We start from the raw sequence: 1153433 nt of genomic DNA, 5'->3' as shown, positions 1-1153433 counted from the left end.
TCTTTCTTTCACAGACCTTACGTCTGGGAGCTATAATGACATACTTTTGAAATAATTGTGGGACACAAGATACAAGAGATCTGAGATAATTGACTGTTTCTTCACCCAGCTGAAGTTGCATCAGTGGGTTCCTAAAATAGGATTTCAAATGGAGTTGAAATGATTCAGAATGGGAGACAGCACACTACATACACAGGAGTCTCTTATTCTTGGGTGATAACCTCCTAAGATCTTTGGTGGATGCTTTTTATAGTGATATTTTGTTTATAATCTAACAAATAAAGCTTGCCTGAAGATCAGAGGGCAAAACTAGCCATACTAGTCAGCCATACAGGCCAGGCACTGGGGACACACACCTTTAATCCCAGAAGCTACATAGTTAGCCATAGAGACCAGGCAGTGGTGGTGCATGACTTTAATCCCAGCCTTAGAGAGGAATATAAGGTGGCATGAGACAGGAACTCATTCTCTCTTAATCTCAAGATTCATAGAGGTAAGAGCTCTCTAGTGGCTGTCTGTTTTGCTTTCCTGGTCTTCAACTTGAACCCCAATATCTGTCTCTGGGTTTTTATTACTCATGCTACATATTGACACCCTACATGGGGCAGAAATTTTCAAACACACACACACACACAAATTTATTGCCTGTGGCATAGCCACTGGCACAGGCCCGAGCTGCACATGGCACTGTCATTGGAGCTGCTCTCAGGGCACTTGCCTCGGCCAGCTAGCCTCTCTTTTTCTTTCTCCCCAAGCCTCTGGGTGAGTTTGGGAATTTCCTATTGTAGCTTCTCTGAAACAGACTCCAGCTGCCACCAAAACTCCAAATGTCACAGGACTTACCCACCCTAGACCAGCTGGCTCAGCCTTTGGGTCGGCCCCCCCACATGTGCTTTTTCTGTACAATCCCCCATGCATATCTCTCTCTCTCTCTCTCTCTCTCTCTCTCTCTCTCTCTCTCTCTCTCTCTCTCCACTGTGGATTGTGGGTTTTCCCTATATCCCCTCTCCTTGGAATGCCATGCATATCACATAGCTACATGCTAGCAGCAGCAACTGTCTTCAGTCATGTGGTTCACTGCCTGTATTCTCCACTCAAACATGCTAGCCTTCACAGTTTACTGACATTGTTGGCAGATTTGTTAAGACAATTGGAATTTTTTAAGGGGAGGAATTAGTTAAAGGAGAGATGAACTAGGAGGCTGCTTGTTTGTTTCCTAGCTGCCTGGCCGCTCAGACCCGAAATAATCACAAAGAAAACTATATTATTTAAAACATTGCTTGGCCAATGACTCTAGCATTTTTCTGGCTAACTCATATCTTAAATTAGCCCATCTCCATTAATCTGTGTATCACCACAAGGCTGTGGCAGTTCCAGTGTCTATCTCTCATTGGGCTACATGGGTTCTCTCTAACTCTGCCTTCTTTCTTCCAGCATTCAGTTTAGCTTTCCCTGCCTAGCTCTACTCAGCCCTATCAGGCCAAGCCAGTTTCTTTATTAACCAATAGTATTTACAGAATACAGAGGGAAATCCCACATCTGAGAGAGTTTTTTTTCCATGTTAAAAATAGGAACACAATTATGATGGAGAAGGTTAGACTTCTACATGATTATGTAATGCATGACTTAAAAATACAACAACTAAATTAAGGGTTAATCAATTTAATGGGGATTGATGTATTGTTAATAATTATTTAGACAATCCTTGTTGTCACTTTGATAATTCCTGGTTTATCTCTTAAAAATTTTTTGGTTTGACTGTCAAGATACAAGCCTTAGAAAAACTTAATAAAACAGATCACAGAGATATTCAGATCCAGATAGAGGAATTTAATGAAGAAACAATTTCAGCATTGCAAACATAGAGAGGAACTGCCTAATGTTTTCAAACAACCAACTTTAATATATCTAGTAACCTTACAGGAATTGCCAAATGATAGAGGCTCTGTAAGCTAATTAGACTCCTGTGCCAATGTTAGATTTAAGAAGATTCAAGGAAACTGTAGCATGCATTCACATTTTGTGAATCAAATGTTAAATTGTCATCAGTTTGCAATAGAATTTTCGCTAAAAACTGGATAGACTTGGTTAAAGCTGTTTAGAGTCTAGTCTACATTACGTTGGAGTACTTGGTTCAGATAAGAGGCTAAGACTATTGAACAATGGAATAAAGGTAGAGGTATGTAAATATCCCAAGATCAACTTCTTAGAGAAGGAGATTATGTTACCATAGAAAGGCAATTGTTATATAATGACCACATCCTGGCTTTATGTCACATAGCGTCTTTGAATGTTTGGGACAAAACTGGAGAAGTAGTAAAGAAAACCGAGTCATTTACCAAAGTTATGCAAAGTTCAAAGGAAGCCTTCATGGATTTCTTACAAAAATTGACTTCAGCAATTAACAGATGATACCAAATTCAGAAGCTAGACAAAGAATTGAATCTCTGGCTTCTGAAAATGCTAATTCTAAATACAAAGGGATTATTATGTTTTTAAAGGCAAGTTCAGCACCCTTGGAGGAATGGATCCATAATACCATAAACATTGACTTTCATGACCATGATGATGCTTGAATAAGAGATGTGATTTCCAGAGGTTTGAGGAAATATCAAAATCTCAAGTATTATAATTGTGGCAAATAAGGTCACCTAAAAAGGGATAGTAAACAGGACATTCCTAGAAGCAATGTTTTTTTCTAAACATAATCCAAACAGAATGCCCCCCTTCTGAATTATGCAGAAAGTGTGACAAAGGCAAGCTTTGGACTAATGAATGTACATAAACAAGATACATTCAAGGTTATCCTTTGTTGTTGGGAAACTACTTGAGGAGCTCTTGCAGGCCCCTCTGCCAAATATGATTCAGTCATTTCCTGCCATTGTAGAGGAAGTTCTTTCCCAGAGCAATTAAAGAACCTAATGCCTATTGTAAGACACCATACTGCTCTGGATAATAGAACAGTTATAGAAGAGAGAACAAAAAATACAGGAGAATCTACAAACCAAGTTTTTTGACAAACTTCTATCAATGAACAAAGCCTAAATTAAAAATATGAATAAATGACATTGCCATTGAAGGTCTGGTAGACACAGGTGCAGATGTAACTAATAATTTCACCAGAATCTTAGCATTCAAATTGGACTCCTCAGGAGGCAAATGTTCAGTTTTTAAGGACTGAAACTTCATCTCAGTTAAAACAACACAAGATGGGTCAGATGTATAGGGCCAAAAGGACAGAGATGATAATTAAAGGCATATTTTGCTAACATAACAATGAATTCATGAGAACATGATTTGTTACAGCAATGAAATACTCAGATTAACATTCCCTAATCTTAGAAACAGACCATAAATTAACATATATTTCTTGGAAAAATATTAGAAGGTATTATAACTGACTATTCAGGTTGTACAAGAACAGGGCACAACAGTTGCTGAACTTCCAAAGGCACCAATAGCCCTACCTTTCAAATGGTTGAAAGACAAACCTGTGTGAGTTGTGCAATTGCCTTTAACAACAGAGAAACTGCAGGCTTTAGATCAGCTAGTATATGCTCAGCATATTGAAAAATATACCAGCCTTTAGAATTCTTCTGTTTCTGTTGTTAAAAAGAAACATGGAAAATGGAGAATGGTAACAGATCTAAGAGTTGTTAATAAGGTGATTCAGCCAATGGGTTCTCTACAGTCTGGAATTCCTTTGCCTTCTTTATTGCCTAAAGTATGGCCTCTTATAGTTATTGATTTTATATATATTAAACTTCTGTCATGATATTAATGGTAATATAGAGTTCTAATTCTAGAAAAAGGTTTCATCTACCTTCTTGTACATGATTTTGGGTTGGAGTTTCTATTAGTTTTCTGCTGTGAACCATGAACACGCCTAACAGCAGCCTTTGGAGTCTCCAAAAGGAAGATGGGGCCCCACAATGACAATTCCTCCAGGACTATGATAACACCACTAGCTAAAAAGCACTACCTAAAGATTGGCTGTGGACTACAAACTGCTCAGAACAATTTCAAGGTGGCTATATGAGATGATCAAGCCTAACAGACTACTCTAGGCAAGACTTGAGATAAGCCCTGCACTTTCCCATTACACAGAGACTGAACAACAAATGATACAGCTACTTCTCCCAGGACTTGACAGTTAACCCCAAATTTTCTTTTAAGGATCTCCTAAAGATGCCATCCCCCCCACACAGCAGGAAACTAAATTTAAGAATATAACATCCACATTCCCAAGAGGTGGGGATTTTTGGTCATTGAATGGGTTATAAATATTTGTCATTGTTTAAGGGGGTTGGTTACAAGTTGTTATTGGTTACTGTCAGGAAGAAAATTGAACAAAGGAATTTAGATTCAAATTTCTTGTTTTAAAAGTAAAAAAGGGGGCTACAGATGTGATAGGATAAAAGGGTAGTGTAACACCCGATTCTGTGTTACACCCTTGGTACAGTTCGCGCACCACTGTATCTTGCGAGTCGAGCAAGGGCCTGGAGATTGAACACACAAAGAGACCAGGGTCATTCGAAAGGAGATCAGCCGAATGCCCATTTATTCAGACTTGGGGAAGTCCTTAAGTATCTAACTGCTGCACAAGGACCCCCACCCAAGCAGGTGGGAAATTACCATACCAACAAAGGAGTCAATGCCCTACAGCTAATCACCAGGCGGGGCAGGGAGAACATGGGAACAAACAGGATGCTTAGTTAGCTGACCAGAAATTGTCCTGGCAAATGCACCCAGGAACAAGGGCAGACCCGGGCCCTACAGGGTAGATTACTAAATCTACTCTGAAAAGAAAAAAAGGGAGAATATAGATATAAGATAAAGTGGTAGATTATTGAATCTACTTTTAAAAAACAACTACTAGTTTTAAATATTTTACATTGGATTGGACTTCTGTATATTATATTCAAATTTTGTGTGTTGATACAAATTTAAGATTATTTTTGTTAGAACATACTAAACATATATTTCTAATCTTATTTAAGGTATGGTACCTATGCTATTCATTTAAAAATATATTGCAAATTTCTAGTTCTTGAAAGTCATTATTGCCAACTGTTTAGGATAATAAAATGCAGGTTAGTAATTAGTCATTTATAACAATTAAACTTGTAGCCATATTAAGTATGTTCTCAAGGTCAAACGGAGACCTATTTTAAATAGACAGGTCATTTTCAAACACTTCAGATATCTACAGAATATGGCGTTTATAATGTTTTAATAATATAGGGTTTTTAAAATGACAATAAAACATGACTGTTCCTTACAGCACCAGTCTACTTTAAAGAAGAAAATGGGCATTGAAGAATTTGTTTCTTTGTGATAAAAGTTAGCCACTGGGCAAGAAACAGCTCTTGCCTTGAGTGCTGACAGTATGCTGTCCTAATTGGACATGCTGGACACAAAAGAGAGTAACTGCCAAATCTTGTCAAGACAAGGCAGGTCAGTTCTTCAAAAATCCCACTTCATAGAAAAGTCTGTCAAATATTCTAGGCCTTTAGGCTGAAGATGGATGCCCCAACATTTTAGAAGAACCTTGGATGACTGTCCAGACAGCCAGCTGTTTGTTTTTATCATTACTCACATTTTTTTGGAAGTCACTTGCTCACACTTCATGCTTACTCAGTTAATATGTTTCTCAGATCTCTGGGGAGGTTAAAGACTCAATAGTTATAGATTCCTTGTTAATGAAACTAATAAAAGAAATTCACTAAAGTGTAAAGTGTATAAGGTTGAAAGATATCAAAAGATAGTTTTAAATGATAATGCAAGTTATGACAGAAAGTAAATTAGGTACAAGATTTTGGACTCACCAAGATAAGATATATAATGGAGCATTTTCTCTGGATTTGCCAAATAAAGATTGACAAGACATTATTGATGTATTTATTGCCTGTATGTATTGTACATAGTTATTATATTTATTGTATATAGTTTTTTATATTAGTTATAAACTTCTTATATTTGACAAAAAATGGGAGATAAAGGGATATTTTTTATTATCTAACAAATAAAGCTTGCCTGAAAATCAGAATGCAAAGCTAGCTGTGGTGGCACACACCTTTAGTCTCAGCAGTCACACCATAGAGGCCAGGCAGTGGTGGTGCATGCTTTTAATCCCAGCACTAGAGAGGTATATAAGGTGGGATGAGACAGGAACTTGCTCTTCTTTTAGTCTGAAGATTTCACAGAGATAAGAGCTCTGCAGTGGCTTAGCTGCTTTGCTTTTCTGATCTTCAGCTTGTACCCCAATATCTGTATCTGGGTTTTTATTATTCGTGCTACACTTATGATGGTTAGTGTCTGTTGAGAATCTGGCAGGTTCTAGACTCACCTAGGAGACAAATATTGTGGTGTATCAATAAGGGATTATTTTAGTTAGCTTAGCTTCTAAGCATGCTTAGGAGAAATTATCCTGACTAGGTTAGTTGAGGTCAGGATATCCCCTCTAATGGAGAGTGACATATTGACTTGCCCTTAGCTTCTGTACTGCATAAAAAGAAAGGTAGCTGAGCACAAATGTTTGTCATTCTTGGCTTCCTGACGGACGATCCAATGTGACATATACTTAAACTGTGTGGCGTAATAAACCCGTTCTCTCTTATGTTGTTTTTTATCCAGTTACTTTATCTCAATAACAGGAAAAATAACCAAGATAATACCTGTAACCTTAGTCAGCACCAATTCCTATACATAGTGTTTTCCCCTGTGCAATCAAACTATGATATATTATCATTTATGAATTAGGCATAGTAAGAGAGTAATATAAATTATAAAATATAATTAGGACAAGATACTATATGGATAGCTTAACTAGTCAAGACAAAAATGTGTTAATATTTTTAGACTGAGGGTTACTAACTCCATGTAAAGTGAAGTTGTAGATAAATGGGGCTTCTTTGAGATCAGGTAATTGCTGAGGTGATGTAAGGTAAGATCCAGGGGTCTGATGTGGTTGAATCTGCATTTGGCTTGGTTGCCAGTGTGTATAATTTTAGAAATGATGGTAATTGAGCTTTTCATCACCGTGACAAAAAGAAATGAACCTTGAGAAAAACAGTGTGAAGGAGAAAATGCACGTTTAGGATCATGGTGGTTTTTTGGAACTGCATTCTACAATCCACGGGCTCTACTGCTTTCAAGTATTTGGAATTGCAGGACACAGTACAAAAGTATGATGTCAGAAAGCTGGTCACCACATTGCAATCAGGAAACAGAAAGAGAGAAGAATGAAGAGGGACTGGCTGTGCTTTTCCAGGACACACCCTAGTGACCTGCTTCCTCTACCTAGGCACACTCTTCAGTCTTCAGTGGGTTAATCTAGTGATGAAACCAGAGCCTTTATGGTCCAGTTACTTCCTTGATACTCAGCAACTGAGAGTCTCAAACTTTTAACACCCTCACCTTCAAGAACATTTCAGATACAAGTTGTACACCATCGCCCCTCCAACTGAATACCTGACAGTGATCAGAAATCTATGTGAATCTCTGCTCCTGCTATAAGGTCATGGGTTCACAGTGGCTAAACACATAAATCAATATGGTGGGATGCAGCTGGGACTGAACTGGATGACAACTGATGTATTCTTGTTCTAGGCTCTGAAAACATAGAAGAAAATCACAAGTTATGCCTTGAAAGCTAAGAGAAGTTTGCAGAGGACAGTTTGAAGTGATTGTACAACAGGAAGTATGATGTGGACAGGTGGAGGAAAGGATCATCCAACTCTTATGACAAGATTGGAGGCATTTGGTGGCAATCAGTACGGGCTATAGGGGATGCTGAATTAGCAAAGAAGATCTTAACTATTAGGAAAAAGTCGGGAATTATTAAATTAGTGACAAACTTGGGGATACCTTCAAGATCAAAGGCCACCGGGCTTTCCCCCAAACCACACAAAAATGACAAGAGCTGAGACAAGACTCGAATCTAGACATTTTTCCCCAATGACCACTCTTTGGTGCTCCTTTCCCTTTACTCCCTCCTTCTTTTAGAGAAAAATGATAACAAAGTTTCAATGTGAAGAGAACCATTTGAGAACATAGTTTTAAGACTCTGGTGCTTCAGATAACACAGCAGATGTATTATGTGAAACACAGAAACATGTAAAATCATTTTCAAGTTTTCTGTCATTGCTAAAATGGCACATGATTTGCTTGGAGGTGGGATAATTTGAATTGATTTTTCTTCTCTTTGTTTCATTGTGTAGTGTATTCTCACCCAGAAAAATCTATCACATTATGAGGGGAACAGAAAGAATTATTTATTTTGGAACTCCTGCCCATTTTTTCACCACATAATTTTAATTTCAGTGCTTGGTTTGTGTCCTTGTGTAAGTAAAGGGTTTTGGATGTTCATTCCTTCAAGTTTCTCCTCTTTCTGGGATCTAATCTTTCCTTTCCCATGTGGTGTAGATGAATTGGATGGTGGATACATTGGTAGCAGCTGTGGATCTTTGCTTCCATCTGTTACTTGGCATCTGGGTTTCCATACTGATAAAAAAGATCAAAATACACTACATTAGGATACTTTCCATTGCAAGTTAGAGAAGCATAAACATATCTAAAGGCAAAAAGGAATCACCTGACTTATATGACTCATGAGTTTAGCCATTAGCCGCAGGCACAGCCAGAACTCGGTTTCATGTGGGACTTTGGTCTCATGCTGTCATTGTCTCTGTCCAGTATGATTCCCAGGCAACCTCCATACATGTAGTAGTCAGATGTCCCAGAGCACCTCTGAATCACCATCTTTCCAGATAAAGAATTTCTCATCCCCATTTACCTGTAATTGGATCCCATTGGTCAGGACCTCTCTCACTCAAGCTCTGGGAGTGAATAGGTAAATGATGGTACCCTAGAAAAAAGTAATGGTATTGCTAACTAGAAGAGGAAGGGGGCTGTGCAGGATGATATGTGAGTCAGATTCCAGATGTGGGTTTAGCCTGTTTGGGAAATTGGACTGAGTTGAACATTTCATTGACCTTAATATTTTGCCTTTAAGAGTCATGGGAATTTGACTAGATTATATGTGTTCTAATGTACCAACATTTTAAGTCATGGATCACTTCTCCATCACTGGTTAACTTTAACATTCTAGAAAGATTCTAGAAAGAGAAATCACTTGGAATCTTGTGGCTTCAGTACCCAGGGCACTTCTCTGTGTCTAAGAGCTTTCTCCTTGAAAAATACATCTTTATGTAACCTTCAAATCATAATGCAGCCATTAATGTGGTTTCTTTGCTGCTTCCAGTGAATTCATCAGCCTGGGGGAAAGAACAAGAAGGAAAAGTGGCACACAGAGTATTCACTAAGAGAGCAGGCTTCTGGTCAGATGGCCACTGATAATCTTTATGACCTTCTATAATTTTCTGGGTCTCGTTGAACCTTGGTTTCTTCTGTGCATAACATAAACCACTCTTGCAATTAGTGATGCCTGAACGAACAAAGCAGAGCAGCTCCTGGCTCCTATTAATTCTTAGAAATGCTAGTTTATACTACACTGTATTAAATACCATTATTAATATTTTTATGGGCTACAGATGCAACACATACTTTTAAAATAACTTCCTTCTGCCTCCCCTCCCATTGCAATCTCAAGTGCAGGGGAAAGATGAATGACACATTTGGCTTTTGTTTTCCTATGGCTTGCAACCAGTTGAAAAAATTCTCAAGATAAAAAGCAAGGAGACTGAAGAGATTGCCTCAAGACTGGGGAGGTTTTATTTTCATGTCATTAGCCGAGACACACGGTAATATTTTCCTGCTCTTTACTTCCTACACAGTTGTCACTAATTGCACACTTATCTTGCCACTTAGCAGTGGTTCTTATTTCCTAACCAACTCTTTTACAAAGCTATTAGCCAAAATATGACTTCCTTCAGTTTTCAAGAGAACAATTCTAGCTATCTAGTAAGCATTTTTTTTTTTTTGGCACTGAATAAAAGCAAGCCAAAGGGACCATTAGAAAATAGCATCACTGACACACATTATTAGACAATCGTTGTCGTCTTTTAATCCTACAAGTTAGTGATCATTTCTAGCTTAGAAAAATGGCCACCACATTTGAGAAGATGATAGCAATTATTAAGAAGAAGCTTACAAACACAAAATAGTAGAAATTAAAGAAAAATCACAGGACTTCTTTCATTTAAACTCTACAAAGTAGTCTGTCAGTAAGGTTTATCTTGGAATTCACCTGCCACAATTTTACTAGCTACTTTCAATTTTGCTTCTCTTTTGAAGATACAGTCACAACCATGTACCAGGTACTCATGCTATTGAATTGTCTTCCATAACTATATATACAGATGAGTCAGTTTAAACACTGAGCAAGTTATGTGTCATTCATTTTATGAATCCCTCAATACCCACTTAGTTTATACAAAGAAAATAACAGATGATCCAACCAGGAGCCATTACCAGGGGAACATTTTGTGTTTCAGACAAGTTGTTTTTGAGATTCATATCACTTATTGTCTCCGTTGAGTAAGGGGCATGGGTAGTTTTGAACTTTCATAATTCAACCCCTTAGCACCTCTATATTAAAGGAAAATTAGACTGAACCTGGGGATCTTTAGTTCAAACCTTGGTTTTTCCTATACGTCACTATGCAGATGATGCACTTCTCTTCTCATTTGCAGTCTCTTTGCAGGCGGGGAAAACTAAATGGAATGCTGGGAGAAAGGAGGTGGAGTCAGAGAGAGAAGCCATGTAGCCCTGCCCGAGCAAGACAGAACTTTACCCAGTAAGCCACAATTATGTGGCGATACACAGATAATAGAAATGGGTTAAATTAATATGTAAGAGTTAGTCAATAAGAAGCTAGAGCTAATGGGCCAAGCAGTGATTTAAATAATATGGTTTCTATGTGATTATTTCAGGAGTTTGGGCAGCCAGGAAACAAACAAGCTGCTACTACATCTATGAGCTTGTACCAATTCTCCCTGCCTTAGCCTCCTTAACTCTGGGATTTACAAGTATGAGATTCAATGCTCAGCTCTCCAAGGGCCACTGAAGTACTACATGCATCTTCCTGTAGACTCTCCTGCTCTTGAAAACCAACCATGGTCTGGTCATGAATTCCAACCACTGTGGCCCTTATCACGATTTGCCTTACATTTCTAATGCTGAACATATTTTTCTCCTGGAGGAGACCATAATTACTGTAAAGGCTATTCCTATGAGTGAAACACCATTCCAGTCTTCTCTCAGCTATAGCAATGCTGAGATCTAAGGGGAGGAGCTTTTGTAGATATTTACTGAATGGAGAAATAAAGGAAGGAAGGAATGAGGTAGCTGATGGCCTGGGTGATTGTGAGTGAATGAGTCTGGAAGGGTATGAGGCAGAGCACACATAGTAGACATGCTGAAAGTTCATGTTTCCCTGTTGGAATGTCAGACCCACAGAAAGGAGACAGGGCTGGGACCAGCAATAAGTTGCCAGTGGCCCAGGCAACTTAGAAAGTCTCCCAGCTTAATAAAGAGATCATTGATTTTCTTTAATTGAACAAGTATTCCTTTAGGACTTCTTGTGTGCTTTTAGCACTCTCTTAATGTCTAGTAGCCTGTATTTAAAAGTTTAGTTTACTATGTATAGGATGTCAGGGAGGGATGAGGCTGTGGATCTTTCTAGTTAGGACATCTCAGATGGTGCACTGAGCAATAGTAGCCCTCAGGAAGATACTTTTAAAACATGAATATAGGAAGGACGGCACTTTCTATATTTGGAGAATGCTTTGTTGTGTAGTATTGCTACATGTCCCAGGTTAATAATAACAGTGGTGTAGATGGTAGTCATGATGATGGGAGCAACCCTTTCTTCTGCTCTTAGCATTCTCAAGAACTTCATCAGGAGGCTCTGTTATCCCCCTTTCAAACAAGAAAAGAAACCGTATTAGAACTTCAAAGGCTAAGAAACACCATTTTGTATTGCTTAGCCCAGCATTTCATAAATTTAATTATCCACAGGGGTACTCTTTTCTCTTTACATGTCACTTAATGATATCCCATGGGCCCACAGTGTTCATTATTTGGAGAAATGTTGTTCTAGTTTGCTGCCTTTGTTACTCAGATGAAGAAATGGAGGCCCAGTTAGGAAAGGACCTTATTGAATTCTGTCCTTAACAGGTTGTAGAGATTGGATTAAAACTCAACCTCTTGGTTTTTATTGAATCCATCTGCTATTTTTCACCAGGAGTTTTTCTTTTCTGAGTATGTATGTTCTTTCTCTACTTATATTATTTTGGTCCCTTCTATTCCTTTCTCCTTCCTCTCCTTCCATCATCCCATCCAAGACTTTCTGGATCAGAGCAGTCATATGGCCACTGATGACTTTGTACTAGATCTTGGGTAGATTTAGTCCCCAAAGCTCAGCTATCTCTAAGTATTTGCCAATGATCATGCACCACGGATCTCTTAGTAACATTTTATATGACAAGAGGAGCAGATATATTCCTTTTAAAGACTTCACTCATGTGTGCTGTGAACTGCACAGTGGAGTGGCCTGTTTGTTGAAGAATCATAGAAACACTGCCTAATTAAGCCAACATCACCAAAACTCTCCTTTACTTTTCCCAATATTTTTCCAATCAATGACTCTGATGTGATAGTTTGAAATTATTAATCTGGTGGGTTACCTTTGGTATTTTTTAGGACATGAAATTAATGTTTTCTAGACTTGTTTCATTTGCTCATTTATCTGACAGATTGTTTCAGAGTCCCTCCTCTTTAAAAATTCCACTTTTCATGTTCAAGAAAGGAACGTACTTTTGTAACTAACACAGTACTTCTGTACCCGAGGGTGAGAAAGTCTAGAAAAAGAGGCAGATACTTGGACATTAATAGACATCATCAATCCAAATAATCCCCCAGTGGTTTGCAAAGTTCTGAATTAAATTACTTAAAATGCATTGTTGCTGATTTAGTTGTTGACACATTTGGAGGGGGAAGATATAAATATTATTTGGTGGAAACGTTCCTTGTGTAGGTTCCTCTTCATGTAAAGGAAGAGATGACCCATTGTGCAGGTTAGTTTGTCAACTTGACACAAATTAGTGCCATCTGGCAAGAGGGAGCCTCAATTGAAAAAACACTTGCATCATATTGGCCTACAGGCAATTCTGTGTGGGACTTTTTTTTATTAATAATGATTGAGGTGAAAGGGCACAGCTGACTATGGTGGTGCCAATTCTGAACAAGTGGTCATGGGAAGTATAAGAAAGATAACTGACTATAAGCCTTGAAAGAAGCCAGTAAGTAGTATCCTCCAGTGCCTCTATTACAGTTCTGATGTGGGATTCCCCTCTGTATGCTCTGAATATGTTTTATTACCATAGGTTATTAAAGAAGTTATTTTGACCCAGTGGCTTAGTAGAGTAAAACTAGGTGGGAAATCTGAACAAAGATATATAGAGAAAGTAGGTGGTGTCAGAGAGATACCATAGCTGCCGAAGGAGAAAGACACCCACCAGATGCCCACAGAATAATAGTAATGGGTTAATTTAAGATGTGAGAGTTAATTAGAAATGTGCCTAAGCTATTTGCCAAACAGCGTTGTAATTAATATAGTTTCTGTGTGATTATTTGGGTCTGGATGACTGGGAAACAAACAAGCAGTCTCAGCCTACACAGTTCCTGAATCCAGGTTCCTACCCTGCTCTCTTTTAATGAAGGAATATGATGTGGAAGTGTAAGCCTATGGATCCTTTTCTTTCTAACTTGTTTTTGGCCAATGTTTTGTCACAGTAACAGAAAAGTCATAAAGTCCCGCCAAGGACCCGACAGTCAATGCAATAAACACGTGATAGATTGTGGTTATGCTGGCTATTATTAACCATACAAAATAGCATGAGTAGCAATATAAGATTATCAGATTTAAGTGCCAGGTGGTTTAACTTACTAGCAGGATATCACTGAACAGATAGCACTATTTCTTCGAGTGCCAATTTGAGAGTGTTGGAATCAAATGAAGGTATCAGTCAATGTACTTCACAAATGCTTTATGGTTTAAAGATTACAAAATTCATTCCTTTGTCTTTAATGATGCCTCTTTTATTTCAAGAAAGTCTATAAATTTGGCCAAATTGAATGTACAAGGCTATGCATATTTAATGTATCCAGGTAAAACACAATATACTGTACTACATTTCAATTGCAGAAAAACAATCAATACTTTGCAAAGTGTATGTAAACGTATTATCAATACATTCTGTTTGCCTAAAATTCAGTTTTGGTGGGCTATGTATTTTCACCCTTCAAATCTGTAAAATAAAATTATATTTTGATGGAAATAGTTTACAAATGGAAGGACAATTTGTTTGGTAGTATTATCAATATCACTTTGAAGATGAAGAAATTGACAAGATATTACAAAACTTGGTTAGGATATATACTTCGCTGCTCCGGTATCCTCCCTTCCTATATCCCAACCATCCTAATCCCCCGAGCTCCTCCCATCCTCCCCTTCTCATGTTTTTCATCCCATTTCCCCTTTGCCCCTTGCCACCTCACCCGCAAGTTCCCAGTTATTGCCCTGCAATCTTGTCTACTTCCCCTCTCCAGGCGGATGACTATATGATTTTCTTTGGGTTCACTTTCTTATTTAGCTTCTCTAGGATCACAAATTATAAGCTCAATGTCCTTTATTTATGGCTAGAAACCGATTATGAGTGAGTACATCCCATGTTCCTCTTTTTGGGTCTGGGATACCTCACTCAGGATAGTGTTTTCTATTTCCATCCATTTGCACGCAAAATTCGAGAAGTCATTGTTTTTTACCGCTGAGTAGTACTCTAATGTGTATATATTCCACACTTTCTTCATCCATTCCTCCATTGAAGGGCATCTAGGTTGTCTCCAGGTTCTGGCTATTACAAACAATGCTGCTATGAACATAGTTGAACAGATACTTTTGTCATTTGATGAGGCATCTCTTGGGTATATTCCCAATAGTGGTATTACTGGATCTTGGGGTAAGTTGATCCCAAATTTCCTGAGAAATCGCCACACTGATTTCCAAAGTGGTTGCACAAGTTTGCATTCCCACCAGCAATGAATGAGTGTGCCCCTTTCTCCACAACCTCTCCAGCAAAGGCTATCATTGGTGTTTTTGATTTTAGCCATTCTGACAGGTGTAAGAAGGTATCTCAAAGTTGTTTTAATTTGCATTTCCCTTATCGCTAAGGAGGTTGAGCATGACCTTAAGTGTCTTTTGGCCATTTGAATTTCTTCTGTTGAGAATTCTCTGTTCAGTTCAGTGCCCCATTTTTTTATTGAGTTCATTAGCATTTTAAAGAGGGAGCCATCTTAGGGTTGGCAAGAAACTTGACTCTAGAGGGGTTCACAGGTGTCCAGGGAGATGTCCCCAGCTGGTACCTTGGGCAACTGAGGAGAGGGAACCTGAAATGACCCTATCCTATACTGATAAATATCTTACATATCACCTTAGAACCTTCATCTGGCGATGGATCGAGGTAGAGACAGAGACTCAATTTGGAGCAACGGTCTGAGCTCTTAAGGTCCAAATGAGGAGCAGAAGGAGGGAGAACATAAGCAAGGAAATCAGGACCACGAGGGATGCACCCACCCACTGTGACAGTGGAACTGATTTATTGTGAGCCCACCAAGGCCAGCTGGTCTGGGACTGAATAAGCATGGGTTGAAACTGGACTCTCTGAGCATGGCGGACAATGAAGGCTGATGAGAAGCCAAGGACAATGGCACTAGGTTTCGATCCTAATACATGAACTGGCTTTGTGGGTGCTTAGCCTGTTTAGACGCTCACCTTCCTGGACATAGATAGAAGACCTTCGTCTTCCCGCAGGGCAGAGAATTTGGACTGCTCTCCAGTATCGAGAGGGAGGGGGAATGGTGTGGGGGGAGGAGAAGAGGAGTGGGGATAGCGGGAGGGGACTGGGGGGAGGGGGCAATATTTGGGAGGAGGGGAGGGAAATGGGAAACGGGGAGCAGGTGGAAATTTTAATTAAAAAAGAATAAAAAAAAAGAAATAAAAACATGTAGTTTTGAAAAAAAAAGATATTACAAAACTTATACTTCAGGCCTGAGAATATTTTACAATGATAATAAGAAAAAGATACTGATAGAATTACCACGTGTTGGCTTCCAGCATCACTACCTTTCTACTTACATGAATCTGGCAATGTTTCTTTGTGATATTTTTATTATTAATATTATATGGAAGTGTAGTTTTCTGCATGGATTCCTTTCTTTGATTGACAGTCTCTGGGATTCTAAGAAGACTTGTGGGCTTTCTAGTCATCCTGTAAAGCTTCATGGTGGTGGTGGCTGTGTAGGTTTCAATGACTTCTTGAATGCAGTTGTCAGTTATGGAGCTGACCAGATTTGTGGCCTTCTATTTGGTGATGTCATATGGTAGAAGCCAAATGGCTCCCTTATCAGGCTAACAGAAAGAGGGAATTTGGAGTCATTGTCTCTGTCTTCCTTCCCTGCTGGGGGTGAGAGAGAGGCCTGAACTGAGGCTGACAGCAGACCATGCTCCTCATGGGTGCTCATTTCTGATCCAGTCACTGTGTGTGCAGCATCTCGCCAGGGACTAAAACCCACCATCTTCACATAGCCTTAAGAAATAGATACACATTATTAGTCATTGCAGTGACTTAGTGAATGTCTATTTGACTAGGCTAGACATAAAATCTGGTCTGCTCGATTTCTAGGTCACAGGAAATACAGCACCTGCAATGTCTGGTTAGTGAATTGGTATATGAAGTCCTTCTGTATATGTGTTGCTTTTATTGATTAATGAATAAAGAAAACTGCCTTGGCCTGTGATAGGGAAGAATAGAGCTAGGTGGGGGAAACTAAACTGAATGCTGGGAGAAAGAGTAGACTGAGTCAAGAGAAGCCGTGGAGCTGCCAGAGGAGAAAGACAACAAGCAACAAGCTGGCAGCTGGAACCTTGCCATTAGCCCACAAGCCTCATGGTAAAATATAAAATAATAGAAATGAGTTAATTTAAGAGATAGGAGTGAGCTAGACATATGCATAAGTTATTGGCCAAACAGTATTGCAAATAACACAGTTTCTTTGTGGTTATTTCAGAGCTAAGCAGCCAGGAATGAACTAACAGCCTTCTTCACTGCAGTGAATAGCATGTTAGTCCTCCCCAAATAGTCTTCTTTTGTTTCCTGAGGCTGAAGGCCAAGGTCTATGTAGTTCTGTATCAGTGTTTTTGTTCTAGGGAAATGATTCTCTGGGATTTTTGAGGATGTACTGAGCACTTTCCTGGTGGGAGCTGACTTTCTACCATTCACCAAGTAAACAGAGCTCTTCAAAGTGGTTATTTTTAGAGTTTTGGTAAACAGGTGGCTGCTATAATGGAGTAGGATGGACCAAATGTCTTAAATATCAGGCATCTATTTCCACAGTTCTGGAGGTTGGGTAGTGAAGGGAAAAGATGTTGCTACCTTGTGTGTGAGGAAGGCTCTCTTCCTGGCTTGTAGAGGGATGATTTCTTCTTGTTCCTAGCATGGCATAGAGAGAAGGGTTGGGGAAGAATTGTGAGAAGAGGAGAGAACTAGGTTACCTGAGCAAGCACCATTACATGTGTACTTGGGTGTGGGGTCTTCCACCATTAGAAAGTAGTAACCCACTCATGAGGACTCTCTACTCATGAAACAACAGCTTCCCAAAGGCCGTACCTCCTGATACCACCATACTGGGGTTTAGATCTTCAATGTGTAGACTCAGGGGAGAGGGCTTCAGAAATTTTAAAGCCAATATTTAAATCTATGTTTTAAACCTTCAGACGCTGTCATTTTTTCCAGTTTTTCAGTATGTATTTGTTCTGATGATACTTTTTACATATTAGTGTAATGTCATATAGAAGGATAGATAACAGATAGAACAGAAAATAGAGATATAGATAAACATCAACCTAAGATGCTGCAGAGTCTCAGGGATTAAACTATTTTAGAATTCATCTAGCAGTGTAAGTTTCTATCATATACACTCAAAAGAAATCACATGTTTTTGCTATAAAGGTGGGCAACATATGTTCAACAATTTTAAAGGAATATTCCATTAAAGTATAAATCATGCCTGTTGTGGATATCTATTTTTAGATTTTCATAGATGCATCATTCTGGAAGCACAGAAGTTATGACTAGTCGTCTATATTATCCTTTCAGTTGGTTGTATACATCTTCCTTGCTGCCCAGGAGAAAACACTGAATTTATAATGCTAGCTCCTAAATCTTTATGGATAAGAACCACCAGTATTTGTGGTTCTTGCCTCCTATTTGGGTGAATATTTTCTCTCATAATCTTCTGACTCAGTCCTCCTTAGAAGATCCCTTGGGTTCTTTGAAAAGCACCAATGCCTTGCTTCCATAAGAGACAGGAAGGCCTTGTATCCTGAGAAGTTCACCAAGTTATACAAAGAGTTGAGAACTATGCTTAGAAATAAAATTCCTGATGAACATGCCATATATGACTTGTCAAGTTGTTTAAGGTCCCAGAGTCATGTATGCCACAGTGTACATGTGGAGGCCAGTGGATAAAGTACAGGGTTCAGCTCTTTCCATCTACACTGTGGACCCCAGGAAATTGAAATCATGTCATCAGGCTTGGCTGCAAGTGCCTTTACCCACTAAACCATCTTGTTGGTTTATTATTATTATTATTATTACTATTATTATGTGATGACTCCAAATAGAAATATACATATATATATATATATACACAATACCTATATGTATACATTTTAAGATTTAAAAGGAAAATAGAAATTATCTCAATAATTATATATGTTAAAGCAATAATATTTGAGACATACTGCCAACTCATTTTTCTAAAGCACTAGAAAATTTAATGATCCCATATGTGGTTCTGGTCATTCCTCAAATTCTACTTCTGTTGACCATGGTGCTGAACATGGGTGGACATTGCATTCCTGGCTCAAATCTGAGGTGAGCCCCCAGATTAGGAGGTTCTCAGCAGGGAAGATGAGGTTTTTCCTTTGGTTTAATGAGCAGGTGCAAATGAAAAACTATCCAAGGCTCTTCTACTCTCATTTTGTATTTTCCCACAGAGGCCACCAGCTGCTGAAAAAGCCAGAGAGGGCTAACATAGTCTGTTTCTTGATGCTTTAGAGCCATTAACCTCTTAAGACAGGACATTGCCCCTGGATTCCGTGTGCAAATAACACGGTATTACAATTAGCATCCCTGGAGTTACACTGATGGAGTCTAACAGGGTCAGGGCAAATCATATCATGCTGGAGCTGGAAGTGCATCTGTGATGGGTAATTTATTCATTGGTGAAGTACACTGGTTTCATAAACCTCTCACAGAGAATGGCTTTCAGTACAATAGCATTAGAGGGTGTGTTAGAGGCTTCTATTGTAATAAAGCACCTGAGGTAATTAGTTTGGAAAATGGAAAGTTTTGTTATGGCTCACAGTGTAGGTCTTCAGCACATGGCCCTATTCTTGTTGCTTTGGAGCCTATAGTGAGGGAGTGTATTAAGGCACCTAGCACAATAATCTACTCCCAACCTGGGGAATCAGGAAGCAAAGAAGAGTAACTAGGTTCTACAGTCCTCCTCTACAAGTATCCTTTCAACATGATTCATATGACAGGAGCCCCCCCCCTCTCATCTGTAAGCATTTATTGAGTGCCTTCTATGAGCTGATATTTGTGGGCCTTGGAACTGATCAGCAAACAAACCCCAAGGGCCCGCCCTTATGGAGCTTACCTTTACATGGAGACAGAAAAGAAATAGCAAATGGCACTTTAGTAAATACTAATGGAACATCAGTGAATTCTACGATGTGTGAAAGGAGGTAGATATCATGGAAAAGTGGAGGCAGAGCTAGTGAATTGCCACCGGAAATGTGGGTGGGGAAGAGTTGAGAGGACATTGGGCCAGATTGCTGGCTGGGTGAAACTGATGATAGCTTTTTCTCCTCTATGAAAACATTGGGAAAACTTGCCAGGAAAGATGATGCTTTCATGTCAGTATTAACATTGTTTCTCTATGTGTATGATCCAAGTAGGTGGTGTCTTCATCAACAAGGTCTTACTCTCAAGTTCTGATGGTAACCAGGAACACTGGTAACAGCCTACGATGTTTAGAAGTCTATGAGACCTTATTGACCAACAGCTCTAAAAGAAGTAATCCATTTCTGGTACTTGACTTTTCTTTGGTAATACTTGGTGTCTTGCTGGAGTGTTGTCCTCTCATTATAGGCTAACACTTCTTAAACATTGTGTCTCCATGGTGGCACAAGCTAAGGACTAAGTTCTTAACACATGGCCCCTTCGAGGGTAATTATCCAAGCCATGGCAGAGGGCAAATTTTTACTGGAACAAAATATGTCCAGAAATGAATAACACAGAGACTGAGATACAGCATGACCTCCAAGCACTAATGCAGGCTTAAATAGCCACAACCCAAAGAACCTCATAGCAAATGATTACAGTTATTTCCCCATTTTTTTCCTTTTTCCTTCATCTTAAATGGTATTACTAAGAGTGTCTTCTACATAAATAAAAAAATGTGATGAGAAAACCACACACACCATTAAAGACGAGTCAAAATTCAAACAAATAATTTATAGTAGAAATGAGTAGCTAGCAGCAATGATGGCATGCCTCCTATGAGGTCTCTGGTTCCTGTTGGCTTCCTTGAGTGAGAAGGAAGAGTGTGGAATCAGGGGAGCACTGTGAAATTTAGCTTCTGGGAAGACATTTAGTAGCATTGCAAGAGTCACTTCCTTAATAGGGCACACAGTATCTTGACCACTTTGGGAATGTCATGAAATATTCAAAGGGAAATTGGAAACCCCATGTAGGCAATGGTGGCATGCCTTTGTGGCTGAATGTCTCAGGTCTCATGCCTAAGTTTTTCTTTTATAACAAGCATTTCCTTTATAATAATGAGAGTTAAAATTGGGTAGAAAGTGAACTACGTGTCAAGACATTTTTTGCCTTCTCTTTCTTCTCAAGTTTTCTATTCTGAAGTATTACATACTGAATAAAGCCATGTAGCTTAGCGGATCAATACAAGCTGAATATCTCTTAATTTTTTAAAATTCATTAATCACTTTTTCCCAACCTGCTTACAGTTTCCCCTCTCTCCTCTCCTTCCATTCCCTCCCCTAAGATCCTGATCCCCCCATCTATTATTCCCTCAATTTTCCCTTCAGAAAAGTATAGGCCTTTTATGTTTATCAACAGTCAGTCATGGCATATCAAGGTGCAGGAAGAATAAGTACCTTCTCTCCTATTAAGGCTAAATGAGGAATCCAGCAGGAGAAAAGGGTCCCAAGATCAGTCAACAGAGTCAGAGACAGCCCCTTCTTTCTCTGCCAGGAGTCCTACAAGAAGACCAAGCCACACAACTGAAACACATGCCTACAGGACACAGGTCAGTCCTCTAGTTGGCAGTTCAGCTTCTGTGCTTCCAAGTCAGTTGACTCTGTGCATTTTCCCAAAGTATCCTTGACCTCTCTGGCTCCCTTTATTCTTCCTCCCCCTCTTCCACAGGATTTTCTGAGATCTATTTGATGTTTGACTGTGGGTCTCTGCATCTGTTTCTATCAGTTGGTGGGTGAAGCCTCTTGGATGACAATTGGGCTAGGCAATGATCTATGAGTATAACAGAATACCATTAGGAATTTTCTAATTGACTTTTTCTTTTGTGCCCTTCATAGTTGATTCTATTCTAGATCTCTGGGCTGTCCAACCTCTGAGTTATATCTCTCTAAACATTTTCAGGGGTGGACTCCCTTTCATAGTATGAGTCTTAAGCTAGACCAGTCATTGGTTGGCTACTCCCATGAAGTTAGCTATTTCTGTGCCACCTTTGTCCCAGCATATTTTATAGGTAGAACAAGTTGTAGGTCAGAGGTTATATGGCTGGGTTGGGGTCTCAATCCCTCCACTAGAAGTCTTGCGTGGTAACAGGAGATGACTGTTTCAGGTGCTCTGTTTCCCATTGCTAGTAGTCTTAGCTAGGGTCATACTCAAAAATTCCTGGGAGTTTCAATTGCACTAGGTTTCTAGTTCACCCCAGAGATGCCCCCAGTTTCCATGTGTCTTTCTCAGTACTCTCTCCCTCAGTCCTCCCCCACTTGATACCTCCTGTTCCAATGCCCACTCCTTACCCAACCCCTGTGCCACTAACCTGTGATGTCTTTTCTGTTTCCCTTTCTCAGTGAGATTTGTGTGTCCCCCCACCCCCTGAGCCTTCCTTGTTACTTAGTTTCTTTGGGTCTACAAATGCTAAGGTGGTTATCCTTTACCTCATGGCTAATATTTACCTGTAAGTGAGTACATACCATGATTGTCTTTCTGGGTTACTTCACTCAGGATGATCTTTTCTAGTTTCATCCATTTGCTGGCAAATTTCATGATGTCATTGTTTTTAACAGCTGAGTAGTACTCCATTGTGTAAATGTACCACATTTTCTTTATCCATTCCTTAGTTGAGGGACTTCTAGGTTGTTTCCAGGTTCTGGTTATTACAAATAAAGTTTCTATGAACATAGTTCAGCAAGTATCCTTGTGGTACTATAGAGCATCTTTTGGGTATATGCCAAGGAGTGGTTAAATTGAGTATCTTTGTAGCTACATTCCAGATCAAGAAGCACCATTGCTAGTAAGTACCCTTGAACCCCAAATTAACCTAGCTTCTTTTCTTTCCTTAAAAATAACAATAATTCTGTTGTTACAGAAGTCCTTTTCTTTGTTATCTATCCCTATGTGTAGTATGCCTATCAACAGAATGATTTCCTCTTGTATGCTCTGGAATTTAAGTTTATGATATATCTCACTTATAAAATATCATGTCAATTCTAGTGCATATAGCTGAAGTGTTCCATATTTTTATTTTTATTTTTCTTCTCTTTCTTTTCTTTCTTTCTTTCTTTCTTTCTTTCTTTCTTTTTTTTTTTTTGTAGTCAGGCTGGCCTTGAACTCTCTTTGTAGCTGAGGCTGACCTTGAAATTCTGTTTCCCCTGATTCTATCTTTATGTGTGCCAAACTCTTTAACTGCTATTTTCCCCTGGGAAAATATACCAATGGTTGATTCGTCCAGTCAGTACTAGATAATTTTTGTTTCTAATTTGAGCCTATTAAAATGCCTCCATGGACAATCTCATACATTTCATTCATTATACATGAATGTGTTTCTGAAAGATGGAGTTCTAGGGGTTCAATGACTGGATCATAGGTTAGGTGTATATACAAAATTATAGTGGAAACTGCTCAATTTCCCCACATGTTTGTATGAACTGAAACTCCTATCAGCAGAGTTGAGAATTTACCTTACTCCCTTTCTTTTCTTCTTAGATAACCAGCTATAAATACCTTTAGTCATATTTTTAGGTCTGAGTAGTATTTGTGCATGTGTGTGCATGCATGTATGTGTGCATATGTGTGTATGTGTGCATGTATGCATGTGTATGTGTGTGCATGTGGTCTTAGTTTGCATTGCTAGTGACTTGTGTTTTTATTTTGATGTTTGGTAGCTATTTGTGGATCTTCTGGGATGATGTGACTACTCAACTATTTTCCCGCCTTATTTTTGTGCTACATTTCTGTCATTTTTCAATCAATTTCTTAGACTTAACTTTATGTTCTTCATGTAAAGTCTTTACTAGTTAGATGTTATAAATGCCTTTCCTGTGACCTGCATTGCCATTCTCACAATGATGCCTCCTGTTGAACAGGTATTCTTAATTTCTATGTATTCAAAATTTCCAACCATTTTATCACTGATAATTTTTGTCCCCATGTCATAAGAAGTCTTCCTACATATCACCCCCTCAAAGTTTTGCTTTCCCTTCCACACTTAGATTACCACTTATCTAAAATATCTTAATGGGACATGAAGTGGGATAAGTTTTACAGTTCCTCTAAGGGCACCATCCATAAAAACAGCCAAAGCTGTTATTACCTTCCTACCTAAGAGCTCTGCTGTGTGAGCTCCAGGGCAAAGGCTTCCATGGAAGGTATGTGTTTAGCAGCATTAATTCCAAGAAGATAAAATATGGGAGAAGTGTAATGTGATTTTCTAATTAGTCTTAGTGATAAAAACCCAGAGTCAGATATTAGGGAGTGAAAGTAGAATACCCCATTCGGTCTAAGGATTTTGCAGAGGTCAGAACTAGTGGCTGACAGCTTTGTTTCTCTGATCTTTCAGCTTTTAATCCCTAATATCTGACTCTGGGTTTTTTTCCCTCCCCCCTCCCTCCCTCCTTCCCTCCTTCCCTCCTTCCCTCCTTCCCTCCTTCCCTCCTTCCCTCCCTCCCTCCCTCCATCCCTCCCTCCCTCCCTCCCTCCCTCCCTCCCTCCCTTCCTTCCTTTCTTTTCTTCTTTCTTCAATCTTTTTTTTTATTGAAAAAAAATTTCCGCCTCCTCCCAGCCTCCCACCCCCTCCACTCCTCCCCCCCATCCCCCCACTCCTTTCCCCTTCCCTCTCCAGTCTGAAGAGCAGTCAGGGTTCCCTGCACTGTGGAAAGTCCAAGGTCCTCCCCCCTCCATCTAGGTCTAGGAAGGTGAGCATCCAAACTGGCTAGGCTCCCACAAAGCCAGAACATGAAGTAGGATCAAAACCCAGTGCCATTGTCCTTGGCTTCTCATCAGCCCTCATTGTCCGCCATGTTCAGAGAGTCCGGTTTTATCCCATGCTTTTTCAGTTCCAGTCCAGCTGGCCTTGGTGAGCTCCCAATAGATCAGTCCCTCTGTCTCAGTGGGTGGGTGCACCCCTCGCAGTCCTGATTTTCTTTAATCTTATTTTACATACCAATCCCAGTTCCCTCTCCCTCCAGTTCTCCCACTCCTCCCACCTTCTCCCTACCCCACCCCCAACCATTACTCAAAGAGGGTGAAGCCTTCCATGGGGAGTCAACAAAGTCTGTCACATCACTTGAGGCTGAACCAAGCCCCCTCCCCCCGATCTAGGTTGAGCAAAGTATCCTTCCATAGAGAATGGACTGCAAAGCACCAGTTCGTGCACTAGGGATAAATACTGGTTCCATTGCTACTGGCCTCACAGACTGCCCATGCCACACAACTCTCACCCACAATCAGAGGGCCTAGTTCCGTATTATGTTGGCTCTGTGACTTTCAGTCCTGGGTTAATGAGAACCCCCAGTAGCTCAAGTCAGCTGTTTCTGTGGGTTTCCCCCCCTTATGGTCTTGGCGCCTTTGCTCCTCTGTCTCTATGACTGGACTCCAGGGATTTGGCTCAGTGCTTAGTTGTGTATCTCTGCATCTATCTGGGTTTTTATTCTTGAGACCAATTAGAATTTGTGTTACAGAGATGCTAATGAAATGAAAAACAAACAAAACAAAACAAAAACAAAGCCAATACAGGAATGAACAACCAAGCTGGTCACTTATAAAACTCACTGGGACGCAGTCCTTACGAAGGAGCTTCACTAATAGAACTCATATTGTGTCTTGAGACAAGAGAAGGAACGTTTTCCTATTGAGTCTCCTGCTGGCCATGCTGGCTTCCAGCACTGATTGTGTGTGGGTGTATGTGTGTGAGGTTAGGGATGACTCTGAGAAGTCCGTTCTCTTGTGCCACCTTATAGGATCTAGAAATTGAACTCTGGTCGTCAGACCCACAGGCGTGCACCTCTTTCTGCTGGACCACATCACCAGCCTTGCAGGTGCCACTTTAATATACGGGTTTATAATTATGAATAAGACTTGCTTTAGCATGGATGGTGCTAATTTTCTGGATCTCTTGACACAGCCTTCTCCAGCTGTGGTTCTGGGCTTAGCTCTAGTACTGCCATTCTTCCATGGGTAGAAAAGATTTTCTGTTTTCTTCTCTCAGTTTCATTGAGACTTCATTTGTCCCAGGGACAGACAATGTGTACACTATACACACCCACCCCCTCTCCCTCCTCACATTCACACACACACACACACACACACACACACACACACACACACAAAGGATGACAAGAAGAAGGATCCAGGCAGCCTTCATGTGCCTCCTGCTGTGGCTACTCCCCGCACTTCTTCTGGTCTGAACCAGAACGGAAGTCCTCTCCTGACTCTCATGGTGTGACTTTCTCTGGGGAGATATGAGCAAACATCTATTTACCTCCAGATCAAAAGACATTGTTCCATACATATCTGGCTTGAACAAATTAGTCTATTGGGATTACTTACAGAAGGGATGATTCAAAGGCAGCTTCATTACCTCAAAGCTCATCTCAACATGGGTATCCCCTCACAAAAACCACATACCTGCTGTTCCTTGCGAAATGTGTAGAAGTTCAGCCAGAGAGTTTCCTATTCTCAGCAGCAGCAACAGTAAATGGCACTGGGAAGGTTCTGAGTTAGTCTCCAGCTCTCTGGGCTCCTAAATCTTTCTCAGATGTATGAGCTTCCTGTTCCTTATAAGTTGTGCAAATGGTTCTCTCTTCAGGAGAGAATGTTCTAGTCTGAAAGAAATGGTTCCACAGCAGCTTTCACCCACCTTCTTCAGAGTTAGGTGATGGAGTCTCTGGAGAAGAAACTATAGACAGACAACAGGGGCCCCACGTCTTTCCAGCCCACAGAGTACTTTGTGCACGCTTGACCGTGTCATGCTTAGCTTTTCCCAGTTCATGAATAATCTGAAGGGAATGACTCCTATTGTTGTCCTACTGTGTCTGCCTCAGAGAAGCAAATGCTTCTAGCCTCTTCTCCCCTTGCACCTGCCTCTCCTTCCACTTGGAATTTATCATTGTTTCATAACTTCAGCTCGCTAACTGATTCAAGAAAAGCCACAGGCTTAATTTCTCAGAATTTTGTGCTAATAATATAAGAGAGGAAGGCTTTTTCTTTAACCTTGCTAAATATTCCATGAAGCTGAAGTCCAGTGAAGCTTTAATTCAGTACATTAATATCTATCATCGATTTCAGGAAATCTGCAGTCATCATCTATTTCAATATTTCCGTTTTTTACCTAATAAAGAATAAACATTCTCATTATAACCCCCTATGGAGACAGAATCTTGCTATGTAGATGAAGCTGGCCTGGAACTCACTATATATTCTATTCTGGCGTTGAACTTGTAACAATATTATCACCTCACTTCAGACTCCAGAGTACTAAATTTTAGAGGCACAAGCTACTACACCTATTGCTAATTATTATCATTTTGTATTTTATACTTTCTGATACTTTAGTACTTATGTTGGTGCATTATCCAAAATAACATCTTTAGACCCTTTAGGGAACCTATTTTTATCTTTGGAAGAATTTATTAAATTCTTTCCATTTGCTATTAAACTGAGCACTGGTGCTATAATTTCATTGATTTTTGTTGTTTCTTATTTGGGGGAGTGAAATTGGCACTACCCACCTTTTCTTAAAAGTTTACCATTCTTGATAAAACTTTTAAGTTCGAGTGTTTTTCTTCATAGACATTTTAGTCGCAGTGGTGTAGACTCTGGGTCTGGGGATTTCATCTGGAAAACCCCTGTCAAAAAACTGGTTTCTTGCCTATTTTTCATCTGTTGGTTCTACTTGGGTTGATTTATCTTTTGGCTCTTTGGTTTGTTTCTGTTGTGTGCCTCCATTACATTTGAAAGTGTATAAATTATGGGCCAAAATGCCATCCTACTGTTCTCCAAAACTTAAACTTGTTCTGCCAGGTGTTTCTGTTATCAGCGATCTGGGATCTCCCTAACTTGTGTCTGGCAGAAGAATTTCTGGGCACAGAGCCATCTTCATTGGGAATTCTAGTCCATAGGATCAGGTTCTCCTCTTTCCGAGATGGATGAAGGTGTTAGTGTCTTCAGTTCACCCAATACATCAGTGGTTATTAGGCCTTTCCTCCTAGCCAGGTCTTGGGAGGTATTTTTTTTTTTTTTTTTTTTTTTTGTATTTCTAACTCTGAAGAAAGTATTGCTTGTCCTTTCCGCTGTCTCTTCAAGGTAGAAATATAGTCCTTGGGCTACTAAAAGGGCTATGAGTAGCTTTGGGGACTTTACTTTTTCCTGAGCTCTCTTAGCTCATTAGAGATCATTCCGTACAAGGATGTTTACTCTTTAAAAAGTTGTCTTTCAGAAGCTTTCCTTGGTGTTGCTACTGGTTTTTGTTCTGCAGAGTATTTAATTATCTGGACATCTTTGAGTTAATGTGATATCCAGAAACTAAATCAAGCCAGCCTCTATTAAATATGAGCATCCGTAATTGTTTGAATCCCCTTGCAAGGTAACTATTAATAACCCTACATGATGGCAAAAGGATGAAGCTGTTTGACTTTAAAGGTGCTCTTCCCAGTACTAGGTGATGCCTCCCTATATTCTCCATCATCTCGTGTGCCCTGTTGAGTGTGTTTGGAGACTGAATGCTATGGAAGGTTTGCCGGAGCTGGTGGATGATAGGCTTGCATCATGCCATCTTTTTACAACAAAGTTTTAAGTAATATTTTGATTTTCAGTAATCAAGAAATCTAGGTGCCTTTTATCCAGCATATATTGTATGTCCTATTTTCTACATAGACTATTGAACAGTCTGTCTGTCTTATTTTTTTGTATTTTTCTCACATGTAGTAATTATTAATTGCTTGTATCTTGGAATTTTATTGCTTTGCTTTAGGTAATGCTTTCAGAATAGTTCATAATTCTTCAGTGCTACAGCCCATAAGGAAAACAGGACAAAATACGTGTATCATCTGAGAGAAAAAAGGCTAATTTATTTTCTCAGTAATGCACAGCTACTAGTGGGCAGACTGAAAATCTGTTTCACAGACTGGAAAGACAGTGAGAGTTAAGAGCATGTTTTGTTCTTGTGGAGAACCCGAGTTTGGTTTCTAGCACCTACAATGGGTGGCTCACAGCCATGTACAGCTCCAGCTCCAGGAGATGTGATGCCCTCTCTGGACTCTGTGGGTACTGCACTCATGCACATACACACACTGAGAAACATATACACATAATATAAATAAAAATATCTTAAATGTTATAGTGTCATTTTTTCTTTTAATAAGCTTATAATTAATGTTTTGTAATAATATATAAAGAGTACCATTTTTCATTAACAACTGTTTAAAATTTCTGTGGGATAATCATTATTATAAGGGAGAACTAAAATGTCAGATGTTGAAGACTCTTACACTTTCAGATTTCTGCAGTGCCACTAGCCAATCGCTGGTATTTGGCCAAATTACACAGTTACAAGTTGCTTCAGTACATTCACCTAGAGAACTATGATAAAGTGCCTAATATAGGTTTTATTATGATAACTAAGTGCAGTAATTCATATAAATCCTTCATACAGTGCATGGGAAGTAGTGAACACTTAATGAAGCGCCTCTTATCATTACTGTTTCAGACGTGACTTAGGGAGAATGATGACCTATGTGAGACTCTTCTGTGGATCAGAGTTAATGTTCTTAGTTTTGAACAAGCAACAGTTTCTTTCTGTGATGTTATTAGTAACATGCCAAAGAGCTGAACATTCCTTTGCCTTCCTTCCGTGGACAGTACTGGGAAATACAATCTGTCTGAGTTCAGATCTCCACAGTGTTGGCCAGCGTGTTTGCTTTCAGGGGTTTTCATACAATTTTTGCTACTTAAGGACAGAACATCCTGGAAATTGTGATTTGGAAGGTCTGGAGGGAAAACAGAGCCTGGAACACTAATAGATTAAGTGGGCTAGCTCATTCTACATCCCACTAAGCATTTATTTCCATCTTTCAAGGCAGTCAGCTGAGTTTTCTGATATGCTTGTATCATCATGGAACCACTAGGTATTTCCTTGAGTGTTGCATCCACTTTAGTAGGAACAATTCTTGTGGAAGTGTGCATATTTTAGTAGTTCAGGGTATTGAATTTGGGGAAGAAGAGGAGAGGCAGATTTAACTCTGTAAACAGGAATAAAATGGAGTAAAGTGAGGATATGTCCTGACTTTTGAGTTATTCCTGTAACCTTAGGCAATGTTAAGAATTTTAAAATGCTGCACCGGTTTTTAGCCTTGTCTAGGTTGTTCATGTCTTTAGATAATTGCTTCCCTTTAAGTGTGGAATGGCCTGTGGTATGTTTACAGGCCGTAGCACGCAAGTACTAGTGCATGCCACTCTTACGATGTGTATATTACAGTCAGAGTAAAGGGATGGACTGTGGTTGTGTTTCATTTACTTGTTTTGAAATGATGCTTAGTCTTGCTCTCTTTGCTGACTTTGAAGAAGTGAATTTCCTTGAGTTCTATTGTCAGAAACACTAAAAGAAATCCAGCAAAACTAAATCTCCTAAGATGGGTGAGTTTTGTACTCCCAGAGAATTCTCCCAGTCAGGCATGGTGACAATCCCATCACATTAGAAACAGAAGCAGAAGATGGTGCCAATCCCAATACATGAGAGATGGAAGCAGGAAGATCAGTACTTCAGTCATCCTTAGCCATGCTTAGCCAATTTGAGATGAGGCTCAGGTACATAAAAGTCTGTATCAAACCAAAGACTTTCCTCCATAGTTCTTTAAGTGAAGGAGCTTTATTTCTTTACCTTTGAGAATGTATTTTAATTACAGCTCTTCTCCCTTCCCTTTACCTTCCCAATCCTCTTATACACTAATTCCTTTCCTTCAAACTCATGGTCTGCTTTATCACCAATTGCTACTGATGCATGCATATATATATATATATATATATATATATATATATATATGCATTTTAGAATGATATGAAATAATTTTATTCTTTCTAAAGTGATAACATTATTTATTAAGCAATCTTGGTTTTCTTTAAGATCTTTGATGATGTGTGTGTTTCTTACATTCTAAGTTGTTAAATGTTTTAATTTGTTACTAGACTTTCTTACATTGATTTATTTGTCTGTCTACACACTAATGTTATACTCTTCATCATTATTAGTCTATAATAATTCTGTTTGAACTTCATTATAATGGTCTTGAATTTTATAGATTAATTCAAAGAAAATCAGTCTAAGTTACTGAATCTTCTTCCCACGACCCTGATTATTTCTCTATTCATATAGATTAGTTTTTGTAATCTCCAACATTTGCAAATTTTCTCCCTGAAGTTTGAAGTTTCTTTTTAGATCCCTTTCTTGATTCTCATAATTAAAATAACCCTTTACTGTTGTTTTTGGGGTATTTTGCCTACAGGCAAGTATTTGCACCATGAATGTGCCTGGTACCTACAGAAACTAGAAGAGGGCATCAAATCTCCTGGAACTGTAGTTATAGATGGCTGTGAGTTGCCATTTCAGTTCTGGGAACTGAACTTGGATCCTTTGCAAGAATACCGAGTGCTCTTAACTACTGAGCCAGATCTCTAACCCCAATTGTCATAATTTTATTACGTTTATAAATGCTGATAATCTTTTCAGCACCCCTGTAACATTATATACCAGAATTTATTCTAGATCTAGGAGCACTGAGGATTATTTTATACCTTTGGCAGTTTGATCTTTTTAGAGACTTCTTTTATATGTAATTCACTGTCAGAGTAGTCCTTGTTCCAACCTTTTTCCTGTCTCATTTCACTGAGTTAAACAGCAATAGAAATATAGTGGAAACAGTTACCCTGTTTCTGAATTCAAAGGGGATTTGTCTAAAGTTTTGTAAGTATTGTGCTTTCTATATACTTTATTAGAAGACATTTTCTTGTTTGATAAAGCAAAAACACTTTCACTAGGAAAATTCTATCTGGAATATTGAGTGCCTGGCAAAACATTTTCCTTAGGGAATATGATACTCTGAATATTCTCTAATGATTTTTCTGTGTGAATTGGAATGACCTTATGCTTTCCATTACTCATCTATTTGTATGATGCATTTTGAAACTTCTGCTGTTGAAACGGTCTCGTATTTTGGAATAAATCCTACCTGGCACATGGTTATTTGATTTAAAATACTATTGGATTTAACAAATGAATATTTTATTTGAGATTTTTATTTCTATGTTTATAAATTAAGTTGGTTGATAATTCCCTCTTTTGATATTATCCCTTTCTCTTCAGGGTGTCATAATCTTACAGACTGAATTGGGAGTGTTGCTTCTTCCTGCTAATCTTTGTGATAATTTATACCACATGTAATTTTAATGTTCTTTGAATATTTGTTAGATCCCTTTCTAAAACTGGGTTTGAAATCATCGTAAGAGAGGGATTTTTCACAATCCATCTGATAGTGCTGGATGGGGAGCAGTGATTTGCTGTCGACTCAGTTTTCCATTCTGAAACGAAATCCAATTTTCATGCATATTGAATGTTTTTCTTTCAAAGGTAGATAAATGTATGAACTTTTATAAACTTTTAAAACCATGACTAAAACAGATTTTGACCAATAGAGGGCTTAGGGGTGGCTTGTCTTTATATGTGACTGATGTTTGACATTGGAAAATTTTGTCCTCACCCACATAAAAGTGAGTTTCTGTCATTTGACACCCATAACTCTATTACCCAAGGAACTAAGGAAGAAGGATTAAATGTGGTATATTTCATTCCTAGACTGCTAGTATTTAATGTCTTTATCTTATCCTTCTACATAATGTCCTTGTTAAAAGATATTTTAGTATTTTACTTTTACAAAAGAGAAAAAAAACATTTTTACTTAGAAAAGTGTAATATCTTGCTTAACCCACTCATTTGAGAAAGTAAAGGGGGATGGCGAAGCCGTATATAGCTGTTTTGCTTCATCATGGTTGGCATTTCCATAACAGTTTATCGTTTCCTTTAAAACACATTTTTCTCCTCTCAGCTCTTTGTCTAGGGACATTACCTTGTGCCATGTCACCCATCCATGATGGCATGTCAACTGATGTTGTCATTATGCAGCTCTTATGACAATCATATTGTTGAGATTTGATGACTACAGCTTGTTACATCTTAAAGATGATGTATAGCAGCAGATACCCTGGTACTCTAGCTCTTAGATATTTCTGCCTCCTCTTTTGTTACCCGCCCCCACCCCCCCGCCGATCCATAGGCATAGGAGTTACACTGGCAAATCGATCAATTAGGGTTAGGCACACCCTAATCACTCTCTGAACTTTGACTAGTCGGGGACCTCTGCACTAGCCTCCATCTGTTGCAAAAAGACGTTTCTTTGATGATAGAGGAGAGCTATACTTCTCTGGGCATGTAAGGATAATTTAAATTTCCAAGTGTTTTCACTCTGGGTTTCATAGACTGAGCACAGCTCGAGTTGGATGAGCCATGTTTTAAGCATGTGAGATTCAGAGATGACTAGGAACTACCGTGCTGCACAGCACAGGCTGATAGTCTGAGCAATGAGTAACACCGTCTCTCTCCCAAAGATGGGTGCTGAAAGCACCGTAGCCTGCAGTCAAGGCTGCTAAAACGTTTACTTCCCATCTGCTTAGTTGCATGGTCTTCTTTTTTCCCAAGCCCCAAGGCATCTGCCTGCCTCAACTAAGTAGGGTGAGAAATTTTGAATGATAGCTCTTTCCTCACAGTCCAAGTCCTCAACAGTCAATGCCCGTGAAGCCCACACAACAAGGGCATCATCTTTCCAGGCTGACAGCTCTGGGATGGTGACATTTGTGATAAATTAAGCAGAATACAGGTGAAAAATGAAGTGTGGTCACAATCTAGTCAACGTAGCAGTCAGTAGGCTCTACTGTGGCCCTTGATAAATGCATTCTCTTTTAGATCTTTCTATACTTCTTGAGTGTGGAGCATCCATTATTCTTCACTCTATATATGAGGAGGAAAATAAAATGAAATGGCACTCACACGCTAATCGTAAAGGCAGATTAACTAGACACCATCCAAGTTTGTCTGGAGGAGGAAGTCCCTCTTAGAAAGTCATGCTTGTTAAACACATCTTTGCAATGAACACACACTTTTATATAGTCCAGAAATACAGACCATCTTAGAAAAGCTGAAAGAGAATATATTCTCCCTTTTATTGATCAGGCAGAACAACTAAGACAATATATATTTAAAACCTAAAATGTGTACAAAGTTTAAATAATTGTTTCATTCCTATTGATAGAGAATTCAGAAATAAGCAATCAATTTATGAATATATTCAACAGTGCGATTGGTCCATAGTTTGTGATTGTTAGGATAAACCTATAAAACCCCCAAAGGCATTAATATTTACACATAAAAATTGATATTGATGAATGCAGTATGAGAATAAATACAGTGTAGAAATCCTTTCTAGACAGGAACTCGTTTTAGAAGTGCATCTGTTTTAGCCTTTTGCAAAGTGATGTGAACTTGACATTGTATTACAGATCAGTGAGGAATCCACAGTAAGTAGAAGTGAGATATATAACTTGCTTATCATCTGGGGCACATGATTCTTACCAAGCTTTTCTCTCAGAAAACCTGAACAATCAGGAATGTTGTCTCCTGGAGGACTTCCAGGCAGCACATACAAAACAACAATATCAGGTAAGCCTGGTCCCAATCCCACTTGCAGCCCAATCTCTCATCTTTACATAAAAGGATGTAGAATTAAAGAAGCAATCTATGTTCTGTTTTCTAGGAACTATGGTAAGGATGGGCTTATGGGGTAGAATGCAGTCATGGTTTCCAGCCCTAGGTCTACCCTCTTGCCACTTCCTACTACCTGAGTTTGCCTTTGTCTTAGGAAAGTGGTTGTGTAGAATTCTGTGCCTTGGATCTACTATGGCTCCAAGTCTATCCTTTGGAGACATGAACACAGATTCATAGGTCTCATCCGCATGATAGCACTTGAGTTTCATCAGAATGACTTCGTTGCCTCAGTATAGAGACCTTCACTATTCTCACATCTTTCTTGTGTTGTGGCTGCTCTTCTCCTTCCTTCACCATCATCCTCAGGTCACTGTGGAAATGCTGGAGTGTACTGGAGATGGAAATTATGTCCCCAGATCAGTTTAATCAGAACACAGATTAGAAGGTCTAGAACATTTGACACATATTCATTTGACCTTTATTATCCAATAATAAAACATTTTAAACATTTATATTTTTCTTACACAAACTTACCTTAAAATCTTTTATTAACATAAGTAAAAACTACTTGACATAAATAGTAGGCAGCTTTGAAAGTGAGCACAATGAACAAAGAATAATGCTATTCACTACAAGTTAAATCCTGTGTTCCCTTCCAGTGTCTCCTTTTTGAAAGGGGAGGATACAGGTGTCAGAAAATTGTTAAAAGCATACCAGTATCAAATTAGACTTTATAATAATTCAAAGAGCAGTAAGGAAAATGCACAAAGAATAATTCTCTCCCTGCATCATTGTGTCGTTTGAAGCTGCACCCACACAACCATAAGAGCATCACCTGTGCTGCCAAGCCCCACCTATCATACCTTCCTACCTACCATCCCATATTCCCAGAGGCATCCAGAGGTATGTGCCCCCCATGGTGGACAACATGGACCCCAGCTATTTCTACCACTATATTCTCTCTTAGCTGTCTGGAGAAGTAATGACTTCTTTTCAAAGTCTCATGTATATCTCTCTCCTGAAGCCATAGTCTCCTTTCTGTGGTTCCTGGGGCCTTCTTTCTCTCCCCAGCTTTGTTCCTTTAATCCTGTGCAATGAAAAACGATGTTTCCCACATTCGGTGTGGGTCTCCAAGGATTGTCTCTCGTGTCCTTCTGAGTGATGTATTTTTCTCCTTGATGATTTCCAGGCTCTTTTCTGCCTAAAGTGATCCCCCAAACAAAACTGGGAAAACCCCAAGCCTCAAGAAAAACAAGGGCATCAATTTTTAATAAACATAGAAGCCGTACAGATACAGTCACAGTCACATTTTGGTTGTTAGAGATGTAGAAGAGCCTCCCTGACAAGTCCCTTGGTCACCTAAAGTCCTGCTATTTGAGACATCCTTAAGGGCACTGGGCTCTGAAATCAAGCTCCTTAGGTTTGAATGATGGTGTTACTACTTCTTAGCTAGGCGGTCCATAGACAATGGTAAGTGTCTCCACTTGCTCCTCCTTATAGTAGGAATTTCACTAGTGCCATCTTCATGGAGGTAAGTGGAAAATGTGTTTTGTAAGAAAGGACTATAAGCGCAGAAATGGTCTGCCTTGTGTCCACTCCTGTCCGTGTAATGAAAAGCAGTTTTTGAACTGCTTGTTTTGGTTCCTCTTGCTAGAAAAAAAAAAGATCATGTTAATAGTCACAAGTTTAAATATTTGTGAAACAATCCTGGAAACAAACTTGTGAGAGGTACCTGGACCATTGCATCAGTTTATGGACAAGGATGTCGAGAATCAAAGAGATCAAAAGGCTTACCTAAGAACTAACACACTTGCCAGGTGTGGAATAGGTCACCCGGCTCTTCTCCTGCTTACGAAGCTCTCAGTAAACCTACAGTTTGACAGATGAGGATGGGAGTGTGTGTTGAAGAGACGAGTGGCAGCTCTGGCAGTCTTGCCCACACTCAGAGTCTCATCCGTGTCAACGTGTTAATGATGCTTGAAACGGCTTTTCTTCTGTCATTGCTTACCTCCCGAAACACGCATTTTTATTTTCAACTGCTATTTTACTTTTCCACAGTATCATCCCACATATTTAACTGCATCCCAGTGTCCTCCTGCAGGTCGTTCTCCTATTTTTGTTCTGGCCACAGTTCTATCACTTGTATTGATGCCATCTTGGAGTCCTTCTGCCGCTTTTTCATTAAACTAAAACCTTTCTTTCACATAGAGCTACAAATGGTTCCTTTGAGTCATTCCTAATTTTTTTTAAAAGAAAGATATATTTTATTTTGTTTAGTGTGTGTGTGTGTGTGTGTGTGTGTGTGTGTTAAGGCCAGAAGAGGGAGCCAAATCTCCTGTAACTGGAACAACAGTGGTTGTGAAGCACCCAACATGGATGCTGGGAACTGAACTCCAGTCTTCTAAAAGAGCAGCCAATGAGGCCGGGCGGTGGTGCCTTTAATCCCAGCACTTGGGAGGCAGAGGCAGGCGGATCTCTGTGAGTTCGAGACCAGCCTGGTCTACAAGAGCTAGTTCCGGGACAGGCTCCAAAACCACAGAGAAACCCTGTCTCGAAAAAAAAAAAAAAAAAAGAGCAGCCAATGTCCTAAATCACTGAACCATTTCTTCAGTTCAACATGTCATTCCTAATCTTGATTTAATTTTGTTCTTTACCAATCTCACGACTGGTTTCACTTACCCATCCTTCTACTCTCTCCTCTATACTGTAGCTGAAAGACTTTCCTGAAGATGTGCCAAGCTCCATGAAAGAATAAATCTAAACACCTTGTTCGGTTTGCCCCCATATCTCTGGTTCTCACACATCTTCCCCCTCACTTATAACATAGCTCCAATCCCAACCCTCAATTTTTACTGTTTAGCCATGATGAGAAACAGGTTCCCTGACAACTCTTTCTTAATTCTTTGTTTTTCTGAGGGGGGTGGGTGATGGTGGGGGTACTGTATCCAGTAGACAATATGATGTGATAGGTTGGAGCATGGATCCTGGGTCACACAATCCGGGTTTTACCTCCAGCTTGTGTGGAACACAGTGGGAAAATTCCATAGTGATCCTATGACTCAACTTCATTGTTCTTCAGCTTGACCGTGTTTGGAAGTACAAGGGATTGTGACATTTGGGTCCTGCCTTTGGGGCCTCTGACTTAGTTGGCAAAGCCAAGCTGAATACCACTACACTATGATCTGTGTGTTAAAATAAGGATAATAACAGTGCATACCTTCCAGGGCTGTTTGAAGGTTGAGTGAACTATTACTGTGCAGGTCTTAGTGCAATATCTAGCACATTGTATGTAATCAGTAAAAGTGAGTTACAACTTACTCGAAAAAGAATTGCCTTATTATTAGCCTTCTTGTTAGGAAATAGATCACATGGAGAAAAGGTTTAAGAGAAATGTGTAGCCTAAGTAAGTAATTATTATAAATCAATGCATGTGGTTTGAATGTAAATTGCCCACCCCCCAAAAGCTTATGTGTTTAATAAATGGTCCACAGTTGGTGGCACCATCTTTGGGAGAATGTAGTAACTGGATATTTGTTGGAACACATAGATGATTAATGGCAGGCCTTATGGTCATATAGCCTGACCTGCTCCCTTTCCGCTTTCTGCTTCCTAGTCTATGAAGTCTATGAAGTTGTGATTAAGACAGTGCCATGCAGCTACACATTACCATGTTTTCTCCGCCATGGTAGACCACATGCCCCCCAACCAATAGGCTAAACGCAATCCTCCTTCCTTCTGCTCCTTCTTGTCAGATATTCTGTCATAGGGATTATCTAAGTGACTGATACAGAAAAATGAGTGCTGAGAAGTTGAGTGCTTGTACATGCAGTATAACTATTGGTTTCTAGGCATTTGGAACTGCTCTGTGAAAATCATATGAAAGAATTTAGAGTTATAGACTAGAGAAGCACTGAATTATATAAGCAAAGTTTAATGGGTCATTCTCGTGGGGGTTCAGAGATTAGAGTGCTGACAGGCACACAGTAAAGATTTACCTTCATTGAGGTTTCACTGATAAACAAGGACTATACTGGGAATGGGACAAGAGGCTGTTGATTTGGATTGTATTCTGGAAGAGTCTGGCTGCATTATCCCTGGATCCTAAAAACTGGAGTGAGTCTGAATTCCAAAGTAATGACCTAAATTTTTAGGCAGAGGACATTTCAAGATAGTATAACATTTGGGTTGTGGCATGGATATTTCCCACTACATTTAAACCAGTTTATAGTGAAAAATAAGATATGAAAAATGTCCATTTTGGCAAGGAAAATAAGGAAAACCTGGTGAATGTTATCAGTAGAACTGTGCAGACAGTTGGGCGAAAAAGGAGGTAGAATCTAGTGGACTTGAGTCCTCCTGCTGAACTTATCAAACTGGTTAGGAGAAGTAATGAGAAGCCCAAGACTTTGCATTGTGACAATAGTAAAGATGCCTTGAGGTAAAGACCAAATGAAGTCATCGAGAGATCTGGGCTGTAATAAGGTAAACTCACTTAAAATTCTTTCATTTGGAAAGCACTGGAATGAAGAGAATCGTCAAGGTTCCTTGGTGGAGCAGAGAAATCTGGGAAATTTTTTTTCTAGTGTTTAAACAGTACAGACATATATCCAAGCTTATAGCAGAATTTGTCATGATGATGATCATGTGGCACACACAAGAGTAAGTGAGACATGTAAGGAGAATTTCACCAAGGTCCCATCCCAGAAAGCCACAAAAGCCAGGGACATCATGAAAGAGTTTTATTTCTTAAATGGAACCCCCTAGTTGACTATGCCTGAAACAGTAAAAGTGAAGTTTAAGTTGCCATGAAGATCTCAGAATATTGGAGGTACCAGAAATATGGATGCTCACCAAGGAAAGATGTGGTCATGGACAGTGGCTAGCGCAGGAAAGAGGCCATGTGTGCCTCAGAGCTGTAGGAGCAGGGCTACTCAAGGCTGCTGTAGCACAGGTGACACCATGAAGAGTTCCTGGTCTGGACATGGAGGGTCAAGGTATGGTGTTAGACCAGCTGGAATTGTCTTGTTTAGTGCAGATTTTCCTTCCTGTCTTCCTGATGATACCACTATTAAGGGGACTATTTACTTTGAACCATGGTATGTTAGAATTTATAACTTTTTAAATTATTTTATAGTGACTCACAGTTAAGAGATTGCTTTAAGTTTTAAGAAGTTTTGAACTTTAGTACTGTGTTAAAAACGATGGCTCTGGAGACTTTTGAAAATGAACTGAATGCATTTTGAATTATGAGATGGTCAGTACTCTCTGGGGTTAGGGACAGAAAGTTATGATTTAAATGTGAACGGTTTCTTATATGGGGATTTGGTGTCCAGCTGGTGGTACTGTTTAAAAGGTTGTAGAAGGGTTAGGAGATGAAGCCTGGAGAAGTGTGTCACCAGGAAAAGGCCTTAAGCTTTTTGGGACTCACCCTGCTTTCTGGTCTGCTGAGATGTGAGCAAGCATCCACCTCATGCCCACAGCCATGGAACCACCTACTCCTGTGCACTCCCTACCATGATGGACCTATGGCCCCTACAAACCATGAGCCAAAACTCAGGAGTTGTTGGCGCATATATCATCTCAGCATTTGGAAGGCTGGGACAGGAGGATTACCATGAGTTTGAGGTCAACCTTGGCTACTGAGTAAGTCTCAGGCCATCTAGGGATACATAGCAAAATCTACCTCAGCGAACAAGACAAAACAATAAAATGAAACAACAGTAATAAAAATCACTCAAAACAACTTTTTTCTCCATTAAGTTTCTTCCTGTCAGTTGTATCAAAGTTATGAGATAAGCAATTAATATTGCAGAGAATCATTCTTAGCAATAAATGGACATTTCTCTTCCCCAGAAAGATCCTTGGTGTTACCTTAAATTTTGTGACATAGGCAATATTTCATATTTTTGTCATACATTTGTAATCATTAATGCTGATTGAATTGAATATTCTGGAGGCTTCTTTTATTTATCCTTATGGTGAATATATTGATTAGTGATGGTCTTGTTTGGATATACCACAGAGCATCTGTCCATTTTGCCACTGGTGCCATTTAGTTTGTTTCTGCTGTTTTTTTTTTGAGTCAATTTTTTTATTGAAAATGTTATTTTTTGTTTGCATAAATCATATGTGCCCTAGGCAGTGGTGGCATATGCCTTTAATCCCAGAACACGGGAGAAAAAGACAGGCAGATCTCTGTAAGTTCGAGACTAGCATGGTCTACAGCATGAGTTACAGGACAGAATCTTAAGCTACAGAGAAACCCTTTTGGAAAAACCAAAAAATTAAAAATAAAATAAAATAAAATCATATGTGCAATACCTTTATGGCTATTTATATCATTTCATGTATATGCATGAACAGTCAATAACATTAGGAGAAGATTGTGCTAAATCACCGCATAGATGTGTATTTCACTTTTGTAAGCAAATCTTTCCAATGTGGCTGCGCCAATTTCTACTCCACCCTGGTACATATGGGTTCCCATTGCTTCATTCTAACACTTGGTACAGTTGATCTATTTTTTGTCATTCTGAAACAGCCCTGGTTTTCCACTGTGGTTTTCATTTTTGTTTCCCCGCTTACTAATAAGACTAATTATATTTTTATGTTTCCTGACCGTTTCGTTCTCTTTTGACCAGTGCCTGACAAATCATTTGTCTATTTTTTATTGTCTGTAATTATCTTAAATATTGGTAGTTTAAAAATATTTAAGATATGAGACCTTTCCTAGTTTAAATGTAGAAAATGCCTCCAGTTTAATGCTTATCCTTTTCATTTCCTTAATGGTATGATTTAACAATAAAATCCTAATTCTAATAAAGTATAATTTATTAATTTTTATGCATAACTGCTTTTAAGTTCTGTGCAAAATGCCTTTATCTACCATGAGGTATGAAATATATCTTCCTGTTTTGTGACCTAGAAGTAGCCCTGATTGCACCTTCATTTTTGGATCACGTATTTGCCTCTAGTAAAGGGATCTTCTGGCTTAAATTTCTCCCCACACAGGTATCCTGTTGGCCCAGTACCAATTACTGGAAATTCTCTGTAGTGCAAACTTGATTTTAAGAAGTTAAATATACTTTTAAGTACAAATCTGCTTCTGAGCTCTTGTTTTTGTTCATCTCCCATGCTGTTTTAATGCTGAAGTCTTTTTAAGAATTTTTTCTTTATGATTCTGGGGATTGAATATGACAGAAAGGCACGTTATAATGAGCTATATTCTCAGGCCTTTTTACTCATTTTTAGAGAGTGTCTCATTAATTGGCTATACCGACCTTGGACTCCTGTGCCCTGCAGCCTAACCCTAACCCTAACTCAGAATCTTCTTTCAGGCTCCTGAGTGCTGGGAATCCCGTGTTTACCATGAACCCAGCTCCTCCAGGCTCTCATATCGTCCTGTTTTCTTTTGCTCTTATTCTCTTCATTGCACGATAAATATCAATTTTAAATCTTCAGGAGGTAGCCTGATGGTATATTCCTCCAAAGAGAACTTTCATTTGCCTTTACTGTGTACCTAGAGACTGTAGTTTTCTGCGAGAAGGTAAGTCTGGTTTCTGAGTTGTGTTTACTGGTTGGCCAAAATGACCAGTTATCCCACAACCCATGAGAAGACTGTGTGGCACTGTCTTCCCTTCTACACAGACGTTTTTAGGAGTTTCAACATCCCGAATCAAGAGACTTGCCAGAGTGCGTACAACCTTGGCTGACATTCTGCCACAAGCCTCCCCTAGCCCTGTGTCAGAGGTGTTCCATAGCCTCTCATGCACCATTTCTACTTTGAAAATCCCCTGAGGTTAAAGGCAGCTCCAAATGTCTACTTTTAACCCAGATTTCGTTTCTTGGGTCTTGAGCCAGGGAATTTTCATGACTTTGGCACCCACTTCTCTGATACTTTGTTAAGCTAACACTTTTTTTTACTTCGCATTTTCTCACTGTCCTCAGCAGGAGAACGTAAATTATTTAAGTGCCCAAACCAGAATAACTCCCCAGATGACAAATGGAAAACAGAGTCTCCTAAGTTTTTGTCTAAATGGATGTTGGTTTCCTGCTTGGACCCTATTGTATTGAACTGTCTCAGAAGCCTGGAATGTCTCAGATATCTTTATTTTTATTTATTTAAAAATCCATTCTGAGAATCTCTGTGGACAGAAGGAAGTTAATCTTTGTGGTGAGGATGTTGGTGGCTAATACTGGTGCTGGAAATAGCTGTCACCAAATCATAGATCCCATCTCTCTCCAAAGTGTAATTCACTGGGGATGGCTTCCTGGGCAAATCCTACCATCTGAGCTGCATTTACCAGTGACGCAAAATGCAAAAAGAAAGTATTATCTTGTCAATTTCTCACTCCAAATTGTTAGTACCATGGGGTAAGAAAAGAGGCTGCCTGTAGGACCTCCTGTGACTAGCCTTTACACAGCAGTCTCTGATAAATAGTTGAGGAGTGGGGAAGGAAAATTTTGATTTTTTCTGTTTTTTGTTTTTCTCCTATCTGTGTGTGTGTGTGTGTGTGTGTGTGTGTGTGAGAGAGAGAGAGAGAGAGAGAGAGAGAGAGAGAGAGAGAGAACCACTGAGATTTGCCTCCAGGACCATCTGTCTTGAAACGTAAATGCACAGTTCAGTGGTCACATCAAGGGATTGTAATGCCACATAAATGTGTACATGGGGAGGGAAGAAGAAGGGAGGGTTTTTTTTTTTTTGAGAGCATAGAATCTAAGGTCTTATTTTATGCAGCATTTCTGCAGCTGCTCATAGTGACAGATACATGATGTGAGATTTATCATTTTGGAACCTCCGTGTCAATGACATCCCTGAATTGTCTATAGATGGAGAAGACACTTGGTCATAAAAAGCTTTTCTGTGAGAAGATGCCTCCTCCATCGTGGGAGGCAGAAAGAGCTGTAACTCACAAAGACACACGTCTCAAAATAAATTGTGGGCTGAGTTCAGGTTTCATCTGCAACATTTGGAAAACGTGTGTTTCAGATGATGCCTGCTCAGTGATTGATTCGCTCCGTTGATCTCAAGTCTTTGAATTCAGACCATGATGTGGCTGGTTAGCCTAGAAAGTGACTGGAGGGCAGAGTGATTCTGATCTGCAATGAGGGCTCAACCCGACTTATTAATGTTAATTTGGGGGATGTTTACTTTTCTAAGTACTTATGTCTGCAATCATTTCAGGACCTGGGGAGCTCCAGGCGAGGGTACGGGTTGGTTCTTATGAAAGATATCTCCATATCTTCCTTCTTAAGCATGAGAGCCTTCATTGCTCTGTTGGAAGAGGGTGTACCGGATTCCGTTCTTGGGGTTGTCATTAAAAAACTAACGAGGGAGGCAGTCTCGTCTGTTTAACTCAAGATGCACACTTGAACTTGATTCTGGGGCGAACAAAGACCACAATCTTGCTGGGGAAGCAGACATTGTTATGACATATAAAAGTGCTACAACAAAGAAAGGAAATGCTAGGAAGAAGGGATATGTACCTTAGTAGCAGCCGATTAAGAATAAATCTCCCAAGCAGCTGCTCCAAACTGACCAGGCCCCCAGCCCCTAACTGGGGGATTCTGGGCGGGGCTCCACTCTGACCACGCCCCCCAGCCCCTCACTGGGGATTCTAGGTGGGGCTCCATTCTGATCAGGCCCCCCAGCTCTTCACTGGGGGATTCTAGGCGGGACTCCACCCTGACCACACCCTCAGCCCACCTGGGGAATTCTAGGTGGGGTGCCACCCTGACCATGCCCCAGCCTCTTATTCACTTTTTCTTTTAACACAAGGTCTTGCTGAGTTGCACAGGCTGAGTGGAACTTGAAATCCTTTTACTGCAACCTCCCAAGGAACTAGAATGACAGACCTCTACCACCACCTCTCGCTCAAGTTTTCTCTCTCCGTTTCCCCTACTCTAAAGACAGAGGTGGGCTCAGGGAGTGGCTTACTGGACCATGACTCTCCTCCATGTATGGAGGTCCTAGGTGGCATCCACAGTGCCACCAGCTACCCACCCCGGAAATAAATAACCACAAAGGTCACTGGGAATTGACTTAGATCACGAAGTCACCTACATTACACGGCTCAATATCCAACTTGGGGTTCATGAGAACGGCCTGCACGTTCACGGTGCACTTCTTGAAGTCAAAGGCTGAGCCCTTTGGGTCCTGCACTGGCGTGAGAAACTCCAGCATGCCAGTGTCCGTGAAGGAGATGCCCATTATATCAGAGTACAGGTTTAGTTCTCCCATATTGCAAGATACATGAAAAAAAAAAAAAAAGGAGGAGGAGGAAGAAGAGGAAGAAGAAGAGACGAAGACGACAACATTCTGGAAGGACTTGGTTCCTGTAAAAGTGTGGTGGAGATGCTTGTCTACATCAGGTTCTCTGGGGACACAAGGTCCAGCCATGGCTCTCAGCATGAGGATAAGATTCTGTGCCTAATATGCCACATAGCCCACTTGTCCTTTGCTTCTGGAGACGGGGCTGGGAACAGTATTTCCTTATGTGCCGTCCTCTTCCCCAGGTGAAGGTTCTGGAAAGCACCATGGTAAATAAAATGTTCACAATAGACATGAAAAAAAAAAAAGAATAAATCTCCCAGATGCAAAGGGCATAGGTTGGTCCCATGCCAGCTCCCTAGCTGTCCATCCAGAGTCCGCGAGTTCATGCTGGCTTAGGTCATCTGTCTCTGTGGGTTTTGCCATCATGATCTTGACCCACTCTTGCTCATGTAATCCTTCTTCCCTCTCGTCACCTGGACTCCTGAAGCTGGGCCAAGTGCTTGTCTGTGGACCTCTGCATCTGCTTCCATCAGGTACCTGATGAAGGCTCTATGATGACAATTAGGGTAACCAATCTGAGCTGGCTGTCTGGAACTTATTCCCTGTGGTGGGATGCCTTGTTTAGCCTTGATGCCGGAGGGAGGCGCTTGGTCCTGCCTTAATTTGATATGCCATGCTTTGTTGATTTCCAAGGGAGACCTTACCCCACCTGAATGGAAAGAGAGCAGGAGTGGATATGGGGGAAGAAGGGAGGTGGGAGAGGGAACATGAGGAGAATAATTTAGCTTTTTTGTAGAACATTTATGGATAGTTCTTGAGGGCTTGACTTGAGTCTGGAAGAGTAGTTTGGGTTTTCCTAGAGTGGAATAAAGCAAGGATAGAGGGAACAGTCTGGAGCATTCCCCGTGTTTCCCGCACGTACTTCCTAGACATCCTGACCGTTGGAGTTCAAGCGTACCTTATGATGATGCTTAGGGGTTCAATAAGGGACTGTTCATCCAGCCTCACAATCAGCTTTCCATAGACAGTCTTGTCTTGTCTCCCCACTTCGTGTCTTTGGGCTATCTATTGGAAAAATGGGGCCATCTGTTCTAACAGACATTACCCAGAGAGTGCCAGTGATGCCAGTGGCATTTCCTTTCTCCTCTGACCTACTTAAGCCTTCCTCAGAGTGGTCTCTCCCCATTCCTTTCCAGACCATGTTGTGTGTGCTCATTGTCTTCTATCCTCTGTTTCTGCCCAGCTGATGCTTCTCACAGGGAATTGTGTAGCCACGGGCCTGGCTTCTGGATCCTCCTGTAGTCTGTATATAATCATCTGTTTATTAAGGTTAAATGAGTTCAACTGATACCATAAAAACCTGATTAATGTGAGCATATGGGCAACACTTTTGGTTAATTGAATTTTCAGGTTAACTGAGGGTTAAATGGGAGATTTAATAAAGCTGCCAAGCTCTTATCTTTAATTGTTATACAACACTTATTGTATTTTCCCTCACCTGGGCACATTCAAGTTCATGACTTATCTTTCTGGATAGACTAAATTCTCAGAGGGTGAAGTCTGTCCAGGTACTTATCTATAATTTGGTGTGGCCCAAGAGATCACACTTTATTTTATTCGTGTGTGTGTGTGTGTGTGTGTGTGTGTGAGAGAGAGAGAGAGAGAGAGAGAGAGAGAGAGAGAGAGAGAGAGAGAGAATGATGAGTCCACAGTGAGTATGTATGTGTACATAGTCATAGGTGTGAGTCTTCATGTGCGTGAGAGTCTGGGGGTAAGAAGACAACCTGAAGTTGTCCTTGTTTCCACATTGTGCGAAGCAGGGTCTGTCCTGTTGGTTACTGCTGTGTTTTCCAGACGGGTTAGCCTGTGAGCATTGGGGGATTCACCTCTCTCTACAACCCATCTTACTGTAGGCTCTCTGGGATAACAGATGTGTAGTGCCACATCTGGCTTATCTAGTTTCTGGGGATCTGGACCTGGGTACTCATGCTTTTGTGGCAAGTGCCTGAGATAATTTATCATACTTTAAAGATAGCAACATGGGCTGGACAGATATAGCTCAATGGTTAAGAGCACTTGGTGGTCTTCCAGAAGATCCAAGTTTGAGTTCTAGTATCCACATCAGATGGCTGATCACCCGCTGTGGCTGTGGGGTGATCTGATGCCTCTGATCTCCAAGGGCACATATAGCTACACACATACACACACACACAAATTAAAAATAATAAAAATAAGTCTAAAAAACGACAGTAGCACATTCTTTACCATTGTTAATTGAGTCAGTGTTTTCAAACTACTTGACAAGAAAGACCTCACTGAGTACTCTCCATGTGGATCCCAGTGTTACCTCAAAGACCCATGTCAATGACCTCTCCGTACCCTGAAGGACAGCAGAATGAAGAGAATTTAGGCAGCATCTTCAAGGTCATGCAGCCTGTAATTGATGGAGCCAGGTTTGGTTTAATACCTACACTCCTAGCAAATGGTCTTCTAATATCATATTTATGTGTCTCCAAGAAGATAAGTTCTTTGATCTATCGACATAAGGAGTAACTCTAGCACTCTACATCTAACTTGGTAGGCTGGGATGATATTGACTTAGTTGGGACTGGGGAAGCCAGACTGACAAGGACTATATCATGATTTCTAGTTTGTGGGAGCCTCAGTGTTAGGAAAGGATCACAGTGACTCACCTATTAATTCTCCAAGTGAAGCACATCACTTCTATTTACATTCCATTGGCTAAAGTCAGTCACATGGCCATACTTAACCTCAAATGGGACATAGAAGTACACCCATAACTTGACTCAGACTCAGAGAAAAATACTCTTAACTACCTAACTAAGGCCCTGCAAACTCTCAGGTTAAATCTGGGCACTGAGATGTGGTGCTATATGGATACATGTACAAAGTGGAAGAAATTGAATCATTTCTATCACTAGTTCCCAACCACGGCATCAATGCATCAGAATAGACTGTGGGGTGTTAGAATCTGTGTTCTAGGACAGTCAGCAGTTACCCCAATCTCTGTTTATTAAACAACTTTCCTCCTTAAGTATAGAAGTATCCAAACATTGTCAGATGTCCTCAAGGAGGCAACATCAGCCCTGCCCTTGAAAATCAATATTTTCTCATTATCTCTTTCATGCTCATAAACTGCCGCATTGGAGGGAGGCACATTCTGGATATGCTATGAGCTCAATGTACTAAGAGGAACAAGTCACTACCATCATTCCATGGGTTTCTAATGAGTGTATGAACTTGCGCCCTTGAATCTCTGCCGAGAACTCCTTTGCTTTGCGGCATTTCCAATGCCGTGTCTTTTTCAAAGGGTTTCTACAGTGGCTTTATACTCTGCGAAGTTCCACAGTGAATTTACCTCAGATTGTCAGCCCTGTGATTTTTCAGCCTATTTATATTTCCTTGGTCCTCCGTGGAAGTAGGGAACAGCTGGTCATCATGTTCTGTCTAATAACTTTTCATATATTTGAAGAGTGTTATTAAACTATCCCAAGCTTCTCTTTTCTGGGTAATTGTTATGCTTAAACATGTGCGAGGAATTGTACAAAGCCTGCAGTCTCCAGACTAATGGTTGTGTATTTAAATTGAAGGAAAACAAATTTTTGGCTGAAAATATCAACCGAGAAATGAAGCTAAAATCTGATAGGATGAGGTTTGGTTTTGAGGTTTTTTTTTTTTTCCTGATTGTTTATTGTAGGCTCAAAATTCTAGTTTATTGCCATGCAAAGCCAATGTCCTAATTAAAATTTTTATTTTACTTTTTATCTTAATTGTATTTTAATGGTAATCCAATGGTGACAGTATACTGAGTCTCTGTTTTCCACATCTCAGGATACGACCTGACATAATGCAATTAACTGTACTAGCATTTATGAAAGGCCATGGCTTGGAATGAGACCTCCCCATAATAAATACTTCTTTAAAAATCACTGAATAATAATAATAATAAAATTCTGCCACGAGAGCTTTGCTTTCTGTCTGCCAAACTAGATGCTAAGAGATTTACAAGAATTATTTCCCTTAATCTCATTAATTCCAAGAAGTAGTTGCCCTCTTTATCTTGACTTTATAAGATTAGAAAACTACAGATCAGAGAGGTTAAGTAACTTGCCTAATGTTACAGAACTGGCAAGCAGTCGACCTAATGTTGGCAATGAGGCCGTTTGACCCTGAAGCGTGAAGCCTTAACTGTAATTACACATGGGCTCTGTGAAGCTGGAGTGTCTTTTCCCCCCTCAGTGTTTAGCACATAATGTCAGTTCTCCGAAATATTTACTAACTAGATAAGCTATTAAATAGAAAGCAGCAAGATGGAAACGCGGAACCGTCCCACAGGTGGCTCATAACATCAGATGAGAACCCTTGGCTTGCTATGACTGTCCCGCCTCAAGCTGACCCTGCTTCAGTGGAGCAGACACATTACTCAGGACTCCTTACTCTCTTGCCTTGCCGTCTTATGGTGCTCTGTTAACATGTGTGCCTGTGCCTTCTGTGGGAACAGTGAGTCTCAGTCACCTTTGTCCTCGAAGGAACAATAGGTAAGTATCTGTGGATGCTTTTGTTTGTTACGTTGGATGTTGTTCCTGGCTTCCGGTGTGTAAAACCAAGGACCCTGTTATTTGCCCTTTTTGGCATATGACAACAGTTATTCAGATCCAGATTTTAAACAGAACCAGTATAGACCTGGTTCTGTTTACAGGAAGGCCCTCAAATTCAGGATCCTCTCTCTAACTTAATTCTACGCATCTGTTCAACACAGGTCTCAAGGTCTTGAATTATAGGTATCATTTGGGAAGCAGGAGAATGAGAAGATGTGGCAGTAGATGATGGAGCAACTAAAGTCCAACAGACTGTGATTCATTTTGAGAAAAACCCATCACAGCTCAGGCACTAACCAGGGCTGTCATCAATTAAGGCAAAACTAAAAGAGGCCAGGGGCATGTAAAGATGGTGAACTCAGAAGTAGTCAATAGGCAACCGGCAAGAGGAATGACATCACATGTCAATATCTCCATCAGTCTGATTTCCACCTTGCTTTCTCTTATTTTATAGTCCTTCTTTTTTTTTTTGTTGCATCTGGAATATAAAATGACTCCTGCCCCCAAGGAAGAAAATGAGGCAACTAAATCAAAGAAAATAAGATGTGTATAGCTCTGCAGTCTCCAAAGACAAGGTTCAAATATAAATTGAAAAGACTGAGAAAAATAGTCGGTTATATCTCTTTTTCCCACCCAGAGAATACATCAAATACTCTTCACCTGGAGGGAGAAAAGAGAGTTGGCTCTCCATAAACTGCAGAGAAGACGACCCAGACTCTGCTTCTGCGGAGTTTTAGACAAGGGAGAGAATATTCCTAGAGGGATGGAAGGGATTTGGGAAGAGGAATGCACTGCCTCCATCTCGGAGCAACTCCCAATAAATTAACCCCACCCCTGCCACCATGCTTACTTTCTAATTAGAATGCCAGAGAAAAGAAAGAGCAACATGGCTCTTGTACCTCTGCGGTGTAATCGTAGTCTTTGTTCAATATTCCAGTCCCTCAGTCAGATCTTCAGAAGACTTGAGAGTAGGGGCAGGAGGATGTATCAGAGAGCTCAACAGAACTGGGTTAAGGCCTCTGTTACAGCTAAAAGTGTTCCCTTGGGGAGAGGAGAGGAACCTCTTGTAGACTCTACCCTCTTATGTCCCACTTCCATACAATCCTCAGGAAAAGGGCAGAGACCTTTTCATCTGAGTGTCTGCAGCTTCTGCCATGCGTAGGAATCTCAGAATAGAAATTTTTCGGGAAAAAAAAAAAACCTCACATAGTTATATCTCCTGTCCATGTGATCTTGGGGTCTCTCATCTGTGTTTATCATCACCCATCAGACAGCAGCTGCTACTCAGATGGAAGTTTGAAGCTGCACATCCTAGTGAGGGTTACTATCACTAGGATGAAGCACCATGACCAGGAGCAGGTTGGGGAGGAAAGGGTTTATTTGGCTTGCACCTCCACATCATTGTTCATCACTAAAGGAAGCCAGGAACCCAGACAGGGCGGCAACCTGGAGGCAAGGGCTGTCGCAGAGGCCATGGAGAGATGCTGCTACCGGTTTGCTCCTCGTGGCTTGCTCAGTCTGCTTCTTTACAGAACTCAGGACACTAGCCCAGGGGTGGTACTACCCACATTTGTCGGCCCTTCTCTATCAATCACTATTAAGAAAATGCTCTAGTGGTATGAACATAGTTGAGCATATACTTTTGTTGTATGATAGGGCATTTCTTGGGTATATTCCCAAGAGTGGTATTGCTGGGTCCAGGGGTAGGTTAATCCCGAATTTCCTGAGAAACCGCCACACTGTTTTCCAAAGTGGTTGCACAAGTTTACATTCCCACCAGCAATGGATGAGGGTACCCCTTTCTCCACAACCTCTCCAGCAAAGGCTATCATTGGTGTTTTTTTATTTTAGCCATTCTGACAGGTGTAAGATGGTATCTTAAAGTTGTCTTGATTTGCATTTCCCTGATCGCTAAGGAAGTTGAGCATGACCTTAAATGTCTTTTGGCCATTCGAACTTCTTCTGTTGAGAATTCTCTGTTCAGCTCAGTGCCCTATTTTATAATTGGGTTGATTAGCCTTTTACAGTCTAGTTTCTTAAAAAGCCTTGCTTCAAAGGTCAGCACTGGCCATCCTGAGAGACTCAGGAAGGGGTCGGAGAGAGGTGACATGGCCTCGGTCCCGAAGAAGTACAAGCTTAAGACTTATTGTCTAACTGATCCATTCTTTGATAAATAAATCATTTTAAAAGTGAATTATAAGATAAAAATAGTGTTCATAGTAATCTAATTAAACGGACACAAAAGTTGATCTTTCTAATCCAATCACCTTATCACTTAATTATTGATTATTTTTTCTGCCAAAAATTTTTGCTACTTTTTATTCTGACATTTCAGAGCGCTTTTGTTTGGAAGACAGACTGCTAAAATTATTTCTGGAATCCCTGTGGTATTCCAATTAAAACACCGTTTTATTTTTTATTTTTTTTTCTATGTCTAAAGCTTTGTTTTGTTTTCATGCGTATAAGACTGCACTACAGTGAGGCTGAGCCCCTGGAGTTTTAGAGAAATCCCTTCAAGCGCCCATGAAAGTCGCACTGCCCACATTCAAGGTTCCTGTTGCTCACCGCTCTAATGAAATACCAGGAAGCAGAAGTTGATAGGTGGAAGTGAATTTGTCCAAGACTGGACAGGAGGAAAATGGAAAGGACTTTTCTTACTCAAACTTTCATTTTTGGCAGAGGGGTTAGGTGTTGAGGGCTTTTATAGGCGACACTAAGACAGTGTTTGGGAAAATCTCTGCTCTGGCTCAATCTTCCCTCTCAGGTACATTTTTGTGTGTTGTGTGTGTGTGTTCTGTGGGTGTGTATTACTCCAGATTTCCCATGAGGTAGTGTCTGTCTTCTTTTTCTACAAATATACTTCCTTTCTTTGAGCCATTGATGTCCATGTTGTCCCCACACTCATGGATTAGAAACATGTCAAAGACTGAGCCCCAGTACACTGTTCTTCTGTTTATAACGTGCCCTTTGTCTCAACAGCTTCATTTTGTTTCATGCTGTGTTGGAATTCCATTTCATGGCTCAACACAGCCAGATCCAGTGGATGATCCAGGCTCCCTCGTGTCAACTTCAGTCTCAGTCTTGAACTCATAGTACCACATGCATTTATTAGTTGAGTAAATAGACTTACCAGACTACAAATGCTTTAAGAATAATGACAGGGACTGCTATTGTTTATTTTTCTTTTTTCTTTATGTTATTGTGTTGATTTCTTGTGAGGATAAAACTATTAAGAGAAATTGCTTGTGCTTCACTGAACTGGCTACAAAATGTAGAGCTAGTGGTGACATATGTTTGGTATTTACTTCCCAGAGCGTAGACTCCAGAGGTGATGGAGCTCTGTTTATACAAAAAGAGCTGAGAACCAGGCACCCTGACTTCCAAATCTGTGAGGGACGTTAAATTAGGTCATGTTTTAAGTTTCATCTCTGAGAGCTTGTGATTTTTGTACATCTAGTGATTAGCTGTGAGGCTTGCATATATTAAGAAATTAATGAATGTTTACTGAGTTGAATTTAGTTAATCACTATTTATTATTTGTCAAGTGCCATTGACTCAACATATCATTGAGCTTCTTGGAGATGATTGGTTTCTTTAATTGTTTCTCTTAGGGGATGTAGAGTGATCATATACATTTCATGGTTCTAAGGATGACTAATGATAATAGCAATGATAATAAATACAGATTGAGTGTTTACTATGTCTTCAGTATATGTTAGGTATTGAAAAAGTTATTCCTTAAGGCAACTTTCTGAGAGATGTACAACCATCAACCTTATAATGTACTTACATTATAATCTTAATATAATTAACCTTCTATCTCTTATAGCTGAAGAGATTTATATACTAATTAACTGAATATGTTCATAATAACTAACATGAGTGACACAGCTAATAGATGGTGTATCTTGAAGTTCAGCTTTTCTTCAAATATAGCTGCCAGATGAGGGAATTAAAACGCAGGATGATGAGCTAAATTTGAATCTTATTTAGATCATAGGTAATTACTATAAGCATGTCTTATGCCCCCTGCCATTAGGCTATTTCGACTTCATGATGGGCGATATTCTGCTTTAACCACCAGATTGTAGATCCACCCAGACAAAATTGCTTTAAAGAGAGCCACATTCCAACGGGACTCTTGTTTCCTACAGTGTACTTGACATTCAATTCTGTAGGAATGAGAACAAGTTTAGTACTAATTGGCAAAAAAGATATAAAATGAGACAACTTGATATCAGGAAAGTGGCTCACGTATCACGGTGTTGCAAACTTTTCTCTTATCCTGTATCCTTTACATTTGTGTGTGTGTGTGTGCGTGTGTGTTTCTTTCATGAATCTTCTTTATGCTTCTGGGGATTTATATTTAAATTACAGTATGAAACAAATTGATTTTTTTTTCTTAAAGATCCAAGTGAAAACTGAAATTATGTACATGAATGGAGTCATGTTCCTCTTGTGGATCACTTGAGATGTGGATTTTTTTGCTCAAGCTGGAATAGCTTATCTCTGTTGCCATGACGATGGGTTCGTGCTAGTGAGTAATGAAGAAACATGATGTGTATGTGAAGTTGCGTTCCAGCTTCTCTGCTACAGTACAGATCTTATGGATTATAAGGGTATTCTACTTATGTCTGGGAAATTTGTAGCAGGAAAGATAAGATTTGGTTAATTGGCTATTGTGTATGCTCAACACTGTTCTAATTTAGTTTTTTACCCCATAAAATGGTTGAATTCTAGTCTGTATAGTACTTACCCCTTAGGATTTATTAAAATAATTCATGACTTTTGTATTAAGCTTAGTACCAAGCTAGTAACCCTTCACCGCGGCTAGTACATTTAAATAGTGCCTCCTAGGGAGTGTCCGTCAAGGTGTAGAAAGCCATAGCTTTATCATCCAGTTTTCCTATCAAAGAGAGAAGGAAGAGTTCTAACTGAGAAGCAAGAGTTGGAGCAGTGAACACTCTGGTGTATGTGCCTCTAACTTCTTCTGGACTTGGGGACTCTTTAATGTGTTGGGATATCACTGTTTTTCCAGTCTTCTCTCAATAAAATTAGCATGTCCCCCTTCCCTTTAAAGTGTTGTGAGGAATCAGCAAGATAATGCACACAAGATGCTTTCAATGTTTGAAAATGTTGAAAGTGAGACATGTTGCTTTCCTGAAAGTTGGCCATTTTCCCACATATGGCCCTGCTGGCCTGAGGTTCTCTGGGATAGCATTTCTTTCTCTTGGATCAGATGGTGGCCCTTAGATGCCAGAGATAGAGACTACTCACCAAGTCAGGGCATAGACACCCTATTTACATTGTAGGAGAGGTACATTTGTTTTGTTCATGCTTTTTTTCTAGAAAGTTCTTTTCTTATTCTGATGCAGAGCTTAGACAAGCTTCTCCATGATTTAGCTTCTTTAGCTTTAAAATTGCTTGGGATAAAAAAGTACTTCTCTCAGAGAACATTTGTAACAGTTGGTAAAGTAGCATTAAAGCAGTTAGCACAACAACAGAAAACACTAAAATGTGTTAAATATTAATTGCCATTAAAATTCTTTTTGTACTTCCATCTATTTCTTATAGCACCCTCTTGGGACCACGTGTAGCCTGAGGTCTGTTTGTTCATTTGAAGTTTTTGGAATCCGTAGCTATGGGTTGAGCAAGCAAGGGCATCAATAAATGACATTTTTCAGAAAACTCTGCCTTCCAAATCAAGGCTTCAGAAATTGGGAGCGTCTTGCCCACTGTCTAATCTGAACCAGAGGATTTACACAAAACCTAACCATATACAGTAACACTAAAAGCACGTGTGAGGAAAAGAGAACTGTGCCCTTTAGTAGTCAGAGAGACAAGGAAATGGGGGGGGGAGTTATAATTTTCTTGATTTCTTAGATTTGAGATATACCATTGATTTTTACATTTTTAGAGCTTGATATCATCTATATGATTACTGTCCGTATGGTTTTTCTCTGCCACAACTTTGAGATTAGATGTGTTTGCTGTAAGCATTTATGGGTGTTTAATTCAATGTGGCTGATAAAGACTCTTGGCTAGCAAACTGAAACCCTTCTCTTTCACACTGGCAGGTTTTGTTTTCATTTTTAACGTGCATGTGTGGTGTACATGTATGGATATAGGCATGCCTGCATGGGTGTGGGCACATGTGCGTGAACATGTATGTGAAGACCAGAGGTTGGCATCCCTTGTCTTCCTCAGTTGCTCTTTATCTTATCCACAGAGGCAGAGTATCTCACTTGAATGCATACACCACTGATTCCTCTTGTCTATTTAGCCAGCCTGCTCTGAAGCCTTTGTCTGTGCCTCACGAGGAGAATGCGAGAGGTAGAGGTGGGAGACCATATGTACCCGGATTGACAGGGGTTCTGGGGATCCAGATTCAGATCCCTGCACTTGCCTGGCAAACATGTTACCCACCAAACCATATTTCTATCTACCCCAAGAAGTTCTGTTTCCTCTTGAGCTTCTGGTTCCTGCTTTCTGAGTTGATGGAATTGTAATGTGCCTTTGGTTCTGTTATATACTCTGATGGCCTGGTTTCTAGAGTGGGAACATTGATTGGTATGGGCAGAGACTGTGTGTCCACAGTTGCCACTCTGTTCCTTCTCACTTGTGACACTCTTACTACAAAAATGAAATCCTTTGGGGCATCCAGACCCATTCTATGTCCCACCTGAAGCAGTCAACAGACTTCAGATGAAGGCTGGAGAGAGCGCATGTTAAAGTCATTGCTCATTGCCAGCACAGTTCCGTGGCCAACACTGTGTCATTAAAGTTCTGCCTCTCAGCCACAGAGTACAAATCAATTCCTTCCGCACAGGCTGGGTTTAAGTGATATTCTATTAAGAAACTTGGGTGCATTCTTTCTCAGAAATCACCTCTCAGGATGCAGGGATATCTCAGTTGTTAGGGGTGCTTGCTTCTTTCCCCCAAGGACCAGAGTTTGGTTCCTAGCACCCTTGTTGGGCTGCTCACAACCAATATTACTCCAGTTTTAGGGGATTTGACATACTGTTATGGCCATCATGGTCACCTGAATACCTGTGGCATACATTCATTACCTCCCATGCAAATTTACAAAAAAAGAGAAAAAGTAGCTAACAAAATCTGATTTTTCAACCACTGAAGCAATGTTTCTTCTTATAACATTCCAAGAACTAATTCTTGGGACCCAAATTCTATAGTATTTGAAGCCTACTGTGAAAGACTTAAATTGTCATGAACTTAAAAACAACTGACTACCGAGACATTCTGATGTGAATATGAAAATGGTACTACCACTTTAAGAACCATTTGTCAGAGTCCTTGCAAAATTACTGTAGCTGTTGAGTGAGTCATTCTACTATTAGAAATAAAAGTGTATGTCCATCTAAAACTTTATATTTATATATAGTTTTATTTATAATAGCCCCAGAATTGAAACAATACAAGTGTCCATCACAGACTAGTGGGAAATTATAGCATGTCAATAAAATATAATATCCTTTAGTAGTAAAAAGAGTTGAAGTGTCAGAACACTTAAATAGTACAGGTTAATCTGAAGGGCTTTGTGTGAAGTGAAAGGACTCTGAAATTTAAAAAAAAAAGTACCTGTGGAATTATTCCACTGCAGTAAGATTCTAGAATAGTTCAAACTAATCCATAGAGATCTGAAATGAGGGTTATCGGAAGGATTGATTGCAGTGGCTCATGGGGAGAATCTTGGAATGACAAAAATATTCTTGGTGGGCTGGAGTGATGGATCAGTCACGAAAGAGCTGGTATGCATAGAAATTCAGTGTGACCCCCAGCACGCGCGCGCGCGCACACACACACACACACACACACACACACACACGCTCGGGCATGGTGGCATGTGTTTATGATTCTAGCACAAGGGAGGCAGAGATGCATGTTGATTTGCTGGTCCAGCCAGCCTGGCAAGCTCTAAGTTAATGAGAGGCCCTTCCTCAAATTAAACAAGGTAGACAGCTTCTGAAGGACAAAGCCTGAGGTCATCCCCTGGTCTTTACATACATGTACACAGCATGCATATGAATCTGCAACACATACAACTACACAAACACAGACACACACACACATGAAATGCTTTGTTTTTATTAAAGCATTATTTTCAAAATACACATGCTTCAAAAGGCATCAAAATATGTGCTTATAATGTTTGTTTTTCATAAGCATTACCCATTTATAAAACTAACTTTAAATAGAATTCAAGTCTCAAAGACACCATAAGCACAGAGTTACAACAAACATGTTGGCTGGGTAATGTTAGTACTTATATTTATTTTATCAGATGGGTAAGAGTTTCAGTAAATGGTAGGGCTATCAAGCAGAGATTTCAGTCCAAGATCTGGGTAAACCGAAGCCATGAGCATGGAAGATAACCCATGGCTTCTCACTGCACTGTGTTCCAATAAAGCAGATACAGAGGCTGCTAAATCCTTAAAGAATAAGAAACAGCCTCACAGTGTCCCAAATCCATCAGTCTTATCCGAGATAAAGCATATCTTATTGGTTCGCAGAGTTCGCCCAAAGTTAGCCTCATGTACAGAACATTCTGTTTTTTAGTAACTCATTTTAGTTTGTATTAGGAAGACCCAATGCCTTTACCACATGATATACATTATTTAACTTAGGTTAATGTGGGGAAGGGGATCTTGAGCAATCAGTCAGTTAAACCTAAGCTAAGCAAATGATGAATGACAGTGAACTATAGTATTGAGGAACAGTACAGAGAATTAGGCTCAGCATTCAAGGATGCTGCTTCTAAGGGGCATTGCTTCATTTCCATGGAGGTCAACTTACACACTTGTTAAGTGGGAACAAGACACAAAAGACACAGTTGTGAGCCTTAATGAGGACTGAAGGAGATGACCATGGCTTAGGCACTGTACTTGTGGCACAGGATGGGAGACAGGCTTTTCTTTGTGTTAATGTCAGGAAACATTAGGGATTTATTAATAAGAAAAATAGAGAGGGGAAGGTAGACTGTGATTGTGGTATATTCTGATTAGGGAAAAACTCATTAGGTTGCCAATATGCTAGCACTATGACATTTTCATACACCTTTTCCTCTTTCAAACAAAGACCTGTCCTGACTGAGAAGGAGAGACAGATTGGGAGCAAGGAATTTGGAAGGACATTTGCTTGATAATCCGCTCCCTGACAGACATCTTTTGACAGGGAGATCAAAGGCTAAAAGGAAACTTGCCTGCCAAGGCTGCTGAGAGACAAGGGTCTAAAGGTTCTTCTGGGATTTTGCTTGTCTCTAAATAGAAGGCTTCCATCTGTCAGAGATGGAAGTTTTCTTCTCAAAGATCTGATCAAGATTAAATTAATTACTGATAGGAAATCTTCCTATGAAAAGTTAACTACAAGCTGTTCTGGCTGTATTTTTAAAATGCTGACTTGTACCAGTCATTCATGTTTAGCAATGTATTAATTGATACTCCCTGGTTAGCACTTTCAGTAAAAATGGCTCCTCTGAAATTTGAGCATTACAACAGCCTTTTCCTGTCACCTGGGGGTGGCAGGAGGAGTGACCCCTGAGGTCAGCCCTGACTCACCGCCATTAACCTAGCAGAAGTACATATTAACTCTAAGTCACAAATCCATTGGGAAAAAGAAACCACCACCCCGGAATTTGCAGTGATGTCAGAAGAAACCAGAGTGTAAATGGACAGAAATATGAATAGAAGGACAATGAAGCTAGTTATGATATAGCAAAATCAGTCATTAACAGCATGGCCAGCAGGCTTTTTCTGAAAATTGCAGACAGTATGTGTTTTGAAGTGTGCCAATTACATGGTCATTATCTTCTTCCTTCCTTCCTTCCTTCCTTCCTTCCTTCCTTCCTTCCTTCCTTCCTTCCTCCCTCCCTCCCTCCCTCCCTCCCTCCCTCCCTCCCTCCCTCTCTCCCTCCCTCTCTCTTACTCCCTCCCTCCCTCTCTATTTTTATCCCTCCCTCCATCCCTTCCTCCCTTCCTTCCTCCCTTCATTCCTCTCTTCCTCTCTCTCCCCCGACCATTATTTGTTTTTCTTCTTGGAGGCAGGGTCTTGCTAAGTATCTCAGGAAGCCCTTAGCTTATTCTGTAGTCTAGGCAGTTTTTGAACATATAATCCTGAGTCTCCTGTATATGTGAGAATACAGGCTAGTGACTGCAAGTGTGGGCTCCATGATCTCTTCTTTAGCCATTCCACATCACTTTTTTTGGGAGAAATAGCCACAGGAATCACTCAGACACCATTGGCCATGCCACTATGACGTTTTGTTTATGTACACTGGAATTTGAGTTTCCTATAATATTTATGTGCCACCAGTTCTTTTCAATCATTTAAACGTATAAAAATCATTTATAGTTTTTAGACAATGCAAAAATCAAAGATCGTGTTAAGCTTCCTTCTCAGGAACTATGCTTATATGTGGACTACTTTTGCAGTACTTTGTGATTCTCAGCCTTGATCCTCGTATTTCAAATAAGCAGCCACGATGGACGGCATTTAAATTCTGCCTTGGATTTAGTGCCTTATTTGGGTTGTTCATATAGTTTCATACTACAACCCAAGAAAGCAGTACTGTTATGTAGCCTAATTTCGGAGGCAGAAACCAAATATTCTCTGTATTAAAAAACTTGACCATGGTTACTTATCTAGGACAACATAGGGTTTTGCATTTGGTCTCTTGGTGGCTAGCATCTCACATCTTTTTGAAGGTGACAGTGCGAAAGAATAGTGTAGTGCCACCCTCACCTTCTGTAGGGTGTACCACTGAGACTCTCTAGTTAGGCTACTCATGGATCTGTCACCATTCACCAAGAACTGCTGGTCATTGGCCTTGCACAGCTGCTGAATTTTCAGGGATGCGCAGCAAGTTGCTCAGAAAACTTTCTACTTAGCTGCAACACCAAGGGGCTATTTTCCAGAGGTCTCTGAAGATGTAGATAGTGTGATTTTCCCTTCCCCAAAACACTCTCCTTATCAGGATGGGGTGGTTGGGAAAGAATTTCCCAATTCTCTCAAGGGAACCAAAATCTATAGACTTTGATACAATTTGTACACAGGCAGCTCTTGCTTGGAGAGCTTTAAATGCATAATAAGTACATATTTCTCGACTGGAATGGCAGAAAGCTTAGACACACAGTCACATCACTCTCTAGCTTCGATTTCTGCAATGGCTTTGCTCTACATTTGAAACAAAAGCCTGTCATCTGTAATAACCCCCAGGGGCCTCCATCAACATCCCTATGCATCCCTGGTCTGGTGTCGTTCATCCTCATTTTCCAATAAGTTTTTGTCTCTCTATTGACTTTGTTTCCTCTGTACCTGTGGATATGCTTTAATGACCTTCACTTTCAGTCTTTTCTTAACATTTGGCATCAACATCTACCTCTACTCCATGGAGCCATCTTTCTGAAACACTCACTTATTGCCATGTCCTGCCCCATCTCCCTCAGTTCCTGCCCTGCCCAGTGCCATTTTATTCCAGTCATCGTGCATACTGCTATTTAAGATAATCTTGGGGCTGGGAAAAAGTTCAGGAGAATGTTGACTTGCAAACATGAGGCTCTGAGCTTGGTCCCCAGTACCCTAATTTAAACAAAGAACTTGGTGTGGTGCCATGTGTTTATAATCTCTGCACTGGGGAGACAGAAACAGGCAGATCTGTGGGGTTGGCTGGCCAGCAAGCAAGTGAATTGATGAGTTCCAAGTCAGTAAGAGACCCTTTCTCAAAGAACAAAGTGGAATCACCTTTGAGGTGAGGAATCACACTTGAGGTTACCCTCTGTCCTCTACACACACACACACACACACACACACACACGCACACACACTTCTAAAAATAAACTTTCAATTTGTAACTTTATTTAGAGGGTTGTATGCTACTTTCTAGTTCCATGTCAGATCCAAGAGTGATGGCCTTATCCCAAGGGTTCATGTCTCTGTCTTGAGAGCCTATTGCAGACACCCAGTTTTTATTTAATCAAGAATGACTCTTGTGGAAAAGAGTGTACTAGGCCCTCCTTATTGGCTAGTTTTGGACTGTGCAAGTCCTTGGGTGCTGCAGGGTGATGTTGAAGAAGCAGTAGAGGTGTTCTTGAACAACAAAAGTCAACCTGGATTTGTTTTTGCTTTCTTGTCCAAGCCTCACATTCATTATTAATGGGCAACCAGTTGACTAGCTTTAGATTTCTCAAACAAGTCTATGAAACACTGGATATATTATTGTATAATAAGCTATTGATTTCTATGTGCCCAGAAAATGTACTCTTTATTCAGAATGTATATTCAGTATAACAGTGTAGCTTTCACCTGGGATATGACATAATTAGACAAAAACCAAATATGTTCAACTCATGGCTCATCTAAATCTGGGTATAAAGAAGGCAGATAAAATTAGCACCCTGTTAAAAATGAGCGAAATGAGGGACACAGCTATAAAGAGGTGCTTGCATCACCTCAAGCATGGGAATGCAGGAGGTACGCGTGGGTGCTCTGGCTTTCATAGATGATGGAGGTATTGTGTTAAAGCTCTTGAGGGCCCGAGTTTTCCCTGATGTTTTATAGAGGGCCATTAGAATGTTGTAGTTAAAAGTGTTAAGGCAGAATGATACAGGTTAACATTCTAGTTCTCACATGATATCTATGCCACTGGGAAATCGCTATGACTTACTTATACAGGAAGATATGGAGAGAAGACCTGAAGATAAAGACCGACAAACTGATCTTAAATCACTCATCGCCTACTCTTCAGTCAGCCATATAGCCCTAGTTATTGCTGCCATAGCAGTTAAGAGCACTTGGTACCCTTTCTAAGGATACAGATTTCATTCCCAGCACCCATATCAAACTTCCCCCAATCACCTGTAACTCCAGTTTCAGGGGGTCCAATGCCCTCTGGCCTCCACAGTTACCTTCATGCATAAAATCCACTGCAGAGGAAGCATGGTAGCAGCAGCAGCAGTGTTTAGGTGAGTGCCTAGTTCCCACTTAGTTGCTTTGATAAAACCCTGACCAAAAGCAACACAGGGAAGCAAAGGCTTTATTTGGCTTACACTTCACGTCACCATCCATTTTTAAGGGAAGTCAAGGCAGGAACCTAAGACAGGAACTTGAAGCAGAAACCTCATAGGAATAATGTCTCACACACATATGCACAGGTCAACCTGAGCTGAGTAAGTCCATTGTTAGAGACCTTTCCCAGGTAGGTCTAGGCTTTGTCAAGTTGGCAGTTAAAGGTAGTGAGGAGAGGGGCCGCTAATTATCACTGACTTTGTACTTGGTGAACAAAATCTATCTATTAAACCAAGGAAAGAATATTTAAGTGAATGTCAGGAGACCCGTTGTGCTCTCCTCTTTCTGTGTGTGTATGTTTCTCTGAGCAGGATGCTTGATTTTGTAGGGTTGGACACATAATGGATTGATGGAGTTGGTGAGATTGGTATATAGACAAGTATGTCCCAAGTATCTACATTCACAAAACAAACCTCTTATAAGGTTATCCCACTGTCCTCCATTTGAAGGAACATCAGCATTATGTACTGGGGATTATAAAAAAGTGTAAGTTTTTAAATACTTTCATAAAGTATAATGCAGCTGTGCTATGAGATGAACACATTTGAAATAGTGACTATGAAGAGAAAACTGTAAGATGTAAAACAATAGCAGCCTTAGTATGATATGGGGCGCTCAGCCAAAAAGGAAGGAAAGTGGTATAGGCTGGAATAATTGGGAGAACCTATTTTTATCTAGCTAGCAATGTTTAGTCCTTTCAAGGTGAACATTTTCAGTGAAATGAATAGAAAATAAAATGCATTTCTGGGGGAAAAAAGAACGCTATTAGAAAAATTTTGAAATGCATTTATTCTGGAGGGTGACCGGTGATGCAGCTTATGGCTCTAGGGTTGAACAATGCAGATAATGGTTTTACATAACATAATTCATTTAAGGATGCTCCCTAAACCTATTGCATGGAGGATCAACAACAAAACAGCACCACTTACCCAACTACGCACATTACAAAATTTTTTTCCTATGTCATTCTTTCAACAACTGGATTCCTCTGGGCTTGCTAGGTTGTAAAATGACAGACATCAAAAGATACTCAGAACTGAAGAATGCATGGATGGGCTGACTTGTGTGAAATTGCTCAGCCAATATCTTCATCACATCTCAAGTACAACTTCTCTTGCGGTGAGGAAGACTACCCTCTGCATAACTAGGCTTATTCCTACATAAAGCATCCAAGGTTGAAGGACTATTCTTCAAAAGCATCACAATGAGGAAGATTCTAAATTGACCTAACTGTGTGCTTACCCCTGAGCCAATCTCTGAAGCCAGTGATATTTGGTACACTAGTTGGCCAGACCTATATCAAAGCTATCCACATGAATGTGAGCTTTCTGGCAGGCCCATTTGTATTATCCTGCACAACTTGTTCATTGGAAGGAGAAACACCACTATTATTAGCACAAAGAACAAAAGAACAGTTTTTGGTAGGGAAAATAGATTGATGCCATGACATTGATGTTAGTAATTGTTATCAACTCTATTTTTCAGAGAAGATACTGAATCTTGAAGAGGTAAGAGATCTTGGTCAAGATCAGACAGGCAGAGAAGTAATTGAATCAGAATGTAAGTCTCAGTCTGTAGAAATTGCTGTAAGCAGTAGGCTTTCTCATGATTCTTCTCTCTAATGTTCATTTCTCTACAGTGTTTATTTCTTGGGACTGTGACATCCTATTCAATTGTGGGTTTTTTGTTTGTTTGTTTTGTGGAACCCGGGGATGTTTCAACAAGTAGTAGATGTGAGTCTTTAACTTTCCTCCCTTCCTATCTGAATACTATCCTTGTATTTGGGCAATTGGCTAACTATGGATTGCAGGTCTCCTTGGAGAAGCTCAAGATATCTGGAAGTTAATTTTGCACTCTGACTACAGTTGAGGCACAAGCGTATGAACTCAGGTCCAGTCTACATTCACACAGACTCATGAAGAAGGGTGAAGAGGCTCATAGACTCCTGCCACTCAGTACCAACTTTATATTCTTAGAGTCCAGGGACGCTGGTCATGGCCTGGCTATAGCAAGAAGTGGGTACTGTGTGTTTGGGTACTGCTCTTGATTAAGTCATAACTGACTCTGTTATCCTCACCATTTGGCAATTCCTCAACATCTTTCTAATGAATAATTTTCTGCTTGAGCTGGAGAGATGGCTCAGTGGTTAAGAGGACTGACTTTTCTTCCAGAGGTCCTGAGTTCAATTCCCAGCAACCATGTGGTGGCTCACAACCATCTACAATGAGATCTGGTGCCCTCTTCAGGGGTGCAGGTACACATGCAGGCAGAGTATTGTATTCATAATAAATAAATAAATAAATCTAAAAAAAATAATAATTTTCTGCTTAAATTGACTGGAGTTGCTTGAAGCTGAGAACCCCATCTGACATAGAGCAGAGATACTGGCTTTACTTGCCTATTCTTTCCTCTGGTGCTAAAGAGATTGAATCTTTGTGATTAAGACTGATGCTGCACGTGGTCTTCACAGTTCCTCTTGCCTCTCTTTTCCGCCTTTCTGCTCTCCCATTTTCTAGAGACCTTTTCTATCTGAGGATGGAATTTGGAGCAGTCAGAGGTGCTGCCGTGATCATCCCACTGGCTGAGTCTCTCTCATTGCTGGTGAGGTCAGGTACTTTGTTGAATTACATTCCTGCCTTGCCTTCCTTCTGGGAATCCCTGTTTTGCTCTGTACTCACAGCTCCTTTCTTCTGCCTGAAAGTGTTTTCTGAAACTTGCAATTAAGAATCACTTTGATTCTAACTTCCTCAAGTTCAAAACACAAATGCAAAGCACAGCAAGAACAGACCTGGCCTTGAACGCATTTGTGAACTCAACCCCAAGCTCATTATGAAGGATGTGACTTGCATCAGTAGCTGGCATTCCCTCTAGGGAATTAGAATGGATGCCCTTCTAGAAGGAGGTTCACTTCCAATAAAATACAGAAGCTTTAAGTTCAAGCCTCCAAGAGATGTGCATCCCAATCAACTTTGTAAGGGTTATGACCTAAAATGCTGTATTTATTTGCTGTTTGCTGGTGTAAAACTGCATAGATTTGGGGAGTTGCTCTAGACAATGTAAGCTAGGAGAAGAGGCAAGGAAGAGTTGTACTAAGGAGAGATTTGGGGGGGTACATTTATGTCTTAGCCTCCATAATGAAAACCCCCATTCCTGCTTTGTTTGGGCATTCTAAAAGTCAGACTTAACTGAGTCATGTCAACTCAATTTAATGTTTTTCTTTTTTAAAGATAAAGATTAAAAGTTATCCCTAAGGTATTTAACAAAATTATTCTTTGAGGAGATTGCTATCTCTGCTTCCTCATTAGCATTTCAATATACTTGTTTTTTTTTCTCCCACTTCACATTTCTGTTTCCTATGAACAAAAGGGGGTGAGGAGTGTGCAATAAAAAGAAAACTTAAACAGTAACCTTACAATATTGAATGGAGAAAGTATTGTGTAGTTCATGCTAATGAAGACTCCAAATTGTACCCAGACACCTGGCTTTCTCTTTCTAGTGTTAACAGTAGAATCAAGGAATCTTTAGTCTTATGGCCAATAAAAGGGTATAAGTTTTCAGGCCAGCTATCTGAAATATGAACATTAAGGAATTGTCACTAGGGCTGCAGTGATGGCTCAGTGGTGAAGAGCCCTGGATACTCTTTCAGAAGACTCACTTTCCATTCCCAGCACCAACGTAGTGTCTCATAAACATCTGTAACTCCAGTCCCAAGGAATACACAGGCACCAGGCATGTGTACAGTGCACAGACATGCATGCAGGCAAACACACACACACACATGTGCACATATAATATTTTTTTAAAAAGCAATTTTTACTGATTATTCATCATGGATTAGGCACGATACTAGGCCCTGGGATATAAAGAAGAAGAAATTTCATCTCTGACTTAAAGGATCAGTTAGATCAGAAGAGAGGGATAGATTTGGACTTGATTTGAAAGTAATTTTATTAGCTCCCATTTATTCATCATTCATGCTATGGAAAGACCACATATCTTCTCATGTAATCCTATCTAGGACCCTGGCATGAGTTCGACCATCATGTTCACCTTCTGTCTAAGGAAGCTGAGGCTTCCTAAAAGTAACTGTCTTCTCCCCTGTCAAACAGAAGTTAGGTGGATCTGGTTTCTGTTTATTAAACTACTGTTAAATATTAAAAATAAATTTAATTCCATAGACTTAAAGGGGGGATGTAGATTGGAGAAATGGCTCAGCAGTTAAGAGCACTTCTTGTTCTTGCAGTGGACCCTGGTTCAGTTCCCGGCACCAGTGCCATTCTAGGAGATCCTATCTACTCTTCTGATCTTTGTAGGCACTTTTTCTTTTTGTCTTCATTCCTAAGCCTGATCATTCTTAAATATAACACTATAGCTCTCATTTGTACTAAGTCTTTGGGTAGGGAGTCACTCTGTCATCTTGTGGGCCACAGTTTTTTTTCCCCTAGTCTTCCTCAGTGAGATCATGGATTTCTGATTCAACACAAGGATATTTCAAAGGTTACCTGATTGGTTTTGGATCTGAGAAAGACACCACAAAAATCCATCTCTTCTATTTCAAAACTCAAAGCAATTTATGTTTTTGCATAAGATCCCATTGACACCCACTGAGATTTGGGAATACCCTAGCATGACTTTTTATATACCGTTCCCAACTACTATTCCCAACAGTTGGTATTTGAGGAAAAATTAAAAGAATATTCATAGTTATATCACCACTGAAACATGTAAATATTTATCACAAGTAAAATTACTACAGCAATACATCCATCTGTGAATGCAGGAATGAGCAAGAACTTTGCAATTTGTGGTCAGTTTCTCCTTTTTCCTTCTATTTGATCAATAGTCACGATGTGGTACTGTGGTAGTTTGAGAATTTCCTGTATGGGCTAATCTACTTAAATCTTAGCCTCTAGTTGTCGGGGATATTTGGGGAGTTTTAGGAGGTGCAGTCTTGTTGGAGGAAGCATATGACCAGGAGTGAAATTTGGGGGTTTGTAGTCCTGTGCTACCTCTAGTTCACTTTCTCTACTTCATGATGGTGGCTGAGGATAAAAGTTATGAGCTTCCTGCTCCAGCCACCATGCCTGACTGCTGCCATGCCTTCTTCTCATCATTGTGGTTTCTTACCTCCCTGGGATTGTAAGTCCTAATACACTCCTTCCATATGATGCTATTGTTGATGGTGTTTAATCACAATGTAAAAGTAGTCAATACAGATGATATTATCCAAATAGTATTTGGAGACTAGAGGTTTTGGCAAGGAGGTGGTTGAATTCCTAATAGGAGTGACTATAATGGTTTCTTCATTTGAATCAGTTTTATAGTTTCTTCAGAAATGATCTGTACATTATTCTATAAAGAGTGTAAATATGTTATACCATACCTCCTTCAGTATCAGGGAAGAAGGCCTCTTTTCCTGATATGGAGGGAAAAAAAAAAACTTGACCTTGGACATGCTGTTTTGATCAATATTATGTGATTTACTAGATGAAAAAAGTTCAGATTACAAAAAAAATAGATTTATTTGAGAGAAAGATGAATTTTATGTTGAAAGTCTTTGAGACAGGGTCTCAATACATAGCCTTGGCTGGCCTGAAACTTTCTATATAGACAAGACTGACCTCAAATCACAAAAATCCACTTGTCTTTGCTTCCCTAGTGCTGGGATTAAAAGTTTTTGCCACCATTTCGGGCTCTGCAGTCATTCATTTTTGAGACATCTTCCTGATAATGTTTGGATAGACAGTCAGAGTCTTTTCACCTGACAAAAAGGCAGGGAAGATGTGCCTACACAGTTCATGGAATTCATCTGGACCATGCCACATCCATGGTACCACCACAGGGAGAAGAGAGAAGCATGTAAAACAGGCCTCAAGGACTGCCCTGGGTCTCTTTTAATTTGGCAAAGTGAACGCATTGTTAACTGCCTCTGAAACAGATTTCCCCGAGGTACATGGGCTATCTTGTTCTTGGATGAAGACATATGCTTAGGACTTGTTCAAGGAATTCCCTTAGCACCCAACAAAAAAAAAAGTCATAAATGAATGAATGCCTTTTACACTTCGTTCCTCAGTCACTCCTCATCCTTGGAAGGCTGTCCTGGAAAAGAAAAAGACCTAGACTCTACTGGATATTAATAGAATATTTCAACCAATCAACCATCAAGCAGAACAGCAGCCAGTCAATTAATTAAGGGTGAAACCAAGCACAGATTCATCAAAGCCACTATTTTGCTTCCTAATTAGTACTCATAATCACTGTGCTGGGTGTTTTTTCCTCCAAATTCATCAAGGTCTGATTTAATTGTCACAAAAAGCTTGAATAGAAAATTAACATTGTGAGGCATTTCAGACACATGGGTTCAGAGCAGACATGATGAGACATGCCTTCCTTTTTAGGTGAGGGCAATAAAAGTTTCTGTCTGATTTGGGATAACTTGTATCTCAACTCCTGTGGTCTGCTTTTCTGTGTTTTAAGCTGGAGTGTTGGGTTGGGGGAGGCCCTATGTTTCCCCCATAGTAACTGCCTGAATCAGCTCTTTCCCAATTATAGCTGTAATTTGACTGACATTTGCTAGCTTATATTGCCCCAGTTTTTTAAAGATTGCTTATTTGGTTGAGTGAAGTTGACCAATTCAAATAGATGTTTGTATGTTTGAATGATGGATGGGAAAACATGTAAATTTGTCATTACATGTGGTAGACAGCGACATATGAAAGGGTTCTTTTGCCTTTTCTTTCTTTTTTTTTCCTTCATTTCTTCTTTCTTTCCTTTCTTCCTTCCTTCCTTCCCTCCCTCCTCCCTCTCTTCCTCTTTCCTTCATTCCTTTCTGGGTCTGGATGAAAACAAAAACCTTAAGAAATCATCAATGCTGTCTTTTAAATATTCTCTTCAATCACAGTGTCTCCTTGCCCTGAGGCATGGACTGGCCAGTGGGTCCTAAGTGCCAAGATGCCCTATACTATGTAGGGAACAGAGACATGTCCCTGGTTCCTCTCCCTCCATTCCTGCTGCCTCTTGCTCCACAACCCATTCTTTATTCTGAAGCTGAGGTGATATCTCACATTCTAACTCTGTTCATGTCTCCTCCTTGGCCCATATTCTCTGGGGCTTCCTATTACAATTAAGAAAAAACCCAAAGCCTTATGGCTAAAAGATCATAAATGATATTCTCTTTCTTTATCTGTCTCTCCCTGGGTATAAGAGACTTATACTATTGTCCTGACTTTTCACCATCCTTCACCAAAAATATGTATGCATGTGTGCACTCTCTCTCTCTCTCTTTCTCTCGATGTGGGAGGTCCTTTTGTCTCTGTGTGCTTTTATTGGTTAATGAATAAAGAACTGGCTTGGCCTATAGCATGGGAGGCGAAGGGTGGAGTCAGAGAGAAGCTGTGGAGCCACCAGAGTGAGACATGCCGAAACTTTGCCAGTAAGCCACTGCCATGAGGCTATACACAGATGAATAGAAATGGGTTAAATTAATATTTAAGAGTTAGCCAATAAGAATCTAGAGCTAATGTGCCAAGTAGTGACTTAAATAATATAGTTTTCATGTGATTATTTCAGGTCTAAGCTAGACGACGGGGAAGAACAAGCGGCCTCCTTTCTACTCTCTCTCTCTCTCTCTCTCTCTCTCTCTCTCTCTCTCTCTCTCTCACACACACACACACACACACACACACATATGCAAGCCCACACACCATGTTGAACTTTAGCCATGAGATGTTGGGAGAAGATGGGAGGAATGAACACAAAGGACATGGAAAGTGCTTTGTCTCTGAAGCTCTTCCCAAACCCATAGTTCTTAAATCTTAGCTGCACAGAATTATATCAGCCTCCTTCAGCTTCTTGAGTACAAGCAGATAGGTTTCCATACCCCTGCTGAATTCTGGAAGCTGGAATAGCAGCAGTAAACCTTGTACATGTAGCACACTTTCTGCCATGCATATATATTTGTAGAAAGTTTCATGGCTAAACTGAACACAGGTAAGAGTAATGACAATGATTACTACTACTAATAAAATAGGATATTTATACCAATATGTTATAATAAAGGCTATGTGATGTTTTCTTACCCCCTCCTCCTACCACACACATCTGTCTTATGGTTCTGTCCATTTCTTCCCTCTGGTGGTGTGAGATTCTATACTGGTCATCTGGTATGAGCTGGCATACTGTTATGCTACAACTCTTTTGTGGGTAGCATTATTCCTTGGGATGGGCCCTGAACTGTGGTTGTCATACTATATCAGTTGCTCTGATAACCAAGCTGGCTCAGTATCTGACATGTACCATGTGGTGTGTGGATGTGTGGCAAAACAGGATTAAGTCATGATCCAGCTGGGGACGAGTGGACTGGCATAAACCTCTTATCACACTCTTCAGATTTGTATATGATTTAAAGCTTGTTAGTTATTTCTAAATTTTTCTGGGTAATTGTTCAAACACCTGTTGAATGACACTCTGTGTAGGATTCAGTTTAAACTGGCTTTGGGAGAAAAAAAATTTTTGAAGCCCATTTCAGAGATTCAGATTTAGGTCTGCCTGGATCAAGAAATAAAGGCTATACCTCAGTCTTTCATCTCATTGTTCTGCTTTGCTTTGCTTTGACTTAATTTCTCCTGTTGCAGACACTTTTCTCCATTCATCCAGGGACAGTGATGCTGACACAACCTAGAACTGTCTGGGAATACAGTCTCAGGTGAACAATTATCTATGTCAATTAGGTTGGGGATTTGCCAGTGAGGGAAGATTATCTTGATTATTGATTGAAATCGAAGGACACAGCCTACTGTGGGCAGCATCATTCCCTAAGCTGGACCTTGAACTATATAGAAGTGAAGAAAGCAAAAAGCATGCCTGGATCTACGTGTTTATCCTCTCAGTTCTTGAATGCATATATCATTTACGTTCCTGCTTTGACTTCTCCATAATAATGGGCTATGACCTGAATTGTGAGCCAAATAAGTCCGTCTCCTAAATTACTTGCTAGGGCATTTTACCACAACAGAAATGAGACTAGGAAAATAGCTAACAGTTTTTTTTTTTAAACACATCAACAAATTTAATTAGGCACACAGGGAAAAGTGGCATATTTAATAATAGACAAATACAAAATATAATGCCAAGTATAAAAAAGAATTAGACAATGAAACCCTCAGCAGTCTGATAGACTGTGTGAAGACTTTTTTGTGGTCCTGGCTTTAGACTCTTTTTTTGCACTAAGTTATGCAATTTTAAGAGGAATTCATTGTAATTATCTCTTCTTGGAAAAACAGAGATTTAATAATATTGTATAGGCGATATAAGTTTACTCAGCTAACAAGAAACAGAGCCAGGTATAAAATCAACCAGTAGAGGATAATTTTTCATGAATTCTTCCCTGGGCTGGGGTAAGCACTACAGAGGGGCAAGTGCTTGTCACCTGTGCACCCCATAAGGCCAGACAATAATAAACCATTTGCCTCCTCACACACCTCAGAAGATTTTAGAGAAGGTGTGCATGTGCTTTCTAAACTGAATATCTGAGCTATTACAATTAAGACATAAAACAGGCACCAAGATCTTTCTCTCTGGGCCCCAGCTGCCCTACAAAAGAGAAGACCATTTTATCTCCAAGGGGAGGTGGAGAATGCTCCCAGCCTCCAAACCCCATCACAAAAGTCTGGGTCCATCAGCAGAGTGTGCCAGTCTGAATTAACCGTGAAGGGTCTCCAACATACAATTTGAAGAGGCTATTTCCCAGGTCCTACCCTGAAGTGTCTGTAAAAAGCATTAATGATTGCCTCTTGCTTCCATGGTGACAGAGGCAGTGGGCTGGCCATCTGGTCCTCCACAGAGTGGTGAATGGATTGGGCTTTGTTTTCCTGACTAGACACCCAACCAGCAGCTGCTTTGTCACTTACTCCTTTAGATGGGCCCCTGCTTCCCAGAATCAAATCAGGTTGAATTTCCATAACAAAGAAGAAACCTTCCAGAGCTCCCCAGAAGCCCTCCTTGAAGTTAGCCACTGATAAATTCTGCTCAGTAAGTGAGAATTTCCTTTTGATGCTTTTGGGGTTTGACAAAGACAGAGATTCACTTTTTTCCCCAGCTCTCCTTTGCACTATTCCCCTCCTCTCACCTATATTTATTATACTTGAGGCTGAGGGAGCCTTTATTGATGTGGTTTAAACTCAAGCAGGAAGGTTCTAGAATCCCTTCTCTTCCTCTTTTTAAACAATTTGCTAGGTTTAGAAAACCTGGGGAGGGGGGAGCACAGACTTTTCTTCCATAGTTAAGTTCAGCTTGAGTTCCACACACTTCCTATCTCTGACTTCCCTTCTGGGCTCAGAGTATTCAGCCCTAGAAGTAAATGACTGTGTGTGTCTGTGGTGAGGTGACCAATAGGACCTTGGGTGGACAATACAGATCTGGTTTCTAATATTGTGCAGCCTTTGCTATCTTGTTCTTATTCTCTGTGCCTCTGAGATTTGTCTGTGTCTTTTTTATCCGAACCCTTTTGAGCACAAAGGCTATAAAAGGCTAGTGCCAAGGTGCTGAACATAGGAAATGGGAGTTTGTAAACTATATGTGTCAGGCTGGCCTTAGGAAATGTATGGCATGCCATACTCTTCTTGGTTTCGAGCCAAGGTAAAGTTTCCAAAGGACAAAATTTGCAAATATTGTGGTTTGTAGTCTGGGTTCCACACTGTTCTTTTGTGAATAATCTCTGTTATACTGTCATACTGCTGTTTGAACCTGTCCCTCTGAGGGTGATGATATTAAATGCTGGAGTCAGTGTGTCAGTGTGTGTGTGTGTGTGTGTGTATGTGTGCGTGTGTGTGTGTGTGTGATTAAGGTGTAGGGACTATGCTCTCACGAGCAGGATTGATAACTTCATTAAAAACGAAAATTTCAGAGCACCACCTGGTCCTTATATGCCTTCTGCTTTATGAAAATACATTTATCCCTGTCCTCTCTGAAGGGTGTATCAACAATCCTCCGTTTTGGAAAGTAAGAACATCCCTCACCAGATGACATGCATTCTGGCTCTTCTATCTCTCCTTTCATCAGAGGACGACTGGACAATGTCAACCATACAGAAAAGGTCTCAGCAGGCATGTAGGTGCCAGCATCCTGCGCGTGCACCCCCTGGTCTCCAGAACAGTGGCATTTTCTACTCTCTCTAACTTGCCTCCTCTTAGGTGTTTAGTTGTAGCAGATGCAACCTCCAAGGAGAACGGTTTAAAAATTCACTTACCTCAATAGCGATGATGGTTACATCATTTTGAAATAAGACTGTGTTAAGCTATAAAGTATGAACATTTGAGATTGACTCCCTTTCTTCATTTAGAACCAATTCCTTGTGAAAACAGCCAGTGGAAAGATTGATAGCTAGGAGTATCTCGTGGAAAGATTTATTCTAAAAGTTCAGGGCTGGGCAGATGCTGACAAAGTCACATTGCTATTTCCGATGAAGAGTTCTGCTTGTTGCAAAGGAGTTTTCAGCATGAATAAATCTATATTCCATAAGGGGTGACAGCATTGGTCTATACTGCAGCTTTATTTTATATGGCCACATTCACACCTATGCCTGCCAGCGGATGAGTTTATCAGCTGCCGTAAACAATGAACATGGCTCTTATTCATCCAGAATCAGGTTTTTTTTTTTTTTCTGTGAACTTTCTGCATGCTAAGACTTGGGCTGTACTCTGGACCTGTAACATGGACCAACATAAAGGTCCTTGCTCTTCTGCATCAGTGTTGGGTGGCAGGGAGGTGGCTGAATGGTGGATAAGTGAACAGAACTGAATCCTCAACCCTGGACTTGTGGATTGTCCCCTCAAATGGTGAAAATGAATTTGCAGGTGGGATTAAATTGAAAACATCAATGCAAAGAGGTTGCTCAGTCAAGGTTGTTGATTAGCCGTTAGTAGGATGTGGCAATAAAAGAGATAGGCTGGTACAGTTTGAGGAAGGGGTCATGAGTCATGGAATGTGGGTGCTTTTTTTTTCTTTTTTTTTGTGGGTGCCTTTTTGAAGCTGAAGAATATAAAGATTTTTTCTTGAGCTCTCCACAGAGAACCCATCCTTTTGACACCCTGAGTTTAGATGTCTGATCTCCAGAAAAGTGAAAGAATAGCATCCGGTTGCTTTAAACTCCCAAGTTTGTTGTAGTGTATTACGAAAGTAGTTGGAAGCTGATACAGAAGCCTGTCTCCCACACATAAGAAAGAAAATTAATGCTGATCCATAGGAATCCACTGGTATTGAGCAGGGCAGTCTCACTGTGCAGTCTCATCTAGTGCTCACAGGATGCTGGCCATCTTTTATCCCTGTTGACTGAATGCCAACATGGCTTTTAATCACCATGCCAATCAAAATTGTTTCTGTACCTTTCTAATACATAGCTTCAGGCAGGAGAACTGCTCTGACCAAGGACTGCCAGTTTGAGCTGTACAAAGTTGAAAGAAGACTCCGAAATAGAATAACTGGAATCCTGGCTTCCCATCAATGTGTCCTAGGGATGCCCTCTCCAAAATGGTCAGACCTGGGTTGAAGCTGAATGATTGAAATGAAGCAGGTCTGTAAAACTCCTTGGAAGTGTGTTTCAGGCATCAAAAATATATCCCGAGGCAGTGCTAAAATGTGCTGGAGGAGCAGACATTTGGAATAGCAGTTGTTTGCACTAAGGAGAGCGATGTAGAAAGGGAGCCATGAAGTCTTCATTGAAGGGCTATCAGGACATGCTAAGGTATTTGACTTTCATTCCAAGACATAACTAAGAAGATCTGCAGGAATAAAGGGAGGCGGAAAGAAGACAGGCTTTGAGAAATTTGGGGAAATGGAGTGGGTCTTTGGAAGGCTCTGAAAAGTTGGGCTGGGTGATCAAAGGGATCTTCATTGAATATTTCTCTTTTATGCACAAATTTTAATATATTACCTAATTCAAAAAGGGGAATAGATGAAAGAAAGAAAAACTGAAAAGAAACAAAGGGAAATGCTGTTCTATTAGAACTAAAACAGACACTCACAAAGCTGCTGGCGGAACCCCTTTATGTTGCCGAGAGATTATTTACAAGATATGTTTGTATCTCTCCCCTTATTTCAGTATAGTTTACCCAACCCTTGTTGTTTCCATTTTCCATAGGAGAAAGCCTGGTGGCAGGGGGAGATCAAAGTCTGTATCCATTCATTGATAGGTGTGAACATCTTAGCAATTTCCTGAGCTTAACCTTGGGGCTGTTTGTACTGTGCAGGGTAGAGACATCTGTGGAAAGATGGGGAGTTAGAAGCCTTCTCAACCAAGGTCTTTCGAATTGACTCATTTGTTGTTATATTCATGTAGAGATTTAGATTTTTTTCTATATATTTCCCCAAACTCATATTCAATATCGACTCTGGAAAACTTAGTGCCCCCTTTTATGAATGGAACAGCTAAGGCTAAGGCCTGAGGCAAGAAGATTTTGGCTATGAATTCAGGATTAGTCTCTCTGTCTCTGTCCCCTCTGACTCTCTTGTGGTATTGCTGCTGGGGAGTGAACCTAGGGTAACATATACACTATGTCTGTGCTCTACAACTGAGTCACATCCTCTGCTCTCTTTTTTACTTTTGATTTTGAGACAAGTCCCCAACAAATAGTTCTGGTTGGCCTTGTCCTCACTACATAGCCCAGGCAGAATGTGAATTGTGATCCTCTTGCCTCCGTTAACTGAATAGCTGGGGTCACAGGCCTGGGCCAGCAAGCCCAACTGACTTCAGGCTTCTTTCTGACCTGGCCTGGTGACCTACAAGGCTTCATATGCTACTGTTCTCTCCACCCACACTTGGTTTACACAAACTTATCACAGTTTAGACTCCATTAATGAAGCCTGACCTGGAACAGCTATTTGCATACTTTTTATTTTTTAATTGCTTTTATTGAACTATATATTTTTCTATGTTCCCCTCTTTTCCTCCCCCTTCCCCTTCTACCCTCTCCCATGATGCCTATGCTCCCAATTCACTCAGGATATCTTATTGTTTCTTTTTTCCACTTTCCATGTAAATTAGATCCATGTGTTTTTAAGCATATAATTTTCTGGGTAACGACTCAAAGTTGTACGCAGGGAAGCTAATATCTTATTGAATTCATCATAATCTCATTGTTTGTTCTTGGTAGATTAATATAACCCTCTGCCCTCTGCTGGGGCAGTATGATGATGCTTTAGCTCTGTTAATTTGGAGTAACTCTGCCTGCATAGCACTATTTAGTTAGTAGAAAATCAAAATGAAACAACTCCCAGGGCCTATTCTAGGCAAAGCGTTTCTCATTTGGGGTCAAATCTAAAGATAGCCCTAATAATGTGAGATAGCCCATGAATTCCCCAAAGTAGACAGCATCCAACATCTGCCTATTCTACTGTTGACCCTGATAACCACAGTGACATGATCATAAAACATTAGCACTGTCCTGTTTTCTTCTTCTCCCAATTTGAATTCTGCTAAAGTTCCTTCTCCTTCAAATCTCAGAGTACAGAAAAGGACATCCCTGCCCTGCATAGCTGTCCAGCATTGTGCTGCTTACTAAGCAATCCGACAGGAGGTAACAGGCTGAGGGCTTATTCTCATTTTCTGTATTATTGTACTGAGTCTCTGAGAAACTAAGCTGGTTCATCCAAGCTGCTGCCACCCTGGCAATGGCATGATGCTATCTAAGGGAGATCCTCTGGCTGTGGGATTCAGGCTTGATGGAATTCTCCACTGCTGGCGCTCCTCAAGGTGCCCTCCAGGGTATTGGGAACATCTGTCCTAAATACAAAGGAAGGCACTCCACATTTGATTTGGTACAGTCATCATTCTGAATCATAGCTTCCGTGAAGATAACACAGGATGATCAAGTACAAGAGAGGAGGTGGCAGAAGTCAGACAGAAACAAATTGGAGACGAAATAGGTGTAGCTAAAGCAAAGCAGGAGGTTGTAACAGGGCTGCTGGAGCTGTGACAGTAGGCTAGCACAATGCTAAGCACGTGTGTGCCTATCACCGATCTTTACACACGAGGTACGTGCCTAGTAATGTAGTTAGAGCCCAGGACATAGAAAGGACATTCCAGACTTAGCAAGATTAAGTGACTTAGGTAAAGACAGCAAGCTGTCAAGCTGGGGTTCATGCTCTGATCTAACTCAAAACCTATTGTTACTTGCTGCAGAAGCAATATGGGATGTAAATCCTGTGTCAGACTCCCCAAATATCCATCAGGGTTTTCTTAGCACATGATCCTTCTTTACAGACTTCCTGTGGTCCATAGATGGAAAAGGGTGTCTTTGTCTGTCTATTTAGAGTTGCTTATACAAAGACTGCATCAATCAAAGTCAATATTAGTCAATTCTAGTTGATAGGGTCCCTGCCTAGCATGCATGAGGCTGTATGTGAGACCCCCAACTCTGCATGCACTGTGTGTGGTGGTGCACATCTACAATACCTGGGAGCTGGAGGCAAGGAGTTCAAGGTCAATGGACTATTGAGTGAGTCTAGGACAGGCTGAAGTTTGTGAATCTGCCTTAGAAAATAAAGGTCAATAGTCTTTGGGATATATGAAGAGAGCAGCAAGGGGCTGTTGAAGTTTAGTTACCATCTCAGTTCACACAAGGTTTTAACTCAGAGCCCTTGCCTTTTATTGTTGCTCAATGTAATTGGTCATCAAGTTAATAAATATATCATCTTGCCTTGGATTCTTGAGCACAAGGGGAAATAGATTTAAATGCAGATAGATTTATTATAGTCCAATTTAATAAAAATGTCAACAAATAAATGTATATTTTGCTGGAAAATAAATATCAATGATGAAGAAAGCCGACAGTGGAGTAGGCTGTAAGAAATTAACATTAAATAGTTTTGGATGACAGTGACTATAAAGCATAATGGTACCTTGGAGACATCTTGAAACAATTTAACAAATGTGTGCTTTGTACGTGAGAGAAAGCAAATGAGTTCAGGCAGCTTTGATAGAGGATAGTACCCACAGAGCCAAGGAGAGTAATCACTGACATTCTGTCCCATACAGCTACAAGATGACATTTACTACAAACCAAGAACAATGGTCTGAGTGTCTATTTTCCAAATTAAATGTGCTTCACACACAAGATTGAGCTTCTGTATAAAGTCCCATCAAAAATGAATAAATACAAAATTTCTTCTTAACAAGGTATGTTTTACCATTGCCTGCCATGAGAAAAAGAATTGATTTCCAAGTTTGCCAAATCTAGCTTTATTGTTTAAAGTCTCACCCAAATGACGCCCAAGTGTTTGGAACTGATGTCTGCCACCCACTTCAGATCCAGGTGCTTATGTGCCCACTCGGGGTTGGGAGGAAATTAGCCAAGACCATGCCCACGGCTTAGTGTTCCCTGCCTGGGTAGATTACAGGATAGGGTCTGTTAGGAGTACACAGGCAGGAGAGCATGGCATATTTCTGCCACCATACACAGAGATATTTCCAGGTCATGCCCTGTTCTGTATGGCAGATTTAGCTTTTACTCAGATAAAAAGGGTTTATATGCTGCACAGGGCTACTTAGAGTTAAGGTGATGAGGATGCTCCCCCAACTAGTAGTCTCAGAGGCAGTGAAAATGCCTCTGCCATGTTGGCAGAGCCAACAGGTAGGGCAACAAAGTTGGTCCTAGTCATACCTGCTTAGCATTTGGGGAAAAAAGCACTTCTGGTCAGAAAATAATTATAGATACACATGCAATAAAGACAAATTGAGATGGAAAAGACCTCTAAATGGATCACAGTGTTGAATACGTAGTCTTAGGAGAGAGAAGAAAAAGATTATAGTTATAAAAGGAAGTAAATAGTTTTAAAAAGTAAAACAACGTCATTAAATAGAGTAAACACAATCATAGAGTAAAGCAATAAAGAAAATAAGCCACATAAATATGGAAAATACACAGAGAGTCTGAATTATGTATATTATTGTGTTTTCTTTGAATTTTTGGATTGTGAAGAAGCTAAGTACGAGAGACATTTCATTGTACAGACTGCTAAGCTAAACCAACATTTATATTTTAAAGGTATCTTGACTTCAAAATTTGGGTCTAGGGATATGTTGCTTTGGAAGAGAAGTTCTGCTTTTGTTTCCACAAAGGATGAGAACTTGTGGATTTCTTCCAGACTAATGTGGTCCAATAGAACAAGACCCCCTGAAAGGTTTCCATGAACACCAAAATTATTTCACCCAACAAAAAGCAGTTTGGAGAGAACTATGCCCACATTCCCAAATATTGTTTATAAATGTTTATTTACATTAAAGAGGGATATGCTATAGAGATAAATACTTTGCATTGGTTTGGATCTTGGTCTATTGATACAAATTTAAGGTCAATTTAGTTATATGTATATTTTGGCTCTTTATTGAGGTATTGTGTTTGTGTAACTCATTAAGAGAGTTAATGTATAATTAAGAAATATATGTTAATAGATAATCATTTATAATAGTCAAACTTGTAGACATGTTAGTTAGGTTTTCTAGTTACATAGAGATTTATTTCAGTTAGATAGATATTCTTCAAATCTTTCAAAGAAAAACAGAATATGGCATTTAAAATGTTTTTAGAATGTAGAACTTTTCATGGCAATGAGACACATCTGCTCCTGGCAGCACCAATATACTTCAAGAGGATAATGGGTATCGAAGAGGCGTCTTGTGGAGTAGCCATTTGGGCAAGAAACTGCTGTTTCCTGGACTTATTGATGGTATACTGTAAGAACTAGACATTCAGGACCCACAGAAAAGTGACCACTGAATTTTCCAAAAGACGAGAAAGTCCTTCAGGGTTCCTGCTTCATGAAAGAGTCTACCTGACATTCTGCAGGATACAGAAGAAAATGATTGACAAACTGCCAATAGAGGCAAAACAGTCTTTCAAATTTCTTGCTTCATGGAAATTTTGCTAGATACCATGGGCCTGTAAGCTGATGGATGCTGCAACTTTACAAAAGAACTTTGGGTGACTGTACAGGCAGTGAGATATCCCTGTCAATTCTAGAGTTTTTGAAGTTTCTTACAATGCACTTCCTATTTACTTAGGTAATATTATATCCTTCTGGAGTCTTCGATGAAATTGAAGAATAGATAGTTATAATTATAGTTTTACTTAGTTATGATAAAAATAAAGTAGACATAAATATAGCTATAATTCTTGTTAAATAACTGGTTTTTTGTATGAAATATTGCCATGTTAAAGTTAATACCTTCCTTTTTATTTAGACAGAAAAGGGGAGGTGATGTGGGATTCCCTTCTATATGCTGTGAATACCATTGGTTAATAAAGAAGTTGCTGTGAGCCTATTGAAATGCAGAATATGACAAGGTAGGAATTCTTAGCAGATAGAGGAGGAAAGAGTGGGCGGAATAAAAGAGAAACCATGTAGCTGCCACAGGAGACAGATGCTAGACACCAGAAAGAACCTTACCAATAGACCACAACAACATGGCGATACACAGATTATTAAAAGAAATGGGTTAGTTTAAGATAAAAGAGCTAGCCGATAAGAACCATGAGCTAATAGGCCAAGCAGTGTTGTTTAATACAATTTCTATGTGATTATCTCAGTTCTGGGCCTCTGGGAAATGAATGAGCAGCCTCCAACAACATCACCCTGTTACGGTATGACTTATATGTGTTACCAAATGTCTCTGATCCTCAATGTTAAAAAAGAAAAAGTGTGTGCTGCACATGGTCTTTGCTATCCTACCATATAGTACAACACAGAAAAAAATCTTAAATTCCATAAAATCCTCATTTTCAATGACTGTTTACTTAGCATTCACAATATGTCCCTGGAGTTCTTGGTTCATGTAATATGTAATACAATGAATGAATGTTCCTATCCTTTAGGAAACTGGCATTATAATCTAGAGAGACAGAGGTAACTGTGACAAACAGAGAAACTATCTAGAACATGGGTTGGAAAAACATGGAGAAGCGTGTGTATTGTTTTACAGGGTAATATCCAGGTAGGCTTCATGGATAAACATACATCTTGGTTCACTCTCCAGATTTAGCAATAAAAGTAACAAGTCTCCAGTGAACTTTAAATTTGTATAACAAATGATTTTTAGAATAAGGATATCCTAAATTAAATGTCCTGAAATGCATGACTCATGTCATTATCTGATTCAAATGTAGCTGAGTGTCCTCTATTTTCTCTATAAGCCCTACAGTTTATATATAAATCCTTGGTATAGAGGGAGCAGAGGTGTTCCAGGACCATGGCAGTGTGGACTGTGAGGCACTGCAGGCTAACTCACACAGGGGCTGGGAAGCACTCTTGCTTCCCCTCTGGGTCACATGGAGAACCATTACAGGATTTTTGAACAGTGCTGCCAAAATTTGACATATTTGGGATGCTTGCTTAGAGATGGCTATAAGAGGGATTAAACAGAGAAGCCAGTTAGAAATAATCACAGTCACCCAGGTAAGAAGTGATGATGGCTAAGACCAGGCTGGTATCTGCAGCACTTGGAGAGGTCAAGTTCTATATAGCTTAGAGTCAAGTGGTCAAGTCTTGGGAGAATGTGGGTCAGAAAGAGTTGTAATATTTGTGGCTTGAGCGATTGGAAGAACTGAGATGCCTTAATGAAGACATGTGTGGAGTCGAACTTGGGAAGCTGTGGAATAAGGGAAGATCGGTAGTTTTATGTTAGACAGTTTGGCTCAGTGTTTTTAGAAGGTATCCTAGCAGATACATCTGAAAGGCTTGGGATGTGATCCTGGAGTTGAGAAGAGATACATGAAAAGAATACATATATTTGAGAGCATTTTGACATCTATGTGCCATGAAACTGGATGGCGTCAAGGGAACGGCCTGGAGAAAAAGGGGATGGAGATCAAGCCTTGGATTACTTCAATATTATATGCTGGTGAGAGTTTCCATCACCCAGACCTGAGGGTGGACCAGTGAAATGGAAAGAAAACCAGCGAATTGTCCTGTCCTGAAGGCCCAATGGAGAAACACATTGTAAAGAAATGAATGACCAGCCATGCAAAACGCCAGCAATGGTGGATTTGTATGGACAATGTTTTGATTCAATTATGAGGGAGTCCATGACAAAGATGAAATTGCCGTCCTGCTCTGTGGCTAAATTATCGCATGCTTCTGACTGCAATCTCAGTCCCATTCTGTATTTCTTCACGAGCTACTTGACTATTTCAGCAAACTCTGACAAGTCATGTGGCAACACACACTAAGGCAGTATAACAGGGCCATTTGTCATTGTTAGCATAGTAGCACAATGGTATGATTTCCCATTTTTCTTAAGGAAGGAATTTTAGGTAAGTCTATTGAGTAGCACATGAACCTGCTGCTTCTTATTGTGTGTCTAATGGCCCAGGAAGATTCCTTGATTGGTGAAAATGGATGACCTGAGGCAACACTGCTGGTCCATCACCTAGGCATTCAATCCTTAAGACAGTGACAAAGTCAGGAGGAGATATCTCCATTTAGAAATCTCCCACTGGCCATAGGGGTTAAATTTCCTCTTCTGGGCCTCAATGTCTATCTCAAATTATATATATATATATATATATATATATATATATATATATATATATGTATATATGTATATATGTATATATGTATATATGATACAGGATACATAATCTCATATAATTTTAGATATATTTAAATTTTTTACAGTAGTTTTAGATTTCTTTTAATAGTTAGGATATAGTGGAAGGCATGTCTGTTGACGCCCCGTCTAGTTCTTCACAATGCTGACGTCTCCCATGGCCATGGTATGTTTGTCTCCATGAAGGATCTGATTCTGTGACAACCCTGCAACTAGAATTTAGGACTTTTGCCAAAAAAAATCTCACCAGATTTTTCCACTTCCCTTCTCCTCTTCTCCCAGGATGCCACATCCAGGAACCCAGCATGCCATGCACATCTGGGGTCATGTCTCTCTAACTTCTTCTCCTCTAGGACAGTTAGTAGTTCAGCCTTTTCTTGGCCTTGGTAATTTTGAGCAACACTGATCAGGTTTACATTTTGTGACTGAGACATTCCTTCTACTGTACTTTTAACGTTCTCTTCATGATTAGATTAAAGTTACTTATCATTTGTTTTTTAAGAAGGAATAATTCAGTATGCTGGCTAGGTTTTCATTTCTGTGACCAAATCAAATGTCTTGCAGAAACAACTTTAAGGGGCTGTCTGTACTTGCTCATATTTTCAGAAGATTTGAAAATTCAGAGGAGATCCTCAGTAAGGCAGCTCAGCTCTTGGCAAGCAGGAAGTAGAACCGATCAGTAATAGAGGAGACTAGAACTCACTTCCTCTAACTTATCCTACCTCCTGGAGCTCCACCACGTCCCCAGTCTTTTGGACTTTTGAATCTATCCTGAACGAGAATTAAATCTGAGCTCCCATGTTCTAATGGTCTTGGTAAAAGCTCTCAGAGATATGTCAAGATGTGTGTGCTTTATCAGTCTCCCAAGTGTTTTTTTTTTCACTCCAATCAAGCTAGAAATCAATTTTAACCATCACATACAGAGAGGAAATACAATACTAAATCATCAGATGGCATGTTATATTAACGTGACTCTCTGGTAGAGATGCGGTACTAACCGTGGTCACTTGGCTTAGATATAACCTACCAGATTTCTCCTTGGAAAAGTTTCTGTCTTTTCATTTTCTACGTACTTTCATTTGGAAACAAGTCATCGTCAAGCCCACACTCAAAAGTAACAAGGAATATACTTCTACCTCATTGATCTTAACAATAATAATGACCTACATACATTATTTGAAATTCTATAAGGAAGTTTTCTTTTTCAGCCATTCATTCATGCATTCAGTCAATCAATTATTTATTTTACTAGCATAAGATGTAGACATATGTCTATTTGTTTTAGATTTTTGGAAATAAGTGGGACCCACTACTTACTGTTTTGCTCAGGGCACTCCAACCTTGGCTACTAGGAGCTCTGCCTGGTCATATTCTATGTCCCTTTAGTGAACTTTAATTTCGGAAAGATGCTTTGGGGTCATCTTGTGTTTTCTCTCCCAAGTCCAAGAGCAAGTTAGTTTCCCCAATGGATACTTGCTCCCATTCAGGAAATATATGAGATAAAAGATAATCTGGGCATGGACTTCTGAAGACATATTGGATCAAAATGATTCTTCCTGGAGGGATTGGGAGTCACTTGCACCAATTGTGTATTACCCAAGGGAAGCCAGCAGAGGTCACCAAGTGACTGGATTGGGGGTGTAACAATACTGGCAAGTTGGGGCCCTGGACTATTTGACAGTTTCAAGGTGGAGCTAGGCTATCTCTTGGGCAGGATCATATCTCTGTAGTATGGTTTGAGAGGCACCAACATGTCTGCTTTCTTCTCTCCTCATTTCAAGTCTTCTACTTTTCATCTATAAGATTCCTCCGATATATGGATTTCAATTTCAGCCTCTCTTTCCCTTAAAACAGTTGACAATTACAGTAAAATACCTTACTTGGTCTAAAATTACCTTTCTTCTAACTTGAAACATTAAATACCTTACTTGCCATTATTGGTTTCAAGTTTGGTCTTTGTGCTCCTGTAGGTTCGACCTGATTGGTGATGCATTTAACCATTTGTCAAACTTGTCACATGCCAGACAAAGTTGGACTTTCAAAGCCTCCTGAGATGCGGAAAATTTCTGAAGATTTCTCCACTATCTGCACTATGTTTTTAAGGTGATAATGTCAAGTTCAAGATGAGGTCCCTTTCTACAGCAGAGTTACCCCAAGGGATTTCAGGCAGGAGCCCTCTGTAGCAAGGTGTTTCTAGGGTGGACAAGGCCCAAAGATGCACTTGGCAAATGATGTTCTTTGCCTGCCAAAGTCTCTAAATATAACCCCCAAGGGATCCAGGGGAGCAATTAGGAGTCACTGCTGGAGGAAGATTGACTTCTTTTAAAAGAGAAAATCTGTCATTAGTGTGGAGCACTGAGTTTAGTGACCTGTCAGATTCTGATGTTTCCGACAGTGACATGGCAGTTGAGCTGAGTCATCCTCACACGCTCATGTGGAGTGCCTGGAAATTGATAGCAGGAAGTTCTGAGGGTGAAGCTTCCCAGTAGAAAGCTCTGCTGCTGCTTCAAGTACTTACTGCCGCTGTGACACCACTCTATGGTTGTTGATATGTGCATATACATCTATCCACACGTACTCACAAATATATGCATACAGATGTATGCACATACACAAGCATACACATACAGACATATACACATCCACAAACACACACACATGCACACACCCATACACACAAAACTTCTTTTGTTATTTAAACTTATTTATTTATTTTACATCCTAGTCCCAGATACCCCCCTTCTCTTCCCAGTCCCTTCCCTCTACCCTCCCTTGGTTTCCACACCCCAATATACTCCCCCTCCATTTCTGTTTAGGAAAAGGTAAATCTCCCATGAGTAGAAACATGACAAGGCATATCAATTTGTAGTAAGAGTAAGTACCTCCCCATGCACTAAGGTGAGGCAAGGCAGTATGAGGAGTAGGGTCCCAAAAGCCAATAGTTGGACACAGCCCCTGTTCCCACTGTTAGGAGTCCCACATGAGGACCAAGCTAGACAACTGTAACATACATGCAGAGTACTTAGGTTAGCCCCAAGCAAGCTCCCTGGTTGTTGGTTCAATGTCTGCAAACCCCTGTGAGCTGAGGTTAGTTGATTCTGTGAATTTTCTTGTGCTATCCTTGACCCCTCTGGCTCCTACAATCCTTTCTCCCCCTCTTCTGCAGGATTCCCCAAACTCTGCCTAAACTTTGGCTGTGGGTCTGCGTCTATTTTCATAATTTGCTGGATGAAACCTCTCTGATGACAATTGGGCTGGGCACCAATCTAGCCATAGGAGATGACCAGTTCAGGCTACATATCCACTATTACTAGGAGTCTTGGGGCATCTTTGTAGACTCCTCAGAGAGTCCCTTATGCCAGGTTTTTACCTGACCCTGAAACGCACCTCCTTTCCAGTGCTATCTTTCTGTACTCTCCCATTCTGTCTCCCCCAACCTGATTGCCCATGATCCCATCCCCGCCCACCCTCATTCCACTCACAAATTCTATTTCCCCTTTCCAGGGAGATCCATGCATCCCTCTTAGGGTCCTCCTTGTTGCCTAGTTTCTCTGGAGCTGTGGATTGTAGCCTGGTTATCCTTTGCTTTACATCTAATATCCACGTATCAGTAAGTACACACCATGTTTGTCTTTCTGGGTCTGGGTTACCTCACTGAGGATGATTTTTTTCTAGTTTCATCTATTTTCCTCCAATTTTCATGATTTCATTGTATTTTTCCACTGAGTAATACTCCATTGTGTAGATGTACTACATTTCCTTTAAACATTCTTCAGTTGAGGGACAAATTCTTTCCAGGTTTTGGTTATTACAAATAATGCTGCTATGAACATCCTTCAGAAAGTGTCTTTGTGGTATAATTGAGCATCCTTTAGGTACATGCCCAAGAGTGGTATCGCTGGGTCTTGAGCTAGATTGCTTTTCTGGGAAAGTGTTATACTGATTTCCAAAGTGTCTGTACAAGTTTACACTCTCACCATCAGTGGAGGAGTATTCCCCTTATTCCACATCCCCTCCAACACAGACTGTCATTAGCATTTTTGAGCTTAGCCATTCTGATAGCCATTCTGTAAGATGGTATCTCAGAGTCATTTTGATTTGCATTTCCCTGTTAGCTAAGGATGTTAATTCTTAAAGTGTATCTTGGACATTCAAAATTTTCTGTTGAGAATTCTCTGTTTAAATCTGTACCCCATTTTTAAAATGGGGTCATTTGGTATTTTGATGTCTAGTTTCTTGAATTCTTTGTATATTTTGAATATCAGTCCTCTGTCAGATGTTGAGTTGAGAAGATCTTTTCCCATTCTGTAGGTTGCTGCTTTGTTTTATTGATAGTGTCCTTTGCTTTACAGAAGTTTTTCAGATTCAGAAGGCCCCATTTATTAATTGTCAATCTCAGGATCTGTGCTATTGATGTTATATTTAGGAAATTGTCTCCTGAAGGTATAGAATCTTAATGTATTTTTCCTAAGGTCAGTTATTCAGTGGGGAGAAATCCAGAAGGTCTTGTGCTAGATTTCTGTTTCTTACGCATGCTCTGTGCTGCTGACTTAACTATGTCTCTCATCTGTCTTCTTCAAGGCAGTCCTTCACAGTGGCCACCCAGCCTCACCCCCCAGATTTCATATCTCTAGAATACTGCATGTTAAGGTTCTCTCCTACTACGATTGTTTCTCCAGAGGCCATATTTATGAGCTCCCTCCACATAACCCTCTCCATGGTCTCTGCATTCCTTCCCTTCCCTAGTCTGATGTTCTGCTGGTTATCACTAACTTAGTCATAACTGCCATTAAAATGGTACATTGAGCTGAAGTACCTATGTCTTTCTCATGGGAAATGTTAAAGTAAGGTTACTAATGGAATCAAAAGAAAATGGCATAAATAAAAGAGAAGTGATAAGGTTTATAACAATGTGAGCTTAATGTGACAGCAGTGCTTAGTCCATGTAGTGCTCAGCATTTGGCAAATGCTTCTTTTGTGCCTAGTGTTGGGCTAAGTGTTTCATGTACATAATTGCATTCAGCTTTCATGGGAGACCTTGGAGGAATTTGTCCCAGAGCACATCACAACAACAGGTCTCCAAGACCCTTCACACATTAGCTTATCCTTCAACTGCAGTTCCTTCGGATGACTACATATCCCCAGACCCAACTCTACAGAGGTCATGGAACTTAGAAGTCTGAGTACAGGAGAATTTAATTCATATCTATTATGGATCAAACTGATTATGTTTCTATGCCATGAATAGATATGACAACAATGGCAACTCACTCTCCAAGTCTCTTAAATAATCAGTAGAAATGAATCAAAGCCATGTTGTGGGTTATTCTCTGGACTATTTTATCCTTTTCTATGGTGTAATTCAGTAACTATATGTCTAGACACTTTGTGCTAGACTTTTTCTCCAAACATGGTTATTAAACTCATTCACACCATAATCTACTGACTAGGTAGACCTGAAGCTTGGCAGATATGGAATTGAATGTACTCCTCCCTGCTGTCATGACCCTGTGACTTTGGGCAACTTAATTTCTTCATGCCTCGGTTTTAACACCAGTAAAATGGTCTCAGACATAGGTATCTGGGCAGAGATTGTGAATATTCAGGGACATGGCATCTGGCACGTGATACATACTCAATTATTTCTATTCCCTGTTTTTCCACCCCCAATAGGTATCAACTAAACACCAATATCAAGTTTTTACATGGCCGTGACAAGGTGCTAACTGGCTGTTTTACTTGTCAGGGACTAGAAGGGCTTTGTTGATTATTAATACATGCTACAGTCATCGGCTAAGCACTGCTGCAGTACTTTCAATTATAGGGGAAGTTTAACTTTTGCATAACTCCCTGGAGACTGGGCAATGGATGTGGACAGCCCTTGTGCTTAAAGGAAAAAAAATTGCCCTGAACAGTAGTCTGATCTGCCACAGCAATTCATTTGACCTGGGAATTCATGTTCCTCTGATCTTCTGCCTTTCTTGAGTTGACTGTTCCAGGCTCACGTGGGTAAGATGGAGCTCTGAGCAGCTTGCACAGTGAATGAAGATGGATGTCAAAATATTAATCTAGAGCCATTCTTGCTGGTGTAAGCTGAACAGAAACTCTTTTCAGCTTATAGAGTTGATTGGATTGTGAGTTTTCTTATTTCTTAGCCTAGATGTGGAAGATTGTTGCGGGGCAGGAGAGAGTGCTTGTTTGTCTTGGCTGCCCAGAACTAAAATGATGACACAGACACTGTATTAATTAAATTACTGCTTGGTCCATTATCTCTAGCTTCTTATTGGCTAACTCATATTAATTTCACCCCTTTCTATTAATCTGTGTATCGCCATGAAACTATGGCTTATCGGGTAATATTCCCAGCGTCTGTCTCCAGTGGCTCCATGGCTTTTCCATGACTCTGCCTTCCTTCTCCCAGCATTCAGTCCAGCTTTCCCTGCCTACCTAAGTTCTGCCCTATCAATAGGCCAAGGCAGTTTCTTTATTCATTAATAGTAATCAGAGCACACAGAGGGGACTCCCACAGAAGATTACGCCCTTCTACAATTGGAGGAGCTTGGAAAGGGAATGGAGAAGACTGATAGCAGTGGATTTTCCTGGTTATCCACCAGCTGATTTTACTGAGATCAATGAACCAAGAGCTTGACAGAGCCTTCCTTTTCAAACTGGAAGGAGTGAGCTGACTGAGAAGGCAGGCTTTGAAGTTAGGACACAGTGTACTTGACTCTGCCTATCATGAATATTGAAATATCAGGCAAATCACTCCATCTCTCTGCCTCTTGGTGTTCATGCCTGTAAAAGAGAAAACAAACAGACAGCAGTTTACAGATATGTGCCTGTAGCCCCATGGCTGTCTCTTTAACTGTTTTGAGTCCCTTTTAGATTCTCTTTTATCAACCCCCCCCCCCCGGTTCTCCTTCATTCAGTGTACGTGGGGTTTATAAACCTGTTGGCTTTTAGTCTCTTGCCATTTTTAGCCTTAGATGAAACTTTGCCACCTGCTTTGCTTTACTCCATGAAGAGCCAGGCCATCTTTATGCCACCCATGGTTGCATAGCCAGGTGGAACCCTCTGGGTGTGCCGCATCAATGCCGTTCATTTACCTCTTAATCACTGCAGATTTTCCCCTGGTAATGGCAACTTCAGAGGCTTTGATTTGCCTTTTCCAACTGTAATAGCCCTCACTCCACAGATTAGGAAGAATGTATTTTTCTGTCAACTTCTATCTTTCTCAATTGTACATTCTAGGACTGGGCAAATAACCATGAGATGAGTTTGGGGATCCACACTAGACTAGCTGTAAGTCAAACTTTGGTTAAAACTGCTTTGACCACCTAATGTCCATAAGTCTCTGAGTTAACTGGAGGATCGCAATACTTTTTGACTTCCCAGAACCAAGGTCAACTCAGAGCTGGTGTCTTGCAGCCTGGAAAGTCTGATTTCTTTCTTTTCCCCAGTGTACAGCTACCATAAGTTGAATGCCATAGGTCTCTTTGATGAAGGATGAAAAAAAGATTAATAGTAAATTTCTGGTATTGTGGCCAATCCCTCCTTAAGAGGGCCTGGCCTCTTCTTCATTCATGGGTCTCTGATCTGTAAACAGGCTCAAGTCTGGAAATTGGTTGAGTGGCCATACTTCCTATAGCTATTATTCACAGCAACTTTTCATTCTTTTCTTCTAGAATTTTTCTACTTGCCCAGCTCTTAACAAGAACTTAGTAGGTTTCCTATACATTACACTGATGGGAACACCATGATTGATTACCCAGTACTGAAGATCTACTAGGCCAATAAGATGCTTTGACTATGGTGTCTATCACATAAGCATGTTTACTGTGACTGTAACAGTTGGGTGTTAGCGCTTGGTCTTTGCAACTCTGGGAGCTGTTTTGAATCACTTTGTTTAGGCTATCTAGTTGAGCAGCCCTGACTTCTACTCTAGTTCTTTAAAAATTTTAACATGTTTTGATTTTATATTTACCCGTTTCACCAGTTCTCAGATCAATCCCCTTCCCTGTATACCCAACTTTTTGTCATTTAAATTGTTTTTTAACCCATGAAGAACATGTTGTGTTCCCCAAATACTCTGGGATATGTGGTCTTAAGCTGAAGTTTACTGACGAGAGGTTATACTCTTAGACTACCCCTCTTTCTTCTAGATAATTACCAATAACTCCATGGGTAGAGTGGGACTACATGCACAAATGCAGTTTCCAGGCTGGGATATGATCTGGTCTGGGATTACACAGGTTTTGTGCATAATGGTTGGCACAATCATTATGAGTTATATGAACAGCTGTCCCGCTAGGTCTAAAGGACATTGTTTCCTTGTAGGCATCTAGCACCTCTAGCTCTTATACCTTTCCTGCTTCCTCTTTCACAATGATGCCCAAGCCTCGGGAAGAGACGGTACAGTATATACTGTTCCACATAGTATTAGTGAAGGAATCACTTGACTTCAGAAATTCAAGATCAGCTTGCACCAAACAACAAGACTCCATCAGAGAATAAACAAGTAAGGCATATGGATTTTTTTTATGTGTATACATGTTTTTGGCTCTTAAAGTCTTTAGACATTAGGAAAGGTTTTTGTTTTTGTTTTTGTTTCCACACGATCTAGATGTACTCCTCCTTCCACCCTGTTTCTGTTTTTGAGCACAGATGGCCAGGGAAGGCAGAATAGATGTGTTGTAACCAAGTGGAGGGTGCCACAAGGTAGGAGAGACAGGCATGAGCAGTGATACAAGGAAGCAAGGCAAGGGCATCAGAGATCCATGCTGCAGAAGACAGTGCCAGTTGCCAGGAAAGGGCACTGTGGAGAAGCCAATGGAGTATAAGTTTAGGAAGCTGGGAGAACACAGGGCAGTTAATGCTTGCTGAGGGAGGAGCAAGCATTGTTTCTGGGTGGTACCTGCAGAAATTAGGGCATGAACTAGTGGCAGGGCAGTAGGAAGGGGAACCTGGAAAGATAGGCAGGGACAGGAGTAACCATGGTAAGTTTCTCTATCCAGGGGCAGATGTGTGGCTATTATGCTAGTCACAGCCTACATTCCCAGCCTGTGTTCCCTAGAGTTCTTTCTTTCCCAGTCTGTAGCCATTCTCTCCCCACTCTTTCTGTCCCCTCTTCTGTTGGTGTTATTCTTTCTGGTCATGGTAGTTGGATTCTTCAACCTAGCTCTCCTGCCCTGAATTTTCTTTACTGTCTGTTCATCTCTCCCAGTCCACCTAATCCTTTCCTGTGTCCTCCTTAGCATCTCTCTTTGATGGGCGATCATGGGTCCCTGGTGGATATGTGTCTTTCTCTTTCTTTCTTTCTTTCTTTCTTTCTTTCTTTCTTTCTTTCTTTCTTTCTTTCTTTCTTTCTTTCTTTCTTTCTTTCTTTCTTTCTTTCTCCCTGTCATCTTGCTTCTGACAGGCCTTCAGAGAGCTCTCTGCTTCTGTAGAGCATCTAGCTGGTGCCCGTGAAGCCAGCCCCGACTCAGCACATGGTGGTTTAAAACTTTGCAAGGTCTCTTTGTGTCTGTTCTGTTAGTTGCTTGTCGCGGATCTCATGCAATAGTGGTCCTGAAGCTATTATTCTCATTTGCTAGGTAAGAAAACTGCAGGGAAGCTCGAAGGGTTGTGCTGGGGGTGGTAGCTCTAAAGGGTAGCAAGAGTCAGACTCTGGGCTAGGGCCTGTGAGACCAACCCACTTCCACATTCTCCTAAGATTAATCATTACTCTTTGTCTTAGTTTTCATTAACATCATTGGTAAACTGACGATAAAAACTCTGCTGAGCTCTAACATAAAAAGGATATAAAAGCATCACTCTTAAGATTGCACTAAGGTCTTCTACCACTTACCTGTGCCTCCATGCCTCACAAGAAACTGCCAAAGTGCATTTTACCTCTGTAGCTTGCGTTCTATTTTCTAGAATCATGTAAAGATGGAGTTACTGCATAGCCACACCTTTTCTGGAATCTTTTGCTTTGCATGAATAATTTGAGCTCCATCTGGGCTGTTTGTTCTGTTTTCTGCCACATTCTGTCAACTGATGACCGTGGGGTTCCTAAGTTACCCACTGTTAACCATTCATAGGCTTTCAAGCTCGGGTGACTACCAATAAAGCTGCGGTGAATACTCATATAGTCTTTTCTGGGCAAACATCCAGGGCAAGAATTAATCGACAACAGCACAGTATATATATTAATAGGTTTTAACTTTTTCTTCTTCCTTGAACATTTCATATATGGATGCAATGTATCCTAATCCTCTCTATCTCTACCCCATTGTTCCTGCCTCCCAGAGCCCCCAGCACATTTTCTTCCCAACTTCGTGTCCTCTTTTTTAATTTTAAAATTATTTTTATGTTTCTATATTTTAACTGGATCTTCCCTCCCTCCACTCTTCACAGTTCTCCCCATCTCCCCACCCCTGTTACCCCATCCACCCTTCCTTCATTGTTTCTCTCCAGATACAGGCAGGCATTCCATGGATATCAGCCAGCTTTGGTCTATCAAGCTGCAGGGATACCAAGTACCCCCTCCTCCACCAAGATTGGATGGGCAATCCAACTGGAGGAATGAGTCCCAAAATCAAACAACAGAGTCAAAGACATCCCCACTCTCACTGCTAGAAGTTCCACATGAGGACCAAGTTACACAATGTTAATATATATGTAGACGGCCTAGGTTGGCTCCATTCAGACTTCTTGGTTGTCAGTTCAGTCTCTGGATCCCCTATGAGTCCAGACTGGTTGGTTCTGTGAGTTTTCTTGTGGTATCCTTTACAGCACTGGGTCTTACAGTCCTTCCTCCTACCTGTTCTGCAGGATTCCCCGAGCTCTACCTAATGCTTGACTGTGGGTCTCTGTATAGGTTTCCATCAGTTGCTGGGTGATGATGACAGTTGGGCTAGGCACCAATCTATGAGTATAGAAGAATATCATTTCATTGACTTTTTTCTCTTTCTTCCTTTCCTTTTTCTTCTTTCCTTTTCTCTTTTTCCTTTGCTTTTTGTGTTTCTTCCTATTCTAGGTCTCTGGGGTATCCCATTTCTGGGTACTGGCCCTCAGTGGGGGAACTCCATCTTAGGGTAATGGTCTCCAACTCTGCCTGTCATCAGTTGGTCACTCCCACAATTTCTGTGTCATCTTTAACCAGGCATGTCTTGTAGTCAGGACAAATTGTAGGTTGAAGGGTTTGTGACTAAGACCCACCTCTGGAAGTCTTGCCTGGTCACAGGAGATGTCTGGATCAGGAGCCGTATCTGCTATTCCTAGGGGTCTTAGTTAGGGTCATTCTCATAGATTCCTGGGAGTTTCTATTGCTCTGTGTTTCTAGCTCATCCCACAGATACCCCCAAATTTTAGTTGTCTCTGCCAGTAGTCTCTGCCTCCATCTTTCCCCCACCAGCTCCCTCCTCTTCCCTTCCCTATTGCCCATTCCAGGTCCCTCTCCCAACATGATGGGGCAAATAGAATGGACAGGTCCTCTTTTTATGACTTTTAACAGCCAAATAAGTCAAATTAGTGCTTTTCATATGTCTACGTCTGTGGGATCATCTACTAGTGTATGACAAACTACTGGTAGAGAGGAGACTCTTCCTGTTCCAGGAGCCATCAATTTCCAGTAGCTTCTCAACAAGGAATGTGACATTTTGAACCCTTCATTCAGACATGCTGGAGTGGTGACTGATGTCATCTCATGCCAATAAGTTATATTGCTTAAAGTTCATAGGTATAACAGTCCTGTCACAGTCAGAAAACACTATTAACTTTTAAAGTGGAATATTTCAAATTCTTTTTAATTTTTAGTACCATACTGCCCCACCAGCAGGAAGTGACACTTCAGATTCCTCTCAGTCTCTGCCAGTGCTTGATATGGCCAGGCTTTTCATTCCATACATTCGAAAGGGCATGTTGTGTTGTTACGCTGTGGCCTGACTACATTTTCTTGTAAGTCTCACAAATGAGTAATACTATGGGCTTGGATGTTCTTGTTTATTTGCAGAGTTTGCTCCACTGCGCTTTAGTAATAAACTTCTTTAACCACCGTAACACCCATTGTTAGAATTCTTTTTATCATCAATAAGGCGATGACTTTTTCCATGTACGTGAAGTGGATGTGATGTAACTACACTATACACACTCATCAAGGGTGACGTTTAGCACATTGTAAAGTGGTCTACTCTTTATAAATCTGCCTCTTCTCCACTAAGCAATGATCTCCTGAAAGTCTGCGTCTTATTTATCTTTATACCTCCTGTGCCTATTACAGCCATAGACCCAAAGTAGGAGTTGGTTGATGTTTTATGAATTGAATCTATCTACTTTCTAACGCAGAGGTGTTGTGTGGTAGATGTTGGTAAAAGCACTTAGAGGATTGAATGAATGAGTTTTGTATCCGATACCATGCAACCATGGGATTGATGTTTTTCTGTTTCACAGACAGGCTGAATTGGCTGGCTACAATTAGGGACTGTCTAATGCTAATATTCTGTGATCAAAGGGTTACCATTGTTCTCAGACCTCACCAATATGGGACAGCAAGCGAAAATGATAAGCCTTTGACTGCTCACATTGTACTGGTTTTGAATCACGCTCAAATGAACAGAGGGTATAATCCAGATCTTTGCTTTTCATCTGCAGAGATGCTCCCTCTAGAGCCATCCTGCCTATGTGACAAAAACTTTTTCATTAAGGGATCCAGAACCTGGCAGTCATCCCATCACCCCCTTTGCTCTGTGGGTTCGAGACAGATCGGATTTGTGTGTGTCCAGTATATTATTTCTCACAAGAAAATAACAGCCACCCAAACCTGCTCAGGGCCTGTGTTATGGGGCTGAGAGGAATGTTCCTCTGGGTTGAGGTTCATTGGGAAGCAGGGTCAAGAAGTACAACAGTGTCACCCGAAGTCACCACTCTGTCCACTGATCCTGTCTAGGAGCCAGGTTGGTTTTTTAAAGATTCTTCACAAGGGTGAACTCCCACTTGGCCTCAGCTAACCACTCCTCTAGCTAGCTTCCTATTTCAGCTTTGAAAAGGTTGTTCTACCTGTTTCCTCCAGAACGTCTTCATGGTCTCCTTTATAGACACGTGGGTGTATATGGATCTGTGGGCAAGGGTATTCACTACCCAATTTAATCTAGGACACTGCTTAAGCCTTAGGGTGGTAGCTTTCAAAATAAGCTCCAGAGGGGGGGAATGGGAGGTGGTGGTGGGGAAGAGGCAGAAATCTTTAATAATTAAATAAATAAATTAATTAATAATAATAATAAAAAATAAGCTCCAGAATCTATGTATCAGAATGCCACCCATGGGTTTTCCAGAGACAGCATCTTTGGAGGAAGCACCAGGGATGCTGCATCAAATGCATTGAGTTTCTTTATGCATAAGAAACATTAGAAATCCATTTCCTTGGGTTTGGAAAGATGGCTCAGCAGTTTAGAGTGCTTACAGTTTGTCTAGATGACTCAAGTTTGGTTCCTAGCACTGACTGAGGGAAGCTTATACCACTCTGGGTATCTGCCACCCTCTTCTGGCCTCCATGGGCACCTGTAGAGGTGTGCATGCACTTACACACACACATACACTCTCACACTCACATCACTCACATGTACACACACATCCTTAGGCTCTTCCATTCCCATTTCACATGATATCCCCTCGCCGTCCTTTCCCCCTGCAGAGATCTAGTGGTACTTACATTGTAGCATGGAGGAGTGTTCCTTTTGCCACACTTAGGGAGTATTTTATTTACTAAGGACTTATGGGAGTTGGGTTTCTATGTTGAAAAGGTTCATCTATTTCCCGGGCCTCATGAAGCTTACATTCCAGTTGAGGAGACATAGATTAAAACAAACAAATAAATAGATAGAAAAAAATAGATGGTTGCAAAATGATAGTGCAAAAAAAGGCAACTAAGGGAGATGTGGTAAGCACCTTGGGGAAGGCCGAGAGTGTGTTGGGAGGAACACTCTCTCTTAGGAGGATACCTATGAACTGCCCCCCAAGAGAGACCCTAGCACAGAGCTTTTCACACAGAGAAAATAGCAAGTGTCGATGTCCTGAGGACAGAAGAAGTTCTTTGTTCCAGAAATGGACCAAAGCTACAGTTCCTGGGGTAGGATGGACAGAAGCGAGGCAGGGGAAGCACATGGAAGCTGAGGCTTTGTGGGGAACTGGGAAGACGAACAGGGTGAAGAGGTAGAGACACAGGGAGTGGCAGAGTGGTAGGAAGGAAGGAAAGGGGAAAGGAAGAGCCGGAGTCTTAAAACGAAGGTAAGAAGGGAGGTAAGAAGGGTCATTAGGCATGATTCTCTAGAGAAATAAAACTATTGGATAAACAGAAACAACACACACATACATCTATGCATGCTTTTATGATAATGTCTGGACAGCCTCGTATCAACCATCTATACACTGGAGAGTCCGAGAGCCTGACAGTTGAGCCTGTAAAAAAGTCCCGTTCTGGTGCCGAAGGCCTAGCTGGTTCCTAGGGAGTTAGTTGTGGGTATTCAGGCCACATCACAGAGCTGAATAGACTGAAATCCGAAGCCTGTGGAGGACTGCAGCAGCCACTGCCACAGAGGCAGCAGGCACCCGCCTTCTCTGTACCCAGGCCACTTGTGGGAAGATATGCCCACTCTGAGTGAGGGTCTTCCCCTCTCAGTTCATGTCCCTGGAAATGCTTGCCCAGACAGGCCCCCAGGTGTGTCTCCTGGGTAATTCCATTTCCTTTCAAGTTGACAATTGAGATTAGCCAGACTCCAAGTGTCAGCCAGCTGATGCTTCCTCCCTTCAAAGAAGATTGCAGAGGCAGGGGGTGCTGTAGGCAGTCTTCAAGAATCAGTGAATGAGATTCAGAATCAGTGAATGAGCTCAGAGCAGAGAGAAGGCTGGGCTAAAGATTTTTCTCCACTCTGGGGAGGGAGCATTTTAAGAAGGTGAGAGGCGCACCTCCCAGGAAGACCACACACCCTATCCTGCAGATCAAGTCCCACACAGTCTCTGGAGTTGCCCTCAGAAGAACAGAGCCTGTCTGGGTGAGTGAGGACTTTTGTCTCTTCTCTCCTTCTGTCCTTCATCTTTCTGGGTTATTTGATTAGATTCCCAGTGAGAGGGGTTAATGGAAGTTTCCTCCCTCAGTTAAGGGGACTTCTGAGAAAACTTCTCTGTGTGCATGGGGGATCAGAGATGACTGAGAAATGAGCTGAGGAGGGGAGAGAGGTTAGGGTGACCTCAGTTCTGAGGCCTCTTCTGTAGCAGCGCATGTCAAGATGTCACATGTGGGGAGATCCCGTTCTGAGTCTCCGGAGGGGTTACAGAGGAGAGGAAAGAGTCTTTCTAGGGACTGTTGCATCAATATGACAAGCAGGGAGGGAAGAAAGGGAGGTGCCCATGTGGGCTACCTTTTATTCTTTTTAAAATCAGAAGTAAAACTCTTATCATAGGAGGTAGGGAAATCAAGGGAGTTGAATGTTGAACCTCGTGCCAACAACTGCTTCGCTTATTCATAGAGATGGAGAAAATTCTGCAAGAGCCTGGGAAGAGGGCTGGGAGATCAAAATAAATGTGGAAAGTTATTGACTGCATGACCTTAAACTCTTTGTAAATTTTAATCTTGTTCGAAGACTCCTATTAAATATCGAAGGTCTCTTGCAGGTTTGGAGTCGTCTGATACTCTGAACAATGTCCTTGTGGCAATCACGCCATTTAACGCCATAGCTGTGCTAAAAGCAATGCTCAATCCTTCACTTTTTTCTCGTCTCTGAAATATTGCAGTAACCACCTTTAATCTTTTGAGAAGTCAGATCCTTTCAATAAGGAACAATAAGGAAAAAATTACTTTCTCTGTTGGGGCCGTGAGGAAAATTATACCCTTTGGTAACCATTGCATAATTTCTTTATTGTGGGCAAACGGTCCTCACTCCGAGGCTGGCTTGTTAGTAGTGAGAACTCGGCCTGTGTCCTTTGCTCCAGCTCTGAGGAGATTGTTCTTATTGGTGGTGAACTGGGAGGATGTTTCCAAAGAAATAGAGCAGGGTGCTTACTCCAAACAGGGGCATTGTCTTACCTTTAAAGCTATGTATGATAGAATGATTTATGCATAGAGCATCGAAACGCCTCACTTCCATTCCCAGATGCATTGGTATCTCACAGGACCTTCTGTTGTACGGCATCATAAATGATAGGAGCCTGATAAATCAGGATGAGCTTCCTGAACTGGATGACCTTTGAATGTGGCAATGACAGACCTAGATAGTCTCAGGAACTGGGAAGTAAGCCCAAGGACACCAAGACCCATTTAGTTTCCCCTTTCCCTCTCTTCAATACCCCTATACACAAAGGTAGGAAACTTTTGATTTCCTTTTTTTTTTTTTTTTTTTTTTAATTTCCTATAATACAAAAGTAGCAGTCTGGTACATAGAAACTGAGAAACTGACATTGGTTTCAACGTGTGAGAAACAACGAAATTGTGGGGAACCTTGGAAAACTGGCAAAGGCCTATTCCATCTAAAGGAAAGTCTCTATTCAGGTCCTGATGATGGTGGGCTAAAAATGCCGTGAACCCAATATTGCCATAATTCCATTTCTTCAAAGAGAGGCTAGGAATATGAATTCCTTCCACTCCGTGAGTGTATGAGTATGTGTGTGTGCACACACATACAAGTGAATGCATATGTGTATTCATGCACATGGATGCACATGTTCATAGGTGCACATGTGTGCATGCACATTTGTGTGAGGAGGCATGTGCACATGTAGATGTTAGAGGGTAGCCTTCGGGATTGTTCCTCAGGGGCTATCCGTTTTGTTTCCATTGGTGTGGAGTTTGCCAAGTAGGCTAGGCTGTGTGGTCATCACACCCCAGAGATCCACCCATCTCTGCCTCCCCAGCGCTGGGATTAAAAGCATACATCTACAATGCCTAGCTTTGTCATGTGGTTTCTGGGGTCCAACTCAAGTTATTGTGTTTGCAAAAAAATTCACATTCCCCGTGAACCATCTTTCAAGACTGCAACTCATTTAAAAGAAATATGAAACATCTATTCTTTTTAGATTCATTAATTAAAACATTTGAAAACTCCCCTTAGGTAACACTGGGTAGGTCAAATCAGAAACACTTGTGAGTCAAGGTAGCCTGGTGGTCTCCAAGTGTCACTTCCTGTTCAAGGGGAATCATTCGTGGCCTTCTGCTTCTCCATGTCCAGCTACATTCTTAGCCCAGTTTTCTTTTTCTTTAAAAAAAAAAAAAGCTAATTATGTTTATAATCTCAAAGACAAGTCCTTGCTGAATATTAGAATTTCTAAGAAAGGTCAAACTTGGTGTCTGATAAAATGCTGTCTCTATCACTCAATCTTGAAGCAACCTGACTTTATTCACAGCCGGGACTCCAGCTTAGCTGTGAAAAATACCTCCAGCTCTGAGAAGAGATATTTTATGTGACACAGTAGCAAAACTCAGATATTTTCCTGTTTAGATTTATGGCTATTTCTTGCTCTCAGAAGGGCTGCTCCAGGCTCCATCGGCACGAGGGCCAATTGTCTCTGACAGCAATGAATTCACTGGACGTACTCTTAAACCTTCCCAATTACAGGCTTTTTCCTAAGCCTCCGAGTCCATTAATCATGTAACTGAGAAAAGACTTATTATGACCTTCCTTTGTATCAATCTTGGATATCTCTTAAGAGTGGGAAAGCTGTCTGTGGCTGGAGCAGTGTTTTTCAGAATTAAGGTAAATTAGACAAGAGGGGAAAGTAAAAAGAATGTGTAGAGAGGGGATTAGAATCTTCTGAGGACAGAACAGCCATTCTCTCCTCCAGCTTAACTGAGGTGGGCTCCACTGTGGTAGGATTGGGGTGAGAAGGAGCGCTGGAGTCTTTGCTTGTCATTTTAACCTCAGCAGGGAGAGAGTGATTGGGGACAGGAGCCTGCTTTTGTTCATCTGGTTTGTCTTCACACGTTTCCAGTGTGAGCATCTCGCTGAGAATGTACAATTTGCACACGTATTTTCCTAAAACCATGAAGTGGTTGCAAGCCAAACCCATCATCTGACGATGCTCATTTGAAGACACTTGGAAATGCTGGCTTCATTTAGAGACGGTATTTTCACACCTTGTGTGTTAATGTCAGAGAGGCTCTTTCAAGGGTGATCATTAACTTTCCTACTTTTTGTATTTGGATTCACCTGACACTGAATATCTCATTTCCTTATTAGAAGTGGCTACAATATTCTGGTGATTGTCTACCACCACCATCATTACCATAACCTCCCCCATCACCCGTAGGGGAAGGCTTGCTCAGATCTCTTGTTTCTGGACTCTGGGTTTTTGCCATTTATTCTGTAGAAACAATCACACAGCTTTCTGGGGTTGATCCACCAGAACTCTAAAGAGTAGGAAGAGGGGTTGGAGTGAGAGCTCAGTCAGTACAATGTTTCCTATAGAGGAAATAAGACCCAACATTAATCCGTGGAACCCATGTGAAAAGCGCTGGGCTTGGTGGCAAGTGCTTGTAATTCCAGAACTGGGAAAGAAAGGGAAATCAGATCCCCAGAGTGACTTGCTTGTCAGTCTTGCCTACTTGGTGAGTTCTAGGTCAGTGAGAAATCCTATCTTGAAAATAAGTCAGTAAACTAATTAACTGGTTAATTAATAAAAGGGATAGCTCCTGAGGAGCAACACCTGATGCTGTACTTTGATGCATGCACATGGACTTGTACACATGAAAACACACACATGTTCACATCCAGATAAATACATAGAAGTAATTATGTCAAGATTTTTTCTTCTAATTTCCTCTGTGAATATGGATATATTCTCCCCCTGAACATGAATACTATGCTTTATGTTGTCATCAAACATCTCTTGCCTGGTGAGCACTGGGGTCAATGCAGCTCTTTATCTGCCGAGGACTTGCCTCAGGTAGAAGTTAGCCCAAGCAGGTATTGAAGTTCTTGCTTCCAGAAGATAAACTACACCCACCATCAACTCGTCCTCTTCTTTCTCCTTGCTCTTCCCTTTGCTCCTCCTCCTTCTTCCCCTTCTTTCTTCTTTTTCCCCTCCTCCTTCTTTTCAACTTCAAGGTATTTGGTCATAAGGAAAAAAATACTGGGAAACTATGGAATGCTGAAGACTATATTATCTCCAGTTACTTAGAGGACTGTGAGACATCTTTTCTCCACACAGCTGTATGTTGGGCTCAGTGGAAGGATATGAATAAGTAGAAAAAAGTGACAATAGACTTCTGATAGAAAAGACTGACAAAAAGGGGAGGAATATCATTAAAAGTGCACAGTGGAGTAATTCATAATTCTCTACTTTCTTAGAGCAGTAAAAAGCACTTTGAAATACTTCATCTTACTTAATCACAGAGGCAGAAGCTATTATCCTACCCTAATCATGAAACTGGGGTCTGCATGAAGTAAAATACCTTTTCTGTCTATCTCTGCAGTGAATCAAGCTGGTACAAAACCAAATATTTGTCCATTTTTACACATTTCCTCATGGGTGTTCAGAGGAAGATGTAACTGATTGGCACTGAAATGGTCCCTGTGGGCTCTCATATCTTTTCCCTCACCTTACAAACAGGGTTGCAAGTGTGTTATACCTTTTCAAGGACATTTATTGAATAAAAAGCCTGAAGGTTGAGAGTTTTTTCTCTCAAAGCTAGTGTGAACTTTCTCACTGTCCAGTATACTAACGACCATCTTGGGGGCTGGAGAGATGGTTTAGCAATTAAGAGCACTTGCTGCTCTTTCAGAAACTTTTGATTTTAATTCCCAACTTTCAAGTCAAGAGGCTTATAACAACCTATAACTCTAATTCCAGGAGATCTTACACTCTTATACTTTTCTGATCTCTGTGAGTATCTACAGACATGTAGTCATGTGGCACACACACACACACACACACACACACACACACACGTGCATGCACACACACATATACACACACAAATCAAAATAAAATCATTAAATTTAATCTTTCTTCAGTGTGAAATTTCAGGCCTATTATGAAAGATTAGCATCCTTAAGAATCAGTGTATATATTTAAGGGGTATTAGAATCTCTGCATTCCAAGCCTGTAAAAAAAAAATAGCTTTCTTAAGGTAAGCATATCACAGAATTTAACCATTTAAAAAAATACAGTTGCAGGATCCTAAGATGCCTCAGTGGGAAAGGCGCGTCCCATCATGCCTGGTGAGCTGAGCTTGATCCTGGGATTCACATGGTGGAAGAAGCGCTTGGATTTCCATACCCATGCTGGAGGATGTGCTCAGGTAATTTTCTAGAACGATCAGAGAGTTATCTCCCTTTAGTTTATCTTCAGTGTATTCTTGCTTCTATGATTCCACATCATGGAACCCAGAAGTGACTTACTTTCTACTTCTGATCTTTTCTGATTGGTCTAGCTTTTATATTTAATTCATTTTGTGCTGTAGATAAGAATCACTCTCTTTTCTCGAATCTCTGAATAATAGTGTATGGACGTTGTTCTTGTTCCCCCTTTGTCTGTTGAATGGCACTGGTAACATGGCTATTGCTTCCAGCTTGCAGTCATTCGGAAGGAAATTGGTGCAACTACAAACTTTTTGGTGTATATTTTTTCACTTGCCTTGGGTATATTTGTAATAGGATTAGTGGGTCATCTAGTGCTGAATGTTAAAACATTAATCATAAAAAAGCAAGACTGTATTCTAGTTGCTGGCCACAATTAATTTTTTGGTAATATTGTTGCAGATTAGTTGACTGTATTATTGTGAGTCTATCCCTAGATGAGGTATTCTATCCTGTTGATCTCGTTTATTTTTATTTCAACACTGTGTTTCTAAATTATTATATCATGATATTAAAGTGATAGGACTTCTCTAACAGAACAGATCACATAGCAAGGTAATGGCTTCTTCTGAGCTCAGCTCTCTTTTTTTTGTGTGTGTGTTGCTTCATGGGGTCCTTTACTCTCCAGTAGCTTCCTAGCCTCTGTTCCCTGTTGGCAGAGAAGACGAACACATAGTGATGTATTTTCTAGGTGTACATTTTCCAGTTTTGCTTTTTGCTGAATTGCATTCTTTGATTAACTTAAACTAGAATTTACCTTGCTATCTTCTATATCTCCCTCAATTCCAAGAAAACTAGATAGTCTGGGAAAGAAGGTCTATCTATCTTACACACACCCCTGGGACAAGTTCCTCCAGTGAACAGAGTGGACTGACCCCAATAAGAAATGACCACTGCTCTGTGAGCTCAGAGGCCAGCAGGCCCCGGAGCAGGCTGGCCAACAGCTCTCCAGAGTCCTTTGGTTTCCCTCATTAATCAGAACTTCTTTGTGTGGGAGCAGATGGCTGGTACAATATGGAGAAAGCCGTCACACGAGCCTGCTTCTGTTTTGCCAAACTTCCTTTCTGTAGTTAGCAAACATGATGTGAGTGACCTACGACAAGTGAACCAATACAGGCCATGGGATTTCGAAACAGAAGCTCACCCTCATGCATCCCCTCCAGAGTGACTACCCTGTCTGTGCACATCCCCAGAGACCCTAGAATTCACAGCACCTGAAAAATGGTGTCCAGGGCAGCAGGAAACCAGCCATAGCAAGAGAAATCCAAATCACCCATGCTTTAATAACCTCTACTTCCACTACAGTTAAAAAAAAAAAAAACAAAAAATAACTTCTCAACATTACAGTTTTGTAGGTTTGTAATCTGAAGCTTTTAATATAGCTTTTGATGCCACCTTTTAAAAAAATCCTTCCATGCATGTGTGTACACCTCCCATACAAATACAAGCATTCTTCACCACAGTGAAAAAAATATCAACCTAATCAACAATTTCTGTAGATGTCTGTGCTTGATCTGGTGGATGGGGTAGGAACATTTGAAGCTTTATTTTACCAAGAATTTTTGAAAAATCATAATCAGCAAACCTAGAAGAGGAAGGCAAATGGGAAGTGATTTGTCACTTAGAAACACTACGTGAATCTTATAAACTCAAACAAAAATTTGATTGTATGTATAAAACACTTCATACCTATGGTTAGGAACATTTTTCCCACCAACACATTGCTCATATATCGTAAAAAAAAATAAGTGAAAGATCTCCTTGCTATACATGCCTTATAGGGTTTCATGCACTGACAATCTATAGTTACATGCTAAATATACTAAACTGCTAGTTAACTAAGGGGCACTAAGAAGGGCATTCCAACCATTCTACCTTCCCAATTAGTTGGGTTAGGAAGGGTTAAAGAGAACGTCCCTGTTTCAGAGATGGTGAGATGACTCAGTGGGTGAAAGTGGCTGTCACCAAGACTGATGACCTGATTTTGGTACCTCAGATCCAAACGGTAAGAGAGAACTGACTTCTGTATGTTGTTCCTTGAGCTCCAGAGATGTGCCCTGGTATACCCATGTGTCCTCCCCACAATCAATAAAATGAAATAAGTTTTAAAGAATCTTCTTTGGTGTTGAAAAATCTTGCAAAAATATGGCTGTGCATCGTGCCTTCATATTCTACAGAACACCCGAGGAGTTAGGGGTCATTTGGAGAACTAATCCTATTATTTAAGGCTCTCACTGCGGTGGTGAAATTCCAGGCCCTGCAATGAGTGTGCAGTGACCCGGACGCTCAGTTTTCCTTTTGTACAACGAGGGCAGGAACTGCATTTGGAGTTCCCCAGCTGTGTTAGATAGAGCCCTCAGGCTCCAATCTATCTCACACTACTTGGGATGTTTTCAAAAATTGCCTTTCCAGTCGTTGTACCCATTCAAAGAAGTTGTCCTCAGTCTTGTCTTGCACTTGTGGAAACTAAGGCCGGAGAGACTTGGATCTTGCCCAACGTCATAAGGCAAAAGAGGAACAAAGCCAGCAAGTAGCTAGAGCCCTTCCTGTGCTCCCTCCCCCCGCGCCCCCTGCCCCCATACTTCTCTCCCCTGGTCTTAAGGTTTGCAAAGTGATTTCCTACCACCTTTGCCTGTCCTTTACTGGTCCATGGTACTCTGCACAAATGACTTAGTTTTCTCCTCATTTCGTAATACATGGTAAAGATTTGTGCTTCTTGATGGCTGCTATCTCAAAATCCCAACCAGCAAATTCTCATCATTAACTTCAGGTTTTGGAAGCTACTTGGTAGGGAAGTGCATCCTGTTTCTTCAGGACCAGGTGTGTGAAGGGGAAGTAGAGGTTTATGTTTTCCCTGCACTCAAACCCCACTCTGGATGTGTGACTCATGCCTGTTCTGTATGGAGAACTGGATGGTGCCAGGGGAGATGTTGAGAAGTTCTTGCCATAAATCATGTCTCAGAGCTTTCAGGTTTGAATGGATGTGACAGACACTAAGGCTTTGCCTCTTGGGAGGACAGGGGTCACTATGTGACACAAGTAGCTCCAGAAAAGGAAACTTAGTGCATGGAGGTTATTGGTCCCTTCCCGTGGATGGGGGTTTATTAGGTAGGTTCCTGAGCAAGGACTTGTAAGCAAACTGGAGATGTTTTCATTGGCTCATTTGTCTGCCCCATAAAATGACTTTACTGTCTGTGCTGAAGGGCACAAAAGGGAGTAGTTAGAACTTCTTGCAGCCTCTTTGTTTAGAAGTCCTGGAGTTTACTCTGTTTGTTCGTCCCCTAGTCTGCCCTTCTCTTAGGAGGCTGTTGACGATTTTGTAAAGCAAGGACTCTAACAACAGTGATCGTCTTAAGCCTGCTTTGTTTTAACGTCATAAACATTATAGATTTCACTGTGGAAAAAGTTAAAAGGACAAAATGAAATGAAACAAAAAACCCACAGAGAGAAAACAGAATTTATTTTTTAAATGCAAACTCTATTCTATTGGTCACCCGTATAAAACATTTCAGTTGTTTCTGTCCACATTTACAATCAAATCTGAACATTGATTTCTTTGGTAAAAAGTTCTGCACATCAAGAGGCATTGTTTACAGAGCAGTTTTTAGAGTAATAAAGGGTTTGCAACTGAGAGATACCAGTCCATCAGGGTTGAGAAGGCACATTGCCATGAGCCTGAGGCAGTGGTTGCACTGTGTCCATACTGAGGAAACAGAGGACAATGCTGGTGGTGCTCAGGGGTTTTTCTCTTATTTTTTTTTTCCCTTTCTATTCACTCTGGAATCCTGACCTGTGGAACGGTACCACCTTCATTCCATGGAGAGCTTCCATCCTCAAGAAAGCATCTTTAGAAATGTTATCACCTATCCACCTAGGGATGTGTCTAATAGATGAACCCAAGCCCTGTCAAGTTGACAGTGAAGACTAGACATGAAGAAGTCTAAAGGAAATTCATTTATACTTTAGATATGCCTTATTCATATAACCCCAATTCGATTCTATTCAAATTGTGTCTGTAGAAACATAATTTTAGCACCAAATCATTAGAAAGCAAAGGTGTTACAACTCAGCCCCCATGAGAACAATTTGTGTCAGAAGCATCCTTCTGATTGAACTCATATCCTGTGGATAAGCAATCATTTTCTTAGTCTCATTCGCACATTAAGTACTTAATAGCAAGCATATTACATATCATTATCATGGTGAAAATGTTATGTGCCTAGGGCAACTAATCATCATGTAAGTGCTCAAAAAGTTTCAAATTTGGGGGACATTTTAGATTTGGGATTGTCGTGTTAGAAATGTCCAATGTGTAGAGCCATTTTTAGGTTAGACAGGCTCCTTGTAGCAATTAGGAGACTGATTGGGCCATTTAAATGAGATAATGAAGGAAAGCACTTGACTGTCCTTACCTGCACATTATCATAATGAATATAAATTACTTTAGCCCCAGACTCAATTCATTTCTATCCTAATTTTAGGGATCCATTGACTACCTCTCAGTAGCACTGGAGTCTAAGTAGCCTGCTTCCCAGGCCTTCAGTTAGTAGATAAAAAGCAACCTTTAATCTTGGTCAGGATGAGTAACAGGTACCACCTACCTTGCCATTGCGACCGAGCCCTGGTTACTCACTGCATAGGTCTGTGCCTACTTAACTTGCTTGGTTGTTTTTGTTCAAATCCTGTTTTACTACCTCAGCATTCTGCTGGTGCTTTATTGACCATATAACCCAAGGAACTATTTCCTCTCAAGTCCTTGACTGCCCAGGTACAGTTTTAAGCCAGGATCTTAAACTCCTTGAACTTCCTTACTTCAAGAGATGAAGTCTAGTTCCCAGCTTCTGAAATCCCAAAACTTTGACCTGCAGTGTAGTGGAAGCAATAACACGAGACTTTTGTGTCTGTGTTATAAGAGACCAGGCAGTTTCTGTCTGCTTAACTGCAATTCTTGCTCTTCAAAACTGAGCTGTTGCTGTGGAACAATCTTTGTACACTGTAAATATATATTGGTTAATAAAGAGCTGACTGGCCTATAGCTAGGCGGGAAGAGACTGGGCGGGAAAGTCAGACTAGGAGAATTATGGAAAGAAGGGCAGAAGTCAGAGGAATCACCAGCAGATGAGAGAAAAGCAAAATGAACATGCCTTACTGAGAAAAGGTGTCAAGCCATGAGACAAAAATAGGTAAGAAATATGGGTTAATTTACATGTAAGAATAAGCTAGTAACAAGCCTGAGATATTGGTCAACATTTACAATCAATATCAAGTCTCTGTGTTAGTTATTTGGGCACTGGCATGTGGGAAAGAAAGGTCTGCCAACAAGCTCCCATGTCAAGAGTCCAGTGGCCTCAAGATGGAGGTGCTGTGTTGAGTCGCTTTTTGGAGAGACTTCAAAATTCTCTCTATGGAGGGATGATATCCAATGAACCCAGTCATTCATGTCATTCATACAGCTGTAAGGTGTGTTAGTGAAGAGACCCCTATAATTGAGCCACTCTTAGTTAAATCTGTCTTCTCAGGTGACTTCTAAGACATCACTAGAAGAGAAATGAGTTATCTCCCCTGTACGCCATCTCAATGCCTAGCCCACAGACTCATTAGTATAAGAAACTCAGGACATTGACTATGATAGTATCTCCAGGCAGGGGACATCACAAACATTTGTGAGAAGGTCGAAGACAAGACTATGTTCTATATAATGATTTTCTTCCCTTCAGAGATTGTATGTATTGCATAAAAGATGTGCATTCAGAGTCCAGCCTCTCTCCAACATAGGGTTAGCCTCAATCAATACTAACTAAGGATATTGGCTCTCAGAAAGTTACATGGCTTGAATTAGGCTAACAAATTGCTAAAGAACTATCAAGAGGGCATTGCTTAATAAGTTCCCAATAGTTCCCTTCTGCTTAATGGCGTTTGCTTGTTCTATCATTAGTAATCTGCATACATTTGTTTAGAAAAGAGTTTGATCTGAGGAGATTTGCCTGGATGAAGCAGTAGGTTCTATCTTCTCGAATATTGGGAGGAGGACGGGATTGGTTTTCATGACTGGGAATGATTCCTGGGTTGGATATGATATCTGTCACATACAATCACCTGGTTCCTATTGAGGATCAGACACATGGCAGCAGGTGGAACTGTGCCTTTCCATCCTGAAATGGCAACAGACCTTCACTTCTGCAGCTTCATCTGACAGATCTGGCAGGAAGAGAAGAGGTGTGGGACTAAAGGCATCTGCTGCTGAGTTGAGAAAGATCAAAATAAATGATTTTGTTACGCTCATTTCCTCTATTCACTATCCATGGAGTGTCCAAGTATGTACAGTGAGACCTAAGCATGTTTTCCCATGGTACGTTCTGATGTCCTCCGCCTGTGGCTTATTGGTGCTTCGTAAATGGAGTGTGTGTCAGTGCATGCCTAACTTCAGAGACACGGCTGCATGTTAGTGAGTATGTGCAGGCTTTGAGGTACGCAGAACAAACCTGAAATAGGTCATTTTGAGCCTCAATTTTTAAAGAACTTTCCCCCCAGCAGAAGAGAGACCTGTTAGATCTCTCTAACTGGATAGATTCCAGTTACCTTAAAATAAAAGGGACAACAGATTAAATGTTGATGAAAACCAAAGACCTTCTACTTACGTCCTCATAGACAGCAGTTCCTAAATAATATGAGTGGAAATCTTCTTAAGGGTGATACGTGATAACTTTTGTGTAGTAGATGTACAATTACTGTAAGCAATTTGTAAAAAAAAAAAAAAGAAAAAAGAAAATGATATTTAGAGGAATACATTGGCAAGAAATTTGAGACTAACCTTCTAAATAAATAAAAATAATCTTAACACATCTACTAACACTAATAGACTGGAAGCAAAGCTGGGGTGGTTCACAAGTATAACTCAGGAAACTGAGGCAGGAGGATGTTCACAAAGCTCAGGCCATCTTGGGCTAAAATATGAGACCTTGCCTAAAAGTAAAATAAAATGGAACAAAACCAGCACCAGTGATGAAAATGAACAAAGTAAGGAAAGGGAACATATTTTTCATGGTAAAGAAGTATAAGAGACTAACACAGGTAACAGTAAATGGTCAATCGTGAGTAATTAAATGCAAGTGAGATGACAGATGACAAAAACCAGGCACCACAGTCTAGACTATCAGATCTGCCAGGACTTCTCGAGAGCAGTCGCACACACTGTGGTGAAGCTACCAGGGAGGGTCCTCCCCCACGCTGTTGGTACGGATGGCATTTCTGCCACCTTTCTAGAGGTGAAGTGGTAGATCCCAAGAAGAATGCATAAACTCTGGGGAAAGAACTGCCAGTAATCTATCCTGAAGGCATAAGGGTTAAATCGAAAGATTTGTGAAAGGAATATTCATCAAAATGAAGTTTGTTGGAGCTGGAGAGACAGCTCTGTGGTTAAGAACTCTAGCCCTAGGGGATTCAATGTCCTCTTCTGCCTTCCATGAGCACTGTACTTAGAGAAGCTCCCCCATAGACACTCGCATGCAGACCCCTCCACTATTTAAAAATAAAAACAAACTTCATTATAAAAGAAAGATGGAAACAACCTGAAAGTCCCTGATAGGCATGGTCAGATAAAAGAGAATACGTGATGTATGGTAATTGCTTAAAGTTAAGGTTTTAAAGAATATTTGATGATGTGAGCAATACCCTTATCTGAATGCTAATGGACACACTAGAGCACAAACTTTATCAGTTTGTTGCCAAGTTTGAGCTCCAATTCATAAATATTAGAATGCAAATACATCAAAAATGCCAATAATTACCTCTGAGTGGAGAGATTATGAGTGACATTTGTTTTCTTCTATTTAACACTTTGGTATTTCCTAAATCTCTACAATGAACATCCAATTAATCTTCTGCTACAGGACAAATCATCAGCCACCCTGTGCAGGCTGAACATCCCTGATCTAAACAACTGACTTGTGTCCAGCTCCAAAACTTTTTGGGCAGCAGCATAATATCCTAAGTGGAAAATGCCACACCATGAAACCATGTTTCATGCACAAAATTATTAAAAATATCATATAAAATTGCCTTCAGGGAAGATGTGTAAGAAACAAATGAATTTCATGCTTAGATTTAGGTCATATCCTCAAGATATCTTATTATATAAATATTCAAAATTTTGAAAACCTTCCCCACCTTGAATTTGAAACACTCTTGGCCCCAAGCCTTTTCGATAAGGGACATTCATGCTATGCATTATTCACCAGCATCTGCAGGGTGGCTGTCTGGGGTTGACTTAGTATGGTTTGCCACTGAAGGTCTCAGAAGACTGAAAAATGGGGGTCAGGCAGGGTGAATTGTCACCGAGAGCACAGGGCTCACACTTACTCATTCACACTGTCGGCAGAACTCAGTGTCTGTGGTTGGAGGATGCTGGCTGGCTGACAGCCAAGGACATCTCTTAACTGCCAGAAATTGTCACAGTCCCTTTCCATGTGGTCCATGGGTGGTTCATGGCATTTACGCTTGTTTGTTTCCAGTTAAAAAAATAAATGCATACATTGCTTCTCTTGTGACCCACTAGGGAAAATTCTCTACTTTTATCCAACTCAGGAAATGATTTGAAAGACATAAATGATTTCTCTATAAGAAGCTCAGCATATTTGAGAATGTATCTATACCTGAAAAATAGCCTTCAGAACATCACCTAGAGAAAAAGGTGAGACTAGGCATCCCGTGAACATGTGAGCACACTTCTGAATTTTTAATTCAGCCTCAAATTTATGAATTGACTCTTAGAAAGTTCCATAGCCTCTCTGTGCTTCAGGTATTTTTATTCCTAATATGGGAGAGTAATAATTGTAATTGTTGAAAGAGCCGTTGTAAAATTTGTTGCAAATTTAAGTGTAATAATATGTGATCACTTAATTTGGCATGAAATTTGGTTTGCCTTACTAAGGTTAGGAAATGCAGAACATAATTAAGGTCCACAAAAACTAGTTAGGCAGAAAATAGTTTGACTATGTATATAAGGAAAAGCCTCGGATGTTCTCATTACCTCTTTGCCCGCCAAAGGCTGGGAGCCTGCTTATTCCCTACCTCTGGGCAGAGTTCCCCTGAAGTATCATTAAGCTGATGAACATGCCTGAGGACTTCTAGCATCTTTCCACATTTGAAACTCTACGTCTGTCTCCAACAAAGAACATTGCATGCTTCATCATAGCTATAAACACCTTGTTAGCCCTGACTCAGTTAATTTTTGGTCTGTCTTTGATAGTACAACCAAATGTCCTTTAATATCTCCAGGAGTCAGAGAACTCATCCATGAAATGGCCATGATAATGACAGATCTGAACTTTTAAAGAGGCCAAGGAGCTGGGCACTGCTGAAGCATGCTTTCAATCCCATTCCTTGGGAAGCAGAGGCAGGCAGATCTTTGAGTTCAAGGCCAGCCTGGTCTGCAAAGTGAGTTCCAGGACAGACAAGGCTATGCAGAGAAACCCTGTCTTGGTGAAAGGAGAAGAGATCAAGAATAAAAGAACAATGCTTGATCCACATTATACCTTTCACGCATGACAATGATTAGTTGTATGATAGATATTCTAAAAATATTAGTTGAGTCATTGTATTGAAAGTTTTTTATTATTATTATTTATTTATTATTTTTTTATTGAAAAAAAATTTTCTGCCTCCTCCCTGCCTCCCATTTCCCTCCCCCTCCTCCCGCCCCTCTCCCCCTCCCCCCTCCTCTTCTCCTCCAAACAATTCATTTAGCTAGTAAATATATTTTCCAGTTCATAAATAAGGAATTTGAGCTAAAATGAGATTAAGTGATTTGTCCAAGTTTACACATTAGGGCAGTAGCAAGGCTGGATTTTATATCTATGTTCCTAACTCCACATTCAACCTCCCTTAATACCATTGCACCTACTGTGCCCTTATCAACGATAAAAGTTGACAAACAATATAAACAAACTAGTTACAAATAATACAAGTAAATAAGGTGGGAGGGCAAATACCATGGAGTTTCTCAATCAAGATATAGCAAGAGGACTCGGTGGGACATCCTGGGGTTGGGTGAGAGGGATGTGAAAGCTAGAGGATAGGTAAGAACTCTGGAAAACTGTTTTTCAGACATGACACGCCATTGCCCCCATGAATTCACATGAGTTAACTGTACAAGATCAAGCCAGTTAGTAATCCTACTGTGGAATCAGAGAGACACTCATAAGATTCTATCCCTAATGAAGCCATTGATAATTTATGAATACTAGATGAAGGATATTCACTTTATTTTCAGCAGTGTAGATATTGTTTGGTTGCTCATGCACATACAGGTATCGCTAATTGGACTAAGTGTATCAGAAAAAACAGAAGACAAATGCATGATGATAGGTGGGACATGTCTTAGGATATTTCTTAAATAACTGTGATGGTTAATTGATGGTGGATATGACCAAGATGCATTGTATATATGCATAAAATTATCAAAGAATAAATAAAAATACAATTAATAAAATATATACAAAATACAAGTGTGTAAAAGTACTATAGTATCCACAAGAGTCTAGCTCCTAATGAGAGGATTTGCTGTTGTGTACTGGCTTGTGCCAGTTGGAAGAGGGCTGTATTTTCCTTGTATGACAGCTGGTCTTAGTAAAAAGGAATGTCTCAGAGTTAGCACCACGATTGAGCCAGGAATTCATTTCACTTGATTCACAATACACAGCTGAAAAACTACAGCAAGCGAGGCAAAGAAGATATGTTTCCTTAAGATTTTTAATTGTATATTTAGAGGGAATTTGGCTTATTTTTAGTACCTCAGGTTTGCCTTGAACATGCTGTTTAGCCAAGGATGACCGTGAATACCACAGATACAGCTGAGGGTAGAATTGTAAAAAATAGATGAAAAAAATATCATTATCAAAAGGGAGGGGGAATGGTGTGGGGGGTGGAGAAGAGGAGTGGGGATAGGGGGAGGGGAGTGGGGGGAGGGGCAATATTTGGGAGGAGGGGAGGGAAATGGGAAACGGGGAGCAGGTGGAAATATTAATTAAAAAAGAATAAAAAAATAAAAAAAATAAAAATAAAAAAATACATTGTTCAAGTTTCATAGGAAAGAAAAGGGGATGTGGTTAGAGAGCATAGAATTCATCCTCCTCATCCCAACTCTTCTCAGATACACTCCATCTTCCCTTCCCTTTATGTCTGCCACCTACCCAATCAATGCCAGTTTATGTTCGTCCAATATTCTTGCATGTGTAGTTTTCCACTGAAGTATCGTTGATCTATCAGGGGTTTTACCTTTAGAGAAAACTAATACTTCCTGTCCCTGGACCTAGAAACTGCCAATAGTTCCTTGACCGGGGGTAGAACTTCATGCCCAATTCCCATGTCCATGCTGAAATTTGGTCTGGCTTGGGTTTGAACAGGTCTTGTGCATAGGGTCAGAACCAATGTAGGTTCATATATGTAGGCATCCTATTGTGTCTAGAACACAGTTTCCTTGTATTCGGCCACAACCTCTATCTCTTATGCTTTTTTTCTCTTCTGTAATGATCCCTGTGTCTTTAGGGGAGAGTGTGTAGTATCTGTGTTCCATTTAGCACTGGGTATTTTTATTCTCTGATCTTAGCCAGTTGTAGGTCTCTGTGATGATTATAATCAACTATGAACAGAAGTTTTTCTAATGCAGGTTGAGCAATCCCTTAATCTATTGATATTATGGTAAGTCATTAGGAGCTGGTTTAATACTATGTCCCATATACCAGACATAGATTTCATCTTATAGAGCAGGCCTTAAATCTAATCAGAAAGTGGTTGGTTATGCCCATGATATCTGTGCCATTGCCACTATTACAGCAGTGGGCAGTCTTGACAGGCTCTTTGTTATTGTATCTTATGGGGATAACACCGGGGCAACACTGGTGATTACTTTGTTCCTCTGGGAATGAGCATTTCATTTTCCAGCATCATGAAAGTTATCCAGCTGGGATGAAGCTTGCAGGTAGGTCAGCACCAGCTTGATTTCTCCACGTTCTATGACTCAAGTGCATCATGTTTTCAGCAGGAGTCTGTCAAAATCCACATTGGCAACAGCCTGCAATGTTAGGGGAATTTGAGGACCTCATTAGACTACAGCCCCCAAAGAAGGAATCCATTCCTGGCTCAGGGCTTTTTATTTGTTATCCTTTGGTCTCTAGCATGGGCATTGTTGCCCCATTGTAGGATAACTCATCTTGACTTTTTTTTGTAAAGGAAAGAACAAAAAGTTTGAGACATGCTGGTCAATGGGATAAAAGAGAGAAAGCCAGTCAACTGGGACTTCACAAAGCCATCAAAACAAACAAGTCTTGGGAAAAAAGAGTCTTTTCAATAAATTATTCTAATTCAACTGGGTGCCCATACAAAAATGAAATAATAGTACTGAATCCTGGGTAGTATATAAAGAGGTGTACTTCAGTTATGGTTTTAGAAGTCCACAAATATAACACTGACATCAACTCATGCCGAGAATGTTGTAGATTGTATCACATGGAAGCAGCATGGAGAAGGTGGGTAGAGACACACAGTGAGGACATGTGCAAGGAAGTAAACTGACAGAGGTAGCCTTGTTTTGTTCCAACCCATTATTTCAGTGACTATTCTAATTCGAAGACCCAGAAAGTGCTCTTGTGAGATCTAGTTTGGTCCCATGAAAATATTATAAATCTCCATTAAATATGTAATCGTCATCTTTTAAAGATCCTATACCTCAAAGTTGACACGTTGGAAATAATGCTTTTAGTACTTGAACTTAGGGGAAACACTACATCCAACTATAACAGAGTTCACACTACTGTGGCTAGTACATTTTCATTGATTGCTCTGTTTATTCAGATGCTTCTTATATGCCACAAATTTATTCCATTAATGTACAAATTCCAGCATTTTTGCAATGTGAGTGAAGTAATGAAACAATCATTACATCCTGATTTTGGAAAATTTCCATCACTCCTCCAAATCTCCAAGCAAGTAACAGCCACTCTCTCTTCTCTCTTCCTTGGCTAATTAAATAAACAGAAGAAGTAGACTGGGGGTTGGAGGGAGGTGGGTGAGGGAATGGGAGGTGGGAAGGGAGAAGAAACTTCAGCAGGGATATAAAATAAATTAATAAATTTAATTAATTAAAAAGTCACAAAAGCAGTTTTGGGGAGTTGGGGTAGGTCGGGTGGGGTGCATGGTGGTGGTAATCTTTTCAACAAACATTGACCTAAGCTTCATGCCTTCCCTGGAATATATCAACATGAATTATCCATCTAAATATAAATACATAAGCTAAGAAAAACATTTGTAAGAAAAAAGAAAGAAAATCTTGAGCCTTCTTACAGAACTGTTTGATATAGCAACAAGGCAGATTCCTTAAAAACAAGGAACAAGTGGACTTCATAAAAGCTTAAAATTGCCCATTGAAAGAGAGAGCTAGAGATTAGAAGAAAATGTTTGACTTCTGCCAAGGATGTATGAAGAATTTCATAACTGCACAGTAAGATAAGATAAAATGAGGGAAGACTTATATTTTGCCAAAGGGGATAGAGCCATAGTAAGGAGAAATATAAGACATTCTTGACATAGTGTGGCATATACACAAATTAACCTTGAAAAGTGAGCTTCATTCCCATGAAAATAGTTAAATGCAAAATGCCGACAGCATCAAAAGCTGACAAGGATTCAGAGCTTCCTGAACCTTCTACACTTTTTTTTTAGTAATGAGCAGTGATCGTTCTCCAGAAAGATGGTCTGAGGGATTCCTATAAAATGAAACCTATCATCCATCAGTTCCACTTCTGTTTACGCTAAAACTTTTGTTGGTAAAAGAACTTGTCCAGGGACGCTTTCGATGACATTGTTCATGATTATTGCACACTGAGAAAATCCAGTCTCCTCTGGGAGCGAATGAGTAAACAGTCCATGCTGCAGCCCACACAGTGTGTAATGCAATTTAACAATGAGTGGAAAGAAAGAACCCTGACAAAATACAGCAATTTGGGTGAATTGCAAAGGTATTATACTGCTTCGCCGAAACCCTCTCAAAGTTCCCAAACCTTACGGTTTTATTTATGTGACACAGATGAAGAGATAAAAGTAGAGTAAGGAGAAGATCAATAGTTTTCAGGGGACCAGCCTTCTCAGAAAACACCACAGAGGGAGGATGGGGTGAGCGTAAGAGCCAGAGGACTATGCGATCTTCTCTGAGTTGGTGCCTCCTAAGAATGACAGGGATGCTTCACCCATAATATTCCAATAACATGGCTGCCTGAGCAAGACCTGGAGAAGTTCACCACCAGTAGACATGCTAACATGGAAGGGGGAAATCTCACCAGGTTCCACACTTAGACAGATAATTACACACACGCATGAAGGGATGCTGAGATTAGGAGAACCAAAGAGTCTTTCCCCGGGAAGAGCTATAAGTGGTTATCCAGCATCAACTGGTCAGCCCTGAAATCCTGTAAATACAACTCACACTAAATGGACTGAACAGGCTGTATTTACATATTTACGGACACACATTTACATATTTACAGACACACACATATATGTAGCAATAACATAAAGAGTAAGAGGCCACAGTTTGAGAGGGATTGGGGGGGCATATGAAAAAGACTAGAGGGACGACAAAGAAGTGAGAATAGTTGTAATTATAGTTTAAATTGAAAATAAAAATTAATACTATAATAACTAATGATAACGATGATAAAATGAAGCCCATGATGGAATTGGGATGGCATTCTGTATTCTTGATATCCTGATTAAAAATAATATGCATGTTAAAATTTCTTTTTTTTTCTCTGTGGTTTTTTTGTTTTGTTTTGTTTTGTTTTTTTATTATTAATTAATTAATTTAATTATTAAAGATTTCTGCCTCTTCCCCGCCACCACCTCCCATTCCCCCCCTCCCCCAATAAAGTCTTCCTCCCTCCTCAGCCCAAAGAGCAAGCAAGTTTCCCTGCCCTGTGGGAGGTCCAAGGACCACCCACCTCCATCCAGGTCTAGTAAGGTGAGCATCCAAACTACCTAGGCTCCCACAAAGCCATTACGTGCAATAGGATCAAGAACCCATTGCCATTGTTCTTCAGTTCTCAGTAGTCCTCATTGTCCATTATGTTCAGCGAGACCGGTTTTGTCCCATGTTTTTTCAGACCCCGGCCAGCTGGCCTTGGTGAGTTCCCAATAGAACATCCCCATTGCCTCAGTGTGTGGGTGCACCCCTCGCGGTCCTGAGTTCCTTGCTCGTGCTCTCTCTCCTTCTGCTCCTCCTTTGGATCGTGAGACTTCAGTCCAGTGCTCCAATGTTGGTCTCTGTCTCTGTCTTCTTTCATCGCCTGATGAAGGTTAATATTCAGGAGGATATTTATATGTTTTTCTTTGGGTTCACCTTCTTATTTAGCTTCTCTAGAATCATGAATTATAGTCTCAATGTCCTTTATTTATGGCTAGAAACCAAATATGAGTGAGTACATCCCATGTTCCTCTTTTTGGGTCTGGCTTACCTCACTCAGGATAGTGTTTTCAATTTCCGTCCATTTGTATGCAAAATTCAAGAAGTCATTGTTTTTTACTGCTGAGTAGTACTCTAATATGTATATATTCCATACTTTCTTCATCCATTCTTCCATTGAAGGGCATCTAGGTTGTTTCCAGGTTCTGGCTATTACAAACAATGCTGCTATGAACATAGTTGAGCATATACTTTTGTTGTATGTTAGGGCATCTCTTGGGTATATTCCCAAGAGTGGTATTGCTGGGTCGAGAGGTAGGTTGAACCCGACTTTCCTGAGAAACCGCCACACTGCTTTCCAAAGTGGTTGCACAAGTTTGCATTCCCACCAGCAATGGATGAGAGTGCCCCTTTCTCCACAACCTCTCCAGCAGAGGCTATCATTGGTGTTTTTGATTTTAGCCATTCTGACAGGTGTAAGATGGTATCTTAATGTTGTCTTGATTTGCATTTCCCTGATTGCTAAGGAAGTTGAGCACGATCTTAAGTGTCTTTTGGCCATTTGAACTTCTTCTGTTGAAAAGTCTCTGTTCAGCTCAGTGCCCCATTTTATAATTGGATTGATTAACCTTTTACAGTCTAATTTCTTGAGTTCTTTATATATTTTGGATATCAGACCTTTGTCAGTTGCGGGATTGGTGAAGATCTTCTCCCAGTCAGTGGGTTGCCTTTCTGTCTTAGTGACAGTGTCCTTTGCTTTACAGAAGCTTCTCAGTCTCAGGAGGTCCCATTTATTCAATGATGTCCTTAGTGTTTGTGCTTCTGGGGTTATACGTAGGAAGTGTTCTCCTGTGCCCATGTATTGTAGAGTACTTCCCACTTTCTCTTCTATCAGGTTCAGTGTGTTTGGACTGATATTGAGGTCTTTAATTCATTTGGACTTGAGTTTTGTGCATGGTGATTGATATGGATCTATTTTCATTCTTCTACAGATTGACATCCAGTTTTGCCAGCACAATTTGTTGAAGATGCTCTCTTTTTTTCCATTGTATACTTTTAGCTCCTTTATCGAAAATCAGGTGTTCATAGGTTTGTGGGCTAAAGTCAGGGTCTTCTATTCGATTCCATTGGTCGACTTCTCTGTTTTAATGCCAGTACCAAGCTGTTTTCAATACTGTAGGTCTGTAATAGAGTTTGAAGTCAGGGATGGTAATGCCTCCAGACGATCCTTTATTGTATAAGATTGTTTTGGCTATCCTGGGTTTTTTGTTTTTCCATATAAAGTTGATTATTGTCTTTTCCAGATCTGTGAAGAATTTTGATGGGATTTTGATGGGGATTGCATTGAATCTATAGATTGCTTTTGGTAGAATTGCCATTTTTACTATGTTGATCCTCCCAATCCAAGAGCAAGGGAGATCCTTCCATTTTCTGGTGTCCTCTTCAATTTCTTTCTTCAAAGACTTAAAGTTCTTGCCAAATAGATCTTTCACTTCCTTGGTCAGATATATCCCAAGATATTTTATGCTATTTGTGGCTATCATGAAAGGTGATGCTTCTCTGATTTCCCTCTCTGCTTCCTTATCCTTAGCGTATAGGAAGGCAACTGATTTTTTGGAGTTGATTTTGTATCCTGCCACATTACCAAAGGTGTTTATCAGCTGTAGGAGTTCTTTGGTAGAGTTTTGGGGGTCGCTTATGTATACTATCATATCATCTGCAAATAATGAAAGCTTAACTTCTTCCTTTCCAATATGGATCCCCTTGATCCGCTTATGTTGTCTTATTGCTATTGCTAGAACTTCAAGCACTATATTGAAGAGGTATGGAGAGAGTGGACATCCTTGTCGTGTTCCTGATTTTAGTGGGATGGCTTTGAGTTTTTCTCCGTTTAATTTAATGTTAGCTGTCGGCTTGCTGTAAATAGCTTTTATTATATTTAGGTATGACCCTTGTATCCCTAATCTCTCCAAGACCTTTATCATAAAGGGGTGTTGAATTTTGTTGAATGCTTTTTCAGCATCTAATGAAATGATCATATGGTTTTTTTCTTTCAATTTATTTATATGGTTGATTACATTGATAGATTTGCGTATGTTGAACCAGCCCTGCATCTCTGGAATGAAGCCTACTTGATCATAATGGATAACTTTTCTAATGTGTTCTTGGATTCGGTTTGCCAGTATTTTATTGAGAATTTTTGCGTCGATGTTCATCAGTAAGATAGGCCTGTAATTCTCTTTCTTGGTTGGGTCTTTCTGTGGTTTTGGTATCAGGGTAACTGTAGCTTCATAAAAGGAATTTGGCAATGACTCTTCTGTTTCTATATTGTGAAATACATTAAGGAGTATAGGTATTAGCTCTTCTTGGAAGTTCTGGTAGAATTCTGCATTGAAACCATCTGGTCCTGGGCTTTTTTTGGAAGGGAGATTTTTGATAACTGTTTCTAATTCTTCGTGACTAACAGGTCTATTTAGATCGTTCACCTGGTCTTGGTTTAGGTTTGGTATATGGTACTTATCTAAAAAAGTGTCCATTTCTTTTGCATTTTCCAGTTTTGTGGCATACAGGCTTTTGTAGTAAGATCTAATGATTTTTTGAATTTCCTCTGTGTCTGTGGTTATGTCCCCCTTTTCATTTCTGATCTTATTTATTTGTGTGTTCTCTCTCTGTCGTTTAATTAGTTTGGATAGGGGTTTGTCAATCTTGTTGATTTTCTCCATGAACCAACTTTTTGTTTCATTGATTCTTTGGACTGTTTTCTGTGTTTCTATTTTGTTGATTTTTGCCCTCAGTTTGATTATTTCCAGTGTTCTACTCCTCCTGGGCGCGTCTGCTTCTTTTTTTTCTAGAGCTTTCAGGTGTGCTGTTAAGTCCCCAATGTATGCTTTCTCCGTTTTCTTTAAGTGGGCACTTAGTGCTATGAACTTTCCTCTTAGCACTGCTTTCATCATGTCCCATAGGTTTGAGTATGTTGTCTCTTTGTTTTCATTAAATTCAAGGAAGACTTTAATTTCTTTCTTAATTTCTTCCTTGACCCAGGAGTGGTTCAGTAGTTGACTGTTCAGTTTCCATGAGTTTGTCAGCTTTCTGGGGGTAGCATTGTTGGTGCCTTCTAACTTTAATCCGTGGTGATCTGATAAGACACAGGTGGACACTGATATTTTTTTGTATCTGTGGAGGTTTCCTTTGTTTCCAAGTATGTGGTCAATTTTCGAGAAGGTTCCATGAGCTGCAGAGGAGAAGGTGTATTCTTTCCGATTTGGGTAGAGTGTTCTATAGATGTCTGTTAAGTCCATTTGATTCATTACCTCCAACAATTCTCTTAATTCTCTATTAGTTTTCTGTCTGATTGACCTGTCCATTGGTGAGAGAGGTGTGTTGAAGTCTCCTACTACTAGTGTGTGTGATTTGATGTCTGCCTTGAGTTTTAGCAATATTTCTTTTATATCAGTGGGTGCTTTTATATTAGGGGCATAGATATTCAGGATTGAGACTTCATCCTGCTGAATCGTTCCTGTTATGAGTATAAAGTGTCCCTCTCGATCTCTTCTGATTGATTTTAGTTTGAAGTCAGTTTTGTTAGAAATTAGTATGGCCACACCTGCTTTTTTCTTAGGACCATTTGCTTGAAAAACCTTTTCCCAACCCTTTACTCTGAGTAGATGCCTGTCTTTGTGGTTGAGATGAGTTTCTTGCAAACAGCAGACTGTTGGATCCTGTTTTCGTATCCAATCTCTTAGCCTGTGCCTTTTTATTGGTGAATTGAGACCATTAATATTAAGTGATATTAATGACCAGTGGTTGTTAAGTCCGGTTATTCTTATTGCTTTTGGTAGAAGAGTTTGTGTGTCTCCCTTCTTTGAGTTGTGCTGTTGAAGGGTCGCTAGATGCCTGGGTTATTGTAGGCAGTGTTGGCAATGTTGGATTCCTTGGGTTGTGATTTTCCTTCTATTACTTTCTGTAGGGCTGGATTTGTGGCAACGTATTGTTTAAATTTGTTTTTATCCTGGAATGTCTTGTTTTCTCCATTGATAGTGAACGATAGCTTGGCTGGGTATAGTAGTTTGGGTTTGCATCCATGGTCTCTTAGTTTCTGTAGTACCTCTATCCAGGACCTTCTGGCTTTCATGGTTTCCATAGAGAAGTCAGGTGTAAGTCTGATCGGTTTACCTTTATAAGTTACTTGGCCTTTTTCCTTTGCAGCTCTTAATATTCTTTCTTTAATCTGTATATTTTGTGTTTTGATTATTATATGGCGAGGGGACATTTTTTTTTTTTTATCCAGTCTGTTTGGTGTTCTGTATGCTTCTTAAATATTCAAAGGAATATCTTTCTTTATGTTCGGAAAGTTTTCTTCCATAATTTTGTTAAAAATATTTTCTGGACATTTGAGCTGTGCCTCTTCTCCTTCTTCTATCCCTATTATTCTTAGGTTTGGTCTTTTTATTGTGTCCCATATTTCCTGAATGTTTTGAGATGAGAATTTGTTGGTTTTGGTGTTTTCTTTGATCAGTCCGTTTATTTTCTCTATGGTGTCTTCAGAATCTGAGATTCTTTCTTCTATCTCTTGTATTCTATTGATTATGCTTGTTTCTGTAGTCTCTGCTCGTTGACCTATATTTGCCATATCCAACTGGTCCTCATTTTGTGTTTTCTTCCTTGCTTCCATTTCAGTTTTCAATTCTTGGACTGTTTCCATTACCTGTTTGATCGTTTTTTCTTGGCTTCCCAGGGTATCATTTACGTATTTACTCATTTCTTCAAACTTTTTGTTATACTTCTCATCCATTTCTATGAGGGCGTTTTTTACATGTTGTTTAAGGGACTCTATTGCTTTCAAAAAGTCAGTTTTTTCCTCTTCTCCTGTGTTAGGGTGTTCAAGTCCTTGTGTTGTAAGAACATTGGGTTCTGGTGTTTTCATGTTGTTTTTCAGATTGTTGGGTAAATTCTTGCCTTGGCGTCTGCCCATCTCCTCTTATCGATGCTATCTATTGGGTTTGATTTAATTGTAGCGGAGCAATCTGTTCTCAGTGCGGGCTTCACTGTTTCTTGCCCGCACTATCCCACATCCAGTGCCTCTGCCACCTGCGCCTGCCTGCCGGTGCCTCCGCCGCCCGGGCCTGCCTGCGCGCCGGTGCTTCCGCCGCCTAGGCCTGCCTCACATGTTAAAATTTCTACAGTTTTACACAAAAGTAGTTTTGCTAAACACTAGTTTACAAAACAGAACAATAGAAGTTTTCTTGAAACTCAACAACGCCAATACAAATTGACCTTGTAACTAATCTGCCATTGCTATCCACAACCAAAGTGAGGCTAAAGTTAATCTCTGCCTACTGTGTGTGTGTGTGTGTGTGTGTGTGTGTGTGCACGCGCCAGCACATATATGCTACAGTATATACATGGAGGTCAGACAACAGTCTCAGATGTCTGTCCATCTTCTACCCTGTTTGAGGTTCTTTACCAGTGCACACACCGTCTATCTGAACATCTGGCTTTGGCGGTTCTTATGTCCCAGCCTTCCATCTTTCATAAAAGCACTGCTATTACCCATCTGTGCTGCCGCGCTGGCTGGCTTTACATGGATTCTGGGGATTCAAACTCAGGTGCCCATGCATACCTGGCAGGTACTCTCATTCTGAGCAGCAATCTCTTCAGCTCCAGACCTCACTCTTTTTTTTTTTTTTTGTGAGTTATAGAGATTTTGTTGTTTAATTTATTTTTTTTCTTGCTGATTTTTTTTATTAATTAATTAATTTAATTATTAAAGATTTCTGCCTCTTCCCCACCACCACCTCCCATTCCCTCCCCCTCCCCCAATCAAGTCTTCCTTCCTCCTCAGCCCAAAGAGCAAGCAGGTTTCTCTGCCCTGTGGGAGGTCCAAGGACCACCCACCTCCATCCAGGTCTAGTAAGGTGAGCATCCAAACTACCTGGGCTCCCACAAAGCCATTACATGCAATAGGATCAAGAACCCATTGCCATTGTTCTTCAGTTCTCAGTAGTCCTCATTGTCCATTATGTTCAGCGAGACCGGTTTTGTCCCATGCTTTTTCAGTCCCCGGCCAGCTGGCCTTGGTGAGTTCCCGATAGAACATCCCCATTGCCTCAGTGTGTGGGTGCACCCCTCGCCGTCCTGAGTTCCTTGCTCGTGCTCACTCTCCTTCTGCTCCTCCTTTGGATCGTGAGACTTCAGTCCAGTGCTCCAATGTTGGTCTCTGTCTCTGTCTTCTTTCATCGCCTGATGAAGGTTAATATTCAGGGGGATGCTTATATGTTTTTCTTTGGGTTCACCTTCTTATTTAGCTTCTCTAGAGTCACGATTTATAGTCTCAATGTCCTTTATTTATGGCTAGAAACCAAATATGAGTGAGTACATCCCATGTTCCTCTTTTTGGGTCTGGCTTACCTCACTCAGGATAGTGTTTTCAATTTCCGTCCATTTTTATGCAAAATTCAAGAAGTCATTGTTTTTTACTGCTGAGTAGTACTCTAATATGTATATATTCCATACTTTCTTCATCCATTCTTCCATTGAAGGACATCTAGGTTGTTTCCAGGTTCTGGCAATTACAAACAATGCTGCTATGAACATAGTTGAGCATATACTTTTGTTGTATGTTTGGGCATCTCTTGGGTATATTCCCAATAGTGGTATTGCTGGGTCAAGAGGTAGGTTGAACCCGACTTTCCTGAGAAACCGCCACACTGCTTTCCAAAGTGGTTGCACAAGTTTGCATTCCCACCAGGAATGGATGAGAGTGCCCCTTTCTCCACAACCTCTCCAGCAGAGGCTATCATTGGTGTTTTTGATTTTAGCCATTCTGACCAGTGTAAGATGGTATCTTAATGTTGTCTTGATTTGCATTTCCCTGATTGCTAAGGAAGTTGAGCATGCTCTTAAGTGACTTTTGGCCATTTGAACTTCTTCTGTTGAAAAGTCTCTGTTCAGCTCAGTGCCCCATTTTATAATTGGATTGATTAACCTTTTACAGTCTAATTTCTTGAGTTCTTCGTATATTTTGGATATCAGACCTTTGTCAGTTGCGGGGTTGGTGAAGATCTTCTCCCAGTCAGTGGGTTGCCTTTCTGTCTTAGTGACAGTGTCCTTTGCTTTACAGAAGCTTCTCAGTCTCAGGAGGTCCCATTTATTCAATGATGTCCTTAGTGTTTGTGCTTCTGGGGTTGTACGTAGGAAGTGTTCTCCTGTGCCCATGTGATGTAGAGTACTTCCCACTTTCTCTTCTATCAGATTCAGTGTGTTTGGACTGATATTGAGGTCTTTAATCCATTTGGACTTGAGTTTTGTGCATGGTGATATATATGGATCTATTTTCATTCTTCTACAGATTGACTTCCAGTTTTGCCAGCACAATTTGTTGAAGATGCTCTCTTTTGTCCATTGTATACTTTTAGCTCCTTTATCGAAAATCAGGTGTTCATAGGTTTGTGGGCTAAAGTCAGGGTCTTCTATTCTATTCCATTGGTCGACTTCTCTGTTTTTATGCCAGTACCAAGCCGTTTTCAGTACTGTAGCTCTGTAATAGAGTTTGAAGTCAGGGATGGTAATGCCTCCAGACGATCCTTTATTGTATAAGATTGTTTTGGCTATCCTGGGTTTTTGTTTTTCCATATAAAGTTGATTATTGTCTTCTCCAGATCTGTGAAGAATTTTGATGGGATTTTGATGGGGATTGCGTTGAATCTATAGATTGCTTTTGGTAGAATTGCCATTTTTACTATGTTGATCCTCCCAATCCAAGAGCAAGGGAGGTCCTTCCATTTTCTGGTGTCCTCTTCAATTTCTTTCTTCAAAGACTTAAAGTTCTTGCCAAATAGATCTTTCACTTCCTTGGTCAGAGTTACCCCAAGGTATTTTATGCTATTTGTGGCTATCGTGAAAGGTGATGCTTCTCTGATTTCCCTCTCTGCTTCCTTATCCTTAGTGTATAGGAAGGCAACTGATTTTTTGGAGTTGATTTTGTATCCTGCCACATTACCAAAGGTGTTTATCAGCTGTAGGAGTTCTTTGGTAGAGTTTTGGGGGTTGGTTATGTATACTATCATATCATCTGCAAATAATGAAAGCTTAACTTCTTCCTTTCCAATACGGATCCCCTTGATCCCCTTATGTTGTCTTATTGCTATTGCTAGAACTTCAAGCACTATATTGAAGAGGTATGGAGAGAGTGGACATCCTTGTCGTGTTCCTGATTTTAGTGGGATGGCTTTGAGTTTTTCTCCATTTAATTTAATGTTAGCTGTCGGCTTGCTGTAAATAGCTTTTATTATATTTAGGTATGCCCCTTGTATCCCTAATCTCTCCAAGACCTTTATCATAAAGGAGTGTTGAATTTTGTCGAATGCTTTTTCAGCATCTAATGAAATGATCATATGGTTTTTTTCTTTCAGTTTATTTATATGGTTGATTACATTGATAGATTTGCGTATGTTGAACCAGCCCTGCATCTCTGGAATGAAGCCTACTTGATCATAATGGATAACTTTTCTAATGTGTTCTTGGATTCGGTTTGCCAGTATTTTATTTAGAATTTTTGCGTCGATGTTCATGAGTGAGATAGGCCTGTAATTCTCTTTCTTGGTTGGGTCTTTCTGTGGTTTTGGTATCAGGGTAACTGTAGCTTCATAAAAGGAATTTGGCAATGACTCTTCTGTTTCTATATTGTGAAATACATTAAGAAGTATAGGTATTAGCTCTTCTTGGAAGTTCTGGTAGAATTCTGCATTGAAACCATCTGGCCCTGGGCTTTTTTTGGAAGGGAGATTTTTGATAACTGTTTCTAATTCTTCGTGACTAACAGGTCTATTTAGATCGTTCACCTGGTCTTGGTTTAGGTTTGGTATATGGTACTTATCTAAAAAAGTGTCCATTTCTTTTGCATTTTCCAGTTTTGTGGCATACAGGCTTTTGTAGTAAGATCTAATGATTCTCTGAATTTCCTCTGTGTCTGTGGTTATGTCCCCCTTTTCATTTCTGATCTTATTTATTTGCGTGTTCTCTCTCTGTCGTTTAATTAGTTTGGATAGGGGTTTGTCAATCTTGTTGATTTTCTCCAAGAACCAACTTTTTGTTTCATTGATTCTTTGGACTGTTTTCTGTGTTTCTATTTTGTTGATTTCTGCCCTCAGTTTGATTATTTCCAGTGTTCTACTCCTCCTGGGCGCGTCTGCTTCTTTTTTTTCTAGAGCTTTCAGGTGTGCTGTTAAGTCCCCAATGTATGCTTTCTCCGTTTTCTTTAAGTGGGCACTTAGTGCTATGAACTTTCCTCTTAGCACTGCTTTCATCGTGTCCCATAGGTTTGAGTATGTTGTCTCTTTGTTTTCATTAAATTCAAGGAAGACTTTAATTTCTTTCTTAATTTCTTCCTTGACCCAGGTGTGGTTCAGTAGTTGACTGTTCAGTTTCCATGAGTTTGTCAGCTTTCTGGGGGTAGCTTTGTTGGTGGCTTCTAACTTTAATCTGTGGTGATCTGATAAGACACAGGTGGACACTGATATTTTTTTGTATCTGTGGAGGTTTCCTTTGTTTCCAAGTATGTGGTCAATTTTCGAGAAGGTTCCATAAGCTGCAGAGAAGAGGTGTATTCTTTCCTATTTGGGTGGAGTGTTCTATAGATGTCTGTTAAGTCCATTTGATTCATTACCTCCAACAATTCTCTTAATTCTCTATTAGTTTTCTGTCTGATTGACCTGTCCATTGGTGAGAGAGGTGTGTTGAAGACTCCTACTACTAGTGTGTGTGATTTGATGTCTGCCTTGAGTTTAAGCAATATTTCTTTTATATCAGTGGGTGCTTTTATATTAGGGGCATAGATATTCAGGATTGAGACTTCATCCTGCTGAATCGTTCCTGTTATGAGTATAAAGTGTCCCTCTCGATCTCTTCTGATTGATTTTAGTTTGAAGTCAGTTTTGTTAGAAATTAGTATGGCCACACCTGCTTTTTTCTTAGGACCATTTGCTTGAAAAACCTTTTCCCAACCCTTTACTCTGAGTAGATGCCTGTCTTTGTGGTTGAGATGAGTTTCTTGCAAACAGCAGACTGTTGGATCCTGTTTTCGTATCCAATCTCTTAGCCTGTGCCTTTTTATTGGTGAATTGAGACCATTAATATTAAGTGATATTAATGACCAGTGGTTGTTAACTCCGGTTATTCTTACTGCTTTTGGTAGAAGAGTTTGTGTGTCTCCCTTCTTTGAGTTGTGCTGTTGAAGGGTCACTAGTTGCCTGGGTTATTGTAGGCAGTGTTGGCAATGTTGGATTCCTTGGGTTGTGATTTTCCTTCTATTACTTTCTGTAGGGCTGGATTTGTGGCAACGTATTGTTTAAATTTGTTTTTATCCTGGAATGTCTTGTTTTCTCCATTGATAGTGAACGATAGCTTGGCTGGGTATAGTAGTTTGGGTTTGCATCCATGGTCTCTTAGTTTCTGTAGTACCTCTATCCAGGACCTTCTGGCTTTCATGGTTTCCATAGAGAAGTCAGGTGTAAGTCTGATCGGTTTACCTTTATAAGTTACTTGGCCTTTTTCCTTTGCAGCTCTTAATATTCTTTCTTTAATCTGTATATTTTGTGTTTTGATTATTATATGGCGAGGGGATGTTTTTTTTTGATCCAGTCTGTTTGGTGTTCTGTATGCTTCTTGAATATTCAAAGGAATATCTTTCTTTATGTTGGGGAAGTTTTCTTCCATAATTTTGTTAAAAATGTTTTCTGGACCTTTGAGCTGTGCCTCTTCTCCTTCTTCTATCCCTATTATTCTTAGGTTTGGTCTTTTTATTGTGTCCCATATTTCCTGAATGTTTTCTGATGAGAATTTGTTGGTTTTGGTGTTTTCTTTGATCAGTCCGTTTATTTTCTCTATGTTGTCTTCAGAATCTGAGATTCTTTCTTCTATCTCTTGTATTCTATTGATTATGCTTGTTTCTGTAGTCTCTGCTCGTTGACCTATATTTGCCATATCCAGCTGGTCCTCAGTTTGTGTTTTCTTCCTTGCTTCCATTTCAGTTTTCAATTCTTGGACTGTTTCCATTACCTGTTTGATCGTTTTTTCTTGGCTTCCCAGGGTATCATTTACGTATTTACTCATTTCTTCAAACTTTTTGTTATACTTCTCATCCATTTCTATGAGGGCGTTTTTTACATGTTGTTTAAGGGACTCTATTGCTTTCAAAAAGTCAGTTTTTTCCTCTTCTCCTGTGATAGGGTGTTCAAGTTCTTGTGTTGTAAGATCATTGGGTTCTGGTGTTTTCATGTTGTTTTCCAGATTGTTGGGTGAATTCTTGCCTTGGCGTCTGCCCATCTCCTCTTACCGATGCTATCTATTGGGTTTGATTTAATTGTAGCGGGACAATCTGTTCTCAGTGCAGGCTTCACTGTTTCTTGCCCGCACTATCCTGCATCCAGTGCCTCCGCCGCCCGGGCCTGCCTGCCGGTGCCTCCACCACCTGGGCCTGCCTGCGCGCCGGTGCTTCCGCCGCCTAGGCGTGCCTGCCGGGCCTGACTGCCGGTGCCTCTGCCACCCGGGCCTGCCTGCACGCTGGTGCCTCTGCCGCCCGGACTTGCCTGCGTGCTGGTGCCTCCGCCGCCCGGGCCTGCCTGCGCGCCGTTGCTTCCGCCGCCTAGGCCTCAGACCTCACTCTTAATGTCAGCTCTCCAAATGTGATGTCCGGACAACTACTTTTCCTGTGGTACTAGAACTGAGGTGATCTAGGACCTGCAAGGCACACAGAACAGTGCTCGGCACTTGAGAGCGCAGCTAACATCCAACTGTTTCCATTCTGTAACTATTCACTTTGCCTTACCAAAGAGTACGATGCCAGTGAACACAATTAGTCTCATTTCAGTCATTAAAACAGTCACATCAGGACATACTGAGAAGCAATAAAATGTAGGAAGCTCTGTTATTTTGTCCTGAAATTGCCACCCAGGACTGGGAAGGTACAGATGTTCACAAACCTTCAACAGACAGAGCCACTGTTCTCTGATATCCATGGGAGCTGATTAGGGGTCATGTAGAACCTACTGTTCCCTTGTTAATTAGTCTCAGCAAAAGGATCAGCAAAATAGATTAGGAGAAAAGCTCCTGAGAGGCCCTGGACATCTAGAGTCTGAGGGCATTTTCCTAAAAGCTAATATGAATTTCCACTGCTGGTGTGTGTGTGTGTGTGTGTGTATGTGTGTGTGTGTGTGTGTGAGAGAGAGAGAGAGAGAGAGAGAGAGAGTGCACTTACACGCACAGTCTTTGTCACTCCTCTGATGCTATCTGACTGTAACAAAAAGCTATTCAGAATTCAGAATTCCAGTTCTTAATTTTGTTTGTTTGGCTTTGAGACCCAGTCTTCTGTTTCTCAAACTGGCCTCTAGCCTACTATGCAGACGAGGATGACTCTGAATTCTTGGGCCTCCTATTTCTACCTCAAAAGTGTGAGGATTAAAGGTATGTGCCCACACAGTGGCTTCTAGATTTTTTTCTTCTTATGGCTGACATCAGCAGCCCAGGACAGCTTCTTGAGTAAGTGCCCAGGGACACTAAAGATTTATAACTGATAGAGATGGGTCCCCAATTGAGCATGTCTGATCCCTTAAGGTAATAGAGGAGCTTTGTCTGGATGCTCTAATCTTTATCAGCTGCCTTGGAGATCTGTTTCTACAGTTCCTCTCGGCTAGCAAATTCCCCTGCACCTTCAAGGTACCTGCTACAGTATCTCTTCAGGAGACAGCAGAGAGGGTCAATTCCTGAGCCATTCTGTTATCTCCTAATCAACTCTAATAGCCCTGTCCGTTTGTCACTTGAGGACAGTCTTAAATAGAACTTCCTGGCGAGTATTCTGGGAATTGTTTAGAAACAGATCTGTGATGGACAGGCTAGGAAGATGAAGCTAACCGCAAAGAAAGAAAAAGTACAAGACATGGTCCTACCAGTCTCTGATCTCTCTCTCTCTCTCTCTCTCTCTCTCTCTCTCTCTCTCTCTGGACTGTTTCCAGAATTCAGCGTTCTCTCTCTCTCCCTCCCTCCCTTCCTCCCTCCCTCCTTCCCACCTTCCCTCCTTCCTTTTCCTTCCCTTTCTTTCCCTTCCCTTCCCCTCGCATCTAAAGCTGTGTGGTTACCCACAGAGGCCCTCTGGAGCTGGAGTTATAGTCAGTTGTGAGCCATGTAACATGAATATTTGGATTGTGTTAGGAATTAAACTCAGGTCCTTTGAAATAGCAGCAAGTGCTTCTTGCCACTGAGTCATCCCCCCAGCTATCAAGGTCAGATTATTTCTAAGGTTTTTATGGCTTAAAGTATTCCAGAATTCTAAGCTCATAAGCAAGTTTTTGTTTTCCTGAAAATTATTTTCCACCTAAATATTTACTATACCAAGCAAACAAACAATAATAAAATCCTCTCTCCCCAAATAAGGACAACCACATTTAAAGTGAATTGGGCATACATTTATCTTGTTGTGTGGTTCAAAATAGCTACAAAGATATGAAATCTTGAACAATCAAGGAATTAGCAGTGACCTGTGGTACTATTCAGTGTGATTTCACACCAAGCATGATGTGGATGGAGAGTTTCATTTTTTTTAACAGATATGACCAAGAAGGTCTTGCACTAGGTAAAATATGTACACTGTTGAGCAGAAGACCAAGATACAGAGTAGGTGGTGGTGGTAACTGAAGGATCAGGAGAAAATGGGGCTTTGTGAACCTCGTATGACAGCAAAATCACAACGATATGACCCTCTAACCCTACCGTTTATATCTTTATTTGATAGAGTGAATACATGTTGCATTCCTGCTATATCATGCACTGGGTTAAGAATCTGGATCATGAGACATTCCTCTGGCTTCCATTGATTTCTAGTGATAAGAGCTAACATTTGTTGAGTTGGTGGCCAACCATATGCATTTGCAGACATTATGAAATGGAATTCACAAAACACTCACCACTGGTTATTTGTGATACTCATTTCACAGATTGGTAAACTGAGCCTCCTGTAAACTAGCTCATTTACTTAAAAATTATGGAGAGTTTGGGAGAATTAGGACATTTACTCCAGAGCTTTAGAATTAACAGTGGTGTTACATGCTGCCTCTTGATGTTAGTGATCTAAAGACAAAGTATTACCACCTATTATAATGTATGTCATAAGATTTCATTAAAGGAATCAACAAAATATCAGGCATTGATAAAAATTCATGGACCAGAGCAGTAGAAATGAAAGAACAAGCCTGTATATTGGCCCTATGTATATCTTTAAATTTTGATTACCTTGTTGGACAAGGAGATATTTTGTCTGCCATATTGCACACTGAAGAAACCTTTGAGCATTTATAATCTGTGTCAATACATTGTGACATTTATGTCTCAATTGGCATCATAGGACATCTCAGGACATTCTGCCCTGCAACCTGTGCTTACTGATATCTGAGAAGTTTGATCTTGTCTTCCTAAGATGTGAAGCTATGAGGAAAGAGCAAGAACAGAGTCAACTGGCAAGTGTAACAGCTGTCAGGTGGCTTATAAACATTTTGATGCATTAAATGCACTTTTGGCATCCTAGTACACAGATTTTCCAATTTGCTGCCTTAAATCTAGTTGAGTCGCCAATGCTGAGGGGACTTAAGAGGTGAGTGAATGGCCACATGGCAGAATGCCTCACTCTCTAGGATCTCCTCAATGGGACAAAACCCCGGGCCACTCCTCCAACTCTCTCGGCTTTTCTAACCAACCACCTGGGGGTTTCCTGCCGCTAGGATTCCCACCAAACCCAAACCCATCCAGTTGACATCCAAACTATTAGCCTTACTCCACCCTTAAACCCACCTGTCCTCCTGCAACTTCAGTCGAACTCTGAAACACAGCTTGTTCCAATATTGAGAGGTCTTAAGAAGGATCAAGGGATCAAGAGCTTGTTACAACACTGGGGGATTGAGAGAGAGCACCAAAAGAGCAAACCAGGAGAGATGACCAAGAGAGCAGATGAATGGAGACCTCAGAGGCTTTCTGAGATATACATCCACAGTACAGAGAAGATCAAGAAAAACTCCCAAACACTCAGACAGCCACAGCAAGGATTGGACCAAAACGCAAAGACACTGCCGGCCTCATTTGAAGGAAGAGATGAATAGGCACCAATGCAAGGATTCCTCCAACAACCTAAAAATCAACATGGTAACATCAGAATCCAGCAGTCATATAACAGGAAGACTTCATCATCCTAACCCAGAAGAAGTAGAAGAAAACAACTTTAAATGTAACTTAATGAAAATGATAATTCCCAGACAACTATACCCAGCAAAGCTTTCATTCATCATCAATGGAGAAAACGTGATATTCCATGACAAAAACAGATTTAAACAATATGTATCCACAAACTCAGCCTCACAGAAAGTACTAGAAGGAAAACCCCAAAACAAGGAAACTAACTGCACCCACAAAAACGCAGGCATAACCCACCAGCATAACCCGAAGAAGGGAAACACACAAACATTACTACCAAAAAATTACTGGAATTAACAAACACTGGTCATTAATAACACTTAATATCAATGGATTCAATTCACCTATAAAAAGGCACAGGCTAAGAGAATGGACAAAAATAGGATCCAGCCTTCTGCTGTCTACAAGAGATGCACCTCAACCTCAAAGACAGACACTATTTCAGTGTGAAGGGTTGGGAAAAGGTTTTCCAATCAAATGGACCTAAGAAACAAGCAGGTGTAGCTAACCTAATATCTTACAAAATTGATTTCAAACTAAAATCAGTCAGAAGAGATGGAGAGAAGGACACTTTATACTCATAACAGGAACAATTCATCAAGATGCAGTCTCAATCCTAAACATCTATGCCCCTAATGCAAGAACACCCACATATGTAAAAGAAACATTACTAAAACTTAAACCACACATCAAACCCTACACACTAATAGTAGGAGACTTTAACATTCCTCTCTCACCAATAGACAGGTCAACCAGACAGAAACTTAACAGATAAATAAGAGAACTAACAGATGTCATGAATCAAATGGACTTAACAAACATCTATATAACATTCCACCTAAACACAAAAGAATGTACCTTCTTCTCAGCATATCATGGAACCTTCTCTAAAACTGATCACATACTTGGTAACAAAGCAAACCTTCACAGATACAAAAAAAAAATTGGAGTAATGTCCTATGTCTTATCGGATCACCATGGAGTAAAGTTAGAACTTAACAACAATACTACTCTCAGAAAGCTTACAAAGTCATGGAAATTGAACAGTGTACCCAAAGGAAAATATACACACACACACACACACACAGAGGATTGACTGGCAGGGTTGGGAGCATGGGGGTGGGGGGAGAGGGGAGGTTAGAAGGAGAAGAGGAAGGAAGAGGGGTAGGGTAGAGGAGAACTTGAAGGAATAGGATGGTCAAGATGGAGGAAGGACAGAGATGAGAGCAAAGAGAGAAATATCTTGATTGAGGGAGACATTATAGGGTTAGCAGAAACCTGGCTCTAGAGAAATTCCCAGGAATCCAAAAGAATGACCTCACCTAGGACCATGGGCAATAGAGGAGAGAGGGCCCAATCTCGACTTGCCCTGTAGTCAGAGTGATGATTATCTTAAATATCACCATAGAGCCATCATCTAGCAACTGATGGAGGCAGTGGCACCAGAATTTGTCCCTACTGCGTGTACTGGCTTTTTGGGTTCCTATTCTCTTTGGATGGATACCTTGCTCAGCCTATATAAAGTAGGGAGGGACTTGGACCTTCCTCAAGGCAATGTGCCTTACCCTCACTAAGGATTAGATGGGGGTGGGGTGAGAGGGTATGTGGAGGGAATGGGAGGAAGGGAGGGATTGGGAACTTGGATTGGTATTTTTTAAAAAAATATATAATAAATTAAAAAAAAAACTAGTTGAATTTCAGGAGTCTCCACTGCTAAACACATAACTACTTTAGTTTGTTCTCATTCAAGTAGTATCCATACTATTTTTTGTGACAATTACAATAATTACAATATATAAAGCTGGGCATGGGAGCACCTGCATTTAGGGTAACATTCTTCCTGAAAATATATTTGCTAATTTAATATATACTGAGTGGGATGAAATGTCTTTGGTATTTAGTTTGCAATAATGCAGTGTCGGGAACAGTGTCTGACCTCATTCCCCTGACACTCTACTTGCAACAGATAGATAATAAAGTGATGAGTGCAGAATTTTGTGCTGCTCTAGGTATGATATAAAGGAAAAACAAGTGTGTGAAAGTAAACTAAGCAGGATAGGGGGACATAAATTTAGAGACATGGCTGACCCCATTCATAGACTCTGAACAGAGACGAGAAGAACCCAGCTGTGGTGGGACACACCTGCAATCCCAGCACTCAGGAGGTCGAGGCAGAAGCTTGTGGTGGAGGCCAGTCCAGACTGGGGGTGGAACAGAGGGAGATGAGAAGCATCCTCTGGGAAACTGATGTGGTTCTCAACCTTCCTAATGCTTTTACCCTTTAATACAATTCCTCCTTTTGTGGTAACCCCAACCATAAGATTCTTTTCACTGCTGCTCCATGGCTGTAATGTTACTGCTCCTGTGAATAGTGACGTAAATGTCTGATATGCAGGATGTATTTTCATTGTTACAAAAATGGCCCAAAGGGCTCAAAAGGCGTGGGCTGAGAACTGCTGCTTTCGAGACAGAGAAGAGAAGATCCAAATGTTCTGAGACCAGAGTGTGCCTGACAGGGAGCTGCATCGAGGCCAGAAAGGAGAAAAAAAAAAAGACAAAGAAAAAAAAAAAGATGTCACTTTCAGTCTCTAGACTATGAACCAATTCTTAGCTTCCACTATCAGAACCTTGCATTCAGAACCTTCCAGAACCTTTTCTCAACTACTGGTTTTTATACTCGGCTCAGCATAACCTGGCCTCCTGGCCTTGCATGATTTATCTTCCCCTGGTCAATCTGGCATTTCTGCTGGCATTCAGTAGATAGAGGCTGAAAGAATGTGTACACTCACCAATATACAGGCAGCTCCCATACAACGAATTGCTTAGCACAAAATGTCAATAATGCTGAGGCTGAGAAATACTGCTCTAACGTTCCCAAGTCTTCAGAATCGGAGACTTAATTTATTTGGCTACTTTTGCTTGATTTGTTTATTTCTGATGTACTGATGGGTACAAGGTGTTATTTCATCTCTTCTAATCTGACTCTGTGGACGTTTCAGAATAATACAGCAAAGACTTCATTTCCAGCTTTATCTAATATGATCATATGCACCCTTTTGTCATCTACGGAACAGGATAAAGAGCAACTTGTGTCTATTGGGAGAATTAAATTGACTATAGTATATAGATTCTTACCACTATGCCTGATACAGTGCTTAATAAATAATATTATACCTGTTGATTGATTTCCTTTACAGGTTTGATCCTTGAAAGCAATGGTCATATTTCATGTTTATTACAGAGTCGTGTTTCTTATATCTTCTATCTGCAAATCCAGATAAACCAGAGTTGTTTCCTAGGCTTTCTTAATAATAGTAGAACATTAAGTCTTCTATATATGTATATCCAAACAATGGGCTTCAAAGGCCTGGGAGCACCGTGATAATACATTTCCTCTGAGGTAGTGAGATGCTTGTCTGGAGACCAATGAGCACACTCTTCAGTCTCTGCTGATTCTTGATCTTGGAGAGACCCAGCTCAGACTGGACCCCGTGTGCCATCCTCTCTTCTGTGTTCAGGTGAGGATGGCTGATGGAGAAATGCTAAGTAGAGAAGGCAAAGCTGAGGCTGGTGCTGCTCAGATTCAGGAGATGCTGGGTGCACCTTGAGGAAGCAGAGCTGATACATGGTCTGAAGATTAGAATAAGGGCTGATTATGGCCAGCTACCTGTCCTGTATGTTTTAATATGAGTGTCTTCACTCTCATGAGTAACTCGCTGAGTTCCCAACTTGTGTTCTAGAGGTAAGAGCTTTGCAACGAGACAGGTAAAACTGTCATATTTTTGCAAGCCACCACGTGTCACATCACTCTCAAGTAGCTTCTCACTTAAAGCAAGTCAGTATTTTTATGCACGGAATTTGTTTAAATAAAATTGTATTTATAGAGCTACTAAGAACAAATCACTGCTATTTCTAGCACAGGGCTTCCAAGAACACTAGGAAGCAAAGCACATTCTTTCTTCTGGTCAGAAACAGGGTGCATCGGGGTGCTAGGGACATGGGAAGGGTTGAGTTGGTAGCATGAATACACTTCATTGATAACCGCCTCTTTTCAGTTATGAGAACCTATCACATTGCTTCTCATCTTGACACTTGCCTTTGCTTTGATGAAGCTTACAGACACTCCAGCCTTAATGGCTTACCTCAGATGTCTCCTCCTCCGGCTTCTTCATTCTCTTCCCGACCCAGGGAAATCTTTCTCCCTGGCAATTTTATGCCAACACCCTCCACTCTTCTCCGTAACACATTTGCAGTAAGTTAAATTCTGTTCCATTCCCCAGACTTTAAGTTCCAAGTGGGTCAGTAGCAAGGTGGTCTTATTCATTAGCTGATGCTTGTGCTCATTACAATACTTGGGGCTTATTATGTGTCCCATATTAAATATTTATGGAAGGAATTTATAAAGCAGGTATTAAAAGTCAAGGGAATGGAGAGATGGCTCAACCCTTAAGAGTGCTTGCTGCTCTTTCAGAGGACTCAAGTTTGTTTCTTTTTTTTTTTTCTTGCTGATTTTTTTTATTAATTAATTAATTTAATTATTAAAGATTTCTGTCTCTTCCCCGCCACCACCTCCCATTCCCTCCCCCTCCCCCAATCAAGTCTTTCTTCCTCCTCAGCCCAAAGAGCAAGCAGGTTTCTCTGCCCTGTGGGAGGTCCAAGGACCACCCACCTCCATCCAGGTCTATTAAGGTGAGCATCCAAACTACCTGGGCTCCCACAAAGCCATTACATGCAATAGGATCAAGAACCCATTGCCATTGTTCTTCAGTTCTCAGTAGTCCTCATTGTCCATTATGTTCAGCGAGACCGGATTTGTCCCATGCTTTTTCAGTCCCCGGCCAGCTGGCCTTGGTGAGTTCCCGATAGATCATCCCCATTGCCTCAGTGTGTGGGTGCACCCCTCGCCGTCCTGAGTTCCTTGCTCGTGCTCACTCTCCTTCTGCTCCTCCTTTGGATCGTGAGACTTCAGTCCAGTGCTCCAATGTTGGTCTCTGTCTCTGTCTTCTTTCATCGCCTGATGAAGGTTAATATTCAGGGGGATGCTTATATGTTTTTCTTTGGGTTCACCTTCTTATTTAGCTTCTCTAGAGTCACGAATTATAGTCTCAATGTCCTTTATTTATGGCTAGAAACCAAATATGAGTGAGTACATGCCATGTTCCTCTTTTTGGGTCTGGCTTACCTCACTCAGGATAGTGTTTTCAATTTCCGTCCATTTGTATGCAAAATTCAAGAAGTCATTGTTTTTTACTGCTGAGTGGTACTCTAATATGTATATATTCCATACTTTCTTCATCCATTCTTCCATTGAAGGACATCTAGGTTGTTTCCAGGTTCTGGCTATTACAAACAATGCTGCTATGAACATAGTTGAGCATATACTTTTGTTGTATGTTTGGGCATCTCTTGGGTATATTCCCAATAGTGGTATTGCTGGGTCAAGAGGTAGGTTGAACCCGACTTTCCTGAGAAACCGCCACACTGCTTTCCAAAGTGGTTGCACAAGTTTGCATTCCCACCAGCAATGGATGAGAGTGCCCCTTTCTCCACAACCTCTCCAGCAGAGGCTATCGTTGGTGTTTTTGATTTTAGCCATTCTGACCGGTGTAAGATAGTATCTTAATGTTGTCTTGATTTGCATTTCCCTGATTGCTAAGGAAGTTGAGCATGATCTTAAGTGACTTTTGGCCATTTGAACTTCTTCTGTTGAAAAGTCTCTGTTCAGCTCAGTGCCCCATTTTATAATTGGATTGATTAACCTTTTACGGTCTAATTTCTTGAGTTCTTTGTATATTTTGGAGCTAACATTAAATTAAATGGAGAAAAACTCAAAGCCATCCCACTAAAATCAGGAACACGACAAGGATGTCCACTCTCTCCATACCTCTTCAATATAGTGCTTGAAGTTCTAGCAATAGCAATAAGACAACATAAGGGGATCAAGGGGATCCATATTGGAAAGGAAGAAGTTAAGCTTTCATTATTTGCAGATGATATGATAGTATACATAAGCGACCCCAAAAACTCTACCAAAGAACTCCTACAGCTGATGAACACCTTTGGTAATGTGGCAGGATACAAAATCAACTCCAAAAAATCAGTTGCCTTCCTATACACTAAGGATAAGGAAGCAGAGAGGGAAATCAGAGAAGCATCACCTTTCACGATAGCCACAAATAGCATAAAATACCTTGGGGTAACTCTGACCAAGGAAGTGAAAGATCTATTTGGCAAGAACTTTAAGTCTTTGAAGAAAGAAATTGAAGAGGACACCAGAAAATGGAAGGACCTCCCTTGCTCTTGGATTGGGAGGATCAACATAGTAAAAATGGCAATTCTACCAAAAGCAATCTATAGATTCAACGCAATCCCCATCAAAATCCCATCAAAATTCTTCACAGATCTGGAGAAGACAATAATCAACTTTATATGGAAAAACAAAAAACCCAGGATAGCCAAAACAATCTTATACAATAAAGGATCGTCTGGAGGCATTACCATCCCTGACTTCGAACTCTATTACAGAGCTACAGTACTGAAAACGGCTTGGTACTGGCATAAAAACAGAGAAGTCGACCAATGGAATAGAATAGAAGACCCTGACTTTAGCCCACAAACCTATGAACACCTGATTTTCGATAAAGGAGCTAAAAGTATACAATGGAAAAAAGAGAGCATCTTCAACAAATTGTGCTGGCAAAACTGGAAGTCAATCTGTAGAAGAATGAAAATAGATCCATATCTATCACCATGCACAAAACTCAAGTCCAAATGGATTAAAGACCTCAATATCAGTCCAAACACACTGAACCTGATAGAAGAGAAAGTGGGAAGTACTCTACAACACATGGGCACAGGAGAACACTTCCTACGTATAACCCCAGCAGCACAAACACTAAGGACATCATTGAATAAATGGGACCTCCTGAGACTGAGAAGCTTCTGTAAAGCAAAGGACACTGTCACTAAGACAGAAAGGCAACCCACTGACTGGGAGAAGATCTTCACCAACCCCGCAACTGACAAAGGTCTGATATCCAAAATATACAAAGAACTCAAGTTTGTTTCTGTGCACCCACATGGTGGCTTACCTTTATAACTCCGGTTCCAGGGGTTGTGACTCCCTCTTCTGGCCACTGCAGGCACTGCATACATGTGTTACTTATACATGCAAGCAAAATACTCATCACCTAAAATAAATAAGCATATAAATATTCTTATTTATATAAAATATTTATATTATATATATTTTTTAAAGTCGAGGTCCCAAAACACATACCCCCCTCTCTCTGATTCACTTGCGGTGATATTAAATAGCTGTCTTTTTTCAGAGATATCGTTTATAACTACCATTATTTTTTGTATGACTCTGTTTGGCTCTTCCCACAACAAGGTGTAGAAACAGGGACTATTTCTTTATTTACCTTTTTATAGGTAGGAAAATTAAAGTTGAGAGAGGCTAAATGTTGAGTCCAATTTGAATCCCAATTTGGGATACCATCTTGATGTATGTATGTTTACTTATAACACAAAGGTGTTAAGCTAAATTATTTCTGACCTCTCTTTAACTCACATTTTAAAAGAACAATCCAAAAAGGTACACTAGGGTCAGTGAGAGAACAAGGCTGGGTGTAGATATTAGAAAGAGTGAAAAAGTGACAACTAATGAGGTAGGTGTGCAGACAGGAGAAGTAGGAAGGAGGCTGGCAGAGAGGAGCAGTCCTGCTGACAAGGTGATGCATCTGATCTCCTGCTAATTTATCTAACAAGTTAAATGACTCCGGCCAGGGTTAACAGCTGCCATAGCAGGGCCTTTACGAGATTTGACAAAGACCAGGCAGGAGTCATGAGTTTGCCAAAAGCTAATGATACATTCCGAAAGTAGCATATCATTTAGTTTTTCTCACTCCCCTACCCCCAAAGCATATTTTTTCCTTCCTCTTCTCGTAGGTTTTCTTGCTGTTTGACAGCAAAGCAAATGAGCTATGTCCAGTGAAGAATGAAAGCACAACCTAGAACTCACGTTGTTCACTGCCTCTGTTTAATCGTGCATGACTCCCTGAGTCACCGAAGAAGACATTGGGAGTGAAGTGAGAGGGGTGTAGATCCGTTAGGTCTCCTGATGGACTCCAGGTGCCTGTGGAGAGGTTGGTTTTCAGGGGTGCAGTGGTAAGTCAGCAGTCACGATATCGAGAGGCACAGTGAACATGAGTCCCCAAGATGATGGACAACGTGGGGCTTCTTTGTATTTCTAGGTGCCGTTCTACAGGCAGTGAAGAATGTGAACGCCTAGACTCAGCGTCTAGATTCCTTCTCAGCTCTGTCACTCAGTCCTGTGACTTTGGCAAGCTCACTTTCCTGGGTTCACTCCATCCCTCTCTATAAAGACAAGATAATGGAGCATCATGGGGGCTTGGAGGCTTAATTATTGTTTGCAGAGGACTTGCATGTTCCTGGATGAATGATGCAATCAAGGTGCTGTGCAAAATATTATCATTTTGCATGTCAGTTAGCAACATGGCTTACACCTGCCATTGAGCAGCGGGTGAGACTTAATCAAGGCAGAGCTGTATCTACAAGGGAGAGGAGGAGGCTGGAAGAAGCCCATTCCAGAGCAATAACAGTTTCTCCATTTAATTGGCTGTACCCCAAATCTTCTATTATTCTTAGCATTAACTATCACGGACAACGAAAGATGACTCCAAATTCGTTGACTCTTTTTCCATCAAAAGGTAAAGTCTGTTCCTATTACTTTGAACAAGGACCTTAAAAGAAAATGGCATAAGGCAAGCATAGTCTTTAAGAAAACTTGCAGCTTTTCATGGTCTCAGGGATCCTGGACCACCATGTAAAACATCCACATGCCTTACTCCAGTGTCAGGTGTATGTCATTTATGGAGGGGAAAAGTGGGACTAGGCATATAAATGAAGCCCTCTTGGCTCTTCAAACCATAAAGTGACAGCATTGTTGGCACAGAGAGTTTGAGAATTACCTAGCCAATTTTTGCTTGAATCTCTGATTCACAAAACTATATGATAAGGGTAGTCACAGCATGAACTAACCGTTTTACCATTTACATCTTATCCCCTGTGTCCCTTATTTATGTTTTGCTTGAAAATTGTGTTTATTTACTTTGAATTTGTACATAATTAATTCCTAGATGGAACAAATGAGACAGACAGACTTGGATTCAAACCTATGTCCTTACGAGGCTGGAGCTCAAGCAGAGGGGTTTCCATGGCAACCACCCCTCAGCTCCCCATCTTCCCAGAAAGCCCACCCTGGTGCAGGAGGGATTCATTTCAAGACTTTGTTCTTTTGTTCTAAGCACTGCCCACATCCCATTCTTAAGCCAGTCCAGGAAGGTGTGTTTTCCTCTGATGTTCACAGAGAAGGATTAGCTCTCACGGCTTCAAGATGTGGTCTTGATTGAACAATTCTCTGTGCCAGCCTCTCTGCTTTGTCTCACTGGATCTTCCCCTTGACTTATGAAAGAGATTTTATCATCTGTCTTCATTTTATAGCTCAGGCTCCATATCACCTAAGTGTCTCATTACCATGTTCAGAGTGGACATTAAGGTTATTTTCTGGGAGATATTTAGGATAGAAGTAGACAGGATTTCTTACATCATCACCTAGGTTGGAACTCAGTGTGTCTAAGCTAGCTTATAGCAAGGGACTGGCTGGCACAAAATCTGGAAAGACTGCTGCTAATGATGCCTAGGACAGTCATTTCCTTTTCCTGCAGCCAAACTGGCCCTACTCTGAAGAAGAGCATTGCTACAGGGTAGGGGACTCTGTTTCCCCATCCCTAGTGAATGTAGGTCTCAGGACGTGAGGAGATGGTGCTTGCTGGCCCTTGCGCACTGTGGACAAATGAATCTATTTGCTCTTAGTAGGTGAGTTACGTTAATGTCAAGTGGTATTGGCACTATAGTTACATTCAGATATTATTGGCTCATTCCCTTAATTCAGGTAAATGAGCTACTATCAATTCTCTAATAGATACGATAAATGGTAAAATCCCCACCCTCTCTTATTAGGCTTCAACACTGTGGTTTCCTTTCTTTTCTTCCATGACCCAAGCTTGGCCTTTGCTACAGCCTTTGCCCCTGCTGTTCTGTACCTAAATAAGCACTCTTCCTCTGGATCCCAAAGCACTCATATTCATGGACTTGAAAGTCCCTTGTAGAGCACTTACTATATGCCAGGTCTACTCTAAGCTCTGTATACACATTGAATCCTCAAACAATTCTGTGATTAAAAATTGAGGCAAATGGAGGAAGAGTCACAATGAAGTCCCAGATCACAGATAGTGGATTTAGATAGATCCTGTGCTCTTAGACACCATGCTGTTTTTCATTCAGGCCACTGTTTCCTATTGGACACAGATGTACAACTTTAGGGACTCACCATATTTGCATCTATGCTGTTGATCGTCGCCTATTGCTTCTTGACTAGGCTGTGTGCTCTCTAAGTTCAGGTACCTGAGTGGCTTCTTCTCCAACTACATGTTTTAGTGAACTTGCTAAATACGCAGAGACTTGCCAAATCAAGTGGCACCTTTGAGTGAAAGTACTGGGCACAGCAAGCTCCCCCAGTTGAGCCTGATCCTAGGCTTATTTCCTGTTTCCCTTCATCATTTGCCACTTGTTTTCTTTCTGAAGGAATAGTGCATACATCTGAGCAGGGAAGAGTTCAATTTTCTATGAAAAGTAGATCTGGCTTTTAGTCTTGTTAGTCCCTAGTAACATCTCCTGGGGATGAGACCATAGGCAGGCCATTTCAGGCATTCAGATTCAGCTTTTCTTTCTTCAATACATGGGACAAGTCATATTCTTTTGACAGGACTGCTAAGCTAGTAAGAATGGTAATGGCAGCATACATAGTAGATATAAATTGATCTCACGTGTGTGCCAGGCACTGCGTTAAAGCCATTTTGCTTAGCAGTCCTTGGAGCTCTGTGAGTTAGATAGAGTCATCAACCCGCTTCCGCCGGTGAGAAAGTAGGCACAGGGAAGTGGAGTATCTTGTCCAAGAAGTGTCATATTTCAAGCCTATGCAGAGTAATTCCCAAACCTGAGCTGCTAAGCACTATGACTGTGTCTGTAAAGCACTATGAAAAATGCCAGTGATTATCATTGTTATAAAGTGCTGCATAATGTGGAATTGGTGATTGCTTCTTGGGGCTGAAATCTATATCCAAAAGAAGCCCTGTCTCTAGCCCAGCCCTTGGTTGAAGTTAGCAGCTTATAATAGATGTGCTTCGCCTAGCAGGGGGCTGACAAGATGATAGAATATTGCTCGCAAGCAGGCAGGGTGGGCAGAGACAAAGTAGAAGAAAAAAGATATAAGAAAAAAAGTGAAGGTTAAACTATCTGAAGGTTTCAGAGAGCCAATGCCTTCTTTTTCTCCCAAACATTATCTGGCATTTTCAAAAACATATATAATTGTGCAATTTTCATATAACAAATTGGCTTACAGATGGTACTGTATGTTTCATATCTTTTGAAAAAAAGCTTAAGCAATATGTTAGCAGAATAAACACAGTTTTGAAATCGATATTAAAATGTTTGTTTCCCATTGTGTATCAATGGGAAAAGTTAGAATCATTTTTACAAACCACAGTTATACATGTTTCTATTAGAGAGTGAACAGTGACAATTACTTTTAAGAGCTCAAGATGTTATTAGGTTCTTTGCATGACAGTAGTTCTGCATACATTTTTAATGCTTCAGTCTTGGAAACGAATTGACATTTCATATTGGAAGTATGTATGCCACTGTGCCATGACATGGCCACCTAGTTCCTACAGTGTATGAGAATGAGGGTACGGGGCAAAGCACACCAGAGATCAAGGACAGAACTCATGCATCTCTGGCCAAAATGAGTAAAGAAGTGTTTCAGAACTCAACTTTTGTAAGTTATGATTTATAAATATGGAACCGTGATGGGAAATAAAAATGAATATTTAGATCATGTGTTATAGTGTATATAGGTTCTTGGAGGCCATTGTCACCATTATGGATGTACAAAGTGTTGAATCAGAAAGATTGCAATGCACCTAAATTAGTATCTTTAGAACCCAAAGATGAGAGATTTGATTTTTTTCTTTGACTACAATGTTTTCTCTTTTATCTTGCATTGTACTTTCAGACTTCTCTCATATAGTTACTACTTTTCTAATTCATTGAGAGAGAATAAAAGCAAAAGATTTGGATCTATAAATTGGGTCTTATTATCAGCAAGCTGCCAAAAAGAATGTAGATCTTATCTTTCCAGAATCGCATATCAAGTTCTTTCTATTCATTCATTTATCCATCTGCTGATTTGTACTCTGCCAGTGTTCACTACTAACATGTGATAATGATGGTTAAACAAGGCCTTATAAAGTCACACTAATCAAAACATTCTGGCACACAGCCAGGTACCCAAAAGAACGGGCTAGAAGAGAGGGCTCAGAAGCAAGTCTACATCGAGAGAGTCAGTGAATTGTCAAGAAGGGGGTGCAGAATACTCTGCAGAGAGAAGATAGCCTCCTTAAAAATGTTGAGGAAGCTGAGTGTGCATAAACCAAAAAAAAAAAAAAAATGAAATTGGGTTCTCATTTTACACTACACAAGAGTCAACTCAGAATGGATGAAGGCTTAAATTTAAAACCTAAAGCTGTGCAATTCCTAGAAGAAACTGTGGAATGAAATCTTTATGACTTTGCTCTTGGCATTGACTTTTTGAATATGGCTTCAAAGGCATAGGTAACAATACCTTGATGAAGCCAAACAAAACTAAAAATAAAAATTCTGTATAGCCCAAAAAGACAATCGCGTAAAAAGGCAACCTATGAAATGAAAGCACAACCCAGTGCCTGGTGTTACACATGGCCTCTGTTTAATTATGTGTGACTCTGGGTCATTGCAGAAGACATTGGATGTGAAGTCCAGAATGTCCAGGATGTCCAGGAAGTCCATTCATTCAAGCGATGGTCTCCATATGGCCTCTGCAGAGGTTAATTTTCAGAGGTGCTGTGATTAGTAAGGACAGTCAGGATACCGAGTGACACGGGGAGCATGAGTCCTCAGGACAGTTGGCGCGTGGAGCTTCCTTGGATCTCTAGGTATGGGGCTACAGGCATCAAGGAATAGCAATGCCAAGGAATGGGTAAAAATATTTCTATTTTCAAATTGTGTATCTAATAAATCGTTTCTTTCTAAAACTTAAGACATGCATACATCTCAATATTAAAGCATAGCTGCTCAATTTGAAGATGGACTAAGAATTTGAATTGATATATTAAAGAACACAAAAAAACATAGAAAAGGTATGTGAAAATGCTTTGTCACTAACAGTCAAGGGAATGCAAATTAAGAACACAATGAAATTCCCTCTTATATCTGAATGTGACTTCTACTATCTATCTGTGTCTGTCTATCTATCTATCTATCTATCTATCTATCTATCTATCTATCTATCATCTATCTATCACCTATCTATCACCCTTTCAAAGATGCAAGCACACCAGTGTTTATTGTGGTATTATTCATAATAATCAGGATGTACAAACATACTAAATTTACATGAAAATTAATAGTGTTTTTAAAAAAGTAATATGTACATTCCATGAAATGGATTTCACTTCATTTTAATACATTACAGAAATTTCAGTATGAAATTGTATTGAATGAACGTTGGTGACATTATGTTGAGCAACATCAGCCAGTCACAGGAAGAAAAATTTTGTAGACATGAAGAGAAGTTCATAGCCACAAAGAATAGCATGGTGATTGCTAGCGGCTGGAGAGAAGGCAGAATAGGTAATTACTTAACAATAAACATACTGTTATAGGCAAGAAAAGTGAATATGCCCTTTAGATTTGCTCTAAACACCAAATATAATCACCAATAATATGGTGCATTCTTAAAATCATGACAGTATATTTGATGTTAAATGTAAACTACAATGAAAAGTAAAAAGTTGGTATATTCTGAACAAGTTGACTAATTTAGGTGTAATGATTTTGGTAATGAAACCAAAGTATTATTACCCAATGTTGACTGGCATATACTTTGTGAAGGGAAAGAGGACCAGCATCATTGTGACAAGAACATTGCAACCAACTGGCCTGTTGGGAGGATGGGGAGAGGAGAAGAGAACATGGGGGGTTATCATTCCCTTTCCTAATGGAAAATCAACCAGTAGTAACAGTTGATATGGGAAATTCTTTAAGAAACAATAGAGTAAACATGTCTTTTGAAACCATGGAAGGTAAATAAGAGAAAACTCACATAAGAGATTGGAGAATGACTACCGAATAACAGCTGAGATGGTGGAGCTGGGGAAAGAGATATGGCCACGCAAGGGATAGCTTTTCCCCATGCTTAAGTTTCATAGTTTTACTAAAAACATATACGTGTAAAATTTAAAAAAGTATTTTTACACAAGACGTAGATTAGAAACATGGAGAGAGAACTGTCTTTGCCATCACACAGGATCATTCCAGGCTAAATTTCACAGCATCCTTATTCCCTTCGTTTGTCTTCTGATGGACCCAGGAGAAAATGGCAAAAAAGACCCTTTCAAGATCAAAAGTTCTGAATTTAGCTTCTTTCCTTTGTTTCTAGAATTTAGGAAACGTTTTATTCAGTGTTTGATAGTGTTCAACAAAATCCTTCAGTTATGGGTTAAAAATATCAATGATCACCGCTATAAAAATAGAAGTGCTGATCTTATTCAATGCTGTATGTGTATATGTGTGTGTGTGTGTGTGTGTGTGTATTCACTTCTGATACAGGAACTCTCTAATAATAAAATAAAAGCTGAATCAATAACTCAATACAATATGAGATGTAAGTTTCTCTGTCAGGCAGACACTTAGCCAAGCATTTTCTATTGGTCATCTCAGTTAAGCCTTAGAGCCTGTCCACAGTCCTTTGCATGAGGGTTGCCCTCATCTCTCACCCCAAACCTGCTGTAGAGCCTCTCAGCTCCCCTAGGACTAGGAACTAAAAGAGGATATCTCCCTTAATCTAATTCCAACTCGCTAACCAATTTGACCCTCACAGCAATGAGAATGAACATATGGCAAACATTCGTTTCTCCTTTGTGTAGAGGAGAAAAATGAAGTTTAACTGAGCGGAATGATTTGCTGGTATCCCAGAGGAGAGAAAGTGACACTGCCGGAAAGAGCCCCAATCTTTCGGCTCAGAGCCCGAGGGAAATTTATCCGTTAAAGAGAGATGGTTTTGTACTTGCATACATGAACTCTCTACTCAGACCATGATAGGGATAGAGAAGATACAGAGACTATTCCCAGCCTTCTGCTCTTTCTAGAGTTCAGGCTGAGGAGGATCCATGTCTGTTTAACTCTTCTCAATATAGTTCAGAAAAAGAAAAAAGCTTACATATGTGTATAAATATGTGAGATTATTATCTCTGTTGAATGGTATTCCATTGCCACATGATTGGAAGTTGGAATTATTTCAATCAATCCAGGCTCATTTCTGGTAATTCATACCCCTATGAATTATATACCCACATGTCATATTTTCTGTCAGCCACCCGAGAGCAAGCGTCACACATAGAATATCTTGCTTTCTGTGTCTGTTGTGTGTATCTGGAGAGGAGGGAGCCTTACAGGGGAGCTCTTAAATTCCAGAACTAAACTATAATTAGCTGTAATAGGACCCAGAGTAACTTCACGGCCATAATTCTCAGCAGGAAAACAATTATATTGCAGCCGTATAACTAGACAGACATGCTGTAAATACAAAACATTCTCTGGAAATATATGCTCTGTTTTCTAAATACATGGAAAATTAAGTCAGACACTTCTTAGCTAATTGTAATTCAGTGTGGCGTCACGCCCTTTCTTTTCCTCAACGTTTCCCTTCCCGGCTCAGTCATAGATTCTCTTTCTAACATAGATGGTTAAAAGGAGGCATGGCTCACTTTAAAACTGCAGGAAAAGGAACTATAATGACTTTCAAACCTGACACATTTTGGGAAGCTTATCTGACTTGACCAGAGGCCTGGATTAGGACCTAGGAGGCTAGGCCCTTTTCCTAGTCCTGTACCTATTTTATCCTGAAGCCACCAAATGGCAGCTTAGACAAACTCTTTGATAAGAAGACGACAGATATCTTCAGTATAACCCATGTGTACTTGTATTGTTAAGGAATGAGCTGTTATTTAAAAGATCAATGGATTTTCACAAAAGTATCAAGACTTTTAGCTTCTAATAAAAAAATTAAATATACCTCAGTAGGGTCACAGTTCCTAACACCAAGACTCAGCAGATGCTGGCAGCTGGAGAGAAAGACATATTGAGAATCTGCTACAGCTTTGCACAGAGCTTTATGTTTATTTAGATTGTCTGGTTTGTGATTGGTTTTCTTGCCTATAAATCAAAGACTTTGGGATGGATGTTGCAATTTAGATTTCTTAAGTGTCCAGTAATTTTTTTTTACAGATCTAAGCTTCCATAGCAATACAGACTACAGTGTGATTTAGAACTGACTAAAAGACAGGGCAACTATAATAAAAACTAAATTATACATTGTTTCAGCTTGTGTTCTTATACTACTTGTAATCAATTTTTATCCCCCTCCCCAGGAGAAAACTAATAATAAATCACAAATACCTGCCAAAACTGCAGCGGCCCTCTGCATGAGAGTCTGCACTGCATGGAATGGGTACCCCTTCACCCACGAGTCTGTTTAAGCAGTCTGAAATCCCTGGGTTTACTGGGGGTTAAACCAGAACCTTGACATCATTTAAAATTTTTTTCTTTTCCTATGACCCCTCTGGCTACTATGTAATCCCAGAATCAAACCTATCCTAGCGTTTCTTCCCAGATTCCTCTTCCCAGAGCTCCATAGGTACAGGGAGGGAGAGAACAGGCCCCTGAGTTCGTGTGTACCAGGCTCTATTCCCTCTACAAAATTCAGAGCGCCTTTGGCCTCATTCAAAGCTCTGTGTCCAGAAAATAGCCCAGAAGAAAATAGAAATGGAACTTTTCTTAGAATAAAAGTTGTTTTCAGGTCTTGAAAATCCCACTTCTTATCCTGTGGTGACTAGCCTTCAGAATGAATGGGCTATAAGCTTTTCCAAACCATAAATACTGCATGAACATCTGTGGGTAGGTTAACAAGAGGAGATTATTAATGTATAGGGTTTTGAATTTTAAATAGTTGTTCTTTAATAATGTTGGGAGAAAACCCATTACTCCCTAGTTAAAATAATTAAACTTCACATTTTGGGGTGTTATTTTTTTTTGATGGAGGAAGTGGACAGTATTATTTTGCTTTTCATTTCTCATCCTAGTTATTTTTCTACCTTCTATAATAATTTTTTTTCTTTTTTTTTTCTTTTTTTTTTTTTTTTTTTTTTTTTTTTGGTTTTTCGAGACAGGGTTTCTCTGTAGCTTTTGGAGCCTGTCCTGGAACTCCCTTTGTAGACCAGGCTGGCCTCGAACTCACAGAGATCCACCTGCCTCTGCCTCCCAAGTGCTGGGATTAAAGGCGTGCGCCACCACCGCCCGGCAATAATTTTTTTTTCAAGACAAAATCTTGCCATATAGACTGGGCTGGCCTTAAATGTACTATGTATGCCTTGAAGTAAAAATCTTCTAACTTCAGGTCCTTGAGTACATTCACGGGAGTCAAACAATTGTTTTAAAGGTCTGTCATGGCTATTTCCCCTGCAGCTTTCATGCCATGCCGTAGCTTAGACTTTTTGTGGCAGTATATTAGAGGTAGAATTTGTGGCAAATCACATATCCAGGGGAGCTACCTCCTTATGGCAGTGAAGGGAACCAGCACGAGTCGTGTTCAGACCTTCTGATGTTCAGTCATATAAAAGCACAGCCCATGACATCTAGAAAGCAAAGGTATTCAACCTGCTGGTGTGGTGGTATTAGACCTATAATTTTCAGAACTATGAGGAATAAGCTAGGTTTTAATAAATTGCACAGTCTCAAATGTTTGTTATCTTATAGCCTCAACAATGGACTGAGACTATCCCCTAGGAGACAGGATATACTCCAGTACCACATGGAGAAATAAAACACCGTTACATTTTATCATCATCTAAAATCTTTATTGTTAACTTTTAAGTATCTTCATTTAAATTTTTTTTTAGTGTTTAATGTAGGTAGCTATTAAATTTTAGACAACCTTTACTTCTCAAGCATTTATTAAGATGAGTCACATGATTTTTATCTTTTAATTGTTTAATATAATTGACTAAATTAATCAAAGTTCTGATGTTAGGTTAATTTTGAATTCCTGGCTTTTTAATTAAACTGGCTGCCCAGTTCATTTACAATTAGACTTTATTTCTAAAATAGCTATTTGAAGCTGGTAACGTACAATTCTATAAATATTCTCACTAAACCTCATCCCATTTGGTATATAATTCAATTTTTAATATTTTCTATTTAATATTAATAATTTCCATTATGATTTCTTATGTGCTATCTACTTTTCTAAAGTGCTTTTAATGTTTCAAATGTGTATTGTTTTTAATTTCTTTTTCTTTTTTTTTTTTTTTTTTTTTTTTTTTTTGGTTTTTCGAGACAGGGTTTCTCTGTGGTTTTGGAGCCTATCCTGGAACTAGCTCTTGTAGACCAGGCTGGTCTCGAACTCACAGAGATCCGCCTGCCTCTGCCTCCCAAGTGCTGGGATTAAAGGCGTGCGCCACCACCGCCCGGCTTAATTTCTTTTTCTTAGAGTATTTAGAATTATAACTTACTTGAGTTAGAGTCAGAGTGAGATAATCTCTCCGAGGCTTGTTGAGGCTTGCTTTTTAATTATGTTGTTTTTGATCTCCTATCTCATTTTTGTACGCTGAATCATCCAATTGTGGATAAAATCTCTTATTACAGGAGGTTCAACAACTTATTTCTTGGTTCTGACCCCTTTTGCTTAATATATATTTAAGCAGTTAATTACATTCATATTAGTTGATAATTGTTATGTCTATTTTATGATCTGAGCATCATTTATCAATAAATAGTGCTTCTTATTTCATTTTTGTTTTTACAGATACTATATATATTCATATATGTACTATATGTTCATATATATGAATCATTTTATTTGACCTACACACACACACACACACACAATGCAGCATTCAGATCAAGGCATACATATCTACTCCTCATGAATTTATTACTGCTTTATTATGAAAACCTTATAAACTCCTTTTTTAGGTTAGTAGTGACTTTATCGGTATTTAGATTTTGGGGCAAAAATTTAATTTACTATTAATATATCTCTATTTCCTAAATATATTTCTTACTCTTTTACTTTTTATTCTTAAATATTTTTATTAAGTGTAATCCACATTACAAGAAGCATGATTCTACATCTGGTATAAACTTTCAGTATGTTCCAAGCTGGGGAAAGGGTACTTGATCCCATCATCCAGGATCAATAGGGATGACCTCAAGGAAGCCTTGTATCTGGGTTTGATTGGTTAAGCTTGATTCCCAAATGGTTCTGCTTGAGAAGCATCTTGATGGACTGACGAATAATGTTCACCTGTGGGTGTGCCTGTGAGAGGATCTTCAGAGAGGACTAAGTAAGGGGAGTTTATCGTCCTTAAACGTGGGCAGTGCCACACTCAGACTTGTGGAAGGCTACTAGGTTAATTTTAAATGAGTTTAGCACTCATTAAGGGTTCAAGGTTGAAGGGAATAATATCTGACTCTTCCATTTGTGTGAGGACATAGAGTGAGATACAGCCAGGGAAGCAAGTGCCAATCCTCACTAGACACCAATCCTGCTGTTTTCAACCTCCAGAGCTATAGCACAGTTTATGCTCCTTATAAATTCCCGAGTCTCAGCTCTTTTCTCACACCTGTACAAGCAGACTGAGACAAGATGTATTTTCCATCCTCAGCCCGTCATCTCCACAATGCTCCCTCAGGCGTGCCTTCTGAGAGGCAGTCTGCCACTCCAGCAGGCCATTAACTTCCAAAAATATTGATGTGACAAGAACATGATTGTGGGCCCGCTGCTTTGCTCCTGTGGTCTAAGGCAGTAATGACGAGTCCTCTGTTGGTGGGCCAAAAATTCTATCAGTTTCTCTTTAGCACTGTGAGTTGAGGCCCTGCGGAAAGGAAAGATGGGTCTACAGTGAAAGAACCTTTCAGTTCACCTCAAGGTGGGTTCCTGCCTGGAATCCTGTATTCTATGCCGTCACCTTTCTGCCGAGGAATTGTTCATCTCTTCAAGAATGGTTCAAAAGAAAAAAACAAAACAAAAACAAAAACAAACAAACAAAAAAATGGTTCAAAAGAAAGTCGAGTGTGGTCTTTTGCTGAGTGACTGTGCATTTGGATTAGTGGTAGCTTTACAGTGTAGCTGTCTTTATTGCTAGGCTCATGTTTAATCTCTATCCAAGCCACCATCACAACTCCATTTAGGGCTGTACTGTGCCAGGACTGGGTGTGCAGGTGGCAAAACCTGGGTGATGTAAACTTGTGAGGTCATAGTATTTAGTTCACAGTATCTCTTTGGCTATTGATGGTCTCATTTGGGCCACTGACATGTGAATCAGAGATTTTTCTATGTGGCCTTACTCTAACATCTCATTTACCTCTCTCTTGTTCAGACCTTTCTGTCCCCAACTTTTTCATCTTCACCTTTCCAGGATGCTCGACTCTGAGGGTAGATGACAATATGAGACACTAAAAGCTCGGCTCAATTAGATTCTTGTCCACTTGAGACAAGATAGAATCATCTGGGAAGCGGGAACCTTAATTTAGAAAATGCCTCTATCAGATTGATCGCTAGGCAGGTCTGTGAGGCATTTTCTTGATTGATGATTGATGTGAGAGTACTCAGCTTACTGTGGGCAGTGGCACCCGTAGGTTGCTGGTCCTGAGTGTCATAAGAAACCACGCTAAGCCAGCAAGCAGCCTTCCTCTGAGACTGCTCCTTCAGCTCTTGCCTCGAGTTCCTGTTTTAAATTTCTGCCCTGACTTCTTTCACTGATGGAAATTAACTATGAAATCTTATGGAAATGTAAGCCAAATAAACCCTTTCCTCCCCAAGTTGGTTTTTGACAGTGTTTTATCATAGGAACAGGAGAAGATAACTAAAATAGTGGCTCTAGATGTCCTGTCATTAAATTTTCTGTCGGTACTGTGTTTCATTAGCACCACAGGAGCTTTCATGGGTTATGTAGTTCTTTGCTGCAAATGGCATGGCCTTTCTCTACAGCTCTGATGTTGACATCGTAATTCCTCACTGGGGCTTTTCATAACTCTGTGCAGACTCTCTGCAATCCAAGTTTTTTTTTATTTTATTTTATTTTTTTAGAAAAAAACCTTAACACTGTTGGGAATTAAGTCCAGTGCATCAGGGCTGTTTTCACCACATCCTGTAGCTACTGTTTATGAGCTGTGACCTCACAGAAAGAGCTTCCATGCCACTTGATAAAGTGTTTGAAGCATTGTGCAAGCATTACTCTTATCACTTTATTGCCTCCGAAGTCTCACCCACCCTTCATCACCTTGCTTGTCTTCTTGGAACTACGTTATATTCATTTCTCTTTTCCCAGTTTATACTAGTAAAGTTTTGCTATAGGGGACTTCTCTTCATCAATCAGATATGCTTCTTCTTCCTGTAGTCCTTATCTGGCAAGTAGGGAATCTGGTGTACTCCTTAATTTCAGTGGATGTAAAGGTGTCATGGAACAGAAGAGGCCAGTGGAAATATTTAATTTCTAAAGAATCGTGCTGTTGCCTTGCCATTGTGAAGTGTAGCAGGGCATGCTGGGAGTAAGAGTGCTGCAGCCCATGGACACATTTGGCAATGGTTATTTTATCCTTAGAAACACAATTTATGGGCAACCTACTCTAATGTTGTTTAGCCTACATAATAATAACAGAACTCCCCCCTATGTCTGGCAGCAGAAAGTATGGCTTGTGCCACTACTTTGGTGAGTTACACCCTCATTTCCAAATATAGGCCAGTCTACAGATCCTTAGCCCCTTGATTAAAGGGAAGTGAGGGTCTTCTTGAATACGGATCCTATAATAATGCTTTTTAAAGAGACCTATAGCCAAGTTACAGTTATTATATGTGTATGGAAATAAATACAAATATGTATCAGAGACTAACATACACTCTGAATTGGTATTAGTTCCTAGTGACATCAAGTAGGGGGCTGGTAGCAATTAAGTTATAGATGTAGTCTTATTTCAAATCCTCATCATGGTAGATAAAGTTCATGCCTAGGTTTACTTCATGTTGTCTCCTTACTTCCTGAATTTATAATTTAAAAAGATACACTGGATAGAATATCCTCATGTAGTTTTGGTATATTAAATGAGAGTCACTGGGGTAGGAGGGATTGAATAGAAGATCATGAAACAGTTCCTCTTCTTCCTCGCCATAATCACCTAAGCAATATTACATCTGAGAAAGATGATCACAGAGACCGGTGCCTCCATCAGAGACTTGACAGGGTAAAGGCAAAGGATGCGATTCCTCTATTTATGCCTTTGGTTTTCCCACCTGTTTTGTGTTGGTAGATGTCGGATGTATCTTGGGGAAAACCTATGAACTATCATAAATTTAAATAGGTACTTGTTCCAGTTGTGGGTTTTTTTTTTTTCCAAAACACAGTGCTTCTACTGGAAGAACAAAATCAACATGACCCTTGGAATTTTCTCTGCAGTTTTTGAACTGGATAATTTTTTCAATGCCATTTTTTAAGACACAGCAGAAGCGGTATGCTTTATGAATCCAGTTCTTTTATTAAAAAATAGATTCTTTTCTCAGACAATTTATCCTGATTACAGACTCCTCTCCCTCTACTCCTCCCAGTTCCTCTCCACATCCCCTCCACTCCCACCTGGATCTAGTCCCTTTCTGTCTATCATCAGAAAAAAACGGGCTTCTAAAAGATAACAACCAAATGTAACAAGATAAAATATAATAAGGTAAAATGAAAACATCACACCAAGTTGGACAAAGCAAACCAAGGAAAGGCAAACAGAAGGAAAAGAGCCCCCAAAGAGAAGATACATACATTAGAGACTCACTTATTCACACACTCATAAGTCCCATAAAACACTAAACTGCAAACTATAATATATATGCAGAGAACCTGGTGCAGACTTGTGTCAGTCCTGTTTCTGATGCTTCAAACTCTGTCAGTTCATATGATCTGCTCAGTTGATCTAGAGGGTCTTGTTCTCTTGGTGTCCTTCATCCCCTCTGACTCCTATACTCTGCTTCCTCTTCCAGAGGGTTCCCTGGGATCTGACGAGAGAGATTTGATGGAGTCATCCCATTTAGAGTTGTCTGGTCCAAGGTTAACCCATCCCTGCATAATTTCTGAGTATAGGTCTCTGTGTTTATTCCTATCAACTATAGGAGGAAGTTTCTCTGTTGCTGGCTGAATAAGGCACCGATTTCTAAGTTGACCTTAAATCAAATAAGACATTGTTTAATTATTCCCACTTCTAATTTCCTATTGGTTCTTGATGGGTATTAAATATGTTGTTGTACATCAGTCTTCAGATAGTCATGTGGGTCAACCTGCTTTCTATAACTGTGATGTGCCTAAGTAGTTGTAAGTCTTATTGGTTGACCATCATAGGTATATAGGTATATAACAGGCAGAGCCTGAGCATGTGCAGAAGGTACAGTTAAGTAGGGACCACATAGTCATAGCTCCTCTGGTAATGACTCTAGATATGTTACCTCTTAAACTATTGTCCATGCTGACAGTCTTGCAGTGAGTGCTTCATGACCAAGTGACTGAGCAATAAACAAGCCGGAGAGCCTGGATCAGAGGTTGGTCTTATGATCTCATGCTTTTGCCCTTGTAAAGAAAATAGTTATAATATTACAGATTTTCAGAAAGGTGATCCCGGGAACAGTATTTAAGGACTTTCTTCCTGTTAGTTGAAACCTCAAGTGATTTTCTACCTTGCCTGCAATGAGAGATAGATTATTAGTATGATTTAATACCAATTAATAGGCATCTGTGAATGTTCAGCAGGATGGCCAGGTTCTGAAAGGAACATAATTGGAATACTAGGAAGAAAGTGTTATGGTGGAGAAAGCATATAGATAACCTTGCCAATTTGATGCAGACTCTTAAAATATTTGTGTATCTTCTTTATGTTCCTCAAAGTGCATCTATAACAAAGAAGTTCTCACAACGAAACATGTATACAAGAAGCATACTCTTGAATCCTAGGAACCGACAGGCCGCTCTGAACAGTGAGGCTGATCAGTGCCTTTCTCAGCCATCATCTACTGTAGCAGAAATAGAGAGACCCACAGAGGGGTCAAATACAGAGACCCACAGCCAGACATATGGAGAGAGTGAGAAACCTTGGAACACTTAGCCCTGAATTGGAATTTTCCATCAAAACCCTCCATTCAGGGCTCAGGGAACCCTGAGGAACAGGAGACTGAAAGACTGTAAGAGCCATAGGGTACGGACAACACCAGGAGGTGAAGGCCCTACATATCCACTGAGCAAAACTCAGATTAACTCACAGAAACTGAAATAACATGCGCAAATCTGCACCAGGTCCTCTGTGGATATATTATGGCCTCCAGTATAGTGTTTTTTGTGGAATTCTTGAGTGTGTAAATGAGGTCTCTAATTATTGAGCCCTCTCTTGGGCTCTTTCCCTTCTCTTTATTTGTTTTGCCCAATTCCACTGTATTGATTTCTATCATATCATATCATACTATATTATTATGCTATTATTCCTTAGAGCCCTGCTTGTTTTCTAATGGGAGACAGAAATGGAATGGATCTTGATGGGAGAAGAGATGTGGAGGAGCTGAGATGAGAAGAAGAAAGGGAAACTGTAATTAGGGTATATCATGTGGGGAAAAACTATTTTCAGTAAAAGAAAAAAGAAGAAGCATGTTCTTGAGATTTCAGTTGGAATGTGTCTCTCCATCTGTGTGGTTACCCAATGGGCCCATGAATACAGTGGCAGATATGAAATCTGTTTGTGATCTTAGTGACATAGATAGAGATACTCTTGGGAAAGCCGATTTGGAAAACATTAATGCCTAATTGGGCTGCAGTCATCATCAGTGTTGAGGCCTGATCGGAACCACTCTGTGGAAGGCAAGCTAGACACTAAGTACCAGGTTGACTTTTGGGCCTCTTCCCTCATGGGGGAAGCAAGACTAGTCTTCATTGAAACAGACCTATGTTCTAGATATGAGTGTACTTTTACTGCCTATAGTGCCTTTGGCATAACTAGCATTTTGGCACAGGCTTCCAAGTCACAGTTCATCACTGGGGAAATTGGGGCAGGAACTCAAGGCAAGAACCTGGAGGAAGGAAGCCTGGAAGGAAGAGCTCTGTTAGCTGGTCCCTTCTCTGGCTTGCTCATAGGCTCATGCTCTCTATAAACATAGAGGATATCTTATTCACTGCTGTGACATTCCACACAACATTTCTTCTAATAGAGAATCTCTCTTTATACCAAAGGAAGTGAACAGATATGTATAGAATAAATTAATGTCAGTGTACACTCCATCATCTGGTAGTGACTGGCCTAACAGAAAGATGAGATAACCTCATTGAAGACACAGATACAGCACTAGGTAGGAGACAGTCCTGTGAAAGAATGAGGTTCTGGCTCATATGGAGTAGTATATTCCATTATCAAGTGCTGTTTTCCCATAGCCAGATTACATAGATACATTTGTGAGTCTGCAGTGGGTATAGCATAAGAGTGAGTTCTCTTGCTTTCATACCTAAACACCCACTTGTGATTTGATTTCTTCTCACTTGGACATTGTTAATGCTCAACTGTTTTAGAGGTCCTGAGACCCCAAGGAAGAATGAGCCCACTAGGGAATGCATCAGTGGTTTTATTGAAAGAGAAGCTGCAATCTGTATTTGTAATATTGTGCCAACAGTAGGAAAGGGGGTTAATCTACAGGTTGTAACAGCTGAACCTAGTCATCAGGAAGAAATGGTACATCTAGGTGGTGAGGTTGAAGAGTATGCCTGTGTGTCTTTGAAGGATGTCTCTTGTGCCAAATTTCCCTAATAAATGTAAGGTAAACATTTATGAACAAAGAAAGGCAAGACCATAAAGAATTACAATGAGGATTTATTTGCTCCCTCTGCCAGGTAAAAGTCAGTGGCTGGGAGGGAGGGAAATATTGAAAGCACAATAGGAAGAGGTGATCACTGACTTAAACTTTGTGTTTAATTACAGAAATGAGAACTATTTACATAGTTTTCATTTATTCAAATATACTAATGACTTTCTTCTCCTTTTCATCTTTACCATTGTATATAGAAGTTTTGATATTTGAGCATAGGTAACAGAATATTTAGTGGAAGTCTGGATTCGAGGAAGAAATAAATAGTCATAGTTTGAATGAATATGGCTCCCATAGGCTCATATATTTGAATGCTTAGTCCCTGTTTGGCAGAACTGTTTTTGAAGGACTAGGAGATGTGGCTTTGTTGGAGGAAGGATGTTACGGGGCGTAATCTTTGAGGTTTCAAATGCCGAGGTAGGTATAGTCCTTCTCTCTGCCTCCTACTTGGTGATCTGATATTAGCTCTCAGATACAACTGCAATGTCATGCCTGCCTGACTGCCTCCTATACCATGCTTCCCACCATGATGGTCATATATTTACCCTCTGAAACTTTAAGGAAGCCCCAAATTAAATTCTTCCTTTTATAAGTTGCCTTGATCATGCCATCTCTTCACATCAATAGAAAAGTAATGAAGACAGTCAAATGTAACACCATAAGACTTTGTGCCCTGTGATTTGGAGGGCAAAACCAGACCTCTTCACTTATACAGGAGATAGCTGTGTCTTGTAAGATGAACACACATTTCATAGCATGGATGTTCACATACGCATGGAAAGATACATGTAGAAGTTCAGTACTTAAAGAGGTGAATTCTGCCTGATTGATTATTGCCTAGAACTCGTACCATGTACAAGATATTAAAGACTTTTCTCCTTTTTAGTAAACATTGTTAGCCTCTGCCAATATAGAGGCAGGAAGATGACTCTAGGAGAAATAACATTTGCTACTGGTTTTGCTGAGTTTCCCTTGTTTTTAGTTGCTGGAAAGCTGAATTGATATTGGAACTCCTAGTAGAGTTTATCCTCAGTGAGAAACTCCTAGGAAACTTCTGGTAAAATGCATGGGATACAGCTGGATTCTCAATGGTTCAACATCAACACTCTATGGGTAGCTTCTCAGAAAATAATTTTGTTTATTACCACCTTTCCTCCTCTTCTCTTCCGTTACTTCCCACCTGTTACCTCTTTTCCTCTCCCCATTTCCTTCATTTGTCCATATCCCCTTCATTCTCATTTTTATATTAATTGAAAAATTGGGTTTCTGAACTGGAGAGATGCCTCAGCATTTAAAGGCAAGTACTGCTCTTGCAGAGGACCAGAGTTTGGTTCCAACACCTATAATTGGTGGGTCACAACTTGCTGTAACTCCATTTTAAAGGATCCAGTGCCTTCTTTTAGACTCCATAGTTGCCTTTATCCACAGGTGAATGCACATGCATATACATAACTTAAAAAATGGAAATAAGTCTTTTAAACTAATAATTTTTCACTGTAATATTTGCATACACATATACGATACTTCAATAATTTTGTTCCAATAAAGAATGCAATGTTTCATTTTTAATGCCACTAATCTCTTTAATGATTGTAAATGCTTTGTGCTGTATATGTCTACAATGGCATGCATATGAACATGTGTCTTTCCTGTCCTTACAGGTGGGAATAAGTGCAATAAGAAGTAATTTTACCACAGTCTAAAAATACATGATCTTGAAATTTTCCCTGCAACAAAAAAAATCAGTTCACTACTTTTGATTTCACCTGAACTCTAACTTTCAGGACAGAATGTAGCCAGAGTCTTGGCCAGAGTGTAGAATGAGCCATCTTTGCTGAATTCTCTTTGGAGTTTGTGTTGCTCTCAGGTTCCATGGGCTGAGCCTCCACTAACCACATGCCTATCAGCATTGAACATGGATCTTCATGCTTGCGCAGCAAACATCTTATCATCAGCTTTGATAAGTTAAACTTGAGTTTGTTAAACAACTTAGAAAATTATTTGTATACTCTCTTGGCATGTTTTATATCTCGAAGTCTGTGTCTTCTTATGCCCATTCTGCCATAGAATGACATATGGTTTTTGAATCTTTTTTTGTGGCTTTTGTTCCCCATTGTGACAGCTTTTATTTCAAGAAATTAATGTGGGTTCTCTTGTAACTACTAATTGTAACTATTGCAAAGCCAGAGATTAGGAAATTTTTTATTAGTTGGATCCATACACCAAGCAGACATCCTGTGAACCAGGTCTGAACCAGTATTCCACTTATGATCTGAACTGGTTTACATTCCCAACCCTAAAGTGGGGCATCTGATAACAATTTAGGTTCCTTGATATCAATTACTATGTCCAATAGTTCTAAAACAAGCGAGTATTCTAATTTCCATGTTTTTTGTATATTCTGGATATATGCCCTTTTGGAGAAGAACTACATCTACTTAATGTTATGTCGCCTCATCCATCCTCCTAAAGATCTGGGTTGTTCAGCAACTGACACTCTTATGAAAGCTGGTTTGGGTTTTAAAACCAGGCAAGAGATAGTTTGATAATTATAAAAAATAAATCTCCTGAGTCTCTTTGACATTCATTTGATTGTGTAGTGGTAAACTTTCTTGATTATAGGCCAGAAAAAAACATTGTAGGCTTTCTGGGAAATAAGGTCTCTGACAGAACTACTCAGTGCTTCCACTGTAACACGGCAATAACCATGAATAATATAAAAATAAATAAGCATGGCTGTGTGCCAATAAAACTTTATTTTTTTCAGAATTGCTGTTCCAAATACAAAAGAAAGTCTTGCCCTATGAGTTTTACAAAAACAGAGGACTGGATTTGACTTTGGAGCTGGAGATTACTTGTCCCCTAATTTAAGTAATGCTTCATTTCTTTCTATCTTGTTCTTTGGTAATGCTGTGTTTCTGAATAGCTTCTAACTGCCTCTGTAGGCCACCCACCCCTGCTACTAGAACTGTAATGGCAGTGATATAATTGTGCTTTCATGTTAATGGTTAAGTAGCACCACTTGAACTTGCTAGTCATCTCCCTGCTGGTAGGCAGTCCAAGTGTGTACAGTACTCCCTCCTATTTCTGATTGACATTACTACTGTCGTCATTGACCTCTTCAGTGACGCTGGAGCAGTCTTGCCAGTAGACTAGGCCACAACATCCTCCCTGCTTTCTATATCTTGCCACAAAATGATTGGATTCGCAACCTTATAAAAACTATCCACTATTGCATGTGTACTCACTTGGGCCCTTTGATCTTTCTATTCACCATTGGCCATTACAATTTTGACGTGTGTGAGCTTTGGTCTTCTCCAAGTCTGTGTGACCACCATCTTCTTGGATTTTTGACAGCACATCAAATCTTGTAAGTAGGTTGTTAACAAATAATAGGTTTCCTCTAGATCCAAACTTTGTTTTCTACCCTTCCTAGTCAGCCACCCCAGTATCCATCTTCTTGTACATTCTCCAGCTCCTGCTGGGGCATTTGGACTAGCATCTAGTTGTAATCCTAAATTCATGCTTATTTTTGCTTTGTCTGTGGCTGGGGTGTTGGGTCTTCGGTTAAGAGTACATGTACTTGCAGAGGAGCTGAGTTGGATTCCCAGTACCTATGTTGGGTATCTCACAATTGCTATAATGCTACCTCCAGGGGACCTGACACCTCAGCCTCTAGATCACTTACAATCACAAATATGTGCACATGCACATAGACACACATAACTAAAAACAAAATATATTTTGTCTTGTATATTAAATTGCAAACTACTATAAATCAAAATTCTCTTCCTGTCTTCGAAATTTAGCTTCTTTACTTCTAAAACAATTGTTATCTATGATTTCTATTTGTGAATGATATAACTGTCTAGTTACTTTTGGTGGAAAATGAAGTTATTGTAAGACTATTTTCTCTGGTGGAGAGGCCAAATTGGAGGCTGTACTCCTCAGAAAATGATACCTGAACAATATGGTTTCTCTCAGAATGTTCTGTTTTCCTATCACAGTTGCTGGACATGGCCATTAAATTCCGTATGACAGAAAATGTGTGTGATGGCACTCATGGGATGATGCCACTGTACTCTCTGGGGCTTGAGTGTTTCTCTCTTATGAGATCAGAAGGAAGCTTCCATACTTTTCCTATTCCCTTGTATTGCTCCCTTCTGAATAAAAGTCTTAAGTTAGTGAGTCTGATTGGTGAAGCTTATATCAATTACCCAACTTAGTTTCCAGAGTCTGGAAAAAGTGATTCTGGCTTCTATGTTGGGAAGGAAAGGTTCATAGTGGAAGAAAGGCCCCACACAGGAAACTCAGGCATCCATCTGGGACTTTGAGGATGGAAGCATTACTATGAATGTAGAAACCTGAACATAAAAGAAACATTGGGCAAAGTCTTCCCTGAAGTGCAATGCTGTCCTACCACCATTCTGTAGTTTATTTCTAGATGATTTATTTCCATGAAAATAAATCATAAAGTTTGTTTAACCACTGTCTATAACATTTATCCCCAAAGGAAGAAAAAAATCAAGCCAGTCTTAATTCAATGTCTTTTTAATTGTAAATTTATGGTTCTGTATTTTCCCCCTCTGAAGTTCAGTGTTACCGTGTATAAAATAGGGGTGCCTGTCTCACTGGATGGCTCTGAGACATTATTGAGATAATACATAGGGCTCACACTATGGCTTCATGCAGGAAGTGACTCCCAACATGTGTTAATTCCCTCCTACATCTTCTTTGCAGTTCTCATAGTGTGACCGTAGACAGGGTGACCGCAAGGGCTTACTGAATCATCAGAGAAGAATTGTATTTTATACTACAAACCATTTTGAGAATCTTATTTTGTCTTACTTGAATATTTGAAAATTAGTGAACCATACAGAGGATATATTTAAATTCGCTATTAATCAGAATTCATTTTTCTAATTTCTCTTCCATGATGAAACAATGTTGATTTCTCCATTACTGCAGGGCCTCAAAGGAAGGCAGCTGTCCAGGGTCCTGATTGTAAATCCCATGGGGAAATTTCAGATTTAGATCTATCGCAGCAATGCTTCTTAGCCTTTTAAACTTTATGAACTTTCGCATTTTCCCTTGGTTTGTCTTCTATTATATTTGTCACCCAAGAAGAACTTGTTGACCTTTACTGACTGTGAACTTTACTGAGTATATTACAAAAGCAATAGGTATACATGCTCCCCATTCATCTGTTCTTTCCGTTTTCCCTGTGGAGAATTGTATGGTTTGCCCTCAACCCAGCTATTCCATAGTAACTATTAGTCCAAGTATGATGTTGAAGACTCTAGATTCATTGTGGATTATCAGAGAAACATATTATAAAGCATACAGCTAAAGATCTAATGGTGGACATTGTGATAGACCAGTTGTGGAAGTATTGTAAACAGAGAGGACTCTTTATACTTGTAATGGCTATTTTTGGTTTTCAGCTTGAGTACATCTGGACATCTGGAATTAACTAAAATCCAAATGGCTAGGCACACCTATAAAGGAGCTTTTTTTTCTTAATTAAATCATTTGAAATGGAAAGACCCACTTCTAATCCTGATCATTGAGGTGGAATAATACACCTTTAATCCGGACCACACCTTCTGCTGGCTCCTTATATAAAGGACTTGGAAGAAAACTTGCTCTCTCTCTCTTTAGCTGCTTGCTCTCATCTTGCTAGAAAGTCCATTTCATACCTTCAATAGCATTATTTCCTACATCTTTAGGATTCTATTGTATACTACAGACTAGTTAAGACATCCAGCCTCATGGACTGAACAACTACTAGATTCTTGGACTTTCTATTGGTAGACAACCATTGTTGAACTAGCTGGAGCACAGCCTACAAGCCATTCTAATATATTATGATATTAGAGAATGACTATATCTTATATTAATTATCATTATATTAATATATAAGATTGGGAATTGAATGTATGTGTGTGTGTCCATTCTATAAATTATGTTCCTATAGGGGATCATGACTATACAATATTATAATTTTATATGAAATACTGCCTTTCTCTATTATCCTTGTGAATATTGGGGTCCTAGATCCTTTTGTAAGTGCACCCAGCAAGATTGGGTATTTGGGGGCAAGTTATTCAGTCTTTGTGTAGCTTGGTTTTTCAGTGTGTGAAAATAAAATTATTATCTATATCCATAGGGGGTAGTATGTCTAAATTAATATCTACATCCACAGGAGGTAGTATGTCTAAAACAACATGTAATAAGCATATGCATCCCATTATCGAGCATTTGTTTAACTCTCAATGAAATTCTCTCTTTGTAAACCATTTAATCACAGAGGTGATTGGGTCTTTCTTCTCTGTTGCTGTTTCTTTTTTTACCATTTCCCCTCTCATTGTGCTTAGTAGAAGAAGTAGGATTGGTAGCAACAGTGTCAGAAAGATCACTTGTAATGACAGCTTCTCCTGGAATTTTCAAAACATACTTCCTATGGCTGCCATTTAAGCATGCTGCTCATATTGACCTACAGGACAGAACCAGCTACAAGGAATATAAGAACCTGAAGACTTCCACATGCTACACCATGCAATTCACACCCTGCATGTGAGTCAGGCCATTCCTGCCCATCAGGATGTCTCTGAGACACTTTATTCTTTGTCTCCTGGTTAGCATGGTCATAACTGGTAGAGGACCTATTCGGTAGAATGCTGTTTACCCAAGTCTCCATTCTTCTCTCCCTTTAGAATGTCAGACCTGCACTATTATCAGAGCATTCTCCTTGACCATTCATGTTTCTCTCTCCTAGGTGAGTTTGTGTGGCCCACCCAAAATAAAGGAATGAAATTAGATCTACTAAACAAGAAAAGCAAAACATGTTGTCCTGTGCTTTTAATCCCACTGTTCATAGGGTAGAAGCAGGATGATCAAGGAGTTCAAGGCCATCTTAAGTTACATAATAAGTTGAAGGCTCTCTTTTGGTATGTGAGACCCTGCCTTAAAAATTTCTAAGACAGAAATTAATTTTCTCTTCTGAAGTCAAGAAATATAGTATTAAAGTGTCAGTAGGATTAGCTTCTATTAAGGCCTCTTCCCTTGCTCTGTATATGAATGTGTCTCTCCAACACACACACACACACACATGCAGGTTTTCAAACTGCCAAAGATGATCTCACTTTAGCCTCTGAGCAATCCAGTTACGCAAGTAGAAAATGGGATGAGTCCGCCAAAATACCACTGCTTGTGTAGATGGTGAGCAAATCTGCAACTTCTTAGTCAAAAGCTATTGCCACCCCTGCTACATTTTCCTGAATAAATTATGTGTTTCATATGACTGAGCAAACATACAAAACTCCCCCTCTAAACCTTTATATACCAAATTGGCAATAATGTTTTATGTTTTCATACTTCCTTAACAAACTCATATTTATTTATCATTTTTAACTTTAATTATTGGCATCTTTTTTCTTTTACTTTAAATTAAACACTGCCAGGGTAAATACAATGCAATTTTGAGGCTAGGCTAAGCTTTATTTCTATTCGTTCTTTTGAAATGTTTAGTAGAGCACTGTATTAGTTACTTTTCTGTTCCTGGGATAGAATATGATGACCAAGAGCAACCTAGAGGGACATGGGCTCCCTTCACCTTACGATTCTAGAGGGGATAACAGTCCATTGTGGTAGGACAGGCATGGTACCTGGAGTGAGGATTGGCAGTCCATTGTGGTGGGGCAGACATGGTAGCTGGAATGTGAGGCTTGCAGGGCAGTCAGGAAACAAAGAGAGCTCATTCATCTACATATAGGAAGCTGAAAGAGAGAACAGGAAGTAGGAACATGCTATGAAACCTTGAAACCTACCTCCAGTGACATACTGCCTCCAATGAGACTCCAATTCCTAAGGACTTTAGAACTCTCTAAAATGGTACCATTTACTGGGATTTATGTATTCAAATACATGAACCCATGGTTAGTATTCCTCATTCAATATACAAGGATCCTGGACAGACTATCCTCAATGGACAAAGCTCATTTCAACAACTGTTCATCATGGACCTGTTCAAACCTGTACCCTCAAAGCCTCACTCAATGCTTGGGGCATGGTAGGTCTCCATGCGACTCACATGCTATATGACATGTGGACCCAAGAGATTATGATGGCTTGAATATCTCTGTCACTTATTTCCATATCCATTTATATCCATTCTTAGTATGTATGTGATAATCTTAATGTGAAGAAACTCACTTGACTGCCAGTTGTATAATGAGTGATTACATTATTACGTTTTTATTATAATTTTAGAGTTTATTTATGCCTATAAGAAGTCTCATATAAAGCCATGTGCTAGGTTTTGCTGGCATCAATTTCAAATAACTTGAGTTTAGCACATCTTTCATGGACTTAAGAGACCAAGTTGAGAGTCTGAACTAAACTACATAGTATTGTGCAAGTGCATACTACAATGTCGGCCCAGTGACTAATCTGCCTTAATGGGAGCTTCTCATAGTGCATCCATGTGCACAAAACACATCATATGCATATTAACTGAACACTGAGTTACTCTTTATCCAGTTTTTGTGTTCAGGTCACTGAGGAAGCCCACTCTATAGCAAATGGAGACTACCACAAAATTCACAAGTGGGCATAATGCAGAGGCAGCTGTTTTGGGGGAGCTTAGACCCAGTGGATATATCTTCATCACATCTCTTCCCTCTGTGACTTAGAAGGCATCATATAAGGGGACTGGGGAGCAGAAAGATGGTAAGAGCCAAAATGCCAGGAAGCCTGCTATGAAACAGTCCTTCCTAGAAATGGAGGAACAACAGCACTAGCAGTTAACATGTAAATATTAATATCTATTAATGTGTTAATATATTAACATGTTTGTATCTATTAACATGTTAAGAGGGGAAACTTTGTGGGGTCCCTCCCCTAGATGAAAAACGCCAGTCAATTAATGACTGTGGGGAGAAGGAGGGAGAAAGCTGTATAATTCTATTGAAATAAAAAACATTAAAAAGAAAATTAATATTAAAAATTGTCTAATAGTTATTATGTGCCAGACATAGCCATTTGAAATCCTTCAACTATCTCTTGACTGAGGTATTTTCAGCCTCTTTTTTCCATTGACATTAGTAAACTGAGGCTGTCTGGATTGTTAGCTAGCAAATACAGCTTAGAATTTTTAGTTGACCTAAAAGCTATGGCAACACAAAGGCTACAGAAAGAAAGACGACTCCGTGGCCTATATTTTCCAGTCACACACAGCATCATGACTCATTAGCATCAGGGGTCTTGTTTGCAAGGATTAGCTATGATCTTAATCCTTTAAGACATCCTTGAGAAAAACTACAAACAGTTCTTCAAGATTTGAAATGAAGAGAAACTTCAGGGTAGATGCCGGAGAAATGAAGTTGGTCTTTAAATTTTGTTTTGTCCTACTGGTCTTAGACCATCTGATTCGGGATCTGATAGAACATTAAAACTCTACTTTCATAGTAAGTCAGCTTTGCATTGTAAAGGTTGCCTTCATCATAGCTACTCTTCTATTGATGTAATAAGAAGCCATAACCAATGCAACTTATAAAAGACAGAGTTTGTTTGGGGCTTACAGTTTCAGAGGGTTAGAGTCCATCACCACCATGGTGGGGAGCATAGCAACATGCAGGCAGGCCCTGGAGCAGCAGCTGAGAGCTATTGCTGTACCACATCTTAAGATAAAACCAAGATATAAGCTACCCACATCTTGAGATACAACCATGAGTCAGAGAGCTAACTGGTGTGGACTTTTAGAACCTCAAAACTCACCTCTGATGACATCCTTCCTCCAATAAGTCACACTTCCTAATCCTTCCCAAACAATTTCATCAACCTAGGAACAAGTATTTAAATATATGAGCCTATGGGGGACCATTCTTATTCAAACCCCCAAGCCTTCTAATACACATTAAGAAATATCATGTTATTACAAAGCAACGTGATAAAGAATATTTTTTACTCAAAGTGGGTTTTTTTTTTTTTTTGTTCTAACTGTGAAAAGACACAGTAGGAAGGTTATCAGGATTATATGGGAATCTATTATAATGATTGACTTTAAGGAGTTTAAGGTCTAGTACAAAATGCCAACATGCAAAAATAAATATATAATATAGGAGCAGCTATTTTTCCAGAGTGATTTAAGCAGGCCCTGTAGTGAGCAGAGCCAGGGTCAGTGTAAGGCAAGTGAGCCACTTATGTGAAGTGCAAAATTTTAGGAGGAGTGTCAAAAAGCTCATATTTAAGATAAGTAATATTTTATGTAATGTCTTAAAAATACAAATAATGCATGCCAATAAAAACATACCAAACTTTAAATAAAGTCATGATCAATGTTACTGATTTTTTTCCACTTTGCCTCAGGCTCAGCGTGGCACTGCTGCTGACATGAACACTAAATGCATGTGTTTCTACTGTTCAAACCATTTGTGTCCAATTAATTTCCCAGGTAGTCAGCTGGAAATTTGCAAAGCACTTAAGAACAGTATTTGGGAGCACAGAGTTCAGGTTCAAGTATCTAGGTTGGAAGCTCATCTCTGTTGCTTGTAAGACTATACTCTTGGGTGAATTTCTTCATTTTCATGAACCTCTCTTTTCTGTTCACTAAAATGGGGCCAGTAGCACTAAACCCCCACTTCTGTTATTCGAAATGAACCAATGCATGCAAAGTGTATAGTCAATATGTTTTTTTCAAATGGTTAACTGCTCTTTTTATAAAACAAAAGACTTTAATCAGAAAGTCATTGAGACACAAATATTGTGTGTTAATACCACAGAGTAATGATTGATTGATAAATTTGAAACAGGTCATATTTTATGTAGTCAAAGCTGGCATTGAACTTGCTTTTAGCCAAGGGTGACCTTGAACTTCTGATTTTTTAAAAATTAACTTCTTTATTGATGTTGTGGGTGTTTTGCTTCATATACCCCAGTTCCACTTACCTCCTGGTCCTCCCATGTCCTCTCCTCACCCCTGCAGCACCCCCCACAAAAGAAAGTTTAAAAAAATCAGACCAAAACAAAGCAAGCAAGTAAGAAAACAAGCAAATATAAGAACAAAGCAAGCCAAACCAAACCAAACCAAAACCAAAACCCTCTTTATTTCTCCTTCTTTCCCACCTCTCCAACATTCTTCATTTGTCCTGATGGCATCGAGAGCCTTGGTGTGTCATACACCTTGTTGTCCAATTAGCTTTACTAGTAAATGTTCATTGCAATGAGTCGCTGGTCTGGTTCTAGGCCTCTGGTTTCTAGTACACCGTCATCACTGGGTCCTCACTGGAACTCCTATGGGATATACTGTGGCTGTCCTGAGTCATGGAGATCCTGTGGGTATTGTTCTATGGGACCAGTCCCTTCGTGAGATTCAGCAGGTCCTAAGTGGGGTAGATGTTAGGGTGGGCCAACCCAAGGTCTGGTTAGGAGCCTGGGTGGCAGATGAGCTGGTGAGTCTGGGCCACTGGGGTCCCCTGCTCATACAGGGGGACCAGTCAGCTCCCGTACATACTTACCCTCAGGGTCTATTCGCTCTCGCCTGTGGTAAGGGGTGAGGCCATCTCTCCTGAATTCATGGGCCAACTCTTGGTAGACGTACTGGCCACTCAGATTTGGATGGTTCTGGAGGCTGCATGGCCCCCAGACAGTACCAACGTCCTCAGGTCGCAGTCACAACTCTGGGCTTCTGTGTGACCTTTGTTGGCAATACAGGACTCAGACTTCAGCACAGACCCCAGTCACAGTAAGATGATGGACCCAGACATGGTCCTTGGTAGTGATCTGCAGGCCTCTCAGATCAGCATGGGCCCAATAGTAGCGTGGCCCTTGGACACCACCAGGACCCCAGACCTTGGACATCAGCACGGTCTTCGATGGTAACAGGAATCTTGGACATCTACACAGACCCTGGCTGCAGTAGGGCCATGCGAACTTCCGATCTTGCTGTCTGATGTCTTGAGTGTTGGGATTGCAGCATGCACCACTGTAACCAGGATTAGGCAGTATGGAGGATTGAACTCTGGGCTTTGTAGATACAGGTAAGCTCTCGAAGAACTGATCTACATCCACAGTCCCATAAAGAGTCACTTAGACTGTGTGCAAGATGCTGCTGAACTTATAACAAAGGCAGTTCCACTGAGTCTGAAGAATGAATAGGGAATTGATAATTGAAGAAAGGCGTGTGAGACCAAATCTGTATCATAAGAAACTTATGAAGTCCTGAATGCAAGCTGGCAAAATGTGAGAACATATGGCCCGAGGAAGATAGTAGGAGGCAAGAGTAGGCTGGGTGGGGATTAGGCCATAATTTCTGATTTCTCTAAATCAGAAGGTCTTCGAGGAGGGAGGCACCATTTCCTGACCTAACTTTTGAAAAAGATAACTGACTCCAGGGCTAAAGGGATAGTTGTTTCTAGATATAGAATACTCCTTAGATTATATGAAAGAAGAAATGTGTTTGAAGTTACATTTACAGCAAGTGATAGTTTAAATATGCTAGGAGGAGAAGAGGAGTTCATATTTTCAGAATTTTAATTTCAGCTGGAAACTCAAGGTTGGTATATCATAGATCTTTGTCATATTTTCAGAGAAATATTGGTATTCAAGATGTCCTATCATTACGCTGAATTTACATTATAAGTCAAGGCTCAAAAGCAATGATTCTGTCAAAGCTATTGATTCATAGGCATAAAATAATTTGATTTATTAGAGATGTATTTTCTTTAGTTTTAACTTACTCTTTCCATTATAATGAAATTAAACAAAATCACTAAAAACCATCCATTGCAAACCATTCTTGGCCAAGGGTTTTCTTTTCTGATCTCCCTGTTGTTTCCTTTGTATGGATGGGAATTTTCATGCAGCTGTAGCCAAAGCCTCTGTGTGCATTAGCATTCTGGCATTGTTGAAACCTAGAATTATAATTTCCCTTCCCCCATTTCCTGAAAGTACACAATCACCAACCCCTAAGGGATGAACAATCTACTCTAGAAGAGAGAAGAAAGGGATATGAGCACAGAGAACAGGAGTTCTGTAGATTATGATTAGAACCCCCTCACAGTTCACAAAATTACTAAAAATAGAAAGCATATTTACACTCAGTCTCTGTAATATGAAGTCAGCAGAAGTTATCTGTGTCTGCAAACAGCAGTGCAGATATGCTGTGGAGAATATCCTTAAGGAGTTAACTTTCCTGCCTCACTTTGGGAGAGCAGGAACCAAAATAACATACAACCCTCACCAGATGCACAGTTTGAGGTACGAGTTCTTCTCTGCTGTGGCAGAAAATATACTTCTTAGCCATTATATCAGATGTGAACTTTTGTTTGCTCATTCATCCGAAACTTGTGCATCGTAAAATGAGTTGAAAACCTCTGGGGTCCTGCCTACTAGTAGTTTAGTGGGGAAGACATAGTTCTATAGTCAATAATCATGACAGTGTGGCACACAGAGATTGAACTTCTCTTCTTCTGCTTCATGAGTACATCCTGGATTCTGTGCTGGCTTCAGTGGCTTGCTGCTGATCTTTGTGTGGTTTCTCTGGGTAAGATGAAAATTATGGGGCACTAAGCTTTGCTCGAGATGTGTTTCTTCTGGGGTTGCCACTGTTGAAGCAACCTCTGTGATGGCAAGAGCAGGTTTTGTGGTCAGATAGCCCGTCCTCTGTCCTCTTCAGGCTTCAGTTTTCCCAAGCTCTCCTCTCGAAGGGATACCACTTGCTTGAGGGACTAATTGAGAGTCACGTGTCCTGTGAGATTCTCGTGGCTCAGTTTTGGCAAGGCTTTCCCCACTGAACCAAGCCAACAGGCATTGCCTTTATAATCGATGTTAGCAAATCTGTGTTGTCACTGACTTTATCTCAGGTGGGCATTGCCTTATTTTGCTATTCCATAAACCAAACCTCAGTAAATGCTAACACTTTGAGAAATAAATGAAGATCTTTCACACCCAAACAGGACATTTGGCGCTGAATGCTGCTTCATCTGGGGTTTCTGAAGAATTTCCCATTTACATCTTCTATCTATTCTGTTTGTTTCTTTGTTGATCAACTATCTGTCCTCAGCTTCTCAATCCAGGTTCATGCTCTGGGTCTGCTAAACATCCCCCCCCCCCAGCCTTTGGTTTTGGGACCACTCTGGCTCTCTGGACATTATCTTCAGATGCGATACATGATTCATGACTAATGTTGGGCCCACCTGAGCCAGTTCCTGGCTTCTTACATCAATTTTCTCTCCATCTACAAATCTGCCTTGTGGAAAGATATTTTATTGTTTTTTAAATATACTTTTGATGTTCTACATACATTGTGTAGAGGATCTATAGTGAGTTTACTTTTAAGGAAAAAGAGAAAGTCGTGCTTTCTTTAATTGGCTAATTCTCCCCCCACACTGTCCCCACTCTGCACACAGATGCTACTGATAGTTAGAAATCATACAGATGACCTGGTTCAGTGCACAGATGCTTCCCAGATGTTTCCTTATATTCTATAACATATACATGTTCATACCTTGAATAAGATTCGCACAATGTAAAATTCACCATGTCTTTTATTAAATTTATAGCTCTGTGTAATCCTTACCACTGTGCAGTTCTAGAACATTTACATCACTTCAAAGGTCAGCAGTCACTTCCCTTAGCCTGTGCCAGCTATGTTTTCTATCTTTGTGAGTTTGTCATTATAAAAGGAATCATGCAATATAAGAACTTTTGTGTCTGACCTCTTTCACTTAGTGTGTCTTCATGATTCATCCACATTGTAATTGTAGTTTCTTTTTATGATTAGATAATATTCTATTGTGTAGATATATCATATTTTATCCGTCATCATCATTGAGGAATTATTTCTACTTTTTGACTATTATTAGTAGTAGATAATGAATTTTTATTTAATACTAGCTTTTGTATACACCTAGGAATGCTATTACTCAATCATTCTTTATGATCTCTTCCATATTTATGACCATTACTTATGTTTGCTAAATTCACAAAATTCAAAGCCCATATGTGTAACTTAATCTCACAGGAATCTAAAGAAATCAAACAAGATGGTCACACCGCTGTGCTGAATTTCAAATTTTTATTCAGGAACATTTACTGGGAGAACAAATAAATATCTTGTGTTGAAGTAATAATGTGCTGTTTAAAAGTATAACGATATCTAAAAGAACTTCAGAAAACTTGTTCATCCCCCCAAAACACTACTTAGAAAGTATTGGTGAACAAATTATGCAGCTCTGTGAGCCCAAAGGATTTGGATTCTGCCCATTTTCCCTTGTTGTGGGTGAATAACAGAATGTAGCATCTTTCCCTTAGTGATTCTGAGTTGGCTAGCAATCTTCATTTTGTTGTTCTAGCCTCCAACAAGCCAATGAATAGATTAAGGAAAATGGATGGAAATTGGGATTTGAATCACTTCCTAATTGTTTTTACTCAGTTCAAATGACCACAGTTACCATACACACATTTTTCCCTACTAAGCAATCTCTAGATAAATGAAAACAGTCATCTTTTTAAAACATTCCCTCCATCTTTTTGCCATCCGCAAATAAGTAGCCCTGTGGTCTTCTAAATCCACATTAGCATTTTGCTATTGGGTTCTGAACTTGAAATCAAGCTGCTCATGAAGTTTGATGTCATCTGTTCTGTTGAGATTGTGTCTGATAACCACTGCATCAGAACTGTTGACAAAATGAGCTTCCTGTGTGTAAGGCAAGTTCCTATGCAGGAAGGGACATTTTAATAGCAGCATGCTGAATAATCGATTCTACTCTAACGTTCAGATCAATGTTATCTCTGAGATGTCTAAGTAGCTATTAAATATGAACAGAACAGGCCCAACAAGCAGAAAAATGAGCATGAGAATTGCTCTGGACCACAGCATGATGTTTCCAGTGCTTAAGAATGAAGACCTCGACCAATCCGGAAAAGTAACTTATTTTTTTTATTTTTTCTCATTAGTGGGTCTCAGTTAGTTAATTTCATTATGCTTTGCATTTTCTTATTTTACATATTTTGTTATTCAAGGGAAGAATACTATGTATTCCCTGTGGCCTATCTCCTGGGACTTTTAGAATTGTTTTTTGTTTGCTTTATACATCAAATAAATAAATTCTATGGGGCTGGAGTAATGGCTCAGTGGGTAACAGCACCTGAGAGAATCTGAGTTCAAATCCCCAGCACCCACATTAGAAGAACATGACCGGGTATGACTGTGGGTTCCTATAATTCCACTGTTGTGGGGAAGGGAGGGCCAGGCAATGACAGAATGACTGCAAGAGTTTGATGGCTCTGGTTCAATGAAAGACTTTAATCTCAAGGGAAAAAGGCTGCCCATGGTAGAGGAAGACATTCTATATTCACAGACATGTGCACATATACCACAGCCATATAACATGCAGAATAATGCACTTTATTTTAGTTGGTTTTAGGCTTATTAGAATAATTCCTCATATGCGCTTTCTTTATTGCTATCATTTTATCTTATACAACACATTTGACAAATTAATGAACTGATACTAGGCTATTATTATTGAAGTCCATTTTATTCGTTTATTTTCATTTTTGATCTACTGTTCTTTTTGTTTTTAGGACCTCATTAGAGACCACACTACATTTCTCTGAGTGTCGCTTAGATAAGACTGTTTCACAGGCTTCATTTGCTTTCTGAAATCTTGTTGGCACTGAAACTTCCAGCACAGGAATTTTGTAGGGCATCTGCTATTTGACACTATTCTGGGAAGATTTGGACAGATGTCTTTGACAGGGACTAAAGACAGGTGAAAGTTTTGATACCACCAAAGTCCAACCTGGTGAATGAATGAACTTTATCAGGGTTACATACAGCAGTATGGATTAGGGTTAGTTACAGGGACAGAAATGGCTCAAACACAGTGCTACCCCAAAGCCTACCACAAAAGCTAGGAGCCTGTAGCACATCTCACAGCCTGTCAGCAGTTCAACTGGTCGGAGAGTGTTTTTCCTAGGAAGCTTAGTTTGTCCAAACATTTCCAGGTAGTTAGGCTGGTCCCTATATTATCCAGGCATTTTAACTGGTCTGAAAGTCTTCTATGCAGCTTGTCTTTGTTTGAGAGAAGCCCTCAGCCATCCTTACTGCTTATATATGTTTGGGAATGTTACAAATATAGTGAATCTGTCAGTTTTAGGGACTTCCTGAAACTATTGAGGTTCCCTTTAGGATGCAATGTTTATCCTCCCTGCAAACACACAGTGTCTTAATGAGTTTCCTTCCAAGATCAACTGCTTTAACTGAGAGAAAATATCTATGCAGCAGCATCCCTAGCTGAGACTTCCCTGTTTTATTCATAATTAGACTACAGCTATGGAATCCTGGGATAAGGACCACAGATGCCAGAGGATCCTCTTGTCACATCATGCCAAGAGTCCAAGCACATGGCTTACCATGCATGCCTTAATGCCTGTCACAGGAAGGGTCCCTCAGGTTTGTCCACTGTACAGTTTGCCTTTTTTTTTTCTATTCCCTTCGAAAGAAATTATGATACATTGCTCATTCTTAGGGCATGGGCAGTTCCTTGTTGAGGGGCAGCTATATATATTAATTATTTGAAAGTTTTCCATAAGAGATGTATTTCTTCTCTCACATTTATTTATTCATTCAGTCATTTGCTCAATTGTTTATTTATTTTGAGCTGTGAGAATTTTAACATGTGTTTATAATTTGGATTATAATTTAGTTACTACATCCTTTGCTCATTGTTCTTTCAGTTGACTCCTTTGTTCATTTGCCAAATCTTTATGATAGTGTGTGTGTGTGTGTGTGTGTGTGTTTTGATCATTTTCTTACTGCCGTCTATTATCAAAATGCCTTAGGCTTAATTTTAAAATTTTATGGCATTTGTTCTAGAATCAACCATTGTCTCTGAGGTGCTTTGGTTTCTTTGTCAGAGAATATCATGGGAAACTAAGTCCTGAGTGCTAGGTGTACCCAACTAATAGGATGTTATTTGTTTTCAGGTCTTATTATATGAAAGTAAAACATACTAACTTACAAGTGTTAATATATCTGTAACCATTTTATATGTAGTTATATATATTTGTATATATATATACAAATATATATATATATATATATATATATATATATATATATATATATATATGAGTCATTATTAATACCTCTAGCCATACCCCACTACCGTGTGGATTGTTCTAGTCAATTCCATTGTTCATCCAATTGCTTTCCACACCAGGGTAAAAACCTAGCTCCCACCATGCATTCCTCTAGATGCTTTTCCACTTCTAGTTCATGTTCAGAGTGGTTTCATAGTTGTTCCCTCTACTCCTTGGGAAACAACTTTACTGCTTGTATCACCGCAATCCTGTTCCCTTCCCTTTGTATTAATCTGAGAGGCTCCACTCAGACAGGCTTAGGTACATCCCCACGTTTTCACTTGTATTATTTAGTTGTTTTATATATTTGTAATACAGCCAGATTCTCTTACCAAAATATACATTCCTTCATAATATTCCCTGGTCTCCCTACCCACGGATAACCTTTTTTCTTTCATTGCTTGTGTTGGGATTTCCTCTTGTACTCCGAGGCTCTGGATTTCTAGTTATAAACAATCACAACAACATATTGAGTAGTTTCATCATGGCAAAACTCTGGGCTTCCCCGTTCGGTTCTCCTCCTCCCACAAGCTCCTGGCAACTACCTGTCAGTTTAACATCTATAGCTTCACTTCCCCACCAGAATGTGACATAATTAGAGTTACATGGTATGTAACACTTTCAGATTTTCCTCTTTTGTTTATCAACATGCAGGTAAGATTCATGCCTGGCTGTGTTGTTTGATAGCTCGTTGCTTTGGATCACTGGATACTACTGTGTCTGTTGTCTAGAAATATTGCCGTTTGTTTACCCATTTGCTTGTTAAAGTACACTTCAGTTTGTGTTTGGGGCACTTGTGAATAAAGCAGCCCTAAACGTTTGACTGCAGGTTTCTGTGTGGAGATGACTTCAAACAAACTGTGTAAACTCCTGAGCTGTCAATTTATTTATTTATTTTTTCCAATCACAAAATAAGACTGTGTTTAGCTTTCTAAGATACTGTCAAGCTGTCGTTCCTCAAACTATTTTGTAGTTCCTCCAGCATTGGCACCTTTGCTTGATACCCACACCAATAGCTGGTACAGTCATTATTTTAGTCATTTTAATTGGTGTGTAACAATTAAGCTAAATTTTACTTAGTGAACATCCATGGCCAGTGTAAAAATGTCATGCCTCAAAACCACATAGATTTCTGACTCGATAATTTTAGTTGTTACAGGTCTCCTGTAGATAACACATTTCTATCATAGAATCTTGAATGTAAAACACAGAACCTTAATTAATATCTCTTACTTACTTTTTCTTTGAAGCCACCAGGTTCTAATTGAAGTAAAAATACTCTATCACTTGTTACCTTTGAGACTCTGTAAGCTATGAACCTAACTTACTTCATTTTCTTCAATTTTTAGAAGAGAGACAAAAGAGAAACACAGTAGATAAAGTTATATGAATTTAATGAGGTTCTGTAGGTAGAGCGGTGAACACGGTGCCTAGAACAGGGTGTTCACGGGCTCATTGTTACTGCCAGCACTACACTGATACTTCTAACATTCAATCTATAGAAGGCTCTCATTTCCTGGAAGCTGTATACTTTCTAGTCCCTCATTTTGGAACTACTTTGGTCTTTTTCATTGAACCATGCCTTGTAAAAAATAGAATAAACATATTTCACATTCATTACATTTTTTACAGCATGATTTCTTTCTACTCTGAAGAGCACAGTTGAAAGAGATATTTGCAGAGGTATCCTAAGTGCTATAACTCATTGCCTGCCGGCTACTTCTCATATAACTAATAATCCTTTATGTTTACTCAGTGTTTTGGGTTGAACTTAAGGCCAGATGTTTCACAGATGTTATCTCATTTGCTTCTGAGAGTCCCTTTCTGGATGAGGCGGGACAATCTTCACAACCTCATGATGTTGAGGAACTGAGGTATCTTGCCTCAAATTGCACAACATGCAAGGGAAGATGGAGGGTTTTGATGCAAGTTTTCCAGGTTTGCACTCACTGTTCTTTCTCAGAAACCAGAACCGGAGAGAGTCTTCCGATAGACATCGGAAGCCTCTAGCGATGTTATTCAGGAGTTCCCATAGATTCTGATCCACATGCTCAGCTCCATGGGGGACAAGGATCTCAAAGGAGCTACATGTTGTGTTCTTCAGGGATCTGAAGCAGTGAAGGCACTGACAACCCTCATGTCACCCTGGCTGCCTCCCACATGCAGTCCCACACATGTGTAACACCCCCAGGCCTGTTTCTAGAGCATCAGATAGTGAGACTTATCCCGCTTTCCCTACTTTAGGCCTAATTCAGGGGGCTCAGCCTCTAGCAGACTTGCTAATACTGTGATTCCACACTCTTGAGTTGTCCAGAGTTAGATATTCAGTCTAAGAGAGGTAAAGCAGTCTTCTCCTGGGAAAGACTTGAGAATCCGAGACAGCAAGTTTAAAAGATGTGAAATTGATGGTCTGGACATCTACTGCAGGAGCAAAAGAGCAGAGTTTTCATTTTATTTCAGCAAGAAAGGAAATGAGTATAAGCATGGCAAGGGAAGGAAATGGATGAACACACACACACACACACACACACACACACACGGTATCTATAAAAGAGGGAATTTCACCTCCACTCTTTAGTCCCTTTCAGAGGCATTGCTTCACTATTTTTGTGTGTTTCCTGAGGGGATCTTTGAAATTACTCTCTCCTTATCTCAACTAACATCAGTTTTGTCTCTTAATGTTCATGAACCCCAACTCCTTATGCAAAACTTGGCATTAAGCTGCAGCAATGCAGCTCTCAGCAGGAGTGTTAGCTCTCTCATGTGACTGGCTACCACTTAGCCACTTTGTGGATTCTGCACACCAGGGTGCACCCAGAGTACTTAAAAGCATTTCTGCCCTGATGGAAAACAAATGATCTTTCCAAGAGTCCCTGCCTCTTAGCAAGTCAGAAACTTCCTGGGTCTACTGTCTCAGTCCTCTTCCTCACCCAGGACTCTGCCCTTCCATCTTTTAGACTGTTTGTTCCTTGAAATGTACTGTGTACTAAGAACCAAAATATGAGGAGGGAGGAGGAAAGTGGGGAGAAAGAGAGAAATAGAAATGAGGGAGGGGGAAAGTGGAACATTTTGCTCTAAAGTTGAAATTATTTGTCTTCTATGAGGCTTCCCTTTTACATGTAAAAGATGGAGATAATTCTATTACATGGAGTTTTTTACATGGAGAGTTGTATGAAATGGAGCATGCATTTTTTAATGAAATGACGTAAGTGCCTGCTATAGTGAATGGTGTGTAATAGATACTAAGTAAACATTATTTACTTCCAGCTTTTTGAGGCAATTCATACTTGTTCTTCTTTATATTAAACAACAACTATTGTATCTATACTGTCCTGTATAATGGGCTTTCAAACACTAAGTTTGAAATCCGGGACTCAAAACCTAGGCCGATAGCTAGCTTTCTTTGTTCCTTCTTTCCTTCCTTCCTTCCTTCCTTCCTTCCTTCCTTCCTTCCTTCCTTCCTTCTTTCTTTTCTTTTCTTTTCTTTTCTTTTGCCTCTGATGAAATATCTCTGATAACTGCCCAGGATTCATTTATAATGAAGGCCTGAATTTTGGGCATGTGGCTGAACTGGTAGACTGTTTGCCCAGCATGCATGAATCCTTGGTTTTAATCGCTAGTACTATGCAAATTCAGTGTGGTGGCACACACCTACAGTCCTAGCACCTGGACAGTGGGCAAAGGAGGATCCGGAGTTCAATGTTAGCTCGAGTTAATTGGAATCTAAAAATTAAGTAACTATAACTTTAAAAAAATGTGGGCCTGTGCTACTCACCATTTCTTGTCTCTTACTATGTGAAACACTGTGATCCTGTCACTCAATTGTAGGTCTTGCTTTTATGGATATTGAATAAATCATAATATTCTTCATTATTAAGTTCTATGGGCTGGTGAAGATAAGAAATCTCCTGTGGTATATATCCCTTGGCAGGGGAAATACTGCTTTCAAAAGAAACCATTTTGATTTCAGGAAAGATAACTAGGCAGGTATCACTGTACAATCAGAGGGAATATGCCTTGTTCCCTGTAATTGGATATTATTCTTTCTTTCCTTGGTCAGCAGCCTCAGGACCATACAGACTGCAGGGGAGTGTGCTTGGAAAATGCCATCCGAGACTTCCTCTGCCTCTGCCATCCTTCCACTTCATCCTTCCTCCAGTAAGCCTCATTAGCGACTCAACTGCTCTTCTTCATGTTCAACCCTTCAACTTCGCAATCTTGTAAAGCAATGAAAAATAACTCAATTGGAAAAAAAAGTTTCCAATAGACACAGAACATTCAGAACACACAATGGTTTAACAGGTATTTTTTTTTTCTTCTGACAACCGTTCATTGGTGATAGTTCTGTGAGCATGAGTTCTGGGTAACTTTCTTTCTTCCCTTGCTCCTCAATTCTAAGCGTCATCTTCTCCTTCCCTGAGTCTGCTCATCTCTATGTTATAAGCTTTTCCTGACTCCATGGATTGCTCCTCTCCTTGATGATTTACTTAGTCACCACCACATACAAAAACCTCTGTTATTTTATGTACAGCACTTCAAAGATTAAAATACATTTGAATTTCATCCTCAAGGAATTCATATACCAGTCATGTTAATTTAACCTCTCATATTCACTAGTGTTAGGGATGTGATACACACATGTGCAAACGAACCCCAAGGCAACATGATTGAGTAGCACAGATCAATATTTTTTAAAACAAGAAATCACAGCTCATTAGATCACAGAAACAATTAGGCCATGACTAACATTTAAAAAAGCATAATTTAAATAGAAAATATTGGAGTGATTAACATGCAAGGATAGATTGTTTCTTTAATTTCAATTTAAATTATATCTATGGTGCATTCGTATGCATATGAGAAATAGAAAGAAAGAGAGTCAATATGCATAACAGGACGTGTTTGGAACTATGTACCTCATTCAAAACTTGAAACTCAATCTTATAAGGACCACATGAAGACATGCTTTTCAGACATGCTATGCATGTGTCAGTGAAGATCTGGATTCAACTGGTGTGTAATGGGACTGGGGAGTCCCTTTATGGTAGGCTCTGGAGTGCTGTTACTGCTGGTCGTCCAGGCAGGGGACAGATTGCTAAAAGGAGACACTGCCTCCAGGTAGATCCCAGGTAGTTCCTCTAAGCACTCCTTTGTGAGTTCAGTGTTGACAAGGACCAAGGTGGTAGCAAGGTCTTCCCTGTTCTGGCTTTTGGCTTTTAGTTGACAGCCTTGTACTGTCCCAAGCGCTGCTACTGTCCAGCTCCCAGGTGGTGCTGAACTCAAGAGCCTACAGACACATCAGAGCAGTCCTGCAAAGGTGTCGCTACTGCTCTGCTGTGACCTCCTGGGTCTTCATGGTGACTTGTTACCTCTCTCCATTGCGTTCACTTCTCTTTAGGATTTGCTGACCTCGCTCTTCCTCCGGGAAGCTTTTCTTAAACCCAGGGAGAACCTTCTCCCTCCTCATCCCCATCTCTCTTTTCCACACCCTTTTGCTTATGTCTCTTTACAGTTTTGCTAAACATAAATTGTGCTCTGGAAAAATCAGATTGGCGGCTGGAAACCAAACCGGGGCCTGACCAAACTGAACACAGAGGGCAGGGTCGGGCCCTTTGTCTTCTCTGAGCCTGAATTTCTTCATTATGGTGATGGACACTGGAGGAGATGGTCTCTAAAAAAATGCACATGGTACCCAGTAAACGGTGCTCATTTCACTAATTTTGATTCCTTATAGGTATCATTTTCTATTCCCTCTTTTGTTTCCTTCATTTAATCGTGTTTCTTGTTAGCAGTAAACTATTACCAATCTTTTGAATTGCCTTCCAATTTTTAAGTTCTCCCACAGTTGGTTGGTTTTGTTTTGTGTCTTTTTCCTACTCTTACCAGGAAAGAACCTCATTTTATGGCTGAGGGAAAGAGGCTCAGGAGGGCTTGACTGAAGGGTTTGCAGAGCCCAGGAGATAACCGACCGACTACAGAGATGTATGGGCTCCTCAGTGGTGTCCGCTCAGAGTTGGGACTCTTCAATTATGAGCCAGTTGATTGGAGGGTGTCAGGCCCATCTTGCAAGTCAATTCCCTTCTCTTTGGAAGGAGGAACCCCTTGGAGTCTGTTGGTTAACGGGAAAAGTGCTTACTCTGGGAAGAAGGCGGGGCAAGCCCGAACAAGCTGTCCCTGGGAACCTGCAGGCTCCCTTACTCCATATCGGAACCCCATTCTCCTCGGGGGAGACAGGAGAGGATTCCAAGGAAATTGGATACAGTTCTGTCGGTGGAGACAGCGGTGACACGTAGCTGCTTAGGGGTTGATCGTTGATCCTGCCTGCGGAGCGGGGCGCCCCTCCCCACCCCCATTCCCCTGGGTTTCACTCGGGCTCTTTGCAAAGGGAGAGGCCCTGCGCAGCCCCCTTCTCTGAGCGCAGGCTAGGAGCCCTGCGCCCTCTGGAGCCCCGGCAGCTTGTCCTCCACCGCGCAGGGGTGCGGGCTCTCCCCGCCGCCCCCACACGAGGCTCGCCCTCGCTCCCTCTTTCCAGCTCCACCAGCCGGAGCGCGCACACCGGGGCTCCCGCACGTGGGCGCGCGGGAGGCGGCGGCTGCTGCTGCCCGAGCCCAAGCCGGAGCAGGGCAGATCGCCCTCCATGCTGCGGGAGCCGTGGCCGCTTAGTGCTCACCCTCTCTCACCGCAAGCGGGCGAAGCAGCGGAGGGGAACCGGACGGTGACGCCAGTGGCGCAGAGGGCTGAAGCGACCCGGGTTCTGAGCGAAGGGCGCCTGCATCCCAGGAGCAGGCAGCCTGGCTGGGTCGTTTGCCCTTAGCTCCTGCCAGCGCTGAGGACCCCGGGCGGTACGATATCGTTGCGCTGCTTCTAGGCGGTGGCCAGGGACACCTTCTGCAGCCACTCGGCCCGCACTGGCCGTCCCCAATTACCTTCCACTTCAACCCGCAAGTCCTCGGATCACTCCCGGAGGACGCGTTGGGCCACCCGGGGCGGAGCCGGTGCCAAGTCCGAAGTCTGTCCCCAGCACAGTCAACTTCCCCGAGAGCCTCTCGGCCCGTGGCAGCCTGCGCCAGCCCCGGGAGCGATGCGCCCCCAGCCGGGCAGCGCGCCCTCTGCCAACTCGCCACCCATGGGATCCACTGCTCTCGGCCGCCCAGCTAGGAGCGCGTAGCTCTCGCAGTGCGGCCCAGAAGAGAAGTCAGAAACACTAAGGGGATTCGCAGACCCTACGTGCACCAGACTGCTGGGAACCCCTGAAGGGGAAGTCTCTGTATTGAGGGTGAGTAGCTGCTACTGCTGGTGTCCTTTCCCCCCAGATATCAGTTTGCAGGAATGCCGGGCAGATGCCAGAAAGTTAGGTCTCCTGCACCTATCCTGGAATTGGCAGCGGAGCAAAACATTGGTTCTTTACTAAAATCAAGGAAGAGCACCCTTCCCAAGGAGAAACAGGGCTTTTGAGAACAGGTCACAGACTATTCCCCATCAACTGGCCGTTGGGGCTTTTCAGCTTGCTTGCGCGTCCTGTAAGCGAGTGTAAGCGCTTGGAGATCTGCTGCTGCTGGGGCGCTGGAAGATTATGGGCAACCCCCAGTCCCTAAGAAGACGCTACGTGTACTTCGTTAAAGAGAAATGACTGCTGGAATATTAAGAGAGAATGTGGGAAAAGTCGATTGGGGGTACGAAAGAAAGGGAGCAAGGGAGAAGAGGGAGAGAGAGACTAGGAAAGAGGGGTCAGAAGAGGTGGCTGGAAGAAATGACAGGAGTGAATTATTTCTTGCTACTGAATTGAGCATGGGGGTACTTTTTACAAGATGAAGGTTTGCGGCAGGCTGATACAGGGCAGGCCGACCTAGACCAACAGGTGGCTTAGGCATGCTTCCTGTAGTTGGGTTCCTGTAGGAGAACCACTCGCTCTCCCACGGGGCCCTGGCTGGCTCTATCAACTTGCATGATAACATTTAAACATGGGTAAGGAAATGGGCTTTCTGAGCTCCAGCCCAATTTGGGCTGTGGGAGGCATCCAAATGCCTCCTGTAGGAAAACAGCAGCTCCTTTGTGTGTCTGGCTGAGGTTTCAACATACAGGCATCTGAGGGGCCTTTCAGCTGGGCGACTTGGACTTGTCTGTTCTTTGGACCTGAGCCCTGACTTTCTCCCTTGGTCCCTGGTGGCGGGTATTCTGTTTCCCAAGGCTAGGCTGAGAGCCAAATCTCAGTTTTGCTGCTCTGTACTCCAGTGGTAGGAGGGGAGCTTTAAAGAACACCAGGAAGCTTGCCTGTTGTAGTAGGGTAGCGGGCTGCTTGCCGGAGTACATTCTTTACCTGCCTCCCTTGTACTTTTATTCAGAAACTTTGACACGGATAGGTGTGAGTGTATGCTTGTATGTGCAAGTGAATGTGTGTACAGGTCGAGCTGGGGAGAGAGAGAGAGAGAGAGAGAGAGAGAGAGAGAGAGAGAGAGAGAGAGAGAGAGAGAGAGAGAGAGAGAGAGAGAGAGCATTGCTGCTGCCTAGACTTGGGAGAGGGTGTTTGTGCTTTCACTTTTCTCCTGAAGCCACCATCCTTCTGGTCTTCCCAGTGGATGTGCTGTTAGCACTCCACAGCAGCATCTACAGAAAGTATGCAATGTCTCCATCACAGATTGCCCATGACATATAGTATAGGGCCAACCACCCCTGACCGTGTGGTGTGTGTGTGTGTGTGTGTGTGCGTGTGCGACTTTGAAAAGGCAGACTTTAGAGTGAAAAGTGAGGCTGGAAATCAGACAGGGTGCATATCCTTGTTTGTATCTGGAGGGGGCATCAGCCGGAGCCTGCATCCATAGCAGGCTCTCAGCTTTTACTTGACTTGTGTTGAAGAATGTTAGCTGAATGGCTCTGAGCATCGATGGAGATGTGAGAAGGAAAAACTGTCCTAATATATATTTAGGAGACTCTGCCACCAGGTTGTAATGAGAAGTTTGAACCCTAGAATAAAGTGGTAGGCATCCTAAAGTGTGAAAGCACCTTCAACCATTAACACTGGGACCTATATTTTCCCTCCAGAAGAGGGTATTGGTCTTTGGTCTTGTTGCCTTTCTAAGTGTTTTTGTATTTCAGCAGGTAGTCTAAGTTTAGTTTTCTACTGGGTGAGAGCTCTCCTTGCTCTGGGTCTCTATCTGGGGATTTCTCATAGTTATTAAATAATGAAGTATCAGGCTTGACTTTTAGCATACACTTGCTGATTAGCATGACACCCATGTTTTGTCAGTGACACTGGGGAACCTGCCTCTGGGGTATCAAAAGGATGAAAGGACAGCAAAGTATTATGGATGACAAGGATACACAGAGAAACGTAAGGACAAAAACAAAAAAGCAAAATCAGGTAGATGCAGATAGAGAGCCGTAAGAGCAAACGCAAGGAGAGTGGGATGGATACAGAGACAGAGATAGAGAAAATGTGGACAAAAATTATAGGGTACCAGGACAAATTATTAGAAAAGGAAGGAAAGGGAGGGCAAAGAAATATAAGGAAGGAATTGGGTATAAAAGAATAGAATAAGACCCTGGAGGGTGGAACATCCAGATGGGAAAAACAAAGGAGACACAGGGATTGGATGCACATGCCTTTTGTATCTAATTTATATTAACCCAATACCATTCTAAGGAAGTTGACATAACCTGTATCCCTTCATGGTCAGCCAGTTTGTTAGTGTGCTTCTTTGAGGAGGCATGGGTGATTCAGAAATCATACACTGTTTAGGAACCCAGCTGCAGGGAAGGTGGTCAGATATGGGGAAACTGGACTCTTGGTAAATACACTGATGCGCAGTGCAGTTGTCTCTACCGCCTCCTCCTCCCAGAAGAAATGGTATCCACAGGACAGAAGAATGGGAGCCCAGGAACCTTTGACTGTGCCACTGATGATGTGTCCTCTCTTCAAAGAAGAGTAGAGAGAGGCTCTGGGAAGGGCAAGCGATGGGACCTCCTCGTTCCTCTGGGCGTGTGAGCCAGTGGAGACAGCGATAGACACATTTAATGAGTATTCCAGTAGATGCTGAAGAAGGTCATCGCTGGGCCCTCCTCTGAAAAACACAATGTAGACCTCCAATACTTTTCTCTAATTTGTTCCTGTATTTCCTCCTGGGAGATACGACTAACACATCCTTCTTGTATCACATCCTCCCCAGAAGAGCACATTTCTAGTGAATATCTCTTGATAAAAGGACAAGCCCAAGGAAGCGCTCAGCCAGGGTTACCTTTCCATAAGCCTCATTAATCACAGGAACTCCAGGGGACAGTAGACCGGCTCCTCTGGTTGACCTTGCTAGGGGTGTTTGTAACTAATGAATACTGGACAGTCAGTCAGCGGGACCTCATTCTAGCCACTCCTTATAAACAATTAGCCCATTTGGTGAGAAAAACCAATGCCACGGGTACTGTTATTGTCATTTGCATTTCATGGTGGAGGAGTCTGAGACTTACTGACATTCTATAGCTTTTCCCAGAGAAGCACATCTTTAGCTGTGGTTCAGTTAGAAGGCAGAAGTGCTAATGTTTTGAGCTCACATTTTAGTTGACTTAATCATGAGATCTCCATTATAGATCAGATTAGCACCTACCCTATTTACACAGATGAAGTCACTATACAGATTTTCCCCAAGCACTCCTACACTTTACCAGTTGAGGGGTAAAAGTGGCTGAAGAAATTGAGGGATGATGTGCCAGAAAGCCCACAGACATCAAATGCCAAATTGAGACCTGTACCTAGTATCTGGAGCTTCAGTATTTCTAGCTGACCAGTAGTTACTCTGTGTAGGACTAGGCACCAAGGTCATATAAACCTCTTAGTCAAAATGTAAGTAAGTTCCTGGACCCTCCTAGAGGCTCACTGAATTAAAACTTTAGGGCAGAGAGCCCAGAAATCTGTATTTTTAGTCCATGCCCTAAGCCTACATCTGCACAGTACCATTTGCCCCAATTATTCACAGCTCTTGGATTCTCACATTGTGGAGCCCTTCCAGACAGCTTCAGGAGATCTTTAAGCACCCCCTGCTTCAAGAAAATTTAAATACACAAAACAGCAGACTCTATATAGTTGGTGTACCGATCAACCACATAAGCAAACAGACCAGCTCACTTAAAAAGATCTGTGACAGCTCTCTGAGAAGTGCCACAAACATGTGGATCTTTGTTATATTTGTATTTTTTTAATCCTGTACTAACTGGAAAACATGTATCAGTGTTGGTATTTGTATTAAGACTTGATCCAGAAATGATGTCAAGAGTGAGGCCAAGGGTAAGCATCAGGCTGTCTCTGAGTTTAATAGAGCTAGTTGCATTCTGAGAAACATGCCTTCATCACCAGGATTCCCATCCCCTCTGAGCAGATCACTGCCTCATTCTGCAGGTAAAAAGGAGCCGTCACCCACGCTCTGGCTCTTTCTGGCCCACTTAAATTGTTTTCTCGGTGACCTCAACATCTTTTCTCTTCTGTTTCATTGAAATATGGCCAAAGGTGCCAGACGTCTTGTCCGACAAACTATTTTGTCATCTCTCCCTTTTCAGGTCCAAATTTATCTTTTGAATCTGTTGCTTTTAACCCTGACCTCTTATTCAAGGGTGGTAATTGAGCCTTGGGTAGCTGTGATAAGCAACTGCGTGGTATATGTATTTTAGATAGCTGTAGTCATTTGTGAATAGAATGCAAAGCAGAGAATAATTTATATTTACAGTGTCTGCATCCTTAATATGCTGGCCTTCATTTTCCTGTTTCAATGCTGAAAATGTTGAGAGTTTTGCATAGCAGTGGAGAAATAGGAGATGGCTAAAATTTGGGCACTTGAGTAGGGACAACTTGGGGTAAAGCCCACCTCCAGCTTGCTTGATTGTACTATGTTGTCTTGTTTATTAACTTTGCCAAACTTTTTTTTTTTCTGGAAGTTGAGACAATTGTAGGCTTCCAAGCCTTACCCTCTTATGTGGCTAAGGTGACCCAGCAAAGATCTTGTGTTGCTTTAGCTAGCGGTGTCTGGCTACAACTGAACATCAGCCACATGCGAGGCTCTTTTTAAACAAGGGTAAAAAGTGCCAACAAGGAGCTTAAGCAACTTGTCTGGGTACTATGAAGTCTAAAATTCTGAACTTACATTTTTTTCCACACACCCTTCTGTTGCATTGCTACAAATGTTTGCTTCTTTTTTTAACTTTATTTAATTTTATGTATGAGTGCTCTCTGCATGTACACCTGCATGTCAAAAGAGGGCATTAGATCCCATTGTAGATGGTCGTGAGCCACCATGTGGGTGCTAGGAATTGAACTCAGGATCTCTGGAAGAGCAGGCAATGCTCTTAACCACTGAGCCATCTCACCAGCCCTGTTTTCTTCTTTCTTAAATCTTAAGGCTGAGTGCTGATTTGTCTTTCCATAAACCCCACAGTGCAGACTGTCTTACAAGACAGGAGCCATCTTTGGAGACTTCTGGATGCTTGCTAAGTGGTCCAATGATCTCCAAACAGATACTTTAAGTTCCCAAGCATTGTCAGGGATTACTCTCTCCTGTTATTTTTTTGACTGAATTGTTAAAGCACAGATACTCTTTCTTTGGTGAAGATTCTACTATGACTCCCCCACCGCCCCGCCTCAGAATTGGGTTAGATGCTACAAAATGGTGCTCATTGACATGGTAGTACACCTCACTTCTTTGTACTTGAAACTGAGTCTCTATAGAAAATTTACTTTCCTGTACTTACTGGAAGTTGTTCTAGAAGCTGTAGAGTCATGTCTGGCATGCAGAAAGCGTTGAAAATATTTTGTGAATTGTTAAGTGAATTTGAGCTCATTCTGTGTGGCCTAGAAAAAGTGGCTGTTGCCCTTTACCATGAAAAGAAGAACCATCCAAACACTGGGACCCATATATACAATGTGTCCCAAAAGACACTTTTCTTTACCCAGAAGAATCAGAGGCAGGGGTGGGGTGGGGTAATAATGTCAGTAGCTGGTGATTAACTGTGGTGGGAGCTTTGGACAAGTTCCATTCTGATGTTGCTTAAGATGTAATTAGAAGGGACATTCTGATTTCTAAGTTAATGTGATTTTATCTGTACTTTTAATTAGTTTCTCAGAAAGACACTATTGTTTCTGAGCTCAAAAGTTTTAGAAATTAATAGGCTTCTGGAATGATAACGCAGTTTGGAGATATCTGGTCTTAGCAGCTTGAAGGAGAAAGGAGGAAACTGAGACTCAGCAAAGGGAAGGAACTTGCCTGAGGCTTCCCAGCAAGGTAGCATCAGATTCAGTGTGAGAGTCAGGGCTTCCTGGCTGCTAGCCCAGGACTCCTAATGGACAGCTGAGGATGATTAACGCATCTGTGGCCAGCTGCTCACTTGCACTGACTGAATGCATGTGAAAGTTGCAATCCCTACAGCCTACTCCCTGCAAAATTCTAAGATGAAACTCTGTGGAAAGGAACTGGGCAAAACAGGTCTAAAAGCCTTTTTCCGATGTAGACTCCAAATGTTAAAGAGGCTCATGAGAGACCTTTTTGGCAGGTGCTGTTGGTGAGGCCATCCTGACTTGCTGGACTCATAATCTGCAAAGAGAGAACAGAGACAGGGACGTTCCTATGCTGGTCATGTTTGTGGTATCTGAACAATTGAAGATGTATGGCCTTTTGTTGTCAAGCTCCTGATACCTGGCCTCACATGGGAAGCAGGCACTTGGAACCATTCTCTCTACCTGTAGGATGCCATAGGGTGTGATGGAGTATGTAGGTTATGAATCAGCTTAAATGCATCCTTAGACACAGAAATGTGTGCAGTGTACTGGGATATTGTTAACACAAAAATCTTTATCACACGGTGTCAATATTATGGAGACAGTAAGACACAGATCATTGATGTGATATATTGTGAACGATCCTCTGAAAACATTATAATCAGTGCTGACAAGTCAGAGGAAATATCTCAACCTAGCACCTCCCCTGCATCCCAAAAGCCTTGCCACACTAACCCACAGTAACTAACAGGGACTATAATGATTCAGAAGGAGGAGGCACGCATAGTAATTCTCCTCGCCTCTCCACCACAATCAATCTGGAGCTTTAGTACTATTGTTTTGCTTCGCTACCTAAGGGTTAGCTCTAAGGGGTTATCACCTTTCTGCAGCCCTAACAACAGAAAAAAAAAATGATTCCTTTACTACCTTGCGTAATTCCCTAACAGCCTTCCATCCATTAAAGGCTAATTCTTTGGGATTTAATTTAGCATTCTCTCTGGTCTTATGAGGAAATGTAAAGTTTCCTAAGTGGGATATTATAGCCATCTGGACCTTGCATCTCACCCCACGTCTTTGCAGAGGCCTTTTAGCAGGCACTGAAGATAAATTCTACCTGCTCTGTCAGCGCCAGCTGCTGAAGCCTCCACTTCTGGTCCTTCTGTCACTTATTGCGTACTTGGTTTGCCAACACGTTTCTAAGCTCTGTAGGTGTATGTTTCTCATTCCACATACCAAGCATGTATGAGGATTAGCAACATACTATATGGGGCAGAGGAGAGGGCTCATGTGGTGAAGTGGGTGGGTGGTGCAGAAACAGAAGGACCCAAGTTTGGATTTTTAGCACCCATATCAAAGCTGGATGTGATGAAGTTTATCTCTGCTCTAGCCCTCAGAGAGCGGAGATTGGAGAGTGGAGATAGACAGAGCAAGTGGCTATGCAGGCTAGACACTCTAGGCTGTTGGAGAGCTCCAGATTTAGAGAGAGATATTGTCTTAAGATGAAAGGTGGAGAAATAAAGGATGGCACCATGCATTGACCTCTGGCTTTTGCACGTATGAACATGTGCACGCACACACACACACACACACACACACAGAGAGAGAGAGAGAGAGAGAGAGAGAGCACATAGATCATTGGAACCAACATAGAATGGCAATGTAGAGGAGCGGTGACATCTCTCCCTTTACCTTTGTCCCAGACAATAAACCCTCTGAGTTGGATATGTAGTGAACACAAAGGAAATGACCCAAATAGAGTTAATCCTCCAGGCTAGAGAAAGTTGACTTGTGGTTAACCTTCACTGCTGTAACCAGAAGACCAAGTATTTAAATTTAAATTTTAAGTTTTCAAGCTAGCACTAGTTCAATTATTCAGAAATCTACAGCTCTAAAGAAGCCTGGAGACTGCCTATTTCCATGGCTTTCAGACATCTATGACATATATTGTGAAGGATATTTTATACTGTTATTTTGTACACACACACCCAGAAAAGTTAACAAATGTCCTTAAAGTAGGCCATGTGCCACGCAAATATCTCTTCCATGTTCTCTCACCCATGGCACAAATAGACATATATGATATATGCAGAGATAATAAAAGTCAGCGAATATTTACCAAGACTAGAGGGTTATAATCTCATATTTTCCACTCTATTCCTTCCAGTCTATATTTTAAATTTCCCACATGACTTAGGAGTTGTTGGTATAATTATGCTAGTCAGTTTGTGTCATTGTGACAAACTCCCCAGGAAAGCACACTTCCAAGGAGGGAGTGGTTATTCTGGCTCAGGGTTTCAGATGTTTTAGTCCTTGATGGGTTGGACCTTTGACTTCTGAGCCAGTGATGGAAGATAGGGGATGGGGCAAAGATGCTCCCTTCAGAACCAGGATGTAAAAGAGATATGTTTCTCCCTTCTCCTTTGTAGACCCATCCCAATAACCCAACATTCTCTAAGTGAGTCCTCTTCTTAAAGCTACCAGCATATCCCAATGGAACCATGGTCTTGGGGCTTACCTACTAACACATAGGGCTTTGGAGGATATTTCAGATACAAGCCATAAGATCTATATTTTGGAAAGTGTTGTCATCTGATGCTATAGACTTTTACAGGTGGAGGGAGAAAGTGAAACCCAGAGAGAATCCCTACTTTGTTCAGGATCACCTGACAAGGTAGGGGTGGATGTGATTAGAACCAAGGTTCCCAATACCACCTCAAACCTCTGAGTGACAGTGTCCCCAGTGATGGACTCTAGCCATTAATTAGCTTCAGTGTGACAGTAGATTAGTTTCATTGATTGCTCATGTATCTGTCTTTTCATTTGGCTTTGACCTCCACTGTCCTAATGTGTGGTTTATTTTATGAAGTTGTACTGACAAAATTCATATTTGATATATGGGCTTGGATGAATATGTTTGTTCATTTTATATTGCTGTAACTGAATGTCACATACTACTTAATTTGTAGAAAAGTTTATTTAAGTTAGATTTCACAGCCCATCATTCCAAGAGCTTAACCCCAGAACACTTGGTATTTGTTGTGTGTGTGTGTGTGTGTGTGTTTATTATGGTCATAAATATCACATGGCAAGACAGACTGAACAAACCCAAGATACTTACCTTAGCAAAGTATAGAATGGATTTTTTTCATGAAGGCACTGTCCTGTGAGCCAGTCACCTTCCAGGGATATCATCTCCCAATACGACTGCCCTGAAAAATAAGTTTCAAAAGAGAAAATTGGGGTGCATTTAAAGACTATATTTGTATTTGTACTTTTATTTTTTCCATTTTATTGTCGAAAAAAGATCTTTTTCACATACTTTATATCCTTATTATGGCTTCTCTTTTCTCAATTCCTATAAGTTTCTCCCCACTATTCCTTCCTTCTGGATCTGTTGAGGAATATTTGTTTAACTATGTAAAGATGTGTTGCATTTGTTTAATTATGTAAGAATATGTTGCTGCTTTATCTTGCCTGATTAAGAAGCCTGATTGGTCTACTAAAAAGTTGTACAGTCAATCGCAAGACAGGAGGTATAGGTGGAATTTCCATATGGGGAGAGTAAGAAAGAGGAAGAATTTAGGCTTGAAAAAGGAAGAAAGAAAAGGAGTAAAAGGAAGTAGTGAAACAAACCTAAGGCAGAACATTTATAACTAATAATTAATTGCCATGTCTTTATTGCGGAGCTGGTTGGCAGTCCAAAGAAAATTCCAAAGATCCAAGCCTTCTGTCTCTCATTAGAAAACAGAGAGGCTACTAAGGGATGACTAAGAAATAAATACAACAAAAATGAACACATTCAAATAGGACAAAGCAAACAGAAGGGAAAGAGCCTAGGAGAAGGCATAATAAACAGACACTTGTTTGCAAGATCAGGTATTCCATGAAAACACTAACAAGCCAGGATACACGCACAAAGGACCTGTAGGGTAAAAAGAGAGAAGAAAAAAATAAAAATAAAATGAAATAAGAATAATGAGATAGAATTTTAAAAATGAACTCCCTCCCCCCCGCCCCCCCCCCCCGTATGACATTATGAGACAAGGAACCTTCAAAGATGACACCAAGCTTGTTTTCTGTTGGTCATCTATTGCGGGACATGCAACTCACCATTCAGAATAGTTTGCTTATATGTTTTTCTTTGGGTTCACCTTCTTATTTAGCTTCTCTAGAATCACGAATAGTTTGCTCCCTAGTGAGACCCTGTTAGAGGAAACCAAATTTTCTTTTCTTTTTTTTCTTGTCGTCTTCTTCTTCTTCTTCTTCTTCTTCTTCTTCTTCTTCTTCTTCTTCTTCTTCTTCTTCTTCTTCTTCTTCTTCTTCTTCTTCTTCTTCTTCTTCTTCTTCTTTTTGAGACAGGGTTTCTCTGTGACTTTGGAATCTATCCTGGAACTAGCTCTTGTAGACCAAGATGGCCTCAAACTCAGAGATCCGCCTGCCTCTGCCTTCCAAGTGCTGGGATTAAAGGTGTGCACCACCACCACCTGGCAAGAAAACCAAATTTTCATTTGCAAGTGGTTTTCAATTGGAGACGGCTTCTGGGTTAGGGGTGAAAGCACGAATCTCCTTCTCCTTTCAGCTCTAGGATCTATCTGATACAGACTTGTGCAGGTCCTGTGCAAGCTGCCTCAGTCTCTGAGTTCATACGCGCTTTGATCCTGTTGATTTAGAGGACCATGTTTCCTTGGTTTCCTCTACATCCTCTGGCTCTTCTGCAAGGTTCCCTGAGCCCTTGGGGGGAGGGGATGTGATGGTGACATACCATTAATGCGGGAGGAGATTGTTCTCATTGGCATAATGTCTGACTGTGGATCTCTGTATGTGTTCCCATCTGCTGAATGAGGAAGCCTCTCAGATGATGGTTGAACATGATCACATATTCCTTTCTGGGTCAGAAATACCCCATTCAGATGATTTTTTTTTTTTAGTTCCATTACCTGCAATGTGGTACATTTACATAATGGCACATTACTCGGTCATATAAAAAATGAAATCTGTGAGCCTTCTTAAGAAATTGTGCCATCCAGATTATCGTCTGTGAGACTCTGTGCCACATCAGATATCTGACTTCTTTATATTAGCTGTTACAACTGGCACTGCCCCGCTGGGTCCTATGGTACTGTGTTCTTGACAACACGGAATGTATTGAGTTTTTCATGCTTGCCTTCATGATAGATGGGCTATGGTAGGGATATTATTATTTTGTCTTATAGTAATTTTTGTTTGAAAATTTTATACATGTATACAATTTGTCTCAGTGTTTCTAAATCTACTCCTCACCCTCAGTTCTTTCCTGTGAAAACATCTCCTTCCTAACTTCTTCATATTCTCTTTTGAAGCCATAAACCATAATGACAATCGGTGTGCTTATCTGAACAGGGTGTGTGTGTGTGTATTTCTCTCTCTCTCTTTCTCTCTCTCTCTCTCTCTCTCTCTCTCTCTCTCTCTCTCTCTCTCTCTGTGTGTGTGTGTGTGCGCGCGCGCGTGCGCACATGTGTGATTACAGGTGCCTGTAGAGGCCAGCATTAGCTTAGCTTCACCCAGAGCAAATTGAGGACAGGACAGTAAACGGTCATGAGTAACTGAGGAGTTAGCTGGATGTTGCCCAGCAGGTGTAGGCTGAAAGAGCTTTCTTCATAGAAGGAAGAGTGAGGAAAGAGGTGTGTGTGATGCTCTGTGCTTCACATTTGAAAACGAACAGAGAAAACAGTGGGGATGAGAGTGGAGAGTACTGAAAAGCATGCAGATCCCAGGAGGGGGCTGCACTGGTCCAGAGCACAGCTATGTAATAAACGCGAAACCCTGCATCATCTCAACTGCCCAGGCCTCATTTTCTGGATGGTGTAGTAAAGAAGCTTACATGGCTATTATTTTAAAAAATGCATTTCTGTTACTGAACTCAGTAGTTTTCAGTGAAATTTTTTTTGCCTATTAATCCTGCTGAGATTATGAGAGGCACTGATTTGTCCCCTGTGAACAAGTATTTCATGAAGAAACACACATGACTGAAGAAATGCAGGAGAACCCAATCTCTCTTGCCTGTGAGTGGAAGGTAATAGCAGAGATTGAGGCAGGCATAGGGACAGTACTAGGCAGAGCACTCAGTGGAGGTGAATTTCCAATCAGTCGAGAATTTTCATACCGCCAAAGTAGTAGGAAATTGCACTTTATACTGAAAGTTATAGGCTGTTATCATTTTAAAAATCAGTTTGTTTGATCAAAGCAGGAGGCTGAAATTACACTGTGGAGAATTAACACTCTCCCCATCCTACTTATAGAACCTTCTCCTATGATTTTCCCAGCATTCCCTCCACTCTTATAAAGAGCCAACTAAAGAGAGATTGAACACACAAGCTGGAAGTGCATTAATCTATTTTTGTTGAATAAAATATACCCCCTTAATAGCAAAAGTGAACCTTAAATCCTTGCAAGACTTTCAGTTCCAGACGTGATGAAGACTATTTTAGGGTAGATATATGTATCCAGTGCCACTTAATTTCAAGAAAATATTTATGTTGAATGATTTTTATGTGTGCATTTATTTCTGTTAAAGAAAACTGCAGCAATGAAAAATAGTATCCGGACAGTTTTCTCTTTCGGCTGCAAGCATCACTCAGAGTGGAATCCTTTTTGCACTCAAATTGGGCCTGCCAGCTCTAAAGAGGGCAGTTGAGATAATATGATAAACTGGCCCGTGTGTTCAATCTTAGCTCATCAAGGCTGCATCAGAGCTGACATTTCTGTACAGTGTGACTTGATGCTCTGATTACAAATTGGTCTTGAGCAGCCAGAGGCTTTGTAATTGCATTCTCTGACGGACTGTGCTTGTATCATTAGGTCTGTTTTGGTTTTGAAACCCGGAGGAAGAAATATGTTCCTGATTCCATTCTCTTGTTTCAGATTGTAACAGAAACTGACATTCATCCAGAAAAGGATGTAACTTATTATATGAAAAATTAAAGCCTTTTTATCTTCCTCTGAGACAAAGTTGATAACATTGTTTTGTCCTTCTGGGTCTTAAAGGTTTCAAATAAATTAAGAATTTTAAGAAGAGCAGGATTGAGGGTATAGCTCAGTATACCTATTGGGTGCTCGTTTAAAATTCGTGAAGCCCTGGGTTCCATTCCTACCAGCATCCTCACATCCTCACCTGGTGTGCTGCTGCAAGCCTATAATCCCAGCGAAGGCAAGAGAATCAATAGTGCCCTCTTCTACTCCACAGTGAGTTCCAGGCCAGCCTGGGACACACAAGACCCTGTCTCAAGATACAACAAAATATTAAAATAAGAATATCATTGTGTATTTATATTTCTTAACATTTACTATAATAAGTAGATGAATCATTGTGGAAAAGTGAACATATATAGTTCTGTAACCTTCGTACATTCATTAAATAATTGTCTTAAAATATATATAGTATTTTGTGTGCATGTTCATGTTCACAGGCACAGGCAGTATGCATGCTGGTGCATGTGTGCTGTGGCGGCACATGTGTAGGGATCAGAGGGCAACTCTTAAGGGTTGGTTCTTTCCTGCCTTTACCTGGGCTCTGGGGATGTGACTCAGATTATCAGGCTTGTGTGGCAAGTACTTCTATTCATTGAGTCATCTCACCAGCCATCATTTAATAACTCTGTTTAATTTACTTTTGTAAACTTTATACACGGTGAGATTGATAGTAATCATTTTTTTTAATCAATGACCTTTAATGCATGTGGTCCTGGGGAATACCTTTGGAGAGTCTAGATAGAGTATGTACTGCTCAGAGTAGATTGAGACTAATGAACACTGTATGTAATTAAGATTTAAAGTATTAATGTAGGTTTGAAACTGAGGATTCAGTGACTGAAGTTGTCAGCTCCATTTGAAGAAAAACAAACCGGTTTTACATTCAAGCACCTCGACAGCCAATGCAGAGCACTTTGCTTTTGAGCATCAACGTTCCAGGTGAGGGGTTCTTTAGCAAACACTGGAGGGATGTCCTATAATTTGGTGCTGGCATGGTCTATTTAAGATAATATATGATCTTCAGACTCTGCCCCACTAGTCCTTAACTCCCAACCTGATTGACATCTGCACATCTACAGTATCAGGTTGTGACCCATATTCTAGACCTCTCTTTAAGTTCAGTTAATTTGCTTACAGTGATGAATGTGTGTGTGTACATGCACACAACACACATGCACACATGCTAAACCTGTTTACTGATTTATTATAAATACCCCAGATTACAGAGGGTGTAGGTGAGCCAATGAACAAACTGATGAAAGATGCCCTAACATGCTGTTTTGGGTAAGAGCACATGGGGTTTCCAGACTCTCTCTCTGAATGCCACCCTCTTGGTATCTCCTTTTGTTCAGCAATGCAGAGGCTCTCTAAAATTAGTGCTTTGAGGGCATCTTTATTTCATAGGCATGAATGATAAAGTCATTGATAATTGGAATCAATTTGCCTTTTAACCTCTCTGCCTTCAGAGGTGAGAGTGTGGGGATTAGATATTCAACCTCAAGAAACTGGTCTATTACCCTGGCTGTGAGTCCCTAGCTTGAGTTATTAAAAAGCCTAATAAGGATTATCACCTCAGAAACAAGGTTCTGGAGCTATACCTGATATTTCTATGGTATAGGGATTTATGAAGGCCTTGAGAGAGCCCTTATATGCAAACATACTCTCCTAGTATATTTGTCTACAGGGCCTTAGAAGCTCAAACCATGAGGCAAAGAACACATATTGAGTAGAGTAGTACATTTGGGTGATGCTTCCAATGTTCTATTGGAGAGTCAGTGTTACATGACCACAGATGCAGAAAATTCAGCATGACTGTTTGTACGTTAAGGTCAGTGTACTGAAATTGGATCACAGGTGATTCTGTTTTGTTTTTGTTTTCATTGTTAAATTTGGAGGGAAGAGGGGAAAATTTCATTTACACTAAATACTTAAAAAAAAATCCTGAAATCTTAAAGTAAAACCCAAATGGAATGGTGCTGAGCCAGTAGCAACTGAGAAAGGTAGAAACCATTCAGACTACAAATAACCATGTAGAAATGCAACTATCCATTCATATCAGCCTTGAGCAAGCACTTGTGAGACGGCATCAAGGGAGCTGAGCCCAGGAGCCCTAAACACATGCCTGAAACACGGCCATGGGTCCCCAGCTTAATGACTTCCACTTCTAGCAAAATCAGTTGCAAATCTCTCTCTGGAAAAAGCTTCCTGTGTAGACTGATAGTAATCCCATGGGTGAATATATAAAAGGGGATTCCACAATCAAAAGTTTCAAAGATATGCAAGAAAGGCACCCATTGTCAGTTAGAAATACCAGAAAGAAAACCAAGCAGAAAGCTGGGCTTAGCCTCTGAGAATTTCCAGGAGCAGACTTCGCAGATTTAGAACAGAAAGCAGCTGTATATGAATGTTTAAAGAAGGAACAAAAGATAGTTCTTTAAAATGTGAGCCGCACAAAAGACCATATGAAATGCTTGTGAATATTTTATAAAGAACTGGATCCTATGCCTTTTCCAAAGAAAATGTCAATAGAATAAAAAGCTTAATGGGTAGATGAATAGCACCATAGAAATGAAGTTAAAGGAAGATAAGGTGTTACTCCAGAATTCTGCATGCAGACAGGAGGTTACTCTAAGAGGGATGGATGTTGAGAGATAGGACAAAGACCTGTGAGTCTTTTCAGCAGAGAAAGTCACTAGCGTCTGAGCCTGATTGGCCTAGAAACTACTGGGTGGAAGAAGAGAATCAGTTTCCACAAGTCGTCCTCCAAATTCCACATACAAGTCATGGAAATCACCCCTACACCCCACACAGACAACAAACAAACAAACAAACAAACAAATGTAAAATTTGCTTTTGAAGTTAAGAGATAGGCTAAATTGAAAAGTGTGTTCTATAAATGGTTAGGGATTCACGTATGGAGACACAATGTTTAGTAATAGCTGAGAATTTCCTGAAGGGAATGATATTTATCTACAGGTACAGGGAGTTCAATAAGTATACATAAAATGTGAAGTCTATTAACAGACACATTTTAAAGAAATTGAAATGTGGACCATAGGAAAAGATCTTAAGAGCACCCAGAGAACAGAAGACCCCTCCCCACTTACCCACAAATAACACAATAGCATCTTCAATGGCCTGGATACCACCATCAAGATTGTAAGAGAAAGTAACTATTGAACTGTGGTTGTCTCCCTGTCCACAGGAAGAAAATAAAATACATTCCTGGAGAGACAGGACCTCACCTAGGAAATATCTAGAAAGGACACTTGCAAAAGATAGGCAGCCGTAGAGTAAGGTATGAGAACAGGATGGTATATGGGTAAAATAAAAATAAAAAACCATAAATGATGTCATTTTTTTTCCTTTTGTAGTATTCCATTGTGTAAATGAACCATGTTTTCTTTATCCATTCTTTGGCCGAGGGGCATTTAGGTTGTTTCTAGGTTCTGACTTTTACTAATAAAGCTGCTATGAACATAGTTGAGCACATGTCCTTATGGTATAATTGAGCAAACTTTGGGTATATACCCAGAAGTGGTATTACTGGTTTTAAGGTAGGTTGTTTCCTAATTTTCTGAGAAATCGCCATACTGATTTCCAAAGCAGCTGTACCAGTCTGTACTTCCACAAGCAATGGAGGAGATAATGATATCTTGAAATTTGCAGACAAATGGATGGATCTAGAAAACATCATATTGAGTGAGGTAATCTAGACCTAGAAAAACAAATATAATATGTACTCACTCATAAGTGGTTTTTAAACATAAAGCAAAGAGAAACCAGTCTATAATTTACAACCCCAGAGAACCTAGACAACACAGAGTACCCTAAGAAAGACATACGTGGATCTAACCTACATGGGAAGGAGAAAAAGATGAGATCACTGAAGTAAATTGGAAGCATGGGGATCATGGGAGAGGGTGGGGGGAAGAAAGGGAGGGAGGGAAGTAGAGAAAAACATATAGCTTAATAAAAACAATTTTAAAAAGTAAATGAGCATAAACCTTGTAAAATCTGAGAAAATGGTACTGTTCTACCTTTGTGTTTTTTTATGGAGAAGAGTAACAGGGCACTAACTGTAAGATCATATACTTTGATAACCAGACAATGCTAAACTCACCTACAGTTCAGTCAGTCTGGTGTTGGACATATTTAGCCTTCAGTAAGAGTGACTGCTGCTGGAGATTTGGACTTTAGAAGGCTGTGTATTGGTATGGAACTAACTTAGGCAGATTTTTGTGAGTTGAAAAGTGGTTTCTGGGACTGCAGATATGACACAGCAATTAAGAACACACACTGTTATTTCAGAGGACCCAGGTTTGGCTCCCAGCACCCTCATCAGGTGTCTTCCAATTTTCTGCAAGTGCCAGGGAAACTCAATGCATCTGTTGTCCTTGGACACAGCAACCATGCAGGAATACCCCATCCATATGTACATATACATAATTGGAAGAAATAAATCCAGTTATTGTGATGATGGTGACAGAATCATCTGTTTTTGGGGGGATAAAAAAATTATTAACACTTGAGTAAATCATGCTCACTCCATCTAAGAAACAAAATGGTTTACTTCCTTGCCCAAGAGATTGTAATATGTGAAATAAGCTAGACTTGGGACTCAGATAAAAATTCCATGGTCTTTCCTCATAAAATCTAGAGTCAAATGTAAATTGACAAGAAGGCATAAAGGGTTAACTATTTGAGGGGAGGAAAGGAACAGCAAGTGTTTGTGTGTGTGTGTGTGTGTGTGTGTGTATGAGAGAGAGAGAGAGAGAGAGACAGACAGACAGACAGACAGAGACAGAGCGCAGGATTGAGTGAGATTAAAACTATATGAATATTAAAATTATAACCATGTACAGCCAAGTCAGAGTACTTTTGGTTATTGAAACATCCTTGCACTATATTTATCTTGCTATATGTACATAGATATGTATATATATTGATATTTGTCTTACCAGGAAATAAGTTACCAGTTATGGTGTGGTAGATCACGGATCTGAACATGGGTCTTTCTGCTCTGAAGTCTGCTATCAGCATAAGATGTCTTATAGTACAGAGCCAATTCTAAGGGAGACAGAGGCAGGCAGATCTCTGAGTTTGAGGCCAGCTTGGTCTACAGAGTGAGTTCCAGGATGACCAGGACTACACAGAGAAGCCCTGCCACAAAAAGCAACCCAAAGGTGGTTAAAAGGCATAAGAAGTCATCTCCTCCCTACACAGTTTACTAATGTCTTTCCTTTTCATCTCTCTATTTTAGAGAAAGGGGATCAGTTGGCAAACCAGAAACCTGGGCTTATGTCTGACTTCTCTCATTGACTCCTCTTCTGCCATGTAGTTTTTCCTTTTCTTACCAATCTGACTACTTCAGCAGGTGCATTTGAATCTCATAGTTCCTAAATTTAGAGTTACTTGGGACACTTAAAAAAATAAACAACTAGGTGCTGAAGACTGATCCCCAGATTTTTAATTCAGTATGTCTGGAGCTGGCCAGAGGATTTGCACCCTACCCAGTTCCCAGCAAGCCTGGAACTGTTCATCTGAGGACCATACTTTGCAGCCCCCTTGGCTAGTTTTCCTAGGACTCTGATGCCCTGGACAATAAGGGCATCGCCATGATCTTTCTCAGTACTTTGCTTCGTTACTCTCTCTTGCACAGATGTCTTAGAACTTTCATGCCATTGACATCTTTTATCTCTAATCAAGTGTAAGAAATGGAAAGTTTTGTAGTCTAGTGTGTCTGATATATGCAGCAGTTAAGGTGATGATTTAGGAGGGGTGCTACCATCTCTGTTAAATTTGTTATTTGAAATTCTAGAAATTGCCCCACGTCTTACCTTCTTTTCTCTCCCTAATGTCCCAGCCCAACAATAAATAAATAAATAGATAGATAGATAGATAGATAGATAGATAGATAGATAGATAGATAAAACACAAAATGGAAAGAATAACTTAAGGTAAGTTATTACAAATTATATAATATATTGAATTAATAGAGTTGATTCATCTCAGAGACTATGATGTTAATACATCATACAGTATACTGATATTTTTATCTAATCAGACCTTATATGATTTTATCTATTTGTTCTCAAAATATAAGCACTTGAAATATTTATAAAATCTGTTTCAACTTCAATAATTGAACCTATCTGTCTTTAAACCTTAAAAAATAAACAAGCGATAGAGGAGAGGGTGCCTGAACTGTGGCCTTACCTTGTAGTCAGATTGATGACTATCTTAAATGTCACCATAGAACCTTCATCCAGAAGCTGTTGGAAACAAGGCAGAGACCTGCATTGGAGCACTGGACTTAGCTCCCAAAGTCCAGTTGAAGAGTGGGAGGAGTGAGAATATGAGCAAAGAGATCAAGACCATGATGGGATCACCCACTGAAACAGTCTACCTGAGCTAATGGGAGCTCAGCAACTCCAGTCAGACAGGGAAGGAAACAGCATAGGTTCAAACTAGTCCCTCTGAATGTGGTGACAGTTGTGTGGCTGGGGCAGACTGCAGGGCCACTGGCAGTGGCACCAGGATTTATCCCTACTGCTTGTACTATTTTTTTTTGAAACCTATTCTCTTTGGATGGACACCTTGCTCAGCCTAGATATAGTAGGGATGGCACTAGATCTTCCTCAGAGCAATGTGCCTTACCTTCTCTGAGGAGTGGATGAGGATGTGGAAGGAGTGAGAACTGGGATTGGTATGTAAAATGAAAAATGATAAGTTCTTTTCTTTTTTAAAAAAATTATTCTTTACCTTCAGTAATAATCCCATTACTAGTGTTTCCAAATTGCTTGCAGGAGTTACCATATCATTACTAACTATAACCCTGTGAGATCATTAGAAACATAGAAACAAACAATCAAAAATATTCTAATATAACAGAAAAAAGAAACAAAAAATGTGGGTACCTGTCTAAGGTCATGAGCTAAACCATGTTGGATTCCATGGTGAACTTCTGTATCAAAATCCATACATAGTTTATCCAGGCCAGATGTTACAGGCCTATAATCGCAGTTACTCTGCAGGCTGAATCAAGAAGATGGAAAGTTCATGGCACATTTTGAGCTACAGAGTGAGTTCAAGGTCAGTCTGAACAAGTTAGTAAGATACTGCCTCAACATAAACAGTAAAAACAAAACCAGGGGATGTAGCTGGGTGGTCGAACACTTACCTAGCCTGTGTAAGTCCCTTAGCCCAATCTCCAGTGCTAATTAACACCACATGCCCCATAATTGTGTATATTTGGGTTAGAGAATCTTAATGACTAAAGAAGCTTCAGAGATCAGTTAATCCAAGAGACAGACTCAGCCATCATAAAAGGTGGAATATGCCGTCAAGTTTATCAGTGAGTGTAAGTATAATCAGTAACGATAGGACCGCCTATAACTTCAACTGAATCATTGATGCAGGATGCTTTATTGTATTGTCACATTTCTATCTCAGTATCTTGCACACAGTAGGTTTCTAATCAGCTGTGATTTGCATTCAACTTATGGGCTTCTTGGCATTGCCTGGGAGAATCTTCATAAATGCTCAATGGAACATATCTCACTGTGCCATGGCTCTGGCACCCAGATTCTAGTGTCCATAACACACAGCACTGCAGCATTGACTTCACACTCCCAGGGATGCCTCTCCTGCACAGAGCTTTCAAAATCAGGCTTTTCTTGAGAACTTCCCTGTCATCTGCACTGAGGCATAGAAATACACGCTTCTTGTGATGTTCTTATTATTGGTCCTATATTTTACATGAGCCGGCAAAACGCTTCTGTTTAAGTTATTAAATGCACTTGACAAACATGATGAACATTTTCCTGGTAGTTAATAAAAATATATTAAAAGGAGACACCAAAGAATGGAGGAAGAAACACAGAATTATATTATACTCCAAGAGAAATTTCCTTCCTGTTTTTTTGTTTTTGTTTTGTTTTTTGTATCTTCAATTGAAATTCTTTGTATACAGTGTGCTCTGATTGGTTTGTATTTACCATTCTATTCTTATCATAGTTCTCTTTTTCACTAATTTTTCACAAAATGTTTTGGTCGAGTCCTCAAACCCACATATTTTACAAGTAGGTAATTTTACCAATCTTGGAACCTCATAAGCCTCTGTTCAATTGATGTAGATTGGGGACATGTATTAATCTTGTCGAATTTATGACGATGTTGGACACTCACTTTTTCCTTTTATTTTCTGGAGAAACTACACCTTTTATGATTTAAAGGTTTCCAAATTATAAATTAAATTTTTTTTAAAGGGGTGTTCTGGTGAGACGGCTCAGTGGGTAGTACTGGATGAGCCAGGTGACCTATATTTGATGACAGGAATCCACATGAAGGTAGAAAGAGAGAACTAACTCCTCAAAATTGTCCTTGAGTCTGGCTTACCTCACTCAGGATAGTGTTTTCTATTTCCGTCCATTTGTATGCAAAATTCAAGAAGTCATTGTTTTTTACTGCTGAGTAGTACTCTAATATGTATATATTCCATACTTTCTTCATCCATTCTTCCATTGAAGGACATCTAGGTTGTTTCCAGGTTCTGGCTGTTACAAACAATGCTGCTATGAACACAGTTGAGCATATACTTTTGTTGTATGTTTGGGCATCTCTTGGGTATATTCCCAATAGTGGTATTGCTGGGTTTAGAGGTAGGTTGATCCTGACTTTCCTGAGAAACCGCCACACTGCTTTCCAAAGTGGTTGCACAAGTTTGCATTCCCACCAGCAATGGATGAGAGTGCCCCTATCTCCACAACCTCTCCAGCAGAGGCTATCATTGGTGTTTTTTATTTTAGCCATTCTGACAGGTGTAAGATGGTATCTTAATGTTGTCTTGATTTGCATTTCCCTGATTGCTAAGGAAGTTGAGCACGATCTTAAACCCAAAAAGAGGAACATGGGATGTACTCACTCATATTTGGTTTCTAGCCATAAATAAAGGACATTGAGACTATAATTCGTGATTCTAGAGAAGCTAAATAAGAAGGTGAACCCAAAGAAAAACATATAAGCATCTTCCTGAATATTAACCTTCATCAGGCGATGAAAGAAGACAGAGACAGAGACCAACATTGGAGCACTGGACTGAAGTCTCACGATCCAAAGGAGGAGCAGAAGGAGAGTGAGCACGAGCAAGGAACTCAGGACTGCGAGGGGTGCACCCACACACTGAGGCAAAGGGGATGTTCTATCGGGAACTCACCAAGGCCAGCTGGCCGGGGTCTGAAAAAGCATGGGACAAAACCGGTCTCGCTGAACATAATGGACAATGAGGACTACTGAGAACTGAAGAACAATGGCAATGGGTTCTTGATCCTATTGCACGTAATGGCTTTGTGGGAGCCCAGGTAGTTTGGATGCTCACCTTAATAGACCTGGATGGAGGTGGGTGGTCCTTGGACCTCCCTCCCACAGGGCAGAGAAACCTGCTTGCTCTTTGGGCTGAGGAGGGAGGAAGACTTGATTCGGGGAGGGGGAGGGAATGGGAGGTGGTGGCGGGGAAGAGGCAGAAATCTTTAATAATTAAATAAATTAATTAATAAAAAAAATAAAAAAAGTTGTCCTTGAGCCTCCCCATGCATGCACCCCACCCAAATAATAAATAAAAGATTTAGAATAGAAAGGTCTATAATGGTTTGAACTTTTAAGTTCAATTAAGTCTTCTCCTAGGAATCTAAAAAGCAGGTTTTAAAGAAATCCATCATTGTTCCAATTAGAATCTGGATGCGAGTGATACCTTGTTTTAATCAACTGCCGTCAAAGCGAACGGGCTGAAACTCAGAGACACATTTTACAAGATTTTGATAAATAGTTGGCTTGGTGAGTAAAGACCGTCATGAGAATACCCGCACAGGTAGTGTGTTCTCACAGAACTTATTTCCTGGTATCCAGTTCCAGTGTGAATTTGATAGAGTTTATTTAATCAGACAGCAGAGCACACATATTCTCCTACTAAGTCCGTACTCCTGACAGATTGTCAAAGGAAACCACCCCAGAGAGATGCTTTAAAAGATCCATTTATTTGGGAGGCAGAAGAAAATCTGCATTTGTCCCTTTAAATTGGCATGTGAATTAGATTGCCGTGAGGATTTCCTTCCAATTCTGATTGAAGCAACATCTTGAAAGTTTGCATCACAAAGGAAAAGGTTAGAAGTGTGCTACACTATGTTCTACAAAATAGAGGGTTAAGTCTAAGCTCCCTCAAGCAGCAAACCATTAGGAATCTTGACTGGTAAGACAAAGGTGGTGCAAACATTGGAGACCGTTGGACCCATTTGGGCTCTTACCTAAAGTTATGTGTGAGGCTCTCTTGTGAGTGTAAGGATATTTAAATTCTTAGTATTTATTTCTTTATATGTGGGTGCCATGGAGTTCAGAGAACTGAATTTGTTTCATGAGTCTGTTCTCTTCCACCCAACCTCATGTATCTCAGAAATAGAACCTGATTATCATTAACTAATTTTTTTTAAAAAAATATTTTATTATTTAAAGCAATTTCTAAATTTAAACATATTCTGATCATGTTCTCCTCTTCCCAGATCTTCACCTCCTCCCTACCCACCCAACATTAAGTTTTCTCAAAACACAAACAAAAATCCAATACAACAACCACCCCTTAAAATCAATAAAACAAAATAAAATCACACCTAAGATGGAAAAAAAACCCCACAAAACTGTAACAGCCAACCAACCAAACAGCACCTTCACTCTTCCCAAAAAACTTCACCAAACTGTAACCAAATAAAACCTGTGGATTCCATTATATATTACTCCTGAATGCGAGGCCTGTCCTGGAATAGTCAATATACCCAGTAGGTATAAGTGATAGATAAGTTGTTAACCTTTACCCTAGAAGCTGGATTTTCATTCAATTGCTTATTCACTCATTCAAAAATATAAAAAATTAAAACATAATAAGATAAAACAGAAACGATCTCATTGAAGTTGGACAAGACAAACCAACAGAAGAAAACAAGCCCAAGAGAAAGCATAAAAATCAGAAACCTACTTGTTCATGTACCCATAAAACACTAAACTGGAAGCCATAACATGCGGGCCCTGTGCATACTGCTTCAGGCTGTGTGCATTCATATAAGCATTGCTTGTGTTGACAGATAGGGCCTTGTTTTCTAGTGTCCTCCATCTCTGCTGGCTTTTACTCTTTCTGCCTCCTCTTCTATGTGGTTCCATTAGCTCTGAAGGGAGACATCCCATTTAAGGATGAGTCTTCCAAGGTCTCTCACTCTCTGTATTATGACTGGCTGTGGGTCTCTGGGTGTGTTCCCATCTGCCTCAGGAGGCAGTTTCTCTCATACTAGCTGAACAAGGCACAGATCTATGTGTATAGCAGAATATCATTAGGAGTTATTTTATCACTATTTCTTCTTCTCCTTTCCCTCCTTCTTCTTCTTCTCCTTCTTTTCCTTCTTCTTTTTTAGACAAGTATTATTTGGTTTTTACCCTAGGCATGTGGGCTATTTAGTTTCAGGTTCTTGGTCACCCAAGCAGTGTTAGAGGTAAGTTTCAGCTTTGGAGTGGGCCTCAAGTCAAATCAGTTATTGGTTGGTTACTCCCACAAGCTTTGTGCCACCTTTGCCCTGGCATATTTATACACAGTACAACATTGCAGATAAAGGACTTGTGGCTGGATTTGGTGTTTCTTTTGCTATTTTGAGAGTTTCAGACTACATTACGGTACCAAAGATGTTGGAATATAGGGATGAAGGTTCTGTGTAGACAATGGCTTAGCATTTCCACCTTTAATGACTTGTATAGGTATTGTCATCAGCAATGGGGCCTTGTTGTCAGTTTATGGAGAACAAGCTAAAGTCGTGTCGTGGCAATAGTCTGGGTTGTTTGAGGATTCCAGTAGGGCTCCTTTAGCCAAAAATTCAATTAGATGAAAGCCAATCCTGTTACAGGAAATTTCATTTTGTGACAAGCAATGTCTAGTTGAAATTCTCTCTTTTCCTCATTATTTGTTGCTTTCATTTAGATTGCCTTTATATATGCATATATTTTTGGAAGTTTTTTAAAAGCTCTATTAGGTTCACATACTACCCCTCAAATTCCCCTTAATTTTAGCTGCCTCTCCTTGTATTGCTTCCAATATCCTTCTCACCTCCCCTCACTTGATCCTTCCATTCCAGCACCCCCACTCATCCATAACTTTTCATTTTATTTTTCTTTTTAAAAGAGCTCTATGAAGCCGGGTAGTGGTAGCACACACCTTTAATCCCAGCACTCGGGAGATAGAGGCAGTCCGATCTCTGTGAGTTTGAGGCCAGCCTGGTCTATAAGAGCTAGTTCCAGGACAGGCCCCAAAGCTACAGAGAAACCCTGTCTCAAAAAACCAAAACCAACCAATCAAACAAACAAAAAAAAAAACCAAAAGAGCTCCATGGTGTTCCCTCTAATCCCCTGCTCTATATCTAACCTCTGTGGCTCTATGGATTGTAGCTTGGTTATCATTGATTTCACAGCTAATGTATACATATAAGCAAATACATACTATGTTTGCTTTTCTGCACCTGGGATGCTTCACTCAGGATAATTCTTTCTAGTTCCATCTATTTGCTGTGAATTTCATGATGTCATTTTTTAAAACGACTGAGCAATGCTTCATTGTGAAAATATACTACTATTTTCCTTCCAGAATGTGGTGTGCATCCACCAACCCTGACTGGCTTCTGTATCTGGGTTTGAAATTCTCAAAAGAGAGACGCACCGTCTGGAGAACAGTGTAAGAGCTTTGAACAGAGGGTCATTTTCCTGTGGAGGAGCTGTAGTATTTATTCAACATTCTAAGAATTTACACTATTTTTGATCCAAAGTGGTTCTTGCTAATATTCAGAGCATGGGCATCCCCTTCAGTTGCACTCCCACTGATGACTTCATCGGCCTTCAGTGGCTAGTTCCAATCCAATAAACACATTCACAGGCATGGTTATGGGTCACAAAACCAAACAAAAATCGTGAGTCTGGGAACATGATTGGTAGGGAAAGGGGAGGAGGCTCATGGGGTGAGACCGAGATAAGAGATTGGAGGAAGGACAGTAATTAAAATATATAGTACAAATGTCTGTGCTCCTATTGTCCTTCCACCTGGTCATAGCCACTATCATTTTGAGGTTTCTTGTATGTACCTGTTTTGTCTAACTCCTCTTTTTCCATTGAGTCTTTAACTTGCTCAAACTTTCTGGTTAGGGACACTTCTCCTTATCCTAGTTGGATAACATCTACTCTTACTTCGGATTTCTATTCTTCTATTATTTCTCCATTTATTCCTTTGTCTCCTTACTCTCCACTTGCTAGGCAGACCATATCCTACCTCCTCCCACAGTACCCTATATGCTCCCTTAAGAACACTTAGCATAGTTTTAATTTTAGATTTCTGTGAGCCTTTAATCAATGCTTACCTACGAATATAAATGTCCCATAAAGTCCGCGGTCTAATCTACACTCCTAACACCAAATATAAATAGATGGTTTTCCCATGTATTACTGTGTGAATGACAGGGTCCATAGAGGCACCTCACACTAAGCTATTGAGTGACATCATGAGAGAGGCATTATGATTCTTCACTTTATAAAAGGAAAATGTAGTTTGAAATATTTGAAAAAATTTTTGCTTAAAATTACCCAGATCATAAGTGGTGGGGCAGCACTTTACACACAACGTTGATATGTTGCTTTGCTTCTAAGTCCCATACCCATAACCAGCCATCTTATCTACCTTTGGGGAAAGAAAGTTACCATGCCCTACATATAGTTGACCCTGTTTAAGTTAGAAACTTTCTTGTTTCATCTCAACTAGTTCTCTTGGTTTTATTTCTTTCTCCTCAAAACATATAGGATTTATGTAAACCTATAGCTTATTTCAAATATGTAAGAAGGTTCTGATTCTATGTTCTTACTTTTTTTTAAAGTCAGTTTTGCAGAATGTTGTCTCAAGCAATGTATTTCTGTTGTAATGAACACTAAATCTTTCTAATTATAATTATTGTAACATATTATGCAGTCTGTCTCAAGCCTAGCTAACTCTGGTAAGTACTGGGGGAGTGGAAGATAAGCTTCCTAGAGCAAGAAATTTTCTAAAGCGGTGGCTACCAGTTCCTAGTACACTGAGTTTCTCAAGACCAAGGACCAAGTTTCTCTTAGTGAACTAAACCCTCGTTCCTATGGAGTGCCTTTATGTGTAGAAACTCTTGTGTTCCTAACTCTATATTGAGAAGTTTGTATAACACAGGCAACACCATAGACAGCCCAAGGGCCGGTTCATAACTGCCTCTCCTATTAAGTGTGTGTTAGTTTGGGTCCCTGTCCAATTTCAAATAATTTTTCAATTGACATGTTTTCAAGCAGAATTCTCTAATGCATATACTACTTTGTCATCTGTGCTTGGTTTTGCCTTTTAATGACATCATCGTAGCCTTTGTGTTTGAACACTGTATATGGAGTGTACTGGAGACTATTATTTTTGAATTGGGAAACCCCAAACAAGAATGGAAAGGGAAGGAAGCAGCTATATGAGCTCTAAGTTATGCTCTGGATTGATGGACACCTGTGACCTCTAGCTCATCTGCTTCCTCATCTTCCACTGACAACAGTAATCCCTTCCTTGTCTCCCTTAGAGATCCACTGCACAAATCCAAGGCAATAATGGCCATGAAAACATTTTATGAACAGAACAATGCTGTTCAGATATAAGATGCTTTAATTAAGGATGAGTGTGGCTTTGAGTAGTGAGCAGGCTACCACAGACAGCCCGTATCCTGTGCTTCTGATGTTCCACAGGAAGAGAGGACTAATTAAAAGAGGAAGAGTTACAGAGTCATGACACACAGCTCAAAGGGAGAATATCCCTTGCTTCTAATCAGTGTGGAGGAGTAGGAGGCACGAGGCACATTAGTTTACAGGGAACAGCGGAACTATACAACGGATAATTACATTGCATTGCTCTGCGCTAGTCTGCAGTAGTATACATGGCATTAATTACAAAGTAGAACATCAAATGTTATTTGTAAACTCCTCCAAGGTGTTAAGGGACTTCATTCAGTTCTGGGCTCTGTTCCTTTCAGGAGCAAGGTGTATAGTTTGTCTCACCTTTATAACGGAGTTTATCAATGGGGCATTTCATTTCTGAAGGACCAATTCCAACCTTAGTATTTACAGGATTGGTAAATATTTAGGCATTTGTAATTATTTCCATCTTCCATTTCTGTTGTCTCAGCTTTCAAGATTGGATGCCTTTCCTGGCAAGCTTAAAGTCAGCCTAATTTTGGAGGTGTTGTGAATTTGGGGAGAATTTAGATAGGTGGGTAGCATGGCATGCACACCAGCCCATGCCCTCCACTGCCTGCCCACCCACCTCTGTATTTGTGAGTCATGTTCTTCATTCAACCCTTCTCAAATCTGGAGACTGGCAGGGTGCAAAGGCTTCCCTTGCTGCCACTTTGCAGAGTGGCTGTTTCCTTTGTAGTTCACAGTGCAATGTTATTGTAGCTCATGGAGAAATGTTATTAACTTTAATTTACCAAAATTGAGTGCTCTATGAGACATTGAATCAAACTGCTTTCTCTGAACTCGTAAACACATTTATTAAAACAAAGAGATTAGTAACTCACTGTGCCCTACCTGGGTTGATTCACATAAACCATGAAAATAATAGTCTCATAAACCTAGGACTTGGTGTTTTACTTTATTTCAGTTTGTTTGTACTGTTCTGAGACCAATACTATGAGACTAATAGAACTTACCAGACCTTTCAAATGTAACATCATGAAACAATTTGTCTTGGAGTCATTTGCTTCATGGTGGAAAACGTATACTTGATTCTTCACTATAAATCAGTACACTTTCTAATATGATTCCATAGCTACATGTTTTCTAACTGGCACGGAGTGATTGGCCATTTAAAGACTTCTCACAATTCTTTAATTAAAAGCATCATAGTTATGGGCTTCCTGGTATGCTGGTCCTATGTGTCCTTCTAACCCTGATAATAAGTCTGAGTACACTTAGTTTTTTTCCTACAAAACTGTTCATTTATAAAGATTTTTCTAGCCTACTTAATCACTCAGGAGCTCACCCTCAGTTGGTTAAGGTTTATGGTCCTATGTATGTACAGAGTAATGGTTATATTCAGAGTAGTGGTGCAGCTGATGGTTAGAAAATAGATGAATAATTTTTTTGTCTTTTGTCATTTTCCCTTCTTGCAGTCATGGACAAAAGCTAATACAGTCACATGTTGGTGGTTTAAAGTTGGGAATAATTTTTATTACCTTTTTGATATAGTTACCTTATCATTTGGTAAATTATAATCTGTGCCTGCAATGGTTACTTACAACCTTGTGATACGGAGCAAATCAGACTTGGGTTTAGATGCCCCTCTTGTATCACTGGCTACATAAACTACCTGCCCTTTATTTATTTATTTATTTATTTATTTATTTATTTATTTATTTATTTATTTAAGATTTCTGCCTCCTCCCTGCCACCGCCTCCCATTTCCCTCCTCCTCCCCCAATCAAGTCCCCCTCCCTCATCAGCCAAAGAGCTGTCAGGGTTCCCTGCCCTGTGGGAAGTCCAAGGACCTCCCACCTCCTTCCAGGTCTAGTAAGGTGAGCGTCCAAACTGCCTAGGCTCCCACAAAGCCAGTACGCGCAGTAGGATCAAAACCCAGTGCCATTGTTCTTGACTTCTCAGCAGTCCTCATTGTCCGCTATGTTCAGCGAGTCCGGTTTTATCCCATGCTTTTTCAGATCCAGTCCAGCTGGCCTTGGTGAGTTCCCCATAGATCATCCCCATTGTCTCAGTATGTGGGTGCACCTCTCGCGGTCCTGAGTTCCTTGCTCGTGCTCTCTCTCCTGTTCCTGATTTGGACCTTGGGATTTCAGTCCGGTGCTCCAGTGTGGGTCTCTGTCTCCTTTCATTGCCTGATGAAGGTTAATATTCAGGAGGATGCTTATATGTTTTTCTTTAACTTCACCTTCTTATTTCGCTTCTCTAGGATCACGAATTATAGGCTCAATGTCCTTTATTTATGGCTAGAAATCAATTATGAGTTGAGTACATCCTATGTTCCTCTTTTTGGGTCTGGCTTACCTCACTCAGGAATAGTGTTTTCTATTTCCGTCCATTTGCATGCAAAATTCAAGAAGTCATTGTTTGTTACTGCTGAGTAGTACTCTAATATGTATATATTCCATACTTTCTGCATCCATTCTTCCATTGAAGGACATCTAGGTTGTTTCCAGGTTCTGGCTATTACAAACAATACTGCTATGAACATAGTTGAGCATATACTTTTGTTGTATGATAGGGCATCTCTTGGGTATATTCCCAAGAGTGGTATTGCTGGGTCCAGGGGTAGGTTGATCCCGAATTTCCTGAGAAACCGCCACACTGCTTTCCAAAGTGGTTGCACAAGTTTGCATTCCCACCAGCAGTGGATGAGTGTACCCCTTACTCCACAACCTCTCCAGCAAAGGCTATCATTGGTGTTTTTGATTTTAGCCATTCTGACACTACCTGCCCATTTTTATCATCTCGTAAATACTTCTAGCAGCAATGGAGAGATGAGATAACTCATGTCCAATGTTCCTGGTCAGTCTCAGCATGGATGATTATGATAGGATCACATACTTCTCTGGGAAATGCAAAGTCTTAACCATAGGATGGCATTTTAGGCACATGTGAAGGTTGCTTGGAAGCATAGATGGGAGAAATGTGAGATTTATCTCTTATGGGACATATTTTCATTATTAAAAATTATCCCTTGTTTCTGGGTGGCAGATGCTATTTAATTATAAAAATCAATCTTTTTCTCCCAACTCCCTCCCAAATCGTTCCTATATCGGCAAAGACACATGTCGTCTCAATTTCACATAAGGTTTCTTTATTTTCAACAGTTAATCCTAGAGTTGTAGGATGCAAGTGTGGCAGTATTTACAAGTTGGTTAGTACAGCCCTTGAGTCACAACCATTCAAATAAACACTAGCTAGTACTATAATTATTGTCATTGTTCCTTTGCCACATTTGCAGTTGCTTGCAAGTAGGGAGATTGGATGTCAAAAAGTTGCTTGTCTATAAGAAATGCAGGCACTATATGGATGTGGTTCATTAATATATTAACCACTTCTCTGACAAGCTGTCCAAGGGATGGCATTCACTTTCACCTCAACTATCGGGCCTGAACACTTAGATGGAGCTTAGCATGGGTCGAGCTGGTGTATGGGATAGGGAAACCACAGAGACTGAGCAGGTTTGACATCTAGCTGACTACTCTTCGAAGCATTTCAGAACTTGATTGTGTCTCGTGTTTCTAGAATAAGTACTAAAAGCTGAGAGTAGCAGTGTAGCAGATCGGTCTGTGCCAGGTCAGTTATACCCCACAGAATGTGACACCACATCTGTCCCCAGTCCTTGGCTCATAGGCTGGGAAAGAAGAGCAGACAGCTCATGTGTAGCATTCTGCTAAGGCTCCTGTACTTTCATACTCCACTGTCGAGAAAGATGTAGCAAGGGTGCTGGACTAAGAGACCAGAAACCCGTACTTAGTTACCAGAGAAAAGTCATAATTGAATCGTAGAAGGTTTAGAGGTAAAACTTGAAAGTGTATCTGTAACAGCAAGCTAAAGTTTATTGAGTGGCTGTTAAACAGTATACTAAGTGATTTCTTTATGTTATAACTCATTTATTTCTAACAACCATGCTAATTAAGCCCTGTCTTGTTTCTCTTTATGAGGTGGGTACATGATAAATGCTTTGCATATATCATTCAATCTTCAATATTTTCAAAGAAAACAGTGATAACATCCTTGGACATGGAAAGGCTGAACCTTGGAGATCTCAAGCTCATTAAATCATTGCTAAATGCAGAGCCCAGTGGTGTGTCCGAGGGAGAACATGAACGTCCAAACACGGCACGCTTCTGTCTCATATGCTGCTTGTTGTGATTAACACTTGGAATGTATGCCATTGTCAGGGGCCTGTTTGTGGGATCAGAGCACAGGCTGTGTGCACCAATTTCCCGTGTGGTCTTGTGTACTCACTGTGTTCTTGCATAGCCTCCTGGGTCTATCTAGATGTAGGCTGGCATGTAGGAACTGTGGACACCTTGAAGTGATAATTTCCTATAATCTTGAGTTTTGTTCTGAGCAATCAACAGAGCCAGGGTATGACAGCTCTGACAAAGTAATTTCCCCAGTTGCCAATCACCTCTCCAGATATGTACCCACTGCAGCCTTTGCTACTTCTTGAGGTTTGGCAAGACAAAGGGCAGTCTCTGTATCTACACTGTTGGGGATGGACCTCATCAGGAATCTCATGATGTCAGGTAAGTGAAATTTCTGGAAAGAACTTTACAAGTATTGTTTCTAGTTTCCCAGGGACTAGACTGATTGACTGTGGTCTTCTCCTGTTTCATGGATATAACTCTAGAAAACTATTAGCTTTTTGTTTTATAGTTTACTATCTACAGAGAAGTTTGTGGTCAGTTTTCTGTGATATTTGGTCATGGGGCTGAAGTATTAGCATAAAGTTTATAAGACTAGATGAAACTTCTAGTTTGTCAGAAATCCTATTACACTAAATTCACATAGAAATATTTGGACATTAATTTTTACTGGGTCAATATATCAGTAGTGTAGACAAAAAGCTGAAATTAGTATTTTAATTGTTGCATGTAAACCTCACTCATTTTCTGCTGGTTTACTGTTTCTTTCTAATTACTTAGTCACAGATTTTTTTTTCTTGTCCTACATACAGAAAGCAACACATTTGCCATAGGTTATATGGATGCAGCTTTATCAGCTTTCTAAGACATTTTTGGAATTGACAGTACCAAAGCCCTGGTAACAGAAACACCTTTATATACACATGTTTAGGGGCTCATGCCTCATGAACAGGAAGGTATAAGGAGAGTCAAAGATGTTCTGTGTTCTTTGATTTCACATGTCAGCAGTTTGCATTGTTCACTAACAAAGTCAATCCTGGTAAATATTCTCCATCAGGAGGCAAATACCACTGATTAGTGAAGGAATGTGTTCTCACATGCATCTTTCCTTTCTGCTTGTCTTCTGTACTTAGTGGACCAGTCAATTGCCTCTAACTCTTGTCTCTATGTTGGCCTCCAAATATTAGTTATCCTCACTCGTTCCTCAGCTTATTTGGTTGAACAACCTAAACCATTGGCTCTGTTCATAGGATATCTTTCCTATGAGAGACTTCTGTTGTATCTCTGCTCATAAGAGGCTGGTTCACCACCATCGTCTTCCCTTTTCTCTCTATGATTAACACCATCTTCACTATCATTTCCACTCTGACTCTCTTTCCATCATTGTCTCCATCCTCCTCCTCCTCCTCCTCCTCCTCCTCCTCCTCCTCCTCCTCATTCTCTCCTTTATTCCCACCAGTCTCCACCCCTGCTGTCACTCTCTACTATTCTCACCATCATCAGGAACCATCATCCTCTTCATCTGTCCCTCCCTCATCCCAGCCAGGTTTTACCATTATTAATCACCATGATCCTGTCCGTCATTCTCATCGGCCTTGTCACAATAATTCTGAAGCCTGCGATGTCTGTTGCACACTCATTATATCACATAAATTATGCTAAGTGCTGTTCCTAGCTAATTTATGTTGCACTGTGGGGTAAGTATTGTTTTCCCTTCCTTACAGATAGAAACCTGAATATTAAGAGAACAAATTTCCCCCCAAATGCCTGAGCCTTTATGGGCACATACCAAAATGGGACTCTGCTAGTGTTTGATGTTCAAGTTCAGACCATATAGTTACATATGTATATAGCTAATCTATTTATTCTCTTCCTGATTCTTTCTCCCCCCTCCTGGGCACTGTTAGGATTGTTGAAAGCGGAATATAAACACACACACACACACACACACACGCACGCACGCATGCACGCATGCACGCGGCCTGAACATTGTAAACAGATGGTGGCCAGGTGTTTACACTGCTGGTCATGTTGTCCAGGCATATTTGTATTTTAGGTTAACTTTTAGGTTCAGAACCCCAAACAAAGGCATCCTGAAGAAATGATGCTTCCTGTCTCTTACAGTGGAAACTCCTGCAGTTTTCAGACTGTTCTAATCATTACTGAAAAAACAAACTAGCAAACAGACAGCATAAAACAAGAAGATATTTAATTCTTCCTAAATTTGATCACTTAAAATAAAAACGTCTGTCCTGCTTCATGGTTTGCAAAAGCTTGCATATTTTATGCATTCACTGATTTTCATTCTGGGTCTCGGGTAGCTGCAGGTGGTCTCAGATTTGCTGTTTTGGCACTGAGTTTTGCTGTTTTGATTCTTTTGCTGTTGGGATTTTAAGCAAATACTTTCAGTTCTATTTTATGTGGTGCTGGAGATTTAACCCAGGGCTTTGTACTTGTTAGGCGAATGCTCTACTGACTGAGATGTATTTTGTAATAATAGTAACAATAGTAACTATTACCTACTTAGTAAATTCCTGCACCCAGTCTTTGTGGAAGTTCTAATGATTTGTCTTCCTAGAGTTCATTAGGAATCCATAGTGTTGGCATAGATAATGTAAGCTATTCACCCAAAGTTTCCCGACAGTTGGCATAGTTAACCCTCAAATGGGAGGCCAGTCACTTTAGATGCCATGCTTTCAAAACCATGAAGATGGTGACTGGATTGGGCCAGTAACATTACATTGGGAGCAAGGGTGCCTGCTACCCAGCCTGATGACCAGAGTTTGATCCCCAGAATCCACAGAGAAGAGGGATCTGACTCTTGCAAATTCTCCTCTGACTTCTCCATGTGCACCATGACTAGTATGGATATGCACCCTAGTGTATACACAAAAATAAATCAATAATAAATAAATAAAAATAAATAAATGAGACTAGTTGGGTTGCCCGTGGCTTGGTCTGAAGTACCATTTCTGCTAGCATGAAACAGATCTTAGGGCAAGAAGTAATAAGAAAAAATACTTGCTTTGTTATGTTACTCCTTAAGCCTAGGCCCAAGCTATTCATGACATTAATGCTTACTTGATGATTGTAATAGTGTGCAGAGGTTAGAGGCCTCATCCATAAGAGCTCTCTGAGCTAATCACTGTCATTCCTCTTTTACAGATGAACAAATTTAAACCAAACAGAGTTCAGTTAGAGCAGATTGGAACTGGGGCCTATCTTCTTCCATTTCCTCGAAATCTGAAACTTGTGACTTAGTGGATCTGACCAAATAGGCTCTTCTCTGTTCCTTTCCTGGCACATCAGCCAAGCACTACTCAGTTCCCCATTTTCCTATTGCATGGCATAGTTTTAGTTTGTCTTTGTCTGGGACCATGGCCTACTCCCTTTCTTGTGGTCACAAGCAGTCCTTTGCAGACAGGAATGCTAAGAATTACGTCTGGCCACACGTCTGTGACTTGACTGGTAGGTGCTCATGTATGCACGTCCGTCCCTGCCGAATGCGCTCTTTGGGATTCAACCTTCTGGTGTGACTTTGACCAGGGTGCCTGTAAAGACCCTCTGTGAGGCATGGTGAGGACAGCATGTCAATTACCTCGACTCCCTCCAAAGATCCATTCTGCTCCTGTAAATAGAGAAACAGTTACATCTGCTTCTCACCCAGCAGGGCCCATATTGCCAGTGGCAACTTGTCAAAATGAAGGCCTGTCTCTCGCATTACAGATAATGCAAGACAAACTACATTTTCTACTTCCTGACAATATGATTTGCTGAAGATAAGGTCCAGTGAGAGTTCTTGTAGGCTTAGCCTGACTTGAATCCCGTTATCAGGAAGATAGATTTTAGAGATCGTTTCTATTAAGGGAAAGGACAAGAAGAGTGGCATCTTTTATTTAGCTGGAAGGACGGTTGTGTGAGTGTGGTGTGAAAATGGACGGGTAAACACAAGGAGGACATGCAGATATGAAGGCTGCCCAGAACATGAAGCTAACCTTGGAAGCTTTTCCTGCATCTACTGTGGTTAATTTTTGGTAGCTTCCTTCTCATGTCCCTGCAGTCCAACCTGCACACATGCCATGGTCCCCACCATCCAGACTCCATCTTCACTGTTAGCACTGTATTGGTTGCTCCATTGTCCGGTGCTTTTCTTTAGTTGACTTTCACTTATTCTGAGAATCAGTGTCTGAAATCAAGAGTGTGATACATCTGTCATGCATGTTACATAACATAATATAAAACATGTCAAGTAAAATGTGTAGTGTCATTTCACGTGAATTTTAATAAATAAAACTTGCCTTAAGATCAGAGTGTAAAACAGCCCCACTGGTCAGCCTTACAGCAGGCAGTGTTAACACACACCTTTATTCCCAGTGACCACACTGGTTTCCATGGTAACCGGGTGGCACATGCCTTTAATCCCAGGGGTGCACTCAGTTAATCCCAGTCTTAGAGAGGATTATAAGAAGGGAGAAAACAGTTCTCAGTCACAGTCTCATTATGAGATTCCTGGAGACAGGATCGCCATTTTGGATTTTGGACTGAGGTTGAGATAAGAGACAGTGACTGGCTACTTCGCTTTTTGGATCTTCAGGTTGAATCCCAATTTTTCTCTCTGAATCTTTATTAATCGTGCTTCAAAAATGTATTTCACAATATGGACCAATTTAGAACTCAGTCTGTCAGGGGTATCATTGGATTATATTCACCAACTCCCATTTTTAAGGGATAAAAATTGGGGAGGAGATGGGTGAATGAGTTTAAAACTTTATTAGGGATATTCTATGTACACACATGTATGCATGTATATGCACATAACTATATACAGTTATGCATCACATTCCTCACATTTTATGAGAAGCAGTGAGACTTTGATAGTAGAAAAACACAAAGAAAAGAAATCTTCCCCTCACACCCTTTACTAATCCATACATAGTTTCATCTTATAGATTCTTATAGATTCATTCACTTACACATTTATCCATCCATCCATCCATCCATCCATCATCCATCCATCCATCCATCCATCCATCCGTCCATCCATCCCCCATCCATCGATCCAATGCATCTATACATTCAACAAATAGATATTGAATGTCTGCTATGCTAAAGACAAATAGCAATGAATATTAGGAGTTCAGTCTTTAAGGAGCTCAGAATCTACAATCAGAAATTTGCAAATAAAGTAACAGTTCCTGGTGGGAAAAAGCTGAATCAGAAGTGGTGAGGGACCCAGGAATTGGTGGTTGACAATCCTCAGGAGTGTCAAGCTATGCCATTCATGGTGCTGTATTTAAACAGAAAGCAAACAAGCAAATGAAAGATCTCTCCTTTTCAGTTTTGTCTTTGTAACACATAAAACTATTTATTTCTCAAGTAGTCAAGGATATTGAATGCTCTCTTTTACCTAGATGGACCTGTCAGGCCTCAACACAAGTCTTCTTTAGTGACTTCTCATGAGTCACCTATTTTTATTTCTATGAAGAAAGGCTTGATTTGTTCAGTCAGAAGATATTTCCCTTTGTCCCTTCTAAACCTCATTTATTCTGCTATATTACCCTTGGAAAAGGTTCACCTATCTAATGCTTTTGCTATGTGCTTAAAGAAATACCCATCTAGATAGCTATGTGAATATGTGCATCCTAGAATGTTCATTGTAGTATTGTGATGAACAGTATAAATCATGCTGGAATTACTACAATATAAAACTCTTTTATAGCAATGTGAATAGAGTCAAGAGTGGTGGTGTATGCTTACAAGTCCAGCACTCAGGAGACTGAGTCAGAAAGATCATTAGTTTAGGCAGTCTTGACTTACCAGCAATACCTTATCTCAATGTGTATGTGTGTTTGTGTGTGTGCGTGCGTGTGTGTGTATGCATATGTATATATTAACAAGAAAGGATCTTCGAAACACATGAAGTGAAAATCAAAACCAAGTTCTAAACCACATGTATAATGTTGTGTTATTTGCATAAAAATGTGACAACATATACATATAAAGTGTGCTAGGAAGGTTTGAAATCATAAAGAGAGGCTGTTGAGGAGATGGGATATAAATTACTCTAACATGTGATTGCATATTCTCTTCTAAGTACAAACATATTTTGTACATTTTCATAATTTTTATAAGTAACTAAAACACCCCAGCAACTCTAAAGGCATTCATGATTAAAGGGAAGGGGAAAATATGAAAGGCTTCACACAGAGGAAGGCAGGCCCGATGAGGCTACAGATCATGGCTGTACAAACCCACAGATCAGATTCTTACATCGTATTAATTAGAGCCTGGGTGATAGACAAAACTACCCTTGTCCCTTTCTGCTCAATTGCAACTCTTTCTCCAGGCCCCAGTTTCCATGTACTGCTCTGTATGAGCCTTTCTACTCACCTTCTCACTCTCTAGATCCAAGGCCCAAATGCCTTCTATACGCCATTCTTCCTTCCTTCCTGGGCTTGGCTGTTTGGCAAGACGTTGACTTGGCCCATGCTGTGGCCTTCTTCCCAGTCTCCTTCCATTACAAATCTTTACTGGCACAAGATCCATCCTCCTAAAGCATAAAAGTAACATTTTTTTTTCCATCTTGATTAGAAACCTTAAATGAATCTCTTAGTCATGGGATAAATATTGTGTGCGTTGCTATTTTGAGTTCTTATGACCCTGCACAATAAGACTCATCGATTGTGTCCTTAAGGATACCTACATGGACTTCTTTCCATCCAGTGTCATCATTTCTGCCTTTTCTCTATGTTTTTCCCTTCAAATATTTGTTTCTTTTTTTTCTCATGTGAAAGGACTGAAGGTCCACTCCCTTATGTGGTGGCCACTGTAGTTGCATTAATCTCCTTTATTCAATACACCATAGCATGGCTTCTGCATACATGGTATTGTATGTACTACATGTAAGAAATGGACAGTGGTCAACACAGACCATGATCCAGCCCCTTCCAAGGCTCAGGCAAATCCCAAGGAGACAAGAAAGCTATATTTTCAAATTTGAGAATAAATCTGGGATGAGAGAAAACTTGGGAGGAAGAAGGAGCATGATAACATTGGTGATAAAGTAGAGGCAGGGAAGACAGTATAAGAAAAGAAACTAATCTGAAGGGGTGCTGCTTTAGTTGGACTCAGAGAGCTTAAAGGAGTCATAAACAGGGTATGTTCCATGGTGGAAGAATATTACAAGCAGGGACTAACATAGTATAATGTAATATTCAGGGACGTCAAAGCTAAAACAATAGAAAACCCAAACAAACAGAATATAACAAACAGTCTACTTGGATAAGGGTCTTAAAAAGAAAATTAATTAGAGAAAGTTAGTGGGTACTATGGCAGCAGGTGATGTTGGAGAAAAAAAGGGCTTCAAAAATTAGGATTTCAAAGTCACATGAAGAATTTGGGTTTTATTCCAATGCAAACCCATGTTGTGTGTGTGTAGGGATCTTAAGTAGAAAGGTGAGATCATCCATCCAGTATTGCAGTTCCCCTTAGCATTGCTCTTAGCACCTAGCAGGGTGTCCGACTCACAACTGCTGCTGTGTCAGTGTGTGCTGTGTTATTGACCCCTGTGGCTGTGATTAAGACTTAACCACACTTCAGCAGGAGATGAGTCTAGTACTCTTTATCCGCATTTTATTCAGCAAGCTAGCTATGTAGGTAAAAGGTAAATATTTTAACAATCTATTTTCAGCTCATTAGTCAAATATTCACTGGTAGCTCTTCAGACATTTAAATTTTCACTGAAATGGTTTTCAGGTTTTCTTCACCAGAAATTTCTGTTTTTTCGCCCATAAATATATTTAAGTGTTCTTGTAATCCCGCAAGTAATTCAATTTTTAGTTCTTTAGAATGTATAATATATATTTTCAATTTTTAGATGTGGAAAACAAGACTTTGGAAGTCATACAGTACTTGTTCAAGGTCGCCTATTCAAGTGACACTCATGTTCTCTGGGTCTCTCTCTCGGTTACATTGCTGTTCTTGTTTTACCAGGGAATATCTTCTATTTAGGTTTTCTTTAATACACTCTCACTGCTAAAGAGGTGACTTATGGTAATTTGCTTAATTTTCTTTCATTTGAAAAATACCTATTTACTTTTTGATTAAAAACTCTTTGATATTTCATAAATGTGTATAATAAATTTTAGTTATTCTTATATTTCTAGTAACCTGTTTCTTCTAATTTATCTCTTCCACTGAAACCTTTCTTCCTGCTAGAAAGACCTCTTCATGCTTGTGTTTATTTCTGTGTTTATGTGACCCACTGGGTTTAATTAGGGTTGATGAAACTAAATGAGAACATTACTCCTGTTTGTTTTTTGGCTTAAAAACCATGCACTAGTTAGGAATCATCACTACTGACAAACTACAAATATGTTTAGAATGTTTGGTGTCCGTGGTTGAATTTTTGGAAGTAGGAGTGACATGAGAGATTGTAAGATTTCCAGAACTAACTGCAGAGCTGGGGCCTTCGGGGAAAAGGAAATGACTCTTGTGTGGCCAGATAGATAGAGGGAAGGTCATTGGTACCGTTGCATCAGATGAGGAATGCAACTTGTGAATGAGCAAGTTGTTTCCAGGGTAAGGGTCAGAGAATGACAGGTAATCATTATGTGGTTAGCACACTTCAGAAGCAGAGCATATGAGGACAGTAATCCTTACAGAAAATATGCTTGTGACACTCTTGATACCTTCAGTGTTCTGTCATTTTATCTTCATAAAAAAAAAAAAAAAACCTGCCAGGTTTCCAGTGGTGATAGAATAAAGATGTGGCATCAGATTGGTTCAAAGAGAGCCTGATTGTTCAGGCAGTGGTAGAAGTTCAGAACCCATCCTTTTAACCACACAGTGTTTCCAGGTCCTCTGTTTTAGTAACTCCATTCCCTCTGTTGTGTGTTGGTGATTTTAGAAACAACCCAATAGTTTACAAAATCAAGTCTTCCATGTGTGATAGACAATGTAGGTGAGTAGTAAGTTGTGGAGACTGAATTGTAAAGCAGGTCTCTGTGGGGCCAGAAAGACAGCACAACAGGTAAAGGCATTTACCATACAAGCCTGGTGACTTGAATCTAAGTCCCTGAATCTACATAAATTTGGAAGAAGATAACAGAAAAGATGTCCTCTGACCTCTGCATGTGCATCGAGGCACACATGTGTTCCTTTTCATTGTATACATGATAAAACTTTGGAGTTCTATTTATATTTCAGACATAGTACTTAGCACATAGGGTCAAAGGTGAATAAGGTTTGGTTATTGAAAAAGAGAGACCTCCTGTAGTTGGGATGTCAAATTTGCAATGGGGTGATTGTACTGATAGTGTCTGCTAAGGAAATTATCACAAGATTATAGGGGAAGAATACAGGGAGCTTTGGGGGGGATACCTGAAAGATGGAGTTCTAAAGGAGACTTGCATGAAGTCTTGAAGGATTCTTGTAATTTAATGTCCTATTCTCTGTTTTGGGTTGACTGAACTAAACAAAGAATGGAAGAAAGGATTCATTAATCAGGGAACAGCTTGTGCAGAGGCAGGCAGAAGGCAAGACAATCATGTGACCAGAGCATAAGATGAAACTGGGGAGGTGAAGATTGTCAGTTATCTAAAAATGTCAGGGTGGGGTGAATGTGTTGCTTCTCAATTAAAAATTGTAGCATGCCTCTGGAATTTACATCCTAAATGCTAGATGAAATTTGGTCACAGATCCTTATAACTATGCCTTCCTTCCCATCTTTTGATTTTCAGTTTAGAATTCATCTTTCATTAGATAACTGAGAACATCTTGGGTTTTAACTTGGTCCACCATTATGATCCAATTTTCACTACCTCATGCTTGCAGAAAAGGTAGCCTGGTTGCTTTATTTTCGGGCTGCTGGGGAGATATACTTTCTCACAATTTTTAGCCATTGCTGCCCAAATGTGAGCTATTTCTGAGTTGGAGTCAGCTATGGGTGCCTTAGAAGCACTCTTTCCTATTTGGGATAAGAAGCACTCTTTCCTACAGAAACAAGAGATGACAGGGAGGCCATTTTCCCTCCGCTGTAGATAAATCCTCACAAATGTAACTGCTTTCAGCAATGCATGCTTATTCTCTTACTAGACATAAAGCAAATAAAATATGATTATACTAGCCTGAATTTAAAGTGTTCAAGATGGGTTCTTTATGGTCACTTTTAGGGTAAAATTGTTTTCTTTGTCCCTTCCTGCATCAAGTGATTGCTTGTATCTTGTATCTCACAGGCCATTCCTCACCTTCAAGGCCACTCTCATCTCTCCTGGCATTGCCAGATGCCTCTGCCTCTATTTCACCAGTGGAGACACCCGTAGCTATATCAGGGTTATTGGACACTATAGACTCATCTACCCAACACCATCTCCTAGATCTTCTCTTGAGATGTCCCTTTTGGTGTGTGAGGTATAATTCACAAGTTCAAGGGATAAGGTCAAAAGAATTTCTGGAGGTTGTTCTTCAGCGGCACCTCCTCTGAAATCTTCTTCCAGCTTCCAAACCTTGAACTTTGTGGGGCAGCAGTTTGCTCAGTGCCTCCTTGACTATCTCTGGGGTTGATGGTTTGTGCACAGCTTTTCATGATGCAATTTAATGGTTATAAATTTACCATATAGAAGCATGTCATTAAAAGATCACATGATTTAAGCTTTAAAATGCTTGCAAGAATTGTTCAGAAAATGCTCAACAATGAAATTTATATTTAGTGTGAACATGCCTTAATGACATCAGAGAAAGTAAAGAGCCAGCGCATTTGATTTCCAGTGATGTCCATGCACTTTATTGCTCTTTTAGAGCATGCTGTCCATTATATAAAAAGATGATTTATATGCCTGATTTATCTTTTTGCTAGACTGTAAGCTTCTTTGGGATAGAATGCTTTTCTGATTGTTAGTTTATCTGGTAAAGTACGTAAAATGTCCTAGATGTATGCATTGCATGCATAAACTTTTAAGAATGCATTTATAAGCCTAAGTGTGAGTTTCAGAGCAGATACACATTTTTGCCAAAATCAGACAGCTAATAAGATACAGTGCTGATGTTCAAACACTCTGACTTCTGTGCCCATGCTTTTATCAACCCCATTATGATCATTTCCACTGCTACAGTATGTGATGAATGAATTGCAATTATTGCTTTATAGCTAGCACAGCACTTTCCCATACATTATCTCGTTAGATCTCCATTTAAGAACAGGCAGGCAACCATCACCTGCTTCTCGACTTCAGCGATGAGCAAACAGGCTCAGAATGGCCAAGTGTATCCATTAATTTACCCATTCAGGCTTCATTATGCAGACATTTGCTGAGACTTCATGAGGTGCCAAGCTTAGTTATGCCCTAGGAAACAGTGGTAAGGCAAAACAAAGACCCTTTCTTCTGTAATTCCTATGGCAATGGATTATACATGCTGTGTCTACTCCAAACAAACTGTTTTATAGAAGCAGATTATGGGAAACTGTCAGTAAAACTAGACAAAAAATAAATCAATATATAATATCAATAAACTTTTGATTCTCATTAGAAAATATCTACTCAAATAGTAAAAAATTATTATTTATTGATTCACATTATTGTGACAAAACAAAACCAGCTAAAAATCAGTGGTGGTAAATGTATAATTCTAGGTGAACCCAGAGGTATATATGGTACTCTTAGAACTTTGTTTGATATATTCTTTATCAGTTGTTCCCTATGGTTACAAAGATGGCTATTAGACAGTGATTTGCTTTTATTGTTGGACCAAGGGAGATAGAAGATCATTTTATCCTGATGGCTCCAAGAATTATAGTTCCTTAGGAGCTCTTGGTTTGGCATTGTTTAAATAACTTGTCAAAATATCACTGCCCTGGGCCTCAGGATGCTCTGATTGGTGAGACTGTTACACTGTGCTTCTTCCCAAGCACTCCCTACCTCCATCACGGAGGGAGCAAGTTCTGGTCTTTGACATTGGAAGGATAGGTCTTTGAAGGGCAAAATTTCAAGCTGTTGGAATGAGTAGATATTCCCTATAGCATCACCTAGCTAATGTAGTCAGTAATTCTGCAATGTGATTTGGGTGTTTTTAAAAGTCACTATACTATGCACAGTGATCCAATAAAATCTACACAGCTAATATGAAAATGGAGTTCCAGACACTGTAATCTTTATCAAGTAGCACATGAAATAAAACACAGGAACACTATAAAACAGTACCACACCTTTATCCATTGTTGTGTCAGTAAATATGGTAATTCATCCTGAAAAAAGAACTGTGGAGTGCTTGGGGAGATGGGCAAAAAGAAAGGCTCTGCTTCTGAGTCCCTGTGAAAGTGGTGCCAGGGAGATACCAATCTTTGCTCTCCTTTGCTGCCTTGGGGTTCTAGGATGTGCTCTTCTGCCTTCTAGCAAGAGTCTTTGTATGCATTTGTAGTGTATACTTAGTTCCAGAGCTGAAAATTTATTTGGTCCTTGGATAAAGCCTTCTTCAATTAATTTCCATGTGATTTAATTTTCTCATCTGTTTTTGTGCCTTCACCCAGTAAAACACTTTGGAAGTGTGTGAAAGTATTTGGAATTTCCAAACTCACCAACCCTGGGTTCAAGAAGAACTCTGGTCTGGGATTTGGCAATTTCTGCTGAGGGCCTTCTTATATACAGTGCTTGCTTTTTTCCATGAAGAGTGCTGTTTCTGACTTTTCTTTCTATTTGATATTCATTCCATATGCTCAACGGTCTTTCTAACTCTTGTATTTCCATAGGCGTCAGTTCTTATTGAATTCATAACACTTGACATTGTTCCAGCAATAGACATTTATTTTCTCACATTCTCTCTCGTGGTCTGCAGTGTGGATCTCGTTATGCCTATTGCTCAGGAGGGCAGCATGTTCTCTCATTTCTTTAAAAATGTTTTAGATTTTCTCGCAAGACTTAAAACTTTTCTTATTTTGCACTTCCAAGCATTTTGGAATCCCTATTGTTAGATATGAGTGGGATATTGCAAGATTTTTTTTTTTTTTGCATAGAAAGGTTTGCAAATGCCAAAGAATAGCCAGACATTACATTGAAGGATAGAACCCAAGGTGAGCTTGCTGTCAGGTGCCTGGCATATGTCTCTTTTTAATCTTCCCACATTTGTGTTTCTGATACAGTGTTCTATGTTTCTCTGTGTTTTTGATGCATGAAATTGTTCATATAGAAATTCACAATTCAACTTATGCTCAGATTGTTTCATAATGTGAAATCCATTATAAAACACCTTCCATGTCAAAGGAAAAGATAAGGAAGACTTGACTAAAATAGAAGAGAGTCGAACCAGCGACTTGTGCTTCAGCCATATTTCCCATACACAGCAGGACCAATAGAGTTACCACTCCATGGATATCCAGTGTTTAAAATATAATGAGATGCCTTGGAATATAGTGCTACAGATTGGATGTAGGATGATTCCAAAAATTATGGGAGGAAAAATCTTGTTCCCTAGCTTGGTCCTATTGGACCAACGATACCTTTCAGTAACAGAGCATATTGGGATGCTGTAGTCATTAGTCGTATAACCTTGAAGTGGATGGTGGGACTTCTGGCTCATTCCTTCTTCTTTTTCTTTATGAGTGTCATGAAGACGGTGAGTTTTCTCCACCATGTGTTCCTCCTGTGACACACTGATATGTACCCCCCAAAGTAATGAGACCACTCAAACTTGAATTGACAGCTTTAAACTTATGAACCAGAATTACCATTTCCTTGTTTTCAGTTATATTGGGCATCTTATTCCAGCAATATCTAACCAATATGTACAGATTGCCAAAACCTAAGGATCTAATTTTGTTGCCTGTGGAGCTATTCTGGGCTGTACAACTATTACTAGGTTATTGCTGTCATTGATTAAGATTCAGCTGGAATAGCCTGGTTTTACCTTTCCCTCTAGACTCATTAGTGACATAGTAAAAGATCACTTTTTACTATTTTATAATTGAATCTCTAACAATTTTTCTACTTTATCACTACATTTTTTTCCTACTCTACCTGAGTCTAACAAACATAACCTAAAAGCCAGGTAACATTTATGTATCCATTGTATAACCCTAAAAGAATTAACTAGTAGAAGTTGTTGCTTTATCTATGCAAGTCACTTAAAAATGAAATATTCTCCAAATATAAAATTTGTTATGACCGAGAATGTCTATGATATTGTAGCAGTTTGTTGTAAACAATTTTAAAGGCAGGATTCTTCAAATAAATTTAACATTGTTGAAGAAAAGTTGCATTGTGGGATTTGTTGAGATAAACTTCTGGAATGTCTATGGGAATGCCCCTCTAGTCTCACCCTTTTATATAATCTCTGTATATAAGACTTCTAAAACATTCTTCTAGAACAATGAAATGACAGTGGTCCAACTTGAGCAGGGTTTTCATATTTGGATGGCTTTCAGTGTTTACCAGTCTCTACTCTGGTACCTGGTAGAATGAACTCACGGCTGATGATTAGCAAGTTGGATTGGTGGCGTCTTAGAAGTTACTCATGTAAGACTTCATGCTCTGCATCTTTTATTTTGTTTCTATTGTTAAATATTAACTCTCATTGTTGCACATGACATTCTATAAGAAGGTAGGGTTATATTTAAAAGAAGGCTTGTTTTATATTTTCTCCCTTTTTTGGATACCAGTTGTAGAATTTTGAGCTTTTCACACATATTAACATGTATCAAATGTCCCTTTTTAGTCCTAGGAATTTCTGTCCCCTTTTATTTATCTTTAGTTTGTTATTTATCCAAAGCTTAGGTTCATTAAATCCCCCTTTATAAACATACTCTGAAATACATGTTCTAGGTTCTTAGAGTTGCTTTTGTTATTTATGTAGCATTAGTTTGTAGGGTATGATGTTTTAATTTACTTAACCACTGTGGGCTACTGATCTAATATTATCTTTTGTTATTTTGTTCAACACAATCTCAGAGATGGGTCTCAGGCTTCTGTTATAAATATGTCATTTGTACATTGTGCTATATAGTGGGTATCCTCAATTTTGCTTTTTCATATTATTGCCATAAAAATTATTGTCTGTGCTGAAAATTCTGTGAATGTTCCCATGTAGCCATATAGTTATTTTGTTTTGAAAATAGATTTCCCCTTTATAATATATTCTGATTATGTTTTCCTCTTCCTCTACTAATCCTAGCTGTCCCCCATCTTCCCTTCCATCCAGATCTACTCCTTTCTGCCTCTCATTATAAAACAAACAGGCTTCTGTGGGACAATAATAAAATAAAATATAATTAGATAAAACAAAACCTAACACACTTGAATAGAACCAAACAAACCAGTAGAAGGAAAAGAGCCCAAACAAAGGCAGAAGAAACAGAGACCCACTTCTTCATGTAATCAGAAATTCCATAAAAAAATAACTAACCTAGAAGCCATAATATATATGAAAAAATTTTTAGGGTAAAAATAGAGAAGAAAAAAGGTATATAAATAAAATAAAAAATAATAAAATAATAATTTAGAAAGCAAGAAAAGCCCTGACATGAAACTGTGAGACAAGGAATCTTCAAATCTAGCACTGAATTTGTTTTTTTTTTTTTTTAATTGGCCATCTATTGCTGGTCATAGAGTCTTCCACTAAGAGTAGTTTGTTTCCCCAATGAAACTCCCTTGGAGGAAACTAAATATTCATTTGCAAGTGGTTATCAATTGGAGACTTTCTGGGTTATCGATAGAGTCACATGTCTACTTCCCCTTTCAGCTCTAGGACCTTATTTGGTACAGACCCATGGAGGCCATGTGCATGCGGCCTCTGTCTCTGTAAGTTCCTATGAGCTTGGATCTTGTTGACTTAAAGGGACTTGTTTTCTTGACGTCTTCCATCCTCTCTAGATTGTACACTCTTTCTGACCCCTCTTCTGCAGGATTGATCCCCTGAACCCCAAGTGCTGGGATTTGATAGAGATATTCCATTTTGGACTGGATGTTCCAAGGTCTGTCCCCCTCTGCACAGTGTCTGGCTGTGGGTCTCTGTTCTCATCTTCTGTAGAAGGAAGTTTCTCTGACGATATCTCCACAAGGCACTAGTCTTTTTTTGTCTTTCTGGGTCAGAGTCACCTCACTCAGGATGATATTTTTTTCAGTTCCACTCATTTAACCTGTGAGGTGACACATTAATACAATGAGGTATTACTCACCCATTAAAGAAAATGAAATCTGGATCATCCTATTAAGAAATTATATCTGACAGACTATCACCTGTGAGACTCCTGGCTGCATCACATGTTTACATGAAATTTACCAGAATGATGTCTTCTCAATACGTATTACAAGTGACCCTACCCTATTGGTTCCTGTGGACTGTGTTCTTTTTGTTTTGTTTTGTTTTTGAGACAGGGTTGCTCTGTATCACAGCCATAACTGTCCTGGAACTAGCTCTTGTAGACCAGGCTGGCCTTGAACTCACAGAGATCTGCCTGCCTCTGCCTCCCAAGTTCTGAGATTAAAAGCATGCACCACCATCACCCAGCATGTGTACTGCATTCTTGAAAACACAGAATGTGATGAGATATACCATATTTGCCTTTATTATGTTTGCTATGGTAGAATAATTTTCTTTTTTATAGTATTTTTTATTGTTTGAAAATTTTATACATGTATACAGCATCTCAATGTTATCTATTTCCACTCCTCACCTGTATCTACCCTTGGTTCTTTCCTGTAAACACATCTCCTTCCCAGCTCCCTCATGTTCTCCTTTGAAATTATAACTCCCTGATGCCAATTAGTACTGCCTATTGGCACATGTTATGTGTGCTTCTGTGTGTGTGGGGTCATTCACTGGGATGTAGGAAACCTACCGGTGGCCTCCATCCCAAAGTAAAGCAGCCCTCCTTCCTCAGGACCCAGCGACTGCTCAGCTAAAGGTAGAGCCTCCATAGCCCCTTTCCCAGTCAGTCCTATTGGGATTTTCCAATTGCTTTGACTTGTGCAGGTAACCATAGCCTCTATGAATTCATGAGTGCAACAGCCATGCCATGTCCCGCGGACAGCATATCATACCACACTCCTGCTCTTACATCCCCTTCATCCCTCCTCCACAGTGTTCCCTGAGCCTTTGGTGCCTTGTTGATGTAAACATCCCATCTACAGCTGTACACTCAAGACTCTCCTTCCCAGAACCTTGAACAGATGTGAGTCTCTGCTTCAAATAATACCTACTGCAGTTAAGATACTCTGACCAAGCTTGAGGGAAACACCAGTCTATGAGTAGAAACATAAACGTTTAGAAGTCAGTTTGACCATACAAAAATTTAGCAAAACAAGTGCAGTAGGGTTCCCTATCTAGTCTGAACTCATAACCATAAGTTTTGATGATATTGGCCATTCCAGGCCCAATTTCTCTCCTGGAGTTCCTTGTCTAGAAGTCAGGAATCTCTTTGTTTCTCCATCTCCATGCGTGTCTCATCATTAGTTTACTTTGTATTCTCGCCGATCAAGTGTGACTATTTTCTCATATCTCCCGAATACTCATATCTGCCTTTGTTATTGTCTTGTTTATATACTTTGGAACAGCTTTAATCAGTTATTTTTAAAGGATTTATTTCATTTTTAAGTGGTGTGCGTGTGTGAATGCATGTCACGTGTATTTGAGAAAGCATGGCACACTACACACATGTCAATGTCAGAGGACAACTGAATAGGGTTGGTTCTCTCCTTCCACTTTTACACATGCTGTGGCAACTGACCCCAGGTTGCCAGACTTGTGTGACAAAGTTTTACCCGCCGACCGGTCTTATAAACCTCTGTCCCACTTTTCTCTCCGAGTTTGTTTTTTGTTTTTTTTTTGTTTTTTTTTTTTTCTATTTTATGGTTCCTGTTTTTCTACCTGATTACAGCGTCAAGATCAGTTCATTGCAGGATACCCTTTTCTGTCTCCTAAACAGTGGGACACTGTCAAAAGGCATCGTGGAATCTCCGTGGCCCTCGGAATTGTTTCATGTTGCTTTAGATATCTAAGTACATTTTATGCATTCTGGCAGCTGTTGATTTCAAATGCTTAGCAAACACTCCCTGTGTGGAGCCAATTAAAATAGTGACACGGACGATGTGTTCTTATTCTTACTCTGTGTTGGAAGTCCTGTCAGAGTTTCCGTATCTTAATTGGCTGTGTTTGAAAGGGAATTTTGAAATCCCCTGCTGTAGTATAAATGTACTTATTTATCCCTTGAGTTTCCATCTGGTGCCTCTGTGATGGCGGCGGAGAATCGCTTGTCTTGCGGCTCTTGGGAACAGAGTTGCAGTGGCATTTGAATTAATGAAAGCGGTAGCACCTTCAGGGAAGCAGCATTCCATAATGATGGGAGGTCGAAGGCAGTTCCGTTAGGTACAGAGGTGAAAACATGATTTCTAAAAATGTTCATTTCCATATGAAGGACCTCCTTCCAAATTAGCATTGTCTTCTAGCAACAATTTCCAAACTTTCCATGTGCACACTGTATGTTTTCAGAGCTTCTCATTCGAAGGGAAATAAAGCTCTCCAAAGACTCTGATCCTGGTGACATCATGTGGCATAATCAGTTTGACATTATTGGAATGTGTCTCAGACTTTGGGGAAGGCATCTGCAATTATCATAGTGGTGTCTTGGCCTCAGTTTGGAACTGCTGTGAGCAGTCTCCATTCTGCTGGCTTCCTCTTCAAATATTTATCTTTCGGTTTGCTAGTTTGGTTCCATGATCCTCGGATGGCAAAGACCCTCATATAAATGGTAGAAAAAATTCCTTTATCATTAATTTTTTCTCTAATGTATCTTCAGTAACCTCTAGTTTACTTATATTTAATGTAGTATAAATGTTTTAGGTATAATTAGTATAGTGTATTGTTTGGGGAGTAATGAAATAAAATTTTGAACATGTTAAACACAAATGACATTTTCTTATTAGAATGTTTTCTATATACACTATTAGTTGAATCAATACATATGAAATTTTGGATATGGAGGACTGGTTGTATATTTTAAATAAAATCCTTGCAGGATTTTACCTTCAGTTGTGTATTATGTTACCCAGAGATTTAAAAGGTAAAACTTGTGCCACCAAAGAGATTGAATGTCATCTTTGAAATAACTCTAGACGTCATCCAATCTAATATTTTTTTAAATCAAGGAAATGGAGGCCCAGAGAAACAAGTCTACCAAGATGCAAGAAATCCATTTTAATAAATATTTTAAGTTTTTGAAAAACTGTTAAAAAAGAAATACTTTATTATTCTTATTTGCTTAGAGAGCTTTTTTATAAGTGAGTAACAGAGTTTTATATATCAATGATAATACTAATGCCCCAACAAACCTTTAGTTGAAATGCTATGGAAAATATTAGTTTTTAGTGTGATTTATATTTTCCATATCTTCGTGCTATAATCCAATAAATTTCATAAAGTAGTTTGAAATAATTCTTCTAAATCTTCATGTTTCTCAGAATAATTTATCTTAATGTCAGTTTGGCCCATCATCGTAAAAAGACTGAGCGAGGAAGAAAATGTTGAGGTCTCATGCTTGTGCATTGTTGAGCCCAGGATTCCTTTTGGGCTTTCTGAATGAGGGTTTCCCTGGATGAGAGAGCAGAGTGCATGGAGATATAGATAGCTTCTTGAGGGACTCTAGATTCTTGAAATTTGTGTCAATCATTTTTGGTTTTAGCTTTTCTTTTAAAAGATTGAGCATTTAGATTTTATTTACTTTATTTTACTCAAACGAATGCTTTGCTTGTGTACCACATGCAAGCTTGGTGCCCATAGAAATCACAAGAGGGCATCAGACCCTCTGGAACTCAAATATGAATGGTTGTGAATCATGATTTGGGTACTGCGAACTGAACCTGGGGCTCCTGCAAGAGTAACAAGGGCTCTTAACCATTGAGCTATTTCTTCAACTCCATACTATGTGTGGTTTTTGAACAAGATTTCAGAGCATAAAAGAAAATCTGGTGATTACAGAAACATTTAACAAAAATATCCTTACACTCATCCCTCATCCTTCTAGGGAGCAAAAGCATTGGATGTTTACAACTGAGGTCATTCTTATTAGTGCTTCTAGCAGTAGATAGAATAGAGCTATTCCATGGCCAAAGTTCTTGTACTGGCCTCCCCACCCCTCAGTGTTCTAGAGGACAGAAACCAAGGCCATCAGCCAACTTTTAAAACATGTGTATGGAAAAAATTCAATTTTGGTTCTATTCAAATAAGACTTACCTAAAACAAGAGGATTCATTCAGGAGCTAAAATCATACATATGCATGAGAGAGGGAGGGAGGGAGGGAGGGAGGGAGGGAGGGAGGGAGGGAGAGAGAGAGAGAGAGAGAGAGAGAGAGAGAGAGAGAGAGAGAATGTATCATTGAATGTATGCATACTTTTATAGTTTTATAGCTTTGGTGTTACCATTTGAAATCCAAAAATACTTAATCTTCTGAATCAGTTTGGAAATTTAAAGATACAATATCTGCATATTGTGTAAGCATGTGTACTCACTATATGTACATAGATGTTTTTATAGTGGCAGAGAATTCCATAATCATAAGGTACTTTGGTAGGGAATTGATGATGCTGTCCAGTATGCTATTGAAGTATGGAAGGAGAGAAGAACAACTGGAGGGATTTCAAAAGTGTTTACAGGAATTTTAAAAAAGTTTAGAATTCTATGGACTTTAAATAAGTTGAAAGGTGGTGTGATAGTACTTAGCTCATTGCTGTAAGACAGTATTTGTGAAAAGCAACTTAAGGGGGAAACGCTTTGTTTTGGTTCACAGTGTGAAGGTACAGTCTATCACAGCAGGGTAAGTGTAGCTACAGGAACTTTAGGGGACTCCTTGTGTCTGAGGTCCAGAAACAGAGAGAGATGAATGCTTCACTCAGCTTGCTTTCTGTCTTTTCTTTAGTCCAGGATTACAGCCCTTGGGATGGTACTGCCTGCCTTCAGCGTAGGCTTCCTTTCTCCCTCAGTTTAACCTATTTGGAAGCATGCCAGCAGACACATGCAGAGGATTGTCTATAAGTACAGACATATTGATGATGGTAATTAAGCATCACAGGTGGTTTATTTAAATTCAAGATGATGTCTCCATGTTTGCTATTAGGTAGGACTAGACTCATACTCTCCTATCATCTGTCTGTCTATCTATCTATCTATCTATCTATCTATCTATCTATCTATCTATCTATCATCTATCTATCTATCTATCTATCTATCTATCTATCTATCTAAATTTTTGGAAGATATAGTTATATGATTTCCTCATCCTTTTCTTTCCTCCAACCCCATTTCATAATCTCTTTCAAATTCAAGGCCTCTGCAGTTGAAATATATTACATGCTCCATCCTTATATTACTTGTATATGCAGGAGCCCAGAGCTGACTACTTGGTATTAAATAATTAATTCAGGGGCTTTTCTGTAAAAAGGCTACTTTTTCCACTCTCAAAATTCTCTACTTCCCTGTAGTTTTTTTTGTTTAGGGTTGGGGACCTTCTGAACTTTTGAGAATGTTTGACCAGTGTAGTTGTTTTATAACTGTCTTAATTTAAAAAATAATTGTCTTAATTTAAGTGTGTGTGTTGCATGCAGTTCCTTTGAGGCCAGAACAACATCAGACCCTCTAGAGTTGGAGTCACAGGCAGTTGTGAGTTTCTTGTTGGGTGCTGGTAAGCAAATGTGGGTCCTCTGTTAGGACAATGAACACTCTTACTCATTGAACCATCTTTCTAAGCCTCTGGGGGTTACTTTTGATAACAGAAACCAAGGTGGTAGTGAAAGCAGTCATTAAAGATGTTCTGTATTTATCACACTAATAATGATTGAAAGATGTTAGTTAAAGACTAAGTAAATTAGATTAGGAGAAATTAATAGTCTCAAATAATAATAACTTTGTTTACCCTGGTTTTGGTTCATTACAAAAAGAACTTTATAACAATAGTCAAGCATATCTCTCTCCTGACCTTAGATTCCCATGGAGCAGAAGCTAGACTAATACATTAGCCTCTCCTTATGTGGAAATGAAGCATGGGAATTATTTTGGATAGGATGTGTTATAAGCAGAAATGAATTTAAAAACAATAGAGAAAGACCACAATTGTAAGGGAGTAGAGAATAGTATGAAAAGAGTGGGGGATGGAGATGATGAAAATACATTGTATGCGTGTTTGAATCTCTTAAAGAATTAATGACAACACTATATTAAAAAATAATCAACAAACTGGATGGTGATGCATGCCTATATTCCCAGCACTCAGGAGTCAGAGGCAAGCAGAACTCTGTGAGTTGAAGGCCAACCTGTTCTATAAAGTGAGTTCCAGGAAAGCCAGGGCTGCTGTTACACAGAAAAACCCTGACTCAAAAGTCCAAAAGAAAGAAAAAGAGAAAAAAAGAAAGAAGGAAGGAAGGAAGGAAGGAAGGAAGGAAGGAAGGAAGGAAAGACAGACAGACAGACAGACAGACAGACAGACAGAAAGAAAGAAAGAAAGAAAGAAAGAAAGAAAGAAAGAAAGAAAGAAAGAAAGAAAGAAAACATGCCCCTAGAAATGAGATAGGGGTATCTGAAAGAGGAAAACACCAAGGAAAAAGAAGAGATGTTAGCATGATCCTTTGGTGTTCCATCTTTTTATTGTCTATGTCTTAAGTCTCTATGTTACATAGTTTAGATCATTAGGAGATTTAATAATCATGAATGCAAGCTTCTGTGTTTGTTGATGTTTCTAGTCTCTGTATTGAGAAGAGATCATAGTTCTGAGAGTGAGTGTGGGGGAACAGTGTGGATCCAGTAGTAAATATCATGGATCTTTGGGAACTTTTGACTGCGCTCTAGGCCCAGGGAGGATGGTTACATTTTCTTGGAGGAAGTCATATGAAACATTAGAATAGAGGTACCTGAGAAAGTGAACCCTTGACATTGGACAGGAAGAGAATTTTCTTGGCATGTTTACAGACCAGAGGGCAGACTAAAGTGTATCAAATAAAGTTGGAGAATAGAAGAACATCAAGAATTTCAGGAAAATGAGTAAGAGCTTTGTCTAGATACGCAAGTGTATTTATTACTTTTCTACTGCTGTGATAAAATGCAATGATCAAGGCTACCTACCTATAAAAGAGAGAATTTAATTGGGCCTATGATTCAAGTGGGTTAGAGTTCATGATGGTAGAATTAAGGTGTGGTTTCAGGAACAGCAGAGAGCTCACATCTTGAACTGCAAGCTGGAAGCACTGAACCCACTGGGAATGGTAGTAGTCATTTGAAACCTCAATGCCTGACCCAGTGAACCACCTCCTCCATCATAGCCACACCTCCTAATACTTTACATCGAGTTCCATGAGTTCCATGAACTGGGGACCAAGTATTTCAAACATATGAACTCATGAGACCATTCTTATTCAAAGCACCAAAATACACGAGCATGATGGATCGAAAAATATCCATAAGATGAAAATGGAGAGCTTCTGGGATATTGTAAGGAAGTATATCTTGAGTCTGTATATTCAGAATCACTTTGGGTATAGCGGGAAGAGACAGAGAAGGACATAGCCTCATGTAGGAACTTTGGACTCCCTTTCAGACTCTGGAGGGATGCTTGCACAGCTACAGTACAGTTGTTTTGTTTGTGTTTTAATTTTAGGGTGGGTTGACATGCTCTGAACTATATTATTACCAGCCTTTCTTTTCCTCTTTCGTGTTTTTGCATCTTTTCCTCTGAATCTTTAACAGTATATGTTAAAAAATGTTCCAAATTTACAAGATATCCACATCCCATCAGTTGGTAAGAAAGCAAGGTGAAATGGTGAGATTATATATAATACTTTAAGTTTTCATATATACCTGGTTCTTTCCATATTGTGAGATTTATAATATGATCATAGTGTGATTCTATTGTTTCTAAATAGTAAAGGCTTCAATATTACTTTGAAATAAAAATTGCTTAATTTACTTTGTACATCCACTTTATATGACATAGAACACTTGAAACTATGCTTGTCCCATGACTCATTTACCAAGGTATAGTGGTTAATTTTTCTTATGAACTTGTTAGAAACTGGAGACACCAAGGTTGAGGCAACTTCAGTTGGAGACTTTCCCCCATAATATTAGCCTGTGAGCATGTCTATGGGGGGATTTTCTTTATTTTTGATTGATATCAGATGGTTCAGTCCACTGTGTACAGTGCTATCCCTAGGTAAGTGGATACAAACTGTATAAGAAAGGGAGCAAGTGAACAGTATTCTTTATGGTCCCTGCTTCTAGTTCCTGCTTTGAGTTCCTGTCATGGCTTCCTTGGATATGGACTATTACCCAAAAGTCAAACAAACCCTTTCCTTTCCAAGTTGCTTTTGGTCAGTGTTTTGTTACAGCAGCAAAGAAGCAGACTAACTATAACATCACTCCTGGATTGTATCCCTGAGAAAGACACAGATAATTGTGTAAGAGATGTTTGTAATACATGACAGTGCTATTTATCATCATCTATGAATGATGGATAAGAACATCTCAAGCTGTAATGGGGAAAGTGATGAATAAATTATGATTTATTCACACTATAAAATACTATGGAAGCCTTAGAAGATATAAAATATTTTTCCATCACATCCCCCTTCTTCTTCCTCTTTCACGTTTTCTCTTCCTGTCTCTTTTTCCCTGAAAATAAGTTTTTAGAAGCACAACTTCAAGCAAGAAAGAAAAATCTCAAGAAAGTATATTGAGATACTATGAAAGTAAATTTCAAAACAATGCAAAAACTATACTCCATTGTGTGTGTATGTTTACAGAATTGGCAAACTTGCAAATGCCTACATGAGAATAACTGGGACAATTTTTAGCACCAATCATATTAAAAATAACCTGATGTCACTTTACTATATTTAAGTGACAAGACCAGTTTAACAGAACCTATCTAGAGTTATAAATAAGGCATCTTTCAGGTAAGAATAGCGTTTGCACTGTGGGTATTGTTTCTGTGATTGCAGCTGCGTTCCACTTATTTAGTGCTGACTGTATAGTTTTCATTTTATTTGCTGGATTACCCATGAGGGATCTGGCCAAGATTACTTTGAGGTATACGAAAACATTATTTGTCATTGATGACAACATCTGTTTGGAATACACGATCCTATTTTCTCACTTTCTAGTGTTGTGCTGCTTAAGGCATGTTCAACAGGAAACCTAGAAGGTTAATAGTGTATTGTGTTTCAGAACAGAATGCGTTGCTCCATTTTCTGTTATTTTTCCTTTTAGTAAGGTCTCATTTTGTTGCAGGTGACAAACTGAGGTCCTATGAGTTCAAGACAAAATAAGGATTTGTTGGTTTGCATAACTTGGGTGATGTCTTAGTAGTCATGGCCTGCTCCAGATGCCAATATTCTGCTAATGTCTATCTCCTAGTGGAGCATCACCTCTCAAGCTTTAGTAGTACTTCTCCCAGGCTCCTGAACTAGCCACTCAAACACTCAGAGGGGCCATCTTCCCTGTAGAAAGGAGAGATCTAGGTTGGATTGTCATGTCTTGGTTGATAAACAGTTTTTGAAATAATCATGCTGTTTTAGAGATAAATTGGAGTACTTACAATTAGTCAGGCAAAAGATATTTGGATTACCAATCAAAATATTTCATTAAAGGGAAAGTGGTGTGATGTAATCAAGGGCCAAGCTAGGGGAAGATATTTCAGGCATACAAATTCCTACAGCGTTCATGGACCACATTGTTCTTTTCCTGTCATTCCCCTTCTCTACATACCTAAAGAAAGTACAGTAAACAGACCATGTACATTTGAAAACTCCCTGAGTTTTATTAAAGCATGAATTAACGACCTTGCCACATAAATTTGTCCAGTATTCTTTATTTCCAATATTTGACAGAACAGGAATTAAGGAAATGCCTGTAAGAAAAGTATGTCTCAAAAAGTGTTTTGTTCATTGATGCCCAGAAAAAACCCATGTTTTTTGATTTGTGAACAGTAGTTGCTGAGGAAGTTTATTAGTTGCCTTAACATCTATTAGATGCTGATAGAGGACCAGAGGACGCCTCTGTGTGAGAACACCATCAGAGAGGTAGCTTTGATGCGGTCAGCCTTGGGATGACTTGTGTTGGCTTGTGAGATTGGCACTGCTGTGTTGAACTGTCCCTCACTCTGAGATGCTCTCGTCACTTCTAAACCAGACCCTAGATGTAATTAAGTACTACCCTCAGCACGTCTCTCCTTTAAGGACATTTTCATTCGCCATGATTTAGAATATGACAATTGGGTCAGATTAAAGCAGCAAATTGTGCCTATAAAATAAACCCCCGAAAATAGCAAGGTACTATAAAATTTTATAAAGGGAATACTGTATATGCCTCCAATCCGATAAAACTTTTGCGAGCTGGGAGATTAACTGTGAAATAAAAATAAGCCAATACAGTATGTGTCACACATCCAGACCATAAACTGCATATTATTGTTTAGTGTAACTTTTATGTTCTCTCCCCAGTGAGTCCCGAGTACCCTGAGAATACCCATGCAGCACAGAATTAATTAGCCTTCAAGGAAATTGGCTCAGGAGACAGTGGGCTCCTCTGTCAAGTGGAGGATATTGGGTGACAGTACTGGAATGTGATAGGATTTGTGCTTTGGGAGAGGTTCTGTGGTACTTGCTTTCTCTAAACTGGCTTCCTTATTGGCTTGGTTTGTGTTAATGTCCTGTCTGTTGTAAAGGATGCAACAGATTTTCCAGGCTTTTCAAAGTTATCTGCTTTTCACTTAGAGTCACAGGGTTTTATGGCTACATGGCATTTTAACTCTCATTGATTCCAGCATCTCTTAAAAAGAAAGAAAGAAATGGAAGTTAAAAGCATTAAGTGGCTTACTTGCATTCATGTGGGAAGTTAAAGGCATCACTCTGGTCACCTTCAGACATAATCACATAGAGTTGTCCTTTTGCATTCTTATTACAATTGGAATATTATGAAGGAATACACGCCCCCTCTGAACACATAAAAATTCAAAAAGATAATTTGAAGTAAGTCATCGATCACTTTTTCCACAATGGGTGGCCACTTTAAAACATTATACCATATTTCTTTTCCAGCTTTGTCTACATAGATGAAGAAAATGCAGACCTAATAATTTACCCTACAAAATAAGGAATATTTTATTTTACTAAATTAATACATTTATTAGAAAGTTTGTCTCAAGTGACGAAACACTATTAAAAACATGATTTTAAAGCATTTATTTTAGTTTAAATTATTACTACTCTTTAAAACACATTTCATTATTCTACTGTTGTTTGGTTCTTGGCCCAGAGACTAAGGTTGTTTAAAGTGAGAAAAATATGACTTGGAGAGACATGGAAAGTGGCAGAAAATTAATAGAATGTAAATCTTTTTAATGCTTTATGTTCATGGGTAGTTTTATGTGAGCAGTTAAATAAAATTACCTGTGATATTATGCACTATAATACCAAATAAGGTTGGATGATATTATTTCAATATTAAAATAAATGTATGCTAGATATTTCATACTTTGAGTTTGCTGTACTTAAGAAAAAAAAAGACATCCCAGTGTAGATCAATTTGTATCTTTACGACATTGTGAACTTCTAGGTCACCTATAGCATCCATTCACCTATTTTTTTTTTTTTATTTGCACATGTAATTCAGTTCTTTCCATCTAATCATGTGACAACCCCCAGCATATGCAAATAGTAGAATGACGAATATGGCCTTGTATTTGCCTCCAAGGGGCTTATTATATGATTGAAGGGGAAAATGAATGAAGAACTGCACCCATCATGGTGCAGAATCATAGGAAGGCATAGCTATCCAGCCTCAAGGGCAAAGGCATAGCCATCTAACCTCAAGGTCAAAGAGAAGGGCAGTGGGGGTAAAGCAAAGGCAGAGTCACTAAAAGTTCAAATATCTGCCGTGCTCAGAGAATACTAATATTGGACTAATAGAGACACTTTAAAGTTATTATTGAAAGAGAAATGCAGTTTTATTACCTTCATATACATAATTTGAATTATGCTAATAAGGAATTGTCTAATAGACACCATGATGAACCTGCTTTAATGAATACATGAAAATAATTCTGTAATTAGTCTAATAATTTTGTGCAAATAAAAGCTGATGAAGTTTTTAAGTGTCTGAATATAATTCATTTTCTACAATGGGGCAAAAGTACATCTTAAGGGTAAAATAGCAAACAGCTTTTACATTTGCATGGTGGTTTCTCAGTTTTCAAAGTTAATGTATTTTTTTTTTTTTAATTTTAACAACTTATTTGCTTGCGTGTGCTTATCCTTACATATGTGCAGGTGCCCACAGTGGCCAGAAGAGGGCAACAGATCCCCAGGGCCTAAGAGACAGGTGGTTGCTGAGTGGAGTACTGAGCACTGCGCTCAGTTCCTCTGGAAGAGCAGTCAGTGCTGTTAACCACTGAGCCATCCTCCAGGCCTTCCAAGTTCAGAGTTTAAAAGAACACATTATTTGAATCTCACAATGAGTCCATTCCATATGTTAAGAGTTTTTAACCCCCATAGTATAAATAAGAACTCAAAAGTATTACAGAAGTTAAATGAGTTGCCCCACATTCCATAATTAGTAATGAATGAAACCATACCTAATACTTAGGCTCCTTGATTATTGATGTTTTTGCTTTATACTCCATTTTACAGGATTGCTTTAGCATTATCTCTGATTTTCCTATTAGCAAGGGGGTGGAAACCCTTTGAAGTCTTGCCTTTTGTACTATCAGCTCAAGGAGAAATGGAGTCAAGGACCTTGATTATAGTCTCTGAAAATGCCCACATTATTATACTTACCTTGTCACTTCCTTAAAAATTGCACATAGGCCACCAAGATCAATCTAGCAAATAGTTTTGTTTTTATGCTTTTAGGGTTAAGTTGGAAATTTCCACCTTCGAAACATACGACCATAGATCTTCAGTTATTAGCAAGCTGGGAATACTTAATTACATAAAGACGGCCATATGTTTGGAGAAATTGGAACATCACCCAAGACAGCATATGTTTCTAAGGGATATACCCCAGGAAGAAAACAATAACTTTTTTAAAATTCTTTCTTGTCTGCTTTTTGGGACGATGATGGTAGAAAAGTTAACATAATAGAAGGTTTCAGCAATTTATGAATCTTCATTAAACTATGAACATGGGGAATGACCATATCTGTTGCAAATCATAGTCATAAGAACACTTGAATGCATGCTAAGAATTTAAGAAATTGACAAATTTGGATGGAAGTAATATGATAGGGTTTCATAGAAGAACATATACTCACAGAAGTCTCTCTTGGAAAAGCACAGGTTAAATAAAGCAACTCCCCCAAGCGAGCAACTCAGAACCTCACTGCATCAGCTCCTTATCATTTTATTGAACTACTGTGAAGGCACGATCTCCTCCTTCATATTTAGAAGCAAGATACAGAACAAAAAGCAACAGGCACGTCTCCTGTTCATCTGTGTTTTTTATATGGAAACTGTGACATGTAGACTGACTCCAGCATTAGACTGCAGTTGTGTGCTGTGATTTTACTATATTCCTAATAGCATTGTAAATTCTTTCACACAGAGCAAACCTTTTCTCAGGCACTTAATATAAGACTTTCTCATCCATCTTATATGTCAAATTTGGAGGAGCTGGTGGAGTTTATTATGCTCTACCCTGAACAAAAGTATAACTTGGGTCTGAATACGAGAGAGTGATCTGTGATAGAATAGTACCCTGGTTGAAAACAAATGGAAATTTTGGCGATTACTGTAAAAACCTGCTCCAATGCGTTGCGGTATTTTTTAAGTCACAAGGACAGGAATAACTGAAATTTCAGAACTGGAAAAACCTAAGAAAAGTTGAGCTAATGAGTCCTCCCTCATCTCTCTTGAGGGCTGAGTTAGAAGCTGAGAGTGGAGCTGTGCCAAGTCAGACAGCCGCTGTAGAGGAAAGAAAAACCAAGAAACATTGTGTGGCCTCATGAAGTAGCGTAAATAAAGAATCAAATAAATGGAGCTCGAAACCCTGTTTCCCCACTGCTTACTTGCTACCATATGAAGCGAAATAACAGTTGTGGGGACACGGAATGGCAATACAACAATAAACTAATAGATCTTCTGGAATAAGAAGTTGAAAAAAGAAGGATTAGTGTCCAAGATGAGAAGGGAAAATGAAGACATTAGGGGTTCCTTTGAAAGCCAGGGAGAGCAATGCTGTAGGAAGAGCTTCTAGACATGGGCTTAAGAGATCAACTCTGAAAAACAGAAATGTTCTCAGTGAAAATAAAATAACCTGAAGTGGTTATGATTTTTTAAAAAAATATATCATACATTTAAGGAAATACTGACAAATATCAAGAAGAGAAACTTGTTGATGGCATATGTGGAATAATCTAGAAATTATATGGTTATATGATATAATTTTAAAATGGCTATGACTGATGTGTTCAAGAAGCTGGGCATGGTGGCACTCTCTGTAATAGAGAGTCTCAGAAAGAGCGTCATGTGAGTTACAGTCCAGCGTGGGCTACAAAGTGAGTGCCACCCTGTCTCAAACATGAAAAGAAAACTAGAAAAGAAATTGGGGAATTGTGTAGTGACTATAACCTGAGAAGAAAAAGTGTTTAAAGAATCAAATAGAAATTGAAGAACCAAGTAATACAGAATCCTAAATTTATCACTCATTGTGTTTAACAGATTAGACACAGTCAAAATCAGAAGCAATCAAAACTGGGAAACAGTTGAATAGAATCTAAGCAACTAAACACAGAAAATGAACATAAATGCAAAACAGAATAGGAGAATAAGATACTAGGAATGCGGTGTAAATGTCTAGTGTTGAAGTTTTCGGAGCACTGAAGGAAAAGAGGAGACACTGTGACAGATTCAAATGTCAAAGAAAAGCGACAGTGTGTGCCTTGCAAAAATTATAGAAGCACGAGTTGCATGAGGAATACACACACACACACACACACACACACAGACACACTACCCCATGATAAAACTATTGACAACTAATGGAAAAAGTATGTAGAAGCAGTGGAATGAAAACACAACCAGAGGTAAAGATTATTATTTTTAGGATAGCAACTATAGCACCAAGACTTGACATCCTATTAAGAAGGATGTAAGCCAGAAGATAATGGAATTAAGTCTTAAAGTAATTCTTTTAACAAGTACAAGTGAAGACAACGTAAACTCAGCTCAGACAGAAACTGAAGAAGTGTATCCCTGAAGCAAGCACTAAGATACATAGTGAAAGAGGCGTACAGGGAGATGCAGAAGAAATATAAATATGTGAAACGGAAAATCTGTGACTAAATATAAAATATTTACCTACAAAGCAATGAAAACCAAATTTTGTCGGATTAAAATTTGTTTAGATTTAATGCAAAAAAATGCAAAAGAAACAGTAACATTCATTCTTCATAGAGTATTAGTCAAATTAAATATCACATATTGCAATAACGTCAGAAACTAGTATAAGTAATGTTTTAGACTGTATTTAGTGCACATTTTTGGCTAGCCAATGAAACACTGGTAAATAATTTACTACTAAGAACTTAATGAAGGAAGCGATAATAAGTCATACCTCAATCTAAAAGAGAGAGGAAATAAGAACAACTATATCTAATAGTGAATAAATGATAATATTTTATTTTAGGCATAAGTAGGCCATTGATCATAGGTTAAAAAGCATCATTTTATCCAATGAAAGTATAATTAAATGACTAAATTTTTCAGAGTATATTAAAAATAGTTCAAATGATCTTAGTAAGACCCACTTTGAATATACAAGCATGAAAATATTAAAAGAATGAAAAAGGTGCCATCAAAATAGTCAACAAAGTACAATTTTGGGACTTTATAAGAAAAATAGATTCTGAACTAAGAAACTCATTTACAGAAAAAGAATGTTTCCTAAGAAACTGTGAAATACCATCTCATTATTTCAGATAAAGTATGAACAGCAGACCAAAGATGCAATCCTACCAAGTTTATCTTAGTAAGCTTGTAGTTTATTGGGATCATGTACAGGAGTACATGGGTGGATTGGAACATGGATGAGTTTATTGAGATTATGTATAGGACTATAGGACCGTGGGTGACTCAAAAGCGGCTGTATATTAAATAACCCTACCCCAATATAGCTGACAGTCATGAATACTTCCTCCTTGTGTTCCTTGTGTGACTTCCTGGGAATCTCTCCCCCTTCCCCAGCAATTAGTAATACATATATAATTTTGGGAAGGGGTCTGTCAATGTTATAAGTTTCAGGAACTTTCTGACTCTGGTAACTTTCATTTACTCCTTGAGTCTTGTAAGTTTCATTTATTTCCTAATTCTTAAGGGTCTTCTCTCCTCCTCCTAGGAGAGAATGTTTCCATTGGAAGAGATCTCTACACAACAGGCACAGTATACAAAGCAGATAGACTCCATGCTGGATATCCCTAATCCTATTGTTTTAAACTATTTAAATCATTAAATGACAAAACAAAATGCAGATAAATACATGGTTGTAGTAAGTGACTTAAGGATACCTTCTCTATAACTGAACATGCTATCTGAGTCAGGAAATATGTTGAAGATTCAGAAAAAAAAATACTTAGCAAGTTTGACCTAGTAAACATTTACAGGGCATTATACCCAACCATGAGAGAAACGACACTTCCATTCGGTTAGCATAAACCATATTAGTTTATGAGGCTAATCTCAGCAAATATTAAAAGTTTAAAATTATGCGTAGTATAATATCTGATTATGAAGATGTAGAAATATAACCCAAATGTCAACTAGAAAAAAGCCACAAGTTGCTTAAAAATATGAATATTACTTTCTATATAATCTGACCAAAAAATGGTATCACAATGCTAATTCAAATTCTTTGACCTTGATTTCAGTAAAATATGACTCTGGGACATGCAGGATGCAGCCAAAGCAGTGAATAAGAGAGATCTAGATATATTAAATTTCATATTCACAAAAGGAATAGCCAATTAAGTGACATTTATAATGCTTCCATCTTGACTAACTGGAAAAACACAAAATAAAGACAGTAGGAAAGAATGATGGTAAGGTTGGGCATTACATGAAAAGAAAACAAATTTTTGATAGAAAAAACAATGAATACTGAAGTTGGTTCTTTACAAATATTCATAAGTAGTCATAAAAAGATAAAATACAAATGAATTATAAATAAAAATGAGTATATTAATACCCAAAGTTTACCAAAAGAAACAGGAGGAAAAGGAAAACCATGATGTATTGTTTAAAATCTTCCCATAAAGGAAATTACAAATTAAATGAATCTTCAGAATCCTTCCTGTAAAAAAAAAAATTAGTTGTTATTCTTAACTTAGAAAATGATTGATGGAAAATAAAGAACATCAGAATATTAATAGAATTAGTAACCTAAGCATTATTATGTGTTATAAAAATAAGAAATTTAAAGCAAGATTTATTAGGATGAAGAAATTTAATTAAATCCATTTTAAACATATACCAGGCTATTCATGGATAATATGTAGGGAAAAATTTCTTTATAATTCTTATTAAATTTCAGTAAATTTTCATGCTAGTGGGTAAAGGTATAAAGAGCTATATTTTAATTTTATTCCATTAGTAAAAGGTTTTTTTGATAAATGTGTGGCAATAAATTGTGCATTATTTTGCAATTCAGAAAACCTAGATTCTAATTTGGGCTTCAATTCTCTATGACCTTAAATAAGTAGTCAAATGTTGCTGGACTTTTATCATCTAAGCAAGGAGCAGTTTGAGGCAAAAAAAAAAAAAAAAAAAAAAAAAAAAGAAAATATCTATGATAAGCCTTATTAATGTGGTTTCTATTCTGCCTTGGCGATGTGATAAGCCACCTTTGAAAGTAGGGAGACGAAGTTGTAACAGGCAATGAGTTGTCATAATTTTCACCAACCCGAGGGAACTCAGGAAGTTATCACTGGAGTGAGATAACGGACCACTTCCTGTGTACCGTGAGGCTCACAAGGGGCTTGCAGAAGTAGAAGGAATTTGTACTCATCCCGTGGGAAAGCCAGCAGACACCAGAGACACAGCAGGTCACAGACTTAAGATGATCCTTTACCCAGACCCTTCTCCATGTTTTAAATATCTCTAATGCACATATAACTCCTATATTTCACAGAATTCTTTCTTTTCTCTTAAAGTCTCATGGGGCTGCAGAGATGGCATGGTGGTTAAGAGCATGTAATGCTCTTGCAGTGGCCTAGAGTTTGATTATCAGTATTTATGCCAGACAGTTCCCAAGAACCTGTAGTTCTACCACCAGTGGGTTCAGAATCCTCTGGCCCATGTGGGCACCAGCACTAATGTGCCCATCCCACTTCACCTATATACTTAAACATAAAATAAAACTTTTAAAAAGGTACCAAGTGTCAAATATCATTTTTTGTCTTGAGAATGTCAGGAGTGGGGAGTCTATTCAGTTTCAGTATACGCAGGATCTCCTACTAACTTGTTGGCAGATGCATCTTCTAGCCGGTATCATTCTGCTTAGGAATTTTGTTTCAAATATAGTGACATGAAGTTATTTTTACACACTTTTTTAAGCCTGTGGCTATTTCTCTTCTTGAACCTTCTACCTAAGAACATTTGGTAGGATCTTTGACTCGACGATTTTCTTCAACTTCAGGTAAACCTTCTAGTCAATGCCACCGATACTACACGGTTTCCATGACCGAATTTCCATACATGTGATTCTCAGTCATTTGAGACTGCTGGGGCTAAATGGTATACATTGTAGCTATATTTTACCAGGTGGTGTGGGAGTTCACCCATAATCAAAACCCATTACCAAGTTGCCCTCTTTAGGCACAATTCCCTTTCTAGTTTCAGGATTTAATGCGTTCCTTTGATCAATGATTTCTGTCTGTCCGTGGGAGGTGACAGACTTGGGAGTGTCAGAAACAGCTGTGTAGCAGATGTCTTTTAAGGAGGGAAGGAGTTGGTGAGATTGTGATAAAATGGTCTGAGTGTGCTTTCTGTCTGCCTCCTACTACTCTTTCCTGAGAGTCAGACGAGAAAGCAGACTATTTCACCAGTCTTCACAAGCTGTTTGGCTAAGGTCCAGGGAGGGAGCTCATTTAAAGACTCAGACATTCGTTTATCTTTCTTTTTTTTCTAGGTTATCTCTTGAGTGATATTTATATCTTATTGCTTATTTGCTGTAATTAAGGTAGCCATTATCCATTAGAAGACAACACAACACTGCAGTTTTTACAATGCAGTTGTCCCAGGGCCAGAGCCACGGTTTCATTGTTTGCCCAGTCGCTGATGTGCCTTTTTCCTTAATCACTAAATAGATAAGAATTCAGGTAGTTGCTGGATATATATCTATATACTAAAAAGGTTCAGATTGAGACATAAACAGTTGTCTTCTTCACATAAAGGTTCTATTGGTTTGTTTCATCCCAACAGTAATTATTACCAGAGTTTGGGGGGTGAACACCTTGTCTCTCAGAGTCCCCACAAAATAAATGTGGCCTCTGGCTACAATATGCGAATTAAAGAGATGACTGGTGAAGGTTAGAGAAAGAAAATTTAGTAAACATGGTCTTGATGGATAGAACAGATGAAGGGATTCAGTGACCCCAAATTTATCTTTATGGGGCTAATAAGGCCTTTCAGATTTTAAAGAAAAGGGAAGGAAAGAAATTGGGGTGTGGCTGATATAGTGACATCTTGGTAAGGCCAGGAATCTGACTGAACCTTTGGCTTTTGTCTTGTAAGTTCTGGAGAGTGCTTGAGAGGAGCACTCTGGCTGCCTGAAATGGGCCACATCTGCCCTAGGAGACAGCATGAACATCCTGATGATTGAATTTGTTGGAGGGGGCAATCTGCTTTGTGAGATTCCCCTTAGGTGCAGGTAGTTACCATCTCTGACTGTAAAGATGCTTATTGATTAGTCTCCATATCCCTGGAATCCAAGATAACCACAGCAGAGAGTGGCTCAGTGCTGTGATTGGACAAAAGTTTAAGGAGATGAAGTAGAGCCAGGAGGAAAAAAAATGGATCTAGTTAGGCCAGCAATGGGTATCTTCTTCATGCTTTTTTTTCTGCTATTTTAACACAGCATTGATAATTATTGTTTTACATCAAGAAAATGTTGCTACAAATTTTTTTTCTTGTTCCTTCTCCAAAGGACAATGGTCCAAGAGTACTTTTATTTCCCCATTTCCTTCTGCCTTCTATACCACTTCTTAATCTTTCCCAAATGTTACTTTTCATTGTCTCCCTGTTTCTACTTCTTATTAATATGTTTTCTGTGTTAGTTCAATAAAATCAATCTTCTTTACAGGTGCCTGCTGTACTTCCTGAATCCTTTCTTAGCTTAGAGATTTCCAGCTCCCTGAGCATCTATACTGAGTTTCGGGTTCAATGCTGTATCTTTTATCTATCTCTTATTATATCATCTTCCTCCTAAAACATCAGTTTGGGTGTATCTGTTCTTGATTCAGAACAATTTTTATAAAGCCCTCTTGTCAGGTTAAGTGTGCAGAAGACACATCTTCCTGTGCGCTACAAATCTGAGGCCATGTCTTCTCTTATCCTCATTGGAGAACTACATCTTGGCTGGTGGCAAGTCCTCGAACTGCAATCCCTCTGTGTGTTTTCCTGGGGTTCCTTTGTCCTCAGTATTGGGACTAACTAGCTGATCTTTGCTATCTACAAGGTAAACTTTTCTTATCTGAATGTTTATAAGACTTACGTATTTTTCTGTATAAAGATCTCAAAGACTTTACTAGAACATATCGAGAATTGTATCTGTTTCCATCAATCCTGCTAGAACTCACTACCCAGCTCAATTCTCAGGTTCAGACCTTTAGCTCAGATCAACAAATATTTTCTTTTCCTTGTCAGGGCAGATGTATTGCCCTTGTTCACCTGTTTTATTTTCTCTTTTGTATCACCTCCAGTCTGCCTCCTCATTTCTAGGTATTTTCCTTGGCAATGTTCACCATGCCTTTGTGCACGAAATAGTCCCTGAAGTGAATGGGTTGTCTAGGCTACTTTTTCTGGTCTCAGTAGTTGACAGTGTTATGAACTTAAGTTGCTTCATTAAATTTTCAGTTCTAAGAAACGAGTGTTTAAGTTCCAAGGTCTTTCCCCTTTGAATCGCCTGAAGTTCTGTCATTATTGTCCTTCATGCTGATGTTCCTTGTTCTCTCTGGACTGGCGGTGACACACCCACCTTTGGCTGCTTGGTTTTGCAGGAAGGGCAGGTGTTGGTTTTCTACTGACTCACCAGGATTGAAGTTTAGTTGTTAGAATACTCTTAACAGTAGACATCTTATATTTGTGTTTGGAAATAGGTTTCTTTTATTGCTGATAGGAGGCATAGGAGCTGTGGTTAAACCATTCCTCCTCCAACATCAGGAAGCCACTTCATAATCTCATCTCCTTCCTTTTCCCAAACCACGAGAGATGAGAGACAAATCTTTGATTAGGTCATTCCTGACTCTGTAGTTCTCAGAATGACCCAAAAGTCAAGTTGCTTTGCTAGACTTTATATTATTCACTTAGTAGGTTTTATGCAAAGCTCTGAAGCTCTCTGGCTCTTGAACAGAATTGATTCAAGTTCTGTCCTTAGGTACTTCAGTTGATGCTAAGTCCTACTGGACTCATGATAGCAACCAGTCTTTAGAGAGACAGATACTTGAGCTGTTGGAAGAGGACAAATGGTATAGGTTGCCATGCTTTTCTAATTGCTCAGTTCTTTAGTAAAAAATAATAAATAGATTATAATTTAAAACATCAGATTATCACAGAATCCATTACATAATTTGTGTGTGTGTGTGTGTGTGGTGTATGAATGTGTGAACATTTCTATACGTTCCGGGGGATATACTCACCACTGTTTATGTGTGTAGAGGCCAGAGATTGATGTTGTCGTCTTCCTTAATAGGTCTTCAGTTTATGTTTTAAGCAGACTCCCATAGGATCAATAGAGCCCAACAATGACTGGACTATCTGCCAATTCACTCTGAGGATTTGTCTATCTTTTCCCTCCTCCCCATGCTGGGGTTAGAGATACATGCCTCTGTGCCCAGCTTTTATGTCGCAGCAGAGGATATGAATTCAGCTTAGCATGCTTCTGCAGCAGTCACTTTACTGAGACAAGATGCTTTAGAGGTGTTCTCTCCATCGCTGCAACCATTTGGTCTTTTAGGATTATTTTGCAGACAGGAGCAATCAGGGCAATACTGCTTGTGATGTATGGCCTCATTGCCTACATAAAATCCAAATGACTGGAAGGAGATACCTGATTCATGTTGGGTCAGATGGAGTTGCTGTGATTAGAGGGAGAATTTCAAGACCCAGGCTAGTGGGAACTGAGTGCTGGCTAAGTTCAATGTCAAGGATATGAGTTAAGCATCTCTACTATCCTCACAGGGAAGCCAGGGCCCATTTGCACAAATGTGAGAGCAGGGAAACCCAAGATGAGTGGAGAGTGATACAGGCAGAGAATTCTGCTGCCCAATGTTCTCCTTGGCTTGGTTCTGATCTTGCCTCTGAGACTTGACTGTACTTTTTCTTTCTGGGATTCATGGGATGAATGGCTTCAACAAGGTAACATACTCTGCTTGTATTTTGTATAATTGCAAGAGTTTGTGTGAGTTCCTGTGACTTGACTTTGAAAGATTCCTAAGACACTTGTTTGCCTAATTAGCAATGCGAGGATGTATCATAAGCGAAGATGGAAAAGTTCTGGAAACACAAAACAGAACCAAATAGACACAGACCCTGGAGGACTTACTGGCTATATGTACATCTCTTGTCTTGATACATTCTTTCTATGTGCCTTTAGAGCTTTCTTCATTAGGCCAGGGCTACTAGTCTTGCCTATAATTCAGAAACTGGAACATTTACTTTACCAGTACATTGAGTTAGATATTGGTTACATTTGGGAATCAAAGTACGTTTTTCTTTCCTCCTACTTTTAGAGATAGATAGGGGATGGGAAAAAGACGTCAGTTATCATACTGACCATTTGATGCTCAGCCTGTATCTCCTCCTCGTCAGTAGCCTCCTCTCTGATGATTAGTCAAGTTTATGACCCAAAAGTGCTTTTTTCAATAAAGAAAAACATGTCTGTGGAGAAGAAAATGATTGCTACTTGAACATTTCCTCCCAAATCTTTATCTGAGCAGATAGAAGATGTCACAAAAGCATGTTTCGTTAAAAGCTCCTACTTTAGGGCCCCACAAGCAACGAGAAAAAGGTAGATGTTCCTCATTCAAATTACCCTTTCCGTCATTTGCTGGAAATAAAGATAAGGAAAACCAAACCAAACCATTTCTTTCTGTGTTGGTAAGCTTTCAGTCAGGAAAATGAAAATACAGGATTTACATAAATAGAAAATCTACAAGAGCTGCCGTGAGCATGATGTACAAAGGAATGCATAGAAAGCTTAAAGAGACCACAGGAGGATGGGGAGTCGTTATCAAAACAAACATACCAATTACCAGAACAGGATGGGAATATGGGCTGGGTTGCTCCGCCTGGAGATGGGCTTTGGAGAGAGGCACACTTGAGATGCTCCCTTGGCCAAAAAGAAACACTACACAAGATACTGAGGGGCGAACACTTGGATTTCTCTTTTTCTGCCATAGTACAATATCTTTTATAGGTCAGTCTGTCTTGAATCAGTGAGCAGGGGTTCTGGTTTCTCAAGACAAAGGGCAGAGTAGGAGGAGATGGTTCTGGAGAACAAGCAAAGAAACTCCACGGTAATGGGAGCCACAGGTATGATGCAGGAGAATGAGTCACCTGAGGGTTGGGGTCTGTGTGGAAAGTTCTGTGCAGGGCATGCTATGAATTTAGCCAGATATCAAGGAGTTTCTGGCACCCATGATGCTCAGCAAATCCTGTAGGTAGACAGAACTGGTAGAAACCTTTCCATCAGGATTTTGGAATGGTTGATTCCAAAGACAAGCTAGAAGTAGGATATTCTCCAACAGGGTTCACAAATTGAGAAACCAGGCAGGGTTTATATATTAATGTCATTGAGATGTCTGCATACCTAGAAGGGGAAATACCATGATGAAGACGATGGTTTTCCCAAGGCTAACCTTGTCCATTGCACTCCAGGTGTACTGATTGCCATTATTTCCTCAAATCTGGCATGTTCCACTGCAGAATCTGTGAAAGTGGGAGATTGCATTTGCTCTCTGCCGTATTGAAAAATTAAAAAAAATAACCAAAACTTTATTGAGAAGCAGGTAAGATGCTAAGCAGGTAAAAAGGTGCTTGCTGTTTGGTTGTGACAAACTGATTTTGATCCCTGGAACCCACAGAAAGGTGGAAGGTGAGAACCAACTCTAGAACTTGCCCTCTGACCTCCATACACATGCTGTGACATGCGTGTGTCTGTATTCACATGCCATGCACACACAAAATAATAATAAATAATTAAAAATTACTTAGAGACACCAAGAGGATGGCAAGCTAGGGAAGTGGGATTCTATGGAGTTCAGTTTAGAGGGAGTGTCTCCTTGCTGAATTTTCAGATTAAAGTTACTACCCTATAACCGTCATGACTCTGCTTACTCTCTCCTCTTCTTAATGGCTAAATGTATGGTCATGAGTACAACATGGGCAAATAAGAGGAAAGAAAGAAAGAAAGAAAGAAAGAAAGAAAGAAAGAAAGAAAGAAAGAAAGAAAAAGAAAGAAAGAAAGGGAAGGAATTTGTGGTCACAGAGAAGTGTAAACGGGTTACGAAAAGAGAAGTCAGAGAGGAGGAAACAGGGAGCAGAGAATGACCCATCTCTAGAGCTTTTTCTTACAGCAACAACAACGACGGAAAACAGACGTAAAGCTTGAGCCTTGAATGAGCATCAAGAATGAGTAAACATGATGAATGTTGCCTGGCATGGCAGGATAGCCTTATGGTCACAACAGCTTAGGGGACCACGGCAGAAGTTGACCCCAGGCTTCCTTAAGCATTTGAAACTAACCGGGCACCATAGAAAGGTCCAAGCTCAAAGCTAATATAACAAAATCTGCATATATATCTGAGTAGATATTTATGGTTCCTTCATAAGCCATATTCTTTTATAGTTAATAAAACATAAACACTATAAAAGTTCCCTCATAGCCAGCTTTCCCTAATGGTCCTATCTGGCCAGTACCATCTTTGGCCTCTCTGTTTTCTGCCTACAGTGAAAACTTGGTTAAAATAATCGAGCCACTTTGTTACTGTTAAACCTTCTGCTCATCTCCCTCCTGCCTCTTGACTTAAATGTTGGTCATTTATTGCTTCTCTAATAATTAATCCAGGGTTATTACTTTAATTATAAGTAAGTAACAAGGAATACACATGCTTTGATATTTTAATTTTCACTGAAGAGAATGGAGATGTTAATTTAAGTTGCTAAATAGCCAATAAAATTAGCCATCATAAAGTTTAATATTGTTGCCTTAAACTAATTAAGCCATGTGTTACTGAACTTTATTCATTTTTTCCCTCCTAGCAGATGGTCTTTCCTCCTGTCTATTTCAAGGCAGCAGGCAATACACCTTTTAATAATATTTGTTGTTCATTTGAAGCAAAGCAGAACTTTATCAGGACACCGTGTGTGGTGGTAGTTTGAATGTGAATCAGTCATGGTGTTCATAGCAATTGAAATGTAACTAAGCCACTCTGCTTCTACAAAATAGTGTGTGTTGTTTCATGGTTGTTTTTTATTTTATTTTACATTTGTCCAAATGCAAACCCCATTTTAAATAGCTTTCAAGGAAGGCAAAGTACCCTCCCTCCCATTGTCTTTTGGTCCCCTCTTTTTCTTCATCTTCCTCTCTTTTATTTCTTTTAAACAAATTATGATACTTATTTTATCTGAGTGTCTCATTGATGATTATTGCCTTCCTGGCAATGAACCAATCTTCTTCAGCTAAGACAAGATAAAATAAATAACTGATTTTTGACTAACCTTGTCAAATATCTTTTTTTAAAAAAAAATTTCTTGAGAAAACTTTATAAGTAGAGATCTGAAAACTTTTGCAGGAAACAGTCAATAGAAAGATTTACTCTGCAACTGTTACTAGTGTTATTTTGTAGGGCAGAGAGGTTTCTTGTTTGTGATTCTGCCTCAGTGTGTGCTTTTAACTGACAAATTCATTTAGATCGACAGAAGAGGTCTGCTCCTGGGAACTAAAAATAAAATGCTGGGGTTTTAAAACATGGGTGGAAATGGGTACTTATAAAGTATTTCTTAAAAAAACCCTGCGTTGTTCAGAAGAGAAGTGCTTCATAGAGACTAAATCAGGCCCCCAAAGTACTAATCCATCGTGTATTGTTCAGACGAGTGCCGTAGAGCAATGTCGCTCTGACTTCACCAAAATTTGATACTGAAAGCTTTAAGTGGGCCTGGAGCATTCTTAGACTGTACTGAAAACACATTGGCACACATTTCACTATAGTATTATTCTCAATGCTTTTTCCCCACATTAAAAAAAAAATCAGTTAACCAAAGCCAGACATGTAGGTCAATTCTGCCTTCAGTATAGCAATGAAGAAATATAACCAATGAAAATAAGGAACTTAAAGCATTGGAATTTCACCCAAATATTGAAGACCATCTTAAGTATTATCTCTGCACCATTTTGATGATAATATGTGTAATGTAAGCTCAAATGAAGGTTCTCAGGCCACCGAAGCCTGTATAATACAATGTTTTAGAGACACAGAAATCTCCATTTGCTGTAAAAAGTCTTACAGCCAGTGGTTACCCTCCCACTGGGACGTGGCCTCTTATATTATATAAACCCATGTAGAGCATGTGTCCGGCCTTTTTTCTGGCTGCGGGATTCGGTTTCTGATCACCGTTCAAGCAGAGGATTCTGATTTGTGAGTCTACCCCTAAATAACCATCTATTTCTCAGTTCTGAGCTAGTGTGGGATTTCTTTTAAGCCTCTTTCTTCATTCACATGTCACAGGTTTCTTCTGAAAGTCTTCAGCCTTGTAAAGTTGTCCTTTCTAGAGGACAGTGTTGAGACATTTACCTGTGCAGTCCTCTGGAGAACACAGTAGATGCCTCAGAATCTGAATTTTGTGCAAGAAATTTTGTGCAAGTAATGAGATCCTGAAATATTTGGTTAGAGTTCCATTATTTGCGAGGGTATTTAGGCGATCTTGTCTTCTGTTGCAGACGTAGTTGTTGGAGGAAAGAATTTTAAAAAAGAGGATGAAAACGAAGAAAAAATGAATAAGGAAGCCAGCTGTGTTCAGCATTGCATCTAACAAGCTAAATAATGGCTTCATTACAGTGAACAGCTGGAGAAGAAATGAGAGGAGGTTAGACAAGCATGTTGGGAAGGTAGGAAGTGGAGTGAGCTTAGAGCCTCTTTATTTTATTCTGTCGGCAGCAGAGAGTCACTGAAGGTGGAGCAGGGCAGAATGATGATCAAAGTTTATCTTCAGAGAGTCAAGGAAGAAAGTCAAACTATTGAATGGACTGCAGTAGAGAGGGCAAACCGTTTGAAACTGCAAGGGATTTTTGTTTGCATGCATGAAAAGAGTTCTGTACACACCTGAATTCTGCTGAGAGCAAAGGGCTAGTTGCTAGTTACAGAATCAAAACAACGGCTGCAGGTAGGAAAACATCCTGCGAGCAGGTTCTAATCAAAGCTCCAAATGTCATCATTTCTCATCATGCTTACAGATCAGGGCTGGGCCATGGCTTTTTTTTCCTTCTTTTCAATGTTTTCTGTGCTGCTGTGCTGGTATCTGAAGCTAATGTTGCTTGGCTCTGGAACCTCAGAATGTATGCTTGAAATTTGATTGTATTCTGGGGAGATTTTGCTGGGATTATAGAGGAGTCCACCTGTCTGGGAGTCTCTTAAAGCATCCCTTCTAACACTGGCTGTCAACGTACCTGGTGGTCAGTACAACTGCATATTAGTATCCATACTACCACAAAACAATAATCACAACAAAACTCTTCCTTCCTCTGTCTCTGATAATCCAGAGTCTCCAGTAAATCATAGTCTTGTTAATGGTTTACAGAGCAATCAAGATCAAATCATCATTTCTTTTTACCTTTTCACAAGCATTGAATGACCACTGTGTGACAGGTGCCATCCAAGATGTTGGAACTATAGGACTGTGTGACAGAAATTTTCCCTGTGAAATGCAGAGGGACAGGTATGTTTAGGGATAATTATTTCTTTCTTTTCTTTCAGAGAAAATTATGCCCATCCAATTGTAGGGTCGATGTCTTTGATAAGTTCCAGTATCACCTCATCCCACACTCTTTCTTTGGAGATGACACTCACACTTGCTCCCATTGCTGACAGCATCATGCATGTATGAGGTCCTCTGCATCTCAGAGTTCCCCTGTCCCAATGCCAATAGCATCTTGCACATACCCACTTCCCTTATATCCCAAGGTTCCTTATTTTACCCTTCTTCATGAAGAAGTCATCTCTTTATTTGCTCTAACTTGCCTTTATTTATTCTTCGGAATTTCTCTTGGAATGTTACTTCTGTGGAGAAACCTATTTCATCCTCTGAGATCCAATTTTCACCCCTTGTTAATCTCATGGCTCCCCAATTTTCCTCTTATAAATCTTAAAACTGAATATCATCATAATTTTGTTTGTTTCTATTATCCATTCTAGACTCTAAGCTTCATGGGAAAAAGAAACATGTCTTAGTCTTGATAACTCTAACACTGCCTGACCCATAAAGGCAACTTATTGCATATTTTTATTTCATAATTGAATGAAGAAATATTAGGGGGTAAGTACAATAGTTGAACATGCATTGAGAGGAATAAATACAGCCCAGCATGTCTTCAGGATCAGAAATTATCAACCATGATCTAAATCCCATTGACTATGATGATAAAAACTGCTTATGCTTAAGAATAAGTTTCCAGAAGCTTCAGAAGAAACAGTTTTGAATGCAAATCTCATTGTGAAAAAATAAAATAGAAATTTTTTAGTTAAAGAACATTGACCTACAGAATGAACAGGACAACCAGTGGTTGCTTCTTGTGTTTGATCAACTTTTATATAATACTTTTTGATGTGAATTAATACTCCACTGTCCCATTAGTAATTTCAGCACTTTTCACAAAGATAAGAATTAGTATTTGCTTCATGGAGTCTTCATTTTTATCAGTGCACATATTGGAAGCTGATTATTTTACTTGTCTTTTTTTTTTTTTTTTTGGTTTTTCGAGACAGGGTTTCTCTGTGGTTTTGGAGCCTGTCCTGGAACTAGCTCTTGTAGACCAGGCTGGTCTCGAACTCACAGAGATCCGCCTGCCTCTGCCTCCCGAGTGCTGGGATTAAAGGCGTGCGCCACCACTGCCCGGCTATTTTACTTGTCTTAACTTAAAGTTTTCAGTGGTATATACTAGGCAAATTATATCCTCACCACACTGTCTAGTTTAGGCTTTCATAGTCTCTGATTTAAGTGGGTAATGGCCTTGGTTGTTTTGTTGTTCACTAGATTCCATGTTTACATGTTTGTTGTACTTCCTTAACGCTGTGTCAGTTAGTTCTATGTCATCCTGACACAAGCTAGAGTCATTTGGGAAGCAGGACTCTCAGTTGAGAAAATGCCTCCATAAAACCATCATACAAGCAACTCTGTCTGCATTTTCTTAATTAATGATTGGTGTAGGACGGTCCGGACCGCTATGGGTGGTAGCAACCCTGGGCAGGTAGCCCTGCATTTTAAAAGAAAGCAAGCTGAGAAAGCCTTGAAGTATAAGCCGGTAAGCAGGGTTCATTTGTAGTCTCAGCTTTAGTTCCTGCCCTGACTTCCTGATCTAACTTCCGTCTGTAATGTACTTGATAGGAGCAAGTAAGCTAAATTAAACCCTCTCCTTCAAAAGTTGCTTTTGGTCATGGTGTTTTATCTCGACCATGGAAACCCCAAGACAGTAGCTTTCTAGGAAAGTTATAATCTATATCTCTCAAATCAGACTAATTATCAACCATCAATATAAAGTCAGAACCAAAAGTCTCCTGAGATTATTGTTGGAACAGTGGACCTCCGCACATGCACAGTATAGTGAAGTCACATGCATTAGTACTGTTCACCTCGGCTATCAGATAAATGTAGGTTATTAACAGACATTGACAATCAGGTATAGAAAGCAAACCCCACTCCACCCCCAATACACACTGAGAATGTGGGAAAAATTTCTTGTTGAACTTATTTAAATATCACATGATGAGTATTGTGAACTTAGAAACTTAGAATTCAGTCGATTATATGAAAAGTAGTGTACTTGTCTCAGCGGCACGGGGAGAGTGGTACAATGGGTAGGTGTGGACGAGGAAACTTGGTTTCATTCTTTCCCAGCTTTCTAATTGGCACTGAAGGATGTCAGCACAAGTGACCTGCTGTCATTTCATTTCTGTTGCTGCAGTAAAACAGCCTGCACAAATGCAATGTAGGGGAAGAAGTTTATTTTATCTTACATTTCTAGGTTACTGGCCAACATTGAGCAGAAGTCAAGGCTTTAAACAGCTAGTCGCATCACATCCGTAGTCAGGAGCAGAGAGAAATAAATGCATATATGTTTGTTTGCTTGCTTGTGCTGAGCTCCATTCCCTTACTCTCAGACAGTTCATGAACCTGCCTAGTGAATTGTGCCACCCACAGTGGGCTAGGTCTTCCCATATCACTTGAGTAAGAAAATGCCCCACAGACATGTCTAGAGGACAACCCAATATAAATAATCCTTCATGGACACCCTCTTCCCAGGTGATTCTTTATTGTTTCAGGTTGACAGAGCTAACTATCATAGTATCTAACCACAGAAGCACAGATGGATCAGGTATCAGCAATACAGATAAATGTGTTAATTATGGAGCCCATAAGTCTATAAGAATCATTGGAATAGGGCTTCCTAGAGAATACAAACTTTGCTCAGATGTTTAAGAAATGGCAGCCTGTGGACCTATAGTGACAAAACAGACTTCTGATTTGAACTTAGTTTTACTGAACTGACCAAGTAATAAACTAAAGTGACAACCTCATTCGTTTCATTGAGAAGCTACCACATGAAAAACAATGAGGAGGTTGTCGGCAAATGACTGGCCCAAAAATCATCTTGAATAATAAAGGTTTACTCATTTGTGGTACGATCTAGTTTTAAAATAAGACTCTTACTAGACTGGTCTCAAGCTCAACCGCTCCACAGTTCTCTCCATGTTATGTGCAGCTCTCATTGCTCTCACTGTGCGACCTTCTTACATTGTACTTGTATTGTGTGTATCATTTTATATTTTACATTTCTCATTTAATCCTCTGACATAAACATTTTCTCTGTTTCTGTACACTTACAATCACTTCGGCAGTACAATAGTCCATCATGTTGATCTATTGCCATTGACTGAACCACTGAGTTACCATTGCATATTTAGAGTGTTTATTTCATTCTTAGTAGGCTGCAATAAATACTGTTTGCATATTCCATTAATTCTTCCATCCCATTATTTTTAGAGCTTATAGTCATGAAAAGAGATTTATTGCAATGAAGGGTAGGCCCAGTTCTTGCCATTTTGCTATTCTGATGTTGGGAATCTGTCATGATGACTCTCCTACAATGAAGGGTAGGCCCAGTTCTTGCCATTTTGCTATTCTGATGTTGGGAATCTGTCATGATGACTCTCCTACAGCAAAAGCCAGTGGACATCATTTTCTTCATGTCTTTGCCAAGAATAGGTTTAGTCATTAAAAATGCTTACATTGTTTTTTTAGTTTTAAAATGTTAACTTTAAAGCTGATCTACCTAACGTTTCTCTCTTATTTGGAACAGTCATTTTCTTAATTTCCACTTAGGCAAGCATATGTTATTTCACATGGTATTTTGTCAAAACAAAAACAAAAACAAAACAAAAAAAAAACAAAACCACAAAACTCACTTCTCTTTTCTGAGTAGTAAAACTTATTGAATGGAGATGAGATTTTATATAAGTACAAAGAAAAAATAGTAGCACAAGAGCAAATCAAGAGGATATTTCTGTTCTTTTTATAGAAAGCCTTAACATACCTAAATCAGTTAACTTATCAACCATTTTTATGTCTGTCTATCTACAGATACATATGTATCTATATATGTATTTCCATTCATCTATCTACCAATCTTATGTATTATATCAATCCTACAAATCAATATCTAAATACCTGTCTGGATATCATCTATCTCTCTTTACCCATTGTCTGTCTGTCTATCTATCTATCATCTATCTATCTATCTATCTATCTATCTATCTATCTATCTATCTATCTATCTATTTTCTTGCCTTCTTTTCTCTGTCAGCTACCAATCATCTATGTACCTATGACTGCAAGTATCTATGTATCAAGTTATATATCTTCTATCATCTACCTATCTGTCTGTCTATCATATATCTATGTTTGTATTTTTCTGTCTGTCTATCCATAAAGTTAGTACACTACTTACTGTTGTGACAGACTACTATAGTAAGAAGTAGGTCTTCTTATTTGGACTCTTCACTGTGCTGGCTGCTGAAGCAAAATAAATTCAATATTCTTTTATAAGAAAAAATATATACTTGAAAACATAATCCATGACTGATGCTTGGATCATAAGTTGAAATAAAATGTATTTGAGAATAGATGTACTATCAGGAAAGAGTTGCTGTAGATTTTTTTTTAAAGAATCAGGCATACAGAATATATTTTTTCCTTTTCAGTTCAATAAACACGTTATGAAGACAACATATTGATTGCTGGAAGAATTCTAAAATGAACTGAGTTGTGATTCAGCCTTGAACAAACTTTCCATATACCAGGAGAGATAAACTATATAGACAAATAGCAACAAGATATGGAGCTATGAGAGAATTCTTTGACTGGGGAATAAATAAAATTTGCATATAGAAGAGAAGAGATTTGTTTTGCTGGTAGGAGGCAAGCAAGGGTTGCTTATAAGCAATGACTGTATTCTAGTAGACAATTCAAGTTGGGAGGAGGATATTTCAAGAAGAAGGGACAAGAGACAAGTCACAGTACCAACAGGTGTGAGGAAACTGAGGAACAGAATTCAGATTTGCTTGAACATCTCCATCTCGCAAGCCAAAGAGTAAGTCTCAGGAAGCAAATGGGAGAGACCTGAGAAGCGAGTCATATGTATCTAAGACTCCTTGCTTTGAAGGCAGCTATGCTCACCACTCTACCACCTGATGACAACTTATGCTGGACAGGTTATGGGGTAAAGGGAACACTCCTGCATTGCTGGTGGGAATGCAAGCTGGTACAACCCCTTTGGATGTCAGTGTGGCAATTCCTCAGAAAATTAGGAAACAACTTTCTTCAAGACCCAGTAATACCACTTTTGGCTATATCCTGTTGGTTGTTGGAAGAGGAACTGTGCTAGTACCATTCTCCTAACCTCAACATTTTGCTGTGGAATTCTGTGATCTGAAGGTTTATCATTGCTGGTCAAATAATGTAAGGTGTTCCCTTACTTTAACTGTGGTTTCAAGTGTAGAATAGGACCTGTTCTACTGTGGTTGTGTTGATTTGGGTTAGAGAGCTCTGCAGACACATAGATAGAATTGTTATTTTGGGCACTGAGGCCATGTGATTCAGCTACACCACCTAGTTTTGTTTGGTTTTGTTGTAGTTGTTCCTGGGTCATGTTTGGGGCCAGTGTTTTGACCTTTGCAAAATAGTTTTCCAAAAAAAAAAAAAAAATCAATCTCCATCTCTCTCTCACACAGAGAACATGCTGCAGTGTTTGAGAAAAGAAAGAGAAAGAGAAAAGGAAGGACGGATGGAAGGAAGGGAGGGAGGGAGGGAGGGAGGGAGGGAGGGAGGGAGGGAGGGAGGGAGGGAAAAAGATAGACAGACAGGCTATCTAGTCTTCAATACATGCATATGATTTGGTAACACGTAAAAAATATGTGTTACTATGCTTTGCAATCTTTAAGCTGCCACACAAAAGGGCAACAGTTGTGTGACTTTAACATTTATACTCCAAGGGACTGCTAAGATATTTCTGTTGAAAGGAAGCTGATATATGTTCTCAGTCACAGATTTTACAATAGCCAGACCAGGACTTCAATCAATAGCTCTATTTGCTAAGCCCTGTACATCATAAATGACCTAGAATAAGCATGCATATCAATCATGTAAGCTAGTTGTACATCTTGAATAAGATATTGCATAAAAATGGTTGATCTTAGTTGCACAGTGGGTGCTTGGTCCTCTTAGCTTCCCACAAAAGTAACTCTGATAATCATAGAAAAAAAACTCTCTTCCAGGCAAAACATCAGAGGTACACTAAAATAACTCTAAGTAAACTACCCAGTTTGGATCCCAAGCCTATATATATATTATTCCAGTGCACACAGAACTACATGATCAGTTTTGTAGAAAAATATCTATCTTCTTTAGAAGCTCATTTTTTTGGAACCATTTTTTTCACAGCTTGGATTATATTATAAGTTAATTATCTGGGATTAAGGGAAGACTTACCTACAGGAATAGTCATCGAAATGGTGCCATCAAAAGTCTGAGTATGACTCTTTCTGGGGGTTTTAACATATAGGAGTAGCACTTTGATTATGATGAGATATTATTTGACAGGATATTAAGGAAGTTTCTGTGAAAGAATATATAACGATGGGGGGGGGTAATTTGCTATTTTGTATTTCAGCAAAATACAAAATCAAATTATGTTTGTGATGCTATTAAAGCATAATAAAATATAAATTACACACAATGGATTTTCTCAGCTAAAGACGAGGATAAAATATTAATGACATCATCAATCTAAGGATGATTTTATGAGCAGTAGAGGATGGGGTGCCGCATGCCTGATGTATATATTTGCTCGAACCTTGGATGTAGGCAGAAGTTTTTCTACATTTTATTTAAATTTCATCCTACATTTATCATTCTTTGCTAAGATTGTATTGTGTTCCAGGAACTGAGCGAGAATCTGAGCGTGGAGAAATGATTAAATAGGGCCACTGAGTGAGAGGAAGATACATAAACAAACAAAAGAATACCCTTCTATGTAAACTCCAAAGTCAGCTCCTGGGGCATGAATTACAAACAGTCAAAATAATAAGGGGTGTAGCCGATCATATGTGTTGTTGTGGGATTTTCAGAAAGGTGGGACTTCCCTATGGAAATGATTTAGGACAAGGCATCTCTTCTCTCCAAGGGATTTGGCTGAGTGGTAGGAACCAGGTTGGTGTGCAGCCCCATTGGCCCCTCAGCAGCGCATGTTTCACGGTCACAGTCAGGGTGCAGTTTACTTTCTTGTACCCAGAAGCTCTGGGAATACCCTTGAAAGGTCCTGAAATTGACCATGAAGCACAATAAATAAGAGTCAATGTCTGTAACCCCAGACAATAATTATTTTGTAGACTGAAGGTTGAGAAATACTGAACTAGATTAAAGACAGAACAAAAGAAAATCCTGTGGGCAGTTGTCTGGATAATCGCTCTTGTGGAGTGAGAGATGGGCGAGGAATGTTTAAGTGCTTCTGCACAGCTGTGGTTTTCCACAGTGTACTTTAAAACCGTGTCTATACCTGCATGGGTACTAACAGTTCTGTTATTAGGGATATCACATTGGAAACCATGTCATGAGCACCTCTCATGACACTTGTTCATGGTAAATTTTTTTAAACATTCTTTCATATGGCAGTCTTGCTTGCTTAGACTCATATACTCATTGCACCTTGTTCATATTTTAAATTTTTATTATATTTATTTACTTGATGTGTGTGTGTGTGTGTGTGTGTGTGTGTGCGCGCGCGCACGCCCTGTGGGTATGTGCATCCCACGGAGCATAAGTGGAGGTCAGAGTAGTACCTGCGGAGTTGGTTCTCTACCATGTGGGTCACTGGCGTCAGACTCAATTTGTAAGACTTTGGTAACAAGCACTTTTACTGACTGAGCCGTCTTGCTGGTGGTCTACACTGCACTTTAATGAATTTGGGTTCCCAACAGTCACATGGCAGCCGAAAACACCTTTAACTCCAGTTCTAAGGGATTCAGTGACATTTTGGCTTCTACAGGAATCAGGCACACACATGGTGCATATACATACATGCAGGCAAACATGAATACACATACGTTAAAAATAGATAAATCCTAAGAAAGCATTATAGACAGGTGCTTGCATCTATTACATGTTTGCCCCAGGGAAGCCTTGCCATGTTAAATAACTATTAGTAGCTATCATCTCCTGCTCTCATGCCCATTGTATTAGTCGGGGTTCTTCAAAAACAGAGGAATATTGGGATATAAATCTACATGCATACATACATGCATACTTTTGTAAATAGATATAGACACACTGTTTATTTCTTGTGTGTTTCTCTAGTAGTGTGTGTGTGTGTTTCTGTGTGAATCTGCTCTACCTTTCAAAGAGGGCTATTAAAAGGACTTTAGTTTTGGTTATAAAGTCTGATGTACCCAATTTTTTTCCTTCTGGAAGATAGAAAACCAGGGGTGTGTGGGGTGCAATTCAGTACAAGGGTTGTAGAGGAATGACGTCTCAGCTGAAACAGCAATGCAGAAAGAAAAGGGACAAGTTTATTGTTTTTATTTTTTATTTTTTTTGTCTTACTCAGGCTCTTTATGGATTGATGATACTTACATAGGGAACCTACTTCCCTGAGACCCCTAATTTAAATTCTGGTTTCGTGTGGGAAGCACCATTACAGACAAACTTAGAAACATTTAACCTAGGACACACATGAACCAGTCAAGTAGTGAACACGAACCATGAACGTGAAGAGTCCTCTGTCTTGTCAGAGCAGAGAGTCGTCTCTTGAGCGAACAGTGTCTGTTGTGGGTCCATGTAGACATGACGTGTGAGCACCAGGGTCCAGGCAAACCCATAGCATGCTCCAGAGGAGAGCAGAGTGGCTTCTTATGAGAAGCTGCATGCTCAGTTTCTGGCTGTGAGCTTAAAAAGTAAGCAGTGGTTCTAAGCCTCAGTGTCTCTGTTAGTCAAAAGAGCAATTGACTCTTGGTTCTCAAGTGTTTGCCTGCTTCTCACCCTTTCCTCCAGGGAGATCAGAACTGATCAGTTCCAAATTCATATGTAATGTTCCTGTTCTAGTCCCAGATTACCAAACATGGGCAGCAGGATCAGAGTAAGAAAGAGAAACTCTTCCAGGGAGGAAATCATTACCCTAGCAAGAGTCACAAGTACCTCATGCAAAGTTTGATTAGGAAGGGCTTAAGCTAGTGGAGAAAACCAACAAAGATCCCTCAAACATTCATCTTGAATAATTCCGTTCCACTTACAGCACCCAAAAACATATTAATATTCACCAGAGACAAGCATCCCATCATCAAGAAAGCATATTTTCTAGAGGAATAATGGAATTAGAATAGGGAAAGAGGGACATAGAAAACTTCTGTAACAGCGCCTACCCTACCTCACCCTTCAATAACAGCAATAGCCTTGACAGAAAGCCGCCAAAGAGAACTCTTTTTTTTTAGGGGGGGGGGGTAAAAAAATATTTTTATTTCCCCAATCCATCTCTCTAATATTTAGAAATTAAAAACTGATTCAAATGAGAACTTCTCTCTGAACTATGGAACTCCGGAACCATGGCATCTCTCCATATAGCACCCCAAACCATCTGGGCTGGAGAGATGGCTCAGCCGTTAAAGGCTAGGCTCACAACCAAAGAGAACTCTTAAACTATGATAAGAACACTGAGGTATAGCTTTCCACAACTGAAGACTTCTGGAGGGGTACAGGTAGGAAAGGACTCAGTTTTTTTTTTTAAGGGGCTCGCCACTGGGAGGTTGACCAACCTCCAGTTATGGGCAACATAAATCAGACCTGTCTTCCTTTTTCTGTGTCCTTTCTTTTATCTTTTTTCTTCTCTCTCTCTCCCCCTCTCTCTCTCTCTCTGGCAGGAGGATTACAAGGATAGGATAGATTTGTGAGGACATGGAAGTGAGTGTGCTCAGAGTCCATGATGTGAAATTACCAAATAAACAATAAAAATACTATAAAAAAGAATAAAGATGTTTTACTACAGTTCTGCATAGTAATTCAGTAGGAGTTGGAAACAGGGATCCTTGTAGTCTCATCCTGGCATTAAAACTTGATTTCTTCAAGTCTACACTTCTGTTTCTTCACTTGTAAAATGGGAACCACGAGAAGCTTCTGTTGCCTAGGGTTTCTCCTCCTCCTCCTTCATTCCCTTGAGAATAAATGAATTAAAACTTAAGACCTAGCAAAGACTATGTGTTCATTGTAAATTTCTGTTGTCATTGTGATGATTAGTAAGAGTTGCCAGGTATTGCAGGCTATATTTATTATCAGAACTCCCATTATTAAAGTCTATATTATAAACTGTTCAAGGAAACTGTTGTTCATGAGTGTATACTTATTACAAGGAAAATAAATTCAAATACTATCATATGAAATATAATATACTTGTTCAAATTTTATTTTAATTTTTTCTTTTTTACAGATTTTAATTGACCTATGATGACATTTAGAGTGTATAATACCTTCACATTATTGATCTCCCTAAGACCCATGAAGATAGAACTCTTGGAATTTGGTTTATTGATGAGTTGGCTAGTGGTTAAGTCTTCAGTTCCTAGTGAATGGATCCTTATAGTACCTAGTGAGGAAAACAGCCTGGTATAAGAAAAGTGTGTAAGGCTTTGAGTTGCTAGAAAGTCAGTTTGAGTCGTACACCCCCACTTAGTAGAGACCACTATGGGAAAACTGATTTTAGAGTCTCAGTTTTCTTCCCTGTAAATATTAGAGAGTCTTGCTAGGAAGATGAAAAGCCAAACAGACTACTTGCAAGGCACGATCATTCTGAGGTGCACATCTCTGGCAATTACTCAAAAAGTTTCTCTCTGCTTTCGTTTCTTCAACCTTGACAATGTGCAGATTGGCCATCACAGTGAAAGCCTCTCAGCATTTCATTCCCGTGGCACCCAGACCTCCTGGAGTCTGCAGGATTCTCTTTCCAGTTGTTCACTGCTGGGAATGTGGAGGGGAAGCCAGGAGAGGAAGGGGGTGATGAGGAGCAGAGAGACAACGCTATCTTCTATAGACTCAGCCAAGTTGCAGACTTTGTTAGCAACTGAGCAGTGAGAAATAGGCTCCCAGACAATGAGGTCATCTCTCTGCTCCCACAAAGTAGGTGTGTAAGACATAAAAAGAGAGGAAAGGCAGGAACATGTGTTGAGAGGTAAATGGCGCTCGGCATTACAACAGTCTAGCGAGGAGGTTCGCTCATTTATTCAGAATTAACATTTTGATTGTGGAACAAAGGTTTTGTCTAAGACGCCATCAAATTAGAGCGTGTGCTCCAGGTACTGCATTTCCATATGGTGCCAAGATTTTAAGGTGAAAACCTAGAAAAAGGGAAAAGTATGACAACCTTGTTGCAGGTACAACTTTTTTTGCCTGTCTACACAGTCACAGTTATTCTGTGCACTGGTTATGGGACAGCCAATCCAGGGTCAAGGGATTTATGAGATAGATATTTTCAGATGTGTGAGCTTTTCAAATATCAAAGTAAATTGAAAAGGAAACTCCATGGCAAATCATGAACCCCTTGGCTGGTGTGAAAGCAACCCATGAGTGAAGACATGATTCTAGTTTCACCGATGTCCCCAACATGCCCTTTGCTCTCCAAACCCAGTGCCTGACATCTTGTCTCTGTCTTTGTTTTTTTATATGATTACAGCTTTGGGCCCCACATTGTTTTCTTTACAACAAAAATTTTAGTCAGCAGACAACAGAGTCGTTCCATGAAAACTTAAGTCAGATTCTCTTACTTTATACTCCAAAGTCTTTCAGTGACTTCCCACTTTATTTTGCACCTAACATAAAACTCTGAATTTACTGTTCTGGTCTATAAGGTTAGTCAGATCTGACCTTCCTCCCTGTGACATTGCCTTTTGTTCTTTCTCTTCGTGCAGCATGTACTCTACTGGGTCTAGAAGCAGCCTGAGTTCTACCTGTCAGAGAGACCTCAGTTCAAATATTACCTCTTCACATAGAACATTCTCTGCCTAAGCTCCCCTGCTTCCCAGACAGGGTTTCTCTGGGTAACTGCCCTTGCTGTCCTGGAACTAGCTCTTAGATGAAGCTGGCCTCGAACTCAAAGAGATCCACTTGTCTCTGTCTCCCAAGTGCTGAGATTAAAGGCATGGGCTACCACCGTCTGGCCTTTCTCTCTGCCGACTTTAAGGAGACGTGTCTGTAGAACTCTGAATACAGTTATGTATGCCCTTCGTTGAATTCTCCAGTGTTTCAGTCTCTCAGCTACTGTGCCAGCTCAGCGAGAGCAGGCAGTTTGTCCGTGTCCATGTTCTGCTGCTAATGTTTCGGATATTTAGAAGAGACTCAAAAATCTTTGCTCTTTGAATCAGTAAATGTGATTCAGTCTGAATCACTGACTGCAGCCAGAGTGCAGGATCCTCAGGTTGCAATCTGGCTCTTGTCCTTAATTCTTCTCTGCTACTTTCCATACAGGTGCTTGAGAAACTCCTGTGGAATTAGAATGTTCATCCAGAACATTCACTTTCTGACTCTGTTGGGCAAGGTGCTCTTATGTCAGATGAACTTTCAAAATAAGAGCTGGCAATATTATTCCAAGGAGGATGTATTCTGAAGAATAATCATTAGCGTTTTCCTGGGGATCATGGGTTTCTTGAAATGTAGAATGTCACCTTAAAGGCTTATTCCATATTTAATATCAAAAGACCTACTATATCAGTTAGGCATAATATTTAGCTGATATTGATTGAAATCATAAAGTGCTTCTTAGTACTTTTTAATACAGTAGTAAAATTCAGAAATGTGCATATATGGATATGTAACGTCTCAAAATTCTTTAAGATCCCTTACCCTGGCATTCCAGAATCTATAGCAGGTGATTTTCATTGTCAGAATGGACTTGTGTCTGACTATTGATGCTGGAACTCCTTCAGCTGTCATGTCTTTATGTTGGGTAAATATCTATCAAGGAAATATGGGTCAAAGGGCATATGCCAAATACTCACCCTCCTTACAAGGATTCTTTCTGCATATTCTGTCTAATTTTTCTTTTTGTATTTCATTGGCTTTTTGCAGCAAGAAAGAGTGCATAATATGAGATGATCTTTTTCCTGAGCATGCTGACTTTGAATGATTCGTTATAACAAGTTCAGTCACTATGGAAAAGGCTTGGTAATGAGTCGTCCTTAGCAGTTTCCACTGCATCTGGGTTCACCACATAGTTGCTGAGGAGCCTTGTGAGGGCTGTGTGATTTCCCTGTGTCTGTTTTTAAGTCTCCAATGTAGTCATGACCCCAACAACAGTAAGAGTAATGAATACTTGATGCCTGTCTATCGCATCCCACCATTTGTCGTAGATTTTATATACATGGTTGTGAATTTCATAACATTTCAATGAGTAGTAGGCTGTTATCTTACCTCGGATGTGAAGAATGAGTCTTATAAAGGAACAGGGTGATAGTAGGACCATCATTTCTATTCATGGACCAGAAAGTAGAGGCTTTAAAAAATACTTTACTATCTTGGCCTAAGTCTCCCTAAGGGAAAGTGAATGAGATGGGCTTTAGAATTTTGTCTGTCAAAAAATCATATATTGGTCTGATAACACTTCCATTACAGAATACAGGTTGCAAGATGTGGTCTAGGTCTTCAATGCCCTCCCAATATAATGTCCTGAAGTCCTGGTCCCCAGTCTGGCAGTGATAGGACCATGAACTACCAGACATCCTCAAGGGATTAATCACGGTGTGGATTACTAGCTTTATAGGCTTGGAAGAGAGGCTTTGTTATAGATGTGAACTGTCTCTCTTTGCTTCTACCGACATGGAAGTGAGTCCCTTTGCCCTGGCATGTGTTCCCCGCCATGATGTTCTATCTTATCACAGACTCAACATGGTGAATTTGAAAGACCATGATCCAAAACCTCGAAAACAAGAGTCCAAATTTTCCTATTCATAGGGTGATTATCTTGAGTATTTTAGTCTAGTATCAGAAAGTTAATAAACATCATGAGTGGCTCAAGGCAAAGAACTTTTATGTCTCACCTATCTGGAGGCTGTGAGTCCAAGATCAATGTGTCTGGGCTGGGTCTCTTCTAAGACCTCCCTTTTGTATTGCAGGCTTCTTCCTTACATGGTCTTTCTCTATATTTCTATAACCCTGCTGACTCTTCTCCGTGTAAGGAGAATAGATCAAGTTTATCACACCCCTACCATTATGCACTCACTTAAACTTTTATTATCCCCTGAAGTCCATGTCTCCAAATGCAGTGTCTTGGTGAGTTAGTCCTTCAGTATATAAACTTTGAAAAATGGTAGACTTTGGTTCTTTAGTGGAACCCATGAACTACTTAACCAGTGTGCTATACTTATCTCTGTATTTCACAGTAAGACTTTGGTTAAAATTATTGTGACTTCTTTAGCTCCATGTTCCTCAAGCATAAAACATTAACTTTGTTATTTACCTTTTAAAGACTTTTCCATATATATGTATGTATGTGTATATATATATGTATATGTATATGTATGTAAAAGATGTGTTGCACACAGAATTGTATTCATTAAAACACTGATTAAAGCATGCTTAAGACATGGAACACCAAGAAGTGCATTTGTTCTTCTTTTGACTTTATCTAATAAGCAAGCATTGCTAGTTTTGACATGTCTCAGGCATTGCCATTCCAAGCTTAAAGTACATGGATGCTTGCTGTGGGCCAGATGCTCTTAGATGGCTACATATTTGTTGCATCTGACTCAGTCTTTCAATATGCCCATAGAGGTGGAGAGATGAGGATATTGAACTTTCTATGCTTAAATAATTGCCAGAGGTCACTCACTGAGAAGGAATGGAGCTGATACCTGACTTCAGTTCTGTCCTATCCCCAAGGCACTTCTTTTGTCCTTATGCTGCTGGGCTTGTATTTATTTTCTTGCCAAGACTCTCATGCCTTCACCTTCCCTTATGATTTTGGCTTTTGAGACCATTGACTGCTTCTCCTTGATATCTCCCCATGCTGTTTTCCACACACCCTTCTCTCATTTCATATTGTCTTGCGCAATGAGTGCAGTACAAATGGGAGAGATATTCTTGTGTTTTCAGTCCCGATTTTAATTGCATTGCTTCTTTTAACCTCTTGCTTATTAAATGGTGGGAAATGTAGAAATAATTGTCAGATTCATCGGAGAAAACAGGTTGAGAGGAGCACTTGGGTACTGAGGGGGGGATGTTTTTCCTTTTCATTGACGTTACCTGGACTTTTCTATGCAATTGCTTTGTGCCTTCCATTATTTTTAATTTCAGCTCACAATTAGGGCTTGCAAATTGAATTGCTTTCTCTAAGGAGCTGTGATTTCTCTATTTGGCAAGGCCCACCTCATACCCCCACTCGCTCAGCTGAAATTAACATGGCTGCTTTTGTTCCCCTGTATTGCAAAGAAGTCTGATCAGTATCACGATCACATTTAAAAATTGCTTCAGGCATCTATAGGGAGAGCTGGGGGGAGTGGTACCCTGATTCAGGAGATTCTTAGGGAAACCACATAGAGCCTGAGGCAAGGACCTTGGGGATTAGAGACAACTGGCCCCTCACAGTCACTCAGAAGTCTTGGACTGTTTACAGAAACTATACAGGGCCAAATAGAGTATCCTCTTGGGATTCAGAGACTCGGATGTTTGTTACAATTCACAGATGCTAGAGAGGGGAAGCACGTTAGCCCCAGAGATTCTAGCTCAAATCCAGATATGTTTTCTGTTCTGATTATCTTTATTCATGAAAGTCTATTTTGATTGTGTGTGTGTGTGCATGAGTGCGCATGTGTATACGCATGTGTGTATACGCATGTGTATATGTATGTGCGTGTGTATGTGAGTACAGGAGGGTGTGGAGGATATGGAGACAAGAAGGAGGAGCCAGATCTCCTTTAACTGGAGTCACAGATGACTGTGAGCCACCCAGCAGGAATGCTAGGAACCAAATTCAGGTCCTCTGCAAGTGTATTAGATATTCTTAACTTATGAATCATCTCTCCAGCCCCTCACCCTCTTAGTAGCTCATCAATTTCCAGTCCCACATTTGTTCAAAGTGGGGGGGGGTTAATTATAAAAGTGGAAATGAGATCTGTCTTGTATCAAGGACCCAGTGTGAAAGTGAGAGAAATTGTACATATATACTAAGTATCAAGTCACTGGGTGTCTTTAATGAACTCAATCCTAGGTGGCCCAGATTGGTTAAAAAATAGCTACCCAGTTTTTGCCCTGCAATCTTGTCTACTTCCCCCTCTCCATGCGGATGACTATATGATTTTCTTTGGGTTCACTTTCTTATTTAACTTCTATAGGATCACAAATTATATGCTTAATGTCTTTTATTTATGGCTAGAAACCGATTATGAGTGAGTACATCCCATGTTCCTCTTTTTGGGTCTGGGATACCTCACTCAGGATAGTGTTTTCTATTTCCATCCATTTGCATGCAAAATTCGAGAAGTCATTGTTTTTTACTGCTGAGTAGTACTCTAATATGTATATATTCCACACTTTCTTCATCCATTCCTCCATTGAAGGGCATCTAGGTTGTTTCCAGGTTTTGGCTATTACAAACAATGCTGCTATGAACATAGTTGAACAGATACTTTTGTCATTTGATGGGGCATCTCTTGGGTATATTCCCAATAGTGGTATTACTGGATCTTGGGGTAGGTTGATCCCAAATTTCCTGTGAAATCGCCACACTGATTTCCAAAGTGGTTGCACAAGTTTGCATTCCCACCAGCAATGAATGAGTGTGCCTCTTTCTCCACAACCTTGCCAGCAAAGGCTATCATTGGTGTTTTTGATTTTAGCCATTCTGACAGGTGTAAGATGGTATTTCAAAGTTGTTTTAATTTGCATTTCCCTTATCGCTAAGGAGGTTGAGCATGACCTTAAGTGTCTTTTGGCCATTTGAATTTCTTCTGTTGAGAATTCTCTGTTCAGATCAGTGCCCCATTTTTTTATTGGGTTCATTAGCATTTTAAAGTTTAGTTTCTTGAGTTCTTTATATATTTTGGTGATCAGACCTTTGTCTGTTGCAGGGTTGGTGAAGATCTTCTCCCAGTCAGTGGGTTGCCTTTTTGTCTTAGTGACAGTGTCCTTTGCTTTACAGAAGCTACTCAGTTTCAGGAGCTTGCGGGTGAGGTGGCATGGGGCAAAGGGGAAATGGGATGAGAAACATGAGAAGGGGAGGATGGGAGGAGCTCGGGGGATTGGGATGGTTGGGATATAGGAAGGATTGATACGGGAGCAGCGAAGTATATACCCTATCTAAGGGAGCCATCTTAGGGTTGGCAAGAGACTTGACTCTTGAGGGGTTCGCAGGTGTCCAGGAATATGTCCCCAGCTGGTACCTTGGGCAACTAAGGAGAGGGAACCTGAAATGACCCTATCCTATACTGATGAATATCTTGCATATCACCTTAGAACCTTCATCTGGCGATGGATCGAGGTAGAGATAGAGTCTCAATTTGGAGCAACGGTCTGAGCTCTTAAGGTCCAAATGAGGAGCAGAAGGAGGGAGAACATGAGCAAAAAATCAGGACCACGAGAGATGCACCCACCCACTGTGACAGTGGAACTGATTTATTGGGAGCCCACCAAGGCCAGCAGGTCTGGGACTGAATAAGCATGGGTTGATTCCGGACTCTCTGAGCATGGCGGACAATGAAGGCAGATGAGAAGCCAAGGACAATGGCACTAGGTTTCGATCCTAATACATGAACCGGCTTTGTGGGAGCTTAGCCTGTTTAGACGCTCACCTTCCTGGAAGTAGATAGAAGACCTTCGTCTTCCCGCAGGGCAGAGAATTTGGACTGCTCTTCAGTATCGAGAGGGAGGGGGAATGGTGTGGGGGGAGGAGAAGAGGAGTGGGGATAGGGGGAGGGAAGTGGGGGGAGGGGGCAATATTTGGGAGGAGGGGAGGGAAATGGGAAACGGGGAGCAGGTGGAAATTTTAATTAAAAAAGAATAAAAAAAAAAATAGCTACCCATGATAGCCTGTCATCTTACTCATCTAGTTCCCTCCATATCTCTAACGTATGTGACTTGGTAGTCCCACAGCACCTCCGTATCTTCCCTTGACCTTTGGATTCCTCTTTCTTATTTCTGGAAAACTGTTTTCTAAGTAATAGACCCTTATCTTTCCCCTAAGATATGATGCAAGCATTTCTGCCTTTGTATACCTCTAACCCCATGTTTAATTAGGAGTGCTCACTTTTGGTCCCCACTCTTTCATAAAGGTTGCTTGCTTCACTGTTTACCCTCATGTGAACTTCATCTGTGGGACACAGCAGGCATGCAAAGAAATGCTAACTAGCAGAGTGAAATGAGCGAGCATGAATTAGGTACTTTTTCTCAAATATTATTTTGCATTGTATTTCACATTTCTAAAGGAGACTTTTTTTTTTTTAATATAGAGTACTTAGCTTTTCCTTTCAGTCAGCCTTGCAGTCATGGTCTTCCTAAGAGCCTTTCCAACATTCCATGGACTCTTGTCAGTGAACATGCACATACATTTGTTAAGAAAGCCAGAAGATACTGATGTCTAACTGCAAATGCAGATGCCCCAGGAAGGTTTCCTGACACTAAGGGGAAGTCGGGAGGCCTCCTTTCCAATAGAGGGCACTCCTGAACCACAAGCTGCGATCGTCCAGGTGGATGAGGCCATCAGAAGTCCAGCTCCAAATTCATCACGGGTAGTGACTTGGGATTTTGATTTATGTTCAGCTCGAGCCCAATTTGAAAATATTATACCAAAAGGGAAACTGTCTGTTCTTCCTGAAAGCCCCGTTCCTATTGCAGGTTATATTTCTAAGCCTGTCTCAAACAGAAACCCAGGTCTGTCTCATAAACTTGTATCTACAGAGCCTCCTCTACCGTCCATGAATGATAGATGAACACAATGTACCTAGGTTTTCCAAGAAACCATATTCTCTACATGCAGGTCTCATTTACTCCCCATTTCAAATCATTTGGAAAAGGGCCTACTGTTTGGTTTCTGCCTATCACTGAATAGAGAATGTAAAGTGATTAGCCCAGCCCTGGGACCCAAGATCTCATTTGGCTAGAGATCTGACCCAGTTGTAGAAGGACGTTTGCCTTCCTTTCACGCACCCTATGCTTTCTTATAATGTCTTCCCCTGGCTGTGACGTCACAGTCCTAACTGTTTCCCTTCCTATTCACTCCTTATTGTTCACTAAAAGCCTACACAAACAGCCACACAGAATTAACTGCGTCTTCCTTTTATCCTCCACTCAGCCATCATCCTATACTTACTAAGGGCACTGGTTTTCTTTTGTCTAACATAATTATCGCTTGTTTTCTTATCTGTTCTTCCTCTAGGGCTGTAAATTCTCTACTGCACAAATTATTTCATTCATCTCTATATCCTCCCTACCCAGTGGCAATATACTTTACATAAAAGATGCTTAATGATACCACGACAAGAAATTCACATTTTTGGAACCAATTCCTATGCACAATGGATATGCACCCACAAAATTTTAATAAATAAAAGGACGAATAGTAGACATTTATTTATTTGAAATGAGGGTTTCTGGAAACTTGGCTGTGTGTAAGTAATGAACTTTGGATAAGCAGGGTGACAGCTCTATGGCTTCATAGAAACCCAGTTGTCAGTATGTGTAGATAACAGAGACAGAGATGGGCTGTGCATGAGGATGAAAAACTGCTCTGGGCTGTAGGAGCATCGGCTGTTCTCCAGTTCAGGAAATGCTGCCCCAGACGGCTTGCATAGGATTGCACTCAATGACTTCACTGTCTTTCCCTCGTCAAGAAAAAATTAATTTGTAGATGGTACAAAAGAGGCACTGTTAGAATCTGTTTTGTATACTATGCAGTTCATATGAGCTACAAGGGATAATTTTTTTTCTTTTTTTTCTTTTTATTGTTTATTTATTTATTAAAGATTTCTGCCTTCTCCCCGCCACCACCTCCCACCTCCCTCCCCCTCCCCCAGCACGCCCCCTCCCCCATCATCCCCAAGAGCAATCCGGGTTCCCTGCCCTGTGGGAAGTCCAAGGACCACCCACCTCCATCCAGGTCCAGCAAGGTGAGCATCCAAACTGCCCAGGCTCCCACAAAGCCAGCACGTGCAGTAGGATCAAAAACCCATTGCCATTGTTCCTGAGCTCTCAGCAGTCCCCACTGTCCACCATGTTCAGCAAGTCCGGTTTTATCCCATGCTTTTTCAGACCCAGGCCAGCTGGCCTTGGTGATTTCCTGATAGAACATCCCCACTGTCTCAGCGTGTGGGTGCACCCCTCGCGGTCCTAAGTTCCCTGCTCGTGCTCTGTCTCCTGCTCATGATTTGGAAGAAAGTATGGAATATATACATATTAGAGTACTACTCAGCAGTAAAAAACAATGACTTCCTGAATTTTGCAGGCAAATGGACGGAAATAGAAAACACTATCCTGAGTGAGGTGAGTCAGACCCAAAAAGAGGAACATGGGATGTACTCACTCATATTTGGTTTCTAGCCATGAATAGGGGACGTTGAGCCTATTATGCGTGGTCCTAGAGAAGCTAATTAAGAAGGTGAACTCAGAGAAAAACATTTAGGCGATGAAAGGAGACAGAGACAAAGACCCACATTGGAGCACCGGACTGAAATCTCAAGGTCCAAATTTTTATTGTTTTCCATAATTACCTTTTATTTAAAAAAAATCTAACATATATATATACATATATACACACACACACACACACACACACACACACATATATATATATATATATATATATATGGTCAGAAGACAACTTTTGGGGCTCATTTCCCACCTTCAGCTTTATGGGTTTTAGGCCTCTATCTCAGGTCCTAAATCTTGGCAGCAATTGCCTTTACCTGCTGAGTCTGCTTATCTTTTCTTTCTGGTGAGAACAGTCCCCAGATCCCTGTTATTCCGTTTGACACCACATGTATGACAGAGGCACAGTGCCCAGAGGAAAATGTTCCCCAGTAAGTAGTGCAACCCCTCCCTTCAGACCTCTTGTCTGAAAACCTTTGTGAGAAACTTGCTAATCATTCCTTCAGCAACAAGGAAAAGCTGCCGCAAAGGTCAGCTCCTTTTCAGTTCATATGTATCCATGCACACGTACACACCTGTGAACGTAAATATGCACTCTTATTTTGTCTCTAGCTTTATTGTGTATATTCATTGTATATAAATGTGCTTTAAAATCTTTTTGTATGTGTGCAATGCATGTTTATTTGTGTGTAGGATGTGTACACACACAGGTCTGCTATTGGTATGTGAGTCTGTGTGAGAATGGCATACACACGGTAGTCAGAGGACAAACTTGGATTTTGGCCCCCACCTTCCACTTTGAGAGTCTCTTTGTTGTTTGCTGGTGTATATACCGCACTAAGTAGCTCTAAGTTTCTAAGGGGTCTGCAGCTCCTTCCTCGTATTTCACTACAGGTGTTCTGGGATTACAGATTTGTGCTACCACACCTGGTTTTATGTGGGTTCTAAAGATTCAGACTCAGGTACTTGTGCTTCATTAGAAATACAGGACTTCATCATGAAGTCATACCTGGCTATTAAAAAATGTATGCTACATTTTGATCATGTTCTTTTCATCCCACCCCCCGACTCCTTCCAGATTCTCCTGACCTTCCTATCCACCCAACTTCATGTTTTTTCTCTCTCAAAAAAACAAAACAGAGAAAAATAAGTACAAAACCCCTAAATTCAAAATGCAACAGCCAAAATAAACAAGCAACAACAACAAACAATGAGATAAAAAAATACCGAAACAAAATAAAACAAAAAGCTCACAAAAAACAAAACAAAACAACAACAAACTAAGACATGTGAGTCTGTGTTGGTCAACTACTCCTGGGACACTCCATTCATGAAAACTGATTTTCCTTTTCCAAGCTGGTATCATTTCCACATAGCTTCTTGGTTAGAAGTGTTCACTTCCCATTCTCAGTCCTGGGATCTTGTTTGGTGTGCACCTATGCAGGTCTCGTGTTTGCTGTCACAGACTCTGTGAATTCATACCTGTGTGAGTCCTGTTGTGTCTGGAAGACAGTTTCCTTGGAGCCTTCCACAACCTATGGGTCTTACAGTCTTTCTGCTTCTTCTTTTTTTTTTTTATTTTTTTTTATTTTTTATTTTTATTCTTTTTTAATTAAAATTTCCACCTGCTCCCCGTTTCCCATTTCCCTCCCCTCCTCCCAAATATTGCCCCCTCCCCCCACTTCCCTCCCCCTATCCCCACTCCTCTTCTCCTCCCCCCACACCATTCCCCCTCCCTCTCGATACTGAAGAGCAGTCCAAATTCTCTGCCCTGCGGGAAGACGAAGGTCTTCTATCTACTTCCAGGAAGGTGAGCGTCTAAACAGGCTAAGCTCCCACAAAGCCGGTTCATGTATTAGGATCGAAACCTAGTGCCATTGTCCTTGGCTTCTCATCTGCCTTCATTGTCCGCCATGCTCAGAGAGTCCGGAATCAACCCATGCTTATTCAGTCCCAGACCTGCTGGCCTTGGTGGGCTCCCAATAAATCAGTTCCACTGTCACAGTGGGTGGGTGCATCTCTCGTGGTCCTGATTTTTTGCTCATGTTCTCCCTCCTTCTGCTCCTCATTTGGACCTTAAGAGCTCAGACCGTTGCTCCAAATTGAGACTCTGTCTCTACCTCGATCCATCGCCAGATGAAGGTTCTAAGGTGATATGCAAGATATTCATCAGCATAGGATAGGGTCATTTCAGGTTCCCTCTCCTTAGTTGCCCAAGGTACCAGCTGGGGACATATTCCTGGACACCTGCGAACCCCTCAAGAGTCAAGTCTCTTGCCAACCCTAAGATGGCTCCCTTAGATAGGGTATATACTTCGCTGCTCCCGTATCAATCCTTCCTATATCCCAACCATCCCAATCCCCCGAGCTCCTCCCATCCTCCCCTTCTCATGTTTCTCATCCCATTTCCCCTTTGCCCCATGCCACCTCACCCGCAAGTTCCCAGTTTTTGCCCTGCAATCTTGTCTACTTCCCCCTCTCCATGCGGATGACTATATGATTTTCTTTGGGTTCACTTTCTTATTTAACTTCTATAGGATCACAAATTATATGCTTAATGTCTTTTATTTATGGCTAGAAACCGATTCTGCTTCTTCTTCATCTATCTCTGAGCCTTGAGGGGAGGAGTTTGATGAAGACATCCCACGTAGGACCAAGTGCTCCATAGTCTCTCACTCTGCATACTGTCTGTTTGTGGGTCTCTGTGTTCATTCCCATCTGAATCAAGAAGCAGCCTCTCTGGCAAGGGCTAAGTAAAGTTCTGGGGAAACAGACATATATGACATTAGGAGGCCTTTTTTACTGAATTGCTTTGTTCCTTTACAGAAAAATAGTAGTAGTTTTTCCTTCCCCTAGTAGGTCCAAGACGTACCTAATCTTATATTCTTCTTGGCCTTCCTTTTGTTTAAGGGTCTTTTTCTAGGCTAAATTGACCTCAAAAGTCACTATGTATGTCAAGGTAGCCTTCAACTCACCATGATCCTCTTGCCTCATCCTTTTAAAAGTTGAACTAACGGGACATGCAAGTCTGGGTCATAATACAATTTTTGACACAGAGTAGGACAGTTGTAACCATAGTTTTGCTTTATCTGGTTTTAGCAAATAAATGTCAACTGCATGATAAGAATATTGAATGGATAATCCCAACAATAAGCAATTTATGAATTTTTAACAACGTTATTATGCTATATTGTCATAATTTTTCAATTTATGATTGCTTGTGTAAATATCTTAATCTGGCTAATTTATAGATTAAGCTATACAATTCATTATATGCATATGGAATTTCATCATGCATAGAAAGTCCAGACAGTTTGTGGTTTTAACATCATTGGGAATGTGTCCCGCACAGACAAGGGGTAGGGGCACCACTGCACAGATAATAGAATAATTACTTTAGTGGAGAAAATTACATTTGGGATTTCAAGAAATTTGCATTTTTCATGGCAAGAAAACCTAAAATCAATACTTTTAGCTAAAGTACTATATTCAAGATTTCCATGTTTTCTCCATGATTTCTAAACAACAAAAGCAAGAGAAATAACCTAGTGAAATCTTTACACCTTTAGGTCCTGATAGTGGAACTTCCCCTTTCTTCCCTCATCCTTGGACCTTGTCTAAATGCTGGGGATTTAAGAATTGCTGTGACTTCCCGGGGTGAGGAGACAGCTGGTCCTTTATGAACTCTGTCAGGTTAGAATTAGTTAAGAGGTACATCATCCATTCATTCCGTAGACACCCAGCTAGGTGTTGGCAACTCCACTTGGCCCTTAGCCATATTGTTTATGCCACCATCTGCTGGCCTATCCAGGAGCGTTGCAGCTGTGCAGACTTCTGTCTTCAGCATTGCAATAAGAACAATTCTTCAAGGACATGGAGGAGCACAGTAGGGCTTCTCAGAGCGGTTCCTACCTATCTCTCATCAATCCCCATTCAGCCATATCTGGCCAAGTTCCTCCCGCCTCGATGGCACTCACAGAGCTCCCTTAGTGGTGTACACCACCTCAGTTTGGAGGTGGGGAGGGAAAGTAGGCAGAATCCAATTCTGCTTGCTCACTGTGTGCTGAGGGGTTGCGCATTTGTTCTCACCCATTCCCTCGAGATCGGCATCAGGGAGAGGGCAGAGTGCATACCTCTTGTCCAAGACCATAACTCACTTCTAAGACTCTCATCTTTCTCTCTCATTGTTCTCATCTATAGAGGATATGCTACTCTCCTTTCTTGGAGAGAGAACAGTGAAAGGCTATTTTGCATGTTTCCCACGTGGATTGAACTTTTAAGCACTCATATTTCCAGAGTTAAGGTATTTTCTCTCCAGCACTTGTGTGACATCTTTCCCTAAAGGGCAATGAAGTACCCAGTTTAGACTTACAAGGAGCAAGGAGTTTAAGGGAAAATATGATCACTGAATACAGTCAAGTGCTTTCACATATACAAGGGCATGCATGTACACTCCCAAATACTACTTTCTGTATTTTATGTGTGTTTGTACAACTAAGATAACATAGCTTATTGTTTGGGATCACATTATTTTTCCTTATTGGTATGTAGTATCCAACTTTAATTGTTTTGTGATATTTTAAGTATGGAACCTACTTTTTATATTGTGAATATCCACTCTCTATTATAGATAGTAAATACCATGCCCTTATTTGTCACTTGATTAAAAATTTGTCTATGGTATGCTGTTTCATCATAGGCAGATTTGTATATATAACACTTCCTCTAGGTCCTTGCTCCTCTATTGGATTTAGAATGGAACAGTGATTCAGAGAGGTCTGTTGTCATCCAAACAGATTAAAAGCCCAATCTACAATATGCAAATGGCTTTCTTCCTGAAGAAATCAGTGCTCCCCTTTGATGTCTTTAATAGCCATTTCTGAGTTTGAAAAGCAGAGGCTTTCCTGAGGGGCCCTCCAACTGTCTTTTCTCAGACTTCCATCAGGATGCCACAGGAAACTACTCTCCGTGCTGAGTGCCTCATTATAGCGGACACTAAGACATGTAGAGAATTAGGGAAAATATTGTAAAGAGCACTCATTGCCCGGCTTCAAGTCCTATGGGTGTTCTTTCTTCCTCCTTAGTGGCTTACTTCAAAGCACCCCTATTTCTTAAACACAGACAGTATTTCATGTGCATGACCAGAATGCCATTACCCCATGGAAAAGACTTTAATAATTCTTCAAGATTATCAAGTGTCTAATCATGTTTGTACTTTAACAAGTTTCTAAAAAAAACTGTGTTATATCAATTACTTGCTTTGTTCAAATCATGATTCAACAAGATCTTCACCTGGCATTTAGTAAATAAATTGGCTTAGTTGCCTTTCATTTAAAATTTCTCCTTTTTCTGTTTCTTTGTCATTCGCTCTTTAGAAGAAGCGAGATCATTGTATAGTTTGCCATGTTCTCTATTTTGCTGCTCGTCCATTTCCTCAGAGAGTGTGTTCACCTGCAAATCTCGTGAGTCACGTGGTTGACCTGCAGCCGTAGCTCCCAGCAGGGTGTATTCTTGGCTACACCCATGTCTCTGAGAACTCTTCCAGGGGTTTGCTGGACCAAAAGTGTTTAACGTCAACACTGACACGTAAGAGGACACTCTATTCCACTGTCTGTCAGTCGCTAGTGCCTTCTGTCTTAAGGATTATAGCTTCCTACATTGTCAAGCCTCTAGGTCAGACTATGCCAGTTCTCTTGAGTTTCTCTCACTATTGTCTTCTCTATTCACTTTTCCTATAATCCTTGAGTCAGCACGTCAACTTTCATAAAACAGTGCACTATTTTGGGGACTGAAGTTTTATAGCTAAAAAAAAAATAATTGTGTGAAGTAGTAGTATGATTAAAAGTCAATATGCAGTATATACCCATTTTTTTGGGCTTTTCAGCTCTTGAAGTTGCTTTATAGGAAATAAGCATAAGAAAGCAAGTACAAAACATGAAACACTGTCAGAGAACAATATTAGGTCCTCTTAATCTAACTGTGCCTCCCGTCTGGATAGCATTTTCATAAGAGCTAGAAAATGCCTTATTTTTATTTTAGTTTTTGAGAACTTTGTATATAAGTATTAAATCACTTCCACCCCACTCTCCCCTCGCAAACCCCTCCATACTCCCCAACTCCCACTCTCAAATTCACTTTCTCGTCTTAATTATTATTGTTGAATCTATATTATAATACATGAATATGCACACATGAATATTCCTTATTTTTAAAAACATTGCTTGAGTTAACGTTTTTATAAATAGCAAAACGATGCTTGATTGAAATAATGGCACTCTGATTTGAAGGATGCTTGAGTCTTGTGGTGCCGAGTGGTATCAACTCAGATGATAACTATGTCCTCAGGGAAACACTGACAACGGAGAACTTTGAAAATCTGCACAGCACATAAAGCCCCCCAGTTAATTAAAGAGTTAAATTGTTTTTTATTAATTCACCTCTCAGTAACTATGAAAATAGGACCAGCATAGAAACCACCAAAAATATTTGCCTCTTCTTTAATATGATTTTAAGTATCAGTGTCTCATCTGTCTCTTGTGTCTCTTAATGTGCTCATGGTAATGGTGTCTGGTTAGTGGTAATATAGTTTTTTCTCCAAACTGATTCTAAACGTGTAAATTCCGGGTAGAAGATTTCAGTTTGCTTAACATTGTCATCTGAGGTTAGACACTGTGTCTTTTAAATGCTTTTCCTTATCTGTCAATTTCCATCCTCTGGTCAGAAACCTATTTGTACAATGCAGTAAAATATTAACATACAGGTTGTGCTAGAAGGTTTAGGTACACATTATCAATGCAGTTATTAATGATTGATCTTGGAAAACTTTCAAGAAGGTTCTATCTTGTAAAAGTCAACTATTTAATTGTCCCTCAGCAAGTTGAACATAGTTTTCCCTTCTGTTATGTATTAGCTGTTTATTCTTAGAGTACTGAGCAAAGTGCATGGCTTGGTTCTAGGTAGCATATTATAGGAAAAATTCATTTCCTAAAATTCATAATGAAGCCCATGCATCAAGATGCACACACCGAGGGGAGCATAGGTAGGAGGTTTGTGCCTTAAATCATGTATGTGTGGGGAATATCCCAACAGCGTGGGCCAGCAAGCTGAGCTTTCCTCTCCTTAGAGATTATTCCTCTCGTCATACCACATGTGCACAGGTGGAATCAGATGTGCATTCATAAGTGATGTCATGCATTGAATGCTGTGGAGTTCTGCTTACGTTGATTCTATAAGAAGTTACCCTGTAGCATTCTAAGAAGCATTGGTCATGTTTGTTTATAGGGTCATAGATAGGGTGAGACCAGAAGGAAAGCGGAGGCATGACTTTTGTTTTAAGCGAAGATGGCCTCTTACGTGTTCTATAAATAGATACACACATATATGTGTGTGTCCCTTATGATCCTCTTACATGTCCATAGTGAAAAGGATAAGGAGCTAGTTGTTACTGCAAGTGCTGTGGTTATAACGTGATTCTGGGTCTGTGCCTTTAATGTCCAGTTTTCAGTTCCAGCCTTGCTCGGCTTCCAACAGACTTGGTTCCACTGGACACCTGTCTTCCTATCTCACAAGCGCCGTGGCTGAATCTAATTTGAAGTAGGTTTCTTCTACATCTGCACACCTGATGAGTACAGTGCTGGACTTTGAGAAAAACACAACCAGTTTTTGTTTGGTTGGTTTTGTTTTTTTTTTGTTTGTTTGTTTTTATTTATTTTTTGTTTTTTAAGGCATTAACATTTTTTGTTACACCAAATATTTTGTATTTTAAAACTATTTTCTTCAAAATTTAGAGTAGATGGAAAAAAAAAGAGAGAGAAAACTCTACCCCATTCCTTAGAGCCATTGTGTTTACTGGGATTTGTGTAGTTTCTTTGACCTCAGTCCTCACCATACATGTAGCCCCCATGTCTTTCTTCTGTTGTGACTGCTTACTGCATTTGTGGTTGCTTTTAACATCTTGAAAGCTTGTGTTTCATTACTTAAAACTGATTTTTTTTTGTTTTGACAAAACTGTTATAAATACTTTCATTGCAGATTTTCTCTTCTCATTAATTAACTTCCTGACTCTAAATGGTATTTGCGAATTGTTAGAGGTTGTTTCTAATTATTTGTTATGTTCATAAACAAGGGCATTTTATCACATGTAAGAAGGTCGTGACTTAGGGTTACTGGGATAAGATGTAATTCATAAATAAAAGCCATCTTTAGCTGGTGGAAAGAATGCAAAGACTAAATAGTAGAGTGAAAAAGAAAAAAATTCCTCTTTCTAGCAATTGTCTTCTGAATTGTTTTCCACTCTAAGCCTACTTGAAGCTTGGAACTGTGCTCTTTAGAATACAAATGCCTTCGCTTGCACAGAACACAGTGGGGTGAAGATAGAAACATGGTAGAGGTCTCAGCATCAACACAAGGAGCTACAACATGGCAGTTGATTCTGACTCCTCTAAGTCAAGATACTTAATGGATGGATGACTTTAGCTAGTTCACCTCTCTCTGCTTCTAACAGCAAATAGATAACAACTCAATGCACTTAGCATCCTCAGGGTTCAATTTGTGTTACCAAACTCCAGTGAACAAATTGCAGATCTCTGTTGTCATTCTGGCATGGTCGCTTTCTGGTGATGGTGAGAAGGAATGGGACAGACGCTTGCTTGCTCCGTGTATTTTGCAGGAGCACCAAGGCTCACAATTTAAGGCGCGTGACTGCTGTTCGCCTTCCCACAATTTTAACTTCACAGCTCTTTCCAAAAGTGTGTAACCATTCTACCCTAGTTAGCCTGCAGCTGGAAAGAAGGCCTAGAGATGTTTCACAGCTGTAACTCAAAGGGGCATAAAGGTAGGACACCCTTAGAAACTCATTAAATGTCTTTTGCTATTCATTTGACCTGTAGGAAAGATAAAGGCTCAGTGTTCCTGACAGTCGAGTTTATTACATTCAGACCCATTTTTTCATGCCAAGCTGGTGTCCACTGAGGATCAGGAAAAGATGCTGTCTGAACTATAAAATCTCTTCAGATCACTGTTGTCTCTCTTTTAGCCTTTGTTCTTATTTTTTCAACCACTTGCCCATGTGTTTCAATCAGGATAACCAGGCTGTTTTAACACAAATTTTAGATACACTTCAGAAGAATGGGATTTGGGATTTGTTTGACTGGCAGTTGTCATCTCTGGGATACACATGTACGATGATAGTGAAACTGGAATTCTGGGTGTGATCTCTTTCAACAAATAGTAACTAGAAACTTTCAATATTGATGGTACATTTTAATGAGCTGAGATATTTGCCTATTCTATAACATCTTTATGGACATAATTATTTGAAAATTTTAAATATTTTTACTTATGTCTATGAATGTATGTCTATGCATGTACAAACATGTATGCATATATCTACCTATCTATCTATCTATCTATCTATCTATCTATCTATCTATCTATATTCATGCAGGTGGTCCCAGAGACCAGAAAAATGTATCAGATCCCCTCTAGCTGGACAGGGAATTGTGAGCTGCCTAGCATGAGTTCTGAAAACACAGCTCAGGTTCAATGGAAGACCAGCAAGTGTTCTTAACCACTGACCCTAAGGCAAAGGATTATGATGATGCTAAATTTATTACAATTTCTAATTCATATTTGATCATTTATTGATTTGTTGTCCGCATACCCAGAGTAAATCTAGCAGTCACAAGTCTGACACTTTACAGTAGTAACACATTCAAATCTTCAATAAAAAAGATTTTTGAACACAGGAAAATATTTAGGTTAATTTTTTTATTCTTTGAACCTTTTACACTCTTTAAGGCCAAGTTGATCTTCTTTGATGAGAAGGTAGTTTCCTAGCTCTGCTTTCTCTTTATTTAACCAGTCACCACCTCCTGAGAGTAAAGGAGAGTTTCTAAGCACATCTGTTACATTCTGATTTCCTACACAACTTTAAGATGACTTTTTAAAAACCAATAGCCCAGCTCATGTGATTTCTCTCTGGCTGCATTGTTGCCTCCACTTCAGCCAAAAGTCCATCGCTTCTATCTATTGTCCATGTTGTCTTTATTTCTGGAAAAATTCACTCAGAGCTTTCTGAATAACCCTGAATAAAGAAATATGGAAACTAATATGCTGCTTTTAATGCTACTTCCTGCTTAGTTCTGTTTTACTTCTTTTAGGGCCTCACCATGTAGGCTAGTAATTTCTTGCCTCCCATTTTCCTCTTTCCTTCCACTCAGCTTCTCAGCTTCCTGGGCTTGAGTGGCTGGTAACCAAGTTTGATCTTTTACTCAACAAAAATGTTCATTATCCCCAAATGTCTTTGTAGAAATGAGCATCTGAAAGTCATACTTTTGAAAATATGAAGCCCCAAATTATTAAAGCCACATTTTCTTTCTTCGTGCTCTTTTTACTGAGAACAGCAGCTTAGGTGCCCTGATCGTTTACCATGCCCCAGAGTCAGGTCCAAGCAGGTACGGTACACATGGGTACATGTATGAATGTATGTATATATGTGGGACACCTGTGACTGTGTGCAGACGTGAAATTAAATTTCATTTAATTCTTTAAACAGGTATAATGGTTTTCTGCCTTTTGAAGATGAGGAACCACAATTCAGGGTGGTTAAATAATTTCCCCAATGTCACGCATCTGAGAGGCAGATAAGCCAGGCCTCAGAATCACATCAGTTACACGGTTGAGTTTTGCTTTGGATGCTATTACCATTGTATCCTTGCCCGATACTTTTTATTTTGCCTTGTGACAAAATTATCTGAGACATACTTAGATGCCTGTAGTGAATCAAGCTGCTGCTTTTCTCTGAGGCTCTGCTTCCCCATTCTACCACTCCAGGCCTGCCTATGACTTTGACAAGTGGAGTGAAGCTGAAGGGACGTCAGGGCACATCTGGGTCTTGCCTCTGAAAAGACCAGCAGCTTCCCCTTTGATGTCAGGGAGCTCCGAGGCAGTGTGTAAGACGTTCAGCTGCCCAGAGGCTGACTCCTGTGAGGCAGCTCACAGAAACCACACCAAAGCCTTCTGTTGAAAGTACAAGCTTCTCACTAGTCCCCCACTGCTCTCTGGTTCTTAGTTGTTAGGGTCTGTGCTGCTCAAGCCATTGGAGCTCAGGCTTCAGATTCCATACGGAAGCTGGTTTCTCTTCTCTATGGTCTGCCTTCATTATGACTAACTGAATCAAGTGATAGACTATGAACATTTCTTAAGAGGGCTTTTGGCAGCAAATATTGTTCTGTGCTTAGGGTCCTCTACTTGCAAGGCCTCCAAAGTGTGAAAAAATATCCGTGGAGAAAACCAGATCATCCACCTTTGAGACAATAAACCATTTGAAAACAGGGATGGCTTCTTGATCGTCTTCAGATCCCAGCATTTCTAGCATTCAATGATGAGGGATCAGTTGATTTTACTGGAATGAATTAATGAATGAAATAAAGTTACTCTGAAGACAAATACACTGGTCTTCCAGGTCTTCAGTTCTGGAGGAAATGGTGCTGCAGGATTTTGTATTTACCTTGCTAGGTTTCTGTTTTTCTTTCATCTAGTCCTTGCTTGCTAGGCCACCTTTCTTTCATTTTGAAACAGTAATGTTTATCCTATGACATTGTATATAAGAATTATGTAACTTTTTTCTAATTGTGTGGGGGCTCACAGTTAAGAGATTACCTAAGTCTCAGAAACGACTATGTATTGGCACTTTTGGACAGTGTTGTAACTGTTAAAGATAATGGGGACTTTTGAAGTTAAATTAATTGCTTTTACATGAAGAAATGGCCATAGCTTATGGGAATATATGGTTGTGCTTCTAGGCTTAGACGTATGTTTAGGTATCAAGTTGATATGTTTTGTTGTTGTTGTTTATTCATTTGGTTTTTCAAGATAGGGTTTCACTGTGAGGCTATCGCTGTCCTGGAATTCATTCTATAAACCAGGCTGCTCCCTAACTCACAGAAATCCTCCCGCCTCTGCCTCCCAAGTATTGGGATTAAAGACGTGTGCCACCACCACCCAGCTGTGATGGTTTATATTTATTCCCAACTTGGAAAGATCTGGAATCACCTTGGAGATAAATCTTAGAGATTTTTTTTTTCTAGGGAGTCTCTGGATTAGGTAAATTCAAATAGGTAGACCCACCATAATTATGGTAATACTGTGCCATGGGCTGACTCTTGTACTGAATTAAAACGAGAAAGCTTTTTCTGCCTCATGACTGCTCATGTATTCTCGCTGGCATTCATGCTCCTGCTACCACACTGTCCCTATCATGGTGAGCTGCACCTTCCAACTGTGTGCCCAAACAAACCCTTTCTTCTTGAGTTGTTGTGGTCAGGACTACTGTTGCAGCAATGAGGAACATAACCTGCACAATCATTAATTCCTAAAAACAGATACCTTTCTTCAAGTAGTGAATAGTTTTCATTAAAAATATAGGTATCATATCTTTTCAGGCCAAATTAGCCAGAAATTCCCTTTACTTTCTATATACTTGTAATTGAGAGAAATGTTGTAACAGAAACCAGACTTTGTAGAAGCTGCTTTTCTCTAGTTCGTTCATTCATTCATTCTCATTTTCTCTCTCTCTCTCTCTCTCTCTCTCTCTCTCTCTCTCTCTCCCTCTCCCCCTCTCTCTCTCTCTCTCCCTCTCTCCCTCTGTTTTCTCCTCTTATCCCTCTTTTACCTCTCTATCTTCCATCACTATTTAAGTTCATGAAATATTACAGAGCTAAAACTGTGTGCTTTTCATGCTGAAATCACCCACTATAGGAAAAACAAACTGTTATAAATTGTTGTAATGGTATATAACACAGACACATACACATGCGCGTGCGCGCGCGCGCGCACACACACACACACACACACACACACACATGCACTCTAACTAGACACTCATAGATATAACCAAATATAGAATTTACAACAATACATTCTCAAACTCTTTGTGTCTGGAATTATTACTGGTAACAACAACTGTGCTTAAGATTTTTCTTTCTCATGAATGTTTCTGGAAAGATATTGATTCATTAGGAGAATGTAATGGCAGTAACCATGCCGTTCTTGTTTGAATAGCAATTTGGACTGCATAGTGAGAGATGTGAAACATTAAAAATAAAGGCATCAGATATGTTGTCTTTGCATTAAAATGGAAATGGATTCTGTTTATATCATTCCATTATGCCTGACAGTGCCGAATAGTTTATATATATTAATAGACACCAAAATGCTACCTCCCATTAAAATATTGTAACTGGCTGAAGTACAAAATGTTAGTGGGGGTATAAAAGTACTACGCTCTGGTTCAGTGGCAGAAAATGACCTTGATGGGTTGACACAGTTAAGAAAATTAACTATTCTAATTCAACACATTTGAAGAATTAATTCAGAGACTATACAGGGGTGTTAGAATGAATGACCATATAATTTGCTATAAAAATACCAGCAACTGAATGCCCGCGTATTGTCTGCTGTTTGTTTTATTGGTTAGTTTCTGGCTGTAAAGAGAACACTGGGCTCATCCTAATTGATTAAGTACCTTGTTTCCCCATATCCCTTAATTTCGAATTCAAGGCTTGTATGTAATCCATTTTATGGTTGTATTTGCTTTTTTCTGCAATGCAACATTGCTGACTAGGAACCGGTTTACTCTTTCATGTCTGAAAGCTCTGATAAATTGAGGAGCTTAGGCAGATAGCTCTTTTATCCAAGGGCCCTTCCTTACTGGGCTGGTGACATTGCTGAAACCTGCCTAGACTCAAAAAGACTCCAAAAGGGATAAGAGTCCTGCAAGGAAGAAGAAACAAGGGGATTTTTTTTCAGTGACCTCAAGAGAACACACATACACATGCAAGCGCATGTGCACACACGCACACGTGCGCATGCACACACACAAACACACACACAAGTTGTTGCCAAAATAAGAGAATCAGAGTAGGCTGTCTTGTCTTTGGCTAGTGAAAGGATGGTGAATTGAAAAAATGATTAAAGTGACATTGTGGGCCACCTAAAAATATCAAAGGAGGCTGTGCTGCAATCCGTCACAGACTCTACCATCCATTGAGATTTCATCTCTGCAAATGTTTCCTGAGTGATTCTGTAGATACTGTAGTGGGGTATGTGGCAAATGCAGGTATTGTCTTATCTGGTTTTATATCCTGCTTGTTCTTCTCTTTGCCGCTGTTGCCCTTTTACTCCCCATGTATTCACATAGATGGATATCATAGGGTAGGCAGGCTCAAAGAAACCTGAGACACAAATTCCTGCCTTCAAGAAGTCTCCATTCAAAGTAAAACATGAGTAGAACTTGGGATCTTTATCTATACTTTCTGTTTTGAGAAGATATTCTGATAAAATTTCAGAAAAGCAATAAGGAGACAATGCTCTTGTTACATTAACTAATGAGCTGTGATATTTTTATTATTGTCAAAGGATATCTATTACATCTGATTTATCCTATTTTTAGAGTGCCAGATAATTAGAAGATTTACTAATTTACGGCTCCAATGGCTGATAAGCCTTCCTTTTCTGAGAAGTGCCTTGAGCAGCCTGTTTCTACCAGCATTAGTTACACATCATATCACTGACTTTGCCTTTCAAATGTGGTATGATTTTGACAAAATATGGTGTGGTCTTTGGGATTAGACTGTAATGCTCTCAAGATCCACATCAGTTTAAATATCAGGCCTTTTCTAAAGGTTGTGCCCTTCTTGTTTCAGGAGGAAGAATGCCAGGGGAGGTTATTGTGGTTTTCGATGAAAGATAAGAGTATTTTGCAGCCATAAAGAAATGGCAGATCTAGTTCAAGCAGTCATGTTAATGGGCTTGTTTTGCTTTTCCTTTGTAGATGCTCTGAGTAATTAATCACCAGAGGGTCCAAGAGTCTCTTTTAACTGTCCTATACCAAGACACATCAATCTATGAAAGAATATGCTCGTGGCAGGTGCCTATGGTCTATGGTCCCTTCTGATTATCTTGGAGTTATAAAGATACCCAAGTATTGATAGCTGTTGTATAGTTAAAATCAGTACAAATGCTCCTTCAACTGATGGCTCTTCACCACATACATGCCTCATTTTTGCTTATGAAAAGTCAATGATTTTGGCAGGTTAGCCTTCATGGATTCTTTTTTGGCGGCAATATCTTGATTGTTTCTGGTATCTATGGTGCCATGGCTAGCACAGTGTTAAATTGTGTTATTAATACTGCTGTTACTATTAATATTATTGAAAATATATTATTCTCTGATACAATCCATCCTGACCACATTTCCCCCTCCCTCTCATCCTCCCAGTCCCACCCCCAATCTCCCCATTTTCTCAGATCAACTTCCACTTGTTTCCTCTCCAGAAAAGAGCGGGCCACAGAAAGGCAACAGCCAAACAGTACAAACCAATATACACTAAGACAAGGTGAAAGCCCTCATATCAAGGCTGGATACGGCAATCAAAAGGAGGAAAAGGGTCCCAAGAACAGGCAAAAGAGTCAGAGATGCACCTACTTCCATTGTTGGGACTCTCACAAAAACACCCAGCTAACAGCCACAGCATATATGCAGAGGACTTGAAGAAGACTCACGCAGGCCCTCTGCTTGCCTCTTCAGTCCCTGTGAATCCATGTGTCCTGCTTAGTTGACTCAGTGGTCTGTGTTCTCCTTGTGTCCTCCATCTCCTCTGACTCATATATTCCTTCCTCCCCCTGTCCCATGAGGGTCCCACATCGCTGAGGAGGGAAGGGACCAGATGGAGATCTCCAGCTTAGGTTCTGTGTGTGTGTGTGTGTGTGTGCATAATGCTTGTTTGTGGGTCTCTGTACCTGCTCCCATCTGTTGTGGGAAGAAGTCTCTCTGATGATGACTGATCTACGAGTATAGCAGAATATCATTAGGAACCATTTCATTGATTTTTTTCTTTTTTTTGGCAAGTTGTTTGGTTCTACCCTAGGTCTCTAAGCAATCCAGGATTTGGTTCCTGGCCATCCAGACAGTATAGGGCAGAGTTCCACCAAGGCTACTCAGATAGCATCCTGTGGGCACAAGTTTGCCATCAGTCTCCACCACACCTTACTCTTACCAATGAGTTCCTTTTCTGTATCAAAGCAATATCAGTTACTAGAACAGAGCCTGGAACATGACGGGTGATCAGGGGTTAAATTTGACACTCCGTCATCCTCATCTTGGACAATGATAGGACTCGCAGTGGGAAGCAGAGGTACATGGTTAGTATTCCATCTGGGATGATCAATGCTGACTTCAAGATACTTTTGTTGTTTGAAATTAGAGGGCTATTACTTCTTCCAACATATAAAATGTCCTGTCACTTTCCAAGCTACTTTTCCTTGCAGTTATTTTTTTAATGATATATGATGGTACCCACATCACTGAATGAGAATTGAATGTTTACAGTGTTCTAATAATTTTGAAGTCTACAGAGTTGAAATTATAGTAGCATTATCATACTCTTACTACCTTTTGTATGCACATTGTGTCTTTTTGACAAACTAAAAAGCTGAGAGCTCAGATGCTTGACAAATTTTGTTGACATGTTTGGTGATGATGAGCTCTTGAAGGTGACAGTGTAACTATAATGTACATGAAATGTAGTGGGAGCTGCGGGCCTCTTCCCACAGCCCGGCTCATGGCTGCCTGGCTAGCTTATGCCCCAAAATAATGACACAAAAACGGTATTCTTTTAAACACTGCCTGGCCCATTTCTATTCATGTGTGTAGCACCCCAAGGTGCGCTTACCAGGAAGATTCTAGCCTACGTCCATCCTGGGTCGGAGCTTCATCGCGTCTGCTGGGGAGAGGCAAGCATGGCATCTGCTCCAGAGAGCAGAGCTGTCGAGTCTCACTTCCTCTTCCTTCCACCATTCTGTTCTGTTTACTCCACCCACCTATGTTTTAACCTATGAGGGCCAAGCAGTTTCTTTATTACTTAACCAATGAAATCAACAGATTGATATGACACTCCCACATCAATGAAATTATTTTGAAGAAGAACTTTACCCAACTTAGTGTTCCATGCCCCAAAGAATAGAGTGGTTTAATTTTGAACATCAGTTTGTTTTCATGCAGAAGAAAAGTGAAATCACAATTCATTGAACACTATCTGAGTCGAATGGCTGACTATTAACTATGAGGAGTGGAGAGATGAACCAAAGAATAGGAGAAAATATTTACAAACATTATATCTGATTAAAGGTTAATATCTAGAAGCTATAAACACAAACAATAGGGAAAGTTATGGAATGGACAGAGGAAACGGATGTTCATAATCACTAGGAATTAAGGAAGTACAAGTGAGAGCAACAATGAGAAATCTCCCCACATAGCTATCATGGTAAATTTTACAAGAATTTAAGTAATGGATAGAGTATAGATAATAGGGACATTTTGAACATTTTTGATGGGCATGTACATTATTACAAATATTTTGAAAACCTGTATGAAGGCTCCAGAGAAAAATTCTATCCAGTGTTCTCATTTCTGGATAGTTATCCAAAGAATAGTATCTAGTAATCAAAGGGATTTCTGGATGGTTATCCAAAGAATAGTATCTAGTAATCAAAGGGATTTCTGCTTCTATATATGTGTTGGTGGAGGCTGTTAGTTTGTTCCCAGCTGCTTAGCCCTGAAATAATCACACAGAAATCATATTATTTGCAATACTCTTTGATCAATAGCTTAAGCATATTTCTAGATAGCTCTTATATCCTAAACTAACCTATCTCCATTAGTCTGTGCATCACCACGAGGTCATGGCCTACCAGCAAAGTTTTGGCAGGCTTTAGCGGAGGCGTCTGTCTCTGGCAGTGGCTATATGGTTTCTCTCTAACTCAGCCTACTCTCTCTATATATCTCTTTCAGTCTGACTTTACTCTTTTAAGCCATTGGCCAAAAGCAGCTTCTTTATTAACCAGTGACAAGAAAACATATTCACAGCATACATCTCCTCCTACATTTATGTTAGTTATACTTAATTCTTCGAAATAGCCAAATGTCCCAAAGCAGTTAAATTCATGGAGAAAATGTAGCATGCATACACAGTAGATACTGTCCAGTCCAGAGAAAGGCTATCATTTGTGACAACGTGATTGGATCTGAAGCACTGAGTGAAACATGCCAAGCAGAAATTAACAAATACTGTATGATATAATTTGTAAATACTAGAAGTGGGGAGTAGAAAGGTTATTGCCATAGGCAAGGGCATGATGTGGTTGGAGGGGAAAAAAGACAACGTACACACTTTCTGATAGGGTAGATGTATTTTGAGGACTATTGTACAACAAATTGGTCATAGTAAAAATAGTACATTTTATTATTAAAAATAATTGAGAGGAAATTTCAAATGTTTCTTCCAAGAAATAGTGGGTGAAAAGTAGAGTTGTTAATGAGAAAAATGAATTTTATTTCATTATGAACATGTATTAAAGCATCACATCTTACCTCAAACATGCATACAATTATTATTTGCCTACTGAATAGTATTAATAAAAAAATCTTAAAAAGAAAAAAAAAAGCATCTGTGGTTGTCCGCACGAAGGCTCCACAAGACTAGGCCCCTCGACAGTCAACCATGGATGAGAAAGGTCTTCATGGAGACCTATGTCTCCCTACTGTGGATTCTGCTAGAGGGGCAGTCATCGTATTCAGTGTGTACTGTAGGGCATGAAGACTCTAGTCCCAGAAACAACCACTGAAGTCTCCAAATAGTGAGTGTAGGGCACTTGGTTTTTCCAAGTTGGGCGCTAGCTTCAGATAAAGAGGCAGCCGTGCCACAGGGGTGGAGACAAGTTTCAGTAACCCCGAATTTATGTCTCTACCCTCCTTTCCTCACTGGATGAGCAACTGGGGTTGGATTCAATCTTTTTGTATTTGTCTGTTTCCCTACAAATCCTGCATGGGTTCATCTCGATGTTCATGTCCCATTTGTTTGACAGCTTTGAACACTAATGAGTCCTTAGGCCTGTTTCATTGATAATAATTTTCTACTCTAACTTTATTTTTGTCTGGATAAGGGTAGGTAGGCTGACAGGTATTATCAGGGGCCCAGTGTTTCCTGTTTATCTGTGTCTCAAGGAGCCTTTGAAAATCTAACATATTTTCTTATTGCAATACACACTGATGAGCCCACCAGTCTGCACTGGATAGATTTAAGGTCATGGTTGCCCCGAGAATCCTGATTAAACTCAATGGATTGCAGCACAAAAAGATAGGAATGATATAAAGGAGTGAGGGAAAGCTGACAGAGGTAGCAGGGAGATAAGAGGGAGAGGGGGTGATCAGACTACATTATACACATGTATGAAGTTCTCAAAGAGCAAATTTAATAACAAACACATGAAATGTGAAGGAAAAGGAGATTTAGGAAGCATGTAATTCATCCGAGGAGTGAGGTAGCGAAGTGATTGTTAAAGATTTTCCTCATTATTGTTTTTAAGCCCTGGTGTACTGTATAGACTATAAACCATATCTCAGTGCAGTTTTCAATACACAGTGCAGAGTGGTCCAGGTGACGGGAACATGTGCTGGCTCAGACAGTCTATATCCTGATTCTTCAAGTACAGTTTTTTTTTTTCTTTCTCTACCTACTTAGAGGATGTATGAATTGGAGGTGTTCCCAACTCTTGTTGGGATATGCTAAATGTCCAAGCATCCAGACAAGAAGAGTGCCAGTTCAATGTAAAGGATGAAACATCACAGAGATGAAAACTATACTAGAGCTGTTATTTATGAGTGAATTATTAAGAATTGTTAAGAGACATTTAATGAATTGGAATATGAGTGTTGAGACCCTGGGGCCTTGTTTCAAGTCTCTTGTTTAGGAGGAGAAAGTGTTCTGTTCTCCTTTGTCTTGCTACAGCTATGCTGTAACAAAGCAATTTTAGTGGAATAAATGGATTTGAAGCACAGTTTCATTTTGAGTTTTGTAGAACTTGTCAGTCAGGGGAAAAGAATTGCCTTGAAGAAAATGTGTTAGCTTCTCTGTAAACAGACTGTAATCTCGGGGCTGATGTTATGGGAACAATTGCCAGCATGCCTCTTTACCTTCTAATAGGAGTAAAAACACTCATTCTCAATTTTTGTTTTACTCCTGTGCCTTTAAACTTGATTCAAAGCCAGCAGGTTGCTGGGGTTCTAAGTGAATATACACTGTAGTTGGGCCTTTGATAATGTTCCCTGCATTCTATAGTAATCAGGTTTAGCTTGTACTTGCTGTGTCAAAGTACCAGAGGGCTTTCTAATTGAGAGAGAATGAGAGAGAGACAGAGAGACAGAGAGACAGAGAGACACAGAGAGAGATACACACACAGAGATAGAACACAACAGCAATGGTTGTAATTACAACATTCTTTTAAAAGCAATTTGGAAATTAATTTTTTAGCCACTTGTACTATATTTCTGGCCTATATTTCCTTGAATTCCTGACTGTCATTGTCTCAGATATTATGTCAGAGTATATTAACCAAGGTTGTTTCTACATCAGTGTTTTAATTACCTGACCTTTTTGAGGGCTTGTTGAAATTGCTCTCACATGACAGTTTAAAACGCAACAATTTATTGTAAAGAAAGCTTCCTTCCAATCTTAGGTTTCTTGATGTGCACATCTCATGGGAAGACTTACTTTTCAACATTTTATTTTTTATTTTTATTTTTTTACGTGCATGAGTGTCATGCCTCCATGTTTTTAAAAGTACCATATCTATACAGGGTCCATGGAGGCCAGAAGACAACATTGGATCCCCTGAAATTTGAGTTACAGATGATTGTAATCCACCTTGTAGATTCTAGGACTCAAATCCAGGTTCTTTGGAAGAGCAGCTCATGCTCTTAACTGATGAGCCATCTCTCCAACCCTTTCAAACATTTTTAACACACAACTCATTTTAGTTTATTGGGAAGAAGTCTTGTATACCAGAGGAATTCTGTTGCCAAGAGATCAGTGGTTTATGGGATAGTGAGAGTGACAGAAAATAAGGTTTCTTTTTCAGCCAAAGAGTTTCCACTCTCAGGGACTACTCTGTGTACTGTAGGATGTGGAGTTACATCTCAGATCATTTGTCATCAGTTGCCAGTTTCCCCTTTCTCCCCATCCTTACTGTGATCATCAGAATCGTCTGCTGAGATGGCCACATGTCCCATGAGATGGAGCATGAGAGGCTGAGGAAAACAGTTTTGGATCATTCTTTTATCTACATTTTTTTTGTTTGTCCCAATTAATCTTGTGTGTATGTGTGCGTTTCTATGATACAGACAGACAAATTCTGCTCAGTTTTTATAAAGAAAACATTTTTCTTAGTAGAACTGGATAAGGGGACATTATGAAAAAGGGATAGAAAGACACCAAGAGAAAGAGATCAGGGAAGACCCAGACAAGATAGTGTCTTCTGGTCATGACAAGACATAGCAGCAGCTATTACCTGCACAAGACCTGCATAAGAATAAGCCAGTCAATATTCCAGCATAGATGTGTGCGTGTATGTGTGTATGTGCATTGCATGTGCATATACATTTGTGTGCATGTGTGTATGCATTTCCATGTGCATGTGTGTGCATGCATATGAGTGTGTGCATACATGCATGTGCACATGAATTTGTATGTGTCCATGTCCACACTCATATGTGTGTGCATCCATGTGCATTGCATGTGCTTGTGCATGTGCGTGTGTGTGTGTGTATGTGTGTGTGTGTGAGTGTGTGTATGAAGGGGGGATTGCTAGCTTACACCCCTAGCTGGGGAGCTTTGGACAGTTGATGACTGCTAAATGATGGAGAAATAGTTTTCTTTAAGAGTGTGGTCTCTGCTAGGTCTAATATGCTTCAGTGCTTGACTATACTCATGCATATATATATATATATTTAATAACCTATTGAGTACCATATATATACATGTATATATATGGTACTCAATAGGTTATTAAAAGAGAAGATTACATGAAGATGAGGTGTTGTGAATCTGGGAGGAGTGGAAGAGGTGAATATTAAAACACATTGTATGCATGCATGAAATTCTCAAAGAATCAACCAAAATATTGCATTAAATATTCCTTATTTCATTCTTTATCAGATGGATTTCTTTTTCTTGCCTTTCATCCCTTCAAGAGTATGATTTTATTAGCTCACCATTATTGAGTCCTTACAGAATATTCACCTTAGTTTTTTAGCAAATCAACTCCTTTTTATATTAAAAAATGCATATACAGCCGGGCGGTGGTGGTGCATGCCTTTAATCCCAGCACTTGGGAGGCAAAGGCAGGCGGACCGCTGGGAGTTCGAGGTCAGCCTGGTCTACAAGAGCTAGTTCCGGGACAGGCACCAAATCTACAGAGAAATCCTTTCTTGAAAAAAAAAATGCATGTACAATATATTTAATACATTTATCCTGTCAAAAGAGCAAGTAAAGCTGATATAAGCTGTGTTTAGGACAAATGCAGCCAGCGTGAACTACACAGTCAGAGTGAGGCTGGGTGTGGCTCGACAGCAGAGTGCTGGCCTAGCATGCCCAAAACTCTGGGTCCAAAGTCCAATGCAAAAAAACCAAAGCAAAAGTCACATAGCTTCTATGGGAGGAGATTTTTTAGGTCTGTTAGATGACATCTGTGGACAACAAACAGCTGCATCTCTGAGGACCATTTGAGACTATTTGAGAGCTGCAGCATCTTTGTTCTGTCCTAATTGAATCAGGTTCCTTAGGTGATTGCCATGCACATGAGAATTTGATGACGCTGAAATTGTGAATAGCTCACTAGCTTTGAGAATCCAATGAATTATAGCCATGAGAGCATACAGTTTTTTCTTCATGGAAATAATTGCTAACATCAAGTACTCAGGGGAACATTTATGTAGTTCCTACCATTTTAACTTTATGGATTTTTTAAAATCAGAAGGTAGTGAAGTATAATTTACATGCATTTGAATTCACTGATTTTATTCAGTGGGTTTTGATGAATGTACAGATTCGTTTAACCATGATTTTCACAGTGGTTGTACAGAACACTCCCATTTCCAAAAGGTTCCCCTCTGCCCTTTTGTGCTCAACACTATTTAATTTTCGGTCATTCTCAGAACTTCACAAAATTGGAATCAGTTAGTATTTAGTCATTTGTGCCTTCATGTGTGTGCATGTGCTTGTGTGTGTTTCGGTGGGAATGTGATTTTGATCTTCATCTCTGCTGCTGGGTAGTGATCCATGCCTTTTACTGCTGAGCCGTTCACTGTGTGGATGTTCCTCTGAACGGTGATGGAAGACTGATTTGAGGTCAGTTTTTGAGGAATTCAGAATCCATTATCTAATAGACTGTTCCCATGGTTGTGACATTAAAGCAGATTCCAGTAGTGAGCATTTATCTCACCTGTAAAATCCATATGACATTGCCACCCCAAACATAACGTTTACCTGCTCATCTGCTGGACCATGGTGCCCAGAGCAAGCTGGAGGGCGTGTAAAAATAAAGCAGGGCGTTTCTTCCCTGTAAATGCTCTGCCCTTTGGAGAGGAACACAAGGAGAAAAAGAACATTTCATTGAAACCCTGTATATTTACTCAAAGAGCTTTGATATTATTGCTGGGGGGAAACCAGTTGTTTCTCTTCTCCTGTGAACCATGTGAGAAGATTCTCGAGGAGCAGGCGAATCGCTCAGGCCTGCCACACTGTGAACTTTGGAGTTGTTTATTTTAGAAGGTTAACCTCAAACGCCAGGTAGTCATTTCCTACTTTTAGCTAACAGTCCTGGCATTTTAACTCTTTTTAAACCAGTTGCCACACTTCATCGATCTAGTAACAGTGTGTCTCACTGTCCTCCTGAGTTTTCAATGGGGAGACTGAATCTTCCTCACCTCAGATTTGACCAAAGCTAGGTTTATTGTTTGCTTTTCCCAACACTCTTATGTAGCAATTATAACTAGTTTCTGGACAGTAATATCCCACCTAGGCTCAGTGTGAATTAAAAAGGTGAAAATATTCAAGGGCAATGTATAAATGATTGATATATTAAATTTCAGCAGTATCTTTAAATGAATCTTTTTCTTTTTCCTGCTGAATCTTATTTGTAAAAACAGCATGTTCTCTCTCTCTCTCTCTCTCTCTCTCTCTCTCTCTCTCTCTCTTCCACCCCCTGTATTTTTGGTTAGGGGTTCTAAGGCAAGTGAGGGTGACTGTACGTTTGTGTGTATGTGCTCTAGTTGTCATCTGTCAAAGCTGTACACCTCATTATCATCATAAGCTATCATCATTGTCATCATCATCTTTCTTCTTCTTCCTCTTCTTCTTCTTCTTCTTCTTCTTCTTCTTCTTCTTCTTCTTCTTCTTCTTCTTCTTCTTCTTCTCCTTCTCCTTCTCCTTCTCCTTCTCCTTCTCCTTCTCCTTCTCCTTCTCCTTCTCCTTCTCCTTCTCCTTCTTTTTGTTTTGTGAGATAGGGTTTCTCAATGGGGTCTGATGCTACTGATTAAGCTAGGCCAATGAGCCCTGGGGACCTGCCAGCTTCTAACCCCCCCCCCCCCAGTTTGGGGCTTACTTATGGTACCAGTAAACCTAGATTCTTGCATAAATTCTGACTTCAAGTATTCATGTTTGCATGACAAGAACTTTACCCAATAAGTAATCTCCTTAGTCTTTACATGTGATAACATTCTTGGTGAAATGAGAGTTCCATGGGAATCACATTTTCTATTATGTGGAGTTGACTTACTGGGAGGCTCCCGAGAGATTCTAAGATTTTCACAATTGCTACATTAGATATTTTTAAAGAATAAAATAAGATCTGTGGAATAGTGCTTTGGAAGGGGAAAGCATGAAACAACAATTTAATGACTGTTGTAGATAAAGGAGCCAATGTCCTATAGTGAAGTTCAAGATTCTTAGAAACTCAAAATCTGACCAACAAATAAAAATCCCAGAGCCCAGCATTTATGCAATCTGTGAATTTCAGTTTAGGAAATCTGCACAAAATGGTACACACATATACCCTTGAAAACTTTTAGACACACAAACACATGCTGTACAGATAAATTTTGTGCCTTTGCAAATAAATGTTTAAGTACCAACTGCATGCCAAATCTGGTCCCTGCATTTATTTCCCTTACAGCATAGTAAAGCTGACCTTAAGGAACTGAGCGAGATGAGAAGGTTTATTGTTGGGCGGTGCCTGCAAGATGGGAACATTTATCAGGAAGAAAGTGTTTTATCTGAAGTTGGGGGCCTCACTTATGGCATGATCTTTAAATATATTATCACTGCATGCTGCCTCTGCCACATTTAGCTTCTAACCATTTGTGAATGGTGCATAATGATTCTGAGATCTTTTGTTTGTTCTCTTTGGATCTATAAGCCATCATAAGTCATGCTTGTTTTACATCTGCATTTGTCCCTTCCTGGCTCAACTTCCAGGTGAAGATCTGAGAACCCTCGTGGTGATGCACAGATTAATGGAAATGGGTTAAATTAAGATGTAAGAGTTAGCCAATAAAAAGCTAGAGCTAATGAGCCAAGCAGTGATTTAATTAATATAGTTTCTGTGTAATTATTTTGGGGCGAAGTGGCCGGGAACCAATAAGTGGCCTCCTTATTACAGATGGGAGGTTCTTAAGGTCCTCAACTGAAGACATGGTTTGTCTCCTACCCCAAATAGCCCCTATCCATTTTCCCACTAGCAAAAGAATCTCTTTTGGGCCCATACAGGTTTCATAAGTCTTCATGTAAAAAACCCATTCAGCCTTCAGTTTACCAGCTAAAGACTCAGAAGTGATAAGAAATCACGATGGGTACCATAGGCTTTACAGAGAATCCCACTATTTACTGCTCCCCCCTGATTCCCATCTACATGGAGAGAAAGTGGAGGAAGGAAGGAGGGAGTGAGGGAGGGAGGAGGGAAGGAGAGAGAGAGAGGGGGGGGGAGGAGAGTCAAGAAGTAAATGTCAGTATGTTTGATACAGTGAACAGCTTTTGCCACAGATAGGTCTTAAGAAAGCTCACACATTTTCCATGGTGCTCATACTTTGAACATCATACTGAAAAGAGCTTCATGGGAAAATGACATTCTGACCCTAGGATAACTTTCGGTTTCACTAGCTTTTTTTATTGATTTTTATTGAACTCTACATTTTTCTCTGATCCCTTCAATGCCTCTCCTCCCCCGCCTTTAACCCTCTCCCAAGGTCCTCATGCTCCCAATTTACTCAGGAGATCTTCTCTTTTTCTACTTCCCATGTAGATTAGATCTATGTATGTCTTCCTTAGGGTCCTCATTGCCAGCCTACAAATCACAATCCCACAGAGCCTAGACAACTATGAGGACCCTAGTTTCATTAGCTTTACACATAGACATTGAGGGTCATAGTACATATGCCTACCTTCTTGTTAGGCAAATCTCTGAAAAAGAGACATGTATGGCCACTGAGAAGTAGGAGAAACTGATCAGAGATTGTACAAGTTCTCCATATACCTGGTAAATGATACAAAGGAGACTTGTAGTCTGTAAATAAATCCTTGGATGAGCTAAATGTAATGATACCTCCTTGTTATCAGCAATTTATTAAGGAGTCCTGAGATTTAGGGTTTCAATGCTTACTGCTGCTGTACTAAACACTGCTGGAGACATTCCATAGAGCAGGAGAACTGTGAAGCATTTTGGGTCATGCCAATGGAGAGGCAACAGGTTCCAGTTATAGTTGAAGGAAGTTTTTAAAGTCCTTTGGCAAGATCTGAATATATCTTGTAGTGAATGCTTAGGGTACATGTTTTGAATGAGTGAAGGGAAATGCCAGCCTAAGCCAGAAGCCAGATGCATTGTAACACGGAGCCTGAGTCCTCCCAGAACTCAGGGCTCCACCCACAAAGATATTGTGGTATGGTGAGCCTGTGAATCCTGACTGCCCATCTGGCTGTATATTATTATCATTGTTTATGTTTTACTCTCTGGCCCAGTGTTCTTAAAATTTAATTAAATTTTCTTTTTTTGTAATGTGTAATGACTTTTAATTGAATTCCCAGTGGGTTTTCTGCAGGATACTCAAACCAGAAGCCATGTTTCTCAGAGTAAACCAAAGGGTCCATCTTAATGAGAAAAAGTCATGTTATTTCCTTACCTTCAAGTTTAACAGGAGGATGCTGGGTTGTGACCAATCATGGTCTTTATTTCCTCAAGTGGATTTGTTTCCCTGCTGACCTGACCCAAGTCAGTTATTCTCGCCTCCTTCAGATGTTCTTCATCTTCATTCACAGATCAGAAATTTCATACTTTCTTCCAGGAAAATTGCCAATCTTGACAAAACTATTGCATTTTCCATGGTACCAACATGCACTCTCCATGGGAGATATAAAGATAAGGATCAAGAGCTCCTGAGAATTTATTTTAGGGAGTAGGTGCTATGAAAACACCCCTACTCTTGAGTAAAGATCCGTATCGATCATGACGATCATGGTTCATTTGTTTATTGATCCACTTTTCTACTCAGAAAATATATTTAAGCAATTCTTATGTGCCTGGCAAATAATAGAATACATAGACAAAGATTTATACACTTGTGGCAACAGCATTTTAGCTGGTAAGACAGGCAGCTAACACATAAGTACATATGTTATAAAAATAAAGGTACCTGCTAAAGAGGAAAGGGTAGGACATAAGTGGCAGAGCTCTATGTCGGAAAGTGGGCTGCCCAAGTGTTGGTGGACATTTATATATGCCTCTATTGAAGACACTTAGCATCAGAAAGAAGTAAGTAAGGGTTCACTGGAAGAAACATTTCCAGTCATGGGAGGAGTGGCTGTAAAAAGATGGGATGTGTCAAGGACTATGGATTCTAGGACACTGAGGACAGAGGGAAAAGGTAGGAAGGAGAGGCATGGGAGGTAACTTCAGAGATGATGGGGCTGAGCTGAGGGTGAAAGCATTTACTTTGCTGTGAACCAAGAGCAAAGCCATGGAAGAGGCTGGAGAAGAGGGATCAGGCAGTGTTCTCAGGATATAGGGTCATGATGTTGTAGTCAGGCTGAATGGTGTGAGGATGGATTCAGTGAGACTGTTTATCCAGTGGTTTAAATAACCAAGTCAGGTAATGTTGATGGTTTTGATTAGCAAAATGAAAATGAATAACCCAGTGTTTGGTTATTGGGGGTCACTTCAAGAATTATCTTTAATAACAGTATATACACATATTGTGAGTTTATACAGATATTTATTTAGAAAGCATATAAAGATATCTTTCCATACAGGTTATGTTTACATGCTTTGGAAGCACTGATATTTATTGAGTATGTGCTAGATACTAAGGTTTGTGCAAGGCATTTTACTAAAAGAAGTTCACCAGCCAAAACAGTTCTGGAAATAGCATCATTCTTGGTTGTGAGTTGTACATGTTTATTCCTGATTACAATCCCAGCACATGGGAGGCTGGGGCTAGAGGATCATGAGTTCAAGACCAGTTTTGACAACATTGGTAATGAAGGGCTAGTGTGGGCTATCAGAGATACTGTCTCATAGAACAATATTATCTTGATCTCTAGACTTCTTTAGACTTTTCAAAGTTATTGAATCCTGAAAAGATCTTCTTCATTGCAGTCATCTATCTATCTATCTATCTATCTATCTATCTATCTATCTATCTATCTACCATCTATCTATCTATTCAGTTATCTATCTACTGTCTGTCTATCTATCTGTCTGTCTGTCTGTCTGTCTGTCTATCTATGTATCTATCTATCTATTTGAAATGTAAACTAAGGGTCTGGAGAAATTGCTCAACAGTTATGAGCATGCTCATCTTCCAGACAACCTATGTTTGGCTCACAGCACCCATGTTGTACAGCTCCCAAAAGCACGTTAACTTTGAATCCAAAAACATCAGCTATCCTCTTCTTTTCCACGCAGGCACTAGCAGTCACACACAGTGACACATGCATGTATATACCTAATGAAAAATAAAAACAAAACATTTAACTAAAAATGAAAACTAAAATGTTAAAACAGTAATTTTATCTAAAATGCTTAAATGCTATTTTAAAAAAAGTTTCTAAGTACTATTATTGACAAACAAAATATGATGATAATAGCATTATTTGTATATTTTTAAAATTTTAATGTTGGACTTACTAAAATGTATCCATGTTATTTAGTTTTGTATCTGTAGGTTATCTGTCCTGAGATCCATGGAAGAAACTCTGAATTTGTAATATATATTGGAGAGGCAAGATTTTTTACATATTCTAGTCAGATGCTTATTGATATTATCTTTCAATATTAAAATAAAGTGGAAAATGGTTTTAAAAATGTTAGTTTTGAGCATTAAAGATGGTTTGGTAGGTAAAGTATTTGATGTGGCAAAGTGAAAACCTAAATTAGGATGCGCAGAACAAACACGAAACTAGACACAGTGGTGGATTCTGTCATCCTAGCAGTCCTGCTGCAGCTGTGGGCAGAGATGAAAGAATGACCACAGCTCGCGGGTCAGCTAGACAGGCGTATGTGATGAAAAATAAGTCAAATATGGCAGAAGGTGGGGATCAATACTAAAGCTTTCCTCTGACATTTACCCATGTGTTATAGCATGTGTACACCTCAGTAGGAAACACTAACTAAACTTTTCTTCTGTTAACATAACATCTCATGGTCATGCCACTCTTACCTGCATCTGAGGTTGTCACACTGTTCACTGGCCAGTTGGAAGACAGTAGATCACTCAATTAGACAAATCCCTCAACATTGGCACATTGCATGGTATTATATATGAAGTCACTCCCTGTGCTATTCCATTCTGTTATATAGGTCAATGTCAAGTACACCTTGTGAGAGGCCAGTTTCCAAAAATTCCAGTTCTCAGCCCAGACAATGGATATTGTCAATTATCTTCTTTGAAATCTTACATTCTCCCTTTTCAAAAAAAAATATCTAACAAATATCTAATTTGCAGCAAGAATAGTTAGCCCCTCTTATTGTGTCATGCAAAGTAATGCTCCTGGAAAATAGCTAATGGTGTCCTGGGCAGCTCTGTTGTTACAATACCGGTCAGGGACCTTTCGTGAGCAGGAGCAGCAGAACTTTGCAGATGCCACCCACCTGTCACCACGAACAAATTAACAATCCAAGGTAAGGATTTCATATGGTTAATAATGTTAGTGCTTTATCCAGGACATTCTTACTAAAGACAATACTGCTCCCATCCACCCCAGACAACCTCTCCTTACCTTCCCCACCCGCTTGGCATGCCCTCCTGGTACAAAGTGCAATGATTCACAAGTATGCCTGGCTGTCTCTACCTCACTTCACACTGAGGTACGAGAATAAATTCTCTATTGTTAGTGAAGATGTCAATAAAGCCACAGTGATAAATGACATCTCAGTGTTATTTATAGAACTAGTTCTTGCTACTATTGACTCCCCGATAACATATGGATCAAGAGCATACCCATCCTGCTCCACAGGTCTATGGGCCACACTGACATTGCTGTTGTAGGGATATGTGTTTTTCACCTGAAGAAATTGACCTTCAGAGAGTCCATGTCGTTTGGATAAGGTCACATGTTTTTCTTGAACCAAAGACAAAATCTAGCCCGCTTGATACAAAGTAAGTCTGAAAAGTTTTTTTTTCCGTCTTCTGCACTTAAACATATGTACGATGGCAGACTTATTGCAGAACACAGGCAGAAGCATAAACTATGTTTGCCACAGGACCCAGGGACCAAGGGAGGATAAGGTAAGTTTAATTGGAAAGATTAAAGTGGAATTTGTTTGTAGGGGAGGGACAAACAACTGCATGGAGTAAATGAATAATCCTTGGGCCAATTTTCAAGAAAATATTTCATATGGAATGTGGGATTGTGCAGACCTCATGAGTGAGTGAAGACCCTGAGCTTGAAGAGAGGTTCTTAGAGAGCACAAGATGACTGCTGTTGTTTTTTAATATAATTCAGATGAATATGTCATGAAAGAACACCAGAGAAAGGAGAGTAGGGCCAGAGAAAGTGATGGTGGTTAGGGTACCGACAGAGCCAGTATTTATAACTTCAACCATATTTAAAAAGGGATAGCAGAGGAGCCAGATAAGGCAGTGTTCTCAACCTGTGGGTTAAGACCCTTTGGGGGGTCACAGGGGTCACCTAACACCATCAAAAACACGTATTATATTATGATTCATAACAGTAGAAGAATTATAGTTATGAAGTAGCGATAGAAATAATTTTATGGTTGGGCTTCACCACAACATGAAGAACTGTATTAATGGATTGCAGCATTAGGAAGGTTGAAAACCACTGAGATAATGCAACAGCCAATAGAGCTGCAATTAGTGATAGAGATGTAATCAAGAAAACAATACCATAGATTCTCAGCTTTAAACATGTTGGTTCAGGCAAGCTACTGTTTTTCTCAGAGTTTAGTTACTTATTTCTCAAAAGGAATCCCCAAATGTCTACTATGAGAGAATCTAGATTCAAATATTCTCATCATTCTATCTGCTGATGTGTTACTAAAATGACCATTTATCCTAGATTTTACTTCTCTAGAAGACTTATCTGCATACCCTTAAATTATTACTAAGAAGTCTCTTTCCATCTTTAAAGCATTTTTATCGTTGACTTGTGGAATCTACTGCAATGCCATCATGCAAAGTTTTTGTGGGTTACCCTTGTATCTCCCCTGCTGGCTTTATGCATAGGTCATGGCCTTGAATTATTCTTTTAGCTTATCACTATCATTACAGTGAATAGAGTCCACTTTCTCAATTGCTGCCTTCAGAGAGAATTACTCGGGATGGAAATAAATATTGCAATGGGGAATGACTGGGAGGTGATGAGTTTAACACTCGTGATTCTGCTGATATGGTGATTTGGCTGACTGCTAGGGACTGGGGTTAAAAAAGAAAGGTCTGGAATCATGGAGGGAACCCAAAAGAAGACTGTACTCACTCTGTAGAATAAAGTCTTGCTCTGTTATGCTACATGAAGGGTCATTGAAGATAGTAGGATGTTTCCTCTCCCCATGATATCTATGACCCTGATACTTAGGATGGTAATGTTTTGGAGTGAAATGACTTGTAATATGGTTGGTTTTCCTGTGTTGAAGAAAAGGTTTTTTTTTAAAGACCACAATTCTCTCTCGAAGGAAACCCTCCTAATCCAGACCTTGTTTTGATATGTTTGAGTTTTCTACCTGGCTTCTAGAATTTTTATTCATTCAGAGAAAATGAGGGCGCTTGCCTCAAGCAAGCAGAGCCCACTGAAGAAATTGCTGTTATCAATAAGCCGTGCTGCTTAATTCTATTACTTTATGTCTAGAATTACTTCCCAAGCTCTCTCAGGCTTTATGTGGATGCAATTGTCCACACATTGGGCACCATTTGATGACTGGAGGTTTCTGTCCCACCAGGTCCTATAGCCCTTTAGCCCCAAAGAAATGCACAGAGGTCTACATTAGTTATAAACTGATTGGCCCATTAGCTCAGGCTTCTTATTAACTCTTGAAATGTATATTAGCCCGTTATTCTTGTCTATGTTAGCCACGTGACTTGGTACCTTTTCCGGTGAGGCAGTCGCATCTTGCTTACTCTGTGTCTGGATCATGACTGCAGAAAAGCAGAATTCTTTTCCCAGAATTCTCCTGTTCTCATTGCTTCTACTTCCTGCCTGGTCACCCCACCTATATTGTCTGCCTGGCTACTGGCCAATCAGGATTTATTAAACAAATACAAGAAACAAATGTGTACATTGTTAAACCATTGTCCCACAACAGAACTGTATGGGGAAGCAGGTTTAAAGTCCAATGGGGAGAAATCAGCAGTTACCAGGAGTGGCCACTGACTATCACAATGTATTTGAGTGTAGATTTATAAGGCAGACAGCACAAGAGGACACAATGTCCTCCCAAATGTATTGTCTTCAAATTTTCACACATATTGCACAAAACTCCATCAGTATCTTTCAAATCCTAAACTAACATTAGATCATATTCTTAATGTCAAGAACATCAGTTTAAAAAGTCCAATAGCACCAGTGTTTCAGTAGAATGGCAGCCAGCAGATGAGGGACTTGGAATAGAATTCTTTCCCAGAATTGTGCATGCAATTTAAAAGATGCTCTGGTTTCTATAAGGAAGTGGTGGTGTGATGTACACCATATACATTTCATTGGCCAGCTATTGGGGGCACTTGTCTGTCCTCCTGTTTGCTCCCAATTTTTTATTAAGTGCTTCTCTGAGTCTTGTACAAATGCCAAGATGGTTTCACCAGTGGAATTCTCAGACATAACAGTGCAACACTGTTCCTGGTCTTGTAGTAGACTGCCATTAGTTGAAAACATGGCTGGCCTGGTGAGTGAAGGATCTATGAAGGTTTATTATATAGTCCAAGAATATGTTGGGGTCCACAATTAGTTGTTGTTTAAAATATAATGAATCAGGCTATACATACACATTGAATCTTTATGTTAAAAAAGATGAGACGAGATATCTGGAGAGAGACTGGAGAATACCTGAATTAAGAATACGTATTTCTCTTGCATAGGACTTAGTTCACTTTCCAGTAGCTCCCAATTGCCTTTAACTCCAGATCTAGGGGAACCTAACACTCTCTTTTGTATGCATTGGGCACCTGAGCTCAAGCATACACACCCACACATATACACATAATTATAAAGTAATTAAGTCTTTTCAAAATTTGGTGTGAAAAATGCGTTTGGGTCCTTTTTAGAAAATAAATAAAATAAACCTGATTCCTCTGTACTGAAGTCCATCTCTGGGCTGATCTCCAGGAGCATGCAGCTGTGTCAGAGACTGCCCTTACCATAGGCAGGAGTACAATGACACCAGTATTTATGCAAGTCCTTAAGCAAGCCTGCAGTGCCCATAGGTAACGTACATGGTCTCAGCACTGCTCTACTGATCCTTTATTTCTGACCCCTCATTATAGAGGTCCAAGCCAGCTACCACCACCATTCCATCTCTTCTTAGTTAACCAAGATTCTTATTAGCAACTTTGCTTCCCTCATGAATACTAATGTCACCACTTGCTTCTTTTGGGCTTTCTCCCTTAGCTGCCCAGATTGCCAGAGTGATTGGATCTGCATGGAAAGGAAAATTAGAATGGTGTCATGGTAAGGAATTTCTTAGAGTCATAAAGCCCTTCTACTAATGAGTCTCATGAGTTGTATAATCTCAGATGAGGCAAGTCTCTTGTTGGGGTCCAGTCTCAACAGGTTCATATATTCCAGGGTAGGGATGTATGGATTAGAAATATTAGGCAGACAGAACAGCAATAGAAAGGAAATAGAAGAGACACAGAATAGAGTAGGGAGGACAATCCAGTGAATAATGAATTTGCCCATGTTTATTTTCCATATCCTCATATACCCCAATCTAAAAGAGGGGAAGAAGGTAAAAGACTGATTTACCAAGAACAAGCAGAACAATTACCCGAAACATCAAGTAACTCTATCCTAAGCCATGCACAGTCCTTTGTCCTGTAGCAGAAGCATAACTCTATCCTAAGCCATGCACAGTCCTTTGTCCTGTAGCAGAAGCACAGGATTTAATAGATAAATTTTAAAAGGGGGGGAATGTCAGGCCCCATGGATGTGGATCCATTCCTTCTTGACCAAAGGTCAGATAGTTCAGGCCTCTTCTTGCTCCTTCAAGGTTTGACAGGAAGTTTGACTCAGGGAGTGCCTGCCTTCAGGATGCTCGGCCTAAGGTGTAGTCACTGCATGTCCTGCCTACACATCAAAATACTGAACTCAGGAGGTGTGACTGATTCAGGCTCTGGCAGGTAGGATTGCTGTCCACCTGTTGGATAAAGCTATACTCACAGAGTGCATGCTGAGGGAGGGAGAGGATAGAGTTAGGTTGCAGATGCTGTACTAGATGACAGTAGCTTGGCTGGATGCAGCCAGATGGAAGATATGGTTGGAAGTGATCTGTCCATGGTCTGTAAGAGGTCCTGATGGGCTTTGGCCAGATTGTTGGCCAGAATCCTGGTTTACTCTGCCCACCAGCCTGGGCACCTATGGGCTACAGCTACTCTGAAAAAGGATGCCATATTTTTCTTATCTGTGTAAATAGCACCAAGTGGCCTGAGCTGGCATCAATGTGAGACTAGTTCATCTTCTCAACATACCAACCAGCCCTTCATTGGCATAAAGACTCTGAATTCACCAGAGTGACCTGGAAAATTGTGCTGAGGGACTGCAGAACTGTTCCTTTGCAAGTGGAGTTTAGAAGAAGGTTGTATTAAAACACAACATTGAAGAGAGGAGAATCCAGGGCAGTTAAGGTAGTTTCAAGGATCAAAACTCACTATTCGAAAGGTATATGGAAAGGGCTGGGGACAATTCTGCCATATAGTGCAAGCATGCTTAGATACCTAGGACTACCACCAGCAGAAAAGGAATTGTAAATATTAATGAAGAAAATGGACAGACATTTTTAAAGGATCTTTTTGCTCGGAATATCTTTTGTAGAAGGAAAAGATCGTTAAGCTTTAAAGGGATGTATTTTTTTTCTCCACTATACTCGAGCTCTATAAAGCATTGCCTTGCTGCCAGATACTTGGCAATGCCTCTCTGTTTTTTAGGAGAGGCATTTGACAATCTATAAAGTGGGTCAGACTTAAGGTGGTATGAATTTATAATAACAGAGATAAGAAAGGAACAAATGGAGGCCATGGAAGAAGATGAGCTAAGGCTCCCTTACTTTGTGACATGATAGAATTATGACGAACAACAATTATGAAGAACGAGCTGTGAGCTGACTGAACTGTGATTTCAGGAATCTCAGTGAATGTGAACCATGGACCTGGAAATGAGATGCTTAGAGAGATGTAAGTCCATAGCTGCCTCCTAATGGCAGCTAAAAATAACCAACATGTGAGTCATTTTCTGTTCTTTGAAATCAGTTTATGAAAAAAATATTTCTGATAATGAGTTCTGCAAATCTTTATTTCTATCCAGAATAGATAGTCACAAATGACCCTCAGTTTATTATAGCATTGCAACATGCTAACCCCATAGGAAGTTAAAAATAATGTAAGTGGAAGTGATTTGAACACACCTGAGTGTCACAGCCTAGCTTTGCAGCTGGCTGCAGTGTGAGCACCCCCTGTAATCATGTGACTGGCTGGGATCTGCCATATACTGCTGTGAGAAGCATAGAGAGAGAATGCTCCCTTCATTGCTAACCAGAAGCAAGGATAAAATTAACAATCCAGAGTATGAATTCGGCAGTTTCAATATACTTTCACAACTATGTCCAGTTGAACAACCCTAAGTCATCAGAGGTTCAGAAAATTTTGTATACACATACACTGGTACATGTTTGTTTACACAAACTCAGATACTTATTTGTATACACATGCACAGGTACAGACATGTGCATATGATTGAAGTCCTAAGTCCAATCATCAGGAGTCCAGAACCTTTTGTATGCACATATGCAGGTATATGTTTAAATACACTTACACAGGCACATATCTGTGCATATGATTTCTGTAAAACACACATAAAGAGAAATATATATGTACACACACAAAGACATACACAGTTATGTACATATCTATCTTGATTTTGATCCTAAAATGCTATAGACATCTCACTGTACAGAAGTCAATTTCCAGTATAAAAGCAGACGTTTCCTTCTAATCCCTGATTATATATAATTTCCGAATACTTGCGCCCTGTTTCACAAGTTGTTGAATGGCAAGAGCCATGTAATGATTAAAGCCGGTTGAGATAACTGGCGTCATCCACTCTTAAGATTTTTAGATCAGAAAGAGTTACCTTGGACTGTGCAGTCCAAATCCTACCCAATTAAGCAGATATAAAGGGGCTCTTCCTCATTATCTTTATCCCTTTGACATGACCATAATTTCCATATCTGCACACACCTCATTAGTGAGTGAGAAGGGCTTTCGTCCAGGTAGTTCATCAAGTTATACAGTAGTTGACACATGGTTCTTCACTGAGCTCTGCATTTTCATGTTTTATAATAATCATCATTATTGTTGTTGTTGTTATTTGCATTTCGTGGTAGTGGTTATTATGCAAGTTTTAAAAAGAAAGCAGAAAAATCTACCCAACAAAATGGGTCCCACTGGGGGTATATAAACAAACACTTCCTGATAATAATGTGGAATTACTTTAAGAAAATAACAGGGCTAGGGCCCATATTAGGGAGATGGCTGAATGGGTAAAGTTCTTTCTATGTAAACTCGAGGACCTGAGTTTGGAGCCCAGCTTTATATTCAAGGCCTTTTAGTTACTTGAGAACTTAACAAGTCCTATTCTTCTGGATTTTCTGCTTCTAATATTAAAAATCTCTGTCCAACCCAACTAAACCAGAAAGCATTACCTCACTTATTGCCTTGATAAACTTTGCATAAGGTTAAACCAAGGAGCACCTATTATCAGTTAGCATTTAAAGACAGTTTATTTGTTTATTTATGTTTTGTTCTCTGCACAGCCACATTGATGCTTTGCACATCATTTGACTTTAGATTTAATAAGAAATCAGAGATATGTTTGTTGGATGTCATTGAAATACTGTTATTGCTAATTTTTGAATCATTACTAATTTACTCTTTGAAAAGTCATTGCCAAAAAATGCCTATTATTTACACTTCAGCAAGAGCAAACCTTTTTGAAAGATAAGGACTCTTAGTACTTTGCAGTTAAATTTTTATGACTCACCAGGAGGAAAAATACTTTAAGGAAGGATGGCAGGGAACAACAAACATATCTACACCTTGAAATGGTTTATTCTTCAGTATAAATATCATCTCAAACGGTTAAATATGGAGTCACTTTTAGCATTACATTTTCAGCCAGGATTAGCTTTTAGACACTCACAGCACACGCAAGCCAGTGGTTCACAATAACCCAGAGTTCCTTGAATATTGCCATTGATCGTGGCAATAGGGGAGGGGCTTCCTAGAACTCAACCTCAATTTTATGGTCACAATGTTTTAGCCTCTGTTACACAACTTTCCTTCTTATCCTGAGATATATGTATTGAAAAAGGCATGAGAACTCACCTATTTTACAAAATGTGAGCTTTCCTCTCTGCATAGTTGTGTCTTAGAGAGCAAGCTTTCATGGTAATTGTAAATGAGAAAGGGGGATGTTTTATAATTTGACATGGTGTAAACACAAATACATAATAAAAAAATCACAACGGTGAAATGAAAATTTTATTGAAAAGAAAAGGGGGCAACTTTTACTCATTTTAATTCATTGAGGATTTCTTTATTTATTTATTTATTAAAAATTTCCACCTCCTTCCCTCCTCCCATTTTCTTCCCACTCTCCCCACTCCCTCTCCCCCTCCCTTTCCAGTCCTAAGAGCAGTCATGGTTCCCTGCCCTGTGGGAATTCAAGGTCCTCCCCCATCCATCCAGGTCTAGGAAGGTGAGCATCCAAACAGACTAGTTTCCCACAAAGCCAGTACATGGAGTAGAATCAAAACTCAGTGCATGACACAAAGAATGAAAGCATAAAAAGAAAAAATGTCTAACATGATAGTTCAAAAATAAAATGATAACGCACAGAAGGGACAAAAACATATGCAAAACAAACATAAGTAAAACATTTGTGTTTAGGTTCTAAGGGCATTTAGAAATCAATAGCAAAGATTTGGACACACATCTTATCCCCAAAGCATACATAAATGGAAAAGAGAAGGTGTCCAGTATCGCTACTCGTTGTAGGTACCATGGTGGAGATACCTGAAATGCTTCTATACCTTCTCGCAAAGGTAACAGGAAACAAAGAACCTCAGAATTCCACGCTTCTCAGTCAGTGAAGTCATTGGAAATTCCAGGTGTGGTGCTGACTCCTTCATCCCAACACTCATAAGGTGGAGGCAAAAGTCATCTTATGCTACATAGCAAGTTCAGCGATAGCTTTTGTTTATATGACTCCATTTATATAAAATACAAACCGTCCTGTAGGAATATACTATTTGTATGATTGTTTTGCTGGTATAAACATGGTTGATATGAAGAGGGCTAGAAAAAGATTTATAGAGAGACACAAAGACACTTCTGGGTATGGTGTGTTCATTGTCTTCATTGTATAAAGAGTTTTGCAGATGTGAACATAGGAAAAATTCACCAGATTTTACTTTGCAATTTATTGTATGAAAAATCACAGGTCAAATTTTTTTTTTTTTTTTTTTTGGTTTTTTCGAGACAGGGTTTCTCTGTGGTTTTGGAGCCTGTCCTGGAACTAGCTCTTGTAGACCAGGCTGGTCTCGAACTCACAGAGATCCTCCTGCCTCTGCCTCCCAAGTGCTGGGATTAAAGGCGTGCGCCACCACCGCCCGGCCACAGGTCAAATTTTTAATGTTTATTTTTGTCAATTTACAAGGCTCTCTGTGTGGGTGTGTACACCTGAGTAGAGATACCTGCAGAGTGCAGAAGTTGAAGTCAGATCTCCTGGAACTGGAGTTATAGGTATTTTGAGCTGCCAAGTGAGTATGCTGGGAACCGAACTTGAGTCCCTTAGAAAATCAGTCTGCATTCTTAAGTGCTGAACCATCACTCCAGTCACAGTAGCCCAACAACTTTTCAGAATAAACCATGAACAAGGATGATGAACAGAAATGAGTTTGTTCCAATGTGTTTTCCTTCAAGAAACTTCCATCAGACTTAGTAGCCTTGTACATTTGCTTGTGAGGACTCTGACAAACCTAATTATGTTTCTCAAGGTCTCAGTACACCTGCTTCCAGCCTGTGATGCTTCCAGGGCATTCATATGTCCTTAGAAAACAAAATATTAGTTTAAATGGTAACTCAAGATTTCAAGACAGTTTACCTTTTCAAAAACTTTTAATGATTCCTTTCTTCCCCTTTTCATAGTCCTGCCAGCAACCTTTCAGGTCAGAGGCAAAAAGGCTCTATTGTATGAAGTCCCTATTATATGTTGATGACTGTTTGAAAGGGCACTTCAGTCTTAGAAATATGGTTATGAAGAAATATATAAAATTGTACCATGGTGAGGACTGATGAGCAAATAGAATTTGACGCTGAATCAAATGCCATCTACACGTGTTGGATCTGATCACTTTGATTCTACTGCAGAATTCAATTTCATTACCAAAGTTCCTCTGCTGCTAATACGGGTGAGAGAGACCTGCATCTCTCCATCTGTAGTTGGAGTGACATCAGTACACAAACATCTGGATATCTTTCCATTTCAGGAATGCTGTCACACGTTCTTAAAATAACAAGTAGATGCAAAGCACACTGGAAAGCCCCACAGCAACGGAAGTGGTTGTGTTGTGCTTATTTATACCTTATCTCCTTTATCACATGCCTCTGTACACCTCTTTGTGTGAAAGAGAGGTTTGGTTGCAACTTGCAAAGACGTATGCTTCATTTAAAGTTTTCAAATATTTGTTTGTTTGAAATTAAAATATGATTACATTATTTTCTCCCTTCCCTTTCTCTACTCTGACCTTTCTCATACACCCTTTGCTATCTTTAAAATCCATAGATTATTTTCTTTTATTGTTAAATTGTTACTGTTACATACACATATGCATAAATATATAAATATCGCCTTTCGAGTCTATTTAAAATTATGCCTATATTTTAAATTATATATCTTTGATATTGAATCAAAGACTACATATATATTGGATCTGATCATCTTCATTCTACTGTAGCATTCAACTTATTCAACTTCATTGACAAAGTTTTTCTGCAGCTAATATGGAATGAGAGAGATGAAAGCGTTCTGCATCTCTATCTGTAGTTGGTATGCTGTCTCATATACATATACATACATATATATATATTACCTCATATATACATGTACACATACATATAGTAACAAGTAGTCAGCCATGAAGTCATATATATATATATATATATATATATATATATATATATATATATCTCACAAAGTGATCATCTCCATATAAGGCTGGTCATCTGGCACTGGATAACCACCCAGGGACCTCCTCATTCCTAAGGAAGAGTAAGTTTTCAGCTCTCATTTTCAGCTCTCAATATTCCTTAGTTTTCATAATTCTTAGCCTAGGGCTAAAGCCTTATGTGGTTTCTCCTGTCTATTTTAGTGAATCTGTTGTTGTCCTTGTTCAGGTATTCTTTAGGTAGGCATATATTGAAGCACTATGGGTGAAGCCTCCCTGTCATTTCTAGGAGACACAATCTCATGGAGAATATTTTGTTCCCTGGCTTTTTTGATTTTTATGCACCTGTAACAGGAAGGCCACTTGTTTGTCCCGGCTGCCCAGAACTGAAATAATCACACAGAAACCATATTCATTAAAACACTGCTTGGTCCATTAGCTCTAACTTCTTATTGGCTAACTCTTACATCTTAATTTAACCCATCTGCATTAATCTATGCATCACCATGAAGTTGTGGCCTACTAGCAAAGTTTCAGCACATCTGTCTCTAGCAGGGGTGACTCCATGGCATCTTTAACTCCGCCCTTCTTTCCTCCCAGTCTTCAGTTCCATCTTCCCTGCCTATGTAAGTTCTGCGCTATCAACAAACCAAAGCAGTGTCTTTATTCATTAACCAGGAAAAAGCAACACATAGACAGAAGGACCTCCCACATCATGTATCTTATTCTGCAAAGTTCGATAAGCCTTCAGAGTAGGAGTGATAGTGTAGATCTATCACTGAGAACTGGGTATCCTGTAATCAGTTATGTTCTAAATTTTATCACTTGTGATTTTCTATGATGGTGTCCACTTGTCATAAATAGAAGCTTCTTTGATGAGGAGTGGTATCTACACTTCTCTGTGGGTGCAAGGATAAGTGTTTAGAAAGCTGTTAGGAATGAGGCTGGTTTAGTAGAAAAGTGTGGCAATAGTGGGTGCTCCTTGAGGACCCATGACCGTACTTACAATGAATTGTTGGCTGGGTTTATATACAATACCAGGTATGATTTATTTCTTGTTGGGCAATTAAGTCCTTAAGTCTAATCAGAGAGGTGTTGGTTACCACCAATACATGAAGGCCACTATGGCACCCTTAGGGTTATCAAGCCAGCTTGTGGCTCTTGTAGTTCACAGGCATCACAGTTGAATAGGACAATTGGTTTCTTATTTCCCTTGGAAGCTTGCAAAACACCTTCTTGTACTATGAAGGTTAGCCCTCGGCTGTAGGCTTTCAGGTCCTCTGACCAAATGCATGGTGTCTTCCTTACCATCAAGCTCTGGGAAGCAGCCAGGGGCAACTGCAGTAGACTATATTGTTTGGGGAGACAGATGGACTTCCCTGACCAACAGCTCAAAAGGGGGTTTATTATATCTGGTACTGAAGCTTTTGTTGCAAATTGTATGGTTCATCTAGTGAGTATCACCAGTCCAAGTGGCTTAAAATAACTTAAACTATGTATCTGTACATATTCACTTATAAGTATCATATGTAATTTTAGGTAAATAAAAATATTATTCCTTACAACTTTTAAAACATCCATAGCTTTATTTTACCCCCATCCTTCTGTAGGACCTCCCCCTCCCTTCCCAATTTTATCCCTTTCCTGTTTATTACTATTTCTCCTTTTTATCATTTGTATTATGCCATTCTTTTCTCTGGCACTTCTTCCCACGATCATTGTACCAGAATACATGCAAATATTCCTGTGGACGTGTGATGTTTGTCTATGTTGGCTTCCTTAGGCTAAATGTTATTTCATCCTTTGATTGTAAGCAAAATGACAAATGAGATATTACCAAATCTATTTTTAAACCATTGCAGGCAAGGCTATTAATTTAATTGATGACTTTCAACTATTTCAATGAGAAACACATTTCTTCATATTAGTTGTATGAAAATACTATTAGTTAGAAAAACCAGTGGTATGGAAAAATAGCAGGTTGATGGAAATAAATTTATTTTTATGCCCATTATATACTCATAATTTTAGAATACATCCTTTAATAAATACATGTCTTTAAGAAACTTATGGGTAGTGCTGAAATACTAAGAAACCTCTTAAACTTTGGCTATTTTCTACTTGCAAAATCTCTGTCAAGATCTTGTGAGCCTCAAAATAAAGCCCAGACACTTCCAAAGGATTTGTATAAATACAAATGCTGCTAAGAGGAAGGCTATACAAATTTATGCTAGAATTAAAATAAACCTACCATGCCTTTAATTAGACACATACTCATATCATAGCAGTAGTACCAAACCCAATGCAGCCAGCCTGAGTTTAAAGTCATGGTTGACACTGAATTTCCATAAATCTTGTGCTGATAGAATTGGCCAAGTTGCTTTTTGGGTGGTCTAGGTCACTGAGAAGAATTAGATAGAGCAATAGAATTTGACTCTTAGTTTGAAGCATCAGTTAATATCCTCCTCACAAAGATAAAATGTGTGAGTGATCCAGTTTAGGGCAAGAAGGGCTTTACTTTCTGATTTGGCAAAGCCAGATGTTTGGTGATGTCAGTCCCTCTTACTTTGTACGTCCTTAACTTCTTGACTTACTTTGCTGTGGGCTTTCAAGTTCACAGCTGTTGAAGTCACCACTGAACACTATTGTGACCAATTAGAAGACAGAAACATCCAATAATATTATCATGATAAATAATATATTTTAATTATTATTATTATTGTAATACTTGTAGTGTCGTTTATGTCTCTTCTATTCAGAATGGGGAGACTCTTGAAGGAGACCTCAATCAAACTGATGTATGTGTGCCTAACTTACTAAGGTTTGGTGACAGGGCTACCTAGAATAATCCTGATGATCTTAGATCAGTACAGACCCTGTGAAGTAGCTCAGCCTCTTTGAAGAACGTGACCACTGAAAGGCAAGGCGGTTGAAGAAGCTGTCAAGTTCCAATCAAGGAAGAAAGGAAGACATGACTGATAGTTTGACAATACTATTGCTATTTCTTGGGACTCGGAGCTCCTCAGTCATGTGAAGGTGTCGCTGCTATTTCTATTTCCAGGAGAATTAGAATAATCAAATGAGTTTATCTACATCTGGACTTTGTCACACATTGGGTGGCAGGAGGCAAATTCAATACAGAACCTCACAGCTCTTTTTTTGAGCCAAATAGTTTAAAGCTTTCTTACTTTATTTTAGTTTGAATTGGGGGCCCATAAGAGAAAGGCAGTTTACTAAACTTAAGAATTTTAAGACTTATATTTTTACCACAGAATCAATTTCAGACAGTCGTGGAAAGAAAATAGCTATCACCAGGAATCACATTTGCACACATTCAAAAAAGGATTGATGACCATTGATTAGACAGATTCGGTGGAGCACAGTTTCTTTCTCCAAAACTACTAAAGTTACCTAGCATATATGCTTACTACTTGAATTCTTAAACATCAAATGTTTCTATATTGGTAAACCTCAAAGCTAAATCCCATGGATGTGGCATATATTAATTACATAAATAAATCAACAAAAATATGGCCAAGTCTCCAGACCATGCCCTTTATTCCACAGTCTCCTTCCTCTGGCTTCCCATTCTCAGAGTATAGGCTGGATTTGCTCTGTGAGCCAGGCAGTGCCAGGCGGAGCACTGCCACAGTGGAGCTGATCTGACTGAAAATGTCCGTCGGTGCTTGTCTTCATAGTGTTGTGTCCTCCCTGTCTACTCTCAAAGACTACTGACCAAAAACCTGATTGTCACAAAGTCTCTGTAGGTGGAAATGTTCGTTCTTTGCAGAAGGTCACCTTGCAGACTTCCTGTGTCATCCCTTACTAGGAGCAGTACAGTTAGAAGAAGATATTTTTAAAGATTTATGTATTTTTGACTTATGTGCATATGTTTGTGCCTGTGTATGCCATGTGTGCACAAGTGCCCACGGAGGTCACAGGATGTTTTGATCCCTTGGAACAGGAGTTAAAATCAGTTGTGAGCTTTCTGATGTGGGTGGTAGGAATTGAACTCAGGTCTCCTAGAAGAGCAGACCATGATCTTAACTGCTGAATCATCTCTCCAACCACTGAGGAACATATTTTTTAAAGTAATGTGTGGGGAGGAAAGTGTTGCTTTTTAGCTTTCTGGTGACTACGGAACATACATGTTGCTGTTTTCAAGCGACAATGAAGACAATCAGTAGACGTTTGTAGGTATTTAAACATGTTCTTAGCAACACGGTTTTCTGAAATGAAACTTTTATCTTCAGGAAGTAATAAATTAGAAACTCTAGACACGAAAATGGAGATCAGCCAGGTTGAATGACACATGCCTGCAATCTCAGAACTTGGGAGGCTGAAGCAGTATGTGTATATGTGTGTGTGTGTGTGTGTATGGTGTGTGTGTCTGTGTACAGTGTGAGCATCTGTGTGTGTGAGAGAGAGAGAGAGATACACACACACAAAGAGACTTGAGAGACGGGGGTGGGGGGAGGGAGAGAGTTGGGGGAAGGGGGGTGTGAGACTAACCTAATATGGAATAGAAAGCTCTGGACCAGGACAGTGTTGAGATACTGTTTTAAGGCAAACAAAGGTTGGAGAAGGGGAGTTTGAATTGGCTTGTCTCCATCCTCTTAGAATTGCATAGTTTGATTTGGCATAAATATTTATATTTTATGATTTCCTTTACAGTAAAAGAGATTTTATTGCTGATTGGTGTAGTTAAAAAGGCTTGACTGGCATATTTCACAAGCTTTTCCCTGTCCATTTAGTGATCAACAAGCAAAGAGCCCCAAGTTTGGGTACACCACAGGCCCAATGCCAACCATTCTGCCACTGTGTTTATGCAGTCCTCCAGCCAGCTCTTTTCTTATCTTTATAGCGAGAGTAAGTGTCTATATACCCCCTTGACAACCATTTGAGGGGAATATGAATATACCTAGAACATGTCTAGTGCACTGCACAACCCATGGGAACTATCCACAAACACTTGGGAGACCTTAGTCATTTCTGATACCGTGGACTAAATGTACATTTGAAAAGAATACTATTGGGCTGGAGAGATGGCTCAGAGGTTAAGAGCACTGACTGCTCTTCCAGAGGTCCTGAGTTCAATTCCCAGCAACCACATGATGGCTCACAACCATCTGTAATGAGATCTGGCGCCCTCTTCTGGTGTGTGGGAAGCAGAATGTTGTACACATAATAAATAAATTAAAAAAAAAAAAAAGAAAAGAATACTGTTGAAACTTAGAATTATCATAGTGGTACCTGGTATTCTGACTCCACTATTAATGGGATAATTTTCCTAACCATGTGGAACTGGTAGAATGTACATAAATTTTGCCTTTTCCCATTTAGTGATTTGTTTTTAAATAATCACTTCCATACTGCAACACACACGTCCCTTGGTGTCTGTCACAGAAAACTGCTCAGACCTGTCACTCACAGACACCTTGCACAGCTCTGAACAAAGGCATGCTTGTAGTTTTGAGGCACAGTCTTATGGAAAGAGAATGAATTAAAAAGATATTCTGAAGCCAGGCAGTGGTGGTGCGTGCTTTTAATTGTAGCACTTGGTAGGAAGAAGCAGGGGAATCTCTGAGTTCAAGGCCAGCCAACTCTCAAGGTCTACAGGGCTATTACACAGAGAAACCCTGTCTCGAAAAACAAACAAACAAAAAACCAAAAGCAAAAATGAAAACAATGAAACAAAAAGATGTTCTGGTTTACTTTGTCCCTGAGAGTTTGGCCAGATGCCTTGAGTGGCCCCACTCTGGCCTTGGCGTTCTCTGGATCTGTATTCCAGTCAGCAAACTTTATTTGCATTTGTATTCTTACCAGCAAAGCTCTGAGAGTGTTATTTCTCTTGCTGCCTGTAAAACTCAAGGCCAGACATTTCCCCTGTGGCTAAGGACATGGGGTTGTTAATGTTGTCAGAACCAGGCCAATCCTTCTGTTTTTATTTCAGAATTTTACTTGTGTTTGACTCCTGAGTGTTCAAAACTATCCTTCTTAAAGGAAAATCATCACCCATGCCATTTCCTGCAGATGGACTTTGTGAGATGTGAGACATGTGGATTCAAGGGCTTCTGCTTCTACAAGCGGTTTGAGAGCTGTCAGATCAAACACTTTCATCTGAGAAATGGGGAAAGTGAGGCTCAGAGAGGGAGAAGAGATTAGCCAAATGATAAGCTACCTATAAGTGCCATAGGTGTTTACTTTTGATCCATCTTACCTACAGGTACCACAGAAAGCCACAGGTGTTTGCTTTCCATCCATCTCACCCATAGGTACCACAGAAAGCCTTAGGTGTTGACTTCTAATCCAACCTTGTTTCTACATGACTTTTTTGTTTGCTTTTAGCTTTATTTCTTTTTATAGAAAATAGTTTTTTCCCTTATAATATATTGATTACTGTTTCCCCTTCCCTAACTCCTCCCTCACTGTCCCCACTTTACCACCCACCCAAATCCACAGTTTCTTTCTCTCATTAGAATGCAAACAGGCATTTTAAATGATAATAAGATAAAAACATACCAGAATAGGAAACAAACAAACAGAAAAACAAGCTAGAGAAAAGCATAAGAAACAGATACAGTTGCTAAAATACAGACATTCACACAGAAAGCCCCCAAAGAAACTCAGAAACCGTAAATATATAAGCAAAACATTTGTAAAGTAAAAAACTAAAAAATAACCCAGACAAACAACAAGTAAACAAACAAAAACCCCCAAAACAAAACCAAAAAACCTTCAAAATACTATTGAATTTGTTTTTTGTTGGCCATCTATTGCTGGGCATGCATCCTACCCTTAATAGAGGTTTGTTTCCCCAGTGAGACTTCCTTGGAGGCAACTAAATTTCCCTTTGTAAGTGGTTATCTATTAGAGATAGCTTTAGGATAGGCTTGGTGGCTTATGACTACTGCCCTCCTCAGCATTGGTGCCCCATCTGGCTTAGACCTATGCATGCTGTCACAGTCTCTACAAATTTATACGTGTGTCAGTTCTGTTGTTCACTATATACTGCTGGAGGAAGTGTCTGATGATGGCTGAACAAAACACTGATCTGGGAGTATAGTAGGAAGTCATTAGGGGTCATTTTATTGCTATATTTCTTTAGCAGAACAGTAGTAGTATTTGGTTTTCCTCTAGGTCTATGGCCTATTTAGTCTCAGGTTCTTGGCCATATGGAAATGTCAGGCTCCATCTCAAAGAGATATCTAGTCAGATAGTAGCACTGGTTATTCCCACAACTTATGTGCCACTATTGCCACATGATATCTTACAGGCAGGTCATGTTTTCAGATCAATGAGTTTGTAGCTGGTCAGTGCTTACCTTTCTTCTCTGGTAGTATTGAGAGTACTTTTCAGCACCAAAAATAATAGTCAGTAGAGGTGAAGGCTTCAGTTCAAATTCTCTGTGTTTATTGAGTTATGTAGCTGTTGTCTCCAACAATAGGAACTTATCATTAATTTGCAGAGAACAACCAATTGCCTTGGTAATAGCTTGCTTTGACTGGGGATTTCCATGGGTTTCTCTTGGCCAACAACTCAATTAGATCTTTAGATGTAACCCATCCCAGCACTGGAGCTTTCAAAGGATGCTGTGTCCTACTATAGACAGAATTGCTTAACCATTTTCATTGCTGTTGTAAGCCATATTGTTTTTAAAGTTACGGTGATTGACAACAAGATGACTTAACACATAATGGCACTTGTTGTACAAGCTTGATGACCTGAATTTCTTCATCTGTTTGTTTTTATTTTCATTTTTATTAAGAATATTTTTCATACAATATATTCTGATTATGGTTCTCACTTATCACCCCCTCTGATCCTTCTCACTCCCTCACCCTCATCCTTTCTCGTTCTCTTTCATTAGAAAACAGTCATCTAAAACAGAAATTAAAAAAAAAAACTGAATAGAAAAAGCAAACAAAATTCTGAAGAGCCAAGCATTGAAAAATTAAAAAGCACAAGAAGCACAGAGACGCATACAATGGCAAACAGAGAATGGCAATGGGTTTTTGATCCTATTGCACGTACTGACTTTGTGGGAGCCTAGGCAGTTTGGATGCTCACCTTACTAGACCTGGATGGAGGTGGGTGGTCCTTGGACTTCCCACAGGGCAGGGAACTCTGATTGCTCTTAGGGCTGACAAGGGAGGGGGACTTGATTGGGGGAGGGGAAGAGGGAGGGGGAGGTAAATGAGAGGCGGTGGCGGGGAGGAGGCAGAAATCTTTAATAAATAAATAAATTAAAAAAAATAAATTTGGAAACCTTAATATATAAGCAGGGTAAGGAAAAATGCCCAGACAAAGCAGTGTAAGACAAAAACAAAGAGAATACCCTCCAAAACTACCTTCGAGTTCTTTCTGGCTTGATCATCTACTGCTGTGTTCGGGGCCTGGCCTTTAGAGTGGTTTGTATACACAGTGAGACTCCCTTGGAAATTGACTACTCTGCAAGTGGCTGTTAGTTGGTGATAGCTTCTGTGTTAAAGATGAGGGCTTATGTCTGCTTCCTCTCTCTGCACTGACAAAAAGGGAAATGGAGGCTTGAGGCATTTTTTTTCAAAGTTTCCCTTCGTAGTAGATGGCAGACCTGGACATGTAATTCATATCTCCTGACTTCCACCTCAGTGCTCTCTCTAATCCACATTGCAGTCCAAATGTGCCCATAAAGGGAATTCATTCTCAGCGATGGGTTTTGGATGGTGTTATTGCCCCTATTCTTCCTTGTCTGTCTGTGATATAAAGTACTATGTGCACTAAACACCTGGCTGCAGCCCAGGTGACATCCAAACATGATGACTCCTTTGCCAAGGTGATTCATGCCTCTGGCTTGGGAGAAGAGGGACTTCTGAGACTCCTTCCGTTTACTTTCCAGCCACTTGTTAGTCTTTGTATGTGTGGAAGCGTCAACAGCTACCACTCTGCTGATAGATGGTCTGATTAGTCAAGCTGGAGCCCCTGCTCTCAGAGCGATAAATCCCAGCAAAGCCTGCCCTGTTCTCTGCCACGATGCCTGGGAGTCTTCCAATTCATCCTTCAGCAGTAAATTTGGCTCATAGTCAAGCTTCCAGCTAGTACTGGAACGGTTTTATAGTATTGCTAAAGGGCTTTCCTTATGAAAATTATCCTAACACTGCCTTGATCTTACCATATACAGCCCACTCACATCCAAGTAAGGACATTCAGGTGCAAACGCTTGAGAGCCATGCAGTTTCCTTCGTACTTCTGTAGTGTTTTCCCCCTGTCTATGAGCCCATGATGTCTTCAGAGTCAGCATAGCACTTCACAGCTTCTGAATAGGTGTGAACGCTGGACATGGGCTGACTTGAGTTGTAAACAACAATCTGTTGTTTAACTGTGAACGCAGCACTTAACACTTTGAACACCTTAGTCCTTCCTTTGTGAAGTTGGGGCAACAATAGCATCTAAGCTTGGGGTGATTAAATGAAGGGGTGCCAGGGAATGAGTCACCCTAATGTATAATGTAAGGACATTGGAGCGGCCACTGATGAAGATGGTGGTAATGATGATAAGAGCCTTTGCACATTTTATGTAACTATTTCTTTTATAGCTCACAAAGTCACAAGAGTGTCTGATGCTTTCTTTCCACCTTTGCCCTCCCCATAGCTTTCTAAGACATTTCATTATTGAAGGAAAATGCACTTGCTAAGTAGATATGAATTGATGCCTACAGACTCTGAAGATACTTGGTTTGCTGCCTAGATAGTCATAGTTTTTTGGGGTACATGAACTATACTCACTTGCTTTTAATTACCCAGGAATCAATACTTATTTTTATTCTAGATATTGTACTAAGTGGTGAGAATGCAGCCTCAAAAGATCAGTCCATAGTCAAGTTCAGAATTAGTATAGAGATGGGTGTATCAACACTGTAGGGGTTAGGGGAGAATGTGGGTGAAACAATGTCTTTTGGACATGACAAGACCTTTAAAGTCATGAACTTAGAGCAGCTACGGTTGCTTGTATATTATCAAGCCTGCAAACATTTATCATGGGTGGGGATAGGGGTTATGAGTCTCCACGCCTAGCTGAGCTGTTCTTGGGAGTCTATGAGTGTAAGGAGAAGGAAAGTCAGTGTCCTTTAGAGTTGTGGTCCCTGGAAGGATGACCATGCTCTTGTGGATAGTCACACACCACTGTATTTATGGGTGGCATTGATTAGATTCAGTGAGTTACGTATTTGTTTATAAATGGATATGAAGTTGGCAAGGAGATGTGAGAGAAAAGAGGAGGAATTGGAAGAGAGAATGTGGGGTCTATGTGATCAGAATATATTGTATGCATGTCTCAAAGAATAAAATTAAATAATATTACATTAAAATACCTGGAAATATAGCTCAGTGGCACTGTGTGCATATCACTGTAAGGCCTTAAATTCAAGTTGCACCACCAACAAACAAACAAAACTTCTGATAAGATGCTTAAAGAACCAGGGGGAAAAAGAGGGGTAGATGGTGAGAGACACCACTTAAAAACAGAATAGTTTATTGGATTCGGGAGTATAACCTTAGATCTGATATTAACCAACAAAGCTGAACAGTAAATGTAATAACAGGACACAGAAAACCTTAAATTCTTGAAGATACATGGGTTTCTTGCTTTTATACATTGAATTTATTTTCAAAGTGTGTTTGTGTAAGTAATTTTATTTGTATGTATTTATGGATATGTGAAGGGGTACACGCACGTGCCAGAGGTGCCATCCTCGGGAACACCATCCACTTCCTTTGATCAGAGTCTCATTGTCTGAAACACGCTAATTAGGCTATAATAGCTTACCAGCGAGCCCCAGAGGTCCACCTGTCTCCCTGTCTCCAGCTCTGTGATAATAAATGTTCCAACATGACTGATATTTTCACACATGTCTGGAGAGTGAGCTAAGATCCTCATGCTTATGGGAAGAACACTTTATAAATGACTCTACAATCTTATACCTTGAATTTCTTACAGTCAACATTCTTTGATATTAAAGCCCTGGTCTTTGACGTTAATAGTCACAAGAAAGCTTGTTTTCCTTGTAAGCTGGCTCAGACACGTTGAGATTTCTACTTTACTTTTTCAAAGTTGAAAGGGTAAAATAATGACTAGCCTTTCAAAATCGCCAAAGATCCTGTTTAAAATATCTACTTAAACATCTCCAGAATTCATTGAAACACTCATTTCAAACAGTACTCCATAGAGGTTCCAGGCTACTCTCGACAAGTGTCAGTCTCACTGTTGACACATAGGGTCCTTAACACCAAGCCACTTCTCTCGCTGCACACTGCAAGCCAGCAGACACACTTGGGAAGTAAGAAGTGCGATTGCTCTCTCTGTTTATCACCGTTGTTATTAGTTTGGCCTGAATATTTATTACAGTCAGAAGTGCACACATCCCTTATCTTGGCTTTCTAGAGGGCGAAATTTCCAGCAATATTTGCATTTTTATAAATTCCTTTGCTTCAGAGTAGAGGCTATTTAGATTAGAAGTAAGAGGTGTGGATACTAACCAGGTTCACCCAAACAGAAGTCACTGATTTAAAAACTACGGAGGTATTTTTCACAGAATTTAAAAGTAGGAAGTACAAGTTGATTTTTAGGAGAGAGTGGTGTGAGCATCTCTAACCTCACATATTTCTGTATTCTAAAGAGACTCTTCATAGTGATTTCTCCTAGCTTCAGGGTGACCACCAAAAAATCCTTCAAAGAGTCCAAGAACCTGGATAAGAAGTCTGACTGGCAATCTGGAGTAAGTGTCCAACCTAGTCCAGCTAGAACCAAAGAGGTGGGTTCATGTTGTACAACCTTAGCTACATAAGGTATGTGTGGTGGGTGGGGGTATGGATGGGTATACAGTCTTAGAAAGGGTAACTGATGGGTCCTGCAGACAATCCAGATATTTGCTGTGTAAGCAGATGTCACGTCCACAAGAAGCAGTTTCAAAAGGAAGTTTCTAAAGAACGATGGAAATGCTTCAACATTAAGGGACTAGACAGCCAAGTTTTAAAGATAGAGGGAAATTCTTGAGGTGACTTATAGTTGAGATGCTAGCTTCTCCAAGCCCTCCATGAGTGCTATCAGGTAAGACCTAGGGTTGTTGAGTTCATCAGGAGCAAAGTTCCTTGATGCCAGGTGCTCCCTACAGAAGTAGCTGCTGCTTGAACTTGTTCAGAACCACATTGGAAATGCCAGCTGCAGGCTTCCCAGAAGACTGTAGTGAAGCTCAAAGCAGGGAAGATTCTATACCCCTCCTTTCTCTGTCAGTTGAAATACCCCCAGTGACTTCCCCAACAGGAAAAGCCTCTTTTATTTCATGGAGTCAATGCTGCACAGAAAGTTCCAGCAAAGCTAAGACCTTGCATGTAACGGCTGATGCTGAGGATGTAGATGTCAGGAGATGGGAGCGATACACACCTCACCCCCTTCACACTTGGGTTGCTTCCTCAGACACACCCTTTACACCATTCCAAGACTTTCTCTTTACTTGACTGTGTGAGACAGTCTCTGAACTGTGGAACACAAGCTATGTGACTCAGCAGAGCTTCTGTCTTTACCCAATATAAAATGATGATACTATCTGGAATTCCTATAAGGAGGTTACCTGTGAACTCTGCAGACATTTCTTGGCATATGGGAAGCCTTCAATAAGTGCTTGCTATTACAGTGATTGCCAGTCTCTGTGAATGGCAATATCAATTACCAGACTTTCAAGCTCCGTATATATTCCTGACCCCCCCTCGAGCAATTATCCATTACAACACCACTAAGGATGATGATGATGATGGTAATAATGCCAGGTGAGACTGATCATTGACTATTTGCTAAGCCTTAATTTACACTGAACACTTTACACATATTTGATTCCTTTAATTTGAATCTCCACTTTAATGATGAGAAATATGAAGTTCACAGAAATAAAGTCATTCTGGCATGTGAGAGGGAAGGGCAGAGCCACAATTTAATTAAGTTCAGGTTTTTCTGATGCCGAAACCCAGTGGAAGTGATATAAGACTCCATCCAAAATCAGTCTGTTTGCCTGTGAAGAGTCTATTTACTCAGTTCTCCCATCCCAGCCCCATCTGTGCTCCCAGTCCTTAGCTTTTCCTTCCACAACCCATTCTCCAAACTCATCTCTCTCTCTCACAGTTATTTTTGTAAAAAACTCAGCATGCAAAAAAAAAAATCACAATTTTGTCCTTTTCGAAAGATGTTGGCTCTTCACCACCAACATTCCCAACTTTGACTCCAATTTTATCATGGTGCTGTGAATTCTTCCCATGTCTACATTTTGTTCACACCTTTGACTTTGCCAACTATTGAACGCACTTAACTCACTGGTCTTCTGAGACACGGGCAAATACCTGTTATAGTTCCCAACTTCATAATCACAGTGACTATCTTCCTCTTTATTCGCATAGCACTGATTCATTACACAAACCATGCTAAGTGGTGCATTTATTATTAGTTCCTCTCCCCTACCTTTATCCACCACAGAGTGTGAATTATTGGAGGGCAAAGAACATTTCCTAATTATTTTGTGATCTTAGATTTGACCTGGATATTCAACCTCTGTGGTGATTTGAACGAGAAATAGCTCCCATAAACTCATGAATTGGAACATGTTTTCCCTGGATGGTGCTGCTGTTTAGGATGGTTGTTGATCCTTTAGGGCATGGCACCTTACTAAAGGACAAATGACAGTGGGGATGGGCTTTGAGATTTACAGCCTTGCCCCATTTCCACTTCATTCCCCATTTCCTGCTGTGCCAAAGAAGTCTGATTATCCATCTTTTAGCTCTGGCTCCCTGCTGTCTTGCCATCCCCACCATGATAACCTCTAGCCCTTTAGAAGCATAAGCCAGAACCAAGTCTTTTGGTCACATCTCATCACAGCAATTAAAAGTAACTAGTACAGCCAATGTAAATATTGAATTTGTGCAGAAATAGAAAATTAATGCACACACTTATGTAACCTCCTGCGGTAGTTTCTAAAATGTGTTCCTAAATGAAAATGTTTCCTTTCTCATTTATATTCTTTGTAGATTTAGATTCGTTTGGTTCTATGGATTTCTTGAGGGCCTATTCTCCTTGCCCCAAGAGCCAATGATTCTGTAGAGAAGTTTCTAGCTGCCTCTGAAAGCTTTTGTCACTCTCTGGAGAAGTAAAAGTTCTTTGAAGTCTTTGCTGCCTAGAAGATTCGGGAGGTGGTAATTAAAGTGATTAACAAGAGAATACGGATGTTTAAATAATCTTCCTACCAGTTATTCATTAGCAGTCTGTACCTCCTAGATAGCAGACTCATTAATTTAAACAAATTTCATTATATCTTGGATCTTATTTTCAAAGAATACAAGTCAGAGAGGCTTTCTGAATGGAGGGAGGGTGGAGGAGGGATTAATGGGAGTGTGGTCAGGAGCCAGCCCTTCTCTCTTCTGGATCTGCACCCCATCTGCTTGCTGAGTAAAGTTGTACCATGGACTCTCTTCAGGGGTAGTTTGATATGAACTGTGTGTCTCTGTTCTGTCTCTCAGTCAACTGGACCTCAGCTTTCACCTGACAACAAAATGGTTGGGCTGAGCTTAAAAAGAAATATGGAAGTGCTTTTGTCTCCCAGAAACATAAATTAAGAAAGATTGAGACAAGGGCCAGCTAGGTGGCTCAGTGAAGTAAAGAATTTGCCACCACAACTAATGACCTGAGTTCAGGTCTTGGGACCCATGGTGTGGAAGCAGAGAACTAAGTCTTTATATGCCATACAATAAATAAATAAAAAAGTAAGTACAATATTTTTTAAAAATTGAAGGAAATACTGAGACAAGAATGCAGTCAGCAGAGAAGCAGGAATGCTGAGAGCTCATGGGCTATAGCTTCATATTTTAGGAACCATCTCTGTCAGAATTAATCTAAGTTCTTATGAGAATGTAGATTCTATGGCTGTATCATCAGACTCCTGACAATCAGGTGAAGACCCATGCTAGTTACATTCAGTAATGATAGCTATATAGTTGGCATGACTTGGAATGCCATGATGAGTCATGTGCAAAGTGAGGTTCCCAGAGGACAGGTATCATGACCAAAATTGCATCCTTATGAAGGTTGACACATGTATAATAAATTTATTGGTATATATTGCTTGAATATAGGAAACCCATTGTAACCAAAATTAAAGTTGCAAGAAATGTCTCAGAAAGATATAAAACAGCCCACCAAATCTCAAAGAAAGGTAGAAAACCAGGGTTAGGTAATAGGAAGGCATCAGGGATGCTACAATGTTGCAGAGGAATGGTAGGACCTGAGGTCTTACTAGAACTTCTTCACAGTTGATAGTTGAGAGGCCTGATTTGTGTTTCCCACCCCAACATTGTTCACTTCAAGAGTATTCAGCTGAGTGTTGGGATGGAAGAGTGAAAAGCCTGTTGTCTGGCTTACAACATATGCTACCACAGGGAGGTGGCACAGCAGCCTCACTGTGTCTGCCTGTCATTCAGGGAAGGAACTCTCTGAAGATGATTGAGTACCTCAAAAGCATGGAGGAAGAATACTAAATATTCTCTGAACCAAAGTATCCCAAACCAAAGGCTGGAGAGATGGCTCAATGGTTGAGAACACTTGCTGCTCTTCCAAAGGGTCCAGGTTTGGTATTCAGTACCTATATGACTTACTAGAGCCCATAACTCTAGTTCTAGGGCATCTGGCATTCTCTTCTGGACTCTGTGGCCACTACACACACACACACACACACACACACACACGTGCGCACACACACACACACACACACACATATATACACATGCACATACACACACAGGTAAAATACATATCCACATAAAAATTTAGAAATCAAAAATTTGACCTAAAATTTGACAACTTTTTGTAAATTCTAAATGCTGGTAATGAACTTAATTAAAAATGGGACAGTAAAGGTTAAATAATGCATGTCTACAGTCTAGACATCACCTATTGTGTTTAACAGAAGCACTAACATTTGAGATAGAAGAATGGCAAACTCCCAGCCTTCCACATGTTGACATGTGTGATATGACTATCAGGTGCCAGTCTAGGTTCACCCATATGGGAAGCACAGATAGAAGAAACTGGTCTTGTCTAAGTCCACAGACTCCATAGTGATCATTACCCCTGGAAGGCCCAGTGCAAGGCTTCAAGACCTTCTATATAATGGGACAATCAATGCTCAGACAATGTGTTTTTATTAGAATTTTTTAATAATTAAGATTGATGCTTCAGAAGGCTCAGTTCCTTTCCAGAAACCACTCTGGTGGAAGTTTCAAGGAGGGAGTAAGTACTGTCTGATTGAATCCTTTTCCTTCTAGTACATTTCTTTACCGGCTCATAGCAAAGGTTTTTCTTTTATTCTTCAATGTGACTGCAAAGGGAATTAAATGCAGCTCTTTGAATATCTGGAAGGAGAGGTAGTAGCTGGAACTTCTCTTTAATGGGTTTATTGTTTGAAATTAAAATATTTGTACATGAGACTACATGGTTACATATTCATAAAATAATACTTGTGCAGGTTGGCAACTGTCTGTTGCTCACTCCCTGTCCTCTAGAACTTCCTGGTTAGTAAATGAAACCTTACATTTGAATAAATACATTTGGGCCTAATTTCTGCCTTTTTGTGCTGTGAAAGAGCTGTCAAATTTGAAGTGTAATGACTGTATGATTTCTTATGATGGCATTCAAAATACCTCTCCAACAGATTTGAATGCTGTCTAAGTAAGTTCTCTGTGGGGTTCAGGCCCATTTAGAGTACCCTTTAGGCTTTTACACAACAGTGTAAGAACACATTGCAAAGAAACGAGTGTGAAGTGGTGTCACAGGGAGGGATAGGCAAAAGTGGAGCCTCTAGGAGCCCAGAAAAATGAAAAAAAAATTGACATTATTCTAGTAAGAGTTCTCTGTTGTCATGAGAAACTGATTGGCCACTGGTCCTGGGTTGCAGTGGGTAGGTAGCCTAAATGCCCCTGCTATCCCATAGGTGAACTTGTTTGAAAACATGACCACATGAATTTCCTGAATGTTCCCATATGAATTAGTTTTGGAGCGTTTAGCTCCATTTAACCGTGTGAAATAAGAATGCATGCCATAGCTTCTTATTTGCTTTAATATTTGGTTTTATTTCTATGCATGCATTTGTCTATTTGGGCAAGGGCATGTGACTGCAAGTTGCCCACAGAGGCCAGAGAAGAACCCTAGAGCCAGGAAGTTGTGAGTCACCCAAATTGGTAGTAGGAACCAAACTATGGTCATCTAAAAGAGCAGTGAGCCCTCTGAACCACAGAACCATCTTTCCAGCCTCACACATCTATGGGGCAATATTATACAGGCCATATATTTCTGCATTGTATCAGCAGCCAGCCTCTCAAGTCACAATAGCAACAGAGATGCTAAAAGCGTCTTCAGACTGGCTGTCTCCGGAGCTCAGGCTATGCTGCTTCTTTCTTTGTAATTGTGGAGCTCGTCTGAGAAGAGGTGTTCATTCTAAGCTAGTGACAGGGCTGTGGACATGGACTTTAGTCCTGCTACTCCAGAAACAGAATGCTAATAAACTTCCCCCTCAGTTTACCTTGAGGGATAAAAGGTGTTTGTATAATAAACGCGGGTGGTCTTCAGGATCTGAGTGAACCCTGAGACTCCCTTTCAATATTGCTGTGTGAACTGTGTCTCAATTATTCCAGTGCCTCCACGCTGGTCCAGAGAGGGAAAAATAGTTTATGTTGGGGCATCGGACCCTGACACACATCCATAGCAGGTTCTTGGTCTTTTCCACTACCAGGTGTCTGGTAAATAAGTCAAGCTAATTACGGAAAAGAGAAGGTACTGGGATGAATAAAGGATCTACGTTCTACTTCCTTCCAGCTCTGTTAACAGGAAAGAAGAATTAACTTCATCTCCTTGGCAATCTCGGTCTTACAAAGCAGTCCCTGCTTTAAAGGACATAGAATGAACTATTCATACCAGCCTATGCTCCCTTGAATCTCGGGACTCTACAGAAATGTCTTGAAGATTTGAGAAATGACAGCAACACTAAAGTTTGAAAGTCAATGGCTTTGATAATCTGTAAAGATTTCCTCTCTGTCAGGTATAAGTTTTTGCTTCATTATAAAAAACTAGCAAAACTACATACTGGCATTCAGGTATGTTATAGCAAGCATAGATGATGATGTTTTGGGGCTTCCCAGGAAGAGACTAGAGATGTGTAATGGCTTCTTCCTACCCTGAAAATTGTATAAGAGAGATATTCTTGATCACATCTGTCTGGCTATCACGGAGTTGCTGGCATCCAGTACATAATAAAAGACACATGGGAAGCTCAGAGCATTCTCAATGAGTGAATGAAGAGGCAAATGAAGAAATGTCTGGATTTCATCTCAGTGGCTTTGGTTTTGTCGCTAGAATTTAATTCTGAAAATGTTCTCAGCAAAACTTTTTGCCTTTGCTTCTTTTCTAGTTGGTAACTTCTAAGAATTTTGTCCTTGAGATAATTTAGATCACTTAACTCGTGATTAAATTGTCCCTCTGTCCCAGGTAAGTATGAAAAAACTTTAGACAAGACAAAGTACAGCTTAGTCCATGCTACTTTTCAAATGGGGAATATGAATATCAAGAGTGTTTTGGCATGATTTCTTCTAAAATTCTGTGCTTGTTGATTAATTCCTGTAGTCACCCAGAAGACTTGTTCTCTAAACTGTGTCCCATGCCAGCAGAGTGGGAGTGCATAATCATTTAGATGAAGTTCACATACTAAAAGGCGGTTACGCCAGTGTAGAATAATTAAGTGTCTTGAGGACATAGGATGGACTGAGAACCACAGTAGTGAATTGCTTCCATTGTATAGTTCTAGAGGCAGTTTATTAGTGATGCCTAATGACTCAGTCCTTTCTGAAAGGCGGTTTAAAGTTTGTGTGGTCTGATACATTATAAATGTGATTTTCTTAACTTCTATTTGGCCAATTTGCCTGTGTTAGCACAGCTACTAGAATTCAGCAATGCTAATTGTGAAGTTACTGCAGAAGGAGAGAAGTGAACGGTGGCTACAGCGGGAAAAGTTATCCCATCTTCTGTGGGAAGGACCATGGCTTCTGCATACTTCTTAGGTCTCAGTGGTTCACAGGGCTCTGCCAAGAATGGGAGAAAATGGGATATTGAGTACCTACATTGTATTATCCTCTTAGATGAGAGCCAAACTAAGAAGGAAGAGAAGGAATAGAAATGTCTCCTGAGTGGGGAACAGCGAGAATATGTCTACTTGATTCAGTAGAAGTGGTCTAGGAAGAACTTGCTGGAGCTTAACTGGAGGAGCATGGGAGAACATTCTAGAGACGCTTTCAAGGCCATAAGAGGAAAGCAACACATGCTTGCAAAGCCTAAGAAGTTGTATATGGCTCTGGAGAGGAACAGGAAAAGGGCTGTAGACTGCCTGCTATGCTAAGAACTTTCTAGGAATTTCTAAACATCAAGTACAAACCTCTTCCGCATGTGACTCCAGAAAGATATACTGGGAATGGTGTTAGAAACAAAACCTACTGACACACCCCTACCACCTGAGAAGTTAATTTAATGAGATAGGAATGATAGGATTCATTGAATAACGAATCTGCATAACTATGAGGAACCTGTAAATAATCTCTGCGCCACAGGTGACTGTTTTAGCAAGTCGGTGTATCTTAGCACTAATCCTAGGGCTTTGAGAACGTTAACTAACATAAGAAAGCATTGTTTCAGAAAGCCCCTATTTTTAGAAGCGCCATTAGTGGAAGCATCACTCTAACCTTTTCCTTGTTCTCTCTGTGCCATGCACATTAATTAACACTTCCACCCTACGAGAATGTGTTTCTTCCCCTGTGCTGGCGGTGGTATTTCAGAAGCTTGCTGTAGATTAGAAACCACCAGAAAAATAGATCTGAGTGATTTAAAACAGCATTCTTTGCTGCGTGTAATTTCCTGTTTAGACCCGCCTCCCCCTCACATCACAAGAAGGGCAGTGAAGTTGAAACTTATCTTTGGTACCTGATTTGGCAACTTTTAAAAATCCTGTTTTAAAACAGTTCATATGGGATATAGAAAGAATAATTACCTAATCAATTAGAGTCACTTTTAAATTTTAAAGATCCAGTGGTGGTTTGGATAAGAATGGGTACTATAGGCTCTTCTATGTAAATGCTTAGTCACCAGGAAGTTGGAAAGGATTAGAAGGATTAAGAGGTGTGGTCTCTTGGAGAAAGTCTGTCCCTGCTGGGTGGACTTTGAGGTTTCAAAAGCCCACACCAGGTCCAGACTTCCTTCTCTGCCTACTGATCAGGATGTAGCTCTCAGTTTCTCATCCAGCACTTGTCTACAAGCTGCTGTGCTTGCTGCCCTGATGACAGTGCACTAAACTTCTGAAGATGTAAGCAAGTCCTGAATTAAATGTTTTCTTTTCTAAGAGTTTCCTTGGTCATGGTATCATTTCAGTACACAGAACACTGACTGACGAACATAGATCCCCAAAAATACATAGTTCACTTTCTTACTATGGTTCTTCATAATATATATATAGCTAATTTTTACTATTTTCCTTTTACTTTCCCCCTCTTCTTAAAGCTAATACCTAAAAGGATGAAATGGGGACTCAGAGTGACCATCCTCCTCAATGCTGAACTTTTATTGATAAGATTCAGTGAAATGGGGATTCAATCATTCCTTTCCATTATATACCCAGTGGTGACTACATCAGAATCCAATGGCGAGTCCTAATCTAATGGACACACAGATGGTCCTAGTTAAACTAAATTAGTCACAACAAAACTAATAGTCTAGAATCTTGGAAGGGGAGAAGGAAAGGGAGGAGGAGGTATTGATAGAGATGGAAAGGAGATAAAAGAGGTTGAAGAATGACCAGACTGCATCCTTCAGAACTGCCAAGGAAGCAACTTAACTTAAAACTATCATTACTTGGTTTGATCAACACAAATTCATTTTTTCCAAGTATTTACTACACAATGAAATGAAAATTTTTTGAGGGGATAATCATTGATTTAAGTTACAGTTTCAGTTTACATGGAAATTCTAATAAAATTACAAAAGATATCAATGAAAACAGATTCTTTTTTCAATGTGGAACCTGGATGACAGCTCCTTTTAAAGTGCTGATTGAACAAGAGCACCATAAAATAAAAGGTTTTATTACCAATTTCAAATGCCCTGCCCCTTACATACACACTCCAAACGGCATGTGTGAAGGTTTGCTCTCTAATGATGGCAACGCTGTGGAGTGGTAGAAGCTTTGGAAGGCAGGACTTATTTGCAGGAATAGCTCAGGGTAGAGCTGCCCTTCACTAGAGCCTTTCTCTCTCTCCTCCTGGGAGCTTTGTTTGACCATGTGTTCCCTCATGATATTCTGCCTTGCTACAGGTACTAAGCAGTAGAGACAAGTGACTGCAGATTGAAAATGTTCATCAGTGAGCCTCAGTAAGCCTTTCCACCTTCTAGCCGTTCATCTCGGGTGTGTTGCCACAGGGGTAGGAAGCTGATGGATACAAGTTCAAAACAATAGAACAACAAGATTATCTTGCTTTATTTTATCGTCATACACAAATTGTAGCTTTTGGCAAGTTGCTTTTTAATAGGTGTCAGAGATTGCCCTCATGAGAGTTAGAATTCAAAGCATAGAAATAAGATCCAATGAAGTATAATTGACACTCAAGAAACTGAACATAAAACAAGTTTATAAATTAAATAAATTTGAATATATAATTTATATGTAAATTTGAATATATATGTATAAATATATATAATCATGCCAAGAGACCACACCTTTAGTATTCCCTGTGACTTTCTCCCTCAGTCCCTAATATATGCTAGAATGTGACTTTGACAATAGGAGGAAGCCTGAAAATAAGGGTCTTTATGTACTACAAAAAGAACAACTTCCTTTGTTTTTAATGATTTGGCTTAAATCTCAAGGAAATGGGGTTTTCAGAAACATGAATGACATATTCCTGCAGCTCCTGGTTGTCAAGAAGTGTAGGCTTCTTTCACAAACTTGTTGTAAGTCACTCTCCCTTGGCTCTTGGAGCCCTTGATCAATTAGAATTCCCCACAAAAATATGCTATACCTTCCTTTGCAGAAGCTCTTATACTTTGGGTCCCAGTACTGAAGCAAGAAGATTGTTAGGAGTTCAAGGATAATATAGTTTTGTATAGTAAGCACTAAGCCAGTAAAGTGAGATCTTGTCTTTACATGGATCACCCTGGGAAAGGGGATTAGATGAGATCTCCGGGGTAAACTGGGGTTGAGAGGGGCAGTAAAGGGGAGGGGATGAGAAGATGAGGGAACAGGATGGCCAAGGGGAGAAAGGGACAGAGTGGGAGAGCAATGAAAGTGGTACCTTGATAGAATTGCTATTGGGTTAGGGAGAAACCTGCTACCAGGGAAATTCCCAAGAATCCACAAGAATGACCCTGGGCAATAGGAGAGAGGGTACCCAAATTGGCCTTCCCCTGTAATATGATGGGTGAATACCCCAACTATCATCATAGAGCCTTCACCCAGTAACTGATGGAACCAGATACAGAGATCCACAGCCAAGCACCAGGCCTAGCTCTGGGGATCCAATCAAAGAGAGGGAGGAGTGAATATACGAGCAACAAAAGTCAAGATCATGACGGAGAAATCTACAGAGACAGATGAATCAAGCTCGTAGAGACTGATGAACTCTAGACCGACAGCTGTGGCGTCTCCATGGGACTGACTAGGCCCACCAAATGTGTGGGAGGCATTGGTGAAGCCTGGAGTATCTGACAGGTCCCTGGCAGGATCTATCCCATGTGTATGAGCTAGCTTGTTGGAGCCCATTCCCTATGGTGGGATGCCATACTCAGCCTTAATGAAGGGGGAGAGGTTTGGTCCTGCCTCAACTTAAAGTGCCAGACTTTGTTTCCTCTCTGTGGGAGCCCTTACCTGTTGGAAGGAGTGCATATGGGATGGCCTGGGGATGGTGGGGAGGAGGTGCAGGTGGGCAGGAGGAATGGTGGAAAGAAATAAAAAGCCATTTAAAAATGGAAAATATGCTACATTTCCAGTGTTGTATCATCATCACCTAAAACCTCCATACTTATAAAGTGTTTTCATACAGTATTACTTTAATCTGTCCATATGTTACTTTTAAGATACGCAAGGAAATTTTAAAGGGACTAACTATAACTGCTTCCTAAATGATTGTATATGTGGTGTGAATGAATGAATATTTCTAGACAACACATTTTGGTTTTGTCTGCTGACTTACTTGTTTGTTTTGGTGGAATTTGTTTGGTTTTGTTTTTTGGACAAAGAGTCTATGTAGCTCCTGTCTCAGTTTCTCAAGTTCTGGAATTAACTTCATTGTTTTCATGTTAAATATTATATTCATGATCCACTGAGAGAGAAAGAGGGAAGAAATCAGGGATAAAAGAGTAGACAAAGACATATCTCCACTCTGGCCCCACTTTTTGATATGTAGCTTTGGTAACCATACTTTGAAATAAAAACTGTACTAATAAAGACATCAAATGACATGATATAATTTTTTTGTGGATTGACATAAATCCCCTGTGAGTTGACAACCATGCTCCTTCCTTCCTTCCTTCCTTCCTTCCTTCCTTCCTTCCTTCCTTCCTTCCTTCCTTCCTTCCTTTCTATTTTAAAAATATTTTTGCTTTGTGTGTATGAGTATTTTGACCATGCCTATATATGTCTGTCTGTATCTTCATCATGTGAATGCATGGCACCCATCCTTCCTTTTACTGATCTACCATGATAAGTTTAATATGATACCATATTATTCTATTCATAAGTTTGTAAACTCTTTTGTTTAATAGCTGAACAAACTTAAACATGACCATTTGCATCTATGGATTCCAGAACCCACTGGTACACTGATATTAGCTAGAGGCCATGGAGCTATAATGGGTCTTCTTTTTATTGTTTTTATTGAGCTATATTTTTTTCTCCACATACCTCTCTTCCTTTCTTCTCCCATTCTACCCTCTCCCATCGTGTCCATGCTCCCAATTTACTCAGGAAGTGTTTATATGTCTATTTTATTTGTTTATCTGGTCTTGATTTAGTTTTGGTAAGTGATATTTATTCAGAAAATTGTTCATTTCCTTTAAGTTTCCCAATATTGTGGCGTACAGGTTTTTGAAATATGACCTAATGATTCTCTGAGTTTCCTCCATTTCTGTTGTTATGTCCCCTTTTTCATTTCTTGTTTTGTTAATTTGGATATTCTTTCTGCCTTTTGGTTAGTTTGGATAAAGGTTTGTCTATTTTGTTGATTTTCTCAAAGAACCAACTCTTTGTCTGATTGATTCTTTGTATTGTTTTCTTTGTTTTTATTTTGTTGATTTAAGCTCTCAATTGATTATTTCCTGCAGTCTAGTCTTCCTTTGTTTCTTTTTATTCTAGAGTTTTCAGGTGTTCTGTTAACTCACTAGTATGGAATTTTTCTAGCATCTTTAGGTAGGCATTTAGTGCTATAAACTTTCCTCTTAAGACTAAAGGCTTTCATTGTTTCCTGTAAATTTGGGTGTGTTGTGTGGTCATTTTTATTGAGTTTTAGGAAGTCCTTAATTTCTTCCTTTATTTCTTATTTGACCTATTGAAGATTCAGGTGAGCATTGTTTGATTTCCTTGTGTTTCTGGAATTAAGTGTTGCTGTTGAATTCTAACTTTAAGCCATGATGATCTGATAAGATACATGGGGTTACCCCAATATTTTGTATGTTGAGGTTTGCTTTGTTACCTAATGTGTGGTCAGTTTTTGAGAAGGTCTCATGAGGTGCTGAGAAAAAGGTATATTCTTTTATTTTTGGATAGAATGTTCTATAGAGGTCTGTTAAGTCCATTTGAGTCATAACATCTGTTAGTTCCCTTATTTTTCTGTTAAGTTTCTGTCTGACTGACCTGTCGTATTGTGAGAATGGAGTGTTGAAGTCTCCCACTCTTAGTGTGTGTGGTTTAATGTGTGATTTAAGATTTAGAAGTGTTTCTTTTACATGTAAGGATGCCCTTTTATTTGGGGCATAGATGTTCAGTATTGAGATTTCCTCTTGATGGATTTTCCTGTGACTAATATGAAATGTACTTCTTTGTCTCTTTTGATTGATATTAGTTTGAAGTCTATTTTGTTAGATAGTAGTATAGATAAACCAGCTTGTTTCTTAGGTCCATTTGAATAGAGAATTTTTCCCAACCCTTTACTATGAGGCGATGTCTGTCTTTGAGGTTGAATTGTGTTTTATATATGCAACAGAACAATGGGTTCTGTTTTTGTGTCCAATTTGTTAGCCTGTGTCTTTTTTATAGGGAGTTGAGTTCATTTATATTAAGGGATATTAATGACTAATGATTGCTTTCTCCTGGGTTATTGTTTGGGCCTGCTCCCATGGGAGCTTGTTTGGGGCTGCTCGCACTGAGTTGCTGAGGTCACTGCCTAATGCTCTGGCAGAGGTCACTGGCTCATGCCTGCTTCAGTGGATGTTGCTGGCTCAGGCCTTCTCTGGTGGAGGTCACTGGATCAGGCCTGTTCCAAGAGATGTCTCTGGCTTTGGCCTGCTCTTGTGGAGGTTCCTGACTTGAGCCTGGACTGCAGAGATCTCTAGCTTGGGCCTGCTCCCTTACACCTGCTACTGTGGAGGCCATTGCCTTGAGCCTGTTCCAACTGAGGTGCCCAACACAGGCTTGATTCCTTAGAGGTCCCTGACTTGCATCTGGATCTACAGAGGTCTCTGGTTCGTGCCTGATCCCTCAGCAGTGGCTCCCTTGTACCTGCTCCTGTGGATGTCTTTGCCTCAGGCCTGCTCTAGAGGTAGTCACTTGCTCAAGCCTACTGCTGTGGATGTTGCTGCCTTGGGCCTGCTCTGCCTGAGGTAGTTGACTCATGCCTGCTCAGGCGAAAGACACTGGCTTAGGTCTGTTCCCACAGATGTTCCTGGCTCAGGCCTGCTCCCTCAGAGGTCCTTGACTGGCACCTGGTCCCACAGAGGTTTCTGGCTTGGGCCTGCTCCCTGGGTGGTTGCTCCATTGTACCTACTCCGGTGGAGGTTGCTGCCTCAGTCCTCTGGGTCTTCTTTTTGAAAGGGTGTGGATACTGCACTATCATAAAGGAATTTCTTCAGTGTACAACATTGTGCTAATGAAGTATAATGATTGTTCTTTTTTTTTTTATTTTTCCTATAAGTTTTAGGATAACAATGAAAAAAATAGAAGGGAAACAGTGTCTCTGCTGCAGGTGTATGTACAGTATTCTGACACTGTGACACGATGTAATTTATAAATGCACTGGGTGAGTTCATGATAGCCCTGGAATGTCTAGAGTCAGGGAGTCATGGGTTGGACATGCCTGCATCTAGACAGTAGGGAACAAACTCTTTACCATGGCAATTTGGAACCACACAGGAAGATAAGTCATCAGATGTGCCTCGCACTTCCCATGCCCTCAAACTGGCTGTAATAGAGAGAGGGAAAAGAGCATGAGAAGAATAAAAAAAAATGTAGAAACACTGGGCTCTTTTGTATTGTTAGTGCAACTATAATGTGAGACAGACACTCTGGAGGGGAGGTTGGCCATTTCTCAAGATGTTAACATAGAATAAACATAAGACCCAGTAGCTTCCCTCTTTGGAGTAAATTTGGAGGGTTGGAAGCATCATCAAACAGAACATCATATGTGAGTCTTCGTAGGAGTGTGGGCCAATGACATCCTGAATCAGGAGTGATCTCAATTGTCCACTGATAGAAAGATAAAAATAATCATAGTGTGTCCAAGTGATGAAATTTAGCTAGTTAGAAGGAGGCATGAAATATTGATATATTCTCCAACATGGATGGATTTGAAAACATCATGTTAAATTTTTAAAAAGCAGGTAGAAAAGAAGATATACAGTCCTATTTTTTTTCTGAAATTTCCAGGGTAGGCCAACTGATTGAGACAGAAAGCAGATGAGTTATAACCAACAACTAAGAAGGGAGGCAAGCGGATAGATAGTGCTGCTAATGTGAGCAGGAACTTGGGGAGACAAAAATATCCTACCATGTAAAAAATGTTTCATACAAAATATTTTGATTATTTTCTCCTTTTCCAATTCCTCCGAGGTCCTGTCTATATCTCTAACCACCAAATTCTATATTATTTTTCTCTCTTTCTGTTTGAGAACAAACAGATAAAAATAAAACAGGACATAAAACCAGACAACCTGTAGGTAATAATGACGAGGTGAATAGGGGAGGAGTTGGAGGGACAGATGGAAAAGTATATTTGATCAAAGCACATTATATGAATGTATAAAAATCTTAAATAAGAAAAATAATTTAAAATAATAATAGTGCAATTGATTGATGGTGGATATGTTAATTTACTTATCAAACTATCTTATTTGTGCCCCAAATGTATATAAAAAGTTTCCTATCATTTGATAGAGGTGATGGTTGTACTCTGGTGATTGAACTGAAATTCCCTGGAGTATATACTTAAAAGTTTAATGTTATATGAACTGTACATACTTACATCCAAAAAGAATAAAACATAAACTAAAAGTCAACTCTGCTGCTTTTTCCCACAGTCTTTGAATAAAGACAATTCCCCTTAGAGAATTCAGTTGTGCAATGAAACACCATGTCTATTGGAGTTCAATAACAGATACGGGACTCAAAGAACTATCCGAGGCTTATGTGGACTGTGTGAGAACGGGGTCTTAGCACGTGGGAGGCTACTGCTTTGGACTGATAATCTGCAGTGCGAGGTCAACTGGTATTAGGAAATGAATAAACGTGGAGTAGCAGACACTACTAACTGGACCTGTTCAGGATCTTTGGTGATAGATGAATCCACATGGATCTCACTTACTAACTTTGGTGTTAGGAGTCATCAGTTTGGGAAGTTGGTTCAACATCTAAACACTTGTGAGCTCCCATGATGTCCTCCGTCTTGTGCCTGCTTTCTAAGCGTAAAAAAGAGAAAACTGTTTATCTTGAATAAAACTATGACAATTTCATGCATAAATATCACATATTTTGATCATATTCTCTACTGGTCTTTTCTTAAACCTTCTTCCTACTAAATGTCTTATTCTGCCCTACAAGCTCCATTCTACCCACCGTGTGTGTGTGTGTGTGCCACTAAGTTTAATTAGGATTACTTTATTTGGCGTTTGTTTACTGGAACATAGACAACCAGCCAGTAACTAGACCACTGAAGAAAATGAGTTGCTGTGTTGACTGTGTTTTGTAAAGTAGGAACAATCCTAGACATATTTGAGAAGAGGAAACATAACTGAGAAAATGCCTCCGTAAGACCGGCCTATGGGGCGGGGTACCACCCCTGGCTAGACAGTCCTGAGTTGTATAAGAAAACAGGCTGAGGAAGTCATGAGGAGCACGCTAGAAAGCAGCACCCCTCTGTGACCTCTACATCATTTCCTGCTTCTAGATTCCTTCTTTGAGGAACTCCCTGGATGATGCAAAATGAAATCTACCCTTCCCACCCCAAGTTGTCATTGGTTATGGTGCTTTATTCTAGCAAGACAAACCCGAACTAAGACACTCGCCTCTACTGGTAACCGTTAGTTATCACTCTTCCAGGTCTCATGTGTGATGCCTCATGCAGCTAATGATGCAGATATGACCATCCTGAGAGGCACTGTTCTAGTACGGCTAATATAGCACGTTATGAATAAGTCACAGACGCTAAATGTTCTAGAAGAAATAGGCATTGCAAACAGAGCTGAGGCAATGCCAGACTCCCAACCACAGTGAGATCATGGGGTGATACTAATAAGTTTTGACTACTGTTAGCTTTTTTGAGATATATGTTGAGTGGAGTTGACAATCCTAAGTGGCGCTGAACAACTTAAGCTGTTTAAGAAGAGGAGTTTTAGAGCCTTTTTCAGCTCTAGGCTGCTCACCTCACAGGTAGTGACCCCTTTGCAAACCTAGCACTGTGAACCCTGCCCTTGACCCCTCACATACCAATGAAATAATGGTCCCATGTAAGTGAATCTTCTCATTTAACTCTGGTTGTGTCTCAAGGTCCATGCAGACTTTTTAATCCTACTCAGTCCCCAGAGCTGGGTATATCTGCTGCGTGGAGTGTGGAGGAAAATATATTGAATTAGCTACCTATTAATACCTTATAAATGTTATTTCAGTTTGTAGCAATAACTCTGAAGTAATTTCAGATGTCTTCCTGCAGATGGAGACGTGGAAGGTCTTTGACAATGAGGTCAAGGTTTCTTTCCACAGAACCCACTGGTTGAGAGACCTTTTATGAATCTTCAGTCCATCTGGCTCTTTTCCTCACTGAGTTGCATGTCAGTTTCCTGTGATCATTGTTTCCATAGCTGATCACTGGTATGTGCAGACAACATAGGCACTGGGAAATGTTACTTCTGAATTCATTTTGCTGAGCGTCAGACCTCCTGGTGTAATACATCCATTAGGTTGTCCACTTTGAGAGGAGCTGTCTATTTTATCAAGTGGCAACTCCCCATCTGCAATTTTGAAAAACACAGTATACATTGTACCAGAGTAAATGTTGGCTAAACACATATGACATACGAGAGGAATGGGCGAATAGCTTACTTTATGCATGTATTACCCTTATTTTCCTGTTTCTGTCATCCAGATTTTTAATATGTATCCCTTGCTAGTCTCAAACCAGCAATCCTCCCTGCCTAACCCCCCAAGTACTGGTGTTGTAGGAATAGACCATCACCACTATTTTTAAAATACATCATAATCTTTCTGATATGTCTAGAGGTTTCTTGACTTTTAAAGGACACAAACAGGTAATTTTATGGTTTACAATACTGACCAGCCTAAGGCTAAATCATGTGATGCATCAGGCTCTAGAAGGGTAGAGTGTAGCTCTCCTACAGGGAATCCATGCAAAACCCTTGGTCATCCCATAGAAGAAACCAAGTACATTATGCTGTCTCTTAGCTAAAAGAATGTCCAGCTTCGGTTCATGAATCACCCAGCTCCAGTAATGCTCATATTTTATTCTAATAACCTTTTTTTTTTTTTGAAAAAGCTAGTTTTCTTGGTAAACACTGAGTCAATATGTGCATTTCCAAGGGACTCAGCTTTGGGATAAGCGAGTTTTCAGTGCAATGTACTGTAAATATCGCTATAAATAACCCTAATTTTCTCCCTTATTTGCCTTTGGTTCCACAACTCCTTTCTGCAGAGAACATTCTCTTGGTGTTGAGGAAGCCACTTGCTTCTAATGACCATCCGTGCAGCACCAGAATGCCACTTCTGGGATGGAAGAGCTTGAAAAATATAACTATTAGAACTAAAATAGAGATTATGAGATATTCAGACTAGGATGAATAAGTAATGGGAATGTTCGCTAGGGCGACACTCTTCTTAGAGAGTGCATAAACACGCTGACTTCTAAATATCACTCTCTAACACTTCTGGTTTCTCTAGGTTCTTGAAGTGGGAGACACTGAAGTGTGTCTCTTATTTGCTATAGTAGACTTTCACTGGAAATGTTAGGATTCTTAGTTATATCTGGTGAGTTCCCAGGATTCTCAAATGAGCGTGAAGAAATGAAGGTGGATTTTTTACAAATTTGCAACATTCTATAAAAGCCTTGTGGGTTTTAGATTATACAGAAGAACTCATATTCTTGAGATGAAAGTATGACCAAGGGGGAGAAACAAAAGGAAGCCTTATTTCGGAGCAGTGGAAGCATCCATCTTTTTCATTTCCTTCTTCTTTCATACAGAAAATGTTCAGCTGTTCTTGAAAACAGGAAGAGATTATTATATTATAAATCAATATTTGAAAAATTTGTTCTCCAAAAGGTGCAAATGTATATTTGTATCATAACTGCCTGGCAGAAATGAATATATTTTGAGGAGACACTTGGGTTTCTTGATCTGACTATCATACTATTGGAATCGGTCCAATGAAATGGGAATTTTCCTAGAAATCTCCTGCTTGGAGAAGGAAAGGCACCAGCCAGAGGGGAAACTTGTCTCCTGAGAAAGCAATTTCACATGGTTTGAACAACTTGTCACCTTATAGGATGAGACAAAAGTCCAGGCATTGACAGGTCAGTTGTGGGTAGGACCGCGCCTTGACCAGAAGAGCTTAGATGTGCATATCTCTGACCTTCTTTTTAAACTTCAATCCCACTTTAAGACCCTGAGGACAGACTATGGTTATAGGGAGCACAGATCTCTTTATCTTTCTTCCCAATGTTGCAACTTTGAATAAGTGCCCTTTTGCTGCCGTTTACTATTAAATTTCCTGTTATTTGCCAGAACTTGACTTCTGAGGGTGCACACTGTGGCTCCAGGTTTGGTAACAACATGCATTGAAGAGATGGATATACAGTGGTTGAGATGCAGCCCAATTGCCTGTGTACCCTGAGATACTTTATCTGTTCTACCATTTCATTTGGACCCATGTTAATATGTTCCTAAACCAGCTGTTCTCATGCTGGGGTGTATGACTCGGGAGGAGAGTGCTTACTTAGAATGTGTGAAACCCTGGGTTCAATCCCCAGCACTCCAGAATCAGAACAAAATCTTTCCACGCCATTAGGAAAGTTTTAAGTAATTAGCTTTTGAGAGGAAAATGCAAAAGGCTCTTGTTTAAAATAATACAATTGGAAGATTCTCATGAAAAATTTTTAGAAAGAAACAGTATAAGTAGTCTAGCCAGGGTAAATTAAAAAACAGACAAATGGAGTTGGGGCATAAAACTAGTTTTGGCTTGTGGTCCCAAGAAGATAATCAAATTAGCCCAGCACAGCTCTTTTCATCTAAGGTAGTAGCTTGGTGGATGTATAGCACACTAATTTTGATAGGAAAAAAGGTCCACAAAGGACCATGAGAAAACACAATAGCAGGAGGACAGATTTAACTGAGTCAGTGCAGGAGACCCCTGCCCCCACCCTAAGGCTGTAAATCTCCATATGAGATTGTTTTTCTTCCCTGAGGAAAAAGAGTGAATCAATGGTTGCTAATTTGTCACTTTTTAATTAAAGAAGGAAAATTCATACACATGGTAATTCTTAGTGTTAGGCAAGCCCATGGTCACAAAGGAGGATACCCTTCAACCCTGTGATTTATTTGGGTCACATGTCTTAAACCTAATTGATAGCTTGTTGCATAAGTATTGGGGCTTTGAAAGGGGGACTGTATATTGTGAGCATGGAGATGGCAAGGGGTGGCTTCAGGGACTGGCTCAGTATGTAGTTACTTGTTTCATCGAGCAGCGGAAGGCAGTGGTTCTCATTTTATCCAGGAACAAGGTGGAGGCCAGGCAGATAGCAGCACATTGTATGTGATTACCTGAACAATCATAAACAGGTGGTTGTCACTCATAGGGAACCAAGGCTAGATCACTGCATGACAGTGGTTCTCAAACTGTGCCTTGTCACCCCTGGGGGTTGAATGACTTTTTCACAAGCATCACTGATGATCATCTGCATATCAGGTATTATATTATGATTTATAACAGTAGCAAAATTATGGTTATGAAGCAGCAATGAAAATAAATTTATGACTAGGGGTTACCACAACATGAGGAACTGTATTGAAAGGTCACAGCATTAGGAAAGTTGGGAACAATTGCTTTATGAAATTCAGCACACATGTGATTTCAACATATTCAAATTCTCAAATTTTGATAACCATCTCCAAATATTCTTTATCATATATGAACTACAGATTGTCTCCCATTATTTCATTTTTACATTTTATTTTTCATGTTTATAGAAGTGGTAGGAGGACAGATATGATATAAAGATATAAGAATATATGATATTATATACGTGTATAAAATTTCTAAATAAGAAATAAAAACGATATTAAAGAAGTAATGAAAGAGACAAGGAATTATAAGATGTTTATCGTATTTCCTATCTAAGTCATTCAGATTTTATCTTTGGTTTTTAATTTATAAGCCTCTGTCTTCAATGAACCTTTTCTTCCTGGTTATCAGTTTTGATTTTGTTTGTTCTACATGTCAGCAGTTTCATACTTAATCTTGTAAGCTATAAGTTTTGTAATTTCATATTGTCCTTAGAACCTTCATTTGAATAAACTGTATGGTTCTCAGTGGGTCTGAATGTAGTCATGGCTCTTACTATGTCGTTAAATGAAGACTGGTTATTCTAAGAAATATGCACACTAAATATTCAAAATTGATAACATGATGAGAGTGTAATATGTATGCCTCCTACAAATATTTTTTTAAATCAAGACCTGCATGAATTGCTTCAGGATAATATTAGCATGTCTTAAGCAGAGGGCAGTGGAATATCTTCAATTCCCCCTCTGTGATTTCAAAGGTGGCCTCTGGGTCCAGTGAATTCACAATTAGTCATGCCCTCCCCCTGCAACACCTTTTGCAGAGAGCTTTAGAAGTACCTGAGTGGCCTGTCCATCAGCTACTTCCAGTCATCATGTAACTGCCCCTGCATTCTGCTGTTGCATCTCCTGCCCCAGTCGTCATATCCTCTGTCTTGAAATCCCTTCATGCCTCTCTTCCACAATGTACACGGACGAGGAAGGTATTCATCGCTATCAAAGTGATGCCTCTTAGAACTCCGAGAGTGTCTCGTCAAGTAGAGGTTGAATTGGAGCTGTTTGGCTGACCAGAAAAGTCCTTGGCACTTCAGTCAGTGTCAATTTTTGTCATCTGGCTTCCATCAATTCCTGTGTGCTCTGCCTTTTACAGGGTCGCTCATGATAACGGCTCTTTCTGCTCCCATCTATAACCCTCTCTCCAGGCACGGAACAATTCGGACAGCTTAGACGCTGTCATCATTGTCTACCCTCTCTCTGGTCCACAGATTGTATTCATAACCTTAATCTCTCCACATGCCTTTCCTCTCCACGAGTTAGACTTGGGTGGCTAAGTCTAACTTAGAAGCTGTGAAACTTGCTTTCCTTGTTTCCAAGGCTTCAATATTAATATGTCAGTTGAAGGCTCTGGAGTTTAGTACATCAGACAAATGATAAAATGCCGTATCTGGGTGAAACCTCAGGAGTATTCAAGATTATTTCTCTACTGAGTGCATGAAGGTAGATTCTAGGAGCATAAGCAAGGACCATACATGAGCTGGTACTAACGGTGTGTGCTGCTGTGCATCAAGGGCCATACATGAGCTGGTACTGATGGCGTGTGCTGTAGTGTATCAAGGGCCATACATGAGCTGGTACTGATGGTGTGTGCTGCAGTGTCCCACAGGGTCTTGTTCACCTGGAGAACCAGAGAACTATTCCTGTGCTGGCAGGGGAGATTCCATACAACCACGAAACTGATTTTTTAATTTTTTTTTCTTTAAGCAGTTTGTGCTTTCTATCAGGGCATGAAAACCTTGGGTTCTCTCCAGATGGCAGCCAGAACTCTCCTCTCCCAACAGTGCCAGGCTGCAGCAGCACAGCCTGCTTGGTGCACAGTAACCACACAGTAAGTCATTTTGTTCCAAATCACATGGTTTGTGTGGCTGCATTTTAAGCACAACTTGGAAGACAGATTGTTGTGTTGAATGTGTCTTCCCCTCATTACACGGCCTTCATTTTGCTCACAATCATTTTCTTTGGAAACCAGCATGACGGCCAATCCATCTTGGTCTTGGCTGGCTTTGCCTTTCTTCCTCCCTACTTCCATCTGCTCCTTGCATCTCCATTTTACTAAGCAGCATCCTTTGGTCACTCTGGATCCTTTTCCATAAGTTCTATTTCCATCATTCTTGCTTCCTTGAGTGTGTTTCTGCTATATTCTCCCATTATGTTTCATTTCTCTTGCTCTCCGTTAACTCTGGGCATTTGAGTATTTAGAAAGTTGCATTACCAACAATCTTCCTTAACCCCCCCATCCCCATCTGTAACACTAACCTTGCAGTTTCTCCCCACTAGTCCAAGATTATGCTTTCTACCGTAGTGACACGGGATGTGTCTTTCAGAATTTCTCTCTTTCTTTTTTTAAAACATGATCCCTGACAATCTTTCTTACAGGTCGCTCAACTTTGAGTTATTCAAATCAGAGAAACTTAAGAAAGCGGGCTGGGTTTTAAATAGAGTCTAGGATGATTAGTTGAATGAAATGGTATAGATAGTCAGACTCTTGTGAAATCAGTGATGGGAGACATTAAGAACATTTATCCAGGTGAAGAGTCAACTTGTAGATGACCTTGCCTGTCTTAAAAGAGGTCTTGTGCCGCTTTGCTCATATGATGGGGATACCCACAGAAACAGCTAGCTTGAGCTAGTGGGAGTTCACTGATCCCGGGTTGACAGCGGGGTACCAACATAAGCCTGAACTTAGGCCTCTGAATGTGGGTGGTAGTTCTGTGGCATGGGCAGTTTGTGGGTCTACTATCCATGGAGCCCATTATTTATCCCTAGTATGTGATCTGGCTCTTTGGAACCCATTCCCTATGGAAGGATATCTTGTTCCGCCTAAATACAGGGTGGGGAGGACCTTGGTCCTGCCTCAAGTCATGTGACAGATTTTGTTGACCCCTCATGGAAGGCATCATCCTCTCTGAGGAGTGGATGGTGGGGGTGGAGTGGGGAGACAGTGGAGGAGTGGGAGAACACCAGGAGGGAGAGGGAACTGGGTCTGATATGTTAAAAAGATTGTTTTAAAATAAAAGAAAGAGATCTTGTGAAACAGGGGTTTTGCCATCTTTATTCAACTCCAGTGAGTAGACTGTAGTATAGAGTGTCATAAGAACACAGAGAAAGTCAGTCAGAGCAGTCTCAGAGAAATCTCATGCTGCTAAGTGTTGATAGACACCACAATGGACTGTTTCATGATGTGTTGGCTTTCTGTCAGAAGAATCAAGGAGACTAACCAAGGTACTACTTCCAGTCCAGGATCCAGTCATTCCAAAGTAGGGCTTCCTCCAGGAAATCTTTCTGTAAACAATTCTGTTGAGCATCCTTCTCTTCCCACTGTGAACACTTACTGTCGCAGATCTTTTCTATATATTCTTGTGTTGAGCACATGCAGTTGAAAAGTTCTATATATATCATGCCCCCTTATTGCTTATTTTATACTTCCATTTTCTGCGAGTTAAGGAATTATCATTCTCTTCTTTAAACTGTACTAGGAAAACCCTTTACACACTGTATTGAATTGTGTTTGAAGTAGAATTCATCTTTAAAAATAGAACTAAGCTCATAATATTGTGGAAGTGTGGTTGATTTTGGCAGGCATGTCCTGGTTTAAGTACAGGATTTCTGTACAATCTTTGCTCACTGTATAAACTTCAGGTGCAGAAATACTAAGAGCATGGAAGCAGTTTTCCTGATGCTAACCTCAGAGATGCAAACCCATCAGTAACCACAAGGGAGGGCTGAACCTTTTATTGGGCATAAAACTCATTAATGTTTATAGTTTTGAAGTTGGCTTTAGGGGACACTTACCCAATATCCCTGTTTAGCTAAGAGAGAGATTGTATCCTGGAGATAGAGGCACTTGCTCTAGATCTCATTGTTTTGTGAATGGATACAACTGAATTTGTATCTTCTCTTCTCTGTTGTGGTGCTGTACCATACACTACCACATTGGTTTCTGCTGGGTACTTCCCAGGCCCACTAAGAAACACTGAAGTAGTGTATGTCTGCAAGCCATGGAATAGAAATTGTCACCACATTAGGGCTTGGTGATTATCTAGCAAAGGTCTAATCAGACCCCTGCACCCATTTAACACCTAATTCATTTTCATATCTACTATGCGTGGTCATTTATGTGACCTGTAAGAACTCAGTATTTTATTTTAATTTTATTTTGCATGGTTGAGGATGATCTTGAACTTCTGATCTTCTCACCTCTACCTCTGGGTGTGAACCACCACAATGGGCTCAGGCAGAGTTGGGAATTAAACTAGGCCTTTGTGCACTCTAGGCAAACATTCTACCAACTCAGCTACACTCCTAGTTTTTTTAGGGGACATTAAGGTGTTCTTCTTTGTCCTTACTTTAGCTAATTATACATTATAGACTCTATTTATATAAACATTACATAAAGCAGAGAACAAGTAACCATGTAGATTCTCCATAATAATTAATAAAAAAATGAATGTGTTATCTTCATTCTATGGTATTCCTTTTTATGTAATTAATACTTTTTCAGATATCTCTTTCTACTTAAAATATATTGAATATGCATACATGTAGTAAAATTCTAATTTTCTATAGATGTACTTTAATGGATTCTAGTATAAGTTTATTAATTTTACTAGAGATGGAAATTTTTAGATACTTTCTGTAAGCTGGTCCACAGAAAAGGGACATGTCAGGAATTTCCATGCTTACCAATGTTCCATCTGGCATTAAATAGGATTAATAGTTCACTTGGCCTGCCAGTTTTCTTGTCATGTAATCAATGGCAATTTAATTTTTTATATCACTATTTATTTATTTTCATGTGCATGTGTGTGTGTACACACACATCAGGACACATGGCAGTCAGAGGATATTTTATGGGAAGTGAGTTCTCTCCTTCCTTCATGTGGATGTAACTGAATTCTTCAGGCTTCCTTTCCCCTTCCCCCTTGAGCTATCTCACCAGGGTTTCCTTGTGAATTTTTGATTTGAAGGAATTAATATTATTTCATATTATGAAACCTGAGTCTATTATGATATATTTTTTAATTTGCATAAATCAAGGTCGCATACAATTAAACACCCATGTATTCTCAGAAGGGTGCCCTACAATGGTGTTAGGGCCTTTGCACAGATGGTGTAAACATTCAGCAGAAGCAGCAGACACAGTCCCTGCTCTGCAATAGCTGTAACTAATCTGAGGGATGGAATCACAGAGATACATATGAAGTACAGGAAACATTTCAGGGAAATGCTCTTCTGCCTTTCGCTTATTATCACCACACTGAGGGAATGTTGAGACATATTCTCCCACTCATCTAACCTACTTCGGGAAATCTTTACTCCACATGATATAGCTTGTGCTGTTCGTGGGTATTCTGTAAGCACATTCTCCAGAACCAGTTTGCACGTCCTGGTGATGATGTATTCTGTACTAAGAACCCATGACATCTGTGACTTAATATATAGCAATAAAAGTAAAGACATATTAACTATATAAATACATAATAATAAGACTAAAGATAGATTAGCTTTGATATAAAGGCTCTTGCAACAACTAAACAGTAAACATGGGGCATGTAAGAAGAAAATTGTAACAAGGCCAAGAAGATAGAAATCTCTCTCCCTACACACACACACATACACACACACACACACACACACACACACAGAGAGAGAGAGAGACGCCAACATATCAGTGACTACATAATGCAAAGTTAAATCTACAAAATAGAAATAATCCATATTCAATCAAATGTCCACAGTTCATAAAGTTTTATCACTTTTTTGCCTCATTCTGAACTGTTGAGAAAAGGATAGCATTTGATAATGATATATATTAGATTTCTAACTTGCTAACAGTCACATTAGGCATGTTGATTACATGATGCACCAATCACATATTAAATGAGTTATTCATTATGGAAATAGCTCAGTCCCTAGATTGCATAAAATGTTTCAAAAGATTTAGAGTGTATATTTTATATGTGTGGCATTGTGTTGGTGGCATTTTTTTTTTCAGGTGGAAGAACAGCAACCTTTATTTTGCCCAGAAACCTTTATTTTATTTTATTTTTAAAATTTATTTATTTAACATTTCCACCTCCTCCCATCCTCCCTTTTCCTTCTCACTCCCCAGACTCCCCCTCACTCTCCAGTCCCAAGAGAAGTCAGGGTGCCCTGCCTTGTGGGAAGTCCAAGGTCCCCCCTCCATCCAGGTCTAGGAAGGTGTTCATCCAAACAGACTAGGCTCCCAAAAAGCCAGTACCTGCAGTAGAATCAAAATCCAGTGTCATTGAATGTCGCCATGGGGACAACTCTTGACAGAAGTCAATTCTGAATCATTGCTTGAGTCTCCAATTGTTGTAGACGGAAGATACAAATAAAAAATAGAGAAACCGAGAAAGAGAGAAGAAAGATAAAGGTAGTCAATTTCTCTTGCAGCTCATTGATAGACATCTTTGTATATGCGATGGAGAAAAAATAATTGACAGACAAAAACAATTATCTTCAGTTATAGTCACCTTTAAAAATAAAACAAGCTCCTTAAGACCTATTTTCATTGTTTAAATTGAGTTCTCAGAGAGTATAAAAGATACTGGTCGATTTGTAAGCAAAGCAATTACTGTCTTATTATATTAGAACAGGGTCTCTCTACTCCCCATGAGCCTTATTGTGGGAATTTTCATTAGAAGGACTAGGGGAGGGTAAAAATACTTAAGGGCCACTAACAAAAAAATTTTAAGGATAATGGAGAATTTCAATGCAATATTGAAATTGTAATGTAGTTTGTTTATATTTTAATTGATAAATCCAGTATTATTTTTAAAGCTCCTAAAATTGAAATTGCGTTGGGACAGTTGAGGATGGGTTTTCCATAGGTAATCTCAGTATCTTGGTTACGTTGACCTGAGCTTACTGTGTTTGTTTTGCTTACAGGACTGTAACTCTGACATGAACATAAAGGACATACTGGTCTTGCTGTTTCATCTTACCCTGTTTCTTCCCAGTGGTTTCTAAGACAAATGTGTTAGTATGGCTAAGGCACAAAATATGCGTCCGTTCTGAGGAGGGAACGGAAAGCTTTTCAGTTTTCATGATCTCTTATCAAATTTATTTTCAGAAAAAAAAATCTCACAAAGTGAACTTGAGCTCATTTAGAGACTAACAGCTGGCAGTTGGAAGCTCCAACTTTCGCATTCCTTATAATGTTGGCTTCTTGAAAACGTCCACCGAAGTGGGAAGGGAAAGGGATACTGTGTGCTCTCTAGACTCAGGAAAAGGTCAGCTGGATGTTCATATCCACACGCACAGCGACTAGCCTGAGGTTACCCAGATGGCTTGCCTCCTGGCTTCCTTCTCATTCACTTGGCTTCATCTGTAACAATCCTATGACATCTCCCTGTTCTGTAACGAGAAGTACCAGTACACTGAGTATCTTCAAGTCCAATCAAATAAAGTGAGGTGCTCACACAGGGTTGTTTGTAGTTAAACTTGGTGCATGGGTTCTAACTTTCTCATCTGGCCTCTGAACCTGCAAACTCCCTTGTTTCCAATTGGTCTCCGGTTTTTCTATTTCTGAAATTTGTCATTTCCAGTCCATAGCAACCATGTTGCCAGTTCCCCACAAGCAAATAGTTCAGGGCATGTGGGGGCTTGCTGTAGCTGCCTCTGTTAAAGAAGGTTGGGAGTGGTATATGCCAGCCTTAGAAGGCACACTGTTACACAGACAGTAGCTGATGTGGGTGGGACCTGATCTATAAGAGCTAAGTGATTCAATACTATCTGTTCTTACCAGACATTATGGCTACTTAAAGTAGGATTGTGGAAAAATTTCGAGAACTGAGGTTTAAAGAATGAATCTAGGAGGAAAAGATCTGTAACACAGCCAATGGCAAAGTAGTCTCTTCTTCAGAATGAACAGAATACTCCCGGAGAATTTATCTTTAGAAACAAAGAGGCCTAGAAATGAGACAGTATGTCCGGACTCAGCCCAGCCTGCCTTTTCCGGGGACCACACTCAGCAGAATGTAATCAAGAAAGAACACCCCTCGGATGTAGCATGCGAAATCTGAAATCTTCCATTTGCAAAGAAGGAAAGCTTTAATAACAAAACCTTCCTGTTACTTCTAACATGATCAGTCGTAGGCATTTTTAGAGAGCTGTTTGGTTTCTATCAGTAGTCTGGAAAGATTCTCTTAAAACAAGGAGTAAAAAAGTTGCATTTCCTTTGTCAGGGACAACATGTGTTGCTGCTCTACATTTTGGCTACTTTTCTCTTGATCTCTAACTCACACTAGACTTCCTGATCTGTCATGCCTTACGAAATCTACTGGATGTTCAAATATTAGACATAGTCTAATCTTTTGTTCATGCAATTATCATTTGTATTCTACTCTCTGAGAGAGAGAGAGAGAGAGAGAGAGAGAGAGAGAGAGAGAGAGAAACAGACAGAGACAGAGAGACAGAGAGAAGGGAAACTAGCTCATGAGGTTAAAGTTATTATGAGTGTTCTTTAAGAGTCAATGGAGATAGGCATTATGGTCTCCTATAAACTACTAAATAAAAGAAAATGGTTTGCAAATATTGCACACACACATATATAAACCCTAATTGAAGTTATGACAATGGGGTGGCAGTGTGCCCCACAAAATCCATAAGCTGCCTCACGAAAACTCCAGTGCCAGTCATTGGAAACCTCCATTTGAGTTGTTGGCCATAGGATTATGAGACCTGCAAACTATAAAGGCCGTTGCCATTGCCCTGGTGCCTTCCAGAAAAAGAAAGTGAGCTCCTGTTGTTGGAGTCATCACAAGCTTCAGACGAAAGATTTGGAGGAACCAATTTGGAAATGGCCTGGAAGTCTCCTTTCTGAGGACTAGCTTCACAGTTTCAGAAGGGAGCCATACAAGCTTTCTCAGGAGAATAACAACCAATAGTTCTCTCTAGCTATCACACCAAGGGACCATAGCAATGACCAACATGTTAGCATATCCTGGAAGGTGCAATGGTGGCACTTATATCTCAAAGATAACCGACAGTTACCTAATTGGGCTGAAGATCTGCTCAGTAGCAGGGAATTCATGTTTAGCACTATAAACTTTTGAGCACGACTGCCTGTTTCCTAAGACGGTATCATCTCTCACTTCATCCTGAATACCTATCCTTAAACTCACAGATGTGGGTAGTTCTTCCCCTTCATCAAAGCTTGCTTTTCAGTGGGCCAGATACATTATTGGAATCTACAACTGGTCAAAATTCAGAAATCAACTGTCCTTAGGGTGTGTACCTCCATTTACAACACAACTCCCACACTTATGGCTCAGGGAACAGCTCCCAAGGGGGGGAAATGGATGGAAAGATGGTAAGAGCCGGAGGACCAGGACATCTTCTGGGAGATTGTCTGTCCTTAAAAACAAAGAAACCAACAAACCAATAAAAATGAAGGAAACAAAGGGGAGTGGGGATATGAAAAGAGCTTGGGGGGTAGGGTTGAAAATTAAGTTAAATACTAAAGAAATGAATTTCTAATGGCTAAAATGACACTTGCTAACCAGGAACTAGTGACAACACCGGCTCCTATGGCGTTTACCCTTCCTCTCTACTTCATCACATTCTTACAGTTTACCTCCAATCGAAGCAGAGTTTTAGGACAGACAGACCACTTCATCAATCTAATTAGTGCCTGCAGATACCTGCTGAATTTCACTTCTGATCCAGAATTTCTATATTTATTTATTTATTTACTAAAGATTTCTGCCTCCTCCCCGCCACCGCCTCCCATTTCCCTCCCCCTTCCCTGATCAAGTCCCCCTCCCTCGTCAGCCCAAAGATCAATCAGGGTTCCCTGCCCTATGCGAAGACCAAGTACCACCCACCTCCATCCAGGTCTAGTAAGGTGAGCATCCAAACTGCCTAGGCTCCCACAAAGCCAGTACGTGTAGTAGGATCAAAAACCCATTGCCATTGTTCTTGAGTTCTCAGTAGTCCTCATTGTCCACTATGTTCAGCAAGTCCGGTTTTATCCCATGCTTTTTCAGACCCAGGCCAGCTGGCCTTGGTGAGTTCCCAATAGAACATCCCCATTGTCTCAGTGTGTGGGTGCACCCCTCGCGGTCCTGAGTTCCTTGCTCGTGCTCTCTCTCCTTCTGCTTCTGATTTGGACCTTGAGATTTCAGTCTGGTGCTCCAATGTGGGTCTCTGTCTCTGTCTCCTTTCATCGCCTGATGAAGGTTAATATTCAGGAGGATGCTTATATGTTTTTCTTTGGGTTCACCTTCTTATTTAGCTTCTCTAGGATCATGAATTAAAGGCTCAATGTCCTTTATTTATGGCTAGAAACCAAATATGAGTGAGTACATCCCATGTTCCTCTTTTTGGGTCTGGCTTACCTCACTCAGGATAGTGTTTTCTATTTCCATCCATTTGTATGCAAAATTCAAGAAGTCATTGTTTTCTACTGCTGAGTAGTACTCTAATATGTATATACTCCATACTTTCTTCATCCATTCTTCCATTGAAGGGCGACTTCTCCTGAGTACAATCCCAAGCAGCAAACACTTGCCCCTGTTCCCCTGTCCCCACACCGTGTCTCTTTTCTTCTCCTCCGAACGTCCTTGAGATGAAGAAGCACGTGGATCTCCTCCTTATCTCCCGCCTGTGGGAAGCACACATTTTCTTTTTTTTTTTTTTTTTTTTTTTTTTTTTTTTAATTTTTTTTTTTTTTTTTTTTTTTTTTTTTGGTTTTTTTTTCGAGACAGGGTTTCTCTGTGGCTTTGGAGCCTGTCCTGGAACTAGCTCTGTAAACCAGGCTGGTCTCGAACTCACAGAGATCCGCCTGCCTCTGCCTCCCGAGTGCTGGGATTAAAGGCGTGCGCCACCACCGCCCGGCATTTTCTGAGGTAACAAAGGATTAGGCAGAAATGCAAAGGAGCCTCTGGCTCGCTGGCACATGTGGTTTCCATAGAGAAGTTTCCTAGTCTCCGCTATAAAGTTTATTTTTAGATGACTCTAATAAAACACTAGCCAGTTTGAGTTCATTTTCCAGTTTGCAAAAAGCACTGGCTTGACAGGCGTGGAGAGAGCTAAAAATAGCGTGGGACAAAATGGAATGAGATTTTAGAGATAGAAATGGGTGTGACCATTCTCTGATGTGGGGCTGATGCCGTTTCTTACAGGTACAGACAGCTAAATTCAAACAGGTTGGGCAACCCTTCCAAGGTCATCAATAGTATGTGATTGACATAGGAATGGGCCTTTTCAATTGTTAGTTAGTGTTTTTTTTTATTATTAGCAGAAGTTATGATCCAATAGGTAGGACCAATGGCAGAGAACTTGCATTTCAGAGAGTGACTTATCTCAGCTGAAACCCGCTTAGCTATTCCAGTTGTGTCTTCCACCTACTTCTCCCTCCTTAATTATTATCATTAATTAGTATTTATTGATTCCTCTCTGTTGCATAAACTACTTCACTGCACAAACTGGTATTATAAGCCCTCTTGGAAATTCCAAACTAGAAGAGACAAAATGAGAAAATGCAGCTGTAATTTAAAACCTTGTTTTCCAGAACTTTGCCAGTAACCCTCTTATCTCCTAAAATACATCATCCATCATGGCATCAAGTCAATGCAAGTGACGAGACACTCGGAAGGGCCGGAAGCTACCTTCCCCTCCCTGCTCTATTTTCCTCTTTATCATAACCGTCCTTCCTTTCATCTTTTGATTCATTTATTCCTTTGAAAGATTTATTGACTGTCTTATTGATTCATTCAGCAAATATTTGGCAAGTGGCTCTGCATTGGAAGGCTTAGCCTGCAAGCTATGAAACAGAGGCACAACATGAAGAGTAACAGTCTCCCAGGATTTTCACCTGGCTCAGGGGTGAGAATAAACATGGTAGTAGTAAAAATGGGTTTCTGGTCTTCCTCCCAGCACAGCAGAGATAGAAACCAATAATTTTTTAGCACTGGTGACAGTTTGAAACCGCGTATCTAGCCAATGATGATATTCCATCTGCCTCACACAACACTCAGAGCTGTCAGTGAGGTGATCAATATTAGTCTTGGCTTGTTGATTGGAGAAGAATGCAATAATTTTTGGAACAGGATGCTTAAGTGCAAAAGAGCATTCATAATGGTGAAAAGAAGATTTGCCTCAACTTACTTAAGATGAACCCATGAGACCTAGAGAACGACAAGTGATGAAGATATGAAGAATCTCTCAGGTATCTCACTGTCTCATTGATACAGGGAGAATGATGATGTTAATCTCTAGGTGGTACTTTTGTTTGCTCATGTGTGGATGCTGAGGAGTTTACTCAGGACCTTGTGCACACCAGACTAGTATTTTGCCACTAAGTTGCAACCCAGTCTGAGTTAGTAACATAGTGAATATTTGTGTAAAAGACAAAATATGAGAGGTTTTAGTAATGGGGCTATGTTTCATTGTGATGTTAGCTGTGGGTTCTTTTGGTAAAGATTTAAATGAAGAATTAAATGTGCATTTACAACAGTGTTGTCAAGGAGACATGCCTGGGGAAAATGAGGAAAAAAGGATTGTCTCTCTCACACGCGCACACACACACACACACACACACACACACACACACACCTGAGATGAAATTTCAGTGAAGATGTTGGCCAGTCCTACATGGAAATCTATATATGCTTCAGAATATTAAAAATTGATGGAAAGGTGTATGGTCTTTATATTCTTTGACAAAGCACTTGGTTCCTTTGAACTTTTGTGAGGGGCCATACATTGACTTGGATAATGCAGTTGTCAGTAGAAAGAAATTTCCAGAGTAGGGCTCAACTGTCAGAAATTGATATTCCAAGCTCCTAGGGGGAATGTGGGATGGTCAGGCTCTCTCCCCGAATGGGTATTGGTGATCACTGCAGATCCTTCAGGAGGATCTGCAACTGTGTAGTCAGTGAAGACAAACAGGAAACACTTTACTGAAGTCTGGGTAGAGAGACACAGTTCTTATTTTTTACTGTGTAGGAGATAATTGAAGTGATAGGTAGAATAACAATGAAAAGAGAATAGAGATTGCAACCTTATGGCGAACAATAGGACTTAATGAACAATGTAAAAAAGAGGAGCCCAAGACAAAGAAAGTTCTAGAAGATGGGAAACTCTAAGAATATGGTCATAAAATCTAAAAAGGAGAGTGTGATAGCAGCTGTCTATTGTTGCAAGAAGGACTTGAATGTTTGCTACAGGAGCAATTAATCTAAGGGAGGGCATTTTTATTTTCTGTGCAACTCTGGACATGTTAGCAGCTTAAGATTAAAAAGAAGTTTTCACTTTGGCAGAGTACAGTGCTTTTGAGAGCTACATAATAAACATGGAATGTATTAACAGATGGAATGTGCCCCCAGCTCTCTATAGTCATGGGGAGTGCTGAGAGTTGCCCCCACACATGTAAGATCTCTCTCTGACATCATTAGAAGACACCAAAGTGTTGTACTTAAGGAGGTCACTAATAAAGCCATCCTCAGTGATTTGTCAGTTATCCCATACTTTGGAAAATTTAGCTCACATTAACTAGCAAGATTTAAGGATCTGCCCTAATCCAACAGTAGAGACATTCACTCTGGAAAGGGCCATGAACTTGCACTTGAAGTGTGGGGTTCAGTTCTTGACATATCATGAATTTTCATATTGAAATTAATTTCTTTTTTGATGTAATTCTTCTTCTTCAAATCAAATCCACCGTTTCTAATTTTGGTCCTTGGACCTCCCACAGGGCAGAGAAACCTGCTTGCTCTTTGGGCTGAGGAGGAAGGAAGACTTGATTGGGGGAGGGGGAGGGAATGGGAGGTGGTGGCGGGGAAGAGGCAGAAATCTTTAATAATTAAATAAATTAATTAATAATAATAAAAAAAAGAAAATTTTGGCTGTAGGAGTTTGACAGAATGGCAACCTTCACAACCTTGTATTTCTTCATGTAATAGGTTGGATGATCATAACTTCATGGGGTTCCAGTACTCTGACTGTATTGCTGAACTCGTTTCTATACCTTGGAAAGAAAGAGTGCTGGCACACAGGCTTGTCTCTTAGAAACACTGGGCGATATTTAGAGAACTTGCATGTGCCAAAGTTCCATGGGTGGGTGGGTACTGATCAACTTCCCACCTCCTGGTCTGGTCTACACTCTATATCTTGAGCTGCTATTTATTAACTGAGCAAATCTGGAATGTGTTGGGAATACTCATGGAAACAGGATAAGCTTGGAAGCACCCACGGTTTCAAAGCATTACTTTTGTATGAAAATTAAAAATGGCTTACAAAAGCACAGCACACCAAGTTCAAGTAAAAACAAAACTTCAAAGGATTTTTGACCGTATGGAAGTACACTTGGTGAGAATTTCCAAATAGCTTCAGAGCTGGCTTTTTGTGTGAATGTCTTTCAGCATTACCACTCTGGTTATATTCCCAGACTCTAGGGACATTTATCTCCTTCCGCTTTCTACTGCAAAACATTTTGGCTCAAATGGCTAGGAAATACATTTAACCTAACTGCAGCATCTTTGGTCAACACAAGAAAAAGTATGCTGTAGAGAAGGAGGGCACATGAGGTTGAGTGTTTTAAGGTTAAGACCAATAACTCGCCAGAAACTCCAACTAGTCGATGGCCACTGAAAAATGTGGATGCCAAACAATGTGTCAGTGCTCCACCGGGTAATGAGCAAATATGTACAATAGAGAGTAGATTTATTTCTTGATGTGTCTTATTAGCATAGGCAGATAGCATAAAATGTAGTTATTATGTGAGACAGGGGTGGACTAAAGGCTATTGTTATTAGCTATTGTTGTTATACTTCCTTGCTAGGGGAACTATGGAGTTTTCACTACACAAAGATGAGTGATATAGGAAGTCCTTCTGTCTATGTCTTGCTTTTATTGGTTAATGAATAAAGCTGTTTCGACCAATGGCTTATCATAATAGAGCTAGGTGGGAAAACTAAACTGAATGCTGGGAGAAAGAAGGTGGAGTCAATGAGAAGCCATGTAGCTGCCACAGGAGACAGATGCCTCTGCTGGAGTCCACAGAAACTGTCCTGGTAGGCCACGACCTCGTGGTAATGCAAAAGATCAATGGAGATGGGTTAGTTTGGGATATAAGTGCTAGCTAGAAATACACTTAAGCTATTAGCCAAACAGTATTGCAAATAATATAGTTTCTGTGTGATTATTTTGGCTGTAAGCAGCCGGGAACAAACGAACAGCCTCTGCCAATAGGTGAGCAAGATAATTTCAATGGTAAGACAACAATTAAGACCCTTATGTGTGTTTTATTTCATTAAGTTGTATGATATATGTGTGTGTGTGTTTCCTCTGGAAACACCCACCATATTTTTATTTTAGACAGAAGCTCTTACTGGAACCTGGGACCAACTGGTTTGACTGGGCTGGTTGTACACTGAACCTTAGAGATCTGCCTCTATCAACTCCCCAAATGCAGAAATTTCAAATTCAGATCACCATGCTCAGCTCTTTTACATGGTTTCTGGTAATTGAACTCAAGGTCCTCATGTTTGTACACCAAGCACTTTACTGACTCAACTATCACTCAAGTCCTGCTAATTATTTATTTTGAAGATACACAACATATGAATAAAACATGCCACAAATCACATATATTGGACATGGATGCCTGCTCAAGTTTACTTTGGAAATAGAGTTATAATAGTACAGTTTCAGAGAAGTGGGTTGTGAATGGCTTGTCTGTGTGCTGACAGTAACTAGCCCAGCCCCTTCCTAATCTTCTATCTGGTACTAATTATCATGATCAAAAGTTGTCAGACTTGACCACTGAGATGGATTTCTTAGCTCAGCAAATGGAGTAAAAATGGCAAAGATGCACATCCATAATTATTTATTTCACGTCCTCTATGTAATGGGCTTCTTGCGAATATACATTCTCCTGCACAAAGCCCTTGCAAAAACCATCCCAAGATCGATATGTTAATGTGACAGCAGCTTCAACCTGAGCAATGCCAGTACATTTTCAATTAGTGCTGCAGAGAAACAAGGAGAGAAATCAGGGGAATTAGACAAATAGAACTGGCAAGTGCAAGCAGTATTTCTTTAACCGAGAACATTTAGTGTTTGTGTATTGCCTTTTTTTTTTTTTGAGCATTTTCTTCTTCACTCTCCTCCTAGGGAATTATTTACCTGTTTTAAATAGTGAGCTAACAATTACAGGTTTTGCTTATGGCCTCATATTTTATAGAATAATTATATGTCATCTGATAATCATGAACACAACTAGGTCAAAATGATCCATCTAGAATCTGCATAGTATGAGCATAGAACCTGAATCTTAGAGAACAAAGGGTTTTATTTTAAATTTAATACAGTTTTCAGAGCCTTGAATAGGGTCTTATCTAAAGTTAATCCTCCAAGGGATGGGCAGTGCTGTGAGGAAGACTAGATACTGAGGGATGGGGCAGAAACATAAATATATCAACTCATTCACACCTTAAGCTGTCCTTCCTTCTCATTGCCATTCTGTCCCTCTTGATAGAGAAGGAAAATATTGTTATTTAAAAGATATGGACCAACCTTGAATTTTTTTCTGAACCATATGTAGGCATAGTAAATATGGGAAGAAATTCTCATCACTACTGTGCAAAAGAAAATAAAACCAGAAGGATACTGATGAAGAAGAGGAGCCTAAGGTAAGGGGCTAGATTTAACAAAATTCTGTATCAGGACACTGAATCAGTAAGCATTTTGTTACTGTAAGGAATCTTAAAGACCATCAGCTTAAAAACAGAAAAGGTTAACTTTTTACTCATAATATCAGAGGTTTATGTTCGGGGTCAGTTATCCCTTACACTTCAGGTCTGGTTATAATATAATGGCAACGATTGGTTGGTGGGCCAGAGAGAAGCTAGTAAGTATACACCGAAAGAAAGAGACCAGTGACCTATAATCCCCTTCAGGAGCCTTACAGAATGACCCAGGACTTCCCAACAAGCTGACACACACAGGTCTCTTAGGGCCACTTAGAATACACTTTGCAGAGCAAAGGAAAAGCTCTCATACCCATGTCTTGTCATACCTCTTTTCTATGTTTGCTTTCCATCTCAGACACAGAACATGCAGCCTGGAAGGGGCACATGGATGACAGGTAGCAAAGATGTGATATAAATATAAACTAGGGAGAAAGTCAGTGAAGGCGAGGGAGACGGTAGGAAGGGCAATGAGTAGACTGGGGTTGAAAGAGAAGATTTCTAAAAGTGGAGCCATTTTCTTTGTGGATCAGTAGTCCAGTCTTAGTTTTCTAGTCCTGGTTCTGAGCCTCTCTTGGAGTAAAAAGAAGGGATTGAATTTAATTCCGTTTCAGTTCTCAGCTTTCCCAATACTAAAAAAATCAAATGCATATGTAGAAATATTGAGGAGGGTAATTATGAGGGAGAAGAGGTCTGGAGCAATGACTTAGTGGCTAGGAGCTTTTGCTTTCCAGAGGACCTGAGTTCAGTTCTCAGCTCCTATATGGGACAACTCACAACCACGTGTAACTCCACCTCCAGTCACCAGCACTTATGAGCACATAGTCCCATAAAAACACCCATAAGTAAAAGTAAAAACCTTAAAAAAGAACGAAAGAAAGAAAACTAACACATCTAACATCTGTATAGGTGAGTATCTCTGAGGGCAAGCTAATTTGTAGGAGAAGCTTTGTAAAATTCAGATTTGTTTCACGGGTCTTCCCTCTGATCAATTCAATCACTCTCTATAATGCTGACTTTAATACTGTATTAATAATACAGTTAATACAGATAATAGTTAGTGTGGATTTAATAAACCATAGCAGTGATTATGTGAATTCATAATTGAAGCCTTAGAAATCCTTAGTAAAATGAAGAGGTCAGGAAACTATAAATTATCAAACTTACTTTTGCATATAGTATTCTGAAGTTTTTTCCATTTGCTTTGGTGTTTGCATATCTTTTTAAAATTAATGATGAGAATAGTAATGGTACACATTATACACTTCAATGACATTTCTTGGAAAATACAAAAATTCCATATGTAGGAGCTGAGTTGGTAGTCTGCTTGTCTGGCATTCACAAAGCTCTGGTCTCCTTTGCATCTCAAAATCCAGGCACTGTGATGAATACCTACAATAATTCTAGAACTGGGAGGTAGAGGCAGGAGGATCCAAGTTCACAGCTAGAAAGATGGTTCAGGTTTAAAAATGCATACTGTTATTTCACAGAACTTGTGTTGAGTTATGTGTACCTGGTTGGGCTGCTCACAATTACTTGTGACCCAGTTTTCAGGGTATCTGATAACCTTTTCTGGCCTCTGGAGGTACACACACACATACACACACACGATTAAAAGTAAAAGAAACATCATTAATAAAAGAAGTTTAAGGCCATCCTTAGCTACATAGTGAGGTTGTGGCCAAAGAAATCAAAGATGGAAGCTCTACTTCCAGATGCTGGCTTACATTTCCTAAGACTGATCCAAGTTCTTACTGGTTTTTAATTCATGGCTTTTCATCAAGATAATAAAAGCTATACCCTTGTCCTGAGATGGTAATTTCATCCATCTGCCAAAGTACTCCAGCCAGATGGCTTCCAACAAAAGGGAGGTGCTTTATGATGGTTCCAGCATCTGGAACATGGAAATCTAGATGGTGGCAGAGTTATGCTCTTCCCGAAGTTCCATGGAAGAAATAGCCTACCCTCCTCCAGGTTACTGTCATTCCCTAGTTGGCAGTGACTTGTGACCAGGAAGTTTCTATCTTTCTTTCTGTTTTTATTTCTCTATTGCTGCAGTTTTATGGCGTTTTGTCCATGTGCACCAACCTCCCTATACTCTTATGGACACTGGTTATTACATCATGGCCATGCTAACCTAGTCTGATGTTTTCTTGACTTCAGGTAGTCCCAGAGTTAAGATGGTTAAACTTAATGAATTTATTTGTTTCTTTGTTTGTTTTGTACTTTATGAAGAGCTGTATGCATTCTGGAGACCTGCGCTTAGAATTTTCAATTTAGATCTTGTTTCAGGCTGGTAATATATAGAGTGACATTCTTTTGAGAGGCTTGGTAGCAGCTTCCAGTCAGAAGCCAATGTCCCTGTCCCTACATCATCTCAATCCAATAGCAAGTCATTTTAATTCAGTCTTGCAAACATTCTTCTGCCCAGGATATTTTGAGCTGTGCCTGTTAATGATGACAAATATACAACCACTGGTTGCCACCTTCAGTACAATGCTCAGCAAATCACAAGAGATACTCTATACTCTGTTATGAAATGGGCCTTATTTTGTTTCTTCCTGGTTATGTATTAAGGTACACTAGGCTAATGTCTGGTATTGATAGGTTATAAGAACTGAATGCACTGAACAAGCAACATTTTCACCCTTGAGTTAATCAGGTTATCTTTTCAGCATCAGTGGTCAACTGTGAAGCACCTATGATAATATCAGCAGATGCATTGTTTCCCTGAAGTTTATATTCTGAATTTGTACAAAAAAACATTTGCGGGGGTGTTCTTCAACCTTCTCTATCTTGTATGAAAACATCTTTATGCTATGTGTGTGCCTGTGCAGGCTCACATGCCACAGGTTGATGTTGAGTGTCTTCTCTTGCTTTTGAGACAAGGCATCTCACAGAACCTGAAGCTCCCTGATCTGACTAGATGGCCTGGCTAGAAAGCTTTGGGCTTCCTCCTTTCTCTGCCTCCCATTGCTGGGACTATGTTGTGTAGTGTGACCCCTGGATTTCTGCATGAGTCTTGGCGAACTGGACATGGGTCATTATGTTCGATATGAAGCACTTACCTTTCCATTTCCTTAGCTTCCTACTTGCTCCGGTGTCCTAGTTCCACTTTACACCATCTGCTCTTTGTTTTGGTAAACCAGGGTTGCTTAGGCATGCCTGCAAGAAATTGGTTACAATGGGTAAATGCATAATTCAAATGTAGCAAAGATTGAGCTACCACACATACTTTAGCAAATCACTAGTAACCGACTTAATCAGGCTGTTCAGTGAGTTGGGTCACGTGTCTTCTTTAACTGCCTTAGTGGGACAAGTAGATGAATAAAGTCAGGAAAGGATACATGCGCCATTTTCTAAAATGTAAAGATATCCTATAGCTCAGTGATTCCTTTATTTCTAGCAACTGCATCTAAGGAGCAAAGTCGGTTAAACAGAAAATAATCTATGCGGAAATATGCTCCTTGTAGAATTATTTCCAATAGCAAAAAACTTGAAAACAAGGGAAAGATTTCCCAGTGGAGCATGCTTAATAAATTGGAGTGTGTGTATTTTGTACTTGTTAAAATTTCTGCTTACGAAGGTTTTGGGTTTTGCCCAGCGTGGTGTGCATGCCTCTCTTATCATCATTCAATAAGTGGAGGCGGAAATCAGGGAGTTCAAGACAAGCATGAGCTTTATAATGCATTCTAGGCCAGCCTGGGGAACATAATTTCAACAGTTTCAAAATACATGATAATTACATAGACATGTTTCAAATTTAAAGAAGAAATAATACCAATTCTTCAAAGCAGTGGCTTTTAGCACTTGATAAATTTCCCCCCAAGTAACATTTAAAACGTTTGGAGACACCTTCAGGTCTCATAGCAGAGACAGCAGGACTGTGTCCACTCGGGACTATAGTAGATGTCAGGGATGCTCTCTCATCTCCCACAATGCATAAAACAATTCCCTGCAGTGAAGCATTATTCTGTTTGGCAGCTAAATATTGTCAAGGCTGGGAACCTTCAAATAAAAACAAGCTTTGTCTTTAAATTTCTGTCCCTTTATTTTAGAATTGAAGGGATAGCATCCATTTCATAGGATCAAGGTAGGGCTGGCACTAGTTAATATAAGTAAAGTACTTGGAATCATGAATGGAGTCTACTAGCTAATCATCCAGTAAGGGCTAGTTCTCTTCCCGTTGATCAGCATCACTGCGCAAAGGAAGAAGGGATCCCAGAATATGAAGATAATGCTGTCACCATCACAGCCTCCCCACCCCTGGATCACTGAGAATATGTCTGTCGTATATCAGTTATATCCTGGAGAGTAATGTTATTGCAAGAAGGGTTAGAAAAGATAGAAAAGATCTCTTTTCTGGGTCACGGCTTTATCTGGGGGATTCTGAAGGAATCCGTGAGGACAAATTCACTCTTAATTGGATGCTAGAAGTAAATGAGAACCATTCTTTAATTAGTATCTAAATCAAATTTAAACATTGAGAGAGTACACAAGGCGAGGATAGAGTTGTGAGCGATGAAGAAGGATTGGAGCAGACTTTGGCTGGGAGGTTGTTACTTTGGGAATGGCACAGTGGCCCTGTCATCATCTGTGCTCAGGCAAACCCCTCTAGCTGCCTTCTATCACTGTCTCCTATTCTCTCCTGCAGTGGGTATTTAGACTGGGGGTTGTGTCCCTCAGGAAGCTGACATGCCAGTTCTGAGTGGTGTTGGTCCACTTCCAGGTACCACAGCTTTCTGGTCCCTTTGTTTCAACCTTCTTAAGACTTTTGATATTTTGTAATTTTCCTATTTTGAACTTTTTGTTTCTTTAATAAGCATGAAAATGAATGCTAATAAAAATAACGAATGGCCTGTGCATATAAAAAGACTTGGGTGTGTACTGCAGAGAAGAAAATCTTGTCTCCATAGAAGGCATAAGCAGGCAGTTGTGAATGATTTGGGCTCTTGTCAGATAAGGTTTCATGACCTTTGCCATTGGCAAGCTTAGGGATAGATAGTTGGAAGGTGGCTATTTGTTGATACCACACACCCTAAGTTACTCTGTATATGAGATATACAAGCTGTAAGTCAAGGCCTTCATGGAGATGGCTTTTAATAAATTACTAATGCAGAAACTGAGTTGCTTTTCAAAAGCTAGGCTTTGATGGTATTATGTATTAAGCAATTGAATCTTAATATGTGGGCGAGTAGAAGTGCTTTCTCTTTATTCTTTTAAAGGAAAGAACAAACACGGTACATGTAAAAGAAAAAGTGAATGTCTTTAAAGATTCACTCAATAACAAGAAAAGAAAAAAATCTTAAAAATTGAATTTTTTCTATCTTTCAAATTTTGTAGCAACATTAAAGAGGAAATAAATTAAATTAGGCATATTTTAAGCAATGACCAAAAGCAAGCCTCTTCAAGGACATTCTTTTTATATTGTAAATCTTTCGGAGATTGAGTCGGAGGTTCTTTTGAACTGTGAATATATTTTTAATTACTTTCTAATCTTTCATTTTTAAGATTAAAAATAATATTGGCTCATTATAATGATTTCAAGTGGCACAGAGGACACAAAGGAAACAGCACCAATCTTTTTTCTATTTTCATACTGTGAAATAATAACCTCCTAGACTCATTTGTTAGCAGGTTTCAATGCCCCTCCTAGTTTCAGTTGGCAGGAATACTTTTACTCCCATACTTTAAAGGCTGACCTGTAGTTAGTATGGCAGGACAAGATGGTTCTGTGAAGCTGGTACTGTGGTTGTTCTCTCCTTAGATTGTCTCTGGCCCTACCCAGTGTCAATACATGCTCTATTATGTGAATAAAAAGACACCTTCTGTGCAGCCATAGGGCGTCCATCTTCAATCGCAAACACATCTTATGATCTCAGTGATTCTGAAATCAAGATGTTCTTAATCTAATCTCCCTTTATCTACCACCCATAGACGCTTGGCAGTTAAACCTTGTTTCCCTTCTGAATTTCTACTTCCTTTTGCTATCGTCATTGCTTCATTTCTTTCGTGTGTCACCTTAATCTGAGCTATTTGTGTATTTTCTTCCACCAATCATTCCTATTCTGTCTCTTCTCATACCCCCTTCCCCCTGCTATTCTTCTAAAAGCTATTCTTCCTCTCAGGCAAATTGTGACTCCTATTGCCTTTATGGAATAGTCCTTTACTTTGCAGAACAGACTCCCAAGCTCTTCTTTGTTCATTCCAAAACCATTGCTACTTGAAATAACCCCCTCCCTGCAACTACCTTACATTTTTCCTTCAAAATACATCATTCATTTAAAAACGGTTTGCGTGTGCTTATGACGCCTGGTTTGTGTACCATTCCCACTACATCTTCCAAACTCAAGATGTACTCATGATTACTTGCTTTGCACCCTTTAGAGAATGTTTTATTCATCTTTCTTAGGGATAAGAAAATCTTTTTGAAAGCCTGTGGTAAATTTCCCTCTAAGTCATGTTCCCAGCATCTTAGATATAGAAAGATTTACTCGTATTTGTTTGTTTTGTTTCTTAATAATAGTGTTTTGCTTATATCAAGATATACAATCTCACTTTTGGAGTGAGAGTGTGTAATGGATACATTTGTCTTCTGGGTGCCCTTTATGACTCTCTACCACTGTTGCTAAGTTAGAAAATAGCACGCGCGCGCGTGTGTATGTGTGTGTGCATGCGTGCTTGCACACCTGTGTACCTGCCTGCCTGCCTGCCTGCTTGCCTGTATGTGTGTCTGTGGATATGGAAGCCAGGAGTTGATGTCAGGTAGCTTTCTAGATAACTTTCCACCTTATATATAGATACAGGGTATCTAAGTTGAACCCAGAACTCGCCAGTGCAGAGAGTCTAGCTAGACATCTTGCTTTGAGAAGTCCCAGTCTCCTCCTTCAGAGCTCTGGGTACACAGGCAGAAAGCTATGCTCACCGGGATTGTGGTTGCTCCCATCTCAACTGCTATCTTCATACTCATGCTCTAAGCGTTTTATCTCCTGAACCACCTTCACAGTCCCAGAAAACACGCCAGAATAAGAAACTTTCCTTCCTCATCTGTCTTCGCATTGCACATACCATGTGGTAAGCCAATAATGACTTACTGATCTGAGCCACTGAGGTGCTGTTACAAAATAGACAAGGGTTCAGGAGGGTTTGATATAAAGGGCCCTAAGTGTTTCAATAGCCAAGGAGTCTCTATAATCCGTTGAGAACTCTGCGGAAGGCAAATGCATTTTTCTATGGCCTGCAGACAACAAAGGAAGGAGGGGATGCTAGAGAGAAAACACACAGTATGTTCTGTGATCACAGAATCGTGGGGCTTGTAAATGGTCTTTACAGTGCTCTCCTCCCCTGTGACGTGTTCTCTCCTCCTCCATGACGTGCTCTCCTTCCCTGGGACAGCCTTTGACTTTCATCCTCAAAGAATGGAGAAAGCCTAGGTATTACAGCCACTTAGTAGCCTGAGAATAAGGTCTGGTTCTAGCTCATAAATTTTTCATAACGAACAAATTTGATTTGTACTTACAATGGTCTAAAATCAATATTCAAATATCATTATTTAGGAAAATGAAATAGATGGTTCTTTTCCATTCATATATTTTTGCAGTTACCAGATTTTCATAGTATCTACACCAATTGAGAAGCACTGACAACTTCTGAGTTAGTGCGTTCTTACCCTCATTAATTGGAATGACTTTAATGTAAAAGTTCATTGAGTGACAATGGTGTGAGTCCCTGGTATTTGTATCGGGAGTTATATGTTCAGCCTCATAACATCTTGTTTTGAAGTTAACAATTTAAATACTTCATTCACATTCCTCTATCTCCCTCCCACACCTTCCGGTCTTCGATGATATTTAGCATAGAATAACATTTGCCAGTGTTTACAGATGGATCCTTCCTGGGCTGGGACACTGTGTTCCTATACTCAGTAATCCTAAACTATCCGAAACAAATCACAGGAAAGCTGAAATTACTAAGCAGTTAAGAAAAGAAAAGTGCTCCATTGAACCCTAAAAGGGTTTTTAAAAGCAAAAGAGCTTTTTTTGTTATTTTCGGTGAACAGAACTTGTTATTTTATTCTTCAGTATTCTAAGTTCTATGAGGGCATTAAGAAAATAGAACTAAAACATATTCAATTCCTTATGTCACTTAAAATCATTTCAGTGTTTCAAGTGAGTTATTTTTCATTTTTATTTTAACAAAATAAACAGTTGAATGTGAGTAAATTTCTACCTAAATAAACTCAGTTACATGTACACCGGAAATATTAGAAACCCTTTGCAGTTCCTGTAATTTGGTATGACTTATTCCCACCAATTCTGGTGTTCTCATGTTAGTACAGGTTTATGGAGAATTTTCTTGTGTGTGTGCACATGTGTGTCTGTATGGTGTTTCTTTTTCTTTGTTTGGAAAGTAAAAGAAATTAAACAGGGTTATCCAGTTGCGTGGATCATGAATTTCTGCTATCCTACTAATAATACGTTTCCTTAATTAAGAAGAGCAAGTACTGTTAGTGTTTTGACACTGAATACATTCCAGGCTAAATAAGCCTGGCAGTGTGTTTGCTATTCTTGGTTTTCATTTCACCAAGAACATTCAGATTCAAGATCAGAAGCCTGAGTTCAGGTTTGCTTTCAGCCACCTTCTGTTTGTTCTTAGGTCAATGCCCTTTGTCTTCTTGAGCGACTTTATTAAAATATTGTAAATGGGGGCATTATTTTTAAAAAGACAGAGTTTTAGTGGTTTTTATTCTATGACAGTTTCACATATGTATGAATGTGTGCTGTATATTTTATTCATTTTCATCCTCTTAACCTCTCTTATCCCCTTTCAATCCCACCAGAACTCTTCTCTTTGCAATAAGCTCCCTCTTGCTTTCTTGTCTTTTGTTTTGGGAGCTCTCTAACAATCGGTTGAGTTTAGTTAGAGGTACCACAGGTACTGTGAGCGCATGAGTACAATGGGCATGGCTTGTCCAGAAGACAACAGTGGATAGCACTCCTCCCATCCTCTGACTTGAATATTCTTCCTGTTCCCTTTTCCCTGGTGTTCTCTAAGTGTTGGCAAGTATAATCTAGATGTCTCATTTAATGCTGAGCACACAATTCTGAATGATGGCTATTCATGATGGCATCAGAGGATTCAGTGTCTTTTGAGGACGTGCTTTCTGGTCTGTCTACAGCACCTCCTCTTTGTGTCCTCATATGGTGAAAGGTATGGGGAGGTTCCTTTTGATCCTCTTTTATAAGGATGCCAATCCGATTCATGTGGTCCACTCCTGTATGGCATTGCCACCCGCTGAGGGCGTTACCTCCTCATACTATCACCTGCAGGGGCAAGATTTCAGCAGCTGAATTTTGAATTGAGACATACACATCAGAGCAGAAATCTCTTACTCTGAAAATGGATCCAATAGTTTTGTAAACCTACCATGTGTTCCCATGACCCTGTACTACTGTGCAAAGCACTCTTTATTATCTCACTGAGTCATTATTTTCTTATTGTAGGTCATTATTTCTTATTTACAAAAGAATAAGTAAATTTGCTAGAGTTCTGCAGACTGGGAAGCAGGTCTTATTACTCTATGGATATTATTTGGGTCTCTATTATCAAACAGTTACCTTCCACAGAGACGCCCCAGGCAAATTTCACATTATTAAGAATAATATTAAGCTGTATATTTAGTTTAGTATAGCTGTACATTCTACATGGGACAGAATTTTATACGCCACTTTGATTTGTTTTAAATAGGGATGAGTTGATCCACTCACTTTCCAAATAGCTGATTCTGGGAGCTATTGTTTTGAGGGAAGAAAATCACCAAGGCCGAGCTATTAAATTAATACTGAACATTGTATGTTTATTAGATCTAAATCATCAGTGGGGCAAAACATTTTTCTTACTCTCAGATTTATTTCTGTTGTATAATATTAATGGCAGGGATATTTATTTTATTTCTTTATATTTAATTAGTCAGGAAATAGAATAATTATCCAGGTAGGATCTTCAGTATTTTGAAGTGGTGTTTTTATTTGTGAACTCTCACACTGACTCTAACCAGGAGGATGGAAGCCTAGGTGAATATTTAGGCAGCATGGAGGCAGATAATGATGTGCAAGCCTCACTTTTACCCTGTCGTCCATCAGATTCTTTATCTCACTGTGCAATTTCGGAGCTTAGAACTACCCTCAGTTCCTCTTTCCTGCCTCACCTGCATTCCTCTTTGCAAATGAGTAGCTGTCACAACTTGGGGGAAGGACTCTTCCTCTCCTCCTCCTCCTCCTCCTCCTCCTCCTCCTCCTCCTCCTCCTCCTCCTCCTCCTCTTCTTCTTCTTGTTCTTGTTCTTCTTCTTCCTCCTCCTCCTCCTCCTTCTCCTCCTCCTCCTCCTCCTCCTTCTTGCTCCCCTCTCTCTCCTCTCGAACCAAAGATATTTCGTTGCTAGTTAGATGTATCTGGCTTACTCCTGCCCCAGCAATGATAACACTTGACATTTTTCTGTCTCAAATGCTCTGTCTCAGGTGTTTTCATGGCATTTTCACTGCATTATCAGATAGCAAAGCAACTCATATCCTTACCCCCTTCAGTTTCTTATCATGAGAAACTACATTGCATATTTGATTTGTTTTGCTCTACCTAAAATACAATGTTAAGTATTTATTGGGTAGTGCTACTTTACCCCTACTCCAACCAAAACAAACAAACAAACAAAACTCCCAGAATCAGCTAGTTTGAATAGCTTGCTATGTCTTGCTATGTACTTCAAGCTGGCCTTAAAGTAGAGATCCTCCTGCTCCCCAAGTCCCAAGGCAAGAGATGTGTACTACCACACCTTGCTGTGTAACTTTTCTTTTCCTCTGACATTTAACTTCATAGACATGGAATGTCTTTTCTCAGCTTCTAATGTGGAATATGATGTTGCAGAACTGTTTCCTCAGTAGTTACCGGATGCCTGAGTGATTGAAAGATTAAATTCCACTCTCTCTCTAGTGCACAAATCCCACTTTCTCTCTAGTGCACAGTGGTCAAGTGGCTTAGCTCAACAGATCTTACATCTCCTACGAGTGCTTCCTTGCAAGGGAAGTTTAATGACTCTTAGGAAATTGCCAGGAATTTGTAGATCAAGGAACTTCATAACTTGAAGATTGTGTGTTAGAATGAAAATGGCAGGATACCCACAAAGCATTTTCTGTGGAGTTTGTGTCTCACTTAAGCTTTTGTGACTAATACTTTCATCAGTCATCCTTGTGGTAAGAACATAATATCAATTAGAGCTCATTGCTGGAAAACCACAGGAGCTGGCTCCAGCTGTGTGCAACATTCACATGACTGTGGATTAAAGAGCTAAGTTCAACACAAATGGGGAATCAGATAAAATTGTAATCTAAGCACAAGGAATATTGCAAAACTGTCATGGGGGATTCCATCTCCCATGTCCTGTGTTCTATACTTTTCTGGAACATTATCAAGTCTTCAATTCTAGGAAGAATGAGTCTGATTGATTAAGCTTCATTAGGAAGAGATGGGCATGTTGATTGATAGCTTCTTCAATGCAGCATCAGAAGGAACTGGGTGGGTATGCAAAACAAACCTCAGGTTCATGCTAGATAAAGCTGCTGAATGCGGAGCTTTGCTAAGACTACAACTGCCTTATTGCAGAGTAGTTGACATCTGTAGTTTTGAAAAAACAGTCCAGAATTCCTCTGTCGCTGTAAGCAACAAGCAACAAAAATGAGCAGGCTTATTTGATATTGAGGTCACATATCCAGAGCTGTGTCAGTGAAGTCTTTTTAATAATCTTTTTTTCTACAGCGCTAGGCTATGCAGGACAAGAGTTCCATCAAATGAAACTGAAGCACATTTAATACCCAGATAGTGGACAAACTGAAGAACTCACAGAGAACTTGTAAAGTTGTGTCTCTAACTTTGCGGGATGATAAGACAGTGTCTTTCTGTACTTTCTGTTTTCAATTATTTCCATCATTTGTTTGGAGGAGGAAAGGTCTTGGTAACTGGAGTGCTTTATGGTTAGTATACATTGATCAGTGTGGTGGAAATGGATCATAAGTTTTTCAGTATTTGGGCTCTATTCTAATGTTTAGAAACTTCTAACTCTTGTGATTCAGGATGACACAGTCTCACCCATTGTAGGAGCTGAAGCTGTAGGAGACTTGCTTCACCCATACCCTCACAACAGGCTGAGTATTCACATACAGTCTTCTGATCTACTCAGTCCACTTCAGACTAATACTATGGGGTAATGGTCAGGTAGAGGTGATTCTGAAGGATCTATCATCCATGAGAAGGGTGTTCAGAAAGAAAATGTTTCTAGGCCAAAGCTGTCTTCATCCAATGTTCATTGATGCTTTGAGACAGATAACCGGAGCAAGAGAAAAGAACAGTAAATCTGAAAACCTTGGCCAAGCTGATTAGCTTAGTGCGGGAGCTAGGGTTTGACCCTAGGTACTGCACCACAGCTGCCTTTCTCAAAGATGATCACTTGGAAAATAGAAATGGAAGAGGCCAGAACACTCAATTTATTTATACTAAAGGCAACAAGCACTAGATACCTCATGATCTCTAAAAGGATGGGTTAGAAGAGAAAAAGCAAACAGCAAAGAGGGATAAACCTTTTAGAGATAGACCCCCCTGAGGAGTCCAGAGCTCTGGAAAGGAACTGTCCTTTTGGCAGATGGGAAGACGGATATGCAGATTTTAGCATTGACTCTTATGAGAAGGACATAGGTTTTGCACTTACGGAGTTAGCAATTTGGGAGGAAAGTGGACACTGCATTGACAATTGATAAATGCATGTTTGATAATAGTAAAGTCCGAGGCCCACCTGGGGTTTGTTATAGTTATTGTTTTTGATTGTTTTGGACTGTATTCCAGGGTTTGAAAATTATGTTGGAGGCAAAGTTCCCAGACGAGGAATTCCCTAGGCAGAGTGAATTTCACTACTGAACAAACAGAAAGAGGAGAGCAGAAATTGAAGTTGGTGTGTTTTATGAGTTGCTTGGATCCCATATCTTCCTAGTTTATGGTCAAGATTTCAACTCACCTTTGAACCCCAAACTCCAGGTTAAGTACTCTTTGCTCCACAGTGATGGCAACTATCTTGAATCACACACACACAACACACACACACACACACACACACACACACACACACGTCCCTGCATATGCTGATACTCCAGGTCAAATGTTCTTGCTCCACAGTGATAGGGACTTCATTGAGTCTCTCTCTCTCTCTCTCTCTCTCTCTCTCTCTCTCTCTCTCTCTCCCCCTCTCCCTCCCTCTCCCTCCCTCCCTCCCTCCCTCCCTCCCTCCCTCCCTCCCTCCCTCCCTCCCTTTCTTCTTCCCTTTCTCCCCCCTCTCTCACACACACCTACATATGATGATACTTAAGGGCCATATTCTTTGTTGCCTTGTTGGCCCCTGCATGCTTTTCACAGTAAAAGCAGTGATTGCTAATGACGTTTTCAGTGTCTGTGATACTTAGATCACTTTATCAATCAAATGTGGCGTTTATGCCAGCCTTGCCACCTGTCTCTTTCCATCAGTGTCAGCAAGTGTTTCACTGCAGGCAACAGGTGCCAGCTGTCAGCCTGAAAAAACTGGAGTCTGCCCCAGGATAAGTGAGTGTGCTTCGAGAATCACTTCTGATTGGATTTCTCATCTGACAGCCCCTTCTGAATATGAGACTAAAAACCAAAAGATAAACAAATTATACATAAGTAAACAAACATGCGGCTGCTTGTGACACATCAAGCTGGCTCTTACTAGAACTGCATTAATCACTCGGGCTTTCTTTTCCATTCGCCTGGGTACCATTTTGGTCTGTGGAAATGCAGAAGGTTTTACAAGACATTTGGTTAATTGAACCACTTACCAAAGCACCGATATTATGACAGTGACTTCTGTTTTGACATGAGAGTTTGAAAAAGGAAAGAATAAGGAGACTCAACAGATAGTATCTGGTCCCCAACAACCCCATGAACTGAATTGGGTACTTTCAAAGGCAGGTGCTGCTGAATTTTATCCTGTCACTTACTAGAAAGTTAAAATGACTTTTAGAAAATACACCATAAGGAAGAGCCCCCAATTGTTTCTAATACACAATCCTTAAGTTTCTGACAGATCCATAAAGCAGACAAATTTGAACATCGAAGAGGAATATAGAGGGTTTCAGTGGTTCCCCACTGCAATGGAGGTATGATTTAGAGTTTGAATAAAGGCAACGTAACTGTTTGTTAAAATAAACATAAACATTGGTTAGAAGATGATAACAGAATCCACATATAAGTTATATTTTACAATGCCCAAGACACATAAGAATATTTCTAGACATGGACATATGAGCACACACACACAGGAGCAAAGGAACAAATGCAAGATAGTTACTAGAGGCAACCCCAAATGTTAGAATTAGGGGATGTGAGCTGGGCGGTGGTGGCGCACGCCTTTAATCCCAGCACTTGGGAGGTAGAGGCAGGCGGATCTCTGTGAGTTCGAGACCAGCCTGGTCTACAAGAGCGAGTTCCAGGACAGGCTCCAAAACCACACAGAGAAACCCTGTCTCGAAAAACCAAAAAAAAAAAAAAAAAAAAAAAAAAAAAAAAAAAAAGAATTAGATGCGGCTTTAAGGCAGACAAACTCCTGTGCCTCATGACATTGTGGGTTCCATATACAGGAGCAATTGTGTACATCCTGGCAATATGTAGTGTAGGCTTTGCCATCTAAGTCTGTATAAAGCAGGCCCTGAGATGTTTATACAATGAGCGAAATAGACCGGTGAGGGCTTTCTCACTGTGTCTCTGCTGTTAAGCAATGGTTTCCTGTGTTAGACTTACATTCACAGAAGATTAAAATGTGTATATAGTGGATAAGCACAGTCCACATTTTCCGTGCTCATTTTATATTACTTCCTGATTGTTCTTAATACATTTTTTCCTGATGTTAACAGTGAAATGCAGGCGACAGAGAAGTACCTTGTTTAAATTCTTCACATAGCTACAATGGAGCTGACAAGAAAGTCTAGGTAGTTTCATTCCCTAGGTAGACTTCTCCTTGGGAATAAGAAATAAGACTCTGCAGTTGTTCCACCTTGGACTAATCACCTTCTAGTACTCTAACTTTTGTAGATTAATTCATTTATGCCTCTTTCAACCATTGCTGTAAGAATTGCAAGAAATATCTGATCAATGTGTGACATGTGGCAAGCACTCTGCAACACCATCATTATCATCATCATTGTCCCGCCACCTATTTCTATGTAGAATCCTGCTTTATTGTTGTAATTCTATTATTATATCAAAAAGTGAGTGGAGAACTCTATCTTAAAAGTCTGTTTTATCATGTATTTATGCAACAAAAAGTAAAAGTATGTCCTGGCATCACTTTTCTGTCATGTTCCATACCAATGTTGTGTGAACTCCAGCATAAGAGTTTATGTATTGCTGAATTCAACCCACAGACATGTCCGACCAGGATTTCCTGTAATGATGCTTCGAAGCAGTCTCTTTTACTATGGAGTAGTTATTTGATGGTGTGAGAGAACATCCTTCACTTTATGCTAAAATACTTCTCTTAAACCTTCTGCCTAGCCAGTCTCACTGTGCCCTGCAGAGGGCAGCCTGCTCCATTCTGCAAAATCACAGTCCCTGCAAGCCCTTGTATATGTTAGCACTTGGCCTTTTGTACGCAAGTTCTCTACTGTTCTCAATGGCCATGCACAGCATCTATTGGTACATCCATGACCATTTCATTTGTTCAACAGATCTATTTGACAAACTTCTGTGTTTACTACCAAGATAAAAATAAAGACGTTTGAACTTCACCTTGAGCAAACTCACATCTAGTGCCAGAGACAGATAATATCACAAAAGATAGAAAGCAATCATCATAAACTTTTGGGTTTTAGTAGATTGGGTCTTGACTTTCATTTAGCTACTTATGTTCTCATCTAGGACATGAACCCTGTGGAGGGAGTGCAAATTTCTTCATATTGACAATGGTCCAAGCTAATAAACATGTACTAAAGAGTTTTGTTGTTGATGATCAACAACAAAAAAATGTAGCTGCATTTTTCCATATTGGAGTACAAATAACAAGCCGTATCCACCAATGGGTCAAAATTTCATAAAGATAAATTACAGCTTGTTTTGAAGAATTAATGTCACTTAGAACTATGTGCCCATGAACTTTTTCAGAACTAATGTGGTCCTTGTTACTGGGAACATTCAAATAGAATTTGGAAAACAATGTTAGTGCCACCAAAGGGAATGACTGGCAGATGGTAGACACTTGGTGGATATTTGCGGAAGGGCTTGAGGCAGGGATGGAGAAAAAGAAAGTCAAGAGGGGAGCTTTATAAATTCACTCAGAACTAGTGAACGCTTAGTCTGTGCCTAGCTTTATGTTGGTGAAATCAAGCCTTTCATCTGTGAGATTTATAACATAATGAGAAAGGAACTCTACTAAACATTTAACTGCTGTGGTTAAATGTACAAAAAGCATATAGTCCAAGACTCCTATTAGATGTCTGAAACTATGAATAGGTTAGTGCCAAACCTGTGTGTGGGATGCATTTTCTTATGCAAAGATATGTATGATAAATCATGGCTTACAAATTAGAAACATTAAAAAGTTAAATATGGGCCTCGAGAGATGGTTCAGCAGTTATGAACACATACTGCTCTTGCAAAAGACTTGGGTTTGGTGCTAACAACCTTATGGTGACTCACAATCACCTATAATTCCAGTCCAATAGATCCAATACCTTCTTCTGACTTCTTTGGGCTCCTGACCACATGTAGTACACATGTATACACTCAAGTGTAAGCAGACACACATAAAAGAAAAGATTTCAATGAGATATTAAATAAAATACTAACTCTGTCTGAGCTTACTAGTTCAGGTCTATAGTCTCTACTGCTTGAGAAGCCTAAGGAACTTTGTTAAGATTTGAAAACGGACTGGGTATGTAGTTCAGTGAAAGAAATGTTTGATGTATATGAAGAGCTGTGTTCAGTCTCCAGTATTACTAAGAGCCCAACAAACAAAGCATATTCCTATTGAAATAAAACAAGTAGACAGGTATAGAAAATATTATTATCAAAATTACAAAGACATGATGTTCTTTTCTCTAAACCTACCTCATTGGCTGTTTACCATTTTACTAAAAAAAGTATTTGTACTTCAGGTTATGTGTATTATGTTCTCTGTTACATCCAAGTTGCTACCCGTGCATTTCAGAATTGCTCCAGAGTGAAGCAAGGCTTGCTTGAACATCTGTCCTGGGATACAATACCTGCTAGGTTATAACTACCATAGCTGGTAGTATATACAATGTGACTACTCTGGACCAAGGCACAAACTTGGGTTGCAGCTGATGCTGAGCTGTGCAATGTGCAGTGTTAACATGCTTCTCAAAATGACATACAGTTGAAGATGTAGGAACTATTTAGTTCTGGAATTTTCCTTCTTCACAGTTTTGTAGCTCAATTATTCATGGGTACTAGACTGTAGAAGGGAAACAATGGCCAACAATGGGGTGGGACATTGTTTTCAACTTAAGTTCTAGAAAGAAAAAGAGGTCAAAGAAGTGAAACTAGCCTGGAGTGCCAGGGGTAACTTCCAACTTCTGTTGGGATGTGAGGCTTCTGTGGGAGCTGGCTGTGAGGATGCAAGCAAAAGGCTACGGTGTAATTAGAGCACATGTTGGTAACTTCAAAGGACCAGAGAAACGTCTTATTGATGAGCAACAGCTAGAGAATCATCAGAGCCAGCTCACTCAGAACAGGAAAGGTTGGTGAGCCAGCGCTTCTCATCCTTGGGATATTGGGGAGCTTCATAGGGCTTAAACTCAGGGGATAACATGCTGTGATTTGCTTTATTAAACATCATTTTGACAGACTGGTACTACATCACCTAGAGAAAGGTTAGGGTTAGAGACAGTTCTGAAGAGGACAACAGTCAGCCAGGCTATGATGCTACAGCGCAGAACGACTGGGAGAGAACATGAAGAGAGCTATGAGAATAGAGATGAAGGATGGTGGGTGGACTGAATGCTTTATGAGATAAAGTCATAAAATGAACATGAGCCTGATATTATACACAGTCAGGGGTGTAGAGGGTCAGCTTCATTTTTCGTAGTGGGGAGGCTGTTGTGTGAGTTTTGGGGGGAAATATGAATAAATATATGTTCAGCCCAGATAAGAGACCCTGGGGACAGGCCAATTTCAACCAAGTCTAACTTAGTGTTACTTACAGAAGCATAGGTGAATCAAAGGCAGCCACGTCATAGAAAAGCCTAATGCAGTTAAGGTGAGAATGCACAAAAGCTATGTTCTTACAACTCCATGCACAGCTTGTAGATAGTGTCACTGAAGACAGCCTCCCTTACTTTGGCCATTGTGTAGGGCTTCTGTACCCTTGAGCATGGGGCTGGTAAGCCTTGTAAGTTTCAGGAATTTCCTGAGCCTGGTTAGTTTTGTTTTACTTCCTTGTCTATGAACCTCTCCACTGCTCTGCCCTCACCCCACTTCCTGGGAATGCTTCAGTTCTTCAATTCAGAGGTGATAACTTTACAGCTGTAGTTGGTGGTATTTCCTGGAGTAGGAAACAGAAGCTACAGGTTTATAAGCAACTCCACATTCCTATTTGGGGCATGTTTGCCTTCAGGTTCTTTGAATCAGAGACCTGACTCAAACTTAGATGCCTTGTACATTTTATTTCATTTAATTCTTATAAATACCTTACACATTATAATATTCTCCTAATCTGATACTAAAAAATGAGACTATAAGACCTTGACATTGTACAGCTGAACTCCAGGTCTTTGCTATTCCTAGTGTACTTTTCTTGCAAAGTATTTAAATAAATTTTGGGAAGTGAATGATAAATATGAAGACCTTTTGTTAGTGGTAGAAAACACTCATTCAAATAGAGTTGGGCTCTCCTTGATGACTGTTTTCCCAATCTTTCTAGAGATGCAGTGAGCGTCTACAATTTCATCGGTGCTATTTTTTTTTTTTTTTTTTTTTTTATGAGAGAACAGGACAGGGCTGGTTTCTCGGCCTTACTCTTTTTTTTAAATTATTTTTTTTCTTTTTTTTTGTTTTTATTTTGTTATTTTTTTTATTAAAAAGTTCCGCCTCCTCCCCGCCTTCTCTTTTTACAACCACAGTAAAATCGTTTTGTGAAATCAGATATAAAAGACTAGTTAGAGCAGAGCTACAGAATGTGTGGCTGACCAAACCAGTTGGAGCAATAAGTGAGAACTGCCCATCGTTTCCTTTTTGTTTGTTGCTCTGGGAAACTAAATGAAGCTGTCACCTAGGGTAGTACTGATGACAGGGTTATGGGAACTCTGAGAACACTGCATATTGGAAAAGCCTCCATATTTTTGAGATGAGGGTAAAGACAATGGCAAGAATGGCAAGAATTAAAATAGAAGTAAGACAGAAACATCTATTGCTAGTGTGTGATTCTTCTTATCTATTATCAGACTTCTGTGCTGCAGATGTGGTCTGCTGACTAGGTTTATGTAAACTTGACATAAACTAAAGTCATCTTGGAAGGGGATACCCCAACTGAGAAGATGCTGCCCATCAAATTGGCAGGTGAGAAAGTCTCTGAAGCATTTTCTTGATTAATGAGTGAGATGATTGTGGGTAGTGCCACACTTGGGAAAGTAACCTTTGTCTATATAAAAAAAATAAAACAAGCTGTGAGACCAAACTAGCAATCACTCCGTATGGTCCCTGCTTCAGTTCATGCCTTGAGGTTCCTGCTATGAGTTCCTGCTCAGACTGTAACCTATGAAGTGAAATAAGTCCTTTCCTCCAAGCTGCTCTTAGTCAGTGTTTTGTCACAACAATAGGAATGCAAACTAGTACAGAGGAGGAAGCATGTGGAAAGTGCATGGTGACAACTGTATTTAATATGGTTGTTACTACAGTGTTAATGCTTGGAGGTTTTTTTTTTTGTATTTTCTTTGAATTTCCGCATTTAATCATTACTATAATCCAGCAATGTTGGCATCATTAGCTCACTTACCGGATAAGGGACCTAAGTCTCTAGTTTTTAGTTCAGTATTAACATAAATATTAAATTTTATAGAGAGATAGGTTATTAAGAATTTTATGATACTAGGAGTTCATATTAATTTTCTAAAGTTGCCCAAGAAAAGATGAACTTTTTGATTCTATAATGGATGACAGGCTGGGAAGATGGGAAGAGAGCTTGCTGAACTGGCATGAAGACCTGTGTTCAAATCTTCAAAACCCATCTAAAAAGTTGGCCATACCTGGAACCTAGCTCTGGGTGGGGAGGGCAGAGACTAGATGACCATTGGGACTTTCTGGCCACCATCATAGTCCAAGGTTCAGTGAGAGAGTCTGTCTCAATAAGATAGAGAGTGGAATAATAGGGCACACAACATCATAGTCCTCTGGTATCTGTACATTTGTAAGGATGCTGGCATGCATGTGTCAAAACACACATAAATTGGATTACAGAGGAAAACTTAATGGTTTTCCCTAAAGTTTTATGGTTTTAAAATCCTTATACCCATATCAGGTTGCTAAATAGGTCTTAGTTCTCTATTGCTTTGGAAGATTAAACAAGACACATGGCATTTTCGATGTTCAACCTTGAAATGAACATTTCTTTCCTTGGTAAGATGAACGTTAAAGTGCCCACCTTAGAGAGTAAAATATCTTGAAGTACTTTGAAAAAGATTAAAATTAAATTAAAAGAACAAACACATAAAGCTGGGTCTGGAAAACGGCTCAGAGAACCATGACCAATATTGATATTGACTTTCCACCCACTGCAGCAGCAGGTACACGTTGGTCCTGAGTGGAGAGAGCTCTTTAGTCACTGTGAGTCAAAGAGTGGGCAGAAGAGAGACGGTGAGGGTGCATCCTGACAGCTTATGAGATCTATGAACTTGGAGAAGATAAAAGATTTCTCATTTTTCTCATCTTTGAAACTTAGAAAGTGGCACATTCTTCACAGGCCACTTGCAAAGAATTCCATAATAATAGGTCTTAAATCTTGCGTGCAGAGCACAGTAGGTTTTCAACACATGCATTTTCCTTGCTGAGTGATTGACTAGATCAGAAAAACTACCATTTCCTATTGCCCGTGTTTATTCTCACAAATATAGAGCCAAATTTCTTACTCAACAAATTGTTCTGCTTTTTATTTGCATAATTTCAGCAGGAAAAAAAACCCTCTAATTGGTTTCTCTGTAACATGGACTGGAGAAATCTAAGTGTCTTGGTGCCCTCTCTGCAGTGAGCTGCAAACCTTCCATAAGTCATCTCATTAGCACCCTGTGATATTTATGAAGGCTGGGATTTGCTGATGATCTTAAATGGGGTTATGAACTTTAGTGTGGGCTGGAGCGAGGGATGAGGCACAGAATGAGAGGACCTGAAGATACCTTAGATACAAATCTTTATTGAGCCATTTTTTTGATGATCAGTTACCCAGTGGGGTTTCTGACCAATACAGTATGGGTTCTTATTCCCATCATCCATGTGATAGGGTGCCATCTGGTCTCATAGAAAAAGACTCTGTCTGTAAGATTTAGCTGTACTAATTAGTCAATGAATAAATTATTATAAAAACAATTGCACTTCAAACCAAAAGTGGAATGACCATGGATTTTAAAACTTGTATCAGCTTGGTGAGAATCTGTAAGAGAATTTGTTTCTAAATAAATGTGTTGAAGGAGAGAGGGCCTGCTTTTGGTCCCTGCCGCCTAGCTATCTTACACCCAAAATAATCAGACAGAAACTATATTCATTCAAATCACTGCCTGGCCCATTATCTCTAGGCTCTTACTGACTAACTCTCACATCTTGATTTAACCCATTTCTAATAATCTTTGTTCACCATGATGTTATGACTTACCAGGAAAGATTTAGCATGTCTGATCTGGCATCTCCATGGCGGCTCTCTCTGACTCTGCTTCCTTCTTCCCAGAATTCAGTTCTTTCTCCTCTGCCTACCTAAGTTCTGCCCTATCAAAAGGCCAAGGCAGTTTCTTTATTCAACCAATGAAAGTAACACATAAACAGTAGGACCTCCTACACCATAAATGCATCATAAATACCTGAAAATAGGCCAAATAAGCCTTCACTCCATCTTCTGCCTTCTCCTTTTTCTGCTCTTCTGGTAGAGCTGGATCCATACCCAGCACCCACATGGAATCTTACAACCATCTGAGACTCCAATATCAGGGGATATAACACCATCCTTTAGCCTCTGTGGGTACTGCATTTATGTAGTCCAGTTATGCATGCAGGCAAAACTCCCACACATGTAAAATAAAAGTTAATAACTAAATGCATCTTAAAACACAGTTTGGCATCAAAGGGCTTTCCTTCATTATCAGTTTTTAGAAAGATAGCTCGTGTTGATTGGGCACTTCATATCAGACTCTGTTCAATGCTTCTATACGAAGTAAGTGATTTATTTGCTGGAACAAAACTATAAGTGGAGCATTATAATAGTCTTTATGATATACCATCTGAGATTAAGTGGTTTGTTCAGTGTTCTGTACCCTCAAACATGGTAGAAGATTGAACCTATAAATTTTGTATCCACTGTGTTTCAGAGTTCAGCCAATTAATGACCCATGAACAAAGACAGTGTGTGTGTGTATATCTGTGTGTTTGTGTGTAGTGAGTGTGTGTGTGTGTTGAATGACTAAAAAGTGTCCAGATGAAAATAATATTTTATAGTGTGTGGTAACTGTACAGAATTGCACTCCCAGTGTCCAACATTGCAGTGCTTTTGAAGGATTGCCATGTACATTTGCTTACACACTGATTGTAGCCGAATCTCTGCTCTCATGTCAGATCTGTGTAGTTGGGACAGAAACTATCAGCCACACAGAAACAAAAATATTTATCCTGTCCCTAAAGAAAAATGTTTCATGAATCCTGAGTTATCTTAGTGTGTGTCTCTCACTGTGCCCCCGTGTCTTTCTAGCCTGGACTCTTAGCCACAGACCTTTATATTTTTGTCTTAACTTTCAGGAGCCCGGGACAGTGTTCAGTGTGTTTCTACTATTGAATGTCTTGTATCCTTTCATTACCTATGCCTATAAATGACACCTAATTATAATGTCCTAAAGACCATTATAATGCTTCATTTATAATTTTGTTTCAGTAAATAAATTGCTTACATCATGTAGAAACATTGAGTAAAGAATCTGATGTTAACCATATTTAAATTTTGATAGTTTGGTGGTAAGCAACAGGAAACCCAAGTCACACTGGAAATTTCAAGTCAAGAATCTATTAACTTAAACAAGAAAGCGCTCAGAGATTTTTAAAAGTGAAAATTCATCTATGACAAAGCAAAATGGTTACATTGTCTTAGGCTGTAGTGCTCATGTTCCCAGCCTGTTATCTGTGGCCAAGAGACACAATTATACCGATTGTCCCAGACATAAGGCAAACCTATGCCTGCCTTGTCTCTGTGGATCTCATGGAATGTTTAAGTCATTTATCTCTAAATCATACAAAGGAGTTTGGTGAGTGTTAGTTACTCTAGTTAAACAAGTTAGGAATCTGGGTTATGTAAAAAATAACAGGGGTGAATGGGTGAACAAGCCTCAAAAATGTCTGTGCATCTGCCCTGTGCAAAGAATTCTGGACTTCTGTTTACTGGAGCCTTCTGCTAGCACGACTTATCTCCCTCTCCTTTCCCACCTGATGACTGGATCATAGCAGGCAGTAAATATTTGCTCTCAGCAACCACTGCTACTCTACATGCTTCAGATTGTCAGTCTTTTAAAAGCATCGATTCCTATGCTGAAGGCAGGCAACCCCAGCACATAAAAAATGCTATGTTGAAGAATATTTATGTGGTTTTAAGGGTATACTTTGTTGACCTCTTCAGGGGTGTTTTAAATAATACGTGACTGCTTCTGGGGTCCTTTAATGTGCTGTTCATCTCTCTGTCTGTGCTGGTCTGAAAGATAAATGTCCCATAGGGTATGGCTTTGTTGTATCAGGTGTGGTCTTGTTAGAGGAAGTGTGTTACTGTGGGGTTGGACTTTGAGATCACCTATGCTCAAGCTACACTCAGTGTAGCACACAGACTCTTACTGTTGCCTGTAGATCAAGATTTAGAAATATTAGTTCCTTCTCCAGTACTATGTCTGCCTGCATGCCGCCGCCCCCCCCCCATGACAATAACAGACTAAACCTCTGAAAATTTAAGCTGGCATCAAGTAAATGTTTTCCTTTATATGATTTGCAGTGGTCATGATGTCTCGTCCCAGCAATGGAAACCCCAACTAAAACACTCTCCAAACACAGCCAGTTACTCGAACTTGGAAAGATGTGGAGGGCTGACACAGGGTCAAAGATGGTGGAAGAGGAGGACCAACACAAGGTTGAGGATCGTGGAGGGGGATTGTTGTGAGGACGGAGCTGCCTTTTGTTCCCAGCCACTTAGCCCTGAAATAATCACACAGAAACTGTATTAATTAAATCACTGATTGGCCATGAACTCTAGCTTCTTATTGACTAACTCTTACGTATTAATTTAACCCATTTCTATTAATCTGTATATCACCGTGGGCTGTGGTTTACGGGGTAAAATTTCCAGTGTCTGTCTCTAGGGGCTCCCTGGCATCTCTCTGACTCTACCCTTCTCCCATGCTATAGGCCAAGCAAGTTCTTTACTCATTAACCAATAAACGCAACACACAGACAGAAGGACCTCCCACACCAGAGGATCAGCTACAGAGAAGAAATGAGGTTATCCTTTTGTATTTTGCTCTCAACAAAAGTTGGGTTTTGCATTTTAGAGTGGGGGACTTTATACAGATGCATCCAGTGCTATGTCACAATTTTTATCTTACATCAAAGAGGCAAGATCAAAATATCTGCGACTAAAACGACATTTATGAGCTCTTCACAACTATTCTTTCTGAGAGCTCAATACTGGAAATACCACAACCAATAGTAGAATAGATTGTGGTATAATTACAAAGTGGAATAACAGCAAAAAGAAACAATATAGAGAACTAAACTCAATATACAGATAAACTTCACCAGTAGGGTACTGGACTAAAAAAAATCAGAGAATGATATATACTATCTGCTTGCAATTATATCAAGCACCAGTTTTCCCCCAAGATGCTCAGTTACGTCCATTGATTAAGGGGAATGAGAGAGTTTATGGGTATTGATAGTACTGGGGACTTTTTGCCAAACAGTTGACTAAACGGGTATGTTTATGAGAGAAGTCCCCAAGACGTGCATTTATGACACATTTTTTTTAGATATTCATATTAAAATACGCTACTAAAATTAGCGAGAAAAAGACAGCTGGGAGATAGGTCATCTTCCAATGTCCCAGTGCACTCTAATTGTTCCCACATCCTTGGGGTAGGACAGTGTTCAGACCGGAACCCCAAATGTAGAATCAGGTCTGACCTGTCTTTGTCTGGCAGAAATAGGCATCTGTAATGGTTTAGATGCCAATTATCCTCCACAGGCTCATGTGTTTGAATACTTGGTCCTTAGCTCATGGTACAATCTGGGGAGTTTTTGGAAACTTTGAGAAGTGGGATCTAGCTAGAGGAAGCAGAACAGTGTCAGGTGGGCCTCGAGAGTTAATGCTGGATTCTCAGCCCTGTTTTCTCTACTTGCTGATTTGCCCAGATACGAACAAGCAACCTCACGTCCCTCTAGTCATGGTCTATGCTGAACAGCTGTACTTTCCAATCACGAGTTAAAACAGATTGTTCTTTTTGTAAGCTGCTTTTTGTTGCATAATTGTTCTTGGCACCAAGAAAAGCAAAGCATGCTTGCTGGGGTAGGAGTAGAATGAAGTCTTAACTTAGTCCAGAGTGAAGCCTTAACTGAGCTAACCACCACGGCTGAAATATTGGGAAATGGCCCTGGTCAGAGGCTCTTGTTTCAGTTGGCCACAAATCAGAATGGTTGCCACTTTGAACCTCACATAAGATTCTCAAACTCTCCACCGCTGTTCCTGCTCCAGTTTCTGATGGTTTTTTTTTCCACTGGACTGAAGGGTTCATCTGGCTTCCTGCCATGAATCATTTCTTCTCTGAGTGATAAAGAATGGACTGACAGCTGTTTATTTTTTTCCCTCACTGTCCTCTTTGGGCTAAGTGTCTCCTCCTTTTGAGAGCTTTAGATTTATAGAACGTGTGATACAGTTTTATCTTCCAGGGAGAAAGACACCAGTAATTGGGTGGCTGGGTTTCTCCGACTTCCCAACACAGGGGGAGGAGGATGATTCTGTTGTTAAAGTTGCTTTTGTTTCTCTCTTGCGTCTAGCACTGGAATGTGTTAGCTGTATCATGGCAGAGTGGACATCTTCTTACTCTAGATCACTTTTTGGAATGTGTCTGAATTTGTTCCTTAGTGTTCCATGCGAATTGCCCTTTAGGCATGGTGTCCCTGTGCCTGCTTCTGCACAGTTCAGTTTCTCCCAGCTTCTCATCCTTTTCCTGGCCACATTTTATAAATGTCTTCATTTATCAATGTCTGTGTGGGTCTGGCCCAGCCTAAGGACGAACTCTCTTTCAAAACTGTCATCAAATGATGTTGGAAAGGGAAACAGAGAAGGCTGTTCATTTTTTCTGGTATTTGGTATTTCACTTCTGTTTGCATTCCTGATGCTGTAATGAAATATTGGGTTGTGTTTCCATGGGGCAGATAAGCCCCCCTCGGCCTTAGAAGCTCTGTCTGTGTGTTGTTACTTTCCAAGAACTCCGTCATTACACAGAGCCTTCTGCGTTTCCTTTCAAAGCTGGTCATTTGCATTTTCCGCCTTTGAAAAGGCAAATTTGCTTTGAAAAGTGTAATGAAATGTGCCCAAATGAAAAATGGGCCCGGAGGACGGCTGGTGCCAGCATGGGGCTTTAATTAAATGATTAGATGGCAATTTGATATGGCCAGCTTTTGAACTGAGTGGTGTTATCATTTTGCTTTGGGAGGGGAAACAGCGGCTCGACCTTTAGAAATCCTGGAAGATGATATGAACTCTGCTGCCAGGCATCACAGAACTATGTACAGAAAGGCTTTTTCTTTTCTTTTTTCTTTTCCTCTTCCCTAATTCCTTGTTCATTTTTCTCTGACACCAGCCTTCCAATTACTGTGGCTCCTCACACTTCTCCCAGAACAAGCCCTGTCTGTTAATGTTTGTTGATCATCAGATTTCTCTGCCTGTAATTCCCATTTCACTGAGTGCTTAGGAATTTTTGTTTTCCCAAAGCCCAGTTCCCTGAGAATCAGCTTCTCATTGTTGTAGTCCTTTGGAATTACCCCGGACTAGTTGCTGCTTGTTCTCTTGACTGGCCAGAGAGCTACACAATCTAGCCTGCTTGTCTCCTGTTTTTCGAAGTGAAGTTAAACCGGAGGACAGCCAAGCTCTACCATCAGCAGACCATCCTTGGTTGCCTTTCTCCACAATGTCAAGTTCAACACTTGAAATAGAAACCATTGCCCCCAAAGCACTCTGTATGGCCCCTTTTTCTCTATGGCCCTTTGTAGGAGAGGTTTGCCTAGGACAGTGCTTCATGAAATCACCCAGCCAAGGCTAGGTAATGACTGTAGACTCCATGAGGTCAAATGTTATTTGTTACTCACTTGGACTAAGACACAGAGCCTGTTAGAAAACATCCGTTATACAATGTAGCCATCAGGATTCACAGGTAGGACTGAACTTGAAGTCCTTAAGCTTCTTGTGCAAATTAGAGTCAAAGTGAACACTCACTGCTTTCTCAGACCTGGGCAGCCACATCATCTTATATTTTCCATAACAGAATCATTTGTTCTTGTTGGCTAGATTTCTTATTAGTTTTTCATATCTACATAGCTATATCAAATTGTTCTAAAACTTTAACCTAAAAATCTCTGTTGTTGTTTTTAACTAACAACTAATGAGAATCAAGTATGTTCCAACCATTGTGCTTAGATTTTCACATCCGTTCTCTCCTTAAAATCCTGGCAATCCTCCTGCCTCAGCCTCTTGAGTACTCAGATCACAGGCATACCTCACCCTGCTAAGCTCATATATTCTTAATTTTTCTTATTTTACAGATCCCAAATAAAGAGACAATTAAGGTAATGCATGGGTTACTTTATACAGCTTGTCAAACAGAGTCCTCGCTAGTGCCTGCCTTTTCTGCTTATTAGCTAGTTCTTGTCCATCATGTGGATTTAAGGTTCCCTGAGCTACTTTTCCATTTGTGAAAGAAAACAAAGTATTGTTTCATATGCTTTAAAGATGACTTTGTTTCATTCATGGTCCTAAATAGACCTCTATTTGTCTTACAAGTCTGCATATTGCATCTTGAAATTTGACTCCTGAAGAAAAAGCAGTTTTGATTCTTAGACCATAAATGCATGTCCAACCTATATAACTGCAGAAATATGTTCATCTTACAAATCCATGTCCATATATGTGCACACAGTTAGAGTTAGACACACTGGAAATATGTGGTACCTTAACTGATGAGACAAGAATCAATAAAAATGAAGAAAAATGACACTGTAAGATGTAGCAGACATATTCCATAGCAGTGTGCATCACTTTCATTTCTGACCTAGAAATAGGGTTCAAGCAATTCTTGGTGCCTAATGTGTGAAACAAGAATCAGAAATCATTACCGTGGGTAAATTGGACACAGAGTTGTTTTCCCCAACGACACTGTAAGCTTTCCACCACATGAAATTTGGGTCTGTTCTTTTTACAGTAGTGACTTTGCACTCTGTATGAGGCAGATCCCCTGGAGGAAGAAAGTTATTAAATATGAGCATATAGAGAAAGATATTTGTTACAAGGAAGTGTTAATAGGAGAATTTATTTATTATAAGCCCATGCATCTCTAAACCGGGCAATTACAGAAAGTTCTCTGTTTGAGTCGGCTGGTGATTGGAGGAAGACAGCATGGTCTGCTTTACCCAGCCCAGGGAGTCAAGTGGCCATCCTGTGCAGGCATTCCCACACAGGCACACCCAGTATAGCATTTGTTGACCCATTTCTAGGCCACCCCATTTCAACATGTGTGCCCTTTTCAACTATACTTGCCCTCTAGGTATAGAAATTTAAAAAGCTATAATTCTGTCTAGCATGGTAAAACTTCCAATATATAACAAAAACCATGCTAATATCTTTTTCTAAAAAAGGAAACAAAGTGTTTGAGTCAAGGCTTGCTGTCTCCTAATATGAATTCTATGATATAAAGTTAACAATACTAAGTGCTACGATATGAAATGAATATATGATACTCTAAATGACAGGAAAGAAAGCAAGGATAGAGATACCAACACACTCACAGCCACATGAGGAGTCTATGATTCTGACGATTATAGTCTGACTTCTGTAGCTGTCTGCATGGCTATTGCTGATATTTTCAGCCACCACCCTCTACTACCTATTATGGAATCCCCTTAGCTTCAGCGAGTAAATATGCCAGTTCTGTATCTTGCAAAGTGACAGAGCATCTAATTCTGAAGGGTCTCAGTTGGGCCATTTTAGTTTTCCATTGACCATAATCACAGGGCCTAGTAAGAGTATTCTAGATATAAGTCTTCCTTGTCTGCTTGGTGGAGTGGTAGTCCCTGTTCTTCTTTGTAGTCTAGACCTGCCACCACAGGCAGCAGAGTAACTTATTTTTTTTTTTTTTTTTTTTTTTTTTTTTTTTTTTTTTTTTTTCTGTCAGCCAGCAGCTTTATGTTCTCATTCAATGAAGGCACTGCAAGTCTCGAAGTGGAAACATTCCTCTTGGCCCAGAGAGCATAACACTACAGCAACCGGAGTTGCTGGAGAGATGGATTAGTAGCAAATAGTGCCTGCAGTACAATCATGGCTTTTTAATTCAGATTCCGGCACTGGCCACTGTATACACAGGTATGTGAGTTAACACACATGTGAGCACACATGCAAATAAACAAATAGAAAATAAACATTTGAAAATAAAATGCAATCTGTTCAGGATCATCGGTGATAATTCTGAACGACGGTCCTCTCAGTTCCACCCTTGGTTCTGGGATCTATGATCCTGCCTATGCAAGAAATGGTAGTATCTATTGCGTGCTCACGAAAATGGTTTCCAGAAAATCTTAAAAACACTCTCAGCTAACTCTATAGCAGAATCCACAACTGAGTAAAGTGTTCAGGCTCAGGAAGACAAACACCATATGTTTCTTTACATATGTGAATCTTAGTGTCTCAATTTTATATCTATTTTTTATGAATGAATGAGTATATGGAGATGGCAGGAAACTCAAAAGGTTATTGTCCTCTCACATTAGAACAGCTACTTGAATATAGTGAGTGGGAACAGTAATCGCAGTAATTCTATGAGCATAGGCCCATTGCCATATTTCTTTTACTGTGACCTTGATTCCTTGTTCAGAAGCAATTCTGTGTAGACTATCATGACCATGAACAACGTAGTCTATTAGTATGTGGATGGTAGTTTGGGTGAAAACACTTTTGCAGGGAAGGTAAATCTGCATTCAGAGTGAATAGCTGTTCTAGGAAGAAAGATGTCCTTTGATGAGGGAAGCAGTCCTTGGTATTCAGCCCATCACAAGGAAGCTGGTCTATCATACTGAGGAAGGGCACCATCCTGGGGACTCAGTGTCAGTGCCTGCTGTTGACTGGGCACACAACAGTGGTTACACAAAACTTACTAAGTGAAGGTTCATCTTGTTCAGCCTTTGCATAAACTCCATCGCTCTCATCAAGGGAAGGACAAAGGTAGCTGTGGAGAGTGTCTGCTAAGTGTCCTAGAATAGGGCATTTTATCCAGTGGATTATTAAGTCCTCTGGCCTGAAGTCACGTTTGATGAACAGTCACAAGAGATATAAATATCTTCATTTCAGCCCCGTGTTGAGGGACTTATCCGTTTACCACTTCTCTAGAACTTTCTGGCACCAGTTTATGATTATGTTCTTTCCAAGTTCCTGACCATGAAGTGAAGCTATTGACTGAATCTTACAAATTGATTTATAACTGCATGCCTGGCCATACACCCTTTCAAACAAAATGAAGCATTATGTGCATTTTTCAAAATTTTGCTGACCGGAAAGATATATATTTCCCATTATCTCAAATGATGTAACAGAAAAAAAAAAAAAGAGTTGATGTGTTGTAGACGCTCATGTTTTAATAGCATGTGCACATCATACAGATGTATCTACAAATTAGGCCTAAGTCCTTTCTTCCTCTATTAAATACCTGAAGGGTACTCAGTATCTACTTTTTATGTAAACCCTTTGTATTTTCAGGTTCTGCTGAGGTCCAACCTCATATACACCATCTACATTAAACAGTAGCAGTTGATAATCCATGTTCTGCATGCCCCATTTAATGTCTTAGAGGGTAGGTACCAAATACTTGATGGTTACTTTATCATATCAGATAACTTGGTAGCCTATGATTAAGCATTCAGTTTCTATTAAGGCCCCAAATAGGACCTAGTATTCTCTCAAAATGATAATAGACCTCTACAAAGGGCTCTTGTAACGCTAAGGGCTTGCTACGATTCATCTAGAAGGCAAGGCGGAAGTTCAAACAGTGTGTTTACTCCATTCAGCTCTCATTGACTCTGCTGGAGTACATGACCCAAGAGCATGAAAGGTAGGTTTGTAACTCAGAGCTTTTATATAGCCTTCCCTTATATCAGTCAAAACTAGCAGCTTTTGGGGGTCGTTTGGTAGATGAGTTAATGGAACATGCTCAAATGAGGGGCATATGCCATCCTAATGTCTAAGATCAGTAGACATTACCCTGCCAGCTGCGTTAACTTATTTACCACCATTGAAGGGATGTCTTAGCATGTTCACAGTATTTAACACTTAAGAATTTTTGTGGGGAGAGGAGTGCTGGGATTGACCCCAGGCCTTGTCCATATTAGGCAGGCATTCTATGACTGAGCTGCATTCCAGCCTAATACTCCTTTGAACTAAATTTTGGCATAGGAGTGGTGTGTCAGTGTGCCCATGAGATAGGAAAGTGCAGGTGCATTATAGTCTGTACCAGATGAAATCAAGCAATCGAACAAACAAACAAACAAACAAAAAAAAACCCTATTTCTGATTTTCTTTCTTGATAGTCATGACAACAAAGACTTTTTAAAGATAAACAGCTATGTACCACTTACCAGGGGATATATTAATTTGTTCAAGCAATGAAACATATCTGTTGTAACAGCTTTAATTGGAATTACCACCTGGTAAACTTATGATCACCTACTGTCTTTCTCCAAGATCCATCTGTGTTCTCCACACTTAGCTGCACAAGTAGGTGAGTTGAATGGAATGTGCCAGAAATGATCACCCTCGAGCAGTTCAAGTGTCAGTAGTGGCAATGGCCTTTGTGGTCCCTCTAGGAATGAGATACTGTTTTACTTGTTTTGATTTACCTTTTCTTAGTCAAAGTCAACCCTGGTGGCTCACATTTGGCGTTTCCACCATAATTCTTACTCCACAGATCAGAGAATAATGTGGGGAGTCCGCCAGGGGCTGAGTATATGTGTTTGAATTATGCACTTCAGAACTTGAAAATTACAAACTGTTTGAACTTGGGGGTTCAGTGTAAGATGACCTCAGTTAGCTAGTCATATATCACTGTTATTTTCAGCTCTAATCCTAATCCTTCCTCTGACTTATTAGGCCATAGTAATATTTGGAGTATGCTGGAATTAGCATCAGTTCAGACTCAGCATCCTCTAGTCTTTTCTTCTTCTTCTTCTTCTTCTTCTTCTTCTTCTTCTTCTTCTTCTTCTTCTTCTTCTTCTTCTTCTTCTTCTTCTCACAGTTTATAAATACATTTTAAGGATGCTTAAAATAATTAAAGTTTGGCTTTTTGTCAGTCTTCTGATGTCTTTCCCCAAGGTGACCCAGCATTTCCTTTACTCAGCAGACTGTAGTTCTGTAGATTGACTCATGTCTGGAAATGGAAATTAAAGGACTTTAATTCAATGAAGGCAATTTTTCCTTTTCTTTAGAACTTTTCTGATTATGTAGATGAGATAAAAAGGGATTAGACTTCTACCTCTCTTCTAGAAACATCCTGATAAACTTTATTTCACTGCCCACTTTGTCTTTGGTAGGCAACTGTTGTCATTTGGCTTCTGCACGCCCCACAGCCCACAGGCTTCCATTGAGGTGTTTTCAGTTATAGTAATTGTAGTTTCCATCCTTAAGGTTTGGCTTAAAGAGATGAGAGATCCTGGCATTCTTCTGGATGCTCGTCCACCTTCACAGTGTTGACAGTGTCGATGAAAGCTACATCACAAACTGCAATCAGAAAACAGAGAGAACAAATCTGAAATGGTGGGAGTCTCTGAACACTCAAAACCTGTCCCCAGAAACATGCTTTCTCCAGCAAAGCCACACCTCCCCTGAACAAGGGACCAAATACTCAGATGTTCAAGAATATGGGGACATCTCATTCACACCACTGCAAACTCCCAAAAATCCCAAAAATTAGTTCAGAGAAGTTACTCCTTAAATATTTTCCTTTGTTTCTGTCTAGTCAACAGAGTCAGTTACTGTAAGTCTTCTCTGGAGAAACAGAATCAGTAAGTCATACTGTAATAAATTTGGTTTATATAACTATAAGGTTAAGGTACCCCAAGATCTTCATTCTCTAAGACCTATGAGAATCATTGTGTAGCAGTTGTTAATTTTAAAAGCCTGGAGCCAAGAACTCTATGGTATAAAGTCCAGTGGGAAAGCTGTTAAGTGTCTGACTCAAGAGCCAGCGTTTTAGCCCATGTCCAAAGGACAGAAAAGACATATCTGAGACCAGGCAGTCAGGAAGAGTTCCCCCTTACTCAGCATTTTTGCTTCTTTCTACAGTTGATTGGATGAAGCCCACTCACATCAGGGAGAATAATTAGCCATGGCTAATCTACTAGTTCATATTAATCTCATATAGACTCACTTTTATAGCATCTGCTCAAATGTTTGGGTACTATGTAATCCAGTCAATTGAACTTAATTCCCTGCTTTTGATGACTTAGTTCATTGAATGTAAAGTTTATAACAATGGCTGAACTAGAATAAGTGTTCGATAAATACCATGATGATTTTTTTCAAAGACGTTTGAAGTATCCTTCAACAGGGTTGCCTTACAACTAATCAGATTCACCCTGCTGGGTAATATTTCAGATGTAGGCATTTGACAAGAGACTTGAAGCTCTAACAATGCCTATGTAAATACTATGTGATGTGTTATACTGAAGACAATTTCACCTATCTGCTGGGCTCCTTTTAGGAAAAAAAAAAACAATCGTGTATTCTTAGAACACTCAGATGTGATGGAAGCTGTTACCATTATTATTTCATAGCCTAGTAGCTCTGCTGTATGTTAAAGGGAGTGAGGAATAGTGGTCTGCACATACATGTGATCATTGTACCATCTATTGTAAATTTGCTCTTACACTAACCTACACCTTCTTTTTTATTAATTAATCAAAATACTTAGAATTTTAGAACAAGCATCAATCAACTCATAAGGATGTTTTATACAATAACTTAATACTTTTATTATTGTTGCTGTTACTGCTATTTGGTGGTAATGGTAGCCCTGGGGATCCAATGCAGGAACTCATGTTAGGCAAGTGCTATACCAACTAATTCGCATCATCAGTCTTTTTAACACAGTATTTTAATATCATTTTACATTCCATCTACAGTTCTTCCTCTCACCCCTCCTTTACCCCGCTGCCTAGTCAAATTCTCTTCCACTCCTTCCAGTGGGTAAGGGCTCCCATGGGAAGTCACCAAAGTCTGGCTAGTTGGGACAGGACCAAGCCCCCCTCTCTCTCCTGCGTTAGGACAGAGCATGAAATCCTACCATATGGAATAGGCTCCAACAAGCTAGCTCATGCACCAACGATAGATCCCGGTCCTACTGCCAGGTGCCTCACAGATTGTCCAAGCTTCACCACTGTTTCCCACATATGGAAGGCCTAGTTCAGTCAGCAGAGGCTCCACAGCTGTTGGTCTATAGTTCATGAGTTTCCATGAGTTTGGTTCAGCTGTCTCTGTAGATTTCTCCATCATTCGTGATCTTGACCTCCCTTGCTCATATATTCCTTTCTCCTTCTCTTTGACTGGATTCCCAGAGCTTGGTGCTTGGTTGTGGATTTCTGTATCTGGTTCCTTCAGTTGCTGAATAAAGTCTCTGATCATAGTCAGGGAATTCACTGATCTGATTACAGGGAAGGCCAGTTCTGTCTGGTTCCCTCTCCACTATTGCCAGGAGTCTTGATAGTTACCTCTTTAAAATGTGGTATGTGGTGTGTGTGTGTGTATGTGTGTGTGTGTGTGCATGAGCCTGTACCACATTTTTGAAGTGCTCATAAAGGTCAGAAGAGGGTGTTAGATCATCTGGAACTGAGTCACAGATAGTTGTCAGCCTCCTAATGTGGGTGTTGGCGACTGAATAGGCGTCCTTTGTGAGAGTAAAGTGCTTTTTTTTTATTTTTTTATTGAAAAAAAATTTTCCGCCTCCTCCCCGCCTCCCATTTCCCTCCCCCTCCTCCTGCCCCTCTCCCCCTCCCCCCCACTCCTCTTCTCCTCCCTCTCCAGTCCCAGGAGCAGTCAGGGTTCCCTGCCCTGTGGAAAGTCCAAGTTCCGCCCCCCTCCATCCAGATCTAGGAAGGTGAACATCCAAACTGTCTAGGCTCCCACAAAGCCAGAACCTGAAGTGGGATCAAAACCCCGTGCCATTGTCCTTGGCCTCTTGTCAGCTCTCATTGTCCGCCATGTTCAGAGAGTCCGGTTTTATCCCATGCTTTTTCAGTCACAGTTCAGCTGGCCTTGGTGAGCTCCCAATAGATCGGCCCCACTGTCTCAGTGGGTGGGTGCACCCCTCGTGGTCCTGACTTCGTTGTACATGTTCTCCCTCCTTCTGCTCCTCATTAGGACCTTGGGAGCTCAGTCCGGTGCTCCAGTGTGGGTCTCTGTATCTATCTCCATCCATCGCTAGATGAAGGTTCTATGGTGATATGCAAGATATTCATCAGTATGGCTATAGGATAGGTTCAATTCAGGTTCCCTATCCTCAGGTGCCCAAGGAACTAACTGGGGACATTGCCCTGGGCATCTGGTAGCCACTCCAAGTTTAAGTCTCTTTCCAACCCTTAGGTGGCTCCCTTAACTAAGATATGAGTTTCCCTGCTCCCCTATCCAACCTTCCTATATCCCCAATCATCCCGTTTCCCCAAGTTCCCCTCATCCTCTCCTTCACACTTTTCTCTCTCCATCTCCCCTTACCCCCATCCCACCCTACCCCCAAGATTCCAATTTTTTGCCCGGCAATCTTGTCTATTTCCCATAGCCAGGAGGATAACTATATGTTTTTCCTTGGGTTTGCCCTCTTGTTTAGCTTCTTTAGGACCACAAATTATAGACTCAGTGGCCCCCTATCCATGGCTAGAAACCAATTATGAGTGAGTACATCTCATGATCTTCTTTTTGGGTCTGGGTCACCTCACTCAGGATAGTATTTTCTATTTCCATCCATTTGCATGCAAAATTCGAGAAGTCATTGTTTTTTACCGCAGAGTAGTACTCTAATGTGTATATATTCCACACTTTCTTCATCCATTCTTTCATTGAAGGACACCTAGGATGCTTCCAGGTTCTGGCTATTACAAATAATGCTGCTATGAACATAGTTGAACAAATGCTTTTGTCATATGATAAGGGATCTCTTGGGTATATTCCCAAGAGTGGTATTGCTGGGTCCAGGGGTAGGTTGATCCCAATTTTTCTGAGAAACCGCCACACTGATTTCCAAAGTGGTTGCACAAGTTTGCAGTCCCACCAGCAATGGATGAGGGTACCCCTTTCTCCACAACCTCTCCAGCAAAGGCTATCCTTGGTGGTTTTGATTTTAGCCATTCTGACAGGTGTAAGATGATATCTCAAAGTTGTTTTGATTTGCATTTCTCTGATCGCTAAGGAGGTTGAGCATGACCTTAAGTATCTTTTGGCCATTCGAACTTCTTCTGTTGAGAATTCTCTGTTCAGTTCAGTGCCCCATTTTTTAATTGGGTTAATTATCATTTTAACGTCTAGTTTCTTGAGTTCTTTATATATTTTGGAGATCAGACCTTTGTCTGTTGCGGGGTTGGTGAAGATCTTCTCCCAGTCAGTAGGGTGCCTTTTTGTCTTAGTGATAGTGTCCTTTGCTAGTAAAGTGCTTTTAACTGCAGAGCCATCTCCCTAGTCCCAACAATTAATTTCTTTAATGATCTACCTTTTACTTCTCTTTGGTTAAAAAAAAATAGCTGGTGTATAATGAAAGGAAATTATGACATAGTGCTTGTCCTGTAATAACAATCATGTAAAACTGACATTTTTAAGTATATGGGATTAAGCATATACGGTGTAAAATTGGCAGTATGCACAAATAAAAGGCAAAGGAGTAGACACACTACCATATGGAAAAGTAAAAGGAAGCAGACATGGAAACAAGGTTTCCACTCTACAATCTTGGATTGCTCTATTCAGTATGCTACTAAAATTGCCTCCTTGTTTTTCTGGTTTTCCTTCCTGTACCCTTCTTCCACCTGCCAGGGCCCCCATGTCCCTGTGGTTAACGGGAATAGGCATGCCTAAGGGCAGAAATATTTGTGTTCATGATTTATCCCCTTCGTACGATTTCTTTTAAAACTATCGCAGATTTTTTTTTTCCACCCTGCAAGAGGTGGTTATATGAACTTGGCAGCTGACTTGTTTAAAGCTTGATTATTTTTGAAGTTAGGAATATTTGTGACCGATGGAACATCAAGTTTTAAAATAAAAGATACAATTTAATCAACTCTGAAGAGAAGGAATCCAAACCGCTAGTGCTTTGAGGCTGCATTCAGCAATGGCTGCCGCCCTGAGCTCACTTAGACAGTGCTGCAGGGATGGGTGTTGGTTGCCAGCAGCTTGAGAATGTTTATTAGTTCCCCCAAGGCAACCATAACAAACCGTTGGTTCCTTTAAGCAGCAAAAACTTATTTTCCATAAATTTAGAAAGCAGAAATTAAAAGTCAAAGTACTGACAGGACCAGACTCCCTGCTGTTGTTCTAGACAACAGTCTCTTCATGGCTTGTAGAGTTTTTGATACTTACTGTTATTCTGTTGTGATAGCACAGGCCGTGTGTTCTTCCATGTGTGTTTCTTTTCATAAAGATTCACATTGTAGAGGTCACCTTATAAATTCAGGATGTTCCTGTCTTGAGATCCTTCACTTACATTTATCTGTAAAGACTTTTTATCCAAACAGGGTCAAAGACATGGTAACTGATGTTGGGATTTGTTGGTTTTTTTTTTAACCTTCTTTGGAGTTGTAATTTTACCTACTTGAAAATTGTGTGTGTGTGTGTGTGTGTGTGTGTGTGTGTATGCGCATGCGCATGCATGTACCATAGGAGGCATGTGAGGTCAGAGATAACCTTGGATGTTGGTCTCCAATGAGAAGCTATTTAACCCTTGAGCTTTAGGGAATTCCTCCCGTTTCTGGTTTTCCCATCTCTCCATAGCAGAAAGAGCACTGGGGTACTAGACACATGCTACTATGTTCAGCTTTGTGTGGGTGGTGGGATCTAAGCTCAGGTTCTCATGCTTGTACAGAAAGTGCTCTCCACACTGAAGAAGAACTCTCTAGCCCTTCCAGCTGCTTTCCTTCCCTGCTCCCTGGTCCATCCTGACCAGAGAAAGAGGCTGCTCTGTTACTAGCCCTGCACGTTAGGACCAAACAGCTTAAGAAAGTCTTGTAGTACAATTTGAGTGGCTTGATGGAGTGATTTTCAGAATGTGTTTTAAAATTTTTCTATCAGCTTTTTCTCTGTTGCCGAGTGTTCACCGTACGGAACAAGAGGCGCACATACATCTCCCTGTCGTTGTAATTGAAATTGCTTCTGTTAAATTAGTATTTTATCGAGATACTCAATGATTTTTCTGTTTTGACTGAACTTCTACTTCTCCTCACTACTTTCAGATACTATCTAAAACATGATTTGTGGAGCATGTAGTGATGATTTTTTTTCCTATCAGATATCAAGCCTGAAGAGGAAGTTTGATTTTGGATGAATAGCATTGTTTCACTCCCTTGAGTCACAGATTTCTTACTGCTTCAATGTATGTTTTAGGGTGAAATTAGCCGAATGTGAAAAAGCCTGGTTTCCTCATTCCAGCTCAGGCTTCTTACAGTATCTGACATGTGGTGCTAGCGACTTCGTTTGAGTATCTTTCTTGAATCATGAATATTCTGGGAGAAATCTTCATTTTTGATAGCTCTTATGAGGGATTTGTGTATGTGTTTACTTGTATGTGTTTTTGTGTGTATGTATGTATGTGTTCACATGTGTGTGCAGAGGCACACACATGCATGAGGACAACCTCAGTGTCATTGCCCAGGTACCATGCATGATTTTATCTGAGACAAGGCCTCTCACTGGCCTAGAGCTCAAATGGCCCAGGCTATGCTGACAGGCCTGTGAGTCTGGGGAATTCTCCTATCTCCTCTTCCTCAGTGACTGAATTAAAAACACACCATTAGGCCAATTTATTTTCTCTTTATATAGTTGTATTTTTGTTGTTGTTTATCATGACTATTGTGGTTTGAACTCTGGTCCTCACTGCTTCTACGGCGAACACATCAGCAGCTGTGCTATCTCATATCCAGCTTCCAAGTCATGCATTTTGAATCAAAGTATGACTGCACTTTTTCTTCTCTGCACACTTCTCTCTTAACTTGAAGAGTCATAGTATTGCTTAAAAAACAAAACAAAAGCTCTTTCAATTTATTTATCCTGGTTTATGTGTATGAGTACTTTATCTGCATGTATGCATTTGCACTGTGTGTATGCTGATTGCCTACATATGACAGAAGAATACACACTGTCAATACACCAAGCAGGTGCTGACCTATCTGAGTCCTTTACAAGAGTAACAAAGTGCTCTTTGCTGCTGAGGAATCTCTTCAGCTACAGAAAACCATCTTTATTATTTAATATTTGATTTTATTCTCAAGTTATAATGAAAAAGAAGAGAGATAAGTGAGAAGAGTTGTCCTATTGTTGAAAAATACAACCTGAGACCTCTGGATTTCATAGAGTACCATAAACTTGGATATACATCTAGAATGTTAATGATGATCATTCTTATTACAGGCCCTTGATGGAGTGCTCAACTTCACTAACCCTCTTGACTCTCATACATTTGTTTGATGAGCATCTACTAGACAGCAGGTGCTCCGCAAACAGAAATCAGTGAGCAGTGCGTGCACGAGTCTTCACAAAAGCATATACATTTCTGCCTAGTGGAAAGGAGACAGCCTGTACACATGCTGTTAGTGAAAACCTCTGTTTCAGTTAAGTGCTGTGTGGGTGAAATAAACCAAGGAAGTTTTATTTCGAAAGTGCCACAGTGGGGGAGTGACACTGATTGGAATGAGGTGGTCAGGGAGACTCACTGGGCACCAGCCTTTGATATGAAGAGAGATCGCATGGTCTTCAGGAGGACAGCTTCAGGTGGAAGACAGAGAAAGTGGTGAACCCTGTCGTGGATTCTGTGATCTGATGTTCAGATCCCCTCCTGTACTAAGTCCCCCTTCCTTCAGTGTCTTGTAGTATGTACAGCTGATGGCACTCCAGTCTGGACATGTCTCTCATGGAAAAAAAGAGCCTCCACCTCCAAAGTCACAATCTCCCCACAATGTCATCAAACAAGTCAAGTGGATCTCTAGTTCACATGGGAGGCAACCATGGAGTTCCCTTACTTCCAAGTATGTCTATAGTTAGCCAGGGTTTATGTCTATGTCTGAAATACATTTTCCAGGCTTGTATTCAGGTATTACCCAAGCACCTTCTCTTTCTAGACACACAGAGAAAAAGCCTTGTCTATTCCAGCTGTCAAAAGTCATCTTCATTCATTGGTTATATCTTTCTTTTATCATTCAAAACAGCAACAGTGGCCCAAATGTTCTTCTCATGAGGTTTCTCAGGCCTGGCTCTTCTGCCTCCATCCTGCATATATAAGGATCTCTGTGATCCCATTGTTTCACCTATGCAATCAGGTTGATCTCCTCAAAATTTAAAACTAACAGAATAGTATTCTCAATTCCATCCGTGGCCTTAGTTCCCCCTTTTGGCATAATACAGCAGGTTTATAAGTTTAGACCAATATTCTGATGGAAAATGGATAGAATGTGAATGTCTCTCTTATAGTGATATGGATGGCAACATGGGTGCAGATGCAGTCATGTAGGCAGGTGTAATATTGGGCAAGTTTAGAGGGGGTTCTGTCAAAAATTTCCTTTTCTCAGTAGAGTGAGGACTAAGTTCAACAGCTAAGAGACTCCAAGCACCCCACAGAGAAGAACACTTGTAGACAGCATGTAGAAGAATGGGAGCCGAATCCACCATGACATATGATGATCTTTCTAGCTAGCACGCTAGGATCTTGTCAGTCCTACTGCTTCAGGGCTGTTTCCAGGGTTTCAGTGGGTCATATAGTTTTTGTTTGTTTGCTTAATTCCAAAGTATTATTCTAGCAGAACCTACCTTCCCATGGTTGCTTTCCCTGTGATCATTCCTGCTTTGAGCCTTTTATGCACATGAAATAAGTTATCTTCACCACAGAACTAGGAGACATGTTTGTTGTTGTTGCTCCCACTTGACAGATGCAGAGGTTGAGGCGTAAAGATGTCAGACACCTAAGGTTCTCCAGGTGGACGTTGGCAGAGCTGGGATATAAAACCAGGCAGTCTGTGCTTGCGACATTCAGTTTCTCCCCTGCTACAGTTCAGAGAGTAAGTGGTCCTCAAAGGACCATAGCATAGAGGCTTAACACCACGCCAACACTTCTGGGAAGTTATGGAGCCTTTAGAAAGTGGCTTTTCCTGAGTGGTCTCCAGTTAGTGGATTTGTGACTTTGAAGGGTATAAATGATCCCAGGTTCATTTTCTTCTTCCATCTGCTCCATAGCCCTAAAGTGAACAGGCTCACTCCATCCTGGGCTCTTGCCCCAACACTGACCTGAAAAACCAAATGTCAACAACTTCAAAAGCTGTGAGTCAGAGGAACCTTTTGTCTTTAACTTGGGTGCCCGTTATGGTGATTGAGAGCAAAAAGACACAGCCACCCTCCATTCTGCCTTAGCAAATTCACAGTTATGTTTTGTGTGTCTTTAAGGACATGGCCGCTATCTTTTACTCAGAGGATAAAATCTTGCACACTGTATCCAAAGTATCCACAAAATAGATATTATTAGAAAAGCAATATAAAAAGTGGTTGAAAACATAAATGTTCAATTCAGAACATTATGTCCTGATGCAGCCATTCAGTTAGATGTGCTGGGGGCATTTCAGAAGTTGAGTCTCAATTTGTTTGTCTGTGAGCTGGGAACACATGCCAACCGTGCGAACTGAAATAACAGAGGCAGGGTGACTGGTGAGCTAGCTCAGATGTTCAAGGCCTGTGCTGGCAAGGCTGCTTTATGTGAGTTCTATTCCTGCGGCACTAGGATGGGTGGAAAGAACCAACTACTGCACGTTGTTCTCTGACTTTCATACTCAGGCTGCGGCACACACACATGTGCGCACACACACATATTCTCTCTCACACACAACAATAAATTAATAAGTAATGGAGACGATTGTGTGGTGTACAAGTAGAACAGAGGTAAAGTAGGAAGTTCCCCAACTTAATTCAAAGCAAAATTTTTCATGCAATCCTATCCCAAGCTATCCTATCTCATACATGCCTAAGACTTGAGGATTTCTTTGTTTTGTTTTTCAAAGTTCCCACACCTTACAGTTTCCACAGACCACTCCTTTCCTGCTGGTGTGTCTTTCTCTGTAAGTCAATCTCAGGCAGACTTAAATTCATTGTAGACTGTGAAAATCATGTGGTACCATTCAGCTCCGGGGAGATTACTTGAAGGCACACAGCCTCAGTTCTCAGTGTAAGGTGACGTCGTTTAGGACATGAATCAGCTTTCTACAGTCATCTGCCGTCTCTAGTCCTATTCCTTTCTTCCTCCGTTTATGCAATTTGTATTTATGAGGCAAGCCCTGTGCCAGAGCTCAAGCTGGCATTGTCTCTTTTCTCCCATGTCAGGCTCCGTCTTTCCTGTTTCCCTATGCCTAAAGGGACTTCTTATCACATCTGGGTTCATATAGCTTGACTGAGAAGAGTCTGGGGACTTCATGGTCTGGGAAAGGTACCTTGTGTCTCTTTACTTTTGACCTTTGGGAGAATTTCATTGAGCTTCCTTTTAAATAAGTTTGAGTTTCTAGAATTCCATTAAATGATGAAAACCCTTTATATATTCAATTAATGTTTCAGGAGACATTTTTTAAAATAACATTTGAAAGTCTTAGTGGAAGCCTTATAAATATTTCCAGAGTTATGTTTGATGCTAACTGTACACGGTGGAGCAGGCAGTAGAGGGCTCCTGCCTATTCACTGCGGAGCGAGCAGTACAGGGTTCCTGCATGTTTACTGAGGTGCTCGCAGTACAGGACTCCTGCATATACATTGAGGAGCTCGCAGTACAAGGCTCCTGCATATATACTTTCTTAACTCCAAAAGCAGCCCCAGGAAGGGTGGGCTTCTTATCCTACTGGTTTTCCATGTGAGAAAATGACATCAGAGCAAAATGAATTGATGATGTTTATGTTGTATGCTGGTGAGCTTTAGAAAGTTGTTTTCTGGACTTTCTGCCTCAGAAGCCAAGCCCTTAGTCTCACCCTGAAACTAGAGAGAGACAGAGGAAGAAGGAAAAAGAGGCAGAAACAGAGGGACAGAGACAAGACAGAGGGACACTTATTTTAGCATAAAACAAACAAATGCCACTATTCACAGGTCTAAAAATTATATATATATGTATATAATATTGGAGTTTATTGGGCTTGCTCTGATGTGCTGCAGATTGGCTTTGTTTTCCCTCCTACTATTTATTCTAAAAATCTTCCCTTCCTCCCTTCCTTCTTTACGGCATTCTTCCCTCCTTCCCTATCTCAACTCTTTTGGCTCTCTATCTGTCCATACACTCTCCTGCAAGTACACACACACACACACATGCACACACACACACACACCTCCTCCTACTATTTACTACTAGTAACTGACAGTGATCTATCTGCTCTTTGCAGGGGAAAGTCAGCCCCTGCACTTGAGGGCCTGGTCCCTCTGTCTCTGCCTCTTTCTCTTTCTTCCTCAACAGGTTTCAAGATAATTCAGTTGAAATTCCTGCAGAAAGAGAGAGAGAGAGAGAGAGAGAGAGAGAGAGAGAGAGAGATTTTGACTGAGGAAGCCATTATGGGGCTAGCAAGAAACCTGGTACTAGAGAAATTCCCAGGAATCCACAAAGATGACCACAGCTAAGACTGTAAGCAGTAGTGGTGAGGATGGCCAAACTGGTCTTACCCTGTAGTCAGACTGATGAATATCTTAAATGTCACCACACAACCTTCATCCAGCAACTTATGGAAACAGAGGCAGAGACCCACAGTAGAGCACTGGGCTGAGCTTCCGAAGTCCAGTTGAAGAGTTGGAGGAAAGAGAATATGAGCAAAGAGGTCAAGAACATGATGAAACAGTCTACCTGAGCTAATGGGAGCTCACCAGCTCCAACAGGACAGGGAAGGAACCACCAGCATAGGACTAAGCTAGACCCCCAAATGTGGGTGACTGCAGAATTTATCCCTACTGCTTGTACTGGCTTTTTGAAACTCATTCTCTTTGGAAGGATACTTTACTCAGTCTTGATATAGTAGGAAGGGCCTTGGTCCTTCCTCAAAGCAATGTGTCTTACCCTTTCTGAAAAGCAGAGGGGGGTTGAGAGGGTGAAGGTGGAGGAAATGGGAGGAGGGGAGGAAGTGGGAACTGGGATTGGTTTGTAATATGAAAAAAGATAGTTTATTTTCTTTTTTAAAAAAGAAAGAAAGGGAGGGAGATAGAAAGAAAGAAAGAAAGAGAGAGAGAGAGAGAGAGAGAGAGAGAGAGAGAGAGAGAGAGAGAGAAAGAAAGAAAAAAAGGAGGTAGGTAGAGAGGGAAGGAGGAAGAATAGAAGAAGGGAGAGAGAAAGGGAGGGAGAAAGGGAGGGAGGGAGGGAGGAGAGAGAGAGAGAGAGAGAGAGAGAGAGAGAGAGAGAGAGAGAGAGAGAAAGAAAGAAAGAAAGAAAGAAAGAAAGAAAGAAAGAAAGAAAAGAAAGAAACTTTAAATTCTGAAAATCCTGGTAAGAATGAACGGGTTTTACCTCATCTCCTTGTACGTTGTAAGCATGTTTATTGCATTGTTCCTCAGGTTCCTCTGGAAAAATAGAATGTGGGCATTTGTCTGACATCTGAACGTCTAAGGGAACCCACAGGAAAAATTCCATACAAGGAGGAACCAGCTTATAGCTAAAGGTAACATCCAGGTTCTCCCAACCCCTACCCTAGGCAGCTGAATATAAAAAGCACATAATTCATTATCACAGTTTGTTATTCTATTCTATGACAAAATACCTGTCATAACCAATTTATGACAGGAAGAGGAAATATTTTGAGTGCAGGGTGTCATGTTTTCTGAGGTTCAGTCCCTGGCTGCCTGACTGCATTGCCTTCTGGCCTATGGTTGCTGAGTCAGCTTTCAATATAAAAACCTTCTATGGATGTATAAGAAGCTAACCATAGCACCTGATGATTCAATATTCACCACATTTGGATTCTATTTTATTGTTACATGATAATCTAAAGTACTCTTGTGCGCGCATGTGTGTGTGTGTGTGCATGTGTGTGTGTATGTCTGTCTGTCTGTGGGTGTGTGTGTGGACAATTTTGTATAAATCTATAAAACATTCTGGTCCCGTTCATCCCTCTACTCTCTTTTTAGCCTCATCCCACCAACGGCTTCTGACCCTCACCAGAAGTTCCTACACCACTTTCAGGTCTACATGGTTTGATTTTGGTTTAGCTTTGTGCTCTAGGTTTAACCAGGATCACTTGTGTGGGCAAGGAGGTGAAGTTATACATTGGAGGGCAATCTGAAGACAACCATGTCTTCTCCTAGCCACCTTCCATTGTCTTTTGTTCCCCTGGGTGAAGTAGTGTCCCCGAGGCCCCATATCATCTCTGACTCTTCATGGGCTTACTCTTGTGCAGGTCCTTGCAGACCATTGCAGCTGTTGGGACTTTGTGAGTGTTCCCACCAGATGATGCCTACAAGGTAGCACTTCACAGCCCTCATCCTTGGTGTCCGGGTCTTATGATCCTCCCTTCTCCTCTTTAACAATGTTCTATGAGCCTTGAGCATGTGCTAGGAATGGGTTGGAAGAAAAGATAATTTTGAGTTTTTAAGAGTGAATGCTTGAGCCGGGTGGTGGTGGCACACCCCTTTAATCTCAGCACCTGGGAGGGCAGACAGGCAGATCTCTGTGCATTCGAGGCCAGCCTGGTCTACAAGAGCTAGTTCCAGGACGGGCACCAAAGCTACAGAAAAACCTTGCCTCAAAAAAAAAAAAAAGAGTGATCTGTTGTATTGTATTAATTTTATTGATGGAAATTTCTCATGCCCTATCAATGCATTAGGAATATCAGACACCACCCAGATCTTCCTCTATCTAGCTTTAGAGTCCTCCCAGTGTGTCTCTATTATTAAATTCAATATTTGGACATTGTTTATAGTGCTTAAGGGAAACTCTGGATATGCTTCTCTTTGTCTCACAATTTACCATAGATATTATTATCCTATATATTTTATTCTAATTTTGGGGCAATTGCATTTCAATTTGTCATTAAAAATAATCTTCCTTGGTTGGCAAGTATTGGCATTTCTTATTTTAATTCAACTGCAGCTTTAAGTTGCACATTTTAAGTAGGAAATTATTTAACATGCTTTCCTATAGATTGAGGAGGCTTCACTATAAAATATTCAGATAACCAGTTATACCTTTGGCATTTAATCAGCAGGAATTTTTAATAATAGAGTCAACAAAGAGATACACTTTGTGGCTATTACTAAGGACTGCCGAAGTTTAAAAATACAATAAACCATACTATATATTGTTTATATACCATTCCCTAGAAAGATTCACTCTTTACACAGCAGGCAAGAAAACACAACCCAGGATATACAGTGTTTATGAAGTAAAGCATAAACTCTTTGCTATAGTCTATGGTTGGATCACTAGTAAAATCCTTATTTTAAATCACATTTTTCAACATAATGAAGACTACCATTAAAAAGAGTGATACGTTTTTGTTTGATTTTTGAGACAGGATCTCATGTAACCAAGGTAGAATTGAGTTTGCTACTTAGCTGAGGATGATGGGCACTTCTGCTCCTCCTGCCTCCATCTCTTGAGTGCATGTGTTAATAGGTATGGTTTATGTGCTACTGAGGATTGACTCCAAGGCCTGCCCGTGCTAAACTAGCATTCTAAAATCTTGTCCTTATCTTTACAAATAGCGTTGTTTTAAACATAAGAAAACAGAATGGTGTTTTGAGCTTTATGCATAGGTAGGTAGGTAGGTAGGTAGGTGGACGAATCAATAAATGATGGATAGATAGATGCATAGGTAGATAGATGATAGATACTTGAGTAAGTATGCATGAAGAAAAACTTGTAAAACATGTTAAAAAGACAAGTAAACAAATATTTATGGTTTGAGGACTTTCTAATAATAAGAATGATCAGTGCAAGTAATTGTCATGTGCTAAGTATATGTTAAATACGTTATTGCACTTAATTATCTCAGCACCATATTAACTAAGAATAATTAGAACTCTATATTACAAGTTAGAAAAGTAAGGCTTGGTAAGTTTATTTGATCTATGGATGGACACACAGCAATCATGATAGGGTCAGAATTTGAATCTACTTCTCTCTTGTGAATAATTTATCTCCATAAGCATCGAATTTCCCACATTAGAAATGTGTGGTACTGATGGATCCTAAATAAAGAGTTCTATCAAGGGTCTGGGAGAACCTTTAAACTGTCTCCCATTTGAAATTTTTCTGAGCCATTCTTTGTGGCGCTTTGGTCTTCATGAGTAGCCCCGAGCGTATGTTGGATATGGCATGTAAATGACCCTGTCAGATCTCCCTGAACTGCTGCTAACACAGATCACTCTCAAGTCAAAGTCTGCACAGTGTCCTCAAGAAGACCTTGTGCAGTGGTTTCTGTGTCACCGTGCCCACAACCTTTCACATCTTAGAAAGCAGTCACAATTCATCAAGGGAACAGCAGGGAATCACATGTGAGCAGAATGCTGGGCTGTGCTTCTGTCAAGTGGGACAAGACATTGCAGAGAAGTGAGGGGCTGAGGGCATTGATAGAACAGGCTCAGGAAACACCACTAAATGGATGAGGAGGCACAGAAGGAGCAGAAAATGAAGCTTCTACTTTAAAGAAATGTTTCAAGAGACATGCTGATAAAAAACGAAGGGTCTTGTGTATTAAAATTGAGGTGTGGGATTAAAACGATGCTTGACTATTTAGAATCTAGTTTTCTGCAGGGTGAGAAATAAGACCAGAGTTTCATTCTTCTGCATGTACATATAGAGCTTTCCCTCTATCCTTTATTGAAGAGGTAGTCTTTTCTCCAGCGTGTATTTTTGTCAAAAATCATTGTCAAAACTCAGGTGGCTTTTAGCTGAATGAGTTTTTATCTGGGTCCTCTATTTTAGTCCATGTGTGTCTTTCTGCCAGTATCCTGCTGATTTTGCTATTATGTCTCTATACCATAGTAAGAACTCAGGGATGGAGATATTTCTGGCATTGTTCTTTCTTCTCAGGGTTGGTTTGGCTAGCCCCAGTCATTTGGCCTTCCAGATGGGTTTTTATAATTGTTCTTTTCTATTTGTGTGAAGGATGGCATTGGAATTTTGGTGATGATTGCATTGAATCTGAAGGTTGCTTTGGGTAGAATGGTCTACGTTTTTTTCACAATGTTAATTTTTCTGATCCACAAACAAGGACTCTTTTCCCATCTTGTGTGACTCAATTTGCTCCTTCGGTGTCTTCAGATTTTCATTGCAGCTGTCTTTCACTTCCTTAGGTTTGTTCCAAGGGGTGTTTTGGTTTGGGTTTGGTTTTCTCTCAAAACAATTATAATTATGATTGTTTCTCTGTTTTTTTTTTCTCAGTACGTTTGTCCATTATATATAGGATGACAATTGAATTTTGTATGTTAACTTTTTATTTTTCTGCTTGACAATGGCTATACAATGGCAGAAGGATTATAAAAACTAGAAGTTGTTTTCTGGACATGTCATGGCCATCCTACTCAGAAAGTCACAGTAGCTATGGTTACATGAGCAAGACCCCTGGGCAAAACTGGTCAGGTCAACATTCAAACATGAAGGGGAGGGACTTGAGAAGCTTCAGCAGTTAGGGGTTGACAGAGGGGCTATCATTTTCTTGAGTGGTGTGGCCACCAGGGTTACCCAATTCGATCAGTAGATCACAATAAATAAAACAGATATCTAAGCGCAAGTGGTTTAGGGAAAAGAAAACTGAGTTCGTCAAGATTAAGAGGGAACAGTATGAATGAGTGTGCTCAAAGGATCATTAACACATGCATGAAACTGTCAAAGAATGAACTTAAAACATGAAAAAAGGATAGGAAACTATTCTGGATATGCTATGATAATAGGAATTTTTTTTTATTTTATCCTCAAATTAAAGAAAACGACCTTTCATTGATCATGTAGGGTGAGCAGAGGACACTAAAGATAAGCCTAGGAATTACTTTGCCAGTGTGACAGGTACCAATGTCACCAGCCAAGATGACAGAAAATCCATGTCTCTGGGTGTTAGCACTGATTATTGGAAATAGTTCAAGTCTGTTCTGAGCCAAGTTTCTATGATAAAGCTGGATAATAAAAGTGTGTGGGAGGGGAGACAGAATTTCTTGTGTGCCTCCAAAGACTTGTGGAAGCACCCTGCCTTTAAATGTTCTTTTAGCAGATGAGCAACAATAACACTGTTGGAATTAGAACTACTTTTCAAGAGGGTGTCTGTGTCCCAAGAGCTGGAGTTGCAGGAGGTATGCCATCTCATGTGGATGCTGCAAATAAAATCTAGTCCTCTTTTAGAGCAGCAAACACTTTTTAACTGCTGAGCCACCTCTCCAAGGCCAGCCTCAGTGAACTTAAAATCTGCTTTCTGCAGAGCAAAAGAACCTGTCCACGAAGTGAAGAGGCAGCACACAGAAGGCAGGAAGTCTTTGCCAGCTACAGCTCTGGTAGAAGATTGACACCCAGAATATGCAGACAACTGAGAAAAGTAAACACCAAGAAAACAAAGAACTCAATTTCCTATCTTTCAGTCAATCATTTTTGAAAATTTGTGCCTTTATTGTCCATTATTGGCCATCTTTCCAAAACACTTACCTTGATGAAATGTAGGATCTGGATAAATCAGAAAGCCATTAAATCCCTGTGATGTACACATCTCATTGAGTCTTATTTTAAGTTTGGAAGTTCCTTCTCTGTTCCATGATTTGATCTCGGACACTGGTAGCGTTGAAGACATTCTTGAGCAATCTCCATCTTATCTTACCTTATGTGCTGGTTTATTTAATCCTCACAGAAAACTCATGGGCAAAAATTTAGTGTCATTATTATCTCTTTAATGTAAAGATTCTAAAGTGTAACCTTGGGATCATGATTTTTACAAAGCGCCCCCACAAATGCATGTGACTCCTTACTCAAAAAAGGAATCCCCCATCATCCTTCATTACTTCTCCCCACTGTAAGGATGTATTCAGTATGCACTTCTTTTTGAAACCACGGAAGTTTCTCGTTTTTGTTGATCTCAAATCATTCTTATGTAAAACAAAGGTGACCGGCACTTCTCGAATCAGGATACTAAACAACTGCAAAAGCTGACCCGCCTGAGTCAGTATTCGTGTGTCATGGCAGATACTCCATCCTCACTTCTCATTTCCATGAACTTCACAGTGCCTGCGCTGATTCCCTTAGAAGCAGTTTGCAAAGATGCTGGAGAACGTGAATGCTATAGCCAGAGGAAACTGCTGTCATGTGTTTTGATTTTCTATGAACATACCACCAAAAGTGAGGCGTCTCCTTTAAGGTAGTTGGGAGTGAAGATAGGAAAGAAAGACAGGATGAACTAACTTTTTCTGGAGCATCTATTTTAAGATGAATTTTATGCTTAGCAGCAAATATAGATTTGCTAATGTAGTCTAATATACTATTTTGTTCTAACCATATTCTAATTTATGCTACTGCACTCTGCGATGCTAATTTACTTATATACATTAGTGCTCTCTTAAGGTTCCTCGTTGCATAGATGAGGGTATTGGGTCTTCAAGCACAGGTCTCAGATTTCAGCACAGGTTATGAGTGACAGAATCAAGATTAGGTTTTAGGGGCTCTTAGTCTAAACTCTAGGCAAACTCCCTACATGTTTCTGGGACAAGCAGTCCTCTGCTCATGGCTGGCTGTTGAGGTATTTGTCCTGCTCTGCTAGAAAAAGGCCACTCATCCCTGCCTATCTATGTTCCTGTCATATTCCAGCTACTGTACCAGGGAATGACAGATTTATCAGTATTCCTGGTCTCTAGGAGTCTCAACCCTGAGACAATATAACAGTCAGTCACTTTCTAGGCAAATAGTTCCTGGATTGTTTAGGCAGTCTAAATTTAAGGTGGGAACTATGAAGGTGTTGTTCAGAGAGAAGGAAGTGTCATTTACCTATCTTTCAGATCTGAGGCTGGTTTTATTCCATGTCTGTTCTGGACCAGAGGAGAGGTTGAGGCTGTGATGGTCCTAAACTTCAATACTCCTATACTTTGAACTTGCTTCTGAATCCTTCTCTTTGCCTTAAGAAGACTTGATGATACATCAACCCTGCATTTCAAAGCTCCCTCCTTAGATGCATCAATGTGTTTTATAAGCTTCAGAGGTACTTTATGGTTATTTTGGTCTTCTATACCCATCATAGTTCACATCTTCTTCTGTGTCTCTGGAAGCTAATGCTGTATATATAATCACAGTCATTAACATTGACAAGTTATTGTTTATGCCTAACTTTTATTATCTTCTAACTCCCAAGTAATTTAGTAAAATACACAGAGAAGCTTGAGGTGAAAAAGTTTGCCTGCCTGATTTATCTTTGATATAAGCTTTGCTCTTTTATTCATACAAAAATTGCTTTTATCGTTTTAAGCATTTCTGGGGATCGAACCAGGACCTTGTACAGCTATCAAGCCCTCCACACTGAGTTCTAACCCCAGTCTAGTGCCATTAAAACTTTGCGAATCTACTAAGTCACTTTCTTTTTTTTTTTACTGTAAGTTTTTGTGCTTTTTATTTATTTTTTTATTAATTAATTTATTTAATTATTAAAGATTTCTGCCTTTTCCCCGCCACCACCTCCCATTCCCTCCCCCTCCCCCAATCAAGTCTTCCTCCCTCCTCAGCCCAAAGAGCAAGCAGGTTTCTCTGCCCTGTGGGAGGTCCAAGGACCACCCACCTCCATCCAGGTCTATTAAGGTGAGCATCCAAACTACCTGGGCTCCCACAAAGCCATTACGTGCAATAGGATCAAGAACCCATTGCCATTGTTCTTCAGTTCTCAGTAGTCCTAATTGTCCGTTATGTTCAGCGAGACCGGTTTTGTCCCATGCTTTTTCAGACCCCGGCCAGCTGGCCTTGGTGAGTTCCCGATAGAACATCCCCTTTGCCTCAGTGTGTGGGTGCACCCCTCGCGGTCCTGAGTTCCTTGCTCGTGCTCAGTCTCCTTCTGCTCCTCCTTTGGATCGTGAGACTTCAGTCCAGTGCTCCAATGTTGGTCTCTGTCTCTGTCTTCTTTCATACATCATGAATTCGCTTTACAGACATTTCTCTGTCGATGCCCTGACATAACACAGAAGTTTCTGAAAGTGTAAATTCTACATGCATGTTCCAAATCCAACAGAACCTCCTCACTTTTAGCACATGCCCAACCAGTCAGTGTCAAGCCAAAATCTTCACTTTAGTGCTCTGAATGCCAACATCAATCCAGTCTCTCAGAACCTAATGAGAAACAAGGCTTAGACTATTTTTACATGTTAAGGTTCTCTGATTTCCTTGTGCAGTTGCGAGACTGGCTGAATACCTGTTTGCATCACCATGTTTTCTGTAATGATGACTAAATAGATTTCTTCACTAACGAGTTGATGAGAGCAATTAGTAAGAACATGTGTAAGACAGAAGTCCATAAATGCTTGACAAAATTTGCCTGCCTTTACTGTCAACATTTTGGCAAGATTTTTCCTGAGATGTTTGGTTATATTTTGAGAAAACAAGATATACTCAAACCTCAGGTCAGTTAGCCAGTTAGTCAGTTGCTAGCTCCAGACTCATCAGCTATGTGTCTTTGGATGTTTGATGGAAGAGATGATAACGACCCTTAAATTTGACCCTTGTGAAAATCCGCTGAATGTTGTTAATACTGTGTGCTCCCTGGTATTACTACAAGCACTATTAATGTCACTACTAATTGCTGTTAATGCTACCTAGAAGTCACTGATATCATCAACTTTGCACAGCTTCATTTTACAGATCCAATTTTTAAGTGGCTGTTGCTGCTGAAATCTGTTTTGTCTTTAGTTTGTGTTCAAAGGATGATTTAGATGTTAATATGACATGTATGGTGTGGATGGGCATGCCTCTTTCAGTGCCTTATATATTGTGGATGGTGATAATTGGCAGCCAGTTTTGTTCTGGAGCTTTCTCTTCACACAGTCTGTCTTTACTGCACCGTCAGTGTTAGGAACCTTAATTCTCCCTCTCCCCTGAAGATCTAGTGCATATCAGCACAATGGGGAACCAGGCTGTGTTAATACCAGCCTGCTGTGAGTGCCTCTGTCCACTGGAGTCCACTTATCCTCTGAGTCCCCAGCTTAGGAAGAGTGTAGCTGTCACACTCAGAGAGATGTTTCCCGTGTTGTAAGCATGTTGTGAAACCAGCTGCCATGAAATTGAATTACAGGTGTCATATTCTCCCAGCCTTAAATTGCTCCATTATCACATGGGCCTTTCTGTTTGTTTGGAACAAATAACTGCAATTTACCGGGACGCTACGAGATGAGAGCATAAGCAGTCAGGGGTTGTTTAGGGCTTCCATAACGATGGGAAATTACTCCTATCCATTTCAAGTACGGTTTCTCTCCCAAGCTGCCACATTTAAATGTGAAGTGAGGAAATGCCTCACTTTTTAATACTCCTGGCTCAGCACAGTGGCCTTTAAAGATGCTCCAGGTTTCTGCAATGTTCTCTGCCACACAGCCAATCAGTTTTATTTACTATACTTTGGGCTACACTCAGTAGTGACTTCTGGGACATTCAGGAGTGATGAGAGCATTTGCTTTCACTACCTTGATCTTCTCAACCCATTTCCTCTTAATTTGGTGGACATGGTGCAGAGCTTCTCGAAGTAGGAGCCTGGAGACTTTTAGAGGGACGCTCTAGGACTACTTTCATCTCTCTCATGCCTGAGCATTGTTGGCATTTGATCCCCGTGTTTCAGCTCACACCATGGATGTGTTTTACCTTTCCACGGAGCTCTGTTGTTTCCCTTTCATGAAGAAATGACTATCAACATAAAGGCTCCTTTTCTTTCTCTCCAGAGGGCTGTTCACAAACTGTAGATTGTTCCCACATTGCAGGTGGCAGTCACTCAATGGGCTTCGAAATGTTTGTCGCTTCTTCAGAGTCAAGCTAAGGCAGTGAAGGAAGTGGGTGAGCATGTGTGTTTTCTGTTCTTACCTCAACAATCAGCTTCTGAGCTTCCAGTTTGACAACTCCCTATCCAGACTAGTGGACATATCGTTCTTGGAATTAAGTTCGAGTCAGGCAGGAACAGAGTAAAGTTACACTGGACACATGGGTGCTTCTGGATAGCACTCTTGGCATAGCTATGGTTTTTACTATGCAAAGGTATTCAAAGATATCTTTTATGTAAAATCCATGTGATTATAAAAAGTAAGGAACACATGGGATGGGAAAGCCTATAATGCCCATAATTCATTCATAGAAGTTTGAGCCAGGAAGATCCTGCATTTGGGGCCAGTCTTCGCTACAATGTGAGACCCTATCATTTTGCGGGGAAAATAAAATAAAAAGAGTATAAAAGAAATTTTCCCTGACATCACTACAGTACTACTCATTTTCAGCCTGTGAGTTGTGGGTACGTGTCTTCCCCGTGTGTTGAATGAACAAGCAGTCATTAACTGATTCATAGAGCAAAATGCAGCTCTCATGTACAGTTCTTTCATGGGGACATTTTCTTTATCTTATTATATGTATGAGTGTCTATGTGGTACATGTGGGTTGCAGGCATTCAGGGGGACAGGTAGAGCATGCACAGATGTGTAGGCCAGAGGAGAATGATAGAGTTGCTGAGTACCCTGATTTATCAGCCTTATTCCTTTGAGACAGGGTCTTTTTGAGCCAGATGACCAATGAGCAATCTCTAGAGATGCTCCTCTCTGACCGCTATAATACTAAGGTCACAGGTACACATAGCCATGCCCGGCATTTTATGTGGGTGCTGGAGATTAAAAGTCAGGTCTCAATGATTGTGTAGCCAGTGCTTTTCCTCCACTGAACCATCTTCCAGGCCTATTTTATCTTCTTATAGCTCCTCCAATCCATGTAATGTGTTGTTCAAATTTATCTAATATATGTGGATCTAAGCTATCCTTTTTAAGGACTGATAATGTTTCTATGAAGATTCTATAATTTTTGTCCCATATCGATGAACATTTAAGTCATATTACCTTGATTTTATAAAGGATGCATTTTGGTGAATTTCCATGTTCACACCTGTCAATTCAGGATTGTTAGGTCTGTAGGGGATGCATCTAATTTTTATTGTAACAATGTGCTATTTGAACCTGTGAGATTGTTATCCTGTTGACGAACTAGAGATGAGCCTCCAGTGCTAACTGATATAAATTTGCATGAGCTTGTAAGGTTTGTCCCCATAGAGTGCTGTTGAGCAAAGGTGTTCCATTAGAATATAATTGTAGTTTACAAGTTTTTGCCCATAAGAACTCCTGCAAATCTGAGCATTCATCCTTCAGTATGCGAGAGAGGGGCTCTTGAGATGGCTAAGCAGGTAAAGGAACTGGCTGCCAATTTGATAACCCGAGTTCAATCCCCAGTACTCACATAGTAGAAGTGTAGAAGTGGCTGCAACGAGTTTTACTCGGTCCTGTATACATGCCTCACTGTGTCATATGCCCCCAAGTCCATCATCAACCCCATCCCCATTAAATAAATAAATATTAGATCATGCAGTGAAACATTGTCTCTGAAACAAAAACGTTTGAGGGGAATGTTGGTTGTGAGTGGTTTGTTGAGTTTTGTTTTGTTTTAATATATTAGGCCTGGGTCATATGAGATGGCACACAGGGTGTCAGGGAATGAGGCCTGTCTCTCAAGGCATCTGATACCCCATCCCAACCTTCTCAGTATCTAAGAGTTTTTACTAAGTGTAATTTCTAGCATGCTTCTTGAGGATGCAATGGGAACACTGTAATGGGAATGGAATCATCCAGTGGATGATAAATGCCTCATTCAGCCCCTGCCCCTAGTCGGTCATCAGTAGTACACTCTTGAAAATGCTATCACTATAAATAACCATTCAATATCCTTAAGACACTGGTTAGATTCATTAAATCCCATCAAGTTTGACGTCTGTTCCATAAGGAAAAATCAGTTGGGTGGCCTCTAAGATTCTTTGTGTATTTTATTCATTTTGATAAATGAGTTAAAAAAAAAAGCAACTCAAGTTCATTCATTGTTTTGTATTCCTGTCACCAATCATAGCATGGTGGCACATGCCTTTAATCTCAGGAGGCAGACACTAATCTCTATGAGTTCATGGCCACACTGATCTTCATAGTAAATTCCAGGACAGACAGGACAACATGGAGAGACTTTGTCGTACAACAGGCAGACAGATCCTTCCCTCCCTCCCTGCCTCCCTCCCTCCCTGCCTCCCTCCCTCCCTCCCTCCCTCCCTCCCTCCCTCCCTCCTTCCCTATCACCCTCTCTTGGTTAGTTTGATGATGCCAGCAGAGTTATGTTCTTTCCAGTCACAGCCTACAAACAGCCAAAGAGTGACAATCCTTTCTTTCTATTTTCTGTGATATGTGATATATGTGTGATATACATATATCATATATATTGTACATATATACATATTTGAAATTAAAATATAATCATATTTCCCACTTTTCTCTTCCTCACTCCAACCCTTCACATGAACCACCACCCTTACTCTTTCTCATGTTCATGGCCTGTATTTCTTGAATTGTGGTTATATGTAGATGTATTTGTTCCTTAATATATAAGTACAATCTAATCAGTTTATATACTGCATCTTATGCTTTTTAAGAGATAGTCTCCTGTAGCCCAGGGTGGCTTCCAGCTCACTCTAAGGCAGCTAAGGATGGTCTTGAACTCCTGACTATGTTGCTTTCGCCTCCCATATGTTTAGATGGCAGGCCTGTAAATGTAGGCACACACTACCATGCCAGGCAAGGAAAGACAATTGGCATGGATATGGGCATAGTGTGGCACACATCTGGTTCCAGCTACTTGGAAAGCAGAGGTAGGAGGAACTGTTGAGCCCAGGAGATTGAGAACAGCTGGAGTAACATAGTGAGACCTTATATAGAAAATACAGGAATCCCAAACTTAGGAGAAGCTGGACTAGAGATGTCTTCTTCACCTAGGGACATAGATAGCCCGTAAAGGTCTGCACTTCCTCTATCTGTTCACGCATCCTCTGTCAGGATGACCATATTTTACGGCTCTCTCTCATCGGTTTTGCTTGTTCTGTAACCATTATCGTCTGTGACAGCAGTTACACCATTCTCATTTATGTGTGTTAATATGCTGAACATTTTACATACATTAATTTGCTCATTCATTAACTGATAAATATTTATCGAATGTGAATTACACGCTAAGTACAATTTCAAGTACTGAAACTACAGCAATAAACACAATGAAGTTTCTGGCCTCGTGAAGAGCCCAGACAAGACGTTGATAAATATTTGATGTCATATTTTATTTGATGCAAATCAGTGTGGAGAAAAATCAAGTGGCTAGGGTGGAATGAGGCTGTAGTTGCATAGGCTGTCCCTCCCGACAACAGGCATTCCAGTAGTGGTTGAACTGATGTGTCATGGGTTTTACCCTTGTCTGTGCACTATTTGCATATCTGTGCATCCATTGCTGTGAGATAGGCATCCCTATCTCTACATTTTAGTAAAGTGATACTTAGGTTTATAGTGACGTTTTAACAGTAACAAGGAACAGGAATTCCATGGAATACTAACTAATCTGAAAAAGAGCTGATTATTCTAACTGGGCAGGAATCTTGGAAAGAGAGATAACAATGATTCTTGTTAGGCAATTTCATGATATGTTGGCCAGTATCTCTCATTTTATAAGCCTTTTCCTCGTGACTTCATGGAGGCTACCACAGATCCAGGTAATTCACATTCATTCCCTTCAAGAGCAAGCTAAAAGACTGACCTGCCTTTTGACTCTTTTGCCAAGAAAAAGAGACTCAGCAGTATGACATGGAAGCATTAGTGTCCTCTGACCTCTTGAGAAAATGATGTTTATAATTATCTGCATAAGAATATATGGAGAGAGGAATGTGAAAATGAGCATTGGGTTCATGTCTGTTGGGAAGGGAAGCCATACTGAACATAACATTTCTGACTTCGCCAAATCTGTCTGATAGCAGTAGTATGCTTATTTCATCTCTGTTTATCTGATTCATTAAGAAGTGAGAAGGAAAACTAAAGCCAGAATGTAAAATAAATAAGAAATTTTAGCTATAAAGAAAGAATTGTCTTACTTCTTTGACTCTCCGAAGATATAGAAAACATGATTGAAATCCATGACAACTTCTACTTAAACACTAACACAGAGCAGACAGTGTGGTTCAGCAAAGTGTTTGGATGCTACATGGCTGATATTGGTTATAACACTGCTCTCTGAAGTCTAATTTCCAGCCCCTGGGATTCGGTTCAACTTTTCCTAATTAGTCCATGCTTTCATAAGGTCGTCTGATGATTGACACATAGTTTGCAGCAAATGCAGTGATCTTGACTCTGTTTGTAGATGCAAGTAAGATATGAGGTTCCGGTAAAAACTACTGGAGTCAATCACTCATTTTGGTTGCCACATTGTTTGTGAGGCTTCTGAAGTCACAGAAAACTGCACCTTCTACCGTTCTTTTCATTCACATTGGTTTCCTCCTTACTGACTCAATTCCCTTTGCACAGCTGTCCTGGCAAGTAGGGCAGAAGTCACGGGCTGTTTATCTTTTTTTTGCTCTTGTTTTGTTTATTTGTTTGTTTTATTTTTGCTTTATTTATTATTATTATTAGTATTAAAAATTTCCACCTCCTCCCCTTCCCCCTCCCCTCCCCTCCCCCTCCCTCTCCAGTCCAAAGAGCAGTCAGGGTTCCTTGCCCTGTGGGAAGTCCAAGGTCCTCCCCTCTCCATCCAGGTCTAGGAAGGTGAGCATCCAAACAGACTAGGCTTCCACAAGGCCAGTCCACAGGCTATATATCTTACGAACAAGTTTCATCTATAACACGATGCCTAGTAAAGCCTAAATGGCTTAAAATGTGAAAGGAAGCAATTTTCCCTAATTATAAGTTTCTCAGCCTAACTAGTTAAACACATACAAATACATATCAAAACACAGAAATATGTGCACACATGCATATACACATATGAACGCATGCAGGCATTGACTTACACACACATTCACAAACAACTGTATGTGCATACACATGTGGTCACACACATAGGCACACACACACACACACATACCCAGCTAATATGATTCAGTTACTCCCATTGAAACAATCTGCCTACATTTCCTCTATAGAAACTGAATAGCCATCATTCAGAAATCAAATGACTCTTCCTTGCACCTGGATTCATTCATTTTCTCAAGCACAGGCCACCGTTTTCGAAAGTAAAATGGTGATATGATCAATTCTTTTGAAACTGTCTTCAGCCTATTTTCTTTTTAAAGATTTTTGTGTGTGTGTGTGTGTGTGTACATGTGTGTGCATGCACGTGTGCATGCACTGTGGGTATGTGTACACGAGTGAAAAAACCCAAGAAGACTTGGAAAGAACATTGGTATCTCTAGAGCTAGAACTAGGTGGTGTGAGTCATCTGACGAGGCTGCTGGGAACTGAACTCTGCACAAGCAATATGTGCTTGTAAGTACTGAGCCATCTGTCAGCCCCTGGCTTTGTCTAATTGAAGGAAAAATAATGCCTATTCATTATCAAAGACCGAAATCACGCAGAAGTGGTTACATGACACAGTGACATCTTTCATCAATCACAATTCCAGAAGATGGCCACCATTCGAAGGCTAACTTTTATATTCTCAGGCACTTTTTAGTACTGAAATTGGCAATGATTTTGCAATAATAGCCATAATTGTCCTTACTAATTGGTATGATAAAGCTTTATAATTACTCCTGCCTAATATGTTATGAACAGTTCCATACTACCATACCTGCAATGCTCAATTATATGCACATGCACAAAGGTACACACACAGTATTTTGGATACCACATAGTATTTTATTTGAGAATTAATTATGACTTGTCGGTTTCTTAATAATGGCCATTTGCTTTCCCTCAAATGTTTGATGTGGTGGGTGTTCATAACGAAGCCTAAGTATCTTTAAACAGATGTTCAGTATTTACACAGGCAAAAGTTGCACTGATTAGTCTGAAGGTGGGCACATTTAAACATTTATTAACAGTCTTGGAGAGAGACTGTGTCCCTGCATTTTCACAGACACTCTGTTACATGCTTTCAATCCTTGCTAAGCTGTTTTAATTTGTCTTGACTTACCAGTGACTGGAATATTCTTCACACTTGATAATTGATCATAATATCTTTGATCACTTGTACTTGAAAATGTATTTGTTTGGGGCCTAGAGAGATGGCTCGCAGGTAAGAGCAGCTGTTACAGCTGACGAAAATCTGCTTTTGCTGTCCAGCACCTATTAACAGAGACCAGAAAAAGGTATCATATCCTTTGGATCTGTATTATGGATAGCTGTGAACTACCATGTGTGCACTGGGACTGAACCTGTGTGCTCTACAAAAGTAGCAAGTGCTCTTAACAACTGAGCCATCTTTCCAGCCCTGCATTTAAGATCTGCACCTATTTTTCAGTTAGGTTTTTTTGCATATGCTGAGAATTTCTGTATTACAGACAGCAGCTCTATTTGTGTCAAAAATGTTGTTCATTGTTTTGCTCTGACTTTGTTCTTTATCTTCATTGTGGTTACAAAAATTTTCACACAAATTTTAAAAATTATGTAGCAAAATGGGGCAATCATTTTCCTTTTAAGTTTTTTTGTCGTTACTGCAATAAATAGTCAACTCCAAACCACCCTGGTTCTGTGATATTTCTGAGTGGAGCCTGGGCAATGTGGGAGCTGGACGAATTTGAATAATTATCATCCCGTGATGATATTTACCCACAGCCATTTGCTGTGTATTTCAAATAAGGATTTAATAACTGGTAGCATATTTGCACAGACTTTCTCATTTTCTAACCACTTAAAATTAGTTCTCAAAGATGAATGACTCATTTTTTAATATAGTCCCTTTGAGTTTGGCTCTACACTGGGAATGCATTTTAAGGTGAATCAGGGACTCAGCCCATCTTGCAGAGGTGTGAACTACTTAATACGTTCTGCACTTGTGTAGATTGCAAAAATATTCCCTCTAGTGAGAGAATCTTTCCAATGACAATGAGTTTTCTGAAGGGTGGAATGGGGATAGAAACTGTCCGATCGGTATGTAAACTACAAGCCTTTCTCTTTGGCCTTCCAGGTGAACCAGCAGGTGAGGCAATGGGCATGCAGCAAGTCAGCAAGTAAAACTTACAGGGGACATGTTCATGTCTTCCACCACCATGACCATGTGCTTTGAAATCCTGGCATTGAATTCCAACTTTTCCACTTTACAATTTCATGGGGGATGATTATTTACCCTCTCAGAAACCCAGGCCTTTTTTCCCCAAAAATGACAGTGTCACTTATTTTGCCATTCCTGATAAGCATTACACTGTTGATTGTAAAATCCTGAGAGATCTATTGCACCTACAGTACTCTGGGGCCTCAGGTGCCGGCACTATTTAAAAAGCATAGCAGATGAAGGCAAAGGAAGTGAAAAAAAAAAAAAAACAGTAAAACCGCCATTAATTTGGCATTTTCCAAGAAAGTTCTCTCTGACAGTCACTTCAGGCTGTCTGATAAAGTAGCCCAACTTTTCATTTTTATTTTGCTTTTTACATCTCAATCTTTCGTGACTTAAAACTGATGACATCCGAATATTTTTCAAGCAGTTACTACATATTTATGAAGAACAGTTAATCTGTGGGAAAGGAGAGAGAGGAGGAACATCATAAAATTTTAGAGGTGGGTGACTTTGGCTCACACATACTTGAAGAAACGAGACCTAAGCAGGTTACATGACTTGCTCAGCATCAGATATTAGTCATGATGATAAAAATAGTAAATACTGCAAAAATAATAACACAGCATGATCTCTTGGGAAAATTTATCTAAATATGAAGAACAGAACACTTTATGGTTTCTTCACCTACTCTTTCTTCAGAATATCATGGATGTATTAGCATGCCCTACATTGTAACAAAAAATGTGAGGTAACTACAATAGGAAAAGCTCATTTGGGCTCATAGTCTCTGAAGTTTAATACAATGATAACTTGGCTCTATTGTTCTATTATTGTCGGAGAGCAAAACTGCTCATAATATTGTTGGAGGGAAGTTGCTTGTTGGTTTATGGCCACCCAGCTAGCTTAGATCCGAAATAATCACACAGGAACTGTATTAATTAAATCACTGCTTGGCCCATTAGTTTTAGCTTTTTATTGGCTAACTCTTATATTAATTTAACCCATTTATATTAATCTGTATAATCTGTATAATCTATAATATTATATTGCCATGTGGCTCTGACTTCCCAGCTAAAGTTCCCAGCATCTGTCTCTGGTGGCCCCATCACTTCTCTCTAATTCAGCCCTTCTTTCTCCCAGCATACAGCCTAGCTTTCCCTACCTAGTTCTGTTCTTCCCTGCCATAGGCTCAAAGCAATTCTTTATTCATTGACCAATAAAAGCAGCACACAGACAGAAGGACCTCCCACACCAGAATATGGCAGACAGGAAACAATGAGTGAGACTGTAGCCAAGGATGAGAGAATGAGATATACCCTCCAAGTAAACACTACTAATGATGACCTATCCCTAATGAGGTTCTTCTCCTATAGGTTCCTCCCCTCCATATAGTCCACACAGTGGATTAATCCACTGATGAAATCAGAGCCAATGACATCCCCTAAATTTGATCTCCAAACATTGCTTCATTGGGTACCTAGTCTTCAATACATGAATCTTTGGCAGACATTCCCAACCGTTGCCATAAACATTGGCTATCCAGGTGGACAGGAAGGCTATCCCTCTAGCAACAAAATATCCTGCAGCATCCAAGACATAGAGAGGTACAGTACCCACTGGGAACCCAGAAACTGTGACTATGCAGGCAGCTTGGCAGTCTGCAAGTTGCCTGCTGAACACAGATGGGAGATGATCAACTGTTGGGAACTTTAGTGTGGTCTACAGCGAGCACTGCTTAAACACCTTCTTGCCTGGTTCCCACAGGTATAGGGTTAGTGCAACTATAATGGAATAACCCAAGGGAGATGGAAGGACCTGGAAGTTGTCTTATCTCTTCTTAGCATGAGCCTTTGCTGTCCATCTAGTTGCTCTATCTTCGACCTATCTTACTTCCCATCTTCCTTGTAATAGCCCCATCTCTTCTTGTTCACTTAGTATTAGACATCTGTTTGAGAACAAAGGGAGAAATCTTAAACTTAATCCCTTCTCACACAGATCTATTTGTTCTGCCCAGGCTATCTTCACTTGCATTCTTTGAGCAGGAATTTGCCTCTTCCTTAGGTCCCTGTCATTTTTGCCATGGCTTGTTTCCTGGGAGCAAATGACTGCTGAAGTGGAAGGTGTCGGATGGATGGAAAAGGGCCAAGGGTATGCCTAAGAACACAAGCACATTTTAGTGCATGTTAAAACAATATTATTCTGCCCTCATCAATGTCAATGTCAACATCAAGAGCATCATTGCTGTCTACAACATCACCATGATCAAGCCAGGACAGTTACTGAAAGTGTTTTGAAAAGTACAGGAAAAAGCTGAAGCACCTTGTTCCCAATAAAGGAAACCTTCAACAGTGCAAAGCATATGCTCTGTAGTGAGTTATGATTCTACCCATAATATCAATAGTGCTAGATCTGAGAAGCCCTGGACTAACATGAGACACTGGTAGACTACACAGAATTGTGTTCTGGATGCATGTTGAGTTTTTTTCAAATGCGTTTGCAATATACAAATAAATATCTGATATTTATTCATTAAACACTTTATGAATTAGATTCTAACAATAGATTCTCAATTGTTAAAGTTATCCTTTCTCACAGTATGATACCATTTATAAGAAAAATTTAAGCACACAGACCAATATTACATATTATTTTAAAATTTACAAGTATAATGGAAGTATGAAGAAACAAGCTGTAGGAAAAACACATTGGCACTAATTTTAAAAGATTGGAAGAGTTTGAAAACAATGAGGAGGTCTCTTTAACAGAATCTTACCTCATTTTCTATGTTTAAAAAAAAAATAAAAAAATAAAAAAAATAAAAATAATCTAGAGGCACAAATATAAGCATTTATTCAATCCAGGAAAGGGTAAGGGGTTATAGATTACATTCTCTACAATAATTTTTGAAAATTGAAATATCTCATAATCAGAAAGAGAAATAGGAAACACAAATAAGGATAAAATTATATAAGTGACTATTAAATGGAAATTAATTACCAGGTCTAAAGTTAAAAGTTAGCTATGAATCTCCTCAGAGCCCAAGATATTGACACTCAGATAATGGATTTGAAAATTCTTTTTCTCTTAAGTACAATTTCCAAACATCCAAACATCTCTGAAAAACAGGAAGTGCATTATATTCTGTGTTCAGGGAATGGGCAAGGAAGGATACTACAAATGCATCCTCTCCTGGGTAGACCTAAGGTGACATGATGTGTGCATGCTGCCATCAGAGATTTTCAGAGGAAGGGGAGTCTTTTATACCCTTTCTTCTCTAATTTGGGCAGGACAGACCTGTGATAGAATGGGGAGGATGGATGTTAGTAGCATCCTCCTGAATATTAACCTTCATCAGGCCATGAAAGAAGACAGAGACAGAGACCAACATTGGAGAACTGGAAAGAAGTCTCACGATCCAAAGGAGGAGCAGAAGGAAAGAAAGCACAAGCAAGGAACTCAGGACCGCGAGGGGTGCACCCACATACTGAGGCAACGGGGATGTTCTATCGGGAACTCACCAAGGCCAGCTGGCCGGGGTCTGAAAAAGCATGGGACAAAACCGGACTCGCTGAACATAGCAGACAATGAGGACTACTGAGAAATGAAGAACAATGGCAATGGGTTTTTGATCCTATTGCACGTAATGGCTTTGTGGGAGCCTAGGTAGTTTGGATGCTCACCTTAATAGACCTGGATGGAGGTGGGTGGTCCTTGGACCTCCCACAAAGCAGGGAAACCTGCTTGCTCTTTGGGCTGAGGAGGGAGGAAGACTTGATTGGGGGGGGGGAATGGGAGGTGGTGGCGGGGAAGAGGCAGAAATCTTTAATAAATAAATTAATTAATTAATAAAAAAAAGAGAGAAACAAAATTACGAGGACCATGCTATTCAACCACAGAACCCATTTCAGATTGAGGTCAGCACACCACAAGCTCATGGCAGGTATAGCTCCCATATCAGCAGCTGAAAATTACCCACTCATCATCCACATCACACAACAGGGATGACTTTGTATTCTTCATGTTGTCCAGGAAGACACTGAGGCACACAGGAGAGCGCATGCCTCTTGCAGCATGTCTGTTTCATGTCACTTGTTCTTCCTCCTCCCCAGCTGAGCATTCATGATCAGATATGACCGTGTCTCTCTTTACACCTTTTGATCCTAATCCCCCTAAGTCCTTGGTCTGCCCATTCTGCTCTCCTACCACCCATGCCCTTTTCTCTTGGATTCTGAAATGGAGATTAGCATGTAGGACTTTGATTTTAAGCTTCACAGTTGAAATCAGTGTTTGTCTGCAGGACAGGAGAGAATTTTTAAACTGTGGGAGTAGCCTGTAGGAAAGGTTGTGGGCCATTGTCTTCATAAATGATTAATGTAGGAGGACTCAATCCACTGTGGGTAGTGTCATCCCTGGCCAGGTGTCCTGAGATGTAAAAGAAAGCAAGCTGAGCAAGACAGGAGAAGCAGGAAAATGATCAGTGTTCTTCCATAGCCTTTGCTTCAGTTCCTGCCTCCAGGTTCCTACCCTGACTGCCCTTCCTTGTGGACTGTAAATTGTAAGCTGAAAACAAACCCTTTGCTCCCCAGGTTGCTTGTAATAGAAACCTAGCTAGACTAGGATCCACCCCCCCTTCTGGACTCCAAGGGTACTGCACACATATGCATGCATACTTAAAAATTAGAAGTTTCTTTTGTAAACAACCAGCACTTGCTAATTTATATGCAGAGTTTGTATTCTGACTATACAGAATACAAACTCTGATGTTGTTAAGACTGTTGCTTCCCAATCTTTATTGTAAATACGAGTCAGATTGTGCTTGTTAAAATATGGTTTGCAGAGCGTCTCCACAAGTTCTGAGGTCTCTAGTGTTGAGTCAGGCCTCAAGAATCACAAAACACCTTGGCTGGAAATTGGAGCTCCAGTAGAGAAAACAGAAGGACTGAACATTTGCAAATTCCTTGGTGATTACACTCTGTTTGTATAAATGAAAGCATGGGTCATGGTGGAAAACTCAGCGGCTGTAGTAACTGCGGCAAGCCGTTCCCAATGGGATACCTTTAGTCAGTAAAAGTAGTACAGTGGATCTGTGCAGGAAAATGTGTTAACTAATCTGAAGGATCTGGTAGCTATGGCTTTTAGCTTATGCCTGATACAGATTAATGCTGATTTAGTTTCCTGTGTTCAAATGAGCCCCCAGCAGACGTAAATACCAACCCTGGCCTCTCGTGCCAGTTCCTTCTTAATTAAACTCTAAAACGATAGGAATGGTGAGTCCTCAACCCTATAAATATGGACATTTTATGCTGTGGTTCCAAAATTAATTTTTAGAAACGTAACTGTTTCTTCAGGGAGAATGTAGTTAAGTGAAAAAAAAATAAAAAATAAAAAGAAGTAAGGAGGAAAATTGCAGGGCTACAAAGCTGTCCTTGTATTTACAGCAAAAATGTCCCTGCTTAAAGACCTGGTTAAAGCACTGGTCTCTCTGATGCCCAATTAGATCATAAAGCTGGCCCCGTCCCTCTTTCATCAGCGTGTAGCCGTGTCTCCTTGGGGACCCGTGTTTTCTTAGTCATGCAGTGCTTCACAGCCGGACTGAAAACGCTGCCACATTATTTTTGAACGCAACAAACTTGTGCTTTCCAGCTCTCCCAGGATTCTCACTCCCCTGCCTGAACAGATTGACGCAACAACAGATGGCCCACGTTGAATCACCGCAGCTACCTTGGATATTAAGGATTAAACTCTTTGGAAGAACACCTCATACCTTCAGTTTTGTTGAGGGATGTTTGGAAGAATATGACTCTGGAGCTCTCTCGCAAATCTCAAAGCTTCTTCAGAGAACACGATGCTTGGCACACAGTGGTATTCAGCTGGTGCCCAAGGGATAAGATGAAATCACTGGAAGCAACCACGTGGGTACTTCCCTAGTTCTTGGTTGGCAGGCTATTCTGTGTCTCCTGGACACAGACTTTGAGATGGAAATTAGCACACATGACTTTGATTAAGAGGGGCTGTTGAAATCATTGCTTGTAGGGAGGACAGAAAAAAAATTTGAACTGGAGACGTGGTAGGCCTGTGATACAGTCCTGTAGGCCACCAGGTATCTATTTCCAGAGCCCCAAGAGGTTATGCTGCCCCCCAGCACACAGCAGGGATGAGTGTGCAATCTTCTAGCTGTAACTAGGTCTATCCTAGGACCATTTATTGTAAATTTCAGCATACCCTGCCAAGCCAGGCTGTTTCTGTTTGAGGTGAGAAAACTGGACTATTCTGCTTCTGCTTTTATTAATCACTGAGTGTAGACAGGCCTGCATGCCTGCATGGGAAATTTTAAAACAGGGTCAAAAGATGAAGACTTTGCAATTTTGCTATGGGAGAAGGTATGGGTAACACCTATGTGCTGTTCTGGCTATAGGCAACTCCCTGGTCTGGTGCAGATTTCGGTGTTTCATGGAATGTTCACATAACCCTAAAATGTTTATGTTGAAATGCTGATCCCCAAGGTGATGATGCTGTTAGGAATGGGGGGTCTCTTGGCATCATTAGGTGATCCCGTTGGAGCCCTTACGAATTGACTCCGTGCCTCCTCAACAGAGTGGCACCATAGAACCAATCCTCTTAGAAAAGGTGTAGGTGAGCCAGCCCTGAAGTTGTGAGATTGGAGAGCAGCCCTGCTTCTCATCTGTCTTGTGGCATACTGGGCAGGGCAAAGATGCCCTCCCCACCCGACTCATCAATGTCTGGGGCAGGTGAGAGAGATGACCCTGTGGTCATAAGAGTAGGAGGACTATTCCTGACCCCCTATCAGCTGCAACACTCAGGAAAGCAATTCCCAGACCTCACCAGGACAGCACCATAGAGAAAACCCTGTTAGCACAGAGGTGGGTGAGCCAGCACTAAAGTTGTGAACATGGGAGAGCTGCCCCATTTCTCATCTGTCTTGTGGTGGCGTGGGTGGCGGGGGGCGAGCCCTTTCTCCTATCCACCAATGCCTGGGATAGGTGGGAGAGCTGGTCCTGAGATCATAAGAGTGGGAGAACTATCTCTGAGCCCCACCAGCTGCAAAACTCAGAGAACAGGCCCTGTATCCGCCAGGGCAGCACAACAGACCCAAGCCTGTGCAGAGGTGTGGGTGCGTCACCCCAGAAATCATGAGCATAAGCCAGTTGTCCCCATTTCCCATCTGGCAGACAACCCTGCAGCTGTCCAGGCCCATACCCAGGGTTATGAGTTGGCCTGCCCCCAAATCCACCCCATCTATGATCTGCTGGAGCACATGAAGGGACCTGACCCAGAGACCCAAAGCTGCAGGATCTCCACAACACAGGGCAGGGCAGGGCAGGGCAGGATATTTTGGAAGAGTCCTCATGGGGGCACAGCATTGTAAATGTAGTGTAGACCAGGGGCCTGAAACTACACCAATGACTCTTTGCAATGAACACTTGCAAATAGAGGTGCATGGACCAAGGAATATACAGTGTGACTTGTTAGGTACACTGCAGTTTCCATGATGGCATTTTTTAACCACCCCCCACCTTTTTAAAATGTTTCTTCATTTTTTTTATTTGAATTTTGTTTCATTTGGCAGGGGTGTGCAGGAGCAGGGGGTGGATGCAAAAGTGAAGGGAATAAATGGGAACAAGATACATGATATGAAAAACACAATAGATTAACAAAAATTGGCTCAGAGCCTTTTTAAGATGATAGGTCTCTGTGCTATAGGAAAATACACGAAGTTAGCCAGCTGCAAGCCAGTGTGCTTCATTAGGAGCCATTCCTGTTCTGTTCTTGGTCATACCCTTTAACTTTTTATCAACATAATGCTTTTATCAATTCTTTGGGAATTTCACATCATGTACCCTGATCAAACTCACTTCCCATTCCTTCTATGTCCACCCCACCCTATGACCTTCCCCCCACCACAAAATATAGAAAAATGAAGAAAACAGCCAAATTGTGTTATCTATATACTCTGTAAAGCATGGTGAAACTCTCAGTGGTCTACCATTTAAGTAGGGCTGAATCCTTCCCCTCCTGCATCTTGCAAAAAGCCATCAGTTGTGGAGAGATATACTTCAGCATCCTTATCACATCCTTACCTCTATTATAAAAGTCATATGAAATATTAATGTATGGTAGACAGATGAGAACATGTTCTTGTTAAGAAAATGGCAAAAAGAAGACAATATTTTTCAGAAGATATTGGTCCCATATGCTAGGTGTGCTGAGGAATAGATTGTTTCTAAGCTGAAATGAATTGACAGCTGCATGGGCCCAGGAGTAAAGATGGGACCATATGAGATGCGGGTAATCCGATTTACAAACTTCCGAGTAGCATGGCAAGCAAACTCCAGCTGTGTCTGCATCTTTTATCTCTTTCCTTAGTAGTCTTTGTGGCTCATGACAGAGGTGGCAACAGAAAGAGGTGTCATGCCTGACCCAGGAGATGAAGTAAAGGAGTTCTTGTGGAGAACTCTAGCCCACTGGAGAAGCTCTGGAAAGGATGACTTACATATGAGTAAGGGGTCTAGGAAGAGCGATGACGAGAACATGGGGCACAGAGGGATATGGCTTAGCAAGGGCTCATCATCATCTGGGGACGTGGAACAAATTCTAAGACATAGGATTGTGTCTAGATAAATCCACTGGTGCATCTGAGTTCAGACACCCTTTCTTATAATAATTAGACCAAAAGTCAACTTTTTCCAGAACCTATTACATGGCATAGTTAAGGAAGGAGGGTCCCCATGGGCTGGATTTATGAACCATGGTAGTCCTAGTTTTCCTTGGTATTTATGTATATGGATGACTTTTGCAGTAACTACTTATTGCACACGTTTTTATTAATGTTTGGAGGAAAGTTTTGGTGGCCCCACATTCATGTGTTTACTCTGTGGTCATCCTTTACTATCTAGCCTACTAGTCCTCAACGTCATCTGTAGTCTGCCCCATTTTCCTCCCAGGCCTTCTTTCACCAGTCTGGTAAATTACCCCAGCCTGTTTCTTCCCCATGCTCATTTCCTCACATTGGAAATAATCCTGCACCATATCTGACTGTTTCCTGCCCATTTATGTTCCTCCCTGGCTTGTCTTTACTTTTGGAATTCCCTTGTGACTTACGTGTGTGATATACCACGGAGTCTCTGTCACTATCTATCATGTGTCTCCCATATACATATATCACATATTCTTTAATACTATTTTTTCTTCTCTGTGTACTGCTCCATAGATGACAAGGGCAGGTTTTACTTCATTTGTAGCCTCCTCAGTACTTGGTACAAGGTATGGGCTATTCTAAGTCAATACCATCAGGCAGGAAAGAAGGAAGGAAAAAGGAACTATGATGGTTAGGAATGAATGTTAATTTGACAGGATCTAGAATCACTAGGAAATGAGCCTCCAGGAGCAGGAGAGCTTGCTTACATTAGTCTCTAGGAATACCTATGAGGGATTCTCTTTCTTTAAAAATATTTTGAGATTCACTTTTGATTTTTATTTATGTGTATGTATATGTTGGGGTGTGCACTTATCTGTCAGTACCCACAGAGGTCAGAAGAGGCTGTCAGATCTCCTGGATCTGAAGTGATAGGTAGTTGTGAGCCACCAAATATAGGTGCTAGGAACTGAACTCTGGTCCTCTGCAAGAACAGCAAGTGCTCTTAACCACTGTGCCATCTCTCCAGCATCTATAGAGAGATATCTTTATCAGGTTCATTAAAGTGGCAAAACCCAAAAGGAAAAGAGCACCACTCACTCCCTTGGTTTGAGTCCTGGACAGTGTAGAAAGGAGAAAGATGGATGAGTTGTGTCATTTGCTGTTTTCCTGAATACAGATGCAATATGACCAGCTGCCTACAGCTCCTGCAGCTGTAACTCCCTCTGAATTTCAAACTACATCCTATCAATGTGAGTCAGAAAAAAGCATTTCTCCTTTAAGTTGCCTTTTTCAGCTATGTTCTGGAATTCCCCTCTGTACACTATGAATATGTTTTATTACCACTAGTTAATAAAGAAGATGCTTTGTCCTGTGGCAAGGCATAATAGAATTAGGCAGAAAACTAAACTGAATGCAGGGAGAAAGAAGATAGAATCAAAGAGATGCCACGTAGCTGCCAAAGGAGATTGATACCAGAACCTTACTGGTAGGCCACAAACTCATGGCTATATATAGATGAATAAAAATGGGTTAATTTAAGATGTAAGAGTTAGTTAATAAGAAACCTGAACTAATAGGCCAAACAGTATTGTAATTCATATAGTTTCTATGTGATTATTTGGGTCTAGGTGGCTGGGAATGAAACAGCAATCTCCGTATATACAGGTATTTTGTTAAAGTACCATGGAGGTACAGGAACTATAGTATTTGGAGTTCCCAAGAACAACTTTCTTTGTGGGTTCTCTTCCTTTCATTCTTCATCCCCAAAGTGTTGACTTGGCTTTGAGTCTTTTCCCTCTTGTCCCTCTTGCTTATTTGTTCTCATGACACCTTCTTCAAGGCACCTCTCAAAGTGTGCAATGTCTTTGGTTTGTGTTTTAAATATTGCATTTCTATGTCCCTACAGCCAGACTGCTGTGCTTTCTTGGTTTTCCCAGGGTGAACTTTGTACCTAATAGCTGTTCATTCGCATCAACATTTGAATGGATGAGTGAGTGAATGAATGAATGAATAAATAAAAATAAAGCAGTAGACAAATGGTTTCGTGCATTGGTAAGTTCATCAGCGACTAGAAATTGGAACGGGAATCAGTTGGTAATGTGCTTTACCACACTAGTGTTAAGACCTGTGTTTGGATCCCCAGAGCCAACATAGAAGTTGGGAAAGGTAGTGTGCATCTTTAATCCCAGCATCCCTAAAGTGAGACATGATGTATACATAGACAGGAGAGTCTATGACTAGTGCAGGCAGCTAGCCTGGTGTACACAGTAGTAGACAAAAATATGGAGACTGTCTTAAACAAAACGGAAGGTAAAACTGATGCCTGAGGTTATCCTCTGGCCTCTTCCACTTGCTCAGTGTAGCATGTGCCTCTCTCTTTCTCTCCTCCCCCCCCCTCACACACACACACACACACACACTTAAAAGTTCTGATAATTCCCATTTGATGGTAGAATAGTGTGTTGAATTCTTCTTGATAATGAACTCAACATAGGTCCATTTTGATACTGAGAACACTCCCAATCCAAAAGACTTTTTTTGCACTGTTGGGCCACTAGGATTTAGTATTCCCAGTGGCCAGACCTGCACACTGCCCCTTGCTGCCCTTTCTGTCGCCGTATCTCTTTATCCCTCTCCAGGTTACAGTTTGGTTCCAAGTGTGTCTGCTCTGCCATTTCACGTGCAATTAATGTTACCCATGATAAGAATTTCTTTGACAGGCTTTCTAGTCAGTGGATTTTCTAGTCAGTGGGGAGAGCTAATTACCACATGCCTGCACTCTCTGGGCTTCCCTGGGAGGCCTCAGTTATGATACTGCCGAGGAATGACTGGGTTGTAGCAGCTTTCTGGGATTGAGGCATTTTGAAATTCTAATAGTTCCTATCTCCAATGTGTTTCAATTGCAGCAATTGAAGCCGTGCTCTGGAATAGAGGGAATGTGACTGAGGCTTGCTGTCTCTTTTCTGCCTTGGACAGAAAGTCCCCAGGGTAGACAAATAGCTCATCTAGAAATCATTCTTAGACAGGCTTCAGCCCATTTTCCCTTTATTCTTATTAGTAAGAGAAAGAAAATTGGATGATGAACAATTCTGAGATGTTACTGCACCTGTTTAAACACCTAATTTTTCTGTGTTTCAGTAACTCAGGCTCTCAAGTTCAAATTGGGGATATGCACTGGCAAGAGCGACACTGTGATAATACCCTTGTTCCTGGGTATGCATTGGAAACTTGACCCATGGTTTTTCATGGACCCAAGTCCACTCCCTTCTATACAATAGCACAGTATCTGTATATAATATGTGTACTTCCACTCATGTAACCATGGGTTACCCCAGATGACCCTGAATGTCTAGGCTAACATTGATTATGTAAAAATTGTTGCTATGCTGCACAGTCTAGACAATAAGAGGGGGAAAACAATCCTGTATACAAGCTTCATACAGACATATTTTCTAAAGCTTTATGTCCATAGGTCTGAGAGACTGACAGAACCTACAGATGTGCCACACATGGTGCTATTTAAGTTTTGTGTTATATGAAAAACTATATTAAGTTTTTCTGTTGTGATTTTTAAAAGATTACCAGAAGTAGCTTAGAGAGAAAGAGGTTTTCTTGTTAGGTTTATGATTCTGTAGAGAGAAGAGTTCACTCTGGTAAAAAAAAAAAAAAAAAGCATGAAAGCAAGCATCAGGTGTGGCTTTGGAGACAGAGAGCTCAGAGCTGATAGATTCAAATGCGAGAACAAAGCTGAGTCAACCGGAAGTGGGCAAGACTGTAAGTGCCCAGTTTGTCCACCATATCATGCTTCCTCCACCGAGGCTACATATACCTCCTAAACCTCCCCAAATAGTGCCATCAACTTGGGATCAAGTGTTAAAATATGCAAGGCCATGCGGAGCATTTCTCTTTCAAACCACCACATTACAGAGGGGTAAGAGAATTTTATGATGAGTTCTATGTATTGGGAATGGCATGAAGCACAACTGTGTGTTAGATTATCTTGTTCTTCCCATAGTGCTCACAGAAAGCAGAGTACCAGCAAGTTACTAAGTTTCTCACTAGTTTTGAGAGTTGGAGCTAGAAGCACAGGTCTCTTAGGCTCCAAGGATTGCACACGAGTAATTTGGAATCTATTCTGTGGTGTGAGTCTCTCTAGTAGGCCTTCTTGGCTTGAATTGAAATATCAGCGAGTCCTCAGAAAAACAGAATTTTCTCAGCTTTTTAAGAAAACATCCTGTGAAAAATATGAAACCTAAATACTTTCTTTAAATGTTAAATTTGGATACAATTTTGGGGACATTTTAATTCAACTATTTCCCCAAGTACTGCATTAATGCTTTCTAGAACAGTGATTCACGTCTTATTCAGATTGGAGCAAGTTAATATGAAAACCTGGGGTTCAGAATGTAATATTTAGCATAGTTTGTAGCCATTGTACTGGTGTCCTATCAATCCATCCATAGCAGGTAGCTGCTGCTCTTATTGCAAGTGCACCCATGGATAAAAATTCCATGACTTCCATCACTAACCTATTCTGGCCCATTGCCAGGACTAATTTCTATCACCAGGGAGATCAACAGTCTCCCCTTATATGAAGATATCATTGGCTTCAGTGTAGCAGATATCTGTATTTGTGGAAATTTTTTCTCTTTACCAAGTGCATTCATAGTTATTCATAGTTATTTGATCTTCCTATCAAGAAAGGCAGTTATTTATTTTCTTATTTATCTAGCAGATGCTATTGGTCTTTCTATTTGCATTGATTTATAGTTTCCATGAGCTGGGGTTTTAGTTCAGTTGGTAGAGTGCTTGCCTAACATGCAAGAAACCTAGGTTTGTTCCCCAGTATCTCGTGAAGTGGTTGTGGTGATACATACCTGTAATCACAGCACTCAGGAGGTAGAGGCTGGGTGTCAAAAGTTCAACGTCTTCTTCAATTAAGCAGTTAGTTGGAGTTCAGTGTGGGATACTTGAGATCCTGTTTCAAACACACACACACATACACACACACATGCAAATGCAGGCACATACACACAAACACTACAAAATCAAACAATAACAAGAAAACAAAATACTTTGAACCACCAAACGAAAAGAAGAAAACAAAATACTATTCCCCCTTTGTTAATGAATAGTTTTAAATCATAGAAGGCCAAAATGCTAAATTTGGCCTTTAAAGAAAAAAATCTGTGAGTGACCTGGCATGTAAAGGCCTAACTTCATTCTCAGTTCCTTTAGCCATAGACGGGAATAAGATGAATGAAATATAAGGAACATCTGGGCTATAAATTGCATGTCCATGACAGTTTGTGTGGTTATTAATCTACAAATAATGTCTGTCCATATGGAACATGATGTATGTTTCATTTTCTTCATAGAAACTTGTTAGAACAACACACAACCTCACGACATGACCATTGCTGTGCTTCTCAGCACTGCGTGTTCTCACTCTCCTGTGATCCCTGTCATTCCAGATTTTGCTTTTCTCTGTCACCAAGCTCTACACCTTTATGTTCCTCTTTTAGTAACACTACAGCCCTCAGCTTGAATGCTGGTGTATCTTCATTTTCCTTGGCAGACTTCTTCCCTAACACCTCTGCTGAAGGCTGCCTTAGTGCCAAGTGCACTTCCTTGCCATTTTAATAATCATACCCTTCCACTGAATATGTATATATGAATGTTTAATATTTACATCTCCAACTAGGCTGGACACATAGGTGCAGAAGCATTCTTGTTCTTTAATGTGGGCTTAGTCTTGTAAATGTTACCACCACACGTCTATGTCAAGTCGGTGAGGTGCTTCAACTGTGCATATTGGGAGGATGAATTAGAATAAGCCTCACCGATGTTGGAGCTTTGGTGTTTGTGAGTGAATAAAAAAATTCTGCAAAAAATTCCTACTGGTCAAGTAACAAATTGTTATATGTTTTGCTGTTTAAAACAACATCAATTTATTATCTCTGTTATTTGGATCACTGACATATCTTTTTTCTTTTAGTTATTCATTCATTAATTCATTTATGTGTTTACATTTATGGAGCTAGGAATCTAATCTAGGGCTATATGCTTGCTAGGGAAGAGATCTAGCACTGATACACACCTTATGCCTAGCAGATTTGACCAGAGTCTACTTTTAGTATTTTGAACTCAAATGCTTGGCTCACACCTTAGATTCTTCTTCTACAAGTGTGTTGCATTTAGCTCTTGTCTCAGTTTCTTTGCCTTTTTTCCATCTTTTCTGGCATCATCGATATATCCTAGGGTTTAGGATAACACCATACCATCTCAAATACCTGTCAGTTTGTACATCGTTAGCTTGCTGAAGAGGGGTAAAATGACCTTTCCATTGAGCCCTTCTCTCATTTCTGCAGGTGTTGTGGAATGTGGTAGATGGGTTCCTTGATAGGGAGCTAATGAAAATGGGGACCATGTGGCTTCAACCTATTTAAAATAATGGTCCTCTTACTCCAGTACTTCAGAGCAGTGGCTGTTTGCATTAGCGTGCCAGTCCCCTGAAGAGCAGATGTACTGATTGAATGGGGCCCTCACAATGGACAGAGTGAAGAGGATCTCCTAGCGTGCCGCTGCCAGCCTCCATGGATGCCTGCAAGTGCTTTCAGCTCGCCTCACACCTGCCTGGCAGTGGTTGCCCTCGGTTGCAGGAATGCCTGATTTTGTGTATTTGCACAAGGCCGACAGATTTCCTCGTTAGGAAATCTTTACTCTGGAGTACAAATTCTCCTGCCACTGTCAGACAATTGGTGTTCTTCCTGTCCACTTAGTTCAGATACTGACAGAGGACCAAACATTCAAGTAAGTATTCTTAGGAAAATACGCAGATTATTCTTCCCTCTCTCCTATTTCTTTTGCTAATACCTCGTATACACTACTTAAATAAATCACCCCCTTGGTCAGTGCTTCTATCTTACAATCAAAAATGAAAATTAATAATTGTATCTAGGTCACATTCCTGCCACGTTGGTCTATCCTCAAAATGGTGTACTTAAAATACACATTTTTGGGTCAGTATTGTAAATATTTTGGAGATTCTTGTCGTAAACACTCTCAGCAGGTGTTATATTATAAACATCAAATTGTGTTTTGTTTGTTAGTTGTTATTGTTTTGAGTAAAGTCTCACTGTAGGGCATGGGCTAGCCTTAAACTCAGTATCCTCCCACCTCAGGTTTCTAAGTAGTGACGTAACACAATATACTATGAAGCATTTTCTACACTTTTTTCAACAAGACCCCACTTCCCACAGCCTTTGTGATAAGAGATCCCCATATGTAAAACTGAGGCTCAGGGGAGCACATGGAAGGGGAGAGCATAGGAAATGTGAGTTAAAGAATGCAAAGAAGTAAATAAAAGACCCCTAGATGCCTGAGATGACCATCATCATATCCAGTCCTGCGGGATTAAAGCATGGTGCCAGGACCTGGGAAGAAATAACCAAAGACAGGAGGGATATCAATTGTGAAGAGCATGGAAAGCTGCGGCCAGACGTCAAACATTGATCCCAAGTTCAGAGACTGATGGGGATGCAGCTTCAGGCTACCAAATATCATACGATATCTCCAAAATATAGATGGATCGCTCAGTGCCCAAATTCATGGAAATGTCTTCATGCCCTTTCCCTTTGAGATATCATTCCTTAGTCATCTCTTCAGGGCTTGGACAATGATTATTGATAACTTTGAAAGTGACCTTTGATAAGTAAGTACACTTGGGCTGGGGATTTGACTCAGTGATAGAGTCTTTGCCTAGCATGTCCAAAGCCCTGGGTTTGATCCCCAGTATCATGTACTCATACATTACTGAGCATACATGTTAACACACATACACACAGAGGGGGACCCTACATATGCACATATACTTGCTCACACACACGCAAGCACATGTGCAATGTTCATAATGCATTTTTGCATTGAATCTCAGTACTAGTCAATAGGATTTAATAAGTATTCCTCTGTGTGACACCCTGTAGTAGGTACAGTGGTGTGTGTGTGTGTGTGTGTGTGTGTTTGTCTAGCTTTTATATCAACTTAACATACACAAGAGTCACTTGGGAAAACAGCACCTCCATTGAGAAAATGTCCTACCAGACTGACCTGCAGACAAGTCTGTGATGCACTTTCTTAATTAGTGATTGACTTGGGAAAGCCTAGCTCACTGTGGACAGCACCACCTCTGGACGCTATAAGGAAGCAGACTGGGCAAGCCAGGAGAGCAAAGCCAGTAAGTAGTACTCCTTCCTGGCTTCTGCACCAGCTCCGGTCTCCAGGGTTCTGTCCCGTGTCAGCTCCTGCCATCACATGTCACTTCCATTGGTGATAGAGTGTGGTGCAAAACTTTAAGCAAAATCAATCCTTTCCTCTCCACCCTGCTTTTGATCATGGTATTTTTTTTTTTTTTTTTTTTTTTTTTTTGGTTTTTCGAGACAGGGTTTCTCTGTGGTTTTGGAGCCTGTCCTGGAACTAGCTCTTGTAGACCAGGCTGGTCTCGAACTCACAGAGATCCGCCTGCCTCTGCCTCCCGAGTGTTGGGATTAAAGGTGTGTGCCACCACCGCCCGGCTTGATCATGGTATTCTATTACAGCACTAGAAACCCTAACTAAGACATGTGTATAAATGAGTTATGTTCCTGAGTAGAAACTTTTGGATGGGAGGTTAGAACCCCATTTCTCACTAGGCTATATAAATAATCATGCAAAGGCATGGATATTAAGAACACTGTGCAGCTAATCCTGCATTCCTTACATTTCTGTAGGAGAAGATCAGCCTCAGTGACACTCCACAGTGATGAGATGAGTCCTTGAGAGGACGACACAAATAGCTAACCTCAGATAATTTAAACTTTCATTTGTTAATATACTTCCTGAATGTTCCTGTCTCAGGTAATGGTATTTAGCAGACCTTTAACCCAGCAGGCAGAACAATTCACGGTCAATTTAAAGTCTTCAATTTCCTCAAACTTCCAAGTTCCAAAAGTATGTGCGTTTTTTCTTTCTGTCTCCAAATACCTCTACCATCCACCTTCCTTCCCGTGTTCTGATGTCACAGTCTCAGTTGGGTTCCTCATTATCCTTTACCTGCGTTATAGGAATAGGAATAACCTTATAACGGCTCTTCTCACCGCTCCTAACAACCACAGTCCATCTCTCATCCTGCTGCCAACTTCCCGCTTAAATTAGAGACACACTTACATCACTTCCTGGCTTACCATCTTCCAGAAGCATCTTTGTATTTGGGGAAGAAAGCCCTAAGCTCAGTTAAAAATCGTCTGGCCCCATCTAATGTGTGGATTTCACTGTCTTCCTGTCCTCAGAGCTAGAGATCTTCTGTTCCTCACCTGCTACCTCTGCTTCATCTCCCCCTCAGCCCTTGTTACTAAGGTTCTGTTCTCCCTTTCATTTTTAGCAAACAGACACCCACTCCTGCTTCCAGACTCCTTTCTCTGGTTCACATCTGCATTCTCCCACCCCAGACTCTGCTTCTTCCTCCGTAACATTCAAATGTGAATTTGATTCCCAATACGCTGATATCAATACCGGAGACAACTTCTATTAATTGTGCAGGTGCCTGGTTCTGTGGGCACAATGATTATACTTATCGTGTGGACTCTCATACCTGTCCATACACATCAACAGATAGATGCCAAGTATTACCCCATTACAAGTCCAGGAGGCAGATAGGCATTTTCCATTAAGTTCTTTGGCTACCAAAGACTGGAGTGCATGTTCAAACTGAGATCTTTTAAACTCAGGAGACTTTATTTATTGTTGCTTTCTGTGGCTTTCCAGTGTTTGATAATCTGAAAAACTACCGGTGAATTCCAACTTCTTTTTTCATTAATTAATTTTTTATTTACTTTACAGATTCACCCCTTCTTCTTCATTTATTTCCCCCTCCCCCAACCTCCCACCTACCCCTTCATTCACTTCTCTGTCTCTGTTCAGAAAGGAACAGGCTTCCCATGGGCATCAACAAAGCATGGCACACCAAGTTGAGGCAGAACAAAGCTCTTTCCCTGAATCAAGGCTGGGCAAGGCAACCCAGCATGAGGAACAGGTTCCTCCAAGTCAGTTCAAGTGCCAGGGACAGGTCCTGATCCCAGTACTGGGAGCCCAACAAGCAAACCAAGCTGCACAACTGTCACACACATGCAGAGGGCCTAGGTTGTTCCCATGCAACAATTGATAATCAGTAAATCAGGAACTGAATGACACCTGAGAAATCAACAAGTTTGGAGAAGGTAACTGAGCCCTGACTGTTAACTGCACAAGTTATGTAAACTCTCTAGACTGCAGTTTCTTCCTTTGCAAGATGTCAACACTGATAATGACATCCAGATTAGTGTGAGAGTGACATGAAGAAAAGACACATCTGACCTGAACGCCGGAAGTGCTACTGGGATGTTGCTGCAGCCACACTGTATTGTTTACTGGCCTGTCTCTTTCCTCTTGGGAGTGGGATGGAGCACCGAATGATGGAAACAGTAGACTCACTTTTGCCTTCCCACGACTGATGATGTCAAACTACCAAAAGGGCACATACTAAAACCCCTGCCAAAGATGCCTTGCAACTTTTTTTACTTTTGTTGATTCATTCACATAAAATATAACTCCATCTAGAGCCGTGATTCTCAGCCTTCCTAAGGCTGTTGTGACCCTTTAATACTGTTCTTCATGTTGTGGTGACCACAACCGTATAATTATTTTCGCTGCTATTTCTTAACTCCAATTTTGCTACTGTTATGAATCGTAATATAAAATCTGAGATGCAGGTTATCTGATATGTGATCCCTGTGAAATGGTTGGTTGATCCCAAGGGGTTGTGACCCACAAGTTGAGAACTATTGATCTCGTTCCTTGTCAGATGTTTTGTAATCTATCTAAGTTAGTGGGTACTCCTTCAACTCAGGGTAGAGAAAGTCTTCCTGTAATTACATAGTAATCACTGGAGTGAGAGCTCTGTCAAGACAGTACTTGCTCTGTCAGCATGGGGACTGAATTTAGTCCTCCAATTCATGTACACACGAACTGTGTGGACCATGCACACTTGTAACCCCAGTGTCAAGGAGGCAGGGAAACAGACTCAAGGGCTCAGTAGACAGCCTGTCTAGCCCAGTTTACCTGGCAAATTCCAGACTAGTGAGAGATATGTCTCAATAAATAAATAATAAAGGAAGGAATAAATGAAGGAAGGAAGATAGGTAGGTAAGTAGGAAGAAAGGAAGACGAGACAGAGCTTGAGGAGCAATAGTTGAAGTCATTTTCTGGTCACTACATGTAGTAACACACACGTACACACAGAAAGAATTATAAAACATTTTAAGCTATATGGGTTATATGTTCTCTGTCATTAAAGCATATCAGAACAAACCACAAATAATATGTATTACTAACATACACTAAAATTAGAATTCCATGTACTTTAAAATGAAAACTAGGCACAGTGATACACTCCTGAAGTTCTGGCTACTTGAGAGTCTGAGGCAAGAGAGTTGTTTTAGTCCAGGTGTTCAAGGCCAGTCTGGGCAATATAAAAAAAGAAGCCAGTCTTGCAACAACATAAAAAAAGAAGCTAACAAATATACTATATAAAATAGACAATAAGCTGCATGTGCCCTCTGGGCCTTCTTTTGTCAACCTCGTTTAATGACACACTGTGGTTGTTCCCATCACACATGGTTAAACTTGTCATTTATCCCATGACTTCTAAAATCTGCCCTCCAATCAAAGGCTATGCACTTGAGTTTAGCCAAGTGGAATTTTAATGTGCAAATTACTAACTCTTATTATGGTGATAATAACACAGGATTTGGAGCCAGCAGAATGTATTTTTCATTCTGAATTAGATAATGAAGCTCTGAATAAATACACGTCAGTATAACTAGAATGTTCTCTGTTTCTGAAGAAGCAAGCAATGCTCTACCTTCAGCAGGCATGAGCAAGACTCACATAAACCGGTCACCTCTATGTTAATTCTATCACCATTGGGCTGCACACATAATACAGGAATAAATACCCTTGCATATTTCCCAACATGGAGACAGTGATTTGTCTCGCAGAATTCCATCAGGAGTGCATCCATGCCAAGCAGATAGCTTGAGAATAAAAAAGAAGGGGGTGCACATTTTTGTTCTTTTCTGTTGTTCAATTTATCCATTCTTCCAAACTAATTATTCAGACCCCACTGCCACTTCTGGGCAGCAGCCTTGAAACCCTTAAAACGCATTATGTCAGGTTGAAAATGAGAGACAACAGCTGTCAGCAGCAGCATTTGACGGCTCCGAGCTCTTTCCATGCAGTGAAAAAGGCATGCTACAAGATGCACAATTGAGAGAATTGCTGTTTTTTTTTTTTTTTTTTTTTTTTTTTAAATATGGGCTCTGAGAAGCTCTGAGACTGTGGTATTCTCCCGTAAGCTATTTTATACTAAAAAATAAAAACACATTTTTTTCTTTCTTGAAGCTGTAGTAGGGTACTTAATGTCAATAACAAACGCTTCTGAAACAATACAGCTATAGACTTTCCAAAGATGGTACATATAAAAATATCAAGGCTTTTACACAGGTGTGAAGATATTGATCTTTGTTTGTTCCTCTTTAATTAGTGCTGGATAAGAGCAGTACATGTGAGACCCCATACAATGTTATAAAATTTTGCCATGTGTCAGGACCCGTGTAAGAGTTACACACAGAATAAGGTTAAAAAGTGCATTGTCCAGCTCTCAGACAGGAAGAATACTGAGGCAGTAGGATTGCCGTGACTCTGAGACCAGTCTGGGTTGTATAGCAAGGTCCACGTGTCACGTGAGACTTTTCCTGGAGAGATATGAGAAAACATCCACTCACCACCCCAGACAGGACACCAGTGAAAATCCAAAAGAAATGCTTCTACCAAAGTCCAATTAGATGAATCAATGATTTTATCATGGTTCCTTTTCCAGGAGTATGAGTGAAGTATTACATACAGGAGCACAGATGACTCAAAGGTAGACACAACAGAAACTCCACCCTAGCCTGATGGATGACTAAAAAAATGTGTCTCCCTGGAGATCCGTGTGTGACCTCACAGGTTAGAGAATACTCAGACCGCAGTTCTCACTCCCTATGGAAACTTGGGGAAGGGGGACCTTATGAACTTTGGTAATTCCAGGAACTTCCTAAGATATTTTGGTTGTTCACAATGAGAAATTCCTGAATGTTAAGAAGCCTTGAGCCAGGATGGAATTATTATAATCCCAGGCCAGCCATAACTACATAGGATGACTATGCCTCAAAATAAACAAGCAGACAGACAATATAGCCATAAATGCATTCATTGTCATTTAATGTACCCATTGAATTCTGTCATTTCTTAGTCATATATGGTATTGTACTTTCCTATTCATAGCCCCAAGGCCATTCTTTATTTCTAGTGTGATGGTGTGAATGAGACTGTCTCTTCTATGTTCAGATGTTTGAACACTTGGTTCCCACCTGGTGGCACTTTTGGGTAGGTTTAGGAAATGTGTCCTTGCTGGAGGAAGTATGTCACTGGGAGGAGCCTTTAAAGTGGTAAGGCCTCATGCCATTTCCAGTGTGCTCTCTCTTTTTCCTGCTCGTGATTCAAGATGTGAGTTTCTTGGTTTCCTGCTTCTGCTATCATGTCTCCACTCCATTATCCTGGGCTCACCCTCTGGAACCATAAGCACAAATAAACTCATGCTTCTATAAGTTGCCTTAGTCTTGGTGTTTTCTCACAGCAATAGAAAAGTAACTAATAATGAACAGTCTCTGGCTTGAATAGACCTGACCCATTCCTGTTGTTTGCTGAATCCCGACAATGTCCAGCACTCTGTCCATCCATGTACCACATCATGTAAGTCTTACAGCAGCCTCTTGTGGTGTCACTAATTAAATACTGGTGAATAGTTTGATGACATCCTCAATAGAGGCATGTCTCAACCCTGGTTCTGGTGATCATCTTTTACACTCTGGACCACTATCACACGAAACCTATCTGATTTCTCTTTTTTGAGCCATTGGGTTTTAAACCTAAGTCTATCTCAGAATTACCTGGAATATTATAAAACCCATATTTTGGTTTTACTTTAAAGAGTTCAAAGAAGGGCCCAAGGACTTAACTTTCTAACAAGTTCCTGCTGATGGTTCCAGGACCATGTTATATCTTTATGTAAGGATATTATTATTGTTTTGCTATCTATTCAAGTGTTTTAAACATATAATCTCCTACCTAGATATAAATAGTACTATCTGAGCAATAGATGTACCTTTTCTTGCGTACACATGCACACACAAACACTCACACACACACACACACACTAATAAATGGCACACCACTTCTGAGTTCCCCTTGAGAGGCTTTTCCTGCTTTCTGCAGCGCGTTTACCTCAGGGGAATATGGAGTACCTTTCTATGTTGCGCAAGTTAAATTACCTGTTTTTTTTCAAATGACATCATGAGACACATGGTCCTGAGTGTGAATTTAGGCACACAGAGATCCCACCGAGTGGTGTTCACAGTCAGCCCACAGCGGATATCTACCAATGCAAACTTCTGCCTCACAGCTGTTACCCCAAGTTCAAGAGAAAGCAGTGGGTGTGACAGAGATGTTTGCAGAATATGAGACAGTATGCAGAGAGTGAAAAGAAGCCACGGCTAGGTCAGAACTCGGTGGAATAAGGATCATTTTTCACGGGTGACTTTTGAAGATAAGGCGTCTTCAGAACTCCCTGTTCATTTATAACTATCATCTACCTTTCTTCAAAAACATTTTTTCACTTTCAGTTATGGAATGCTCAAAATCCCTCAGATTTTTTTTTTTTTTTTTTTTTTTTTGTTTTTTTTTTTGTTTTTTTTCGAGACAGGGTTTCTCTGTAGCTTTGGTGCCTGTCCTGGAACTAGCTCTTGTAGACCAGGCTGGCCTCGAACTCCCAGAGATCCGCCTGCCTCTGCCTCCCTAGTGCTGGGATTGAGGGCGTGAGCCATCACCGCCCAGCTCTCCTCAGATATTTTTAAAGAGATGATTATAGGCTTCATTGCTAGTCTTTGTCTTCATTCTTGCTGCAAGCATTGAAAGTGTTATCAGTTACGGCAAACAAATATTTTGATTTTATGCACTCTCCATGATTATGCTAAAAAAATATTTAAAAAAAACATCAATGCTTCCTTACTGGTTTCAAGCAAGAGATGCTAACTGCTCAGCTCTAGTCTAATACAAAGAAAGAGACCGCTTAGTAAAGGGCCAGCATGCGTGGCTCATCTCTTCATTCTGGTGCCCCAGGTTTGAAGACTTGAGGTGTCGTGGCGAGCATTGTTTTAAAAAAAGCTTCCCTGGTCTGGGGAGATGCCTCAGTGCATAAAGTGCTTACTTTGAGGATATGAGGACTTGAGTTTAATCCCCAAAATCTATAAAATGTTGATCATGGTTTTCTATGCACTAGTAGTTTCAGAGCAGGGAAAACAGCAGTGTGAGACTCTGGGGCTTCTGAATCAGGTTGCCCTAATTGGTGAGCTTAAAATTGCTAAGCTACTCTGTCTCAAAGGAGGTACGTGGTCTTGCTGAGATGAGTCCAGAGATCATACCCTGGCCACCACACCCATGCCCTGTACACACACACACACACACACACACACACTTACTCATACATGAACATGTATAGACACATGATTGCGCATTTAATGAAAGGGAAGAAAGGTTTTCTAAAGGAGGCAGGATTTGAACAGACTTCTCTGTAAAACAAGCAGAAGCCATTCTATAGCAAGAATGAAGACGTTTGTGTTAGTTATCCATCCACTCAGTTGTGATGTCTGCTGCAGCTCGTGAGATGTTAGTCATTTTCTGGGGTTATGGGTGAGTGATGGACACTTTGGTGTCTTCCATTTAGAAACCAGAGTCTGTTGAAGAAAAAGAATAATACACAAAGAATCCCTCAAGCAATTCATTTATTCCCATCATGCCTGGAGGTGGATGAAAAGAAAGTACAAAAGTCCCTATGGCAACATGGCACATGAAAAAAAAATGGCAATATCTTCTGAGTCCAAAAAGGGTCAACTCAAGCTGCATTTCGAAAAGGGGGGATAATTGGGCCATAGAGAAGGGAAGTGTTTCCAGGATACATAATCCCAGGTCTTGAATGAGCTAGTGAATCAGGGGAAGTCAAAACCAGGCACATATTGCAAAGACATTAAGTGTGTTATCAGCTAAGACAAATAAATATTTTTGTCCCTGCCTACAGTTGTGTTGAAAGGCTTCCCTGCTGTCTTCAGACTGACAGTGACAGCCAAGTAAGTGCCATGCCCCTGAACTACAACCGTCAATCACCAGGATCTTTTACTTAGAAGGTATCTTTAACTCTGATTTTTATTTGGTTCTGTATACTATAACCAAAAATATTGCATTAAACACTCTTGGAAAAAGCCAAAAAATGTGCCTCATTACCCAGCAGCCACCACTTTCTAACTAAAACCTTGGTAACCTGTGGTTTTTATTTCATAAAGTCCACAAGGACATTTTGCAGGCACGTAAAATTGTTCCCTCAAAACGGGATTGTGTTCCAAACTCCCCAGAGACAGCGATTTTTTGATACTGTTCAAGGATAAGAATCCAGATTTCTTTCCTAATTATTTTTCTGCCTTTCCTCATTTCTCTCTCTCTATCAGCCTAGAAATTGGAGTGTCACTTTTCTTCCTCCCTTGTGGCTGAATCTTCAAAGTTCTTCGAGTTTCTCTTTAAACCAGTATATGCCTTTGAATTTTAATGTTCATCATCCGCCCACAAAATACATACTTTTCTCTGTCTAGTCAGGGTATCACTTTCCAATTAAGACCAGAATTTTCTCATCATGAAAAGAAAACGGGATCAGATAGAAACAGACACTTAAAACCAGCACGCCTTCTTCCTTGGTTTCTTTATGTTCCTTCTGGAGAGCCCATCTCTCTGGTTGGTGCAAGCGATAACAATGACCATCATGATTATTTCTACCGAGGAAGGTCAAGATACGTGTTTTGTGCTAGGTCTGCCTTGAGTAGCAATGCTTTAGGAACTGTGTTAGATGCTAATACTTCGATAGAACCCTCTCATCTTAACAAGGGGAAATTTTGTGAGAACATTAAAAACTTAACATCACTAATCTCTGAGAGTGCTTCCTGCAGGTTGGGGACAAATAAACACATATTGTATCACTCATAACCACTCATTATCAAACATGTGATGCCAAAGGAAACGTGTATATTCATGAATCCCCCCTTTGTGAGGTCAAATGAATCATAGCTGATTGGAATTACCATCACTCATAAGTCAAAGCTCTGCTTCAGTTACTTATTGATGCAGAGCAAACAGCTCCTAAAGTTTGTGTGATTAAGCACTTGATAACTGTGCCTTGGGTTGTGGGGGTCAAGAAGAGCAGAGCAAAAATGGATTATCTCTGCTGTACTATACCTGGGCCTCAGCTGGAAAAACTAGAATCTGGAATATACTCCATGGCTGGGGTAGGAATCTGTGCACTTACTAATCATTCCTGCTATGTCATATGCTTCTGGGAATTGTTCTGTGTCGTTGTTGATGCTCTAGAAACTGTATCTCTTGGGGTGAGTTAACTCATCAAGCATCAGCATCCATTCACACAAAAAGGAAACAACTCTTGTACTTCATCCATCTTCTTTTTCCAACTCCTATGCCTGAGGCTACTGGCATCTAGCCCAAATCACTCCTTGGCCAGGTACCAAGCACCTAGATGTAGCTTCTAGGGACCAGACCACAGTGAGTTATTCAAACTACCACATTCTTGCTCCTTCTGGATGTTGCCCCATGCTGCTGCTTATCTATGTTGTGTGCCTCCTGCCTTTAGGAATCTTGTGTGTAAACTATTTCTATGGGTTTCATACTGGATCAACGTGAATCCTGGGTACATTCTGAACATAAACGGAGGGTGTGTTGTGTCTCCATTCACACATCTATATGTCAATGTTGCCTATTGGTCCAGCTTTTTGGCCATGGATTCTCTATATGGTTCTAGATAGGAGCCAGTTTGAACTTCCCCATGGCTTAGTGGTTGAATGCTCCAGAGAGAGAGAGAGAGAGAGAGAGAGAGAGAGAGAGAGAGAGAGAGAGAGAGAGCTTGCTTCCCTGAATAACAAGACAGGGCATACACACAATTTTAGTGATCTGGTTTTGTGGTAAACAGGATGACATATAGAAACAGCCACAAAGGAACACCTATGTCTGAAAGGAGGGAGAGATTATACCACCAGGTTGGGAAAGTACCAACCTCAAGTTGAAAATATAGCATAGGAGGACAGATGTTGTAGATACTCTGCTTGGAAAATTCCATTTGCCCCAAGGTTTCCATTGTGTCTCTTGAGAATTACTAGAGATCTTTCCAGGGGAAGGGAAACTGAAAAGGTCACCATATGCTGGTGCAGTATCAGATCTAATGCTTTTTTTGGTTAGGGACTGAACTTGGGGAGATATGGTTCTGGCTGTACAACACATAAACTCCCCTCAGCTTGTTTCCCCTTTAGAAACAAATCCACAGTATTCTGCCTCCTCGGAATCTTGTGAAGATTAAACAGGACCACCCATGTGAAGCACTCAGCTTGACGCCTGTGAGAGGTGGGCATGCTCCGTCTCACTGTGATGGTCAGTGTGGGCTTCGTGGGCTTCGCTTTCACCACTTCTAGTGCTTGACCTTTAAGAGCTGATAAGACCCAGTTCTAACTACTAAAGACAAGAGGCAAAGCTACCGTAGATAAAGCTGTGATAACTTAAAGTTAAGTGAATGTTATTCTGCAAAGTTCTGGTCACAATGTTTGGAATCAAATTCTAACCTTACTGCTTATTACTTATATCTCACCTAGTCATATTATGACTTGATAGGCCATGTTTGGTTGATATAAGAGGCCTGTTCCTTTCAGAAGTGAAATGGAGGAGAGTATATGGGGAGGAGAAAGGGGAGGAGAACTGTCACTGGAGTGTATTACACGAGAGAAGAAATTAATCTTAATAAAACTTGTATCTCTGCAAACTCATTGTGTGTGACATTCTCATGGAGCTATTGTCAACAGAAAGTTGGAGGCAGAGATAGCAATGGATTGGGAAAACTTGGATTTGGACTTAACTCTGTGAGCTCCAGAGGTCAGCATTTCTCCTCTGCACCACAACTTATGGCCTAAAAAAAAAAAACATTCACATTTCTTTTGGTCCATGACTGCATATATAGATACACACTTGACCAGGGTTGGACTGTGTCATCTTTGACCATTCTGTTAACTAAACGCAAACAGAAGAGGGAGAATTTTTTTTTCTAAAGAAAGAATCTTTAAATATTTCCTCCCTTTTGCTGGGAGAAACAAACAACCCAGGCCTTTCCGGAAGGTCTACAAAGGAACGTGGCTCATGATTTCTTACCTGAATTTATTTGTGTAACCGTTCTGTTTCACCAACCAGTGATCAAGGAGTTTCAAACTGGCTCAGAGTCAGCAACATATTCTCTCTCCTGAGTGTATCTATATTCTAGGTAGGTTGTTTGGTTTAATTTTAATTGTTTTTAATTTGAAAGTCAAAGCTCAATTGTAAATGGTAAAATCATCTCCCCTCCCCCATTCTCTCTCTAATATATATATATATATATATATATATATATATATATATATATACACATACCCACATATGTAGGGTTCATCTTATCTGAACTGTGTGTAGAAACAAGAGTTTTTTAGATTTTATTTTTCAGTTTTTGGACTTTCATATATATTTATATGAGATCTCTTAGGGATAGAGCCAAAGTATGAACTTAAAATTTATTTATATTTCATATGTACTTTGCACACATAGCCTGGTGTTAGTTTAATATAATATTCCTAATATGTTTATACTTTAACTGTGACTTATCACATGAAGAAATTTCTAGTTGTAACTTCCAAAGGTTCCTACTTTTTGGTACTTTAGATTTCATATTTAGAATGTTGTATTAAAATTTCATTCATTTATTATTGTTTGTGTGCCACAGTGTGCCTGTAGAAGTCAGAAGATAGCTGTGCAAGTCAATCCTCCCCTTCCACCATGCCAGCTCCCGATACTGTTCTCAGGTTATCAGGCTTAGCAGCAAGTGCCCCTACTTGCTGAGCAATCTTGCCAGACACTGGAAAACCATTAATAACATCTTGTCAAAGTTACATTAATGCTGTGAGATGTTGAGTTAAACATTTGTGGGATAATGTGTTATCTAAACCATGTGTTGATGTAGTTAGAGTTGTAGCTTGCTTTATTTTCTTCCTGACCATGTGAGGGTCTTGGGAAAGTTGTTCTACTAAAGATAATGATGGTCACTCATTATTCCCTCCTGACTCTGTGCTCGATACAGTGATAAACATATCTTAGGCAGCGACTGTTTCTCATAAGCCAAGATGGTAAACCCATGTCACTTATAAGTGTGAAACACACCCAGGGTCCTTGTTCATCTCAACCTTGCTATTATTAATTTAGTGAAAAGTTCAGGAAACTAATCTTTCAAACTCTTGGGAAATGAGAATATTCTGCATCCAAGTCTTCAGCTTGGAAGACTTGTATAAATCACTGTGGTACCTGAAGATTTCTTGTCTAAGGTGATTTGGGGTCAGAGGCTCAGAATAATGGCTCTGGAAGTGCATTTTTCAGCATGGAGTCCAGCCTTAAGCTTAGAGTGTACCTAATCAACAGCCATGATGAGTGGGGCGTACAACGGCTTTCACTCCCCTCTTTCTAAGGGAGCCCCAGGCCTTGCCTGAGAATTTATTCTTTGTTCTTGGCAGGCAAGTGTCTGCACATAAGACTGAATATTACTTGAACTTGTCTTCATCGATAAATACATTGTTTTCAAAAGAAGTAAGTCGCTTGTTTGCATTTCAGAATACAAGTTTCCCATAGGAGATATATTTAAAATTAGAGATATTAAGGAAGTATCTGTGTTCCCAGATCCTCATGTAGGATCCACAGGAAAGAGTTTTTAAAAGCTATCAGTCCAGCTAGGTGCAATGACACAAACCAATAACTCCAATACATAGGAGGTAGAAGCAGGGGGATGGGGCTTTCAAAGCCAACCTGAGCTCAAAACGAAAAAGTAAAAACAGAAACCTGTCATACTGTTTCTGATTCTTTAAGACTCTGCAGAGTGAGACTTTCACAGGCCAATTGTTCCTCAGCATCTTATCTCAGGTGCGAACTTCCTTATTATTCCTTCACAGCGTGGATTATGTCAGACAACAAATGTTTAGGATATGTAATTGGAAAGAAATTTGTAAGCAGTTGTGTCAGAGACTGCTTCTGGGTAGGACATAATTGCCTATGTATTCCAATAACAGGTGTTGCCTTGGGCACCGGAGATGCTACAATGTTTTAATAAACTTGAAGAACCACATGACATAGTAATACTACAAAGCCATGAAGACTGCAGTTTCAGTCAAAAACTGAGGTTTGTGGAAAGAAAATAAGAGAACTTAGCCAAATGCAGAACGCTCGAGTTGGTCAGCCAGCTGTGTGCTCTGTCTGCTCTCACGCACCTGGCAGAGTGACCTACAGAGCATGTTTACAAAACTGATGGCTGAAATATCTTTTTGTTTTCATCAGGAGAGCTGATTTAGGAGAGGGTAATTTTTAGTGCAGATCAAAGCTGATTTAAAAATTTAAATGGGTATTTCCTGAGAAAAGAGGTGTTAATATTTTTCTCTTGTTGGGTCTTATTATTAGCTTACATTGTAATCAGAAAAACGTGTGAAGCGTCTTTACTGATGGCATTGCCAGGCCATGTGGTCCAGCTATGTGATTACCCAGTGGTGGCACATCTGTGTGTAGGTCTGTCTGCCTGGTCAGCTTCAAATTGCAACCTTAAAACACTTCACCTTTCAGAGCCCCGCCCAGGAAAACACCTGTGTGGTATCAACCAGAGTATATAAAATATCTTTCTTCTCTAGATGACCTAGTAAGCCCTGAAATTTTATAGAAAGCTTAGTTATTATACTGGTCACCATGTTTACGACTATTTATGAGCCAACAGGATCCCTTAAAGACGAGGCGTACAGAAAATAGCTATAAAATGGGCAAAGTGCTGGAAGTTGTTGATAGTGTATATGTGATACATTTTTTATAAATTACTGATTTTATTGAGCTATATGTTTTTCATCGCTGTCCTCCCTTCCTCTCTCCTCCTCTTCTACCTTCTCCCATGGTGCCTATGCTTACAATTTACTCAGGAGACCTTGTCTTTTTCTACTTTCCATGTAGATTAGGTCCATGTATGTCTCTCTTAGGGTCCTCACTGTTGTCTAGGCTCTCTGGGATTGTGATTTGTAGGCTGATTTTTCTTTGCTTTATGTTTAAAAGCCACCTATAAGTGAGTACATATGTTAATTCTCTTTTTGGGCTTGGGTCTGGCTCTGAGTTCTCTATTTAGGTCTCTACCCCATTTTTTATTGGATTATTTGTTCTTTTGATGACCAACTTCTTGAGTTCTTTGTATATTTTGGAAATCAGCCCTCTGTCTGATGTGGGGTTGGTGAAGAACTTTTCCCATTCTGTAGGCTGCCATTTTGTCTTGTTGACCATGTCTTTTGCTTTACAGAAGCTTCTTTGTTTCAGGAGGTCCTATTTATTAATTGTTTCTGTCAGTGTCTGTGCTACTGGGGTTATATTTAGAAAGTGGTCTCCTGTGCTGATGTGTTCAAGTGTACCTCCCAGTTTCTCTTCTATGAGGTTCAGTGTGGTTGGATTTTTATTGAGGTCTTTGATCCATTTGGACTTGAATTTTGTGCAAGACAATAGATATGGATCTATTTTCATTCTTTTACATGTTGATATCTAGTTATGCCAGCACCACTTATTGAATATGCTCTCTTTTTTCCATTTTATATTTTTTGCCTCTTTGTCAAATCATTTTAATGATGTGTCCAAGCCGTGATCATGTCTCATTTATAGCCGTGAGCTACCACTTCAAAAACTACCTATTAGCTCTATAGAAGGTGGGATGGTATAGGAGGTCCTTCTGTCTTTGTGTTGCTTTCATTGATTAATAAAGAAACTGCTTTGGGCCCCTGATAGGGCAGAACTTAGGTAGGCAGAGAAGACAGAACTGAATGCTGGGAGGAAGAAAGCAGAGTGAGGGAGACACCATGGAGCCACCAGAGTCAGACATGCTGAATCTCTCCCAGTAATCCTCTGCCACTTGGGGATATACAGATTAATAGAAATGGGTTAAATCAAGATATGAGAGTTAGGCAATAAAAGGATAGAGATAATGGGTCAAGTGGTGATTTAATTAATATAGTTTCTGTGTGGTTATTTTGGGTGTAAGCTAGCAGGGCGACCCTGATGAACAAGCAGGCCCTCACTCTATAATTGTGGGATAATTCATACATACATATTCCTATCCTTATTTCCAACTTTTTTAATACTAGAATGTTCAAGTATCAATATCCCAGTCAACATTTCCTAGGTCTAATACCTTCCCATACCTCTGATACTAAGTTACGCTTTGGATCAAGGAGTCCACATAGATACCACATGGTGTCCTTGAGAAAATGTCACTAGGCAAGAATGCTATGACAGAGGTTGGTGTACAAGCTTGAGTTTATGTTATTCATATATCCTGTGAATACCAGACAGAATATTTTAGAATGACCCAGGGTTTTGGAGGGTTCATTCCAATGGATCGACAGGAGAGGGTGACATCAGAGGATGATGGAGCAAAGGACTTAAGCACTAAGCATCCCCCTTTCCTCTTTTAAAGAGGGTATTGTTTATGACTGTAGTTTTAGAGAACTTAACAAAACTGTCAGGAAGAGAACTCTCACAACTAAAGCAAAGATGGTTCATGTCAATTGAAATCTTGATTGGTGTCACAAACAAGGAAAGTTTCTCTTACAGTTCAGGAGACTTGAAGGACAGTAGGAAGATATAGGGAGGACTGGTTTCTCCTGGTATCTCTTAGTACCTCATCTCTCCACTGTCGTTTAGATGCCAGGCATAAAAAATGTAATAGCAAAGGGCTTTGTCCAGTCAAACATGGCATCTCCAGACTAGACTGGTGTTTCCTGCCATGGCCTCTCATCCTCATGTGTCAGGGCTCTGGTGAATTCTTGCATCTGGCAGCTAGGGGAGGCTAATATGTTCTCCTACATTCTGTGTCTAGATCCTAAACAGCTTCTTCCACTGATTGTTTTAAAGTAAAAACATCGTCATCAAAACAAAGTGCAGCTGAGTGGGTGGGAATGGTTCCTGTCACTATATTTTAGCTTAAAAATGGAGACTAATTTGTCTCATGCAGAACTGGCTGAATTTCAAAATAGTGTCAGTGACTCATTAGAATTTTATCTTGTTTGTAGTTAGGAAAAAGTGGTTTATGTTCCCACAATCCATTCAACATAACATCATTATGTCTTGTTCTCATGTTGTAAAGAACAGCTTTGGGACTGAATGGGATGTTTCGACTCTGTCTTCTCAGTGTTGAACTGCTATTTTTTTCCCCATTTAAACAATTTCCTTGTTAATTAGCAATCCAATTTCCAAATTCTTATCTTCTGTGAGAGTATAACTGGGAATCCAGTTTGCTTGAGTTGAGTATTAATTTTCTCTTACTTAAATGTGTCATCTGGGCCAGTCATTACATTTAAAAGTCAAAAACGCTAAGATGAGGAATGCCTGATCAAGACTGCAGAAGGTAGCAGGAGAATCTCGGTTATTTGAATTAGGACAGTAACAAAATCTAGGATGACAGGACACAGGTGAGCCTGAACCTTCACGACTGACACAGAAAGTTCCCTAGGGATGAGTATCCTACAGAAGGATAGCCATATAACCTGCTGGGTCCTCTAACCCATGCACTTCTGAAGGAGCCTGGAGTCACAAAAAAAGACTGACTGACCTCACGTGGAGAGCTACAATCAAAGCAGGTAGATGCTCCTCTGAGATCTACACCTCGCATGCTGGGAAATGAAAGGAAGCAATCGTGGTGGGTAGCCTTCTGCCTCTTCCCTCTTCAAATCCCTCTGTTGAATTTCTGGGCTTCATTGGCTGGGAACATGGCTGCGTTTGAAGATGGGGCCTCCATAGAGGTGTTAGTTTAAGTGAGGTGATTTAGGTTAGCACTTAACTGAGTAATATATGGTGTTTTTGAAAGACATAGTGATTAGTCTACAGGCACACAGAGGGAAGAGCAGCCAAGAGCCGGATCCTCCGGAGAAACCAGCCCTCCTCACACGTTCCTACTGTCCTTCAATTCTCCTGAATTGTAAGAGAAACTTCCTTTTATTTGAGAAACCCAACATCATGAAACATTGTTATGGGAACTCTAGGAAAATAAAGCCCATGATGATCTGAGAAGCTGATCTGTGAGCTTGGCAGGTTTTCTGGACCTGTTTTCCTTCTCCCCTCTTCCTCAGGCCTTGCCTCACCTTCTGTGTGCTCATGCCTTCCTAATTTCTTTCTGCCCAGGATGAGGTTACCCTAAATTTACCCTTTCCCTATCTATGCCTTTCTCTGTTCATACTCTCTTATACTTGCTGGGCACACACTATTGTGTAGCCGCCTCGACGGGTTACTCTGTCTAGGGTTTGTAACCCGCCTGGCTGGTCAGTTATTCCAGGGTCACGGAGAGGCACCACCTGAAAGACATAAGCTGATAAGAGGAAGAAGCCTAAGCATATTTGTCAAAGCCTCCGTCTATTAGAGTCATGGTTACAGCTTATATAGCCCCTGGATGAGAAGCTTGGGGGGCTGGGGCATGGGTCTTGCCACGTGGTCCATGCCGGTCATGTAGTCCAAGAGGTTACGATCGGTCAGGTCATGATTCCTTGGTCAGGAAGTCACAAGGTGACACACCTAGTTCTCTAGATAGTTTGGAATGTGAGGCAGGTTCCGTTAACAGATAGCTCTCTATTAACAGTTAATTTGGGTGTGAGATAGGCTTGGTCAATAAGACTATTCTCAATACAATTGGAAAGTGAAGCCCTCTGCAAAAACTCCTCACGGAGGTGCTTCCTGTAAATTTTGGGGGGACACGGCTCCTGACACTATTGGACTGTACTGAATTACTAAGTGCTACTTAGTAAACTCCTTTTTCATTCTTCAGACAGAAAGATTCTGAGTCAACAGGCCAGTGGTGATAGTGATGTCTACTGTTTCTTTTTGAAACAGATTCTTCTCATATATCCAGGGATGGCTCCAAAGTCATGATTCTGCTGCCTTTGCCTTTAGGGTGGTGAGACTGTAAAAGTGTGTTATCATCCATCCTTGAGCAATTCTGTTAGAGATCAATGGAAATTACCTCTGACAAGAGTAATAATAGAGGTTGACCAGATGTTTCAGTGGTTAGGAGCCCTTACTGCTCTTCCAGGGTACTCAGGTGCAGTTCCCAGCAACCACATGAATGCTCATAACCTTCTCTAACTCCTGCTCCAAGGGATTTGACTCCCTCTTCTGGATGTCTACAGCACTGCATGCATATGATGCGCAGACATACACATAAGGAAGACACTCTTGGAATAAAATAAATCTTCAAAATATTAATAAAATGTCAAATTAAACACAATAAAATATCTCTTAGAGAGGTGAGCAACAAGAATATGTACATTCTAGAGATTTACCAGTGAGTGGAGATCAGACACTTCTATATCTTTTTGTTTAGCTTCTAATTTTTAGTTATCTGCTCATATATTCTGTGTTTAATAATCATTCTTATTACTTGTTATTTAGTTATTTTAACATTTGTTTATTCTGTGTGTAGATGTGGGTGTGAATGTCATAGTATATATGTTTGGAGATTAGAGGACAACTTGGGGTGGATTTTCTCCAAGGATCAAACTCCTCTCTTCAGGCATAGAAGGAGGGGCCTTTGCCCACCAAGTCATCTCACTGGCCTACTCACTGTGCTTGAAATTTCATATTCTGTGCCACGACGGGAATCTCTGTCAAAGAATGTCTACCAAAGATTCTCATCATGGTGGGTTCCTCTCCCTGAAAGGTAACCTTTTTGACTCCTCCAGTTTCTTACTATACAGGTTTCCTCTACTCAAAATTCCTTCTCACTTGGCCAAATTCTACTTACCCCATCATTTGGCTTTCAAATATCACTTCCTTTGTGAAGTTTATTTCCACCCATCAAGTTTAGTTTTTACTTCTCTAAAGGTTCTGTATTATTTTTACTCACAGAAGATCTCATTACTTTCTATTTGTTGGAATGATGTTTGACTTTTTTCCCTCTTCAGAAATGTAGTTTTAGCTGTCCTTGAACTAGCAATGCTCCTGCCTCAGCCTCCTGAGTGTTGGGATTCTAATTATGTGCCACCAAAACCAGTGAGTGATAGAAGTTATCATTAATTGTTTGTTCTCTGCCTTCACTAAAATATGTTTTAAGCTAAATAAGAGACTCCTCCAAACTGGTTCCTCATTGTAATTCCTAGCACCCAAAAGTGGTCTTAGCATGCGGTCTAAGCCAAGGGTTTATTTGTTCAATGAACAAAAAAAGAAATTTCTGTTCACTCAACCTGGCAGTGTGAACAAGGATTCAGCCTGGAGTTCTTCCGATCCCTTGGAGAAAGAATAATTCGTCCTCTCATCTGTGTGTCTCAACTTTCATCATTTTTCTTATTAATTCTCATTGTATTTATTTGGAAACGACCTTTCCAGCTCCTTGAGACTGACTGACCTGTGATGGGTCTGGTAGAAGGCATTATGAGTAGTCCCTTAGCCTGTGGAAATGAAAATTAAATGTACCTTCCTATGGTGGTTTACCCATCTGGGCACATTGCCAAGATGTTTGTCAAGATAAATGACTTCTATTCAAACTAGGATATTGACAGAGATGAGGTCTAAGCAGGCTTTGAACTGAAATTGATCCTGTTTACTTTTAGTTTGAAATATAAGGATAAGTTGGTGGATTTTTGTTGTTGTTATTTGTCTGTGAGTGATTTGTAAAATAGTGATACTTGAGGACCCCAGAGATTTTCTAAAAAATATATTGCTATAAGACAAACAAACCTTCCCCCAGGTAACCTCCTGTGCTCCTTCCTTGATTTGCATATTATAGATGTTTTGATATTTTCTGAATAGAAAATCAGAGCATTAGGGCTCCATTAGAAACTGTATTAGGAATAAAGGTAGACACATAGATTCAAATTAAATTTGGAAACAAGTTGTTCTACATTATAGCTCCTGTTAGCAGGATCTCTGAGAGGTCTGTCCATATTTTACAATCTTAAATAGGTTAAAAAGGGGGGGGAATATAAGCAATTCTCTAGAAATAGTGTCTTCAAGGAATAAATACATGAAAAACATCTTAATTAGTTTTGTGAGTTCTTACTTCAGGGTAATATACTATTTGATATTCATAGCTAAAAGCTAAACACATTAAAACTATACAAATATGTATACTTTCTAGGCATAATATTTATATTTTGGAGTTAACTAGTCTTTAAAATATGCCTAACTTTTGTAACTTGTACCTTTCTTTTTTTTTCTTTCTTTTTTCTTTTTTCTTTTTTTTACTTGGTTGTCCTGGAACTAGCTCTTGTAGACCAGGTTGGCTTGAAAATCATAGGGATTCATCTGATTCTGCCTCCCAAGTGCTGGGATTAAAGGCGTGCATCACCTACAGCCGTCAACTTGACGCTTTCTGTAACAGTACCATTGCTGGTGTCATGATCACCACCACTAATAACACATTAATCCCGCTGCTGTTACTGGTTCTAATGGTAGTGTTGACCCCTCTACTTGAAACCACACTGTTCCTTGTATCTTCTGAAGCACTTCTCACATACAGCTTTACTGAATACTTGCAAAAGTCCATAAACTAAGTCCAGTGATTGTCCCTATCACAGATTGACAAACCTGCAGGTTGAGGTCAGGTCCTGGCCTCAGTATGCTCAGCCTTTGAGAGGCACAGCCTCACTCTGAAATCCAGGCAGGCCTCTTCTCTTCTGCATCTTAGAAACCAAGAACAAGAGTTTGATAGAAATCAGAGTGATCTTCTTGTTATACTATCTTTTAAAAGTTTTGAACGATTTGTATATGTGATGGGAATGTCCTGTCTGTGAGGTGAATGGATGTAACTCAAAGCATATATATGTGCTTCCATGGCTCTGGTCAGGTGAAAATCATCTCTGGTTTCTAGATTGCACCTGTTTCCATTGTGGTTCTGGGAGCACACACGGCTGACAGAGTGGATGTGACTCAGACCTAAATATAGATGAAAGAATCAAAAGAATTTCCAAGCTGAGGAAATGGCTCTGTTGGTTGAGTGCTCACCTTGTAAGCATAGGGACCAGAGTTTAACCTTTAGAGCACCCCCCAATGCAAAAACAGCTGGACACAGTTTCATTTGTTTATAATCCTAGCCCCGGGGAAGTGGAGGAGGCAGGAAGGCCTTTGGAGCATGTTGGACAGCCAGCTTAGCCTCTTTGGTTAGTTCCAGACTAGAGACAAAGAGTCTCAGAAACAAAGGCAGGTGGACAGTGGTAGGGGTCTCCCTCCAGCCTCTACATGCATATACATGCACATGTGTACCTGCTCAAACCAATGAGTGCCCAAGGGTGCATGCACATACTTATGAAATGACCTTTCCTGTGTGTTTTTAGGGGGAAGCTCAGCAGTTAGGGGAACTACAATTTGGATATTTGGCATTTCATCCCATGGCAACTGTTGCAAGGAGGCCGCTGGTTCGTTCCTGGCCGCTTAGCCCTGAAATAATCACACAGGAACTATATTATTTAAACAACTGCTTGGCCCATTAGCTCTACTTTTTTATTTGCTAACTCTTACATCTTAATTTTAACCCATCTCATTTATCTGTGCCTCACCACAAGGTCGTGGCCTACCAGCAAAGTTTCAGCACACCTGTCTCTGGCAGCTGCTCCATGGCTTCTCCTTAACTCCGCCTTCCTTCTCCCAGCATTCAGTTCAGTTTTCCCCACCTAGTTCCGTTCTACCTTATCAGGGCAAGCCAGTTTTCTTTATGCATTAATGGTAGTCACAGCATACAGAGGGGAATCCCACATCAGACAAGCACCAAACAGCAAGACAAAACCCAAGTACAGAGTAGGAGAGAGAGACTAGGGCTACTAGGGACATAAATCTTTTAAAAAGCTTCAAGATGAATTCTCAAGGTAAGAAATCCTCAGACGATTAAGGGGGAATGACGGCAGACTAACTTCTTTGGAAGTAACTCACATGGAAAACACGTGACACAGCATAAAATGTCCCCTCTATTCACTTGATTAAGGCACAGAGCTCAGACACTTCCTCTCCATACTGATCCCCATGGGCTTCTGATTGATCCGGTCTACAGCCTGCATTAGGACAGCTTTGGCCATGTCTGTCTCACTGAGAAAATTCTAACAAAATTAAGATCTCAAGGCAGGAAACCAAAGGCATGGGAGTGAAAACTGGGTGCACTCAAGACCCAAGTTAAGAGGACTTCAGTCGTTAAGGTCAGAAGTTGTTCTAAATGTGGTTAGACTCTCTAGTTCAGGGATTCTTTCCACTCTGCAGCTGCTTATGCATCATTTGGTAGTGTGCAGAGAAAGAGTGTTATAGTCATTCCTGGAACGCATGGACTTTGTGGCCAGATCAACCTCTACTTGAATTCCCATTTACTCATTGCATAGCTGCCATCACCATACTCTCTCTGTCTGTCTTCATCACCTAAGAAGGAATGGTCTGAACTTGAGATGGCTAATGTGAAGAACAAATTAGAAAATGCAGGCTATCCCAGCTCTGTCTTGTAGGGAGGAACCTGGCAGAGTGAGTGGCTGTGGTTTTATCTTTATCGGATGGAGGTGATGCTGGTACAGAAGAGCCCTGTTGATCATGTAGGAGAACCAAATCCATTAGGTGACTGATAAGATTTCACCTCATCTTTGAAAGAAGATCAGTTGACAGTGTTTGTATGTATTACAGTATTTTCTTTTTTGGCATTGATTTTCTTTTATTTTTTTTTTTACATTTTTTTTTTTATTTTTACTTAAAAATGTCCACCTCCTCCCTTCCTCCTATTTCCCTCCCCCTTCCCATCCCCCTCCCCTTCCCTCTCCAGTTCAAAGAGGAGTCAGGGTTCCCTGTCCTGTGGGAAGTCCAAGGTCCTCCCCCCTCCATCCAGGACTAGGTAGGTGAGCATCCAAACAGACTAGGCTCCCACAAAGCCAGTATATGCAGTAGGATCAAAACCCAGTGCCATTGTCCTTGACTTCTCAGTCAGCCCTTCTTGTCCGCCACATTCAGAGAGTCTGGTTTGATCACATGCTCCATCAGTCCCAGTCCAGCTTGCTTTGGTGAGCTCCCATTAGATCAGCCCCACCGTCTCAGTGAGTGGGCGCACCCCTCGCGGTCCTGACTTCCTTGTTCATGTTCTCCCTCCTTCTGCTCCTCATTTGGACCTTGGGAGCTCAGTCCAGTGCTCCAATGTGAGTCTCTGTCTCTAGCTTCATTCATTGCCAGATGAAGGTTCTATGGTGATATGCAAGATATTCTTTAGTATGGCTATAGGATAGGGCCATTTCAGGCTCCCTCTCCTCAGCTGCCCAAGGATCTAGCTGGGGACATCTCCATGGACACCTGGGAACCCTTACAGAGTCAAGTCTCTTGTCAACCCTAAAATGGCTTTCTTAATTAAGATATATACTTCCCTGCTCCCATATCCACCCTTTCTCCATCCCAGCCATCCCATTCCCCTAAGCTCTCCCCATCCCCCCTTCTCACTTTTTTCTCCCCATCCCCACCCCCACCCCACCCCCAAGTTTCCAATTTGTGCCTGGCAATCTTGTCTCCTTCCAATATCCAGGAGGACAACTATATGTTTTTCTTTGGGTTCACCTTCTTATTTAGTTTCTCTAGGATCACGGATTATAGGCTCAATGTCCTTTATATATGGCTAGAATCCACTTATGAGTGAGTACATACCATATTCATCTTTTTGGGTCTGGGTTACCTCACTCAGGATATTGTTTTCTATTTCCATCCATTTGCATGCAAAATTCAAGATGTCATTGTTTTTTACCTCTGAGTAATACTCTAATGCGTACATATTCCATACTTTCTTTATCCATTCTTCCATTGAGGGGCATCTAGGTTGTTTCCAGGTTCTGGCTATTACAAATAATGCTGCTATGAACATAGTTGAACAAATACTTTTTAGTATGATTGATTTTTTTTAATTCAATACCACACTCAAAAATAACACTTCCTTTCAATTCTTGTCCTTACTTTTAGTGACCAGAAGTCTGTTTTTGTTGTTGTTGTTTTTACTTTCTCTTCAAGCAGGATGCATAATTAGAGCATTTCCCCAAGCACAAATGCTGTATCTGGTGAATTTGAATCTCTTGTCCTCTCAGGAAATGAAACTGCACGACTCTTACCAAGCCACAGCATACATCTAATCATTTGCCATAGCTGAGAGCCAGGAAAGTCTGGTGCTGTTCACTTTACACCGAAGAGGAGAAATCCTTCTCTCTGGCAGGCACTGCCCATGATATAATATACAGACAGATTCTTAGATGTTTATTTTTCAGTTTGTTCTGCATTGACTGGCTTGAAAGTGGGGGGATAAGTAAACTGATTTTGCTCTACTCTTAGCTTTAAAATAGAAATCTCCTTGCTGTCCTGAGGGCTCATTGAATGTTACCCCAGTTGCAGGCACCCAAACTTGTTTAGACCAGTTATCAGAAACTCACGTGGTCATGAGAAAGTTTTACATACCTTTTGTAGAATTAGAGATTCCATGCTTGTTTTTGTTGTTTTGTTTTATATCTCTTGGTGCTTGGGATTAAACCTAAAGCAGCACACACAGTAGACAAATGCTCTACCCATGGACGGCAGCCCACCTCTGACCCCTTGCAGTTCACTTTCACAAGGCAGACACTTCACAGGTACATGTTGATTGGACATTTTATTGAAGTAATGATGTGTTGTCAGCCAGTTTCTTCTATTCAAGGAGTCTTTCTTCAAGTCCACCTTGCTCAAGTACCCCTGGCATTTCTTGCTTTCTTCCATACCACGCTCTAGCCCCCTCCAGTCCTTCAGCTAAATCACAGCATGGAGGAAACCTCCATACTCCATACGGTACCCACTTCTATTCTTGGCAGATGTTCTTGCCACATAGGAAGATACCTATGCTGACCATCTACCTAAAATATTTCTGAAATCCGAATTTAAACTTTTAGCAAGGAAGGATCTGTTTCCGTGGTTGGAAGTCAGGATGAATTTAATCTTTACACCCTCAAAGCAGATGAGGGAACATATTTCATTCCATCTTTCTGGGTTTCCAAGGGAAACAAAGCAGCTAAGTTTTCACATTACAGTCTGCATTTCCTTCCCGATTCTGTCACAGGGTCCTGTTGTTTGTTTGTTTTTCCGTGAAATGTGCTGCATCTTGCTAAGCCTGCAGTCTGCCTGAGGAGAAGAACAGAACTGTGGAAGAGCTGCTCACACTAAAATTCAGGGAGCTCCATCATTCTCGGGACCAGGCACAGCCCTGATCATGCTGGCCCAGCTGACGAGATTCATATGTGAAGAGTGGGCAGGTAGGCAGAACAGGAGTTAACTTTAGGGTAGACAGCTGTCTATTAAATTCTGAGATCAAGGCAGGTAAGCATAAGAGACTTGTCTGAAATAATTCAAGAGGGAGTTGAGGAGATGGCTCAGTAGTAAGAGTTTTTCTCCATAAGCACAAGGACTTGTGTGTGAATTCCAAAGATCCACATGAAAGCCGAGCATGGTTATATACGCCTGTGACCTCCTTGCTATGGAGAAAAGATGTAGGACAGTCTTCGTGCTTGCTCATTTCCAGTCTATCTCCAGCTTCAGTAAGAATCCATGTCAAAAATAAGGCAGAATGATAGAACAGGACACAACATTCTCCCCCCAGCACCCCCATGGGCATACATGGGCATATACCACACAGACAGACAGATACATGCACACACACACACACACGGTATACGCAGATGCTGAAAATAACCCAAATGAACTGGGGAAAATAATGAGTAACTGTCACCATGGCCCACTGTGGAGTATTTACACATTCTATCAGAATGTACTTCAGTGTGATTGGTTTGTGTGTGTGCGTGCGTGTGTTTGTGTGCCCTGTTGATTGAAAGCTCAGGCTATGTGAGGTCATGTATTAACTTTGTCCAGAACCAAAAATTTTTCTCCTTCAAGATAATGGTTTTCCTGCCAGTACGACACTAACTAGTCTTGTATGTCTCATATGTGTTAATCCTTTATTTGTCTTTCCAATATGATGCTAAATATTCAGGTCTCCCATGCTCTGTGAGCCAGGCACTCCCACAGCATGGAAGCATGGCTGCTCTGATATGTTACCACTAAACTATGGGGCTTAGGGAAATGCAGATGTGTCTTTTCAACCATGGTTTTCTCAAACCTCAGCATATTGGATGGTTGTCCTTCTGAAACAGTCTAGTCTTTTCTAAGTTTCTGATTGTTTCCAAACATTTTCTAGTGTCTCTGGACTGAAATCAACAGTTTTATGCTCTCTGCCTACAAAGGTTTTTCTGTTTTCTTTTTTGTTTTTTGTTCATCCCTCCTCCTTTCACCTGCCCTGCCTTAACTCTCTTTGGTGTTTGCAGATAATGATGATCAATTAGCTGCTCCGTCCAACCTCAAACTCGTGATCTTCTTGCCTTAGCATCCCAAGTGATATGATGACAGTCCAGTGCCACCATGTTTATTCACTCTGTCTTCCTTAAAGGACACCAGAAGCATTGGGTTAACAGCCCACCAACTCTGCTATGACTTTACTTTAACTAATAAGATCAACAGTAAATCTGTTTAATAAGGTAACATTATGAAGGCAGGCAGTGTTGGTGCATGCCTGTAATTCTAGCATTCGGGAGGCAGGGGCCCGCATATCTCTGTGAATTTGATGCCAGTCTGGTCTATAAAGTAAGTTCCAGGACAGAGAAACCCCGTCTTGAAGAACAATAATAACAAAAAGATTACATTATGAGTCACTGGGAATTGACTCAACATATCTTTGAGGAGATGATATAGATTGTAAATATCTTTTTTTGTGTGTTTTTTCGAGACAGGGTTTCTTTGTAGCTTTGGAGTCTGTCCTAGCACTAGCTCTTGTAGACCAGGCTGGCCTCAGACTCACAAAAATCTATCTACTTCTGCCTCCTGAGTGCTGGGATTGAGTAAATAGCTTTTTAACACAACTAATGAGTTAAATAAAAATTTTAATTTGTGTTGACTCTATAGTTATGTGAGAATGAAGTTTTAAACATTTTGGAAATGATTATTTGAATAACTTTTGGAGTATCTGAGGTTAAAAAGAAGTTGAGAAAGTAGGGAAGTATGAGCTCAGACTAAACTTGCTATAGATATTGGATCTTATGCAAGGACTAAGGAAAAGGAAGACTCCATGCCATTGTTCAATCAGATTAGCAGTTAGTTGAAGATCTGTCCCCTGGCCTCACAAATGCTTGCTCTCATAAAACACTCACAGATGAATAGAGTATTCATTAGACACATTGCTTCACATTGTTGACAATTATGGAATATGTACGTGTAGACTTTGGGAAGGTTAAATGGCCCTTTGGGTTGTCAGTTGCCAGGCTCCAAGTTTATATATTGTCATATCTTATCCACTGTTTGCCTCTCAACTTCCCAGTCTCTATAGTGGGAGAAGCTAATCTGGCTTGTTTTTGGCTTCTCTTGCACTTTCACTTATGGAAGACCTGGGACAGATGACTCCTGCAATCCTCCTTACAACTGGGTGTTTAGTCCTTGGACTCCTCTATTGGGTTTTAATAATTGTGATCTTTGAATCTTCCCCCATAGTTCAAGCCACATTGTCTTTTTCTGTGGGACTTCCTAGGTATTAATTGCAAATGTACTTTAAAACCAAAATAAATATCTGAGTAAGGAAGCACACAACCGGATGTGTGATTTAAATCTTAGTAATATTTCTTTTATAAATGCGGGTACCCTTGTATTTGGGGAATAGATATTCAGAATTGAGACATCACCTTGATAGACTGTTCCTTTGATGAATATGAAATGTCCATCTCCATCCCTTTTGATTAATTTTACTTTGAAGTCTATTTTGTTAGATATTAGGATAGATACACCGGCTTACTTCTTAGGTCCATTTGATTGGAAAAATCTTTTCCCAGTCCTTTACTCTGAGGTAATGTCTATCTTTGAAGTTGAGATCCAACTTCCTAAATGTAACACCAGTATTACAGACACTGAGATCTACAATTAATAAATGGGACCTTCTGTGAAACAAAGGATACTGTCAATAAGATAAAATGGCAGTCTAGAAAAAAATCTTCACTAACCCTACATATGACAGAGGGCTGATCTCCAAAATATATAAAGAATTCAAGAAACTGGACTTTAAGATAGCAAATAACCAATTAATAAATGGGATACAAATTTGAACAGAGAATCATCAACAGAAGTATCTCAAATGACTGAGATACACTTAAGAAAATATTAAACATACTTAGCGGTCAGAAAAATGCAAATCAAAATGACTCTGATATTCTTTCTTATACATGTGAGAATGACTAAGATCAAAAACACTAGTGACAGCCTATGTTGGAGAAGATGTGGAATTAGGAGAACACTCCTTCACTGCTGATGGGAGTAAAACCTTGTACAGCCACTTTGGAAATTGGTAAGGTGGTTTATTAGAAAACTGGGAATCAATCTACCTCAATACCCAGCTATTCTAATCTTGAGCATATATCCAAAGGATGCTCAATCATACCCCAAGGATACTTGTTCAACTATGTTCGTAGCAGTGTTATTCATAATAGACAGTACTTTGAAACAACCTAGATGTCCCTCAATCAAAGAATGGATAAAGAAAATACTATATATATATATATATATATATATATATATATATATATATATATATTCAATAGACTTACTCGGCAGTAGAAAACACTGACATCATGAAATTTCCAGGCATATGGATAGAACTAGAAAAAATCATCCTGAGTGAGGTAACCCAGACCAAGAAAGACAAACACGGTATGTATATGGTATGTATTTCCTCATAAGTGGATATTAGCAGTAAAGAGTAGCGAGGTTACATTCCTTAGCCCCCCAAAACCTAGATAACAATGAGGGCCCGAAGAGAGATGCATGAAAAGAGAAAATATAAGAGATCTCCTGAGAAAACTGGGGGTGGGAGTGGGGGAATGTGGGTATGAGAACATGAGGGATTGGGGTGGGCAGGTTGGAGGCAAGGCAGACAGGGAGAATAATAAAAGAGACACCTTAATGGAGGAACATCTTGGCATTAGGGAGAAACCTGGTTATAGAGAAACTCCCAGGTTTCCATAAGGGTGATAACCAGTTGAGACTCCTATCAGTAGTGGACAGGGTGCTTGTACTGGTCTTCCCCTGTAATCAGATTGGTGACTGTCCCAGTTGTCATCATAGAGCCTTCATTCCAACCAGTCATTGATGGAAGTGGGTAGAGACATCCACAGCCAAGTACTGAGCTAAGCTCAGGAGTCCTGTTGAAGAGAGAGAGAGGAAGGATTGTATGAGACAGAGGGGTAGGAGAGTCAAAGACATGATAGGGGAACCCACAGAGACTGCTGACCTGATCTCCTAGGAATTCATTGCCTATGAACCAACAGCTAGGGAGTCTGCATGGGAGCAGCCAAGGCCCTCTGAATGTGTCTGATAGGTATGTAGCTTGTACTGTTTGTAGGGCTCCTAGCAATGTGATCAGGACCTGTCCCTAGTACTTGAGTTGGCTTTTGGGAACCCAGCCCAACTGGATTTCCTGGTCCAATCTTGATGGAGAGGGAGGAGCTTGGTCTTGCCTCAACTTGATGTGCTATGCTTTGTTGACTCCCATGGGAGGCCTGCCCCTTTCTGAATGGAGACAAAGGAGCTGTGGATGGGGAGGGGGGGTAAAAGGAGACGGTACATTGCTTTCCTTGCCACTGAGACCCAAATAATCACACAAACATTAATTACAATAATGTTTGGCCTATTGTCTCAGGTTTCTTGTTAACTAACTATTACATCTTAAACTAACCTATTTCTATTAATCTATGTATCCCTGTGAGGCTGTGGTTTACCAGTAAGGTTCCAACATCTTTTTCCTTTGACAACTAAATGGTGTCTGCCTGACCCCACTTTCTTTCTCTAATATCTGCTTGTCTTGCTATATTCTGCCCTGCAATGGACAAAATCAGATTCTTTATTAACAAATGGTAATAAAAAATATTCACAACATGCAGAGTGGAGTCCCACATCATCTCCCATTTTCTGTCAAATAAAAAGGAAGGTTTTAGTTTTGACATAGTAAAATTACATGTATCAAAACAGGTCTTCAAGCAAGAATTACAGTTCCAATATTTCTTTGTGAGTCTCAAGGTTCCTATCTAATTTATCTTTTACCGTAACTAGGAAAAACTATAACTACAAGTATATGTCTTCAGCTCCATGAAAGACCCTGGAAGGATATAGCATTAACTAAGTAAACAGGAAGTGCATTGTAAGCAACTTCCAAATTTCTAGAAAGTGACAGAGATATCTTGCTGCCTGTACAGTCACCCAAAGTTCATCTGTAATTGGTGCTGCCAGAAGCAGACATGTTTCACTGTTGAGAAAAGTCTAGGGTCTTAAAACAGTTTAAATTCTGTACGTCCCTGAAGTGTTGAGATTATCTATCCAACTGAAATATATCTCTATATATCTAGAAAACCTAATGTGACTAAAAGTTTGATTGTCACATATGACTATCTATTAATCTGTATTTCTTAACTATACATTACATTTTAAATGAGCTGCACAAACACAATACCTTAAACAAGAGCAGAAATACATATACACATTGTAACAAAATTGACTTTAAATTTGTATCAATAGACCAAGATCCATACCCATGTATAGTATTCATCTCTATATCATATCACCCCTTTTTAAGAAATTGACTGTGACCATTAATTATTTATAACCAATGAAATAAATTAAGTAAAATGAAAATATACATTTATAAACTCTCATTTTGGGAATTTGGGCATAGTTATCTCCAAACAGCTTTCTGCTGTTTTTTAGATGAAGTGTTTTTGTGGTTTGCAAAGACCTTTTGGGGAGGGGGGGAATCTTGTTTCATCAAATCACATTAGCTTGGAATGAACCCATAGGTTCCTATCCTCTGTGAAAGCAAAGTAAGAAGTTCTTTTCCAAGATAACATATCTCTGGAGTCAAAATTTGAAGTCAAGATACCTTTAAAATATATGTGTTGGTGAAGCTTAGCAGTCCCCAGAATCAAATGTTTCTCTGCAGTCAAAAAATTCAAAGAAAACCCAATAATATGCATACTTCAGACTCTATGTGTAATTTCCGTTGTTACATGGCTGATTTTATGTTACTTTTATTATCTCTTTAAAGACTTTGTTTTATATTAAAAAACTATTTTTTATAACTGTTCATACCCATTTTCTTTTTTTGTTAAACCTACATTTTAAAACACATTATGACCCATCTAGAGGTTTGCTTTTCTCTGAATCTTTCTTTATTGTATAACTGTATTTCTTTTCTGACAAGAAGCACTCTTAAAATTGCAAACAGCTTGGTAACAGTATGTGGAGGTGTGTTCACTGCCAGTTCTAGGACCACTGGGTGGGAGCTGCTCTCATCTTCTTTACTCTGCGATGCACCATGCAGCATATAAATCTTTTTTTTTTTTTTTGTCTAAGTAATGCTAAGTCTACCATACCATGCAACATGTTGTGTGGCCTGGAAATGCCTCTGTATATTACTGTAGGAATCTGCCATGCTCTCCTTCCTGTGTATGCCTAGCAGACCTGATCCCACTGCTTGCTCAGGCAGGAAGTACTGAACTGTGGACATGCCCTCAGCTATATTCCCCCTGACCCTGAGTGGGCATACAAACACCCATACCAATGTGGGTGGCTGATTACATGGGTTAGCCCCAAATAGTTGGGTGCCATTATGTTAAAGGGGAGTGAAAGTTCATTTCCTGGCCACCCAGACCCAAATAATCAACAGAAACTATATTAAAAACATCACTGTTTGATCTATTAACTCAGGTTTCTTATTAAGTAACTCTTCATGTAAAACTAACCCATTTGTATTAATCAATGTATCGCCACAAGGCTATGGCTTACACCAGTAGGTTCGGGCATCGTTTTCCTTCGGCAGCAACATTGTGTCTTACTGACTCTACCTTCCTTTTTCCTCTATCTTTGCTTGGATTTCCTGCCTTGCTAAATTCTGCCCTGCTATAGGCAAAAGAGATTCTTTATTAACCATTGGTAATAAAACATATTCACAGCACACAGAGGGGAATCCTACATCAGGAGGGTAAATGGGAGGTGTGGGAAGAAAACAGGAGAGGAGTGAGGGACAACTGTAGTCGGTATGTAAAATAAATGAAAACAATAAATAATTTATAAAAGGAGAAGAAACATACAGCTTACAACTGGTCAAGCAACTATAAGCAATACACCTGGTTCTGTCTTTGGTACAAACCTTTAAAATTTTCTAGCTGTTTCAAAGCAGAAGTGGATTGATGTCTTCAACTGGTCCAGTTTGTCTGAGTTATGGCTCACTCTATCACCAATAGGATATCTGCATCCTATTCTATCAATGTATAGGCATATTCTATGTTGTTCATCTACTTCGTTTGAAATGCCAGTATCTCTAAATAGGATGGTTGTTTCCAGAAAGCCAAGAATCTGCCTAGATAAAAGAAGCCTATTTCCTATCTAAAGTCAAACCACTGTTGGTAAATATTCCTCCTTAGTGATCTTGTTTTGCTTAGGTTCAAATATTTTACTCCGTGGTCCACTTACAAGCTTGATGAGTCAGTTAATTAGATCCATGGATATTATTATAAACTCTGAAGGATTTAATTAAAATGTGTTAATGTGTAAAATCACATGTGGGTCATTGGTCCCTTTATTTTTCCCAAGTTTAGGCAGAGTGAATGGATGGTACATACCATATTTGGATTTGGGAGATGGTACACAACGTAGCAATTGGATTCTCTTCTTATAAAACTGTATCTTAATCCTCAGGTTAAGATTTTACAGTTGGAAGTTCATTGCAGTAATTATTGTGTGGCTTTTGACAAATTAGATACTGACAGGATTATAATGTGGTGTGAGAATGTATCCACTAGCTGTTAAGGTGTCAAAACATGTTAGGCAGTACTTACATCCTGTTTGTTAGTGTTAAAATCCAATCAATGTATCAGTTAACTTAATAAATATATTGTTACTCATGTATAATCAAATGTGGGAGAGAAATAATGTTTCGAGCATTTTAAGTCATTGAGTTGCAGAACACAGTGATTATAGAATCTAGGGAACTGTAACCTAAGTCTGTGATAATGGGTTTATTTATTAAATTATTACTATTACCACATGCTAATTTGACAAGCATTGTGCTAAGTACTCTGTATGCATCATCTCATTTGATCTTTGGCATAAGCTTGTAATGGAGCTTTTAATGTCTGTTTTTTAGATTATAAAGCTTAGTCAAGAGAGCTGGCTCAGTGGTTAAGAACACTTATTGATCTTGTTCAGGACTCAACCATCGGTAACTCCAGTTCCAGAGAATTCAGAGCCCTCTTCTGTCCTCTGCTGGTATGCGTGTGCTGCCCATTCACACATGCAAACTAAATACTCAGGCACATAACATAAATCTCAAGAAAAAAGAGAGTTACAGTGCAGTCCAGTTCAAGTGCTTGTCCAAGTCATAAGTGAGTTGCCACAGATGATCACAAGCAGATATGGGACTTGAATGTAGATCTTCCTGATGTCACTGCTTATGTTCTTCCAGGCTCATCATTACTGCTCTTTCCAGAAACTGCTATTACTTACATACATTATTCTGTCTGGTGTCATGTCTATAGCTCATGCATATAACATTATGGGACTCTGTTTCACTTCTTTTTCCAGACAGTCATAGTTACCCTGAATATCTGAGGAAACGGCATTAAAACTTCAGAAAATTAAAAAATATACATCTCTGTTTGTCTTTACCATAGTAGCATTTAAAAACATTTAAAAGGGCTGGAGAGATGGCTTTGAGGTTAATACATATGGCTCTTGCACAGGACCTAACTTTGTTTCTCAGCACCCATAGCACATGGCACACAACTGCCTGTCACTCTAATTTCAGGGAATCTAGTACCCTCTTTTGGCCTCCATGAGTAACTCTACCCATAGGCACATATCCCAACATAGACATACAGACTTCCACATACACATGATTAAAAATAAACTCCTAAAAAACATGTAAAGAGATTTAAGGAAAAAAGATGACTAAAGAAATTTGATAACTTTGGACAGTTGTTCTAGACCTTGAACTAGATACTTTACATATTGATCCCTATTAAGTAATAACTCTACAATATTAAATGGGATAAGTTTGCAATCTCCAGCTTTTTCCTACAATTCTTTGATCCAGATATGTTCCTGAATGTAGGTTTTTTTTTTCAAGGCAATGCAATATACCCAAGTTATTAGTGTCTTAGACAACAAAACCACCATGTTACCATGCCCACACAGTATGTGAAACATGTAAGTCATCATACTAAAGTCTCGCCACAGTGCCAAACAGGATCAGATTACACTTCACCACCATGTAAAGTCATTTTGGGTTAGGATTGCCACCAAGTGAACTCTGAAAACCTGTTGTTTTGAGAGGTTTCCCTCTCGGTGCTGTGGACTTTGGGTTTGTGTTATTCACTCACCAGAGATGAGCATTCCATGCTTATATGGTTAAAGTGACTTATCCTTAGGTCATATGGCTCATAAGTAGTGGAGTGAGAATCTGACCTTCAGTGTTGTCTGATGGAAAGAAAAAGTCATGTGATTTCTGTTAGTCTCTGTTTGCAATTGTCCTTCAGGTTGCAGAGCATGGACTTATTAATTTATTCTTATGCCTGCCCTCTTGGTCCTGAGACAGAATGTTGATCATTACTCCTGCTCTAGTTAGAGTCAGGTATTAATATTGGAGGAGCTCTTACACTGTTCCTTCCCATCCTCTTCTGAATCTACACAGCTGGTGATGAACCTGGTGTGCCTCAGCTGATGATGCTCTAATCGTGGGGAGCACGCAGAATCATAGTCATCCAAAGACTTTAAATATGGACGTGGCCTCCTATCACTGAAAAGAGCTCTCTTATCTTTCCCAATTGAAATAATTAGGTATTTCAACTGCTTTCTTTCCCTTCTCTTCCTGAAATAGTATCTAGATGTAAAAGCTTAAGTTTGGGGCTTCTGATATTGTTTCTTAAAATTTAGGAGGTTTCCTGGTCCCCTTCAATGTTAAGATGGCTGAATAGGTCAGAAGGTATGACTCAGGACTGATAGGTTAACATTTTCTCAAACTTCCAGGTAAGATTGCTCTCATAAGCTGATCTATCACTCCAGCCCCATATGAGTCTTTAAAAACCAGGGCTTGAAAAGATAATATGGCCATGGATTTCAATTAGAAAAATAGTGACTTGTTGAAAGTTAGGACAAGCTTGGGACCTTTATCCCTTCTGTATCAAGAGCAAAAGTTATAACCTGTGGCCAAGTGTTCCAATTACCTACCTGGTTCCTGGTGTCTGACTATCTGAGTAGTCTTTCTGTCTCTGGTTCTGTAAGTCATTGAGTATTCATTGCTTCTTACACCGAGAGTTTAATGAAGATAGGAAGTATCACTATCCATTGCATACTGACGTGGGATTCTCCTTTGTATACTGTAAATATGTTTTATTATCATTGGTTATAAAGAAGCTGTTTGGGCCAAAGATGGAAAATCAGAACAGAGATAGAGAGAGTAGGCAGAGTCAGGGAGACACCATGTAGCTACTGAAAGAGACAGATGCCGCCAGAACTTTTATCGGTAAGCCTCGTGGCGACGCATAGATTAATTGAAATTGGTTGGTTTAAGATGTAAGAGTTAGCTAGAAATAGGCCTGAGTGATTAGCCAAACAGTGTTGTAATTAATATAGTTTCTGTATGATTATTCGGGTCTGAGCTATCAGGAAATGAATGAGCAGTCTCCATTTACAACACATTTGTTCAACACTTTCGCTCACACCCTTGTTTCCATGTTGTATTTATTCCTGCTACAATCCATTTATAGACTGTCTTAGTAGACAGTCAATTTTTGACACTTATATAAGAAAGTAACAAAATGGAATCATGAAAAAAATCTTTTAACCCTATTGTATATTTGTATCTGTACCCATACTGTATGTTTATGTACCACTGCAGGGTGACATCACTTTTGCACATGGCAATTTATTTATTTATTTATTTATTTATTTATTTATTTATTTATTTATGTATGTATGTGTGTGTCTGTGTGTGTGTATGTGTGTGTGTGTGTGTGTGTGAAACAGATATGTGTGGTGCTAGCAGAGGTCAAAAAAGGGTATCAGATGCTCTGATACTGGGAGTAAAGACATTGGTAAGTCACCTGATATGGGTGCTGGGAACCAAACCGAGGTCTTCTGCAAAAGCAGCAAGTACTATTCAACAGAGAATGATCTCCCAGCCTCACATGTGCCTTTTAAAAGGCTATACTTGAAAATCAGTCATAATTTTTCTAACATTTTATTCTAATTGATATTTCAATGTGGTTAATTTAAAAGACCTAAAATCGTCCATAGAAGTAATTGAGTCATAATCCTTCCATCCAGTAAATTGAAAATTTCATTTCAGTTATTGTCCTAATGTAGCTTTTGGGCCACATGTGTGTCTATGTCTATCTGTAGAGTTATAGTTCATTATGATGATTTTGTGTACGTGTGTGTGTGTGTGTGTGTGAGAGAGAGAGAGAGAGAGAGAGAGAGAGAGAGAGAGAATCACATACAGTTTAGTTGGCAGTATATTGTGAGCATTTTTATATCACTCCAAAGACCGTAAAGCTTTATTTTACTGTCTTTATAACATTCCTTCTGTCTTACCATGTGTTCCTATTACCATTTAGCCAAACATTTTGGTGTTTTTCAAATGATAAGTTTTGTTTCATTTATTCTTCGTGTTTGATGAAAATTTAACTAAAAAAATCAAAATGATAGAAAATTCTCAAGTGCCTGTTATTATTATTCTTTCAAACTCCACTAGGCACTGCATGCTCATCGTACACAGACATAAATGTGGCCAAATTAATACACATTGAATAAACAAACAATTTTGGTTTTTTTTTTCTTAATTCATTTAATTATAGATATCGTCATTGACATTTTGTAAACACAGACCAGGAGAAGTTAAGAGAATTTTTTATGTGGCTTAAGTGGGATGGGGGTGTTCAACTTAGGTCATGAACATCTGCACATGCTTACAATCCTTTGTCATTTCTACACTCTCACACAGCTTTTTCCCATGGGAGAGTAAGACAACCCAATTGTCTTAGTTCTTTTCTCTCTGCTGTGATAAAATGCCCACAGAGGCACCTAAAGAAAGAAAGGTGTATTTTGGCTTAAGGTTTCAGGGAATACAGTAACCTCATGCTCCTACCTTCCCCACATTATTTACTGTAAACAAATAATTTTGAATCATTAAAATTGTCTCCTGCTGCACACCAATTTGAAGGCAGCCTTGATTACAAAAGCATCCTCCTTTAGAAAAATTCACCATATTGTCTATAATTATTGGGAAACATATGCATTACATTAGTTATATTTCTAATTTTTATTTATGACTTCCATGTATTTTTGTGATTTATTATTACATTAGCAACATTGTAATGACATTTGTTATATTGTTGAAAGCAGAATAATGATACCTGAGAATAATCTTCCTTCTTGACATTTAGATTAATTCTAAGATCCCAGGAGTGACGATAGAAAATTCTCCTGTCATTCATGATGTCGATGTTCTGAGAGTCCTTCATGATTACAGACACCAATATCCACAGCTAATGTCTGCTAAATTGAAATATGCAATTCATTCCATACCATCCCACAGTATGTCGTCTTCCAATTAGCATTTATGTAATTGTTGTTTAGAGACCCAGTCTTACTATATAGCCCTGGCTTCCAAGAACTCACTGAGATCCACCTGCCTCTGACTCATGAGCGCTGGAGATAAAGGCATGCACCACGATGTCTGGCTAACATACCTTTCTGATAGACTTTTATCTCAGAGTAACTGGGCTGTGTGTCATTTCTCATTTATGACACACTTCCTCTTCTGCCATCCACCTCCGACTTCAGCATTCCAACAGACACTCTCTTTATGTCTTTCATCACACCATCAATGGCAATTTCTTGGGTAGTAACAAATAAATAAGAAGCTTAAATCATCAGAGAATGATACATACATTTTCGAGTCAAGTTTCATTGCCTGAGCCGTGTCGTTTTATTTACCTGAAATCCCAAAAGCTTCATTGTCTTTTTTATGGGAAAACAATTTGTCAGGCAGGGAAATGCATATTGTCCACAGAGAGATATTAAATGCATCACTATAAAGGCAAATTACTGCATGTTAAATCATCATTTGTTTCCATAGTGCTTTCTCATTTGATACATGTAATGAAAATCACTGCTGGCTTCTAGTACAAAAGACTGATCTTTAAAACAAAATAGAGGCTTTCTAATGCATTCATGTTTCACATCGAATGAGTGGGGGGAGCAACTTCAGACTCTTTTCATACAATATATTCTGATTATGTTTTCTCCTCCCTCAGCTCTTCCCTGATCCTTCCCATTATCAGCTGGGCATGGAACCTACTCTTAAGTGTGTTTATTTTGTAATTTCAAAAGCTATGTGGTTAAAATTACAGCTAGGAAGTTTTAAGTCTACACAGGTCATGTTAGGAGCTGGGTCCAGATCTACAATGTTGACAGAAATCATAAGGTTATTTGAGCTTTCTCTTCATATTTCCATATAATCTTGTGAATTTATATCCTCCAACCCCCGCCCAACCCAGCCCTCCACAAGTTAAAAAAAACAAACAAACTTTTTTCTTTTCATTTTGAAATTAGTTACTTGGAAACTGTTACTGGTCTAATTTTCTTTCACTTCATAGGCCAAATAATATTTCTTTGTAAAAGTGTGTTTATTGGATGAAGATCAGTTATCTGGGATGGCCAGAACATCCAACCATCCACTCCACTCATGTGGCTGAGCTCCCAGGAATATGAATTTCCTTCTGTCAGGAGGGAGATGGAGCTGCATCTGGTGGACAGCTGCCTAGTGCAGATAGAGCTGCTAGCCTTTCGGCAGCCCCACGCCTTCCACACTGCTGTCTGCTCTCTCCACCCCGTGGCACATCCCTCTGACACATTCCTCTACCCTACCACCCCAGTCTGTGCTGGCAACGATTCTTTCCTTTCTTCTCATCTCCCCCAACTCAGTAGGCTCTATAAATGTGAGATTGGACTTTTAAAGTCTCACAAGTGTTCACTTGTTTATTTTAAAATCTTTTGAAAACAGTATTGTTAATGATAATAGACACTCTTCAATGGACATGATGGAGAACTTTTGCAAAAGCCACCATTAGTAGGACAGTGTGCCCTCTTATATTTTTGAATATGGATAAAACCAAGCACATATCATGTCATGTAAGAGCCGCAGTGTGATGCACAGGGACAGAACTCAGTCAAGACCTAAGAGAGTGGCAGAGGTGGGAAAAAGAAAGAGCAACAGGAATAATAGGGACCAGGTGTGGGTCCCCGGTGTGGATGATATTCCCTCTCTTGGGGCGAAGAGAAAGGAATTCTTCCTGCTCAAGGAGAAACTCTGTTGGTAATGGCATTGTAATAGGATGGTTTTATTGAGATGTGAGTCACATTCCTTACACTACATTTCAAGTGTACAATTCATTGCTTTGTGCTCTATCCAGAGTTGTACAGCCATCATCTCAGTTACTTGCAGAATATTTTTCTCACCCACAAAGCAAAGCCAGTACCCATATCCTGCTAGTCTCCATTGTCCCAGTTCAATCCATACAGGCCTTTATACTATGGATCTTCCTGTCTCCATTGATCTGTCTATTTTGGGAATGACCACATGACATATGTTCATAAAAATGGAACCAGGCCATATGCTACCATTATATCTGGCTTGTTTCACCTAGTATAATATTGTCCAGGTCAATCCCTGTGATAGTGTGTATCTGTACTATGTTCTATTTTATTGCTATGTAGCTATTAACATTTATAACTGAGTGATATAGATTGTCTTGTATGCTTTTAGTGCAGAATTTTAGCAGCTTCTAAAAAGTAGTTCATGGACTTTTTAAAGTCTCTAAATAAGCTCATAGGTGCAAAAGTAGAAACATGAAACTTTAACTTGATTGTTAATTGTTATTACTTTGACATTTATGTAACATGCAGTATAAATATTTAAAATGTATAAATCAGACAGTATACATTTTGTTCTTAAAATATAATAACTCTTCATTTATTTTAGTGTTTTGTGTTTGGAACATTGTCCGAGCATGCAAACCGAATACATTTATAATTTCAATTACAAACAAACAAATTGACATATTTATTATACTTCGCCAGTAATGGATAGAAATTCATTTCATTGATGACACATAGGGAGTTCTTTTCCTGGCTAGCACTTGCACTTGTTTCTATAGACAAGAACATGTAAGCCAGACTTACTTGCCAGTAAATATTTGTAATTGTTTGAAGAATGATGTTCAGGAGCTAAAAGATGTCTCGGTGGTTAAGAGCATGTCCTGCTCTCACGGGGTTCTCAAGTTCAGTTTCCACCATCCATGTCAGGCTACTCTCCACTGCCTGTGACTCCAGTTTCTTAAGGAACTGACGTCCTCTTCTGGATTCCATGGACACCTACATGTACATGCATATTACCACACTAAGAAAAACACATGTACACATAATAAAAAAATAAGCATTCAAAAGTACTGTTAATGTTTAAAGTATCTTGCCTTTTCTTTTGTGTGCTTTCTTTGTTTCCATTCACTGTTTGGTTTTTTGGTGAGCCAGGGGAGCAGGGAGAAAGCCTGTGAATAGGACTGTGAGAGCAACTACTTTTCTTTCCTTGCTATATCTTCCAAGTCTCACTCTGGAAAATAATCTCTGGCTGTCAGGTGACTTTGCATTTCACAGGCTGAAGTTGCACTACAACAGTACTTTTCCAGCCCGGTGGTCACTTTTCTTTCCATTGCTAAGTGCTCATCTTTCCTACCTAAGTGTATAGTAGGGAGAGTACAAACTGAATTACAAAGAGGCAACATAAATAGAATTTGAATTGTGACTTGGGGATTCACAATGTCAGTCTTCAGAAAAATACTTAAATTCTCTTAAATTCTCATTTCTTCACCTCAAAAATAGGAATGATGAAATCATTGCCTTGGGTGGATTAAACTAATTGAATGTGTATAAGCATTCCATAATATGCCTTTTACCCAGTAGGAACTCAGTAAATAGCAGTTGTTAAAGGGGGAACCCTTTGAGCATGGATAGTATAAATGGTTCTTTAGATACTGCATGTTTTATTTTCTGAGTTAAAATTGAATCTTCATATGACTGAGAGCCATGCTTAATGTTCTCATACAACTCTACCTAATAACTGTGACTAACAAGAATGAAAATATTATCCCCCCCAAACCCAGGATCTTGTCTGCATTGTTAGACAATGAAACTGAGATTTACCAAGTGTCTTAGCACTTATTTCCTAAATCAATGAGTTGTGTATTTGTTGTGTTCAAGACTCAATAGTTAGTTAGTATTGTCAGGATGTCGGAAATAGCATAGAACCATGAGGACCTGTGGCATCACACAACACGGACCATAACTTTCTTGACTTCGGGCATCTCTGGTGATCTAACAATGAGGTATTTTCAGGAGACTTTGTTATACTTTTGTCTATAGCCTTGATCTCAGCTTCCATTCAATAACCTAACAGTATGAACAATCTTGGAAAAAGGTGGTAGAATGTGCATCATAGCATATAGCACCCTTAGAATGTCTCCAGGTAAGTGCCACTATGTTCATTGTTTGAGTAAAGTGAATTCCCATTCTACATGATTGAGGACAGTAGTGGGTGATGCAGAAGCAGAGGAGGCTGCTTTTTAGATTTCTAGTCCAATTATTTGTTTTCTTGTCCTTTGATCTCTTCTATCATATTGGTTCTCCGAATTATTCCCCTATATCCTACAGGTTGAACAATATTTCCTTGTTTAAGGAGTTGCTGTGACTGGGAATTCAAATTCTTGCCACTTAGGTTCCTGTAAAATTTGTTCTAGGTGGCATAGTCATTCCAAAAGTGTTTCCATGTGTTTTCTCTGTGATATGATTTTTATAAGAATAAAATGATGCAGAGTCTTGATAGATTCATCTCCTTAGCTTACCAAGTAAAAGTTTCATTTCTTGCTCATGCAAAGGCCCTTGGCAGTAAGAGGAAGAGCTTCCCCTTGGACTTAGGAAGCCTCACTGCTTGTATGAGGTGGCCATGAGCACAGCATAGTGCTCGGTTCATCTTCCATCCACAGGAAATATGAGAGCTTCACGTCCCCACATGGGTATGCTACCACATGCCATATCCATTCATATTTCTCCATTGTTAGAAATTCAGAGGGTTCTGCCTTCTGTCTAATAACAAGAGTAGGAGTACCTTCTATTTCTTCCCAGGAACAGTCAGAAATCCCAGATCAGTGAGTTGAACCTTCTCCTCTCTGAGAGCCCCTGCATTATATCTTTATAATGGCATCACTCTGTGACTCATTAAGTATCATGGCACACCGTGTCTGCAAGAGGCACCGTGCTTTATAATGTCTTACATGCTCACTTTCTCGCAGAACTCCGTTTTCACTGAGCATCTTGTAGCCTCGTGTGTCCTGGTTCATATTTTGATAAAGCCCAAGATAGATGATTCTGCATTGCCTTGCTCACTGCTTCCCTATGCCTCAATTCTCTTATTGTCCCTTCAGGTGGTTTGATGTTTGCAAACCTTTGTTATAAAAATCAACGTAAGTGTGCAGTTTGCCACTAGAATTTCTACACTAATGCCAGTGTCTGCGCTGTGGGAATAGAGCAGAAGTGACTGCCTGCTGCCGTGCAAAGACTCACACGCGGTCTACTGGGAGTTTGGTCTGTGCTATTTTAACAGTCCCCATGCCCTTTGTTTTGACTGAAACATTTATTGAAGAGCAGTCGGTCACTGAATTCCTGATAAGTGCAAAGTCCGTGGCTAGGCTCCATCACTGAGCCTGGTGAGCTGTAAGAAAGATGTAGTGATAACCTTGACAACAAATATAGCCAGCAAATATTTATTAAAGAAGGAGAAACTGGATGCGGTGATAATTATTATAGGTTTTAGAGAACATTGAGAACAAATTGTATTAAGTGACTACATATAAGAGAATGTGCCAATGGTCTGACAAATTGTTCTATTTTGTGTGAAACCTCATAGTGATGAATCTCCTGGGCACTGAAAATTTGAGTCTACTGAACATGAGATGCTGCAGGTAAGCTCCCTCCGCAGGGAGACAAGACAGAATCTAAACTGATTTGTGAGTTTGGGGAAAAGAAATGCTGGGTACTGTAACCACAAGCCGTCTGCCTCTGATGCCTAAGTAACTAGATAGAGTATGTGTGCCCAGACACTTGGTGCGTCTTCAGTTTCATTAACCTATATTTGTATACTAAAGAGTCTTGGGAGTACAAATTATTCAAGGATAGAACAACCTATGTGAAGAGAGTCCAGTTTTAACTTTTCGGTGACATCAAGGAAGGACGATCTCAAAAGCAGAGATTGCATGAGGTCATATGTAGTGGAACATGGCCCGCTGGAGAGAACATACCTGATGACTCACAACAGGAGCCAGCAAACTTTTCACTGATTTTCAAACCAGATGATATTTTAGAGATTGATGAGTATTTACTTTGCCACTCTTCGGCTATGCCACTGTAGTCCCACACAACAAAAGGCAGCAAATAAAGGCAGTGCTGTGGCTGTGTTTCAATACAACTGTATTTACAAAATCAAGTGCCAGGCAGAGCTCAGCCAGTGAAGAGAGTTTGCTTAATCCTCAATCCATAGTGATTTCTTTTACCCGCTGTGAAGCAGTGGGGTTTAATTCTTCCTCTTTTCTCAAAGGGTGCCATTTCTCTGGATTTTAAGCTATTTCACGAAAAGCAGTGCAGTTTTAGGAACACCAGAAAAGCCTTTTGAAAAGTCTTCCTAAAAATAATCCTTTCTCATACCAAATTATGCTTTAAACTCTATTTTTGGTGCCTCGTTTATTTTAGGTTTTTATATCCAAGTTGGATAGCAGACTTCTAGAAACACTTGAAGATATTTCAGTTTTACAAGCTTAAAGTAAGAAAAAGCTTTAGGGTGAGGTCTGTAAGTCTGAAAGGTCCCTGGAGGATCTGCCCACCTGGGTAAATGAAATGCACTGTGACCAACACACATGTCTTCTTTTCCACAACTCTTAAGGGGCCTGATGCTGATTCTAGTTTTCTTAGACTATGATATTTGAACATCAAATACAATGATGACTTTATTTCAGCTTTATTTCTTTGATGAATGTTCTATATTTTAAAATGCTATATATTCTTTCTATAATCTCACACATAATAAACTGAATATAAAAGGAAAGAAGAATCAGAGAAAGAAATGAATAAAGATATGATGACTGAGAGTCCTGTTATGCCTTCTGTTTACTAGATTATCCACTAATAGAAATTCAGATAAGAAGAAATTCAGCATTTGCTAATATTTAGTTATTTATTTAGCAGTGAATATATTTAGCTGATTGTCTTAGTCTGTTACTGCTGCTATGACAAGCTGTTATAAAGTAGGTGGCTTACAAATGACAGAAATTAGTTTCTGAAATCTTTGGAGACTGAGAAATCTGAGGTCAAGAAACCAGAAATTTTTGTGTTTGGTGAGGGCTTGATCTCTGCTTCCAAGATTGTTAGGGGAAGGCTGTTAGTTTGTTCCTGGCTACTTAGCCCAAAAGTAATCACACAGAAACTATATTATTTGTAATACTGTTTAGCCAATAGCTTAAGCATATTTCTGGCTAACTCTTATATCCTAAACTAACCCATCACTATTAGTCTGTGTATCACCACCTGGCTGTGGTTTACCAGGTGAAGTTCTGTCCAGCAATTGTCTCTGGCATGGGTACATGGCTTTTCCCTGACTCTGCCTTCTTTCTCCCTGAATTCAGTTTAATTTTCCCTGCCTAACTCTGTTCTTCACTGCTATTGGACCAAAGCAGCTTCTTTATTAATCAATGGTAAACACAGCATACAGAGGGGAATCCCAATCTCACCTCCCTTCCCTGTTTAAATAAAAGGAAGGTTTTAAATTTAACATAGTGTGACTACATATAACAAGATAGGTATCAAAAAAGACTTACAGTTACAATATGTATATCTACTGTATCTTTTATCATAACTAAGGAAAACTATAATTATAGCAATCTATTCTTCAACTCCATTAAAGACTCCAGAAGGATATAATATTACCTAAGTAAGCAGGAAGTGCATTGTAAGCAACTTCCAAAACTCTAAAATTGACAGAGACTTCTTGCTGCCTGGACAGGCACCCAAAGTTCTTCTGTACCATTGGGGCATCCATATTCAGCCTATAGGTCCATAGGATTTGGCAGACTTTCCCATGAAGCAGGAAATTTCAAAGACAGTTCCACCTATATTGGCAGTTTGTCAGTCACTGTTTCCTGTGTCCTGCAGAAAGTCTTGCAGACTCTTTCATGAAGCAGGAACCCTAAAGGACCATCTCACCTTCTTTAGGCAACTTCAAAAGTCACTTTTCTGTGGGTCTTGCAAATTCAGTTCACACAGCATACCATCAGGCAGTCCAGGTAAGGGCAGTTTCTTGCCCAAATGGCTAACAAACTCCATAAGGAGCCTCTTTGAAGTCCATCACCAACTTGAAGTAGATTGGTGCTTCTAGGAGCAGATGTGTTTCATGTTACGAAAAGTCCTAAGTAGTTAATACATTTTAAATGCCATATTCCGTTGTTTTTTGAAAAGTTTGAAGATTATCTATCTAACTAAAATATATCTCTATATATCTAGGAAAGTTATCTAACATGACTACAAGCTTGACTATTGTAGATGACTATCTATTAACCTATATTTCTTAATTATACATTACATTTTAAAATGAGCTGCACAAACATAATACCTTAATCAAGAGCAAAAATTTTTTATATATATATATATGTATATCAAAATTGATCTTAAATTTGTTTCAATAGACCAAGATCCATACCAATGCAAAGTATTCATATATATAGCATATTGCCCTTTAAATGTAAACAAACATTTATAAACAATATTTGGCGAATTTGGGCATAGTTCTCTCCAAACTGCTTCCCACCTTTTGTTGGGCAAAGTAATTTTGGGGAATATTTACAGTAACCTTTTGGGGCACCTTGGCACATCAAATCATATTAGTCTGGAGGGAATCCACAGGTTCTCATCTTCTGTGGAAACAAAAGAAGAACCTCTTTTCCAATGCAACAAATCCTTAGACTCAAATTTTGAAATCAAGATACATTTAAAATATGTATATATATTATTATAATATATATATTAGTTTAACAGCCCATACAATGAAATGTCTCTCTGTACTTAATTCTTTCACAGTCAAAAAATTCAAAGAAGACACAATAATTTCATAATTCACACTCTCTGTATATATTCCGTCTTTATATGGCTTATTTTTCTTTCTCTATTACTTTTTCTACAAGTTTAATAATTATTTTATTATCTTTACTCCTTTAATCTATGACTGTTTATACTCTTTTATATTACACTTACTGTTTCTTTACTCTTTTTATTCTCTCTCCCAAGCCTACGTACATTTTAAAACACACCGTGTCTCGTTTAGAGGTCTTTTATGGCTGAATCTGTCCTACTGTGTATCTGAAATCCTTTTCTGTCCAGGACCACTTCTTAAAATGTTAAGCAGCCTTAGCCTTACTAAGACTAAGGCTGCTTTATTTTTTGGCTCCACCCAGTCAAACATGGTAGAGGCATGTTCACTGTCTCTGCAAGCCACGTACACTACCCTAGTTCCAAGTATGTGGTGGGTCTTTGTAGAGCCATTAAGCAGTTTATAACATGCTACTTACAAGCCCCATTTAAATACTCCTTGGCCAGAACTCCTGAAAGAGTCATAGCCATTTGTTCTGGTGTACCAGGATGCTACCGTTTTGAAAGTGCAGGGGAATTTTTTTTGTTATTGTTTTGTTTTGTTTTGCTACTGCTGAATCAGGAAGACCTCTGTTAAAGGAGCTGCAGCATGCTCCCAGCAAACAGAGACCATCTGAAAAAAAAAATGTCACTAAAGTTTGTTTTTACTGTGTAGAATTCCTTTCCAAGCCCTCTCAGGTCTTATGTGGAATTTATCTAGCACACATTTGAGTGCCAATTTGTAGGCAAAAGACTATTGGTTCATTCCCAAATGCTCAGCCTAAAAATAATCACTTAGAAACTATATTATTTACAACGCTGCTTGGCCTATTAGATTATGCATATTTCTAGCTCACTCTTATATCTTAAATTAACTAATTTCTATTATTTTATATTTTACCATGAGGCTCGTGGCCTACTAGCAAGGTTCCAGCTAGCCACTCGCATCTTTCTCCTCTGGCGGCTGCATGGTGTCTTCTTGACTCTGTCTTCTTTCTCCCAGCACTCAGTTTAGTTTTCCCTGCCTAGCTATACTCTGCACTGTTTGTAGGACCAAAGCAGGTTCATTATTTATTAACCAATAAAAGCAACGCATACACAGAAGGACTTCCCACACCACAAGATGACAGCTTGTATACTGTGTCCTTCCATAAGAGAAAGAAGAGACAGTAAGTAAGGAGCACACTCCATAGGCAGCTCCTTGTAGAAGGTGGAGACCTCATGAAGGAATCATCCCCAAAAATGTACCTTCTGTTAGTACTCGTACATACCAGGAGTTCAACAACTTACATGTTTTAGAGGACACATGTGACAGATAATACTGTTCATAAAGGCAATGCCTTTTCATTTCAATGTTTCTTGTACCTTATGTGGTTTCCAGTTTTGATTACTATTGCTAACCATGATGGAAGTATTAAAATGGGAAAGAATGTGTACCCAGCCAGAAGTATTCCTTGAACATTGTTCCATTATATTTATTTAAATTTACTGGCTTTCTTGTGGCTAGCCTTGTAAAGTTAAATAAAATGAGTACAGAATAATTTAGCAGATGGTACATATGTTTTAGACTGAATAAGAGCTGAATTAAAACCCAGTCACTGTGTGGTGTTAGGTGTGTGATCTGTCCTCTACTAGCTCAATTATTTTCCTTAGGAAAATGACAGTAAGAGAAACCTTTAGTTCAATGTTTGCTATGGTGATTAAATTTGAGAAGTAAGTGTTTTTCCTTAATAAGAACTGAGAACTCAGCCCTGTGTAGAGGGATCATACAATAAATATTTGCCACGACCATAATGAAAGTAATCAGATTACTACACTTGAAGTTTCTGTATATAATGAAACGTCTGTATATATTAGCCATTAGCATGCATGCACTAGGTATTATGAAATACAAGAAAGCAATAGAGAATTTTTCTTGGAAAATGACTTAATATATCTCCTAAATTGTAATAAAGAATTTAATAGCCTTCCTTTACCAGAAATAGAAAAATTTAGGATGCCATCCTAAACCTACTGTTGCTTGTCAAAAAATATTATCAGTGATGTTACTAGCAAGAAGCCCACAACAGTTATCATGAACTCACAATCTGTATATAGTTTGTAGTGTACTGTGAATGTGTGCATGAAAAGGAAATCCGAGGGTGACTGTGGACAGAGATCATGGGATTCCTATTTAGTTTTTAGATAATTTTCATCATTTAAAATACCATTTAAGAAGTTGCTATCAAAGTGAATCTTATTCTTAACATATGCATTGAATGCGGATAGGAAAGGGTTTTGGTTTAGTATCATCCTGTATATTTAGCGTCAATTAAGACTAGAATATATTCAGTTGACTGCAAAGCATGTCTAATGAATGAATAACATACACAAGGATGAGGACTAGAAAGCAATCAACTCGTCCACACACTTAAGCTTGTTTTGGAATATGTGTTGAGATAGATTTATGATATTTTTTTTAGTGGTCAGGAAGTTATAGTAAGTGGGATCCAAAGACAATTGTTTCAGGTACATCCACTTCTGCCCCCACCCCAACACCAGGCTTCTCCTCAAGCATCCATCTATACCTTCTTTCCGGACATGTCTATTGAGTCTGTACTACGTGGCAAGTAGGGCCAACCCATCACCAAGACAGACATGCTCTTTATTTCCACTCTGTGCCAGACCCTCCAGCACAAGGAAGATGATTGGTGTTTGGACAGCAAAGTCCGCGGTTCTACAGGCACATTTGGCTGCCAACTCAATTATCTTCTCTCAGAAACAGAATTTAGAAGCCAGCCAGGGAGTAATAAACTAACAGGAAAAACAGAGAGGAGGACCAAACAATGATCATTGAACTAACAAGAACAAGCGATGGATCTTTTCCCATTTCTGCCCCAAATCCACTTTCTTCTCCAGATTTGGTCTCCAGGGCTTTAGCTCTGTGAGCAGGGATTTTAAAAATAATTTTTCATTTTCCACAATAGTTTTCCTGGAGTGTTCCGTTACTTTACAGTTACACTCGGTTTTCTCTGTAACCACATATTCTGTTTCTTCACTGAGAAAGGTGTCCTTCTCTGTGCAGTCTTTTCTAAGTACCCCAGTCCACATCAGCTCAGTAGGCCTGACCTCTCAGTGCCATACAGGTGAACGGATACGGCAAAGTCCTGACACGGAATCCTGCTTTCTGGAAATGGTGCTTAGTCCCATTCTTCTTTCAGTCCTGGGAACCCTGCTGATTCGGTAATGATACATTCACAGTCCTATTCAAAATTAGGGCCTATGAAAGAGTGGATTTGTTGGGGCATTAATAGGAAATGTAAACCATGAAGGAGTCACAAAAATTGCCCTCAAGAAGCTCGTCATTGCTTGAGTGTGTGTGCACATGTGCATGGGTATGTGTATTACACTGTAACAGTTACATTGTTTTATAACTATTTTTAAATTTTACATTCTTTTATTCTTAGTGCCTGAGTATTTTGCCTGTCTGTGTGTCTGTGCATCATGTGCATGCCTGGTGCCCGTGTGATCCCCGAGATCTGAAGATGATACAGATGCTTGTGAACCTGTAAGTGGGTACTGGGAATTGCACCTGCTTCCTCTAGAAGAGTAGCCAGTGCTCTTAACTGCTGAGCCATCTATCTCTCCAGCCCAAAGGTTCATGTTTAACTGTGTGTGTGTGTGTGTGTGTGTGTGTGTGTGTGTGTGTCTGTGTGTGGTGGTGGTGGTGGAGTGGGGATATTGTGTATATGTGAGCAGTACCTTCATCGTCCACAAGAGGGTGTTGAATTCCCTCCAGGTACAATTCCAGACAGTAATGATCCACCTGGTATAGATGCCAGGGACCGAGTTCGTGTCCTCTGTAAGAGCAGTAAAGAATCTTAACCTCTAACCTGTCTCTTCATACCCTTTTGGAATTTCATCAATAATCATCCATCAGTAAGTACATTTTTTCACTTCCTTGCCTCAGACCCAAAGACGTGGGGTGAACCAGCCTTGGAGTAACCTCTACTTTTTTTTGGTTTTTCGAGACAGGGTTTTTCTGTGGTTTTGGAGTTTGTCCTGGAACTAGCTCTTGTAGACCAGGCTCGTCTCGAACTCATAGAGATCCGTCTGCCTCTGCCTCCCAAGTGCTGGGATTAAAGCCGTGCGCCACCACCGCCTGGCTTGTACTCCTCTTTTAAAGTTGCCTTTGGCAGGTATTTTAAAAAGGACTTACCTAAAAAAGTCAAAGCCTAGAGAAATAGGGTGAGCTTGGCCACGTTCTTAGGTTAGAAACTAAAACTGTTCCCTGCTTATCATCCTATTCAGCTGATACCAGAAAGTGCTTCCCATACGTAACTGTGGGGTTTTGATCTGTGTACAGGCAACAAAACCAAGAAGAATACACTGCAGACATTGGGGCTGACACATGATGGGGTGCATGGGGCTCCCCCAGCAGCGATTGTCAAGAGACCCTGATTTCTTGTTTAAAGTGAAGATGCCAGTCCTATGACAGTGTTAAATGATCCTTTCCTCACTTAGTTCCAACCTGAGAAAAATATGTCTTGTTAATCAAAAGGAGCCGGTGCCTTCTGCAGAGAAGCGCTCCAGAGGCATTTCCTGTTTGCTGGTTAGAAGAACTTAGATATGCCCTGCCCATTTTCACAATCCCCCTCTCCTAGCCCACTCCTCACACTTGAAGAAACATTGTTTCACACAAAAGGCTCCAGTAATCCTGGCAGAAATGCTTCCCATTGCTAGTAAACAGGGATGGCAGAGGATGTGCAGCAGTGTGAGCAGGAATGGGTTGCACTCAGGATGCAAGCCCCAGGGACTGGCTCTCAAGCCTTTCTTTCTTTCTTTTCCTCAATTCTTCCAGCAGGCATCTGAATGTGTTTGCTCTGGTTGGTGCTTGGTCAGTGCTTGGTCCAGATTTGGGTTGGGAAGGATAAAGTATCAGAAGACATTTGAATTCCTATGTGATGCCTGGGTCATGGGAGGAAGGAGAACAGGCTGCAGAGCCTTGCTTGAGTACCTGTAGATTTCAGGACAATATTTTGGTTTTCTTTTTTCTTTCTTTTCTTTTTTTTTTTTTTTTTTTTTTTGGTTTTTCGAGACAGGGTTTCTCTGTAGCTTTGGTGCCTGTCACGGAACTAGCTCTTGTAGACCAGGCTGGCCTCGAACTCCCAGAGATCCACCTGCCTCTGCATCCCGAGTGCTGGGATTGAAGGCGTGTGCCACCACCGCCTGGCTAATATTTCGGTTTTCTAAAGCTCAGTGTCTTCATCTATGAAAGAGGACTCCTCTTACACACACAGTTTATGTAATTTGTGGTTCTTTGTAATACCATACAAGGTAATTATCCCTGGTGTGATTTCTCTAGTGATCCCCCATTGTCTGAGATTTTGGGTTTATTTCCATGAAGTAAAATTTGCAGTGCCATGCAGCAGGAAAGTTCCACAGAATCAGAAGGGCCCTCCACTCTTAGTTATACAATAGACATAAGTGTCTCCTTGCTAGAGTGCATGCTTTAGGCAGGCAGGGGGTGTGGGCCCTGCTCTGCACACAGTAGTGATGCAAAGTAACTACTTGGTTCAGTACTTAGTGAAAGTACCCCCAGGTCTAATGGAGATTAAATGAGGTTAAATGTCTAGTCCACAGGATGGCGTGTTCAAATGCTTTGTAAATATGAGCAAATTTTGTTATGTTCTTTCTTGTGTATCCTCTAATCACCCACACTTTGCTGTCAGGCTTCAAACTAGAAACCTGCCTTTGTTTCCAATGTGAGTTGAACAGGGTAATTAATGACACATAATAACTGTGATTAGATGACCCCCCCCCGCCGCCCGCTGTCCTGTGGGGGTTGGGAATTGAGACACTTCAAAGGAAGTTCATCTTAAATTGTTCCGGAAAGTTTTCCTTGATGGCACTTCCTGTTTGTCTCCCTGCTTTGAAGTGTTAATGGAATTTTCCCTTTCGTCCTGTTCAATCTTTTAATTTGGAACTGGATCTTGCCAGCCATCCAGATTTGACTGTAACTCACACTTTCCCCGAACGAGGACAGTTTGTGAGCCTGAAAAGTGGAACAAGGGCAGCAACTGCACAGCACAGCGGTAGCTGAGCAGAAATTTAATCTGTCTCTTAGATATCCAAGAGAATGGGTCCTGAAATGATACATTTCTTATCTTTCACTGGACGTGGGTTCCCGTGAAGACAAATAAGCCCATCTTCATTCTTGAAATGCTGTCATCGAAGGAGCCCAAAGTAACTGTTTTGGAACATAGCATTTTGGTGGCTAAAATGTAAAGACAGCGTCTAAAATACTGACATTGCATTTGGAAAAATGCGATTCTTTGAACCCTAAGAAACAGTCTAAGAAGAATAAGGAAGGGCCTGGAGGGACAGTTCAGCAGTTAAGAGCCCTTGCTGCTCTTACAGAAGAACAATTTCAGTTCCTAGACTCACCCCAGGCAGCTCACAACCTCCTATAACTCCACATCCAGGGCATCTAATGTTCTTTTATGGCCTTCATAGGCATGCACATGCATACACACACACACACACACACACACACACACTCTAAAAAAAAATAATGACTTGAGGAGAATAGGTAAGAGGACAGAGGACTATGAAAGAGGGAGGACTCCTCTTACACACACAGTTTATGTAACTTGTGGTTCTTTGTAAAACCATACAAGGTAATTTGAAAGTGTGGATGAGTTCTATCCTGCATAATATGCTACTTCATTATCTTCACATTTTATATTTATTTATTTATTTTGGGGTAGTTTTTATGTTTTGTTTGGTTTTGGTTTTGGTTTTTGAGGTGGGGGGGCTCATATAGCCTAGCCTGGTCCTGAATTTTCTACATAGAGGTGGTTCTCAACCTTCTTAGTGCTGCCGCCCTTTAACCCTTTAATACAGCTCCTCATGTTGTGGTGTCTCGCCCGCAGCCATTAAATTACTTCATAACTCTAATTTTGGTGCCGTTGTGAATTGGAATATAAATCTGATATGCAGGATGTCTGACATAAGACCCCTGTGAAAGAGTCAACCCGACCTGCAAAGGGGTCGTGACCCACAGGTTGAGAACCACAAGTATTAAATGGCCTTCAATTTTGGTCCTCCTGTCTCCGCTATCAAGTAACGGGCTAACAGGTATGACTCAATGAACACAGCCGCCATTTTGTTTTCTTGAGGCAAGGTTCAGCTATGTAGCCCAGGCTGGTCTAGAACTTGTGATTTTTTTCTTTCCTCAGCTTCCCAAGTACCAAATTACCAGTGTGGACAACCACTCTGCTCTGTATTTCCCCCTTTATTTTTGTGAGTATTTGTCATTATCTTCCACAAATTAGGATAGGCTAAGACGTAGGAAGCCAAATTAACTTCCGCAGCTTACAGAGTTCCCACTCACAAGATTGAGATGTGGGGCCAGATGGGCTTGCCTCTGGAGAGTGTCTTTTTCGTCTGTTAACAAACCATGTGCCAAGTGCCTTTTCCCTGCCAAAGTCCTTGCCTGAGAGTAGTGAGCAGAGTAGAGTGAGGCCCCCACAGAACTCACTCCCGTGGTGATGGCCATTTACTAGAGGGCCAGATTGTGTGTCGAGATCTCAAGGTTTTGCTCTGAAGATGTAAAGAGCTGTTTGGTCCTTGACACATGCAGCGCTCAGGGCTGGCTAGTGTGTTTTATTGTCACCAAGTCTCAGCACAGATGCACGATTATACGTTAGTTTATGCTGTAAAGGAATTCCACATAAAACTGGGGCAGATCAGGGAAAAGGGACTAGACTGGAAATAAGTAACACTTCAGTAAAGAAAGAGACAGAAGTGGAACGAGGAGCCATCCAGGCAGAAGCAGCTCGTGCGAAGACCCTGAAATAGGAGCCAGCCCTGGATGTAAGGCAGTAAGAGGGAGCTTCTTACATAGTGCATGTATTTCCCTCAACATTCATGATGTTTACAGTGACCTAAGGGGTTTCTTTAGGTCCTTGCCTTCTCCTTATGGCTACAATGATTTATGATCTCAGAATTCTCCTTCTTTAATTCTTTAATTTTTTCCAGGGAGCTCTATATAAATGTGACTCAAGACTTACTTTATATTGCAGAGGAAGCATTTAGTGTGTTCCATTCTTTATTACTTCTAACCATAGATTAGGTCCTTTGATGGTAGGTACATTTTAGATTCAGAAAGACAGTCCTGTCTTCCAGAAACATGATAACTGTAAATAAGTCATTATCTTTTAAAGGAGCAAGTACTGAGGTTAGAAAACAAGCAAATGCAGGTCCTCCAGGTCCAGTACATGTGAGTTTCCTGCCACTGTATGTAGAGGAGACTATGGAGGAAGACTGGGCCATCAAAGACAAAAAATAAGTCTGGTAGATGAAATGTCTTCCATAAAAGGTACTACTCCCTGTGTTATGGTAGACACAGATATATGTAGTGGCTTCGGGGTGCAGGGAAAAATGGGCAAATGAAGCTCTGAATAGGAGAAGAGGAACTTGAGCTGAGTCAAAGGCCAATAAGCATCTCTAGAGAGAACTAGAGAGACGGGATTTCTTGGAGCTCTCATTCCAGAAGTTCCCTTGAGTTAGTGTGCAGGTTATTTTAGCCCTAGGGGAATGGAGAGTCAAGAAAGAGACAGGAGAAATGGATTCCCTTAGGATGTTTCATGTAAAGGAGAATTGGAGCTTGCACACTTAGTGAGAAAGGACACTCAGGAATGAAGACTACTTAATGTAATCTTGAGAAAGCACCTGGCAAAGGGGAGACAGACATTTTGCAAACCGCCCACCAGTGTGCATGTCAGCGTCATGGAAGAAGAAAACTTTAAGGGATTGTTATGGATGAACCAAGACTAAAGCAATGGCAGTTAATGCCAAAGACTCTCTCCTAAACTGGATTCAGGACTGGAAAATGGATGCCAATGGTGTGACAAAAAAAACAAAACCCCAAACAGAAAACTCTAAATACATAAAATGTTGGGATTAGAATGAGGTTTTAATGCTATATTTATAATTTATAAATATATATATATATATATATCATTTCAAAACTTATGAAAAGTAAATTAAAAAAATGGGCCACACACATTAAAGTTGTTCCATACTCTCTCATCACAGCTACAATGGACCTCTCTCTACAGCCTCCCTTGGCTGTTTACTTGGTAAGGCTCAGATAATCTAGGAATAAGGAACATTTCCCATTGCTCGGAGATCCTGCAGAAGGCTTGGGAGATATTCTCAAACTCTGTCCACCATTCAACACACGGAGACTACCCTTCTCACTCTTCCATCTAATATGGTTTTCACAAAAATACACAGTGCTGCCTATCAGATAAAAAGTCAAACCCTTAGCATGACCTAAAAAGAAAAGGATGGTTTAGCCCCTACCTGCCCCCCTCTCCACCTCTCCTTCCTTTCCTGCCTTTCACCTTCCCTCCTCTTACCCATCTCTCAGTTTGATTCTCTTCTCCCTGATCTTCTCTACTTCAGTCAAGCATTCTTCTGCTTTGGGTCCCTTTTCTCATCAAAATGCTAAAACTCCGTGTAGGCTCACATTTCACTTCTGTCTTCAAGCCTTGAATTGCCTATTGGATTTATCCTTCCTCCCTGTGGTGGTGGTGGTGCATGTCTTTAATCCCAGCACTCGGGAGGCAGAGGCAGGCAGATCTCTGTGAGTTCGAGGCCAGCCTGGTCTACAAAACTTAGTTCTAGTACAGGCTTCAAAGTTACAGAGAAACCCTGTCTAGAAAAAACAAAAAAGAAAGAAAGAAAGAATAAAAAAAGAAATTAAACCATTTGTGTTTGCTGTCACAATACCCAGTACCTCTCTACTGAAACAACAGTATGCTTACTCCTATGTCAAGCAAATGCTTCACCCAGCACACTGCTAACACATACAGTTATAATGGGCATGTCTGTTGCAGCGGGGAGGTTGCTTGTTCTTCCCTGCTGCCTGGCTAGCTTAGCACAAAATAATCACACAGAAATCGTATTCATTAAATCAGTGCTGGGCCCATTAGCTCTAGCTACTTATTGGCTAACTTCTACATCTTAATTTAACCCATTTCTATTAATCTGTGTATCACCATGAGGTCATAGCCTACCAGGAAAGTTTCAGCATGTCTATCTCTGGCGGCGGATCCATGATGTCTCTCTGATTTTGCCTTCTTTCTCCCAGCATGCTATTTAGTTTCCCCCACCTCGCTCTCTTCCCCTACAGCTCTGCTATCAACCCAAAGCAGTTCCTTTATTAACCAATGAAAGCAACATATATACAGAAGGACCTCCTACAACATATGTCGATCACCAACTTAAGAGAAAATCTGAGATACTCTTTGCCATTTTCCTCCCACCCATAACCCTAAGCATCTGAAGCCCAGATACATGAATGGGGTAGGTGGTTGTTTCTTGAGCAACCTTCCTCTCTGTCAGATGGTACTAGACATGTGTCATTGTTCACAAATGCGCCCCTAGATTCCTCAGGGTTTAGTGAATTCAGGCATAAGGGAATCATTTGAGCTATCTGTTAAAGAAAGAAAGTGTTTGTTGACAGCTAGATTATGGGAAGGTTTGCCTGGAAATCAGCAGAGTGATAAAGGAAGGGAACAGAAACCTTGTTGAACCACATTGGTATATTCTATGCGTTCACATGTCAGCATTTACCTTTTGCAAGATCTCCATTGCTCTTTTCACTAGAGTGGTTACTGCCTCCTTTGTCTATTTTGGATCAAGACAGAGAAAATAGTGGAGCCTGTGGCAGGCAATGCATTTGCAAAAAAAGGCTCCCTTTGGCTCCTGTCATGGCTTCTATACAAAAGGGGGAGATTTTCCAAATAGCTCTAAAAATGAGAGGTTCAAGTGTCATCCTTTCAAATTCTACTAAATGGTTCACTATGAAGATAAGTGTCAGCTCTTGTCAGGTCATTTGAGAAAGCAAGGTGTTCCAAAGGGGGTTATCTATGTGAGGCAGTAATGCAGTGTGGAGCTCCTAGACAGGAGAGTCGGGACAGGGCTGTCATCTTGCTTCCGAGATGGGCTTATATCTGCTGGTGGCAAGACTGCACTATGTGATGTCGCATCAAGTTCATTGTCTATGTGCCATCACTTGCGGTTTCCTTGTGTAAACACCCATGACACCATCTCCTAGAGAATGATTGTGCCGAAGTTTCTAGAGCTCTGCTGTGCTGTCCCCAGAGGAGGAGGATGTGGTCCAGCCCCTTGCCATGTAAGAGCCCCCTCTGAAGATGTCTGCTTGTTTTCTGTTAATAGTTTGACATTCTTGTTGCTCAGGAAGATTCCCTCAAATTGTGTGAGCTACAAGCTCCACAAAGTCGGGTTCTTCCCCTAATTGTACTCCTTCAGTAGAGGAAAAATCCTAACAAAAATACTGGCTTGGAGCATACAATGTGCTCGATGACTGGAGCTTTCTGTCTTGGGGTACAGGGTGTGTGCCAGGAAGGCACTGCATGCTAAGTCGAAACTCATTTGATACTTGTTGAATTAAAATCGCCGGCTGTGAAAGCTGCCATCTTACATGCCACTGCATCTGCCATCGGGTGGGGCTCAGGGTTCATCTGCCCCTCCTCTGAGTCGAGGCAGATGCATGCCTTCATTTCCATTTAGATGACATTTTTTAATCTCTTATAGTGGGGCATCTACTATTAAGTCTTACATCAAATTATTTTAGGGCTTTTAACATCCTCTACTGAATCTAATGCCATGCTGATGGAGCCAGTTCCAGTGATGTGTAAGCCTCTAATTTAGGAATGTACTTGCTAGAGGCCCATTCGGGTTTTTATAGTAGCCTATTAATAAAACAGCATCAGATTTAGAATCTCAATGTAAGGAAGGAAAAGCTGTGGGGGCTTTTTTCCCCCATTGCCCTGATGCATAGGCAGTGGTGCTCTGTGTGTCTTTTTGAATTATTGTATTCAGACACTTTGTTCTCTTCTCCTTCCCAGCATTAACCCACGGCTAGAGCTTGTGAGACTATCATCAAATGTGTATGGAGGAAGATGCTGGTGGGTCTGATTATTAGAAATATGCCATTTACCAGAAAGAAGCTAAAAGAGATTGTCCTAAAGAAAGACTTTCTTAGGAGAGATGGTTTCAGGGCCAAGGGGGGCTGGGGCGTAATCGGTCTTTAACTGGGAGATCCTTAGAGAAGAAAAAGCCTTACACCACAAACAGTATCATAGGGCCTGGGATAAAGGATAAAGGGAGTGGGGGGGGGGGGGCGGAGAGAGAGAGGAGAGAGAGGAGAGAGGAGAGAGAGATTCCTTCAGATGCCCTAGAGGGAAAGCCCCTTAGGAGAATTGAATGCCACATGTAGCGTAATTGAGGTCCTGAAGCAAAGAGCCCTCAAATCCTCAGCACAAAGAAGACAGTCCTTTATTCTTAAAGGCTTTCAAACGGTGGCATGGAGTTCCACAGCATATGACTTACTCTATGTGCCAGGACAGGAAGCAGGTACTAGGTATAACCTAAGTTCAATGTTACTTTAGTTCTGGGGTGCTTAACAGGGAAACATAGGCTTGCTTTTCACACATAGGCTTGTACCTATTTGTTCTTTGTCCTAAAGGACAGGTTGGGGATGAGGACTTGATGTGATTTCAGGAAGAATGGTGGCAGGAGCAAATCAGGTACCTGAAGGCTCATGGCATCCCTAAAATTCTGGCTTGTTTTATTCCCAGGGTGTCACTGGGATCCCCAAAAGCATCTCTGTAAAAAAAAAAAAAAACCAGAAGCAGTGCACCGTGTAGAAACCACATGTGTCAGAGTGAAGGAAGGCATCCTCAACCTACATGAATAGGCCAAGGGGTCATTGTGACAACCTATTTTTTTTAGGCTGACTGTATGTTACTTCTTACAGTTTCAGCAAAAGATAGCTTCCTTCAGGTCTTCTTCCTGCCCAAGTGTTTGACAGGCCCATTTGGATTAAGTCTGAAGCTAAAGGGGAAAGTATATCTTTGTTCTTTTCCAGAAAAGTTGCAACAAGATAGGAATCTTATGGTTTATGGGACAGTTCAGATTGCTATGTTTCTACCCAGATCTAGAAACAACATAAAAAAAAAAAAAACAAAAAACAAAAAACAAATAATCAAATTTCTGCCATTTGAGGCGCCCTGGTTTTCCAAGCTGTTGACCATGAGGGGAATGTCAACCCTCCATGACCGTCAATCACACTAATATCTGAGTTGCTACTAGCAATAGGAAAGAACAACATGGAATATCTATTTTTAACTTAATTTTTCAGTTAACATACAAAGGAATCAGTTTCATTGTAATGGTCTCAGACATACATCGAAGTAGTGATCTGAGGGTTTTAATTGATTCTCACACTCTCTATCCAATAGGTGTAAATATTTTAAAAGATATGCTTATTCATGTGTCTGTGTGTGTGCAACCACATATTGCAGTGCTTATAGAGACCAGTAGAGGGAAGTGGGTCCCCCAAAGCTAGAATCGCCATGTAGGTGAGCAAACCTTACTCCTCAGGAAAATCAACCAGCTCCTCAGCATGGTATTTTCATGGAAATAACTCGTCGAGCTTTTCGTAGCTGACCAAACTGAGGATCAGAGAAATTACTCAGCTGCTCAAGGAAATCCAGAAAGGAAGAGCAGACGCGGGCAGTTAAAATGAATGTGTACAACACCAGCATATTCTGCACTGTGACGAACTGTTATGACTCAGTGGAATGGGTCAAAAGTTAAAGTACTCTAAACGGCTCTTGGGAAGAACAGGAGTCAAGACACGAAGCTTCCTGTGTTTCTAATTGCATCCTCAGACCATGGCACCAAGCCGTCTTGTTGCTAAGATCCATTGCCTTAAGAAAATGGAATTGGATGGCACCTGCCTGCTTCTCGGTGGCACACAACAAAGCCCAACTGTTTCACCTTGATTTTTTTCCCCTCAACCAGATGGAAAGTTGGGCAATTCCTCAATTAAATATCACTAGCCCTCATGCATCCCCAGCAGCAAACGCCTCATTTCTCAAAGGTTTGGCAAACTCTCACCTTCTCTGCTCTCTGATTTTCCCTGGCTCAGAACTGGAAAAGTGGGGGCAAAGACGTAACTTTTAGCCTGGCTGCTCCTCGCTTTTAAGACACTTTCTCGGCAGACAGAGAGGCTTTGTTGCTGGGAATAGGCTCATTTCTTTCCACCTGGTGCGAGACTGTGAGAACCTTCCAGTTCTCATTCATAATTTCCACCCAACTGGAGCACACTCGATTTCTCCTTTGTATTGTAAATTGACAAAGCAGCCCTTAGCCTTTCTCAAGCCCGTTAGAAAATAGCTCAAATCCCCAGGCTCTTTAGAAAAGGATCATTCCTATGTTTAGGGACGAAAAAAACGAGCCTCTATTTCAACAAATGTTAACATTTTTCTTGCACCTTGGTGCTGTAGTTGGTAAACAGGTATTTACCACCGTTCACCAAGATCATAGGAGTCTAGAGGAGACCAAAGATACGCAAAGGACCTTTACCTCAGGGGCACTGTCAGTGAACTCGAAGGGAGATAGATTTGTTTAAGTAAATGAGGGCCGAGGTTTGCAAGTGTTTAAGAAACAGGAACAATATTGTGTTTTCACAAGGAGGGGATATTTGTTGTTGAAGTCACATGGGGCCTTTTGGTAAAATTAGAAGTAGACCAGGGTCTTAAAGAAAAAGCGAACTATAGATTTTTCTCCCCGAGGTCACTGGGGAAGAGTCATTTTCTTCGGTGGCTCAGCCATGCTCCAGTTAATAATCCTCCTAATCACACTCATACAGACAATCCTCATTGGATCTTTTTGGTCATACCAACGTATACACTGGCGCACAAACACAGACAAGCATACGTACACAGGCACAGACACACAGACATACAAAGACATGAAACTAGGAGAGAACTTGTTGGGAGGGGTAAGAAGAGAATGAGTGGGAATGGAAGAAAGAAGGTAATGGAGGGTGAGTATGATGAAAATACATGGTTTTTTGTTGTTGTTTTTTGTTTTTCAAGACAGGGTTTCTCTGTAGCTTTGGTGACCGTCCCAGAACTAGCTCTTGTAGACTAGGCTGACCTCGAACTCCCAGAGATCTGCCTGCCTCTGCCTCCCGAGTGCTGGGATTAAAGGCGTGCGCCACCACTGCCCGGCTGATGAAAATACATGTATGAAATTGTCAGAGAATCAGCGAAATACATGCTTTAAAAATGTAGACAATTGATTAAAAAAGAATAGAAACTTTTGTGTAGGGATTTTAGGGAGAAAAGTAACCCAGTGTTATACATGGGAACAAAGCAAAAGTAACTCAGCAAATTAATTACTTTTGCAAAGGGTGTTTGCCAAGACCCAAGCTAAGCAAGAAGGCATGCTTGGCCAAGATGGCGCCCTGTATAGTTGGTGATTCTATTTCTTCCCATTGGTGGGAGCTTGATTTAATGATCAGGCGTGGTTGACTAATTGGAATGTTAGTCTTTGGTTAGACCTCACTAATTGCCAGGTACCTGTCAAAAATTTGGATACAGTCATCAAGCATGAATTAGAAACGTATATCCTGAGGTTATAGAAGTTCTGGAGATTTTGAAACATGCAGGGTTATAATTTGATATGACTTCGTATTCTCTGAAAGATTTAAGTGTAACACACACTACCAAAAAATATTCACATTCTAGATTAATTCATTACCATGAACTCTGTGCTTGGTTTTAGTAAACTTTTCTTTCTGTTTTTCAGAACCTTTGTAATTATGCCACTCAACACAGTTCTAAAAGTTTTCTTCATTGTATTTTTTAAGATTTATTTTATTTTTAAAATGTGTCCCTGTCTATGTGTGGGTCTATACATATGCATGTATATACACTGGAGGCCAGAAGAGGAATCAGATCCCCTGGAAATGGAACTGCAGTTGGTTTTGAACTACCTGGTATAGGTTCTAGGAACCAAGCTTGGGTCTTCTGCAAGAGCACCGCATACTCTTACCCACTGAGTCATATCTTCAGCCCTGATCATATTCTTATCTATGTTATTTATATTCATTGTTCCATTTCTTCTAGATTTTCTAATTTACAAAGAATATTTTTGTCAGTCCACTAATCCTTTAATCATTATAATTTATAGCACATAAATTATATTTATATTTGTTATCTCCCACAAAACAATCGCCTCCTGCATTTCAGGAACTGTCTGTCCTTGGGCAAGGGGCTTGCATAGCAGAGGTATATTTGTTTCATGGATCTCTTAGGCACAGTTACTTAAACTGTAACTTTGGCTTTTAAACTACCTCACCTCCCTCACATACCTGTTACCCCACCTCTGCTTTGGAACCTCCATCCCCCAACTTACTACTTTCATGTAGAATGTGGTCCTATTGTCCTCAACAGTCCCCTCCTCATCACCCTCTTCCCCATTTCTTGCTCTTTTATTTTAGGTTTTACAAGCATGTATAGTTATTTACATACATATGTGCTTAATAAGGAAGTTTCTGATAGACTGTATGAAGATGTAAATGTGGCCTGATGTTCAGTTGTGACTGTGATTGACATCTGTGTATGTCACTTCTAAGTGTAAACATCTAAACTTCTTAGTTTCTTCTAAGTGCCATTGGGGAAAACCAGAGATGCATTTATTTAAGCCCCTGGTTTATTACTGGGTCTCCTCTTCCAGTTAATGCTGGGGCTCAATGTACCTAGAGTAAGAATATAACTAGAAATTATATTGACAGAGAATCATCTCTTCCTATGTGTTTTCTGACTGTCACTGTGTTCTCCCAGTTAACAGTGACCTGCATTTGCATCTCATTTCTGCCTATGTTACTGTTGCATAGCCAAGAAAAGATCTTTCAGGAGACAATTATTAGAATATCTATTTAATGGAAAACATAGTCTTCTAAAGAACATAATTTATCTGAAAACTCAGATCTGAAGTAGCACAATGCCTTGTAAGCAGAGGAAGTCAGTAAATATTAGTGAGACTTAAATTGAACATGAATCTCATTCACACTCACAGACGTACATTCTAGTTCAACAGCTGCAGGCTGGGGGGGGGGGGCAGTCCTGAGGATTTAATTCAGTAGGTAGGTAATAAAACCAGCCACAAGGAAACTATGCTATCTCATGCTTAGTGGAATAAAAACAGAATAAATAGGTAGAATAGCATTGACTTCTGGGAATTTAGTGTGTCCTAAGGCATATAAAGTTCACTTGAATTTTATTCTCTCTTAAAGCTGGTGAAGGGATGTCAAAACCACCTCCTATGTCCCTTTCATTCTATACGGAGGACATTATGGCTTAGTCTCAAGATTCAAAGTCAGTGGTTATCTCCCTGAAGGCTTCACTCCTTCTTAGCTGTTGGGTTCTTTCTGAAGGTAGCTTTGACTCCTTCCTTTATGGTATCCATCAAATGTGACACCTGGTACCCAGTGTAAGAGACTGTGAAAGCAATTTTGTAAAGCTGGAGTAGAAATTGCGCTATTACTAAATAGGTTTGGACCAGTCTGTGCAAAAGGTATGTCTACACAGGGTTATTAAAGCATTCAAAATTGTGAGCCAGGGAAAATAGCTTGGATGCTCAGCAATAAGTAAGTGATTAAATCATCTCTCTTTTAGCCATAAAAAATAAAACTATAGAATATAATGATATAGAAAAAATGATACTATATTGCAATACAGAGTCATGAATATATGCACTGCCTACCACTCCCTCAATAGAAAAACCACTTTTTCTAACTCTTTGAAAAGATAATTTTCCAATTGCTTAAAGTGCTTGATGCACAGGGGTGAAAACTAGAGCTACCCACAACCCACATAAATGCCAGGTATGTGTTCTAATTCCAGTGCTCTGAAGGTGGAGATAGAGAATTCATAGAATAAGCTGACTAGCCATACTGGTTGTATCTGCCAGCTCTGGGTTCAGTTGAGATACCATGCATTGGAAAATAAGGTAATATGTGGGCTAGGAAGACTTCTTAGACATACACGTGCACCCACACACATGCAAACTGTGCCCATACACATGAGAGTTTGGCCATTCGCATGCAAGTACACACACATGTGTGTATGTGCGTGCACGAGAGAGATACTATGCAAACAACAGATTATTCAACATTATTATCAAATAATTAAAAATAACCTAAATGTCTAATCCATTGGGCCACCGGTGCCCCTTAGAAATCTGGCAGGAGGGACAAATGAAAAACTGTTTGTTTCATTGAGATGTAGATATTTTGCATGAGAGAGGAGGAAAGATGCATGTTAGATAGGCTTAAGCAAAATCATGGAGTTTGAATTTTATAATCAGTTTGAAATGATAATGGCTTTATATATTAATAAATTTCTAGGTCCGATTCATTAAAAGACTGAAGTGCAGAGACCACCACTAAGTCTTAGAAATATTACTAATGCAGGTATGAAATAAAAAATAAGGGAACTGTGTGTGGGCTGTCATGAAAGGCCAGAAAACAGACTACATACATGTCCGTGGCTGCTGAGAAGACCTCATAAAGGATCAGGAACTAGCTTATCAAGGTTCCCACTAGACAGTGATGGAAGATCATTGGCATATTGGTTGTAATAGCCACAATACGGCAAAACATCAGCTACTTTTAAATTTGTGTGTTCATGAGAATTATAAGGGGCTGGAGAGATAGGTCAGGGGTTGAGAGAAATTCTTGATCTTGCAGGGGACCGAACATTTGTTCCCAGCCTCCATGTCAGGTGACTTACAATCATCTATAACTCCAGCTCCAAGGGATGTGACTCATTCTTCTGCCCTCTTTAAGCATCTGTACTAATGTTCTATATACTCATGAAGACACACATACACACACAAATAAAATGAAAGGAAGGTTTGAAATAAAATCAATGGTTACATAAAGCATGGCTAGAAACTAAGTTATTTTGAAAACTCAGAAATAGAAATAAAAATTGAAAGAAAAGGAATAAATGAAAAGATAGAGTCAAACGTCCATCTTGTCTTTCTTGTAAATAAATAACTCAAAGAAATCAAGTAGTTGAAATGGCCAAGATACCCTTGTTGGAAAGACCAAAGCAATCGAAAAGGAAGGTGATGAAACAATCTGCAATGTGAAATGAAGCCATTCATCCACAAGAATTTTTCACATTGCCAACATCAAAAAATGAGTTAGCGGCTTGTATGTGTTTCTTCACAGTAGAACACACCACGACTTCCAATTTATTCACAGCCCCTAAAATGGAAAGGGGCTCTCTTAAAACTGTAGTACGTTAAATACATTCTTTATTAATAATATGCACACTGTGGGATGCTCCCCAAATACACACAACCTAGTTTTATCTAAAAATATTTAAGATGAAAGCCGAGGCAAAAGGCATTTAGAGATTGTACTTTGGAAGTGAATTTAAACAAGTCAGCCGTCACTCATAATTAATATGCATAGGGAATCTCCTGCGACCTTGCTCAATGGATAGCCTGCTTCAGTTGTTCTTGGGAAAAGGAGAATCATACATCGCTGTTCTGATCAGCTACCAGGAGATTCAGCTGTTCTCCAAGCACACTTGGGGAATCTAGGGTTTGAGGCATGCTCTGTAATGGCATTATATTGAAACCTCAGTGATATAAACATTCCTCCTAAAATATTTATGAAGTGATGGAGGTAGAGATTTGATGAGTTCATCTGATTATTCTTTATTAAAAAAATCAGGGGTCAGATATGGGGTAACAATCAGTAAGGTAAGAGAAGCAGGGGAGCAGCCACCAGAGACTTCCTACCTCTTCCATTCCTTCCTCCAAAAAGGGCCACATCCTCCTAAGCCCTGCCTTACTACTACCTCAGTTCTCCAAAACCTCTATGGTTAAAAACTTTATTTTCAGAATGCAATCGAAATACCACCCAACATAGATGGATGTGAAATATAGATACTTGGTGGCATCAACTCTTACCAATGAAGGTTGGAGCTGGAATAATGGCTCCAGGTTATCAATGACTCGCTCATTTTAATAAGGGAAAATGGGATGGATATCCACTATTGAAATGATATATTGCTCTCTGAGATAGCTTCAAATACCCTAGCGAAAGGAAAAAACTACAATACTGTGTTTGAAAGACAATTGGCCATGAATTAATTGTGCCGAGTGATGGACTCATTAAAGTTCCTTACCCTAGGCTCACTGAAGTATATTTGAAACATTTCATGAGTAAATTTGTTTTTAAATTATTGGATATGAGTAAATCAAAAAGATTAGGTGAGTGTACACTTTGTCTATTCTATATTCTAAAAACCCAAAATGCTTTTAACAAAACTTTCTGAGTGTCCACATTTTACCACAAGTGGAAAATTCTACCTGATGGGTTCATAACAAAATTGCATAATAAAAGTGCACAAAACTAAAAAAAAAAAATGAGGCCATCCCATACCCTTCAGTTTTGCATACAAACCATTCATGTGCCTAATAGCTAAAAATACTGCATAAAATTACATATGTATATATATACACACATATATACATATGTAGGGTTCTAACCTCAAGATATCACATATATGAACAAACTATTCCAAAATCTGAAACAATTTATCAACATAACAATTAAGATGAGAGAAAGTCAATGTGTAGTATTAAATATAACAGGGATATAAGGCTTTGTTGTTTTATCTACATTTTTCTTTTAACAAATTTCTCTAAGTGAGTGTGTGTGTGTGTGTGCATGCATGCGTGCGCACATGTGTGTGTGCACATGCACTTGTTTTTAAAAGTAGACTGCTTGGTTGCTTTTTATTTCTGAGTGCAGTTCCATTGATTTAACTCTTCTAGCTGGCAAATGACAAGGCTTGCAGCAAAACCAAGCCCTGGGCTTGAAAGACAGTTAATTAAAGTATTCTTTTCTAGTAGAGAGTGGGTGCAGAAAAGAAGGTGGGTTGACTGAGCATCTCTTTCTAAGGAAGTGTGTCTAAAGAGGAGGCATGGCTGTCCTTTATTAGGACATAGCTTCCTAATGACTAAAGATTCGGGAGATGGAAGACAGAGTCTGGGGTAATCTAAAATAAGGTTTTTCAGTTTCTCTTTTGCAAAAGTACATTAACCATCACTGAATTCTGACAGACAGGATCGCTATAGCAGCTGGATTTGGCTCTCTTTATAATGCGTGTCAGTAGTGGGCCTGGTAACACATGCCAGGAAAGAGAGCTGAGATCTTTCAGCCACACTGTTTCTGGGGATGACAATGAAACCCAGCTCTTTGATGTACCTGATCAGAGGCCTTGTCCAAGTGCCTTGCTTCCCATAAACTTGAGTTTCTGTGATTGTAGAAGAGAGGAGCTGTGAGCTCTTTCCTCAAACTTAGAGTGAAGTACCTGAAAACCACCACAGTAGTCTTTGAGATTATGCCACACAAGGGGACACATACCATTTTTATAAGATTACTTCCAGGAGAAAGAATAGTTGTGTTTACCAAGGAAACCACTTTATCTTCCTATTTCTCTTCCTTTCCCCTCTTTAGTTGTTAATAGCCTTCATGTGTTCCCAACCTTAAGTGATCTTCATGCACGTGGTTGTCACAAGACTATTCAGGTCAAATATTCTCCCCATATGCTCAGGAATCAGAATGCTATGTAGAACACAAACTCTTCCCAGGGAATAATTTTCCTAAGACATTAGTGGAGGGGTGTTTTTGTTTTTGTTTTTAGAAGTAGTTTTAAAAGTCTAATTTTTGAAATTATCTACTTAATTAGCTTTCTGGACAAGGAAATAGGCAGGAAAAAAGCAATAGATTTTTCTTTTTACGTTGCTTAGAATTAAGCCCAGGACCTCCAGCCTACTAGGTAAGTGTTCTACCACGGGGTCACATCCCCTGGCTTGGAAGTAGTGAAAAATAATGTAGATTGGAAACAGTAGGATACTAGAAAGCCTAGGAAGTCAAACACCTTTCAGAGTTTGGAGCAGAAATGCAAAATGATCTATCTGAATTGAGTTTCAGTAAAAATCCCTCTGGAATTGACTTTTTGAATGACTGGGTTTTAGGGAAGTAGGTTTAGAACAGCTAAGAAGGTCTGTCTGTCTTCTAGATCAGAGAGAACAAACACCCAAACACAGGTGGTGGGAAGAGATGGTTAACTGATTATGTCTCATCTCCTTTCCCTACTTGGTTCTTTTGGTTTGAATTTTTACAGTACTGGAATGGAAGCCAGGTCTGTGTGTACCAAAAAAATGCTCTGAGCTACTTCTCCAGGTTACTTAGCACCTTATAAACAGAGTTCCATACAAACAGAGCTGTAGGGAACTAAACACTGTGCTTCTGAATGAAGTGGGTGAGTTCTTGCAAAGCAATTCGTGTAGCTTCCGCATGCAAATTCCTGTACAGTTGGGATGCTTGTTGGGTCTGTGAATAGGAGGAAGTAAAGATGAGCAGGATATTTAAAGGTAGCGAAGTGTAAGATGACTTGAGATACAGCCATGTCTAATCTCATTGTGTTGATTAGATACTTTTTTGTATTTATCATCATCATCATCATAATCATCATTGTTGTTTGGGAGTATATGCTCCATAGTGCATGTGTAGAGGTCAGTGACAATTCACAGGACTTTATTCTTTCCTCCAAGATGAAGATTCCAGGGACTAAACTTAGTTGATTGGTCTTTGTAGCAAATATCTTTACAAGCTGAACTATTTCACCAGTCCCTGAATCCTGTGGTATGATTTACATGTGGTAAACACAAAGCCAGAGAAATAACTCATACATATTAACTATTAAAATTTATTTGATCTTAAAGTAGTATTATGGTTTAATTTTTTACTAAAGTCATAAAAAATTGATGTCTTTGCAGTTTATTTGGCAGTGTAAAAAAGCAATGAGAGAGGGTTTCCCAAATTCCTATTAACTCTCCACGTATCCTCAGACTACCATTTCCTATTCTTGATACTGAGGTGTCTTGGCTTTACAGGTGGATTCCAGGAAGAGTTGACTTCACAGATTTCCATTTAAAGACTTTAACCTCTCCTGAGTCAAATTGCTAGTGGAAAGAAATTTCTACCGAAAAAAATCACACTATTTTTTATTCTTGTTAAACATTTCTGTGAGTTAGTCTCTTTTTCTTCAAGCTATAGTGTGCCTGTGTCTACAATTCTTCAAGGCCAAGATAACACTGGCCTTAGACTTTAGCTCAGGGTCCTTCAGGATTTTGGTATAAAAACAAAAACTAGACACACAACAAGGAGAAAGAGAGGCAGAAACTGATTCAGATTCTGCTAGAGCTTGTGCCCAATACCTATTGGCTTGTTTCTTAATTTCTTGTAAGATTCCCTTGATTTCTTTTAGGTCTGACCCTAGGAGGTGGACATAAGTCTTTTCATACGATAACGAAGCTGGAGAGATGACTTCTTCCAATCTGACATCTACAGTGGTATGGGAACTTCTTTTCAGCATAGGTGATTAAAAGAAAATAAGAGAGAAAAACCATGCTATTTGTAAGGGAAGTTCCCTTCTTTACTGAGACTGCTGATAAAAAATTCAATTCTCTGTTTAGTAGTTGCAGGGTCTTGACATTGCCATGCCCTTCTACTGCCTAGCTGCTCACATGACCTTAGTAAACCTAAGTGGTAAGTCTGGCATCTATTTAAATGTGAGAACCATGCTGAGGAAGCAGAATGCACGTAACTTTATTTTCTGACTTAAAGGAAAAGAGTATCAAAAAATTCTAAAAATGAACTTGTTGAACAAATGTTAATGAATTAGAACTTTTCACAGACATCATGCAATTTTCTGGATGTAGTTTTAAAATACACAGACTGAAGTGTAAATTTCAGCTCTGCCAGGTAACAACAGAGAAGCAAAGTGTACTATAACTTGTTAATTAGGAAGGAACAGGACAAGAGAAGGGAAAGAAATAGCTTGTTAATGGCAAGGAAGAACAAGGCGCATATGTAAGAATTGTGTGATGGGTTATTTGGACCCTTCCCGAGACCATATGGCAATTTGAAGGACATATGTTGGCATGGTCTGCCACTTCTGTTAAAATAGGTACTTAACTAATTTTGGCATAGGAACGTGCATGAGAAATTTCTTTAATGATGATCTATGTATTAGTTTTTAATTTCATGTACTGAGACTGAAGAGAAGGCTCAGAGGGTAAGAGTAAGTCCTATATGATCATTAGGACCTCCGTTCAAGCCCTTAGCTCCCAAATGAAAAGCTGAATGTAGTTGTGTGCATATTTAGAACAGCACCGTGGGAAACAGACACCGTGAGACTGCTGGGCCTTGCTGGCCACCGAACTAGCTCCAGGTTTAGTCAGAGAACCTCTGTAAAAGAATAAATTGGAGGGGGGAGAGAGAGAGAGAGAAAGACAGAGAGGAAGGAAGGGAGGGAAGAGGGGTGGGGGTTAAACTGAATATCCTCCTTTGGCCTCCTAATACATGTGCAAAGATATATGTGTCAGCAGATGTACATGTGCCTAGACCACAGTTGCACATATATGTAAACATGTACATACACACAATAAAGTAAAGAAAAAGAAAACCACGGTTACAGGAGGGGTTATATGCAGTTGCAAAAGGCTGGATTGTTCTTTCTCTTCTGCCCTGACATATAATCAAGCTACCCCAGAAGGCATCATTTTTTTTTTTTTTTTTTTTTTTTTACAAAGGGTCTGTTTTAGTCTCTGTTCTATGGCTGTGAAGAGATACCATGACCAAGGCAACTCTTACCAAAGAAAGCATTGCTTTCCATTTAATCCATTATTCTCATGGTGGGGAGCATGGCTGCAGGGATGGTATGCATGGTGCTGAGGAAGTAGTTGAGAGCTACTTCTTGATTCACAGGTCAAGAGAGAAAAACAGAGAAACACTAGGTAGGCTTTTGAAAACCTCAAATCCCACCCCCAGTGACATACTTCTTTCAATCAGGCCACACCTCCTAATCCTTCTAATCCTAATCAAATTTGAATTCTACTCCCTGGTAACTAAGGATTCAAATGTATGAGCCTAGGGGACCATTTTTATTCCAACCACTAAAGGGTGATTAAGTGGAATGTCTAGAGATCTGGGCCTTATTGCATACTACCACTAAGAAATTAAAGAAAATGAGGTGGAATATTCTTCGTCATTGACAAGCCTACTATGTATATGTGCAGACAAGATACATTATAGCAGTGGTTCTCAACCTTCCTAATACTATGATTCTTTAATACAGCTCCTCATGTTTTGGTGACCCCCCCCAGTCATAAAATTATTTTTGCTGGTACTTCATTACTGTAATTTTGGTACTGTTTTGAATTGTAATGCAAATATCTGATATGCAGGATATCTGATATATGGCCCCTGTACAAGGGTTGTTGAGCCCACGAAGGAGTTGCAGCCCACAGACTGAGAATCACTGTCGTACAGAAATACACAGCAAAGTATATTGTCCATTTCATCTCTAACTTTAGTTGAGGCTGTTTACTGCACATCACTGCTCTCTAAAAGCCTGATTGTTGACAGTTTCTCAGGATTACTTGAATAATCTAATAAGGACTTATAAAGGGCAGAAATCCCCACAAACTAGAGGCAGGGAGCAGAGAGGCTTTAAGGAACATCTCACAGAAGGATGAGTGTAGAGTTAGTTGAGGCTTAAGGGATAAGTGAGATTCAATTAGTAGATGAACAGATGAAGGGACTTTGTTTTCTGGTGACCTTCAATTATGTGGTTTACATATTTGTTTCCTTATGCACTGTCCATTATAGCTTAAATATGGACTGTCTCCCACAAGCTTATGTATTGCATGCTTATCCTCAACTGATGGAGCTCTTTGGGAGACAGTCTAAAGTTTAAGGCCTCTACCCTAGTGGGAGGAAGTAGGTCCTAAGAGAAATGCCTTTGTAGGTTACACCTGGTCCCCATTCCCTTCCTTGCTTTGCTTTTCTAAGTGCTGAAAATAACAACTTCCATTTCCATTTTCTCCCATGACCATAGTGAATTCAGCAACATCACAGGTCATAACCAACAAAGCCATGAACATCACTTAAATATACTCAGAATAGGATATGTGTATGTGACTTGTCTCTATTTTGACTTTAATGTTGAGCCTGCCTGAAGTATTTGGAGTATGTCTCATTTGGTTATACCGGTTAATGCTTTTTACAGGTTGTTGGAGTTGATTTCCTAAATTATTATATTATGGATTTTTGAATCTAAGTTTAGTCTTTTCTTTTTGCACTGTTTTTAATATGGGTATTAATAGGCTTATCAACCTAACTGAGAACTATCTTGTCCTTTGTTTTGTGGATGATAGTTTAAAATACTGGATTTCATCAAATATATGTGACAATCTTCCAGCATCTTTGGGTCTAAGTGTTTTGTTTTTTTTTTTCAGGTACTTTTCAATTGCATGTTTGATCTGTTTATATTTGAGATCATTCAGATTGTATGTTTCACTTTGATTAAGTGTTGATAGTTCTGCGGCTACTGTAATGAACTACCACAGACTGAGTGCTGACAGGCAGGACTATCTCATAGCTCTGTAGGTTAAAATATGATGTGTGTCTCCTGGCCTACGATTAAGGTGTTGGCAAGGCTGCATTCCTTCCTGGAGAATAGGCATAGTGTTTCCTTACATTTTCAATTTCATGAGAATGCTGATTTGCTTGGTTCATTGACTATTTCATTTACCTGAAATTTCCAATGCTCTGAAGCTTTCTCACATGGTTGTCTTGCTGCCCTGTTCATTGTTCTTACTCTTCATCTCTGATACAGAATCCCCTTTGGCTTATAAGGTAGCATAATCTTCCAAGAATGGGATGCCAGCATTTTGAGAATTGGCAATATTTTTGATGACTATATGTGATTTAAGGTGGCATGTGCTTTCCAAAGACTTGGTCCATTTCTTCTGAGATGCCAGATTGATGAGTGTGAAGTTGTTCATAGGATTCTCTTTTTATTGTCATAGAATATGTAATGATCTCCTTTATTTGTACCTGATTATGATGGCTTACCTCATCCCTCTTGCTGGAGGTTTATCAGTTTTACTGATTTGGTTTTTAAGATGCAATTTTTTTGTTTCATTGATTTTTCTTGATTTCTTTCCAATTTCAATTCTCATTAGTTTATGCTTTTTAAAAATTTCTTCCCTCCCATTTGCTGTCAGCTTATTCTGCTAGAAAAACATGTTTATATGATAGTTCCTCACATTTCTAGTGCTAACATTCAATTCTGGATCTTTCTTAGTGTTACCTTGGCTTCATCTCACATTTTGATATCCTGTGTTCACTTTCATTAATCTCTGTGTGTCTTTACATTTTCCCTAAAGCTTTGACCTGTGCTTTGTTTAAAAGAGCATATTTAATTTTCCCATGCTTCCATATTTCTTTCTGTTTGTAGTTCCATTATAGTTAAAGAAAGTATTGAGCACATGATTGCTATTTGAAGTTAGTTGAAGTTTTTTTTATTGCCGACTATGCTCCACATTTTGGTGTATGTTCACAAAAACGAAAGTGTATTCAGGTATAGGATGGAATATTCTACACATGCCCACTGCATTCTGTTGGTTGTGCTTTTTCCTTAGTCTGTAGTGTTGATTTCTCTGTGAAATGAATCCTCCAGTTATTTAGAAGGATGGAGTGGGTACTAGACTGACACCCTCATTTCTCCTTTTAGACAAATCAGTTTGTTTTATGTACTTTGCTGCTTTCCTGTTTGCCATACATAAAGCATCATTATGTCTTTCATGAAGGAAGGAATTAATATATCCGTCTAGGCCTCTACTATCTACAATGTCTGTATGCGGTATTAATGTAGCTTCTGGTTTTGTTTATGAATGTTTTCCTGGAACATCTTTACCATGCATTCACTGTTGACCTATCTATGATTTGAATCTAAGGTGAATTCTCATAAACATCAAACACACTCGTGTGTGTATTTAATCTATTCCATTAAATCCTGCTTTTAAATTGGCGTATTTAGACAATTCAAAGTGAATATCCATGTATAACAATTCTGAGTAAGTATCTTTGTGAAGAAGATGGTCAAAAAATTCACATTGATTTAAAAACTGTAGTTAGATAGTGTGGTAGATTCACAAGATAGGAGGGGCTGGGCAGCAGTGGTACATGCCATGAATCCTAGCACTTGGGAGGCAGAAGCAGGCAGGATCTCTGTGAATTCAAGGCCAGTTTGGTATATAAGAGCTAGTTCCAAGACAGGCTCCAAAGCTGCAGACAAAAAACCCTTAAAAAACAATCAAATAAATAAATGAATAAATAAATAAAAAGGATAGGAGAGAACCATGGAGGAAACTGAATTGGGAAATAAAACTTCATGATAAATGGATTCTTGATAAAATTACTAGACAAATTCAATGGGAGAAGGCACAGTTATATCTACAAGCTGTGCTGGAGTAAACAGACACTCAGATGTGAAAGAACACAAAACAGAGTGTATATCTAAAAACAAGAAAATAACTACACAACTTTTCAGAGCTAGAATAGACATTAAACTTTGGACATGCAGAGTAAACAGTCATCATTCTCTATCTCACTAAAAGTAGGGCAAAGATGATAGACTGTCTTTTCATTATTTAAGTGACAACAATTATTAATAAAGGAAAACAAACCCACAAAATAATGAAATATGACTTACTATGAGTAAAATGTAGACTGTTGGCAGACTGGTATTACAAATTTAAAATGGTGCAGCGGTTAAGCAAAATAATCTGGGAGTGCCATACATGGTTAAACATGCAGTAACCACATGATTTAACAACAGTACTTCTAGATGGATATCAGGAGAGTGTCTAATAACCTGGGCATAAGTATCTACAGCAGAACCTTTCATTGTAGCTCAAAATGGGGAACATCTCAGGCATTCCCCACTGATGAATGAGTAACTGGAATGTGGTCTGTCTATGGAATGGGATGTTATTTCGTCAGGAAGAGAAATGAAATGTTAACATATTCCACATCAGGATAAACCTTAGAAATATATGTCAATGGTTCAATAGGTCTGTTGTGTATTGTTTAACTCAAAAGGCATAGTCAGAATAGATCTTTAGACAGATACAGAGAGTGGGAAGACAGGGACTCATTGTGAAGTTGTATATGTTTTCTCCCTAGGGTAATGAAAATATTTTAAAGTTGATTTGTACGCATGAATTTGCAACTTTATGTTACTGAGAATTAAACTATAGACTTTAAAAGGACAAAGTTAGTGGTGTAGTAATCATAACTTAAAAATTTTAGAGAAATAGATATTTTCAAAAATTTAATTAATGCTTAGTCATTTCATTACTTCTTTTAAGTTTGCATCCTATATTTCACTCTAAATTATCTTATAACTTTTATCTCGATAATTTTGTTGTGTCCTGTTGGATATCCTTTAAACTAATTGTTCTGAATACTGTAGTAGTTAAAAAATAGACATACAATAAGCAAAGTGTTTGTTCTGAGTACTACAGTAGTTAAAAATTGAGACATACGATAAGGTGCTACTATCAACATTTCACACTTTCAAATGAAGTATATAAACTTCTATTTTAGAACATTAGTTTCACACCCCAGAGAGCATTGTATTAGATAGCAGGTGTTTAGTGTTGGTCACTGTCATCACCGAGAGGATGATCTGTCAAGCTGGATATGTCCCTTTTTTCAACATTTATTCTTTAATATTTTCTTTTCTTTGGGCAATTCCCTGTACTAGATCCTTCAATGTGGTTTTATTAAAAACAAATCATTGTTTTGCTCTCCATATAGCAGGACTTAATGTTTGATATGTATCTGAGACAGTTTCATTGTGCAGCCTTAGCAGGTCTTTAACTTACAGAGATCCGCCAGCCCCTACCTTCAAGTTAGGAGATGAAAGGCACACCCACCACCCTGGCTAATTTTCTTTTACTGCTTGAAAAATGGTGCCAGTTTCTTTGGGATTTCATAATTCCAAGTGAAAAATCTAATACTTTGGCTCTGATTTCTCAAAGTACAATATGTTATTTCTCTCTCTTTATAAGATTATTTTTTATTTTTATTTTCATATATTTAATTATGATGTGTTTTGTTGATGTCTGTGGGTACATACTATTTCGAGTTCACTGATTTTCACAAACATGTAACTTTGTGTCTTGAACCAAATGCAAGAGCTTTCAGCTAATACTTTTTCAGTTCCTCTTTCTTTTTTCTTTTAGGGATCCAGTGAGAGTTGAAGTTGTTTCCGAGTCATTTATCTACTCTTTAAAATGTACCTCTATATTGTTAACACTGGATAGATTCTGCTACTGAGCATGTAATGTTACACATTCTATTCCTTGTCTTCTCTATTCAACAACTAATTCCACTAAGTTTTACTTTTTCTGCTATAGCTGCATTCTCATTTCCACATTTTCCACTTGGCGGTGTTTCTGATTGGACAACAGGTTGATATTCTAAGTAGTTGTGGTTGGGTTATAAAACATGACCATTGGATTTTCTGTCCAGTTCTAAGAAGAGATGTCTATCCTAGGGATGCTCCCACTAGGCTGGGGGTTGTTGGAACATACCAGGTATGACTGAGTCTTCTTTATACAGTAGGAAAAATTCTTTCTGGGCTGAAGCCCTATGCCACATAGCCCCTGCCTTATCATCTTTGTTTGTCTCTTGCACAATTTCGAGGACTAATATTTGTTCTGAGCCTGGTGGGAAACAGATAAATGGATGGAAGCCGTCTTGTCCTGGATGGAAGTGTGTACTGTGACTTTGGGATATTCGTTTGTTTACTTATCAGTTTTCCTCATCAGATTTATTTTTGCATATCTCACAAGCAAATATTTGTTTACTATTATAGCACATTGTTTGATCAAATTGTTTGTTGACATTCAATGTATTCTAGGCTCAGAGTAGATTCTTAATGGAAATGTGATGAAGCATTTATTTAAAGGAACATGCTATGATATTACATTTTATGATTTATGATGTTAGTTTTGAGTTTATAATCTGACTCTTGTATGTCTGGTGATTAGGTACATGGGACCTTTTTATTCTCTAATTTTACTAGGTGAACTACTTTGTTTATGACACTATTTTCATTCTGTGTTGCATAAGACCTAAAATTCTTGAAGCAAGACTAGTATTCCTTTTTTTAATATTTTATTTCATGGTTTATAACAAGATACAAGAGATTAGATGGATGTAACACAGGAATTTCTCACAGCTCTGAAACCCGGGAAGTATAAAGCCAAGATGTTGATCATGTGGGTTTCATGTTAAGGTTTCGTGTCTTGGCTTGTGGGGAGTCCCCACCTTGCTGGGTAGTTAGATGATCTCTTTTCTATTTGAGCCCAGAGAGAAAGAGAGTGTTTACTGTAATCTGGTTTCACTGTAGATGGGAAGTAGTCCCATCATGATGGTTCTACCCTCATAACTTCATTTGGGCCTGTGACTCCATTGGTTTCATTCCCAAGGACAACCGCACTGGTAGACAGTGATTCAACTCATACATTTTGAAGGGACATAGCTCAGTACATTGAAAATTTTCCAAGAGAAGTAAGCCTATTTTTCCTTATTTTTCTAAGATTTCATAACATTTATGTACCCTTGTGGAATTACCTAAGCTTAATCTTTTTGGACTTATTTGTATGAATCCTTTGAAACTCTCTAGAGATTAAATTTGGAAGTTTACATCATTCGATACATTGGGATACATCCTATGCACCTCATGTGTATATTGAGTGAGATAAAATAATATTAGCCCAGTTACCTGAAGTTGTAAGTGAACATCACTTCCTTAGACTGCAGTTGAGAACCTAATGAGGATTATAAAGTTTTGAAAAATAATTTCAAAGAAAATTAATTAAATATATAGAGCAAGCACTATATGGCTACTTAAATGATTTTTTTGTTTGTGCTAGACTGCTTTTGATATAAATATAAAAGTCACATTTCCCAAAGAACAGTTAAAAAATGTCCCCCATGTTTGTTTATACTTCTACTATGGTGCAAAGACCCAAAGATATCTCCTATTGGTTCCCACATCCTCGAATCCACATTGTCTGTAACATGTTCCCCTTGGCATGGGCTGGTCCTAATCACCAGCACATATATAGCATTATGAGTTATCACTACAGTGTTTAAAATAAAGGAGACCATAATCTCTGGTCTTGCCAGCAGACTTGCTCTTGCTGGATGATGAAGTATCCTGCCATTTGCAGAGGCACATACAGGTTAAAACTCAACACCCAGTGAAGAACTTGATCCTGCCCAAATCCACATGAACTTGGAAGTGGATCCTATCTTAATTGAGCCCCATGTATGACCCCCCCACTCTGGTTGATATATCAACTATGCTTTGCAAGAGATACCTAAGAAGAAGAAACTAAGCTAACCTTTGCCTACATTCCTAACTGACTGATGAGAAATGTGTATATACAGTCACTCAGTTTATACTAATTAGTTATTTGGTAATAGATAACAAGACCTACACCTATGTTTATATTAATGCATGGAATTGTACATTTACCTATACGTAGATAGTTCCATATGAGGATCACTTTTTTCACAAATAATTACTATGTACACATCTGTGTGTAATGAGTTATATGTATATTTTGACTTGACATGGGTCTTATTTTCTTAGCCCTATCCTGAAGTAGAGCATTCTTCAAATGGGGCATTGGATTACAACTACAGAGCAATGGTAAACAAATGAGAGGCAAAAATTGGAAGCAAGTGCTTTTCCAGAGTTGTTTACAGCAGCGAGCTACGTAATTGAAGAACTTAGCATACCGATCAATTTCCAGCCAAAGAAAACATTCATTGTGCCTTAATGTCTTCGGGAAGCCAACAAAGAATAAGATGAACTGAAAACAGGAAGAACACGAAAACTAATGTGTTCTTTACGCTTTATCAGAGTACTGTCTCCTAGCAATATCAGGACTGTAATCATTAGCAGGGAGTCGAAAGATATTGTCAGTGTAAAAGCAGGCACCGTAAGAAGACTGTGTGCATGGGAATAAGCGTGTTTAACAGCTTGCCTTATCTACTCTGCCTCTTTCCTTTTTCCAGCTGCAAGACTGCTTTTCTTTAATGATGTCTCTCCTCAAAATTTCTAGTTAAAAAAAGTCAGGAAATGGAATCATATTTCAAGACACATGATGAAACAACCTGGGGGAGTAGAAGAGACCCCTTTTTATGGCAATTGTCATACAAAAAAAATAACTGAATTTTTTTTTTTTAATTCAAAGGTCAATGATCATTAGTAGGTAAGGCAAATTTAGAAGCCTCTATAGCATCAGTTGTCAACCTGGGCTTTGTGACCCCTATGGGGGGGGTCGAATGACCCTTTCACAGGCGTCGTATAAGACCATTGAAAAATACAAATACTTATATTATGATTAATAATAATAACAAAATTACAGTTATGAAGTAGCAATGAAAATAATTTTATGGTTGAGACTCACCACAACATGAGGAACTGACTTAAAGGGTCACAGCACTGAGAAGGCTGAGAACCTCTGCGCTGTAAACTGATTATCTCTCATCCCTGAAATTCTAACAGCATCACCTAAAGCTGTAGGATGATGGCTTTCATAGATGAGAGCTTGTTTGTTTTGGCGGGGGTAATTTGGAGGGTGACGCCCGCTCCGGTGATGTTAATGTTGTCCTAAAAAGAGAGATTAGTTCTCTCCACTGTCTAAGGCTGGTCTGTCTCTAAAATAGGAAGAGCCCTGCCTGGGGCCCAGCCATGCTCTCTTCCTGTCATGGTCTTCTGACTTCCAGCTTTAAAAGACGATAAGCTTCCACTGCTGAAGGTGGATAGTCTATGGTGTTCAGCTGCAGCATCGTGAAGACCTCAGCTAGTACGTTAGAAATCTGACTGTGCTCAGGAGAATGAGAGAATGAAGCTCCAATGACAGTTTTATTTGCTGAGCATGTAGTGTGACATTTTCCTGTGACTTCACCACAAGTCAGCTTCAGCTGTGAAGTACGGGCACACAAGACGGAAGCTCAGGTTTTTGACTACTGGTATTCCAGGAATCCTCTGGGGAAAAGGAGAATGTCATAGGAGAAATCTGTACATGGGAAGAAAGAAATGATTTATTTTTAATAAGTAACACCTAAAGCATTAAAATGTATCTTTGCCTTAACATGAAAACTTCCTTCAGTCACCTGCAGGTGTGTGCACCTTTTGTATTTGATGAGATCTGGTGTGTTCAAAGTGGTATGGCTGTAGACTGTGGAAGGCTGCCATGGATCTAATTCCATAAAGGTGCTCTTAGAGCTCAAATTACATACCATCATCCTCTTGTCCTTCAACATTTTGGTGTTGTTACTATTTGGAACTGAAATTTTTAACTGTAGCTCAAACTGTAGAGAAGTCTTGCATTATAGATGCCTTTTGGAAAGTCAGAAAACATAATGGATTAAAAAAAAGAGAGATCTAAAGAAAATTCCAAAGTAGAACCATAATTCCTGGGTCTTCGAAGTTGCAGAGTGTGTATTTGTTCAAGCAGATCTTTCCCCTGTATCTGTATCTGTATCTGTGTCTTTCAGTCCTTGGGTAAGTTGTCACCTGTAGTAAACAGCAATGACATTTTCAGCCTGGTGGAATTTCTCTTTCATCATTATACTTTGAGCTTATTGTATGTCAAATGTCCAATGACCCTAGTGTCTAGTAGTCAACAAATATTTGTGAAGTAATTACCATTAAAGGAATTTTGCTGTCTTTTTATGATAAACAGACGATGCAGAAAAAATTAGGGTCTCCTCTTGAGGTTCTTCGTTTGCTAAGAAAATATTTAAGAATTCTCTCAAAATGAAAATTTTATTAGACTTCCGAAGAAAAAGAAAACCAACAAAAACTAGGGCAGACAGTATGTACATCTCAGTGGCTGCTCAGAAAAGGATGGGGAAGAAAAGAAAAGCAGTTCTGCGATTTAAGCTGGCATGGAGAGCACACACACAGGGGGCAGGCAGTGGCATGTAGGGAAGGAATCTTTAGAGAATAAATAAATACCTAAAAAATGTTCGGGAAACACAAAGTGTTAAAAAATGTCATGCCTATATAATGGATAGAATTAAGAAAATGAAAAGTTCTGTTTTTCTGTGTTATTCAGAAAAGCAGACAGAGTTACAGATCTGCACAGCTATGACCCAGTAAGCTACTGGGTTAGGCATGGGGATTCTGGGAAAGCCAAGTATGATATCTCCACAAAAGGCTAATTATTCTACCCATTTCTTTAGCATGGCTTAATATGAGCCTAATTTCCTAGAGGTGTTCCCATGACCAGGTGCTTCAACTGGTCAACCTGCAATGTTAGCTGTCCACCTGTGCTGGCTAGTTTTGTCAACTTGACACAAGGTAAGTAAGAAAAGAGAAGAGAAAATGCCTCCGTAAGATTAGATGGCAAGCAAGCTTGTAGGGCATTTTCTTAGTGATTGTTGTTAGAGGGCCCAGGCCATTGTGGGTGGGAGAGAAAGCTGTGAAGAGCGAGCCAGTAAGCAGCACCCCTCCATGGGCTCTGCATCAGCCATCAGTTCCTGCCTCTAGGTTCCGCCATTTGAGTTCTCATCCTGACTTCCTTTAACAAGGAACAGTGATGTAGACATTTAAGTCAAATAAACGTTTTGCCCCACAAGTTGCTTTGCTCATCGTGGTATGTCATTATAATGGTAGTAACCCTGACTAAGACGCCACTCAAGCCAGAGATTTTAATCTCTTGATGAAAATTAATTGTTATACTTTAACAGTATTACAGAATCAGTAAAGTTTCTGGTTTTCATTTCTGTGACTAGAATTTGAATGAACCTCATTGGATATATGTTCAGATAGTTGCCTTGCTTTTCTAAATGGGAAGAAACCTAGAGTGTTGTTAATACATCTGAACCTTTAACACAACTTTCATGTTCAACTCATTTCTGTTCAATGACGGTTATATCTTCATCCAGTGACCAGTTTGTTTTTTTGGACACAGACAAAGACGTCTCCTTTGTCATTTCACATGAGAGAGAGGGTTATATGCTAGAATTAATATGCTTTACTTGACTGCCTGACACCAGTCAGTGTTTCTGAGGCCCTCTTTTCAGAGTTTCTGATTCTACATTTTGAGGTCATTATTAATACCCACTTATCTTTCTCCAGCGAAGAACTTATGGATATGATAAGATGCTCACTGACTCCATCCTACTAATAGATATGGAAATGGAACCAGACGTTTGCCATTTCAGAGAAATTCTTCAGGAGTGACACAGCAACTAATGTTGATGTCTGTTTGATCAGCACACAACCATGTACAGCAGATCTTCAGCAATGCTGGTGCTTCGTTTACTAAAAAGATAAAACATCTGTCTCTTTCATAAAGCAAAGTTAGTTATGTAGAATTTTATGCAGACTTTTAAATAACATTTCCTCCAGGAAATCAACATGAGTCTGTGATTATAAATATTTCCTAATTTTCTTATTTCATTTCCCTTGTAAAAACATCATTCTGCTGGCAACATAAAACTATATAAGATTAAAAATGGTGTTTCTCAACAATGTTTCAATATGTGTGACAAGTAAAATATGTTTTAATAATCCACACCAAAGTCAGTCTCTGACTTTTCTATAATTAGTTATGAGTTTTCTGCCATTCCTAATCTATATAGAAGACTCATTGATATACTTTTCTGGATTTTGTGAAAAATCGTACCCACATCTATTTGAATCTCAAGGTCTAACCACTGTTTCAGATCCTGATAATAATGATGTCAGAATGGTGATTCAAATTGTTTAAAAGTCACATCTAAGCCCTTTTTATACCCTACATGAATTAATGGAAGGAAATACTGGATGACATGTCCAATCTGAATGCTGAATTATATCATCATCCCATCATGCTGGCCATGCATTATTCTGGAATTTTCCCCATGAGAACTTGGCATATAAAAATGCTTTTGATTCTTAAATGTTTGAATGCAGTGATCCATGTCACTAATTATTCTCAGTTTAACACACATTAAAAAAAAAAACAAGAATTCCATTTAATAATGCTAAAGTATAGAAAAATCAACAGGCTATTTTCAGGGTACCCTGCCACAGACAAGTAGCTAAGTGATATTTAAGTGTTAAATATAAGCGGTCCTGTAGTAGGGAGCTGCGGGCCTCTTCCCACAGCCCGGCTCATGGTTGCCTGGCTAGCTTATGCCCCAAAATAAAGACACACAAACTCTATTCTTTTAAACACTGCTTGGCCCATTTCTGTTCATGTATGTAGCACCCCAAGGTGCGCTTACCGGGAAGATTCTAGCCTGCGTCCATCCTGGGTCGGAGCTTTATCGCATCTGCCGGGGAGAGGGGAGCATGGCGTCTGCTCCAGAGAGCAGAGCTGTCGAGTCTGAGCTCACTTCCTTTTCCTCCCAGCATTCTATTCTGTTCACTCCACCCACCTAAGGGGTAGCCTATCAAATGGGCCAAGGCAGTTTGTTTATTGACAAATGACCTTCCTGCATCATTTCCCTTTTTTCTGTTTAAACAAAAAAAAAAAAAAAAAAGGAAGGCTGTAACATTAACATAGCAAAATTACATATAACAAAACAGTTATCAAGTAAAAATTACAATATTTACATCTATTTTATCTTTATCATAACTAAGGAAAACTATAACTATAACTATCTATCTATTATTCAACTCCATCAAAGACTCCAGAAGAATACAATATTACCTAAGCAAACAAAAAGTAAGCAACTTCTAAACTCTAGAAATGACAGAGACATCTCACTGCCTGGACAGTCACCCAAAGTTCCTCTGTACCGTTGGGGCATCCATCTTCGGCCTAAAGGCCCATAGTATCCAGAGACGTTTCCATGAAGCAGGAAATTTAAAGGCAGTTCAGTCACTATCTGCTGTGTCCTGCAGAATGTCTCGCAGACTCCTTCATGAATCAGGAACCCCGAAAGATCATCTCACCTTTAGGCAAGTTCAGTAGTCCTCTCTCTGTGGGTTCTCTGTGTCCAGTTTATGCAACAGTCCAGGTAAGAGCAGTTTCTTGCCCAAATGGCTATCAAACTCCATAAGGATCCTCTTCGATGCCCATCTCCTTCTTGAAGTAGATTGGTGCTGCCAGGAGCAGAGTGTCTCATTGTCATGAAAAACCCTAAGTTATTAAAACATTTAAAATACCATATTCTCTAGCCTTTGAAAGATATGATGAATGCCTATCTGAAATATATGCATGCACATCTAGAAAATCTAACTAACATGACTACAAACTTGACTATTATTGATAATTATCCATTAACAACCTATAGACATTACATTTTTAAGTGAACTACACAATCACAATACCTTAATCAATATCAAAAATACATATACATATAATAAAATTGACCTTAAATTAATATCAGTAAACCAAGATTCATATCAATGCAAATTATTCACATCTATATCATCTCCCCCTTTAAATGTAAAAGAACATTTATAAACAATATATGGGAACATGGGCGCAGTTTTTTCTCTCCAAACTGCTTCCTGCTGAATGGGGGCGCTGTTATTCGGGTCTTTTATGGGATAACCTGTCTGCTAGGTTCATCTCAGTTGGCAGTTGAGCGAAGCAATTTTTTAAGGGTGTTCACAGCAACCCTTCAGGAGGGCGTGGTCTATCATACCATATCGTGATCAAAGAAGCAATCCACAGTGTCTCATCTTCTGTGAAAACAAAAGAAGAAACTCTTTTCCAAAGTATCATATCCTTAGATCCAAATTCTGAAGTCAAAGTATTTTGAAAATATCTATCTTGGATTAGTTCAGCAGCATTTATAAACAAATATCTTTTAGCAGATGTTGCTCCTTCCTCAGCATTCAAACAATTCAAAGAGAGCATAATAGCATACAGTATCAAGATTCTCATTGTATTTTCCATCTTTGTGCAGCTTTATTTTAACCTCTATTTTGTTTACTTTTACTTTTATTTTATATTTTCTGTATAACTTCGTCCTGGAATAACTCTTTAGACCAGGCTATCCTTGAACTCTCAGAGATCAGTTTGTCTCTACCTTCTAGGCACTGGGATTAAAGGTGTGTGCTACCACACCTTGAAGTCTCAGAGGTCAATCTCCCTCTGCCTCCCAAGTGTTGGGATTAAAGGTGTGTACTACCACACCCAACTACTCTCTTTCTTCCTTATTTTACTTTTAGGAACTTTAACTTTCAGCCTGCATATATTTTTAAACACACTGTAAGTCATTTAAACATTTTCTTTGACTTTGAATCTTTCTTTTACTGTATATCTCTCTTTTTCTGACCACACGAGCCTTGAAATTACTGAGCAATATGGGTAGGACTAAAGGCGTGGCTTTGCCAGTTAGATCCAGACAATTCCTTAGCTTTCCAGCCTCATGGTAGAGGTACCGGCTGTAGCCATGTTTATCACCACAACTCTGTGGCGTTTCAAGGTCTTTGCCAACAAGCAAACTACAGCATTACATCCACAGACAACAATCAAGTCCTCTCTCTGTAGTCGGCCCTCCTGCCTCAAACAGTCAAGAGTTTGCCCTGGCAGGATGGCCCAGAAAGCCGGCATTTTAAAACAGCACAACTTTTTTCCTGCTACGGCTGAAAACCGAAAAGCATGCCTTCAGCTTTTCACCAACACCGTTTTAAGTATTTCGTGGTAGGACCTCTTAAATGAGCTGCAAGGTTTCACAGCTGAAGCTGAGTCAGGAAGCCTCTCTTAGATGAGAGCACTTGCTTGCCTCTAGCAAGCAGAGCAGACCCGAGAAATTGCTGCTACCAAGAAAACACGCTTTACTCTATTCTTTCCCAAGCTTTCTCAGGCTTTCTGTGGATGCAGTTATCCACGTGGGCGCCATCTGTAGTAGGGGCTGCGGGCCTCTTCCCACAGCCCTGCTCATGGTTGCCTGGCTAGCTTATGCCCCAAAATAAAGACACACAAACTCTATTCTTTTAAACACTGCTTGGCCCATTTCTGTTCATGTATGTAGCACCCCAAGGTGCGCTTACCGGGAAGATTCTAGCCTACGTCCATCCTGGGTCGGAGCTTTATCGCATCTGCCGGGGAGAGGGGAGCATGGCGTCTGCTCCAGAGAGCAGAGCTGTCGAGTCTGAGCTCACTTCCTCTTCCTCCCAGCATTCTATTCTGTTCACTCCACCCACCTAAGGGGTAGCCTATCAAATGGGCCAAGGCAGTTTGTTTATTGACAAATGACCTTCCTGCATCACGGTCCAAAGTATAATATGAGTTTAACTTGTCAGTTTCAGCTTTCAGTCCCAGTGATTGACATACAAAATATTTTGAATATTTCAGAGGTAATCTGAAAAGATAATTTATTATGGCACTGGGTTCAGAGTTATAAAGGAAATCTCCAAAATTATCTTCACATTTGGGAATATTTCTGGAGATCACCTAAGGCTGAATATCATCTTATTTCCCAGTAGACTTGTAAACATTCAAATTATAATTTAAATCCTAAAAATGTACAAATCTGCTTTTCATTATGCATTATTATGGTTCTAAGTGCTCCATAACCATTAACAATTTAGCTGTATTACTTAAAGTATGCATGCATAAATGCACATGCTTAATATTTTGACTCTAGCTCTGTGTAAAAATAAACCTGCTTGAAATATTAATGAATGCAGTGACCCAAGACCTACTTTCAGAACATTTTATTGAGCATTAATTAAAGGCTTATTGCTAATTGGCTCTGTGAAGGTTCCATGTTATTTCTTTTTCCTTTGGACCATATAATGAGTAAAATTACACACACTGCCAAAAAAGTTTTGTAACCTTTGTGATTGCATGAAAATATAACCAAACTGTTGCTTCCATAGTAAATCGGCATAAATCCCATGGGTATTGTTCAGGTACCAGAGACTAATTCCTATTGCATTATCTTACATTTAGTTAATATTTGAGAATTTTCAGAGCCCTTATTATTCCAGTTACATTTGATCTTAAGAATAAGACCAAGAGCATAGTCTCCCGGGCATTATAATCTTTAATATCTGAACTCATTTGTTCAGTAACAAGGTAAGAAATAGCTGGCCAGCATTAAATCATTTCAGAGAAGAGCTTCATGTATTAGCTGAAATTCCCTTCTGGTGCTCTGGATGTATGTCTGGGGTCCGTGCTCATAATGAGGTACAAGGACATAGATGTACACTCAAGGACATAGATGTACACTGGGGTACATGCTCATCATTATTTCTGTATTTCTGACCAACTTCTGTAGTTGTATTTTATGCCAATATCTAAGTCGGGATAAAACTTTCATTAAACATTGCAACATTGGTGTTTAAGCAAGTCTTCTTGGGGAATCATCTACAGAGACCTATGTACTGTGAGGAGCACATATTAAAAAGTATGGTAGAGTAGGTAGTTTTTTCTTCTCAGGAGCCCCCCCCCCCCCCCCCGCAAAATGTAATTGTTTAAAGACTTGTTTTGAGGAAAATTCTTTGGGAGGAAGCTACACATGCAGAAGCCGACTGTCTGAGTCGAACTTCAGTGATGTGAGAAATTGGAATGTCAAGTCCAGGGCTAAATTACCTTGGATCATTTTAAATCTCTTTAATAGCAAACCATTGCCTGGCTCTGTGTTTGACCTAATAGCCATCTGATTAATAAACTAATCCTTTGGGATGTGTGAACAGGCCTTCAGTGTGGCACACCACGCCCGTCTGTGCTCCATGTGCTACCAAACAGTTTGTGAACAGGGCAAGAAACTGGAGATTGAAACACACAAAGACTCAAAGACAGAGACACATGTCATCCTTGATGCCAGAATGCCCCAAGAATGCCCGCTTTATTGTGTCCAGGGGCAGCTAATATAGGGATCCTTAACTGATAGCCACATCCCAACCAAACCCACCAGAAACCACTCTCCTGCCATCAAGAACTCCTGAGGGTCTCGTGCTCAGAGCAGCTGTAAGCTATATCAGAGCAGAGGAAAACAAGTTGTTTACAAGAAGTTCAGGATCTGGGGGTTCACAGCTCCCAACCCTTGAGTATCCACCAACTCAAAATCTAAGAAAATCGCATGTAAGATGTCCCCTGAGGTCTCCAACAAAGGTATCACTGTTTACTTTATTATTTGAATTCATTTTTTTTGAGACACGGTCTCACTATGTAGCTTTTCCTAGCTGAAACTTGCTATATAGACCCAGCTTGCTTCAAACTCACGGAGATACACTCCTGCCTCTGCCTGCTGAGTGCTGGGTTTAAAGGAGCCCACTATCACACCTTGTCCCTTTGCTGCTTTCTGTAATTCATCTACCTGGTATACCTATCAAGGGAAGTAAAAAGTGTCTTGATTTCTGCTTTTCATTTTTTCTGCTACTATGAAAGCTTTTTGAAGTTACCATGTTGGAGCATGGAATGTGGAATAAGTTAAATCCCTATTCCCATGCAATAGTCCCTCATTTTTGATCACTCATATTTGGCTCCAGGATAATCTTTTATCCCATTGAGGGGAAAGCTGTGCCCCTCTTGTTGGCATTACTTTGTGAAGATTTTAAATCTCTCTAAACACCGATTTTATCATCGGTGAGATGAGGCTAGTCTGTATTTTGTTCACTTCCTGAAGTAAATGAGATATCGCATGGAGAGCATGACACGGAAAAAGCACTAGGTTAAGTATTAGTTGTCTTTTCTTTCTTTTTCCTCTCTAAAATGGGCTTTGATCCAAGTGGGAAGGAAGAAGATATGTGGAAAATTAAACAGATAAGGAAAGCACTTGACCCATGTTTTCCTGTGATCCAGTTAGGAACAAACAAACTTCTGAGACTCTGTGCCCTCCCTTTTTAAATTAGTGAGTCACTTGTCTTTAATTTTTTTGGCAGACTTATGGAGCCAATTAGCTTGGTAATATATATTCAACTTTAATGGGCAAGTAAATAATTAATGTTATTGCCTTTGTAGATTTAGTTTTTCAGATATAAATTAGCATAATTAAAAGAGTAATGTTTCAGTGTGCGTTCTACCAGCCAAGTTTAAATCAAGCAATTAAACTATAGGTTTTCGGTACCAAATGAGTTCAGTTCACAATGACACAGATGAGAGATATAAAAAATATTTTTAATGGTTAAGTTGATTGCAAAAACTTAAAGAAATTGTGTGTGTGTGTGTGTGTGTGTGTGTGTGTGTGTATACAGTCAGTAAGTTACAAACACCACTTATATGTTTTAAATCATTCTTCTGATCCTTCAGTCTTCAACTAAGGACCTACATAGGGTCTTGTTTGCCTCCATTCTGAGAAATGAATTCTACTTGCAAAAGAGGAGACGCTATTTGTAACTGTTTATCCAAAACTTCGCATATTATTTGTTTATGTGCAGAGACCAGAGTTGAGGTCATTTATGTGGAGCTTTTAGCTTTATTAGATGTCTTGAATTTGCAAGACGGGCTACATGAAGACTGACATCGTTTTGTTGAAGTACGAGTGGAGAGAAGAGGCTGAGAGGGGTCTGCTGGACGGTGTTATTCCCTGAGATGAAAAAGGGCCTAAAACGGGTTTGTGCTCTTCCTCAGATAGGAAATGAGTGAGCAGGTGTATTTCTTTTCTTTCCTTTGAATTCAACTCCCCAGGATACTGTCAAACAGATTTTAAACTAGAACAATCTATTTTATGAATACATTTTTCCTAGCTGAACGGGCAGAAAATGGGGTTGTCTCTGTGGGGATAATTGAACGACAGACATGTTTTAATATTCAAGCAATACTGATATGTAATTAAACATGCATTGACTAATGATCTATATTTAACTGCCCTCTGAGGCTCACTAATAAAAGTAGGATTTTGGAGCAGAGTAGAGTAGATGTGTGAATCTCTTCAGGAGATGGAAACAACTGCTTCTTTCTTGCCCACTGAACTGTCCAGGACATTGATCCCTCTTTTAGCCATGTTCAGTATATAAAAATGCAAATTTGGCATGTACCTTTAATTTTCTGACTCAATAGTGATTTGGCATTGTGTATATCTAATATCTTAAGGGAACAAGACTTATCTTCACCATGAAGATAATTGTGAACAATTCTTCAGAAACGTGTATTCTATTGCTCACACTCTGATGATGGAACATAGTTCTTCCCTTTGGTGTTAGCTCTCCATGTTAAGGAACCCTTGTCAACAGTCCAGAGCCTAATTAAACATTTGCTCAAATGTTTCTTTTGACCCAGCTTCATTTTTCTACCATCTCGGTTGCATGGCTTTTTCCTCTGGTCCTAACATGATCATCCTATCATTATCTTGAAGTAAAAAATGACTTTGGCCTGATAACCATTGAAATGAAATAATCAATGTGCTATAGTTGTAGCTAGGTCTATAGTGATAGTAAAAGGACCTCTTGTGCTACCTAAGTAGAAGGCTGGAGGTTGGGAGGAAAATCAGATAATCTTCATCTATGATTCAAGAAGATTTTCTGTCCTGCCTCCTGGCCTTACCAACTGCAAGTGATTTGGGGAAGGTCTAGTGTGTAAATAATACTTCAAAGTGGGACTTCATGATGAAGCTCCCACACACCATAGGGTCACCATCCATGATGGGTGGAAATTTTGTGTGCAAGTAGTTTGGAGTCAACAAGTTCTGTAAGCAACCACTCACCCATGCGCCTATAAAATCAACTCACTGAACTCATTGGACTTGGGTGAAATCATTGATTTGATATGTTGCTTGTACCCTATTTTAGTTAAATACGTATTTGTTCACAGCTTCCCAAGAAAAGTCCCACAACTACTTTTTAGCTTACTCACAGGCTTTTATTGATAGTAATAATGTTTATAGTAAATATCATGAAAGCACATCCTTTAATAAATAAGAACAATTGTGCTAACTAATTTTGCTAACAATCATGATTGTCTCCTGGTATATGTGGGATAGAAGTAGTTGAAAAGAACAAAACGGTAGCTTCAGCTGTTTATCATGACATGACATGGGTACAGATATTTAACAGCAACAATAGAAAGCATTGTATATTGTAGTGAGTTGATATATCACAGACCATTCAGGAGAGTTTCTATTGCAATTAAAACACAAATTCTTTCACATTGGTGGTGTTAAGAGTGATTTTGGCAGCACATGAGTAAATCAGGAAGTCTTCTAGGAAGGCTTACTGGTGGTTAATTTTAACGATGTCAGGTTTTATATGCTCAGCTAACTGACTATTTGTAGTCCATATCATAGTCTAGTGACATTTAAGTACTTTAGCAGGCAACTATGTACAGGATTTAACAATAATTATTTCTGTACTGTTTAGTTATTGGGATCTCTTGACTCTAAATACTGATGGAATTTAGATAATCTATTTGATTTATAGCAATGAACTTCTATGAAGTGTTGGTGCCATAACCAAGTTTAAATTTTTATAAAATGATGTCTGATATAGATCATGATCATTAAATAAGTATGGTCTGTTTCATATATTAATGAAATTTACTGGTTATTAATTTTTCAAATACTATGTGGAATAGGTATCATTATTTTTCTCATTTCTTGAGATTGAACTGTGGCAAATATTCTATGCTGGAATGACATCCACAGCCAAAATATGTATTTAATTTTATTTGAAACAATCACATAGGAGATTATACTTAATTTCATTTTAGAATGCTCTGAGCACTGATACCATATAAGACATAGTAAAGATCTACATATGAAATTTCTAACAAAATTGTATTGCTTTTCCTAAGCAAGCAAGTTGTTTCATAAACTTTGCAGAGGTATAGATCCAGAAAGATGAATACAAACTCAAGAAGGTTGGTCAAGTTTACAGTGTAGCTACATAGTGCATTAAGCCAAGGCAGAGGTCTAGCCAATGAGCAACAGTGTGTTCCTCCAGGTTCCTGTTACAACTTATAATGCATAAAGAGTCTGTAGAATAATGAGATACCAAAAAAGATACCTTTGGGTTATTTATTTCCTTTCATCAAAAGGAACAGAAACTAATCTTGAGCTTAGGCAGAGGTATGTTGGCAGGATGAAATCTGCAAAAAGAATATCCATTTTATAGCATTCTCAAATGCTCGTGTATAATTGTGCCGAGTGTGACTGTTTTTCAGTGGCTAGTAGTTTAGCAGCTATCTCACAGAAGTCCTCGGAGTTTAGCAAATGCTTCTTGGTAGTTGCAACCAACAGCTTCATAGATTCTTTGATGTGATATTTCTGAACTGCCCTGTAAGAACTTGCCTTTTTGGGAACTAAGACTCTTCAGGAACCCATCCTTTCTTCTTTTATCTTACTCCATACTTTTGTGGCGTTGTCTTTGTCATTCGGCTCCAGAGTACATTTCTATTTTGTTCAGTGCAGTGGGAAAGAGCAGGGAATTGAAGAAGAGGGGAAGAAAGCCATTCCAGCCAGTACCTTTGTCTTATTTTCATTATTGAAATCATCTTAAGATGTTGAAAAGCCTCAGCGTAGCCTGAGAAGTCTGTAGTACCTAATCGCAATATACATTGCTTCCTTCTGCTTCGTTGGAATGTGCCATCGTGAAAATGCATAACTCAGCCTTCCATATGCAGGGCTTCCTTAAGCTCGTTAAACAGATAGCAGTGCCTGCCCTTGCTGTCTCTATATAGTGTCTTCTACCAGGAGACATCTGCTCTTTTCACCTTCTTGTACTTTTATCCAGCCAACACTCCATGGACCTTGGTCTCATGGAGGCTCTTTCACTGTCTTGCCAGGTGTGTGTTATCCTTTGATTTGTGATGCTACAGGGTCCTTCCTTTCCCAAATGTTTTCTATCTGGTATGCGACTTACCACCACAGTGACAAGTGTTTCAAAGAAACTCATATACATTAGTCAAATTAGGCTTACTGGGCTTCTAAAGATACCTTGAATTAGAGATCAAAAGATCTTCCTTCCCCTAAGGCAAATTGTGAGATTTCTATGGCTTAGTTTTCTGCATTCATAGAAGAATAATATTTTATTTCAACTCCTGAACCATCAGGAAGTTTCACTTGAACTCTAGGGGATTGCCGAAGGTATCCTTTCTCTGCCTGGCTTCGTTTCGGACAAGCTATGCAGCACAGTGCCAGGCTCTGAGTGTGTACCCTGCCTTGCTTTCAATCTCAGTCCTGCTAAAGTGGATACTTTGCTTGATTTCCTTATGTGTGAAATGGAGATTGAACTAGAACTCTGATTATTTGTCACAAAACAAATAATAACATATATTCATAAAGCTTAGGTTTAATTAATGTTGCTGATTTTTGCTATTTCTTTTCACTGGTCTCTATATGACTTTGGTTTTTTTCTTCTCCAGAAATTATAAAGCCCATCTTTCTCCTTTAACTGATTTGTACTGAGTTCTCAAAGAATCTCCAAATAAGTTTTCTAAAATGAAGAAGAGAAGATACTTTTCACTCACTTGCAATGTCTATCCCTCCTTCTTATAACTTGCCTTCTGGAATTCTCTCTGCAGCCATTGTGAGACTGTATGGCACTGAATTGGATATTAGCATCAGCAAAATGAATTTTGGGAAGCACAAACTGTGTTTTGTTCTCATATTTCCTCCTAGAAATTAGCTTTTTCATGTACATAGGCATTTTTTCAAGTAAGTACTTTCTCCCCCATAGCTAAGATAACTTTTCAAATTAATATAATGATTTGTTCCATTCTAAGGGGCAATTATCTATAATGTTTTATATTTAGAGTAATATCCAGTAATTTTCAAATGCTGGAGCTTGTCATAAAATCATTCAAAGATAAGTAATGTTCTTCTGACTACTCCAGAAGACTGACCCAATGGATTTGAATGCTGCTTAAGGGAATTTAATATTCAGGTTGTCATCTTATATAAGTTACAGGGGGTTGTGGGTGTGGGTAGATTTGACTGACCAAGAAAAAAAAATACATTCCGATGAAAAGGAGTTAGAAAATACTCCTACAAGTTGAATACATCTATGCTATTAAAGAAGAAAAATGGAAGGCTGTAACTCTAGAATGCTCCTCGTTCAGTGTGTGCAGCCTGCTCATATCTGAGAAGAAACAAAAGGGTTGAATAATTCACTAATCATAATGTCTTGCTTACTTTTATATTGTGACAAATTGATTGAGCATGATCAAGACAACTTATAACAGACACAGTTTACTGGGGGCTCTTCAGTTTCAGAGGGTTAGTCTATAACCATCCTGGTTGGTAGGGAACATAGCAGCAGCCAGTCAGGCGTTGTGCTGAAGCATTAGCTGGGACCTTATACTTCGATTTCACAAGTATGAGGTAGATGGAGAGAGAGCTAACTGGGAATGGCATGGGCTTTTGAAACCTCAAAGACTATAACCAGTGACATCACTCATCCAATAATACCCTACTTCCCAATCCTTTCTAAACAATTCCACCAATCAGAGACCGAGTTTTCATATATATGAGCCTATGGGGGCCATTTCCATTCAAACCACCACTCTTCCCCGATATGTCTCTGTATTTCTTCTGGGAAAGGATAACTCAACTTTAATCCTGAACAAGCTTTAAGTGACCCTGACTTGTCTAGGAGATATAATCCCCCAACAGCTTTCCTGGTCCCTTGGTTCTTAAAATGTTTCTGTTCCATCTTCCCTGAATAACTTCCTTGCTATTCCCTGAGATTTAGGTATAAGAATCATATTGTAGGTGCTTCCTTTGGGACTGGGCATGCCACAATCACTTGTTCTGTGTATTTGGACTGGTTGTGGTTTTCTGTAAGTTTCATTCTCTTGCGAAAGAGATTTCTTTGATGAGAGCTACACTTATGTATAGGGAAAACAATAGGTGTTTAGAATGCAGTTATGTATTATGTTGATTTAGTAGGATGGCAATAGTGGGTCCTTTAAGATCTGTGATCTCACTATCCCTAGAGAGTTGTCTAAATTTCCAGTAGCAGGCATGATTTATCTCCTGTTGGATGGGCCTTAAGTCCAATTATAGAGTTGTTGGTTATCACCAGGGTATGAATCTACCTAAGCAAAACCTGAAGAAGGGCATTACCAATAGGCATGATAATGCAGAATGGGGACTCTCACTGGGCTCCCCCTAAAAGAACTATAGGTAACTAACTAATGAATGCTGAGATTGCAAGAAATGCTCTTCCCCAGGTGGAAAACCCCTAATTGGTTATCTAATACCAATTGGCAGTCCTGAACTTACATAGATACAAATAACACTAGATAGACTGGGTTGAACTTATACACACACACACTCACACACACACACACGCACGCACGCACGCACGCATGTGCCATAATTTCAAGAGGGAGCAAGGAGGAGGTTGGAAAAAGGGAAGTAAGGAAACAGAATTAAAAACTAAAAAATCTTTTAAAAGGACTTAAAAAAAATCAACTACCATTTCTCCTTACCCTAATGTGTTTTTATTTCCTTTGTGTGTGTGTGTGTGTGTGTGTCTTTGGGAGGTGTTGGGTTGATCAATTAAAGTTGGCTACAGGTGATGGGTTTGGTAAGTTTTCTATGGAAGGTAAAATGAGTTGAGGGATTTGTTCATTTGTTTTTATTTTTGTAAACTATTTTTTGCTCTTGCAAATTTTTCCAGCTTGGAACTTTCAGTAAGTGAGATGTAAAATTAAGACAGACATTTTTGGAATTTTACCAAATGGTTCATGTGAGTTCATGAGCATCACTTGGTGCCAGATGGCTAAGAACAATTATCAAGCATTTCCTTAGACTCTCTGTTTTCAGAAAACTTTATGATAAGACACTAATTTAGCTTCACAATTGCCTGGGAAGAAGAGTGAAGGGAAAATAATCGCCAGCACATTTATGTAATTCACAGGACTTGAGGACTCTTCATAAATATTAAAACACCACTTAGCTGGCATTAAGACCAGGAGGCATGAGATTTGAGGAAGGCTTCTAACCAGCAAACCTGTAGTGCTGACACAATTGAGATAAATTCAACATCCTCCATATTGAGGTATGGAAAACTTCTATTGCGGTTTTGTTTGAGAACTGAGAATTGGAGATCTAGAATTGGCATGTATGTTGCCTGGATTTGGACAACTATATCTGGAGGGTATGACAACCTTTCTGCAGTTTAGGTACCTGAAGCCAGATGAATGGGTGTGTGCCTGTTATTTAGCTACTGAAGTCCTCTGAACAAGAGCCTGAATGCTCAAATGACTTCCTGTCCATCATTGTTCTCCTCATTGATGAGATTTGTTGCTTTCATTCCTTAGCCAGGCCTTATGTGGCTGGTTATGTATGTCTTTGTTGTTTTATAAACTTTCTGTAATCTACCTCTTGATAGGGCTAAATATGTTTCCAAATCTAATTTAATCTTTTTTGGTTTCTAATGTGATTTCAATGAAGGCTTATTTCCAGTGCAATGGTTTTTGCAATTATAGTGGAGGCTCAGCTTATGTGCATCTAATTTATGCAAATTCAACTGTACGTGCATAGCAAATAAAGACAGAACCATTTAAACGATGTAGAAGATTCTGTCCCCTATTCTGCACCATGAGCACGTGCCCCAGAGTAAAAAGCAAAGATTCCATCTTCCTTGGCTCTTTCTCCCCTCCTCCCCTCCATCCTTTATGCTTTTGTAAGGAAAGGACTTTGAGTGAATTTTTGTTATTTACAAATACCTATTTATTTACAAATACTATCACCTCCATGCATCTGTCTTTACTTCACTTGTTGAACTAAATAGAATTCTCTGATAGAAAAGTGGAGGGGAGATGTTTTACCTTGGGTTAGTATATTCACCTAACAAGTATTTAATGATAACAGATTATGTCCAGGCACTATTTTGAGTATATGGAATACAATAGAAAAAGTCTTGGATGTTGAAGATGTTACAGCATGGAGACTTTTGACATGGGGGATATCAGTTTCAGCATACTGTGTCCAAAGACATTTTCTAGAGTAGTGATCCTCAACTTTCATTATGCTACAACCCTTTAATACAGTTTCTCAGGTTGTGATCACCCCAACCATAAAATAATTTTCATTGATATTTCATAATCATAATTTTGTTACTGCTGTGAATCATAATGTAAATATATGCATTTTCTGATGGTCTTGAAAAAATGTTTTAGTATTACTAAAAATTCCTGACAGCTGTTTCTCTTCCATTCTTCCATACCCCCATCTCCTCTCTCCCCCAAATCCACTTCTCCTCCCTTCAGAAAAAAAGCAGGCCTCCTAGGAATATCCACCCAATATGGCATAGCAAGAACAGTAAGACTAGGTACAAACCCTCATATCAAGGCTGGACTTGGCAATGCAGTAGGAGAAAAGGGGTCCAAAGGGCAGACAAGAGTCAGTGACACCTCTACTCCCACTATTTGAGGTTCTACAAAAACACCAAGATAATAACTATAACTATAACTATATATATATGCATATACATGCATGTATGCAGAGGACCTAGTGTAGAACCATGCAGGCTCTGTTATTGTGGTTCAGTTTCTGTGAGCCCCTGTGAGTCCTACGTAATTGAAGTCTGTGGGGCTTTATTCTTCTCGTGTCCTCAAATCCTCTGGCACCTCCTTCTTCCACAGAATTCCTAGAGCTACAAGGGGAGAAACCATACAGAGAACTCTAATTTGGGCAGTTTCTCCTCCTAATGTTTGGTTGTGGGTCCTTGCATCTGCTTCCATCAGCTGCCTGCTGTAGCCCCTTTGATGACAATTTGGCTAGGGTCCAAACTATGCATATATAAAGGTCTCTTGGCTATCCAGCCTCTGATTCCTGGTCTTCCAGGCAGTGTGAGGAATGGCTTTCTCTTGTGGTGTGGGCCCCAAATTAGACCCATCATTGGTTAGCCACTCCTACATGTTCTGTGCCTCCATTACCACAGGACATCTTGCAGGCAGAATAAATTATAGGTTGAAGGTTTGTGACTTGGTTGGTGTTCCAGTCCCACCTCTGGAAGTTTTGCCCGGTCCAGAGGATGGCTGGTTCGGGCTTGGAATCTTCTCTAGCTAGGAGTCCTTACTAGGGTCACCTGCATAGCATCCTAAGAGTTTCTACTGGACTAGGTTTCCACATTACCCACCCCCAAATGCCCTCCATTTCCTGTATCTCTAAGTATTCTTTCCCTTGATCTTCTCCCACCCCTGCACCTGATCCTGCTGTTCCCATACCCACCCCAATCCCACACCACTCCTCCCTCCCCACATCCCCCACAAAAATCTGTTCTATTTCCCCTTCCTAGGGAGATTCATATGTCAGTCTTGGAGTCCGCCTTGTTACTTAGCTTTTCTGGATCTGTGGATTGTAGCATGGTTATGACTGAACTTAACAGCTAATATCCACTTACATACCACATTTGTCTTTCTGAGTCTGGGTCACCTCACTTAGGGTGATTTTTTTCTAGTTCTATTCCTTTGCATGAAAATTTCATGATGTCATGTTTTTAATCGGTTGAGTAATACTCCATTGTGTAAATGTATCACATTTTCTTTATCCATTGTTTGGTTGAGGGGAATCTAGATTGTTTTCAGTTTCTGGCTATTATGAATAAAATTGCAATGAACATGGTTAAGTAGGTGTCCTGGTGGTAGGATGGAGTGTCCTTTTGGTATATGCCCAAGGGTGGTATAGCTGATCTCGAGGTATATCGATTTCCAGTTTTGTAAGGAACTGCCATATTGATTTTCATAGTGGCTGTATTGCTTTGCTCTCCCACCTGCAATGGAAGAGTGTTTCCCTTTCTCTACATCTTTGCTATCATGAGATGTCATGTGTATTGATCTGGCAATCCCTGTGAAAGAGTCACAGGCCCCAGCCCCCAGACTGAGAGCCACTGTTCTAGGGTGATATTGTGTGTAGCTGCCACTTAGGTGCTAGCTTTTAAAGTTAAACACTATATGTATTCTGCAATTATCCTGGCATATACAAAAAAATTCTAAAGAAATACCATGTCTCTCAATCTATTGAAGTATAAAAGCAATGGATCCCAAAGAAATGGGGATTTCCCCAGACTCTCAGACAGAGAAGAATCCCCATCCAGAGGGAGAGTTTGTCTTCTAGAAAGAGATTTTACAAAGCTCTAACAATTTGTCAGACCACCTTATAGGCTGACGCTGACTCTCAGACAGTGAAGGGTCAGTGGTGGGAAGGATCATGCCTTGACCAGGACTGTTTAGATGCACATATCCCTAATCTTTGTGAACTTTAGCCTTACTTCATGACTCCAAAGAGAGATATGGATAATAGTCATTTGATTTCTTTATCCCACTTCCCAATGTGGCTACATTGAATAAATTTCCTTTTTCTACTTCCCACTGTTAACTTGGCTCTTTTAAATGATTTATTGAGGATGGGTAACTAAACCTGGACTGAGTCACAGATTGTGATTCTCAAGTTTGATAGCACAGTCCTTTGGGAGACTAAAAATGTCTGCCTGAAGAGAGATTACACTTACCATATGACAGCACTCATATTCCTTGGCATTTACTTAAGTAAATGGAAAATTTGTGTTCATACACCAACCTACTTGTGAATATTTATAATAACTGTCCTAATAATTGCCCCAAACTTGAAACAGCCAACATGTTCTTTATGAGACAGATAAATAAGCTGCCACACATCTATGTGATTGAGTACCATTCAGTGCTAAAAGAAAATGAGCTATCAAGCTACTCATTAAGGAAATTTAACTGCATTTTGCTAAATGAAAAAAAGTAAAATAGGAAAATCTGCAACAACTGTATACTATGAAGTTACTCAGACATAATGCAACTGTCCTGCCGGAGGTAAAGACATGCTAAAGAAACACTTTTGTCTCTCACTTTGGCTATCAAGCGATTAAAAAGCTAGACCCCAAATCTGGAATTCCCCAAGGAATCTCATGCTAGCTGGCTTATCAAGAACTGGCAATTAAACTTGACTTGTTGGTACACAAACAGTGACCCTAAATCAAGTATCAAACTTTCTGAGAAAGAAAGGAGGATACTATAGGCATAGGGAAGTGATTAGCAATTAGGAGAGATCTGGAAGGAGGAGTGGGTCACTTTCATGGCCAATAAACTATTGGGTAAGACACTGTAGTGGAGGGTAGAGTTACTCTGCACACTTCGGGGCTCTGGCGTGTAACTATGGGGAACAAGATCCACTTCAACTCTGAGCTCTAGTTGATCATGTGATTTTTAATGACTTATTGACTGTAACAGTTGTCTTTCTGGTTTGTGTATTGTTGGTGGAACACACTGTGTTTGGGAGCAGCACAGTGGTTTATGGAAACTCTTTTATGTGAAGGTCAACTTTACCGTGAACCTAAAGTGGGGAGTATGTATACTCATATGCATTGGCCTGTCTTCCATGATTAGCAATCCCTCTCTCCAAGCCACAACCCCTCCCTCATCTATGTTTATTGTAGGCATTTTTTTTTTTATTTAAGGGATATTACGGTCTTGACAGGATCACGGAAATATTTGGTAAGATGCTTTGCTGTATACAGAGTGTGATTGTGGAGATGGCACCTGAACCTTTGTCGTCTATCTGACCCCAACCATCCCTGTGACTTTTGATAAGCCATTTTATTTCCATCTGCAAAATAATAGGATTCAACCAGCTGATCCCTGTGGTTTCCTGCCATTTTTTTCTTAAAAAATTTTTAGCTGGATGATTAAGAATTTTTCATAATCATTGAACTGTATTAGAATACAATCCCTTCACTGTGATGAACTGCAAGTTATGTTTTTGTTCCTTGAGAAATAAAAATGTTTTAAAATGTACAGTCTGTCCAGTATTCTTGTGGGCTTCCCTATGGGGTACATTCTGAGACTCTGCTATAGAACTCTTTGTAAATGGTTGCAGAAGGATTTCTTACACTTATGATTGAAATGATATGTGGGAATTCAGGGTCCCCTCTTGGGTTCTTAGTCTCATTAATAAAGTAATTTAAGAATGGGTTCAAACAGAAGCTCAAGGGCAATTTTATTAGAGTTTAAAAGAAAATCCCTGAAGGTGACAAGCTGCAAATCTCACCAACTGCAAGGATGGAGAGAATGAAAGAAAATAAAGTCACATCATGTTAGAATGTATGCACATGAGACCATGGCGGACTATCAGTAAAATGCTGGGGAAGGGAAACTAGAGAAAGGTAAGGAAGCACAAAACGTTGGCGAGACCCTAAGTGTTAAGGAAAGCTTAGAAAAGAGATAAAAAGAAGACAGAGATGCTAAAGACTTATGAAGCCTCAAGGCTGTGGTGCAGTGAGCTATTGCACTAAGAGTGGGGGTTCTGGGAAGAAAAAATACAGTATTATGTTAAAGGATTTATTTCTTCTACACATTCCTTTATCAGGACTCACTCATGGTGAGCCTGTTTTCCTAGAGGTGGTCCTTGGCTAAGGAGTTGACTTGGCCTAACTGAAATGTCAGGGCTCCACCAAGCCTGCTATTTAGTCTCTTGACAAAAAAAGTTTTACTTAATGGTCCTTTATTGCTGCTGTAGCAAAATTAAAGATTCTTTGCAATGAGTTTGTGGTGCTTTGCTTCTTGGGTTTATATCAGAGAGAAGAATCAATGGAAACTATCAGGTAATAGAACTTTCTTCCGATTCCCTTTTAATCTCTGGTTAATCTAAAAGTTCTGTGCCTATGTATATGCCTGTGTGAGTGTATTCATGTATGAGGACATGAACATATATTTATGGCTGTACATGTGTCTACAATACATATAAAGATTAGAAGTCAGCAATAGGTATTTTTCCTCACTGTACTTGGAGCACACTGTTCTATCTAGATGGCTGACTATTGAACTCCAGAGAGTTGCCTGTCTCTCTCCCACACACAGTCCAAGCACTGGGGTTAGAGACACATGCCTTTGCACTCAGCATTTTATGTGAAGGCTAGTGATTCGAACTTAGGTCCTCATGCTTGTGATGCAGACACTTTACTGGCAGAAGCATTTCCACAGCCCATAATGCTATCAATTTGCTATTATTTTTAAGTAGCATGCCATGTTGTTTTGTTCTTATTCCCTCCCTTCTCTCCTATTCCCCCATTCTTCTCCTCCCTTCTTGTCAACCACTCCATCTCCTTAAACAGTTCTCTCTTCTGTTTTTGGGTCACATGACTCCATTGTCCTTTATTTTTCTCAAAACAATGCGTCTAAAAATTAGAATCCAGCCTATGGCACACTCTTGTCCAAGGACACCTGGTATACATAATGGATTCCAGGATACTAGCACTTGGAAAGCAGAAACCTATTTAAAAGTTTTACAGGAAGAATAAAGAAAAAAGAAAAAATGATGTAAGGAATAAATGTCTGCCAGCAACCCTACTTTTGTGCCAATCCTGCGATTTTGTAATATTTATCTCAACTGTTTAAAGAGTAAAATAACACCAGAATTTATAGTATCATATGGAACAATTTATAAAATAATATTTTGCTTATCTCTGCTTGCAAATATGTTAACATTTATTAGTAAAAAAAATGGAAAATTTTAAAAGATTGAAACTATCATGTCACTCCAGCCAGAGAGAGATGCTACCACTCTTCTTGTAAGCTTCCTGTATCCTGCAGGTTCTATAGACACATCTACCTAGCAAATGCTGCTCTCCATTATTGTATAAAAATTAAAACCTATGAGAGAGGAAATGTGGTACCTGATGCAAAAGTCAGTCATTGTGAGCCATCTGTGTGCATCAGCTGGCCCTGTAGGGGCCAAATTTCCACTCAAAGCATCTCTCCCTCCTCAAGTATTTCATCGTTTTTCTTTAAATCATGAACTCCTTTTTGTAAATATATCAATTAAATTTTTATCACACAATATTAGTAATTATCTAATAGCAAGTATCTAATCACTTTTCAAATTATGGGATACTTTTTTCTTATGTGTTGGTTGTAAATCAAGACCCAGATAAGGTTTGTCCATTAAAATTTACTCTGGTGGCTCAGTGGGTAAAAGTGGGTAAGCAAGCATGACAATCTGAGTTCAAATCCTTAAAATCCACGTCAAAGCTGGATGTGGTAGCTCTCTGGCTTCCTGTGGGAAATGGGTCAAAGAGACAGGAGAAACCCGAAAGCTTATAGACCATCTAGCATGGCATGTGCAGCAGAAAAACAAAACAAAAAAGGAAAAATCTTGTCTCAAACAAGGTGGAGGGTGAGGAAGACCTCAGATTGTCTTCTGAAATGTCATATATACCTGCATTCACACGCAAGAATTTGTGTGCAAGTACCACCCCCCTACACACACACAATCACTAATTGGTGTTAAGGTCCAGCAAATCCTTTATATCACAAGTTTCTCATCATTGTTCATTATTTCCCATGTAACTTATTATAGAAGGCAGTGAGCTTGTTTCTGCTACAGAGAGCCCTTCAGGCTGATGTAAGTTATTCCATTGCTGTGGCTTTATACATAGTGTGTTTCTTATGACCAGGACTTCTAGTAAACTGAGATTTATTGCAGGTAGCTTAATTGGATTCAGGTTGTTTGCCTTCCACTAGACAGTGGTATGGAAGCCTGTCTTTGCAAGCAATGAAACCTTTCTTGGCTCTTGTGCTGGCCTCACAGAACTAGGGTCCTGGAAATTTATCGTCCTGAAAGCCACCCTAAGCCAGTAGCTTTGGGCTTCATATGACTTCAAAGAATGAAATTCACAGACAACAAAACACGAATTTTAGAAAGAAGTATTTTATTACATGGAGTTATGAGAAAGAAAGGAAAGGCAGAACCTCTGTACAACAGAAGGAGTCTTTGGGAATAGAATACAACTGAGCCCCAATGCCTAAAAACTAACTAAGATCTAGGGAATAGGAAAAGGGGAAGACCTACCCTCCCTTCCCATGGGTAGGTCTAGTTCTTATTCCAGGTATCCAGATGCCTGCCAGTTTCTGCCATGTCCTCTAAATTGCTTTCTGGAAAGGGGTACTCTTTAGGGGAAAAGAGATAGTGGGAAACCATCCCCCCTTTCTGGCATCTCCAATCTTTTGACATAGTGGAACTAAAGTCATTTTCAGATTGGACACTTCTGGAGTCCTGTGCCTCCAGCAAGGCCATTCTCTGATTTTTGCCAGGGGAGAGAAAGAGTGGTCACTTTTCTTTGGAACCTTTTCACCCTAATATGCCAGGTTCATCACTGGCTTCATGGGTAGGGTTTTCAATGGCGTCAGAAGCACTCTGCCATTCATCTTTGTTTAGTGATGTTAACGTACATTGATAATTATTACTGAAATCTATTATATTAATGGTTACAAAGTATTGCAACTCAAATTTTATGTGCATGTATCTTCTGACAAGCACTGCTGAACTCATAGGCCATTTTCATTTCTTTTTCTAGAAGCTCCCTGTCTGCATCCCCCAGTTTATGTTTCTGAACACCTATGAGGGATTTTTTTTCCACCTTTAGATAAGGCATGTATGTGAGGAATATAAACAATTTGCTGTTATGAAAAGAAAAAGATTAGGCTGTAAGTCGTGTAGGGGGTGTACATAACAAATTGGTGAGGTGTGTTTACAACTTATACAGCGACGGATGCTGAGCTCAGTAGGAAAGCTTATATCACAGGGACTGAAGCACAGACCGGTGGTACATAAGAGTCCCGAGTTCAGACTCACTCTCCACCCTGCTGTACAAACTACTTTACCACTGAGTCCTGATCTCTCTGCACTACCTTGATGTTTTGGACATACTGTATGAGAAAATACAAGCTCAACAACTTGTAGCCTCAGAGACTTGTTGACCACATAGAACTACAGTACTTTATGCGATGTTAGACATAGCTTGATGTTAGACAGTAATTTTACCCTTCTCTTTAGATTCCACTTTTACTCTACCCTTCCATGTGGCAGCTCATTTCCTGCAGGCCTGCCTTCCTGTTTGCTATGACTCAGCAAGGAAATGGAGTAGCATTGTTCAGACATCAGTCAGTGAGGTCTGTGTGCCTCAGTCTTTAGTTTATGTCTGTTCACCAATAGGAACTGTCATAGTTGATGGTAGTACGTACTGATTTTTCTCATGCAAATAAGTACAAACCAGAATGTACCGTTCAAGTGCTTCAGGTATTTGGTAGTTCAATAACAAACACATACCCCATATACTACGGTGTTTTGGGCTTTTGTTTTGATGTGTGTGTGTATGTGTGTGTTTGTGTGTGTGTGTGTGTTTGCATATCTGTCTCTCTGTGTGATTTTGGTGTTGGGGACAGAACCCAGGATCTTCCAATCTAGTCTACTACTGAGCCGTTTCCTAATCTTTATAATTTATGCACCCTAAAATTTCTGTTTAAGAATTAAAATGTTATTTATGCCCAGACAGTACCACCATGTTTATTGAAAGCCTTGCAGAAAGATTCTCTTTAGGTTTAATAAACTACTGTCTAACTTTTCAGGACTTGTATATCCTATTGTAGCCTCATGTTCTATATTAATAATGGTCCTGTTTACTTCCTTTGGGTAGAAAATAAACTGGACTTACCTTGTAAGAGCTTAATGATTGCAGCAACCAATCCTGACCACCGCTTAACAGTGTTAGGAAGAAGCATTTGCATTCTTTACTCCTTGCTAGATGTGGTTTTCTTTGTCTTTTGTTTGAAAAAGAATCTTACTATGTATTTCAGCTTACCCTGTAGCTTGAACTTGAGTTGCTCCTGCGTCAGCCTCCTGTAAAGGACTAAGACTGTACTTGGCTTCACTATTTTATTTACAAATTGATTTTCACCAAGAGCCATTTAAGGTGATGTCTAAGATTTCTGTGTTGCAGATGAATCATTGTACATAAATATCATGACGAAGGACACAGTCAGTGAGCAACTGAGCTTTCATTGCATGCTCAGGCAGAGGCTTCTGTGTCCTACTTTTCCTCATCTGACTTCTCTGGACACCTGCCTCTTTAGAATGTGTGTCGTGGTACCTTTGGATCCATGACTTGATACTTGTGTGTGTGTTCTCTTCACAAGGGATAATTTCTTGAGGCAATCCAGCCTTAAGAGGTGTGGTTTACACTGTTCTCAGAGCAGCCACTAATTGATACCTCTTGAGGAAGGACATGTTCTCTGATGTATGCAAGGCTTACACCAGGCAAGATGCCACTTTCTTCTATGATTGTCTTCCACCCTGCAAAATAGGGCAATTGAGAAGTTTAGTTTTTTTTCTCTTGACATTAATGATTTTGTCAATATCTTCAGTGTATACTTCTCAGTTCATTTTACCATGTGATGAGATTAACCCCTTTTCAGTTTCCATGGATTTTAGAGAAACTTAGTTCTGAAACTTAGAACTATTTTACTTTACTATGAGATATCTTGTATGCTTTTGTAATGGTGAATGCTTTTTACTTTTATACAGAAACTCAGAAAAGCATGCGTTGGGTGAGGTCTGGTGAGCAAACTAGTGAAATAAATAAATTGCTAAAGAGATCACTAAGTTACCTGGTCTGATCACATAGACCTCTAATCCTATAATTCTAGCTACTTGGAGACAGCGGCAGGAGGATGGCAAGTTCTTGACGTTTGTAGGTAACAGAGGGAATTCAAAGCTAGCCTGCGCAACTTAGTAAGAATTTGTTTTCAGTTAAGGAGAGAGAAGGTGAAGAGAGATGAGGAACAAGAGGAGGGAAGGAAATAACAACAAAGAAAGGACACATGAAATTACCTCTATATCAAGAAGGACTTGAGATGTTTAATTCCACACATACTTTATGACCACATAGGAAAATCAACAGTCTCGGGGAAAGTTTGTCACATTTTAGCACATCTGGGCAGAAGTTAGGCTATTATAAAGCTTGAAGAATAGCATTAGGAGTAAAGGATTCACAGTGTCATGAGGAAGTCTTCAGTGGTTCCTGTTGTGTTCTCAGCCCTTAATCAAATGCACAGCAAACAGTATGTGTCCAGTGGACACATGTTGAGTAAGTTCACCTCTAACCCCGCCCTTACCTGATGGAGGATGGATTGCCATTTACCTTTCCTCTTAAATATCTTAACTATTTCTTAGTTCAGATGTTACTAAGATAAAAAAAAAGGTAATATATTTTTATGTTGTATCTACTGTTATATAAACTATTCCTAATAGAACTTGGGAGCAAGGAAAACAAAGATGGGTTTGATAGACTTAAGACTGAGATTCCCAAACCAGTCTACACATTTTTTAGTAGCTCCATATGTATCATTATTCTGAATTACAGCATTGTTTGTCTTTCTGAAGTTGTCCCTTGGCTTTGAGATGAAGGAATAATTGAAGCTGTGACAAGTTGATTATCATCTTCCTACAAAACCATGGCCAAGATCACCCCTAAATTACTGCGTATCAGCCAGAGGACATGAAATGAAGAGGAAAAGTTGACTCCCTTTATCTAGTTCTGCTGACTGCCCCTAATACGAGGACAGTCAGGATAAACACCGCATATCTGGAAGCGGTGCAGAGAAAGTTGCCTAAAGTCATAGTGAACCACAGAAGTAGTCCCATTCCACAGAAGATGGAAAAGATCTACACAAGGGAGGGAAAAGAAATGGAAGTATGTGAGGTTATAAAATGTCATGTGGAATATATGATTGTTGTGGGTAAAAGAAACAAAACCCCTTGAGGACATCCATCATCTCAATAAAGAATGACTTACCTCTGTGGTCACTTCCTTATCATAAACATCATAAAGGATTCATTTTACAGAAGAAAATATGTATTAGAAAAATCTATATGTCTTGATACTTACAGAATCTAAAGAATTTCACAGAAGTAGATGAAGCTGTTAGTAGTGTGGTCATCCAAAAGTTTTTCAGAGCTTTCTCACCTTTTGACACTGAGATATGACGCCATTTGCTAGTGTGGCTGGCTGCATTCATAGCTAGGATTTTTTTTAAGCATTGCACTCTGTATCTTAGCTTATCATAGACTTCTAAAAACAAAGGAATCTTATATAAGATCAGGATGATAATCATTTTTGCAGTTGCAAATGTTAGGGAACATGTGGTTTAGCCCAGTGAGAAAAGAGACTCCCAAGGAGAAGACACCACAACAAACATGAAGAAAACGAATGAGCAAATTGGATTCAGATCCCAAGTCCTTTGAACTCCAGCCCTATACTTTCTGTATCAGTTCCCTTTCACTCGTGCAGCCCCGAACTCATTTTTCTCACATCCCCTCTAAGAAGGTAGAGACTGAGACTGCAGGGCAGGATAAAAATGATGGCATGGGAGGAAGGCAGAGAAAATGAAAAAGACTAAATAAAGTTCATAGCAGGAGCAGGGGCGTCCATGTATATGTAACATAAGCTCCTTCATTTCTAAGAAGTTGGTACTTAGAATTTTCATTTACACCATCCATAGATATTTATAGAAAAGATCTGTGTCACATGACAGGCAACTTAAAGTCATTTTCTCAGCTTAACACTGGAAGTCATTATGTTCTTATGGTCACATAATTTTCAGGATTTCTGGAGGTATTGCTTAGAGTTCAAGTCAGTTACAGATACTGGCTGAACAGCCTTGAGAAGGGCTGTTAATATACTCACACAAAGACTGAGTACCAACTGCATGCCTGAGGTATGTTGCAGTATACATGCTGGGTTCTAGTATATGTGGTAAATACTACAAGGAACCAGTGGTCCTTATGCATAGAGCCTCTGTTTTGTTATGGGCAGCCAAGTTGTAAGTGACTAAATGTTTAATATAACACAAAGACTTCCCTGGGTTTAACCAGAAAGAGGAATGAGAGATGTGGTAAGAGTTGACGATTTTATATGAGGTATTTATAAGAGACGCACAGGAGAGGTAACAACAAGGCAAAGCTGCAAATTCCTGAGGCAAAAGAGTGAAGAAAGTTAATAAGCAATGTTAGTGTTACGTTGAAAAGGTTCAGAAGCATTCAGAGGCACGCTGGAAGACTGCATGCCTGTGTGAAGAAATCATGAGGAGAAGAATAGGCTGCCTGGACAGGACTGACTGCTGCATTGGTCCTGATCATTTTGGACATTAAAAACTTGGAATGGCAATGGATGGATTTGAGAACAGAAGTGTCGTTCTTTTACTTGGACTCTTGATGGGAGTGGTAGCCTTTGTCTGATGCACCATGATGCTGTACACCAGGATGCTAGCAGAGAAGATGGTAGGACAAAGTCAGCGAATATATCTTTTCTGAAGAAAGGACCACTAGAATTTTTCTCATGGAATATAGAATATTATATTTATCTAAGAGCAATAGAGACAGAGACAGAAATGGAGATACATAGACAATGTGAGAGACAGAGAAACAGAGAGACACAAAGATAGAAAAATGGAGAAATTCAGATAGAAAGTTGAGGGGAGAAGAAGAAAGGAGAAAAGTAATTACCATTGACTAAGAATGAATAAATGAGGGGACACACCAGCTCTACTTATTTTAGGAGGGAATTGCTGGTGGCTATAGATGCATAACCTATGTTTGCTCCATTTAATAGGATATGTCTACTAGCATTCTAGGTAGAGTTATTGGATAATTGATCAACAAGGAAATTTGAACTTGAGGAGAAAATTTAGGACTGGAGACAAATCTCAGGTCTTAGAATGTGACAACTCAAGTCAAGGAACTAGAAGAGGGACCCAGTGAGAAAGTACATAGAAAAGAGACTCTGGACTGGGTAGCAAAGTGTCTTTATATTAGAAACAAGGAAGCTGAAATGATGTACTGAGGTACCCACGATGAAATGGCCAGTGGTGGTAACAGGTAGCTTCGGTATCTTAGATACAAAAGAGGAGAGTGCATAGAGATCAGGAATAAATACATACTCTTTACCAAAGAGGCATTGATTCATTCATGTTTCCATTCATTCATTCCAAACCAACACCATGAATGACTCATCATAGCAGAATCACTTCTCTCCAACCCTAGTTTTCCCTCTAAAAATAAATGAGCAAATGGATATTGTTGTGTCCAAGAAAAGTCTTTTCTGGTTTACTACTATAATTACTTGTTGTTGGTAGTAGTGGTGATGTCAGTGGTAACTGTGGTGCCGGTACTGGTGCTGCTTGTGGTGATAGTGGTGGGAGTGGTCATAATAGTGGGAAAACTCATGGTGCTGGTGAAGGTGGTAGCGGTTATGGTGATGGTGCCTATGGAGTGGTATGCCTGTGCATTTGTGTTTGGGATGGTTTTTTTAATCACTCAATGCTGAACTCTTAATTGCTGTTTATGTGACTTATGTGTAGCTCCTAGAACAACAGGTCTTGGATTTTGTGTAACTCTGTTGATTTCCGTTTTGAGTTTGCAAATCTTTCTCTTCTGATTTTGTAGACTTAGAAGAACCCTCCATCCTTAGGAACTTGGGGACAGCTGCTCTGGAAACGGTGTGGAAGTTAAGAAGACTGTCGCTGTGGTGGGGACCTGAGAACACTACTTCAATCCCAATGTTGCCCTGACATTTGTATCTAAGATTCAAGAAGATTGAGATTAAAAAGGTATGGATATGCATTTTAACTTCTTAATTTTTAACGTAAATATGGTACATTTAAAAGGTCTTATTGCCTTATCCCCAACTGCCATTGCTTTTCTCTGTGTCTTTTGCCTTTTAAGGAATTTCTTTTCTTTCACTATAAGTTTAATGTGTTGAGATAGACATGGTACAATGGGAGAAACTGGTTGAAAGCTACACCGTTCTAACAAGGATCAGATGGACAGAGGGCAGTATGACAAAGAGAACTGGGCAGGTCTCCAACAGAAAGAAAAGAAAAATTGTTGTAAATGCCATAAAAGATGTAGATAGGAAGATGAGTAACTAGATTGTTCTGTGTCATACAAGCTTTTATTCTTATTTTTTGTTACTATGGAAGGCTATTGATAGAGTTTTCTGCTTTCTTAAGAGCAGCACTGTATTTCTCTTGGATATATGCCTATGCTGGGGAAGACTCTAAGTTTGAGTCAAAGGAATCACATGGCTTTAAAAATGATAAATATCATGCTTAAAGTAATTAAAGAGCAATCAGCAACAGGTGCATGTGCATATGCTTTTATGTAAACATATTTACTATACAAATAATTTGTTGGATGCATCTAATTACTTTCCATATATATATATATATATGTATATATATATATATATATATATATATATATATATGTTTATGTTTCTACATATGGAAGAGGTCAAGGAAGGATAGACAGAGAAAGAATGACGGGAATGATCATTTATAAGAATTTATGGTAAATTAGATGTTGTGTTCTGACATTTGCAAGAATTTCTCTATATCTCACGACAACCATGTAGGATACTTTTGTTCCCAGAATGTTTCCTATGGATGAGGCGTTCAGGGACCAGACTCTATTCTAGCCTTATTAAAATTGCAGTTTCTGTGTTCATTTCTATAGATCAGTGGAAACACATCTGTACCTGTGGAAACGGTTTTAGAGGAGCACACAGCATATCTAGGGGACATTGTAAAATGTCTTAGGAAAGCCTATTGGTAGCTTAATCACTGTCCTTTGAGTCTCAGAAAAAAGAGGGTAGGGATACAAAACAAAATAAGAACCAGCAACAATATCTTATAATGCAGAGGGTTATGGGGGATAGGAGTACAAGGCGGGTTAGATGAGGGGTTGGGCCCCTTCTTGTAGCACCATGAGACTCACTTAGGCCATGTATTCAGGAGAGATGAAGGAGTTGACCTGGTAAGAGTCAAACTTGCTACAACCACAGGCCTTCTATCACCTGTGTTTCTCCCTGTTGGAATAAGTGTGGTGCTTGCTTTCAGCTTGTGAGTGAGTTGTCCTTTGAAAACGAGGCACAGTTTTTTGCTACCCGCTGTTTCCTGACGCTGGCAAAGTCATATGAGGTCTCTGATAGTCACATGACTCATATACCTCTAAAAACCACAATACCTCTGAGAGCCCAGGGAGTGACGGAAGAAATCATTCCCTTTTCAGAATCTTCTTTGCTTATATATACAATTCTTTTTTCTTTAAGACCAAAGAATAGCTTTAAAACAATTCAACATTAAATACTAATTCGTAACTCACACCCTATTAGCAAGATTACAAAGACTAACTTGTTAATTTAATGATTGGAAAGGAGATACACATATGTAATGTTTCATTTTGGGGTCCTCACAGGAGCAGAAACATGCTACATAGTAGACATGTACTGTGGTTGCATGTCTCTTTGCTCACACATCCTTGATCTATCAGAAAGAAAAGTTAAGACACTCTGCTTTGCTTGTCCCAGCTTCCTGGATGAGTCTATATATGGGGCTGTAACAGAAAACTCCTTGAGTATTGACCTTTAATTCAGAATGCCTATGTTCTAGGTGCTAGTCATTTAAAAGAGAAATTCGGAAAAGTTTTAGAGACCTTAGCTATAAAAATGTTCTTGGTTTATACAGCAATAGACTAGTAAATGGAAAATAAGCTCTTTTTGTTCACAAGGATATGAGGGGAATTTATGTTGTGTGCTAAATGTTTATTAAGGGGTTCTTTCAGTTGAACATGCACATATACATACACAGACACACAAATACATGAAGACAAAAAAAATGTCTCTCTAACAGAGTGTTGGAATAGAATGAGATGATTTGGCACAATCCATCTACCATGTTCTCCCATGGACCCCGCGATCTGGCACACTGGGAGAGTTCTCAAGTGTCTTTTCACATAGAGGGACAGTATAAATTAGCAATTCTAGGAGCAGAAGAGTGAAAGGCAAATCATAGTTCTAACCCAGTCTGTGCTTGAACATTAGAAAAAAATCATTGAATTATCTGTTTAAAGTGAGTTCCACAAGCTTGTAGCACCATCATCTTCTCAGCTTGGAGACCAGTCTGGACTGCACCGTGAGACACCGCAACCCACACCCCTCCCTAAGAGAGTGAAACTGAAGCCGCCTGTCCACTGAGATAGGTGTCGCCATTCCTGTATCTCTCTCTCTCTCTCTCTCTCTCTCTCTCTCTCTCTCTCTCTCTCTCTCTCTCTCACACACACACACACACACACACACACACACAGTGACTATTAGAAAAGTAGACTAACATGTCCCAGCGCTCAGTGATTTTTCGCACACTGAGCTCAAGTGTCCAGTCTTATGACCTCCATTCTGGCTTAATTATCCTCATTCCAGATTAGATGTGCAGGAGCAGTCCTCAAGAAGATGCTTCTAGATTGGCCAGTGAGGGAAAGTGGTCAATGAATGAATGAGTTACATATTCTATTAGTAACTTGGGGGGACATGAAAGGTTTTGGAGGCTCATTGATTGAGAAAGTGTGGCTTTCTGAACAAACATTTTAAATCATGGACCATTATGCAAACTGTTTCCAGGAACTATGGCAGGATCAGGGCCATTGTATGGATAGCCTTGGCATGAGGCTGCTGTGCCCTGTCTTTCTACATGTAGATAGGAACGCTCCTATGTAAAAGAATACCATGACTCCCTGCAGTAAGTATGGGGTGTCTCTGAGCCCCTGTTTGCAGGTATGCAATTCACTCCAGTTCAACTGATAGCAGAGCAATATTTTCTAAACACGGTATCCATTTCATTGTAAGAATTTAGAACTTTAAATGAAGTGGACACCTTAGCCAAAGGGAAGAAAAAAAGCGTTTAATTAATATGTTGGAAATGATGTTGAGAAAAAATATTGTCATTAAACGTGACTATCACACTTTATCTGTCCAGAGGGACTGAAGGGAGCCTGGAACTGCTTAGCATGTTTAACATATACCAGCAAGGTTAATTGTCTTGGGATGCTGAAGAGCTGAATTCCTTTGTGAACCTCCACAGTGTGTCTCACTGTCATAACTGTTTTTCATGTGACTTCGGCATCCTTCTTTATTTTAGCTGGGCTTTCAAAGTTTTGATTCCCAGGGTATCATTTAAAAGCCAGAAAAAAATTGCAAATGCGTGCAAGCTAACAGAGCGTGATATTGACAAATTAATTAGTCTATTCCCAACCTGCTCCCTTGGTAGAAAGGCTCTGTGTACCTCCAAGAGTATCAAACGCAAAATGAAAAGCTGCCTTTGGGGATGGGTTTTGTTATTGTTTCTGCCAGTCATCATTCAGAGTGGGGCTGTGACCGACTCAGAAGAGTGATGTGTGTGTGTGTGTGTGTGTGTGTGTGTGTGTGTGTGAGAGAGAGAGAGAGAGAGAGAGAGAGAGAGTTATTTCCCCAGCATGTGGAAATGGTAGCTCTTAACATTTTGTTCCCCAATGCAATGCAACAGAACGGTGGCTATCTTACCAAGTCTTGTGACCACCTTTCACTCATGGTTTCTATGGTTTTCACAGAGTTCTTCATGTAGTGCACCACACATTGAAGTTTCATACAATTTGCTAAATGTGCCAAATATGGAGGGCAAATAAAACAGAAGAACCAGGACGGGTAACCCACAATGCTGCTTTCTATAGCTGTTTTCTTGGCTCTGTGTCTGAGTGACATATACCAAACACCTATGAGAAACCAGAAGCTGGGCTCCAGCTTATCCTAGTGTATCTATATAACACCTACTCTTTCTGTTGTGTTCCATAGTTTCCTCTATAAAATACATTCTTAAATCAGATAAAAACGAGCAAGTCCTGAAGGCTTATCAAACGCAAAGCCTGCTATCTAGATGTACTTGATGTAGCTGAGGATAATTGTGACTGTGGCCCAACACAATTATAACTTAAAATATTATGACAGTATTGTGATATTTGTGTGTGTATGGGTTTTCTTGTAACTTGATTGTACAGTTTTCGTGTGTATGCTTTGTAAATGATATTGTGTTGCAATGTCAAAAACACTGGGCATGCCTGTTAGACTTCAGCAAATATTACAGTTTCTTTTAATATCAAGTGAATTGGTAGTTAATGGTGATATAGGAACATACATCATATATATATATGTGTGTATATATATATATATATAACCATATAGAGGCAAATTCACACATGCCATTTGAAATTTCACACAGATGAAACTAAAGAACTTTTACATGGGGTCTAGAGAGATGACCAGTAGAATGTACTCCTGCTCTAGAGGATCCGAGTTTTGTTCCTAAGACCCATGTCATACAGCTTACAACAACTTGCTAACTCTGACTCCAGTGTATCCGATGCCCTCTTCTTCCCTCCAGGCATACCTGCTTTCATGCGCATGTCCACACAATACATAATTTAAAACAAAAATAAAATCTTAAAGGACTTCTACGTGAACTCTACAGAAAACTCCACATGGAATTCTAGCAATTTTTCTGTACCATGATTTCTTTATCATGCAATCATAATGTCTGCAGGAGGTCACCACTTCCTTTCTTCATCTTGTAGTCTAGAAATAACCTAACTTCATTTTCTCTCCATTCTCAACCACACCACTTACAAGGCTCTCCCTATTTTGCCAATGAGGAAATTGAAGGAAATCAGAGCTTTTCAGAAATCCTCTGCTGCAATACAAGGTTCTCTGACCTGACCTCTAAATTGGTTCTTTAACAGGCACCTAGCAGGGAACAATCTGTCCCTAGGTGTGTTCAATAGCAGCTAGGGCCTGTAGAGTCCCTGCTCTCGTGCTCTCTGATTCGGTGTCTCAATAGGAAAGCACCGATTTACCTTCACTCTTTTCTTTATTTCCTTTTTTTTTGTTTTGTTTAATTCTGCTGTTTTAAGAAGAGTCTCCTTTGACAGTTACTGGAGGAGAGATTTGTGGTTTTCCCCTTGAGCGTGTCTCTTGCTGCCTGTCTGTTTACTCCTGCTGAATTTTACTCAAGGCCTTTGAAACTTAACAAAATGTGTGCTGTTGCTGCATTCAGAATCTTGTACAGATTTAAATCTTATTTACAAGTTAAATCTTTCTCTCCTGCCTTCAAACATCCATTTTATGTTCCAGTTGCAATCCCACAAAGACCAAGGGAATACAGGTTGAAAATTTCAATTCTCTGAATTTGCATCTTATTAATGGTGTTATGTGACACTTAGTTTTTTTTTTTTTTTCTGGGAAGAGGTGAGCAGTCATAAAGTCATTTCAGAGGGAGAACTTATGACAGTCAAAAGTAACCATACAGCTAGAGTCCAACATGGATGAACCAAAGTTACTTTGCAGTTACTTGCAGAAGTCTGGGTGAATAATCATTTATAAGAATATAGAAGACTCAGAGTTTGACCCCAGAAAGTTCACCTAGTGTTTGTGATAACTCATTAAGTTTGGAGCCCTTGAGGCTGCTACACAAATTGCAGGCAACTGGATACATTAGACACTCCTTTCCTTAGCAAACCTTACTACCTGTGTAACTTTGGAGAGGGGTCTTCTGAATCTGCTAAGTCTCAGGGATTTCCTGGGACCTGTGAGTTGTTTATTTCTGACTTTTTGTTTTGTTTTATTTTTCAAGATAGGGTTTCTCTGTTTAGCTTTGGTGCCTGTCCTGTAACTTGTTCTGTATACCAGGCTGACCTCGAACTCACAAAGATCTACCTCCCTCTGTCTCCCAAGTGCTGGAATGAAAAGTATGCTCCACCACTGACCAGCTATTTCTGACTCTTAATGAACCTCCTTCTAGAACTTCCTGTATTTTAATGAACCTGTCTTTAGAATCTTGAGTCTCAGTTCACCTCCTTTAAGGATAGAATGTTAAAACTTGGAGGGAATTAGTTCACAATACATGATCTCAGGAAGACTTTTTTTAAACCTGTGAACTTGCTTTTTCTCCCTGTTTGTTTTGACCTTTACTGATTCTTTTTCATGAGTCATTTCCCCAGTATTGACGCCAGCATTTTCTTATGCTTAGCCAATATTGAAACATGGCTCTAGCCCACATCACAGATTCTATCGGTCAAAATAAAATAGACGCGGAAATGATTTAACAGTTCCATTTCTCTCATCACCTACAGAACTATTTCATGACTTTAATGGGCAAAACACGATTTTTTCCTCCCAGATGACGTCTCATGTTGCCTTTCTACCAATTCCATCTACATTCATCTTGCCTCCAAGTCTTTCAACCACTTGCATAGAACTTCTCCCCTTTTTAAAATTATCTGGTCCTTTATTATTGCTTCTTCTTTATCCCTGATGGTTCTTTTCCTTGTAGCATCTACCTCAACTATAGCAACAGACTACAAGCCCTCGTCTTTATGGATCCAGGTCACTAGAGGCCTTCTAGACTCCATAGAGTATTGCCACTTGTCTTACCTTCATACCTAACATTTTTCTTTTGAAGAGGATTCATTATAATTATGCTGACAAATTAGCTCCTCCTCACAAATGAGTGCCAGCCAATGTTCTAGCTCTATCGTGCCTATGAAGTAAAAAACAGAGAGCCATAATAGTCATAATAGCCATATGCCTGGAAGAAAACCAGACCTGATAAGAAAGAAGGTTACATTTGATGTATCTATACTGGTCTCAGTGCAGTCATATGTGATTGATGATAACATAAAAAGAAATAATTTCGGTACCTGTCATATACTTATAGAATCATGACCTAGAATGACAGTGATGCATTTATTAATTTGGTAACTCTTCATTCTTTTGTGGTTTTCATAGTCTAAACTTCTCACTATATGTAATACTATTTGACTATTTAAAGATGTTACATTCTTATACCAGATAAAAAGCACATAAACTATTTTTAATTATTTATTGTTATTATTTTAAATTATGTGTAAATATGTATTTCTGTATGTAGATATGTGGTACCAGGGGAGGCCTGGAGCACCGGACCCTCTTCAACTAGAGTTAAAGACAGTTGTGATCTATATCAGTGCTGGGAACCAAACCCACATTCTCTGTAAGGATGTCCAGACAACTTAATGGCTAAGACATCTCCTCAGCCCCACAAAATAACTACTTTATATGATACGAAGCTTTTATAATACACTCCAAAACATAGGATGGTGTTTTAGTGGTTTTTAACTCTAATGCCAGGGTAATCAGACATCCTCTACTGGTCTCCCCAGGTACCAGTCATGTAAGTGGTATATAGACATACACACACACACACACAAAAAAAAAAAAAAAAAAAAAAAAAAAAAAAAAAAAACACGGAGACACACAAAATAAAAATAAAAATTTAAAAAGTGACTACTATGATGTATTGAAGAGTAATTAAGAACCTGCTTATCACAGACCTCAGTGATACTAAAAAGATAATTATGTCCCTTAAACATTAAGACACAACAGTATGGGATAACATGTTAGAGAACAATAAGATCTATTGTATATTAAACATTGGTTTCTTATTGAAAGGCTTACAAATTAAGTATAATTTCCTGGAATACAGGAAAAAGAAAAAAAATCGTAATAATAAAGAAGCCAAACTAGCAGATGCATGCAGTAGCTTTTTCTCTCACTCTAAGAACCTCTAATTGTCCCAGATAGACTGGGGAGAAGGGCCATCAAAGAATCCTTAGATTAATATTCAAGCTGAGCATAGACAATGGATTTAATTTATACATCCAGAGCCACATCATATAAGTGAGAAATAGATGTTCCCATTGTACCCTGTTTAATTTCAAAACTCCAAAGAAAAGGCATTGAAAGTCTCTCTCGGGTGGGGAGAAAATGCTTCAACCACAAAGAAATGATCTTGTAACTGGTATCAAACTTTTCATCAGCCACACAGCGGGAAGTGTAAGAAAGCAGTGTCTCAAAATTTCTGAGGGAAAAAATACTTGGATTCCAGAAGTTGTTTTTAAGTCATACTCCAAATAAGAACAACATGAAGACATGTTGACGCATCAAGATATTTAGCCTCCTCACAGTTCTTTCCAAATATACTCTGTATAGTAAGAAAGTAATTCAACAAACGTTTCTTAAAGAAACTGCAAAATCATTCAGCTCATGAAAATCTCCTACCAAAAGTTTGAGAAGATATTTCAGAAAATGTTACAGAACTTGGGCAGAGGTCACACAGCCTCTGTCCCAAGTTAGGTCTAGTCATCCATTTTAATAAGCCAATTAAAAAAATCAAATTAAAAAGAGAAAGCAGAAACATTGAAAAAAGGGGCAATGAGACTTAATAAATGCCCCCATGTCCATCTTTCAAATCTTGTAGTGAGACTGATGTATAAACAAGAGGTTCAAGGATTTGCATATCTGAGCAGTACTAGTCAAAGTGTGGTCCTGTCTGCATAAACCCATCATTGTCTGGACTTTGGGCTCACTCAGTAAAGGTAGTCTGGCAAGTTGCTAAGACTGCAAAATCTCCTTCTGGGAGACAAGTTCCTTTTCTGCCTGGTGCCTTTTCCTTCTTGCAGTGCGAGATTCTTGGGAGAAATTTCCACTTCCTTAGAGTCCATTGTTTCAATAGTCAAATTGAGAGACTCAAGTGTCTCTTAAGAAGACCTTCATTTTTATCAGGCCAATCAATTACAATTAGACAGGAGGTCCAAGTGGTTAAAATGGGTTCACAAACTCCAAGAATCATATGTTCCAGCCAAAATTACAATAGATTATGGTCTGTTTGGGTAGTGGGCTGATATATCTTTTGTGTTATCTGTGTTCTATAGACAATTATAAACGGTGCCTGAAGAGTAAAATCTGTATAAGGAAATCATGACCCAAGTAAAAAGTCAGACAGAATGTACCCCGATTTTGTGGAAAATTGTGTGTCTCTGTGTGTGTGTGTATTTGTCTGGAAAAATATTCATTTGACCACCATGAGTTGAGTTTAACATTACGACATGGCAAATAATAAATAATAGTCATCCTAGTATACTACCTGGCTCTCCAATGAACATTTATATCATCATAATAAACTCTCCTTCTCACCTTTAGAATCAACCTATACAGCTCACACAAGGAAGTTAACTAAATGTCATAAACCTTGACATTGGAGGCAAGGGCACAGTTCGCAAGTGACTCTAGATGGGGAGAAGGAGAGAAAGGTAAAGGGAACTCTGAGGGTCCAATATCTCTAAGAAAAGGAGATGTGATCATTTTCCCCTCAGGTTAATGAGGTAAGACAAAGAATTAACACATAACATGTACTTCTTTAGGAGATACCTGTAATCTCAGAAAAACTAAATAAAGCTTGGAGATGAACCAGATTATGCAAGGAAGCGAAGGCCTTAAATTTAATTGTCACAAGTGATACATATTCTTTAAAACATAAATTATGGAGTTCAACAGCCAACAGAGAAGAATGACTAAGTTAATTACTAGAGAGAGATATCCACACACTCAGTAAAACATGCCTGGTGATTGAATAAGACCATGCAGGAAGGCCGACTGATCTGTTTGTAACTTACTATTTTGGTTTTGGTGAACAAATATATTCTCTTAGGTAAAATATGAAAAAGAAGAACTCGATCCTAATTTCTTGCTGAACTCATTGTTAAAATATGACTTTGTAAAGTTTAGTGTGCAAAATATAATCAAGAACTTCATACAAATACTTAACAAATATATGTCAAGGTTTTGAGGTAATTCATTGTTTAATGAGAACAATAAGAAGGTACATACTTGGATGGTAGAATGCCTAAAGGAATAAACTGAGTATAAAAGATTTTTAAATAAATTTGAATCAGAGACAAAACCAGTTAGTCCCACAGAGTAATAAAACTACACCTTTGTAATTACTTATTCTGCAAGTCCTGCCTTCTAGCTCAACAAGTAACTTCTTCAAGTCTGCACACCTCTGAATTAGTAAATACTGAGTGAAAGACTGACTTTCAATTCCATGAGTTTATTGAGAAATGTCCAGGCCTAATGTAGGAAAGATGGATTTTATTCTCTTGATTGCCAGTTTGGGACTCACTTTGCCTCTAAAAGAATACAAATGTCTCATGAAGATTTTCTTGACACTTGATGCTCTTAACATCTGGTTTTCTCTCATCTATGTTTCCATGGTGATCATCAAAAACAGCAAAAAGCACATTAAACAAATATTGTTTATAGTCCCATTCCTGCTTCTGAGCACCACTAAGAAGCAAGTTGTCTGAGCATAAGACTGTCACATCCTTAAACCTCATGATGTTTGTTGAATTAACAGTTTAGCTTTCAGATGTTACTGGCTGCCTTTATAAAGCAGAGACCAAATTAGAGATGAGAATGGGAGAGGAGGAATATCAGCAAATAAATAGCTGCAAGGGAAAATCTGAAATCTCTTGCAAAAATCTGTTGATGCGGCAATTTGCAAGTTGTCTGATAAATAGCTAGGAGAAACTCTACCTTCTTTGAATGCAGCTACAGTCAGAGGAAATAGAATTCATGTGGAAGGACTGCTGGGTTGAATGACTCACTGAAGGTGCTGCCTTAGATCTTGCATAAGCCTTTTATCTTAATGCCAAACCGACTTTTGAATAAAATAAAAGGGAAGGTTCCCAGGAGAAAGTGTTCTTCTACTTCTTCTAAATGTGTGGCTGAGAAAACAAGGAAAGAGTGACACTTAGGTTGATTAAAGTCCATGATCCTCTATCTTTTTTTTTTCTGTTAATAGATAGACCCCACCTTGCTGACCCTATGTAAAATACCTGGAAACCAAGAACTATTTCAGCTCACCTAGCTCTCAAGTGAGTTTGGAGATTCTATCTATGCTAGTGAGTTTTAAAATGTCTGCCCAAGATAGGTATGGTAGTGTACACTTTTAATCCCAGCATGTGGGAAGCAGAGGCCAGCTTGGTCTACACAGTGACTTCCAGGGCAGCCAGGGATATATATTGTAGGTCGGAACACCTCTCAAACAACAACAAAATGTCTGTCTATTAAGGGTTAATGCTCTTGTACACTGTAAAGATTTGTCACTTGAATTGGTTTAATAAATGCTGATTGGTCAATGACTAGGCAGGAAGTATAGGAGGGGCAATCAGACTAGGAGAATTCTGGGAAGAGGAAAGGCAGAGATACAGTCATTATCCAGAAGCAAAGGAACAAGTTGAGAATGCCTCACTGAGAAAGGTACCAAGTCACCTGACTACACATAGATAAGAATTGTCTGAACAATAGGCCAGACAGTTATAATTAATATAAGCCTCTTTGTGTTTATTTGGGACTGAATGGTTGTGGGACCGGGTGGAACAGAAACTTCCATCTACATCTGTCCAACTAAAGGAAGTTGAACGTCAACTCCCTGAAATCCGTAATTGTTTTTTTTTTTTGTTTTGTTTTTTTTTTTTAGAGAATCTGTCATGTAGAAAGAAGCTCCCATCCAACCTATCCAACACAAAGATCTTCATCCAAAGCTGCTTATAATGGAAGTGTGGATAGAGTTCATTTGTAGTCTTTCATAGTAGACTTAGATAAACAATCTGAGTCACTCTGGCTTATCACCAGCCCTTGGTGAAACATTCATTCTCTCCATACATAATGTAGAAGAGCTTCATAAATATTCATTCACTGACATTGAATCGACACTTCCTGTTTTAAGGAACTGCAGAATTATAAGGACATAAGATTTCATGGTGTAAATCTAGGACTTCTCCGTGGTGATCTTGGATTAGTATTTTCTTTAAGACATCAAAGCCAGGCTTAAAGGGGAGAGAGTGCCATGCAACGAGCTTGCTGATCTTATAATGAACTTTTGCATTCTGAAAGGTAGGATATTAATTATTCACTAGTTTTCCTGAAAGACTCATTTTGGTTTGTATTTTTGGCTTTTTATTTTGTTTATTTTGTAATGTGTGTGTTTGTGTGTGTGTGAGTGTGTGAGTATGTGTGTGTGTTAAAAACAAAGAGAAACAGGCTCAAAAGTCATATTTGTAGTCCAATTTCACTTAAGCCTAAAGGAATGGTTTTCAACCTGTGGGTTTTCACCTTTGGCAAACCTCTATCTCCAAAAACTATTTATATTAGGATTCAGGATTCATGAGAGTAGTAAAATTATAGTTATGAAGTAGCAACACAAATAAACTTGTGGTTGGGGATCTCCATACCATGAAGAACTGTAATAGCAAGATTAGGAAGGTCGAGAGCACTAGCCTAGAGGTTGACAAATTCTGAACTTCAAGGGCTCTTACCAAAACTTTGAGAAAAATAAAATGGCATCATTAGAAGAAGTAGTGTGGCTCACAATTACATTTCTCTAGAATAGTGTGGCTCACACTTACGTTTCTCTAGAATAGTGTGGCTCACACTTACATTTCTCTAGAATAGTGTGACTCACACTTACATTTCTCTAGAATCGTGTGGCTCACACTTATGTTTCTCTAGAATAGTGTAGCTCACATGTTTCTCTAGAATACTGTGGCTCACATGTACATTTCTCTAGAATAGTGTGGCTTACGTGTACATTTCTCTAGAATAGTGTGGCTCACACGTACATCTATCTAGAATAGGACTTCTGCTTCCTCCATTGCAAGGAATTTTTGAGATTCAACAAAACCCAAATTCTCTATATTTATTTCTGTCTTAACTACATTTTCTTTTGGTCTGCTAAAGAAGAGTCTAGATCCTCTTAAATCCTTCTTTCTTCAGTCTCTAAGAAAGGCCTCCAGTCTTCCATATCCTTTCTGTTTGGACATTAATATTCATGGACAGAACAAGTGAAGAAGAATGGGGAAAATTTGCAGTTCATGGGGCAAGATCAAAGGAAATGCTTGTCTTGATTTCATTGGTAAAAACAAAACTACTCATTTGTCAATGGCAACTGTATGGAATTGAGATTATTAATTTATTCCCTTTATCATGCTGAGTAATTGTGAGTTGAAACAAAGCAAAACTTGAGATTATTTAAAATCATCTTTTAACATGCTCTTTAATCAAACCACTTTATGATACTGGCCTTCAGTAGGTCTTTATCAATGGAGAATATGCATGATGAAGAAAGAGCTAAAGTCCAGGAATTTTTAAGTGTTGTTCACTGAGGATACTGTGGGCTAAAGGGAAATGCTAAAGAGAAAACATGAAATTCCCATGACAGATTTCTTCACAGGACTCACAATCCTATACATTAACCATTTAAGTCTGGTAAATGGCCACTGACCACATGTGAATACTGGACATTTGGAAGAGATGTGCCCAGTCCAAATTAAGATGAAACATAAGTTTACAGTTAATTTAAGAGTTTTAGAATGGCAGAACTAACCTAAAGCATTGCCACTAATTTTGAGGTTTATTTACATGTCATTCATATACTATATGATTCACTTATAATATTTTAAAATATTGATTATGTATCAAAATGGTGATGTTTTGATATCTTATGTCAACATACTTTGAAATTTTACTTGTTAGTTTTAGTTTTAATGTGAATGCTAGAATATCAATAATATGTAGCTGTAATACATTATATTTCTATTGGATAGAACTCATTTGGAGAATGGTTTATGATTATAGAACTTGTTAAAAAGCAGATCTGTTCAGTTTGCAGATATCCTTGGCCAAGTTGGAGAATCAGTGGGTCAAGGTCTACTACTCCTTCCTTCACCAAAACTCCATCACAGGCCACCTTCCCCGCTTCCTAAATGAATTCCTTAGTGAATGATCTTGATGGGTTTTTATTACAAAAATGAGAAGGGAAATGCAATAATGCCCATTTTCCCAATGATATTAAATGTAATTTGGCACAAAACCCAATGCAACCTGTATTAATGCCATTTCACTTTTCCAAGGTAACTTGCTCAGAGGTCATGTTCAAATATTTCAAACTAGAGCTGACTATCCCTGCTTGGAAATTCTTTTCTATTATCTTTATGAAATAGAATGGCTCAAAACTATCACAAAGTCATGTATAAATAACGGCTTCAGGACACTGTTGTAAAGTGACTAAAATATTAATTTCTGACAAAAGAGAAAGTTCTCTTCCTTTGGTTGAGGGTGTGTGAGCATCCAGGTTGTAATGGCCTTTTTTAATGTGGACCTTGGTTTTATACTGCTCTTTAAAAACTGCATTTGCATTCTCTTCTACTATCTCTATGGGGGAAAGTAATTAAAAATCGAGTCGTCAAGAGAATAAATAAACATTATAGACATTCTCTAACGATGGGAACTCTCCTGAAATCCCTCTCTTAAAGGATTGAATGTTTTATTTCCTTATGTTTCCTGCAGCTTCTGTACTGTGCAGGCTGTGGGCAGACTGCTAGGTGACCTTGAACTTGCCTTGCCTTACTTGAAATTTTCATCAAAAATATAGCAAAAAATACAAAGCACTTGCATATTCTTTCATTAATTTTACTGTCCTTGGATAACTTTAGAGCCATTTATTCAGGAACAGAGGCTATTAGATCTGGGAGACTCCAAAAACCTGATCTTCCATGCCAGCTGCTCACAGAGACCAACAGGGTTTTTTCCATATCTGTCTCTCCAGGCCAGTTTTATAAAATCAGCTTATGCAATATGGTGAAAATCATGCAACAGCGGCTGCCCTCCACCTACATAACTGAGAACCATGCCTGACAGATGTGTGCGCTGCTGCTTTTCATAAATGCAGAGAAACAGTGATTAATCAAGAATAAATGAATTGTGATTATGTATACGTAACGTATGCGTTTTAGTCAAACATGATAATATTAATAATACATCCTGCATTTTGATTTTATGACAAACAGTAGAACTTCTGTTATATGTATCTTAAGAACTCAAGGAGGCAAGACTGTTCGCTGTTTTCACAATCAGAAACTGATGACTTTTATATAGCTTGGCTGAGTTTAAAATTTATGCCTAATTATCCAACCTTGCTGCCTCCCAGTAGTTAACTGATTACACTATGTTCCCAGCAAATCATAGCTTCTTATTAGGATATATCTTAATTTTTAAAATATGTTCTAAAATCACTGTTTTGAAACTTGATGCCCATTATCCCACGTTTCCAGAGTGTGAATTGGGCAAAGCACTAGGAGTTTTATCTTTATTTTTTAGTGTGATTGAATCTAGTGTTTGGAAACACCACTTTTAGCTCACAGCCTGATGAGTCACAGCAAAGCTATAGTGCAATAGTGCAGACATTCATTCATTCTTTCTCTCTCTCTCTCTCTCTCTCTCTCTCTCTCTCTCTCTCTCTCTCTCTCTTTTTTTTTTTTGGATTGGTTTCTTTTGGTTTTGTGACAGTGTCTCGCTGGGTATGCAGCTCAGACTGGCCCCAAGCTTGAACTCCTCCCGCTTTAAACACTACTAGTAATGGCAATATAGTTGCATGCCACCATACCTGGTGAACATAAGCATTCTTGGTAGAACCCTTGGTTTTCACAGTAGCCAGTAGTACCTATTCTAATGTAGAAATGTTTACCTTCACCTTTGGAGACAAATACACAAAGTAGAAATCATTACTCATTCCATAGGGCATGGCTTATTGCCAAGGATTCTGAAGGCTTGAAACGTTTTTGCCTAAAACATGTCTAAAGATTTACTACATGGCTGGGCGGTGGTGGCGCATGCCTTTAATCGCAGCACTCGGGAAGCAGAGGCAGGCGGATCTCTGTGAGTTCGAGGCTGACTAGCCTGGTCTAGAAGACCTAGTTCCAGGACAGGCACCAAAAGCTACGGAGAAACCCTGTCTCGAAAATAAAAAAAAAAAAAAAAAAAAAAAAAAAAAAAAAAAAAAAAACAAAAAAAAAAACAAAGATTTACTACATGTAAGAATATGTATGCTTACAGGAGCAAAAGTTTCAGGATTTTACTCTAGAACAAGATGAATGCGACACACCAAGAGTGCTCAAGTGCAGAAGATGTTTAAACCCCAACCACTGTTCTCTCTCTTCTCTCTCTCTCTCTCTCTCTCTCTCTCTCTCCCTCTCCCTCTCTCCCTCTCTCCCTCTCTCCCTCTCTCCCTCTCTCCCTCTCTCCCTCTCTCTCCCCGTCCCTCCCTCCCTCCCCCATCCATCCATCCATCCATCCATCCATCCATCCATCCATCCATCCATCTATCTATCTATCTATCTATCTATCTATCTATCTATCTATCTGTATAACTGGGGTCATAGTAAGGGTGACTAAAACAACAGGTGCAATTTATTAGTTGTTAAGTTTTGCTAGCACTAGGCTGCTTTTATATACCTAATACATACATACACACATGCATGAACATGTATTTTCATATATAAAATGGTATGTGTAAACACTATGAAATATGTGATTTTTGCCATTTTTTTTCCAAATGAGAGATTATAAGGCTTGCTCTAAGAAATGCAGCTGGGAATTATCAAATGAGTGACTCCAAAACTGTTCCCACCTCTTCTTTTAGGCTGGTAAATGGCAGTCCATTTAAAATGGCTGTCATCCCAGGAGCTTATTACCCTCACCCTATGTCATTCTGGTGTATTTCCACATCCTCATGCCTCTGATAAAGGTTGGAATGTAGATTTGAGACAAGGAAAACACACACTTTTCTACTTAGCATCCCATAAGAACTATACTTTACATTGCTTCCTGTAGTGTACAAAGCCACAGTCTTTCTTAAGTTTGCTTGGTTTTATTGTTGGGGACATTGGTTCCTGAAGCTTTGCTTCACTGAGATATTCAAATTTTTGATAATTCATTCTACAATACAGTTGATTTTGGAAATGGAAATCTTTTTATTAAGGATCTATTAAAATTAACTATAATTAGTCTAGCAGTTAAAATTCTTAATGGCTTTCTTAGATTGTTTAACTTGTCACGTTTGATAAGACATACAGATACAGATTAATCACATTTTGAATATCTGAATTTTGTCATTTTGAAATATTGTGACATTGCAATGATTTCTTCTTGATTTATACCCCAATTTTGAAATAAGGTGGTATGAAAACATTAGCTTATAATTTTAAGGTCTAGGCTTAAAATAATTCAAGTCATCAAAATGAATATTCTTCAAGCAGTTCTTGATATCAAAGTTGGTAGTTCAAATGAACGGAGATTGCATGTTTGTAATTTTGTACCCTGCTGCATGTTTATCCAGCAACCTTCCAAGAGTGCAATTCTGTTGCCACTGTCTCAGCAAGGGATCATTCAATTGAATCAGCATTTCTTGAGTGTTACAGGAAGTCATCTCCTTGTAGATACTTGGCTTTTTACAGAATTTATCAGACTTCTCAAGTTTGGTCTATTGTCTACACACTGGGCGAAAGACTGTGGGATGAGGGCTGGACTACATCTCATTGACCGAGTCACCTGTGATCCATCACTGCCTGCATTGTACAACAGTGTGATACATTTCTCTCTCTCATTTCTGAAATTCTTTCTTCCTCTGGACTTCTGTGAATCCATATCAGCCATGACTATTGTTTGGCTTGCCCCTATGGAGAACAACTTGGTTTCTATGGAGTTTCATTGGACAGAGAAAGGGGCTTTACTTAATTCTCTTTCCATTTTACTCATAAAAAAAATTGATGGCATGGTCATAGTGAGGTTGTGACTATTTAGAAAAATCCTGAATACTGCTATGTCATGGGGCTAGAAAGAACCATAAACTGTAACTACATATAACCCTGAAGGAGTGGGGAAAGAAAGCCAGAAGGAAAAAAGATGTGGCTCTACTCCAGATCAAGTACCACACTGATCCAAGACAGCTAGAAATGATGAATTCATACATGTGGCTTACATAAAAGGAATGGGTCAATTTGGAGAGCCATGAGAGGTATTTGTTCCTACTTGCTATTTATGAATTTATTTACCAGATACTTCTAAAGAAGAAAGAAAGCATTACACAAATTATCATTCAAGACATTCTGAGAACCTCACTCTTCAGGATGTTGAACAGGACTCCCCAGAGACCTAAGATCTGGCTGGAGATTTCAATCTGCAATTATCCATGGAACTCACTAAATAATCCATAGACAGGAACCACACACTTGTCTATTTTCACTGTTTTTCAATGTGGAATACTTCTTCTGATGATTCTGAGAAGCAGTGTGCAATTATTAAGACAGGGGAAGATTTCTAGTTTCCATTCTATCTTCTCAACTTTCTTTTTTGGTGTGAATTTAATTTTTAATTGAGAGGAGTATGATTGAGATAAAATATATCCATCAAACTCCAAGAAGGGTTGAAGAAATCAATTGTTACATTAATAATGTGACATGTATTTTAAGAAATACTTGAAAGTGAAAACAGCTACCTTTTCTCCATTTATTTGTTTCTTCTTTTCTTTCTTCCTCCAAAACTTCACAAAGTAAGCCTTGTTGACTCTGTTAGAATAATCTCCTAGTGTCTCCTCAGGACCACTTTCTTCGCATTAGTCATAAGACTGCTAGAGAAGTAGTGATGCCTTTTACTGCAGGGGTATCCCTTTCTTTCATGGTCACAGGAATGGTGATATCTGTTCAGACAGTTTTCCAATGTTTTGTTTTGTTAAAATTATTTACAGTGAGAATGCACACTCACATACCACTACACACATGTCAATATCAGAGGACAACTCGAGGGCGTCATTTGTTTTCTTCTACCATGTGTGTCCCAACTCATGCAAGCACTTTTACCCTCTAACTTATCTCTCTGGCCTCCAGTGGCCCTTGCAAGAGCAAATTCAAGAGCCTTTTAGAAATGCCACATTTCTAAGTGTATAAAGTGTACGATTGTTATTCATCAAAATACAGTCATAAGTAAAAGTTACAAATCTGCCTGAAAGGACACATATATATGGCTGTCAGTGAATTTCAATACTCCAAATATCTGCTGAAGAGTTGGAATTATTTAAAGTATTCAAAGATGCTGATTAATTTTTAATTATCCATTCTTTGAGATTAGACTTAGGCAAATGGAAAAAGCAAGCAAAAATTTCAAAGACTCCATATATTATGCTCCCTTCTCTTAATTACTCATTTCTTTGGCTTCAGCAGAGGTTATCATGCAGTTCCCTAAATTGTAAAATTCAATTCTTTGCATATTTGAATACCAGATAGGATATATTTAGTAGAATTTATTATGTCTGCTGACTACAGATAGAATAAACATAGTATGTAAAATTCAAAAAACACAGAAAGTATATTGTAGAAAATCTATAATGATTTCATTACTCCAGAGGGAGTCCCTATGCATTTGTAAGTACAAAACATTTTTGCTTGTAAAATTAGAATGTATTGTTCCAACAATTCATTTAAATACTGTAAACATTTTCCATATAGTTATTTTTCCATTATTTCAAAGACTGAACGAGAATACTTTAATTTATTTTGACAAATCTTATATTGCTAAATATATAGCTCTTTAGAAAGCGTCTTTGATTATCAAGAAAATGTTACAATTTTCATAAGTATTCATGAGAATTTGAGAGAATAGAAAATTGTACTTTTTCTGAAGAAATTAGTTCCTCGGCAAATCAGTTCAAGTACATAATATCATTGGTATAATTCACTACCTCAGAGATGATTAAAGCACATCACACATATTTTTAAATCTTTAAGTCAGATTTCCACAAGTGCTTCTTATTAAGATACAGTAATTACACAATAAATAAGATTATCCCAGAGAGATAAATGCATTGTCAACCGGAGCTAAATTTTTAGAAGATGCTAATATGGAGCTAAGTGGAAGATAAATCTGTTTCTTAACAGGGATATATGGGCATACAGATAAAGATTTGTTCCAGAGTCATTCTTGTATACACTAATTTGAAATTCTTAAATAATTAATCTCTCTGATTTTCCCATTAAGAAGATTCCATTTCTTATACTCCTCATCTCATTTATTAAAGTAATAAAGTGAAAATGTCACAGGATCACATTTATTTGAAGTATTCTTTATAACCTCATAGATGTTTCTTCAATAAGCATCTAAATCAGCAACCATAGCAAATTAAATCCAATTATTTTTGCATTCACTTCCTAACAGAGTTTTGCTCTGTGTACTTTATTTAGCTTTATTTCCTAAGAGGAAACATTTTTTTTTTAAGTTTTATGGGAGGCATTGCCCATATGTTCTCAGCTATAGCATTTATCCTTATACAGCAACCGTGCCGTTGGCCCTTGATGAGCATTATGCTCTATCTAATTAGTATTTCATCTCTCCTCTGTAAGTGTCCATTGTCTCATGATGCCATCTCACTTGGCATTTCCAGTTATTTCCTTCCAGCTTGTCTTTCCTTTTCCTGCCATTTCCCTCAGTTCTACCTCTTGGGTTAGAGCTCAAATAGCCAAGTAGTAAATATTGTAGGGCTTAAAAGTCACAAACTGCCACTTTCCCATTATATGTGAGGATAACTGTAAACTCTCCATAAACAAACGACTATAGCTGTGTCTTAGTTGTTTGGGAGAACCAACAGCAGATGGAATTACCTTATAGCCTGTACTCAGATGTTGGCATGATATGCTTCCTTGTTATGTGTCTTTAGTCATGAACATATCTTTCTACGTAGGTGCCTACTTAAAATGTTTGAAACTGAAGGGGAATCAGATTCACAAATACATCCATCTGTGCTAAAGGTTTGCCTTGTCTCAGAGAAGAGGGGAAAACTTGAAGATGGGTGCAAAATAATCAGCGCTCAGCTCTGTGCCCCTGAACGCTGTTCCCTCCTTAACTGGTAGATATCTTCACTTGCACTCCGTGAAGCACCTTGATAATATCAATGGCATTCATATTTATTTAGTTTTTATTGTTTCCCATGCATTATATTCATCACTCAGAGCAGGTTCCAGAACTAAGTTCTGTTGTCTCTAGTCTACGGATGAAGAGTCCAGATGTTTCAATAAATTGCTCAAGGTGACACTGGTTGCCAATTGCAGAAACAGACAAATATTGACACAGATGTTTAACATCTTACCCACTATAGATACTTTTCTAGTTCTACCATAAAATAAGGAGTGTACAAGCCAGTAGCTGTTATCTATGTGTGATGCATACCTGTGTATTTGGTTCCTCTGTCTCCTAGTGGTACTCATTTTGGTCCATTTTTGTTGCTGTTAACAAAATATCCAGGTCTGGGAGCTTTATGTAGAAAAGAGGTGTGTTTTGGCCTCAAGATCTCATCAGGCCCCCCTGATGCATTCATGGGACGGGGTTAAATTGCATGAGACCTAAGAAGAGTATGACTCCTACATCCTAAAGACATCTTAGGAAAGCTTTCACCACATGAGCTTTTTAAAGACAAACCTTATCTAAACTATCCCAGCCTTAAATTTGAATCGTTATTGTATTTCAGTCCCATGTAAAAGAACTCTAGCCAGCCTGAGCACGGCAGGCCTTGCCCTTCTCCCCAGTAGCTTCTTTCTTACTAAAATAAGACAATAACAACAACAATAAAAATAAACAACACACACACACACACAAAAATAAAAAAACCCGAAACTATTAGACTACATTCCTAAAGCTATCCACCAAGGTCTATTCCCTTATTTGGCCTCTTCCTCCTCCTGAGGCTGACTACCAAGGTCCAGCTATCAAAGTACTGAAGTCCAGAAATCAAAAGCCCCTTCTGGTTCGCCCAATTAACATTTCCGTTTAAAATCAAACACCTCATTCTAACATGTGGTTTCCCTTTTACTTTAATAAATAGCCATTTTTTCTATGTTCATGTCTATCTCCTCTCTATACAGAGCAATCCTTTGTCCCGCTAGAACAAATACTCTTCCCCTTTCCCTTGCTCCCTTCACCTTTTCCTTTGTCCTCTATCTCCTGTCTTTGTCTCTTATTCTCCACCCTCTTTCTCTCTGGGGCAAATAAATCTCCTTCACGCTGAGAACTTGGTCGTCGGGTGTCCTGAGCTGATACCATTCCTGTCACTATGGGCAAATGATTATCAACCTATTTGGATTTCTTAATTTTTCTGATTATACCATCCATTTCATTCCTAAATTGCACAATGAGATTTATGAAAATGTCATTTTCTTTTTTTCTATGGATTTAATTCCAATGTCGACTTCACCGTCTAATCCTGACTACTAAATCCAGCCGAGTGCAGGCACTTATTAATTTTAGCTCATTCATTACTGCACTCCTGCTGGAATAAATGAAAGCACCAATTTACCTTAGCACAGATTCTCTAGCAAACAGTATGCCACAAGACATACACAATAGTAACGCGTGTTTGGCTAGGGCCTGGTGAAAGTGACGGGGTAAAAGACTCGAGCCAAGAAAGGAAGCAAAGCAGAGCAGGTGAGAGAAAGGACCACAGTGTCATGAGTGAATGGTGGCTCCCCCTCAAGGTGAACACCCTGCTTTGACTTCTGGACTTTTCAAACAGCTGGTGAATGCAACTGTGAAAAAAGTTACTCCTCGTGTACAGAGGGGAACCGCACCTGGCCAGGAAGGAAAGAATCAGACACCGTGTGATCTAGGCTCATGTGGTGGTGGCTATTATTATGTAACAATTTTCTTGGAGAGAAAACACACAAGTCTACTCAGCCCAGAGCCCATGACAGACCAAAGTATGGATACCATCAACTTGGTAAACCAATGAATTTTATTGGGGTTACTTAGAGGAGTATGGGTGAGGAGTTACTTACAGGGACAGAACTGACTCAAAGACAGCTGTATCCCTGGAGCTTGCCCCAGCATGTGGGATCGCTCACAAAAGCTGGGAACCTGGACAACACTACACAGGTTGGGAGTGTCGCTTTCAAATGATTCAGCTGTTCTGAACCTTTTTTCAGGCAGCTCAGTTGCTTTCTGATTGTTGGAGGTAGCTAGTCTGGTCTTAGAGAGTTCTTCCTAGCTTGGTTCTGCTGAGAGTGACTCAGCAGCTTGGCTTGTTTACTCTTGCAGGGAGGATCCTAGCACATCTGTTCAGTTTCAGCTTCCTGGAGCGACTTTTGAGTTGTTTATCTTCCTGCTTAAGGAGCTTCCTTGCAGGGTGAAATATTCAACCTCCGTGGAAAGTGTTACTCAGCAAGATGTTGCAGGGCAGTTGTGTGGATAGGTTATAGATAATACCACGAGGCAGGTGGAGTGGAAGTCCTCGAAGGAGGAGCATAAACGTCCTAGTGAGCAGCAGGAACTCCATGATAGTTGACTATGCACCGGTCACTACTCCTTGTTAGCTCCAAATTCCTTTCTCCTTGATCTTAGCTCAGCACAATCATCCTCTCAAGTCCTACCAGAGATGTGGGTGTTCCCCATCAGAGGTTCTCCTTCACTTTGTCCTTGATGATAATTCAGATACTGAGGTTATTCTCTGAACGGATTCCTACTCCCAGCTAAAAAGATGGGGTAGCTTTCCTGCCCCCACCGTGCTGTTCTGCACCTGCAGGACATGATTTATTCTCACATCTAAACACTAGCTTTGGGCGTATTGAAAACACTCTGCCTCCCCGAATCCATGCAGGCTTTGAGCAGTAGTAATTCCCCTCGAAAATCCTTAAAACTGCTCAGGTTCTTCTGTGGTCTCCACCAGCACTAAGCCTGAGGGAATCACAAAGGCACACAGTTTATCATTGTATCGGCATCTAATTGTCTTGCTTTTAAACTAAAACCCTCCAGCTAAGAAGCCCCCTTTCCTGAGCTTGCCTGGTAGTGATCAGGTTGGGAACACATCTTTTCTGTCTTAAGGTAGTAGATGGTAGAGAGTTTTCATATTCGAAGCCGGATATTGTATCGTCTCCCTCCCTCCATTCCTTCCTTCCCACCTCCCTCTCCTGGACTCGCCACCTTCCCTATAGTTTCTAAGGCTGCAATTTATTCTTTCTGCATAATACTGTGGTTGGGCATCACACTACAAGCCCCCAGAGACTATGAATCTATTTCTGGGTTTTGAATCTACCAATGCCGTTAGAGAAAGAAATAAGATACAGGGAATAATGACAAGGGAGGGAAGCTGATAGAGGCTAGTACAATGGCTGAAACTCAGCTTCTTTCCTTTCTTTCTCCCCCCTCCCCTTTATCTTCCTGACCCCTACTCCCCACCTTGGGTATTCATGGTACACTTTCTTCTGTTTGCTGTATTCTGGGTCCTGCCTTCTGGAAGAGTGATTCTGGGTGTTAAATCACAGACCCTGGGACGAATGGCTGACTTGCCTATTTAATGTGTCAAAGTGAACCTGGTCACCAGGTTCTCCCAGCATCCCTCACCTCTATCTGTCACAAGGTCCTTCTGGCATGCATACCCAACCCTTTACCCTGAACTCTCGAACCCATGGGGCTGGGCTGTTCTTCCCTATGTCATTTTGGTTATCTGACCTTTTTTTGTTCCTCATTCCCTTTCTTCCCTCTCCCTTCCCCTCCCCCTCCCCATACAGCCCTGCTAAGTCTGGTCATGTCCACTCTGTACTCTCCCAGATGTCCCTGTCCCTGTCTCTGTCTATGCTCCCCCACATGTCTATATTAAATTTCCTCTTCCACCATACCTAGGAGAAATCTTCCCCTATCCTTTCTTTTCTCTCTCTCTCCTCTAAAAAAGTTGAGGCCTGGTATGCAAACTGATGAGTACAGCCCTTCAGAATAGAGTATTGAGGAAGCAGGTCAGGGCTATGGCTCTGTAAAATCACCTCTCAAGGATCTACTAGCTCTGTAGTAACCTAGATCTAATCTCTTCTCAAGCCACTAGCAGAAATCACACATGATTTCCTATTTGAGACAGGCAGGTTCAGCCTCCATTGTCCTGACTGGATTTTCTGCACCCAACATATAAGACTTGTTTAGTTTGAGGTGCAGTGCTGTGTTAATATAATGTTCCTCACTTTCTGGCTTGAGGAAGTACTTTCCCTTGGTTCCTTTGGATGGAATTTACTCCTGCTTAAGACCATGTGGTCAGGCATCACTCAACAAGCTTTCTGAATGTAGGAGTTATTTCTGGGTTTTGAGTCTACATGTACTGCTATAGAAAAATAATACCCACACTCTGCATGTGTCAACTGTGTTCATTCAAGAGTGGCAGGGAAGGAGGGCAGATACAGTTTGGTATGATGGCTGAAACAGCTGTATACCATCTTTTGGAGCTTAGAATTTAAATACGGTCACGTAGTCACTAGCAAATGTAAATATGTACACTTGGGACTGAAATGCGAGCCGAGGGTCATTTTGGGACTCGGAGCTCAATTTTCCTTTTGGAATAAATATTGGCACTTGGCATTGACTGCACTGAAAATTCTATCAATCTTTGCATTGGTTTCTCTGTCTCCATTCCTTATGCTCCTAATCCACAGACGGCGACTGTCTGCCCCTCCCATTCCTTTTCTTTCTTCCTTTTCAGCCTTGCTCCTCATAACCACCTTGTAACTCCTTTAGAAAATGGCAACCTCATGTCAGTATCATTGTTTTGCACAGAGGGAGCCTGGCTGTTTCCTCCCTGCTCCTCCTGCCTATACAGGAGATGCTCAAAAAAGGCAGACAGGGAAATGCCTCCCATCTACATTCATTTGGTATTTGAGGCTTGTGTAGAATATGAATGATTTTTTTTTTAAAACCCAAGTCAATATTGAATTCAAATGTCAGTCATTTGTAAAGGGTACATTTTAACGCATTCCATTTGCTGGTCTTTTCAATGTCAAATCAAATACACTGGCTTCTGGGAGAATGTACCATGAATAAGACACTATGCATATCTCTCCTAGAACACAAAGACAAATAACACGGCTACTGAGTTTGAAACTATTGAAATGACAAGCCATGAGCTTTGTTTGTAGGAATTTATAAATAACTGAGAAAGATTTTAACGACTGTTGGAGAAGTCACTTTCCTCAGTTGCTTAATTTGGAAAATTAACTTACTATTGGGTTCTGTTTCTTGAATTTGTGCCAATTAACAAAATATTCTCTCTCTCTCTTTCTCTCTCAATCTGTGTGTATGTGTATAAGTGTATGTGTGTGTGTGTCTCTGTATGTATGTGAGCTTGCACAGGGCAACAACAGGCTATCCAGGTGGAGCCTTAGTAGGTAGTAGAAACCAGAGGCCTTGAACCAGACCAATCACTCATTACAATGAACCCTTGTTAAGTAAAGATAAATGGACAAAGGTGGTTACAGCATTAGTCCATTACACTGCAACTTCCATGAAGAGTTTTTTTAAATGTTGTTTCCTTCTTTTCTTTTGCTTTTTTTTTCTCTAAAATTTTGTTTGATTTGGGGGTGTTCAGAGGTGGAAGGAGGATGCAAAGGGATCAGGAAATGAATGGGATCAAGATACATGGTATAAAAGACATGTTTTATATTAAAAAAATAATTAAGAAAAGAAGAAAAGAAAATGTACCCTAGTGTCAGCCCTTGGAGGTTTCATAATCTCTTAGATTCTGGCTTGTTTTTCTCCACCTTCATTTTCACTGTTTCCTTTTTAGGAACATTGGCTGTGTAATTTCATTGACCTTACATATTATTTTATGTATCTCTTTGTATTAAGTCATTAGTGAAGTTCGATGCCTTGATGTGCCTTTTAGTATTAAATTACTGTGCTGGAGAGATGGCTTAATGGGTGAAGGCACTTCTTATCAAGCCTGACAGCCAGGGTTGGGTCTGCTGGACCTACATGGTAAGAGGAGAGAACCAAGTTCCGTGTGTTATCCTCTGACACATGCACCATAGTATGCATTCATGCACACACACACACACACACACACCAACACATCAACACACAAATAAATAAGTGAAGGCAAAGTTTTGAATTGTTTATTATAATTTTAGAGGTACAGCAAGAAAACGACTTAGGGCAGGCCTCGGTGCCTACAACTTGTAAGGTGGGTTGCTGAGGCTCAGTTAACATCCAGACACACCTTTGAGCATGGCTCTGTCATTTCAGTCTTTCTGAATGAACGAAATGACATGCGTGTCTCCCAATTTGTGGAATAAAGCCTGTGTCATGTTTGGAGGAAGGAGTTTTAGACAATGTTGGGCTTTCTCTGCACTTCCATGCATTATTCAAGGCCTTTCCACTGAAAAATGAACTCATTCTCGCCTGCAAAAGAGCCGTTCTTCAATGCCATTGTGCACTTCTCCCTCCCTCACCCACCCAGGGAAGACAATTACACTCTGCGAACCAGCACCCTTACAGCTTTCTCAAGTAGGCTACGCTCTCTGGTTCTCTGGTCCAACTTTTACATCTCACTGTTTTTCCACTCTCTGATTTCTTCTCGTGTATGCTGAGGCCCAGCTCCTGCTCCAGCTGAGCACCCGAGACCGCTTGGTCCTAGGAAAGCAAGCTCCTGCTTCCTGACTTTCTTTCTCTGCACACCTCTGGACTTTCTCCTCAGTTCCATGGCTTCTCTTTGTCACCTGGTAATGACGATGTGCCCTCCTGGTGCTGGCTCTGGCAATACCCTTCCTTCTCATGCATGCCTTTTCATCTTTCTGCTCAAGCGCTTGTGATTTGCCGGTCTGAGTTTATTGTGTGGCGACTAGCTCAGGGCTTTCACCCATCACTGTATGCAAAGCTCCACAAGACAAAGTTGTGCCTTTTGAAATGAAATTCCAAGCGGTTGCTTCAGAGTTTTGCACATGGTCTCTGTATCTCAGCTCTGTGGTGTGGATGGGTAAATAGCCCAACATTCCCTCCCATCCAGGGATGTTATACGATACTACGTTTATTCTAGAGCACAAACGTGACAAAATCCAAGAATCATGACTTTAAGGGGTAGTTTAAGCTGTCATTGCCTCAAATACAAGTAAAGCATATACAGTAGGACCGTTTTGTGGGAGAAATGTGATAATCTATCTAAAACATGTAACAGAGTACCTCGCACATAGAGACTCGCAGGTGAATGATAGCTAAGATAGTAACAACTTTTCATTGACTAACTTAGTATACAGGAAAACAGTATTCAATTTGTGACATTCTTCCTTTTTTTTTCTATGATCAAATTGAACAAAGAAGAACATTTAGTAACTCTTAAGTGAATGTAGAATTTAATTGTCTTGGTCTGTGACATTAATTATTACATTTAATATTGATGAATAAAAATTTGAATTTTGATCTGCCCAACACAGCAATTAAAGATAACTGAAGGAATGCCATGTTCCCTAAAGGGCTCAAAAAAAAAATAAAATAAAAAGATGTGTTTTATGATTTAAAGTGAAGGAAAGTTAGTTTGTCCCCTGTATGCTTTTAGGAAGAAACAAAGCTATTGGATTCCACATCGTCCCTCGTAATCCTGAGGTAAACATCACTCTCCCCATTCAACAGATAAGAAAAGCAGGCTGGGTCTGATTAAGTGAGCTGCCAATTCAACTAAGCAGAGATTTATTGAGCAGCTGCTCTATGCCAGGTGCTCAGAGAGATAGAGAAAGGCCTGAACCCTCTGGAAAGCGGGGTCAGCAAGAAGGAAGGCAGTCACCCCACCTGAGTGACCCCGGGTCATTTCTGCCCTACTTGCAAGCCTCAGGGTAAGCAGTGAGTTTGCTGAGGAAGAGAGATGAGGGCACTGGGCCCTGAAATGGGAATCAAAAAGGCTGACAAGAAACATCTGATCTCCCAGCCTAATAAAGAACCTCATGAGCATGTCAAGGGTGCCCGAAGCCCGAGGCCTCCTCACTTTCTCACTGTCAGAGAATTAAAACTAATTGTCCCCAGGATCCTCCATTATCAGCATCCCGGCTGCTGCTGTGAATACCTGGCAAATGAGCAGGCAGGGCCTCTGAGGAGGGTTTGTTGACAGAAAAAGGCACAAGCATTGCAGTTCTCTCTGGTCTACTTACCATATTCAAGCCAGCCCCTGTGGCCTGGCTGCTCTCTCTTCCTGACTAGTGGCTAAGAGACCTCCTTGCATTTCCCTCTGCGAAACACAGATTTTTCTCAAATTTATTGACTTGAGATGAAAGGGGAATGGTGTTCATCACTTAAACTTGTGCAAATCACTTTAAGTCGTTGTATGATTTGGCTGTGTTGTTCACAAGTTCTCTTTTAGAAAATATCACTGAGTCCATGATCACTGTGTTTTAGGTGAGAACTTTGGGTGGTCGTTGGGATGAGGTGAGGTTGTGCTGTTGGGACACCTGTGCTGGCTTTAGGAGTAGTGATGGTTCCTTTTAATGGTCAAACTTGACAAAATAAGGAATTACCTGGAAAGAGAGTCTTAATGGGATTATCTTAATAGGTTGACCTGCTGGTGTGTCTATGGGAGATTGTCTTGATTATAGTAATTGATATGGAAAGATCCACCTACTGTGAGTGGCTGTATTCCTTACTTAGAGCATTCTGGATAATTGTAGGGACACTGAGCTGAAAACAAGGATGCATGAATTCATTTTTCACATTCTTTTCAATTCCTACTTTGACTTCCAATACAGTGATGGACTGTAACCTGGGATAGTGCACTAACAGGCGTGGTTTCTCTCACGTTGCTTTGTGTTTTATCACAGCAAAAGAAAAGGGAATGAGCATTCTGGTTGCCCAAGGAGAAGGCAATAAACTGCTTGCAGTGAGCTCAGATACCTGGCTCCCATTTAAAATAGTTGCAGAATTGGGCATTCTGGGAGGCAGGAGGCAGGCAAATCCTTACATCTTACTGGGTGGCTAGTCTAGCTGATTCAGTGAGTCAAAATAAGTGTCCAATGTATAGCTCAATAAAAACAATGTAGAAAAGAAGATAGGCAGTACCGGGTGGAGGTTCTTTATCCAGTTGCTCACAGACATTTTTTTAAAAGTTCAAATGGATTATTGTCATGGTCCCCCTCGGCCAGCAAGGAGGACGCGCAACACCGGAGCTCTTCTTGCTAAGCAGTTTATTCAAGACCTCTTTACAATGATCTCTCTCCCTTTCTCTCTCTCATTCACTCACTCACACTCACTCTCTTCTTCTTTCCTCACTTCCTCTCTCCCTCTCTCTCAGGGCAAACCTCTCCCAGCCCTTAAGTAGGCATGGGCTACCAATCCTGGATTGCCAGGTGGGCACTGCCCATAGGTCCACGCATATGCAAGCAACTGACAATCATTGCGTGATCACAACATAAATCAGGCCTAGTTGATATTAGGAGTTGATTATCACAGAGAGCACTCGCTTTCGGGATCGTGGAGGGCGGGAGCCAGCACCATCAGGTGCGACTCCACGCAGCTATCTACACATAGCCATCAGGTGTGACTCCACACGGCTCTCTACAGATTATAAGCTAGAAAAACACATATATAAATATGTGTGTGTGTCCAAAAATGTGAGATAGAGAGCAATAGAGGAAGACGTCTAACATTCACCCATTGCTTCTACATGCACACACAGTATGCATGCATACTTCCATAAACTTATATGCACATATGAACACATACACCAATATATCACAAATATGCCAGGAAGAAAAGGAGGAGGAGAAGATGATTTAGTATATTTTCCTTCTGCATGATGTCCTCTGGATTTGAGTTCAGGTAAATAATTTGACCCCAAAATATTTAACAAATCCAAAGATGGACATAAAGGCAGTTACTGTGGAATTTTGAGGCCTCTCTCTTGAGTTGTTAGTCTCTTTAATGAAAGAATTTTAAAATGGGCAGAAGGAAAGTTGTGTGTCAGTAGATTTTCTTTTCTTCAATTTGACATAAGTCTGTCTGGGAAGAGGGAACTCAATTGAGGAAAAACCTCCATCAGATTGTCTTATAGGAAAGACAATCTTTGTGGGGACATTTTCGTGAATAATGATTGGTATAAGAGGTTTATGACAATATGGGCATTGCCACCCAGAATTGCTGGTCCTGGCTTGCACAAGAAAGCAAACGGTGATGAGAAAATCAGTGGGCAGCATTCCTCAATGGTTCTGTATCAGTTCCTATGTCAAATTCATGCCTTGTCTTCCCTCAATTAACGACAGTTATCAGGACATATAAGCCAAATACATCCTTTCTTTCCAAGTCGTTTTTAGTTATGGTTTTTATCACAACAGTAGAGAGCAAACTAGGGCAAAGTTCAAGAACAGTTTTATTAACTTGAGCAAAAACTACCAGAGCAGGCAAGTCTCAGCAATTGCTGGGAGGAGGGAAATGAAGGAGAGAGAGAGAAAGTCATTCTTCTTAGCTTAGGGCCCAAGGAAGCAATGGAGGTCGGTAAGTAGCTATGCAGTAGACAGTCAACTGCATGACAGAAGGATGGGTGAGGATGTTTAAACAGCAGGTGACAAAACCACCAGGGAATGCATGCCCAGTAAGGTGAAAGAAAAGGATAGAAGGAATGAACATCTGGCCACAGAAAATTTTTACTAAATCTTATCATGTGGACTCATAAACCAGTGGTGAAGGGGTGGAAATGTTTTCCCAGGAAATAACTGCTTTTGAGATAGTCCCAACTAGTGTCCGGTCTCATCCACATTCCTTTCTTCAGCTTCACCTAATCAGAAGATCATGTAGTAGCTGCATGTCATCGCTTTTCCTCTTCTGTTGTGGCACTAAAGTAGCAGGTGAAACAGATTGAAAGGTAGGTACAGAAGTAGCCATCCAATCAGGAGAGACAGTCAATAAGACAGGGAAACGTCCTCCGCTTCATTCTCTTGCCCTAGCTGAGTTCCGGGTTATAATTACGTGCCATCACACACATATGCATCTTCATGTGGCTTTTGCAAGAAAACGAATGACTGTTTTTCCATGGTTCTCAAGATGTCCCTTTCATTTGTAAACCCTGGAATGACTCATTGGAAGGAGATAGGGACTTATACATTGATGCTGGATACTATTCCTTCCAAACCCTATTGGTCACTGCTTTCTCAATTTGACACAAGTTAGAGTTCTCTAAGCAGAAAAACTTCAACCGAAAAAAAAATTATGACTCTATCATATTGGCGTGTAGGAAAGTCAATAGGACACTCTCTTGCTTAACAATTGATTTTGGAAGGCCCAGCCTATGGTGGGCTGTGTCACCCCTGGGCATGTGATCCTGGATGGTATAAGAAATCCAGAAGATAATCCCAGCACTCGGGAGGCAGAGGCAGGCGGATCTCTGTGAGTTCGAGACCAGCCTGGTCTACAAGAGCTAGTTCCAGGACAGGCTCCAAAACCACAGAGAAACCCTGTCTCGAAAAACCAAAAAAAAAAAAAAAAAAAAAAAAAAAAGAAATCCAGAAGAGCAGGAGCAGGCCATAAAGAGCAAGCCAGTAAGGAGTGTTCCTTTAGGGGCTCTGTTTCAGTTCCTACCTTTAGGTTCCTGCCTTGAGATTCTGCCCTTACTTACCTCACAGATGAACTGTTACTTGGAAGTGTAAGGTAAAATATATCCTTTCCTCCCCCAAACTGCTGTGGGCTTGGTGTTTCATAGTGCTGATAGAAACCTAACCAACATAATAGATTACCAAAAGGGGAAGAATTTCTACTTCCTGAGTGAATGAATGAGTGAGTGGCCTGTCTTAGGGTCCTTTGGAAGGATTGGGATCTTGTCTTAATATAAAGGCTTTTTCTTTGTGACCTGAGGATTAGAAAGGGAGCTGTGGGCTGTCCCATATGGGAACTAGGATTCCAAAAAAAGTTAGTCAGAAGTACCATTTTTTTCTGTCTTTAAATCTTGATGTTTTAAGACTTAAAATGGAACACGCGGCACAGTATTTGTGAGGTGCTAGGTGTACCTGGAGAACTAGCATCCTTTCCCTGTGTGCCATTGGCCAGTTGACTAATGAGACTTCGTCACATTTTAGAAAAGATGCAATATATCTATACATACCTTAAAGATTTGTTTAATAGAAGGTGTCTTTCCTCAAGACTTCTCTGCTCACCTGTGAGCACATCAGTTCACAACAGTAATTCTCAGTGATTGCTGATAGAAAGATGATGGAGAGGAAGTGAATAGTTACATTCTTAATTAAGGTAAGAGAAGTCAGGATTTAAGACCTGGGTAATATTAAATGTAGTGTGGCATCTTGGGTTGAATCCTAGAATATAAGAAGGACATTAATAGCCAAACTAGGGAATCCAGAATTTGTAGTTAGTGGTACAATTTTCTATTTAAAAGTATCCCATATATGATAATTTCTTCATCCTCCCTATGCTTCTTTAGATCTGGAATTATTTCAATATAAAGTTAATTTTTTAAGTAGGTATAATTGCCTGGCATGGTAGAACAAATCATTTATCCCTGAACTAGAAGGCAGAAGTAGGCGTATCTCTAAGTTGGACCAGGTCAACCTGATCTACATAGTAAGTTCCAGGTCAGTCAAAGCTGTGTAGTGAGCCCCCCATATATATACATACACACACATGTGCATATGCATACACACACACAAAAAAAAAAAAGTGTACAGAGCTCATTTAGGACTCTTGTGCCTTTGAATGTCTGCCGTGAGGGTAATTTCCAGGGTACACAATTCAGTGGTAAAGCATTTTTAGGGGGCTAGTGACAACTGCTAGAAGTGTTTAACCCCCTAGACTAGTCATCAGTACCCTTGTGAGGCAATTATAAATTCTCCTGTACACGTGAAGAAACTGAGGCTTAGAGGTGGGAAATTACTCCAATATATTACTGTTAGCTACATTACTAACCAGGAATGGTGATATCAGGATTGTAGCTACTGCTCCTTGGTGCCCAGTATCTCTACTAAGCAGGGATTTCGGAAGAATGCATTTCAATTATGGCAATGCCATTTATTAACTGTGATTTAGACTGATTCCTGAACCTCACTAGTTCTTAGTTTCTTCATGTATAAAATAAGAAGCTAACTCTCATGACCCTTAAGCTGTCTTTCAGCCCTGAAATCCTCTAACCTGATGAACTGTGTATAAATACCTCTTAATTGAAATATTACTATTACATTTTTCTATGAGGTAGAATCCTTTTAAGATTTATGGAAGATAACCTTTGATCTACATGACTTATATGACATTTGAGTTCTCATCTACATTCCCCACATTCTCTGTATAATCCCACCACCACCACGTTTCTGATTAAATATTTAATAATCACAGAAAATGTATGCACTGAAAGGCAAATTTTATTCCAAATTATTTCAGAATTTTAAAGAATAGTTTTGGTGTGTATTTAGTTGCCCTATTTGTTAGGAATTCTATTGCTGTGAAAATGTACCATGACCAAAGCAACTTGAGTACAAAGGGATTTATTTTAGCTTAAAGCTCTCAGGTCATATAATCCATCATCAAAGAACTGAAGGATGGAACTGACACAGAGGTCATGGAGGAGTGATGCTTACTGGCTTGCTCTCCATGAATTGTTCATCCTGCCTTCTTATAGCACCCAGGACCACCAGCTCTAGGGTGGGGTCCACCTACATCATTCAACAGTTAAGAAAATGAACACAGACTTGCCCACAGGCTGATTTACTAAGGGTATTTTCTCAATAGAGGTTCCATATCTCAAAATAACTCTAACTTGTGTCAGGTTGGCTTCAAACTAGCCAGCAGAGTTACAGTTTTAAAAGTTGCTGCAATATTATCACTGTCTATATGAGGGAAGAGTGATAAACTGTCTAGGAAGTATTTATTTATGAGAGTCTACAAGAATAGAATGTTTGTTATCCCCACAAATTTTGTATAAGTTAACCAAAAAAAGGCTCTTTAATCTATATATTAACATGAACTTTTTCTTATTTACTAGCATTTTAGAACCCTTTCAACAGTCTGTTCACATCTTCAATCAGTAGTAAGCAAAATAGTAGAATAATGATAAACATTGAGATTGCTGTTGTGTTCCATGTTGGGTGCCATATTTCAGAGTCCAGTCTTGACAGGTTTGTATGTTCCTGGGTAGGGGTGTGTGGATTAGAAATGCTAGGCAGAATAAACAGAGATACAAAAGAAATACAGAGACATAGATAGATCCAGGAGAGCAATCCAGTGAGTACTGAATCCTCCTGTGTTTATTTCTTAAGATTTTTCAATACCCCAATCCAAAGATGTAGAAGAAAGCAAAAGACTTTTTTTAAAATCATGATACAAGGAACAAGCAAAGTGATTACCATATTAATACCCAAAACACCAAATAACCACACCCTAGGTCAAGGTATCCTGTTAGGAATCTCACCTTAAGTCAAATCTGTCAGTAACCTTGAAGGAACAAAACTAGGCCTGACCTCTTTGACCTTTAGTCAAGGTAGAACAGATCCACTTCTGTGGGCTCCCACAGATTGTTGAATCCTGAAAGAAATTTAGTCAATGTGGATTTCTTATAATTCTAATATTGCTCGATTTTTAACGCATTAAATAATAGGAAAAAAATGAAAACACACACATAATGCCAGAAAAATCTTGTCATTAACAACATGAAATTACTTATAAGTGGTTTTTGTTGAGTGTTTCTGTCAAATCTCGATGATGTCTCTTGTGCTTCAATGCATTGCTGTGAGTACACACAGAAATATCAAAATTAAGGTCACTATAAGCCAACAGAAAAGAGTAAAATTAACAAAAAATAATTGCAACTGTATCAAAAGTTATCATAAGCACTAAACGGAAGGGGAAATAACATCAGTAAAGTACATAAACATTAGTGTTTGATTTAATAACAGGTTAAAATAACTATTTTTGTGTGTGTGTGTGTGTGTGTGTGTGTGTGTGCATTACTTACATGGGCTAGAAGAATTAGACTCCTTGGAACTGCAGTTATAAGCAGTTGTGAGATACATGATGTGGATGTTAGGAACTGGACACAGGTTCTTGGAAAGACTAGCAAGTACTCTTAACCACTGAGTCATCTCTTCATTCTCTTAATCTACAGATATTAATTGGTGACTTTACTATTTTCATGTGTAGAATCAGTTTTGAGTCTTCTGATTTCCTGCTCTTTTCACTGACTTTTATGCAGAAAAACCTTTTTGAAACCCTAAAACTCCTCAAACTATATTAAATGTCTAAATTTACTTCCCTTGCAATAGAACAATGAAGCAGTAACTTCTTTTATAGTTAACTTGGCCTTTAATCCTCATTCCTTTGATAGTAAATTATAAAAAGCACTCTGCGGGCTTTTTTTTCAGTGATGACCAATCATATGGAAAATTAAGTTCTTTGTATTGCACCTGCAATTACTAGTTGCCTGACTTTACAAAGTCAGGAAAGTTTGTGGAGTCCCAGTTTTCTTATGCATGCTGTGAGTCTAATTATTCTGACTGGACTGACATTGGAGGATTAATAATTTTTGAAATTCACTGTAAAGTGAATAGAACTACAGTCTGACATTTATGGTAATTCAGTGTTTTGTTGTTTAATGAATGTTTATTATATGTAGTACATACGTGTGTGTGTGTGTATATATGCATGCGTGTGTGGTTAGCATTATACATAGGACACACAACCTATGAGAAATAAAATAAGAGAGATACAAGTCATGATTGTCATGATAAACTAATATAAAGTGAGTAACAAAGTTGGTAGAGGAAAGAGAGACTTCCTTAATTGGGTGATTTGTGTAGAGCTTTCAGAGAAATGGATCCTGAGGTAAAAGGCAGCAGTAAGGGGATCTGAAGAGAGGGCCTTTCGGTTTGCTTCAAAATGCAAGATAGTTCTTGGAGCTGCAGCCCTGGAAAATGGAGAAGAGAGGATCACAGAGTAGAACAGTGATCTAGACAAGAGCTGGGTCAACCTGGGCCATTTACACCGTTTATTTCAGAGACCTATATAAGCTTCATGTGTTCACATGGTTGGTTATTCCCTACTTCTGAAGAACAAAGTAGTCATGAAAAGAACATGTTCTTGGTTTGCTTGGTGGGATGTTTATATGAAAACATTCTTTCACAATAGTTGCAAATCTAGATCAATCAATGGATGGAATAACATTCAAAGGTTTGGCTTTGTTCCAGATGTTTCTCTCACACACACATACATCATAATCCTCCCATTATCCTGACTAATCATACATACTTCATCAATTAATCTCAGTGTCCTTTATCTCAACTTTCACCTTCATTTTTCTTCTACAATAGTAGCAGACTCTAGAGTTTTCCCTTGTAGTCTTTTGCCCAAATGTTCACTAAAATGTTCAGTTTTGAAGTTGAAGCTAAGAATGTCTTTGTTTTCATTTGATCCTTACCTACCCAGCCTTAGGTACTTCAAATCCTTTTGCGTTATTCAATTTCTCACTAAAACCCAAATCCCTTTATTGAGAACATAAGGTACTTTATTAATTTTTTATTTCATGTATTTGTTTAGTGATGGGGGGTGCCATAACATGTATGGGTGTGTAGGTCAGGGGACAACCGACAAGAGTCAGTTTGCTACTTCCAAAATGTGTGTCATGCTTTTCAAACTCAGGTCATGAATCTTGGCAGCAAAGACTTTTACTTGCTGTGCTATCACATAGGTTTGGGGGAACATTTCTTTTTCCTTTTATTTTTATATTCTTTCATCTTCACTGTTGCCATGATAGATCTACAGAGGTTTCATGAGAGATTGATGTGTGACCCTTTAAATCACAAACTGTGACTTCCTTATCCTACCCTATAATATTGGACATTCTCTTTCTTTTACTCAGCATGCTTCATGAATGTCAACATTCATTCAGTGGGGAAAGTTCTACTTGAGTGTGCTTCTAAACCCCCAAGGAATTAAACCTGTAGTAATCTGAATACTCCTGTCACTAGGTCAACCAAGGTTATTAACTTCTAAAGACATAGTGCAATTCCATACTTCCCTTTATGGCCATATTTCTTATGCTGTCACCAGAAAACAGAGTGTCTTATGAAGAAAGGATGAATTTTGGTTCCCGGCATCATGAAAACAACTTTGACTCGTGGAAAGAGAAACACCCCTCTGTGTACTGTTTATTATGTTACTACCCATTCTTTTTTTTTTCTTTTTTTATTGATATTATTGAGCTATACATTTTTCTCTGCATTTCTTCCTTCCTCTCCCTTTCCCTTCTACCCTCTCCCATGGTTCCCATGCTCCAAGTTTACTCAGGAGATCTTGTCTTTTTCTACTTCTCGTGTAGATTAGATTCATGGATGTCTCTCTTAGGGTCCTCATTATTGTCTAGGTTCTCTGGGATTGTGATTTGTAGGCTGGTTTCCCTTGTTTTATGTTTAACAACCACGTACGAGTGAGTAAATAAGATATTTGTTTTTCTGGGTCTGGGTTACCTCACTCAAAGTTATGTTTTCCGTTTGCCTGCAAATTCCAAGATGTCATTCTTTTTATTCTGCTGTGCAGTACTCCATTGTGTAAATGTATTACATTTTCCTTATGCATTCTTCGGTAGAGGGGCATTTAGGTTGATTCCAGGTTCTGGCTATGGCAAACAGTGCTGCTATGAACATATTTGAGTATATGTTCTTCTGGTACGATTGAGCATTTTTTGGATATATACCCAAAAGTGATATTGCTGGGTCTTGAGGAAGGTTGTTTCCTAATTTTCTGAGAAATCACCATACTGATATCCAAAGGGGCTGTACCAGCTTGCACTCCCACCAGCAATGTAGGAGTGTTGTCTTTACCCCATCGCCTCTTCAGCATAAGTTGTCATCAGAGTTTTTTTTTCCTAGCTCCTTTAGACCAGGCTGGGCTCGAACTCCCAGAGATCTGCCTGCCTCTACTTCCTGAGTACTGAAATTAAAGGTGTGCACCACCACTGCTGAGCAATCTTGGCCATTCTTATAAGCATAAGATGGATTCTCAGAGTTGTTTTGATTTGCATTTCTTTGTCAACCCATTCTTTTTTTATTCATTTTGCTGAGAAATGGGAATATGACTCCCATCTGGTAGCAATCCAGTAATAGATTGCATTTAATAGACATAAATGACAAGCACAGTGTCTGATGTAAACATACAGGCCTTCCACTAAATTAGGTGTAATTACTGACTATGCTAACATTAAATGATGAAGAGGAATAACAAAGAGTTAAAGATATGGTTTCTGCATTTGAAACTTTAAATATTGCTGGGAAGGCAAGTATATGTACAAATAGGTAATTGAGGCCCTGCTATTGCTGGATTAACAAATACTTGGTGCTTTGAAATTTTGATGGTAAAGTACATAGTTCGAATCTGGAATATTCTTCAAAGATCCAAGGTTCTTTTGTTCTATTGAGAAGTGGTAAAACATTGAAAAGATGAGCCTAGTAGGTGAAAGGTAGATTCTTATCTCTATCTCTTTCCCGTGAAACAAGTAGCTTTGCTTCACTGAGCTCTTCCACTGTAATGTACTTCGGGATGAGGATTAGTTAGGATTACTATGCCATTATAGAATCAAAGCAGGAACATCAACCACAGATAGAGTAAATGTTCCAACCTTTGTGCCAAAATAAATCCATCTTCTTTTCATTTCAATTTCAAATATTTGTTGAGGTCGAAAGAAGATGAACAACACAGTGAATTTTAGCAATTCTTAGAATGAACACACTTAAAGTCTCAGGGATAAGAGCAAGCACAGCAATACTAACATGCTAGGGAGAGTATCTGACCTGTTTGCATCAGGCTTGGTGGTCATCACTGCATGCAAATGACTTCCTGTGATATTCATAATAGCTGCAAATTGAAAATTTGCATATCCTTTTTCTTTAGATCAAGACTTAAAAGCTCTAAGAAGCCCTGTGATTTGCCCAATATGAAACATTCAAGCCAACTTTTGAACCCAGCCAGTCTAGCTTCAGAACTCTAGCAGAGCTTGGATTCTTGATGTTGTGTTGTTTTCAGGAAAGGGTCCTGAAAGGGAAGGTGTTTTGGCACAGACCACAAGGAAACAAAAGATAAGGGAATGACATCTTAGTGGATGAGTGTGTGGGGGTTGGGTAGAAGGGTGCACAGAGCAGAGGATGATCCCACGCTGTTGTCAATAGAAATTAATATGGATGGAATAAAACTGTTTCATGAGGCAATAAGGTAACCCTATTATCAAACATTGTCACTCAAGCCCTTATCCTATCCTTCCCAAACTCCCCAGCACTTCACTCTTTCCGTCTGTCAGTACAAATACATCCATTCTGTAAACCAAAAGAGATTAGAGTGATGATCTCTCAAATCATTGAGATCTCACAAAACCCACAGCAATTGTAGCTTTTAGCTGCTTATCTTATCAGCTCCCAGTGTCCCCATTGTTATTTTTAGAATACTGGCATGATACAGGGTTATGGTCCTGTGGGGATGGAGGTGGTCAAAATGATGGTTTTGAATGGCCACAATGTGATATATAGAAATATCAGATATTTCTTGTTTTGCCATCTGAAGCTTCAGAAAGACATTGATGTGAGTTAGATGTATTAGAACAGAGTAGCTCTAAAGGGAAAGAATGAAGACCGATGAGAAACAACACATAAACCTCAACTCTTAAGAGGCGTCTATTAGGCTAGGCATGGTGGCACACACCTATAACTCCAGTACTTGGGATACAGAAGCAGGTAGATCTCTGTGAGCTCATGGCTAGCTTTGTCTATATGAAAAGTCCAAGGCAGTCAAGGCTGTATAGCATGACCCTATCTTAAAAAAAAAAATTAGAAGGATTATCTATTAGGGTAAAAGAGATTGTTCAGTGATTAGGAACACTTGCTGTTCTTGGAGATGACCAAAGTTTAGTTCCCAACATTGACATCAGGCAGTTCACAACCACTTGAAATCTATCTCTAGTGGCTCTGATGCCCTCTGATGGACTTAATGGCACCTGCACACACATAGGCACTCAAGTATCCATATAAATAAAATAAAATAATAAATTTGAAAATAGGTATCTATTAAGAGGGTTTGAGGAATAATGATTAAAAAGATCAAAAGATAACCTGGATAGGAAAAGTAGAAAACCTTTCTGGTCACAAATCAGAGAGATATGTGATTCTAGGAAAAGATACAACACTATAAGTCAATCAAAAGGAGACTCCTAAATTCAAAAAATTCTGAGTTTATTGGTAGTGCAGAACAAGTTGCTGGGGCAAATAGGGTAGTGGGACTATGAAAACCAGATATACTTCAGGTAAGTTGTGTTTATTTTAACTACTAGATATGAATTAATTCACATAATCTTGAACTTTCCCACCGTATATTAGTTTCCAATGGATATCAACCTCTGAAGAAGAACCGTGATGTCAATGAGTTCTGAATATAGGGAATATAGAGTAAAACAAACATACAATTTTAATAATAGTTAATAAAATAATATTATAATTTAATAATAACCATTGAGATGATGGCATAGAGGAAAACATTTATAAATTCACATGGCCCTTATTTTATGAGGATGTTTCAGTCGTGGAAAGATTAGTTGCATCTTAATTCCTGCCCACAAAGGACTTTTGCCATCAGCACAGCTTCATCCGTTCTGCACTCAGAGCTGGATTTCACGAGTCTCCGGCTTTACTTGTCACCAGAAAAGAATAGTGTCCAATGATGTAATTCCTAGCCTAGGAAAATGTGTCCTTGGAAACGATTCTGGTCAGTGAGAAATAATATCCTACAGGTTCTGGTTTTCTCATTTATCTTTTGGGAAAATAAATAGAGTCAGTAACTATTTGTGCATAAGAGAAAAAATGGAAACATACTCCAAACAAACTCACTGGAAGTCAGAGGTGTAGGAAGAAAAGCTGCTGTTCAGACTTCATGTGAAGGTCAATTAATATAATTTGGTTGATACTAATCAATAATGGAGAAAGTTAATGAGATTATATTTTAAAGATAAGAATGACTGTGCCTTCAGTTAATTAGAAGAGGGGAGATTTGTGCTCATCCCACGTGGATAGATTATCACCTATATCAGCATTCAGATGACTCCATCAGTCATTACCTTATGATTGAAATTGGCAAAAGAACTTCTATGATTCCCCAGAAGATATGTAAGATTATTAACACAGGCCAACAGTGATACCCAGTGAGTTGTAATTGTGGTTTTGTGTTGTTTCAGTTTAATGAGATGCAGATCTCACATAAAGTAGTATTTTGGAAGGAAGATTCAGTTAAAATTTTTTAGTTAAATTTATATGTTGTGAAAGGGGCATATATCCTGCAGTATATACCCATGCAGAAGTCACAGCACAACCTGATAGAGTTGGTTCTCTCCTTCCATCCTTTGGGACCTGCGCTTGAACGGAGGTTATCAGGTTGAGAGGCAAACAGCTTCACCTGCGGAACCACCCCACCAACCTACTTGCATTTATTTAAGGAGGATAATATAGTGAAGTTGGCATATGTACACACATGTGGGAACTGCTACCACCACTGTCAAGGCTGGTATCTTTTCCATCAATCCCCAAATAATACTTAATTAACCTTTTCACAATTTTCTCCCATTCCCTGTAGTCTTACCACAGTCCTAGGAACACAGTGATCTGCTCTTGTCTCTTGGGAATACCTTGCAGATAGTCTTTTAAATATTCAATATTTGTTCACGATAGAACATGAAACAATGTGGTGTGTAAGAAGCAACTGCTTCTCAGTTGGAAGGAAAAATGACAGGGCCTTACTATGAACCACATTCCCTTTGTCTAATTGGTAACTAACAAAAACGCTACTTCAACAGTGCCTCCTGGCACCAGTGTAGACAAGCAAGATTTATATAAGGAAATGGCTTGATCTGTCAGTTGTAATGATGAAGTGATCATTGACTCATCACAAGCCTTGCTCTTTGAATGTGCTTCCAAGCTAGTAATAGATCGGTGTGAATGTTGTCACTGAAAACGTCTTCTACAAATTAAAGAATTATGGCTCTTTATACTTGGGCATCTCAGGTTAATTCCTTTTTACTTGCTATATATTTTACAAATGCTCTCAATGAATAGATAAATGTAATTTTATCTTTAGGTATAATTGATGAATATTGCCTTTGTTGTCCTCTTCAACACAAAGATGGAAATAGATAACATGTGTCAAATACCCGTCGGGCACATGCATGCTCAGCTAGTGGTCACTGTTGGCGATAAAGCGGAAGTCAGAGCTCACAATTAGTTGTATTGATTAATGACTGCCGATATACGTACTCAGTTTCTATAAGTGGTAAAATTTCATAGTAATTTTCCTCAAGAGCCCAATAATCACTGTTTTTATAAATGACTTTTCTAATCAAGGCCAAAGCTGAATCTTTGGCTAATGGGTAACAATCTTTTCAAATAATGAAAAGTAATTTTTGGTGTGCATTCTTTCTTTCTAATGATGTTCTTAACAGTGTCTTATTTTTCTATCTGTACCTATGATAAAACACTGTGGCCAAAGCACCTTGTGGAAGGAAGGATTTATTTGACTTACAGCTTACAGGCCATCACTAAGGGACTTTGGGGCAGGAACTCAAGATAGGAACCTGGAGGCACAAACTGAGAGGAATGCTACTTACTGGCTTGCTCCAGATGGCTTGCTCAGTGTGCTCTCTTTTACAACCTAGGTCCACCTACCTAGGGGTGATACTACTCACAATGGGCTTGGTTCTACCATATTATTCATTAATGAAGAAAATGTCCCACAGAATTGTTTATAGGCTATTCTAGTGAAGAAAAATTCATTCAGATGAACTTACTGTTCTGGGATGACTCTCTGTTGTAGTAGGAGTGGCAGGCTAAGTTCCTGGTACCCGGCCACCAGCACGGCTAGCTTTATACCCGAAATAATTCCACGGAAACTGTATTCTTTTAAACACTGCCTGGCCCATTAGTTCCAGCCTCTTATTGACTAGCTCTTACATATTGATCTAACCCATTTCTGATATTCTGTGTAGCCCCACGAGGTGGCTTACCAGGGAGGATCTTAACCTGCGTCTGTCTGGAGTGGGAGAATCATGGCAACTCACTGACTCGACTTCTTTCTCCCAGCATTCTGTTCTGTTTACTCTGCCTATCTAAATTCTACCCTATCAGAGGCCAAGCAGTTTCTTTATTAATTAACCAATGAAAGCAACATATAGAAAGATGACCCTCCTCCTTCAACTCTCTTTGTATCAAGTTGATGAAAGCAACAACTGTAACAAAATCCTAACCAGCACAGACAGCTGCATAAACATATGTACTATAAATATTTAATAGCTTATTAGCTGATCTATTAACATGTTATATGTATATATAATTTAAGTATGGATTTTTAAGCAAAAATTATTTCACACAACTATATCATTTTAATTTTTGCTTAAAGTCTAACATATAGATATCATAGATAATAATGATAAGCTAATTATCTATAAATTTTTACTTTTCATGGCTATCAAAAGTGCTACAAGCCGGGCGGTGATGGCGCACGCCTTTAATCCCAGCACTCGGGAGGCAGAGGCAGGCAGATCTCTGTGAGTTCGAGACCAGCCTGGTCTACAAGAGCTAATGCCAGGACAGGCTCCAAAACTACAGAGAAACTCTGTCTCGAAAAATCAAAAAAAAAAAAAAAAAAGCAAAAGTGCTACAATACAGTTGTTATTTATATAAGTATCCTTGAATTCCTGTATTTGGGTCACCATACATTTTTTTTCTACTTTTAACAATGTTTCCATGCATTTTACTGTATATACACATTTAAAAGATGTTTGCAACCAGGTGATGGTGGCAAATGCCTTTAATCCCAGCTCTCAGAGGCCAGTCGATCTCTGAGAGTTCAAGGCCAGCCTGGTCTACAGAGTGAGTTCCAGGACAGGCTCCAAAACTACACAGAGAACCCCTGTCTAAACCCTCCTCCTCCACAGTAAAAAGCCTTTTGGATTGGATAATTTAAAATATCACTTCTATAAAGATATCTCAGTGTTAAAGAATGTACATTTAGTAAGAATTTTAATGCCTACATGCCTGCCATCACAGCTGTGTTTTTTGCTGTCTTTGCTTTAAAAGATGTACATTAAATTCAGAGTTTTCCAAACTTTGCACGTGAGAATGCAGTTCATTAAGTTTAAAAAAGTGGAAAAGAGCAAAGTGCCCCCTGCTTGAAAGAAGTGTAAAGGTGATGTCTGAAGATTTGACTTGGAACTGGAGCAAAAAGTTGTGTTGTCTGTGGTCTCTGTTGCCAAACAAGTTTTCAAGGTCGCTCCAGCTCTAAGAATAGGTTCTAGCTAAGATTGCATCTAGTGGATTAAAGCCATAATAAACTCACATAGGTTAGCCTAATTAAAGCTATATTCAAAATTCACCAAAAAGCCCACTGAAGTGTGACTTAATGATGATCTATTGAAAGCTTTAATCATCAGATAGAGAATTAATTAAGAATACCTCAATATTTTGAATTTAAGCTTCGTTCTATTGATCCTAGCAGTGCAACAAGATGAAACAAAGCCATAAGGCCTAAAAAGCAATAAAGAAGCTTATTACTGATATCAGGATTTCATAGATGAAAGAGCTGCAGTCAAATGATAAACTATAAATAATAGGTGACTTTTAGTATGATCAACAAAGCTACATCAATACACATTTCACCTATAAACATTTAGAAAGGGAACTTTAGGAATAGATTTTATGGGAATAGTGAGATGCCTCTGTAGGTAAAGGAACTTATTAAGAAACCTGAAAAATCAAAGTTTGATCTTCAAGACTCACAAAGTAGGAAAGAACAAATTCTCAAAAGTTGTCCTTTGATCTCTGTACACATGCTATGGTATATATATATACACACACACACACAATAAAAAGATAAATAAGTCCTTGGCTTCTCTTCAGCCTTCATTGTCCGCCATGCTCAGAGAGTCCAGTTTCAACCCATGCTTATTCAGTCCCAGACCAGCTGGCCTTGGTGGGCTCAGATCCTAATACATGAACTGGCTTTGTGGGTGCTTAGCCTGTTTAGACGCTCACCTTCCTGGACATTGATAGAAGACCTTCGTCTTCCCGCAGGGCAGAGAATTTGGACTGCTCTCCAGTATCGAGAGGGAGGGGGAATGGTATGGGGGAAGGAGAAGAGGAGTGGGGATAGGGGGAGGGGACTGGGGGGAGGGGGCAATATTTGGGAGGAGGGGAGGGAAATGGGAAACGGGGAACAGGTGGAAATTTTAATTAAAAAAGAATAAAAAATAAATAAAAGAAAAAAAAAGAATAAAAAAAAAGACAAAAAAAAATCAAAAAAAGGAAAAAAAAAGAAAACAAACAAACAAACAAACAAAAAAAGATAAATAAGTGTAATAAAATAATTAAGATACTATTTATGATAACATGATAAAACATCTACTTCTTAGGAATATACACACAAAAGATGTGTAAAAATTGTACTGTTAATGACTAGAAAACATTATTATATTGGATTAAGGAGAACATAATAATTAAATTGTATACCATGTACATTAACTGAAAAAGCTGGTATGGAATGAAATTTTAAAGATGAGTCATAGACCTGCCAAATAAAAATAAATTCATATGTAAGATGTAAAGGCAGCTTAATTTCAATGGAGGATCTTTATTAAAATAAAGAGGAGGCTATTAAATTGGAGGGGAAGTTCCTACTGTAATATGGAGTTCCCTGACCATAGAAGCTGCCAGGATCCTAAAATTACAATTTTCTTTTACACTGACAAGTAAATTAAGTTACAGAGAAGCAGGTTTGGAGGAGGACACAGGTCAGGTAGAGAAGTTGCTGTGCCAAGATCATTGTAGCCAGCTGACTTTTGGAAAGGGCATTAGGCTTACATCAAATGTGGCCTTCATCATGGAGAGAAGCCAGAGTTTAAGGAAGGGAGGAAAGGAACAAAGAATGAAGACCAGGTAGAAGGTTCTCTGCCCAGGTAACATGATCATCTAGAGTAAATATTTCTAAAGGTTAAGAATTTGGAGGTTGTTTGTCTAAATCTCTCCTAGGTAGATAAGATGTCTGAGCATCTTCTCTGAGTCAAATGGGGAGAGGCAGTTTCCTGAAATGCAAAAGGATGACAGATACTTCCTTTGATGATTTTCATGACTACAAGGCTCAGCTTAACATTGTTTGAGTCAAAATACAAGAAAATATCTCTGTGGAAATTGACACGCTGATTCTACAAGTTAAACAGATATTCAGTGACCCAAGAAGACAGCTAAAGTAATTGTGATGACCAAATTCAAATAAAGATCACTTAACATTATAAGATATGAGGCTGTGTTGCCGAGCCATAGCAGTTAAGACTTGGCACTTTAGTAGCAAAATCAATACAGAGAGCAGGCGGAGGATCCAGAGAAGTCAGATATGATTAGCTGGGTTGACCGTGGTGGATTGATCATCCACAGAGCTCCTTCTTCATTCCTTCCTGCTGCCCTTTCACAACAGGACTTTGTAGTTTTGTCCACCAAAGGGTCAAAGTCTGTTTCCCCACTGCTTGATTCTGAGCTTAGCCTTGTTGCTTGCCCCTTGCCACCTGCCATGGCCAGTGAGTTGGGTGGAAATGCAGGGTAGACAAAGACAGGCACAGTGCAGGAACTGCTTTTCCTCATGCATTGACCTGAGATAGAATCTTTTCTTGTTTTCTCCTTTCCATCCTTCCTTCCTTCCCTTCTTCTACCCTTTCCTGCCCCCTAATACTACAGTGACTGCACATTTTTATGCATTCCCTTATTTTGCCTTGCCCCAAATTCATAAAATTTCCTAAATCTAGAATATTTTTTTAAATGTGTCAGCAATTGATTAAAGTAAAAAAAAAAAATGTTTCTGAATCCTATAGCCACCTTCTTCCCATCTCGGCTCTCTGTGCCTGTTTATGTGCCGCAGACACGGACACATTCTTTCTGTTTGTAAGTAAAAAACATGGATCATACTAAGAGCAGCAAACAGATGAAATAGTGACGGGCTCCAATTCACTGGTCTCCAGTTAAGTCAACCATACCTCTTAAGCCTGCTTTATGTTGCTGTAACAGAATGTCCAAGGCTGTTGTGTTTATAAAGAATAGTAAGTCATTTTGTCTTGTAGTGGAGGTTGGAATTCCAAGAGCATAGTTCCATCAACTGCTGGGCTTTTCATACGATGCTTGTTCTCCTTATAGCAGATGACTAAGTGGATATGTCCAGAAGACAGAGAACACAAGGGAGGGACATTTTCTTAATAACTCAGTCTGCAGTCACTAACCCAATCTCTTAAAGGCAGCAATTCATTCACTGAAGAGCCACTAATTCATTCATAAGGGCTCCCCAGATGTAACTCAAACACCTCCCATTAAGCCAGGTCAAGGACTGTACCATGGAGGACTTTGTAGCATATAAGGTCAGAATTCTGATCATTTCATAAATGCCACAGTGCTGCTTGCCACTATCCTAAGGCTAAGATGGGTGTTGCATAGTGTTTGTTTGGAAGGACCAATTATTAAAACAATACACTCACAATTGCGTCTGAGATAACAGTGTTCAATATTCCTATGTCCTTCACATCCATGGCACAGAATGGTTATTCTGTATGCATGCTCTTTTTATCTTCATCTTTATTTAAAATAAGTCTTTGAATTATTTTAGTTCAAAAGTAATTGAAACAGAAGTGGCTGAGTTCAAAATGTTCCTGCAGTGTTGATAGTCAGAGAATAAAAGGACTTTCCTAGACTGTTTCTCTTGCTTCTTCCCTTAATTTCCTAAACCTTTCTTCTTTAGTCATGTATTCTAATTTGTGTATTCTAATTTTTTGACATCTGTGCATCGATGGATAATCATTTTTTGTCCTTGATCAAAAATGAAAGTCTGTGATTGTCTGATATGTATAAATTAACTTGGGGTTTCAGGATAATCTGGCTTCTAAATTTCTCCCAAGAAAAGTTCACAGGGAACATTGGGATTCATTTTTTAACAAATATCACAAAAGCCTTGTCTGGAAGGACCTCAAAAAATGTCACTTCTATTGTGAGTCTTTTTAAGAGCACAGTGAATTTTTTGAGTTTACAAACCAAAATTCTCTAGCCATGTCTTCTGTGTGCTTTATTTGCTGTGTTGATAAATGGTGGTTCAGTATCCACATGGGATCTGGGGTGTTTTTCGTCTGTCTCAGATGTCTGTGATTGGAAGGGTGAGTGCCCTAGTGTGAGCCTCGTCTGAATTCTTCTCATCAGTCAGCCTCGCGATGACTACTACCATTGGAGGACTATGGATTGTGCTGGAAAAAAAAATTCTGTCTCTCAATCTGTGTTAAATGCTCCATTTCTTTTTTTAATTTTATTGATCTTTATTGATTTCTACATTTTTCTCTGCTCCCTTCCCTGCCTCTCTGCTCCCCTTCAACCCTCTCTCAAGGTACCCATGCTCCCATTTTACTCAGGAGATCTTGTCTTTTTCTACTACCCATGTAGATTAGATCTTTGTAAGTCTCTCTTAGGGTCCTCATTGTTGTCTAAAGTTTTGTAGGATTGGGATTTGTGGGCTGGTTTTCTTTGCTTTATGTTTAAAAACCACCTATGAGTGTGTACATGTGATAATTGTCTTTCTGTGTCTGGGTTACCTCACTCAAAATGATGTTTTCTAGCTCCATCCATTTGCCTGCAAAATTCAAGATGTCATTTTTTTTCTGCTATGTAGTACTCCATCGTGTAAATGTATAACATTTTCCTTATTCATTCTTTGTTCGATGGGCATTTAGGTTGTTTCCACGTTCTGGTTATGATGAACAATGCTGTTATGAACATAGTTAAGCACATGTCCTTGTGCCACGATTAAGCACCCTATGGATATGCACTCACAAGTGGTATTACTGAGTATTGAGGAAGATTTTATCCTAATTTTCTGAGAAATTGCCACAGTGACATTCAAAGGGGCTGTACCACCTTGCGCTCCCACCGCAATTCAGGAATGCTCCCTTTACTCCACAACCTCTCCAGCATAAGTTGTCATCAGTGTTTTTGATCTTGGCCATTCACAGGTATAAGATGAAATCTCAGAATTGTTTTGATTTGCATTTCTTTGATGACTAAGGATGTTGAGCATTTCCTTAAGTGTCTTTCAGTCATTTTAGATTCCTCTGTTGAGAGTTCTCTGTTTAGGTCTGTACTCCATTTTTTAAAAATCGAAATCCTTTATTTCTTTCGCAAGTTCCTTTCACTTACCTCCCTAGATGAGGAGTTGGTCATCATCACAAGTAGCATTCTGGCCCAAGCAAAGACTATATCCATCCCTGGGATTTACCTTGAGAATTCCATGGTGTGAAAATTGCCGAGGGTGAGAGTGGGAGTGGAAATGGAGCAGCTGATCTGTGCTTGGCACTCCTGTTTCTGGGTATTCTGCCGCTTTTCAATATACAATGGGCTCATCCTTTATGCCTAATGTCAAGGCTAGTTCTCCCTCATGGCTACCCAAAATGCTTTAGAGAGCATGAGTTCTTTCTGTGTCAGCCTAAGGACATGATTTCTGGCGGTTCCCAGTTCTTTCTGGGTTACTACTACTTTTTGCAGGTACATAATTGTGTTGTTCTTGAATGATCAGGGCACATGATATCCTCTTTGCCCCTGTATTTTCAATAGGCAGAAGAACAAAAATTTAACTAAAGGCCGTATTTGACTCTTTAGAATTCTAGACTTGGACAGAATTTCATCTCACTGCCTACAGTAAATATCTCAATGATTCTAGTTAGAGAGGGTGATGTATAGACCAAATAGGGCTAAAGAACACAGAAACAGAATTGGAAAAAAGTATCTGCCTTTTGAAAGTTATCTTTCTTGTAAAGTAGGGGCAGAGAGAATGGATAATCATTTTTAAAGGGAACCAGTTGGTTAACGTCAGCTTCCTCCTTCTGGAATTGTGAAAGTAAGATGAACTTAATTTTCATGGCTTCAGAAACTGGCCTGTTGGGGAAATTTGTCTGGATTTCTTTCTGCTCTCTTCTGGTTGTCTTCAGTTTGGTGAGTGGAACCCCACCATGGTTTGGTACTTAGTCTGGTATGTGGTGGACCAGGTGCAAAAACCTATTCCAGTCCAGCAGCTTCTTATAGCTTTTATGCAACAATATAGACCTAAGAGGTATTTTTGGGTTTGTATTGCTCTGGTGGCTCCTAGTCTAAATTTCAGGGGTGTTCTCCCCTTTCCTGTCTTCAAGCTGCCATGAGTTAGCGTGTGCATTTACTTACATCCCCTTTTCATGGACCTGCCCTTTACTTCTCTCAACTGGGAGTTACTATCCCATTTGATGGGGGAAATGGGGCTAAATTAGACAGCCTGACCTTTACTTACCCAAGGTTTTCCAAATCAATGCTCTTTGCTTATGAGTAATTTTGATTCTTTCCTAGGAGAATGCTCTGTGCTTTGAAAACTCAAAGGCCAAGAATTGATTTCTGTTTTATTTTCTTTTTTTTTTTCTGATGAAGAACTGACAAATGATTTATTTGAGCACATTGTTCTAGAAAATGAGTCAACATGCATACTGAATAATAAAGGTATCAATTACACTTCAAATCTCGGAGTTCTCTCTAATAGTCATTAATGACTTTGACTCAAAGCATAACTAAGTTATGCTGCATTTATAGAATATCTTTTTTTTATTTTTTTATTCTTTTTTAATTAAAATTTCCAACTGCTCCCCGTTTCCCATTTCCCTCCCCCTCCTCCCACACATTGCCCCTTCCCCCCACTCCCCTCCCCCATCCCCACTCCTCTTCTCCTCCCCCCAGTCCATTCCCCCTCCCTCTCGATACTGAAGAGCAGTCCAAATTCCCTGCCCTACAGGAAGACCAAGGTCCTCCCACTTCCATCCAGGCCCAGGAAGGTGAGCATCCAAACAGGCTAAGCTCCCACAAAGCCAGTTCATGTATTAGGATCGAAACCTAGTGCCATTGCCCTTGGCTTCTCATCAGCCTTCATTGTCCGCCATGTTCAGAGAGTCCAGTTTCAACCCATGCTTATTCAGTCCCAGTCCAGCTGGCCTTGGAGAGCTCCCAATAGATCAGTTCCACTGTCACAGTGGGTGGATGCACGCCTTGTGGTCCTGATTTCCTTGCTCATGTTCTCCCTCCTTCTGCTCCTCATTTGGACCTTAAGAGCTCAGACCGTTGCTCCAATTTGGGTCTCTGTCTCTCTCTCGATCTATCGCCAGATGAAAGTTCCTGTGCCATTCTCCTTGGCCTCTCGTCAGCTCTCATTGTCCGCCACATTCTGAGAGTCCGGTTTTATCCCATGTTTTTTCAGTAGCAGTCCAGCTGGCCTTGGTGAGCTCCCAATAGATCGGCCCCACTGTCTCAGTGGTTGGGTGCACCCCTCATGGTCCTGACTTCCTTGTTCATGTTCTCTCTCCTTCTGCTCCTCATTATAACCTTGGGAGCTCAGTCCGGTGCTCCAATGTGGGTCTCTGGCTCTATCTCCATCCATCGCTAGATGAAGGTTCTATGGCGATATGCAAGATATTCATCAGTATGATTATAGGATAGGTTCATTTCAGGTTCCCTATCCTCAGGTGCCCCAATGAACTAACTGGGGACATTGCCCTGGGCATCTGGTAGCCATTCCAAGTTCAAGTCTCTTGCCAACCCTTAGGTGGCTCCCTTACCTAAGGTATGAGTTTCCCTGCTCCCCTATCCAACCTTCCTTTATCCCCAATCACCCCGATTCCCCCAGTTCCCCTCATCCTCTCCTTCACACTTTTCTCTCCCCATCACCCCTCATCCCCATCCCACCCCACCCCCAAGATTCCAATTTTTTGCCCACCAGTCATGTCTGTTTCCCATAGCTGGGAGGATATCTATATGTTTTTCCTTGGGTTTACCCTCTTGTTTAGCTTCTTTAGGATCACAAATTATAGACTCAGTGGCCCCTATCCATGGCTAGAAACCAATTATGAGTGAATACATCCCATGTTCTTCTTTTTGGGTCTGGGTTACCTCACTCAGGATCGTATTTTCTATTTCCATCCATTTGCATGCAAAATCGAGAAGTCATTGTTTTTTACCGCAGAGTAGTACTCTAATGTGTATATATTCCACACTTTCTTCATCCATTCTTCCATTGAAGGGCATCTAGGTTGCTTCCAGGTTCTGGCTATTACAAATAATGCTGCTATGAACATAGTTGGACAAATGCTTTTGTCATATGATAGGGCATCTCTTGGGTATATTCCCAAGAGTGGTATTGCTGGGTCCAGGGGTAGGTTGATCTCAATTTTTCTGAGAAACCACCACACTGATTTCCAAAGTGGTTGCACAAGTTTGCAGTCCCACCAGCAATGGATGAGGGTACCCCTTTCTCCACAACCTCTCCAGCAAAGGCTATCCTTGGTGTTTTTGATTTTAGCCATTCTGACAGGTGTAAGATGATATCTCATAGTTGTTTTGATTTGCATTTCTCTGATCGCTAAGGAGGTTGAGCATGACCTTAAGTATCTTTTGGCCATTTTAACTTCTTCTGTTGAGAATTCTCTGTTCAGTTCAGTGCCCCATTTTTTAATTGGGTTAATTATCCTTTTAAAGTCTAGTTTCTTGAGTTCTTTATATATTTTGGAGATCAGACCTTTGTCTGTTGCGGGGTTGGTGAAGATCTTCTCCCAGTCAGTAGGCTGTCTTTTTGTCTTAATGACAGTGTCCTTTGCTTTACAGAAGCTTCTCAGTTTCAGGAGGTCCCATTTATTCAATGTTGCCCTTAATGTCTGTGCTGCTGGGGTTATACATAGGAAGCGATCTCCTGTGCCCATATGTTGTAGGGTACTTCCCATTTTCTCTTCTATCAGGTTCAGTGTGTTCAGATTGATATTGAGGTCTTTGATCCATTTGGAGTTGAGTTTTGTGCATGGTGATAGATATGGGTCTATTTTCATTCTTCTACAGGTTGACATCCAATTGTGCCAGCACCATTTGTTGAAGATGCTTTCTTTCTTCCATTGTATACTTTTAGCTCCTTTATCGAAAATCAGTTGTTCATAGGTTTGTGGGTTAAAATCCGGGTCTTCTATATGATTCCATTGGTCGACTTCTCTGTTTTTATGCCAGTACCACGCTGTTTTCATTACTGTAGCTCTGTAATAGAGTTTGAAGTCAGGGATGGTAATGCCTCCAGAAGTTCCTTTATTGTATAAGATTGTTTTGGCTATCCTGGGTTTTTTGTTTCTCCATGTAAAGTTGATTATTGTCCTTTCAAGATCTGTGAAGAATTTTGATGGGATTTTAATGGGGATTGCATTGAATCTATAAATTGCCTTTGGTAGAATTGCCATTTTTACTATGTTGATCCTCCCAATCCAGGAGCAAGGGAGATCCTTCCATTTTCTGGTATCCTCTTCAATTTCTTTCTTCAATGCCTTAAAGTTTTTGTCAAATAGATCTTTCACTTCCTTGGTTAGAGTTACCCCAAGATATTTTATGCTGTTTGTGGCTATCGTGAAAGGTGATGATTCTCTTATTTCTCTCTCTGCTTCCATATCCTTTGTGTATAAGAGGGCGACTGATTTTTTGGAGTTGATCTTGTATCCTGCCACATTACTAAAGGCGTTTATCAGCTGTAGGAGTTCTTTGGAGGAGTTTTTGGGGTCGCTCATGTACACTATCATATCATCTGCAAATAATGCAAGTTTAACTTCTTCCTTTCCAATTTGAATCCCTTTTATCCCCTTATGTTGTCTTATTGCTATTGCTAAAACTTCGAGAACTATATTGAAGAGGTATGGAGAGAGTGGAAAGCCTTGGCGTGTTCCTGACTTTAGTGGGATGGCTTTAAGTTTCTCTCCATTTAATTTGATATTAGCTGTCAGCTTGCTGTATATAGCTTTAATTATATTTAGGTATGACCCTTGTATCCCTAATCTCTCCAAGACTTTTATCATAAAGGGATGTTGAATTTTGTCAAATGCTTTTTCAGCATCTAATGAAACCATCATATGGTTTTTTTCTTTCAGTTTATTTATATGATGGATTACATTGATAGATTTGCGTATGTTAAACCAGCCCTGCATCTCTGGGATGAAGCCTACTTGATCATAATGGATAATTTTTCTAATGTGTTCTTGGATACGGTTTGCCAGAATTTTGTTGAGGATTTTTGCGTCGATGTTCATGAGTGAGATTGGCCTGTAATTCTCTTTCTTGGTTGGGTCTTTGTGTGGTTTTGGTATCAGAGTTACTGTAGCTTCATAAAAGGAATTTGGCAATGACTCTTCTGTTTCTATATTGTGAAATACTTTAAGGAGAATAGGTATTAGGTCTTCTTGGAAGTTCTGGTAGAATTTCGCATTGAAACCATCTGGTCCTGGACTTTTTTTGGAAGGGAGGTTTTTGATAACAGCTTCTAATTCTTCACGACTAACAGGTCTATTTAGGTTGTTCACCTGGTCCTGGTTTAACTTTGGTATATGGTATTTATCTAAAAAAGCGTCCATTTCTTTTACATTTTCCAGTTTTGTGGCATACAGGCTTTTGTAGTAAGATCTAATGATTCTCTGAATTTCCTCTGTGTCTGTGGTTATGTCCCCCTTTTCATTTCTGATCTTATTAATTTGCAAATTCTCTCTCTGCCGTTTGATTAGTTTGGATAGGGGTTTATCAATCTTGTTGATTTTCTCCAGGAACCAGCTTTTTGATTCATTGATTCTTTCAATTGTTTTCTGTGTTTCTATTTTGTTGATCCGCCCTCAGTTTGATTATTTCCAGTCTTCTACCCCTTCTAGATGAGTCTGCTTCTTTTTTTTCTAGAGCTTTCAGGTGGGCTGTTAGGTCTCCAATGTGTGCTTTCTCTGTTTTCTTTAAGTGGGCAGTCAGTGCTATGAACTTTCCTCTCAGGACTGCTTTCATAGTGTCCCATAGGTTTGAGTATGTTGTTTCTTTATTTTCATTGTCTTCAAGGAAGAGTTTAATTTCTTTCTTTATTTCTTCCTTAATCCAGGTATGGTTCAGTAGTTGACTATCCAGTTTCCATGAGTTTGTAGGCTTTCTGGGGGTAGCATTGTTGCTGAATTCTAGCTTTAATCCATGGTGATCTGATAAGATACAGGTGGTTATTAATATTTTTTTGTAACTGTGGATGTTTGCTTTGTTACCGAGTATGTGGTCGATTTTTGAGAAGGTTCCATGAGCAGCAGAGAAGAAGGTATATTCTTTCCTATTTGGGTGGAATATTCTATAGATGTCTGTTAAGTCCATTTGATTCATTACCTCCATTAATTCTCTTATTTCTCTGTTAGGTTTCTGTCTAATTGACCTGTCCATTGGTGAGAGAGGAGTATTAAAGTCTCCTACTATTAATGTGTGCGGTTTGATGGCTGCCTTGAGTTTTAACAATGTTTCTTTTACGTACGTGGGTGCTTTTATATTAGGGGCATAGATATTCAGGATTGAGACTTCATCCTGATGAATTGTTCCTGTTATGAGTAGAAAATGTCCCTCTCCATCTCTCCTGATTGATTTAAGTTTGAAGTCAACTTTGTTAGAAATTAGTATGGCCACCCCGGCTTGTTTCTTAGGTCCATTTACTTGATAAGCCTTATCCCAACCCTTTACTCTGAGTAGGTGCCTGTCTTTGTGGTTGAGGTGTGTTTCTTGTAAACAGCAGAATGTTGGATCCTGTTTTCGTATCCAATCTCTTAGTCTGTGCCTTTTTATAGGAGAGTTGAGTCCATTGACGTTAAGTGATATTAATGACCAGTGGTTGTTAACTCCGGTCATTTTTTAAGTTGTAAATTTTGTGTGTTCCCCTTCTTTGTGTTGCGCTGGTGAAGGGTCTCTAGTTGTCTGAGATATTGTGGTCATTGTTGGACTCCTTGGTTAGTGATTTTCCTTCTATTACTTTCTGTAAGGCTGGATATGGCTACGTATTGTTTAAATTTGTTTTTATCCTGGAAAATTTTGTTTTCTCCATTTATAGTGAACGAAAGCTTGGCTGGGTATAGTAGTCTGGGCTTGCATCCATGGTCTCTTAGTTTCTGCAGTACATCTATCCAGGACCTTCTGGCTCTCATGGTTTCCATAGAGAAGTCAGGTGTAAGTCTGATAGGTTTACCTTTATAAGTAACTTGGCCTTTTTCCTTTGCTGCTCTTAGTATTCTTTCTTTATTCTGTATGCTTTGTGTTTTGATTATTATATGGCGAGAGGATGTTTTTTTTTGATCCAGCCTATTCGGTGTTCTGTATGCTTCTTGAACCTTCATAGGTATATCTTTCTTTAGGTTGGGAAAGTTTTCTTCTATAATTTTATTAAATATATTTTCTGGACCATTGAGCTGCGCTTCTTCTCCTTCTTCTATTCCTATTATTCTTAGGTTTGGTCTTTTTATTGTGTCCCATATTTCCTGAATGTTTTGTGATGAGAATTTGTTGGCCTTGCTGTTTTCTTTGATCAGCGTGTTTATTTTCTCTATGGTATCTTCAGAATCTGAGATTCTTTCTTCTATCTCTTGTATTCTGTTGGTTATGCTTGCTTCTGTAGTCTCTATTCGTTTACCTAGATTTTCCCTGTCCAGCTGGCCTTCTGTTTGTGTTTTCTTCTTTGCCTCCATTTCAGTTTTTAAGTCTTGAACTGTTTCCATTATCTGTTTGATTGTTTTTCCTTGGTTTCCTAGGGTATCATTCACTGATTTACCCAATTCTTCAAACTTTCTGTTATACTTCTCATCCATTTCTATAAGGGCATTTTTTACATGTTGTTTAAGGGCGTCAATCACTTTCATAAAGTCAATTTTATCTACTTCTTCATGATTAAGGTGTTCATGTCCTCCTGTTGGGAGGTCGCTGGGTTCTGGTGGTTTCATATAGTTTTTCAGATTGTTGGGTGAATTCTTGCATTGGCGCCTGCCCATCTCTTTCTCCGAATGCTCCCCTATGGATCTTCTTTTACCGGATCAGGTCTCCTTGCCTACTGATGTACCTTCCCAGTGATGGCTCTCTGCAGTGATAGCTCTCCTGGTGCTCTAGTGATGTCTCTCCTTGCTTGTTGCAGGCAGGCCAGTGAAACAGAGGAAGTCTCCTCTGCCTACTTGCCCTGAGGATTTGCCCCCAGCGCCAGACAGACTGAGCTGGATGGTGTTATGTGCCCAAAGAGGAAAGGGGGCAGAAGGAAGAAGGGTTCTGGATGCAAGCTGGGTGGGACAAGAAGAGAGAGGCAGTATGCGGGGTATAGAGCCCCTGCAGGGAGCCCAGGGAGTATAGGGAGGGGGATGAGGAACTTCAGAGTTCCCTGTCCAGGGCTGCTTCCACCACCGCTGGTCACAAACTCACCGCACTGCTGTCTCTCCTGGTGCCGAGCTCTGTTTTATTTTCATAGTATTTTCTTCCTCTCCATAAGTAGAAAGTTTTCAGGGCACAGCTAGTGCCTCAAAAAGATAGGAGTTGTGGGCAGAATTTTAAAATATGTATGCACATCTCACTTATTGCACACATACACACACTCACACACACTTAATAGAAACCAAACAAGGCTAAAGAAAACTGAAACAAGAAGCCAAAAGAAACCAAGCCTTTCAAAATTACCTGATAAATTGGGGTCAAGCGACAAAATCATAATGTAAAAGGGAGAATGGGGCTTGAAAATGACCAAAATTTATGATATTTGTGCATAAAATCATCAAAACATAAGATGCATAAATGAAAGTAAGACTGGAGCCTTTTCAGATTACTTTGGGCAGGTACAGGATATTAAAGGAAAGGGAACTTTATTCTCATGATGACAAAAACTAAGTTATTTGCAGAATTGGGCTGTTGCCCCTCCTTCCTTACTGCAATGGTTTGAATGAGAATGCCTCCACAAAGGCTCCTATATTGAAATATTGGAATCTTTTAGGAAGTATGGCTTTGTTGGAGGAGGCATGTCACTGGGACAGGCTTTAAGGTTTCAAATGCCCAGGATATTCCTAGTGTGCACTACTTCATACTTGCTTGAGATGTGAGCTCTTAGATGTTCCTGCAGCCTTGTGTTTGTCCCAACCATTAGGAACCCTAAGCACAATTAGCTGCTTTGGCCATGGTGTTTTATCAAAGCAATAGAAAAGTACCTAAGACACTGTTTGGTCAGGTCTCATGTCAGCTTGTTTTTGTAACTAAGACCAAGCTCAACCATCACAATGGAGCAGAGCAGATGCTTCCTACAAAGGATAATACTACACTGGAAGACTGTACTTCATAGAGTAGGAATGTGCATTTAATTCAAAGGTTTTTGGTAAAGAATGACTAAAAGAGGTCTTCCCAGCAGAAAATAAAAAAAGAAAGAGAGGACCATTGAGAGAATCTAAGATTTACATGAAAACAACTTCTTATTTTCTGTAATGTTAGATGTAGTCTCTGTACCCATGGTCTGTGGAATGAGGCTGTGTGGATATGATTCTCAAGACTGCCTGACTAGTTATGTGACCTCAGAGGAATTGTTTAACCTCTCTGGGCCAACTTCCTCACAGGTAAATGACAAAAGGACAGTGTTACTCACAAGGTATTCCGTGAGAATTCTTAGTATCATGAATGGCAAAGAACATATGGCAGTGAAGGGGTTAACTGTTCCTGTATTTCTTCTTTTTTAATTAATTTTTATTGAGCTATACATTTTTCTCTACTCCCCTTCCTACCTCTCTCCTCCCCTTCAAGATCTCTCCCAAGATCCCCATGCTCCCAATTTACTCAGGAGATCTTGTCTTTTTCTACTTCCCATGTAGATTAGATTCATGTTTGTCTCTCTTAGGTTCCTCATTGCTGTCTAGGTTCTCTGGGATTGTGATTTGTGGGCGGGTTTTCTTTGCTTTATGTTTAAAAACCACTTATGAGTGAGTACATGTGATAATTGTCTTTCTGGGTCTGGGTTACTTCACTCAAAATGATGTTTCCTAGCTCCATCCATTTGCCCGCAAAAATTCAAGATGTCATTATTTTTTTCTGTTGTGTAGCACTCCATTGTGTGGTGGTGCACACTGCTTGGATTTGCTGAAGAAGGCAGAGGCAATAGAATCATGAGTTCGAGGCCAGCCTGTAAAATCTTTTAAGAAGATGGGGAAGTGAAGTTACTGAATAATTGGGAAGGGTGTAGACAAAAGTTTCTGTCCAGCCCAGTCCTGTAGCCATTCAGCCCAAAAGAAACACAGAGAGGCATATATTAATTATAAACTCTGTGGCTTTTATTGGCTCAGGCTTATTTTTTACTAGCTCTTTCTACTTAAATTAACTCATAATTCTTATCTATGCTTAGCCCCATGGCTTGATACCCTACCTCAGTGCAGCATTCTTTTCTTGCTTCCTCTGCATCTGATTGGTGACTGACTCTGCCTTTCCTTTCCCAGAATTCTCCTAGTCTGGCTGCCCCACCTATACTTCCTGCCTGGATACTGGCCAATCAGTGTTTTATTATGCCAATATGAGTGACAAATCTTTACAGTGTACAAAAGCAGTATCCCACAGCAGAAGGGCTTTTTTTTTTTTTTTTTTTTTTTTTTTTTTTTTTGGTTTTTCAAGACAGGGTTTCTCTGTGGTTTTGGAGCCTGTCCTGGAACTAGCTCTTGTAGACCAGGCTGGTCTCGAACTCACAGAGATCCGCCTGCCTCTGCCTCCCGAGTGCTGGGATTAAAGGCGTGCGCCACCACTGCCCGGCCAGCAGAAGGGCTTTGAAATGAGACGAGGAAGGAGCTTCCCAGAGATAGCTTAATGAAAAATTCATCTCGGTAGTACTGCTTAAGGTAAAGCCATTATTGTCCCTAGCATTATGTATGAGAATGACAGAGTACCCATGAGTAGTGCAGTTCCTAGGCCACAAGCTCTCCCAGTGACTGCAATGTAGTTGATACAGCAAAGACCTCTGATTTTTTAACAAGGCTGGTTCTAAGTGCTGCGTTCAGCAAAGACCTGTGATGTGTCTGGGGCGGAGGACTTGAGGATATTCTCATGTGCTTTAGGTTATACTAGTGAAGGGTTAACCCCAACAATGATTACTTCCTAAAATTCAATACTTTAGATGCCTTCCTGGCCTCACCTTGGTTCAGAAGGTCTTGGAATTTTAATTCTTATGCAAGATATTCAATCATTAAAAAAAAATAATAAAAGATCTCATGCAGTTCAGTCTGATCCCATACCTTCCTTGTGTGTTAAAAAAATTTATATTTCTGATTCTTCAGTATTCACCTCCTGATTGTAGGGATTGCAGGCACACAATATGTTGGGAGTATGAATTTAATCCAGAGCTTCATGTGTGCTAGGGAAGTCCTCTACCAATTTTGCTACATATTTATCCACAATGAGACTAATTCATTCATTCATTGGACACATTTTCTGGCATATGTTTTTTTGTTTTTTTGGTTTTTTTTGTTTTTTTGTTTTTTTTGTTTTTTTTGGATTTTCGAGACAGGGTTTTTCCATAGCTTTTGGTTCCTGTCCTGGAACTAGCTCTTGTAGACCGAGCTGGCCTCGAACTCACAGAGATCCACCTGCCTCTGCCTCCCGAGTGCTGGGATTAAAGGCGTGTGCCACCACTGCCCGGCTCTGGCATATATTCTATGCCAGGCATTATGCAGGATACCTGCATATTGATATTGGCTTTGCCAGTGTGGCGCTGACATTCTAACCAGAGGTATGAAGCATAAATAAACATAAGTAAGAAAATTACACACTATTAAAATGTGACTAAAATGTGTTAAAATGAAAATATAACAGAATGAAGGTCACACTTTATGCATTGAGATGCTCTGCTCTAAAGGGGAATATAGGCTGGTTATAAGAGAATAAGTCTCACCAAGAGCACTTGTATGCAGCATCCTATATTAGAAAAGAATGCTAGACCACTTCTTTCGTTGACAAGAGTTAAGGAGTCCTTGGTGGCATCTGCCATTGGTTCATGTAGGGAGGATAAAATTATTTCTATCTACATATTTGAATCCTGTATTTTAAAATAATCCAAAACTCTGAGCTTTTAGGGATACCTTTCATGTAGGTGATAAGGGTGTTTGCCTGACAGGGATGCAATTGTTTTATTTTGCTGTTGTCTGTTTTGTCTGTTTACTTGTTTTAAAGCAGAAAAAAATGTCTGGTCACTGGCAATGAAAAAGCCAGGTGACACTAGATAAATCTATCTAGACAACACATCTTGAGATCTAGTCAGTATTTGACATGCACAAATGTCATGGATGTGAGGGGTTCAAAGAGAACTAGGGGGAATCATCTAACAAAACAGGCATGAAGTACAAATTAGGAAATAATGAGTGCAAAGATCGGTTAATTAATAAAAACCACTCCTTTGTAAAAAAAATGATAAAGGGTAAAATCCTCTGTACAGAAAAAACATGAGAGTGCAGCCAAGGGCTTATCCATCAGAAGTCACTTGTGGCAATTAGGTATTGGAAGATAAGGAATGAAGGGCATGGAAGGAGAACGGTAAATCAAGACAATAAATGATACCACCCCAAAAAGAATTACCGGACTCCACGTTTGTTAGATTCTGTTTCATGCTGTTCTGTGTTTGTTAGATCCTGTTTCATGCTGTTCTGTGTTTGTTAGATTCTGTTTCACACTGTTGCTACTGGATAAACAGAAGCGAGTCTCAGTGAGTTCAAGCTTATTAAAGCTGCTCAGCATCGTGATTGCTGTGGAAACATTAAGTGAGTTACGGCTACCACCCGTGGATGCTGACTGGGTGCACCGGAGCAAGGCAGGCCATGTGACTCTCACTCACTCACTGGAGACTCCTTTGCCAACAACTCTGTTGATAAACGTAGACCCAGAGCTGGGAGCTGGACAAGTCAGTCTTTAGTTGGTTTCTCCTCGAATCTTTGCCAGAATCCCCCCTTTGAACTTTTGATTGATTTCTGTTACCTGGAATGGAAGGGAGATTTTTGTCACATCCTGTGGCTGTCTGATTTACTTATCCTATCAAAATTGCCCTGTGGATTAGGGACCTTTGGTTCTATGGTGAACAACTGTTCCATTCAGAATGACAGCCTAAGAGTCTGTACTCAGGTTCAGTGGAGAAAAGGTCATGGCTGAAGAAATCATACACAAGAGTATTTAGCACACAGTAGGTCTTCTATAAGTATTTGTTAGATGAATCAACAGTTGATACAAAATCAGTTTGGAAAGACATCTAATAAACTAGTAAAACTAACCTGTTTTTAAAAAAAAAAACATTAAGAAAATAGGCTAATGGTGGCCTGAGTGAAGAATAGTGGAACATTCTGGTTTACCCTATAAAATTGATTGATGTCTACTCAGAATAAATAAAAGGCCTCCAAGTACATAATCTCATTGATAATGCCTATTATATATGCAGCATGATTCCAGGAGGTTAGCATAAGCATGCATTAGATAATACAGAAGGCAAAAAGAAAACATACCTGTGCTTGTGGAGCACATGTTTGAACAGAACAGAATATAAAAAGGGTTTTCAAGCACATAGGGTATCAAGCGGGAAGGTTATTTGTCCCACGGGAGCAAAGGGGGAGCAGGGTAGATGCTAGGCTTCATACTGTTCTAAGGGAGGACTTGGCCTAGCTGCAGCCATTCATGAGCCAATTCCAATCCAGTGGGAGGGGCTACCTTCCATTACTTTCCCTTGGTAGTTCAAGTCTGATAGAACAAGTTTTGGAGAAATGTTTTTCTCTAATATCTTGAAGATGATGCAGGATTTCTATATTTTTATGTTAATAACATGATGAAATTCAAGTTAATTGCTTATTCTGAGTTAGATTGGTGTATCAAAGGATGAATCTTTTTTTATGTAATTGACAGTGTCCTTGGCTTTGGAAACTATGTGAAACATAAGATAGTATCAGTGGACAACGTATTGCCTACTCTAATAAATAAAGTTTTGTTATAGAGGGAACTTGGGAAAGGAAAGCAAGACACTAAATTTGGACACTTCCATTCTAGGATTCCGAAGTTCCTTGAGTGTAAGTTCTAGACTTTCATAGTCAACACTGGTGACTGAACAGAAAAGGGAGGGTTGAAAAATAAGAAGCTCAAAGAAGGTGCATTCATTAGTAAGAGTGTTAATGTGCTTACTCATTCATAATGAGATCCCACCTCTATCATTTCCAGAATGAGCCTGTACAAGCTGTCTTTGGTCTAAACTTCAAGGTTCCTCGGACATGAACGGAACATATGCCTAACAATTCCTTTTATTCACTTAGGCCTCTCCTGTCCTCATTGCCCAGGGTTAGATTTTTCCCCGCCTCTCCCTATCACCTATTGAGGGAAACAAAGGGAAACAAAGTGGTTCCTGGCCAGTTAGTTTCCATCCTTATTTGTTATAAAGGTGCACTACTCTGAGCAGGAAAGCTTATGACAGGCAAGGAAGCTGTCAGTCAGAATCACAGCTTCAGTGCTCTGGGGCCCAGTGGCAATCAGCCAATCACTTTTCACAACTGAGCTGCCAGAGAGCCAGGCCAGCCATCAGCAGCCCACAGAGAGGCTTACAATTGCCTTACTTAGTTCCACCTGCCTCCCGTTTCCAATACTGGAGGAGAGAAAGAGCAACAAGGAACCGGAAGATTTGCTAGTGACACACTTCTAAGATAATGTTTGAGGAAACCATCAGGTTGTATGGGGTATAGAAACTTTGTAATCTAAAGAGAAAGACCCATTATTTTTCTAAGAGGAGTGCTGCTTTGTCGGCTAGGGGAAATCAGAAACTATAGTTAAAGGTCTACATCTGATCATATTGGGAGAGTTTCTCTTAAAGGGGCTGATCTTACAACCTTGACACAGTGGTTCTCAACCTTCACAATGCTGCCACCCTTTAACACATGTTGTAATAGGAGCTGCGGGCGCTTCCCGCCACCCAAGCTCCCAGCCACCAGCTAGCTTTACCCAAAATAATTACATGGAAACTGTAATCTTTTAAACACTGCTTGGCCCATTAGCTCTAGCCTCTTATTGGCTAATTCTCACATCTTGATTAACCTATCTCTAATAATGTGTGTAACACCACGAGGTGGTGGCTTACCGGAAGATCTTAACCTGCGTCCATCTCGGAGAGGAGAGGCATGGCGACTGACTGACTCGGCTTCTTTCTCCCAGAATTCTGTTCTGTCTACTCACCCACCTAAGGGCTGGCCTATCAAAGGCCAAGCAGTTTCTTTATTAATTAACCAATGAAAGCAACAGATAAGACAGATGACCCTCCTCCATCAAACACAGTTCCTCATGTTGTGGTGACCCCAACCATAAAATTATTTTATTTCTACTTCATAACTAACCCTTCCACTGTTATGAGCTGTAATGTAAATTTGATATGCAAGATATCTCATATGTGATCTCCAAAGGGGTCGTGACCCCAGAGGTTGAGAACCACTCTGCTAGGAGCTGCATTTGAACACTTGGAAGTTGTCCTAGTGATTTATCAGTGAAGCTAACACTGTAAAGGAACCAGAAGATTGTGATAAGGAGCACATACATGGCAGGCATGCTATCGGTTCTTTCACTGTAAGAGTTGCCAAGTTTCTCTGAAGGGCTTAGTAGGACACATTTCAGCCTCTGATTTCTGTTGCTACTAAGCCTCTATGAAGTCAATATTGGGATACTTGATAAACCTATGACCCTTTATATGTTCTAAAACAATGTGATTTCTGAACCCTGGGACTCTAACTTCATAAAGCTTCCACACATCATGAAATACTGTTGGTCGTTTGGCTTTTTTTTTAACAGTTAATATGATAACATGCACATTATTCTTTTCCCTCAGACAGGAGTGACTGATCTCTGTCTGATATCATCCAACCAACACGATTTACTGTTTTTCAAGGACAGTCATTGAAAAGACTCACTAAATTTCATTCTCCAAGCTTCTCTTCCTACGCACTTTCTAAGTCACCATGAGACCACCAGTATCTTAGTTATGTTGCTTACTTTCTCAAGTCACCATGAGACCACAAAATCTTAGTTATGTTGCTTGTGGCAGTGACACAATATCTGAGGAAAGCAGTTCAGGGGAGAAAGGATTTATCTCGACTCACAGTTCTAGGGTCCAGCACACCATGGCAGTGGAGGTGAGGCAGCAGGAACTTGAAGCAGCTGGATATCGAATCTATACTCAGGAAGCAGAGAGCCATGAGTGGTGGTGCGGTGTGTGCTCTCTCACTGTCCCCATCCTGTACAACACAGGATCCCTGCCCAAGTCATAGTCATGCCCTCGTTTAAGATGGATCTTCTATCAATGAACATAATCAAGATATTCCCTCACAGGTATGCTCAGAGGATAAATAATCCCTCACAGATTTTCCTGCAGGCTTCCCTTCTAGGGAATTGGATTCCAAATGTTGCCAAGTTGAAGTTGAACACTTTTAAACCATTCTCAACTCTCATTATAATTGGAGACATTCAGGAACACATGATTCTGTACATTTGTTTTGTGACATAGTTGAATCTGAACTTAAAGAATTAACTAGACTTTTTCCTGTTCTTCTTTTTTGCTTTATTAGTTTGTGAAAATAAATGTTATAGCCTGTGAGGTTATGTAGTTATATATCCTCAGTTTACTGGCCCCTTCCTCCTTGCCTTTGTGCATATGAGAATACATTCCTCTTACCCACCCACAAGTCTAACCTCTTTTCAGACTAGGATTGGTAAAGGGACTCAGAATGTCTAGTACCTTCTTTATCCACAGTATTAGGCTGAGATTTCAAGCCTTGTCACAGAATTCTCTGTTTACCCAAAGTTGATGCTGGAATTCATCCTCAGGGAGGACTCATCAACATACCTACAGAGAAGGGAATTCATTTTTTAACCTGAACCAGTAAGATCTCTCATCTTTTGTATCATCTTTAATTGAATGCTTTGCTGGCCCCACAGTACATGTGGATAGATCTTTACAGTAGTAAATGTGTTTAGAATTCTTGGGAAGAAGTTCAATGATTGGTTTGATGGCTTCAGAATGGTAAAGTAGCAACACTAATATTGTTGGCATCTGGTTTAAACCTGCAGCTATAGAAAACTACCTGCATCAAAATGCAGGGCAGGCCTGGAGGGCTGGCTCAGTGGATAAAGGGCTTGCTGGGCAAGCATCAAATCCCCAGAATCCACATAAGATCAAAACAAGCATTGTAATATTGGCTCTTGGGGGGCAGATACAGGGGACCCGCTATAATATTGACTCTTGGGAGGCAGATACAGGGAACCCACTAGTCAACCTGGCTAGTTAGAGTAGATGGGAATAGTGAGCACCAGGGTCAGTGCGAGTCCATTTCTGGAACCCACTGGTCAACCTGGCTAGCTAGACTAGATGGGAATAGTGAGCACCAGGGTCAGTGCGAGTCCATTTCTCTGTGTATCTGCTATATTGTGAGCAGCAATGATAAAAGATACCAAAGACACACATGTATGTACAGCCCTGCATGGATACCTGTGCTTACACATCATATATTCACATAGACGTGTATTTTTTAAAAAGAAATAATAATACAGGGCAAAGTGACTGGAGAGGTTGACATCCATCCATGGTTGGGGGTCCCACATGTTACAGATAGACTTCACCTGAGTATAAAGCTTTTTATTTTCAGCACTGGAGGGTTTCATCTTATTTACCTATGTTATTTGCATGTGAATATATGTGAATGTGCACATATGGCACAAATGTGAAGGTTAGAATTTAAGAACATCAGTTCTCTCTTATCCACCATGTGTGCCTTAGGGCTCAAACTCAAGTCTTTGGACTGGCTGGCAGGTGTCGTTACCCAGAGAGCCATCTTCCTAGTCCAATATTTCACTATTTAAAGTAAATTAATTTCCTGTTCTCTGTAAAATACATTTAATGTTCTCTGTGAAATCTTGATGTTTTTATTGTTGTTTGGGAAATTAGCAACTTTGTCATAACTTAATTTACACTTTGAAGGGAAAATAGTGAACTATGCCATATCATATTTTAATAATTTAGGATGTTACAAATAAAAACTACAGAAGAAGTAACACAATGAAACCACAAATTATTAGGACTTCAGTCGATCATCATAAGGCCTCAAAGTGATTAACATTATAATAGAGTTTAAATGGGTCAGCAACAGAACAACATAAACTGCTTAATGATATGATATTATATTGTAATCATGTAAGACACTTAAGAAATTAAACTACTTTAAATCCCTGTTCCTGCCTTTGCTGAAAAACTTTGGTAAAGTGGTTAAACCATTTACCCTGCACGCACACAAAAGCACACAAAGGGGAAAACACCAATCTCATAAGATTGTTATGAGGAGGAAATCTCTGCATATATTATAGAGCGAGAACAGATAACAAGTGCTCAATAAATAGTCACTGTGTTTGTGAGCTTGATGGTGGAGGAAGAATAAATAGATCCATCAAATTAAAAACAGTAGAAGACTTTATAGAAATCAATTATAGCAAATGCCTACACTTTTTAGAAGCCAATGTGTTTTAGGGGATTTCTTTTTCTCTAACATTTTTCCTTTCCTTTTTTTTTAAAAAAAAAATTATTTATTTTTTATGCATTGTGTTTTATCTGCATGTACAACTTTATGCCAGAAGAGGGCATCAGATCTCACTATAGATGTTTTGTGAGCCACCATGTGGTTGCTGGGAATACAACTCAGGAGCTCTGGAAGAGCAGCCAAAGCTCTTAACTGCTGAACCATCTCTCCTGGCCCTAACTAACGCTATCCTAGTTTTAATTGTAAATGGCGTTGCCAACTTTTTAATCAGTTAATTAATGTTTGGTTTTGATTTGACAGCCTTATTTAAACTTCATGCTAGCCTCTTTCACACAACTATTACTACATTCAAAAAGAGAAAGCAATTCATTAGTCTTATGGCCCATGTCCTTATGTTCCTCATTAATCATTGTTTAGCCAGGGAAGCAGAAGTTCGTGTTTTCTTCCTGGTGCCATTAGGGGAAATAGTGTAAATGAGAATTTTTATTCTGAAGAGCCAGGCAAATATGCCAGAAGCTTTTACATCTAAATATTAGATGATATCATTTAACATGCTGTTAATCAAAGTTAGCTCTTCTCTGTAGTGGAAGAAATATTATTGCTTATTTAGAGTTGGAAAATGCTAAAAACACTATAAATATTAAGTCATTTATCTATGCTTTTAAATAACCTTATTGAACACATTATTGTATGTGTTAGTTTTTCCTGCCTATTTATACATATATGTTATTTATGGATAAGTTGTCTTTCAACTGAAGTCACTCATCTTACTGTTTTGTGAAACTGTGGCTGAATTATGGGAGCTCTCTCTTCATCTGTGATTGGTTCCTGGATATTTTCTTCCCACTAAGGAATAAGACAACTTGAAAATGTTGGGCTAAAAAAAGGGCCTTTGGTATTTTGTCATTCTTTTTCACCCTGACCCTCAGCATGGGCTCGAGGGCAGATGTTCATTTCTCCATTTGTGGGTGTCAGCTCCTGATGTCTTTTCACAGGCTCACAGTGAAACTCGTGACACCTTCCTCTCCTTCAAGGCTAGATTTCTGCTTGAGGGGGCCTCTCCCTGCCTCTACATCTAAATCCCTGCCATCTGGGGACAGTTTTGAAACATCTCTGTACTGATACGTTCAGTTTTATCCATCTGTTCTCAGCCCTAGGCGCTGTACCCATCCACTCTCTCTGCCTTTGTGATTTCTCATAGCTCTCCTTGGCCTCTTCAATTCTGTCAATTCCTGACACATTCTCTACACACTTCTCTCTATTAAAATATTGAAGGTATCCCAACAGCCTGGCCCATGGATAAATATTACTCTGGACTTTAACATTCTACTTTTATTCTATTCTTAGTTGCTACTTCTAAAACCCAAATTATGGTTCAGTATGTAAATTCAGGCTTTATGTGTCAACTCAGGCCAGATGTCCTCAATTATGGCATTATTGAATCTTCCAGATAATTGGTCTGCCCAATAAGCATCATACTCTTTGAACATGATTTATACAGCAGCTGAATGAACTAAGCATTGGGTCTCTTTTTCTGAAATGAAGGATAAGGGAAAAGAAGACAAAACTGTTGACACTGTCTATGAGAATTCCTGGAAAGGAAGGGAGGCTGGCTGAGCTGAGCTGCAGTGAAGTGAAGGGTCTGAAAGCTGCAGGAGGTCTATAGCTGAATTTTCTTAGATCATCTTTATGCCCCTTAATAGCCAAATGTTACCCTCTTTCGTGTGTAACCTAACATCCTCATGTGAACATGAGGCAAACCCTTTGTGTTATACAAAAAGACTATTAGTTTCTGTGATCCATTTTATCTAATGGCTAAGGATGCCAACAGATAAAATCTGAAGCCTGTAGATGAGATTTCCCTGCTTTCCTATAACCTGCCTACCTGAGGAACCAATCAATACACCCTACAAGGATCTCGATTGATTTACTATATTCTTTGTTATATTGCTATAACTCTTACTGGAAGCCTTCACTGAAGTGTTAACATTTAGAACATGGCATTTGTAGAAACCCCAAATCTGTGTCCACATTCCCAGGCCACTGTCAATCATACTTGTTCCTTCGATGTAACAACTATTTCTCTCATCAAGAATGCTAAAACTACAACTTACTGCTTATGACTTTCAGGTAACCTGAAAAGTAGCTTGACGGTCAAGTAATTTGTGGTGGTGTATTTTTTTTTTTTTTACCACCTGGGGTTTATCCAGTCATCGCTACTGTCATAGGAAGAAACAAAAATAAATGATGTGTGCTATATCTGCTGACTGCACTGTTAAAGATTATGTCATAAAGCTGGCATAATTAGGGATGTGATGTATGCTTCAGTTCTGTGGGAATGAAATCTCCTTCAGTACTTTAAGTCATAGATAGAACACTTAACTCTCCACGTACTTGGGATTTATCAAAAGAGATTTCCACAAATTTTTATTAAAATGGCATATGGACAGTGCAGTATTTTGTACTCTGTCTTTGTGCTGAAACTAATTATGAGCATCTTTATATGCCATTAATCATTCTCCCCAGAAATGCTTCCTAATCACCATTATTTACTGCAACAATCCAGGCTGTCAGATGCTTATGATGTCTTTAAATATCCAATTTAAAAATAAAGCCTTTTAAACTCTGTAAATAATTTTTGCCTATGTTCTTGATGGTCTCCTGAGAAAATAAGCTCAAAAGTGTAGTGGAGGGACACGTGTCTACAGAGTTTTAAGGCCATTTATTAAATATCTTTCAGAAAGCGCATGCCATTGACATTTCCATTAGTAATAAGAGAGGATGTGCTTTTTCCAAGTCTGGATGTGGAAGAACTAAAGAACATAAAGAAATTCATAAAACATACAAAACTTCAAATGTTTTTCACCTGACTCGAAGGACTTGAGTAATTTTTGAAGCTAATCTGATGAGAGACTAGAAAGAAGCATCGGGAATTAAGAACACAGATCCTGCTGCAGAGACCCTAAATTTGGTTCCCAGAACCCACATAAGAAAGCTAACAACTACCTGCAATTTCAGCTCCAGGACATTGGATATCCTCTTCTGGACTCCTTTAGGAAGTGCAATTGTGCACACACAAACACACAAACACACACATATGCACATGCACAATTTGAAATAAAATGAATGTTTTAATTACTAGTTGTTGTTGAATATTAAATCACCATTAATCATTTCAAGTTAACAATTTTCTGATTTTTGTCCCCTTCTCTGGATCCTTATGTCCAGTTTCCAACAAGCATTCATTATTCTTTTTTTTAAATATTTATTTATTTATTTATTTCTTAAAGATTTCTGCCTCTTCCCCGCCACCACCTCCCATTTCCCTCCCCCTTCCCCAATCAAGTCTTCCTCCCTCGTCAGTCCAAAGAGCAATCAGGGTTTCCTGCCCTGTGGGAGGTCCAAGGACCACCCACCTCCATTCAGGTCTAGTAAGGTGAGCATCCAAACTACCTAGGCTCCCACAAAGCCAGCATGTGCAATAGGATCAAAAACCCATTGCCATTGTTCTTGACTTCTCAGCAGTCCTCATTGTCCGTTATGTTCAGCAAGTCTGGTTTTGTCCCATGATTTTTCAGACCAGGGCCAGCTGGCCTTGGTGAGTTCCTGATAGAACATCCCCATTGTCTCAGTGTGTGAGTGTACCCCTCTCGGTCCTGAGTTCCTTGCTCATGCTCTCTCTCCTTCTGCTCCTCCTTTGGATCGTGAGATTTCAGTCTGGTGCTCCAATGTGGGTCTCTGTCTCTGTCTCCTTTCATTGCCTGATGAAGGTTAATATTCAGGAGGATACTTATATGTTTTTCTTTGGATTCACCTTCTTATTTAGCTTCTCTAGGATCACGAATTCTAGGCTCAATGTCCTTTATTTATGGTTAGAAACCAAATAGTGAGTACATCCCATGTTCCTCTTTTTGGGTCTGGCTTACCTCACTCAGGATAGTGTTTTCTATTTCCATCCATTTGCATGCAAAATTCAAGAAGTCATTGTTTTTTACTGCTGAGTAGTACTCTAATATGTATATATTCCATACTTTCTTCATCCATTCTTCCATTGAAGGGCTCAATAGTCAACTTTATATGGAAAAACAAAAAACCCAGGATAGCCAAAACAATCTTATACAATAAAGGATCGTCTGGAGGCATTACCATCCCTGACTTCAAACTCTATTACAGAGCTACAGTATTGAAAACAGCATGGTGTTGGCATAAAAACAGAGAAGTCGACCAATGGAATCGAACAAAAGACCCTGACTTTAGCCCACAAACCTACGAACACCTGATTTTCAATAAAGGAGCTAAAAGTATACAATGGAAAAAAGAGAGCATTTTCAAGAAAGTATTCTGGCAAAACTGGATGTCAATCTGTAGAAGAATGAAAATAGATCCATATCTATCACCATGCACAAAACTCAAGTCCAAATGGATTAAAGACCTCAATATCAGTCCGAACACACTGAATCTGATAGAAGAGAAAGTGGGAAGTACTCTACAACACATGGGCACAGGAGACCACTTCCTACGTATAACCCCAGCAGCACAAACACTAAGGACATCATTGAATAAATGGGACCTCCTCAGACTGAGAAGCTTCTGTAAAGCAAAGGACACTGTCACTAAGACAGAAAGGCAACCCACTGACTGGGAGAAGATCTTCACCAACCCCGCAACTGACAAAGGTCTGATCTCCAAAATATATAAAGAACTCAAGAAACTAGACCGTAAAAGGTTAATCAATCCAATTATAAAATGGGGCACTGAACTGAACAGAGAATTCTCAACAGAAGAAGTTCAAATGGCCAAAAGACACTTAAGATCATGCTCAACTTCCTTAGTGATCAGGGAAATGAAAATCAAGACAACATTAAGATACCATCTTACACCTGTCAGAATGGCTAAAAACAAAAACACCAATGATAGCCTCTGCTGGAGAGGTTGTGGAGAAAGGGGTACACTCATCCATTGCTGGTGGGAATGCAAACTTGTGCAACCACTTTGGAAAGCAGTATGGCGGTTTCTCAGGAAATTCGGGATCAACCTACCCCAGCAATACCACTCTTAGGAATATACCCAAGAGATGCCCTATCATACAACAAAAGTATATGTTCAACTATGTTCATAGCAGCATTGTTTGTAATAGCCAGAACCTGGAAACATCCTAGAAGCATTCATTATTCTTCATTCATTTTTTTTGGACACAGTTTATGTGTGGAATAAACAAGAGGAACATAAAGATTCTCTTTATCAGTAAGGATTGGTGCACAGAAGAGATAAGCAGTCAGTTTCTTGGACACAGTCAAGAAGAAACTTGACCTTGTGGGAAATATATAGATGGTGGCATTTTTGTTTGGTTGGTTACTTTGTTGTTGTTCTTTGTAGTCACATAGGCAATAAAAGCAATGCTTCTTCTCTTTCACTGACAAATAATAATTCTTTGAGTTAAGTGGACTCTTGAACATTGCGACACTGCAATGCTTATTAAATCCAGTAATTTCCCAAGAAATCTTGTGACATAGTGATGATTGTGTCTCCTACAGTAAAGCAAGGGATAAGTCTTGGAGAAGGTAAAGATGTGTGTGGCAAGGATTTGTGCTACCCCTGGATTCAGCCTCCTAGTGTGTGTGTGTGTGTGTGTGTGTGTATATGTTGTCAGTTCTCAGAAAGCACTCTCTGTGAAAGAAGCAACCATCTCCTCTTGGCTTTTGCTGGAGATCCCATAGAACAAATAGTTCTTGCTAGGATTTTAGTGAATAGCACTAAGAGGTGTCTGAAATAAGCCTTTTAAATTAAGGATGGCATTCTTCTTCTGTGCTTCGAACAGAGTGAGAGTAGAGATTCATGTACTGAGGAAATAGCTTAGTGGGTAATGGTGCCTGAGAACTTGATTTCAATCTCTGCAATCCACATGCAAAAAGTCAAGCATGGTGGCATCTTCTTGTATACCCAATGCTGGGGAGGCAGAGATAACATTTGGTAGCTCACTGACCATCAAGCCTAGGTTACTTGGTGAGTTACAGGCCAATGACACACTCTGCCTTAAAAACCAAAGAGAAAGGTAATTGGGACCCGAGGAAAGATGCCCACACACATTCATATGCATCACTACACATGTTCTCACATACATGCATGCAAGCACGTAGACAGGAAGGCTTAAGGTACATATAATAGTGGCAGTGTGACAATCAGGACTTTGTAGGGAATGGTATTTTAATAATTATCTACATGTCACATAGGGATGGTGGAATAAATATGTTAACTCCTGCCTCCTCAATACACACACACACGCATACTCCTCCAACCTCTTTGGAAATGGCACGAACATGGATTTTCTATGACTTTTGGCTTTTATATGACTTTTCAGTAAGCACTGTTAAGAGGTCTTGCAATTTCAGTGGATGAAGAAACCAGAATGAGCCTAACTTGTTTTCTGTCACATAGTTCAGTCACATTCTTGAAACTCAAGTTGAAATCCTAGGCTTTGCTTTGGCTCATAATCAGCCCTTTCACAGTTTTTGACTCAGGAACAGAAACAACACCTGCCTCACAGCTTCTGCAAGAAATATGGCAAATGAGGCATTCAAAGCTCTCCACCTGGCTTCCTGCACTGACTCAGGGACCGGAAAGGATGAGGCCAGTTGTTGCCCCACTCTCTTCCAACACTACCATCAACGACAGCTGATAGGTTGAAGATACCTAAGTGCCTATTATCAAGTGAATGGATGAACACGATGTACTATGTAAATATAATAGAATATTAAGCAGCCTTTAAAAAGTATGCAGTAGCCGGGGGATAGTGGCACACGCCTTTAATCCCAGCAAGCAGGAGGCAGAGGCAGTCAGAGGCGGGTGGATCTCTGTAAATTCAAGGCCAGCCTATCAAGAACTATCAAGAGATAGTTCCAGGAGAGGTTCCAAGCTACAGAGAAACCCTGTCTCTAAAAACAAAACAAAACAAGAGTGCAGTAACATAGGATCGAACTCAATGGAATTTTCTTACACAAAATTAGTGCTGTAGCATTCCACCCATGACGTCTCTCAAGTGGTAGGAGTCATAGAAACAGAAAGTAGAAAGATGTTTGCTAAGGGCTGAGAGAGAGAGTGAGTGAAGGGAAGAATTCATGATTTATTAATACGGAGTTTCAGTTTGGCAAAAAGAGAAGGCTCTGAAAATTTGTAGCAGAAATATTGGTATGTCATACTACTTAACAGTGTGCTTCAAATGGAAAATTTAAAAATAATCAAAGGACCAGAAACCATCATCGTCATGTAAGCTGTAGCTATGTATATTCAAATTCCTCTACATTGCTACGTGACGGTGGACAAGACTTAATCAACACACAGTGTCAATGTGCCTCATATTGACCTCAAAGCAAAACCAGAGATCTTGGTTGAAAGCCCACAGTTTAGCAGGGCAGCCACAGAACACAGATAAGGTTGCCAGCATCCTACCCTGCTGCCCTTGCCAAGAATCCACTCTTGGAGACAGTACTTTGTTTTCGAAAGGGGAAAATGAGTTATTAAAATCAATTGGACGTTTCCTGCTCCAGGAGGGAAGAGGACAAACACATAATTCCCAAGGTTGTTTTATTTTATTTTATTTTATTTTTTAAATCCACTAAGTGCTCGATCACTTTCAATTTTCTCAGCCCGAGCCAGGGATGTTGGGGAGTTATTATGAGATTTGAAAGAACGCAGAGTTTTTGATCTTGTCAGGGCTGAAAGTGCTTTAGAAAGTGTCAGAGATGGTGTGTGGGAATCTAGGGCACTGCTCCAACCTCCACCTTGCAAGGCGGATAATGAGGCCACAGGAGAGCAGCCGAGCAAGCGTCGCCCCGAGTGGTCCTGCCTTTGCAAACAGCTCCATGGGTCTGCTTAGCTGAAGAAGAATTTCACTTTCTTCTTGTTCCATTATTGCAAATGAGTGTCCGGGACTTGAATGAAGTGTTCTCACTGTAGGGTTTTCTAAAACACTGGTCGCTCCCCTGTTTGAGTCTAAGGATCACACAGATGTTTCCTGCTTGGCCTATGCCACTGAAACGGTCTGATTGAGTGTGGGCTCCTGTGTGACTCTCTCAGCCTAGCTTGTTATTCTTCCCAGAACTTCGTTTCAGTATCAATCTTCATCCTAAGAATTAAAACACTTGCTCTGGCAACAAATGGAAGCCACCCTAAGGTTTTGGCTCTGTGAGTCTGTTTCTTGGATGGTGTCCAGTTAAAGGGGGATGAGCTTCATGACAGTCTGGGAATTAGCCAAATGAGGTCTAAGATAAACCAGTGCAGCCATAGCAGCTTGTTTATATTTCTGAGATTGCTTGTCCCACAATGATCAAAGAAACGCAGGCCACAGAGAAACATTCGGGAAGAGCCCTGTAAAGTCTCTTCCAGCATTTTGTTTAGGGAAAAAAAATCTATCAACCCAAATGAGGTTGCAGCAACATGCTTTGAAGGCACTTGTAGATCCTATGGCTGCTTGAGAAGAATCTCTCAAGAAGGTCAGGGTTGAGGCTCAGGGGCCATACGTAGTGTATTCATAGATAGTGAAGGGGAATTCCAGTCCTTATTTTTTTTTTTTAATTAAAAATCTTGGAGGTTAAAACACATGGGAATTGATGTTATGTTTAAACACAAACATTGTGTGCGCTCTTAAATTTTTCTGTGTCCATTCTCCATAGAGAATTTCTTAAAAGCAAATCCCATTTATAAAGTATTCTATTAAAAGAGTGTATGCTGTGGAAAAGCAAATTTACGAAACACGGGATTCAACAAGGTCATAGGTCTCCAAGCACTGGAATTCTTACATTGTGTCTTGTGTTTCTGAATCCAACTCACTAGGTTATATTCAGTCATCGGAGTTTCACCCTTAAACATCTGTGCATATACCTTATTGGAAGGGGTTATTATTTAACCAAGTTATTAGCATGCATGAAGTACCACATATGCTTCAGCAAATCCTGCATTAATAGGATTCCGTGTCAAAAGAACAATGGGCATCATTGTGTGGTGTTAAATACTTCTGTGAGCATGCTAGCTTTCGGTACCTTGGCAACTGTGTCACTTTGCGAAGCCTTGGTTACTTCATCTGAGATGAGGTATTCATGGCACCTCACTGGGTTATACAGTGTAAGCAAGTTTATGCAGGTGCGTTTGTGTGCATATCAGGTAATTGGTGTCAAGATAACTTGATTTTGTGTTTATTGTAGCTCTAATCACAGTTGGAGAGACAAGTTCTCCATGAAATGTGTTGGGCAACTGCTTAAGAAATCAGTGGAAGAGATTGCTAATTACAGTGCGAACAGAACTCAGACGCATCATCCGGGAGTGAGTGATGTGGAATTGTTTACAGAGCCATGAGCTCAGAAAGATGAGAGATGTGTTGCCAAAAGGCATGGGTATTTTGAGACAATTGCAACACAGTGGCTGCTTGCTGTTCTCAACTGAACAATGTCCACTACCCTGTCCCTTGACAACATATGCATGTTTGCGCTGCTAGGCTGCTCCTCCTGTGTCATGTGGGCAAATCAGGAGGTCCTGATGCAAACCTAAACCACAGCATGAACTAATCAACACCCTGGTGCCTTCAACACCACTGGCCACTTATTCTCTTAAGATCTTGCATTTTGAGAGTAATTCCTTGGTCTTTCATTAATTTCCTGTGGGGTAACTGTAGCAAGAGAATTACTTATTTCAAAGCAATAGAAGCTAGATAGTATGATCTACATTTTGAATAGAACAATGGTAAGGATAAAGTCAAAGGGAAGTTATAAGACACACTGAGTAGATAAAACTAATGGAAGAAAGAGTTTATATTGAGGATTCAAAGAAGAGTCCTCAATATAATCACTCATTGAAATATGATCATTCATTTTGATCATATTTTATGCTTTTGATTAAAATGTTCTTTTTTCTATATATATAATACTCCATTTTGGATATGTAGTAGTGTTTTCTTCCAGTTTTCCATGGCTAGATATTTCATTTTTAAAACTTTTCTGTAATAATTAATTTCATCATGAACATAAACATATTTTGCTTAATTCATGTGTAAATACACATTTTAGGTAAATATTGGACTGCTGGGCCATAGGGAACATACACAGGAGGTTTTGTTCAGTGTTGTAAAAATCTTCTTAAGGACAGAAGAAGCATTAGACATCCATATGTGTGTGTGTGTGTATGTATGTATATATGTATGTATGTAGAAAGAGAGAGACAGAGAAAGAAGCACAGTGTGTGGTAAGGCCTTAACTATGAACAGGTTAATAATTAAAGAACACAGAACATGTTAATTAATAATATATTAAGGTAGCTAAATATGTTTGTTTTGTTCAGTGTTTAAAACTGGAAATTTTTGTGAAGCCAAATATAAGATGTCATGGCACTCAACCAGAATGACTGTGTATGGTAGCTCTGACAGTGAGCAGTTCTGAAGAATTTTTCTTGGGGTCTCACGTTTTCTTGGCAGAATAATAGGGCAGACATCATATATTTCTATTTACAAATGGAAGAAGCATTTTTTTTTTTAAAACAGGGACACGCATCACATTGTTCAAAGTCGACTCCCTGGGCTTTTAAAACATCACCTTATTTCCTGTGCCCTTGGCCACGTACTTTCAGTATACAATATCAAATGATTAAATGATAAGACTTAACTGAAATGTTTATGCTCTCAAAAAGATCTTAATCAAGTGTACTTTTATAGGTTGGAGCTATCCAACCGTGCTTCATTTGATAGACATTGGAAAGCATGATATAAATAAGATAAATATTTTCCTGCAGCTGCTCCTTGGAAAATTTTGTTCTACCTTTTTGTTTGGTGGCAAAAAAAAAACCCAAAAATAAAATCCCCCCAAAAAACCCAAAAACAAAAAACCCCACCTAAATTGGAGGAGCTGACTCATAGTCTAGAGAGATCCCTGTAATGTACCCTTGATGTCTTCAAGGTGCTTATGACTCAGGCAAGATAATTGTTTCAAAGCCAACAGAATGTAACAGAGCAAACATTCAGTAAAAACATAAGACTCTGAGTCGTGGCACTACCCTTTATAATGTAAAGTGAGTCAATTAATATTTTTGAGCTTCGTTTCTCACACTGGTAAGTGTTAAGTTGGCCTCGTTAGTCTTTTACGTCCTTTGGAGAGTGAACAGAGATCGATTCTTGACCCTACTTATACTGTCACTGCTATCTGTATTAAAATTAGCTCATGTTTGAATTTTGCAAATCTTTTTTAAAATTTTTATCTTAATACCAGTTCCATAGGGAATATTGATACATAACCCAGACATTTAAAACTTCCAAAACAATCAACAAATTACCATTCACTCACAATAACAGGTAGATGCCAGAGCAGGAAAGAAAACAACTTTATTTATTGATCCATCTACACTTTGTGCTTATCTCTATAGCAACTGGGTCACCCTAATAAGCTAATTCTCTCTGATAAGCACAATAGAAAGGTAATGCGAAAGGGGGGAAGTGGTTAGTGCCTTTAAATGTTCCTTTCTTCATCAAAGAATCATCTGTGAAGTCTTTATATAGAATCATGTTTTACATATAAAAGATAAGACTCAGAAGAGACTATGGCCCATGAGTACACATGTTAGCCTGGGAAGATAAATAGATAAGATAGAAGCATGTGAGTAGAGTTACAGACATGAATTCTTGCAAGCACAAATTGACTCTAAGGTAATACTAAACACTGACAGAATGAGGTCAGCCAGGCTAGTTCCTGCAGTCCAGCATCCCATGTTCCTCTCTTCTAGACCTCAGCCATGAAATGACCAAGTAGAAGCAAAAGCAATAAATTTTAGATCTCGGGGTAGATTTACAGACTAGTTGTTCTATACTGAGAAAACACTGAAAGTACAACTCGCTAGGTTATAGCTGAGGCTCAAGTAATGTTCTCTGCTTCTTATCCTCTGAAGTGACTTCCAAAGGCCATCAGTCTGACTTCAGTTCCTAGGACTGAGATGCACTCAGGTCTCTGAACCGTGAAGAGTTACAAGACACTATTGAACCAGATTAGGACTAATTGGTACTGTTCAAAATGTTGACTAAAGAATCCAGGCATGGTGGTGCTCTCCTTAATTCCAGGATATGGGAGGCAAGTACATAGGAATCTCTGAGCTGAAAGCTAGCCTGATCTATTCCAGGGCAGCCAAGGCTACAAGGAGAAACTCAGTCTCAAAATAAATAAATAAATAAACAAACAAATAAATAAATAAATGACTGGGAAAAAGGCAAAGAAAATTAAAAAAGAAAAAAAAAGAAGGAGGAGGAAGGGCAATGAGCTCTTCAAGGATAAAGGCAATTTTGGTTGATTTGTCTACATTAAGCAACCACATATGTGCCTTAAAATATGCAGCAATGTCTACATGATATATGATACTCACTTTCCCCACCCATAATTATTCCTTCACTGATTATCTTTGCACCTGTATTACTTTGTCGGTACTTTCAGTTCTGTAAAGATGAACTACTATCCAGGCACAGCATGGTGGTAAAACAATGTTTGCAACACCCGTGTGTGAGTAGAAAATCCAATTTCAGGAACCACACATATGGCAATACTTTTGCAAGAACTTTGGAAATCAGGTGAGCAATTACAGTGACTGGAAGTGGTCAGAAATGGAGAAAAACATTAAAAATGGTAGGAGAGTGCTGGATAATGGTCTGTACCCTGTCACTTGCATTTTAAATAAACGCTAACTGACCAGTAGCAAGCAGGAAGTATAGACAGGATGACCAGGCAGGAAGTAAAGGCAGGGTGATAAGAATTCTGGGAAGAGGAAAGAGTCAGTCTTCAGCCATCACCTAGGCACAGAGCAAGCAACATGTGACTGCCTCACCAAAAAAGGTACCAAGCCACTTGGCTAACACAGACAAGAATAATGGGTGGGTTAATGTAAGATATAAGAATTAATTAATAAAAAGCCTGAGCTACTAGGCCAATCAGTTTATATTTTACGTAGACATCTGTGTATTTCATTGGGGCTGAATGGCTATGAGACCAGGTGAGACAGAAACTCCGGTCAACAGGAGAGTTATGTAATCCATCTCAATTCATCTCTACTCCCATGGTGGACAGTGTATAAACAGTACATAGGACTTTTGTCCCAGACTCCAATACCAGGCATGCCTCAATAAAAAAAAAAACAAAAAAAAAACAAAACAAAACAAAAAAAAACCTCATGATATTGGCCTTGGCTTCCACATACATGCACACACACATGGGCATCAAATTTAATACATATGTATGTATAAACACACAAAGTGGGAGTGTGCATAAAGCATAGGGAATGGGTAGGATGGCATCAAACAAGGGATGTATGAGTTATAGGAACTCAAAAAGCAGAAGAGAGAATTAAGGGGTACAACTCTTATTCAGAGGAAGATGTCAAGAAACAATCCAAACACTTGGGAAGACCTGGAGATCTAGGCAGGAGATCACAGAAGGCAGTCCAAACAAGATGACACCAAGGAGCCTTATGATCGAACTGTCATAGATGAAATATAATGCTATGTATGGTGGACTCACACTGACAATGCCAGCATTTCAACTGCATCGGAGTGATCATGAGGTCCAGGCCAGGATGCCTTGTGCTGTACATGGCTAGTTAAAAGATTGCTTTAGCTATGTGGTGGGATCTGTTTCCCCATTCTTGCCTTTATGAGCCTCAAATAAATCATCAACAACACAAATTTTAAATTGAAGAAAGGACCTGTCAATCAGAAAATTAAACCTGTCACATATAACGGTCTTTCCGTAAGCCTTGTGGCAAATATTTGAGCAAAACTGTGCTCAGTCAAGATACCAAACAGTGACACATTCATATTGCAGGAGAAAAAATTTCCAACCTAGAATTCCAAACTGGAAAATCTGATGGCACAAGAGAGTTTTTTTCCATATGGACAAAAGCTGAGAGCTTTCGTCACCACCAGGCCTGTCATATACGAAATGCCAGAAGGAATTCTTCAAGTCTAAATGAAAGGATGTTCAAATGTAACACATCAATATAAAACTCCATGTTTCTAAGTAACTACACATTCAAATTCAGAATACTATATTGTTTAATGGTCAAACTATGCCTTTAGTATGAAGGTTATAAAAAGTTACTAAAAACCTAAAACATATACAATAACTTAATATATATCATAAAATATAAAAATCATGAGACATTAAATTTATAAATATTAGGTCAGAAGTAGAGTAAAACTGTGGGGTTTTGTTTGTTTTTACTGTAAAGTGAAACAAATGGCAAACAAAAGAGTACAAAGTTGATAAAATACAACTTTATTTTAAAAAGTACAAAACAAAAACACAAACATTTTCTTAATCAAAAAAACCTGAGTTCTAAATATGGATGTATTTACCACACACACTTAAATATGCACGATGTATAGCAGATCTGAAGGGGTTTGTGTCAGCTTTAAAAGTCTGGACCTTCAACACCCCCTTTTCAGCAATGGACAGATGATTCAGGAGAAAGTCAATAAGCCAACATTGTCCTTACGCTACACCTTCGATCACATCAACCTGACAGACAGAGCACAACAACAAAGCAACACAGCCACTTTCCCAGTTTACACACATCTTCAAGGATACATCAAACATCAGTCAATAACTAAGGTCTTAAGAATGTAAGACTCCAAAAACCACGCATGAATTTTAATACTATTGTAGCCAAATGTTGAAAACAGCATTTTTTTCTGTTGTGGGATCAGGCCCCTGTGTTCAGTGTGTAGCCTTTGTATCTGTCCTCCCACTAACACTAAGTGTATTAGCAAGTTTTGTGCAGTTAGTTTGCATGTTTATCCTAATGTGCCTGACATAAAGGGACTATTTCTTATTTGCATCTTTAATGCTTTCTTGTGTCAGCCACCATCCCTTAGATTCGAAAATTATGCTGTAGGTCTAGTGACCCCAGTCCTGCAGTCTCTGACTCAGCCACCCCCTGACCTCTCATTACCCTGGTAACAGGAAAGTCTCACCATCTCAAAACAGGCGAGACATTCACAAGTAAGAAATGTGCCTCAATCCTATTAGTGTTCCTGAGAATTTTCTCATCCTATTTTGTACCTTTTCTAGTTGACATTTTCAAAGTGGTAAGTGAAGAAATGTCAATTCTCGCTTTATAACTCTCTCTCTCTCTCTCTCTCTCTCTCTCTCTCTCTCTCTCTCTCTCTCTCTCGTGTGTGTGTGCATGTATGCATGCATGAGTGCACACACGTGTGTATATGTCCATGCACATGTGTGTGTTGAAGCCCCAAGGACCCAGGCATGTTAGGCATGTATTATTCCACTGAGACACCTTCCTATTCCCACCTCGTGAAACTAACTGTATTTTTATATTTTTAGCTCAGTTCCTGTTTTTTTTTTCTTTAAATGATACTTATCCACTTAGCTTTTTTTTTTCCCTGTAAGGCATTTTAAGGGTCAAATTAAGGAAAAGTTGCAAAAAATATTATTTTTAAATGTTGATTCAGTTTCATGAATTAGAAAAGTAACCATATTCACCATACATATAAGCATATATATACAAACTATAAATATACACAAGTTTATATATGCATTTTTTTATTTTTTAATGTAAGTAAATAAAAGTTATGTAACTTATGGTATCTTACTGCATTCTGAATGTTATTATTTTGTATGTGTTTTCATTGGGAAAAGTATTTTCACTTGCCCCGGTATCAACAAGTCTGTCCAAATGAGGCTTTGTGATTTGAATAGATGAAGCTTCATTTGCAAGTGACTGTAGCTCTTGTTATCAAAGCCATATATAATATAGATGCCAAAGTCTCACTTATTACCACCCCTTAGTAACTTGCTTGTAAATATTCCTGCTTCCTGCTTCTGAGTAGAGTCAATGGCAGGTGAGGCCAGCCATAATTGATAGAGTGAAATAGAGATGATCTGCACATAGACTGAGGAAATGGCTTAATGGGTGAAGTACTGTCTTGTAAGAAAATCTGCTTGATCCCAGAACTCATATTTTTAAACAAATGGGGAGAGAAATACAACTCTATGGGTTCAGTAGCCAGTCTGTCTACCTTACTTGGTAAATTCCAATGAGAGACCCTATCACCAGAAAGCAATAATCCAATCAGTAAATAGCCACATGTTGCTCATTTGATTGAAAACCACTACTATTTTTGTAAGTGCTTAGGAATTCACACATATTGGGGATGTCATAGAAAGTCAAGGCGGTGAAAGAGTTTCTGCTTCCATTGATTTTTGTTTGTTTGTTTAGATAGGGGTGTTGTAAAGATCTGCCTTGAATATATTTTAGGAGTTTTATTGCCACTGAAATGCTTCTCCTCAAGCTTTTGGATTATAGTTCAGAGAACTGGCTGGGTAACCAATATTTCTTTAATTTTGAAGTGTATGTGTGTTAGTGTGTGTAACTCTTAATATGTCCTGATGGTAGGAAGAATTTACTTATGTACCCAACAGAGTGTGTTAAATAGAAGACCTCCCCCCCACCCGATTTTATAAATCAAATGCCTGACATTTAGGTATTAAATATCTGTTGCAAAGACCCAGAAAATAGAATTCAACTTCAAAAGAAAGCATTCTAAAGTGATGGTGTAAATGGTGCATTGAACATATGTAAATGCTGGTTGCTTGTTGGTTTCCTGGTGGCAAATAATCACACAGAAACTATGTTGATTACAATACTGTTTGGCCTATAGCTTAGATGTATTCCTTGTTAGCTCTTATATCTTAAATTAGCCCATTTATAATAATCTATGTATCACCATGAGGCTGTGGACTAACAGTAAGGTTCTGGCATCCTTATTCTGCAGCTATGTGGCGTCTCTTAAACTCTGTCTACTCTCTCTATCTACCTATCTACCTCTGCTCAGATTTCCCACCTGACTTTACTAAGCCATTGACCCAATCAGCTTTATTCATAAACCAATAAAAGCAACATATATACAGAAGGACATCCCACATCATCTCCTTTTTTCTGCTTAATTAAAAAGGAAAGGTCTTAACTTTAACAGAGTAAAATTACACATACAAAATAGTTATTAAGTAAGAATTATAGTTATAATATTTAGTCCATTAACATCTGACAAATTAAGGGTAATACTTTATCATCTATCCTATCTTTGTGAGTCTAAAGTTCCATATCTAATTTATCATTTATCATAACTAAGGAAAACTATAACTATAACTATCTGTCTTCAACTCCATCAAAGACTCCAGAAGGATATAATATTACCTAAGTAAACAGGAAGTGCATTGTAAGCAACTTCCAAAACTCTAGAATTGACACAGAGAAATCTCACTGCCTGGACAATCACCCAAAGTTCTTCTGTAACATTGGGACATCATTCTTCAGCCTACAGGTCCGTAGTATCAGGTAGACTTTTCAGTGAAGCAGGAAATTTGGAAGACTGTCTTGCCTACATTGGTCCTTTGTCAGTCCCTTTCCTTTGTTTCCTGAAGAATGTCTGACAGTTTCTTCTGTGAAGCATGAACCCTGAAAAACCATCCCACATTTTTCAGTCCATCAAAGTTCTCTGATTCCTTTCCTATGGGTCCTGTATGTCCAGTTTATACAGGATGACACCAAGCAGTCCAAACAAGAAGGGTTTCTTTCTCTATCTCCATCCATTGTCAGATGAAGATTCTAAGGTGATATGCAAGATATTCATCAGTATGGCTATAGGATAGGGTCATTTCAGGTTCCCTCTCCTCAGTTGCCCAAGGTACTAGCTGGGGACATCTCCCTGGACACCTGTGAGCCCCTCTAGAGTCAAGTCTCTTGCCAACCCTAAGATGGCTCCCTCAATTAGGATATATACTTCCCTGCTCCCATATCCACCCTTCCTTTATCCCAACCATCCCATTCCCCCAAGCTCCCCCCATCCTCTCCCCCTCACTTTTCTTACCCCATTTCCCCTTACCCCCATCCCACCTCACCTCCAAGTGACCCACATTAGAGCACCGGAATGAACTCCCAAGGTCCAAATGAGGAGCAGAAGGAGGGAGAACATGAGCAAGGAAGACAGGACCACGAGGGGTGCACCCACCCACTGTGACAGTGGGGCTGATCTATTGGAAGCTCAACAAGGCCAGCTGGACTGGGACTGAATAATCATGGGATAAAACTGGACTCTCTGAACATGGTGAACAATGAAGGCTGATAAAAAGCCAAAGACAATGGCACACTAGGTTTTGATCCTACTGCATGAACTGGCTTTGTGGGAGCCTAGCCTGTTTGGATGCTCACCTTCCTAGACCTGGATGGAGGGGGGAGGACCTTGGACTTCCCACAGGGCAGGGAATCAGACCACTCTTCAGACTCTAAAGGGAGGGGGAATGGAGTAGGGAAAGGGGGAGAGGAGTGGGGAGAGGAGGAGAGGAGTGGGGGGAGAGGAGTGGGAGGAGGGAAATGGGAGGGAAATGGGAGGCGGGGAGAAGGCAGAAGTTTTTTTCAACAAAAAAATAAATAAATATAAAAAAATAAAAAATAAATAAAATAAAAAAAGAAAAAAAAAAGAATTTCTTACCAAAAAGCTATCAAACTCCATAAGGAGCCTCTTCAATTCCCATCATTCTCCTGAAGTAATTGGTGCTTCCAGAAACATTTATGTCTCATTGACAAGAAAAATCTAAGTTCTTAATGCATTTTAAATGCCATATTCTGTAGATTTTTGAAAGGTTTGAAAAATACCTATACATCTAAAATATATCTTTATACATCTAGAAAACCTAACTAACATGACCACAAGTTTGACTATTATAAATGATGATTGATCTGTAATTTTTAATTACATACTTCATTTTCAAATGATCTATATAAACAATATACATTAAATAAGAGCAGAAATACATGTAACAAAATTGACCTTAAATTTGTATCAATAAACCAAAGTTCATAGTAATGCAAAGTCTTCATCTTTATATCATATGCTGTTTATTTTTTTTAGAAATTGACTGTGACCATTAATTATTTATAACTAACTGTTTTTCAATGAAAATAAATATAAACAATCATTTTGGGAATTTGAATGTAGTTTTCTTTAAATTGCTTCCTGCTGTTTGTTGGGGGAAATATTTTTGGGGTTCATGAAGACCTTTTGGAGGGTCTTGTTCCATCAAACCACATTAGCCTGAAGGAAATCTACAGCTTCCCCTCCTCTGTGGAAACAAAATCAGAACCTCTTTTCCAAGCCACATGTCCTTAGATCCAAATTTTGAAGTCAAGATACCTTTATGTTGATTTAACTTAGCAGCCCACACAATCAAATGTCTCTCTGCAGTTAGTTCATTAACAGTCAAAAAATTCTAAGAAAACACAATCATATACATAATCCAGATGCTTTGTTTATTTTACATTTTTACATGGCTTAATAGGCATATATTTTATTACTCTATTTCTTTTTAATATTCTATTATCTTTACTCCTTTAATCTATGGCTATCTGTACTATTGTATATTACTTTGATTGTCTTTTTGAAAACTTTGTTTAAATTTTTAAAACTCTTTCTATAACTGCCTATATCCATTTTTTCTTAAGTGGATGTAGAATTTTTAAAACACACTGTGACTCACTCACATGTTTTTTTCTGTCTGAATCTGTCTTTATTCCATATATGTAATCCCATTTTGATCGCTGTTGTGAACTGTTAAGTAGACTTAGCTAGGACCAGAGCAGCTAGCTACTTTGACTGTTGATTCTAACCTGCTCAGCTGTCCAACATGGCAGAGGTCCATTTACTGCCAGCTATGAAGGCTGTGTTTACCACCCCAACTCTTGGAAGTAGTTGTCCCATGCCACCACCAAGCAACAGAGCTGCTTGTTTGTTTCCCAGCCAGCCAGACCTGAATAATCAGACAGAAACTATATTAATATAATTACAGCACTGTTTGGCCAATAGCTTAGGTCTCTTCCTAGCTATCTCTTACATCTTCAATTTTTACTAATCATGAGGCTTGTAGCCTACTGGTAAGTTTCCGGCATCTTTCTCCTTTGGCAGTTACATGGCATCTCTTAGATTCTGCGCTCTCTCTCTCTCTCTCTCTCTCTCTCTCTCTCTCTCTCTCTCTCTAACTCTGTTAAAATATTCTGCCTGATTATACTCTGCTAAGCCACTGACTCAAACAACTTTTTTCATCAACCAATAAAGCCATACATATACAGAAGGACATCCCACATCAGACTTGCCAGTTGCACTGATGTGAGAAATCTGAAATAGACCCCGACTAGGAAAGAATAAAGGACCAGGACTGAATATGTTCAATTCACCTACTTGGAAGTTATTTTACAACTGGTAAAACATGAACTCTCTCAAAGCAGGAAACTGATTGCTCTGTTCCTCAGATACATCTGGATAGATATTTCATAGACCCAATCTTTTCCTACAATATTCCACCTACCTGTAACGTGCAATTTCACAAGCTTACTTTTCCCCCCATACATAGTTTCATTTTTTTCCTTAACTGAGTTTAATATGTGGTTTGGATAGTAGCAAGGGATTCTTACCTCGGGCTTCTCATACTGAAAGTGCAGGATTCATTTATATTGTGTCGATCTGAGTGACAGAACTAGGATCAATGGGTCGAAGCAAGAATGCTTTCATTTCTTTCTAGTAAATAAAGAGAGGGAAAACTACAAGAATGAATTCCTTGCTATTGCAAATGCTTGCTCCATGGCACTTTGAGAAGAACCAAGAAAACCTTTAGATCATGCTGCAATGGTGTGGAGGTAACAATCACTCTTTGTGCTATTTGATTCTGTGCTCTTGGAACAGAATTCCCCAAATTAGGTAATTTATACTGAATAGAAATTTATTGACCTGTGGTTCTGAGGGCTGGAAATAAAAAGGGACCTTATTCCAGAATCCAACAAAATAGATGGTTAGAAAGCAAGTGGGAATTGTACTCATTCCTTGGTTAGAAGACCACCCTTGGGAAAGCATGTCAGCTCATTCTTGAGGGCAGTGCCCATTTGATCCACATACCTCTCATGTTGCCTACCTCTCTTCATTGCTCCATTGGTAGTAATTTTGCAGCAATGAGCTATGGGGGCTCCTGTGCAACCACAGATGGTTCTTGATTGTGATTTGGACCCTCTGGTATACTTGTCTACATCCTAATAGAGTACAGATAGTTAAAGTTCACGTTCTCTGTTCATTTAGGAGACATAGGGACCTCACTGCTCCTTCCTCACTCTTGGTTATGGACAAACATATATAGAAACTTTTATCTTCCATTAGGAACAGGGATCACTTTGTTTTCAGTTCTGTGATTTTTCACCTTCGTAGGGATCAGACAAATGTATAATCTGATAATTAACTACAGGGACCTCTCTAAAATGCCTGTTACTTAACAGTTATGTTCATTTTTTCTGCCCAGACTATAGAAACATGAGGCATGGTTGCCTGTGTACTATGCCCTGGATTAGCTCATATTCTAGAGTTTGGCTACTTGAGGTACAGATACTGACTCCCATCCTTAGACTACTTAAGATATGGATACTGACTCCACCCTAACTTGAGATATGGATACTGACTCCACCCTAACTTGAGATATGGATACTGACTCCACCCTTAGACTATGTGAGATACGGATAATTACTCCATTCATTGGAAAACTGTATGAAAGTGCACAGGACTGAGTTCCTCTTTTCAGTTTTTGTTTTTGAAATTTAGGTAAAAGCCTCAGCTATAATGCCTAAGGATGAAGTAATACACAGAAACCACTTTTTAGAATGCTTGGCCTACAGTAGATGTGAACAAAAGCTTAAGATATAGGAGTGTTGGAAGGATTAAGAGCAGTGGCAGTAGAAGCCAAGAGCTATGTGTCTGCCTTTACAGAATTCATTGAGCTCTGAAGTCATATCAGGCCTTTGTGTTGATAGTCTGTAGTTAATAATAGACTCCCCTTTCTCCCTCACGTCCCACAGGTCTGGAGTCAAGTCTCATCTCCACTTTATATTATCTAACAATTATCAGTTGCTTTAGTATAAAATTGCAGTCACACCAACCTCATGGTTTTGTCATGAATATCAAATAGGATGAAAATATGTAAGGCGGAAGGCAGTTGGTGCTTAAAGGGGTCCCCAGTGATTCCACTTTCTTTCAGGAAGCCCAAGGCTGGTGAACTCATATCTGGTGAGGGCCTTCTTATAATACTGTGTTGCAAAAAGGAGGCTGCTTGTTTGTCTTGGCCACCAGGTTAGCTTAGCCTGAAATAACCACACAGAAACTGTATTAATTAAAATACTGCTTAGCCCATTAGCTCTAGCTTCTTATTGGCTAATTCATTTTAATTTAACCCATTTCTATTAATCTATATATTGCCTCGTGGCAGTGGCTTACTGGGGGAAAATTCCTGTCATCTGTCTCTGGTGGATCCATGGCATCTCTCTCTGACTCTGCCTCCCTTCTCCCAGCATGCCATTCAGTTTTCCCCACCTACCCAAGCTCTGCCCTATCAACAGGCCCAAAGCAGTTTCTTTATCAACCAATGAAAGCAACACAAAGACAGAAGGACTTCCTACACCAACACTGTGCCATGGAAGAGGACAATAGACAATATATGTATCAAAACAAGGTATGGAGGAAAGGTAGAAAAATAGTGCATGGAGGGAACAAAAGGAGCTTGAACTCATACTTTCATTGGGAATTTAAAAGTGAAGCTCAGGGCCAGGCAGTGGTGGCACATGCCTTTAATCCCAGCACTCGGGAGGCAGAGGCAGGCGGATCTCTGGGAGTTCGAGGCCACCCTGGTATACAAGAGCTAGTTCCAGGACAGGAACCAAAAGCTACAGAGAAACCCTGTCTCGAAAAACAAAAACAAAAACAACAACAACAACAACAACAAAAGTGAAGTTCAGCCCACATTTATCACAACAGCATTAATTCATTCAAGAAGGTCAACCATATCTGACCATGCACATGTCTACGTTTCAATACCACTTTATCATGATGAAGTTTCTATTGTGAATATAAGAGAACTTTAGGTGTGTTTTAGCTGATAACATAACAGAGATGCAGTTGAAGACATTCATAGGCAATAAGCAGATTTGATACTTTGAATTAAAAGACTGGAATTCATCTCACAGAATCAGAAAGAACTGGAGCCAGTTGGACACCTTGACTCTGAAGAACTTGAATTTTATCACATGGAGACTGATATTGAGTGGCTAAATAGGATTGGGCCATTTAGAGTGGACCCTGTAAGACATTGCTAAGGTAGTATGACAGTTTCTTCTTCAAACAAGAAGATGGGCAACGAAGCGAGCAAAATGGGTTTGTATCTGGAACTAGAGTTGTAGAAGAATCATCTGGTCCTCCAGAAGAACAACTGCTCTTAAACATTGGACCATCTTTCCAGCCTAATTTGTGAATTCCTTAAAGAAATCGTGCCTATGACGTGGGTTCATAGGAAATAGGTTGGGTTTAGCCTAAATTTGTGATGACAAAGGCCCTAATGTTGTGTTTATGGGAATGAAGATCATGGAGATAATATGACTAGCACTATAACCCAGTGAACAGCAGGGTATAGTGGCAGTTTGGATGAACAAGTGGGATCTCCATGGCATGACTGGCTTTGTGGAGGAGACGGCAACAAAACATCAGATGGAAGTTGTTTGGCAATTGCTGTCTGCTCAAGGACAGTCACAGATGATGCGGTACTAACAATGGGGCATGTCTTTCTAACTAAATCAACATATGTTATAAGGTGTGCATCCAGTGAACATAAAAGTGTCTCGTAAATGAATGAATCTAATTATGATCTGCATGTTCTTTGATGTCTTGGTTTGCAACAAATGTGAACTGAGGAAAACTATGGATTTCTGTTAATGCAACAACTGCTCTCGTGTATTGATTGCTTGCCTACTGTATAGGACATTGTGATAAGTGTTTTTACATGCATTGATTTGTTTTTTATTCCTCATGGGTACAATTTTCACAGTTATTCTACAGGTGGAAAAATTGATGTTTAGAGCAACAGGGACACTTGTCCAAATTTTCAGAAGCTAGGATTCAATTCTAATCCCTGGTACAAATAATAGTCAATTCCCAAACATTTGACAGTCCTTCTCGTAATTAACTTCCTGATGGTGACTACATATGGAGACAGAACATGACTCCTTAATTAACTTTGAAGCAAAGAAGTCATGAAGAGGGTATCCTAAGCAAAAGTGAAGCCACTTTACTCCCAATAGGGTGATACAAAGCCGCTAATGCTCTGGGTTCTGCAGTCCCTTGTTAAGAGCATCGTTATTTTCAGTAACAACAGTACACTCTGCATTTTCCCCCTAATTATATTCATCTCAATTGTCTTAATTTTATGAAACTGTTTTATTAGAACCACGCAGTGTTAATACAGATAGGTTAACTACAATCAACCAAGGAGAGACTGCTGGCATCTAGGTCATTAATACACAAACCCAACCAGACACACAAAAAATGAATGCGGTACAAATTGAGTTTGACTTTTATATGTTTTAATGAGTTATTGTTCAAAATAAGGATAATCATACAATCTTCTTTAACTTAAGATCCCAAGCAAGTAGGAGTCTACATGCCTTGTCTTCTCCCAAACATTATGCTCCTTTGGTGCACTCCACAATCAGGATACGGGTTTAGTTGATAATCTGTCTGACAAAAATCCTTTTATATCAGATAAAGTAGACAACAATTTCCCTCATTTTGGTATTTTAAGAAATATAAGATATTTTGCAAATAGATTTTATAGAAGAACATTTTTATGTGACTGTTCATTTAGTTTGTGTGTTGCGTTGATTTGAGACAGGGTCTCTCTTTTTATCCTTGGCTATCCTGAAACTCACTATGTAGACCAGACAGTCCTAGAACTCAGAGTTCTGCCTAGCTCTGCTTTCCAAATGCTAGGATTAAAGCCATATACCACCTTATTGGTTTTATTATGATACTTAAATTAATCTTATTGTATCTATTTTATTCTCTCTGAAGTGGGATGGAAAATATGTTTCTCACTGGTAGTAAATTCTGGAGCCCCAAAGAAAGTGTCTTCAAGAACTAGAAATGAATACAGAAAAGGATTCTAAATTTGAGGGTTTTTTTTTTTCTTTTTCTCTCTCATAGTTCAAAGAGACAATATTTATTATATAATAGAATTGTTTCTTTCTTTTTTTTTTTTTTGGCTTTTTCGAGACAGGGTTTCTCTGTAGCTTTAGAGCCTGTCCTGGAACTAGCTCTTGTAGACCAGGCTGGCCTCGAACTCCAGAGATCCACCTGCCTCTGCCTCCCAAGTGCTGGGATTAAAGACGTGCGCCACCACCACCCGGCTTAAGATTTGTTTCTTGCTTGAGGACATTCCTTTGTGATGAAGGAAAAAATTACCTGTCAAACTATCTGAAATATTAGTTTCTTAATAAACATAAATATAATTGGTGTCTATTGAAGATATCATGCCACTTTACAAAAACAAAGAAACCTCACTTTTATGAGCAGTTTGTTTAAAATGCTAGTTATTATTTTTATTGCTATTAGGATTATAGTTATCCACCACAGTGAGATATTAAAGATAACACAGTGCCACTAAGGTACTCAGTGTGGGAGAATATTCCGAACTAGGCAATGGCATTCTGCTCACTCAGCATCCTTCAGCATTTGCCGCTGGGGCCAGAGCACAATAAAGCATTTGTTAGGAGAGCAAATGCCAAGTTTGTCTACAGTTGCAAAACTGCAATTTGATTTTGTCTCTATCAATGGTATCTTTAAATCCTCTACTGAATTAAAGGGAGTAAGGACGAATATTTACTGAGGTAGTTATTGGAACTGACAAGCGAGAATTGTTTATTTGGACTCTGGAAAGAGAGAGACAAACACAGATGACAGGAACTTTCAGAGAGGCAGCTAAGCGGTTTCTGCAAGTTTTCTCAGCTTTGCAGAAGAAAGACGTTTATCCCACATGAGGGTTTACACACTTAGATAATTCTTATTTTTATTAAAAATGAAAGTCATTTGGTATATAGGAAATTTACATTCAATTATTTAGTATGCAAGTATCAAATACTGTATAATCAGTAATGTTAGCATATATTAATGAGTTTTGCCTTCAGTGTCATGTGCAGTATTGAGCCCACAGTGAACAATGACTAAACATTTAGTGTTCCCATAAACAATGTGGAAAAATAATATATTTATTGATCAACAGCTTTTATAGCATCAGTATTCTTAATGATCCTATAAAAATACTTGGATAGTCAAAAGTTCATCAGGATCTCTCTACTACTGAACGTTGAAGATAGACAAAGTAAACAAAGAAAGGGCTACAAGAGGAATTACTTCAAAGTGGAAGGCATGCAAAATGTTGGTAATAGAAGGACAGTGAATTTGATTTTAGACTTAACGTGAATTGTCATCATGAGCTATAGGGGAAAAACCCAATAGGCTTGCAGATGATCCTAATTAGTATAGTTGATTCCTTTCCTTAGAAATGTTCTCGGAAGCTTCATAGGCCTCCTTCATAGTGGACCCTGACAGCCATTAATGTAACTGACAGAAAGTTACTGTACAGAGGTTTATTAGGCTGTAAGGTTTTCTGATTTGGGGTTATTTGGTCGTTTGAACTGGACATTAGAAACCACAACCAAACCATACCAGAACCATAGATATTGTGTGTGGGGTGTGTGTGTGTGTGTGTGTGTGTGTGTGTGTGTGTGTATGAGACAGAGGGGGGCAGTATCTTGGCCACCTTGTGATAGACTCATTTCTCTATGGAATTCCACTCCTCTGGAACATTCTAGTGAGGAGGAAGGGAAGACTGCCTTAAAGATTTTTTTTTCCTTCTTGCTTTTGCCATTCTCATGGATTGCCCTTTCTTGGGTCTGCCTTTGATTTCTGTGAGGCGTTTTGCCTTGCCTTGACCTGAGTTGATTGAATAAGACAGCTTGGAGGCAGGTGTTGGATTGGTCTTCAGAGGCACTTCAGTATCCAGCAGAGCATTAGATTGGGGGACCGAAAACAGTCAGACTCCCAAACTTGACTAAATCAAAGTAGATAGAGGAGTTCAAGTCATTCTATCGGGAAAAATGAAAACGAAGAACAGAAGCAACACTGCATCAGTCTTTGCATCTAAAGGAGTTAAATATACCTGTACATCCCCCTCAGAACATCAAAGGCTTCTCTCTAGAACAAAACCCTGAGACTTAGTTATAACTAGCATAACTATTTGCAATTTTCAAAGACTTTGTAGTGAGAGCTGGAAAATGACCCATCAACTAAAACACTTTCTCTTCCAGGGGACCTAAGTTCAATTCCCAGCACCCACATTGGGTACCTCATAACCATCTTTAACTCCACTTCCCTTGGGCTCTAATACCCAGTACTTCTACAAGTGCCAATTCTCATATGTGCAGAGTGGGGGTGGGGGGAATGTAGAGAAAGACAGGGGAGAAGGAGAGCGATGCACACAGAGAGAATTAAAAACAACAGAAATAAACATCTTTTAAAAAGTCATAATGAAGTAACTTAGAACTCTTTCAAATGCAGCAACACACACATCCAAGGAGTGAAATCTTTAGTGACCTGCTGAAATACATTTATTTGGGCATTATTCTCGTTTCATTTCTGTTGCAGTGATAAAGGATCCTGATAAAAAGACAATCTTGCTATTCCAGATTATGGTCCACCACAGGGGAATCACAGTGGTGGGAGCTTGAGACAGTTGCCCCCACCACAAGCACACTCAAGAGCAGAGAGAGGAGGAAGGTTTGGCATGCTCGTTACTCAGCTGTCTTTCTCTAGTCTCACACAATTCAGGACCCAAAGCCAGAAAACAGTGCTCCCCACAACAGCTAATTTAAGATCCTCTCCCATTGACATGCGCACAGGCCAACCCAATGTAGTCAATACTTTTGTGAATCTCTTCCCATCTGGTTCTAGACTGTATCACGTGGACAGTTACAGCCAGTCATCACAGATACCCATAAAATTCCTTATTTTAGAGGACTATTTCACTAGACTGAACTATTTCTCCCTCCCTGTGGGTCTTCGTTCTATACCCCCACCAGGGCCACGAACAGGCTAAAACTCATGTTATGCGGGCATGTTTTCCCATTCCGTGCAGTGATCTTCACTTTGCTTCCCCGAGACTCTAAGAGCAATAAGCTATATTTCTTAAACTTGGTGTAACTGACATATAAAACATGCATCATTAGGATTCTACTTACACCAAAGCTAGAATGATTTGACAGACTGTAAAATCTTGCTGGAATTGGAGTCTTTCCCCAGAGTCTATTAACTTGTCTCTTAGCATCTCCTATAATAAACACATCACATTGACTTTAGGCAGTTGTGGGACTCTGCCTCACCTTCATTCACAATTCATCTGATGTTTATTTATTGAGCGATACTGTCTAGAGTTCTTCCTGTACATTCCCCCAGTCCCCGGGTGCTTATCTTCCCATTAAAGGGATCATTTATTTCATCAAAGGAAACTAAAGAAAAAGACATAGGAAATTTTTTTATGCTCACGAAAATATAACTTTTAACTCCCCTCAGCTGAATGGTAGCTGAAGATGAAGGAGTGGCAGGGGATTGGCTAAAAGGAGTTTTTAATGCACACTTTTCCCTTCTGCAAGGATAATACATATGTATTATTGACAACAGAGAGCTAGAGAGAATTTGCAAAACTACAATTCATTTTGTGTCCCCTAATAGAACATGATAAAATTTTGGTAGCTAAACAAAACAAAAAAGAAATTCTGCATAAGAAAAATAAATGTCAGCTGTATCCATTGCCTATTCGAAAATACCAAGATATGGTCCAAGCTTTATCCAGAGAAAGGCTATTATTTGTACGATGTCTTTGCAGTAAAACCTAATAAAATGGAGAAATATATGTTATATTTGCAAGATGCTATAACTTCCAGTAATTAAACATCACAACGGGAATGCTTCAGCGAGCACTCACTTGCCAGTTGTTTGCAATATAGATTTTCACTTACTTTGGCTAAATCTGTTATGAACGTGGTTGAGTTATAAAGAACAAAAGCTCAAGCCAACAGAATTTAATACTAAGAAAGGGAGACACAGGACAGATAGTATTTAAAGGTACTGTTGGGTATTCACCCATCTTAGAGGAGTTAGAGCCTTGACAGCTCTAAGGTAGAGCAGTAATTTTTACTGTTTATTATTTTTATTTGTATATTTGTGTATGTGTGTGTCCATATGCATCCAGGTGCATACATACATATGTGTGTCAGCATGTGTGTGTGAGCATGTGGTGTGTGTGTGTGTGCATGTGTGTATGTGTCTGTATGTGGGCATGTGTGCGTACATAAGTGTGTAGGCCAAAAGACAAATTAAGGTACCATCGACTAGTTGTTTTGCTTTGTTTATTTTAATAATTTTTTGTTTTTTTTTTTTTTTTTTTTTTTTTTTTTGGTTTTTCGAGACAGGGTTTCTCTGTGGTTTTGGAGCCTGTCCTGGAACTAGCTCTTGTAGACCAGGCTGGTCTCGAACTCACAGACATCCGCCTGCCTCTGCCTCCCAAGTGCTGGGATTAAAGGCGTGCGCCACCACCGCCGGCTTTTTTGTTGTTTTTGTTTTCTGAGACAGAATCTCTCTTTGCTTTAGAGCTCATCAAATAAACCAGACTGTCTATACAGCGAACCCCAGGATCTTCTCATCTGTGCCATCCCAGAATTGGGATTATTAGTATGTACCACCATACCTGTCTTTTTTATGAGTTCTGGGGAATTGAACTCATGTACTCATGCTTGCAAGGCAAGCAGTTTAGCAACTGAGCTGTTTTTCCAGCCTCTAGAAGCAGTCATTTTGCATTCTCATCTTTTATAGTTGTGCAGAAAGCTAGCAATCGTTGGTTTGAGTTTATTAAGCCAGACCACATTAGCCCCGTTTCATCAGAATTTAGAAGTAAATGTTCAGGGTCTGGAAGACAAATCAATTTTTCTCCTCCAGATTTTGTAGTTTTCTTAAATGTCTTGTAAAGTTCCTGTGGCGTTTTGGTTTCCCACATAGGATACAAAAGTAGTTATATTGTTCTGTGTTCTTGTCCAAATTTAATGTTGTTGGTTTATGATTTCCAACGTTCTGGAAGGTGTGTTGTGGGGTTTTACCATTGTTTCAGCTTCCAGTTCCCTAATGACATGTAACATAGCATCTTCTCGTAATAAACTCAACACTGTGAAAGCCAAGGAAACAAGAAGATGTGCACTTTACATTTGTTATCTCTAGGTGTTCGGTATCTATTGAAGGGATCTTTGTTTTGTCTTTTGTTCATTATCAATAGACTGTTTGCTTTTGCAGTACTGGGGATTGAAACTATGGCCTTACATATATAAGAAAGTGTTCAATCTCTGAAATATAGCCCCAGTCTGGGTTGTATATTTTTTGTTTATTCATTTGTTTATTTTTAAATTTTAATTTATCTCTTCCCTTTCTTTTCTCCAAACCCTTCCATAAGCCCCTCCCCCCTGTTCTTCAAAACCATGAACTTTTTTATCACTAATTATTATCATATATATATATATATATATATATATATATATCCTGTTGAGTCTATATAATGTTACTAATTTGTATGTTGTTAGTTCTGGCCTTTTCTAAATGGTAGGTTAGGAGAATTCTTTATTGATGTCGAATATAATCAAATGTGTGTCTTGGAAACAGTTTCTTCTTTATCGTTGGATCATCTTTTCATTCTCTGAGGACCAAGCTTTCATTGTCATATAAAAATGTAAATCCTACCCCAGAATGAATGACTTATAGTCATGCAGAAGGAAGCCCAGATGGGAGGTGTGAGCCCAATCCCTTTCCCCTTTCCCCACCGCCTCCAGGAGGATGCTGTGTAAATCCTAGGGCTGTGCAGCAAACCCCGAAGAAGAGCCTTGCACAGCAGACTAGACACCAATAAAAAACAGGAATCAGTTTAAAACGTGTTCCAACTTTCCCCATTACCTTTAATTGTTAACTCCACATGCCCTAGAGTCACCTAAGGGAAAATCCACTATTGAGAAACTGTCCAGTGAAATTGCCCTGTGGAGATTGTTTTGATTGACAGTTGACATAGGAGGCTCTAGTCCTCTGTGGGCAGTGCAATTTGCATGGTAACTAGCTGGTCCTGGGCCAAATTTCAGAGGAAATGAAGGGTAAAATGAGTGAGTATGAGTATAGGTAAGACATCCACCACTCAGTCTTGTTTCAAGTTCTGGCTTGAGGTTCTGGCACGAGTTTTCTCAGTGACACACTACAGTTTGTAAGCTGAAATCAACCCACTCCTCCCTAAGCTCCTTTTTGTCTGAGGGTTTTTCTCAGAAGGACAGAAATGGAACTTGGTAAATGAGGTAAATATTACTAGCATGCTTTCCTACTACTTGCCATGACTGGTTTATAATGGCTACCCAAACCGTATATCCAGTCTCCTGGTGGGAAATTTAAAATAGCTCACACTTGTCTATGAGGCGTAGACTTGGGCACAACACTGGAAGCATAATATTGTCACATGGAATCACAGCATGATGTCAATATGGAAGGGGAACAATGGCAAGAGATTGCAAAAACAAATAGGTAGTGTTATCCCCACAGGGTCAGACCATGCCTGCTATAAGATCTTCTGGGGGCCTTCCAGTTCAGTACTTAGAACCACAACATCATAAGCTGAAGGAAAAGAAACCACAGGGGCAATCCTGCTGTTATCATGTACCATTGATAAAGAATGTAATTCTGATGAGAGTTATGGTATTCCTGAGAATTATATAAAAACAATATCAGGAACCTGATCATGTATGTGGTCCCGACCCTCTCAGGGATGTGGAATTTACATACAGAAGACTATTTTATCGAGCAGGAGACACCATCAGTGGCTGTGATTAAGGATATAATTTGGATAAATAATATATGGCATTATCACCAAGCAGATTCTTGAAAAGTGCACACATGGGCTGTCTGACCTGGCTTTGTAATTCCATTTAGTGTTTGGTTTTGTTCTGAGACAGAAAATCGATCTCAGTGTGCCATGTGACTCTTGGACAATTTCTATTCAAGTATGAAAGAGGGAAATGAACAAGCAGGGAACATAGTTCTACCGCTTAAAAGGGAAAAAAAAAATGTGTTGTAGCTGTTGCTCTCACTTGTCACCTCAGCAAACTACTTGCTATGTGGGCAGAAGGGAAGTGGGGCTGAAAAATAATAGAGGTGTATAGCTCTTCTACTGATTGACTGTGCACCGAGTTCAGTTGCTTTTCGTCAAGAAATTAATATACTTTTGGTTGATTGATTGATGACATGGGAGTGGCAGCATGAGCCCCAGGACACATGGAGAGATCAGAGGACAACTGGTAGCAGGTCCTGGGGATCTAACTCAGGTCTTGTGCCTTTACCCACTGAGCCATCTTACCCATATCACTGGCTCTAATTTCATTTCTTGCTAGAGAAAAGGACAGCATTTTTCTCTGTCCTCTACATAATTTCATTTAAAATACTACATAACCTATCCGATAGTTGGAACTGCTGTGGTTTAAAAAAAATCAGATTCAAAGATTTTCATCTAAAGCGGCAATCAGATATAGTTTTATTTTGCATGAGGTGTTTTGATTTTTTACATTTATTATAAGCCTGAAACTAAATGGTCTCTTCTCCCTTTCTTTTATTATGGAAGTTGAGAAGCCCAAGAAGGAAAAAAAGACTAATAAAAGAGACAAATAAACATATTGTACCTTATCTTCTCACCCAATGAATTTTTTCTTTCTGTTTTGTTACTTTATTTTGTTTATTGGTGTTTTGCCTGCATATTTGTCTATGTATCACATTCATGCCTGGTGCCAGAGTGCCAGTGGAGGTGAGAAGAGGGTAATGGATCCCCTGGTACTGGACTTAGAGACACTTGTGAGTGCTATAAATCAAACCTGGGTCTTCTGGAAGAGCAGTCAGTGCTCTAAACAGACAAGCCCTCTCTTCATCCCCCATTATCCAATGACTTTTGAATGAAATAAGTGTAATTTGAATGTCTGGAATATATGAAACAAGGGGCAGATTCTCCTCAAATAAAAAAGTATATTTATACATAAACTAATATAATTATATTATATGTATAGAAACATGTGTTTGTTGATTTTGTAAGAAACACAGCTATAATGTTATAAGAATAGCCACTTTAGAAAAAACTATTAAAAGACAAGATTGATATTTATAGAATTAGTTCCCCCCCTTTCCCAGAGACATTAACATATCATTAATTAATTAAGAGACACCCCAGGACAAGGTCACTTTCTGGACACTGTTTTATACTTGAGAATGGGGCAGGATCCCAGGTGTCTCCAATCACACAGCCAGTATAACCTTGCTTAGTGTGTAGTGTTGTCCTTTGGTTCTGCAGGCAGGAAGTTCACCTATGGTCAGTCTTCAGGTTGCAGCAGTTAAATTTTCATCACCCGAAGTTGGGAGAATCAGCTCGTCATTTTTCCACACCCAGCTAAATTAAGAGTAGATGTGGGGTGTTAGATATGTGCATTTCCCATAATCCTTCTCCACAAACTAAAGGAACAAGATGTTACTCAGTAGAGTAACAGGCCACTGAGACAGAATTTTAAACAAAGTTTCTAAAGCAATAAAATATACTTTTGGTGCTTTACCCATCAAGCCAGTGCTTGAATGGAAAGGTAAGCTATGGGTATAGGAGACAAGATGGCTCTGTGAATAAAAGCTCCTGTCACAATCCTAGGGAACCAAGTTCAATCTCAGGGATCCATATGGTGGAAGAAGAGAGGAATCAGAGAAATTAAGATCTAAAAAATGTTCCAAGGGCAGAGGAAAGAGTAACATTTCTGTATTTGCAGCCAAATATTGTTTCCAGCACAACTATCAACATATAATCATCTTTAGTAGATCATGTTGGAGGTCTTATTCTTTTCTCTGGAGGAGGTATCTGTCCCCAAGTCTAAACAGTCTACAGCTCACAGTCACCATAGTTCATAGACAGCTGTGTTTGTTTCTAAGACCTATACCTATCATCCCTGGAATACATCTGCAGAGTCTCTTGCTTAAAGATCTCATCCCAAGAGTAGGACAAAGCTTGACTTCATATGTTCAAACTCATGTGCTACTGACTACTCAAAACCTGTCTAGGAACTGATTTTTAAATCACAGCTAATCAAAATTCATTTAAATACAAATATTCATACTTGGCTTGTGGTTGCATTACTGCAAAACCACAATTGTATATGGGAAATGTGCAGGACCGGACTTTGCCATATTGTTCCTCAGATTCACAGAGTGCTAACAGCCTTTATTTGCCTGTATATTACACTGAGGCAACATGATGGTTTTATCTTCTGTGTATTCTGATCCAAGCCATTAGCAACCAGTAGTGTGTTTCACATTTTCCTGATGCCTGTTGGAAGATGCTTTCCTTTGGAGAGTTCTTCAAGCGGAAGTCATTTCTGGAGTACATAGGAGAAGAGACTGGAGTTAAGCCTCTCCAGAAAACTGACATTTCTATTGTTATACCAAATGTGCTTTGAAGGCCTAGAACTGTGAAATGTAGGCCTCCTTTGAGGACACAATCCACTCCTGGAATTGTTCCATGTTGGGTCCATGCCCAGTGGACATTTTTGATCAGAGAATAAAGAGTTGTATTTGGTTGAGTGGGAACAGTATTGTGTCTGGTGGTAGAGAAGACAGCTTTTTGTTTAAGAAGCCAAAGAAGTTTCCATCATCACAAGCCTGTACTAAATTCTGAATACGTAATTGTGAAAATAGACATTCTATATTAAGAGGAGGAATCTCATTTTCTATTTAGTTAGTACACAAGATTCTTAAGAAACGAAGCCACTGACATTTACAAAACACTGAGAGTTACACTCTGAAGGAGAGGTGTAGAACTCGAATCCTGGTTTCACCCACTGACTATGGAATCTGAAGGAAGTCACTTAACTTCTGGAACTCGAACTTGTTGTGTGTAAAGGGAGAAGAGGTAGTTGTTTCACTTGTGGTCTCTTGCAGGTTTTTATGGGCCTCACTTGAAGTAACTGAGGTTTTGAACTACTTAGCTGTTCAGGAAACTGTCTCCTATAGTGACTTGGTCTCAGTGTTTATTCTTTCATAATTTTGCTCTTTAGAGTCTATTAACCTCAATAGAGGTCAATAGAAAGGTCCCAGGTAGGTAACTCTAATGACTGATTCTGCCCAATAGTGACCCATCTAGAAAAACAGCTTCATTGGGTCATCCTTCTGTCACATGTGAAGAGGGGCCTCAGGGTTCCAAATAAGTAATTGATTAGAACTATTTTAATATGATACATGGAACAATCAAAACTAATCTGTTATCCAGATCCAGCTTATATGCCACCAATTTCTAACACATGCCCCTTTCCAAAAATGAAGAACTTAAAATGATTCATATTCAAATATAGAATACAGAAATAAAAGCAGAGGAGGGAGCCAAGGAAATAGATAACGTATTTTCTCTAGAGCACTAAAAACATGTCCTGTTGTGTGGACTTAGGGCATGAGATTGCTAAAGAAATAGAAAGCATGATTTCTCACCTCACAACAGAGAGACTCTGGAGAGATTTGGAGAGATGTTATTTCTTAGACATTGAAAAATGCTAAAACATAATTAAAGGTGAGATGGCACAACCATCACCATTCCAGGGTAGACTACTGGCTGACAACAGAGCACTCTACTTATTAGACTTTTGGAAGAAGTCAAGAATTAAACTTCAGACTAAGTACCTAGGAACTCCCCCAGAAGTTAGGCTGAGTGCTGTTCTTAATCTGTTTTGTGAAGTTAAGAACTTGAAGCTTGTGGTACTAATCTTTACTTTATGTGTTCATTTTTTAATTTTTATATTTCCTACAATTTATGCTTCACAACGAAGTAGCACTCAACTACAGATCGACTCTTAAAAAGGAAAAACAAAAGAAAAAGGAAGGAAATGATAACAAAGTAGGGCCTTTCCCTGCTATAACTTGTTGACACGTCCCAGTAGACAATGTTTCTGGGGAAATAGATGGGTAATTTCCCATTTAGATAGGACTTATGAGTCTTACATCAATTTAAAAATGGATTGATTTTTTTAAAAGTCTTAGAGAAACCACCTTTTCTTGAAGTTTGTAACAGTTGACCATAGGTCATTGATTATGAGATCCAGGCTACAAGCTGACAGACCCAGAAGAAGCGTGTACAAGGACCCATAAATCTCTGAGCAACTAGTGCGTGCTGAAAGTCTGAAATTTGCAATGTGTTTGTAATGGACTTTTGGCTGGGCAGCTCCAAGGCATGCACAGCTAACACTGTGCTGGAAATTCATGGTGAGGCTTCTTCGGTTTGTGACAAATTCTTAGCTATTGAACTGACAGCTGTGGAAATAATTATTCATTGAAATTGATTTTGGGTGACTAGGTTGAATTCCAGACTAGGGAGAGCGATTGAGGGAGGTCAGACAGATTGCCTGTCTCACTCACATGCTGTCACTGAGGACAACCTCACTTTGAGCTCTTAAAGAGCATGTGTGAATGGAGCAGGATTCTAGAAGCAGAGAGAGGAAGGATGTAGCACACAAGGTTTGGTTCCTGGCTGCCCTATCTGACTTGCTTTTCTCTAAAGACTGCTCTGACATTCTCTTCCATTCCTTTCCTTTCATTGTATGTCCATAATCCTGGTTAATATTTGACATGCATTGGTTGCTAGATTAAGATGTAAAACATCAAATACCATAGTTGCTTAAATGGAGAACAAGTTAGCAGTCTCCAATGAGCTGAGAGAACAGTTGCGTGAGAGGAAGGCGTGAGAGGGATAATTTGGACACTGATGAAATTGGTCTGTGTGTTGATTATGGTATAATTCCATGGGTGTATACATGTGATGATATTGCCTAGAACTAAGTACATGCAAGCCTGAATACATGCATGTTTGGAGAATCTCAATATTATCATTCAATTATGTTAATGAAGATCATGTGGTTTGTGATGCTATTTTGTGGTTTTATAAGATATGAGAATTGCTCTATATAATTTCTTATACTTGTTTATGTAAATCTATAACAATCCCCAAATAGACATTTTATTAAAAAGGAAACAAAATAAAAGCTAAGCAGTTGATCATGTCATATAAGAGGGATTGCTGTGCAAACCAAGGTATCAGATTTGAGTGAAATGTGGAGAGATTGGCAAAAAGAGGGTATCCAATAAGTGGGTGAGAGCTGAGGACATAGGGAAGGTTATAGAATTTGGGCGATACTACATAGAATACCAAGTCTGGAAATGAGAAGAGGACGATCACATGGAAAGGTGGCCATGTATAGAAAGCAGGGAAAGCAGGATATTACATAGGTTGCTTTAGATGTGGGGAAGTTGAAGGAATGGCTGTCTGTGTGTCATTGACATGGAAAACAGGAGATGAACCTGAAGCTATTTTGATGTAATAGCAAGTTATGTGCATGAAGAAGAGGAAATGTCAGAGCCGGAGACCAGCTCAGGTCAGTTCTACCATAGTGGTAGAATACCGTGATTGAATAAAACTTTAAGAAATAAAATCCACAATAAGTAGGGGGAGAAAATATTCAACTTACAGATCAGTGAAGGATAGCGTATCCGCATTATTTCACAGGACTACCTCAAAACAAAGTTGTAATTTAGCCATGAAGACACTTAGAAGAAACCATCTTGGGTAAGTCAGAAAACTGACCATCATTTATACTAAGAAAAAAATAGAAATTTTATGTGACCTGACTGAAAAAAATTAGAATGGCATCTCAGGTATCAGAGTTAAGTTCCTGCCTGGGGACCTGTGATGTGTAATGGTGTTCTATACAGTAGAGCATAGGAAATGCCTGCTAAAGCTTACTCTAATAACAGAAACCTACAGGTCAAGTGTTTAAAATAATGTGATTTTCCCACTAGCACTGATTTTATAGTTGTGAATATGTCTCTGTTTTATTAATAATTAAAAGCTAAAGAGAATATTAAGAAGTAAGAATCATTAAAAGAGAGCTGTGTGGCTCAGTTCTTAGGTCTTTGAGAAGATAAACATTGTCATGAAAGCAGCTGTTGGATCATAATTACCAACCTGCCACATATTCAAGCTTAATTATAATAATACTTTATTTAAAAATATTATGAAGAATTCAGATGCATGTACAGGGACTAGTGTAATGAAGGCCCTGCACCCGGCTTCAGAGGTTACTCTCCAAATATCAGACAATTCTCTTTCATTGACTTGTTCCTTGTTTCACTAAACCTCCTCTCAAAAGGAACAATTACAAGAAAAGTCAGACATCACATCATCTGCAAACATTTTTCATATAAATACCGGTACAACAACATAGTTTTGCGCTTTCTAGTGTGAGTAGAGTGCTGATTTTATCACATGTTAAATGCAAGCATTTCCTTGTATCTACTTTCTTAGTATTTTCAAACACGGTTCAGATCATTTGTCTCATAAATGATCTGAGAAGAAAAATTCAGACCCCAAAATTGAATTCAGTTAATGGATTCTTAGTTATCATTCAATCAATAATAACTTCCTTTCTTTTCTTTTCTATGACTTCGCATAGTATATTTCTGCTGTTTTCATCTTTGTAATGTCATTTAATAGATCCATTTGTCCTTTTGGTATGTCCCATAAACTTTTCTTTGCAGACAGGGCTTTATCTATGTCAGAGTCAAGCTGGGGACTTATTCTGAAGATGTGTATCTTATTGGCTTACATTAGATGCTCTGTAGTATCTTATCCCTCCTTTGGACCCTAGAGGCATGGTTCTGTAGTTAAGAGCCATTGCTTCTTGCAGAGGACTCTAGTTTGGTTCACCATATTCTGTGTGGTTGCTACAACTGCCTATAACTCAAGCCACAGTGAATCCAGTACTCTCTTCTGGCATCCATGGGTACCTGCACACAGATGTGCAGATATGCTCACATGCACATATACATACTTAATAATAACAAAATTTAAAAATAGATTAATTTTTGGACTTACTGTTCTCCATTCAGCTTGTCTGGTATAAAATTCCCCTTGTGATTTTCACATCATAGCTTTATAACCTACTGATCATTATTATTTCGATTTATTATTTCAACAGGAAATACCCAATGGCATTCAAATTTATTCTCTCTTACTTATTAGCTGATGGGTTTTTTAAATAAAGAATAACTTTCCGTGAACAGTGATTTGATTACCTCGAGCTGCCATTGATGTGACAATGCATGACTTTCATTTTTTATCATTATCAAAAAAATTTTAAAGGTGAAACAGTTCAGCGGTGGAGACTGATGAAATGTGCTGGGAAAGGGGAGGGGAAAAGGAAGGGATGGGAGGGGACCAGGAGGGGAAGCCAAGCCAGGAAGAACACTATGGAAGGAAGGAGTCTCAGATGCATGCTTGAGGTACTCAAAGATCGTTAGCCTTTATTGCAATGTGAATAGCTATGTCCTGAAACAAACACCAGTTTAATACAACACAAGCCAGAGCAAACCAAAACAAACAAAAGAAAGAGTTGTGGTCAAATTTCCAAGGGCTCCACATCGCTCTGAATCTCAGCAACTTTCTCATGCCAATCATTCATCAAGAGCCATTGGCAGGATGTTGCTATGCTTCCCTCAATTTCTGATGATGCGTGCTTATCTTTTTAAAGATGGAATTTCTATATCTGTGTTCTAGGTTATAAATATTCAGATGCTTCATTAATGCAAGGCAAAGTGGGTATTGAACAATTAAGCTTGGGGGGTGGAACGGAAGTCACACAAGCAACACAGTGAAAGGATTCAAATTACAGTGTCATATCTGATGCCATTGAGAGGTGGCTGTCTTCCACAGATACCAAGGTTTGGGATTTTTTAAAAATATTCTGAGCTATGCTCGTCTCGCTCTTCTACTGTTGGATGTCAGAGTACTGCCTCCACACATGCTCTGTCCATTAAGTGTGACTCGTCCCATCACCAAAATCATTCTTAATCAGTTGGTGATTTCAGTACTTTAGCTGTTTGCGTTTGTTTTCTCTGCTTCCATGTGGCACCCTCTGTTCAGCTACAGCTGCAGAAAGTCAACGCACGCCATTGAGAATGGCAGGAGACTGATGAGACAGGGAGAAGAAGGACCTCCTACACCAGTAACATTCTATTGAAAAAAATCCATAGTTTGTCCTCTGGTTAGAAACAATAAGATTATAAGTTTGATATTTTTCCCCCAACACACACAGTATTGATGGGTTCCATTAAACTCCATGGGGAATTTGATTTTTAAGGGAATTGTTCTTTCATGTATGCTGAACTGATTGATTTAGGAAGCCCTTATTCATGCCAGTTGAAAGCCAGTGTGGAATCTGTGTCCTTCAAACAGATAATACACTAAAGGTGAGAAGAGACTGTCAAAAACATGAGCAAAAAATAGTATTTTACTACATATTGAATACATTTAGCTTCATTCCAAAAATAATGTCCTCAAGGAGCTGTGGCAATGGCTCAGTATTTCAGGACACATTACTACTCTTACAAAGGACCAGAATTTGGTTCCCAGCACCTATCTTGGGTAGCTCACAACTGCCTGTAATACCAGTCCCAATGAATTCATAGCCTCTGGCCTCTATGGACACTTACACACATTCATACACACACAAATAAAGGAAAGTAAAATGAATCTTTAAAAAGTCCTCATTTTGTGCCTAGATTAAACCATGAAGAAGTGAAATACCACAGCATCAATCAGTACATCTGTCCGTGAATGGCGTTACACATTCTCAGGGCTTTGTCAGGTCAGATCCTGGCAACACCGAGAACAGCATTTGGTCTGCAGACATCACATGCTCCCATCTTAATAATGACCACTTTAGGCATGGAACATATAATTAAGTCCCTGGCATGGAGCATCTCAGGGAAGGAAATTGCTAAGTAACCAGTCTGCAACCTACTTAATTAGCATAAACAAAAAAAGCATCACTCCGAAGGGCCTTCCTGGGGCACCAGCGGGCCCCTTTTCATTTGCAGCACTTCGTGAGTGGTTTTGTAAAGAGGAAGAGATAATGAACGTTATTACACTGCTGCCCTGCTAACTGCACTTAGCCCTGGGATTGGAAAGAATAAGAAATTAGCAGATCACATTAGCCTTTTTATCATATGAATTCTGAAAGTCATCGGTTGTTAAGTAGATTTGATTCGAGATATGAAACCCATTCTGAAGGCGCTTAATCATAAGAAGCCACTTGTTCACCTTTTGGTCTGCAAAGCTACTGATGGTACTTAGGATAAAGAGTTTCTGACTAGACTCCATAAAGCAAATTCTTGAAGCTTATTTTTACCTTAAAGAACATTTTGAAAACATGGATGAAACTTAGTTTACCTTTTCGGTAACACCTACTGTATGCCTATTGTGAGTGTGCATAGCAAGCGATACCTTTCATGAAGCTTATATTCTCCCTAGAGCTACAAAGACAGAATTACCAGTGGTGATCAGATAGTAGTGATTAAGGTGTGGGGAGGGAGCTTTAAAAGATGAAAGGATCTTAAGTGGAATTGAAGCAAGTTGATTTACTCCGTTTTAATGACCCTTCTAGCTTACCAGTAGAGAAATAACGACAGGAGAATGAGTGACAAAGGAGGAAAGCATTTGAAAGATCATCTAGTCACCTAAGCAAGAGATTATAGGAGATATAAGCTTGAGGGCCTAGCGATGCTAGAGAGAAGAGGAATGAAGGGGACCCGGGATGCATGGGGTGCCTGGAATGCATGGTGGGCAGAATCAACACATTATAGGAAGGCAGTCGTTGGAACAGAGATCATGTTTCCAGGAACAGAAAACATAGTCAAACATAGTACCACTGAGCACCTCAATAGAAAAAAAAATGTATCTTATTTGATCACAATGACTTATTCAACAGCAATATTACTTTCAGAAAGCCCACAAGCATATGGAAATTGAACAATGCTCAGCTGAATCACCAATGAGTCAAGGAAGAAATAAAGAAAAAAATCTAAACTTCCTAAAATTCAATGAAAATGACCATACAATATACCCAGATTTATAAGACACAATGAAAGCAGTGTTAAGAGGAAAGTTCATAACACTAAATGCCTACGTAAAGAAGCTGGAAAAATCTCACACTGGTGAGTTAACAGAAAACTTGAACACTTTAGAACAAAAAAGAAGCAAACTCACCCAGGAGGACTAGACTGCAGGAAATACTCAAATTGAGAGCTGAAATCAACTAAATAGAAACAAAAAAATTACAAAGAATCAATGAGACAAAGAGTTGGTTCTTCAAGAAAATCAACAAAATAGATAAACCTTTATCCAAACTTACCAAAAGGCAGATAGAGATGATCCAAATTAACAAAATCAGAAACAAAAAGAGGACATAAAAACAGACATAGAGGAAATCCAAAGAATCATTAGGTCGTATATCAAAAACTCGTACTCCACAAATTGCAAAACTTAAAAGAAATGGACAATTTTCTTCATAAATATCCTTTACCAAAATTAAATCAAGACCAGATAAGCAAATTCAATAGACTTATCGCTGCTAAAGAAATGGGAAGAGGCATCAAAAGTCTTCCAACCAAATGAAACCCAGGATCAATTTTTTTCAGTGCAGAATTCTAAAGATTTTCAAAGAACTAGTACCAATACTCCTCATATGTTTAGTCATGTGATGGGTGTGGAAAACATTCTGTTTTTGACTTGTATTCACCATCATCATTCATTTTTAAATTAGAATGTAACTGCATTGCATTTTTTATATTTCCTGAAAGATTTTGCTGAGGTTTATAAGATGTAAGGGAAAGATTAAAGACAGAGTTAAAAAGAGTTAGAAGAAAACATCAAGAATAAAGATAGAGTTGGAAGGAGACAACAGAGACAGAAGGGATATTGCTAGATAGAGATAAGAAAAGAGAATATAGAATACAGAATAAAGACTGCAGAAGAAACCATCCAGAGAGTGTGTGAGTATCATTTTCCCTAACCCTGTCAGGTAAAAAGTCACAGTACTCCAACTTCGTGGATTTCCCTTTGAGCCACATGCTACTGGTGCTAGCCCCCCAGGAAGTGATAAGAGTATATACACCTGATTGGTAGTAAAGAATAAAGGAGATATTATGTCTGGGTACTTATTTATGCAATGGGTGTATGGTGTGTGTTTTGCACGTATGTGTGGAGGTCAGAGGGCAACCTTGGGTGTCATTCTTCAGATGCTTTGATTTTTTTTTTTTAATTATAAACTGGTTGGCCAAATAGCTCAGGCTTTTTTATTAACTATCTCTTACATCTTATATTAGCCCATAATTTTTGTCTATGTTAGCCACATGACTTGTTACCTTGATATGATAGTGTACATAAGTGACCCCAAAAACTCCACCAAAGAACTCCTACAGCTGATAAACACCTTTAGTAGCGTGGCAGGATACAAGATCAACTCCAAAAAATCAGTTGCCCTCCTATACACAAAAGATACTTTGTTTTTTGAAGCAGGTTCTCTCCAATAACCTGAAGCTCACCCTTTTAGTTAGGCAGGCTTTCCAGTGAGCCCCAGAATCCTCTTGTCTCTGCATCCCCGTTGTCAGAATTAAAAGCACACATCACTGTGCCTAGTTTTATATACATAGGTTCAAAGATTACATCTCAGGTCTACTGCTGCAGTTCAAGAACTAATTCTTGAGATGAATTTACCCGAATTGGATATTTGGGCACTTTTGTTGGCAAGCTGGTACACAAGATGATCCAAGACTTATTACCTTGCTAACCGAACAGAATGAATTTGTGCCTTCCCAGAGTATTTAAGCCTGGACAACGACTGCATATTGAACAACCTCCTGCTTGTCTCCACCACCCTAAAATGTTTTGAGACTTGTTGAATTTGTACCAGTTTACTATTGGTACAGTGGAGTGAAGACTTAAATATCCTTTGAAGATTGGAGTGGATAAAATGAATCCTGGATGGCACGTGGGAGAATGTGGAGTTCAGATAGGGCACAGTGGGAAGGGAGCTGAGTATGAGATGAGATGTTTAGACTTGTTTAGACTGCGTTTCAAGGAGCTCCGACCTTTGCAACCAGAAAGAGGAAGGTGGACTCTCAGTAGCTTGATGTTGTAGCTAGAGAATCTGGAAGACAATGGCAGAGGAAGGCCATATGAGCAGAGTGGGGAGATTAATAGAGACAATAACAGGTATGGCGAGGACAGAAAAACTCTGCTAGGTCGGGAACAAATCAATCATTTCAGTGAGAACAGCTGCACACTGGATGTGCATTAGCAATCTCGTGACTGAGACTTCTGCCGCTTCCCATAAGCTCATGCGTTAACAATAGGTAGTGAGAGACAAGAAGCATCAGACCTGACTTTACACAGCTTTAATTCAAGTCTCTGGATCACTGGTTATAACAGCTGGGACTTCATGCAAGTTGTTTACTCTTTGTGTTCTATTTAGACATTTGTAAAGGAATTTTCCTAAAATGATTACTTCCAAAATTTATATTTTATTGCAATTCCTCACACAGGGCAAGGAATACGAGCAACTCGAGGGTTTTATTTTGTCTTCTACATTTTCCAAAATTTTCTACAGACTGCATTATTCTTTGTTTAACCCTAGAAAACCTGAAATAAGCAACTTTTATTTTATTTTAGATCTTTGAGGCAGGGTCTCTAACCTGGCTGGCCTTGAAAACCCAATGTAGCCAAGAAGGATCTTGAAGCTCTGACCCTTCTACTTTTATGTCCTGACTGCAAGGGTTATAGGCATGTTCCATCATCCTCAGGTTTTGTCATGTTCTTGTTCAAACGCACTGTTTAATGTATGCTTGGCTATCTCTTTAGTGAGCCACATCTCTAGCCGAAGTCATCTTTATATTTTAAGACAGAAATACGTAATTAAAAGATCTTCTAAAAATCTAACTTACACTTGGTGAGAAAAAACTCCCAACCCAAGTGCCAATATAGGTTTTTAATTACATGCTCTCAGAGTTTATATGCTAGAAATGGCATGATAAAGTCATTATATGTGATATGATTGTCTATGGTCTCTCAGAGCTTCATAACTATGAGAATGAAACTTTGATTCTTTTTTCTGTCTGGTCATCCCCCCCTCCTTTTTTTTTTTTTTTTTTTTTTTTGAAACCACTTCTGTCAATGTTGATTTTCTCATTTTGTTTGGCATTTACTATGAAGCTAGACATAATCTATAAAGACACATTGAATACTCAATACCTTTGTCATCATGGCTATTCCCGAAAGATGTCAAGATTCCTTTTTAACATCCAAACTGACTTCTGTGCAAAGACTATCGGTGGGTGTTTTTTCCATGACATGGGTGGAGAGCATGAGAAGCTCACAAGCACTGATGAATTAACAAGGCTTGGTTTAAAGAGATCACAACCCATCGTTTAAGACATCAAACAATTTGCTTTCCCTACAATAATACTGGAGGTAGAGGAGCACAGCAAGAACATCTTGTCTGGGGTCCAGGAACCAGCTTCCCCTTGCCACTAAAAAACTATGAGTCTCTAGATCAAATTCACACCACTCCAGTGTTTTTTGCTCTGGAAATATAAAGAAAACAAAGATAAAGAAAGAGGGGCTGGAGGGTTGCTTGACAGTTAAGAGCACCCCGTGCTCTTTCAAAGGACCCTAGTTTGGTTCCAAGCACCTTCATGAGGCAAGGCAACTGACCACCATTTGTAACTTCAGCTTTCTGGCATATGACACCAGCTCCTGGCTCTCATGACCCCTTCACTCATATGGACATATATACAGATACCCATATATATTCATGTAATTTAAAAAAAAATATTTTTTTAAAGAAACAAGGTAAAAATAAAAAGGAGGTTTGGGCAAGCGTTCCTCTTTTCTCTCTCACTCACCAGCTTTCAGGTCTTGTAACAAAGATCCTAAAACTGCAGGCAGGGTCAGTAGCATGCTTTACTGTTTGTTTACAGATTATTGACTGTCTGACAGGGAACTGAAGGCTGGGAGTTAGCAATCAGGGAAAATTAAAACTGTTTTGCTCAAAGTCAATGCCAATTAGTAAATGAATCCAAACAGAAAATAAAGCATATCTGAAATGATTGTATAAGTCAATGGGGGAAGGCAGGGTAATAAAGAGACAACTAAGTGTCTTGTTGCTCTTTTTATAGATACTTAAGCAAGGCCTTGAAATCAGGCTCTGCTCTGCAAAGGGTTTAATGATTCCTTTTCCTTGAGTTTATTGAATTTAGTGCAATTTTATGCTTTGCCAAATTGCTCTTATCTTAGGAGACTTAGGTTAAATTTTATTAAAGTATAAACACATTTTCCATTAATAAAATTTTAGTAGAAATTAGAGAATCAAATCACTAAAGGATCTCTTCATTAAGAATAAAAAGCTTGCAAATAGCAAACTAGCACAATTTGTTTCTGTGTGCAGCTTTTATGTATGTAACACAGGCAGCAATATTACAGGTTTAACTTTCAATCTCACCTCCTCCCTCTCTTCTACTCTCTCTTCCTCTTCTAAAGCAGATTAGGAATTCTGTGGCTTTCTCTTAGCTATTTTCAGAGTTTCCCTTCTTGCTTACAAGGAAATAAGAATGAAATTCTGATAGACTCTCTGGTAATTCGTCTGTACCTTTTCATTCCCTAGAAGAGATTTACTATTACTAATCCCTGAACTCACTGAAATGAATTATATACTCGTAAAAAAAAGACACATGGAAAATATATAGATTGATCCAGCGTTTTGTATTTTTGCTTGAAATAAGTTCCTATAATTTACATTAAATTCACGTTTTAAAGACTCAATGCTGTGTTTTGAAGATAAACCATTTTAGTTGACCTTATTGGGCCTGGGGATGTGGCTCAGTGTAGAATACTTACCTAGTGTGTGCAGGCCCTGTGTACCATCCCTAGCACCACAGAGAGAAAAAGTATACATTTCACTAACTTACCTATTCTGCCTTGTCCATGACGACCTGCATACTAGACTCTGTTTGACCCCTTTTATCAATAGCATTATTGTGTTGAAATGTTTGCTCAGTCGTATAGCTAATAACGCCATTTCACCCCCAAAGCCCACACTACAGTATGTTTATATACAACATTCAATATCCATTTTGATATTAACATTTTTCCAGCAGAGTGATATGTGGAAATGGAATGAACAAATAAAGTAAAATAAAATGTTGCCCTAAAGCCAATGTAGATCTCTTGACACTTGGTGTATCCCTTACTCGTTGTTTCTTTTTCATTTCTTAAGAAAATAAAAAGTTTAATTGTCAGGAAGTTCAAAGACTAAATTCATATTGACAAATGGAAAGACTTTGAGATTCTCATGTTATTGGTTTGGGGATGCAGGTGTGTTGTTCAAAGTTTTCTTCGCAAGAGTCCCTAATGGCAGAGGAAAGCAGTTGGGACACCATGAGGCCACAGCTTAGCCAGAAGCAATCTGCCAGCAAGCAAGGGATGTCTTTGAAGTCTGATATTTTTATCTTAAAAATTCATGTGAAGTCTTCTTTTAATAGAAAAGTTATTTTAGGTTGTATAATATCTAGTACATTTGACACTCCAGGAAGACATAGTGTGTTTTCCCCATGGCTTTGGATGGATACTAGGTGAATGGCTCAATGCTCTGGGACTCTTGAAGCCCCACTTCTTATTTATTTATAAGCTGTGACTAATTTTAAGGTATTTGTCAAAGCCATGATACCCAATGTTTCAGCTAGCACAATCCTGCAATTCATTAAGAGCTAATTTAAGTCATAGTTTTTCACCTGTCCTGGTCAGAGCTCTAAGTTCACAAGCAGAAGAAGACCTTATGAGTGAGAGCTGTCCACTCTGAATGGGAGGGCCACTGTTGATACATTGCAGGCATTGGTCCTAGTAGAACAAATGTCAGAGAGTTGAGTTCATCTCCATGATGAATGAGCTTGAGAACAACAAAGGGGACAGGACCTAGGTGACAGGGGATATGTATATCTCTGAGGTGAACTGCCTTCTCTTGACTTTCCTCTGAGCATAGAGTGCATTATTCTCTATGTACACCATGCTCAAAAATTTGGAGCCTTCAATCAACTCATGCTTCAGGAGTCCAGCACCCACTTCTGACCTTTGTAGACACCTGCCAACACACAGACATACATGCATACATGCAATGAAAAATAAAAAATGTCTTAAAAAAGAAGTAACTAATGCAGTACATTTATGAACTCATTGCTATGACAATATATCTGTGATAAGCCAACCCAGAATAGGGAATATTTATAGAGATTGCAGTCAATGATCTGTTGGTTCCACTGATTTAGGACCATGGTAGACAAAACATCATGATAGGAAGCATGTGCTGTAACAAACATGCTAAGTTCATGGTAGTTAGGACTATCACACAGGAGAGCACAGGGTGGACCAAAGTTACTCAGCTAACTTTTGCCTGGAAAGCAGAGTGAAACAGAAATAGGTGGTAGCCTATGGAATAACATTCAAGATCCAAACTGTAACCAGGAAGAAAAATTCAGGAAGTTGAACAGATATTCATCTAAGTGATTGTAAGAATTTTGCCAATGGGGTTTGATTCTGTGCCTCAATTAATATGCTTTTTAATGGAGAGCTAAAGGCATCAACAAAAGTTCCTGCAATTATTTGAATATGTTCAGGAGAATATTATATATGTAATATATCTATGTGTGTAATGTATGTGTCATATATGTGTCATATATATGGGTGTGCGATATGTGTGTGTCATTGATACATGTGTCAGATATACATATATGCAACATATTCTCACATTTGTGTGTCATATTATGTGTGTGACTATACCCTGCATGTGTGAATGTCTGTTTATGTGTGTGCACATGTACTTGCCACAATGTGTGATTGGAAGTCAGAGAACAAGTTGAAAGAGACTGTTGTCTTTTTCCATCATATTATTTGACTTTGGTCCTCAGGCTTGGCAGAAGGCTTCTTTCCTTGATATCATCAATCTCTTGTCTGTTTGTTTTTCAGTCTTTCAGATTCAATGTCCTAAACAAGTCTTTATTTTGTCATACTGTTTAAAATAAATGTTTGTGGCATATGGAATTGCCACAATCTCAATTTTTTATTCTTAATACCAAAGATGCCAATGCATTGTCCCCTGGCTATTTTTTTTATCTGTAGTCCAACATATGTGATTTTGAAAGAGGTATTTTTTAAAATGAACCTGCAATACAATTACCAATTAAATCAATTTAATTTCAATTTCTGTGTTGATACAAAAAATCAAATATATTAATAAGTATGGGAGGCCTGCTGTCTGCTTCCACGCAAGGCAGTCCTTGTGAGTGCTTCCTATAAATACATCATGAACAAAGGGACATGCCATAGAACTTAAAGGATTCTATCCCACCTGACCCTACATTCACTGCCCACAGACTAAACTTAGCTCACTAAATTCACCAGTGGCTGCTCCAGGCTTTGAAATATGCGGGAAGACTCCTGACTCAGGCGTGCTATACCAATAAGTCATTTTCAGACAGAACTCCCAACATTCTGACAAAGGAGCTTTACTTCTGGAAACGTCTAACTTCAAGCTCATGTTGAAAAGAAAGCAGATAAAAAAAATACATTTAAAAGTTTGTGCAACCACTTTGGAAAGCAGTGTGGCGGTTTCTCAGGAAATTCGGGATCAACCTACCTCTGGACCCAGCAATGGGAATATACCCAAGAGATGCCCTATCATACAACAAAAGTATATGCTCAACTATGTTCATAGCAGCATTGTTTGTAATAGCCAGAACCTGGAAACAACCTAGGTGCCCTTCAATGGAAGAATGGATGAAGAAAGTATGGAATATATACATATTAGAGTACTACTCAGCAGTAAAAAAGAATGACCTTGAATTTTGCATGCAAATGGATGGAAATAGAAAACACTATCCTGAGTGAGGTAAGCCAGACCCAAAAAGAGGAACATGGGATGTACTCACTCATATTTGGTTTCTAGCCATAAATAAAGGACATTGAGCATATAATTTGTGATCCTAGAGAAACTAAATAAGAAGGTGAACCCAAAGAAAAACATATAGGCATCCTCCTGAATATTAACCTTCATCAGGCGATGAAAGGAGACAGAGGCAGAGACCCACATTGGAGCACCGGACAGAAATCTCAAGGTCCAAATCAGGAGCAGAAGGAGAGAAAGCACGAACAAGGAACTCAGGACCGCGAGGGGTGCAGGCACACACTGAGACAATGGGGATATTCTATTGGGAACTCACCAAGGCCAGCTGGCCTGGGTCTGAAAGAGCATGGGATAAAGTTTTTTTTCTCCCCTCAATAAATCAAAATCCCACTTGTCTTACGATTTTCAATTTTGATAATCTCATGAAGGCCCACCAATCTGTTTCCCATTCACAGGGAAAAACACAGACTTAACTCCTAAGCCAGGAATGCCTTAGCTTCTCTCAAAGAAATAATTAGTTTTGTTTCCCTGCACAAGACTTAGGCTTTGATTGAGTAGGATACTGACTTGGTGGCTTACTTACTGTGTATCTTCAAAAGTCCTGGAGGACAGATTGCTAGTTACTTCTTAGAGCTGAGGAAGGCAAACCAAGCCTGCAATCCTATATTTGTAAATGCTACTTGCATATTGTTCTAGCGTTGAAAATTAAGAAAAGCATGCATGCTGTTTGTGTACCATCTATTGGTACTCTCAAGCACCAGATGATAAAGTTGACAAATATCCTATACCTGATCTGGATCCCTTTAGTGTTGCTATAGCAGAACACCTGGGAACTTATAATTCAGAAAGAAAAGGGAACTGTTTTATGCAGTTTCAGTTCTGGAGGCTGGAAACTCTGAAGAAGAGGGCAGAGTCTGTGTCCAGCAAAATCCTGGCTGTGCTATCCCATGCTAGGAGGTGGAAGGGAGGAAGGGATAGAGGAAATGGAAAGAGAGGTGGGGAGGTGAGAGGAACTGAATGGAATAGGGAAAGGAACTTACTCCTTTATCTGGTACCCACTACCAAAATACAGGCAGCTACTCGCTCTCTTTATAATAACAATAATCCACACCCAAGGGCAGAGTACTCATGATTTACTCATATTTTATGTATTGCCTTGGGAATTAAGTTTCTAACATTTGAATTTTGGGGCTACACATTCAAATTATAACAAGGCCATGTCCAGGTAAAGGAAACATTTTGCTGAGACCTGGTTTAGACAAAAGAAAAATTATCACAGAGAAATTTAGGGTATTTTTTATATATAACATTTGCATACTTGGTTTCTTTGCACAGATGGCGGACTACTGGATATGGATGAAATTGTTGAGGAGGGTCACGGGAAAATGTGAAAGAATGTGCATATCCTGCCCCCCCAGTGCCACATTCCAGACTTACAAATCTCAGGGTCCCCTTTCTTTCCTTAGTCTCCCCTTACTGGGAAAAAGCTGATGCAAGACAATTGCTTTCACCTGTTGTCTTTACTGATGCTACATTCCTCTTATAGACAAAAGAGCAGAAACCACCGAGTCTGTGCTGAGCTCCCCTTTCTCACAAGTCAGTAGCAACCGATGTCAGGATTAGACAGCATGGAAATCTGGCTTAGAGCACATTGTCAGCTCCCTTCCCTGACTTCTCCCTCCTCTGGATCAATAGAGCCACCTACCACCAGCAGAACTTTGTAATCGGGCTCTACAGTACCTCTAGGATGGGATCTTTGCATTTGACTACTTGCCCCTGAGCTAAATTTATTTCTCCTCTGACCTTTACATGGGTCTAATCACCTACAAAAGGAGATTTTTTAGCACACCTTCTGCCACGGGGAGGTGGAGCCTTTAGATGCTTTTTATGCAGTGCACTTTTAAAACATGGCTTTTGCAATTTTTAAAAGACAAAAGGTTGCCTCTCTGGGAAATGAGATGAGTCACTGGAGGGTTATCACAGGAACCCAGAAATGTGAGAAAATTGGAACAACAACAAAAAAAAAACTTTACAAAATCTCTCCAGATAAAATTAGTAGACCGAGAGCAGCTGATACTTTTACGTGTAGTCCTGTTCCTCTTGCAAGAAAAAAAAGTTCAGAAGCCCAGTTTCCAACCTACAGTGCTGGACTGGACCTGGGGCTTTGGCAGGATTGCTGGGTATCCCCAGCATTAATGGGTCCTGAAACAACCTGAGTATGGGGACAATGGTGCAAGTGTCCCTTGAGGGGCATAAACACACCAACCCCACAACGCTTCACTGAGCCCATATCTCAAGAAGGAATGTTGGTCTCAAGGCAAGGAGTGAGACGCATGCTTCAGAATTTGGGCACACCAAAAGCCTCAGCTATTAATAATCCCTGTGTCAAACTTTAAAAATAATTAAAAGAACCAAATTCTCAAATAACAACGGGCCATTGTTTTCTTTATGTTCAGACATTAATTTACATTATTGTACAATCAAAATCCTTCATTCCTTATTCTTGATGGCTGTCAAGCTGTAAACCTGTAGATGATTAACAGATGGTCTGTGAATAGCTTGAGAAGCCCAATACTTTATTTCCTGTCATGTTTTAAAATTATCAGACTTTTTTATTGATATTTTTGCACTTGATTAAAAGAGGAGAGTGTTGTATTGATGAATATGCTTAGAAACATGCAAATTACCTCTTCTTTCAGACTCCAAAATAGCCCCCGAGCATTGTATAGCTCTAGTATTTAAAAAGCATTCTACTCTTAGTAGGTCAGGTACAAACAATGAACGAAGATTATTTGAATATTCTTGAGCTACCATGGCAAAGTTAAAGCTAATGGAAGCGAGGTTAAAACCAGCAAGTGGATTCTACATTGCTCTTTAGCTGTGCCCCTTGGTTCTCCAGCAGAGAAGGAATTTGGATGAGCCAAGGAATCCCTCTTGTTTCAGTCCCATGCCTCCAGCAAGTCGATGCTTGTGGTGGCTCAGTCTGTGTTGCCAACCCAACTATCTACAGTGAGAGTAGCTTCTCAATCGAGAAAAGGAGGTTTCATCAGAAAGGATGATGGGCTGAGCTGGAGAGACAGCTCAGTAATTCAAATCATATACTGCTCTTGCAGAGAACCTGATTTCAGTTCCCAGCACTCACACTGGGAGACTCACAGTATCTGTAACTTAAGCTCAAGATCAAACACCCTGTTCTGGCTTCCAAGGGCCATGCATAAAATTGTATAATTAAAAAATAAATCAGAGAGAGAGGTTGTTCAAGATGTTAGTAAAGAAAGATCCAGTGTTTTTGTTTTTGTTGTTGTTGTTGTTATGACTTCCCAATTCATTGTAAACGCAAGCACTAAGGACTGGTGACTAATTTAAAATTTTACTCTACATTCTGCCCCATGGCTCGCTCACCTCTCCTCAGCAAGTACTGCTTGCTTCAAGTCTGCTGGCAAAATTCCATTGCCTAGAATCTTCCTACTCTTCCTCTCTTTCCCTGGAAATCCTGCCTATCCTCTTCTGCCAAGCTATTGGCCATTCAACTCTTTATTAAACCAATCAGAAGGCTCCTTGGTATAGACACAGTCTCACAGTGTACAAAAAGATTATCCCACAACACCCTCCCTCTGGGCATGAACATTTAGGTTCTCTTCAGATTTCAACTGTCAAAACACAAAGCAAAGATTGTCATTATAATGTCACCTTTCTTCTGTAGGCAGATAAGACTATTGTGAGCGAACTTCATACAAATTCAGAATGGTGGCTCTCAGAATGGTGGCTCTTATTATCTTTAAGAAACATATAAACTCCCTATGTTTATTTGACTATGACATGTAAGGTATTCTTCCAGAATGTGAGATGTTATTTTGAAGATTTCATATCCAGAAGGGTGCGAGTCAATGGCTAAATTGATGAAGAGAGAGATGGATTCTCAGTGCTGGGTTGACCAAACAAACTTTACCTCCTCAGCCCCTGGAAAATCACTTCAGAGGGAGACACTCTTGCTGCTTAGCATATTTCCATGAAGAGACTGCTCCTTCTCCCTGCTGTTACTAAAAGCAGCTAGGCCTCAATACAAGCACTGCCACTGTTACTTCTCTTGGCCTTTGAAATATTTTATTCAGGGCCTGAGGTTTTGCTGATTGTTAGCAGTTATCGGCTATAAAAATAGCCTACTTGTAATAAAAGGCATAAAAATGCAGAGTGGGTCTTGGGCTCTCAGAGCTGTCCTCTTAACCTTTGCAGGACTTGCTTTGAAGTACTGGCAAAGGCAAAATAAAACCTGGGTTAAGGGAAAGGAAGCCCAAAGAGTATTTGGATGACAAGGGATGATGTATCTGTTTCAATCATTGGAAGGGTGGGGAAGATACTAATTTCATGACCAGGCTCTCATTTATTCCCTGTCTTTACAAGAAAAACAACACTCAAATGTAAACATCTGATGGGGGATTAAAGATTTTTCTTCTTTGCTTTGAGTAATTGTGGAATCCAAAGAGAGCTGGAATGTTTCCTAAAACTGCCTTTCTATTCAATTGAATAAATGTCAACTTGAAAACCAGAAAGAAAAATGCCATTAGGAGATCTTCCAAAATACAAACTATTCAAACGTTTCACTGTCTTGGGAAGAATTTCTGAAACTATTGGGTACTTCACATCCTGAGTCCAGGGGTGAAGGTTTTTAAGTTTCCATTTGAATTGTACACTATTACTTTCACTCATATACAAATTGTGGGTTTGTGGTGATCATGGCTTCGTATTATCTATTAATACAATCCAGTGCAAAAGACTGGTGCATAAGCAGTTCTCAGCATTACAAGAGGAAGTTTCAGATACAATGTGGATGATGTCTGTTGGACAAGATGAGCTTCTCTGTCAATATACATGAAAAAAGAGGATGGACCATCTCCTCTTATTTGGGAAAACAAAAGGATGGATGGATGGATAGATAGATAGATAGATGAATAGATAGATAGATGATAGATAGATAGATAGATAGATGATAGATAGATAGATGATAGATAGATAGATGATAGATAGATGTAAAAACATATATGTGTATACATGTATCCATTTCAAAACTGCTCTTGTATTAGTTACTTTTCTATTACTATCATAGTGTACCACCCTGACAGAAAGAAAATTTGAGGAGAAATGGCTTATTTGTCTCACAGTTCCAGAGGTGATACAGTCCATCATGGTAGGGAAGGCATAGTATCAGGAGCATAAACCTGGGCATTCATATTTTATCCACACACAGAATGTAGAGAGAACAGCAAGTAGGGTTTTCTATAAAACCTCAAATACTCCCTCCTTCAGCAAGGTCCTAAGTCTTAAAGGTTTTAGAAATTTTACAAACAGAATCACCAGGTGGAGATCAACTGTTCAAGTACTTGCGTCGTTGTGGGAGGCATCTCTCTCATTGAAACCACAATAGCTCCTTGGTGTACAACTCACACCCCAACTGTAAGAGAACAGTATATTCTCACACAAAGTGTTGTCTAAAATGATCACCAAGCCTTGTTATTAATGGAGACACTCATTATGTATTTGTAGCTATAAACTCCTAATAGTTACTTTTTCAAGACTTACTTGTAGGAGAAATAAATCAGGAAGATATATGTATCTGTGAATTCTCATCATTTTCTCTTTCCTGTACTCCCTTATAATGGCATGTTTTTAAAAATAGCATGGTTTAATTATTTCTCATAACTTAGTATTTTGCAGTCAGGTTTTTCTTTAATACAGAAAAAATTTAATAGTTTCCCCATTACACATTAATTTGGAATGAAAAGACATTAGTAAAGAAAAAAAAACATCCAGTGAGGTTAATCTGGAGGCAGTACCAAGAACTGCAGTCATGGATGTTAGTGGGAGTGTGAAATATTATTGCAATATGAGATTTTAGCCAGTTCGCTTACAGCTGTTTTCATATCCAAAGGTTCTTATTGAGTGTAGTCAAAATCCCAGTGACTGTACATGTGATGTTCATAAGAACATAAATAAGGGGCAAGGGAAAATAACTTCCATGTCAGCTGTTAGGAATATATTGTCTTTAGAAATGTAAATATTGAGTTTCAGTTCTACCACGTTGCTTTAGGAATTGAATCACTAGCATGACTATGACAGGCTTTAAGTCCCTGACTTGCACCTGAAAATCAAAATCTGGTGTGTTAGTTAACTTTTTGTGGCTGGTATGAAATATTGACAAACAAAACCTTACTAGAGGAATGGTTTACTTTGGTTCATGGATCTGTGATCACTTGGGTCCTCCCCTTTGGACTTGTAGTGGGGAAGACTAAAATATAGCAGAAGACAGCTATTCACCCCATGGCATCTAGGAAGCAGAGAAAAAGCCTTTGATGAGAGAGATACCTTCAAAGGTGTGCATGCCATTATTTATGTTCTTCAATCAAGCTCTGCCTCCTAAAAACCCCTTTGACTATAAATTGATCAGTGAACTAACAACCTCCTGCTCCAGATATCCCTCAGCAATGACACCAATTAAGGACTAAGTCTCGACACACACACACTTCTGATATGTGATGATAGCAAACCAAACTGATGACTGTCCTCAATGTAAAACTAATTCTTAAATCTATAGCTTGTAGTCTAGAGGGAGGTGAGTCTAACAGAAAGTGTGTGTGTGTGTGTATGTGTGTGTGTGTGTGTGTGAGAGAGAGAGAGAGAGAGAGAGAGAGAGAGAGAGAGAGAGAGACCAGGTGGAGAAAAGGATTATATGTATGTGATGCAGCTATTTAGCTTAATTAAGTTGGTCATGATATATGTTCATCCAGGAACTATATCTGCTGAGATCATAAACATGTTATATGTCAGCATACCATATTTGTTTCCTTGTTCAGTTTTAAACAGTCTCAGGATAGGCAGACTAATTTCAAGAATAATTTCCGCACTTCTGTTTCTACAAAGCTAGAATTTCAGCAAAGTTTTTGGTTCAGTAGTTCCAACTTAAATATGATGTGCAAGAGTTCATTAATGTGACTCAAGTCTCTAGCATAGTGGGGACAGAGCACACTGCTTATAGGTGATTGCTGCCATTCCTGACAAACTGGACTTGATTGTAGTACCAGAATGATAGAATAAGAAAATCAATTTGACATGATTATGGTATACACACACACACACACACACACAGAGAGAGAGAGAGAGAGAGAGAGAGAGAGAGAGAATACGAGAGAGAGAATACGAGAGAGAGAATACGAGAGAGAGAGAACACAGAAAAAGACAGAGATAAAGAGACAGCATATAAACAAAAGATAAATAATCCTCAACATAAACTCATCATTAGCAGAGGGAATATGCTAATTAGGAAGTGCAGGGTCTTGGGACCATTTCTGGCAATCAAGGTGTGACGTCAACCTCAAACTGTGTAAACTAGAAACACGAAAGAGGTGGATTCCCCACTTAACAAGAAGACTACCCTTTAAAAAGAGGCAGGGTATCTACATTTGCTTGCACAGGAAGCACATTTGTTAGATTTTAATGTGCTCCCCCTTCCTTTACTTTCCCAAGCAAGGAAAATCACACTCTACTGTTTACCTTCTCCCTTCTGGAGCCACGCTTCCTGTATCAGAAGAAAGATTTCACATTACGGATCATTTTAGCTCACACAGCTCAGTCCCTTGTTGGTAGTAGGCACTCAAATCCCTTTACTAAGTAAATGGATGAGAAATTGAATGAATAGCTTCGATGTCTAATTTTAGTCGACCTGGTTAAGAAAAACTTTCTTCCATGGTAATGCAAGGGAAATTGTAAAACAGCTGGGTGTGTTTAATTGCCTTGTAGCATGAACAAAGCAATTGACTCAAGTAGCTGTGATGTGCTTGGGTGTTATTTGATACTTAGTTGAATAATTACTGGTTTGGGCCAAGGACTCTTTTATCTTTTACTTTAATTATTAATATCTCTCTTATAGACACACTTAAAAATTCTTTCAGTGAGGAAGAAAACATTTTCCTTATTTCAGAAATGAAAAGAAGCATGCTTATCTGTCCAACAAACTGAAAGATTCAGTTGGATGTTGCAATTTGAAATATGTTTATTTGTTATACAAATAGCTTGCTAATAACTGTCTTGAGTAAGGAAATGAATTATTTAGGGAGAGTCCTGTACATGGTGCTACTGGCTGAAGCTCTTAGCTGGGTTTGCTGTGCAGCACAAACGATACCAGGTAGTTAAAAATCAATGTTGTTATGATGATGAAAAGGAGCACCTTCCCTTATGCGTAATAACAATTGCAAGCCAGCGAGCCCTAAATGGTTCCCCTGAGAATGTCACACATAGTTGGGACAGTTAGCTAATTAGAAGACACATTTTAGAGAGGAGGTTAATATTCATGACTCTGCAGCCTCTCAAGATCACGTAATTGGTACCAGACTTGAAGAAAGAGCAATATGCCATTTTCATTCATAAATGGTACTTGGACAGTAAAAACTGAGTTGGCTTTTTTTTTTGGTTGTTTTTGGCTCTTATTCAACATTACAACCAGACAATTCTCACAGAGAATTGTAACCTAGACATACCTCCATGCTTTTGTCTCTCTCCTTTACTGTTTTAGGACCCTTCCATGTCTTGCCAATCACTCTTCCTTACAATATTCCCAGTCCTTCCCTGTGAAATAGAAATTGTGCCAAGCATTTGACCATACATTTCCTGCCATTAAGACCACGGCTAACCTCATGGGGTTCTTAACCTGTGTTGTATATCATGACCATTGCTGGGTGTATTCTTCTGTAGTATTCCCATCTGAACATGGTTGCTTTGTCCTCCATTATCCCCTAGCTCAAATATGCATGGTGATTTCCTGACCGATTGAAGACAGTTTCTAGGTCCTGTCTATTGAAGTCACACTGTAGATCTGTAGTCTTGCCTTCATATACCAAGTCATTGTGTGTTTTATTGTGCGTGTAGACCTTTTGGTTTACTGCAGCCTGTATAGACAAGAAGTGGTTCCGTAAGATTGGAATTCCGCTGAAAAATAAACATCACTTAGAGATGTTGTTCAGTTGCTAAGTTGCATTTTGTGATGCTAATGTAAACAACCCCAGGGTTCTGCCAGTCATGAAAGTATAACATGCAATTTTACAAAGCACATGTTTGATAATATTTATAAGTTATTATGTAACTGGCTTATACATTTACTATACTTATTTTTAATCATTATTTTAGTATGTACTCTTTTTTGACAAATAATCATTAACTGTGAACCAACCTTATGTGTGTTCCAGAAAGCACTGGATCACAGAGATAACTGTCTCATATGGAATATTACCCTGAAGTTCTAGTAAGACAGAATATGGAGGAGAAAGACTGATGTGGGTGTTCCTGATCCTGTGTAAGCCTAGGCAAAAATGTATGTTTGTGCCTTAGCTATTAGCATAATAAGCAAAAAAAAGTTTGATAAGTTTAAGCTAAAATATTTTAAAACAAAAAAATCTTTAGAATAAATGTATGAGATATTTTGGAGGACCTGGTGGTCATTTATATGATGTGGAAGAAAAGAGCGAACAAATGATTAGGAAACATTTAGAGCTCTGAACCAGGACGAATTATGGATGGCTCCAGTAGAGAGATGGTGACATGGAGGAAACTGGGTACAGGATTGTCCCTTGTTTCATATGTTTATGCGACATGTTCTGATCATGCACCAGAAGTTAAAGGGCAGACACACCAAAGAAAGAAAGGGAAAATATTCTGTTTTTATGTGGTCTGCATTCTATAAGACAAATGCACAGAAGTAAGAAGGAAAACTTGTATAACCTGTAGTAGAAAAACATGATAAGAAAAATAAGTGAAGGAGGCTTGGGTGCATGAAGAGGTGTATGTTTAGTTTATATGCAGGCTTTCATAGTGACTTGAAGAACACTCGGTTCTCTCTTCTCTCTCTCTCTCTGTCTCTGTCTCTGTCTCTCTCTCTCTCTCTCTGTGTTTATGTATGTATGTGTGTATGAGAGAGAAAAATACCTTAGATGTTGTTCCTCAGGAGTCCTTCATCTTTAAATATCCTATGTGTCTGTCTGTCTGTCTATCTATCTATCTATCTATCTATCTATCTATCTATCTATCTATCTATCTATCTATCATTTTGTGGGCAGAGGGCATGGGTGCCAAAACACACATCTATAGATCAGATGACAGCCTGAAAGAATCTGTTGTCTCCTTCCACCATGGTCATTCTGGAGATTTTTATTTCAGATTTGTTGGCACCTTACCTGATGTGCCATCCTGCTGGGACCTTTGTTTGTTTGTTTGTCTGAGACAGAGTTTTTCACTAGTTTCAAGCAAGTGACAGGTGAAAAGGAATGGTATTGACTCAGGACCCCAAGACCTAGCTCTCAGCACAAAGGAGATTTATTTGCCCGAGGGAGACGGAAAGCAAGGAATAAGAGATAAAGACAGGAGATAGAGGATAAGAGAGAAAGGTAAGGGAGCAAGGGAGAGGGGAAAAGGGCATCTTTCCCAGAGTAGAAGATAAAGGACTGCCCCTTTAGAGATAGAGACAGATGTGGCACACAGGAAAATGGCAATTTAGAAAGATACAAAGGGAAATCCTGTGTTAGAATAAATTGTTTGGTCATGTTAACTAGGTGGGCCAAAGGGGGCTTTTGATTGTCCGACTTCAATATTTTAATAGTGGTAGTTAGCCTCAGGAGGAAGAAGTGGCCAAGTAAGGAAACAGACTTTGGTGGGTAGCTTTAGGGATGTTTTAGTAAGGCAGAAGAAACTGGGGAGAAGGGCAAGGCCTGGCAGAGCTGTGTTTGTCAAGCATGGACTGGCTAGAGCCCCTCCACCAGGTAGACTAGTCTCTCCTGCCAGCAAGCCCAGCAATCCACTATTTTTTCAGCACTGAGAAGACAAGGGCATGCTGCTGTACTCTGCTTGTTTGTGTGTGTGTGTGTTGTGTGACAATTTTCTTCCCTGTGGAGATGCAACACATATCTACACATCCTAGAGAAGGATCCCAGAAAAGACCAAAGTACAGAGACCACCAAGTTCAACTCGTTAAGCTAGTGAGTTTTATTGGGGTTACTGTCAGGAGTATGGGTGAGGGGTTACTGACAGCAGCATGACTCAAAGAGCGCTGCATCACCAAAGCTCACCAAAGCTCACCCCAGCACTGGTGACAGCTCACAAAAGTAAGGACCCTGGAGCACATTGCATAGCCTGTAGGCAGCTCAACAGGTTTTAAAGTGTCCTTTCCAAGTGATTCAACTGGTCTAAATCTCTTCCAGGTAGTTCAGCTCTGCTTTGCTTCTTCCAGGCAGCTGGTTTTGTGTGGTGCCCGTACCACTACATGTACTATAGCACTACACCTGCAGTGCAGGCGCCTTTACTACAGGACCATCCACTAGTTGGGCAAAGGCCTAGAGATTTAAACACACAAAAACACACAGACAGAGACACGAATCGTCCTTGAAACAGGAATGCCCCAAGAATGCCCCCTTTATTGTTTCCAGCAACAGTTTAGGTAGGGATCCTTATCTGATAGCCACTCCCCAGCCAAACCCACCAGAAACCGCTTCTCTGCCCTCAGGAACTCATGCTCAGAGCAGCTGCGGGCTGCTCAGAACACAGGAAAACAAGTTGTTTACAGGAAAGTCAGGATCTGGGGGTTCACAGCTCCCAACAGTTTGGTATCAAGAGTTTCTTTTTTGCATCTTGACTTGTTTGAGAGTCTTCATTTCTGCTCTTTTATTGTTGCTTGCTCTAGCAAGGTGGGGCCTAGTAAATCTGGTCAGTTTCAGGGACTTCCTAAAGCTATTTTAATTTGTTTACCTTTCTGCTTAAGGAGCTTCCCTGCAAGAAAGAATATTTCAATATGGAGAAAACGGTTACACAACTCTGTGCAGCAACTATTCTAAGAATTAACACTACTGACATTTTTCTTCCTCAGCAAAACTGGACAAGAGATACCTTCTTGACCAAATGTTGCTTTGATGCAAATGCTCTTTAAAAAAAATGTGACTTGAAGGAAGCAAACTTCTCAGAGATGTAGTTAGAAGCATATTCATTGTCTTTCTCACTTTTTGTGACAGGATGCTCAGAAAGGCAAGTGAACGAAGTGAAGAGTTTTTGGTTGACAGTCTGAGGCAAGAAGAGTCCATCCTTTTGACTCTCTGTCCCATAGTGAACAAAGAGATATCATGGACAACACATTATATACAAAAAGACTAATGAAAACTGTTAAGAAAAATATGTGTCATTTTTATTAGATATACCACCACAGATAAGCAAAAATATACTTAAATAATAATCCTAACTTAGCTAACCCGTTGGAGCATCTTCTAAAATTCATGAGAGGTCCCAAGTTTGTGATGCAATTCAATGTGGAGATAATGCAAGGTAGGGGTTTAAGCTAGCTGGTCACATTGTGTCCACAAGTGGGAAGCATAGAGAGGATTGCTGCTGCTTAACTGACTATACTCTTCCCCCTTTAGCCACCTCGAGACTCCAGTCTGTGGATAATGCTGCCCACACTCAAAGTGACTCTTCCTCAGTTAAGTCTTCTGAGCAATGCTGAGACCTGTCCTCTGCTTGATCTCAAATTCAGTGAAGTTAACCATAAATAATAATCATCCAAAGGGGGCTCAAAATGAGAGAAACACTAAAGAGATGAAACAAGAAGAGACTGGGAATTGGAATCTGTGTAGGAGAAATGAAGAGCTGAGATATAATGTCAGGAAGGAAGGCAATGGTAGAGGTGGCGGGTCTCAGTCACAGGTTTGACTCGGGATTTGGGATCTTACCAAGTCAGTAGCTTTACATGTGTTAGTTTCTTTAAAATGTAGCTCCATTTCTGAAAAACATTCACAGCATATAAATTCTTATCTCTATGTACATATACAATTATGTACTTGTATACATGCATACATATATGTGTATGCACAGACATACTCACATATATGTATACACCTCAATTTATAGTAGGATTGTGTTCTGATAAACCCAGTATAAAATGAGAATGTAGGTAAACACACCTACTGGACATCACTGCTTAGCCTGGCACAGTTTAAACAAGCAAAGAACACTTTCTTCCACATACAGTTAAGTAAGTCAATGCACCACAAGCCTGTCGTAAGATAAAATGTCTATATCTCATATAATGTGCTGAATACTGAGTGAAAAGAAAGAGAAAGTATAGACAGACAGACAAACAGACAAACAGACAGGTAGACAGGTAGATGGATGGATGGATAGATAGATGATAGATAGATAGATAGATAGATAGATAGATAGATAGATAGATGGATGGATGGATAATTAGATAGATAGATAGATGGATAATTAGATAGATAGATAATTAGATGATAGATAGATAGATAGATGATAGATAGATGATAGATAGATAGATAGATAGATAGATGATAGATAATTAGATAGATAGATGATAGATAGATAATAGATAGATAATTAGATGATAGATAGATAGATAGATGATAGATAGATGATAGATAGATAGATAGATAGATAGATGATAGATAATTAGATAGATAGATGATAGATAGATAATAGATAGATAATTAGATACATAGATATATGATAGATAACTAGATAGATGATAGAGATAGATAGATAGATAGATAGATAGATAGATAGATAGATAGATGGATGGATGGAGCTCCTTAAGTTAGGAGGGTTTGTCTTGTGACTTTTCTGCTGCACCATGGTAGGAAATGACTTTCACACCACAAAGTAAACACAGAGATAAACTGTAACTGTGTCTTTGTGCTCCTGGAACAGAATACCTAAATAAAGGTAATGTGTCTGTAGCAGAAATGTGCCTGCTTATATAGTTCTAGAGGGTGAGAACGCAAATTTCAGGTTGCCCACCATGGCCAGAGATGGTTTCCTGCATTGTCAAGTGATGGAGAGGCAAAGAGAAGGAAAGAAGAGAGGGACATGGGGCTACTCTAACCTGTGCAACATTTTACCTGCTGGTGGTTTTCATTGGTGATTAAATCTCAACATAGTTAAGAGAGGGCATGAATTTGCCTTAGCCTCACAGACATGCATTTCTCCCACTGGTCTTGTTTTTGAGAGAGAAACCACGTGTCAAATGCAAAGCACTGCACCTAGGCCACATAGAGTGATGATGGGCATCTTTATTTGTATGCCTGTATTGAACTAAAATAAATTCTCCAAGTATTTTATGAGAACCAAAAGCATAAAATTCTTACCACAGGAACTCAGAACTTTGTTTTGTGCATCTGTTCTGCTTAGTTTTTGTCAACTTGACACAACTTGACACAAAATGATGTATTTGGAAAGAGCTATCTTAATTCAGGAATTCTTTCTATTAAATTGAACTGTGTAGCATTTCCTTGATTGATGATTAATGGGGGAGTGCCCAGCCTAATGTGGGTGTTGCCACTCCTGGCCGGGTGATCCTGAGTTGTATTTAAAAATTAAGCTGAGCCCTCCTTATCCACGAGAGTCGGGTTTGATCACATGCTCCATCAGTTCCAGTCCAACTTGCTTTGGTGAGTTCCCATTAGATCAGCCCCACTGTCTCAATGGGTGGGTGCACCCCTCGCAGTTCTAACTTCCTTGCTCATGTCCTCCCTCCTTCTGCTCCTCATTTGGATCTTGGGAGCTCAGTCCAGTGCTCCAACATGGGTCTCTGTCTCTAGCTTCATCCATCACCAGATGAAGGTTTTATGGTGATATGCAAGATATTCATTAGTATGGCTATAGGATAGGGCCATTTCAGGTTCCCTCTCCTCAGCTGCCCAAGGATCTAGCTGGGGACATCTCCATGGACACCAGGGTACACCTCTAGAGTCAAGTCTCTTGCCAACCCTAAAATGGCTTCCTTAATTAAGATATATACTTCCCTGCTCCCATATCCACCCTTCCTCCATCTCAACTGTCCCATTCCCCCAAGCTCTCCCCATCCCCCCTTCTCACTTTTTTCTCCCCATCTCCCTTTACCCCCACCCCAACCCCACCCCCAAGTTTCCAATTTTTGCCTGACAATCTTGTCTCCTTCCAATATCCAGAAGGATAACTATATGTTTTTCTTTGGGTTCACCTTCTTATTTAGCTTCTCTAGGATCATGGATTATAGGCTCAATGTCCTTTATTTATGGCTAGAATCCACTAATGAGTGAGTACATACCATAATCAACTTTTTGAGTCTGGGTTACCTCACTCAGCTGACTGAGAAGCCAAGGACAATAGCACTGGGTTTTGATCCTACTGCATATACTGGTTTTGTGGGAGCCTAGTCTGTTTGGATGCTCACCTTCCTAGACCTGGATGGAGGGGGGAGGTCCTTGGACTTCCAACAGGGCAGGGAACCCTGACTGCTATTTGAACTGGAGAGGGAGGGGGAGGGGATTGGGGGGAGAAGGAGGGAAATGGGAGGAGGGGAGGAAGTGGAAATTTTTAAGTAAAAATAAATTTTAAAAATGTGAAAAAAAATTAAACTGATCAAGGCATGGGGAACAAACCAGTGAGCAGCGTTCCTCCATGGGCTCAACTTCTGTTCTTGCCACCAGGTTTCTGCTTGCGTTCCTGTCATGACTTCCCTAATGATGGAGTGTAAGCTGGAAGATGAAATAAGTATCTTCTTCCCTCAGATTCTTTAGCCACGCTCTTTTTAAATCATTTTTAAATTTTTTATAAAAGAAATCAAACTATCCTTTTTTTCATTATACATACTCAATCCAAGTTCCCCTTTCATCTTCCCCTACTGTTCCCTCCACTTACCCCCCCCCCCCATCCACTTCTCAGAGAGGGTTAGATGCATTGCTTTGGGAAAGGTTCAAGGCCCTCCTGTACTATATTTAGGCTGAGTAAGGTATCCATCCAAAGAAAATGGGTTCCCAAAAAGCCAGTATAAGCAGAAGGAATAAATCCTGTGTAGGGATATAGCCCCACCCATTGGGGGCGTGTTCGCCTTGGGCTAATGTTTCCTGGTAAATCTGCAGGGCGTGATCCCAGCAGCCTTTTTGCTCCGCTTTTCCTGTTCTCCGCGGGAACCTGTGGTCCTGTAAGTCTATTTCCTTATTAAAGCTGTATATATCTATATAATCTGTCTGCATTCATTTACGCCGCCACAATCCTGGTGCCAATTCCAGTGGCCCCTCAGTCTGCCCCAGCCATGCAACTGTCAATCACATTCAAAGGGACTATTTTCATCTTATACTTGTTCCTTCCAAGTTTGACTGGTGTTGTGGAGTTCCCATCAGCTAAGTTAAACTGTTTCAGTGGGTGTCCCCATCATGTTCTTGACCTCTTTGCTCATATTCTCATTCCTCCCACTCTTCAACTGGACTTTGGGAGCTTGGTTCAGTGCTCTGATGTGGGTCTCTTCTTCTGTTTCCATCAGTTGCTGGATGAAGGTTCTATGGTGATATTTAAGATATTCATCAGTCGGACTTCAGGGCAAGACCAGTTTGGTCACCCTCTCCTCTATTACTTAGGGTCTTAGCTGGGGTCATCCTTGTGGATTCCTGGGAATTTCTCTAGTGCCAGGTTTATTACTAACCCCATAATAGCTCTCTCAATCAATATCTCTTTCCTTGCTCTCATCTTTGTCTTTCCTCCATCTTGACTAACCCATTTTTTCAAGTTCTCCTCACCCTTCCCCTTCTCCTCTCCTCTTCGCCCTCTTCCATCTCTTCTCCCCCCACCCCATGTTCCTTATTTGTCAGGTGATCTTGTCTATTTCAACTTTCCAAATGGATCTATAAATGTTTTTCGCAGGGTTCTCCTTGTTACTTAACTTCTCTAGGATCATGAACTATAGGTTCAATATCCTTTGATTATAGCTAGTATGCGCGTATGAGTGAGTACATACCATGTTCATTTTTCTATGTCTGGGCTACCTCACTCAAGATAGTGTTTCTAGTTCCATCCACTTGCATGCAAAATTGAAGATGCTATTGTTTTCTTTTTTTTAAAGATTTATTTATTTATTTATTTATTTATTTATTTATTATATACACAGTATTCAGCCTCCATGCCTGCAGGCCAGAAGAGGGCACCAGATCTCATTACAGATGGCTGTGAGCCACCATGTGGTTGCTGGAATTGAACTCAGGACCTCTGGGAGAGCAGTCCGTGCTCTTAACCTCTGAGCCATCTCTCCAGCCCCCAATGCTATTGTTTTTTTTTTACCGCTGACTAACACTCTAATGTGTAAATGTGCCACATTTTCTTTATCCATTTTTTTGGTTGAGGGGCATCTAGGTTGCTTACAGGTTCTGGATATTACAAATAATGCCACAATGAACATAGTTGAACATACGTCTTTGTAGTATGATTGAGCATCTTTTGGATATATGCCTAAGAATGGTACTGCTTCATCCTGAGGTAGGCTGATTCCCAATTTTCTGAGAAACTGTCATACTGATTTCCAAAGTGGTTGTGCAAGTTTGCATTCACACCAGCAGTGGATGAGTGTTCCCCTTATTCCACTTTCCCAGCATAAGCTATCATTGGTGTTTTTTTATCTTAGCCATTCTGAGAGCTGTAAGATTATATCTCAGAGTTGTTTTGATTTCTCTGATGGCTAAGGATGCTGAACATTTCCTTAAGTGTCTTTTGGCCATTTGAGATTCTTCTTTTGAGAATTTTATACTTAGTTCTGTACCCCATTTTTTAATTGGGCTATTTGGAGTTTGGTTGTCTTTGTTTGGACTTGTGTTTTGTGCATGGGGATAGATATGGATCTAGTTTCATTCTTCTATATGTTGACATCCAATTATGACAATACCATTTGTTGAATATGGTTTATTTTTTTCTATTTTCTGCTTTTGGTTCTTTGTCAAAAATCAGGCTTTCATGCATGTGTGGTTTAATAACTGGGTCTTCAATTTGATTCCATTGTTCAGTCTCTCTGTTTTTATGACAATACCAAGCTGTTTTTATTAATGTAGCTCTTTAATACAGCTTGATATTAGGGGTGGTGTTGCCTACAGAAGTTCCTTTATTGCACAGGATTGCTTTGACTATTCTATTTTGTATTTTCCATATGAAGTTGTTCTTTCAAGGTCTGTGAAGATTTTTGCTGGGGATTGCATTGAATCTATAGATTGCTTTTGGAAGAATTACCACGTTTATTATGTTGATTCTCCCTATCCAAGAACATGAAAGATCTTTTCATTTCCTGGTATTTTCTTCAAAGACTTAAAGTTCTTGTTGAATAGGTAGTCAGGCAGGAAGTATAGTTGGGACAACCTGGCAGGAAGTAGAGGCAGGGCAATGAAAACAGGAGTATTCTGGGAAGAAGAAGCTCTTTCCCCAGTCCTGCCCAGACTACGGAAGAAGCAGGATGTGACCTGCCCCGCTGAAAACTGTACTGAGCCATGTGGCTAACATAGATAAGAATCATGAGTTAATATATGTTGTAAGAGCTAATACAAAGCCTGACTAATGGGACAATCAGTTTTATAAGTTATGTAGACCTTCTGTGTGATTCTTTGGAACCTAACGACTATGTGGACCGGGCAGGACAGAAACCCCAACAAGCAGGCCCTCATGTTACAGCTGTTCACTCTTGGCCCTCTCTGTGTTGTAGCAAGCTGTGTTTCAGAGTTCCATGGAGGTGTCAGGAGGATAGGCATGTTTGGGGGTGGGATGGGGCTAGTAGCTTGCAGGGTCTGGTGAATGGGGGTGGATATTGGGGCAGCCCACCTGCAGGAGACTCTTATGCTGACTGGCTAGAGAAGCCAGGGCATTTGGTGGAGGGGCCTGGGGTTTTGTCCTGCTATGGAGGTCCTAGAGGGTAGGGTATCCCTCTGGGTTTTAGCTATGCTCTTTAGCACAGCCATAGAAGGCAAACTACAATAGCTTCAGAATAACTTTTGTATGTAAAGGTACACAGGAAAGTCACATTAGCTGAAACTAGTTTGAAGACATTTGGGTGTAACTCCTGGGAGCTTCCTGCCACCAGATTCTTTTCTCTTGGGCATATGAACAGTTGTCAAAGACCCACAGAACCCACTAGTTCTAAGTCTGCCACTTGACATTTGAAATGTTGGCACAGTGGGCCTGAGAGAGTGCCTGCAGTTCACTTGTCCTGGCATTGCTCTTTTCAGTTTCCAGCAAATCTTACAAAGGAAGAAGCATTTCTTTGCCTACCCGAATGGAACTTCATTTGTCAGCCTTTCTGGTCTCTGTTATGTATTCTGAGAGCTTGTATTTTACAAGAAGTGTTATTCAGTATCCCCAAGAACATTGTTATCTTCAGGTTTTATCTAAAAAGAAAAACACAAGACTTTTTACTACCGAAGCTGAACTGAACTGTCAGCTCAGCCAGTGCAGAGCACACAATGACAAGCTCACAGAGTTTCGTGGGCCTCAAACACAAAATGAGCATCTTCAGTTCTTCCCAAGAGATGAGTCCAAGAGAAATTTGAACTTTAAAATAAAAATATCATTAGCTTACTTTTCTCCATGACTTTACCAGGCATTCAATATTGGGCTCAAACTTGTACTTCAGTTTTGACTGTAGGAACGTTACCCCTTGCTTTTTCTGCCTGGCCTTGTTGGTCCCACTTTTTGACTCTGCCCACCTCTTTCTTTACATCAATTTTTATACTGTAGAAATGATACAATGTAGAAAGAAACATTTGCTTCTGTGATCTCCTAGTGCAGGATTGGACATTTTATTGATATGAGGCACATTATTTGATCAGGTTACAGTAGTTAATCACCTAGTATAATCAAACTTGTAGTCATATTAGATATGTTTTCAAATTCAAGCAAATATAATTTAGATAGCCGGGTGGTGGTGGCGCACGCCTTTAATCCCAGCACTCGGGAGGCAGAGGCAGGCAGATCTTTGTGAGTTTGAGGCCAGCCTGGTCTACAAGAGCTAGTTCCAGGACAGGAACCAAAAGCTACAGAGAAACCCTGTCTCGAAAATCCAAAAATATATATATTTTATATATTTACATAAATATATATATATATATATTTTAGATAGATGGTTATCTTCAAACACTTTAGAGATCTATAGAATATGGCATTTAAGATGCTTTAATAACCTAAATTCTTTTTTATGATGAGACATGTCTGCTCCTAGCAGCACCAGTCTACTTCAGAAAAGACAATGGGCATCAAAAAAAACTCCACATGGAGTTTACTATCTTTGTGGTAAAAGTAAGCCACTGGGCAACAAAATGTCCCTGCTTTGACTATTGATGTTATGCTGTCCTAATTAGTTAAGCAGGACACAAAGTATCCTGCTTCACAGAAAAGTCTGTTGAATATTTTAGGCCTATAGGCTGAAGATGAATGCCCCAACATTGCAGAGGAACTTTGGGTAACTGTCTAGGCAACCAGCTGTTTCTGTCATTGCTCATATTTTTTGGAAGTTGCTGGCTTGCACTTCCTGATTACTCAGTTAATATTATTTTCTTCTTGAATCTCTGAGGGAGTCGAAGATTAGATAGCTATAGTTATAGTTTACTAAACACAGAAGGCAAGTTATGAGAGAAAGTAAATTATCTATAAGACTTTGGACTGATCAAGGTAGGACAGATATGAAATATTTTCTCTGAATTTGTCAGATACAAATGGACTAGATATATTTATTGCCTTATATATATTGTATATAGTCATTGTACTTATTGTATATAGTTTTCTTATATTAGTTATAGCCTTCTTTTTTATTTTAGACAAAAAGGGAAAATGTAGTGTCATTTCAAATGTATAAGGATTGCCTAAAGATCTGAGAGTAAAACAGTCCAGCTGGTTAGCCTTACAGATCAGATTATGGTAACACACGCCTTGTTGGGGACCAAATGAAGCATGGTTAATAAAAGCTCATGGTCTGACATTGGGATTCAGCCTGAAGATCCAAAAAGCAAAACAGCCAGCCACTGGCTCTTACCTCAACCTCAGTCTGAAATGGAGATCCTGCCTCCTGGATCTCAGAAGGAGACTGCATCTCAGAACTTCTTATAGTCCTCTTTTCCCATCTTATATTCCTCTTTAGGGCTGGGATTAAAGGCATGCACAACCAGATTTCTGGCAACTAGATGGCTACTAGGACTAAAGGTGTGAGTTACCATAATCTTGTCTGTAAGGCAAACCAACTGGATTATTTTACTCTCAGATCTTCAGACAATCTTTATGTATTAGAAGACAATTGAAAAGCTACTACAGGATACAATGATTAAAATGAGAGTCCTTATTAGCTTGCTTTATTCCTTTTGCAAGTGAGATTTTTTAAAAATGATGTTCTGTACTTTGATATTGCCTCATGGGCTGTAGAACAAGGTATGGATAGCTCCAGAAACTTAATAATAGCAAAAGGTTTCTGAATGTGCAATATCTTTAAAAAAAAGATTCAAAATAAATGCATAATGAATCCAAGGTATTTCAGGTCGCATTTACCCATGTTTCATTGTGTGCCTCACTGATATAGATATGAATAATTTGCATTGGTATGGATTAAGGTCAATTTTGTTATATGTATATGTATTTCTGCTCTTGATTAAGGTATTGTGATTGTGTAGTTCATTTAAAAATGTAATCATCAATAATAGTAAAGCCTGTAGTCATGTTAATTAGATTTTCTAGATATATAGAGATATATTTCAGTTAGATAGGCATTCTTCATATCTTTCAAAGACTGTAGAATATGGCATTTAATATTTTAATAACTTAGGGCTTTTCATGGCAATGAGACATGTCTGCTCCTGGCAGCACCAAGCTACTTCAAAAGGAAGATGGGCATCAAAGAGGCTCCTTATGGAGTTGGATAGGCATTTGGGCAAGAAACTGTTCTTGCCTGGACTGTTGCATAAACTGGACACAAAGAACCCACAGAAAGAGGAGTGCTAAACTTGCCTAAAGGTGAGATGGTCTTTCGGGGTTCCTGACTCATAAAAGAGTCTGTGAGACATTCTACAGGACACAACAAAAAGTGACTAAACTGTCTTTAAAATTTCCTGCTTCATGAAAAAGTCTGCTGGATACTATGGGTCTGAAGGCTAAAGATGGATGCCCCAACAATACAGAGGAACTTTGAATGACTGTACAGGCAACGAGATGTCTCTGTCATTTCTAGAAGTTTGGATTTCTTGTTTGCTTAGGTAATATTGTATCCTTCTGGGGTCTTTGATGGAGTTAAAAAATGGATAGATAATTGTAGTTTTCCTTAGTTATGATAAAAGATAAAATAGATATTAATATTGTAACTGTAATTCTTGTTTGATAACTGTTTTGCTATATGTAATTTTACTATGTTAAAATGAAAGCCTTTTTTTTGTTTAAACAGAAAAAGGAAAAATGATGGAGGAAGGTCATTTGTTAATAAAGAAACTGCCTTGGCCTCTTTAATAGGACAGAAAATTAGGTAGGTGGAGTAGACAGAACAGAATGCTGGGAGAGGGAAGCTGAGTCAGTCAGTCACCATGATTCTCCCACTCCAGGCAGACGCAGGTTAAGATCTTTCCTGGTAAGCCAGCTTGTGATGCTACACAAATTATTAGAAATGGGTTAGATCAATATGTAAGAATTAGCCGATAAGAGGCTAGAACTAATGGGCCAAGCAGTGTTTAAAAAAAATACAGTTTCTGTGTAATTATTTCGGGTGAAAACTAGCTGGGTGGCTGGGCCCTGGGAATGCAGCCTGCAGCCGCTTCCTACAACACCTCACTGCATGTTTGTTCTGAGCATACAGTATGTACGCTTTGGGGCATCATCACATATAACACCATTAAACACTGCCTGACACACCTCAGCTCAGATTCAAGACTTTTGTTTATTATGAACTTAAGTGTTTTACTGTACATGAGTTTTCTGCTCTTATGGAAATTTGATGTCTTAATTACAGAAAACACCCCTAATATTTTTCTATTATCCTTCTCAGAATATAACTGTCAAATTAGTATTTTGGAGTTATTGCTGAGATCCATCTCAGCACTCAAATTTGGTTTTATCTTCAGTGAAAAATTCTATGCCTAATTTTTTGTTTTGAAATGAATTCCTGTATGATTTATTTATTATCAGTAAATGCTTGTCTACCTACTTTACATACCTGTGTATCTGAGATCTTGTAAAAATTTCTCATGCCAAAGGGAGGTACAGTGGGAAAAGTTAAAGAAGTCTTGCTACAAAACATTAGTCAAGAAGAATATCCCACTAATGGTAACACTTCTGGGCCTATACCCAAAGGACTCCATGTCTTACTATTGAGATATCTGTACACAATGTTTATTGTTGTTCTGTTCATGGTAACAAATAAATGAAAACAGCCTAGATATTTATCAACTGATGAATAAATAAAGAAAACATGATACACATATACAATGGGGTTTTATTCTGAGGTGAGAAAAAAAATTTGTGGGGAAATGGGTGGATTGAAGATAGTAGAATATTTAGCATGGCGACTCAAATTCAGAATCATGTGTTCTCACTCTTATGTTGTTCTCAGTCTGTATTGATATAAATGTAAGTAAAGCCTAAAAACTAGAAAAGGAGTCCAGAGAGGGCATAAATAGATAATAAAGAAGGAATGGGTGGGGCAAAGGGACGTGTGGAAAAGGACAAGGCACTGAAAGGGGTGGGGAGGTAGATTCCTGGGGCATTAGAGGTAACAGGAGGATGAGTTAGAAGAGAGGCAAGATTAACTAAAACACACATTGTCGAATGTGTCATCATCATATCTAGTGTCTTAAATCCTAACTGAGAGTAGAAACACTTAAGCATGTTCCTAGATGCTTAGGAAACAGTGTGTTTCTAAGATAATGGCAGTGTGGCCCTAGAGTTTGCCTAAGCCGTAGCCACTGTCTACCCAATCCCGAGGCATCCCTCAGCCTGGCAAACTCTTATCAACTCTGGTTCCATCTAAATTGTCCGAGCTTTCACTTGTTAGAGAAATCCTGCAGTGGCTCTCTTTGGGAACCAAGTTCATTTAAGGCAATGTTTTCTGGGTTCTATCTTACCCATAAGTATACATCTAAGTGATGCTATGTTCGTTCATGGTGTGCATCCATTACCACCATCCACCTTGACTTGAACATCTCAAGTCTGTACCCATTTAATAATGATTCTTCTACTTCCCTGGGTTCTGATAACCACATTTCTAATGTCTGTTTCTATGATTTTGACTATGTAACATCTCATATGAATAGAGCTACATTTATTTGTGACTGCCTCATTTCAATTATCCAAATGTCCTACTGTTCATCCATAGTGCAGCCTATTTCAATAGTTCTGTGAATCAATTACTACAGGTTCTTAACCACTTACTTTTTGATGGACACTGGATCACTTCCACGGTTTTGTTACTGTAAACAACACTATCAATATTGACTTACAATTATCTCCTTGAGACGCTGTTTTCACTTATATATTTAACCATATACACAAAAAGGAATTACTGTAACAAGTCATAATTCCTTGTTTTAATTTTAAAGGAACTGTCTTGCTTCCTTCCACAGTGGCTGCACCATTTTATATTCCCCTTAGCAGAGCACAAAGAATACAAACTAGGTACTAATAATACATTCTCACCAATACTTGTCTATTATAATTACCCTCCTAGGAGCTGAGGTGACTTCTTGTCATTTGATTTGTATTTCTCTAATCATTAATGATGCTTAGCAGTTTATCAAATATGATCACTGGCCATTTGTGTATCTTCTTCAGAGGAGTGTTCATTGGAGTATTTGTAATACTTTAAAATCTCCTTACTTGATGTTATTGTATTTTAGGTGTTCTTTTACATTCTGTATGTCCAAGAGTTGTACAGTCTTGGTTCTTACCTTTAAGCCTCTAATGCATTTGGGATTAATTTTCCTTTATGATATTCAGTACAAAGAGGTCCATTTAATTCTTCTACATGTGGATGCCCTGTTCCCAGAACCATCTGTTGGAAAGCTGTCTTTTCCACTTGAAGATCATTTGACATGCATACAAGGAGTTATTTTTGGATTCCCCCATAATTCATTTTTTCTACATGTCTGTATTTATACCAGTGCAATACTGTACACATTATTTTAGTTTGACTATGAGTCTTAAAATCAGAAGTTATAAGGTCTTAATTTCATTATTTGTCATGATGGTTTTCTCTCTTAAAGATCCCTTGAGGTTCCATAAGGACTATGAATGGTTTTTCCATTTAATTAGAAATAAGTCTTTGGAAATTTGTTAGAGATTGTATTAAATCTGCAATTGAGATCAACCCTCATTGTTTGATTATCTCTTTGTATAACCCTGGTTTGGGGGCCAGGGAAACAAATCATATTCAAGGCATAACTTATGTTATTAAAATCCCTTATTTCCTTGCTCATGGGTATTCCTGCTATGGTTACTATTGGCAGTGAGTTATTTAAATCCTCAACTATAACTACCTCTTTCTTCAGTCCTATCAATTCCTTGTTTTTATATGTTCAAGAGCTAGCTTTAGTACATACATTGCTGGTTGCAGTAATTTTTTTTCCTGTATAAAAAGTTGTATTGGGTGGTGGTAGTGGATGTCTTCTAAACCAGCACTCATGAGGCAGAGGCAGGAGGATCTCTGTGAGTTCAAGGCCAGCCTGGGCTACAGAGCTAATTCTACGACAGCCAGAACTATTACACAGAGAAACTCTGTCTCTAAAATCCCCCCAAAAACTTTTATTAATTTATAATGTCATTTTTCTGATGTATATTTTTTAATTAAAATACATTTTTCTAATGTTCATTTAACTTTGCTCTTTCTTGGTATATATATATATATATATGGGACATTATTTTAAGTAGTTTAGACATGTTTATTTTATTTAATATGTATAAATGTTTTGTCTATGTGTATGTATGTATGTATGCTATATGCATGCCTATTGTCCATAGTTGTCAAAACATGGTATTAGATGCCTTAGAACTGAAGTTATGGGTGTTTATAGGCTACCTTATGGGGTCCAAGTATTGAAACTGGGTTTTTTGCAAGAGCAAAGGAGCTCTTAACTATTGAGCCACTTTGCTCTAGCCTGTGACCTTATGTTAAAATATTTTATGTTTATTATATTGATGCCTTTCAATCTTGAGTGATTCTTTTATACATAGGATCACTTGATAAATCTATTAAACTTTGATGTTTTGATTGGAGAAGTTAAGCCATTTATTTTTAAAGTAATTGCATGAAAGGAATGACTGACCAGTTTTCTTTCTTTTGTTTTTAGATTGTTTGGTATTGGTATTGTGTAGTGAAGTGCTCCGTTTCCTCCCTTAGTTCCATTGGCATGCATATATTTATATATGTATATTCGGATTATTTCTATTAGTAATCTCAATTTATGGCTTTCAAATTTGAGTTTATATGAGATCACCTTCACAAACATACAGTTCTGTTCTTTTTAGAGCCCCACCAACCTTTTGTACTTGTTGATGGCACAAAATGATGCTTTTACATTGTGTATCAGGAAACATCAATTGATATTTTTGATGCATTCATATTCTCAGTTATATAGAAAACAAAATGTAGGGCAGAAAAACCTAAAATGTATGATTTTCTATGCATTTAACTTTACTAGATTGTAGTTCTTTCCCATACTTTCTGTTACCATTCAGTGCCATGTCTTTTCAGCTATGGTCCTCACTTTCCTATGCCTATGGAAGATGCTCCATTGACAATGACGTCTTTGGTTTCTGTCTTGAAAAGCTTTATATGTTTATAAAGCATATGACCCTTACTCGCCACTTTTGGAATTTTCTTAGTTGGCAGTGCTTAAACTTTTATTATTTTATCCTTTGTGATTCAAAATAAACAATGTAAAAACAAACAGACTTTTGCTTGGGATGCAGTGTATAATCTGCTGCTCCTTGGTATCTGAAGTTTTTGCTGAGAAATCTTGTGATTTTTCTAATGATCACTGGATCCTTATGTCTGTGGTATGTCATCTCGTATGTGGTATACATTTGACTGCAGTGTATCTCCGTGTGTGTCTTTGGGCTTATCTGGAAACTCAATGAGCTTTTGGATATTTATATTCTAGTGTTTTATGAATAATGTGATCAGCTCTTATTGTTTTCAGATGACCTCTCTGTCTCTTTCTTCTGAACTTTCCTTCAGGGGCTCCTCGAATGTATGTATTAATCTGCTTGCTGGTCTCTGAGCCGCTTTTCACTTTTCTCTAGTCTTTTCTTTTTCTGCTCTGGCCCTAAACTTGATACTTTCTATTACTCTGTTTTATCAAATGTGCTGACCCTTTCGTCTGCCTGCTCAAATCTGTCTTTAAATCCCTCAAACAGATGTTTCTTTTCACTTATTATGCTTTTAAATTTCACAGTTTCATGTTGGTTTATTTTTAAATTTTCTGTGTTTAGTGGTTCCTTTCTTTTTTGTACATATTTTGTTAACTTTGATATCTTTCTTAAATTCCCCAAATTTTTAAAAATCAGTTTTTAAAGTCTTTTTCTAATAGACTTGTCATCAGATATTAGTTAGCAATGATACCTTCTTTATTGACTCACTCTTTGGAATTGGCTAAGATTCTCATTCAATTGTGTATCTTATTGTCATTCTTTTGAAAACTAGAGTTTTGGATCATTGGTCCTGTAAGTCCCTTGAAAAGTGACCTTACTTAGAGGCAGGGCTTGTAACACTGGAGCAGCTGCAGCAGCTGCTGTTGCCTCTCTGAGATCAGAAATAATCAGATAGAGGTTCCTTGACATCTGGAAGTCAGGGTCCCTTTCACCATCCTTAGCTCCTGCAAGCTGGTACGAAAACACATACGCAGCTCCCTGCCAAGGCACCAGCGGTTTTGTGAGCTGGTTGCCTGCTATTGTATGATGATTTAAAACTCACTGAATCTAAGAATGGGTTATTATCTGACCCTTTTCTTGATACTGTTTTTAATAACTATAAAACATTTATATTAGATATATTCTGTCAGTAAAACCAAAACTTACCTGGGAAGAAAGTTTTCTAGTGTTTCCTACTCTATCATCCTTCCAGGTTGCGGTCTGTAGTTACTCATTAAAAACTGTGGATGGATAAATAGGTTTTGTGAGAACACATGTTTGAAACACTGTGCAATTCAACATTAAAATGAGTGAGTGACAATGCTGCATCTCTCCTGAAAATTCTGTTTCATTGCAAGTGACCCAAACACAATAAACTCATAGGACACCAATCACTTGTAATTCCATGCACATTTGGGTCTTCTAATGAATATGTTTTTAATTTTATGTGTAAGTGTTTGCTGGCATGCATAGCTGTGCACCATGTGCATTCCTTGTGCCTGTAGAGATGAGAGGAGAGCATTGGATTCCCTGGAACTTGAGCTACAGATGTTGTGAGCCACCATATGGATTCTGGGATCAGAAGTCAGATGTTTTGCAAAAGCAACAATTGTTCTAAAGCATGGGGCAGTCTCCACAGCCCCTGAATTAAGAGGCTCTTAGAAGTAAACAAGAAGACAAAAAAATGTGAGTGGCTAGAGACGAACCTTCCAAGAGAAAAGTCCCAGTTTGATTTCCAGGTAATATGAAGAAAAAGAGGAACTGAGTAAATTCCACTAGGGGAACAGCATTAGCAAAAGCCCCAAGGAACTTGCAAAGTGATTGTATTAGATAAACCCAGGGCTGTGTTAAAGGTATGACTTGAGATGAGTTTTTGTCTTAATTACCTAGTGCTGTGCTAGCTATAAAGTGTTTTTTTTTTTTCTAAGAAGTGTTTTCCTTTCTCTGTAGCTCTGACACCTGCTACCTCCCTCTCCCTGCTTGAGACTAGCTTCCCTCTGGTGTTAAAGTCTGGCACTTCATATGAGTTTTCTCAAGGCTAGATCCATAAGCAACACCATGAAAAACTTGCTGTCCCTGTATGGCAGTGATGTTATTCAGCACAAGCAGAGCGTGGTTTAATCCTGTCTCCTATTAACTATGCTCCTGTATTTTTTCCATGTATCTATTTTTCCCTGGAATAGACATCCAATTATTTCTAAAAAAAAAAATATGATGTAAATATGTAGGAATAACTCTTTTTTTAAAAAAAAATCATGAAATGGAAAATTGTGTCCATTATAATAACAGATTATAGGATTTTATAATAGAGAATTCTATGGTGACCTTAAACTATGGCCCAGTTGTATTTGTTCTAGGTAGGTAGGTAGGTAGGTAGATAGATAGATAGATAGATAGATAGATAGATAGATAGATAGATGGATGGATGGATGGATGGATGGATGGATGGATGGATAGATTAGATAGGTAGATAGATAGATTTAGATAATGAGGTAGTCAAATAACTGTATAATGGTAGGAAATAGGTAAATAGGTAATGTAGATAAAGAGACAAATAAAAAATGATAGAAGAGATAGTTATAATTAGACAATATAGACAGATATTCTTGTTAGATAGTGATAGAGAGATGTAGATTAGATAGATATAGATAGATTGATGATAGATATATAGGTAGATAGATGATATATATAGGTAGATAGATAGATGATAGATATATAGATAGATAGATAGATGATAGATATATAGGTAGATAATAGATAGATGATAGATAGATAGATAGATAGATAGATAGATAGATAGATAGATAGATAGATAGATAGATAGATGATCGATAGATAGATGCACAGAATCGAGAAGCTGTGTAGCTGTTTTATGCAGTACAATGTGCTCCACTACTCCACACAGCAGAAATCTCTTCCATGTTGTTTCTGTATTAGAGCTGTCTGATTTAACCATCAGTCAATGGTTTTGCTCTCACAGAAAGTTGGTAAACACTGTTCTAAACTGGAGGCAGTTCTTACCTGTCAGAATTGATTGACTGTGTCTCTGCCTGACTCCATGTTTAGTGATTACTTGAAATTAGCAAGCAGTACGCCTAAGAGTTGTGATGACCAGTCTTGCTTGTCAACCTGATACAGCTAGGCAGATAACAACTGTTCAGGGTTTTGTGGTCAAAGGAAATTGCTTGATTTAAAAAAAATATGGATTCTCAGAGAATTGATTTTCCTAGAATTGCATTCATGCTATTATACATGCAGACTGACTGATTGTGTGTTGAGCACAGGTCTAGGAAGTTAGAATTCTGACCCCAGTTTTCAATTGTATACATGGAGGTTAGTAAGGGATCACTTGTCCCCAATACATTTGTATAATGAATAATACATGTTCCTAGATACATAGATAGAGGTGGTATTGGGTAGTTCTGTGATCTCCAATGAATCATTTGCCTTGCTTGAATATGAAGATCTTTGTTTCATATACCTGCAGAAAGACAACCTTTAAGCACCGTATGGGGCTGTTGAAATCAAGTGAAATGTTTCCTGTGCAAATGCATTTTATAGATTATAAAGCGCTATTAAAATTCCATTAGGTCATTACTTGTATAAAATATTTAATCATGACACCACTCTACTTCAATTTTATATTCATTACTAGGAATGAGAAGGCATCTCACATAGCAATTAAAGATATAGATTGTGTTATCAGCTAGGCCTGAGCTGAATGGGACTCCAGTCTTTTATCCACTATTCCAATATGTGGTTTGGGATATTGGTTTAACCTCTCTGTACTTCAGTTGCTTCACGTATAAACAGAAGTCCAATGCTTAAATTATTGGACTTTTGTAAGTAAGGATTACATAACACAAGAATAATACTTAACATGGTAGGAGGTGAAGAGCAGGCTGGAGAAAATGAATTGCAATTATTATCACCGTCTTATTCATCATCGTTAAGCGAACAACCCAAGAAACAGAATTGTGCAGTTTCATTTTTCACACAGACTCTGTTGGAATAACTGCTGTTTTTTATGCATGTAACTTTTATTGGATTTTCTTTGGACATTTATAATGTGCATTCTGATTCCTGTGACCTCCCCCGGTGATCCTTTCTCTGATCTCCCTTTCACCCACACTGACCATACCCTACCAATTCCTTTCACAGATTCATGTTTCTTTCTTTGTTTGTTTCTTACCAGCATTGCCCATGCATGTGCCCATGCATATGATGATGGGTTTTAAGCTCTCCATTCAAGCCTGGTGGATGCCTCAGTGGGTACACAACTGAAGAAAATGGTTGTCCCTCCTCCAGAATCCATCTGTACATAATAGTTTATCAGGAATGGAAAATACCATGGCAGGCTCTCTTGAATCCATGATTGACTGTTGATAGCCCCAGTTGTGGGTAGAACTATTCCAGTCACAGCTGTAGAGAGGTGATGGCTGCATTGTCTGTTGCGCCCAGGAGAGAGCGGTTCACAGCTCTTCTCCTTATCGCCCAGGTAGTCTTTCATCCCCTTCTTCCTTAACGACCCTTGCTCCTTAGACAGGGTGATAGAAATGTTTTGTTTAACTTTAGCACTGAACTCTCACTAATTAAGTCCTTAAGCATCCATAATTTTTTAAATCAAGCAATTTCCTTTGATTACAAAAACCTGGACAATTATTATCTTCCACCGTGAATTTATTTCCCTTTTTCTCACATTTCCCGCCATTTATTTCCTCTTAGCAGTGTGTCCTTAATCCATGCACAGTAACCTACCTTACTTCTGGAGGACATGCCTGAAGGCATGAACAAGACAGTTAGCACTGCGTTCTTTCCTACTTAGGAATACCCATGGTAAAGTTTAATATGCAAATAGGAACAGCAAGATGTTCACAATAACAAAATTCAATTAATAATACACTGCATTAAACCTGAATGATATGAAATTTCATCCAACTCAGAACTACATGCAGCATATGATGTAAATATACTTATTTCTATAATTTTTCATTTAATATTTTGGCATGTGGTTGACATTACTAAAAGGAAATTACTAAAGCAAAACCAGGGATAGTGGGGGAGCGATTTATGCTTGATATATAACCTTGTTACTCTTCCCCTCTTTCTTTCCCCATTCTCTCTTCTTCTTTTGTAACTTGAAGTTTTGTAGACTAACCTTATACCCACTTAACAAATAATTATTGGTAACTGACTCATGATATTTGAAGTCTCACATTAGAAAAATGTAAAATGCATCTTGATTCTTTGGCAGTATTTCTCTTACACCATAGAAGAGTCAATGGTAAGACAACGATGGATAACACTTTTTTGAGAATTTCATAATGCTTGGAGTGTCTTTAACTCATACTCACCATCTACTTCTCTTTTAACTCCTTCCGGATCCTGCCATGTCTCCCTTACAACTTCATGTCATCTTTAAATTAACCAACTTAGTTCAAACTTTGTCATCTATCTACATGTAGATATAGGGCCATCACTTGGAACATGATCCACCTACCAGAGACCACACCTTTAGAGAAAACCAGCTTCCCTTTCCCTAGAAAAATTCTAAAGTTAGTTTTTAGTCCTTCTCTAACAAGGTTCTTGCTGCAGTGAGTAGCTGTTAATACAGAGAATCACAACTGGTCAAAATGTAGATATATGCCTGAAATATTCAACCATAAACAAGATCCCCTCTTCTCAAGGATCAGAGAATACTGTAGAAGTAGTGCAAATAGATTGTAAGAGCCAGAGTTTGCAGAGGATTGGTTGAAACTCTCTTCTGGATATGACAGGACCATTGCATTCAACAACTCACAGTCCCCGTTACCGGCACAAAACTGTAGAAGAACAAGTCAATCAATGTTCAAACATGGAGGGAGGAAGGTTTGTAAACCTCCACCCCTAGTTATATAAGAAGATGCTAAAAGGTTCCTCAATCTCCTAATCCTTTCTACATCACTCATTCGTCTCATTTTTATCTTCTAGAAATGGTTGGCTTTAGTAGTCTTAGCAAGATTTAATAATCAAATTTTATGATCATAAGAAGCTATTTACTTATTTTAGAGCATTAGAAAATACTGCATATTTTCATTTTTAGGACCAATGAGTATAAATACAAGTGTAACTTATTAGTTTTGATTTGCCAAAATTACTTCTCTTCCAAATCAGATGAAACCTACATTGAAGACAATAGTCAGTCATTGTAGTAAGTGTTACACCAAGGAAAAAACATACCAGTTTGTGCATAATCTACTCATTTGTCAGTAGTTTAGAAATTTATCTAGGATGATTATAGCCTTTGCACTAATTATAATGTTCATGCAGAGGAAGGCAGATGAACCAAAAACAAGAGTGAAGAGCCAGAATGGCCAACTCTATTGGTAGTTTCTGATTGGTAACTAAGGCTTTCTGAGTTTTAGTTCTTGGTCTCAAATATTTTGATGATTTAGAAACTGGAAAACTAGGGTTCCCAGACAAAATCTAGATTTCCATCTATTTTTGTCAATTGGCTGAAGAGAGACAACTCCATGGTTCATGGAACCCTGAGTTAGGTTCCTGGCATCCCCCAATTCTGGGTAGCTCAAAGCCTTGTTCTAGGGGACCCTAACCTCCCTTCTGATTCTGTGGTTACCTGCATGTATATGTAACCCCCCAAATAAAAAGATGTACACATAATCTGAAAAATAACACCATGTGGGAAAGTTTGAAGAGAGAAAAGGGAAGACAGAAATAGTAGAAATATATTATAATCTCAAAATTGAAAGATAAAATAAAATGAAATAAAATCTTTAAAAAGAATGACTTTCACATATTTCAATAACTGAAATAGATCAACAGAAAAATAATATTTTATGACATGAAATATATGGAATTCAAATGTAGGTGTCTGTAGATACAATTACATCAGAACGAGGCATGCTGTTCATTTATGTTTTCTTTCCAGATGCTTAAATGCTGTAGTAGTTGAATGTGGTCATTATGACAGAGACTTCACTGTCTGGAAGCCTAACATATATATTATCTGGCTTGCACAGAAAATTGTGCCAACCCTTGAGGTGGCCCCATATGAGACTTTGCAAAGCCAGTTGATATAATTAACATACCTAGCACACACTGGGCTTTGACTAACCATTGGCTGCTGTGGTTATATGTAAATACTATGCTGATAAAGAAAGGCTCCATGCCTCCAATTTTAGTTACAAATTATAAGATCCAGTAAAACCAAATTTTCTGAAAAATGAAATTAAAGGATCTGAGGAGGGCTGTGGAAATAAGATTTGAGGGGTAAAATGCTCTGAGTATTCAGGGCTAAAGATGTGTTCTAGATGACATGCCTAAGATGGTGCATTATACTTCCTGATAGTGAGGCCATAGTCTGTTACGTTGGCTGCAATAGACTTGTTACTCTCCCTCATTAAATAAAACCTCCAATGATAATTTTATTGTTTATATTATCAATATAAACCCAAATCTCCCATTAAAATGCTCCATTAATATAATTCATCTTTTCATTGGAGCATGCTGTTCCTTTTGGCTTCTGTTAAAATATGTATAAAATGCAGCCAAGACCATGGCACCCCGATTTTCTTCTACTGAACACTGAGGCAGCTTTTCTTTCATTTTGGAACCCTTGATACACATTTCTTGATGCCCCAAAGAATTGTAGTAGCATGATCATTGAACTAGTGGCAAGACATTTGAAGTGTCCTAGAATTACATGCAACAGAGCCCTTAGGAACAAAACAGAATTAATAACAATATAAAATGAATTAAGCAAAAACAAGTGGTTAGTCTGGAGGAAGGTCACAACACTGCTGAGCTTCAAAGATTCAATAGTCAAGGCATAAGGGTTATATTAATTAATAAGGTGGTTTGAGTTTTCTATCTTCTGAGATTTAATTAACAAAGACAAGATATTAGAGTTAAATGGGTGTTACACTGGTTGGTAAATATGTCATTAGACAGAACTTAATGCAAATAAAAAAGTTAAAAATTTAGCATTAACTTATTTGATTAAAATTAACTACTCTATAAACACTATTTTGTTTTAAACTTTGTAGACCACCAGAACTCTCACTGTGGACACCACTTCTCTGGGTAGATCCCAGCTTTACCATTTTTTCTTCTATCATGTAACAGTCAATATAGTGTCCACTCTGCTACTGTGACAAAATACTTGATATATTTAAGGTAAAATTAGGAACGGTTTCTTTGCTGAGTTTTTGTGGTTTACTTTCTTGTTTGTAAAGACAGAGTCTTGCTATATTGTCTAGTGTACTATTGAATTCAAGGCTCAAGCAATCCTTCTGCTTCAATCTTTGGAAGTGCTGGGGCTGCAGATACTTACTAACACACCTGGCTTGGCCCATGGTTTTAGAGGTTTTAGTCCATTATTCATTTCCCCATGCTTTGGGGTCTATGGTAAAGTAGTATAACATGCTGGGAGTTCAAAGTAAAGGATGAGGCTGTTTATTTCAAGAAAACCAGCAAGCAAAATAGACAAAGAAAGGAAGAAGCTGGCATCCCAGAATCTCTTTGGACCAATGACCTAACTTTCTTCCATTAGGCCCTGCGTCTTAAAGATTGTACCACCATTAGATGGCACTATAGGATGGGGATCAAGACTAACTCGGGCGTGTTTGAGTGATGTTTATTCAAACCATCTCATTTGTCTATCTATTCATCTATTGATAGATGTTAGATGTTCATATCTGGACTGTAGCAAATGATGTTGTCAAGATCATAGGTGTTTAAGTATCTCTTGAAAGTCCTGACTTGGTTTTTGCTAGATGTATGCTCAGATCTTGAAGTGTCAGATTTTGTCCCATTTTTTTGCTGTCTTGCACAATGACTCTATCAGTCTATGTCTCCACCAGCAATGCACAGACTTCCCTTGGTACCCCAGTGCTATCTATTGTCTTTTTGCTGACTGCCTTTCTAGTAGGTGGGAAGTAGAAACTCTTTGTGATTTTCGGTTGCACTTCCCTAGGGGTTAGTGATGTAGTGCATGCTTTAATGTATCTGCCGGTCATTTGTCTACTTTAGACACGCCTCTCTTCAAGTCCTTCACTCATTTCTATGTGGGATTGTTTGGGGGAGTTCTTATCAAACAGCGTAAGTTCCCTAAATATTTTGTATTTTATCTCCTTGTTGGTTATAAGGATCCTAGCCAGGGTGGTTATAAAAACAAAATGAAACAAAAAGCAGGAGTGCAAATCAGAAAAGAAGAAATTTATCTCCATAAACGAAATAGTTGTATAAATAGAAAATCCTAAAGACACCTTCAAGAAACTGGTAAGACTAATGAACATATTCATTAAAGTTTTAATATACAAAATCAACATGGAAAAATCAATTCCAGTTATACAAAAAGCAACGAGTTGCCTAAAAAGGAAGAAAAGAGAAAAAGAAAGGAAGAAAGAAACTTCCATCTTTAATTGTGTCGAAAAGAACAGAATCCTAGGAATAAATAAATCAACACACAGACATACAAGATTTGTACATTTAAAAATATAAGTCCTTGATTTAAATAAGGTTAAGACAACACAAATATGAAAGAAACATGCCCTTTGTTCATGACTTGAAAAGTTAACATTGCTAAAATATCTATATTCTCTAATACTCTCCATCAAAACTAAATGACCTTTTTCATGGAAATAGGAAAGATAGTGGTAAATTTGTTTAGAACCAGAAAAGACTCCCAATAGCTAATACAATTCTGTCTATCTATCTATCTGTCTGTCTGTCTGTCTGTGTGCTTGCAAGTGTGCATGTAAATATGTAGAGGCAAGATATTGATATCAGTTGCCTTTATTTTGAGAAATAGTCTTTCACTCAGTCCAGATCTCTCTATCTAAACTAGGCTTCCTGGCCAGCAAATTCCAGGGATCTTCCTGTGCCTACTTCCAGCACTGGAATTCCATGTGTGCATCATGACATGTCGGTGCTGGAAATTGAACTCAGGTTCTCATGCCTATAAGCAGATATTTAACCTACTGATTCATCTTCTTAGCCCCCATAACACAGTCTTCAGCAAGAGGAACAAAGCTGAGGGCACCAAATGTACTGACTTTAAATTATGTTGCAAAGTTGATGTAACCAAAATAGGATGACATTAATATTTATTTATTTATTTATTTATTTATTTATTTATTTATTTATTTTTATTTTATTTTATTTTATTTTTTTGGTTTTTCGAGACAGGGTTTCTCTGTGGTTTTGGAGCCTGTCCTGGAACTAGCTCTTGTAGACCAGGCTGGTCTCGAACTCACAGAGATTCGCCTGCCTCTGCCTCCTGAGTGCTGGGATTAAAGGCGTGTGCCACCACCGCCCGGCTTGATATTAATATTTAAAACAGACACATAAGACCGTAGAACAGAGTAGAGAGCCATAAACAAAACTACAAGGAAGAGAAGTAACTAACAAAGGAACCATGGCTTTGCAATAGGAAAAGAATAGCTTATTTAATACAATTGTTGGGAAAGCCATACTACCAAAAGAAAGATGAAAGCATTTGCACAGTTCATAGTATGAGACCAACATTGAATAAAGAGCCAAGTCTTAGAAAGCTGACTCCTGGACCAGAGAGATGGCTGAGTGGGGAAAGTGCTTGCTGAGTGTCTAGAGACAAGGAGACAGGAAGTGATGCAAATCCCAGAGGAGTGGATCTGGCCATCTGGATCCAATTAGCTGTAAGGAAGGACTCTTTGAAGTGGCACTGGGTATCATCTTACAGAAGTAAACTGCACTGCATACTTCTAAATAACATAGCTGCAACGATGAATTCAAACTTTTAAATGTAACCCCTAAAATAAATCATATGATTAAATTGTGATAATTAAACCCTTGGGAAATTAAGAGTGGATGTTAGTTCGGTTTGAATATAGACTCTGTACCAAAGCATACTTACATTCTAAATACATATAAATACCAACAAATAAGCTAGCTCAAAAATAGACTATATTTTGATGACACATGAGGGCTGCCACTGATGATGATGGTGGATCAGGAAGAACGTGTCTAAGTAACACACACACGTGCGCACGCACACATACACACATACACCTTATTAAGAAGGTAGTGACCCCCAGTTCTGGACACATGCCTGTAAATGATATAATGCTGTTCTCTTCTAGGCTGAATGAAGCCCATTTTCTTTGTCTATTTAGGTGTATGAGCACCTAGACCGATGCCATATTCCAACTATTGTGAATGACACTACAGTAAGCATGAATATGCAGGTCAATATTTTTTGAGAGGGGAATAATCAAGGTTTGTCAAATTTCGAACCCAAACAAAGAAATTTTGCAGTCAGCAGAATTGTGAGATTTAATTTATTTTTAATTTTTGGGAAGTCCCTTTCTTTTCAAATAGACTATGAAGTGTCATCTAATATTTTCACCGCTAGTTTTGTATATTATTAGAGAAGTTGTGGACACTTCCGCACCAACTGTTTAATCTCAGACTCATTGTGAGTTATGACTCTGCCCAGTGTGGTCTCTGTCATGTATCTATTGTCCATCAAAGGCTTTGAAATACACAGTGATATTTGTCTTTCTGGATCTGGGTTCCCTCATTCACTATAGTATTTTCTAGTTCTACCCATTTACTTGCAAATGTCATGATTTTGTTTTTCTTTACAGCCTAACAGAATTCTATTGCGCATTTGTATATTTCTACCACCCATTCACCAGTTACACGGCTAATTGACATGCCTGCAAGGAGGGTAGAAATCTCACAAGGTCCCACTCTCAGGCAATAAGAAACGGCTAGGGAGGAAAGAAGCGGTGTTCTCTAGAGATAACTGTCCTGAGAGAGTATCCACTCCCAAGCAATCAGCCTTAAACACAAACGCATATGCCCAACACCACATGGACTCAGCATGCTGTATTTATATATACATACATACATGTGTGTGCCTGTAACAATAATAATTTAAAAAGAAGAGCTTATTAACTTGCAAGGGAGTCAGGGGAACATGGGAGGAGTTGGCGAGGGAGAGAGTGCATAACAATGTAGATACAGCACTCATGTATGAAATTCTTTTAAAAAAACTGCAAAGAGATATACAATGAATGATGAATTTTCTGTCTGACATTTTTAGTTTACAATGTCTAGGTTTTGGAGTGAGATACCTGCATGCATGTGTGTGTGTGTGTGTGTGCGTGCATGTGAGTGGGTGCATTGCCTATGCAGGGGTCAGAGTTAATATTGGGATGTCTTCCTCAATCATTTCTCTATTTTATTTTTTGAAGATAGGATCTCTCTGTGAATCTTACAAACTCAATATTTCAACTAGATGCCTGGCCAATGAGCCTTCAGGTTCCACCTGTCTCTGCCTCCCTCTCTCACTCCTCTAAGCACTAGGGTTATGGGCATGTAACAAAACAGCTTTTCCATGGGTAGTGGATCTGAACTCAGGTCCTCAGGCTTGCATAGGAAGCACTTTATTCTTTGGGCCAATTGCCAGATCCAGGAGTTAGGTCTCTGAGGCTGGGATGTTAGATAATGCAGTTGTTGTTCATGTGGTTTATATTTTACTTGGAGTTCCTGTGCTCCACAGTTGGATTTTGCTCCAAGTAGTACTGTTATTGTAAAAATAGAGACAAGGGATGTTTTGAAATTTTTAAACATGGTTCTTTTTCATTGCTGGCTATCATGGAATCTGGACCATTTTTATTGATCAATAAATTTTATTTCCAAATAAAAGCATAGTACTTCAAGAGTTTACTTTTAGTAAGCTATAACATTAGGAGAAATTATGGACCAGAAAGAAATTTCAAAGAATTGACCAGTGTTTTATAGTGGGAAAGAGAAAAAACGTATGGACTGACTGTTCAACTATACCAGTATTTTCTTCATGCTGTTAAATGAATTGCTATTAGAAGGGTGTTTGTATTCATCCATGTACCAATTCCTTCTCAAGGTAATAACTGATCTTATTCCCTTTGCTCCATGTGCAGAACTGAATTACTAAAACTGAAAGTGACTTCAGCTTAGACAGTATGTCTTACCAATAAAGATATTCTCACAATGTGTGGGTCATTTGTTTGTCACTGATCCATAAGTCGTCCCAAATTCTTACTTGAAAGTTTCTCTTCAAAGTCAATTGATTACTTTGCCTTTGGCCATTGAAAAGTGGCCCTGTATTTGCCCTGTCTATTCTGAAGATCCAAACAGGGTGTGTGCCTCCTCACTGGATACCGTTTGCAAAATGAACCCTCAAATGAAAAAGGCCATCAGGCTACTCTTTCAATAATCTGCTACTCATCTAATGAAGTGGAATTCAGTTGTTTTGGCTTGAACCTGATAAAATTATTTCTCCATCTCTTGATTAAGTATTGCCTCATACTACTCCAGGGGTTTTTTGTAGAAAAGACATCAAAGTATGAGGTTGTTCTCTTAGAGTTTTCATAGATTATCACTTTATTATTTTTCTGTTTTGTTGTGTGTACACGTGTGCATTGTGTGTGTGTGTGTGTGTGTGTGTGTGTGTGTGTGGAGAGTATGGATGCAGAGGCTATGGGAGGATGCTATTCATTGCCCTGCTCTACCCTTCTCCTTTACTCCACTGAGACAGGGTCCCCACCTGAATCTGAAGTTAGGCTGGCTGACGACAGTCCCGGAGATCACCCTGCCCAACTACAAGCACTAGGGGAATAGACATATGGGGACCATGCCTGAATTTTTTGTAGGCTGTAGGCATTTGAACTCAGGACCTCATACTTCTACAGGAAGAGTACTTACCCACTGATCTGCTTCCCCAGACCTTGTCTAACACTTTAGTGCACCTTCTACTTTTTCTCAATCCCTTGCTAATTCTACACAATGTGTGTGACACCGATGGCGGGAGCAAAGATGAACCCAAACCAAGAGAACACTAGGGGAAGAGAAAGAGTCTTGAGAGCATTCAGTTCGCTCTTCTCATGCTTTCAGGACTGCATGCAGACTTACAGTTGGTGATTTAATACATTGTCCCTCTGTTTCTTTTGGCTAATTCTAGCTTCTCTCTGCTGCAATCAAAGGCAATTCAAGAACTGACTGATGAGGGTAAAAAGTTGTAACAGGAGACCGAGGAAGGAGCTCTACCAATCTTTGCAAACCAAACACTAGTAAACACTTAGCTCCTTTGAGCTCTTTCTGGATGCCATACTGGGTGCCCCTCCCCCCACTCTGTACTGGCTGCCATACTGGGCATACCCTCCCCCCACACACTCTGTAATATCATACATAAAACTCACCACATAAAAATTAAGAAAATAAAATTTTGTGAGTTTGTTTTCCCCTTGAGTTTTCCTGTCTTTAAGAACTTAAACATTTGTAAACCACTCAAAATTAAGAACTACTTGAACTCCATCTTTTGTTTTTCTCAGAGGAAGCTGAACGCAGCTTCATTAAGCACTGGGTGCCACTGCCTCTAAACGCACAAACAGACGTCCAGTTCTTTCAGATTTGTAGCAGCTGTTTTCTCTGAATGATTTCTTGCTCAGCATGGGGATTTCACGTGTTGCCGGCCCGTGGGGAATAGAGGTGTCTCTGCGCATGGGCAGCACAACTATCAATGACCTCTCCACGGAACTACTGTTCTGAGCTCTTAGTGCCGAGGGGACACCTAATTCTCCGAATGGCACTTGGCTCGCCTCGTGACTTTGGTTTTTGATGTTTGCCTTTTCTAAGAGTTAACTGGAGAAAAGCCTCCAGTCTTCTGTTTGGGAACAAATGAAGAGAAGCCAGATGGCTGGTTTATCACTCCAACTAAATTTTGGGATAGTTTTCTGTGTTTGAATTGGTATGCCTTTATTAGGCAACAGAAAATATCTAGGGACACAATTATGATAAAAAAAAAATAAGTCTGGGTTTTGCTCCACTAAAACAACAAAGAAACTTAAATGATTTATAGGCACTATTGTCAATGAAGCATACAGATTACCTCAATAACCCAGAGACCATTTCTACAAAGTAGATCCAACTATTACTTTCAAGTAATAGTTCAACTATTACAGCTGAAGAAAACAAGACTTAGAATAAGCAAGTTGACCAGAGCCTACAGGTGGGACAGCTAGTTAGAGGAGAGGGAAGGTTCTGCCCAGATCTGATTGAAGGCTGCTCACCTGAAAGCTGGGTGATATCGCCTTCCCAGAATATACACAATACAGTGAGCACACAGAAGAGAAAGAGGCCCCAGAAGGCCTTCGCCAGCACGAACTGTGGCTTTAACTGTCTTTGCAACTCTGGATGAATCATCTCCCTGGGCTTGGGTTTCTCTATGTAAGATGAGGGCTGAAGGCTATTTGTATTGGACAGTCTCTGGTTCTCTGGCTTTATAATTGCTGTTACCTCAGATGTATGGGTGTGCCTGACCACATATACCTCAATATTCATATGCCCACAGTACATTCCAAGGTAGTAACTTAACTGTGTTAAAAAAGGCTCCACCACAATTGAATGATAAGTCCTGACCTGTAGTGAATCCTAATATTTACAGCAGCCCCCTCTGGAACGTAAAAACAGTTTTAAAATCTGGCAAGAAAATGGGAGAAAAGAGGAGAGAGAGAGAGAGAGGGGGGGGGGTGATTTAAATGTTAATACCAAGAAGACAAGGAAGGAGAAGAAACAGAACTACAAACAAACAAAAACCTCACACCAAATGCTCCTTTTTAACTTGTTTTTGGAACATTAACTTGAAAACTTTGATTTCTTAGATGTAGGTAGCTTCCATTTAGAAGCTCTTGTATTTTGAGATTTTTTTTCCCTTCTGTTTTATGATAGAAAAGAGAAAATGTCAAAGGTAGACCACAAAATGCAGCAGAAGGTACCCAGAACATCTTGAGGCTTGAGGGAATGCCACCTAGGAAAACGAAAATTACAACTGCACCAGCATAGGATGCATTCTGGTCCCAGGGTCTTCCTCTTTCCTGTCACCTTCACACGGTTGTCACAGCATGCAAAATGTGACCGTTCGGTGCCATGCTACCTGCACAACTTCAGAGCAAAAAGGATCCGAAGTGTCTGAGGAAAATAATTGTATTATTTTTAGTTGCTGCAGAAATGGACCAAGAATCAGGTGGAGAGGACAACTTGGAAGAACGGAACTGGAAATGCTAAAAATACTGTTTCCCCCAGCAACTGAATTTTTAAGAAAAAGTTAGGAAGGGCCAGAGATGGAGATGGAGTTAGAGTTCATGTCTCTCAGCTGCAGTCACTTTATTATTGAGACCAGGGAGAGCAGAGCGCAGGGGGCTAACCCCAGGCAGTAAGGAATTCCAGGGGGAGCAGGCAAAATACAAGGAGACAGCACTGAACTGGGAGAAAAAAAAAAAAAAAAGGATGATTTGTCTATTGCATCTAATACCCGAGCAAAGCCTGTGTGGAGAACGGCTGGGAAATCCATGTCGTTTCGTGAAGCAGCCTTTTTTTTCTGTGAGTGTGAGCCCCGCAGACGCCATGAGCTCTGTAGCTAGGAAGCAAAGCTGTGTTTGACACACGTGTTTCCCATTGATATCTGGAGACAGCCCAGTAGCTGGGCTTGATAAAACCGGATCGAAGTAGAGGCAGAGTAGAGTTTCAAAGCAGGCAGTGAAAGACCGGGAATGCTGTTCAGGAAATTCTTCAGGCATGGGCAGGGACTTGGCTGCAGTTGTGCGGCTGGAAAATCTGACTGGGGCAGCTCCTGAGCGCAGGCAGGGCCTGCTCACATGGGCGGGCTGTGTGGCCGCCTCCTTCAGAGCCTCTCAGCTTTCCCCAGGACCACGGGGGACCCTCATCCGCCACTCTGTGAAGCAGAGGAGAGGTAGGGGACCTTGCAGTTCTTGCCTTTCCAGCCTAGCTTTCTGAGCCCTGTCTGGTGTTTGTTCACAAACACGGGGGTCGGGGGGAGTGGGAGGGGTCGCTGTTGTATGTGTTAACTAACACATTTCAACCCCATCACCTCTGCAGAGGGAGTGGGTGGGTGGTTCTCATCTTTGTTTGCCCCAAAGGCCCTTGAGATAGGAGTTTTAACAGTGCCCAGGCACTTTGGAAAGTTCGAACTCCACAGCGAATGCTGAGGGGGAAGGAAAAGTGTGGATTCCTCCTGTTGTCAGTCTGTCCCAGCGGTCTGGAAGTTTTCTCCCTTTCGGTTTCTCGGACACTTCATTGACTGCAAAGATAACCTCTGATCAGACTGTTCCAGGTCTTAATGCTTCCAAGGTTTTAAGAGGGGGTGTTCCAAGCAGGAAACAGTTCTCCGTTTTTGGAGGAAATCGGAGTTTGAAGTTTTTATTTTGGAATACATTTTATTTATTTTTTTTACTTAGGTTAGAAACAGGTGTGTGTGGGGGGGTTTCTAGTGTCTTTTATATGTGATTTTGATGTGAGATTTGAACAGCTGTAATACATTTACCTAAATTATGCTGGGCTGTTGTTATTCTGCTTTGGTAAGCAAGTCCCCCTTTACTCAGTGACAGAAATAACCTGCAGTTTAATAAATACTTCTAATACAGATAATAGAGCCAGAGCTGAAAACAGTAATTTTTTAAAAAAAAAAATCCTTGTTAAAAATAGAGACAAATGGTGTGAATGTTTCACCGACCACGTCATTTTATTTTCACCTAACTAAAAATAGTACATTAAAAATATCGAATAAATTTTAGCAGGAGGGAACCCTGGCTTTCCTCTTCAATTTAAGTTCTCTTTCATAGTATACTCTGTATTGTAATACATATGATGGCCCTCCTAGAACTTTGATAGCACTCCTTTCTGTGTTCGTATTTAGAATGGTGCCACTGTCTTTAAGATAAATCTGTTCTAACGCTCATCCAGCGTGCTGTAGGGCTCCTTGCTATGCAGTCCATGGTGAGAGGTGCTCCCCAGAGGGGACTTGGGTAAGAGCCTGCCTGGGGAAAGCAGATGAAAGAGTGGAGTCCTGGCATACTGGGTCCTTAGTAAGGAGTCACTAGACCTCTTGGGTGCTTCTCTTAGAAAATGAGATGAGTTTAATTCAGAGTCCTGAACCCCTACAAACAGCTTGTTAGTACTTGATGAGGTGGGGGCTGAATGAAGGGTCGATGCTGGCATACCTCGGTTTTCCCATTCTAAAATGGGTAGGCAGAAGGTCACTCTGGTAGTAAAATTTTCAGATTGTTGGCTAATACTTTCTTTCCCCGTAGTTATCTTGTTGGAGGATAGAATCCGTATGTGACTGACAGCTGGCTTTCTCAGTCTTGAGCAATGGCTCACACATGTTTTCCTTGTTAACCTCTCTCTGAGTCAGGAGGGATAAAACTGGATAGGGTGGGGCATCTTAAAGAATTTTAGTACTCCTTTCAGGCAAGGGAGGGCAGTTAGAAGTCAAAATAGACCGTGGCTCTCTTCTGAATGCCCAGGCAGATTAGGAGCTGATGTGAACCACAGCCAAGCACCCACTGCCAGTAACATAGACAGAGTGATCTGGAATGTCATCCCCCTCTAAATTTAGTTCACGTCAAGCTTTCTGCAGAAAGAGGCGTGACATAGCAACTCCAGGTTGCAGGATTGTGCCGAGCAGTGCCCAAACTGGGAAGAAACTCCATCGTTTCTCTTTTCAAACAAGGAAAACCATGAATTCTCTTGACATTTGAATAGGGTGTGGGGAGGAAGAAAATAAAGGAGAAATCCTATAAGGTCTTAGCAGGGCAAAATGAACATGGAGCATCATGGAGGACATCTTTGCACAGGAAATTAGCACACTTATTAGACTCCTTCGGACACTACTCTGCTTGCCTTCGCATGCAGGTAAACCATGGCCTCAGTGCACGAGGCTGGTTTACCTTCTTCACGAGGGAAGACCTTATGGTCAGCCGGCCCTGCAGAGCCTTCTGGAAGTAATCAGAAAGCACGTATTGTAAGAATAGCATTACCCAGAGGGCTCAGATTTCCTAAGCAGGAGAGAACAGGCTCTTGAGGCCTTATTTTATCCCATATTTGTTCCTTGCAGAGCTATTCCTGCAGGAGCATTGAGTGAAGGGACCAGGTGGTGGACATGAGCAAGTCGTTACTGGGATGAAGCTATTCCAGGCTCTGCTAGACCTACTTTATTAAAACAAAGTTTTGAAAGAGAAAACTATGCTATGTATGCTTTTTTAAATTGGGAAAAGGGTTCTTTTTTTGTGCACAGATACAGGATTGATAAAAGATTGTGGTATAGGTAAAGTGTAGATGGAAGACAGGTGACAAAGACATGAGTGATGTGGAGATAAAGAGAATTAAAAATAGATTATAATATAAATAGGTGTATAGATGTAGAAAATAGATTATAATATAAATAGGTGGGTGTATAGATGTAGAAAATTGATTATAATAAATAGGTAGATAAGTAGATAGGTAGATAGGAAGGTAGGTAGATAGATGATAGATTATATATGCATAGATAGAAATGATACATAGGCATATCGACTGCTACAGAAACACAGATATGGAGAAAGGGAATAGGTGATTGATAGAATAGATTCATGATAGATGATAACACAGACAGAAGATTAATAAATAGAAGGATTAAGTAAGAAGATATAATATGCGAGTAGATGATCAACAGAGATATACAAGAGAGATGGTAGAGAAATGGGTTGGTAGCTAGATTCAGAGACTGAATTTGAGAAAGAGATCATAAACAGATGCTAGAATAGCTAGATGATACATACATAGAAGGAACAGTTAAGGAGATAAGTCATAACTGATAGATACCTAGTAATGGATAGGATGATGGACAGATAAGTGATAGATGCTAGACAGACAAATAGACAATTGATACATTTATTATGAAAATTAGCACACAACACTATGAAAGCCAAGAACTACCATGACATTAATCTACTGCTGCATCCCCAGGAAATGGGGTGATATCATTCAGAGAAAGAGGTCCAATGGTGGGTATAACTCACAGTCTAAGACCTAAAGCTTACTGAAACATGAGGATGTTCTGGTGGGGCTACAAGTCTTGTTACAACTCTTCCTTCTTTCTCCCAGTATTCAGTTTAGTTTTCCCTGCCTATCTCTACTCTGTCCTATTACAGGCAAAGCCAACTTCCTTATTCATTAACTAATAAAAGCAATACATATAAAGAAGGACTTCCCACACTATGTCCCCTTTTCTGTTTAAATGAAAAGGAAGGTTAGTAAAATTACATATAACAAAACAGGTATTTAGAAAGAATTGTAGTTAATATATATATATAATCTTTTATCATAACTAAGGACAACTATAACTATCTATTCTTCAACTTTGTCAATGATTCCAGAAGCGTATAATATTACCTAAGTTAACAAAAAGTGCATTGTAAGCAACTTCCAAAACTCTAGAATTGACAGAGACATTTTACTGCCTAGACAGTCACCCAAAGTTCTTCTGCAACATTGGAGCATCCATCTTCAGCCTACAGGCCCATAATATCCATAAAGCAAGAAATTTCAAAGCTAGTTCTGCCTATATTGGCAGTTTGTCAGTCACTTTCTTCTGTATCCTGCAGAATGTCTGGCAGTCCCTTTCATGAAACAGGAACTCCAAAGGACTGTCTCACCTTTTTAGGTAAGTTCACCAGTCATTTCTCTGTGGATTCTGCATGTCCAGTTCACCAAGCAGTCCAGGCAAGAGCAGATTCTTGTCCAAATGACTAACAAACTCTATGAGGAGCCTCTTTGATGCCCATCTTCCTCTTGAAATAGATTGGTGCTGCCAGGATGTGTCTCACTATCATGAAAAGACCTATGTTCTTTAAACATTTAAATGCTATATTCTGTAGTCTTTGAAAGAGTTAAAGAATACCTATCTAACTGAAATATATCTCTATATATCTAGAAAACCTAACTAACATGACTATAAGCTTGACTATTATAGATGACTATCTATTAACCTATATTTCTTAATTATACATTACATTTTTAAATGAGCTACACAAACAGAATACCTTAATCAAATAAAATAAAATTGACCTTTAATTTGTATCAATAAAGCAAAATCCATACCAATGCAAAACTCTATAGCATATCCCCCTTTAAATGTAAACAAACATTTATAAACAATATTTGGGAATTTGGGCATAGTTCTCTCCAAACTGCTTCCTGCTTTTTGTTGGGTGAAGTACTTTTTGGGGTATTCATGGAGACATTTTACAGAGTCTTGGTCAATCAGTCACATTAGTCTGGAATTAATCCACAGTTTCTCATCTTCTGTGGAAGCAAAGGCAGAACTTCTTTTTCAAAGAAACAAATCCTTAGACACAAATTTTGGAATCAAGATACCTCTAAAATGTATAGTTTGGTTTAGCTTAGTAGCGCTTGCAATATCTCTCTGTACTTAGCTCCTTCACAGTCAAAAAAATTCAAAGAAAACATAATAATATAACTCTATGTGTATATCCCATCTTTATGTGGCTTATTTTTTCTGACTATTAATTTTTCTACAAGTTTAATATTATCTTTACTCCTTTAATCTGACATTTTGTACTCTTTTATTTTACATTTACTGTCTTTTTACTCTTTTTTTTTTTCTGTCTCCCAAGCCTACATACATTTTTTTAAAACACAGTGTGTCTCCTATGGAGGTCGTTTATGTCTAACTATGTCCTATTGTGTTTCTGAAATCCTTTTCTGTTCAGGAGTGCTTCTTAAAATGTTAAACTGCTGGCCGGGCAGTGGTGGCGCACGCCTTTAATCCCAGCACTCGGGAGGCAGAGGCAGGTGGATCTCTGTGAGTTCGAGACCAGCCTGGTCTACAAGAGCTAGTTCCAGGACAGGCTCCAAAACCACAGAGAAACCCTGTCTCGAAAAACCAAAAAAAAAAAAAAAAAAAAAAAAACTTAAACCGCTAAGCATTGTTACTAAGACTAAGGCTTCTTTGCCTTTTGGCTCAGCCCAGTCTAATATAGTGGGGCAGATGTCTGTTTAGCATGAGCCATGCTCACAGCAACATTTTCAGTCACACAGCAGGTCTATGTGGCCATTAAGCAAGTTGTAGCACTCTGCTCACAAATCACATTTAAATGCTCTATAGCAGAACCTCCCAAAAGTGTCAGGGTTCATGTTAGCAATATGACCCAGGAAGCTGCCCTTTCAAAACTGTGTTCCCCCCCCCCCCCCGCTACTGCAGAATCAGAAAGACATCTCTTAAAGGAATCGTGCCTCTGCTTGCTTCTAACAAACAGAGCAATAAGCTGTGTTAAACTATGGTTTTTTTGTGACTAGAATTCCTTTTCAAGCTTTCTCAGGTTTTAAGTTGATTTAGTTGGCACACATTGATATGCCAGTTTGTTGTAAGGAGGCCACTTGTTCATTTCCCAGCTGCACAGACTCCTGGAAATAATCACACCGAAACTATATTATTTAAATCACCTATTATTTAAATGGCCTATTAGCTTATGCATATTTCTCAATAACTCTTACATCTTGAATTAAAACATTTCTATTCATCTGTATATTGCCATGTGACTGTGGCTTACCAGAAAGGTCTATCTCCAGTGGGACTACATGGCTTCTCTCCACCTTCTTATTCCCAGCATTCAATTTAGTTTTCCCTGCTTAGCTCTACTCTGCCCTATCACAAGCTAAGCCAGCTTCTTGATTCATTAATCAATAGAAGCAACAATACACAGAAAGTCTTCCCACACCAGGTAGTACTGGTCTAAGCTTGAGAATCTAAAGGCCCAAAATCAGGGAATTGTATTTTTACCAACAGAAGACACTAACAAGAGAGGCTGTTCCTGACAAGTTTGGCTTTATACCACTCCTATAGGCATCTGGAAAGGAATGGCTTTGGAATACTCTGTTTTGGTGAAGTCTGGATGCATTAATTTATTCTGTATGTTGGAATTTTGCAGGAGGTTTTAATGGAAAAGAAAGTTTGAAAGCTGAGTCAGTGAAGATTGCATTTGGCCATCAATCCTTCAAACCCTGCTTATAGTAATCTAAGTATTAAAAGGATTGTTTTCACACGTATGGTTATAGATCAGACTTATAAAACCAGGACTATGGCAGGAAGAATTGGTTCCCCTATTTCCACATAAGCTTTATATCCTCTTTTCATTTCTAAGTGCTGTGCCCAAGCGAGGGAAGCAGTAATAGAGCATGAAGGGGAATTATTTATTCTCCTAACTCCTTTAATCAGGAAGAAATGCCCTTTATTATAGTCTTGCCCTGATGCCTCAGCACACAGACAGAACTGGGTCAAAAGCTCTCTAGTCAGGCACTGGTCCTATGGAGTAATACTTCAAGGACTGTCTTTGGCTAGTTTCTCACTCTCTGAAACTCAGGTAGAAACTATAAGCTGAGGTGAAGAGTTTTTTGACCATTGATATAAATCAAAGTATTGTTAGCACCCGAAAATAGAAAGTTGATAAGTTAGGTCACAGATAGTATGGGCCATAAGTTCCTGACATTCAAAAAGAGAAGAGGAAGAAGGAGAGGGGGAGGGAAGAGGAGGAGAAGGAAGAAGAAGAAGCACCAAATACTTTTGAAGAAGAATCAAATACATTTGAACTCTTAACCCAAGTGAACCATTTATTCTGATATAAACTCTATTGTAAAGACATAAAAGCCCTAAGACCATAGAAAGATTGCTTGCCTAAGAAGTGTAGACAATCCTGTACAGAGATAGAGCTTCTGGGTTCTTGAAACTGGTATGGGTTGCGGGTATACTTTATGTGTTCTGGCTCAGTAGTGATGCTTAGTGACACTTTAGAAGCCATATTAGATGAAGAATATAAGGAGAGTCTTAGTAGTAGATGAATCCAGAAGTCACTAATACCCATAGTTTTCAATAACTACTAAGTCTGAAGTGAGAGTCGAAGAATTCTCAGTTCTGAAAAAGTCCTCCCCCTTGGATTCTGTTCAAGCCAAGTCAAACTGAAGGTCAAGAGCAGTGCTTGTGAAATACTGTTTTGATTTCTGCCTATTGCAGGAATACTAGTATGGCTTTGGTGGTAAATGTCAGAAAGACATGACATGATGTCTTGAGTCATAGTTTCACTTACTCTGCCCCAAGACTGTTTTGGGGCTGTTTTCCTCTGTTTGGGTGCAGTGTACTTCTGTGCACCGTGGAGCCCATTGTCTTCCTCATGGACTCTGAAACCATGTATGAAGGTGATGGTGGGACTTGGCATAGAAATAGGTTTGGGAAGTGAAACCGACAGTGGCAGTAGAGATCTCCAGAAGAGCTTAGTTCTGTTCTTCTCTGATCTTAGGTTTAGAATTGTGCCCATGTTTTGCGGGTTCTTTGTGCTTCTCAAAAACCTAAGATTTCTTCAAAAAAGGCTGTCCACTTTCAGAATATCTCTTCATCTGTTTCTCCAAGTCTGGATATCTTGAAGTATTTTATCCATCTCTCCATCCACTCTTTCTTATACTATCATCTCTATCTTCTTCTATAATATTCTAGTTAACTTCTGATTGACAAAAATATATTTCTCTGAATTTTAATCTAGTCATCTAAGCAAGAAAGAGAGTGGATTCCAGGGAGAGGAAGCACAAAAAATAAAGTAGATGAAATGACCTTGCCAAATGACTTGCAAAAGAGCAGTAAGGCTGAGAATTGGGCCTAGGCTCCATTGGGTTCCAGAGTCTGTGACCTAATGCAGCTTTATCACCCTAGGCTCCAATGTCCTAGTCTTTAAATTGACTATGATAATATCTGCCTCACAATGTGTTGTGAATGCAGAATAAACATAACATGAAGCCCTATGCAAAGTACACATTTACAGGTTTAGGCATGCACATGGTTAATGTTAGGTAATGTTAACCATCAAGCAAACTGAGAAAGAATAAAATAAACCGGATCATGATAAAGACTCAAGATGACCAGCGAAGGCTTTGCTTTGACTTACACAGCTTTCTTTCTGGGTACATGCACTCTGAATATCTCTGCAGATTTCACTGTCCCCATTACTTCACCTTTGCTGCCACATGGAAAAGTGACTGTCCTCATTATTGCTTCAGATTTCTGTTGCCAAATGTGAGCCACCTCCTCTAAAGGAAAGCTTGTAAGCTATGGCCCCTGACCTGACTCTCAGCTGGGCCTGCGGAATTCAGAGGACTGTGTCACCACGGTTCACTTCGCGTATAAATCCTGTGAGATTGGTTTGCTAGCGACTCTCTGCTGATGGCTGTACTAATGCTGGGGGTGTGTAGGTGGTGTGGATATAATTGCTTTGTTGTTCTTGTTTCAACCAAGAAAGCAATGGTGCCTATTAAGGCAAGCCCAATACCCCGATAAAGACGATACTGTCAGGGAGCAGGGACTTTGCCTCTGTGCAAAACACATTTCCAATTTCTCCGATAGGATCAGAATCAGTTGACTTCCACAGGATGTGTTGGAATGCCTGGAGGCCCTGCTACCACTTGCCAAGGTTGAAGTGGTCAGCCACGGATTCTGCTTTCACTGAGCTCAGAGTTAATAAGTAGCACGGCAGGGTGAGACACCTTCAAGCAGATCCTTAGACAGTGCCCTGCTGGAGAAATGCTGATGGGGATTGTGGACTGGGCATGATGTACTTCATGAGAGAAGATTGCTGAGGAACAGAGTGTCTGGGGGCAGAGATGCACTGTTCTTCCATTCCAGGGTGTCCCTGTGGCTGTCTTCCCTCTTCTCTTTTGTTAAGATCTTTCTAGCTTTGTCCCTCTCCTTCTTTATTTAGTGTCACCATCACACCCCTATACTTGGTTTTCTCTTGTTGAGTACCTGTTCATCATAGGTATCACCTGCCTTGCTCTAGGGAGCAGAGTGCACGTAAGTCTGGACAGCATAATTTTGGAGATACCATGACAAACATCAGTTCCAAAATGAACTGTGCACTTTAGAAAGGACTGTGGCCTTCCTCCTCTATGTAAAAAAGCTGCCCACAATATATCGCATACTGTGGATCCCCAAATCAATAACCCATGTGCTGGTCTGTAAACTCATTTTGGCTCACAAAGTGTTTTTATTTTGATTTACTTTGTTGAGACTGGGTCTTAACTTTGTAACCCAGGTTGGCCTCAAACTGCTGATCACCTGGGTAGGCTCCAGAGTGCAGGGAATCACCATTGTGTGTAGCTGTGCTTAGTTCTCCCACTTCCCTATTCATTTACTTAGCTACATCCTAACATAGCGTGAAAATTGGAGTGTCTAGATGACTCATTAAAACAAAAGGTATGTGTTATAGTCACACTCTATGGCAGATGGGTTCTGGGCAGCTCGTCTTCCCTTGAGTGGCACATGTCTCCTTCACTCATCTGTGCTACAAATGAGTGAGAATTTATATGGCTCAATTCTGTTTCCCTCAGCAGGGTTTCTCAGTGGAACTCTGGGACACAGTGAGTCAAAGGAAACTTTCTCAGTTCTCCTGAAGTAGGATTCACTGGATGGAAGTCAAGGAAACATTAAGCTGTGGCTTAACCCTCCCCAAGAACACAGTGGTGTTGGGCTGAGTATCTTAGTGAAGAGAGATGCAAAACTTACTCTGCAAGATAAGAGCAGCAGGCTTGCAGCGAGACATTGTTCATACAAGCTATCACAAGAGTGGCAGCTGGAGTCAAAAGCTTAAACGTAGCAGAAATCAGATGAATCACTGTATCTAGGGCTGGAGCGATGGCTCAATAGTTAAGATGGCTAAGTAGTTAAATAGTACTGTTTTTACAGAGGACCTAACATTATTTCCCAAAAACACTCATGTTAGTTAGGTGGCTCTAGATGATCCAACATTCCAACATCCTTTTTAGGCTTACATGGGTACCTGTGCTCACAAGCAAATACCCTGACATATGTATGTATGTATGTATGTGTGTATGTGTGTGTGTGTGTATATATATATATATATATATACAAACACACATAATTTAAAGAGAAAAATTTTTTAAAGGAACGTGAGAAGTATTTTGAGAGTGATCAAAATATGTCCTATCTTATTTTCAAGTAAGCACAAATGTCTAAAACCCATTGAGCTCTCTAGTTACTCTCTGCAGATATTCAGTGGGGGTGAGTTGTACCTTGATAGACATAAATACATTTGTAAATATGTACACCAACTCATAACATGGATGCAGAGTACATCATAAAATACACAAATTTAATAAGATTTTATTATGTGTATATGAGCTTACGGACATACCTTCAACGTTAGTTTCCACTGAGACCACAAGAGGCTATCAGATCCCCTGGGATTGGAGTTACAAGTGGAAGCTTCTTGTTTTGGGTCATCTGCAAGCTGCAAGTGCTCTTAACTACTGAGACATCTCTTCTGACCCAAATATACACATTTACAGCCAGTTGTGGGGACATGGGACAAGAGGATTACCATTCATTTAAATTCAGCCTGGGCTACAGTTGAAGACACTGGGAGAGCACGCCCAGGAAATCAGCTAAGCACAGTTCTTAGGGGCTGGCAGAGCCTGAAGTAGCAATCACACAGCCTGCATGGGTCTGTATTAGACCCTTTGCATACATGTTATGGTTTTGGCTTGGTGTTTTGTGGGGAGGCTTAGTATTTGGGGGAGACTCCTTACAGTGGGAGTGGGGTGTATCTGTCTCTTGCCTGGAACCCTTTTCCTCCTACTGGATGGCCACTTGGTTTGCCTTGTTTGGTTGATGTCTCTGGAAGGACTGCTCTTTTCTGGGCGACAGGACTGGGCTGGGGGAAACTGGGAGGAGTGGAAGGAGGGAAGGCTGCATTCAGGTTACATGGCATGTGAGAAGAATAAATAAAAATTAAGAAAGGGAAAGCTAAACAAATATAAGTCTAGAAGTAGCAATAGCATATGAGAACACATATAAGTGTTTGCTACAATTTATACATGTTTTATATTAGATAGCTGAAAGTTTTGTCATACGACATCTTTGTATGTATACAATGATTAAAGACAGGGAAATGAAACAAGAGTTTAAATGGGAAAAACTGAAGCCTGAAATTTCTGGGAAACGTACTGTTTTCTACTTAGCCAACTTTTACTAGTAGCTGCTCTGTAACCTGGATTAAGTGCTTGCACATCCCAGTGTCCCCGCCCCATCCCAGAAAGTACTTTTTCTTCTCTGTTAGGGACTTCATGTTGTCCACAAACCCTTCAAGTTTTGGGTTTCACCTTTGGATTTGAAGTGTGTGAGTCTGGCTCATCTTTATCTTATGGTACAGCCTGGTTCTTGAGCCATAGGAAAGCCCTGGGACCTTAGCTGGGACTGTCCTCATCTGACTTTGGTCACAAATATTCATGAGGATTTAGAAAGTACTGGCCCAGTGCAGTGCTGGGTACCTGATGAGTTGAAAGGATTCCCAAGACAGTGACTATGGTAGATGGACACAGCTTCCTTTTCTTATGCAGATGACAGAATTACATCTGCAATCAGGCTTTTGATGACTTCTGTTCAAGAGTGCTCTCACACATTCATCTCTGGTCCTCAACTTGCAATATTGACTATCTCATCTAGATGAAGTCTGATTTCTTTATGAACCAGCTCTTCAACAGTTCTTGATATTCTTTAACATCTTTGCTCAAATACGACATTTATGAGGCTACCCTATCCCTTGATCGTTTCTCCAACTCATAAAATATTATTGTATTTTTATGTTGGTTGTCCTCCTCCATCACTGCTTCTTATCTACTAAGAGACCATGGAAGAGGCCTTTATCTTTGCTCATTGATGTAGTCCAAATACACAAAAGAGTGCCACAGAAGGACCTGAAGGAAAATCAGGACTTAGAAGGTGGTGGCAATGATTATGAACATTTCAATGTATTCCACACACCTTCATGGTAATTCTAAGTGACTCATCTTGTACTCAGAAAAAGCTAGGTCTTTGCCTCACTCTGCATGTGATACAAAGAACACATGGTCTCTTTGTCCCAAAACTAGCTAAATTCTACTGGGCTTTCTTGAGAATATTCCTGCATTCTTCATTGATGAAATGGTTCTAATTATTAACTTCTTGAAAATTGTCAGGAATGGACACACTCATATGCCTGATAGTTACTAGTATTAATGTATATCACAGATACTGTTCTGTCTAAATAAATTCCAGTGGCATTTTACAGTTCCCCTCTCTAGAATGGTGATAAATGATACATAAAGATACTCAACAATCTTCTGGTTCATTAGAAAAAAGTACTTCACGTTTAAATGCAAGTTATTTGTACATAGTACTTAATATTTATATGTTGGAAACTTGCCCTCTTGTGTCTGAAGTTGGTTTCCTGCTTACATTCCAGAGCTGTTTCCAGGTGCCTCTGTGACACCAGAACTTTGGAGAGTATACTAATTTCCACATTTCTGTAACTGCCTACTCCTCTGTCCTTGTCTATGATATGCACCATCTTTCCTCTGAGCCTATGCTTCCTCAATGTTCTGCTCTGGGAAATGGCATTCTCATTTTCCATAATGCTTTGCCAGAACCATTACCTGCTCTTGGACTCCTGAACTTTCTCATGCCCTGTCTCAGGCAACAGTGGGGTCCTTTAGCTGTGTTTTCCCAATTGTCTCCACATACAGCAATTCTTGTCCCTCCTTCCTACATCTGCACAGGTCTGGACTTTATCACCTGTCCACAGAGGGGTCCACAGCTTCCATCCTCATCTCTGACAGCCACTTGCCTCGAGCAATGTAGTCATCTCATCTTACCCTTACATCTTACTTCTGCAGTAGCTACTGTTGCAATCAGCATCACAGCTGAGCTGGACTGCAGAGGGTATGTTGTACAAGCCTGCACAGCCTCTTAGCAGCCTGTATCACCCTTGTTTTCAATCTGTCTGTGGCCTTCCATGGTCTAGAAAACACCCTTCACACATGGCAAATGCATCCAGCCCAAGACCTTGCTCCAAATTTGCTGGTTCCATTTACTCCACATCTCCTTATGAGTATTAGCTTGTTCATTCATGTTTTTCCCTCCAAGTGCTCCATTATGAAGTGTTTCCACTGGAAGAGCCCTTCAACATAAGCAGAGCCCCAAACATCATCCTTTGCTGCTGCTTCATTTTTCCTTCATGAGGTTGATAACCAGATACAGATGATAGATAGATATATGATAGATAGATAGATAGATGAAGTTACATGTTTATTTGCATATCAGACTTTCTGTTATGATGGGATTCCAGATGTAACTTAAAAGCAGGGAAGATTTTATTTGGACTCAAGATTTCAGATGTTTCTGTCATGATGAAAGGAGAGGGTGACAGAGGAGAATGGCATGAAAAATGGGAAGTGGGGATAATACCTGTCTTCCCTGTCTCCAGTGGATAAGATGCTGCTGCCCATATTCAGGGTGGGACTTCACCCCTTAATGAACCCATTCTGAAAATGAGTTTCTACAGACACACCAAGAATTGTGTTTTACTCATCTGTTAAATTTTCTCAACCAAATCAAATTGATGATCCATATTAACCATGACTATTTCTTTGTTTCCTCCACTGAGACACAAATTCTGTGAGAGTTACAGAGTCAGTCTTGTTGCCAGGTGTCTGCACAGTGTAGAAACTGCCAAGTATCGGTTTAAATAAAACCAGGAGAAAGAAGATTATGCAGAATAGCCTCCGTTTTCATATCTCTTCAGATTTAGATGAATGAACATATATATCCTTCATCCAAATAATTTTAAATGGTACAGCTGTTAAAGATATAATTTTGAAAGGAAGTGTTATGATTGTGTTTGTAATCACAGTTCTTAAGGGGATCAGGATATCAAGACTTGTCGGCACAGAGAGTGAGAGTTAAATAGCTGAGTATATCTGAAATTCAATCTCAAAGATATAAATAAACAGATTTCTGCATGGTTTCTGTTGATTAGATAAATGTGACAACTTGAATTAAGAAGACTATGTGAAACCAGCTCTCGTTAGTATGAAAAGGCAAATTCAAATATGTGTGTGCTTTGGATTATATTATATTATAAAAACTCATCAGAAGTTATACGGGTACATAATTGGACATATTGAATATGGCCTCTCTATGTATCTATCATTTCTGGAATAATTTTTTTAAAAGTCCAGTAAAGTGGTTGTCTCAAGAGAGAGGGGTTAAAAGTTAGATGAGATATTCTTAAATGTCTGCTCTTTTAAAAGTTAGATGAGACATTCTTAAATGTCTGCTCTTTTAAATGCACACATCTGTCTAATTTTCAATAGAAGCTGTTTACGATTTCTATATTCCAACTCTCAGGAAGCTAAATGTAGAATTCCCAAATATTCATTTTACAGGAAAATGTCATTCTTAGGCTGTAGTTAGTCATTGACTTTCCTGGATTAATTTTATGAGGAAAAAAAATGTTGATTATTCCATCAAATCTCAAAGCAACAAGTTTGTTACAATTTTCCAAAGTTGTGCCAGATATTAACAATCCAAGACTAATGTTTGTGTGGCTGAATGAAAGCAACCCTTAACAGCAAATAGTTTTAAATCAGAAAGCACAAAATTAACATGGCTAATAGAAGGCTGTGCATGTGCCAAGATAATCCAAAATGGTTCATATGCCATAATCAGCTCAGAAGACTATAATGAGCCTGTACAGGAACTTCTGCCTGCTATTTATAAAAACTCATCAGGAGTTGGACAATTATGTAATTCGGATTTGCTTTTCCATGTTACCAGAAATTTTGACTTGAGGCATCACCCAAACACCCCACCTCTATTGATTTGCGTCATACTCATTACCAAATATGATAATATGCAGTTTGCATTTCTGCATTTGCTCCTAGCTCTATTGTTGCTGTGTGGTACATATGCTGGCATCTCTCTTTTTTTCTATAGACTCAGTACTTTCTCTTTTCTGAACTCACTCTCGTCCAGGCCTTGAACATGCCGTTCAGCAATGTGAAACTTGCTGTGACCTCTTTGGAAACCTGTTTCTCTCTTTTTCTCACCCTAGCTTTCACTATGTCAGACTGGCCGTCTGTAACCAGAGCGGGTTGGTTGCCTCTGTTCTCTGTGCTAGGGACCCTTCATGCTTTCTTCCAGGCAGCAGCTAATTCTAATTCTTAGAGTTTCAACAGCTTGAGTGTTTGCTATCTGCCTCTCTTATTAAATTAGGAGGTTGATAGAAGCTCCATGGGGCAGTTTTCATCTTTCTGAAGGCCTCTCTGTTCCAGAATCTACCTGTGACTGGTCTACAGTGTGGTTAGAAGTTCAGTTTGCCTTTAGTTTGGTTTTTTTTTTTCCTATGGAAAAGATAGGGGCAGAGAACATAGCTGAAGGGAAGGTCTATGCTTTGCCTCAGATTTTTCCATGCAAAATATATAACTAAACAGAACTGTACTCACTTTGTATCCTGACATTTTTTTTTTTTAATCTTTCAAAAGATTGTGACTGTGGATAAGAAGGCAAGCGCTTACCTGATGTGCATGGTACCCTAGTTTCAATTTCCGGTACTGCATAAAGAAGGGTTATATTAAAGAAGATATTATATTTTGAGCATATTCTTCCACATACATCTATATCCTCCCTTATGAAAGACAATGAGAAGTAGGATGGTCAGCAGAGTCAAACACTGTTAACAAGTAAACTGCCAGCCAATGCCTTTGCCCTGAACCATCCCTGATTAGTAGAGCTAACAGGCCCATCACATTTTGCATGACTACAAAAAGAAAAATGAAAAAAAAGAAGGAAGGAAGGAAGGAATGAGGGAGGGAGGGAGGGAGGGAAAGAAGAAAATAGCTGGAAGCCTTGATTACATTAATATACCTTTAAATTTTATGGCACCCCCAATGTCTAATGTATTCTTACATAACAAATTATAAATCAGACCTTGTAAGTATATTATAGATAACTCTTACACTTTGGAGACAAGATTTTTTTTCTATTACAAATAAATTTGTTGGAACTAAAACATTTACTGGCTTCTGGCAATAACAAAGCACCATATATAAACCCATTGAGCACATTAGCTGTGTGTGTTTGCTTGAGAACCATCCAACATCCTCTACCTACCAATGAAAGTCTGTAAGACAGACAGTAAAGGATTATCCTAAGAAATTCCATGATGCCAACTCTGTTTAGGAAGGAGCATCAACAGTAACACTACCACGCAATATGCCTGCCTCCTGTGTCTGGAGGGATGTTGATTCTTATTACAGAAGTGTACTCTTCCCTGTGAAGCTGTGCAGCTTCCTTAAGGACAGGGACAATGGATATAGTGTCTAAGCACTAAGGCTGGCCGCAGACTCTGCTAGTCCTTCTACTTTGTTGACAGGCATTTCTTTCCCACCCAGTCCAGCAGCCATTCAGTCCCAAAGAAACACACAGAGGCCTACATTAATTACAAACTGGTTGGCCTATTAGCTCAGGCTTTCTTATTAACTAACTCTTACATCTTACATTAACCCATAATTTTTGCCTGTGTTAGCCAATGGCTTGGTACCTTTATCAGTGAGGCATTCTCATCTTGCTTTCTCTGCATCTGGGTGATGATGGCAGACTGAGCCTTTCCTCTTTCCAGAATTTTCCTGTTCTGGCTGGCTTGCCTATTCAACCAATCAACAATCTTTATAGGGTATAGGACCATTGTCCCACAGCACTATTTTCTTTATCCATTCTTTGTTGAGCAATACGTAGGCTTGTTCTGTAACTTGACTTTGTGGATGGTGCTAAAATAATCATGAATATATAGGAATTTCTGTGCTATTCTGACTTATGGACATCTGCACAGCTAGACTTTATCATGGGATTATTTGTTTTTGGAGGCACCTCCATACTTGTTTCTACAAAGGCTAGACAAATTCACATTCCCGGCAGTCATGTATAATTTTCCCACATTCTCACAAGTATTTATTGTTATTTGTTTTTAATGATACCAGTTCTAACTGGGGTGAGGTAGATTTTTGTTTTTATTTCTCTTATGTCTAAAGCTTTTGAAAAGAAGAGATATATCCAATGGTCGTTTGTACCTCTTTTTTTTTTTTTTGAGGACCATCAGTTTATCTCATTTGCCAATTTGCTGAATTGAGTTACTTACATGCTTTTTTATTTAACGTTTTGAGTTCTTCATGTATTCAGTCACCTAGTCTGAAACTATGTGTTGTTATAACATTAACCATTGACTATTTATGCCTACCTAATGGTCAAGCCAGAGAACGCTTGCCATATTCATTCCCTGGGAAGCATAACCCCATGACTACTTTATACTTGAGAAAAGGGTTAGGTTTAAGTCAGCTGCATTTGTTTGTGAACAGGTGAACACTGAAAATAACCTTCTGAAAGTGTGGAGTAATGTTTGGATGTAAGCCTTCCTGGCACTAGTACAGCTGTGCTTTGGAAAGCCAAAGACTGTACATGTGTCCATCCCTTGTCCTTTGAGAGCCATGTGTTAGTTTAAAGTTAGAGGGTATGGTCTATTTAACATTGCTGTAGTTTTCATTTCTTCATTTATTGAAAAAAAAACTGGCCATATGAGCCCTTTCTGATGCTATTGGAGGTCAATAAAATTTTATATTCTTAGGAGGGGTGAGCCTGTATTCAGAAATATACATAATGTTAAAAGATTCTATAAAACAACATAAAGAAGTTGTGAAAATACTGATAGAAACTACTCCTGCCATGTGATTCCTCTTCTTAAATATTTTATTCAGGTATGAATTTCATATATGCATAGAGTGTATTCTGATCATCCTTCTCTCCTAAATCCTCCAAGATCTTCTGTCACACCCCATCTCTCAGCTCCATTCCCTTCTTTGAAATAGCCCACTGAGTCCAGTTTGTACTGCTCATATATATGTGTATGCTGGCTAATCACTGGAACTTGATTGACCTTCAAGCTTCTCCTTTGAAGAAAACTGACTCTTTGAGCTGATCAATGGCATTATAAACCTTTAATCCCAGCACTTGGGAGGTAGAGTCAAATGGATTGTGATGATTTCTGGGCCAGCCTGGACCACAGAGCAAGTTCCGGAATAGCCAGGTCTATACAAAGAAACCCTGTCTCAAGCAACAATCAAAACAAAGAGAAAGAAAAGTGTCCCTCCCTCTCCTAGTCAGGACCTGTCAATATCTCCTCAGCTAGGGATAGGGGATCCCCCTCTACTTTCATGCAGGAATGTTAACTGTGCAGGTCTTAGGAAGTCTTGTGAAGACAGCCACAGAAGCCGTAAGTTGATGAGTATAGTCGTCCTGTTCTGTCCAGAAGAAACTGCTTGATGAGACTTCTACTTCCAATCTTTCCCCCATATATGTAAGAAAATGCCCTAAGAAGCATATTTAGCTGGGTAAGATTTATTTGTCTGGACAGTTCACCATTATGGAGTTATTGAATGCATAGTTTTTATAGAACTTGGAGAAAAGTTGTTAATCACCATCAAGCAACAACTATTTAATTTTATTACTATTATGGTCTAGGCACATTTGTGCACTTTGCAAGGTTATTAATTGAATTTTGATTTCATATACTGTTTAGTTTTCCTTGCATTTTCAGAAGCCCCCAAACTTCTCACTAGGTTCTCCGGGGTTCAGCCTCTTCTGTCTTCATTCATTGTTTTCACCCCATCTCAAGTCCATTTCTGACTGTCTCAAGTCAGACCTGTGCATCAGAGGACTGTCTGTGCCCCCTCATCCCCACCCGCTATGATACTACCTCGTCCTACTTGCAATTCTCCCTCTGATTGTCCCAGCTTAGACATTATGTATTGATAGTTCATAGTCAGTCATTATAAAGTGATTTTTATACCTTTGTTGTACATATACTAGTTGTATGGTATAGGCACTTAATATTATCTCATTTCTGTCCTAACACATCCATTTCACTGTCCTGACTGTAAGCTTCATGAAGGCAGAGTGCCTTTGGTAGCTGATCTTTTCCTTAGAATATATTATGGAATTTGATCAAAATTCTAGAACTATCTGATGAGCAGAAAAATGGATGAACAGTGCTTACATAGACAAATTTGATGTGAAAACTGGGGTTAGAAGATGAAATAATTTTATCTTCATAGAGGTATAAATGGAACAGATGACATCGGATGCTCATCTCTAAGGAGAAACAGAACATTGAGTCATAACATAATCTTGGAAGATAGAAGCAGAGAAAAGATCTAGGAAAGACAGTAATCAGAGACGAAGAGAGTAAATTCTGAGCCCACAATATCACGAATGCAAAGGAGGAAAAAGAAAGAAACAGAAATGAATGCCAGGCAGGAAGGGAAACTGGCACAGCATAAAACTTCAAGGTCCAAGAAAAATGAACAATAAGAAAAGTTCAGTGTAATTTGAAGATGGATGTCTCTAATAGACTATTTCAGTAGATGAAATTGTCAATAACAAACCAAAATATGAAATCTCTGGGTGTTAATGAGAATAGGAAAACAAATAGGAAGTGCAGAAAACTATGAAGACCTTAGGATTAAATTACGGCACTTCAGACTCTACCCCTTGGTTCTATTAGCTTTATTGCTTGTTTCTATTCTATCTGCTAAATAATAACTCCTAATAACAATGGCTATACGGCTAGGTTTTTAGTTGTATATGCAAATTGTATAGGAGATGATCTGGTGAGTAGTTAGGCACCAGTAAAGTTGCTATAAAGCTATCTGTTGCTTTAACAGCTAATTAATTTGAGATGGTAATAAAATAGCCACCCTCCTTTCAAAATTACACTTCAAAACTAACTAAAATTCTGCAGTAGGGTGCTGGAAAACAAAGCTTCAAGGTGCCTCAAAATCATATAGGATTGAGAAAGTGAAGACAGGAAGATGTTGACCCAGAGAGAAGCAGTGGGAGGACGGGAGGCTTGGGTTATGGTTCTATGTCCAGCCTTTGTATGTTTCAGGTCATGCGCCAATCAGTGACACAATCAGTTTGAGGCTTTCTAAAAATACGGTTTCACGCGACACCCTAGAATTCCTGAATTAAAATATCTAGGTATGAGGCCAAACAGTCTGTTTTTAAGACGGATCTCAGGGTGATTTTTTAGGTTTCCTCAAGCATTAGGAACGTCACTTATGGGACATTTGTACTGTCTCTCCTCTGGGTTCATGACACACCATCGTCTGTGGTTCTACGCTAGCCCCTGATATGTCTGAGGTGCTTTATAGGAAGGAGGCTGTGGGAACACCCTAGATTTGTGAGTGTAGAAATTAAATAAATTTTTTAGGGACTTTTTAAAGAAAAAAAATTGTTTAAACTTAGAACAAATTTGTGTTAAAGACATTAATAGGTAATTATAATGAGAAAAGAAAATAATTAGTTTTTAAAAGGTGATATGGTAAAAAAAATACTAGAATAAAATTATTAATAATCAACTGTACTACATCCAAACTTCCTGGTCACACAATTATCAATTGCCTTTTATTTGACAACTGTTTACTACTGTAATTTTGTTTACAGATAGTAGGCAGATAATTTTTTCCCACTGCAGGTTTGATGGGCAATTTCAATTATTAATAGTTGTATTTTTTAAAGCTTATAATTCTGTATAAGAATATGTGTTGTATATAACTTGTAGACACAAGTATTTCAATTAATTCCATTTAGTGTAATTTTTTAAAAAACGAAAAAGAGTGTTTGTAATTATATGTAGTGAATTGAATATTTTCATGAGAGTAAAGAATTTTTGTTTTGACTAGATGTTTCATGAGAGTACAGAATTTTTGATTTGACTAAGTATTCATAAAATTGAACTGTAGATTTAAATTTTTACTCATGTGAAAATTTCCTGTTACATATGCACACACACACAAAATTACAGTAGTAAACAGTTGTCAAATAGAAGGCAATTGATAATTATGTGACCAGGAAGTTTTGATGTATACAGTAGTTGATTATTAATAATTTTATTCTAGTTTTTACCATATATATATGAATATGATGCTGCCCACCATAGATCCCTATTACCTACAAAGCATCATTTTGGTCTTGACCCCATGTTCAGTGAGTTGATGCCATGGGTTGAAAGCATTATCCCCAAAACACACACCAACAGCAGGAGAGCCATCAATGATGTACCTGTATTGATGCTCAAAATCATGTAAATATATCCTCTACCATCCCAACTGTATGAACTCTTAGTTCAGTTTCCTCTTAATTGAATCTCCAAGGTACCTCTAAGTCCTCGAAAGCTCTAATGTGAATGTAAACCAGAGTAGAGAAAGGAAGAGTTTAATTAATTCCGCTGACAGCAGCCTTTATGATCAGCTCCATAGGAATATTTGACTGCTGGTCTCACAGTACTGGGGCTTCTTCAAAGGTTCAAACGGGCCTATCCCAGTGAGGATTCAAACCTTCAACTTTATTTGTTGGACAGTAATTATTTTTCTAAGAAAGAACAAGAATAAAGACAGATTCAAAATTGTTTTCCCTATTTGTTTTTAGCAATTCAACATATTTGGATTGTTGATGAGAAAAACATAACATCCTCAGCTTATATGAGTTCCTCACCTGGTAGGGAATTACTCATATGAGTTACAGTAGTTCTTATGTTTGCCGGTAATGCCTTCCACTATAACCTCACCCAGGAAGCTCCTCCCTGCCTATCTTGTTCTTGGTTCATTTTACAGAGTTGCAAATGAAAGAGTTAGGAGTATAGTGGGAATAAAAAGCCCCATGCCAATCAGAGAAGGCCATTAAGCCCCACCGCACAAGATCTGAATCTTAACCTTGTGGTTTGACAGAGCTTTGATATCCCTGGCCAGTCAATAATGGTGTTGAACAAAAATCACTGCTTCCTAGGACCCAGAGGGTTTTTTGAAGATATTCCAAGGAACTCTGCTTTCTTGATATTTGACATCATAGTTACAAAATTTTATCTGAACATAGTCATATTATAAAAAGAAGTTTTAAAGAGTAAGCTATGTTTTCAGATACTTTCAAATGATTAGAATCCCCTGGGGCAGGTTATTTTACAATGGTCTCTCTGAGCCACAGATTCTAACACTGGAGACCAGTCACTGTAATCATTACATTCCTTTTGGATAGTGATGCTTATTTGAGGTTGAGTGAGGATATATTCCAGACAGATAGTCTCCAGGCTTGTCTATCTATAGGGTAGTAGGGTAGGCTGTGGTGTTACTGGTTACTGGGTATAAAATCTGTTATTGTTATTTAATTAAATAGACTGCAGATGCCTTTAGAAATGATAGAGCTGACTCTATTGTGTATGCCCCAAACTAGGAGTTCCTTTTTAAAGTAACCACTGTATTCTGTCAACTTATAACTGTGTATTTAAAAAAATCTTGATAACCATATCTTCACCCGCTTATGTTTATTGATCATATCTTTTCAACCAGTGATCATTCCATATCTAAATAAATAGTGATACTCTTGGCTGTGGTGGCTCACAGAGAAACAGCCAAAGTGAGATGGCAGCATCATTAGTTTCTCTGCACTTACCTCCAGAGTGCCCCACGCGCCAGAACTGCAAGATTTCTATGCCAAGATTCTTACGTCATTCATCTTCTTGCTGTACCAGAAGTCTTTAGTCAACTTCAGAGGGATAACTTCTCTAATCTTCACTGGGGCCTTTTAGAAAATTAGCAGATTGAAATCAAGGGACCTTACAGGTATAACTGTAAGACTCTGAATGTTTCCTTTCTTCACAGAATGACTACATGGAAAATAAAGTCTCATTTTCTTCAGGCTCCCAGGCCATTCTTTCTACTTCTGATTGATCTTTGTGCATAAAAATGCCAGTGAGTGATGAATCTGCTGGGGCGCCGTCCCCTATGATACATCTGTGATCTATAGGAGAGTTAGTGGGAGCTGAGTGATCGACCCGAGATCATCTTACAGCACAGACTTAGTCCCTGGCTGACAATTCAAGCACAGTGGAAATTAACACACAATAGAAAAAGGGGTAGTCCCTATTCTTAGCGAAGGTTTAGCAGTCATCTGAAGTTGTGCCCCCAAGACCAAAACACAGAAAAGCTTTAAGCGTCGGCTTCTGCAGGCAAAATTGTTGCATTTGAGATGTTTTGTTTTTAACTCTCAAAGTAAATCGCTTTAGTAGTTGCTTTATGGTGTACCTATGCAGTGTTGGGGTTAATTTATTTTCTCAGACTAATTCTACATTGTACCCCAGGACTATGGTAGTCCTCTGAATATTGGGATTCTAAGACTTCTTTAGAAAATGACTTCCATCCTTTCCTTCAAAGATATGTGTGGGTGTCTTACACACATACCAAGGAAGAAAGTTACATCAAATAACGGGACTGAATTGAGCACCTGGGAGAGCCAATTTTGTCCAGAGAAAACAGACTTTTAGAGTTGTCAGAAAGGTGGGAATGGACAGCCAGCAGCCAGCTGTATCTCTTTATCAGCCCATCTCCTCACTTTTTTCTTCTCTCAGCGGTTTGATGTGAGCGCTTCTCTGTGCCTGGTTTGTTTCAGATGCCTCAGGAACAGTACCCACACCACAGGAGCACCATGCCCAGCTCAGAGGGGCCACACATATACAAAGTGGGGATTTACGGCTGGAGGAAAAGATGCCTGTATTTCTTTGTCCTGCTCCTCATGATTTTAATCCTGGTGAACTTGGCCATGACTATCTGGATTCTCAAAGTCATGAACTTCACAATTGTAAGTAAAACTGTATACATGCATTAGCTCTCACTGAAGGAAAGGGAAGCATGGAGCAAGACAGCAAAGGAATGTGGGAGAGTGGTGTTCTGTGACCCGACATTTGAGTTCAAGTGAATGTCTGGTCAGGTTGAGGATGAACACCAACATCTGCCTAGCCTCAGTCCGTCTCCAAGCTGAGAGTCCAAATTTAGAGGCATTTCTGCCGCTTAAGGTATCTTGTCTGACTTCCCTCTGTCATGATAATGTTTCTGCTTCCTATAGTCTTTGACCACTTAAGGAAATAATTCAGAAAGAAATGGAAGATAAAATGAAAGTATTTGTTTTCACCAATTTGAGTAGCAATGATGAATCCTTTCCTCAGGAAAGAATTGAATTGTATAAGTAAAGCAGAACTTCAGGAACCATTTCAGAATGAAAGCACGCAAATTACGTCTGTCTGTCTGTCTGTCTGTCACTGTGCTTCACTGAAAATCTCTAGTTTGGGGAGGGATATACTTTTTTGCTACTGCATGTGTTAGATGGATATGAGAGGAAACCAGCTAGATTTTTTTTTGCTTTGTCTTATTGTTCATTTAAAGAGATATATGTGTCTTGATAGAACCCTTTTTTTCTGGTGTTCAGGTTATTATATAGATCAGGCACTGACTTGATGGAACTCAAGTGTAAAGAAAACTGTTGCAAAATAACGTGTGTGTTCTGAGGTCTTTTTAATTTGGTGATTTGAGTCTGTAGAATCAATATAATTAACTTACTAATGGGAAGGCCACAGATGCTAATCTGCTGCCCTGGGAATACATTTTCTCGTTCTGATGTCAAAAGTTAATGAACAGGCAATTAAACAACTTTTTATTGATAAAAAAATGAAGTCATCACAAAGTGAAATAGTGAGATTTTCCTGGGAAAATCCCAAATGTGAACATTGATATTTATGGCGTTTTTGAATCATTAAATTTATTTTTTGCGCTTGGCTTGCTTGGGCAACATCTGCTGGTTGGTCTTTATTTTTCCGCCTCTATCTCTCCTATCTGGAAATGACACACCTTGATGCTTTGTGGCTGCTTTTATGCATCTCATGTTATATTTATCTCTCCAGAGGACAAGTACTTGCATGTGTTAGATTTTTATACATACATTCTATGTGTGCCTTTGTCTATCACTCATAGTGGTGCTCGTGGGACCTTGGGTTAAATGTGGTGTCCAAAACCAAGGCTAGAGATGCTCCTGCAGGCTTAAGAATGGATCATTCTTCAAAGCTCATAGTTTAATTTCAGAAATATGTAATCTGCCCTCATGCTCCTTACTCTGTCTCGAAGGAAAATGTTTCAGTTACTTTATAGAATACAGAATAGCCTCCTGGTTTCAGCTCTGGAATGCAGCACTGGTAAATTTCCATGTGGCTGCTGTGAGTCCCAGGTCATCTGTTCTAGAGCATTGAAACGCATGATGATCTGTTGGTAGATGCCACTCAATACATACATTTTGGACTTTGGTGTTCTTTATGAACATGCAAGGTTAAGAGAAATGTCTGAGTAAAGAGAAGGGCACAACCAGATTATATCTAGACCTTGCAAGGGAGGGTGGATGGAATAGAGAAAGTTTGTAGCAATTTATGTGTGTGAGGTGGCCTTTACCCTGTTTGGTTTGCTTTGAAGGTGATTACAACTGACCTTTCTTAACTTGCATATTTTATAGTGTTCTTAAATTTAACTTGCAAAAATGTGTAGACTGAAATAGGTTTTACACTGCAGCGTTAAACATGAGAAGACAAGCACTTAGGCATAGCATGGAGAGTGATAACTCAAAGGGTAGAACTTATAAACCTTGCCTACGAGTTGGTGTGTCAGGGTAGAGGGGCAAAAAGATAATTTGGAAGAATTTGTGTTTGTGGCCAGTGGAGAAATAGATGGTTGGGCTCTGAAAGAGTGATGACATTTGTGACTTCTCCAGTGGAGAAGTCCTTAGCTGAGGACTTAACGTCTTTCCTGTGCTGCTGGAGGCTAGATGCTCTAGTACCCTATTTTTGTGATTTTTATCTAGCCTGGAACCAACTCTGAAATTGAAGATTTTAGGGATTGGGATGGAAAATAAGAGCTCAAACTTTGATAACTTCAATATAAAACAAATATGATTTATAGAGTATGCTTCATGAAACAAGGAGTCATAGAATTAAATACAAATATATAGAGAACACCACTTGTCCTATGCACATGTGAGCTTAGAAAGCAGTGTGACACTGAGGTAATAATCTATATGAAATCAACTATTTCCTGTAGTTAACTAAATTGAGTGCCACGTTACAAGTCCTTAATGCTTTACCACACCAAGTACTTACTGCAGTGAGAATAATGCCACTATTAGTCATAATTGGTGCTTTATAACAGTAATGCATTTGAGCAAATAGAACTCAAGTATTGGAAAATTGGTCTTGCCCTGCAAGTTAAAAGTATGTTTTATCCATCCGTCACAGCATAAAAACATTCTCTTAAAATTATAATTCTATGGCACAAATAATAATTTACTGACAATGAAGATCTTGCAAAAATAGAATGAGGTGTTAATCGATGTTCTATTGGAGATTAGGAGACGAGAGAGCAGCAGGAATCAATGAGGTGGCTGCATCATTTTATGAAGGGCTTTTAAACATTATCAATCAAAGAATGCTTGTCTTATATGTTTGAATTGTTCAAAAATTGGGGGTTTGGGAAATTTTACATTATAATCAAACCCCCAGAATACAAGAAACTAAGAGACTCATTTCATTTCTGAGGACTTAGTAATTTATCTAACATTGAACACTGTTGATGTTTTATTTGGTGTCAGAGTTGTGTTCTGCTCAACCTAAAGATACAAGGCCTGTGGAAGAGCTGTTGCTATGACAACCTGAACTTACCAATTGGGTGTTCCTTGTTTAGAAATAAATCCAAAGATAAATAGTCTTGATTTCCTCTAATTGTGGTGGAATACACTAGTGCCCATGACCAGTCAAGCGAGTCTGACACCAATTCTTAGTGTCCTCTACTTTGGAAAATACACGCTTTCCCAATATTAGTACACCTAAAGATCAGACACTATCTAAGTACACTGTGCCAAAAAAAAAAACTGATGTTTCTAGGGTCTACTCTGTGCTAGGCATTACGTGTAACATTTACATTTTTCATAGATTCCCAAAACAATTATCTAAATGAAATAGTTTTAATCTTTTGCAATTAAAAAGAACCCACAATCCTTGTTAATAAAAAAGAACCCTTGCTTTAGAGGAGTTAAGTGACTAAGTGAAAGATACTATAGCTAGCGAGTCTGAAATGGGTGTTTAACCTCAAAGTCCACCAAATAGCACCCTAGCTGCTTTGTGATATGGCTCTTCGGTAACATTCTGGATCTTTGGAGCTCGCGCCTCAATCTTTGTTTGCTCTCTGGTGTCACAATTTCCTTTGCCACATGAGGTATTATGTGGCATTTTCTGCTTAGAGTTGTCTATGGGCAAGGTTCAACTTCACTCGATTGGCACAGGTGGTAGATTATCTTCTCGGGGTACTACCCTCACTTTGATCACCTTGTGCTGACGTGCCCATCTCGTGGGCCATGTTAGCTTGAGGGTCCTGTCCTCATTCAGTCGTGACTTAGGCAGCATCTGTCACAAAGGAAGGCTCGATGCTGACCACAGAATGTCACCAGAGGTCCCACACAATAGTGTCGTTATTGAGGTTTCAGGCTCTGGAAGCAAACATTCTAATTATAGTTCTTATTTCTCACCATGTGGCCTTTCAGAAATTCCAGAACTCCGTGCTATCATTTCCCAGAGGTCACAGCAGGACATACTTCACAGATTGGGTGAATGTTAGAGGAGGGAGAGGTGGTAGTGTTTAGAGTACAGCCTGTCAGAGAAGTACTTTATATACATGTTGGATGTCATCAGCATAGTTTATTTTGCAGGCTCCATCTATTCCCTGGTACTACTGCCATTCACAAATAGAATCTCACTTATAAATTATAACCTATCCAAGTAGACTATCTTAGAAATTTTTTGTCAACGTGGCTTACGTCAGGGTCATCTGGGAAGTAGGAACTTCAGTTGGGTCAATACAATACAGACATTTTCTTAAGACCAGTTTATGTGGGTTCTTTTGATTTATGATTGATGTGACAGGCCCAGATTGCTGTGGATAGTGCCACGCCTGAGCAGGTGGTCCTGCCTTGTATAAAAAAGCAGGCTGAACAGCCCTTGAGAGAAAACCATAAGCGGTGTTCCTCTGTGACCTTGCCTTGAGTTCTGCTTTAGGTCCTACCCTGACTTCTCCCATTGATGGACTGAGAGGTGGAAGAATAAGCTAAATAAGCAAATAAACAAACAGAACACCATATTTTCCCAGTTAACTTTTGATAATGGTATTTATCCCAGCAATGGAAAACAAACTAGAACATAGACCATCACAAACTTTAAAAGGAGAGAGAGATACAATAACTTGGGTTTGAGACGGCAGACTAGCGATGTGAACACAAGCTAATTGACTGCAGTTCCTGGCCTGTTAAGTGAGCTTGATACACTTGGGGGCAACAAAGAAAGCCCCAGCCTGAGTGTCAGGGGTTAATGACTGGCCATGCTCTATATAACCTCTCTCCTTAGAACACAGGATGGAGCAAAGTGTTGCAGCCCTTGTGTCTTCTAAGGCAGACTTCTGCTTGGACATTGCCATTCTGTATTTTGCTCTTTGCCATAGCATGTGAAGTGTTACTTTACAGAGCACTCTTGCTTCTGCCCACACATTTCAGAACCCAGTTCCTAAGATCATAGCCTTGAACACCCTTCCAACTACTGCAGTATTGATCATCTATTCCACACACCATCACTGAGCATTGTGCTTATTAAGTAGCGAAACTAAGAAGGTGTAGGAGTTATTGATAGCTGGCGTGATCTCTTGACCCAGGAAATGTAAAACTAGATGAAAAGGGAACCACAGGAGTCTCCTGGTCAGACATCCTCATTTTATGGGTGATAGAATCAAGGGGGGTCACAAAACCTTCTGACCTGACTCCAGCCCTCCATTTGCCCTGGAAACTTCTCTGGAACAAAGATTATAGTTTATTCAAATTTTTACTTCATCCCAGTGGCTTCTATAGAGCCATCTTTCAGTGTGTGTTCCATAATTGGTTGTAAATTTCCCTCTTGTTCATGTGCAGAAAGAACACCAAAGCCAACTACCCAGTCATGTGATATCATGGTAGTCTATGGTTCTCCTGACTGACTCTTCACTGACCAAACTTACAGGCTCCAGAACATAGGTTTGGCTGATCATGTAGTACATTAATGTCTATTTATTTAATAAAATTTTGTATAGAATTTACTTCATAATGTTCCCATAGTATTCATAAAAGCACTAAAAGACAGGCACCCATATTATACGGGTGTACTAGCTGAGAAAGTGGAGGCTTGAAGTACAGCCACTAAGCCAAGGTCACACAGTCCAGTGGATGGCAAAGCTAGGATGGCCTTGGAGAGAGTCTGGCTCAGAGTACAGTCTTAATCAGTACACAATGCTGCCCATTTTCCAAGGGCTATTTTTCATGAAGACAAATTGAATGTGTCCAGTGTGATGTCTCAAAGATGATTTATTCACCCTAAAGTAAGATAAAGATCCACTGAGGGTCAGAAGAAGGTATTCTAATACTTGTAAATTGGACACACTGTAAAACAGGGAAAGCCAGTGCCTTCCATAACTCAGGCCTGTGACACCTCATCTATATTGGGAAGGCCCACACAACTTTGACCCAGTCAAACTAACTCAAGCAGAGGGGAATGAGGATACACAGCAGCAGGAAGGAGAGGGGGAATCTATCTTTTGGGGATTCAGGATACCAGTTAGGGAAGTTGGGCAAGGCTCCTGTCTGTGGGACCGTGGCTTCTTCAGCTGCCCCTCTGTTGGCATTCCTAAAGCAAGGCCATCAGACTTGCCTGGGGAGACCAGCGTAAGGCATGGTTTTCTCCACTCTTCCCCTGCTACTGGTGAATGACTATTTATGTTTCTGTAGGCTTATGGCTTTGATATCCCTTCATGAGAAGCCACTCCCCTTTAGTCTTCACCTCTCCCCATCAAAATCTCTCATTATTGCTCAAGTGAAAGCAAAAGAACAGTACTGTCCCTGTAAGCCTTGCATGCCCCAGTGAGCTTGGCTTGCATTTCCATGGAAGCAGACTCATGCCTTAGCCACCGTGACTTGAGAAGCCAAAATCACCTGCTTCTAGAGACCTGCCCCTTGAGCAGCTGATTGTTTCCCCTGTTCAGAGGTGACTACAGAAGGCAGTTTTTGAACTCCACGTCTTCTCCCCACAGTTCTGAGCATACATGTTGCTTAGCATAGCGAGACAGTTTATTTATAGAAGAAATGAATGAGGCAATGTTATGACTAGAGAGTTACTTTAAGTTGAAATGTATAAAAACAGGTGAATAGAGTTTTATTTTGACTTTTGAAATGAAGTATTGTTTGATTTACTGAGAGAGACAGATAATAAATGAAATGAGTGCTTGAATTTGATTATGAAGGAGCATTTTTAATGTAAGAAGTCCCTCGCCTGTATCAACTGCCTGCTACATTTTAATTACACAAGAAAAGCAACAATGGAGTGCGAAATATATTTGAAGTGGGATATTTCATTCTATTTAACAGACAGATTTGCTCAGCAAATGGAAGAAAGTGATGCTGTTGTTTTATTTTTCATTTAACACTGTCAATGTATTGAGTGTGTAAATAGCATCCAAATGAGTGTATATTAGAGCATCACTTCGGGACAGGGACAGACTTCCCAGGCTGAATTCATCATCCATTCATCTCTGGTACCTTCATGATTTGGTCATTTTTTTACAATTTAATTCAAACCCATCTATCTGAAAACTTGCCCAAAAATACTGTCTTAAACATCACGGAAATTTGAATGCAAAAACAAAACCAAAAACACCCCTCCTATTCAATTTCCCGTCAGTTAAAGGGTATGACTCACTGATGTCATATTTAATTTTAAGGTCTTTGAAGCATTTTCAAGAATCTAGGTAATGCCCACATTAAAAATACCTCTTCATAATCAAGTTCATGCTCTCATCATTTATGATCTGTCTACCTCAATACATCAACCAATATGAGGGAAGAATTTGGCATTGTAATTGTTGCCAAAATAGTTGTCTATCAACCTCTCTCTCTCTCTCTCTTTCTCTCTCTCTCTCTCTGTGTGTGTGTGTGTGTGTGTAGGTTCATATATGTGTTCATGCATGTAGAGCCCAGAGAATAAACTTGAATGTTGTTCATCCTTGTTGTATTTTGAAACATCTCTCATTGTTCTTGAACTCACAGAAAAAGCTTGGATGGCTACCCACCAGTGGAATAGTGGAATTGCAATTGCATACAACCTCAGGTTACATATTACATAGATTCTGGGGAACTGAACACTAGTCCTCTTGCTTATTGGACAAGCACTTCGCTGACTAAGCTATTTTCCAAATTTGTCAGTATTTCCTGAGCAGAGTGTTTGCATGCTGTATTGCATGTTCTGTGGAAACCAAAGATTGTGATAAAATGGTGTCTATGTATTTATGTGTTCATATGTATATACACATGTGTAGGTGCCTGAGGACCTGTGTATGTCTGTGTGGATGTCAGTGTCAGGTGTCTTTCTCAATTGCTGTCCACCTTATTTGTGTATCTATGTACATATGCACACAAGCATGAAAGTGTGCACACACATGGGCACATGAACACGAAGGCCAGACATAGATATTGGATGTCTTCCCCAATCACTGTTCACACTGATTTTTGAGACAGTATTACTCCTGAACTTAGAGTTCACCAATTTGACTAAACCAACTGGCCAGAAAGCCCCAAGTTTCCTCATGTCTATACTGCCCCAGTCTAAGAATTATCTATCATGCCTGGATTTTGTACATGAGTCCTAGAGCCTGGGTATTCGTGTTTATACTGCAGCAGCTAAACCATCTCCCCAGTACCCTAATGTGCTCTTACACTTCAATAGTTAGCTCATAGTTTACTAGGGATAACTACAGCATGATTCTGTGTTGTAGACAGAAAGGTATGTTTTTTAAAGAAGCATGGGAGAAGGAAGGCTCAACTGAAGTTAGAAGGATTCAGATAACTTCTAGGGTATAGATTCGCAGGATGGAGGAAATGTTTCCAGTGGGAGTCAAAAGCAGAGACAACAGCAAAACTGTCAATCAGGGATGAGCAGGTTAGAAGAAGTTGGAAAGTTTCAAAACAGGAAGTTCAAGTGTGGGGAACCAAAGTGGGGTGGGAGGGCAGAGAGCAGGGGCTGGTCAACACCGTGAGCCAAATAATGCAAATTACACACTTGAGGTCAAGCTGGAAAGACTCCAGTTCCATTGATGAACAAATCACTTTGCAACATCTTCCCATTATAGGGATAAAGATCATGACCCTTGATGCTTCCTAGTTTCCATTGACTGCAAACTAGATTTTTTTCTGTCCTAGAATTAAGAAAAATAATGTTGGAAAATCTTCCTGGAAACATTTCCTCCCTTATGTCTCATGCATGGAATTTTAAGTTCTTACTGTCTCCATTACTGTGAACTCCAAATAACCCCCATCATAAGTTTGGGCCCCATCTCAGGAATTTGTCTCTCTTGCTGAGGCATTAAGTGATCAGATGAGGAAAGCTGCAATATCAAGGGCAAGTTATTATACATAGCAGGAGGGCAAAGCTGAGCTTTCTAGACTGAAGTGACCCCATCTGCTAAGGAACCCAGATGTTATAACATTAAAAGTCCAGGTTCTCAATCACACTAGCTTCATTGCAGATATTCGAAAGGAATATGTAGATGGTAGGTGCCAGATTGGGAAACATATTGCCCCAGAAAGTCCTTTGTTTCAAAACTTCTCTAGTCCACCCTACATCTTAGGTTGGTCTTGGACCACTTCCTGAGACCTGTGGATAAAGCTGTTTTGCTTTCTTTCGTGTTCTGCATGGTTTCTGAGACCTGAAGCTATGGCTTTAAGTTAGGAAAAGAAAGAAGCAAAAGTAAATTTAATGGAAAGAGAAGAGATTTTCTCAGAATTTGGTTGTGGGAGGATCAGAAGTAACAACTGTACCAGTAGTCTCTTGTATGTTTGTCTTCGTGCATCCTGTCTTTTCTCATCCTTTCAGTTTTCCAAACTAATGAGGTCCTGAGAATGCCTGTGAGAGCCAGACGGAGCTTTGAAGGGCAAAGGTCTATATTACAAAGAGGGGGTCTGTGGCTATGGTCTAAAGTTGATTCTGCTTATCTGTTAAGTATGCAGTTTGGGCCACATGATATCTAAGGTCCTCCAAGATCACATAGTTTCCATTTTTAGCTATGGTTTTCCCACACTCCCTGACTCAGAATGAGAGTGATATAATCATTTTTATTTTCTGTGGAAGCATGTGTGTATAGTTCATGTCTGGGAGAATCTGTGCTTGATCCTTCTGTCTGCTTTGGCAAAGATTCAAGATCCTAAATGCTAGGGAATATAGATGCTATGCCTTCCTATTCTGAATTTTAATTTACTCAAATATTTAAAGAATGGTTGGTTGGGTTGCCTGTTGCTATGCAGCAAAATGCCCTAAATTTTTTTAGTCACAACTAAATAAACTCAATATAGTCACAACTTATTTTCCTATTGATTCCACAATCTGCATAGAGCTCACTATTTCCTGATATCAAGCAATCGACCTGGTCTTTAAGGCTGGAGATTACTCAAAGTGCCAGGCTAGACTCATCTTTTAAGTATACTTATTTATGTGTAAGTGGTTGCTGTTGAGTTGGCTGGGATTTCCCTCACCAAAATACCTATACATGACACATCACTAGGATTTAATTTGAAATTATTCTCAGTGGGGTAGCTGGGCTTCATAATATAATATTCCACTTAGGTTAGAAAGAGAAAACATCACAATAACCTAGACGGAAGTCAGCAGCAGCATTTCTGCTTTGTTGAAGGCACAGACCAAGAGTTGTTTCAGTGCATGGAGAAAGCACACACTTACCCATGTAGGAACTGCATTCTTAGAAGAATAGATTGGAATAGAAAGCCATGATGGCTTAAATGGCTAAATTTCGGGCTACTTCCTGGAACCTGTGATTGTTACCTAATTTGGCAAAGGATGTTAATGTGCCTAAATTAAGGATCTTGAGATAGGATACACATTTTCCTTAGCTGTTGGGGCAGGGGTCTTAGTTCATGACTAGAATTCTCCTGACAGTGAGGCAAATGAAGTGGATAGACACTTATAACCACAGAATGTGGGACAGAATGGGCTGGCAAGTTGAGGGAATGTGATGGCTGTCAGGAGGTGGAAGGGAGTGTGTGTGGTTGTGTGTGTGTGTGTGTGTGTGTGTATGAGTGCGTGTGCACACACGTGTGCATGTTATACCTTTAGGGTTGATCATTCTGAAGTTTATTATTTTCTTCACTTTGCTAACTTCTGGGTCTCTGTGTTTGTCACCATCTGCTGCACATAGAAGTTTCTCAGATGAGGATTGAGAGAAGCATTGAGTTATGGGTATTTCTGATGAGGGTTGAGAGAAACATTGAACTATGGGTATTTCTGATGAGGGTTGAGAGATACATTTAATTGTGGGTGTTTCAGATGAAGATTGACAGAAGCATTGAAGTATGGGTAATTCAGATGAAGGATAAGTGAAGCATTGAACTGTGGGTATTTCAGATAAGGGTTGAGAGAAGCATTGAACTATGGGTATTTCAAATGAGGATTGAGAGAAGCATTGAACTACAGGCATTTTACATGAGGATATGCAGAAGCATTGATCTATAGGTATTTCAGTATAAAGGAACTTGGAGCACCTTGGAAGAGTTGAGGGTGAATATGATCAAAAAACTATTATGAAATTGAAAATTCTCAAAAAACTAAATGTAAAAAAAGAAGAAAGCCTTCCCCCCATGCCCATGATAATCTCCTAGCTAAAACAGGAAATGCTAAAACATGCAGATAGGAAAACATGATCATTTGAGCCCACTCTTCACTAGGTTAAACAGTGGTTGCTGCCCATGTAGAATAAAATGTCTCGTTCCCTTAAGCATTTTTGGATATGCTCAGCTGATGCTTGTACAGCGATTCTTGGCAAACATGGATCCAGAGAGTAGGGCTAATTTTCTTCTTGTTCATTCAGCAGTGGAGAGCCTTGTGCTTCTGCAATGTTTTTTTGGTTTTCTTTTGAAAATGAGTTCCCAGTCCCAATTAAATGAATGGTTTCTGCTTAAAACCCTGCCTCCTCAAACTCATCACCAAGATTGTTACAATCTGGTAACAATCTAGTGAATGAATAGCAGCCACTTACTCAGTAGATGTTGCCCAGTTCTTCCTGTTAACTAATCACTAACAGTATGGAAGTGTGTCATCACTACAGGTAAGGGGTGAGTATGCCAAGTGTGGTTTTCCCTAGGGGAGCATTCAGTCTGGTGTGCAAAATATGGGACAAAAATCATGTAATCACACAGATAAATACAAAAGACATCTACAGTAAGTGGGTACTGTAGGAGTGAGTGGAGTTGTGATTTGGTATGATCAGGGAGACTTTTAAGAAGTGGCTGGAGACAGGCAGTGGTGGTGCAAGTTTTAATCCCAGCACTCGGGAGGCAGAGGCAGGTGGATCTCTATGAGTTCAAGGACAGACTGGTCTACCATATCTAGTTCCAGGATAGGCTCTAATGCTACAGAGAAACCCTGTCTTGAAAAACCAAAAAAAAGTGGCTGTATAGATGCTAAAAGTGAACACATAGTTAAAGAACTTAGTCACAAGAGTATTTGGTGACCCTATAAGATTGCATATAAGTGCCTGAAGGATCGTAGGGCACATTCCTCCGAGGCATTGAGTGGTGGTGATGGTGGGGCAGCAGGCAGGTAGAAGAGGCCTGTAGTAAGGGGTTGTCTTCTATGCTTTGCATTATGTGGGGAGGCTGTGCTTGCGTGATACATGTGAGATTTAAGAAAAACCAAACCCCAGCAGCTGAAAGGTCAATGGACTGTCAGAGAAGTAACAGCGCAGCATGGTGCATTTCTTAGGGGGCTCTGAGGGCCTTACTCACAGTTAATAAGACTATTTTGATATCTAGTGGAAGTTATCTCTCCACCAAGGCAATGGGACTGGCTTATAACAAATCTTTGGTTTATTATTGCCATCATACAATAGCTGGCTATTTGCATGCACATTTCCCTCCCCCGCAGGTCTTGGAAACAGTTGTCATTCACAGCATGGCATGGACTGTGAGCTTGTTCTGTAGTAGGCACTGAATTGTGCACTTAACCTGGGGCACATTGTCTAATTGATCTACCAACCCTAGCACGTGGATCCTTGAGTTAATCTCCTTTCCTGGGTAAAGAATAGAGAAGCCATGACTCAGAGGGGAGGTTAAGTAGTTACTCACTCTAACTACAAAACCACAATCAACTGAGACTCCTAAAAACCCTGTCGTACATTCTCCTATGATGTCTTAGAACCTGAGAGGATACTGTTTCCAATATTTAGAATCCTTGATTTTCAAGCTAGTGGCATTGTTAAAATGTTTTACAGACAGCAGGAAGACACATGATAAATGCTGAAGTCTCTTAACATCCCTAAAATAAACTCACTTCTGGAACATTCTTACTGCCCGTATATGCAGACGCTTGCTGCATAATCCAAGTTGACACTGTGCCTCACATGCAGTTTATTGAGAAAATACCTTCTCTTTGTGTTTTCTGATGGACCTTACTGATTATCTTCACTCCTATTGGACACGTTGCTTATTGAGTTCTGAGAGATGCAGAGGCCTAAGAACCAGCAGACACAATGGCTGTGGAGCAAATACTTTCAGTCCAGGCTGAATCTTGGCTTCTTTTCTACTTGTGTCTCATTGTCCTCAGTGGCAATGAGATTTTGTTGCCAATGATGCTTCAGAAAGCTTCAGAGGTGTGAAGAGCACAGTCTTAGATAGGAACAGCATGGGGTTGTCGCTTTGGAGAAGACAGAGGTGGGTTTCTATGGCAGCACTATGGCATAGTGCAGGTGATGATTGAAAGTGACTTGACTTTGCAAGCATTGTTTGTTCATGTATAAGGAAAAGACATAGACTATGAGTACTGCAGGGTTGTGATGAGGACAAAAGATAACCAGAAAGTAAAGCATTGCAGACATCCGGTGTTAACTGGTATCCCTACCAACTGAAATGCTAGGGATTTGCCCTTCAAAACAAATAGGTCCAGTTTCGAAAACTCAGGCCAGAGTCACAAGCTCACTTTTAAGGGAATGACTAATGGAGTCTTAAAAACATATTTAACTCGGCTATTGCCAGAAGTCATCTTCACTATAAGAATTACGGCCAGTCAAATATTTTATAAGTATAGATTATTGCTGATTCAACTTAAAACAGAACTCTGGGAAACTGCAAAGTTCAACTATTCAGTAGATGGGATGCTTTATAAAAAAGCAAGCCACTAAATAAGCTACGTAATTATTGGCAGCAAGCTGTCCTCTGAAGGAGGCAGGGGACATGTGACTAAGGAGCTGGGATGTGCCTGTTGGGAATAGGGGACAGAATGTGCCTCTCTGGACAGATAAAGGAACAAAATGGAGACAACCATGGAAAGATCTAGAAGAGAATCCAGGAAGAGGAAAGGAGAAGAGGATATAGTTTCAGGGAAGTCCAGTGGTCCACGTAAAGAAGATTGGACCAAGAAGTCTGTGTAGTGGGGAGAGAAGAGTCGCCATCTACTGTCCATTGCAGGAACATACACCTAGAGTAAAAGCGATGGACTGGCATCACTAGGACCTTCTTCATGGACACTCACAAGAGGCTGGTTGCTCTTTAATGGCTTTTTTCCAGTTTGTGTGTTCTGATGCCTTTCTTAAGTGACTCAGAAGTCCTGATCCAGGGCCTTTGAGTTGGTTCAGTGATTATGAGCCCTTGCCAAACCTCTAGAATATGCTAGTTCAGTTCACAGCTCCCTCAATGGACAACTTGTAACCATTTGTAACTACAGCTCCTGCGGAATCTGACATGTTTCCCAACCTCTATAGGAACCTTCATTACGAGTAAATAAAAACAGGGCTGTAGCTTTAAAATATTTATAATACCTTGCAAGCCTCAACTCTGTAGCTGATTTCTTCAAGGTCAGTGTCATTCCTTCCCAGTGAATATTGGGAGCACATCCATCCTCAGTATACTGGTGTGGGTGTGCTGGCTGCTACCACTGTGGCTGTCATCTGAGCTTACCTTATCATAGAAGACCACTGTAAAGGGGCATGTGAGAGAACAATTTAGGACTCTTTCCCATTTATTTGTTTTAGTTGTTTGGTTAGTTCTGGCTTTGTTTTTGTACCATTCAGGGAACCCTTAATGTATGGTAAATAGGCTCCGCTACCTATTTGGGAAATTACAGCCATCTATTAATTGCCCTTTCTGATTATTTGCATTCAATTAAGGGGTACTTGTGAGAAAATGAAGAACAGCATAACCTCAAAGCCTGGCTTTACATCTTAGATAATTGACTATCATCGTGCCTTTACAGCTTTCCTTAATTGATTATTTCTCCAGATGGTTCCTAAAATCTATGATTTTTTTTACCTCTTTTCTTTTAATGGGTGAGCAGAGAGTTCTGATAAAACGCTTATGCAGTTTAGTTTCCTCAACTAAATTAAAGCTTAATTAGTCAAAAAACCCAAATCTGCAGCACGTCTGTGAAATTTGTACAAGCATAATTAATTTTACTTAATTACACAAGTAGCATTTCCATGCAAATAGTAACCTTTCTCATTGTTGACCTCTCAATGTCAGAATCCAGGAGGTCTGTCTAGATCTCCACTTTCCTCCCGCTAGCTGAATCAAGCTTGCATAATTTTAAATATATGACTTCCCTTTGATAAGTTTTGTCACAAGAGTTAGCGATTTAGTCTTCTTCTGCAAATTCTGTTTCCAATTCTAAGACGTGTGCATAACTGGGCAAGCATGCTTTTGTTTCTATGGAAGCCAAGAAAATTGGAAATGTGATTTGAGTGTGTTCTTTTAAGTTCAGCACTTTTCATAAAATTACCTAGACTTTTTTTCATCCTCTTTGAATGACAGTTCAAATTACATTGATCAGCTAAATGTCAAAAAAGAATAGCTATTATTTTTAAAACCTCCTGATAGTTCTAGGATTCCAGAGAAAAGATGACTTTCCCATAGACAGGGCTAGGCTCTTGTGCTGTCTTGACCTTTCCCAATGCTGAAGACTTTCGAAAACTGTTTAATCCACAGGACTTTTTCCCCAAATGCATACCTTCATGTTTGATTGGCAATTAAACTTTTTTAGTAGCTTCCTCACAATTGCCTTTGCCCATAGATTAAAACAATGGTTTATCTCCTTCGTGGCTGTATGATTTGAGAAGGGGTGCAGATTCAGAACACACTTCAAAAATTCCAGGCACCTCATTCCCAGGGCATCCAAAAAATTCCACCTCTGTCACCAGCCTAAATGGATCCAAATATCCATGTCTGAAAGAGTAGCAGAGGTCAGGAAACAACCTTTGGCTTGAGCCTGACTCGCAAGTCCCCTGCCTGGAACCTGTGGATTGTGCAGGGAGGCATGGGAGACGATCTGAGAGGAAAAAGGTGGTGTGTTTGGGAAGTCAACTGTAGAACCATCAGATAGAGCCAATGTACCGAGATAAACGGGGGCTGCGATGGCAGAAGCCCCGGGAACCTCTTGACTTTTACAATGACTTCTGCCTGAAGATGGTCAGCGTTCTGCACTGCCAATCTGCCAAGTGCTTCTCCCAGCTTTATTTCTCTAAGGTTCATTAACACTCAGTATTACAGAGCCAATTCAAAAGGAACGGATTTTTTGGTGCCCATCTTATTATTAGCTTCAGGGCTACGTTCTTTCTAATACATAATGAAATCCATGGGGTATTTAGAAAGAATGTGGCACTTTGCAAAAATTGACTTTGGGGGCAATGTGTGGCTTAGACTTGAAAAGAACCATGTCTGGTGATTGCATGAATTGAAAAAGCTTTGGTTTACCTTCCAGTTACCCATAAGGCATTGAAAAAGGAGAATGCAATTTGTCCATGACTTTCAAAGGATCTGTGAAGGCTCAAGACCCTTTTGGTCTTGGACACAGATTATACTGAAAGGTCATTTTTGGCTATGTGTTTGAAAACATTATGGCATTTTTCCCCTTGCTTCTGAGGATAAGAAATGGGAACTGGCCATTGTTAATGACAGGACAGTGCTTTAAGAATAATGAGAGTCACTCTTCCTATTCCCTAAAGATTGGTAGAAGTACACACTGGCTTGGTAGTTTTTTTCTAAATGCTGTCCTTACTAATTTCTCTCAGGAATCACATAGAGCTCACCAGGTGAAAGTCAGGACACTTGAGTTTTTGTCTGCATTTTGTAGGAAGCTCAGTGTGTCCTGTGTACTCAGTGTCCTCTCTGTCCCTCAGTGCATACTGACAAAATGGGCGGTTACAAAAAATCCAAGGAAACCCTGGGTGGCTTTTCTCTGTAGCATTGTACATCTCTGTAGCAGGGAGTTACAAAACAGAAATTCCCGACTTAGAAAAAGCATCCTTTTCAACCTCTCTCAGCCATCTACTGTAGAGCCCAAGATAGAGCAGAGAACAAGGAATTGATTACTTCATAATCAAAGACTAGAAGGGATCATCAGTTTTTTCGCCCAAATTTTCTTGATCCTTTCAGACTTATGCATCTTGACTGCAGAAGATAGTTCAAAATAGTAAATATTGGGCAGAAAGGATTGCTCAAAAGGTAGGTTTGATTTCTGGGACCCACATAGTGGAAAAAGAAAAGCAAGTCCTGCTCATGGGTGCATGCACACACACACACACACACACACAAACAATGTAAAGTATATTCAATATGGTACTCTGTCATCAGAATATAAACATCTTTTCTTCAGTGGGAGTTCTTTGGGACATGCTTCATATTTGGGGTCTGAATTGAGCTCTGGTTACAAAACTGACTCTTGCTAGCAACTGGGAAAAGAAATATTTCTTCCTCTGTTTTTATCTTGTGTTCAGTCAGTCTTCAGTTATCTTCCCAGTCAGGAAATACATCACACACACACACACACACACACACACACACACACACACACACACTTGTTATTAAAACACATAAATATGTCTGTATTTGTATAGGCATAAATATACCTATATAATGCATTAATGTGGGATTTTCCTCTGTATGCTGTGAATGTTTTATTGCCATTGTTTAATAAAAAAGCTGATTTCAGCCAATGGCTTAACAGTATAAAACCAGGCAAAAAATCTAAACAGAAATGTAGAGAGAGTGTGTGTAGGCGGAGTCGAGGAGACATTATGTAGCTGCTGAAGGAGAAAGATGCTGGGATGACAGAACATTACCCAGTAGGCCACAGTCTCGTGGCAACACACAGATTAATAGAAATGGGTTAATTCAAGATGTAAGAGTTAGCTAGACGTATGGATAAGCTATTGGCCAAACAGTTTTGTAATTAAAATAGCTTCTGTGTGATTATTATTTGGGTCTGGGTGGCCAGGAAACGAATGAGCAGTCTACATCTACAGATGCATATCTATACTTGTATGCATGCTTGTATGCAAAGGCATGCATACATACTTTTATGTGTATGTAAGCATATCCACAAATTTGTGAGAAGCTGTAACTCTTCCCAAAATAACTGAAATAAAAATAGGATAGAGCTAAGACACTTTGTCTCTTGAGAGATATGGTTCCTATATCCAATGCTCTGCAATCAAGAGAAGGTACACAAAAGACTCAAGGTGCAATACAAAGTGGAAGACATTGTCTTAGTCAGCATTCTATTGTGTGAAGAGACACCATGACTGAGGCAACTCTCATAAAAAAGCATTTAATTGGAGGCTTAAATGTCAAAAGTTTAGTCCATGGTCATCATGGTGGGAAGCATGGCAGCATGCAAGCCGGAAGGCATTGGAGCAGCAACTAGGAACTACATCAGGATCTATAGGCACAGAGGCGGGAGTAGGGTGAGGAGGAGGAGAGTAGAACAGAGATTGAAACTGGGCTTTTGAAACTTTAAAGCCAACCCTCAGTGACACACATCCTCCTGCTAGGGTATACCTACCAGTCCTCCCCAAACACTTCCAACAACAAAGGACCAAGCACTAAAACACATGAGTCTGTGGGGACATTTTTGCTGAAACTACCACATGCTATATTTTATGAATTTTATATTACTAGATTATCAAAGACAAAAATAATCTTGCCAACCTGAAAGATATCTTTTTTCATTTTTATTTTTATTGATTTTATTGAGCTATACATTTTTCTTTGTTCCCCTTCCTTACTTTCCCCTCCCCTTCTACTCTCTCCCATGACCCCCGTGCTCCCAATTTACTCAGATCTTGTCTTTTTATACTTCCAGTGTAGATTTGATCCATGTATGTCTCTCTTAGGGTCATCATTGTTGTCTAGGTTCTCTGGGGATGTGAATTGTAGGCTGGTTTTCTTTGCTTTATATCTAAAAGCCACTTATGATATGATATTTGTCTTTCTGGATCTGGGTTACTTCATTCAATATGCTATTTTTTAGCTCCATCCATTTGCCTGCAAATTTCAAGATGTCTTTATTTTTTTCTGCTGTGTAATACTCCATTGTGTAAATGTACCACATTTTCTTTATCCATTCTTCAGTTGAGAGGCATTTAGGTTGCTTCTAGGTTCTAGCTATGATAAACAATGCTGCTCTGAACATACTTGAACATATGTCCTTGTGGTATGATTAAGCATCCCAAAGTGGTATTGCCAGATCTTGAGAAGGTTGTTTCCTAATTTTCTGAAAAATTGCCACACTGATATCCAAAGAGGCTGTACCAGTTTGCACTCCCACCAGCAATGCAGGAGTGTTCCCTTTATCACATATGATGAATTTCCAGCCTACATCACTGGACCGCATGGGTTGCATTCTGCCTAGATAGATCAATATTCCTTGCTCTGTGATAGAGGATTTAGGGCATCTAGAAAAAGTACTATAAGGGCCAAGCATATCATCATCATGAAGTCAAAGAAGAAAATGTGGATGAAAACCATGTATTTCATATCAAAGAAAGATTAGAAAGTTGTAGTATGTTAGAGAAAGGTATTTTGATTTGAAAACTGTCCAAGGTCTAGCAGAGGCAGGAGAGGTTATTCAGGTAAGGGAGATCACCAGGACGTATTGAAAAGGAAAAGTTTAAAAACAAAATAAAATTGTGCTTTGGAATCAGCAAAGAATTTACATGTGCAAAGAGTAAATTAAGCATGAATGTGAGATACTTTCCCAGCATGAGTAAGGAAGAAAAGTTATAAAACAAAATAGAAGAAAATGTGGTTATCCAGGAAGAGAGTGTATAAGAATTCTTAATGATTATGGGAATCCCGTGGAAAGGATAAAACGATGATGAAACGGTGATGTATCTTCTGAGCTATGTATTTGGGAGATTCTCACTGAAATCCTGTAGAAATACAAGTACCGCCCAGACATATACTGATGGAGCATGATAGCACTGTGCTGACTGTACCACTCCCACTCTGTGGATGTGTGTATACAAATACATTCATGTATATGAATGTGAATGTATTGTGACATGGAGCATGGGTGGAGATCAGAGGATAAAACAGAGTATTGCTCCTTGCCTTTCATCTTGTTTGTGGTATGGTCTATTTTTTTGTTCTGTCTTTGTTTACTGGAATCTACTTGCTTGTGAGCTTCTGGTGATTTTGCTTCTCTCCCTCCCCCAGGCCCTTTGTAGTAGTGCTGGGATTACAGATGCCTGCCATCATACCCACATGTGTTCTGGAGAGCTGTACTTAGTTAGCTCCTCACTGGTATGACACATGCCCTACCAACTGAGCCATCTCCCAGACCCCTTCAAACACTGTACAGTTCAAAATATTTATGTTTATCCAGTACTTTTCCTTTAGAACAAAGAAGAAAGCAGAAAGACTACATAGACAGTGTTTTGAGGAAAAAATGAATTTCTAGAATGTTCTAATCAAAAAATAGTTTTTCTTACATAGAGAAAAAAAACTGCTTTATTGTTTAGCTTAAATATCACATCACATATCTTCTACTAGTTTGTTACAGCCAACAAATGGCTAAATATAAAGTAGAATCCCAAATGAAAAGGTTATATAATAACAAAAGGTTTTGGAACCATCATCGTACAAGACATTTATGAATATTTCCTACAAGTTATAAAATATAATTTGCCACTTTAAACATTTGGAATTAAAAAATTAAATTTTAGGCTGTTGTAGATATAGTCCATGGGCACCAACCAGAAAGGCATAGATAGAAGGTGCAGAGAAGAGGGACATGAAGTAGAGATGAAGGTTGGCATTGTTACCGTGTATGCAGGAGCCACTCTGACAGGACAGATATGTCTTCACTTGAGCAGTTAAAACTTGGGTTAAAGCCTTGAAAACAAAAACGGCATCAAGGGATATATGTTTTGTAGGCTTTGGTGAGAGAGTAGGGAGCTAAGTGAATATCAACTAGTATAATGAATCAAATGTATCCTGAAATAAGCATGAAAGGTATCCAGATTAATTAATTTAGAAAGTCCATTCCTGATGGCTAATTCTAATATTTCTTAAACAATCATACAGCGTCATGGCACATTTGAACATGAAGAATAACATTGAGTTGTAGATCTTTGTAGAGAAAGGGATGTTTAGATAACAGGCACAGCTCCCCATGCAGTGTAGAGCCCCCTTCCCCCTCACATGCTCTGCCATGACTTGTGCAGCAGTGCACTGATGGCAGTGGTCTGTGATGGTTCCATAGGAAATGTTGACTCAGCATAAACATTGTATCTGGGATGGTTTTCATGAATTCTGAACTAAGCTTGGCTTTCATAAAAAGCTATGGAATCTAAACAATTCTTTTGAGAAAGAGTCTTGCTATGTAGCCCAAGCTGGACTCCAACTCTTACTGGCCCTGCCTACATGCTATGATTATAACCAAGTGCCACTCTTGATTCTTGCCTACTAAATAGGAATAGACTCGAGAAGGACTAATAGTCTCTCTGACCTTCATTGACTCTACCAGGATTTGGGTTTATTTACATTGTCTATGATTGGTGCTGTATATTTTACCACATAATTCTGCCTTATGCTATGAAATTCTCTTCCTCAGTAATACTCTAACCCTGAAGGCAAGGAAACAGGGTTCTTTGTTACTCATGATGCACTTGTTATTCTGCAAAGCCTCTGTTGCTTCGTTTTTAAGAGGCAGTAACAGTTCATTTGCCTGAAGGCAGTAAGGGTAGACAGATGGTTTATTGAGATTCCTTCTTGTTCTACGATTGTATGTAAGGCTATATGTATGAATTACAGGATTTAATTTTCATGGAGAACTTAACAGATTTTTAATCTTCCAGAGAAATGATCAGGAGTTAGTGAGTTTTCTAACACTTACAGACTTAGAATTGATTTGTGAAATTTATTGATACTTCATTCAGATTTGTTGCTGGTGTATGTTTCCACCGGCCACTCAAGGGTGCTGAAATGAACAGAACTGAGAAAATTGGGAGCTTTGAATTAGGATCAGAGATTCCACTGGCAGAACTGCGTTTAAAATGACCTGAAGTCTACTGAGTTCCCTTATTTGCGCAGTGAAAGATTTAGATTAGAGGCGATGACAGTTGACCAAAGTGCTTGGCAGACATGTGCCATGAGACCCGTGGAGTGGTGACAATTTGAGGGGACTGAGTTTTTCATTTGGAAGCAGTAAGAGGAAGGTCACATTTCTTGAATTTTACCACAGTTCTTCTCAATCCCCATTGTAGGATCCCAATCCTATCCTATGCCCCTCATTAGTGTTTCCCTTATCAGCAGTTTTGGAGGCACATAATCGAGACAAATAAAAGGCAGAGGAATGGATGACATTTTAAACCTTAAAGTTTAGCTTCCTAGGTATTGTGTGTTGTGCTTCGTGACAGAGTACTTAGATCGCATGCTCAAGGTCCAGGGTGCCATACTCAATGTCAAAAAGAAACAAGAACAACAAAACACATGACCAGTTTTGTTCTTTAAACTCTGGACATCAGCATTCAAAAAAGGTGTGTGTGTGTGTGTGTGTGTGTGTGTGTGTGTGAGAGAGAGAGAGAGAGAGAGAGAGAGAGAGAGAGAGAGAGAGAGAGAGAGAGAGAGAAAGCCCATATACCTATAATAGGCAATGAGAGTTATAAACTAGTTGACTTATTGGAATGAATTTATGTTGGAACAAAACCAAGCTACAAAGGCACACTGGGACATTTCTAAATGAGCTTTAAGATAGAAATGGAAAGACTTGTCTCCAGGTACTCTCACTTCACATTCATTATTTTGGTCCAAACTAGACCAAAATGGTCCTAATGGACCTAATACAAGTTGTCTAACTTGGTTTAGTTCTTTTCTGCTCTAAATTGTTGATGATTCGGCATTTCATGGCTCTGCCGGGTACTCTCGGGAGGCACCTTCCCTAAAGGTCAGTCAGTCTCCAGAAATGTTCAGTATTTAGTATTAAAATTACAGATTCTGCTCTGTGACCTTGGGAGGATAATTATTTATTTGATACACAGCTCAAAAGCTGGGGTCTACACAGACCAGAAAAACAAGGAGTGTGAGCTAGGAGATGAGGGTTATGCAGGTTGCTCCTAACAAGGATGCAAAATTTCTTGTCTGCCCAAATCATGTGTTCTGTCTTACTGCATCCTCGTAGGAAGCAGAGGAATCAACTATTAGCACCAGTACATCTTGATAGGTGCAAGACCAGGCTTAGAGAAGTGAAGCAATTACCTGTCTAGAAGCGCTTTCAGAGCCTGCACAATATTGCATGAAGAGCACATCACTATTCCGTGCCACCCTGGATTCCAATGAATGATTTATGCATTTTATTCATTTATGTTGATGTTATGATGTCTGACAAGAAGTTTGCAGCAAATGTCAACTTGAGAGCCCTTTGGTCACCCGCTTGGGTTGCCAGGATAACATGTACAAGGCTAAAACACACATCCCACTGGGGAGACAGGTAGGTGCATGACACTTTTCTTTTTATGATGTTGTTAAAAAGAGATTGTTTTGTGACATTCATAGACACAAAAAAAATAGAATGTTTTTTTGTGAGCAAAATGGTTTTTATGAGCAAACCTAAGACAAATTGGTAAGAGAAATATATGTAGTCAGCAAAGCAGTAAGCGTTTGAGACTAATTAACTTCTAATTATTAATATTCATTGGAGGTTGACAGGACTTGTTGGGTTTTTTCTCGCACCACAATCTGGCAATGATGATTTATGTATTAAAGAAAGAGAAAAAAAATGGTCTTTTCCTTTTATGGCATATGGTTTCCAGGTTAGGTTTCTATCTTTACCCCAAGCCTATTAAGGAGCATGGTTCCTCCTTATTTAGGAAAGCTGCAACAGCAAATGCATTAAATTGATTTTCTTCCTTTTCTTCTATGTAGACAGAACTATGTAGGTGTTTACATATCTCAGAATTATTTTGATCAGGATTGAGAACAGTTGAAATAGGGAATCCTCTGGAGTTTATATTGATACTGTATTTTAGCTCTGGTTATGATTTTAACCTCTGTAGATAGTTGGTAACTAATACTTGATTTGAGGAATATTTTGTTTGTTAAAAGCATGAGATAAATAATCTATAATCAAGGATATCTTGTGTTCAGAAAAAATGTTTTTAGGATTGATGTATATGGTTTTCTCTCACAATACTCGGAAAGGAGAAAGAAAGACAACTGCAGCTTCAAACTCAAGTGTCAAGATATTTTTTCTCTGAGACACTTAACTAGGATGGATGTGACAAACTGAAGAGAGACCCAGGTATCTGATGTCTTCATCCTAGGCTTTGCAGGGTTTCCTTTAGTGGAGTGGTGGATGAAGGTTCCTGCCAGCTCTCTAACTAGGAACAATGGAGCCCACCTTTGCATTGCTGATGCAGACAGACTGTACTTGGACAATAGATGCTCTGTTCTTCTTCATTTTTCTACCCCTCTGCTATTTCCACTGTGACCATGGTAACCTGAATTTTCTTTATCTCATATAATTAGTTCACAGGGATTTCTATAAGCCGTGCCTTGTGAATCTTCTCTCTCTTTTATGTTAGTTTTTAATGTACTTTGCTTTTGTTTGTTAGTTCTCATCTGTCAACAAGGTTGTCTGAAAATGAATCTCTGGGTCATTTTCTGGGAACACCAGAATGGACCTGGCCGGAGTCCATCATCCTGGCCAGTATTGAATTAAAGCTTTCTTCAAACTTCATTAAAAAAAAAAAAGATTAATCTCCCATATAAGGGGTTATTTAGATTTTTGATATTCCATGCCATAGGCATGATATCCACTTGTTCCAAAATGCAAATCAACTGTAAAGGTTTCATGTTTATCCTAGTTAGTTTATTACATTGATGAAAGTCTGAGGAGCAGGCAAGAAGATGGACTTACATCTACTACAGTGTACTCACAGCAGGTCAGAGGACAACTTGTGGAAATCATTTCTTTATCTAACCACGTCCAACCTGGGTCTTGAACTCAGATCATCAGTCTTGGTGGTGGGTGCCTTTACCATCTTGCCTGCCCATGTTTGGTTTATTTTAAATGCATCTCCATCTACCATAAAAAGCCATGAGTGGGAAGTGGGATGTGAAGTCCCTCATGCATTCCTTTCAGATCTTCTGTATCAAGGGCATAGATTCATCTGCCCTTGTGTTTCCGTTCAAGTTGTCCTAATAAGGATAACATTTCAGAAAATATGAAGTACAGTAATTTGCATCTTCTTTTGTGCCATCCCCAAGAGATGCAGTTCTGATTCTTGATCACAAGCAATATTTGATCTTTAAATTGCCAGCTGAGAGTAACTCACAATTCTTCTGCCCAGACATTGGAGCTTCACTTGTGTTGGGGTTAACATGCATGTCTTTTAGACAATTTTCAGAAGACTGTAATTTCCTCTAAGAGGCATTTGTAAGGGAGGACATTTGCCAATCCAATTACATTTTCATCTTCTCGTTTCTTTTTCTGTAACCTCCAATAATTTTGCTGCACTTGAAAGAAAAACATGATCTCATGCTATTTTTATGTCTTCTCCCAGTCAATGGTAATTTCAATTTTAATGTTCTCTCTTTGGTATCGCCTCTTCTATTGATTTGGTGAGAGTTACCTTTAATCACTTAAGAATAAGTAGTGCATTAAGACCGCCCAAGGCTAGCCTATATTTGTGGAGGAAAATCGCTCCATTTAAGAATGAATTCAACAAGATTATATTACACATTTTGCTTTGGAACTTCACCAGGGCACCTTCCATCTGTGTGGAAGCATTTATTATTAGAAGAAATTCAACCTAACTTTAGAGACTACCACAGAGACCTAAACCTCCAGAAGTTACCAGACATCTCCATGACTGTGACTGTAATCACCATATTTAACATGTTCAGAATTTTAACAGTGAAAGAAAAATGGTAGCAGTCATCATGAAAATACCTCCCACCTACCTTCAGATATTATAAAACCATCCATTTATACAATAAAATGAGTCACATGAAAGACATTGTTGATAACTTATGCCAAGAGAGCATTGTTCTTTGATTGGTATATTCATATAGTTGTATTTATTTGTCGTTTATTGTGTGTGTGCATGTGTGTTGTATGCGCATGTGTGTGCACGTGGAGACTAAAGATTAATGTTGGGTGGTTTCTTTTATTTCTCTCCAACATGTATCCCGGAGACAAAGGTTCTCACTGAACCTGGAGCTCAGCAATTAGCTAGTCTGGCTAGTCAGGATTCACCTATGTACATTTAGCCCTGGGATTACAGAGATGAGCTCTTTTTTATCTGTACACTGGTTGCACAGCAAGTACTTTACCACCAAACCTTCTGCCCAACACCTGGATTTATTTTATGTTTGTGTGCACATCTGTCAATGGTCAACACAGAGGTCTGGGAAGGCAACCACTAATCAGACTGAGTTGTGTGAGGAAGAAAATGGAGCAAAGACTCCACACGCAATTTTGACCATGGGTTGCTGACAAGGAGAGAAGGAAAATAATAGCTACAGGGTATTGTGGTGTCAATAAACCCTTGATCTTATTTGTGATGTGAAGAAACTGGTATAAATAAACTGTGGGGAGAGAGGTTAATGATACCAGAATGTGAGGTCCTGTGGAGGGAAGAGAAAGCTAACAATACAGAAGTGTATATCAGCGTTCCCTCAGTACCAGGTGATCATTTCACACTCTTGGTTCAGATGGTTTCTTTGCTTAGAAACTACCTCACTCAAGATACCCATGGCTTGGGGTAGGTCCACCTACACACACACCTTTGTAACAGATAATGGAACTTTGGGGTCAAAGCAATAGAGAATGTCACAACTGGTCACCTACAGCTTCACAACAGTCACCGGTGTCAGTGAACTGGATCAGGCAGTGAAACATTAGTCACCATCTTCAACAGTAGCTATAGAGTTTTTAGTCATTTCCCTCCAACAGCAAAAGCAGTCTAGACAATGGCATTTCTGCTCTTTTTTTTTTAAATTTTAATTACAACGTTTCTCCTTTTCCTTTCCTCTCTGAAAATCCCTCCCATACATCTTTCTCCACTCTCCTTCATATTCATGTCCTCTCTTTTCACTGATTGCTTTTGCATGTATCTACATACTTGTATATACATGTATATTCTTAAATGCAAGCCTAAATACAAGTCTATATACTGCTAATTGTATATTATATTGTAATTGTATATGTTATCAAGTTGTCTGCCTGGCACTACACAACCTGATATACTCTTCCCTGGAAAAGGTTGCCTCTCTCATTCCCAGCTTTTCTCGGTTGCCTATTGAGCTTTGTGTATTATTTAGGCCCCATGGGATTTTACCCATCCAGTTTTGGCATGTCTACTGTTGTTATCCTTGTTTAATCCATGTCTGGGCAGTCATGTTGGTGGCATTTTATGGGTGTAGCTTCTGAAATAGCTAGGAGACACAATCTCACAGCAAAGCCCCAATCCTCTGGTTCTTACAGTCCTTCTGCTCCCTCTTCTGCAATGTGTATAGATAAGTTACAAGGACCATGGCAGAAATACTGCAGGATTTTCATCAGGATTACCCAGTGATCAACATATTATGATGGAGGTGGTTCTTGTATTTTATCTGTTGCTTTCATTGGTTAACTAATAAAGAAAACTGCCTTAGCCCATTTGATAGGCCAAACCTTAGGTGGGTGGAGTAAACAGAAGAGAATGCTGGGAGAAAGAAGCCGAGTCAGGAGTCGCCATGATTCTCCCACTCCAGACAGACACAGGTTAAGATCTTTCCTGGTAAGCCAGCTCATGGTACTACACAGAATATTAGATCAATATGTAAGAGCTAGCCAATAAGAGGCTGGAGCTAATGGGCCAGGCAGTGATTAAAAAAATACAGTTTCCATGTAATTATTTCGGGTCATAAGCTAGCCATGCGGGCGGCCGGGTGCAGGGGACGCAGCTCCGCCCATTTGTATAGATTTGAAGGTCAATTTTGTTATATGTATACGTATTTCTGATCTTGATTAAGGTATTGTGATTGTGTAGTTCATTTAAAAATGTAATGTATAATTAAAAAATATAGGTTGCTAATGGATAATCATAAGTAATAGTCAAGCTTGTAGTCATGTTAGTTAGATTTTCTAGATGTGCATAGATATATTTCAGATAGGCATTCTTCATATCTTTCAAAGGCTACAGAATATGGCATTTAAGTGTTTTAATAACTTAGGGCTTTTCATGACAATGAGACATGTCTGCTCCTGGCAGCACCAATCTACTTCAAGAGGATGATGGGCATCAAAGAGGCTCCTTATGGAGTTTGATAGCCATTTGGGCAAGAAACTGTTCTTGCCTGGACTGTTGCATAAACTGGACACAAAGAACCCACAGAGAGAGGACTGCTAAACTTGCCTAAACGTGAGATGGTCTTTCGGGGTTCCTGATTCATAAAAGAGTCTGTGAGACATTCTACAGGACACAGCAGAAAGTGACTGAACTGTCTTTGAATTTTCCTGCTTCATAAAAATGTCTGCTGGATACTATGGGTCTGTAGGCTAAAGATGTATGCCCCAACGATACAGAGGAACTTTGAGTGACTGTCCAGGCAGTGAAATGTCTCTGTCATTTCTAGAGTTTTGGATTTCTTGTTTACTTAGTATTATATCCTTCTGGAGTCTTTGATGGAGTTAAAAAATGGTTAGTTATAGTTATAGTTTTCCTTAGTTATGATAAGAGATAAAATAGATATAAATATTCTAACTGTAATTCTTGCTTGATAACCATTTTGTTATATGTAATTTTACTATGTTAAAGTTAAAGCCTTTCTTTTTTGTTTAAACAGAAAAAGGGGAAATGATGGAGGTGGTTCTTGTATTTTATCTGTTGCTTTCATTGGTTAACTAATAAAGAAAACTGCCTTAGCCCATTTGATAGGCCAAACCTTAGGTGGGTGGAGTAAACAGAAGAGAATGCTGGGAGAAAGAAGCCGAGTCAGGAGTTGCCATGATTCTCCCACTCCAGACAGACACAGGTTAAGATCTTTCCTGGTAAGCCAGCTCATGGTACTACACAGAATATTAGATCAATATGTAAGAGCTAGCCAATAAGAGGCTGGAGCTAATGGGCTAGGCAGTGATTAAAAAAATACAGTTTACATGTAATTATTTCGGGTCATAAGCTAGCCATGCGGGCGGCCGGGTGCAGGGGACGCAGCCCTGCCGCTCATATTACAACAATATTATTCCGTTTGCTTATTCCTGCCTCAAATTCTTGTTTCTGTGTTTTGCTTCCTTGTCATTCCCCTCTCATCTTCTCTCTCTCTTTCTTTAGCCCCATCACATCTAAGTTTTTGAAGGACTGAGAGTAAGATGGGATTAATTTGTCTTTGTGTACATTTCTTTTTTTAATTAATTAATTTATTTATTTTTTATTTTTTAATTAAAATTTCCACCTGCTCCCCATTTCCCATTTCCCTCCCCCTCCTCCCCCACATATTGCCCCCTCCCCCCACTCCCCTCCCCCTATCCCCACCCGTCTTCTCCTCCCCCCACTCCATTCCCCCTCCCTCTCGATACTGAAGAGCAGTCCAAATTCCCTGCCCTGCGGGAAGACCAAGGACCTCCCACTTCTATCTAGGTCCAGGAAGGTGAGCATCCAAACAGGCTAAGCTCCCACAAAGCCAGTTCATGTATTAGGATCGAAACCTAGTGCCATTGTCCTTGGCTTCTCATCAGCCTTCATTGTCCGCCATGCTCAGAGAGTCCAGTTTCAACCCATGCTTATTCAGTCCCAGTCCAGCTGGCCTTGGTGGGCTCCCAATAGATCAGTTCCACTGTCACAGTGGGTGGGTGCATTTCTAAATGTAACTACTGTGCAGTGTGAGAGTGTAGCAGTCAAATACAAGACAGGCTCAGTGACACACCTGTAATCTCTGCATTTGAGAGAAGGCAGCAAAGGGATGAAAAGGCCAGCATCAGCTACTCAGCAAGTCTCAGGTCAGTTTATCCTACAGACTGAGCAAAACCCTGTATTATAATAAGCCAAGGTTATCAAGTCTCCTTCCAGAACTTCAGTTAACATACATTCTAACCACAGGCCCAAGAACACTACTGTGTTTCAACCACATCAAACACAGAGACACTTAAATTGCTGCAATTCTACTATACAATCTACAGTTCATATAAAATCTCATTGGTGAAGGGCTGGCAATTCTCTTCACAGTTTTTTTTTTTTTTAACGTGGCTTGTCAGTGTAATAGTAATAGTATTTGCATCTCCACATTGAGGCTTCTAAAGAAGACACTGGGGAAGCTTCAGAGAGAAGAAAGATCACTAGTATACAGTATTAAATTCAAGACTGTGGGCATCCTACGTGATCAGTTTTCCCAAAGCCTTTTCCATAAAATATTTGCTTCAGTAACTGGGAAAGAAAGGGGTTGAGTTCAAAGTTGGGGCAAGTTTATATGGCACTCACCCCATTGTTCCACTCAGAGCTGAGGCGGGCCCTAGTTTGTGAAAGACTGAGCACTTGCTTGCTTATACTGCAGCTGGACCTTGTTATTTGAATAGCCCAGAATTCCTGTAGTCGAACATGAACCATCCATCCGATTTCCTCATCTTCCAATGTAGCTCCAGTTTATATTTTCACAGTATTTATTTTGCTTTCAGTTTTGTTTAGTTTGCAAAATTGTCTCATGTAGCCAAGACTAGTCTTAAATTCAGTAAATATATAGCCAGTAGTAATCTTTAACTCCTGATCTTTCCAAGTACTGGGTTTACGGGCAGGTGCTACCGTGCCTAGAATGAAGTTTAATTCCTTTTTCAATTTTGAACTAATCACATTTCTTTGTGGGACATTGAAAATTGTTGCCATAGTTTATAACAAAAAATCTAACTATGACTAAATCATTCTCATTTCTCATGCACAGGCCCTTGAAGATACAAGGTATGAATCTTCATAGTAGTATATGGTATAAACAGTAGACTGGAGAACAAATAATCCCAAATAGCATTTACCAAAATAGTTTGTGACTCACTCACCCTAATTCTGTAGCAGGGCCAGATGAGTGCTCTGCTTGACACAACTATTCAGGAACCTAATCTTAAAAACAGATTGTCCAAGTTTTATAACTTCTCATCTCAAGTGTTATTATTGCCTAGATATCAACAGGAGTGTAACAGAGTAGAAAGTATGAGGAAATAGTGTGGGGTTGGCCTACATTATTTGCACAAACATTCCGTTGGTGCATTTGATCGTGTGCACAGGTGAGTGAAAGCGATGAAAGGAGAGAACTGCCCCTGGTGGAATACCTGCTTCAAGGCAGCAAACGTCAAACTATGAAGAGTGAATATAAGTCTTTGGTGAACAGCTGGACATCTCTAGACATCATTGTTCATGCCTATTTTTTAAGTTTGATTTTTCTTATTTTGTATCAGTCATACTACCTCTTTGAGATAATCCACCCACTCTGTTATACTGGGAGTGCAAGCATACACAGACACTTCTTAGAAAGATAGTAACTAAATCCAAGCCTAGGAGGTTGAGGAAGACTAAAACAGCTCGCAATTACACTCTGTCTTTAGTCGTTTATCAAGTTTAGTTGGGCCTTTGAGATCTAAGAAGTTTCCCAGGATCCAACCACACTTCAATGAGAGATAATTGAGAAAAACTTTGCGTCTCCAGTGAATACATACAGACTTGTATTTCTCACAACTGTTCCTTAAACCTTACAGTGTAACAATGGTTTGCATAAAGCTCATATTGCTTTAGGTGTTGGAAGTAGTCTGCAGCTCTTGAGTGTGAGTGAAGATGTGCACAGGTTACATGCAAATTTTGCACATCTCACTGAAGGGCCTGGAGCATCTGTGCATTGTTGTACCCAGAGTGGTCCTAGAAGCGGTTCCCACAGTGTACTAGAGGTGACTATGTTGTCTATCTACATGTGTAGTATTTTAAAGTCTGATTTTGTACTTCAAGGGGGGAATAGTCAACTTACTACATTTTCTCAACATTAACTGGCATCAAAATTAACTGAAAGCGCTGTTAAAATAGTGGAATAAATAAAGAACTTTTAAACAGTTACAGATTTTATTTGCTGATAGTCACTGAAGAGAACTAGAAGAGTGTTGATTTTATGCCTCTGGTTTCTTGTTGGATAAATCTAAGAAACCACTGGGAGTCAAAGTTAATTCTCTTTGAAAATTATGGCAAGACTTAAAAAGATGGGGCTCACCTCCCTAACAGGTTCCCACAAGACACACATACCATGAAACCACTACGTTTGAAAACGAAACATTATAGATAGAATATATTTAAAAATCCCAAACTGCCATGTTAAATATAAATTAATGTTAGGAGGATAATGAACTTAATATGTACTGTTTAATTAAACTTTCAGCTCATTAGTTAGTCAAATTAATTCATCTGATGAGCATCTGAACACTGCCAGAGTTGTTTGGAATCTCTTGGAGTGTGGTTTTAAATTTGGAGGGAGTAATTTAGTGATACTCAACATTGGTTGTTTACACTGCAAAATAAATTTGTTATTTTAATGTGTATCAAACTCCTATTACATTAAGAAAATTTATTCTGATTCTTGCTGTCTCTACCTTGTAGACTAAGCGGAAATTAGTGTTTTGTTAGTATTTATGCAAAACATTTGTGTTGTTCAAGTAATTTTATGTACCATAAAAACAAGCCTTGGATTTGTTTTGGTCATGTCTGAAATCCCAGAAGCTAGTACATGACAGGCAGAAGACAGAGAATCTGTGAATGGAATCAACTTGATTAATAAACCGCATCCTGGATAAATCATGGTACATTCATGACCATTAGCATGTAGACTTAAATACCTGCTCCCTGTCAGTACTATGTATTCATTACTCCATTTTTGTTGTATTTTTTAAAGGGAAATAGGTGGCATTAACAGTACAGTTATGAGTATTATATAGTTTTTTCTGTGAACTGCAACGTATTCTGTGTATATGGAGTAAAGTCTCTGGTTGAAGGATAACTCTTTGGTTCTGCAGACTGAATTCACTACCTATTGTTATGTAATGAAGTAGCTTGAAACAGTTATAAAAAATTATCAGTTTCTTTCACAGACAAATTTACTATGAATCAACAATCTCTATTTTAGACATCTCTGCAGAAGTACCAAAGTCAGGAACTGAAAGAGGTCTTAGCACTACAGTGGTTATTACAGCATTACTCAGAGCAGTACCTGGAAGCCCAAGTGTCCATTGGCAGATGAAAGAATATACAAAATGTGTATATGCAGAAGGGAATACCAAGTCCTATGGAAGAGAGAAATTCAGACCCATTCAGCAGCATGCATGAAGCCCGAAGCCTTCATGCTAAGTGGGCTAAGACAATGACGATAAGAAACAACTTGACATTCTCTCCACGTATCCAGGTGACTTTGTGCAATGGTCTGTGAAAGGCAGGGGAATTATTCACACAGATGCTAGAGCCGTAGAGGGGCCAGCGTGTTCAAAGGCCCCCTAGTTGAGTGCTGCCAGCAGGCTCAGAAGTAGAAGTAAAAGTAGAAATGACCTCCTGTATGGATGAATCAGTTATAAAGGAGAGAATGGTGGGGGCAAGATCTACGTTGGCTGAGGCCAAATGGTGAACTCCCTAACTCAGATCAAGGCCTGACTTTATTCCGAGTGACAAACAAAATCATTTTTCACAGAAAAAAAAAAAAAGCAATGTTTAGATTTTTGCCCCTTACTGACTTTTTCACAAGAATATATCGCAGAGGAGCTAGAAGCAAATAAGAGAGTTAAAATGCTATTGTAATAATCCAAGTTTGGGTCAGAGCCATGACAAATTAGCAGAGGAGATATGTTTAAAGATGGGGTGATTTTCTTCCATATAGGATACTGGTAGTGAGAAAAAAAATACTTCAAAAATTTGTCTTTGTAACTAGGGACAAGAAAAACCTGACAAATGGTCCATTTAAAACAAATTATTTTAGTGTCAGCATGTCTGTGATTGAACTTTTCCCACCCTGTGTTTAAATTAAAGAAGTTGCAGAGATCAGGCCCAGCATTGGTTGGATGCATGTTTATGATCTTGGATGTCTCCTCAAGCACTGGTGGCTGGGTCTTGGACCCTGCTACCCTTTAATTTTCTGTTCTCAGTGGAAATCTCCATTGTAGACATCTGCATTCAATGATGGTCCTGGGGTCTCTCAGGCCCCTCCACATTCCCTCTGGGTCTCCAAGGCAACTACCTCAGTAACCAAGGCAAATGTATTTGGGGTTTCAACAAAGCCATGTCAAAGTTACCACTGCTATGCTATTAGAGGAAATATTGCAGAATCTTAACTTGATAAGCTTACGCATTATATTTTATATTTCTTATTTTATTGCAAAAATGCATGTAAACACAAGCATCCCCTTAAAGCTTGCAGTGGAAGAGCTGGCCAGGCTGGATTTAGAAAGGATGAAAGATGGTCCAGGTATTTATCCAGGCATCCATCTGTCCATGCATTCATTCATCCATTCCATGAGACACTGTGACTTGCAAAGTTGTTTGTTTTTAGTAACGGTGGCATTGGAGTGGCTGATATTTTGAACATGGCTTAGAAATGAAGAGTTGTGGGATAATACTATTTAATCCATATCTTAGCGAAGATAAAGCTAAGTGTATGTCCAAACTCTGGAACTCAGCGTCCTCCTCTATGAAGTAGAGAAATAGTTTCCCAGTCTCTTAAAATACTTTGTGTGACTCGAACAGACAGACCCAGAGAAGGTGTGTAGTGCACAGCACACACTGGGCATAGACAGTGTGTGCTCCAGTTTCCAACTGTGACAAAGAAGCAGAAGCAGAACCAACCCCAGGACTCCAGGGTAAAAGTTCCTTTCCCATCAGAAGCTGCAGGTAGGAGGTGAGCTCCATGTGTGCTGCAGTGTTGTTGGAGTTTGAGATATTACATCAGTGACTTAGGTGACAGAATATATTGAACATAAACAATACAATCCTTTGGCTAGTTTGTTCCCTCCCTGTCACGTGACTTCAGCAGGAAATCATTTCAGTGAGAAATCACAGATGTGCACATCTTAGGGAAACCAAGCATAAGGTATCAGGACAAACCGGCATGGAAGGTAAAAGAGCCAACTTTGTGATTGTGTAGAATGTTCTAGCAATTCTGGGTGTGTTCAAATCAAGAAATGAAGACTACAAAGTGAGAAAATCTCTGCTTTTCAGACATTTCCCTGGTAAAGTCCCATACCTTTGTCTGCCCTTAACTTTCTTCTGCCCAAAGGAACCAGCTGAAAGATAGCAAGTTTGCTTTGCAGGTCCAAAAGGTTTGATGGAGTTTATTATTGTTACCCTAAAACAGAAATAAAAGCCAGAGATCTATCAGGATATATGCAGAATTAAGTCCCAAGAAAGTGAGTACCAAATCTTGATTCACCTGTAAATCAAAGCTACACTTCACAAAGGGTTTCTACTTCATTTCCCCCCGCGTGTCAGTAGACTGCTACCCGCACTGAAAAATTGTTTAAGAGCTGTGAGGTAAAGGCGAGAATAAACAGAAAGTTATAAAAATCAGGGATGAGTTTTAACTAGTAATAAAACAGATTGGAATATAAATTCTCTGCTGAATACAATGGCACATGTGTTCATTTTGGGAGTTAATTTGTTTTCCAAATCCTACTGATTGAAATCTGTAAGTGAAACATGTCTCCCATCTGACCTGATGTTGCTAAAACCAACTCTGTGTGTGTGTGTGTGTGTGTGTGTAAGTGTGTGTTATGGACTTCTAATTATTTCATTATCACATGAGGAAAATAGTTGTTAGATTTTAATCTGGTTAATAAGAATATCCTGATTGCTAAATAAAGCATGTTCACCACTGTTCTCATTGCTGTGGCAAAATTCAAGAGGAAAGCAACTGAATGAAGGGTTTATTTGGTTGCATTTTAAGACAATATGCTCATTGGGGTATGGAAAACATGGCAGCGGGTATGTGAAACAGCTAGCTTGCACCTACAGTCAGGAAACAGAAAGAAATGAATGCTGGGATAACTCACTTGCTTGTTTATTTTCCTTTCTATTCAGCCTAGGGCCCAAGTACCTAGGTTGGTGCTGTGAACATTGAAGGTGGGTCTCTGGTACACCTAAGGGTTTGTCTCCATGGTGTTTCACATTACATTTAAAAATTCTGTCCATGAAGAATAGCTACATTTAATATAACGGACTGCATCTTTAATAATAAACAAGGGTATCCTGGTCTCTAGTCAGTTCAGAAGATACTTTTGCCACAGGTGCTTGCCTTTCATGTGGGTCACCATAAATGCAGCTTAACTCAAAATAGTCATTTCATAGTAAAAAGATGACTTGAAATCTGAAAGATTAACCATGATTCTGTCCTGAAACCAGGGACACATGCTGTGTAGGTCAGTCCGTGTTTACCCCTATAGTTCATCAGTACAGGAACTTTGATGATTGGACCCAGACTCCTAGTGGGAAATCATGAGTCCTCTGTCCACTCCTCTCATCTGTTGTAGAGCTTGGGAAGTCACTGTTCTGGTAATCGTCTCGTCATCAGAATCTAGCATGAAAAGTCATCCCAGAACCAATAATGAAAAGTACAGATAAGCTAACATGACTCTAGGTTATCCTTTCTTTACTTTTCAGAGGCATCATTTCAGAGGGTATTATTTCTGTTTATGTCTGAAACAGCTGGGTCTTTGCTCCGATACTAGAACAGTTTAAGTAGGAGGGTTTTTTTTTTTTCTTAAAGTGTGTGCTTATTTAAATCAAGTGATAAATGCCATATTATTAATTGACATGTTTATGGTCAATCATATTAAAGAAAAAGTCTATGAAATCATCAGAATCAAAGGAATATGGCAAGAAACTCAAGTCTGAGAACAACAAGGGAACCGAGACTGCCTGAGTGACAGGTCTTTTATCCCTTGTTTTCCTTTGAGTCTGTGTTGTTTATACTGTGTGTGCATTGATGCATGCTTGTGTATGAGGTACGTATACACTGTTACATTCACAGAAGCAAAACACAGCTACAGTAGGCCTCAAGAGCCAACCAAGAAGGACCAGCAGGAACAGATCCTTTCCTTTCCTGGGATGGATAGCGTTCTTGTGTCTTCAAGGGTCTCTAGACTCTGTGGCTTTCCTTGCTTCCTTAACTCCTATTCTGCTAATAACCGTTAAGAGAAATCTCTCCTACCAGGCAGCTTATGACCTCTCTTGTTTACATCTGCTCTTCTCCTATATGTGCCTACATCACTATGTATGCTTTTCTGTCAAAGTGTTTCTTGTGCTGTGCTGTAGCTTCTGGATGCCTGTCTCACTCTTACTAGACTGGAAATGCTCTAAGAATGTTCTCTGTCTTCTGGAGCACCTCTTATGTGCAGACACAGAGCCAGGGAATGGAGATAGAGCCATCACCACATGTCAAATAGTTGTCTAAAGAAATAAGCAAAGAAGTAAATTAAATGCCAAGGGATGGTAACATCCAAGGTTTTATCTACAGGAATGGGTGCTAGAAAACACCTTATCACAAACACAATCCTTTAAATGTTCACATTCTTAGTGATACATTCTTAGTATCTCATGGCTATATATTCAGTGGTATTGGATGTGACTTGTGAGGTATATTCTAAGCAATTCTAGAATTATGCTTTCTAAGATCATATTTTCTAATATTAGACTATACAGGTCAGCTGAGCCATGCTGATATGAAAACTTATTATCCTATGCTTTGGTGCTTAGAGAGAAACAGGCCAGGGGAACAAATCAAATAGGTTCTGAGGACCATTCCGAGGCAGTGTGCCTGAAGTTGTCATGTGATGTATCAGGAAGGGTTAGGACACAGATGCAAATCTCTGCACAGGAGATGGCACTCTGGCCAGGGCAGGGAGTGAAAGCACACTGAAACACTATTTGTACCAAAGTATTTTTCTCGAGTATGATGGAGGAGTTTGAATCCAAGAAACACAACCTGTCAAAAGTACCATGAGATTGTTCTGTAACCAGGAATTCAGACTCAGTAGGCAGTGAGGTTAAATGGAAAAAAAAGAGATCCAAAAAAAAAAAAAAAAAAAAGACAACCGAAGAACTGAAAGACCTGAGTTCTAATTCAAAGACCAATCCCGCAACCCTTGCAAACAGCCTCCTCTTCAGACTTCATTTTCTGTCTCTGTAAGACAGAGGGATAGCTATGCTCTGAGTTCAGTCTAGATGTTACTAGATGACAAAACAACATAGGAACTGTCACTGAGTGTGTCATATGTTTTGCAAATGACCCACAGCAGCATCAGATATGTGTAGCCTAGAGCCTTGTTGAGGTGAGGACTGGGTGAAAGGAATAGAATACCAGAATAGTCTTTGAGTTACATTAACTGATTTTTACTGTAGTTTCATTTTCACAATACCAAAGTTGGATCAAAATTTGTAAGAGTGGTTCAGAAAGGTGCATGGAATGTCAGAGTGAAAGAGTCTGACTGTGTTCAGAGTGTGAGAAAGAGTCTGACTAGGTTCATCTGGGGTCACCCAGAGGAAGAAAGAGTATACCATTGGTGGAAAGGATGGATGTTATTGGTTGGGCACTTGTGCAGACATAGTCTACACTTGGAAATGCTTTCAAAAAGGAATCGCGTTTCTCACGTAGAGTGGTAGATTCTGATGATCTGTTCTACCCTAAAACTTAGATGCATTTTCATTTATGGAGCCCTGGATGGTAACCAGCCTCTGTGCTAAGTGACGTAAGTTTTCATATATGATCTCAAAGAGCATGCCTCGCTACTCAGACGGGTGTTTTCCATTATTCTATCAATTACTGAATGATGAAAATGGAGATGTAGGGGAGAGGGAGAGTGTTTTCGCAGTGATCTTGGATAAAGTCAGATTGTGAACTCCGAGTCCTCTAGTCTGGAGGATCTTCTAAATTAATGATAAGGAAAGTGTTCTAACTGTGTGACTTTCCTAAGAACGTTCAAAATGACTTCTGCCACATTTTAGTGATGCTAAAGTCACTTAACCTTCTGTAGTTTACCTATCCACTAAAGAATCTGAAGCCATCACAACTTCCTGGACATCAGATGGTGGGATCAGAAATTTGGGGATGAAACTGGGTGGGGTTTGCAGAGGGGTGTGCTTTAGGACCACCTGTCTGGGGTTGCCTTCTGGCTGTGAGATTCATGGCAAGTCTTCTAGCATCTCGAATTCTCTATTTTACCACCCATAAAAGGGAATTTGGGATCAAGTAGGTTAATATTTAAGTTTAAAACAAATGCTATATATCTCAGAGTAAAAGTACAAAATAAATGACAGACTTATCTGTGGCTGTCACCCTGGGGAGTGGATGTCCTGGATTTAAGTGGAAATGCCTGAGTTGTTGAGACTTTTTAAAAATGCATGAGCTCTAACAAGTGAACTATGATTCGTGTGATTGCATTCTTCAACTCTACAGCAAGGGAATTGTGGTCCTTATCCTCATAATATTGCTATACACTTAAGTGAAGGAGGAGAAAGTCCCTCCTGAGCACCCTACATGCTGCTAGTATCAGCATTTTGCTGACAGCAACTTCCAGCAAGCAGCACACTCCTTCCCTTCCATGGCTTGAGAGTGTTCCACCTGCAGAGGGATGACACAGAGCTGTCCTCTTTGTCATTCAGTTGGATCCACCAAAGCCACATGAGCAGCATCCTAGCAGCGCAGAGATGTGTAGTCCTCTCTGAAAGCACTTCAGAGCAGTCAGCCAAGGTAAGGGACATCAATCCAATGTTTTCCCTTTGCTCACTTGTCTAGGGGAAAGCATGCCAGGTGAAGTGCGCTTTTCAAACAGTGCCATACTGAGCAGTCTGAACTGAGCGCTCCAGAATGCCTAGTGGGACCTGTGATCATAGAGCACCGAGAGGAACAGCTAACATACATTGTCATAGCAAGAAGGCCTCTGGGAATGATGCGGTCTCCCCTTCCCTCTTTGTGCTCAGTTCGGAATGGTTTCATAGCGAAGTGGAGGACATGAAAGTGTGTGAGTCTGTGTGCTTGGCAATGTGACAGCTCCAAGTGATGGTGTGTAAAAGAACATGCTGCGTTTAAGTGTAAGCATAATCAGTGTGTGGTGATGCTTCAGGGTTGTGGCACTTCAGACTCCATCTCCATGTGCCCTGTTAAACACCAGCTACAGAAACGACTGTTGTCTCTGTAGTACTACACCCTGCCAGATGATTAATATGCTTTGAGCTTAAATATTGAGAGGGGTGGCACCTCAGGGAATGTTAAGCATATTTTTAATTGCTATATAAATATGTCATTTCCTTGCTAATTCAAGTTATGCATGGGAGGTTATATAATACCAGAGGGCCTCCGGGCATGATGTATTATACCTATAAGCTGAGTAAAAGAACTAAGGAGACCCAGCTGAAGATAAATATTCTTTACTCTGTCACAGCAGATGAAGAATTAGATGTGGAGATATGGTGTTGCTTCATAAAAGCGGAATTATTGTCTGGCATAGAATATAGTCTCTAAATAACTTTTTGAGATGTTTTATCAAAAATGCATTTTCAGTAAGAAAACAGTACATCCCCCCCCACACACACACACAAAAAAAACAATCCTGAAGAAAAAGTGTCCATCTTCAGGAGATGTGTGTTATAGTGGAAATGCTTACTATCTGTGACAGGAGTCACAAGTGAGATGTTGGACAGGAATGTTTCACTGTTCACACTCATGTTATGGTCCTAACCTAATCTCATTAGTTTTGATAGCCCTGAAAGCAAAGTTTCCCCAGAAATTCATCTCTTCTTTCCATCCTAATCTTTTCTCTTAGGGAGGAAGACGGGGTGACTCTAAGACTCAGCAGGTATGAATGTAGGTCTCATACCTACGTGAAGGCAGCTTCTCAAGGTTCATATTAATGAACTGTCAATCTGTCAGAGCTATGGAAGCTGAGCTCTATGTGTAGAGATTCTAAAGAAGTCATATTTAGATTCTAGAGTGAGTTCACACCATCACCAGCTTGAGATTCTAAGTTACCTAAATAAGTATGTGATTAAAAAGGGCATGGTGAGAAATTCAAGACACAAGCCTGAGTACCACATATGTTATATAAGAAATTTCTCAAGGATAGTTTACTTAAACACATTCCTAGTGTAGACTCTGGTTTTCCTTAACAGAATGGAAATCAGTGGATTAAATGTGGAAGGCAGATTAATTGAACAGGTGGCAAGAAATGGTAGCTTTTGGTGAACCCAGAGGTTCACCAAATTTGTGGACAGTAATCAAATTGCCATCAGATGGGCCCAAACACTGATCATCGTTTTATCTACAAGGGCCTGGAGGTATCCTTTAATTCAAAGCAGGAAGGAATCAGAAATCAATTAGTGACTGATTGTTGTTTCTCCTACAAATCGACTGTGGGTTTGGCAGTCTGAAGACTCCACTGTGCCAGAATCCATGTCTGGACTATGACAAAATACAGCCAGGAGCTTGGATCAGTTCACTAGACATGTTCTTCAGCTACTTCTCAAAAAGTCTCATTTCCTCCTAACAAAATAAGTTGGGCTTCTAAATTTTCTGCACTCTTTACAGCTTTTGTAATATTATGTGATTTTATTAACCTGTAACTTTTATTTTTCAAGATTTAATTTTATATGTATGCATGTGTGTGTGTGTCTTTGTTTGGGGGCGGGTGATGTTGTGGGTATTCACAGAAGTCAGAAAAGGGTGTTGGACCACTTGGAGCTGGTGATACAGGCAGTTTGGAGACACGCAACATGGATCCTCGAGTCTGAATTCCTGGCCTCTGCAAAAAGAGTGCATGCCGTTGACCACTGTGTCATCTCTACAGTCCCATTAGTCGGTAACTTTCAGCATCTATAAAGGAATGGTAGTGGCCCAGGTGTTCCTTAGGCACCTTAAATGTTTGTGGAGGTAGAAAGTCTAATAAAAATACTGTTTTGAGATTGAGAATACAGAAACTGGAAGTTCCCATGGCAAGCCCTGTAAATTGGTATCTCCCAGTCTGTCTATTATGTTATCAGCATGCATTCCCGAAAAGTTGGCTTGACCTTGCAATCGGCATGGAAGAGATGGAAAGGCAAATCCTTACTGAGAAAATATGTCTAACTACTTGAAATGTCCCTCTCACCAGCCTCCCAGAGACAGACACATACATAGTCCTATACTTTAAGCCCTATACTTCTAAAACTCCCCTCCCTAAGCCTGTTCGAAGATGAACCTGTTAAGCCTCATACTTAGGAGATTCTTGTTAGCTACCCACTCTGGGGGAAAAGGAACACATTGTCCTCTGAATGGCTTGGACAATGTGGGCAGCTGGCAGAAATTTGCACTCCCTGTCTTTCTGGGAAAAAAAGAAACATTCATAGCTTCTTGAGATTGGATAATTTTGTTACTTATCCAGATAGTGGGTGCCTATCCTAGGAGACCTTGTGAGATGGAAATTTCTGCTCTGAATGACTGGGACTAACTTCACGAGGCTCAGACTCAGAGGAAGGCCTGTGAATTTTAGCACTGTTTTCTTTACCAGCTGTAGTTTTTGTAGCATCATAGAGGCTCTGAAGCCAGGTTACTTTCATTGGCTTTCTGTGACACTGAGTTATTTCTCTATTTCTTTTGTGTCTCAGTTTTCTCATGATATATACATACCATATATTACAGGATATGTTTTTGATTAAAATAAAGTGTCCCCAAATATAAATCTATATATACATATATACATACATACATACATCTGTCCATTCTTTCTTCCACTCATCCACCCACTTATTAATGGAATTTGTTGAAAATGGACAGAAGAAATCAAAACATGAGGTCATCTTCCCTGTTGAAATGTTAAAGAGGGAAGTCTGGGGATTATGTTACCATTTATTAATATCAAAATCTTAACAACACTCCTGCATTGCTGGTGGGAGAGCAAGCTTGTGCAGCCCCTTTGGATATCTATATGGCAATTTCTCAGAAAATTAGGAAACAACCTTCCTCAAGAACCAATAATACAACTTTTTTGGGTATATAGCCAGATGGTGCTCAATTGTACCACAAGGATATGTGCTCAACTATGTTCATGGCAGCATTGTTTGTCATAGCCAGAACCTGGAAACAACCTAAATGCCCCTCGACTGAAGAATTGATAAGGGAAATGTGCAACATTTAATATGATGAAGTACTACACAGCAGAGAAAAATAATGACATCTTGAAATTGAAGGCAAATGGATGGAGCTAGAAAACATCATATTGAGTGAGGTAACCCAGACCCATAAAGACAGTTATCATATGTGCTCACCCATAAGTAGTTTTTAAACATAAAGCAAAGAAAACCAGCCTACAAATTATAATCCCTGAGAACCTAGACAACAATGAGGACCATAAAAGAGACATACATGGATCTAATCTACATGGGAAGAAGTAAAAGACAAGATCCCCTGAGTCAATTGGGAGCATGGGGACCATGGGGGTTGAAGGGGAGGGGAGCAGAGAAAAATGTATAGCTCAGTAAAATCAATTAAAAAACCAAATAAATATAAGTAAATAAATATCTCAGCACAATGATTACAGACAGAATGAGGAATCCTGGTTGTGTTGCCAGCTACTGCACTGTTCTTGCTGAGGGAGCAGCTCTCCACTGCATAGCCTCATTCCCAAAGGGCAATGGGGAAGCTCCAAACAACAGCTCTGCCAGCTCCTATGCCATCCAAGAGAGCAACCTTCTTCCCACCCTGGCCTTTGATTAGGGTATTCTGGCCATGTATCTTCTTCTCTAATTCAGCCCCTTGGGCCAAGAAGTCCCTCACAATTGGTCAGCAGAGGTGTGACAGAATTCCCGCAGCAAAACATCTTTCTGTAACTAGTAGAAGCAAGAAGGTGGTGTCTTGTGAAATGTGGCCACGGCTTTCTTCATAAATTATTGGCTGGGCCACCTTCTAATTCATTGTGTGTGTCGGGAACATTGTATAAGCTGTTTGCAAAGGTACTGTAATTGGCTCTTATTTGTAATGCTGGTTCTTTTAGCACCCCATATATTGAATGTATTCTCAAGAATTCCTCAGATGCAAGCAATGCCATGCCATACTGATTAAGGATGTACCCTTTATGGCTTTTGGTTGTCACTCAAAGACACTTGCCTTCTGTTTTGCACGACTGTTATCACACAAGTATAAAGGTGATGAAGTAGAAGTTGCCACGGCCTTTCCTCCAGCCATCTGCTCAGCAGCATTGACACGTGATGAAAGCTCCAGACACATAATGAAAGAGTCTTCAACCTCTGTTCGGAGTCTGCTAGGTCAGGCAGGCGGCAGGCACAGGATACATGGGCCAAGGGGACCTCAGAAGTGAGAAAGTATGACACAGGGGCTGAGGAGACCTGCATCAATCCATAAAGAAAAATCTAAGCAGCACTTTTGCTGTGTAATCGATGCACCCATACCATTCTCACGGGCTGTATTCAAAACAGGCAGTGAAGCCAGAGCAAACTGGGTCATGTTGATGCTAAAAGCATAGCTCTCATCTTAAAGGGAATAAGGGGACAATTTATTCTGGACCCAGGAGCACAGATTTAAGTTATCCCAAATTCTATGTTCCAACGTGCAAGCAGTTTTATGTCGCTTTTATAGTTTTCCAGAACCAAGAAAGTCATAAATCAAGGCAAGTCTAAAATGCATTGGCGGGTCTGTCTAGAGAAACAGGTACGGTGAGGTTATTCCACAGGGGCACAATGCTAGCAATCAGATGGCATCCTTAGTTGTTGGATTGGTAGAAGCTAGTTGCTGGCAAAGTCAATAGATTATAAAGGTTTTTAGCTACTGTCTCATGACGTTAGTTCTGATAAGAGGTAGGCAAGGAGTGGCCTTTCTAGAGGGCCAGACATTAGCCCAAGATAATTAGCCTCTGGCCCTGCAGCATTCCAATCCCCCACCATAATAACATTCTAATCAGGCAGTCAGTCTCTTCAGGTGGATTCCTCTCAGGAGTTTTCATTCACAGTTATGGGGACCAATTGCCACAGTCTTAGTATGTTTGCTTCTGACCTTGCTGGTAAACACATGCCTTATTAAAGTTAAATTATTTTAAACCATTCTCCAAACAATTCAAAAGTCATACTCAAATCTCATCCCTAATTATTTGCACTATATGTTCCGGCAGTGGTATTTGAACTTATTCAGTGTATTGTATCTCTGAGACACACGAGGTTTGCTTCTGTGCATCCATTCCCAGCTTTGTTTCAGTATTCTCAAAGTGACAAACTATGGAGAGAATATTTGCCTATTTGCACATTATCTATGGAGAGACTATTTACACCGTTGAAATAGACAAACGCTGCAGATCAGGGTTCTCCTAGGGTGTCCATCTGCTCCCTGATCAGGCTAGTGCCTACCGGGATGTTGCAGGATAAACTGACACTGTCCAGATGATCCTGAATGACTGAACCAGCTCTGCATTTTACACGGTTTTGCATTCCAGGCCCTTTTACTTAGAAAATGTCAGGTTTGGCTGCTCAGAAAAGACACCAGTGAGATACGGTTCCTGCTCTCATAAATGTCATATGCTGGGCTTGGAAGACAGATGTGTATTGAGCAGCAATTATTCTGATCCAATGGTGCTTTTAGAGTACAGTAAAGAAGGTTTGTATTAGACCCGTGGGAGGAATTCATTGAGGCGGCGACATGGGAACTTGAAACTAGCAGAGTGTACTGGTCCTCGGCAGGCAGAGGGGGTCCTTGGAAAATTATGATTAAGTCATGGCCAGGATCTGGAGCTTTGTAGGGGAGGACAGAGACAGTAGTAAGTTGTCAATGAGGGCCAAATTGTGATGAGCAGTTATGGGCTTGCAATGACATCTTCAGTTATTGCATAAGTTAAACAGTGATTCTTTGTGTGTTTTTGAAGGCATTAGCTACCACATTTGCAAAAGAGATAAATTAAGAAGATTAGCACCACCCCCAAAAAACCAGGGGAACAAAAATCCAGCTAGAAGAACAACTAGAGAATTGCCATGACTGAGAGGCAAGATTATAGGAGGAAATCTAACATGGAAACTTGATGCCATCACCATACACTCCTGTTCATTACCTCATATGACCACATTATAACGTTAATGCCTCAGGGGCCTGGCTTCCCCTTTCCACAAGTGATGTTTAAGCTTATAGTTCACAACTGTGACTACTGCATTTAGTGGCTAAGTCAGCTTTGCTCTCAGCAAGCTCTTGTAGATGGATTAAGCACCAAGACAAATACACCATCTTTAAAATCCTGACACAGGGTGCTGCGGAGATGGCCCAGTTGGCTGTGTACTTGTCACACCAGCATGAGGGCTGAGTCTGGATCCTAAGCACCCATGGCTGAGAGTGTATGTAACCCCACCGCAAGGCAGCAGAGACAAGAGAATATCAGGGTCTTGCCGGCCAGCCAGCCTAGTTGAAATAGTGAACTATGGGTTCAGTAACAAATACTGTCTCACAAAAAATAGAGATCAATTAAGGAGGCATCTTCTATGTCATTGTGTTGTATGTCTTTAATCTCAGCACTCAGAAGGCAGAGGCAGGAGGAGCTCTCTTGAGTTTAAGACCAACTTGGTCTACAGAGCTAGATCTAGGACAGCCAAGGCTACACAAAGAAATCAGCCTCAAAATGGAGATTAGATAGATAGATAGATAGATAGATAGATAGATAGATAGATAGATAGATAGATAGATAGATAGATGATAGACAGACAGACAGACAGAGATAGATCAATAGATTGATAGACACAGAGATAGATCGATAGATAGATCAATAGATAGATGATAGATAGATAGGCAGGCAGAGATAGATAGATAGATAGATAGATAGATAGATAGATAGATAGATGATAGATAGATAGATAGATAGATAGATAGATAGATAGATAGATAGATAGATAGAACAAAAAAATAAAAGAAGGCATGCTGACTTCAACCTGTCTTCTGACAAATACTAAGATAGGCATGTTTTCTAGCACATACATGTACACATACAGAGACATACTTCTCTCTCTCTCTCTCTCTCTCTCTCTCTCTCTCTCTCTCTCTCTCTCTCTCACACACACACACACACACACACACACCCAAAATGATACAGACTTTGTACTAATTAGTCTCCATGCTATTGGTTTTGCCAGTGGATTTTCAGACCTTTTGCATGTAATTCACTGAGTGGCAGCATGTCAGTGATTATTCTGGGCACATGCCAGGCATGTGTGTGTGAGCATGGTGAAAATAAGTGGGGACCAAGCATGTGCAGACAGCAAAAACTATTTATTCTGAGTTTTCCATAATAAGAAAGTGCGTCACTCGATCACCCTTCACTTAGGTTTTGGCAGAGACTCAAAAGACAGGGAGAGAAGAAAATGTAATGAACAAAAGAGAGCCAGGATTTAAAAATGTCCCAGGATGGGATAGCCTTAGATGGGCCAGCGTATCTTGTATGACTAGTTAAGGGTACCCGTTTGCATTTCTTCTGACTCATCCTAAATTAGATGCAGAGACAAAGACTTAGAGAAGCTGCAACTTATTGATCAAGGAAAGCTCTGGGCATTGGAGACAAGTTAAACATTTGGGATTGAGAGAAGAGAAAGCAACAGGCATCCTGCAGCTCTGGCTTACTGGGTGGTGTAATACGATGGGGGTTGATTTTCTGGACAGGTTGTTAGAATGTGTGGGTCCAATGAAGGTGTCAGTTTTGGGTGTGGGTGTGTGCCTATGGCTTTGTGTGGGGCTGGGAGATGAGCATGCGTGTGCATGCATGTTTGTGTCTGTGTGAGCCAGAGGTCAGTCTTGGGTCCTGTTTCTCTGCAGGAGCTACTGACCTTGTGTTTGGAAAGAGATGTCCTCGCTAGCAGCTAGAGCTTGCTGAAATTGGGCTGCTTGGCCAGTGAGTCTCAGGGATCCACCTGTCATGGCCTTCCCAGGTTACCTCCAAGAGAAAGGAGCATCACTATCATACCCAGTTTTTTCAAAGTGTGTGTAGGAGGAAAGGGTAATCAAATACCTCTCCTCATGCTTGCCCAACAAGCATCTTATTACTAAATTATGTGCCCAAGCCTTTGTTCCCCAGCTCCTACTTTTTCAGCTGTTCGTCCACTGTCCATTTATAGACCCAAACTGTTTGCATTTAGATCCAGACTTCTCTTCTTAGTGATACTAGGGAAAGGCAGCATGGATGACTTCAGGGAGGAAGCAGCTCATCATAGAACCCCGGTGGTGTGTGAGCAGCAGAACCTGGGTTCAGATGTGCTTAGGTCCCTTGTCAAAGCTTGTCTATTGACAGACCATTGTGTGATGAGATATACCTTCCTCCCTCGCAAAAATGAAATCTAATATGGTCTCTCACATAGTGTCTGAGTCAGCTTTGCTGATTCCAAACTTGACCACAGAGCTTCCCTTCTCTGGCACAACTTTCCTTAGTCAGTTTCTCAGCTGCGAATTTAATTCAGGCATAGCCACAGAACTTTGGAATGTGTCTATTTTATTAGGATTTGGACAACTCAGAATAATGAAGTGAAACCCATGGCCCCGTGGACCCATTACACAAAGCAGGAACTTTGGAAAACTTATGCTTCTAAACTTTCCCAGTGCAACAACATCCCCACCCCCTTGCCGGAAGGATTTAATTTCGTAGGCACAGAGAGGGTGCCTGAGTGGGTGGAGAGAATACACTATCATGTCATTCATTTATGTCTACAATTTCTTGGCTTCTCCCAAGTGCGAGAGAAATGATTAATTTCTCGGGAAGGAAGCCAAGGAAATCATGAAAACAGCAAAAATATCTCAACTGCAGTTGTAGAGCACATAAACTTGTCAGGGAAGTGATGAGAAAACTGTTGGGTTTCCCCTCATTAGCAGTGAAATATTTTATTCATGTATGTGGGGTGCGTGTTGCGGGAGGTGTTGCAGCCCAGAGAGTAGGGCTTTGGGCTTAGGTAAGCAGGGCATTAAAGAGACTATTTCAAGGTTTTGTTGAGCCTCTCAGCCAAGAGATGCTGAGCTCTTTGCCAACAATATTGATTATTTAATATGTATGGAGTGTTCCCCGGCGTGTTGCATGGAGAGATGCTTTACATTGTGTGACTTACTGACCTCTGAATTGTGGGATTGTGGAAGCGGTTTTAAGAACCGTGTGCATTAGAGAGGGTGTGGAGAACATGGTCTTCAATAACAGAGGTGGTTTCTACAAATGGACACATTAGAATACGCTGGTCATTCTGCTCAAGACTGTGGGGGGAGGTCATCCCTAACTGAACTATTTAAATTGGACTATTTGGAGAGATGAGGTGAATATCTTAGTTAAGCTTATGATTATGACAACAAAATGCCACAACCAAAAATAAAACTGAAGATGAGAAGGTTCATTTGACCCGTGGCTCCATATTGGCGTTCATTATTTAAGGAAGTCAGGACAAGAACTCAAACAGGGCTGAAGGAAGGAGCTGGTGCAGAGGTGTTGGAGGAATACTGCTTACTGACTTGTTCAGTACAGCTTGCTCAGCCTGCTTTCTTATAGAACCCAGGACCACCAGCCCAGGGTTGACACCATCAGCAGTGAGCTGGATTCTCTCCCATTGATTGCTAATTAAGACAATGCCATACAGTTGGATCTTATGAAGGCATTTTCTCAGTTGAGGTTCCTTCCTTTCAGATATCTCTGGCTTGTGTCAAGTTGACATATAACTAGCCAGGACAGTGTACTAGTGGTGTGGGACAATGGACTGTATTCTGTCAATTATATTTTAAATAAATACTGATTGGCCAGTAGCCAGGTAGGAAGTATAAGCAGGACAACCAGAAAGGAAGTAGAGGCGGGTCAAGAAAAACAGGAGAATTCTGGGAAGAGGACGCAGTCCTGGCCCAGCCACAGAGCAAGCAAGATGTGACTGTCTCGCTAAAAAAAGGTACTGAGCCATGCAGCTAACATGAACAAGAATAATGGGCTAATACAAGTTATAAGAGTTAATAAGAAGCTTGAGCTAATGGGTAAATCAGTTTATAACTAATGTAGACTTCAGTGTGATTCTTTGTGACTTAACAACTGTGGGAACTGGGCAGAACAGAAAACATCAAACAACACACTAGTTATAAAGAAAAAGTTTATTTTGGCTAACAATGTGAGAATACAGCTGAGCGTGGTGGAGAGGACTCAGCAGCTGGACTGTAAGGCTACTCATCACACCATATTCACAATCAGGAAGCAGAAAGATATGAATGCTGGTGATCCCCTTGCTGTCTCCTTTCTACTCAGTCTGGAACACCAGCCCATGGAACAGCAACCCACATTCTTCCTTGGATAGGCCTTTCTATAAGTATTTTTAGAAATACTCATGTAGATACATCAAGGATGTGTTCCATGATGATTCCAAATCTAATCAAATTGACAATGAAGGCTACATATTACATTAAATAACTTAAAATATCTATAGGAAGAGCCAGGACTTAGCCTAACTAAAGATTCTGACTCCCAAGCCAAACTTCTAACCACTGTGTTTTACTGTCTCCCAAAAGCAAATCAGAGTCAAGGATTGTGATTATAGCTTGGCGCTAAGGCGATTTACAATATCTAGCCAGTGTTAAGCCCTGCGTTCACTCCCAAGCAAACTACGATTCTTTGTGCTCCTGATTCTTGGTGCTATGGTGAAGGCTATCAAACTACATACCCACAGCCTCAGGGGCTTAGGAGGCAGCCAGGAGAAGGAAAGGGTGTTGATCAGTTCCCACAACAGCACCAACCTGCATGAGCTGGAATCAGTTGATGTGGGAGTGATCTCTTTCTAATCTGTTGCTTTCATTGGTTAATTAATAAAGAAACTGCCTAGACCCATTTGATAGGCCAACCCTTAGGTGGGTGGAGTAAACAGACAGAATGCTGGGAGAAAGAAGCCGAGTCAAGGAGTCGCCATGATTCTCTCCAGACAGACGCAGGTTAAGATCTTTCCTGGTAAGCCACCAGATCATGGTGCTACACAGAATATTAGAAATGGGTTAGATCAATATGTAAGAGCTAGCCAATAAGAGGCTGGAACTAATGGGCCAGGCAGTGTTCAAAAGAATACAGTTTCCATGTAATTATTTTGGGGCATAAGCTAGCCATGCGGGCGGCCGGGTGCTGGGGACGCAGCCCCGCTGTTCCTATTTCAACAATCAGTTATAAAAAATCAGTGCCAGGGAGTCCTGTAAGGTCTTCATTAGAAAGATGATTCCAATAAAGTGTGGAAAAGGAAGACGCTTGGATGAGACATTTCATTGTTTCTAGTTTATTGTTTTCATTTTATTACATGGACCAAAAAACATTTCCTGTGAAGTACCAGATTAGTCTTTGAGACCCATAAGAAGTCTCATATCATGTATCCTTCTGCTTTCGTTTACATAAACACTTAAAAAATATAACAAGCGATGCCTATTGTACAGGCTACACAGAATGAATGCGGCTCACAGACTGTAATCTGCCAAACATTAGCATAATAGACAAACCCAAAGTTCAGAGAGATGGAGTAGTTTATCTAAGATCCCAAAACTTGGGATCTCTCAAAAATAGTTTTATAGAGCTTGATGACCAAACTGAGTAGCTACATGCCGGATGCGTGGGGAAAGGGTAGATTCTATGTACTTTGTTGTGGAGATGCTTGTATACAGAATGACAGAACACATGCCTGACCTTTGAGGCACCTCCAAGTCTACAGAGAGGCAACACTTGGATGCTTAACAAGCTCCTCGGCAATGCAGAACCCTCCCTACAGCAGTACATAAGTCATCACAAGGAAAGTGACATTCTAAGCGGTGAGTTCCACATAAGCATGGGGAAGAAGTTTCTTTGACAGCCCCTAACCAAGGGCAGGGGCAAGTTTGATGAATGTCTGGGCAGAAGATCTGTTGTTCTCCATTTCGCCTGTCTACTGAGAAATGGCTTTGAATCTGTCCTGAGGCTGCCAGAGGCGAGATTTAGTAACACACTGACCTTTTTCATTTGGACCAGAGTCCAAACTACTTTAATCCCTTTGTTCAGTATTCCTGGGATTTGAGAGCTATTGGCCAGATGCCTGTCTCTCAAGGCACTGCCTGAAGGCCTCTTACTGGTGATTCCTTCTGCTGGGACACTGGGGGTCTGTGCTGAGTGGATTATCTAGAGGCACAAAGCTAATAGACAGTGATAGAATGGCTAAGTTGATATGGGCTGGGTAGGACATCAGAGCCACCGGTGTTCTAGAAAGCCCTAGACCCCAGTAGCTGCTCAGTCCATCCAGCTGGATGCTTCAGCAGTCCAATCTGACAACAGAGATCTGGAAGATTCTTGGAGTGTGAACCTCTGCCCTTCAGTCAACATTGGAAACCAAAGAATTTGAAGCCTGATGGCGGCAACAGCAGAGAGAAACACATTCATCAGTAAGAAGTAACAGCAGGCAAGGACATGGCGGTGTTTCTGCCTCACATCCATTAATATCTGGACCCTGCAGGAAGGTTGTTTCCCTGGAGAAAGGACTTTTCACCCTCAGTTAATCTTGGAAATTCTCTCATAGCCCTACCGAGAAATGTGTGTGTTAGTTGATTACTGACCTGAAGAAGATTCACCCTCATAGAATCCCCTTTCTAACCTGCAGATCTGTCACCTGGAAGACCTAACTGTAGGAAGAGAAGAGATTGCGAGTGTTTCTCTTCAGGCATGGATAATGATGGATTATTGGGCTGGCTAGGACAGTTCATTATGAGAAATAAAGATCCTAGAATGAAGAGTGTAGGGGCAGCATAAGTCCACCACCCTCCTGATGCATTTATCTAATTATTCTTTATCAATAAAAACTTGGGAGTCTGCTATCAGTATACGACCCTGAATGATCAGAGAAGCAGCGAAGAAGCCACCAGTGACCTCCTGTCTCTTTCATTCCTCCGTTCCTCCAACCAGAAAGGACCAAGACCCTCTCTAAGCCCTGCCCTACTACTTCCTGTCTCTCTATTGGTCCTAAGTCCTCCAAAACCTCTTATTAACTTTGGTAAGCTAGTAGCTAACTCCACCCCCTGATTCAAAGCAAACTTTATTGTCAGAGTGAGACCAAAATATCACACAACAACAATCCCAAATAATCTGTTAAAGACTGCAAAGGTGCGTTCCAAGAATATAACAGCATAGACTCCTGACTGTCTAATGGAGAGTGACTAAAATGGTATGTTAGTTTTCATACAACTCTGCAGCCCATGACTAGTATTGAAAAGAGGGTTGGAAGCAGCAGAAATGTCTAGAAAATGGACTTCCTTCTTTAGTCACGAATGGCCAGCTGAGTGTTCCAGGATGTGGACTTACAGGTGGCAGGTAGCTCAAGGCATATTCTGAAACCATGTGCCAAGACTTTTGCATTCAAATGGCAACAGTGGCTTGGTCTTATCCATGCAATAGAAGGGGACATTATATGGGCTACTTGCTTGTGTGGTCCATAAAATTGTAATCCCATATTGTCCCTGCCCCTTCCTCTCCCAACTGGCTGTAGGGAGAACTTTCCAGAACAAACTCAGAGGTTGTATATTAAGGACTTTAGCAGAGTCCCCATTACTAAATGTATTACCAACATGTTAGCCACTGGACACTTATAGATTTTTAAATTTCAGTTCTTAAAGCCATTACAGCTTCTTAACCTTCTTGGCAACATTTCAAGCTTTCAGGAGTTACTCTGGCAAGAGGCCACTGTATTGAACAGCATAGACATGGAACATTCCCTTTATTTTCCAAAGTCCTTCTGGATAGCTCTGTTCTATTGGACTGGATATTTATATAATTAAATTCTATGTTAACTTTCCAGTTAGTCTCTTCCTACTTACACAAAAATTGGGCAAGATCGATGAGAGATTTTGCTGCTCTCTAAAGCAAATATATTTATTGGCTACTAGATCATTACTTTTTCTCATTGACTTCTATAACAAAAACTCATACAAAGCAACTGAAGGAAAGAAGAATTTCTTTTGGCTCACAGCTTGAAGGTACAACCTTCATTGCAGGAATATTAGGAGGCTGGTCACACTGCATCAGTGGTTAGGAAGCAGAGAGGGACGTAAGCTGTACTCAGATTGTTTAGTCCTTTAGAGTCAGCATAGGACCCAGCCCAAAGAATACTCTACTCATAGTTAGAGTTGATCTTTCTACACTAATGAACCCAATCTAGAAGATCCCTCACATGCCTAGATGTTAGTCTCATTGGTGTTTCTGTATCCTGTGAAGTTGATACTAATATCTACTCCAATGCTTATCATATATTCAACACTACTATGGTACTACATCCACAAAGATGACAAGCTGATTTCATCACTTGAATCATTTTAATGCAGTAGGACAGATGGTAATATTTCTCAAGATAACAAATATGGGTTCTTGTCCAAAGAGACAAATTCTCCTTTACCAGTTCTCCAAACTGCCAACTTGGTTTCAACAGCTCAGTTACTGAAACAGTACCTAACTTTGGGGGTTCAAAGGAGGAGAGGCCCCAAGGGAAAGTAGACTTGCAGAGGTATGTACTGAACTAGGCTGACTAGCCTTGGTATGACCTTCTCAGGGCCTTTATACACTGTCCTTTTTGAAAGCATGCCTTGGTGAAATCATCCAATGACTGCTGGAAGCAGATACTCTGTCCTGTTGACCAAGACACTGAAGTCAAGAGAAAGATGAGAATGACTTGCAAGGCTCAAATGATGTTGAGTTATCCATCAACTTTTTAAATATGCCTCTACTTCCTTCTACACTGCATGAACTTCACACATCATGTTCTCTGCACGTTTTTTGTTTATCTTCTTCCTTAGACAGGATTTTCTGGAGAGGAAGAGATTATGTCTGTCAAGTGTTAACCAACATATTCTAGGGGTATGATATGTATTATCATGCAATGCATATTGATTCCTGTCAATATGTTGACAGTCATCCAATCATTCTATTTTGCTATCTTATAATTTGGTGTAGTGATTTCTAATGTGAAACTCATGAACTACAGAATGTATAGAATTTAATAGATGCTATATGAGCAGAGGTAAAAGGGCCTAATGTGTTTGAGTAAGGGTTGATTTAATATGCATATTTTTGAAGACCCTCACCAATCTCTTTTCATCATGAACATAGTTCCCAAACTGTGGTACCTGTCAGGCTGACTTTATGTGTTATAAAAATATATATTGCCAACTGGGTGCAGCAGCTCATACCTGTAATCCCTGCTCTCAGCAGGTGCTCAGACTGTGCTGCGTAGTAAGGTCCAAGCCAGCCTGGACTACAGAGTGAGATCCTGTCTCAACAATAACTCCTCTCTAGATTCCACTCCTCAGAACTAATAAAGAAGGCTGCCTCAAAATTCTCAATTTTAACAAATTCTCTAGTAATTCCGATGTTACTAATCTAACTACAATCCTTCTGGAACTACTGTGGAGGTATATTTTTCTCTCAGAAAAAGGAAATGCATTTTCTGTCACTTCACAAATACCTCCCATTAAAGAAGACCTTCTCAAACCTAGAGTCCTATCAAGTGGAGGATGCTGACCTAATTTATACTCAAGTGTCCGTGAATTATAAATTAGTAAATACCCATCTAAAAAGGGACATCTGGACCTCTGGGAGCATAAGTAATGTGATGATTTTGGCAGAATTTAGACTTTATTCCAAAATAATAAATGCAGAATTATGAGTATCAAAAAAACAACTCGTCTTCTTGTCCTACACTCGATTTAATATGAACCTATATTGCCTGGGAAAGAAGTGTTTATGGCACAAATCAGTAACATTATTCCTGCTTAAAGCACTTCCCACGATCTGTATCCACAGCTGTGTCTGTTTAAATACACATTGCTTGGCCCTAACAGCAGGTTTTTTCCTGCCTCTTGGACTTTCCTGTGATTTTAAAATGTGTTATTCATAACTCTTCTATCTTCCAAGTATTTGAAAGAACAGATGTGGACCTAAAGGAATAATCAACTTCTGCTAATATTGCATAAGTATGAAGAGCTACATTTGGGTCTCTATGCTTGAGATGGTGACTTAGCATGAATTGCCATATGGTCACCCAGCACTGGATGAGGTCTTATGCTTATGGAAAAACTGATGACTTAGCTCAGCAGTTATTAATCTCCTAGACACTATAGGTGAGGAACCAAATATATAGCAAATATTTCTTGAGCTCATATGTCTTATGAGCTAATTCGAAGTAAGACATACATATGAGGTAATTGAAGTTTCCAATCTGATTTGCATAGTAGCTTAAGTAAATAAACCAAGATTCAGAGTCCCAGAACATCACACAGACCTAGTGAATCAGTTATGAAGAAGTGATGCCAAAGAGTATGTAGTCTTCTTTTATTATTGATTTTTATTGAGCTCTATATTTTTCTCTGCTCCCCTGTCTGCCCCCTCCCCTTCAGCCTTCTCCCAAGGTCCTCATGCTCCTAATTTACTCAGGAAATCTTGTCTTTTTCTACTGCCCATGTAGATTAGATCTATGTATGTCTCTCAGGGTCCTCTTTGTTGTCTAGGTTCTCTGGGATTGTGATTTTTGGTCTGGTTTTCTTTGCTTTATGTTTAGAAACTACTTATGATTGAGTACATGTGATAATTGTCTTTCTGGGTCTGGGTTACCTCACTCAAAATGATGTTTCCTAGCTCCATCCATTTGCCTGGAAAATTCAAGATGTTATTTTTTTCTGCTGTGTAATACTCCATTGTGTAAATGTATCACATTTTCCTTTTCCATTCTTTGATTGAGGGACATTTAGGTTGTTTCCAGGTTCTGGCTATGACAAACAATGCTTCTATGAACGTAGTTGAGCACATGTATTTGATTGAGCGATTGAGTATTGAGGAAGGTTGTTTCCTAGTTTTCTGAGAAATCACCACACTGACATCCAAAGGGGATATACCAGCTTGTATTCCTGCCAGCAATGCAGGAGTGTTCCCTTTACACCACAACCTCTCCAGCATAAGTTGTCATCAGTGTTTTTGATGGATCAAACACCTCAACATAAAGCCAGTCACAGTGAACCTCATAGAACAGAAAGTGGGAAGTACACTTGAACGCATTCGCACAGGAGACCACTTCCTAAATAGAACCCCAGTAGCACAAACACTGAGAGAAACAATAAATAGGACCTCCTAAAACTGAAAAGCTTTTATAAACCAAAGGACATGGTCAACAAGACAAAATGACAGCCTACAGAATTGGAAAAGATCTTCACTAACCCCACATCAGACAGAGGTCTATTCTCCAAAATATACGAAGAACTCAAGAAATTGGTCATCAATGGCTGAAAGACACTTAAGGAAATGCTCAATATCCTTAGTCATCAGAGAAATACAAATCAAAACAACAATGAGAGTATGTATTCTTAACAAGTTCCCAAGTTGATGCATATAACCAGGCAGAATTAGAGGTCTGTGCGTCTTAAAGCACCATGGATAATGTAAAATAATGAAGTTGTCATGTATACTGTTGATATAAGTGGTTAATCCAGACATGTTGTGTATTCAGTCAATAATCTTTGAGTGCGTGGTGCCTGCTCTTGTTCCTTTACTGGTCGACAGAATTGGGAGCCATACAGAGCCTCTGTAGCTTTGTCACACAGTGTGGGCTCACCCAGAGGACAGTCTATAAGCACAACCAAGAGACATGGAATAACATGTGAAAACACAAGACCTTGTGACAAAGCCAGGAGTGGACTCCACAAGGCTGAACCATAGTCAATACTGTCACTTACAGATGTATTGAGAACTTCCTGTATCAGAAATATGCCATATACTGGAGAGATGACCTTTAGCAAACATTGAGCCCTAACTTCAAGACTCAATTTGAAAAAAAATTGAGAAAGTAATGTATAAGTTAAAATTTGCCATTGTAGGTATTTTCGAGAATTCAGTAGTTTAATGGTACTAAGTGTATACATATCACCACCTTCTGTCTCCATCCAAAGTCTTGCACCATTTTTCTTAGCACTCAGTGCTTCCCTCTGCTGTCCCTGGCAACTCTTCATTCTTCTGTCTGCATGAGTTTGATGACTTTGGATACATTCTATATACACAGAAAAGTACTGTCTCTCTCTCTCTCTTGTATCTGACTTATCTAAATTATATAACATCTTCAGAGTGTACCCTGTTGACATCAGAACCACATTGCTCATCTTAAAGGGAACAAGAGATAGTTTAGTCTAGAGCTATTTTGAGTGACCTGACCCAGGAACACAGATTTAGGTTATCCCAAATTCTATAATCCAATATGGAATCACTTTCACAGGGTTTTTATAGTTTTAAAGAACTATAAAATTGAGGCAAGTTTAAAATTCATTGGTTGGTACAAAAGAGAGGCAGGGACAATGAGCCTGGGAGAGCTAGACCATAGGCCTAAGATGTTATCTGATGGCATTCTTAGCCCTGGGATCAGTGAAAGCTATTGTTCTGTTCATAGCTTCTTAGATGGTTTTATTTATCACGAGGTGTTAGTCCAGATACAGAGTAGGGCAAGAAATTGCTGTTCTAGAAGGCAAAAGCTCGTCCAAGATGAAAGTAATTAGCCTCTGAACCTACAAAACTCTAAACTCTCCATAGTGTTGAAATTTCAGTCACTCCATCAGTCTCTGCAGACTGTTCCCAGCCAGACACAGCCTCTTCTTGGGTATTTTCATTCACAACTCTTGCCGCGTTCGTGGGGATTCAAATCCTTTCTCTGATGAGAGACCCCATCACATGCATAAGTCCCATTTTTCTCAGACATGAGTGCGTAGCGGGTACATCAGGTGTTTCAGATCCCTGCTTCCCAGGCTGCTTGGTGTAGCCCTAAAGTGGAATTGCTGGATCACATGGTAAATCTACAAGCAATTGAAAACCCATATTTCTCCACGACAACTGCTATTTTCCAGCCTTTTATTTTGGGAAAGCTAGCAGGTATGGCATTCCTGTAAGGATTTTATATGTGCTTATTGGCACTTTTACTTGGTGTCACGCTATAGCTCCAGGCTGTAAACCCACAGCCTACCCCATCCCATCTTTCTCCATCTTCATCCCCCCATCTGCCATCCACAGAGGACATCAGAGCATCACAATTCAGCATTCAGAGTCTAGGACTGTAAGAGGCTGTGCACTCCACGTCAAGATGACCTATAATGTGTGCCTCTGGATTACCCTTTATTCCATAATCCTGTTGCCACACTCCAAAGAAAAGGCTTGCGGTTTTAGTGAACTTGGGCTCTACTGAATTTGAGCAAAGGCCTAGGGCTAAGGCACTGGAGAGTTTTAATCTGAACTTTCCTTCCTACTGGGAGGCAGCCCCAGGCAGGTCATTTTATGTTCACAGTTCCCCCTACTCCCTGACTCACTGTGAGATAAGTAATACATAAGGACAAGCAAGGTCTTTTTGTGGTATATTCACTCAGCAGAGGAAGACTTGAACTGCTTTATTCCTGCGTCTTTGTGCCAGCCTCTAGAAGCACAGCCCCCACTGCAGGAGCGTTGTTCCTCTTGGATGCTGTCTTAGGGATGCTATTGCTGTGGAGATAAACCATGACCAGGGCACCTCTTACAGAGGGAAACGTTTGATTGGGTGGTTTACAGTTTCAGAGATTTATTCCACTCTCATTGTGTTGGGACGTGGCACGCAGGCCACATGGAGCTGGTGAAGGAGTCAAGGTAGAAAAGGAGCTATAAATTCTTCCTGAAGGCAGCAGGAAGTGATCTGTAACACTGGGCATGGCTTGATTATATATGCAACTTCAAAGTCTGCCTCCGCAATGGCATCCTTCCTCCAACAAGGCCATACCTAATCCATCAAGGTCACACTTCTAAATAATACCACTCCATGTGAGCTTACGGGGCCAATTACATTCAAAGTACCACAGATGTATTCGTTAATGCTTCTTAAGAATTGCCCTTGGTCTTGACATTCCCCTGTAGCTTTTACTTCTAAATGTCCAGTCTTCACAGATGATTTTTTTCCAGTAGTCAAAGAGAAGATAAAAATCAACAAGGAAGGAAGGGCAAAATGTTCTCTGACACTGTTACTTCCCCTGGAATTGTGAGAATTGAGGTCAGATAATCTAAAGATTGCCTCTGTTCCCTTCTGCCACCCCTCCCGAAATACCTGCCGTGGCCTTGTCTCTATACACATGCTATCTGTTCACACTGTCTCTAGTGCAGAGTTCAGAGTTCAGAGTGCAGTATTTGTCAAAGGAAGTGCGGTCTCACAGAAAGCATTATTGAGGCGCATGGAGTCTCTAGAAGGTTTGGTATGGTGCCAGAGGAGAGGGGTTTCCCCTTGCCTCCCACACGAAAGAGATTGACATTTTCATAATCCACGACTTTCTCCTAAGTCAGTTCTTTATTGATGAATCACTGTAGGGACTCCCCTCTACTGCTGGTCTTTCCAAGGTCTCCCCTCCACTGCTGGTCTCCCCAGGGACAGGCAGAGCCTTTTGTTCTTCCACTCCTGTTTTCTGTCTCTTTAAATTCAGATCACATCCCGACACATGAGCCGCTGCTGTCCCAGGCCCCACCTCAGGCGGCCTTTCATCTTTGGCCTCTCTAGGAAGGCAGGAAGAGGTTAAACTGTGTCTTTCTTAACTATGTTAAATTCAGGTTTGTGTAACAAATATTTTCATCTTCCTGCTGGTAGAATTTGAACAGGACAAAACATGTCACATGGCATGTGTAACTCTTCTGGTCTCTGTCCCTCTTCTAATAAAGCCACCAAGATTCGGATAAGGAGAGTTCACCATGAATGCCTCCTTCAATCCTAGTCACCCTGAGAGCATGCCTCTAAACACTGTGGATGAGGTCCCTACCCTCTTAATTACTTGACAGTGGGTATAAAAACACATGAGCCATTAGGGGACACAAGTCAAAATATATTCAGCCATGACCACAGCTGTGATTTTTTTGAACTCCAATAATCACTACAGATAGCTTCTAAAATAATGTGGTAGGTAACATTTTACAAACTGAGCAGGTTATATTTGTGTATTTGCACACATGCATGTATGTTATCAAGTACAAAGAAAATGTCGTACCCCCAAATTCCAAAAGGCAGAGGAACAAATCGCTATCTGTGGTGCCTGTCAGCATACCTGAGATCATGTTGGCCCCCGGCTCCCTCAGTATTGTAAGTACAAGTTACACACTACAGAGTCCATGCTAGCATCTGAGTTCTCTTCACCTCCTCCCTACCCTAAGTTCTCCCAGCTCATGGGCATCCCTCCTCTGAGCTACTCATTCTCTTTATAACCCTGCTTTTGCCTATGCTCTCTCTGTGTGTCCACCACCACCTGGCTTTCCCATGATCTCTCTCTCTCTCTCTCTCTCTCTCTCTCTCTCTCTCTCTCTCTCTCTCTCTCTCTCTCCTTTGTTCCTGCTTCTTTATGGTAAGGTCCAGTCTGCCAGCCATGTTTAGTCTCCCTTCTCTCTCTCTGCTCTGGACTCTGCCAGATACTTCCCACTATTCATCTCATATCTACAACACAAATTACCCCCTTAACCATACCATGAATGGTCATGTATCCAGTTCTCCTACCTTCCCCCTCTCATGTGTGTGTGTGTGTGTGTGTGTGTGTGTAAAAACAACAGTTAATGAAAAAGAAGGCAATGGATTTGAAAGAGAGCAATGGATTTGAAAGAAGTCTATGAGAGGGTTTGTGTGGAGGAAAGAGAATGGAGAAATGATGTATTTAATTATAATCTCAAGAGATAAAACAATAAAAACTAATTTGATAGAATTGTGTTGCTACTTTTTGGAGAGAAATGTAGGAGGGTACACAGAAATCTAAAGCTGGCTTGTAAAATACTCACTGGCGCCCCTGCAGGCACCTCCGATAATACTTAGCAGGCACGGAGTTAACTGGCAGTAAGGTTGTTGCTGAAAGGATTTGGCAAATGCAGTGGAGGCAGAGAACCAGTTGAACTGGCTAATGAGAAGTTTGGAGGGCAGTATCATCTCTGCATAGGAGCCATTTTAAATCTGAGTATGTGGTATGCATAGTTCATCTTGATTTCAGCTTCACGGGGTCTAAAATCACCTAGAAAACAAAAATCTGGGCATTTCTGTGAAGAAGTTAATAGAGTGGCATGAGATGGGAGACTGACCCTGAACGTAGTTGGCACCATTTCATAGCCTGGGACCTCGGAATAGGCACAAAGAAGAAAAAGGGCTAAGGACCAGCCGCCTCAAGCACCTTCTGTTATGCCTTCCCTGTCAGGGTGGACCACACTCCTGCTTACATTGTAAGTCACATGAGGCCTTTCCTCCTGTAAGTTCTTTTTGTTGGGTACTTGGTCCCAACAAGGAGTAGCAATGCAAGTGCCATTCATAGAGAAAACAGAGAAAGCAGTGTGATTGGAGGCGCCCATGTGGAAGAGATTCCAGCCATCTCTTCGGACCTTAGGCTCCAGTCAGCAAGAGTTTGGGAGCTTCCATCCTATAGCTGTGGGACACTGATTTAGTCCTTAGTTATGCAAAACAGCTCTGAGTGCCAACAGGGATAGAGTACAGGTGAAATGTCATAACACCCATGTGAGATCTTTAGTAGATGACTCCAGGTCTGTTTCTGGGCTTCAAGCCTACAAGAAGTCAGGCAACACTGATAAGTCAGCTTGGCTGTGAGCCTCTCTCCCAGGATAACCTGTCAAACCACACTAGATGGTCCGTGCACACTCTTTATCCTGAGTCTTCTTTCCTTTTATTGAAGATATTAGAATATCTTCCTTTGATGAAATTATAGAGCAGAGAATAAGTTGTTTTCTTTTTTAAAAATTATTCTTACTTTGCTAGGAAAAATAGATGATAAGTCTATGTCAGCTCTCTCCTCTATCCCTACCTCCCACCATATAGAATTTTTAAATCCCTTGTTGGAGAAAAAACTTTCATTCCACTTCCAAGATGCTCCTTGAGTAATTTTTCGTTCGACAGCTGTTATCTTTTATTTGTTCTGAGGTATTGCCTCACTCTGAATTCCATCCTAGCCTGGGAATAGTGCAACCTACTGTGCAAAGATCCTCCTGCCTCAGCACCCCAAGTGCCAAAAATCACAAACTTAATGTCACTATACTAATAACTTATCATTTATCTTGTCTATTCTGCTACAGACCTGCTACAGGACACAGTTCCTATCCATTAGCCTAACCAACTGCATGGCACACAGTGGGTACTCGTACGTACTTTAGGACTGACTAATTTCACAAGTCAAGGACCAAAACTCACTGCCAAATAGTCAATCAACACACCTATTGTATTCTCTATACACTCCAGTGTATGCATAACACCTGGAGTATTTGGCCCTATATTTGCTAAAGAAAGAAGAGTAAATAAAGCCACTGGGCATCCCTTTTTCAGGGAGAAAGAAATGACTGCAGCAACTGATCCATGGCATTGAAGTTTGAATGACTGTAATGTGTTCAGTCCATGGTCGGCTTGTTAGGGATTCTACATAAGGCAGGAAATAACTTGAGTGTCTGAGACCTTGGAGATGACATAAGGAAGATTGTCAGTAGTCGTGTCCTTCCTTGAGGCATCAAGTTATAACTCCTGGGTTCTTAGCACAGACACCCTTCAGTAGCTTCTCATTACAACAGAGAACTCATCCTCCATCTCAGTGAGACATACCAGACTCTAGTACCCAAGAGGCCTTGTCTATGCTTCTCTCTGCCTTGCCTTGTCCAGTCGCTGCTGCTGCCTTCTGCAGGCCATGGGCAGTTTTCTTCACCTTGCTGTTCCGTGTGCTGCACTGGTGTTCTTGGGAGTTTGGGTTCAGGCAAGGCCTATTTGAGAGTGAACTTTGCTGCGGCCTCTTCCCCAGTCCCGTTCATGGCACAGCACTTGCATTTAGTCTCCAAGATTCCATCAAGTGCCGCCTCAGCTCAGCCCTGCAAGGCCTCTGCTAGCAAACATTGAGTGTTTTCGCAAATTTTGGAAGTCTCCAAATTATCTCACGTGACGCCACTAACAGTTTGATGAGGTGGACCATGTCCCTATTTCAAAAGCACAGATCAAAGGCTTAAGGAATTTAAAATCATTGGCTCAGGATTTTGTAGCTAACAAGCTAACACAAGACCTGGGGTGGTTTTAATCCAAAACTGTAATATCAAAATTGTTCCATCCAACCTCCACACCCTGCTGCTTCATAAATTCCCCCACAGAATTGCACCCATTGTCTTTAAAGAAGCATTCATCCCATTCTGTGTCTAGCAGGCCACATCTGTCCCCATCATGTGTCTGAGTTTCACTGAGGTAGGGACCTCTCCTTACCCCAACATATAACTCCTGTGACTTGTACAACATAGAACATATCTAAGGTTAGTAGATTAAGACTAAGAAATGATTAACACCAGGGAGCTGGAGAGATGGTTCAGTAGTCAAGGGTATTGGGTACAATTCCAGAGGACACAGGTTTGATTCCCAACACCCACATGGTAGCTAACATCCATCTGTAACTCCCATTCCAGAGGATCGGTGATCTCTTCTGGCCCCCACAGCACTACATGCATGAAGATACATGCTGGCAAAATGTTCATCCACATAATTAAAAGTAAATCCTTATAAAGGGGGGATGATTGACATCAGAAACAGGAGTCAAAGAAAATGCAGAAATAAGAGAAATTGTGCTCAGAAATTAAGTTCAGGAGTGGCCTCACTCAGGGCTTGTACTTCAGCTTTTGCTCCTATTGAATGAGAAAGCAAATGGAAAGAAAGCTCCCACAGAGAGCAGGAAATGAGGGAGCTGGAGAACCAAGTCTGAATCCCTCAAGTGTGTGTGTGTGTGTGTTCCTGCATATGGCATATGTGCATGTGTGCACAGTACATGCAAGTGTGTGCTTGTGCAATTGCCCTTGTGGAAATGTCAAGAGACTGATATATATTTCTCTATCAGTTACTTCTCCATATTACTTCCTGAGTCAGGGTCATGATCTCTCAGTGAGCCTAAGCTTCTCCATTTCAGTCATACTCGCTGGCACCAGCCCCAGGGACCCTCCTGTAACAGCAGCCCAAGGCTCAATCTACAGGGGTATACCACACCTAGCCTTTCCTATGGGTACTGGGGATCCTAACACTTGCACAGCAAGGGCTTTACCCACTGAGTCCCCAGGACTGTGATCTTTATGGAGCACTGATATTTATCCTGTGTATTTAATACATAGTAGACAGGGCTTACATTGTTCCACCGTAGAGTGTTAGAAACTGTACTTTTGATGCTAATGTTTGCAAACATTCTACCTCACAATGATCCAGAACAGATGTGGAGGAGTATATGATGTATCATTTGAAGCAGAAGGTAACAACATGGCATTCATTACTGGGTTTTAGAGACATAAATGTCTATCTCAAGGATTGTATCTTAGTGGAGAGCTGTACCAAGTAGCATAGACATGCCCATTCCAGTGTTACTGTCAAATACAGAAATAGAAATTCCAAAGTCACATCACTGCCTGATAAAGTTAGAAATTCACCATTCTCTTGACTTTTCTCTTTCCACCTCCCTGCATGAGTGCCTCCATACATTTTATAAGACACAGGATGGTACCAGTAAGAACGAAGTGTTGGGGCCATTCTACATTAGATCTGGATTAGACCACAGAAACACAAATCAAGTTACACAAAGATTCCCATTCCTCTCCTTAGTTTCCTGTGCAACATCCCACCCAGGGCTTGATCTACTGGTCAAACCATATATTGTAACAACCTTGTTCCTTGGCTTCTCCTGTCTTTAGTGAATCTCTCCTTTCCTGTTATGGGTTGTGTGTGAGTCCCCCACAGTACTTGGTCTCCAGTGGCAGTGGTTTATTGGGGATGTGATAGAGCCTTCAACATGTACCTTCTAGCATCAGGATGTGGACCATTGGTGGTGTGGGAGGCTGTGGATTGCACCTCACCTATGGCCGCTTCCTCTATCTGCTTCCCGCCTGCCCTCTGGGCTGTGATTCCATGCATCCTCACAGTCTGGCGTGCTGCAAGCTTCCTATGAACCACAGCCTTTGAAAACATGAGCTAGAAAAACATTCCTTCCTTTAAACTGTTTATGTCAGGATAATATTCTCCATCCCAAGGAAGTGGTTACCATCTTCCCACCACAGCCCTACATATCTAGGGAAGAAGTCAAACCTATTGAGGGAGAGCTGAGGTCTAGATTCACTGCTGGCAAAAACCGCATCTAGCTAAGCCCCTGGGATTGTCTGTTTTCACAGCTCCGAAACAGAGATAATGACCACAATGTTTCTGCTGTGTCCAGGCTCCATTCTTGGATTGTTTCCCCTCCAGTGAATGGGGCTATAGGAGAAGAAACCATAACTTTAAAACAATATTAGGATTTAAAGTCAGATCTCCTTTATCCTTTACAAAGAAACAGACTTGTCCTCGACTGATGATAGTTCCTTAAGCCACACTTACTCTCTTCACTTCATCCGGCTATGTGACTGAAGCAGCACCTGTATGTTCATGGCCTTGATGCTTTCTCTATCCCTTAGCCTATGACAAGCTCTTCTCTCTTCTGTCTTACTAAGTCATTCTCCAGAAGGGTACTAGAGACCTAGCTTTAAATCCCCAGCCCTTGTTGTTTAACAATACCCCTTGTTATATCTATAGTATTTTATACTGAACAGCCCCTCTGTTCTGAATCAACTGTGGACATGTTCTCAATATTCTCTGCAAATGAGGACTTTGTTCCAATTTTCACACAAGATAACACTTTGCTTTTGGTTTCCTGTGTTTCTGGCTTTCATGAACTCTGGGCCATTGCTTGCTTTCATTTGTTGATTCTCCACCATCACAAGACCCTCCTAAGTCCTCCTTGGCAGCCTACTCTTTTCCATTCCCATTCGTCTTTTTCCTCTTGTCTTATTATACACATTCACAGTGTTGCATCCCTACCCAGTCCCAGAATAACTCTGAGCTTTGGTTTTCTTCTCAGTCATACTAATCTTTGGCATCATCATCATCCCATGACCATTCTTCATACAAGAGTTACTGAAAATACTAAACAAAACAGCAGGTAGATAGTCCTATTTGTCTATGCACCAAGTAGCTGACAAATGGCAGCTATTATCAGCCCACACCCACTAGGATGCTCTCATTAGACTGTATGTAGTAGAACAAGTGACATCATCCCCACATTTACCGTACATATCCTTAAGTTCTCTTCCACTTTCCCTTTCTCTGCTTCTTATTCCTGTGAAATGCTAGGGCAGTCTTACCATAGCACCATTGTGAAGATTCGGGTAGTGCTATCCAGGAGTCTTCCTAGAAGTATATGTTTCAAATTGTTAGATGTGATAAAAAGTCTGCCCCTAAGTAGTTGAATAATTTTGATCTAATTTCTGAACCTTTCTCTGCGAAGTTCATTTTCAATCTCTGGAAAAGCAAAATCATTATAACTATTATGTAGAAATGGTATAGGAATTAAAAACACAAATTCCTAGCATTGAGTCTAGTGCAAAATTCTCAGTGTAATAGGAATTGGTATCATAGTTTTAGTTTTGATGGCAGCCAAGTTCATCCACAGTTGAGCCTCAATCTTCTCTAAGAACTGTCATTGCTACCTTACTTCCTAGGAGTCCCTTTTATGGACTGTGTACCACAGGCAAGTGACCTCATGGCAGTACCACTATTTTCTCCATCAATCTTTTCTGGGGATCCAGGCTCATCTCCATCTTTATTCATTATTTCTTTACCTCCTTCTTTCCCAGGACTTGTTCAACTTCTCTTTCATACAGTGAGAACATGTTGTTGTGTTTATCATACTTCTAGATCTTTACTGCTGATTTCAGGAGGGAGTCTTGAACACTGATTGCTTTCATTGGTTTGATTTTAAGACAACTTTCTCAACTTAAATTTCTCCCTTGGGTAACTTTTTTTGCTGTACAGTTTCTTTTACAATACCTACATGTTTTTTGATGCATTAAAGTATAAGAGTACGTGCACTCTTTTGTTGCTGTTGTTTCTTTGTGGGTTATTTATGGTGTGTGTGGAGCGTATGTGTATATATGTACATGTGTATAGGTACATGTGAGTGAGAAGGACACAGACTGATGTCAAATGCTTTCTGTTGCTCTCCACTTTGTGTATTAAGAAAGCTTTGGTCTCTCAGTAGAGCTCAGAGCCAACTGGTTTGCCTAGTCTAGCTAGCCAGCTTGCTTTGTGGATCTCCTATCTCAGAGTCTGGAGGACTGGGATTACAGGAAAGTTGCCATACCCACACAGAATTTATATAAGTGCTAGAAACGAGAATGCCATCCTCATGCTAGTGGGGCAAGAGCTTTATCCACTAAGTCATTTCTCCAGTCTTTTAAAAGCATAAACATATTTTTAAATTAGCATATAAAGTATTAGGCTTAATTAAGCAATTTTTAAATAAGACCCCCCCTCCTTATTATTTCTACTTTCTTATACCCTTAGGTTGGTTTTCATAAAATACACAGCTGATCGTTAGTCATTCCATTTATTTCTTGTCTATTGTATAGCATAGACCTGTCATCTCAGTGAGGCCCCATATGCTCTGTGGAAGTTAGCTCGTGACTCCACTCCCTTCCCGCCTGCTTCACAAACTGTAAAGCTTGAAGGGTTTCCTGTTCGTGGTAACTGAAAGCAGGGCTTTGATGGAGTGGTAGGGATTTGAAAATAAACTGAAGCTTTCCAAACCTTGTTGAGGGATATTATGCACCAAGGCATGCAGGATTCAGGCAGGGACTTCTCTGTACGTGAGAAAGAACAAGGTTTCTGGGAGGCAGACATGCCAGGGCTTTGGAACTCTTTTGTATGCCAACAATCCCGGTTCAGTCTGGCATACAGTTTGAGACCTGTGGAGTGTTAGAATCTTTGTTGGCAATTCCGTGGAGTAGAGGGAGCAACACCTGCTTTATCAGAGCTCTTGTGAGACAGAGGCAGCACACACAGAGCTCCTGACATGGCCATTGTCTCAAAATGCCATGTCATGTTTTTATTCTTTGCTCCCAGAAAGTACTTGACTGTCTCTAACCATGCACCCAGAGAAATGCTTCAGAAATCATTTTATAAGTACACCGACTTTACCAAGTATTTCTTGGCTGTATACAGTCCCACAGTGAAGTCATGTTTAAAAGTTGAAGAGTTTTTGCTATGCTTCTAAAACAGGAAGGAAACTCGAGAAAATAGCTATGTGAGTTAGCACTGTTTTTATTTCCTACCTGACAGCCAGAAAGAAACATCTGAAAATTATCTCTGCTCTTTACCTTGAGTTATCACGAGTTAGGAAATTTTTATGTTCCCTAAAGAGTAAAATTTAATACAGCATCTGGGAAACCAGCTAATAGATTTTAGTTGTGCATTCAGGAGTGGACTTTGATAAAATGTTTGTTCCACTTTTGTATTTGATGTTTATCTGTTTAAACTGGTATTAGGGACCTGTGTACTTAGCTCAGTGATAGAGCATTTGCTTAGTGTAGAGGGCCCCGGATTCATGGTCTCCAACACAATACACATGCATGTGTGCACACACATACTTAGGAAAACTAAATAAGGAAAAGTGAGACTGAATGGGAATAGGATAGTACCTCTCTTGGCTTTGTGCTAGTTGGGTGAGAGCCACCAGCACTGTAGCCTTCAGTATCATCATTTCTGCTCAGAATAATTAGCATGGCCTTTAGCTGATGAAATTTCCAAAATTAGACCATGAATATCAAAGTGCTCTGAAATTGCAGTTCTGGGTCTTGTGAATACAAATAACAAAGTGAGTCTTTTTTCTATCCATGGTGACAAATTGGCAAATAAATAGTGATATAAATGGTCAGTAAGGGCAGATAATTTTATGCCTCAGGACTGAATTAATTTGAACCCTAAGGAATTCTATGAATCGGATTCTATTTGTTTGACTCTTACTAATGAGCAAAGAGGAGTGCTCCAGAGAATCCAAGTGGCTTTGACCACAGTCTCTTGTTATAATGGGTACCAGTATTCAAATGTGGGCAGTCCACCAATTCAGTGGCCGTACAATGAAATAACTCAGCTGTTAATTCCTTAAGGTAGCAAATATTTATGAATTTCCTATTGTATGTCAAGTGGTACCCATCATGGTGGGTACCAGAGTGACCCAGGCAAGCTTGATTCTTGTCCTTGCATTTATAGCCCCGTGAATTAAATAGATAAGCACATGGTAAGAATAAGTGTTGTAAATAAAGTGCAAATAGTGAAGCTTGAGATGGAGATAAAGGATGAGGCAGTCTGTCTAGATCAGGGGTTGAAGAAAGGTCCCGCAGAAAAGGCATGGCATTGAAGCTGAGACCCATACCATGAGAAGGTGGCCAAAAACCTCATTGACACACATGAAGTCCAGAAGAGAGTAAGCCGAACGTTTTACTTCAGACTATGAAGCCATCTTACATTTCAAACACAGAAAGTAAACAAAATATCCTATGGAGTAGGCATGAGAAGACATTCCTTCTCACAGGTGAATCCTCGAACTTCTTATCCCAGCTGATCAGTAGCTGTGGTGGTTTGGAAGAAAATGGCCTCCATAGGCCCAGAGAGAGTGGTACTATTAGGAGGTGTGGCCTTGTTGGAGGAGGTGTGGTTTGGTTGGAAGTGTGTCACTGGGGGCGGGTTTTAGAGTTCCATTCTCTTTCTGCTGCTTGCCAATCTGGATGTAGAACTCTCAGCTTCTTCTTCAGCACCATGTCTGCTGCACACCACCATACCCCACCATGACGAGAATGGACTAAAACCTCTGAAACTGTAGGCCAGCACCAATTCAATGTTTGTTTCATAAGATTTGCTGTGGTCACGGTGTCTCTTCACAATGGAAACCCTGACTAAGATACTAGTCTTCACCTCACTGACCACTGAGTCTTCCCTCTATATATAGCAAACTCTATCTCTTCTGGCCTGAACACACATCCAAAGTGGGTTTCTAATCACACAGCCTCCTCATTGGACAGAGGCTAGAACACTGGAGAAATGGGGTCCTTTTAAATGGAGACAAGTGTCTTTGCGAAGCATTCGGCTGTTAAATTAATGCTGGAGATGAAGTCCCACAGATTGCTTTCTTTCCAATGGCACTGTGCACCCTGAAAACCAATTCATTCAAACTTAGGTTAATGGAAGGTTTTGAAGCTTTCAAAAAGACTGTATTTTGAGCTTTGCAACTCTTTTCTTCAAAGTAAATGTGGTGTCTCGGGAAACCCTTTCTAAAATATCGCAAATAATATTCAGCACTTGACTCCTGTTTCTTGTACATCTCTGCTAAGCTCCACATTTAAAGTCCTCTTAATTCCCGTATTTATTGAAATTTATAAGTTCAGCCTAGAAAAATAATTTGAAATTCCCATTTATAGGATTCAAGTTAACATACACATTTTCAGTAAAGTTCCATTGTGTACTTCTTCTGATCAGAGTAATAGAAAATCATATAAATGATCCTGAGAGGACTTCCTTGATATAGCATTGACAGCAGGTGAAGGTTAGGAAAGAAAGACTGGCACATTTTTCCTGTCGAGGTCCAAGCAGTGAGTGTTCTGATCTTTCTTGGACATATGGTCTCCCTTGTCACTCATCTCTGCTGTTAGGACGTGAGAACAGCACCACACAATAGGCAAATGGAGAGTTGGTTGCACTCCAACTATTCTCCGAGGAGACACTTTCCAAGAGGCCACAGGCTGTCAGTGTAGAGTTTGTAGACCTTGGTATAAAAGACAGAAGTAAATGGTGTGAATATTTCGAGAGATGTGCTCCAAATTATTTAATCTCCATGATGCTTGAAGGTTGGCGACGTAGAGTGACGTCACTAGCATGTGCTTTGTCATAAACGAAAAGCAGCGATGGCTTCGTAAGCGGCAAAAACAGTGCAGGTGTTGTCATCTTAATGGAGAATTAGATTTTGTACCCACTGCGGTTGAAATAAATAATTCTTTGTTTCAACTGTGCCCTCGGGGAAGTTGCGGTATTTTATGCTTTGGAAGCAGCAGCACAAACACAATATCACACTAATGAACCTTTGGAGAGAATACTGGGCAAGCCAGGTCTTTCAAGTCCGCTGTACCACTGAGCTATAGCCCCAACTTCAAGTAATTATATTTATACAGGAACAGGGTATAAATAGCACCAATTATGGGCATGTTTTGAGTCTCGGGTTTTCTAGATAAACATTGAAAGTCTGTCTTTAGTTATATGACAACTTCATTTAGGAAGGTGGGTCTTAGTGCAGGGCTTCAGGTTGTGCAAACCCTTATATATGATGATGTCTTAGATTTTGTAGCCAGCACGGCCCTGCATCTGGAGATTGCCTCAGGTTTTGCTCAAGCACAGGGTGTTTGTAAGTGTTGCTGAAAGAAGAAAACAGTTTGTCTCCAACTTCCTTCTGCAGCGCTCTCGCTTTTGCCTTGTAAGGAGAGAGAAAAACCCCAGAGCTCTGCTCTATCACACTATGACACAGAGAAAGGGAAGCCTCATCCAAGCCCATATCAGAAACTGAACTCTGCCAGACTTTGACCTTCAACTTTCTAGACTACAGAGTGGGGAAATGACTTCTGCTGTTTAAGCCACACAGTCTGTGGCGTTTTGTAATGGCAGGCCAAGTGATAGAGACAACAGCCTACTCATTCCCTGAAAACAGCTCACAGATATGAAGCAAAGACTTCCAAGCACACACATATGCATAAGAGAGACAGAGACAGACATAGGGGAGGAGAAGCAGTGCTGTTTGGGAGATAACGGGGCTAATACATGTAGGAAGAGGAATACGAGAAGATAATACAGGAGAGAAATATGAACCCCCCATACCTTGTACAGAAGTAACAATCAGTCAAAAACTTAAAATATACTAAGTAAACTTCAAGTAAGCCATTTGCTATTTAAATTTCCCTGTAATTAGTCCACAGCATTAATACGGTGTTTTGCATTTTCAAGTGTTCACAATTATTTATTGATGACAAGAGAGGTATGCTGTTGCCTTGTTGCTTGAGCTATTATCTACAGCATTCAAGTAAGTCTGAAGATAAACATTTGGTGTTTGGGACAAGAGTAAAAACAGTAATTGAAGATTTTCCTTGGGGAATGGAGGGCGTAATTCAATGAAAACATTTGACAAGCATCCCTGCATAAGAAGTATGTGCAGTGTTGCAGAAACACTTTCTGAAAGGACTTCTAAAGAGAGCTAATAGCACGTTCTCCCCTGCCTATGCTTACACACTCTGATACTGAAAACTGTTTTTTTTTTCTTTCAAAGAAAATCTAAGAATATGGTATAATATTAAGTCTGCATTTGACTTAGGAGTTTCCTTGAATTTAACTTGTAATATAGAAAAAAATCAACACCCAAGACAAAACACCCAGGCAGGTAACTTTTTTTTTAACTCATTTAAATTGTTTTTTAAGTTTAATGGAGACACAAAGCTGGCAAGGTCATGATGGAAGGAGTGCAGGCTGGGATTACAGACAGCATTGCAGCTTACCCAAAGCTTTTGGAAAGCAGTTTGCATATGGATGCTCCAGCTCCTCCCAGGGCTATGAACATCCCTCAGATGATCTCCTGTGAGGCTCCCCAGAACAAGATACAGCAAAGACAGGAAGCATGCAGCCAGTTAGTGATCATCCTAGCACAAAATACAGAACTTGAAATATAATAGAAACTTTGCAAAATGTTGATGAATAAATAAGTAAATTTAGAAACTGAAGCCCTGTATACCTAAAAGGGGGACATGCATGCTTAATGTTCATTGGGGAAATTCATCATAATTGTAAAAAGAGTAGATTCCAAACTGCGTGAAAACGGAAGAACTTTGTGTTCTTTCTAGCAATCCTGATGAAGCATTGGAGATATATATGCATGCATACTTCTCTTTGAAAATACAAAGACTATTTGGACAAAGTGAAAGGCAGTTGTTTTCTGTGTTTAGCTGATACTCAAAATCCAGTAGAAAGTCTTTGGGGTAGAAATGTTAGCAGGTGGGAGAAAGGGATGTCAAAGAAAACACGGGACTTTCAATAAGTAAAAGTTTAGTTTCTTCCATTGTCATTAAAATAAATACTTTCTTACTAGGACCTCAGTTTACCTTTCTTTCCTTTCCTCTTCTCCCTGGATGATGAATCTCACCTCATCAAGTCCAGGAAAGGATTTGAGCCTTGTTCATTGCCCTCAGCCTGATGCTCATCCAAGTCACAAAAGCACCCGGGCACCAGAACCGTGGGATTAGAGTAGCACTCTGAACAGCAGTCTTCTCCATCAGAGTCTTGTCCCAGTACAGTCACATAGAACTTAGAGCTTCTCCATGTGAATTTGCGAGGGGGAAGACATGAGTGCAGAGCCTGTGGACTCAAGCAAATGGAGCTAATGTTGGTCTAGAGCCACGACATCTGTCCAGGATGCATGCTTTCTCACACTCATCCTTTCTCACCATCCATTCATAAACAGCCAGGTCCTTCCATCCTTTTCCCTACAAAGAACCATACACTGGAGTCTGGTAACTTATATCTACCATAGAAGTTGTGAAAACGAAAGGAGACCATATGCACAAAGAGCTCAGAAGTACAGACCAACCTCCACACCCAGCTTCTCAGGTGGAGGAACTGATACAGGAAATTGCAGGAGTGTCTTTGAGAGCAAGGAGTCTTTCTCTGTTGTTGCTGAGCTTAGCTGGAGAGACTTGAATTCCAGAATTCTGCGGCTACCAATGCTACCCTGACCCAGTGGCATTTTGGTTCTTGCCTCTCAAGTTTGAAGCATGAAATCAGTGCATTATAGATGATGAACTTTGGAAAGAAATATTTTACTTAAGAGAAAGGAAGAAAGCAGAATTCTGTGTAGTGATAGCGAATCCCCTTGGGAGTGAGATAGCACCAAATGTTACCACCTTGGAGTTAATAAGCTTTTCTGGATGGGAGTATGGTGGGGCATGAGTTAGTCAGTCAGATTCTTTGCTTGGCATCAGCTGCTGTCAGGTTCTCAGGTATGGTTTCTACAGAATGGGAGAAGACATACAGAACATCTACACTCTCTTCTAGCATCCTTGACATCTGGCCAGGGCAGAACCAAAATCATTTTGTTCTCTAATGTTTTGGCCTCTACTATGGATGAGGCTTCTGGCAGGACCCTGAGTATTTCCAAATTTAGCCAAGGAAATGCTATTCACTTTGGGTGTTCTGTGCCACAAAATACCTAGCCTGTTTCTAAGTCCTGTTCTTATCAAAGTGGATTCAAGAAAGATAAAATGTTTGAGCACAGGCTCTTCTAAAAAAATCACTTACATTGGGATCTTAGAGGTTTTCTGTCTCCCCACTCTGTGATTGATGCTCTGATGTGAACATTTTATGGAAATAAGGCCGAATGACATGAAATTGGTCCTCCTATAGGGATATGTGTGACTTAAATATCATAAGTTGGATACATTGTGGTCTCACTAAACCATAGAGGGAAGAAAAACTTAGTTTGGTGCATATATCAGATATTAAGAAATTGCAGGACCCACAGAGTATAAGAACCATCAGCATCATTTGCAAGGTACCACACTGCTGCTGGCAGGCAGCATCTACCAGATGTTCCTGGAATGAATTCAAATCAACGCTATGTCTCTGAGGGCCTCCCAGGATGCCAGAGTGTGAGGAAAGACATTTTAAACAGCATACTTGGTAGATCTCATAGATCATATATTTATTTATGCCCATCCTCACAGGGATTGGAAAGAGAAAAGGGAAAATTAGTAGTTAAGAGGGGCCTCACAATAGTGCTGGGTGCATTGCCCCAACCACCCACAGAATGCATGCATATGTGTTTTTTCATGACCTGGCTACCAAAAAAAATTGTATAAGCATCTGAATATTTGATTACATGTTTTTTTCTTTTTCCACACATGAGATTGACTAAAACAGAAGGTGTAACCTCAACCTATCCCTTAAAGAACAATAGATATATAAATCTTAAGGAGAGGAAATAGAGAGACCATCAGCAGACATATTACTATCTCAGATCATGGGTCTTCTAAGGTGACAGAGAACAGACAAAGTGGAGTTCAATTGATGGAGGATACAGAGGGTTCTTTATTTATCTGCTGCCCTCAGTACCACCATTGTTTTAGGATCAAATTGATAGCTTCTGACAAATAGTAGCATTGCCATTCAGAATGGCCTGAAATTCTATTCATAGAATGGGAAAAACCACATGACATAGTTATCCCTCTGTCACTGGCATCCAGTCAGGAAAAGATGGTGGGGTCTTGGCAACTAGCTAAACCTCAAAAAAAAAAAAAAAAAAAAACCAGGATGTGGGGTGGGATGCAGGAGTTGGCAGCTACCATATGCAGTGGTCTTTAGCTTTCTAAGCGATCTGAAAATGGTAGTGAGACTGATCTTTTACAGAACTATTTAAAAATTACCTTTCAGGGGGCTAGAGACAACGACTTTCTCAGTTGTTAAACATTCTTGTTGCCTTCTCAGAAAACCTGGGTTTGGTAACTCTCTGGGCCTTGCATTCACGTGGTGCACATATATTCATACATCTAAAAGTAATTAAACATGTAAAATAAGAAATAAATATACCTTTAAAGCTTTATCTTTTGGGTCTAAGATTAGGCCCATTCTCATGGTTGCACAGCAGAACTGGCATTTCATCTTTATGAGTGGTACCTGCCAAGTGGACTCACATTTGTGTACACCATGTCTTAGGAATATACTTGCACTGTAACATGATGAAACATTTCTTCTTTGTCCTCATCCAGAATAACTCTAGAGCAGGAGATAGCACACATAACCTAGCTTTTTCAGTACTGTTTTGGCTCTACACATGTCCTCCCCTCCCAAAGACTTGAGGACTGTCTTCCTGCTCTTCTGAATCCTGCTTTAGCATTCCCAATTTTAGTCCATGATAAGACTCAGAGATACATACTTAAATTTTGTCTTCAATTTTACCATTCTCTTTCTTTTTTCAAAAACAACAACAACAAAAACAAAACAAAACATCCATGTCTTCTCTAAGCATTATATATTATGTCAGTGAGTTCAGCCCGGTCAGCAGCCACTTTTATAGTTTGTATGCAGCCTACATTTAAATGTTCAATAAACGATGTCTTGGTTCTCCTTTAATTGCCCACTTGTCACAGCATATCTAAGAGGAGATTCCTCAGCTGAGGAATTCTCTAAGTCAGATTGACTGGTAGCTGTGTCTGTGAGTGATTGCCTTGATTACTCATTGATGCTGAAGAGCCAAGCCACTGTGGGTAGCACCATCATTTGTCAGATAATCCTAGACTGTATAAGAAGACATGCAAGCACTAGCCCGGAGGAGATCGAGCCCATCATCATAGGTCCTGCCTCCTTGTTCCTCCCTAGAGTTCCTGCCCTGACTTCCCTCAATGATGGACTGTGACCTAGTAGTGTAAGTGAAATAGACCTTTCTTGTCCAGGTTGCTTTTGGTTATAGTGTTTTATCGTAGAAACAGAGAGGCAAACTAGAACATATGCCTATTTTGTGATGTTGCCCCTGAAAAAAGCACCATGTCAGAGATACAATAGAATAGTGTCGAAGGGGAGCACATAAGAAACATGCAGAATAGGAGAGAAATCCCTGAGAGCCTGATCATTGGAGGCTTTTTCCTAAGGATACAATTTAGGAACACAGAGAACATTGGATAAATTCTCCATAATAGACTGAATAGTTTGCTGCTGATTTTGTGTGCCTGTCACAGGGCTATGAATTTATTTACCTGATATTTTTATGCAAGTTGCATAAAACTGAATCTGCATTCCAATTTTAATCTCTACTCTTGAAAGACACTTCTTGACTTCTTTTCTGTGCACTTGGGAAACCCTGTTGGGGTTTTTACCATTGAGGACCCATTCATTATTCCTGTCACAGCTTCATAAAAAGACCCATCCGTGTCTAATTGCCACAACAATTAGCTTCAAGCTATAGTAACTATCTTTAGCAGTGAGTGCCCAACCCCAGCCCCCATGCAAGAATTATGTTGTTTTTCAGTGGTGTTGACAAGATGAAGAACCATTTGGAATGCTATGGTTCTGAAGGAGCTATCTGTTGGTACTTCATGCTTCAGAATGGTTATGATTCAGATGTAGTGAACAGACACTTGTGGGTTTTAGGATTGAAAGTGGGGTTTTGAATCCAATTTAATCAAATGTCTGTCAACAACTGCCTATGATGTCTGTAATGATTAAGTTTTCTGATGTCTTTCTTTCAAACCTGTTATTTCTCCTAAATCAAATGCTTACTTCAGCACATCCTGAATGAATATATATATGTGCCAACTCCATATTGTCTCAATGGATCTTCTACATGAAACTGTTATGAAAAGGCACACAAAAAGTGTGCACAAGGGTGTAGAATGAAGATGACCTAGTTTCTCTCATACCCTTTAGACTGTTATGAGGGTAGTAACCCAGCCTCAATTGCACAATGTGTTTGGGGATTTTCTACTAAGTGAATTTATTTAAAGCAACATAGTAATTGGGGTTGCAGATCTTTTGGGGCTTCTAAGAAAAATAACAATACTTACACAGCCCGGGTTTTTGTTCTGATGCCACATCTTTAAAGTCTATGTCTTTGGGTAAATTTTCAGTTCTCAAATTGGTGCTGGTCTCTTCATCTGACCAGAGCCCTATTGTTAATTTTATAAAACTTCTTTTATCCATACTTTAGTATTCATTGACCTTCTAGTTATGTACCTGGTACTAAGTAAATCCTTGGAAATGTACAAATGAAACTATCAAAATTCAAACTGTCTTTCCCCCATTATCTTCTAACAAGGAGTGACACTGATGAATATAATTGTTGTATCTTAAATGTCAAGCAAGTCAACTGCCCAGTAAGATTTAAATGAAAGGAATTCAAACTTCTTGTCATGCATGCATCAAACACTTGATCATCGGAGATTCTTGGAGGAAAGCTCCTTGCCTTCATTGTTTCTACTTCTAGTTTGCAATTACTGCTTTTTCCACATTCATGCAGTTTAAAGATCTTCTGCCTAATCAACTCATGTGTCCAGTATACAGGATACCTTTCTCAAGACCCATAAAGTATCTGTGGTTTAATAATATGTGATTTGGGGACCATAGATACAGACTATATAACAAATAAGTTTAAATATTGTTGTTGTTATCTGATGTTTTGAGATAGCATCTACAGTGTAACCTCACCTGTCCTGGTACTCACTGCATAGACCAGAAGTGTCCAAGCTTACACGGATCCTCCAGGTCAGCAAGAAGGAAAGGCAGACAGGAGAATAATTGACTTAAGATGGTGCAGGTATTAGCAGAGGAAGCAGGAGCAGGGCGTGGAATGTGGGGATGGTGTCACTGTGAGAATGAGAGTGTAGTCTGCTTACAAACTTTGGTAATTACATGGCAGAAATGGGGCAGGAGTGGGGCAAGAGATTGAAAAGTTTCTTTTCTGGCCCACAGTTGATCATTGCTAGGGGTAACCTGGGAATAATCAGTTAAAGTACGGTAAGTGGTCACGGAACATCTCTCCAGGACTGGCCATTACTGGAGGTCCTTAGAGCACAGCAGTCAAGAATCTGGAGAAATATGTGATATTATTTCCAAGAACCAAATCACCATGGTTACAGGAACTGTCAAAGTCAATGAAACTGAGGAAGCTTTACAAAATTATGTGAGCCTGGCTAGCAAATAATAATAATAATAATAATAATAATAATAATAATTAAATTGTTATTAAAAGGTACTTTTACTGTTATAAAAATGGGGATGCCACCCCCAGATATCTTAGTTCATATGCAGATATACTTACTCCCTGAAAAAACATAACATGAAAATGATTGTGGTCTTAAACATTTTTGATAAAGGATACACACACACACACACACGCATGCATGAATACACACACACAGAACACACAGTACACACACAACATACTCGTATACATATGTACAGACTTGACACACATGTGCACAGCCTATTTTGAAGTGTATTACTGGAAGTTGTAATGAACACATTTTTCCCTTTTGTTGCATTGTCCTTGATATTGGGCTCTCGTCACAGGTCACCTCTGTGTTATTCTTTATAAGGGGGAATGACTTTGGCAGACTTAGGTCAGAAGTTTCCCTAGAATGAAGCAATCCAGCCACACTTGAGACTCTCTACTCTCACTGTTCCGTCCTCCTCAGGGTGGCCCAAGAGTCTCTGAAGTGGAGCTGGAACACAAAGAGCACAATTTGAGAGGAGGAGAGTAAGGGACTGGAAGAGCAGACAGGTCACATCTCAACAGCTGTAGAATCTGAATTGCAAAATGGTCCTTCAGTAAAGGAGAGCCCTTAGTAGTACTTGAGCGTCTCTGTGAGAACCTGGAGAGGCCCCGTTTCAACAATCGTAGCTGCTACTTACAAAGGCTGGGAAAATTCCTCCTCGTACTACCTTTCTTGCCATTGGAAAGGTTTCTGATTAAGCCATGGTTTAAAGATAAGTCCTACTACCCGATCAGCGAGTCTTTAACAGGTCTGGCACTCGGGATCCCCATGAAATGACACTGTGTGCCCTCATGAAATTGCAGAGATAAGTACAGCCTCGTATTACGTTGGGCCCCCGAGTCCCTGAGTACTTTTGGAAATGTACACCACCCACCCACAGGCTCAAACTGTTCCATCAGCACTCTACTAATGTGGTTTCTGAGGAAGGTCAGGAAGCTAAACTTATCACCCGGGAGCCAGGGTTGATAGTTCATATCTTGATCTTATCACGGAGCCTCTTTTTCCCATTCCAATTGCTTTTTGAGGGCTTAGAACTGCTCACTTGGGGAAAATATTTGCTGTGCACAGGAGGCTAAGTTAAAAAAGAAGTTGTGTAAGGTGGAAACAGTGTTCAAAACGATGCCACAGTTGACTCCCCAAATAGTGGCTTTAACCCATCTCCTACTGAGAGTTTCCTCCCCATGCCCTTTCCTTTTGTCTCCCATTCCCCAGTCTCAGGCGTCAAAGGAAGCCTGCTTTCAGACAGGTGTCTATCAATGTAATCCTATTTGTTTCCATTTAAATGTAACTGACCTGGGCATCTCAGCAGCTTTTACAGGAATCTATGCTTGAAACAAGAGGCTTCTGAAAGTAAGGTAATGTAATCAGAAGCTTGATAGGCGTTTCCAAGGAAGTCAACTATGGTCTCAAATCTCCCAACTCAGGAGTACCATAATATGCAACTTCATCAGTGTGAATTTCACAGAGACAAGGCTGTTGACATTTGAATGGAAGTTGACTGTGTTGCGAAGATTCTGCGCCTGGGAAGGAAGTCGAGCAGCGTGACTGGCCTGTGTCACGCTGGATGGCAGTAGTCTACTACATGGGCAGTTCTGCAACCAGAAATGCCTTTAGACATTGCCATTCCCAGACTACCACATCATCCCCTTGTCCCATTCCGGAGCCAGCCATGTCAGGTGCAGTTTGTATTTCCTTTGGTAGGTTACTGAGAGAATGTGAAGGAAGTTAGAATACAAATGAGGCCAAGAAATCTGTAAGCCATGAATTCTGGGGTCGTTCTGCGGTGTTCACGCATGAGCTGGTGATTTGCTTGGCCATGAAACTCTAAGCAGGAGTTTAGTCTTAGCAAAAGTACTTGAGGCACCATTCTACCAAGCATCTTAAAAACACAAGCTATATGGATAGTAAACTGATAGAGAGAATGTGTCTGCTCATGTCCCCTACCTTGGGTCGGTGCCACATCTTTTATTTCATCTCCCTTTGGGACGCTGTAGACTTTAAGGTGAAATCACAGCCCAACACACAAGGTGGATGCTAAAGAGGAAGCAGAAAAACAGCCTCTCCATTCTTGCTCTCACTCTTCAAAGTTCATAGACTGTAATCTTGGCAAGTTGTCTTGATATTCCGTGCCTGTTTTTCATTGCCAAGGTAAAGATATGAATAGTGCATGCTTTATGGAATCGTAGGAAGAATTAAGTAAGGTAATATGTGACAATTAGGAACCTATTAGATGCTTAATAAAAATTCACCTGTTCGTGACCAGCACAATGTAGTAACAACATGAAAAAGGGTTGTTTTGCTTCTTGAACTTAGAAAGTGGAGAAAAATATACAATTTTATTTATTACATTTTTTGACACTGGAAATGATCTGTTATCCCTCCCTCTTTCTCTTTCTTTTTTTTCCCTCTCTATCTCTCTGTTCCTCCTCTTTCCAGACAGGGTCTCATGTATTCTGAGATGGGTATCCAACTGTCTTAGTTGAGAATGACCTGGAACTTCTGATCCTTCTGCCTCTATGTCCTAAGTAGAGATTTAAATTTTTATACAATGCTGGGGATTAAATCCAGAACCTTGTGCATGTTAAGCAAATACTCTACCAACTGGGGTACATCACCAACCCCTGTAGTCTTATTTCAAGATATTTAAAGATAGTTTATTATATTTATTTGGGTGGTAAGGGGTCACATGCCATGGTGTCGATGTGCAGGCAGAGAGCAGCTTACAGGAGCTGTTTCTCTAGGTTCGGGGATCAAACTCAGATCTTTAGGCTTGTATCTTTACTTGCTAAGTCATCTCCTGTCCTGCCTCCAGTCTTAAGAATGAAATACATATCTTTCATTCCCATATTTTATTTCCATCACCCTGAGTAGAGGAAAAAACATTGAATAGAATTTTGAGTATTTTCATGTTATCTTCTAAAATATGTACTGTTTTGTTTGTGCCTACCCTTAATCTGCAACTTTGACACTGCACTATATGTGATATTTTCTAATTCTTCACGGAGACTGATTCTGCGGGCTCACACACACTTCAAATCATCACACCTTTGTATTCTCTAGTTCTCCACAGCTAGATAGAGCTACTGAGAATCTCCTCATTCATGGGCTCTAACAATACAAGTGTGTGAAGATGCATTTAGACAACCACTGTTCTCACATTGCTCTCAGAAACAAATAGGAAAGCATTCCTGTGGCATCAAAACCACTGTTTCTTGGAAGTCTGTTCATCCACCACATCAGTGTGCCAGGATGGTGTACAACAAACAGTATGTAGATCTCTCCTGCGTACACGCATCTCTCCTGCGTACATGCATCTTTACGAGCTAAACACTACACTGGGTGTTTTAAGTTTCAAAGACCAGATTTAGGTTCAGATATATAAGAAAAAGACCCACAGGATGCAGCAGGTAGCCTACTTGTGGTTATGATGTTTTAATAAGAAAAAGATACATGGGGAATCAAATGCAAGTATTCAGTCTTCTCTCAGGAAAGTCACACAAAATGTACTTCATTCCCCCAACTAGGAGTGGTGATGGTACCTATGAAATTTTGCTCAGGAAGAACTTGGTCCTAGCATCTCTGGTCATCTTGGCAGGGTATGCCTGAGGCATATCAAACTTGGAGACTTCTAGAAGGAAAGCAGACATTTAGCAATAAAAGCCATTATTTGTGCACACAGCAGGATGACCATTCTCGGCAGCTCTCACCATAGCAGGTGCTTCCTAACCTGCCACGTTCCTGAGCTTCACAGAGTCTGGCTTGATAAGGAAGCTTTCAAGGAACAGCTGTCAGTCAAGGCCTCATGCGCAGTGTTTTCTTCAAGTTGCGTTTTAATTTTTCTTTTTCGGTGTATGCAAGAGCAGATAATAATCTTATTTCAAATGAGGAGAGCAGAGCTCCGAGAGGTTAGGTAAGGCACTCCTGATTTCAGAGCTCAGAAGAAAGGGAGCCGGGATGTTGCCAGACTTCCTAGAAGGTGATTTTATAGAATTGCTTTCATCTTGACACCTCCTCTGCAGTGAATCTCAACTCCAGCTCCTCCTCAGTAATTAGACATACACTATTTGATAATCTCAACTTTTCTGGCTGAAAATAACTTGACCTGTCATTTTATAATTTTTAGAAGCAGTGTCTGGGAAAAACCTTAGGGGACCCAATTGACATAGTGTAGCATATGTGGCTACTCCTGTACTGCAAAGCAAAGGACATTTTTGTTAAATGGCTTATATGATGTGTATTGTGAACCACAAAGAAAAATGATATGTGTGTGTATTGATCTATCTATCTATCTATCTATCTATCTATCTATCTATCTATCATCTATCTATTGATCTATCTATCGATCTATCTCTGTGTCTATCAATCTATTGATCTATCTGTCTGTCTGTCTATCATCTATCTATCTATCTATCTATCTATCTATCTATCTATCTATCTATCTGTCATCTAGTTAGTTATTTAGCTAACTAGCTACCTGTCTTAACTGGACCTGGTGGTATAAGCCTATAATCTTGGAGGCTGAAAGAGGAGAATGGGGAGATAAACGTCCAAAATGAGATACAAAAGCAGTTCAAGGCCAGCAAGTTCTAAGTAATTTAGCTAGACTCTGCTCCACAAAGTTTTACAGGTGTGTGTGTAGGGGGAGGAGGGTATGACTTGATGACAGAGCATTTGTTTAGCATGCGCAGGACACTAAGTTAAATCTCCAGCACTATAAAATAAGCATATGCTTATATATATATTAAATATTCCATGCATATAAATATTAGAGGAAATGTAATATTAGAATAATAATTTTTTCTTTACTGACATGGAAGAACCACTTCGTGAAGGGAGCACGCTATACAATGCACCCCTCAGAAAGACACTGGTGTTAACAGATGCTCAGTGTCATCTGTCTAGTAAAGCAGGGACAGAGAAGTGAAAACAGAGCAATGGCATAGCCACGTGTTCTCCTGTCACCCAAAATATTATTCTAGAAGTGACCCGGGTGAACCAGGTTTGGTAAAACAACCATCAGATGTCACAGTGTTGGCTAAGCCTCCTTGATAGCCATCTACAATAATCAGTCCTTATCTCTTTGAGGCTCATTCTTCTTCCTTCGATAGGAGGCTACCAGCTCTTACTTACAGCTTCATGGAGTTGTTATGGAGATTAATAAGGACAAAAAGTGTAAAACTAATGAGAGAAGTTGACAGAGGAACCACTGTCAGTTCCTGGTACTTCGGTTCCTGTATGTTTTATCCCTGGAAAATGAAGATTCTGGGAGCCAGCCTTTCACTGCATGAAACCTTATGAGAATGCTAACGGTGTAGCCTAAATTGGTTTTCTTTTATGTGGGATCCAGACCCTTCCCTTCAAACAAGCCCCTCCCACAAAAATATTCCCTATCATGGTTCTGAGAAGAATATAACTTCATTGACATTGTTGTCTTAGAATGGGAAATGACATAGGAGAGAAACTGAGCATAGTCATGTGCGTCACGTGACTATTATAAAACACACAAGGATGGGCCTTTATCAAGATGGGGTTTGTTTGACTTAAAGTTTAGGGGAAGGTCCCAGCAGCACAGACACTGAGAGAAACAATTAATAAATGGGACTTCCTGAAACTGAGAAGCTTCTGTAAAGAAAAACATATGTCCAGCAAGATAAAACAGAAGCCTACAGAATGGGAAAAGATCTTCACCAACCTCTCATCTGGCAGAGGGCTGATCTCCAAAATTACAAAGAACTCAAGAAATTGGCCATCAAAAGAACAAATAATCCAATAAAAATATGGTACAGACATAAACAGAGAACTCTCAACAGAGGAATCTAAAATAGCTGAAAGACACTTAAGAAAATGCTCGGCATCCTTAGCCATCAGAGAAATGCAAACCAAAACAACTCTGAGATTCTACCTTACACCTGTAACAATGGCCAAGATGAAAAACTCTGATGACAACTTATGCTGGAGGGGATGTGGGGTAAGGGGGGAACATTCCTCCATTTCTGGTGGGAGGGCAAACTGATACAGCCCGTTTGGATATCAGTATGGCGATTTTTCAGTAAATTAGGAAACAACCTACCTCAAGACCCAGCAATACCACTTTGGGGCATATCTCCAGTGAAAGGATTCTCAATCGTACCACAAGGACATGTGCTCAACTATGTTCACAGAAGCATTGTTTGACATAGGCAGAACATGGAAACAACCTAAATGCCCCTAGACCAAAGAATGGATAAGGAAAATGTGGTACTTTTACACAATGGAGTACTATACAGCAGAAAAAGTGACATCTTGCAATTTGTAGGCAAATGAATGGAGCTAGAAAACATCATATCGAGTGAGGAAACCCTGACACAGAAAGACAAATATCATAGGTACTCCCTCATAAGTGGCTTTTTGACATAAAGCAAAGAAAAACCATCCTATAATTCACAATCCCAGAAAACCTAGACATCAAAGAGGACCTTAAAAGAGACATACATAGATCTAATCTACATGATAAGTAGAAAAAGACAAGATCTTCTGAGTAAATTGTGAGCATGTGGATCATGGAGGAGAATATAAGGGGAGGGGGGAAAGGGAGGGGAGAGGAGAAAAATAACTCAACAAAAACAATTTTTTCAAAAGAGACAAATCCCACACACTCCCAATCTCCCTTCCACCACTTCTTCCCCCCTCTCTGTTCCTCTCTCTCTCTCTCTCTCTCTCTCTCTCTCTCTCTCTCTCTCCTTTCTCTCTCTCTCTCCTTTCTCTCTCTTTCTCTTTCCCCTACATAACCCCCTTTCCATTATACCCTCCCAATACCTACTAAATAAACTATACCCAAGCTCTCCCTGCATGGCATATCTGTCTGTATCCCACTTGCCATGTTCTTCCACCCACAGGGGGACCTGCCAGGATCATGCCTGCACTGTAAATCTTTCAGTCAAAAGTCCAGTAACATTACTGCCACTTATGATCTGTAGCAAGACCCCTTTGGCTGGATTCCCTATTGTGGGTGCAATTACAATGGCCAAAGTATGAGAAGGAGCAATCATGAGGCAAGAAGGAAATCAAAGCAAAGGGAAGTGATTGCTTTACTTGCACTCGGTTTGTCCTTTAAAGGTCCCATCACTTCTCAGCATCCTTTCACTGCAGGTCAGGGACTAACTTGCCTCGGGAGAGTACTCACTGTATCCAAACTACATTTGAGAGTCCCACAGTCGTGTTCCAAATTGTCTGCAACTGGATCCCTTGCGTAACAATTCTGGTCAGTGAAAAGGCCCTGTTACCAGGAATTGCCATGTCTTCCATGGCTGGACCTGGCCACCAACCTCCCTTGCCTCTGGGACTGTTAGCAGCAGCTACAAAGGCCGAGTAGAAGGTGTGGTCTCTAAGTGGCTAATGCAAGAACACTGCTACTATGGATGATCAGAAGGAGCCAGTGATGTCTGCACACCATTATTTGTCTGTGGAAATTGAGTAAAGCATCCAAGATTTAAGAAAGCAGGATGCTTCACATCCTGCCTGTAAGAGATAGACTGAGATGATTTTCGTCAGAGTATTTGACAGTTCCTCACAGACACACACCATGAAACTGGGCAACTGGGAAGTATAGTTCATTAGCAAGGAGCTCCTTCTGCTCCTCCCCCACTGAAGGCTTTATTTTTCAACCCTTGTCATATTGGCCCACTTAGGAATGGGTAACCACATCAAGTAATTACAGAGATGGCATTTAATTTGTTTTGGTTCCAAATCAAGGTATTTGCTGCAAACCTGGTGGGCCGTGCTGATGGCTGTTAATGAATGACAGCGTGTGATTAAAACATCTGTCACTGTCAAACAGGTCGATTTGAGGCGGTGATTGGCCCGACTCTGGGATGGAATGATGGTCATGGGAAGCCAAATTAGCCAAACTTAATGTTTCCCTAATCATTAGGCGATTGAGCTGACAGTGATTGGTCTCAAACATGCACCAATGAACAGTAATGAAGATGCTACCAGATCGCTTTGGCATAGGTTTTGCAGGCTAATTAGCTAGACAAAAATGTTAATGTAATCAAAGGAACATGGATTCATTAAAGGTGTATCAGAGAGCTGGAGGAGAAAATTGGCTCCGCCACTGAGGAGAGGGAATTATAGCTGCCAAGCAAGTTATCTCGACCTCAGGAAACCACTCTTCCACTTCCAGGCTCTCTTAGAAGGCAGCCTCATTACACTGGAGCATGCCACATGCTCATTTCTCTTCCGATCTGCTCATTGTAGACGACAGATCATCTGTGGAGGCACAGAGAATGAAAGCAAATGCTTATCTTGTTTAATTCCCCAGAGGATTAATTAATCTTTGACTCTATTTCACGGGCTGGTAGAATAGAAACAGTTTTTAAAGATTGAGTAATTCATGCCTTTCTTTTTTTTAAGATTTGTTTTACTTTTCATCATGTGTATCTGTGCAAGAGTATTACAAGTGAGCATAGGCTTACACAGTGACCACAAACTCTGGAACCCCTGCACCCTGAGTACTAGGCAGTTGTTGCCACCAAATGTGAATTCAGTCCTCTGCTAGTGCAATGTATGGCTCTGAACCACTGAGCATCTCTCCAGCCCAAGAAACTATATTAAGAAAAAAATAGTGCAGAGTAACTATATCACTTCCTCATGACCACATCACTTAAGGCATGTCAGTTTGTGTCTTATACTGAAGTCTCTGTATAGTCAGTAGAGTATCACTCACGCATTAATTCTTTCCGTGGCATTTTTCCCTCTTGTTACCAAGCCATAAACCTCTTAAGACATTTGTGACAGAGACTCTTATCTCTAGATCTTATATAATCCATCTGTACTTGGTATTATGAGGAAAATGAAAATCTGCATGGCGGATGATAAGATTTGTCAAGTGCATGGCAAGAGATCAGACCTTCAAGAGTGCCGGGAGTACCAGGTGTTTATCAGCTCTTGCCATACACAAATGACTCATTATTTTCTTGTCTACTCTTGGCTACCTGTTTGCAAGTGATATGGGGAAATAGTCATTCTTTGTAAAGCTCTGTGGCCCGTGGATGGCAGAGGTCCCTGGAATCGGAAGTTGCTGACCCTTGTGGGTTACTAAGCACTTTTAAAATTGACCTGTTTGCCTATTCAGTCATAAATTCCACAAATTATACTTCTAAAGAGAGACTTCAGCAGCAGTGTTGTCTGCCAATCTTCTGAGTCAGTCCTTCTCAGGTAGGAAGGGCAAAATCTTGTGGTTGCCAGTAGTTACTCATTGCTGTATTTTGTCCAAAATGCCCCTTCTCCTCATTCTGAGTTAATGAAATTCAGCTCATCATCAAAAGCTCACTTTGTCTATCCTTCACTCTAGGCTGCTCTCCCTTCCCTCTAGTCAAGGTTGGGACAGCATTAGGGTACATCCTAGCATCCCAAGTCACCCTGTATCATGGCAGCTGGTACCCTGCTTTAAAATAGGCAAGCACAATGGTGTCTCACTTGGATCTTGAATACTTGGGTAGCTGAAGCAGAAGATTAACTGAGCCCAGAGATTTTGGGCCAGCCTGGGCAGCATTATGAAACATCTATCTGAAAAATGAGAGAGTAATTTGATTGATTACTTGTCTCTCTTCCTGCCAGTTTCTTAAAGAATATTCTAATCACTACTCACATCAAAATCACCTGAACCCTTAATTAAAAATCTGAACTAAATGCTGGGCAATAGTAGCACACAGCCTTAATCCTAATACTCAGAGGCAGAGGCAGATAGAGCTTTCTGAGTTATAAGCTATCATGTCTACATAGTGAGTTCAGAGTCAAACTAAGCAGTGAGATCATATCTCCAACAATAACAGCAAAAAAAAATCTGCACTGCTTCTTTGTGCCCCATATTTCATCAGAACAGACAAGGGACAAAGAAATGTATACATCTCCATCATAAGGTTTCAAAATACTGTATTTTTCAGGCAATGAAAGGATAGACAGGCTTATAGTAACTACTCAATATGTCTTTGCCATGTCATGTCAAGATCAGTCATCAAGTCATATAATAGGGACATTCTGCAGGTCTGGGGAGCCCATGTTTTCCTAGCACGGGATCCCAATTCTTATCACTAACTCTGCAGATGTTGAAGAGCAATGCCATTATGGAAGTTTAAAGGGTCTAAGAAAAGATGCCAGTCTGCTGATGAAATGGAAAGAGGTGAGTTGCATCTGTAGATACTGAGAATATTAATGAGTGGGGTCAGACTCCATGCCATCTTATCACCATTGCACCAAGCTCTCTCCACTGCGATTTTATTGCTATAGTAACCCTCAAGGGAATGTTTGAATTTTCTGGCTTTTTAGAATATTAATTTACTTTTAATTGATACACATTGGAGACACATTTCTATAGTACAGTATGATACAGTACTCTATGAACTGACCTTTTTGTCCATTCACTCATGAATATAATGGTGTGTAATGACCAATGAAGGGCAATTACTGCTTATTTTGTTGTGTAGAAAACTTTCCAACACCTTTTTACTTGTTCTTCATAAAATACATACAGAATTATTCTAAATGACTCAAAACATTAAAATTAAGATTCAAGTATAACTAACATCTACTCTTCCCCATATCCTCCTTCAAATCAAAGTAATGTGGCCGAATCTAATGTGTCATGATTTGAATGTGATATGTCTCCCACAGACTCAGGTCTGGAACACTTGGTCCCTATCTGGTAGTGGAATCTTGGGAGGTTTTAGAAACGCCAGGAAGTAGAAACTAGGTTACCAGAGCATGTCTTTTAATGATATGTCTCATTCCATCCCCATGCTCTCTGTGCACTATGACGTAAACAATCACTCTCAACACACAGTCATGCCACCACAATGTTCCACCAATATCATGTATGGTGACCTGCCTACAATGAGCCAAGACCTCTCAACATGCAAGGAAGCTACATCCTCAAGCTTTCCTATGAATGAGCTTTTAATGACAGGGGATTCATCTTCATAATTGCATTTCTGGAATAGCGGGTTAGATAGTGTACTTGCTTTGTTTCTAATACTTATTTTTAAAATATTAGCATTAAACTTTAGGAGATGACCCAGTGGGTAAAAGTGCTTGCTGTGCAAGCCTGAGGACAGGAATTCAGACCTACAGCACCCATGCTGAACTGGTGTCATGATATACCTGTAATCCCAACACTTGGCAGGAAGAATCAGATGATCTCGAGGGCAAACTAGATTAGCTGAATTATTGAGTTCAGAGTTCAAGTGAGAGACTCTGGTTCAACATGGAATATAATTGACAAATGCATCCCACATAACCTCTGACCTTCACACACATACACACACCACACTTATACAAAAAAATTTTAAAATATTTTAATGCTACCCTTTTATATGTAAATTATCTCTTATGTAACCAAGGATGCACACAGCAAGCTCAGGGGTACAACTTCCTCATTACTTGGGTTGCATTCTCTTATCTTCCCACAACCTCCCAAAGGAGTGTGTTCATTGATTTTCAAAGGAAATATTCTGGTGTCTTAAATTGAAGAGAAATAAAGGCATTATACTAATGTTATCTAATTCTGGTAATTCGGGGGAAAATAAAACAAGTAATTTACATCATTATTTTGGAGGAGGAAGATTTTATACACACATACATATACATCCATATGGGTGGATGAGTTAGTTGAATGAGCACTACCAATTGTCCCCCACTCTTTATTCTCCATTTGATGTAGAGGAACTTTGGGAGCCTGCATGCCCCAGAAGAGACCCAAGGGTGATCCCTAAGGAAACTACCTAGACAATGCATTTGGCAGACTGAAATTGCATCTCTGAACCAGACCCACACTGGCTTGGGAGTCCAAGATATCCATATATCTTGACATGAGTTTGGAATTGGGAGAGTATATTTGTGAGATTTGGAGACAGTGGAAAATCAAGCTTGTTTGGAAAACTATAAATGAATTAATGTAGCAATCAGGCAAACTGTGACTTGGCCTCTCAAAGGAGCCTTGTAGAAATAACCTGCCATAAAAATCCCCACTGCCTCTCCAGCAGTTTCACCATATGCTCCTGCTCTGGGAGCTGGTATTTTCTGGCAGAAAGTGCAGCTCAAGAACCTACTAGACTGTGGGGTGGACTCTGGCTCCTTTCCTTGTGTGCTTCCAGGTTGCCAATGTTCAGCAGGACGGGTGGCCTGTGGGACATCCAGTAATGATCGGAAGGATCTCTTTGACAAGGTTGTTTCCATGCACAGGAGCTAGGAATGAATAGCTAAAGAGGGGCTTATGTTCCTAATGCAAGAAAGGAAACAACACAGTAGCTCCCCCCTCTCACAGGAAGCCTTCAGCTGTGCCAACTCAGACTGTGTCCTCTCTCGTTTATAAAATTACACAGCATAAATACTCACCTGAGGTTTTTAGCTATCAGATATTATTTACCTTCCTTTTCTCCTCTCCATTTGCTACATTTTTAATCAGTCCTTTATCGGCTCCCTACCACCTAGTTTAATTATGACTATAATGGCCATATAGGCTAGTAAGAATAGCAGCTGCGGTGGTGATAATAACAAGCTTTATGACAACTTAGCATGGATTGAATACACTTTGGGTAGCAAAACCTGTTTCAGCTTTCTCAGAAGAGGGTTTTTAAATCTCTGAACGACTCTCAAGGAGTGACTGCGATTTCACCCGCTTGAGCAATCGTAGGGACCTTGCAGGCAAGAAATGTGAAGAACGTGATACAACTGGGGGCTTATACCTAACCTGTGGGCTTTTGTCTTAGGCTGCGAAAGCAAGGAATGGCATCCAGTCATTGTAGAGGGGTCACATTCTCCTAAGACTGTGCCAAGTACTTGAGAGTGACAGTCCTATTTAACATGGCAAGAGACATGCTCTCTCCAGCACACTCTAGTCTGGCTCCATTTGAGGAAAAGAAGTTTGAAGGTGGTTGTCAGTTGCTTGGTGTCATGTAACAAGCAATCCAACAAGCAATCCTAGTTACTACTGAGGAACTCATTTTATGCATCATTGTGTGACACCTGGTTATTTATATGGGTGGTAAACAAATGCTATTTACCTAAAATTAAATATCCTTCTTGTACAAACTTACGCATTTCTTAATAGTACCCAGAACATGCATTTCTTCTTCTTTCTCTTCCTCTTCCTCCTCCTCCTTCCTCTTCTTCTTCCTCTTCCTACTCCTCCTTCTCCTTCTCTTTCTCTTCCTCCTCCTCCTTCTCTTTCTCCTCCTATTCCTCCTCCTCCTTTTCCTCTTTCTCCTTCTCTTTTTTCTTTTTCTTCTTCTACATTTCTAAGAAAGTGTTTCTCAGTCATTTTTTTCAGAAACAAGGTTTTTTTTATGTATGAATGTTTTTCCTATATGTACATCTTTGCACCACATGCATGCAGTGACTGTGGAGACAAGAAAAGGGTATCAGAGCCCCTGAAACAGGAGTTATAGACAGTTGTTAAGCAACATGTGGGTGTTTGTAGCTAAACCTGGACCTTCTACAAGAGTAGCAAATGGTCTTAACCCCTGAGACATCTTTCCAGCCTCTATGATGATGATGATGATGATATTTATTTGCTGAGAATATAACTCATGACCTCGTGTATACTAAACAAGCAGTGCAATTGTGAGCTACACATTCAGGCCTGGGGGTAAAATTTCCCCATCTATTATCATTATCACCACTATAATCAATACCATTATCATCATCATCATCACCACCCCATAAGATCTGTGTGACTGTGTGATTTAACAAAATCATTTCTGACTTCATTTGTTTTAATTTTCCTGTGACAAAATACCCTGACTAACGCAACTGATGGGAGAAAGGGCTCATTTTAACTGACAATTCAAGAAACATCACCGTGAGGAAATAGAGACAGAAACAAGTTGAACCAATTCATCACATCATATCCACAGTCCAGATCAGAGAACAATGAGTGGTATGCGTGTGCTTAGCTTCCTTTCTCCATCTATACAGTTCAGAATCCCATCCAGGAAATGGTATCAGCCACAGTGAATGGTTCTCCCTATATCAATAAACATAATATAGTTAATCCCTCACAAACATATCCAAAGGTTCCATCTTCTGATTCCTGTAGATTCTGTCAAACTGACAATGGAATCAAGCATAAATTTTGCTCTTTCTAAAATGTTTCTTTGACAGATATACCCTGTACGGGTTTGTGCACAAATGGAATCAAACATTTGACCAGACATAATAACTAGTATTCACCACATTGAGATGAGTAGGCATGAGCCTTCCATGTCCTTATTTTTAAAATACTTTGACATATAGTACTAAAATCTAGCCAGCTAAAGTGTCGATAGAGGAGAGAATGCCTTGTGCATGATGCTGCAGTTGGTGCACTTGATGTGGTTGACTTATTTATTTAACATTTTTACCTGCTAGCAGTCAGGTAAATGACTGACTTGAGGGAAGATGGAAATCAGCAAGATTTGCCATCTTGAATTTTCCCCCTATTATTTAAGGCTCAGAACTCATTGGAGATCCACTCAACAGAATTTCAGTGTCGTTTTGAATTGAAAATAAAATTTTACATTTTGTATAAAATAAACATTTTAAGGTAAACCCCTTGGTACTATGTAGTACTTTCAAGATGCTGTCCAACTGCCATATCTAACTCTAGAGCATTTTTAGCTCTAAAGGAAACTTCATGCCCACCAAGAAAAATCTCCCTTCTTCTACCCATCAGCCACCGGCAAGTACCGTGTGCATCCATGTCTCATTGATTTACACATTCCAAATTTCTCAGGTAGTTGGAATCACGGAGTCTGTGACTCCTTTGTGGAGCCTGGCTTCTTTAAGTTGTCATAATGATTCATCCATCTAAACCAAATCTCCTCTTGTGGCTCGTTACTATCCCTTTGTATGAATGAAGGCCATAGTTTGTCTGTTTGTCATTGATGTATATTTCAGTTCTTATTTTGAGACTACTATGAATAATGCTGATGTGAAAGTTTGTGTGTAGATTTTCATGCAGACAAAACCCTTCACTTCTTTATGCTGAAGCGTGGAGTTTCTCTTTATTTAACTTAATGAGGAACTGCCAACCTGCTCCTCTTTGACCAGTACTGTTTTCCTCTCACTCCAGAGTCTTAAGAGGGTTCTGACTGGTTTCCACTCTCACTAGCGGCACTCACTTACAGATCATCACTGTCATCATCATGATCATCATTGTCTTCCCTATTGGCTATGAAATGTTATAGTCTTTTAGTTTTGTTCTGCATATCTGTAATGATTAATATTTTGGAGCATTGTTTCATGTTCTGTATGTTATCTTTGAATATATGCCCTTTAAAATGTTTTTCAAGTTTCAGGAGTTGTTTATATATTCTAGACATGAACTCTATATGAGATATGTAGGTTGCGAATATTTGCCCCCATTCTTGGGGTTGTGTTTCTACATTGCTTTAACCCTGGGTCTTGATAAGCATCAATTGCTGGCCTCAACTCATCTGCCACCAAGTACTGAGATGATAAGCATGTGCTGCTATATACAGCTTCTTTACAATTCATGATGATCCCCTTTAAATATTTATTCATTTTTAGTTCTTATTCATATAGCTGTCTTGATGGACTCTATCAGTATACTGTGTATGAGCCTAGCGCTGAAGCAGGTAGCAGACAATATTAGAGTCCCCAGAATAAGTTACAGATGGTTGTGAGCCACCATGTGAGTGCTGGGCACTGAACTTGTGAGTTCTGGAGTAACAACAGGTGCTTTTAACCTCTGAGCCATGTCTCTAGCCCCAGATGACATCCTTTACAGCATAACTGTTTTAAATTTGTCTAAAATAAATTTTATTGAGATTATTCTTATTAGTTTTTGTCCTTTTGTTATCAATCCAGTGTTTTCAGGATTGAAAAATTTTGGTGAGAATGGCCTTGAGCAATTTATTGAAAGCTTACCCATCTTAGAACTTCAGAGAACATTGAAAGCACACATTTGTAAGGTGTAGCACACTGGTCACAGGCATGGCTTTAAAAGAAAACAGACCTTAGTTTAAACCTAGCGTCTCTGGCAAATGGTATGTCCTGGAGTGAGTTACTGAAAGTCTCATAGTTTCTTATTCTGTAAAGGCAATGATTATCTCCTTCATGAAGACATCTCATTAATAAAGCATATGGTACATGGTGCACGCCTGGATAATGTTATCATCATCAGTGTTATTAATAATTACCACCTTATTCTTTACTAATCAGTGCATATAGTAAAGAGTTAGAAATATATAATCATCTCCACATTGAATGGTTCTGTATTATCTAAGCGATTCTTCTCTTTTTAGTGACTAATTGAAAGATGATTGCCTAGATAAGTCTGTATGTCTTTTCAATCAAAATCCACCATTAAGATGCAGTTCTGTGTCTGTCGGTTACCTGGAGTAGTGTAGGGTAATTTTCTCTAGAGATGTGTGTGATATCCAGCCGATGTTATTTCTCTATTTCAGCTCTCTTTAACTTACAAGAATCATGTTGTCAGACTTTGGGGGTTTACTTCAGGTACTCCCTGGTTGCCACAAATGGTTCAGGGGTTCGGGTTCCCAGTATACCAGGTGTAGACATAGTTGATTTGGATGGAACGAATGTTTAAATGAGTCCACTGTCCAGTGAGCTGCTGGACTACAAGATCAACTTTTCTTCCATATGGAGAGGTAGCAAGCCCTTGTTGGAGAACAGAAAGCACTTAAAACTAACAACGCACTGGGGCTTCAAACAGTGATCTATTTTCTTAGGTGACAATGACAGCTTAACAGGGTGCACAGAGAGTAAAACAGTAGAATTATTTCATCATGGAGCAGCAGGATTGTTTTCAATATGTAAGGAAGTTGTATGTTGTTTCTCTGTGTTCTCTCAACTGATGAAATATAGTCATATTAAATGGTGCGGGGGTATTTGGGTTAAAAAGTCTTCCAAAGTAGTCCTAACCTCAGGAGTCTATGAGAGGTGGCTTTGAAAAGACTGCTTATACTCATGGTGCCTCAGCTTCCCCCCCCCCTTTCTTTGGATCACTCACATACCCATCAAGTCTAGAAGTCATTTTTCTCAACCACGAAGTGAAAAGATTTGAAGTGAAATCAGTATTCTAGTGACTTTACAATTATTTCACTTTCTCAAGGACAACACGAGCAAGCCATGGATACGACTGAAAGGAACAAGAATATGTTTCGATCTGTGGCATGCAGGCAGTTCTATGACTAGCTCCCTCCTCTTTCCTCTATCCTGTAAGCATTTCCTAACTTCACAAACTACCCTTGTAGCTATCATTTTTGCCTTTGCACAATAATTTCCATTTTAGATGCTCATATATGTAAAAACTCTTTGTGTTCTCTTTAAAGATGCTTTGAGCTTCATTCACCTAGTTACTAAGATATTTTAATCATTCAACTTTATATTGAATTACAGGTGATGTACTAGGGGATAAAGACTCAAAGCAAGACAGGAAATTAGTATGCTTTGTTGCTGTGACAAAATACCACTAACAAAGGGAACTTAAGGAAAAAAATCTTTACTTGGGCTTACAGGTCCAGAAGAAGAGTCCATAATAATTGTGTGACAGGCATGACAGCAGATGGCCAGAGCTAGAAGCTGAGCAATCTCATCTTCATCCATGAGTGGAAATCAGAGAGTTAGCCCTAAAAGTGGGTTAGGGCTGGAAACTCTCAACACTTGCTCACAGTGACATACCTTTTTCAATGATGCTCTGCCTCCTAGAGAACCCATGGCCTCCCCAAACAACTCCATGAACCTGGAATCAAGCATTCAAAGATATGAGCCCATGGGGGACATTTCTCACTCAAACTACCACACTGTCATTACAGAGTATACATTCTGATGGAGAAGATGATAAAGAAGAAAGAAATGATCTTAAGTTTTGATGGTGGTTTTGAAAGAAATAGGCATGATGGAGCAACAGAGGGAATGGACCTTTCTAGGGAGGAGATAACACATTCAAAATTTAGACTGCCATTATAGTTGGTATTAATCATTTCACAGACCCTTGATAGATTACACAGTTAAATTACTGGTAAAAATCATTTTACCACAACAAATTAGCCCAAGTCTCTGAAAGGTTTTCACCAGGGAATCACTGAACAAAATATGTCCAAAGGCAACTTGAAGAATAGACAAGCTGCCAGTTGAGATGGTAAGGTGAAAAACCAGTGAGGCATCTAGATGTGTCTTGACTCTGAGAACAGGTTTTAGTCTTAGAGCTGGGCCTCCAGAAGTGCCTATTGGAGGCCCTCAACTGGATGGGGGTACAAAAGGCTTGCTTGCTTTGTAGAAATGATTTACTTGAAAAAGTTGACAGTTTTTCTAATTAATACTTCTCTTATGGGGGAAAGAGAAAAGATACAGGGAATCCACGGGATCATAAATAGTTCCCTTTTCCTTTCTGGGGATATTGTGGTTAATTTCATTACAGAATATAATGGATGAAGATCATTCAGCAGGAAAATGTATCTATCCAGAGTAATTACATCAACATTGCTAAGCTTAAAAGAAGTGTTAGAGAAAGAACTCATTTCACATCTATAACCAAGAATGCTTCATGTGTTTTTACAAGAGGATAATAAAGACATAAATGGGATAGATGGCCTAAGTAGTTTTACAGATGGTGGTTGCATATTAAAGATTAAATTGCTGTCTATAAATAAAACCACTTTTACAGTAACTAGGTTACTGCTTTATCTTAATTTAGGTGTAATTGAGAGCATTAGCGTTCTTGGTAATAGTTCAGTGAATGTTCCTGCAGAATGTAAACTGGGCTCTGTGGAATGATCACTGATGAATATTTCCCTTGCCACTGAGTGGCCTTAACTGATAGGTTGCCCTAAAAACTGCTGCTTCCGGCCGCTGTCATTGATAACTCTGACCCGGAAGCATCTAGAGGGAGTGTGGGGCTGCACATAGCTCAGCATCCTTTGTGTCAGTTTGTCTCATGCACTACAGGTTTTACTCTCTAACTTTTCCCTTCAAGAATCCATCAAAATTGATGGATTTTTTTGACAAAAAAGTCCAAATCTACAAATCTTAAAGTTTCATATTCTTGACAAATTGAGAACCATAGTCAAAAACTTAAAAACTAAAAAAATAAATAAATAAATAAACTGCCTTTAAATTATATTTTTGTCATTTGGGAATGAGTGACAATTCAAAATGAAATCTTTCAGATGAAAGAGAAAAGTGAAAGTATAACTTCCTGGAGCTGGAGAGATGGTTCCATGCGTAAAGAGCTTGCCATGCAAGTATCAGGACTAGAGTTGCCGCCCCCAGCATCTAGATCAAAACCTACATGAGCATGGTAGACCCTCTCTAATCCCAGGACTCAGCAGGTGGATACAGGGAATCCACGGGACAAACTGGGTGTCAAATGGGTTACCTTTAAGGAGAGGGAGAGGCCCTACCTGTGTAAAGTAGAGAATGATCAAGGAAAATGCCCAGTGTCGGTTTCTGACACACACATACATACACGATCCTATATCCACATATGTGTGCCTGTGTGCAAAGGGGATATGCACATGCATATACATGACACACTGACTTACATGCACAATATATATATATAAATATATTGATGCATAGACTTACCATCATTACTGTCTTGGCATTTTCCTTCACCTCACATTAAAAATGAGGCCACATGTGGTGGAGATGTGTATAAAGAGCTGGCATGCCTGGGTTTAAAGCCCTCCCTAGACTGCCAGCAGAAAAAAAATTACTCATGTAATTTCTCTGGGCTCTGAAAACTGATGTTTTCAGAAAATGTGTCTGCATACTGGCTTGCGGTGCAGATTGAATGGAAATATCTGTGTAAAAGTGCATGGAAAACTCATAATGCCGCATGAAGATGCACATATTGTTTTTATCATCATGTGACCGCGAATATTTTATTCATCCCCTCATCAACCACTTGGTGATCTACAGTGTTATTCCAGGTAGTATATATGCCAGGTTCTAGAAGTAGGAGAAGAAGAAAAACTGGGAATAGGCGTGAACAATGATTTTAACATGTAAGAATTGTCGTTATTTATTTTATTCTGCATCCACATGTACCATGGCATGCATGTGCAGATCAAAGGACCCTGTGCCAGTGTATGTTCCTTCCTCAACCTAGTGGGTTCTGAGGATCAAACTGAAGTCCCTTAGGCTTGGTGACAAGTGCCTTTACCCACTAGGCAACTTCCCAACCTGACGTTTGAACTTTGTGGTTATAACCCATGAAGAAAGTTGTGGTGCTCTTGGAAAGAGAAAGAGAAGTCCAGGCATTCAGCTTCTTCAGAACTATAAAGGAAAGCAAATTATTCAAGACTCTCTTTTTATTTTCAGGTCTTATGATGTGGTTTGTGATTTCCCCCAACAGGCATACTTTCCTAATTAAATTTATCCTAGGCAACCATTCAAAACTCGAGCCCATCGTGCGAAAGGACAGATGGTGGAGGTTCTACCTCCTTTCCCTGGCCAAAAGAACTGGGTCCAGGCAAATGCTGGCTGGCTAAGAATAATTGTCATGCAGATTAGCCCTTGGTAGAATTCCTGGAATGGATTGATTTTTATAAGGGTGAGATAATGTGTAAAGGAATATGAACCCCAGCTTCTCATGCCGAGCTGCAGAATTGGGGAATTCTAACAGTGGACGTGAACAAGAAGCCCTCCATCCCAATGTCTTCATTTTTCAGTTGGGGGAAACTGAGGGTAAGTGAGATGAGGCAGTTTTAAATGGAGGAAGTCAGTATTCAATCCCACCTACGTCTGAATGTAAGTCTGGACATTGGATGGCCACCTTTCTCTATCTTAAGTCTCATTATACCTGTCTACAGTTCAGGCCACTGTTTCTTTGGGAGTCCCCAGTAACTGATCTCAGCAGCTTCCAAGGTGCCTCCATCACTGAATAGCTGCTACCATCCCAGAGTTTGCCCTGGACTCTCCGCAGCGTGCCCCCAATTCCCCTCACAACCCTGTGCTTCGACTCAGGACCTGTTGCATAAAACATCAGCTTCGGTTTGACCACCTGCCTGAGTTTGCACAAGGTAAAATGAGATCGCATTAATTAGAGCACTCTATTGGGGATGAATTATATTGATTTCTCAATCAGAGCATGACGGTGGAAATTGCTTCTTTCGTTTCATTATTATTGTGGTCTGTGTGGTACGACACTGAGCCACAGCGAGCTCTCTGTGGGACGCTTGGCAATTCTGTCCTTTCACGGAGCAAAGCAGTGTGAGCTGGAAGGAAACGCTTGAGATTGCCTCGTGATGCTGTCTCAAGAATTCAGTAATTTTCAGGGCATTTCTGCGTATACATAAACTTATGGTCCTGGCAGTTGCCAATTTGAAGGGCAAGCAGCCGGCCAGGGTTATGTACACAGGCAGGAAAGTCTCACCCATCTGAGTACTGAGATAATGAAAGTCCCTAGTTCTTACTCTGTGCATCGGTGATGGTGTTATGAAAGCTCTCAAAATGAGCTAGCCCTTCCCAGATCAGTTAGTCTTAGAGACTGACTGACCAAACACACTCCTGTCCATAGTTTGACTCACCCTCAGCATACACTTAATCTTCACTTGTCTGATTGTTTGGATTATTTCTATTGTATTCAAAACCACTTGTTTTCTGAGAGCAGAACCGACTCTGAATTTCTTCCCTCAAAATCTTTAGTGATTGACACAATTACCCAGAAGCCCCCTGAGTTGTGACTCAGTGATTAAACAAACAAAGTGAGGTGGAGGTTAAACCTGGATGGGGGAGTGACCTGAGGAGGAGGTTAAACCTGGATGGGGGAGTGGCCTGAGGAGGAGGTTAAACCTGGATGGGGGAGTGGCCTAAGAATTAAAGGGAGGAGTAAGAGAAGTGAATTGTTTGCAGCTACATTATATCTCCAAAGTAAGACTTGAATAACTTCGTGCCTTAGTTTGTGAGTGTTCGCCTTGGTGAAGATAGATAGTTATGTTTGGATTTGAGAGACCAAATCTGTGTGTCTCAGACCAGAAGGGGGTGCAGGATCAGAGCACCTGGAACACTCAGGTCCTCCCAGGGACCTCCCAGCTGCTCAGAGGAGCCCATTCACCATGGCATTGTGACCATGTTCTGTCTTAGTCTCCTTGCAAAGCTCTTGAGTGTTGCATCTGAATTCTTCATCTTTCCCAGCTTATGTGGTTCCCTCAACAGTCCGTTTTCCACATCCACACTGTCTGTGGGAAGTAGGGTACAGAGCTGAGAGATACCTCAAGGTGGTTAAAGCCTGAAGTCCCACACACTTTCCTGTGCATGCCAGAAGGGAAGTTCGGGAAGTCGGCTCTTAAAGACCTTCTGGAAAGTTCCTCTGAAACTCAGCCTGAATTTTTCTTGAAAATTCAGGTAAATCACAAGGAGATTTACATATAGAATGCTAAAACGTTTGATATAAGACCACTTGAATTAACTGAATCTCCTGGAGCAAAGAACTGAGCTCCAGATAAAGAGATTTTAAAAACAAACAGTATTTAGGTATGTTCCTTTATTATTTATGGGAGGGGGAGCCAGTGAGTACTGATTGCCTTATCTGATATTAATAAATATTGTGTTGAATTTCGATTACTTTGTAGATGGAAACAAAGAAAAAGAAAGTCGCTAGAACTTAAATCAGCATTAGAAAAAAATAGTTTGCTAGAGGGAGGGGGTGGGAGGGGGAAGGGAGATTTGGAGGGAAATTCATTCAATAATATGAAGATAGTTCCAACATAATATAGAAAATATTGAAAAAGTAAACTAGCAAAATGAGAAAAACATAAAATTCCATAATTCCTGAAGTAAGTCTTTTTGTTCTCTATCTTCATGGAGGCAGAAATGTGATTGATGTGATTGACTTTCTTCTGTTTCTTTTCCTTCTCCTTGTTTTCCCCTTTGTTCCTCCATGCCTTCCTCCTTTGCCTTGTCTTTGTTTGCTGTGACTTAACTGTTCCAACAGCTTTTTTTTTTCTGTTACAAACTGATGGGTTTGATTAGTGGGCCACTTTAAGGGCAGAGACACGTGCTCTGGGTTCCGAGAGGAATTTGACAAAGTCTCTTACATGCTTGTGAACACAATGGAGAAATATGATCTGGATGGCAGACAATCGGATGAGCTCATAGCTGACTGAACAACTGTGCCTGAAGGGCCTAGATTGATGTGCAGATGCCAAACAAGCAGGGAGGTCCTGCAAGTGCTTGTAAGAACACATGTGGTAGCTACTATGTTCAGACGGTACCCAGAACATGCTTGTTAAGGAATTTTTTATTAAATGCTCATCTGTCTATTCTAAATCTTGGCAGCAGTTTTCAGTCCACGCCCATCAGACAATAAGGGGCCTGTCTTTGTAGAATGGAATCTTAGTGGTAGAGATGGCTTGAAATTGTTGTGGGCACAGAGAAATCTTCTCTGCAGTTCTACCTAGCTACCCGATTTGCAGGAGACTTTATTACTTAAAATACTACAAATAAAACAAAAGTTTTAGAAGATTAACTGTATTTTGTGTTTACCATGCTCAGAGATTAGCAGAATGTGAAATCACACATACATACACACACACACACAGCATTGATTGTTCACACACACACATACACACATGCCTCTGGATGTTCATACATACACACACACACACACTGCTGGTTGTTCACACACGGTTCTGAGTACACTAAGGCATCACGTTTAATAGGGATGCATCGACCTGGGCTTAGTGGACAACAAATCAATTGGCCTTCCCAGAGCTCTCACGGTTCAGTACTGCTCACTACTCCCTAGGTCTTCAATAGCCCAGTAGTAGAGTTATGAGCATCATCAGATTTTCAGATGAGAAAAGTGGTACAGAAAGAGGCCACTGGCTTTGCTAAAGATCCTTGAGGAAGCAGGCATGGCAACAATCTGAATATAGAGCCTGTATTGTCAGAACGCATGAGTACAGTACATGCCTTGGACTCTTCATTCAGATTTATCCATGTTCCCGCTATCAGACTCTCGTGGTAACTTCGGCTCCAATCCCTGCTTATTGTATCACTGTTTTCCTTTCACAGAGCAGTTTTCAAGGTCCCCACCATCTTAGTCAGGCCCAAGGTGTAGCCTTTCTAAAGGTTTGTCCTGCCTCAGGATTTGCTCTCAGTTTAAGGCAAGCAGGTTTTCCCGCTTCTGTCTCTGAACACATATTTCCCTTGCTTCGTGCCCATTTCTCAAGCGGTACCACTGCAAACAGTTGGCTTTTTAGACCACCGGGATTTTCCTCTAGGCAGAGAGCATAATGGGTTGTAATGCTCAGCCCCGGCTATTTTACAAGGGAGTCTCCTCACCAGGAGTGTTCTGTCGGGGGCTGAGAACTGTCACAGGTGCTGTGAAGGAGGAGGTCATGTTCCCAGTATCTTCCTTCCCAGGCTAGGCATATCCTTAACATCCACTAACAAATGACCTGGATGAACCAGTCCTGCTCAATCAGGGACGCTGTTGCTCTCCAGGGAGACACTTGCTCATGTGTGTAGACACTTGTGTCTGTCACAGCAGGGAGGGGCATGCTGCAACCCTCCAGTTATAAGAGAGCGAGTGTGTTGCCTAACATGCTCCAGTACACAGGGTCAACAGAGAATTATTTGGCTGGGATGGATTAGTGCCAAGGTTGAGAAACCTTGAGAGAAACACATCAAGTGACAGTCAAACAGAAGAATTATCAGAGAGAGAGAGAGAGAGAGAGAGAGAGAGAATTAATTGCTGATGCATACAAAAGCATGGAAGAGTTTCAAAACCATGGTATTATATGAAAGAAACTGAGGTAATAGAGGATACATGCTGTGTGAGATCATCTTCACAGCTCTCTCCAATATAAAAGCTAATCTTTAGTGGCAGAAAGTTAAGCAGTGCTTACCTGGGGTCAAAGATGGCAGAAAAGAATAATTGCAAAAGTCAAGAGGACCTGTTGTAGATAGACGTGTTTTCTATCTTGATGTTGGATGTGGACTCTAATGCATTCACACATGTCAGTCAATGATTCAACATTTAAATTGAAGCTTCTTTAATAATTACATTGGGTTTGTTGGTTTGTATGTAGGCGGTGTTTGTTTTTATATCTTATAAAAACTTATATTAATCTCAAAGTAATATGGTTTCATTGAACATGTCATAATTGTAGGCACTGCCTGAGGCAAAATTTTCAGATTCTGGGCTTCAGTATTAGTCAATTAGCTGCATTTCACTGAACACAGACCAAAAGCAGCCTTATTGTGGTAACCTCTTTGCTTTCCCATGTGTGAAAATCCCTGTTCATTTTATTTTACTCAGAAGCCAAATTTCTACCAAATCTGGATATTTCCACTGAGAGACCTTATTTTTCTTTAATAATGAAATTCTTCTGAAAATGGTCTTTCTATAAACCTGCTTTTCTTCTCCAAATCGGTCAGTCTAGCTCTAGAGGTTTTGTTTCCATATGTCCGAGGGACACAGAAGGCTGCCTTGACCTTTGCTGGTTGAATATGTAGTAACTGTTCACAGAAACTGAATGTGTTCTAGAATTTACACATAAGTCAACCAACACTGTTTTGATTAAAACATACAAAACAGTAAATAGTTTACAACATCCATCCAGACTATATCAAAGGACACATCTCAGTCAACACCAGGATTTGATAGCTTTTTAAGTGAGGGAAATTTTAAGCATGAACTAACGTGGTCTTGGAAGTTAGAGATTCATTGAACAGCAATCATTTGCTTGCATCTGTTTCTCCCTGCATGTCAGCAAGGCTACCTTTTGTATATATTCTCTACAGGTCTGAATTCAATTAAGAGGAGTATGGGATGTTTATACCTTCTTGCTTAGTGGGAACCCCAAATGTCCTTCCCCCATCTAGACTGTCGAAAGGTGTGTCATTATTGACAATGACACCATCATAATGAAACCAAAGGTACCACTAATAGACTGATATCATTAATAAAGTCTCTTGTGTGACTGGGGTCTCTCCTTCACAAACCTGAACCGAAGGTCAATTAGAACAGTGATTGAAGGCAGTTAATTTACTGTTGATAAATACAGGCTAGGGAATGTAGTATTGATTACTTCATTTCAGTAGGGGGCAAATACCCTCAGTTGTGGGCATTTTACAATGATGTCATTTACAAGGCCAGAGAGTGCAATGTTGTCACATATATCAAAAAAAAACCCAATGATTTATTGGACCAACCACATTAGGCTTGTGAGTCTGAGCATATATGAAGGATAGTCCTTGGCAAGAGCATAACATTTTAGGCAACAAATCAAGATCTAGAAATTTTAAAAGGTTTACAAATTCTTATCCGAATGATGCATTGGGTTTTCAGACCATCCATTGGCTACTAGGGAGGCATAGTGGTAGAATTTATGAAAGAGACAGGATTTGATCAAGGATTTGAAAAATGTGAAAGGTAGGAAACATAAGTCCCCAAAATTCAAACCATAGCCAGATTTGATGACCCTGTTTCCTATGCAGAGAATCTTGATGGTGTGTCCTTTTCCAGCGGTGTTGACAGAGGGAGTGAGGGAATGAATGAAGAATGAAAGAATGAATGAATGAAGAAATGAATGCTCTTCTGTGGTTTGCTAGCCCTGAGCTCATTCACTTCCCTCCCTGAAATTATAAAGCTAAAAGAAGGCTCACACTAGGCTATCGCAACCCCAGGTTTGCAATGACGCATGTCATAATAGCATTTGCTGCCACGCTGGGCAAGCCATTTGAGGTTTTCCTTACCAAATGAATTTCCAAAACATGAAGTTAACCAAATCTCACTTTGCCAAAGGACTCTGGGAACTTTGAACAGGTAACTGGACCATGTCATTCTTGAAGAAGTTGTGGGCTATATAATAATTCTCAGAAAAAAATGGGCACAGAAGTAAATAAAAGATGTGCCATATCCTTTGCACTTGATTCACAATATAAATATAACATTGCTTTTAATTGTTTACATTTTTATACAATGTGAGTATTTGCTGCATTTTGTCTTTCTCATCCAGTTTGCTCAACAAAAGTCAAAATAAACATCCTATTCTCTCAAAATTTTCCTAAACCAGATAACATTATGGGAAACTTTAGAAATAAATAAGGAAAGTTTACTTTACTGTGAAATGAGACTTACGGTTAGTATAACAGACATTTGTCTAAAATGAAGCAATTTCAGTTTTATATTAAACACATAATGCAATACTGTTTTCTTAGAAAACCTTTAACCCACAGATTAGTCCCGTTTACAAAACAGTGTTAGGAAATTTACTTTTGCTGTGTTTTCATCACCCACCTCCATGCTCCTTTCTCCTCCTGTGTGCCAATGCAGACAAACTCTGCAGCGTTGCTGATTTTCACAATCTCATTTCACATAATTAAGGCTCAGGTCACCTGGATTGTCATATACCCACAGGGCAATAGACCTGTGGAGTTCACTTAGAAGGGAAAAGAGGCATGGAATAGAAGTTCCACAGTTCCTCCTTCAGCTTTCTTATCCTAAAAGTAATTAAACTCTGTGATGGACTAAATGAGCTTCTATTTCTTCCTCCTAGGATAAAACAACCTTGTGTTGCACTTGCTGTTTGATTCCATAATTAGAAAACACATTGGGCCGTAATCATATTTTGGGACCTTGAGCTTCTCACTTTGACAGTTCTTACAAATGCTACAACTCTGAGTCAAAGGTAGATTGATGTATGGGTGAAAGATGACACATGATGAAAAGCTGTTTATGACAGAGTGGCATTACTTGCTTCATGATCAAACTCGGTTATGTAATGTTTGCCCTTAGTGGTGAGAGGAATGGGATTAAGTAAAAAGGATGAAGGGGAAAGTGAATGTTCTTTCTCCTCTTGTTCAAATGTGATCTTTACTGCAGTGGTCTCCTGTACTAGGGATCAGCAAGCAAATGCAATTAGAAAAAGAGTCAGTTACCAACTTTTTCTGAGATCCAGCTCCAGGCTCTCAGGAATAATTAAAGATTTTCTAGTTAAATTATAACATATAAAATATCACAATATTGTATTTGACCGAATACCACACCTCACAAAGACATATTCTACTGAAATTTGTGTAATGTGCATTTAGATTTAGAACTGGAGGAAACAAAACATGCATTTTAATTGAATTGTCCTTATTTTGTTGTTGAGGAAATCATGACGTGAAGAATCAAACTGTCTTAACTTACAAAATCCGAGGAAAGTAGATTAAAATTTTTTGGTCTCCTTAGTTCTAAAAATCAGATAACTGTGCATTTTAGAATTGTGGATGAATGAAGATTAAGTGGACGTTGAGAGGCTAGTGTCGAGCTAGTTAAAGAAAGTATTCTCTTATGAATAAAACAGAAGTGTTTAGAATGTAGACATCTCTTCACAGGACCATTGTCAAAGGAAAGAAGTCTGTAATATAATTTCATGGGCTATGAGTTTATGCAGAATTGTGAAGAATAGGCAATTATGATTAATGAGAATTATGATTAATTGTATTCTGATTCATTGAGAGTTTGCTATTCTTAAGGAAAGCTCATCATAAAATAGGCTTCTCTCTGTCCTTTCAAACCCTTTCCTGAACTTAAATGATTGCAGTATCCCTTTGTAAGAAATGGAACAGCCTTCACAAACATCAGACAAATGTGTATTAACAGTTGTAAAGAGAGAACGTTGACTGCCTCTCCAGAGAAGTCTTCTTTAGGGAGCAACTGAATATTTCTTAACTTATGAGCAAATCACAGACTTGTAATAGTGTTCCATAGCAGTTAGACTCTGAAGTGTAATGGTTTGCCAAACCGCAGATTTCTCTGAATAAAGCAACTTTCGTAATAGTGGGGTTGAGAGTCAGCTCAGTGGGTACAAGACCTTGCCATTCACACCTGATGACATGGGTTCAAGCCCCATGCAAAAAGCCAGATGCAGGCACCAAAGTGTGTGTTTTCAGTCTCACCACTGTTAAGGTGATATGAAGGTAGAGACAGGAGAATGACCTGAAAGCTTGTGGGCCAAGTAATGCAGGCTAGTCAGCCTTGCTGAAGAGACAAGAGAGATTTTTCTTCAAAACAGGGGAGAACCAGTTCCTGAAAGTTGTCTTCTGTGCGCTCTCTCTCTCTGTGTCTCTCTCTCTCTGTCTCTCTCTCCCCCCTCCCCCTCCCCCCTCCCCCTTCCCCTCTCCCTCTCCAATTGAGATTAACGTGTTGACTGATGGGTAGCAAATAAGAAATGAGGTATTTGTTCTCCTGATCATGGAAGCTTGTGACCTGATATGACTTTTAAAATTTCTTCAGGTCTTTCTCCAGTCAGCATGGAGATACTAAAAACTCTCAAGCTGCTGATTAACTTTGAGCTAAATTTACAATGTGCCAGGTCCTAGGCAGTTTGTATTCTCCTGCTGTTGTGTTGATTTACAAATGAGGAAAATGAGACAAAGAGCTTGCCCTAATTTCTACCCCTGTAAGTGATGACACTATATTTGTCTATACTCCTCGTCACCATTTTGATTATGAAAACGTTTTTAGTAAAAGATATATAGACATATGGAGAATTTTCTTTCATCCTTCTTTTTATTTTTGATTGGTTGGTTGTTCTTAAAGATTCTTGACTCAACCAATGAAATGGCAGGAAGGGGTGTCTCATTTACCAGATTTTCTTAAAGTGAGAAAAGAGTGATTGTTGCTTTTCATGCTATTTTCCCCCTGAACAAACATGGTTTGTACAACACAGTTCATGAATGCTCCCTGTTATGTTTGTTGAAGAATGTAATGACATTTACTAGTGGGCAGAGTGTAGCTGAGGTATTTCAGCCCCTAAATAATTGAAAGGCTTTTGTATTGCTATTGATTTTGTAAAGCCAAAACTGCAACAATTCCCTGGCTCAAACATTAATTACCGTACTTTTCTGTACTTAAACCAAAATGCTGCACAGGTTAAGGTCATTCTGTGTACATTCTGGGTTTGATGAGCTCTGTTTAAGGCACAATCTCCTGTGTCTCAGCTACAACTTGAGATTAAATTGAGTGTTCTTAGATGCTCAAGCCTTGGTATTGTGCTGGGTTGTGGTATATGTTTGCAAAAGTCATTTAGGTTTAATTCTTCTAAAATCTCTAGAAAGTCATCCATTTACCTTGTCGTGCTTGGCGTTTCAGTTGCAACTTGATAAGGTGTTTCTCATACTACCATGTGTCTGTCTGCTCCTTTGCCCCTGGAAGAAGACACGTGCAAAGCAGGGAGTTTAGGGTGGCACTGTGGAATTTTGACACACCGAAATATTTTGTAACTCAAAGTCGTGAAGGATATTTATGTTCCTTACTGGAATGAATTGGTATGCCATGCCAAATTCTGGAAAACTATGTCTTTGAGCAACCCTTTATAGTTGCGATGAGGTTCCTGGGTAGTAGGAACATTGTGAAATACACAGGATTTATTTTTAGACATCCTTACACTACAAACACATACCACATCACCACAGTTTCTCTCTTTTTAAAACTCTTAGCCTCAAAGTAATATTCTCTCTTTCTGTAGTCTTTGATGGAGTTGAAGAATATGTGGTTATAATTATAGTTTTCCTTAGTTATGATAAAGTAGATATAATATTGTAGCTCTAATTCTTGCTTGATACCTGTTTTGTTATATGTAATTTTACTATGCTGAAGTTAAAACAGTTTAAACAGAAAAGGAGAGGTGATGTGAGATTCCCCTTTGTATGTTGTGATTACCATCAATGAATAAAGAGAACTGGCTTGGCCCGATAGGGTAAAATAGAGGTAGGCAGGGAAACCTAAACTGAATGCTGGGAGAAAGAAGGGCAGAGTGAGAGATGCCATAGGAGACAGACGCCAGAACTTTAGCTGGTAGGCCACAGCCATGTGGCCATATACCGATTAATAGAAATGGGTTAGATCAATATGTGAGAGTTAGCCAATAAGAAGCTAGAGCTAAAAGGCCAAGCAGTGATTTAATTAATATAGTTTCTGTGTGATTATTTCAGGGCTAAGCAGCCAGGAACCAACAAGCAGCCCCCTCCTTAAAACAAGTCATTAAGCATTTTTAATCTTCTACTTCCAGGGCCTCTTAGGTCATTGCTGCTCTGTTCCCACATGGCCCCACTTCTTCAAATTGTTACGAGGTAACTGTCTACTGCTGGAACCATACCCTCAGTCTGTTGCCAATCACATTAGTCCTCTGACTTTGACCCAAGACAAACAAATCAGCAAAGTCAGGCACAACAGAATTACGGTGCAGATTTAGTTTCCAGGACCCCTAATATCATCTCACAAAGATGCTGGACAGTGTTAATAGATCCAGGACTCGGGGAACAGATGCTCTTTCTCTTGGGCTCTCAGTCTACTCTACATTTCACTGTACACTATCAGGCTTCCATGCTAGTGGACACAATTTTTTTTTCTTTTTATTTCAGAAGTTCTTGGTTAGTGTGTGTTTGTAAAGAAAAAAAAAGTAATATACTTATTCTTACCCCTTTGGGACAGTATCTTTCAAATCTCTCATTTCTTTGCTGCCTCCCGAGCTTTCTCTGCAGCCTGCGATGTCATATACAAGTTGTAGATAACACCAGAAGGCAGCTGAAATTATTTTTCAATATATTCTGAGAGTGAAAATGCCAAGTCATATATTTTTGTGAATAGATGCAACTAAAAACCCAGTGTTTCTCTAACTGGGGAATTGTAGGGACGGGCCAGGTGACACGGTCTGTCATTCCGTCTCTGCTCTTGGTAAAGAAGCCTACAAAGGCTCTAGGAAGCAGAGATATTCTAGGGAACAAACATATTTAAGCATGGACTACAATTGCTTCTTTTACAAACATGTTGTAAACACTAATTAATCTCCCTGCTACTTTAGGAACAGTGGGCTCCTTAGCCCTGGTGCCTTGGTGACAAAGCTTTCTCTGTATTTCTGGGGACTCTTGACTCATCTAACCAAGTGTCTCCTCAGTCACTTCAGTACAGGGGAAGGCAGAGGGAATCTGTGTGGTCTGATTAAAGAGTTTCTATCCACAGTCAGGCAACACCTATGGTTGGGGTTCTTATTCTGTGGGCTTTCACAAACAACATCCAGGGCTCACAGGTTGGTTCTTCATCTCATCCCAGGGGAATGCTGGGAGTTAGAAACTAAATGCCATAGGCAGGCAGACCTGGCATCTCTGCTAGTCACAGGTGGTGCTCTGCATATGTTACTGTCCTCGTTTATTGTGGTAATTTGAATGCCATCAGACCCCCTAAGCTCATAGGCAGTGGCACTATTGAGAGGTGTGGCTTTGTTTGAGTAGGTATGGCCTTGTTGGAGGAAGTGTGTCACTATGGATGTGGGCTTTGAGATCTCATATATGCTCAAGAACACCCAGTGTGTCAGAACATTTCCTGTTGCCTGCAGATCAAGAGATATTAACTCTCAACTCCTTCTTCAACACTATGTCTGCTTGCACACCATCATTTCCTACCATGATGATAGTGGACTAATCCTCTGGAACTGTAAGTCACCCAATTAAATGTGTGCCTTTATAAAAGTTGCTGTGGTCATAGTGTCTCTTCATAGCAAAAGGAACTCTCACTAAGGCATTTGACTTATGCTGCTGTGATAAATACCACTACCAAAAGCAGTGTGTGGGGAAAAGGGTTTGTTTTTTAGATTTTACTTAATTTAATTATTTATTTTTTGACTTAAAGGTTAGAGTCCATCATCAGGGGAATCCAAAGCCGCAACTTGAAGCAGGGACTGATGTAGCAAAATTAATAAAAACCCAGAGACAGATATTGGAATTCAACCTGAAGATCAGAAAAGCAAAACAGCCAGTCACTTGCTCTTACCTCTACCTCAGTCTGAAATGGTGATCCTGCCTCCAGGAATCCTCAGAATGAGACTGTATCTGAGAGCTGTCTCCTCCTGTCTTATATTCCCCTTTTCTTTTCAAATAAGACCATGAATCTAATCTCCTTTGTTTAGCTTTTTTCTGATCATTATCCATAACTTGTAACCAACACTCTAAACAAAGGCAAACATCCATATTCCATTGAACAATGAAAAACCACGCACCCACCTCTCGGGAATGTGGGCATCAAATTCCTAAATTTCCTCTATGATTCTGAGGATTTCTTACATGTAAGAGCTCTCTAGTAGCTTGACTACTGGACTTTTCTGACCTTCAGGTTGAACCCCAATATCTGTTTCTGGTTTGTTTTTTTAAATCATGCTACAAACCATGGAAGAACACTGCTTACTAGCTTGATCAACGTGGCTTACTCAGCTACCTTTCTGATACAATTCAGTACAACCTTCCCAGGGATGGCACCATCCACTGTGGGTTGATGACCTCCTACATAAATCATTAATCAAAAATTCCCAATCCCTTGACTATAGGCCAATCTGAGGGAGGCATTTTATCAGCTTATGATTTCTCTTCTCAGTTGACTTTAGCTTGTGTAAAATTGACAAAACAAAACAACCTTGATAACAGCACAGATACTTTTAGGTATATAGAATATATTGATTCTTTAAGAAATTAATGATTTTTTTATTTTTGTGTATTGTTTGAAACAAGGTCTCTTCATGGCCCAGGTTGACCTGAACTCACTTACATAGCCTTGAACTTGCCACAAACCTCCTGTTTCATACCCCAGTTGGATTCATGGTGTGAGCTCTAACTGCTGCTGCATTGGAGTCTGTAGAAAACTTTCTTCCTGTGATTTCTTGGCTGGTCAGAAAATTGCACAGGGAAAGAGGGTATTTGCTTATGATGTTGAAAGGAGAGGAAAGTCTTCCAACTCTAAGCCTCACTTCAGAAGAAAGCCAGAACATCTGTGATGGGGTGCCTCCTGTTCATACTATGCTGCAGCAGAACTTATTTCTCCTCTTCCTTGTAAAGTCATTGTTGTCATTGGCATGAAATAGGTGATAAATAATTTCATTTTATTTCTGCAGAGTTGGGATAATACTCTGCAGGAAAACTGACACCACAGGTGAGACTCCTGAAAGAACACACATGCTAAAACTTTGAGCTTCCAACATTCCAACCCTCTCTCTGTTAACTTACTAAGTATATTATTCCACAGTTCCTTGCTTACTTTGAAAAATGGGCAGAGATAAAATCCATATCATGAACCTCTTGGAGATATTAAATATGATAAATGTTCAGCAAGTCTGCCATGGTGTCTGTCACAAGGCAAAACATTTGTCGTTGTGTTTGTCCATGTCTGTACTGCCGCTGCTTCTCTACAAGATAGAATTTTTTACTCCCTTAGAAACATCTTGTGGCCTTTACAAACATATGACTCATGGTTAGAACTCTACCAGACCTGTTGTGCTGCTACCATTTAGTTTTATTTTATGAACTTTCTTGCATTCATAAGTTCATTTTTCTAGAGTACAAGTCTGAAGTTTTCATCCACTTCTCTGTGAGATCCACAACTCAGGAAAAGCACAGCCTTGTGTCCAGGTTAAGTGTCTGTTAGTGGGGTGGTCTTAGAGACCATGTCATCAGACACACATCTGTATACCCTGAGCATATTGTTGGTTCTAATACATATTCTGCACTAAAATTACTTAACTTGATCATTTAAGTTCGCAAGAAAGTGTCCCCTAAAACTGACATACTATGAATAGCATATTTTAGCAAGATTTCCAAATGTGGGGGCTTCAGAGATGGCTCTGCAGTTAAGAACATTTGCTGCTTCTGCAAAGGACCTGGGTTTGGCTGCCAGCACCCATATGACAGCTCACAACTCTCTGTAATTCTAGTTCCCAGGAAATGGATGCCCTCTTCTGGCCTTTATAGGTACTAGGCACCACTGTGGTGTATATGCACACATGCTGGAAAAATACTCATACACGTAAATAAAAACAAAGGTCTTAGATAACAGGGAGTTGATTTTTATGTTCACCTATAGATGTGAAATTCAATATCTTGGAAAATCAAGTGAAATAAATTATTTCTTAATTCTGCATAATCATCATACCACTATTAAAGTTGAGTAGCTGATATAGTAGTGACATTGTAAGACACTTTTGCAGTAGGTGTGGCTTATATGTATTACAGCATTCAGTTGTTGTTTCGATACCACAATAACCGCGGGCAACCCTGGTACTCAAGAGGAGTCAAGTGACATCATGCAGCCCCTTAGTGTGGGCTAAGCCACTGACAAACATGGAAGTAACCCCCACTGCTGTCCTTAAGGATTGCTTGCTGCTGGGAATGGTGAGAACACATTTAATCCCAGCACTCTGGAGGTGGAAGCAGGCAGTTTTCTTTGAATCTGAAGCCTGACTGGTATACCTCGCAAGTTCCGGACTAGCTGGACCTACATAGTGTTATACTGCCCTTAACTGCCAAAAGGAAAATTACTTGTGAGGGTCTCAGCCATCGAAAAATATTCAGAGAGCTACCTACATGGGCCAAGTCAACCCCACGTCTCCAGGTTTCAAGTCTCCCGAGTTCATGTTGGCTTTAATAAACTAAGCCGGTATGCTAGTCTTGGAGAAGGGTATGGTTCCTGAAGCAATCAGCTCCTCAAAGAAAGACATCTATAACTCATGTGTAATTACACTTCCAAGACAGACTTGACCGCTGGGAGCCTTGGGAAAGAAGCTGGCTTATGTGGTAAAATAGCCTTTCTGGATGTGAATAGCTTTCTTTAAATTCAGACTCATTTATTTTTTGAGTACCTTGGAGGAGAGAAAAAATGTATATACAAAAATACGTGTATATTCACCACTAGCTTTTCAGCTCACTTCTGGGATATTATGTGAAACGAATATTAAAACAGAAGAATTCTTCCACAGGCTATGTGCCTAGCTGTGAATGCCTGCTACATAATTCATGAAGTTGCTGGTATTTGACATTTTTCTCTATCATTTCTTTTGCTTTGAATTTTCAAAAATAAATAAATAAAAGGCTATATCTTTACCAGGTTTTAAATTGTACTATAGGAAAATGTTTTAACATAAGCCCAAACAGAATAGCTTTAAAATAGTCATAATAAAGATGAATTTGAACCAAATTATATTTATCCCACATAATAACAGATATTAATGTAGAATCTCTTGGTTGCAGTACCAGTTTATGTAAGAACATTGAAATAGATAATAGATAACCCATTGAAGTCAAGAAGGGTTTAATGACTGACATCTATAGATATCAGGGAGCTGGGTCATCTCTGGAGACCTCACTTACAAATGCTTGTCTTTTCTGTGCATTGATTTGAATGATTCATCTATTTTAAGTTTCTTAGAAATGGACTGGGCTAGATAGCAATGATTCAGGTACTTATTACCTATTGCTACTGCATGGGTGTCATTACCATAGACAAATATCTTAGAGAAAAAGATAACATTCCATTCTACACAAGAAAAATGTAAGAGACACGGCTAAATGCAAAAGTGTACCATATTCATGGACTGGAAATTTCAATATTGTTAACATGTCATTTTGGCGCAAAGTAAACTATAACTTTAGCAGTATCATAATCAGTGTCAAACATGTTTGTAATTGATACATTTACTTTTCTAAAACTTAAGTAAAAACATACAAGGAACTAAAAATAACCCTCCTCATTTTTTTTTTTTTTTTGTATTTATGGGGCATGTGGCTGCAAATGACTCAGCATTTTGCAAGGATGAGCTGTATTATTCTTCTGCCTCCTCCTTTCATTGTTCTGTTTTTCTTTTAATTTTATTGATTTTTATTGAGTTCTACATTTTTCTCTGCTCCCCTCCCTGCCTCTCCCCTCCCTTTCAACCATCTCCCAAGATCCCCCTGCTCCCAATTTACTCAGGAGATCTTTTTCTACTTTCTACTTCCCATGTCGAATAGATCCATGTATGTCTCTCTTAGTGCCCTCATTGTTGTCTAGGTTCTCTGGAATTGTGATTTGTAGCCTGGTTTTTTTTGCTTTGTGTTTAAAAAGAACTTATGAATGAGTAAACGTGATAATTGTCTTTCTGGTCTGGGTTACCTCACTCAAAATGATGTTTTCTAGCTTCATCCATTTGCCTGCAAAATTCAAGATGTTATTTTTTTCTGCTGTATAGTACTTCATTGTGTATATTTACCACATTTTCCTTATTCATTCTTCGATCGAGGGGCATTTAGGTTGTTTCCAGGTTCTGGCTACTGCAAACAATGCTGCTATGAACATAACTGAGCAAATGTCCTTGTGGAACAATTGTGTATTCTTTGGATATATACCCAAAAGTGGTATTACTGGGTCTTGAGGAAGGTTGTTTCCTAATTTTCTGAGAAATCGCCACACTGACATCCAAAGGGGTTGTACCAGCTTGCACTCCCACCAGCAATATAGGGGTGTTCCCTTTACCCCACAATCTCTTCAGCATAAGTTGTCATCAATGTTTTTATCTTGGTCATTGTTACAGGAATAAGATGAAATCTCAGAGTTGTTTTGATTTTCATTTCTCTGATGACTAAGGATATTGAACATTTCCTTAAGTGTCTTTCAGCCATTTTAGATTCCTCTGTTGAGAGTTCTCTGTTTAGGTCTATACCTATATTTTTATTGGATTATTTGTTCTTTTGATGGTCAATTTCTTGAGTTCTTTGTATATTTTGGAGATCTGTCTGATGTGGGGTTGGTGAAGATCTTTTCCCATTTTGTAGGCTGTCATTTTGTCTTGTTGACCATGTTCTTTACAGAAGCTTCTCAGTTTCAGGAGGTCACATTTATTAATTGTTTCTCTCAGTGTCTTGTGCTGCTGGGGTTATATGTAGGAAGTAGTTACCTGTGCCAATGCATTCAAGTATACTTCCTACTTTCTCTTCTATGGGCTTCATTGTGGCTGGCTTTATGTTGAAGTCTTTGATGCATTTGGACTTGAGTTTTGTGCATGGTGATAGATATGGGTCTATTTTCCTTCTTCTACATGTTGTTATCCAGTTATGCCAGCACCACTTGTTAAATACGTTTTTTACCATTTGATATTTTTTGCTTCTTTTTAAAAACTCAGGTTTCAAAGGAGTGTGAATTAATATCCGGGTCTTCGAGATTGGGTCCCATTGGTATTCCTGTCTGTTCTTATGCCAATACTAGGCTGTTTTCAGGACTGTAGCTCTGTAGTAGAGTTTGAAGGCAGGGATTGTGATGCCTCCAGAAGTTCTTTTATTGTACAGGATTGTTTTGGCTATCCTGGGAGTTTTGCTTTTCCATCTGAAGTTGAGTAGCATTCTTTCAAGGTCTGTGAAGAATTTTGCTGGGATTTTGATGGGCATTGCATTGACTCTGTAGACTGGTTTTGGTAAGATTGCCATTTTCACTATGTTAATTCTACCTACCCAAGAGCTTGGGAGAACTTTCCACTTTGTGGTGTCTTGAACCCCAGCTTTGCCTACCAAGATCCTCCATCCAGTACTCCAAATGTTGAGTTGTATGAGTCTGCTTTCCTGGTTCTGAACCCCAGATCTGGCTGTACTCCTTTCCAGTAGGCAACTTGTGGCATGCCCTTAGCACCTCTGTGGCAGCTTGTCTCAGTTCTTTGACAAAGTAGCAACTTCTAGCAGTAGGTCAACAGGCTCTGAGCATGGGCCACTCCAGCTCTGCTAACAACTCTCTTTGATGAGGTGAGTATGACCCAGATGCTTGCAGAAAAAGACAGCTAGTTGGGATGGACAAGGATAGTTTTCTACCTGGTCCCAGCTGAAGCAGAAACCAATCTAGAATGTCCCCTCCCTTATTTGGGGATTTTAAAAAGATATTAAGAATATAAGGTAGAACAGGAAACCTATAATGCCATGAGTGGAGAAGAATGGATGCTTAGTATGTGTACATTTGATGTGCTTTTTTCTGATATTAGAGAAGTAACTGATACATGGGCACTGGAGCTCAATGGATAAGTACTTTCTAACCATGTGACCTTATAGGTTTAGTAAATTGCTATAAGCCTTAATTTCTAAGGACCACATAATAATGACAGTAATTTCATTAACAAGGGTTCTCGTAAAGAATAAATAAGCATAACGGAGAGAAATAGTTTAATGTAGTTAGTGACATTCAATACATGTTAGATAAATGTCAGCTATTAGGTGTGATTTCCCTGTTCTGTTAACCTGGAGACTGCTCCAGGCTTTACCAGTGCTGCCTATATAATAAGCATCACCCTTCATTTTCATGAAGATCTCTTTGCCCCAGGCAGAGCAGTTAGCTCCTCCTCGTGGTGATCATCCATTAATTTGAATCAGTCATGACCTGATCCTTGAAGTAGTCATTATCCTCTGATGACTCTGTCTGCTGTGCCAGTTTCCCCTGTCATCACTCCTTTGGACATACTGTTCCTCTTCTATGTCATGTCTTCAGAACATCGAAGCTCATGCTAAGAGTTTACTAGGGAGTCTCTGTGAGCTAGAGAGGGCATAGGACACCTGAAGCCCATTCATAAAAACAAGGAAAATCGCTTTCCACCTCTGTATTCTTTCTCAGACAGGATATTGTGTCTCTTATCCAGATATCCGTGCTGACTCTTCTTTTGGTTTACAATGTTAGCTCCACTGCCTCACGGGACTTTAATCTGATAGAAGTAAACTCCTTATGTACCATTTCCTCCACCATAATACTTTAAACAACTTCTCCATTATCCAAACACCTTCCAGGCTCCACAAAAGTATAGACTTCTTTGGTAGCACTCTGTACCAGATGTGCCCATTTCATTCATAAGGTTCAATGGTGTCTTCAAAGAGTGGAGGAGAAGCAAAGGGCTGGGAAGTGCTGCTGAAGTGAGCAGGTGGGGAGGCACAGAAAGAAGAAGAGACTGAAGATGCTAGGGAGACAGCACATCCTTTCAGGAGGATGCCTCAGAACTCAAAGACTAAGCTCGCCAGGGCTTCAGAGGGAAGCCAGAATGAATTGTCTCTTGTTCTTGGCATACTCTAGCTTAAGAGAATGTCACTTGGTGTAGGAGGTCCTTCTTTCTATGTGTTGTTTGTATTAGTTAATGAATAAAGAAACTGCCTTTGCCTTGATAGGGAAGAACTTAGGTAGGCAGGGAAAATTAAATGGAATGCTAGGAGGAAGAAGGCAGAGTCAGAGAGCAGCCATGGAGCCATCAGTGTCAGACATGCTAAATCTTTCCCAGTAAGCCACTGGCACATGGCAACACACAGATTAACAGAAATGGGTTAAATTAAGATGTAAAGATTAGCCAAGAAGCTAGAGCTAATGGGTCAAGCAATGTTTTAATGTATACAGTTTCTGGGTGATTATTTTGGGTGTAAGCTAGCCGGGTGGCCGGGACAAACAAAGCCCCACCCCCTCCCCGGCTTACAACAGTCACTTGTAACCTCTTCTCAAAACTAATTCTGAATAGGCTTGGCTAGTGTTGGTCTTTGTTGAACTTGCTATCTGACCATGACAAGAACTAGATGATGCTACCCCCTACCTTTCAACGTCATAGTCTCATTCTTTGGATAATTCACTAAGTACAGTTAGTGATGCCCACATGTGTATGGATGCAGGGCTATCCACTGGAACACAAGAAGCCGACCAATGACTGCTTGATAAAGAAGAAAGGAGAAGGGGAGGAAGAGGGAGAGTAGGAAGAAGAGAAACAGTGCTTCTCCATCCCTCAGCAGTTACCAGCTGCTGATAGGGCCTTTGTAATGGATGAGACCTGGAGAACATCACCTCAGTCTATGACAGAATTTGTGCTGGAAGAGATAGTTTGGCATTTTATGGTTACTGGTTCTGTCTCTGAACAGTCTCTGCACTTAACTCCCAACCCAGAAAAACAGTGATATTTTGGTCCATCTTAGAACTTTGTAAGATCTATAAAGTGAGAAAGAAGTGCTACAGACTAAAATTGGATATGTAGTTGAAACAGGAAGAGAGTAAATTTGATAGAGGGGCTTGGGAGGAGAGAGGGAGATGAGATCAAGGATTTAGGGATCAGTATGCTTTATCTTTGGCAGTTTAAGGGACCACTTTCTAGTGCAGTCGTTATTTTCCAAGATGGCCAATTGCAGAGTGGATGTGGACGACTGTAAAAAGAGGGGTTTGAAATCAGAACATAGAAAAACTATATCTGAGACGGGAGAAGAGAAAAATGCCTGCCAGGAAACAGGGCGTGGCGGGACACTTCTGCAATTAAAGATTGTGCTCAAGGGAACTAAAACACAGTGAGTGGCAAATCTGGGCCTTCTTCAGCAGGATCACTTACAGGAAAATTGGTGCCCGAGGGAGATGCATATCCAGGTTTCTCGGGTATTACAATGACGCCAGAAATCCTAATCAGGTGTCTGATAGGTAAGTTAAATCCTTCTTTCAAAATTCCTCTCTGGGCCAGCCGGTATCACCCATCTAAGTCATACATTTGTCTCAGAATAGATCTGCACCCTGGGATCTCAGCAAGGATTTCTGTGTGGAAGAAAATACATTTTATGAGCCCAGAAGGAGCTTTGTGGAACTCACAATATCCTCAAACTGCATGCAACAGCAATTTTAGACAGAGCGTTAATTCGTAGAGTTTAAGGAGAAAAGGGAAAAGGAGGAAAACCCATGCAATTGTCACTGCTAAATGAAGTGAAGAGTGGTTTGGAAGAGCATTTCAGACCCGATTCTTTCCATATTCTGCTTGGATGTTTAAGAGTTTGTGTGGTTTTGTTGAGCCTCACATAGAATGCTGCCTACAAAGTGTGGTGGTTGTGGAGATGCGTGTGTTTTTCTGTAATATGGTGGCAGAGCCGGAGCACTGAACACGTGGGATCCATCCAATATAATCTGATGGCAAAACTTCTCTCCTGAAAACAATATAGTCCTTGGGAACCCCCTCCTATTACACCCATTTTCTATGACCCTTGAATACATTTGGGCAAAGTCCATGGCTTTTCTGGGTGTTCTCAGGGAAATTAGAAGACTCCTGGGATATCCAAGTCACAAAAACCTCTTTTCTGCCCTTCTAAGGACTGGAACAAGGAAGTCAGAAGAGTCTTTCTTGAGTGGTACTCCTGTGGCCAGGACTCCAAATCTTGACCTCTGATGACAAGCTGTTCTTGCATGAGGGCTAAGCAGCACCTCATGGTGCCTTGATATGAATGCCTACTTCTTCCTGGCTCGTGACAGTGAGCATGGCTTAAAAATATCTCAGAGAAGAAAGTAGTAAATGAATGTGATGTCAAGTCCATGGGCACTTCATCTCCATTTTATGGTAATGATCTGCCCTGGCAGTAACAGAGGTAAAATGAGAATCTTCAATTTACCTTTAAATCACTTATTTTCTAAATCGTTAAGTACAAAATGCAGCACTTCTCAGAACTTATTTTATGAGATGTTCCCTCGTGATACTGTTGATTAGCAGACAATAGAGAAAAAAAATAATGTTTCGATCAAATACTGTTTGGATTCCTGGGTAAAATTGTAGGTGGTGTATAAAATAACCAAGGGTGGAGAAAGGGCAACCCATCAAGAACCCTTGGAGAGGCAACAGGGATTTGTGGAACTAATGGCTGGACTTAGGACCAAATGCAAAGGCTGCCTGCCATTAGCTCTGTGAATCACAAGTGTTGGCTAGCCTTTCTGATCCTTTCACCAAGTGATAACAGCACTGCCTAAAGTCATGATGTAAGAGCTGTCATTAAAGCACAACATATCTATTTCTTTTCATTACCTGTCTTTAATTTCTGAGCATGCCCCCACTAGGTCTAATGAAAGCCGACACAGAGAGACATAACCAGGAGACACACTCAGCCTCAGACCCTAATGGCAATGGCTAGTGAGATCTAACCCCCACCCTTTAAGAATCCTGTTGAGCTTATGTAGGCAGGCGCTCTGAGCCCCAGAAGGGTTGCTGGGTTTAGTGTTCAGACCTGACAAGATCCCATATCCTCTCAGCTGTCTATGTTTGAGCCACTTGAGGAAACCAGAAACTCCATCGATCTTCCCCATCCTGCTGAATCTTTTCCACTTGCATCATTGTAAGTGAAAGATAATCCTTGAACGCCTTTCTGAAAGCCCACCCCGCCTTCTAAATTGCCTTCAAACAGAGCCAACCCCCACTCTTGGTCTTGCTTGGGCTTTTCAGTGTTGTAAAAGAATATGAGCAGTTGTTACTGATTAGCTTTGTTCTAAAGATTAGTTTTATTTTTCATCTATGTAGATTGTATCGGCATCTGAGTATGCATTTTGAATACAGGCGTATTCAGAAGTGAGAAAAGGAAGTCGGGGCTCCTGGAAATGGAGGTATAGGCAGTTGTGAGCCTCTGGTTGGGCTGAGAATTGAACTTGGGTCCTCTGCAAGAGCAGCAAGTATTCTCAACTTCTAAGCCATCTCTCTAGCCCCCTATTCCTGGATTTCTGCAGAGGAATTGTTCACAGGTCTCAAAACGCATGAATGTACAAATCTTTGGCGTAAAATGCTGCAGAGTTTGCCCAGGGTCTGTGTGCATCCTCCTGTAGACTATGGTATCTCTGGATGACTTGCAGCACCCCTTGCAAGTATTATCAAGTATTATGGAAGCAGTTGTTGTACTGTGGTGTTAAGAAAACGTACTTAAAGATATGCATACTCAATATAGATGTAGATTTTGAACATTCTTACTATGTAGTTGTTTTAATCTGTAGATGGATGCAGAATCTATAGATGGATGACACTACCCCACCTCCCTGTGTGTGTGTGTGTTTCATGCGTATGTTAAAATTTAAGGCTAAAATTTTACAGGGTTGAAAAGATAATGGCTTAGTTGGGAAAATGATTGGCACACAAGCTTGAAGACTTCAGTTCAAATCAATAGACCCCATGTAAAAGCTGGGCATCTTAGCACACTTACCTAATCCCGGTGTTGCTTCCATGATATTGACAACAGATATGTAAGAGTCCCTGGAAACTCACAGACTAGCTAGCCTGGATTACACAGTAGCAGATGGAAATAGAAGAGCCTATCTCAAATGAGGTTGAAAGTAAGGGCCTATACCCAAGGTGTGAACTGCACTCACACACACACGGTGGGGGGAATAGATTTGTGAAGACTTACTTTTACTTGTTTAAGAGTTTTGTTGTTGTTGCCTTCATATATGTATGTATATCCTCTCTCTCTTTCTGTTTGTCTCTCTGTCTGTCTCTCTCTCTCTCTTTCTCAGTGTGTGTGTGTGTGTGTGTGTGTGTGTGTGTGATGCCTTCAGAGGCCAGAAGAGGATGCTAGGTTTTCTGGAACTGGAACCAAATCCAGTTCCTCCACAAAAGCAGCAAACATTCTTGACTCTGAGTCATCTTTCCAGCCCCACAAAAAGAAAAATTAAACTAAAATACAGTTACTAAGTAGTTGGCCCCATAGATAGCTCTAACTTACCATACCTGTAAAACAAAACAATAACAAGAATAGCTACAATGGCAAAGTAGCTATAGATATTCATATCTTAGTCATATCCCTAAGTCTCTAGTCATGGGGTCTCGTTGTTGCATACACACCCTCACCTCTGTGGGCATTTGGAGTTTGAGACCCTTGTCTTAGCATGTAAAGCACTGAGACCCGAGGAAGACTCACTTGTTTTCTTCAAGATAGATGTGGTATCTGATCTACATTCACAACTCAAAGGAAGCTAGAAGTTTCTGATTTGCCCTGGCACAAAGACATAGAAATAAAAAAGATCCAAAAGGTCCCAAGGGGCTAGGAAAAGGCTCAGTCAATAAGTTTGTGCAACAAAGCGTGAAGACCTAAGTTCTATGTGCAGCACTCATGTAAAAAGCTGTGAGTGTCATGGTTTGAATCTGGAATCTCAACGCTGAAGCAGAAACAAAAGTATCCCTGGGGTTGCTGGCCAGGCAGTCCAAACAACTGATGAGTTGCATGGTCTGTGAGAGAGCCTATGTCAAACAGTAAGATGGAGAAGCAGCTGATGAAGATGTTGAACATTGGCCTTTACACTCATTCATATATGTGTACACGCTTGTCTTCTTTCTTTGTTCAGTTGTGTTCCAGAGAAGGTGAATGACAGAACTGAAAGAAAACCACCACCACTCACAGGTCACTCACTATTAATTACAGCAAGTGCCAGAATCACGCTTCCTATTTATTCAGTAGGTTCCTAGAAGTCCTAACCTGCTTTAACATGAACATATAAATTGCTGCAACTTCAAGCCTGTCAGTGCCCCTAGCTGCCGTTCTGGGAGTGCAGTGGCACTAGCAGCTCCCTTGAAAGGTGGAGAGAAGAGTCCCTGCCCAGATGTTGTCCCTCCTATTTCTCCTCTGTCTAACTGGGATGATTAGAGCAGCAGCATGACAAGTCACTGTCACAAACACTCCTGGCAGCTAGGATGGAAATACTCCACTGAGACTGTTCCCTTGGCCCCAGTGTTTCTCTGACAGTCATTACTGTGGACTTACCTAGGTCAGTTCACCTCTGCTGTGTTAGTTACTTCTTATATTGCTTATGGCAGGCAAAACACATGGCTCAAGCAACTCAAGGGAGGAGGAGTTTATTGTGGTTTGTAATTTAAGGGAAATCCAGGGAGCAGGAGAATGAAGTAACTGGTAATATTGTGTCTGAGTGAAGAATTAGAGAATGATGAATACTGATACTCATCTGGTTTCCTCTTTTATGCAAGCCTGGACCTAAGCACAGGGCTTGGTTCTGCCCCGCCTTTCCAGTGGATGTTTAAGTCTCATTCTATTCTCAAGAATCCCTTATAGAAATACACAGAGTTTTGTCCAGATAATATCCCATATTACTGCTTCCATCCCAATTTTAGAACCTGTCAAGTTGACAGTATTAATCATTGCTAATCCACACCCCGTTCTTAATTTGATACACAGATGCATCACTTCTAAGTCTTAACCTTTCATCTCTTATATCTATAGGTACACAGGCACCCCATAATTCAAAATGCATTCAATGCAACCTCAAAAATCCTCATCATCCTTAACAATCCCAATACCATTTAAAAGTACAAAGTTCGAGTATCATCTTGCCACAGAGATTTCACCCAAGGTAATTTCTTAACTGTGAGATGCTATAAATTTAGAAACAAACTTCATGCTTCCTATAGACAATGGCACACAACAGACACTACCATTCTGGAGAGGAAAAAATAGGAGCATGGGAAAGAATAATGAAACCAAAGCAAGACCAAAACCCAGCAGGGCAAACAGCACATCCTGTAGCTCCATGTCCAGCATCTGGGGCTCATGATGGAATCACCTGGGTTCTAAAGGTCTTTCCAGCTCTGCTACCTGCAGCAAACACAACTCTTGATCTATCAGTACTCTGTGCATATAGCTTCCTAGGCAGATAGCATAGGTTTCTGGCACATCTGTTGTTGTCCTGGAGTCTCTAAAAAAATTGTGTTAGTGCTTTATTCATGACACGAACGCCACTGTTGGACTTCAGGTGTGGTGTTTATGCTTGTCTCTTTTCACTATTGTTATTTGTTAATAAGAAATCTCCAAAAGCTGCATCTCAAGACATTAAGGAATTTGCAGAATTGACCTTCACAGGTTCATTAGGCATAAACAGCTGCCTCCAAAGGCCAAGCATACAGTGCTCCCCGAGAAATTCTGTGAGAGGGGCACAATGTAGTAATAGAAAGGATTGCTGTGGAGCTGGAGCCGGCCCGCCCCGTAGCCCTTTCACTTTACCAGTGCTTTGCACTTATCTCTAAATCTCTCTAGCATTGATTTTGCCATCTGAAAAATCCACTGCACAATAATAGGCAGACTGTTCATCATTAAGGGGAGATTGTGATAATGTTCATAAGATCGATGCATGGGGAATGTCGGCAACAAAAACATGCATTCATCTCTCATCTAGAGCATGGGATTTTGGAATTCTACCATAACACTTTCATTTCTATACCTTAAAGCCCTCTTGTTTAAAAATAAGCTACTCTTGCTTAATCTAATGCGTAAAGATGGAGGTTCAAATGCAATGTAGTGGGAGAATAAAGAGGAAATAATGAAGTGTGTGTGTGGTGGAGGGGGTGAGTAGAGCAACCCGCATATGGAGTAGACATGATCTTCTGAACCCAGACAGAAGTCCTGAGCATGTGAAGTGGCTATAGAGCCTCTGTCAGGATGTCATCATGTGAGAATTTGGATTTTCTCAATAGATATTAATTTTTCAAGATAAAACCACAATTGAAAGCTCTTGGATTTTGCCTGCTTTATTTTTTAATAAATTACCCCCCCCCAAAAAAAAGCTTACCTATATTATCTCAGGTTATCCCATGAGCAGGTAAGCTTTAGTTTGGGTTACCATTTCACTTTGTCTGCATGAGTTTGTTTGTTTGTTTGTTTGTTTTTCTGGCATGTATTATAGGAGTAAAGTCATCACAATACTCACTTTGCAAGACTCTGGTGAAGACGTGGATAAGCTTCTAACATGGACTGAAGTACCCTTTCTGGGTGCCAGTTATGAAACAGAGCTGATGAGAAGGCAGGCTTCATGGAAACCTTTGAGAGTCATAAGCACAACTGAATGCGGACCCGCATCCCCTCTCCTGTTTCCCTGGACCTGTGCAAGCAAATGCATAAGGAACACCAGTTTCCTTTACTCTGACCAGTCACAGCCTCTACCCACAGAGGCCACCTTCCAGGACTGTGGGCAATAGTTAGTATCTCAGGACCTCTTAGGAGAAGCTCTCTCCTCCCCCAGTTCCTTACCCAGACACCTCCATCTGCTTGATGAGACATTGAAATGAACACAGAGGCCACTGCCTGTCCTGTCAACCAACAAGACACATGAGAGATCTGATGTTAGGTTCTAGCGCTAGGATGAGGGAAGAAGTACAAAGATCAAGCCCAAAGGATGTTGGAGTCCAGTACCAGGGTTGGTTAATAAGGTGATGTGACATCACCAAAGGCTGAGGGGCTGTGCTCTGATGCTAAGGAGCAAGGAAGTCACCACAGCAGCTAAAAGCTCACTGTGACCTGGGTTCCTCTGGAAATTTACAAACATTAACCTCCTGAACGACAACAAAATATCCTAGCCACCCTCCTTGGTCTCAGGGTGGTAGCCAGTGCCACATTCAGGGGCACTCAGCCTATCATCTGGGTGCGGCTATAGAGCGTTAGTATTTTCTCATGTTTTATCCTCATCGTTTTAAACTATTAGCATCAGATAGTAATTGAATCCATGCACAAAATAATTTCCATGAATTTTTCCCTAAGGAGCGGGCCCAATTTTCCTCTGTAAGTACATTTATAGTGAAGCCAGGAACTTGAACCAGAGTCTGGAGTCTGGTTTAAAAAAAAAAAAAAAAAAAAGGAACTTGGTTTTCTCGTTAGAATGAAGATCTCTTCTGAAGTTAAATTCTGTGATTGTGTGTATGAATAGGATGTAGAGCATCTTCTTGTCCTCTCTGTGTGATCTTAAGAAGTATGGAGAAGAAAAAGAAACATCGTGAAACATTTTACAGAAGCACTTACCTTCCTTTGTCAATTTCTCTCCTGTATGTAAGAAAGTAAGTTAGAGAGGTGTCTTTCAGATTTGTTATATCTAAGACAGGGATTCCTAGCCACAGAACCTTTGCAATATTTTGTCTTAGATTTCTGTAGCGTGGGACACACCCTTGTTCCTTCTGGTATGTCATATTACAACCCTTCTCTGTCCATTGGTTGCTCCCCTCTGTCTGTCCCAATGTCACCTTCATGGGCACAGTCATCCCTGCTGAGATACAGTAGACTAGACCTGTGCAATCAATGAGGAGCCTTTCATGGTGGTCCAGGTTCCTGGTACCCTCTTGATGCTGTGGAAATACAGTTGAATCAGGAAGACAGAAAAAGTGATATCACTGGGTCATGGGGTACCAGAAGCAGGGATGTGCAAGGAATAGGAGGTAATTTTCTCAGCACAGAGTTGAATGGGCATAACCAGCACTAGTATACATGATATTAAGGGTGAAACATATTTCCTAAAATAATTTGGTTTGCTGTAGTATTTATATCATAATTAATGCTTTCCAATCTTATAGTCATTCATATATATATATACACATATATGTGTGTGTGCTAGGAGCACTTTTGCTGGGAATCTTACTCCTGTTTATTCTCTCATTTGATATAAGAGGACCCTTTGCTAGGATCTGTTCTAGCTAAATCATGAGCAAAGGTTTATTTTATTTAATTATATGTCTGTGCATGGGTGTGCTCTTGAATGCAATGACCACAGAGGTTGGAGGTATCAGATCTCCCTGGATCTGGAGTCATGTATGGGCTGTTGTGCACTGCCTGATATGAGTGCTGGGAACCAAACCTGGGTTCTCTGCAGGAGCAAGAGAACCATAATAGCTAAGACATCTCTTCAACCCCACAAACATCCACTCTCATGACTTACATCTAGTCTACCTATTCTGGCTCTTTGGACAACCCACAGTAGTTTGTCTTGTCATTGTTTATTGATGTTAAATTTTGGAAACAAAGTCTCACTTTTTATTCATCCAAGGCAGACTTCAAACTCAGAATCCTCCTGTCTCATCCTTTTAAGAGCTGGGATTATGGGTGTGTACCAATATGGCCAACTATGGTGGTTTGAGTGAGAATGACTACTAAAGGCTCATGTGTTTGGATACTCACTCCCTTGTTGGTGCAACTGTTTGAAAATGACTAACACAGTGGTTCTTTTCCTTGTGAATGCTGCGATCCTTTAGTACAGTTTCTCATGTTGTGATGAACCCCAACCATAACATTATTTTCATTGTTACTTCATAACTGCAATGCTGCTACTGTTATGAATCATAATGTAAATATGTGATATGCAGGATATCTAAAATACAAGCCCTGTGAAAGGGTCATTTGAAGGCGTAAGTCACAAACAATCCCACACCAGTTTGGAATTATGATTAATAGAATGGTTATGTATTTAAAGGGGGAAACTTACAGATCACTCTCCCTTACAACAGCCCTCTGCACAGTCAGGAAAGGAGCCTAGTCACCTGAAGCGGAGCCGGAAGCCAGAGAGAGAGGAGAGGGAAGTGGCCGCTTTTTTAAAGGGAGAGAGACCACACCCCAAGGGCTGGTATCTCAGCAGCTATTGGCTGAAGGAGCAGAAGGAGCTCCCGCAACAGTATTCAACCCCAATGGGGTAAAACCCAGAGGTTGAGAAACACTGGACTGAGAAATATGGTCTCACTGGAAGAGGTGTGTTGCTGGGGGTGATTTTAGGTTTCAAAAGCCATTACCATTCCCAGTTAGCTCTCTATGTGTGTGGTTGTGTCTTAAGACATAAGCTCTCAGCTACTCCTCCAGCACTGTGCCTCAGTGTCTGCTGCCCTGTTTCCCACCATGTTGGTCATGGACTCTTTAACTCTCTGGTACTGTGAACTCCAAATTAAACTCTTTCTTCTATAAGTTGCCTTGGTCATGGTATCTTATCACAGCCGTACAAAATGACTAAGAAACAGTTTTTCCCTTAGCTCTTTGATTAGCAAGTACAGTTCATGGCCTCAGAAACTTGGAACAGGATGGTTTACCCGACTTAAACCCTTTAGTCAATGAACTTTTCTAAAATAATTCTAAAAAATTTGGTACAAGTTTATGTGTGTTCCTCACGCCATCTTCACAGCTGCCATGCAACGTTTTGTTCAGTTAGAAACCTTAGATCCTCATGTGACCCATGGGTTCAGTTTGGACTCCAGCTATAGGAATGGTCTCCCAAATCCCTCCTTTGGGGTCTTTGAACTGGATCTAGTTTGTTCCCAAATTAAGTGTTTTGTTTTGAGTTCCTGATTCACAAAAGAAAATGTGGAATGATTTCTGTGCTTTTACATATCTATTCTAGACCTTTATGATTTCTATTCACTCTTTATTCATCTGCCTCTCCAATAAGAAGCCACTACATGTTCACATTGGTTGGGGTCCTGGGTGAATCCACAACAAATGTGGCCACCTACACCAGCCAAAGCATATATCACTCCAGGACCCCGCTCGTTCTTCATTTTGACGAGCAGTATCTAAAACTAGGTCACTGTACTCACTGATTATTAAGGGGAATCCAGCTTGAAAAATGAATTCAGAACTGTCCTCATTTCTCTTTGACCCAGTCTCTGGTCACCTGCACTCTTTGGTTTTTCTACACTCCACAACGGTCCCTCTGGGCCTTCTCACACCCGAGGGCTTTAACAGGCCCACTTAAGGGTCCCGACCTGTGGATGCTCTCTAGTCTCAGACCTCTGAGGAAACTCAGATTTTAACAGAAAGATCTCTCAAGATAGGGCTCATCTATTGCCATACAAGTCACATAGTATGGATGGCAAGATTCCTCTCTGATGCTGCAGACTGGTCTGCCAAAGGAATCCCAGCTTCGCCATAAACTGAAGCTGTATCTGAGGCTTTCAGGAGCTGTGGGCTCCACCTGAGCATAGGATAGCTCAAATTTACCCAACTTACCTTTCAGAAGGAACTTGTGAGAACCCTCCCGACATCAGAGGACAGCAGCTGGGAGGTGGGGATAGGCCAGGGTAGCAAGGAGCTTGCTTCTCTGTGTTTTGCACATGGGCCTGGATTTCTGCTCTTTTCCTTTATGAACTGCTGAAACTTTTCTAGCTTTTCTCTTTAGAATAAAGTCTTGTTTGTTTTCTTTTGACTCCTTGCTTGGCCAGTTCTCACAGAGACAGGGGCAGCTTCTACTCCACATTACTCAGAACTCCCCCATGAGAGTATATTTGAGCTTTCTACAAGTTCAGCAGTAGAATGGGATAGCGTGCCAGGGTAGGCTTGTGTCATGACATTTAAAGTTTGATTCTATTCCATGGTCACCATTAGAAAGTCTGGCTTAGGTGTGCAGCGTTCAGTACTAATCCATACCGAAGTCGGGAAAAGTCCAAGAGGAAGTGTCACAAGTCTTAAGTCACTTCTGTAGCTACCCTGGTGCCTTGCCATGTACCATGGTGAAAACCATTGCTGTGATGCCTGGACAAGAGTCTAATGCTGTTTTCTCTATTTATTTCTCTATTTCCCCCGCCTCCACTTGCCAGTGTAAGCAATAACGTCTGGTGTGGGGTCTTCTCACTTGCACTTTCCTTCCATTTTTGGAACAGAACTCAGAGCAACTATCTATGCACATAGTCAAGCAGACAAGAGAGGCAACTCCCTGCCACCACGTAGAATGGCTGGCTCAGCCAGGATGCTTGAGGTGTCAAGAACTGAAGGGTGTGTACACTGATGCAGAAGGACATGTTTTGAATCCTTCCCGGGGTCTGAGGTGGACATAATAGAAACCAGGTTTTTGTAATAAACAGAAAAGCTCACTCAGATGAAGTCAATATATTACGTTTGGACCTATGGGAAATAACTCTATTGGCTTCAGTCCACAGTGACTGAAGAACTCATAGTCAATGTCATTAAAGAAGAAAACTTGAGATCAGCCTAGCTGCAGAAATCTCCACCTTAGAGATGGAGAGATGGTGCAGGGGCTGAGATTGAGCTTATAAAGAATATAAATTCAGTTCCCAGCACCCTGTGAGCTCACTCTTCCCAGGGGGTCTGGTGCCCTCTTCTGGCCCTTGAGGGCAACCACATTTGTGTGCACAAAAATATAAACTTAGATACACACGCACAATTAAAAATCAAATAAATCCTTAGAAAAGAGAATCTTTAATTTTAGGTCATTTTTAAAAAATAACAGAATATATCAAGACCAAATATCTATATTTTACTTAGAAAAGAAGTTACATTTTTGACGCCCTCACAGATCACCTTACACCGTGCCAGGAAAATTAAAACACATTCCTACTTATAAATGAAGGAAACCAAAGTTAAAGGGAGGAGCTGGTTTGCCCAGGGTCACTTAAGGAATAAGGCATCCAACTGACATTTGAGCAAAGGCCCTTTGGATGCTGAAGTGGCCACTGCAGCAACCCACGAGGGATGCCCTTTTAAAAACTTGAAGTTCAGAAAGAAACTATTGAGACGTCCCTGAAGGTACCCTCTGCATACCCGTTCAAATGTGATTTTTCTCAAGCTATTCATGTGCTCCTTTTACTCCACCGCTCGGAAATGGCTTTGTGTGTGTGTTTCTCTGACGTGCCTACATTCTCATACATATACCAGTCATAGCAGAAGATGCTTCTTTGTTAGGCCTTGCCCATTACAAGGCATTGTATGATATATATATATATATATTTAAAAAAAAAAGGTGCCTTAGGTGATAAAACATTTTTTTTAAGAAAATGATTGGAGAGTTTCCCCAGCATCGTCTGCATGGAATGAATAACATAGCCATTTCTGTCACAGTAGCGTCCTTTTACCTGGGCTTGTAATTTCCTGGGGTCTTCTTGGTTAAATTAGATTTCAATTCTGAATAATTATTGCTGAAAATTGTCCCAGGTCCCAATTCATATCTCCTGAATAATAGGATTCGGTCCAGAATTGAAAATGCTGGTGAGGTAAATGAAGGGTGTCTGTCATGTCACCTTTGGGACTAAGCTGTGGGCTTGTGTTTTTCAGGTGGAAAACTGTCTATAAGTGTATAAAGGGGTCACTGCAGTGTGACACCTGATGCTTCAGCCAGAGAAGCAGGGGGTCCTCTCAGGAGACTCTCCTCCCTCCCACCCTCTGCTAACTCCATCTCTCCTGTTGTAAAGCAGCAACTGAGACAGGTTTCATCTTCTCTCCTAACTCTATGCGTTTCACTTTCTGCCACCATTTACGCATGAGAATGGGAAGACTGTTTTCTTGCTAAATTGTCTGACATGGTCATGATATTCAGAATGTAGGGATAGGAAGTCTGAACCATTAATAAAATGAGGGCAAATCTCTCATGACCTTCTGTAGGTGTGTGCGGTACAAATTAAGAACAGATGGCTGAAGGGGCTATAAACTCCTACCAAACTATGCCTGGGATTACAGTGCATTAAACAGTTGATGTGTTGTGGCAAACACTCCTCCAGACAAGGTCAAGATTACTCTGACTCTCTTAGTCATGGTTCACATGTGTCTGGCTGTTTTATAATCTGGAGAGTCTGGAAAAAGGCTCTGGACCTGTGCTTAAGAACTCCCAATAGGTCTCCTCCATGTGGACAGGCAGTGATGTACTGGATGCAATAATAATGACTATTGGTCCCGCAAGAATGGCATTGGTTGCACAACTTCAAGGGTGTGTGGTAGGTGATGAGATTGTCTAACATGTTCAAATCCTTTCTGGAAGCCTTAGCTCAAGGTTACATTGTTCTCTTTCTAGAAACTACTTGTGGGGAGCAGGTTCTCTAGAGTTTTGTTAAAAATTTCCCAGAGAAACAGAACAGAGCAGCATAGAATAGAAGAGCATAGAGTAATGGATGATGATAGGTAGATAGGTGATAGATAGATGTTAGATAGTCAGGCAGACAGACAGATAGATAGATGGTATCTGTGAGTCCATGAATAAATATATTTATTTTGGAGAATTGACTTATGTGACTATGGAGGATGACTAGTTTCAGAGTCTGAAGTTGTCACTCTGGCATCTGAAAGGGGCCATGATACAACACCAGGACAAATCTAAAGGCCTGACATCCAGCGGAAGGCCATGCTCCAGTCTAAATCTGTGTTACAGAAGGGACTGCCTTTACATTCTCTTCAGGACATCCACTGATTGAGTGAGGCCAACACTAGGGGGAACAATCACATTTGCTCAGTCTAACATGATAATCTCACTGGGGAAAAAAAAACTCAGACCTATTCAACATGGTTTTTGATAAATTTATGCATATTAATTAAATTATACATATATATGTATATAATATATGTATGTATATATAGTTTAGAGTATGATGTTTCAGTATTTGCCATATTGATTCACTGTAGAATAGCTAAATCAAGTTAATCAGCGTCTATATTGCTACACAGGTTCTTTTGTAGTGAGAACAATTAAAATCTATTCATACATCAACAATAATATGAAAGAATGAAATTTCATTAACTATAATCACAGAGACTTTTTGGAACATATTTCTCTTGTCTAACGCAGAATAAAATCTGCCCAAATGTCTGGAGCTGTAACTGCATGTTCACTTAAATTACTCTATATCTGTAAATACAGCCTAACAACTGGTTCTCAGTGGGATGTAGATTTTAACATCCAGTGTTGCCTAGCTGGCTGGCTTTCTTGATCAGAGAATTATTCTAACTCTGGGTCCCCCAAACCACTCAAACCTTTAAGGGTTTCCATTTTTCATATGAAGGGATAGGTTGTGGGTGTGGGAAATGTGCACCATAGCTATTGAAGGGGCTAAAGAACAAATTAGATCCCATTAATTGGTTCTAGTCCCTTACTACTTAATAGTTTATTTTCAAGTGAAATCACTAATGGGCTGGGAGGCCCAGGAAACAAAGCAGCCTCAATTTTAGTGAACCTTCAGGCAGTTTTTCTGCTATCCTCTACTCCTGGGTTACTGGCTTTAAAATGGCCTTGGAAATAATCCTGCGAACCATCAAACACAAATTTTCTAGCATCCTCCTTGGGCTTGTCCCTTATCACTTTCCCTTTCCATCATCTTGACACTGGCAGCTCCATCAGCAGCCTCCCTTTCCTCCTCTTCTGCAAACCTTAGTACACATTGAAACACATAAGTGCTAAGTGATGTGTGGTCTGAAGAAATAAGAGAAGCAAGTGAAGACAATCAAGAAGGATGTAGATAAAGGAGCTAAGGGATGAATAATTCAGTACAAGGCTTACTAGGGACATTTGCACTGCTCCAGGTAGCCTGCTAAGCAGATGACCTACATAGTCCTCAAGGAAGGAGGTTGTGATAGCCATCTGATAACACAGGGAGGGTCAGGAAAAGTCTACAGCTCTTAATTGTAGGTATCTGGACTTCCAACTGGAGCACTCTAATTCTGAAACCTGTGATCTGGCCTATTGGTTTTATGAATTTATTTAGAAAAAAAGAAGCAGAGAGAGCCTTCCAAAACAGTTATTTAAGTTAAACAAAACAGAATCTATTGTTATCAACACGTTTTAGAGAGCTGCTTCAGGGGTGAACTCTGAGGCTCTGTGTGATCACGGACATCTCATTAGAGTCTACCTAAATTAAAGTGTAAATCTCAGCTTTATCATTCTGTGAGTTTACATATTTATTGCGCATCTGGCTTCTGGTTACATGAAGAACACAGACCCAGACTTCATGGAAGCATCCGCTCTAAAATGCTGCGAACTGATCTCTTCCCACCTCTGAGTGTATCGCCTCTTATTCTTTACCTTAGGATCAACATCATGTGATGGAAGTCACTTCCATCCCAGCCATTGCCGGCGTCCTTATAGGGATCCCATTGTGCAGATCTTTCAGGAGCTGTCTTTCTCTTATCAATTGGGTTTTTCCAAAAACAAAACAAAACAAAAGCAAAACAACAAGCAACAAAAACAAACCTTCTAGATCTCTCATCTGAATCATACCCATTCCCTGAGAACACCCATGCAATGCTTACACTCCCTGCCTCATTTTATTTTTGTAATATTTCCTACCTTTGGTTGTCTGATGCTGGTTACAAGAGGAGCAAAGAAGTCATGTCATATGTTTGTCTGCTGGGAAGACAACACTGGATTCTGCAAGGAATCAGTGACACCCCGAGCAATATCTAACAACCCCACCCTGTCAGGAGCTCGTGTGTGAAATGTGAAGATCATTTCAGCTTAGGAGCAAAAGCAGAGAGGCAGCAGTCACTGTCACCATTGGACAACCATTTCTTCAAACACGAGCATGGAAATTGGTGGCTCAGCTGAGAGACTAGGAGTACTTCTAACGCCATCTTTGGAAGACCAATTTGGACACCAACGCTTGACGAGGAGACCAAGTTAATTGGTAGCCTGCTCCAGTGCAGGCAGAAGCTTTCGGATTTATGAACTCCTCCCTGGAAACCTTCCTTGCAAGTATCAAAAAGGCACTGGGCCCTTTGAAGCCAGAGCTTGAAGCCTCATGAAAGACACTGCCTTGTACAACTGACAACTTTTCCTAACGAAAACAGAGGGAGGACAGAACAGGCAGGTCCCTTGGGGCGTGAGCCCTGGGGATGGAATCTATTTTGGAAGGGATTTTCACAGCATGCATTTTTAGCATCGCTCATGCCAGCATCTTAATCGGGCTTTACTAGTGGGAAGCATTCACCTAGCAGCAGGGACTGCCATGGTAGGGATTTAATCCAAACCCTTGGCAGAGGCCTAATCATATTTCACTTATTTTCTTTTCTGTGTCTCTTTAAGATAAATGAGTCTGCTCCTTTATCAACAATGGCTCGAGAACCAGGGGCTCCCATTTTTCACCCAGGACAGGGGATGTAGCGACTTGCACTTTATTATCCATCTCTCATTTTCTCCCCTTCAAACAATCGATAAATTCTCCTCCGATGTCTCTTTAAAGGTTGCTTACACGTTCCGGCTGCAGGACGATGTGCTGCCGTTGGTTTTTATGACTAAATCCTTTCTGCATCTACTATACATGTGGAGCGACTTAAAGGAACTTTTGTGTTGATTCTTTTTTCTTCTCCCCGTGGATTTCTTTTGCAAAAGTCCAACCCACCCAAATCCTCATTGTATCCCCCTAGAAGGTGGGCACCAGCTCCTAGCAACAGCTATAACTTGTGGTACTTTAGATGGCAATCTTATTCTTGTACATCATCCTGAATGGAGTTCAACCCCTTTTAAGTGGGAAAGACTTCATTTTAATAACCATCCAAGTCCACACTATGGTTTGGGAAGATGATTCAAGGGGTCTAGGTTTGTCCGAATTGACATGAATAAGCTAGTCACGACATGAATAGCTAGCTAGTCAAGACTAGAAGCCAACACGTTATACTTTTCCCTATGATTCTGTGTACTTGAATTCCCCCACAAATGTTCTGCTTTAAGCGATTTTATTTTTACTTTTAATTATTGTGTGTATGTCTGTGTGTGTGTGTGTGTCTGGATGTGGACTTAGGCACTTGACCATATTACCTGTTGAAGTCAAAGGTGGGTGGTAGATCACTTGAAACTGAAGTTACAAATAGGAGCTGTGCGATGTGGGAGCTGGGACGAAGTTAAAGTCTTCTGCAAGAGAGCTACCCATCTGTCTACCACCCCCTTCACAGACAGTCTTGAAGAATAGCATTTTCTGGGCTTTGCGTCTGTTGTCACTGTTGTCATTTTGAGATAGGATCTCGGGCTTTAGGCCAGGCTCTCCTTAAGTCCCTAACTCAAGGTTCTTCTGTACTGCATATGCTGGGATTACAGGTCGGAGCCAACGACTCCAGTTTGAGAACAATCTTTAATGTGCAGAAGTGTGCACAGCTCCATGATGGCCTGGCTGCTTTCTCAAAGGCCAATAAGGATAGCCTTGGACTGATTATATGGGATTGTAGCTTGCTGACCCTTCAGTCCCACTTGGGTTCATTTAGGAGCTGGAATATGGTTCCTTGTGACTACAATGTCTCCTCTGCCATAATAGAAAAAAGTACTCCTGAGTCAGGGAGTATGGAAGAGATTTGTGGTCAAAACGCTGCTCAAATATTGGCCCTGGCTGTGCAAACTGGTAGGAGAGAGAAGGAGAGGGAGGGAGGGAAGGAGGGAGGGAGGGAGGGAGGGAGGGAGGGAGGGAGGGAGGGAGGGAGGGAGAGGGAGGCTAGGCATGCTGGAGCTCTTAAGCCCCTTCTCCTAGTTAACTGAATTGCTCATAATTCACCAACATAATCAATTATAAGTGGGTGTGGCAATGTCATCCTCCATATCCAGGACACTAGAGAGCTGCAGAGTATGTCAAATGGTGGACATTCATTCCTTCATCCCATGCTACTGAGTGACTGTCCTGATAAACCCATGGGCATGTCTTAGGTGAGAAATAAATAAATCTTCATTATTTGAGACCACTGAGGTTTTCAGCATCTGCCTCCAAAGTTATAACCTGGCTTCTTTTGAATGATGCATGCATGTGGATCCTCAATTTAGAAATAGTAATCACCCTCATTTCCTAAGTGTTGCTGAGGACTAAGGTTTGTGTCAATGCTCTAGTTAGTGCTGCCTGATTCTGGAGCGTATATACATGATCAGTATGCCCAAGCATTCAATGTATCACAGTTACTGAGGAATGCAAAGATGAGGAGTTTCTGAAGGACCATGGGGATCAAGAAGCACCTTCTCACAGAAATAGAAATACGTGCTTTGGGGGAAGCCCTTAAGGATAAGTAGGTCTTGGTTGATTTGTCAGTAAGGCTTAGACTCATCTGTTTCCTGTGTGCTTTGTTAGCCACTCCCCTTCACTTAGTCACTTCAGAACGGTATAGAGCAAAGAACGCCTATCCATCCATTTCTCTTGGCAGCTAGAAAACATGGGGTACTTCGGATACAGTAACTTCTGCTTTCTAACTCACGTTAAGCAACCTTATAAGTGAGCAGTCACAGTCCTGATCCATTGAAGTGCCAAAACTTACAGTGTTATTTCCTGTCTTTCTGTCAAAATCTTTTTCCCTACCTTCCTCCCTCCTGCCCCCACAGAGTTCTGATACACAAGCTTTATGTTAACTAGGAGATAGCAAGTACAGAAAGTAGAAAGCCCATAATCAGCCTGAGTGACCAAAGAAAGAAAGTCTACATGAAGCTGCAATGGCCTAGCATATGGCTGATAGAACCCAAAGCTGTGATGTGAGTATCATGTTGGTCGTCTCCTTCTGTGTTGTGTTCATTCCCTATCACTGTGGGCATCCCCATTTCTACTCCTCAGTAAAGGGCAGTCACTGCTTGTGCAGTTTGTCTTGATTCCCAAATGTATCCTATGTAAAAACTCTATCTTGCCTCCCCTGAGAAATCCTTCCTGAATCTTGGTCTGTGATAGCCACAGAAAACTGCCAGCCTATCCTTTTAATAGTGTTACACAAAGGGCAGGCAAACCCCAGCATCTGTCACTGGCCTCCTCTTGAACGTGCCAGCTCTCCCTGCCCAGTGCACAGCTCAGAACAGGTATTCAGAAGTGACTGGGAGGATCCCAAGGCACAGACTGCAGAGCCAATGTCTCTGGGAGATTATTTCCAGGCTGCCACTCTTTTGAAAAGGACCTTGTTAAGGTTATATTTGCATTCTCTAAGATTCACCTACGTTGAGTGTACAAGTCAGTGACTTTCAATCAGTTGGTCATTTTGAAGCTGTCTCCACAATCCAATTTTAGAGCATTTCCATCGCCTCAATATAATCCCTTGAACGCCTCTGCCGTCGGTTCCCATTTCCAGACTAAGCCTTGGGCAACACTAATCTACTCTGTGTGTCTCTAGATTTGCTTCTCATGGCATTACATATAAATGAAGCCATACAGTACATGGAATTTTATGTCTAGTTTCTTTTACTTGGCATAATGTTTTTGAGGTGTGTTCATATTTTGGAATAGGCCAGTGATCATTCCTCCTTACTGCTAGCTAGCTTTCCATTGCAGGGGTGGGGAATATTTTCCTTTTCTCCTTGTCAGCTGATAGACTTTTTTGGTGGTTTCTGTTTGTTCTTCCCCAAATGATGCTTCAGCGAACATTTGTGAGTTATTGGTTAGGTATCAGTTTGAACTATCTTAGCAGGTACTTTACACTGTAATTCCTGGGCCATATTATATCTATGTGTAAAAACCAATCTTTCTCAAAGTGTTCATACAGCTTTACACTCTCCCTGGTACCACATTAGAGATTGTGTATCTCCATATCCTTGCCATCATTCATACTACTCGTGTGTGTGTGTGTGTGCGTGCGTGCGCGTGTGTTTTGGCTTTTGGAACTCCTGGAAGGGGTAATCCCATCTGTATGCTTTTGTGCCAGTTCACCTGGCAGTGTGCATACAGCAGGAGATTAACAGGCCGATGAGATATGATATTGAGCAGTTTTGTTTGGGAAATGGAATTAATATTAGGACCACAGTGTGTTCATTTGTGAAATGAAGCTAACAGTATGAACCACCATCCGCACGCCGAGTAATAAAAAGGATTAATGAATATAATGTAGATAACAAGCTTTGCACAATGCTTAGGGAACGGGTAGCTTTTATTGTTAGTGTTTCAATATTCAAATTAATGAGCAATTCCTGGGCATCCTTTTGTACAGCACACATCCCTGATTTTCTTGGAGTTATGTATTTGGGGAAATGTGAATGGTATACTGGACTCAATTAGAACAGGAAATGATACACAAATGCTTTAGCTCAACCAATTGGACGTCTGGTGAGGGGAAAAAGTAGATCTGCATGGCTGACTATCCGAGGAGATAGGAGAGGAAGAAGACTTACGAGGAGATAAGATAGAGGATAAGAAGCCCTGAGACAAGAAGCAGGGCACAGGGGCTCTGAGAGCTAAGAGAGGTGAGCACCTCTGGCTTTGGGACAGCAACTATGGAGAAGACGGTCTCGAGGAAACCAAAGGATGGGAGATGAGAGCACAAGGGTAGGACGGTTATTATTAGCTGAGGTAGGGACATCTGTAAACACTCAAAAATGGAAAAGATGAAGAGGCTAGAGCAAGACAGGGATGTGAAGGCTTGGGGAAGGGACTGGGAGGAGTGTGGGGAAGGAAAACTGTGTTCAGGTTGTTTTCGATGAGAGACGAAAAACAGAAAACAAACAAAAAACAAGATGAAGAGTGTTGCCTGTGTGGCTAAGAAGTTCCATCTTAGCACCTGGGGTGGGCTGAAGCCAGCCACAGATCCAGACAGCCACAGGACTGGTCCATGCCAAACACCCTGGGCAGACAGAAGCCACCTCAGTGAACTGATGAATGTCCTTCTGCATAGGTGTGGCTTTTATTGGTTGTGAATAAAGCTGCTTAGGCCTATGTCAGGGCAGAATATAGACAGGCTGGAAGAGATAAAGTAGGCAGAGACAGGGGGACACTATGTAGCTGTCGAAGGAGGCAGATGCCATGTAAGTGTCTAAGAAGCAGAAGGCAACAAACCACAAGCCTCATGATAAAATATAAAGTAATAGAAATGGGTTAACTTAAGATGTAAAAACTAGCTAGTGATATGCCTGAGACATTGGCAAACAGTGCTGTAGTTAATGTAGTTTCTGTGTGATTATTTGGGTCTAGGCAGCCAGGAACAAAAGAGCAGTCTCTGCCTACAATGACCAGGAGAAACTTAGAAAGGGGAAGCTGAATAGGTTGTGCACTGTGGAGAGAAGCAGAACTGAAGATGTTGTTGATGGGGGTAAGAAACAGGCTAATATGGGAGGCCTGTGCTGCCACCTGGAGCCATGTGTTTTCTGGGCCTGTGCTCCAGCCAAGGGCCATGTCTGGGTCCATGGCCCTACCACAGCTGGGGTCTGTGTTGATGTCCATGACCCAGGTTACCATCAAAGGCCGTATGGATACCTGTGGTCTAAGCCACCACCTGAGGCCATGCTGACATCTGAGGGCCAAACTGTCACCAGTGCCATACCATGGACCATGGTGATGGATGTTTAGGCCCAAGATGCAGCTGAGGGCCATGTCTATCCGTGGTCCCACTCCTTGCCAGCCACCTCAGTAAGAGAGTGCCCCATCACATCCCCCTGTGGGAACTGACCCCAATGGCATAGGCAAGGACGAGCTTGCCCCTACCTTCTATGGCCCTAGGAGAACTACCCCACACCTCAGCTGCCACAATAAAAGAGCTGAGAGCTGGCCCAGCACCACACAAACGCAGGAGAGATGGATGGCCTGCTGGGGTGTGTGGGAAGGGACCTGTCCTGTAGAACAGTAGCTGCAGGATCTTCATGACTTTTTTTTTGATGGGGAGACTACTAGGGTGAAGGTTCTATGTAGAAGGACTGGGAAATGAATGGAATGGGGGTACATGATGTAAATTTCCCAAGGAATCAATAAAAAGATTTATATTTTTAAAAATGATTACATCTCTTTCTCTGCTGCTGCTGTTTTATTACGTTTCAAAATCTGAAAAACTATCAAGACTGTTCAATACATAGATGTTAAAAGTGGCCCTATATAGGGAAAAACACAGCTGGGATATTCTAAAAGCCTAGTGCATGGGCCTAAGGAGCATCATGGGGAGAAGGCAGAAAGACTGTGAGAGTCAGAGTTTGGGATGTCTAGGTGGAACCGTGTGGTCTGGACATGATAGGACTCCCATACTGAACTCACAGCAGCTGCGCTTGCCTGCAAATGACCTACACGAGAACAAGCCAGCCACCATTGCTTCCTTGATGGGGAAGGGCACAGGAGCACCCACCCCTTAGCTGAAGAGCTGTTGCAGGCAATGATTGTCAGGCAGGACAAGAAGAGTCCATTTTTATTAGGGCTGTGGACCCCAGCAGGTGGACTAGATTTCAATGATGGTTTAACATCCATGTACATGTGAGCACCTGGAATTATGTGGGGTGAGTTATTAAAAAGAAAGGAAGAATGAAGGAATGAAGGTTAGGTGGACATGAATTTGTTAAGGAGGTGAGGATGTCTGGGAGGAGTTGGAGGGTATTAGGGAGGAGTTGGAGGGTATGGGGAGGAGCTGGAAGGTATTTGGGAGGAGTGGGAGAGAATGGAAGCTGACTGTGATCAAATACATACACGAATGAAATTCCCAAAGGATATTGTATTTAAAAGTTCTAATTCCCTAACAGTTCTTTCATTATTGACTTCCTCCACTCAAGATGGACTTGTACCCTATGAATATAAAACCATTTATGTCTTCTAGAAAGAAAACCTAAGATTTCTTTTTCATTGCTTAAACTTGTCATTAAGCAATATTGCCTGCTGGGCCTGCCCATTGTGGTTGAGAAAGTATATTCTAACAATTTGGAAGCTGGTATGGCAGCAGACCCAACTTTAGCAGTTTTGTAACTGCACCCCCATCCAACCACTGCATTTCCAAAGGTAACTGCACAAGACTATCATCTCTACACGGTTCAGCTGATAAACATGTTGGCTTTTAAAATGTGTGATGCTGATCACACTCATATGGGCTCCTCTTTGTCTGGGTACTGAGGGCTGCTGGGTAGAGCAGTGGGCAACAGATCTCAATCTTGTAATCAAAGGGCAAGCAGGTGCTAAGCTGTGATACTCAGTGTATTCCATAAAACAAATACCAGGGGTATTTCCAACTTACGATCTCTTTCAACTAAACCCACGGAAAGTCACATCATTGTTCAGCTACAGAACATCTCTATTGAGCATGGATAAATTATTTCACTTCAAAGCATTTGTTGAATGGGTACATCTTCCCAGGCAAGATTTTAGAAACCGAATGTCTAGCGGTGAGGAAAATAGCCCAAAGCCTTACACACCCATCAAGTCCACATGCTCATGCCGTCTTTGTATTGCCTAATATCATTTCCTGCTTGGTCCAAATCTAATTCCTGCCTACCATTAAAACCGCTTCAGGAAGAGATTGCCACGTGAGTGCCTACTAAAATAACACTTGGCTTCACTTCAAGACTCAGATGTGCTGACAGCCTTAAAACCTGACTGATGCTGACACAGCAGGAAGAGCACAGGAGCAAGGCAGCGCTCTTCCTTAAAACCACAGCTCCCAGGCCTCAAGGCCAGCATCCAGATCCATTTCACCTGAACTTTCCAGATATCTTGATATCTGACCAAACACAAGACCCTGCCCTGTATTGGTTTCAACTAAGAGAATTGGGGTCACTCTCATGTATGTGGTCCCTTGATGTTGAGGGTTCTCTTACTCTTGAGTGAAGGATCCACTCCAGTGAGAGCTCTTTGGCTGTCCTGCTATGTAAAGAAACTGAATTTTTACCATTTGAACAGGGAAGAAATCAGCAGGTTTTTAGAAACACATATTTTATATATGTGGTAATAAATATCTCTTTATATTTTATTAGGAGGAAAGTTAGGCTTTGGGTCTTTCCTGCGAATGCTATCTTAGTCCTACCCTCAACTGCTTATTGTACTTAAAGATGCGATCATTTCAGAGGAATCTGGTGCAAGATATTGTTGATGAATCTCTGAGACAGTCTCTGAAGGAGACACTCTAAAGGTAGGCAGACATTTAGTTACCACTGGACTCTGCCGTGTTTATGCAATCAGAAGCCAACCACCTCATATTATTTAATTAACTTACACCACCAAGTATTTTTTAAAAGACTTGGAGAGCAGGAAGAAGACTAGAAAACTAAAGCATAGGACATATGAGCGTATGAGGAACCACTAAAGAGAGCTGGGAAGCTGGCAAGGTTGTGGTGTGTTTGTGGCCATGAGAGAGATGGAGATGAAAACTAAGCTACTACTACCAGGGCTTAGTCTGTTGTTGGAACAGGTTTGTCTTTCTTGGGCTTTACTTGTTTTTCTATCTTTGCTCTTCTTTGATTTCTTCTTTATTCCTTTATTGCAAGTTCTTCCTGCTACTGCTGAGATACATACACGTCCACCAGCCTGTGGCCTCTCTGACAGGATTTGAATGCCCCATCTGGGACCATATTGGCAGAGCTGTGTCTAGAAATGCCAGAAATAAGAATAACAGGAACATGGCCAGTAAATCAGCAATGTGGCTCTCTAAGATCGGTTCTCGCCCATAGGCTGGCACATGATTATAAAAGGGGGTGGGGAAAAGTACCCATTGCCAATTTTGTCATTTAGCTCCATCCCAGAAATAGAGGGCAGAGTGTTTGAGACACACACCTGATGCCTCTGTCTGTTATAGAAAGCTGTTGTGGGAATCTGAGATTTCACGTCTTTGTGAAATAGGTTAGGGAGAGTATGTGATGTCCTTAAAGCAAAGAAGCAGCGACTGTGTGAGAGGCTCACCCAGAATTGACAGGAGCTTGCTGAGATTTCAGTTTTCAAATGTTACTAGGAAACAGAGAGCAATAAAACCAAAGCGTGCACATAGTTTACAAATCTGCAAAACAAAAGATGACTTTTAAAATGGCATGGAATGAAAGAACTAGAGAGGACACGGGGACGCTGAAGTCGACTATCATTGTGGGTAGGTGTCATGACAACACACTAGTGTTCCAGTGACTGAAGCCCCAGCGTTTGTACTTTGCCAGGAGATGATGTTTCTAGGATTTTCAGGGCTGGCAAAATTGCGGTTGTTTTTATTAGTCCTAATGTCTGGTTGGGGATAGATTGGGGGTTCTGAAGCTGCTTTGTATGCACACTTCACTAAATCAAACCTGCAAAATAACTGGGAGAGACCGAGAGAGTTTCATGTAGCTCTGGTTGGCCTGGAACTCAGTGTATAGCAGAAGATGACCTTGAACTCCTGATCTTCCTACCTTCACTTCAGTCTTTTATTCAGTCAATGAATAAAGAAGTTTACATTTCCCTGTAAAATGTAACTTAATAATGAAGGAAATGAAACTTTTCTCAATAGAATTTAATGGGAGCAGGCTATTGTCTGTTTTAACTTCCAGTAAAGTGGTGACTCCTTCTCACAGAGACCAGCACCAGCTGATAACATCATAGCGCGAATGCTATGCACCTCTTGGTAGAAAAACAGTCCAGGTAGCAAACAGAAAAATTCCCCCATTTCCAAAGGTAGCCACAGCCTATGGCAAAGCTTGTTAAGTTGCTACTGTTCTGAGCTAAGGGGGGTAAAGTTGCAGATAGAATTGTGTGATCAGGTGATCACAGAAGGCAGAAAGGCGAGGTTGTCCTAAATTAGCTGCATTGGTTGCTTGTCTCATTGCTACAGCTGAAACACAAAACAGAAATAGCTCAAGGAATGAAAAGTTTACTTTGGCTCATAGCTGAGAAGGCTAGTTGATCATGGTGGAGAAAGTCTTGGCAGCAGGAGGTTGAGGCAGCTTGTAACATTGTATCTGTATTAAAGAAGCATGGAGCATTGAATGCTGGGTGCAACTTGCTTTCTCCATCTTCTGTAGTCCAAGATATCAGCCCAAGGGATGGTGCCTCTCACAATTAAGGTGGATCTTCCTACCTCAATTAACCTAATTCAGATAACCTCCACACAGAGTTTCCAGGAGGCTGCCATACTGTAGGTATGGAGTATCTCAGGAGTATCTCAGAAGTATCCCGAGCAGCTCGTCTCCTAGATAATTCTAGATCCTGTCCAGTTGAAAGTATTAACATGAGCCTAGGGAAGTCAGAAGCCTAAGGAAATCACAAAATTTTGCTCTATGGTCAGAGTGCTTAGTGGTTTTTCAACTGGCCACTATTATTATCTTTGAAGGTGGAAAGAGGTCACGAACCCAGGACTGGGAGAAGCCTATAGAAGCTAGACAACAGAAAAGGTTCTCATTCAACTGTGTCAAAGGAACCAGCCCTTCCAGCACCTGGAATTTAGTCCCATGGGCCCTTAGGAAGAATTCAAACTTAAGTAATATTAGATACAAAATTTGTGTTGTTTAATATTAACGAGTTTATTATGGCTTGTGGTTCGTTAAAACAATAGAAAACAAATGCACCCCGTTTCCTAGAATTTGCTCTGGATACAGTCATAGAAAATTCAGTCTGAGACTGGTCAAGGCTCCTGATGTAACTGACAATTTACATAAAACACAGTAGTCAGAGAAACTTGTATGAGATGATAAGGCACAGGAAGAGAATGGACATTGTATTTTATCAAAATAAAGAGAAATACAGAGAGGAGGAGGGGGGATATGAGAAGGATGAGAATGAATGAATACAGAAGCCTCAATGTCTGGGAAAATATAGGTAAGTGATTCATTACAGAAATGCTGCCTGGAGGCTATAGGAAGCTACCTAGCATTTTCTATCAACCAATAATGGTAGAAAATGTCATTCAAATAAGCAAATTATTAGACAGTAAAACATATTACCAGTGAAGTGTGGGCATTAATATGGGTATTTGTTATTAACACAAGAATGATTGTTAGGGTTTGATATTTTATGTTTGATATTAAGGTATGATTGTCAAGAGACATTGCAATCATTTAAATTGTATTTGGATTATTTTTGACCAAGGGGGAGGGAGAATGGAGGCGGGCATGATAGGGAGCAAATTGATACATGTTGAAGGTGGGTGATAAGTGGGTAGATGATGCCGAAGATTTCTACCTTTGAATATGTTTTAGTATTAACACATCAAATACTCTTTAAAGTGCTAATCACTAATTAGAGTTCTCAAATGTCTCAAGATCCAAACAAGTCATATGCAGACACAATTTGACCCCAAGCTGTTGGTATGAAATTTCTGCAAGGAATTTGGGAACTAGAGTATTTCACTTCCACTTAGAGAATCATCCTTTTCACCGCTCCTGCCTCTGCTCTGTGTAGCTTAGGGATGAGGGCCTCCTCTTTCAGTGCAAGTCAGTGGCTGAGGGGCACTCTCAGAATAGAATTTGCTTGGTATAAGTGAGCGAAAAGAATAATACGCATAATTGTATTGAACAATGCCTCCTGGTATTTTATGTTCGTTTGGATTCCCCTCCTCTCACTCCTGCAAGTAATAAAAAGAAGAAGAAGGAAGGAAGGAAGAAGGCAATAACTGTTTCAATTTTTGATAGCCTGGGGTATTTTGAAATGTTAGCTCATCATATTTTCCCTGTTGTGTCTGTGTGTCTATTTCAGGATGGAATGGGGAACTTAAGAATCACAGAAAAGGGTCTGAAGCTAGAAGGAGACTCAGAATTCTTACAACCTCTCTACGCCAAAGAAATCCAGTCCCGACCAGTAAGTTTCTGATGAGAAAAGAAAGCAATTGATGCTCTGAAATCTAAATCTGGGGAAATCTACCTTGCTCGACGCTGAGATGGCACATGGGGATGGTGGGTACATTGGCTTTTGACTTAAGACTTAGGTAACAAACTAGCTGTGGTGCTGTAAACAAGGTTATCCCACCAAGTCCCTTACTTTTGTGACAAAGATGGTAGCAGCCACTGTTAGCAGGATTCTAGATGATGCAATGAACTAGGAGATAAAAAACCCAGGACTGTTGAGACTGAATCTAATTTGTGGTGCTAAGTCCCTCTACTTGCAGAAACACTCTGTTCCTATCACATCTGGAGTACAGCCCAAAGTCCCCCAACAAGGCCTGTCAAAAAAATCTTTTTAAAATTGTTTTAAGAAACTGTGTGTGTGTGTCACATACACAAGTGTCCATCAAACACCTCACCACTATAGAAATAATGAACCTATCAACCACCCGTAAAAGTCTCTCTGTGTCCCTTTTTAAGTCCCCTGAACCACCAAACCATCATGTCATCCTGCTTCCAAGAAACCATTGATCTTTTCCTTGGCTTTGTCATTACTTTGCATTTTTCTGACCTTCAGAGACCTGGAGTCATATGTGATATTCATTGAGAGAGAGAGAGAGAGAGAGAGAGAGAGAGAGAGAGAGAGAGAGAGAGAGAGAGAGAGAGAGGCGGGGGGAGAGGGAGAGAGAGAGAGAGGGAGAGAGAGAGAGCACTTTTAAGCATAAAATGCCTTTACCACTGCCTCTTAAAACCATCTATTTAAGCTGGGCGGTGGTGGTGCACGCCTTTAATCCCAGCACTTGGGAGGCAGAGGCAGGTGGATCTCTGTGAGTTCGAGACCAGCCTGGTCTACAAGAGCTAGTTCCAGGACAGGCTCCAAAACCACAGAGAAACCCTGTCTCGAAAAACCAAAATAATAAATAAATAAATAAATAAATAAATAACCATCTATTTAATACCTAACTTATGAAAGCTATGTCTTTTACCCACAATTAGGCTGCCTTGGTTTGCTGGAAAGAGATACAAGACTATAGCTCTGTGGTGTACACTTTTACCTTTCACTCTTGGAGAACATTAAAAGTCACCAAGGGAAATGGGGAATTGTTTGCTGTGAGGTGGAACTTGTATCTCTTTGGAATGTCACAAGGGAAAACAAAGGGGCTGACAGGAAACAGTAAAGGAAAGATTATCAGACCTTTAGGGATAGTCTAAAGACCCTCCTCTGTGCAGGTAGAGATTAAGGCTTCTGAAAAAACTATAGTTCTGCTCTTACAAAAGATAGACAGGAAAGGATGATGGTTGGATAGCACTGAGCCCCAGCCCTGTTCTAACAACATTACTCAGAAATTTTCCAGTCTCCTCCTTCAAATCACCTACAGCCTCATTCCACCACACAACACCCCTGCTGTGTTTCCCAGGCATCTCCTTCTGCTCTTCCCCATCAGTAGAGACTCATGACCAGTTGACTGACATCCAGAGCCATTCTACATGGAGCAGAGTAATGAAGAGATAATTGTCTTCAGTTTGGTTTTCTGTTTCACTGATGTGAGAAGTGAGATAAACCATCCACACAATGCTCAACCGTACCTGATTTCATAAGCGAAGGCTGGAGTCCTGGTAAAAGCACTAGGAATTGTTGGGTGTGGTGGCAATCACCTAGGAAGATACGTTTACAGATGTGAAGGATGTCAGCAAATGTTAATTGTTAATTTCTGAGTTACTGAGACATATCAAGGCTGAATAGTCAAAGTCCCTGAGAGTTGAATTCCATGAGTCACCTCCCTGAATGGTTGGGGCAGTAATGTCTAATGAAGGAGCTATGACTTGCCTTGCTACCAGCAGCTCAAACACACCTCAACTCCAAGAGTACAAGTCCCCTAGGTGACACTGCTGAGATGGCCTTCAGTATTTTCCATTATACCAGCTGGATTAGCTGGGTCACACCTGGTGATTTTCTACTTGCTAGGGATGACTGGCTGGAACTCAACACTGAGACCTTTAGACGAGTCAAGGTGCTAGGAAAATGAACCCCCAAATGATGAATGATGCAGAAAATGGGGCCTAGTGATATCAGATCTATCCACTGATGGGACAGTCTCTTTAGTAAGTTCTGGTCATGACGAATGCACCTTACGGGACCCACGTTCCACGCGCTGGCTGATGGGAACCCCTGCCCACTATGAACCTCATTCTCCCACAGACATCACTTGACACCGCTTCTATTTTCCTTTTCAGGGAGGCAAGAATGACAATTTTACACTTTTCTGAAATATCCATATTTGTTCATTTGATTTTAACCAAGAGAAGAAACCTGATCCTTACATAGAGAATCTAGCAAAGAGGGCTGATGTTTCTGAGGGTAGATCTAGGTAGCACTTTCTCCTGCTCACTGTGTCTCTAGTCTGCCAGTCTCTATCAGTCATGGTGGTCCATATCATGTCATTCCAATCATTTGTATTATGTGCCCTGATGTCCCTTGGCTCTAAGGTCCCTTGCTCTCTGCTTTTGGTTTACAGAATTGCAAGTGTACACAACTCATTTAGGAGTCAATAAATTAGGTTTCATTTTTCCCTTTAGAAAAATAAGAGGAATATTTATTTTTTAAAAAAGTATCGGGCTTTAAAAATTAGTCACATTCATTATTCACTCTTTATGGCTTGCTTCTTATTTTTCTTTCCTATGCCTAAGTTCTCCGTAGTCATTCAGTTCTTGTGACCACACCTCAGCTTCTACTGATTATACAACTGACAAATACAATTGTGTATATAGAGGCATACAGCCTTAATAATGTCCTGAGTTGTGTTGTGAAGTGACCATTACAAACAAGATATTATCACAGTCCTCTTGTTTTGCCATGCAGGTTTTCTACAATGACTTCAAGTGAGTAAAACATATTATTAACTTCAGAACTTCTGTGTTATAAATTCATCCAAGACTTATATGATAACCAAAGGTCAGGACCCAATGAGTCTGCACTTCACCTACCCCACCACATACCCATAATGATAATTACCCCTTCTGTTGCTTTTTTTTTCTTTCTTTTTTTCTTTCTTTTTTGAAATTTCATGTAGTTTGGTTTCCTCCACATTGTTATGACTGAGAAACTATCACTTTTAGACCTCAGTGGTATTATATTCTGTCGTGTACACACGCACACATTTTCTTCATCCACTCATCTATTAGTGTGTGCTTAGATTGACTCCATGTCTTGGTTCTTGGGTAATGTTGGAATAAACTCAGGAGTACTGACAGCTCTTTGCCACAAAAATTGTTTTCACTGACTGTGTCTTTTCAGAGCTGATCACTGTGTCATATGAGAGTTCTTTCTGTTTTCTGAGTGTGCTCAGGTTCTTGTCTCATAGGCACCGCCTACCAGCAGCGTGTGAGAGTTTTGGTTTCTTTACCTATTTGTCAGCACACACATCTTTCTTCTTCTTGATCATGCCCCTCTAATGGATATGGAATGACGTCTCAGTTTCCATTTGCATTTCTCCTCTCATTAGTAATATTCCCGAGAGGCTTCACAAGCCTGCCAGCCTTTTGTTGTGTGTCTCCTTTGGGAAAAAAAAATGGCTACTCAGGTCCTTTGCCTTTCCTTAATCAAATTACTATCCTTGCTCTTGAGTCCTGTGCGCTCTTTATATATGTTTACTTCAGTTCCTTGTTAGATGCTGTATGTTTTGCACATGGAGAGGTTTGGTTTCTCACTTTTGTGAGAAAATGCCTTCACCATACGGAATCATTTATGTGTATTTGATGGAATTCTACGTATTTGTTTATAGTTGCTTTTGATCCATTCATTCTTGGATCTTATAAAATATCCAAAAATCAAGCCATTTTATCAGTTAGGTCTTATCTTTAAGTTAATATCATTTAAGATTGAGATTCCGTCTCCCCCTGCTTACCTTCCTTCTTCTCTATACCTCCACATGTGGATGTGTATGTCCAGTTTTCTTGGTACTATTTATTAAAGGGACCGTTATCTCCCCGTCATGATTCTTGGTTTCTGAAATAGAGAACGGTTGACTGTGTGGGAGTGGGGTTGTTTCTGGGCACTCTGTTCCGTTTGGCTGATCTGTGTTTGATTTCATTCTAGGGCCATTCTGTTTTACCTGCCGAAACTGTAGGTTCAAATTGCCATAAAAAAACTATGGGACCTCCATCTTTCTCCTTTCCCATTTTGAGATTTTCTGCATGCACTCTGGCAGGTGGTAGCACTCTTGGAACTTCTGCTGAAGGCTGAAGCTATGACTCTACCTCAAGCCATTTTTGCTCTGTCTCAAGAATATGCCTCCCGTTTTTTTGTACATCCTTCTGATGACTACTCACACCAAGTTCAGGTTGGGCAGATAATTTTGGATTCTGAATGTTTTATCTGAGTGGGAAAATATCAGAACTAGTGTGGGATGACAGACAGGAACACTGATCATTTGCTTGTAGTGAGCTATGCAGAAATCAAATGGAGGCTACAGTGGTGTCTACTGAATAAGCCAAACAGCTTCGACTCCCAGCTGAACATATTGCACACAGAACAGTATTTTCCATGCCACTTGCATGGAACATGAGCATCTTGCTGTCTTTAATTAAGAAGTTAACTGGACCATGAAATATTGCCCGGGTAAATAAAAATGATTTGTGCTAAGTCAGAGTGGGGCATTAGACATCTTTGCCTTTCCTTGCTCACACATAAATCAGGGTAGTAGGCCTCGTGGATGGGTCATCTATAAGCCCATCTGTACAGTGAAACCAGGCACCATTCCCCCATGTATCTGCTAACATGTTGTGATTTATTGTGGCCAATACTGCAAACCAGCTGCTTGCCTTTGTTTTAAACAGGCAACAAATTATGAATAGATAAACACTGGCACTGGTGGGTTGGTTTTCCTGGGAAACAGCTGAAAATATTCGAAGGCTTTTGGTTGCTGTAGAATTTAAAGGACTGGTAAGGCTTTTATTCTTCTCTTAGCAAGAGAATTTGTGTTTGATCTTCTTAAACCAAGTTACAAGGACTATGGAGGACTTTGCTCAGGTATCAGTTACATTTGCATTAGCCACGATTGTGGTAGAGGAAGGAGGCATAAGCTTGAAGTCTGGGACTGTCTAATTGTATGACTTGAGGTGTCGTTGGCATTCAGGTTACCCCATCATTATTTTGGTCTTGTTGTTTTGAAGACCCTGGATCACTGAAAGTCATTTTTAAAAACTAATCTCATATCATAAACATTCCTTTTTCATTGGTGTGTGAAGTATTTGACAAAGGTTTGGAGCTGCCTCACAAAAACTGAAAAAATTATTAGCTATAGATTATAAAATGGGACAAGATTGGAAGGAGTCTAAAGTAGAATAGGAAGCAGGAATAGGCAGAGCTAATAGAACACAAGGGAACTCAAAGCCAAAGCGTGACTGTGAATTAAGATCTTTCCCCATAGAAGAAGTTCAGAATGTACTTAAAACCTCTTGGATAGGAAGGGAAGTTAATGGTGGCAAATTAGTGTTTCGGGTACGCTACTGATTCAAAGTTGGACAGTCAAGTTCTCTTCATAATGTCCTGTTGATGAGCAGTGAGCCTTTGAACAAGCTCCTTCGTGTCTCGGTTTCTTTGTCTTTTGGAAATGATCAGTGGTTTGCTATGGCTTATTGAAAGTCATAGTCTTCATTAAGCAGTTTTCCCTTGGAAACCCAAACCCAAAGTGATGGGGGCCCAGCAGCTTGTTCTACCACCTCTCTGACACCCTTGTTACCAGGCATAAGATACTTAGTAGGTTCCATATACCCAGTTAGAAAGTGTCTAGCCTCACTCCATCTCCAAGTCTGCTCACATAGAGGCTTTCCCAAGACATCCCATCCAAAACACAACCCTTGCCAGGTGCCTCTGTTTCCTTACATCACTCCATACTACATCATACCAATTTATATAAATTTATGTAAATTTAAAATTTCCTATGTGAGTCTCCTGCTCCAGCAAATCTCCTAAACATCACAGTCTTATAAGTATGATACTAAGGCTGTATATTTGTTCCAATATAGTAACCATTTTACTGTAGACAGGTATCTTATGTCATTAGTAAACCTTAAACACACACATATACACGCATGCACACATGCACACACGTGACCAGACTCTAAAGCACCACCTTCTTTAATTCAGATCCTGGGTCTACCCATTTGCTAGGTATGTGAGCTTGCGCAAATGTCTTGACCTTTCCTGTGACTCATGTTGCTCACCAAGAAGATAAGCACAGTTGTAACTCTGCCTGCTAAAACTACTACAGCACCGTGAATGTGAATATATGTAGCTTCTAGAAAAGTACCTTGAATACAAGTCAATAAGTTTGAGTATGATAATTATATGTTGTTAGCATTTAAAAATATTATTATTGTCTCTGTTTAACCTCTGAAGATCTTAGACTCACATCTGTGACAAGGTAAGAAGCAATGAATGTTCTCTTAGGTCCACACTTCTCACTTAGAAACAGGACCAAGTGTCTTCTTTGCAAGAGTTTGTATGTGAATTAACTATATTTTCATGCATATGCTAAGCATTCTTTCACATGGCAGGTAGAATGAGCTACAATGTAGGCTGATGGGAGACTGACAACTCGGTGGTTGAAAGAGATAAAGGTGTTGAAGCCCATCACACTTCTCTATAGTAAGGATGTACAGACATTTGGTCCATGTTGTCTATAAGCAAATGTAAACTCCTTAGAATGGAGACATGTGTGGACCAAGGATTAAATATTAGCACTTCCAGACCTTCAAACTGTGGAGCTCCTCAGCTCCATCAGCAGGCTTCAGCAGTGTCACCAGGTCCCATTTGTGCCAATAGCCTGTGCTGATACAGTGCCTGGTACACACTGGTGAAGGACTGCCACGTCTGTGTTGACAACAAAGGCGCCTTGGTGCTGAGATGACTTCTTGATTACTTCTTACCATTTAAGATTTCAGAACTTAACATTTAAGAACTAGCAACAACAACAAAAAATGAATGCACGCCAGAGTCCACTGTGGTTTGATTGATGCTCTTTAAATGGTAAAGGAACGTCTAATTTCAATCCAGGGGCATCTCACAGCCAGAGGTGCCTGTGGAGCACTTGGGACGATAATGCTGAGAGGAGCTAGGTTTAAGGATGACTCATGTTTTGTTATACTCCTAAAAGCTTTGCTGTTTTTCACAATTAAATTGTTAGAAAAAAAGTTATTAAAATGTTTATATTTTTCATAATGTTTCAATCAAAACAGACTCATCTTTCATCAAGGCTTGTAGCACCGGGTGCTTCATAATTGCTATTGTGCATTGCACTCTTGGTCTCAATTTAAAAAACCTTGTTCCTTGTCAAAATCATAGATGATTGTTTGGAAGATGTCGTTTCAAAGGTGGAAGGGAACATTTCTTTGGCCTATGAAATGATAAGCAAATCTGTGCTGTTCCGCCGGGTTTGGTGACCTCTGGAAGCAGCAATGTGTAACCTTTCACTGCTGCGCACAGTCAATTATTACCAGCGATGTTTTAAACGGCGGCTGCCTAAAATTATGAGCGTGGGACTCTCCATCTCCGTGAGGGATTCTGTTTTTTATCAGCAGAGTTTCTGCCCCCAAGCAAATACTAAAATGGTCTTGTGAAGAAAATGAGGCTTTTAAGGCTAATAAATATGCCTCCCGTGCACCTGTTGTGGTTCGCAGGAAAGGAAGAGGGGAGGGTGGGTTGTGACGGCAATCGCCAAGGTGAGGGAATGAAACAGACGGCTTGCCTGTCCTCCTTGCTTGCTGCAGGAGTGTGCCTGGCTCTGGCTATGGAGCCATACAGCTCAGCTCCAGCTATGCAACATCAGAGTCACGGAAATGAAACTGCCTTCTCTCAAGAGAAAGACACAAGTACAGATGGTAGAATAATTGAAGTGTTCTACCATCAAGCGACATAGATTGGTTTTAGCCCTCGGTCGAGGCTCAATTTTGTTGCTAAACATGAGGGGAATATTCATGGCGAGTTGAGTTATTCTTAGGTGGTAGCTTGTTAAGACATGAGAAATGGAGTTGGGTTCGTTTTTCAGTTATTAGCATAAAACTATTGTTTGTTCCTCACTTGGGTTGTTAACAGGAGTCCCTCATTTTGTAATGTTCCCGATAGTTATTTTTTATTTGCTTTTTATATGAGCTTTTTGAGGTGCAGAAGTTACGACCATGCCTCCCATCACTGCCACAAACACTCAAAGGCGTCACAGCATTTTAAGTTAGCAAAATGTGGGGCTAGGAGAGCTATGATTGAGGTATGTCACCTCCATTTGACCTTTAGTGGCTTATGTAAAAGCCAATTCTTTAAGAGATAACAAGGGATTCTCCATTGTGATAAACCATTCTAAAGGGAAGAGCATAAAACATCTGACCGTTTACATCCTTTCCGTAGAACATCCATCCTCCCTTCAGAAATACACAGCAGTGAGAACAGCCATATCATATGACTGAACTTACTTGAATGTTCACCTTGGGCTCCTCAGTTTCCGGAACTATGAGATGATAAATTTCTCCTGGTTGTAGGTTATTCTGTACAGAATTGTTTGAGTATTGTTACAAACAGAAACTGAATTGTAACGTACAAGAGGAAGTATTGTAAAAATAAAACAGGAATTGGCAGCATGTGATTGCATTGAAAGGGCAGACGTGACTGGGGAGATGGCTCAATGGCAAAGCACTTGGTGCCCTAGAGCGAGGACCCGTGTTTGCATTCCAAGAGTCTGTATAAATCCAAGCACTGCAGCATATGCCTGTAATGCCAGTTTTGGCTGCTTGGGAGGCAGAGACTGGAGAATCCCGGTAAGTTCACAGGCCAGCTAGTCTGCTGAAAGCAGCAACACCTGAAGAGACCCTGTCTCAAGCAAGGCGGGAGACAGGGACAGACACCTAAAGTCATCAGGAAATTCACAGGGTTGTCTAATGCCAGGTAGTTAGATTAAAAAATAAAATAAAAAATTGTAAGTGGATGGCCAACCACGGCACAGTACTGAATGGTGGGTTGGGGATCATTACCACCTTTTCATAGATAAGAACAAAGAACTCTTTTTGTCTGAGTACTTATCACTACCCATGCCACAGGCTAACCAAGGTCCTGTGAGATCCAGTTGATTATAAGGCCAACCTGTATATTTTGATTTTTGTTAAGCTGGCCTCACAAAATACCTATTTTTTTTTCAATTACCCTTGGGGAAAAAAGCTTAAATAACTCACAAAGCCTAGTGTTGTTTGGGCTTATGCTCACAGCCTTGTTCAGTAAATTCCTGGCCCAAAAGAGCCATGAAGGCTCTACTAAGTAAAGAGGAAATTACCCGGTAAAGAGCTTTGGACAATAGAGCTATTATTTTTGCAGGATAGCAACAACAACAAAAAAAAATCTACCAGAAAACTGTAGGAATTAAATACACGCTTTGTTTTTTTGATATAAGATCTCAGACAGCCCAGGCTAGCCTTAAAGGTATAACATAGTAGAGAATGACTTTCAACTTTTGACCTTCAGCCTCCATTTCCTGACTGGTGGGATTACAGGCATGCCGCCCCAGACAGGGCTTTATGCCACGCTAAGGAACGATTGCCAGGATCCATCCGTGCATGCAAAGCCAGTGCTGTATGCACTCAAGGCCCTCCCCAGTCATTGGTGGCAAAGACCACTCTTCGGAGGAATAGGGTTTGGGTTCTACTGAATATTGAATATCTCCAATAGATAAAATAAGGTTAGCTGTTAGATCAAATAATAAGTGTAAAAAGCAATTGCAGCGTAGTCCACAGCAATTGTTTATGCATGTTTACTGAATTTGAAACTAAGAAATATGTGCCTAAGCCTCCATGCTGAAAAGCTAGTAGACACATAAATGTCCCATTTCATCCCTTCATGGTGACGCTATGAAGAATCCGTGTGGCAGATCCCCTGAAGCTAGAGCTACAGATGGCTGTGAGCATCCATGTGGGTGCTGGGAACTGAACCACATCCTCTGCTGGAGCAGCCAGTGTTCTTACCTGCTGAACCATCTCTTCACACACGTACTCCTCTCCCCAGACTGGACTTTAATACTGACCTTTATAACAGGGATGTTTACTATCTAGAGCAGTAGGAGACAAGTATAGGTTATATTGTGCTGTTTGCCTAACTTCTTTTCTTTGACTTTCGGGGAAACATGCAGACCTCTCAGTAGTGCTACGAAGATTAGAGAACCTTACTCCCTTTTGCTACTGCTTACTTCTTCTCTGGTCACTTCTCATAGACCCTCTCACAGCTTCTAGTCTAGTTTTCTCCTCCACTTAAATCACAGATCCCCTATCAAAGGGGACTCTAACCTGTGGCCTGTAGGTGGCACATACCCCAGGATAACTATGAATTCAGCCCAACACAGAATGGTAAACTTACTGATAACATTATGAGATATTTTTATAATTTTTATTGCTTAGTTGTGCAGTTTCTAAGCATGTGCTTTGTAGATGAAAACATCACTTTGCAATGTGAAAAGCTGGCCACACCTGATGGGCTGTACCAGCTCCCACTGCAGCATGGCCTCTTTCTAATTATGCCTCTATTTGGAACTGTAGTACAGTACCTTTTGGGGACTGGTCAAGGAATTGTGAACAAATCAACTCAGTTACATAGATATACAAAAACAAAACAAAACAAAACACCATACTATTTCAGAGAAACTGGGTCGTGTGGATATGGTTTAGCTGGAACATCAAATTATTTCATTTTCTAATGTCTGAGCACTCTGCTCATCTCTGAGTCTGCCAAAGTGAAACACACAGACATGTTTAAACTTACAGAAACTGTAAACTTCCAGAGACCTGGGCATTCTTACCTCTGGTTCTCTGTTTCAACTAGGAAAACCAGAAAATGTTAGGGAGTATCTTCCACCTCTATCAGTCCTTCCAGTCCACTGTAGATACATAGGAGAGGAAGTAATTTGATGTGGCTAATGATTGTCCTAGGGTTAAAACCTCTTTTGGGATCCCTTTGGAGAAAGGTTGTCTCCATCCTGAATTCAGCTAGCCTTGTAAATTCTTCTGCTTATAATATGTACATTCTGATTATCTCTCCTTGAATTCTGCCTTCATTCATTTTTAAATATTAAAAGTTATGTGTTTGAGTGTGTGTCTCTGTCACTGTCTCTCTCTGTCTCTGTCTCTCTCTCTGTGTATGTGTGTATGTGTGTGTGTCTGCGCACATGTGAGTGTGGGTGCTCATGGAAGCCAGAAGTGGGTACCAGGTACTCTGGAGATGGAGTTACAGGTGGCTATGACCTGGCTTGTGTACAGGAAACTGAACTCAGTACTCTGCTTTTAACCCCTGAGCCATCTCTCCAGCCCTGTTTCTTGATTCTTTTCAACTCAAATAATCCCACAGCACCCCTACATATACAGTAAATATTCTTGGATATAATTGTTTTACTCTTTTTATTAAAAACCCATATATTTTATATGAGAGTGAGTATATATACCTGAGACTATGGTGCTATTAATATTTTTAGGGTCTGGTCATTACTGGCAGATTGAGAAATAGCTATTGTTCCCCCAAGCATTTGTATGAATTGTAACCAAGGGTAACATGTATCTATGCATGTTGTTGTGAAGTTTCAGTTTGGGTATTCAGTTTTTTATGCTTATCTTGTGAAAATTTACATACTCATCTTAAAAGAGAAAAAGGAAATGGTATGGGATGTCCTTCTATCTATGTGTTGCTTTTATTGGTTAGTGAATAAAGAAACTGGCTTGGCCTATAGCGTAGGAGGAGGAAGGCAGAGCTAGAAAGACACTATGGAGCCGCTGCCAGAGTCAGACGTGCTGAAAGCAGTATAGCCAGTAAGCCACTGTCATGTGGCAATATGCAGATTAATAGAAATGGGTTAAATTAATTTAAGAGTTAACCAATAAGAAGACAGAGCTAATGGACCAAGCAGCAATTTAATTAATACAGTTTCTGTGTGGTTATTTCAGGCTGAGCAGCTGGGAACTAACTAGCAGCTTCCCTCAACAGGCGCATCTCTGAACTGTGGAGTGCTCAGATGTGCTGTAGGAGGGGGCTGCTTGTTGGTTCCCAACTGCTTAGCCCTGAAATAATCACGCGGAAACTATATTATTTTAATCACTCCGTGGCCCATTAGCTCTAGCCTCCTATTGACTAACTCTTACATATTAATTTAACCCATCTCCATTAATCTGTGCATCACCATGAGGTCGTGGCCTACCAGCAAAGTTTCAGCACGTCTGTCTCTGGCGGCAGATACATGGCTTCTCCATGACTCTGCCTTCCTTCTACCTTGCTATAGGCCAAGCCAGTTTCTTTATTCATTAACCAATAAAAGCAACACATAGACAGAAGGACCTCTCACACCAATTTGTAGCTATAATACACCGTTGAAACTGAACAGTGTGTTTCCAGTGTTGGGCATTGTGCTACTTGTATTTCTCATTGCTGTGAAAAAGCCCAACACAAGCAAATTCAGGAAGAAAGAGTTTATTTTGCTCATATTTTATGGGTATATAGTCCAACAAGGCAGGGAATACATGGTATCAGGAATGCAAGGCAGTTGGCTACCTTATGTCCATGAAAAGGAGAGATAAGAGTGTTGGTCTCGTGTCTTTTCCTCTTTCCCCTTTTATTTGGGTCAGGAGCCCAGTCCATAGGATTGAGCCTTATATTGAGGGTTGGTGCTCTGCAGGTCAGTTAAAGCTCTCGAGAAGCATTCTTACAGACCTATCCAGTGGTGCATTTTAGGTGACCCCACATCCTGTAAAGCTGGCCATTGAGGTCTAACCATCGCAGGTGACTATCGCTTGCTCAGGTCCTCATCTGTTGTCTTCCTTCTTTCCATATTGTCAAGTGCTTGTGGTTTTGTCATTTTCTGATCCACTATACTCAGCTCTATCTTTCAAATAATGGTGTGTATTTTCTCCCTTGACTGTGATATCCGTTCCCTGTTTTTAACTCTGTAGCTTTCAGCCATGCTAAAATGATACTTCTATTCCCTTTGTGGAAATGCTCTTGAGGTATTTCCATTCCTCTGGGAACATTAGCAACAGGGCATGTGTAAGAAAGTATAACACAAAAGCACTGTGCATGTGATTTTGGGCCAGATGGAAACTGATCTGAAGTGTGGCTTTGCCCATTTCTAGCTTTGTAACTTCCGGCATGTGGTTTGACATCTTAACACTTGTCATTCCAAACACTGATTTTTTGTGAAACCCAAATCAGTAAGTTTAGCACTTTGCCTGCCGCTTAACCTGTTATTAAAGTGGCCACTGTTATAAGTTAAGGCTAGACAGTAGACTAGAACTACAGAACAGGACTTGATAGACCAGTAGCTGGCCATTTCTGGGTTGCAGGAGACCTGAATCTTGTTTGTGTTTATATCCATTTACTAATTCCAGTTACCATGGTCAGATGACTGATTTTGAATTCTCTCAAGATTCTGCCTTCTGAGCTGAATCAAATGCAAAGAGAAATCTCTCTTTTCCAGAGAGAGTCATTTCCCCGAGGTGTCTGTTCAACCCATGTATGCAAATAGAGCCACAATGGTTTCATTGGAAGTTATTCAGAATGCGACACGCCAGTGTGAACCTTAAAGAATATTACTGGGGCTTGCTACCCGTTGGTTCCCAGCGTACACCCACAAGGAAAAGAGAAACAAAATAAAGGTAGGTAGCCCCACTTGGCACAGCTGATTGACTTTAATAGGTCCTGATTATGCTGCTCATATTCCATGAAATTAAAAAGCTTACAAATGTTTTGAGCCATTACCCTTCCATTTAAAGGAGCTTATGACATGTTAGCAACATTTAATGAAATTCTTTTCAAAATGCCACAGGCAAACTCCATGAGATTCCATGTTGAAAAGCAACTTAAGAATTGTTCCGAGGAGTCTGTCCTCTTCCCCTGCCTGCCCTGGGCATTGCTGAGACCTACTCAAAAGCCGAAGGAAGATTCTCATGCAACAGAAGGTGGCTGTCAGGTTTCCCACTGTGTTTCTGATTTGGCTACAAACTCTTCTTCATTTTCAGAAAACACTAGAAAGAATGGCCTGTGAATGTTCGGGCTTATCCTTATATGGTCAGTGTTCAAAATAGACTACAGCTTTATACATTGATAAATTCGAAAACTCAAATCCTTCCTATTAAGTTTTGTCAGTATTTATTGACAACTTAAAACATGCAAGAAAATATCCCAAAACTATACTGTCTGTGCTGTCTTCGGTGAGCTGTGCAACATAATTTGGGAGATAAGCCTTGTTGTAAGAAGACAATTAACACAAAAGTAATGAGATGATTAAGTCCTAGATTAGGCGGTACTTATTATTTATACAATAATAGTTCAGAAAATAAAAAAAATAGTTGAAGGGGAGTTTTATATAATATAAGATGAATCGAGTGATAAAGGCTATTAAGAGATAATGAATAGTCTCTGCTAAACAGTTTTTCATTTTAACTTTTATTAAGGGGTAGTTAATGATAATATTCATTTCCTGTGCCAACATATTAACATCGAAACATTTCCCCATCCTGCTGATCATGTCTTCCACTACTTTTTGAAATTTTATTGTTACTGAAATTTTTATGTATATTTTCTGTAAGTCCCTGGTTATAAGGCAGATCGCACTGTTTCAGTGGATAAAGAAGAGCTATGCCTAGTGGGTGTTTGGAAGAGGTAGACTTCAGATCCAGAGCTGCACCAATCTGGGACCATGTTTCCTATCTTGGTGTTGATTTGCTTGAAGAACAGCTCATATCAGGGAAGTACCTACTGCACCTGCCTTGATGGTAACCACTTTGTGGGCTGGAGTCCTAGGGTAGGACTTCCTTTTGTATTCAGCTGCCAATCACAACACCCAGCACTCAATTAGTGTCAAGCAGATGCCTAATTAATTAGTCTGTTAAAAACCTCCAACACATAGCATCATTAAACTGAGACTTAATTTGGGATCTCACTATTTTGTCTGGGTAGGAGTATTGGGGGGGGGTGACCTTCTTGTTCATATTTCCATGAAAATCAATGTTCTACTCCATCTGAGCCGTGATCAACGTGGTGGCACTACAAGGAACAAAATGCAGACTCCATTCACAAATTGTATATGTCTTACCTAAGAACCATGTTCCAAACCCCCTTTGGTGTACTTTCTGAGATATAGCCTTAACTTGGTAGCTCTGAAACTTAAAGGCATCTACTCACATCAGACTCTGCTTCTGTTGGCCTCTGACTTGCAAGTTGCTGGCTTTAGACTCGTGGGAGGCAGTTGGACGGCAGACTTATAGCCCACAGAGCCAGTTATGCTGCCGGCTTTACTCCAGAAAGAATCTCTTTGGAGATTCCTGGTTCTAGAATGACAATGTCCTATGCAAAACAGCAAGAAAGGCTTGCTGTTCTTGGGCAAGCTGATTCGTATGCTATTCTACAAATGTTCTTACCTTCTATAAGTCCATCACATCCACAGTCAAGTTTAAAAAGATATTAAGTGTGTCTCTGCTTTCACCTAGCTTTCCCCTGTCTTATATACCTCAGGACTCCCAGCCAAAGGAAGTCCATTTTGGTGCCACCCAAAAGGGATTGAGTCTTCCCATATTAATTAACTATAAAGACAATTCCCCAACAGACACACCCAGGACAACCTGATCTTAGTGATTGCTCAATTGGAACGTTCTTTCCATGTAGTTATAGATTGTGTTAACCTGGCAGTTTTAAGAAACTATCATAGCCCTATGCAGTGGTTTTTCCTACAAGGAGCATTTGTCTAGACCCCAGACTGGATTTAAAGAAGCCTGTGTGAGCTACATTGACTTTTCTTCTTCTGAGGGTTAATTGAACATAAGGTGATGCATTTTTCCCCTTTGAGCCAAGACTTCTATGGCTATGATGCTTTCAGAAGGCATTTTGGCTAATGACAAATCTTTCTTGGTCTTCTCATAAGCTAAAAGCATCTAGAAAAATTGTTTGAAAAGCTAACATTGGTTAGAGATAAGCTAGGTGCTGTCTGAAGTGGCTTCACCAGACATTATGGTGATATGATCTGTGGCTGATCTCTTTAGGGTTTTTTTCTTAATAATTTTGAAACCTTAATTAAAATATAATTATGTCATTTCCCCTTTCATTTGTCTCCCATCAATCCTTTGCATGCTTATCCACTTATTTTCTATTTTCTCTCAAATTCATGGCTGTTTTTCCTTTGATTATTATTCTTACACTCACAGGTGTGTGTGTGTGTGTGTGTGTGTGTGTGTCTAAGTGTAAATGAATATACAAATTCTACCTTCTGTTTAGTGTTGCTAGTATGTACATGAATTTAGGGCTGACCACTTGGCACCTTACACCAGCTGTGGCAGGGTGGTCTCAACCCTGGGCAGAGCCTATTTCTCTTCTTAACTTATCAGCTGCCTATAGTTGTTTGTTTACAGTTGGGGCCTCTGGATATCTTATGGTTTCATAATAACATGTCTGTCTATTAATGTTGTGATTATTCAGGTCTAGTTTAGGCAGGGAGCCATATTGTTATGGTATCATGGGTAATCAGGAAAAGATAAGAATTTAGAATTCTCTGCTCTTTGTTTCTTCTTTTTGTTTTTCTTTAATATTTTCTTTACTTGTATCTACTTTCTTAGGATATATGAAGATCTAAGTTTGCTATCTGTCATGACAACTCATGGAGTCTACCCCCAGAGCTCAATAATTGTGCCGCCTTCTAGTATCTTATGGAACTTAGTGTTTGTAGACTTAATTAAGTTTCTGTGCTTAATGTGAATTAAGATGCCTCCATTTCTTCCTGCCCTGTATCACCTAGTAGATAACACTTAAGAGAAACCTCTATCTGAGATTATTTTCATCTTTGGTCTGGCTCTGTCTCAAGTATTGGCACTGAGTTAAATATTGCCATTGTATGCCATAAAGCATGTGCTGAATGTGACTGTGCAGTCAGTGGAAAAGCTAAAGAGAGAATTGGAGGACAAAGGAATGTCCTCTTTTGTACTGTCTTACCATAACCCAGTTTCACAACCACCCCTTAGTCAAAATGCCTCTGTTCTTTCCATTCTCTTCTTAGCAATTCCTAAATGAAATTTAATTTGAGTTAGATTGCAGATAGCAGCTGCTTCAAATACTGCACTCAAGAGTTGTGTGTCTTGTGGGAAAGCATAAAATGGATTTTAAAAAAATCAAGGCACTGTTTATCAGGCCCTTGGTAGAAACTTCAGGGAAACTCTGGAAAAGTACCACGTGATCCTTCTAAACTCCAAGCAAGAGGCTACCCATACCGTGTGGATCGATATCACTCTCTAGCTTTTATAGAGACAGTGGTATTTGTTACTTTCCTATTGCTGTAATAAAGACACAGAACCAGAAACCACTTTCAGAAGGGTCTGGGGATTTACAGTTCAGGAAGGATACAGGTTCCTTATGGTGGAGAAGCATGGATGCAAACAGCAGGTATGGCAGCCGGAGCAGGAACTTGAGCACTCGCGCCTTCAAAATCAAGCAGCAGAGAAAGGAAATGGAAAGGAGTGTGAGGCTATAGAATCTCAAAGCCCTTCCTCCCCGTTATGTGTTTCCTCCAGCCGGGCTGCACCATGTAAACCTCCTTACATAGCACCATCAACTGGCCACCGTGCACTCACATACCTGAGCCCATGGAGGACAGTTCTCATTCAAACCACCACGTGTTCTTTTTGAAGCTGTAGGGTAAAGGGAAGAGGTGACCGTCAAACCCTTCACCGTTATGTTTCCTTCCTTATGTGAATTCAAAACATGAATTTTATATGAAAGGAAACAAAAGAAGTAATTAAAACCACAGTCTTTTCGACTAGATGTGCTGAGGAAAAAAAAAAACAGTTGGACCTGTCGAAGCTTTCTCTTATTCAATCATAATACAATAGTGTGAGATCATAGAACATGTGAGCATCATGGAGCCTTCAGTGGCTAGTTCTCTTTCTCTCTTGTGTGCATAGCACTCTCAAAATAGGATACAATGTCAGGCCATCATTAGGAAAGGAAACAAACTCTGAATGATTTCTATGTTGTTCAAAGCTTTAGATCTGGTTAGGACTCTTAACTCTAAACTCCTAACTCTAGAGTTCGCATCCCTGACCATGGTATTATATTGATAAGTATTTTCCCATGCTGTTATGACTAGAAATAGGGTAGCTATACCATACCAAAGGCACCTTCTGCAGCATTTATCTCAGCTAGGCACTCCAACAATAGGGTACATTTTCTAATAAAATCAAGGGTGATTCTATAATTTTTGTTGAAATGTTTTTAAGAAAAAGTATGGAATCTTGCCTCCAGAATAAACTAGCCTGGTTAGGGCACAGTGAAAGATTATATTGTAAGAAAAATTGGATCTCTCATTTATGGAGACCGAGGAATCATTTCAACCTTCCATATGTGAATTAATCTCAACAATCACATATAATAAAAATTTTGGCATAGGCTTTCTACATGTGAAGAAATGAAGCTTAGGGAAATTGAAAATTTCTCTCCCTCTCTCCCTCTCTCCCTCTCTCCCTCTCTCCCTCTCTCCCTCTCTCCCTCTCTCCCTCTCTCCCTCTCTCCCTCTCTCCCTCTCCCTCTCTCTCTCTCTCTCTCTCTCTCTCTCTCTCTCTCTCTCTCTGTGTATGTGTGTGAGAGAGAGAGAGAGAGGCAGCTTGGTCGTGTGTATGTGTGTGTGTGCATTGGAAAGAAGTAGAAGATTAGAAGATTCTAATTTTTAAAACTTTTTTAGGCAAGAAAAAAACACTACTCCTCAACTATATTACTTCCCCGTGGCATTTTGCCAACCATTTCTCCCATTTATACCAAGTACCACTGTACTCTACAAGGTAGTTTAGTTGGGACTGACTGTACTAATATAGTCATTGAATCCTGCATGTAGATGCAGAAATTTATCAAATTACTTATCTGTCTCATATGCATGTACCCTGACTTACTGGAATGAGTTTGCATGACTACAACCAGTTTTCGGGGGTGGGGGGAGTTATTAAGTAAAGCTCTTCTTCATATACTGTCTGGCAAATGTTAGAGATATTAGCTGTAAGTTCCCTAGGAATTCAGAGAAGTGAATGTCATCATCATTCCTCTATTACAGGTAAAAAGGCAAGGCAAGTGAGCCCCAGAGAACAGTGAACCTTAGAGAGATGGACTAGTCTGTCTTAAGCTAATCAGATAAGAGCCAGCATCCCCACTTAGGCAGCGAGCCTTGAGTTTTCCTCTTCACTGTCTGCCTTTAGCCCTCACCAAATCCATGGGTTCTATTTTGCTTTCTTGTAACCTGATGGCGTATAGCAAAACACTGTCCAGAAAATAGCAGTAAATCAGGGCCATTCCCAGAGCAAGAATCCCTAAACAGAAGAGCCAGTTCTTCATCCTCTAGTCTTCTGAGAGTTAGGCTCAGCAGACCTGGAACCTGTCCGTGTGCATGGACTCGGGTGGACACAGACAGATAGCCTGGATATAGACAAAAGGCCTAAGTGTCAGAGGTCTAAAGCCGAAGAGGATTCTAACTCTGGGAAACTTCCTAAGGCAGATGCTACATTATGAGCTATGAATGTTGGCTGTTTGCCTGGCTAGCTTCTCCTTCACTGGGGTCCTTCATCCTTAATACTGTTGATGTTTGAGAGTAGAAGATTCCTTATCACAAAAGGTAGTCGTATAAACTGTAGGACCATTGGCCTCTACTCTATCTATGCAAGTAACATGCTCTGTGCACCAGTCATTACAGTAAAAACTCCTCTTCCAAGTGTTTCCACATGCCGCCTGCAAACACTGCTGTAGATGCAGCAAAGGGGAAAATGATTGTATTTGTTCACCCACAGATGCTGGCTAAGTGTGCTCAGTCTTCAACATCACGTGACTCAGGGTCCCTTTCCCAGTAGCAAAGCAGGACTCCTGTATTGTTCCACTGGCCTAGGGGTGTCATTTGACGTGGTGGCATGGAGGAGGATGCAGGGTCTGTTAGACACAGTCTCAATCTTGTTGACATAGAATTTGGACCTCTTTTCCTTGTCATTCACCTACCTTGAGCTACATACAGTGTCCCTCTCTGAAAACCAAAGATGGTAGTAACAGCTAAGACAGGTTTTGTTGGGATGTTTAAATGAGATAATGGGAGTGAGAGAATGGCCTAAATGCCAAATACGTAGTAGTTGACCTCTGCCCTCCAGGGAATCCCAGAGACCTCTGCTGGATTCCACAAACCCATTCATGCAGAGACCCCATTGATGGCTTTACTTTTAGAGCAAAAGCAGAGACGTGGCCAGAGAAAAGGCCATCCTTCTGTGATCCTGAACCTTTCCATAGCCTCTGGTGGGCCCTGTGGAGTCACAGTGAAGGGTGGACTCGCTGAGCCTCTCCTGCAGTCCTGTGATTAAAGGATTTGAGAGATTAATGGCATCTCTTCAGGAAGTAGTTTTGAGAGCTTGGTTGGGTAGATTCCAGGGAACAAGGATTTTTTGAAACAAATCCTGTTTCTGAAAAGGGGTGTGGATGACTGCGGGCACATACAGCTGGGGCAGGGCTCCCTTCCAGAGTGAAGGACTCAGATACCCAGTCTATGTTACAGGAAACAGCCAGGCTGCTGAGTTTCAGAAGGCTGGTCTTATAATGCTCTACTCTCTACATCCGGTCAGAACTTCAGCCAGTCACTCAACACACTTGGACATTAGTTTACTCTTCAACTAAATAAGAAGATTATTTGAAAACTGTCAGGTTGTGAAATTTGAAATTGCTGAGTCAGAAAATCCTAAGTGTCTAACCTGGCCAAATTTGAGAATTACTGCCAGACACAAATCCCTAGCAGTCAGCCCACAGGTGCCCGCATGTCACCACATAAAATGCTGGCTGAATTAAAGGGCATGGCTGAATGATGTCATAGGAACATCCAAGATGGTCACCTAGAGTAGTACCAGGTTGTCAAAGCTGGTTCTAGTCAGTTACCAAAGTCACCAGACCACTATATTTCCAAGACTAGGTCCTAGCTCAATACCCCAGTCTCTACACCAACTCCAATCCAGGGACATTTCCTTCCTACCAAGTCTATGTGAGCGATGATTTTGCCCATCCGTGTTTCTCAGTCTGAGTCAGCAAATGATGAAGACTGTACAAAGAGTTTTTAAAAAAATCTAACATTGAGAGACAAGGTGAAGATGACCATGGAAACACTTTTTGTATTCATGCCACTATTAGCCATTTTCTTTTTAAGCTTTGTTCCTTAATTCTTTTTTATATATGGGGATATTTTGCCTGCATGTGTGACTCTATACTGTATGCAGGCAGTACCAATTGAGGCCAGAAGAGGGTATCAGGTCTCCTGGAACTAGAGTAACAGACAGCTGTGAACTATTTGGGTGCTGGGAATTGGACCCAGGTCCTTTGGAAGAATAGCCAGTGCTCGTAAGCCCCAAGAGTATCTGGATTAGAACCAGGCTCCTTGACTGAGAAAAGAACAATACACTAAGAAGGATTGTTAGGGGAAGAAAAAAACTCTAGCGAGGGATTTGGAGAAGACAAAAGGTTGCTTATGAAGAATAAGAAATAAAAATAATAGCTTGTTCTGCATGGAAGGAAAGTATCGTTTAGGCCCCCTCATGAAACCTCGCAGGCAGCATGTTCACCCATCATCCTGCTGTCCTCAGAATGCTGTGCCTTCAGCAAAACACTGGAAGTAAAGGCCTTCCAGCCCACATGGGTGCTGCTTTCATTCTACACACCCTATGGTTAGGGCCATTTGAGTTTTGCTTCCAAATATGAGATAAATGTAACATTGCTATGCAGTTACTCCTAAATGGATGGAAAAGAAAAAGAAAAGTCAGGATGGTTTTACCATTAGCAAAGAAGGCAAAGAGTAGCTTTTAAAAGGAAGCATGGAAAGTAACTGTGCCAAACAACAATAACAATTTCAACAGAGCATGATCATTGGGGTACAGTCCAGAGTAAATGGTGAGTTGGGTCTGGAGAGATGGCTCAGTGGTTGAGAGCACTAGCTGCTCTTCCAGAGGACCTGGGGCCTATTTTCAGCACCCACACAGTGGCCGACTCACAACTGTCTCCTATTCCATTACCAGGCAGGGGTGCTGACACCCTCTTCTGGCCTTCTGAACACTAAATATACATGGTTCCATGGATACCGAATGCACATGGTATATAGATATGCAGGCAGGTAAAATACCCACCTACATAAAAATAAATGAATAAACAAAATTAATGACCTAAGGGATGAATTTTTCTTTAAAGACACAAAATTGGGTGGGTAGGCAAAGGAGTGGATCTAAGATGAGTTGGGAGGATGAATAGGTTCAAAACACATTCTCAATAAAATTGCCAAACAGTGAATAAAGAGATAATGTGATTTATTGTGTTGTGTTATATTCATGTTAGGGTTTACATTTTTTTTATTCTCCTCTATTGCCTTCCCTTCCCATACCCCAAGAAAAGGTAGCTTTTCCTTTCTGAGTCTAAAGGCCAACAAATGCGTATGGGTGTGTGCATAGTTCATCATTAAGTGTTTTGAACAGAAGTAACCCTGCTAGTATGATAGACTCTGTGCACAGTGAAGGACAACATGAAATACACTTTCTTAAGTTCCTTTTGTTCCAGTAAATCCAATGGACAAAATCCTCTATAAGATAAACGTTAAAAGTCAAAACGAACTGACAAGATAAGAGAAAATTTTGTGGAATAAATTACTTGATTTTCCTTGATTATGAAAATGTGTTAAATATGATCTGATCAGATGGGACTAATATTGAGCTAAGAGCCATGTGGACAAGATTTGAAGAGTATCAAATACATGTTAACCTTGTACTCAGATTTCAACAGCCATATAAGCAAATGAACAAAACCTTAGCATGAGGAAAGTGAGAACTGTGAAGCCCGATCAGCAGGGGACCCTTGATGCAACCTCAACCAAAGGACTGAATTAGATGTTTGCCTATAAAGGGAAATACATTGAATTTCAAGTAAGAAAAATTACATTTAGGTTCCAACTCTTTCCATTAAAATTTTCTGTCACCCCACAGCCTACTTATTTATTTAAAAGTAGTTCTGAGACTGTCTTCTATATAGGACAGGGAAGCAGGACCTATGAAATCTCAACAATCTGGTTACTTAAACAAGACCTGAGCAATGACAAAACCAGTTGACATGGCAATGTGAATAAAAAAGATCTCCCAAGGTCCCACGCCTAGATAAAGAGCTATATATGATAATGACTACTAAGAGGGAGAGAATCAGTCTTCCCCTTGGCTGAGCACCTTAATTGGTTATCTAATAGTAAGTCATCAGCCCTAAAAATCACACACATGTATGTGCAACCCTAAATTGACTCAACGAGTTGCATTTATATTTTTATATGCATGTATATACATAATAATAATAGTTGAAAATTAAGACAATAGAGATAATCCATGAAAGTGGAAGGATGCCTTGGAGGTAGAGGAAAGGGACAGTAGGAGCTGGATATGATAATACAAGGCTGAAGATGATCAAAGTGTATTGTATACATGTATGAAATGTCATAATGACATTTTAGCTTGTACGGTTAATAAATGCTAATAAATGGGAAAAAGTAGTTCTTCTAGCTCCGTCTGCTTATATATACTCACTTTCCCCTGACAAAAACATTTACAATCACTATCGCCTTTTTAAATTTTCCAGTCTTATTTTTTAACCTTCATAGTTTTTATATTCAAGGCTTGGTAACCCTGTTGGGAGGACCATTCTGTGCATTCTAGGATGTTTATCAGAGGCCCCAATCTCTGCGCACTTGATTATCAGTGTAGCCCCAATAAAAATATCCCTCGGCCTTGCCAGATATCTCTAGGCAGACAACTCTGGTTTGAAAAAAAAAAATGCTATTCCATAATTTGCCTGGTGGGCAAAAGCTGAAACCTCAGCTACTTGGGAGGTAGAGGCAGGAGGATCTTACATTCAAGGTTTGCTTTTGCAGCAGAGTTCAAAGGCAGCTTAGCGAGATCGTGTCTCAAACTATAAAAAAAAAAAAAAAAAAAAAACCTAGGTAGGAATATAACTCAGTGCTGGGGTGCTGGGGTACTTGCTTAGAAAACATGAGGTCTTAATAATTAAAGAGGAGGAAAAAAACAAATTGCAGGCATTTTATAAATTAGTAATCACTGTGCAAATAACATCAATTGGAATAAGACTTAATTTTATATCTTATAAAAAATTTTTGTAAAGTGCGGTTAACTCTCTCTAACAAAAATTCATGAAAAACAAAGTAATCAGATTTGTGCAGCATCCCCTAAGATCTGTGGGTACCTTTCCCGTTCTGAGCCAATCCCCACTCAGATAGATTGTGTTTTGGCAATAAAAATTCTAACTGAATACAAGTTTCTTCAAAACAAAATAAAAGCATCAGAGAGAATTTGCTGAGCAAGCAGAGAGAGAAAATTGCATGAGAGTTTAAGAAAACACAGTCTTCTGGGAAATTGGATGTTGTTCAACTATGGTTTGAAACTTTCCCTCTCTGCTGTAAACAGAAGTGTCCTAGTCTCTAAATGAGTGGATGAACTTGACCGAGGTATTTGTCTCCCCGTGCAGTTTTTCTTATCTGTGTAATTGAGAAAATAAAACATCCTTAGGACACTGGTAGGGTGTGTAAGACAGTTCATGCAGGAAGGGACCTGGAAGACTTCAAACACAGTCACTGGGGAGGAGGTGGAGACTTGACGTCATGCCAGGAGATGTCAAAAGGCTTGGCAAAATGAAGAAAAGAGGGGGGGTCCCAGAAAAAGAGAAACGTAGACTGGCTTCCAGTCTTACCAAATTCTCAAGACTTCCTTAAATATGATGAAAAATCTGAACTATTTCTTTGAATAAATACCGTGGCACTTTGAAATCTGGTTCTGCCCTCTGCTCTGTAAAATCTGGCTAATCTATAGAAGCAGTCAATTCAGACAAGTTACTTAGATGATTTTTTTTCCAAACTTTTCGTTCTCTTGTGATGAAAGGAGGAATGGAGTCACTGAACTCCAGAAATGAAAAAGAAAACCAATCCAGATGTGAGCAATCCATCCAATAGTTTTCACACTCTACAGCAGGTATCTTCTTCGAGATATGGTAGGTATCACGATCAGTCCTGAAGAAAACAGCTGTTCTGCAGAATTTTTCCATTAGCAAGAGGTGGAACACTGCCCTCTCAGCCTAGATATGAACGTCATGGAATTTTATAGCCCTGGATTCTTTAAGCCTAACTGTGATGCTATATTTAAAGTACTTGGCTACAAGTGTTCACCCATCTCCTCGAAGACACTTGCCAAGAACAGAACCTGCTACAGTGCAGAGCATGGACTTCGCTTAGGGCTGATGCAGAAACTCTGAGGTGGACGGGAGTGTGGAGATCTTGAAGGGCTTCATATTTGCTAGATGTGTTCTACAGGCAAGAGATTGACTCTATCAGATTGAAGATATGAAGATATGTACTATATAATATAATTGACTTTGCTTTCTTGTTCCAGTAGGGATCTTCACTGTGTTCACTATTAATCATGGCATTGCTTTTTTTTTTTTTCTTGGCTACTAGATCCTAGGTTCTTAGTTCATATGTGTTCATTGGCAATATTTCAATTCTTGACTTTTTGTGTCATTGCCAGAAATCATAGTGCTATCATACAATGGACCTGAAATTCTAGCTCATGTCTATGTTACTATAGTGTCCATAAATTTTCTACTAAATAACACTGTTTCAATGATGACAAGCAGATACTGCTACCAGGAAGTTTAAATTTAATTTAATATGTCATCAATGAACAAAAATTAAAAACAGATAGCTTTTACCCTCATAAGAATTATACCTTAAGTTATTGAATCTTACTGTAAGACACGCATAAGTCCATCCCACCTTCACCAGAACTCCTGTGAGCCTTCTACCATGGCCATACCATCTTCATAGATGGAGATGCTGAGGTGTAGCAAATGGAGGTGAAAGTTGGTGCACAGTTAGACAGGTAAACCTGAGATCTCAGGAAGTCTCCGGCAGATCACAGTCACTGCACTACCTCTCAGAGTCTCAGCACAAGCTTTCAAGCGATGCAAATTCTAAAAGAAACACACTTGCCTCATAACAGCCATGTGACGTGGCTCTAGAAACTTCTACAGCTGATTCCAAAGTCCATAGGGGCTAAAATCCATTATGGAAATTGATGTTGTGTTTGCAAATAATGCATACATATCCTTCCATATTCTTTTTTTCTTATCACTTGAAAATTTCATACACACATATGATGTGTTTTGTACAAACTTACCCCCATTCCCTCCTCTCTGATTTCCCTCCTATCCCCACCCAAATTTATGTGCTCTACATTTAAACCCACTGAGTCCACTTACTGTTGCTTATACATGCATGCATGCATGCAAGACTACTTGAGCATGGGTAGCCTCTCAGGAGTTTCTAAAGACAACCTACTCAACCCAGTCAACAATCAGTTGTGACTAGGGCTTCCAGTAGGGGTGGCACTGGCTGAGCACCTTCTCCCCATCCATGCTGAGATTTTTGCCCGGGCTAATCTTGTGCCAGTCTTGCCCAAGCTGTTGTAAGTTCTTCTTAAACCTATCGTGACTTGTCAATACATTCTATAACCATTGTTGGTCACACTTGAGGATACAGACCTTGAGGGTACTAAAGACTGATAGCATAGACAAGGACTATTTCTTCTCTGAGCCAATGATTAAGGCCTTGGGGAGGAGGTGAGGCTTGGTTCCTGAGAGAATAAGGAGTTGGTTTTACAGAAGTAGGGAAATGGGCTCTGGGAGATTCCCCGCTGTGAGCAGAATGGAAAATGACGCATAAGGGTACCTCCAGGGGGTCATTGTATATGTGATGAACTTTAGGGTGGCTTGTACCCTGCCGAGCCCTTGGTCTCATTGCTACTAGTGTGGGACCTGGCAGTGCAGTGGGAAAGCTGACTTTATGCCCATTGATTTACCTTCCCATCTCTCCATCCACATATACATCACTGAGTGCTCCGCTCCAAGAGTCAGTGCAGGGAGGTTTATGACTCAATTTTATTCTTCGACTTGTGCAGACAAGTGGCTCCCATTGTGGAGGAGTCATCTGAAATAAAACATCATTATCAGGGACCCTTTCCTGGCTGATGGTTTCCCTTGAGTTAGAGTTCAAACAGGGAACTTAACGAGTTTTCCTCAATGAACTAAAGAGGCCATTGTTATCACAGCATCATTGGTAACGTCAGTATGAATGGCTCTTCATTCTCATATTTTGAGGTGACTATAGTTGCATCATCTCCTTCTTTCTCCCCTCCAGTGGCTCCCGTACCCATGCCCTACCCGCACAAGGATGACACCAGTAGTCATGCTAGCATACGATTTTTAAATGCGATAAGAAGAGATGGCTGTGGGAAGATGATGCTCTCTCAGTATTGGGGTATGCAAGCAAGATCCTATTTCCAAATATTTGCTGGCCTTGTCCTCCAGACACCCCATCTGTTCTTTAGACCTGTCCCTCAATCAATATAAATGTCTACCTTATCTACCACGTCTTTTCACTGGGGAGTAAAAGCTAAATTATGTCTTCATCTCGTCCCTTCATCCAGATCTCTTCAGAGATCACCACGGTGGATGAACATCTATTTAGAAGAAGCATTTAATTTTCAGCCTGCCCCCTTAGGATTTATCCCCATCAAGACTATTATTAATTTACTTAATTTCTGTTCTGATAAGTAACACAGGATCATGTGGGCATTAATGAATTTAGAGAAAGCTGAAAGGAACGCTGTTGTTTGATAATCTACCTTGTCTACACACATGCACAGACACACACTCATATGAGCCCACATGTGCATGAATACATTCTCTCTCTCTCTCTCTCTCCCTCCCTCCCTCCCTCCCTCCCTCCCTCCCTCCCTCCCTCCCTCCCTCTCTCTCTCTCTCTCTCTCTCTCTCTCTCTCTCTCTCAGAATCAGTACTGTTCTTCTGTTTTGCTGGAGTGTATTTGGAACACACACTTATAAAAAAGAATCATCTCTTCAGACTCAAGACCAGTTCTGAGACAAGTGGGAGTCAGTGTGGGGTCAGCCCATGTGCATTTTGCTCTCAGGATGCTGAGACATACCTTCACCCTTTCTTGGGCTTCTTTCATCTTTTCTTTCTTCAGCTTCCCTTGATGTTACCCATGTGATTCATGACATAGGTGATACATATTCTAAGTCTCAGAGAAATAGCTGCTTTTGTGTAACTGTAGTTACATATTACACTCTAAAGACACATTTACAAATACAGTTGTGTGTTCCGCTATTTAGGTAGCTGGTTTCATTGGGTTCTGGAGTTGAGGGGTCATGGGGAGCCGCAAGCGCATCCTGATCGTATATGGTTAGTATATGGTATTTTCTCTGCTGTGTCAGTTTCTCGGTTGTTCTGAACTAGTGTCCTTGATTTCTCTTTCTACAAATGACAGCCTTCACTTGAGAGAAGGAAACATGTTCTGAACTTCCCATCTGCAGACTTGCTCTGTTTTCAGTATTTCCCTGGGAAGTCGTCAGTAGGCTGATCATTTTCAGCCTGCAACCCGTGTAGTTACATCGGCAGCTGAGGCGATGCTGAAGATGCCATAGCAACACCATCTGTGCATTCACAGAATGTTTTTTTCTCTCAGATAACGATGGGAAGTATTAGTCATAATTAGGCAAGTTGCATGCTGGGACCAGTATCTGATTTGACTTGCCAAAGTTTCTGTTCTGATAAGTAACACAGGATCATGTGGGCATTAATGAATTTAGAGAAAGCTGAAAGGAACACTGCTGTTCTAGGTTTTAGCTTTTCATATTATAAAGGAGTCTGTAAACAAATGATCTTGAGCCAAATTCAGCCTGTTACCTGTTTATATAAATAAAGTTTTATTAGAACATAGGCACGCCACACCCATTCATTTGTATATTCTCCACAACTCTCTTTAAAAACATTCAAAATGGATTATTTATGATAGAGAAATGGTTTGCAGAGACGAGATTATTTACTGACTCTTTGCACATAAAACTCACCTACACTTATCCTAGAATTGATAGAAGAAATTTGATACTGTCACACAGTGTGACTTTCAAATGCAGCCCAAGTTCAGGCGAGGTTTGAAACTGTTAGCTTATGATGTCATACCATCTCCAGGTAGTCCTCCATGATGTGACAGTTCCTTCTGTCCTGCCCCCCACTAAGCAGAACACAGTGATCCACTCTACTCTCTTGAGACCCGATCAACAGACCGTATTGCCTGCATGTGGGTCACTATGTAACGTGGATGGCTTAGTATGTAAATCGATCATGCTGTATCTGTTATACCCTCTAAGAATGTGAAACACTCTCAGTATAGACTAATTTATTAAGAATAACAAACATTATACTTTGACCATATTTACCCTCTTCTCAACTTCTTTCAAATCTTTCACTACCTCTCTACCCACCCAACTTTTTGTTCTTTAAAAAAATACAAATCAAAATAACCATCGAGTCCAGGTTAGGCTACCCATATATACACTCTTGACTGGGTAGCCATCCACTATAGTTCAGCACATCAGAGGTCTAGGGGCTTCCTCAGCTTGTTCCTTTGACTCAGAATTGAAGGCCCAAGAAACATAAACCACCAATCCTCAAAAGAAGTAAAAGAAAGCACTTTGTGCCTTAAGGTTTGGAGGGGCTTTAAGGCTGGGAGTTCCTTAATAGTCTCTCACTTGGGCATGCCATAGAGCCCTGTGTCCTCTCCATTGCCCTGCTGGTTCTCTTCAAACACCTGACCCCATGCCTTACCATCATTTCTACCTCTCAATGCTTTCCTGGCACAACAATCTGCCACCTTAGGGAGACTGCGTTGGCTTTCTCAGTCTGTCTTCATTTCTCCCCCACCTTCAAAGTGCACTCGTAGACCTACCAGAGGTGACACCCTTAAAGGAAACTGAGTTCCCTTCTCCTAGCATCTGTCTGTTGCTAGTAAGTCCTTGTCTAGGCACGGGCGATCATGTCCATCCGCCTTCTCCATGCTGTGATTTGGTCTGACTCGAGCTCACACAGGTCTTGTGTATGCTGTCACAGTTGACCTTGTATTATTTATTTTTCTTCTTAATTCTCTGCATGAGTGTCTGGGGCAGAAAAACACATGGAATAATGTTGACTGGGCTGGTGAGGGCACTGTATAGGGATCTAGGAAATCAACTTGGGAGTGTTGCTTGGTCATGATTTAAGGGTGGTTTGAACAGTGGTTAGGCACAGAGATTCTGGCCCCCAGTATTCATGGTGCAAGCTCATTTTCCAACTAGCTGTGTCCGCCCAGCCTTCTTACCCTCTCTGTCTCAGCCTCCTCATCTATAACGTGAAAACAGCAGTCTTACCTTTGTGGTTTGTTGCTGGTTAGAACAATATAGTATAATCCACACACAATTTAAGTAAAAAGCAGCAACCATTGCTTGAAACTCATTTCTTTTAAATAGATTTCAAGCTCTTCTCACATCTCTTGAGTCTTCTAAGTTATTAATTATACAAATTCATGAATATAACCTTTATGCCAAGACCTTTAACTCCCATTCTGTGTCAGATACTGACGACATTGCTTCCTTCGGTGTTTCTTAGTCTGGTGCACATGAAGTTTGTACCCAGCATTGTGGAAAGGATGTTGTAATTCAGCTTCAAAGGTGGGTTAAGGTTACTACACCTTGATTTCTTATGAATATAGAACATATCCAATCCATGAAAGGATGAAGTGATGCAACAAAATTTACACATTTTCCAGAGAACTCAGTGTTGTGGGCAGAGAAGTTTTCTAATTCCCAAGGAACCTGGAGCCACTGTTGCCATTTGTTTTTGCAGGGGCACCCTAGGTAGAAGGACCCTCAGACATTCTGACATGAAAAAAAAAAGGTTCTAGACATCTTTGTCTTCTGTGGCCAGGTGAAGACCAATGGTCTAGAAGACAAAGGAAGATGATGGGTAGATGGATCCCCGCAACGTTTGCTGTGCAAGAATACACCTATCTACAAGAATACCCCTAAGGTCTCCCTTCAGTAAGGCAGATGTGAGCTGAGAGCCAGACCCATTATTTACAGGCTACGTGGTCTTACATAGAACCCTTCCTCTCCAGGTTTTCTCATCAATAAACTGAGCTTTGTGAATGGTCCCACTGCAAGTGTTTTCAGCTGGTCGGGTGTGATTCTAGCCTACAGACTGAGGAACAACATCTCGGTACTGAAACTCTCATGGGTGTCTCAGACCAGGAGGTTTTCTGTCATCAAGGCAGAGGCCACAGAGCTCCCCAGCTGACATAGCCTCTGCTTTGTTACCGTCTGGCTGCTTAAGGCTGGGGCCACACCCAAGCAGCAAGAGCAACAAAGCAAGCCAGTCAACAGCAACTTTGGTGGAGGAAATTCAGATTCCCACTTCCTCCAAATGAGATCTGAAATGAGTTATCTAGCAGTATGTTAGTGGGAGCGAAGATGTCTTCTCCCCCGCCTTAAGAACTGAGGTTCATATTCCCTGGGATCACTGACTATTATTCTAGACACTAGATCTCTGAACCTCTGTAGAAAGTATATATCTAGTATTTATAGTATTTATCCTGTTAAGAAGTGGAGGCTGTATCAGGGAATTGACTTCTCAATGACTTGGACAAGGGTTTTTCTTTTTCTACTTATCTGTTATTTGTGTGTGTGTGTGTGTGTGTGTGTGTAGATGTGTTAATATGTTTGTGTGTATATGTGTGTGTAAAGGTGTATGCATGTGTAAGGACAGGTACCCACAGAGGCCAGAAGAGGATCTTAGATCTCCTAGAGCTGGAGTTGGATGTACAGACATTTGTGAGCTTCCTGATGTGAGTCTGGGATCCTAACTCTGGTCCTCATGATTGAGCAGTAAGTGTTCTTAACTGCTGAGCCATCTCTCCAGCCCTGAAGAGGGTTTCAAAGTCTCAGTATGAGGGTATTAAGGAGTCCCCATTTCCTATAATGTAAGAGCACTTTCACTTAATGGTATTTATGAGTCTTAGCTGGGAAAAACTATGGATACCTTTATATCCAACTCTCCAGCGGAAGCCTCCAATAGTAGTAGGGGGTTAGAGGTTAGAAATATAAGTACGTGTTACCATGGTGATGGAGTTATTATTCTGTTATGAACTTGTTTTATTTATTGTTAGTTATTTCTGTCTGTTTTCTTTCATCACCTTTTGGGTTTTTTTTCCCTCAAATTACAAAGCAATTAAAGAATTTGGCAAAGAAAAGCAGCCAGATGTAACAGCTTCCTCTTGCATCCCTCACTGGAAATAAGCATGCTGCAATGTAATTTTTCTTCCTGCCACCAGAATCACACCCACCCCAGAGTTCTCGGCTGCAGAGCAGACACACAGCCACTTGGAAATGGAAAAGCCCTCAGTCTCTATGGATTGTAATTAAATTTAAATGATGTTGCATCAGCTCTGGAGAGAGGAGCATCTAGAAAGAACAAGCCTCTGCCTTCTGAAAGTCACTCCAGACTAGCCTCAGAAATCTTTCAGAAGCATGAGTATGACCTTACCATGGAATGCCAGCATCAATGCACTTGTGACCTATATTTATGACTAAAAAACAAAAGACATTCGGGAAGCCCATCTAGGGGCTTCGGAGATGACTCAGCTTGCCATGCAAGCTTGAGGACCTGAGTTGATATCCCCAGTGCCTATGTAAAATTCAGGCACTGCAGGGAACTTCTGTAACCCCAGTGGTAGAAAAAAAAAGGCAGACAGACAGGAGGATCCCCGGTAACTTGCTAGGTAGCCAGCCTAGCTGAGTCGGGAACACCAGGTTCAGAGAGCAAGCCTGTCTCCGAAAGTAAGGAGAATAATTAAGGAATGACACCCAGCATCAACTCGTAGCCTGCACATGGAAGAACACACCGAGGCACACATGCACACACACACACACACACACACATACACAGAGGCACACATCTACAAGCGAGAAGAAATCCATACACAGGCTGAGATGTAGCTCACTGGTAGACCTCTGGTGTGATGTGTTCAAGGCTGGATTTGAAGTTTAAAGACAAGATTCGATTGAAATTTATATCCCGTAAATAAGTTACTACTTGATCACTGTTAACACAGAAGAAAAGACTTAATTCTTATGCCCCCTTCTAAGTTTTAGGGAAGTGCAATGAACTATGGATAATTTTAGTAAAAACTGGTGTCGTTTAGTAATGTGACTGTGAGTGCTGTCTTTGAAGTGAACCATACCCCTTGGTAATTAAAACCTGTGCCTGGCCTGTGACTCTCTAGGTAAGTTAGGTGAGTACGTTTCTATCATGTATTCTGAGTGTTGTCATCTGAAGAACAAGAGCTGGATAATAATGCCCAGAATGAATGATGCTGTGTCTAGGTTGAAATGGAGCAGGGCACATGAGACTGTTCCTTAAACAGACAACGTGCACTCGGTTATTTCTTTTCTGTGTTAAGTGTTGAGGTTTAGTAACAATTGTGATAGTTAGACTTTGCTCCAGGAAGAAAAGAGTAAGATGCTATCAAAACCAGTTCTGGGTCTGATGAGTTAAAATGGCAGTGGAAAGGCCTTCTTTTCTCAGTGTTCCATCTGCTTTAGAATTAGTGGTCCTCCCTCCATGAGATGCCAGTCTTGATCTTTGTACTGCTTCATGGATATTTAGAGGTTACCAGCTACCTCGGGCCCTTACTTTTCTCCTTATGAAAATTAAAAAAAAAAAAAAATCCAAACTAAATTCCCTCTTGGGACTCTTCTTGGCTTGGCCTTTTGCCCATCCAGGAAATTCTCCTTGACTAAATATTTATAGATAAAAGTAAAAAATGATGCTTCATTTGAAGGGAACTGGCCAGATCACAGCCAGAAACAACAGAATCTGTGTGTTGCTGCCTAGCTTAGCTTCCTAAGGAAATCTTAAGAGCTTTGAGTGGAACTTATTGGACTAGCTAGGTCAGGAGGACATGGTTTTGATTAGCTAGAACAGTGGTTTTCAATCTTGCTAATTGTGCAACCCTTTAGTTTCTCATGTGGTAGTAACTGACTGCCAACCATAAAATTATTTTCATTGATACTTCATAATTGCAATTTTGCTACTGTTATGAATCATAATGTAAATATCTGTGTCTTCCAATGGTCTTAGGTGATCGCCATGAAAGGGTTCTTCGGCCACCCCCAGAGGGCCCCGACCCATAGTTTGAGAACTACTGAGTTAAAGGCTTAGCCTTTAGAACAGCGGTGAGGCTGGGAAGACAGCAACTGGGGAGATTAGCCTTTCACAGAATCCCAAGAAGCAGGGGAGGGAGGTGAGAAACAATCTGATTCTGAAGGAAAACTCAAGGTTCTTCCATTTACTCACCCTCAATCTCCTGGATTGTAGCACAGGCAGTGTTCATCCACTTAACTGAGGAGAGCCATTAGCAGGAAGAAGGCAGTGAAAATACATGGTTGTTGACACTGTGCTAAGCATCCATCCCCCTCACAAAGGAGGCAAGATCATTAGCTCTTTTTGACAATAAACCTAGGGCACAAAAAGACCAAGGGATAGACCCAAGGTTTCTGGCCATGTCCACAGAGGAGCTGTGTGAGTCAAGCCCAGGTGTTCTGACTCAGCCCTGCTGCAAGGATAGCGCATCCATGAGGAGCTGACTTGAGACCACCCAATGTGTTTATCCATTATTCCCCAGCAGATGGTATCTGCTGTCTCAAGTTCTTTAGATTAAATCAGAGGGATGTGTCATAGTCTTTCTCCTCTCTGGAATCAATTTCAAAGAATGGAGACAGTAACAACGATGCTTAAGGGTGGCTGGAGTTTGCCCTCTGTGGGGATCAGGAAATTGCATTTGATGAACTGATGCGTTTGAGAAAATAGAGAACATAAAATTAAATCAAAATATTCCTCCTCCTCCTCCTCCTTTTTCTTCTTCCAAGGTCATCATGAGTCTTTAAGGTTTTGTTGTTGTTTATTTGCTTGTTTTAATATGCATTCACGGGACTGGAGAGATGGCTCAGTGGTTAAGACCATTGCCTGCTCTTCCAGAGGTCCTGAGTTCGATTCCCAGCAACCACATGGTGGCTGACAACCATCTGTAATGAGATCTGGTGCCCTCTTCTGGCGTGCAGCCATACATGGAGGCAGAATGTTGTATACATAATAAATAAATAAATAAACAAACAAATAAATAAATCTTTAAAAAAATGCATTCACATTTAGCAATTGTGACCACCTACCCAGAGATTTTGTTTTCCTTAGAAAATTAACTCTGAACCCATAGAGTGGTGTATCTAGACTGTGACATGCAGGCTACTGTGACCAGAGACAGCCAAGGATAGCCATGAATGTGGCCCAACACAAAAATCACAAACGTACTCACTTAAAACAGTATGAGACATTTAAAAACCCCATTGTCCAGTTCTCAAGAACATGAACTTTGTAGATGATAGGCCCATGTTACCCTGTTTATAGTTTGGATAAACTGGCAAGACTTCCCATCTCTCCTCCTCCATCCCTGCCACCTAGCAACCTTTCTATTTATAATTTTAACGTTCAGGTTCCATATAAATAGAATCCTGCAGGATCTTTCATTGTATGACTGGCTTATTTCACTTACCACCACACCTTCCTGGTTCTCCTCTTACGTTGGTGTCAGGCATTACTTGTTTTTAAGATTGAATAGTCATCCTGTCCCCTCTTCTGTTCAGCCATCTGTTCATGAATCAAGTACAGTTTAAAAGTTTTGGAGCACAATGATTGACTTAGCTTAAAATTTGAAAGCCCTATCATGTTATAATCAAGAAGAGACACAAAAGCAGAAGTGTTTCTTTCTCATCCCCCAGCCTGTGAAGACCTGAATTATGGTTGGCTCAACAACCAACTTGTATAAGCTAATGGGACAGTCTCACAGTTCCCAAAGCAGACATTTCTGTAACTCTTCTTCCATAGACTCACAAGGTAGGACAATGCTCTTGGTAACTTTTCTTCCCAGTCGTGATGTTTCATTTGTTCTCAACTAGGTGTGTCATTTTGTTTGCCCTAAAGCTTGCTTTGGAGGTTGTATTTACGTCTTGTGAAAATAAAAGTTCTACTTTGCCCAGTAATAGTTTTGTTCAAATATTAACTTTGTAGAATTACGACTTGACAGTTCTTCAAAGAATATATAAAACTAATTATGAGTGAAAGTCATTTCAATTTTAATAATTAAAAAAGCTGTTCCAGCTTTGGATTATTCTCTTTGAACTTGTATCATAGACCTGTCCTTCACTCTAATCTGACACATACTTTTTGATGCAAATACATGAATCAAAGTAAAAGAGTTAATCATAGTATTTTTGTTGGCTGGGGGTGGTATGAAAACAGGAAGTACCCTATTCAAGTTTTGCCTTAAAATAAAATTTTCATAAATTTAGTTTTTGAAAACTAGTACTTCACTACTAAATGAAAAACGACGCCAATATGTACACATTTCCGAACATTATCTGCGTGCTTTATTGACTGACTGTAGAGGGTGTGATATTTTATTTCAAGAAAATGAATGCATGAGATTGAAAGGAGCAGTGTGTTACAGGATACACAAAGCATGGCTCACATGTCTGGCGATGAGGGACATTAGCCAGTAGTTATCCCCATGCAGGGCCTGATCTAGAGCTGAGTCCACGGGGTAACCTGTGGTCAGCCAGTGTCCTCGCTGAGTCCAAAGGGTGACCTGTGGTCAGCTAGTGTCCTAACTGAGTCCATGGGGTGACCTGTGGTCAACCAGCATCATCACTGAGTCCATGGCGTTATCTCTGGTCAGCCAGCATCCTCACTGAGGTGATGTCTGCCCTGTGTCACCACACACTGAGTGATCTGACAGCCCTGAGAAGATGGGTCATGCCTGTGTGTCTTTTAAAGCAATAATTCCTTAATGGATTTTTGTTGTTTTCCTTGGTCATTTAAAGGAGCACTATATCACTTATCTAAGTAAAGACCAACCTCATTTCCTATGGAAAAAAGCTTAGATACAAAAAAATTAACCACAAATAGGAAAATATTATACTTGAGGCCAACTCTCTTTGATGAAAATGGAAATGTAAGCATTTATAAAGGCATAAGAGCATTCGTAGGACTTGTATCCACGAGCATTCTCCAAAGCCCAGAATTAATGTGTGTGTGTGTGTGTGTGTGTGTGTGTGTATCAAAGGAGAGCTATTAGATTAGCTTACAGGGTATGTTCTTGGTAGGTCAGCGCTGACTCTCTGAATGCTAGAGAGACTAAGAACCCAGTACCTAATCAATCCTTAAGTACCCTCAACTATCCCAATCTGTGCTTAAGGCCTGGAGGGTTCCTGGGGAGCCACTGGTCTCTGGTCCATGGAGTCCAGTTTGCACGTCAGCAAAGTATGGTAATAGTGATGACAGAAGCAGCAAGAGGCAAAGGCGAGCGCACAAAGCTCTTCTATTAGACCCCCTTCCATCTGGGCAGCTACAGAAAGATGCTTCCCACTCTGAGGGAGAGTCTTGTCCCTCGGTAATCATTCCTGGAAGCATTCCTTTACTGGCTCACCCAGAAGAACATCTCTTAGCTTATTCTAAAACCAATCAAGTTAACAATCAAGATTAAACATCACAGGTGCCATATGAGACATCACTTTATTTCATCAATGACATCAAGAGACATCTAGAAAGAAAATGATCTGTTTATAAGAAACACTATCCTCTATGACACATTTTACCTGTCCCTGGTCTAGACTTTGGGGAGAAAATACAGTTCTCATGAAAAGCAGTAGTAACTGTGTCTCCAGAGAATAAACATTTAGTCACGTTAGCCCTGGTGACTGCCATGGCTACCAGTGATGGCAATGTTATAGTGTTTATATCACCACCTATCAAGTCCACTGGCTGGTCATCATCACTAAGTGGCTTAGTTTATAATGTCAGGAAAAGACCTTTTCCCCTAAAAATGTATTTTTATTCATGATTGTGTATGTGTACTTCTTCCTGCCCCTCAATCATTTGAACTTTATTTCTGTTTGAAATGTTTTCTTCTCATTAACCTAACATTTGTATGTATCTGCAAGACACTCTAAAATTCAAACCACCACTAATCCACTAATAAGTTTGACCTCTCTTTTCTATGGCATCCATGGGTTTTTAAGGATGACTTGCATGCCCAAGCTAACCTTTGCTTTTCTTGAATGACATCTTTATTCTTCACATCTTTTCTCAAATGAAATAATTTTTAGCAATAATTTATATTCTATCTGTATTATAAGGGTTCACTAAAAAAAAACAGAATCAACAGGCTATGGAATATATCAGTAGGAAATGATAGACAGAAATATAGATGGTTACACTGACAGACATAATTTTTTAAGTATTTGGCTTACATAAGTATGAAGATGATAACTCCAAAATATAGAGGGTGGTGTCCAAAATATAGAGGGTGGTGGCCTCAGAAAAACAAGTCTACTAAGGTCAAAGCTCAAGAGCCAGGTGACGAGAAGTATGGGTCTCCAGGTGAGGTCCACAGAGCTCTGCTGCACAATTACCTCTTACTCCGTTTGCTCTTTCCAGGTCTTCAAGTGATTCAATAAGGCCTACCTACATTAACAATGGCCATCGGCTTTGCATAAAGTCTGATGATTTAAATACACACCACAAGGAGAAAATCAACAGTATGAAACCCATATGATTTGATCAGCATACTAGATATATATAAAGCTTACTAGAATATGGTAAGGGCCCCGATTAACTAATCCCCTGAGAGCTGCAGAGTTGTCTTGGTGGTTTAAGAGGACCCAATTTCAATTCCCAACACTCAGATTAGGCAGCACACAACCAACTATAACTCTAGTTCTGGAGGATCCATTGTCATCTTCTGGATTACACACACACACACACACACAAATAAAAATAAATCTTTAAGAAAAAAAAACATGTCCTCCTGAAATTATAAGCCAAGCCACTTAGTGATCAAGCAGTGGTCGTGGTAAGCGGTGACATGGATACTATAACCATCACCATTACTGGTAGTTGTGGCAGTTGCCATGGTTAACATAACTAAAATTGTACTCTCCGCTGGAGAATTGTACTACACTGCTTTTCATGTGCAGTGCAATTCTCCTAAAGCCCTGAAACATAGGTTCTGTTTTTATATCTTTAGCATGGGTGTGGAAACTCAGTGATGGAAGAATTAAGCAATGTGTGGGAATTCATATAGAACAGCTGAGAGATAGGTCTCGGATAGTCTGACCTCAGAGTCTATTTTAGAACTGCAAAGGCCCTTACCCCTGAGAACATTATAGAGTATACAGAGTAGTCATAAAACTAGAGCAAGCAGATATATTTGACCACGGTGAGGGACCAGTTAATACCTGTAACTGACTGGTTACCAGTGCAAGGTCTCCTAGCACTTCCAACAGGTTGAGAAAATGCTTGGCTACAAGCTAGTCAAGGCTGGATAGGACAAAGCAGATTGCATAGCGGGCCCATGAAGGCCAGATCTGCCCTCCACAGGCATGCTGAAAGTGCAGAGTTATTCAATAGGAGCCTGCACACAAATCATCTGAGTCAGTGCCTCACAGACATATGGTGTAGGCATGAGAGGAGTGTGTCAGTGGACTGCAGGTGTCGCTAAGTTTCACAGTCCATTGAGCACTCTGTGACTGAGAGAGGAAACACAGGGCTAAATCCTGTCCCCAAGCTCATCATCATTGTAGTGAAATGTCACAAAACCATATTCTTCAGACACTGGGGCTATGCTGTCCTTGTACTGTGTTTGTTTGCCTTTGTTTGTCTCCTTCTCCATGTTTAAGTTGTGTCTCTGGACTTAATGCTTCAGGTCTGCCCTCAGAATCATGTTGACTTGGGACACGCCTTCTTGTCAAGACTACAGTGTAGAGTGTCCTGGCATTTGGGGAGCTCATATTAACTTTAGAAATTGTTTATCTGAAAAACATCCTTGTACATGCTAGGAATAGACAGTGTTTAAGCCTTGGATGCAGCAGTGTGAATGGACAGATTCCCTGCCTTGTGACCTTTGTACTATGGTAAGGGAAGATAAATAAAAGTTAGATAATCAAATAGATATCAAAAGGATAACAGGATAAAGAGCAAGCCATAGTAAGAAGAGAAGGAAGTGTCTTCTGTGGTAGTTGAGGAGGACACTGAGGAGGACAGGTGACAGGAGCAGACAGGGGGAAGAGAGTCACAGGGACCAAAAGTGCAAATCTCTGCAAGTGTACGGTCCCAGATTGTTTAACAAGTAACAGGGGAGCCAGGTCTGATGGCACAGACATGATGTCCTGGCACTCAGGACTCAGGAGGATGAGGCAGGGGTATTGAAGTTGTAGGGTATTCTCGGTTATTTATTGAGAGCTCAGTTCAGAAGACGGGAGAGAAGGAAGGGAAGGAAGAAGTAGAGGAGGGAGTTGGAGAAGAGTAGAGGCAGAAGGTGAGGAGGGAGTGTAAGGGAGCTGAAGAAGGGAAGGGGGAAGAAGGAGAGTGGAGGGGTAGAAAAAGGGGGAGTGAAAGCAGAGGCTGCTTGTTTGCTCCATGGCCACCCAGACCTGAAATAATCATACAGAAACTATATTAATTTCAATTCTGTTTGGTCAATAACTTAAGCATATTTCTAGCTAGCTCTTACATTTTAAATTAACCCATTTCTATTATTCTGTGAATTATCATGAGGCTTGTGGTTTATAGGTGAGGTTCTGGGGCACATCTGTCTCCTTTGGCAGCTACATGGCTTCTCTCTGACTCCACCTTCTTTTTTCTCCATTTCTGCTTGGAATTGCCACCTTGTCCTATTCTATGATGTCATAGGCCAAAAGCAGGTTCTTTATTAACCAATGGTAATAGAACATTTACAACACACAAAGGGGAATCTCACATCAGGGAAAGGGTAAGAGTAAAATGAAGCAAAGGAAGATAGAGAGGGGAAGGGAAGTAGAGGAAGAGGGACAGTTGAAAGGAGGAAGGAAGGGTTGGAAGGAAACTTCTAGAGAATAACCACTGATGGAGGACTAGGCTTCATCTGGGAAGCATTCATTTTATAAGATGGAGCATGAATTTGACTTCAAAAGTATTGGGAGGACTCATGCCCTCCCACCCTATTCCTACCCCATAATGCCCCCACCCCTGCTGCCCTGTGGCAGTGACATAATCTATGTTGAATTTGCAAAGACTTACCCGACCTTCCTGAAGATAACAGACTTCAGGAGGGCAGGAGAGGAAGCCAGGAAATCAATATAGAGGAAGACAGCTAATTCTTCATCCAGGATGCATTCCTTAATTATGTTTTCAGATTGATTTATACTTTAATGGCACCACAGCCTGAAAAATACATTTGGCATAATGTTCACTTAAAGTTTGTTTGTAAAATAGCACATTGATACTGTTGGCAAATGTTTTAGTATATTTGAAAACAATGTAGATCCCTATTTCAGGGAGTTCAGAGTTTTCTGTATCAGTTCTAACTAGCTAAACGTTGGTGTCTCCATCTCCCATCTCTATGCTATTATTTGATCCATGAAGTCTAAGGTTTTTTCTTTAGAATTTTCCTTTGTGGAAATCTTGTGTACTGTGCTAAATTTGCCCCATGCTTCCAATAATTACCAGTTACCATTGTGTAAGTCCCACTTCTCAGATTGCTACTACATGTAATCCCTATCATGCACACAGAGTCTTTTTGTTCCTCTGTCATGGAGACAGGGGCATTGCTTTTAACAGCCTTATCCACTTTATTGATCTCTTACTTTTCTAACAGTATTTGCCTATAGTATCCTTTTACCATATGTTAATTTTTATCTTTTTCATTTGTTTTTTGTATGTGTGGTGTGCATGTATGCATATGCATGTTCACATGTGTATGTATATGCACCTGTCTATGAGAGTATAAGTGTTATGGTTTAAATAAACAGCAGTGTGGTTCCCTGAGGGGCAGTGGGTCCCGTGCCAGGGAAGGCCAGTCCCAGGAGGAGCCGCAGTCTGTGACCTGAGGCCAAGGCAGAGCCACAACAGGCCCCCAGCAGGTGAGAGACAGATAGACATGCCATACAATTCCATACAGTGAGAGTTTAAGTACAGAGTTTATTCAGTGGGTTATGGAAGAGAAGGGGAAAAGGGAGAGGAGAGGGGAGGGGAGGGGGGAGGGGAGGGGAGGGGGGAGGGGAGGAGAGAAGGAAGAAGGAGGGAGGAGAAGAGGGAGCAGCCAACTCTTCAGAAGAGGGACAGAAAGAGAGATAGGCAGGCTGGAAGCTGAAGGAAGATCCTCTTGCCTTAGCTGAAGGGGTTGTGGGCAGGGCTTGTCTCTTAAAGGGACAGGACAAAACAACAGCAGATCATAACAATGAGCACACGCACATGTATGTGTAGGTCTTCCTTAATTGTATCTGCATATGTATACATGTCTGTATTTATTTATTTTTGATGTTTTTGCGAGTTTCATACATGAGTACAATGCATTTCCATACCCATGGGACATGGCTCTCATTCTTTACTATTAGAATAAATTCATTAAATTAGAATAAATTTATTTTTTAAAGAATAAACTTAATTTATTCTTTAATAATATCACAGAGTGCCCCCACTGCTTGCTAGGCACTGTGCTGTTTGTTTTGCAGCTATTCTCTTAGTTCCTGCAGTGATCTATAAAGCAGGTGCTGTTCTCCCCTTCAAACTGCAGCACAGCTACTCAGTAACTGTGTTTATACAGCTGTGGTATGGGGTAGGGGTGGCTTGTGATAGTCCCAGCCTGTCTATTACAAATAAGGCTTCCAGTCACTAGGCATAGTGCAGAACAGGTCACAACATAACCTTTCTGTTAATTTGATGGGATTAAGAAAACTTGATAGTCACAATATCAATGAGTCATTATTTACAAAAAAGAGAGAAAGAAAGAAAGAAAGAAAGAAAGAAAGAAAGAAAGAAAGAAAGAAAGAAAGAGAAAGACCCACACCCCACACACATTTAAGGGGTGATGATCATGATGATTAATTCCTTATTTATACTGCTTCATTTAACCCCTTCAACTCTGAAAGGCATCGGCTACTTGATGCTGTTCTATATGTTGTATGGGGCATATATGTGTGGTGGGTTTTACTTCCTGTTGGTAACTCTGTCTTCAACCAGTTCTTCTCTGAAAGGCTTGAATCTTCACTGCTCAAAGTGTTCCTGGGATCCATCTCCCAGCTCCTGGAATATTGCACACCATTCTATAAATGTCATCATTCGCATCAACAGGCCTGTGTTCACGGGGGAAGGGAGACTCACAAACAGACCTGAGGAATGTGTGGGGGCCAGTCACAAGGCCCAGATCTGTGTTTTTAAACCTGGGGGTGCTTTCGGGGCCACACAAGGACAAAGACACCAGCCAAGGAAAAGCCCTGTTTGCTAATGTGGCTGAAAGTCAGAGAATTCTGGCCTTTGACATTTCTGCTCTGAAGAACAGCAGCAATTTTTATCTGTGTTGGTTTCAGATATCAGGGGGATAAAAAAACCAACCTGTTTCTGATGGGTTTCAACGTGTTAATATTGGAGTCAGTTGGCCTCATGGCAAAAGGCTGTGGCCTCTTTACATGAAATCTCTCTGCTTGTTGCCTTTCCCAGAAGCCCTGGTCAAGTTTGTCTCACCTTCCATATAAAGATTTTCCTAGTGTTGCTAACCAGTTGTAGAATCAACATTACAGCCAATGCCTTTACAACTCATATTGTGTGCTCCAGAGGGATGGAGCAGGGGTGAGAGGCTCAGCTCTTCCCTCCCAAGTTCTCTCTCTGCAGTTTACCAGCATGGGAGCCTGCCCAAGGCAAGCCTGACACCTGGCCTCAGCCTCCTCATCAAATGGCAGTGGAACAGGACTGGGGACATAAAATCCTCCAGCAGACATACCAGAGACCTTGTCTTGGGAGAGATTCTGGCATAGCCTTTTATGGTTTTGTTGTTTGTTTCTTGCAAGACAGGGTCTTGCTAGATTGACTAATTTGGCCTGGAACTAGCTATGTAGGGCAAGTTGGGCTTGAGTCTGCAATGCCCCTGCTGCAGCCTGCTGTGTGCTGAGACTGTAGCTGTACTCTGCTGCCTTGGTATTTTAGTGAGGTAATGTCAGAGTTAAATATGCAATAACTTGTGCTTATAAAGCTACAAGGAAATAGACACAAGAGATGTGGATTAGCCACAGGAGAACAAATGCTGTTGATGGAAAGCCTGCTAAGAGTAGGGGGAAATACTAACATGGGTAGAGGAGGAAGAATGTGGGGGGTTGAATGTCTCAGATTTCTTCCTTTAAAGCATTTCCTCTTTTATTTTGTTTTATAAGAATGGCTGGCTACTCACAGGTCTCGGCAGATTACAGAGAAGGTTTAAGGCAGTTAGCCAAGGTGTGAGTTTGGGTTCTGTGTGGATGAAAGGGTTACCTGGGAATGTGTAGACTTGTGTACCAGAACATTGCCAAGGACCGAGCACCTTGGTCCTTGTCTCATCCCACCAGGGCCTCGGTTGTCACAGGAGCATGACTCTGGTCTTTCCAAAAGCAGCCGTTCACTCTAGCTACCTCTTCACTGCTCTGTCACCTTTGCTAACTTCACGTGACTGTATTCAAGGGCAACTGCTGGCCTCCAGCAAGAACTTCCCCTACTACTTGAGGTCAAATCACAAGGCTCTAAAAGCAAACCTACCCCAACCTCACTTTCACACAGAAACCTGGTCACAAGCGCTCTCTCTCTCCTCTCTCTCTCTCTCTCTCTCTCTCTCTCTCTCTCTCTCTCTCTCTCTAAGTTCAGGGATTTGGGTGCTTAGGGACACTGAGGAAATTATTCTTTCCTGAGGCACTTCAATTGACTTTCCTATCTGACCCTACAACCAAAGAGGAAAAGATAACCACTTTGTATTCTCTTTCGGATGTGGCTATAGTTCAGGAACCTCTACTAGGAAATTAGTATTAATTTGTAATTTTATATCTGTTTCTTATTTGGCTACCAGAGATCTATGTACGTAATTTGAGATTGGCTTTTATATACAACACACACACACACACACACTATTTCACCTCCTGGGAAATTTCTTTGAATTATTTACAACCTTCCAACTATGAGAAATTTGACTGACACACTGTCCTCAAGGCCCACATTGTGGTATGTTTGTGACCCCCTAGATCCCTATGGAAGGTGCCAGAGAGAACATAGAGAAAAATCTCAGCTACCAGAGAACAAGGAATGTAGTAATGCAAGGTTTTGTGTTAAAATTTGACTAGGGAGGCAGTATGATTATGAGTGTGTCTATAAAGAAGGTTTTGACACTCATCATAACTGTACACTGGGACTTGACATCTATGTCACAGGATTGAAAGGAATTCCAGTCCACAGCAGCACACCAGACTCCCCGTGTGTCTCATTCTAAGCATTTCCCAAAAGAGACCCAATCTCATACTATGTAATCACTCCAAATATTCTTTCTCTACCTATTGACCTATAGATAGTCAATAGCTACTTTCTTTCCCGGTTGTCTACAATGCATGGGGTGTCATGGCTCCTCCCCGTTTTTCATGCCCAATCCTAGTCACCAGTCCCCACTGATTCTAAAATTACCTTCCTGTAACTCTGTTCCAGATCAAGCCTCCATTTTTTCAGCCCAGGTGCTAAATTGTCTTTGTCCCAGTGATCAGTAACAGGTTGTCACCTACAAGTTGATTAGAATAATCACATTTGTGATCTTTGAATATAGGGTCCCCTAAAGATTTATATGTAATGCTAAGGCTCTCTAGTAGACAGTTTAAATGTTCTGTAGATGAGGTCAGCACTGGGGGAGGAGGCACTGCCTGGTGGGCTTTCTGAGAAGGGGTGGGGTTTGGAATAGGGCTGGAGTTAGGCCAAAGCAGAGCTTCCAACTGAACAGGTGTATCCTTAGGTTACTCAGAGATGCTCCCTTAAAGGGGAATTATTGAACCAGAGTCTTTTTGTGGCTTGAGATGCAATGCTCACTCTTGACACCAGCCCCTACCACACTGCCATGTCATCAGTGACGCAAACCAACGTGGCTGCCACATAGTGGACTTGAGCCATCTAATTGTGAGCTGAGCACACTATTCTTTCTCCATAACTAGCCAGGTGTGAGGTTTGGCATTGGTAACACAAACGAACTCAATACTCACATGGAAGTCAGGTTCCAATCACTTTCTGGTTTCATACCCTCCAGGTTATCCTCATTTTTGGAGAAATTTTAAAACTTTTCAAATGTCCCGTGTAGAAGAAAAGTACTGTGATAGGCACTCCAGAATTTTAGACACACTGAAAAGCCACAGAAATAAAGGCTAGGTGGCATTAGTGCAAGAGCAGAGGGAGGCAGTAAAGGACCTGAAACTGGTGTATATTTGAGAATTAGTATATGATCAAAATAGTGGGGCATATTGGGAGGGCGATGCTGGCGACTTGGTGACAGTGCTGAGTGGAGTGCTTTCCATTTGTATATTCCTGCTCAACTCCATGTGAACGTGAACTCCAGGGAAAATAAAGATGATATGAATAATAAAACTGAAATGTTAACTGAAGAAAACATAAAGGGTAGGAAGGGATTTCTTAACAAATGCCCAAGACGCCATCCATAAAGAGTAACAAATGAGTTTTTTACATCAAAAATTAAGCATTCTTGTTCATCAGCGGCTGTGTGGACAATGTTAACACATTGTCATGTCTCCCTCAATCATAAATTTCTCACCACAGTGGCCTTTTCTCTCTGTCTCTTAAATATACAACACCCCTTCACACTTCTGGTTCAATACATCTACACCTTCCTCTCTGGGTTATCTAACCAGTGCTCACTCATTCCTTAAGTCAAAGTCAGAAAGTTTCTTCCTGACCAAGGCCTTTCCTACAAATAATTCAGATTATTCATGTTTGCAGTTAATACGATCCTGTATGTAAGAGACCATAAAGTCTCCACCAGAGAACCCTAGCAATAGGTAAACACCTTTAGCAAAGTGGCAGAATACAAAATCAGTGGACAAAGTTCAGATCTCTTGTTCTGTTTCAGTAACGAATATGCTTTAGAGAGAAACCAAGAAAACGATCCCAGTCACAATAGCTCTGAAAATTCCTGAAATGACTTGCTGAGACAGTGAAAGACCTCTGTAAGGAAGTTCATAAAAAAAGAAAGACATTAGAAGATGGAATGTTCTTTCATATGCATTGCTCAGGATTAACAAAGTGAAGATGGCTGTACTACCGAAAGTGTTCTGCCTATTCAATGCAATCCTCCTCAAAATTCCAATAATATTCTTTATATATAAATACAAAAAGAAATCCCTAAATTCATAGAGAAACACAAAAGATTGTTTCGGGAGCCAAATAATCCTCATTTCAGCAATACTACAAAGCCATAGTAACAAAAAAAATATGTTATTGGCACAACAAATAGATACAAAGATTGGTGGGATAAAAAAGAAAACGCAGAATTAAGTCCACAGATATAAAGCCCCTTGGATTTTCAGAAATATATCAAAATACACATTGGAGTAAAGACGGTGTCTTCAACAAATGGTACTAAGAAAACTTAGCGGCTCTATATAGATGCATGAAGGATCTCATCCCATATGAAAAGAACTTCAAAATTGATCCAAGGCCTTAATATAAGAACTGAAACTTTGAAACTTAGCAGAAAATACAGGAAAAACACTCCAAAATACAGGCATAGGGAAAGACTTTTCTAAAAGGACTTTGATAGCACAGGAAATAATGTCAAGGATTCAAATTATCTGTTCTGCATAACACGGGAAACTCAAATGTAGAAGCAGTCTACAGAACTAGAGAAAACTATTTCCTAGCTATATATCTGGCAAAAGGATTGATACAAGAAATATAGAAAGAACTGAAAAAGGAAACACTACTGCTGATTTGAATGAGAATGACCCCCATAGACTTATATATTTGAATAATTGTTCCCCAGTTGGACTGTTTGGGAAGACTGAAAGGTATGGTCTTTTTAGAAGAGCTATATCACTGGGATCAAGTCTTGGGGTTTCAAAAGATGTCCACTATTCCCAATGTGCCTGTCTACTTCCTGTTTGCGGATAAAGATGTGAGCTCTCCTTCGCTCCATCACCTCGGACTCTAAACCTCTGAGCCCATAAGCCCAATTAAACATTTTTTTAAGTTGCTTTGGTTATAGAGTTTTATTACAGCAATAGAAAAGTAATTAAGACACCACCCAAATAGCAAACAGTCCAGTCAATAAGTGAAAGGGCCATTGTCAAAAGATGAAATAGAAGTGGCCAACAAACACGTAAAAGAAAAAAGGCTCAATGTCATTAATGATCAAGGAAACGTAGATTAAAACCACAATGGTTCCTTATCACCCCATTTATCAAACAAACAAAAAATACTAGCAAGGGCATGGGAAAAATGAAACCCTTATATATTAGTAGCAGGTCCAGCTGCTATGAAAATCAGTATGATAATTGACACCCCTTTCCTTGGGGGCCAAAGCAGTGGGAAAGATGAGAGAAGCTCAGGAGAACATATTAAAACATATTTTGTTTGAAAGTCCCATGTACTATGTGTGCTAATTTTGAAAATTGAAAATAAGAAAAGAAGTATAGAGGTCCCCACCCCAAAGAAGCTGTTCCAATGGTGTACCTACCACTTCTTGGTGTATACCTGAAGGACTCATACCACAGAGATCCTTGCCCACCCATTTGTTGCTACACTTTCCACGATAGAAGGGTTATGGAATCAGCCTAAGTGGGTATCCATCAACAGATAAATGGATCAAGAAAATGTGGCATATTACACAATTTGCCATAAAGAAAAATAAACTTGGCCAGGCAGAGGTGGTGCACACTTTTAATCCTAGCACTTGGGAAGAAGAGACAGGTGGATCTTTGTGAGTTCAAGGCCAGCCTGGTCTACAGAGCAAGTTCCAGGACAGGCTCCAAAGCTACAGAGAAATGATGTCTTGAAAAACAAACAAACAAAAGAAATACAAACTTTTATCACTTTCTGGAAAATAGTTGCAATCTGAGATCACCACATTATGCAAAATAAGTCTAATCCCCAAAAGTATTGTATTTCCACTCATTTGTAGTGGCTTGATTTTTTTGTAGTTATGTAAAATGATTTATACATATATAATGTCAAATCAGGCAGGAGTGTAGAAGGGAGATTAGCAAGTGGGGGCGGGGAGAAAACTAGAAGAACGGCAAGGGAGTATAGAATAAGATATACTTGAAATAAATGGTCTATATGAAGCACAGTACTCTGTATGATTATATACCTTTAGAAACAATGACAGAGAAAAGGCCCCCAAAAGCCTGAGTAAGCCTTAGTCTCTGCAAGAGCCTTCAATGCACCTTCTCTGGATTCACCAGTCACTGCACACACTGCAGTTACAAATGCATTATTATTTATGGGACTCTAAGTTTATTACCCACCCCCTCTGTAGACCGGTGAGCTCCAGAGGATTACATTAGCATTTGGCAAGCATTTCCTGCTTCAAAGATACTGAGAAAATATTAGTAGAATAGATGCAGAACAAGTAAAAGATGGGGCATTTGACACCAGATGTTGCATGGTGCTACTAATCCAGGGGAAGTTTCAGACATCCTTTAATCTTTATCTTATCAAAACTCTAGGGTAAAGATTTGCACTGTGGATTCTTGCCACCCAGAGGCTTGGAAATTCAAATATCCGTTGTAGCCCCACAGTTTCTTGCACTGAATCAGGTGGTAAACAAATATTTGTTGGTTAATGTTTATCCTTCTGCCACCTACCCATCGCTCCTGCCTCTTTCTTCGAGTGGTCACATTGTTCATCCTTAATGGCTTGCCTTTATAAAATCTGGATAGCCAGCTAGGTAGTGGTGCACGCCTTTAATCCCAGCACTTGGGAGGCAGAGGCAGACGGATGTCTGTGAGTTCAAGGCCTGCCTGGTCCACAAGAGCTAGTTCCAAGACAGGCACCAAAGCTATGCAGAGAAACCCTGTCTCGAAAAGCAAACAAATAAACAAAAATCTGGACAGCCACTTTCAGACTCCATTTGACTGTTGCGTTTATTGACTCCTAATTTGATTTGCGCATTCAGATACTCAGCAAATGTTTATTGAAACCCTAATGGATGCCAGGACTATACTGGGTACCAGAAGAACTGACTGTCTCCTTGTAACATTGGCATGAGATCGTGGTGCCTGGAAGGAATCCTTGGGACAGAACAGTTCATCACCAGCAAGTGTTGAAAGAGACTAAGAGGCACCCAAATTTGGGCACGGAGCAGAGAAGCTGAACTAGAAAGCCGTGCTGGAATAACTGGACTGTTTCCCAGCTAATTTTGAGCAAATGATTCACAGGGTGGCTTCATTCTTTGATACTGGAAAAATGTTGTAAAACAATAGAAATCCATCTAAGCACAGTTATAAAAAATGCCTCAGGAGAAATTGAAAGTCATATATAGTATTGTTTGTAAATACCTTCTTTTCAGGTGTTACCAACGTAAAGCACCCACTGAAAAATAATGAAGCTTTCCAAACACTTGGTGAGAAAAACTGAAGAAAAACTTACCAATGACCACTTTGAAAAGATCTAAGGGCAAATCCAGTTTGCAACTGTATACTTTTAATTTCTAGAGCACATCCAGATTCTGTGTTGTTTCAGTGTTAAATGTGGTACTCTATTCTGTATGATACTGCCGAGAAGCCAGTAATTTCTGATTACCCTGATTTCGGTCAGCTGACCAGGGAATAATATGCCTAAAGTAGCTTAGATGAGGGGTCAGCAATGGATCCCCCGAGGTAATTCTTCTCATATATCTAATACTATGAAAAACTTGGGAAAAGAGAAAATTTCCAGTACATTCAAGCAAAGAATAGAATCACTTGTTTCTGGTATCATGTCCTTCTCACCTGCGTAAGGACAGATGCCACTCTAGGGACTCATTCTAAAATTCTAGAGCTTGGAATTTGGTAGCCTCATATGACAGTGAAAGACCCACTTTCTGTTAGCTTCATTTTCCCTATCTACCCCACATCCAGACTATTTTAATAACATTTGATATCAATAAAAAATATGATACAATTAACCAACCAACGCTGGTAGGTTACTGTAAAGTCCCCTCCTTTATTCAGATTACTTTAATTTTTGCCTAAGGCCCCTTTATCTGATCCAGGATGCTATCTAGAAAATCGTAATGCTCTTGGCCCCCACATCCCCTTAGTCTCTTACTGTCAACAGTTTCTCAGGTACTGTGTTTAGTTTTGTTTTGATGACCCTGAGTTATGAGAAGTAAGGGTCAGACTTGTTATGAAATGGACTTTAACTGAGATTTGCCTCGTGAGCAGAGGGAGTCATGGACTCCGAGGAAAGGACCACTGTTGACTTTCAGTGGTATTCTCTTTTTAATGTACCAATGACACGTGCTATCAATGTGATTTATCAATGATGATGTTGTTGACCTTCGTCACCTGGCTGACACACAATTTATCATCTCCTTAGGTCTGAGAAATTGCTTTGTCTCCCTCTTATATCATTCAAAGGAAAACATTATGTTCAGTTCATTTTAAGAAATCGAGAGTTGTATCTGTGTGAATTATCTGGAATTCTTCTAGACAGGATTTTTTATACCTCTTTACAATTGACTTAGTTATTCATTTGTGTATGCTTGTATAGATACATGGATACTTATTGTTTGTTTTGGATTGTAACCCATCATGACTGAGTCTTATTTTTTCTATTGTTTGAATTTGGGGTCAGTTGGGAGTACTTTTCAGTGTCCCCTGTGTCACTTTGACATGCTCTCATCGTGAAAGTATTTTGGATTTTGAAAGTTTTTTTTTTTTTTTAAGGCATTCCTTCTAGCATTAACACTGCTCCAGGCCCAGGTTGAAGATTTTGCGTTCCTGCGTTAGAATCAGCAGTTTCTCTAGGGCAGTGGTTTTCAAGACCCCTTTGGGGATTGCATATCAGATATCATACAATCAGATATTTACATTAAGAACTGTAGTTATGAAGTAGCATTGAAAATAATTTTATGGCTGGGGTCACGACAACATGAACTCTATTAAAGGGCTGAAGTGTGAGGAAGGTTGAGAACCATTGCTCTGGATTCTTCTAACATAGCTTTTCTGTTTCCTTTGTTTACTGTGCTAAAATGGTTTCACACACATCCTTGTGCACACAGTTTGTACGTATTTCTTCCTCTTTTGCTACATTATGTAGCCTGAACCTTACCTCAGAGATGCAGAAGCTGAGACTCAAAGCGAAGTGACTGACCCAAAGTCGTACAATTATTGCGGAAATGAAGCTGTGATTCAAGTCCAACCTGGTGACAACATTCGACCTTTGTTCCACAAAGCCCAGCATCCCCATGATACCTACTTAGCATTAGATGAAAACACGTGTGATTCCTCTTGCCTTTTTGTGTGGGGAGGCAAAATCAAAAGGCCAGCCTGGCTCTCCTTGGGACGACTCTCCGCCGCGCGCCAGCAGCTGGTTCTTTTCCTCTGAACTCCAGGCACACAGCTCAGAGCCTTCCCGAAGTGTGGCTGTTGTTTGTGCGCTATCTAGTGCTTTCCCAGTTAGGATCTTCAGAACAGATTGCTAACTCCTCACCAGGCAGGGAGAATATACCGCAGTGCAGGATTATCCAGATCTTATCTTATCTTACACACCAGGCTACTACATCCTGTCAAAACAGACTGTGGTGAGCTGGGTTTGATTCAGTGCAAATATTCAAATCTGTGTGTCTCCTACCAAGAGAGCGTAAGTCTCCATTGAAGTGATACCACATTGTTATTATAGTTACTTGGCATTCACGGTGTCTCCTCCTGGGCTGGGAACTTCTAAAAGATGAAGGTTATTCATGTTTCCCATTCTCTAGAGCCTGGTACAGGATCTGACATGAGCCAGGCATCTCATTAAAGTACTGAAGATCCCTAAAATAAGCTCCTGGGACTGAGACTAGCAACTGCCAGCTGTTTCCTTGCATGCAAATGTGCCTGACTTTCTTCCTGAGCTGGACATAGCATACGGTGACTCTACAGACTCTACATAAACTGACAGCTGCAAGAACTCATCTTTGCTTCCTTCCAAAAAGACGTAAGGACAAACGAAGTCATGTGGCCATCGAGAAGAGAATAAGCAACGATAGACAAAGAGAATCAGAACAGTCTTGAAACATATCAAGGAGGTAATGAAAGGGAGCTCAAAGGGCAAAGCTTGAACCTACCAGCCTTTCAGTAAGAGCAAAAGAGATGAAAGTAGTCTGTGGTGCAGAGCCCTGGCAAGCCTTGGAAAGCAACGTCTCTCTAGGCTTGGAAGTCAGGCTAAAGTTTGAGCAGCTGGGGCGTCTGTAGTACCTGGTGTCCTTCAGGTAAAATGAGGGTCATCTGTTGGGTCACTTCCAGGAAATTATCAAAAGCTGCCCTCTCACTAAACCTGGTCACCTCTTTGGTCTTTGTGATTCCTTTCCAGGCTCCAGCCACAGCTTCAGCCAAGGCCTTGTCTGTACAGCTTCTCACCTAGTAAGACCACACCTCCTAATGCTTCCCAAACAATTACACCAACTGGGGACTAGGCATTGAGATGTAATAGCCTGGAGGGGGGGGGCTTCTCATTCAAATTGCCATGAAATATATATTCCTTATCTTGACTGTAAAGAATACATACACAACTGTAATACAGTCAAAGAAGAGTGATCGATTCAGAGCTAAGCAGAACCTAGACCATTGGAGAAAGTAAGTGAGTAGCATCTAACATGATTAACCCTGGAGATAGCAGAAAAGGACTTGCTGGGCTACAGGGTGCAAAATCCCTGCGGAGGGAGACCTGTGAATGTATTCAAAGCCCTCGCAGTGGTGAAAGACCTGAATTATGGCTCTTTGCTGTAAGTCTCACAGGTTTGACATTTACCTGTTCTGTTTCAATATAAGAATAAATAATATATTTTTAAACAGATACTATAATTTTAAATGTCAGCAGGATAGAGCCATTCGGTGTTGAAATGACCTCTTACCTACCATAGTCACTGGAGAGTGGGGGGGGGGTGAATGATGTTCATGCCCATGACCCCAAGATGTCAAGAAAAGATTGCACTGTGTTCTGTAAGGTTGCTTGAGAGGAACTGGAGAGATAGGGAGCTGTTCTCTACCAAAGTTTCTGTGTGCTACAAGGTCCAGCACAAAATACGGCATTTGGCCTCTCTTCTATACTTCTCAGGTAGTCTCCCCTATGTCTAGAAGGGCCGGTTGGTTGGTTACAGTCAGACTCCCTGGTTTTTACTATCAGATGGGTCTGCAGATTTCTTTCTGCCCACACACTCAGCTTCCTTTGGGTTCCTTGTCCTCCTAGGTCACCTGCAGGTCAGCTTGAGGATCACTGTGGTACGTGGGACAGTGCAGGGAGCAGAGAAAAAGCAGAGGGCGGCACACACTGGCATCTCTCACTTCTGACTCTGCATGCGTTCTGATACAGCAGAGGTCTTGGGAGTGCTTACTTGGCTGGTGTTTTCCTGGCTTCCTCTCAGATGCAGTCAAAGAAAAAAATGAAATTCACAAGGACTCAGCTGCCATGCAAGGTTCTTCCCCTTTGTGTATTGGCTCATGTCCTTTCCCCGCTAATCTTTCTATTACAAGTAAAGTTGAAAGTTATAACGAAAGTACTGGGCAAGAATGAAGCTCATTGTTTAAACTCTGATGTAGCAAAGATTCAATATCACAGTATGCTAGCATAGTAGAACAATTAATGCTGATGTATACTACTGTTTTGCTTGGTTGATCAAAAGAAACAGGCAAGCAAGATGACCCATCCTGTAAAGGTGCTTGTCGCCAAGCCTGATCGCCTCATTAGGTTCTTGGAAGCTACATGCTGGAAAAAGAGAACTGACTTCTGCAAGTTGTTCTCTGACTGCCATCTGTGCACACACATACACACAGACACATATGAATTAATAAATGATAGGGCCCTAACACTATAGACCTATAAGCAACTAAGGAATGCTGAGAGCAGGACCAAAGTCTTCCTCAGGAAAGAATTTTGAAATAGGTTATTCAATACCAAATGAACAGTCCTGATATTATATATATATATGTGTGTGTGTGTGTGTGTGTGTGTATGTGTGTGTGTGTAACATTAATGTATACTCAGCAGGTTGTATTCCTATCTATAACTGTAGGAGTATGTAGGTGTATGTGTATGTGTGTGTATCACAATTAAAGAAAAGGAAGTCAGAGGCATTGAATTTGCAGACACGGTGCATGGAAAGTCTGGAAAGAAGTAAAGGAAAAGGAGAATTTGTGAAATCATATTTTCATTTCAAAAATAAAAATAAGTCTATTAAAAATTTAAATAAGTAAAACGTGAAAAAAAGTGGGTGGTTGTATAATCTCTCTTACTATAAAATCTTTAACAAAGCTGTTATGAGGTACTGTTCATGGCAGAATGATTTGTCTATCAGCAAGAACAGCCACCTAGTAATTGAAGATGCTGGGATTTGAAAGACAGTGGTCAGTTAATGGCATGTATAGAGAAAGGGAGACTCTTTGAAATGTCGAAGCTGAAAATGCTAGAAGTGGAGGAGACTCATAAATCATTGTACAGGTAGCCGAGAAAAGCCAGCGATGCAATTGGGCTGTATTCCTCACTTCCTCCCCTTCCTCCATTGCACCCCCTTCCCCTTCATCATTCCTCTTCCTTCTCTCCTCTCTTCCCTTCCTCTTCTCCCCTTCATGACCCCTTTTTCTCTCCCGCTTCTTGCCCTGATAATCACTGAGGACTGCACCTAGGCCTGACGCCACACCATGTCTATTTTAACAATTATATGTATAAGTTAATTTTTATTATAAGGATACTTCAAAGCTTAACCATAAATTTTTCTATTGTCTTGTAAAGAGACCAAGGCCTGGAATAATTATTTATCAGTGTCACAACTTGTATGCAAGTAGTAGAGCAGAGATGGGAAATTAGCTGCTTTTCAGGTCTCCTACTGAATATCCAGTACAAGTAATTGCTCAACCATGGTATTGATAAGCTTCATAGTGACACTGGTATTGATGGCAGAGAATGCCAAGGCTACAACATATGCTCTCAGGGTCACATGGTAGTCGGGGTACCTAGCTTCCTGGTTCCAGGAAACTCTTTTCTCTATAGAGCCAGTTTGACAAATGCATGAAAAACTAGTTTAGAGCATTTACTTCTGGAATTGTCACCCCCTGTCCTGGTTCCATTTTTCCAAATTCAGACTTCATTTCAATGTTTTTGAGATCTAAATAGAGCTAATAAATGCTACTAGAAGCGATGGCAAAACTATTTTAGTCTAATATTTGTTTCCTTGTAGAATATATGTGTGTGTGTGTGTGTGGTGTGTATATATATATATATGTGTGTGTGTGTGTGTGGTGTGTATATATATATGTGTGTGTGTGTGTGTATGTATGTATGTCCTGTGTGCTTCTGACTGAATTAAACTAAAGATAAAGACTTTTCTACATCAGGAGGAAATTTAAGCTTTAAGCCATTGTAGAGATTACACTGATTCCATGTTACTTGATGAATTAGGAGTCATCCTCTCTACCTCAGACACTAACTAGTCCCTAGCTCACATCCAAGGTTAACTGTTTCCTAATGGCCTAAAGGTCATGGGGTTTAGCAATTCATTTTAGCAACTTGCCTTAGGTGAGAGACACTGTGAGTCCAGGTTGTGGGTTTCTGTTGGCAGCCAGGTTCTCCCCTCTCTTCCAAGGGAGAAACCTAACTCTGGCCTTGGTTTTAGCTGTTGCTCCTACTGTTTTTGTTTTTTTTCTGTCATAAGCAGATACTAGGTTGGGCTTGGTGATCAATCAATCCCTATCCTCATGAAGCACACAGGAAAAATACATTGGACACCCAACCCACACTACCTACCTGACATTGATTTTTCTTTTCAACATGCTAAGACCATGCCTCTGCTCCTTCTGAATGCCTTCCTAAGTGCCTGCTACTCCAGGAAGTCTAGAATGCCTCTCACTGCTCAGCCCAAAGTTACAAATTACTCCCACGCATCAGGAAGGCCCCTCAAACATTTTGTGCACCTAAATCACTACCATAGTTCTCTATTCAGTAAATTTGTATCCATTAGAAAGCAAGACTTTGGCCAGGCAGTGGTGGCACACTCCCTTAATCCTAGCATGTGGGAAGCAAAGCAGGCAAATCACAGAGTTCAAGGCCAGCCTGGACTACAGAGTGAGTTCCAGGACATGCAGGACTACACAAAGAAGCTCTGTCTCAAAAAAAAAAAAAAATAAATAAATAAATAAATAAATAAACCCAGGATTTTGATGCACAGACTCAGTTTGTCTGTCTAACAGAATGGTTTCCTTTTTCCTTTTATAACATTTGAGAAGATTCATTACAGTGCTGTAGTAATGAATTTTGTGGGAGGCACATACCATTCAATGACAGATTTAGACAAAACTCACTGCTAAGTTCTTTTTAATTCTTCCAGTAGCAAACAACTGATGCCACCAGCAGGTATTATTAAAAGGAAAATTTCTGAACCAGAAATTGACAAGTCATGGCTTTGAAGTGCTTATGTTAAAAAAAAACACTTTGTTGTTGTTTGGTTTTTGTTGGCTTCTTTATTCATTTTTATTTGGGTTTCTTACCTTTTAAATGAGAAAGACAGAAGAACTTCATACTTTATGACACATTAAGTTTGCATAAGATTTTAAATGTAAAATGAGAGCAATGTAACATCCAAAGATTATGTACGACCATGGTGACATTTTCTTGGCATAGAGCCACGCCTCCTGGTGCACCTATTGAAGACAGACTGTGGACCAAGATGGCAGAGGAGAGGAGTGTCAGCAGAGATCACACATCCCACAAGGTTTAGGAGCAGGCTTTTCATAACAGTATGCTATGTCCTGTTTTGAATTTTGTTCAAAAGGAGGAAAGAAGCACAGTGTGGAAGAGGAATATGGAGTCCGACATGATAAAGGTGGCCCAGAGTATTTGAAGGAAAAGAGCCCTAGGAAGGAGAACAGGAAAAATGGGCAGGCAGAGATTTACCTAAGGATGTCATCTCTCCCAGGTTCTCCTCCCCCCCCCACCATTTTAAGAAATTTAAATCGTTTATTTTACATACCAACCACAATCTCCCCTCCCCCCTCCTTCTGTTCCCTCCCATCACCTCCCCCCACCTCCGCCAATCTACTCCTCACAAAGGATAAGGCCTCCCATGGGGAGTCAACAAAGCATGGTATATCAAGTTGAGGAAAGACCAAGCTCCCCGCCACTGCATCAAGGCTGAATAAGGCATCCTATCTCAGAGAAGGGGTTCCAAACAGCCAGCTCATGCATCAGGGACAGATTCTGGCCCACTGTTAGGGACCCTCCAAACAGACAAAGCTACACAACTGTCACCCACATGCAATTGTTCCCATACAGGCTCCCCTGCTGTTGGTCTAGAGTCCTAGAGCCAGTGAGCTCCCAAGAGCTCGGTTCAGCTGTCTCTCTGGGTCTCCACACCATGATCTCCCAGGTTCTTCATGTTTGCCATCAGCATTTGCATAGAGAATTCTCTTGACAGGAAGGTTTTCACTTCACCTTTCAGATCTTCTCTTTGGGAGCTGCATGGTTCCTCTGGAGAAACTGGAATCCAGAAGGGACATGGCTGGAAGGTGATCAGCTGCTCCTGTGCTACAAGACTAACTCTTTTCTACACTAAGACGCCAAAAAAAATAAAAAATCCTATATATCTCAGCTCTCTCTTATTCAATTGTGTGTGTGCATGTATGTGTGTATGTGTGTGTATATGTGCATGTGTGCCTGTGCCTGTGCCTGTGCATGGGGGTGCACATGTGTGTTGGAAGTCTCTCTCTTTAGAGAAAATGTCTGTTAACTGTGTGCCCATCAACTATCACGATTTCTAAAACCAAGATGTATCATCAGTCAGAGCTTGTCAAGAACCAGGTCAGCCCCGGAAGAACTGGGATCACAGTCCCTTGATTGCAGTGACCTGCCACCTTCATATGTGTCTTCCATTTTCTTATTACAGGGTAATGCCCTCTACTTCAAATCTGCCAGGAACGTGACAGTGAACATTCTCAATGACCAGACGAAAGTGCTGACTCGGCTGGTGACAGGTAAGAGAAGGAAAACTGATCCATCTGAGCACCTAGGCAAAGCAGACTGTCCTGTGAGATCTACCTGCAGTTCAACAAGGGCCTGCTGACCCTGCTGTGTAAAGAAAGAAAATCCAGCTGGTAACCTCTGATTCTACCCATCTATTCACATGTTTAACTTACCAAGTACCATGGTGCTTGCTTTTGCAGAAAAACTGTTTTTAGTAGAATGTGACCCCTAAACACAAGCCAGCTGCTTCAACTGGTGCTCAACCAAGAAATCTCCTTTTAAACTTTTCTGTTCATTTTTGAGACTCTCATCCACATATACAGTGAGGTATGATTATATACGTCTCATTTCCTCCCTCCAACTCTCCCTAACATACTCCCACCCAATTTAATTTTAATAACCTACTAATTCCAGCAAGTGTTGCCCATACATATGCAGATAGGGGGCTATTCACTGAATGATGGAAAACTTACCAGTGGCCACATGTTCAAAAAAAAAATATCTCTCCCCTAGCAACTGTCTACTGTTTGTAGTTCCCTAGTAAGTAGTGGGGCCTAGAGATTGTGTACGCCATCTATGCTCTTTTTTGTTCTGGCTTGATCTTCTATAGTCTTGTGCAGGGAACCTCTCTCGGTTCATAAGTGTGACATCCTTGTTGCATCCAGAAGACATTTCTCAGCACTCCTCCCTATCCTCCAGCTCTTACTTCACTTTGACCACATCTTCTGCGATGATCCCTGAGTCTTGGTGGAGGAAGGGTTGATAGAGATGTCTCCTTTGGGGCTGAGCACTCAGTGTCTTTCTTTAGCATGTTCTGGCCGGTTGTGAACCTCTCCACTGATGGCTTCCCATAACCAAAAGAAACCTCTCTGACAAAACGTGAGAGTGGTCTGTGGGTATAAGATAAATAACATCTAGAAGGCAGTTTGGTGGTATGACCCTGCATGCTGCAATATTGGCCTACAAAGATGTGCCTTCTCGTGCAGCGGTAACACAAGCAGGTAACCAACTGCTTTCTGACTGGATAGGCCCTGTTTCTCAGGAAGGAATTTAATGCCTGGTACTGTAATCAGAAACAAAAGCCCATGGTTTTGGAAATCATAGGCCCTAGGATGGAACTGGCTGTTTTTAATTTGGGCAAAGAGTTGTACTACCCAAGTTACCTTTTCAATAGGGGAGGAAGGCTAGCTATACTTAAACCAAGAGCAGAGGGAGTGTGTGTGTGTGTGTGTGTGTGTGTGTGTATTATGTGAGTATAATTGGATGGCCAATTAGGAAATTTTGCTTATTTTGACCCTCCATCCCCCATCATGCCAGCCCTGGGGTTATAGACACAGCTGGCATGCCCCTAGCTTTTACATGGGAATTAGATATCCAAAGTCGGGTCCTCAGTGCTTGCATAGTAGGCACTTTACCATCTGAGCCATTTCCCCAAGTCCTAGAAAAAGGATCTTTAATGGTAATGGGAAGCTTAGTCCTCTTTACTTGATGTCTTTGAGCCAAACTTAACTGCAATCTCCAGATGTGTCCACAGGCTGTATATGTGTGGCTCTTTTTTGTACAGAAGATCTGTTTCTAACAGCCATGTCGTGGGAAATGCCCGCTAGGTTTGCAGCTTTGAATTTCTGCAACTTAAACAAGGATTGGTTGTTCATGATAATGACTCCCCTGATAAGCATGGGCCTCATGGACACAGCCATGTGTTGAGTGGTCGTGATCAATGCACCCTCTGTAGGTTTTCAAGACGTGACGAACAGAGAGGCATTGTCTACGACACAGTGGAAGGGGAAAGTGTGGGTCAGAACGGCATTCTTAGACCTCCAGAAGAAAAGGCCATTTGACTTTGAGGCTCAGAGAAAAGCAACCAGATGGATTTTTGAGAGGACAGTATCCCAAATGCCCCCCAAAACATTACCATGAGTAAAATTTCCAAAGGTTCACTAGTAACCGACTCACAAGGAACCAGGTACCTTTGCACAGAGCCCTACTTCCCTTCCCCCCAGCAAAGCAGCAGATGGATGTCAGGAGTTGCATAGCCCTGAGGTGGACTGGGCCATACACAGCTGAGAAGCTTCTGGCTCTGTGGAAATGCTGCCCCGTAGAGCCTGTGATGCACAAACACCCTGTTATAGCCAGCATCTGGACTTTAGGCTTTGCTTATATAACATCTGGTCTCCAGTCACCGGTGCTAAATAATTAAATAAACAGCTGCATTAAGCAGTGATTTAAGCAGCATGTGTGAAAAGTGCCTCCGGGAGAAAGATAAATCCAACCTCCAGCGCCCACATCCCAGGGCTCAAAAAGAACAGATCCAACCTGTTGATCAGTCGTCATTTATCTGCAGTAGGAGATTTGGTTTACTTGAAAGGTTGTGCTTTGTAAAGCTGAAAATGACTGCTATCCCTTTAAAGAGAGCCCGCCTCTGTCTCTTTCCATCTCCTTCCCCTCCTCTCTCTTCTCCCTTTTCTCTTTTTCTCTCTTCATCTTCCTTTTCTTTTCAAACTCTCCCTCTCCATATTCATCTTCTCTTCTTTCTTCCCAACACTTCTCTCTCCTCGTTACTTCCTTCATCCATTCTCTGCTTTCTTCTTTCTTCCTATCCCCCCTTCCTTATCTTCTCTTATCCCCTTCCTCTCCATTACCCTACCCCTCTCTCCCTCCCACCCCCTTAGACCCTCTCGTCGCTCCTCTTTCCTCCCTCTCTCTTCCTCTCTTTCTTCTCTTGCTTTCCAGTAATCTTTTAGTACCCATTCCTGATTAGTCCCTCTTAGGAGCGGGAAGACAGCAATCCTTTCTTTTAAAATGAGCAACAAGAAAAACTAATTCTGGAAAAACAAAAAGAGGTAAAAAGAATGCTCTCTAATTCCTGGTATATGGGATACACTCTTCCTCGTGTCTCCCAAGAGTTGCAATCCTGAGCGTTCTAAAGTCTTGAGTTTACCTGGGAAAAATCCCGGAAGTCCACCAGAATGCCCCATGTTCTAAGTTCAGTTCCTCTTTTTTTGCATGAAGCATTATTTCCAGGGCTAGAACTCAAGCCAAGGCACTGGTGCATTTTGACTCACGATGTTACTGCTTGAGTATCTTAGCACAATCCATCTATGCAATACTGGAACCTGTAAGGAGAACAGCTTTAGGAGGGAAAAGGGTCCTGGTCCCAAAGAAAAAGCACTAGGCTTTTCCAGTCTTCGGATTCCTGGTGGCCACAGTACCTACACCTGTGATGCTTTGCCTTCTCCTGTTAGTGGGTTTTCTTTCCCTCTAGCCCCACATTGGAATGCCAAAATGTTGTTGGTTGTTTTATCACTCTTTTACTTTAGCTCTTTTGGGAGTCCTGCCACCCAGCTCCCAAATAAACACACTCAGAGACTTTGTCGTACTTATGAATACCCGGCCTTTGCTCAGCTTGTTTCTAGCTAGCTTTTCTTAACTTAAATTAGCCTGACTACCCTTTGGTCTCTGGACTTTTTCTTTTCTTCTGATTATTTTGCTCGCATTCTTACTCTGTGGCTGGCTGGGTGGAGGGCCCCTGATGTCCTCCTCTCCTTGTTCTATCTAGTTCCCTCTTTTTCTAGATTTCTCCTCCTATTTATGCTCTCTCTGCCTGCCAGCCCTGCCTATCCTTGCTCCTGCCTTGCTAATGGCCATTCAGCTCTTTTTTTAGGACCATAAGGTGCTGTAGACAGGCAAAGAATCACAGCTTCACAGAGTTAAACAAATGCAGTCTAAACAAAACATCATGACTTCTCATCATTAAACAAATGTCCTAGAGTATAAACAAAGGTATCACACCTTAAAATAATGTTCTACACCATTCTCCTCCCAGTTGGGGAGAAGAAACTGAGTCGTCGCACACAGACTTTCACCCATGGAAAGGTATTAACTGAAGGAGGCTTCAAGTTGGAAGTCATGCTGATTTTCTATCCCCCAAACAGCTTTAGCTTCACGGAGGGCTTCTCAAACAGTGTCCAATGCTACCAGACCTTCGCTCTAGAGTCTTCTTTTAAGACTCCAGCCATAACCATGGAATTTTGGCAATCCCAGGGAAACCCAACAAAGGTCAAAGCGGTCTGCACAGCTAGCCAGCAGTCACTGTGAGGACCTTTGGCTAAAGCTGTGCTTTGCCGTGCTTTGTGTTGGCAAATGATTCTGGCCCTTGAGAAATTCTATTTCATATTTTGTGGTTTCCTGAAGAGTAAGATAACCTAATTGTGCTTTGTATGCTGTGATTGTTATGGTCTCTTCATTCTGCCCACCCCCCTGTAAGTCTCACACATCGTTCCAGAGTCCACAGTGAGTTCAAGCTATACACAGGACCCCTGGCACTATGCCTGAGAATCTTGTCAGGTTCATGGAAGCCAAGGCCAAGCATTTGTCTCCCACTGTCTTTATCTCCATATGACTAGATCTGGAGTGGGCAGACTGCCCTTACCCATCTATGGTCATCCTGTGGTTGTCTATTCACTTTTCACTGGCATTTTGTCTCTTCCATTTTCTGTTTCCTTCTCATGAAACAATGTTATCTTTCTGGAATTAACAAACAGTATAGATTTCACTTCAAGTTTTAGTGGCATCAATAAGATAGCTCCATCATAACTCACAGAGGAGTCCGTACTCTAAATCCTTAACACATTGTCATTTTTTAAGATTTCCTTGGGTTCTTTGCCATTGCTTTCTATATTTCCTCTTTCTCTAAAATCTTATCACCTTGCAGTCTTGGGCATGCTGATTCAAGCCCTCCTCACCTTCTTAAACAAAAAGATCTACTTTGTGCTCCATGTGGCATTCTGAGAACTGGATCCCATTCTTGGATTCTCCTTTGCTCGGACAGTGACCTTGAGAAAGCAGTAGGCTCACAGTGCTTTTCTTTTCCTGTGCAACCAGACAAGAGCATCTCCAGGACTCACGATGCTTGTAGATTCTGTATGATCTCTGCCGCTTCAGTCTCTGGCTCATTAAGGAACCTTTTCTGTGAACCTTTTTCAAGTTAGAGAGTCAGTGTGAGTGTCCTGGAAAACCAACTGAATGTGAGTATGTGAGCGGGCTAAGAGGCACTCATCGTTAGTGCTGTTCAATACGTCATAGACATCGCTGTAGACAAATGCTGCTAATGGCAATGATGAAGGTGACAACAATATCCAGTGGAGCGATCACCACAATGCATGGCATTTTTGTGCCTCCAAAGTTCATTTTATGAATTCAATGTCATCTGACCTTTGCAGTCTTTCCATGAGACCCACAGAGGAGATAATGAGCGTTCAGTTCACACACAGAAACAGAATGATGAAATGACTTGTCTACAGCCACAATGCCAAACGGAGGGGGGGGGAGCTTTGTCTCTAAGTCCCATACTTTGGCATAGACCATCATCGCCGATATACAGGAGCAGTTCTGGTTCTAATAGCCAAACCGCAGTCTAAACTTAATTTCACAAAGCTTCCTAGGTAGGGTCCTTTCGAGACCAAGATGCATGGAGCCATCAATATATATATATATGGGAGAGGTGTACACACATACACAAATACATAATCTAGCTCTCTCTATATATATCTAGCTCTCTCTCTCTCTCATCATTTCTGAACATAGAGGAAAAGGATCAGCCTTCTCCAGACATCAACACCCCACATACCCTCCTCCCAGGTGAAATCAGAGACTGTTTTTTAGCCGATACCATTTTAGCATTGCATAGCTCTGTCCTACTTCTAGATGAGAGTTATTAGGATAGCCAACCACAAAATTACTCTCACACCCTGAAAATACTCCTCTAAATCTTGCTTGCTTAAGCCTCACCCCCTTGACAATAGACCACCGTGAGCCTAGATCTCACTGTAAATCCTTGCAGGGTTTTGTCCCTATGCCTGTATTTGTGTGAAAAGTGCTTTCTTCTTCCCTGTAATGGCTAAAGATTCTTGGGTCCCTGCAGGTGTAGTCTGCTGACCCTCTTGTAGCTATTTATTTTAAATAATAGTCTCTTGAAAATTTCCTAGAAGAAAGCAAACAAGATCAACATCAGAATCCCAGTGACTTCTTTAGGAAGATATAATGTGTGTTGACTTTACCTGCAAATTTGACTACAAGATAGACCAAAAGATAGACTCTATTTGATCAGAGCTGGATTCAAGTAAAGATGACCTTGCTACTCAGATGCTTTCATACAGACCAGCTTTTGGGAGCCCCTAAAATGTATGTGCCGGGGAAGTCCCAGCTTAGACAGGCTCCGGCCACTCTTGTCAGAACCTCAACTATGTTAACCAGCTCACTTTCTTAGTAAAGATCTAGAGGTTTCTGAGGCATTAATAGATTGAATCTGGGGACTGGAGAGATGGCTCAGTGGGTAAGAACCAGAGGATCTGAGGACCTAAGTTCAGTTCCACATGGAATCGTGAGCAACAACACGGTGGCTCAACAACCACCTATAATAGGATCTGATGCCCTCTTCTGTCTGATGCCCCCTTCTGTCTGATGCCCTCTTCTGGCATGCAGGAATACATGCAGAGCTCTCATACATAAAATATAAATAATTAAATAATTTTTTTTTCTTGTGGAAGACCTGAGTTTATTTATTTTGGGGGGGTTATTTAATTATTAAAGATTTCTGCCTCTTCCCCGCCACCACCTCCCATTTCCCCCCCTCCCCCAATCAAATCTTCCTCCCTCTTCAGTCCAAAGAGCAATCAGGTTTCCCTGCCCTGTGGGAGGTCCAAGGACCACCCACCTCCCTCCAGGTCTATTAAGGTGAGCATCCAAATTACCTAGGCTCCCACAAAGCCATTACGTGCAATAGGATCAAAAATCCATTGCCATTGTTCTTCAGTTTTCAGTAGTCCTCATTGTCCGCTATGTTCAGCGAGTCTGGTTTTGTCCCATGCTTTTTCAGACCCCGGCCAGCTGGCCTTGGTGAGTTCCTGATAGAACATCCCCATTGCCTCAGTGACTTCTTGAATTTTGCATACAAATGGACGGAAATTGAAAACACTATCCTGAGTGAGTTAAGCCAGACCCAAAAAGAGGAACATGGGATGTACTCACTCATATTTGGTTTCTAGCCATAAATAAAGGACATTGAAACTATAATTCGTGATTCTAGAGAAGCTAAATAAGAAGATGAACCCAAAGAAAAACATATAAGCATCCTCCTGAATATTAAATAAAAATTTTAAAAAACTAAATTGAATCTGTGTAAGTCTGGCTTCATCAGGATACAGGTGTGATGAGACCAGAGCCCACCCTCATGCACCACTGTAGTATATCTGTGTTCAAGAACAGCATCCGGTGGCACACAATGAGTTCAAAGCATATTTCTTATTAAACTAATTTATACTATATAAGATACTGAACATGTAAGGGAATTAATTATAATATAGTCATTTCTACTTGGAAAGTATCTGTATACTGAGGAAATAGATTTGTCTCCGTGTCAGTTAGTGGGTCAAGGGTATAAACACACACACACATTTCAGCTCAGGTTATGAGGACACTTTCTGCTACTGACAACTAGCTGAAGATGGTTAGCTCCACAAGAGATGATGATGCTCTGGGTCCGATACTTTTGATCAAAAGCCCCAAGTGTTTGACACTAATTTGAGGCTAATAGAGGGAAATCTCATTGAAGCATTGGGATGAGGAAAATAGGATGACCTCTAAACCCACATGCCAGGACCATGTGATTAAAAGCAATTGACAAGATGAGATGTAGCCAAGACACTGATTTCCACAGCCGGCTTCAGAAAACCAATCCACTTAACATTAAAATCAGACACAGTCCCGGGGAGCGCCTATGCCCTATGAAAAGCTTTTGTAGTCAAATTCGATGAAGCTAATGTATTCCTCCTCTCTTTCTTTCTCTCGCCCTCTTAGGTCCGAAGGCTGTGGAAGCCTATGGCAAAAAGTTTGAAGTAAAAACGGTTTCTGGAAAATTGCTCTTTTCTGCAGATGACAATGAAGTGGTCGTGGGAGCGGAGAGATTGCGAGTCTTAGGTGAGAGAGTTTAAATACGTAATTGGCTGGATGCTACCATGTATATTTTGAAGGGAGAATGACACGGTGCCATCCACTGAGGGCTTGTGCCTTCCCCGAATGCACATATTAAAATTCTAACCCTCTTGTATGACAATACTTGGAGATTGCACCTTTATCACAAAATCCATCCCTGAAGCTGATTGGAGCTTTTATCAGTAACATGAGGTCCCTTTTGAAGAAATGAAGAAAGTGATTATTTGGAAGTCTGCATTCTCCTCCCCTCTCCTCCATTCCTCTTTCTCCTTCTTCCCTTCTTCACTTTTCATGCGTGTCCCTTGTTCTTTTCCTTCCCTCACTTATAAAAATACAAGAATTTGGCTGTCTGTACCTAGCCTGTCTCAGAAACCAATCCGACTGATATTGAATCTTTAATTTCTAACTTCCAAAACTGTGAAGAAGAGGAGGAGGCAGAGGAGGAAGATGTTTTAAGCCACACACTCCCTAGTATAATGTTATAAGAGCACAAACACAAATAGGATGGAGAAGTGTAAACAAGACCACTTTCCTAGGTTCTTTTACAGTGAGGTAGTTTAACCTGCATGGACCCTGATTCCCCAGGGAGGCTTTTCTCACACCCTGAATTCATTTTGGTTCCTATTTCAACCATTACCTTTGGGTTTTAATGTGTGCTCATATAAGGAAGTTCGTGTAGGACATACTTTTTTCTTCTTATTCATTTTACATACCAACCTCAGTTCCCTCTCTGTCCCCTCCTCTCCCTTCCCCCATCTGTCCTCCACCCACCCCCATTCACTCTTCAGAGACGGTAAGGGCCTCCCATGGGGAATCAACAAAGCCTGGCACATTCAGTTGAGGCAAGACTAAGCATCCCCTCCCCTCACCTCCTGTGTCAAGACTGAGCAAGGTATCCCACTATAGAGAATGGGCTTCAAAAAGCCAGCTCATGTGCTAGATATAGATCCTGCCCCCACTGCCAGGGGTCTTACAAACAGACCAGGTTACAAAACTGTCACCCACATGCAGAGGGCCTGGTTGGGTTCCATGCAGGATCCCCAGCTGTTGGTTTAAAGTCCATGAGCTCCTGCAAGTGTCGGTTAGTTGTCCCTGTTGGCTTCTCTGTCATGACTGTTAAAAATGCTGCAAGGTCCCCCGTGGCAGTAGGCAGGCAGCGGGCTCTGGGAGCAGCTAGTCCCAGACAAAGATGACTGCCAATTCCCAAGTGATGGCTGGTCCCGGGCAGGCAGTGAGTAGAAGGCACATGGACAGACTCATCATACAGAATGAATTGGATATTTGTTGCTTAGAGGAAGGGGGGAGAAGAAGAGAAATGAGAGAGAGAGAAGGGAGCGGGAGAGAGGGAAGCACGTGCCAAAAGGAACCATGAGAATCAAGATGGTGAGAGGAGGGCAGGGGTCACCAGGAGTGGGTGTGGCTTGTCTCTTAAAGAGACGAAAACCATAACATTGACTATCACAGACACTTTATTTTAAACACACAATTACTACTCAACCTTAGTCATTCTAGAGCAGTTAGGCTCCTGTCCCCTTGTCTTAACATGCCATCAGCTCAGCAGTCAGAAAATTGAAGTGACCATCCTTAAGGGGCCAAGTGCAGGTGAGGGCCCAGAGTGCAGAGTGCACAGGCAGGAAGACAAGCGGCTGGCCATTCCCTCATCAGTGACTTACATATAAAGCGATCCAGCTGCGTTCTCTTATAGGGGCTTCCTGTTCACAGCTGCAGAATGGGAGCTCCCTACAGAACAGGCTTTCAAGCCCTGCTTTTTCATTGATTGGGAAAAAAAAAGAAAACAAAGTTCCGAAATTACACAGCTCCAAGATGTATAATAGCTGAAAGACCAAGGTCGCTTTGGAATGCGGGTGAGGGCTGAAAGTGGAAATGACAGACACTGGACGATTATCAAAAGAGGTTCATTATTTCAATTCTGTGTCCGCTACGGCTCTAGGCTGGGACAAACTGACAGTGAAAAGGAAGTGGCACAGTTGAGACAGGTCTTGGTAGCAAATGTGTCCCCAAGTTGGATCCGAAGGCCTGGCCATGTAGAACTCTTTTTTAATATCTCCGAAATGAACAATTTTTTTTGGAGCCTGTAGACTACTTGCTCTAATCAGGTACCACACATAATTGTGCATTAGTGAACTGTGTGATTTTGAACTTGACTTGTCCTGCTTCAGCCTCTCAGAGTAAGAGCTGTGATTGCTGTCACGCACGAACACGTCTGGCTTCTCCCATCTCTTACTTGTCCTTTCTCTGTATGAGGTAGGCAGCATCTTCCCACCCTGAATTTGCAGGTGGCAGAATTGCACTGAGCTGTGAGCCAAGGGAGTTCAGTAGGACTGAGAGCAAGTTTTCCCTGCCTGCTGTTTTAGTTACGGTGTGTGCCACTTTAAACCACAGTTCCTTGTTGAGTCCTCTTGCTAATCCTACTTAAAGATGAGGAAACAGAGGCTTGGAAAGGTATAGAAACTTTCTGGAGAAAATGGGGCATTATCGTCAGACCCAAGCTCAAATCTCCAGTCGTGGACATCGAGCTTGGTGGTCTCTACCACGAGTGAATTGTCAGTTCAGAGTGCTTCTCACCTGGCAGAAATTATGTTTGTAGGTATAGAAATGACCTTTCCAGACTAGTGGTAGGTTGGAGAGTGTTAGGGGACACAAAACTTCAGACTCTACTCTTGTTCAATGGTATTGTATGTTACCATCTCTGAAATAGTTGGCAGGAAGATGGAATGGTGGTATTTTATATATGATAATATTGTAACCATGGATTTGGCTGTCCCCAGTAGTTCCTTCATACTTTTTGATTCACGTCACCATGTTATAACCCAACTTTGCAAAGAGAATAAAGTGATTCACAATAATGTTAGATATCTAGACACGTTGACTTAACCTTATCATATGTAGCTTTGTAAGGGTGTCATATTGAATCTCACCGTCCCACAGTTGGTTAGACTAAAATACAGATACATGATAGTCTCCAGTTACTTCAAAGATATCACTTGTTCTTGTTAGCGGCGATATTTCATCTGAAGAACCGCTGATAAGATCTGCCATTCTCCAGCGTTAGGAGTATTGTTTCTGGAAAAATTAGAAAGGACACATCAAAATGAATCCACCTGCTTTTAATGGTGCTAAAGATTCAGAAATGACCACCCCACCAATCTCACATCCAGTGAAAAGGGACTAGCATGCTGGAGAGATGAGCTTCCTCTCAGCTGGGACTCTGCCATATGGTGTGGAATGAAATGTGTAGGCGATTTCATTTTCAGCTTAATGAGAAGTTTGTAAGACCATGAAAGCTCTTGGGAGGTCCGAGTTTGGATGGGTAGTTCAGGGGAGCAGCTATCACAACTGGGTTTGAATCTCTGCTCATCCTCTTAGGGTCTGAGTGACCTTGTTCAAGGTGACTCTTCTCACTAAGCTTTAGTTTCTACCTGTCTAAAGCAAAAGATGTAGGGAGCCAGAGTGGTGGTGTACAGTTGTAATCTCAGCTCTTATTTGGGGAGACTAAAGCAGGATGATTGTAAGTTCAAGACCAGCCTGGGCTACATATTAATAGTAAGTTACAGGTCACCCTGGACAACATGGTGTGTGTGTGTGTGTGTGTGTATGCGAGAGAGAGCGAGAGAGAGAGAGAGAGAGAGAGAGAGAGAGAGAGAGAGAGGAGAGACCTTGAACTACACTGTGTGTGAGTCTGTGTGTGTATGTGTATGTATTTGTGTGTATGTGTATATGTGTGTGCACATGTGTATGTATAGGTGTGTATGTGTGTGTGTTTATGAGTGGTAAGAGTGAGTGTGTGTGTGTGTGTGTACAGAGAAGAGGGTAAAATGAGTAATAACCAATTTTTGCTCCTTTCCTTTTTCTGTGGTGCTGAGGCTAGATCCTGGGCCTCACACACTCTATGTAAGTGCTTTCCCACTTGTTTCTGTGCTTACCTAGCTGTGGTTTTGACTGTGGGTATGACTTCTTCCTAGATATCTTATTCCTCCTCCCTGTGAGGCCTGGCTTTTAGCACTCTTGGGAGCACAGAATGCAGTGAGTGTAGAATGTATAGCACAAAAGCAAGCATTGAGGATGTAAGGACTTATTTTGTTGGTGGTGGCTTCTAGTAGCCTACTTGGGCTTCAGGAGACATTTCAAGATCTGAACTTGAACGTACTATATTTGTAACTCCACAAAGGAAATTGGTTATGAACTTATAAAAGTATTCATATCTCAGGTAAGCTGGGACTAGTAGACTATATACATAGCAAGGCCAGAAGAGAACATGCCTTCATAGGTTAGGGGGTGCCACACTTCCACATGTGTGCAGAGAACATGCCTTCATAGGTTAGGGGGTGCCACACTTCCACATGTGTGCAGAGAACATGCCTTCATAGGTTAGGGGGTGCCACACTTCCACATGTGTGCAGAGAACATGACTTCATAGGTTAGGGGGTGCCACACTTCCACATGTGTGCAGAGAACATGCCTTCATAGGTTAGGGGGTGCCACATGTGTACAGAGAACATGCCTTCATAGGTTAGGGGGTGCCACACTTTCACGTGTGTGCAGAGAACATGCCTTCTTAAGTTAGGGGGTGCCACACTTCTATGTGCCTGCAGGTGTTCTAGTTTGCGTTCTCTTTCTATGGTAAAACACTCTTATTAAAGCCATTTAGGGAGGAAAGGATTATTTGGTTTACACCTGCAGATCACAGTTCATCAGCGAGGGAAATCATGTCAGGAACTGAAGCAGGAACCATGAAGGAACACTCTTATTGGCTTACTCTATGCTAGGACTCTTATATAGTCCACAGCTACCTGTCAGGGGATGGCATAGTGATACAGGCCCTCGCACATCCATCACCAGTCAAGATAGTCTTTTGCAGACATTTCCACAGGGCCCATCTGATGCAGACTACTCTTCAGCTGAGGGTCCCTTTGACTGGTTGACTCTTAGCTGTGTCAAGTTGACAATAGGACATAATCAAGACAAGTAAGCAGATCTTGGAAATAAATGTATTCCCAAGTTGAATTCTGGTCTTGGAGGCTTTGCCTGACCGAACCCCTCCTATGGTAGTTTCTCCTCTCTCTCATTAAGACGGTAGTCTGTACAGTATAGTCTTTATATAAGGAGCAGCGTATAAGAAGAGCTGTGGTCTTTTTGTTAGAGGTGTAAACTGGATTAGCTCTGCACACTGCAGCATTAGAATTGATTTAAGAGGCCCTCCCACTGATGCAGATGCATCCTAGAATTTTCAAAACACCAGCCTGAGGTGATCACCTGAAAATCCCTTCCCTGTGGCTCTGCTGGTAGCTTTTCGATCAGACAAACATCAACCACTGAGACCCAGCAAAGCTACCATCTGAATACAACTAATGAATGTTGAACCAGGACTGTTTACTCAGTGAGAAGGGCTGGGGTGTGTTATCATTGCTTCTCATGAGTAAATAGATTTGGTCTTTACATCCACCTCACTAGGATCATTCACACTTGTCTTCTTTCTTTACAATGGAGATGTGGATATCTGAAATCCTGCCACGATTCCACAGAGCACTAATGACCAAGTCAGGATCTTGTTTACTCCTGGCTGTGATCTGCATCACAGGGGTCTCAGCCTTCCAGTATGTCAACATCACAAGAGGAAAGAAAAATGAGTCCAAAGCTTCTAAGCATCACTCTCTATTTCACCTCTGGGGATGTGCTGCTCTCCTAGTCCTTTGGCTGTTCCCCCCACCCCGCTTTCTATTCCTCTCCTTCCTTGGTGACCTTTCCTCTCACCTGGTAAGCCAGTTGACTTCACTGCTAACATCTGTGGGCTTCCCTGAAATCCAGTCCTCAGTTTTTTTTCACATTTGCATGTGAAATCCTACAGCTATAAAAGTCCTACTTACTGGACAATATTCGTGTCACTTTACTGGACATCTACCCCTGCCACAACCTTCTTGGCTCGGGTTTGGAAACCTGACGAGGGTAGTGAGGGTCAGAAACAAAGACCTATGTACAGAAAGACTGGGGTCAGGTGAACTCTGCACATTTTAACTGAGTGACACCAACTACTGCATCAGCTAAGAACCCCAGCACGTTTATGACGGACGGCACAGAGGGAGGGCCTGGATAGCCTTCAAAGGCTTCTGTAAACAAACAATTTCAGGTGGTAAAAATCTGGGTGGAGGAAACTTCTCTTTCTAGTTTTTGTACACACTGGCCAATCATCAACAATGGACTTGAACTAGAGGAAGGCTTACCCATTCTGAGCCTGATCTGAGGAAGACCTTGCTAATTCTCCATGGCTCTGAGGTATTGCTCTTTGACATGACAGTGACCACGTCAACCATATACAAAATGTCATGCCCTCAGAATGCCACTTAGAATGTCATGCACTCTTTACTCTTTGCCTAAAGTGTCCTCTATCTTCCTGTTCCACATTCCCAGGGGTGTAGACTCTTCTGGTCTTCTGGTTCTTTTGGAAATCTCGAATATCCCTTTGCTTCTCTCACTGCAATGAAATTGAAGCCTCCTCTGCTGAACTCCCTGCCCCTCCAAAGGCAGCAGCCATGACCTTCCTAATCACGTTTCCAGTCCAGTCTTCAAGGCCATGCTTCCATTCAGATGCCAGGTTCATTCTGCTCAGGAACATTGGCACTTCGGCCATCCTTGGGTTCTCTGGAGTACAAGATTCTCTCTTTATAACAGGAACAAAAGATACTCAGTTTGTGATGAGATCCACCTACTCATCTACCAGAGAAGCATAAAATAAATATGTGAGCCAAGGCATAATGAAGCTTATCTTTTACCATAGAGTATATTTATCAAACATTGGACAGGAATGGCCTAGCCAAAGCGGCAAGAAAACAGACAACGTAAAAGCCAGGCCTCGCACTTAATACAAATCTTCATGGCCACACCAGGGAGAACATGCGTTTAGTTTTCATTAAAGAGCAATTTAATCGAACAATGAATTGTGCATTATAGCATTTATAAACAGAGCATAATTATAAAGTACTATTGTAATTGTCAATTAGGTCTATTTATACTCTAGATTAGTTTTTTAAACATGTCCTCTAGATGCCACTTGATGCTAATTATCCAAGTTACATTACTATCAATTGAAAAAGAAATTTTAATTAAATCTAAAGCCATTTGAATTAGCATAAAAATTATAGAAATTTAAATATGACTTGAAGTTTAACTTTTTTAGGACGCTCAGCTGGTACTCTTTGTACCCATTTACATTTGGCTTTTGTGGAACTACTACGTCTTAAAGTGTGTGTGTGTGTGTGTGTGTGTGTGTGTGTGTGTGTGTGTGTGTATCACCAACTCTCTGGTGCTGATGCCATGGAGACAATTGTCCCTCCTCTACATTTTCAATCTATTCCAGTAGATAAGACACTGTCTGTGGATAGGATAAGGTACCATTAAACTCCATCTCAGGTAGGAGAGATGTTAGAAACCTTACGTTTTTAAATAGAAACCTTTGGAGCAGGTTTTATGTATAAGTTGCTGGGGAAAGACATAAGAAAAGAGCTCACGTGTGTTGAATGATGCCGCCGAAGTTCATCACTCAGAATTTACTTCATTGTCAGTGCTATAAGCCCAATTCAGAGTGAGAGAGAGCACTTCAGACTAAGGAGATGGCTTTGTGGGTAAGAGCACTTGAGGTCCTGAGTTTAGATTCCCCAGTGCCAATGTAAAAAGCTGGGTGTTGTTATGATGGTTTTAATCCCAGTGCTGATGGAGGCAGAGATCATAGATCATTGGACGAGCTAACTGAAAAGCAGGGAGCTTCTGGCTCAGGGAGAGGCCCTGTCTCATACAAAAAAATATTGAGTAATGTAAAGAACACTTGGTATCCTCCATTAGCCTCCATACCAATACATATACCTTACCAACGTAGGAACACACACACACACACACACAGAAACAGACAGGCAGAAAAAAAAAACAGACAGAAAAACAAATGTAGACAGGCTAGGAAAACTACTGCCTCACCCAACTGGAAAGCCCTAGGGTGGTTGCCTGTAAGCTACACTCAGCAGCCCATAGAATGAGGTTAAAACCTAGTATCTCTGTTTCTCTTTGTGTGTTCTTTCCAAGCTCCTCTTCTGTCTTCAGCTCTGATGGTGAGCAGAAGGAGTGCTTACCTCCCTAACTGAAATCCTAATGCCATGCCCCTGAAGTCCTTACCTCTCCCTCGGCCAGTCCCTAAGACTAGGTTGATGAGATGGGCTAGGAGAGGATGGCACAGCTACAGCCAGGGTTAGGGAGACCACAGGAAAAATGGACAGGATAGTTCTCCAAGGAAAATGATGTCTTATTGTCAGGAGCAGTGCTAGGAAAAGGAAAACAGGAAATATTTGTTACAATAATTGAGGGTCCAGACAAGGCAAGTTGTAACTGCTTTACAGAGACAGGCTGGCTCAAATATCCAGTTCTCTTACCAGAGAAACCTTCCCTGCCCTCTTTAGAAAGCTATTATAAATATTTCTATTACTGAGTGACTGCCTGGCTTAGATTGATGTTATTAGAATAAACTTGAAGTATTATCTGTAGATGGTTCGGCCGCAGTGGCAGAATTAGTAGACTATAAGAGACAATACCATGTTCAGCACCTCCAATATTTGCTGTCTTGTTATTTTATGAACATCTTGTTGCTTCCCTGTCTGTGACTTTGTGATGTTTTGTTGCTCTTTAGGCCAGTTCTAGAGAGACAGGGTACATATTGATGTTCGTGTCCTCTGTTCCTTCTCATTAGCATGTGAACTTGATACTCCATGAATGTTCCATTAATCGGAGTCTAGAACAGTACCTTACACCCAGTGAGTACTCGGTAATGCTTCCATGAGTGGATCACATGATCTTGAATATCTGAGTGCCCTGCAGTTAATATGACATTAACATGAAAGGAAGGGAAAGTGTGTCCCCAAGTTAGATAACAATACTGCAATAACTTCCCCCAAGGGTTTGTAATGACTAAACTGGAAGGAAGGAAGGAAGAAAGGAAAGGAAAGGAAAGGAAAGGAAAGGAAAGGAAAGGAAAGGAAAGGAAAGGAAAGGAAAGGAAAGGAGGAAGGAAAGAAGGAAGGAAGGAAAGAAAGAAAGAAAGAAAGAAAGAAAGAAAGAAAGAAAGAAAGAAAGAAAGAAAGAAAGAAAGAAAGAAAGAGGATACCTGGGAAAGAACGTTTTGGGACAAAATTACTGAAAGCTGATCGGTAACCAAACGTTCTAGGGAGTAAGAGGAGGAGAGTTGCAAAAGTGCCTGGTGCTGTGAGCCCTCTGAGTCATGCAGCTTTGGGGACATCAGCAGACGTTTGAAGATCAGAGATGGATAATGTTCAGCTTCCTATATCCTGAGGTTTAGCACTTGAACTCTGCCTTGGAGAAGTCCACTGTCCACAGGGAAATGCCTGGCACTAAGCCCAAGAGAGGTGCCAACTGAGCAGAGGGGTCAGAAGGAGGGCTGCCTGGCTTGAACAGATGGACAAGGAGGAGCTGGCTTGCAAGCAGGTCCCTAGCAGTATCCCAGAGATGCTCTTCAAATTTGGCCTTCCCAGGCAGTCCCCAGCCTTCTGGACATTGCTCTGAAGGAGGCTTCAAGACTAGTTGCTAAGGCTTCAGCTGTCCTCCTGTTGCATTTTGGAAGTCTGGGGCCTGTTCTATGGTTCTGGGCTTTTTACTCCATTCTGCCTTCCCATATGGCAGAATGAAGGGACTCATAGTCTTTAGCATAAAACATACAGCTTCTGCTATACTGATAACCACATATTGCTGACCACATTCTTCATATCACTCATTGTGGACCACTTCTCCTTCAACAACCCAAGTCCCTCTGTTCCTACTTTGTGTCCATTACATCAGAGAATGATAGGGAAGCATTAGAGCAGCAAAGGATTTTGCTGCAGAATGGACCCTGGTACCTCGCATAAGCTTCTATGAATTAAACAATTCAGACATTGATCCTTAGGACATGGGAGCCTACCAATCAAACAGTAATAACATTCAGATAACAAGCCAAAAGAGCCGGAAACTCTCCAGAACCTTCCTACTGCTCGCTGAGCAGTTAGCTCAGTTATCGTTAGCAGAGATACGCTGCAGGGGAATGGGCTATTTAAACAGAAGCATTGCTTCTCTGCTGCTTCAGTGGTACCTCGTTCCAAAGTTGGTTTATTATTTACGGGAAGGCACGAATAATGTATGGGATCACAAAAAAACACATCTTCCCATAAATAATGGAGCAGGAAAGGCAAACACGGAAGAGTTTCAGATGAACAGCCCCGACCTCATAAACCACATACAGTTAATGAGAAAAGCTACAATTCAACAATAGAGAAATAAAAATGGGGTTTCATTACAAATGCTGTCCGGAGAATAACTCTCAAACGAAAGTATTTTTAAAGAGCTAGTCTAGAAGTCGAGGCTGTAGCCTTGTTCGTTTCGTGCATACCGACGTCCCAGTGTACAGGCCTCCTGTGTTGCAGGGTCTTAGCTGTTCCTCCCTCAGGCTTGCGTTAATTCCAGATGCATGAGGCAAAGGAGTTTGCTGAGCCCTTCATAATTTTTCTTTTGGCAACGGAGAGCTGTGATTTAATAGGAGAGTGATGGATTCATGGTTCTGCGTAAATGTCCCCAGCTGTCCCAGCAGCGTTGTTGCCTTACCAGACCTTCCCAGAGCTCTGTCATTGTCTCCTCTGTGGTGTCTGCAGATGGGGGAGGGTGGGGTGGGGTGGGGAGAGGGGAGCACGTGTATCTGGTTTCAAGTTTGATTAAAGAGTTTGATGAGGTTCACCACTGGCTGTTTTAAAGACAACCAATTACAGTGCTTACTGAGGGAAGGGGATATTTGGGGTTTGGGTTTTTTATTTGTCTGATTTGTTGTTTTGAAACGACAAGATGGGAATTCTCCACAAAGCAACAGTCAATGTGCTTACAAGCATCTGTTGGGCAGTTTTACTGTCTGCCCGCTCTCTCTCCTTGCCAGCTTTTCATTTGAGTATATTCAAATGAGGAGAGAGACTCTGCCAGGCTGCCCTCCAGGGCAGAAAGCATCCCATACAGTCCCAGCAGAGTGTCTCCTTCATCATCAATTACACTGACTGTTACGGAGCATGTTTATGCCACCAAAGGTCACCTGTGTGGCATTTGTTCATTCTTCCTTTCCAGCAGAAGCCAAAAGGGACGTTAGGCTTGTTCACTGACACTAGAGATTTAATGAGGTGACAGTATAAGCAGAGATCTCTAAGTGCATGGATAGGGAAAGAAATTAATTTGATTTTTTTTTTATTGGAAGGACTTAAAATTGCTTCTTTGATTAGGAGAAAAGAGTATGGACAATAGCCATTTCAGCTCTGTCTTCCTTGCTCTACTTACCCTGGCCTAAAGTTCTGCCACATCCTCGCCTTTTATCTTGACCCCATTCATACCCCACTTTCTCCAGGAATAGTGTGAAAGGTGGCAAGTGTGGAAAAGAGGAGGGAGCAGAGAGAAAATATCCAGAAATCTTCAGGACTGGAAGTAGAGGTGAATTCATGGGATTTTTCTCCTTGAGGGCACGATATGGAAGGGCAGGATGGTTATGTGTTTACAATGTTTGGGCACAGGCTAACTGGAGTCCATTTCTAGGATCAAAGGTACGACCTCAGATAAACTTCTAAGTCTCTGAAAGCTTCAGATCCACCATTTATAAAGTGGGGGTAATAAAAGCACTAGCATAATATTCCACAGAGAACTTAGCACAGTACAGAGTCCAGTTTATGTCCCAAATATGAATGACATTTTTCACTGTTCCTACCCCATACCATTTTTTTTTTTTTTTTTTTTTTTTTTTTGGTTTTTTGAGACAGGGTTTCTCTGTGGTTTTGGAGCCTGTCCTGGAACTAGCTCTTGTAGACCAGGCTGGTCTCGAACTCACAGAGATCCGCCTGCCTCTGCCTCCCGAGTGCTGGGATTAAAGGCGTGCGCCACCACCGCCCGGCTACCCCATACCATTTTAACAGCGATCACTGCCATGGTTTAGAGGCAAATGCCTGCCACAGACTCATGGTTTCACTGGCTCCCCATCAGCTTCTTTGAGAGGTTACAGAACCTTCAGTGGGTGGAACCTAGCTAAAGAAAGTGGGCCACTGAGCACATGCCTTCAAGCCTGTCTCCTAATTCTGGTTCCAACTCTTTCTCTGCTTCCTGGCCTTGTTTTCCTGTGCCAACAGACATGAACTGTCTTGCAACCATGACATCCCTGCCATGATGGACTGGATCTCCTCTAAGAGTGAGCCAAAATAGTGTCTTCTCTCTTTAAGTTGCTTCAGTCAGGATTTTGATCATGGCACTAAGAGAAGTAACTATCCTGGTCAGAAAACCAAATCCAGTTGTGTAAATAGAAGGACCAAAAGCCAAAGTTCCTCTTTAAACGATCTCAAATAGGTAGCAGTGACATATGTGTAACAAGAACATGCAGTCAAATTGTTAACAGCACTAAAAATGTTCTTTGGACTTTAAGATAAAAGGCTAGAGATACAGCTCCATGGTTCAGAGTGCACACACTGATCCTGCAGAGGACCCAAGTTCTGTTCCAAACCAAGTGGCTCACAACTGCTGTAACTCCAGCTCTGGGTAGCCAACACCCTCTCCTAGCCTCCATGGGAACATGTACTCATGTGAACATACCACCCCCCTAAACACACATATCCACATAAGTAAATATATGATTCCTGTTTGTGCATTGGAAATTAAGGGTTATGTTCCAGAGCTGGGCAGACCACATCTTGAGTGCTAATCAGAGGCTTCCTAGATGACTGAGGGCGAGTGTAAGTGAGAGGGGAAGGGTCTGCCGACCAGAAGGCATTGAATGAGTGACAGCTCCTAGGCTACAGGACCCGCGGGCTCCGAGCACAGTGCTCTTCCTAACAGAAGAGTAACTGAGACTCTTCTTAGGGGAAGAAACTGCCAGTATCAGTATCTAGCAAGCAGGAATTGGTAACTCTCCCCAAAACATGAGTTATGAAGATGCCTTGGAGACATATTCGAGCCTCCTGGGGACTTTCCTTCTTGGCTGTGCTCTATACAGCTCTGACTGGAATGGGAATGAGAATCCTTGGTTATTGGTTCAATTCTGTACATCAAAGAAGAAAGACAAGTATATCCCACAGTTTGCCCACTTACACTGTATAAGTCAGTGTTTTGTTTTTAGGCGGAAAAAAACCTTTGCTGTTCACATAGAGGCAGGAATAAAGCAAATTTCACCCTCACAGTAAAGACAAATTAGCAGAATAGAAGAATAACGAATCTATTCATGATATAATTAATTGATATGGGAGCTTTTAGAAACGAATTTCCGTAATGGGGAGCTGTGTAGTTTTGTGCTTGGATTTGATGATGAGTGGACAACCATGTAGGATGACGGGAAAAAATAAGGGTGTCTTAGTGAGGCCTAGGCGTGTGTTTGTGTATGTTTCTATACTACATGTGTTTGTGTGTATATATATGTATGTGTTCCCATACTACATGTGTTTGTGTGTATATATATGTATGTGTTCCTATACTATGTGTTTGTGTGTATGTATATGTATGTGTTCCTATACTACATGTGTTTGTGTGTATGTATATGTATGTGTTCCTATACTATATGTGAGTGTTTCTGTGTGTATGTGTGTGATGCTCATGTGTACAAGCATGCACATGCATATGGGGGCCAGAGTTAGGCACCTCCCTACTTAAGACTAGGGTTGCAGATGCCTGACCATGTCAGCTTGCTTCCTTACTTGCTTACATGCTTGCTTGCTTTCTTCCTTTCTTCATTCCTTTCTTTCTTTTCTTTCTTTTTTTCTCATTTGTTTGTTCGTTTATATTTTTCGTAAATGGCAGGGATCCATGATTAGGTCCTCAAACTCGCATGGCAGACACTTTACTGAGAGAGCCACCTCTACAATCCCTGTAAAGGTTGCTTATTCAGATTCTTTTTGGCCTCTGTGTGTCTTTATTCTTTTCTTCTGGGTGTAGAATGGGACACCTGTCACATGAGAGGCCAGAGAGTGACCATCCTAGGTTTTATGGCTTTTATTTCCAGGGAGAATGCTGAGAAAAGGCCAAAATTATGTCCCTGATTCTTCTTCTGTCTTTTCAAACACCATGGTGCTATATTTGAGGTGACATGTGTTTTGAGCCTAGCCACCAAGTACACATGTCTATATTATATACTTTGTATGTATTCATGGTAAGTGCATTTATTGAATATATGAAGTATATGTATTATGAATATATGAAATATATGAATTATTATGTGCATACATATTGTGTATTTTAGATATACATGTGTATTATAGTTGAATATTGTATGTGTTTATATGCATGAGTCTATTGGAAATCTGCAGTAGCACAGTGAATGAATTTTGTGTGATAAACTGTTTAGACTTCATATTTTAAAACACAGTGGAATGGCTAGAGATATGGTGAAGTCGTTAGAAGGAAGGCTCACAAAAACAAAGGAGTAGATGTCAAAGACCTTCAAACTTGGAACTGGCAGGAACCAATGTTTGATTCATGGGACATTCTGAGCATGATTAGCCAGTGATGGATGGGACAAATGCTCCCATCAAGAAACCAAACACATGCTTAACATGTCTGTTCAGTGGCTGAATTTTAAAAGACGTTCCTAAAAGAAAGTGATGCAGCTTGCTCCACAGGGTTTGTAGAGCCCAGGTTGTCATTTTTAAATGTCATCCCCAAGGGAGCAGGCTGATCATCTGGGAAAGGGCAGAAATATCCATTTGCAGAGAGCTTGCACAACACCAATGAGTGTCGGGTGCAGGGCGTCGTTCTTCCCATTACATCGCTTGATAGGAGCTGATGGGAGGTCGCCGCACATTTAAAACACTTGTATTGTATCATGAGCTTGTGGAAGAGATTGCGTTTGATCAAACAAAGGGGAAAGCCAATATGAAATCAATATGTAGGGCGTCTATGAGCTATGAAGGAAGGTAATGTGCTTTTCTTCTTTGGCTATTAAATGTGTCTCAGCTCCCAGCAAAAATGACTATCCCTCTTGACTTTCTATCTGTCTAGCTGACTGGTTATTGGGGGAGCATTCAGGCTCTCGTGGTTCAGCCATACGTTTAGTAAGGGTGTCCTTGCCAGAGACCCTGGGCAGGCTGCTCTGCCCTGATAATCCCTACCTCCCAACCAGCCCCTGCCGAGACTCTGAAAAGGTATTACTCCTCATATACTGTGACCACGTTTTCTGATGGTGTAAATAAGGGACCAATGTCTTAGCTTTAAAAGGCAGTTTCTGCCTGGCAATGGGAACCTAGGTGGGCACAAGGGATCTGAACGATGGATCAGAGAGACTTGTGTGCAGATGGCTCCAGGAATGAGAACCTTGAAAATATCAGGAAGGGGAAATTACAAAGTTGAGATTCATGCTTGCTCCTAAAAGACTTCCCTGGGTAAAGTTAAATGAAGCCAGAAGCTTCTGCTCCTGTACAGGAATGACATCAGAAAACACTTGTGCCCTTGTGACAGGACCCTATAATTGAAGAGCAGCTTGAAAATGTGGTCCTCACTTAGGCCAGTGGCAGTGGGCTATCACCCAAGTGAAAATGTAGTCCTGTCACCTGAATGATCCAGGAATAGGAAATGAGTCATGAGACAGAGTGAGGGAGATTTGCCTGCATGCTGCAACTTGACTGTACCAGAAGCTGCTCTTTCTCTTGGTGACAGAGGCCTGGAGATTAAAACTGCAAGCCATTTATCTCTGTTCTCATCAAAGGACTTGCTTGATTTCCTTTAGAAGTGAATGAGGAGAAGGGTGTAGACCCGAGCCTTCCAACGCTCGCTGACATGCTGAATTCTGTCCATAGATCCTTGGACTCCACTCTCTCTAATTGAGATATACAGCCCATCCTAATGTGACTGCTTAGGGGTTGCCTATATAGACCATCACTATTATAAGCCAGAGATGTCATGAGGATATAATAAGAACAAGACCTGATTCTAAATTCTGACACGTGGTCAACATTATTTCATGTTTAATGTCATAGAACAGAAGACATTCAATCCTAATACGGAGAAAGCTTGCCGAAGACAGGAATGTGTGGGGTATTGCAACACCCTGAGACCAAGAAATAGTTCTTAACAAAAGCATAAGGGATAAGCAGGTGACTCTTTTGCCCAGAAGTCTATAGAGACTTGGCAGGGTCTAGAGACATCTTTGACTATAATTTTGTTCAGAGAATGCCACTAGCAACTAGTTGGTAGAGGACAACCCGAAACTCAAAGAATTAGCTTATTTATAAGCCTTCACTGTCAATTGAGCTACAGTAGAGAAGCATTAAGTCAAAGGGAAGGTACCCAGACCACTGATGAAGTACTACCAGAAATGGAGTTGGCTATCATTAGCTCTGTGCCCTCTACCCACTTAAAGATTCATGCTGATCCGTCTAATTGCAGATGAGATTCTTGCCCCATCTTCTGTGCCTAGTGCCCAACCATATACAAAGCAGGTGAACAACTATGATGGACCACCATAAATATGACCCTGCTTTCTCTTTTCCCCAGGACTCAGTAACAGTATTACCAGGAGGAACTGCAGATGAGGGTTCTTTTGAGCAGAGAAACAAAAGGAGTTAAGAATAGTGGTTTGACTCTCTGTCTCCCCCTGGAGGCAAGGATAATTTCTTAAACTACTCCTGTCTGTGATGTAAGGAGGATAGAAGCCTGGACAGGTCTACGTCTAATTGGCAGAAATAGGAAGGTGTCTCTTTTGATACAGCATATAAATGACCCCTGTTGAATTCAGTCACCACTTATGAAATATTAGAGTTGCAATAGACCTGATGGGGGTTGCAATAATATCGAAATCTGCTTTGCACCTAATATAGTTCCTGTTGTTTATACATTTAACATTCATGTTTTAATCACAGGGCTTATTTCTTCTGTATCTCTCGGGTCTTTCCATGAGAGTGAGTTGTTTCTGCAGGTACAAATATCATTTGTATTGGGGTAAATCTGAAGACTTCTTTATAGTGGCAAGACGTGGAGATGTGATTTAATGTGTGTGCTTGTCTAGAATGCACAGACCCAGAGATCCAACATGGTAAAAATGAAATAAGATGAAATCATAGAATAAAATCGTAGAAGCCATGTCCTGTGTTCAGTGTAAGAAACAAGCCTAAGCTTCCCATGGCAACACAGATGCAAGCTCACAGCTTCATCTGCTTAAGATGCAGAGTTGTGCTAAAATTGGTGCCATTTCCTCTTCTCCCCCTCAGGCTGATTTGGCCCGAGCCTGAAATGAGTCCTCAAGTTATGATCAATGGCACTGTGGGAGAGTGATTTCAGTGGGGTCCCTGGGTCTCTAAAACTCCTTTGCGCTGATGGATTAAGGGGACTGTCAACTCCATCTGTTTAGTGAGCTTCTCTTTGAGTTCTTCCCATTTGTCATGGAAATCATAGATGGTTTTCACATTGCCAGAGTAACCAGGTTCAGAAGAAATGAGCCCACACTGATTGATATGTTGGTATCTGCTGTCCCTAGAATGAGGCCTTGGGATGGAAATTTTAGAGAACTTTTAGAAAGAGACACACAGAAAATGGAACAGAGTTAGGTGGGAGTTTTCCTTTTCACCTTTAATCATACTTAGCTTAGTCTTCGGAATTTTAGGAAGCTTACATATGAAATCAACACGTTGTAAAAATGTAAAGATTAAGAGTTTGTAAGAGATCCAGGAGAGTTTCCTGGGTGGTGCCATCTGCCACTAGTAACTGTATTAGCTTACAGTTTCTTCTTGCTTGATAAACCTGAGCCATCAGTTGGGCAGTAGGTACAGCTGATGTTGCAAGTTCAGGAGCTAATCTCAGAAAAGAAAGGAGGGTTAGAATCACTTGTAAGTTTTGAATGTGGTCAATGTTAGACTATATTAGCCACTGAAACTTTATATATTTAAAAAAATGGAATATAAGCTGAGACTTGGCCCTAGTAACCTACTACTGTGTATTAAGGCTTTGTAACTCCCTAGTAATGTCTAAAAACCAATCTTGGACTATGGAACGACTATGTATAACCTATAACCTATAAAGATAAAGTAGCAAAAGTGCAGAAAAAGTTGAATCACTTAACAAAATATAGAGTCTGAAGCACATTGATGATTTAATATAAAAAAAATCATCTCTTGCCACAATTTATTAATAATTTCTCATTGACTGAATATGATTTTACTATACAGGAGCTCTAATATTTATTGTCAGTCAAAATATAGGTTTGGATTTGATTTTAAAACAGGAAATAGAGAAGAAATAATTGGAACGGGGTATCCTTGTTTGTGTAAAGCTTTATCACAATGGAGCAGATGTCGTCATTGTGATGGTTTAACTTCTCTTCTTCTATTACCATTCTGTCCACCAAATCACAAAAAAAAAAGTCTCAAAATACTAAAACATTGTAAAGTTTTCTAATCAATGAGAGAGCGGCATGTAGACATCACATCTACCTCAGTGGGGAAGAGGAAGATTAGTGCTCCTCTGAATCACAAAGGGGCTTCAAGTGCATGTCCTACAAGAGTAGCTTGCTGTCCTCAGCCAGGTTTTGATATAGAGGGCATGGTGTTCATACCTACCAGAAGGGGGAATTCTAAGTAAGTTGAAATGATTCTAAACCTTACAAATGCGATGAAAACACCAGTCCTGAATGCCTGGGTAGTCGCCATGGAACTGAAATGAGACATTTCCTGCAAAGGTCAGTCCCCAGTATACTCAGCCAAGGCAACTATTTCATCATTATGAGAATGATCTATCTCTGAGCTTCACTTTCCTCATCTTCATGCCGATAAAAATGATTAAGGCAGTGCCAGGCAAATCAGCAAGCATATGTACCCTGCCAATCATTGTTCTTTTTTAAACCTTGTGTGTTTCCTATAAATTGACAGCTAAATGAAAACCTGAGACCCCTCAAGCAAAGTAATATTTAAATTCTAACTGCCCAATAACACTGACATTTACAGACTTGAGCAATAAATGCCAGAGTAAGGTTGATCAACATGATTTCTCAGAAATTGTTTCTCTGTCCATAGAGTCAAAGAGTATGGAAAACGAGGTCAAAGTTTAGATCATAAGGGCACAAATAGTTTCTGATGCTGTTTGGGCCACAGAAAAGGGACAATAAGTTGGATATTCTAGGCCAGCTTCAGTATGTATGCAGCACTGGAAACAGACTGGGTAGGAAGGTTTAATAGCAGGTATACTTTGAAGTTATAGTGAAAACTGTGGGGCCTGTAAATGTTATTGATATTTCTTCACCCATTATATCCCTGGGACCCATAGCAACCACCACATAAGCACTGACTGAAGTAATTAATAAACCAGGAGATAAACAGATGAGCCAACCCACCTGCCCCACCTGAAGAAGGACAATATGGCTCCCAGTACTGTGTGTGTTAATTTAATAAGGCCCCATGAGATTAGAATATACATTTCCGTATAAAATAATGAGCAGTACCTGCTCTATTCAGTGTTGTCATGAAAGCTGAAGCATTTTCATAATGGATCAAAAGGGCATTTTTCAGGACCAATTGGTAATCCATCCTTATTTCCTTGTATATACACAGTGTATTCCATTTAAAAGAGACACTAAATGCATTTATGTTAACGCATATAGATTTACAGCCTGTGATGAAATATATTCGTGGATAGTATACCTTAATCCTGTTTAGGGAAAGGGAAGAATCAACTGCATCAGATTAGTATTGATTAACTGTCACTCCAACTGTCAGAGCAACACACGATCTGCTTAGCAAAAACCTAAATCAAGTTAAAAAAAAAATACTCTGCAGATAGAGGTTTTGATACTTGCTTTTTTATTTCTGGTTTAAGAGATAATCAGTTCAGCATCTAAAAGCATACGCATTGGCACTGAATAATTCAGTCTTCACTGACACTTTTATTTTTGTTTTAAATTTTCCCCATTTTCTCTCTACACTATGATATTGGTGCTGTTTGTAAGGAGAAAGTGGGAGAAATCTAAGACGCTCAACAAGATGCATATGTTCCTGGACTGGTGAAAAGAGTCAGCCGTCCCAAGTGTCTTATACCAGTTCAGACTGGAAGAACACCTTTGAGCATGCCTGGTTTAATGGTGTCTGATGGTAGCTGATATTGGCCATGATTTCCCGCTTCACATTAAGCAGATATTCAGTATAAAGTCCTGTAGAAGTCAGGACTACTCTCAATTGAAACTTTGATAGGGACTAGGGATTTGGCTCAGTTGGCACACTGCTTGCCTAGAATTTGTGAGACACTGCGTTTGACTCCTAGCACCACAAACCAGCCATGATGGTATATGCCTATAATGCTAGCAATTCAAGGAGGTATAAGTAGAAGATTCAAAGATTAAAGGTCATCCTTGGCTACAAAGAGAATTAAAGGCCAGACTGTGATATGTGGGGGGAAAATCTCAAAAAAAATAACAATAACAGGGACAGACAAGATGGCTCCATAGTTAAGAACACTGACTACTCTCCCAGAGGACCTGGGTTTGATTATCAGCCCTGGCATGGTGGTTCAGAACTGTCTGTAACTCCAATCTCAGGGTCATCTTATGTCCTCTTCTGGCTACACCCCCTTCTGGTCTTCTTGGGTACTGGATATATGCAGCGCACAAATATACATGCAGGCAAAATATCCATGCACACTAAATAAATTCAAATTAAAAGTATAGTAAAGTAACTTTTTAAGGTCTCCAGAACCAATCTTCCAATTTTATTGGGGTGTTGAGGAAAGACAGTCAAGTCACATATTCTTGTGTCATGGATGAAAACTCTTCTGGAAATATCTAAGTGGAACTGATAGCAAAATCAGTGGGGTTGAGGGGTGTGGCTAACGGAAGTGTGCTAGCTTATAGAACTGAGGAGTCTAAGTATGGTCAGTTGTGATGATCTTCACGCTACCTCTGCACCGGTTCCTTTCAAACAGCAGCTTAGCAGACATCACATCACCTCTGAGGAAAAGTAGAAACTCCTTTGTCCGCAGTACCACGCAATAGCAGAAAAACACTGGTTAGCTTGCCTGGATCACGTGTGCTTAGACCATTCACTCTCGCTAGATAATCAGACATGCTGACTGGCTGGCAGCTCGTATTCTTGTGTATTTGGGGTGAGAGGAAAGGAAGACCTACAATTAATTAGCTTTTATTCTTTTTTCCAAAGCAAATGATTGCTCAAATGGAGATAAAGGGTGTTGAACAAGCAGGCAGTAACCTGAGCCGTCCTTATTCTCTGACCCTACCCATATGCACGTGTGACATATGAAAGGCCTTTCTCTGAGCTGTGCCTGTTGCTGAGTCTGGCAGATTCCACATCGATGAATGACACAAGCGAAACTTCAGTTTTCTTTTTCTTTTTTATTTTACTGTTCTGTGTTTCTTTAAAGCTAGATTCTTTACCTGGTTGGTAATAAAAAGGGATTTGGTGACTGTCTGAGGCAGCAGAAGCAAACAGACTGGAAATGCAAGACTATTATAGTCGCCGTGGATTGGGCTTAGAGAACAAAAGTAATATGGAGGATCTCCCACATATTCCCAAGCTTTTCATCCACCCAACTGCCTAATGAGTGATGGTTTCTCTTCAAAGAGGACAAACTCCATTAAAACCACTGGAACACAAGTCCATCTAGCCCCTGTAGTGCAGATCTGGCAGTAGCATCAGCAAACGTTCACGGAGCCAAGCATGGTGGTACATGCTTATAACCATGCCACTGCAGAGATGGAAGGGTGCCTGCACAGTTGAGACCATTCTGGTCTCCACAGAGAGTACATAATGATAGCATGCCTGAAATGGGGGGAGGGGATGACAGAGACATGTTTAGGCGATGTCTAAGGACATGTACAGTTTCATAGGAAACAGCCCAGTCTATTTAGGCCAGGAGAAAAGCAAGAACCTTGTAAGGCTATGAGAAGAGAAGTCATAGGTAGCTTACTACATGTAGTCAAGCATTTTGAGACCTGCACAAAAAAGCTACTAGAGTCTATGTGTTTCTTCCACTCCCCAGAGGTCAAATTGTCTCTTTTCTCTCTTTTTCTCTCACGTTCATTGAGAGACCACTTTTTTTTTTTTTTTTTTTCAGGTTCAGAGCCTCTTTTATTAGGTACATCCTCTTTTTATTTTTTTTTCTTGAGTTCTTTTTTTTTATTTTTTTTATTAATTAATTAATTTAATTATTAAAGATTTCTGCCTCTTCCCCGCCACCACCTCCCATTCCCTCCCCCTCCCCCAATCAAGTCTTCCTTCCTCCTCAGCCCAAAGAGTAAGCAGGTTTCTCTGCCCTGTGGGAGGTCCAAGGACCACCCACCTCCATCCAGGTCTATTAAGGTGAGCATCCAAACTACCTGGGCTCCCACAAAGCCATTACATGCAATAGGATCAAGAACCCATTGCCATTGTTCTTCAGTTCTCAGTAGTCCTCATTGTCCATTATGTTCAGCGAGACCGGTTTTGTCCCATGCTTTTTCAGTCCCCGGCCAGCTGGCCTTGGTGAGTTCCCGATAGATCATCCCCATTGCCTCAGTGTGTGGGTGCACCCCTCGCCGTCCTGAGTTCCTGGCTCGTGCTCACTCTCCTTCTGCTCCTCCTTTGGATCGTGAGACTTCAGTCCAGTGCTCCAATGTTGGTCTCTGTCTCTGTCTTCTTTGATCGCCTGATGAAGGTTAATATTCAGGGGGATGCTTATATGTTTTTCTTTGGGTTCACCTTCTTATTTAGCTTCTCTAGAGTCACGAATTATAGTCTCAATGTCCTTTATTTATGGCTAGAAACCAAATATGAGTGAGAAGTCGACCAATGGAATAGAATAGAAGACCCTGACTTTAGCCCACAAACCTATGAACACCTGATTTTCGATAAAGGAGCTAAAAGTATACAATGGAAAAAAGAGAGCATCTTCAACAAATTGTGCTGGCAAAACTGGAAGTCAATCTGTAGAAGAATGAAAATAGATCCATATATATCACCATGCACAAAACTCAAGTCCAAATGGATTAAAGACCTCAATATCAGTCCAAACACACTGAATCTGATAGAAGAGAAAGTGGGAAGTACTCTACAACACATGGGCACAGGAGAACACTTCCTACGTACAACCCCAGCAGCACAAACACTAAGGACATCATTGAATAAATGGGACCTCCTGAGACTGAGAAGCTTCTGTAAAGCAAAGGACACTGTCACTAAGACAGAAAGGCAACCCACTGACTGGGAGAAGATCTTCACCAACCCCGCAACTGACAAAGGTCTGATATCCAAAATATACAAAGAACTCAAGAAATTAGACCGTAAAAGGTTAATCAATCCAATTATAAAATGGGGCACTGAGCTGAACAGAGACTTTTCAACAGAAGAAGTTCAAATGGCCAAAAGTCACTTAAGATCATGCTCAACTTCCTTAGCAATCAGGGAAATGCAAATCAAGACAACATTAAGATACCATCTTACACCAGTCAGAATGGCTAAAATCAAAAACACCAATGATAGCCTTTGCTGGAGAGGTTGTGGAGAAAGGGGCACTCTCATCCATTGTTGGTGGGAATGCAAACTTGTGCAACCACTTTGGAAAGCAGTGTGGCGGTTTCTCAGGAAAGTCAGGTTCAACCTACCTCTTGACCCAGCAATACCACTATTGGGAATATACCCAAGAGATGCCCAAACATACAACAAAAATATATGCTCAACTATGTTCATAGCAGCATTGTTTGTAATTGCCAGAACCTGGAAACAACCTAGATGTCCTTCAATGGAAGAATGGATGAAGAAAGTATGGAATATATACATATTAGAGTACTACTCAGCAGTAAAAAACAATGATTTCTTGAATTTTGCATACAAATGGACGGAAATTGAAAACACTATCCTGAGTGAGGTAAGCCAGACCCAAAAAGAGAGACCACTTTTTATACCAAATCTATCCAAAATATATGTGAGGAAACTGAAAATATTATCTCTGATACAAGTTTGTCTGGCATCTCATTCTTACCTTGTTCCTGAAGAGGAAGGAGCAATGTCTGTACAGGCACATAGGCAATGCTCAGTAAGTATTGGCAATTGCTATCTAGTGCCAACAGCTACTGACAACTTCCTTTGTGTTCAGGTCCTGTGGTTAAGCTATAATGTGATTGGTCAAAGGGGATCAAAGATGGCCCTTTAGCAGAAAAGCTGCTGAGTGGGATATGTGCAGACAGAGATTATGGCTCTGTTCTTTGCCCGAAGACAGTGGTTTGTGGATCTGAATCATAATTCTCAACACAACTGAAAAGGTAACACATGAGCAGGGAGTTATAAGCATGGGCTGCCAGCTTGACTTACTGGCGTTCAAGTGCTATGCTCACTCCGTGGAACCTTCCTGTGCCCCATCTGGAAGGGGGCACATGATGCCGCTCACCTCAGAGAGACACAGTGTGAATTAGATGAATAAATCCACGAAATTCTTAGAAAATGTCTTGCCAAGCAAGAAGTGCTCATGCAATGGCAGACATCACTTGACTTTCATTGCCTCCATCTGTCTTGAGCTCTTGCAGTGGTCCACCAGGATGTCCCATCCTCATCACAACCATGTTGCTCAGTAATTGAGGAAGCATTTGAGATGTCATGAAAATATAGGCAACCCTCTGATCACTGAGCCATTATGACTGCCTTTGATACCTTCAATTTCTTGGCTTTTCCGATTATTTAAAAACTATTTACTCTCCTATTGGCAAGTGATAACTGATGGGGAAGGAAGAGTTAATTTTTTCCAGTAGATAGCCCAACCCCCATGCCTGTATACACAGCTCTAACTGCACTCAGTGGGTCATAGACAACACAACAACATATATGAAGTTAAGAATGGGATGTTGGGAGAGGGTCAAGGGGTAAACAATGAAAATGTGTTATATATGTATATGACATCCTCGCAGAACAGACATATTTTTAAACATGCCAATACTCAATTCTCATGGCATAGAAAAGAAGTCAGGACCGTCTCGGAGAGTGCAGAGTCCTTGTGGCACAGGCCCCTCCTCCTAGAGGCATAGCATAACTGTCCCCTCTGAGAGGCTGCCACCCCCATAATGATGACACAGAGCTTCCAACCTGAAGTTCCTGCTCAATCCGTCTTTCTGTCTGTCCTCTCTTTGGAGTCTGACACATCCTGCCCCTTTCTCTAGAGCTAACGCATCTTCTCCAAGGTTAAACATTCATAAAGATGGCAGCAGCTGCTGTTGGAAAGCAACATTTGCTTTGGAGTCGATGAAAACTTCTGCCGTGAAACTCTCACCTCAAGTGCCTTTTGTTAAGGGCAAGGACAAAAGTCAAGCTGCAATATCATCCTATTTAAAAAGCATTCCAGAAAAGCCAAAACAATAATGGAACAGTGGGATCCCTGAGCGGCTCCCAGGACTAGAGAAGGAAGAGCAAGAGTAAATTGTGATCGGAATTAAAATCCTGCAGTCTTCTACATATGGCAGTACATATACAACCCTAGGTATTTTTCCAGGTCTGCAGATGTATACACCATGGGGAACACATCTTCCTTTAAGGATTTGGGAAGGGGATGGTACCTGCTTGACATGAAGGGGAGTAAAAAAATATATAGGTTCAACAAACATAAACCAGTATTTGAAAACTATCAACCATAGAGATAGGCTTGATGGCCACATTACAGTTGGGCTTTTGAGCACTTGTTTTGACTGCACTGAGTTGATGAGTTTACAAGGTAGAAATTTGAGAAAAGGGGAACGCTGTGATGAGGATGTTCTCCTGGGAACATATCTCTTCAGTCTTACCTGTCACCTGGAGAGTAAACTGGGAGGTATCGGATTGGAGTAGTTGGTGCTGACTGGCTCATATGTCTTCCCCACTAGCTGGGTTTTTGACCCTAAGCATTTCTTGCTTAGATTAAATTGAATTTAGAGGGACTAGACCTGTGTCTAGTCTGTGTCTGCAAGGGAACGCAGTTGTCAACATGGCCCTTGGATTGAAGCAGCATCCACTGTAGGGAGGGCCAGCACAGTCAGTGACCCATCTCACAAAGCAAAATGCAGTGAGTGTTCCTCTCGGGCACAGGTGAAAGATGGATGTCATGGAAGTGCGGGAGGACCAGGTAGTGAGAACTGTTGAAGGTCTATGGAATACTCCTTTATGGTGGTACTATTTGTAGATCTTATATAATTGGACTTACTACAAAGGAAAGAAAAGTACTTGTTGGCTCAAAACACTGTGAGCAAGAACAAATTTGTGGGGAAAGCAAGGGATAGAGTAATGGGTCAACCATTAAGAGGATTTACTGTTCTTGCACCAACCCAATCGCCCATATCAGACAGATTGCAAATGCAACTCCAGGAGAAACAAATGCCTCTGGTTTTCACAGAAACCTGCATGCATATGCTTGTGGAGGGGGGCGGGATATGTGTGTGTGTGTGTGTCTGTGTGTGTACATACATATACACATACCCTTAAAAATAAATATTTTAGAAAAACATCATTGGAAAAAACAAATCTCCCTCAGAAATTAATGCAAGACTGTTTCTATTAAAAAAAAGATGTAGGATGAATGATTTGCATTATTAGATCTTTTCACTTATTGTTAAAAAATGTTTTAAAGATATGACCCACTGAGTCATTGTACTGCTCTCCTTTGATAGAGTATCCACTAGTATTGAATTTCAGACAGCACCGAGTCATGAAATTCCCTTAATATAAAAGAAATCAGACCTAAGAACTGAGCAAGTCCAATAGTAGAGAGTTGTTGGTGGCCTCATGGTGACAAGATCAACCATTGGTGTCTGAAATCCTCCAGTATTGGAAAGATGACGCTAATAATTCCATGTATGGAACATGTAGAGAGATAAGAACCAAGAGTGAAACCAGCCACCTTCATTATGTCTTGTCTATGGGCAGTAAAGCTTCCTCTGGGTCTCTCTCCGGAAGAGTGTCCCACCTCTCATTTTAGGCAAGGTTATGTGATAAAGATGGTCTCTACCAGTTTGAAGAGAATATGGGGAGGTGGTGATTTAGCTGGACCCATGGGTCTCATGAATCACACTGGGATTTTGTTTGAAAGGGAAAAGGGGGAAATTGTTTCAAAAATATGTTGGCCATCCTGGGAGGAAAGTCAATAGAAAAAGTCAACATCAAAGTCACCTTTAAGCCACCGTCAAAGTATGCCCACCTTCAGGCTTCCTTGCCTATCACAACTGTATCCAGAATGAAATCTTTCAAGTGCTTTCCTTAATGCTGTGAAAGCTTCATCGACTGTATTAAGATTTCAATTTGCTATTTTTTCCCCTTTTCAAGTTATCTTATTTCTGATAAATGATTTCCTTAAGTTTCTCCAATTACGTTTTAGACTGTGTTTCTCCGTGGTTCTCAATTAATACTTCAATTTCCTTCTCTGTAGGAAGGCATCGCCACCCACCTGCTCCGCTACAGGAGCAAAAAGTTCTGCTTCTTTTTCAGTGGCAAAGAAACGGTTAGAAACCGTATCTGCTTTGTGTCCCCAGGTCTCTCAACCTCCATTGACTCTCTTGGTGTTGATTGCTCTCATGGTGAGAGACACTTGAGAGGGGAGATTTCCATCGAGCCGTCCACCTGCCCTTCAGTGCCAGGTGGAAGGGCAGAGCACAGCAAGGTTTCCTTTGTTTCTGTCCCTTTCTCCCTGCTTCCCCTGGTCCTGGCCACCTGTCCCACATAGGCCTGGAGGACAGTGTTTATACAAGGTCACGTTCATGCAACACACAGTGTTCCATCTTTGAGCCCCCTAAGCACAGTTCTCTGCGACAGAGGTCACATACCCCCCTATCCTTGTTACAAATGCTCTGCTCCTCATATGCCCTCCTGACTCAGAGGGTATCCGATGCTAGATGTTCCACCCATATTAAATATAACCAATTGGCTGGAAGTACTTATTTGTGTAGTTTTATTTACTATAAAAGATGATGTAATCATAATTGTAATCATGCATTGCTTGGATGATTCCTTTCTGTCTTTCTTTTTATCCAGTTTGAACACAATGATACAGCAAATGTGAATTTTGGGCTATCTGTTTCTGTAGGAGAGTTTGTTTAGCTAAACTATGTGTCTCTCCATGCCTTCCTTGGATGTTTCTATGTGTGAATCTTACATTGGCTCACAGGTTCACACTCTACACAAATGATCATAATGTGCACATCAATGGCTCAGTGAAGCTGCTAGAGCAGTTGAAAGAGAACTCATGGCATTATTCTCTAGGACTAATGTTCAGAGCAGTTAATGATGCCCTGTTGTCTCTCAGGCCTTCTCTTCTTGTTCTCATTATCTTCTAATACAACAAATAAAACCTATCCATCATCTCTTGAACATTTTTATGGGACAGCATTTTGCTACATTTCAATGTAGCAAAGCATCAGTGAGTTGTAATGTGCTTCACTATATGCAATATACAATTGCATATCTCATATCTACATGCAAACATGTCATATAGTCATATATATATATAAAACAATATAACACACACATATAAATACACATGCACACACCCCTGTTGATAAATTATTTCTTTAACACTCTGTATTTGTTACTTTCCTAAAGGCAACGTAAGGAAGGAAAGGTTTTCTCTGGCTTATAATTTAAAAGGTTGTAATTCTTCATTATGGGGAAGGCATGTTGGCAGGAGCAAGAGACCACCTGCGCATGTTGCATCTGCAGTCAAGAAAGGGAGACCTACAGTTTCTCCTGTGCAGCTTCTTTTCTGCTATTTATGCAACCCAGGATCCTAGTCCATGAACTGGTGCCTCCCACATTTAGCATGGGTCTTCCTATCTCCGTCAGCATAATTGAAGCACTCTGTCACAGACATGCCCAGAGATTTGTTCTCAGGAAGATTCTACATCCTATCAAGTCACCAGTAAATAGAAACCATCGCGCACTCTAAGAGTCAGTATTTGTTCGCTTGTCAATGCATAGCCAACACCATCTGCATTGAAAAGTGCCTGATTTGGAGTCATTTCATTCAAGAAATTAATGTGTTCTCATCTAACTGTATAACTAACCAAATATCTCTAATAAGACACTGGAAATGAAAAGATCAAACTCTCTCACTGAAGACTGCCCTGCACGGGACCATGCACACTGCATGACAGTGATACACTTAGGATAACTATAGATTTTATTAACGTTTTAAATTTAAATTTTCCTCATGTATATATTCATGTGTGCGAGCATACATGTGCCATGACACACGTGTGGAGGTCAGAGGACAAACTTGCAGGAGTGTATCCTTTCCCTACATGAGTTTCAGGGATCATCAGGCTTAGTCGCAGGTTCTTTACCCATGTGCCAGCCCAAATTTTATGAACATTTGTAACTTTATTAGCTTGCACTTCCATAAAAAGGAACATCTGAGTCCATTTTCTCTATAAACCATGTATGGAGGAGGCCTTCTGCAAATGCTGACAGAATGGATTAATTACCTATTCTTTTTAGGGCAGGAGAATACGACCTAATCCCCCCAAAGAAAATATTTTCTGTGTATCCTAGAAACTGCTCACAACAACTACAGATGTTTTGCATTAGCAGCATACATGCCACTGGGGAAGACACACTGTGATTAAACCGCCCCAAGTGGCTTTCTCCATGAGAAGTTGGTGTCTAGGATCTACTCAGGCCTCGGGTCTGCAGAGGCCTTGAGAGGATGGCCTCCATTTTCACCACGGCAATAACAGAAGTTGAGGAAACTCTGCGTCCTCTCCAATTCTCGGCTCACTTCACAGCTCTGACTAAATATAACCCAGCATTTCCCTGCGAAAATGGAACGGCATGCCGCTTTCAGGAGAAAGCCCAGAGTCCACGCCAATAATTAGATGTGGAGGCTGGGGAGAGGGCTCTGTTAGCCAAGTGCTTGCCACATAAGTGCAAGGACCTGAGTTGTCGGATCCCCACGCCCTTATAAAGAGCCAGTGTGGTGGTACCGGCGTACAATCCCACTTTCTAGGGGAGCAGAAATAGGTGGATCTCTGCAATTTGCTAGCCTGCCCAGTCTAATCATCAAGCCCTAGGTCTCAGTAAGAGCCCTGACTGCAAAAACGAAGTGGGTAACCTCTGAACAACAGCAGAAATTGACCTCTGGCTTCTACGTGTGGAGACACACATGTGCACTCATACAAATTTACATTTACACACACACACATACACACACACAGAGAGAGAGAGAGAGAGAGAGAGAGAGAGAGAGAGAGAGAGAGAGAGAGCTAAAAAATGGAATACTGAAAGAGTTGCTTCTGAGGATTTCCAGGAATCATTGTCTGACAAGTTACTCTACTCCTACGCTGCAAAGGGTACCAGTTTATGTGAAAATGTATCTCCAATCTCAGGTACACTATATTGGAGTATTAAGCTATATCCAGGTTCAATATTCTGGAATTAGGCAAAAACTATCTCACGTGTTCTAGAAAGAATTCTAACAACAATAGTTACTTGAAAACCATCTTATCTAATACTTTAACCAGGAAAGTAATTTTTCACAGACTATGTTCATTTTCAATTAATTATTTCTGGTTTTTCTATAATTGCTAAAATGCATTACTTATAAATACTGCAGGAGGTTATAAAATTTCTTATGTCTCTTGGTTATCATAAGAAAACTAAAGCTGGAATTTATAAATATCAAATACTCAGATGGGTGGATATGGCTTTAGGAGTTTATGGCTTCAGTGACCATAGCTGGCCTTGAACACTTGTTAACATGGCATGAGCACCCATCTTGGGTCTTTCTAGAGCTCTGTGATCAGCCTTCCACCTCCTCTTGTCCAGTGCAACCTTAAATCCTGCTGGTTTCCTCCTAGGTATCGCCTCAGCCTATCCAGTCTCCTTCCTCTCTCTGAGTTAGTTCTCTAGCCCCGCCTCCCTTCCTCTCTGAGGTCTCTAGCACAGCCTCTACTATCCCTCCCTGCTCTGCACATCTTTCTTTGCATCTGTGGTTGTCGTCTCCATGCTACAGCATGGCATCTGAATGTCACTATCAGCATGGACTGCACGACTCTACAGAGGCCATGGATTCCTTGCAATTTTGGCAGTGGGAAAGCCTAAATTCTGTTGTCAGAATGGCCATACTCCTCTCCCTGACTTGAAGATGGTCAGCTTCTGGCTCTCCTCACATTAGAGACGGGAATGAGTGCTATTCTGTTTTGTCTTATGACTCTTGTCCTGGAACAGTAGACAGGTGACTTCACATAACAGAAAAAGGACGTATCTGGCATTTCTTCTTATATAAGCACCAATCCCATCATCAGGGTTCCAACCTCACGAATTTTTCAAAATCTAGTTATATCCATGCTCTAGTTATGGTTTCTATTGCTTTGATAAAACACAATAAACAAAGGCAGTTTTGGCAGGAAAGGGTTCATTTTGTCTTATACATTTAGGTAAGTGACACCATTGCTGAGGGAAGTAAAAGCACGAACTCAGGCACGGCAGAGACTGACACAGGGGCCAAGGAGAAGTACTTGCTCTTTATGGCTTGCTCCATCTGCTTTCTTATAGAACCCAGGGCCACCAACCCAAAGCTGGCACTACGCACAGTGAGCTGGACCCTCCCCTATCAGCTATCCATTAAGAAAATGCACTATAGGCTTGCCCACAGACCAATGTAGTTAGAACATTTTCTCAATTAAGGTTCCCTCTTCCAAAATGATGTGTCAAATTGACAAAAAACATTACCAGAATACTTCCCAATGCTCCATTTTGTGCTTCCATCCCAGTGGCATTAAGACTTCAACATATTAATATTTGGTTAATATAGACACTCAGTCCATAACATGCAGCAACACAATCTTTTCAAAATCTGAATTTGATCAAATCATATCTCTTGATTAAATTAGTTGTAGCCTCTAGAACACTGCACTCCTTGCGACCTTTCCTTTTCTCTAGTACTCATCATGCTGCCTCTTGCTAAATATGATCAAACCCCACTATCTTCTTTATTAGTTGTGTTTCTGCACTCCCTGGCCTTGGTGTATTCTTTTGTTTTATGACATCCCTCTCCTGGCATGTTCCTTCCTAACGACTATTCAGATATCAGCAAAACTTTAGTTCTCTGAAAACTTGAGTGCTATGCATGATTTTTAGAAAAATTACGAAGATTTGTTGAGAGACCTTGAACATGACATAAAATGTTGGAGGAGGGCAGCTTTTTGTTCCCGGCCACCCGGCTAGCTTAGACCCAAAATAATCACACAGAAAACTGCATTAATTAAATCACTGTGTGGTTCATTAGCTATAGCTTCTTACTGGCTAACTATTATATTAATTTAACCCATTTCTATTCATCTGTATATCGCCATGTGGCTATGGCCTACTGGGTAAAGTTCCCAGCATCTGTGTTTGGCAGCTCCATGGCTTCTCTCTGACTCTGCCCTTTCTTTCTCCTAGCATATTGCCTAGCTCTCCCTTCTAGTTCTGTTCTTCTTTGCCATAGGCTCAAAGCAGTTCTTTATTCATTAACCAATAAAAGCAACACATAAACAGAAGGACATCCCACACCAATAAAACTCCCATGATAATCAGTTTTCTTCTTGGAAAAGACAGAACGTGGGCTGGCAAAATGGTCATGTCCCCATGATGATATAACTCCCCCTAGCCTCTTTAGTAATATATAGCTTTTATTTGTGAGGTCATTTGATTTCCAGTGATTTCTACCAGTCAGAATATGATAGTGGAGGTTGTTCTGCTCTACCACTCTGAGACTGTGTGTCCCTGCTTCTAAGACTTACAGCTGCCTCCTCAATGCATACATGCTGAATGAGCTGAACTTTGGGTTTAGCTGCATAGCATAATCTTCTGGTGGCTCATGGGGGTGTGTTCTGGACAGTTACCTGAATTATTATGAAAGAACAGAACTGGAAGCGACCTTGCAAAGCATAGAACCCACCCATTCCCACTTTATATAACTTCAAAACAACCATATTAACTTGGGTATAATAAGAATATATTTTTATACCAATGTTGGATTATAAAATGGATAAAGAAGCCAAGCTGAAAAACAGTGATGGGGAGCATGGCCAAAAGGTTGATATTGTTTCCTGGGAAATAGAGGCCTAATGTATAGCTCTGGATTTTTCCAAGTTACTTTTGGGTGTTGTCAGGGTTTCTGTTCTGTCCAGTTCCCACAATCTTTAAGTCCCAAAGAAATCACACAGAGGTCTACGTTAATATAAACTGATTGACCCATTAGCTTAGGCTTCTTATTAACTCTTATAATTTATATTAGCCCATTATTCTTGTCTATGTTAGTCATGTAGCTTGGTACCTTATTCAGTGAGGCAGTCACATCTTGCTTCTTCTGTGGCTGAGTCAGGACTACAGAAGGATGGGCTTCCTTCTTCCCGGAATTCTCCTGTTCTCCTTGACCCGCCTCTACTTCCTGTCTGGTTGTCCCGCCTATACTTCCTGCCTAGGTACTGGCCAATCAGCGTTTATTTAAAATATAATTGACAGAATACAGACCATTATCCCATACCATTTGGGGGTTTTAAGAAGTTAGATATAGTGTTTATTGTTCATTATTTCCCTTTATAATAAATGTTGCTTTCTGCTAGTTCATCTCTTATAGGATTTATTTCCTGGTGGTTTTGTTCTGCCAATTAAATGCAGTTTAGGGCTAATGTAGCAGTCAGTTAGCATATGCAGGAACCTAGATCCAATCCCCGGCACCACAAATCTACAACACTGCAAAAGTTCTTTATGTATATATTCTAGAGTTCTTTGTTTCTCGGGGAGGAAAAGGAGGTGGGCAAGGATAAAAGTCTGCTTATATCAGATGGTGACCTCACAGAATTTTTGATTCAGAAGGTACCACTCAGCTCTAATACTTAACTCATCTCATTTTACAGTTGAGGAAATCAACACCTAGAGAGGCAGTATGTTGTGTCTTCCACCTAACACACCACAGAGGGAAGACTAGATCTCAGGTCTCCTGATATATAGGACTCCTCAAGGGAAAGCTGTGGTAACCCTGAGCTCTGAACTTGAATGTCCTTTTCTAGAAAAGTTATATTTCTGTTACTATGGTAATAAAATAGTACATTCAAGATTTTTTTACAAGTGGACCCCCTACTTGAGCTAGTAGGGAAAGAGTCATTGAGCTGATCTTTATGGTGCTTCGAGACACTTTAGATAGATCCTGTCACATGCTTTATAAGTTCCTGATTGATTGCATGGAATTAAGTTATTGGGCAGAGAACCAACTAATGGAAACACATTGATAAAATCATTTTTGAGGGACATTAAATGGAACTTAAAATAAAGCTGAAATGGTTTTATGGATTTTTCAGTCAAACTGTTTATGAACATTTATTGCCTGTAAATTATATTGTGTCAAAAGAAAGAATCAGCAGGTATCATTTTAATAGGAGCGTTTTTGAAATAATAAAACCACGAATAATATATTATCCAAGGATGGGTAGAAGACAGGTTGGGGGATTTGTATCATTAATGACTATCAAGAAAAATAAGAACTGTGAAATCAGAAACCTGGTAGGATTTAAAAATAGAATTTTTTAAAAGTTGTTACTATCTCATCTCATTGCAGATATGAGTTGGTTTGGGAAGACAGATAACTGGATTGTACAGCAAGCACCACCTGAGGATATGATCCTCGATATTTGTTCAGACTCAGAGAAAGAGGGCTAAGCACAGGACAGACGGGGATGCTGAAAGATCATTCAGAGCCGTCGATAAGAGCATTGGGTCTGGAACCAAGGCTGATCTTAAGTTCCCAACCCCAAGCTCCTGAGTGCTGTGACTACAGTACAGCTTCCATGTCCCCAAGGCACAGATCACACATCCCTAAGATGTTCAGTCTCTTCACCACGAGGCATACATAGACCACATCATGTGTAGAGATGTCTGAAGACTGGTCCGTGAGTAGAGTCTCCATCTCTAACGTGACTGCCAAAATGAACTCAGGTGCTCAGCCTCACATGACACGTGACTCATCCACTGGACCATTTGCCAGCCCATGTTCTCTCTTTTCCAAAAAGAAAACTGAGCATGATGGGAGTTATATGTCATGTTCAAGGTCCCTCAGCAAACTTATATCTTCCTCTAGAAATTTGAGTCTAGAAGCATGGCCTTTGGTGTGCAGGACATGAGGACTCCATCGGCAAAATCGCAGCACAGAACAACCCAGACGTTATTAGATTGGATGATGAGAGGTGAAAAAGTCTGGAAAGAAAGTCTTGCCTTTTCCTCCCTTCCCACAGGGAGTCCCCTCTCCTACCCGGAGACACCCCTCTGGTGTTGGTTGTCTTTCAGTAGGTGCTCCATTCACCTGGGTTAACTGGTTAGCTGTACATTCACCTGGGTATACTAGTTAGCTGTACATCCCTAATCAGAGCAAGTTAAAAGAGAGAGGGCCAGCTGTGGCTTGCATCAGAAAGTTCAGAGTGTGGTCATTCAGCTCTGTGTTTCTGGGAATGTGTGAGGCAGAGCATGGCAGTCAGGGATGGAAGCAGAAGATGTATACTACATGGTAGGCAGGAAGCTGAAGGAAACAAAGCCCCAAAACCCAGCTTAAGACGAGGCATAACCTCCAATAGCATGCCCCTACTTCTACTTTCTTCAGCTGGGAGCCCTACCTGAACCTCCTAACACTTCCCAAAATACCAATAGCTAGGAACAAACCATTCAATACAAAAGCCTGGGAAAGAAACTTGACATTCAAACAAGAATAGCCTAGCATGGACAAAGCAAGGTGATAGGGCCCTGGAGCTAAAGGTGGGTTGATAATCACATGCGCATGGGAGACTCTGTAGGTGTCACTACAGATGTGCTTATGAGACCCATGTGAATTTTATCTGCAGCCTTTAGATAAGTGGTTCTGTTGTAATAAGAGCGGCGGGGCTGTGTTCCGCCACCCGGCTGCCCGCATGACTTGCTTATGCCCCGAAATAATTACACGGAAACTGTATTCTTTTAATCACTGCCTGGCCCATTAGCTCTATCCTCTTATTGGCTAGCTCTTACATATTGATCTAACCCATTTCTAATATTCTGTGTAGTACCACGAGCTGGCTTACCAGGAAAGATCTTAACCTGCGTCTGTCTGGAGAGGGAGAATCATGGCGACCCCTGACTCGGCTTCTTTCTCCCAGCATTCTCTTCTGTCTACTCCGCCTACCTAATTTTCTGTCCTATTAAAGGGGCCAAGGCAGTTTCTTTATTACTTAACCAATGAAACAACAGATAGAAAGATGACCCACCTCCATCATTTCCCCTTTTTCTGTTTAAACAAAAAATGGCTTTCACTTTAACATAGTAAGATTACATATAACAAAATAGTTATCAAGCAAGAATTACAGTTACAATATTTATATCTATTTTATCTTTTATCATAACTAAGGAAAACTATAACTATAACTAACCATTCTTCAACTCCATCAAAGACTCCAGAAGGTTATAATATTACCTAAGTAAACAAGAAATAAGAAAATTCTAGAAATGACAGAGACATCTTTCTGCCTGGACAGTCACCCAAAGTTCCTCTGTACCGTTGGGGCATCCATCTTCAGCCTACAGGCCCATAGTTTTCAGCAGACATTTCCATGAAGCAGGAAAATTCCAAAGACAGTTCAGTCACTTTCTGCTGTGTCCTGCAGAATGTCTCGTAGACTCTTTCATGAATCAGGAACCCTGAAAGACCATCTCACCTTTAGGCAAGTTCAGCAGTCCTCTCTCTGCGGGTTCTCTGTGTCCAGTTTATGCAATAGTCCAGGCAAGAACAGTTTCTTGCCCAAGTGGCTATCAAACTCCATAAGGATCCTCTTCGATGCCCATCTTCCTCTTGAAGTAGCTTGGTGTTGCCATGAGCAGACGTGTCTCATTGTCATGAAAAACCCTAAGTTATTAAAACATTTAAATGCCATATTCTGCAGTCTTTGAAAGATATGAAGAATGCCTATCTAGCTGAACTATATCTATGCACATCTAGAAAATCTAACATGACTAAAAGCTTGACAATTATTGATGATTATCCATTAACAAACTATATTCATTACATTTTTAAATGAACTATACAGTCACAATACCTTAATCAAGATTAGAAATATGCATATACATATAACAAAATTGACCTTCAAATCCACACCAAAGCAAATTATTTATATCTATATCATATCCCCCTTTAAATGTAAAAGAACATTTATAAACCATATTTGGGAACATGGGCGCAGTTTTTTCTCTCCAAACTGCTTCCTGCTGAATGGGGGCGTCGTTACTCAGGTCTTTTATGGGATAACCTGTGTGCCACGGTCATCTCAGTTGGCAGTTGAGTGAAGCAATTTTTTGAGGGTGTTCACAGTAACCTTTCAGGAGGGCGTGGTCTATCATACCATATCGAGATAGACGCAATCCATAGAGTCTCATCCTCTGTGAAAACAAAAGAAGACCCTCTCCAAAGCATCATATCCTTAGACGCAAATTCTGAAGTCATGATACCTTTAGAACATACATGTAGTTTGGCAGACCACATAATGAAATGTCTCTCTGTATTTAGCTCCTTTATAGTCAAAAATTTTAAAGAAAACACAATAATACAAAGAATCCAGACTCTCTGTGAATTTTCCATTTTTACGTGGCTTATTTTTCTTTATTTCTTTTAATCTATAACTATCTGTACTCTGTCTCTTTAAAGACTTTACCCTTTTTTTTAAACCATTAACTTTATTCTCTATATATATATTTTTTTTCTCTCTCAAGCCTACGTACATTCATCCTACACTGTGACCCATAGAGGTCTTTTATGTCTGAATCTGTTTTATTGTGAATCTGTAATTTTTTTTTTCTTCCAGGAGCATTTCTTAAAATGTTAAGCAGTTCTTAAAAACTTAAGTTGCACCATTTAGAGGTATTATGGTACTGCCTGTGTCCTGCCCAGTCTAAACCTTAACTGCTCTGTTGTTATGGTAATTACGGTAGTTCCTGCCTGAGACCAGCACAGATCAGCATGGCGGAGTTGAGCCGCTCCTGCCTCAGAGCCATTTGGTGCCCCTGAGCCACACACAGTTCCAGGCACACAGCAGTCCACATTGCCATCAAGCAAGCCGTAGCACTTTACTCCAAATGATCCATTCAAAGACTCTGTCTCCAGCAGGAACCAGACAGAGGTCGCGATGGCGGCACAGCCCAGAAAGCCGGCATTTTAAAACAGCCAGTTTTTTCCTGTTGCTGAGTCAGGACAATTTCTTTGCCGCATGCAACCCACAAACAGCAAAAAGCTGTCTTAAATTCTCTCTCTGTCCTTTTTAAGCCCTCTCAGCTTTTACATGGAGTTCATTAGCACGCTGGGCGCCTCTCTGTTGTAATAAGAGCGGCAAGGGCTTCGTCCCCTCCACCCGGCAGCCCGCATGGCTAGCTTATGCCCCGAAATAGTTACACGGAAACTGTATTCTTTTAATCACTGCCTGGCCCATTAGCTCTATCCTCTTATTGGCTAGCTCTTACATATTGATCTAACCCATTTCTAATATTCTGTGTAGTACCACGAGCTGGCTTACCAGGAAAGATCTTAACCTGCGTCTGTCTGGAGAGGGAGAATCATGGCGACCCCTGACTCGGCTTCTTTCTCCCAGCATTCTCTTCTGTCTACTCCGCCTACCTAATTTTCTGTCCTATTAAAGGGGCCAAGGCAGTTTCTTTATTACTTAACCAATGAAACAACAGATAGAAAGATGACCCACCTCCATCATGGTTCCTTCGTGTTGGGAGGGATTACAGTCCCTGACTACCTTTGACTTTAAAGAAGCGGTTTATGTAACCTTTACCATATTCCTTTAGTGCAGTGTTTTTTATTTTATAGGTAGAGTTAAAATAATATTTTGAATTGTAATTTGGGACACTCTCTTAAAATATATAGTATCATGTAAGGAATCTTATGACAGGAACTGAGTTCTCCCAAAGGAATTGTACCATCAATCAGAAACCAGCCCAACAGCAGCCCAAGGAAGCTACACCTACTTATACAGATCCTATGACAAGCTCAAGAGATAGGATAAGGTCTGCAAGATACATAAAAATGCTGGGTGCCAATAAATGTTGTAGTCATTTTATAAATATGTGTTGAGTGCCTACTGTTTGCCTTTGGTTGTCTTGGGCAATGGGATATGGCAGAGAGAAAGACATTCTCCTAGTCAGGGAATAGCAAAGGTAATTTTGGATCAGAGAACACTGGCCCTGAACTCTGCAGGTCAGAGTACACTATCTTTTTCACACACCATTATTGTGCAAAGTATTGAGACACCGCATCATGGTCACTTATTTCCCCCTTGGACTGGCTCAGAGGAATGACAGAGACAAAAGCTGTGAGCTTCAGATAAGTAGCTCCTCCTCGAACTTAGTAAAGTCAGGTGTACAACTAAAGTAGTGAGGTTTGATTGTCGTTCTTGGCTAATGAGGAAGCCGACCCAGCCAGAGTTTGACTGGGACAAAGAAACTGGTCAGGTGTTTGAAAGTCATTGTAAAAGGAAAATGCCACTCTTCAAGTTAGAGTGCTTAGTGGGATGTGATGTAACCTCTGTTCTATTGTGTATCCATATTGCAGACTCCAGATAGCATAAGAAATGGAGGTACGGGTGTGCATAAGGGTAGACAAAACAACAAGTGTCATGGCGGTTGTGAAGGCTGTCCATAGATAGGCACAGTTTCCATACATATAAGCCAGACGAGTAAGGGGGAATTTAAAAAGACACAGTATTCCTTTTGCTTTTCCAGGTAGAGGGAAAGGAGATTCAACTGGAGTTTAAATAGCCCAACAGTGCAACCAAACTAACTCCTTCCCTTACTGAGATATAGCGAAACTACAGTTAAAAGGAACATTGCTATATCTCAGTAAGGGAAATCTCTGTGCAGTGATTTAGTTTCTTCAGAACAGGAGATGAAGAGGGGTGTGCCCAGGGCCTCACATAGCTTGAGAAGCATCACCATGTGACTTCTGTAGGGTTGTGGAGTCCTTGAGTTCCACAGTTTCCAAGTCCCACATGCTTCTCCAAGTATCCCAGCAATGCTGGAGATCCAAAATATATACTCATTGTGATGATTAATTTCTTTTGTCAATTTGATTGCTTAAAGAAGATTCGAGAGTGTTAGATAGACACACTGGGATTTACCTATGAGGACTTTCCAGAAAGGATTAACTTGTGGGAAAAATATGAGCCACACCATCCTGGGGGCTGGGGCCTCAAACTAGATGAAAAAGGGAAAAGGAAAAGGCCACCTGAATGTTGGCATCCCCCTTGTCTCTGCCTCCTGAACTGAGCAGATATAAGCAAGCTCCTGCCATCACGCCTTCTCCACTGAAAGGAACCATACCCTCAAACCGTGAGCCAAGCACATACGGCCTGTGGCCCATGAGCCACATGTGCACCTGTGAACGTGGCCAAACACATGTAAACGACATTGTGTGTGGTGACATCATGTCACAGTGTCAGAGTGTTGGATAGCCCTGTGAGCCAAACTTTTGGTCATAGCAAAGAGAGAATGAATACATTCTTCAGAGACAAATTTTGTACGTATTTAACAAAAACTACATGATAGTCTAAAATCCAGTTCGTTCTACACTTATAAAAAAAATACAACGAGGAAATCTCTGGGGCAAAATTAATGATTTATGCATAACAAAACTTTGAACATTCTTATGTAATTTGCATAACAGTGTATAGATTTCATTATATGCATGCTTCAGTGTGTTTGAAATTATATGGAATCTTAAAAGGCAAGAATAATGTCGGTACTGCAGAGATGCTCAGTGCGTAAAATGCTTGTTAGGCAAACATGAGGGACCTGAGTTTGGGTCTCCAGTACCTATGTACAAGCCAAACTTGGTGGCAAACATCTGTAACTTCAACCTTGAGAGGCAGATGGCTCTCAGGGACTTGCTAGATAACCAGGCTGGCCACACCACCACTCTCCAAGTTCCGTGAGAGAACCTGTCTCAAAAAATAAGGTGGGAAGTCATTGAAGAAGACACCCAATGTCAACTCTAGTCTCTACATGAGTGTGCATGTGTGAGCACACCTGTGCACACATGTACACACACAAACACATCTGTAAAGAGTATCTTTAGAGTGAGAAAGGTTTGAAATGGCCCACACTTATGATCCTAGCACTGAATATGTCAAGTCAATGAGTTGCTATAGGAAATTTGAGCAAGTACATATGATGGAATCAATAGGATTCACTCAGAATCAATACCTTCAAAGTGTCTGCTCATCATCATGCTATTCCTTCACTGGCTACCTGTAATGCGAGGTGAAGGCCCTATTTTCTGACTGTGCTTGCAACAGTCTGTTGTTGCTATCATAAGACTGAATATTTTCGCAGTTGCTGCAAAAGTAAAGAGACAAATTCATTTTTATGGACACACCATTATCCCAGCATGAATCTAAAGTGAGGTAATAATCGCAAACTTTGGAGAATCTAGGCAGCATAAACATGCAAGAGGGTTCTAGAAAGTTGCACATAATTGCAAAATACTCCACTTTTTCTTAACAGCATCAAAGAAATATATCAAATATGAAGCGCTTAACTTCTTCAAAGTACAGGATACCACCCCAGCTATGTTTAATTGAAAAGCTGATATCCAGGACAATTGTCCCTAATACACTGTTGGTTAAATGATTTGAAGTCACTTGGGGAGCGTAAAAATCAGATAGATGATCATGACTTTTTATAGCTTGAAAGGTTCAGCTGATGTTGACGAGTGGAATAGTTAGAGGCTGAGACTCAAGCAGGAGCTGAATGCCTCCATCGGGCCGGAGAGCAATGTTAATAGCATAGGAATATGTACTTCAAGTCATCTCCCATAACGGTCCATTTGCATAACTTTTCAAGATCATAATGCACAACTTAATTTACGGAAAAAGCTTTAGCCTGACACACGGCAGATACTGCTGTCTGATCCCACATGACACGCTTTGTACTGCATTGCAGGGAGAGGGCCTTGGAGGCTGCATTCAAAACCTCCAGTCAGGTGACCATTCATAATTTATAAGAGACAAGAATTAACCTTTCCCATTTCGAGGCATCTTCTCTAAAGATGTTTTCCTATTTGAGAAAGAAGCTCTCAATTTGAGAGCGAGGAGGAGAAACACTGGAGGGGCTCGAGGAGGGAAAAGGAATAGAATGTAATTGTGTTTTAATTAAAATGTTTCTATTTGTTTTCTTTTTGGAGACCAAGCAGGGTGAGTTTCTTCCTAGCCTCACTCTGATGTACAAGGAGCTGTCCATAGTTTCTACAGGGGTTGCTTGCAGGAAGTGATTCTACACTGTCCTGTCAGAAGCCCTGAAGCTAGTGTCTATATACACGCTCTCAGCGCTAATCCACATGCCAGGAATGCCCTGGGTGACCCCACATGCACAATGTCTATTTTGTCTTTTCTCTGTAGGAGCTGAAGGCACAGTCTTTCCCAAATCCATAGAAACACCTAACGTCAGAGCGGACCCCTTCAAGGAACTAAGGTAAGCTTCTGGTTTCAATTTGCATTGATTAGTGGCTGTTTCCTGTCTGTGGCTGGCCAAGGACTCATCTTGAATAATGCTGGTATTTAATTTGTATGAAACATGTTAATGGTGAGAGATTGGAGAATTACTGAAGACAGTGATTTCTTTTTATCTTTTTGTTGTTGTGGTTGTTAGTGCTTAAGAAATTGAAGGTCTGGGATGAGAACTTTCAGCTCTGTAAAGGTGATTGATGATTAGATCTCTGGGTTGGCATTGTCTGTTTATTGGTTATTTCTAGGTTTCTACAAAGGGATACACTTAGAAAATGAATCACAGCTGGTGTTTGATCAGCTGTTCCAAAAGTCTTACTAAAAGAAGTAGGTTTCTAAACCCAATTCAAATGTTTCCCATGTAACAGAATGTCTAGTACTTGACAGACATCCAATAGTGCTGTGTTTTTAGATAGTCTTTGTGACGCTGTTGCTCTTCAAATGTTTATAAGTGTGGGTCTTAGCAAGGGAGGCACCTGAGATGTGCAGCTGCTGCCAAGCACATAAAATATATATACATATACAGACAAATAGACATAGAGATATGTCCTAATAATCATCCTAGGTCCTGACGGTCCCACAAGATAAACACATTCAAAGTGCTATGTCGATGTAAATACAACTCTAGTTTCCAAGGTTGGATTATAATCACCCAGAAGCTGGGAGAATGCTGGCTTTCTTTGTGTTTGACAATTCTTTGGCCTGACACCAATAGTAAATCACAAGAAGACAGACAAGGCTAGCTACTTCATAATAGACATCAACTATAATTGGACGCATCTGCATTGCATAGGCTGTATCTACTCTTTCAGAATGCAGACTCTAGATCAATGCCATGCTTTGCTGAAATGGTCACAGCCACAGGGGAGCCTGTATTCCCTTAACAGAAACACATTCTCAGCCGTGACAAATATAGCACTTCGTGCCCAAAACCCTGGCATGTCTTCAAAATGTATACTCCCTAAGGATAAAGGGAAATAGATTGAGAGAAAAGAGAAAAATTTTAGGGAATGGGAACTCCCCACCACCGCCACCACCAAAGAGAATCCCAAATAGGTAGAGCTGCAGTTTATAAGCCAGGTGTCCTGCCTGCATGCGTGTATGTGTATTCATGTTTATACATGTGTGATGAAGTCAGTACATACACCAGAATCTGCACTCCCACAGTTGGTGCAGCAAATCTCACAAGAGCCAAGACAGAGAATCAACTCACTAGTGTCTGATGGATGAATGGATAAAGAAAGTGTGGCAGATGTGTAATGTCTCTGAATTTTGACTCAGAAACTGCATCAGGGAGAAAGGCTGTCTCTGGAGTTGTTGGGAGAACAACTCAGGACTCCAGGTTTAGATAACCTGAATCAGGGTCCTGAGAAAGGCATGGCAAGTCTGAGCTTAGCTGTGCCATTGACTGTAGAGAAGGTAAGGAAAGAATGTGTAAACCGAGCTGCAGAGCCCATAAAGTTAGAGTCCAGTCGCCGAGTGATGGACATCCTGAGGCTTAGAGTACAAAGGCATTGCTGTGTGGTTCCTGTGTTGCGGATGCATCATGTGAAAGGTTCACATTTCAGGAAGCAGTTGACAGCTGGAGTCATGCCTAGCACTATGTCCTAATGGCTCCCTCACTCCATTTTGTAGCATCCTATCAAAATTGCTTTTATAATAAATATTATTTTTCTCAACACAAAAGCTATAAGAAGGATGATGGCCACATGTGACAGTACAGGTGAACTCAAAGATGTTACACTGGATGACATAAGCCAGGCACATGGAGACAATAGTGTGTGGTCTCATCCATATGTTAAATCCAAAATAAGTAGATTGTATGGTATAGAGTAGGATGATGGTCATTATAAGAAGATGAGCACTGGAGATTGGAAAAGCTTAGATACTGAGTACCAAATATACAGTATACATGTTACACTGAAATCTGTTCTAATGTTATACCGTGCAGACTGGTACTAGAACTCATAGCCCATCAAATATCTGTAAAGAACAGAGAAGATGAGTTCAAAGCTTACCAACACAAAGAGTGACCACTTTAAGGAGACAACAAAGGCTAATTACATTAATTTAATCATTATTATATCGTATTAAATTAGCATCTTTCTCCTTTAATTATATTAAACACATAATTAAAACAAAACCATAGCAAAAGGGTATTTCTCAGTATATCAGCCCATGCTGGAGAGCTAGTTCATGAAAAACAGAGGACAATTTTTGTTCATCGTTTGCTGAGAATAAGCTTCAGTGTCTACTCAAAACCAAAGAGAAGTCCCGGAACTTGTATAGAATATAAATTCTCTAAAATTCCTGAGGAAATGAGAGTGTATTGCGGTCACATAAGATTATTGGCAGTGTCTACAGATGATCAAAGTGATGTTTTCTGATAGGAATTACCCTCATTTCATTTTGATGATTAAAAAAAACACTCCTACCAAAGGCAATTTTGGCTTACACTTTGAAGGCACAGTCCATCACTGAAGACGTCAGGGGAGGAACTTGAACAAGGAATCATTTCAGAATGCACAGAAGCATGCTTCTTGCTGGTTTGACCTCTAGCTCACTCACTTATGCTTAGCTAGCTTTTGTATATAGCCCAGGACCACTTGCATGGGGGAATGGCGCTACCCACAGTGGACAGGACCCTCCTACAACAATTAACAATCAATGCAGTCTCTCACAGGCATATCCACAGAGCAGCCTAATTTAGATAGTATCTTAACTGAGGTATCTCCTCTCAGATGGCTCTAGGCCGTGTCAAGTTGACACCTAAGCCTGACCAGGACAGGCATCATAAAAATATTTCCATATGTTTTTCTGACACTGTTCTTTTGTTTGCCTTTTTTTGTTCAAATCATGGTAGCCTGAGTTCAGTTGAAATAAAAAATATCATACTTTAGCCCTTTCTTCTTTCTAGAATTCTTTTCTCAATGGCATTGTCTTAGGGTTTCTATTGTGGCACTGAAATACCATGACCAAAAATCAACTTGCAGAGGAAATGTTTTATTTGTCTTACATTTCTGCTGTGTTGATCATTATGGAAGGAAGTAGAATCAAGAACACAAACAGGGCAGGGTTCTGGAGGCAGGAACTTGTGCAGAAGTTATGGAGGGGTGCTGCTCCTGACTTGCTCAGTCTGCTTTCTTATAGAACCCAGGACTACGAGCCCAGGAATAGTACTTCCCACCAGTCCCTTCCCCATTGATCACTAATTGAGAAAATGCCCTACAGCTGGATCTCATGGAGGCATTTCCTCAACTGAGGCTCCCTCCTCCCTGATGTCTCTAGCTTATGTCAAGTTGACACACAAAACCAGCCCGTACAGACATCTTGTAGCATGACCAGCCTGTTGGCACCAAAATGTAACCTTTTCATCTATGAAGTTTGCACATCATAACAAAGCAGTCAGATTACAATATATGTGTATGCTTGTGTATAAATACACATATTAACATATATATGTTAATATATATTAAAATCTTAGGATAGTTTAGGTTTGTGACTAAGCCCCATGCCTGGCTATCTTTAGTTGTGACCTACAGGGTGGATATACCTGTTAGAGAAATTGAAAAGATAACCAAACGTGGCTCACAGACTAACTTGGATTAGACGATCTGTATGTTTTGCATCTTCCATTTATTGAAAAGCAGCGCATTTTACTCTTTGCTGCTAATTAATGCTGACTTTGCCTATGGAGCCAAAGGATGAGGAACTTGAAACCCATGTCCTCTGGCCTCTGCCACCTTCATGCCACTGTATCTTTGGACTCAAGGAAGCGAGTACTTTAAATGAGACTCCTGGACTTGTGTCAGCAAGCAGAGGACCACAAACTGTTGTGGTGCTAATGCAACAGAATGAAAATGTCTAAGTACAGTGGGTCAGGAACCCGCTAACCTCATTCCGTGGCCTTGAGGCAAACATGGAGCCCTGCCATCTACAGACATCCAACTCTCTTTTGGTTTAGATATCTATTTTTTTCTATTATTCTGATTTCTTGTTTTAAAATAATTCTAAATTTAAGCAGGAGTTATAAAGTATGTATGGATGATCCCTCTGCTTCCTGTTCTCGGGTGTCAACATCCTACAGTCCTATGGTATCATGTTCTCTATTGAGATTTGCTTCAGGAGATGCAATCATCTATCTCATTGATCAAGAATGTTATTAAAAGAGTTCTATAGACAGGAGCTGATTGAGAAGTAAGTGAATAGATCTTTAAAGTTCTCTGTGCAGCTAAACTGGAATGTTTTCAGGTGGACATTCTTTTAATGTAATATACAGATTTTCTCAGTAATTATTATTAACAGGAAGCAAGTTGAGTCAGATGAAGACAGAAAATTTGAACCTGGGCTTTCTTTAAAAAACAACAACTTAAATATCCACAGCACTCCTTCACCCAGATGCTCAAACATCAGGAAATTGTCTCCATCTCTGAGTGCTTTTCCACTGGATTGCTCCCATGTCCTTGCTCTCGGCTGCCAGCAGAGTTTGGGTTCTTTGCTTTATTTGCTTGTTTGCTTGGTTGTTCACAAAAAGCAGTGTTGAGACTTCTGGCATTCCTTCCTTAGATGCCCCCAGTAAAAGAGAAATCACTTCCTCCTTGCAGAGTTTTGGTTTATTGCTTTGCTCTACCTTTACTATGGTCCCTGCTTTGCAGTTTTCACTCAAAATGTTTGTCTATAATCCCTGAGTTGAGTGCAAATCCACAACAGAGGGCTGTTTCTCGCTATACCAATAAGTGCTACAATAACAGTCTGGGTAAGGAGGGTCATGCATGTTGATGTCACCTGTCAGGGTAATTCCGAAACAGTGATAGTTTTCCAGATTCGAAACTGTCCTCAAAACTACTCTAAGTGCTGAACCTGTCCCTTGCAATAAGGACTCACCTGGAATAGCAATTGGATTTTAATAAATTCACAACTCAGGGTGTGAAGATGGTCAATGTTCCCTTGTTCGGGTTCTTCTGATCTTAAGCTGCTCACTATCTGAAGTGGGAAAAGGGCCCCTCAGCTTTGCATATGTATTTTCTCGGAGAACAGAGGCCGCCTTTGAGTGCCCACTGCTCTGAGCCCTCACTGTGACTGTAAAGCCTCCTTAGAGGCTTCTGATCCTTAGAGGATCAGGAATGGGAATCTGAAATCAGAGAGACCCGGAATGAAAAAGTGCAAGGTGGAAACAACACTGTGTGCTGTGATATTTAAAGAACTTTAACTCCCTAAGAACCAAAAAGCCAAATAAACGTAAAATAAAAAACTTCACATCTTATTTCTAATCTAGTCAGAACAAGGAGGGTAACCTGATGATCAGAGACCTTTTACAAAGTAATGGTTGGATACTTAGTTACTAAGGAGTCATGTACTAAGCATTTGGAAGGCAGCTGTGGATAAAATGACCACTAAAATAAGTTTTCTGTTAAGGGAGGGAATGCAACAGAAATATAACCAAAATACAGTGTAACATTATAATTGCTAGGACATAAATCTAAAGCAAACTGGTATACACACAGAAAGTGATAGCATCTACCTAGGAACACTAGGTAAGTTTGCCCATAGCAAATGAGATTCTGGTTGAGATATGTTAAAAAAAAAAAAAAACAGAATGAATGGCTCAGATTTAGGATTGAAAGGGAATTGACATCTCTAGTCACTTACTTTAAGAAGCAAATATCCCAACCGATCTCTGTGACTCTTCATAAATGTGAATAAATTTCATAGCATTTATTCAAATGTGATATTTCCTTTTTGTGGTTATGTTGTTTAATAAATTGTAGAAGCGATTTCAAATATGACTGCAAAAGACTTGAAAGACTTTATTAAGTTGCTAAAGGTAGAACACCCCATGGTTTGGGATAAAAAATAATCACATGCATGTTGTACAACAACTGAGAAATGACACTACTTTTAGTTTTTGGAGTTTTTTTCAAATATTAACAACATTCTGTGGATAGGACAGAAACCTGATATACATCTCGTACTCCCAGCATATCCTGGAACAGTTGATAGGTGGCATGTGAGTGTGTGCGCGTGTGTACATGTGTGCATGATGTGTATGTGTGTGTATGTGTGCATGATATGTGTGTATGTGTGTGAGTGTGTATGTGTGGTGCGTGTATGTGTCCACTTGTTTAATGTAAAATAAGAAAGCTAAACTCCTTTGGGAATGTGCAAGATTTAGAATATGTGCATATAATAGGAAAACAAGAATTCAACCAGGCTCACTTAGGTTGACAAAAATAAATTATTTTACTTTCTATTGTCTGTGCTTAACTAAATTTAGATTGCCTTCCGGTGCTTTATAAACCTAAGGTACCAAGATAGTTTGACATAGCCTCAGGGCTCAATTAACTACAGGATGGGTATTAACCCTCCTTAAAGTCACAGTACAAAACTATCAGATAACGATTTTTAGAACTGGAAAGGAGGGAGAAGAGGAGAGGGGCAGATAATGAGCCTCTAGCCTGAGGATGTGTAGTGTATAGAACAATACCACAGAATGTCATTAGGTATAAAACCCTTAAGTTTTTTTTTTTAATATTTTATAGGCATCTTCCACAAATCACATCCTCCCTTTCTTTTCCTGCATCCCCATCCCCAGCATCCCACAAACTTAGCCTGAGGTCCTTTGGTTTTGCATACGTGATATTCAGAACCATTTGGCTGTATAATATGATTTAAATGAGAAATTTAAAAAATATACAAGTAGATGTCTGGAAGGATCAGTATTGGTTAGCTACTTACCAAGGAGTCACATAGTAAAGATGCAGACTGCAGAGTCAGAAGGATACATTCATGACATCAACACTGGTCTACAGATTGGGCCTTCTGGGTGTCCTGAAGTTGTTTTGAATGTGGCCCCATGGACATGACAAATGCTGGCATAGCTCTTAAGTTCACAAGCTTAGGTAACTAGAATGCAGAAAAACTCAGGAAATACAAGCCCAGAAACTGTTGGCTTTGAGATGGGGGAGAGGCAGTTCTATACAATCAGAGCTGACAGCTCAGACTGGCATTCCCAAAGCTGAACATTTTTTTTTTTTTAACCAGCAAAAGTTTTTATCAAATGATGGAGGCCAATAATTTTTCAATTAAAGAAAAAAAAAACAAGAAATGCAAACAATTTCTGTATCTGGGGTAATTACTAACATCACAGATAAATGTTACTGCCCCTCCCCCATTGATTGTTAAAGGACAGTCTCCTAAGTTAGGCAGAGCCATTGTGCTGCTTTCATTTTCCCATTTTGCTGGTTTTCACGAGGAGAAAGAAACAAATGGAACAAAGGGACAGAGATGCTTCAATAGTCAAGGTAGCTCCATCCTCACTCTTGACCTATACCAATCAGAAGCTCTTTAAAAGCTGTGATAGCAGCCAGGCGTGATGGCATGTGTCCATCATCACAGCACTTGGGAGGCAGAGGCAGGAACTTCACAGCAATTTTGAGGACAACCAGGTCTATTTAGTGAGTTAAGCTAGCCAGGGCTACATAGGAGACCCTGTCTCCAAAATAATATTATAGAGGATGCCAAGGGGTTTGTTCCTTATGTTATGAGGCCATAGCATAAGGAAGGTCTCACTTGGAAAGAAATTGAAAGCCTGTCTCTCCTTATGCCTTGTCAGTTGTGGGAAGAAGATAACAAATGCCACAAAAGCTAGGATTAAAATAACAGCTCTCAATGACGGAGGAAATAGCTAGTTAGATGGGTTTCGAGAAAAGTCTGCGAACTCTGGCACTACACACCTTTAATTTCAGCACTTGAGACGCAGAGGCAGGTTGATCTCTGTGAGTTCAGGGGCAGCCTGGTCTCATATTAAGTTGTAGGCCAGCCAGGGATTCATAGCAAGATACTGCCTTTCAACAAAAGGAAATAAGAAAAGAAGGAAAGTTAACTGTAACGCGCCATTGCCCTTTCTGGGACTGTGGGAGGAAGCCATAGTGCAAAGGCCTCCCTGTGTGTCATGTGGCTAGGGAAGAAATGCTATAAATCTCTCTGGAAAAATAAGATGGTTTTAGAAGGACCCACATGAACCTCCCAACACCCCACTTTTTCTTCTGATACTGTAGATCAAACCAGAGTCTCATGTACACTAGGCCAGTATTCTACCATTGAGTCGCATTACAACTGAGTCCTGTCTGGGAACACAGGTGATAACTGATGCTGGAGGTGGGCAGGCTTCCAGGAAGATTCCTTAGAGTGAGACTGATTGGTTAGCTTTCTAATCACCGTGGCATGTTACCTGTTAGAAACTAAAAGAAGGAATATTTATTTTCTCATCATTTCCACCCACTATGGCAGAGAGGGCATGGTAGAGAGAAACAGTTAATGTCATGGTGGCAAGGAAACAGAGGAAGAAAATTCAGCAACTGACCAGGGCAACCTTTAGTCCAACAAATGTACCTTACAGTTATCCACCTCCTCTGTCTTGGCCACATCTCCTACTTTATACTCCCTCTCAATAACATCATCATACTGTGACTTCATTAAAGAATTAATTCAATGATTAGGTCAGAACTCTCCAGATTCAGGTACTTTCCAAGAGGCCAACAAGTAGTTTCTAAGTCTGGAATCCACAAAGCAATGTGTTGTAATAAGGAGCGGCAGGGCTGTGTTCCGCCGGCACCTGGCCGCCCGCATGGCTAGCTTATGCCCCGAAATAATTACACGGAAACTGTATTCTTTTAAACACTGCCTGGCCCATTAGTTCCAGCCTCTTATTGGCTAGCTCGTGCATATTGATCTAACCCATTTCTAATATTCTGTGTAGCTCCACAAGCTGGTTTACCAGGGAAGATCTTAACCTGCGTCTGTCTGGAGTGGGAGAATCATGGCGACTCCTGACTCGGCTTCTTTCTCCCAGCATTCTCTTCTGTTTACTCCACCCACCTAAGGGTTGGCCTATCAAATGGGCTAAGGCAGTTTCTTTATTAGTTAACCAATGAAAGCAGCAGATAAGATACAAGAACCACCTCCATCAGCAATGGGAGACACTTCATACTTAAATCACAATATAGACTGAGGCACCAACTAGATAGTCTGGCATGGGATAATTAACAGAATTCAGCCTGCACTGCTACCCATCCCTGACTCTCACCAGAACTGCACGTCCTGGAAACTGAAATTGCTTTGTTTGTCTTCCCAGGAAGCCCCACAAATCTTTTCCTGTCTCTAATATTCCAAAGAGGGAAAAGAAATGTGAAAAACATTATTTGAGGAAAGGCTTTCAGTTTGTGCTCATAGAAGGGTTACCAGGCTAGATGCCATTTGACTTTTCCCCAAAAATTCATAAGGATAAAAGTCTGAGACAAAAATTAACCAGACAAGAACAGTGAGGCAATGCCATTTGCTTTTGCCGAATGAACTGGTTTGTCAGTTGACCAGTCTTCCATGGGGAATGGCTTGCAAATTCCAATGTCTTTTAGCTGATGTTGGCGAGATATAATGGCTATGAATCTGTCTTTCTGAATTTTGTGGGCACCATGGAAACAATCAAAGGGGAAAAAAATCTGGCAGAACCCACCATTATAACCCTTGTCATAAGCAATATCCATCCCCTTACAAATCTTAAACTAGCAAGGGATGAGTCCAAATATAATGCTCTTCTCCCCCTAAGTGGTTTGGGTATTTTAATCTTTCAAACTGAACCAGATGTAGGAAGGAATGCCTTGACAAGAAAAGCATCTATCAAACCTCTCCCAAAGTCATTACTAGACATCCCTCAGGCTTCTGCGATAGCTAGAGCCATTGATGGCATGCTTTAAAAATGCCACTTTTAGCTGTCACGGTAGGCCTGTTTCCATCTCAACATAAAAGGGACAGGGAAATGGCATCACCACTAGCATACCTGACAAGTGACTTTCGCTAAAAATTATAACTATGTATTTTATATTAATATTAGGGATTAAAGACTGAAACAGCATTCCAAGAAAAGCCATCATAGGAGGGTATAAAATTTGCACTTTTACCCTAGTTGTCTACTGGCTTACCAGCTTAAAGTAAGCATTGGTACCTTTGTCTTTGAGAGCAGAAAACACCAACTCGGGCTACCTTCTGCCTCCAAAGAAAGCGCAGCAACTTTGTTATTGTTTTTGTCTTGATTAAAATGTCAGCTGCTGTCATTTATTATGTAAAGTATGTAGAATATATTGTTCTGTTATTCTTGAAAAACACACAATTGCCTCTGACTCCTGTTTTTTCCCTCCTCTGTAGATGGCCCTGCTGGGTATATAGACAGAAAATCTTGCTTAATTACAGCCTTCATGGTCTTGGCTTGAAGCCAGGCTTGTTTGATTCCAGTTAAGACCTTTTCAAAATGAAGAGTAATGGGGGGTTAGCTGAACAAGATGACAAGAGATTTTAGATGAATAATTCAGTTGAGAATCAGAAATGAATTAAAAACAAACTAGCCAGTCAATCATTTTTTTCTTCCCATGCACTCTTCTTAATCCAGTATTGTCTGTGGTTTGTTAGATTACAGTGTGGTATAAGTGAGGGTAAGACACGCAGATCTCAGGGAGTCCTGGATAGGCTCATCTCATTTCCTGGCCAAGGTCATGCACGATGTTGGACCAAAGGTCACTGCATCATCTGCTCTTTGTTTATGGGTCTCAGTGCTGTGATGATGAAGCTTCAAAAAATAGTTCTCAGGAGCTAGAGAGATGGTTCAGTTCAGAGTTCAGCTGATCACCTATGTTCAATGACTCACAACCTCCTATAACTCTAGCTTTAGATAAACTGATGCTCTCTTCTGGCTTCTATGAATGCCCCTACACACAGGGCACATATTTGTGCATGCATGTGTGCATGCATGCCCCCCCCCACGAATCTTAATCCCTCACAACTTCATCATAACCCATTTGGTTATGGTCCACTTCTCTTCCCCATTTTCTGGTATTCTCCTATTTTCATTCTTCTTGCTCGCCTATGCTCTCCATCCCATTCCCTGATCCTTTGGTTCCAGCTTTCATATTAAAAATTTCAGAAATCTTCATTCTAGAATATTGCCTTTTATTATATCCTGCATGAATTGCATAGATGTACTCTCTCTTTTCTTTTGAACTATAGATTATAAAAATGATAGTTCCTTTCAAGTTATTTAAATTGAGATCTGCAGAGACCCACAGCCAGACATTATGTAGAGGGAGAGTCTAAATTGAAGGTCTCCATTAAATCCCTCCCCTCAGGGCTCAGAGAATCATGAAGAAGAGGAGGCAGAAAGACTTTAAGAGTCAGAGGGAATGGAGAACACCAGAAGAACAATGCCCTCTGAATCAACTAAGCAAGGAACATATGGGCTCACTGAGACTGAAGCAGTAAAAACTGGGCCTACCTGTTATCTGAGGTTTTCTGTCCTACCCGGTTTGCTCAATCATTAAGTCCCAAAGAAATCACACAGAGGTCTACATTAATCATAAACTGATTGGCCCATTAGCTCAGGCTTCTTATTAACTCTTATAACTTATATTAGCCCATTATTCTTGTCCGTGTTAGCCACATGGTTCAGTACCTTTTTCAGCAAGGCAGTCACGTCTTGCTTCTGTGTCTGGTTGGGTCAGGACTGAAGAGGAATGGGCTTCTTCCTTCCCAGAATTCTCCTGTTCTCATTGACCCGCCTCTACTTCCTGTCTGGCTACTGGCCAATTAGCATTTATTTAAAACATAATTGACAAAATATAGAATTGTCCCACACCACCTACCTGGGTCTACACTGAGTCCTCTGTGTCTATAGTATAGCTATTAGCTTAGTATTTTTATAGGACTCCTGACTGAGGAGTGGGTCTCTGACTGTTTTGCCTGCTCTAGGGATTCTTTTTTTTTCTACTGGGTTGCCATGTTCAACTTTGATATGAAAGTTTTTACTCCATCTTATTATTTTTTATTTTGTCACATTTTGTTGTTATCTCTTAGAAGCTTGTTCTTTGCTAGTGAGAGGCAGAAAGGGAGGAGATCTGGAGGGGATGGGAGGTGTGAAGGAACTGGGAGGAGTGGAGGGAGGGAAAACTGCAATCAGGATGGATTGTATGAGAAAGGAATCTATTTTCAAATTTAAAAAACTTAAAAAATAATAAATTAGGGTCTGGCTTTCTGATTAGAGATTTATGAAATGGTTAGTTATTCGTACACCACTTGAGTTTAAGAACGATCAGACCATGGATCTCTTTGGTGGGGTTGGAGAGATGACTCAGCGTTTAAGAGTGATTATTGCTTTTACAGTTCATTTGAAGTTTGTTCCTAGCACCCAAGTCCAATGGCTCATTGCCTGCCATAACCCCTGCGCTTAGAGTATCTTAGGAAGCCTCCATGAGCACCCACATGGGTACATACATATTCACACACAGGCACACATGTATATATGATCAAAAGTAAGTATTTTTAAATAATCTATTTTATGTGCATGAAGAACTAGTTGAGTGATGGGATCTGAGATATGAAGATTCTGGAATTTCTTGATGAGTTAACATCCACTGTCAAAATTTCTATGTTTTCCCTCTTGGGCTAGTCAGTTTCCCTAGAGTGACATCTAACCCATTTCTTGGGACAACTGTGCTGGTCAGTATGTTTGGAGCCACAGGAAGCTGTGAGGTCTTGCTCCACAATATGTAGGTTACCTTCAGCTGTCCTGGCATGACAAAGGCCATAGTTAACCTCAGTCTTCCTCAGTAAGGGTGACTTGGTCCCAAGGTAAAGAGTGAAGAAGCAGTCCTGGAGGGTGACAGTTTCCTGTGGCCTGCTCTGTTGACCACCTGATTGTAGCCACACCAGATATTCCTGCATCAAAGAAGTAGTTGTTCACTGCCGCTCCTGGGCCAGCCAAGACTGTGACGTTTAGATTGCCATGCGGTTCACTTCTTATTAGACCCACAGACTTAGCTGCGAGCTTCTTGATCTGTTCTAATGAAGTTATTATGTCTTGGGTTTCATCTCAGTTCCAACTTGTGGTTGACATTTTCTTTTTCACGTTTACCTCTTTTATTATTTTTTGTGGGTTTGGGACTTTGAGGGTCCATTTATGGTCACTGCATTATCATGTTCTGAGGGAGGCAACTACATACAGCCCATTTTTAAGTCAGAAGTTCTCTACCTCTGTAGGCTTCCACCATACTGCCCTTTCCCATCAGTCTCTAGAAGGACTTCGAGCCTTCACGGTGTCACTCTCTTGATTTAAAACTCTCATCCTTTTCTTCTGGATAACTCTACTCACTTTTCAGCTGTGAGCTTGGCTTGGCCATTTTGCCTAACATAGGCCCCCATGATGGTCTTCCTCTTCCAAATGCACCTAAACTTTCATTTTCTAGTTGATTGACTGAGATATTTTCTACTTCACCTGTTGCTCATAAAGGGGTCTGGATACATGAATACTGGATACAAGTCCACTTCCCTCAAAAGGAGGCACCCAGTCAGCAAACAGGCCAGTAACCAACTCCTACACATTGTTAAAGAAGGGGCAATATCAGGGTCTCCCTGGCGTATTCAGGGCTGTCAAAGCATGTAGTAGGGACACACCTTCTTCCTTCTTTCCATAATAAGCCACCTTCCAAAAGTTGTTATTTTATATTCCCCATTTGTTCCAAAACAGTCTTAAAACTTCATGTACTTTTTATGTCCGTAGGTTTTGTAACAGGCACATCCCAGAGAAGCACATAGCCTATGGCGCTTATTTGCTTTGTAGGCCACTGATATAATTTATAAAGGAATTCCATCTCCCTTTCCCCACTTAAATATTTCATTACTATTTCTCGTTCACATAGGAAAAGAAGTCTTCATTTCTTTGAGACTTCTGCTTCCACACACACAGCCAACCCTACTAATATCTCCTTGTCTGGCATCAGAGCTCAGCCACAGGCATGCTAGTCTAACAAAAAAACTGAGGAATTTGAAGGCTCTAGCAATCCAAAAACCATACCCCTAACCTTGAGTGGAAAATAGATGCTAATAAATTTAGAGTCTTTAAAAAATGTAAATTATAAGTCATTTCACACTTGGTGGCAGCTTCATGCTGAAGTAATAGCTTAAAACTTAATTATGATGCTTGTCCCTTCTTTAAGTGCAGATGACATTCCTCAGATAGAGTTGTGCGATGACATCTGAGGAACAGAGTTGAGACAGTAATTAGTTATTCCTGATGGAGACTATTGACGGTGTACTGATTAAAGCAAAGGGTTAACGCCCTTCCTAACGCGACGCATCTGTCTATTAGCTTGTGCTGCTCTCTCTGGTCCTCGTGAAAGCTCTCGGGAAATGATGGAAATGCCCTCCAGCCTCCGCATGCAGATATAGACGGAAAGTGTGCATGATAAGTGAGGTGGAAATAGAGAGCGGAAGGCGCTGGGCTGGTTCTGATTGCTCCATTCCCGGCAAATGACTCCGCGTCACGTGGAGGAGCATTTGTGAGACACCCAGCTCTAATGGACGTGGTCCAATCAGAGCACTCAAGAAGCTATTGTGCAGTATGCTTCCCACTTCACAGCATACCCAAAGGATAGAAGTCGGGAGAGGATTACGTACGGAGGACTCTGCTCTCTGTCACGTTCTCCCGGAGCACCAGCCAGGCTCTAACTAAAGAAGGGTAGAATACAGTCAGGCCTCTCTGTATGTGGTATTCTCACAAGAGTGTTTGCTCATTGTGCTAATGCCTAGAGTGCTCAGAAGTGAGGGGTGGAGCCAAAAGCTGCAGCCATGTAGAAGAGATCTGTAATTGGCTGAAGTGTTGGGGTACCTCCCTTGACAGTCCTCGATGTGGGTCACTCAAGACAAGGTCTCTGTCCTACCAGAACTGCTGTAGAGGTGTGAGGAGGGGAGGGAGGGGGAACTGCAGTCAGGATGAAATATATGAGAAAAGAATAAATAAACTTTAAAAGAGAAAGAAATGGATCGGACTCAGACGGAGGAGATATTTTAACTAAATGGCTTCTGCATCTGCTCCAATGTGAAGGTTCTAAATCTTAGGGTTCTACCTACTGCTCATGGAATTTTCTAGGACTGCTTAGAGAATTTGAGTTCCTTAAAGAAAAAGTCTGTCATTGGGTGCTTGTTAAGTGTTGATTCCTCTCTTATGGTGTGAATATTTGGAGAACGTTCATAGTCATATAATGGTTTGTAATTTTAAAGTATTTTCACAAATACCTCTTTCAAAAACAAACAAAAAAGTCACACTGGAGGCATTGATTTTATTCCTGTACAACAAATGAGGAAGTAGATTGATTAATATGAAACGCCTCCCATCAGGCATAATGAAAAGGCCTCTGACAACATCTGGCTGTAGTAGGTATTATGTCTTTGTTTTAATTTGAGAGGATCTCCATACATAGCCCAAGCTTCCACTGACCTTGAGATCATCCTGCCCCAGCCTTCTGATTTTTGGGTCCTAAGATAACATGCATGGTCTGCCATGTCTAGAAATGTTTCTGTCATACTAGAAAATGAACCCAGGGTCTCATGTATGTTAGGCAACTGTTCCACCACCCATCTGGGGAACACTTCCCTAGCCCTGCTCAATGATATTTGAAGGTGTCAGGAAGTGGGTCAAATGTCGTCTCTGGTAGCAGCATATGAGGTTAGAGGGTTGAGCAGTTTTGTGCCCCACTAGCCTGTGATTTTAACAGAGTTTTAATTTCTTTATTTGTGAAAATTGTAGAAAGGGGACAAGAATGAAACCAAAACTCGAATGGAATTTATGAGATTTCAGTGACATGATTACAAGTGTGTGTGTACATGCACACACACACACACACACACACACACACATGCTATTACCTGGAACATGGAGCATGATAAGCATTCATTTCAGAGATCTTATTGTTAACATAACACATCATTACTCATCCTTGAAAATGGTAGGGGAACCTGGAAATTTGCCTGCAGTATTTATATGCCTTTGGGATAATAGCCAGCCACGGGTTAACAGCCTGTTTTGTACAAGTAAAGGCAATAGGCCATTAAAAAACAAATGTGAGTTGAATAATTTGCCATGTTGGTCCCCAAATCAAAAATGAACTCTGGCCCTGCTGAAAGTTTCTTACAGGAAAGGCATTCATTTCATAGCTGAAGGCAGGATCAAAAACCACATCCTTTCCCTTGGAGAAGCAATTTGAGAAACACAGCTCTCCACAGACAAAATGAAGTGCTAAGCATTGTGATTATAAACCCAAAAGATTAATTTCATAAGCATTGATACTGCAGAGAACTTTTGATCATTTCTCTGAGTTTAGTTGCAGTACAGTGAGGAGTGGGGAGGTCATGGGATTTAAAAGTGGGGGAGAAGGTGTGGCGTGACATCCCTGCAATTCCAGTAATAGGCTGAGACAGAAGAATTGAAAATGCCAGGCTAGCCTTGACTACAGAGTAAGACCCTGTCAAAAAAAATAAATGCGCACGTACAAAGCCACATGCATCTATGTAGAATACACGCATTTCTACGTGCATGAAAGACGGAAACAAACAGCATGTCAAAACGTGTTACAAGTCTGCCAGCATTAAAGTGACAAATACCGTCCTTCCTGACACCTGGAGCCATACACAGGAGGGCTGTGGGGATCAAAATTCAGCTCCCCAGAGGACAATAAGAGTCAGAAAATCCCAGGAGCAAGAGTCTTGGCACACATTTCATTTTTGTCACCAGCCACTGCCAGCAATCAATAGCCCTCTCCTAACCATAGTGGTAAATGAAATAAAAACATTAAACTCTAATGAGATTTAAAATTTTTCATATTGAATATTTCATGCTACCCTAGAGAATGCCCATTTATTTTTGTATGTATCCATAAAGTTTGTGCCTTTCCATTATATTGAGCCTGTATGAATTATGTTGTTTTCTTTCCCCTGATGGCCATATGGTTACCTACCTTTTTATATGGCTGAGACAGAATTTTATCTTAGGGACTATAGGCTGCAACTGATTGTTCCTTTCTATTCTTTGAACCCAGATCTCGCTAGTTTACCCCATGGGATTCACAATCCCCCTGTGTCAGCCTCTTGGGTAGTTGGGATTGCAGATTTGTGCCACTAGGTCCTATAAACTCTTACTCCTTGAAGACAAATTACTGCTGGGGCTGGCTCCCCTGCAAGATATAATGTTCTTCCCCTGTGGATTTTGTAGGCAAATTAATTGCTTGGTGATAGCAGATATTTGGGTACTCCTAGAACCATTTCAAGCAAATCAGAGCAATAATTTTGAGAAAGCTAATGTCATATGAATGCATGCTACCAATGAAGTCTAAGGAATGAATATCAAACAGTCAAAATCCTGATTCCATGGGCTCCCTGAGACAGCACTTGACCCAGGTTTGAGTGGTTTCAGCATGGGACCATGGAGAAAGCAAAGCAATGCTATCCCTTTGGTTCTTCAACACTCTCAAGTCCTGCATGACTATTTTGATGAGATAACAGGCAGGAGAAGGGGACAAGGAAAATGCCTCAGGGTGACACTTTACAAAGGAACTCATTTGACCAGCTTTGAAATGGCATTTGCTGCCAGAATCTATGCTTTCTAGCCAGAGACTTTTCTAACTGGATTTTCCAGACTAGCCACATAAATGGATGTATATAGCTAGCCCAAGTGGATGTATATAGTTTCCACTAGAAGTTATATCTCTGTCATGTGTCTGACATGATCTAGGAACACACTGATGAACAAGACAAACATGGTCCTTGCTCTTGTGGACTCTCTGTTCTAGCATGAAAGGCACTGAATACCTACCAGAATGACTGGCACTTCTGGGGCACATTCTTCTGCCTCATACCAGCCTAACTCCTGTATGCATCTTACCTCATTTAATCTACATCTCAGGAGAGACAATGGAGTTGTGCCTAGTTTGTAGGTTAGAGGGACAGAGGCTCGTAGAGGTCTGAGGACTTGAACAAGAACATTGAAAGATTCAGGGAGTGAGAGGGGAGTCTCTGTAGATGTCACGGGGGTGGGCAGCAAAATGGTCAGAGAAGAGATGAGAATAAAAACTCGGTTCAGATTGCCTTCGCCAACCTGGATCGAAGCTTCTAGAGAATCTGATGCCAGCTTATTTAAAACACAGCACAATCTGGAAAAAAAAAAAATTTCCAAGCAACAATCATAATTCCAATTCCAGGTGTACAATACCCCTGGGGTTGTGACTGTCTAGAAACTCCTTTTCCAAGTGCAAGTGATGATGAATATGGATTCTGAAGTTCATGGGCCTAGGATCTAGTGTGGTCTCTGACCAAGATAACATAGAGATCAGCAGGCTAGAAAGTTCATGTGACATCTAAGGATTGGTTCTCTTACCTGGGAGCTAAGGATAATGGTCTAGGGAGGGAAGAGTCTGGAATAATCCTTCATTTTTATACCTCTACAGATAGCAAAAAGGTCACCAGGTCATTAACAGTATCCACTCTCAGACTGTGTTCTGTCTTTCCTGAAAACGTACCCGCGTGTTTAACATTCCTGGTTTCCCTAGGGATCTATGGGTACAGGGACTTTCTGCCCCACCCACAAAGGGAGGGAAGAATTACATCTTCTTTGGGCAACCTCAACATTTATTCTTTCTGCTATCCCATACCTGCTCTCAGCAAGAAAAGAAACTATCTCAGTGCGATGTTAATTTTCTTATGCTTCCTATTACACGTATGTAAACATGCTGTCTGGGGTTCTCATTAGGAATCGTTAGTCTCTAGAAAACAGGGCAACAAGCTTAAGTTCAGCTTTCTGCTCAGGGCCTCACTGAAGCTCACTGTCTGTGACAGGAAATATACCAGCACCATGGAGAAACTGTGTGGAGACACAAAGAGAACTTTCTTTTGAGCCTGGTCCTCTTGACACGGTGGAGGTTTAATGGAACTTACTAAAAAGAGAGAAATACCAGTCACCAGGACCTTTGGCATAATGTAACAGTAATTAATAATGCTAATACTACTACTAATAGCAACTATTATTAGTATTAATTTTAATCTCTTGTTTAATATTTGTCTCCTTTTAAAAAATAACTAAATTTATTTGTTTGTTTCTTTTCCCTCCTCTCCTTCCAGTCTCTCCTTCCATTCCCACTCTGTTCCCATCCACAACCAATCCACTCCTCCATTTCTGTCTAGGAGAGGGCAGATCTCCCATGAGTATCAATAAAACATGACCTATCAAATTGTAGTAAGACTGAGCACCTTCCACTGTACTGAGACTGGGCAAGGTGACCCAGTATGAGGAATAGGGTTTCAAAAGCCAGTAAAAGAGTCAGAGACAGCCCCTGTCCCCACTGTTAGGAGTCCCACAAGAGGACCAAGCTACACAACTGTAACCTATATGCAGAGTGCCCAGGTCAGTCCCATGCAAGCTCCTTGGTTATAGATTCAGTCCCTGTGAGCCTCTACGAGCCCATCGTTGATTCTATGAGTTTTCCTGTGGTGTCCTTGACCCATCTGACTTCTATAATCCTTTCTAAAGAAAGAAATTGAAAAACATATCAGAAGATGGAAAGATCTCCCATGCTCATGGATTGGTCAGATTAACATAGTAATCTTGATTTCTAACCTCCCATTCCAGAAGAATGAATTAGAATCTTCTGGAGTTTCAGCTAGACATTAGAATTACTTAAAACATGTCTGTTGTTTCCTTAGTACATCCAAGTTCAAGAACTGAGGCTAAGACAGATAACGGTGTCAAACTCTCATCCACAAGCACACTGTGGTTTGTAAGCTGTGAAGTGGTACAAAGCCTAGGAGCAGACACTCAGAACGTGTTAGTAATGTGGGTGGGAGGAGAGGTAGGAAGATGGGTAAGTGGGTGGGTGGGTGAGAGAGAGAGAGAGAGAGAGAGAGAGAGAGAGAGCAGATGAATGAAAAGCAGGGATTAGAGCAGTTGTAGGGTTTAAGTATCAGTGATAGGATTAGATTGTTGTTCACAGCTAACCTTATTAGTCTGCGTACTCCTTCGTAAAAATCTTTAGAGGGTTCAGACAAGTGTGTGAGGATATGAAAATGTAAACAGTGAACGGCAGGGTTCTCGCCTCATCTAGAAGTGTAATCCTCTTTGTGTTCCTTAATATGCGCTCATCTCTGATCTTGGCTCAGCTCTCTCTCTCTCAGGCAGCCATTACATCTGGGTAATGGTTCATTCTTATATCTTCAGTGAATCGTGTTTGTCTGAAGGAAGCAAAGATAACAAAGAGGAAATTATAGTTTGTGTCGAGTGCTGTGATTGCTTGTAAATGTAAACCTAGCAATGAGAGGGAAGTTTCTGTGAGCAATTGAGAATTCCCTGTCTTTCAGATGCAGAAAGTGATGTGTAGTAGAGACGCATGCTCTGTTCGTATTATTCACATTTTAATTGGGGGGTGGGGGGAGCATACTGAAGTACCTTCTGTACCGGAGAGGCTCACAAGATCCTTGTTAGGAAGTTGAGTACACCCCTGGATAATTCAGCAGGGTACCAACACCATGGTGAGCACATCAAAATTTTATTCTAGTTTTTATTTAAGTGCAAGTGAGGCTGTGCATATAATAGGGAGTCTTGGAAAGACTGGTGGAGAAAATAGCATTGGTATGGGTTTGCCTAATTCTGCTCTATCAGGGTGTTTTTTAGGTGTCAGTTAAGATTATTGTGTCCTTCAGTTATTCTACCCAAAAGTGGTTGATGAGAAATTCTTGTGTCCCATCCTGGGAAATATGACGTATTTTGTGAGAACCCCTGTCGGCTTTCATGATCACTTGTGGCTTTGAATTTTGTTCTAGCACTGTACTTGGTCTAAAACTGGTAGCCCTGCTACATTTTTCTTTTTATCACTTTTGTTTAAACTACAGTAAGCACTCCTTCTCTCAGGTCATTTCACATTTGTTTGTCAAAAAAATTATCTTAATATTGTTTTCATTGTTTGCAGATTTCATGGGTACAAATAATGTGTTTTAATAGAATTCAGCCCATTCTGTCTCTTCCAGTTCCTTCTATCTCACTTCTACTGCTCTTCCCTCCCAAATTTGTGTGCTCTAAATAACTACATGATTAAAATTTCACTTAGTGCTACCTGGATGTCCATGGTGTAAGACCACCTACAAGAGCATAGACAGCCTCTCCAAAGCCACATCCCTGAATAAAATTGATTTTGCCTCTCCCATTAGCCAGCAACTACCAGTGGCTCCTCAGCTACAGGTACGACTTTGCAAGCTCCTCTTACTCCTGCCTTGGGATTCCGGCTGTCTTGATCTTATGCGGGTCTTGTGCTTAGAGTCACAGCTGGTGTGAGTTCATATGTGTCCTGAATCTTTGAGTTCATATGTCCCCTGTCGTGTCCAGAAAACACTGTCATGTGCAGTCACTCAAGGCCTTTGGTTCTTACAATCTTTTGCCCCTCTTTCCAGGGTCACTGAGCTTTGGAAGGGAAGAAATGTGCTAGAACTGTCCCATGTAGGGCCGAGTTCACCACAGTCTCTCACTCTCTGAACATTGATCAATTGTAGATCTCTTTAGTAATTTTCATCTTCTGGAAAAAAAAAAAAAAACAAGCTTCTCTGATGAAGGTTGAGAGATGCACTAATCTATGCATATAAAGACAAGTATTTAGGGACAGTTTAATACAAAGCAGACAGTAGTTCTTGATATTCTTCCCTGGAAACTGTGACCTACCCAGTCACGTGTTCTTGGCCCAACACTAGGCATAAGTTATATCTTGTAAACTGGACCTCAAATCCAATCATAAGTAGTTGTTTATCCCATGACAATCATGCCACTATTATAGATCTGAGCTTATTGTGCAACTTAGTGATCCGTAAAGCTCACAGGCTTCATAGCTGGGCAAGACTGTTACTTATTTTGTTTTTCTTGTAGCATGTAGCACTAAGAAAGCTAGATGACAGGACTGAAGCTTCCAGGTCAGAGTCAGCTTGGTTTATCCATGACCTATGACATAACTATGTGGTGTCTTCAGCAATAGGGTCTTTCTGTCAAGTTCTGGAAGGTAACTCCAAGAGTAATAGCAGTTGACTTTCATGGTGATTACTTAAAAAACAATATATTCTCTGCCTCATACCAGAAAAAAAACATAGCAAAGATACAAATATGAAATGTCTATAATTCAAAAGACCCTCTACATATACATTGACCTGTGAGGAAGGCCTGACATACACCGCTATGAAGGAGCCCCATTCTGTTGTTGTTACCTATCCAATAACACACAGAAGGGATTTAGAACTCAGCACAACTCCCAATGGAGCCGAATAAAAAAAAAAATCTGTTTGTGCATTGCCCTGAAAAAGTTGGAGGGTTATACTAAAAATTTTATGAAAGCAAAACAAGCTAAAATTCAATAGTAAATATTCCTAGTCCAAAAAAGTCCCCAGGATACATATCTAGAGCAGCATCTCCTCTAGTCCTTCCTTTATTATTCATTTCTCTTCTCCACTTTGTGCTTCTGACCTCTTTCCCCCCATGCTGATTCTTTCCAGCGCTGATCAATAGAGTTATCTTGGTTCCTCAGGCTCCTACAGAAGCATGCCTGAGGGTCTTACTGGAGCTGGGGCAGCACAGAAAAGTTTGTTCCCAACACAACAGAGAAAGCCAGGGACACTTATTCAGACTGTTCTGTAAATTTTCTTTGAATATGTACGTCTTCAATAAGAATTGTTGAGTATGGTAGCATACAGGTTTCTCTTTCTTTTACTTTTTTTTAAATTAATTATTTATTTATTATGTATACAGTATTCTGTGTGTATGCCTGCAGGCCAGAAGAGGGCACCAGATCCCCTTACAGATGGTTGTGAGCCACCATGTGGTTGCTGGGAATTGAACTCAGGACCTTTGGAAGAGCAGGCAATGCTCTTAACCTCTAAGCCATCTCTCCAGCCCCTTTCTTTTACTTTTTAATTAATGTGATATTGCTTATATTTATGAGGTAGAGTGTGAAATGCCAATGCACACACACAATTTGTGTCAATCAGGTTGCATTTACATCTTACTCCCTTGTGAGGGCTTGTTAGCATCCTGTGGGACTTACAGAGCAACCACTCATAAAGAAGAGGGTTTATAGGAGCCTTGGATATCATCAAGTTCACTCCTGTTGTGTGATAAATGGGGAAATCTGGGTACAAAGATTTGGGGTCACTTCTCAGGACATAGCTAAGTTGAGCAATAAGCACTAAGAACACACAGCCTTCTGACTTCCAACTGGTGACTTACTAGCTAGCATTGCACTCTTTTATCCCATTTAATCTGTACTTTGAACTTGATCATATACCATTCCAGAGTTATTCTGTTACTCTTAGACCAGAAAGCCATATGATCTTCCTCTATCACTGGTTACCAGGCACTTGTCCTCTGCGAACATTGCTTCCTATTTGAAAAAAAATAAATGCTAATACTGCTAAGTAAGAAAGTTCAGATTAAAATGGACTCTTTGAGAGTCAAAGGGTTGTAACTGTATAGAGTCCTGTATGTCAAGAGTACACATATCTGACATGTGGTGACATATTAGGGATGCAAAAACTCTCCAGCCATGGTACCACCTCAATGAACACATCAACTATTAAGTCTGAAAGTCAGTTTTACAATGGGCCTACATACAAAGGGAGAACACAGTGGGAAAAAGTGTGCTAGCTTTAGGAATGTTCAAGAATCCACCACAAAGGAGAGGGTAGAAATATTTTGGTAGAAGAAGCAGATCTTGGTACCACAGGGAGACATGAAAATACATGCCTGATAAAAATGCATTTCCAGGACATTTGGATCACAGATAATAAATGGTACAGAATTTGGGTGATAATAAGATTTTAACATCAAACAGGTTTTTATAAGCTCTAAAAGTATGTAGGTAACCAGCATAATTGTAAGATAGAAATATTTCTACTATGTTCATCACTAGACCTACTTTCAAATGTTTCACTCTTATCTGTGTTCTTGACTTAATTTCAATTTGAAGTTTCTTTACTGGTAAACAGTAGTGTGGTCCTAAACTGTCCATCTAAAACTAGATTGCATCAAATGAGGCTCATTCAAAAGGTCTCTCACCAGGTGAAAATATCCTCCCAGCAGGCTTTTCTTTAATGAGAGAGTACCATAGTGAGAGAGTTTACTCTAGCTAAATGTGTGTTACTGGCCTCTGGGTCTAATGAAAACTGTGTTACATCAAAAAGGGTTAAAGCAATGATTCTCAACCCACGGGCCATGACCCTTTTGGCAAACCTGTATCTCCAAAAATATTTACATTATGATTCACAGCAGTAGAAAAACTACAGTTCTGAAGTAGCAATGAAACTAATTAGCTTCTTACTCTCTGGGCTATTTTGTTTTGTCTTGTGGGGAGGAGGCAGGCACTGGAGAGGGTCTCCTGGTTGCTTTCTGAAGACTTTGGTAGTTCAGTCATTCAGGAAAGCCTTGTTCAGTTCTTATATGCTGTTGGGCAGGCTGTTCATCTGTTTCCATGAGCCTTTGTGGGTCAAGTCTCTCAGAATGTGTTATATGAGATCTAGAATCCCTGGACAGGATCACGTGGCTACTTATCAGTCCGTGGGAACACAATGGTTGCCTGGCTGTTTCTCAAGCAGGGTCACACAACGGTCTCCTGAGAACTTCTACAGGGCACAGCCACTAAAGATAGGCCACCTGGATTCTTACGGTGAATGGGAGGGACTAGGGCCTCCTTGACTGGTTGGCAAGGCGAAAATGTCAGAGCTGCGAACAGCTGCCTGGCTTCTTCACAGGACCCTTCTTGGCGTCCTCTCAAGACAGCCCTGTGCAATAACAGCTCGGGTGGAAGTAGTCAAAACATCACATGGAACGCTTTCTCATGGGCCAGGCAGCAGTGGGTGACCCTATGATTACTCACTCCAGGCTCTGGGTCTGTGACTGCTCCAGCAATCTCTAGAATGCAGCTGTCTTTGGCACATGAACTGACTATCCAGTGAAACGACTGGAGTCGTCTCGAAAAATTTTCGATGACATCACATGAAGTACATGTTAAGAGATATGCAAGTAGCACTAATAGAATTCTTTGGGGGGGGCAAGAATTTACACTGAAATGGTTATTATTTTTAGATGCTGGCTTGTTTTATTCCTAATTCTTTCAAATCAAGCCATAAATGCAAAACTCTTTGCAACCTCTGCCAAGAAGGCAGTATCTTTGGGCCATGTGTTAGCCAGCTTTAGAATGTAACCTGGCGAGCCAGATAAAAGAAATGAGTGCAGTCTGGGTAAGGGACGCTCAAGTACTAGGCAGAAACTAATTGGCAATGTGGGAAGAGAGGAGCAGGTCCCACTGTGAGGAGAGACAGAGGACATCATTTCACCAGCAGGGGCTGAGTCTTCCAGGGCTTTGAAGCATTAGAGGTCAAGGATTGGGGGCGGGGGGAATTTAGCTTTATACTTGAGAGTGTTTAATGATGCACTTGGGAGCAGCATCAGCACCAGGAGTCTCCAAAGCATTGACACAGAAAGCTACCGGGTGGATAAACAGATACTCTGCCGAGCTGATGCCATGCGTCCCCTCCCTGTACGTCTTTCTCCCACCGCATACCATCAAGGGAAGTTTAATTGAGAATCCCTGAGGAAGCAAAGGACATAACTCACCAAAACTTATACCGGAATGTAGACTAGAAAGTCTTAATTCCACAAATGTTTCCCTATAACGGGAGGGAGTCCAGGTATATGGGTAAGTAAAGCCCAAAGCTTAAAGGAGTAGACATGCGGCACATAGAGAAGCCCCGTGCCTACCAACTAAGCCACACCACACTATAGGAAAGATCTCAGTGTGGATGTTTCACTCTGTAAGGTTTCGTTAACTTAATCAGCCGTATAAGGTCTTGAGACAGACGTGGATTGTCTTGTTACTTTATTGATTCCCCTCCCGCTGTGCTTTGTCTAGCTAAAATCCATAGCGAGCGCAGACATCTGTGTTTCAGACCGCACTTTGTAACTGGGTTCCAGAGGCCCCCACATCTCTTTTCTAGCACAGCTGCCTCTGTTTTCATTACACATTTACTTTAACCCCGTCTTATTTGTAGGGGTCTCCTTGATCAGGACAAAACATGACGCTGCCGGGTAATTTGACCTCCCATTCATCCCCACCATTTAACACAGTGCCTGACACAGAACACTCATTTGCTGAATGAGAGTAAATAAACCAAGGTGAATCAGAGGAAACTGGTGCAGTGAACCTTGAAAAAAGGTGGGTTATCTTGAAGAAAAAAATGTTTTTCTGGGTTATAGAAGTTCTTATAATTTATTATGTGTGACACGGGTCTAAATATCTTCACACATATTCACACACATGCACAAACTACACACATCTCTCTCTACTAAGAACAAAGCCAAAGCCAATATTTATAGAGTAGCTTCAATTTTGGACTCACGTAGACCTGAGCTAAGTCCCTGACTTTGACATTTACTAGTTTTATGACCACGAGCAAATAGCATGACACACTGTATGCCCAGCTGTCTATTTTTTTTTTTAAATGAATCATTTGTAGATTTATCTCATGGGCATCTGGGCAGTTTGCTAACTGCCTCCGAGTGCCAGTACTTAGAGGCATCTAGCATAAGAAATATAAAATAGTTACTCTGGTTTCAGGAAGCACTGGAGAGTTTAAGATCAGTTCAGCGCAATAAAATACTCAGACACCAGCAACTTCAGGTAGAAAGGGTATGTTTGGCCCATAGGAGAAGATTACGGTCCATCATGGCAAGAAAGTCCAGGCAATAGGAGCATAAAAGAACTGGTTACATGGTATCCATAGTTAGAAAACAGCAATGGATGCATGCTGCCTCTCAGGTCCCTTTCTCCACTTTATTGTCCAGGGTCCGGGCAAGGAATGGCTCCACCACAGCTGCTAGGTCTTCCCTTCTCAATTTCCAAGGCCAGGAGATTCCTAGACCCCTTCCCCAGTGATTCTAGATTCCCTCGGGTTGACAGTTATCACAAACCATCCAAGAACTGCTGGGACTTAAAGCTGGATTGTTTCGTTGTTTTGGTTTTATTTGAAGCTCCAGAAATCCCAAAGAGTACCTTGGAAGTACCTTGGAAGTGATCAAACCCATGTACAAAGCAGAGGGATCAGCCTGCCACAGATCCATCTCAAAGGAGAGAGAGAGCCACAGAACATGACAGGGGATGCATAAAGTAGCTGACAAAGGAGTCAGATGCAAGAGCTAGAGGATAAAGAATGCTTCTCAGAGGAGTTGGTATCATCTAACCCTGTGAGCAAAAGCCATTACAGGCAAGGCTAGGGGCAGATGCGGAAAGGCAATGTCTTGTGGCACGGAGTCAGCTGCTTCAGAATTCCAAGGAAAAGAATGGCAGGAACCTAACTCAAATGGGCTGCTCAGCCAAGGGTAGCTGCTGGCCCAACAAATTAGACTCATGCTCAAGGAAACAAAGAGGAAACAAAGAGGGGAGGCTGCCAGCATCATTACTTTGTTTCTTAGTACTATTCACTTCTTTTCTGCAGGGAAAGAGATAGGCACATTGCCTTATTGAATACTTCAGCAGATTCCCAAATATTTGGTGGCTCATAGAACACAGGGCCTCGGGGATGTGAAAGGGGCCATCCACATCTCTGATGAATTATCTTTCTGCTTTGTTTTACATTTACTAAGCATTTGGGTATTTCGATCTCCACAGAGCCTCTGGCTTGCATTTCTGCTGCCTTGGAAGCCTTCCCAAAGTCCCCTCATGCATGCCTGCCTTGTCAAGAAGTTTATGGTACAGTTAGGGAGGAAACAGGGATGGTGCCATTTACTTTAGTATCTTGGCAGGAAGCACCATGCACAGTAGCTACTTAACAAATGTTTACTGAAGCGAAGTCAAGCTGGGCTGATGTTCTTTCCTGCCACAAGGCCTGACTTACACATTCTTTCTTCTAAGTGGGTAAAAATCCCTCTAGGAAGTTTTCCTCTTCCGTTAATTGCTAGGAATGGTGGGTACTTTTAACTGAGCATTCTCTGAGGCACTTTCTATGTCTTCCATCGTAATAACAATTTTGAGACAGGGACCATGTTTAAATAAGGAAACAAAATACCGGAATAGGCTGAGGGATTTATTAACCAAAGATAATATTGGGTTATTGACATTTGAATGCAAGTTAGTCTAAATTCAGAGCCATTCTGACTGTGCTCTTCCTCATAGTCACCTCCTCTCTGTGAACCCAGAGAATCCCAGCTATATGGCGGTCTGGAAAGGGCCGTTCTTTTACCTTTTCTTTCTTTGCCTTCTAACCCTGGATAGAAAGCAAGGTTGTCGGTGCAATTAGCAGACCCTGCCTCCTTTGGCAGCATAGCCCTGATGAATTATCTCTCCAAACGGGCTTGTATCTTGCACACCATGGGTCCCCAGCTGTCTTCATCCTTGAACAGCATCCCCGCTGAACACACAGCAGCCATGGTATTTGGTACGAAGCCTTCTCAGTGCCTGATAGCCTTGCAGATATCCAAGGGACAAAGCTGTGGCTGGTTATTAAGCGTGCTGTGACGTCCATCACGTGATTTAAGCAAGGTGCTCCGAGGTAGCCAGTTTGAAGAACTCCTTAGAGTCACTCGTGGCCAACCCCTCTGCCAGAATCTCCTGATGACCTTTTGCCTTCAGGAATTCTCAAGCCAAGCCAGAGCCACACCGAAATTTAACCTTGAGGACATCGCAGGGTCATTTCTTCACGCATTACTTCTTCCATCGTCTGCTGCTGTCAGGGTTTTGTAACCATACCTGTGACTTATAAACATGTCTGGTTTCCTCTGGGGGTGGACCCACTTTTCAAAGGCACCTCATACTCCTTTTCAGAGTGACTGTCTCTCTCAGGAGCCTCGCTAGCAATCAGTAGCTCACCAGACAATTAGGCAATCTCCAGAGAACCGGCACATGCATTAATGACGGATGCATGTCATCCGCCACTGGGACAAAGGTAGAAGATGGATGCTACACAGAGAGCATGAAAACTAGGGGCTGCAAACAAAGATAAAGTTCCAGGATAAGAAGTCATGACATCGTAGAGCTTGACAGGACCCCTTCATCTTGATGCAACGGCAGGAGTTAGAACGTAAACAAACTGGGGGTGGAGTGTTTCAAAAAGACCGAAAGGCTCTAAGACTGGGATTCAGACCATCTGAAACCTGCAGAATTCAAATCACATCTGTTCTGGTTGAATGCTAAATGTCCCGGCATTGACTCCCTGTGCGTTTGGTTTGAACACTTGAGCTCCAGCAGGTGGCGTGATTTGGGAAGGTTGTGGACCTAAGGAGATGGAGCATCACTGGTGGTGGGCATGAAACACTGGGTGCGGGGGTATCTTGAGGTTCTGGAAAGCAGCCTCATTCCTGTTCAATCTCTGCTGCATCCCTCACAATTCAGTGTGACCAACTGCATCCTACTCTGGTCCACTAGGTGTCCCTTACCATGATGTACTATACCCTCAAACTGGCCTATGCTGCTTTCCTGACGGGTATTTGGTCACAGCAGTGAGAGGAGCATTTTAGTGGAACACTCTTTCTTGTTTCCACCTTGTCCCTCCCTGCTAGTTCCTTATCCTCTCTCAAAGCCGTGTAGTAAAAGGCTGATGAAGCAGAACAAAGAGGTAAAAGCGGGCAAGCTATTTATTAGAGAAAGAAGACTCAACCTGTGCTGGCATTATGTCACTGAACAGAATAGCTATCTGAAACTCTTCCCACAACTTTGAATGGGCCCAGAATGTCACTGTTATCAGAGCCACACATTAAAGAAGACAGCAGATAACGTGCCTGGCAAAATAGGCAGCCTCAGCCTGGAAAATGTATCGCACTTTCATCCCCTGACCCTCCTCTCCCTCGGCATCAGCAAGTGTCATAAATCGCTACGTCCTGACAAGCTGTGCTGATACAAACCTACAGCTAGTGGCAGCACTAGAGAAACATGCCATTCACATAGTGGCCGGGACTGTCAGCTGTGCTCATCCCAAGCTGATTGCACAGGTTGCTGGCTCCGGGAGAGAGGGAGGGAGATAGCCATCTCACATTACAGGCTTGATTCCCCAGTGTGCTTGTCTGCTGCACCAGTGAGCAGAAGAAAGACACTGAAATACCCCAGCAAGTCTGGTGGGATGTATGCCGACCCCCGCCAGCTCTCTCCTGTGTCCCCAACAAATACACTCATCACTGTCTGAGGAAGAAGCCCTGACCACTGCAGCGTTGAACTGCCTCCGTGATCACGATGAAACATCTGCTACTTCGGTACAGTAGCTGACACCTATAAATGTTTGCTTTAAGTATTTGTTTGATGAAAGAGAAAGAAAATTGATTTTATTTCAACGGATTTATCAACCAGGCTATTCCTAGCAATTGCTCTTTATTGCAGACTGTCATAGGTGCTAACTCGCCTAATGTGTGCAGCAGTGACTCCTCCTGCACTCTAGACTTAGGGTTCTTTGGTAAGAAGCCACAGAAATTCTGGCTTGATTGCCTACAAGTTAAGTTTTCAGAAGGATGTCAGAAAAGCACAAGAATCAACAGGAGGTGAGAAAATGAAGCTGAAGATGGGAAAGAAGTTATGGGATTCGGCAGGCAGTAGGCCACAATTCTGGGAGTCAGGCGAGTCTGGCAAGGATTACCTGTTTCTCGCCTCCTTGTTCTGCTCATCACCTCTGAGATGAGGCCAGCACACTGTCCCAGCCTGGGTTCAGAGAGTAAGCACACATCACGGCTCCAATAGGCTGTATTCAGTAAAGGCCGAGTTCTCAAAGGACATCTATGACGAAGGGAAAACGGATGCTGGAAAGCAGAAACCCCTCAGGATCACTCACATCCAACGGGCTTGTAGCCGAGATGATTTCTCTAAAGTGACAGATATACCATCGCTGAAACTAGCTCAAGCCTAGGTACTTCCATGTCCCGCTTCCCCATTATTTCTCATAAGCTAGCCATAGCATGTGTCCATTGAGACATCCAAACAAGTCCTTGTGGGTGGTGTGCCATCCTGGAGGGTACAGTCTCAGACCAGACCCTGAGTGAGTGAAGGACACAGGCATGCTTTGGGGAATAACATGCTGATAACAAAAGAAAAAGACATGGGAAGCAGCAACATCCAAATGCCACAAATAGATCATGGTATCAGAGCAGTGTTTATTTCTCAGTCTTGCATACACATCTTTGGCAATGTAGAACATTGGTTTTAGTAGAATCTGGGTGCATAATATTCAAAATTTCTACTTATATAACTTCTATCTAAATCTGAAATTATTCAAATATAAAAATTGTGTAACAAGAATTTCCAGTTGATAGCAATTTTCTTCCTTCTTTGGTACAAAGCAACAACCCTGATTGACATCTGATATGATGTAATGAATTCACAGAGACTCAAGTTGTCAATTTCTATACCTATGGAGACAATAGAGAAGGCAAGACCATGTCAGTAGGGAACACGGGAAACTGAAGTCGTAGTCAGAAATCTCAAAAGAAGCAATGGATTGTGGGGAGGGAGAGATTCATGGGAAAATGGTGTTTGGGGGTGATGAGATTTGGATGTCCAAAAGAAGGGAAATTTGAGGTGTTATCCTTGATGACAGAGACAAGAGCAGAGCTGAAATTGCACTTGTAAACCAACAAGATGACCATCAAGACTGATGGTTGGCATTTCCTCCTCTGCTCACAGCTGACAGAGGGTATAAAGACTGCTTGCAGAATAGATACTGTCTACTATAGAAACAATTCTGAGGAGAGAAGCAAACACAGGAAGGATGCTGGGGAAATTATGCTAATTTCAGACAAGAAATATATTAGCTTCTGAATATCTAGAACCATCTACCAGAAGGTTTCAAAGAGTTGCTGTTATTTATGGAAACTCAGAAGAGCATATTATATGCAGAATTTAGCTCATATCTTATAGTAGTTGCAATATTTTCATAAAATATTAAAAGAGTACCAAAATATTCTCCCTCTCGTTGCATGAACCATCTGTATCCTTTCCACAATACAACTTTTAATGTTCAAAATATATTTTAAACAATTTAGAAGTTTCTGTCTTAATTACTTTATAACTGTTAATTTGTTTAAGTCTCAGTGCACCTACTTAAGAGGCAGCAGAGGAGCAGGGACACTGAGTGACTTGCCTGTGATCATGGAGCTAGCACAAGGTAGAATTCAGATTCAAACCCAGGCAGGTGAGCTGAGTCTTTTAAGTGTTTTTATATGTGTGTTTGTTTATTCTGTGTGTCATTTACAACATGTATCTTGATCTCGTTTATTCCCATCCCTTTGCATCTACCCTCCACCCCTATACAACCCCAAAATCAAACAAAATTTAAGAGAAAAAAAGAAAAAATATTAAAGAGAAAAACTTTAAAAATTCTCATCATAGAAGCTGCAGTGTGACACCGTGAATCATGCTGTGAACCCCTTTGTCCATTTATCTTTACTTGCAATGTTCATTGCAAAGATTAATTGGTCTTGTTCAAGTCATCTCGTTTCTACTACCCTATCAATGCTGGGACCTCACTAGGGCTTCTCCTGGACATCCTGTTGTTACCCTGTGTTGTGGAGATTTTGTACCTTCTGGTGTGCAGGTGTTAGGTTCCTTCATGTGCTCCAGCAGATCACAGATGGTGTGGATGATGGGGTGGGCCAAATCCTATCCTTGAGCGTGAGCATGGGCAGTCATAGGGTTGGTCCGCCAGATATGAAATGGGGACTACTCTCCCATGCTTACAACTTCCGGACTGGCTCACTGATATCTGCGTTAACAGAATTGACTCTTTTGTGGTGCCCTGGCAAGGTGAGGGACCTGCTCTTGTGAGTATTGTAGCTGGTGGGGATCAGGAATGGACCTCCCACACTTATGACCATAGGGACACTCTCCCACCTGCCTCAAGCATTGATGGGCAGGGGACGCCTTCATTCCCCTGCCCATGCCACCACAATACAGATAAGAAATGGAGACATCTCTCCCATGCTCACAACTTCAAAGTTGGCTCACCCATACCTCTGCTAACAGGATTGGCTCTATTGTGCTTCCATGGTGCGGTGCAGGGCCAGTTCTCCCAAGTGTTGCAGCTGGTGTGGGCCTGGGACAGTTCTGCTCTTATGACCACAGGGTCAGCTCTACCACCTGCCCAGACATTGATGCCCGGGAGAGCGGTGGGGGCGGGCAGCTCTCCCCCACCCATGCTACCATAAAATATATGGATAAGTAATGGCTACAGTTCTCCCATGCTCACAATTTTGGGACTGGCTCACCCACCCTGTGCTAAAAGGGTTGACTCTGTTGGCTGCAAGCCTATGCTCTTAAGGTTTATTACTATTTAAAAGTTGGATTGAAACAAAACAAATGGTGTTATATTTTTAACACCAGCAGTAGGACTCCAAGCATACAAGCATCACAACTGGATTCTTTTTAGAACATTCAGAAAAAACAGATCACTTGGTGTGGAGAACAAGAAAAGTGGCTAAAGATATGTTTGGGTTCATATACTGGTAAGTTAAGCAGACATGTAAAGCCAGCAACTAGACTTTAGGGCACTTGGCTAAGGAACTCCATATTTGAAGGCTATGAGCTAAGATGTGACAGTTACTGGCATGAGAATAACAGTTATTAGGAGAAAATTACATAGAGAAGTCATGAGCAACTCATTAAAAAATTTCTACTTTTAAGGGAAGAAGAAACTACAGTAGGTAGGGGCTTGTGGGGAAATTTTGAAAACACAGTAAAATGAAAGTAATTATTGGTTTGATGTACAAGAGATGTCTGTGGGAAAATATTTTAAAAGATATGTTTGTTTACTTACTTGTTGGCATTAAAAATGGTATCACTAAATTATAAAGGTGGACTTGAATTCAACTAGGTCTCTTTTAGACTCTCAACTAGATGGGGCTGTAGGCTCATGTTGCTGCACCTTGTTCTAAAATATTACAGACTCTGAAAATCAATAGAGGATCCAGAGTACCTGTAAGACTGACTAGAACCACAATATCCATTGCATACATGTAGCTGTTGAAATTTTAGCTAATCAAAATGGAGTAAATAATAATTTTGGGTATTGAGTCTTGCTGTCATTATGTGTCTACAGGTGCCAGGCATTTCTGTTGTGTAGAGTTGATCTCAAATATAGGAGTCAGGAAGTGTTTTGTGTAAATAGTTAAATAGCAAGAACTGTAGGCTCATTGTGTCACACACTCTGTCCCAATTGTTATACTCTTGCTATTGTAGTTCAAATATAGCTATAGAAAATACCCAAAGAGATTATTGTGGCCATGTAACCATCTGCCTATTGGACAATGGAATTCACAAAGTTTTATATGTCAAAAATGCTATCTTATTTCAATTTAACCTATATCATTTAAAAATGGAAAGTGAAATCTTAGCTTGTATATTTAGACAAAAAAAGACATATTTCAGGTCAACCTTAGTCAAAGGTTCACAGTTTCCATCAATCCTCAGACTGGTAGCCTGGGCATCTCAGCCACAAAATTAGCATGTACCCAAGTATCTATATGTGTTAGATTCGGTAAACTAAAATGAAAGTATAAAATGAATGTACATGATCGATGATTTCCCCTGTCTCCATTGTTCAAATAAACAAAACACATAAAATAGACATATAACATGATCTATGTTAGATCAGCAAAGAGGAAATTATTAGTATATAATAGACAAAGAAATATTGGGCTGATAAGAGGTCTGTGGTTGAGTGCTTATGTAGTCTACGTGAAGTCCTAGGTTCAGCTCTCAGCACCACAGAAGAAAGGGTAGGAGAAGTGGGATGGGGAGGGAAGGAAGAAGAAATAAAGGAGAGAAAGAAAAATGAAGCAAAGAACAAGATAAAACATAGAAAAGAGAAAAGGAAACTGTTTTCATTTCTTATGTGTTCTCATCTTCCAAAATCTCACTGGAATGGCTCATTAAATACTGATTGCAGCATTCTATGGCTTGTCTAGCTTACAACTCCAAACTCTTCCATGTTCCTGCTATATAACAGTCTCGTGGACCTAGGAACCATGTGGTTAGGTTTGTCATAGCAAAAACCCCACTTCCTATATTAGTTACTTTGCTGTGACAAAATGCCTAAAAACAAAAGAACAATTTAAGGGTTAATTAGACTCACAGTTGAAAGGTACCATCTAGCACGTCAGAGTAACAGGAATGGAAGATGACCGCATGAGCAGGAAGCAGAGAGAGACGAGTGCTGATCCAATTCTCTCTATTTCCTTTTTATTAAATCTGGAACCCAGTCCATGAAGTGGTAGCACAGATACTCAGAATGGATCATTTCACCAGGGAAGTTGAACTTCCCTGTATTTTCTCCTCACAGGTTCATCTCATAAGTGATTTTAAATTACATCAGAAGAGGACAAAAAGGACAAGAGACAAAGACATTATGTGTTCTTGCTGCTTAGGAGGAAGTGAAGTGCTCGTTCCATTGTGAGATCTGTCTTCAAACATTTCCTCGTGGTCTCCCACAATAGTTGAGTTTCCAACTTGAAAAAAGTCAAGAATATACACATGAGTGATAAAAATCATCTTCACTTTGGCAATTTAAGGGACAGCTACACAGCTTAGGTGATAAATAGAACGTTAGTAACATCAGAACATCTGCTCAGTGCAGTGCAACAATGGAGGAAATTGCTGACTTCTCATTGCCACGACCCCTGCATGAGCCATTGCCTCTCTTCTTGTTGCTCTGTAAGTTAAATCAGAAAGGTAGATTATCAGAATTTGCAACCGATATGTGTAGATGTTTACCTTAGTATATGAATTGTGGATTATTTTATTTCTTATGTTAATTCCCTGTCCATATTTTGTTTTAACGGGAGGTTTTACCTGTGGTTTTGTTTGTAAAATCTGAATTATAATCTGGGGCTTCTGCCTCTAGAAGAAGCAGGTGGTCTATAACTCACCCCAGGCTCTAAGAGTTCTAGATGTCTGCCAGACCCTGAAGCTGAGGATCGCTTACCGTTTATCACTTTACAAAGTCAGAGTGCAATGACTTCTGATGCATTTTACCCTCAAATTCCCTCCGTGATAGCTAGAGAGTTTTGCCATTGCAAGAGAACTTTATGAACTCTAACGTCTTTGAGGTGCTGTGATTGCCTAGTAAAATATTACATCCCAAATGGTTAAGGATGCAATATGTTGTCTAATTAAAGCCTTCCAGCTGTGGGAGCTTGGGAGTCTAAACTGCAGGGTTCACCTCTTCACCCAGGTCACTGTAATTTTCAAAGGAAACGCTGACTCTAGATTTGAGAGTGGAGGTTAGAGTGTTGGAGTCCCGTGTTCTATTTAGTTACATCTCCCCTTTCTTTGTTTTAGATTATAATTCAGCCTACCACTGAGGGCTCTTTTAAACACCTTGAGTATTTACAATCAAATCTGGACTGCAGCCAACTTGATTATTCTGGCTCTTTGCTATGTTGTCTTCTGTTTGCAAAGTCCTCTCTGGTTCTCAAAATTCTCTCCCGAATGGAATATAGTCTTCGCTCTGCCCTTGAGAAGGAGCAAGGGCAGAACCTGCCATACTCACCTTACAGAATCAAGGGAAAGCTTGTATAATGTCAACAACGGTTTCAGTTTATCCCCTTTCCTTGAAACTGTAATATTTTGTTTTGAAAGCTATTTTCTAAGCACAAAAATAGAGACGTGTTTATTTAATTAAAACATCATTCTCCGAGGCCTAAAGACTTCCAGACTGCTTTATTCTCCCTCCCCACTGAGACATAATTGAAGACTGATATGATACATTTTATTAATTAGGCCCGTCTGGTTTCCCACAGAGAAGAAAGGAATATGTCATGTTTTATGCCAGCTGATTTAAATAAAAATCCACTTGGATTTGGCCTTTCCGTGCTGGTGTGACACCAAAATGAACAGGAAGTAAAATGTGAAATATTTACCTTCATCTCATGTTCTAAGAGGAAACATGAACCACACATCATATGCATTTGCTTGAAGAACACTAATGAAATCTTCCACAGGGCTTCTATGTCTGCTTTCTGATTGACTGGAAACCAATCAAAACAAATGAAGTCAAAATTTTAGGGGAAAAAACAAAGAGGGGACTGTGTCCTCTTCTTGACTTTGGGGGACAGTGGCACAGGTGTTAATTTTATTTGTAAGCTTGGCTTTATGTTGGGTTATATGGTTTATGTATTGAGCCACTATGCCCAGATATTTGGTCAAATGTTATTCAGATGTCTCAATAACAGCAGTATTCAAATGAGACTAATGTTTAATACAGTAGACCTAGCATCAAGCAGAGTGGGTCAAATATGATGGATCTTACCCAATCCAAATAGGGATTCTATTAGCATTTTGCTTTAGATTTGAATGTCAGCTCTTCCCAGTCTACCACCCTATCCTATAGAGATTCAACTGTATTATACTGTAACTACATGGGTCAGTTTCTCAAAAATCTCACTCTCTCTGTATCACTGTCTCTCAAAATCTCACTACCTCTGTCTTTGCCTATGTGTCTCTACCGGTCTCTCTCATAAAATATGTGTGTTATCTTATGACAACCCTGGTTTTAAAGAAGAAATTGGCAATCATTTTCCTTAAATGGAAAGAGAACAAGTAATTTTTACTTGGAGGATCATATTAGCTTTGTTGAAACTCTACTTCTCTATTTATATTGGTCCAAAGCAGCCACAAACCATTATTAAAACAAATGAAAAGCTGTGTTCCAATAAAACTTTATTTATAAAAATCAGTCCAACCACGAGGTTTTTTCTAATATAACAATTACAATGGTTAGTACTGGCATATAAAATATTGAGGATTTAGTCCATGCAGAAGTCTCTCATGATATAACATGTGTACTTACAGGTGCATTTGTGTGTGATTACGTATACATAACACAACTGAAATATACATTATGTATAACACTTATCTTTTTGTAAACCTAATATCTAATTCTAATGCTCAGTCCATTAGAGTAGCAAAATTTGACCTTCTCATTGGGTTATCTATATGCTTTCCCCTGCATAGAAAGAAGCTAGAAGTCCTTGATGTCTTCTTCCCAGACTGATATCCAGAAAGGTGTCCATTGTCCTTTCTCATCCCTAGCAGTCACTGGTCAACAGTGGTACTCCTCGCTATTTTCTTCAAGGCCCCTTCATGCCCAAAGAGAACTTGTGCTCTCTACACGCCACTCTCTATGCTTTTTCTGTTTTTTCATCACTGGAGAAGAAAGATGAGTCCTTAAAACAATTATGAGGCTTTACTCCCCAATTCTGGTTAGCCAGTCTTGTGTAGTACCTGGTCCATCTAAGATTTTTCTTCCGTGTGTAGGATATATTGCATTCCATCCAATTCTGACTTATTTTCTTCTGTGGAATATCATCCTAGAACTGTCACTCCAATCTCCCAATGCAGTCTAGATTTTTTTTTCTGGTTTAGGAGAAACCTTATTCTTTTCTATCATGTTTTCAGTACATTACTTTCCCTTGATTAGTTGAGTTTTTTGAGGAGGAGGAAATACTTTCTGAAAAAAAACGTGGTTTTCAGAAAGAATGACCAAAATGAGAGAGAATACCCAAGCAAAGCACTAGCAAATGTGTGAAAATAGTCTCTTGTCACATTGAGCCCTTATGACACCCAGGCTAAATTAAATCACATTGCCCATCATAGAACTAGAAAGCACAGTTGACAAAAATAGTCCTTTGCTCAAGCTCTAACCCCAGTACTCAGATGAAGGTCATCCAGACTCCTGAGCTAGGACTTAGTTCCCCCTGCAGTACATCCTCCTAGCCTAAGAAGTCCGCTTCTGAAACAGGCCATAGTCTGTGGAGCCAGAAAACTAATTTTTCAGTTAAGGTTAAAGAAAATATGCAAGGCAGTCCTATTAGCAATAAATGAATCTACAGAATAGACAAGTTTAAAGAGAGCCGAAGTTACTGTGTATCATCATAGTAAGGTTTTTCCAGTGGTACTTGGTCTCAATCTCCAGAGGTTAATGTGGTTGAGTGGATTAAAAGTTCATTAAGAGGCATTCTGTGCCTTAATATCTTGAAGATATTGTCATTTGGGCTATGACGATCGGCACTAGTCTGTTTTCTTGACATAGACATAGCCACCCATTTTATGTATCACTAGTACAGACCTGTAGCTTTTCTTTCAAGAGACCTACAAATCATTCTATCTCCACCCCTACTCATTTCCCACCGATTTTGAGTAATTGAAGTGATCTTTGGGTGTTCTTCACTGTGAAGCTCTATGGACAAGTCCAGTTTCTCCATCATTATACCACTTGCCCATGGCTTCTCAGACATGAAGAAAGAGATAGGGTTCCTCACTGAGACTTTCTGGACCCATGAGTGATGACCGAAGCTAGTCAGTAGATAATCTCATTCTGGTCCTCCTTCTGAGTACTTTACAAAGTATTTTACTTTGCTTTTCTTTGTCTTTTTAGCCCAATGAAAGTAATTTAGAGTTCAAAGTGACCTCTGTTTAGGAATGTCTCAGAATCTTTTTCTGTCACCATCTTCCTTACACACACAAAGAGAGACATATTCATTGATTTCATTACTGTAATACACATAGAAAGCCACCTTCTGTTCTAGAAGTATGGGTTTCTGGCTATCTATTGTCTCAAACTGTTAGCCAGAAGTTGATATTTATACTTTTTTATATCTGAATATCACTTTTATGTTTGAAAAGTGATTGCTTGTTACCTTATAGGGGTGAGAGATAAAGAACCTGACATTTTCTTTTAGAATGACCACATTCTAGAGGTGATTATGATAATATGTATTTTGATTATAACTATGTAAATAAAAGTCATTTACTTTAAATGGGTGAGACAAAGTAATAATTATATCTCAATAAGTGTTTTAAGAATAGTATAAGAAACCATACATCTTACTAGAACCCTCAACTGGGTGCTTTAGAAAGTGAGTAGAAACCACTGTGAGCTGTTTTGCTTCTCAAGCATTGTACTTTAGTTTCCTTTTACAGACTTCCTCTACTAACCCTCTTTCCCATTTGCCTCATGACACTTTGTCTCAGTTCACATGCATTCATAATTGAGCTAGAAAATCCTGGATTATCCCTTTGGAAATAATCTACACATTAGCCTTTTCTTGAAGTTTTCTTCAATCACTCAAGTGTGAATAAAGAACACCCTGCCATATGTTTATATGCGACCTTGAAGTTTTCTGTCATAACCTACTTCTTAGCCCATCTTTATTGCCTCTTCACTAGGCTGTGAGCCCAATGTGAAAAGAACCATATTCATCACATCCACCATTCAGCTCCTTGTCATCAAGACAGAACAAGAAGGATAAGTGGGTAGGTAGAAAGCTAGATGGAATGGTGCATGTGTGGATGGATGGATGATGGATGATGGATGGATGGATGGATGATGGATGAATGGATGGATGGATGTGTGGGTGGATGGATGATGGATGTACAGATGGACAGACAGAGGGACAGATGGATGGATGAAATAGTAAAAGGAATGATGGGTGGATAGCTGGATAGTGGATATATGACTAGAAGGGCAGGTGGATAGATGAATTATTCTGTAATATAAAGCTTTGAATTTTATTTCCATGAGATAAAAACTTACATAATGAGAATAGGGAGATGCCTCCAAGAGTAAAATAAAACACTTGCCATACAAGCATGAGAACCAGCATTTGGGTCTCAGCCACCAACATAAATGCTGGACAGGCAAGGTAGCCCAGCTGTAATCCTAGTCCTCAGGAGGAGCAGACAGGGGATCCCCAGAGCAAGCTAACTAGCTAAACTAGTCAAATTATTGAGCTCCAGGTTCACCAAGAGGATCTGTCATAGGTGTTTAAGAGGACACGAACTAGAAAAAGACACAGCCTCTAAGCTTCCACATGTACACAAACATACATACATGCTCATATATGCATGCCCCCAACATGAACACATACATACACATGCATACTACACTCATACTCACTCAAAAAAAATTGTCAAGGTAAAAGAAGTTTCCCTCCCCTCTGAGGTCTAGACAAAGAAAGATATTATAACCCAGATGAATCACTTTCTTTTGGATTCTATTATTTCAATGGCAATGGCTTTCTCTGGGCCTGGAGGCTCATCCACATTTTGCTATGATAATTAACCCAGATCTCTTGTCCTGCTGCTCTCCCTGCTTGTTTAGAAATTAGAGAACATCTTTCAGCTTGGTGGGGAAGCTGTACTCCAACACAGGAACAGTAAGATGGCAGGGTGTGCTCGCCAGTGTGGAGACATGGCAGCTTCAAGGGGATGTCCCACAAGTTCCAGGCATGATATCTCTCACTTGGACAGGGACAAAACAATACAACCTACAGTTTCTCCCAAGGCCAAGAGAAGAGAGAACATGTTGAAAAAGCAAGAATTTCTCTGGGTGAATGCTTCTTCCCTTTCCATCTGTTTGCTCCCTGATGGTTTCCATGATGGTCACCAACTCAGTCCGCCAAGTCCAGCTCTAAATATGTACCAACCTTTTACAGAAGTGTAAGGATTGGTGGGAAAGAACTTCAGAGGCCACATGGTTCAACCTGCCCTTAATATAGGAATGCCTCCCTGCCATTCTGTTCAAAATATTGTTCAAGATAATGTTCAAGATAATACCATTCAAGATAATGTTCATATTGCCCCTTATGCATCTCCAGTGATGATCACACATTTATATAGGAGATGGCTCATTTTCCACATGAGTGATGAAGTGGGAAACTCACTTCACAGGATCAGCATACAGGTTTGTAGACTCCCAAGCCTTTGAGTCCTGTCTCTGTGTCTAGACCAGCTGAGTGCTTTGGGGCAATGTTATTTCATCCCTCTGCCTCAGTTGTGTATCTTCCCAAAATGGAAATAAAATCATAGTTCATTCATGACATTAGTAGTCAGGATATCTAGGGAACAGAATTCAGATTAGAGGAGGAAAAAAAAATACCACATAGGCATACTCCGTGTTGCTTAGCATATAAAATATATCCAGTAAATAGTAGCCAAAAAGTCAAACCAAGAATAGTTCTTTTAAAGGTCCTAGGACTGATGTGACATTTGCAAATAAAGGTCACAAACATAGTGAGCAACAGCTACAGTGATTGTCAAAAACATGCTGATTACACTCTTCTATACATGATACCCCTGTGACTACCCTTGGATTGGAAATAAAGGACTCCGAGCTCATTTGTAGTACACAGAGTGAAGGAAAAGAAATCACTGAGCAGAGACAGCATGGCATGGGAAACAGCCCAATGGCTATCTGAATATTTGGAGAGAATTTATTTGTCAGAGTCAAGTATAAACTGTCTCATTCTATTTTATTCAAGAGAGAAAATGATATAGAATTTTTCTGTTTTTACTCCTCATGGTCCCTCTCTATACCAAGCCTGCTGATACTACCTCCAGGGCTAGACAACAGAAAATTAGGCCAGTTTGGAAGGAAGGGATATTTCTTTACTACTTTACCAAATATGATTTCAATTGATTCCGCCATGCAAAGGTTACAATCACCCAGCTTTTCAAGGTGGTCCTTGGAATATCTGCCTGTCTCTGAAAGCAACTGACTTGTTCTTTACAGATACACACACACACACACACTAAGCATTGTTCTTGATGTCTAAATTCTTCTCATGACAACTTTGAGGTACCTTTTCCAGTAAGAGACCCGTAAGTTAGGGTGTTCTTCTCAGTTCAGTTAGCCAAGAAAAGAGAAGGGGTTAAAACAATTTTATAGGTTACAAATCAGCCACTTTTATTCCCTGGAAGACAAGTCCCCTCAGATCTTGTGTTGTAACCTTTAGAGAACAGAAGTCTTAAATAATGTTCTCAAGTACTTCTTGAATAAGCCAAGAACAGTATGTTATTTCTCTCAGTGTTATCCATGAAGCTTTGAGCCTGCATCACCTATGTAAAGAACGTCTTGACTTGATCTTATGGTGATGCCTGGCATCCCAGTTGGGGCAAAAGGTGAACGGTTCAAGTCAGCCTAGTTTAAAGGCACAGCTCACAGATTTGGCCTAAATGTATTGTGTGTATCAGCCTCCTCGGGAGCAGCAGTGAAAGTCTTAGAGTTTCCTGCAGGACAGTGGAAGCCAGTATTTTCCAGTCACCAACTTTATCTCGTTAAACTGCTGCAAATAAGAACAAAACCCCATGCAAGCCGAATCGCCTTGGAGGTATGTTTGTGCTTAGAAGGAATAGGGAGACTTTTGCTGGACAACATGTAGAAAAGCCCAGTAGATCTATTTTTTTTTCTCTTAGTAAAACCATACATACACAACCTTGAGAACATTCAAAAGGACTGATTTTCTTTACCCTAAATTCTGTGCTTTTAAACCTTATGTTCTCAGTGTACCCTCTAATCAGGAAATACTACCTATTCATGGTCCCCCCCTCCAACATCCTAGCCTCTATCTTAGTATGTAGCCTGCACTGTTGCCTTGTACTTAATCAGTTTGTCCACTTGTTGTGAGGACACTACAAGCTCCATCTTTGTACTCACAAGTTCATGGCCCATAAAGCCCTGCCAAAAATATCTTTGCTAAGTAGCTATGAGAAAAATACTATTTTAATGGGATTTTTCATTTAAAATATATTCATTGATTTATTGCCTATAGAATAGCAAGTTATAAGAGAAATTCAAGTTTTCAGAGCTAAAAGAAAAGCTATAGAGCATAGATGTGCTTGTATTAGTTCATATGTGCCCTTCTTTGTGAATCTCTAAAATTGCTCCTATAATACTTCATATTTTAATGTTTAGCACTCTGTAATATTTCTCATGCACTTTAAGATTTCATGGGCACTGACATAAAGGAAGGAAAAATGTTATCTAAATGCAGATATCCAGGCGGTTAAATACCTTTCCTGTAACTATTATATTCTTCTTACAGGTAAACTAGACTGAGTATAGTATACCTGCTCACATAGACGTTTCTATAATTATTATTTTTTAACATTAAGTCCCTGGAGTCTCAACACACTTAAAATCTGTTATAAAAATTAAATAATCTTTCTGACAACATGGGTCCTGGAATTCTGTGGGTTCTCAGTACATTTTCTCCCATTTTAAATCTAAAGCAGCTTAGTTGATGGAAGTATGTGTACACTTTTCCCTGTGTAGAAGAAATCAACCACTGTCATTTTGGTCATTGTTATTCTTACTGTGGCTTCCCTGATGACTGCCACTGTCAGGCCTGACTCTTGGAGCCTGAGAAAAAGCAGTAGAGAGGCTAATTGTGATAGGGTGTGCAGCTGTGGTGGTTTGAAAGAAAATGCCCCCCAAAGGGAGTGGCACTGTTAGTGGGTGTGTCCTTAGTTAAGTGGGTGTGAGCTTATTAGAGGAAGTATATTACTGTGGGGCAGGCTTTGGCAGTAGCCCAGGCTGGTATCAAACTAGTGATCATCATATCTCAGTCTTCTACTGATGGAATTATAGGTGTGTTTCACCATGCCTAGACATTCCTCACTACAAAAAAAATCAATTATCTCTCTCTATAGCTCTCTTTCTCCTCTCTCTCCATTCCCACTCTATCCTTCCATCCCTCTTGTTTTGATAGCCACCCATTCCCAGTGTCTGTTGTATATCTCATCTCTGTGCCCTGTAACCATTGTCACACCCCCAGACTTAACATTGTACTTGTCCCCTTGATGACTTTACCTAGTTTTATGGCTTTATTTATCATCTATATTCTGATGACTCTTATTTGCATCTCTTTATCCTAGAACATCTCTTTGGAACTCCAGACTGATAAATCTAACTAGTTATTTACATATCTGTAGGAAGCCCAAATATTGCCTCTGAACTTGAGTTCTCCATCAACCGTTGTCTGTCTCTATACATGGCAAACATGCACAACTAGTTACTCAGCAAAAAGAGAAAATAAACTTTTTCCTTGAGGGTTTCCATGTAATTCTTATGAAATCCCTATTGATTCTCTCAAAATTAGCACTAGCATTGTCACTTGTCATTATTGTCTCTGCCCTTTGCCTGCCCTGTCATTGTCATCATAAATGATCTGAACCTCTGTATCTGCTTCCATAGGTGACTGGTTGTGTTCTCTGTGTTCCAGTCATTGTCTGGTATCATCATAAACAGGGACAGGGACTTTGATCAAACGGGAGGGGGCAAGATGAGGATACCCAGTGTAGACTGAAAAGTGTAGTGGTCCATAGTGCTTTTAAGAAATGATGTCATTATTTTTACTATGATACAAAGACTCTGACAAGAGTTAATCTGAGACATCAGATTTTCCTTAGAAAATACTGTTTTTATAATATGGAAAAATAGTCACGGGTTCTTCTTTATCCTCTATAGCTTGAGAGCTTGGAGCTGCAAGTCACCAACACCGTCAATTACGTTTCCCAAGAATGTTGACAGAGGTTTCTGTTCCACTCAGTCCCTCAGCCATTGAGTCCCAAAGAAACACACCAAGGCCTCCATTAATTATAAGCTGGTTGGCCTATTAACTCAAGCTTCTTATTAATTCTTATATCTTACATCAACCCATAATTCCTGTCTGTTTTAGCTGTATGACTTGGCACCTTTTATCAGTGAGGCATTCTCATCTTGTGTCCTCTATGTCTGGGTAATGACTGCAGACTGAGTCTTTCCACTTCCCAGATTTCTCCTATTCTGCTTGCCCCACCTATACTTTCTGCCTGGTCACCCTGCCTCTACGTCCTGCCTGGCTACTGATCAATCAGCATTTTATTAAACTAATACAAGTGATAAACTTTACAGGGTATAAGACCATTGTCCCACAGCACATGAAATCCTGTACTGGCTCTATGTACACCTATTTCATTTATTTTTTTCTTTTCGTAAAGAATTAAATAGATTCAGTTCTTCCCAAATCATATTCCTCTCCTCCCTGCCCACAAAATGAAACCCCTAAATATCAAACAGGTGGGATAACAACCAATAGAACCAATTCAGCCTTAGGTTTCTGAAAGTATGCTAGGTTAGCTTGGGAGGTTCGAGTCTTGGGAACTTAATGGAACTCAGTCCTCCTGTCTGCCTGACTTGTGACTGAGGCATACGCAGGTTGAATCTCGTCAGCCCACTGACATTTCCTGACTGTTTTCTTATGCTGAATTCACTTGTGTTGGCTGCTGCTACAGGTTTCCATTGGTAATACGATGCTGAATGCACTTGTGTTGGCTATTATAGGATTCCACTGGTAATACAATGTTGACTTAACTGTTCAACTGCTGTTTAAAACAGTATCTGAGTACCAGATGACTAAAATTTCCTTCAGACATATCATTACAGCTTGTTCCTTCTGTTAATTTTCTACCCCAAAATGTGTACACACACACACACATTTCCGGTTTTCAAAGCAACACTTCATTTCTCCTATCAACATTGGTTTATTTTTTTCTTTTATTATGAAATTCTACTGGGGGCATCAAGTTAATGGTCCAATATAAACTGTGGTTACATCTCTCCCTTATGCTATTTCTAAACACACTCAGGAATAAATACATCGAAACTAATCCTACCACATCAAAAGCCGAAAGAATCTAACTTCCCTTGTAAAATGATTCAGGAGAAAAAAAAAAACAATATAAATTTTGCTTTTTGTTCCTCAGGTAGCTTCTTAGTGAAATGGACTTTATATAGCTTCTTTTTGTGATGTGGCAGGAATTCTGTTTGAGGGGAAATTAAATATCCAAGGATTAATACACTCAGGCGTAAATAATGTAATTCGCATTTCCTTTTCCCCACTTTACTATGGTAGAGAGAAGGTTATCCTAGAACTCTGCATTTTTGCAGGTTTTCCAAGGGAGGCAAGTGCTGCCCATTGCTCCAGACTCTCTTCTTATACTCATATATGTAGGCAAAGGCTTGAAAAGATAGAGACATTGCCTCCTGGCAGCACAAAGGGTGGCAGAGCTTATTAATCCTTATAGTAAAACTGCTTATTTCTATAACCAAAGACAAGCAAATCACTACTCATTAAAAACAGATTTGGGGCTAGGAACATGGCTTAGAGGTAGAGTGCTTTGCCTCAGATACACAAGGTCCTGGGTTTGATTGCCAGTATCTCACACACACACACACACACACACACACACACACACACAGACTCATCTTGGGTCCTCTCTCTTCATAAACCACTGTATCTGCAGGTTCATTAGTGCACAGTAACCTATGAGTTTGTGGGGCTGGAGAAGCTGATCACTATGCTGTTGTTTGTGGCTCATGGTATTTTGTAGGAAGTAGTATCATCTGTAATTCAGGGGTTGCCTGTGGTCTTGCAGCATCTCTGCAAGCTTACAGTAAGGTCAGATCTCAGATATCAGATCTTCCTGGTTACTGGCAACTATGAAAAGCATACCTTGCAACAATATCAGAACAATAAAAAGGAAAACAACCATTGAAGAATCTGTAAAGGACCAAAAAAAAAAAAAAAAAGCAGGGGAGCAGGGACTGGAAAGATTACTCAGCCATTAAAGTCTAGGCTCACAACTAAAAATAGAAGAATCTATAGAGGGCCATTCTGGAAATTGAAGCACAGATTCCTCTGCATTTATCCATCCTTTCCTTTTTAGAGTATGCAAGCCTTTTCTTTGTTTAGATTTCCCCTTCCATTCTTGATCTAAGTCATTTCAGAGCTGGAAGCTAGCTTGTTTTATGAGTGGCATTCTTTTTCACACGCATTCAAGAAATATGTAGCCTGTGTTGTAAAAACTGGATGAAGCAAAGAATCTTTAGTCACATTTCTTTGCTGCGCTAAAGACACAACTTCACTGAGCAACATTCATTCATTCTTTTACTCAAACATTTATGGTGTACATAATTTGTTCTAGGCACAATGTTGAACTTTAAAAATGCAGATAAGAAATTCCTAGCTTAAGGAAGCCCAGGAGAAAATGAATAAAAAATAATGAGGTTGAGATATAATGAAATCCATACCAATATAACATTCCTTCACACTTAGTGCCTGATAAACAGCAGGGACTCTGTAAATCATGCCTTTGTGCTACTTGTCTCCGTGTGGACTAATGTGGTAGCCACCGACTCCTAACCTGTTGTCTTGTCTTGACCATTAGCATCAACACCAAGGCATGACTGTGTCTACCATACAGACAGATCCACAGTAAGAATGTTGAGTGCATGAACCAATACTTCCGCCACTTCTGAAATTGGGTGCCTGATTTACATAATCAAAATTCCCCCCTCATTCCTCATCTGAGGTCCATTTTATCTTACATAGGTTCCATGCACAGGAAGGGTCTCCAAAGACCTGTTAAGATGCCTGTAGGATGCCTTACTATCCTTTATCTCACCCTGGGAAGAAAAGAGAAAGAATTTGTTCTCAACAATCCCTATAAGAAGGCTCTTATTAGATCCCAGTACATTCCTGAAGCAGTAATGAGCGGCCATGCACAGAGCATGCAGAGCAGTGGGATGAATTTATGACTTTTCTTGAAGATAAACACTAAACTACTTAAACCATGTCAACCGAACATGATGATCGGTGTAACTCAATGAATGGGAAATGAACAATGAGCAGGCAAAAACCAAATGAGTCATTCTTCTACTTAAAGGTCCTTTTATCTAGAAGTTCAACTCTAATATTCCTTACGTCACTAAATAGACCTGGGTCTGTGAGTGGAGCAAGTATTAACTGAGCACAGAATTACAAGATAGAGAACCATCTCTTCACATTTATTGTTCTCAATACTGTTCCAAATTTCATACATTGTGAAAATGACAGAGAAGCTGTACATCTCTCTGCATTTAATATTTTTAATTCACTTAGCACTAGAAGGTGACATGTGTAACCATCCTAAAGGAGGACCACCTAACAAAGGCACAAAAAAATTATGAAGCATTCGTGTTAAAATCTTACCCACTTGGTATAAGGAAGGTTAGGATATACAAGTTTTAGATGATAAGAAATGGCATTCCAGCTCTTTAAGTTGGGTCTTTAATTGATCATTGGCACATCCTGATTTGGCTTACATTGATTAGAGACTAATATGTGGCAGATGCTGTGATAGGTATTCATGCTAGACAAGCTAATCTAAGTAGGCACTTCTCTTACAAATTCAAGTTCTATTTTGTAAATTGAGCCACCTTCTTATTGAAATGATTTTATAGCTGATGCTCTAAAATTCATTTATAAGAATAGATATAAATATTCGGCTGGAAAAATGGCTCAGTTATTAAGAGTGTGTATTACTCCAGCAGAGGACTCAAGTCCAGTTCCTGCCACCATGCTAAGCAGATTTACTTTGTCTGATTGACTTTCAGTCCTCATGCCATGCAAAGTCATTGACATTCTGGATTCTTGTCACTGCAGCATACCTTACCTTATTCTGGTTAGTAAAAATCGAAAGATTTAAAATAAAGTTGTACAATCTGAAATATGATAACCTTACGATCTACAAATAGTCCTTTCAGTCCCTCCCATCTGAAGACTCAAAGTCTATAGTCTGTACTAATGAAAAAGAACTTGGCATTTTGAGCATTGGCACTAGGTTGTGAGTGACTAGCTTCCATTGCCTCCGCCTGAGCTTCATTTAGCTCTCAAAGCAGATGACTCTCTGTCATTGCCCTTTGATCACAGCTGTGAAATAGTCCCTTATCAACTTTCTTCACAGGGCTCTAATATTTGATGCTGTGCCTTGGCCAGACCTTTAATAGTGATGTGGCTTAGATCTTGCCCTTCACTGCTATTTTGTTCTTATCCAGGGTGAGTTCAAATGTGTATACTAAAATACTTCAATCAACCTGCTGCAATCATATTCAATTCTGTAAAAAATTCTGATGGAAATGTCACTTGAAGGGTATATTTAATCCCTTATTTTCTCTATTTCTATGAAGGACATGTAGTTTAGTGTGTCATGTATGATTTGGGTACAGAATCTTAAATTATATGTGTGGTCAAAGCAGTATAACTTCTAGCCAGTGATGGAATGAAAAGATAGACTTTTATGAATATTCCATATCCTTTTAGATAATATGAATTTATTACCAGTTAATTCAATATAACACTCCTCTACTCCTCTTTTTGATTATGTGTCTCAGTTATGATGGGAGTAATAGCATGCCAAGGATGCTGGTCAAAGAAAGTTAAGTCCTTAGCCAGGCATGGTGGACCATGCCTGTAATCCAGTATTTCAGAGGTTGAGGCAGAAGGATTGCCATGAGTTCAATACCAGCCTCAGATACATATTGAATTCAAGACCAGCCTGGTCAACAGTAAAAGATGCTGTCCCATAAACAACAACAAACAAAAAGAAAAGTTGAGTCCCTATCCTTCTCTACTTAGGCTGTTACCTGATGTGATATGTGTGTGTCTTGGTGGTCAGTCATTGGTCCTGACAGGATATTTTGCATCCTCTTCATCCCAGCCATAATTTCCAACAGTCTTCCCATGCTCTGTTTCCCTGTTTCCCTCTGCTTATTTTAATGCCATGTTCAGAGGCACAATGAACAGTCACCCCGTTTGTTAGATCCAAAAGGTTTCTTCTTGAGATTTGTGTTACCAACTTTTGGCTGCTGTGATGAAAGAATGAATATAGGCAAATTAATAGAAGGAAATATTTATCTTGACTCATGGTTTCAGTTCATGGTCACTTGACGCCATCTCTTTAGGCTCATGGTGAAGTAGAGCATCGGGGTAAGACACCTATCATGATAAAATGCTGCTTACCTCATGATATCCCGGAAGCAAATAGAATAGCCCAGGGTCACTATATACTATTCAAACGAGCAGCCCTAATAAACTCCACCCCTAAAGAGCCCAACCTCCAAGATGCTTCACCACTTTACCTTCCAATAACATGTCCATTTGAGAGCCATGCTAAACTCTAATCTATACTTAGATCTTGACATCCTTTTCTGGGATTTGGGTACAGGATTTGTATTCTGTTTCCAGATTTCTTCCGCTCACCTGGAAGTATCAATGATATGCACCTCCCCCTGCTCTGGAACTCTACTTGGGGTTGGAAATAGGTACTAAAGCCCATTGTCTGATTTTTTTCTCATTGACTAAACTCATTGATTAAACTCTCTTTCCCCCTGTCTCTTTTACTCTTTTCTTCCTTAATCTAAAGATCTCCATTCATTCTGGGGATATTACTTTTGATTTCTCCCCTGATCTTAAAGTTCATTGTTTATATTTTAAGTCAGTCCTTTTGATCTGTCTTCTTGAATTCATCTTTTTTCCATTTCTAACTTGAAGTTGTTGGCATGGAATCCAGAATCAATTTATTCTTTACAGTTGTAAACTAAGAAGTAATATATATTCCAGGAAACATAATATTATTATTATTCAGTCACAGATACATATATGAAAATGTTTGGTCACAGGTAAAACTAAAAGCACAAAACTTGGACTTTGGCGACAACATCAGAGAGCAGAGGATTTCAGTAATAAATAAGAAGTAAGATTTGTTTCCATTGGTCTCCTCGTGTATTACACTCTGTAGATTTAGACATCTTATTGTGTTGCTTTGTTTTTATGTTAATTAAAATCTAATTACTTTTCTTCCCCTCTTTCTTTCCCCCAACCCTTCCATGTCTCCTGTTTTTGTTGTTACCTATAACAAAACACCAGAGTCCGAGAAATATATAAAGAATCAAAGTTGTTGAATAGCAGACAGCCTACCTAGCTTGTGTGAGACCTATATTCAGTTCCCAGCATCACACACACCATAAATACCTGTCACCTGGCTCTAGAGGTTAGGAAAGAGAAGAACATTCATCATCATGCAGAAAAGGCTAGGACTTTCTCCCTCTTCTTTAAGGCCACTAGCGAAATCATGGCGCCTCTTCCCTCATTAGCCCAACTAATCCTGATAAAAGCACCGAAGCCTCACCTCCAAATAGCATTAACACAGCCTTGAGTACGGGTTTTCTGGAATATGAACTCTGGGGGGGGGGGGGGTGTATTCAAACAATAGCAGATATTGTAAAGAATATTAGAAATCTGTACCAACCCCAATGCCATGGAACGCATTAACAGTACCCATGCCTGGACTCTTGAAGGATAGTGTTTCTGCAGCCTGACATCTTCTCCACTGTTGTAATTACTACTTTCAAGAAAGAATGCTTGAATGTGCTTCAATTTTACATACTTCAGTGCTTTTCAAGTTCTACTGCAAGACGTACTCTTTTCCCTTTAAATAAGCAAAGCTTTGTACTAATTCAAGATAACAGACTCTTAGCGAACATGAATAAAAGCAATCAAAAAGAACACAATCAAATGACAGGGTACCAAAGAAAGCCACTGAATGTGTAGAAAATATTTGTCCCTTGCCTATGAAAATGAATCTACTTTATCTCTTTCATAAATTAGGCAAATAATTATTCCTTTCCTTTTAGGGATAATCCCAGCACAAGATACCTTCCACCAGACATTTGATATGCCTCCCTTTGTTTTAGAGTGATGGATCTTGAAAAGGCAACATGACAATAGAGAAGGGATTTTGTATTTCTAGGTGCGCTGAACCGTGGGAAGGTAAATATGTAGGGACGGATGACAGATGGAAGGTGATTTATTTTAGTAACCTTGCTTATGTATATCACCCATGACGACATCTAGGCGGGTAAGGAGAATTGTGTGGCCTGATATTGAATCAAGTGAAGATGCCTGGCCAGCCCTAAACTAGAAGAAAGTCTGTAAAAGTAGAGGAGAAAGAACGTGTGTGTGAGCTGATGACAGGCTGCAGTGAATGAGGTCTAGGGGAAGAAATCAGAGAGATTGAAAGCATTATAGTTATATTGGACCCGGCCGAATGTGTGGGGACTGTGTTTTCACTTTCTTCCCCCAAGCCACAGCCTCTACAAACAGTGAATTGTGTTCCTTTTCACTCCTTTCACCATTTCTCCATTTGACCTTTCTCCCTTCCTTCAACCATTTAATTTCCAGAGCCAGGAAAGGAACTTTGATTTGAAGGGAACAAGTACTAGCCGCTGATGGGTGTGTGTACTTGGAGCAGACGGCTGGCACTGGTCCCTGGAATTAGTGCTCCCCTCTTCTGGAGAACTGGGACAGGAATCCCCTCACTACTTCTCTAAACACCTTCCCAGACCCCACCCCCAGGGAACTTTGGAAGGAGCCTTTGCAGAGCACATGGAAGGGGGGACTGAGCTTGGCAGTCTTCCAGCTCCCCTTCAACACTGCAGGTGTCCTATGCAATCCTGAGGGAGTTTTCTTCCCTCCTGGGCCCATTTCTTATCAGTCTGCAGGCCCACTGCAGGTTACCAGAAGTATTCCATGCCTGAAAAAATGGAGAGACCTAAAATATCTACATTCCTCTTTCCAACAACCTCACACAGGCTTTGTGAGAATAGTGGAGGCCAAATATTAAGGCAAAAATGTTTTTGAAAATACATGTACAGAGAAATGTGTGTCGAAAGCATCTAATAAGTTATATTTTTTCACAAATAAGAAAAAATCATTTAAATAATAATTTTAAGTATTTGCCACAAATATTGATTGATAGATTATACATATTCATATATTTTTAATTTTATCATTAAGTAAAAGATAACAAAACAAAATGAATCAAATATATATGTATTTGTTAATTCTTTGGGAAAGTCAAGCTATGTATTTTATCAATAGATGCTTGGTGGCTGGCAGCCATTTGTGTCAGTACAATTCCAATACCCTCTGAAATACAAGTCAGAAGACACCTCTTTAAGAAAACCATGCTTAAAAAATCCTAAGGCAATATTCCTGTTTTCAGCAAGTGTGTTGGACAATGTTAAAAGCTCCCACTGTTAAAGCTCTTCTCTGACAATACTTACTGCTCTACTACTTCCCCTTTCTTTCTTTTTCTTTTTCTTTTCTTTTTTTTTTGAGACAGGGTTTCTCTGTGGTTTTGGTTCCTGTCCTGGAACTAGCTCTTGTAGACCAGGCTGGTCTCGAACTCACAGAGATCCGCCTGCCTCTGCCTCCTGAGTGCTGGGATTAAAGGCGTGCGCCACCACCGCCCGGCAGTAGCATGTCATTTGACTTAAATTTTGAAGTCAAGGAATTTTCAAAATAGCTAAGTTGGATTAATCCAGCAGCATTTATAATCAAACATCTTTGGCAACTATCGCTCCTTTCTCAGCAATCAAACAATTCAAAAGCAACAGAATAACACACAGTATCCATACTTTGTGTATTTACCATCATACATTATTTTTCTTACTCTATTTCTTTTATTTTTAGTTTACAGTTTTGGGTTTTTTCTTTTCTTGATTTTCGAGACAGGGTTTCTCCGTAGCTCTTGGTTCCTGTCCTGGAAGTAGCTCTTCTAGACCAGGCTGGCCTCGAACTCACAGAGATCCGCCTCCCTCTGCCTCCCAAGTGCTGGGATTAAAGGTGTGCACCACCACCGCCCGGTTTAGTTTTTGGTTTTTTTTTTTTTTTTTTTGAGACAGTATTTCTCTGTGTATCCTTGGCTGTCCTGGAACTCACTCTTTAGACCAGGCTGACCAAGAATGCACAGAAATCCGCCTGTCTCTGCCTCTTAATTGCTGGGATTAAAGGCATGTGCCACCATGCCTAGCTACTCTATTTCTTTTTTTAATGACTTTCTCTGTCCTTTTTATTTTCTCTCCCAAGCCTATGTATGTTTTTAAACACACTGTAAACCATTTAAAGAGTCTTTTTTTTCTGACTCCTTTATTTTTCTTTTTGGATTTTTCAAGATAGGGTTTCTCTGTGGCTTTGGAGCCTGTCCTGGAACTAGCTTTTGTAGACCTGAAACTCACAGAGATCTGCCTGCCTCTGCCTCCTGAGTGCTGGGATTAAAGATGTGTGCCACCATCACCTGGCTCTGAATCTATCTTTACTGTATTTCTTTATTTTTCTCTGACCACATGAGTCTTTAATCTGCTAAGTGATATGGCTAGGATTAAAGCTGCAGCTTTGGTGGCTGGCTCCACCCCATTCCTTAGCTTTGTGAGAGTAAAGATTCATGGTAGAGGTACTGGCAGGAGCCAGATTTATTGCCACGGCTCTGTGGAGTTTCTAGGTCCATGCCACTACCAAGAAGCCTAATGCCAGCTGCTCATAAACACCATTTAAGTGTTTGGTGGCAGAGCCTTTTAAAAGAGCCACAACAATTTTGCCACTAACTCTGAGTCAGGAAGCTTCTCTTAAAGGAGCCTCACCTCTGCTCACCACCAGGAAACAGAGCCTACTGGAGTAAATATGGCTGCCAAGAAACTGCTTGACTCTGTTCTAGTCTGTCTAGAATTGTTTCTCTTGAAAGTGTTCTCAGGCTTTATGTGGAAATTTTAGCCAAACATTTCAGCACCATTTTTAGATGCAAGCTTCTGTCCTGCCCAGTCCTACAGCAATTCAATCCTAAAGAAACATACAGAGGTTTATATTAACTATAAACTGTTTGACCTATTAGCTTAAGCTTTTTATTACTAGCTCTTACAACTTAAATTAACCCATAATTCTTGTCTATATTTTGCCACATGACTTGGTACTTTTTATCAGAGAGACATTCTCATCTTGTTTCCTCTGTGTCTGACTGATGACTATGTCTCTGCTTATCCTCTTCCCAGAATTCTCTTAATCTGGTTGCCCTGCCTACACTTCCTGCTTGGCTACTGGCCAATCAGTATCTTATTAAACCAATATGAGTAACAAATCTTTACAGTGTACAAGAGCATTATTCCCCAGCATGCTTTTATCTGTTGCATCAAGGAAACCATCCTTGAACTTTGACTTTGTTTTTATTTTTAAAAATACAGATCTTTGATTAAATGTATGCCTTCTCAATAAATCATACTGATTTTCTTTCATTCCATGCATTTTGGGGTGCAAACATCTGGGTTGCTCTACTGTTGCTTGGAGTAAAAGAGATGTTATTTCACATGCTTTATTGTTGACAGGCTCAGAAAGGGACTCATCGAGCTGTGAAAGTTGACATTTGGCAGCCAGCCACTCTAACCTGTAGCAATGAAACAGGACAAAAGTATGTGACATTCTTTCTAATGTGTCTGGTCAGACATCACATGGCCTGCCACTTGTCTTAATCCAAAGATTAATTAAGAAATAATAATGCAAGGGGCGATGAGAGGAACAAGGAAGATTAAATTCAATGCCATCATTATAATGTGACTGTCTATTGTGTAAATGGAAAGGACCCAAGACTATAGTTTTGAAGCTGGTTCAAACCCATCAGCAAAGGACAGTTCAGGTGATAAAGTCAAGCTTCATATTCAATTAGGATCATTCAGGGGACAAATACAAAGATGTACTTGTTGCCCTTAGACTTTCAAAAGTTGCATATTGTCTCCTTCATGAGTCTGGCATGGCTTGCTGAGCATGCCGACTTGTGCACATCTTCAGGAGCTGTGTGTCTACTTCTTCATCAATCTGCTCCTCATTCACCAAAAATTTCCATGGAGTAGCTACAGGATTTCCAGCAAGGCCAAATTCAGGAGTGTTGTATCTTTTCAAGTGTTCGGATTATAAAGCAGGGGTACATAGATTTGAATTGCAGCAAAAACTGTTTCCTAACCATGTATTCTTAAGATAGCAGCTAACTGGCCACAGCCTAACTTCCTACAACTGGAAAGCATAGATAAACACTAGCACCTCCTCCTCCCAAGTCTGTCGTGAGAGTTAAATGAAATAATCCGCCTATCAAAGCTCTGCACAGTGCCTGGCATAAAGTGTATACTTGTCAGAGAAGGAAAGCCACTGTGCCAAGGTATTCCTTAGCAAAGTAAGAGTGACAAGAGAAGAGGGACATGACCCAAATCATAAAGGGCCTGGTACATGGACAAAGTGTGCATTTAAAAATTGTTAAATGCATTTACATGGTTTTAAGTAGGACTCTGGCAGCACTTGCCCGTGTGTGTGTGTGTGTGTGTGTGTGTGTGTGTGTATACATGCACACGCACACTGTAGTATTTTGTAGAAATTATATCCACTATAAAAAGGCTAGTGGCCATTCTTATGGCCACTGAGATATACCTTATCTCCTAAATACCCTCATGTGGACTCCTGTTAGCACCTGCTAGTCTTGTCTGATGTTGCTGAGAGAAGTACTCTCTCATAGACTCAGTTGCATTGTCATTTTACCCAGATCTCATAACCACACTTCAAGTTCTTTCCACCTCCACTTTATGGTATAGAAATGAGGCTCCAAGTCTCCTGACTCGGAAGCACTTGGACTTAAGTCTACAGCACAATGTCTGTAGCAGGACCCCTTGGCTCCTCCTTGGTACCTGAGGAGAGTATTATATGGTAGTGATAGGATCCAGAAGCCAAGGTACCTGTCTTTGCCTCTGTTTCTCATCTCTGTGTCTTCAGTTGCCTCTGAGCTAGTATTTCATATGAGTATAAAACACAATTTCATCTCATGGCAGGGCCCTTGCTTCCTTCATATATATATATCTGCTGCCTCCACCCTCAGCAAAAGTGGGCCAAGAAGTTCCACGTTCCCGATTCAGAAAGCTAAGCCCAAACTCCTCCTAAACTGCTTTGCTCTGAACGACGCTTTTTAATTAAATCTTTCAAGGTTTAATTAGAACATGACATGATTCATCTTTGTTTCTGGAAATGTATTTGCAGTCTTGCTAATTGTGTCGGGAGATTTAATATGATATCTCTCCTCATGTGTGAAATTAATACATTAAATATTTTTAAAAGGAAAACATCTAAAACCTTTACCTGGGCAGCAGGTGGGGAGCCAATAAACAGTTCAAAGGAGATTCATTGAAAGGAATGCTAGGGAGAGCCCCGCTGGTTTTCAATGGGCCACTTTGTAAGGATCTCAAATTACTGTCTCTTCATCAATGGGCCTCATGAGAGCTTTTGATGTTCCCTCTTGCCTGGGAGATAAAATCCAGTTTCATATTATAGTGCTTACCTCTCAGTCTACCCCCTACATACATAAATACATAAACACATACACACACCCACTCTCAGCCTCATGTGTATATTCTCTATCTCTACCACACTCTCCTCATCCCAAACTGAGTAGTTTTCATGCTTCTGTGGCTCTATATACGTGGTGCCCTGTGTTACCTATTCTGGGAAAATACAGCTATGCTTGCATTAACCATACCTTTATTTTCTGTATTGTGATGAAATTTTGATATCATAGGGTTTGGCAGACCCTGGAAGAACCATGCCTTGAAGGGTTAGTGGACTACTGGAGTATCAGTTGTGTGAGTCACCTTTCTGTCACCAGGACATAATACTCAACAAGAACCACTTAAAAACAGAAAGATTTCATCTAGACCATCATTTCAGCCCATGGCCAGTTGGTCCAAAACAAGACAACAAAGCCATCTTGGCAGATGTAAACTGTGCTCCCCTCTCAGTAAACAGAATAGAAGGGCACACAGTATAGCCTCCAAGAACACAACCTCAAGTGACCTGACTTCCTGCAGTTAAGCTTTACCTTCTAAGATGTGAAACATCTGATAGTACAACCGGCTGAAGACCAAGTGTTTGACCCCTGAGCCTTTGGGAAACGCCCATAGCAACAAACCACCTGCCCTTGAGGCTTTCCCTATCCCATCTACTGTTCTCCACCAATTACCTCCATTATCTTCTTGTCACAACCTGAACCATGGCCCTTTACCTCCAGGGCTAGGTATTCAACAAGCAGAGAGAGCTAGGTGTGGTAGCAACCCCAATATAGCCCATCATGCCTTCCTCATTTCCTCCCATAAAAACCACAGTGAAGGCTCTTGCCTACCTTCTCCCAGTCCCACTGCCTCCTGACCACCTCAGTCTTTCTCTACATGTTCTATCTGAGAGCTCTCCCAGGCTTTCTGTTTTTAGGGGCTGCTTCTTCCACAATAGTCATACTTTATATAAATTCATTTATTCATTTTTAAGACAATCTTTTCTCATTTTACATACCAATCCCAGTTTCCACTCACTCCCCTCCTCTTGCTCCCTTCATTTTCCCTCATCCCACCCCACCATCCACTCCTCACAGAGGGTAAGGCGTCCCTTTGGAAGTCAACAAAGTCTAGTACATCATTTTGAGGCAAGACCAAGGCCCTCCCCACTATATCTGTGCTGATAAAGGCATCTCTCCAGAGGAAATTGGCTCCAAAAAGCCAGTTCAAGCAGTAGGGATACATCCTGATCTCATTGCTGTGGCCCCATACAGCTGCGCCATACAGCCATACAACTGTCACCCACATTCAGAGAACCTAGTTTGGTCCCATGCTGTTAGTCTGGAGTCAATGAACTCCCCTTTGCTCTGGTAAGCTGTTTTGGTGGGTTTCCCCCATCATGGTCTTGACCCTTTTGCTCATATTCTCACTCCTCCCTCTCTTTACTAGACTTTGGGAGCTCCCCTCAGTGGGTCTCTGCATCTGCTTACATCGGTAGTGTGCCATCTTATGTCAGAAGCAGATTATGCATTGCATCTCATGTTGATTGTGTCTCTTCCATACATACCATACATGTTCCATATAACTTATATGCTGTGTTTATAATACAGTGAGCTGTGTAGTAGACGGTGCCATGTAGGTTGATGCTACTGCTCTCTCAAAATCACACTATTAAGCTGCCTGATGACCTATTTCTCAGAATATATGCTCAATTCATGGAAAGTACACACACACACACATACACACACACAATGGGGAGGAGCTTCAGGATGGGCCCTCAGGCTGAAGATGCAAAGAAGAGTTCAGTTGTGTCCAAAGGCAATCCCTTTTCTCTTCCATGGTCATCCAATCTGTTGATGACTTTAAGATAAAAGGATTAAGTCCTACCCAAACTGTGGAAGAGAATAAGCCTTTCTCTAAGTTTGCTTGTGTCGATGCTATTCTTGTCTAATAAATACCTCCACAGAAATATCTAGAATAGGATTTGACCAAATACCCAGATACCAGTTTAAAATATAAACAACCACCTTGTTGAGTCACACTGAAGGAAGTAGGTGTCTAAGGAGGATCTTATGGTTTTATAGGGGGCCCCCACTTCCTGTGTGCAGGTGAAATGTGACTAGCCAGTTCCTTACTACCATGCCTTTCCTGCCTATTGCCATAATGGATGGTATTCCGGAGAGGTAAGCCAAAATAAGACTTTCCTCCTGCAAAACAAAAATAGTCCCCTAACTGTCACTTACAGAAGGGCAGGATTTGGCTGTTTTCTCTCACACTTTCTATGCTCTTAATAGGTACTTTCGCAGGAAACTTAAAATACTGCAGGAGGCAATCCTTTAATGCAGCATTTGTGATTGGTGGTGTTTTAATTCTATATAATTCAAAGTTAATAGTATTAAGATACAAAGAACTTGACAGAGCCCAGGATTTTAAATAGCTGTCAATGTGGGCCAAAGACATTCCTTAAACCTCTACTGGTCACAGCCATCATCAGAAGCTCCCTGTAAGGTGTGAGGAGTGGAAGAAAGTGTCCATGCCTTCTGGCAGAGGATAAAGGTAGTCAAAACAGACACTTGGCCAGCTATAGCATGGGAAGTCAACAAATTCTGTCACGTCACTGCGCTGAGACAGGAGCAAGGCCCTCCCCCTCATGGCCAGGCTGAGCAGGGTTGGCTGAGATATTAAAAGCTAGTCTCACAACCAAAATATCGGTGAGATTTTATTTAATCCTTTGAATGACAGTCACTAAACACTAATTAATAGATATTAACCTGGCATCATTGGTAAGGAAAATAGATGCACGGGACCATATCATGAATGGCAGGTAGGATGACATTAAATTCAGGTTGGTGAACATCCAAGGAGGGTCCTGGCGTATGTAGGGGATGGTGTCAAGGGATACCTTTCTAATCAGCCCACATATAAGTAGGCAAGAGCAAGTGAGTGTAAAAACTATATTCCAAGTTGCAGAAACTGGGTGTGAGCTGCTGTGAACGCCGTGAGGGTGCAGGCTTTGTGTATTCCACAAGGTGGCTGATGAGTAAGAAAGGAGCAAGAGGAATGACATGCAGAGAAGAGGATGAGGCAGCAACCAGGGAAGGTGAAGAATCCTGGATGGCATTAACACTAGATCTTTAGCCCTGGAAGGATACTTCTTGTAGATCTGACATAGTACAGTGAACTTATGAACACTGTAATTAAAGAGATGGCCTGGGAATGGTAGCTTCGTGACAGACTTGCCTCCCAAAGAACGCAGCTGATATGGTGGAGAGGACAGAGAAAATGGACAGTAGAAGGGAAGATCTTATTGCCCTGGAGGACTGCATGTGTGAATCTGCATCCAGACTGTGCTGGGGAAATGGGAAGGAAGGCCATTTTGCTTCTGGCTTCTCTTATACTGACCTCTGGAAACCAGTAGCTAGGGTCCCTTCGAGTTTATGCCCAGAGCAGAATCCCATTCAACAAGTTAAGGGAATTCAGAAACAATTGCATTCTTTATCCAGAAGACAGCTCACAAAGAACGTGATGGGAAACAAGACTCATAGCCCACACCTCCACCTTTTCCTTGCAGTTCAGTCCATGAGACGTAGGAGTGCACGCCTACTCCAGCCCATTCTGCCAACACCAAAGCCCTTGGCTCAGCAGCTCTCCTTCTCTTCGGTTCACTGTCAATATTTTATTAGCTAATATTAACCTTAAAAATGAAGAAAGAAAAGAAAAAAGAAAGTTCAGACTCTTTGAAGGAAGTCACTAGACAGAAGAGAGTCTGAGCAATAAGGCCAGATTTATTTCTGGCAGACGTGGGGAGAAGGAAAGCTGTGAATACTCACACATTAATAATTTTTCCCCTGTCACAACTATAATCAAAGCCCTGATGACAGCGTTGTCATAAAATCTATACAGCCACTACTCTGGCCTGGGGTTTAGTCTGAATCCTGGGCTCCAGGCTCAAAACTCCCACAATAAATTCTTTCATGGCTGTTCAGAAGCTCCTTATCACGCTATGTTTTACTGCCTATTCCCAGGCCCCAAATTCAACATGTGCTGTAGACCAAATATAGAATCTCAGAGAAGGAACCGAGAGGTCATCATAGCCAACACTCCATCCAGATCTGAATTTACTCTTGTAACATCCTTGACAACTAGCATTCAGAGGCTATAAACAGGCTAGGCTACCGACCTCGGCATGACCGTCTATTCTATTTGTGGAATGCTTCACATTCTAACAAGTTTATCTGGCACTCTTCTCTGTGGCCCCAGATAGCGCATTCTGTCCATTTGGGGGGAGAAGGATAGCCATCCTCTTCTGCCTATTAAATGTCCAGCCACCCTCTGAGTCACATAAATGGGTGCACTCAAAATAAAAGCTTTCTACATAGTCCTTGCTTAGTAAGTCAAATATTAAGGCAAGAGAATGTGGACAGAGAGATGTCTCATGGGTTAAGGGTACTTGCTGCTCTTGCAGAGGACTTGGATTCTCTTCCCTGTATGATAACTTATAGCATCCCTAACTCTGGTTCCAGGAGATCCAATATCCTCTTCTGGCCTTCTTGGGAACCAGGCATACATGTGGTGCACATACATACATGCAGGCAAGCATTTAACATATAATTAAAATAAACAATTTCCTTTTTTTAAGGAGAAAGAGTATATCAATTTGAAGTCATGTTCTTAATAGTTCTTTGTGTAGAGATGATGAAAAGTTTTTTCATTTCTTGCACTGCCAAATCTGATCCAGGCTGGAGCTGGATGAAATCTGCTGTTGAAGTGATACAACTTCTTAGACTCTGAAGAGCCAAAGGGAAAGAGCCTGGTGATTGAGAGGCAAGATGAGCTGGAGTCTTGATCCTGTCCTTTTATGTTTGCCATCTACCACATATTTATTGCAGTTAGTTCCCAAATACATGAGTGAGGTACTGGAGTGTCAATGGAGACCATTGGCCACATGTTCACCCAACATATGGGGCAATCCTCAAGGGAACCATCACCATCTTGCCAATGGAAAAGAGTGGTGAAGAAAATAACCAGGTTGGGAGGCTCCCTCTGTGCAATGAATGTCCTAGTGAGCAATGTAAATTCATTAACAAATCCCACAAGTGCATATAAAGTTGCAACAGGGCTAATGTTGTGCAGAGAAGAATCAGGATGCCAACCAAACATGTGATATCAGAAACTCAAGCCAGTTCACAAAGCTGGGAAGACCCTGACATATATAGTGATGCTGGTGTTGGGTGCCAAAGGATGTGCAGAAGAAAGTCCCTGGCAGTTGAGCCCCTGGAGCCCATGATATGAGCACAGTCTTTAGTGAGGAAGCCTAGTGTGTGTGAGATCTATCAGGCTGGCAGTGTAGAGGACCAAGGTCAAAAATGAAATAGAAGAGGTGTAGAAAATTTATATAACATAGGACTTTGAGGGCCAGGTTATTATTTTCCACATTTAGTCTCTAAGCAGTAAGAATCTAAGGTAATATTTTAAGACAGTTGTGTGTGTACACAGTGTGGTGAAATTGGGGTTAATTGAACACACTCTTACTATAATAGAATGGGTTGAAAGGATCCATGATGAAGATCAAATTAAGAAACTAGATGATGGGGGAGATTGCACTATAAAATCTTTAACCTCTTAATGATCATGAACACTTGAGCTGAAATCTCTAGACCCCCTGTAAATAAAGTCAGGTAGAGCAGTGCATGTCTGTAATCCCAGTGTTTCTATGGGGAACCTAGGGGTAGAAACACAACAATCTGCAGCTCACGGATCAGCTAGCTTAGTGCACACAGCAGCAAACAACGAAGAGACCGTCTCAAACAAACCGGAAGACAAAGACCAACATCCAAGTGTTCCTTATAACCTCCACACCTCTACATCTCTACCACTGCAATGTGCACCTAATACACACATGCATACACATATGCATAGAGACAGATAAATCAAAAGTCATTAGGAAGGCATTGGGAGGGTACAGAGTAGAGTTGCCAGTTAACTTGGAATAGGGTAATAACAGTTAGTAGGCACTGAGGTAGCACAGATTAGCAGGAGTTCTAGGATGTAAAGCAGTGGGGAATCAAATCTGGGAGGCTAGAGAAAGCCTAGTGACTACAGGGACCACTACGGGTCATCTAACATGGAATATTTCCTACTATACATAACCAGACGCCAAGGTGGAATGTGAAGATGATCAGTCTACTATGTAACTTCTGAACAATGCAGGGAGACAGAACCATGATACAGGAAAATACCATAGCTACATGTTATTTCAGGTAATATGGCTCCCTAAAAGGCATGTTGTTGTTGTGTCTGTATGCATAGGTATATATTATATTAAACTTGCAGGGTAATGCATTTAGGTTAAGTCCTTTCATACATTTAGGTGGTTGTTTAAGGGTCTTTCATCAAGTTGACAGGTCCTCATCCTCAACAGCCAGAATCCAAGAACACCTTCTGGGTTGAGCTGGAGAGACTTGTGGATCACTCCCCTTCCACCTACTTTACTTTGAGGGCTTGCGCTTGGCACTCATCACAACACAATCTAACTCCACTAATTCACATGCTGTAGGTCAGTTTTCAGTAAGCCCTGAGGGACAGTTTCAGAAATGAATCCTAAGTGGTGACCAAGGCCAGCAGTGGCACTAATTGAGATCAGGATTAGCAGTGCTATCAAATGGCCAAACATGGGACCTGTGGAGTTTGAATGCATAAGGGGAAACCCAAAAGTGAGATGCCAGTAAGTGATAAGTCCGAAATATTAAAGGATTATCCAGAATGAACACTGTAAGGAGTTAAACTATGTCACCTGAGGGCTCAGTGTAATTAAGAAGCATTGTGTATTAAAAATGATGTCACGAGAAACCCTGTATCCAAAGGTCAAGCTGGAGCTTCCCCATTCTAAGAGTCTGTGGTTCATCAGCAGATGCTCTTCATGCCACTGTCATGCGATCTTAATACTATATCCATTGGCTATAAATAAATAAGAGTGTGATCCAGAACCCATAGGTAGCCGAGCCCGATGAACTTAAAAATATGAAAAGGCTACCATCTCCATGTAAGATAGATTGTCTCTCTTTCTGCAGATGAGTGTTTCTTGTTTCTATTACAGTTGAAGAAAATGATTACCCTAGTCCTGACTGGGGTGTCCAACTGCATAGCAAGCCTTACATGCATTCTGTGGTTGGCCCATCTTCTGACATATCAATCCAGGTAGTCATCCCATGCCCACTGCCTAGTCAGCATTCAAACACAACAAATTGGCACACATGGCTAGAATAAAGAATGATAATAGCCTTCTAGTCTGTGAAGATAAGACAAAAGGCATTTTGCTTCACCATCAGTAACTCTTATATTGATGTTTATTTATCTGTACCTCCCTATTTTCACAAATTAATCTCAAACTTCTCTTGTCTATATTTCTTGTCACTTCCCAGAATTGCATGTTACTATGTTCATTTTCAAATTTGAGTCATTTCCTAAGAATTTTACTCTTTCCAACTGTATTTATTTATGTCTAAGTAATTATCTTCAAATAATCCATCTTGAAAATGGCCAACTCTTAAAAATATAGACATTACTATCCTACTTATTCCTTCTCAGAGCCTTGTGTTCTATAATAATTGAAAGTTATCTGAGTCTCAGGTCCCAATGCTACTGCCTACCGATATGCCCGTCTCCCGTGGAAGCGCTGCTGTCCCTTTGTGTATAATACCACGGTAGAGCCCTTTAGCTCTAACCTGTGCTCGTTCTTACACCTTACCCTACATTGTAGAATGTACGTGATGACAGCACTATAGTAAACATCTGGACACCACCTCCCTCAACATTAGTCCTCTCATGTCTGAATACTTGCCTGATGCCCTCTGCTGTTACTGTCTCTACCACATCACTTTCTGCTTAATACCCTTCAGAGGAAAGAGCACACAGTACTCTTGACTAACAAAGTCATGATGGTTTGTCTCATTTCAACCTACATACTCCATGTTTTACCTCCCTGTATCACAAAATGTTCACAATTATGTTTCCTGGAACAGTCTCCAATCTCCTTTCTCCTTGGGAAATATGGCTAAGTTCCTACAAGTATGGGCCAAATATCGTTCTACCTATCTAGGATAATCTACCACTTTCTAAACCTCTTATAGTACATGTTTTCTGCTATTTTAGATGTCAATTTACATTTCTCTTAACCCAGAGAAGAAGTGTGATTAAAAAAATGACTTTGGAGCCAGAGTTCTTGGCCTCAGATGCACATCTGTATCCATATAGCTCTATGGCATAGACTAGTCTATTGCATGATTTTTTTTGATCCTCATTTTCCACAAATGCAAAAATTAGGGACAGCAATAAACTATATTAAATAGTTTATAGTTTACTATATTGTCCATACAAAGTCAAGCTCCATAAACAACTATAGAATGATGTTAAAACTGCAGAACTATAGTGATTTGATAAAGTAGAGGGAAGAGATATTGAGCTCAACCTTGAATAAAACATGGGTAAGTAAGAATTTGTAACCAAAGGGCAGAATAGGAGTCAATGAATGGAAACATTAGGGAAGGAGAGCCTGTATCCAGTCAGCTAGTTTCTGCTGAAGGTTGACCAGAGTGATCAGACACCACATTGTTGGGGGAGAGAGTAGACCTAGTGAGGTATCAAGGGAATGGCACAGGTGGACCTCAAGGAATGTGCAGCAGCCTGAAGCAGAGTCTCTGTCAACAGAGACATTGGAAGTTCAGTATTTGATTACTACATGCAACACAAATATGTTAGGATACAGAATAATGTGCACATATAAAACAGAATATTATACCATATTTGGATCTCTGAAATTTTAGGCATTCACTTGGGGTCATAGAACACATCTCCTGAGAGTTAGAAGGCACAACTATATCTTATATTCGATATCTCCTTCAGACTTCCAGTGAAGAGACTCAGAAGTAGAGAAAATGACTTTATGAATGGGTAAGAAAGTGATGGCAATGCACTTTTCAGAAACCAGGAACTTGACTGTGTCCTTCCTAGCCTCTACTCCAATTCTTTAGTCATGTAACTCAGGAAAAGATATCACAAGAGTTATAGTCATGCAGAAGACTGGCCCTGGTCGATGCTCCACTTTCATCAACAGCCTTCAGAAACACTGACTGATATTTTCCTGCAATAATGGCCCCTCTCTTAACCCAGCGCTTGCGATATGCCTCTCATGCCACTGTGTACAATATCCCATGTGTTTTTCCTCCACACTATCATAGGAGTCACCCATGTTAATAAACATGCCCCACCATCAGCTGGGTTGTCAAAACATTGCTTTGTGAACAGATTCGCACCATAACTGTTAGAAATTACCTGATGATTAATGTGGTCTAACCCAAAGAACTTGACTGCAGCAGGCTGAGGATTTATCGATAAGACTGATCATAATCTTCCATCTTTGTTTACCTCGGTAATTAATGCAGTTCAGGAGGGAGTACTTGGAACATTGTACAAGCAAGATTTATCCCCTCTGGAATAGATTACAGCCATATGTCACCATTCAAAAGGTAATTGGTACATTTCCTTAGAAATTAATTGAAAAGAAGATTTATTTTAATGCCCCGTAATAAATAATCTCGATAAGCGTTATCGTTAGCACGGATATTTGCACTGTGTAAAGAATTTGCTTTACATCAAAATAGAGTACGTACTATAGATCATCCTTAGATTTTCTCAAAGATTTTTGCCTCTGACTCCAGGTAAAGTAAAATAAATATGTACACTGTGAGGCATCCTTTGAGCATTCCTCCCCGTGACTCAACACCAGCAAAGAGCTTCCTGTCCCAGGCACTCCGATGACAATCCCTACATGTATGAGCAGAGGTGTTTTGAACAGTGGGCTGAGGCAAAGGACTTAAGGGTGGTGAGATGGGGCACTGAGGTATCTCACCCTGAATGGGAATGTGACAGGTAGAACATAACTCTCAAGAATGCTACTAGAAGCCAGGTAGTGGTAGCACATGCCTTAACGCAAGCACTTAAGAGACAGGAGGATCTCAATGAGTTCAAGGCCAGCCTGATCTGAAAATCAAGTTCCAGAACACCCTGGTTTCTGTTACACAGAAAAACCCTGTCTTGAAAAAAAAAACAAAAAGATGCTGCTAGAGACGATGATGGTGCTTTTGTTTAGTACTTCTGAAAATCTACCTAATCTTTTATGCTGCTCACACCACCATCAACATCTCTAATAGTGTTGTATCTTTCTATGCTAACCTAAGAAGAAATATGCTGAACTCCAATGTGAGCTTATAAGTCAGATGGGGATGCAGCTCAGGGATAAAGCACTTTCTTGGCATGTATAAACTCGTTAGAGTCCAACAGAAACACACACACACAAACTGAGTACTTATGGCCTGTATTTTACAGATAGATTACATTCAGGCACAGAGAAGGTAAGAACTTTTTTAAAGTGACCTGTACTGAAAAGAACATTGAACCACAGGTTCTCTCTTCTCCTGAATCATTGTAGCGCTATCCTTCTCTGACTAGGGTCAGGGAGATCATAATATAAGCTAGACACGTCTTCCTGAAGATACTTTGACAAGAAATGACTTTATTAGTCAGATTTTCGTTACAGAAAAGTGGTTGTAAGCAAGAATGGTTTTCTACGTGTGTTTATGTATATGGAGGCCAGAGGATGAGGCCAGATCACTCTGTCCCTTATGTTATGAGACAGAGTCTATTCACTGAATCTGGAACCAGCCAGTGACCTAATGAGCTCCATGGATCCTCCTATCTCTCTATTCCATGCCCCAACCTGAGCTGAGGTTACAGATGCATGCTGTCATGCCTAGTTTTTAGGGATCCAAATGCAGGTCCTCATGCCTATAAAGCAAGCATATTACCAATGAAGTCATCCCCCCCAAACAAGTTCTAAAAAGTTTGTATTGTTACTTGTAGTTTCAGAGCAAGGTCATCCATCAGCTCCATTGCTCTGGGAGTAACAGGAGGCAGAATACTATGGTGAAAGGTTGTAACAGAGGAGTCTGTTCACCTGTGATGGCCAGAGATAGATAGGTAGGTGGATGGATGGATGGATGGATGGATGGATGGATGGATGGATGGATGGATGGATGGATAGATGATGGGTGGACGGATGATCAGAGCCTTCATGATCCAAATAGCTCTCAGCACACACACACACACACCCTTTGGAATACTGTGGCAATAAGAAAATACCCCTTAACATACAAGAACTTTTCACATGCAAACCACAATAGGTAGAAATCAAATAACTTAGAAAATGATAAATTGCTTCTCATTGAAATAGCACTTTATACGATAGAATACTAAATACATAATATTTTAAACCAAACATAAAAGAATTCAAGAAAGCATTGGCCTTTCAGTAGGTTTGTGCCCCAGGCCCCACCCCACTGAGAATTAGTAGCAGTCCTCTCTGAAAGCTGATAGATCCATGAAAAGTACTGGGGAGACAGTCAATTCAGAAAGCTCTGTTCCAATGACTCCATCTGTAAGTAGGGATTAGGTGGCCTTGGGCAAGTCATCCTCTCATACTGTGCCTCATCTGTGGAATAGAAATTCTACCATGTACAGCCAGAGTGCCCTTAGAACTCCCCGAAGAATATCTGAATGCCTAATTGATGCTCAATATACAGGGATCATTGTTTTTAACCCCATATAAACCACTCCTAAACATTCCTCCCAATTCATTCCTCCAACAAATCCACATTCTCCTTCAGCTGACCATGCCAGAAGCGCCAGCCTCTTTCCAGATCACTTTCAAACACTGCTGCAGGCTTCCCACTTTATCACTCTTACTACCAAGGCTGGAAGTAAGGAAGAGCAAAAAAAAAAATATGAAGGCTGTTTGGTTACTGCTCAATTAACTTACTTCATGGCTAAAATAAAAATAGAAGTTTTCAATTAATATCCAACAGAGAACCATTTACTTTCATGTTCAATGGATCCATTTACATTAAATAAAATGTCTTTGAACACAAATTAGATACTTTCTAAATTTTACATGGTTATAATTTATATTCAGTAAGTAGAGACAAGTTTTAGGGGAGCAATGAAACTGAGGAAAGAGTGGTTAGGACACATGTTTTGCTGCTGGACCTTAGCTCTATGATCTTAGTGAAGTTTAGAAGGTTAGATCTGCAAAATAGTGATTATATTAATAATAGCATAATTAATGACTTCCTTCTATTATAACTTATCACAGTGCCTTCAGTATACAACACTTCTAACCTGTAAATTCTTGTTAAATGCCTTCTAGAAAAACTCAAAGTATAGCTGTATGATGATGATGTATTGCCTACTGCTGGGAGCCTCCTCTGGACTGTGAGGCCCAAAATTTGTTCCCCCCAGACACAAATAAGTGGAACAGAGTACTCTCAAATATGTCTGCTGAGTGTTAGCTTGGATGATGAAGAGTGCTCATTATCAGCACTCAATGCAAGAGAGTTCTCAAGTTATAATCATGACAAACAGTATGTTTGGTTGTTGTTGGTCTTTCAACATGTGTGTGTGTGTATTTAAATGTGAAGTGTGTTTAGGGCTGAAAGATATGCCTATTATTTGATAGTCTAACTTTCTCTCTCTCATCATACAGAGACAAATGAGTTCCCATGGTCAAGTTAGTTCGAAACCTCATGACAAGAATCTACTCCTATCTCTCAACTTAGTGTTCCTCCTATGACACACTGGACCACAGGGCTATATTGACTTCCATCCCACAGCAAAACTAGAGCTTTTATGTAATTGAAAAATCACAACAGCATTTGTGAATTTCTTCATTCTAATTCCTAATTATAATAATTGATAGCCTAGCTCTCTGTCATACAGAGAGGTTAATTGGAAAGATCTTTAAATATTCTGAGAGCATCAGGTCTTGTTAGGAAAAATTAAGAATGCAGCCTAACAAAATGGAAATATAGGGATGTATATAATTTTATATTTAAATTGATTTTTTTCTGATTGGTTTTAGAAAGAAAGAGAATGGAGCATGTAATGACTTGGGGGCAGGAAGGTACAGGGAGGACCATCAAGAGTTTTTCTAGAAACAGCAGTTATGATGTCATATATAGACACTTTGGTAACCTTGAGTATCAAGTATAAACACATGAGCTTTGTATTTCAACATAGTTCAGAAACCACAAACTATCAAGGATCAGCATTTGTGGTCTATTTTGACCTTTGGCAAACGGTAACTGAGAAATTTCACAGAAAATCCACCACATTTTTATCTCAAAGATAAGCAGAGATTGCTTTTGTTTTCTGTCTGCCCAGACTGGAATAATCATACAGAAACTATATTATAACACTGTTTGGCCAATGGCTCAAGTGTATTCCTAGCTAGCTCTTATATTTTAAATTAACCCATTTCTATTCATCTGTGTATCGCCACAAGACTGTGGCTTACTGGTTCTAGCGTTCTCTTTTGATAATTACATAGTGTCTCCCTGACTGCCTTCTTTCTTTCTCTATCTCTGTTTGGAATTCCCACCTTGCTATCTTCTGCCCTGTCATAGGCCAAACATTTTTTTTTTATTAACCAACGATAAGAAAGCATATTCACAGCATACAGAGGGGAATCCCACATCATCTCTGCTTTTCTATCTAAATAAAAAGGAAGGTTTTTTTTAAGGTTCCTTTATAGTATGTGACTGCATGTTGTGCTGCCATATAAGTACACCAAGTTACACAGTGCCCACAGCATTAGAGTTACCCCTTAGCAAAAGCCTCCTTATGGCCTGAACACAATCACCTCAAATATATACTAAGCAAATGGAATGTTTTATTGCAATGGACTCTATATCACAGGATGTGATAGGGTTTTCACACGATTTAAAACCATTCTTTCTCTATGGAACTGGAGGGAGAGCTCGGTGGTGAGGAGCACTTGCTGCTCTTGTACAGGACCTGAGTTCACTTCTAAGCACCCAATTCTCAACTCTCTGAACATTTACTCTCAATGAGATCCTAAGTACTCTTTGACCTTCCATGCCCTGATAGTGTATGCATATAGGCAATCACACATATAAATATTTGCAAAATAAAAATTTATACAAATAGCCATTCTAGCAATAAAAAATGTTTAAAAGGTGCTTTCAACTTTTAACTAACATAGAACACAACAATACTAAATCAATGTTTCAATCTGTCTGGAAACAATCTAAGTATATGGACCAGAGTGGTCTGACACAAATGCAGATTAGCTTGCATCATCAAACTTCAAAGTCCTGAGTTTAAGCACCTGGGCCTTAAACATGTTGACAAGAATTATAGACTCAGAATTGAACTCCATGTCTAGAAGTCCTCCCATTTGTCCAGATCCTCTGGTATTCACTGACTGGGATATTCAGAAGTTAAATTAATGACTCCGGCTATAACTATGGCAGGAACAGGAACTTCCTCAGTGGCTAGCCATTCATCCTCTGAAACATAAGTCTAGTCTTCAGCTACTATGGGCTGACCAGAGTCAGGAGTGCAGCAGGGCCATGACCATCAAGCTGGGTCTCTTGGGAACTATGCCCTAGCATTTTCAATGGCCTGATCCTCATGGCGAGGATCTTAGAGGCTAGGGTTGAGTTTGGGAATTGAACCGACCATGGATGTGCCTGGAGACATGGACTCTACACCTGGATATCTTCAGGCTCTTCCATCTTGTCTGGATCCCAGCTGGTAGTTCAAAAATGAATGTCTGAACTTTAACATAGTAACTCTTAATCTCAGGGTTATGGGTTCGGGACCCACGATGGGCACCAAATTGTAGTTGTACCAAAGAGTTCCACAATAACACAGAATGGAGTATAACAAAGTTTTATTTATTTGGGGATAAACTCACAGTAAGAGTAGCTATCCATAGTCCTCTGTGTACCCTGGGAACTGGAACCAAATCCAGTAGATAAAGGGCCATGCATGCTTCTCATCTGCATTTACAGTACATGAGACCATGCCCAAAGTGGGCTGGTATCTTAAAGGCTATTTGCTGAAGGAGTTCCCCCAATACTCAAAGACCTTGAAGTTTTAATATACCTTTTAACAATAAAAAACAGCATGGAGGAAGAAGTAATTCCTTTGGTCCCTTGAACATTGAGGATTAAAGTAGTCTGTGAACTTAAGCTCGTCACAAAATGTGTCATGTGACAGCTGTGACAGGTTGTTTATCTATAGATATAGAGACATTCAGCAAAGCCAAAGAGGAGACAAGAGCAGATGACTCTACCAGCCATAAGCACGTTAGTGGAGAGAATAAATACAATCCTAAAACATTACTTAGTGATATGGCTTGAGTTCACACCCTGACTGAAGCTTTACCTACACAACCACACTCTACAATCCAACGAGGAAGATGTCATTATCCCATATTGAACATGAGAAGTGGCTTGGACTCAGAAAGGCTTTCAACTGCTCTCAGATCAAACACCTAACACAAACACAATGTGTACGATCACCCTAAATACCCTTTACATCCTAAACACCCTAAACATCCTTTAACCTAGTGATGTATGTCCTCTCTCAAGAAAATGGAATGACTGGAAAGTAGCACAAACTTGTTAATATGCTGAAGAAACAATAAATCTTTTGAGACATTTAAAATAAGAAATTTTTAGCTTCGTGAAAAATAAAAAAATATATTTTTAAAAAGAACATGAAAAATATGAACCCCCTAGTACTTCTTTTAGGCATAAGTTCAATAATGGGATAGTATAAAATGACTCCTAATGCTATTATAATTCAAGCTCAAAAACAAGATTACATTCAGAATTGTATAGAAAGGAGGTGAGGAGAAGTGATAGCAGTTTGGGCCTCTTGGCTTTGCTCAGAATACAACAAGAACATTGTGTAGCTAACATATTCCAAGAGGGACATGAATTTAACTAATATTTCTGAGCACTGAGCATCACGCTGGGTATAATCCTGGTAGAATTGCCACTTTTAAATACCTTAACTTTCAACAGAAGGGAAATTAAAACAGGTAAACAACAAATTACAAACTGTGTCCAGTTTGCTAGTGAAGAAATGACATTGATTTATAAGAGTGGTCAATCAGGGAAAGTCTCTAAAAGGTGCCATTTATTGAAAGATTAAAGATTATTGAAGGGATTAAAAGGAAATAAATATAATCAAGAATATTATTATATATAGTGAAATGGTACAGACCATGTCACTGCTGCAGTGTGACCAAAAACACCATGTAAATCTAGTCACTGTAGATTCTTTTGAAGACCCTTTTCAGCATGAATAAAGCAAAGTTCAGAATATTCAGCATCCTTATCTCTTGAAATTGACTATATTTGCTTATGGGACAGCAGGTTACAGGAGATGTGGAAAGCTACTTTTCAACAATCAGAACCATGGGATATTATAGAATATGCTACCTTAGTATTTGGAGAACTGAATTGGGTCTACAATTCTGTAGATTTGTCACTGTTAAAGTAGTGCCAAGTTCATTGTTCCTTCTCAGCAATGAAGCTGGCTAACAGTGAATGTCAGGTGGGCCAGTGTACATGGTTTATAATGTGAATTCACCAATATGATTTCCATGTAAACCTGCCATTGAAATTGACAATGAATTTGCATTTAACAACCCTGGGATTCTGGGGTCCATTTCATAAAGTCTCTGGGGAGGCTTAAATAAAACACTAAAAGATGAGTAATGGGGCTAAAGAAATTGAAAGCCAGATCCATCATTAGGAATTATCAAGCCAAAAAGTAACTAGACCACAGAGGTTAATCTGATGGTAGGCTGTGTTGTGCTTGTAAAATGATCTGGCATCAAACTCTCACTTCACACCTCTTTAGCACATTGTTCTACTCAAGATCTGTTCCTTAGTGTTTATCAAACAAAAACATAATAAATAAAAATTTTAAATGCTTTCCTTGAAATAAGAGTTAAACTTTGAGTCTTAAAATTTCAGTGAGAACTAATGAACTTCAGATCAATAAAAAAAAAACAAAAGAGAAATATGTGTACTTCAAAATTTGTCATCTTCATCAAAACAGATACTTTTTAAATTTGGAATACCACTGATTTGAATACACACACACAGTGTAAGTCTCCTTACACTGAAAATCTTCATTTTATCAAGTAAGTCATGTAGGACATACACAGAAGTAGTCTCATTGGAGTATAACTGAGCTGAAAATCCCTTGTTGGTTAGTGATATCTTAGCTCTCATAGTGATATCTTAGCTCTCATAGCACCATCATTGTGCGTGTGTTTGCTCTAATGCTGCTGTAAATCACTCTACATGCAGCCAATTATATAAAGTTATATGCAGTACTTATAATTATCTGTTATTAAAATTCATTTATCTACTATGCTATAGTTTTTAATAATTATTTTCAAAGTATACCTGTGACAGTTTGAAAGCAATTGGCCCCCATAATCTCACAGGGAGTGGCAGGATTGAGAGGTGTAGCTTTGTTGGAGTAGGTATGGCCCTGTTGGAAGCATTGTGTCACCGAAGGGGTGGGTTTTGAAGTCTCTTTCACTCCAGCTTTGCTCAGTATGACAGAAAGTCCCTTTCTTGTTGCCTTCTGATCAAAATATAGCCAGCACCATGTCTGCCTGCATGCCACCATGCTCCCTGCCATGATGCTAATGGACTGAACTCTAAACTGTAAGCTGCCACCCCAATTAAATGTTTTCTTTTATAAGAGTTGCCAGGGTCATGGTGTCTCTTCACAGCAATAGACACCCTAACTAAGATAATACCACTATGTGCCAAAAAGTTAACTACAAATTAATATGCCGTGTTGATTTGGCAATGACATCCTCAGTCTTTGATAAAAGGCATCTGCTGTGTGGCTGAACTATGCAATGGAGAGATGTGGACATGTACATTGTCGTGTTTGTACAGCAATGACACTGCCTACCGACCTTTTCCTCAGAGTGCATACCCTCCGAATGCAGCCCCATCATTAAGTGGCATGTGACCGTACATTAATTTACTTTGGTCATACCTTTAGTCATTTGTCTCATCAAAGTTGCACAGCATGGTCTTCCCATGAGGGGCGTGGTAGGGCTCTACATTAAGTTCAAAGTCCTGCAACATACAAAGGTCAGCCATGTTAGTCTAACACACCTGAGTCTCTGTGCCATCTCTATTAAATTAAAATTAAATTAATTAGAAAACACATGTGTGTCCTTGCATTCTGATATATGTTCTCATGCGATTCTGTCCTTGGTGAAATTTCTTAGCTGCTTGGAATGGCCAAAGCTGCACCGATTTGACAACACTTCTCACAAGCTTTGACTGAATTCTTTCCCTGTCCACCATAACTTCTTCTAATTAATTTTTCCTTCAAAGTTGCAAAGCATAGACTCATCTCAGGTATTCATGTGAGTCTACTGTTTGCTGAGAGATTCTGGGGCTGCCTCTGTCTCTCTCCACTCCCACGCACAATACTTGGATTTTTATGGCATTTTGAAGGTCGCTCCCCAGTATAACGTGAGCTACTGTCTCCATTCTCTGAGAATGGTAGAGGAATATGATCTAGAAGCTTGTCTCCATTTGGAAGTGATTAATGTAGATTCTGATGATGAAGGAAATGAAAACGAGAAATCTGGATAAGTAATCACTGTTCCAACAAAAACAATTTCAACAAAAAATGAACCAGAGACAGAGAGAACAAACTGATAATGCCAACCACAAATAAATTATTCCCAAGTTTCAAGAACAGACCTTGTGATAGCACTTAAAGTTTTGTGGGGTTTTGATTCATGAGACTCTGAATATAACCACGATGGAAAGGGGACACAACTGTCGCCCTACCTGTCAGGGTGTTCAAAGAACAAAAGGTTTCAAATAAATGCAGAACTGTGCCAGGAAATGACTTGGTAGACAAACTACCCAGAGCTTCATAAACATAGAAGACATGACTAATTTCCTCTTTGTCATCTTCCCTGGGCCAAAGAATGCATGTCTTCCAAGACAAGCTGTGATAGTACCTCAAAGAGCAATAAGCCTTCAGTAATAAATGCAAATATCTGAGTGGAAGGGTGTCTTCATACGGAAAGGAAGAAATCTAGACCACAAATCATCTAGACAACTAGTTCCCAGAGTGCTCTTCTCTAATCTCGCCACCCAAATATAGCTGGTATTCCGCGGAAAGTCGTGCTTTGGGTTGTTTCATTTGAGACTTTACCTATGTAATATCATCTCAGCAATAAGGAAATGTGCCTCCAACTATGATTGTATATAAATGTGTTATTCATTCTCTTTATCTCTGCATATCAATTTTTCCATTTGACATCTCAAAAACACCAGTTCACCATACGTCTAAAGGTAAACACAATTTGCCATCCTTAGACTCTACTTACATTTGTCCCTTTGTCAGTGGCTGAAGCTTCCTGCCTATTAGTTAAAAAAATCTAAAATGCTGAAAATCAGTGTTGATTCAGTCAAATGCAAGTCCTAAATTTCTTCTGTCCATACAACAACTCTGTAGTCAGAGTAACTACATGAATAAGGAAAAAAGGGGACTAGGAGAGAAACTAAATAGGAGGAACTGACCTCTGCAGTGAAAGCATTTAAACAGTCTTATACACTCTTCTGTCCACATATGGGAAGCCTCAGGAGAGCTGATGGTGTCTTTCTTGTTCTGAATCTGAAGACTCAACCACTGGGAGTCAGGAAACACAGTTCCAATCTTAGGGCAGAAGACTGGCATCTTAAGTAGGCTGAGGAAGCCTGTTCTAACTCTTCTTTATTTAATTCTATTTGGTTCTTCTATTGATTGGGTGAAGGTAATCTACAATAAGGATAATCTTCTCTACTTAGTCCATGTCCTCAGAAGATCTCATTCAGAAATACACTTGCAGATATTTTTTGAGTGGTGGTTGGCCAGATACCTAGGCATCCCATGGTGCAGTCAAGTGGACATGTAAAGTTAACCAGAGAAATCACAACTCAAATAGATGGGCTCAAGTTGATCAATGTCTATATATATTTTTCCATATAATATATAATATATATAATATTATTATATGGAAAAATATATTATATATTTACCTCCCACCTGTCAGTAATGCAGCTTGCTCTATTGACTTTCTTTGAATCTCCTTTAGCCTGCAAAATTATCTTCTTCAAAACATCTTTGGACCTCCTCTATGAGGGTCTTTCTCATCCTTAGGATATCAAATATGAGCTTTTTTATACACCAGCCCTTCCTGCTATCCAGACTCATGTTAGTTATGGGCTCATACAATGTCCAGTATTTCTCCACCTAGGACTCTTTACCACCACAAGCATGGAATTATTTATTACAGCTCCTCCTGAACAAGTTAATGACTTAGCTCAAGAAATAGATTCACCTTGCATACAACTGCAGCCTTTGCCCTCGCTTTGCACTAGGAACTCAGTGAAGGTTGGATGAGCAGGCTAGAGATGAAGCTCAGTAGTAAAGTATTTGTCTGGTAAACTCACAGCTCTTCAAACACAACACATACAGAAAAACAAACACAACAAGAAATATTGTCTTTTAACCAAATGATGAACCAATTCTTACTGGACATTTAGAACCACACCCAGCAGCTGCCAATCTGGAATACACTGTAGACTAGGTCTAATAAATGTACTTTCAATCAGCCCATAAGCTCTACACTGGGTAAGAAGAGTTCATTCAAAACAATTTCCTGTGTTGGCCAGGACTGCCTTTCATCAAAGCAAATCTCACAATGATTTTTTTTTCTCTAGGTGAGCAAATATTGCTGCCTTTCTGAGAGAAAATGTCTTCACCTGAAACCATTCGACTCATTTCTTAGACTTTCAGAGTAGACCCAAAGTCTGTTCTGCATAGTTCTTTTGGACTGTGGGGTTTAAAGACACATCTCTAAGCTCGGAAGCTCCATTTGTAAAATTAGAAACCTACTGCACATAAGGGGTGTTTGAGATCCTGGAGTGATGGCTCAGCAGTTAAAAGCGTGAAGTGCTCTGCAGAGAACCTGAATTTGGTGCCAAGCTCTAAAGTCGGGCACTTCACAATGATCTGTTACCCCAGTCCCAGGGTGATATATCTGGAACACACACACACACACACACTTTTTAAAATAAGGTGTGTATGTGAGTGTATTAAAGTCTAATGTTTCAAAGTAACTTGCCTGACTTAAAAAGCAGAACCTATATAATTGGGAAAGCTCTGTTTCTTTCTGCGGTTCTCAGATAGAAACCTCTTATATTTCATCGAATTTCTGTCATGCAGGTTGAAATTATTTCTGCTGAATAGCACGTATTTGATACAAAGCAGGCATTTACAACAGGGGTGACATGGCCGACTAGACTGACATTTCAGCTTTTTGAGCTGGAACTGCAGTTCCTAGAATTCCTTCCCTGAATTAGTCTGGCCAATAATGGGAGACAAGTGAGCACCGTCTCCCCTGGAAGGTGGGTGCCCAGCACCAAGAACTGCTGGTGCTCACCAGCCAGCTCACTTTGTTAGCATGGGACTGTATCCCAGACTTAAGCTCCCTGACTCCCTCAGAGCCCTCCTTCAGCTTCCCCAACACTCGGGCCAGATGCAAGCATAATGAAAACATTACATTTCCTCTGCTGAAGCCGAGGCTTGCGAAGGCAAGTGGCTCTTACAGGCACCACTCCATGTCCATCTGTCTTTTCTCCTTGCTTTGCCCTGCAGATGTCAGGCTCTAATATCTATAACCAAGTCTTGCATAGGCCACTGAATCAGCTCCACCTACCATGAACATCAAAATCCCTATAATAAACATATGCAACCCTACTATTAGAGACTCGCCTTCTCTACTTGGTTCCTAATCAATAAATTTCTAAAAAGTTTTCTACACAATTGCATCTCCCAGGTTAAACAGCATTCTCAGAAAGTTGGTGTGTCTCTAAAGTATAAAAAAAAAAATCCTACCTTTAAAGACAAAGTGATTTTAGTATATGGTGCCCAATTATTACTTTTTTAAAAAATGTTCAGAAAGCTTGAATTCAAGTACGGCATTGTGGTAGTTTATAGAAGCTGACTAGTTCACAAACTGAAGAAAAATAAGAACCCAGAGAATCTGAGCTCTGAGGCCAGCTTTATAGCTTTTGCTCAATTGCATGAAATGCATCTCCATTTTCATGGGAACAATACACATCTCAAGCCCATTGGCGGAATGTGTCTAAGAGAGAATGCCAGTGAAACTGAGACACCAAAATACCCAATCCAGTGTAAGGGTAGAATTGAACTCAGGTCTCTCCCCCACTCTTGATCCTTCAACCCGAAATGACTACAAGATGAATGAACTGCCTCAAACTCAACCACAACTTAGTAGCTTTTAAGTAGCCCTTGCTCTAGTTCATAACCTGAGCTCATATTCCCCACACTAACCTGAAATTTCAAGCAAAGAAATTAGCTCTCCATGGCTTCGAGCTAATGGTGCCAATTGTGAACATCAACTCTATAGGAAATTATCTTAAATGCTGGAGGCCTGAAATAATTTCTTCAGATAATAACCCAAGAAATATAAACTCAAAGTCAAAGGGGGACAAGACACTCAAAAGCAAACTCCATGAACAAGACAGCAAGCACAGAACCTTACTGTCATGGAGACTTCAGATATGGGAGTAAGCGGGAAAGATGGTAACATAAATATTCCTGCTATGCATTAAAGAATGAAATACAATAATATAAAGTAAATGAATATTTAAAGAGGATAATAAATTAGAAAATGAACTAAACAAAATGTCTATGAATAAAAATATAACCTCACAAAGCAAAACCCCAATGGGTATGAGATGAAATGGATAAAAATAAATCAGTATGGAAATATATTGAAGAATTATTCAGAAAGCAGAAACAGAATGATAGACATGCCAGAAAGAGACTGTCTAGTCTAAATGAGAGAGAATCCTATTGGAAATAAGGCAAAAATAACTTTCAATCACATATCTGCCAGATGCTGTCCAGCAGTGAGGATAGACACAAAACATTCAGTTAGATTAAGTAAAGGTAAATCTATGTATAGGGACTGAGGAAATGGCTCAGTCAACAAAGTGCTTTATCATGCAGGCATGAGAACTGAAAACTATAAGACAGTGCCATTCACAGACTACTGCTCATTGTTATTGTATGAGGGTGGGTGTACACATGTCATAGTGCCTCTTTGAAAGTCAGAGGAGAACTTTTTCGGGTGCTGGTTCTTTCCTTCAACTTTAGACTCCAGGAGTAAACTCAGGCCATCAGGGTAGTGTAAGAAGCTCTTATAGCAACTAAGGTATATCCAGCAGTTACATAGTCTCTAAAGGATACTCAGCATCACTGGTCATGGTACAACTATCTGTATTAGATAGCACCCGGTCCCCAAATTTGTACATTTAAGACATTTATAACCTCAGCTTCTGCAAGTCACAGTGGTGGTGCAGCTTAGCAGAGGCCTCTACTTCACATCTGTGGGGCTGCAGTTGAGCTGTTAGTCAGGACTGGCATCTTGTCAATGGCTAGCCAGAGCAAAACTCAGTTCCAAGAACGTCATGGCTAGAGGCAAGATTCCATGCCTTTCAGATGATTAGTCTGAGCACATTAGCTTCTGGTGGGCAAAGGGCAGCCCTTGGCTTTATGGATTTTAAGAAGTCATCCATATGACACGGTATGACACATTGCCACAACATGAGGAAGTGGGAATCAGAATATAAGTCCAGTCTTCATTTCCTAACCGGATTAGTAATAGACCATCACTGTTGCCATATCCGATTTGTATAGAGTCCTATATTGAAGGGAGGAAATCAATTAGGGGCATGAGTACTAGAGGGCAAGGATCACTAGGGACTATCTTCAATCCTACTTTACCAGACTTATCAAAGCCACCTGTCTTAGGTCAGGTGGGTACTTATTCAAAGGAGAGGAAAACTTCTCAGAAATACTTGCATTAAAACTTTCATGGTCCTTTGTACAAAATAGTCATAGACTGAAAACAACCAGATGTCTAATAAGCATAGATTGGATAAACAAATCATAGTCCTTTCAAGCAGTCAGCCATTACTAAGCAGTAGGAAGAATGACTAATGAGTAGAACCACATAAAACAACAGTGAGCACCCCAAAAGTCAGAAAAGTCTTAAATTGGTGACATTTCTTATATGAGGTTCGAAAACAAGCAAGACTAATCTTCAGTGGTAGAAATGGGGGAGCATGTGACTTGGGAGGGAGACAGGTGGAACTTTCAAGATGTATGGTGGTGATGTTTGAGGGGTGACGATTGCATGAGACTACAGTTTTCAAAATACATTAAAGCATATAATTAGGATTTGTGTGTTTCACTATGTACTTTTTACCGTAACTGAAAGTAATCTGGGCGCTAAGGAGATGACTCTGTACATGTTGAGCAAACGTGAAGTCCAGGGTTCAGTTCCCTAACACCCACACAAAAAGCTGAGCATGATGGGTGTGCACCTCTGACCCTGGGGCTGGAAGATGAAGACAGGAAAACTCCAGGGGCTTGACGGCCAGTCTAGGCAAATGTGCACACTCTCGGTTCTGCAAGAGACCCTGTCTCAAGACAAAGTGGAGAGCAGTAGAGGAAGGCAGCTGACATCAAACTCTGGCCTCTGCATGAGCAAATACTCGTGTGTGCACCCCCATATCCCACACACACACAAAGAAAAGTCACATGAAGTAAAATGTAACTCATTATTGCTTAAGGCACACATCTGAAATATAACCACATATCATAGCTCATATTTGGAAGTATTAGGAAAATACTGCAAGAACAACTTGCAATACGTCCATGAGTTTTAACGCATGGTGGGGGAGACAAAAGAAATGTCAAAAGATTCATTATTTACTGATAAGATGACAAGAAAGATAGACAATTGAAATTTGATATCTAATAACATACTCCTTTCAACATGAAAAAAATCAGAACAAGGTAAGGTATTGCACACCTTTAACCCCAGTACTTGAAAGGCAGTGGCAGGTTGAGGTTGAGGCTGGCCCGGTCTATATGGTAAGTTCCAGGCCAGCTAAGATTACATATTGAGACCCAGTCTTAAAAAAGAAAAACTACCAGCAAAATAGCACAAACATGACTCAAAAATAAATAGAACCAAGTAGAGCAATTAACTAGACTAATTAGTCTTGCTCAAAGACAAAGAACATGGTACCAATACTTGAAGTGCACAGGGTCATAGAAGGTTTATAAAAACTGACATTATCAGACTCAAAGAAGATAGTTTGTTTCAACTTTTGAAGAATTGATTTCATACAGAAAGTAGTTTCTATTATTGGATTGTTAGTTCAAAGACAATGTTCAAAAGTTCAGAATCAATAATGAAAACATATAGTAGGCATATCTAGAAATCTATCCTGGGAGATCTCATATTTTTAGAAAGTAAGAAATAAGAATAGCTTTTGATAAAACTTAGAGGCCACAGGAGTAATCATATTGCAATTTTTTTAAAAAATTATGGATATATTATAAGTATTTTCTGGGGATACTGTTAAGATGAATATGAATGCATATATTCTAGAAATGTAAGGATTTAGGAAGTAGCACATATTAGAATGTAAAATAGTTGGTGAATTTTTCTAACCTGTTTGAAACAAAAAGTCAGGAAGGAATTTAGGAACTGAAAATAAAGATTAAATAGGGCTAATGAGGGAAAAATTAGTTCTTTGAATCTTGAAAAGACCTCTGGTGGTAGATCAAGGGGGAAGAAGACAGAGCCAAAAGCTTTTAAAAGGGGGGTAAAGCTTAAGCTTTTATGTGAAATAAGAAAATACCAAAAAAGTCTTATTAAAATCAACCTGAAAAGAATTATAAAACATCTATTATGATATAATTAATTTAATGGAAATAAGATCACAGATGTGTGATGTATAAAGCTATCTGGGAAATATTAAATTACTGAAATGCATCCAAAAAAAAAAAACATAACAAGACAGACACAATGATAATGGGTTGAACTCAGATCCCATTAAAAACCCCTTGGCCAGTGAGACAGCGCAATGCAGAAAGACACCCGCTGCCAGTTCTGATCTCCTGAGTTATATGGGGCCCCATGATGGAAGGAAATAGCGACTCTGGCAGGTTGTTGTCTAACTTCTTAGGTACATTATTTTACATAAATGTGAAGGAGTGCCTGTATACACACACAAAATAATAATAATACTACTAATAATAATAATAATAATAAAATGAATAAATGTTTTTAAAAGGGTAACAAAATCATTCCATGTTTCCTTGTAATACTTAAATCCAAGACTGCATGGAAAATCAAAAATGGTTAAGGATTTTTAGAAGAAGCTAAGGGTAGTAAGATTTACCTTACCAGATAAAAGAACACTAGAGCCCCAAAGTAAGTTGACATACCGTATGTACTTTTCAAGAATGGACAACTAAAATAATGATACTGGACATCCCCAGAAGAGAGGCATAGGGCTATGACCATGCCATGTATGATAGAGCTCCAGATGTTTTTCACATATAATGCTGTCATGATAGTCTGTATCAATCCAACCCTAACATTAGCCCATGCACAAAACCCAATAATCAGCAAGTTACAGGCTTAGTAAAAATGCAAAACATATGACTTTTAAAGACAATTCAGAGAGTCATGATTACACTGTAGGGACTACAGTAAACCTGGAGAGGTACACTGATATTCATAGACAATGCTAAGTATAGAATGAACAGACAAATCACAAAGAAAAAGAAAAAAACATAAAGAACTACAATTTTTGCCCATGTGTATTTATAAATCACATCTAGAACATTGAAAGTAAAAAAAATTAAAATAGACTAAAAAAAGTTCACTGAAGAAAACCTCACATGGTTTCCAAATAAACTGATGCTTCACTCTCTGACTAATAAAGGAAATACAATTGTTAAGGACAATAGCATCCTCTCTAACATTACTAAAGTGGAGAGATTGGTACTTTCTGCATTTCTAGAGGAAAAGTCAAGCTGAGCAATTACTTTGGAAGCTGTGTGATATGTTCATATATACTGTAGCTCTGTCTATCCCAGAACTACCCAGTCTAGTCTATGCCTGCAAGAGTGTTCTGCATATGCACACAAGCAGGCATGCTCCAAAGTGTAAACAGACAAACTATTAATAGAAACAAAAGCCTGGAACCAGATGTCTAATGGAGCAATACAAAAATACACCATAGCATATGGTGACACCAAGAAAACAGAATAAACTACAGCCATCTGATGGGGGGTGTGAATCTCAAGAATACTAGGAACTGCACAATAGTTAATAAAGACATGTATAAATGGAGTTATTCTTGGTAGAAAGTTTGTAACATTCAGAAGGGAACAATGCATCAAGGAGACAAATGTGTAGCTGTGAAGAAAAGCGAGAAAACAATAAACACAAAAGTCCTAATAGTACTTATTAATGAGAGGGGAAAGAGATGAGTGGGAGGGAGGAGATGAGCTGTGGGTACCACAAAGGTAAGCATTTCCCTTTTATTCTTCAAGAAAATGGGGAGTATGAAGACACCATGCTTTGCCGGTCTATACTCTCCTCATATTTTTATAAAGTCTGTACATTTATCTGTGGAATTTAATGATTCTAGGGAAAACTAGAAAAATCAGAAGCCTGAGTAACAGAGAAATTAGAGAAGCAGCTGTCTGTAGACAGCATCTCCATCACCTGCTTCCTAGCCCAGCCAGCATCAGTTGCAGGTACCTTTTTGCTGGAGCTTTTTTTTTTCTTTTTTTTTCTTAAACCTTCTTTGTAGGTTGCTCACTAGTGCTGCCTAATAAGTCCCTGTGGGCACCTGAGTTTCCAGCCCTGTATTAAGGCAAGCAGCTGCAGATGTGTTGGTTCCATGCCAGTACCACTCATCAGCTACTGAGCCCAGCACTCTGCCCTTTGACAAACTCACACTGAAAATGATTCCTTTTAAGACTTGACTTAGGCCCTTAGCCTTCCCTCCTGGTCATTCTCTCCCTTTTTATGTTTTGGTTTTGGAGGCTGTATTTTTTTCTCAATGATAGTCCTTTCATTTCCAAGAGTCCTCAGAATCCCCAACATTTCGCCACCAACAGAAAATCTGCTTTCATTTTTATGCCACATAAGCAGTTATGGTCTAGTTGCTGATCTGTGGTCAGAAATGGATAGGCATCACTTCAAAAGGATTTTGCCCTCTATGGTTCCCAAGAGCAATTGCAATTTTTTTTCTTAGCACTAAGTTTAGCATGTGAGCAAACTGTAATGTGTCACCCTGAATAACAGAGGCCATACGGAAGGGTTATGAAGCAGACAGTAGGGTACCTTCTTGTTTCTGCTCCCGGGAGGTAACCGTACCAGCGTGGTTCTTACATCACCTTCTACAATGGAGCATTTCACAGTAGCTCCCTTTCTTATTGTTCTGGCACCTCCAAGGCTGGGGTTGCCTCAGAGCCTTTCTGATGACCTGGGGGCATTCACTAGTAGACAAGGATAAAGCAAATTCCAGTGCCTTAAATGACAGCATCCTGTCTACTGAGTTATCTAAGGCCTGCACATATTCTTTGTCGAGTCTCTTTCAGTCTGCCTCCAACTGTCTCTTCATGAATTCTCTCACTGTGAAGGCTAGGTGCAATGTGCGAGTATATTCAATCTATCTGGGATTTGATGTCACCAATGCTAGGTGCAATGTATGAGCGTATTCAATCTATCTGGGATTTGGCATCATGAATGTAAACACTTAAATGTGAGAACGGTTGTGTGACTTGTGACAGAATGTGACATGTGCTTCACATGGTCATGTATGGTGCTAGCTCGCTCTCATTCATGGACACATCCTGAAAACACAAGCACTAAATCCATGATGAAAGAATAGCATTTATTTACAGGGTAGCAATATAGCTGGGGGAAAACTGTTTTCCTAGAAGTGATACAGCCCAGTAAAGCAACATATTGACTTTGATTTCTACTAAATTTGGTTAAAGTCTGGTTTTTGTCATTTGACTGCAAATATAACCCTGATCGAGGCTTTTAAGAATAGTTACCTGTTTATAACAACCAAAACTATTAGGGCACTAAATTAACTGGGTTTTAAGAAGAATAAGATCCCACATATGATGCATGTTTACAGTGTCACCTCATAAATCTTCAGTAAAACTAGAGAATATGGTTGTAGGAAGAAATAAGACCACAGCCAAAAATTTAATTCAGAAGTACCGACTTGAAGTAAAAGTCTGGCAACCTGAGTTCAATCCTGGAAATTCATGTCAAAATGGAGGAGAGAACCAAACTGTCTTCTGACCTCCACATGTTCACAGTGGCACATATGCCTGTCCATCACACAAAAGTGATAAATACATTTCTAAAAGAAAAATAAAGACCAACAAAGTAAATCAGATCAAATTCTATATGGTTGGGTAGTATAGGAGTTCAAATCTTCCCTAGGAAGATTAGAGAGGTTTTGAAAAGAAAGATATTCTATATCTATCTGTAAAGTCCAGTAAAGTGAAGGAAACACTGGAGACAAATGGTTACAAGAAGGTCCAATGGTCTAAGTTAGTGACAACCTAGTCTACAAAAGAGAGGGGGGTGAGTTTAATGCTGACTTAACTGGTTAAATAAGAGGAGATAGAGATGGAAAGGGAATGAAGGAAGACAGCAGTGTCGCTGATGAGCTGAGCAGGGAGTAGTATTAAAAGAATGGAGATGCATGATACAGGGAGAAAGAGATTAATATTAGTAGAAGCAAAGATAAAAAAAACTCCAGATGATCTACCTTAGTCATCCAGACTCTGTAGGAAGGAAGGAAGGAAGGAAGGAAGGAAGGAAGGAAGGAAGGAAGGAAGGAAGGAAGGAAGGAAGGAAGGAAGGAAGGAAGGAAGGAAGGAAAGGTAAAAGGAAAATGGCCCCAAGTTATCTGCCTGTCTCAGGAGCAAGATCACCAACATGAGACAAGCTCCTGGATTAGATGAAAATATAGACTTGGTACCCTGCATAGACATCACTTCCTTTTGTGCTAGCAACAAAACTTCATCCACATTGCACTGAGATTATTCCCAGGCCATGAGAAAGGTCCTATGCAAACGGAGTAAGTCCTATAATAAGAAAAAACATGCCTGACTGGGCCAACTTTGGTGAAGGTCTTGTGATGAGACCATGGGTTGGAGAGATTGTCACCACACACAGGGAGTGAGATCAGTAAGAAAAGAATGAACTAAGTAGAATGAAAAGCCTTTTGTAAGGAGAAGTATGGTGGCCCTGTAGAGTTATTATAGGGCAGGGAAACCTTCAAGGACAAGGCTGCTTCCTGGAAGTGGTTGAGAACAGGAAGGGTGCAGGAGCCTTCCCAGAACCTGTCTTGATATCCAGGGATCTCTCTGTGGTGATAACTCACTAGCTAATTTGTTCTTGTGGCCATTTTCCTGAGGCACTAAAGGGTTTGCTCTAGCCACGTATGGAGTGGTAAAAAAGAACAGGTAGCCAGCCATTGGCAAAAAGGATGATATCACTTTTCAACACTTTCAGGAAATATGAAAGTTAGAAACATTAACTAGGAAAACTGACCTGAAGAAGAAAGGCAATTCTATAGTCATTACAGGTCCTGCTCCTTGGCTGAGTTTCTTTTTCTGTAACAGAGAGGTTCTTCATGAATCCCGATGTGATAACACTGTTAAAATCTAGAATATTAATGGGAATGATTGAGCCTTTTCTCATTAAAGTGGGCTAGTCAAAAAATTTGAGGCATAGCATCCCCTGCTTTGCCATTATAATTAGCATAGAACAGGGTTAATTTTTCTTACAATCAATAAAATTGACTCATTATTTTGCATTTTCAAAAATGCATAGAGACATAGACTCAGTGCTGAACTGTAATCAAGATATCTATCACTGTTGTGCCACCCAAAGTGATCCCTCTTCATGTCCCAGATAGTTCCCCTCCCAGATCCAAGCAGCCCTTGGTCTATTCTAAATCTACATCATAGGGTAAGACTCAAGAACTCTTTTTTGCTGGGATAATAACAATGCCAACACCAGAACAGGGTGACCATCCCTGATCTGAAAAGTCTTAATATGCTCCAAACCCCTGAAACAATTGAGTGCCACTCGGAGGCCATTGTGTGGAACATTATGAGTTTTCGGATAAACATGCTCCAGCAAAGTCTACTAATAACTTTACTAATAATTTCCAAGCTCGGAAACATGTTTGGTTCCCAAAAATGTCAGGTAAGTAATATTCCACCCAAAATCATAATATTTTAGACCAAGTCATATTTCTAATGCCAGGCCTGACTTAAGCTTTATACGTAAAGAAACTGAGGCTTTGAGAACAATTAGAGAAAAAAAAGAAGAAAAAAGAATTGCCTGTGATTATAAATGTTATAGGTCTGAAGCCACTCAGAGATTCATCAGTTTGACCATGAATAAATTTTAATAAAAGTTTTTATTAAATAGCAGCCAGGACAATAGATACTGGCCAAGTCCATACCTGAGATGCATATGCAGAGTATGATGCCAGATTACATTAGCTAGGGGCTTATTAAAGCAGAACTGACAAGACTATGTATTTTATACCTTCATCCAATCAGAGGCAAGCACACATCCTGATGTACTTCCTGCCTACAAGTGATGGAGCAGACATGTTGTGCAATTGGGGCAACCATGCTTGTTTACAGAAGCAAAAGCATACAGCTTGTTACCTTACATGAATAACAGGCCCCAGCATTCCAGGAAGTTATCTGTCCTTAGGCAAGTGCGGCTTACAGGATAGGGGCAGTTTTGTTTTATAGATATCTTAGAAGCTGTAATTTAAACTTAAAGCATATCAGCCATCACAATAAATGGGACACCTCCCAGCTTAATTTTAAGACTGTCTGACTCATATCTATTTTTTTATTTTAGATGATCTTATTTTCAGTTGTGTGTGTATATGGTGGCAGGGGTTTCATGGGGCAGAACATACATGGGATTGTAAGTGCATTTGAGTGCAGATGGTCAAAGAGGCCAGTAGAGGGCATCAGATATTCGGGAGCACTCTTAACCACTAAGCCATCTCTCCAGCCACCTAGATCTATTTTCTTATCTTAAATTATCTTATTTTTAAATGTGTGTGTATATGGTGGGGGGGGGGCGACCCTGACTTGTATGTACATGGGGTTGTATGTGCCTGTGTGCACAGATGATAGAGGAGGCCAGAAGAGGGCATCAGGCACCCCTGAAGCACACTTAACTGCTAAGTCATCTCTCCAGCCACCTAGATCTTTTTTTTTTAAACTTTGTTCTAACTGTGTCTTGTTAAGATCCAGACAAGAGGACAGAGTGAAAAATTAGAATCCTCATACTTTTAAAAATAGTAATAACCTGCCGGGCGGTGGTGGCACACACCTTTAATCCCAGCACTTGGGAAGCAGAGGCAGGTGGATCTCTGGGAGTTCGAGGCCAGCCTGGTCTACAGAGCTAGTTCCGGGACGGGCACCAAAGCTACAGAGAAACCCTGTCTCGAAAAACCAAAAAAAAAAAAAAAAAAAAATAGTAATAACCATAGAAGAGAGCTATCGGTAAAATGTTGTTTAATTTTACTAATAAAGAAACTAAAACAATCATCAGGTATAAGATGATAAGGCTATGATCCCAGAATACCTTCCTTATCACCTTTGTGAAATGTGGAGAAGATAAAGTCTAGAGCCCTGACATCTGTCACAGACCTGTATGTTTGTAATGCAGAATCTAGACAGATTAGGTTCCTGTGCTGTAGCTGTTGCAACGCCATGAGCATCTGCTTCCTCAAATTCCTTCAATCTGTGGCTTGTATTTCAGGCTGGAGTCCCCAACCCGATCTCTAGTGATGGAAGCACCAAAAGGGGTAGAAATCAATGCAGAAGCAGGCAATATGGAAGCCACCTGCAGAAGTGAGCTGAGACTGGAGTCCAAGGATGGGGAGGTAAGGAGTGGGAAGGTCAGGAATTTGAGTCCACTGGCCTTAGGGGACAACCTTTCTCCTAGGCTGGTTTGCACTGAGGATATTCTTACGCAGTATCAACCTAAGGAGCCCAAGAGGCAGTTAAACAACATGATTAAAAGATAAACCCATAGTGCATAAGAGTTCTGGTTCATTCTTTATGAGGTGCCAGAATAATAGAACTGTGAAAATGAGCACTGTTTCCAAATTCATTCTCTCTCTCTCCCTCTCTCCCTCTCTCCTTCTTTACCTCTCCCTCTCTCCCTCTCTCCCTCTCTCCCTCTTTCCCTCTCCCTCTCTCCCTCTCTCTTCCCTTCTCATAGCCTTAAAATGATTTTTTTCACCCACATAATTAAGTTGTATATCACACCCATGTGACTGAAAATGTATTTAATTTACATGTAATTATTTTATGTTTGTGCTTGTGTTCCTTTTGAGAATGGAAAGTCGGGTCTAATCACTACCCTGAGTCAGAACCAGCCAGAAGCTAACAGGGGCAGAATAGATGGTCAAAGAGTAAAGTGTTGTTGACTCTCTTTACCCCAACACAACCCCAGTCATGGAACACAAATGCCACTTGTCATTTTATAGACAAATTAAGCCAAATTCCTCAAGAGTCTGATTTGACTGCAGATAACAAAGGTATTTTTTTGAAGTGTACATAGGTGAGCTGTTTTATTTAAGAAGGAAACTAAAAGAACAGCCTGACTTTGAAGACCAAACAGTACTCCACCTTGGGTATCTACTTAAAGGGTGCCTAGCTCGCTTGCATAATTACATCCACTCAGTGAGCATCTTTTAAAAAATGTTTGGTAGTTAAACTTTTGCTTTTTCTGTTTTAAAAGAATTTGTCTCATAGAGTCTCCCATTATAACAACCACTTCTCCAAATAGCCATGAACTGCAAGTCATGCTCATGAAAACAGAAACTGACACATACAGGCAACTCATAGCCACTCAAACTTGACCTTTGGAGGAGGTAGTGATAATAAAAAACCTAATGACACCTATCACCACAGCTCTCTCTAGATATAGATATATGTATGTATATAGATATAAATAGATATGTAATATTCTGTTGAATATTAATGCCACCATTAGAAAAGGAAAGCAAGAGGAAGTCTCACTAATCTTTTAAAGCATGGCAATGCAAAATATTCTACTTTCTTCTGGGAACTTCATATTGGCCATGGACATGCAATGCCCTATAGTAAGGAAACCCATTTACTGTGACATTCCCAAATTTAGTTGACTCTATGACACTATTCTTATTCTGCATATCACACTTTTTGCAAAATGCTAACATCAACCAATAAGGTATAATCTTGCTAGATTATAGGTGTGTGTGTGAGCTTAGGATTTGAGACTGTCTTCTTAAGATTTATTTTATGTATGGGAGTGCTCTACCAACTTTATGCCAGAAGAGGGCATCTGATCCTACTATAGATGGTTGTGAGCTACCATGTGGTTGCTCGGAATTGAACTCAGGACCTCTAGAAGAGCAGCCAATACTCTTAACTGCTGAGCCATCTCTCTGGTCCCATAGAGGCTGTCTTACCCCCACTACCAACATTGCTTAGCCCAAATCAGTACTTGTGGGGTTTAAATTGAATGGAATAGTCAGCTCTTTCTGAGTTTCAAGAACTTATACATAGCCGCTCTTGACTGACTCTTCCTTTCCTATTTCCTTTCTCTAGATTAAGTTAGATGCTGCGAAAATCAAACTACCTAGACTGCCTCGTGGATCCTACACACCCACAGGAACGAGGCAGAAGGTCTTCGAGCTCTGCGTCTGCGCCAATGGGAGGTTATTCCTGTCCCAGGCAGGAACTGGTTCCACTTGTCAGATAAACACAAGTGTCTGCCTTTGAAGGACTATCCATAGTGGACAATTGTCGGCAGCATAAAGGCCCTTTTTGGCTTGAGACACTGGCTGCCAGCTATTTTTACTAGAACACAGAAAGCCTATCAAAGACCTTTTGTGTGTGTGTGTATGTGCGTATGAGTGTGTGTATGTGTGGGTTGTGTGTGTGTGAGTGGATATAAATATATATAAATATATATAAATAAATATATATATATATCCTCTGTATAAAATGAGGTTTCAGTACAAAAGGAACCATGGGTGACCCTGTGACATTATCCACTGTCATTTTTCCACCCCATCCCCATCACCCACATGACAGAATCTAAGCACTCATTCAGGATCAGCATTCCCCAGGCAATTTCAAATCACACTGTGGATTGGGCACTTACAGAATATCCATCAATATTTTCAAGTAATCACCTAGCTTCTCTCTGAGTCATTAGAGGCAGTGATGGCGGGAATCTTTGGATCACTCTCCAGTGCTGATATATTAGTATAAAAGATAAACATTTGACCCATCTGTAATCCCAACTCCAGGCAACTTTGTAGTGATGGGGGCCAGCCTGGGCTACAGAGTGAGACTCTCTTAAAAACATATATATTTGGTTTCCCTTTCTTAGCTTCAGCCAAGCTGGTCAAGTTCTTCTCTTCAAGATAAGGATAGGGTATACCCGTAGAAATTAGCCATAGAAACTCAAAATGGCCACCCTACCATTGTAGACCAACATACTAGGAGTTGTGTGGCTAAATGAATGGAGGCAGGGAGGTTGAATTCTGTAAGAATCACCTAACTTCTACTTATTCTACTTCCTTTAAACTCACATATTCTCCCACAGTCAACGAGTAAGAGCTTTGAATCACCATAGAAGAGGATACCAGCTCCTCTACCATAGGATTGAAGCTATTCAATGGCCAAACAGGCAAAGAATACATGGACGAGACATCTCATTTAAGGGAAAACTGTCTCCCAAGCTTTTAGGTTTTCACTTCTGACTTTACCTAACAAATGGACAAAAAAAAAAATCATTAAATCAACCAGAATACAAAAGAGTGAGCCCAGATCCCAAGAGTCATTATTTTAAGATGGAAATCTAACCAAGGATACTATAGGGTCGCTAACTAATTTTCATAAGTTTCTTGAGATGGGTGGGACATGTCGTATTCTCAAGGGCTTGTATAAATTCTCTTGCTTTGCTCTTGTATATTTTGTCAGTACTGTGGTATTCCTATTCCTGAACTCACTGTTTTGTTTCTCTAGGAATCAGAGAATTGCTCATGCCAAATTAATATCAACAGATCATCTGTCCTCATCAGAATCACTGTGTCCCCTGGGCTCAGCAGCACCCGATCCCCATACATGGAAATAGTCTCTAATTCCCGCCATCAGCTACCTCTTCTCACCCTACCTTCATTGCCATGCCCCAGGGTCACCCTGGCCAGCTCTTGTGCTGGGACAGGGGATTACACCATCTCTGTTCAAAGAGGGGGAAATGTGCCTATGCCTTAAGCCAATGCACTCAGCAAGGAGAAGCACATCCTATCTATCTTGTTACCTGTAGTTTATTTTGGGTGGTTGGAGGGAAATGGTTTAGTCGAGACCGAGCAGCAGAAACTGGCAGACAAGCCAAATGGTTTCCACAGCTGGACTCCGAGGAGCCCAGAGTGGAGGAATAACTGGCTTAGCTCATCCTTGATGCTACTGGTGAAGCAACGGCCCTACAATCTTGAAGGGAGTTGTATTCGCAGGCCTGAGTGACACTTGTTTTTGTACTCCACAAGGTTCTCATTTTTCTTACTCCACAAGCTCAACAGTTTGTTATAGGAGACAAGAAAGAGGTTCGCTATTTCTGATGCGACATGCAAAAACAGGCTGAGGTTCGCACCCACAGAATGTACTCCTCGGTTGCTTATTACCACAAAGCAGGGGCTATTCTAACCTGACCCATGACTTGGACTTCTGGCTATGAGGCCAGGCCTGGTTCCCCTCACCCTCTCTGTGTATCTTATGCAGAGGCACTGGGTGGGTCGATCTTAGGACAGGAACTTAAAATTGTTCCATTTGCAGCATGGGAATCTAAAAAGGGATCCTATGAGAGGCCACAGGTTACTGAACCTCTTATAGGCCCTTTCGGCCAGAATCTGCCAGTATCACAGACGGGTATCATTTTCAGGACACCAAAAGCCCTTCCTAGCTATTAGAAGCACCTACCCCATATTCTTCAGCTAAAAAATAACTCTGAAGTCCCTTGTATAAAGAAGATAGGGTTGTTTGGGGGTGGTTGGAAGGGATGTTTCATTTTGTTTAAGAAGACAAATTGCCTTTCCATTTGGCCATCTCACAGCCATTGTCTTTGGATAAGAAGAAACAAAGTTCCCTGAACCTTTCTGATTTCATTTATAATTGTGGGATAAAGTCCTATTCCTTGGTAATTTTATGACAATTAAAAATATGGTGGTCACATGCAAAATTGAATCCTAGAGCAAACAAATCACACAAACACAATAAAATAGTAATTGGGGATATAAATCAAGAAATCCCTGGAGCAATAAATGATATAAAATTCTGGCTAATTCTGGCTGTCAGTTATGTTAAAGGACCACAGGACATCAGAGGATCTCTGGCATGAGAAGATTACTTATCTCAGTTCAGACTGGAAACTAAGATGCATCCTTAGTTGTCATTGAACTCCCCCTCAATCCACCCACCCTACGCTCTCCAACCAGAATATTTGTCCATGATCATGAGAAAAGCTTTCACCAGAATTCTGAAGAAAGGGAGGTCAGCATTTATATTAATGTCTACTGACCCCTACTTTTTGAAAATAGGAATCTTTCTAATCTTTATATATAGTATCTTCTAGACAATCACACTCCTGGGTCTATTAACCAGCTAGTGGGATAACAGGATTCAAATGAATCTTCAGCATCCTAGAACTTCTGGTATGCTAATATTCTTCAGAAAACATTTTACAAATCAAGATGTGATCTCCAGATACATTTATGATGTAGTTCTGTTCAGCACATCTGTTTGGCAAATCTTGGGAGTTTCACTTGGAGGGACTACCTCAAGATGACCTAGGTTTTGAAGAGCTCCATGGTCGTATCTATCTAGGTAGAAACTTGGTGTGTGGTTTCATAATTGTTACGTGACTAAGGAATAGCACTGAAAGACTTGAACTAGCTTTTAGCTTCCTTCATGTCATTCTCTCTCTAAGCAAACCATAGACCAAAGAATACTTGAAGGTTGACCCTATGGAAGGGTCAATAAATAAACTGGAGGCCCAAATCTGACTCCACAGCCACAGACATTTACATGTCGTATATGAGCCATGTCATCTGTACCCCTACTGTTGGCTACATGGCCAGCAAAAAAACATTACGACTATACAACTCTTTGTAGAAAACATTTGCTGACCCCAGAGCTACAGGTCACCTGTAGACTGTGTTAGACATGGTGGGACAGAAGGTGGATTTCTCAGGAACAAGGAGTAGCCTGTGTTTCCACGGGGGCTTGGGAATATAAAACTTGGCTGAAGTTTTAAGAAGGACACATCTAAGAGAGAAGGCAGCTCAGAGGACTCGGGGTAACTGAGAAAGTGGAATGAAAAGCAGCCTGGGAATAAGGAAGCTGTGTTCCTCCCTGGCTGGGTGTTTCTCAGGTGAGCAATGCTTCTCAAGTGAGCAATGCCTGACCTGAATTGAGCCAAGAAGAGCCATCTTGATTCACAATCTTTTCCCTAAAAATACTCAAGTCCATATACACCCACAAAATCTGCATCTTCCCATGTGCCAGAGAGACTTTCATACCTAGTTTCTTTAGAAAATACATCTGACCTTTATGACCTCCATTACCTATACCTCCACTGTAGCCACTTGTTCTACAGCTCCAGTTTAGACCAATAAATAACTGGAAGGAAAGCAAAACAATAACATCTTTATATAGGTAGGAATAAACAGTGAAATATTTTCTATGGAGCCATTTCTAGAAGTGACCAGATGAATGGTAGTTTGTTTTTGCTCTTCAGAATTTGGGTCTTTGTTCCCTTGGAGTGGAGGGAATACAGAAAGAATATGTTTTATCTTCACACACCTCTGCTTCTGTGTGGTAAAATCACTTGCTAACATAGGTCTGCCCCTTTTGCTGATAGTGGTGTTGTGCTTATTGTGATAAACACGGCATCATGATAAATGAAGCTTTGTGGGTGTGAGTATTTACCTTGGAGAGGCAGGATGTGTTTCAATGAGAATATCTACCATTTTGGGTCCTTAATCTACATCACTACAGGAAAGCCCTCTGCCTTTCTCGTGAATGCATTTGAAGAATCAAGTTGGCCAACAAAATTAGACCCAATGAGAGTATCCTCGTTTTATTTATCTTAAACAAAAGATAGCATAATGCTTGGGCCAAAGTGTTGAATTCATCCATCTTTAAGTACCTGATCCTTTATTAAGGATCAATAAAAGAAAAAAAAACCTTATTTATGTAAGTTGCAAACAAAACCAGATCTCCCTCCCCATACCATACACCACCTTAGGAATTCTTAGGAACAAAGACAAGATGATAAAGAATCAGTTTCTTGAATGGTACACTTGCATGACGCACCAGTAGCAGGCAAGTTGGGGAAAAGATCTAATGAAAGAAGTGACCTTAGAAAACAGACCTTTTATCTCAAAGATAAAAAGTCTCTCTGGCAGATTTTCATCACTTCTTCCTTGGAGGAAGGCTTCCCAGTTTCAACATATTTCCATGAAAACAGTGAAGCTTACTGCACCGGGATGTCAGATGTATCTCTTTCTCTGTGGCAATCGGAATTTTAAATTGTACAGTTGCCTCTGAATTTCCCATTCACAAAACCAAACCACTGATCAGTGATAAAGCAGCCACCCGCCCGCTGCTTCAGGCAGCACAATGCACCGTAGGCATTAGCACTTTCTAAAGCAATGTGATTTCTATGAGTCCTAAAAGCTTTCTTCGTAATGGAGTCCTTGAAACTTGTCAAGGCGGGTCTGAATGGCAAAGGGAAAATAATTGCTTGTGGGAGGTCCTCTTTCTGAGTTTAGGTGGAGCACATGTATAGAAGAAAATCCCCTGGGAACACCCACACTCACACAGATTATTTGGTCCCTCCTTCCCCCATCTTGCTTTTGTGGAAATGGGCAGAGTAAGAAATCAGTATCTTTTTCTGAGGAAGAGAAAATGTCATGAGCCTTTGATGCATAGGGGGGTTATGCCACAGCACAACATTAAGGATGCTGTCAGACCCATCCCTAAGAGTTGCAAGAATAGAGCTACCGCAATGCCAGCTGCTGCCCCTTACCTTAAACCCAGCAACAGACAGCATCAGAACACACTTGGAGGCTACCAATTGGAACAGATCAAAGGAACATTTGCTACAGGCAAAAAGTGGCTTTGGAGTCCCAATCTACCTGTCTTACTAGGAAGTCAGAGTCCTCAGCCAAAAGCCTCACTCAGCGTGTTGCCATCCTCACTGACAAGTATGTGGCTTTTGCTTCCTCACTAAATACAACAAACTTGAAGCTGCCCTTGCTGAGAAAACAAGAAAGAAAACTGACATTTAAGATTTAAAAAAAAATCTACCCCCTCCATACCTATCTTCACAGCCTACTTTAATGGACCTCTGTCACTGGAAGAAGAGATAGCTCCAAAGCAGACTGTTCATTTAACTGAGAGTGGGTTGTCGGAGGACGGAGAGGTGGCAGTGGCCGATAGGTGTTTAGTGTTCCCATTCACCTGACTCGTGAGATTCCAGGATCTGAGGGCCATGGTTATTTGTTTCAGGACGGGGGCGGGGAGAGGCTATCAAATTTTCATCACGAAAAGAGCCATGTCCTCAAAACTCATGCATAAAACAAGAGGCTTTTTTGGATCCACAGCCTCCCCTAAGATATGAAAAGAACTAGCCTCCACTTTCCAGTTGTTATTAGAATGGTATGTTAATATTCATTGAACTCTGCACTGGGCACTGTGCTAAATGCTCTGTCTGCACCCATTTATTTCTTCCTCTGAACAGCGCTTTAGAGTTGAGCTCCCAACAAGGTTCCAGTTTACAGATATAAAAAATGGGACCTCAAGAGGCTAGGAAACTTATTCAAATTCACTATCTATAAAATGACCAAGCCAGAGTGTGAGTCTCGTCCCTGGGCAGTTCACTAACATTCAAGTTTGTTTTCAAGTTGCTGGGGAGTGCTTCCCTCCTAGGTTTTAGATCAGACTTTCTAGAATGAAATAGACTACAGAACTTTCACATCTCCGTTTTCTGTAGTTTCTTATCAGAGTTGCATACAATAGTAAGGTGTGGATATGTGGAGCAGACATAGAGAAAGCCTGACTAAGTTACAGAGTCTAGAACAACAATAACAAAACCAAACAACTGCTTTGTTCTGGGTATGAGTCTTGTTAAGTCAGACTTCTAGTCCTTAGAACTGGAGGGAAGCTCACTTGTGAGTCTCGTATGTAGGAGAAAATCTGGATGCTCAGTAATGCATCTGTATGGATGAACAATGCTTTGTTCCCAATATATATTATTTCCTTCTCCTACAGCTCCCTCCAAAAATCAAGTGTCTTATGTGAGATCCTTGACCATATTAGGCTTTCTTCTCTCCCTTTACTTCTAGTAAAATAAAATCATCAAGTAAGTCGGGGCTCAATCTCTGTCACTGAGAGTCACCTAGGATTCAATCTTAAGCATTCAACACCACCTGAAGAAAGCCACTTTGACTCTGTAGTGACTTACTCCCCAGCCCATCACAACTATCACTAAAGGCCATATCCCTCCAAGGTGCAGAATTCTTCCCACTAGAGGCCATCACCACCAATTCTCATGAGTTGGATATGATAGCCATTCTCTACTTAACCAGGGAGCTTCTTTTATATTGGTGTCCCACCCTCAGCCCTGAGGCTGTAGGTATTCTAGCTAAAAAGCAGGAAGCGAATACAATCGACAGCTCATTATAACTGGGTAGCTTTGAACACTGGCACCTTCTGAACACAGAATTGGAGTTTGGTCCATAAGAGTAAATAGACAAGATCTTTTTGGAAAACCTAACTCAGCCAAGGTCTGTCTGAACAGATTACACACCACTATGTCCTTGTGACAGTCATGCTGTCGGTCTCCCAGAACCGAGAGATGCTATAAAGATGGGATGCTTGTGTTTCTATGTGCAGCCTTCCCATGACAGTAGAGAGTCTGGACACTCTCACACTCAGCCCCAGGGCTAGAGCTTGTTTGTGTCCACCTCTCATTCACTAGAATGGATTCACTAGAACTGTAAACTGTGAAATCCCTTCCAATGGTGTCAGTTTCCAAATGGCAAATCATGTATGAGCACCTTTAAGGGGTCTTAAGTCATCAACCTCCCTGGACAAATATTGGAAATCACAGCAAAGGAAAAGGAACTGATGGGTTACATAGGCTAGATTCACACAAAAGCCGCTGCTAGCTGATGTTTCCGTGAGGAAGTGGGGTACATTTTCTCATCTCTCTTAGTCAGCATTTTCCCTCTGAGAGACCACAAAGCCACAGAAACCTACCGAAGGTACCCATGCTTTAGATAGGAAAGCAGGACATCTGTCATGATGGGACTGAATACCCTTTGGAGAAGACACTCTGGGGCGCTTAACAGAAAAGGTGAGGTCATAGAAGTTGACATGGAAGTCGGTTTGTTTGGCGATTAGGAACTTTGGAAAATGAACCTCATCTGAATTTGACCTTTGTGTTATTTTAGGTTTTGTTTTGTTTTCTTTTTCCTCTGGGTTTGGTGCGATGTGAGAAGAGTATTTTAGTTTTGTTTTAAATAACATCGATCCTTGCACACTCTATGCAAAAATTTTGTAAGCATTGCAATAATGCTATGAATTACAAGGAACTATTTTAACTTTATTACACTTTCTGTATAAAAAACAAATTTGTATTTAATATTATTTCAACTGCAGTCTTGTAAAATATATTAATAAAAAATAATGATTGGTAAGAAGGCAAGTACCTTGTCCACTTCTTCAGGGAGCTCCTCTCTCATAGCAAGTAAAATTCCACATTAATCTCTCTTCTACATGGCTTTGATCAATGTTCTAACATGTTAGCTGAGGCATTTTGGCTCTTGGAGAGTTACTCACATGGACTGTCTTATGAAAAGAGAGGTTAAGTTAAGGTAAGCATGACCTGCAATTTGAGACTCGTGATTTGGAACAGGTCAAGGGAAAAGCTATTCTTAATGAATCGCTAGGTCACCCATATGAGCATTTAGAGAAAGAACTCACTACTCAGCTTTCCAAGTCTTTGAAGAAGTCGTTCCCTACTGAGGATACCCCTTCAGTCAGCATCCCTTGTGAGACTATAGAGTCAGGCACTCAATCCTGGTCAAGTCAGTTTTTATCTTTTTTTCAAAGAATAGTCCAGCAAACTCCCATATGGAGCACAGCGAGAGCATCCAGCGTAGAAGGTAGAATCTCTTTGATCTACTCACCACATTCAGTCCTTCATTTACCACATTTTATCCTTTTCCCTTTCCATAGTGATAAATTCTTCTGTGTACCATGTATTCCATCTACACAGAATGCCTCCCATCTAGCGCCACCCGCCCTAGAATACCATGCTTCCCAACCACATGTGTCATCTCCCTGTGGTCTTCATCACTAACCCTTAATTCCACCATTAATTACTTTACCTTATAAAAATGCATTTTATTAGGGTCTTACCTACTTATCTATCTGAAACCTTAGAATATTGGCATTTAAATTTAAAGTTTAAAAACTTGAACGCAAACCTAAATCAATCATCACGATTGTATTATAACGCAGATAATTTCCTTATCTAGAAAAATTTATCACGAATTTTTTCATGTCCTGTACATGACAAAGCAATTCCCATTTACAATTGTATCTTCATCAAAGGCTACCTCTCATTAAATTTACCTGCTGGCTCCCAATAGTGCTGAAGGAACACATTCCTCAAAGCAAAGGGCTTTTCTATAGTAAAAGTCTCATTGCAGAGCAGGGTGCAATCAATGTCCAAAGATGGTATTCAAAAAGAAAAAAAGCAATCTAAATCAAAGAGAATTAAGTTGCCAGTTAAAAGATCGGGTGAAAAAAAAAGTTTAATCATAGTTTAAAAAGAAAAAGAAGCACTCAAGAGGGAGAAATGCAGGCAAATACTGACAAATCAAACTATTGAACTATTGACTTCATTGTTATTACAAAATTAGAGAGCATATGTAAAAACTAAGAAGCTTTAAAGAAAAATGGTTGTGTTCCTTTTCTTCAAAGAAGGGGATTTTTCAAAGTAGCAAATAGATATAAATCAGCAACTACTAGATCTCTTTGTATCATGACCCTATCGTGTAAGATTCTCTAATGGAGCATCCTCCTTGAGTCTAAGAGCCAAATTAAAGGAGCAGGAGTGGGGAATCTGTGCGCGGAGTAATAAACACAATAAACACATTTCAAAAGAAGCTGTGAGTAACACACAGGAATTGGCATCTCCAGTTGAGGACAATGGCAAGTTAACTTTAGTTTGTGTTTGCCAATGTTTTAATAACGCTCAACAATACTGAACACCTGGCAACAAGTGAGAATCAATTTGCTTCTCCAATACTTCTTTACTCTTCAATAGGAGGGTAAAAGATGAACTTTTGAGTCTCCTTGGCACAAACAATAAAGCGTAATCACGAATACTTGTAAAATATCAAAATAATGCCTTATACTTTAAAACGTGATAATATAATCTTTTGAATTATAGTCCATTCGAGTAGGAGACAAGCATTTGAAAGTAATGAAGTTTCAGATAGTATTATTAATCAAAGAAACATGTTATAATCCCAAATAATTAGTCTTCATCTACTATGAGGCCTTATTAAGAGTTGTATTTTAAAAATGATATGCAAAAATAAACAGTAAAATCAGACTTAAAGAATAATATTTAAAGTGGATTATATATATTTATATATATATATTTTTTTTAATGTCACTTGAGGAGAGAGCCAGTTTAGCAATATGCCCCAACTCATTGATTATACATGATGAAGCAACTAAATGAACAGTAAACAAAAGTATAAAACCATGACAAATAAGAACAAGAAAATTTTATAATTATGGGAAGAAACTATTATGCTAGCAAGTAGCTTCTACAAAGTTACAAAGTATAAAACACAGACATACAAATGTACGAGGCTTGATGCATACACACTATATACACACTTCTACGTGACAGCAAAGAGTAACTTCTCTTTGGCTGTCCATGAGCATCAGAATACAAAAATTAAACTTTTCTGACAATATTCTCTCAAAACCAGAAAGATAAATGGATCGTGTGTTCTACATTAACGAGATCCCTGAAATTTAAAATGAACAACATTCTGTTGTTTGAGAAAGGAACCAGCCTAGGTATGGAATGAAAAGTTTTAAATATCACAAATTGTAGAATGAGGTGGTACAGGCCATTAACCCCAGCACCCAGGAGGCAGAGACAGGTGGATCCCTGATTCCCAGGCCAGCCAGTACTACATCGTGAGATGCTCTTTCAAAAATAAAAAATTTAAGAAATCACTACAAACTATATGGATACAAAGTCTTCTGAGATATAAAAACATTTTAATTTGTAAGTAGAGACATAGTGAAAGCATTCCCCATAAGATTCCAAAACCATCAATACAGGGACAAAAATAAATTGACTAAGAGAAGGAGTTCTAAACTTCATGTCTTTAAAAAACAATCTGAAAGGGGCATTACTGCTAATAAATAGTTAAAACAGGAAAATAAAATTTAAAAGTACATGCGTAAAATTAAAAATTGTGTAATTTCTTTATATGAAAAAAATGGAAAATCTCAGTGAGATACAGAACTTTAAACTCACCAAGCATTAAAGGAAAGGTGAGCGCTTGCTTCGCAAGCAGCTATAAAGCACTTCTCATGGAGAAAACTCCGCCAAGTCTGATACTCTTTGCTATATAAATACAACATATACTAAGTATAGGGCGCATCCAGCCAGATGCACATAAACTTTTGTGTGGAAGAATGGAATGTGCTTTTATCTTATGCTAAGAAAAATACAGTTTCCACACAGTGAAGAATAAAATGACCCTTAGCTGTAAAGAGATAAAAATGATGGAGCTTTCCTTGTTTTCCCTCAAGTTTATTTACTTACGTATTTATAATTCTACCTAACAGACATTTTGTTCTAAGAAATATATATAAAATGTTATAAGAAATATACATAAAATGTTCAGGTATAATCAAGTGGGAAATAAATAGCAAAGATAAGCAATAGATTCCAGACAAAACACTGAAAGAGTTTTAAAACTACAAATCAACCATAGAGAAGATAACATTTTCAAGATGTGTGTGATTTCTGTACTCGCTGAGGTTGCAGTAGACAATCACGATAATGAAATAGCCACAGATATGAAATATGAGATGCTTGGAAAACAGATGGATTATCAGCACAAACCAAGGGAAAAACATAAAGATCATAAGACCAATATTTGAAAAACTGACCAGCCATTTATTGGTTGAAGTCAAAAGACTTCGGGGTCATATCTTGAATTATCTCCAGGGACCATATTTAAGAACATTGCTGTTATCTGGTATCTGTGGAGTCCTTGTGTTCTTATAAAAACATGTACCCCTTGCTTTAGGGAAACTCAGAGCCTTGCAGGCTGCATGCACAGAGATCTAAAATGCACAGTTATAACACAGCATGGAAGAAAAGACAAAATGACAGGACAAATGATCATCTAACCCACGATCTGGGAGGAGAAACTAGCCCATCAAGTGCTCGTTTGTTTGGGGAGTTCTGAGGACTTTGTGTGTGTGGTGAACCTCACAGTTCTACTCCAGCCTCAGTCCCCACGTGCTGGAATGAGAAGTACATGCTACCACATCCAAACAGCATACGCAATTCTCAGGTCCCTTCTTCCCTCAGCCCACTGTCATCTAGAAGGTCTATTATAAGTAAACACACAGTGGGGCTGGAAGGTGGGTCCGTGTTTAAAAGAATACACAATTCTAGCAGAGGACCTGAGTTTGACTCCCAAAACCCAAGTCAGGTGGTAACTCCAGTTCCAGGAGAGCTACAGTCTCTGGTCTCCTCCTGCACTGCATTCAAATGTGCACAGACCCATACACATATAGTTACAAATACATCTTTTTAAAAATAAATGTGAAAACCAGAATAAGTGATTAAATATTCAAAGTGCTTATACAGATTAATAATAAAACTCTCAATATATTAATGCATCTTTAAAAGGGATAATAAGTATATATAATTCACATAAGTGAAATTATTCATTTTCTTCCATGCTAAGTCATTGGGAATTAAAACCAAATTAATGAACAGTTTTCAAACAAAATAAGAATATGCCACTGCATTAAATATTCAGTGTAAAGTCAGGCATAGTGATGCACACCTGTAATCTCAAAATTTAAGAGTTATAAACAGACAGGTCAGAAGTTCACGGCTATTCTGACTTTAGAGTGAGTTTAAGGATACTCGGGGTTACATGAGAATTATGTCAAAAAAATGTATTCACTGTAGTATGCAATCTGACTTTAGTAATATTTAAATGATCTTAAAGTATAATACATATAAACTACTAAAAATGTAGTTAAATTTATTACAAAATGTGGTTTCATTAATGCCTTGTTGCTGTTGCAAAATCCCTGACAAAAGCAACATACAGGAAGGGCTGACATCAGATCACACTTCCAAGGTACTAGAACACCATGGCAAGGGTGTCAGTCACACTGTGTCTTCAGGCAAGAAGCAGGGAGTGATGATTGCTAGTGCTCAACCTGCATCGCCACTTTTGGTTGTTTGCTTTATTGGTTCAGTCCAGGAGCCTCGCCCATGGAATGATACTGCTTACAGTAAGATGGGTCTTCCCACATCAACTGACTCAATCATGATAATACCTCACAGACTTGGAGGCTTATATTCTAAGAGATTCTAGATCCTCTCAAATTGACGATCAATATTAAGAATCTGGGAAATCATAGTCTCATGGGGAATAGATGCCTTAATCTTTAGTTTTTCTAACTATCAGATTGGTTAAATCGTGAATATCAAATTAAGGATCATGTTAAATAATAATTTTATATTTTATCATTTAACCCTGAATATAACCCAGTAAAGTACACATTATTATGACATTTGAAAGAAATATTTCTCAACAAAATTGAGAAATGCATGAAGGGAGGTCCTATAGCTGAGAGTTAAGATCACAGATAACTTCTTCCATGCTAGGAGATTCCCTATTTTTTTTCTGTCATATGGAGACATGCACATCTGTGCACTGATGGCAGAAGGGTGGAGACAGATGCACATCTGTATGTTGGTGGCAGAAGGATGGAGACAGATGCACATCTGAGCACTGATGGCAGAAGGATAGAGACAGATGCACATCTGTGTGCTGATGGCAGAAGGATGACGACAGATCCACATCTGTACGCTTATGGCAGAAGGCACTGGTGTGTTCTGTCAGAAAGCTTATAAAAATATTCATAGCTTCTGACCCAGCAAACCTATTTTCAAAATTCACCCTTCCAATAATATTTAGATAGAAAAAGGTGGTTCTCAAAGACTTCTGCACAACAGTAGAACTCAGAAATGAAAAAAGTCTCACAATGCTACCTTATCGTTGAAGGAGACATTAACTAGACAATGGTGTTTCAAGTTCACAAACTATCAAAAAGACATTCCAAAGATTTGTAGGATTTCTATCTTAATATAGCAAAATTTAATGACAAATGTGTAAAAGTGATGTATATGCAAGAGTCAACATTTCTACAGAAACTGAAAGATAAGCAAACTGATATATTTGAGTGGCAATGCTGTGGGCATTTTTGTCATTCTTATATTTATAGTATTTGTGAAGTAAAACTTTCCCAAAATAAGAATAAAATCTTCTCTTTCTATAGCACCGAGTTAACATGTTTTATAGCACAAATAATCTATAAGAAACAAATTTATAGACCAAAAATTACTTTTTTCACTTTGATAAAGAAATATAGTTTACAATTTACCTTTTATCTCAACAGTTGGAGTAATAGGTACATAAATCCCACCACATCCAATCATTGGAAAATAAGTTAAAATAATTTGGGAGCCATAGAACATGTCACACATATAAAATAAGAGATGTTAAGTTGAGGTTGCTTTTACTTTAAAGTAGGGTAGTTAATTCTTGATTGTCAGTGCCACTTCAAAACACCACAAACTATGTTGTTTAAAAATACCAGAGCTTTCTTTCTCATGATTCTGGAGTCTGAGATCAGAATGCCAGTATGTTTCTAGCGAGGGAATTTTTTCAGGTTTCACGTTACCTAATTCTTATGTCCTCACACACAAAAAAGGGGAGGACAAGAGATCCCCCTGGGGTCTCTTTTAATAAAAATAAAAAGATGCATCTAGTTGACGAGGTCCTGCCTTGGCTTCTCATCACCTCTCAGAGGCTCTCTCTGCCTTCTAATTCTACTACATTAGGGGCAACAATATCAACCTGTGGATTTTGGAGAATACAAGCATGGAGTACACTGTAAATGGCAAATATATGTATTTTTAAGATAATTAAAAATCATTTTAAAGCATTAAAGCAATATAAGCATGACTGTTCCTGTTTTCTTCAGTTCTCTTGAGAATAACCATTAATTCTGTACAATGGATGAACAACGATGATTTCTAAGTCGAGCTTTAAAGTATTTAATTTCAACTTCAGTTTATTTATTCAAATCTACCAATGGGCCAAGTTTGAATAGATTTCTGAGTGTAGAGAATAATGCAAATTGAAGATTGCCTTTTCCTCCACCTCACAGAAGAGTGAGATATTTGAAATTGTACTAGCTGCTACGGTGGTTGCAAAGACCTGCCATGGAGCCAATATCCAAGAACAAGTCACAGATAGGTGTTCTGTTTGTGCTCAAGGTTTAAGTCAATTGGATCTCATAAAAGATTTGTAGCAAGGTAAGGAATGGCCCAAGTCTTCCCCTCTTTTAAAAAACGCAAGAAGGAACCAAGGGAATTTTTGGTCGCAACTTGAAATGGATATCTGTCAATTCATTGTGACAAAACCTTATAGAGCTTCTGATCACAGATTAATTAATCCACTTTCATTAGAGTTACATATTTCCTCTAGCCTCAACATTTCAGGTTGGTTGGTTGGTTGGTTTTGCTAAACTGGCTTTGAAATACATATATATTGCACTTGTATGTGTGTGTCTGATATACTTGAACATGACTCTGTGTCCGCATGTGTGGTGATTTGCTGTGTGGAGTTGCATGTACAAATGTTTATGCATGTGGAGGTCAGAGGTGAACATCAGGTGTCTTCCTCATTTGCTTGTCACCTTATTTACTGACACAGGCTCTCTCACTGAGCCTGAAACCTATGTATTTGGGTAGTCTACATCATCATCTTCCTCAAGGGCTAACCTGTCTCTACTTCCTGAGTGCTAAAATTACATAGAAGCTACCATAGCTGTCCAAGCTGGGTACATTTTCAATCCATCCTTCCATGATATTCAGACATCAAAACTTATTTCTCTCACCTCCATGATGCTGTAGTTCATTATTCCTTGTACAACATCTGATTAAACATCCACCTCTCTATTAAATGTATGTGTGTGTGTGTGTGTGTGTATTCCACCTTAACAAGGACTGCACCAATGGACATTGTAACATGGAAATGGCTTTACCCCTAAACAAAGAACTACAGAAAACTTGGCAATCCTGAGAGTGAATAAATGGTCTTTTGAGGGGAAGAACACCCCAAGTGGCTATCCAGTAACAAATGGTCAACCCGAGATATACATAAAAGTAGCACACAGACTGAGTAAATGGTATATATGTATTTAGGAATACTCTCTTTGTGTGATCTCTTGCCTCTCTCTTGTCTCTCTTTGTCTCTGTGTGTACGTGCGTCTGTCTCTCTGTCGTTCTCTCTCTCTCTCACACACACACACACACACTCACACACAAACACATAACAATAATTGCAGAAAATAAGCAATGAATCTGAGAGTGAGCAAAGTGGTTGCCTAGGAAGGATTGCAGGAAAGTAAGGGGTAATGATGCAATTATACTATAATTTCAAAAATATTATAATAAAACAACTAAGCAGGAAAAAATTAAATACAAGTTTCTCACACATACAAGAAAGTCCCGTACAATGGGCAATCCAACAAGCAATGATGAACCCCTCTTCCAATGTTATGAACTGCTACTTCAGTGGTCCAACTCTATTGTTTAAAACTAAATAACTGATAAAGACCGTGAATCCCTAATCCCAAAATCTTAGCTCTAAAATCTGAGACTTTTTGAGCACAGATCCTTCTGTGAGTAGAACAGCATATACTATGAATATTTGTTTATGCAGAGAATTATTAAAATTATTCTATTAAATTACCATAATAACAAGTAAACAAATTCTAAAGTTTTAATTCCAAAACATTTGAGGTCCTAAGAATTCTTGAAGTAGATATATTCAGCCTACACACTGTAATATGGTACCACTAGTTCACTTTCTTTAACCTTTTTGCCTTCTCCCAAATAGGTATTCTCCAGGCAAATCATGGCTCTCAGGGCAAAGGCTGGTGTCCATACAGGATACAGACACAGAGGGGCCTTTCTAATTTTAGGAAGACCTGTGTATGTACTCCACTACTGTCCATATCAGTCATGCCTTTTTTTCCCCATTACTACTGCAAAATATCTGAGGCTGAGTATTTTCAAAAAGAATAATATTCAACCCACAATTTCTAGACTAAAAGTCCAAGGTTGTAAGACCTCACCTGTTTGGCCAGGGAAGGGCTCTCAGTGGCACCCTATAGGGACATTTTGGCAGAATGCCTGTGGGAGATGGGATCTCATGGTGAGACAGTAGGAAACTGTCTTCCTCTGTCCTAGAACCCTAATCAGAGGATTATCTTAATTCCCTCTGTATGGGTACAGATCAGAGGCCCCAGCGACTTAACTACTTTGTGGTACAGTGTACCTCCCAAAGGTCTCTCTTATACACACAGGTGGGACATTCCATAGCACCAGTCTTTGCTACATGCCAGCAGTCATTCTAAGCAGCGAGTGTAATTACCTATAGGGTACATGTACAGGCTGCATAAGAAACACAAATTAGTTCTTGCTGAGATTTCGATTTCATCTCCCAGATTTCTCATGTTATTTATAAAAAAAAAATACTCCAAATTGTTTTTTAAAAAATAATTAAAAATTAACTAAATCTAAACTACTTGTGGTCCTAAGAATTTTGGGCGAGTACGGTTCAGCCCATACTGACATAAATCTTCACATATCAGTGGTTTGGACAGCACAATAAAATCATGCCCAACCCATGGGCCCTGGAGACAGGACACAGCCTCATAGAGAATGACTGCCACCCCTGACCTCAGCCATACGAGTCCCTAACACTCTCACCACCCTACCTTGGCCTTTTTATTTTGTCCTGCACTAAAAGACTCAAATCTCCAATTTAATTTTTGCAAGTGGAACTGTTCTTTTTAAACACCTACCACCATTAAAAATTCCCTCTTCGTCCATCTTGGGTCTGAATGCAGTGTGTGCAGATGCCTTGTTAGTGGTCTAACGAGCTCCATTTCCTTGCAGGAAGTCACCAGCCCCACTCCCCATCCCACCCCCATGATATTCCCATAACTCAGAAGAGCACGAGTAGCATCCACTAATAACTGCTCAATGAAATGAAGGCGCTCGGAGTCGCTTGCTTTTTATATTCCATTCTGATCATTTTACAGCACCCCAGACAGATCTCTGACATGGTTTATAATTTGCATGGTTGACTTCCTTTCTGCTGACAGATCTATCATGATTCTGACAGAATGTAACATGATTCTGTAATAAAAACATTTTATTAGACAAACAGAAGAGGCCCACTTGCCAATGCCCTTGGTAGCCATGGTAAGTTCTTTACGCCAGCCTTTGGTCAAACCTCAGATCTTGCTTAATGACCTCTTATCTTAGGGCCCCTATGATAATCTTCCCTGTTCTTGACCATCCATCTTTTCCTGTACAATAAATACTCTGAACACAAGGGAAGTGAACACAAGGGAAGTGATTATCTTACTTATACTTTTGATTGCTTCTCTCAAACTGAATTCTCATATTTCCAAATAACCTTTCAAATTATCTTATTTAATTGTTCAGTGAGCACGTAATCTAAGTACAATCTCGACATTGTATTGAGAGCTTGAAAAATGAGCCAGAAAGAGACTCAGAATGATCCAAGCAGAGATGTGTGGAAGGGGTAGAGACAGATCTGGGATCTGCTCAGTGTGTCTTCCTTGGCTGAGCACCAGCCACGTGGTAGGGGCACCAACGACTGATGCTCCTTTAAAAGCAGGTCACATGGCACAGAGGGAAAATAAAGAACAACTTATTGTCCAGTATGATCACCAGTTAGTTGTGTGACTGTGCTCAGTACCCTGGAGCCTTTTCCCTGTAAAAGAAATGTATCAGAAAAATGATCTTCACTGGCTCTCATGGCCTGTGTCTGTTTTTTAAGAGTGTGTATGGTGGGGATCGAGGGTGCCGTGGCCAAGGAGGCTAGAATGGTGTAGTTAAGGGGAAGGAGCTTGGTTTTTGTTTGTTTGCTTGCTTTGTTTTTGTTTTTGGTGTTTTCTTCGTGTTGGGTTTCTGTTGGTGGTGGTGTTTTGTTGTTGTTGTGTTTTGTTTGTGTTTGTTGTTCTAGACACAAAGGAAAGAACAGCCAAAAATCTGGAAGATTTGAACATGGTCAGCAGACTGAACATGGCCATGAGAGGCACAGGAGTAGAGAGAGAGAGATGGGGAGAGTATGGGAGAACAGAGCAGAGGGAGGAGAGAGAGAGAGAGAGAGAGGAGAGAGAGAGAGAGAGACAGAGAGACAGAGAGACAGAGAGACAGAGAGAGAGAATGAATAGCTGAAATATCAGGGTTATAAAGGGAATGCATAGCTGAGGTGGGGGAAGCCCATGAACTGGAAGAGTTCAGGGTAGGGGAGGAGGTGAACAGAGACAGGATGCTAGCATGGACTTTGAAAACAGCAACTAGGAATACTGCAGAAGCCTGGATGCCAACATGAGCTCTGGTACACTAACAGGCACGACAGACAGTCATTTGTCCCTCTGCCATTTGGAATTAGGGGAAAATGGAGTTTTCTTTAGACCTGGAACTCTTAACCTCTGGTTCATCTCTCAAGCACCACATCCTCTGGTCCTGCAGAGTGCCCTGGGAAATAGTTGTCATCAGAGTTACCAGTGCTGGCCTCACGCTACACACACACACACACACACACACGGGGGGGGGGGGGGGCGGGGCAGATGCAGTGATGCTCCTACATAGCTACACTTATATAAAATGTTCAAAGGACAGAAATTTGTAGGTATGATGATTAGTTTCTACATGGGACTAGGTGTGATGGGAGGGATCATTACCAACCAGCAGACAGAAGAGAGGCAAATTTTCTAACACAATATCGTACTAGTCATTTTATAACTATGTAAATTAAAAATTTACTGACTTCTATACTTACAATGGGTAAATTTTATGGAGCATAAAATTATACATCAATAAAGCTGTAACTGAACAACACACGAAGGATCAGAGAAGAGGAGGTAGAGAGACAAACTAAAAATATATTGCTAAAGCTGGATGATAAGTACAAGAGTTTATCATTCCTTTGACTTTCTTGTATTTGAAATTTTTTATAGTAAAAAGTTAAATAAAAAGTTCTTGTGCTGAATCATGGTCAGACCAGTCCACTCTGTTTAACTAGTTACTTTTTAACTAGTATGTGAAGATCATTGGTGATGCTCTCATATATTTGGAAATTATAATAAAAAAACAACTAGGCATGACCTCCAAGGTATTTATATAACAGTGGGAAGCAGCAATGTCCGTGTGCAAATAAACAAGACTGTTTGAGTTAACACAAAAGTGCTGCCAGTGAATTAAACTCTCCCCCAAGGAGGTACATCTGAGCTGAGATTTGATGAGGAGAAAGCAGGCACATGGAGTTTTAGAAGAGTGTTCTGACTGAGCTATGTTCTTGGAAAATGTAAGTTATTCAGCGCGTTAATCGGGAAGACTGAACTTTCCCTTGCTTGCTCATTTTCATTTTCTTCTGTAAATTAGACATCTGGAACACAATGACTTTCTTTTCACCTGCTGGGACACTCTGGCTGTTAATCCGTCCTCTGTGGAAGAGGATGACCTTTTGGTTGCTAAGGAGAGCTTCTATAATTGGCCATTCCAAACTTGTTGAAAGATGGAAGGGATACAAGGAGAGCCCAGGAGGCCAGTCAGAAGGAACAGGATGGAGATCATTTGAGATTAAACCAGAGACAGGTGTCAGAAGTCACTAGTCCTAGACATTTAACACTATACTATGTCAGAGACCAAAATGCCAAAAGATAGAACACTGTGGATGTGGAGGGAGATTAGACTCCACAGATCAAAATCTGCCCCTTCGGGAGAAGTCCAGTGAGATATTTCAAAGTTCACTGAGGACAATGCAACAAGACAACCCTCTTGACAACCCCCTAATCTAAACATACATCAAAATTAAACATAAAATGGGAAAATATAGAAATATGTAAGATCATCTTTAGAATGTGATATTCTCACTGTAAAGCAGAAACTCATAGAAATGGATCGTAAGCAAGGCTAACCATCCTTTGGGACCTCTGAACCCCAAGATGCAGTTAAGCAGAGGTTGCTGGAGGTTAAAAGAGTAGTGTGCTCCATGCTGAGCAGAGAACAATTGGGAGGAAGGGAAGAGTAGGACAAGCTCCCCATCCATAGGGGGTAAAGATCAGCCTCTCTCACCACATCTGGAAGGAGGAGGGGCTGTCCTGCTATCCCTCTGGGAAGAAGGCTCAGCTCAAAATGCAAGACCTATTTTCTGCTCTTATGTACTTTTCAGAGACTCTAAAGCAGAAACTGATCTCGAAAACTATTAGAGACAGAAAATTAGAAAAATAGACATCCGGAACTGAAGGGGGAAGGCCTCGAACATGAAGAAAAGTAATACTAAGTAAACAATAGTTCTATAACTTAGAAATGCAATACAAATAAATCAATATTATAGAAGAATAATGAGGAAGAGTTCAAAGTTAATTGTTGTGGCATTATTATCTTAGTTACTTTTCATTGGCATGACAAAACACCTTGACCAACACAACTTATTAAAGAAAGCGCTTAATTTGGGGCCTTATGGTTCTAGAGTGTTAGCATGCATGACCATTATGGCAGAGAGTATGGCAGCAGGCAGGCAGGCATGGTGCTGAGCAGTAGCTGAGACCTTACATCTAGATCTAAAGCAGAGAAAGAACTCATCAGGAATAGCATGAGCTTTTGAAACCTCAAAGTCCCGCCCCCCCAGGGACACCTCCTCCTCCAAGACTATACCTCCTAATCTAATTCTTCCCAAACTGCTAAACCAAATGGGGATCCAATATTCAACCATATGAGTTTGTGGAAGCAATTCTCATTCAAACTGCCACAATCACCAAAGGAAAAAAATAAAAAGGAGAACACAATGCCAACTAACCTGGCATACTTAGGGGCAAGCAACAAGAGACCCTGCCTAAAAGCAACATGGAAAGTGAAGACCAACACTGGGGATTTGTTAGCCTTTCATCCCCACACATGTGGTGTGGCAAAACCATGCCCACACAAGCATATATACTACACACATCAAATACATACATACACACACATACACACACACACACACACAAATAGAAAACATGAAATAAGTTCCTTCCCCTCTCTATACACATGCATACATGTGTATCTTTATTGTGTTTGCATAATATACAATATGTGTGAAAGTTATGAAAGCTTTAGCAACCCTAGCTCTAGTTCAATACCTGATGTTAAAGGGCACGCCCAGGCTTCGGCCCCAGTTCTGATGCACTGTTTGAAGTAGAGAACCCACCTGTACTTTGGATCCATCTCCAGTTTGACCCTGAAGTCAGAGAGTATGCCCATACTCCAGCACTTGCTCCATTTGCCACCTATGGGAAGAGAGATCATCCATTTAGCCTCAACCTGGTTTATTATTGAAGTTTGAGAATATACTTGTACTTCAGCCCTAACTGTAGTTTGCTATTTGCAGTAGTGGCTTTACCCACACATAGAGCCATGGCTAATGGAGAAATACTCAAAAGTTATCCCACTAAAATCAGGAGCAAGACAAGAGTGCCCACTCTCCCCCTCCTATTCAATATAGTTCTTGAAGCCTTAGCTAGAACAATAAGACAAGAAGGAAAAGAAAAGAAAATGAAATGAAAAGAATACAAATATGAAAGGAAGAAGTCAAAGTACCATTTTTGCAGATAATGCAATTTGACACATGAGCCACCCCAAAGACTCCACTAAGAAACATTGGAAGTTGATAAACACTTTCACCAAAGGCTACAAATTTAACATATATGACTCAGTAGCCTTCCTATAAACTGATGACAAACAAATTAAAAATAAAATTAGGGAAACAAACCCATTCACAATAATAGCAATTAAAAAAGAAAAAACTGCCCAAAATATTTTGGAATAACTCAAAACACTGGAAAAATTGAAAACAAAACTTAGAATTTGGAAGATTCCCCCATGTGCATGGATTGATAGGATTAGTACAGTGAAAATGGCCATACTTCCATTATCAACCTATAATTTTGATACAATTTTAATTAAAATGCCAACTCAATTCTTTACAAAAATAAGGAGAAAAAAACTTAAAATGTACTTGGAAGCAGAAAATACATCAGATAACCAAAGCAATTCTGATTAATAAAAACACCACTAAAGGCTTCATAACCTGATTTCAAGTTATAGAGCCCTAAGAGAGCATGATACTGGTACAAAAACAGACACATAATCAATAGGATGGAGTTAAGGTTCATATATAAGTCCATACAACTATAGCCACTTGATTTTTGAAAAAGCCAGAAATAATGATTGGAGGAAAAATAGTGAAGAGACTATTTTTTATTATTTTATCATATATATATATATATATATATATATATATATATATATATATATTCTATATACAGTTCTTTCACCTTACACAAAAATCAACTCTAAATGGATTTGAGACTTCAATGTTAGACAGAAAACTCTGAAATAGTTAGAGGATTTTTAATTGTAGCAGGGACTACAATTAAAATTTAAACATGAGTGAAGAATTTCTGAATAAGACTTTAATCACATGGGAAATAGGGCCAGCAATAGGTAAGTGAGGCCTCATGAAACATAGAAGGTTCTAATGCCAAGAAAACTCTTAACTGAGTGAAGAAGAATCCTACTAAATGTGAAGAACTCTCCACCAGCTATACATCTGACAGAGGATCCATGTCCAGAGTTTAACATTTAGCAAACTAACATAAAGCAATTAAAAATGACCCATGGAACTGAACCCAGGATTCTCAAAATGGATAATAAACACTTTTTAAAATGTCTGATGCCTATAAACCATCAGAGAACTGCAAATTAGAATTTCTTTCAGATTTTATTGTATTCCATTTGGAATAGCTATTATCAAGAAAAAATAATAATGGTGTATGCTGGTAATAAGACTATGGGGAAAGAAGAACCCTTATCCACTATTGGGGGGAGTGAAAACTGGGAAGCCATTTTGGAAATCGGTGTTGGGTGTCCTCAGAAAGATGAATAGAGTTGTTGTCTGACCCAGCTACAGCATGCCTGGACATAACCCGGAGGATTCCATCCCCTAGGACAGAGAGACCTACTGTGCTTCCACATTCAGGACAGCTCAATTCACAATCATAAGGAAATGAGCTAGACTAGATATGTATCAATGAAGGAGAGATAATGAAAATGTGGTATATAAGCAAAATGGAATGTTATTTCACAACCAAAAAACAATTAATTTACGAAATTTGCAGGAAAATGGGAAGACATGAAAAATTTTACAGAGTTAGGGAACCCAAGCCCAGAAAGACAAATGCCACATGTTGTCTTTCATATGGATGCCAGCTTCAAATTGTTAGTGTATTTAATATAAAGTAATAATAAATGCCAGAAAGAGATAAATGGCCACTAGAAGGATGACAGAGAGAAATAATGGAAAAGACAGTAGAACACATAAGACATGAAGGTAGAGGGTAAGTCCTGGGGTGGCAAAGTTTTAAATAGTAAGGGTTGAGAAAAGGGAGGAAAAGATAGGAAGAGTAACCCAAAATAAGCATACATGAAAAAGCCATATGAAAACCTATTTCATACACATATCAAAATATAATCTAAAAACTAGAGAAAGAGATTCAACAAAAGTACTCTCCCTGGATGGATAATACTCCTCCCAAAAGCCAGGGGTGATTAATTGAAAACCCTAGCACCCAATGTGGGTACTTCATTATGAGTTATCACTCTTGAAAGCCTGAAATTCTTCCAAACAATACAGACTACTGACAAAGTTCTTGGCCACCAGAATTTGACTGTAAGACCATAGTGCTAAAGACATCACACACTTTGGTTACAAAAATAAGAAATCAAGATTAGAGGTGAGCTGGAAACATCTGACCTAATACCTAGCTTTCACTATACCAAAAGTCAGGATGCTTTTAAAAGTTATCAATGACCTCACTCAGTCGTGCTGTGGGACAATGCTCCTGTACACTGTAAAGTTTTGTCACTCATATCTGTTTAATAAAACACTAATTAGCCAATATTCTCAGAGAATTCTGAGAAGAGGAAAGGCAGAGTCATAGTCACCAGACAGACACAGAAGAAGCAAGAAGAGAATGCCTCCCTGAGAACAGGTACCAAGCCACATGGCTAAACATAGATAAGAATTATGGGTTAATTTAAGCTGTAAGAGCTAATTAATAGTGAGCCTGAGCTAATAGGTCAAACAGTTTACAATTAATATAAGCCCCTGTATGTTTCTTTGGGACCAAATGGCTGCAGGACCACATGGGACAGAAACTTCTCTTTGTACAGTAGTAAATTCTGAATGTAATAATATGAACCTACCAGGCCTAATGTGATATGTAGTACAATAGTGTTGTTACTATTGAGCGAATAACCAATTATTTTGATTTGGGGCCTACTCTGAAGAGGGGAAACACATTTCTGGTTCAAGAACCCACAGCTTGGGAGGTCAATGGCCCTACTGGGAAACCTACTACTATCGTTTGGCTAAATAGTCTGCTTAATAAACTGCCTTTTAAATTCTCCTAAGTCACTACTGTATCCAGCCTTCACCAGCAAAGCTCCTTTCTATATGTGGTTAATGCAGAAACTTACAACAGGCCAAAGTTCTGGGACAGCTCAATCAACCCCATCCCTCCAAGGCTAGGTAAACACTGTGGAAGAAGTCATTGCTGCTGTGGTTAGCTGAACAAGATCTGCACAAGACTGGATCTATCAAATGTTCATGGCGGATACACAGATGCGGGAAGGGCCTTAAAGGCCCCACCCCTCCCTGAAGCACTCTTAGTACTTAGTGGTTGTAGGAGGAGGGTATACTATGTGTCTTTGGTGGTGTGGCACTGATAAGTTGCCCACACTCCAGTAACAACCTCCTACATGTGATCTGATGAGCAATTCTAATCAAATTCCATGGGTCACACACAGAGAAGAGATGCAGGTCAGAAGAACTTGCTAAGAAGACAGGTTCCAGGTGGAACGGGAACAGGACGAGAAGGGAGCAGGTGGCAAACATGAATAAAATTCATCATTTACAGGTATTGAATTGTCAGACAGAAAAAGGGTTTAAAGCATTTGTGAATAAATTAAAAAGTCACTAAAATAAAACAGGGATTAAAGCTAAGTTTTTGAAATATACACATAGAGAAAAATGAAATCAATGAGTCAAAAATTTTCAAGAATTCCACAACAAGACACACATGTAAAAGCAAATTTTTGAATTATGGAGATGAAGTTAAGATTCATAGTTACTAGTATATGCCTTATTGAATGGGTCATCAAAATAGAAAAAGATATATTGGTGACATAATATTCAAAGAGATACACATTGTGCTGCTTAGTCTTACATCAACTTGAAACAAGCTAGACTAATCTGAGAAAAGGGAGCCCCAACTGAGAAAATGCCTCCATAAGATCAGGCTACAGGAAAGCCTACAGAGCATTTTTTTAAATTAGTGATTGATGTGGGATGGCCCACCCCTTTGCAGGTGATGCCATCTCTGGGCTGATTGTCCTAGGCTCTGTAAGAAAGCAGGTTGCCGGGCAGTGGTGGCGCACACCTTTAATCCCAACACTTGGGAGACAGAGTCAGATGGATCTCTGTGAGTTTGAGGCCAGCCTGATCTACACAGCAAGTTCCAGAGCAGGCTCCAAATCTACACAGAGAAACCCTGTCTCAGGAAAAAAAAGAAAGAAAAGAAGAGAGGAGAGGAGAGGAGAGGAGAGGAGAGGAGAGGAGAGGAGAGGAGAGGAGAGGAGAGGAAGAGAGGGGAGGGGAGGGGAGGGGAGGGGGAAGAAAAAAGAGCAGGGGAGAGGAGGGATGGGAGAGGAGGAGAGAAGGGAAGGGGGAGAGGAGGAGAGGAGAAGAGAGGAGGGGACTGGAGGGGAGGGGAGGGGAGGAGAGAAAAAAAAGGAAAAAAGAGGAAAAAAGCAGGCTGAGCAAGACAGGGAAGCAAGCCAATAAACAGAGCACCCCTGCTTGGCCTCTGCATCAGCTCCTGCTCCAGGTTCCTGCCCTGTGTGAATTGCTTCTCTACCTGTTTTCCATGATGAACTGTAAAATTGAACTGTGAGGGAAATAAACCCTTTCCTCCCCAAGTTGCTTTTGGCCATGGGGTTCATCATACCAAAAGTATCCCTACCTGAGGTATACACTGAAGTGTTTCTAAAGTAAAAGCTCTCAGTTTCAACACACATACGCACACACACACACACAAAAGGTAAATGAAAATCCACTTATTCATGTAAAATTTGAAAATAAAACTGAAGACATCATGGATCCAGAGAAAATGTTAAAGATTTTAAGCATGGATTTGGAAGAAGTTCTTATCAAGAAGACAAGGTAAAACTTGGCATCTTGTGCCCTTTACGGTGCCGGTGGGAACCAAATTATGATTATGAAATTAATTCCACCTTTAAGCTATCATTAGAGACTAGGCAGGAAAGAGATAACACAAATGCCTCTGTATACAAGGCCTGGGAGGATGAGGCATTCTCTAGATCTCTGAATGAACTATCCAATAAAGAATTCATTAAATAATAGTGACACCATGAGGCGGAAATGAGCCAAGAAATTAGAAAAGTGGGTAAAGAACACATCAGGTGAGTAAGATAAAATTAAAGAGTGTGTTCATGTAGGATTGAAGTCCATGACAGCAAACATCCCACTACAAAAGGCTGAAGGAGGTAGATAGACATTTCTCGAAACAATGCACTTAGTTGGTTAATCAGCACTAGAGACAATATTCACAATATTTGCCATCAAGGAAATGCAAACCAGACACAAAAAGAGGAAGTTCTTTATGTCCTAGATGGTGACTACAATCAAAATGGCAAAACCAGGCAAGGGAGAGCCTGCTTGTAATCCCAGCATTGGGGAGGCAATGTGTCCAGCATGTTCAAATGTACTATGAACTATCTTAAATAAAAATGGACTACAATCATGATTAAAAATTAAGACTGAATTAAATACTTGTAATTTCAGTTCTCAGGAGACAGGAAAATACTGAGTTCAAGATCAGTCTGGACTATATAATGAGACCCAATATTAATACTAAATAGTAATTAAAATTACTACTTAAATTTTTCTAAAGCAAAAGCATGCTTCTCATAAAAGGTAAAGATTAAATGTGAGGATAAGAAAAATACAACATGAAAGGACAAAAAGTTATTCCATCTATAAAGTTTCCAAAATAGAAATATCACACTCAAGACAGGCAAAGCCCATCTAAGACAGAAAACACAATTGTCTTAACACTGTATTTCTGTTGCTAAATGTATCAACACAGATAAAAGAAAGTAGCATATGTTTCCCCTAATGATTTATGTTCAAGATCTATAAAGCTGAAGGTAATTGTTAGAACTGCAGAAATATCGACCCCTAGGAGGTGAAACGACAAAATATCCTCAGAAATGGAAATCACTAACAATCTTTTAAAAATCAACAAGGACACAGAAATTTGAACATCACCATTAATAAACTTAATGTGTTTAATATAAATAAAATATTTCATCCAAAAAAAAATTTCATCCAACAATCATAGAATATACTTTCTTTTCTAATTTATATGGGACATTTACAAAGGCTACCATTTGGGGGGGGGGGGACATAAAGCCAAAATCAAAAATTAAATTTTATACACATTCATAATAACTATAGTGCAAAGACCCCTTATGCTTTCTACAAATTGAGCAAAATATATATATATATATATATATATATATATATATATATATATATATATATGTTTAATCTAGAAGATATTAGTACATCAACAGGAAGAGAAGTTTGGACAGGATTAAGGATGTCAGCTCTACTTGGTCCCCAGTCTTGACACAGCCTGTTTAATTGCCATCTGTCTGCCCTTCTGTTGCTTCATCTAGACCACCTGCCCACTCGGTCATCTGGATCTTCTCCTGCCCTTCAGTTCCCCTGCTCCCGCAGCTCATCTCTGACCCTGCAGCCTAATTATGAAAAGCAGCCAACCAGCAGTAACACTTTTCCAGCAAGACTTTCAGTTCACTTTGGTTGCTATTGTATCAGTACAGATCCTATTTACATTTTCATCTGATTTTCTGTTTCTCCGGACTTCTGAATCCTCTTGAACACAAAGATGGACATCTGAGTGCACGTAGGAGCACTTTCTACTCTTCCAGAAGACTCAGGTTCAAAGCGCCTACAAGGAAGCTGATAATTTCAGTTCCAGGAGACCTAATAACCCTTTCTTCTGGCTTCCATGGACACCAGTCACACACATGTTGCACAGGCAGAACACCCAAATGCACCTTTTTAGGGGTATATAAGGACAAGAAGAAGAAGAATTGAAGGTAGGAAGGAAGTAAAGAATAATAAAGAAAGAAAAAAGTAAAAAATTGTGAAGAGAGAGAGAGAGAGAGAGAGAGAGAGAGAGAGAGAGAGAGAGAGAGAGAGAGAGAGAGAGAACAAATATGGAGAGAGGCAGAACGGGAAAATGGAAGACTAAATACAAAACAAAAATGGAACAAGGGTTTGAAAACCAAAAGGATGAGAGAGAAAAGAAGAGAAAGAAAGGGTCACAGGTTGGTAGAAGGTAAACAACAAAAGGAAGGAAGGAAAAAAAGAGGGAAGGAAGGAGGGAGGAAGAAAGCAGAGAAAGAAGGAAGAGAAGCAGGTAATCTGAGGAACGGGAAAGAAGGAAGTGTAGGAAGAATAAATTGGCTGTATCGCCATCTTCCAGGAGTGCTTGCTATTTATGACGTAGAATCGGGGGTTCATTCCTGGCACTCCAAGGATACCGTGTTTTGCTCCCCAGGCACTATTCCAGCCTCATTTCTCATGATTCCCACACAGGTCAACGAGGTCTGCAGGACATACGCTTCCCTTCCCGCCTTTATATCGTGTCCTCCGTGTTGAATGTTTTCCCCTACAGCCTTTTCCTCTTGACATGGCAGCCATTTCACTTCAAGTCCAAACCCAGAGTCTCTAAAGAGCTTTTTGAGATGTCCTGGGTGGAATTAATGTCTTCCCTCAAAACCACCTGCTGACGTCTATACGATGCTCATTTGCACTTTATAGCTTCCATCACTGAGGATTTTTAAAGCAGGTGCTTGACAGTCAGTTTGGGCCTCCTTCTACAGAAACTCTAAGGGTTCGATCCATACAAGTTGACTAATACATATTGGTTACATTCATTAGCATTTGCATTTGGAGCTGACAAGACACTGGCATAGATATCAAAGAGCCAAAACAGTATCACCCAAACCTAAGCTAAAGCTGAGTTCTGTTTCTTGCTAGGACAGAAAGACGATGAACTAGACTGAGTTTCTCACATCCTTATCACTGAGGAATAGCAGAATGGACACGCTATTAGCATGGAAATGTACTTTCAAACCAGTCTTTCAATGTGGGGACTTTGACAGGGTTGGGCAAGAATCAATATAGTACTTTAGGATTGGTGGACATAGCATGGTGAGAATTTTGAAGAGATAGATTCAGTCTTAACATAAGAATGTACTTTATGATTTTCTGTTGGATAGTTGATGAGTCTTAAAATGAAAAGTAATGTCATTTGTGCTCTGGAAGGCATTTCCAAGAAGAATAAATGTATAAAGACAAGAGAACACTATAGCCACCTTAATGGAAAACTAAGGAATGGATTGGTAAGATTTCCTCTGAACATCATTAAGAATTATCAAGCTATTTCTTCTGGTTACTACCACGTCAATCATGGCAGTAAACAGGTCCTTGTTACCAAAAATCTGAGGAAATTCTTTGGAACATACTATAAAAATATAAGTATTATTTCATAGAACCAAAATGTTCATATAAATTCCTAGATTGACAGGTAGAATAATCAGCTAACAATAATATTTTGGTTGGGATACAGGATTAAAATAGTGTCTTCAGGTTTCCTAACAAGTGATTGGTGCACAGGTAGGAACAAGGTGCCAAATGATAACAGAACTCTTCCCTGGGTTTCCAAAAATTGATGTGATAAAAAGAAAGTCTCTTATCTCTTGGGCTATTATTTTGAGTTTCTTTACGCTTGAAAGCATGGCAATGGTGCAACATCCCCTTCCCTGCTCTTTACCTGAGTCATGGAAAAATTCAGTTGAAGAAGAAAACACTGGTAGGAACTCAGAGAAATCGTGTGCCAGCATCAGTAAGAAACAACACACAGAGAATAAGAGACTACGCATGCTCTGCTGTAAGTGGGGCATCCATACCACACCTCTTTCTCCCAAGCCTCAGGGAAAATAAAGGGTAAAGGATCCGAACAATTATAAGAGTCGGAGGCAGTGGGTGGTGACACGGAAACAGCCACAACAGGACTGTGGCACCTGTTACCTCAAGGTGGTTGCAACAGCATACATAAGTTCTCCACAGAATCAAGCCAGGCAAAATCCCAGCATAGAGAAGGGAGGCACTCACAAAGGCCCATCTCTAGCTAAGACACTGTTGACAATTGATGGCTTCTGGAGAGAGAGAATCAGTTTCTTCAAGGATATGACCCCTGAAAGGTTAGCCGTGAGTAGGTGGCCCTACACCATACACATACTGGCAGTGCCAAGCGGATTCAGTGGGGGAAACCAAACAAAACAGAAAATGAATTTGGGAGAGAGTTTTGGTGGGTGGTATGGGAGAGGAATTGGAGTGGACTGACTGTGGGTTGTCTTGATATTTTAAATTAATTAGCTAGTTAATTAATTTACATGTGCCACATGAGACACATGCAATTTTATGTAAAGAGTCATGAAAACATAAAATATAAGAAGTTTTCTTCAAATACACACATTATGCAAATCCTTATTAAGCCATTAGGTTTTTTTTTCTACTTGGTTGGTTAAGTTTTTGTTTATATGCTTGGACTATTTATATTTTTCTTAGATGAAAATTAAATACCCACCCATTAAAAAAAGGGAGGGAGGGAGGGAGGGAGGGAGGGAGGGAGGGAGGGAGGGGGAGATAGAGAGAGACTCCCCACTCCCCACAAAAGAGGACCTTCTTGGGTTGGTGATATAACACAGTCAGTTATGCACTACCAAAACAAGCCTGAAGACCTGAGTTTGATTCCCTGGAACCCATTGTGCCAGGAACCCCAGCACTGGGGCAGCAATGATGGGGTTCATGGGGCTTGCTACCCAGCCAGTAGAGCTAAATCAATGAGTTCCAGATTCAATGAAAGTCCCTGTATTAAAACTAAAGGTGGAGAACAATTGAGGAAAACACTCGATGCTGAGCTCCACATGTATGTGCACACGTACTGTACAGATGCACACATATACACACATATACACATGCACAAACACAGCCTGCACTAATTATAAGTTATAAACTCAAAGAATAACTTACAAATCCATAGCATAACTCCAGGTACTTAGGTATCAGGACTCGGGAGAGCTCAGATAAGGGAAGCAGGAAGCACCATTGTCATACAGATCAGGCCACCTTTAGCCCTGTACACCATGTGCATCGTATGACTCTGCCAACCCTCTATTAAAAATAGGGTTCTGTTCCTTTTGCTTTGCTGAGCATGCACCAGCTGACGAGTTCTGCATTTGTGAGGAAGTAAAATGAAGATTGAGACAGGGTGCCTGCAGTGCCTCTGGGGTTTACTCACTAGGGTTTATCAGTCTTGATGCAAAATTCTACGACTTGAGATCACACTAGCATGCAATCGCCCTCTGTTACTTCACACAGAGATTTCCCACGTATAAATAAAATTTCTTCATGGCATTCCCTTTCCATATGACCAATAATGCAGAAAATGCCTGGGCTAACTCTCTGTGCAGGGCAGAGGTAGCAAGACACTACTAAGGCAGACACATGCATCTAACGAATTCTTAAAAACCGTGTTTCCATAAATCTATTCTCTAACACCGCAGAAATTAAAGTCAAAGTGACCTTGTTTGTTTAATAATTCTGTCCCTTTCCACAACCAAAGGCAACTGAGAAAAGAAAGCAGACTCTTTTGTATTAAAATTGTTTCCTTATAATATATTGTGAGCATGCTTTTCCTTTCCCCCAACTCCTCCCAGATTCTACCCACCCAACTTCAAGTTCTCTCTGGCTGTCTCAAACCAAAACCAAAACAAGACCATCATTATTTTTCATCTTACTGCCCATCTTCTAAGCAGGCTGTCTTTCTCCCCACCCCAAGACTCCATTTTTCTGCTTGAGGTAGTAAATTCGGGGAGTTTTCAAAGGGACAAAATCTACTTGAATACAAATATCAAACACATGGAAATTTCTCCTGGTCCACCACCCGACCCCCATCAGAAATGTCCTCTGTTGTCTGCCAGTGTGTGTCAGCTGGCTGACATCTCTGGTTGAGGAGTAATCATGCAGGCAACATCCTTACAATGCAATGACAATCAGTTACCAAAAATGTGCAGGCACTGATAACAGGATTCAGAAGGGTCGGAGATGAGAGGAAGCAAATGGGCATTTCAAACAAGTGCACAGAGGCTGCTGCCGACCTTGGCTTGAGATTGCATCCGAAACGATTATTAATTTTCTACTATAAAACAGAAGGAAGCCAAGTGAGATCCTGATAAAGAACCATTCAGGACAGGGAGGGGAGAGAGCATTTTCTGTTCCGATGGAATTCTTGAAGTTAAATTCAATTCTGCCAGAAACATCTTTCTTCTTCCTTTGTTCAATCAAGAAGAGCGGGATAGCAAAAGGGAGGCATGATTTAACTCCACACATATACCTTCTTCGAGGTAAATGTGTCCTCTCTATGGTTTTTAGTGGATTTAGAAATCTAAGAAAAGACCTGTAAATATATATATTTCAAGGGTTTCAGCAAGCCTGTCACAACATTAACAATTTATCCCAGCTAGGCATCTTGTCAGGAGACTCTTTGCACACAAACTACAAAGGCAGCCACAGCTTGGAACTTTGTGTATTCCTACCACCACCCAGCTGTTTACATTTAAAAATGACCTCCTCAAACTAGGCAGGATCCTGGCCATGGCAGTGAGCAATCACAGGTTAGAATAAGTTCACGTATTCCTGGTCAAGCAATTAATATGAGAATCGGGGAAAGGGAGGTTATTAGCAGCCCATTTCACCCAACCAGGAGCTCACAATGTGTGTGTATTCTACTTACAAGTAAAATGTTAAAGATAAGCTAGACCAGCAAAGGGTCATATCATTTCGCATGGACTGCAAATAGTTGAGCCATTTGATTTGGAGCAAAAGGCTGACCAGGCTTTTATGAATAGAAAGAAGATATCTGAAAGGTCCCCACCTAAATGAGGAAAGACTTCCTTCCCTGTAGTCAATGTGTTCTATTAAAAACAAACAAGGGCCAGCACAATGGCAGCAGTGCAAACAGAGCATTCATTTCACTGGGCTGGGAAATCAAAATGAATGTGCTCCAATCGAGCTACCAGAGAAGCTAGGATTTAAGTGTATATAAGAATATTTGTGTCAGCTCCAAAATATGCATATAAGTAACATTATATAAACTGAATAGGTAATATTTAGGTGTATATGTTATATATGCATATTTTGGAGCTGACACAAATATTCTTATATACACTTATATACACAAATATTCTTATATATATTACCTACTTATAAGTAGGTAATAACAGGTAACAAAAAAAAGAAGCCATGGATTTGAAAGAAAACAAAAAGAGATATGTAAGGGATTTGGAGGAAGGGAAAAAAAGAAGAAACTGATGTGATTATAATCTCAAAAACAAAAGAAATAACAAAGATAAACCTTGGAGAGATGGCAAGTATTAAAATGTAAACATCGCCAGGTGGTGGTGGCACACACCTTTAATCCTAGCACTCGGGAGGCAGAGGCAGGAGGATCTCTGTGAGCTCGAGGCCAGCCTGGTTTACAAGAGCTTGTTTCAGGACAGACTCCAAAGCTACAGAAAAACCCTGTCTGAAAAAAAAAACAAAAAAAAAAGTAAACATCATAATATACTTTTTCTCTTTTATTGTAAATTGTTTTTCCCTCATGTACTATAATGTGATTATTGTTCCCCCTCCCTCTACTTGTCCAAGTTCCAAGCCACCTCCCCTCTCATCCAGATCCATACTCTTTCCATCTCTTATTAGCAAACAACAAATTTTTTTTTTTTTTTTTTTTTTTTTTTTAGTTTTTCGAGACAGGGTATCTCTGTAGCTTTGGAGCCTGTCCTGGAACTAGCTCTTGTAGACCAGGCTGGTCTCGAACTCACAGAGATCCGCCTGCCTCTGCCTCCCAAGTGCTGGGATTAAAGGCGTGCACCACCACCGCCCGGCCCAAACAACAGTTTTTTAAGGGGTAAATTTTTTTAAAAAAATTAAAACAAAATAAAATGAGATATAAGATAAACTAACACATTGGAATAAAAAATATACATTAATAGTAAAAGATCCCAAAAAATGGCACAAGAAACAAATGTAGAGAGAGAGATCCAGTTGTTCACAGATTTAGGAATCTCATGAAAATACTAAACTGGGATATATATCCAAAACTCCAAAAATGCCATTGACTTTGTTTTCTGTTGACCATCTACTGCTGGTCATGCAGTCTACCCTTGAGAGTAAGAGACCCTGCTGAGACTCCCTTGAAAAAGATCAAATTTTCATTTTCAAGTGGTTTTCGATTAGAAATGGCTTTTGGGATAGGGATGAGGGCTTATGTCCACTTCTCCTTTCTGCTGCTCTAGGACTTCATCTGGTGTAGACGCATGCTGCCTCAGTCTCTGGGTTCATATGTGCACTGATCCTGTTGAGTTAGTTTCTTGGAATCCTCCATGCCCTCTGGTTCTTATACTCTTTCCACCTCCTCTTCCTTCAGATTCCCTGAGCCCTGGAGGGAGTAGTTTAATGGCAACATCTTTAGAGTTAAGTGTTCTGGTGTCTCTCACTCGCTACATATTGTCTGGGTGTGGGTCTCTACATTTGTTCCCAACTACTGCAGAAGAAAGTTTCTCTGATAATGGCTGGAAAAGGCATTGATATATGAGTATAGAAGAATTCCATTAAGAGTCATTTTATTAATACATTCTATTCATAGAACAGTAGTATTTGTTTTATCCTAGGTCCATGGCCTACCTAGTATTAGGTTCTTGTTCACCAAAGCATTGTCAGGTACAGATTTCATCTCATGGAGTGGAACTTACGTTAAATCAGATATTGGATAGTTACTCCCACAACCTTGTGTTGGAGAGGCATGCCCGTTTTTTTCCCAGCTATCAGACCCATTTCTCAGCTACCCTGTCTTGAAATAACCACACAGGAACCATATTATTTAAATCACTACTTGCCCAATCACATAAGAGTTTTGCCAGCTAGCTCTTATACCTTTGGTTAACCCATTTTTATTAATTTGTGTATCACCACATGGCTGTGGTTTACCAGCAAGGTTCTGGCTGGCAGTGAATATCTTTCTCCTCTGGTGGCTCCATGACTTCTGACTCCACCTTCTTTCTCCCAGCATTCAGTTTAGTTTTCCTACCTAGCTCTATTCTGCATTCTGCCCTATTACAGACCAAAGCAGTTTCTTTATTCATTAACCAATAAAAGCAACACATATACAGAAGGACCTCCCACATCAACTTTGTGCCACTATAGCACTTGCCTATCTTACAGGCAGGACACCATTGTAGATCAAAGGGTTTGCAGCTCTGTTGGTGTTTATGCTTCCTCTTTGGTAGCATGCAGAATACCTTTCCATATCAAAGATACAAGGATATAGGGTGTGGTGGCGCAAATGAATGCAGACAGATTATATAGATATATACAGCTTTAATAAGGAAATAGACTTACAGGACCACAGGTTCCCGCGGAGCAAAAGAAAAAGGGGCTTTTTCAGACCCCGGCCAGCTGGCCTTGGTGAGTTCCCGATAGAACATCCCCATTGCCTCAGTGTGTGGTTGCACCCCTCGCAGTCCTGAGTTCCTTGCTCGTGCTTTCTCTCCTTCTGCTCCTACTTTGGATCGTGAGACTTCAGTCCAGTGCTCCAATGTTGGTCTCTGTCTCTGTCTTCTTTCATCGCCTGATGAAGGTTAATATTCAGGGGGATGCTTATATGTTTTTCTTTGGGTTCACCTTCTTATTTAGCTTCTCTAGAATCACGAATTATAGTCTCAATGTCCTTTATTTATGGCTAGAAACCAAATATGAGTGAGTACATCCCATGTTCCTCTTTTTGGGTCTGGCTTACCTCACTCAGGATAGTGTTTTCTATTTCCGTCCATTTGTATGCAAAATTCAAGAAGTCATTGTTTTTTACTGCTGAGTAGTACTCTAATATGTATATATTCCATACTTTCTTCATCCATTCTTCCATTGAAGGACATCTAGGTTGTTTCCAGGTTCTGGCTATTACAAACAATGCTGCTATGAACATAGTTGAGCATATACTTTTGTTGTATGTTTGGGCATCTCTTGGGACAAAACCGGTCTCGCTGAACATAATGGACAAGGAGGACTACTGAGAACTGAAGAACAATGGCAATGGGTTCTTGATCCTATTGCACGTAATGGCTTTGTGGGAGCCCAGGTAGTTTGGATGCTCACCTTAATAGACCTGGATGGAGGTGGGTGGTCCTTGGACCTCCCACAGGGCAGAGAAACCTGCTTGCTCTTTGGGCTGAGGAGGAAGGAAGACTTGATTGGGGGAGGGGGAGGGAATGGGAGGTGGTGGCGGGGAAGAGGCAGAAATCTTTAATAATTAAATAAATTAATTAATTAAAAAAATAAAAGAAAAAAAAAAAGAAAAAGGGGCTGCTGGGCTCACGCCCGGCAGATTTATCCGTAAACATTAGCCCGAGGCGAACACGCCCCCAATGGGTGGGGCTATGTCCCTACATCTCCCCCTTTTTGTCTAAATAAGATAGAACCAAACCAAATACAACTATATACAATAATAACAAATAATAAATATAACAAACAATATTGAGAACAAAATTTTTGTTAAACATTTTGTCTCAAGGAGTCTAAATAACATAGAGAGTAACTACAATTATATAATCTTCAACTCCGTTAAAGATCTGAGAAGGGAATAAATATTACTTAACAATCGAGAGATATCCAAAATGTGTAACAATTGACAGAGACAACTGACTACCTGGGCAATCACCCAAAGTCTCTTTTGTAATGTTGAGTCAACCAACTTTGGCTAAGGCCTAACATATCTGGCATACCATTATTAAAGGCAAGGAACTTTCTTAGGACTATCCTACCCTGTCTTGGCAAGATAAGACAATCCTGTTTTATTCACTTAGGGATATTTTGTATCTTTGTCAGAAGTTGAGGTATGGGTTTTTCTTAACCCAAAGGCCAGTTCTGCCAAGAAGACAAGCTCCCAGTGGAGTGTCTTTGGTGCTCAACGTTCTCTCGGGAGTAGAGTGGTGTTGCCAGGAGTAATTGTGTCTCTTTGGCACAGAAATTTTAGGTTAGATTAAAGGCCATTTTCTACAGCTCTTCGAAGAGGCTGAAGATCATACTATCTATACTAAATATAATCTCTATGTAACTAAAAGACCTGATTAACTTAAAAATAAATATGACAAACATATAATTCTCAATACCTATCTAACTTTGAAGACTAAAAGAATAAACAACTGTGCAATATATGAAGACAATGATCTTCAACTGTAAACAATGTCATAGTATCAGAGGTAGAAATGTACAATGTAATATGGTAGATGTATCAATACAATATAGACAAAGTTATAAGCATACTCATACAAAAATAGAGGTAGGAACACTCACATTCAATATTTAACATATCAATATACAAGAAACAGTCACAAATACCAATCATCCCATAAAACCAGTTAATCCCCCTTCTAGCCCAACGTTGGGACGCCAAATGTGGTGGCGCAAATGAATGCAGACAGATTATATAGATATATACAGCTTTAATAAGGAAATAGACTTACAGGACCACAGGTTCCCACGGAGCACTGGAAAAGCGGAGCAAAAAAAAAAAGGGGGCTGCTGGGCTCACGCCCGGCAGATTTATCCGTAAACATTAGCCCGAGGCAAACACGCCCCCAATGGGTGGGGCTATGTCCCTACAATAGGGTGAAGGCTCTATGTAGCCACCAGCTCAAATTCCCCACATTCAATGAGTTGTGAAGGTGTTGTCTTCTGTAACAATACCTTGACCTCAGTTTGTAGAGAGCAACCTATAGGCTTGACAATAATCTAGGTTTTTGGGGGGTTCCAATGGAACCCCTTTGGCCAACAACCCAATTAGATACAATCCATTCCCAATACTGGAAATTTCATTTGATGATAAGAGATGTCCATTTGGGGTTTTGTCCTACCCATTATTTAATGATTTCATTTAGACCACCTTCATACATGTATATATTTCAGTAAACTTCTACTTAGTATTAGGTTTACATACTACCCTTCAAATGGCCGTTGATTTTAAGTGTCTCTCCCAATATTTTCCCCATCCCTCTGATCTTTCCTTTCCATTCATAACTCTATTCCATGTTTTATTCATAGGAAGATCTATCTGAACCCCCTGGTCCCTTACAGTATACCTCTTACAAATATACTCTGTGGTTCCACAAATTGTAGCATTTGTGCAGTGTGATCAGTATGGATTTATTTGCATTTTTCTAAATGTAGCCATTCAGTTTGCCCAACACCATTTGTTGGAGATATTTATCAGCTGTGGGGGTTTCCTAGTGATTTTTAGGGTCACTTGTATAGTGTCATATCATCTGCAAATGAAGATATTTTGACTTCTTCCTTTTGACTTTGTATCCCTTTATTCTGCTCCAGTTGTCTTTATTTCTCTAGCTAAGACTTCAAGTACTATTTTGAATAGGTATATGGAGAGAGTAAACAATGTTCCCCTGTTCCTTATTTTAATGGAATTACTGTTATTGGTTGTTTTATACTCTTTACTCTTTTTGGGGGGTGGTGCCACGCAGCTCACAAATTAATTATACACACAAAGGCTCTTTATTACTTGTGAATACCCAGCCTTAGCTTGGCTTATTTCTAGCCAGCTTTTCCTAAATTATCCCAGCTAACTTTTGTCTCTGAGCTTTTACCTTTTTCTTACTTCTTACTTTCACTCTTACTCCATGACTGGCAGTATGGCTGGGTTACTGGCCCCTAGCATCCTCTTCCTTCCTCTCTTGCTCCTTCTTTTTCTCCTTCGATTTATTCTCTATGTCTGACAGCCCCACCTATCCTTTCTTCTTCCTTACTATTGGCTGTTCAGCTCTTTATTAGACCAATCAGGTGTTTTAGAGAGGCAAAGTACCACAGATCACAGAGTTAAAACAAATGCAACATAAAAAAGCAACACATCTTTGCATCATTAAACAAATGTTCCACAGCATAAACAAATGTAACACATCCTAAAATAATATTCTACAACAAATTACTTTGAGTTTCTCTCCATTTTAGTTGATACTGGCTATGGAGTTGTTGTAAACTGCCTTTATTATATTGAGGTATGTCCCTTGTAGTCATAATCTCTCCAGGACTTTTAATATCAAGAAGTATTGGATTTTGCCAAATGCCTTCTCTACATCTAATGAGATGATCATGTGGTTTTTGTCTTTCAATTTGTTTATATGGTAGATTACATTTAATGATTTACAAATGTTCAACCATCCTTGCATCTCTGAGATGAAGTCTACTTGATTATGGTGGATTGGATGATCTTTTTGATGTGTTCTTGGATTCTGTTTGAAAGTAAAGTGCTTTATTGAGAATTTTTGTGTCTATGGTCATAAGGGAAATTGGTCTGTAATTTTCTTTCTTTGTAGAGTCTTTATGTGGTTTGAGATCAGGATAAGTGAGGCCTCATAAAATGAATTGGGCAATGTTCCTTCTGTTTATATCTTGTAGAATAATTTGAGGACTGTTGGCTTTAACTCTTCTTTAAAAATCTGTAGAATTCTGAACTAAAACCATATGGTGCTGGGCTTTTGGGGGGTTATTAGAATTTTAATTACTGCTTCTATTTCACTGGGGGTTATAGGTCTGTTTAAATTGCTTATCTGATCTTGACTTAACTTTGGCAAGTGGTATGTATCAGAAAATTATCCTTTACGTTTAGATTTTCCAAGTTGGTAAAGTACAGGTTTTTAAAGTGCATCCTTATGGTTAATTCTCTGGGTTGTTGGTGTCTATTGTTATGATCCTTTCCCCTTTTATCCATAATTTTTTTTAATTTTAATTTTCTCTATGTACCTGTTAGTTAATTCAGATAAGGGTTTGTCAATACTGTTGATTTTTCTCAAAGAACTAACTCTTTGCTTTTTTGATTATTTGTATTAGTTTTTTGTTTTTGTTGTTGCTTCTGTTTTATTGATTTTAGCCTCAATTTGATTGTTTCTTGACGTCTACTCCATTTGGTTGTAGTTTCTTCTCTTTGTTCTAGGGCTTTCAGGTGTGCTGTTAAGTTACTAGTATGAGACCTCTGCTTTTTATTTTTTAGTTTTATGTAAGTGCTATGAATTTGCCTCATAGAGAAGCTCCTTCATTGTGTTCTGAAGTTTGAGTATGCTCTCAATTCATTTTCATTCAACTCTAGAAAGTCATTAATTTCTTTCTTAATTTCTGTTTTGACCCATTTTTCATTCAGTAATGAGTAGTTCAGTTTCCAGGAGTTTGTAAGCTTTCTGTTGACAAAAACAAAAGTAAATTTTTCTAAGTCTGGAGTGGTACCACATACCTGTAATCCCAGAACTCAGGACATAGTTCAAGGCCATATATAAGCATACCCAAACACACACATGCACATATGCACCTCCCATCTATACCCCCTACAGAGAGAGAGAGAGAGAGACAGAGACAGAGACAGAGACACAGAGAGACAGAGAGAGACAGAGAGAGACAAAGAGCGAGAGTAGGAAGCAAGAAGAGCTCCAGCATTTATCTCTCTACTTCTCTATTGTGGCTACACCAGGACCAGCTACCTCATGTCCTGCTGCTCTGTCTTCCCCATCCTGATGGACTATAACCTGAAATCAAGACTCACAATAAACCCTTCTGTAAGTTGCTTTGGTCAGGTATTCTGACACAAAAATGAGACAAGCAGCTGATACAAATGAAGAGGTGGGAAATGGAAAATATTTGGAAAAATAACAAAAACTATGGCTGACTCGCCTGTAAATGGAAATTTCTGTCTCACCTGGTCCCACAGTCATTCAGTTCCAAATAAACACACAGAGGCTAATGTTAATTAGAAACTGTTTGGCCTATTGGTAGGGCTTGTTACTAACTACTAACTACCTCTTACAATAAATTATCCCATAATTCTTAACTATGTTTAGTCAAGTGGCTTGGTGCCTTTTCTCAGTAAGGCATTCTCATCTTGCTTCCTCTGCTTCTGAATGATGACTGCATCTCTGCCTTTCCTTTTCCCAGAATTCTCTTATACTGGTGGCCCCACGTATACTTCCTGCCTGGCTACTGGCCAATCAGCATTTTTTAAACCAATATGAATGACAAATCTTTACAGTGTACAAGAGCCTGACAGCACGCCTCACAGAAAAACAATGAAAGATGAAAGACAGTGGCATTGATATCTTTAATGTGCTAAGAGAGAGAACTCTAGAATTCTGAAAATGGAGAACATATAAAAATGCATCCAAAAATCATGTAACCAGCCTCTCAAGTTCAAGGGAACGGTCCAAGATGCAAAAAGAAGTGAAGACTTCCAAGACCAAATGCATTAAAAAAAATATAAGTATCCCAAAATGTAGTAGTATTGAGAGCTGAATAGATAGATCAATGAATAAAGCACTTGTTGTGCAAGCATCAGGACCAGAGTTCAAATCCCCTGAACCTACACAAAGCCAGGCACAAAAGTACCTATTTCTGTAATCCCAGTGCTCCTAGAATGAGATGGGAGATTGAGGCAGGAGGATCCTGGAACCTTGTGAGACAACGCATCTGGTGAATGCAATGCAGAACAACAAAAGCCCCTGCATCAAGTAAGGTGGAAGACAAAGACCGATCCCTAAGGTTATCCCCTGACAGCCACACATAAACCATGTGCACGCACATACACAGAGATTTTTTTTTCTTTAAGTTTGGGTATTCAAAACCACAGCAAAGGAAATACATCTAGGAGTTCATAATAAATATAGAAATACCAATTATCACTTGAGAGAGATCAAAATACCACCTCAAACATATTTCCACTTTTATTCTGAATTGGTTATTCAAAAAAACGATACACCACTGCAGATGGAGGCACGCTTCATAGAGCTGCCCTATTGTAAGAAGTCTGCATCTGTCTATATCAAAGCATTAAAGGTAGGCACAGAACCTTTTTCTGTGACAATGTCACACTTCAGAGGAAAATGACTGATGGTCTGACCCCTGGGCCAGACAGAAGCCACCATAGGCTACATCTGCATCACAGGACAGCTTTGACTTGCTGTAGACCCTTTCATTACACTTCCCTGACCTCTAACATCCCTCTTCCAAAAGACCCAAGTTCATATCCAGAGATCAAGCTCCACACAATTTGCCAGCATCTTGCCAGCTTAGAGTTTTATATCCCTGTTAATATGATGTAATGAAATCTATGTGGACTTGTGTGTGTTGTTTTAGATGTTGCCTTTTTATCCCCCAGTGCTGGTAATTGAAGTCGAGGCCTTGCATGAGCCAGATGAGTGATCTACCACTGAGCTACATCCCTGGCCCTTGCCACTCTATTTCATATACTAAAATTATTGAACCTTCAGAGAGAGGCGAGTATATTTGAAGCTTCTCTATAGACATCAGTAGGGAAATGGTGTGGAGAGAGATTAAACAGGATCCTATTTCTAGAAATCTTTTTTTTAAGTTAATTAAGATGTAAAATACTAATTAGATCAACTGGATAAAGTGGGGAAAGTTCAAAGAGCAGGTTGTAGGCAGTAGATTAGTTCTCAGCTGCTAATGTCCCCCATCTGACCCTGCACCAGAGCACTTTTAGTTGTCACTAAGATTGGGGTATAGTTCCTACTGTTGTTTACTGGCAAGGGCCCTTCTAGACAAAGCTTTTATAAGTTAATAGAAGCATTCTTAAGACTACCTGTAATAAACTAAATAGTGACTCCTCAGGGATGCCCCCCTCCTTGCCATAACTCACAAAGATGTCACAAATATGCCTAAAACAATTTTGCAAGACGATAAAAGGATCTTGAGAAGGGACAATCATCTTGGATTATTATCGTGGTGAGTGTCTTAGTTAGGGTTTTTACTGCTGTATAACCAAAGGCAACACGGGAACTAAGTGATTTGTTTTGCTTTGTTTTTGTTTTGCTTACACATCCTGAATCACAGTTCACTGAGGCAATCCAATGCAAGATCTCAAACTAGGAAAGAACCTAGAGGCAGGAGCTAATGCAGAGTCTGGAGAGGATGCTATTTCATCATGATTTGCCTCCCTGCTTTCTTATAGAACCCAAGTCCACCAGCTCATGGATGGCATTACCCATAATGTGATGGGCTTTTAAACATCAGTCACTAACTTTTTTTTATTTAAAAGTGTTTTTCTTTTCATTTTACATACCAACCATACTTTTCCCTCCTTCCCCCCCTCTTGCTCCCCTGCTCCACTTTCCTGACTCTAGACAGACAGCTGGGGAACCTGTATAGGATTGACTAGTCCCTCTGAATCACTGATCTTTTCAAAATGCCCCACAGGCATGCTCACAGCCTATCTCATGGAAGCATGCTCTCGATTGTGGTTCAGATTACTTTGCCTTCTGTCAAGCTGGCAGAGCTTGTCGAGTGTGATTACAGGCCACCATAACCTCAGAAAAGAGAGGTGAGAGGATCCGAGTCAAATAGAAGGCAATACAATTAAAGACAGGGCAGGCAGAAAGGGCAAGAGAAAGGAAAGGGATTAATGACTACAATTTGAAGATGCCATTGCTAGCTTTGAAGGTAGAAGATGGAGCTCCACACCAAAGGAGAAGGCAGCCTGTGGAAGCCAGGGAATAAAACATTCTTTCTTGAAGTTCCTTTGAGTTCAGTCCATCAAAAACCATTGTGGACAGCTGACCTCCAGAACTCCAAGGTAACTGTGGTAGTTTGAATGCAATTGGTCCCCATAGCTCATAAGCAGTTGCACTATTAGGAGGAGTAGATATGGTCACTGTAGGAATGGATTTTGAGATCTCATATGTTCTCAAGTCAAGCCCAGTGTTTCAGTCCACTTCCTGTTGCCTCTGGGATTAAAATGTAGCTTCTTCTCTAGCACCATGTCTGCCTGCATGTGACCATGTCCCACCATGATGATGATGGACTAAACCTCTGAAAATGTAAGTCACCCAATTAAACGGTTTCCTTTATAAGAGTCACTGTGGTCATGGTGTCTCTTCACAGAAATAGAAATCCAAATACAGAAACAAAACTAAGGTGTGTAACTACCAAGTTTGTAATCAATTGCAAAAGCCATATTGTACTAACATGCCAACCAAATGCCTCTACTGTTCAAGCTTCCATTTGTAAAATGGGCACCATTGCAATGATAAAGACAGCAACACATGACCAGAACGTTCATTCATGCAGCACAGTTATTTGGCACTGCCCAATTGATGATGGTGTCTAAAACTGAAGCAAAAAAAGCAACCAAAACAAAATATCCTTGTACTGAGGAAATTAAAATGGACTATAGAAGCATTTACTAATCAGAACTCAGCCAAGCCCCTTGCTGGTCCTTCCTCCATCAGTACTAACCTTGACTCCTGATTGACAAGTGAAACAGTTTCCCTGTAGTTGAATGCCATACACAGAGCTGCCATTTTGAAAAATCCGGAGCATATTTTCAGAACAACTTGAAATTCTGTTTCCTGGGGCTGTATCCAACCTAAATGTGATGTTCTCGGTTCTCAAATCTCTCCCCATCAACCTTGGTTGACATATTAAAGCCTTACCTAAATTTTCATAAGCATTACTGACAACTAGAAAAATATGGCAATGGGCAGAATTCTCATGCAGTTAGAGCTCTCTGAATAACCTCAAGCTTTTACTCAAGATATTGATATATAAATAAACCAGGTGTTGTGACTCTTACCAAGCTCAGAGAAGGCAAATGGAAGGCTCAGACAGGAAGGCCAGGAGTTTGAGGCAGTCCTTACCTGGTACCTAGTCTGGGTTGAAGATATCTATGGACAGTTCCAGGAAGCCATTTGCTCAACTTACTTTTGACCAATATCATGAAATGAAATATGCTGTCCAAACCACCTCTGGCCTGTCTTTACTAAGAATGCATAAGGTAATGGCCACATCCAAAAGGATTGGCTCTTATATGGAAATAGCCCATGCACAGCACCTGGCATAGGCTGAACACTCAGTAACATTTTCCTCTCTACTATCTAGTAAGTGTCCAGGGAGAAGTAGAGAGGATGAAGTCACTCAGTAACCCAGTGGCTGAGGCTCTATGTCCTCAGAGTTGTATCTTCAACCATTTAACAGTTTAACTAGGAACTGTCTGTTGGTAGCCATAGGCTGGGTTTTCTAGGCTGCTGAGATGAGGGTCCAGAGGGAAGCAGCCCCAGTACTTACCCTTCCCACCATGAACAAAGAGCGTAGCCTGTGCAGCGACACTTGCAGAAAGCTTAGGAGAAAGTAAAGCTGCAGGTTCAAGAGTGTATTAGTCAGGAAAAGAGGGAAACAATGGAGTTTGTGTGAGTTAAGCCTCAGTGGGGTGGAACCAACCAATGTCCAAATGTTAGAGAAATGGGAGGAGAGTTCTGAGGACTCCCATAACCTTGATACATCTCCAAGATTTTACTGTGCGCTCTGTGATTCTCCAGGGGAAGGATATGATAGTATTTCTTTATTTTGTTTGACTCCGGGTAGTTTACTGTTGGAATTTTAAAATTCCTTGAAAGGGCTAGGACTGTAGCTCAAGGTTGGCAAAGTGTTTGCCCAGCACGCAGGAAGCCCTGGGTTTGGGTCCACCACTGCATTGTGGTGTGCACATGTGGCCTCGGCAGCAGTGGGAGGATCCAAGTTCAAGGATATCCTTGGCTAAATACTAAGTCTGAAACCATCCTAGGATGTGTGAAATCAACAGTGTTCTGTGAGACCTGTCCTCCAAACAGTTTAGGGAGTAACTTATGCACCATCCCAGAAGTCGGTGTTTGGGTAGAAATTCTTTTATTTATTTATTTACTTACTTACTTATTTATTTATTTATTAAAGATTTCTGCCTTCTCCCCGCCACCACCTCCCATTTCCCTCCCCCTCATCATCATCCCTAAGAGTAATCCGGGTTCCCTGCCCTGTGGGAAGTCCAAGGACCACCCACCTCCATCCAGGTCTAGTAAGGTGAGCATCCAAACTGCCTAGGCTCCCACAAAACCAGTCCATGCAGTGCAGTAGGATCAAAAACCCATTGCCATTTTTCTTGAGTTCTCAGTAGTCCTCATATATTGGGTAGAAATTCTATCCCAAGTCCTCTCCCCTGGGAGTTGCCTCAGTCCAGTCTCCACCCTGCCAAACAATGACTCCTCCCCAGAGATGCTCAAGACCACTCCCACAGGGTATTTAAGCTGCTCCCCAGAGAACAATCACATGGTTTTCTAATCTTCCTTCCCCATCTCCTCTCTGAGGGGCTGTAAGGTCACCCAGGAGTACAGTTATCCATTAAACCTGGGCTTTCTCTAATTTTGTTTGATTTGGTCTGATTTGGATTATTGCATCTGCAGAGAGATTTCTCAGGGTGCAGAAACTTTTTCAGTCAGAAGTAAAAAATAACAGTTGTAAGAAAAAGTTATAAATATTGCCAGACTGGCATTTTACAAGGCTAATTCTAAGAGCAGCAATGGTTTGCTTGATCTATGATAGATGTAATAACAGGATTAAAGAAGATCCCATAATCTCTACCAAGAACACTTTCATAAGAAACCCTTCCTGTCACGAAGCTTCAGTGCATCCGACTTAAGTCCTTCTTGCTGCAAATTAAATTCCTCTGTCCTTCCTGCACCATCCTTTATAATTAATGCTCTTCTCGCTGAAGATCATAACAGAGCACTTTTCCCCTTCACTCGTTCCACAACCCTCACTAAATAACAGTACACCAGAGAGTTGGATGTTTCGCAAATGAAAATAGGTGTTCAGTGATAAACAATTCTGCTTCCTATGCATTTGTTTCAGAGGCTAACATTTTCTAGATGGGAAGCTATTTTGTGAGTGTCTATGTCTACCTCTGGAGAACTGTTCTGTCTCCCCATTGGCCACTTTTACGTTGGTTACTCTTCTGATTGCCATGGCACAATCTCTAAAATAAGCAACTTACAGAAGAGTGTATTTTTGACTCCGTTTGTGGGAACAATCCAGACTGGGGGAGGCAGAATGGCAGAAGCAGGAATCAAATGATGGTCATATTCCTCCAATCAGTAAGCAGGGATGGATGAGAGCTTTGCCTAGCTTGCTTTTGTTTTAATTCAGTCAGAGAACCCAATACGCAGGATGGAGCCACCCACATTTAGGATGAAGCCTCCAATCCCAGTTAACCTAACCTGGAAAGTCCCTCGAAGACTTGCGCAGAGGTTTGTGTCCTAGGTAATTCTAGACCTTGTTGAGTTGATAATGGAGACTAAGTATTGCAATGATGAGCCATGAATATTCCCATCCAACTGAAAGTGATGCCTAGCAGTCAGCTTCGTGTGTTCTCTCCCCAGCTCCCTATGAAGCAGGATATTAGGAGAGCTGGATTCAGAAGTCCTCTGCTATAGACTGGGTGCCAGGAATAGAGATGACTATTATCTGCATCCTATCTGACTGTCCTTCCTGGTCATCTGATGGAAGTTTCTAGAATGCACTGCCTTTTAAGCCTGCCTCACCACTACACTTTCTGACTAACCTCTCCCACTTGCTTTTCAGTTTTGAAAGTTGCTTTCTTATGTTTGCTTTGAGATAAGACCTCATGCAGCCCATCTCAAACTAGCTATGTAGCTAAGAACCCTGAACTTCTGATTCACATGCTAAAATTACAGGTGTGTGCCACCATGCCTACATTACCTCTCCCACCTGCAAGAGGCCAATGCGTAGGATGTAGAGAGGCTCCAAGGTGCTCTCCAGCGTGACTTTCTTCATAGGGTATTCTTAACAAAGAATTAACCACCCCTGAAATTTCATCAATCCTCTACCTCACTTTTACCTTTCATACATCAAATAAGGTTAAGGTTGGAATATTTAAGCTTTCTAGACTACCACCCCCTCTAACAGCTATGTGTAGCTACATCCTCCTCTTTAAATATAAAATGTGACCCATGCAAACACACATAATGCTGTGCATTGCACAAGGGACCCATCTCTTACCTTACTTGAGCCAATCAACTAGCTCAGTCCTGGAGATTTAGACAAAAGAAGCCAAGGCAGTAGAGAAAGTTCAATGCTATAGGACAGTCATTATAGCTGGCTCTCTTGGTAATGCTACACTTGGCCCATGATTGAGTTTTAAATTATTTTTGAGTTTGAGCTAGATTATACAAATGAGATAGATTCACACGAAATCTACCTATGCTGGGATTCCAGCCCTCTTTTCTGGGTGGAGCCCTTCTGGCCCTTCACAAATCCCCCATGGTCTCCAAGCAGTTGACAAGTATCTCATCATCATATTTTTGCTTTTTTTCCCCCACTAACAGAATCACTCCTGGGGAAAGAAAAGACACACCAAGTGGGGAATGATGGGATATAGGGAACATCTCTCTGTGGAATAAAGGAGCACCCTTGCTGTTTACTATGTAAATACAATATGCCCCTGACCCATCATCTGTGTGACTCTGTGGGCACCTGAGTTTGAGGCCTTGACATGTATTAGCTATTGTCTCCAAAATAAGACATCCCCTCTTGGAGGCAGGAAAGAGAGTCCTAAACCTGGGACTCTTATAGACAGACCTAAGCTAGGACCCTTATGAAACTCAAGAAGCCCAAGAAAGTAGCAAGAGTAAAGAGACTCCTCCCAGGTGGCAGATAAGCAGAAAACTATTGGGGAGCACAGGGGACTCTCAAGTGTTGCCCAAGAGATAGTCATCACCCATGCTGGAGTGAGTGTTTCCATGGTGCAGCTTGCCAGAGAGTTGCCCATGCTCCTTTGAGTTCACCATGCAGGAACTGACTTGCATGGAATCACTTCTTTGGTCTGCCATCAGGGTCCTGGCAGGAGGGAGTAGATAAAGTGCTCAGAAATGTGTGAAGCCTGGGGTGATGGAACCATCCTGAGAGGGATTAACCATTCCTTCTCGGTGTCCCAGCCCCTCCATATTCACCTGCAAAGGAAGCCGCCTGGACAGAAAGTCCCAAATCCACAACCCCCCGCCCAAAAAAAAGCCAGTCTCTGAAAAGAATCAGAAGGTCCTTTCCAAGTCTTGCTAGAGTAAGAAAAGACAACACTGACACCCAGTGGTCCATTGGTCAGTTCCCATTTGATGTCCTACCTGCTGAAGAATACAAAGATGCCCAGCCAGTCTCCTCCCAATTGTGAATATCCAGCAAACAAAAGGTCATTATCAGTCAGTGATGTATAAAACAGAGCTATGGTGTCCTGGAGGGTTTCTCGCTTTCTGATAAAATTCTGGTTATGTGTCAGTTTGACTTGAATTCATCTATTACCACAAGACATTTGTATTCAATAAGGTATTTATCTTTCATTATGGAAACAATTACACCTTTGAAACTAAAATGCAAGAGTTATTTCTCAGGAGATAAAAATCCCAACACCCTGCACTGTTCTAGTAATTTCTTTGATTTGGCGATTAAACTTCTAAGCTCTGAAAAACAAATGCAAAACATCTAAAATCATGAGGACAGGGACTCTGTTTGAACTGCCCTGTGGCTCTCCAGCACATCCCATAATCCTTACATGTGGAATAACAAGACTCCTGCCAGAGCGAGGGCAGAGGCAGATGTGGAAGCAGGTACCCACTTTGGAAAGTGGCTTTTACTTCTGGTGGGCTAATGGTAACCAGAGTCTCAAAACCAGCAAGACCTAAAACAAAATTTTGGGTGACGTTTATTCTGATTATTGATTTCAGGAAAATAAAGGAGTGGGGAATATATTTTACTGTTCTTTCACACTGAAGATTTTGATTCTGCCAGAAGTGTCTGTGATAGCATGGTGTTCCAGTCCTAACAGGAATGACTTATTCATAACAGTCCAAATCAGCCTTGGAACAATGGTATTGGTGAGAGATATGAGAGGACTTAAGGAGAGCTTAGAAACTCTGATAAAACATCCAGGGGTCATGCTTTTCTTTAATGTATGTGAGAAATAAAAAATAAATAAACACTGCTATGGTGCCATATCCCAAAGGCTCATAAACAGTGATATAAAAACAGAAAAATAAAGAGTAAACCAGCCACAATTAAACAAGGAAAATAAACATAAATCACATCTGAAAGGTGGTGACCAAGAAAAGAGACTTGCTCCAAGTCCATCCTCCAAAGGCCCCCGAGTCTCTGAGCCTATATCTCTTGCTGTTCCCCAATTGGACAAGATGAGGAAGGTGGTGTCCTTATAAGTCAAATGGAACTATTAAAAGGAAAGTGGGCTACTTGAGCTTCTACATGGGCCACTGGACACCAGCGTCTCCATTTCACACAAACAGGACAGAAAATAAAGTTTAACCAGGAAAAACAAACACATCCATCCAAGAAGGGTTGCTAGTGCCCAGCCCCAGTTGAGAGAGTCAGTCAATTTGACTGGAATTAGAACCACCTCCTCTGGGCACACCTCTGGGCACAACCATGAGGTTATTTCCAGAAAGGTTCAGCTGGAAAGAAAAGATTCACCATGAATGTTGTTGGCACTGTCCTATGCACTGGGTTCCTAGATTGAATAAAAAGGAAGAAAGGGCTCCCTACCACATTAATCTCTGTATGCTTCCTGTTTCCCAACTGTGGATGCAACATGACAAGGTATCTCAAGCTCCCGCCCCCATGTCTCCATTATGATGACAATGCCCTCAAACTGGGAGCCAAAATAAACCCTTCTTTTCTTAAGGTATTTTTATCTGGGATTTTTGTTATAGTAACTAGAAAAATAAAAAAGCAGCTTAATCTCTCTACTACAGGCTCCAAGCAAGTAGCCTTATACCTGGGGCTAGCAGAAGAGGTGCCTGGAAAGGCTAACACAAAAAGCCTGAATGAGCCCCCTCAGACAGCTCGGCAGAAAGGTGGGTATCTCTGTTTCATGAAAAACAATGCTCCAAGGATTATTCCCAAGCACTTAGTCCAACAGAATCAATTACTGGGCATGCAACTGTCAAAAAATAAATAAATAAAGTTAAACCTCTCAAAGTTTAGACAAAAAACAGAAGCAGAATAAAAGGACATGATGATCACTAGAAACAAAATATTTTTAAAAATGCAAATAAAATGATGCCGATTTAGAACTAATGAATGAATTAGAAATGACAAGGAAGATTAGACACACACGAAACAAAATTAGGACATAGAAGATGAACTTCATCACAGGAGGTATAGAAGGGGGTGTAAAGTTAACACAATGGAAAATTGATGGGAAAGAGTGTTTATTATGTTCTACAGAGAAAACCCTTCAAGTGAATGTGATCCTCACATTGGAAATAGTGTCTTTTCAGGTGTAATCAAAATAAGGTAAGTGAATCTTATAGGTCCATGGGCATGACAGAAGTTCTGATGACTTAAATTCCCATCAGTCTTAGTGGTTTTTAAATGAAATTTTGCATTCCACAGCTCTCCTTGCCACTCACTGGTTAGTGAGAGGGGGCACTCTGGAAAGGCAGCTTATTGTGTGATTCAAGAAAGTAAGATTCTGAGCCGGGCGATGGTGGCGCACGCCTTTAATCCTAGCACTCGGGAGGCAGAGGCAGACGGATCTCTGTGAGTTTGAGACCAGCCTGGTCTACAGAGCTAGTTCCTAGTTCCAGGACAGGCTCCAAAGCCACAGAGAAACCCTGTCTCAAAAAACAACAACAAAAAAAAAAGAAAGAAAGAAAGAAAGAAAGAAAGAAAGAAAGAAAGAAAGAAAGAAAGAAAGAAAGAAAGATTCTAGAAAAATACAGGGACAACCAAAAGATGATAGTTTGCATGTAGTAAATGCCATTATATTAGTCTCAGCTTCAGTCGGAGAAGCCCCATTCAGCAGTAGGCAGTCGTCAAAGCAGAGATTCATAGCCAGCAACAAAGTGCTAAGAGTAAGACCACGGAGTACTCAGCCCTAAACATGACATCTCCATCACTCGTCCAAGGCCCAGGGAACACTGCAGAAGGAGAGGAAAGACAGTACAATCTGGAGAACAGTGTGAGCAATATGATGTGGCCATGGCAGTCAAGAACACACACTGCTATCTTACACAAGGCATTGAACCCAGGAATGAGTCTAGCAAAGAGGATGTTGTCAGCAGGAATGAGAAGTGGATAAGAGCAAGTGATGGGAGAGATGTGTTCACAATACACTACCTACAAGTAAGAAATTGTCAAAACTTTAAAAACAATGAGAATGCCACTTAAATGTTTATCTGTATAGTTTATAGCAAACTTTAAAGGGAAATAAAATGTAGCTGGTAGACATTCAGAATGGAGGTAGGGAGAGAGAGAGGATAAGTCACAGAAGGCTGTTAGGATTATAAAGTGATTCTGTGTGAAATTGGAACTGTGGTTGCCTCACATGTGTGTGAGAATCCAAAGACCTTATATGTAAATGATGGACTCCATGTAATATGAATATTTTGGACTAGGTGTGGTTGGACACATCTGTCACCCTGGCACTGGGGTTGAGGAAGCAGGATATTGACCTTGAAACCAGTCTGGGCTTTATAACAAGACCCTGTCTCAAGAAAAAGGCTCTATATTGGTTCCTTGACTGTAAGAATGTGCTATGTCAATTCAAGCTGTAGTAATAGAGGAAGTAAAGACAGTCTCAAGTGTCTTAGTTACAGTTTCTATTTCTTGAAGAGACATCAAGACTATAGCAACTCTTATAAAGGAAAATATTTCATTGGGGTTGGCTTACAGGTTCAGAAATTCAGTCCATTATAGTCATGGCAAATATCATGGTGGCGTGCAGGCAGACATGGTGCTGGAGAAAGAGCTGAGAGTTCTGTCTGAATTAGCAAACAGCAGAAAGAGATAGACAATACTGGGCCTGATTTGAGCATCTGAGACTTCAAAGCCCACCTCCCAGTGACACACTTACTCCAACAAGGCCACTCTTCCTTAAAATGCCATTTTCTGGTAACCAAGCATTGAAAACTATGAGTTATGGAAGCCATTCCTTTTCAAACCACCGCAATGAGAGTAAAAAATATGCATCAACTGATATAGTGCTTATCACAAAAGTATGAGTTTGGATCTTGAACATTCAGGTAAAAGCCCAGTGTAGCTGTCTGAACCTGTAATCTCAGCACTGGGCGCATGGGGAGGGGGCCATATGCAGAGATTAGCAGATCCCCAGATCTAACTGGCCAGTCTGGCCAACAGCAATTTTATATTCAGTGAGAAGACCCTATCTCCAAAATAAAAGTAAAAAGTGACCAATTAAGACATCTTAACGTCAATCTCTGACCTCCACAAGTAAAAGCATGGCCACATGTTCACCCACATGTGTACACATATATAAACACGCACATCCCACATACAAACAAACAAAACTGAATTATTTAATTATTAAAAGTTTGTATATGGAAACACTGTTCTTTCCTTCTGTTCAATTTCCCAAACGTCTAAAAATACTCATAAAAAGTGGGGATTTTGATTGTTTTCTTTGTTTTTTAAAAAAAAATATAGTTCCTTTTTCTGTCATCAGTGTCAACTGAAAGAGAAATCTTTAGAAAATACTTACTTACAAATTATAGATTAAAGGTGACATAACCTTAATTGCATATTCATATTTCTTCTCAATTAGTGCACAGGTTTTCTATTAAATGACTATTCTTATATATCAAGCAATTTAGGCTACTACTTACAAAATACCTATTCTTTGCAAGTATCTTTGATAAGCACTCACACATTTTTAAATAAATAAAACCCTCCTTTGAAAAAAATCATCCCGAAGTAGAAAGGAGGGATGACCAAACCATCATAGACTCTTGCTCTGCATACACAGGTCACCTTGTTCCCTGCTTGTTTCTCAGCAGTCTAACAAGAAAATGGGACTCTGCCCCCCCCCCCCCCCCCGCTCACATCCTTCTCTCTCTTGCCATAAACACAGTTTTATAGATTCCTGGGCTCTTCTCAACAGAAAGGTAATCATTTCTGCCAGCCCACAGCCACATTGATATTCATGGACAAACGTTTTGTAACTATACAGCCATACCCTACTAATGTAAATTTCATACACAGCTTCCCAAAGGTTAAACAATGCTGCCCAGCTCCACAGTGCCTGGAAAGCAAATGACAACGAGAGGCTCAACCTTGGCTGGGGCTGTCCTCTTTGAGAAAGTTCTCTCACAACAAAGTATCACCCTCTTCTTAAGAGAGAACTCCAATGCCCTCTACAGTCAGTTCCCTAGAGCTGGGAAACTCAACATACACACACACACACACACACACACACCCATAACACACACTCAACTCTCTTGTCTTAGCAACTCATCCATAAGTAAAGGGTAGGAGAAAAATAAAGATGAAAGTATTTTCAAGTTTGTTTTATGAATTTTGTAAAAAACTTCCCCCAATATTTTTAGAGTATCATCACTTCCTCTCACTGACCCTTACACTAGTTCTCTGGCTCCATACTTTCTCATTCAGTCAGGAATACTTACTAAGAGTCTCCCATATGCCCTTAAAGGTTCAAGGGTTAAGGCAATGAGAAATTCATATAACTTCTGTGTATATTAAAGGATTCACAATCTTGGAAAGGAAGACAAAAAATATATTCAGTTTTGACTGTGTTCAACATATGTAACGTAACAGTGAGAAAAGTGGGTGCATATAGCCTTTAGATGGGAGGTCACATAAAGGCTCTACAAAAAGGATGAGGTGACATCTCCATTGAAACTTCACTGCTAAAAAGGTTCAGACCATCCAGAGACGAATGGAGGCCTCTGGGTATAAATATGCTAGTGTACCTTAGGGTGAAAAACAAGTCAGAGTGATAAGTGAAGAGTCAGGTGAGGAAAGGGGGTATAGTGATGTGGGATTTCCCTTTGTATGCTGTGAATACCATTGGTTAATAAAAAAGCTGCTTGGGCACACGACAGGGCAAAGTATAGTCAGGTTGGAACAGAGAGAGAGAGGGAGTAGGCAGAATCTAAGAGAAGCCATGTAGCTACCTCAGGAGACAGATGCTGAATAGAAACTTACCAGTAGGCCACAATCACATGGTGATACACAGATTAATAGAAATGGGTTAATTTAAGATATAAGATCTAGGCAATAAGAAGTGTGAACTAATAGGCCAAGAAGTGTTGTAATAATATAGTTTCTGTGTGATTATTTCCGTTTGGGGTAGCCAGGAAACAAACAAGCAGTTTCTGCCAATAGATTGGCATGCCAACTTGGGGTTGACTATAGCCACATAAAACCTGAGAAAGCTTGGAAAGGAATTCTAGACACAAAAGAAGAGAGTTAAGCATGACTTCTTGGTAGCTGGCATTTTTTTCAGATAAACTCTGTTTGCTGGTAGCAAGCAGGGGAGCTGAAGCTCCTTTAAGAAAGGTCTTCCTGATTCAGCACTAGCAACAAAAAGTTGTGCAGTTAAGAAATAGTGGCTTCTTGGTTCATGTTGCCAGTATGAGCTCTGGATTTTTCAGGAGGCTGAGAACTTGAATGGGGTTTGTGAAGAGAGTGCTACAATTTGCTTAATGGCAACATAAACCTGCTGTGTGTCTGGAAATGGGATTGTGAGCATGGCTTGCAGAGCTAGCACTGGTCAGACTTCCACCATGTTGGACTGGGCAGAGCTAAAAGGCAAAGCAGCTATGGTCTAAGCCACAACACATAGCATTTTAAGAAGCTGTCCTGGTCAGAAAAGGATTACAGATACACAGTAGGACAGTTCAGACATAAAAGATATCCAAATGAGACACAATGTGTTTTAAAAATGTATGTAGGCTTGGAATGGAGAAAAAAGAGTATAGAGAGATATAAAAAGAAGTAAATCAGGGCCAGAGAGATGTCTCAGAGTTTAAGAGCACTGGCTGCTCTACCAGAGAACCAGGGTTTTATTCCCAGCACCCACATGGTAGCTCACAGCCTCTGTAATTCCACTTCTAGGGGATCCAACACCTTGTTCTGGCTACTGCAGGTACTATACACACGTGCATAACCATAAAATAAAAATAAATTAAGAATAA

At 40.1% G+C, this 1153433-nt stretch overlaps 1 protein-coding gene across 5 annotated transcripts; it reads left to right on the top strand.

The window, feature by feature from the left end:
- Window positions 1–185427: 185427 nt before the first annotated feature.
- Window positions 185428–1104503, top strand: Sgcd (sarcoglycan delta). Of its 5 annotated transcripts, none has more exons than XM_057774534.1 (9): window positions 185428–185559; window positions 561655–561818; window positions 746773–746961; window positions 894475–894576; window positions 953564–953651; window positions 961498–961617; window positions 1004039–1004111; window positions 1094535–1094658; window positions 1096373–1104503. In XM_057774534.1, exons 3-9 carry the CDS (start codon window positions 746773–746775, stop codon window positions 1096544–1096546), a joined length of 870 nt encoding a protein of 289 aa, XP_057630517.1. In that variant the 5' UTR covers window positions 185428–185559; window positions 561655–561818; the 3' UTR covers window positions 1096547–1104503. The 5 variants fall into 5 exon arrangements, with proteins under 5 accessions (XP_057630517.1, XP_057630518.1, XP_057630520.1 ...); XM_057774535.1 differs by lacking the exon at window positions 185428–185559 and adding an exon at window positions 417722–417764; XM_057774537.1 differs by lacking the exons at window positions 185428–185559; window positions 561655–561818 and adding an exon at window positions 667573–667606.
- The last annotated feature ends 48930 nt before the right edge of the window (window positions 1104504–1153433 follow it).

The sequence above is a fragment of the Chionomys nivalis genome, chromosome 7, assembly GCF_950005125.1.
Source record: "Chionomys nivalis chromosome 7, mChiNiv1.1, whole genome shotgun sequence".
In the NCBI taxonomy this organism is placed as follows: Eukaryota; Metazoa; Chordata; class Mammalia; order Rodentia; family Cricetidae; genus Chionomys; species Chionomys nivalis.
This window is presented reverse-complemented; position numbering and strand designations above follow the sequence as displayed.

Coding starts and splice junctions, on each gene's coding strand:
- Sgcd (XM_057774534.1), top strand. CDS start 746,773: ATGCCTCAGGAACAGTACCCACACCACAGGAGCACCATGCCCAGCTCA. Junction 1,004,112..1,094,534: donor GACCCCTTCAAGGAACTAAG/GTAAGCTTCTGG, acceptor CTTGTATTTCAG/GCTGGAGTCCCCAACCCGAT. Junction 1,094,659..1,096,372: donor TGGAGTCCAAGGATGGGGAG/GTAAGGAGTGGG, acceptor TCCTTTCTCTAG/ATTAAGTTAGATGCTGCGAA.